The sequence below is a fragment of the Capricornis sumatraensis genome, chromosome 15 (assembly GCF_032405125.1).
Source record: "Capricornis sumatraensis isolate serow.1 chromosome 15, serow.2, whole genome shotgun sequence".
Taxonomy (NCBI): Eukaryota; Metazoa; Chordata; class Mammalia; order Artiodactyla; family Bovidae; genus Capricornis; species Capricornis sumatraensis.
Window position 1 is genome coordinate 35,465,085 of NC_091083.1, and position 1,095,898 is coordinate 36,560,982.

General features: G+C 40.8%; 5 protein-coding genes and 2 non-coding genes across 19 annotated transcripts; 5 read left to right on the forward strand and 2 right to left on the reverse strand.

Annotated features, from left to right (window-relative positions):
• Positions 1-13,791: 13,791 nt before the first annotated feature.
• On the forward strand, positions 13,792-93,405 carry SLC39A12 (solute carrier family 39 member 12). The gene is made up of 11 exons (XM_068987763.1): positions 13,792-14,052; positions 21,934-22,215; positions 29,897-30,104; positions 36,044-36,216; positions 40,799-40,970; positions 48,580-48,752; positions 53,528-53,680; positions 60,024-60,090; positions 64,527-64,685; positions 66,427-66,614; positions 93,277-93,405. Exons 1-11 carry the CDS (start codon positions 13,792-13,794, stop codon positions 93,403-93,405), a joined length of 1,965 nt encoding a protein of 654 aa, XP_068843864.1.
• A 106,038-nt stretch (positions 93,406-199,443) lies between these two features.
• Positions 199,444-622,114, forward strand: CACNB2 (calcium voltage-gated channel auxiliary subunit beta 2). Of its 5 annotated transcripts, none has more exons than XM_068986884.1 (14): positions 199,444-199,563; positions 212,549-212,641; positions 489,674-489,793; positions 573,626-573,748; positions 576,117-576,253; positions 579,169-579,245; positions 585,634-585,767; positions 589,456-589,536; positions 589,998-590,056; positions 599,503-599,612; positions 617,520-617,671; positions 619,388-619,483; positions 620,518-620,703; positions 621,629-622,114. In XM_068986884.1, the coding sequence occupies exons 1-14, from the start codon at positions 199,444-199,446 to the stop codon at positions 622,112-622,114; spliced, it is 1,974 nt and encodes a 657-aa protein (XP_068842985.1). The 5 variants fall into 5 exon arrangements, with proteins under 5 accessions (XP_068842985.1, XP_068842987.1, XP_068842986.1 ...); XM_068986886.1 differs by lacking the exon at positions 585,634-585,767 and adding an exon at positions 585,913-585,932; XM_068986885.1 differs by lacking the exon at positions 585,634-585,767 and adding an exon at positions 586,399-586,460.
• Positions 614,384-614,490, reverse strand: LOC138091944 (U6 spliceosomal RNA). The gene has a single exon (XR_011145970.1). It is a non-coding gene; the product is annotated as a U6 spliceosomal RNA (small nuclear RNA).
• On the reverse strand, positions 618,931-725,097 carry NSUN6 (NOP2/Sun RNA methyltransferase 6). Of its 4 annotated transcripts, none has more exons than XM_068986891.1 (17): positions 724,734-725,097; positions 721,641-721,796; positions 716,260-716,339; positions 701,998-702,107; positions 700,964-701,117; positions 674,369-674,450; positions 664,040-664,159; positions 652,153-652,297; positions 636,303-636,451; positions 629,799-629,924; positions 626,370-628,008; positions 625,550-625,739; positions 625,264-625,421; positions 623,233-623,346; positions 620,702-620,787; positions 619,436-619,533; positions 618,931-619,011 (listed from the first exon to the last, which is right to left on the reverse strand). In XM_068986891.1, exons 1-11 carry the CDS (start codon positions 724,806-724,808, stop codon positions 627,793-627,795), a joined length of 1,413 nt encoding a protein of 470 aa, XP_068842992.1. In that variant the 5' UTR covers positions 724,809-725,097; the 3' UTR covers positions 618,931-619,011; positions 619,436-619,533; positions 620,702-620,787; positions 623,233-623,346; positions 625,264-625,421; positions 625,550-625,739; positions 626,370-627,792. The 4 variants fall into 4 exon arrangements, with proteins under 4 accessions (XP_068842992.1, XP_068842993.1, XP_068842991.1 ...); XM_068986892.1 differs by lacking the exon at positions 618,931-619,011 and adding an exon at positions 620,083-620,156 and having other exon boundaries at positions 619,093-619,533; XM_068986890.1 differs by lacking the exon at positions 618,931-619,011 and having other exon boundaries at positions 619,093-619,533.
• Positions 725,098-784,736: 59,639 nt separating this feature from the next.
• Positions 784,737-881,370, forward strand: EPC1 (enhancer of polycomb homolog 1). Of its 6 annotated transcripts, none has more exons than XM_068986874.1 (15): positions 784,737-784,833; positions 853,785-853,944; positions 862,329-862,474; positions 862,887-863,093; positions 863,450-863,598; positions 864,745-864,904; positions 865,879-866,055; positions 866,136-866,225; positions 866,312-866,460; positions 868,392-868,744; positions 876,147-876,265; positions 876,345-876,431; positions 877,409-877,550; positions 877,656-878,019; positions 880,001-881,370. In XM_068986874.1, the coding sequence occupies exons 1-15, from the start codon at positions 784,831-784,833 to the stop codon at positions 880,071-880,073; spliced, it is 2,379 nt and encodes a 792-aa protein (XP_068842975.1). In that variant the 5' UTR covers positions 784,737-784,830; the 3' UTR covers positions 880,074-881,370. The 6 variants fall into 6 exon arrangements, with proteins under 6 accessions (XP_068842975.1, XP_068842974.1, XP_068842971.1 ...); XM_068986873.1 differs by lacking the exon at positions 784,737-784,833 and adding an exon at positions 785,088-785,120; XM_068986870.1 differs by lacking the exon at positions 784,737-784,833 and adding an exon at positions 814,136-814,471.
• Positions 881,371-980,818: 99,448 nt separating this feature from the next.
• KIF5B (kinesin family member 5B) lies at positions 980,819-1,027,088 on the forward strand. The gene is made up of 26 exons (XM_068987564.1): positions 980,819-980,944; positions 987,912-987,999; positions 995,268-995,341; positions 996,332-996,436; positions 996,914-996,962; positions 997,478-997,533; positions 997,619-997,706; positions 997,846-997,970; positions 999,277-999,381; positions 999,626-999,771; positions 1,000,409-1,000,557; positions 1,000,978-1,001,171; positions 1,002,029-1,002,097; positions 1,005,523-1,005,729; positions 1,007,584-1,007,727; positions 1,014,482-1,014,670; positions 1,015,328-1,015,445; positions 1,016,173-1,016,234; positions 1,016,331-1,016,440; positions 1,017,464-1,017,565; positions 1,018,303-1,018,363; positions 1,018,473-1,018,544; positions 1,018,905-1,019,009; positions 1,020,077-1,020,293; positions 1,020,804-1,020,954; positions 1,024,678-1,027,088. Exons 1-25 carry the CDS (start codon positions 980,819-980,821, stop codon positions 1,020,932-1,020,934), a joined length of 2,892 nt encoding a protein of 963 aa, XP_068843665.1. The 3' UTR covers positions 1,020,935-1,020,954; positions 1,024,678-1,027,088.
• A 5,484-nt stretch (positions 1,027,089-1,032,572) lies between these two features.
• On the forward strand, positions 1,032,573-1,032,681 carry LOC138091965 (U6 spliceosomal RNA). Its single transcript, XR_011145990.1, has one exon. It is a non-coding gene; the product is annotated as a U6 spliceosomal RNA (small nuclear RNA).
• Positions 1,032,682-1,095,898: the final 63,217 nt, after the last annotated feature.

Genomic DNA, 1,095,898 nt, shown 5'->3' on the forward strand with positions numbered 1-1,095,898 from the left:
AGCTGACTGCGCTGTTTCTGCATGTAGCCCCCTCCATCTATAAAAACTCTTGCCCACTGATTGTGAATGGGGCACGGGCAGTCAGCCTTTGGACAGACATCTGTCCCACACTCTCCGGTTGCCAGAATCCAAAATAAAGCAAACTTTCCTTTCCACCAATCTGGCCTCTTTTTCGGCTTTTGAGGGGTGAGCAGCTAGTCCTGGGTTCAAAAGCCCTTTGACTATCCACGGGGCCACTCCCTACCCAGCAAAGACACCCAAGCCAAACTTGCAGAGCTTGAAGGGAGCAGACCCGGTCTGGAACCTCAGCCTGAGCAGCGGACAAGGACTCCGCTGCCAAGTGACACAGAATCTGGCACAACCTCCAAAGGGGCCTCAGCCAACTGGAACTTGTGCAGCCACCGTGTTCCCCGGAGCTCATCTTCAAGATGTTTTCCATCACTGCACTTGTTTCTCTTCCTCCTAACCACACCTTTTCCTCGACAAGCAGGAAAATCTCAGTTCTCTGGGGTTCCCATGGGGGCCAAGAGGAGCAAGGAATACATGTCTTGGGAAGCCAGACAGTATCAGGTAGCTTTTCCTGAAGCTGATCTCAAAGAATCCAAGCCACTGTGTTCTTCTGGACAGTCTTCAACTGAGTGTATTCCACAGCGCCAAGCCTCAGGATGTCCAAGACCCAACGTCCCAGCTCAAAGATCATTATGTAGAGGGAACAAATTCTCCCTTCCTTTGCCCTTTTTTTAAAAATATTTTTTTGACAGGGATCATTTTTAAAGCACTTATTGAATTTGTTACAATATTGCTTCTGTTTTATGTTTTGGTTTTTTGGCCTTGAATCATATGGGATCTTAGCTCCCCTAACCAGGGATGGAACCCACATTCCCTGCACTGGAAGGTGAAGTCTTAACCACTGGACTACCAGGGAAGTCCTTGCCCTTTTGTTTTATTCAGGCCCTCACTAGATTGAGATTTACTCTGTTAAATTCTACAGTCTAAAGACGTTCACATGGGAAATGCTACATGGCCCCAAAGAGAAGCTGAGTTTCTATAAGTTCTAATGTAATAGAAAGCTGGGTTTCTTTTTTTTTGTTTTGTTTTTTAATTAAAAAAAATTTTGGACCATGCCACGCAGCAAGTATGATCTTAGTTCCTCAACCAGGGATTGAAACTGAGCCCCTGCTTTGGAAGGACAGAGTCTTAACCACTGGACCACCAGGGAAGTCCTGGAAGCTGAGTTTCAATCATAAACTGATCTGATAGTTACGTTTAGGCCTCAACAGGGCCACAGGGTGCCCAGATAATTGGTTCAACACAACCCATATTCTGGGTGTGTCTGTGAACCAGTTTCTGGATGAGATCAGCATTTGAATCAGTAAACTGAGTAAACCGGGTTGTCCTCCTTAATGTGGGAAGGGATCATTATTCAAACTGTTGAGGGCCTGAATTTGCTCTCTTGGGGGTGACAAGACATCAGAGTGCCTTAAACTGAGAGAAGAGAGCTTCAGTCTCAGCAAGGATTCTGAGCCCCACACACAGAATGGAAACAGGAGAAGCACTGAACAAAAGCAGACCACAGGAATTAGGATGAGAAGATTCTTAGCCAGTATCAGAGGGTATCACTGATTAGGTTTCCCTGGTGTTTGACCTGGGACTTTTGATCCAGTTCAGGATGGAATTTCTCTCTGGCCAGTTGACAAGGAGGCTCAGAGTTAGATTTAAGTTAGCATAAGAATATAAAAAGCCATATTTCTCATGCACAGGGGTGCTACTCTGACTTTCAACAGTTTTGTGAATCAGTATCAACCAATCTATTTAAACCATTTGGAAAAGTAATAGTTTTGTTCAGTATTGGACATATAAGTTTAACAAATTAACTGAAAAATAGATTCTCATTCCCCAGTGATTTACATTTTGACATCTTGTGGGAAAAATCACTTGCTGGATTGGCTTGAGATGTGTTTCCAAAGGATGGGACTTCTGTCCGTCTTCAGGACTCAAGAGTGCTCTCGCACTTCCGCATCTTACCTGTGCTGGCATCTTCCACTGCCAGGTCCTTCCCTGTTCCTAACAGTAGGAATTCCATCCGTTCAAAGACGTACTCTGGTTCCACATTTATCAGTAGACTCAAAAACTGTGGATTCCTCTCTTTGTTTGCAAGCACTAATAATCTTAAGTCAGCGCAGTGAAGTGTCTATATTATTGTTTACTGCTTGTGGTCACTATTTTCTGTGATGGGTCCCCTCTATTTATCAAATACAGTGTGTAATGCTAGGAACACAAAAATGATTACGACCCGTGCCCCATTGATGAGTGCAGCTAAGACGTAACAAGATGTAAACACATGAGTTAGCATACCATGGGGCAAGTGGGATAAAAAAATATCGCAAGGCACACATTATGGAGATTCTACCACACATGAGAATCGTGAACGGCTTTCCAAAGCAAGCGGTATTTGAACTGGGTCTTAGGAAAACAAACTAGATTCAGCAGCCGAGAGGAGAAAGGGGCTTTTCAGTTTGAGAGAATATCATGAATACTAGAACCTGGGGAAATTCAATGTAACGGAAGCAAAGTGGCCTGGAGAAGAAGCCAAGGAAGACTTTTCTGGTGATCCAATGGTTAAGAATCTGCCTGACATGCAGGAGACACAGGTTCGATCCCTGGTCTGGGAAGATTCCACATGCTGTGGGGCAACAAAGCCCACATACCGCAACTAGAGAAAGCCTGTGCACAGCAATGAAGACCCAGCACAGCCAAAAGTAAATATTTTCTTTTTAAGGGGAAAAAGAAAAAGAAGGAACTGAAGTGGAAAGGACTGTAGAGTGAATTACATGGAATTACATCACAGAGCTTATAGATGCCTGCAGTGTGATGACTGAGCTCCTATACGTGCCAGGTACTAAAATGTCCTGAGGGCAGATGATATATGCATCTTAAAAGGGAGAGAAGGAGACTCAGAGGTCCCATAAGAAGTCCTATTCAGGGCCAGTATTCTTTCCACAGGTCTGCTGGCTCCTATTACCAGCACAGCCTGCTTTAAGGAATTCTAGAAACTAGTCTAGTGGTTTTCAAATGTGTTCTCAAGAACCCTCGGATATTATGGAATCCAGAAACAATAAAGAATACCTCCAAAACACAATCATCACTCTTCTCAGATTTACTTATTTGGGTGACCTCTAAGAATTTATTTAAAAAAAAAAAGAGTTTTGCTGCTAAAACAAATAATTTAAAAAGGAAAGTCATTGATTTAGTCGAATCCTTTCTTTTAAAAATGAGTTTTCCTCTATTGTGCAAGATTATACATTTATTATAGAAACTTTGGAAAATATTGAAAATGGAAAGAAAAATCACCTATGTTCCTACCACCAGTGGGGAACTACAATTAATACTTTATTTATAGTCAATACTTTTGCCACAAATATATTTGACATAGTTATGATCTAAATAGCATTATACATAAGTGTTTAACAACTTTTTAATTATATAATGTGCCTAATAATTACACAAATATTGTCAATCTTTTCATGCCAAAATGAAAATCCATTGAATAAGCAGTGAACAATTTATTTTGTAAAATGCTCTTGAATGTCATTAGTTTATTCAACATAAATGTTGAATCATTTTTTTCTTGGCAAGATTTGAGTTCACATTATTTTTAAAGTCATCAGGTTAAACGATATTCAAAAGACAAATTTCAGCCCAAGTCACATACTTTTGACATATTTAACTATGAATACCAAAGTTTCGATCTTAAAAGGAGAATAAAATGTTCAGTAAGGATTCTACTGTTTTCCTAAAAATTCTAGAAACTGCAATATTTTAAGTGTGTGGATAAAAAAATACATTTGATGGTTATATACTTTAATGGAATATTCCTTTAATCTCAAACTACAAAGGATAACTTCTCAATTCTAGAATCAAACAAATGAGAAGTTGAATTTTTGAAAAGACACAATTCCCAGTGGTTTGGACCAGTACTCAAGATTCTGAAGAAGTATCAAATGTTAAATACATCCTTTGACTGGTAACGTCTTTGGTGGCACTAGCGGTAAAGAACTCATCTGACAATGCAGAAGACGTGAGACTGGGGTTCGATCCGTGGGTCAGGAAGGTCCCCTGGAGGAGGACATATCAACCCACTCCAGTATTCTTGCCTTCAGACACGACTGAAGCGACTTAGCACACATAGCTAACTCCAGGAGGACTTTGAAACCAGTTGGAGAGTGATTAGGAGATGAAGAAAGATGTCAGAAATTCCATTTTCCTTACCTCCTCAGGAAAGAGTGAGTGAAGTGAGTGAAGTCACTCAGTCATGTCTGACTCTTTGCGACTCCATGGACTGTAGCCTATCAGGCTCCTCTATCCATGGGATTTTCCAGGCAAGAGTACTGGAGTGGATTGCCATTTCCTTCTCCAGGGGATCTTCCCGACCGAGGAATCGAACCCGGGTCTCCCACATTGCAGGCAGACGCTTTACCATCTGAGCCACCAGGGAAGCCTCACCTCCTCAGAAAAGAACATGGCTGCAAACCATAGCCTTTGGAATGTTAATCATCATATTCACCCACATCATTTCACACCCTTCTCCCTTTTTAAATGGAAATGTAGGGAATAAATAATAACTTTTAAAATAATAGAAACTAATAAATATTATTTATTCTCTGGTGGTCCAGTGGTTAGGGCACTGTGCTTTCACTGCAGGGGGCATGGGTTCTGTCTCTGGTTGGGGAACTAAGATCTTGCTTGTTGTGCAATTTGGCCAAAAAAAGTTTTAAAAAGAAATGACACTACAGTTGATTTACAATATTGTGTTAGTTTCAGGCATTCAGCAAAGTGATTCCACTCTTCTCCCTTTGATACCCCACCTCCTGGTATTCACACTGTTAGTATATCTCTCCTATTGAGTGTAGGTGATTCACTTCTGACCAGTTCAATATGCGGTGTCACCTGGGATTAGAATTCACTAGATTGCCAAGGACCACGCGGGCTTGAAAGGGGATTCTTCCACAGTCCAATCTTCAAAAGAAACCTCAGCCTTGGTCATCACCTGGATTGTAGCCTGATGAAACCCTAGAGTGGACGGCCCATGTGAGCCATGCCTGGACTCCCAACCCACAGAAACTGTGGGATAATCAACATGTCAACCATAGCCCAAGCTTGCGGTTCAGTGTGGTACAGAAATAGATGACTCATACACCTGTTTACACAGTGATTCACTCTGAGTGACTCAGGAAGTAACTGGGAAATTAAGCGGTCACCAGGCCTCCTCATTCCAACTCTCCGTTTCCATGAGCTTTCTCCATGTCTGAAAATACTGCTTTAAGAAGCAGAAAAATGGGGCTTTGTGATTACCTAGAGGGGGGAGATGGTGGGGGTAGTGGGGAAAGGCTTAAGAGGGATGGGAGATATGTATACATATAGCTGATTCAGGTTGTTGTACAGCAGAAACTAATACAGCATTGTCAAGCAGCTATATTCCAAACAAAATTTTTAAAGGAAGCAGAAAAAGATGGCAAGACATATCATTGTTGTCTCAAGGGGTAGCAGTGTTTACATTTGGTGCAAATCAACAGAGAACAGAAAGAAGTTCACAGATAGAGGTTAGGTTTCTGGATTTCACTCAACCAACAGTCCAAGAATGGGCAGCCAGGGCTGCTAGGGTGGTTTGGGTGATACTTCTGAGGCCTAGGCTCCACTTCTGTCTTCCTGTTTCAGTTGGAAGGGGGAGGCTCTTGTTCTTTTGCTTTTTACCTCCCCTGGGGCCACAGCTGTGTCACTTCTACATCCCAACCGGGATGCCCCCTTTGATGCCCCCAGCGGACTACCACTCACATCATCTCAGAGCTGTGTCACCTGTCTTTTAAAGAGTCCGGAGAAGCAAGGGTTTTTAGTTGAGCACTTTGCTGCCCTGAAGAAATGAAGGCAGGAAGAATGGTTAACAGATAGACATCTAGCAACATCTGCCACTCAAAGCTTCATTCCCAAAGACAGAACCATGGAAAGATGGGACAAAAGGAGGAAGGAAATAAAAACAGTGGAAATGAATGATGTGAAAAGCTGGCTATAATGAGGATCATCAAAGCTAAAGTGAAAGGTAAACTTTTGGGGATCATATTATTTATTTTATATTTTTATTGGAGCTTAATTGCTTTATAATGTGTTACTTTCTGCTGTACAACAACATGAATCAGCTATATGCATACATATATCCCCTCCTTCTTGACCCTCACCCCCCCTCCTCCCACCCCACGGCTCTAGGTCATCACAGAGCACCGAGCTGAGCTCTTCCTGCTAGCTGTCTTACACACGGGAGAGTAGGTACGTCAATGCTATTCTCTCAGTCCGTCCCACCCTCACCTTCTCACCTCTGCGTCCATATCCTCATTCTCTATGTCTGCATCTCTACTCCTGCCCTGAAAATAGATTCATCAGTACCATTTTTCTAGGTTCCATACATATGTGTGGTTGTTTAGTCTCTAAGTCATGCCTGATTCTTTATGATGTCATGGACCATAGCCTGCTAGGCTTCTCAGACCATCGGATTTCCCAGGCAAGAATACTGTAGAGGGTCACCATTCCTTCTCCAGGGGATCTTCCCAACAGAGAGATTAAACCTGTTACTCTTGAATTTACAGGTGGATTCTTTACTACTGAGCCACCAGGGAATCCTCATATATGTGTTAATATGTGATATTTGTTTTTCTCTTTTTAACTTCACTCTGTAAGACTTTAGTTTCAGTTACATTACTACAAATGACCCAATTTCTTTCCTTTTCATGGTGGAATAATATTCCAAAAGGTGAATTTTTGAAATGACTAATAAAGCCATTTTTAGCAGGTCTGATACAATATAACAGTAAAAACACTGTTTCAAAACTATAACATAATCCATTTGTTATCTTGGGTAGAGACACAACCTTCTTTTTTTTAATGCTCTTGGATATCTTTTTTTATTAGTAGTTATACATGGTTTTCATACGGAAAAGAAAATACTGTTTGAAAGTTGCACATAAAATATGTGTTTTTTTAAAAATCATGTTTACTATTAGTTTCCAAATCAAAGATCATCTAAATGTCAACATTTAAAACAGGTGACATTTCCTAACTGTTGGAGATACAGTGATGTCACAGAATCAGGAGATGGGTAAGACTCTAGTATCTACCCTGTAGATGCTGTCTCTCAATTGAACATTCAGATTTTCCTCTGAGAAAACAGTTGAAGAAGGAGTAGTGTTTGTTTCAAATGCCTAATGGGTAGAACCATTATGTATTACAGAAAAGGAGAGCTTGAAGTTCTATTTGTTTTAAAGTTTTACTTTTTTACTGAAGAAATTTTTTCCCTGAGAACTTTTGTGCTGAAGGAGTTTTGAGGAGAATTCAAAAATCAAAATGCAGCACATCATTGTTATTTTTTCTTTTTTAAAAAATACCTATCTGTATCACATGAATTTTTAATTTTTTTATTAAAAAAAAATTTTTTTTAAAACTCTACCCAATACTATATAATGACCTATACAGGAAAAGATTGTTTTATTTATGATGAACTTTTGCCTGATTCCTTTGTGTAGCCCATGATTCATTGTAAAAAGAAACCTAGACTTAACAAATAAAAATGGAATCACATTGCAACAGACAGTTGCTTGCTGGTATAAGCACCAAGTTTGATGTATACAGGCCTGGATTTCTGGTGTCATCTACTAGCTGTGTGACCTGGGGATTTTAGAAATGTACAGTGAGAAGAAGTTCATCAGGTTCAGGACTTCCTGGTGGTCCAGTGGTTAAGAACCTGTCTGCCAATACAGGGAACACAGTTTTGACCCCTGATCCAGTACAATCCCACATGCCACGGGGCAACTAACCCTATGCACCCTAGAGCCCACGCTCTGCAACAAGAGAAGGGTATCACAACAAGAAGCCCGAAAACCACAACTAGAGAAGGCCCTCACAAAGCAATGATGACCCAGTGCAGCCAAAAATAAATGTTAAAAAAATGAAGCTAATTACGTTCAGTTGAAATCACATGAGAAAATACACGTGAGGTTACTTAGCCCAGTGCCTAGGCATTAAAGACAATTCAAAAATGTTAATAAACTTTATTTAGTTATGACTTAGGGAGGTTAGAGTCTTGGAAAAGAGGGAAGAAGACAGCATAATAGGAGGACGGGGGAAAAGCAAGGCCCAGAAGTAGCTGAGTCTTAGGACCTCATCTCATTGCCAGAGATGGCCCCACACAGAGTGAAGTGGAAGCTGAGGAAGAGGGACACACGCAGTCCTACCACGAGCTCAGAGTCTCCTTTCTTCAGGACATTTGCTGGAATATTCATATAATGAATCTATAAATCTGTGATGATTATGGAAGTGAATGACGATCCCTAGGGTTGTACCGTACACAACCTGCAAAGCTGTGCATGGCCACCCTGAACGACACAAGATGGCTCTACACTTTATTCCGCCTCTTCTGAAGTGGCTGCCATCTTGCATTTCATGTTACCTGGTAGGCCCCTTTAAATTCTTTCCAGGTCAAGGCATTATATTGATATGCTGCTGCTGCTAAGTTGCTCCAGTCGTGTCCGACTCTGTGCGACCCCATAGACGGCAGCCCACCAGGCTCCTCCATCCCTGGGATTCTCCAGGCAAGAACACTGGAGTGGGTTGCCATTTCCTTCTCCAATGCATGAAAGTGAAAAGTGAAAGTGAAGTCGCTCAGTCGTGTCTGACTCTTAGCACCCCAAGGACTGTAGCCTACCAGGCTCCTCCGTCCATGGGATTCTCCAGGCAAGAGTACTGGAGTGGATTGCCATTGCCTTCTCCAACACTGATATGAGATAGAAGTTTGAAACTCAGATCACATAGGACGGCAAAGAATTGGAGCTAAAGGTAGGACAGATTAATGTCTTCTAGCTTCCCTTCCACCTCCTATTACATCTTCCTGCGTCAGCACAAAAAAAAAGTCCCTGTATATCAGGAGACTGACTTCCCTAGTGGCTCAGTGGTAAAGAATCTGCCTGCTAAGCAGGAGATGCAGGTTTGATCCTGGGTCAGGAAAATTTCCTGGAGAAGGAAATGGAAACATACTCTAGTATTCCTGACTGGGAAATCCCATGGACAGAGAAGCCTCAGTTCAGTTCAGTTCAGTCACTCAGTTGTGTCTGACTCTTTGCGACCCCATGGACTGCAGCACACCAGGCCTCCCTGTCCATCACCAACTCCCAGAGTTTACTCAAACTCATGCCCATTGAGTCAATGATGCCATCCAACCATCTGATCCTCTATCGCCCCCTTCTCTTCCCACCTTTAATCTTTCCCAGTATCAGGGTCTTTTCAAATAAGCCAGCTCTTCACATCAGATAGCCAAAGTATTGGAGTTTCAGCTTCAACATCAGTACTTCCAATAAACATTCAGGACTGATTTCCTTTAGGATGGACTGGTTGAATCTCCTTGAGTCCAAGGGACTCTCAAGAGTCTTCTTCAACACCACAATTCAAAAGCATCAATTCTTCAGTGCTCAGCTTTCTTTATAGTCCAACTTTCACATCCATAAATGACTACTGGAAAAACCATAGCCTTGACTAGACTGACCTTTGTTGGCAAAGTAATAGCTTTGCTTTGTAATATGCTGCCTAGGTTGGTCATAACTTTTCTTCCAAGGAGTAAGTATCTTTTAATTTCATGGCTGCAGTCACTATCTGCAGTGATTTTGGAGCCCCCAGAAATAAAGTCTGCCACTGTTTCCACTGTTTCTCCATCTATTTGCCATGAAGTGATGGGACCAGGTGCCATTATCTTAGTTTTTCTGGATGTTGAGTTTTAAGCCAACTTTTTCACTCTCCTCTTTCACTTTCATCAGAGGCTCTTTAGTTCTTCTTCACTTTCTGCCATAAGGGTGGTGTCATCTGCATATCTGAGGTTATTGATATTTCTCCAAACAATCTTGATTCCAGCTTGTGCTTTATCCAGCCCAGCATTTCCCATGATGTACTCTGCATATAAGTTAAATAAGCATGGTGACAATATACAGCTTTGACATACTCCTTTTCCTTTTCCTAGGAAAAGGAATACAGAGGAGCTCCGTAGGTAACAATCCATGGGACTGCAAAAGAGTTGGACAGGACTTAGTGACTAAACAACAACTTATCAGGAGATACTGCAGCAGATGAAACTATTTCCAAATTAGTAAACCCTTGTAAATCCTTGTAAATGTCAACCAGGAGTCTATGAACTCCTTCTTTGTATATAAAGGGGGTTAATTTACACCTGAAACTCATTATCCCCAGAGCCTGGTTTGGATTGCAAATATAACCATGCTTAAGCAAGGTTGATTTCAGGCTTGTTGGGGAAGCACGCAGGTTGGGGATGAAGAGTTAAGAGCTATAACCCAGATCAGATGAAGAAAGCAACACCTCACAGTGCTTCCTCCTTCTTCCGTGGGATCTGCCTGCCTTCCACCTTCCTCCAAGGCTTCTCCTTGCCCCTCCTAATGGCTGTCTCACTCTGAGGCAGGAAAAGAAATCTGGTTGGTGGCTGACTTATGTATGACTCTGAGGGGAGAGCAAGCCTCCAGGCAAATGAAACAGACTGTGACCTGAGGGAAAAGTTCACTTAGTTGACAGCCTCTTAGCTCCTGGGTGGCCTGGTTGAGGTGCTGGGATCAGCTGAGACTAGTAATGGGTGTTTGAGAATTCCTGCAGGAGGTAACCTGCTGGGGCTCTAAAAGGGGCGGATCCCTAGCCACAGGGCACCTGAGACTAGGAAACACAGGACTTCAGGCTGGATATCCATCTGGGAATCAAGAGAAAGATCTCAAAGTTCCAGCAGGGGGCGCTCCCCCAGGACCACTTCATAGCCAGTCAAGATGCAGCTCTGCTTAAACCTGGAAAATTATACGGAGGGACTTGGGCGGGGAGGGCCGATCTGGGGATCTGATGATTGGAAGCGGACCAGGAAGCAAGGGCTTAATTCCAGAAATAAGGCAAAGCTGAAGTTCTGAAAAGCAGCAGGAGACAAGAGGACTGGATAATTCGCTCAGTAGACTTTGGGCTACTTAGATACCGGCTCACCGAGTCCCTGAGACTGAGATGGGGCAGAGCCTACAAATGATGCTCAGGTGGTTCCAGTTGCTGGGTGGGCAGCAGGTCGGGAGCAGGAGCTTGCGGGGAGCTTTGCCCAAGGTGCCCTCTCTGGTCCGGAGTCCATTTCCTGTTCTGCATCCACCTCCACGGCTGGAAGGTCTTGACCACCTCCTCACTCCTCTGTTGGACGCATGGTTTTGGACTCTTACTTCAGGAATATCTTCCCACAGATGTCGAGAGATACAGGCCATGGCCCTTCCCCTGACAGTTTAGATAAATCTTGAGTGTTCCCTGATGTGTGGGTCAAGAGCAGCTGGGCGTTTTCTGGAAGCGCTGGCCTTCCCTATTTCTAACAGGCTTACCAGCATTGTCCTAGCATCATTTCCCTCTTGTTCCCAATCTTCATATCCAATGAACGTTTGAGAACAATTATCTCACCTTCTTTGTTTTTTGCCTTGGTTTCCCTCCCCAACCACCACCTCAGAACCCAACTCAGAAATCCCTCTCCTTTTCCTGCGTTTTTCAGATTCATTTTGTGTCTCTGGAGCCTCTGTGCTGTTTCCATGTCCACTTTGAAATCTTGGGTTTTTAACTTCTCTTACCGCCTATAAAATTAACCACATTTTTTCTTTCAGTCATTTATTCCCTAATAAGTTAGTGAGAGCTCCTTTCACAGCACCGGAGGGCATGATGTAATTACTTCTAACACAGACTCTGAGATCAGAATATACACAGCTAATTAAAGTTTCCCTCTTGAGTCCCAGGTAAGAATTTCCTCTAGCAAATGCTTTTTGTTTTTTTTTTTTTTTTGAAAAATGGACTTAAGAACACCTGAAATTGTTTAAAATCCTGTACCTTATAAAATAAAGTTCTAATGAGCCTTTTTTTTTTTTAACAGATCTTGGTTTGAGTGTGGATAAAGCAGTTATCACAAAATCATCTGAGAAATAAAAGAAATCTTGATTTAACATGAAAACCTTTCCATTCTGTAAGTGAACTCGTTTGACCTAGATCTATCCTTTAAAGGGCAAGTGGCTGTAAGAAATTCCAAGGTTGTTCTCAGAATTCTAAGACAATTGGTAAATATTGATATAAAAAGTTGGGTTCATTAGCGACACCGATTTGATTTTCCTGAAAATTGGCCAGACAGAAAGTTCTCACTTTTATGCACCTTCATTGTTACTCTCCATAGCAACTGAAAACTTTTCTGGGCTGAAATAATCCTCTCTAGCTCCCAGCGCACAGTCAAGGAATTTTAAAACCAGAGGACTTTGTAACCACGAAATACCCTCCAAGATTTAAAAGGCCACAGAGCTCCAGATAAATAATCATTTATCTTTCTTCTGAAGGTAAGCACTGGGTTTAGAAATGTTTGTATCATCCTCTGTCATTTTTAAAATGCTAACATAAGAATCTTAAACTTGCTCTCTCTTTTTAAACCATAAAAGTAATCCTAGTATTTTTGTTACTACCCCACAGCCATTTTAGCTCATCTCTGAGCCAAGATCTGCCATGAGATGCTGTTAACATTTTGCATTCCTTAAGCAATCGGTTGAAGAGATTAATATTTTTTTTCCAGAAAGCTGATTGGCTCTAAAGTTGTCCTTTTCACTTCTGTAGTAAGCCCCAAATATGTGGATTTATCATGCTTCACGTGGACTTGAAACTCTCTTGTTTTTCTAAGATAGTTCGTACTTTTAATCAGCTGAAAACTAACCAGTATGTTGTGGACATTACTGTTTTCATCCTTTCCATTTTGAAAATCTTCTAACTCAGTGTGATATCTGTAATGTATTCAATTTATTTTCTGTTTACTTTTATTGACTTACTTTACTAAAGAGGCCCATAAATCAATGGGTTAAAATGAGGATGTTTCCTGTTGGAGGTGTGGAGAGATAAATAAAGAGTTTGGGATTAACATATATACACTACTGTACATACAATAGGTAAACAACAAGAATTCCTATTATAAAGCATAGGAAACTATAGTCAATATCTTATAATCACCTAAAATAAGAATCTGAAAAAACATATATGTATAACTGACTCATTTTCCTGTACACTTGCAACTAATACAGCATTGTAAATCACCTATACCTCAATTTAAAAATGGAGAGTGTTTCCTGCTCTTTTTTAAAAATTGAAGTATAGTTGCTATACAATGTGTTAGTTTCTGCTTTACAACAACGTGAATCAGCTGTAAGTATAGATATATTCCCTTCCCTCTTGAGCCTCCTTCCCTCAGCCCGCTTCCCCATCCACCCATCTAGGTCATCACAGCACTGAGCTGAGCTCCGTGTGCTATATCGCAGCTTCCCACTAGTTATCTTTTCATACATCTGGGTTTTATGACTTGTCGCACCATTAGGACAGACAGTGAAGTGTATTCTTCCTATCTTTTGACTCTATGTCTAGTTCCCAGAGAAGCAATACAACTCACTTCTTGGCTGTTGAACAGGTTGAAAGTCTAAACCCACCATAGTTTCCTGCCAGTGGGGGTTAGGAACAACCTACAGATCCCCTGTTGTTTAGAAACAGCTTGTCATTGCCAATCTGCTTAGCCACCCAGTTAATGAATCTTTTCAAACCTCTTGCAAGCACAATAATTAAAGCCTTCATTTTCCCCCTTTCCACTGACATTCCTCCAGCTACCAGTTGACACCGTGAACACCAACCCATCCTGCTCCATCAAAGCAGACTCGGGGTAGAGGAAGAGTGGAAATGTGCTTCTGGACAAAGCCTTCTGTATCCTGGGTGCCCTTGTTCCTTCTACTCAGCCTTGATCCCTCTACTGAGACAGAAAAACCCTCTACTCCGGACAGCAGCAGTACTTGGAGTCCAGGGCAGCTGACAGAAATTCTACGGGTTCTCTCTGCTGATGACCCCCGTCCCCTGAACCACTCAAGAAGCCTCATCAGAACATTGCTGGAGAAAACTGGGTGCCCACGGAGGACCGACGGAAGGCAAGGAGACTGCAATCTGGTTAGTGTGATAGAATGGGATCAGGGACTGAGCGTGTTCACAAGAGCCATGCATTTCTCAGTCACGTATTTCAGGAAAGCAAAATCAGACGCAAACCTTCCAATATCTGAGTGACCAATGCATTACGGTATAATAACTCCCATATGCCAGATCATACAGTATTCTGCATATGGCATTTAAAGACATGGAGAACTTGTTTATATTAAAATGATAATAAGCCTTCTATAAGCCTTGCTACAACCCTTCTGCAGGCTTAGTATAGTTCCCTCTTCTTTCTGACTTACTAATCCTTTTTATTGCAGTGACCTTGAATGTGATTGGTTATATAGATGCTGCTTGTTTTCTGAGGTAAATCCATCCACTATTTGCCTAACATTGAATTTTTAAGTACTTTCTCCTCAATATCAGTAGGTGTGTTTTAAGATTTTGTATCATGGGGATTTAATGAATTGGATGATTGTCTTCTTAAAAATGGGAATCTGAGCTGGGGAAGGGAAGTGCTATCAGCGGGGCTGAAATGAGATCCAGGGTCACAGAGGCCCATTTTCCAGCCATTTCCTAGTCTATTAAGTGACTCTCAAACCCTGGCTATCCATCAGCATCACCTGGCCAGGCTTCACAAAATACCCAGGTTGCAATTTTCTTCTCCAAACATCAAGATTTCACTTGCCCAGGAATTTTAAAAAAAAATCTCTGCAAGGCACATTAATGTAAAAATCAACATTTAATGTAAAATCAGAATGCCTCCATTGGGAGAAAGGGAGTTTGACAAAAACATCCCCAGCAGTAAGAGCCTATGTTTTAAAAATGACCGCAGGGATTTCTCTGGTGGTCCAGTAGCTAAGAATCCGAGTTCCCAATGCAGGGGGCCTGGGTTTGACCCCTGGTCAGGGAACTAGATCCCACATGCCTCAACTCTTTGCTGCAACTAAAGATCCTACATGCCACAACTATAGACCCAGCACAGCCAAATAAATAAAACATTTTTTTAAAAAAAGACTGCAAAAAACAGACCAAAGCATTCGCAGCATCCTTTTCCTGACTGATTAGATTTTTTTCAGAATGACCTCACAAATAAGTAAGTAAATAAATGAAGACATGACTAAACAAGAGAAGCAAAATCATTTCCCCCCAGAATAAGTTTTGGCAGATTTTCTCAATCACGCTTAGTTCTGAGGGAAACATTTCCTGGCCAAGTGTTTTGTTTTTTGTTTTTCATGACAGAAGGGTCTGGCTAACAGAATTTTTCTCTGCTCTGTGCAAACAATAAATAATTCAATAATTAGTAAAACTCCCAAGGGTTCCCAGAGAAAACATGTGTTGTGAGAGGCAGCTCATCTGTGATGACATTAATTTATATATATAGCAACAGAAGACTTCCCACCGGAAATAACTAGGAGTCATATCTTATTAATGTCCTCTGAGAATTTGCTTCAGAGAAATGTTCTCCTCTAACAACATGAAGTGCCTTATTAAGGCTGGTCGAGTATTAGTTTAGCAGGGTAAGGGGAGGATGTAAACAGGCAAGACTGTTCTCCATTTTTGGAGGGGGATGGAATAGGTTGTTTTGTACATTTTTGTTTTGTTTTGTTTTCTGTGATATTAACGAGTGTTTGGCCAATTTAGCTTCTGTTTGAATTAATTCTTATTCCTAGGAAGTGAAACACTGTAACACCTTTCCTCTCCTGCTGCTATTTCTTTTTCTAAGAGACTAAAGTTGGGGGAAGAAAAAAGGCAAATCTCCGCTTCACCTCCTCAGAAGGATCTAGTTTACCCAAACACCCATGATCTAAGCCAGGAGTCCATGAAATCTGTGTTCATTCACACACACACAAAAAACAAACTCCCTGATTTAGCAAATATCCACATTCTGTGCAAATCACAAATCTTCACCTTGTTATTGAAATTTTTTTTCTAATCTTTTTAGGGAGTTTATCCATTGAGAGGGTGCCTATCAGAAGGAGAGGGCAAGGGGATGAGATCATGTTCTTAAATGTCTAAAAAAAGAGATCAGAGTGTATCTTGAATGTGTGGGGAGGAAATAAGTTCCCAATTTTATTTCAGATCTAGGTAAAAACTGAATTTTTTAAAAAACTGAAGTTTTTGAGAGTACTGGGTTTTAAAATAAATCCATTCAAGCTGCTGTCTTTGAAAAATAGACACTCTTGCCTGATTGTGGCTTTTTTTTCTTTTAATGAGAAGAGTGAGAAGAGGGTCTTAATACATTTAATGAGGGATTAAGTAACTCCAAAAGAATGGATTGCACTTAAGCAATGATGAGAACCGTGACCCTGCTTGGGTTTCAGGCATGGTAAAGGGAAAAGAATCTGGTTTGAAGTCAACATTAGGAGTGAACCCCTTGTTCTGGTACCTTCTAGCTGTTAAGTCACCAAGGTGCTGATTCCCTCCCCCGGGGGCTGCTGGTGAGATCACATGTCCATCTGTGGATGTATTTAGGCACTCAGACTCTCTTCTCCCACACGTATTCACAGAAACGTCCAGTACCAACCCCATTTCGGGCTATTGGAGCAGCGTTTGTGAAGGACCATCAGACTGGAAAAATCAAACTTTTCCTCAGCATACCCTTCCTGCCTGCCCCTCAGCCTCACTGCAGCTGTCCCAGAGGTTTGGGGTTTTTAAGCAAGATCTCCAGGTGATTCTCAGACACATTCAAAGAGAATTGATGCTTTAAGCTCCTGCATTTAATTCCCTCCCTGTCCCTGATTTCTCAGAACTACCATGGGGTAAAGTGTGGAAAGCATCACACTTTATCTTGTTTATGGAGCAAGTTTATGTGAACTCTTCTCAGTTAAGACTTTTCTTTCTGTCACTCAGAAATGCCACTAAATCTAATACAGACCCACAAAAACCTAGTGCCCACCACCAGTTGACATCATCCCAGATCTTTCTTTGAAAGGTAAAGGAAGAAATATAATTTCCCTCTTATGTTTTACAGTAAACTGTTAGCAACCCCCACCTCCCTTCTAAGCAGACCTTATAAAAATCTAAGAACTTAAAGAAGGCAGCAGATTTACCCATAATTCCAAACCAAATTCTCAATGTCTCTTGGTTTGAAATCCTGCAGGTTCTGACAATTGCTTCATTAGCGTAAAAAAATATTTCATACAGCTCTTTGTCATTGAGGCTGGAGCCTGAAATACACAGGCAATACACAAAAAGCTGAATTAAGCAGCTGGGAGAAGGCAATTTGATGTGGCTCCAGGGTGTCACAGAAAATTTCTACCAAATATCTGAGTAGTCCATTTAACCGAGTAGAAAATGCTTCTCACATTTTGAGTAGTCTTTTTACCAAAGTTTATTTCCTTATAAAGTTGAAAACCTAATTCCTAGAATCTGCGGAGGGGTTCCCCCCACTTAAACCTTATGCCTCCACCTGACAAGATTAGAAGGAAATCAGTGGATTATTTCTGAGTGAGTCCGTTCTTTTTTTAACAAAGAATCACTTCACTGGAGTCAGAGCCTGGGACAGATCCAGTGCCCATGGGGTGCCACTATTTGCAGACTTTTACTAAACATCTTCTCTCAAACCACAGCCAAAGCACTTCTGAAAACTGTAACAACAAAAACAAATCTAGTGGTGATGAGCTGAAAATTCCAGTCCCCCCACCAACCTCTAGAGGCCTTCTGTCACATCCGTGCCCAGAAGAGAATCCACATTTTCTTATGTTAGCTCTTCTCATTCTCCCTGTAGTGTTCTTTCCTCAAGCCACAGCCTCTGTATTAAGGTAATTTGTCTAAGATTCAAATATCAGGGCACAAAGTTTTCAGCCCATGGCCCTTTGATACACCAATAAGTTTCATTTCAGCTGGCCTTAAAAAAACTAAAAGTAAAGCAGGGAGTAGGCAAACCTCTGGTCATTCAAGATGACCAAATGCTCTAATCAGACAAATGAAATGCTTCCACAACTTTTTAAAAGTTTTTCAAAGTGAGAAACTGATTTACCTTGCAAGTTGTAAGCATTTTATAAACTAATTCTGGCATGACCATCTGCATAAATACAGATCTTACCCTCTTTTTAAAATATTTTATGTATTCATTTATTTTTGGCTATGCTGAGTTTTTGTTGCTGCACACAGGCTTTCTCTAGCTGCAGCGAGGTGGGGGATACTCTCTAGTGGTGCAAGAGCTTCTTACTGCAGGGACTTCCCTTGTTTTGGAACACAGGCTTTAGATGCATGGGCTTCAATAGCTGAGGCGCATGGACTCAGTAGTTAACGCACGTGGGCTCAGCTACCCCATGGCATGTGGGATCTTCGTTCCCTGACCAGGGATCAAACTGGTGTCCCCTGCATTGCAAGGTGCATTCTTAACCACTTGACTACTAGGAAAGCCCAGATCTTACCCTCTTCTCCACTACCTTGTGCCACACCCCTCCTCCCCACCCGTAGAAAGGTCCACAGCAAAGGCATGGAGAAGGAACCACGAATGGACCAAGGTCTCAGGCAGCTTGGATGGGATGAAGAGTGGCCATAGACACTGCTGTGTGCGACCAGCACACAGCCACACCTGGGCCACATAAATGTGGTCTGGTGGCCTCACGGAGGTTCCGTGTGTTCTTGACACTCTTCTTCCCATCTATCCAGTGCTATCAAGCAACCTCCTAACTGACCCAATTTCCTCCTACCAAACAGGAGGGAGAGAGAATTACTGGGTAAGGGGCTGCACAGTAAATACGTAGGTGATCCACAGCTGATTTCCATGACACACAACAAAGGAATGAGAATATAGAGTCTGTCAGTGGCAGAGCAGGAATTAAGACTGGGCAGCCACTATCAACTGTGTGGCTTTAAGTACATTACTCACCCCCTCTTAAACTTGTCTTATTCATATACTAAGGGTATTCGTCCTCATAGAAGGAAAAATTTAGTTCACACTTAATTCTGCGCCTACTTAAATCCTTGCATACTGCATATAAATATGCCTATTAACTCATTATACATTAAATAATTGGTCAATTAGTATTCTGAATGCTGTCTATTGTGCAGAAATATTTGGTTGATTATGATATAAACTGGGCACATTTTGTTTTTCCATTTAAAATGATGCAATGTTTCCCCTCTTTGAAAAATTGATTATCCGACACCTTTTCCAGAAACCAGGAGACTTAGACACTGAGGAATGACTCGGTTTGGAAGGTGCTTAGCTCTGTCTTGGACACATGGCTTCCAGTAAATGGTGGCCGTATGACCAATAGTTTTACCAATATTCTAGTTTCAGGAGGTTATTTGGTCCAAAGAAGGATTCATCTGACTCACCTCCCTGGGTCCTGGTGTCAGCCCCATACAACAGCTACCGACGCATGGACTTTTCTCTAGGGCTGATTAGGGAACAGAAAAGGCCTGGTGTGGTTTTGGTGGTTTGTTTAACCTTGACGTTCAGAGTTGGTCTCATTGAGAAGCCTGCGCCTGTTTGCTGAGTTCTTGGCCCCTTGCAGTTGAGTTGGGGAGAGCTTGGAATCTGCTTGGCTTGTGAAGAATGTGATTAATGCTTTGCTTTACAGATGGATGACATGTTTCTTTCTGACTCAGATGGTATTTTCCAGATGTTACCCAGTGGGATGCACAACAGACATGGAATTAGATCCCCTGAAACTTCCACCTCAGAGAACAGATTCAAAGATGTTAGAGTAGATTATCCCACAGTGGGACAGCTCCCCTGGGGCTCGAGATAGGTATTACTTAATGCCTTCACCCTGAGGCTGGTGCCATGTCATGGACTGCTTCTTGGATCCTGGGAGTGTTCCCAGAAGCTCCTCGAGTGTGTTTGAAGAAAGACAGTCCTTGTCTTGCTTGGAAAGCTTCTCTTCCACAACCTATGTGTCTTTCTTTTTCTCACTGTCTCAACACATTTCTCCAAACACCTTCCTCTGTCAAGTAAACTTCTTGATTAGAAAAGGCAGGCATCTGTCTGTGGCTTGTGAAACAAAGCATCACAGAAACGTTTTTAGTAATTCTCAAACCACCAACCTCTCTGTTAACAGCAGGGTGCAGTGAATGAGTCTCAGAAGGGTACTGACATCTGTTCTCTTAGGTGGGATAAGGGAGAAGCAGATGGTACCCACTAGGTGGCGCTAGTGCTAAGGAACCCACCTGCCAATACAGAAGATGTAAGAGACTCAAGTTTGATCCCTGGGTCGGAAAGATTCCCCTGGAGGATGAAACGGCAACCCACTCCAGTATTCTTGTCTGAAAAATCCCATGGACAGAGGAGCCTGGTAGGCTACAGTCCAAAGAGTCACAGAGTCAGACACGACTGAGCCACTGAGCACACGTATTCCATCTTCATTCTTCTTAAGTGTCATCATGGTGCTGGAGACCGAGGGTAGAGCTATGCACAAAGCGGACAAAATCCAGCCTTACTGGGCCAGTTGTCATCAAGAGGAAATAGAAAATAAACAAGCAGACAAATTAATCTTAGAAGCCTAGTTCCATGAAAAAAAAAAAAACAAAAAACCCATGAATGTTAAAGCTGCCATTGCTGCCTCAGCCTGTTAGGCCCTTAATATGTGGCTCATCCCAGCTGAGATATACTGGTCAGTGTAAACCACACAGCAGATTTCAAAGACTTAGTGTGACAAAAAGAATGTCAAATAGCACATTGATACCTTTTAGAATTTTGATTGTGTGTTGAAATGATCATATCTTGCATATATGTGTATCTTGCAATAAAATGTATTATTCACATTAATTTCATTTATTTCTTTTATGGTTTGAAAGGTGGCTACTTGGGACATCTCTGGTGGTCCAGTAGTTAAAAATCCACCCTCCAATACAGGGAACTAAGATCCCACATGCCATGGGGCAACTAAGCTTGTGTGCCCCAAGTAGAGAAGCCATGCGCCACAACTGCTGAGCCCACATGCTGTAGAGCCTGTCCATGGTCCACAGCTGGGGAAACCCCCGTGCACTGCAACGAAGACCCAGCACAGCACAAACAAAACAAAACGTGCGGTTACCAGGAATTTTAAAGTGTGCCTAGCACTTGTAGCTTGCATTGTATTTCTATTGAATGGCACTGTGCTAGAGAACACAGGGGAGGGATGGGGACTTCCAACTTTGGACAGGGTATCTGGGAAGGCATCCCTGAGGAGGTGGCCCCTGAAGCTGAGACCCAAGAAATCAAGTGGGATAGAGCCTGGTGGAACTGACAGAAAGTCACAGAAGCAGAAGTGAAGTGAGAGCAGTGGAGAGAGGATAAGATGAGGTTGGCTAGATAGGGTAGGTAGAAGCCAGACTGAGGAGAAAATTATAGGGACTTGAATTTCGTTCTGAATGCAATGGGGCATCACTTTAAAAGCCAAAGTCAGCTGGTTTTAATCAAGGCAGCAAATTGACAGCTTGTGTTACCACAGTTGAAGACAGAAAGACTGCATTTAGGAAATAAGGACTTCCTGGGAGAACTTCCTTATATAGAAGTTCAACCCTGACTGTCTTACTTGAATTGGGCTATTGAGGCTGCCCGCTTTTCCTTCCTATTCATAAAATAATAAGCGTCATAGACTCTGTGGCGGAGAAGGCAATAGCACCCCACTCCAGTTCTCCTGCTTAGAAAATCCCATGGACGGAGGAGCTTAGTGGGCTGTAGTCCATAGGGTCGCTAAGAGTCGGACACGACTGAGCGACTTCCCTTTCACTTTTCCCTTTCCTGCATTGGAGAAGGAAATGGCAACCCACTCCAGTGTTCCTCCTTGGAGAATCCCAGGGACGGGGGAGCCTGATGGGCTTCCGTCTATAGGGTCGCACAGAGTCGGACACGACTGAAGCGACTTAGCAGCAGCAGCAGCAGACTCTGTGGTGGTTAATGTTCCAGGACTATTTTTCAAGCTTTCTGTTTATTTTTATTTATTAATTTTTGCACAGTGCTTTGAACCGGATGCCCTGTTACTAATAGCTGGAGGAGATTTCGAGGATCAGCTCAGAGAGGAAGTGATCCAGCGAGTTTCTCTTCTCCTCCTCTATTACATCATTCATCAGGAAGAGATTTGTTCTTCTAAGTTCAACATGAGTAATAAGGAGTATACATTTTACCTGCACAGCCTTCTCAGCCTCAGGCAGGATGAAGACTCCTATTTCCTTTCACAGAATGAGACAGAAGATATCCTGGCTTTCACCAGGCAGTACTTTCACACTTCCAGAAACCAGGTAAGAAAGTCAGAATTGCTAACTAGCTCTGCTGCTAAGATACAGTCTCAGAGCATGACTTTTTGTCACTAATATATTTGTAAGATGCTCAAAAACTTCTTAGAGAGGTAAGTAGTTGTGGTTTTTAGTGATGGGATGTTGTAACATAATTTAAAATTCTGAGTCTGAAGGGGGGAATGTAACAATCAGTTGTCCAGATGAGTTTTAGCCAGAAGCTGGGTGGGAGGGTGGGCAGAGAGGCCAGGTAACAAGGCGGCTCTATTCTGAGTCCCCCTGAGCACTAGAGTGAATGTGATTCATGGCTTTTGATCAGTCTCCAAGGACTGAACTCGAGCAGTGATTGCAGTGTGTCTATTTGCTTTGCCTTCTGGCTAGAGAAAGAGAAGGTAGTAAGAGTTGGGGAGGGATGAATTTATTATTAGTTACTTCCCGGAGGATGCAGCTTGCAAAAAGCCTTATTCATGACAGCACAGACATTATCTCTTTTGTGGCTTTTGATTGGTGCTGCACATATTCAGCGGTCCCAAGCCTTTTCTTCTCTTCCAGCTCCCACTGTTAGGAAACAAGCATCTTGTTGCCTCATTACTATTCCAGTAAAAGCTGACCTTTCAGTTACCTTTTTGCTTTCTGCTTTGTGGCGGAAAGTTTGAGCTGATAACATTTTCTGAACATGAACTCTTGTAAGCCATATTTTCTTAAAGAATTAATTGAGAAGCCACCAGCACATTTTGAAGAGTGTGGCAGAATGTGTTATTTTTTCCTCTTGAATTATTAATTGATATGTGTCTCAGTCCATTTGGGCTGATATAATAAAAGTGTCATAAACTGGGTGGCTTACAAACAACAGAAACTTATTCTCACACTTCTGGAGACTGGAAAGTCGAAGATCAAAGTGCGGGGTAGATTTGGTATCTGATGAGAGGCTACTTTTTAGTTCACAGAAAGTCATCTTTCCTTTGTGTCCTCACATGGTGGGAGGAGCAAGGGAGACCTGTGGGGTATTATATAAGGACACTAATTCCATTCATGAGGGTTCCACCCTCATGATCTAATCACCTCCCTAAAGCTTCACTTCCTAATGTCATCACCGTGGAGGTTAGGATTTCATTTGAATTTTTGGCGAGACACAAACATTCACTCTGTGGCAACATATACTGATAAATTTAAATTCTTGACCTCAATTCTGGTTTCTAGGAGTTCAAAGGTATTTGTACAATCATGCTGCAACTTAATGCCAGAAAACATACCCTCCAATTTGCTGTAAATAGGCTTAATTTCTCTCATATTTGGCAGAACAAATGGAAAGACAGTTTACTAAGAACTTTGTAGATGTCATTTCAGTAACTCAAAATCACATGAATCTCAAAACTTTGGCCATATTCTTTTTCTACTTCCAACTGAGAAAATGTGGTTCTTTCATAGAATTCAATTTTTCTGCTTAAATAAGGAGGTATCCCTACAGAGAATTTCCTCAGTACCACATCTATATAATACAAGATCAGTTCAAATTAGCCACTGGGATTTTAGCCTCCTGTGTGTTATTATCTTTTGATATATATTAAATGCAAATGAAAAGCCAGCATTTAAAGGCAGAAGGAGTGTATATATTTAAAGCAGACTTCTGGTTATGCAATGCATACTGCAAATACTTGAGTTTCTGAGTGTGTGTGTGTGAGATTAAACATTCCTGTAACAGAGTAAACTACCTCAATATTATGTGTAGATCTAGTTTATTCTTATATTGAGTCAAGAAGAACTGAGCTACTGATGAGTCATAACCCTGTGCTGCACCTTGGAACTATCTCATGGAGGAAAGCATTGTCTCCAGATCCTGGATCCTGTGGCCCGTGCACTTGGACTTGGGTTCCTCTAGGATGTCAGTCAGTCTGGACTTTGCAAAAGGCCTCTTGGCACCTCACTGCAGGCTGCTGCTCTCTGACTAGAGGATATATAAGGGCACAGAAGGTTCTGGCAATCCAGGCCCAAAATGACTAGCAGGTCTTGGTTTGCATAGGACTCAATCTCCTTAAGTCACACCACCAACAGTAGCTCCAGCTGAGCCTTAACCAGCTCATTAAGAGAGACAACGTTACTCTCTCATACCCTGATTTAGCCACCTTCCCTGATGGTGCAGAGTCTAAACATCCCGTTAGTCCTTCCTTCTGTTCCCACTCGGTTTCATCTTCCTGACTCAGTGTCTGAATGCAACCCACCTCTCTCCATTCTTTCTGCTCTTGCTGTTTCCACGGTAAATGTACCTGGTCTTCCACTAACCCTGCTTCTTCATGAATATTTGTGACCACATCCTAAGGACTTCAGGGATGGAAACAACCTTTAGAATCTTCCTTTGTCCTCACTGGCACTTTGAGATGATTACTCTTTTACAGCTTCCATGAAAAACCCACCCCACCTCTATACCATACACACTCTCTGCTCTTTTAACTTGTTATTGTCGTTCATGAGTCTGGCTGCTTCTCCAAATATGTTCAAAGTTTGATAACTGCCTCTCAGCCTTCCATGCTGCTCCCCACCATAGCTATGAATAGGCTCTTGCCACACTCACCAATTACAGACTTAAAAAAAAAACCGACACGCTATTGAATACAGTTCTCTAAACCAGCAGTCCCTGACTTTTTGGCACCAGGGACTGGTTTTGTGGAAGACAATTTTTCCATGGATGGAGGGGGGAGATGTTTCCATTTCTTTTCACTGCTCACCTCTTCACGTGTGGCCCAGTTCCTAACACACCATGAACTGCTGCTTGTTTGTGGCCTGGGCTTAGGGGACCCCCGCCCTAAACCGTAATGGAAAAGAACATGAAAAAGAGTGTGTGTGTGTGTGTGTGTGTGTGTGTGTGTGTGTGTATACATATATATATATAACTGAGTCACTTTGCTGTACAGCAAAAATTAAACAGTTAAACACAATAGTGTAAATCAACTATGTACTTCAGTAAATAATCTTATCAGAACTTTTCCCCCATTGTCCTGCATCACAAGGCAACATTGACATAGTAAACCTCCCCTTAGTTCCTCATTTGATGAACATACTTCCTCCTTCTCACACTCCTGTACATGTGCTCAGTTGCTCAGTCATGTCTGACTCTTTGCAACCCCATGGACCATAGCCCGCCAGGCTCCTCTGTCCGTGGGGATTCTCCAGGCAAGCATACTGGAGTGGGTTGCCATGCCCTCCTCCAGGGGATCTTCCCAACCCAGGGATAAAACCCAGGTCTCCCACATTGCAGGTGGATCCTTTACTGTCATTAATCATTAATGTCCTGCTCCGTGCTCTCACTTTTGAAGTCAAGTCCCATCTCCATGAAGCTCTCCTTCTCTCACTGATTTCTTCTTTTTTTTCACCTGTGCCGTGCAGCATGCAGCCAGTGCAGGAGACATAAGACCTGTGGGTTTGGTCCCTGGGTTGGGACGATCCCCTGGAGAAGGAAACGACGACCCAGTCCAGTGTTCTTGCCTGGAGAATCCCATGGACAGAGGAGCCTGGCAGGCTATAGTCTGTGAGGTCTGTCTGTATATGAGTGGATGGCTCAAAAGAAAAATCTGGACTGGTATGCAGCAGAATTGAAGGTCATCAGTGTTTGGGAGTGCTTGGCATTGTGAGTGCATCTCAAGTAACAAGAATATAGTAAGGAGAGGGAAAACCAAAGTTGGGCCATGGGGGGGCACCATGGCAAAGAGTTGGACATGACAGAGAGACTAACACAATATGGCATGTAGGATTTTAGTCCCCTGACCAGAGATTGAACCTGTGTCCCCTGCATTCAAAAGTGAAGTCTTAACTACTGGACCACTGGGGAAATCCAGTCATTCATTGATTTCTGTCATCCCACATTTCATGTTTTTTTTTTCTCCCATTTCCATCACACCCATCTCCTGGTTTTCTTCTCGCTTGTCCAGCTATTCCTTTGAAGGATGAACGTGACCTGCCATCCCTTAAGCTGGGCTTCCCTTGTAGCTCAGCTGGTAAAGAATCTGCCTGCAAAGTGGGAGACCTGGGTTTGATAACTGGGTGGGGAAGATCCCCTCAAGAAGGGAAAGGCTATCCACTCAAGTATTCTGGTCTGGAGAATTCCAAACAGTCCATGGGGTCACAAAGAGTCGGATACGACTGAGTGACTTTCACTCACTTCACTCACAACGTCAAGCACTTCCGAACACTGATGACCTTCAGTTCTGCTGCATGCCAGTCCAGATTTCTCTTTTGAGCCATCAGCTCATATAAACACCTGCCTTTCAAAATTTTCCGTTGGCTATTTCCTTGGCTCTTGAAATTCAATATTAAAATGGAAAGTCCTTATTTCTGTTCCTGAGCCTGTCCTTTCTTTGATGTTGCCCGTGTAGCTCTGGAAATAGCCTCAACTTTGGCTTGTGTGATGCTGCACTTTCCTGCTCTTCTTGCCCTCTGACCCCATTTTCGCCTATGCAGACTCATCTCTCTTTCTCTGTGTAGATTTCTTTTTTATTCCTATGCTATATGTTTTACCTCCATAATTTATTTTATAACTTGAAGTTTGCACCTCTTATTTCCCTTCACCGATTTCACCCAATCTCCCACTCCATCTGCTAGGGCAGCCATCAGTTTGCTCTCTGTTTCCGTAAGTTTGTTTCTATTTTGTTCCGTTCACTTGTTTTTTAGATTCCATATATAAATGAGGTTATATAGTGTTTGTCTTTGGCCTCCTAGTTTGTTTCACTTAGCATAGTGCCATTTTGTTGCAAATGGCAAGATTTCACTCTTTTTCATGGCTGCATTGTGTTCCTTTGTACATGCATACATGCTCAGCTGTCGTCTGACTCTTTGTGACCCCATGGACTATAGGCCACTAGGCTCCTCTGTCCATGGGACTTTTCAAACAAGAATACTGGCGTGGGTTGCCGTTTCTTCTTCCAGGGAATCTTCCTGACCCAAGGATTAAACCTGCATATCATGTGTCTGTTACATTGCAGGCAGATTCTTTACCTGCTGAGCCATCGGGTATATACATATATACCACATTTTCTTTATCTATTAATCAATCAATGGATGTTTAGGTTTCTTCCATATCTTGCCTATAGTGCTGCAGCCACTATGGAAAACAGAATGAAGCTTCCTCAAAAAATTAAAAATAGAACTACCAAACAATCTAGCAACTCTTGTACTGAGTATTTGTACTGAGTATTATACCCGAGAGAAAGAAACCTACCAATTCAAAAAACAGCTCTGTGTTCACTGTGTGTAGATTGTAAGCATTAATGCTCCTTCAGGCATGATCTTAGCCCCCGTCATTCTCCGTTCTTCCTCCAGGATAGCACATCTGTAGTTAAAGATGACTCACAAGAGTGTATCTCCATCCCAGACACTCCTGTGAACTCCAGACTCACATAAGCTCTTCCGCATCTTTTCTCTAAGGATGTGGTAAAGACACCTCATACTTAAAATACCCATAAGTCAACCCAGTGAGACCCAGTCTTCATGTGTCACTTCGTAGGTCAGCAGATAAATGCCCAACTAGAAATTTTATTTTCTAAATTTCTTCCACCTTTCTATCTAATATATCTCCAAGTCCTACTGCTATTTCCCCCTGAAGAGATCCATACCCTGATGACTTTTCTCCGATTATCACCATCACTGTTTTTCACCTGGACTACTGTAATAGTCTTCCAACTGTGCTTCTAGGAATCACTGACTTCCTTCCCAGTCTATTTGTTCTCCACCACGTAGCCAGAGTGAATTCATCAAAACACTCTAGACCTATAGCCCTATTCCAATCCCTTGCTCAAAATCCTCCTTTGGCTTCCAGTTGATTTTAGGATATAGGGCAAACTCCTTTACATGCCAATAAACCTTTGGCCTTCACCATGCTCCCCTCTTCCCAGGTTGCTCAGCAACAACGTATCTGCTTGTGAACCCAGGAGATGCAGGAGACAGGAATTCAGTTGCTGGGTCAGGAAGATCCCCTGGAGAGGGAAATGGCAACCCACTCCAGTATTCTTCCATGCAAAATTCCATGGACAGAGGAGCCTGGTGGGATACAGTCCATGGGGTCACAAAGAGTTGGACACAACTGAGTGATTGAGCATACACACACACACACACGCACACAGACACACACATCCACTTGATACTGATTCAACTAGTAGATTCACTTATTATTTATAAAAATTGTGAGATGGGTGATGACCCATATTTTTGTTTTGGATCCTTCTTCTTCCTTTCGTATCTTACCGTTGTAGAGAACCTCTCTTTGGGAATGAAAAGAGAATCCATGTCATCACTAGCCTATGGCTGGAGGAAGTTTTGGTGGTTAAGGAGGAAGCTAAACCAAGTAGTTGAAGGCAGATGTGAAAGGGAGCGTGCTTTGTGATCATATAAGACAGCAGAGTCAGCTTGAAGTCAACATCAGGAATATAGATTTGAATGTTATCAGCCTTCAGGCTACACTTGAAGCTGGAGAAAAACAGTTCACCACTTGAAAGGATGAAAGTTAAACTGTGTCCCTCAGATTGGGACTTAGACTTATGGTATTTTAACTGAGATCACACCTGTTCTCAGGACTAATTAAGCTCAGATTCTTGAGGTCTCAGCTCAGAAAGAAGTCAGTGAGACAGAAAGTGATAGTTAAGAAGTGGATTTATTTAGAGAGAAACATACGCCACAGTGTGGGCCATCTGAGAATGTAGGCACCAGGGTGTGGGATTGTCAATTTTTAGAGGGCTGGGTAATTTCATACACTAATGAATGGAAGGAGTAGTCCAGCTATTTTGGGGAAGGGGTGGAGATTTCCAGGAATTGGGCCACTGCCCACTTTTTGACCTTTATGGTCTGCCTTAGAACTGTCATGGCAACTGTGGGTGTGTCACTCAGCTTGCTGAGTGTGACGATGAGTATATACTGAGGCTCAAGTTCTAGAGAAAGTTGACTCATCCACCATCTTGGACATATTTGATTCTAATCAGTTTATGTCATGTCCCTCCTGTTTCATAATAGTCAGGGCAAGAGTCTCATTGGAGAAAACGCATCTTTAGATGAATAAAGAGAAAGATTAGATAGGTAAGAACCACTGAGATGGGAGATGAAAAACTCAGTGTCATGGCAGATGAAGGAAACAAGTATTTTCCAGATAGAGCTGTATCTGAGACTAGAAAACGATGCGACGCTGTGCTGTGCTGTGCTTAGTTGCTCAGTCGTGTTCCACTCTTTGCAACCCCATGAACTGTAGCCAGTCAGGTCTCTCTGTCCATAGGATACTCCAGGCAAGAGTGGGTTGTCATGCCCTCCTCCAGGGGATCTTCCCAACCAAGGGATCAAGCCCAGGTCTCCCGCACTGCAGGTGGATTCTTTACCGTCTGAGCCACCAGATGTTCTTCTTCTTTTTTTTTTTTTTAATTATTTTTGGCTGTACTGGGTCTTTGTTGCAGTGCATGTGTGGGTTTCTCATTGCAGTGACTTCTCATGTTGTGGGGCACAGACTCTAGGGCCTGAGGGCTCAGCAGCTGTGGTGTCCAAGTTTAGTTGCCCCATGGCAGGTGGAATCTTCCCAGACCAGGGATTGAACCTGTGTTTTTTGTATTGGCAGGCAGATTTTCAACAACTGAACCACCAGGGAAGTCCCTAGAGATTTTTTAATCAGAATAGCTTCAGAAGTTAACATTTCCTTTTTACTTTGTGTCTGATTTTTCAGTGTATGGAAACCAAAGTGCTGCAGAAAAAATCTGGAATCCTAAGCAGTGATGGTGCCGATGAAAACACTCTTCCTCAGTTGGCAGCGACAATCATTGCTTTGTCCCTCCAAGGTGTTTGTCTGGGACAAAGAAACTTGCCTCCCCCAGACTATTTTACAGAATACATTTTCAGTGCCTTGAATAGTACGAATACTCTTCACCTATCGGGTAAGGATGCTTTTCATGAATTTCATTTCCAAGTCACACCTACTAAATATAAACTGATCCAAAAACAAAGATGGAAGCATTGTGGTGACCGAGTTTGTTCAGGTATGTTTTAAACACCCTTTTTATCTCAGCTTGTAGTGAGACAGCCCAGGGGGCCTTGTCAGGGCAAACATGCTTTGACATCTGTGGCGTGATAAGGCAAAACAAAAACAAAAACAGCACCCTTGAGCAGGGATGATGAGATTGTGGGTAGAGAGTTGAAGGGAGAGATTTTTATGATCTGTTACTAGTACTAATTGGGATGTCCTAGGTGGCTCAGTGGTAAAGAATCTGCCTGCCAGTGCAGGAGATGCAAGTTCTATTCCTGGGTCAGGAACACCCCCTGGAGGAAGAAATGGCAACCCACTCCAATATTCTTACCTGGGGAATCCCATGGACAGAGGAGCCAGTCTGTGGGGTCACTAAGAGTCAGATATGACTTTGCAAATGAGGGCACTCTAGTACTACTGTCTCTTTTGGTATAAAGTGTTGGGCAATAGGTGACCAAGTATCTTGTAGAACAGAGGTCTCCAGCCTCCAGGATCTAATGCCTGATGATTTCAGGACCTGATGTAATAAAATAATAGAAATAAAATGCACAATAAATGTAATGTGTTTGAATCATTCCAAAACCACCCCCTCCCTCCCACCTCTCTTCCCCGTAACTGCCCACCACCTGGTCCCTGGAAAAATTGTCTTCCACAAAACTGCTCCTTAGTGCCAAAAAAGTTGGGGACTGCTTGTGTAGAAGGATAAAAGGGTATTCCAAATGGTGCAAGAGGCTTGGTAGCAGTTTGCTTGGAACCATAAAAGTGGTGTCGTGTTAAACAGAAACATTGTAAAATATGCGGCCTGGCTGCATTTGTGACTGCCAGCATTTTAGGGATCTGAGATAAAATAGGACATCATGGAACGAAATCAGAATTTGTGTTTCACACATTTCTTTGTACTCGACAAGACATTAAGAGTGAAATGACTTAATTTTTTCATCTGCATTAGAATGTCCTGCTTTCTGCACACACCGAGGGGACTTGGTGTGTCACTTCATCGCTGGTGCTTTTGCCAACATATTTCCTCTTGGGAAGTCACAACACAGAAGAGAAATACAAATTTTCCAAGACGCCAGCAGCACACTCATGATCTAGATAAATCTTCCAACTTTGAAAGGGATCAAGGGCTAGGAGTCATCCAAATCTGCACAGAACTTTCCCTGACTTGTTTGTATAACCAGTTGAATGACAGATGTGTTTTTCTGTAATTAATTTTATATGCTTAAAGCCAGCGGTCCCCAACTTTTCTGGCACCAGGCACTGTTCTGTGAAAGAGAGTTTTTCCATGGACCAGGGGAGGGGGATGGTGTAAGGATAATTCAAGGGCATTACATCTGTTGTGTGCTTTATTTCTATTATTATTAAACCTCAGCTCCACCTCAGGCATTAGACCCTGAAGGTTGAGGACTCTTGATTTGACTTGTGAACACAGAGGGGGATGGAGAGGATGGGACAAATGGAGAAAGTAGCATGGAAACGTATATATTACCATATGTAAAATAGGTAGCCAGTGGGAATTTGCTGTATGACTCAGGGAGCTCAAACCAGTGTGCTCTGGGACAGCCTGGAGAGGTGGGATGCGGTGGGAAGTTGGAGGGAGGGGACATATGTATACTTACGGTAGATTCATGATGATGTATGGCAGAAATCAATACAATATTGTAAAGCAGTTTATCCTTCAATTAAAAATAAACTAATTTTTTTAAAAAAAGGAAAGAAATCTTTATTAAGATGAAAACTGAAGCACCAGTCAATTGTGTTACCTAGCTGTCATCATTCAGAGAAGGCGATGACACCCCACTCCAGTACCCTTGCCTGGAAAATCCCATGGACGGAGGAGCCTGGTAGGCTGCAGTCCATGGGGTTGCAAAGAGTCAGACACGACTGAGCCACTTCACTTCCACTTTTCACTTTCATGCATTGGAGAAGGAAATGGCAACCCACTCCAGTGTTCTTGCCTGGAGAATCCCAGGGACAGGGGAGCCTGGTGGGCTGCCGTCTATGGGGTCGCACAGAGTCGGACACGACTGAAGTGACTTAGCAGCAGCAGCAGCAGTTGTCATCACTAGGACGGAAATCAGGAGAAGTCATGCTGTGCTGAGAATGATTTTGATATAGGAAAGAGGGATTATGAAATTCAGATTTTGGATGACTGAGTTTCAGCAGGACAGTTTCCATGTCAACCAAAGGAATGCAATTACTCCACTTTTCAAATAAAAATTTGTGCCACTTGAAGGCTCAACACTGGAGTACAGAATATGGTTGGAGGCAAGCTGTACTGTAAGATCAAGGCGAGCTGTCTGCATATGAAACCATCATGGACCTGGGATAAAAAACCCACATGTTTTTGACAGATGTTCAGTATCACTCATTTGGGCACAAAGCAGCCACGTTTGCATTTGAGAACTCAGAATTCCTTCCCATTTCAGTACAATTAAATGCTTATTCCAGAGGCCCTGAGGCATTTTTTCTAACAGCTGCCTCTGAGTTAGGGCCCTACTGACACTGATTGCATTTTGGAGTAGGAGGAACAAAAGTTTGCTATTTTTATGTGGGTTTTTTAAAAAAATGTTTTTATTATAGAGATTGTCAAATATAAATAAAAGTAGAAACAATAAAACAATGAACTCCCATGTACACAGTCCCTACCTCAACAAGCAACAGCAATTTGGATAATCTTATTTTATATGTCCCTCCATTCTCTCCCATTACTTGATTACTGTTGTTCAGTTGCTCAGCCTGACTCTTTGCAACCCCACAGACTCTACCATGCCAGGCTTCCCCGTTCTTCACCATCTCCTGGATCTTGCTCAAACTCATGTCCATTGAGTTGGTGATGCCCTCCAACCATCTTGTCCTCTGTCGTCCCCTTCTCCTCCTGCCTTCAATCCTTCTTAGCATCAGATCTTTTCCAATGAATTGGCTCTCTGCATCAGGTGGCCAAAGTATTGGAGGTTCAACTTCAGCATCAGTCCTTCCAGTAAATATTCAGGATTGATTTCCTTTAGAATTCATTATTTGATCTCCTTGCAGTCCAAGGGACTCTCAAGAGTCTTCTCCAACACCACAGTTCAAACGCATCAATTCTTCAGTGCTCATTACTTGTTTATTTTGAAGCAAATCATCAATCAGTTGGTATTTCTGTATGAATCTCTAGAAGAGAAGGCTTTTTTAAAAAAAGCATCTATTAGCAGTATCACAACTAAAAAAGTGAATGATTCTATAATGTTCATTTTTTCAGCTTTTAACAAATATTTTCATTTTTTATTGAACTAGGATCTAAATAAGGTCTATAAAATGTGAATTGTTGATGTCATTGAAGTTTTTTTCAAGGTGTCTTGCCCTTCCCCTCCCCTATATTTTTTGGCAGTTTTTTTGTTGTTGTTGGAAAAATGTGCCAGGACTGTGCTGTTTTATGTGTACCAGCTTTATAGTATATTTTAATTTCTGGTAGATCTAGCCTTCTTCATTGCTCTTCTTTTCAGGATTTTCCCGGCTTGTTCTTTCTTACTGACAAATATCACCTAACTGTTCAATTCTGGGGGATAAAAACCTAGTGATAATATTATTCTAATAGTGAAAAAATTATGAAATAACTTAGAAATGATATTTACAAGATGTTACGTTTTTAAATCCCGTAGTATGTCTTCCTGTTTGTTCATGTTTACGTATCGATTTTGTGGAGTGTTCTATTGTTTTCCTCACATAGGTTTCAGACATTTCCTGGTACATTTATACCTAGACATTTAACTTTCTTTTGTATCTCTTAACTGGGGTCCTCTCTTTCGTTATAGCTTCTAACTGGTTTCTGTTTGTCCATATGAAGGTTAGTGATTTTTTTTTTTAGGTTAATTTTGTAACTCACTCCATGATTAAATCTTTCATTTTATTTTTGCCCTAATTAGAGTTTTCAGATATATAATTATACCATCACCAAATAGATATAGAGTTACCTCTTCTTTTTCAGTTCTTGTATCTCTATTTTCTTTGTTACCTGATTATATTAGTTAATAACCTCAATATAATGGTGGATATTTTGAGAATGAACCCTTACCATGTTTTTGACCTTGAAAGAAAAGCTTCTAGTGTTTCCTCATTGAGTTTAGAGAACATATGTTAAAAAGTATTTATTATAGTCGTTTGTATTAATCCATATATTTACATTTCTAGTAGTCTTCATTTCTTCCTGTAGACTCAATTTACCATTCTGGTCATTTCTTTTTAGTCTAAATCACTTCACTTAGTCTTTCTTGTAAGACAGGTCTGCTGTCAATAAATTCACCATTCATTGTTTATCTGGGAATAATTTTATTTCACCTTTGTTTTCGGAGAGTTGTTATGCTGGGTATTAAATTCTTAACTGACAGTTATTTCTCTCCGCATTTTGAATATCTTATTCCACTACTTTCCGGACTCCAATGTTAAGATGATAAGTTAACTGTTAATTGTACTGATGTTCCTTTTTATGTGATGAGTCAGTTTTCCATTACTACTTTCAAGATATAGCTTTGTGTTTGACTTTTTTTTTTATATTTATCCTATTTGATGTCTGATGAACTTATTGAACATGTTTATCGAGGTTTCACATCAAATTGAGAATGTTTTTAACCATTATTTTCTTCAATATTTTTTTCTACTTCTTTCTCTCTCTCCTCTCCAAGTGACTGCCATTGCATATAGGTCAGTGTACTTGCTGTTTCCCATAGGTCTCTGAAACTTGTTCTTTTTTCTCTTTCTGTTCTTCAGAGTAGATTATTTCTATTAATTTATCTTTAACTCAGTAATTGTTTCTTCTGCCATCCCAATACGCTGCTGTGAATTTTTCATTTCACCTATTCTATTCTTCTAGTCCAGAATTTCCATTTAGACTTTATATAATTTTGATCTCCTGATTAAAAGTTGCTGTTTGTTAGTTTATTATTCTTATACTTTCCTTTAATTTCTCAAATATTATTTTCTTTAGTTCCTTGAACATACTGATGATCGCTGCTTTGAAGTCTTTGTCTGCTAAATCCAACATCTGGGAAATCTCAGGGGCATATTTATTGACTGCTTTTTTCCCTAACTCTGGGTCCCACTTTCCCATTACTTTGCAGGTCTCAAAATTTTTTTGAAACTGGCCAATTAAAATAAAACATTGTAGCAACTCTAGCTTGTAATTTTCCTAATACTGATGGTAACATTTAGAAAATACCAGAAATATATTTTTACAAGTAAGAAACTGAATAAATCTGAAGAAATTCACCATTATATTTATTCAATTATTCTCTGTGTCAATCAATTTTTAAAAGCCTACATTGTAGCAAGGGAAACTAAGCTGCAATCTATAAACTGACAACCATACCACAGCTGCCTTAGAAAATGAGGTCTGTTTTGCCCCTACAATCTCAGCTCCTTTTCAATTCCTATCTCTTTTCATGTTAAACATTTAAGAGGATATGATTAGATTGACTTTACTTTAAAATCATAGTTAATGTACTAAGGATGTATGGTGGTTAAAGGGAATAGCGTTTCTAAGGATTAATTCAGTTTCATCTTTTGTTTTCATTTTTATAGGGAACACCTAGAAAAAGAATTAATTGACTTACCAGAAGGCACTCCATTGATGGAATTGCCCATTTCCATTTCATCATGGTTCAGCTCTAAATCTTAGGCAAGATGTTGTAAGGGAATCAATATCCATGTGAAGTATAAATGTTCTTCATTCTTATTCAGAATAATTTCTTGGCTTTTCATTAGAACTTGGAAATTTACTTAGTACCATATCTATGGTGTGGCCATGTGAAATTGTGATTATTCTGAAACTGGCTTGTCTTTATTCTGACACCAAATTTTGTATGAAATTTCTAGAACTAGACAAGCTCCTCAACACTCTCTGGACTAAAAGTACCTGTATCCGAAAAGATAAAATCCATCAGCTTAGAAGGAAACAAAACACCCTAACAATTCATGATGGAGACTACCCTAATATATCTGTATCCGTGGACCCAGAATCAGAAGATGGTCCAGTTTCCTGGGATCAGGTATTGTCATTATTCCTCTTGTACTGTTGTACTGTCAAAGGAAGCAACTGTGAACATTCTCTAAGAGTTGTAGAAAACGTCAAGGGTAATGTAGACTTCCTTAAATGTAAAAATATTCTGTTTCCAGAGTGTAGTCAGGGTTTTTTCCTTTTACACGTAGATCTCTGCAGATTTAAAACTTGAGGCCAAAATATTTAGGAGAATGGTATATATTACTCTTTCCTCCATACTGAATTCATGAATAATTCAGTAAACATGTGACCATTTATCATTCACCATTGTGTGCACGAGGGGTAAAGAACTGAACAAAAACAGGCACAGCTCCTATGGAGCTACCAGGATAGTGGGGGATATAGACATATAAAAACAATCATGAATGAATGCTTCAAATTTAGATTGGATTATGATGAGATTACTTTGGATTGTGAGCAACAGAGAAATGTTTGTATAGTAGGTGGCACTAAGAAGGTTTTTGAGAAAGGTGATATATGGACCTATAAATATATTCTTACTTCCTGAAGTTGTGTTCCAAAGTACACTCAGTAGTCTACTCGATACTACTTGTTTTTGTTTGCCTGGTTTGTTTGTTACTTGGCTGCGCTAGGTCTTTTTCGCTGCACGAGGGCTTTCTCTTGTTGCAGCGAGAAGGGGCTACTCTGCAGCTGTGGTGCGCAGGCTTCCTATTGCAGTGGCTTCTCTTGTGGAGCACAGGCTCTAGGGCCTGCGGATTCAGTGGCTGTGGCACACAGGCTTAGTTGCATGGTGGCGTGTGGGATCTTAGTTCCCAGACCAAGTATTAAGCCTGTGTCCCATGCATCTGCAGACAGATTCTTAATCACTAGGCCACCAGGGAAATCTGGATAATACTTTGTTCTTTTTGGCCTTGCCTCATGGCATGTGGGATCTTAGTTCCCCAACCAGGGATTGAACCCTCTCCATTGGAAGGGCAGAATCTTAACTACTAGACTGCCTTTTTCTTAAAAAGGGGTGTTATTGTCAAATCTGTTTGGGAAATAGAGATATCTATTGCACTGCAGCATATTAACATGCCTGGGGAGGTCCTGTAGTAAATAAAATTCTTTAGTCTTATTGAATTCAGCATTTTTCAGACTCTGTTACACATAGAAATCTTCCATGCCCTTATCATTTAAAATCTCGGAAAACTGATATTCCATGATAATGGCTTATATTTAATGAGTAAATTAAGACTATGTATTAGACACTGCAGAGTTTCCCCTGCATTTCTTCATTTAGTTATTACAACAGCTGTATGAGGTTAGGTTAAATGATTCTACCCTACCGATGAGGAAATTGAGTCATGGAACTAATAAGTAGTTGATTAAGTTCACAGAAACTGAGGCTATATACATAAGTTGCCCATAGCATATTCTATGCTCTTAACAACTATGCTATTGTTTAATAAATGTTGATTTAAAGAAAATAAGACTACTTTTTATTTGTATCTTGTATGAGTTATTATTCCTATTAAGCACAAATCTGTATATTGAAAGAGCAAAATTATGTAAACATTTCTAACAATAGTTGTTCCTGTAAGTTATTAATACATGATTGGGAAGTATTTCATATTTTTGCTATGATATATTTTAAAAAGTTAATTTCTATTAATTATGCCACATAGTAAAGGCATCAATTAAAGTTGATTATTTTAAACTCACAGTGTAGTCACTGAAGATAGCAAGTTGATGCCTGTATTAATCCTTGTTCGTGAGGTCTCCTTAAATATTCCTTCAGGGCCAGCTCCTCTTAGGAAGAGAACTCATTTGTCTGATGGAGACCCTATTTGCATAAATAATGAAGGTTATTTCTTAAAATTTAGGGATTATTTACTTAAGACATGCATTTTCTAAGAACAGTAACTGTCATCTTCTGTGATGACTATAAACAAAACCACTTCTTTCTCAATTATCTGTTTCAACATTCACTTTCTTTGTGACTCTTGAGGGGACCCTAAAGTAGGAGACTAAATCTGAAGATCAGCCTGTATTATTTGGACCAGTCAGTCTCAAAGTGTTGTCCCTGGGCCAGCAGTATCAGCAGTACGTGGGACCCTGTTGGTTGAATTCTCAGGTTCTATCAAGGGCATAGAAGCTTATAATAGAATAACCTTACTCTACAAGAAGGTGTTCTAAAACTGGAAACTATTCAATTCCTTGACAATGAACTAGGGAGAGATGCATGGCATCCTCTTCATGTCTATTTCTCCACTCTTTTATTTCCCAGTCAGGCATTTTTCATTAAGAATATTTATTATGAAGGATTCATCATAAGATGCTTATGGTTAGTTTCCCTTTATCGTTGCCAGTATTTTTAATGATGATATAATTCTATTCCATAATTAATAAATAGTGCAAAAGAGACTATTGTCTTTGGTGTAAATTATTTTGATAAAGGGGGGAAAATTACAAATTTAATGTTCTGTTGTTGCCTCTTGTAGTAGAAACATTTTGGAGTTCTTGCCCAATCTTTCTGAGAAATGCCTTCCCCACCCACAGGGCTGAGTCCAGCAGCCATATTTGAACAGTATGATGTCATTTCCTGTCTTGGGGGCAAAACTGATGAAATCAAATAACACTGGAACAAGAAAACCCATCCATGGCCTTGTTGAGACAACCAGATCTGTCAGGACTTGCAGACTCAATCCAATCTTTTTTTTTTTCAGTTCACAGTGATCTTTATTATTTATAACTCCATATTAGTACATCATGTGTGCATACTTTATTGATTCTTTCTTCTATTTATGAACATATGAGTTATTTACAGTATTTTGCAGTTACAAGCATACTATTACAATGAGTAATGTTGCTGTTCAGTCACTAAGTCATGTCTGACTCTTTGCGACCTCATGGACTGCAGCACACCAGGCCTCCCTGTCCCTCACTATCTCCGAGAGTTTACTGAAGTTCATGTCCATTGAATCAGTGATGCTATCCAGCCATTTCATCCTCTGCCGCCCTCTTTTCCTTTTGCTTTCACTCTTTCCCAGCATCAGGATCTTTCCTCGTGAGTCAGCCCTTCGCATCAGGTAGATGAAATGGGTTGGTGCTTATATGGCCTGTTTTTTTAAAAGATTTTTTTGGATGTGGATCTCTTTTAAAGTCGTTATTGAATTTGTTATAATATTTGTTTTGTTTTGTTTTGTTTTTTCCTGTGGGGCATACAGGAGATGCCTCCTTGGGGCATCTTATCTCCCCAAGTAGGGATTGAACCTACACCCCATCCATTGGGAGGTGAAATCTTAACCACTGGACTGCCAGGGAAGTAACTGCCCATGTGTTTATTAAAGAGAGAAGGCCAGACTATGAAGGGAAATGGATGTCTGCAGGGGGAAACAGAAAGGAGAAAATACAGAGTCCTGAAGAAATAGAGAAAAATCTTTGGTTTTCATTTTCCAGCTTCCAGTTGAATTCCTCATAAAATGTGGCTGTCCTTCCCATATCAGACATCCTCTGCAACCTTAATACGTCCTCCTCTGGGTGTTTGGTGGTTTAAGTGGCTCTGTTCCATGCAACAAAACGTCTCCCAATCAAGATAAAGCTTTTCAACCCTTGGGATCATCCCAGAGGATTTGTATTTGGGAAAAACCAGCAAAGTCATCATTTTCTGATTAGCCATGTGTCTTTAAAATCCCTACTTTCTATAGCATGGCAAATCAATCCTTGGACATCATTGATTTTTTTAAAGATAATTTACTGTGACCTCAGATCACACTGCTCTTGCATTGGGGTCTTATTTCATTAGAAGACATCTGTTTGTGCTAGTGAAACTACACACCTTTCTCATCCACATGTGAAAACTTTTCAGTGTAATTTTTGATGCATAAAATGTCAGCCCTTAACACTTCTGAAGTGGACAAATGCTTTCAGGCAGTTTTTAGAAATCTGTTTCATTTATTGTTTAGCTACTTCTTTCATAAATATCCCTATACAATATGAAAAAATAGATAAAAATTAGTGAAATCTGTAAGTGATAACAATGATTTCAATTGTTTTTGTGGTGAAGGGCTGTCAAAGAACATAGGTCACCATATCATTTAGTGCTTCCACACCAGCAAGTTGACACAGCATTCACTTTTAAAAATATTACCTTTAGTTTTATTGCTTTTGAAAATTCATGTTGCCGACACAGGTTTATTAAATCAGATAATATTAAAGACAATGATCTTATTCCTCCAGAGCTCCTGTTTATCCTATAAAGTTTTAACTTCATTAATAATGCAAAGCCATTCCCCCAAGAGTCTTAAGGCTTGCTTAGGCTGCTGGTTAGAACACCATCCAGCACATCGTAAAACATTGTGCATCTCTTTTCAGGAAAGAAAAATGTGTGCAAAGCTCCTACTACACAATACTCAGAATGAAAGTGAGATGCAGCGGCTTTAATCAGAGATGAAAAGCAGTCCTTGAGAGTTATGTATGGACAGAAGGGTGCAGGGAAGCACACATAGTAATGGCTTCATGTGTTGACTTGAACCCTTCCAGTTTAGTCCTGATTCCTCCAGGATGGTAGTTGATGGTGAGTTTGGTCCAGTGCTGAGGTTGGTAAAAACATGTTCTGCCTCCTACAGACTTGCTTCTCTGCCGGGCAGCTGGTGAATATATTTCTACAGAACAAGATTTCACCCATTTCTAAGGAGGACTTTAAGCAAATGAGTCCAGGAATCATTCAGCAATTGCTCAGCTGTTCTTGCCAGCTGCCCCAGGACCAACAAGCAAAGATGGCACCCACCATGCTGGAGAGTAAGTCCTGGCTCTTCACTCAGAAAGCCAATGCACACAATCCACACAATGGATTCGTGATGGTGAAGGAAGGATACGTACCATACACCAGGCACTGTTTTAAGCATTTTACTTTGATCAGCTCAGTGAGTCTTTACAACAATGCTACCAGCTAGAAATTATTATTATCTTCACTTTAGAGATGATGAAACTGAGGTACCTGGAAGTTAAATAACTTGCCAAAAGACACGTAGCTAGTAATTGATAGAATTGGGATTCAAATACAGGCAGTGTGGCCCCCTAGTCCTTGTTTTTAACCACCTATGCTATACTACAGTTCATTTATATTTTGTGGCTAACTTACATAAATCGATTCTATCCCCTATCTTTGACTCAATCATAGACCATAGTTGAATCACAGATCATAGTTGAATAGCTTTATCATCTCAAGAATGTTATAGAAATGAAATCCTACAGTATGTATCCTTTTGGGATTTAGGGTTTTTTTCCACTCATCAAAATTTCCTTATAATCCATCTAGATTGTTTTGTGTATTAATAAGTTGGTTTTTTTAATTACTGAGTAGAAGCAGGGCAAAGGCTAACAGAGTTTTGCTAACAGAACACACTGGTCATAGGAAACACCCTCTGCCAACAACACAAGAGATGACTACACATGGACATCACCAGATGGTCAACACCGAAGTCAGACTGATTATATTTTTTGCAGCTGAAGATGGAGAAACTCTATACAGTCAGCAAAAACAAGACCTGGAGCTGACTGTTGCTCAGATCATGAACTCCTTATTGTTAAATGTCAGACTTAAATTGAAGAAAGTAGGGAAAAGCACTAGACCATTCAGGTATGACCTAAATCAAACCCCTTATGATAATACAGTGGAAGTGAGAAATAGATTCAAGTGATTAGATCTGATAGAGTGCTTGAAAAACTATGGAAGGAGGTTTGTAACATTGTACAGGAGGCAGTGATCAAAACTAACCCCAATAAAAAGAAATGCAAAAAGGCAAAATGGTTGTCTGAGGAAGCCTTGCAAATAGCTGAGAAAAGAAGAGAAGTGAAAGGCAAAAGAGAAAAGGAAAGATATACCCATCTGAATGCAGAGTTCCAAAGAACAGCAAGGAGAGATGAGAAAGCCTTCCTAAGTGATCAATGCAGAGAAATAGAGGAAAACAATAGAATGGGAAAGACTAGAGATCTCTTCAAGAAAATTAGAGATACCAAGGGAATATTTCATGCAAAGATGGGCACAATAAAGGACAGAAACAGTATGGACGTAACAGAAGCAGAAGAGATTAAGAAAAGCTGGCAAGAATACACAGAAGAACTATACGAATAGGTATTAATGACCCAGATCACCACGATGGTGGGTGTGATCACTCACCTAGAGCCAGACATCCTGGGATGCAAAGTCAAGTGGCCTTAGGAAGCATCACTATGAACAAAGCTAGTGGAGGTGATGGAATTCCAGTTGAGCTATTTCAAATCCTAAAGGATGATGCTGTGAAAGTGCTGCACTCAATATGTTAGCAAAGTTGGAAAACTCAGCAGTGGCCACAGGACTGGAAAAGGTCAGTTTTCATTCCAATCCCAAAGAAACGTGATGCCAAAGAATGTTCTAACTACTGCACAATTGTACTCATCTCACACACTAGCAAAGTAATGTTCAAAATTCTCCAAATCAGGCTTCAACAGTACATGAACTGAGAACTTCCAGATGTTCAAGCTGGATTTAGAAAAGAAAAGGCAGAGGAACCAGAGGTCAAATTGCCAACATCTGTTGAATCATAGAAAAAAGCATGATAATTCTAGAAAAACTTCTGCTTCATTGACTACCCCAAAGCCATTGACTGTTGGATCACAACAAACTATGGAAAATTCCTAAGATGGGAACACCAGATCACATTACCTGCCTCCTGAGAAATCTGTATGCAACTCAAGAAGCAACAGTTACAACCAGACATAGAACAACAGACTGATTCCAAATTGGGAAAGTTGTATGTCAAGGCTGTATACTGTCACCCTGCTTATTTAACTTCTATGGAGAGTACATCATGGCTGGATGAAGCACAAGCTGGAATCAAGATTGCCAGGAGAAATATCAATAACCTCAGATATGCAGATGATACCACCCTTACGGCAGAAAGTGAAGAGGAACTAAAAAGCCTCTTGATGAAAATGAAAGAGGAGAGTGAAAAAGTTGGCTTAAAGTTTAACATTCAAAAAACGAAGATCATGGCATCTGGTCCCATCACTTCATGGCAAATAGATGGGGAAACAATGGAAACAGTGAGAGATTTATATTTGGGAGCTCCAAAATCACTGCAGATGGTGACTGCAGCCATGAAATTAAAAGACGCTTGCTCCTTGGGAGAAAAGTTATGACCAACCTAGAAAGCATATTAAAAAGCAGAGACATTATTTTGCTGACAAAGGACCATCTAGTCAAAGCTATGGTTTTTCCAGTAGTGATGTATGGATGTGAGATTTGAACCATAATGAAGGCTGAGCAGTGAAGAATTGATGCTTCTGAACTGTGGTGTTGGAGAAGACTCTTGAGAGTTCCTTGGACAGCAAGGAGATCCAACCAGTCAATCCTAAAGGAAATCAGTCCTGAATATTCATTGGAAGTACTGATGCTGAAGCTGAATCTCCAGTACTTTGGCTACATGATGCAAAGAACTGACTGAAAAGACCCTGACACGGGAAAGATTGAAGACAGGAGGAGAAGGGGATGATAGAGGATGAGATGGTTGGATGGCATCACCAACTCAATGGACATGAGTTTGAGCAAGCTCCAGGAGTTGGTGACAGACAAGGAAAGCTGGCGTGCTGCAGTCCATGGGGTCGCAAAGAGTCAGACACGACTGAGAAAATGAACTGAACTGCTTCTTTGGTATGAATATACCGTATTTTGCTTAACCATTCACCTTTTAAAAAATGGATTGTTTTCAGTTTTTAGCTGTTTGAAAAAACTTACTATGAACATTTCTGCAAAAAAGAAAAAGTTAATAGTTGAGAAATACCAACATATAAGAGAAAGAATATCAGTGTCAGGATCAGAAATGCAGAGTTGAATCATGCTGTCTGTCCCCAGCCAACTCTGTGATCTTCTGCAATCTATATTTCTCAAGCCTGTCTCTTTCCCTGCACCGTGGGAAGCAGTGATCCCACAAGGCTTGTTATCCTTTCACGCACCATGATACACATGGAATAATGAAGGCATGTTGGGGTAAATCAAAGAGGCTGCTCTGGGCTGGCAGTGACCAGGCCAGGGAGGTATGAGCCTCCTGGATGTGGCAGCTCCAGGAAGTGAAGGGACCACTATTCACACTTGGGACTTCCCTGACAGTCCTGATGTTAAGACTCCACGTTTCTAATGCAGAGGCTGTGGGTTCAGTCCCCTGTCAGGGAACTAAGAGCCCACATGTGACATGGTACAGCCAAAAGAAAAAAAAATTCACACTCACCTGTGACCCATAACATCATCACAGTAGGTGAGCTTTATTGTAAGACTTCCAGGACACCAGTAAAATTCCAGTAGGATAATATGTACAAAAGTGTGTTCTATAAATTTAAAGCACCTGAAGTTTATTTATTTTCTTGCAATAAGAATGCCATTTTATTTACCTGAGTTCTTCATGAAGACCTTTTGAAGACATAAAAATGAGAACCAAAATGATGATCAAAATGATCTCAGAGTGAGGAAATATTTTTCTCACCACCTACCAAAATGCCCTATTGTTTTTAATAAACTATAGTCATAAGTAGTTATAAAATGTTGTGCAGAACTGGACACATGGCATGTGGACTGTTAGATTAAAAATTGGACAGAATAGAGAATCCATAAACAACCTCATCCCAGAAGGGACTTTAATCAGTGGAGAAATCATTCAATTAATTGTGTTGAGAGAGTTTGGAAAAATAAAACCAGAAAAACAACCAAAAAATGGTGGCCTAAGAACATGTATGATGAATAGTAAAAATATGGCAGTTAACCATATGTAAAATATTACCTTTGATCTGAGGATGTTACATTTTTTTCTTCAGAATGGCTTTTCTTCTTTGAGATAGTTGCAATGCCCATCATAGCCGAATTAGTCAGCCCTTATTTCTAACTCCTAATAGGTTCTACATCAAGTGACTCATCATGCCAGGCCTATATATTTAAGACTTCACATTCACTGAGAGGAAGAAAACTTCATTAAAAATGAGCAGCTAAATAATTCAACACCTTGTGGCCAGTGATGGCTCAAAAATGGATGAACAGGACTGGATCATGGCACCTAGGAGCTCCCATATTTATTTCTACTCCCTGGCACCATGTCTGATCATACAGGCCATTCAGAAACAGGGTTTTGGACTGAAGATCCAAGACAAAAGTTTATTCTCACTGAAATTAACTTCTATATCCTTCTAGGAAACAGTCTTCCTGAGAAAAATTCATACAAATCATACTCACTAAAAAACCTAAAAAAAAATCACTATCCTCAATTTAAAATGTTGCATCATATAACTAAAGAGAAAGACTTGTGATGTTGGCCTTTTGAAAGTGCAGGAATGTAAGATGTTAAAGAGTGGAAGACACAGAAAGACGTTATTAAGAACACAGTGTTCAGTATGCTGAAACTCAACTTCTAAGAGCCGTCTTCAACTGAATTTCCAGGAAAGAATGTTATAGCCGAGTAGAAATCATTTCAGATCTATTCAAAGAAGCTGCTTGGAATTGACTAAAATTTTATTATAATTGGTAGTACGTCCAGTTCTGTTGTAAGGATGAGAAACATTTATAAGGAATCTGAGTCCAATCAAGACACCATGACACTATACAGGGAACTAGAGTAAGTCTGCAGAGTCTGGCCGCAACAAAAGTCAGAGATTTTATGATTCTCAGATTGATTCTTGCCACAGGAGAGCAGGTGGAATCTGACTCATAGAAGACCTAGAAAGTTTTACAAGCTCTTAAGGAATGGAACATCCTTTGTCTTCCAAAACCACACTGTAGCTCAGTAGTCATCTACAGATGTGAGAGGTGGACCATAAAGAAGGCTGAGCACTAAAGAATTGATGCTTTTGAACTGTGGTTCTGGAGAAGACTCTTGAGGGTCCCTTGGACAACAAGGAGATCAAACCAGTCAATCCTAAAGGAAATCAACCCCAAATATTCATTGGAAGGGCTGATGCTGAAGCTGAATCTCTAGTACTTGCCCACCTGATGTGAAGAACATTAGACTCATTAGAAAAGATCCTGATGCTGGGAAAGATTGAAGGTGGGAGGAGAAGGGGATGACAGAGGATGAGATGGTTGGATGTCATTGCCAACTCAATGGACATGAATCTGAACAAACTCCAGGACACAGTGGAGGACAGAGAAGCCTCACGTGCTGCAGTCCATGGGGTTGCAAAGAGTCAGATTCGGCTTAGTGACTGAACAGCAACAAAGCCATCCTCAGGACAAAGGGAAAAAGAACTTGAAACTTTGCCTTTTGCCTCGGAAACATCAACCTCTAATTTGTCCTTGTGAGTTCTTGACACTTGGTGATATTTTGTACCTACCAGAAAAGTGTGGTAACTGTGAACTTGATTAGACAGCTGGGTGCTCATGTTAAACTTCAAATATCTTTAATTTACAGGTTAGTTGAGAAGAATCATGTTCCCACTTAGAGTCTATCTGTGGAAAAGTGGGATGTGAAACTATCTCTAGGAATTTCTTAAATAAAATAGATATTAAATTAGAGCAAAGTAAAACCTTTAGGCAGCTGTATGATCATTCTCAACTATTTTTGCTTTTGACTGCATGACATATGGGAGCCTAGCTCCCCTATCAGGGATTAAACCCACGTTCCATGCATTGGCAGCAAGGAGTCTCCACCACTGGACCACCAGGGAATTCTCTCTTGTTATTTTTTTAATGTGGTAAAAAAGTACATGAAAATTACCATCTCAATCCTTTTAAGAGTGTAGTTCAGTAGTGTTGAGTATTTTCACATGGCTCTGCAACAGATCTCTAGAACTGTTTCTTTTTGCAAAACTGAAACTGTATATTCACTGAACAACAACCGATTTGTAGAGATTGCGTAGCTGCGAAGGAGTTGTGGTGACAGTGGGAAAAAAAATCAAAGTGTGAAAGTTTTTTAGCCTCCTCTGAGTATGCTACCAACTTCGTTTTAATGTTCAATCTCTGTTTAATGGCAGAGTGTATAATTTAATAAAGGTCCTCTTCACATTACAAGCTTATTATCATCTTACTAGCTAGTGTCATTAACATGATCTACTGTAGAGAGTCAACATTCCAGAAAAGTACAAGAAAGATGAAGATGCAACATCTTCAATTATAACAAACTTGAAGAGAGTAGTTTCTTAAAATCTTCAATGGGCTTTAAGTAGTATGATAACTGAATTGTTCAATTTAATTTGTCACTTATTTGTAGTTACAAAAGGAAATGATTATTTAATGTGGTAATGACCTGTCTTCACTGTTTACAAACAAGTTAGTAATTTCTAAATAAGTTGAAACAAAGTATTTGCCCTGAATATCTATAACCAGTGGAAAATGGTGTTTGAATATGGTTTATACCCAAATAATGTACCCTTGACTCTGAAAGCCATTTTTTTCTGTTTTAATCTTTCTCTTTCCTTTCTTCCTTTATTCTTTTATTTCTTCTCTCTTTCCACGTTTGTTCCTATTGGAATAATTGTGGAAAATTGTACTTTCTGAATGTTTTTAAAAATATAGAATCTTAGAAATATGGAATATATTTTAGGGGTCAGAAAAATTATTGTAATAATTGAAAAGTTAGGCTGTCCAAATTTATATTATCACCCTTTATTCATTCATTGATTAGTTTTTACAAATGCAGTCACTCATTTTAGTCACAGAGAATAGTAAAAACTTCTGATATTACAAATAATTTTGAGACCTTTTGGAAGAAAGTACTCATTTTGTCCACAAATACAGATCTACAGTGGCCCAGAACGTATGCTCTTTCTGTCCCATTGCTTCTTGCCTTCGAAAGGTTTAAATGTGGTTAGATGACAAATATTACCACTGTCTGTCTGTGAAGGTTGTAGTTTGTTTTTTAGTTTAAATTTTTTTGTCTGCACTGGGTCTTCATTGTAGCGTGTAGAATCTTCTCTAGTTGCAACATGAGGGGGCTGCTCCAGTTGCAGTTCATGGGCTCTAGAGTGCACGGGGCTTAGCAGTCATGGTTTGCTGTCTTGTCTAGTTGCCCTGTGGCTTGTGCAATCAAACCCACGTCCCCTGTACTGGATGGTGGATTCTCAACCATTGGACCCCCAGGGAAGTCCCAAGGCTGTAGTTTAAAGCAAGAGAAATTATTTTCTTTGAGGGTAGGAGGTAAGCTAGCTCCTTGCTACAGTGATTCTTTTTTTAACAAGGGGAAATCAGGGTAACTTCAAAACAATGGAGTAAATTAGTAAAAATCTTTTCATTCTTTTCCTTACAAATTAAAACCTTAAATCCAATATAGCACTCACAAAACAATTTTGTATCCCTAGCTATTGTAGTATAGGATGGATTCTTTTACCATGTTCACTGGCAGAAGCACTCACAGGGGCCTCTGACTGGTTTTGCAATCTCTTTTTAACTCAGAATATGGCTACAGCACTGTGGCGGTGACGCTGCTTACGCTGGGCTCCATGCTTGGGACAACACTGATCCTTTTCCACAGCTGCGAGGAGAACTACAGGCTCATTTTACAGCTGTTTGTGGGCTTGGCTGTTGGAACACTTTCTGGGGATGCTCTGCTCCATCTCATCCCTCAGGTAAGCTGCTATTTTCCATTTCATCTGGACTGTTTCTAGTTTCAATTTATGTTTAGCCATTGTAGGTGTTTATGAAGAGTACATTATGAGAAATACTGGGCTGGAAGAAGCACAAACTGGAGTCAAGATTGCCGGGAGAAATATCAATAACCTCAGATATGCAGATGACACCACCCTTATGGCAGAAAGTGAAGAGTAAGTAAAAAGCCTCTTGATGAAAGTGAAAGTGGAGAGTGAAAAAGTTGGCTTAAAGCTTAACATTCAGAAAATGAAGATCATGGCATCTGGTCCCATCACTTCATGAGAAATAGATGGGGAAACAGTGGAAACAGTGTCAGACTTTATTTTTTTAGGCTCCAAAATCACTGCAGATGGTGACTGCAGCCATGAAATTAAAAGACGCTTACTCCTTGGAAGAAAAGTTATGACCAACCTAGATAGCATGAGACATTACTTTGCCAACAAAGGTCCATCTAGTCAAGGCTATGGTTTTTCCAGTGGTCATGTATGAATGTGAGAGTTGGACTGTGAAGAAGGCTGAGCACTGAAGAATTGATGCTTTTGAACTGTGGTGTTGGAGAAGACTCTTCAGAGTCCCTTGGACTGCAAGGAGATCCAACCAGTCCATTCTGAAGGAGATCAGCCCTGGGATTTCTTTGGAGGGAATGATGCTGAAGTTGAAACTCCAGTACTTTGGCCACCTCATGTGAAGAGTTGACTCATTGGAAAAGACTCTGATGCTGGGAGGGATTGGGGGCAGGAGGAGAAGGCGACGACAGAGGATGAGATAGCTGGATGGCATCACTGACTCGATGAACGTGAGTCTGAGTGAACTCTGGGAGTTGGTGATGGACAGAGAGGCCTGGCATGCTGCGATTCATGGGGTCGCACAGAGTCGGACACGACTGAGCGACTGAACTGAATGGAACTGATGACGAATTTCACAACGACCTGGATGCATAGATACAGTGGCAAGTGTTTCCCTTGGAAATCACTGCTATTTCCCCAAAGCCCTTGCAGGAGAAAAGAGATGATCAGTCATTCGATTCACCAGGCTGTTCTTATTTTTAAAATTAAAAAACAAGTGCTCAGATACAAATTCCTATTGAAACCATTGGGTGTCATTTCTGGGGCTCCAAAGAACTTTGGTACCACAGTCCTCTATGTCTCAGTGCAGAAGAGAATTCAGTGAGAGGCAAAGTGATAGATAAGACGTGATTTATTAGAGTAGCACACTTGTGAGGCTTCCAAGGGGGTGCCACGCCCTGAGAACTTACTGGGCTATGGTTTTATAATCAAAGGATGAGGGGGAGGGGGAGAAGAACATTTCCTTGAGTAGACGTCTTGCTTCCATCATCAGCTCCTCGTCCAGCATGGGCAGGAGAGTCTTCTTGTCCCTACGTGCTCAAGCTAAGTCCATAAATTACTGATTTTTGTCCTAGGGATCGTTAATTTTTTGAGCTCATCAAGCAGGATGTGGGTCTCGTGCCACCATTGTTTTATTGTTTGGGGGGCACGTCCTGTGCTTCTGTTGCATGCTTTTGTTGCTAAACAAGTCTGCTTGGTTTTGTGGTTAAGCAAACCTGCTCTCTTGAGTAATCATTAACTTATAAGGGTCTCCCATATATTTTTCTACTTTCAATCCCCTGTAGTATAATTAACTATATAATCACCTACATTATCCCTTTATTCTGTCCCTGTCACTATTAAGGAAAATTCATGAAGGGTGAGTATCTGTAAATAAAAATGAATGGGCTATAAGATATACTAGTTTTTCTCTGCTGGCCCCCAACCTCATCAGATCCATTCTCTGCCCTTCTCCGCTGTGTGTTCTTCCCCAGAAGACTGTATCCCCTTAGCTCCCTGCAGTCTGGATTGTTGTTTGGGTTCACTCAGTGGGGACACCACAGAAAGGCCAAGGTAGGAGGAGAAAATGGCAGGGGTATTTCTTCCTTGCTCCCTCCTTCTGACACTGTCTCTAGAAGCAGCTCATTACCTGCAATATTACAGCTCCCATGGGTCCCTAGCTCCATCTCCATTAAAGTTCAGTAACATTATTTCCAACCTTGCTCTTTGCCCTTTCAGCCTTCAGTGTGGTAATGGTTTCCTGGGGTTGCTAGTCTCTGGGGTGTCTCATTATTCCTCATTCATACCCTTGACCCTGCCCACACCCCTGTCATGGCACCATCGTTAAAACTGTCTTCATTTGAACCATCAAAATGAATTTTTCTTTCTTGCCCAACTATTAGTGTCTGTTTTTGTTGTTTGTTTAGTCACTAGGTTGTGTCCAACTCTTTGGTAACCCCATGGACTGTAGCCCACCAGGTCCTCTGTCCTTGGGATTTCCCAGACAAGAATACTGAAGTGGGTTACCATGTCCTTTTCCAGGATATAATCCCAACCCAGAGATCAAGCCCATGTCTCCTGCATTGACAGGTGGATTCTTCACCCCTGAGCCATAGATTTCCTTTAAGAAACAGGCAATCTCCAGCAGCTGGCTCTTTGTTGAAGTCTCTGGAGGCTCTTTATTTGTCAGAAATGGAAGGGTTGCTGCTGCTGCTGCTGCTGCTGCTAAGTCGCTTCAGTCGTGTCCAGCTCTGTGCGACCCCATAGATGGCTGCCCACAGACTTCCCCATCTCTGGGATTCTCCAGGCAAGAACACTGGAGGGGGTTGCCATTTCCTTCTCCAATGCATGAAAGTGAAAAGCGAAGTCGCTCAGTCATGCCCGACTCTTAGCGACCTCATGGACTTCAGCCTACCAGGCTCCTCCATCCACGGGACTTTCCAGGCAAGAGTACTGGAGTGGGGTGCCATTGCCTTCTCCGAATGGAAGGGTTAGGACCTGAGATGCAAGAGTTCAGGGAAAAGGGTCTTCAGATGAGGTTATCTATTCCTTCTGAGATCTCTTATGATGGATCATGATGAGCAAATGATTCCCCCTCCTCTCACAAAACCTGAGATCTGAAAACTTTCCATAAGCCTCTGGCATTTTCCTCCAGGGTCCCTCTTGTTGGTTACAGGCTCAAAAATTATTAGATGTTCTGAAAATTGCAAAGTGAGCATTGTAGATATGAAACAAACCATTATTAGTATTAATCTCCCTGGTAATCTAATTTTCTGGAAATATTTCAGGGTTTATTTGCTTGAGGCAGTGTCCAAAGCCTGTTTCTATGTCACTGTAGTGGGTGCAGAGCTCTTCACAGCCCAGGATCCTGGGAAGTAGCAAAAGGGTCTTAAGACTTCCCTCGTCTCCCTCAATGGGAAAGCCCAGAGCCCAAGGCAGGAGGGTTGGATGTGGGTTGGGTGGGACAGTCAACTGGCCTATGGAGATATATTACAGAGGAAAACGTAGCTGAGAAGGCAGTTGCTTTACTTGAAGAAGGAGAGGACAAAAGTTATCGAGAAGAGGAAGACAGACACAGTACCAGTGTGGCAGAAAGCTAGAAAAATCAGTGGTTCCTGAACATGATCCAAGGCAAGTGTTTAAAGGTCTGCATAGAAATGAGAAAAATCCCATTGGCATCATTTCCTCTTTTAACTAGCTATGTTGATTCTACTTTAAGAACTACATTTTATTCTGAAATTATAAGGTTTTCCTGTTTCTTTTGTGACATTACAGTGTCCTTGTTTTGTGAAATAATGGTAATCACAAATTTTGGGGGAGTGTCCTTCAATGTCTTTACCAAAAGAAAATGTGGAAACTTCTCTGGCAGTCCAGTGGTTAAGACTTCACCTTCCAGTGCAGGGGGGTGAGGGTTTGATCCCTAGTTGGCAAGCTAAGATCCCACATGCCTCATGGGCAAAAAAGCAAAACATAAAACAGAAGCAATATTGTAACAAACTCAATAAAAATTTTAAAAATGGTCCACATTAAAAAAATTTCTTTTAAAAAAAAGTGGGCTAGTATGTGTTTGTTTTTAGTGATGTCCATACACTCAATGTGTACACGGAGTTCTATACATAATACTCACACATGTACACATATGTACCTACATGTATACATACATAAATATCTATACACATTGATATGAACGTATACACAGATAAATTCTTTTTAAAATTTAATGATCAGTAACATCTTAAATGTGGAGACCACTGAATTTTTTCCCAAACTGTCCTCTCCTATGAAGGGAATATGATACATTATAATTTACTTGCTCACAAGAAGTCATGAGGTCAACCAATGGGATGAGTCAACCAATGGGATGAGTTAACTCAAGGAAAATTCCTAATGTTTTTCTAGTATCCTTTTATGTCCCAAAGAGCTGACAATATTGCTGGGCATACTCAATGGAAAAAATCTTTCAGGTGGATTTCTTACTTATTTGAACATTGATTAACAGCTTTAATTGCTGTGAGGCATGGGGAGAATAAACCCTGGATGAAATGTATCTTTATATTTGTTCTGGATATTAGAAGACATTGATTTGTTATAGGGCATTGTTGTGTAGATAGGGACAGATTGAACTGAAAAACATTCAGCTAAAGGACTGAGAATGTATGAAAATTTAAGCTGCACTTGCTGAGATAAGCTTAGGCTTTAGTCTGCTCTTTGGCAGAGGTTATTCAAAGCTCTGTTTTCTTTTCTCACATCTTATTTGACCCTGAGTAAATCATATAGTGGAAGGATTCATATGTTTAGAAGTAAACTGGCTGTGAATGATTTCAGGTATTGTCATGGGCTTCCCCAAAATGGAAATTGAATGTATTCAACAATGGATCTACCCATTTACGTTTAGGTCACCAACATTTATGTCTGTTTCTTCTTTTTAGATTCTTGGTTTACATATGCAGGAAACCTCAGAGTTTGGACATTTCTATGAAAACAAAGGGCATATTTGGAAACTGTTGGGATTAATTGGAGGCATCCATGGATTTTTCTTAATAGAAAAATGTTTTATTCTTCTTGTATCACCAAGTGCCAAGGTATATTTTAAATTTTATTTATCTTTTGCTTTAGAGCTTCATGATATTTGTCTTTTATTTCAGAGCTACTTGTTCAAAAGTAATTGGCATCTTCATGAGATTGTCTGTTTAAGGGGTGAGGCTCTGATTTCTAGAATGCATAGATCATTCTGAAAGACAGCATCCCTGTAAGCACGATTTAATTTTCAAACATCTGTTTCTGGCCCATTACTATACTTGTTATAACCTGTTTTTTGGCCTTGATGGCTAATTTAGAAATAGACTATTTCATATTTGAGAATGAGGGGGTTTAAAAGTCTAGCTATGAATCTGTGTTTTGGGTACCTTTACCTAACTCAAAACAAAAAGCAAACAAAAATTTTGAAAATTCATAAAACCACACATCACTTTCTATCTTGTGTGTGTGCTAAGTGACTTCAGCTGTGTCCAACTTTTTGCAACCCTATAGATTGTAGCCTGCCAGACTCCTCTGTCCATGGGATTCTCCAGGCAAGAATACTGGAATGGGTTGCCATGCCCCCATCTAGGGGATAACATTTAAAATTATGAAAACAAGAAATTCAGGAATGGAAATGGTGGCAACTCTTTTTTTTTTTTTCAGCTTGAGTAATTGCTTTTACAGTGCCTGTTTTTTTTTAATCAATTTCTACATATATGATGACGTGTAAGATGCAGTGTGGCTATTATATAGATTTTGTTTCCTCTTGCTCTTATATATGATCCCATAAGAGAATTGGTGAACAGTTTTGTGGGATGTTTTGAAAAGGTAAATGCTTTCAAAAAAACTCCAGGAGACTAAAATAAACTCCCTACAAAGCCCTGCAATTCTGCAGTCTTCATGGTTTTCTGTTTATTTCCTAACTTTCTACCTGTTCATGTAGCTGTAAAATGGTTGTCTTTGTTTATCTTTCCTAGATTTATTCAAAATTTCTATTTTATGAATCAAAAACAGGTTTATGGATGGATGGATAAAGGATAGTAGATAAATAGATGGATGATAAAACAAGTGTATAAAATGTTGATGGTAGGGTTTAGGTAGTGAGTGTCTGAATGTTGACGTCATAATTCTTTCAGCTTTTCTGTATATTTGAAGCTTTTCACAATACATTTTAAATGAAATTCTGTGAAATAATTTCCGTTTTAATGAATCAAAGTGGTTCTTTGGCATGGGGTCAAGTAGAGTGCTATCTATAACAATTCAGGAATTAGGAATGGCAGATTCAATCCCAACCCTAACTCTAAAAGTTTAGGGGTTTAACCTCCACAAAAGGAGCTCTAATCTAACTAAGACTGAGTGCAAGCGGCTGTGACGGCAGGCGCACTGAGCGCAGTCGAGAGGAGCTACCCCACGTCTGAGGTCAGGGGCAGCGGCCGAGTGCCAGGCTGCGACGGCGCAGAGTGATGGTGCGATCACTCATCTAGAGCCAGACATCCTGGAATGTGAGGTCAAGTGGGCGTTAGAAAACATCACTACGAACAAAGCTAGTGGAGGTGATGGAATTCCAGTGAAGCTATTTCAAATCCTGAAAGATGATGCTGTGAAAGTGCTCCACTCAATATGCCAGCAAATTTGGAAAACTCAGCAGTGGCCACAGGATTGGAAAAGGTCAGTTTTCATTCCAATCCCAAAGAAAGACAATGCCAAAGAATGCTCAAACTACCACACAATTGCACTCATCTCACACGCTAGTAAAGTAATGCTCAAAATTCTCCAGGCCAGGCTTCAACAATACGTGAACCGTGAACTTCCTGATGTTCAAGCTGGTTTTAGAAAAGGCAGAGGAACCAGAGATCAAATTGCCAACATCCGCTGGATCATGGAAAAAGCAAGGGAGTTCCAGAAAAACATCTATTTCTGTTTTATTGACTATGCCAAAGCCTTTGACTGTGTGGATCACAATAAACTGTGGAAAATTCTGAGAGAGATGAGAATACCAGACCATCTGACCTGCCTCTTGAGAAATCTGTATGCAGGTCAGGAAGCAACAGTTAGAACTGGACATGGAACAACAGATTGGGTCCAAATAGGAAAAGGAGTACGTCAAGGCTGTATATTGTCACCCTGCTTATTTAACTTGTATGCAGAGTACATCATGAGAAACGCTGGACTGGAAGAAACACAAGCTGGAATCAAGATTGCCCGGAGAAATATCAATAACCTCAGATATGCAGATGACACCACCCTTATGGCAGAAAGTGAAGAGGAACTAAAAAGCCTCTTGATGAAAGTGAAAGAGGAGAGTGAAAAAGTTGGCTTAAAGCTCAACATTCAGAAAACAAAGATCATGGCATCTGGTCCCATCACTTCATGGGAAATAGATGGGGAAACAGTGGAAACAGTGTCAGACTTTATTTTTTGGGGCTCCAAAATCACTGCAGATGGTGACTGCAGCCATGAAATTAAAAGACGCTTACTTCTTGGAAGGAAAGCTATGACCAACCTAGATAGCATATTGAAAAGCAGAGACATTACTTTGCCGACTAAGGTCCATCTAGTCAAGGCTATGGTTTTTCCAGTAGTCATGTATGGATGTGAGAGTTGGACTGTGAAGAAGGCTGAGCACCGAAGAATTGATGCTTTTGAACTGTGGTGTTGGAGAAGACTCTTGAGAGTCCCTTGGACTGCAAGGAGATCCAACCAGTCCATTCTGAAGATCAGCCCTGGGATTTCTTTGGAAGGACTGATGCTAAAGCTGAAGCTCCAGTACTTTGGCCACCTCATGTGAAGAGTTGACTCATTGGAAAAGACTCTGATGCTGGGAGGGATTCGGGGTAGGAGGAGAAGGGGACGACAGAGAATGAGATGGCTGGATGGCATCACTGACTAGATGGATGTGAGTCTGGGTGAACTCCTGGAGTTGGTGATGGACAGGGAGGCCTGGCGTGCTGTGGTTCATGAGGTCGCAGAGAGTCGGACACAACTGAGCGACTGAACTGAACTGAATCTAACTAAGCACTAAAGACAATACTAAAGGATCTCCGTTTACACACAAGAGACTACCATTCTTGGACTGGAAAATTAATTTACAAAGCCAATATATCGACTTATGTGTAATAATCAGAAATGTAACCAGATGAAACTGAGTGAAGTAAATTCTGTATATCTAAAAATTATGCTTTTTTTTTTTCAGATTGTTCTTGGACTTGTCAGGGAACTTAAAATGAGTTTTAAGAATGTAATTTTAAGATGCATGATATTGTGTAAAAAAAAAAAGGAATGTGAATATTTTAGAAGCTACATGTACTCTAATTGGTGAAAGTCTTTCTGGAGATATCAATTTAGTAGTTATAAGGTGTAATACAGTTTCAGTTATGATCCTTTTGGATATCATTCTCCATCTGAAGGAACTCGTAATTTAATTCTGTGGGAAATAAAAGTGACAATATAAAAACTACCACTGTTCAACCTTTGTAAATCATGACTAAAATTTTTGAGGTTGCATTTTTCAAGCACTGATAATATGCATGATATTCGGCACAGTCCTGTGCTTCTCCATTTTAGCAAGTATTTATCCTGATGAAATTCTCCCAGTAATCTTTTTGTGTCATCTACCTCCTTGGCCAGTAAACAAAATGTTAAATAGAGCCATGGAATTGACAAAGGCTGCATCTGTGTTCTTCTGGCTTCAGCACTAATTTTAAACCATCCTCATCCAGCAGGGCATGTCATTGGTTAACAGGCATGAGGCACATTCTCGCCATCTTGCATTCAACCCTGAATTAAGTGACCAGTCAGGCAGAGGCAAATCTGCTTCAACTATCCAGTTGGTAGGTTACTGATCTGAAGTATTCTTCTGATTTGATCACCTTCTTTCTTTTATTCCTTGATAAAGAGATGAAAATCAGTAGGCTAGATAAGTAGAATCCCCTCCTGATTTGCCTATTCTTGATCATGATAAATCCTATTTGGAAAACTTTGTCAAGCACCTGAAGGCTGTTTTCAAGGGGTAAATGCATTTTCCATAGATTTAAGTCACTGCTATCTGCACCTCTTTGAAACACATGTGGATCAGATTGACATAATATCCATATCCTTCATCACTGTGTTTACAAGTTTTCATAAACCAACTGACCTTGAGATTTCTCCATTCTGAGTAATCCCTTAGTCATGACTAGATGAGGCCAAATAAATGTTGAGCAAGGAATTAGAGCGTTTAGGAGTGGGGGCATTCATTCTGTGATGTAGGAGAGAGTGATTCTGCCTAAGAAGATGTCTCATAGTTAAGTGCCTTTTGTTACACTGAGTTTTTCACGACAGAGGTCTTCCATGTGAATTCTCAAAACAAAAGGGAGGAGACATATGTATACCTATGGCTGATTCATGCTGATGTATGACAGAAACCAACAAAAAATTGTAAATCAATTATCCTCCAACTAAAAATTAATTAATTAATAAAACACAACCTCCAGTCAAGTTCAAAACAATATTCTCATTCAAGTTCTTAAAGTCATAAGAAAAGGACCAGGAAAAAAATGAAAGTATATCACAGTTAGAAAACATGCCTCCCATAACCCTGATCCTGAATGAGGGCATGACAGTTCAAGGGTAGATTCCTGAGTGAAGAGAAGTAAGCTATTCCTGAGACATTAACCGGGCAAAATACAAGTCTGGGAGTAGACTGCAGAGTTACAGCCAATTCAGAGATGCGAACATAAAACATTGCTTTAAAAGAATAGCTTTAAAAGCCTTGTTGTGTTTAGTGTTTAGATACGTCACATGTGGTTTGAAAGAAGATAACTTCAAGTGGAGATCACACTTTTTGTTTTGTTTTGTTTTTGGCTGCACTGAACAGCTTGCAGGATCTTAATTCCCTGACTAGAGATTAAACCCAGGCCCCAGCAATGAAAGAGCTGAGTCCTAACCACTGGACAGCCAGGGAAATCCCTGAGATTAGTTTTTAAATCACTTTAATGGTAACCTCATTCTTTCTGTGTGAATGAAGGGTCCAGAGCCCCAAGATGCAAATAAGCAAAATTCTGATGCTAATGTAATGAGTTTAGAACAATTTGACTGTGCTATCTCACTAATAAGAGATTTCACCATTTCTATTGTTCTTTAAGCTGTAAGATCAACCTAAAAAGAGATAAAATAACATGAACTTTTAGGACTGTTTGATGGGTCCAGTTTCCTGCGTTTTAAGGAAGGAGAGGAACTCACAAATCCTTCCAATCATCAAAGGATGTTTGCCTGTAAATTCCTTTACATAGTGTGACAATATAGAGCTTTTTGAGGGAAAAAAAATCCTGGAATAAATATTTGAACTCCTGTCTTTTCTTAGAATATAGACTCTTTTGATTATAATCAGGCTTTTCATATGATGTAATTTAAAATCTACATATTTTTCTTTTGTTTCTAGATCCATCAGTTTTAGGCAGGAGCCCTGTCTACCTCCTTTAATCCTTCAGATCCCCTCTTCTCAGCCATCCTTCTCCAAAATTAGCCTATCATTACATTTTTCCAATAACTGTTGTTATTCTAACATTTGAATGTTAGGTTTACCTTCTCTGTTTTACTTTTTTAAAGAAGATGCTTGTCTCACATGAAATTTGTCTCAACGTTTCCACAGTTTTGGGTAATGTGAGTATACTTCTAAAAATGTTCCACCGGCAGACATGAAGTATTCTTTTCACATGCTAGAATAAGAATCTGAGGCCTAAGGAGAGAGAGTGACTTTCCTGAAATCAAAAATAAGTCAGTCTCTGAAATGAAATCGTATCATCTCAACTCTTAGAAGTCAATTTCAAAATCTCGCTTCCCTGCCACGTGCAAGGATGAAAGACCTTTTCAAATATATTATTTTAGTAAGTTTGTGGATCTCCTTTATTAATGAGTAAGATTTTCTTTTTTACTGACTGGAAAACAACAGTAACAGCATCTTATGCTATAATGAATGAATTGAAATATTGGGTTTACAAGGGCTTCTTCTCCATAATCCACTTAAAGATCAGAAGATGAATTCTAGATCCACGATCTGCCATACAGGAACAGGGTCAATGTTGGTCAAGAGTTAAGAATCATTTTTTCCTACAGCTTTTGGCTTTCATAAAGGCTTTCATAATTTAAGAGTGAATTACAGATGATCTAGGTAGCCTCTAGCTCTCTATGGAAGACTCTGATCTATGTAAGAGTACTATTTTCATCTAAATGTGATAGTGGAAAAAAACGTGCTTGCAGAGTCTCGGCTCTACCTTCTATGTTTTTCTATGAAATTTAGAAATTCTCATATACTTCAGAGGATCAAAATGTCTTCTGATACTCAATATAACTTCTAAGATGTTTCATTTTTCAATAAAATGATGACTATTGCTTATCTTTCCTATTTTATTTTTTAATTTAAAATAGAAAGGCCCAGAAGATGCACAAGCAGCTGAAATCCCTATACCTAATATGAACACTCCCAACAGAAAATGTGAGTACCAATTTTAAAAATCCAAACATTAAACATAGGAAGTGCCATAAGGAAAGGTTATATCTCCTTTGAAATAAATATGTCAAAACCATATCCATTTCCTATTAGGTAGGTATGTATTTCATTATTAAAACTTTTACAATGAAATTTTAAATAAAGGCTCATTTCTATTCCTACCTTTGAAAACTACTACCATTAATATCAACTTTACTCCATCCTTTAAAAATGTTTTCCCTCATTACTTATCTTTGCGACCCTGTAGACTGTAGTCCGCCAGGCTCCTCTGTCCATGGGATTCTCCAGGCAAGAATACTGGAGTGGGTTGCCATGCCCTTCTCCAGGGCATCTTCCCAACCCAGGGATTGAACCTATGTCTCCTATCTCCTGCATTGGCACATGGGTTCTTTACCACTAGCACCACCTAGGAAGCCCTCTGGAAACTTAAATTAGTATAAATACTTATGTGGTTATCAAGGCTCCTTTAAAATCCTGCTTATATGGTGATTTGAACCTTTCACTTCCCATGAAGTTCCGCATCATGATTGGTTTCTTGTCTTCTATCACAGTCTACTGTTAATTCATCACAAATGTCTTATCTCCTTTATGATACCGTTATTAGCATGGTGAAGTTCAAATCAGTGCCAGTTCATTATTCACAACTTACGCTAAAATTCACTTGTTTGTATAATTTACATCCAATCTTTTTCTTTCTAGGAATGCCCCTGTTTCTGAATTTGATTTACCAATTGTGGATAGGACTTGTTTCCCATTTGCTCATGCTTCTGAATAATTCTTAAAGCTCTTTTTTTTAAAGATCCATGTTGGTTTTCATCAGTTGCCCCATCTTCCTCTCTGATATTACCCTTTTGTAAACATACTTCTCAATATTTTAATGTTAAGTAGTCATGGTGAGTTACTCCCATTCTACCAGAGTAAGTTACCTAATAAGAAAGAGAGCTATGTATTGAGTCCTTATATGCCAGACACAGTGCTAAACACATGACATGGATTATCTCATTTAATCCTCTTACACTTTACTGAAGTAATAATTAATATCCATTTTATACAAATGAAGAGACCCCTCGTTAGACAGGGTAAGTCGCTGACCAGGACTACAGCATTGAGGAACTAAGGAATGCTAATGCACCAACGATTTCCTTGTGATCATTCTCTCAGGCCTGCATTCCTATATTTTTTTCAAATTCATTCATTCGTTCATCCATCCATTCAGAAATGGATGTTTTAGGCACCATGTATGCTGCTGCTGCTGCTAAGTCACTTCAGTTGTGTCCAACTCTGCAACCCCAGAGACAAGGCTCCCCCGTCCCTGGGATTCTCCAGGCAAGAACACTGGAGTGGGTTGCCATTTCCTTCTCCAATGCGTGAAAGTGAAAAGTGAAAGTGAAGTCGTTCAATCGTGTCCAACTCCTAGTGACCCCATGGACTTCAGCCTACCAGGCTCCTCCGCCCATGGGATTTTCCAGGCAAGAGTACTGGAGTGGGTTGCCATTGCCTTCTCCATGTATGCACCAGGGAATAAAATTAGGAATGGTCTTTATCCCTAGTTTGCAATGTGTTTGAGGAGTTAAATGCTAAGAGCAATGAACATGATGGTAACAATCACTATTTGGAATGTGTTTGATGTTTTAAATCCTGTAGTTTCTTTCTGTGATTCAAAATATATAACTACATAGTCATTCCAATTCTATTTTCAGGACATTTCTAGTGATATTTTTAACTCCCGAATCTTTAGTTCCAGGAGAAATTTTAGAATGCCTGGCACTTAGAAGTTATATTAGAGACATTTCTTTGTATTTGTTTTTGGAAAAAAGGAAGAGGAAAGGCCACACCTAGTCAAATTAGGAGCAGAGACTGGTTGCTAGCTCAGGGAATATTGATGGTCTTATTCAAATGTTTTGTAGGCCTCATATCTTTCCACTTCAGATATGAAGCTTGGCATACAGAATGAACAGTGAACAAATCCAAATTTGATTACCCAACCGCCATTTTTGCCAGGGACATATTGAATTAACTTCAAATATTTGATTCCTTGTTTTTTATTACCTCATTGGTAGAGCTCAGGATGTGAAGGTCTATCCACAGTCTGATTTAAATAAACAAAAAGCAACATGGTACCATATCCAATCCATGTATCACCATGGAAAAACTCTGGTAAGTCAGAAATGTGGAACTCAGTATGACTGCCAGGTTCCTAAGGAAAGGAAAACTATTGAATATTATCAATAGTTCTATAGTGAGTACATTGATTTGTCAATGCATGCTTGTCTTATTTTCCAGTGAATAATGTTGTAATTGTCTTAACCAATATGCACATTGTGTTCCTTATAGATTATATGCAAATATGTATATTTGCCTGTGGCTTGTTACATGGTCATTTATAACCCCATATCAGTGATAATAAAATAATAGGCTACAAAAATAGGTTGGACTGTTTCTTGGCAGAGTATAAATTGGGTAAAGATTTTCCATCTGAATGTATGCTATTAATATCAAAACTGCATGTAGGCATATGCACAGAAATTAGGAATCATAATTTATTTGTATGCTACAACATTGTCAAATGCACTACTTTCAATTGCTCCCCACCCCCCCCCCCACAAAGAAGAGCTTTAATTCTGAATATTGGCAGGAACAACTCAAGTGACCTGTTTGCATTATTAAGTTCAGAGAGCTTCCAGGCAATGCCAATAAGAACTCTCTCTAATTCAATAATTTGATATTTATTCTGTATTTTTCTGACCTTTGCCTAAAGTCTTCTCGTTTTTACTAAGGAATAAAATGGATTATGAAACCACAAGAATGATAGAACTGAGTCTCACAGAGATTATTCTAAATAAAGAATGATTTTGAGAAGTGAAATACTTGGGATGTCTCTACAACACAGTCAGTGCACGTACCTCCTGGCCAATAGTCTGGGCTAGTATGCTGTTTACTGAAGTTCCTTTTTTCACAGTGTGGGTTATGAAATGTTACATCATATTCCCCCAATAAAATAACAAATCATATTATAATATAGTCCCTCCACCACCTCAGATCCAATAACAGAAATGAGATGATCTCTTCCTATTTTTATGGGTGTCCAATTGTTAGAATATTGTGTGTGGTTCTAATAGTAACAATAGCAACTCCTCAAACCTGCCACACAATTTATATCAACTGACTAATTAATTTTTAGACTACAGCAATTGATTTTAATGACTTTTCTTATCAAGTGGTATACCTAGATAGTTCACTATCATGATATGTGTTTATCCCTGAAGTACTTTTGTACTTGTTAATGCTTCCACCCCAAATACTAATATACAATTTCAGGTTTTTGAAAGCAGAAATTCTGTCTGTTATAAGCTTGAGCCAAATTAATGATCTAATTATTTCATTAATTAAGTCCATTATGGTCCAGTTTATTTCTTTGGTTGTCTCCTTAATCAGATCATATATACAACATAATAGAATCCCAAGAAGACAGCTTCTCTCTACTTTATTGGGCATCTAGTTGGTCTGCTGCTGCTGCTGCTGCTAAGTCGCTTTAGTCGTGTTCGACTCTGTGCGACCCCATAGATGGCAGCTGACCAGGCTCCCCTGTCCCCTGGATTCTCCAGGCAAGAACACTGGAGTGGGTTGCCATTTCCTTCTTCAATGCATGAAAGTGAAAAGAGAAAGGGAAGTCACTCAGTCGTGTCCGACTCTTAGTGACCCCATGGACTGCAGCCTACCAGGCTCCTCCGTCCATGGGATTTTCCAGGCAAGAGTACTGGAGTGATCTAGTGCTGAATTATTTTTCTGAAAGACAAAACATTTAGTAATTTTTCCAAAGCTAACTTTGGAATCGCAAGTGTTGGCAGCAGTTCTATCATAGTCACATTTAAGGAGTGAAGGGGCAATGGGGGAGAGTGAAGGGGCAGTTCTTGGCACCAACCAGAAAGGGGGATGATCACAGAGGGGCAGGAGGTTGACAGTTGACTCCAGCAGATTGACACGAGGAACAGTCTGATTCAGGGGCCAATTTTGGAAAATAGACTCTATTTTAACGACATTCTGCCCAGAAGGTCTTAAAAATTTTAAAATGCTTTACAAAAGATTTATGTGGAAAGGTCATTGAACATATTTTGGAAAGTTATAGCTGTATTATTTTTATTTTCTTCTTTTGGCACACCTGAGTAGGGGGCTAGAAAAGCAAATATAGTTTATTTCCTAATTACTTGAACCCATTAGAAAAGCAGCAACCATATCTGCGAGAGTGCCATATCGCATCTCTAGTCCTGACTTATTTTGAAAGCTGAAACAAAGTAGAGTTACTTAATCTGATGCAATTTAAGAATGTCAAGGATGAAAGGGAATATTGGTTGTAATTGAAGGATTCCATGAACTGTGTTGTGCTCTGTTAATACTTCTCACACCTTTATTTTGTTCTTTAGGCAAAACCATTAGCTTGCTAGCAATAATGATTCTGGTTGGGGACAGCCTGCATAATTTTGCAGATGGCCTAGTAATAGGAGCAGCCTTCTCATCTTCATCCGAGGCGGGAATGACCACGACTATTGCTATCTTGTGTCATGAAATTCCCCATGAAATGGGTAAGTCAGAAAAGAATCACTGCCTCCTCCTCGTTGAGAAAATCCTAATATATTTCTTGCCATGACTTACTAGCCGCCTTTTTCCAACACATAATTGAAAGATGAATACTTTCCATTCATAATTTATTTAAACCATCAAAAGCAGAGAAGAAGGAAGAAAATTCCTTACCTCGAGATAGAATTCAATTAGGCTCCTTTATATTTCTTGGAGCCAGAAGTGACTCTTTTTGGATTCTGGAGAATTCTCTACAGCAGAGAGACTTTCAGAGAAACCTCCTTTTGAAGAATATCAGCAAAACCTTCCAAATTTGCATATGAAATGTGGGGAAAACATTAAGAGGGGAATTGGATCCATTATGTTAGCAAACAGGCCAATGAGATAAAATAACATTTAAATTAAAGCCAAACCATGGTTTCATCAACCTGATTTATACAAAATGTCTAAAGCCAAGCGTAACATTGAAATGACAGGCATGTGGTAGCAGATGCACAAAAGACTCTCTTTCTGGATAATCTTAATAACCCGTGTAATTAAAATCCTGCCTCTCAGAAACCAAGAAGAGATGGAGTAGACATTTCTGAAACAGGTCCAGAAAGAGGAGAGGCTGGTTCCAGACACGCTTGTGCCCTTGAGAGAGGGCTCTTCTCAGTAGTCACTTTCTCATCTCACTTTCACGTTTATATTGTCCACTTGGGCCACCCCTGACCTCTTGGGTTCTGTGTCTGTTGCCCAAAGTCCTATCACTGATCATCACTGACTATTCCTCTCTAAGGAGTTTATCCAAGGTCCTCCCTGAATCCATCAAAACTTTTGGTCTGGGAGCCATGTTTGATCTTGCTTTGACTACTGTGGTGGGTGACAGTCTGTGATAGGCCAACAAGGATGTCTTAGGATCTGTTCATAAGGTTAATTATGCAATAGAACTAGGAAAACTGAGTCCCCGGGCTGCCTTTTATTTTTTTAATTATTGAAGTACAGTTGATTTATAATATTGTGTTCATTTCCGCTGTACAGCACCGTGACTCACATACATATATATACATTCTTTTTAATATTCTTATTCATTATGTGTCTTTATTGAATTTTATCCTCTTCTTAATTCCCCAAAACTAAGAAATAGAGCCTCTCAGATTAAAAGATCATTCTTCTTTTGGAGGAAAATTGTGGAGAGAATAAGGTCATTTTTCTCTAGTCACTGAGGCAGTAAAACATTTTCTAAAGGAAAAATGTGTTTTCCTAACCAATTTTTGCAATAATTTAAAAATCTTCTATTAAGTCATCATTTTCTCCTTCCCCACAGAAGCTCCTGCATAAGTTTAAAGAAAAAGAAAAACCCACATAATGTTTACTACCTTGAGATTTTGCTGGCAAGTTTCCAGCTAAAAAGATTTAGAAATCCCAGGGCAACAAGTCCTTTATTTTGCATTTGTCTAAGCTGAAAATGTCATAGGACATTAGGAAGTAAAGAGTATGTCATACTTCTCTCTGTATATACCACCTCCTGGAACAGTAAAAGGAATAGAACTTTTGAAACGTAGCTTCCTAAAGTATAAAGAGTTGGGCTATAAATTCTTGAGAAATATAGGAAAGTGTTTTTTTAACCAACCATTCAATTTTACTTATAAAATCAACCCCAATTGCTGAAATTTAAAACAGATTTCATAATAAAATAGCACAGGACTCGAACAAAGGCATTATCAGTTAAATGATAATTCTGTTTTCTTTTCTCTTAAATTTCAGGAGACTTTGCTGTGCTCCTAAGCTCTGGACTTCCTGTTAAGATTGCCATCCTGATGAATTTTATAAGTGCTTTAACTGCCTTCATAGGACTGTATATTGGCCTCTCAGTATCAACGGATCCATGTATTCAAAACTGGATCTTAACAGTTACGGCCGGGATGTTCTTATATTTATCCTTGGTGGAAATGGTAAGCTTTGTGGTTTTTCTGTTTTGCTTTTCCAAACACTAAAAATGTAAAACAGAGGAAAAGACAAAATGGAAGGATCAAGGGTGAAAAGAGAAGAAGACCACAGGTAACAACATAAAAGACTAAAGAAGTATTCTGCGTAATCCAAAAAAAGGAAGCAGGCAGAAGAAATAGAATTTCAGATTCAGAAAATACTGACATTCTTTAAGCCAGTTTAAGTGGAATGAATGAAACCTTTCAATTCTCCAAAAGGCATCATCAGTTCATTCTGCTCCAGCTTTGCATCTGTAGAAGATGCCTAAACTTCCAACTGAAGAACAAAAAGTTTTTTTAAATAGCCAGCCATTTTGTTTATACATTAGCAAATATTGCATTGGCTAAAAAAAGTTTGTTTGGGTTTTCTCGTACCAACATCTTGGCCAACCCAATATTTCAGCTTTGTCATTAAGTTAAAGAACTTTTTGGCTTAAGGAAACAACCCTATTTTTTAAAAAATGATTTAAGTTTTAATTGCCAAAGCACTATCATGCTGGTGAAATGAGAAAAATGATTATGTATTGCATCTCTAAATTTGCAATACATTTTTCCTGAAGATGTTCTTGGTGACACCAATGGTTAATTCAATAATCATTTTTCATCCTCTATAATCCTATGAAGGAACTGAACCTGGGAAATTTCACATTCTTGCCTCTAAAATTCTAATCTCTGCAAGATAAACCTGTTTTTTAAGGTCACCTTCTATTAGACTTGCTTACAACTTACATGTCTTAAGATGAGAGTTGTAATGATTATCCTGTCTCATGGGTGAGAATAAGGCAAGTAAAAATGGCATAAACTAACAAAAGAAATATATAAGGCTTAAAATCAATAGAAAGCCAATCTGATCAGATATAAAATATGTGATAAAATATATCCTGGAGCTGAAAATTAAAATAAACAATCTTGAAGGTCATATTTGGAATAGGACCATTGGGGTTGACTAGTGAATCCAACAACTGTCCTGGAAGTAAGAGAATATTTCATAAAGAATAAAAATCTGGAAGGCAAAAACTGGACTGATATGACCAGAACAGTGCATTCTGTAAGCAGAATTCAAGAAGGGACTCATCAACGTAAACTACCATCTTCAGCCCCACTGTAGGGACTTCCCTGGTGGTCCAGCGGTAGGACTTCATGCTTCCCTGCAGGGCAGGGGCGGAGGGTGGGGGTTGGGTTTGACCTCTGGTTGGGGAACTAAGATCCTGTATTCTGCATGCCCCATGGCATGGCCAAAATAAATGTGGACTTAAAAAATATTCACAACCTGAAAGCTGAGAGTTATGTTTTAATCAGTGGGAATTTTTAGGACGTCAAGCCTGGGAGACAGCATCTCAAGTAAGCCTAAGAGAGCTGCTCCAAGGAGGTGGTGGGAGGGGTCAGCTTATAGAGAAGTTTTGCAACAAAGGGCAGGTAGTCTGAACATCCAAAGATTTTTGTAAATTGAAACCAGATTTCTCAAGTTAAGGGTATGGAATTATTCCTCCTTTCATGAAGGAAAGTATTCCTCCTTTCAAAAAGAATTCAGCATTTTTCTGTGCATGGGAAGATGAAAGAATCTGGGCTCAATGAAATCATTCCTTTGATACGCACCTCAGCTATCTGGAGCCAGTATCCTGTGTTTTCACACTCTTGAGTTTCCTCCGGGCTCACTGTAGGGAGTGGCTGCAGTCTGATGGCTGCTAGATGCAGATATTCTTTCCTTCCTGAGTTCTCTCAGGGCTCACCAGCTCACGCTGGAGGGCGGCAATCACTGATGAAGGTGTGACATCCTTTGTTTACTGATATGGCAGGAAAATACCATTTCTCACAAACAAACAAACAAACCACTTAAATGCTCTGACTCTTTGATATTTTTTCTTAATTTTTATGAGATTCAAAAAATGAGGTAAACACCGAAATGTACTTCCATGTTTGGGAATGTTCCTACATATTATCTGTGATACTCAGGAAATTTCCTACTCGTACAGTGAAGATAGTCAAAAGTACTATAACAGATTCTATCCATTCCCAATCCCCAACCTGCAATCAATGTTACCAAATCGTACAATTTTCCCAGCTCGAGGAATCTGGATGTCTAGCCTTGTGTGACTTAGAAAACACATGGCCACTAATCACTGAATGTTGTCAGCTGCTTTCTGTTTAAAATGTCTGCAGATCTGTCTTAAGTTCATTTTCAAGCCTCCTGATTTTCAGCTTTGTATTTCTAATTTCTTTCCTCTTCTTGAGTTCATCAAGGGGCAGTTTCTATATTACTTGAAGTTGATTTTGTATCTTAATATGGTCTGGATCTCTCTTCAAGTATGATGGATGTGTATGTATGAAGTCAGTCTTTTCTCTTTGTCTCCCAAAATTGACTTGAGAAGATTATCAGGAGCTACTTGAGCCCTAAGCTAAATACATCCTTTTCCCCTCAAAGTTTCTCCTCCCAGTCTTGTAAGGATAAAGAATTGCTTGTAAGAAAACAGTGTGGTTGACATCCTATGAAATTCCAACTAGAAGAAATCCTGACCTTATTGAAAATTACTATTGGCCAAAGAAAAACTAGCATCCTGGCAAAAAGACAGGAAAGAAAATACTCTGGGTTTCCTGGGGCTACTTCCTATAATCCAGGTCACCTGCTCTCACGGCCTTTTGAGTAGCTTCTAAACAAATACAGCCCTTTCACATAGCGGCAAGTTTAACTGTTGTTGTACTCTGGGGCTGTGCCAAAGAAAATACTCTTGTCATTTCAAGGGAAGAAAACAAGGTTTCAAGACTGTACAACAGCAAAGAAAATAAATGACAGTAACTAAAGGGTAAGGAGGAATACTTTCATACCCTGGCTATTTACCAAACCTTGGAAATGTACCAGGCACCTTCTGAGCAGGGTTAATGTGAAAAGATTAGCTATATTTTTGCCTTGCTTGTTTGTTTCAAAGTAATCAGCTGTGTTATTTCAAACTCCTAAAAAGAAAAGAACTCAAAAAATTGGGCCATTTGTTGGCAGTGATGCCAACAAAGCAGAAAGTCTTCACCAGGGCAGTCAGCCAGCCTAAAATTCTCCAAAGTGGTGTTGCCTTATCCAAGCACACCAACTCCCAGTGACACTGAATGGTTTCTAAAGGAAACTAAGAATGAATGCAGCTCTGGGTGGCCAGAGGAAATTCATTCTCTGTTAGAAAGATCCATGTGGGTTTTCCCAAGCAGAGTCTAAGACAAAGGCCTCTGTGAAGTCAATTCACTTGGGAGGTGATCTCAGGAAGCAAGAGGGAAGGACAGGTGGAGTGAAACAGAGAAGGATAAGACAATAGGTTTTTATTAAGTTCAACACTGCCACATGGCATCCTCCACACAAGACCTTCTGAGGGTGCTTCTGTCCCTGTCGTTCATCTGTCCCTTAAGTAACCCCTCCACACACACACTTCAGGTTATGGATGCCCGAGTGCCAAGGGCGTTCACTGGCAGTTCCATGCCATCACATGGATGGCAACAGAAGGAAGAATGTAGCATGGACCTGAAGCAAGGCTCAGTGCAGGATAGTTAATGCCCTCTTGGAACTGGTCTCTGCACCAGTAGCTGGGCTGAGAGATGGGCTGAAAGAATATAAAATAGCACACATGTGCTGGCCATTAGCAGTTGACCCTATTTGCCCCTCAAATATGTTTTGGTCTCCTTGACTTTAAAGTTCCATCTACACCAAAGCCCCTGCATGGTGGTAGCCAGTCAAAAACTCCACAAAGAGTTAACCCAAGATAGTCAGTGGAAGCAATCTCTAAACCCTACTGGTCTTGAGGAAGTTTTGTTTCATTTTGTTTTAACTTTTTTTCTTTTTTAAAAATTATTTCATTTATTTATTTTATTTTTAGGCTGTGCCACGTGGTATGTGGGGGCTTCCTTATTGGCTCAGCGGTGAGGTAAAGAATCTGCCTGCCAATGCAGGAGTCAAGGGTTCTATCCCAGGGTCAGGAAGATCCCCTGGAGAAGGAAATAGCAACCCACTCCAGTATTCTTGCCTAGGAAATCCCATGGACAGAGGAGCCTGTTGGGCTACAGTCCATGGGATCCCAAAGAGTCAGACATGATTTAGCAACTAAATGACAACATGCTACGTGTGAGATCCTATTTCCCTAATCAGGGGTTGAACCCACGTCCCCTGCATTGAAAGCGTGGGGTCTCAACCACTGGACCAGCAGGGAAGTCCTGAGGCAATATTTGATATTCGTGGTCTTTGTTCTTCCAGCACCCGATCTCGATTCTCGCCACCTTCAGGCAGCTCTTCAGCTGATTCGGATTTCTTTCCTGGTAGGGACAGCCAGGTCTTCCCTATAGGGATCTGCTTTGTTTCCGTCAGGCCGCATTTCCTGTGGTTACCTGTTCACCATTGTCACCAGATATGGAAGCACCAAGAGAGGCTCCAAGAAATTCTCAGGTCTCTGTGTACAGTCCTTGCTGCCTCCGTTGTGTAGCAGCCCCCCTGACTCCACATGGTGACCACTGACAATTGCTCCCACCAGCACAGTAACTTTTTCTCTCTTAGTTGATCAGTCAGCATGAGGTGCTCGAGTGACCACATGGTAGTCATAACTTCAAGTTCAGTGGAAGTGTTCCCTGGTGTATTCAAGAATAAGGATCTCTGTTATCTGATGGTGCTAGAAAACAGGAAGCACAAATTCTACAAACAGAAAAGCTGGCAGTGATTATATACCATCGTTCCATGATTTTCCCTATTGTTTCTGCTCTTATTTCTTCCTTCTCCTCACTTTGCATTTAATTTTCTGATCAATTTCTGGCTTTATGAGGTGGAGTGATGTATCATTGATTTTAAATCGCTTCTTCTTTTCTAGAGTAAGCATTGAAAGCTGTAAATTTCCCTCTAGGCACTGCTTTGCTGAATCTCATGTACTCTACTTTATTTAATTTCCAATATTTATTTATTTGACTTCACCAGGTCTTAGTTGTGGCATGTGGGATCTTTAGTTGCAGCCTGTGGCTCTAGTTCCCTGACTAGGGATCAACTTCATTGGGAACATGGAGTCTTAGTCACTGATCCACGGGGGAGGTCCTCTCTTGTGTATTTTCATATGTTCTGTTTCCAGTGCAGATCATTTTGAAGTGTTTTTAAACATTATAAACATCTCATAATTTTTCTTATTTGACCCATGTGTTATATGGAAGTATGTTGTCTCATTTCTCAATATTTGTAATTTAAAAAAAAGTCTTATAGTTAAATTTATTTTAATACTTGCTTAGTCAGAAAATATACTTTGTATTATTTTAGCCCTTTGAAATGTTTTGAAACTTGCTTTATGGCCCAGAGTATGGTCTAACCTGGTAAATGGTCTCATATGCACTTGAAAAGTACATGAGTGCAGCAGCTATCGGGTGTGGGTTTCTGTGAATGCCAGTTAAGTCAGGTTGGTTGATATTATTCATGTTCTCAAATTCTGTATTAATTTTTTCTCCACTAGTTCTGTTTTATGCAAGGAGTTAGAATACAGGCCAATGTTTATGGATCTACTTATTTCTTAGTTTTATCAATTGTGTTTCATGCACTTGAAGCTCTGTTACTAGACGCATCCATATATAGGGCTGTTATGTCTTCATGATTGAACTGATACTTTTATCATGATGAATGATTCCTCTTTGCCGCTGCTGCTGCTGCTGTTGCTAAGTCGCTTCAGTCATGTCCGACTCTGTGTGACCCCATAGATGGCAGCCCACCAGGCTCCCCGGTCCCTGGGATTCTCCAGGCAAGAATACTGGAGTGGGTTGCCATTTCCTTCTCCAATGCATGAAAGTGAAAAGTGAAAGTGAAGTCGCTCAGTCGTGTCTGACTCTGCAACCCCATGGACTGCAGCCTACCAGGCTCCTCCATCCATGGGATTTTCCAGGCAAGAGTACTGGAGTGGGGTGCCATTGCCTTCTCCGTGATTCCTGTTTATGTTTAGTAGATTCCTTGTCTTGTAGTCTCCTTTGCCTGATGTAAATATAGTCACATCTGCTTTCCTGTTTACTATTTGCATAGAATATGGAAAGTAAGGGGTGGGGCTTTGATAGAGTATTTGAAGTGACATAACAGAGAACTGTCTGATATAATCAGCAATGTCTGTGATTAATATGTTAGCATCCATATATCTTGTTTATCTAATTTCTCTAAATCTTATTTATAACCAGATCTGTTGATTTGCTGTCTTTTTCATACTCCCATCTTTGCTACAAAGGTTTCCTGAGATTTGTTCTTTATAGTTATAGTGGCTGCCCAAAGATATACATGTCCTAATCTTGGAAGCTTGTGAATATGTCATCTCACATGTCAGAAGAGACTATGCAGGTGTGATTAAGGTTTGAACTTGGAGATGGGGAGATTGCCCAGAGTTTCTCATAAAGATGGTGCATAAGTGCTCATTTCCATTTTGCACATTAATAACCATGATGATGAAAATGATACAATAGTTATAACTACATAAAAACATGTACAAGGATTCAAAACAGACTTGATGTTATTTGGCTTATAATGTGTAGATTCTACACCAAAAAATGTAATTTTCAGAAAATTTTAGCTTCTTAAAATTTAAAAATAAAATTCCTGACAATTGTAATTACTAATTCATAGCCAAATCTTTTGTTGTGTTGTTCAATCACTAAGTCATATCCAACTCTTAGTGACCCCATGGACTGCAGCATGCCAGACTCCTCTGTCCACCATATCCCAGAATTTGCTCAAGTTCATGTCCATTGAGTTAGTGATGCTATATAACCATCTCATTCCCTTCTCTTTCTGCTTTCAATCTTTCCCAACATCAGAGTCTTTTCTAATGAGTTGGCTATTTGCAACAGGTGGCCAAAGTATTAGAGCTTAAGCATCAGTCCTTCCAACAAATATTCAGGGTTTATTTCCTTTAGGATTGACTGGTTTGATCTCCTTGTAGTCCGAGGGACTCTTAAGAGTCTTCTTCAGAACCACAACTTGAAAGCATCAATTTTTCAGCACTTAGCCTTCTTTATGGTCCAACTCTCACATCCATTCTTGACTACTAAAAATACCATAGCTTTGACTACACAGACCTTTGTTGGCTAAGTGACGTCTCTGCTTTTTAATATGCTGCCTAGGTTTGCTATAGCTTTCCTTCTAAGGAGCAAGCACTTTCTAATTTCATGGTTTTATTTACTGTCCTCAGTGATTTTGGAACCCAAGAAAATTAAATATGTCACTGTTTCCACTTTTCCCCCTCCCATTTGCCATGAAATGATGGGACCGAATGCCATGATCTTAATTTTCTGAATGTTTAAGTTTCAAGTCAGCTTTTTCACTGTCCTCTTTCACCCTCATCAAGAGGTTCTTGAGTTCCTCTTCATTTTCTGCCATTAGAGTGGTATCATCTGCGCTATCTGAGGTTGTTAGACTAATTCAAATTAGCCAGGGTTGTCGTTGTTTAGTCGCTCAGTTGTGTCCGACTCTTTGTGACCCCGTAAACTGCAGCACACCAGGCTTCCCTGTCTTTCACCATCTCTGGGAGCTTGGTCAAACTCATGTCCATTGAGTCAGGGATGCCATCCAACCATTTCATCCTCTGTTGTCCTCGTCTCCTCCTGCCTTCAATCTTTCCCAGCATCAAGGTCTTTTCTAATGAATCAGCTCTTCTCATCAGGTGACCAAAATATTGGAGCTTCAACTTCATCTTCAGTCCTTTCAATAAGTATTGAGGATTGATTTCCTAAATATTCCAATGTTAGATATAGGTTAACTATTTTGCTTTTAAAAAATAAGGTTTACAGTTTAAAAAAAACATACCTAACATTTTCTCTGGATTATTACCCTGGATTATCTGGGTGGGCCAAATCTAACCACCAGTTCTTAAAGGTGGAAATCCTTCCCCAGTTGTGGTCAAAGAAATGTGATGAAAGAAAATTCAGAGAGATTTGAGGTTTTCTAAATTTGAGGCTGGAGGAAGGGGACCAGGAGCCAAGGAATGCAGGTAGCCTCTAGAAACTGGAAAAGGCAAGGAGACAGATTCTCCTCTGAAGAATCCAAAATAGTTAAGCAACAAGTTACTGAACCTCAGGTCTGCCTGCTCAAAAATCAATACCTGAGAGACAGCTGTTGGTAGAAAGGAAAATTGCTCTTAATCAGAATGCTGGTAATCTATGGAGATGGTGGACTCAGTACCCCCAAAAACCGTCTGCAAAGATTCTGCTTAGCCATGAAAGTTTTTAAAGGAAAAAGGAAGTAATCACAGTTAATCACTGAGTTGAGGGGGTCAGAGTCATCACCATCCCTCACTGCATATAGGCTGGTCGGCTTCTTGTGATCTTTCTTTAGATGCTATCGTGTTCACACAGTTTGTTCATGAGATTACTGAAGTGGGAACAAGGGAAGAGATCTGGTCATCTGTTAATTACTTATTCTTCTTTTCTATTTCTTTCATCTACAGAGAGCACCAACAAGTTAGGCAAGGTATTGTGTGATCATAAGATCTGATAGGGGTGCTTGGGCTGGAAATGAGTAGAACATGGGGGCACGTGATTTAAAAGTTAGTTACAACGTAGTTTTGCTAAACTGACAGGAAAGAAGGTTTCCTGCTGTGGGCGATTTCCACAAAGAACTGCTTACAAGTCTCCCCTGTCAGATATCATTCCATTTCGATGGGATTAGGGATGAAGGGCCATCTCCTATAACTGCTTTATGCTGAGAAAGGGCATCAAGGACTTAATGTGAAAGATATTGGCATGGGTTTGAAGCACCTCTTTGCTGACAGTTTTAGTTGCCCATTTACATACATGAGCAGAACAAGCTACAATTATTTTGATGCCCACAAAAATACAGATTGTTATGAGCAGTAGTGTTGATCCCATTCTCTTAAGGGCAGTTTTTGGAATGCTGCTAACCATAGACTCATTTGTGCTCAAGATGGAGCAGCTTATATCACAGCGGCAGTCTGTTCATCATGCAGGCGGCGTTTCCCTTCTGGTGGCAGTTATAATAACTGTAAAACAACTCAGAAATGTATATTAGACACTGAATCTGTGACTTCGTTGTCCTAATCCTTAATTGCTTGAACCTGCTCTTTTGGGACCCAGGAAGGGCTGGGAGACATCAGCTTTTCTACAAACAAGAGACAAGAAACATGGAGGAGGCTTTTTACTTGAGGGAGGAGGGAGTGGAGCCCACGGTACTCTGCTTGGTTCCAAACGCATTGATTTTACTGGAGTAAGTTGCTTTACAATGTCATGTTAGTTTCTGTGTACAGCAAAGTGAATCAGCTATACCTATACATATATCCCCTCTTTCATGGATTTTATTCCCATTTAGGTCACCAGAGAGCATTGACTAGAGTTCCCTGAGCTATACAGTAGGTTCTTATATATTATCTATTTTATGTGCTCTGTTGTGTCTGACCCAGAGATTGAACCTGAGTCTCCTGTGTCTTTGGCATTGGCAGGCAGATTCTTTACCACTGAGCCACCTGGGAAGCCCTGTTTTATACATAGTATCAATGTGTATAATTGTTAATCCCAATCTCTGAATTCATCTTGACCCCCTTTCCCCCTTGGTATCCATAAATTTATTCTCTGTATCTATGTCTCTATTTCTGCTGTTACAGAAATGTAAGATAAATCTGTTGTTTTAAATCAACAGGTTAGTGGTAATTTGTTGACAGTAGCAGTTGGAAGCTAATATATCCCTGTGCTGCTAACCTTGGTTTAGATGCTCTTGGGAACAAGAGGCAGCTGTGTAGGAGCTTCTCACTCTGTATGAGAACTGAAAATTCCTTCTATGAAAATTCCCAGAACTAAAAATTCAGGAAAACTTCTCACAGCCACCCTCTCTAAAATTCAAAAAAATCTCTCAAACAGAAGGAAAAGACAAGCCCCCAAAGTATTTTTTTTTCCAGAAGTTTGAACAAGACAGAATTTATTTTTCAACAATATGATTTTTATTTAAAGAATCAGTTAATTCATTTTGAAGAGCATTAAGTAGGTTATGCCAGGGAGAGATTCATTTTGGATCTGAAACAAGTTGCAGACCTTTAGGCATTTCCTAAGGTTTTAAATTCTGTAAAACTGTTTCCATAGCAATAAGCTCAGAGAAATCTCAAGGGGCTATCACGATGGAGATGTCCCTAGAATGGAGATAACTGGACAGCTGCCCAGGATCCAATATGTTAATAGCATCCAAGCTGATAGTGGAGGAGATGTAACTCAGAGAAGGAAGTTCAGGAGAAGGATGTGCCTACCAAATTCATGCTAAAATGAAAGGAAACTAAACTCCTGTGCCCTCTCCCTGTATACCAAGGTGAATTTTTATTCATTTTATTTAGCTGTGATGGATCTCAGTTGCAATACCTGGGGTCTTCACTGAGTCATGTGTGCTCTCTGGTTGTGGCATATGGGTTGTCTAGTTGTGGTGCTTGAGCTTAGTTGCTCCAAGGTTTGTGGGAGCTTAGTTCCTCAACCAAGGATCAAACCCACATCCCCTGCATTGCAAAGTGGATTCTTAACAGTGGACCACCAGACAGGTCCCCATCATGTTGAGTTAATTGAAAATAAACCTTATTTCCAGCCCTTTCCTTCCACCAGTCTTTCTTACTACATATATCTCTGAGTTGCTTCCTCTTCCGCTCCACAGCTGTTTTTTTGTTTGTTTGTTTTTGGGGGGTTTTTTTTCTTATCTTTTTTTAAAACTTTTTTTTCACTTACATAATAATGGGAGAGGAAACAACAAGATTGTAGAGGAATCACTTAGAGCAATTTGCTTATCTACCCTCTTCTGGGAATTAACATCCTCCAAGTAATATCCCAGCCATCCTTTTGCCTGGAGCATTTTCCAATTACCAAATAATTTTCTTTGTTTGCAAAGCATGGTAAAGACTATTTTGAACTTGAACTTAAGAGCCTCTGTTTTGAAAATGTACCCAAAGACAGAAAAATAAGCTCTACCTATGACACCCACTCAATGAATAGGATTATTAGTAGTCCAGCAGAAGAACATTCATTGGCTTCTCTACAGTTATTTTAGTTCAGTAAATATAACAGCTTTGAGAGAGTGAATCGAGTAAAAAGAACATAAATTGGCTGACAAAACAGCTACCATACTACCTAGGTTTTGCATCTTTTTAAAAAAATCAGGTGACCTGTGGCTCATCGGTAAAGAAGCTATCTGCATTGCACTGATCTGCATCGATCCCTGAGTCAGGAAGATCCCCTGGAGGAGGAAATGGCAACCCACTCCAGTATTCTTGCCTAGGAAATGCCATGGACAGAGCAGCCTGATGGGCTACAGTCCATGGGGTCTAAAAAGAGTTGGACATGACTTAGAGACTGTTAGAACCAAACTGAAGCCAGGACAGGCTCTAAGGGGCAGGCTAGGCCTGAGGAAAGCTGAGGCACTGGGAACTGCCGCAGGCAGTGTAGCTAGACCAATCAGAAAAACCCCCGTAGCGCTCCCTCCCACCCCAGACCCGAGCCAATCCAGATAGGGATGCGAGGTTTAAAAGTCCCACACGCGCCTACAGTTTAACCAATCAGCTATGCTGTTACAGAAACAAAGAACTGTATGTATAAAAGTATATGTGATTCAGAACTCGGGGCCCTTGTCAGATTCCACTGTGCTGGATGAAACCTGAGCCCTGGCTCGAGCTAGTAATAAACCCCTTTATGCTTTTGCATTGCTGTGGACGTCTTATTCTCTCAGTTTTGGGGACTCGGACTCTGGGCATAGCAAGACTAAAAAACAACTATAATATTAAGCTCCTCCTACACTTTGGGATTGTTGATACTATTCCCTGCTCCCCATTCTTTATCTTCCAATTTATTGCATTTAGTTGAGTCTTTCTTTGTCAGGGGAATTTAAATAAATCCAGTGCAATTCAATCAGTAATCCATCACAACCAAGTTGTCACTGGTAAATGACTCCTTTATCCAGAAAACTAGTAAGTTATTCTCACTTTGAAGTTTGGCAATAGCGTCACTCAGTCATGTCTGACTCTTCGCGACCCCATGGACTGTAGCCCACCAGGCTCCTCCCTCCATGGGGTTCTCCAACAAGGGTACTGGAGTGGTTGTCATTTTCTTCTCCAGGGGATCTTCCCGACCCGGGTCTCCTACATTCCAGGCAGACTCCTTAACCTCTGAGCCACCAGGGAATCATAGCTAGGGGTAATGCCCTTTAAATAATATCCATCCATTAAAAAAAAAAAAACACCAGATATTTTGTTTGAAAAGACATAGAATAATCTTGATATGCACATTTGCTTTCAACAAATACTGTACTTGAAATCAATGAGGGTAACTGACGTCCTTTAAATCCATGACAAGCATTGAAAAGCTGTTTTAGGCAGCACAATGAATATAATTTAACATTCACAATGATTTCTTCACAAAAGCAAGAAGTATGAATCATTCTTACCAACAGTTTTGAAAGATTTACATTCTCTTTCTGTAAAAATCAGTCAAACTCTACCCTTATATATTTTCTACTGAGGAAATTAGTAATAGACTAAACTTTGATGAACGTTGAGCTTTATAATTTTTAAAAAGTGACCACCAGAAATGTTTGTATATTTTGCTCTGCATGTTTCTTTTCTTCTTGTTAGTTTCTCAAACCATGTGTGCACACACACACACACACACACATATATATCTTCCAAAGAAATCCATTTCTTAAGAAAATGCTACAGCTGGCTGATGACTGTCTTTACTGAGCTATATAATTCAGAGTTTGTCTAACTCAACCACTTTCCCTAATGAAAAAAAATGGACAAGTGAATTTTTAAATGCAAGTTAAAAGCAGGTAACATCTTTGTGTCTCTGAATTATGTCTGACAGTGATAGGATATTGTCTTATTACTCAGTTTTCAAAAAAGAAATTTTCACTTATCTTCTGTTGCAAATGGCTTCTTGAATTCCCTTGGGATACCATTGAGAAGGTAGAAACCTATAATATTGTATTTGAATATTTAACAAATAAAATATCTAATGCTGAATTTTTCAAAATAACCTTTTAAGCTTCCAGTTTGGTGATCTCAGACACACTGAGAGCTGTGGCTCTTGCTTTCTTGTTTGATAAGGAAAATTAAAACTACTGTATTCAGTTGTTTTACAAACATAGCTACTAATTTTAAAAAAACCTAAAGGAAAGCTGAAAGCTGATGGCTTCAGATGGTGACTGCAGCTATGAAATTAAAAGATGCTTCCTCCATGGAAGAAAAGTTATGACCAAACTAGCAAGCATATTAAAAACAGAGACATTACTTTGCCAACAAAGGTCCATCTAGTCAAAGCTATGGTTTTTCCAGTAGTCATGTATGGATGTGAGAGTTGGACTATAAAGAAAGCTGAGCACTGAAGCTTCATGCTTTTGAACTGTGGTGTTGCAGAAGATTCTTGGGAGTCCCTTGGGCTGCAAGGAGATCAAACCAGTCCATCTTAAAGGAAATCAGTCCTGAATATTCATTGGAAGGACTGATGCTGAAGCTGAAACTCCAATACTTTGGCCACCTGATGCAAAGAACTGACTCATTGGAAAACACCCTGATGCTGGGAATGATTAAAGGCAGGAGGGGAAGGGGATGACGGAGGATGAGATGGCTGGATGGCATCACCAACGCAATGGACATGAGTTTGAGTCAGCTCTGTGAGTTGGTGATGGACAGGAAGGCCTGCGGTGCTGCAGTCCATGGGGTCGCAAAGAGTCGGACATGACTGAGCGACTGAACTGAACTGAAAGGAAGTCTATGACAAACCTAGACAGTGTATTAAAAAGCAGAGACATCACTTTGCTGACAAAGGTCTGTATGGTCAAAGCTATCATTTTTCCAGTAGTCATGTATAGATATGAGAGTTAGACCATAAAGAAGAGCACCGAAGAATTGATGCTTTCAAATTGTGGTGATGGAGAAGAATCTTGAGAGTCCCTTAGATTTCAAGGAGATCAAACCAGTCAATCTTAAAGGAAATCTACCCTGAATATTCATTGGAAGGACTGTTGGTAAAGCTGAAAATCCAGTACTTTGGCCACCTTTTGTGAAGCACCAACTGGTTAGAAAAGACCCTGATGCTGGGAAAGATTGAAGGTAAAAGGAGAAGGTAGTGGCAGAGGATGAGATGGTTAGTTAGCATCACCCACTCAATGGACATGAATTTGAGCAAACTCCAGGAGCTAGTGGAGGACAGAAGAGTCTGATGTACTGTAGTCCATGGGGTTGCAAAGAGTCGGACATGAGTTGGCAGCTGAACAACAGCAACAAAAATTCAAAATAGTACTTGTGTCAGTGGGAACACACCTCCCAATTTCAGGATATTGTTGCGCCAACATAGTGATTTGTGTTAAACTTACTAATTCTATTCCCGTGGGCTCTGTCCTCATGGCCTCATTGAATCCTAATCACCTCCTAAAGACTCCACCTCCTTATATCATCACATTCAGGGGTATGGTTTCAACATATGAATTTTGAGGAAACAAAAACATTCATAATATAATATTTATGCTCTAGAATGTTGAGATCTAAACATAACCCACAATTTAATGTTTCTCAATAAAAAGTAAATGCAATGACTCTTTAGTATTTGATAATTATTCCTATTGTATATTTTCTTACTTGTGATAATATTACAATGAATAAAGGAGATAGTGAAGGACAGGGAACCCTGATGTGCTGCAGTTCATGGAGTCACAACGAATCAGACATGACTTAGTGACTCAGTAACAAAGAGCTAAAGAGTTAAAGCAAAGCTTTTGAAACCTTGGAGTGAGTGAGTGCATGTGTGTTTATTGTGATAAAATATTAAATTGACCATTTTTAGGTGTATAGTTCAGTAGCATTAAGTACACTCATTGTTGTGCAACAACTACCATCCATCTCCAGAACAATTTTTATCTTTTCAAACTGAAACTCCATACTCATTAAACAATAATATACCTACCCCCAGCTCCTGGTAACCATCATTCTACTTTCTTCTCTATGAATTTAACTATTACAGGTACCTCACATTTGTAGCTGCTGCTGCTGCTGCTAAGTCGCTTTAGTCGTGTCCGACTCTGTGCGACCCCATAGACGGCAGCCCACCAGGCTCCACCATCCCTGGGATTCTCCAGGCAAGAACGCTGGAGTGGGTTGCCATTTCCTTCTCCAATGCATGAAAGTGAAAAGTGAAAGTGAAGTCACTCAGTTGTGTCCAACTCATAGTGACCCCATGGACTGCAGCCTACCTGGCTCCTCCATCCATGGGATTTTCCAGGCAAGAGTATTGGAGTGGGGTGCCATTGCCTTCTCCCACATTTGTAGAATCATACAGTATTTGTCCTTTTGTTACTGGCTTGTTTCACTTCATATAATAACTTCAAGGCTCATTCATGTCATAGTGTTTGTCAGAGCTTCCTTCCTATTTAAGGCTGAATAATATTCTATTATATGTATATCAGATTTTGTTTAAGTGGATACTTGGCTTGCTTTCCTAAATTCTTATTGCTGCTAAGTCGCTTCAGTCATGTCCGACTCTGTGTGACCCCATAGACGGCAGCCCACCAGGCTCCCCCGTCCCTGGAATTCTCCACGCAAGAACACTGGAGTGGGTTGCCATTTCCTTCTCCAATGTGTAAAAGTGAAAAGTGAAAGTGAAGTCACTCAGTCGTGTCCGACTCTTAGCGACCCCATGGACTGCAGCCTACCAGGCTCCTCCATCCATGAGATTTTCCAGTCAAGAGTACTAAAGTGGGGTGCCATTGCCTTCTCCAATTCTTATTGAGGACTGAATAATATATTTGATCCTCAGGTGATTTTTTTCATTCACTAGAGCAATTTCCCTGGTGTTTTTGTAAAGTTTGTGACAGTGAATGTCCAGCGCAATCTTGCTTACTCATCAAGAATAACATAGGTCACTTACAGTTCATCTAAATTTACTGAATGCATGAGGTGATCACTGTCATAAGGAGTCAGCCTATGTATGTTGTCCGCAGTCTGGAAGAAAAGCAAAAAGCTTATGTGGTTGTGTCTGTGGTAGAACATTTACTAACACAAGTAAGTTGCCAGCCAACACATGGGAGAAGAAAGACAGACAAAATTGAGTCCATATCTTTCTTGGGGTAGTGAAGGCCAAACAGTTTTTCTGCTTTACCAGATTTTCAGCACATTGTGATCTCATGGATGGCAGGTTCAGAAAATTTTCCTGGAGACATAAAAAATTATGCAGGCTAAGTGGTTAGGTTTTATAAACACTGGATGAACTTTTGAGTGTCATTAACTGTAATAAATCTATCTACCTATTTAACAGGACTCCTACATGTCTCTTTGTTAATTATTTCTTAGACAACAGGTCATTGATGAATAATAATCAAATGACCCTTTAAAAGTCAAGAGAAAAACTAACTGAAAAATTAACATTGCTGTAAATATGTGGGTGAGTGAATATTCTAAAGTTAATTTTTTTCTCATGTGTTTGACAACATAGGACAGAACATAGAAACAACATCTCTGTACTCCAGTGGCTCTTCATAGCAGTGATGATCATTTGGAAAAAGAAAAAGAAAATCTAGGTGTTCCAGTGTTATAAGAATATGGAAAATACTTGGGAAAAAAATCCTCCTGTCCTGAATATAAATGAAACACTTTTATATGGCACTATCTATTTTGTCCTTAGCCACCAAATAATTCAGTAACTCAAAATCAGTTCAGTTCAGTCATTCAGTCATGTCTGACTCTTTGCGACCCCAAACAGCCTGCCAGGCCTCCCTGTCCATCACCAATTCCCAGAGTTTATTCAAACTCATGTCCATTGAGTCAGTGATGCCATCCAGCCATCTCATCCTCTGTCATCCCCTTCTCCTCCTGCCTTCAATCTTTCCCAGCATCAGGGTCTTTTCAAATAAGTCAGCTCTTCACATCAGGTGGCCAAAGTATTGGAGTTTCAGCTTCAGCATCAGTCCTTCCAATGAATATTCAGGATCGATTTCCTTTAGGATGGACTGGTTGGATCTCCTTGTAGTCCAAGGGACTCTCAAGAGTCTTCTCCAACACCACAGTTCAAAAGCATCAATTCGTCAGCGCTCAGCTTTCTTTATAGTCCAGCTCTCACTCCCATACACAACTACTGGAAAAACTATAGCTTTGACTAGATGAACCTTTGTTTGCAAAGTAATGTCTCTGCTTTTTAATATGCTTTCTAGGTTGGTCATAACTTTTCTCCCAAGGAGCAAGTGTCTTTTAATTTCATGGCTGCAGTCACCATCTGCAGTGATTTTGGAGCCAAAATAAAGTCTTTCACTGTTTCCACTGTTTCCCCATCTATTTGCCATGAAGTAATGGGATCGGATGCCATGATCTTAGTTTTCTGAATGTTGAGCTTTAAGCCAACTTTTTCACTCTCCTCTTTCACTTTCATCAAGAGGCTCTTTAGTTCTTCTTTGATTTCTGCCACAAGGGTGGTGTCATCTGCTTATTTGAGATTATTGATATTTCTCCCAGCAATCTTGATTCCAGCTTGTGCTTCATCCAGCTGAGCATTTCTCCTAATGTACTCTGCATATAAGTTAAATAAGCAGGGTGACAATATACAGCCTTGATGTACTCCTTTCCCGATTTGGAACCAGTCTGTTGTTCCATGTCCAGTTCTAACTGTGGCTTCCTGACCTGCATACAGGTTTCTCAAGAGGCAGGTCAGGTGGTCTGGTATTCCGATCTCTTAAAGAATTTTCCAGGGTTTGTTATGGTCCACACAGTCAAAGGCTTTTCAAGCAACTCAAAATATGCTTCATTTTTTCCTTATCCCCCACCTTTTTTTTCTCCTTCCACTTGTAGAAAACAGGAATGTTTAGGTGGAACAGAAGAAATATCATTAGATTTATAATCAATACCAAAGGATCCGTAATCATTATGATTTTTCTCACAATAAGCCTATAGGCCAAGGTATGAGTGTTTCATTTATACCAGGCATAGATAATAAAAAAATTTTTGTCTGCATTTTCTACAATGGTGGCTGTATCCATATGTCACATATATATCCATATGGAGCACTTAAAATATAATGTTTTTAATTAAAATGGATTTTGGATTTCGATTTTTAGGAATCCTAGGAAATGCATTTTTTTTTTTATTAAAAAAGTTTGTTTTAGAGCAGTTACAAGTTCTTGGCAAAATTGAGTAGAAAATAAAGAAAATTCCCACATGACATCTGACCTCCACACATACGTACCTTCCCCCACTGTGAACATCGCACACCACAGTTATGTTTGATGAAACTACACTGAGAAATCATCACCCAAAGTCCATATTTACATGAGGGGTCATGTTTGTTGTTGTACATTCTATGGATTCTGACAAATGACATATATTCCTTCACTGTAGTATCATACAGAATCGTTTTGATGCCCTAAAAATCCTTGGTGTGCATCCTCGGTGATTCCTGACAACCACTAATCTTTTTATTGTTTTCATAGTTTTAACTTTTCCAGAATATCATATAGTTGAAATTATTATACTATGGTGCCTTTTCAGACTAGCTTCTTTCACTTAGTAATAGGCATTTGCATTTTCCCCACGTCTTGATAGCTCAGATTTTTAGCATTAAATAATATTCAGTTGTATGGATGTACCATAGTTTGCCTATCCATTTACCTAGTAAAGGATATCTTGGTTACTTCCGAGTTTTGGAAATTATGAGTAAAGCTGCTGTAAACTTCCATGTGCAAGTTTTTCTGTTAACATAGTTTTCCAGTGTTTTGGGGTGAATACCAAGGAGCACAATTTCTAGAGTGTGTTTTGTTTGGCAAAACATCTGCCAAATATTTTCAAAAGTGGTGGGATCATTTTGCATTCCCACCAGCAATGAATGAGAGTTCCTGTTGCTCCAGAGCCTTGCCAATACTTGGTGTTGGCAGTGTTTTGGATTTTGGCCATTCTAATAGGTATGTAGTGGTATCTCATGTATTTCACTGCCAGTGTAATCTGAGATTCCCTAAAGTCATAGGATGTTGAACATTTTTTCATGTGCTTATTTGCCATCCATATACCTTCTACCTTCTTTGGGGAAGTGTCTTTTCAGTTCTTTTATTCATTTAAAATATTGGGTTTTTTGTTTTCTTTTCATTGAATTAAGTTCTAAGAGTTCTTTGCATATTTTAAACAGTCTTTTATTAGGTGAGTCTTTTGCAAATATTTTCTCCCAGTCTCTGGCTTATCTTTTCATTCTCTTGATGTTATCTTTTGCAGACCAGAAGTTTTAATTTTTTCTTTTTGGCCACACTATGTGGCTTGCAGGATATCAGTTCCTGACCAGGGACTGAATCTGGGCCAAGGCAGTGAAAGCCTGGAATCCTAACAATTTGAGCACCAGGGAACTCAGAAGTTTTTAATTTTAATGATGTTCAGCTTGTCAGTCAGTTCTTTCATGTCTTTGATGTGGATCTAAAAAGGCATCACCATGCCCAAGGTCATCTGGGTTTTACCTGTATAGTTTTATAATTTCATGTTTTTCATTGAAATATGTGATTCATCTTAATTTTCATGAAAATTTTGTGTATAGATTCTTTTTTTTTTTTTTGCGCTTGTGTATGTCCAATAGTTCCAACACCATTTATTGGGAAGACTATCTTTGTTTTATTACTTTTGCTCATCTGTCAAAGATCAGTTGACTGTATTTATGTAGGTCTATTTCTGGGAGCTCTACTCTGTTCCACTGATCTGTTTATCTTTTCTTTTGCCAATACCACACTGTCTTAATTACTTTAGCTTTATTGTAAGTCTTGAAGCTGGGTAGTATCAAATTCTCCAACTCTATTCTTCTCCTTCAGTATTGTGTTGGACATTCTGTGTCGTCTGCTTTAGAATATAAGCTTTAGAATCAGATTGTCAATATCCACAAAATAAGTTGCTAGGGGTTTTTATTTTGATAGGGATTGCATTCAATCTATAGATCAAGTTGTGGAGAACTGACATCTTGACAATATTGAATTTTCCTATCCATAAACATGGAATATCTCTCCATTTACTCTTTTTCCTTGACATCTTTGAGTTTTATAGTTTTCCTCAAATAGATGTTTTATATATTATGTTAGAGTTATATCTAAGTGTTTCATTTTGGGGTTCTAATATAAATGGTGTTTTTAATTCAAAATCCACCTGTTCATTCCTGGTAAATAGAAAAGCAATTGACTTTTATATATTAACCTTGTATTCTGCAACCTTGACTTAAGCATTTATTAGTTCTGGAAGCTTTGTTGTTTTGGCTTTACAACATAGACAATCGTGTCAAGTACAAATAAACATAGTTTTATCTCTTTTTTCCCAATCTGTGTAACTTTTATTTCCTTTTCTTCTCTTAATGCATTTGCTAGGACTTCCAATATGATGTTGAAAAACAGAGGTAGAAGGGGATATCCTTGTTTTGTGTCTGATCTTAGCAGGAAAGCTTTCAGTTTCTCACCACTGAGTATGATCTTAGCTGCAGGCTTTTTAAGATACTAATTATGAATTTGAGGAAGCTCCTCTCTATTCCTAATTTGCTGGGAGTTTTTATTTTATCATGAATAGGTGTTGGATTTTGTCAATGCTTTTTATGCATCTATAGATATGATCATGTGATTTTTCTTTAGCCTGTTGATATTGGAATGTCAGTTCAGTTCAGTTGCTCAGTCGTATCTGACTCTTTGAAATCCCATGGACTGCAGCATGACAGGCTTCCCTGTCCATCACCAACTCCCAGAGCTTGCTCAAACTCATGTCCATCGAGTTGGTGATGCCATTCAACCATCTCATCCTCTGTCATCCCCTTCTCCTCCCGCCTTCAATCTTTCCCAGCATCAGGGTCTTTCCAAATGAGGCAGTTCTTCACATCAGGTGGCCGAACTATTGGAGTTTCAGCTTCAGCATCAGTCCTTCCAATTAATGTTCAGGACTGATTTCCTTTAGGATTGACTGGTTGGATCTCCTTGCAGTCCAAGGGACTCTCAAGAGTCTTCTCCAACACCATAGTTCAAAAGCATCAATTCTTTGGCACTCAGCTTTCTTTATGATCCAACTCTCATATCCATACATGACTACTGGAAAAACCATAGCTTTAACTAGACAAATACTGGAAGGTAGATTACATTAATTGATTTTTTTGAATGTTAAACCAGCCTTGGATGCCTAGGATAAATCCCGCTTTTCTGTGGCATATAATTTTTCTTACACATTGTTAGATTTGATTTGTTAATATTTTGTTAAGGATCTTTATATCTCTGTTCATGAGAAATATTGACCTATAGTTTTCTTGTCATATATGTCTGGTTTTGGGTATTAAGACAATACTGATCTCTTAGAATGAATTAGAAATTATTTACTCAGCTTCTTTCTTTGAGAAGAGACTATAGAAAACTGACATAATTTCTTCATTAACTGTTTGATAGAATTCACCAGTGAACACATCTGGGTCTGGCACTCTGGAAAATTAATTATTGATTCCATTTCTTTAATAAAAGAAATAGACCTATTCAGGTAGTCTATTTTTTTCTTGTATTAGTTTTGGCAGATTGTGTCTTTCAAGGAATTAGTACATTTCATCTAGGTTATCAAATTTGTGGGCATAGAGTTATTCATAATATTCCTTTATTATCCATGGATATTTTTTTAGTGATATTGCCTCTTTCAATTCTGATATTAGTAATTTGTGTCTGCTGTCTTTGTTTCTTAGTTAGCCTAGAAGAGACTTGTCTAGTTTATTGTTCTTTTCATAAAATCAACTTTTGTTTTGTTGATTTTTCTCTATTGATTTCCTATTTTCAATTTTACTGATTTCTGCTCTAGTTTTTATTATTTCTTTTTTCCCCCTTATTTGGAATTTAATTTGCTAGTTTTCTTCTAGTTTTCTGAATTGGGAGCTTAGATTATTGCTTTTATATATTTTCCCCCAATATATGCATTCAATCCTGTCAATTACCCTTTATTTACTGTGTTCACTGAATACCACTAGTTTTGATAAGTTGTATTTTCATTTTCATAAGTTGTCTCACATTCTTTCAAATCCTTCACCCTGAGAAGGTCAGAGTCACTATATCTCTTTCACTACAGTCATTTCTATTGAAGCACAGGCTCAAGTCGACATGAATGGGACATCGAACCCAACCCTGGCACTACTGACACTTGGCGCTGGATAATTCTCTGTTGTGGGGGTTCTCCTGTGTGTTGTAGGATGTTTAGCAGCGCTCCTGGTTTCTATCCACTAGATGTCAGTTGTCCCTCTGCCCCTAGTCATGACAGCCAAGAATGTCTCCAGACCTTGTCAAATGTCCCCATGGGGATTCTCTCCTCCGGTTGAGAACTACTAGATTCTTGTACCCAGCAAGAGAAAGGTCAAACATACAACATATGCAAGGACTTTAGATTTATGGCAACAGAAAAGAGGCTGATGTAGTTTTTCATGCCTCTATGGGAGCATCCTAGACGTTCTGTTTGGATGCGCTTGAAATGGATATTTCTTTGTTTTAACTAACAAACTAGATAGAAGGAGGATTAAGATTATTGCAACCTGCTATCTCACACCCCAGCACAGAGCAGCGAAATAAAAGACAAAGTTGGATCCAAGACTGTTATCCTGGATGGATGGATTGCCTTAAATTATGTTACATATATTTATTTTTCCAGAATCTTTTCCCTTACAGGTTATTACAAAATATTAAGTAGAGTTCCATGTACTATTCAGTAGGTCCTTGTTGATTATATATTTTATATGTGTAGTATGTATATGTTGATCCCAAACTCCTAATTTGTCCCCATGCTTCCTTTCCCCTTTAGTAACCATACATTTGTTTTCTATGTCTGAGTCTATTTCTGTTTTGTAAATAAGTTCATTTACACCATTTATTTTAGATTGTTTCTCTGGATTACTTCACTTCATGTGATAATTTCTAAGTCCATCCATGTTGCTACAAATGGCATTCCTTTCTTTTAAAAAATTAAAATAATTGGCTTTGTGATAACTTGCCATCCATTCAGCAGTACCTTCTAGCGGCTTGTTTTTCCTCAAGGTCTTTCAGGATGCTCTGGAGGAAGGTCTTATGTAACATCTACTTTGATTTACATCCTTTTTTTAATCACACCTTTGCTTATATCTTTCCTTCTCTCCTATTTACTCCTCAAAATCCTGCAAGAGGTAAAATGATTAACGCCTTTCAGTTATGAGGAAACACTGGCTCAGGAAGGATGATGACTTATCCAAAGGCACATAGACATGATGTCAGAACCAGGACAAGAAGCCAGATCATCTCATTATTGTAGAGGATATACAAACACCTGCAAAGACCAGCTTTCTATCTGAAATTCACCTCTGTTATGGCCCAGTACATTTCTAAGTAGCTAGAAAAAAAATAAAAAATGCCAACACTAAAAAGTGCAATTAGTCACTGCATGTGATAAAAATATGTAGTAGAATACATAGATATCACACTGCCTTTGTCGTAAAAGATAGCATGTTACTGATTCTGTTTATAAGGCAGACAGTATGCACTAGAACAAAGCTGTAACAGACTAACTTTATAAGTCTATAGAAACAGACAAACAATGAAAATTTCAAATTTTAAAACTTTAAAGAGATTCTTACCCTGACATGGAAGCTTTGATCGTAATTTGAGTGGCCTGTCTGCACTTCCCATGTCCACATGGTTTGGTACGAAAACCTAGCTAAGCTTGCTTTTGAGACAGTACTTGGCACTCTTTTGGATTATTATGGATGACATATGAACCATAATATCTCTTGGGTACATACCAAAATACTAGCCAGTTCTACAGAAAGTCTTTCCAAAAGATACAAGCATAAAATGCTGAAGCTCAAACCACACCTGATTACAGCATTTCACTTGCTCTGAATCTAGCCATATTTTTAATCATTTCAGTCAGCAAACTTGAAGAGAAATAAAAGTCTATAGGAATTCATTTTTGAGAATACATATTGTGCTTTTTCTTTTTAAAAAACACCCAACAAGAGTTTAAATGCCACCATTTTCCCCTGGCTTTCAAAAGAGAAAAGTCCCCTTTTCCTCCAGGGCAGTTAAACTGTTATTGGACAATTTTACAGATCTTAATTCATACCCTAAGACTAGAGGGGTGAAATGATGAATAGAATGTGTTAACACTGAAGTAAAAAGTAGAAAAAAAGAGAAATGATAGCAAATCAGCCTTGCCTTCTAGAGATAGTACTAGGAGAAATGTTCTTCAGACTTTTGCCAGATATTTGGAAATCCTGAAGCAGAAAGTAACTTCCTTTTTAACCTCCATGCTTGGCAAGTTCCCCAAGTCTGATCAGTGAATGTCAAGACATGACAGTCAAGTAGTTGTAATTTTCTGGAAAATAGTCTTTAAGATGCAACTCTTTAACATACCACTGGGGAGTTCTTTTTAAAAATTTCAATCAGGCATAGGAAAAAAATTCCCTGATATGCAGGAAGCCCACATGTTGACTGTAATTGGTCTACAGATAATGGTTCCTACAAGTTCTGTTAATTAACTGAGATGTAGTTATGATGGTCAACTGCCAATTAGGATTTCTGAACATTGTAGCAAGTGATAGTAAATAAATGTTTTAAACTTGATTCCATCCACATAATTGTATCCCTAGTCAAGTTGAAGCTTTAAAATGAATGCTCATGGAGAATGTTAAACACACCAGGAAGCCAAGTGGATAAATACTAATATCACATACCATGCAGTAATTTTATATGAGGGAGGACTTGACACAAAGGATAGTTTATGAAATATGCTCTGAAACTAAGATGGTGTCTTTCCTTCTTCTACACCTAAGGTTCACACTCCTGGGCCATTCTAAGTTCACACTTCTTTGTCTATTTCCATCTTTATTCTGAAAAATGGCTTCTTACTGGTGTCATTAAAGATCTGTTACTGGATATTGCAACATTTGCCTTCAATATGGTTTATAAATGTATATACCCCTGAATGGATGGCAAGTTATCACAGAGCAAATTGTTTTAATTGAAAAAGCAAGGAGTGCCATTTGCAGCAACATGGATGGACCTAGAGACTATCATAATAAGTGAGATAAGTCAGACAGAGAAAGACAAATAGCTTATGTTGCTATATGTATAAGCCTATATTGCTTATATGTGAAATCTAGAGAAAATGATACAAATGAATTTATTTACAAAACAGAAAGAGACTAGACTCACAAACAGAGAAAACAAACTTACAGTTACCAAAGGGGAAAGGGTGTAGGGGAAGGCTAAATTAGGAGGTTGAGATTAAGATATACACACAGGACCTACTGTATAGTACACAGAACTCTACTTAATATTTTGTAGTAAACTTTAAGGGAAGAGAACCTGAAAAGGAATGTGACATATATGTATATTACATAATTTAAGGCTATCCATCCATCCATTCAGGACAGCAGTTTGGATCCCACTTTGTCTTTTATTCCACGGCTCTGTGCTGTGGTGTGAGATAGCAGGATGCAATAATTTTAATCCTCCTTCCATCTATTTTGCCAATTTAAACACAGAAATATCCATCTCAAAGACACTGAAACAGAGCATCCAGGATGCTCCCATACAGGTATGAAAAAAGACATCAATCTGTTTTCCATTGCTATAAATTTAAAGTAAAGTGAAGTGAAGTCACTCAGTCGTGTCCGACTCTTTGTGACCCCATGGACTGCAGCCTACCAGGCTCCTCCGTCCATGGGATTTTCCAGGCAAGAGTACTGGAGTGGGGTGCCATTGCCTTCTCCAATAAATTTAAAGCCCTTGTATGTTTTATATGTTTGACCTTTCTTTTGCTAGGTACCAATCCAGTAGTTCTCAACCAGAGGAGAGAACCCCCATGGGGACATTTGACAAGGTCTGGAGACATTCTTGGCTGTCATGACTAGGGGCAGAGGGACAACTGACATCTAGTGGATAGAAACCAGGGACACTGCTAAACATCCTACAACACACAGGAGAACCCCCACAACAGATAATTATCCAGCGCCAAGTGTCAGTAGTGCCAGGGTTGAGTTCAGTGTGCGATCTCTGTTGACCTGAGGCTATGCTCCAATGGAAATGATTGTCATGAAAGAGATACAGTGATTCTGACCTTCTCAGGGTGAGGAATCAAAAGAACGTGAGATGAACAGATTGAGGAATGTTGAGTGAATGTTTCCCTCTAAATGGCGTTACAGCATTTCACAAACATAAAACTGTTGCCATTTCTCTCTCTCAGAATAAAACCTAGCCTTAGGAAATGATGTCTTTATTGTTCCTAAGGTCAGGAAGATCTCAGTCATCATTTTGAAAAGAAACAAATATATGCTTTATAATAGCCAGTGCATTTAGCAATTTCATAAACCCAACAGGACCATCAAAAAGAATTCCTTTCATCTATTATATATTTCACATTTAAACATTTTCCAAAAATAAAAATAGGAATTAGATTTGCTTTCAGTTGATAACTGTCATTTTAAGATTTCTGGCATTGCTAGAATCCTTGTCACTACATTCAAATGGCTCAATTTATCTGACGTTTTAGAATTTTGGTGAGAGTGGGTATTAAACATTTTGTAACCGTTTGGGGAATTGGAAAGGTTATTAAGTTCTGAATAACAGAGTCTCTCATGTTTTCCCACCAAACTTTTCCCAGCAGTGGATATATCTGGATCTTATTCTGGTTTTTTATTCTTTTTTTAGCTTCCTGAAATGACTCATGTTCAAACACAGCGACCCTGGTTGATGTTTCTCCTGCAAAACTTTGGACTGACCCTAGGTTGGCTTTCTCTCTTCCTCTTGGCTATATATGAACAAAATATAAAAATATAAGTTTATAGTCTCAAAATCCTTCAAAAATCAATTTTCTGGCCTCACTTCTTTTATTATATTCTATAATGATTTATAAATTAAATATTTTTATCTTAGGTGAAATGTGTCTTTATTAACTTATTAATTTAATAATGTAATTTTGTTTCTGTAGTGTATAAATTGAATTTTCATTTTAAGTTTCCAACACCATGATAGAACTCATACCTTTTTAGTAATTGGTAAGCTGTAAATTAATTCTACTAAACTTTCAAAAAGAATTGTTTCCCTAGTAAAGATGTTTGTTTGCAGTATTTGAAATGGACAGATGTCTGTTGGGATACAATGTGTTTCAAGTTCTTTGATATCAATAATATATTTTTTGTGTATGTGAAATTACAAACCATAAGCAAACTAAATTCCAAACAAATGTAATAAAGTCCAGTTTTAATGTGATGGTTTATATTACCTTTTGTTATCAGATGTCAGATTCTATATTAACACTATATATATATGTATAGTTCATTAAGAGCATGACCCACTGACTCAGAAATGCTCATAAAAAAGCAAACTTGGGAAGTTTATTTTTTTATTCATTTATTTATTTGACTGCACCAGTTGCAATATGTGGGATCTAGCCTGACCAGGGATTGAACCCAGGCCCCCTGCATTGGGAGTACAGTGTATTAGCTACTGGACCACCAGGGAAGTCCCAAAACCTGGGACGTTTAAAGGCTATTGTGTCAACACTCTTCTTTATAATCACCAAAGGAAATCTGGTCCAGGTAAAGAAAACTGGAAAAAACAGATGAAGTTCAAAAGTTAGTAAGGCTGGAGATTACTGTGTAAACTCTCATGGATTTAACAGAGTATATTTATGAGAATAATAGTACTGACATGCGAAACATGTTCTATTTTTTCTGATGAAATATAGAACCCTAAACATTATTTCAGTAGGTACATCATGAAATATACAAGCAGCATTGCTGATAGCCTAGTAAAACTGAGCCACCAGGGAAGCCCTCTAGCAAAATTATTAAACTAGAAAATAATTCTCGTTTTAGTCATTTTTCTTAGAAAATAGATACTTCACTTTTTTTTTAAAGAGGTATCTTGACAAGGAGGGGGAAAGCCCATTTTACTGCCAAAATGAATCGTGTCACTCTCCTGCTGCTGCTAAGTCTCTTCAGTGTGTCCGACTCTGTGCGACCCCATAGACGGCAGCCCACCAGGCTCCCCCGTCCCTGGGATTCTCCAGGCAAGAACACTGGAGCGGGTTGCCATTTCCTTCCCCAGCGCATGAAGGTGAAAAGTCAAAGTGAAGTCGCTCAGTCGTGTCCGACTCTTAGAGACGTCATAGACTGCAGCCTACCAGGCTCCTCCGTCCATGGGGTTTTCCAGGCAAGAGTACTGGAGTGGGGTGCCAGTGCCTTCTCCGACACCTCTTCTATGTACACACAAAATCTTCTTCAGTCGCCTTTCTTTGATTTCAAAATGGAGGGGGGCGTGCAGGCGGTTCTCCTTCAGTTGTCTTTAGAGCTTCAATTAAGGCATCACGATATAGTGCAGTAATTCTCGGACTTCAGCAGACGTTAGGACCAATGGAGGGTTTATCCAATGTAGAGAGCTGAACTTCATCCCTAGAATTTCTGCTGCTGTTAAGTCTGAGTGGGGCTTGACTTTGAACAGTCCGCAGGCGATACTAATACTGCGGGTCAAACGCCCCGCCCCCGCCCCAAACTTCACTGGCTTTATTGATATCAGGTGCACCTGGCATTGTCGAAAAAGAGCAGGCGCAAGACTCTGTTGCCCATTTAAGATGATTAACACCCGGCAAACCTCACGTGAGACCTGAGTTTCTAGGTTGAAACCCCAAGGTCTTTCCCACTTGCTTGTGAGCAGACGATCCATCTCAGGAGTTACGGATGAAGGATGTGCAGATAGCGCTTTTATTCATCTTTGCCTTGAAAGGTAAGAGGACCCCACACGTAGAGCTTTGCCGTTCTTTTGTTAGAGAATGACGTGTAGCTGAACAAAACCCCTTTGTACAGGTCGACGTGATGCGGAGGTGACAGAAACACCTGCCACCAGCCGTATTTGGGTTTCTATGAGCACGTTCTGATTTTGGCATCAAGCCTTAACCTCAGCCAACTTAATTAGAAAAGCTCTGACAGATGATTTTGTTCCAAGTTCAGGTTTAGAATTGGTTTGGGGCTTGGCTAAATTAAGCATGTTGGTGTGAGCTACTCACCCTGTAACCTTCAAGTTAAGAGTGGGTTTAAATTCTTTTTAAATTTTATTGAAGTGTTAATATCCACTGTAAAGCAAATGATTCAGTTATACATACATACATATATATATACACACACACACACATATATACACACATACATGCATACAATCTCTTTCATAAGCATTTCCACTATGGTTTATCTCAGGATATTGAATATAGTTCCCTGTGCTATAGAGTAGGACCTTGTTGTTTATCCAGCCTGTGAGTAATAGTTTGCATCTGCTAATCTAGAGTGGGTTTAATTTGGCTGTTCAGTGGGGGTGGTGCAGAGGGTCTAAAAGGAGTCAGCTGTTGGAAGGATTTGGAGCGGCATTTTTCAGTGAGTATTTTGCAACCCAATGCCAGTGTGCTATGGTTGTAAGTAGAGACCTGGCCATTAGAGGTCATCTACAAGGGTCATCCTAGGAACAGGCCATAGTGGTTCTTGGGGGCACCTTTCTAGGCTGGTCATCCCTCCTCCCATGCTACATTATAACTGGTTCTTTGCGGGGTTGGGGGGGTTGTTTGTTTTAGTAAACTTTTGGAGTATAGCTGCATTAACAATATTGTGATAGCTTCAAGTGGACAGCAAAGGGACTCAGCCATACCTATACATGTATCCATTCTCCCCAAAACTCCCCTCCCATCCAGGCTGCAATGTAATATTGAGCAGAGTTCCCTGTGCTATACAGTAGGATCTTGCTGGTTATCCATTTTAAATATAGCAGTGTGTACGTGTCCATCCCAGGCTCCCTAATTATCCCTTCCTTCCATCCTTCCCCGCTGGTAACCATAAGTTCATTCTCTAAGTCTCTGTGTCTGTTTCTCTTTTATAAATAAGTTCAGTTGTATAATTTCTTTTTTGGATTCTGCATATAAGGGATGTCCTATATTTCTCCTCTCTCTGACTTCACTCAGCATGACACCCATGAAATCCATCTCTAGGTCCATCCATGTTGCTGCAAATGACTGGCTCTTTGTTAATCCCCATCAGCAACCCAATAGCCTAAGCTGGGCCTCCAGCCTCAAACAATCTTAAAATTGCTAGAAATTCTCTTTTCCTCCAAACTGAGTGGTAACGGTAAAAATATTATGACAGCTCCTTGCCTTCTAAATATGGACAGAGTCTAAATTTGGGATGGCTGACCATGGTCATCCCTTTCAGTCATCTAAGTTATGTGTTACTCACTGAGCTTTGGGGTAAATGGTGTTTTCCTTGAAACCAGATTTCTCAATAGTGTTAGAGTATTTCTGTTTACTAGGCCTAAATTTAGGATTCCACTGTATATCTTCTCGGTGATTGATTTGTATTTTAGTCACTGAACTAGAAATGCTCTTGGAGGGAAAAGCCAAAGAGCAAGTTACACAGAATTCTTATTTGAACATCCATCACTCACTGACAGAGCCCTCTTTAGGGAAAGGAGAATTGGTGTCATGTCACCGTGAGGCTGAATTCAGGGCCTGGGAAGGTGATTCCACTGCTGTGTGCTGACTGGGGTGTTATAGAAATATGCTCATAAGTAATAGTCACAGCCACCCCTCCCCCATCCCTTTCAGAACCTAGTCTTCTGTGGTGAGACCGCCTCTCTCTGTAAGATGCATATCTCAGGATACTGCACTTTGACAATTTGCTTTCCTCTTCAAAGCTGGAGCAAGGGATGATGCCAATCTGGAGGGTGGACTGGACCAATGAGGTTGGGACTCTTGTGTGATCATGAAGACTTCAGGCTCTAAACTGAAATGTTGGTTCAAATCCCAGAAATGCTACTTAATTACCTTAGAACTTCTTTGAGCAATTTCTCTTTCTGTAAAATAGGGCTGAAAATAGACACTACCTCATTAAATTGTGGGGTCAATAGGAGATGCTTACTGTTCATGAAGCACAGTGCCTGGAGAATACTGATGATGCAATAAATACTGAGTCATCATCACCCGTATCTTTAGTCTGTTCTTTAATCACATATTCACAGTTTACTGCTCAGGGCTGCACCTTGGCTCCTGAAAATGTCTTTTCTTGGTAGAGAATGGAGATCACACGTTTTTATGTTTTTATAATCTTCTACTCAAGCCCCCAAACCAGCTCCACCAGTCACTCAAATCTGTCCTTCATGCTGTTTTCTGTTGACTCACTTCCAGAGCCTGAGAGATAGGGGCACCCCTCTGGTTGACCCTACCCTGCTCAGTGCCTGGGGAAGCCTCCTTAAATGTGTCATAATGCTTACACCCAGTGTGAGCCCCTCTCTCTTATTCTTCATCTTATTTATGAATCCTTGATGCCCAGAGGCACTCACTTTATATTTTTTAAACTCGCTATTTTATATTGGAGTATAGTTGATTGAGTATACTTCTCTGTGCTGTCCTTGTTGTTTATGCATCAAGGTTATGACCTACTATGTTCCACTCTGATCACATGTCTAAGGATCTGGAGGTTGAATAATGGAAGCTGAGGTAGAAGAACCTGTCTGAGGTCACGCTTGTTGTCACAACTTGATTTTGAGTCAGAGCCCCAAAGAGTTCAACCCACTGCTATGTTGCCAATGCACCTGCTGAGGGAATGTGACCGGCTCTGAAAAGAGTCCAGGGTCCACCAGCCATCTCCCTCGGGAGTGTTGGCATGTTCACACAAGGCAGGCACCCCCTAGCTGTGGGCACACACAGCCACCCTGGACAGCGAGGTCACCACGGACAGCGGTGCCAACTCACCAAGCAGATGCTCATACCTGCACTAGCGACCCCTTATGTGGGGGGAATGATCCTGCTCTGCCGTAGTCAAGCTTTCTACCTTCATAGACACCTCTCAAAACCCAGTGGAAATCACAGAAAGTTGGAGAGGCCAAAGAGGCTTTCCCAAATCCAAAGTGATGGTGCCCTTTACGAAGGACCTGTGAGTGATACCTGACCTGTGAGCTATGCCTGCAAGTCAGACCTCCCACACCACAGTGTTCCAGGTCTCAGAGACAGATTTTGCCATGCGGCTGCTGCTGCTGCTAAGTCGCTTCAGTCATGTCTGACTCTGTGCGACCCCATAGACGGCAGCCCACCAGGCTGCCCTGTCCCTGGGATTCTCCAGGCAAGAACACTGGAGTGGGTTGCCACTTCCTTCTCCAGTGCAAGAAAGTGAAAAGTGAAAGTGAAGTCGCTCAGTCATGTCCAACTCTTAGCAACCCCATGGACTGCAGCCTACCAGGCTCCTCCATCCATGGGATTTTCCAGGCAAGAATACTGGAGTGGGTCACCATTCCCTGCCCCCTAACACTCAGCCCACTCTCCTCCATGCTGCTTCACCCACTTTACAAAGCCTCTTGTTTCTCAGAACATTTCTTTCTCTGTAGGATAAATCCCTTCACCTCCTTACTCACATTGAACAATACAAAAAGATAATCCTCTTCCTCTGCCCACAGAGACAGGTGCTGCCAGCTGGGACCCACCTGATCTCACACTAATTCCTATGCCTACCTTTGACTTCACACAAAATTTGGGAAAGTATCCGGAATGTCTGGTTTACACATTCGTTTTAATTCATGGTCTTAGCATTTCCCTTAAATAACAATGCAGGACGCTCCTTGACTCAGCCCACAGCATCCTGTCATGCTGGTGCTAGAACCAACCTCAGAGGTTTAATTCAACTCTTTGATTTTATAATGGTGAAGTAGTTGCAGATATTTTTAGGATGCTTACTAGGTGCCAGACACTATTAAAGATGCTCTATCAGACTCATTTAATTCTCTTAAGAACCCTAAAAGTAAAGGTGAAACACTCTTTTCTTTCCCCTTTTAAAGATGAAGACCCTGAAACCCAGAGGGTTCAGTTCACTTGCCCAATATTACAGAGCTAAGGTAGGCTGGCTCCAGAATCTTGGACCTTAACCCCTGTATCACACAGCCCCTACAGAGAAGTAACCAATGTTTATACAGTCTAAATGAGGGCCTGAGGTTTTATTTCAGTAGAGGAGCTGACCAAGGACTCAGACTGAGATCTCTGACTTCTGGTCCAGCAGTCTCAACAGTCCTCCCAGTCCTCTCTGGTCTCAGGCAGCCCTTCTCCTCTCTAAGGTCTCAGTCAGCTAAGGAGACTTTGCCTATCCTTGTTCATGTTAATTTCTCCCCTTGATGATCTATAGCCCATGCAGCAAGTTTGTTTTCTTTTTTTTTTTATGTAAGTTACAATTTTCATACAACTTATTTAAAAAATGATTTTTTTAAAACCATCACTTTGTTTTTGGCTGAGCCGGGTCCTTGCTACGATGCGTGGACTTCTTATTGTGGAGGCTTCCCTTGTGGCTCATGGGCTCTAGGCATGAGGGCCTAGTTGTTGACGGTGCCTGGGCTTAGTTGCTACTCGGCATTGGGAATCTTACTGGGCCAGGCATGGAAACTGTGTCCCCTATGTTGAGTATGCAGCTTCTTAACTACTGGACTATCAGGGAAGTTCAAACAAATGAATTTAAGTTCTAAAATTCCAAAAGGTTTCTCACTTCAGTTCAGTTGTTTGGTCATATCCAACTCTTTGTGACCCCATGGACTGCAGCATGACAGGCTTCCCTGCACATCACCAACTCCTGGAGCTTGCTCAAACTCATGTCCATCAAGTTGGTGATGCCATCCAACCATCTCATCCTCTGTCATCCCCTTCTCCTCCCGCCTTCAATCTTTCCCAGCATCAGGGTCTGTTCAAATAAGTCAGCTCTTCACATCAGGTGGCCAAAGTATTGGAGTTTCAGCTTCAGCATCAGTCCTTCCAGTTAATATTCAGGACTGATTTTCTTTAGGATGGACTGGTTGGATCTCCTTGTAGTCCAAGGCATGCTCAAGAGTCTTCTCCAACACCACAGTTCAAAAGCGTCAATTCTTTGGTGCTCAGCTTTTTTTATAGTCCAACTCTCACATCCATATATGACTACTGAAAAAACCATAGCTTTGACTATATGGAACTTCGTCAGCAAAGTAATGTCTCTGCTTTTTATTGTGCTGTCTACGTTGGTCATAACTTTTCTTCCAAGGAACAAGCGTCTTTTAATTTCATGGCTGCAGTCACCATCTGCAGTGATTTTAAAGCCCCCCAAAATAGTCTGTCACTATTTCCATTGTTTCCCCATCTATTTGCCATAAAGTGACGGGACCGGATGCCATGATCTTAGTTTTTGAATGTTGAGTTTTAAGCCAACTTTTTCACTCTCCTCTTTCACTTTCATCAAGAGGCTCTTAAGTTCTGCACTTTCTGCCATAAGGATGGTGTCATCTGTGTATCTGAGGTTATTAATATTTCTGCCAGCAATCTTGATTCTAGCTTGTGCTTCAGAAAGGTTTGTAGGCTTCTTTAATTAAAGGATTTTTAAAATTAAAATATAATTGACATATTACATTATTAGTTTCAGGTGCACAGCATAGCCATTCAGTATTTGTGTATATTGCTAAACAATCCACCACAAGTCTAGTTAGCATCCTTCACCATACATAGTTTCTCATGATAAGAACTTTTAAGATTTACCCTCTTAGCAAGTTTCAAAAAATACAACATAATATATTAACTATAGTCACTATGCTGAATTATATCCCATGAAACTTATTTATTTTATAACTAAAAGTTTGACACCCTTCCCCTATTTTGCCTGCCCTTTATCCCCTGCCTCTAGCAACCAATGTGTTCTCTATATCTATGAGTTTGTTTTGTTTTTAGATTTCACATATAAGTGAGATCATATGGTATTTACATTTCTCTGTCTGACCTGTTTCATTTCGTATAATGCCCACAAGGTCCATCCATGTTATTGCAAATGGAAATGTTTCATTCTTTTTTATGGCTCAATATATTTCTTTTTACAGGTATATAATATACATCACAATTCCTTTATCCATTCATCCATCAAGGGGCATTTAGGTTGCCTCCATATCTTTTTTAAAAATTAATTTTCTTAGCTAAAGTGTAATTGCTTTACAATGTTGTGTTAGTTTCTGCTGTACAACAATGTGAATCAGCTGTAAGTGTACATATATCCCCTCCTTGAGTGTCCATATCTTGCTTATTGTAAATGGTGCTGCAGTGAACATGGGTGTATAGGTATCTTAAGTTAGTGTTTGTGTGGCCTTCAGATAAATACCAAAAGTAGAATTGCTGGATCATATGGTAGTTATATATATTTTTTGATTATTTGAAAAATCTCCATACTGTTTTCCACGGTAACTGTACCAATTTACTTTCCAATGAACAGTACATAAGGATTCCCTTTCTCTACGTTCTCACCAATGCTTGTCATTAAAAAAAAAACAAAAACTAATAGACATTCTAACACATGTAAGGTGATATCTCATTATGGTTTTGATTTGCATTTCCTTGATAAATAATGATGCTGAGCACCTTTTCATGTACCTATTAGCCATCTGTGTATCTGGAGAGGATTATGCTGCTGCTGCTAAGTCGCTTCAGTCGTGTCCAACTCTGTGTGACCCCATAGACAGCAGCCCACCAGGCTCCCCCATCCCGGGCAAGAACACTGGAGTGTGTTGCCATTTCCTTCTCCAGTGCATGAAAGTGAAAAGCGAAAGTGAAGTCACTCAGTCATGTCCGACTCTTAGCGACCTCATGGACTGCAACCTACCAGTCTCCTCTGTCCATGGGATTCTCCAGGCAAGAACACTGGAGTGGGTTGCCATTTCCTTTTCCAGGAGAGGATTATCGTCAGCCCTTAGATGCCTTGTTTAGTTAGAAGCCTGCCTGTCAGTCTATGGCACGAATATACACTGTTGTTTGCTCATTAAATTGTGTCCAACTCTTTGAGACCCCATGGACTATATAGCCTGCCAGGCTCCTCTATCCATGGGATTCTTCAGACAAGAACACTGGAGTGGGTTGCCATCTCCTTGTCTGGGAGATCTTCCTGACCCAGGGATCAAACCTGTGTCTCTTTCATTGGAAGGTGGATTCTTTATCACTGATCACCAGGGAAGCCCGAATGTATACTAATAAGACTCTTACACGGAGATACTGAGGGCCTCAGGTGTTACCTCTTGTCATGTGCTGGGGTGGGAGCTAGTTAGGAACTCTTCTTCCATTTATTATAGTCAGGGAGCCCCATTGGTCACCAGAACGAGGAGATCTAGAAGGGCCCCCTGGGTGTCAGCAGCAAGAATTGGGACACTGGACAGTGTAGAAGCTCCTTCATGGGAGACACCAGCAAGCTGGAGGCAGGCAGAGAGAGTTTAAAACTCACACCCACCCTCCATTCCTGGAAAGCATTTTTGCAGACCCCTACAAGTGTGCCAAACCCGAGGTCTACTCCCAGGACAAAGCTCCGAGACTTGTAAAAAAGCCTCCTTCACAGAAAGACTGGGAGTGTGTTTCAGCCAGCCATGTGCATTGTGCCTTGGGGCAGGGGCAGGCCAAGAAATATCTTTCCATCTGGTCAGCCCCATGATTTCAAATCCTGCTGATCATTAGAGCCAGGCAATCAAGGGGCCTCTCCTAGGCAGCCACAAAAACAGCACCAAACGTGTGTCCCAGCTCCCTCTGGAGCAGGGCAGAGGGACTGTGCAGAGTGAGAAGCCACCCTCCAGCGTCTCAGAGAACTGATGTCTGCCCTTTGAATACTATTGATGAGAAGCCTGCCTCTAGGGCTGCAGCTCTGAACCGAATAGACCTGTCTCACAGAGAGACTGACCACCCTGTCTGCTGCCTTTCTGCTGTGCCCCAGGAGGGTTAGGTGGTTAAGAATTCTGCCTCCGTTGATTATAATCCTGTGGGACCCACAAGTGTAGGTGTCACTGGCCATCAGAGCCAGGAGATTTAGACAGGCTCCCAAGCAGCAGTTGCACAAGTCAGGGTGCCAGACAAGAGAGAAGCTCCTTTGGGGGAGACACTGTTACCGAGTCCAGGCTTGCTCTCCTCACCGCACGACAGGCCAGTGAATCAGAGGAGATGTTGAGGCAAGGAATACAACTTTATTTGGAAAGCCAACCGACTGAGAAGATGGCAGATTAGTGTCTCCAAAAAAAACCATCAGGGCCTGGTTGTCAGTTTCTTTTATAGAACAGAGAGGGAGAGGAGGTAAGGAAGTAAAGTAAAAAGGCCATTTATCTTGCAAAATAGGAGGGGATGTGTTCATTTCTTCTTAAATCCTTCGTTTATAAACTTTTCCTTTATAAATGTCTATCTTATTTCTGTTTTTCCTACAAGCATGTATTATTTGTATTATAGAAGACATACTAAGTAAATTTCTAGACTTCTATTTTATTAATTTTTGGCTGTGCGGAGTCTTTGTTGCTGCAAAGGCCTTTCTCTAGCTGTGGCGAGCAGGGGCTGCTCTTCGGTTGAAGTGTGCAAGCTTTTCGTTGCAGTGGCTTCTCTTGTTACAGAGCACAGGCTCTAGGGATGCAGACTTCAGCAGTTGCAGCTCTGGGGCTCTAGAGCACAGTCGCGGTAGTCGTGTCGCAAGGGCTTAGCTGCTCCCAACATTGGGATCCTTCCAGATCAGGGATCAAACCTGTGTCTCCTGCCTTGGCAGGTGGACTCTTTACCGTTGAGCCACCAGGGAAGCCCCAGTTTCTTCTTTTCTGCAGCTATTCACAGGTGGGTAGATTGTCTCCCTGTAAGCTGAACAAAGCCGCCTTAGTTTAACATTCAAGCAAAGCGGCAGGGTTCCCGGGGGCAGGCCATTATATATGATTACAATAACAAAAGCAACGGAAAGCAAGGGGTAAAATCAAAGAAACAAATCTAACGTGGAGTCAGAATTGGCTCTTCCCTTGTCACAACACCAACCACCTGAAGTGAGGAAAAGACAGAGCCCAGACATGGCAGTCACTGGCCTCTGTCTTTGGAAAGTATTGGGTTGGCCCAGAAGTTCTTTAGGGTTTTTTTGTAACCCAAACAGCTAATAGAAAATCCCAAATGAACTTTTGGGCCAGCCCAATATTGTAGCTGACTCTACATGTGTTGGATGCTCCCCCCATTGGGATGATGCTTTAAGATGAGCAAATAAGCCTCTTTTGCAGAAAGTCTGGGCACCTCTCAACTGGCTGCCTCTGCCTGGTCCCTGAAGCTTGTGAGAGTCCCAGCACATGAGCCCTTGAAGTGTTGTTTCTCTTCCATTGGAGAACTGCTCTTGATGAAAGGAGGCCAAAGAGACAGATAATTACATACAATGTGTAATCCTTGATTGGCTCTTAGATGATTAAAAATGCAATGAAAGACACTATTGAAATAACTGGGGACATTTGAATAAAGACTCCTACTGGATAATAATATTAAATATAATATCAGATCATAGAATTTATATCCATTTAAAATTTCCCAAGTGTTATAACTCTATTATAGCTGGATTAGAGAATGCTCTTTTGGGTGATACATGCTAACGCCTTTAGGAATAAAATATCACAATGTCTATAACTATCTCTCAGATGGTTTGACATGGTCTTATCCATTAGTATGCTAATATATATCTCAAAAATACAAGAGCTCATTGGAAATGGAAGAGTCATTTCTCAGTTTGCAGTCATATTACAGGTCTCATGTAATAAGCCCTGTTGGCTTTCTAAGCTAGATGTTTTGGGAGCTCATCTCTCAGATCTGAAAAGCTGGATGCCTGATGTGGGGTTCAAACCCTTTCCTCCTCTTGGGGGAGGAAGGAGGAGCTCGGGGTTTTGAGTTCCCTCCTGATTGTGGGTCATCACCATGTGGGTGGTGGGGTTTATGGTGACATTGTGTCTCAGTTCCTCCTACCTGCTTCCATGTAGGTTTTTTCTCATTCATCCAATGTGGAGGAGTCAGTCAGCTAGTTTGGGATTTTTTTTTTCCAGAGGAATTGATTCCTTACACAGCTGTAGATTTCAGTGTATCTGTGGGAGGAACCGAGTTCAAGACCTTCCGACAACACCATCTTGAATCTATTTATTCATCGTGAGCTTTGGACCAACCCAGGAAGCAATCGTGAAATGTTAAATATGCAAGATCACCTAATGTGATTATGGGTAAGAAATGGGTTTCTCATTTGGAGTTGTAAATGCACCACCCTTAAAAAAAATACTTAAAGAGAACTACCTGGTTATCAAGCTAACCTGTGTCAACTGAAAAAATATGTGCAGTCTAAAATGTTTCATTTGGTGGAAGTTTTTAGGATTTCAAGCCTGGAGGAAGCATCTCAAGTGACCCTGAGGGAACTGCTCTGAGGAGGCAGGTGCTCTGAGAGGGCCAGGTGGTGACAGACTGGGGGCAGGTAGTCTGAACATCAAAAGATTATTGTTAATTAAAGAAAACTAGATATCTCAAGTTAAGGATTTTCTGCATATGGGAGGATGCAAGAGTCTGGGCTCACTGAAATCATTCCCTTGATAGGCACCTCAGCTGTCTGGGACCAGTATCCTATGTTTTCACATTCTGAGTTCCATCAGGACTTACCAGCTCCCACTGGAGGGATGCAATCTCTGGTGAGAAATGGAATATTTCCTGCCACAGACTAAGTCACCCAGCTCAGCTCTCAACACTAAAAGAATAGATGGAAATGGATGTCTGAAATTGCCTAATATTTTTTTTTTCTGTTCAAGAGAGATAGTATTCTGTGACTATACTACCTGAGATGAACCCAGCTAATAAGTTCAATATTGGGACCAACATTTGGAGAGGGAATTCATGAAAGTTTTGCTGTTTTTTTAAAAAAGAAGTGAGGGCAGAGACATATCCAGAAATGATTATTTAGTCATCATGGTCAGTAGCAATGGCTGTGAGGAGATACCACACACCCAAGGTAAGGGGCAGCGGCTGTGCTTTGCTGGGGCAGCCATGAAGAGAAACCCCATGTCCAAGGTAAGAGAAACCCCAGTAAGATGGTAGGCACTGAGAGAGGGCATCAGAGTGCAGACAGACGGAAACACAGTCACAGACAACTAGCCAATCTGATCACTCAGACCACAGCCTTGTCTAACTCAGTGAAACTAAGCCATGCCGTGTAAGGCCCCCCAAGATGGATGGATCATGGTGGAGAGTTCTGACAAAACATGGTCTACTGGAGAAGGGAATGGCAAACCACTTCAGTATTCTTGCCTTTAGAACCCCATGAACAGTATAAAAAGGCAAAAAGATAGGACACTGAAAGATGAACTCCCCAGGTCAGTAGGTGCCCAATAGGCTACTGGAGGTCAGTGGAGAAATGACTCCAGAAAGAATGAAGACATGGAGGCAAAGCAAAAACAACACTCAATTGTGGACTGGTGATAGAAGCAAGGTCTAATGTGTAAAGAGCAATATTGCATAGGAACCTGGAATGTCAGGTCCATGAATCAAGGCAAATTGGAAGTGGTCAAACAGGAGATGGCAAGAATGTGCATTGACATTTTAGGAATCAGCAAACTAAAATGGATTGAAGTGGGTGAATTTAACTCAGATGACCATTATATCTACTACTGTGAGCAAGAATCCCTTAGAAGAAATGGAGTAGCCATCATAGTCAACAAAAGAGTCCAAAATGCAGTACTTGGATGCAGTCTCAAAAACGACAGAATGATCTCTGTTGACTTCCAAGGCAAACCATTCAATATCATGGTAATCCAAGTCTATGCCCCGACCTGTAATGCTGAAGAAGCTGAAGTTGAACTGTGAAAATCTACAAGACCTTTTAGAACTAACACCCAAAAAAGATGTCCTTTTCACTATAGGGGACTGGAATGCAAAAATAGGAAGTCAAGAAACACCTGGAGTAACAGGCAAATTTGGCCTTGGAGTACAGAATGAAGCAGGGTAAAGGCTCACAGGGTTTTGCCAAGAGAATGCATGGGTCATAGCAAACACCCTCTTCCAACAACACAAGAGAAGAGTCTATACATGGATATCACCAGATGGTCAACACTGAAATCAGATTGATTATATTCTTTGCAGCCAAAGATGGAGAAGCTGTATACAGTCAGCAAGGACAAGACCAGGAGCTGACTGTAGCTCAGATCATGAACTCCTTATTGCCAAATTAAGACTTAAATTGAAGGAAGTAGGGAAAACCACTAAACCATTCAGGTATGACCTAAATCAATTCCCTTACAGTAGAAGTGAGAAATGGATTTAAGGGACTAGATCACATAGAGTGCCTGATGAACTATGGATGGAGGTTTGTGACATTGTACAGGAGACAGGGATCAAGACCATCCCCAAGAAAAATAAGAAAGCCTTCCTCAGTGATCTATGCAAAGAAATAGAGGAAAACAACAGAATGGGAAAGACTAGAGATCTCTTCAAGAAAATTAGAGATACCAAGGGAACATTTCATGCAAAGATGGGTGCTCGATAAAGGACAGAAATGGTATGGACCTAACAGAAGCAGAAGATATTAAGAAGAGGTGGCAAGAATACATAGAAGAACTGTACAAAAAAGATCTTCACAACCCAGATAATCATGATGGTGTGATCACTCACCTAGAGCCAGACATGCTGGAATGTGAAGTCAAGTGGGCCTTAGGAAGCATCACTACGAACAAAGCTAATGGAGGTGATGGAATTCCAGCTGAGCTGTTTCAAATCCTCAAAAGATGATGCCATGAAAGTGCTGCAGTCAATATGCCAGCAAATTTGGAAAACTCAGCAGTGGCCACAGGACTGGAAAAGGTCAGATTTCATTCCAATCCCAAATGATACTCAAACTACCACACAATTGCACTCATCTCACACGCTAGTAAAGTGATGCTCAAAATTCTCCAAGCCAGGCTTCAGGAGTATGTGAACTGTGAACTTCCAGATGTTCAAGCTGTATTTAGAAAAGACAGAGGAACCAGAGACAAAATTGCCAACATCTGCTGGATCAAGGAAAAAGCAAGAGAGTTCCAGAAAAACATCTATTTCTGCTTTATTGACTATGCCAAAGCCTTTGACTGTGTGGATCACAATAAACTGTGGAAAATTCTGAAAGAGATGGGAATACCAGACCACCTGATCTGTCTCTTGAGAAATCTGCATGCAGGTCAGGAAGCAACAGTTAGAACTGGACATGGAACAACAAAGTGAAGTGAAGTCGCTCAGTAGTATCTGACTCTTTGTGACCCCATGGACTGTGGCCTACCAGGCTCCTCTGTCCATGGGATTTTCCACGCAAGAATACTGGATTGGGTTGCCATTTCCTTCTCCAGGAGATCTTTCCAACCCAGGGATCGAACCCAGGTCTCCTGCATTGTAGGCAGACGCTTTACCATCTGAACCATCAGGGAAGTCTCTGCTTCATGAAACAACAGACTGCTTCCAAATAGGAAAAGGAGTACATCAAGGCTGTATATTGTCACCCTGCTTATTTAACTTATATGCAGAGTACATCATGAGAAATGCTGGGCTGGATGAAGCACAAGCTGAAATCAAGATTTCCGGGAGAAATATCAATGACCTCAGATATGCAGATGACACCACCCTTATGGCAGAAAGTGAAGAAAAACTAAAGAGTCTCTTGATGAAAGTAAAAGAGGAGAGTAAAAATGTTGGCTTAAAGCTCAACATTCAGAAAACGAAGATCATGGCATCCGGTCCCATCACTTCATGGCAAATAGATGGGGAAACAGTGGAAACAGTGTCAGACTTTATTTTTTTGGGCTCTAAAATCACTGCAGATGGTGACTGCAGCCATGAAATTAAAAGCCACTTACTCCTTGGAAGGAAAGTTATAACCAACCTAGACAGCATATTGAAAAGCAGAGACATTACTTTGCCAACAAGGGTCCATCTAGTCAAGGCTATGGTTTTTCCAGTAGTCATGTATGGATGTGAGAGTTGGACTATAAAGAAAGCTGAGCACCAAAGAATTGATACTTTTGAACTGTGGTGTTGGAGAAGATTTGAGAGTCCCTTGGACTACAAGGAGATCCAACCAGTCCATATTAAAGCAGATCAGTCCTGAGTGTTCATTGGAAGGACTGATGCTGAAGCTGAAGCTCCAATACTTTGGCCACCTGATGCCAAGATCTGACTCATTTGAAAAGACCCTGATACTGGGAAAGATTGAAGGCGGGAGGAGAAAGGGACGACAGAGGATGAGATGGTTGGACGGCATCACTGACTCAATGTACATGAGTTTGAGTAAGCTCTGGGAGTTGGTGATGGACAGGGTAGCCTGGCGTGCTGCAGTCTGTGGGGTCACAGAGTCGGACATGACTGAGAGACTGAACTGAACAGTTATTATTTATTGAACTTTGTGATACAGAGTACTTGCTTATTGCTTTACTTGTATTTCTCTTAAGTCCTATATCAAACCAATTCAGGTTTGAGAAACTTGATTCAGAAAGTTTAAGTAACTTAGCCAAGACCACAAAGCTAGTGAATGACAGAATCATTGTGATTCTCTGGTCTGGGATTTTTCTTATTGCACATACTGCCTCAGATGAGAGTTAAAAGAATAGGAAAGACGTTACTGGAAGAGGGAATTCTGAAATACAATGCAGGAATCACTGTTTTAACATATCTACTTACAACAGTGGAATAAGCTGACTTGGGTGGTTTGATAGTAGTTGAGGAAGACTACTATAAAGGGATATGGAACCCTTAGGTCTCCTCTAAGTCTTCCACCAAGTCTGGGATCTGATGCCTATGCAGAGGCATTTTATTGGAAAGAATAAAGAAAAGATAGCGGACTTTTGTTGCAAAGATTCAACCATACTATGTACAACTCAGGAAAGACAAGCATTTTCCCATCTAATTTTGGATCTGTTTGTGGTTTGCCAACTATATCTGGGTGTTCTTTCTGCAAATATCCAGGTCATGATGGTACTCAGGGAGACTTTTTAGTGAAGTCTTCCTTGTGTCTCTTGTCTCGTAAAATGCTAGTTATTACTTGGTTTTGCATTCCTTTAGCTTAGCCCACTCTGGAGAAGGCAATAGCACCCCACTCCAGTACTCTTGCCTGGAAAATCCCATGGATGGAGGAGCTTGGTAGGCTGCAGTCCATAGGGTCGCTATGAGTCGGACACGACTGAGTGACTTCACTTTCATTTTTCACTTTCATGCATTGGAGAAGGAAATAGCAACCCACTCCAGTGTTCTTGCCTGGAGAATCTCAGGGACGGGGGAGCCTGGTGGGCGGCCGTCTATGGGGTCGCACAGATTTGGACATGACTGAAGCGACTTAGGAGCAGCAGCAGCTTAGCCCACTACCCAGAAGGTGCTAAATAAAAATTGTCAAAATGAACTGTATAAAAACTAAATCCAGTCACGTCATAACTCTATTCAAAGTATTTAAAGTGCATTCTGTCAAGTTCTGGATGATAAAGCGCTGGTAACAAAGGAGAGAAAACTATGGAAAGGAGTTTGGAGAAACTGCTTTGGGGAAAAGGAGTTGGGAGAGAGAGAACAGGCTTTCCAAACAAAATATTGGAAAGGGTGCCCCAGCTTCAACCTTAATTCCTGAAGCCTTCCCTCCATTTGGCATCAAGGAATCCAGACAGCAGAGTCAGGTGGGCTGGGATTCCAGGCTCTAACCAGGAGGATGGCTGGGTCATTACATCGCAGGTGCAGACCAGGTGTGTCTGAGTTCCAATACTACTAAGTGTGACTATGATGTTGGCTCATCAGAGGACAGGGGAATCCAGGAACTGGAAGCTGGGACTGCAAGATGGTCCTGGCCATCGTGCTGCAACTGTGAGGGCAGAGCTGAGCCCAGAATCCAGCTGTCCTGACCTCTGCTCTGGCCTCCACGCTTTCTGGATGCGTCAAGTCTACCTTTGGCTCTGGTCGTCTTTCCTGGACCTCACTTGTCTCTTGCTTCAGTAGAAACTTTTATTGCAAAAGATGAACAATATGATTGATGTAACTCTATATAACTGGAGTAATGAGAGGCTTGGGGACAATTTCACATCTGCCTCTTATCACATAATGGGAATAGGGATCCCCCCCAATGCCAGCACATGACCCCCACCCTCACTTGCCAGGCACCAAATGTCTATCAGGCACTTCATCTGGCACTGTGAAGATTTCCATTGCTTGGTGGCACTTGCTCTGTTGTGATGTTTACAGAACACACAGCCACATCCAAGATCATTCAACAATTCAAATATATCTACTTCACACAGTCTGTTCAGCAATAACAAAATGTGTTTACTCTGCCTTCCACAGTCTGGAGTATTGAAAGAGCCTGGTCTTTGAAGCCTGCCTCCGACACTTACCTGCTGTGTTAACTTGAAGCAATTCCTTAACTTCTGTGAACCTCAAATCTCATCATGGATGTAACAGTTTCTGACTCGCACGGTCACTGTACGCAGTTTCTGGCATGTAATGAAGAGTTCATAAATGATAGCTATTATTATATAGCTACTTCTGTTAATATCTTTTATCAAACCAGTTACAAGAAAATGAGTGAAACCCAAATTGAGTCCATTCAAAAGCAATAATAATAACAACATTAGCAGCATTTGCCAAGCACTTTCTATATTTTGGGTGCTGTTTTATCAGCAATTGCCTGCATTATTTAATCCTCACAACAACCTTTGCTACCAATTTAAAGGTAATAAATCAATGTGTAGATACTGGTAAGTAAAGTGATTAAAAATTAAAAAAAAAAACTTGTAAATAGTTGGACTAGTTTCTGGCGTATAGTAAGTGCTTTGTTGTTCCTGTTTAGTCACTAAGTCATGTCAGACTCTTTGTGATCCGTGGACTGTAGCCCGCCAGGCTTCTCTGTCCATAGGATCTCCCAGGCAAGAATACTGGAGTAGGTTGCCATTTCCTTCTCCAGAGGATCTTCCCTACCCAGGGATCAAACCCCCATCCCCCACATTGGCAGGTGGATTCTTTACCACTGTGCCACCTAGGAAGACAGGAAGTGCTATAAATGCTTATTAAAATTTAAAAGGGTAAATAGCATTCTTTCCCCCGTTTCTCAGATAGAGATGCTGACTCCCAGAAATGAAATGACTTGGCCAAAGTCACACTGCTAGAGAGGAAGAAAACCGAGATCCACACTCTGGTGGGCTTCCTGCAGGCCTCGCATGAAGAGTGTGGCAAACAGTTCTAGTATTTCTGGCAGCATGGAAAGCTGGCCCACGATGGAGGTGAAGAAAGCAATTCACCCACCAAGTTATCCTGCATGTTAGCTTTCTCCCTCATTTCCTCAGATACTGACTTCTTCCAACCCCCTCACTTCCAAGGCTCACTCTGTTCATCCACTTGGGTGGTCCTTTGTCTCTCTGGAGAGCAACCGAACTACACCACTCTCTTTCTGATCCCACAGGGGACCTTGAAAAGTCACCATTCTTTCTCAAGAGCCTTCCTGTTTCAAACAACCCCATTTTCATCCACGTTGTACATAGCAGGTCAACCCAGATCAGAAATCTACCTGCCATCCCCCCACCACCCCTACCACCGTTGTGATTTTTTCCTAGAACGTTCCTAATCCCCTCTCTGCAAAAATCTATACATCATTTTCCCAGCGTCTCAAGAAATGCATTCCTGGAAATGTGCACGTGTGTTACTTAATCACGCAGCCGCAGCATGGGGATACAGGTAAACTCAATCTGCTCATGTCCAGACAACCAGGAATGTGATGGGATGCACCCCTCTTCTTGCTCCATAGTTTACCTTTTCTCCAGAGTAATCTCTACACAGAAAGCCTCGTCCATCTCAGAAGGCTGTGGCTTGATCTCAACGATAAGAACATCCCTGTCACTGGAATCCACAGCTCACGGGGCCTGCTTTGCTTCTCAAGGATGCTAAGTTCTTAAACCCAGGCAAGATGAAAAACATATTGTGCATCCCTCGGGGACTATTTAAAACGTACAATATAAATATTTCTGCTTTGAATGGACTTAACTTAGCAAGCCTGGGTCTGGTTTGTGTCCTTCTAGTCATCGCACCGACGGGGTGTGTGCCAGCCCTTCATTTAGCTGAGCCGAGTGGAGCTGGCGAAGAGCCGTCAGCACCCTAGTGCCTCTCGAGGGGCGCCAAGTCGCCCTTGATCACATAATGCCTTTCAGATAAGGTTGGCTCTGCAGGAGGCCCTGCCTCGTGCTAGTGCTTTATGGTGACAGGTCCCCTGGCTCCAGGTCTCCTGTGGCAATGAAATCTAAAGGGAAAGTCGGGGAGACTCTCCTGGTGGTCCCATGGTTAATACTTGGCCTTCCAATACACAGTGTACAGGTTCAACCCCTGGTCAGGGAGCAAAGATCCTGCATGCCTTGCAGCCAAAAAAACCAGAGCATAAAAAAACAACAGAAGCAATATTGTAACAAAATCATTAGAGCCTTAAAAAAAGGAAGAGGCCCCATGAAACCTCACCCCAAAAATAAATAAAAGTTGAAAAAAGAAAGGGAGAGTCAACCAGCCAGGGGTGACAGTGGGGTGCTGGGCCTGAGACGCCTGGCCTTTGCTTTGTCAGAGTTGACCCCAAACCACTGCCTTCCTTCCCACCCCTTTCCCTTTACCAGGGTGTCCTGAAAATTTTCTGAATATAACGGAAAAACTAAGAACAGCCACATCTTTCTCCTGGCATCCTCCCACTTTGCCAAGCTTAATGGCTGCATGTCAAATAGGAGTCAATACAATTTGAGTCTCACACAGTGTTGAGAAATCGAGCCTGGCCCCTTTGTCCTGCCTTAATTTGGGACCCAAGCCTTGTTGAGGACCAGGGAAAAGGCAGTGTGTGGGCTCTCTGATTCCCTTATTAGGTAGAAGGGTTCACTCCTGAGTCTTGTAGGACTGTGCTTAGTCGATTCAGTCATATCGGACTGTTTGCGATCCCATGAACTGTAGCCCGCCAGGCTCCTCTGTCCATGGGGATTCTCCAGGCAAGAATACTGGAGTAGGTTGCCATGCCCTCCTCCAGGGGATCTTCCCAACCCAGGGATTGAACCCAGGTCTCCCACATTGCAGGCAGTTTCTTTACATCTGAGCCAGCAGGGAATCCCCGTGTAGGGCTGAGAGGTGTCTATTTTCTGTGTATGTTCTATTTGCAGGCCTTTTTTTGGTTCTGAGAAACATTAAACAATAAAAGAAACCTCACTGGGTGCAGGAAATATCTGTCTTTGTGAAGCCAAGGGATACTAAGTACGCCTGGCAGTACTAGGGGGGAAAGTGGCTCAGACGCCTTCCTTCAAGCAAAACCTCCTGAGGAAGTCCCACCTTCAAAGGGATTTTTCTGGCTCAAGGAGGGAGTTGAGTGTGTCAACTTAAAAAAATATTCATAACCTCAAAGTTGAGAGCTGTTTTTTTTTTTTTTTTTTGGTGGGAATTTTTAGGACTTTAAACCCCAAAGACAGTATCTCAAATAACCTGAGAAAACTCCTCCAAGGAGGGGGAAGGAGCCGGGTTATATAGAAGTTTTATAACAAAGGGGGCAGGAAGTCTGAACATCAAAAATCTATTGTTAGTGAAAGAAACCCAGTTATCTCAAGATAAGAAATTTAGGCTTTTCTCTGTATGTAATGATGCAGGAATCTGGGCTCACTGAAATCATTCCTTTGATACTCACCTCAGCTATCTGGGGCCAGTATCCTGTTTTCACATTCTGAGCTTCCTTTCTTCAGGGCTCACGGTAGGGACTGGGTGCAGTCTGGGGGCAGGTATTCTTCTTCTAAATTCCCTCAGAGTTCACCAGCTCACCATTGTGGTGGCTGCAATCGCTGATGACTGTGACATCCTTGTTTATTGATATGGCAGGAAATATTCCACTTCTCAAATGGAACACTATGAACAGCACCCCTGGGAAACACCTGAGGCTTTGAGGAGCAGAGCTAGGGAAGCCTCTGGATATAAAGGGAACACACAACCTGGGGGGTCTGGCTCCAGTTCTCAGTCGTGTCTGACTCTTTGCAACCCCATGGACTATAGTCCATGGAATTCTATAGGCCAGAATACTGCAGTGGGTAGCCTTTCCCTTCTCCAGGGGATCTTCCCAACTCAGGGATCAAATCCAGGTCTTCCACACTGCAGGTGGATTCTTTACCTGCTGAGCCACAAGGGAAGCTCAAGAATACTGGAGTGGGTAGCCTATCCCTTCTCCAGTGGATCTTCCTGACCCAGGAATCAAACTGTGGTCTCCTGCATTGCAGGCAAGATTCTTTACCAAGTGAGCCATCAGGGAAGCCCATTTAACACTTAGGTGCTTATTTTTTCCTCTGTCAGTGAGTGTTCAGATGAGAATAGTGTGTGGTGATCAGTTCATTCTCACAGCACCTCCTGCTTGACTCAGTTTGCAGAGGAATATCAGGGGTTGTAACCAGAATTCCATTCGTTATTTTTCTTCTTCTCCTCCCAGCTCCCACATCATTTTGGATCAGTCAGAGAAGGGATGCTACCTGGGGTCTCCTTGCATCCCTAGAGTCTTGGTGCAAAGTTCTATGGATTTGGTACTTTATAGCCAACAGAATTTTCTTCCTCACAGTTTTGGAGTCTAAATGTCCAAGGTCAGGGCACAAGTACACTTGGCTTCTAATGAGGGCCCTCTTGCTGATTCCTGACAACACACGGCCTTCTCACTGTGTCCTCACAGGGCAGAAGGGGCAATGGAGCTCTCTGAGGTCTCTTTAGCAAGGGCACTAATCTTATTCATGAGGGCTCCACCCTAATGACCCAATTACCTCCCCAAAGCCCTGTCTCCTAATACAATCTCCTTAGGGGTTATGTTTTCAACATACAAATTTGGTGGGTTTGTGAATATTCAATCTATAACACCCAACCCCTCCATATACTGCAAATCATCCAACCTCAGACACGTTCTGTCTTTTGCCCACTTGGGGGTCTTCTACAGCTTATTTTCTCCTCCTCTAAACGTCCTTTATCTTTCTTTTTGCCTTTCCATTTAACAGAAAGAAATAAGCAGTTATGTGTACAAGGCACTGTGATGTCTCAGATGATTTGTAAGAACTGGGTGAAGAAGCTGGAGTCCAAGGCTGTGGACACAGGTAAGGTGGGGGATGTCACCACCCCCAGTCTCTGCACAAGGCTGGTGTCTCTGGAATATCGGAAGCCCTGTTCCTGGCCTCAGGTCTTCATTTACTCCAGGCTCCCACCTCACTGGGGATCGCTGGTTCCCAGACTTCTCATAATAAATAAGGAGACTTAGTTTGCTGATTACCAAGATGCCTGTTAATTCTAACCTCCTTGGAAGATGCCACCCCATATACCTCTTAAAATAGGCTTGGGCTGGAGCTGACAGAATTACCAGCAAAGTAAAGCAGAATTTCAAGGAGTGAAGTTCAAAGGTCTTGCACCCTGATGTCCTTGGTGCTGCTTGCCTAATAAAATAAAACAAAACATCACAAGTAAGATATTTTACTGTGATAAGGAAGAATGTCCATGGCTTCTTTTTTGCGTTAGTTCAGTTCAGTTGCAGAGTCGTGTCCAACTCTTTGCGACCCCATGAATTGGAGCACGCCAGGCCTCCCTGTCCATCACCAACTCCTGGAGTTCACTCAGACTCACGTCCATTGAGTTGGTGATGCCACCCAGCCATCTCATCCTCTGTCGTCCCCTTTTCCTCCTGCCCCCAATCCCTCCCAGCATCAGAGTCTTTTCCAGTGAGTCAACTCTTCGCATTAGATAGCACCACAAATGCAACACAATTTCAGATTGTTTGGAACTTTTTATTTTATGAAAGTCACCTACAGTCACAGGACCCTGACATTACAGCCATTATTCTCAGTTTTTCTGTTTGAGAGTTATCTTGGCTATGAGATCATCTCAAAGTTGGAAGACACTGGTTTATGCATTATTTCATGGACATTTCATCATGAACATCTTTGCTGCTAATGAGATCAAAGGCTTTGGGGTCAGATAGCCCCTTTTTAAAAATATTTATTATTTATTTATTTATTTGGCTGCACTGACTGTTAGTTGTGGCTTATGGAATCTTTAGTTGCAACATGTGGGGTCTAGTTTCATTACCAGGGATCAAACGCCAGCCCCCTGCATTGGGAGCATGGAGTCTCAGCTACGGGACCACCAGGGAAGTCCCAGTTAGCCACATTCTATCTGTATAACTCTAGATAGTGTCTAAACCATCAGTTTCCCCATCTGTAAAATAGTACAACAACTAGGATTAATGTGAACACATGTGGCACAAAGTTTGACATGTAGACAATACTTAACATCAGTTCTGCCCTGCCTCCTCTGAATATCCCAGACAGCTATTATTTGTGGTCTTTCCTATCTGACGAACCAAAATTTGGGAAGGGATTATGAATCTAGTTTTATGTTTTGTTTTGCCAAAATTATTTTGGTGTGTAATGTTGAGCCAATCCAGCATTTATCTTTTGAACTTCCCTTTTGAGAGACACTGTGGGTTTTCCTGTGTAGCGTATAAAAAGGATAATCCTACTTCTCGAGGAACCTGTCACCTATAAAGGGAGATTAAAGCTAATCTTCAAATAGCTGTGATGCAGCTGTGACACAAGGTATGCTGGGAGATACAGGAGGCACACAGATTGCGATGGCTCCAAAGTAGGAAGAGGGAACTTCCTGCCAGTGACAGTTCCAGTTCTGCCCCTTTAAATGCACCCACCTGCAGGCAGACGCCCCATTCTTTTGGCTCCTGTTCTGTGCTTATCATATCCTCTGGTTTCTCCACCTTGTTTAATGCTTTGCTCTCCTGCCTCTCCATTTAACTTCTTGGCCTTTTTTTCTTAAACCATTTTTCTCATGTCTGCCTTTGTGATATCATGGCCCCCTGACTTCATAGACTGTTTATACAGTAGGGTTCACACTCTACTACTCTGTCCAGAGCTCCAGGAAACTCACCTAGCTAGTTTTGCCCAGGTCTTGCCTGGTGGCTCAGCAGTAAAGAATCTGCCTGCAGTGCAGTAGATGCAAGAGACATGAGTTCAAGTTCTGGGTGGGGAAGATCCCCTGGAGAAGGAAATGACAACCCACTCCAGTGTTCTTGCCTGGAAAATTCCATAGACAGAGGAGCCTGGTGGGCTACAGTCCATGGGGTCGCATAGAGTCAGACATGACTGAGTACACACACACACTACACACAACACACACACACACTACACACAGCCCTGCCCTATTCATTAGCCACGCCCTGATTCACTAGCTCCACCCTGATTTATTAACCACTCCATAATTCATTGGCCATGCCCTGATTCTTCCCCATCCTGTACTCAGGAAGGACGTTTTTGGTAGAGGAGAGACTTGATCCATTCCTTGAAGAGCAGATGATTTTTCAAAAGATAGAAGAGATTTCTAAATGCTGAAAATGAACTACACAAAGTGCAAATACAGGAAATTGTCCCATCTCTGGGGATTGCTGAGTAATGGGGCTGGAACACAGGTCATATAAGGGAGATGTGGAAGAATTCTGAATGGATAAATTGAGGTAAAATTGTGGAGGTCTCAGAAATCTCACTTAATAGTTTTAAACTTCAACTGGCAGTATGGAGCTACTAGAGATTTCTTATCTAAATATGTTTTAAGATTTCTCAACAAGGGCTTTGCAGCTTGAGAAGGGATATAATCTCATTTCTGGGTGTACCATGCTTCCTTGGGGCCCCTCCATGACCCACAATTATTCCAGTATCACCTGGTGGCGCTTGCTCCAGCCTCAGCTATGCTTTTTCCTTTCTAACCTGGACCTTCTCTGATGCTGCGCCTGGAGTGGGAGGGAAGGGCCCTCACAATTATTCCATCCCGCCAGCCCCAACGTGCAAACAGGTTAATCCATGCGGCAACCTTTACCCCATGCGGAAGCAGGTGGGTGATAAATGCTACCCTCTGGGGCACATTATCCACAGCTCTTAGGAGAATCCCACATGGCTGAGCCCAGAATGAACCATGGGACCGCTGCCCTTGTTTTCTGTTTCTTCCCCTGCCTTATTCCGCTCCTATTTCCTGGGATCTCTTCCCAAAATAAATACCTTTGAGAAATGCCTTATCTCAAGGTCTGTTTTTTTTCCTCAGAAAGCTGGGCTAATACCTGTGAGACTTGTGTCTCTGCCCTGGAGCAAGGATGAGAATAAGATTTCAAACAAATTTCAAATCCATTAGCCTATAGGTGATTTTGTTTTTTACCCATATTCTTTTTTGTTTGTTTGTTATTATAAAATATATTTCACATAAAAGTTGCTGTTTTAACCATTTCTAAGTGTCAAGTCAGTGGCATTACTTACATGCACGGTATTACTCTACTATGATCACTTAAACTTCAAACTTCTTTCATTACCCCTACAGAAACTCTTTAGCCAGCAAGCAAGAACTTCTCATATCTCATATCCTTCCAGCCTGGGTAGCCTCTCATCTACTTTATGGCTCTGAATTCTTCTATTCTAGAGATTTCATATACTAATACAGTATTTATCCTTTTACATCTTGCTTATTTGACTGAGCACAACATTTTAAAGATTCATCCAAATTGTATCATGTATCAGAACTTCACTCCTTTTCATGGAATATATTTTCATGGACATGGAGTATATATTTCATGTCTTTTTCATGGACAACATTCCCCTGTTTGGATATACCATATTTTGTTTTCACATTCATCCATCGATGGACGCTTGGATTACGTCCGCATTTTGACTACTGTGAATAATGCTGCAGTGAATATTCTCATACAAGGATCTGTTCAAATCCTATTTGGGGGTTATGTACTCAGGAAGGAAATTGCTGAGTCATATGGTGATACTGTATTTAACTTTTTGAGGAACTGACAAAATGCTTTCAACAGCAGTTGTGCCATTTTGCTTTCCCACCAGCAGTGTAAGAGGGTTCCAGGTTCTCCATATCCTCACCAACACATTAGTTCCCATTTTAAAGATTTATTATCATTTCCATCCTGGTGGGTGTAAATGGTGTCTCAGTGTGGGCTTTGTTGTTTTTGCTTTGTGTCTCTGTCTGCACTGGGTCTCCGTTGCTGTGCACAGCCTTTCTCTAGTTGCAGAAAGCAGAGGCCACTCTCTGGCTGTGGTGCCTGGGCTTCTCGCTGTGGTGGCTTCTGTGGTTGTGGTGCGCTGGCTCTAGGCACGCGGGCTCCGTGCTTGTGGCTCGAGAGCATGCGCGGCAGCATGCAGGTTTCAGTATTGGTGGCGCTCAGGCTCAGTGGCTATGACACAAGGCCGCAGTTGCTCTGCAGCCTGTGGAATCTCTTCACATCAGGGATTGAGCCTGTGTCCCCTGCATTGGCGGGCAGATTCCTATCCACTGTCCCACAAGGGGAGTCCTCATTGTGGTTTTGATTTCCAGTTGCCTGAGGAGGAAGGACTCTGAGAGCATCCTGTCATGTGTTTATGGGTCATTTGTATATTTTCTTTGTAGAAATATCTATTCAAATTTTTTGCCTTTGAAAAAAGTTGGGTGGTTTGTGTTTTTCTTGGTGAAAGTTAGTCTCTCTATATACTCTGGACATATGGTGAAGTATACCAGAGATTCAGTTTGCAAACATTTGCTCCCATTCTGTTCATTGTCTTTTTACTTTCTTGATAAAGTCCTTTGAACAAAACTTTTTAATGTTACTGAAGTTCAGTTTACCTGGTTTATCTTTAGTTGCTTGTGTTTTTTTGGTGTTATATCTAAAAATCCATTGGCAACTCCAAGATTATGAGAATGTACCTTTGTGGATTGTTGAATTATTTTTTTTGAAGACTTATGTATCAGGCACTTTCCATATTGAATGTTGTTTAATTCTTGCAGAAAATCTACTTGGAAATATTTCCTGTTTTGATTGATTGGGACATTTCAGCTCAAAACAGTAATTTGACCAAGATTGTGTATCTGTCAAAATAATAGAGGAAGGGTTTGAACTAATGCTTACAATGTCCTAACAGACACATATCTGGGGGGATATGTGTTCAGGAATGAGATATCATAATTTGTAGGCTTTCTCAAAATTTCTTCCAAATCATAATTTTTTCTCAAAATACTTCCAACATTCTTTATGCACATTACTCATTATTATGGATATCAAAAACTTTTTGTTTAATAAATAAGAAATATTAAATTTAGTAGTATTTATAGAGTATAGTGAATGTTCAAACACTGGAAATGCCAGCAAACAATATTGGCTTGTACTCAAATAGTGTAATATTTGGATCTCTTAACGAATCTTGTATAGAAACAGCCAATTTAAGGATTTATTTGCTTCTAAAACGTTCTATTTCTTAAATCATTCTTAATAGGATTTAAATAAAGCATACAAAGTATATAAACTGCTTAATATTTATTTTATGTGCCAGAATGACTCACTGTTAGCAGCAGACAGGGCCAGAAGCAAACATTTATGACAGCAGCTTCAAGCAAGACTGGGCTTCCCAGGTGGCTCAGTGGTAGAGAATCCACCCGCAAAGAAGGAAATGTGAGTTCAGTCCCCGGGTCGGGAAGATCTCCTGGATAAGGAAATGCCAACCACTCTAGGGATGGAGTCCAGGGAACTCCCGTGGACAGATGAGCTTGGTGGGCTACAATCCGTGGGGTCGGAAGAGAGTCAGACATAACTTAGTGAATAAGCAACAACAAGCAAGACTGATTAGACTGTAAATTCTCCTCTCTGATTAAGCTTCAATTCTTTCTAGAGAGTTATAATGCTTTTTCCCTTTCCTCAATTTCTCAAATTTATTCTCAGGATTTAGAAAACATAAATTTTCTGAGAAATGCCAAGAAAGAATTCTTGCATAGAAGCACTAATTGGAACCAGATGTGGGTGTTTCCCCTTAAAATCCCCGAGAGACCTTAAGAAGGAAAGAAAAAAGGAAAAGACCATTCAGTTTTGTGATTAGAAGGTCTTCATATAACATTTTGAGAATGATTATTGCTCTATTAGTTTTCTATTACTGTTGTAAAAAAGTACAACAAACTTGTTCAGCCACTGAGTCATGTCCAACTCTTTGTGACCCCACAGGCTGCAGCATGCCAGGCTCCTCTGTCCTCCATTATCTCCCAGAGTTTGCTCAGATTCATATCCATTGAGTTGATGATGCTATCTAACCATCTCATCCTCTTCCAGCCCCTTCTTCTTTTGTCTTCAGTCTTTCCCATCATCAGGGTCTTTTCCAATGAGTCAGCTCATCACATCAGGTGGCCAAAGTATTGGCGCTTCAGCTTCAGCCACAGTCCACAATTTCACTGGCTTAAATTAACACAAATTCTCTCATTGATCTAAAGAATCGGTGTCACTGGACTAACGTCAACTCACTGACAGAGCCAGTCCTTTTGAAGGCTCTGATGTTTCCCCGTGGTTTCCATCTTTGAGTAGCTGCCTGTATTCTTTGGCTTGTGGCCCCTTCCTGATTTTCCAAAAGCATCACTGCAATATCTGCTTTCATCATCACAACAGCCTCTCCTCTGACTCTAACTTCTCCTTCATCCCTCTTTTAAGGACCACTGTGGTTATGGTGGGCCCATTGCATAATTCACGATAATATCTCTTATCTAAAGATCTCTAAATTAATCACATCTGCAGAGTCTCTTTTGCCATATAAGGTAATATTCACAGGTCCAGGGACTAGGTTGAGGACCTAACACAGGAACCATTCATTAGCCTACTGCACTGGGCATTGTGGTCCACTCTTCAAATAGGAATCAAAGGCAGAAGATAGAGGTGACCAGGACCTGACAATAGGTGAGCCATCTAAATCAAGGTAACAAAGGATGTTCCCATGTGCTGGTTAGGCTTCATCTCCATAGGCAAAATTCAAGGCTAATGAAACTCAGCAGGTTCCTATCCTGATCTAAGTCAAGAGTTGGCGAGCATACGTGTTGCATTACAAGGGACTCAACTTGAAAGAAAGTAGGATCCAGATGACTGATGCCGTAAAGTGTAGGTGGGCAGCCATCATGGACAGTCTGTCAATAGGACAAGAGTTCCTACTTGGGCTCTGGTTTTAAAGGATGTCTAATGTCTTAGAAGGAAAACTGGGAAGAATTAAGTGTGGCTTCAGGGCTCTAACAGTATTCAGAGGAACTAGCTTGTTCCTGTATTACACATTCAGAATGTAGAAAGAGGACTTCCCTCGTGGTCCAGTGGTTAAGAATCCGCCTGCCAGTGCTGGGGACACAGGTTCGATCCCTGGTTCAGGAAGGTTCCACATGCCTCGGGGCGACTGAGCCCATGTGTCACAACTACTGAGCCTAAGCTCTAGAGCCTGTACTCTGCAACAAGAGAAGTCACTTCAGCGAGAAGTCCACACACTACAATGAGGAGTGGCACCCACTCGTGCCAGCTAGAGAAAGCCCATGCACAACAATGAAGAACCAGCACAGCCCCCCAAATTTTTTTTAAAGGTTGATTTAAAAAGAGAGAGAGAGAATGTAGAAAGATGCAAAAGCATGGTTCTTACGACCTGTGTTTTAGGAGAGTGCATTTTTTGGAAACTGTGTTATCCAACCCTAGCATGGTAAGCGATATGTGGGGCAGGTGAGCTGTGACCTAAGAAAAGCTTGAGATTTTCTATGATTAGAATTAGGAATAGGCTTAGACAAATCAGATTTACAAAAAGAAAGATTTAGTTATTCTTAAGTCTACTGAGCACTTGTATCTGGTACGTATGTGTGTGCATGCATGTGGGTGCATGTGAATTTTAGAAAGAGTGCATCTTACTTATCCACTCTACCAGTGAGGTATAGCAAGATTGCCTATAGCCTTCTGGTACCAAAAACAACATTGCAATGCTTATACGCAAATCCTTGTTCTTAGGGACCTCTATGAGGATTTATTTGAATATACCTGGAATGGGATTCCTAGGTCAGGGAATAGAAGTGCCTGGTAACTTCCCAGAATGACGGCATCAGTCTACATTTTTTTTTCCAGTAATGCTCAAGGGTTCAGGTATCTTCACATCCCTGTCAACATTTATCATTTTCCAACTTTCTAACTTTTGCCCATCAGTTTATTAGGCAGTGTCTCCTTATTGTTTTAATTTACACTTTTCTGATTACTGAGATTCATCGTTTTTTGTGTGTGCTTATAGTCATGTGGCTTTCCTCTGCTATAATTTGCCTCTTGGTAAACTTTTCTATTTACAGTTGTTATCTGTTTCTTGGTTCTCATGAAAGTGTCTCTGGTATTCTTGGGTATTAATCCTTTGTCACTGCTAGGCATTACCGATAACTTTCCCACTCTGTCAGTCTATGAATTCTGTCTGTGAGGTTCCTTGCTGAACAGAAATTCATAGTTTTGATGAGATCAAACACATCAAGTGTTAGCTTTCCTGAGGTTTTAAGAATTCTCTCCTATTCAAGTCACAAAAATATTCCTCTATGTTTTCTAATAAATTTATGTCTTTAATGCACTTGATATCCAACAATCTGGTGCTAGATTCAGGTTTATTTATTTTTTTAGGTTTTTTGTTCAGGTTTATTTTTCTTCCTAATACTAGCTACTGGATAATGGATTCTTTCCATGTTGATTAGTTATGCTGTTTAACTATCCATTAAGTTCCCCTCTCTACACGCATCTGTGTCTGACCTTTTATTTATTTTTTTATGTTCTTTTGGTCTCCTTTGATGCCATATTGGTTTTATTATTTTGACTATAAGTCTTAATAATTGATACATGTCCCCCTTATATATTTTCTTTCCAGAATAATTTAGCTTTTAGAACCTTCATTCTTTTTTCTTCCTTTTCGTTCTAATATTAAGATATTTTTCATACATTAAACATACCTTTTGGAAGTGTATAATTCAGTGGTTTTTAGTAATGTTTTCTGCCATCACCACTCTGCTCAGAAGCTTTTTATCAGCCCAAAGAGAAACTTTGTACCTGTCAGTAATGACTCCCCTCTCCCCCATCTCCAAACTCCTGGAAACTAGGAATCTACTTTCTGCCTCTGTGGGTTTACCTATTCTGAACATTTCACTTAAACAGAATTATACAATATGTGATTTTTAACTGGCTTCTCTCATCTCAGTCAATCAGTTCAGTTGCTCAGTCATGTCTGACTCTTTGCGACCCCATGGACTGCAGCATGCCAGGCTTCCCTGTCCACCACCAACTCCCAAAGCCTACTCAAACTCATGTCCAATGCGTCAGTGATGCCATCCAACCATCTCATCCTGTGCTCTACCCTTCTCCTCCTGCCTTCCATCTTTCCCAGCATCAGAGTCTCTTTTAATGAGTCAGTTCTTCGCATCAGGTGGCCAAAGTATTGGAGCTTCAGCTTCAGTGTCAGTCCTTCCAATGAATATTCGGGACTGATTTCCTTTAGGATTCACAGGTTGGATCTCCTTGTAGTCCAAGGGACTCCCAAGAGTCTTCTCCAACACCACAGTTCAAAAGCATCAATTCTTCACTGCTCAGCTTTCTTTATAGTCCAACTCTCACATCCATACATGACTACTGGAAAAACCATAGCCTTGACTAGACAGACCTTTGGTGGTAAAGCAATGTTTCTGCTTTTTTATGGTGTCTAGGTTGGTGATAACTTTTCTTCCAAGGAGCAAGTGTCTTTTAATTTCCTGGCTGCAGTCATTTCCATCTGCAGTGATTTTGGAGCCCAAAAAAATAGTCTGTCACTGTTTCCATTGTTTCCCCATCTATTTGCCATGAAGTGATGGGACCAGATGCCATGACCTTAGTTTTCTGAATGTTGAGTTTTAAGCCAACTTTTTCACTCTCCTCTTTCACTTTCATCAAGAGGCTCTTTAGTTCTTCGCTTTCGGCCATAAGGGTGGTGTCATCTGTATATCCGAGGTGATTGATATTTCTCCCGGCAATCTTGATTCCAGCTTGTGCTTCATCCAGCCTGGCATTTTGCAGAATATACTCTGCATATAAGTTAAATAAGCAGGGTGACAATATACAGCCTTGATGTACTCCTTTTCCTATTTGGAACCAGTCTGTTTCATGTCCAGTTCTAACTGTTGCGTCTTGACCTGCATACAGATTTCTCAGGAGGCAGGTCAGGTAGTCTGGTATTCCCATCTCTTTCAGAATTTTCCACAGTTTGTTGTGATTCACACAGTCAGAGGCTTTGGCATAGTCAATAAAGCAAAACTAGATGTTTTTCTGGAACTCCCTTGCTTTTTCCATGATCCAGCAGATGCTGGCAATTTGATCTCTGGTTCCTCTTTTTCCAAATCCAGCTTGAACATCTAGAAGTTCATGTTTCAGGTACTGTTGAAGCCTGGCTTGGAGAATTTTGAGCATTACTTTGCTAGCATGTGAGATGAGTGCAACTGTGCAGTAGTTTGAGCATTCTTTGGCATTGTCTTTCTTTGGGATTGGAATGAAAACTGACCTTTTCCAGTCCTGTGGCCACTGCTGAATTTTCCAAATTTGCTGGCATATTGAGTGCAGCACTTTCACAGCATCATCTTTTAGGATTTGAAATAGCTCAACTGGAATTCCATCACCTCCACTAGCTTTGCTCATACTGATGCTTCCTAAGGCCCTCTTGACTTCGCATTCCAGGATATCTACTCTAGATGAATGATCACACCACTTAGTGATCACTAAGCAGTGATCATGGTTATCTGGATCCTGAAGATCTTTTTTGTATAGTTCTTCTGTGTAGTTACCACCTCTTCTTAATATCTTCTTCTTCTGTTGGGTCCATATCATTTGTGTCCTTAATTGTGCTCACCTTTGCATGAAATGTTCCCTTGGTATCTCTAATTTTCTTCTCTCACTTAGCATCATGTTTTCAATGTTCATCCATGTTAGGGTATGTATCATACTATGTAGTGTTTTTATTGTCAAATAATATTCCATTTGTATATACGTTCCATATTTTGTTTGACATTCATCAATTGATGAATATTTGCTTTGTTTCTGCTTTTTACTATCTTGGTGATGCTGATGCAAATGTTTGTGTACATGTTTTTGTGTGAACACAGTTTCAGTGATCTTGGTTATATGCTGAAGAGTCCAATTTCTGGGTCCTATGGTAACTCCATGCTTAAGTTTTTGGGAAACTCTCAAGCTGTTTTCCAAAATGAGGGTACCATGTTACATTTCCACCAACAGCACCATCATCTGTTACCTGAGTTACTGCTTAGGCTTCTAACCCTTTTCCATTTGCTTAATGGCTAATGATGTTGAGCTTCTCCCCGTGTGTTTGTTGGCCATTTGTGTATCTTCTTCAGAGAAATGCCTGTTTGAATCCTTCGTCCATTTTAAAATTATCTTATTACTGAGTTTCAATAGGATTATATTACACCTCTGATCAAATTCTCTCCAGACTACTCAGAATAAAAGACAAACTCCTCACAGTGGCTTAGAAAACCTACAGGATCTGCTCCATCTCTGAACACTTCTCTTTCTAATCCCCTCTCACTCATCTCGACTCTAGCGACTGGCTGCTTCTGGATGTGTGCCTCTGTGCCTTGGCACGTGCTGTTCCCCTCACCTTAATACATTCCCACATATGATCACAGGACTCTACTTGTTCAGGTGTTTGCTTAAATACTGTCTTTCAGTGAAGACTTGCCTGTTCGTCTTATTTAAAAATCATGTGTCACTTCTCTCACTACCACCACTACCCTCCCTCTCCTGGCTCCCTGGTTTACTTTCCTCCATAGCACTTGTTACTTTCTAAGTGCTATAGTTTTTGCTGATTTTTAATTTTTGCCAGACACTCTTCACTCCTTCTTTAGAAAGTAAGTTCTGTGAGGGCAGGAGTTTAAAAAGACCTGGGGATGCACAAGAACCCTCAGGACTTTTGGCACTTCTCTGTTTGGAAATTAATACAGCAGTAATTCAAACAATCTGTCTTATCCACTTCACATGGATTCCAGTGTAGGGTTTCCTCCACATTTACACGGGGCTGCTTCTATCACAGCACTGTGATTTCTATAAGGGCAAGTGGTGAGTTGGTTTGTTTTTGTTTTTATGAATTTTTATTGGAATATAGTTTCTCTACAATATAGTGTTGATTTTTGTTTGCTTTTAAAAATTGGAAAGTGACAATGTGTTTAAATAAGGGAAGAAATCACTGGATTCTTATCAATCAGGTCCTGATCTCTCTTTTTGGCTGCACTGAGCATCATGTGGGATCTTAAGTTCCCTGACTAGGGATTGAATCTGTACCCCCTGCAGCAGAAGTGTGGAGCCTTAACCACTGGACCTCCAGGGTTCTTTATGTAATTTTCTTTATGCAATTTCTGCCTTCCTCTTCCCACCTAGAACATTCAACTCCTCCCAGCTACCCCTGAGACTCATTGGTACTCAGAGGGTGGTAAGAGGCCCAGGAGAATAAGCCTCATAACTTCAGCATAAATCAGGCTGCTCCCCAGCAATCCCGCTTCCTTTACTGAGACTATTGCTTCATTCTTCCTGTGTCATTAGATTTTTTTTTTTAACTGATTAGTATATAATGCACAGAAAGCACACAGATCATAAGTGAACAGCTCGATTGAATCCCACAAGTTGAACACACCTGCCCAACCAGCTTTCACTGTTAGGAAAAGACCGACTGTTACCCAGCAAGTCGCATCTGGATTGACTGCATTTTCAGCTGATGTAGGAGGTCAAGACAAAAGAACAAGCAGATGGACCATAGCATCATACATGTTCACCTGAGTAACAGGATCGTGCCTTTTCAAAAATTACCTTCTGGGACTTTGCTGGTGGTCCAGCGGTTAAGAACCCACCTTGCAATGAAAGGGGGTGTGGGTTCGGTCCCTGGTCAGAAAACTTGAGATCCCACCTGCCACAAGTAAGGCCCAATGCAGTCCAGTAAATAAATAAATAATGAGCTTCCAAATGTGCCTAATACTTTTGAATTTCCATAATGAGCTCATCTAATGTCTGTGCAGATATTTGATATGTGATTCATCCCAGCATTTTAGCTTTTCTCTCTTTTAATGTCTTTTTATTTTTTTTTTAATGTGAGAGCTAATTTTGAATCTGTGTGGCCAGTCTGTCTTCAGATGCTGTAAGTGGATGGCTCCCAGGAGGAGGACAGCAAGGCGCCGTCTGAATTTACTCTAAGATAACGACACTCTCAAAATCTTGTCACCTCTTATTCTCAAGTAGCCTTTGCCTGGTTCTCCCTGCAAGGAGTAAAGCAGACAATCATCTATGGCCCAGAAGCTCTGAGAAAGCCCCAAGCTCAAAATATCCCTTCTGAATTTGCTAGTTTCTCTGCCAGTTTCTGACCTTTAGCCCTAGGCTTCAATGTTGGCAAAGGCAAGTACCCCTAGAAAGGCATCATCTGAGGAGTGATACTTTAGAAATTCAACGAGTTTTACATCCCTTCCTGGTGTAATGCTCTTCTGGAGTAGGTTAGAGAGAATAAAGCTCTAAGGGAGAAAAAGAGTAATCAGGAGAAAGTGACACCTGTGAGAATTAGTGTGGTTTAGTGGTGAAGAGACTAAGTGTGAAGACAGATGTGGATTCAGCCCTAGCTCTGCCAGTGTGCAAGCTGTGTGAGCCACAGGCCACTGCCTTCAACTTCTCCAAGTCTTGGATTCATTACCTATGACACAAAAGCATCATTGTACTAGTGTAATGAGAGTCTGTAAAATGGGGATAATCACAGGAACCGTATGGTGAGGAGCAAATCAAATAATACATTTGTAGGAGGCAGAATAATGTTCCGCCAAAGATGCCCACACCCTAATCCCAGAAATCTGTCATGTGCCACTGCATGTGTTGACAGGAACTCTGCAGTTGGTCCCAGTTAAGGATCGTGAGATGGGGAGATGGCAAAGGAGAATTAAGGTTGTGAGTCAGGGAAATTATTAAAATAACGAGATGATCTTCAATCATCTGTGCGGGTCCACTATAATCAGAAAGATCCTTAAAAGTGAAAAAGGGTGCAGACTTCCCTGGTGGCCAGTGGTTACGGCCCCATGCTCCCAATGCAGGGGACACAGGTTTGATCCCTGGTTGGGGAACTAAGATCCTGCACACCACACAGCATGGCAAAAGAAAGAATAAAAGAGGGAGACAGACAAGAAGGTGGAAGTGATGCGAAGTGTTGGGAAGAGCACCTAATCCACCGTCTCTTTCTTTACAGTGAAGGAAGGAGTGAGAGCCAAGCATTGGTGGCAGCCTCAGGAAGCTAGGAAAGGCAAGGCCATGGATGCCCCCCAGGTTTCCAGAAAGGGAAACAGCCCTGCTGACTCTTTGATTTCAGCCCTGTGAGAACTGGGTCAGGTTTCCAACCTTCATAATTGTAAGATAATAAATGTATGCTGTTTCAATAAATGTAAGATAGTAAATGTGTACTGTTTTAAAGCCACTGGATTGGTTGTAATTTGTTATACCAGCTGTAGAAAACTCACATGAACTGACAGAAAACTAATATAAAATGTAGGGCCAGGGACATAAAGAATTATCAGTAAAACAAATACATGTTAGCTATGCAGAGTAGACAGGGAAAAGAAAGACTGAATACTCTAAAATTTTCATATGTAGCAATTTTGTCCAGGGTTGACCCTGTGTATGTCATCAACAGCCTGTTCTGAAAATCACAATGAGATTCACAAAGTTGGTTTTAAAACCTAAAGGGATTCTTCCTCTTCTTTGAGCCAGGGTTGTCATGTCATATCCCCAATAGTCATTCTGTCTGAAAGCACTTAAAACACTGTTATTCAAAATATGTGTATGTACATTTATACATTATATATATATATATTTATGTACACTAATATAAATGTCTGGAGCTGATGTGGCTCAGATGGTAAAAAATCTGCCTGCAATGTAGGAGCCCCACATTGAATCCTTGGGTTGGGAAGATACCCTGGAGAAGGGAATGGCTACCCACTCCAGCATTCTTGCTGTATATGTTTATGTATACTTTATACCCATGTATAAATTTATATACACATGAGTTTGAGCAAGCTCCAGGAGTTAGTGATGGACAGGGAGGCCTGGCGTGCTGCAGTCCATGGGGTCGCAAAAAGTTGGACATGACTGAGCAACTGAACTGAACTGATATATACATTTATAATATATAAATTTATAAATATATATAAATATATGTATTATAATATAAATATGTTGTATAATAAATATATAAATATAAGTATGTTGTTGATTAGTTGCTCAGTCACATCTGACTCTTTGCCGCCCCATGGACTGTAGCCCACCAGGCTCCTCTGTCCATGGGATTTCCCAGACAAGAATACTGGAGTGGGTTGCTATTTCTTTCTCCAAATATAAGTATAAATACATATTATAAATATATTTATTATATATTATATGTATATTATATATATGTATATTGTATATTTATATATTATAAATATATAAATGTAAATATACATAAATCTATTATTGATCATTAAACATACATAAATATATGCATAAATACATTTCCATATATTTTTATAGAAATATGTGTATATATGTACATATACATATATTTATACACACAGACACACATATATGATTTATATTTGTAAAACATAAACCTATTACTGGTCTGTAATAATGCAGAAGGATATCTCCCACCTCATTGGTTAGCACTCTTCTAATGCAGATCCTATGACCTCACACGATGATGATTTTAGCAGCCTCCCAGCAAGTCTTCTGCACATCAGTGGCTACTGCCTTCGAATCTATCTTCCACATTGTCTTTGTGAACCTTTTAAATAATAAAGATCTGGTCCTCAGTGCTATATTTTAAATGGATAACCAACAAGGATCTATTGTATAGCAAAAAAAAAAGTAATAATAATCTGGTCCGGTCCTACCCCCCGCCCCAGGTGTTTAATTTTCCCCAAACTTTTATAGGAGGAAGTTCTAAGATCATCAGCAATTTCAAAGGACTTTCCTGTCTGTTTCCAAGCCCCCTTCCTTTGTAGAAAGTTGAGGTTTCCCAGCCTGCCTTCTTGAGCTGTGCAGAGGCCTACCAGTGTGACTCCTCAGTCCCTAAGGATCTCTTTACCTTTGCCATCCTATTCCCTCTTCCTGGAATGTCTTTCTTTGATATCTTGGCAAGTCGAAGTTTCATCCACTATTGTTTAAAACCTTTACAGGACAGTCCAGATAGATGCATGTAGTCTCCACTCTGAGATCACAGAGCATCTGCTGTCTTCTAGAATAGAGCTTTCATACCTGCCCTAACTTCTCTGTGAGCATATATACCTTAGAGGTGTTGAAGGACGGGAGGTGAGGGACATGGAACATCAGGTATTGATGAATCACAAACAGTATCAGAACTGCACCTTCCATGATGGTCCCCAGTGTCACATATGACTATTTGGAGTTTAACTAGTCAAAATTAAATCTATTAAAAACACTTCAGTCCTATAAGCCAAATTTCAACTATTCAATAGCCACATGTGGTTAGTGGCTACCATACTGAAAAGCAGGGACATAAAACATTTCTATCATCATAGAAAATTCTATTGGTCAGTGCTTATCTAGAACACAGTAAATGATCAATAAATATCTGAAGAAGAAAGCAAGAATGAAGGGAGAGAAATAAAGAATGAAGAAAAATAAAATTCCAAAGGATGCCAAGAGAAATGGTCCAAGACTTGGAAATAGAGAAAAACAATTACAGAGTATAGTTTCAAGGGCTGCAAATTTGTAGTCGGTTCAGATGTGAGAGTTGAATCATAAAGAAGGTTGAGCACTAAAGAACTAACTGATGGATGCTTTCAAACTGTGGTGCTGGAGAAGACTCTTGAGAGTCCCTTGGATTGCAAGGAGATCCAACTAGTCCATCCTAAAGGAAATCAACCCTGAATGTTCATTGGAAGGACTGATACTGAAGCTGAAGCTCTGATATTTTGGCCACCTGATGGGAAGAGCTGACTCAAAGATTCAAGGCAAAAGGAGAAGGGAGTGGCAGAGGATGGAATGGTTAGATAGCATCACTGACTCAATGGACAAGAGTTTGAGCAAACTCTGGGAGATTGTGGAGGACAGGGAAGCCTGGCATGCTACAGTCTATAGGTTGCAAAGAGTTGAATACAGCCTAGTAACTGAACAATAATAGTTTTATATCTCTGTAAGGGAAGATATTATCTTACAGAAACTGATAACAGTGCAAAGGATTCTTGCCCACAACAATGCAAATAATTTTGTTCCACTAGAGAAGCAATTCATTTCTATAATAAAAATATTAAAGATAATCTCAAACATTATATTTACTAGACCCATAAGATATTAACCCACTTTGAATCTATTAACAAATTCTAGCATTCTAAACCGACTATCTGTTTATTAATATCTATCAGTCTCTATGTATCTGTTTACCTGTCCATTTCTCTGTTCTTCCAAGTGTCTTTTGAACTAGTATTACTGGTTCCTTCATTAATTACTGAGTTGGTTAAAATCTTGGACATATGCTCATTTTTTATTTATGCATATGATGCACATTTTTAACATTTAAAAAACTTATACTTGAGAAATTTTGGAGGCTGCAGTGCAACACTCATATGGACTCACCTGGAAGCCTGGTACAATGCATTGCTTGAAAAGTAAACCTCACAGGCTACATAAACCCAGGCTGATCTTGTCTTGGCTCTCAGAGTGACTAACAAAAAGCAGTAGAACTTGAACTTTGCTGACTCTCGATTTCCGTAGGTTCTTTAATCTTCTCTACTCTTTGGGATTTTTTTGAGTATGCGTATGTTTGGTTTTGGTGCTAGTTCATGCAAAGCCACTATGTCATTTCCACTTGGTTGCAGCCATGATGAGGGATTTGGTTTTATGGTCTTTCTGGTGATTCTAACCAGATGGATGATGCAGAGGCATGCGAGTTACGTTTTCAGTGTTTTGAAAATTACACTCTGGCAGGGCACAGCAAGTAACAGAACGGAGCTCCTTTGCACGAGCTCCTTTTTCAGATCCTGGTCCCTGTACAACTTGTGAAAGAAAATCAGAGTCTGACAGTAACGTGCTAAAGAAGAGATTTTATTCACAGGCGATTGCACAAAGGGATGAGAGACCTCAGTATAGAACTGGGCTTAATTCTGAAGACAGCAAGGACAAATGGAGCTTATAGCCAAGGAGGAGGGTGTGGGTTTGTGGATGGGAGCACACAGAAATGAAGCATTCCGGATAAAGGGAATTCTGGCTAAACTGACCTGACATTCTTGCTGTGGGCAAACCGAGGTGATCAGACATCACCTAGGGGGTGGCGGGGATGAAGAATTTAATCATATATCAAAGTGATCAGATATGGGGGGTGGGAGAATTCTCTTACCTGGCCTAGCAAATTCTGGGTAAAATTGGGCAATGCCGAGAGTTCTATTACCCTGAACAAAGATGAGAGTTTGGTGTAGCCTTTGGAGAGGAGAAAATAACTTGGCTAAATCTATAATCAAAGGTTGTTTAAGACAGTGAAAATTGACAAAATAACAGACAAAAGTAATATAAGGATGAAAATGTGCTTACAGTCCCCTTGTGTAGAAAATGGTGTCATTCAGAAAGGCAGGGGCTGACAAGTGGAAACCTCTGGAGTTTATTTTTGAGGTTGCATCATTAACAGGAAGGAAAAGCCTGTAAAAAGAGTCCCATGTGGTCAAGATAGAGGTTGTGCTTTTATACATTACTTTGAAATGTTAACAGGGGAGAGAGAGGATAAGAAATAAAGTGAATGTAGCCAGGAGAAAGATTTCTCTGATAGTTGTAAAGAGAAGTATGAATAAATGTAATAATGTCAGGTAGGAAAATCTTTGCCTCTACCCTCTTATATTGAGTGCCTCGGGTACTGCAAATTAAACTAACAAAAGACAGATTAGCAGGAGAAAAGGCAATTTTTATTCAGATTTATGTACATAAATGCCAAGTCATTTCAGTCCTGTCCAATCCTGTCAGACCCTATGGACTGTAGCCCACCAGGTGCCTCTGTCCATGAGATTCTCCAGGCAAGAATATTGGAGTTGGTAGCCATTCCCTTCTCGGGGAGATCTTACCCACCCAGGGATCAGAACTGCATCTCTTATGTCTCCTGTGTCAGCAGGCAGGCTCTTTACCACTAGCACCACTTGGGAAGCCCATGTGCATAAGAGTTTATAGAAAAGTGAAATTCAAACCAATGGTAAGACTCGGGGTCTTATATACCCTTTTAACAAAGGGAGGGAGCTGAGTTTCAACAAGTGACAAATCATGGAGAAGTAACTAAGAAATATGTATGGGAGAACTAATGAAAGATAGGGTTATTGTTTTTTTTAGATAGGATGATTTTTTAAATTGTTATTAATTTTTGGCTGTGCTGGGTCTTGTCGTTGCACAGGCTTTCCCCTAGTTGTGGCAAGTGGGGGCTGCTCTCTGGTTTGTTACAGAGGCTTCTCACTGCAGTGGCTTCTTTTGTTGCAGTGCATGGACTCTAGAGCACATGGAGGGCTTAGTAGTCATGGCTCCCGGGCTCTACAGCACAGGCTTAATAGATGTGTTGCGTGGACTTAGTTGCTCCACAGCATGTGGGATCTTCCTGGACACATGGAAAAGAACCCATGTCTCCTGCATTGGCAGGTGGAGTCTTAACCACTAGACCACCAGGGAAGCTGAAGATAAGGGTTGCTTTAGGGGAGTATTGGCTCGAGTGTCTCTAGTGACATGAATTGCTCTTCTCTTTCTGCTACTAAACAAGGTAGAAAGGGGAGAGGGGGACACCTTCTCACAGGGAAATTAATGTCCTCCATTTAGGCAGAGAAGGACAAGGCACAGAATCATCTTGCATCCATTGATTATGAATTGTCTTCCACTCAAAATAATCTTTATGCCAAAATTTGGCATATTTGGGGAGGGCATATTTGGATGGCCTTCAATGGCTTTCAAAAACTGTATTCAGTTTTGATGTGTAAAGATCAGCACAAATTGAAGGAAGCTCTTATTCATTCTTCATTCAATAATTTTTTGTTGAGGGCTACTGGTATACCAGGCACTTGTCCAGATTATAAAAATAGAGGGATAAGGCACACAGTTTTGCTCTTGAAAGCTTTCAGGCAAGTGGCAGACAAATACAGAAGAAAATTCAGTGAAATACAATGCCATAGTTGCTATGCTGTAAGTTCACGATACAAAAGGAATGCAATATTAATTATTTTTTCTGAGCAACCCATATAACGCAGCAGTGAACAGCTATGATGGTAGCAATTGTGTTCCATGGCTCCTGACAAGTTGTGAGGGCAGTCTGAAATCAGAGTCACTCTGTGACTCAGTAAATCTCCTGCCGCATAGCAAAGTCAACGAGAATTCATCAGAAGGATTATTCAGTAAACAGTTCATTTTGAGATGTTATTTGGGCTTAAAACGCATGTCTTTGGAATTTTACCAGTTGCTTATTTTCTTCGAAAGGAAAGTAAGCTAACAAAATGATAGGGACTGTACTCATACCCAGTAATATATCATTGTAAAAAAGGATATAAAATTTGGGATTTGGGGGATTCAATAGAATTTCCAGTGGGACCGTGGTAAAGAATCCACCTGCCGATACAGGAGACCTGGGTTTGAGGCCTAGGTTTGGAAGATCCCCTAGAGAAGAAAATGACAACCCACTCCAGTATTTTTGCCCGGAAAATCCCATGGACAGAGGAGCCTCGCAGAACAGTCCTTGATAATGCAAAGAGTCAGACATGATTGAGCACGCACACCTCAACTGTCTGTTGCACTAACAGATATGTATTCTGAACACCTATGTCTGACTTACTTCTAACCTAGTCTGAGAAGTCTTTGGATCTCAGACTAGGTTAGATTCAGTTTTGGACTGAATTTAGTGACATGTGCTCCTTGTGTGAAAATGCATTCGCCAGATTTGTTTAGTTATTTCTATGCCTCTGGTGAATATTTTTCTTAGAAGTTATCCAATAGCTCGCCTGCAAATTCTCACAGGCGTGCAGGCTTTTTGTAATAGACTTTTCACAACTTGCTAAACAGATCTAAAATCTGCTCTTGTTTTCCTAACTGCTTGATATCTTTCTGCATCCCTATTATAATCTGATCACAAATCTCTCACAAATAAACCTGACTTTTCTTAAGCTGTCAATCACACACAGGCTCTTTTTGAATTAAATTGGTGCCCTGAGCAACACTGAAGGCCTACAGATTTCGAGGAAGTCACCCTTGCTCTTTGAAGTAAACAGGGGTAATTTTCCATTCTTTTTCAGAATACTTTGTGCCAGTAGAAAAGTCAAACCTCTGTGTGACGATAATATAAATGTGTTGATCTTCCATCACAGTCTGACTCAACTACTGCTAATGCCAAAAGATTCTTTTGTATGAAAATTCCTTCTGTGTCTTTGAACAGACTCAGATGTGTGTGGGCAATTGGGGTGGCTGTGCAGGTGGCCCTGTTAGGCGGTGACAGCCATAAATGGCCATGTCTTCTGAAAGCCAAGCTGCTTACTCCTGTGGGCAGAGAACAGAGCAGTTACTTGAAATCACTTTCCAAAACCTAATCTCTGACTGCATCTTTTCCTCTCTGTTCAAGGCTAGGTTCATTTCAGCTCAGACCATTTACAAAGGGATTTCCAGAATGAATTTGCCTGGTATCATTTTTTTCCCCTGGGTCTTTCTGTCAGGCTGCTCTGGGATTTTTTTTTTTTTTTTTTTTTAACATTTCATCCACTTTCCAACCTGTCCACAGTTTTTCAGACCAGGAAACAGCTTCCTGTGTTACCATAGCTTCCAGTTTCCAGTTAGCAGAATTCAGAAGAGTGTCCAAGGCTTCTAATGGCAAATCCCACTTGACATGGGACTAAGTGTTCCTTCTAGAGAGTTTTGTTGAATCAGTTGTGTGCAGAAGCTTGTCTCCAAGAACAGAATTCTTGGAGGATCCTTGAAACCTAAACATGGATATTTTATGTGGTTTCCACTTAGAAACACTATTGACATCTCTCTGTTTTTTCCTCTAACAACAGTGACGCTCCATTGACCCTTCCTCCTTCTCTCAAAGTCCTCCCCCATCCACCTCCCTCCCCTCCCCGTCTTTCAGCCCTTTCACCTTCTGCTCAGCTACTTCAGTTGCTACTAAAGATGTGGTTTCCTATCTCACCCACCCACCGCATTTACACTCCATAGAGCCAGGAAGGAATTGTTACCAAGTCTAAGCTTACTCTGCTCACTGCACGACAGGCCAATAAGTCAGGAGACGAGGTGTTGAGGCAAGGAATAACAATTTTATTCAGAAAGCCAGCCCACGGAGAAGATGGCAGATTAATGTTTCAAAATGACCATCTTGTTGGGGTCTGGATAGATTCTTTTCTAGAATTCTAGATTCTTTTATAGAATAGAGATGGGGAGGAGGTGAGGAAGTTCTTAAGTCTTGCAAATATCTACTGGAATGGTCAGCTTCAGGAAGCTGATATGGTAATTTCTTTCTTACAGCCTTTCACAGGTGGACAGGGTCAGGATATCTCCCTGACCAAAGGCATTTTGGTTTAGCATTCAGGCAGAGTGGCAGGGTTCCCCGAGGCAGGCCATAATGTTTGGACAGTATCCTCCTAGTGAACAAAAGCAATAAGAAGCAAAGTTTAAATGAAAAAAAAAAAAAAAAGGATCCAATATGTAGTCAGATTTTGCTCTTCCCTGTAACAAAATCGTCAAATCACATTGCCTCTCAGCCTCAAACATGGCTCCCCCTACCTAAAACTGGGGTCCACAGATCTGGAAGGGTTTGGTTACACCTTCTCTGGGGCCTATTCATTTCTTGATAAACATTTTAAAAATTGTTTTCATTTTGATGAAAAAGTATAAAGTGAAAATAAGAACTGACTCATCTGAGTGCTTATAACCTAGTATTGACAGGTGACATGAGCATCCACGTCAGTTTCTGTGTTTACTCGTCCCCTGTAGAGCCATTTTAAAAGTGGTGATTTTTCTTAAACTTGTGCTTAGAGTTCCAAGAGACCTTGCTGTTGTTGTTTCATCCAAGTCATGTCCAGCTCTTTTGCAAACCCATGGACTGTAGCCCACCAGGTTCCTCTGTCCTATAGATTTTCCAGGCAAGAATACTGGAGTGGGTTGCCATTTCCTTCTCCAGGGGATCTTCCTGACCCAGGGATCCAATCCACATCTCCTGCATTGGCAGGCAGATTCTTCATCACTGAGACATCTAGGAAGCTCCTAAGGGACTTTGCTGCTGCTGCTAAGTCGCTTCAGTCGTGTCCAACTCTGTGCGACCCCATAGATAGCAGCCCATCAGGCTCCCCCGTCCCTGGGATTCTCCAGGCAAGAATACTGGAGTGGGTTGCCATTTCCTTCTCCAATGCATGAAAGTGAAAAGTGAAAGTGAAGTCACTCAGTCGTGTCTGACTCGTAGCGACCCCATGGACTGCAGCCTACCAGGCTCCTCCATCCATGAGATTTTTCAGGCAAGAGTACTGGAGTGGGGACCTTAGATTGAGTGAAATAGTGGAGCCAATTTTTTATCCACTATGCCATTTAGGCACAAAATGGTGATTTTCAAAATGGAGCCACATTTTACAGATTATTCGAGGACTGAATATAATCTTGCCTAGGGGTAGATGATGCTTTTAGAACCATCTCCACTGTTCAGAGCTTCAATGGGTGTTAGATATGCGCTGTGAAATACCCAATGGGGCTATTTGCTTTTTCCTATGAGTTGGATTTTCATTTTCTGAAGGTTCCAGAAGGCCGCGAGTTTGTCAAGAGCTTGCTCTGCGTGCTGCAGGATTGCAGAGCTCTATGAAGCGCTTCCCCACAGTCCCCATCCTCCCTCCTGCTCTTGTGATCTGTTCTCAGTCTGGTGACTACGTTTTCTGAATTAGAAGGTACACTCTTCAGCAGAACAGTCACCCTCCTCCGTTTTCTGGCTCCTCGTGGCTGCGCTTCAGCTCTGGATCACTGTGTTTCTTCCCTCATTTCCTTCTGGTTTTAAGATAATCTGATGTTGTCATTGTTCCTTCCCCAGGAGTACTAGCAACTTGAGCTTGAACTACAGCGTGGAGACAGAACGCAAATAGAAATAAAGTGCACAATAAATGTATTGCATCTGAATCACCCCCAAACCACCCACGACCCCAGTCTGTGGAGAAATTGTCTTCCACGAAACTGGTCCCTGATGTCAAAGAAGTTGGGGACCGCTACACTAAAGGATAGGTTGATTCTTTAACTGGGATATCCATCTCAGGGGTTATGTGTCATATACTTTCTCTCTGTTTTGCCTGCCTTCCAGTTCTTCCCCTGTATCTGTCTCTGTTTCTTTCTTGCCCTCACGCACATGCTCCAGAGAAGTGTCAGAAAAACCATGTAGATTACTTCTAACTCCTAATTTCTATCCTACAAAACACCTGGAAAAAAATAAAAGCAATTATGAAAACTTCAAACTCACAGGTACTCTCCCATGGATCTTCACACACAGTGTCTGCTGGCACTTTCAAGAAACCCACCTCTGCCATTCAGGCAAAAGAGACAATTCCCTGGCACCTCTCTGCAGAGAGCTCCATTTCACTCTGAAAACTCACTCATTTTGTATTTTTCACCTCAGGATTTCAGCCATGGGAGGAAGACAAACCACACTCACTCTGGTTTGAGTGAAAAATGTTGGTGGGTACAGTTGACTTCACCTGGGTCAGGTGCCCACCCTGAAGTTAATCAACTGGGACCAGGGAAAGGGGCATTTTTTCTCAGTGCAGTGGCTCCCATGTGGACCCAGGGCAGGACAGGCAGGGATGGGAAGGAGCCAGAGGCTACCAGGCAGGTCATCTCAGACATCTATTTCATCTATGTCCCTGTATGTGAAAATCTCAACCATCTCAGGTGTCAACATCACTCTACCTAATTTACAAATAAGGAAAGATTCTTGGAGAAGTTAAGCCACACAGATGATAAATGATTGGTCTGATCAATTTCTGAGTCAAAATGTATCCCATTCCCACTGTGACATGACACACACAATATTTAATTGTAGATGAAAACTGAGTTGCTTTAGTAAAATAAAAACATTCTTTTTTAAGATTTATTTATTTTGGGCTGTGCTAGGTTTTCATTGCTGAGTACAGGCTTCCTCTAGTTGCAGCAAGTGGGGGCTATTCTAGTTGTGGGACATGGGCCTCTCATTGCAGTGGCTTTTCTTGTTACAAAGCACAGGCTCTAGGGAAGGCAGGCCTCAGCAGTTGTGGCTCCTGGGCTGTAGAATACCAGCTCAGAAGTTGTGGCATACGGTCTTAGTTGCCCTGCAGCATGTGGAATCTTCCCAGACCAGGGATTGAACCTGTGTTCCCTGCATTGACAAGCAGATTCTTAACCACTGGACCACCAGGGAAGTCCAAATAAAGACATTCTTATTTGGACTTACTGTTATCCAGTACCCTTCACTGAACTTCACTAAAAGTCACCACCGAATTACTTGTTGGTTCCTTTTATTCTGTGCCGTGCTGTGCTGTGCTTAGCTGCTCAGCTGTGTCTGACTCTTTGCAACCCCATGGACTGCAGCCCACCAGGCTCCTCTGTCCATGGGGATTCTCCAGCCAGATATCCTGGAGTTGCGATGACATAAATCAAAGCAAGATCCTCTATGACCCACCTCCTGGAGTAATGGGAAAAAAAAAAACAAAACAAAAGTAAACAAGTGGGACCTGATTAAACTTAAAGCTTTTGCACAGCAAAGGCAACTATAAGCAAGGTGAAAAGACAACCCTCAGAATGGGAGAAAATAATCAAAAATGAAACAACTGACAAAGGATTAATTTCCAAAATTTATAAGCAGCTCATACAACTCAATGCCAGAAAAACAAACAACCCAATCAAAAAGTGGGGAAAAGGCCTAAACAGACATTTCTCCAAACAAAACATACAGATGGCTAACAAACACAGGAAAAGATGCTCACTATCGCTCATTATTAGAGAAATGCAAATTAAAGCTACAATAAGATATCACTTCACACCTCACACATTCTCATGATGGTCAGAATGGCCATCATCAAAAAGTCTACAAACAATAAGTGCTGGAGAGGGTATGGAGAAAAGGAACACTCTTGCACTTTTGGTGGGAATGTAAATTGATACAGCCACTATGGAAGACAGTGTGGAGATTCCTAACCACCATATGACCCAGCAATCCCACTCCTAGGCATATACCCTGAGGAAACCGAAACTGAAAAAGCACACGTATCCCATCCTTCACTGCAGCACTATTTACAATAGCTAGAACATAGAAGCAACCCAGATGTTCATCGACAGATGAACGGATAAAGAAGTTGTGGTACATATACACGATGGAATATTACTCAGCCATAAAAAGAAACACATTTAAGTCAGTTCTAGTGAGGTGGGTGAATCTAAAGCCTATTTAGAGTGAAGTAAGTCAGAAAGAGAAAGATAAATATCGTATGCTGCTGCTGCTAAGTCGCTCCAGTCGTGTCCGACTCTATGCGACCCCATAGACAGCAGCCCACCAGGCTCCTCCATCCCTGGGATCCTCCAGGCGAGAATACTGGAGTGGGTTGCCAGTTCCTTCTCCAATGCACGCATGCATGCTGTGTTGCTTCAGTCGTGTCTGACTGTGTGCAACCCCATAGACGGAAGCCCAGCAAGCTCCTCCGTCCACAGGACTCCCCAGGCAAGAATACTGAAGTGGGTTGCCATTTCCTTCTCCATAAATATCGTATACTAATGCATATATACAGAATCTAGAAAAATGTTACTGAAGAATTTATTTGCAGGTCAGCAGCAGAGAAACAGACATAGAGAATAGACTTATGGACATGGGGAGAGGGGAGGAGAGGGTGAGATGTATGGAGAGAGTAATGTGGAAACTTACATTACCATATGTAACATAGATAGTCAACGGGAATTTGCTGTATGGCTCAGGAAACTCAAACAGGGGCTCTGTATCAACCTAGAGGAAGAGGAGGGAGATAGGAGGGAGTTTCAAAAGGGAGGGGATATCTGTATACCTATGGCTGAATCACGGTAGAAGGCAGTGGCACCCCACTCCAGTACTCCTGCCTGGAAAATCCCATGGACAGAGGAGCCTGGTAGGCTGCAATCCATGGGGTCGCTACGAGCTGGACACGACTGAGCGACTTCACTTTCACTTTTCACTTTCATGCATTGGAGAAGGAAATGGCAACACACTCCAGTGTTCTTGCCTGGAGAATCCCAGGGATGGGGGAGCCTGGTGGGCTGCAGTCCATGAGGTCGCTATGAGCTGGACACGACTGAGCAACTTCACTTTCACTTTTCACTTTCATGCATTGGAGAAGGAAATGGCAACCCACTCCAGTGTTCTTGCCTGGAGAATCCCAGGGATGGGGGAGCCTGGTGGGCTGCCGTCTATGGGGTCACACAGAGTCGGACACGACTGAAGTGACTTAGCAGCAGCAGCAGCATGGCTGATTCACATTGAGGTTTGACAAAAAACAACAAAACTCTGTAAAGCAATTATCCTTCAGTTAAAAAATTAATTAATTAAAAAAAAAAAAAGAATCCTGGAGTTGCCATGCCTTCCTCTAGAGTATCTTCCCAACCCAGGGATTGAACCCAGGCTCCTGCAGTGCAGGTGGATTCTCTACCAACTGAACTACCAGGGGAGCCCTCTTTTTATACTAAATCCACATAATATGTTGTTAGAGCTTCAAGGACCTCTCCACCCAACCCTGTGGAAGTCCCAGCTGCCTTCAGTCTGCACATCCTCCTCCTTACATCCTACCTCTAAGCTCTCAGTTCTTGAACCACCTGAATTCCCACAACCTTCTCCTTCTCTCATGTTCCACCCCATCACAAGACCAGATAATGCGTCCCTCCATCTGCCTCCTTTATGAAACCTGAAATCCACACCTTGTGTTCTCTGGCTGCGCCTGGCCCCGGTCCCTCAGGTGTTCCTGCCACAGCTGCCACCGTCTCCCTGAGGCACGTGCTCCGTTCATCCCCACCCCAACTGCCTTCACCTCCTCTGGTCCTCTCTCACCTCCCTGTTCACACAAGGACACATGCTTCTTCATGTCAAATACGCTTTTCCAGTTTCCCCCAGCCCTTACGGTCTTCCCATCATGCTCAACTTCAAACCCACTGGATTGTTTGCATTCCCCACTCATTCCTGCCCTTTGGAAACAATCACAAAAAGTAGAGATTGGCAAAACCAGGCATTAACTCCTGAGTACTATTGTCCCTTTCTCCACAGTGATATTTCAAGACTTTGGTGTTTTTCTAGGTTTTTCTACCCCATAGCATTTTCTTCTCTGTCAGCATGTGGCCCTACCTTCTTCTGAGGGAAAATCAAAGCTTGTTTTAATGACCATTATCTTACCTTCCCAAGCTTCCCAGGTGGTGCTAGTGGGTGAGAACACGCCTGCCAATACAGGAGACATAAGAGATGTGACTTGGATCCCTGGGTTGGAAAGATCCCCCGGAGGAAGGTATGGCAACCCACTCCAGTATTCTTGTCTGCAGAATCCCATGGACAGAGGAGTCTGGCGGGCTGCAGTCCATGGGGTTGCAGACATGACTGAAGCAACCTAGCACGCAAAACTCACCTTCCAACATGAAAACTTGTGATCTTCATGTATTTTTATTAAGCCTTTATCACAGAGGAATGCCCCTTTCTCCCTGACCTTGGGGAGCAAATCCCCTCCTTATCAGACAGCACAGTCTACGTATTTTCTTCTTTCCTGCCCAAATCTCCCACATCTTCCTATTTTCTAGTTCTTTTTTATCAGACTTTCAAAAATCCTCAGTTCTACTCATCAAAACCAAACAAAGCATATACCTTCCTTCTTTAGACTGGTTCTGGTCTCTCACTCATAGAATATGATCTTCTTGAAGAGAAATGTTATATTTTCCCACCATAGTTCCTGCTCTTAATAGAAATATTTATTTATAAATGTGATAAAATGAAAGAATGCATATACTAGTTCATATGCTTCTATTGATGAATAAGGAAATTGAGTCTAGATTATTATCCAGGTTTCTCTAGTGACAAACCAAGTTTCATGTCCCCAATACCTTATTTAGTCAATTGATAGAAGCATAGATATTCAAATAAAATAAATAACATGATTTGTACTTAGCTTGGGTGCTTTTGAGATACACATTCTTGGAGTAGCTAAAGAATAACATCTTGCATGGAAACAATGAGCTGATTCAGGATTTAATAAAGTTAAAGCAATTCCTCCCAAGTTATAGAAAGACGATCATCAATACATCAGCCAGAACCTCCTGAAGTCCATGTCAGAGCAGGACGCTCATGCCCCTGCTCAAAACCCTCCAATGCTTCCTGTCTCACTCAGAATAAACACCCATACCCTGATTGTCACATCCAGGGCTCTTCAAGGTCAGACCTTCCTTCTCCAGCCTGATCTCTGCACTGTCCATCTCTCTGAAGACGCCAGGCTTGTTCCCTTCAGGAATGATAAACAGTTGGGCAGATGAACTTATGAATATAAGTTTACCCTATTTCCACAATGACCGACACAAAGCAGGGCTTAGTTGGAGATGAACATTGAGTTGCTTTAATAAAACCTGACTTGCCTAGAAAGCTCATCCCCCAGGCAACCATGTGGCGTACTCCTTCACTCTGCTTTCCTCCAAAGTAACCTTCTGGATGAAATTTATGAAGCTCTAGATCAGTCACTGGAACTTAAAGAATAATTTCTCTGCTTATAGAAAGCTATTGGGAGGCCATCTTCCTGGGGTGTTAAGAGAGAAGATAGTGGCCACCAGGGATAGGAAGATACCAAAGAAGACAGGCTTTGCCTTGAAAGAGCTCCACCTCCCTTTTCTGTCTCCTCATGCCTTGACTCTCCTTCTAGAAGCTGCTTGTGAGAAAGAATGTACCGGTTCCATTGCACCAGCCAGAGGCTCAGGGGTCAGCCCCCTCCCAGACATTATGTCAAGAGTCCTTCCCATCATCACCTCGTTTTCCTCAGGGTAACTGAATTTGCTTAGTGTGTTAGCTCTGTAGACATTAGATGTGAAAACTCTGCTGTGTTTATTCCCCCCACATGTTGTTTGCAGCTTAAAAGATTAGCTTATTGATCTAAACAAACATGGAGTCAGTAGAGGGTCCAGGGAAGCTATTTTTGACTCAGGAAAATCTCTTGGGTAGCCTGGCCTCCCTTGGGACGAAATAAAAGCAGCAAGTAGGTGCTTACCTCTTTTTAAGAAAATGTATTTACTAAGGTCTAGTTGCTTTACAGCATTGTGCTAGTTTCTGCTGTAGAGCAAAGCAAATCAGCCAGATGTATACACATATCCCCTCTCTCCTGACTTCCCTCCCGTTTAGGCCGCCACAGAGCAGTGAGCACAGTTCGCTGTGCTGTACAGCAGGCTCTCGCTAGCTGCCCGTCCCAGGCATGGCAGCGTATACGCGGCATTCCCAGTCTCCCGATCCACCCCATCCCCACACATCCCCCTCGGTGTCTGCATGTCCACTCTCGGTCTCTGTCTCTGTCTCTGCTTTGCAAATAGATTCATCCGCACCATTTCTCTAGATTCCACATATACATATTAATATATGACATTTGCTTTTCTCTTCTGACTGACCACTCTGTAGGACCCTCTCTAGGTCTCTCCGCATCTCTGCAAATGGCACATTTTCTTCCTTTTACGGCTGAGTAACATTCCATTGTGTGTTTGTAACACATCTTCTTTTCCCATTTATCTGTCTATGGGTATTTAGGGTGCTTCCATGCCCTGGCTATTGTAAATAGTGCTGCAGCCATACCTTATTTTTGCAAGTTGGTCTAATCCTAACATGTGAGGAATTGTTAAAAAAAAAAAAAAAAAAAAGTGCCATGAAAGGCAAGCCATTGATAGGTTAAGATTTTAATAGCAATATGTTTCAAATAGTATTATTCAGTTTCACATTGTATATTTTTAAAATTGTATTGACATATAGTTGACTTATGTTGTGTTTAATTTCCCCTATAGAGGAAAGTGATTGACTTGTATGTATATACATACACATTCTTTTTCATATTTTCTATTATGGTTTATCATAGTATATTGAATATAGTTCCCTGTGTTATATAGTAGGACCTTGTTGTTTATCCTTTTTAGAACAATTGTTATTGATATATTTTTTTCAAGTGTCAGTTTTCATCAAGCCAGTACCAGGAGTGGGGGCCCTAGTCCCACCTTATTTTGGTGGGATAAGCTTTGTTTATTAGTTTCAGAGGGTAGCATTTGCTGATCATGGCCTGAAGGATACGTTCTGTTTTTAAAGGAAATGTTTCACCAAGGAGCAGGACAACTTATCACAGGCACTGAATTTAATGTGGAAACCCAGCTGTTACTTTCTCTGGAACTTTCAGTAACTGTAAAGGAAGGTAGAGTGCCAGCCTTGGAACCTGAGCTCTGATTCGTGGGCCAAAACTTTCCTCAGAAAAAAGACTTCCAATTGGCTAGAAAGAGAGCTCAACTCACAATGGACAACCCAGGACACAGAGCCAGGATTCACAGAGCACTTCAAACAAACACAGCCCAACCTCATCCTTGAGCTGTCGCTCGTTGGCCAATGGCCGAGGAAGATATTTGGAACTCCTGGGAAGCGTGCCCAAGGCAAGAGTTCAAAGCTCCCTTTTTGAGCAGATTGCAAGAACCAGGAGATAAAGAGCCATCATTACAGAAAAAACTGGGGATGCTTTGTTTAGTGGCCTGATCCCCAAATGTTTGGGAAGATGCTGGTCTCCATGTCTCTTTCCTTTAATCAACAGCTGTACCCAGCCTGTATTTTGGGAGTGGGCTTAGAAAAATATGATATAGCTTCAGAAATTATGGAGTCACCAAAACAAAGGTTTTAGGTAGAAAGGAGCAGTTGTATATAAACTTTCATAATGGAATTTTCCCCTAAATGATAGGATTGTAATTTGGCATGTGTGCAGATTTCAGAGTGGATGACTGGTTGGAAAATGTATGAAGTTGGGAGAAGAGCAAAGAAATATGTATTCATTTGAATTTAACTTGATACTTTGAGAGATTTCCCCTAACTTGTCCTTAAACCTTCCTTTAAAAGTGCGTAAAATATAATCATTACCTACTATAGCTCAATGTTTCTTTTTTTTTTTTTATACTTTATTTTACTTTACAATACTGTATTGGTTTTGCCATACATTGACATGAATCCACCACGGGTGTACATGCGATCCCAAACATGAACCCCCCTCCCACCTCCCTCCCCACAACATCCCTCTGGGTCATCCCCGTGCACCAGCCCCAAGCATGCTGTATCCTGCATCGGACATAGATTGGCGATTCGATTCTTACATGATAGTATACATGTTTCAATGCCATTCTCCCAAATCATCCCACCCTCTCCCTCTCCCTCTGAGTCCAAAAGTCCGCTATACACATCTGTGTCTTTTTTGCTGTCTTGCATACAGGGTCATCATTGCCATCTTTCTAAATTCCATATATATATGTTAGTATACTGTATTGGTGTTTTTCTTTCTGGCTTACTTCACTCTGTATAATCGGCTCCAGTTTCATCCATCTCATCAGAACTGATTCAAATGTATTCTTTTTAACGGCTGAGTAATACTCCATTGTGTATATGTACCACCACTTTCTTATCCATTCATCTGCTGATGGACATCTAGGTTGTTTCCATGTCCTGGCTATTATAAACAGTGCTGTGATGAACATTGGGGTACGTGTGTCTCTTTCAATTCTGGTTTCCTCGGTGTGTATGCCCAGCAGTGGGATTGCTGGGTCATATGGCAGTTCTATTTGTAATTTTTTAAGGAATCTCCACACTGTTTTCCATAGTGGTTGTACTAGTTTGCATTCCCACCAACAGTGTAGGAGGGTTCCCTTTTCTCCACACCCTCTCCAGCATTTATTGCTTGCAGATTTTTGGATCGCAGACATTCTGACTGGTGTGAAGTGGTACCTCATTGAGCAATATTAGAGTAATGTGTGAGGGAATCAGAGCAATTCTTTGTGTATCAACGAGGAATCAGAAATACAGGAAGACAGTTGAGAGCTTTGTCCTCCAGTAGGTATTATGGAAGCTGTTTGAGGGAAATGACTTTGTCTTAATAAACAGTTTTCCCAGCATCTAGCACAGAACCTGACAGGCTGTAAGTACTCAGTATGTGTTTGTTGAATTAATGAACGAACAAAAAAATTTTTATTGATATATTTTTTCAAGTGTCAGTTTTCATCAAGCCGATGGGGGGTTGCCCTAGGGATTCACAGAGGGGATTCACATTTTAGAAGGCACAATCTTTTGGGGTCTGTAAGAGGAAATCCTTAGGCTATTTTCAGACAGTATTGGAAAGACTGTATGTTTGGAAAGTTCAGTATGTCATGGAGAAATTGTCTGGTTGTTCTGTGAGCAGTCACAACTGGTTGTGGGTTGAGGAGAGACAGAGGATGGAGAGCAAAAAATAGTTTGAATCGAAGCCCATTAAGGCCAGAAACAGGAAGTTGGATGGTCTTGGGAGGGTCATGTGGCATCTTCTGCAAGTTGGGGCAATACTGAGAGCTTCTAAGTAAAGATAAGAGGAACTAGGTGACTATAATTTCATGGACTGCCCCCTGGCAAATATGCAGAAGAACGTACATTACAGGTCAGGTCACCATCTCTCTGAGTTCAAGTCCCGACTCTGGGTTTGACCAGAATCCCTGCAAGATGACCTTGCCCTGCCCCCTGTCCTGTTTCCACCATGCATTCTCATCTACTCTTTTCTTACCGTGACTATTTGAACTGGCAACACCAACTGTTGGAGCTGTTCTGAGAAGACCTCCATCTGGGCAGCCTGGTGTGGGCCTCCATTCAGCTGATGCTCAGGCTAGGTGTTCCCTAAATATCCCATCTGCCATTTTGGGTGAGTCTCCTCATGGAGCCAATGAGGAACAAGTTAAGGTCAGCTCAATTCATGTATCACCATTGTTGACCACCTTGTGACCGTCTCACCTCTACCACCAGCCAGGCTTAGTGAGCTGGTGATTCTTGAGAGTCACCTCATACTTGTTAGACCTGAGCTCCATACTTCCAAGGAGGACATGGACCTGAAAAGTCGTGCCTGGCCAAGACCAACTAATGGCAGAGGGAATGTGGGCAGGGGACTGGGAGGGTACAAAGTAACTCTGAAGAGCCTCTGACTATATGTTTTGAGTTTTGAGAAGTCTTATAAAGAGAAATTGATGAGCATGTTTTGTCCTGATATCCATAAGATGACAATCAGTGGTCCCCAAATCATTTTCATATATTGGTGCATTCAACCAACTTTAGAGACATCTTTTAAATGTCCATTTCTGTTTCTTCCCATTGATGCATAATACGTTTTTCACTTTTCAAAAACACTTTTCAAAATATTTATTTATTTACTTGGCTGCATCTGGTCTTAGTTACAGCACATGGAATCTTTGTCGTGCCATGCAGGATCTTTTGTTGTGGTGTCTGGAATCTCTAGTTGTGGCACAGGGACTCTGGAGTGCATGGACTTCAGAAATTGTGTCATGCAGGCTTAGTCGCTCCATGGCAAGTGGGATCTTCATTTCTCAATGAAGTCCCCTTCATTGAGAAGTCCCCTCTCTCTCTGAGTCCCCTTCATCACAAGTGGATTCTTAACCACTGGACCACCGGGCAAGTTCCTCAAAAACATTTTATCCTTGGATAACATTCAAATTTCCTTCGATGACTCCATCAGCATGTACTGATCACTTTCTCTGAGCTCAGCACAGGGCTGGATACCATACAGAACAGACCACACCACATGCCAACTCATGAGACTCAGTCCCTTCAAAGAGATCATCGTCTAACTAGGGAAAAGAACCCAAGGTACTTGAAGAAATTCAGAGGAGTGTCTGGGAGGGCTGGGCCAGTCTAGGAAGGCTTCATGTGGAACTGAAGCCTGGGCATGGAAGGATGAGAAGGCACTGGAGTAAGGCTGAAGCTGGTGCCTTGGGAGAGCAGCCCAGTAATCTGAGTCTGGTGGTGTGTGTTGGTGGGACAAGAAGGGTTGACCTGGGTTGAGTCTCAGAGTCCAGGGAGAAGTTACTTTAGCAATTCAGGCATCTGGTGAGCAGGGCCTGGGCTAGGATGACAATGGGAGTTGGGATTTAGGTCAGGTCATTGAAATGTGTGAAAGGAAACTAAATAGAAGACCCTTTTCATTGACTGGATTTAAGAATCATGAATGATGACACCACCCTACATTGTTATGGTCTACAGACCCTATAACATAAGGTCTTTAGACCCTGTAATGTAATGTTTTCTGAATTTCTGAGCACTTTTCAGATTCTATCTTTTTAGATCTATCTACCAGAAGCAGCGTATTATAGAAAATAAAATGTAAATATATGGTTTAGAGTCATAGGAATCTGTATTCCAGAACCTGGGACCTTTGTAGAGTGATTTTGGGCAAACCCATTAACTTTTTAAATTTAACTTTCTATTATCTGCAAATTTAAGATAAGAATGCTCCCTGAGATAATTGTGAGGATCAAATATAAGTAGGATTCCTAGACTTTCAGGCCTCTTACCTTTTCTTCCTTCAAGAAGGTCATGAAACCCTGCAGAATCCCTGGCATGTTTAGTCCCATGTCATAGACCATGTCGACAGTTGCCAAGTAGGAGCCATTTTAAGGAGGCATTTGGCTTTCAAAATTACAATGCCTTGGGACTTCCCTGTCAGTCCAATGGTTGGCCCTTGGCACTTCCACTGCGGGGGGCACCAGTTCCATCCCTGGTCAAGGAACTAAGATCTCACATGATGTACCATGCAGCCAAGAAAAAATTACAATACCTTCATCCCAGGACTTATACCATCTGTAAAAATACATTTCCCCAGTCCTCCTTTACACACTTAATTTTCTGTCTGCCTTTCTCACCCCTAGATATTATAGTTTGTCACACACACACACACAAAACTAAAAAAAGAAGAAAAAGAAGGTGCACACCTCTGTATCCTGACTCTCAGTGCCTCTTCTTATCAGACCTTCATTTGGCCATCTTATCAAGGATGTCTCTGTATTTGCTGCAGCTATCTTATAAGCAAATTCATCTTTTCCTAAGTGGGATTTTTTTTTCTTTACAAAAATAGAAAGCCTAGCTTCTGCAATAACAAGATTGAGTGTTTCTCATGTCACGTTCTGGAAAGAATCCAAAAGCAGTTTGATTGAAAAAATAAGACACACTGTGTTTGAGTTATTTCTTACTCTTCTGATTGTCTTTATTTCAAATTACCAGCCAGGTTTCCTGTCTAAACCTTACCCACCTGCAGGCTAGGAGAGGAAGGCGGACTCTTGAAAGGGTACTTGAGTTGGAGAAGAGGTTGTTTCCACATCCACTGAGAGTAAAGTTCTCCTCGGTGTGAACAGTGCATCCTCAGACTTAGAAAGGGCTGTGAACCAGATCAGATCTTGATGTGGGAAGCCAAGGGCCTAGGCTATAAGGAAGGATGGTTTCTGAGTTCAAATTGAACTTCTTTGATTTTGTTTACCTAAGCTATGAAATAACAGGATCTTACCGATGACTTACCGTGTGCTAAGTGTTGGAAATTTCAAAAATATTCTCAAAGAGCTTAAATGTTGGAGTGAGCAGAGGGAAAATCTTCTTATTGTCAAAGCTGACAGACTTCTGGACAAACTGCCTTGGAGGGACGGAATACTGCTTTTGTAGAAAAATGGTCTTTATATGGGAAAGCGCCTAACAGACGTTTAGATGCTATGAGTAAGTTTCAGAGCCAGTCTGGATGAAGGAGGAAGAGGGATGAGCTTCCCAGAAGAAAAAGGAGGCATAATATCTGGATGGAGAGAAGAGTTGAGATTGGTGAGGGGAGTCTTTCTCTGAGGAAAGAGATGGCCATTGAGAAATCTCTTTGCTACAGACGACTTGGGATTCAAAGTCAGGTGATCCGCAGTATTCAATTCCGGGTTCTCTCCTGCTTAATTTTTCCCTGCATTGGCAGGTGTGGGTTCTTTAGCACTCAGCCACCAGGGAAGCCCACTGTCTCAATTTTCAATATTCCTCAATTCAACTCAAATTCAATTTTGTCGCTCAGTCATGTCCGACTCTCCGCGACCCCATGAATTGCAGCACGCCAGGCCTCCCTGTCCATCACCAACTCCTGGAGTTCACTCAGACTCACGTCCATCGAGTCCATGATGCCATCCAGCTACCTCATCCTCTGTCGTCCCCTTCTCCTCCTGCCCTCAATCCCTCCCAGCATCAGAGTCTTTTCCAATGAGTCAACTCTTCACGTGAGGTGGCCAAAGTACTGGAGTTTCAGCTTTAGCGTCATTCCTTCCAAAAAAATCCGAGGGCTGATCTTCAGAATGGACTGGTTGGATCTCCTTGCAGTCCAAGGGACTCTCAGGAGTCTTCTCCAACACCACAGTTCAAAAGCATCAATTCTTCGGCGCTCAGCCTTCTTCACAGTCCAACTCTCACATCCACACATGACCACAGGAAAAACCATAGCCTTGACTAGACAGACCTTAGTCAGCAAAGTAATGTCTCTGCTTTTGAATATACTATCTAGGTTGGTCATAACTTTCCTTCCAAGGAGTAAGCGTCTTTTAATTTCATGGCTGCAATCACCATCTGCAGTGATTTTAGAGCCCAGAAAAATAAAGTCTGACACTGTTTCCCCATCTATTTCCCATGAAGTGATGGGACCAGATGCCATGATCTTCGTTTTCTGAATGTTGAGCTTTAAGCCAACTTTTTCACTCTCCTCTTTCACTTTCATCAAGAGGCTTTTCAGTTCCTCTTCACTTTCTGCCATAAGGGTGGTGTCATCTGCATATCTGAGGTTTTTGATATTTCTCCGGGCAATCTTGATTCCAGCTTGTGTTTCTTCCAGTCCAGCGTTTCTCATGATGTACTCTGCATATAAGTTAAATAAGCAGGGTGATAGTATACAGCCTTGACGTACTCCTTTTCCTATTTGGAACCAGTCTGTTGTTCCATGTCCAGTTCTAACTGTTGCTTCCTGACCTGCATACAGATTTCTCAAGAGGCAGGTTAGGTGGTCTGGTATTCCCATCTCTTGAAGAATTTTCCACAGTTTATTGTGATCCACACAGTCAATGGCTTTGGCATAGTCAATAAAGCAGAAATAGATGTTTTTTTTCTGGAACTCTCTTGCTTTTTCGATGATCCAGCGGATGTTGGCAATTTGATCTCTGGTTCCTCTTCCTTTTCTAAAACCAGCTTGAACATCTGGAAGTTCACGGTTCACGTATTACTGAAGCCTGGCTTGGAGAATTTTGAGCATCACTTTACTAGCATGTGAGATGAGAGCAATTGTGCGGTAGTTTGAGCATTCTTTGGCATTGCTTTTCTTCGGGATTGGAATGAAAACGGACCTTTTCCAGTCCTGTGGCCACTGTTGAGTTTTCCAAATTTGCTGGCATATTGAGTGTAGCACTTTCACAGCACCATCTTTCAGGATTTGAAACAGTTCCACTGGAATTCCATCACCTCCACTAGCTTTGTTCGTAGTGATGCTTTCTAAGGCCCACTTGACTTCACATTCCAGGATGTCTGGCTCTAGATGAGTGATCACACCATCGTGATTATCTGGGTCGTGAAGCTCTTTTTTGTACAGTTCTTCTGTGTATTCTTGCCACCTCTTCTTAATTGCTTCTGTTGGGTCCATACCATTTCTGTCCCTTATCGAGCCCATCTTTGCATGAAATGTTCCCTTGGTATCTCTAATTTTCTTGAAGAGATCTCTAGTCTTTCCCATTCTGTTCTTTGCCTCTATTTCTTTGCATTGATCACTGAAGAAGGCTTTCTTATCTCTTCTTGCTATTCTCTGGAACTCTGCATTCAGATGCTTATATGTTTTCTTTTCTCCTTTGCTTTTCGCTTCTCTTCTTGTCACAGCTATTTGTAAGGCCTCCCCAGACAGCCGTTTTGCTTTTTTGCATTTCTTTTCCATAGGGATGGTCTTGATCCCTGTCTCCTGTACAGTGTCACAAACCTCATTCCATAGTTCATCAGGCACTCTATCTATCAGATTTAGGCCCTTAGATCTATTTCTCACTTCCACTGTATAATCATAAGGGATTTGATTTAGGTCATACCTGAATGGTCTAGCGGTTTTCCCTACTTTCTTCAATTTGAGTCTGAATTTGGTAATAAGGTGTTCATATATGAGCCACAGTCAGCTCCTGGTCTTGTTTTTGTTGACTGTGTAGAGCTTCTCCATCTTTGGCTGCAAAGAATATAATCAATCTGATCTTGGTGTTGACCATCTGATGACTTCCATGTGTAGAGTCTTCTCTTGTGTTGTTGGAAGAGGGTGTTTGCTATGACCAGTGCATTTTCTTGGCAAAACTCTATTAGTCTTTGCCCTGCTTCATTCCGCATTCCAAGGCCAAATTTGCGACTTCAATAAAATATAGTAGAGATAACAACTTTCTCTGGAGAATGAAGAAGGAAGAGATATCCTTCAAAATGAAAGGATAACTACAAAATGAAAAATTTTGTGGTGGGAGAAAATTTGACTGTTTCCAGAGCATCATCTCCATCATCACCAGCTTCCATTGTCTTAGAGCAATTTGACAACCCTACCAGGTAGATGGCGGCAGCAATGCAAATGATTCTTATTCACAAACGTGCAAATTGTGGGAAGATACAGTTGATTATTGCCATGTGGTACTGACCATTTTTGCTTTGATCTGTTAAAAAAAAATTAGCATATATCCATGTACTTTCAAAAATGCTTAGTTAAAGCAGTGATACCAGCCTATGGGTTCCCTCCACAATTAATAAGTTAAGTAAAATCTTTGGCAGACATTCATTTTATGGTTATATGACCATCACAGTTTAAGTTTTTAAAATTACCCATACACAAAGGAGAAGGAAGAAGAGGGGTAGCAACATGGAAAGATGGGGCCCGTTTCCCCACTTTGTAATCTCTGTGTAGACTGTGAGCTAAAAAAGGTAAGTAGTGAGAATAGATCAGGAATTAGACGTGATAAGAAGAGATGGCCATGAAGACAATCACCCTTCACTTGGATTCCCCACAGAATGCTCGGGAGTATGTGCTCAAGCTTTCACAAAGAAATTGTCTTAGATATTTTACTTGAGGGCTTCCCCGGTGGCTCGGTGGTAAAGAATCCGCCTACCAATGCAGGAGATGTGAGTTCCATCCCTGGGTCTGGAAGATGCCCTGGAGAAGGAAATGGCAACCCTCTCCAGTATGCTGGCCTGGGAAATTGCTGGACAGAGGGTCCTGGTGAGCTACAGTCCAGGGGGTTGCAAAAGAGGCAGCCACGACTTAGTGACTAGACAACAACAATTTTACTTGAATGTTAAAAGAAAGAGTAATCCCAGAAAAGGGAGGATCTGGGTACTAACAGGTAACACAGGTTAACAGATAACTATAACACGGTGTGATAATAGTCAGATTGGAGATCTTGACAAGTCTGATGAAGTCATAGGAAGGACCCCCTAAATGTGCTGATTATATCAGCCAAGTTTTAATTTAAATTTGCATTAGCATTTGAAAGTTAAATCAAGTTCTCAGGACTTACAGACTTACAGAATGACCTTATAGTTCCTGGAGGAAAGACTGTGGGGAAGGGATAGTTAGGCAGTCTGGGATGGACATGTACACACCACTATATTTCAAATGGATAACCAACAAGGACCTACTGTACAGCACAGGGAACTCTGCTCAGTGTTATATGCAGCCCAGGCGGGAGGGAGCTTGGGGGAGAATGGATACACACATATGTATGGCTGAATCCCTTTGCTGTCCACCTGAAACTATCACAGCATTGTTAATCAGGTATGCCCCCCTACAAAATAAAAAAGCAAGTTCTCAGGATTAGCATATAAATATTTATATCCATCTACATCCATAGTTATTTATCTGACATAGTCATCCATCTACCCACCCAACATTCTATCTGATATATTCATGTGTCTATCAATCATCTATTTAGCTGTCATCTACCAGCCTACCCACCTGCCTGCCTGCCTCTCTACCTATCTACCCGCCTTCCTATCCAGCCATCTATGCACCTATCTATCATCTGTCTAGCTAGCATCTATTACCTATCTGTCTATCATCTATCTATTAGAACTTTTCTCCTCAGAATAAATCCTCCCATAGATTGATGGACAGGACCATTCATTGCTTTACAGGCACAGTCCAACAGTATTAGAGTAACGGAGAATTCTTTACTTGCCCAATATAAAAATACTCTTTTTGAAATAAAATCACAATATCATTTCTATAATGTAGAAAAGATGCCCCCCATCTCCATGTTGACTGAAGTGACATTTGTGAAAATAGAGACAAAGATGATTTGATTCATCAAGGGGTCTCAGTGAGGGTGATGGTCGAGGAGCAGGGGTCAGTGTATTGCACGGGAAAATCTTTCTTCAACCTCTGAGAAAAGACTCTGTCCTTTCTTTGTGCAATCTTCATTCAGTCCTCACTGAGAATTACCTCCCCAAATTGGCTTCACCCTACAGGCAAATTTATGGAACGCCTTACCAGAGAGATACCACCCATAGTTACCAAAGTCAGACATGCACTTCTGGTCAGGCGAAAATGACAAGAAATGTCAGGTCAGACAGATGTGTCTTTTCATCCCAGCTCAGTGTTTACTGACCATTCAAAATATGGTCAATTCTTAAGTTCCCTAGTGATTTCTTATACATGAGCTAAGTATAAGACAGATACATAGAGAGGGCATGAGTTAGCGTGCTAAACTTGGAGGCTGGTAAATAAGTAAGTAGGTAGGTAGGTGGGTAGATAGAGAGAAAGATAGATGAGAGAGAGAGAAAGAAAGATAATTCACAGAACTTGGCAGATGGTGGGTGCTCAGTGTGACTTCCACTGCCCCCTCTAATGGCCAGCTCAAGATCAAGAACTAGATCTCAGAGCCTACAGATGAATTTTAGAAAAAAGAAATCTACGATTTTCAAACAGTAGCTTTTTTTTAGGGGCAGAACAAAAAAAGAAAGGATATGGGGCTTGGGCTCTCCCATCTTTCTGTAATTAGGTTTGTATCTTTCCAGGGAAAGACGTGTGGTCCCCAGTAGCCATGGATTTGGTTTCCTCTTTTCGAACCTCCTTTGGCACAATTCCATAAAATCATCCTGACTGATCCACAGTCTGCGCCCACTGGTCTCTGACCACCCCTCTGGAGTGGGAGTTCTAAATTTTGAGCATCTGTGTAGAAGAATCAGAAGGAAGAATGGTCAGTGCTATCCTCTGTACTCACTCTTCAAAGCCAGCACATTCTGAATTTGTTTGTGGCAGGTAGACTCAGCCTCAAGCCTCTGTCACCCCCACGAGTAGTCCCGGATTTGACCCCTACCCACAAAACTGCCTTTCGCTGAGAATACATGCCTCCCCCTGCATCAGCACAGATGACTCAGGGTGAGTTTTCTGTTCCGATTATTTTCCTGGGACGTTGACTTACATAGCATAATGCCACTGCCCCTCTCACAGGCCTTTTCTCTTCCTGGGACTCTCTGTAAATATTGCTATTTCAGGGAGTGGCATCAAAGCCAAGACTAGGAAAAGAATTTCCAGAATGTCCGTGAGAAGGTCACGTTTTAAAAGCATTTTCAAGCACAACCAAGAGCACTCTATTTCAGTATCATTCATCCATCACGTCAACACTTCTCGCAAGACCACTAAGCCCCCATTACTTCAGAGAGGTCAGAAGAGGCTTAGCTGATGGTGCTGTGGGGTCACCTGTTTGTATGAGGTTTTAAATATCCTAAAATAGCAGTATGATTTGACTTTGTTTTCTCTTCCTTCATCTGTTAGAAAACTGAGTGATCTGTGATCATGGGAAGATGCTGAATGGGATTGTTTGAAAAGAAGAAAAAGGAAAGGAAAGTGAGATTTCTGTGAGAATAGGTCTTTCACAAACAAGGTGAGGCCGAACCCTAGACTGAATGCTTCCTTGCACTGAAAGAAAGGCCACAAAAGTTGCCCTGACCTTGTTTAAAGAGGTGACCATCACTTGCTTGAGCTGGTGAATATTTTCAGTCACTGAGATTTGAATAGTTGCTATAGGCAACATATTTCTCAAACTGTTCAACTAGAAGGGAGGTAAAGATTGCTCTTCTTTGCAAAATAGGAGTCTTGTCTTCATATTTGTCTTGCAGGAATCTTAAAAGCTTTTTCCCCCCTCTAAAGTATTTTGAGTTCTTCAGAGAGGGAAGCTTGGGAAATACCAGGAGATTTGTTGTTGTTGTTGTTTTTTTAACATATTAGTAGAAAACTCTTGTCCCAGTAAAGCATATTTGTACATGTAGATTTTCTTGCATTTCAAGAGCTTATTCTCTTGCTTCTGACTATTTTCTTTAAGTGATTTTTCAGGCTTATGGTAGTTTGTGAAAATCAAGGACAGCAAAAAAGGCTGCTTTTTCACTTCTGCTAACAGATTGAAATAGGAATGGTAATTGTGTCCACTAGAAAATACCCCCCCTGAGCTCATGGGAGTCACCTGCATTTCTTGCATGTTTATCAACTTTACTTAGAATTTCTTGAGAACCGCCGGCACCTTTCTCTGTTATAAATCTAAGTGAATGCTCAGGATGCAAAACAAATATGAGCACATTCAGTTGCATAGTGTATTATTTTAAGCAGGATTTCCACTTCAAAGTACCCAAGATCCTCTAGAGCAGAGGGCGAACATGATCTCATATTTCACTGATGCATCGGAAGTGTTACAATTAACCCTTGTCTTTCAGAGACAACTCAGCTTTTTACCTTCATCCTGGAGTACTTACATAGAGTTGATAGGAATATTTCCTTTGCCAGATAAGGATCCTTTATTGTATTTTTCTCTGTGCTAATTGTTAAAACTTATAGGTTAGTGTGATAAATTGTTATAGTAATTACAATAATATCCTAGACTACACTACACGTCCACTCAGTCGTGTCTGACTCTTGCAACCCCATAGACTATAGCCTGTCAGGCTCCTCTGTCCATGGGATTCTCCAGGCAAAAATACTGAAGTAGGTTGCCATTTCCTTCTCCAGGTGACCTTCCCGACCCAGGAATCAAACCTGGGTCTCCTACACTGCAGGCAGATTCTTTACTGACTGAGCTACGAGGCATCACAATTACAGTAATAGTCATCATTTATTGAGAACTCAACAGGGCAATGGAAAACATCTTACCATATTATCTCATTTAACCCTGATGATTACCTGGGAAGCAACTATTATCCCCATTTTATGGATCAGGAAACAAAGACTTAGAGAAAGTAGCTTGCCTTGGACACATTTCAAGAAAGTGGCAGGGACTTCTCTGGTGGTCCAAAGGTTAAGACTCTGTGTGCCTAGTGCAGGGGCGTGGGTTCTATCCCTGTAGGGGAACCAAGATCCTACACACCACTCAGCATGGCCAAAAACAAACAGTGAGAGAAATGGAGAGTATTTATACAAATTATTAGGTGTTGTTTTTTTTTAAATTTTACATAAAAAGAACAGAGTAAAATGTCTGTACATTTTCTGCCTATGGGAATCTGTTTCTGGTCAGCTATAGAACCACAAATGAAGTCAAAAACATTGACAAGCGTTTGTGTCTGAGCTATTCCTTTGCCCTATTGATGCGTTAAGATCTAGTTGACCTGGTGACAGTCTGATTAGTTCATTCATTTACAGCTGTTTCTTGTCTGAGTCTTTGATTTTATTTATCCTTAAGCCCCTGCTCAATTTCACTTCCTCCACAAGGTTTCCTCCATACATGTTTATCTGCTTTTCTTTACACCCACTTGTTATTTCTCTATTCCTAGGGTGTGATATGTGGTAACGCATTAAATCTGTGACTCATACATATTATTGCTTATGCCAAGTGAAGTCGCTCAGTCGTGTCTGACTCTTGGCGACCCCATGGACTGTAGACTACCAGGCTTCTCTGTCCATGGGATTTTCCAGGCAAGAATACTGGAGTGGGTTGCCATTTCCTTCTCCAGGGGATTGTCCCAACTCAGGGGTCGAACCTGGGTCTCCCACATTGCAGGCAGACACTTTACCATTTATGCCAAAGCTAAATTCATTTGTCAATTAAAAATACTAAATAAGAGACAGTAGAGTTGAGGATATGGTAACTAACTCCAGGAGACAGTGAAGGACAGGGAAGCCTGGCATGCTGCAGTTCACGGGGTCACCAAGAGTCAGACACGACTTAGTAACTGAACAACATGAACAACAAAGAAGTGAAAATATGATATGTGACTTCTTAAGTTAAGGAGAGGTTGGGGAATGCCATATCCAGTGACACACTTATTATGTTTTATAATGTTGTCTAATTGTTACTATGTGTAAGTTTTATTTTGTAGACATCATTGTCATCATTAACACTTACTGAATATTTAGCACATGTCCATTTGTGTACTAAACACATAGATACATGGTCTCAATTCTTTCTCATAACAGCTGCACTGCTGCTGCTGCCGCTAACTCGCTTCAGCTGTGTCTGACTCTGTGCGACCCCATAGATGGCAGCCCACCAGGCTCCCCCGTCCCTGGGATTCTCCAGGTAAGAGCACTGGAGTGGGTTGCAATTTCCTTCTCCAATGTGTGAAAGTGAAAAGTGAAAGTGAAGTTGCTCAGTCGTGTCCGACTCATAGCCACCGCATGGACTGCAGCCTACCAGGCTCCTCTGTCCATGGGATTTTCTAGGCAAGAGTGCTGGAGTGGCTTGCCATTGTCTTGAGGTAGTTACTATAATACACCCACTTTCTGCAAGAGGAAACCGAAGGTTAGGTTAGGCAGCCTACTCAAGTGTACACAGTTAGACAGTAGACTCAGGATTAAAATCCATGTCTGTCTAATACCAAATCATCAATACTTACACCTCCTCCTTCACATACAGATTATTCCTCAAGATTAGAGATTGTTGGCAGGTAATATGATGTTCAAAATTATTGCTGGGGTATCTTGGCCTTTCAATAAAGAAAGCTAGAACTTCTCAGAAACCAGGATGAATTTTGTAAAAAGAAAAATATTTTTCTCTTTTAGAACATAAAATATTATCAAGAACTAGGAGATTACAGTCTTTCCAGTAAGAAGCTGAGTATGTGGAAATATTCTTTGTATATTCAGTTATTATTTAGACACTACTGATTGGATAAAAAACAACCTTCCAACTCTCTCTGTCTCTCTCACTCACTTACACACACACACATACCATCAGTCTTTCGTTTAGCGGTTAAGACAAAATTCTGTTTCAGACAAGCTGATCTGGGAGCCTGTCTTTGGGTGTGTGCTGTGCTGTGCTTAGTTGCTCAGTCGTGTCCAACTCTTTGTGACCCCTATTGTCTTTGGGGGACATAGACAATCTGGGGAACATTAGCTGATTTTGTGAACTGCCAACTTTTTCATTTCATTCCTCGAACTATCAATCCTCTGTACACTAAACAAATAGATAAGAACATCAATCTATTAAAATCTGTGTGGGCTCAAAAATCAAAATGGAATAAACCTCACAAAGCCAGATTGACTTCATTTTAAATGCTTTTAGTTTTCAGTAGAGGAAAATCTCCTTAATCTTTTATTGATGAATTCTGGAGATTGATTTGGGTTTTTGGTACATGGTATTCTTAATTATTAAAGTAGATTCATTATGGTGATTATGGGAAGAAAACGCCATCCTATTTGCCCCAAGTCATTGCCTTTCTCAATTTCAATATGAAACAAGAATTCTGAATTTCTCTTAGATAGGCAGTGAAGAACCTAATTACTCCGGTTTGGGCCTTAGTATATGTATTAGTCAATGTTCACCAAAGAAATAGAACCAGTAAAATGGATGCTTACAGCTGACACTCAAACTACTCATGTTGTTAAGCTTAGAAGTGCTACCCTCTGCACAGTTGAAAACCCATATATAAGTTATTGTTGACCCTGTGAATCTGCAGTACCATATAAATTCAGCCAGGTGTGGATGGTGTAATGCTATAGTACTTAGGTATTGGAAAAAATTTGCTTATTAAGTAGACCCACACAGTTCAAGTCTGCATTGCCCAAAGGTCAAATCTATATAGGTGTATGTGTGTGTATATATATATACACACATACAATTTTATGCATTGGAGAAGGAAATGGCAACCCACTTCAGTGTTCTTGCCTGGAGAATCCCAGGGATGGAGGAGCCTGGAGGGCTGCCATCTCTGGGGTCGCACAGAGTCGGACACGACTGAAGTGACTTAGCAGCAGCAACACACATACACACACATAGGGAGAAGCGACAGAGGTGGATAGATCTGGAGACCCCAGAGAAGCAATGGTATGATGCTAGTCCAAAGGCTGACAGACTTAAGACTCAGAAAGAGCCAATATTTCTATTTGAGTCTGAAGGCAAGAAACAAAAACAACAAAAAAAACCCCAATGTCCCTGCTCAAAGGCAGGAGTTCCCTCTTCTTCATGGAATGGTCCACCCTTTTCTTCTAGTCAAGCCTTAGATAAGGCCCACCCACATTAGAGGGGGCAATCTGCTTTGCTCAGTCTACTGATTCCATCTCATCCAAAAACAACCTTACAGACACACCCAAAATGATGTTTGATAAAATAGCTGGGTACCCTGTGGCCTAGTCAAATTGACATACAAAATTAACCATCACAGTATAATCTCCAAGTTGCAATGAGGCAAATATAGACTCCATTATCTGCTAATTCTTTGCCCCCATTTGCAGAATTTCTCTAAGGCTGAATAAGTCCTAAAGTCCTTTTATGCCCTTCCCAGTACTAAGAAACCAATAAACATTGCAGAAATTAATTTTATTAATTTTATTTCATTACTTTTGTCATCCCTGTCTAGCTCCTGGGACAATAATGGACTCCATCAGCTAAACTTCTATTTTTTAATACACTCATTCTAGGTGTTAAGAAATAAGACAGAGTACCTCAAAGACAGGAACAAATGAAACTAGCAGAATGCGTAACACATTGTAGGTAAGAAATAAATGTTTATTGTATTGATGGTACTAAGGAATGCTCTAAAAGGTACGTTGCCTTCAACATGTCAGATTTTTAAACATTTCCATAATTATTAAAATGAGGTGGTAAAGAAATTTTAAAGTATAACCGGTAGAAGTTACTAGAAATTAATAATACTGTCAGGTATATATTTGCTTTCAGAATGACCTTTGGTACTTTGTCCCAAAAAGGGTGACCAAAATGCTTCACAATGTTCTAGAAAATGAATGGTCATACAGTGTTTTGAGAATGAACTCCAGCAATGATTTGCATTTTCTTCCCCATTGCCAAAATTAATGTTAATACCTTCTGGGGTTCATGGCAGGGAGAATAAATGCCCTCTATCTTTCCCCTTGTCAGAAACACACTAAATCATTCAGGAGTGTTTGAAGTAACTTCTTCTATTTTTGGTCCTGTTTTTATGACCATGGAATCTCTCTTTGGAACCTGGGGAGTGCTTTCAATTAAAGACGCATACTCCAATATGGTAATTTGTAATATTCATTCGTATCTGCCTCCCATGACCCTAAAGGGCCCAACTCACTTTGGGAAAGTGATGTCTTCCCCTTGAGTTGACATTCAGCCAGAAACAGGGGGTCCCCTCTCTTCAACATCCTACTGAATATACAAAAGCACACTTGTACCATGATTTTTAAGGAAAAAGATTGAACACTATGGATTCTGCAATAGACAAATGACAATAACCTGGAGTCTCATATACCAGCAAACTCTTGCTAGCCTTGTGTCCTTTATAAAAGTCCTCCAAGAAATGTTCTGTAATCTGTCATACTGCCCTCTGCTGGCTTGGCCCATACTTGCTGATAGAAAAAAATGAAAAATTCCTGAAGATGTTATGAAGGGAAATTTTAGATTCCTCCTCTGGATTTGACCATTGATTACAGCTCTCCCAGTGGAATCCACAAGTAAATGCACAAAACACCATTCATTCAACACTGTTGGAGCATTTACTCTGCTAGGCAATGCAATCACTAAGAATGTAACAATGAACAAATCACTGCTCTAGAGAAGTTTCCAGTCGAGCAGGAAGGATGGGCTAGTAAACTAGTGACTAAAGAAGAGATGAAAATGTGCACTGGTTTTTTTTTTTTTCGGCTGTGCTGGGTCTTCACTGTGGTGCACAGGCTTCTCTACTTGTGATGCTTGGGCTTAGTTGCCCTGCAGTATGTGGGATCTTAGATCCCCAAGCAGGGATGGAACCTCTATTGGAAGGTGGATTCTTTACCACTAGACTGCCAAGAAGTGAAAAGTGAAAGTGTTAGTTGTTCAGTTGTGTCCGACTCTTTGCAACCCCATTGACTATAGCCCTCCAGACTCCTCTGTCCATGGAATTCTCCAGGCAAGAACACTGGAGTGGGTAGCCATTCCTTTCTCCAGGGGATATTCCTGACTCAGGGATTGAACCCAGGTCCCTTGCACTTCAGGCAGATTCTTTACTGTCTGAGCCACCAGGGAAGCCAGAAAGTCCCTAAAAACCCCACATTTGAGCAACAACAGTGCTGGTGGTCTTCCTGATTGTGACTGTGGATCCTATCCTTTTTCTTGCTATTCGTAAAAGACCCTATCCTGGCACTGATGCACTTAGTCCAAGTATTTGTCACCGTAGAAGTGTGACGCTCCACATTTCCTTTGAGCGCGGGCCTGTCCCGTTGTTTGTCTAGAAGATGACCGCTTAAACATGCCTGTTCCTCAAGCTGGGCACATAGATAAAATGCGGCAAATGGTTAGCTAGTGTTTTAACATGTGGTTATTGAGACATTCTCAATCACTAAGATGTGTCTAGAACAGCGATCCAGTTTCTAATACACTTGATATTTGTGCCTTCTCACCAAGATTCCTTGCCTGAACACACCATGTTGGCAATATAATTTGGTGCGTTAAAACATAAAAAATAACAGGTTAATCATTTGCATCAAAAGTGTGGCCAAAATTTAACCCAAATGTCCCAGATCAATCTAGGAATGCATGTGGACGAAGGTCAGAGTAAAGATTGAGACCAACAAGGTAAGCTAAGGTCTGAGACAGTAGATGAGACTGGAACTCTTATTTTGAACTGTACATGGCAGACTTGCAGCTGCAACATCAGAATCCCAGGAGGGGCTGCTGTTTCCTCCTGATTATTTTGGTTTTTTTATGTTAGAGCAATTGCCATTCAGGAGATCTTGGCCCAAAGGCCTTGGTTTACTGAATCAAGGAATTTCATAGTTTTCCAACTGACTGTGTTTGTTCTATCATAACAGGATTCAATTTTTTTTTAAACTTCATTTAAGAAACCATAATATATTTATAAAATTCAGCAAGACTAAAGGGATACGGTTGCTTAGGTATCTTTTCTCACTAATAACATGTATTAATAATTGCTTAGTTCAACCTGGTTTTTTCTCTTACACTGAGTGGAATATACGTTTCTGACTCACTGATTTTTTTTTTTCCTTGTGTTTTTGTGTTTTGTTTCCTTTTAACGTGTCCGTGACTGCAAGTTATATATACTATTCTTCAAAAAAAAAGTTCACTTTGAAATTTTCCCCTTCATTCTGGATTTTTTTCTTTTTCTCTGCTATTTAAAAAATTTATGTATGTATTTATTATTGAAGTATAATTGATTTACAATATTATATTACATTCAGGTGTATATCATAGTGATTTGCTATTTTTATAGACTGTGCTTCATTTAAAGCTATTAAAAAATAATGGCTATATTTTTCCTGTGCTGAACAATAGTCTTGTTGCTTATTTGTTTTATACACAGTAGTTTGTATCTCTTAATCCTCTACCCCTACCTTGCCCCTCCCCTCTCCCTCTCTCCACTGGTAACTACTAGTCGGTTCTCTATGTATGTGAGCCTGTTTCTTTTTTGTTATATTCACTAGTTTGTTGTACTTTTTAGATTTTATATATTAGTGATAACAGAGTATTTGTCTTTCTCTGTCTGACACATTTTACTAAGCATAATACCCTCTTGGTCCATCCATATTGTTACAAATGACAGAATTTTATTCTTTTCTTATGACTAATACTCTACTGTGTATATATACCATATATTCGTAGTTCATTTGTCTATTGATGGACACTTTGGTTGCTTCTGTATCTTGGCAATAGTAAATAATGCTCCTGTTAACACTGGGGTGCATGTATCTTTTTGAATTAGTGTTTTTGTTTTCTTCAGATATACACCCAGGAGTGGAATTGCTGGATATGACAGTAGTCCTATTTTGAGTTGTTTGGGGAAGCTCCATGTTGTTTTCCATAGTGGCTGCACAAATTACTTTCCCACTAATAGCATGCAAGTGTTCCCCTTTATCCACATTCTTGCCAACACTTGTTATTTTTAGACATTTTGATGATAGCCATTCTGACAGGTGTGAGGTTTTACCTTGTTATGGCTTTGATCGGAATTTTTCTGATGATTAGTGATGTTGAACATCTTTTTATGTGCCTGTTGGCATCTCTCTTTCTTGTTTGAAAAAAAATGTCTCTTCAGGTCTTGTGCCCATTTTTAATCACCTTGTTTATTTTTTTGATATTTGAGTTGTATGAGTTGTTCATGTACTTTGGATATTAACCTCTTATTGGTCATATCATTTACAAATATTTACTCCCGTTCAGCAGATTGTCTTTTCATTGTGTTGATGGTTTCCCTCACTGTACAAAAGCTTTTAAGTTTGATGAGGTCCCATCTGTTTATTTTTGCTTTTGTTTCTTTCACCTTAAGAGTCAATCCAAAAAAATTATTGCTATGATTTATGTCAAAGACTGTCCTGCCTGGTTCTGGATTTATCATAAGTAAAAAACTCAATAACTTCCAGTTTAACAAGAGAATTTATAACAAGTGCCTGCTTAAATCTTAATTAGTTCTCTGAGTTCTAAAATGTTCTTTTTCTTATGACATCCATTTTTGTCTTCCTTACTGTAATGAGTAAATAAAAGTATGAAGAAAAGACAAACTTTGAAAAAATATGCTCACGATAATTTTTAAATGATATTTGCCACTGAATTTTTGTGAGTTTTTTTTCACGTGGACTATTTTTTAAGTCTTAATTGAATTTGTTACAATATTGTTTCCATTTTATGTTTTGGTTTTTTTGGCCATGAGGCATGTAGGATCTTATTTCCCTAAGCAGGGATTAAACCAGGACCCACTGTATTGGAAGGTGAAGTCTTAACCTCTAGACTGGCAGGAAAGTCCCTTCCTTTGATCATTTACTTTTATTATTAAAGAAAGGTTTATACTGGGACATACTAATACCCCACTGGCTATGTCTCACCAATAGAGCTTGGATATCTGCCATTTAGACAGAAATAAGACAATGGAGAAGTCATGCTTGGATATAGACCAAAGCTTATCACCAACTTCTAGCAGAATAGTAAGTATACAGCAGGTGATGAAATGTTTGTTGAATGAATAGTTGAAGGGATGAGTAAATCTGTTTCTGCACCTTGTATAATCAATGGCTATTACTTGACCAGAGTCACACAATTACTTATGGAACAATTCCAGAAATGAAGCCCAGTTTCTTCACTTCCAGCAAACGTGCCCCCTCTGTTCTACCACCTCACTGGACCAGAACCAAATGTCACTCAGCCTCTTCTTATCTGCTCTTACAGTCAGATTTGAGTGACAGAGTGCAAGGCCGAATGACTGGCATCTTTTGTTTCTATTTTGGGGATGGATTTTTGTTTGTTTCTTTCTTTCTTTTTATTTTAATCGGAGGCTAATTACTTTACAATATTGTATTGGTTTTGCCATACATCAACATGAATCTGCCACGGGTATACACGTGTTCCCCATCCTGAACCCCCCTCCCACCTCCCTCCCCATACCATGCCTCTTTTTAAAGTGAGTTTTATCTGTTATGGTTTAGTTAGAAAGTGGGAAAGGTGGAAATTTAGAAAGTGATGTGAGATGTGAGAGTTGAGCCTAAAGAAGGCTAAGCACCAAAGAATTGATGCTTTTGAATTGTGGTCCTGGAGAAGACTTGAGAGTCCCTTGTACAGCAAGGAGATCAAACCAATCAATCCTGACAGAAATTAATCCTAAATATTCATTGGAAGGACTGATGCTGTAGCTGAAGCTCTAATAATTTGGCCACCTGATGCAGAGCCAACTCATTGGAAAAGACCCTGATGCTAGGAAAGATTGAAGGCCAAAGGAGAAGGGGTGGCAGAGGATGAGGTGGTTAGACAGCAACACGGACTCAATGAACAGATCTGAGCAAACTCCGGGCAATAGTGAAGGATGAGGTCGCCTGGCATGCTGCAGTCCATGGGGTCACAAAGAGCTGGGCTTGACTTAGCGACTGGAAAACAACAACAACAAGAGTAAAGGATTTAAAAATTAGATAAACTCTATAAATCTATTTCTTAGATGGGTTTATATTTGACAGGCATTGCAATATAGCTTACCCTATTTTCTACACCATAAAAAGTAGTTATTTTTAGACATCTTGTGATCCAGAAAATGGAGGGTTCTATAATGTCTGGTCTTCCCACCAGTTTGTTTCACCCTGTTAAAGGGATGATGTGGTGTGTGCTGTGTTAAGTCACTTCAGTCAAGTCCTATTCAGTAACAAATTTAGTATATTTAAGATTGCCTATAAACCCACAACTCAATTTAGTCTTGAGAGGCAAAATCTTATAAATAGAGTGCAGTTTGAGTCCTGGAAAAAAAAAATCTCTGAATCTTTAATAACAGATGAAGTTAAATTGCTCTTAATTTATTTAAACTGAAAAATGTCCTTCTAAAAACAGACTTGGATCATGAGACCAGTAGAGAACATATCTGAAGATTCCACTATCAGAAATAGCCAGCATAACACAGGAAATGTGATCCTTTTTTGGAAATGTAGCAAGGGCTTAAGTGCAGGTACTTGGACGTTCTCTGATAAAGTGAAAAACTCTAAACATTTATCTGCATTAGGAGTTTAACAAGGGAAGAGAAAACGTGGTGGTTAGAAATGATCTGCAGGATAGGAATGAAGACCAGCTTTCTGTTTTGAGTGCTTTGCAAATGTGTATTTCTGTGTGTCTAATACAATAAATAAATACTCTCCAGCACTTCAGATTATTTATATTACTCTGGCCTTTCCATAATCTACTTGTGTTTTAAAATCTCTTTTATCACATTCAGGTTTATTGATTACCAGCATTGGCTTCTATCACTTTGAATTTTAAATTTTTTTTAGATCTTCCAACTTTCTTACCACAAAAATATATATTAAGATTCTTAATCTGCCTTATCAGGAAATAAGAAACACAGCATATTGTGGTAACATCTTGTGGTAGAAGGCAGGACCAACGAACTGTTTAGATTTAAAGCCCAGCTTGGCCACTGCCTCAGATCTTTGACCACTGGTATCAAAGTGTTTGAGCCTAATTTTTTGAATATTCAATAGAAATTGTAAAACTCACATAGAGTTGTTATGAGCTTGAGATGAGATAACCTGTGTAAAATCTTAGCTCAATAACTGGCCCTTAATGAAGGTTAGTTCTTATTGTTATTATTATCACCTCATCTTGATTATAATCTGTCACTCTAAGGAACTTCCCTGGTTGTGTCCAGTGGTTAAGACTTTGCCTTCCAACACAGGGGGTGCAAGTTCCATCTCTGGTCAGGGAGTTAAGATCCACATGCCTTGAGGTCAAAAAACCAAAGCATAAAACAGAAGCAATGTTGTAACAGACTCAATAGAGACTTTTATAAATGGTCCGCATCAAAAACAAACAAAAACAAAACTTAAAACAATCTGGCACTCTGGAGTTAGCTAAAATGTTAAGGTCTTGGCTGAATAGGCAAAGTGGGGAATGTTGTCTTACAGCCTTTAGTGCTCGAACTCTGGACCTCATTTGATCATAAAAGGAGGAGAGAGAGAGAGAGAGTGTGTGTGTGTGTGTGTGTGAGAGAGAGAGAGAGAGAGAGAGACCAAGTCAGAGACACCCATCATTGGAGACTTGACACAGCCTCTGGGTATCTTTTAGTCTTTACCCTCCTCTCTTCCTTCCCGCTGGCACACCCCTTCAACTTGTCCTTGCATCCTTTGTCTCCTTCTCCACACAGTCCCTAGATCACCTCCATTCATGTCCATGATTTCAACACCCACATATCTGCTGATGGCACCAAAATCTCTAATTAATATTTATAGCTCTCCTGAGCTTCAGATTTGTATCCCAGTGGCTTTTTGGGCATCTTCCTCAAGCGTCCCATAGTCTTTTCAAACTCAGCATTTAAAAATCTGGGCACATTATGTTTAAGCCCCTCTCTTAGCTGCTAACCTGATTCTCTTGATTTCCTCTCATTGGCTGGTAAGGTCACCATCTACCCAAAACCATTGGTTAATAATCTCAGAGTCATTCTGAACCCAATCTAAGTTAACTCACCTGTCAACGCTACTTCTAAATCAACTCTCATTTCTTTGCCACCAGCAAGTTACAAGGAAATCCCAAAGGTTGTCCCAGAAGTCAAGTGAGGTGATTGACTATGTAAAAGACGGAGGAGTGGAGCCCAGGAGCAGCTTCTGTAGCAGCTGGTTCAGGGAAAGACCTGATGAAAATGGTCTCCAGAGACCAGGAGAGGCGAGGAATTGATAACTCTGAGTATTAGCAGAGCTTTTAAGGAAGTTTGCTAAAATGTGCAGAGAAATTGGTTGGAAACTGGCATCGGAGAAAGTGGGTTGAGGGGAATTTGTTGGTTTGTCTGTTTCCTTGTTTAAGTTTTTGTGCTGGTGGTGATAGTCCAGAAGAAGGGGTGGAGATAGGTAAAGTAGGAGAGAGGTGGGGACATTTGGGGTTCCATATATTTGAGAAGGTGAGAAGATGTCAGCTCTAACTCTTGAGCCCTGGCTTTATTGGTTCGTCTTGACTGTCTTTGTTTTTCCGAATGAGCGCAACACTTTGTTCATGGTCAGTGTTCAGTGAATCTGTATGTGATTGTTTGTTCTTTTGTTCATGTAGAAAAGAAAAAAGAATGCATACTCTTTTAGAAAAAAATTTAATTGCACTGGGTCTTCGTTGTGGCTCATGGACTTCTCTAGTTTTGGCACACAGGCTGCAGGGTGCAGGGGCTTAGGAGCTGCGGCATGCTGGCTTAGTTGCCCCACAGCTTGCAGGATCTTAGATCCCTGACCGGGGGTCGAACCTGAGTCCCCTGCATTGAAAGGCGGATTCTTAACCCCTGGACTACCAGAGAAGTTCAAAAATGCCCACTCTTTAACTTCTCTTCTTCCCTCTCCCATATTGTACCATGTTGTTCTCTACTTCATTCCCTTTAGTTCACTCAACGTTATTTTCATAAGGAGGAGAGAGAGAGGGCAGTAGTGGGGGAGAGAGAGACAAAGAGAAGGTGGGAGGGGAATCTATGAAACTTCATGGAAGTTTATTGTTCAGTTTTGGAACAAATAAAAGCCTGGCAGTGATGGAAATGCTGTCTTCTCTGTCCCTGCCTCACGTGGAGAGCCCCCATCATCTTCAGGGTACTCTAGCTGTCAATCAACCAAAGTCCTCTGGCACTGGGGCTTTGTTGCCAATGGATAGAGGGGCTGTTCTCCCACCCACTTTCCCTCCCCCTCTTCTGATGCCACAGTGTTTTCCTCTCTGGCTCCATCCCTGTGTTCCCAACTGTCTCTCCACCCACACACACACAGGGACCGATTTCCTCTGTGGGGCAAACTTTGTATTTTCCTTGTAAAACGTGAGTGTATTTTGTGTGGCTGAGTTCTCTTTCTGTTCTGGGTCTAGAGAGCCTGTTCTAAACCCTGGTGAGGACTGTATAGAGGCGTTCCAATCTTCTCTTTCTCACATTTTCTAGCAATTAAATATCTTTGTTATCAAAAAAAAATGTTTGGTCTGAATCTTTAATGATGAAGCAAATCAGACCACCACTTAAGTACCTTAAAGGTAATTGAGTAGTCATTGATACGTCTCACCTGTTATCCATGTGTTTGGTTTTGGATGACTCTGGGCCCAGGAATGAATGGCACACCCTGCAAATTTTCTTGCTCTGGGGAAAACTATCATCTCCCTGATCCTTCCAGGTCAGGATCACAGGGAGAGCCATGGATTCCACAGAAGAGCTGATGTGGGGCTATTTTAAGATTTCCCTAATTCAGGGATTTGGAGACCAGCAATTGGCTCAGGCAATACAAACTGAGGCCAAACTTCTGTGGATTTGAAGCTTTCTCTTACATACGTAAATGCTGCAGATTCTCACCACATCCTTACCTAATTCATGCAGTCAGCCTTGCACAGCCTGTATTTCAGTCTCGCAACTTTCACCCCAAAGCTAAGATTCCCTGTTGCCTCAGCTTCTGATGCCCTGTGGGTGTGCGTGTGCATGTGTGTGTGTGTGTGTGTGTGTGTGTGCCCCTATGGAAGAAGAAGGCAATAGGACCTTCCTGTGTTTAGACTAGAAGCCTGACACAGGCCAATTGTTTCTTAGGTTGATTGGTGATTTGTGATGGGGTCCAGTACAAAAGGAGAATCTGGACCAATCCCTGTCCTTCTCTTGTGTTGTAACTAGGCAATATGGAAATAATTAGGTACTTACTAATGAGAGAGAATCTAAAGTTGCAAAGAAAACAAGCGTGGCCAGGGAAGCCATCATGGGCTTGAGTGCTGAGTTCCTGATGAAGGTGATCGTAAGACACCAACTGATGGAAAGAAGACCTTCACCCACATAAGAGAAGCTTCACCCACTAGGAAATGAGGTTAATTGGTATTCGAGGCCTAAAAGTTACACAATTCTAAAGGTCCTGTATAAGAAAAAGAATATAAAATGACAAATATAAAGTCACTAGAGTCTCACCCAGATTCTTGGTAAAGACCCAAGCCAGTCATAGACCTTAAAGTTTAAACTTTGTTGAGTTCACACAAAATCCTGCTAATCACTACAGGGGCTTGATTTTTAATGGTGTTCAGAGCTTTCTTCAAGTTAGTAAGCATCCTAAAAATAAACCCCACTTAATTTGTGTGAGAATTATTGTGTAATTTGCTACAATTTTCATTGTAGCAAAAGCCTGATTAAAGTATGACGTGTACATCAAATATATTGACAGCAGGCTAGCAAATTAGTAGATCTATTTGTTTATCTGATCACACTGGCAACAGGAAAAGCATTGAGTCAACCAATAAAGAAAACTACCTAGATTTCTAGGGTTTCTTTTTCATTAGCAAGGTATAAAAAGTCTCCACTATTGTAATGCCCTGCCTTCCAGGCTATTGGGGTTACATTCTGAAGTTATAAGCTTCTTCTTATACTTGCTCTTTTCTCTTCAAACCTAAGTTTCTTATAGTATTTGAAAGGGTCCTGGAGAGAAAAATATAGGAAAAAGAATTTCAGTAAGTATATAGTTTCTTTAAACCTGATGCCTATATAAGACTCAATATGATAATTTAATGTAGATTAAATTTATTTTATCTCAGATTTATCAATTTTTCCTTTATGATTAATGTATGGTAATCCTTTTCAAAGGGATCTTTTTCTAAATCTTGGCCTGTCTCAAAGTCACAAAGATATTCTATGTTTCTTCTAAAAGTTTCATTGTTTTACCTTTCATATTTATACCTATAGTTCATTTAAGATTGATTTTTATGTTATGGTGTGAGGGAGGGATCAAGATTCAGTTTTTCCCGCCATATTATCAGTGAAGTACAGATGAAAACCCTAATGTACTTATACTATTATTGAGAGATTATTCTCCATGGGCCTCTTGTATGTATGTCTTTTTTTGGGGGGGTGGGTGGGTTGGGAAATGCCACACAGCAAGCAGGATCTTAGTTTACAAACCAGGGACTGAACCCATGACCCCTGAAGCCCAGAGTCCTAACCGTGGGACTGCCAGGGAAGTCCCTGTTCAAGTCCGCTTTGAGAGCTTACCTTGTCCCTAATTACCTTTTCAGAGATGTTTGTAGAGTTTACAGCCTCGGAAGATAAAGATAGTATCTCCTTCTGGAGTTAGGCAGGCCCACTCACTGTCCACTTTAAATGAGTCAGTTCCCCTAAGCACAGGATTGCTCTCCTGTGATGTGCCTCACTGCTCACACATGTGCCATCTGGCTTAACTTGCATTACTCTGTGTGAACTGTGGGGCTTCCCAGGTGGCACAGTGGTAAAGAATCTGTGTGCCAGTGCGGCAGATGCAAGAGATGTGGGTTGGACCCCTGGGTTGGGAAGTTGTCCTGGAATAGGAAATGGCAACCCAATCCAATATTCTTGCCTGGAGAAATCCCATGGAAAGAGGAGACTAGTGGGCTACAATCCATGAAACCACACAAAGTTGGACATGACTGAGCGCGCACACAGACGCACACAGGAACTGAGGCTTAGTGTATACGTCCAGACTAGTTAATAGTCTAGTTACTGTAATTGATGTGAAGTAATTAAATGTCCTTCTTCTCTGACCCAGGAATATTGAATCTTCTTCTAAGGCTCATGACACTGGAGTAAGTAACTAACTTGAGTATAGAATAAAATCCTAGTCCTTTACAGCTCTTGATACTTTGCATCCTCTAGAAGCACTGTAAATAAAAAGATGATTGATACAAATTATTGGAAATGACTGAAGCAGAACTCTCCCTGTTGGGAATGTAAATTGTCACATCCATTTTGGGGAACTGTTTGATAGTATCTACTAATGCTAAACAATTTATGCCATGACTCAGTAAGTTCCTTTCTTGGGTTTCTATAGAACCCAATACATTTCTATTCCTGATAGAAATGTATCTATGTGTTTACCAAAAGCCATGTACAAGAATGATCCTAGACACACTCTTTAGAATTGCCTCCAATAGAAAACAACCCAAATGTCCATCAGCAGTAGAATGGACAGATACATTGCTGTAGACAGATTTCATTGCTTCATACCATGAAATACTACAAAGAAATGAGCATAAAAAAAACTACAGTTACAGCAATGTGGAGGAACTTTGCAACATAACATTGAGTGGAAGAAGCAACATACAAATCAGTACATATACCAGTGGTATATTCCAGAACAGGAAAGCTAATACATAGTGTTAAACATCATGATGGTAGTTTTCTTTGTTGGTGGTTAGTGAAAGGCATAGGGCACTGAGGGATTCTCCAATGGTGCTAATTATGTTCTCTTTCTTAAACTGAATATTGGCTATGCAAGTGTGTGTCTGTTATGTGAAAGTGCATTAAGCTGTAAACACATGACTTGTGGACTTTCCTATATGTATACTATGTTCCACTAAAAAGACAGAAATCACAACTCTGAGGCCTTTTACTTAGCAGACTAAGTCAGCTCAAATAATAATTCTGTCTAATGTTACCTCATTCAAGATTAAGCAGAGCATAATTTTGAGCTCCATTGGGCTTGGAGGGCAGAGTTCAGAAACTCCATAAAGAAAACAATAGTCATAGTGCTAAAATTGCTTTAAAAATGAAGTTATTTAATATTTATATGTCTTCATGCATACTCGGTAATTTTTCTTATTTTTTGAAAAGTTGAAATATGTTACAGGGTGAATCATACAAATTCAGAGTGTATTTGTTAAGATAAAAATTAAGAAATTTACTTAATTCAAGACTGTCTTTGTAAATTGGTACGGCTACTATGGAGAACAGTATGGAGGTGCCTCTAAAAACTAAAAATAGAGCTATATGATCCAGCAATCCCACTCCTGGGCATATATCCAGAGAAAACTGTAATTTGAAAAGATACATGCATCCCAGTGTTTATTTCAACACTATTTACAATAACTAGGACATGGAAGCAAACTAAATATCCATCCACAGAGGAGTGGATAAAGAAGAGGTGGTATACTGGAGAAGGGCATGGCAACCCACTCCAGTGTTCTTGCCTGGAGAATCCCATGACAGAGGAACCTGGTGAGCTGCAGTCCGTGGGCTCACAAAGAGTCGGACACGACTGAGCAACGAAGCACAGCACATTACTCAACTAAAAAAATAAAGAATGAAATAATGCCTTTCAGAGCAATATGAATGGACCTAGAGATTGTCATACTAGTGAAATAAGTCAGGCAGAAAAAGACAAATATACAATATTGCTTATATGTGGAATCTTAAAAAATGATAAAAATGAACTTATTTGCAAAACGGAAACAGAGTCACAGATGTAGAAAACAATCTTATGGTGTGAACTGTGGGGCTTCCCAGGTGGCACAGTGGTAAAGAATCCATGTGCCAGTGCAGCAGATGCAAGAGGTGTGGGTTGGACCCCTGGCTCGTGAAGATGCCCTGGAGTAGGAAATGGCAACCCAATTCAGTATTCTTGCCTGGAGAAATCCCATGGAAAGAGGAGATTAGTGGGCTACAATCCATGAAACCACAAAAAGCTGGACATGACTGAGTGCACGCGTGCGCACACACACACACACACACACACACACACACAGGAACTGAGGCTTAGTGTATACGTCCAGACTAGTTAATAGTCTAGTTACTGTAATTGAGGTGAAGTAATTAAATGTTCTCTGACCCAGGAATATTGAACCTTCTTCTAAGGCTCATGACACTGGAGTAAATAACTAACTTGAGTATAAAATAAAATCCTTGCAGGATTTTCACCAGGGGGTGACGGTATTGATAAGTTGGAAGACTGGGATTGATATAGACACACTACTATATATAAGATGTTCAAAGCAATCTTAGTCATTGATGAGTATGATTCCATTTAATCTTCTCACAAGCCGCTGAACTCTACACAACCCCAAACTCACCATCATATTGGACTAGTTCATGACTTTGCTTTTGGCTGCCTTGGGTCTTTGCGGCACGTGAGGATCTTTCACTGTGGCACCCGGACTCCCTAGCTGTGGCGTGGGCCTCGGAGTTGCAGTGCCTAGGCTCTCTAGCTTGGCACATGGGCTTAGCTGCTCCACACTGGCATGTGGGATCTTAGTTCTCCTGCCAGGAATTGAACCCCATCCCCTGCACTGCAGGGCAGATCCTACCAGGAATTGAACCCCCATCCCCTGCATTGCAGGGCAGATTCTTCACCGCTGGATCACCAGGGAAGCCCCAGTTCATGACTTTAAAGAGTGTTACAGTTTACGTTACCATTCTTATAGTGACATAGACCTAGCAAATATAATTTGTGAAATGACAGCACGTAACAGGAAGAATCTGAAGAATAATTTTAAAGTGAGCAGTGAATGGAAATAACCACCATTCCCTCAAAACCTGCTCTGCAAAACTTAAGAAATGATGAATTACTCATAACTCTTGCTCATTTGTGTTCTGACTCATTCGCCTTTTAACATTATGTTAAAGGAAGTTAACAACACAGAAAGTTAACCCAAGCTTATCAGAGTGTGCAGGACAGAATTATCTGTAGCAAATTTTAAAGAAGCTTATGTTAATTGGCTCTATTTAAAAATCCTTTTTTTTTCTGTTGAGGCTAGAATTTATTATTACAGCAGAATACCAAAGAAACAGGAATAATTGTGTTTCCTATAACACTGTGTTTGGTGTGCTAATTGAAAGCTCTCTGCTTTGGGTCTTTAGTGGGGGCAGGACAGGAGAGATTCTTCATATAAAGTTCTAATTCTTCTGAAAAAGGCTTAGGAACCGCTTCTGAGAAGATATTACAATGTAAATGAAAGAATTTTGACCATTTAAATGTGCGAATGATCATGTAAAAACAGTAGTCTTGAGAGAATTTTTTTACTAAGTTACATGTTAAGTCAAGAGGCGTACAATCCACCTGCAGTGGTAAAATCTATTTTTTATAGTTTGCTTTGGAACTGGTATGAGACACCAAAAATAAACCTATCCAGGATTAACTAACCTTTAAAAATTGCCCTTGGAAAATCAGTGTTCCATATGCTATAGTAATGCAAGCATTACCTGTTAAAGGCTTCAACAATTAACCAAACATCCCATGGCAGGAACAAGACAGATTTTTTAAATTGTTTGAGATCCCATCAAACATCTGCCATAAGATTCTATTCTTTTCCTTTTTTGAAAAAGTTTTGGTTCCCTTGTTTATTTTGGTTTCACTGTCACAAAGATTCATGAATAATAATGAATACTTCTAAAGTTCTATACAAATTATATGCATCTGTATTTATAAGCTGTCTCTTGATTTCCTTTAAAAGAGAACATGGCAATAAAATAGTGTACTAGCCAAAACATAAGTAAGTTGTTCTATTATTATCTCCCAGATTCATATTTATGAAGTTAAAGCAAAGACACGTGGACCTGTGAGGTAACCACATGTGAGATCTGCTTTGAGAAAAAGTTCGAAGACTTCTTCTCTATTTGCATGGTCTGAGGGATGCACCAGTTCACTCATTCACAAACTAAGGTATATATATATGAGGACTGCATTGTAGACACAACACGAGAAATAAAGCAGCGGGGAGAGGGGCGGTGGGAGTAAAGATTTCAAGACTCAAGGACGGAAGAATCTGGGGGAAAAGAGTGAGGATGGGAAAGACCAGCAGAGGCTGACACAGCTGTGAAGACCCCAGCAGAAAGAACCTGATAGAACGTGTTAGAACTACCATACGACCCTGCAATCCCATTCCTGGGCATATACCCATCAGTTCAGTTCAGTTCAATTGCTCATTCGTGTCCAACTCTTTGCAACCCCATGAATTGCAGCACACCAGGCCTCCCTGTCCATCACCAACTCCTGGAGTTCACCCAAACTCATGTGCATCAAGTTGGTGATGCCATCCAGCTATCTCATCCTCTGTCGTCCCCTTCTCCTCCTGCTCCCAATCCCTCCCAGCATCAGAGTCTTTTCCAGTGAGTCAGCTCTTCGCATGAGGTGGCCAAAGTATTAGAGTTTCAGCCTCAGCATCAGTCCTTCCAGTGAATACCCAGGACTGATCTCCTTCAGAATGGACTGGTTGGATCTCCTTGCAGTCCAAGGGACTCTCAAGAGTCTTCTCCAACACCACAGTTCAAAAGCATCAATTCTTCGGTGCTCAGCTTTCTTCACAGTCCAACTCTCACATCCATACATGACTACTGGAAAACCATAGCCTTGATTAGACGGACCTTTGGTGACAAAGTAGTATCTCTGCTTTTGAATATGCTATCTAGGTTGGTCATAACTTTCCTTCCAAGGAGTAAGCGTCTTTAAATTTCATGGCTGCAGTCACCATCTGCAGTGATTTTGAACCCCCCCCAAATAAAATCTGACACTGTTTCCACTGTTTCCCCATCTATTTCCCATGAAGTGATGGCACCCATAGAAAACCATAATTACAAAGTATACATGCACCCCAGTGTTCATTGCAGCACTATTTATAGTAGCCAAGATATGGAAGCAACCTAAATGTCCATTAACAAGGGACCAGATAAAGAAGATGTGGTACCTATATACAATGGAATATTACTCAGCCACGAAAAAGAACAAAATTGTGCCATTTGCAGATATATTAGTGGACCCAGAGATTGTCATACTGATTGAAGTAAGTCAGAAAGTGAAAAACATCATATATTAATGCAGATATGTGGAATCTAGAAAAATGGAACAGTTGAACCTATTTGCAAAATAGAAATAAAGACACAGACCTAGAGGACAAACATATGGACACCTAAAGGGGGAAGCAGGGGAGGGATGAATTGAGACATTGGGATTCACACATACACACCACTATGTATGAAATAGGTAAATATTGAGAACCTACTGTATAACACAGGGAACTCCATTCAGTGCTCTGTGATGACCTAAATGGGGACGAAATCCAAAAGAAGGAGAGTATATGTATATGTATAGCTGATTTACTTTGCTGTATACCTGAAACTAACACAACACTGTAAAGCAAATAAACTCCAATTTAAAATAAATCAGTTGTGTAACACTTAAGAAAAAAATAAATTAACAAGAATTACAGCTTATTAATTTTTTTTTTTTTAAAAGAAGGACTTGGTGCCAGCAGTATTTTGTTGTCTTTGTTACGTGAGTCTGTTGGCAGTGCTCAGATGTGAATGGTGAGGGGGAGGGGCCTGTGGGTCAGCCCTCTGTGGTTTCCAAATTGAAAGCGAGACATCCTGATTCAGTACTGTTGGCTGATGACAGTGAGAAGAAGGAGACAGAATTACTGTGAAAGCTGTTTGTTAAGGAAGAATTAACGTCATTTCCTATCTGATCAGATGGAGAGATGGAAGAGAAGAAAGGTAATGTGTAGAGTTCTGGCTGAGGCAGTTAGACTAATATCTCCACTGTGGAAAAGGAAATCTAAAGACTTGATAACAAGCTTTTATTTTAGATATAGTCAGATTTCTTGGTTTTACTTTTTTTTTTTAATCAAAATATAGTTGCTGTATAATATGTAAGCTGTTGTTCAGTCTCTAAGTCGTGTTTAACTCTTTGCGACCCCATGGACTCCAGCACGCCAGGCTCCTCTGTCCTCCACTGTCTCCCAAACTTTGTTCCAGGTCATGTCCATTGAGTCTGTGATGCTATCTAACCATCTCATCCTCTGCCACCTGCTTCTCCTTTCACCTTCAGTCTTTCCCAGCATCAGGGTCTTTTTCAAAATTTTTGCTCTTCGCATCAAGTGGACAAAATATTGGAGCTTCAGCTTAAGAAACAGTCCTTCTAATGAATATCCAGGCCATTTCCTTCTCCAGGGGATCTTCCCAGGTCAGAGATCGAACCCGCATCTCCTGCATTGGCAGGCAGATTCTTGACCACTGAGCCACCACCAAGAAAGCCCCATTATGTAAGTGACGGTGTACACTGTAGTGATTCACAATTTTAAAGGTTATACTCCATCTGTAGTTATTATAAAATATTGGCTCTATTCCCGTGTTGTCCAGTATATCCTTGTAGTTTACTTGATCCCAAACAGTTTATACCTCTTATTCCCCTACCCTTACAATGCCCCTCCCCCACTTCCCTCTCCCACTGGTAATCATTAATTTGTTCTCTATACTTGTGAGTCTGCTTCTTTTTTGTTATATTCACTAGTTTGTTGTATTTTTTAGATTCCATGTAAGTGATATAATTCAGTATTTTTCTTTCTCTGACTTATTTCACTTAGCATAATACCCTCCAAGTCCATCCATGTTGCTACAAATGGCATTATTTGTTCTTTTTTATGGCTGAGTCATATTCCATTGCACATATGTGCTACGTCTTCTTTTTTACTCTTTTTTAAAAATTAATTTTTACTGGAGTATAGTTGCTTTATAATGTTTTGTTTCTGCTGTATGGCAAAGTGAATCCCTTACATTTATCCTCATTTATCTTTTAAAACAATATTTACTTATTTATCAATTTGGGTCTTAGTTACAGTGCCCAGTATCTTTTGTCATGGCACATGGACTCTCTAGTGGCACTCTGGGTCCGTAGTTATGGCATGTGAACATAGTTACTCTGTAGAATGTGGGATCTTATTTCCCCAAACAAGGATTGAACCCAAGTCACCTACCTTGCATGGTGAATTCTTAACCACTGGATCACCAGGGAAGTCCCTATCCCCTTTTTTAGACTTCCTTCCCATTTAGGTCACCACAGATCATTGAGTAGAATTCCTTGTGCTATGCAGTAGATTCTCACTCATTATCTATTTTACGCATAGTCATGTATATATGTCAGTCCCTATCTCCCGATTCATCCCACCACCGCCTTCTGCCCTTGGGAACTGTAAGTTTGTTCTGTACATCTGTTACTCTATTTCTGCTTTGCAAATATGTTAACCTGATACCCCACCTCTTCTTTATCCATTCATCTGTTGCTGGACACGTGGGTTGCTTCCATATCTTGACAACTGTAAACAATGCTACTGTGAACATCGAGGTGCATTTATCTTTTTGATTGTGTTCATTTTTTGGATATATGCCCAGCAGTGGGATTACTCGATCATATGGTAACTCTATTTTTAGGTTTTCGAGAAACCTCCACACTATTTTTCACCATGGCTGCACCAATTTACATTCTCATTAGAGTTCAATTTGTTTATCAGCAGAGAAGATGAAGATATGATATTTTGTGTTCTGAATCTAGAGCTCCAGTGATAATGTATTTTAATTAAAATGAATGTTATCTCTTTACAATTACTTGGTGTCTGGCTTAGTGTTATAGTTTCAGAGTGGGAGAGACGTTAGTGTATCAATTCTCTACTTTTTTAAAAACTAGGACATGGGTTTTTTTTTACAATGTTGTGTTCATTTCTGCTGTGAATCAGCTATGTGTATACATAAATCCCCTCCTTCTTGGGCCTTGGTCCCATCCCCATATCCCCCATCTCTGTCAGTATGGTCAGCTCTCTACTTTTTATGAATGTCTTTGTTTCCTCTTGTTTCTTCTGGAGAGAGAGAGAGAAGGAAAGAGAGAGAAAGAGAGAGAGAGAGAGAGAGTGTGTGTGTGTGTGTGGGTAATAGAGATATTTGGACAACCATATTCATCACTGGTCACAAAGAGGCAGTGATCATAACCTGCAAACAATTGGCAAATAAAACTCAGAATCACTGCATAAAGGACTCAGCATTTGAAGGAGTCACAAGCTGCCAGCTAATGCTTTCAGAAAAGACATTGAAGGAACTAATCATAACAGAATTACTAATAAGAGCTTTCAGCTATGAATTTCTTTCATACCTACTGCCCCTCTACTGTGAAGGCAATGGCACCCCATTCCAGTACTCTTGCCTGGAAAGTTCCATGGAATGAGGAGCCTGGTAGGCTGCAGTCCATGGGGTTGCTAAGAGTCGGACACAACTGAGTGACTTCACTTTCACTTTTCACTTTCATGCATTGGAGAAGGAAATGGCAACCCACTCCAGTATTCTTGCCTGGAGAATCCCAGGGACGAGGGAGCCTGGTGGGCTGCCGTCTATGGGGTCGCACAGAGTCGGACACGACTGAAGCAACTTAGGAGCAGCAGCAGCAGCACCTTTACTGTTGCTGTGTATAAGTGAAAGTTAATCAAGCCTTGGGGAATTCCACTCATTCTCTCTCAGCCAATAGGAAAGCATAAGAGAAGAAGGATTGCTATTTATGAACTGGTTATCATGTGTTAAACTCTATGCTTATTAGTACATTGAGTCCCCACAACTTCAGGAAGCAGAGATTATTTTTCACTAATTTCTGGCAAGAAGCTTGATCTGCAGAGAGAGCAAAGGGTTTCTCCAAGGCCACTCAGAGCAGAATGGTATTTGTGGGTATTCAAACCAGGGCCAGTATAGTGCTTCAGCCAGTGTCCTAAAGCATTAAGCATTTTGATAATTATAGAGATTGATTCAGAGCAGAGAACTTGGACTACATGGTCTGTTTAGAGCCAGGCTTATTTCATAGTGAAGTCTGTTAAATAACTGTCTTGATCCAATAAGATTTCAGCAGAGCATTCTCCCTGTCCCCCTCCTTTCTTTCCTTCCTTCCTTGTGAATCACTACCTTTGTTTCACAGGTTAATATATATGTACCCTGCTGGATGGTGGCAAAATTTCACCATGAATTACTATTTGTTTATCCATTTTACAATTAGATAATTCCAAGACAAATCTCTAATACCAGTAGTAGAAATGATTATATTCTGACCAGTATGCATACATACACACACATATAGGCATACTATATATATATATATATACACACACACACACACATACATACACACACACACACACATACACATATATATATTGCTTCAGACAGTAAAGAATCTGCCTGCAATGTGGAGACCTGGGTTCTATCCCTGGGTCGGGAAGATCCCCTGGAGAAGGAAATGGAAACTCACTCCAGTATTCTTGCCTGGAGAATTCCATGAAGAGAGGAGCCTGTCGGGCTACAGTCCATGGGGTCCCAAAGAGTCAGACATGACTGAGTGATTAACACTTTCACTTTTCATATATACATAGTATATATATATATATATATATATATATATATATATATATATATATATATATACCCGGAGAGAGAGAGGGAGGGAGGGAGGGAGGGAGGAGAGAGAGAGTCATTATTTGCCACCATTATCTTCTTAGCCTTGGGTGAGATTTTTCATCTTCCTAAAAGTCTCTTCCTCTTTGTAAAATGGAACACACCTCATAAAATTGTTGCATAGACTTGTTGTAAGGACTTCATTAAATAATGTGTGAAGCTTTTGCATGGTTGCTGGTACATAGTAAGCTCATTTTAGTCGCTAAGTAGTGTCCGACTCTTTGCGACCCCATGGACTGTAGCCTGCCAGGCTTCTCTGTCCATGGGATTTCCCAGGCAAGAACACTGGAGTGGGTTGCTGTTACTTTCTCCAGGGAATCTTCTCAACACAGGGATCTAACCTGTGTCTCCTGCATTAATAGATGGATTCTTTACCACTGAGCCACCAGGGTAGCCCAGTAAGCTTGTAGTATAATGAAAAAGTTCAAGTTGTGCATACGTTTCATTGAAATATTGTATATCTGTTGCTTAGGGTTTAGCTTGCCTACTTCCCTTTGTACAAGATTATCTCCTAGTAATCTACACATAGCCTGCCCTTCCTGTTGATGGGATACCTATGACTGGGGTCAAGTCGACAATGCTTCCTGAATTGTTATCCAGTATTAATGTGTGTAATCAAAGGCACACTCTGTCCTCTCTACATAGGGCTGTGCTTAAGCCTATTCATTTCCATTTATAAAACCCTTTGAGATCCTTTAGAATGAAATAATGTCATTTTCTATATTATTGCCATGTGGCATTCTGTGTCTGTTTCATGTCAATGATTTATGTGATGAAAGTATGTCATTCCTCTGCAAATCCTTTATATGCAAAATCATTCATCCCCAAATCCTTAATATGTAACTTCTTGGCCAAAATATTTTCAGGATACAATTATTTATAAAGTTCTTTGGAGGTCCTGGATTTAGTGTACCATCTTGGTTTTAAAATGATATTATTAGTACTCTAATTTTAAAGCCCTTTTAGGTGTTTCTTCAAGTATGAGTGAGATATTTTCCTTAAATATGTGATTCAGAGAGCTTTTTGTAAATTACAAATGTGGGCCATAAAAACAAAGGCCACATACATTTGGTATCTTAGGTAAGATACCCAAAGCGTAAGCAACTAAACCTAAAATAGATAATTTGGATTTGACCAAAACGAACAACATTTGTGTATTAGAGGACATTATGAAGAAAATGGAAAAACCTACTGAATGGGAGAAAATATTTAGTATCCAAAATATATAAAGGACTCTTACAGATCATCAACAAAAAAAAAGACAACTCAATTATAAGTGACCAAAGAGAACCACCTAGACAGTTCTCCAATGAGGATAAATGGTCAGATAGATGCAAGAAAAATGTTAGACATCACTAGCCATGAGGGAAATGGACATGAAAATCACAATGAGTGTATACCACACAGAACTCCATTTAATACTTTGTAATGACCTATGTTGACAAAAGAGTCCAAATGACCTATATGACAAGAGAGTCCAAAATGCAGTACTTGGATGAAATCTCAAAAAGGACAGAATGATCTCTGTTCGTTTCCAAGACAAACCATTCAATATCACGGTAACCCAAGTCTATGCCCTGACCAGTAATGCTGAAGAAGCTGAAGTTAAACGGTTGTATGAAGACCTACAAGATCTTTTAGAACTAACACCCCAAAAAGATGTCCCTTTCATTATAGGGGACTGGAATGCAAAAGTAGAAAGTCAAGAAACACCTGGAGTAACAGGCAAATTTGGCCTTGGAGTACAGAATGAAGCAGGGCAAAGGCTCATAGTGTTTTGCCAAGAGAATGCACTGGTCATAGCAAATACCCTCTTCCAACAATGCAAGAGAAGTCTACACATGGATATCACCAGATGGCTGACACTGAAATCAAATTGATTATATTCTTTGCAGCCAAAGATGGAAAACCTCTATACAGTCAGCAAGGACAAGATCGGTAGCTGACTGTGGCTCAGCTTATGAACTCCTTATTGCCAAATTCAGACTTAAATTGAAGAAAGTAGGGAAAAGCACTAGACCCTTCAGGTATGACCTAAATCAATATCATTATGATTATACAGTGGAAGTGAGAAATAGATTTAAGGGACTAGATCTGATAGACAGAGTGCCTGATGAACTATGGACAGAGGTTCATGACATTGTACAGGAGACATGGATCAAGACCATCCCCAAGAAAAAGAAGGGCAAAAAAGCAAAATGGCTGTCTGAGGAGGCCTTACAAATAGCTGAGAAAGAAGAGAAGTGAAAAGCAAAGGGGAAAAGGAAAGACATACCCATTTGAATGCAGAGTTCCAAAGAATGGCAAGGAGAGATAAGAAAGCCATCCTCAGTAATCATTGCAAAGAAACAGAGGAAAACAACAGCATTAGGGGACTGGAATGCAAAAGGAGGAAGTCAAGAAACACCTGGAGTAACAGGCAAATTTGGCCTTGGAGTACAGAATGAAGCAGGGCAAAGCTCATAGGGAGAGTGTTCATTGGAAAGACTGATGTTGAAGCTGAAACTTCAATACGTTGGCCACCTGATGCGAAGAGCTGACACATTTGAAAAGACCTTGATGCTGGGAGGGATTGAAGGCAGGAGGAGAAGGGGACGACAGAGGATGAGATGGTTGGATGGCATCACTGACTCAATGGACATGAGTTTAAGTAAACTCTGGGAGTTGGTGGTGGGCAGGGAGGCCTGGCGTGCTGCGGTCCATGGGGTCACAAAGAGTTGGAAATGACTGAGTGACTGCTCTGAATGACCTCGATGGGAAAAGAATCTAAAAAAGCGTGGACACATGTATAACTGATTCAGATTGCTGTGTGCATCTGAAACTAACACAACATTATAAATCAACTAGACTCCAATAAATTAAAAAAAAATCAGAAAAATGGAAAATAGCAAATGTTGGTGAGAAAGTGGAGAAATTTGAACCCTTGTATGTTGCTGTTTGAAATATAAAACAATACAGAAACTGTGATAAAGATTTTGTGGTACCTCAAAATGTTAAACCTAGAATCACCATTTGACTCAAAAACCCACTCCAAAGTATGTACCCAAAAGAACTGAAAAGAGGTAGCTCAGATGGTAAAGAATTTGCTTGCAATGTGAGAGACCTGGGTTCAATCCCTGGCTTGGGAAGATCCCCTGGAGAAGGGAATGGCAACCGACTCCAGTATTCCTGCCTGGAGAATCCCATGAACAGAGGAGCCTGGCAGGCCTCAATCCATGGGTCGCAAAGAGTTGAACACTACTGAGCAACTAAGCACACAGCATTCAAACAAAAACTTGTACATGAGTGTTATAGCAGCACTATTCACAACAGTCAAAAAGTGGGGAAAAAAAAGAATGTTAATAATGAATAAATGGATAAACAAATGTGACTTATACATGCAGTAGACTATTATTCAACCGTAAAAAGGAATGAAGTTCTGAAGCATGTTGCAACATGGATGAACCTTGAAAATATTATGGTGAGTGAAGTGTCAGACACAAAGGGATGGATATTGTACGATTCTACTAAAAGAAATGTCTAAGATAGGCAGCTTCATGGAGAGAGAAAGATTACAGGCTTCCAGGTTCTGGGAGGAAAGACAAAGCACAAGTTATTATTTAATGGTACAGTTTCCATTTGGAGAAATGAAAATGTTTTACAAGTAGGTAGAGGTGATAGTTACGCAATATTGTGAATGTACTGAATGCCACTGAATTGGGTGCTTTCAAATGGTTAATTTTATCTTATTGGAATTTTATCTTAATAAAAAAGAGATTGCTAAAGTACCAAATGAAAAAAAAAGTACCAAATGATGTGCTAGCTTAAAATAAAACATGAAGGCTCACAAATATGTCACTAAATATCGTAGTAATTGCTGGAAAGTTTTTGTTCTAAATATGTGTTAGTGACTTAGAAAATAGTGTTTATTTCCATATCCTTTTATAAAGACAACAACCTGAAGCTAAGTGAAGACTCATCAACTAAAAGCATTAGAATGGCTGTAATCAAAAGTACAGACATAAGAGAAAAATTAAGACTCTGACAGCTCAAGTGGCATTTTACTGCAGATCTACTTGCCAATAGAAATGTGGGAACAGTTAAAAATAGACAGGATGAACAAATCATAACAAATGGTAGGGACTCGTCTGTAATAAGGTTGAGGTTGAATTCTTCATTGTTTTCACTCGTATTTCTTCCTGTCCTATTGAAATAGAGATACATATTTTGCTACATTTTACTGGTTATGAAATAAATATCTGAGCCCAGAATTGGAAGTGTGTATCGAGCTGAGATTCTGTATCACTTTTCTGAATCTTGGTGTTCTCAACTGTGAGATGGAAATAACATAGAGTTCCCTGGGAGTCCAGTGGTTAAGACTTCACCTTCCAATCCTGGGGTTGCAGGTTTGATCCCTGGTTGAAGAGCTAGGATTCCACATGCCTCGTGACCAAAAAACCAAAACATGAAACATTAACAATATTGAAACAAATTAAAGACTCAAAAATGGTCCACAGAAAAAAATTAAAAGATGAAAATAACAATATCCTCTTCCATGCCAGCAAGAAGCATCACAATAGATCATTTACGTAAGGCAGACTGCCTGGCATAGAGTCAACAACTATTAAACATTGAAAAGAAGACCCTTTCTATCCTAGAGCCATCTCCTTGAGATTTCTGCTTGATAGATATTTGCTCCATATTTTAGGTCTCTTCCAGGGAGCAATAGGAGGAGGAGTTACCTCAGTTTTGAAAATGGGAGTTTTTTAAGGAAAAGTACCATGGAATTTGGCGCTTCCCTGGGGGCTCAGCAATGAAGAATCTGCTGGCAGTGCAGGAGCCGCAGGAGACATGCGTTCAGTTCCTGGGTTGGGAAGATCCCCTGGAAGAGGGCATGGCAACCCACTCCAGTATTCTTGCACGGGGAATCCCATGGACAGAGGAGCCTGGTGGGCTACATCCATAGTGTCACAAAAGAGTCAGACATGACAGCTTAACAATTTAGCACACATGCACATACCTTGGAGCTCTGAAACTAAACATGACCCTTTTCTGTGGTTTAAGGGCTACTCCGTATAAAGTTCGTGATACACTTAGAGATTCTCATCAAGGGGCATCTCTGAATAAGCACATTCCTATTGCTGTTTCTTGGAGAAGGCAATGGCACCCCACTCCAGTACTCTTGCCTGGAAAGTCCCATGGATGGAGGAGCCTGGTAGGCTGTGGTCCATGGGGTCGCAAAGACTCTGACTCACCTGAGTGACTTCGCTTTCACTTTTCACTTTCACGCATTGGAGAAGGAAATGGCAACCCACTCCAGTGTTCTTGCCTGGAGAATCCCAGGGATGGGGGAGCCTGGTGGGCTGCCGTCTATGGGGTCGCACAGAGTCAGACACGACTGGAGCAACTTAGGAGCAGCAGCAGCATTGCTGTTTCTATGAATATGACTTTCACTTAAAATTTATTTATTTATTTATTTGACTGCACCAGGCCTTAGCTGCAGCACATGGGACCTTCCATCTTTGCTGTGGCATGCAGGATCTTTAGTTGTGGTATGAGGAATCTAGTTCCCTGACCAGCGATCAAACCCAGAACCTCTGCATGGCGGGTGCAAGTATTAGCCACTGGACCACCAGGGAAGTCTCATGATTTTCTAAATGTTTAATCATCTGAAAATATACATTGAGAATCCAAAAGCTGGATTCTTACCTCATGCCCTATACAAAATTAACTCAGAATGAATCAAAGACCTAAAGGTATGGCCTAAAACTGCAAAACTCTTTGAGGAAAACAGAAGGGAAACATTTTATGCCATTCGATTTGGCAATAGGCAATTTAAAAAAAAGATAAATTGGACTTCAAAATCACACACTTTTGTGCATCAACGGATACTGTCAACAGAGTGAAAAGGCAACCCATGGGATGGGGGGAAATAATTGCACATCATACATCTGGTAAGGGATTAAGATCTTATAGCATAGGAGTTCCTTATATGTATGTATTCTAGATCGGACACAGCTGATGTGACTTAGCAGAAGCATAGCTCACAAGAAAGAAACAAAAACCCATTGAAAAATAGGCAAAGGACTTGAATAAACATTTATCCACAGAAGATGAGACAAATGACCAGCAAGCATATGAAAAGATGCTCAGCATTACTAATCATTAGGGAAATACAAGTGAAAACCACAATGAGATATCACTTCATACCCACTGGGATGGTACTAAAAAAGAAAGAAAAATAACAAGTGCTTGTGAGCATGTGGAAAAGCTGAAGCTTTGTATACTGTTGATGAGTATGTAAAATGGTGCAGCCACTATGGAAACCAGTATGGAAGCTCCCCAAATAGTTAAAAATGCAAATACTGTTTGATCCAGCAATTCCATGTCTAGGTACATACACAAAAGGACTAAAAGCAGGGATTCAAAGAGATATCTATATACTGATGTTCGTAGCATTATTCATAACAGTACAAGGGAAAAGCAAGTGAAGTGTCCAGTGATGGATAGATGGATACACGTAGTAGATATGAACAATGGAATATTATTCAACCTTAAAAAGGAAGGAAATTCTGACACATGCAGTGACCTGGATAAGCCTTAAAAGTATTATGCTAAGTGACACAAGCCAGTCTCCAAAGGACAAATACTGTAATATTCCACTAGTCAATTCATAGAGATAGCAAGTAGAAAGGTGGCTGCCAAGGAGTGGAGGAGGGGAGGACAGGGAGTTTAATGAGGATGGTGTTTCCATCTTGGAAGATGAAAAATGCTCTGGAGATGGATAATGTTGATGGTTACATAACAGTATGAATGTACTTAATGCCACAGAATTATACACTTAAAAATGATAAATTATTTGCTGTATGTTTTATCACAGTAAAAAATAAAAAAAGAAACACTGAATGTGTATGAGAAGAGTTTCATCCCAATTAAAAAAAAATAATAGCAGTAACTTGGACTATAACTTAGAGTTCAAGAATATTTGGTTTTCTTAGGAAATTCAAGCAGGCACTCAGTCCTCTCAGACAGCACTGTTCAACAGAAATACAGTGCAAGCTAAGGGTCTAATGACAGAAGCAATTCAAATTTTTTAGTAATTGTATTGGGCTTCCCTGGTGGTTCAGAAGAATCTGCCTGCAATGTGGGAGAAGTGGGTTTAATCCCTGGGTTGGGAAGATCCCCTGGAGAAGGAAACGGCTACCCACTCCAGTATTCCGGCCTGAAGAATTCCATTGACTGTATAGTCCATGAAGTCACAAAGAGTTGGACAGGACTGAGCAATTTTCACTTTCACTTTATTCAAAGAGAAATAGGTGAAATTGATTTTAATAATGGATGTATTTTAATACCATAACATCTATTTATTTAACATAATATACTCAAAATAGATCATTTCAACATAGAGTCAGTGTAAAACTGTCTATGAGATATTTTAGTCTTTTGGGTGGGATACATGTAGGGTGCCTCACTCTGGTTTGAAAGTGAAAGTTTCACTTTAATTTAAAAATGTTTAAAGGTGGAACTAGTTAAATTTCAAGTACTCCCTAGACTAGGGGCTACTAAATTGGCTAGGACAACTCGGCAGCATTGCTCTTTTCTTTGTTTAGTGTTTATTCATTTTTGGTTGCATTGGGTCTTAGTGGCAGCACGTGGGATCTTGGCTGGTACCTATGGGCTCTTCGTTGCCTTGCTCAAGCTTCTCTCCAGTCACGGAGGGAGTGAAGCTGCGGCACCCCCAGTAGTTGTGGCTCACAGGAGCATAGTTGCCTCCAGGCATGGGGGATCTTAGTTCTAAGACCAGGAATCCAACCCACATCCCCTGCATTGGAAGGCGGATTCTTAACCACTGGACCACCAGGGCAGCATATTTTCCCCTGGAGAAATTAGTCTCTGAAACTGAGACGAAACACCTCACAAGGTAGTCACATCTTAAATGATGCTAATGAACAACTGTGGCGGGAACTACTCAAAAGACCTGCCTCAGCTTGACAGTATGACAAGTTAGGAGTGTTAAAGCGAGCTGCTTAAATGCAGAAGTCTGGACAGTACCTGTTTCTGGACCTAAAAGAGGACGAGAGGAAGGAAAGCTTGGTTTGCTCTCTGAGATGTGTTTATTTCTGACTGGGGAGGCCAAGAGTGAGCCAGGAAAGAGTGGAAGGAGGAGAGGAACACTAGAGCAGTGACGGTGGGTGGGGGTGGGGTGTGAAAGAGCAGTGAACAAAGGCGCATCTGTGTTTGGGAGAAAAATATGATTTTATCTCAGAACTTTCTTTTTTTTTTTATCCTTACATCACTGTATCCCAAGGCCAAAGGAATTTTTTTAGAGGTTGAAGATTATATTCCCCAAGTGCAAAAGAGTCCTTCTTCCTGTTCCCTGGTTTATGGAGCGAACCCCTAAAGACTGAATCATGTGTTATATGCTGAAAGCAAGGAATCAGAATCAAATACTGACTTCACTTACAGACATATTAATAGGAGGGTTGATCAATCTGAAATGATGTGTGTTTAGCTGCTTCTGAACAGTTGTGTTCACATAAATTTGCCTTTTAAAATGGTTTATTAAGCTCTGATATTTATTTTTTTGGCCACACCATGCAGCATGTAGGATCTTAGTTCCCCGACCAGGGATCGAACCCACCCCCAACCCCTTGCACTGGAAGCACAGAGTCTTAACCACTGGACTGCCAAGGAAGTCCCTAAGTTTGTGCTAATCTTTAGTGAGTGTGGGACAAGGGATCTAGGAGTATAAAGATGAACACGTCATACAGGGACCTACTGTAGAGCACAGGGAATGCTGCTCAATATTCTGTAATAACCTAAATAGGAAAAAAAATTGAAAAAGAATAGATACTTGTATATGTATAACTGAATCACTTTGCTGTACACCTGAAACACAACACTGTTAATCAACTATATTCCAGTATAAAATGAAAATTTTAAAAAATAAAGATGAACAGAAGCATCTAGTTTTGTACAGAAGAGAGACATGGTCATTTTCTTTCAAGCTGGTAAGTTCAAAACAAAACAAAACACTTTTTTCTTTTTAAAGCAAGGAAAGGAATTTCATCCCACACCAGAGCAATAAGGGTAAGCTTCCTGGAACAGAATTTAAAAGCAACTGGTGTTGCTGCTAGTGAAATAGGATGTCCTTCCAGGCAGAGGGCAGAACGATCAAGCATGAAACAGTGAGTTGTGGGTAACTGTCCAGCAAAGAGAAATAACTTCAAAGGTTCCATCTTGTACATTTAAAGCATTACTCACTTATAACCTGTTGCCTAGTCTACTGTGTATTCAGTAAGTGTAGGAGTCGTACTTCATTCAGTGCCAATATCTCTATTGCCCTGGATTATAGCAGACACACACGTATACAATGGCATGGATGAATAACATTTCTGCTATTCATAGCAGGCTTATCTCTAGCAAGTACATGAATGCAGTCATCACATGCAGCAATAGAAATATGAAAATTTGTTTCTCCAGCCAGAAATGCAGTCTTTACCTGGGTGGCAGAGTAATTGAAGTCCACCAGGCAACTGAAAACAGGTCATAGAGTTGGGGTTTAAAAAACTCATGTGTAATTCCTGCCACTTGTCAGCTATTCAGGCTTGGTGACGTCAGTCTTTCCTAGTTCTTCATCAAAATTCACTCTCCTAACTGGACCATGGTTCACAGCTTGACTTGCAGGTTTTTCATGGGATAGAGTTTTAGCCAATAAAATGTAAGTAGGAGAGATCCAGACCACTTCCAAGGTTGGCCAATAAAAATTTGCAAGCTCCACCTGTCTACCATGTATGTTCCATGGCCACATTTTTCAAAAATTTGGTCCTAAATATGAGCGTGAAGCAGAGCCCCTTCTGATGGTGAACCACTTACCCCAGCATCAAAGGAATGCATTTCTTGTTCTCTAATCCACTAAATACTTAGAGCTTATTTGTTATAGAAATTTGATCTATGCTAACTTAGGGAACAGTAATACCTACTTCACAGATGAGATGACATATATAAATCCTTAGCACAGGGCCTGGCAACTTGTATGTAAGCCAAAGTACCAGTTGTTATAGTTATAATTTGGATGAGAATCAAATCATAAATTATAAATCAATGTGAAACTAAAAACTAGAAAGTTATACAATATTGGATAGTCCAGACCTCTGTCTCTTGGGTAGTTTTAAGAAACTCATGAAAACTTATTACTTCTAATGAAGCCTTTACTTTGGAAGTGAAATTAAGCTTTCCCCAACCACTTACACATCTCAGCTGTAACCTTTCACTGTACGTACACATAACACACACAGACGCACATACATGTACAACTCTCTTATATGGCATATATTTGCGTCTTTATATGCTTTTAAATAATAATTAATGATTCAGGGCATTCATTTTATACTTTTCAAAAAGCAAGTGTGTAATTTAGTGGAATGTATCATAACAGTTCATATACCAGTGACTGATACAGGTATACCCTTATGAAAATGCCATTAATAATGTCTGAAATCTAGAACCATAAACGAGATGGAAAATGATTTACTAAGTAAGAGGGGAAATCACATTGGTGCATATCTGTTCTAAAGAACTCTTACTCCAAGGTCTTAAATACAACCACAAATCTACAGGCAAGAGAGAAGTAAGGTAATTATAATCACTGGTTCTTGCATTTACAAGGTGGGGAAACCCAACTATTATAAAACTTCTGGCTTCCTTGGCCAGTGTTTCTTTTTAGCCTTTGTTCTCATCTCAGAGCGTTAATAGTGCCCAGAATATGCCTGTCCATTACAACGACTAATGAGCATACCGGAGTTCACATACAGCTTGAACAAATTAGTCATCTGCATTTAAATGACTCGGCTGATGATTGTACCTCCATTATTACTGGGGTGCATCTGCATACCTTTTGACATTGAAAAGAATTGGGCTTTCCATATCAAATTATAGGTTTCATCTGTGGCTTTTAAGTACTGCACAAGTCAAGTTAAAAACAAAACTGACCATAATTTAGAAAACATCCATGATAAATTTCCCAAGAATTTACCCCCCACCCCCATCTATTCTGGCATTATTCCCTTTTTTAGGTAGGCGCAATGTGGTGTTACTTTTTATTTGAAAACTATGACAAGTCAGGCTACAGCCTGAATGGGTACAAAGTTTAATGTTACTGTTCAATATAAGCTAATTAAATTACACAGGTTATAAGGAAAGAATTAATATAATCCTTTCATAAAAGTTGTGATTAGGTAAATGTCTTTGTATCTTAAAATTTGCAAAGTTATGTGCTGTCTTTTAAAACATATGAAAACAGATCATTCATTCATCCATTTATGCAACAGGAGTTTTCAGGTTCCAACTAAGTGTGAAACACCATGCTAGATGCAGGAGATGCTAAAATGAGTAAGACCCAATTGGCTGCCCCCAAGGAACTCTGTCTAGTGGCAGAGACAAACAGAAAACACCGTTCTGTATCATAAATTAATGGAATGAATAAAATACACTCTATCATTTAAACGTTTAATTCAAACTTGACTTGCCCTTTGGCTATAAGCATTATTTTAAATGATTTGCAAGGTGGTTTTTCTATTTTGTGGTCTCTTTAAAAATCTGATTAAAGATAAAATTCTACTTCCCAAATGTTCATAATTAAAAGCAAATGCACAGATAATTAAGTATACTATAAGAAATCCAACAGATGTCATGGGAAAACAAGTTTCATCAGACCTGACATTTTAAAAACAATATTAGAATGCATCTGTCATTCGTTCCTTCAAGTATGCATTAACTGGTTTCTAAGTGCTTACTAAGTAGACTGTAAACTACAAAATTCCTGATCTTCATTGTCCATGCTTCTGATCAAGATTCCGAGTACGCTCAAGTGAATAAGCATGGCTCCCACCCACACAGAATTTACACTCTAATCTAAAACCAGATTTAATGTTATCTGTTCTTTTAGTTCTTAAGAGGGATTAAAACATTCTCTTAAGGAAATATCAGCAGATCATGAAGCTCAAAGAGATTATAACTCCAAAATCTTTAAATACCTAGTCTTTTCCACTTTCTTATTTACATACATGCATACATATACACACACACACATGCAAAACTGCTGCTGATTGTTATAAGTGAAACTTAAAAAAAAAATCTTAGCCGAGGTTTTCAGAAGGCTGCTAGCCATGGCTGCAAAGCAGAGTGCCACCTCCCTCACTAGCTGGATACCCACCCATATCCTAACCAAGAGCTTCCTAACTCCCACTCTGTTGCTTTACAAAATGTGATTTTATTATTATTGTGAAATGTTGTTAACCAGTTTTTCACTGCTTCTGTTTAACCTTGTCATGTCTCTTCCCTATTTTGGAAATATTTATTTTTCTTCCAGGTTTATAGAGATTTAATTGAATTACAACACTGCATAAGTTTAAGGTACACAGCATAATGATGTGACTTATGTACATTATGAAATGATTGTCATAATAAGTTTAGTGAAAACCATCATCATATAAATACAAAAATTTTTTAAATAGAAAAAAATAATTTTCCTTGTGATGAGAACTCTTAGGATTTACTCTGTTAACAGCTCTCACATGTAACATAGAGCAGTGCTCATTATATTTCTCATCTTGTACATTACATCCCTAGTGCTTACATACCTGATAACTGGGAGTTTGCACCTTTCATTGCCTTCAGCTAATACCCCTCCCACCTCTGGGAACCACATATCTAACCTCTTATTCTACAAATTTGTTTTTGAACACCCAGTAACATTTAAATTACAATGACAGTATTAACACCAAAGATTAGAAAAATCAGCAATAACATTTTGAATATGCCCAAATCTTTAACCATACCAACACTAGTTCTTTAAGCCTGATTGAAACAATGTATGATGGAGATGGATACGTTTATCTTTGCGAACAAGGACTGTATCCCAGAATAATTTAATGTGTGCTCAGTGGCTCAGTCGTGGGGACTCTTTGCGACCCTGTGGGCTGTAGCCCGCCAGGCTCCTCTGTCCATGGGATTTCCCAGGCAAGAATACTGCAATGGGTTGCCATTTCCTCCCCCAGGGGACCTTCCCAACTCAGGGTGGGAACTAGTGCCTCCTGCATTGCAGGCAGATTCCTTTATCTCATGGTTTAAGAAAAAAAAAAAAGGCAGCTGAATGAAGTCTATTGTAGTAAATTTCCATATGTATATTTCAGTATCCAATGTATACTTTCTATTGTTACAAAACAACACTGATGCTGGAAAAACTTGTACTATAGAGTTCCGCCGTAGTAAAAGTTGTTGAAATAAGAGCTACCCTATTTGTGTGTGTGTCTGTGTTTGTGTGTGTATATATATATATATATATATATACACACACACACACATACTCTTACTGGGAAGAGCTGAAAGTTCTGTTGTGAAGGAAACATTCTTACTATGGCTGCTACTCTCTGATCAAGATTCAGAATCCTAAGGAAATGCTTGTTATCCCCAAAATGTGACAGGAAGACTTCTCAACTCTACCGAAAAGTCAAGAAGCGATTTGCAAAGGTGAAGACAAACCGGAGTCGTAAAGGAAAAACCTTCGGACGTGGAAGTGGTCTATTTGGACCCGGCAGCCCAGGCCAGCTGCAGATTCGGGTGGGGGACCGCAATCCTCAGTTCGCACCCATCAGCCCCACGTCTGGTCCGGCTCCTCACTCCTGCCGTCGTCCAGTGATTTCCACGGCCGGTGGGATGGGAGGTCCTTGGGAGGCACTTGCTCTGCGGGGCTGCTCGAGGCCTCGAGGGATTTCAGGAGCGCAGGGTTGGCGCGGAGCCTCGCGGGTAACCCCGCAGCAGCGACCTGTTCCCGCCCGCGGGGAGCGGAGGGAGTAGAACTGGGCAGCCGGGGGAAGGAAGCCCCCGGGCGGGAGGCCTCGCTTTCGCGGCTTTGAAAACTTTCCAGCGCGCGTGCCACGGCGACGCGCGGCGGCTGCGCCCGGGGCCCCGGCGGCCCGCGCCTCCCGCGGGGAACTTTTGGGTGTCTCGGTGGCCTGTCACTCTCGCCGGCCGACGCGCCTCCCCCTGGGCTCGCGCGGCCGGAGCGCCCTCCCTCTCGGCGAGGACCTGCCCAGGCGCCGGCGGCTCCCGTGCCCGCTCGGCGCTCGCCCTGCCAGCGCCCCCGCCGCCCGGCTCCCCCGCGCCTTGCGTTCCAACCTGGCCCGGCCGCGCCCCACACCCTGAGCGCCTCGAGCCCCCGGGCGGCCCCCGGAGCGGGCAGGAGGGGAAAGGAGGAGGGGACCCACCGCCGGGGGGTGTGGGGCGGGGGGGCCTGGCTGCTGGCTCCCGGCCGACTTTTCGCCAATGGTCCAGAGCGACATGTCCAAGTCGCCTCCCACAGCGGCGGCGGTGGTGGCGCAGGAGATCCAGATGGAACTGCTGGAGAACGCGGCTCCCGCGGGGGCGCTCGGAGCGGCCGCACAGGTAGCGAGAGCGCCGCGCCCTCCCCTTCCTTTGTGAGCCGCCCGGGCGCCGGGGCTCCATCCCGCCCGCCGCCTGCTCTGCTGGGGATCCCTCGCCCGGCCGTCCGCTCCGGCCTGGGTCTTCCCCGCCGCCTCCGCCTCCTTCCCTCGCGCTTTGCCACCCACTTCTCCCTCTCCGGGCGCCGGCGCCCCCAGCTCCTCTCCGCCTTCCCGCTCTCCCCCCCAACCCCGGCTCTTCTCCGGCTTCCATTTTCCTCTGCTTCCCCAAAGCCAGTGGGAAGGGGGCGGGGGAGACCTCCAGGTCCTCAGACGCTGCCCCCCCGAGGCCAGCCCTCCTCGCCCCTTCCCGGGAGAGGCGCATGGACAGCCATGAATCAGGCGGGCGGACTGGACCTGCTCAAGATCGTGAGTCGGGGGTGGGGGGTGCGGGGGGGGTTCTACAACTCTGCTCCGACGCCGACCCTTTTAGACCAGCTCCGAGCCGGGGTGGGAGTAGGGGGCGTGTGATGGGGTGGGAGCGGGCAGGGGGGCGTGGGAGGGGGCGCTCTGCCCCTGCCTCCCCACAAGCAGCTGCGACCCCCCTGGGCACCCGGGCGTTACACCGCTGGGACAGCTCGGCTCCCCTCCTGGCACTGGCCAGGTTTGCCTGGACCCCTCGCTCGCTGCAGAAGAGAGCGAGTTGGGGACGCGAAAGTTTTTATTTTTCCCTTGGTCTTGAAATGTTAGCCATCTCAGAGAGCTCCGAGGCCACCTTCTGATGAGTATTAGCGGTTTCTGGGGAAATTCCGGGTTGCTGCTCGTTGTGAAATAGGAGATGTCAGTTGTAGGCACTGGGCAGTGATAAGGTGGCTTTTACGTAAGGCTTTGGCAGGTACAGTTTGGATTACAGACACCTCCAGTTCTCAGCGGTAAGGAGTCTCTCAACTTTTCTCTTAGCAGGGAAATATTTTAAGACTCCTAACTGGGCTGCTTGGCAAAGAGGTTAGGGTTTCATTTCAAGCATCACTTTGGAGAATGTCTCACCTCTGCTTGCTAGATTGTAAATTGTGGGAAGATTCTATAGTTTTATATTTATGTCAAATTTCCAAGTACATAATTTGTGTACTTTATATTTGTATATGCTGGAGAGAATGCCTTAGTCTTATTTACTGTAGTAAAGTCGGCAGGAGTGGGCCACAGTAATAAAATGTTTGGCTGCTTAATTGTTTTCATAGGTGATAGAAACTGACTGCTTTAGCTATTTTAATACTGTTAATAATGGTAGTTCCAGTGGCATGGTCATGGAGCTTTGTTGAACTTTCTTTATCACTGGGAATTAAAAGTGCAGATTAAAACACACCATTCATTTTGATTTGAAATGCATGAAAAAAAAATGTAGAAACCAATCATTTGTTTAATCAGAAATCCACATCTTTTGTAGAGGAATTCATTCTCTCCTAGAGGTAAGACAGCTAGATTTTAGTCAGCCTTGGGCTGTTAGGCTGCCAAAACCGAGTGGGGACATGTAACTAACAACCTACATTTCCATCTGGCCTCTGCCAATGGGCCTGAATTCTTACCAACACCTGTCACGTTTGTTCTAGGCTCCTGATTTTATCTAGATACTCACTAGGTTAGATGAGAGCAAGAAATGCACTCAGGGACTTCCTTTTTTTTTTTTTTTTTTAGGATGAAGGTCTTAAATATTGATGGAGAAAAGGACTTTTAGAGCCTCTTTTCTCTTTGATCTTCCTTCAGGGTTTTTTGCTTTTTTTTTTTTTTTCCTCTCCAGTTTTTATTCTTATGATAAAAATAGAGTTCCTGAATTCCTGGAGATCAAAGTTAGGGCAAAATAGAAAGCATGACTGCATGCAGATAAGAGACACTAATTTACTTAGTGATTTATGTAGTTAAACGTAAGGCAACAAGTATTTGTGATGTTGCTGCAAACATGGAAATGATTCAGAAAGGAGAAGACGTACTTTCTACCTTCATAGAATGTACATTCCAGTAGCTGCAAGGGTGATGAATGGATGACTATTGTATGGCATGGGGCTCTAAGAGAAATACTGAATCTTAGATGGTTGCTAAGGAAAAGATCACAGATACTCTATTTGGAGTAATCTGTAAGGACTTCATGGAAGAGGTAGCATTCGAGAAAGGATTTGAAGTCTGGGTCAGATTTCCGCAGACTATCAGAGAGATGCTCCAGAGCTCTTCAGGGAGCTATTCTGACTGCCAAGTAACAGCAGTTACAAGTCTGATACATTTGTAATCCCTAGTTTGAAAAGCGTGGACAGGTACAGATTAGAGTTTAGTCAAGCAGAAGTCTGACAAGGCAATTGAGGCCGCATCTTGAAGGCTTTGGGACCTGAAATGTAATGAACAACAAAAAGCCTTGGAAGAGGTTGAGGGAAGGAGCAGAGTGAGAGCTCATGGAGAAGATTCGCCTGGGAGCATGCTGTATGGGAGCTGGGAGTCTCCGGAGTCCAGAGGCAGAGCTGCTGGAGGGGAGACTGATGTAACGGTTTGGACAAGGAGTAATGAGGTCTAACCTGAAAATAGAGAAAAGATAATAGATAGGACAGGACTACGGATGGACACAGTCCAGAGACCCAGTCCATAGGAATTACAAGTGATTGAATGAGAGAGGCAGGGAGGAATGGATAACAGAGGCAGGTAAGAGGCATAAACATTCGGCTGCATCAGCATCCTTCTCCTTGTTCTCCCTTCCAAAAATGAAAGCATTTTCCCCTAAATTGTGTTCATATCACAGCCATTATCTGAGGGAAACATGGCCTTGTTTATTTGATATCTAATAAATCATGTCATCACAGGGCTGTGAAAACTCGGGAAGGCATCTCTTCCATGTCTCCGGGCAGGCTAGGCCAGCAATAAACCACCTGGGGAAAAAAGACTGTCTCTGGAGCATCCCTCTGTTTTGCAACACTGAGTCACTGTAATTCCCCCAAGAAATGGAGTTTTCGTTTGTGGAATCTCTCTCTGTCAGCAGTCATTGGTCTGAAGAATCCTTTCTCTTTCACCTCTGGGTTATACTGCATGTTCTATTTGAACGAAGCAAAAGATCTTTTTTCCTGTCAGAAATCCTGCCAAGGGAGGGGGCACCTTCCTACTCTCTATTCCTAGGAGGTGGTCATAAACAAAATAGATCTATTTCTTACATGAGAAGCAAGTGACAGTCTAACTGCAAATGCTTGAGAGTTTAGATTTAAGCACATCACATCCCTTTTAAGGTAACCTGTTGAACAGTCTCAGTGCAAACTTGGACACAGTCTGCCTCCAAAGTCAAGTTGCTGACCGAACGCTGTCCTTCCAAAACTCCAAATCTGTGCCGTCCACTGCAGTAGCCACTAGTCACATGTGACTTCTGAGCACTTGAGATGTGACTGGTTTGAACTGAGATGTGCTGTACGTGTAAAATACACATTTTAAAAGACATCAAAATATAGACCAAATAAGTAGGCAGGTACAAATCAACTAAAAATGCAGATAACTTAAAAATACAAAATACACGTGACATATATATATGTATACATATATTTAGGTATACTTAGAGGAGGAGGGCAGGAGAAGGCAATGGCACCCCACTCCAGTACTCTTGCCTGGAAAATCCCCTGGACGGAGGAGCCTGGTGGGCTATAGTCCATGGGGTCACTAAGAGTCGGACACAACTGAGTGACTTCACTTTCACTTTTCACTTTCATGCATTGGAGAAGGAAATGGCAACCCACTGCAGTGTTCTTGCCTGGAGAATCCCAGGGATGGGGGAGCCTGGTGGGCTGCCGTCTATGGGGTCGCACAGAGTCGGACACGACTGAAGCGACTTAGCAGCAGCAGAGGAGGAGGGCATGGCAACTCACTCCAGTATTCTTGCCTGGGAAATCCCATGGACAGAGGGGCCTGGCCTGCTACACTGCATAGTGTCACAAAGAATAAGACACAACTGAAGCAACTTAGCATGCACACACATATATACTTATGGCTGATTCACACTGTATGGCAAAACCAGCACAACGTTGTAAAGCAATTATCCTCCAATTGTGTGTGTACTCAGTCAATTAGTTATGTCAGACTCTTTTGTGACTCCATGGACTGCAGCCTGCCAAGCTCCTCTGTCCGTGGAATTTTCCAGGTGGGAATACTGGAGCAAGTTGCCCTTTCTTTCTCCAGGGGATCTTCCAGACCCAGGGATGGAACCCATGTCTTCTGCATTGCAGGTGGATTCTTTACCTCTGTGCCATTGGGGAAGCCATCTTCCAATTAAAAATGAATAAAAAATAAAAATATATATAGAGATGAAGAAATATCAAGGATATTATCTCAATGAAAGTCAATTTCTTTCAGAGGTTCAGAGGAGACCTGTATTTTACAGGAGACCCCTGTTTGATTCTGGGTCTGGAATATCCTCTGGAGAAGGAATAGGCTACCCATTCTAGTGTTCTTGGGCTTCCCTGATGGGTCAGCTGGTAAAGAATCCACCCGCAGTGCGGGAGACCTGAGTTTGATAGTGGGGTTGGGAAGATCCCCTGGAGAAGGGAACAGCTACCCACTCCAGTATTCTGGCCTGGAGAATTCCATGGACTTTACAGTCCACGGAGTCACAAAGAGTTGGACACGATTGAGTGACTAAGCACAGCACAGCACAATGTATCAAAAGTGCAATCACAGGGACACGAAAGTGAAAGTCGCTCAGTCGTGTCTGACTCCTTGCGACCCCATGGACTGCAGCCCACCAGGCTCCTCTGTCAATGGGGATTCTCCAGGCAAGAGTACTGGAGTGGGTTGCATTTCCTCTTCCAGGGGATCTTTTGAACCCAAGTCTCCCAACAGGCGAATTCTTTACCATCTTGACCACTGGATGCCCTTTGATACATTTAGCCAGATACATTATTACAATTCACTTGCTCTGTTGCCTTTTACCATTTTAATAGAACTACTAGAAAATTCCTATTACGTAGGTGACTTTTATTTCTATTGGACAGCATTAGTCTAAAAGCACAGCACTGGGAATTCTCCAGGGAGTTAAACAGATCTGGATGGAGGCTGGGTGGATGCACACTCAGGGTGAAAGGAACTGAGACCAGGATGTAGCAGAGGAGGAAACGGGTGAAGCAAGAGCAGGATCTCAGCACTTAGGCCTCAAAGAGCTGGTAACCAGGACCTCCAATTGCACCTGGAGATGAACGCACAGTAAGCAGAGGGCCTGTTTGTTTTGCTCCTGGCAACGAAACCCGGCTGGCTCCACCCCATCCGAGTTTGCCAGATGCTTCTCAAGCACATTGTCTAATACAGCCTGGTCAGGGCAATATCCTGAATCCTGCAGCAGGGTGCTTTATGTGAAAAGAGCAGCAGCTTTTCCCCCAGGTCAGTACCACTTTCCACAGACTTTTTGGGGTCCGAGGTTCAGTTCAGCCTTTGCAGCCTCTTCGCATAATGGACTTGGGTCCTGGGCTTCCATATCTTGCCCCTCTAACCTTGCTTGTCTAACCCTTGCTCCCAGCCTCCGTCACTTGCCTCTCTGATGGGATTTTGTTCTGGCATTGCCTGGGCGAAATTTACAAACCTGCTCATCGGGATTTCTGAGTGCGTTTTAAACCTCAAAACATAATATCTGTCTATCTGAGTGACTGGAAATTTAGTTGGTTTTGTGGTTTTATGTTCCTATTCTATTTTCCTTTTATGTAAAGAATTAGTTTACCTGTTGCTCTATTTGGTTGCATTGAATTATATAGTCTGTTGCCTTAGTCCTTTTAAGAAAAGCTGAGTATGGGATGAATTGGGAGATTGGAATTGACATCTACACACTATTGATACTATGCATAAAATAGATAATTAATGAGAACCTACTGTAAAGCACAGTAGGTTCAGTGCTCTGTGGTGACCTAAATGGGAAGGAAATCCAAAAATGAGTGAATGTAAGTATACATATAGCTGATTTATTTGGCTGTACAGTAGAAACTAGCACAACACTGTAAAGCAATTATACTCAAATAAAAAGAGAGAGAAGCTGAGCAAAATATGTTAATCCTGTGTGTGTAAAGAATTAGCCCTCCTAGATTTTGTGACTGTGGGGACTTGTCTTGGTCCTGCCAAGAGTTTATGGCACAACATGGACTTTCACAATGACAGGGAGTTCAGATTAATTATGACACCACTTAAGTGACTGGGGCTGTCTCAATAGTTCTTTCCAAACATGGCTGGAGGTAAACTGTGAAGAAGGTAAGCTTGGCCCTTGACCATCTCCCGCCCTGGCCTTGTCTCCTCTCCCTTCTCTACCTGAAGAGCTCTATTTATTCTGTTTCTTGATTCCTTTCTGGTTTTGTGTAAACCAATGCATATGGAGAATTTGCTCTCTTCCCTTTTCTAGGGAGGAGATATCTCACTGCCTTCTCTCCTAGTAAAGGACCTGATAGCCTTGTTCACCCAAAACTGATGGTAAATGAGGATATTAACTGTCTGAGTCCTCTCCATGGAGTTTTGGTTGCCTTTGCTTCAGACCCTAAAATGAGGAAAGTCCGCATTTGGAAGGGATAAATAGCAGTGAATGCTGATCAAGAGGGCCGGAAACTAATTTCAGGTTATCAGCATTATGCTCACAGGGAGCAGTTCATAGGGAGGAAAACTGTTACCTTATTCATCAACCAGAGAAGCTGACATCTTCAAAACTATTCCCAAGGGCCACCAAGCCAACTTTGTGTGCAAAACTGGGCTATAGTGTCTAGTTAACTGGTGTCTGCTGTAATTAACTACCGTCTGCTTCCAATCATACAGAGATTAGGTTTCAATGATCTGTGGACATGTGACCATTTGCTGAGTTTAAGATTGCAATCCAACTTTAAAAGTTATTTAGTATCAAAGAAAACAGTCTTTCAGACGAAGATGATCTTAACATAATCTTGGTGAATGGTGGATATCTTTTTAATGTCATTCATATATTTGTGGTAATTTCTTAAATTTTTTCTGGTTTCTGAAATGTTACTTGTCTACTGTTTTAGGAGAGGTAATTTATTTTTTATTTTTGTATTGGGGGTATAGTTGCTTTACAACATTATGTTAGTTTCTACTGCAGAGCAAAGTGAATCAGCTATATATATACATAGATCACTTCCCACCTCCCCCTATTCCACCCCTCTAGGTTGTCACAGAGCACCGAGCTGAGCTTCCTGTGTTATACAGCAACTTCCCACTAGCAATCTATTTTACACAGAGTATATATGGGGGTTTCCCAGGTGGCTCAGTGGTCAAGAATCACCTGCCAAGCAGGAGATGCGGGTTCCATCTCTGGGTTGGGAAGATCCCTTGGAGAAGTAAGTGGCAACCCGCTCCAGTGTTCTTGCCTGGGAAATCCCATGGACAGATGAGCCTGGCAGGCTACAGTACAGAGGGTTGCAAAAGAGTCGGACACAATTTAGTAACTAAAACAACAACAGTGTACATATATCAATCCCAATCTCCCAGTTCATCCCTCCTTTGCCCCCCACTGCCATGTCTCTGTTCCTGCCTGCAAATAGATTCATGTGTACCATTTTCTAGATTCTCTCTATATGTTTAATATATGGTATTTGGTTTTGTCTTTCTAACTTATATCACTGTGTATGACAGACTCTTGACCCACCCACATGCCTACAATTGACCCAGTTTCATTCCTTTTTATGTCTGAATAGTCGTCCCTGGTAGATATGTGCCATATCTTCTTCTTTACCCATTGACCTGCCCATGGACATTTAGGTTGCTTCCATGTTCTGGCTGTTGTAAATTGTGCTGCAATGAACATTGAGGTGCATGTGTCTTTTTTAATAATGGGTCTTTTTCAGGGTATGTTCCTAGTAATGGCACTGCTGGGTCACATGGTAGTTCTATTTTTAATTTTTTAAAGAACCTTCATACTGTTCTCCATAGTGGCTGCATCAACATACATTCCCACCAACAGTGTCGGAGGGTCCCCTTTGCGCCACACCCTCTCCATTTATTGTTTGTGGACTTTTCATTGATGGCCATTCTGACCAGTGTGAGGGGATACATTATTGTAGTTTTGATCTGCATTTCTGTAATAATGAGTGATGTTGTACACAGTTTTCTTTTTTTCCTATTTGCTGTGGTTGACGTCGCTGGTTTTATTAAGCTATGTGCGTGCTCTGTGGTGTCCGACTCTTTGTGACCCCATGGACTGTAGCCTGCCAGGCTCCTCTGTCCATGGGATTTCCCAGGCAAGAATACTGAAGTGGGTTGCCATTTCCTTATTAAGCTAATATAACTATTAATAAGAGGCAATGAGTGGACATTAGTGACTTTTAGACTGTAGGGATGTATCCTAGAGAGTATTATGGGTTACACTTGGCACTCTTGACAGCCCGGCCGTGTTCTCTTCCTTTACATCCTGAAACTCTATTAATCATTTCATATATTTAATAGCAGATGTTTAGATACTTAGTGTTGCTAAAAAAATTTAGAAACCCCATTGCTCATAAAAGTAGCTGCATTTGAAGTAGCCAGTTAAGAAAACTATACTTCTTTTCCAAGTTTAGGCAGCTACATATTTGAATACTTATTCTTTCCTGTCTTTTACCATTTGGGTGAGGGTTGGCCTTCAGTTTTTTTCTTTTTTTTTTAATTCCTTCATCTGAAACAGTCTGATCCTCACTTTCCAGAATTTTGAATAACTTATATAGATGACATTTTAGTAAGTTAGACTCAATTTTAAATATGTATGCAACTTAATGTAGCTTCATTTGGGAATGATAGTATTAATTTTCACTAACCTTTTTAAAAGCATGTAAAGATGGACTATTAGCTTTGCAAAAGTTGCTTTAATTATTTTCTTCTTGATCCTGGATATTGTTATAGGAAATAACTCATTATTGAAGCATCACTCAACAGTTACATTTTTTTTAAAAAGGAGATTATAAGAGAGAAAGTACTGCTGAAATTAGTAAATAGAAGTGTAATTAAGCATATCTATTTTAACTTTTAGTAAACATATATAATGAATAAGAACTTGCTTTAACACTGTTAAGCAGAAACACTTTGAATAAATCATCCCTCATACATTTAAGTGATTGAAGGAAAAGATATTTTTTCTCAGTACTATCACCAGGGGACTTTCCTGGTGGTCCAGTGGTTAAGATTCCACACTTCTAGTGCAGAGGACATGGGTTCGATCCCTAGCCAGGGAACTAAGGTCTCACATGTCGTATGGCCAAAAAAAAAAAAAATTAAATTATCACCAGTTTGTGTGCAATTCAGTATGCCATCTTTTTTTAAGTGTATCAGCTGTATCTTAGTACAGTTGAAACCTATAATAATCCAACTTGGATACATGGCATTTGTAGCTAAGTACACCTGAAATAATGTTTATGAACAGTGTCCCCAGGGGCCAGGAAAAATTAAAATGACTTTTTAAATGTGTTTCATTTTTTGCAGAGAACAGCAGCCTCCCCTGGGACTGGCTGTCTTAAATATTGTGTGGTTCTCACAGTGCCTGCTGGGCAGTGTCAGCAGCCATGAAAAAAGCTTATACTCCAAAGCAGCTGAATAGTAAAAACATATTTATCATTAAAAATCCAAAATAAATGATAATGGTATGACTTCAAAGCAGCTTTTTCCACCCATGTCCAAACAATGCTGTTGGGACACGAACAGCATTTGGGATGATAGAATATTTTGTTTTTATTCTCAAAGATAATTTATACTCCAAATGAAGCTACATAGTAAATTTAACATAGATCTGCCCTCACCTTCCCTCAAGGAAATATGTTAGGCTTTAAAACTGCTTTCAAGGTAATAAGTATTTTACCACATGGAATAATATAAAAAATTTATTTTTTAATTTTAAGGAGACTTTCAAACTTTCACATTGCTAGGCCTTGGAAGACACTTCTGTGCGAACCTTTCCATAATAGTTGGAAAAGGAAGAACATTGTTGAAAGAATGTTATTTTTCAACAGTTTACTGCATAATGTTTACAAAAGTAAGAAGAATATGCTGTTACGTGAAGAGAACCTTGTATTATGAAAGCCCAGCCTAGATTGTCTTTCCTTTTATGAAGTCGAGAGTTAATTAAATGCCATGGAAACACATTTGTATTATATAAATCCCTTCAGTACTTGGAAGAGAACAAACATATTTAAGGCAAATTTTTGCTTTAAAATTATACCACCCCTCTCACTGATTGCAAATTCATCTAAATTACTCATAACACAAATGTTTGTAAGAGATTTCAGCTTGCCTAAGTGCTATGTATATTATGGTTTATATTTCTATTTTAATGAAAACCATATGAATGTGTAAAATATAACAAAAGTAGCATTTTCAAAACCCGAACATGGTGATTTTAAAAAAGCAAATTTTGTTAATTCTGATCATCCAGTGAAGTCTCTGTGGGCCTTCTAAACACATAATACATTTTAGCCCAATTTTTCTCCACCCTTGTCACCCTAATGTGGGTGTCACATTTTATAATATTATTTTGAGCCCTTATCATGTGCTAGGTCTTACAGTAAATGTTATCAATACATTCCTTCATTTAATACCTAAAACCACCTAGAAGGTAAGTCTTACTATTTTAAGGATGAGAAGACTGAGGTTTAGCGAGGTTAAGAAAGTTGCTCAAGGTCTTCAGGATTCCTGCCTGTGTCTATTTACCTGTAAAGCTCAGTGCTGAGCTATTTTTGACTTACATTTTCATCTGTGATCTTCTCAGCACCTTTATTCCTGCCTAGAATTAACCATAGATGAATGTATAGTTTATTCTCAGTGCTCTGAAAGTAAGCTGTGGGTATAGTTTTAAAAAAAGGAAGGTCCTTTGTAGGTGTTTGTGCTCGGCTTTATCCTACTACTGAGACAAACTGTCTTACCTTTAACATCCTGTTCTTAAATGCTTACTACCGCTACTTATTATTACAAGTCCATACAATCTATTTTTCTTGCCTTCCCAGCAGAACAGTTGAGTGATTAAAGAGCAGGCTTTTGAGATGAACAAGGTCCTGCTATATAGCACAGGGAACCATCTTCAATATACTGTGATAAACCATCATAGAAAAGAATATAAAAAATAATATATATGTGTGTGTATATATATATATACACACATATATAACTGAGTCACTTTGCTGTACAGCAGAAAGTAACACAGCATTGTAAATCAACTATATTTTAAAAAAATTAAAAAAAAAATAAACTGGTGAAAACCATGCTTTTCCAGAACAGTTCCTCAGAGCTGTCTGAGAAGCTGTCTTTCAGGCTGTAGTTCTCAGCGGCTCAAATAAAACTCTTTTCTATTCCTATTAACAAAAGAACAAGCTTTTCACATCATATTCAAACATTACAACAATGGGCCAGAAAAATTGTACAAAATGTTTTAATTTCATGTAATTCACTACCACTTCCATAGCTCTTTCGACATCTCCCAAAACCAATCTCTAAATCCATACAATATGAAGAATTGACACTGCTTCATTCATATTTCATCTAGATTTATCAACCTATACTAATCTATCTATATGTAAAGGTAGTCAGAATTTATATTGTAAAGGTTCCTGAGCCATCATGTGCAAGGACCACACCAATATAGGAATACCTGTGGAATTACAAATTAAAACATGAAAAGAACCAAAAAGGGGCTGTTCAGCACTGCTGGGAAACAGTATTTCATTATGCTTTCAAACCATGGTGCTGGAGAAGACTCTTGAGAGTCCCTTGGGCAACAAGGAGATCAAACCAGTCAATCCTAATGGAAATCGACCCTGAATATTCATTGGAAGGACTGATCCCGAAGCTGAAGCTCCAATAATCTGGCCACCTGATGTGAAGAGCTGACTCACTGGAAAAGACCCCGATGCTGGGAAAGATTGAGGATAGGAGAAGGAGGCGACAACGGACGAGTTGGTTGGATGGCATCATCGACTCTATGGACATGAGTTTGAGCAAACTCCGGGAGATAGTGGAGGACAGAGGAGCCTGGCATGCTGCAGTCCGTGGGGTCACAAACAGTCAGACGTAACTGAGTGACTGACCAGCAAGAGCTGCATTCATCTCTCTGAAGGGTTTTGACAAGTTGCTTTCCTCTCACAGTAATTTTGCCCCAGTCCCTCCTACACGTAAATGTTTATTTTTTTAAATGTATTATCTTTAGTGGCCTCTGCCTCTTGACCAGAGATATGCTAACAGAGCTTAAATTATTTTAATTCGACAGTTGTTGTAGTTGTTTAGTCACTAAGTCATGACCAACTCTTTTGTGACGCCATGGACTTGCAGCCGGCCAGGCTCCTCTGTCCGTGGGCTTTCTCGGGGAAGAATACTGGAGTGGGCTGCCATTTCTTTCTCTAGAGTATCTTGCCAACCCAGGGACTGAACTTGCATCTCCTGCATTGGCAGGCAGATTCTTTACCACTGAGCCATCAGGGAAGCCCAATTCACCACTATGAAATGCTTTCTCTAGAACCCTCTCCTCCCTATAAAGTCACTGATTTGAAATAAATATTTGTGATTCCACCAATCACTTTTTAAAACACGTTATTTTATTGAAGTATAGTTGACTTACAATGTTGTGTTAATTTCTGCTATACAGCAAAGTGATTTAGTTATGTACATACATACATTCTTTTTCATCTTTTCTATTATGTTGAATAGAGGATGTTGAATATAGTTCCCTGTGCTGCGCAGTAGGACCTTGTCATTTATCCATCCTGTATATGAGTTTGCATCTGCTAACCCCAGACTCTCACTCCATTTTCTCCCCAACCTGCCTCCCTGGGCAACCGCAAGTCTGTTCTCTCTGTGAGTCTGTTTCATAGACATGTTCATTTGTGTCCTATTTTAGATTCCACATATAAGTGGAATATGTTTGGTCTCCAGTAACTTTTTAATCGTGCTCATGTGATGGCAATTTATCCCTTGTCTTGATCTAGAACATTTTCTGGACGTAGGTCTAGATTCCTGTGTGAGGGTCTAATAATAATCTCATTTGTCTTTGGTTTTCTTTTTTGTAGTCATATGGAAAAGGAGCCAGAAGGAAAAACAGATTTAAAGGATCCGATGGGAGCACTTCTTCTGACACTACCTCAAATAGCTTCGTTCGTCAGGTAAAGGAGCTTTTTAATTCACAGTTTGAAGAAGTCTATGAAAATGAATTCAGTTTAGTTTTTTTAAGAGGTGGTTTTAACAGTGTCATCCCTGTGATTTATATAGTCTTATTGTACTTACTTTTAATTGAAGTGATATTGTTCCATTGAATGTCACAGTCATTCGTTGTTCAGTCACTAAGTCATGTCTGATTCTTTGTGACCCCACGAACTGCACCACACCAGGCTTCCTTGTCCTTCATAATCTCTCAGAGTTGGCTCAAACTCATATCCATTGAGTCTTTGATGCTATCTAACCATCTCATCCTTTGTCGCCCCCTTCTCCTCTTGCCTTCAGTCTTTCCCAGCTTCAGGGTCTTTTCCAGTGAGTCAGTGCTTCACATCAGGTGGCCAAAATATTGGAGCTTCTTAATTAATATATTTAAATTTTAAGTGAGACTATATGTTGTAATTACATTCTTTCCCAGCACGTTGGGGAAAGAGAAATGCAAACTTCATTACAAAGGATTTCTTCATAACAGAGTGAACTCCTGTAGAAATGATTCCAGGTTTGGGGGTTCATTGGGGAAGTGAAAGTGGTGGTAGGGGTTGGGGGTGGCAGGCATCCATACCACCTGCTCTGAGTTGAGAAAAGGGTGTTCCTCCAGCTGGAGTTTTTTTCTTCCCATATGGGGCTTGGCTTGGAAAAGAGATTAGCCCTGCTCTTGAAAAGGCTGAGGGTACTGAGGTCAAATAAAGCACAGGGTATCTTGGAGTCGTAATTGAAACTGCCTTTGGAGACAAAGCCTTTGTCTCAGTTCACTTGGATTCTTGCTCAGGAGTTTGAAACTGCCCCTAAGCAGTGTCAGGATCCCTAACATCAAAACACTCTTGTCCTCGGTTACATAAAGAAGGCAACCAGATCTCTGAGGACAATAGGTTACAGGTGAGGCTAAAGTCTCATCAGATATAGGTACACGAGCATCTTAAGCTGATGCTTGTCAGTGGCAGGGGAAATGTGGGAGGAGCTTGCTAGGGTGACTGCTCTCCCGGCGCAAGGACCTCCCTTTTAGTTAGGCTCATAAATCATCTCTTGTCTGTGAGATCTCACTCCAGGAGATGATTGGCCGCCACGAGCGCTGCGCCATCTCTGTTGGAAAGGAAACCATTTCCTCACCACTTTTCGGGTCCTTTCCCCTTGTCTTTCCCCCAAGTTAGTTAGCGCACCTGTTCAGCCCAAACATGTTGACCTGTTACGTTCATGGGGACTTTGTTTTTGGCTGGTCGCTGCCTCCTTCCACTTTTCCGACACAGACAAAGGATGACCCGAGTTCAGCCATCTGCTCCCTGCATCAAAGGCACCGACGGTAAGTCTGAGTAACCTCAGTAACTTTCCAGGCAACTGGAAAAACTTTGGTTCTGGTCTCTGCAACCTGGGATATATTTTGGTTGCAGAAAGGTAGAAAAAGAGAGCTGTTTAAGAAGGAGTGGAACTTTTGTGGCTCAGAGACATTGAGAAAGGAAGATGAAGCTACGTGAGGGGCCACATTCTGATGGTGGCAGAGTTGCTGGGCAGGGTGTGATGGGCACTAAGGGGGTGTGTGTTGGCCTGAGGTTGTCGTGGGCAGAATTCAGGTGTTCTGGGTCTGAGTGGAGAGCCTCAATCTTGGCTTAGGTGAGCCCCTTAAAGGAAAATCACCCAAGGCCTTTCCCATTTCAAGCCTCCATATTCTGCCTTTGGGACTGGGAGATTGACCCTGGAGGGCTAGAATCCACACTCTGAGTAATCATCTCAAGACTGAAGACTGAAGGATCTGAAGCAAAAAGAAATAAGCTTCTTAGGAAACAGAGGCTACAGCAAAGCCCTGCGGAGTGACAGGTAGCTGGTCAAAATTGCACGGAAAGAAAAACTGCAGTGTTTCTAGTGAGCAAAGATACTGTGATAGAAATAAATTGGGACTCATTGAACTCTAAAAATGTCTTTTTAAGACAGTTGTTGGGCACCATTTTCCATTTGTCCCTTTGACTCTGAATTCTCCTTTCATGAAGTTTTGGTAACTTAATCCATAGGGATTGCTACACTGCATATAGTAACTGGACTTTGTTTTTCCTTCCGATAACTTCCTTTTGCGTTGTGTTCTTGGTGATATATGAGATTATGTGCATGAAACAGTTATAAATGATAAAGAGAGCTACCAAGTGACTTAGTATTAATTTAAATATATATTTCCAAAGCACATGTGAGCATGTAAGCAGATTGGAAAAAAGACTATCCTAAAAGTTTGTCTTCTTGAAATAAAGGTTTAGCTGTTTGAATCTCAGTGTAATGAGGTGCTTGCTGTGACCTAGATTTGGGGTATAATTATATAGGCATCATGAACCCCAAGGTGCCCCGTTGATCCTGTCACAGAAGGATAACCAGGATCTTTGGCAAGAATGCTGAGTCAGGCACTATATTTTTCCTTGGATGATTTATTCTCTATTCCATTAGAATCACGTTCATATTTTGCGACCATTTGAAAATAAGCATAAGTCACCCTGGCATTACTAAATATTTAATAGATTAAAGTTTCACTGGAGGATTTGCAGAAATGCGGGGTAGGTGGTAACAATAAGTATGTGTTATGTTAAATCATTTGAAAGTACTCCTTTTCAATGTTTCCTTCTTATCATGTGTAGTTGTTTTGTTAAACAGGTGACCCATATCTATTATTCATTACTTGTCTGTGGCAAGAGTTCGTGTATAATCGGTATTGGAATGGTGTATTGTCAATAAAACCAGGTTCTATTTAAAAATATAATTAGGTTTTTTCCCTGTCCTTGAATTAAAAATAATTTCCATGTAATTTTGAAAACCTTACAAACTGTATATGATGAAGACTTTAAAGTACTTGGGAAACATCTGGTACTTTGAGGTGGTCTTAAAGATAATGAGATTTAAATATTTTAGAGGTTGAAAATGTGAACATTTTACATAAAGAAAAGTATTCTTTTTTTTTTTAATTGAGAGTGTCAGAGAGTTTATTATAGATTGAATTGGGAACCCTCCCAGAGTTCATAGGTTGAAGCCCTAATTGCCGATGTGACTGTACTTGGCAGTTAAGGTAGTAAAGAGGTAATTAAGGAAGGCAATGGCACCCCACTCCAGTACTCTTGCCTGGAAAATCCCATGGAATGAGGAGCCTGATAGGCTGCAGTCCATGGGATCGCTACGAGTCGGACACGACTGAGCGACTTCACTTTCACTTTTCACCTTCATGCATTGGAGAAGGAAATGGCAACCCACTCCAGTGTTCTTGCTTGGAGAATCCCAGGGACGGGGGAGCCTGGTGGGCTGCCGTCTCTGGGGTCACACAGAGTCGGACATGACTGAAGCGACTCAGCAGCAGCAGCAGCAGCAGCAGCAGCAGAGGTCATAAGAGTGGGGACCTAATCTGATGCCCCTGTAAAGAAGATGCCCCAAGAATGTGCGTGCACAAGAAATAGGCCATTGGGAGGACAGTGGGGAGAAGGTAGGTGTCCCTGAGCCAAGAAGAGAGATCTTAGCAGCCAACAACCCTGCCAGCACCCTGACCTTGAACTTCCAGCCTCCAGACTGTGAGAAAATACATTTCTGTTGTTCTGTTATGGCAGCCCTAGTAAACTAATACAATTATCTACATATGTAGACAGTTGGGCTTGAAAGTAGATCTATTTTTTCTTTGAAAAATATTATTTTTAATTTTAATATAATTTTAAAAGGTTTTTAAAAATAACTGTAAAAGGCTTATTTTTAACTTTAAAAATTTTAATGTTTAAACATTCTTGGGAATTCCCTGGTAGTCCATGGTTAGTACTCAGCATTTTCATTGCTGAGGAACTAGGTTCAATCCCTGGTTCGAGAACAAAGATCCCACAAGCTGAATGGTGCAGCCCAAACAAAAATTTTAATTAAAAAGATAATCAGCATTCTTATTGATATGTAACATACATACTGAAAAATACACAAATTGTAAGTGTTCAGTCTGAGATCTCACAAAGTGAACCAACTGCCAGGTCAAGAACTAGGTATCAGTATTACTAGCACCCAAGATGCCCCCTTGGACCTCTATCAGTAATTCTTCCTTCATGCTAAAGGTAAGCAAGCATTGTCCCTCCTTCTGAGACCATAATTCACTTGGCCTCTTTTGTGGATTTTGTATAAACGGAGTTATTTTCTGACTAAATTCTTTCACTCGACCTTACCATTGTTATATTCATCTATGTTGTATGTTTCAATAACTGGCTCATTTTCCTTGCTGTATAGTATTTCGTTGGGTGAACATGCCACAATTGGTTTATCTCCCCTGCTGTTGCTGGACTTTGAGTCATTTCCAGTTGGGGTTATTGAGAGCCATGCTGTGACATGCATTCCTGTATCTTCCTGTGATCTTATATGTGAATACATTGTTGTTCATTGAATAGACTGCTGGGTTATATGTGCAGCTCGAGTAAATACTGCAGGACATTTATCCAAAGGGATGAACCAATTTGCACTCACTCAAGCAGTGGAGGACAGTATTTGTTGTTTCATAGTTTCACCCACACTTGGTATTGTCAATGATTTTTCATTTCAGTCATTCTTACAACAGACAGAGCAGTCATAGCTCATTGTGGTATTAATATCCATGTCCTTGGTAACAAAGCCACAGTTTACCTGTGGCTGGATCTAGGGTGCATTGTGTGATATAAATATGTGTCATTGTGTGGCATATGCTTATAAATGTATGAAGAAGTGAAGTCGCTCAGTCCTGTCTGACTCTTTGCAACCCCATGGACTATAGTCTACCAGGCTCCTCTGTCCATGGAATTTTCCAGGCACGAATACTGGAGTGGGTTGACATTTCCTTCTCCAGGGGCTCTTCCCAACCCAGGAATCGAACCCAGGTCTCCTGCATTGTATGCAGACACTTTTACCATCTGAGCCACTAGGGAAGTCTGTAATTTATAATACATTTGCATATATAAATGTATATGTAATATGTATTATAAAATATATAAATATATATATATAAATTTAGAATCTGAACAATCATATGAGAGTATTTTGTTACTCTCTATGGTAAATGGCCCATTAGTCATTGTAATCAGGCCTATTTGTTGAAAAATTAAAAATAGCTATTTGTTGGAAAATTAGAACTATTGGAATATGTTGGAACATATTGAAATATGTTAGCAGATGAGAAGGAAAGAAGGCTACAAGTAAAAAGGTAAAAGCATGGTTTCTTTTCCCAAACTTTTAGTTGTATATTTCTGACCATCATGTGTTTGTGTTGCTCTAAGTAATTCAGCTTCCCTCATAGCTCGGTTGGTAAAGAATCTGCCTGCAATGCAGGAGGCCCGGGTTCGATTCCTGGGTTGGAAAGATGCCCTGGAGAAGGAACTGGCAACCTACTCAAGTATTCTTGCCTAGAGGATCCCTACGGACAGAAGAGGCTGGCAGGCTACAGTCCGCAAGAGTCTGCGGACACGACTTAGCGACTAAACCACCACCAAATAATTCTTTCAGAAGGTTCATTAGTCTTAAGGAGCGATTGCTTATAGGTATGTTTCTACTTTAGGTCCACAAACAGGATAGCAGCTACTGTAAAAGAACTTAACTTTTCTAGATCAGAACACCATTGTGTTGGGTGACCAGTTCACCCTAAGCTAACCAAATAACGCAGCTTCTGGTTCTTCAAAATCATCGACCTATTTAAAGTCCATGATATTCCAAAGATGGGGATGAGAGGCTCTTTCCCTCATGAGCTTAGTTCATTTCTCCCAGGACATGGTTTCCATGCTGAAGCTCAGGGAAGGGTCTGAGTTCTGATCAGTGAGTATCACTGTTCACTGAGGTTCACATCACAGTCGTGGTCCACACAGATTGTTGGCTGTATGTGAGACTGATATCAGTGGGGCTTCCCATGGGCTGTGTAAGGTTCTACTCTGTGTAAGGTTGTTGCGAAGTAGCAGCCTAGATGACCTTGGATATCGTATATTTCAAAGATTGAACTCCTTTTCGGAAACTGCAAGGAGGAACATCAATTAGAAGGAAAGTTAACTGTGGTTGATCTGTTTGCTTTTTCAGTCTCATTCCTTTGTGTTGTAGTTAAAATGTTACCGAGATGCAAGATAGTTTCACCACGTACTGAACTTAGAATTTCCATAGTTCTATGTTATATAAATTATGATGGTAGCAAATTTATATCAAAGGTTTTTCTTCAAGAAGAAGATTCATTTTTATTGTCAGTTTGACTTTCTTTGTAAATAGGTATGGGCATGGGAGACAGGCTAAACATTTATAGAAAATGCCAGCGAAGGTATTTTTGACTAGTTAGAATTCACCCCTAGATATGATTAGCTTACTTCTTGGGAACTTTAACACGTGTAAAAAAGTATGATGGTAACTAGGTGAAATGAGGCAGGAAGAGAAGGTTTTTAAAATGGAGGAGCTTAGATGCTCAGATGTGGGTCTGCCATTTCAGAGGTCATTTGTGTTAGTATGTGGTGCATAATTAACGCTGTGTTAAAGTATCTGCTGTTTATAGCCTATGTTTGGAAAAAGTACTTTCTGTAATTTACAGGGAAGGTATTTTGTATCTTCCTTCTACAATGGATGGTGCATCTACAGTCTAGTTTCATCTTCCCACTGACTAGAACCCATATTTGCATGGCAGATTTTCCAAGTTTGGATGGAAAGATGTTTAGTGTTATAGGATAAAGATGTTCTTGCTTCACAAGTGCCATACCAGCCTTTTAAAAAGTGAGTTTATACCAACCTGGACATTTGTTTCAATAAATTTTTGATATTCATTTAAAAAAAGAGAGAAGCAGGATGGTGATAAGAGCCTGGGCTCTGAAGCCAGTCTGAGTCTGGATTCTGCCTCTGTTATTTACTAGCTGGCCCCTGGACTAGTGGCTTCATCTCTGTGTACTCAGCATCCTCATCTGGGAAATAGTGGCCGCATCAAAAGTTGGTTGTAAGGATCACATGAGTGAAAACTGGTAAATTGCTTAGAACGGTACCTGCTGCCTAGTTAATACTGTTTAGTTGTTGTTCAGTTACTAAGTCAGGACTCTTTGTGACTCCATGGACTGCAGCACACCAGGCTCCTCTGTCCTCCACTGTTGCCCAGGATTTGTTCAAATTCACGTCCATAGAGTCAGTGATGCTATCTAACCATCTTGTCCTCTGCCACCCTTTTCTCCTTTTGCCTTCAATCTTTCTCAGCATCAGGGTCTTTTCCAGTGAGTTGGCTCTTTGCTCAGTGAGGTGGCCAAAGGATTGGAGTTTCAGCTTCAGCATCAGTCCTTCCAGTGAATGTTCAGGGTTGATTTCCATTAGGATTGATTGGTTTGACCTTGCTGTCCAAGGGGCTCTCAAGAGTCTTCTCCAGCACCAGACTTCGAAAGCATCAATTCTTTGGTGCTCGGCCTTCTTTATGAAATACTATTTAAGAGTTTATTGTTCTTACTTATAAACACTATTCCATATTTAGAACATTAGTTAAAACCTGAGTAAGAAATAGACCATGGCAGAGGAAATGATAATGGTTGTTGACTGTTATGGTTATTTACCGTATATTCTATCTATAGCTCCATTTTACAAATGAGACAAATAAGACCCAGAGAGGTAACTCATCCACAGTCACATGACAAGTAAGGTTGGAATCCAGGGGGCTGATTCTGCATCTGTGCTGTCACTGATGATGCTACACTCCTTTGTAACAAAGGTCAAAATGAAAATCAGTTGCAAGTGCTTCCTTCTTTCAACCAAAGAATACGTGGAGAAAGATTCCTACCAGATTTTTTAGGATGAATCCAAAGGTATTCTCTTAACTTCCTTCCTTATAGGAAGGTGAGGATGTTACTAGCATTGTCAGTTTTCCCCAGCATCATGATTTTAAAAAGAAGACAGTAAGTGTCATTTACCTCTTCTTTCCTCAAAAGTTGCTCAGATTCCCAGTTGGTGTCACCATTTTTGCACACTGTCACTCTTACTGATCCCTGAGAAGTATGATTGGAAGAGTGGCTATTTTTTCCTTCCTACTACAAAAGTCACAGAAACAGGCACTTTTTGGAATTGCAAAAGTCCATTTTTTTCCCTCAGTTTTTGAAAAGATAAATTTGAAAATGAACTCAACTCTGAATCACCTGCAGTATCATGCCATTGGTTTTGAGGTTTAACTGAGGCTGATGTTAGCCCATAAATCATTCTTACTGTGAATCTGGGTAAAGTTAGACACGTATACAGCACCTGGGTTTAACATCAGACTCTTAAAAAAAATTTTTTTTGGTTCATTAGGGCCTGTGCTTTGTGAATAGGCACTTTAATTTTAATTTACTAAGGGGTGAAAAGTGTTAAACATGACTTAAAGGCACCATAATTAGAATTAATGAAGATTCTTGCTCAGAGTGTTCATGTCCTAAAAGTTATTTAATATATCAAGCTGTGGTTATCTTGGATTTATTATTAAGATAATTAAGTTATCCAGGCTGTCTTTGATTATAGTATAAACTCTTTGTACTCTTTGGCTGTGTGCTGTGAACAGATCCATCAATAAGAGAACTTCATTTCTCATAATAAACCTGGAAAAGCTACAGTTGTTAAAATCCTTTGCATTTCGTGCCCAGCATAAATTTCTAGTTGATGATGATAATTAAGTTTTCATAAAAATTGGCTGTTTCCTCCCAACTTAATCTAAAGAAAGGAAAAAAAAAAACCTGAGTTCTGTTGTCAGAGATGGAGAGGGAGAGAGAAGAGGAGAGCTGGTCATTTATTTTTACATCAGTACCTAAGCAAGTAAATTAATTTACTGGAAGAAAAATAGGAGGGTAGAAGCAGCAAGGCCTGCTGGCATTGAAGGATAGAACATTTGTGCTGTTCTTTTTAGGAGATTGTGCAAGAATGGCTAACTGTATAAATTATTGGATTCTGCCAAGGTCAGGAGGAACTATGTACATCTGCAAGGAAGTGCTAGTCATCAAAGTGAAAAGCAGCTTGTGAGGGGTGGAACTGCTTCTTCAGTCCCATTACTTCTCTCTTCTACCCTCTTCTCTTCTTCCTCTCTTGATAATTCTTCATTTTCTTAAAGACATGTTCTCCCTGGCTATGTTTATGTACCTGGCAGTATTCCTAGGATGAACACCAAATGATAAGGGGATAACTGCCAGCTAGCTTTATTTTAATGATCCCTCAGCCTGGCAGCTTTCATTCAGGGTTCAGGGTACCCCATCCTCCGAACTATCGGCTGTACTCTGCCAAATGTATCCAGGACTCACCAGCTCTTCCCACCTAATTTTTATAGGCCACCCTAGAGTACCAGCTGGGCTTCCCTGGTGGCTCAGATGGTAAAGAATCTGCCTGCAATGCAGGAGACCTAGGTTCAATCCCTGGGTTGGGAAGATCCCTTGGAGAAGGGAATGGCTACCCACTCCAGTATTCTTGCCTGGAGAATTCCATGGGTAGAGGAACCGGGCGGGCTATAGTCCATAGGGTCACAAAGAGTTGGACACAACTGAGTGACTAACGCACACAAGAGTACCAACTAGAGTCCTTTGTGCAGAAAGTTGAACCTTAGAAATCAACAAGTATTCTTGCACTTTGTAAGAAGCATCATTATTTGGAGGGAGTGGGTAGGAGGAGGTTCAAGGGGAAGAACTTTGCAACTAATCTTGGATTTTGCTCATCAACCTGTGTATGCTGCAACTGTCAGGAAGTAATCCTGTCTCGTATAAGGGCTTCCAGGATACAAATCAGGATGACAAAATGGAATGAACCACACATTTAACAGAAGGTTGCATGACGCTTTTCGGAACACGGTATTCTAAACACATTCCATTGCTTTCCAGTACCATGTTCTTGGAGCTGCTATTTTAGACCTTTTCTTCGTTCCGATTGGCTTTAAATATGAATGATTAATCACAGAGACACACAGTCTATTTTTTAGTTTTGTTTTGCAGAAGACAGATTAAACTGTGATAATGATTACAGACTCCAGGCCTGTGTGGACTGATATGTTTAAGGTTGGGTAAATCTCTCAGCCCTGAAATACTGGCTTGTTGCCGTGTTAGGCTGTATTCATCACAAACACAACTATAAATACTAATGCAGTAGATTTATTGCCACTGTGATTTCCTGTAAATGTCTTTATATCTTATTAAGCATTCATTTAGATTTTGTGAATGGCAGAATTGGTTCTAAGTTCTCTTAAGAACTCTTCTTAAATATGGCAGTATAAAAATATTGAGCCTTAAAAAATGTTCACTGTCCTTTCCATGGTATATGCCTTTATGTTACTGAGAATGTTGTACATTTTTCTTTGAGTTGACATAAGTAATTTAGAAAGTATTTTTTAAAGTTTGATTTTGCACTTCAACAAATCACTAGCCTTAACGTGTCTTTTTAAAAAATTTATTTTGAATTAGAGGATGATTGGTGTACAATATGGTCTTGGTTTCTGCCATACATCAGCATGAATCAGCCACAGGTATACATATGTTCCTCCCTCTTGAACCTCCCTCCCATCTGCACCCATCCCACTCCTCTAGGTAGTCACAAAGCACCAGATTGAGTTCCCTGCGTCATACAGCAAATTCCCACGGGCTGTTTTACAGATGGTAATGTATATGTTTCCATGCTACTCTCTCATTCATCCCACCATCTCCTTCCCCCACTGTGTCCACAGTTCTGTTCTCTGTCTGCATCTCCATTGCTTCCTTGCAAACTGGCTCATCAATCTTTTTGAAGATGCTTTTTGTAGGGGAACAAGGGCATGGTTCTATACCAGTCTTCCTCATTTTCAGTTTGTTTTCATGTATTTGGAACACTTACCCTGTAAACTAGGTATGATTAAGGTTCCTCATTATTAGAATAATTTTGTGGATTGACAGTTTTTTATCTTTGCCTATCTTTTCCCCACAGAGTTAAAAATACCAGTTTACAACCCAGAATCATTTCTGCAGGTGTTCTGAGACTTTAGACTCTGAGATACGTTTCAAATTATAATATACTTTCCTTTTATGCCCCATTTTCTTCCATTATTCGTCTTCTGCTTGACCAGTCCATGCAAAGTCCTAGCTAAACTAGCCCCCTAAATTAATTGAGAACGTACAAGGGATCTAATATGGAGTAATTAGAATGACTAAGAAAATAAGTTTTCATTAAACAGTGAATTTCCAAGAAGTGTGTGTTTCTGCTGAACCCTGAACTTAAGGAATCATGCTGAAATGGTTAGTTACTTCCCTCCAAGTTAATGATTCACATGTCTCAGGTCTTCACAGGCATCATACCCAAGTCCGGTCCAACCAAGAAATAGTTCTCTTTTCCCTGTTGTGTCTTTCATAGATGTAAATATCATCAGCATCTTTGTTCTCTATTGACATGTTTTGAAATCTTCATACCTGATGATTATCAGATGCTAAGGAAATCCCTCTTTGAGAGTTTGACTGATGTCTTGAAAATATTTGCAATAGTTTAACAATTACGTATTCCCATCTTATCATTTTTCCACATTCGTGACCAAGTGTGTGTCTTTATTGCAAAGACCTGAGATGGAGAAAAGGAACTGATTGCCCCAGCCCTGCCCCAGAGCTTATCACAATGCTTCCTTTCACCCTCTGCTTATTTTAAAGTTTGAGAATAAAGGAGGGGGGAAAAAAAGGGAAAATGATTCACTGAGGGAGGGGAGAACTTTTATAGAGTCTTCTATTGACTCGTAATTGGGAGAAAATAGAAAGTTCTTCAGGAGGTCCCTTGCTACTATTTCATCATCTGTGTCATCCCTGTAAGCTAGTCCTGAATTTTAGAGGGTTATTTGGCTTAGGGCTTTACATCTCCCTTCATATTTCCTTATGTCTTTGATACACATAGAAAAGTACTAACTTCCGTTCCTTCTTATACTTGACATCTGGTGATAGAAGAGCCCTGGAGACAGCCTGACTCTTTGGACTTCTGACAAGGACACTTGAGCTAGACTGTTTTTCCTCTCCATCCTGAGTGTCTGGGCATTGTGACCTCACCAGTTCCTCTTTCCTGGAAAGTGCTACTTTCTCTGACTCAGGGGTCTTTTTCATGTAGATGTAACCTTGAGGTTTACTCCCATGGGAAGATTTGTTAATTTCTTTGGCCCAGGTGCTGTTATCTCAAAATCGAAAAATGGCCAACCACTTTTTTTTTTTTTTAAGCAACCTTCTCCACCCAAAACAAGCACGGAAACTTTTCATTTTAAAGAAAAATAACATGGATAATGTATTCCTTTACTAGAGCTCTCATAACAAAGTATTGCACACTGGGTGGCTTAAACAACAGAAATTTATTGTCTCACAGTTCTGGAGGCTAAGAATCTGAGATCAAGGTGTTGGCAAGGAAGGAAGAAGTTGTTCCAGGCCTCTTTCCTTGGCTTGTAGGTGGCTATCTTCATGTTCACATGGTGTTCTCTCTGTTGTGTGTCTGTCTACAATTCCCGTTTTTATAAGGACATCAATCATACTGGATTAGGGCCCATCCTAATGACCTCATTTTAATTTAATTACCTCTCTAAAGACCCTGTCTCTGAATAAAGTCATATTCTGAGGTGTTGAGGGACAGAACTTCAACATATGAATTTGGTAGGGACATAATCCAACTTGTAACAGATAGAAACACTTATATAATTAGCTTCATGTATAATTTGTTTCCTTATAGCTCCAGTTTTTCACATAATAATAGACTTACACTAAAAAGCACTGACACCAAAACTGACAGAAAAACATTTTTTTGCTAGAATATTAAAGGAATAAAGAGATGCATTTCCCTCTTTAAGTCAATGATTGATGTAGAAATGGAACAACCATGTAGTTTTGCAATCAACCTAATAAACTAACATCTTAATTATGAATCCACTTTAATTTTCTGTATCATTTCATGAACTTATATTTAGATGATTCAGTTTCTTCAGAGTATAAGATCTCTTCCTAAGACTTTGATCCCTTAACGCCAAGGACATGGCCAATATCTGTAAAATGATAAAAGGCCTGAGGCTTTTAAAGAGTCAACTTCTCGGTATAACCCAGAATCCAGTTCTCACTTTAGCATACGGGTAAAATGTGTACAAACTGTGGCACATCCACAGTAGATGTTTTCTTTGCACTTAGCTTCATGACAGCCACGAATACACAGACATAGACATTTATAGATACATGTGTGAGTGTGTGTTCTGTGACCTAAGTTTTCCTTTTACCCTTTCCCTCTCATTTAAAAGCAGCTATATTTTAAAATATAATCTTACACCTAAATCATACGTGTCAAGATTGGAGCTACTATTTTAAAATAATTTCTGTACTTGCATTTCTCACAGTGAATTATTGTTCACTGCATTCTTGCAGTTATGACTTCAAGCTTATAGATGTTTAATACCAAGAAAAATGAGGAATTAACGTCCTCATGTAATCTTTCTCTCTGGCAATTCTAGGGAGAGCTGCAGCAAGGAGAAAAGCCACATGGTGGGCCAGAATGCCCTGTTACGTGTTAGTGACTCGTGGGGAAAAAAAAAATCAAAGCTCATAGGTCTTCTCTTGCTGATTTATTTGAGGATGCTTACTGGCTTGCCAAGGTGAGGCTTATACAGAAGAACATTATTTACTTTCTTCTAAGTCTGATTTCAAGTGGTGTTCCCTGACTAAGCAGGATGTGTTTAAGGAGTCCCGATGAAATCCCTACGAACGATTTCACAGTCAAGTGTGTTGTTAGGATCAAAGCTGGACGTGAGCATTTTTATTTTTAAATTTATTTGTCTGTGCTGGGTCTTTGTGGCACTCGGGATCTTGCTGCTTCACGTGGGATCTGTCGTCATGGTGCACAGACTCTCTAGTGTGGCTTGTGGGCTCCAGAGTGCGTGGTCTCAGTTGGGGCCCTCAGGCTTGACTTGTTCCTCGGTGTGTGGGATCCTAGTTCCCCAGCCGGGGACTGAACCCATGTTCCCTGCATTGCAAGGCAAATTTTTAACCACTGGACTACCAGGGAAGTCCTAGGACATGTGCCTTTTGGAAATAGTTCACAAGGGGTTCTGATGTTCTCTCATGATCAAGTACTATTACCTGAAAGGAATCAAGGGGTCAGAATGGATCATGAAGGAAAAAATTAGGTTGACAGTGACTACTAGGAAAGTGGTAAACCAAGGCATGACTTACTGACATAGAAATGACCATTCCTGAACTTGTGGTATGTACTATGGTAGAAGAACAGAAGAAAATCCTGTGTGAGCCCTGAATAAGTGATCTTTTATTCTGAATAGTAAGGAGAGAGTGCATCTGAGCATGTATCACCCAAATAGTTTTCAATTTAAAATTTCAATTTAAATTTAACAACAATTTCAAATTGAAATTTTAAGTTAATAATTTGAAATTTCAAAGGTAAGTGTGCAGTGTGTTTCTGAGATGGTAATTACCTTATATGTGTGGAACCTGGGTGTATGGAGAGATGGATGAGAGGTGAAGTTGGAAGTGAAGGCGTGATCTCGGGGGATCATGGGGTGCAATGGCTTGAAGCAGGCCCTTGTCTTCTTTGAAGAAAGAATTCAGCAAAGAGAGATTGTGAAGCAGGTAGAGCATTTATTAGAACCAAAGTATGTGTGGAAGAACACCCAGGTAGACTCGTGAGTTATGCACTATAGGAGTGCTTAAATCACTTATATGGTGGCAGTTTTCTGGGTTCCTTCTGGCCAATTAACTTGCTCCTGCCCATGTTTGATCTGACTCAGGGCCCTCTCCTGTGTCCACTCGCATCTTTCAGCCAAGATGGATTCCAGTGCAAGGGTTTCTGGAAGCTTGGCAGGACACATTATGGGCTGTCACCCCCTTCTCTTCTCTGACCCGTGAGGATCTGTTCTGTGGGCTGTGTGGTCTGGGCGGTCTCCTTGACCTCAAGAGTGAGAAAAATGTGGTTGCCTTATCTTTTTACTGAAGCAGGGCTCTGCTCCTGTTGTGTCTTTATCAAGAAGTGCCTGGGACCCAGCTAACTCCTGCCTCAGGAGGGCACCAGACCCCCGTGGCCTCTCTGTCGTGATGGATTACAGTGTGTTGTCCTGAGGTGTGGAAAGGTTTGCAAGAATGCACTGATGAGTTGGCTAATTGGAAAAGCAATCAGTGTCAAAGAAACTATTTGAATAAAGATGATAGTGATCATTAACGTTTATTGAATGTGACAATGTGCCAGCCACTCTGATAGGCGCTTTATTTCATCATTAACACAGCTCACTGAGGTGGGCACCATTAATACCCCCATTTAAGAGAGGATGAGTTGAGGTTTAGATAGAATAGTAATTTGCTCAAGTTCATACACTTAAAAGTACATGGTATTTATTAAGTCAAATTGGTGTCCTCTTGGAAATGTTTAGGTGTTTGTTGGGCAATGAGAAACTTTAGACAATAGTGATGATGCTCAAAGTCTGGAAGAAAGTGGCATGGCTGTCCTGGGTCATTGGGCTGAAAACAGCGACTATGACTATTGACTAAGGATGTAAGGCAAGGGGTCCAGGCTCCCGAGCCAGGACTCTGCCAACACTGGACATAGCCTTGGGTCCCAAGGGCTGAGGTGGCCTCAAGGTCCAGCACAATCAATGACTCAGGAGGGTCATTTGTTTTGTATTGAATGTATATGGAGAGAGAGAAAGGTGTTCACAGTTAGGAAATCTGAGTGGAGGTTATATAGGTATTACTTTAAAAATGTTAGTGAAATATAGTTGATTTGTGGTGTTGTGTTTAACTTCTGTACAGTAAAGTGTCTCAGGTGTACGTACATACATTCTTTCTTTTCCCATTATGTCTTATCACAGGATGTTAAATATTGTTCTCTGCGCTATACTTTAGGACCTTGTTGTTTGTCTATTCTCTATGTAACTGTTTGCGTCTGCTAATCCCAAACTCCTGCTCCATCTCTCCTCCAGCCCCTCCCTCTTGGCAGCCACATGTGTGTTGTCTATGTCTGTGAGTCTGTTTCTGTCTCATAAATCAGTTAATTTGTGTCACATTTTAGGTTCTACACGTAAGTGATATCACATGGTATTTGTCCTTCTCTGTTTGACATAACTTCACTTAGTGTAAGAATCTTCAGGTCCATCCATGTTGTTGCAGTTGGCATTATTTCATTCTTTTTTGTGGCTGAGTAATACTCGTGTGTGGGTGCGTGTGTGTGTGTACCACATCTTTACTCATTTGTTGATGGACATTTAGGTTGTTTCCATGTCTTGGCTATTGTAAATGATGCTGCTATGAACATTGGGGTGCATGTATCTTCTTGAATTTCACTTTTGTATGGATATATGGCCAGGATTGGGATTGCTGGATCATACGGTAATTTTATTTCTAGGTGTTTTTTTTGAGGAACCTGTATACTGTACTCCATAGTGGTTGTATCAGTTTACATTCCCACCAGTACTGTTGGAGGGTTCCCTTTTTGCCACACCCTCTCCAGCATTTGTTGTTTGTAGGCTGTTTAATGATGGCCATTCTCACCAGTATGAAGTGGGACCTCCTTATGGTTTTGATTTATGCAGGTATTATTAATTGTGTCTTTTACTTTTTTTAGCTAGGGGCAAGAGGAAGACTGAAGGTGGGAGGATCTAGGCAGGGTGTGAGGTGGAGTAAAGGGCCGAAGCTCTTGTGAGAGAGAACAGGACCCCAGGACCGCGGTCAGAGTGGCTGCTGGTGAAGGCCTGCCCCACTAGGAGCGCAGAGAACAAGCAGTGTCACCCCTTGGGGAGTGCATAGCCATGACCTGCCTGCCACCTCCTCAGAGATGTTTCTCGACTGAAGGACCCGACAAAGCAGAGCTGGCAGACAGAGGTTGATTCTTTCTACTGGCAACTTGATTAAAAGTTTCACATTTTTAAAATCCTTTAAAAAAATGATTTACAGTGTTGTATTAATTTCTGCTGTACAACAAGGTGAATCAGCTATCAGGTCAGTTCAGTTCAGTCGCTCAGACGTATCCGACTCTTTGGGACCCCATGAATCGCAGCACACCAGGCCTCCCTGTCCGTCACCAACTCCCAGAGTTTACTCAAACTCATGTCCATAGAGTCGGTGATGCCATCCAGCCATCTCATCCTCTGTCGTCCCCTTCTCCTCCTGCCCCCAATCCCTCCCAGCATCAGAGTCTTTTCCAATGAGTCAACTCTTCGCATGAGGTGGCCAAAGTACTGGAGTTTCAGCTTTAGCATCATTCCTTCCAAAGAAATCCCAGGGCTGATCTCCTTCAGAATGGACTGGTTGGATCTCCTTGCACTCCAAGAGACTCTCAAGAGTCTTTTCCAACACTACAGTTCAAAAGCATCAATTCTTCAGTGCCCAGCTTTCTTCACAGTCCAACTCTCACATCCATACATGACCACAGGAAAAACCATAGCCTTGACTAGACAGACCTTTGTTGGCAAAGCAATGTCTCTGCTTTTCAATATGCTGTCTAGGTTGGTCATAACTTTCCTTCCAAGGAGTAAGCGTCTTTTAATTTCATGGCTGCAGTCACCATCTGCAGTGATTTTGGAGCCCCAAAACATAAAGTCTGACACTGTTTCCACTGTTTCCCCATCTATTTCCCATGAAGTGATGGGACCAGATGCCATGATCTTCGTTTTCTGAATGTTGAGCTTTAAGCCAACTTTTTCACTCTCCTCTTACATATCCCATCCATCTTGGACCTCTCTTCCACCCCACCCCTCAATCCCACCCCTCTGGGTCATCACAGAGCACCAAGCTTAGTTTTCCAACAGATAAAATAAAACCACATGCCAACACAATACAAATAGATTTTCCTCATTGTCATCAAGTTGAAGGATAGAGGGTTTATAGCCCCTAAACAGCTGCTTCTCTGAATGTCATGTTGTGGCTTTTTCAGTGAATTTGTGCAAACCCTTTAAACAGGTTCTCTAACAGCGGTTTCCCCTGGAGTAGGAGGAGTCCTTAGCAGTCTTAAGTGTTGAGAACCAGCCATTCTGTTGCTGCCTCAGGCCATATCTTTGTGGGAGAGCAGTTGTTTGAGAAAATGAGGTTATTTGGTTACCAAGAGACACTGCCCTTGACCCTATCTAATTACCCTCTTTTGGGAGAATTGCTTAGTATCTGTTAGACAACTCTGCATGCTAATAGTCTTTGGGGAGCTGTTCACAATATTCCCATAAAACAGTTCAAAACAACTTCACTAGCATTTTCCACAGTTGCTCTCAATTGCAGTTAGTGTCAGCTGTAGGAAGCATCAGCATCCTGAAGATGTGACATGTCCTGTGAATATAATAAGCTATTTTAATGATTAAGAAATGATTGTACATAGCCAGATTTTTAAAATTCTTATTTATTTACTGGCTGCACTGGGTCTTTGTTGCTGCATGCAGACTTCTTCTAGTTGCAGTATGTAGGGATTACTCTCTAGTTGTGGTGTACAGGCTTTTCATTGTGATGCCTCTGTTGTTGCGGAGCTCGGGCTCTAGGCACGTGGGCTTTGTTGTTCCGTGAAATCTTCACAGACCATGAACTGAACCCATGTCCCTGCATCGGCAGGTCGGTTCTTAAATGCTGTACCACCAGGGAAGTCCAGCATGTAACCCGAGTTTCAAACATGATCATTTCAGTATCGCACACCTGTGTTTAGTCTTTTTTATCCAAAAAAAAAAAAAAAAAAAGAGAGAGAAAGCAACTCTGGGCTCAGGGTTGAAGATATTGACACTTTCTTATGAAATGATGTCTCTGGTCATTTTTTGGTTGTTTATGAAAATGACCTGAGAAACAGACAAAGTATATCTGTACTTCTTGACTCAGACTTTCTTTGTACTAAGTTTACTGGGCCTCAGTTACTCAAAGCTGCTTGTTCATTCATTGATTCATTTATTCACCAACAGGCACCATGTCTTTGCCAGGAATGGGGCCAGACAGAGAATAAAATAGCAGGGTTCTTTCCAGTTAAAAGATAAACAAGTCCTAGGTGAGTGCCGCATGTAATGGACAGCATAGTGACTTGAGTTAACAATACCGTTATCTGTGTTTGAAAGTTGCTGAGAGAGTTGAGTCAACAGTCTCATCACAAGAAAACAAAAATTGTAACTTTACATGGTGGTAGATATTAACTGTGTTCTTGCTTGGAGAATCCCAGGGATGGGGGAGCCTGGTGGGCTGCTGTCTATGGGGTCGCACAGAGTTGGACACGACTGAAGCGACTTAGCAGTAGCAGCAGCAGCAGATATTAACTAGATCTATTGTGGTAATCATGGTGATCATTTCACAGTATACACATACATCAGATCATTATGTTGTACCCCTAAAACAAATCCATTGAGGTGTCAGTTATATCTCAGTGAAATATTAATAACAAGGCGCCTAGATTAAAGTATTAACTGCATTAAATATATTAGTGCTTTAAAGCCCATCGTAGGAGTTCTGTAATAGAGGTGTTTGCACAGTGCGTGGGATACACGGGGAAGGGACTGAATTCTGTCATGGGAAAAGGAGACAGTGTCACCAAGAAGGTCTGGATTGAGGTGGGTATTGAAAGCTGGGGAGAAACGTTCTAGGGCTGGGGTCCCCAACCTCTGAGATCTAATGCCTGATGATCTGAGGTGCAGCTGATGTAATAAAAGAAGACAGTAAATGTAATGTGCTTGAGTCTTCCCCAAACTATCCCCCCCACGCCCATGGAAAAACTGTCTTCCATGAAACCGGTCCCTGACGCCAAAAAGGTTGGGGAGTGGCTGTTTAAGGTGGGGAAATAGGGAAGGATGGACCAGGCTAAAAAGCTTGCCCTGTGTCAAAGCAAAGGTAGAAAAATGGCACATTCCATCTCCTGTGGCTGGTGGTGGGTGGGTAGAAGATGAGGCCAGCCAGGTTATGGAGGAACAGCACCCTTGCCCCTGTGCGCCCCCTACAGTACACTGGTGGTGTCACGTGCCTTTTCTTGCCAGAACCACCTCTGTACCGGAGGAAATATTTCCATATCTTTCCAATACTTATTCACATCCATCAGTTCAGAATAAACTTTTCAGAACCTACTCCATCTCAACAAACACCAAATAAGGGTTTTCTCTCATAGCTCTCTCTGTAAGCATGGGGCATTTTAAAGGGCAGGATGGATATTAACAGATGCCATATTCCTTCTTACATCCCTTCAAGCTGATGTTAGGTTGACCGTGGCTGTTTACATTTCTGTGTTTGAAGAGTTGTAGGTTTCTGGGTCACAAATGTGTTTTATTTTAGATTTCATGTCAAAAGCATCTATTGAGAAGGCTAGGCTCTACATAGAACTTGATCTTATGTCTATAATATGTATGTGACTAGATATGTACATATATCTGTATAAATGTGTACATATTTCCAGCGATGTATGACTTTAGAGATAATAGACGTAATCTAACATTGTTATTAAGGTCATAAGTATTTCTGTTATACGTTAGCAGTGATTAATCTTAAAAAATCAAGGCAGTTCAAATCTGAATTAATGGGTGAGCACTTCTATTTAAGTTCCTTTATTTTAATCTCCAGACATAACTCTTCCTGTATATGTGTTTAAGAGATTATGTATACTTTCCTCCTTTGAGGGTAGTTACTGGGCACCAACTCTTTTGCCTTATGAGGTATAGTCCCTGGTAGGAAAGAGGAGAGGAAAAGTGTTGAGGGTCCCCAGGCCCCTCCAGAGTGAGGGAGAGAAGGAAAGGAATGAACAGAGCCGGGAAGTCCTTTGAGGTTCTCTTCTAGATCCCACTGGTTTCCCATTTCCCTTCCCATTTATCGAAACTAGAACTGAAAAGTTTTTAGAGTCCTGAGGCTAGCCTTACCCCATCCCCTGTTATCCACCCCCACCCTGTTCTTTAAGGGAAAGTTGCTCAGTGGCTTAGTGGCTAAAGAATCTGCCTGCAGTACAAGAGACAAAGGAAACCTGGGTTCGATCCCTGGGTTGGGAAGATTCCTTGGAGAAGGGAATGGCAACCCACTCCAATATTCCTGCCTGAAAAATCCCGTGGACAGAGGAGTCTGGCGGCTACAGTCCGTGCAATCACAAAGGGTCAACAGGACTGAGCCCTGCTATAGTACTGCAGTATAACACATACCTAGAATCATTCTTTTGTTGTTGTTTTCCATTCGCTAGTTGTGTCTGACTCTTTGCAACCCATGGACTGCAGCACGCCAGGCTTCCCTGTCCTTCACCATCATCGTGAGCTTGTTCAAACTCATGTGCATTGAGTCGGTGATGCCATTCAGCCATTTCATCCTCTCTCATCCCTTTCTCCTCCTGCCTTCAGTCTTTCCCAGCATCAGGGTCCTTTCTAAGAAGTCAGCTCTTCTCATCAGGTGGCCAAAAGTATTGCAGCTTCAGCATCCATCCTTCCAATGAATACTTAGGGTTGATTTCCTTTAATATTGACTGGTTTGATCTCCTTGCTATCCAAGGGACTCTTCAGAGTCTTCTCCAACACCACAGTTCAAAAGCATCAGTTCTTCAGCACTCAGCCTTCTTTATTGTCCAACTCTCAAATCCATATATGACTACTGGAAAAACCATAGCTTTGACTAGATGGACCTTTGTTGGCAAAGTGATGTCTCTGCTTTTTAATATGCTGTCTAGGTTTGTCATAACTTTTCTTCCAAGGAGCAAGCGTCTTTTAATTTCATGGCTGCAGTCACCATCTGCAGTGATTTTGGAGCTCAAGAAAATAAAGCCTGTCACTGTTTCCATTGTTTCCCCATCTATTTGCCATGAAGTGATGGGACTGGATGCCATGATCTTCATTTTTTTGAATGTTGAGTTTTAAGCCAGTGTTTTCACTCTCCTCTTTCACGTTCATGGGTGTACCTATGGCTGATTCATGTTGATGTTTGGCAGAAAACAACAAAATTCTATAAAGCAATTATCCTTCAATTAAAAATAATTAAATTTTAAAAAAAGAGGCTCTTTAGTTCTTTACTTTCTGCCATAAGGGTGATGTCATCTGCATATCTGAGGTTATTAATATTTCTTTTGTCAGTCTTGATTCCAGCTTATGCTTTATCCAGCCCAGTAGTTCACGTGATGTACTCTGCATAGAAGTTAAATAATCAAGGTAACAATATACAGCCTTGACATACTCCTTTCCTGATTTGGAACCAGTCAGTTGTTTCATGTCTGGTTCTAACTGTTACTTCTTGTCCTGCATGCAGGTTTCTCAGAAGGCAGGTCAGGTTGTCTGGTGTTCTCATCTCTTGAAGAATTTTCCACAGTTTGTTGTGATCCACACTGTCAAAGGCTTTAACGTAGTCAACGAAGCAAAAGTAGATGTTTTTCTGGAACTCTCTTGCTTTTTCTATGATCCAGCGGATGTTGGCAATTTGATCTCTGGTTCCTCCGCCTTTTCTAAATCCAGGTTGAACATCTGAAAGTTCTCGGTTCACATACTGTTGAAGCCTAGCTTGGAAAAATTTGAGGGTTACTTTGCTAGCGTGTGAGATAAATGCAGTTGTGCAGTAGTTTGAACATTCTTTGGCATTGCCTTTCTTTGGGATTGGAATGAAAACTGACCTTTTCCAGTCCTGTGGCCACTGCTGAGTTTTCCAAATTTGCTGGCCTATTGAGTGTAGCACTTTCACAGCATCATCTTTGAGGATTTGAAATAGCTCCACTGGAATTCGGTCACCTCCATTACCTTTGCTCATAGTGATTCTTCCTAAGGAAGAATGCTTGACTTAGCATTCCACGATGTCTGGCTCTAGGTGAATGATCACACCATCATGGCTATCTGAGTCATTAAGAATCATTCTTAGGTTCTATTTTTTTGTTGTTCAGTCCCTAAGTTGCGTCCAACTCATGACGCCACGGACTGCAACATACCAGGCTTCACTGTCCTTTAGCATCTTCCAGAGTTATACTTGCTTTACAGTGTTGGGTTGGTTTCTGCTATACAACAGTGTATATGTATACATATATCCCCTCCCTCCCTGCCCATTCCCAGGTCATTACAGGGCACTGAGCTGAGCTCCCTGTGTTATACAGCAGGTTTTCACTAGCTATCTATTTTACACATGGTAGTGTGAGCTTTCCAGTTGGCACTAGTAGTAAAGAACCTGCCTGCCAATGCAGGAGACACAAGAGGCGTGGGTTTGATTCCTGCGTCAGGAAGACCCTCTGGAGAAGGGCATGGCAACCCACTCCAGTATTCTTGCCTGGAGAATCCCATGGACAGAGAAGCCTTGTGGGCCACAGTCCATCGGACTGTGAAGAGTTGGACACGACTGAAGCACATTAGCGTTCACGGTGTATATGTCAGCGCTACTCTTTCAATCCGTCTCACCCTCTGCATCCCCCTCTGTGTCCACAAGTCCACTGTTGCATTTCTATTCCTACCCTGTAAACAGGAAAACAACAGTATAGATTGGGGATTGGGGGAGGGGGGAGTGCAAGGGGGTGGGAGGCCACTCAGCGTTTTCTCTCTCATTGGGCTACTGTAGCTTGTCTCAGAAATCCTTAGGTTGACTGTGGGAAATTGTATTTATCCTCTTTGAGGCTCTGCTCTTCAGTACCTATGTGACCTGGTAAAGTTACTAGAACTCTCAGGTGCTCTGGGAAGAAGGATCATAATTCAAAAAGGAGCCAGGTGGCTGGTAGGAAAGTCGTTCAGCTTGCTTCTAATATCCATCAGCACGAACACAGCTATAAGGGAAAATGGAACATTCACTAGGTGATTGCAGCTTTAAGCCAAGTGTCATATCCAAGCACCTGAGTGCAGACTACCTGCTTACCAAACCACTGAGGCTTCTCAACAAATTCCCCCAGCCCCACACCCCAACCTGTTCCAAGTAGTGTTTACCTCTAAGCCCCTTTGGTGTGGAAATTCTGGGAGAACCATTTGTGATGGTTCATGCAAACATTCCACATTCCCATGCACTTGAATTTTTTTTTTATTGTTGATGGTCTGATTTTGACTTCCTTTGCCAAAGAAAGCTCAGGAGGCTGGTCATCAGGTTGAAGGCACTGCTGCTGAATAAACCAGCTACTAGGAGAGTTTTTAATCAACACATAATGTGATTTCTCCTCCCCCAGAAATGAGTTCTGAGCAAAGGGTTTCATATCAAAGGACCTTCATTAAGCAAAAATGGGATTTCAGGATGGTCTCTTAGTGTAGATTTGAAATCCACTCCCAGTCTTTTTTCTTCTGAAGTTATATTTCGAATACACCAATTACTTCTCAATGCCATTTTGTTCATTCTCTGACTTCAGCAGCTAAAAAAATCCATTTTTTAAAATTAGAGGATTGTTTTACAATGTTGTGTTAGTTTGTGCTGTACAACATCATGAATCAGCTATATGTATTCATATATCTCCTCCCTCTTGAGCTGCCCTCCTACTGCCCGCCCCCGTCCCACCCCTGTAGGTCATCATAGAGCACCCAACTGAGCTCACTGTGCTATACAGCAGGTTACCACTAATGAGTAAGGAAGTGAAAGTTGCTCAGTCATGTCCGATTCTTTGCAACCCCATGAACTGTAGCCCGCCATGCTCCTCTGTCCATGGAATTCTCCAGACAAGAGTACTGGAGCAGGTTGCTGTTTCCTTCTCCAGAGGAACCACTAGGAATTGAACCCAGGTCTCTTGTTTTACACATGGTGGTGTATACAAGTTAGCGCTACTCTCTCAATTCATCCTACCTTCTCCTTCATAAAATACCCATTTTGTCCATTTAGTTTTTCACATTCTACTCAAACATTGAATATAAGCTCCCAGTTCTTTTTATTGACATGCTTTCTTCTTTGACTGTGTCTTTTTTTAATACCATGAGAGACTGACTTGGGTGATTTAACTGAAGATTAGTTGGACTATAGACATCCATTTTGAAAAGCAAGTGTATTATTTTCCCCCACATGTAAGACTTGGGGAGTGATTTTTACTTGTGGCTCCTTTATATAGGCCAGTGGTGATAATTTGACCAGTGCTTGTGTTTCCTTGCAAAGGCCTTATAAAACCTGCTTAATCTGGAGACTTTATTTTTTTCTACAGTCTATTCATAGGCAAGAGATTTTTTAAAAGCAACTGTTTCCTTCTGTTCAGTTCATTCAGAATCCCCATCTTAAGTGTACATGATAAATATATTATACCAGTAATAACTGCAATAGCATAGAGCGTCAAAGAAATTCAGGAGTGATAATATTGGGTTATTGGTAGTAATTTTTTAAAAAACAAATTGTTTGATAATGTGACATGGGTTGGAAAAAATATGTCCTGTTGTGTATGAGAACATCTGCATGTTTACAAGGCGATTCCACCTGAAACACTGGCTACCATCATTATTTTCTGTTTCAAATAAATAATAAAGTACCAATATAATACTTATAATAAGCTATAATTTTCTTTTTTACATTACACAATTTTATATAAATCCTAAAGTATTTTACTCATGAAGTGAAATCCTTTTACTCTCTCTGAAGATGAAAACTATTTTTCATGTAAATTATTAAAATTACATCAAAATCTTTATTACCCCAGACTGCATAGTCAGTTGAGATGTTGCAGCCAGAAGCATGTCATCATCTAGAGAATTTATTTGATTTAAATATACTATACTTTATAAGTATACTTTATAAATAATATTCATGTACTGTATTGTATTAAAAATACAATTGACCAATACAATCTACATATAAGTTGTAATAGTATACTATATATTAAAATATAAATATAAAGTAATAAATATTTTTGAAAACTTGCTGAAAATATATACTAGTATCATTCTGATTTTATGATTACAAATAGGTGTTTTTTCTGAATATAAAATTAATATATGCTCACTTAAAAATAATTCAGAAAATAAAGATTGCACATGATTCCATGACCCAGACCTGTTTATATTTTAAAATAACATGTGAAAGGTTCATAAGAGGAATGGTGACAATATTGCCCTTTGAATAAAGTTCTCTGATTGAACTCATTGGAGGACTTTGTTCAATTGATTTTAGACTTTTGTCCAAATGATTATATTTTACAAGGTGGATATTTTATACAAGGTGGTGAAGACTGACTCCTTTATTAAAAAAATTTCCTTCTCAGGTCACAGTGTTTGTTTCTGTGCTGTTCGGGGTTTCCCTGTTGGCTCAGATGGTAAAGGATCTGCCTGCAATGCCTAAGACATGATTTTGATCCCTGGGTTGGGAAGATCACCTGGAGAAGGCAGTGGCCACCCGCTCTAGTATTTTTGCCTGGAGAATTCCAAAATGCCTGGTGGGCTACAGTCCATGGGGTCGCAAAGAGTCAGACAGGACTGAGCAACTAACACTTTCACTTTCTTCATTAATGTTTATGGACCCATTCTTCCCCCTGTTCACATCTTCCCTCTAATTTCCCTGTGCTGATCTTCAGAAAGATCCTTCTTTCTGGAAGAGACATGGGTTAGAATCCTCTGTGGCAGGAGGCTGCACCTACAACCAGGCTGGCTTAAGCTGAAAGTAGATTGGTTGGGGCAGGGGGCTCATTGAACTTTCATGCCCAGGCTTCAGGGACAGGAGGGGCGCTTCTGTCGTTGGGGGCTTGGTCTCTCTGCGTCTCTCAGCTCTGCTCTCTCCATGGGTGTGTCATCCTCAGTTGAGGTGCTGGCAGGATGGTTCCCAGCAGCATCAGATCTCTGTCCTCCCACGTTCACGTTTCCTTGCGCATCCTAGACTCCGACTGAATGATTGTACAGCCGTGGATGAAGCGCTCAGGCTGTGGTTTCTGATTCACCGATGGCCCAGACCCAAGCCCTGTGCTCACTCAGCGGGGAAGGAAGGAGGAGCAAATTCAGTTCCATCTAAGGCACGACATGGACCAAGTGGGAGAGAAGTGGTGACTTCCCAGGGGAAATACGCAAGGTCTGTTATTGGGGGAAGGTGAACAGGGGTAGAATGGTGGCAGAAAGAACTGAGGTCCACTTTAGAGGGTGAATGAAGCCTTTTTTTTTTGTAGTTAAAAAATATTTATTAGAGCTTTGTTTATAAATGAAGCCTTTTGCCCTGTGAGCTCCTAAGAGTCCTATTCTTAGATTCCTAGGAGTGGATCAGGAATGAGTGAATCTCAGAAAATATAGCTCCCTGGGAACATGCATGTACATTTATCTATCTAGGAATATGTGTTCATGACCATGTGTGGCGCCCCTGTAGTTTTGGAAATATCAAATCTTAGTCTTTGTTGTAAAACCACTCCAGTTACCAGTATAAAATTTGAATCTTTTAGTGTTGTGTGTGTGTGTTTTATATGTGTGTTGAAAAAGCCCTTATGGAGTCCAGAGGACTGGCTAAATCTAATTATTATGGTCTTAGTAACATTTGAATGACAGTGATGGACTCAAGGTCGAAGGGAGAGTTTGGCTGGTTGTAGAAACCAGCAAGTTGTGTTCTTGATGGTTTTTTTTTTTTTTTTTTAGCTTTGAATATAGTGCTTTCAGGTTTTATCACAAGACTAGACATCTTGAGATATTTAATAAAATGTTTGGGAATCTTAGTAATTGGGGGAAATGAACATATTGAGACTGTGCTTTTTAAAGAGCAATGATACCTTTTGCTGAATCTTAACTTAGTGGAAAGGAAGATTTCAGTTGCTAGTTTGTGAGGTGTTAAGCACTATGTGTGTTACCACTGGCTTTGTCATGAAAGTACCTTTGGCACCCATCCAGAGAAAACTACTGTGTTTGTTTTCAGATATTTGAAGTAAGGATTTGGGGGTTTGTGAATGTCATTATCCCATTTCCAGCTCACATAAACAAAAGGGAATGTGTTGCCACTCATAACTGTCAAAGGCGTGGATATTATCAGAAATAAGATGTTGGTAGGACTGTGTCTCCCTCTTTAAGTACTAGAGTCTCTCCTCCCACAGACAAGATATCATCATGTAGGCAGGGACATAACAATTGGAAGCTCTAGGCTCCCTTCCTGCCATCTTTCATAACAGGATAAAAGGCTGTTTCTCCCTGTTTCCCCTTTGTAATTGCAATTCGGAGAATCACCAAGAGGGACTCTTCACTGACCTGCTGTAGTTCATGCACCACCTTTGGGACCTGTCTCTGCAGACAAGGGTGAAGTACTATGGTGGACCAGTTTGGTTCAGATGTGTGTGTCAGGGGTGGGCAGGTAGTATGGTTAGAGTGGGGGAAGAGCAGACTAAGGAAGGAGGGTGGGAGGATCTTTATCAGAAGTCGAAAAGGAAGGCAAGGCAAGTCAGTTATGAGTGGAAAGAGCTGACTTCGCTTACCCACAATACTTGTATGAGCATTGCTTTGTCCCCAACCCAATGTAGAGAGGAAAGCAGCCATCTCAGAAACATGGGTCCTTATCACTCTCTCTGTCTTCCTCATGAAGGGACAGACCTTGCTTGAAGCACAGATCAGATGAAGGGTCAAGCAAGGGGAAAGGTTAAAAGATCTACTCTCTCCAGGAATTACATAACCAACATTCTTCAAGGTGTGAAATGCCAGCCCTTCTGTCTGACTAGCTGATTGAAAGTGCTTTTCTCTTAGTTTGGATTTCACTTTTTCCTTCCTTCGAATGTCTTAGATTCCATTCATGTTGTACTTTCTTGTCTCCCATGTATGTTTTCATACATCATTTCTTTTCTTTTTCATACATCATTTCTTTCCAACTATACATTCTCTTCTGAAGGCATGGCAATAAAAGTTCAAAGAAATTTGGCCCAAAGTCCCAGAGCTAGGAAAGGGCAGAGGCAAGATTAAAAAAAGAAAAAAAAAAATTTTTTTTTAAATTTATTTGGCTGCATCAGGTCTTAGTTGCAGCATGTGAGATCTTAGTTCCCTGACCAGGGATTGAACTCATGTCCCCTGCATTGCAAGGAGAATTCTTAACCACTGGACCACCAAGAAAGTCCCCAGAGGCAGGATTTAACCCTGGTGTCCTATGCCCATCATACCACCCCAGGCTGTCTTGGTTGTCAAGTTTCTATTCTTATCTTAGGGTCACAAGCATTCACTGCTAAAAGCTGATACCTATTTTATTTTACCTTCAACAATATCTGTCTTAATTGACAAGTGCTAAGACTAGTGTGTTTATATTAGTCACTTAGCAGCAAGATCACCTAGCCATTTTGAGCACAGATTCTGGAATCAGACTGCCTGAAGTCAATTTCAAACTTTCAAGTTCTCTGACTTCAGGCAAGTTACTTACCCTTTGTGAGTTTCAGCTTCTCTTCAAATGGGAAAAGTTATAAGGCCTCTCTTATTAAGCTTTTTCAAGAAATGAAAATGTTGATGTAGATGAAGGAAAGATAATTCATCAAATACTCTGCTTTATAACAGCACCCAGCCTGGTACCAGGTAAATATATAAATATCGGCTTGAAAGGTGCTAATAACAGATTCAGGTCAATGGCTTGTTTTAGGTCAGTGTATATATCTTTAGAAGGGGAAAAAGTGGAAGCAGGGGCAGATTTTCTTTCCTGGGCTCCAAAATCACTGCAGATGGTGACTGCAGCCACAAAATTAAAAGATGCTTGCTCCTTGGAAGGAAAGCTATGACAAACCTAGACAGCATATTAAAAAGCAGAGACATCACTTTGCTGACAAAGGTCCATACAGTCAAAGCTATGGTTTTTCCAGTAGTCATGTACGGATGTGAGAGTTGGACCATAAAAAAGGCTGAGCACTGAAGAATTGATGCTTTTGAATTTTGGTGTTAAAGAAGACTCTTGAGAGTCACTTGGCCAGCAAGGAGATCAAACCAGTCAATCCTAAAGGAAATCAACCCTGAATATTCATTGGAAGGACTGATACTGAAACTCCAGTCCTTTGGCCACCTGATGTGAAGAGCTGACTCATTGGAAAAGACCCTGATGCCAGGAAAGATTAAGGGCAGGAGGAGAAAAGAGTGACAGATGGTTGGATGGCATCACTGTTCAATGGACATGAGTTTGAGTAAACTTAGGGAGATAGTGAAGGACAAGGAAGCCTGGTGTGCTGTAATCCATGGGGTTTCACAGAGTCCGACACGACTCAGTGAACAACAACAACAAATATATCTTTACAGGATGCCCACAGGTGAGAGATGTATTTGTAATGCAAAGATTCTAGAATATGTTAAGAAAGGTTCCTGAGAGCTGTAGGCCATAGGAAATTTAGGTTTAATTTTGACTTTGGGAGGTGGGTTAGGAGTCCTTAAAAAAATCAAGTTTGTGGTTTAACATTTTCTACCTTTGAATTTAGAGGTAGATGATGAGTCACTGAAGAAATATGGAGAGAGATGTTTCCTATTATCGAATATAACATGTTTTCTTAACACAAAAAGTAAGAACATGGTGTGTTTTGTTGATATTCAGATGTTTGTATCACGTGGTTGGGCTGTGTCTTATTACATTTTTGTAGGATTTTAAAATGCTTGGCAATTCACTAAGACTTTCAAATGTTTGGATTTAACATTTCCATGAAGTACCACAAGCATCCTTGCAGATAGTAAGCTCAGGGTAGTTTTTCAGCAGCAAGTTGAAGCTGCTAGTCTGAAATGCCCTGTATTAAATGAGTAAATGTATACTGAGTTTGATTAGAAGTTTAGTGTTAGACACTTAAAGAAAGTGAAAGAGATTGTTCTATAATAGCCACTGAATAAAGTTTCTGTTCTATAAGTTACCTTTTAACTGCTTTGAAAATATACCTTGCTGCTGCTGCTACTGCTAAGTTGCTTCAGTCGTGTCCGACTCTGTGTGACCCCATAGACAGCAGCCCACCAGGTTCCCCCGTCCCTGGGATTCTCCAGGCAAGAACACTGGAGTGGGTTGCCATTTTCATCTCCAATGTGTGAAGGTGAAAAGTGAAAGTGAAGTCACTCAGCTGTGTCCGACTAGTAGCGACCCCATGGACTGCAGCCTACCAAGCTCCTCAGTCCATGAGATTTTCTAGGCAAGAGTACTGGAGTGGCTATACCTTACCTTTGTTTAATTTGACCATTATTTTAGAGAATAAAAATTTAGCACCTTTGAAAATGGGGAGGTTGAAAGACTTATTTCTGATTTCAGATTTGCTTTATTGTTTTCCTCAAGTATATGAACCAGATAGCTGTTCTTTCTAACATTACTCCAAATTTAAATAGAATTTAGACTCGTAGAGCGTGGCCTTTAGATTTTTTCATTGGACTAATGAAAATGTTTAAAAAAAAAACAAATTCATCTTAAAGAATCGAAACTTTTAACTTTTGTTTCAAGACTTAAATTTAGGAACAGAAGTCAAAATGAAGACTGTTAGAACATTGATGTCATACAATTATTTAGTACATTTGTAGCAACATGGATGGACCTAGAGATTGTCATACTCAGTGAAATAAGTCAAAGAAAGACAAATATATGATATCACTTACATGTGGGATCTAAAACAATGATACAAATCAACTTAATTACAAAGTAGAATTACAAATGTAGAAAACAAACTTATGCTTACCAAAGGGGAAGGAAGGAAGAAGGATAAATTAGGAGTTTAGGATTGACATATACACACTATGATATATAAAATAGATAACAAGGGAACTCCACTCAGTATCTTGTATTGATAATGACCTAAAATGGAAGAGAATGTAAAAAAGAATGTATATATAGCTTACCTTCTACCAGTTGACTTGGTTGCATATTAGATGAGCAAGTTGGATGCAAGTCAAAGGACTGGGTCAGAATAAAGCTATTATTAATTCAAAGATTCTATAGATTTACATAAAAGATTTGAAAACAAGACCCTATTGGGAGGGAAATGCTGACTAGCCAAATTTCTAAAATTTTTTAATGAACTATAGTTGATATACAATGTTGTGTCAGCTTCAAGTATGCAGCAAAGTGATTCAGTTTTTTATATATATATATTCTTTTTTATGGTCTCTTCCATTATAGGTTATTATCAACACAAGATATTGAGTAGAGTTCCCTGTTCTATACAGTAAGTCCTTGTTTATTATCTATTTTGTATGTAGTAGTGTGTATATGTTAATCCCAAATTCCTAATTTATCCCTCTTCCTCCTTCCCTTTTGAAGAAATAATGAGAATGATTGAAATGTCAGATCAGCATTTAGGACCAGAGGTTTTAGGAGGAGTGGTCATTTTGTTAAAGTTAAGGTTCCTGTTGGCTAAGCCTTTGGGAATCTCTCCACACACACAGACACACACATCAGTACAGGTACAGAGTCATTGCCAGGAGACTAGGAGCTACAGTCTTGATTTTAAATTCAGAGCCATCTGCCCTTGCTCTGCCCTCAACTGTGTGTTGTCCAGTAGAAAACAAACACATTTTGTGCTTTTGCAGGAGAAACCTAGAGTGAGGAGCAAGTTCTTGCTGTTCTACTTGCAGCAGACACTTTAGCATTGAGATTGGATTGAGTTCTGAATTCAGCACATTAGAGATGAGGACACCTTTTATGTCTTCATCAGTCATTCCTTGTATGCCAAGGAAAACTGCACATTGATTCATGACCACATAGTGTTCACTCAGCTTATTATTGAAGAGTAATTATTGTGAGTGTCCTCGTATTTGGTTTCATAGCATGGGGTGAGGAAAGAGAAAGCCTCAGTGATTGTGAGGGGAAGTGACAATGATCTGCCACCCGATTCCCACCAGAGGACACTGCTCAATTTGGTCTCTGATCCCTGGAAGCTTACAGATTTCCAGAGGAGCTAAAATCTGCACACTGTGTTCAGTAGAAGAGAGTGGGCGTGTCTTAAAGAGGGAAATAAAGTGCTTCAGGAGCTGAGTATTGGAAGACTGTGTTCTTTTGGGGGAGGAAGATTATGTTCTTACTAGGGAATCACGAAAGGATTGCAGAAGAAATTAGATGTGACCCACCGACGGCGGGAAAGGAAGGGCATTCTAGGAGCAGTGACGAGGAAATGCAGACATGGCAGAGGAAGAAGCTTGGTTTCTGTAGAACAGGGAGGAATCTTTTACCTGGCCTTCAGGGGGCACTAAAAATCCGTGACAGGCAAGTGTGGAAAGGTGGGTTGAAGGAAAGGGTAAACAGATAGATCACCAGATAAAGGAGTTCGCGTTTAGAGGCTGGAGACAGATGGAGAACTACCTTCTCCATTTGAGGGGGCTGTGGTAGAGAGGGTCCCCTAGGAAGTAGCTGTAACTCAGAGAAGCCTGGGTCCATTTCAGCTTAACAGGAGAGGGATATGGGCAGTCTGTCTACTTCAGCCTAGAGTTTCAGGGGACAGAGGGGGAGAGCAAGGGGGAAATAAGAGAAAACACAGAGGGGATGAGTGGGGCTTAGCAGAGACATCACTTTGCTGACAAAGGTCCGTCTAGTCAAAGCTGTGGTTTTTCTAGTACTCATGTATGGATGTAAGAGTTGGACCGTAAAGAAGGCCGAGCAGCAAAGAATTGATGCTTTTGAACCGTGGTGCTGGAGAAAGAAGACTCTTGAGAGTCCCTTGGACAGTAAGGAGATCAAACCAGTCAGTCCTAAAGGAAATCAACCTTGAATATTCATTGGAAGGACTGATGCTGAGTCTCCAATCATTTGGCCACCTGATGCAAAGAGCCAACTTATTGGAAAAGACCCTGATGCTGGGAAAGATTGAGGGGAAGAGGAGAAGGGGTGACAGAGGATGAGACGGTTGGATGACATCACCGACTCAACAAACATGAGTTTGAGCAAACTTAGATAGCGAAGACAGAGAAGTCTGGTGTGGTGCAGTTCACAGGGTTGCAAAGAGTCAGACACGACTTAGTGACTGAACAACAACGAAGGGTCCCAGAGTTTGATGACAATGACAGTGAGAAGGGTGTAGAGGTGGGTGAGGGAGATACCCTCCATTTTAGACAGTGACTGGGGAAAAGCATTTCACTCACATTGTGGTCTCCTTGTACCTGGGATTTAGGTTGTAAAGACATTTAGTGAAGAAAAAAATACAGAAGCAGAAGTACCCTTTCAGTTCAGTCAGTCAGTTCAGTCGCTCAGTCATGTCTGACTCTCTGTGACCCCATGAATCACAGCACGCCAGGCCTCCCTGTCCATTGTCAACTCCCGGAGTTCACTCAAACTCACGTCCATCGAGTCAGTGATGCCATCCAGCCATCTCATTCTCTGTCGTCCCCTTCTCCTCCTGCCCCTAATCCCTCCCAGCATCAGAGTCTTTTCCAGTGAGTCAACTCTTCACATGAGGTGGCCAAAGTACTGGAGTTTCAGCTTTAGCATCATTCCTTCCAAAGAACACCCAGGACTGATCTCCTTTAGGCTGGACTGGCTGGATCTCCTTGCAGTCCAAGGGACTCTCAAGTGTCTTCTCCAACACCACAGTTCAAATGCATCAATTCTTCGGCGCTCAGCTTTCTTCACAGTCCAACTCTCACAACCATACATGACCACTGGAAAAACCACAGCCTTGACTAGACGGAGCTTAGTTGGCAAAGCAATGTCTCTGCTTTTCAATATGCTATCTAGGTTGGTCATAACTTTTCTTCCAAGGAGTAAGCATCTTTTAATTTCATGGCTGCAATCACCATCTGCCGTGATTTTGGAGCCCCCAAAAATAAAGTCTGACACTGTTGCCACTGTTTCCCCATCTATTTCCCGTGAAACCCTTTAGAGTTCTACAAATCCCCTCTAAAATACAGAATGTATTGTGTTGGCCCAAAAAGTTCATTCGGGTTTTTCCATATGTACAAACCCAAATGAACTTTTTGGTTAACTCAAGATATACAATTCAATACAATGTTGAATTCATCTGATATTCAGAAAGTAGCTGGCTTGTACTTTGGAGGCATATTGTGTGTGTTTTTGAAGCTAAACACCCATCTAACAGAGCAGGGTAACCATCCTGGGAGTTCAAGATACCTGAGTGATGGTAAGATGTAGTACCCCATCCCTCATCTCAGATTCCCAGGGAACACATGCTCATCCTCGTCCCTCTCCATTGTTTAGTGATTCTTATTGAGGTTGCAGAGTTGAATTGTGATACTGTGGGGATGCTGTGTGTGTTTTCTAGGGATTGAGGTCTTGATCTTTGTCACAAAGTCAGGGCACATTTATTGAGGGCCTACTCTGAATTGGGCACTATTTCAAACACTGATGAAGGAATCAGTCCCTCCACAAGCAATTCCTAGTGATTTTTAAATCATTTCACATGGTTCTTTAAGCATTAAGCATACCTTATTAGTCTATTTTAAAAGCTTAAGTGATAATGAAACTTCTGAGATTTATTCTTATTCAGGAAACTTTTATTAAGTATCTTTTTAGTGCCTGCTTATCATCATTTAAATACATGCCAGACACTGAAAATCAGAGGAATTAATCAGAGGTTACGTTCTCAAGGATCTGATTGACCAACAGAATCTCTTCTTTTTCAATGCATTTTATTTTTATTTCATCAGGGTAAGATAAGGTCCCCAAAAAGATATCGATGGGGGTGGAGGGATCTTTCCCCTTTTATTGTTTCATTTAGCATGACTGATAGAAACAACTTGGGCTAAAGGTGAGAATATTGGGGGTGAGAGTGCATAGATCCTTTAGATGGAAGGCTAGCAGAAATTCAGATGAGAAATCTGAATCAGCCTTTCTGCTTGTATTGCCTTCTGCTTCTGAAGTTGATAAGGACTGGCCTCCGTGTTGCCATGGGGATGGGGACTTAGAAGGAGCCACCATTAGCAAGTCTATTTGAAACTCTGAGAACCTTTGAGCCACAGGGAAGTGGTGCCAAGTAGGGCTGGTAATGGATCCCTGGGGGACTGCTTGGGTGTTTCAAGGACCAAACCCTGTGGGGAAGGAGGTGAGGGAGTGACCAAATTACAGAGTAGCATCAGACTCTTCACTCTATAGAGAGAGAGACAGTGACCTTCTGGCATCTCTGTGTTCTAGAGAGACATGCACAGGAACAAATCGTTGATTTCTAGGCTTTACTTTCAAATGGGTTCCTACTGATGGAATAACTGCCAACATTTCCATTGCAATGTAATTACCAGGAAATAAATTACCAGGGACTTTAATTTTTCACTTCACCTCCTTTTAGCAGAATGTCAGAAAACATGATAGCATTGTGAGGTCTGGAGTGAGAAAGCTTGTAAAGAGCTTGGACGGTAGCCTTTGCTATCTTGTAAATTGTTGTGGAAAATTGATATTTATCCGACAACCATTAAGGAGTGTGCTCTGTGCCTCTGGATCACAGCGGGGTGATCAGATCAGCGCATCCACAGTGAACTGGCATCACCCGTCTTTCTTTTCACAGTCCTTTCCCTACACTGCCACCTCCTTTCCACTTGGTCTCTAACATAAGTGCTCACTCCTGCTGAATGAAACCTTGATGTTTGGGCTCAGATATACCTTTTTTGATATCAGAACATCCTATAATGAGCCATGCATATTTACCTCCTTTCTTTCAAATGGTTTGACATCTTTGAACAAAGTGAAACTCATATCAGTGAATTTTTAAAGACAGAACTCAGTTTCTCCCAAGGACTTGAGCTGAACCATTTATGTTTGAGTTTGGGCCTTACATGTTTGCCTGATGGCTTCTTGGCTATTGGTTATTTTCTTTTGCTTATTAATAAACATGTGTGTGCTTATGTTTAAGAGGTACTTTACCAGGAAAGGACTTTAAAACTCTTTGCATTCAGATGAGTCATCCAAGCTGCATTTCCCCTCCAGGGGTCTTAAAACAAAGCATGCACACACCCACCTTTGGCTCATCATTGGCAAATGATGCTCTCCATGGTATACTCCTTGGGTAGAGATGAGGCTCTAAGAAAAGACGCATCCTGAAGATTCCATCCCTATGCTTGTATGTACAAGTTGGCATGACTACGGGGTCGGCTTCCTCTACTGGCTGGAACCAGGGCTATTTATAGTGTCTTTTCTTGGCTTCTGAGTTAGCGTATCAGTGTGTATTTATGCAAGGGAGAGCTCCGAGGCCATATAAGACTGTAGTTGGGAAACCTAGTAGCCTCATTTGCCTTCTTCATTCTGCAGGGAGAAGAGTGATAGTACATTTTGCCAACACAGAAATGTAACGGGGATGGAGTGACAAGACACATTACTCCAGCTTCACTGAAACCACAGGTGGTGTAGACAAGGCATGAGGCAGAGTCCACACAGGGATGAGAGTCGTCCATGAGTGACAGAGGCCTCATCCCAGATAACAGTACTGCTGTCAGCGGCTCTAGATGGCCATTTGTTCCTTTTGGAGGTGGACAGTACCACACATTCCCTCTCATTACCAGAGGCCTGGATGTTTTCACTGAGGCCAGTGATTGCCCAGAATGATGCCAGGGCAGGCAGGGTGATGTCATGGAAAGATCACAGGCCAGATAAGACTAGCCTTTCATCTTGGGTCCTATAGTCACGAAGCTGCTGATGTTGTAAAGGTCACCCTCCCCAATCTCCACTTTAGCTTTCTGCAAAATGGGAAAATTATATCAACCCTTCACAGGGCAATTATGAGGGGCAGGGGTAATATAAACTATAAGTCTGGCACAGAGCAGGTGCTAATCAAATCCTGAAAACTGAGAGAAATAAAAGAAAATGGACCCAAGGCACGCTTTTCCTTAAGAATCCATATTAAGGGTTTTAGCCAAGTTGAAAAAAGAGACCAAATGTATCTTTGGGGTCCATTTCCCTTTTCTTCTGCCTCTGTGCCTGGCATCCCAGGGTCATCTTGTCCTTTAAATTCTCCATCTTAGTAAGCACCAGGTTTGACCTCATCTCAATCTCCTCTTGTCTCCCACAAAGCTTCCCTCCTATTAGAGACTATAAGAGATTCTCACAGTCAGTAAACATAATCCTAATAGTGAGTATATATAAGCCCAGAACTTTGGTTTTAAACCTTTTTTCCTTTATGGCACTGGGTAATTTTGCTGACAGTACTTACACTCGGCTAAGTTTTAGGCTTTAGAGAAAATAACCGATTTTCAACGCTCTTTTGTCATAAGGCCACAAGTCAAAGTTTTGAAATGTGAGGTTAACTTTAAGAGCAGCGAAGTGAATCCTAAGAAAACCTAGTGATCTCTGTGGGCATTCTTAGAGCACGCTGCTTGCCTTTTTTCATACAGGCTGATTTTATTTTTTCCCTTTTTTAAAATTTAAGTATAGTTAATTTACAGTGGTGTTAGTTTCAGGTGTACAGCAAACAGATTCAGATATGTTCTTTTTCAGGTTCTTTTTCCTTATACTTTATTATAAGATACCAAATGTACTTCCCTGTGCTATATAGTAGGTCCTCGTTTATTTATAGTAGTGTATATCTGTTAATCTCAAATTTCCAATTTTTCCCTCCCCACTTTTCCCTTTGATAAACATAAGTTTGAGTCTGTTTGGTAAGTAAATTCATTTGTGTCATTTTCTTTTAGACTCCCCATATAAATGATACCATATATTTGTCTTTCTGTGACTTACTTCATTTAGTATGATAATCTCTAGGTCCATCCATGTTGCTGCAAATGGCATTGTTTTTTATGGCTGAGTAATACTCCATTGTATATATCACCACATCTTCCTTATCTCTTTATCTGTTGATGGACATTCAGGTTGTTTCCATGTCTTGGCTGTTGTGAATAGTGCTGCTATGAACATTAGGGTGCAATTATCTTTTTGAATTAGAGTTTGCATCTTTTCTGGATGTATGCCTTGTTGGATCATATGGTAGCTCTATTTTTAGTTTTTTAAGGAACCTCCATACTGTTGTTATAGTGATTACACCACTTTACAGCCTGATTTTAGTATCACAGAATAGATCTATGGGTGAGTGGCGGAAGTAGGAAGCTAGTAGGGGTCCACTGGGTGACTGGGGGAGCAGCCTACCCTGAGTAGACCATGGGCTGCCTTCTCTTTGACCCACTTGGTCTGGAGTGCTTGTTTACTGGTTTTGAAACTCAGGTAGAATAGGTAGACATATTAAGAAGTCAAGAGTCAGATTTCCCCACCTGTCCAGTGGTTCAGACTCTGCACTTCAACTGCAGGGGCGCAGATTCAGTCCCTGGTCACGGCTTCCCTGATAGCTCAGTTGGTAAAGAGTTCACCTGCAATGCAGGAGACCCTGGTTCAATTCCTGGGTCAGGAAGATCTGCTGGAGAAAGAACGGGCTACCCATTTTAGTATTCTTGGGCTTCTCTGGTGGCTCAGCTGGTAAAGAATCTGCCTGCAATGCGGGAGACTGGGTTCAACCCCTGGGTTGGGAAGACCCCCTGGAGAAGGGAAAGGCTACCCACTCCAGTATTCTGGCCTGGAGAATTGTATGGACTGTATGGGGTCACACAGGGTCAGACATGACTGAGTGACTTTCACAGGGAACAAAGATCCCACTTGCCACATAGCCAAAAAGTAAAATAAAAATAAATAAAATGGGCCAAGATATAAAAAATGCTATTACAGAAAGAATCAGATAATATTTTGTAGCAAACTTTCCAAACTTTGGAAACAAACTTTCCAAACACGTCATAATTTGCTATATTGCTTTTTTTTCCTAAGCATGCATCCATATAACACACCCGCATAATAGAAAATGTGAGAAAAGTCTAAAAATGTTTCATGAGGAAAATAAAAAATTATTCATCATTCCCTCCACTTAGAGTTGTAACCATTACTGATATCTTGGAATCTTTCTGTCCAAATCCCTTGTCTTATCTCTTACTCACATACGTTCAAAGACATATGATTGTAACACGTGTATATAGGAGTTGAGAAAACAGTGCACAAACAGAATTGCAGTATCGTTTCCTTTTTTTCACTAAGAGACAAGGGAGCAAGGTAGTTGAGAGTCTGTGTGTCTGGACAGACCTGTGTTTGAATCCAGCAAAATGTTATCTGATGGTGGAGAGAATTTTTGAGTGTCTCTTCTCTCCTCTGTAAACTGTAGATACCAGCACCTCCGCGCACACCCCACGGAGTTGTAAGGGCTTGGCGAGAGGTTCTCTGTAAAGTGTTCCGGGCCCTGCCTGCATCAAGTCCTGGTTCCCTGGCTGGCAGCTGAACAAGCAGCCACTAGCAGGCTTTCCTGTCCCTTCTCTGTATCCTGTCCTTCTAAGCATTTAAGGAAATCCTACTGGACATTTAAAGTCCACTTGACTCCTACGTTCATAGCAGTACTATTTATAACTGCTAAGATACGGAAACAATGCAAGGGTCCACTGACAGATGAATGGATAAAGAAGATGTAGTGCATATATACCATGGAAAGCTGCTCAGTCATAAAAAGAACAAAATAATGCCATTTGTGGCAGCATGGATGCAATTAGAGATTATCATGCTAATAATATATTAGATATACGGTATTTGTCTTTCAGACAGATATGATATAACTTATGCAGATGATATAACTTATATGCAGAATCTATTACCAAATAAGCCTGTCTACGAAACAGAAACAGGCTCACAGACATAGAGAATGGATGTGTGATTGCCAAGGGTTGGGGTGGAGGGTTGGCCTGGGAGTTTTGGTTAGCATATGCAAACTATTACATTTAGGATGGATAAACAACAAGGTCCTACTGTACAGCACAGGGAACTATATTCAATATCCTGGAATGAATCATAGTGGAAAAGAATAAGAAAAAGAATATATATATATATGTAAAAAGAATATATATATATATGAGTCACTTTGCTTTACAGCAGAAATCAATACAACATTGTACGTCAACTACACTTCAAAAAAAATTTCACTTGAAACGCTATCCCATCAGTGGAAACTTTCCACATGTGGGGGGTTTTCCTAGACATGGCCCTCCAGTTGCCTCTAGAAGGCTGTGTGGTACAGGGATTAGGAGTTCAGACACCTTCCCAAACTCCCCACATTAAGGACTTGCTCTGTCATTCACTAGGTCTGGATCCTGGGGAGACTTACTTAACTCCTCTAGGGCACTCAGTGCCCGTCTGTGGGGGTGATATAGTTACAGTACCTGCTTCATAGGGCTGTCAAGACACTGAAGAGAGCTCATCCATGAAAAATGCTTGAAATAGTGCTCAGCCAATGTTAGCTATTATTTCACACAACATGCTTCCTTAGGGGTTGGTTATTTGGGTGTTGCACTCATTTTTGAGGAAAGCATGGATTTTATCTTAACCATCTTAATTGTCACCGCCAACCTATCCCCATGCCAGGCCTGGGGCAGGTGTTCAGTTTATAGGTGTTGAGGTTAATTGCATTCTGTTGAAAACTGCAGGAGAAAGGTGAGTTTCCTGAAATGATGGCAAACCTAGATTTTACTGCTGAGGCTTCAGGGTTTGGGGAAGAATTAAGCACCTACGTTCACAACACTGAAGGAAACTAAAAGCTTTTGTTCACTTTTTGTTTTAAGATAGTTTTAGATTTACAGAATTGCTGTGAATGCGGTATGCAGAGTTCTCACGTGACCACCACCACGTCACCTGGGTACTCAGATCTTGTGAGCTAAGTCACTTCAGTTGTGTCCAACTCTGTGTGACTCCATGGACTGTGGCCTGCCAGGCTCCTCTGTCCATGGAATTCTCTAGGCAAGAAGAGTGGAGTGGATTGCCATGCCCTCCTGCAGGGGATCTTGCCAACTCGGGTCGAAACCGCATCTCTCACATCTAACCTGCATTGGCAGGTGGGTTCTTTACCACTGGTGCTACCTGGGAAACCCCACTGAGATTTTAGGTCAGGATGATATGCTCACTACCATATTAGTGAACCAGTACGGATACATCATCACCAGCTAGAGTCCATCTTTCATTCAGATTGCCTCAGTGTTCTCTTTCTCTTCCAGGATCCCATCCAGAACACTACATTCTGTTCAGTCATCTTGCCTTAGGCGCATCGTCGCTGTGACAGTCTCTCAGACTTGACCTTGTTTCTGATGACTTTGACAGTTCTGAGGAGTACCGTTGATGTAGTTTGCGGAATGGTCCTCAAGTGGAATTGTTTTTAAAAATGGAGATTTCATTGACATGCTCTTAAGAAGTCACCCTTTTCAAGGTTACAGCCAACTAACTTTAAGAGAGTCCCTGGGTAGCTTGATTTTGTTCAACTTAAACTGTATTCACCAAACCAGTTCCCTTAAATTGTATACAAAGTACTTGCAGATGGGAAACATGTTATTTAAATTACATGTATATGGTGAGCTCAGATGCTTGTGGTGAGTGTTGATTTGAGCTGGGCTATAGTGCATTTTGGCAAAAGGTACCCAGAAGGTCATCTTGGGTTTGCTGTTGCCCTGGAAATGTTGAAAGGAATGAATTTGTTCTGGCATCTCGGGCTGTTTTGGACACAGTTTCTAGCAGGGTACTTGTTTTTATATACTAACTGAAATAGTACTGATGTCAGAGTAGCTTGCATTTGGAAAACAGAAAGGAAAGTGGAAATACATCTTTTACCTTGACGGAAGGCTGGCAACAGATGGGCAGAGATGATCAGAAAGCAGAAATGAGGATGTGTGAGTGGTACCCTGATGGATACATCTTTCCTTGCATACTCAGCTCATTCATTCATTCAGCAGATCTGTATTCAGTGCCTACTGCACTCTAGACACTCTTCTTGGTGCTCAGGACACAGCAGACAGCAATGAGAAAAAAACAGATTCCCGTGGTGCTAACATACTGGTGGTGGTGTTCGGTCGCTAAGTCATGTCTAACACTGTGATCCCATGGACAGCAGTACAGGAGGCTCCTCTGTCCTCCAGTGTCTCCCAGAGTGTGCTCAAATTCACGTCCATTGAGTCAGTGATGCTGTCTTACCCTCTCATCCTCTGCTGCCCTCTTCTCTTTTTGCCTTCAGTCTTTCCCAGCATCAGGGTCTTTTTCAGTGAGTCCACTCCTTGCACCAGGTGGCCAAAGTATTAGAGCTTCAGCAATAGTCTTTCCAATGAATAGTCAGGGTTTATTTCCTTTAGGGTTGACTGGTTTGATCTCTTTGCATTTCAAGGGACTCCCAAGAGTCTTCTCCAGCACAGACAGTAAACAGATCAATGTGTGTCAGGGGTGATAAGTGGTTTTAAAAAGCATAAATTGGAGTCAGGTGATCCATAGTGATACATGAGAGGTGTTCTAGAAAGACCTCTTTGAGTGGGCCTCTCAACAGAGACACAGATAAGTATCTGATTGAAGGTACGTCTACACCATGGGATTTCCCTTGGGAATGAAGTTCATTCAATCAAAATCATTCCAAAAATGAATGGAGTAGTATCTATATAGCTGTCCCTGTGCTCTGCACTGGGGACTTAATGGTCAGTCGGGTACACTGTCCTGACTTCCGAGGAACTTCCTGCCTTGAGTGGGGACAAGGTGGCAATTAATCAACAAACTGTGAAAAGTGCTGGGAAGGAAGGGCACAGGTTGCTGTGAACCATAAGAGGAGAGAAGAGGAAGTCAGTCAAGCTGGGTAGTCATGGACGGCTCTTTGAAGAAGGGACACAAACTGAGAGGCAACAGCAGGGGTGGAATGGGCAGAAGTGAATAGGGCTTTGGAGGAAGACCAGGGATCATGGATACCAGGAGCCAGGGAGAATTGTGAGGAAAAGCCTGCAGTGGCAGAAGCAGCTAGAGCATCAGTTACACGTGAGTAACAGGAAGTTCTCCATCACTTGCTGCCATCGCATTCTGGAAAACGGCCGTTCTGATCTTTATGAGGCTTCCCTGGTGGCTCAGTGACAAAGAATCCACCTGCCAATGCTGGAGACATAGGCTCGATCCGTGGGTCAGAAATATCCCCTGGAAGAGGAAATGACAACCCACTCCAATATTCTTGGCATGGACCGAGGAGCCTACAGTCCATGGGGTCCCAAAGAATCAGATGGGTCTTAGTGACTAAAACAGCAACAACAGTAATCATATTGTAAAGTAAAATAAAGTAAAAATAAAAATTTAAATTAAAAAAAATAAATAAATACCCAGTAAATGATAGCACATGAAAGTAAGTTCATCTGAAAAAGACCATCCAGTTGACTTGCTTGGACATTTTTGTAATTTAGGGTGTACATTCAGTTTTGTAAAGATAACTGAAATATCCTGTTATGTATCAACTTTCTGATCCTTGGTTTGAATAGCGAAAAATGGTTACTTTAATAAGGAAAAGAAGGGATTCTTTTTAGGAAGATGGTCCATAACTTAGCACATAAAGGGTTCTTTTTTTTTTTTTTTTTTCTTTCCTTTTTTAAAAAAAGAGTGTTAAGGGAAATTTTAAAGGAGCTGTTGAGTTATACAATATGGGCAAAATAGCCCTCAGGGGATGTTTTTTCATCTAATAAAATGAATTATCTTTGTTTAAAGCTTTTCCTCTAGTACATTCAGTAACTTAATGATGTGCATCAACTTTTAAGACTGTTTTGATTCAGCACGCTCGAAGTCCAATGACTTTATAAAGACTGAACAATGCTTTTGCTAAGGATGCAAAAATGCCTAATCTCTGGCTTTTAAAATGTTTCTGCCTTTTTAGGAAAATCAAGATGTGATTGCGGAGTCATTAAATGAAGGGCTCATCCCAGTGGTGGTGGTGAACGATGCCAGGGGCTGGGGGTAGTGTGAGTTTCCTGGACTGCCTTTATCGTGTTTGGATAATGACCCTTCCTCGCAGGTAGACAGACCTTGTCTAGTGACATTTGCATACTGTACTCAGTTTCAGGTTTTCATTAGCTAAAACAACAACAAACACACCCCTCAATGTTCCAATTGCTGTTTAAAGTTTTCTTTCCAAAGCTTCACATTTTGAATCAGCTTAGGGCCATTTTCTTTGTATATTTCTAATCAAATTTTTTTATTATAAAAGTAACATACACTTAATTTGGAAAATTTGGGGACTATAGGAAAATAAAAAGATACCTAATTTCAGCTTTTACTAAAAAGTAAAAGATATCTGCCTATAACATATGAAAAGGATATTTTATTAATCTTAAAAAAAAATTTTTGGCCATACCATGTGGCATATGGGACCTTAGGTTCCTGACCAGGGACTAAACCTGTACCCCTCAACAGTGGAAGCATGGAGTCCCAACCAGTGGACCACTGTGGAAGTCCCTGAAAAGAATATTTTAAATGAAAATAGTTTTTTTTTAATTATAAAAATAATTTATAGAGGTTGGGGTTAACATATACACACAACTATATATAAAATGGATAGTCAACAAGGACATACTGTATATAGCACAGGGAACTCTACTCGTATTTTGTGATAACCTGTAAAGGAAAAGAATCTGAAAAGGAGTAGATATATGGATAAATGAGTCATTTTGCTGGACACCTGAAACTTACACAACATTGTAAAGCAACTATAAAATTAAAAAAATTTTAAATAATATATAGTTAGTATAGAAAAGAAAGCTAATATGTAATGCTGCTAAGTCACTTCAGTCATGTCCAACTCTGTGCGACCCCATAGACAGCAGCCTACCAGGCTCCACCATCCCTGGGATTCTGCAGGCAAGAACACTGCAGTGGGTTGCCATTTCCTTCTCCAATGCATGAAAGTGAAAAGTGAAAGTGAAGCTGCTCAGTCGTGTCCGACTCTTGGCGACCCCATGGACTGCAGCCCACCAGGCTCCTCCATCCATGGGATTTTCCAGGCAAGAGTACTGGAGTGGAGTGCCATTGCCTTCTCCAAATATGTAATGAGATACCCACTATTAAGATATGGTTTTTTTTCTGGTGTGTGTGTGAGTTTTGTATTATAAAACTTGAACTCAGATCAGTAGTTCTGAGTTCTGGGAAGAGTTAAGAAATAAACTTTAGAGGATTGTCTAGCAGAAAAAAAAAAAAAAAACTTCTTTCAAAGTATCTGCATCTTGAAAATCTTGGACTTTCCTGTTTTGATAACATTCTGATATTTTCAGAATGCCTAGTTTCATAGTTTTAGTTGTGACATTGAGGGCTTTATTTTGAAAGAGAACTTAATGCTTACAAATAGTCCATTAAAAGTGAAATTATTTAACCAATAATTCTTATTAATGAAGAGGAATTTAAAAAAGAACAATAAGGAGGTAAACATAATTGCATATCTCCTACAATACTGCATTTTTATGTCCTTTTTGGATGCACATATTTGAGAGTATGTGTGTATTTTTAAGGGCTTTCCTGGTGGCCTGGAAAATCCCATGGACAGAGGAGCCTGGTAGGCTGCAGTCCATGGAGCCTGGTAGGCTGCAGTCCATGGGACACGACTGAGCGACTTCACTTTCACTTTTCACTTTCATGCATTGGAAAGGGAAATGGCAACCCACTCCAGTATTCTTGCCTGGAAAATCCCAGGGACGAGGGAGCCTGGTGGGCTGCCATCTCTGGGGTCGCACAGAGTCGGACACGACTGAAGCAACTTAGCAGCAGCTGGTGGCTCAGAGGTTAAAGCGTCTGCCTGCAATGCGGGAGACCTGAGTTTGATCCCTGGGTATTTTTAAACAAAATTATTTCATATTATTTGCATAATCCTATCACTTATTTTCCTCCATGACTATTGGGTCCTTTTTCCATTTTGCTTAGCAAGATGTTCTGTTAGGGTTTTCAGTGGCTCTATAGTATTTGACTTTCTAATAGTAGTAGTTGAAGCAATTTTTATTATAAAACATTTTGGGTTGTCTTCATTTTTTCCCCATTATTGTAAGAAGAATAATGGTGAATATTGGTATCAGATTATTGCCTGGAGATAGATTTCTGGTAGTTGAATTGCTTAGCATATGAGTACAGATATTTTTAAAGCTCATATTTTGTTGCCAATTTATTCTCCCAGAACAGTAGATACACTGCCCCCACATTTTCTATCACATCTTCATCAACATTGGATGTTACCGTTCTTTTAAATTCTAGCCTACCTATTAGGCAAAGAAAACATCTGTTGGTTTTGGTTTTCCTTTATCTGGGTCATTTTGATACCATATTTTTTACACAATCCATTTGACAAGTGTTTATGGAAGACCTGTGGGCACATTCTGTTGAACCTCAGTGCTTGGCTGATGACCTCAAACACATGCTGCAAGCAAGATGGTGGTGACTTCAGACTCTGATAGGAGAGACTGGGAATGGCAGCCCTGGGAACTCGGAACCTGTTCATATTTCCTTCTACATCATGATGGGTGTACCTGCCGCTCAACTGGAAACTTACTCTTTCTGAGGGTGTAATTTTTAACAAGATATCTTTAACAATCAAATAGTAATTATTGTAATTTGGGGAGATTATGTGATTTGCCATAAAATGATTTAAGTTAAATTTTATGAAAAATGTTTTCAATGTCAAAATTTCCATTTTTTGCTAATATTTAAGGGCTATAGAATCCTATAACTAGGGGAGCTTTGGGACAACTTGAATATTGGTATTCAAGTGTTTGGAACCTATGACAGGGAAAGGCAAATGTGCTTGCATCAAGTCAGAGGTGATCGCAGCTCTCCAAGAAAAGTATGTTTGTTGGTCTAGCGGAGCTTGTCAACCTGCAAGGGAGGAAATCAGCTTCTCCCCTTCCACCATACAAATACACCCAAGATATGGACATTCTTTAGGTCAAAACAGTTGAACTGTTGGTGATACTTTGGTGAAGGTGATATGGTGGATTGGGGTATGGGATATGAAGGATGACTGTCCACTCCAGTATTCTTGCCTGGAGAATTCCATGGACAGAAGATCCTGGCAGGCTACAGTCCATTGGGTTGCATAGAGTTGAACACAATTGTTGGCACTTGGGGAAATATTCTTTAATTGATATCACCTTTTAAATATTTCTCTCTTCCTAGGGTTTCTTCTTCCCTCCCACTTAGTTCTTAAAAGAATTACATTTTTATATGTGTGTAATTCTCTGCCACTTTGCTTTCCTGTGACTGTGAAGATGATAATCCTGATCCATGCCTACAAGAGATATGGATCTCCCTGCAGGAGAAGATGGTTTGAGGGAGCCATTATTCTGTGGAAAGTGTTTGTTCTATGTTCCTTGAGTAAGGCTTTCTTTTACTATGAAATGAATGAGTCACATGGGTTTTAAACCTATGACCTTATTCTATAGGGTCGTGTTCTTTTCCCAGCTGATGAGTTGATGAAATGGGACCACAGTCAATGTCACACATTGGGTTCTTTGAGAGGCAGACTCTGAGACCGAGTTGAGTAGCTTTATTAGGTTTATTATATTTTTTTAGTGGTATAACTTTAGTTCAACCCTGTTGGAAAGACGTGGTGGGAAAGGAAGCAGGCTCTACGAAGATGCAATAAACATCAGTGATCAAGGTTTCTTGTTTCTTATGCAAACAAAGAAAGGACACTTGGCCCTGAGGATGGAGATAATGATTTTTATCTTATTGATTTAACTCCAAGGATTGGCATTTGTTCAGCAGGGGCGGAATACATCCCTAATGCAAACAAAACAAAAAGAGATAGAATCAGTTGCAGCTTTTGTGTGGAGTCCAAGTCTCCATTTTTAACAGTTCTATAATGGGAGATGGTTTCCTATAGGAGTCAATGATACTTTATCCCCTGTTGGTGGGAAGACTAACTCTCCAGGTCCTTCTGTCCTTCCGACTGTAAGTTGGAAGCCTTGAGCACCACACATATTCCTCTTCATGTAGGATTGTGGGTCAGTGGTCACAGATGAAAAAGGGATGTGTGGAGGGACAGATACATTGAGAGACTGAGATTGACATATACACACTGCTACTATATATAAAATAGATAACTAATAAAGACCTACTGTATAGTCAGGGAACCCTACTCAGTACTCTGTGTGAATTGTGAAAGTCACTCAGTTGTGTCCAGCTCTTTGCAACCCGATGGACTATACAGTCCATGAAATTATCCAGGCCAGAATACTGGAGTGAGTAGCCTTTCCCTTCTCCAGGGGATCTTCCCAACCCAGGGATTGAACGCAGTTCTCCTGCATTGCAGGCAGATTCGTTACCAGCTGAGCCACAAGGAAAGCCCAATACTCTGTAATGACCTATAAAGGAAAAGAATCTGAAAAGAGTGGATATATCTATACATATAGCTGATTCACTTTGCTGTACACCTGAAACTAACATAACATGGTAAATCAACTATATACTCCAATAAATTTTTTCTTTAATTTTTAAAAAAATAGAAAAAGGCATGTGGGTCAGAGACAGGTCTCAACTCCATGTGGTTGTGCTGGTCATGCTTGTTGGTTCCTCTGCAAGAGGGGGACCTGCTAAGCTCCCCCAAGTGGGGCTTGAAATTGACCTGTCTCTCTGGCTGGTCTAAAGGAAGGGTTGCTTCTTTCTAATGAGTCTCTCTGGAGGAGATCAACTTTGCTGATTGAAACAAAGCCACTGTACATGCTGGTAATAGTTCTGCTCAGAGACCCTGGCTGAAGACCATTTTAACTGTGTGTCTGTGTTAAGGCTCCAGTAAAGCTCAGATGAGCAATAGAGTTGTGATAACATCACAGAGAAGCCTTTGGATGATCTTGCCCCCTGAGCCCCTTCATTATTAGGGCTCCATGAGGCCCCAGGATGTTTAACTCACATTAGTATCCTCTGCACTTTTTAGAATAGCAGACTCTCAACAAATGCTAATCAGAAAGGGACTCTCACACTAGCTTTGTTCCCATGACCCAGAGGCACGACGATCTGTGTAATGAAAAAGACACAGTCGCATGGGTGTTTCCAGATACGTAGGGTCCAAGAATATGATGGTGTAGGAGCAGCTTCAAACCCCTCAAGGATACTTCAGCTACTCTTTCAACAGGAGAAGACCCAACCAGCCAGCCACCCACCTGCCATTTTTCTCTATCTGCTCCTGAGATCTCACCCATCTGAGTGACACCCCCCCCCCACCGCCCAGGATTAAGTGTGGGAGACTTGGTGGGGGAGGGGGGATGTTATGGAAGATTTTCTGAAAGAGGCAATGTCTTATTGAAATCTTACGATAGATTTTGATAGAATGTATCCAGGCCAAGGATTGGGGAAGGTGGCAGTGGTGGGAGCCAGGGGATGTGGGTTTGAGGGAAGTGGAGAGATGGGGAAACTCAGGCAGCATAGTATGGTCCAGAAACTGAACGTTACCCATGAATGAGAGACGAGCAGGAGAGAAAAGATGGGGATGTATCATAAAAGGTCTTAAAGCCAGTTAAGGTCTTAGAGCTTAACGCCAGTTAAGGTCTTAGAGCCATTGTGCCAAGGGCAATGGAAAACTTTTGTAGGGTGGTAAGCAGAGTGTGGCATCCTTAGATCCAGTTTTGAAAGAGCATCTGGTGGCAGAGCAGAGAACGCACACGAACAGTGCACCGTGACGACAGCAGGGGCCCTCCCTAGGTATTTAAGGTCAACCTGCTGTGGGACGATGAGTGTAGCCGACTATGCTGTGATGATGGTTTCAGGCGCACAGCAGAGGACTCAGCCATACATACACATGAATGCACTCTCCCCCCAAACTCCCTTCCCATCCAGGCTGCCACACAGCATTGAGCAGGGTTCCCTGTGCTATACGGCAGGCCCTGTTGGTTCTCCATTGTAAGTGTAGCCGTGTGCCACATCTTCTTTATCCACTCATTTTTTCCTGAACTCTCAACCGTCTTTTGACGCTCGTCTCTCTGCCACCTTGCTCAGCACACATGCGAGTCTTTCTAGTTATGACGGCTGATTAGTGATGAGGAAGTCTAGCTACCTGAGGGCCTTGAGCAGCTCTGGGTCCCTGAGATGCGGGAAGCCAGGTGAACAAAATCTTCTCAGTTTAACTGAGATAGAAACGCTAAGTTGTAAAGAACTGTAGGCCATCACTAGATTGTTAGGGATTTTTTTTTTTTCTTCTCTGTCCTCTGGAAGGAACTCCTCGATGATTTTGGACATATTTACAGTTGAGAGCTCAATCCTGTGTAATTCTCAGACACCCTCTGTGCTTCTGGATTGTGCCCCAAGGGCCCCCCAAAAAGGCTTGAAGGTGGTGGGTTTCTCTCTGCAGTTTCCTCCTTAGATAAAACTGTTCGTTTGGAGACAGGAGCCCATAGTGAGGCTCGGGGAGAACAGCCCATAGCAAGGCATGGGGAATATGGCCAAGATAGGTTGTAATCTCCTTGTCATCAGGAGATTTGCCCTTGAAAGAGGACTCTGAGGCCATATCCAGATTTGACTTCATCTTCACAGACCTTTCACCATTCTATACTGAAGTTTATGTTTTAGGAAACAAACATTCCTTTAATTATGCTTTTAGCAGCCCCTATCATGGTAGGCAGGGGAACACAGCATAGATTTCATGATATGGCTTGGCTTTACAGTGATGGCTGATCTCGAGTTGGTCAGAAGATGGTTCATTTCAGAAATGAAGTGTGCTTCCCGTTTAAACTTGTAGCTTGACATTCAGCATTTAGAGAACTGCGTGTCATCTGATGATCTGTAAGTTTATAGTCTCTAAATTTGAATTTTTTTTAATTTAAAAATACATGGCTCAGAATAATGAAGATAAGATGTTGCTTTAAATATCATTTCTTTAAATATCCTGCGATTGCGAAGGAAGAGTTCAAGATCTTCTCCAGAATACTTTTCCAGAATGTAATGGGGTTTGCTCTTTTTCACTTTGGTTATTTTAGGCAGTCATTAAACAATTGTTAGCCAGTTTAGTCAGTTTACATAAAACTACATATTTGGAGGCTTTAAATGCCACAGGAGAAGTTCCAGTGTAAACAGAGGAGAACAAAATCAGCGCTTAAAACGGAAGCAGCCTGCACGGGCCCTCATTCCAGGGCAGGAGGCGCTCACACGGACAAGGCTGCGAACACAAGCCGACTCACCCCAGCAGTTAAAGAGGGCCTGGGGTGGTGCATGTCTTCAGGTTAGCAGGAGGGGTCCAGAGGCCAGGGCTGGCTTCTAGGTCCCCGGGAGTCAGCTCTATCCACTCTGTTCTGCGGTCACTGATGATGTCTCAGACCCTGGTCAATGTCTCATAAAAGCATTCCACTCATCAAGAGAGTGTGGATTATGAGCTGCTGGCTCGTGGCCAGCGGGACACTCCACAGCCCTTGGGCAGGCGTGCCAAGAATGTCCTCTGTTGAGACAGTCATTGCCTAACGCAGTGGAGACGGCTCTTGATCAGAGTGACACCTGACTTTGGTGGCGAGCTTGGCAGCCCACTGCGCCTTACAACTGGCTCTGGCCATGGTCGGTTTCTCTGAGGGATGCTGCTGCTAAAGGAAGACAGAGTAAAAGCTGCTGTTGCACCCTGAGTATTATCCATGAACTTGACCTGACTGTGAGAGTCTCTGCTCTGTGACAGAGCAGCCTGTTACTTGTTCATTAGCTGCAGTGCATTGGTACTCTTTTTCTATTAATTTTAATTGAAGTATAGTTGCTTTACAATGTTGCGTAAGTTCCTTCTGTACAGCAAGTTCAGTTCAGTTGCCAGTCATGTCCAGCTCTTTGTGACCCCATGGACTGCAGCACACCAGGCTTCCCTGTCCACCACCAACTCCCGGAGCTTACTCAAACTCATGCCCTTTGAGTCAGTGATACGATCCACCCATCTCATCCTCTGTCGTCCCCTTCTCCTGCCTTCAATCTTTCCCAGCATCAGGGTCTTTTCTAAGGAGTTAGCTCTTCACATCAGGTGGCCAAAGTATTGGAGTTCCAGCATCAGTCCTTCCAATGAATATTCAGGGTTGATTTCCTTTAGGATTGACTGGTTTGATCTCCTTGTAGTCCACGAGTCTCTCAAGAGTCTTCTCCAGCACCACAGTTCAAAAGCATCAACTCTTCAGGGCTCAGCTTTCTTTATGGTCCAACTCTCACATCCATACATGACTACTGGAAAAACCATAGCTTTGACTATATGGATCTTTGTCAGCAAAGTGATGTCTCTGCTTTTTAATATGCTGTCTAGGTTGGTAATAGCTTTTCTTCTAAGGATCAAGCATCTTTTAATTTCATGGCTGCAGACACCATCTGCAGTGATTCTGAAGCCCCCAAAATAAAGTCTGACACTGTTTCCATTGTTTCCCCATCTATTTGCCATGAAGTGATGGGACCAGATGCCATGATCTTAGTTTTCTGAATGTTGAGTTTTAAACCAACTTTTTCACTCTCCTCTTTGACTTTCATCAAGAGGCTTTTTAGTTCCTCTTCACTTTCTGCCATAAGGGTGGTGTCATCTGTGTATGAGGTTATTGATATTTCTCCCAGCAGTCTTGATTCCAGCTTGTGCTTCATCCAGCCTGGCATTTTGCATGATGTACTCTGCATAGAAGTTAAATAAGCAGGGTGACAATATGCAGTCTTCTTGTACTCCTTTCCCAATTTGGAACCAGTCCATTGTTCCGTGTCTGGCTGTAACTGTTGCTTCTTGTCCTGCATACAGATTTCTCAGGAGACAAGTAAGGTGGTCTGGTATTCCTATCTCTTTAAGAATTTTTCAGTTTGTTGTGATCCACACAAAGGCTTTAGTGCAGTCGGTGAAGCAGAAGTAGATGTTTTTCTGCAATTCTCTTACTTTTTTCTATAATCCAATGGATGTTGGCAATTTGATCTCTGGTTCCTTTGCCTTTTCTAAATCTAGCTTGAACATCTGGAAGTTCTCGGTTCACATACTGTTGAAGCCTAGGGTGAAGAATTTTGAGATTTACTTTGTTAGCATATGAAATGAGTACAATTGTGCAGTAGTTTGAACATTCTTTCACATTGTACAGCAAAGTGAACCAATTTTACATATATATATATAAATATATATCCCTTCTTTTTTAGATTTCTTTCCCATTTAGGTCACCACAGAGCATGGAGTAGAGTTCCCTGTCCTATGCAGTAGGTTCTAGTTAGTTATCTCTTTTATACATAGCAGTTTATATATATGTGTCAATCCCAATCTCCCAATTCATCCCACCCTGTGTTCCCTCCTTGGTGTCCATAAATTTGTTCCCTACATCTGTGTCTCTGTTTCTGCTTTGCAAATAGATTCATCTGTGCCATTTTTCTAGATTCCACATATAAGGGTTAATGTACAATATTTGTTTTTTCTCTTTCTGACTTACTTCACTCTGTTTAACAGTCTCTAGGTCCATCCACATCTCTGCAAATGACGCTGTTTCATTCCTTTTTATGGCTGAGTAATATTCCATTGTATATATGTACCAGGTTGCTTCCATGTCCTAGGTATTATAAGTAGCACTGCAGTGAACGTTGAGGCGCATATCCTATTTTGAATTACGGTTTCTCCAGATGTAAAGTACATTGGTGCTCTTGAAAACCAGATTTCATCTGTGGTCTCTGCTGTGCCTTTTTCAAATTCTGAATTTCTAGTTCCTCCTCCCCGCAGCATGACGTGTATTAAGAGTAACACTAGTAACAGGTGACACTAAGCACTTCCTGTGTTCCAGACTTGGTTTTGCAGGTTTTATATATATTAGCTCACTTGATCCTCAAAGTAAACCTGTCCAAAGGAAGCTGTGGTTAGTATGACCATCCATATTTTACAGGGTTTTCCCCAATAGCTCAGCAGGTAAAGAATCCACCTGCAATGCAGGAGTGCACGTTTGCTTCCTGAGTTGGGAAGATTGCTGGAGGAGGAAATGGCAACCCATTCCTGTGTTTTTGCCTGGAAAATCCCAGGACAGAGAAGCCTGGTGGGCTGCGGTCCATGGGGTTGCAAAGAGTCAGACACAATGGAGCAACTGAGCACAGCTGACCACACGTAAGAATTCAGGCCTTATTTACAGGTGTGTATACAGAGATTCCATTGCTTTCAACTCCCAGTTTGATATAAAATTGCACCCACCATGTGAAGCTGTTCAAGCACACAGTGCAGACACGGTGACAAGAACACATTTTTGAGTGTGGCCTTGATGCTGATCCATTGGTAAAGCAAGACTTGACTTTTTTGCTGTCCTCTCATCTCATGGGTTTCTAAACTCATCTTCCTAACAATGGGCTACTCTGTCTTAAAAAAAATTTTCTTTTAACTATGTGCTTTTATTTTTGGTTGCACTGGGTCTTCATTGCGGTGTGGGCTTTTTCTGCTCGTGGCGGGCAGGTGTTCCTCTGTGTTGCACAGGCTTCTCATTGCAGTGGCTTCTCCTGTTGTGGAGCACAGGCTGTAAGCTACTTGGGCATTAATAGTTGAGGCATGTGGGCTCAGTAGTTTTGATTCATGGGCACTAGAGCACAGGTTCAGTAGCTGTGGTGTATGGGCCTGTGGGATCTTCCCTGACCAGGGATTGAACCCATGTCCCCTGCATTGGCAAGCAGATTTTTATCCCCTGGACCACCAGGGAAGTCCCTATCTCTTCTTTTATGCCCCCACTATGAATGAAATGCCTCTGTCCATGTGGCCCACTTTGTTTAAAATTGAGGAAGGCGTTAGAACAGTTGTCTTCCAGGCAACAAATCTTCAAGGACCAGGTAGGTTCTCTATGTTCCTGGTTTTTCCAGTAAAGAGGCTTAAAAAAATTTTTTTTAATTGAAGGATAATTGCTTTGCAATATTTTGTTGGTTTCTGCCATGCATGAACGTAAATCAGCCATAGGAATACATGTGTCCCCACCCCAGTACAGAGGCTTTTGATTCCATCCTATTGAGTCCTCCTTGCTCTTCCTGAATTCAGGATGCTCCATTTGGATTCCCTCCCCTCCCTTTCCTCTCTTTTCATTCTTTATGTGGCACCCACTTTTTTACCTGTGCATTGCTTTCCAATAATGATCATTACATTGGTCAACAATTTTCAAAGTTCTCCGATGGCTGGGGCTGTGTGTTATTCATCATCTCTGTTCACTGAGCACCTAGCATGTGGGCCTGGCACATAGGGATGCTCTGTAGATGTTTACTGAATGAGCAGATCCCTTCCTTCCTCTTCCTTCTCTCCTTCTGCCAATAACCTACTCCAGACACTCATTATAGTTTCATGCCAAAGGTATATACGTTTCGCTGTTGTTGCCTGTAAGTAACAGCAAAGACAGCTCAACCTGGCTCAGGCAGGCAGGAATTTTATTGGCTGACAGAACTCGAAGTCCAGAGACAAAGCAGGCCCCATGATGGACTTCGTCCAAGCCTTGCAGTGTTTCTTTCTGAATCTCTCGGTCCTGCCCTCACTTCAGCCATCAGCAGGATGGTTATGAGAGTTCATATCCCCTTCCTCCAATTAAAAATAAATTAAAAAATAAGTTCAAATCTGTAAACCCTACCATAGCAACATCCAAACTTCACTTTTCCTGGAAATGTCTAGGAAATAGCACTTGGCATTTCATCGCTTGGAATCAGGTCACAGCTCTGCCCATGAACCAGCTCCAGAGGCCAGAGGATTGCTGAATTTTGATTCATTTGTGAACCAGGCAATGGCCTGGAGGATGAGATTCCTTTGAGATAAAAATGCGGTTGTATCAGCTTCTCCTGAAGTTGGCCTCTTATGGAGGGTAGAGGGGCTTCCCTGATGTCTCAGTGGGTAAAGAATCCATTTCCAATACAGGAGACACAGGAGACGCGGGTTCAATCCCGGGGTGGGGCAGATCCCCTGGAGAAGGAAATGGCAACCCATTCCAGTATTCTTAAGCTGAGTAAACTTGGTGGGGAGTGTTGAAGGGGGATGAATTGGGGGGTGGCGGCATGTCATAGTCAATAATATTCAGTGCACAGGGGGCTTGGCAAAGCTTCCTAATTGGTGTCCCTCCCTCTGGATCCTCCCTCCTTTTCATCCTTTCCATGTCAAGCCATTCAGTTAATCTCTCCAAAACATGACATTCATGATAAATACCTATGAAGACATTAAATAATCCCCCAAGGCTGCCTAGAAAATATTCTGACATTCAAGCCTCTGACTAAGACAATCCCATTTTATCCTTACAGATCAATCACCCAGTTCTCTTGCATCTAAGGCTGGTGCTATAAACTGAATGTGTGTGTCCCCTTCAGATTCATCCATTAAAATCCTAACCCCCAATATGATGGCAGTCAGAGGTGGGACCTTTAGTCGTTAATTAGATCAGGAAGGTGGAACCCTCATGAATGGGGTTAGCGCCCTTACAGCAGAGGCCCCAGGGAGAGTTCTAGTCTCCTTTCTGCAGTGTGAGGAGGCAATGAGGAGAAGGCTTTCTGCAATTGAAGGAGAGTCCTCACCAGAACTCAACCTTGCTGGTACCCAGTCTCAGACTTTTAGCCACCAGAACTGTGAGGAACACATTTCTGTTGTTTATAGGTCACCTCAGCTGTGACATTTTGTTACAGTAGCCTGAACTGATAAAACAACTGGAATCTAGCCAAATGGATTTACTAATTACTCTCTGATAATGTTGTTCATACCGTTGCTCTTGTACTTTCATTTTCTCCACAGGGAAGAATTGCTTTCCTTCTCTGTGCCTATCAGAGCCCTAACCTTGCTTTCAAGATCCATCATTAATTATTCTCTCTGAAGTATTTTATGACCACTTGGCTTCGAATCAGTCTGCCTCACTTCTCAAATCTATAGCATTTATGAAGATAGCTTGGCACTCAACATGTGTTGCTTTGTAGCATTGGATAATTTTTTTTAAATTTTTTCTAGTCTATCTAAAGATAAAGATATAGATGCACTGGGACTTCCCCAGTAGCTAAGTGGAAAAGAATATGCCTGCAGTGCAGGAGATGCAGGAGATGTGGTTTGATCCCTGGGTCAGGAAGATCCCATGGAGAAAGAAATGGCACCCCACTCCAGTATTCTTGCCTAGAAAATCCCATGGGCAGAGAAGCCTATTTGGCTACAGTCCATAGGGTCACAAAGAGGTGGACATGACTGAAGTGACTGAGCACAGATTCTAGAGCTAAGTTACTGTCTTGCAACTAGTTAGTGCTCACTGAATACTTTATATGTGCCCACTGAGAAAAGTGGTCACAAAGAACCATGGTAAAGGCATTGAAAACAGGAAGGTTCGATCCAGCAATTTGAAAATCAAATATTAACTGATATTAACTAATAACCTATTATGTGTCAATCACTGTTCACAGTTCTGAAACTTACAGCAATGAATCACCCAATGTCCATTCCTTCAGTGAGCTTGCATTTTTAGTAGAGGAAACAAGCCAGTTAATATACAGAAAGTCCCCTGCATCCGAACAGATTCTATTCCAAGAGGACGTTTGTAAGTCCAATTTGTTGGTAAGTTCAACAAAGTTAGGCTAGGTACCCAACTAACACAATCGACTGTAGAGTGCTGTATTAGGTTTATGATACTTTTCACACAAATGATAAAAGACGTAAACAAACACAAAGAAGGAAACATTTTTAATCTTACAGTACAGTACCTTGAAAATTACAGTAGGAAAACACTCCAGCTGGCACACAGGGACACTGTCCCATCTTTGAAAGTTTGCAACCTAAAGTTCACATGGAGGGGATTTAATGTTTAGTGAAATGTCAGATACGCCAGCCTCAGGGAAGAAAAGCAAAGGAGGATCAGAGGACAACAGTGGGCTGATATTTTGCAGGTGGAGTTAGCAGGGAAGCCTTCTGATCACAGTCTTGAATGGTACCCCAGGGGACAATATGAGACAGAAGGAAGGCCCAGGGCAGAAGCGCTGGGGAGAAACCTTGCTTGTTGTGCTTGAGAGCAAGCAAGGAGGCTAGTGTGGCTGAAGCGCACTGATTGGAGGGGTGATGGGAGGTGAAAATACCCGGGGAGCCAGACTCTGGATAACATAGGACCTTGTGAGCCAGACCTGAAGTTCAATTTTCACTGACACAGGAGGGCCTTTGCAAACTTTGATCAGGGCAGTGGCCTGACCTGATTTACATTTTGAGAGAATCACTTTAAGAGTCTTTTGGAAAGCCAGATTGAGGGGAAGAAGACCAGAGAGGAGGCTATCATAGCAGAACTGGGAAGAATGAGGGTAGCTGGGGTAGAATGTTGATGGTGAGGAAGGGGTGAAGTGGTTGGATTCTGTATGTTCTTGAAGATAGAGATGGCAGGATTGCTGATGGATTAGATGTGAGGGTGGCTCAGATGGTAAGGCATCTGCCTGCAATGTGGGAGACCCGGGTTCAATCCTTGGGTCGGGAAGATCTTCTGGAGAAGGAAATGGCAGCCCATTCCAGTCTTCTTGCCTGAGAAATCCCATAGGCAGAGGAACCTGGTAGGCTGCAGTCTATGGGGTTGCAAGGAGTCAGGTGTGTGTGTGTGTGTGTGTGTGTGTGTGTGTGTGTGTGTGTGTGTGTGATTACCAACAAAGATAAAAAAGAGACTCAAAGATAAGTGAGATAATAGTGGCTTTTCAAATAGAATAGTTGTAAAATTTTTTACTGAAGTATGGTTGATTTACAGTGTTGTGTTAATTTCTGCAGATAGCAAAGTGACTCAGATATACACATATATATTCCTTTTCATATTCTTTTCCATTATGGTTTATCACAGGATATTGAGTATAGTTCCCTGTGTCATACAGTAGGACCTTATTGTTTACCCATCCTGTATGTACTAGTTTACATCTGCTTATCCTAAACTCCCCGTCCTCCCCTCTCCCATTCTCCTCCCCCTTGCAACCACAAGACTGTTCCCTTCAAATAGAACACTTAATTTACTTTATGTTTTTTAAAAAATCAAATAAACATTTCTAAACAGTGGACATTTTAAACAACGGTTATGAAAATATGTCCAAACATTCCAAGATTATTTAAAAATGCTGAATAAATTCAAAATAAAATCAAAGCAGACTTAGAATGACCATTTGCATTGGTGACACTTTGCCATTCTGAAATCTCTATATTTCAATCATCTTTTTTGTTACATTGCCTTCATTATACTTTAAAATTTTTGCTGTGTCAAAAATCTTCATTGTAAGAATCACGAGTAAATTGAAAGTATTTTGATTAATAGACTCCATATATTGTACTGACTTTTAAGATTAATCCTGCTTGGTATATAATCTTCGGTATGTCATTGGGCTTGCTTGAAATTTGAATATGCCTCATTTCCGTTAATAAGAGAAAGGGGAAATTTGATTGAATGAGTACACAAGAATGAACATAAATACTTCAAACTATTAAAATCTAAAACTCCTATAAAAATGATCCTTTGTTTTTATAACTCATAGGCATGTTTTCATGTAGGATTTGATTATTCATCATTATCCCTATTTAAATGAATTTTTTCCATTTTTTGCCCCGATAAACCTCCTTACAAATTGAGACATTTAGTATTTTTATACCAGATTTTTCTAAGAAATTCAGAACTTTATTAATTTCCTTTTTTAACAATAGTCTTATAATTGTCAAGCAGCAATTGTTTGTTATTCCCGTTTCTTAAGTGGGGACAGTTTAAGAGATGGCAAGATGAGTAATTGCCATTGAGAAATTGCTTTCTCATGCCTCCATGCCCAAGGTTAACCTCCAGCTAGAACACCTTGCTTTTAGAAACAGCAGATTTTGGCACTTCACTTATGTTTTGCACTGAAATTCACCTCCATGACATTCATGCTTACTCTACACAATGAGGTAAGAATTTGATTTTGATAGAATTGTAAGGCTAGTTGGTCGTTGGCTTCAGTTTATGGCCAAATTCAATCTGTTGGATGATGATTTTTTGATGTCCCTTCAGGGGATTTATTTTTTGTTTGCTTATCTCTTATTAACTTGTTAGAGCCATTCATTGCTGCATCACTCCTTTATTCATTCACTATCTTTTGCTAGCAACTGTGTTTGCTTGTTCATTAGAACTTTCAAAATAGTTGGCCCATTAGATTTCTCACCTACTGCCTCTGACAGACTCCAGTATCATTTTTAAACCTCTCATACCATCTGAGGACCAGGTGGAACAGGTGGAATTTCAGACCTCTCTGCTCTGTGTCTGTTCATCTGCTTTGATTCTCAGATTTTCTTTGACAAGTGACCACATATTTCATTACATCACTAAATAGAAAACGATTAAAGTACTGATCTGTGTTGAAGGGCTCCTTCACGGAAATTTCACTAACTCTGTATTCAGAGATGCTTCCCCAGTTTGGTGGTGATACTTGCTGCTTGGGTTTCCTGAAACAGAAGGTAGAACTAACTTTATTGGGTGAAGGAAGTTGATTAAAACGTTATGTGTTAAGACAAAAAAAAGAAAGAAAGATGATAGACGAATTCCCAGCATTTGCCAGGATAACTCTACTGATTCCCTTGGTTGGGATGGACAGAACTGTGAAGGCCATCTTGCATGGTTTGGAAGACAAGTGTCCTCAGGGTGAACAGATCTAATTTCCAGTTCCTTTTCTGGTAATGATTGAGAAGACTATCTTCTCTATGCCCCAGTTTCCCCAGTTCTCAAATGAGGCATCTGATGGAGTCTGAATGTGTCCCCTCAAATTTCATATGTTGAAATCCTAACACCCAAAGGTGATTGTATTAAGTAATGGGCTGGCCGAGGAGATCATTCGAATTGTCTGGTGACATCTTATGCAAAAACCCCAATGACGTTTTTAACCAACCCAGTGCATGGGGTCTTTGGGAAGTTATTAGGTCATGAGGGTGCAGGCCTCGTGAATGGGATTAGTGCCCTTATAAAGGGGATCCCACAGGACTCCCTGGCTCCTTCTACCATGTCGGGACACAGCAAAAAGGCAGTCTCTTAACCAGGACTGGACCATGCTGGCACCCTGATCATGGACTTCCCAACCTGCCGAACTGGGGAAAAGATAAGCTACCCTGTCCCTGGTATTTTATTATAGAGGCCCCCAAACAGACAAAAGCAGCACCAAATGTTATAAATGTTGACAGTCTCTTTAGAGTCAGAGAGACCTGTATCCAAAAATCAGTCCTTCTATTTACTGCAGGTTATTTCTGAACACCTCGAAACCTTCCTTTCCTCATCTGTAAAGTGAAGATAACAATACACAATTGCTAAGGATTTACAAATATAGAGATGATATGGGTTATGAATTTAGCATAGTGCCTGGAACAGAGACTGGCTAAATAAATGGCAGCCAGACAGCATGAACTGAGAAGTTTGGACCCGAGTCCACAGATCCAGACTCTCATTCAGGTGCTCTCTGGGGATGTTGATCCATCCTATGTGATCCCCGTGTGGTGTAACCTCCTTCTGAAATATATCTTCTAGAAACATCATGTTCTTTGCCCCTGATGACTTTGTTTCAAGAGACATTCACTTTGTAACCTTTGATATTTTTACACTGAAACATTGTCTCGACATATACACTAACATTGTAGGATTAGATCAGTGTCTGATTGTCTCTGTTATTAAATAAGAGGAGGCTTCAGTTGATTAGAAATCTCAGTTAACAGAGTTCTCATTAACAGAGCCATCGCTGAACACTGTCTCCATTATGTATTTAAGCTTCCATCAGTCACTCTTTAAAAATATCAGACCATGTAGCTCAGGGGCAGGCTTTGGCAATATTCTGCAGTGTCTCCTGAGTACACAGGAAGCACCAGGAAATAAGCACGTGCTCTCTGGCCACAGCATCCAGATCTGATTGGCTCCTTTTATATTTTGCTCAACTGCAGGGACATAGACATAATCAGGCTAACTTGAGGGAGGGAGGGATTGTGACGGAGTGGGATCACAGTGGGCAGGCTGTGAGCAGCGGCACACCCTCTTCACAAGCCAGCCAACTGGTATGGATAGTGTGAAGCATGAGCTCCTGACTGAAACACAGTTTTGCACCTGGGCTGGTAACTAGCCATTTTTCCTTTTTTTAAATTGAGATGTGATTGACATGGAATTTATATTTGACCCATGTATATTGCAATATGATTGCCATTGTAACCTTGTCTGACACACCTCTTGAGTCAAATAATTATGTTTCTTCTACTGGTGGAAACAATTAAGATCTAATCCTTCCGCAAGTTTGATGTTTATAATACAGTTTTGTTGTCTCTAATCCCTGCACTGTGTGTTAGATCTCCAGGATTATTTTTCTACTGGTTGCACATTTGTGCCCTTAAAAAATATCTCTCCTGTTCTCTGTACTCCACCTCCAGCCCCTGGTAGCTACCATTCCTCTCTTCTGTTTTTCCAAGTTTGGTTTCTCATGTAATTTTATCTATTTAAAGTGAAAGCAAGTTTATTTAGAGAGATACAGTTCCATGGGCAGAAAGCGGTCTGTCTTGGAAGGCAACAGCTCCAAGTTTGGTTTTTTAGGTTCCATATATAAGAGATATTGTACAGTATGTGTGTCTTTCTCTGTCTGACTTATCTCACTTAGCATAATGTCCTCAGGGTCCACCCGTGTGATTGATACAGCCATTTTCCCTTGTTTGATGGCTTTCTCCTTTCCTGTGTACATTCTTGGGGTGACACACCATGAATGAGGGCAGAAAAGCTTTCATTACAAAGGTAGTGGGTACAAAGGTAGTGGGTTGTTTTTTGTTTTTTTGTTTTTCCCCAGATGGAAATGTTTTATTATTTTCCATAAGACCTCAACTAGTTTCTTCCTAAAAGAAAGGTGACTTAATAAGGGAGATAGTATAACTAAGTAAGTGAAGACCCATACATACGTACATATGTGTGTGGACCTATAGAGAGAGAAACTTAAAAGTAACATATGAGTGAGCATGGATTATTTCAGCAGAGGCTGAAGAGTGAGCAGTACAATTACATATGAGGTAATGAAGAAGGCACAGTAATTATGTTGTAATTTCCCTACTCTGTTTCTTTATTTTTTTTTAATTTTTATTTTGTGTATGACAGCTATTGCAAAAAGCCAGTTGTTGGAATACAAAACACTAAATAAAGAAAGACATGTCGTTTTATTATAGCATTTTATAGACTGTCTTTGGAAACATAAAACATTTTCACACTGTGTGTTTCTCTGCTTCTGCCAATTATCCATTGTATTTGTGCTTATTCTTTTATGCATGGAAGTTTAGCAGGAAAATGCAGTCATTTTTGAAAGGCTCAATAAAAACAGGCTCATTCAAACAAAAAACAATCAGATTGCAAAACAGCAAATACAGGAGGAGCTTATCCTTATAGGAGAAAAAATATTAAAATTTAACCTTATGTTGAAATAGACAAAGGGACCTACTGTGGATGTCACAAGTGCTCATTTTGCTTTCACTGCTCTGGGTCGGCTTACAGATGGTCCATGCGATAGTTGCTATAGAAACCAAACCTTTTCCATCAATCTCTTTTTGTTGCTGTGGTGTGTTTGCGGTTGCTGCACATAAACTTTTGTACTGAGTGTCATTTGTTTTTCGTGACTGGCCTTATAATGAAGCCTATCGATTTCACGTTAACCAACAATGTAACATGAAATGATGCATGACCAGTAACATCAGTTACTAAGTAGAGTAGGTGGACCTAAAATCATTTGTAGATATCACTGTGCGTTTGTTAACCAAGCTAGAAACTAATATGATTAGGAAAACAGGCTTGAATTCAGAGGTGGAATTTTTTTTCTTAAGTGATATTTTTTTTTTGTCTCGTTAGGGCATGAGATCTCCTGAAAGTTAAATCTGTAACAGGATTTGGCATTCCTGCATGGTAATTTTTGCTCTGACATTTGATGTGTGACCTTAGGCGGATCATAGCCTCTGGATTTAATAAAATAAGAAAACTGTGACATAATAGATGTATATATGGTGAGTTCCAGGAGAGCAGGTATCAACCTGTTTTGATTATCCTTGCACATTCAGAGCCCAATTACAGTACCTAGAAAAAAGAGGTTGGAACGTAGTAAACACTCAAAAGTACTTGTTGTGTGAATGAATAGATATGTTGTGGTTTCTAATCACCTGGGCATCTCCTACTATGGTTTCTATGTTAATAGCAATGTCAAGAATAGACATTTATTTCATCTTAATTCAACATATACTTATTGAATTCCTACTAGTGGTAAATGCTTCACTTCCAGCTTGGCTCCATACACTGTACATAGATTTGGCTTGTAGACTCTTGGGATTCTATGATTCTGTATTCTGAATTCTCTGATCTTACTAATCTGTAGATCTCAAGTGATTTTTGCTTTGGTTTCCATATTGTGTATATTTGAATATACATTTCCTGATTTTTCCTTTCAAGTTACATTATTAACAAGACAGTTGTCTATCCAGGGCTTAGAAGCATGAATCTTTGAATCAGACAGACTCTCATGTAAACATACTATCTCTGCACCATTGATAAGGTTAATTCTCATTGCTCACCCTCAGGTTTCTCATCTGTATAGTGGGGATAACCATACCTGCCTCATATAGTCATGGTAAGAATTAAACGAGATAAAGATACAGCGCTTCATAAAGTACTAAGCACAGCATTAAGTGAAAGAAATCTCCATAAATAGTACTTGTTAATCTCTATGTATGCAAAAAGGATGTGTTTGCATCTCATTTGTGGAAAAATCTGTGGGTTTTATCATTTTATCTTTCTCTTTAATGCTTCTAACTGTGCTATGCCAGCTGTTACTTCTCCGTGGGGAAAAATGTCTTGATAACCTTTGGCAGATAACTTATCAGTCATTTCAGGCCATTTTTTAAAAAGTCTGATGCAATTTAAAATCCCACATAGGCTTCAGTCTAGTCTCCATGACCTCCAGTCCAGATTTCTGAGTCTTGGGATTGGCTGGGGCTTGGTCTGTTTGTCAACTCTTCCTTCTATGCCAGCTCCCTCAAGTTGGAAGGAGAGGGTGGTATTTAACTCTCTCCTATTCCTCATCAAGCCAGACTCCTGTAGTTTAGATGAGAACTCAGGGCAGTGAAGATTTTATACCATCTTGAGACATGGGAGAATGTCCTTGGTCTTGCTCTGGTCTGTTTTGATTCTATCCATGGAGGCTGAGGGCTGTGGTCAGCTCCCAAAGAGAGAGTAGGTGTGGTTTTCAGTTTCCATTGATGGTGAAAGTGAAAGTCACTCAGTCCTGTCCAACTCTTTGTGACCCCATAGACTGTACAGTCCATGGAATTCTTGAGTCCAGAATACTGGAGTGGGTAGCCTTTCCCTTCTCCAGGGGATCTTCCCAACCCAGGGATCGAACCCAGGTCTCCTGCATTGCAGGCAGATTCTTTACCTTTACCTTTATTTCATCGGGATCGAACCCAGGTCTCCCACATTACAGGCAGATTCTTTACCAGCTGAGCCACAAGGGAAAGCCAAGAATACTGGAGTGGGTAGCCTATCCCTTCTCCAAGGGATCTTCCTGACCCAGGAATCAAACTAGGGTCTCCTGCATTGCAGGTGGATTCTTTACCAACGGAGCTATCAGGGCAGCCCTTTTGCATTTATTTCTGCCCTAATTTTTAAGACTTCTTTCCTTCTACTAACCCTGGGGTTCTCCATTTCTTCCTTTAAAGGAGTTTTAAAAAGACAGCTCTCTCCTTTTGACTCTGGCAAGCAATCCTCTTCTCCAGCTTTCTGCTCGAGTGGAAATCCTCTTCCCTGGGCTGCTGCTAAGATGTCCCTCCAGCTGCTGCCAACATGGAACCAAGGAGCTGCCCTGCCCTGCAGTCCTGCTCCCCCTCTCCTCTGGTCCCCCTTCTCTGCCATGTTCCCTTTTTTCCCTGATGGCTACAGCTGCTCAGCATGCCTTCCTCTTCCTTTAAGACACATCCAAGGAAATATACAAGATGTCGACTTAGTGTGTCCATGCATTTGCCCCAAACCCCACACTCTCCCACGAACCCCCCAACATGCTCTGCCCCCTCTCTCAAGGGACTGCTTGGACAGGGGCCAAGGGTGCTTCCTGCTGGCACTGTGACTGAGTGGGCAAGACCTCAGGATGGAGTTGCCAGTCTCCTGTCAAGTAAGACATGCTCCCATATACGTATCAGTAAAATTTTAAAATCCATTCTGCACAGGGACTGGTGTGTCTTAGTTATAAATAATAAACATTTTATCCCAGAACGTTGCAGCACGTACGGTGGTGGTTGTTGTTCAGTCGCTCAGTCATGTCCTACTCTTTGTGATCCCATGGACTGCAGCACATCAGGCTTCCCTGTCCTTCACCATCTCCTGGAACTTGCTCAAACTCATGTCCATTGAGTCGGTGATGCCATCCAACCATCTCATCCTCTGTCGTCCCCTTCTCCTGCCTTCAATCTTTTCCAGCATCAGGGTCTTTTCCAATGAGTTGGTTCTTCACACATATGGTTATCCCTTACCAGAAATTAAAGTTTAGAACATATGGAAGGCATATGGTGCACCAAGCTCTAATGTGAACACCTGCAGTCCTGGAAGGCTTAGAAAATCATTTGTACACATTCATTTACCTTTTGATTCTTCATTCATTGTTCTATCTTTTGAAATCTTTTGAACATGTACCTGCTAATCTACATGATGTATTATGTTGCATAGCATATAGAAGAAGCTTAAGCTTCATTTGTTGCTTAAGATTGATTACTATGAAACAAAGTTATCATTGTACCAACAGGGAGGAAAAAGCAAATTACTAATTGCTTTGATGTCAAATTCTGCATAGCAAGTTGATGTGTACATATTTTGTATTGCTGCTTTTTAAAAAAAAAAAAAAGGTTCTTTTTAAAGTCCTGCATTTTTAAGATGCAAATATTAGATGCCTTTTTAAAGTCAGAAGGACACTAAAAGAACAGTTGAACACAAATACTAAGACCCAGACTTATAAATGTGTAAATAAGCTTTTTTTCTTAGGCATTTATGGGCACTTCAAAAAGACTATTTTATTGGCAGTTCTTTTCAATGAATCTGGCCTGGAGAATTCCATGGACTGTATAGTCCATGGGGTTGCAGAGTCGGACATGACTGAGTGACTTTTCTGCATACATATTGCTAATCTTCATTCTTTATTTTTTGATCACCTTGTTTGTTAAGTTTTAGTCAGCAAATAGACGAGTCCAGCATGAGGGAAGTCTGAAGGCCTTTTATATAGTCATCTTAGCTCTTAAAAGGCAGCTATCAAATTTACTATTTTAGAAGTCTAAGCTGCAGAAGGTACCATGTTTAGGGAGAGAAAGGCACTTAACACAGACAAGTTCTCAAGAATTCTGAGGAATTGGTAAATGAACCTTTGCATATTAACCCAGGGTGCTTCTTCTCTGTGAGATTCCATGGTGTATGCTCATTGTCTTGTTGGTTGACAATGAAATTGCTTGATGTCAACTGGAGAATGAATGCCCATATTTAAACAGAAGCTGAAATATACCACGCAAAACCAATAGACTCTCTTCCAAATTAGCTGTCTTTTATGATCTACACAATACTTCCTTTGCCTGTGTGGGTCATGGGCTTGACTTCATGTGGAAAATAATGTAAATGTCATGACCTATTCATGTGTCCAGGGAGATCTACCTTAACAATCACTTTTCATTACACTCACAAAAATGCGGCTTAACTTTTTCTTAATCACGTACCTTCAGTAAGAAACAGTTGAACGGCAAGATCAACTTTACAGAGTCCTAAAAATTTTCTTTGGTGGACGGATATGTTTCTCACGGGACTTTCTGCTTTACCTGACAAATTATTATATTTTCAAGGAAGACCTTGTTTTAATGGTCAGATTTACCTGTTTTTGACTTTTACAGCAGGAAATTGAAGTAATGATGTGGTTTTCCAGATGTTTCCATCTTTTCATGAACTGAGTAATTTTATAATCTCATACCTAATTTTCAACTGAATTACACTGACATTGAGAGGATCTATCTATAGATTTATAAAAATATGGCAATCTTTTCACCTATTTATGCTTTATTGAGTTGGGAGGAAGTTATACATATTAGTTATTGATTATATTTATACATAGCATATTCAAACTTGATATTTTGAACATTATAGTGTTTTAATTAGTGCCAATAAATTTGTCTTAAGGGCAACATGATAGAGGTTTTTTCCTTTAAACTTAGAAACTAGTATTTCCAAAACCATTAATTTTCTTGAGCAGTTTATGTGCTGAATATCACTTTGGACACATTTAACAGGAAAAATCAAACATAATCTGGAAAAAAAAATCAAGACTTTTATTTTTTGTGAAGATAAAAATATTAAAATAGTTTGGATCTGCAAAGTAGAAAATAGTGTTTTGTCATTGACAACTAGCAAAAGCTATTTATAAATGTATGAGTTTTGAAATGGATAGAGGGGGACAAAGGATGTCTTTTTTTTTTTTTTAATACCATGAGGCACTTAAGCTTTGCTAAAGTTGATGGAAAAAAAATCCCATCTGAGTTTACAGAAGGAGAGAAAGTTATACCCCTCCGTTTGAAAGTGAACTGTTCTCAGACATGTTTCTGGGGGCTCCATTTGGGAGCATGGCAGGGTTGGGGCATGCCAGGCAAGTACTCGGATTTTTAGACTGTATTGAAATATACTCAAGTTGGTGACTATAGTTAATTTTATGCCAGTGTAAGGATGTGAAGGAGATCATGTAGCTCTCTCTATTTCTGTAGAAAGAAGTATAAGCAGCCACATGTTTACATGCATATGTACACATATAAACTCCAGGAGATGGTGAAGGACCGGGAGACCTGGTGTGCTGCAGTCCATGCGGGCGTAAAGAGTCAGACACGACTTAGTGACTGAACAACAGCAACAACAGTTGTATAATGGTTGTCAATACTGTGCTAATTAAGCTTAGTTACTGTACACCACTCTTAATTTGGTCCTCTTTGGACAAAGGTGAAGAATTTTTTACCAATAGACTTTGAGGGTTGGCGGCAACTGGGGTGGAATGTCAATCTGTAGAGGCAATAAATGGGGTGTAGTGGTGGCTAAGAACCTGGGCTTTTGGATTGTACAGAAGAGCTGGATTTAAGCACTGGCTCTGCTGTTCATCAGCTGTAACTCTAAGTTATAATTACCTTTTCTAAACCTTGGTTTCCTTGTCAGAAATCAATTATAGTAAAGGACTGTACTTCCTCCATCTGTTGCTCACATCCCATATACTGTGACTATATTATTGTTAGAAAGCCACAATTTAAAAGTCAATTAAGTTTTCCTCTCAAACTATGTCATCTTAATTGAGCTCAAGGAACTTAAATGTTTTTTTTTTTTAATCAATATGAAATATTTAGAAGATGTCATATGTGGGAATTCCCTGGTGGTCAGTGGTTAAGACTTTGGCTTTCACTGCCATGGACCTGGGTTTGATCCCGGGTTGGGGAACTAAGATCCCACATGCTATGTGGTGTGGCAAAAAATGAAAAAAAAAATTTTTTAATAGAATATGTTGCATGCATATGAGGGAAAGTGGAATAACAGAGATGATAAGAATATGGCTTTAAGACTCAGTATATGGGTCTGGATCATGGGTCCTCCCTTTCCCTGTGCCTTTGGACAAGTTTCTCAACCTTCATAACTTCCTCTTTCTTCAACTGTCAGCGGACATCACTGTAACCACCTTGCGGAATTTGTGTGAAAATAAATAAGGTGAGATCCAAACCACCGAGAATGAGGCTTGGCTCACGATAAGAGCTCCATCAATGTCAGCTGTTGTAACTGTTGTTGGTGTATAAAGAGACTGGGGGAAGATACACTAAATTGGCTTTCAGGTGAGCAAGGGTAAGAGACACAGAAGAGGGGAGGAGGAGGAGAATGGGAAATGATGGCAGCCAGAATGGAAAACAGAAGGCAGGAGCCTCGGCTGGTGTTGAAGTGTGACAGTAGATACACGTGTGACTTTCTGCTTAGGCATTGGCATCATCTCTGGAGTATTAGTCTTTGAAATGCATAATTCTCCATTCCTTAGATAAACATTTATTAGGAAATGACTGGTTTCTTTTTTTAAAAAAATCTTATCATGCAGTTTAACAGACATACAAAAAGGCATAAATGATAATAAAATGAAGTATAGTGCACCCATCACCTAGCTTCATAAAGTGGATTCATTTTTTTATTGCTAACATGCTTGATTCTCTTTGTGTAGCACACCTCCCACCCCACCCCCAGCCACTGGCAGAAATCACAGCCCTCAATTTCTTAAATCAGTTTCATGAATTTTTCATATTTTTAACATGTATGTATCTATTTTTAAGCAGCAGACACCACTGAGTAGTCTTATACAACTTCCTGTAAGGTGTTTGTACATGTTTCAGTTTTATATAAAGAGTGGAATACTACAGTATGCGTCTAACACATTTTTTTCCTGCTAAACAGTATGGCTCTGATTCACCCATAATGTTACACATAAGAATGGTTCATCCATTTTCATGCAGTGGAGTATTATATTGTGTGAATTTAGCACAATTCGTTTACTCCTTCTGTAGATGGGTGTTTCGTTTCCCTCTTTTTTCCTTTTGGCTATGACCAGTGATGATTCTATGAATACCAAGGGGCGTGAATATGGGTAAAAATGTGCAGGAGTTTCTCTAGGGAAGTCTTTCCCAACCTTCCCTGAGTTATGGCTTATGTAGGAAGTGATTGGGGGGCTGTGCTGGGTCTTTGTCGCTGCACAGGCTTTCCTCTAGCTGCAGCAAGCAGTGGCTACTCTGTAGCTGTGGCGTGAGGGCTTCTCACCGCGGTGGTTTCGGAGCACCAGCCCTAGGGTGCATGGGCTTCAGCAGTTGTGGCATGTGGCCTTCGTTGTTGCCACTCCCGGCTCTAGAGCCCAGGCTCAATAGTTGTGGCTCACTGGCTTAGCTGCTCCATGGCCCATAGACGCTTCCCGGACCAGGGATCAAGCCCGTGTCTCCTGCATTGGCAGGCAGATTCTTTACCAGTGAGCCACCAGGGAAACCCAGAAACTAATATTTTTGCAGGCTGTTCACAGCTTCAGGAACTGGCCCAAGCTTCCAGACCTCAGCTGCCCCTAAAGCAGAGTGGATTGATATGTTAGTTACTCCTGGAACTCATTTAGCTGCAGTAGATTAATTGAGAAGCTCTGCTCAAGGTGTGCCTTGGAGTGGAATGGCCCAGCTCTAAGGTTTGCATATTTTAACTTTACTGGATGTTCTCAAATTGTTCTCGAAATAGCTGTGCCATTTCCACATCCCAGACAGCAGCGTATAACGGTTTTTACTCCCGCATGTCCTTACCAACACTTGGAAATGTTGGACTGTTCATATTTTTGTTCATTTGATCCACTTTTGCTTTTATATTTCAAATGTATATCTTTTGCCATATATCTATCATTTTGTATTGACAGATGCAATCTGTTTGCATTTTGTATTGAGTCATGCTGAGTTTTATTTTTAACTGGAGTACAGTTGATTTGCAATATTGTGTTTCAGGTGTACAACAGAGTGATTCAGTTTTTTTCATATTATATTCCATTATAAGTTACAACAAGGTATTGAAGGTAATTCCATGTGCTATACGGTAAATCCTTGTTGCTTATCTCTGTTTTGAAAATTTTTATTGGAGTAGAGTTGCTTTACAATGTGTTATTTCCTGCTGTACAGCAGAGTGAATCAGCTATATGTGTACATATATCCCTTCTTTTTAAAAAATTCCTGTCCATTTAGGTCACCACAGAGCATTAAATAGAGTTCCCTGTGCTCTTCAGTAGGTTCTCATTAGTTATCCATTTTATACAGAGTGTATATATGTCAATCCCAGTCTCCTTTTATGTATAATATTGTGTATCTGTTTATCCCATACTCCTAATGTATCTCTCCATTTTTCCCTTTCCCCTTTGGCAACATAAGTTTGTTTTCTGTATCTTAGTCTGTTTTTTATATAGATTCATATTGAGTTATATATTCCCTGTAGTAACCTTTTCTCAGTTCTAAGTGTTGCAAATATCTACTCTCAGTCTATAAGTTGTTTTCCACTCTTTTGAATACATACAAATTTTAAATTGTGAAATTCTCAATTTTAACAATTTTTTCCCTTTATGTTTTCCATTTCTCATCTTGTAAGAAATGCTTCCCTAATAGTAGAAGGGCACAAAAATATTCTTATAAGTAAACATAGAATTTTTTAAAATTTTCTTCTTTGTGTTTATGATATGAGGTAGGAATCTAATTTTATGCTTTCTGTTTGAATAATGAATTGTCCCAGGGCTACTTTTCAAGTGGTCGTTTTCCCCCCACAGATCAGCAAAGGACAGCTCTGTAACAAGCACTGACTCTGATTTTATCTTTAAGTTTGCTAAATTTTGATTTTTGAAATAGAACTAAAGAAAAAAAAAAGCGTTTAATTCTTCTTGAAATGAAAATCACTGGGTTGAAAGTAGGAAGACTTTGAGTTCTGAACCAAACTGAGAGCAAGCACTCCAGTCCTGACCAAAAGTAAACACAGTATATGTGATCTGGGTCAAAAGTGTTAGACGTTTTGGGTTTGAGTCCAAGTTCAGATTCCTCCACTTTGGGAGTTTGTGGAAAAGCCCATGCGCTAGAAAGGGCAGAGAAAACACTGCCTGTATAAATGGTCACCTCATACAACTAGAGGGTCACTTGTGGGAGCAATGTGGTCAGAACTCATTTCCAGCTTGTTCATCGGTGGTTCTTGGTCGCTGCTCACATGATTCAAAGCCTGGATACCGAGGAGTCCCCTGGGGCAGATCAAGGGGACTGAGTCGTGGTAGACCCTTCGGGTGACAGGGACTCAGCTAAGTAGAGTGAGTCCTTAACCCCTTTGACCTTGGTTTCCCCATCTATTAAGCAGCACTTTCTCATGCCTGTGGTCTCTGAGAAGAGTGTGGTGTGCAGTTGTGTATAATATCAGTCACCGTAAAACCAGAAAGCTGATCCTATGTCTTCCAGAATCTGTTGTCTTTGCTTTTTCAAAAATTGGTGCTGTTTCATTTTATAATGCTTGAGAGCCATGTTTGAAATAAATGTGAATTTAAAAAAATATTTATTTAACTTCACCAGGTCTTAGCTGTGACACGTGGTATCTTTAGCAGTGGAATGAAATACTTAGTTGTGGCAAGAGATACTTAGTTGTAGCATACAAAGTCTAGTTCCCTGACCAGGGATCGAACCAAGGCCCACTGCACTGGGAGTGTGGAGTTTTACCTGCTAGACGACCAAGGAAGTCCCATAAATGTTAATTTTAGAAGACTCATAAATTCTACTTTTTGAATAATTTATCCACTTCGTTTCACAATGGAGATTATCTTACAAACAGAAGTTCAGTTCAGTTCAGTCACTCAGTCATGTCCAGCTCTTTGAGACCCCATGGACTGTAGCACACCAGGCTTCCCTGCCCATCACCAACTCCTGGAGCTCACTCAAAACTCATGTCCATCAAGTCAGTGATGCCAGCCAACCTTTTTATCCTCTGGCATCCCCTTCTCCTCCTGCCTTCAATCTTTCCCAGCATCAGGGTCTTTTCCAGTGAGTCAGTCCCTCACATCAGGTGGCCAGAATATTGGAGTTTCAGCTTCAACATCAGTCCTCCCAGTGAATATTCAGGACTGATTTCCTTTACGATTGACTAGTTGGATCTCCTTGGAGTCCAAGGGACTCCCAAGAGTCTTCTTCAACACCACAGTTCAAAAGCGTCAATTCTTCGGTGCTCAGCTTTCTTTATAGTCCAACTCTCACAGCCATACATGACCACTGGAAAAATCATAGCTTTGACTAGACAGACCTTTGTTGGCAAAGTAACGTCTCTGCTTTTTAATATGCTGTCTAGGTTGGCCATAGCTTTTCTTCCAAGGAGTAAGCATCTTTTAATTTCATGGCTGCAGTCACCATCTGCAGTGATTTTGGAGCCCAAGAAAATAAAGTCTCTCACTATTTCCGTTGTTTCCCCATCTATTTGCCATGAAGTGATGGGACAGGATGCCATGATCTTAGTTTTCTGAATGTTGAGCTTTAAGCCAACTTTTTCGCTCTCCTCTTTCACTTTCATTAAGAGGCTCTTTAGTTCTTCGCTTTCTGCCATAAGGCAGATATATCTGAGGTTATTGATATTTCTCCTGGCAATCTTGATTCCAGCTTCTGCTTCATCCAGCCTGGCATTTCGCATGATGTACTCTGCATGTAGGTTAAATAAGCAGGGTGACAATATACAGCCTTTACATACTCCTTTCCCAATTTGGAACCCGTCTATTGTTCCTTGTCTGGTTCTGTTGCTTCTTGACCTGCATACAAATTTCTCAGGAGGCAGGTAAGGTCATCTGTTATTTCCATCTCTTGAAGAATTTTCCAGTTTGTTGTGATCCACACAGTCAAAGGCTTTGGTGTAGACAATAAACCAGAAGTAGATGTTTTTCTGGAACCCCCCTTGCTTTTTCCATGATCCAGCAGATGTTGGCAATTTGATCTCTGGTTCCTCTGCCTTTTCTAAAACCAGCTTGAACATCTGGAAGTTCACGGTTCATGTACTGTTGAAGCCTGACTCAGAGAATTTTAAACGTTACTTTTCTAGCTTGTGAGATGAGTAAAATTGTGCAGTACTTTGAACATTCTTTGGCATTGCCTTTCTTTGGGATTGGAATGAAAACTGACCTTTTCCAGTCCTGTGGCTACTGCTGAGTTTTCCAAATTTGCTGGCATATTGAGTGCAGCCTTTTCACAGCATCATCTTTTAGGATTTGAAATAGCTCAACTGGAATTCCATCACCTCCACTAGCTTTGTTTGTAGTGATGCTTCCTGAGGCCCACTTGACTTTGCATTCCAGGATGTCTGACTCTAGGTGAATGATCACATCATCATGGTTATCTGGGTCATGAAGATCTTTTTTGTATAGTTCTTCTGTGCATTCTTGCCACCTCTCCTACAAACAGATCATGGGTGAAATCCTCTACTGGTAGAAATGTGTTCAGCTTTATGGATTTATTTTCAGTGACACACATCATATTTTGTGACTTTCTGTGTGACACTGCTGTAGAGGTTGGAGTGGGAAATTATTTCTTGATCTATAACACTGTGGTCTTAACATACCCCAAAATATCTCTTTTAGACTACTTCTAAAGAAATATAGCCTAATGGCCAAGAGAACCATCTGGACTCAGATCAGAGTTTCACTGGTCATAAACTTGGAGGATGACCTTGTGGAATTAAATGACTTTCTTCTTTCAGTGTTCTTTTTCCTATGAAATGGAGATAATAAGAGTAATTCATCCGCCTGGTTCTGAATTTTTAATAAGATAACGTATGTTAAATACTAAGTTGTTTGATCACATGCTTTAGCTCCTTGTGTTATTTGATGTATTTCCATGATTCTTGACTTATTGAATTAAATCAGCTAACTCACTCTGAACTCTTTACCCATGACTGTGGGTATTTCCCATTTTACTTCCCAATACTCTTAAATTTCTTTACACAGAGTTAATATTATTGGCTTCTACACTTACTTGGATCAGATTTTATCTTTAAAAAGAGATTCCTCTTTTTATTATTTATAGGTGGTGAAAAACTGTGAAGATAGAAAAGTTTATAAAAAATACTCTTAGAGTATTTACCTACTTTTATGCATAATATAATCTCCAAATTCTTTGGAACGTCAGATTTCCAAAAGACACATATTAATGTGTGTGTGTGATAATGCAGGTTCCATCTCTTATAGGTTAAATTATTTCAGAATTATTTATTATATTGCTTTTCCCAGCTCTGTCTCCTTCCCCAGTTAACAGGATAGACAGGGAAGAATCTTCAGAGGCACGTGTAGGGTGAGGCTGCTGTGCCAAGTGGAGGGTTGTTCTAGTGACTGTAGAGGAAAAGAAAGTAATTGTCACTCAGTTTATGCAGCCTCAAATAAAACAAAAAGCCAAGAGTTCAGACCAAGAAAGAAATATGTTACGTGAGACTTCTTGGTTTTCTTCGTACAGAGTAGAATTACTCCTAAGAGGTCAACTCTGCCTCATTTGCACATGACATTTTGATTGTTAAAATTGCATGTTTTATTCAACACAGTACATCTTGTTTTTCTTTTAATTTAGAGACAAACTTTTATGAGATTTATCTAGCAAGTGAATATAGATTCCTTGCCCTGAAACTTGCATGATATTTTCCATGTGATCATTCTTGTCCTAAGTTCTTTTTTTAATATTCCATTTTATATGAATTTTTCCTAGTAGTACTGACTAAAATACTTAAGAGACTTAAGCGTATGAAATAAATATAAGTAAAAGATTGAGTCTTGATAACTTCCTCAGGTTATCCTAAATGTTATTCTCTGAACAAGAAGTATTCCTTTAAAGTTCTATTAGTAAAAATCTAATTCCTACAAATCCAATATAAACCCATGCTCATCCATTACTCATGTCCTGTTGTTCTCTGATTAGAGGTTAGCAACCAGGGAACACAGAAGAATTAGTTAATGATAAGGTAGGTTGTTCAAACTCCACATCAGACTTCAAAATATATGTCTTTCATGAAACAGCCCTAGTACTTTTATCTATAAATGTCCTTAAAAATACTTGACTGCCTAGATTTTTTAATTCAAAGAACTTTAAAATGAGTGAACCAGAGAAATGAATTATTATAGGACTACAACCAAGATCAAGAAGTTATTATCTCTCTGCCATTTTTTCTTCTACACACAAACCCACAGGAAGTCACATAAATGGATTTCTAGAATTTTTGCTTCCATTGCCTATTCCTGGTAAGGGTACCATTGATCTTATTTATACTGCTATTTATCTACTTAAACTTTTATTTCACACCTGTATCTTTTGATTGAATATTTCTGAGGAAGCAGTCGCCTTTCTCCAGAAATGCACATACATCTCACTTCCCATTACTTTATTTCATTTTTTTTTTCTTTTTTAACTACTGAGGATCCTATGACTAACTTGGAAACAAGTGATTCTGCCTGGATTGGATTAAAAACAGAGAAACTGAACTTTTGCAGCCATCTTTACCTTACACAGAGCTGCACTGAAAAATATTTATCAGCTGCTCAGGGAAGTCGCCCACCATGCCCTTGCCGTGACAGCTTGTAGCTCAGCTGTTGGATAGGAGGAATGTGGGGACAGTTGAAGTGACAGGAGACTGAGGGAGGCTTGGGATGATAACTGTGAACCAGTAAGGATTTTTTTTTTTTTTTGGAATGTAGTTGCTTTTCAATGTTGTGTTAGTTTCTGCTGTACAAAGAAATGAATCAGCTATGCGAATACATATATCCCCTCCCTCTTGAGGCCTCCCATCCTCCCACCCCCCGCCCCCAGGTCATCACAGAGCACCGAGCTGAGCTCCCTTACTGTACCGCAGGTTCCCACTGGCTGTTTTACACATGGTAATGAATATATGGCAGTGCTACTCTCCCAGGCCCACGCATCCATTCCCTACTTCTGCATCTCTGTCCTGCCCTGCAGATAGGTTCATTTTTTCCAGTTTTCTAGATTCCTCATATATACATTGATATACGATATTTTTCTCTTTCTGACTCCCTTCGCTCTGTATGACAGACTCTAGGTCTTGAGTTTTTCAGAAAAAAAAAATTTGTGGCGGATCCTTGGACCTTCTTGGCTGTGCAGTGCTAACTCTGCAGAGCCCACATCATGATAGTGGGACTCAAAGGGCTATTGAACCTCTCACATTACTAGCAGGTTCCTGACGTTTCATGGGAGCAGTGACATCTAGTGTCTCCTCTCAAGACAGCAGTGACTCTGAACTAAGTGTGTTTATTTCAGAAATAGCCTAGGTGCACCTAGAGATGATCATACCAAGGAAGTCAGAAAGAAACCAATCGCTGTATGATATCACTTATATGTGGAATCTGTAATACAGTGTACAGGAACCTATCTATGGAACAGAAAGAAACTCGCAGACACGGAGACCAGTCTGGTGGTTGCCAGTGGGGAGGGGGTTGGGGCAAGGGTGGAATGGAAGGTTGGAGTTGGCAGATGCAAGCTGTTAGAAACAGGATGGATAAACAACAAAATCCTCCTGCATAGCACAGGAAACTATATTCAATATCCTATGACAAACCATAATGTTAATAGATATATAAAATACAATGTATATATATGTATAAATGAGTTACTTTTCTGTGCAGCAAAAATTAACACAATATTGTATATCAACTATACTTCAATAAAAAAATAAAAACAGCAGATACTTTATAATGCAGCTACGTGAATAAAAAGTTTATAACTCTGGAGAAAAAAAAAAATCAGGTGGACCTGGATTGAATCATGTTTCCAGCACTAAGATGAGAACTCCTCTCATATTCAATTTCCTTACTATAAAATAGAGATATCACTACCTAACTCACCAGGTAGTTATAAAGATTAAATCAGACAATGTATGGCAGCTCCTTAAAGTGGCTTGTGTATATGCTATATAGCTCAATTCCAGAAAAATAAATGACCCAATCAAAAAATGGGCCAAAGAACTAAATAGACATTTCTCCAAAGAAGACATATGGATGGCTAACAAACACATGAAAAGATGCTCAACATCACTCATTATTAGAGAAATGCAAATCAAAACCACAATGAGGTACCACTTCACACCAGTCAGAATGGCTGCGATCCAAAAATCTGCAAGCAATAAATGCTGGAGAGGGTGTAGAGAAAAGGGAACCCTCCTACACTGTTGGTGGGAATGCAAACTAGTACAGCCACTATGGAGAACAGTGTGGAGATTCCTTAAAAAATTGCAAATAGAGCTGCCTTATGACCCAGCAATCCCACTGCTGGGCATACACACCAAGGAAACCAGAATTGAAAGAGACACATGTACCCCAGTGTTCATCACAGCACTGTTTATAATAGCCAGGGCATGGAAACAACTTAGATGTCCATCAGCAGATGAATGGATAAGAAAGCTGTGGTACATATACACAATGGAGTATTACTCAGCCGTTAAAAAGAATTCATTTGAATCAGTTCTGATGAGATGGATGAAACTGGAGCCGATTATACAGAGTGAAGTAAGCCAGAAAGAAAAACACCAACACAGTATACTAACACATATATATGGAATTTAGAAAGATGGCAATGACGACCCTGTATGCAAGACAGGAAAAAAGACACAGATGTGTATAATGGACTTTTGGACTCAGAGGGAGAGGGAGAGGGTGGGATGATTTGGGAGAATGGCATTCTAACATGTATACTATCATGTAAGAATTGAATCGCCAGTCTATGTCTGACGCAGGATACAGCATGCTTGGGGCTGGTGCATGGGGATGACCCACAGAGATGTTATGGGGAGGGAGGTGGGAAGGGGGTTCATGTTTGGGAATGCATGTAAGAATTAAAGATTTTAAAATTAAAAAAATAAAAAACTAAAAAAAAAATGGATAAGCAATCTACTAGCTCCTTGAAGTGGCTTGTGTATATGCTATATTTAAAATGGATAAGCAATCTACTATATTGTACAGGGAACTCTACTCAGTGGTATGTGGTAGCCTGGATAGCAGTGGAGTTTGGGGGAGAATGGATCCATGTATTTATTTGCATGACTGAGTCCCTTTGCTGTGCACCTGAAACTATCCTTTCACTATTAATCGGCTATACTCCAATATAAAATAAAAAGTTAATGTTTTTTAAAAGTGGTTTGTGCCTAATAGAGTCTCTGTCTCTGTCTCTGTCTCTGTCTGTCTCTGTCTCTGTCTGTCTCTGTCTCTCTCTCTCTCTCTCTCTCTATATATATATATATATATATATACACATATATATATATATATAAGTTGCCCCGAAAAAGAAAGTAGCCTGCACACAAGATGATTCACCCAGAGCCTGACTTTCATCATGATCCCATGAATCTAAGTCAGGGGACTGGTCTGTTCCAGATTTTCAAGACCACTGGGGCAAGTTGGCCTGGGAGGCCAGACATTTTCTTGTATTTTGGCCACATGCCACACAGCACTCAGCCCAGAGTTTCCCTGGGAATAATGCACTGCTGGGGCCAATCTGAGGATTTGCAGAGCCTAACAAGTGAGCCCAAAATTTATTTTAATAAAAAGGCGGGGGAGTAGGGTAGAGGCTTAAGCCAGGCCCTTTCTGCTAATGCATTTTGACAAAAATGGTCATTTTGAATTAGATGGGATTGGAAAGCTCTTAAGGAATAAAAATGAAAATCACCAAAATCTTTTATGCTTGTACGTGTTCTGAAGTTTGCTGCTCATTATCAGAATTTTTTTATGCCTAGGATTTCATGAATATATATTTTATTTGTACTTTTTGGTGAACACAGCACAGACCAAGTGAGTGAGTTTGAGAGAGAAGCTTTCTAAAAACAGTTGCTACAGGGACTTCCCTGGCAGTCCAGCGGGTAAGACTCTCCTCTCTCGGTGCAAGGGGCACGGGTTCAATACCTGGTCTAGGAACTAGAATCCCACATGCCACATGGCACAGCCAAAACATTAAAAACATATATAAAAGGTTGCTGCAAATCCTGTCCACCCTTCACTCCTGAGCCCTGCCACCCCACCCCATCGTCCACCTCTGAGACCATGTTGATATTTAAGAATGGCCTGTATTTGATGGTTTCTATTTCTAGCTTTAATCTAATGTTAATGGCAAGGAGATGCTGTTTTTTTTCTCAATTGTTTCTTACTTAGAAACATTCCTGCTGGGCTGTGCACAGCTGAGCTTGCAATACTGTGGATCTTTGAAATTTCCAAAGATCTCGTTCTTGAATTCTCATTTGATCTCCTTCTAGAATTCTTTTTATTTTAACTTAAAATCAGTCTTAGGGGAATTCTCCAGCAATTCCCCCAGTGGTTAGGACTCCATGCTTTCATTGCAATGGCTCGAGTTCAGTCCCTGATTAGGGAACTAAGACCCTGCACGCCATGCAGGCCTGATGAATTAATTAATAAATAAAATAAATCTTGGGGATAACATTGTCTCTTGCAGAGTCTGTCAGAAGAGCTTTTTCATATATCTCTTCCCTGGTGGCTCAGATGGTAAAGAATCTGCCTGAAGTGCAGGAGACCCAGGTTCAATACCTGGGCTGGGAAGATCCCCTGCAGGAGGGAATGGCAACCCACTCCAGTATTCTTTCCTGGAGAATCCTAGTCCATGGGGTCACAGAGAGTCAGACATGACTGAGTGAATAACACTTTCGCTTACTCTTTAGTCCCTTTAGTTTTAAGCAAAAATGAAAAATACATAGTTATTTCGTCAGTAGTAAGCATGTTTTTGGATTAGAGCTTTTTGTGCCATTATTGGTACCTGACTTGGTTAGTGATGTCAAAAACGGAGTGCTAGAATGCCTCTGTCTCAGTGGTTTTAAGACATTTAGTTGTGGACACGCACACATGTGTGTATGTGTATATATGTGTGTGTATGTATTTTGAAAGCTTGTGCAGAGTGACGTAAATGCTTATCTTCTGTAGGTTGGGTTTGGGGGAAGCAGGCTGAAGCGCCATCTGCTGGTTCCTTTCCTTTTTCACAAAACCCTTCTAGTTGGTTTTTTTTTTTGTAATACATTACAGTAAGTCCCCTACATAGGAACCTTCAAGTTGTGAACTTTCAAAACGAGAGCATGCGTTCACATGGCCAATGACATTAAGTCAGTTCATGAGTCTGACGTACATTGACATGTGTGTGCACCCTCTACAAGTGTTAATACTTTTGTGTATTTTATTGTACAGCACTGCCTAGAGTACAGTAGTGTGGTATCTTTATTTCAAGCCCATGATGTCTGGAAGCAGCATAAAAGCAGTGGTGACGTATCTGGTACTGCTGTACTTTTCAAGGTCCTGTATTGTGAGATTAAAAATGTTTTCCCTATTTTTTGTGTTTGCTTTTTATGTATTATTTGTGTGAACAGTAATATAAACCTATCACAGTATAGTACTATATAGCCGATTGTGTTAGTTGGGTACCTAGGCTAACTTTGTTGGACTCAGGAACAGAGTGGAGTTACAGACGTGCTCTCCAAAGGGAACTCATTCATATGGAAGGGACTCACTGTATCGGAAATTCAGCAATGCCTCTTCAGATTCCAAAACAAAGGTCTTGTGAAAAGCTTCCTAAAAAGTCACATAAGTCCATATATTGTTTTTTAGATTTCCTTCTGGGCTATGCGAGCAGTGACCACATAACCCAGTCAGGATGGAGGTGCATTTCTTTAACAAGTCAGTTTGTTTGGACCAAGTTCATCAGTGCCTAGAAATAACCCAGAGATCATTCCTGGGCTGTAAATAGATCCTTTATCTTCATTCACTCCTTCATATATTCATTGAGCAAATATTTACTTAACATGTGCTGTGAGGCAGGCAAGTGGGATGCATCCGTGGACAAGTATATATCTCCTTATCCTGGATCCGCTCCAGGAAATTCTCGGCCCAATGGGAAATATAGTAATAAACCACAAATCTCGTAAATAAGTCTATTATTTAGTATGGCAAACGCGTGGAAATACTGCAGGAGAAAGTGGAAATGAGGATAAGGGAGATGCATGGGGAGTGTGCATTTCAGGTTTAAGTGGGAAGGTTGGGATAGTGCTGGTTGAGAGATGGTCATTTCAGCAAAGGTAGATATGAGCAGTAAGTCACGTACGCTTCTAGGCAGAGGGAATAGCCACTGCAAAGACCTAAGGATGAAGTTTACCTGGTGGGCCCAGAAGCACCTAGAAGACCACGTGGCTGGGGCAGAGAGAATGAGGGGGCCAAGGCATCACAGGAGATGAGGTGAGCAAGGAACCAGACCAGCACATAGGCTAAAACATTTCTTGTCACCCTGTCTCCACCCCAGGAAATGCCTGCCCCAAATCATCTTTAATGGTCTTTCCTTGCTTCAGATGGTTGAGCATATTCTGGTTTTCAGTAGGAGTTACACACTATTATGAAGAACCCTTTGTATCTTTGATATCATTCTGTGTCACGACTGTCTTGGCCACTCAGCTGTGTCTGACTGACTGCGACCCCATGGACTATTGCCCATCTCTGTCTGTTGGGATTTCCCAGGCAAGAATTCTGGAGTGGGTAGCCATTTCCTTCTCCAGGGGATCTTCCTGACCCAGGAATCAAACCCAGGTGTCCTGCATTGCAGGCAGAGTCTTTACCATTGAGCCACCAGGAAGTCACAATTGATGTGCCTTTTTATCCCCTGGGTTACATTTTGTGGGACCCTCTAAAGGTTTGGGGGAAGGCTGAATTGTAAGAGATCCTCCCTTCTGGGGCTGGGATGACAAAAGCCTGGCTTTTGCAATTTAATAGAAATATGTCTTGCTTGACTAACTGTAACAAATTTACATTCTTTTGTTAGAGCTTGTCTTACTAAACCCTGAAACTGATTTTTTGCCATTAATAGGATGGCCATCTATCATTTTTGCTAATCAATTCAAGTAAATGACCTATTGATTAAGTCAAATAGACAAAGTGATTTGTTTTCCTGCTGTATTGATCCCCATTGAATCTCCTTCAGTTCAATTAATTTGAAATTGTCAAAGTATAGATGCCGTGGGGTGTGAAATATTCTCCGTTGTAACCATTTTATTCCATAGCTGAGAGTTTTTTTTTTCTTTTCTTACTCCTTTTTAAAAAAACTTATTTATTTATTGGCTGCATTGGATCTTAGATGTGGCATGCAGGATTTTTCCTGCAGTATGTGGACTTCTCAGAGTTTTTTCTGATATACAACACAACCATTCAATCAGCTCTGTGTGTGTGTGAGAGAGAGAGAGAGAGAGAAAGAGAAATTTAACTCTTACTTTAAATTCTACCTCTAGAATTCAGCATTTTACTTTTCCACTCATGTTCTTACCAAAAGACAAGTTAATTTCAGAGATGTGTTGTTTACATAAACTTTTCTTTTTTGCCTTAAATATAAAATGACTCAGCAGTCACTACTCTTGTAGTAGGGGTGTAGGGAATACGTGATTTGAGCTGGTGGTGAAAAACTGGTGGAAATCAGATGACCTGATCTTTAGTTTCCAGGTGCTGTTAGGAAAGACATTTGACATTGTCAGAAAGGTCAGACTCTTAAGGACCAGATATTGTCAATTAAAAAAAAAATATTGAAGTATAGTTGCTGTACAATGTTGTTAGTTTCTGCTGTACAGCAAAGTGAATCAGCTATCCATAAACATATATCCCCTCTTCTTTGGATTTCCTTCCCATTTATGTCACCACAGAACATTGAGTAGAGTTCCCTGGGCTATATGGTAAATCCTATTGAGTTATCTATTATATACATAGTATCAATAGTGTATATATGTCAACCTCAATCTCCCAGTTCATCCCATCACCCCATCCTGCCTTGGTATCCATATGCTCGTTCTCTATATCTCTGTCTCTATTTCTGCTTTGCAAATAGGTTCGTCGGTACCGTTTTTCTGGATCCCACATTTACGTGTTAATACACAGTATTTGGTTTTCTTTCTAACTTCACTCTGTATGAGAGTCTCTGGGTCCATCTACATCTTTGCAAATGGTATGATTTTATTCCTTTCTATGGCTGAGTAATATCCCACTGTATATATGTGCCGCACACTCTTAATCCATTCCTCTGTTGACAAGTGTTATAGTTCCTAGAAAAGCACTTCCTGATCCTCTGCCATGTCCTCCAGATGTTTGCAACCCTGAAACAAAACAAATTGTCAGATAGGCATGAGCTAGCACAGAAGACCTATTAGAAATTCTGTGTGGCTGTATCTTAAACAGACAGTTGGGGCCTCTTTTTTAGAGTATAAAACCTTGGTGGGGAATTCAGGTATTATAGCCTTACCTTCTTGTTCCTTTTTTTTTTTTTTTTAACATCTGCAGTTCCCTGAAGTTCAATAGCTTCTATTATTTACCTTCTCTCAGCACTTTTACTTTCCATCTTAACTTCTCTTCTTAACTGATTCCTTATTGGTATCATTATCTGTTATTTCTAGAGCCTAGAAGACTCAAAAGGATGAAGTTTGAATTTTTCCCTCTTATAGGAAAATATACTCTCCCTTGTGTGTGATACAGAGAAATTAGTTTGGATGGGGCACAGGGCAACTCTGGCTGGCTGGTTGCTTTGCTCTAGTTAGAAAGACGCTCAGCTGAGAGGAAATACTGAATCCCAGGCAATCTGCTGGTCTCTTGCAGAGGTTCCCAAAGGTCTTCATCCTTCTTCCTTAAGTCTTTAGAATTTTCAGAACTTCATACCTGTTTATTTTACAAGAAAATATAAAATTCATTCCATGGACAAGTAGCAGTAATATTGACTGTGGCACAGAGCCATATGGAAATGAAGAATTTAGTGCTACTCATGGCTCACTGCCATTTTCTAATTCCTGGAACTATTGTTTTCTTCCATTAGAATTCATTAGATATGTCACAAGTTTCAATTAAGGAGCTTTCTGCTTGTGAACACTTAAAAACATTTTAGAATACCTTTACAAATCCATTAAAAAGAGGTAAAATGTTTGAAGAGGTTTTCTCTTTCTCCCCTAATCGTTTTCCTTTTCTCCATTGAAGCCAACCCAGAATCTTGGACTGCATTTCATGTCCTATCTTTACCCAAAACTGCAATGTTTGCTTTCTAAAAATAGCATGGACCATGTCGTCTTTGAGGCAGAGTTGCTCTGTATTAAAGTGTTGCAGCTAATAAATGAAGATGGGATCAAAGACTGTGAATTTCATCGTTCTTCATTCCTGATGATTGATGACTGGCTGCAAGTGGAGATATTAGTAGTTGCTACCTTGACAAAGATAGGGAGAGCCTGGATAATGTTCCTCCTGATAGAAGTACAGAACCTAAGTATGGAGAGTCCTGGCCAAAGCCAAACGGGAATCGGATCAAGCCTCTAGACCTCGCTAACCATCTACACTGAAATATGTAAAATGAAAATCTGGATGACAAGTCCGGAATGTGTAAGACTTCCCAGGACAAATGGCCAGGTTTCTTCATAACCAAATTGCCAGGGAGATGATGAAAAGAGATGGTAGGAAAGCTGAAGATTAAAAGAGATGTGAGAGCCAGGAGCCAGTTGGAGTGTCTCAACCTCGTTTAGATCCTGATGTAAACAAAAGGTTAAAAAAAAATTGTCTGAGATGATAGTGAAGTATGAACACAGATTGGACATTTGCTAATGTTAAAGAATCACTATTAACTTTAGTGCCTCATAGTGATTCTGTTATTAGGTTCTTTTTGAGTGAGTGAGTGAATGAAGTTGCTCAGTCGTCTGTCCACGGGATTTTCCAGGCAAGGGTACTAGAGTGGGTTGCCATTTCCTTCTCCAGAGGATCTTCCCAACCCAGGGATTGAACCCGGGTCTCCCACATTGCAGGCAAACACTTTACCGTCTGAGTCACCAGGGAAGCCCTAGGTTCTTTTTAAGTAGTTCCAATCTTTTGGAGATCCATGCTGAGAAATTTATGAATTAATTGAAAGCAAGTTGTGCTGAAATTAGAAAGGACATAGAATACAAATTACGTGAAACCTGTCTTAAAATTCTATTTCCCACTACTAAATTGTTCTGTTTGAGTGTTCTGTGTGTTGCTTATCTGATTAATAAATCAACATCTAATGCAACTTGAGACTCTTGATTTTTAAAAAACTTTTATTGAGGTATAGTTGATTTACAGTGTTGTGTTTAATTTCTGCTGTACAGCACAGTGACTTGGTTACACACAGATGTGTTCTTCTTCATATTCTTTTCTGATACGGTTTATCACAGGATACTGAATATAATTCCCTGTGCTACACAGCAGGACCTTGTTGTTTATCCATCCTGTATATACCAGTTTGCATCTGCTAATCCTAAACTCCCAATCCTTCCCTCCCCCACCGCCCTCCCCCTTGACAACCACAAGTCTAGAGAACACTTGGTATTTTGTTCTCAATCACATGTGTCTATCACAGGCATTGAATACAGACAGATGGAGCCGCTTAAGTAGAATCCTGAGAATTACTAATTTTGCTTCACAAATAATTATTTTATTTTGGTATTTTTTTCTTAATTTTCACATCTTCAGTCTTCAACTGTGAATGATAGTTTAGACATATACTCAACACTCCTACTTATATAATACTGAATATTGATAATTGATATAAATAACCACTACACACACCTCTGTAGGTATCATATCCTTCAAGATGATAGCCAGCAATAAGCATACAGCCAGTATATGTTAAATGAAAAAATGAAAAAATGCTAAACAGAAATTTTTAGTATTGGGTTGGCCCAAAAATTCGTTTGGGTTTCCGTAAAAGCCAGAATGAACTTTTGGGCCAACCCAATATTATTTTAAACTTGTTGTGAAAGCCAAAGAATTTTATGCTCTTAATATATTCTTCTTGTTCAGTAATTACTGATTAACAAATTCTACAAGGTTTTTAAGAGTAATCATTACAATTAAAAAGCACCTTTTAATACTTCTACAGAAAAAGCAAAAACAATGTTCCTTATTCCTTTCTTTTACATTAAGAAACTTTTTCTTTAATAAAAATATTATGTAATCACTAGTGAAAAAAATCAAAAGTACCAAAGAAGCCTTTATTCTGTCACCAGACACAACCACTATTAACATTTCTATTTCTTTCTAGTTTTTGTAAAAACAAAGTTACACTCACATTAAGAAGCATTCCTGTCTTCAACTTTAGAGACAGAATCCCATCGTGTCAATGTTTTTCTTTGAAATTTCCACTTGGTATTGTTTTTTCTTTAATAAGACAGAAACTTTGAAACTTTTTAGAAAATGGGAACTCTTCTATCCAGTGAAATGTGTGCAAAAAGCATAGACCATAAACACAGTCACCACCTTCTGGCAGTATATGACTACACCTTAAAAAGAAGAGGAATGTGTAATTTTTAAAGTTTGTTTATATTCATTGTTTTGCCCTGAGAACTGTGGGCCTATTTTAATTTCTAGGAATAGGTTTAGCTTGTTAAGTCATCCTTTTAGATGGACCTAGGTGGGCTACCGCCTATGGGGTCGCACAGAGTTGGACACGACTGACGCAACCTAGCAGCAGCAGCAGAGATTAGTGTATAGGAACAGATTGTACCAAGATATGAACTATTCCTCCTTTGCAATGCTTTCCCTCCCCAAAACTATGCTCAGTTAATGATGCTGTTGAATTTTGTCTTCTTTGACAAAGAGTAGCTACAAAATCTGGAGCAAGCCATCATATGTGTTTCTTCCCTATTTATCTGCTCGTTTTATTGGAATATAATTGCTTTACAGTATTGTGCTGGTTTCTGCTCTACAATGAAACGAATCAGCTATATGTACGCGCATATCCCCTCCCTCCTGGACTTCCCTCCCAGTCTCCACCCCATCCCGCCCCCTAGGCCATCCCAGAGCACCCAGCTGAGCCCCCTGTGCTGTACAGCAGCTTCTCATCTACGTTACACACTGTCGTGTGTATGTGTCAGTCCTGATCTCCCAGCTCATCCCACCCCCCACCTCCTGCTTTCACATGTCCCTTCTCTATGTCTGCATCTCTGTTCCTACCCTGCAAGTAGGTTCATCTGTACCATTTTTCTGGATTCTACATATATGTGTTAATATATGATGTTTGTTTTTCTGACTTACTTCCCTCTATATGACAGTCTCTAGGTCCATCCTTGTCTCTGCAGCATGGCACAGTTTCATTCCTTTTTATGGCTAATTTGACTCTGATGCTGGGAGGGATTGGGGGCAGGAGGAGAAGGGGACGACCGAGGATGAGATGGCTGGATGGCATCACGGACTCGATGGACGTGAGTCTGGATGAACTCCGGGAGATGGTGATGGACAGGGAGGCCTGGCGTGCTGCGATTCATGGGGTCGCAAAGAATCTGACACAACTGAGCGACTGAACTGAACTGAACTTCCATTGTATATATATGCCATATCTTCTTTATCCATTCCTCTGTTGATGGACATATATGTTGCTTCCACGTCCTGGCTAGTGTAAATAGTATTGTGGTGAACATTCTGGTACATGAGATCTTTTGGAATTATGGTTTTCTCCAGGTGTATCCCCAGGAGTGGGATTGCTGGGGCCGGGGCCGGGGGAAGCAGTCCATTATATTCCTCCATGTTGGGAGAAGTCAGGGGGATTTTTTATTATTATTAATTTTTATTTTTTACACAATTTTTTTGTTGACTGTATAGAGCTTCTCCATCTTTGGCTGCAAAGAATATAATCAATGTGATTTTGGTGTTCACCATCTGGTGATGTCCATGTGTAGAGTCTTCTCCTGTGTTGTTGGAAGAGGGTGTTTGCTATGACCAGTGCATTTTCTTGGCAAAACTCTATTAGTCTTTGCCCTGCTTCATTCCATATTCCAAGGCCAAATTTGCCTGTTACTCCAGCCACAGACCTGATTATGGCTCAGATCATGAACTCCTTATTGCCAAATTCAGACTTAAATTGAAGAAAGTAAGGAAAACCACTAGACCACTCAGGTATGACCTAAATCAAATCCCTTATGATTATACAGTGGAAGTGAGAAATAGATTTAAGGGCCTAGATCTGATAGATAGAGTGCCTGATGAACTATGGACTGAGGTTTGTGACATTGTACAGGAGGTAGGGATCAAGACTATCCCCATGGAAAAGAAATGCAAAAAAGCAAAATGGCTGTCTGGGGAGGCCTTACAAATAGCTGTGAAAAGAAGAGGAGCAAAAAGCAAAGGAGAAAAGGAAAGATATAAGCATCTGAATGCAGAGTTCCAAAGAATAGCAAGAAGAGATGAGAAAGCCTTCCTCAGTGATCAATGCAAAGAAATAGAGGAAAACAACAGAATGAGAAAGACTAGAGATCTCTTCTAAAAAATTAGAGATACCAAGGGAACATTTCATGCGAAGATGGGCTCAATAAAGGACAGAAATGGTATGGACCTAACAGAAGCAGAAGATATTAAGAAGAGGTAGCAAGAATACACAGAAGAACTGTACAAAAAAGATCTCCAAGACCAAGATAATCACGATGGTGTGATCACTCACCTAGAGCCAGACATCCTGGAATGTGAAGTCAAGTGGGCCTTAGAAAGCATCACTATGAACAAAGCTAGTGGAGGTGATGGAATTCCAGTTGAACTCTTTCAAATCCTGAAAGATGATGCTGTGAAAGCGCTGCACTCAATATGCCAGCAAATGTGGAAAACTCAGCAGTGGCCGCAGGACTGGAAAAGGTCAGTTTTCATTCCAATCCCAAAGAAAGGCAATGCCAAAGCATGTTCAAACTACCGCACAATTGCACTCATCTCACACGCTAGTAAAGTAGTGCTCAAAATTCTCCAAGCCAGGCTTCAAGCAATACATGAACTGTGAACTTCCAGATGTTCAAGCTGGTTTTAGAAAAGGCAGAGGAACCAGAGATCAAATTGCCAACATCTGTTGGATCATGGAAAAAGCAAGAGAGTTCCAGAAAAACATCTATTTCTGCTTTCTTGACTATGCCAAAGCCTTTGACTGTGTGGATCTCAATAAACTGTGGAAAATTCTTCAAGAGATGGGAATACCAGACCACCTGACCTGCCTCTTGAGAAACCTATATGCAGGTCAGGAAGCAACAGTTAGAACTGGACATGGAACAACAGACTGGTTCCAAATAGGAAAAGGAGTACGTCAAGGCTGTATATTGTCACCCTGCTTATTTAACTTATATGCAGAGTACATCATGAGAAATGCTGGGCTGGAAGAAGCACAAGCTGGAATCAAGATTGCCAGGAGAAATATCAGTAACCTCAGATATGCAGATGACACCACCCTCATGGCAGAAAGTGAAGAGGAGCTAAAAAGCCTCTTGATGAAAGTGAAAGAGAAGAGTGAAAAAGTTGGCTTAAAGCTCAACATTCAGAAAACGAAGATCATGGCATCGGGTCCCATCACTTCATGGGAAATAGATGGGAAAACAGTGTCAGACTTTATGTTTTTGGGCTCCAAAATCACTGCAGATGGTGACTGCAGCCATGAAATTAAAAGACGCTTACTCCTTGGAAGAAAAGTTATGACCAACCTAGATAGCATATTGAAAAACAAGAGATGTTACTTTGCTAACAAAGGTCCGTCTAGTCAAGGCTATGGTTTTTCCAGTGGTCATGTATGGATGTGAGAGTTGGACAGTGAAGAAGGCTGAGCACCAAAGAATTGATGCTTTTGAACTGTGATGTTGGAGAAGACTCTTGAGAGTCCCTTGGACTGCAAGGAGATCCAACCAGTCCATTCTGAAGGAGATCAGCCCTGGGATTTCTTTGGAAGGAAAGATGCTAAAGTTGAAACTCCAGTACTTTGACCACCTCATGCGAAGAGTTGACTCATTGGAAAAGACTCAGATGCTGGGAGAGATTGGGGTCAGGAGGAGAAGGGGACGACAGAGGATGAGATGGCTGGATGGCATCACTGACTCGATGGACGTGAGTCTGAGTGATCTCCGGGAGATGGTGATGGACAGGGAGGCCTGGTGTGCTGCGATTCATGGGGTCGCAAAGAGTCGGACACGACTGAGCGACTGAACTGACACAATTTTTAAAGGTTACTTTCCATTTACTTTTTTTAAACAAAATATTGGCTTTGTTCCTCATGCTGTGCAACACACCCTTGAGCTGACCTTACCCCCAGTGCTGTGTGCCATCCCCTGCTCCACCCCTATAGTGCACCCTCCCCACTGGGAGCCACTAGTTTGTTCCTCTGTGAGTCTGCTGCTTTTTTTTTTTTTTTTTTTAATATTTGCTAGTTTGTTGTTCTTTAGATTGCACATATCAGTGACATCATATAGTATTTGACTGTCTCTGTCTAACTTACTTAGCATAATACCTTCCAGGTCCATCCATGTTGCTACAAATGACAAATTTTCATTTCTAGGCTGAGTAATATTTCATTGTATATATGCATCATATCTTCTTAATCCATTCATCTGTTGGTGGATGTTTTGGTTGTTTCCCTATCTTGGTATTGTAAATAATGAGCACTGGGGTGCATGTATCTTTTTGAATTAATGTTTTATTTTTTCAGATATATACCAAGGAGAGGAATTGCTTATCGTTCTATTTCACTTTTTAGAAACCTCCATACTGTTCTCCATAGTGGCTGTACCAGTTCCATTTCCATTTCCAGTTGCATTTCCCTTTTATCCACATCCTCAGCAACATTCGTCATTCGTGTTCATTTTGATGATGGGCATTCTGACAGGTGTGAGGTGCTAGCTCACTACGGTTTTGCTTTACATTTCAATGGGACCTTTTTAATATTGGATATTACACAACCCGTGGTCAAATGATATGGGGGTGAAGAGAGTAGAAATATGGCTAAGTGGCTTAAAAATTACCTCCATTTTATTAAATCCTGGTGCAAATATCCTATATGGCATTTCAACATATTACAGCAGTCTGTCACAATAAACACTCTGTTGCCCATTTATCACAACTGGAAGCTGAGGTTCTGGAAGTATGATCTGAGTCAGGATGGACTCAGGTTTTGTGACAATGATCCTCCTCCAAACAATACTCAGGTATTTCACACATTTTTGTAGTGGGGAGCAGGCTGATGAGGAATGCTTTTCTGTCTCTATTCACCATTTCAGCAGGAGTTGGGCTCATTTTGTCAGCTTTCTAAGAGTGACTGAGCGATCTGAGCTCTTTTGCCAAATTATTTTAACCCTGTTTTAACAGCTTTTGTAGACGAGATCTCTGCTTCCTGCTCCTTAATTTGCTCTGACCCTTCCTAGCTGGTTTGTGACGGAGGTAGAGTTTAAAATATGATCTTCCTGAGACTTCCCTGGTGATCCAGTGGTTAAGACTCTCCCTTCCAATGCAGAGAGCGTGAGTTCAATCTCTGGCCAAGGTACTAAGATCCCACATGTCACAGGGCATGGCCAAATACAAAACCATGATCTTTCATCTGCCAGCATTTCTTAAGATTTGTGAACCTGTGGTCTGTCAATTGATCACTAGTAAACTAACCCCTTAAACGTCGATTGAGTGGCTACACTGTCTTGTATTTGCATATTGTTTTATGGTTTACAAAGAGCTTCCACAGCTATCATCTCATTTAAATCCGACCCAGAAACACAGGGATGTCACAACCAACCCTTCTTCACACAAAGAACAGATGTTCTTGTAGGGTCAGGACACTCCTGTCTTTTGACTGCAAATATTATGGTATTATTAACATATAGCTCCTGGGTTCCTGGGTTCCTGGGTTCTTTCTGATGATGCTACTGTCCAGGCTAGGAATCAGGGACAGAAAGGGAGAGGGAAGGAAGGTTACTTAGTAGCTGTGATTTTGAAAACAAAAGACTGGCCACTTGAATGTCACTGTTACTTCGCTCAGAGCTCCAAGGATGGCATTTTAATAGCCACATTAGATGCAGAAAAGGAAACCTTCCTTTTGAAAAGACTATGATGATAACAAACTTTAAGTAAGAGTTTTATGTTGCATGATATATTGGGGTCAGTAACACTTCACAGAGGAACTGGGTCTTCCTGAGGGAGTCAAGATTTATCCCAAGCGAAAGGGGGATAAGTGGCAAGACTCTCCTTCCTGAGTAGGGAATAGGAGACACACTCGGAGGGTGTTAGAGAGGGGAGGAGTATGGGGCAGGAGGAAAGGTATAGGTGGGGGAGTGTCTGAAGCTTCTAGAAGCTCCTGTGCCAGATGTTGCTTGGTCAAAGGATGGATGAGAATCATGACGCAGAGGGGAGGGTGGACTGGTAGAGGAAGAAACCCCCAAAATAGGATGCTAACATTCCCTCAATTCCGTACTTAATTCCATCATAACAAACTTAAGATGTTTATTCCGTCAAAAAGGAGAGAGAGTTGCTTCAAGTCTTCGAAAAAATTTTTTTTCTTGGAAGGCCATGCATCGCCTTCATCTGTTGTATTTCAAGTCACTGTACATGTTCTTTTGTGGAAAGCACTGCCTGCTTTTCTTTTACAAAAATACCTAAAAATCATTTCAGGAATGTAGAGAAATATCCAACTTAAATAGTGAAAAAGTGTGCCATAATAACTGCCGCACTGCAGTCATCTCTGCATTTCCCATGTTTCTTAAGTAACTGTCTTGTCTGATTATACATAGTGTAAAGGTACCTGCTTTATATTATACCTAATATAAAGGGCCTTCTCTGGTGGCTCAGAAGGTAAAGAATCTGCCTGCAATGCGAGAGACCTGGGTTCCATCCCTGGGTTGGGAAGATCTCCTGGAGAAGGGAATGGCTACCCACTCCAGTATTCTGGCCTGGAGAGTGCATGGGGTTGCAGAGTTGGACACGATTGAGTAACTTTCACTTTCAAAGGTACCTGCTACTTCAAGGTACCTCCTAAAAAAGAGGAAATGTCAGCCATCAACACCTTTATATCCTTTCAAAAGAGAAGGCAGCCTTTGGTGGTTTAGTTGCCAAGTCGTGTCCCACTGTTTGGCGTCCCCATGGACTATAGCCTGCAAGGCTCCCCCCATGGCGTTTCCCAGACAAGAATACTGGGGTGGGTTGCCATTCCCTTCTCCAGGGGATCTTCCCAACCCAGAGATCGAATGCTTGTGTCCTGCATTGCAGGAGATTCTTTATCACTGAACCACCAGGGAAGCCCTATTGTGTTGTACATAAATGCAAACTTTAAAATTAAAAGGTTGGATTATTTGATGGTATCTTTTAGATTCAGGTGGAAAGCATCTTGTTTATCCTTCAAGGCAGCGTAGAGGAGCAGTGAAGGGTAGGACCTCAAGAGACAAAATTCCTAGATTGAAATCACAGCTCTGCTCTGTCCTTGCAGTGTGACCTTGGGTACGTAACACAGTGTGGTCACAACACTTGGAAATGTGCTTGTTGGGGGGAGGGGGGCGAGCGAGGATGATTCTATGGTTTATAGCTCAATCCCATGCCTGTTGTGCTTTAAGCAAAACCTAATTTTCACCCCTTTCTTGTTTTCGTTCTTCATTTAATTAATTTCTTTGTATTTTTAAAAAGCATCCTTACAGTGGAAAAAAAATACCTATGTGTAAGATAAAATATCCCAGTTGTGTTTCTTACATAATTGTGTGAATAATGTTGGTATAATTAGTAGGATACATTAGTTTTTTCATTAGTATGGATAATATTGGTGTGTTAATAAAGAAAAAAAGACCAGAATGTTGCCAATCCAAAGACTAAATCCACAACTGCAGTGACATGATTTTATTTATTTATTCTTAGAAAACAAGAATGATTATTCCCATATTCAGGGGTTGAGGCAGAAGTTCAAAACTTTAGTTGTATTTCTGCTTGGGAAAATAGCAGAGATCTAAAATTAGTCTTAGAAGACCACAGATATGTACCCAGCCAAATTTAATATGGGATTTTAAAGTTCATGGAGTTAAATAGTTTAAGGCAGCACTGTACAAAGCAAATAGAAAGTGCACTTTTAAAAATTTGGTGGGGGGGGGGAGTTTTATTTGGTAAGGTATCAAAATCATTTAAGGAATGTATTTACATTTTTATGATAATGATCCTTAAAATACTTGGCATCATAAAAATTGTGTTAACTATGATATTAACATAATAAGAGATTTTTCTTTTAAGGAATTTCTTTGGTAGATGTCATATTGGCTACATCAAAAGAAAACACTCCTTTGTGGTAAAAGTTCCTAATTCTAAGCTATGGATTTCTACACTTACACTTTAGTTGCTAGTTATGTGTGGTGATAACTAGTGTTAAAATTGTGATGTTTTATCTATAAAACAGGAACAGACTCTCACACACAGAGCACAGACTTGCAGTTGCCAAGGGGAAGGAAGGATTGGGAGTTCGGGATTAGCAGATGCAAACTAGTATATATAGGATGGATAAACAAGGGCCTACTGTATAGCCCAGGGAATTACAGTCAGTATCCTGTGATAAATCATAATGGAGAAGAATATGAAAAAGAATATTTTCATCTGTAAGTCAGCCTCAAATCAATTAATCCTCTATAAGTCAGCCTCAAATCTGAGGGTGTGTGAATTCAGGTGAGAGCAGTCATTTTTAATCTGAATCACTCAAGGACCAATTCTTAGTTCATCGGTCATGTTCTAAGACTGCCGCTCCCAATTCCTAACAGAGAAAATTGCTGGCATCACATTCTACATAGAAGGTTCAAAAGGGCTAATTTATATATTGTTGGAGGGAAGGTGGGAGGAGATCACAGCATCCTGAACTGTCTAATTCTTCAGCACAGGCAGTGCCATCCTCAATGGAATACACAGGGGCACATGGTAAAACTTGCAAAAACATCTGAAATCAACAACATACGTGTCTACAGTAATGTACAACTTCCTTGAAGTTAGAAAAGCAAAGCAAAACAAATGAGCTCCATCTTGTGAGAAGACCATCCTCTATCACATGTATCTGTTACCTATGATTCTTAAACAAATGAACATAATATGAGTAAAAGTATATCACCTGTGGTATGATTAGAACGATTTCCAGTAAATAAGAACATTCGATAGCGTTAGTGTGCGTGCTCATTTTTTGAAATTTAAAAACATTTGCAGGATATATGATACTAAATAGTAATAAGAGACAGAGAAATCATGAGAAAAAGCTAGTTTGTTCTTGAAAAAAAAGGAAAGACTCTTAAAGAATCATAGACATTTAGATCTTTAATAGAAGAAATGAAAGTGAAAGTCACTCAGTTATGTCCAACCTCATGGGCTATATATACTACAGTCCATGGAATTCTCCAGGCCAGAATACTGGAGTGGGTAGCCTTTCCCTTCTCCAGGGGATCTTCCCAACCCAGGGATCGAACCCAGGTCTCCCGCATTGCAGGCAGATTTTTTACCAACTAAGCCACCAGGGAAGGCCAATAGAAAGAATATTGGACATTATTTTAGTCAAATCTCCTCATCTGACTAGATGGGATGATAGCCTTTATTTCCTTTAAAATTGTAAATTATCACTTACAGTCCCATGAAAACTAGAACTCAACCAGGAGAAGGAGATCCAGTGTTGGGGCAAGTTGCGTTGTTTTTGAAACTTGTAGTCAACAGTTCTATGCATGAAGGGTTTAAAATAAGCTGGAAGTTCCTCAAGGGGGAAAAAATAAAAGAAGGAAATTGTCCAATATGCCTCATATGCAGCCTAGGTCAGTGAGGGAATTAACAGGAAAGGTTAGTTGGCTGGAGTGAAAGAACCAAAGAGATTCTGGTTTTTTTTTTTTTTTTTTTTTTTAATACTCTAACAACAGGTATAGAGATAGCTCTGGCTGGCAATAGCATAAACGCAAACTGGAAGATACTGGCCCAAATCCTAGGTGTCTGGTGATGCACGATTCATGATGTTGTAGTGGGCTGTTTTGCCTTGTATGTGTTTGAGCTCTCTCTCCTCAGCTAGACTGTCATCTCATTTCGGACCTGTGCTGTAGATTACAGTCTGTTTCCTGTCCACCACAGCTTACCTGGCACCTTAGGTGGCACTTCTTTATTTTTTAACTTTTATATAAATTGAAGCATAATTGATTAACAATGTTGTTTCAGGTGTACAGCACAGGGATTCCATTATACATACAGAGGTATCTACTCTTTTTCAAATTCCTTCCCCATTTAGGTTATTATGGACTGTTGAGCAGACTTCCCTATGCTACAGGGCTTCCCTGGTGGCTCAGAGGTTAAGGCGTCTGCCTGGAATGCAGGAGACCCGGGTTCGATCACTGGGTCGGGAAGATCCCTATGCTATACAGTAGGTCCTTGTTGGTTATCTATTATATATATATAAATAATAGTATGACTTCTTAAAAACTTGATTATCTATTAACTGTTGATTAATAACTGCACTTTATGTTCCTTAGCTATGTGATTCAAAGGTAAAGAATGATGAAGACATACCTTTCCAAGTCAGATTGTCTCTCTGACTGTCTCTCTCTCTCTCTCTCCGGGAGTTCTGATTCCTTTCTGTGTCCTTTGTTCAAGACTTAAACTAGGAGTGACAGCCCTCAGTACTCCACTAGCTTAAAGCTCTTTGTAAGCAGCAAAAAAATCATTTCCTTTGTGAAAGTCTTAGCCATAATAGTGATACTATCTGCAAAGCTACATATTTGGAATATTGCAAACCCCTATGTAAAATATACTAATGCCTTAGTTTGGAAGTTTTCCTCTACTGGTTTTATTTTATTTTTCTTCCCCAAGTACATAAAAACGACCACAGAGGTATTTCTGCAAAATAGTTCAAGCTCTCTTTTGAAGATAACATAATATTTTATGGATTTTTTTTCCTTTTTGGCAGTTAATCACTGAAGGAAATTTTTTAAAGCATAGTAAGAAGAATTAACCTGGAGGGAAGAGGAGGGAGCAATGCCAGTATTACTGACCATGGCACTTTATATGTAATCACTTACCTAATTCTCATGACCTCCCTACCCAGAAGGTGTTGTGATAGTTCTGGCTTCACAGAAAAGGGAATTTAGAAACAGCAAGAATTAAGTAACTTGTCCACAGTTACTCATCCAAGAACTGGATTCCAGCCCTGGCTTCAGAGGCCGTGTGCTTGATCAGTGTACTTACAGTCCTTGAATGTACAAAACGTATAGGAAAAGGGTCATTTCGATCTCCGATTCATGGCTTGCAGTGTTTACGTTAGGGAGGATAAAAAGCGTATTGAGTTATCTGTGAATCTTTTTTTTTTTTTTTAATGCTTTTTGTGTTTGTATGGGATGGGAGAGTATCAGAATTATACTTGAACTGTTGACCTCAGAGTGAGTTCATGTCAACCTGGTGGTTTAGCTGAATTCTCTGAAGTCATCTTCTTTTCCTATCGGAATTTTGGGAAAGTTAAAAAAAAAAAATCCTTTCGTGTATTCATTAATAATCTAAGGCCGAGTTTCCCAGTATCTTTTAAATAGTTTGTACAGCTTGGGAAAACACAAAGATACGTTACCCACACGTGTTTTTGACATGAAATTGGCCAGAGTCCCGCACAGCAGCCACGCCCCCCAATCGGACATGCCGCCGAATCACTATAGCGTGACTCCAGGAAGACAGTGAAGTCCCACAGGCGGCTTCCCGCACCGCAGTTTACACTGAAGGATGGAGCCCTTGAGTAGGTCTCTCAATTTATTAGCAACGCTGCCTCGCTGATGTGTTTAGTGACCTTCACTTGTAATTTTTGTGTGCTGTTTTAAAACCTTTTGTAAGCACTTGAGACTGGGGAACTAGTCTCTAGTGGAAACATCTGTTTCTTTCTATGACTGTGTCTAGCTAGGTTTCTTTGTGTTGGGTTAAAAAAAGGGATCGTGTCCTAAAATCAGGAAAATGAGTGGGGGAGGGGCACTGCACTGGGAGTTGAGGGCTTGATCCCAGCCTCTGCCAAAACTGTTGCCCTAAGGAAGAAGGGTCAGCTCTTGGAGGGTCCACCTGTTGAAAGAGCCAGGCCATTACTGAGTGTTAGCTGGTAGGTGTGGTGCCATGTTCTTGCTTATTGCCTTTTTATCCCACTCTTTTTTATTAAAAAAAATTTTTTTTATTTGGCTGTACTGGGTCTTAGTTGCAGCATGCAAACTCTTAAGTCACAACTTCCTGGATCTAGTTCCCCGACCAGGGATGGAACCTGGGGGGCCCCCGCATTGGGAGTGTGGAGTCTTAGCCACTGGGACACAAGGGATGTTCCCCCACTCTTTTCTAGATTCTGTCCCTATATAAGTCATTACAGGGTATTGAGTAGAATTCCCTGTGCTACACATGCAGATCCTTATTAGTTATCTATTTTATATATAGTAGTATGTATATGTCAATTCCAGTCTCCCAGTTTATGCATCCCCCACCCTCACTTTTTCCCTGGTAACCACCAGTTTCTTTTCTGCATCTGTGACTCAACGTGTTTTTAAAGTAGATTCATTTGTACCATTTCTTTAGATTCCGCATATAAGCAATATCATATTTGTCTTTCTGTGTTGGTGAGAATGTAAGTTGGTACCGCCGCTATAGAGAACAGTGTGGAGATTCCTTAAAAGCTTATTGCCTTTTATCATCGGGCTTCTTTGAGCTCCAGCTACACGTAAAAGAAGTATTGGATTAGCCAAAACATTCATTTGAGTTTTTTCATAAGATGTTGTACTCTCCCAGGTTCTGTGGGGGCTTGAAAGAACATAAAAGAAGGTGCCTTTTCTCAGAGCTTATCCATCAACACACGGGCTACCTATGTTACAACAAATCTTATTTGAAAATTCATTTCAGTAGTAACTTGGAGTTAAGGTTTTTCCCCATGTCCCTTCTTCTGTCTCCTCACCTGTAATAAACAGGACCAGCAATAAGCTTAGGAGAATTGGTCAGTGTCCATGTCTTGGGCCAAGAGGGCTGCTGCCACTAGGTACCCTTCAAACCAACCAAACTCCCCCAAGCCTCCAGTGTGTTCCTACTCAGAGCTTTGGAGGCCTGGCTACTGTAAGCACAGGACTGCAGACCAAAGGGCGAGAATACGCATTCCTGTTTGCTGGCACTGAGACAGGCGGGGCTTAGCTATGAGGCTCAGGCTGTGCCATTAGCCTCTAGCCATAGAGGTTATCTTGTTTAATATCTATAACTTACCCTAGTTATCTGGGAGAGACACATGTTCTTTTTCCTTGACCTGAGGTTGTCAGATGATGTGATTGGGGTCTTGTTTTCCGATGGGCTTTGTACTCAGTGAGGGTGTATGGATCACTTTTTTATCTTCAATGTATCTCAAATGAGGATAAAGAATGCAGCCTTGGTGGGACTAAAAATGGTGCAGCCACTATAGAAAACAGTATGGTGGTTCCTCAGAAAATTAAACATAGAATTACCATATAATTCAACAATTTCACTCTGGGTGTACATTCAAAAGAATGATGGGGAACTCAGAGAGATCTTGGAACACCCAGGTTCAGGGCAGCATGGTTCTCAATAGCCGAAACCTGAAAGCATCCCAAGTGTCAATCAGTGGATGAGTAGATAAACCAAATGTGGTCTGTCCATACAATGGAATAGTATTCAGCCTTGAAAAAAAGAAGGGAATGCAGACACAGGCTACAGCACAGATGAGTCTTGAAGACATTAGGCTCAGTGCAATAAACCAATTACAAAAGGATAAATTCTCTATGATTCTCTTAGGCATCTACAGCACCAAGATTCACAAAGAAAGGAAACAGAATGCTGGATGTCAAGAGAGAAAGCAACTTCCTTTTCCAGGAGAAAGGAGGGGTCTGTTTGGTTAAACTGTAAAGACTTAATACAAGATGGGTGAGATTGGAGGTTGCTTCAGGCTGGGGGATGTTGCTGCTCTGTGCCTGTCAACAGCTGAAGGCAAGGCAGCTGGTCCCCACTGGCCCAGCCTCAGATGTCAGGCTGCCTTGTGATTGATTCAGTCAGCAAGAGGAGGATGGGATGCTGGCTGGTTAGCAGTGCCCTGGTCAGGGCTTCTCAGCCTCGGGCTCCAGGTGGATTGCATCCTGATCTGGGTTTGTAATCCTGGTCTATACCATCACGTCATTCAGCCTGATACAAGCCTGGTTGCTACAGCAACACCTAGATCCCTAGAATGAGGGGGGATGACTTTGAGCATAGGTGTAAACATTTTTGTATGGCCAGTGGGTGGTTTAGTTATTGCCTGGATTTCCCAGGCAAGAATACTGGAGTTGATTGCCATGTCCTTCTCCAGAGGACCTCCCCAACTCCGGGATCAAATCCAAGCCTGGTGCATTGGCAGACGAGTTCTTTACCACTGAGCCACCAGACATTGCAAATCCATGAGGAGCAGAGGAAGTAGAGGAAAGAGAAGGGGGCTCTGCTGTAGAGCCTCTCACTCTCCCTGACAGTCATTTATCTTATCCTTTGGTCCAGAGCCATCCAAGTAGGTCTCCCTAAGAGCACAGGGCCACCTTCTTCAGAAGGTCGAGTGTTGGTATTAGTTAACGTGGATAAAGGGAATGAAATCTACTAGTTTAGCATGAAGCTGTTGCAGAAAAGACACGTTCTCTTAGAAGACATGTATTTGTGTCACCAAAAAAGCCAGTAGTACCAAATCAACTATACTCCAGTATAAGATAAAATTTAGAAAAAGCCTGCACTCCCAAAAGAGTAGACACATTGAGCACCTCCTAACCTACTCACTGTCCAGCATCCTTGCTGTTCCCTGAGGCCATCAGCATCCTTGGAGGTGTGGTCTTCAGTGATCCAGACACCCATCTCCCTACCCCTTCCCTTTCTTACCCAGAACTTTGCAGCCTGAGCCCATCCTTCAGCTAAGATCACCTTTTGGAGAATGTTTCATTCTGACATGGTAGCTTATCAAATAGGGAATGTGCCACGGAACTGGATATCCTCCAGAGCCCAGCCACAGAGAATTATGCTCTTTCATAGGCCCAGGATACTGTGCATCAGCCACAGTGCCAAGCAAGGCAGACACAAAAATGGAGAATGGGAAAGAGAGAGAGAGGCCCTGCTGACCTGGGGATGTCACAGGCTAAGGGATACGGGCACCTCCAATATGGTTACATATGCTATAGATACAGGAAGAATGGTCAAGAGCAAAAAAAAAAAAAAAAAGTAGCAACTCACTATTGAGGAGAGAGATGGGGAAAGACACTGTGAATTGTGTTGCCCCAAAAAGATGTGTCGAAGTCCCAATCCCCAGGACCTGGGAATGTGACCTTATTTGGAAAGAGTCTCTGCAGCTGTAATTAAATTAAGATGAGGTCATACTCTGTTTGTCGGGGTGGGGTGGGGGCTCATCAGACATGATCGACATCCTTACAGGAAGAGAAAACTGAGATGCAGACGCATCCACAGGAGATAGCCTTGTGGAGATGGAGGCAGAAAGGTACAAGCTGAGGCAAGTCAAGGACCACGGGCCACTCCAGAAGCTAAGAAAAGGGCGTGAGACAGATTCTCTCCTAGAACCTTCGGAGAGAAAATGGTTCTGCTGACAGATAAGCAAACACAGAAAGTGGAGGCAGAGGACAAAATGAACTGCTCACAGAGGGGTGCCTGACCAGGTACTGGGACCCACTGGTGTGCCCCCAGATTCCCAGGGCAGAGTGGAGCTGTAAGTAGGAGAGGTGGTGGAAAGACAGGCAGGAATCTGCCCAGACAGGGTGTATGTGCCATGCTAAGACGTCTGGACTTGATTCACTGAGGATTTCGTGGCTGAATGTTGGTGAAAAGGCACTCGCAGCCTCTCACGCTCCGGGTGCCGCTCGTGCCGTAACTTAGAGCATATCCTAGTTTGGACCTGATGTTGCCTTGTCCCCTGGAGTTCTTCCAGATGGAAGGCTTGGCCAGATGCAGGCTGACTCTCAGACTGGAAATATGGAGACTATTTTCTGAAACATCTCTGCTCCTTGCATTTGGCATCTGGTTTTCTATAGCAACTCCCATCTGCCCCAGACGCAACCTTCTGATTGGCATAGGGTATGCTCAGATTCAAACCGTGATTAAAATCTGTTTTGTTTCTCAAATTCTTGGCACCGTTTCTGCTTCCAATTCCAATCCAGTCCTCACTTAACAAAACCAAAACATTTGATAGCTAGTCTTCCAAGACTGGCTTTCCACGGTGCATTATTCTGCACCGTGGAAAGCCAGGGTTTTGAAGACTGGTTCAGTTTTTCAGTTCTTATTTTCTTATCACAAACCCACTTTAGTCTTTTTGTGTTTCTCATTATTTGATTAAGGATATTTCCAGATCTTTTCTGACTAATATGTTTTCTACCTAATGTGAACCTGGAAAAAAAAAATCTAAGGGTAATCTAAGGATCTATTTGCTAAAATTTCTGAAAGGACCATTTCTAAGTGGTTTTAAATAGTGTAGCCTGAATGAGTCGACTGCCAAGGGGTGTGGCTGGGGAGTGATTCGAAATTCCTTCATGATCTCCTTGAAGAATGATGTCACATTTGCCTAGAATAGCTTCATTCAGATAATAGTAACTGTTACAGTGTTATTATTTTTAAAACAGTGTGGAGAAAAGTACGAAAGGAAGATGGCAGAGGCCTGAGTCTGAGCCTCATCAGCTAAGCTAACAGCAAACCATTCAACTATTTTTGGCCTCAGTTTTCCAGAAAATGAAGGAAGGTCTGATTAGATTATTTCCAAAGTCTACAGTTGTGCAATCCTGAGCTTCTTTTTAAATTACAGAAGCAGTGTATACTCTGAGGAAATACTTTACCATTTGATGGCAGCTATAACCCAAATGCTTTTCTTTGTAAGTTTTGAACCTGGTGGGGAAACCAAAAAAAAAAGCTTCAGGGATGGCCGTATTTTTTTGCAAAGTCTGCCACCTAGTGGTGGCAAAGATGGACACAGTCTACAGTTAACCCAAGTTGACCATTGAATACAATTATTATACTCACTTTTAAAACCTTGAGTCTTTTTAAAAGTAGGAAACTGTTATAAATGAATATGGATCCTTATTTTTTTCAGATCCTATTTTTAGTTTCTAGACAACCCCCTTTCCACCCACCATGCCACCACCCACCATGCCACCTCCCCCCAACTTTCCAATCTTACAAAGCACTAATGCTTTTATTTGTCTCATAGAAGGACCTGTGGGTTTTAGACCCCGAGTCCACACCGTCAGGGCATGTGTGCCTTATATTTGTTCTGTGTATCCCTTTAGAATCTGGCATAGACAGCTACCTCTTCTGTGCGGCAACCTTACATGACCCTTGAGTAGCCTCATTCTAAAAAGTATTTGAAATCTTAAGCATGAGTATTATCTTCATAAAAATATTGAATGACTGGAATCATAAGAATAGGTCACGCTCTGAATACTCATCCCAGAAAGTATGAGTATTCTATTGACATTAGAGAAATGCCGAAAACCATATTCTAGTTGACATTTTGCTGGGTTCCACTTGGACCCTCTCTTGGACAATATTAGTTGGCAGTCCAAAAAAACATGTTGCAAAAGATTTGCAGTGACTCAAATAGCTAAGCATCTTTTCTTACAGTTATAAAACAACCCAAAAGATGATTAAAGTCTTTGAAGAAAATTGTTTCCTACTCAAAAGGATCATTGCCCTCCTCTGCATTTTGGGAATTTGCCTGCAGTGACATGATGAGAAAGTGCAGGCCATAACCAGGTAACTCATTATTCATCTTTCCACCCACCCTCCCCTGCCCCAGGGAATAATTCCAACTGCTTTCTGAACACCTCCTCTTGATTTTTCTCAGAGATGTCTCAGACTCAATGATGTCCAAAACTCAACTTCCTTTCATTTCAGTTCAATTCAGTCTGTCAGTCATGTCCGACTCTTTGTGACCGCATGGACTGCAGCACGCCAAGCCTTGCTGTCCATCACCAACTCTCAGAATTTACTCAAACTCATGTCCATTGAGTCAGTGATGCCATGCAACCATCCCATCCTCTGTTCTCTTCTCCTCCCGCCTTGAACTTTCTCTAAATCTGGCTTATTTCCGAACTTTTCTCCCTTAGAAAATGACACTTCTCACTAACCTGTTAGACAGTTAAATGCACATCAGGAATGCTAGAGTCATAACCTTGATTTTTCTTGAAAGCATTTATGCGTTTATTATCAAAGAGTTGGGGGGGGGGGGAGCCAAGCTGTCATCACAAGCATTTTTATGTTTAAACACTTATATTTAAGTTATTTTAGCCGCCATTTTCTGAAATGAGACGGCTAAGGAACAGAGTGGTGAGGAGACTTGTCCAAGGTCACAGAACTTGTAAGTGATAGACTGAGGATGTGAACCCAGTCACTGGGATTTAGAATCTGTACTCTCATGCAAGAGGCACTCTCTTTAAATCTAGGAAAAACCTGAAGCTCAATGAGGTGGCGGGGGGGCGGGGGGGGTGGGCGCTCTGCAGAAAGAGAGAGGCAGTGGAACTTCCCTCAGCAAAGCAGAGGGTTCCCGAGGAGAGGTGAGCCTGCTGTCCGCCAACCCAGCCCCTCCGCGAGTGAGAGACAATCAGAGGCGACAGGGGTTCTGTCTGAGCAGTTCTGCTTTATTGCCACAAGCTCCAGGCTTATAAAGGCAAGCGGGGGGGGGGGGGGGGGGGGGGGGGGGATTTGCGAGGGACTTTCCATAGTTGCACCAATCACGTTAAAGGTCAAATTGTCATGTGCCATAGTTGCACCAATCATGTTAAAGGTCAAGTCATAATATGCCATAGTTGCATCAATCACGTTAAAGGTCAAATTGTCATGTGCCTTCATTATAACAGGAGTCTATGGTCTTCACGCGCTGTCTACGTGCACTGAAATCAAGAGAGCCAATCAAAAACTTTAACATAGACCACGCCCCTCTCTCTTCCGCCAGGCACCGTCTCAGTTTCCAACCGCAAAGCTAACCCATCTTTTTTAAGGTTTCCCATTTAGGGCCCCACAGCTCAAAATCATCATTATGTTTAATACTGATTCTGCAATTTCAGACAATGCAACATGACATGAATTATAAATAAAAATGAATATTGAAAAAATATGGATTATCCCGTTTAAAAATTAATAAATCTAGCAAGTGAAAGGCATTTTAGAATAAAAATGTTTCAGCAGAGGTTGATACAAAAAAAAATACATGAGACACTACTACTACAAGAGAGTCTTCAAAATTCCTTGAAGAGACTGTAACCAGAAAATGTTTACTTTGCTTATGTGTGCTGCACTATGTTCCATTAAATATACAGGTGACCTATAAAGGTACTTGGAAAACAGAAATTAAAAATTAACAACAGGCATTAAAGTGAGGCAAGGGAAAATAAATGTAAAAACTAAGGTGTATTTGGAATTTCCAAGGATAAACTTAAAAGAGAGAAGTATATATGACATAATGATGCTACAAGATAAGCATCTTCATTGAGGCCCCCTCTCTAGGGTAAATATGAATATAAGACTTGGAGGGGGATGGGAACATTGGCCAAATGGATAGATTGGCTAAATGGACCTCATTGGACAGTGCAGGATCAACTGTCATAGGTGGCTTCCAAATGGGTAGATTGCATTGGCGACTTGGATAAATTGAAGTGTTATAAATGCAATTAAGGAAAAATAGCTGAATTTTTGAAATATGGAAAAAATATCAGACTTTGTATATTGATATACAGACTAATATTTTTTAGTTTATAAACTATCATTTTAACATTTTTAATAAAACTGAAGCAGGTTTAGCAAACATTCTGCTAGATGTGAGAAGAATTTGTTATAGGACTTGCAAGAATGCTAATAAATTCCCTCAATTTCATAAGCAATCTAGACTGGCTCTCATATTAAAAATGACTAAGAGTAAACACAAAGTTCCTGGTAAGACACTTATTTAAGTTTTAAAAAATGGTAATTCATTAGAGCCCTAGATAGCAGTGTGGTAGGAAATTTTGTGTTTAACAGTAAGACCAGGGACTTCCTTGGTGGTCTAGAGGTTACAAATGAGTTTGATCCTTGATCTGGGAAGATCCCACGGGCATCGGGGCAACTAAGCCCATGAGCCACGATGCCCTAGAGCCTGTGTTCCACAACAAGAGAAGCCACCTCAGTGAGAATCCCAGGCACCACAGCCAGAGAGTAGCCGCCACTTGCTGTGACCAGAGAAAGCCTGAGAGCAGCAACCAAGACCTACCACAGCCAAAAGTAAATACATAAAATTTTAAAATGCATTCCTTAATTATAATAAAAAGGAAAGATGAAGAAACAATAAGGCCAGACTGCCTCCTTACTGGTACCACACTGGAGAATGGGAAAACAGGAAGAAAAAGGAAAGCACCCACACCCCCAAGACAACCTGGTAGAGTTTAAAGAGCAAGGGTTTTGATGTCCAGGGGGCTTTGAGCTGGAATCCTAGCTCTGGCCCTCACCATCAGTGTGTCCTTGGACCTGTCACTTTGCCCGGGAATCCTGTTTCCTCCACTGTGAAACTAGTTAGTATACCAGCAGAGCTGTGTTGTGGGGAGAGATAGGATGCAAGGTGGAAGATGCTGGCTTTTGTCATTGACTGTTTTAATGTGCTAATTAGGAAGAGCCACCTGGCTTCTCCATCCTCCAGTGTCCTTGCTATCTGCTGCAATGACCTTGGCTGCAAGCCTATTACAAAATCAGAAGGGATTTTAAGAATTAAAAAAAAAACAAAAACCCATTTCAAAAAAGTTCCTGTAGGGACTTTCCTGGTAGTTCTCTAGCTAGACTTCACCTTCCAGTGCAGGGAGTGTGGGTTCCATCTCTGGCCAGGGAGCTGAGACACCTCATGCCTCGTGGCCAAAAAACCAAAACGTAAAACAGAAGCAATATTGTGGCAAATTTAATAAGGTCTTTAAAATGGTTCCCATCCAAAAAATATTTTAAAAAAGAAATAAAAAATGGAGTTCCTTTAGAACCACAGATATCTGATTTCTTTGCTGAGATCCATATAGAATAAGATCGTGGAATTCAGCAATGAATTTCAAATATTAGAATTTTACTTTTGAACAAAAATCATTTAAAAACTCACATTAAAATTGTGAGACCATTTCCCAACTTCCATTGTCAGTGACAATGGGGGACCCTGAAGAATGTGAGTTTTCCTAATGTGCAAAGTAATCTGTCTTTTTCAGAAAATCACCAGATGTCTGCAGGTGAAACGTGATACCAATTCATGCTCATAGCAGAGACCTCCATTAAGTGCACCTCAGCAGTTTTATCTGGGGGTTTTGATTTCATTAGCAAAGGTCACATTTCTGCATGGCCTCCCCAATCCTTTTGTCAACCTTATCTAGGAGGACTTGAGTGTCCTTAGGGCTTGTTAGAGAAGCATCCTTGGAAGAAGAAGGAGTTGCTGCCCAGCACACACAAGCCCAGTGGCTGACAAATGTCCCCTTAATGAAGTCCACATCTGAAGCCCTCAAGCCTGTGAAGATGTTACCTGATGTGGCCAAAGGGACTTTGCAGATCTTGTTAAGGATCTGGAACTGGGAAGATTATCCCGGATTATCCCAGCAGGTCTAATGTAATCACGAGGATGACAGGAGACACAGAATCAGAGAAGGAGATGGTGACAATAGAAGCAGAGGTCAGAGGGATTCGATCACTTACTTTGAAGTTGCAAGGGACCAGGAGCCAAAGAACAAGAACCCAGCCGCCTCTCAAAGCTGGGAAAGGCAAGAAAACAAGTTTTCCCCTCAAGACTCCAGAAGGAACCCAGCCCCGCTGACACTTTGATTTTTTTTTCCCCAATGAGACTCATTTTAGATTCCTGATCTCCAGAACTGTTAGGTAATAAATCTGTGTAGCTTTGAGCCAATGCATTTGTGGTCATTTGTTACAGCAGCTTGTTGTTGCTGTTCAGTCGCTAAGTCGTGTCTGTCTCTTTAAGACCCCATGGACTGTAGTACACCAGGCTCCACTGTCTTCTACTATCTCCTGGAGCTTTCTCAAATTCACGTCCATTGAGTCAATGATGCTATCTCACCACCTCATCCTCTGTCACCCCTTTTCCTTTTGCCTTCAGTCTTTCCCAGCAGCAGGGTCTTTTCCAATGAGTCGGCTCTTCATATCAAGCGGTCAGAGTAGTGGAGCTTCAGCTTAAGCATCAGTCCTTCCAATGAATATTCAGAGTTGATTTCATTTAGGATGGACTGCTTTGATCTTGTTGTCCAAGGGACTCTCGGCAGTCTTCTTTAACACCACAGTTCGGAAGGAGCAATTCTTTGGTGCCCAGCCTTCTTTATGGACCAGCTCTCACATCCATACATGACTACTGGAAAAACCATAGCTTTGACTGTATGGACCTTTGTCAGTGGGAAACTAATGTAGGCACACAGTATGCAAAACTACCCACTGTGTGTCTATTGTATGTTTCTAGGTGAACCAGGCTGAAACTGCCAGAAGTAAACCTACAGTGTTGTTACCTGTGTTCCTTTTTTTTTTTTTGCCAACCGAGTACAGAATACGTTTAGTCTTTGAAGTTAGCCATGTGGTTACCTCTCCTCCACCAAGAATCAAGAAAGTTGGCTCCAGCCAGCCATTATCCACTCGTGCAAGGTATATTCTAGGACAGAGTATAGGATTTTAATTTAAGAGAGGTTCAGAATCCTGGAGAGGAGACTTCCCTGGCAGCCCAGTGGTTAAGAATCTGTGCTTCCATTGCAGGGGGCACTGGTTCGATCCCTGGTGAGGAAACTTAAGATCTCTCATGCCACACAGCAGCCAAAAAGTAAACAAATAAAAATAAATTTAAAATCCTGGGGAGGTCAAGGCATAGGGTTAGAAGTGTTCCTACTTCAAGAATTTGCATTTATTTTTATTTGGGCTGTGCTTTCAAATATGCATTGTTCTTGTATTAATCAGGAGCTGGGAAGCAATCTGAGGGCATCCCTGGTGGCAGTGGGGTGGGGGCTGGTGGAAAAGATGTGAAGCGTGAGCATTCACTGTGACCCGAGGAGGAAATGTTCAGAAAGGATGCTTCGTTGGCTGTTCCGCTCCAAGAATCCAGAGAATGGCTCTAAGCAGAAAATTCCAGTGCCCCCTGGCTCCCCAAGGGAAAAAGCCTTCAGTGATTGGCTGGACCATTATTGGTTAAACACTACCTCTCCATTCAGACTTCTCAGCATTGAAGCCCCACTCCACTTCCCCTTGCTGTGTGAGCTTAAGCCAGTTAAGTAACCACTCTGTGCTCAGTTTCTCTGTGTGGTGGTGACAGTTGTTTAGTAGCCAAGTTGTGCTCGACTCCATGCCGCCCATGGACTGTAGCCTGCCAGGCTCCTCTGTCCATGAGATTCTCTGGCCAAGAATACTGGAGTGGGTTGCCATGCCCTCCTCCAGGGAATCTTCCCGACCCAGAGATTGAACCCCTGTCTCTTGCATCTCCTGCATTGGCAGGTGGGTTCTTTACCACAAGAGAACTGGGAAGCCCTCCTATGTGATAAATTGGTACAAAAATATAGCTTGAACAATTGGTGTGGAAGTTACAAGGAAAAAAAAAGTAAAGTGCTTCACACATAGGAAGCCCTCCATAAATGTTAAACCATTGCTATAATGCTGACAACCTTGAAGAACGTCAGAATTTTGAAAAGGGGAACCAATAAGCTCCTAGTTCTCTATTTTTCTAAAAATAAATTTTTTACAATATTTTCCCTACTTCCTCTGTCACATAAATAAGCCAAAGATGCCCCCTGTGTATTGACCCCTATGTTGTTTATTTGCTCACTGAGAGCTGAAATCTGTTAGCTCAAAAGCAGGCTGGTGCCAAATTCAGATTTGTATATATCCAGTTGTTTTAAACATAGCCCAAATGAACAGATGTTGACCCTTTTGTGCCTCCTTGATTTGCATAACCCACGAAATCTCACCTCACATCTGCCAGCCATAGATGAGTTTGAGCCTTGTGGTTACGAGGCTCCAGGAGGTTACAGCTCTTTGAGGTCTCTGACCCAGAGACTCCTCGCCACGTTCTGGGAGACATCACGCAGATACTGTAAGCCTCGCTTCCACCCCTTCTCCCTGGAGAATTCTCTGGTCAGCCTCCCCTTCTGAGTAGCAATCCCTGTGTGCCATAGGCTCTGGACCAACATCCGCTGGAAGGGACATCCCCCAGATACAAATCTGTCAGTTGCCTAACAAAGCTTGGGTGACCTTGGGTCACATCTTTTCCTTTGATCAGCCCCCAAATCCCTCAGACCCCCTGCATCCTCTTTTCCCACTAATACCAATTCCTGAAGAACATTCAAGCACATTTTTGCTTCTGCCTCTTGTAAGAAGCCCAAGAGAACCAATGGACAGAGAAGCACATGTTTTACTTGCTTTAGAGTTGCCCCCATTTGGGATTTGAAGTGTTGGATATGGAAAGATTGTTAGGAATGCCCAATGGCTCAAATGATTCTATTCATTCTGTCCCACGTTTTTTTTTTTAAAAAAATCATACACTGTGATCGTAGGTGTATCTGTTGGTACTTTCCAAAATAAAGCTACTGAATGAGAAAAAATGAAATTCAAATCTATAAACTTAAGCTTAGAAAGTCAGTAGACAGGGGACACTGCTCAATATTCTGTAATAACCTAAATGGGAAAAGATTTTTGAGAAAGAATAGATACTGAATCACTTTGCTGTACACCTGAACCTAACATAACAATTGTTATACAGCTATGCTCCAATATAAAATAAAAATTTTAAAAAGAAAGTCAGTAGAAAGCCTTACTTCTGCAGAGCCAATTAAGTTGATGTTAGGACCCAAATGAAAGAGGAAAAATGTTTATGTCAAACATAATGAGTTGGTTCTTTCTAAAAAGGAAACTTCATAGTTCAGTTATTTTGCTTTTGGAAATATCTGGCTCATAAATGAGAACAATAAAATACTACTGTGGTCTGATAGTAAAAAAACAATAATAATAATAATTGGGCAAATACATGACTTTTTTTGGAAGTACTTTATTGCTAACCAGATGACGCTCCCCAAGTTCCACTCTCTCTGATCTTAAAATTGAAAGACCATTTTCTGTTACATCTAGCATTCTTGTAGGCTCCTCAACTAATTAAATCAGACAGGGGAAGGGAGAAAATGAGATTGTCTCATCCAGTTCTTTGCTTCTATGTTGCCCCATTGTTAGTGCAGTGTTATTAAAAGATGAACTTCTTTTGAAGGCATCTGAGAAAGGAATGTTTGTGACCTCATTTGACATATCTGAAGTTCTTCCTGTTAATCTGTTCTGTAATTTTATATCTTTATAACCAACATCTTTTCATAGTCCATCACCCCTCCCATTGTCCTCACTTTCCTCCTGACTCTGTGCAGGTACCGTGATCCATGCAGACATTTTCCGCTCTCTCTCCCCCTCCCCGCTCTGTCTCCCTCTCCCCTCCCCTCTCAGTCTCTCTGTGTGTCTTATTCTAGCTCTCTCCCTTTGTCCACTACTGCTGGGAAACCCAAGCCAGGCTAAACATGGTTCTTATGGACTCTTTGCTTGAACTTGAGTCGATGAACATGGTAGAAGGAAAAAGCCACACTGTAAGGACTGTTTCCCTAAGTTTAGGGCCACAAATCTCAACTTGCTCTCAGTGCCACTCGTCAGCCCTGGTTCCCTGGGCCTTCCACTTGGCCACTCCTAAGATGCCTCTTGCACATCCTCCCCTTGGTCCTCCATCTCCAATACTTTCTCATCGTCTCACTCTGTTAATCACCTTTCTTCTGATTTCATCTGAGAAAACAAGAACTCTCCCCAAAGCCCTTCCTCCCACTCCCTCTATTAAACCTGGTGGTACCCAAGCCCCTCTGCCCTCCTTCCTGTGCATGGGTCCCATCCCCTCTGGTCCACCCAAGGACTTTTCTCCTACTACAATCTCTCCTGAAGCATCCCTCTCCCTCATCTCTTTCCTGTAATATCTCCATTCAAAGGAAAACATTCCTTATTCCCATATTCTATTGAAGCCATGTTTTCATTTTTCCTCGCCAAAGAATATCTCCTTGAAAACAGCTCTCTCTACTCACCGTAGCAAGTTGCTTTCCCTCCTTCTTAATGGAACTTATTTCAGTCAGTCTTTGATGAAGCCCCTTCATTGACTGCAGTCTCTCATGATCATCAGGAGCCTCTACAATGGTCAGAGCTCAGTCTAGTCTACATCAAACTTGACTTTGGTTGGTGTTGAGCAGAGCCAGTTACTCCCCTCCATGCAGAGCATCACTCTCCAGTTTTCTCCCCCCTTCCCTCACTGCTCACTTCTTTGTTGGGTTCTTCTTTTCTTCTCACCTCTCAGTGGTGCCATGCCCCAGGAATCAGTTCCAAGACCCCTTCTCTGTCCATATTTCTCTAGGGAATTTCACTAAAGGTCATGGTCCTAAAGATCATATATGCTGACTTCCAAGTTTATAGCTCAGCCCAAGCCTCTTTCATTTATACTAGGTTGCCTACTTGACATCTCCACATTGGTATCCTTTAGGTCTCCCCAAATCCGTATCCCCCTCGAAACTGCTTTTTGTTTGTTTGTTTTCTCCTCCCAAGTCTGCTCTTGCCTAAGTATTCCTCTTCCTAGTGAATGGAACTTCCACTCATATAGTTGTCTAACCCTCATCTGTCCCGCTTCCCAAATTAGGTTATTCTTGACTCCTCTTCTTTCCCTCTCCAACATGAAATTCTGAGTCCATTCTGTCACCTAACCTTTATTTTTTAATTTTCAGTTTATATTAAAGTATAGTTGAGTAACCATGTATTAGTTTCAGGTGCACAGCAGAGTGATTGAGGTGTGTGTGTGTGTGTGTGTCTTCTTTTCCAAATTCTTTTCCCATTTGGGTGATTACAGTGTATTGAGTAGAGTTCTGTGTACTGTACACTAGGTCCCTGTGGGTTATCTGTTTCAAATATAGCAGTGTGTACATGTCAGTTCCCCTCCACCTTTCCCCTTTGGTAACCATAAGTTTATTTTCTAAGTCTGTGAGTCTGTTTCTGTTTTATAAGTAAGTTTATTTATATCATTTTTAAAGATTCTGCATATAAACAATATCATGTGTTGTCTTTCTCCGACTTCCTTCACTTAGTATGGTAATTTCCAAGTCCATCCGTGTTGCTGTAAATGGCATTATTTCATTATTTTTTATGGGTAGTATTCCATTGTGTGTACACACACACACACACACACCCTGCACACACATCTTCTTTATCCATTCATCTGTCAATGAACATTTAAGTTGCTTCTATGTCTTGGCAATTGTAAATAGTGCTGCCAAGAACATTGGAGTACATGTACCCTTTTGAACTTACGCTGTCGGTGGGAAATGTAAATTGGTACAGCCACTATGGAGAACAGTATGGAGGTTCCTTAAGAAACTAAAATAGAGCTACCATATGATCCGCAATCCCTCTTCTGGGCATGTATCCAGAGAAAAACATGGTTGTCACCTTACCTCTAAAATATATCCCAAATCCTGCTGCTGCTACTGCTAAGTCACTTCAGTCATGTCCGACTCTGTGCGACCCCATAGATGGCAGCCTACCAGGCTCCTCTGTCCCTGGCATTCTCCAGGCAAGAGTACTGGAGTGCGGTGCCATTTCCTTCTCCAATGCATGAAAGTGAAAAGTGAAAGTGAAGTCGTGTCCGACTCTTTGGGACCCCATGGACTACAGCCTATCAGGCTCCTCTGTCCATGAGATTTTCCAGGCAAGAGTACTGGAGTGGGGTGCCAGTGCCGCCTTTGATCCAAAATCCTACCACTTTTCAATGTTTTCCCCCCAAAAGACTTTAAGACCAAGCCCCTGTTTCTCACCTGAACTATTGCAATAGTTTCAAAAATGCTACTTAGCTCCTGGGCGTCTTCATACAGCAGACAGAATGCCACTTGTAAGATGTAAATCAAATCGTATGTCCTTTTCAGAGCTCACCAATGGCTTCCATTTGCAACTGGAATAAAATCCAGTCCTTACACTGACCTGAAGATCCTAAATGATCAAGCCTCTGGGTATTCACAGGGCTCCAACCACAGGTACCACCTTGCTCTTCCTCCTGTAGGTCCAGGACACTCCCTCTCCAGACATTTGCCTGGATTTTTTCCGCCAGGTGGTCACATGTCTCACTCTTCTGCTCAAAGTTCATCTTTCTAAAAGGGTTTCCCTGACCAACTTATACATAATAGAAACTTACACCTCCACTATTCTTTATCCCTCTTCACACAATTCAGAACAAAATGCATATTGACTCTTAACATTTTTTTTTCATTTCCATTGCCTGCCTGAATCCATGAAAGTTGAAGTTTTGAGCTGTTCACTGGTATATCTCCACTGTCTGAAATGGGGCTTGATTCATAGAAGGTGCTTAGAGATATTTTTTGAGTGAATGGAAAAGTCCAACAAATTCTTATTATTTGCCCAGCAAATAAATGGAAACAGCAATTAAGTCTTAGCTTAGGCTGGTAACCCCAATTAATTTTGTCTTTCCCCAAGGCCTTATTCTTCAACATCAGCTTTGCATTTCTTCCCTAATCTTTCTCTTTGAATATTTTTTACTTACATTGGGAAACTTAGCCTTGGTCTGTTGTCTCGCCAATTGTCTTAATGGATTTAATTTTTCCTCTATTTTTTCATGAATGTGTCAAATTTTCTGTTTTTTAAAATTTCCCATTACGAGTTCATTTCTTCCTATCGTCTATATTTTAATATAAATAATTATCTTTTTGCATTTATTTTCTCAAGGGATTTTTTCTCACTAAATTTGTTTTGTATATTATTCTCAGTCCTTTGACTTTAGCCTGGTGTTTTCAATGTCAAGGAATATTTCAGGGTATTTATTCATTCACTTATCTAACCAAAAAAACAATTATTAAAACCCTATTACATACTCATAGCATAATTTGAAAAGGACCCAACAATAGTAAAAATATCAGTTTATTTTCACAGATGAGCTTAGTAGAAAACAGAAAGTTTGGCAATCTGGGAGAATATTTCTGTGAAATTCTCAGCAAACTCTTAACAGAGTCTGCACACAATTTGACTCTAAGTGTTATTTTCTTTACTTTATAAATGGAAAAATTTGGATTTTGTGAAGCTATCCAAAGTCTTGTTTAGTGACCATCTACAGAATCTTGGCTGCCGCTTGGACCAGTTAGCACTTCTTCTTAGCTCACACACCCAGGAGGTACCCAGCAATCTTCCTGAACTGAATGGGGCCTCCCAGAGCAATCCTTTCATCTTCCAAAGTAATTAAATTAATCTGGAAGCACTCAGTTTCATATTAGGGTAGAAAAGAATAATACTACATGCTTTCCTTTGAAAAGCATATTAAAGCTTAAAAAAAATGCACATTAAAACTATAAAATACAGACTTCCCTGGTGGTCCAGTGGTTAAGACTCCACATTTGCAATGCAGGGGGTACGGGTTTGATCCCTGATTGGGGAACCAAGATCCCACATGGTGCACTTCTTAGCCAAAAAAAAAAAAAAAAACCTAAACTAAAAAAAAAGAAAAGGAAGCCTATAAAATAGAAAATGAACCCAAGGTGATATTAATGCCTAATATAGTAGTCTGTTTTTTAGAGAACTTGCTAAGTGATTTTGGGCATTTATTATCATATAGACTTGTTAGTAATTTCAAATGTAGTTCATTTCTCCTAAAATGCGGACAGCCAAATACTCTGCTGTGCCTTTTCTAGCTTCTGTCTAATCCTCCAAAACCAGTCTTAAAGAAATGTGAAAACTGGCCAATTTAATGGCATGCTACAAGGCTGTTACTGTTTGAGTGTTAACACGTCTTTTTTGAATTAGTCCTTCGGGCCTGTCTGCCCTCGGTTTTAGCTCATCATTTTTGAAGTTGTCTGGTCTAAATGTAGAAAGGCTTCAGCAACCTAAGCCTTACTTTTGGACAAACTAAAGATTAAATATATCCAGATGGTTGTGAGCATCATATAGCCACACTGTAGTTGAGTGTAGAATGAAAAACACAGCAAATTCCTTTTGAACTTGGGCTTCTTCTGTTACCATCTCCCCATCTCTGCTCTCTGAAGCCCTCATCGAAAGACCCAACATCATGCAGGCATAAGCTCCAACTCCCTCCGAGGTCTGTTCTTATTCTCCGAGTGTACATCTGCTGAAACTACTTTCTTTTTCCTGTTATCTGAAATGTTTCTATGAAAATGAAGGGGTTTAGAAGAAAAACCGTTTGCTTTAACTGCAACTGCAAATGGAGATGGGGTAGGCTTGTCTTTTTTTTTTGGTGGCTTCAGGATCTTAGTTCTCCAGGGATCAAACTTGGGCCCCCTGCACTGGAGCACAGTCTTAACCACTGGGTCACTAGGGAAGTCCTGGGGTGACCTTGTCTTAAGTGTTTTCCTCTTTCATTATACTGAATACACCCAGCTTGATTACTCAATCTGTGTTAAACAAGCTTCTTAAAATCAGTCTTAAGATCATCATCATTTAATTTTTATCAGAAGATCATCAGTCAATGAGAAATAGTATTCAGTGGATTTGTTTGCAGGATAGAGTCTGTCACTGTCAGAAACTCTGGAGGCCTAGTGTTTGGGATCAGGAGCTTTGGAGTTCAACAGATCTGGGTTCAAATTTTTACTGCTTATGTGTTGTAGGCCCTAATCTCTGAAGTCTGTTTCTTCATTTTTAATATAGGGATAAATAATAATGATACCTTCTTCAGGTTGATATGAGGAGTAAAGGAATAATGCATCCTAATGTCCGCATCAGTAGATGTTAAGTCTTTTGGTTATTGCTCTTGATGATACTCAGGGATCAAGCCATATCTGTACAGAGTTAGGTGTCTTGGCCAGCTCATTCTCCCCTGACTCCCCCAGAGTATTTTATTGAATTTCCTGTGGTGTGGGACTTAGTTTCCAGCCCAGGTCAGTCTAAGCAATTCTTTACCACCCATAGTGGCATTTCCCCTTAAGGGTGCCCCCAGGAGTGCTATTTATCACTTTCCACAATTCTCCTTTTCGTGGGGACCTCCAGGAGAACTCAGGGTCCCATGTCAGTGCCAAGCAGAGACATCCTTCTGAGCATTCGGCTTATTTTAAGCTCATGGACAGTAAATTACATAGCTGACCGAGTTTTCCTTCTTGAGTTGGCTGCTGGAAAGCTTAGACTCAAATGGATGGCTCATTTGTCGGCAGTGCACTGGTTATTATGGGATGCATTTTGTGTCCTTTGCTTTATTGTTTTACTTTTTTTTAATTCTCTCTTCTCTTTCAAGCAAATTAAATGTTATTTTACAATTTATTCTTATAAGTAGCCTAAACTAGCCGCTGAAGCAAGGTGAGGCATATATAGATAGAAAAATAAATAAAGAAAGTGAAGTCACTCAGTTATGTCCCGCTCTTTGTGACCCATGGACTACATGTAACCTACCAGGCTCCTCTGTCCATGGGATTTTCCAGGCAAGAATACTGGAGTGGGTTGCCATTTCCTTTTCCAAGACAGAAAAAATAGATACAGATATGTAAAGTAAGGCTTCTAGTAAGCTAGCCCGTATAAATGGCTTAGAGCTTGTCTATCTAGCAGATGTTTAATTTTTGTCAGAAGATACTTGTTCTAGCAAATGAATTTTCCAGTGGGTAAAATTTCAGACTTTGCATGAAAGAGAAAGGAACAGGTTCAAAGATGGGAAAGTTTTGCATGAAGGTAAGTTTGATTTGGGAAGCCAGTAGGGGAACCACTGAGCTCTTGATGGAGAAATGTCTTGTATGATTGGATTAGTTAATTAGCTTATTCATTGTGTACAACCCCAGGGTCAGCTTATAAAATGAATTTTTAACCTTTCATAGAGAGTATAAGACCATGAGCTCAGGAGCCAAACTCCTGATAGAAGTCCTGGCTCTGCCATTTCCTTGGGTAATTAACTTCATTGTGCCTCAATTTCTTTGTTTACAAGTAAGGTATTTTAAAAAATTTTACACATGGATTATATATCTGTCCAAGAATTCTCAAATCTATGAGTGTTTCATGGCAACTTCAGAGAAAATGTGTGTTTTCTTTCTTGGTCTTTCCAAACAAACAGAAAAGCAAAATAGTTTCTGTGAAATATTTTATTGTGTTAGCATCATAGATTTGTTTGTGAAATGTGACACAGTAAATAGTGTATCTTGCCTTTTTCCACCCAAAATATTAGTGTTAGTCACTCAGTGATGTCCAACTCTTTGCAACCCCACGGATTGTAGCCTGCCAGGCTCCTCTGTCTGAAATCTTCCAGGCAGGAACACTGGAAGTAGCCATTTGCTTCTCCAGGGAATCTTCCTGACCCAGGGATTGAACCTGGATCTCCCACATTGCAGGCAAGTTCTTCAATATCTGAGCCATCAGGGAAGCCCCTTTCCACCCAGAGGTCAGTGGTTTCTTTCTCACATATGTATTGTATTTCCTTAGAGCTATAATGAGTGAAAGGAATGGATGCAATGTATTCTCTGCAAAAATAGTGTCATATGGAAAAAATTTAACACACAAACATTCTTGGCTGTTCCCCCTCTTCTTCCTCGATGCCTCTACCTCTTATACTAAAGAGAATATATCTTGCCTATTTAGCATTGAAAGAAAGTGAAGAGCTACAGAAATTAAGCAAATCTACCAAATATGAGGCTGGGGCAGGCAGGTTGAGGGAGAAAGAATCTGGAAACTGGCCGCTGGAAAGGGGGTTTATTTGGTGTGTCTATTTGTGTCCAGAATTGAAGGCAGTCTCATCAGGGGCTTTAGGGGAGAAGGGAATTAGGGAGGGAAGGAAAAGGATTTTTTGAGAAATGTTGCAGGAGGGTATAGGATTCTCTCTAATGTTCACTCTGAGCTATGCAATGAAAAATTGACTTTTGATGTTCAATTGATTTTTGTTGTTGGATTGTACTTCTTTCAATAGGATTGAACTACAAGAGATCTGAGTTTTATTAGGGTTACATAGTTTTCTCACAGTCTTGAATTGCACCCTGCGTATTCTAACTTTGTAACACAAGCTATGTTTTAAATTTGTCATTTAAGTTTGTTGCACGTTTCATGTTTATTCATTTTAAAAGTATGACTTCATCTCCTCCAATTACTTTGCATGGAGTTATTTTGTTTACTTCCGCCCTTCTCTATAAAATGAGTAGAATAAGCAAATGATGATGCTGTCTTTACTGGGAAGAAATGCCTTGTTGTTGGTCTGAAAAACCACAACAACAAACACTCAGAAAGAACAGCACATAAAAAGAGAACCCAGACACCTTGGTGAGAAATAGAAAGAAGTAAGTTTCAGTCTGTAGAAATTGGAATAAATTACAGGGGTGCGTCTTGGTGGCTAAAAGAGTCAAGTCCAGTGTAAATGCAAAGGACTAGCTAGAGACTCTGCTCAGGATGCTAAAGAGAGAAATGAGGATTGGCCGAGAAAAGGAGCAAACTGGGACTGACCTGAAAATAAAGATGGATCATGGATTGCCCTAGCAGAAGCTGTGCTTCACAATGGATGGTAGTATCCAGAATGGAAAGAATTGGGCCACAAGTGTCTTTTCCACTGGGCTTCTTTTTTCCATTTTCTGTACCTGTCTGTTTTTGTTGCCCGAATATCTCATAGACTCCTCCTCTTACCTTACCTACCACCTCTGCCACCATGGACAAGGCATTGTTTTCTTTCACGTGCATAATTGCAGCAGCTTCTTAGGTGGTCTCCCTGTTTCTTTTCTGGACATCTTTCCATCTAGTGTCAGCTCCATTACCAGTGTGTGTTTTGTTTTAACTTTGATGTATCTATATATTTATTTTGGCTCTGCTGGATTTTTGCTGCTGCGAGCGGGCTTTCTCTAGGTGCAGCAAACGGGAGCAACTCTCTAGCTGGGGACTCTCTGAGTTGACTTCTCATTGCAGAGCAAGGGCTCTGGGCTGTAGGGGCTTCAGTAACTGCAGCGCATGCGCTCAGTAGATGTGGCGCACAGGCTCTAGGGTACAAGGGCTTTAGCAGCTGTAGTGCACAGGCTTAGTTGCCCCACAGCATGTGAAATCTTCCCGGACCAGCGATGGGGCCTGTGTCCCCTGCATTGGCAGGTTGATTCTCAACCACTGGACCACCAGGGAAGTCCACCAAGGTGTGTTTAAATGATGCTCATGCCTGTCGACTGTATGAATAGAATCCCACTGCTCTTAATGTAAAGGTGAAAATCCTCAGCTCACGTCTCCTGATCTGGCCATCATCTACGTCTCCATCCTCATTTTGTCCCACTCTCCCTCTTAGTTTGTTCTCCTGCTGTTTACAGGTAGCATCTCCCTTCTGACACAAAGACCTTTGTCAGTAACGTTCCTTCCATTGGACAGGGCTACTCTGTCCCCGTCCCCTGCCTCAGCCCTGCTCCATTTGGTTAATTCCTTTCTAGCTTCAGACTGCTGCGTCATAGCTCTTCTTCAGGGAACTTTCCTGCCTCGTTTGATTCTAGAGGGTGTCTGCTCGCTCTACATTTTCATAGTATTCTGTCCTTTCAGAGAACTTACTGGTGCCTAATTATGTTTACCTGATTATGGACTCAACTTGTCTTTCTCCCTCCCTGCAGTCCAAGACCACAGTTACTTCACTGGTCCTTTTATCCACTAAGACCAAAGCAGACACTCACACATGGCGAATAGCACTCCTTTGGTGGTGTTGACTGAAGGGATGAATGTGGATGTTGGGCTTCATTTTTTGTTTCTGTTTTTAACTGAAATTGGTGGATAACCTGGATGGGAAAAAAAAAATCTGAAAAAGTAATATATATAACCGAATCACTTTGCTGTGCATCTGAAACTAACACAATATTAACACAAATATTGTGTAAACTAACACAATACACTTCAATTAAAAAATATTTAAAAAATTTTTACTAAAAAAAAAAAATAGTGGAGAAGTTTTTGGTGCCCTTAAGAACCTGCAGTCTCTGGGGGACTTCACCTTCCAATGCATGAGGTATGGGTTTGATCCCAGATTGGGGAGCCAAGATCCCACATGCCTCATGGCTGAAAAAACAGAAGATAAAACAGAAGCGTTATTAAAATGGATTCATTAAAAACTTTAAAAATGGTCCACATTAAAAAAAAATAAAACATGCTAGACTCTGAGTGGTTGCAGTTATAACAACAACATAGTCTGAAGGAAGAGTTCAGTGGGTACGTATATGGGCTTGCAGTCTCTGGTGAGAGGAGGGCCATTCATTTCCTGAAACCAGAGCCACAGAAGAGTCATAAGCACTCAGGCAGCATCAGCCCCAACAAGTAAGCTTCAGCTCCTCTCTGAAAGCTGCTCCAGATACAGTTTCATTCGTTGTCATCAAAGAGTTTCTCCAAAGCATCACTTTATCCTGTTGGACACCCTCTGTGTACTTTATCCCTTGTAACCACTAGTAATGGAGAAAGTGACCAGTAAATAAACTTGAATCCTCATCCTTTATAAAGACTGCCCAGAAATAAATCTCTTGGGACTTTTCCAATTCCTGACCTTGAGATCCTAGGCATTCCTTTGCAGTTCTATTGAATGAGTTGCGGTGTCATTCTACCTCTTGTTGTCACTTTTTAATATTTTACTCTTAATATATCTCACGTTTAACAACCGAGCAAATTTAACAGTTCATTAGTTTTGTGATTTGGCTACATGAACCCAATAGCTAGTTTTATTGACCTGATTTGATTTAATTATTTAGTAGACAGACATTTATGGCAGACCACCACAGTAGTTCAATAACTTCAAATTTCTCACTAATAGAGAGTGATCGACTAGTTTTTACAGCCAAACAGGATGGAGCTTTTTTTTATTTCCTGTTTCTTAATAGAACCACGGAAAATTTCATATCGAAAGGCTTTGATGGTTCTGTGCGTCCTACAGGATAAAGTGTAAACTCTTTGCTATGATGTTCAAAGACTTCCATGGTCTCATCCCAGCTCAATCTCCTGTTCCAATCTCCTGATGAGACTGGCTTCTTGTCACTTGTTCCCACTCCCATTCCCTCACCTCCTCCACAATCTGTGGATTAAGCATTTATTCCAGAGACTCTTTGAGGTACTAGTTGGCCAAAAAGCTCGTTAGAATTTTCCTATAATATCTTATGGAAAAACCTGAAGGAACTTCTTGTCCCATCCAATACTTTTAAAATACAGGTTTAGCATCTATGGCTGGGGTCTTAAACAGTATAAGCAGATCTCACTGTATTGTGCTTCACAGATACGGCATTTTTTATAAATGGAAGATCTGTGGCAAGCCTGCAGGTCTTTTGGTGCCATTTTTCCCACAGCATTTACTTTGTGTCTTGTGGTCACATCTGGGTAATTCTCACATTATTGCAGACTTTTTCTTTATTTTTCTATCTGGTATGGTGATCTGTGCTCAACACTCCTTGATGTTGCGACTGACTCAATGAAGGCTCAGAAGAAAGTTAGCTTTCTTTAGCAGTAAAGTATTTTAAGGTATGTACATTGTTTTATTAGACATCATGCTATTCACACTTAATAGACTACAGTATAGTGTAAGCATACCTTTATATGCACTAGGAAACCAACAAACCCCTGGGACTCACTTTGCAGTGATCTGGAAGTGAACTCTCTGTATCTCTGAGGTCAGCCTGCAGGGTTTGTTTCTTTTATGCGCTGTATAGCCCAAGAAACTTATGGGAAAAGAATCTGAAAGAGAATAGGCACCTGTATATGTATAACTGAATCACTTTGCTATGTATCTGAAACTCACGCAACATTGTAAATCACTTATACTCCTCTATAAAATAAAAATAAGTACCAAATGAACCTATGAAACAGACAGAATCACGAACCTAGACAACAGACTGGTGGTTGCCAAGGAAGAGAGGATTATAGGAGGGGTGGACCGGGAGGTTGGGGTTAGCAGATGTAAGCTTTTGTATGTAGGATGGATAAACAACAAGGTCTGACTGCATAGCATAGGAACTCTATTCAATATCCTATGATAAAACCTATTCAAAACCCTATGAAAATAATATAAAAAAGAATGTGTGTGTGTACATATATATATCTGAATCACTTTGCTGTACATTAGAAATTAGCACAACACTGTACATGAACTATAAGTGTCAGTCACTCACTTGTGTCTAATTCTTTTGTGACCCCATGAACTGTAGCCCACCAGGTCCCTCTGTCCATGGAATTCTCCAGGCAAGAATATTGGAGTGGATTGCCATTCCCTTCTCCAGGGGATCTTCCCAACCCAGGGATCAAACCTGGGTCACCTGTACTGCAGGCCGATTCTTTACCATCTGAGCCACCAGGGAAGTCCTAGAATACTGGAGTGGGTTGCCATGCCCTTCTCTAAGGGGACCTTCCCAACCCAAGGATCGAACCCAGGTCTCCTGCATCGCAGGCGGATTCTTTACCATCTGAGCCACCAGAGAAGCTAAATGAACTACAATTTAAAATTTTGATTAAAAGGTAATAATGGAATGATAAAAACACGAAAGAGTCTAAATGTAAGCAACACAGGGATGGTTTGCCAGCTTCATTGCACTAGGGACACAGGCTTTCTGACTTGTTGCTCTTTTCTTCTAAATATGAAGTATCATTTAATGTAGGCAGATGTCCCAGCTCCCATCAGTTTACTTCCATTCAAGACAGCAAGAAAGGAAGAATGAGAAAAGGGAAGGCATTAAGTTTTGGCACATGTTATTTCCACTCCTACCCCACTGAACACAATCTGGTTACCTGGTTGGCCTTACCAAATTGTGAAAACAATTTCTCTGGCATAGCCCAGGAGCCTCAGGTCCATTTCTATTGCCCAGGATGAAGTAAAGAATTCATGATGAGTGGACTCCAAATATCCATCATACCTAATATGTCTGTGTTACCACACTAAGTGTTAGGGATGGAGAGATGAATAAGGAGTGAGCTTAGGAGAGAACGAATGTATCATAAATATTGAATCTGTATATATTCTTCTTTACATCCTATACAAACAAGATTTATTCTGTATATATTCTGTATATAATCTGTGGTTTTGCATTTTCTGCCCCCTTGCCTGAATTCTTTCAGCCCCCATTTTCCACTGGATGCAGTTTTACCCACTCTGCACAGAGTAGCCCAGTGGGACTTCCCTGGATGTCCAGAGGTTATGACTTCACCCTCCAATGCAGGGGGTGCAGGTTCAGTCCCTGGTTGGGGAGCTAAGATTCCACGTGTCTCCTGGCCATAAAACCAAAACATAAAATAGAAGCAATATTGTAACAAGTTCAACAAAGACTTTAAAAAATGGTACACATCCAAAAAAATCTTAAAAAAGAAAAAAAGAATAGCCCACCTTTGCTAATAAGCCTTCAGTGTTCCTTCCGGGGATAAGTAAGGGTTGTGTTGTTGGTATTTCCGTAGCGCTCAGATGCTATGTTCTCTTTTCCTGTCTTTCTTATTAATGGGCAGTATTTTGTTTATTTTCTACCTGTGCCACCTAGGACAGTGCCAAGCAAGTATTAGCAGAGGTGCTCTATTAGTGTTTCCCAAGTCAGATTAGGGTTTGGCCTCCTCTTGTGGATTCTAGAATGGCAAAATGAGTGAGATCTCTAATGAACTGTGGCTCTCTCTCATATTGTGTATAATAATATCATAGTGGATAGGAAGTTAAGTGAATGCCAAATTAGATTCATGGAAGAAATCAAGTTTCCAATGTTTTCCTCTTATTCTAACTTTGAGTTTGTTTTTTTATTTTTATTCATTTATTCTAGTAAATGTGTACTGGTTGAGGATGATATAGGGTCCTTAGAAAAAGCTGAAATTCAAATGATACATTCTCTTATATTACTTGGTATATTTCTCACTAAAGTTGATTTCAAAAACCAGAGTGATATCCTACCTTCTGTAAATCTGTCTTATGAGTTCCAGAAAATGTTGCATTTTTTCTCCAGGACTTACTTCAAAATGCAATGTGCAACATGACTCAAAAATTTTATTTTACTTTAGGCTCCTGATATATTCACAAAAGGAACTTTATTGTCTGTCTGTAGTCTACTGATGTATTCCCAAAAGGAGCTTCATTGTCTGTAGTCCATCCATGATTCCCTTTTGAATCTTCAGCTATATGGAGGATTAATCAGCATAGGATAAAACCACAGAATTTTTGCAAACTTTTTCAATTGTATAAATTACTAGCTATTTAAAATATGATTGCTTATGCTACTTATAAACAAGAGGCTTCCCTGGTGGCTCAGATGGTAAAGCGTCTGCCCACAATGCGGGAGACTTGGGTTCGATCCCTGGGTTGGGAAGATCCCCTGGAGAAGGAAATGGCAACCCCACTCCAGTACCCTTGCCTGGAAAATTCCATAGATAGAGGAGCTTGGTAGGCTACAGTCTGTGGGTTCGCAAACAGCTGGACAGGACTGAGCAACTTCACTTTCACTTTCATTTCTAAACAAAACACTTGACCATTTGGAGACTCAGGTCTTCATTAGTCAAATAAAAACATTGAACTAAGGCAGGTTTTTTCAACTCAAGGGTACAAATCATAATATAGAGTTGTTACTTTATATCTTCTTCTTCATCATCATAGCATAGACTACAAATAATAATAGAATTGTTACTTTAAATCATAGGTTTTCAGGAAAGAACGATAAAATGTTGAGAATTAATAGGCTTGCACATTCCATCTGCCTGAAGAGCTTAATGGTGAGGCATCTCAATTTGTGACATGAAATAGTTAAAATATCTTCTCAAGTGGCAACAGTATATGAAGTGACGTGGGTGTGGGAGTGAATGTGAATCGATAGCTGTGGCTACATGAATCGTTGCTTATCAGAATGGTTGATATCATATAAATTAATAGTTTAATCCCCAAATGCCGTAATCATTCATCTTTTCAGGTGTGACATGTACAAGGACTTTTAGAAAGAATGTTGCGATTGACTCCTTGTCAGCAAACTGTGTCTTTAGAAAAAAGACGTAAATTACAGTTTAGGAGGAATATTCATTTGTGAGATCACCGGCTTGGAAGGCAGGCTTGTTGGGTTTCTCATATCTAAATCATAGGTGATATATTAGCTAATTAATTAATTAGCTCTGACTCAGATCAGTTTTGCTTGCCAGAGTTACATTTATTTAATGGGCTTTCACGTAGAAAATGAGCATTTTGGCAGTGAGAAAAAAAAAAAAAGGCACAAAAATCTGTGTAGCTATAGTGGTTGACTGTGTTGGGTCCTGAAGTCACTCCTTCCTACGGTTCATGTGAAGCACGTACTGCAAGACGAAGCATCTGACAATTTGGAGGGTGGTTGTGTAGTCCTGGGAATCCGGAGTGAATTAAAGTCTAGACTCTGTAATTTTTCAGGGGAAAGGGAGGAGGGAGAAGTCGCAGATCAGATATGCCCAAAGAGATACGGAGGCAACACTGAAGCAGGGATCCTGCTGCCAATCTGCGCACGGGGGAGGAAGGCAATAATGGCAGAGCAGCCGCGGGAGCAGCCGCGTTCTCTGAGGCAGTCACATAAACACCATCAGGAGTAGGCCTCCTCTTGCAAAAAAGCAGGAGCCTGCAGGCTTGTGAGATGCAAAGGTTCTCTGCTGTTTGAAAAGCTCCCCAGTTGAGAATGGCTACTGTCAAAACGTTGCCAAGAAACTCTGATGATCCGGACAGTCACAAGTGTGAGTTAGCAAGAGTCATTTCAGGAAAATAAATGATACTTTGGGTAGATTTCTGGTCAGTTTCTTCCCTGAAGAAGAAGAGATCAGATTCCCCGAAAAAAGAAAAAAAAATTAGGGAAAAACAAAGTTTGGGCATGCTTGCAGGAACAGTGGTGTCTTTAGAAACTACCTAGGAGGCAGAAGCTAAGTGTTGATTTGCCCATGCTTCTTACCTGGGAGTGGAAGGTGGGGAGAAATGGACAGTGGCTCTGATGAGAAGCGGAGGCACAGTGCAGCTCGGTGAAACCACACGCTGACTGCGTTCTGCACGGCTCTTCATGCAGTGCTGTGGGCTGGTGCATCGGAGGCGAGCACGGGTGTCCTATGTAAGTTTCTGTTGCTGTAAATTGCAGCTAGGGGCTGAAAATACTATCCGTGTCTGTCTGGTGCATGTTGCCTCTTTCAGATGTTTTTAATCCCTGTGCTGAGGATCAGCCAGAGAATCAATCATTTGTACAATGAGTTTTCCAGCCACCTGAGGTCTATGAGATTCTGAGATTCTTTCCGGAGATTTTTTTTTTTTTAATGTATCTTTCATGCCGGGTTACTTTGATAAGGTCGGAAATAGCTTGCACTGGGATTGCTTGGGAAGTGTATTTTCTCAGAGGTCTGTATCAGTTCAAACCAGTTGATATTCTTTTTTACGTAGAGTAGTGCTGTTTTCATTTTTGAATGATGGCATGAAAAAAATCTTTTTAGGGAGAAATACCACGGAGTTTGTCAAATTAAAGATAGCCAAAGAAGCTCCTTTTAAATCCTATTTTGAACAGCTTTAGTAAAAGAGTAGATGATTATTATTTGATGCATGACACAGCTGTTGCAGTTACGCTAGCATTTACAGCAGCTTCATCATTCTGTGACTCTTTCACTGAAATAGCCCTTATTTCATGGACCTGCTGTGTTTTGCAAAATGGCTGTCTGAGTATTAAATTCTACAAGGCAGGCTTACACAAACAGTGAAGTATCACTACTTAAAATGATTGGATGCTAATTGAAAGATGCAGTGCAGTATGCTAGCCGACAAGCTCGGAGGAAGTGCTGGCTTTATTTCCAGCCTCCTTTTGCATTGCATGTGGCTACTTGATTTTCGGGGAGTGTTGTGAAAGGCAACAAGAGGTTTATGCAGGCTGGACAAACTGCGGTGCTGAATCGCTTAACACTGATCTGAGATTCCTGGCTGCAAAACGAATAGGAAATCGACAAAGAGCTCATCAATACTTAAGGGCAGAGTGTAAAGAAATCTGTGACCTTGGAAAATTGGCCACTATAAGAGATATATGTGACACGTCCAGGACAAACAAGGTCAAAATCTGATATGATCAACCTAATAAAGTTATTAGAGACCAGGGCTGTGGAAGGGTGTGAAAGGAATAGTTGTATTCCTATCAGATCCTAAGAGAATATTCAATTTTATTCAATAGTAAAAGCTTACAAAGTCTCTTTAACTTAAAGGTTTTTGTAACAGTCATCTATTCAGGGTCATTTGTCATTTGGACTCAACAGTTGACATGTAAGGAATAAATGTAGTAGTGCCAGCAAGAATTTTTAAAGACGACATCTGCAAGAATGATTTTTTCCAACAGCAAGATTAATTGCTTTTAAATAGGATTTGGAAATAAGTATTAGAAAGTTTTTAAGGTATAAAATTATCCACATAAAGAAAATCTTGAAATTAAAGATAGAAATCATTTGAAATTTAAAATCTGTATTTTTATAGACTCATGAAGATTGACAATTCCTTAGTTTCATGTATTTCTGTTTGTTCTTATATAATGAATGAGAAGAAATCTGTGAATATGTAGCCTTCTCACTAGAGGAATTCTGAAAGAATCTGAAAACCTCAAACAAAATAGTCATTACTTTACCGAGCAGATTTTTGTCCTTTTTCTGTCATCATGTAAATAAATAGAAGAGACAGCATAAACCATATCTTCTGGGGTCTCTACTGAAAGGCTAGAGATTTGGTTCATCTGCTAATTTTCAAACTTTTTTTTACCCTATGTTTTGGTGAAGGAGCCACAAAATATACAGCACAAATATACCTTGAAGATTAAAGAAATTCATATGCCTTGGTCACTAGAAACAAGCTTTCCTTTATTTTATACCATTTCTGTCTCGGGAACACTAACCTGTAACCCACTTGCTGCTCTTCTAGCCTCTTTTCTCTGGCAGTTTAATGTATGGATTGCCGTTTTCTTTATAGATGGTCAACCCAGCGCTGTAGTATGTTAAATCTGAAACATGTTTCATTTTCCTTGGAGGAAAAGAACTCTTCATGTATATATCTGACCATGAGAGCTCTCACTTGCCTGCCAAGCAGACAACATGTGGAGTCGGGAAGCTGCTCATTGAATAAACAGGTGGAGAGCAGGGCAAAGGACACACAAACCCATAGGCAGCAGGAGTGATGAGGCCTCATCCATTAAGGGCACTGTCCTGGTGGCCTTTCTCTAATTGATTATCAATTTAGGGGGATGATGACACTGTCCTGGTGGCCATTCTCTAATCTATTATCAGTTTAGTAGGATGATTACTTAGACCATGCCAGTATTAAATTCCAACTAAAGCTTTGGCATTAAGTATGTGTATATGTAAAAATACACATATTAGGTATAATGGATAATCCAGTCATTTGTATAATTCAGTTATTAGTATAATGAGTTTGTGTGTGTATCTCAGTCCTCCACTACTTCTTATACCTTATTTTAGTATGACAGTTTTCTCAAGGCCTCCTCCTAGTCTCACATCATCTCAGAAAGAATATGAAAGTTCTGTGGGTTTTGAATAAAGTTACATACATTTGCAGTGTTCTTGCCTGGAGAATCCCAGGGACGGCGGAGCCTGGTGGGCTGCCGTCTACAGGGTCGCACAGCATCGGACACAACTGAAGTGACTTAGCAGCAGCAGCAGCACATACAGTTGCTATAGTCCTTTGTTTCTCGGTTTTTCCCTCCCACAGCTGCCACCTTTATTAGACGCCCTCTCCTAACTTGTGTAATGTTGTCTTCATATTCACAGATTGTCCGCTGACTGCCCTATAGTCTGTGGCCCCTCTCCATCTCTGTAAGACTTGATGCATAAGCCTCTTTTTGGCATTATTGAGTATCTGAAATTACAATCAAGTCTTCAAGATTTTATTTGTACTGAACAATCATTCTTTTAGAACCCAGCTCCTACTTTTATCTCAACTGTCCTTCTATTGTTATTTCATTAAATAAGAAAATCTGTCAGCTGAATAAATACTCTTAAACATAAAAAGATATAGAAGCCTCATAAGTTGAGTGTGCATCTTGTACAACACTTCTAAAATATGGACATTTGCATGCTTTGGGGGAGCAGAGATTGATACTGACTCTTTTGGGGTAGACTATTGAAGTGGAGTTTCCATGCAGAAAAGTGCGGAAATCTTAAGTGTCAAATCTGGTGAAAGCTCCCAAAGTGAACGACTTTGCGTAACAACGGCAAAATCAAGAATCCAAGTAATGTCAGAACCCTTATCCAATCCCCACCGCCACCAGTCAGCTCCCCATTCCTCCAGTTCAGTTCAGTTCAGTCACTCAGTCATGTCCGACTCTTTGCGACCCCATGAATCGCAGCACGCCAGGCCTCCCTGTCCATCACCAACTCCCGGTGTTCACCCAGACCCACATCCATCGAGTCCGTGATGCCATCCAGCCATCTCACCCTCTGTCGTTCCCTTCTCCTCCTGCCCCCAATCCCTCCCAGCATCAGAGTCTTTTCCAATGAGTCAACTCTTCTCATGAGGTGGCTGAAGTACTGGAGTTTCAGCTTTAGCATCATTCCCTCCAAAGAAATCCCAGGGCTGATCTCCTTTAGAATGGACTGGTTGGATCTCCTTGCAGTCCAAGGGACTCTCAAGAGTCTTTTCCAACACTACAGTTCAAAAGCATCAATTCTTCAGTGCTCAGCTTTCTTCACAGTCCAACTCTCACATCCATACATGGCCACAGGAAAAACCATAGGCTTGACTAGACGGACCTTTGTTGGCAAAGTAATGTCTCTGCTTTTGAATGTGCTGTCTAGGTTGGTCATAACTTTTCTTCCAAGGAGTAAGCGTCTTTTAATTTCATGGCTGCAGTCACCATCTGCAGTGATTTTGGAGCCCCCCAAAATAAAGTCTGACACTGTTTCCACTGTTTCCCCATCTATTTCCCATGAAGTGATGGGACCAGATGCCATGATCTTCGTTTTCTGAATGTTGAGCTTTAAGCCAACTTTTTCACTCTCCTCTTTCACTTTCATCAAGAGGCTTTTCAGTTCCTCTTCACTTTCTGCCATAAGGGTGGTGTCATCTGCATATCTGAGGTTATTGATATTTCTCCAGGCAATCTTGATTCTAGCTTGTGCTTTTTCCAGCCCAGCGTTTCTCATGATGTACTCCGCATACAGGTTAAATAAGCAGGGTGACAATATACAGCCTTGACGTACTCCTTTTCCTATTTGGAACCAGTCTGTTGTTCCATGTCCAGTTCTAACTGTTGCTTCCTGACCTGCATACAGGTTTCTCAAGAGGCAGGTCAGGTGGTCTGGTATTCCCATCTCTTTCAGAATTTTCCACAGTTTATTGTGATCCACACAGTCAAAGGCTTTGGCATAGTCAAGAAAGCAGAAATAGATGTTTTTCTGGAACTCCCTTGCTTTTTCCATGATCCAACAGATGTTGGCAATTTGATCTCTGGTTCCTCTGCCTTTTCTAAAACCAGCTTGAACATCTGGAAGGTCATGGTTCACGTATTACTGAAGCCTGGCTTGGAGAATTCTGAGCATTACTTTACTAGCGTGTGAGATGAGTGCAATTGTGTGGTAGTTTGAGCATTCTTTGGCATTGCCTTTTTTGGGGATTGTAATAAAAACTGACCTTTTCCAGTCCTGTGGCCACTGCTGAGTTTTCCACATTTGCTGGCATATTGAGTGCAGCACTTTCACAGCATCATCTTCCATGATTTGAAATAGCTCAACTGGAATTCCATCACCTCCACTAGCTTTGTTCGTAGTGATGCTTTCTAAGGCCCACTTGACTTCACATTCCAGGATGTCTGCCTCTAGGTGAGTGATCACAGCATCGTGATTATCTTGGTCATGAAGATCTTTTTTGTATAGTTCTTCTGTGTATTCTTGCCACCTCTTCTTAATATCTTCTGCTTCTGTTAGGTCCATACCATTCCTCCACAGTACCCTCTAATCTGGCTGCCAGCATCATGGAAGCTGTTTTCCTGTTTCCAAATTTTATATAAATGGACTCATTTCATCTCTACTCTTGTTTTGTTTGGTTAATGTCATTCATCATTCTCTTGGGAGATTAACCCATATGGTTGCACATAGTTACATCTGTTGCCTGCTACTTCTGCTGGCTGTATAGTATTCCATTATGTGATTAGACCATAATACAATGACCCATAACTGCTGTTGAGAGGCATTCAGGTATTTTACAGTTTGGGGCTATTGTAAATACTGCTGTTATAAATATTTGTGACATATTTTTTTATTGATGCTTACATATGCACTTCTGTCAAGTATAAATCTAGGAATAAAATTGCCAAGTTATAGGGCATATACATTTATTCAGCTTAAGTCAGTACTGGGGAAGAGCTTTCCAAAGTGGTTCAATCAATTTATACTCTTAGCACTGGTGCCTCACCCAAACCTGAAGTTGTCTTTCAGTCAACAAGTGCCCCCATACATGGCTTGACTTGGTATTTCTCTGATGACTATTGAAATCAAGCACCTTCTTGTATATTTATTGACCAGGGAAATAGCTTCTTTTGTAAAGTACCTGTTTGAGTCTCTTGATTCTTTTTCTATTAAGTTCTCTGTCTTTTGAGGCTTGTTTGTTTGAAAAAGAACTGACAAAAGGAAAAGGAACTGACGGTTAGCATAATACAATGATTAGTGACAGCGTGGCATATTCAGGCAGAATTAAAGTGTGGAATCAAATCAACCTGGGTTTGATTATCAATGTCATCGTTTATTTACTGTGTAATAGTGGGGAGGTGTTTTTTTTCTTTCTTTCTGAGTTTTAGCTTTCTCATCTGTCTATTTGGGAAAATAGGGCAAGCTTGGAGGTTCTTTTCATTTTAGAGTTAAAGTGAAATGCTGTTTGTCAGCTGCTAGCATATTGTCCGCTCCACAGTTGTTTTTCAGACTCTGCGAGCCACAGTGAAATGAGATCATGAGTTGGATAGACTATAGGAAGAGAGCAGGAGGGGATGGTAGGGAGGAAAATGGCAGATAATCGCTCATTTTAAAGTTGAAGTGCAGTTGATTTACAATATTATGTTAGTTTCAGACATACAACATAGTGATTCAGTTTTTTATAGATTATACTTCATTTAGTTATTATAAAATATGGTCTGTATCCCCTGTGCTGTATAATATATCCTTGTAGCTTATTGATATGTAGTCATTTGTACCTCCTTAATCCCTACTCTTACTTCCCCTCCCCACTCCCCTCTCCCCACTGGTAACCACTAGTTTGTTCTCATACCTGTAAGCTCCTTTCTGCTTGGTTATATTCACTTATTTCATTTTTTTAGATTCCATATGTAAGTGATAACATACAGTCTTTGTCTTCCTCTGTCTGACATTTCACTGAGCATAACACCTTCCAAGTTCATCCATGTTGTTGCAAACGGGAAACTTCATGTCTTAGTAATATTCCACTGTGTGTGTGTGTATCTTTATCTAACAAAATACATGGAGCCCTATCATTTCATTCGACGTTAAAACGAGCTTTAAGAGTACAAAAAAACAAGGCAAGTGATAACACCATTTTATAGATGGGAAAACTTCCAATGAGAGAAGAAACTTCATTGCCACAGGCCATGGAATCTGGTAGGGGCCAAGCTGAGATTCAAACGGAAATTTATTTCTCTTCCATATACCACATTTTGTGCATCTCGTTTGGAGTGTGGTTGTAACTTAAACATAATGGGATTATAATTCTATTTAATTAACACTAAATTTTATAGTGCTTTTGAGTATAAAACCCAGTTATCACTGAACTTGAGAAGTACCAAAGTTGAAGAAATAAAGATTTCTGCTTAGCAGAATTGTAGGTAATGTATTTTTTAATATAGTTTTTCTCACCATTCATACTTTTTCCAAATTATCCTAATTGTCTTACTAGGGAAAATAAATTTAAGCTAAAAACTTATTATGTATGTTCTGGAAATGTGTTTTTATGGCAGAAAGACTTTGTAAAGAGTTTCAAGAGGCATCAGTTTTTTTCTCCGACAGATAAAGGAATAAAGTTCATATGCATAAAAGTTTTAATAGAGATGTGTATATCTACATCAGTTCAGTTCAGTTCAGTCTCTCAGTCGTGCCTGACTCTTTGCAACCCCATGAATCATAGCACGCCAGGCCTCCCTGTCCATCACCAACTCCCGGAGTTCACTCAAACTCATGTCCATCGAGTCGGTGATGCCATCTACATACATATATATTATATGCATATTTATATATTGTATATCTTAAATAATGTAGTCCTTTTCCAGCTCTGTCTTAAGATGTCCTTGAAGGGTACTTCTTGACTTTTAAGACCTGTGTCTTTAAAAGTTAAATTTATGCATATTTTGCCTGACCTACTCTTAAAGGTATTTTCTCAAGATTTCTCAAGATTTGGGACTGCATGTGTTTTTAATAGTTTTTAATTTGGGCCATATTAAAATCCTTAATTCGATCCCTCAAATTTGTCAAGTGCCGTTAATCCTAAAAATATTTTTAATTCATGCTCATTTTTCTGGAATGTGAAAATATTCTTAAGATGATGGATGCTTATATCAGAGCAGTAGACCTCAGCTTCAGAAATGACAACCGTGAGTATTTAAAATGTTTCACAGTTAAAATGCTATTTGACGACTTCAGTTTTTCAGAGCTTTAAATTTTGCTTTAATTATAAGCTTTGGTATGTGGGGACATTTTATTAATAGAAAATGAGAAAGATGAGCAGGCCTATAAATGTTAAGGAGCACAGAGGGGGAAGATGAAATTAAGTTAGCAGTTTGCAACCTCTGGGCGTGTACTGAAAATAAGCTTGTTGATGAAGTTTCAGAGACCGTGGGATCCTCTAAGTTGCTTTCGAGTCTGCTCAGCTCATCTCGTTATCACTCACTGCTTTTCTTCCCACTGGAGAGACAGTTTTGATTGTGAACTTATTTTTAGAAGATAACATTTAAATTTTTTCAGTTATTTTGAGGTATATATTTGAAAATAAAATTATGAGATATTTTAAAGAGTACCTTGTGATGATTTGATAAATGAATAAATCATGAAAGGATTCCACCCATTTAGTTAATGAACACACCATCCATCACATACTTATCTTTATTCTTTCTTTTTGATGGGAATATTCAAGTTCCACTCTTGTGGCAGATTTCAGTTCTACAAGACAGTGTTATCAACTCAAGACACTATGTCATTTATTAGATCCACAGACTTTATTCATCTTAGAGCTGAAAATTTGTACCTTTTTACCCATCTTTCCCTATTTCCCCCAACCTCCAGACCCTGGCAACCACTTTACTATTTCTCTGTTCCTGTGAGTCTTTTACTTCTTTTTTCAACTCCACATGTAAGTGACACCTTGTAGTATTTGTCTTCCTGACTTATTTCAGTTAACATAATGCCCTCGAGATCCAACTGTGCTGTCACAAATGACAAGATATCCTTCTTTTTCATGGCTGAATAATACTTTATTGTGTATATGTTTGTATGTGAAGTGAAAGTCACTCAGTCGTGTCTGACTCTTTGCAACCCCATGAACTATACATTCCATGGAATTCTCCAAGCCAGAATACTGGAGTGGGTAGCCTTTCCCTTCTTCAAGGATCTTCCCAACCCAGGAATCAAACTGGGGTCTCCTGCATTGCAGGCAGATTCTTTACCAACTGAGCCATCAGGGAAGCCCCGTGTGTACGTATACCAATTCTTAATTATCCAGTGGGGGGTGTGTGCAGACACACTCACCTACACATACACATTTATCAGTTCAGTTCAGTTGCTCAGTCGTGTCCGACTCTTTTGAGACCCCATGGACTGCAGCACACCAGGCCTCCCTGTCCGTCACCAACTCCCAGAGTTTACTCAAACTCATGTCCATTGAGTCGGTGATGCCATCCAACCGTCTCATCCTCTGTCATCCCCTTCTCGTGCCTTCAGTCTTTCCCAGCATCAGGGTCTTTTCCAATGAGTCATTTGTTCGCATCAGGTGGCCAAAGTATTGGAGTTTCAGCTTCAGCATCCTTCTGATGAATATTCAGGACTGATTTCCTTGAGGATCGACTGGTTTGATCTCCTTGCAGTCCAAGGGACTCTCAAGAGTCTTCTCCAACACCACAGTTCAAAAGCATCAATTCTTCGGTGTTCAGCTTTCTTTATAATCCAACTATCATATCCATACATGACTATTGGGGGAAAAAATATCTTTGACTGGATGAACCAGATATATACACACATACACACACACACACACATACACACACACACACACACACACACACACACACACACATACATACATATTTCCCACATCTTGATCTATTCATCCGTTGATGGACACTTAGGCTGTTTCCTGTCTTCCCTCCTGTGAATAATGCAGGAAACATGGGAGCAGGAAGATGTGCTTTAACATATGGAGCATGGGCACAGAGTCTGTACATTGTAGGCCTTTGGGCAAGTCACTCCATCATCCTGTGCCTCTGTTTCCCTTTCTGTTAATGAGGAGTTACTGCAGAACCTTACCCATAGGTTGGCCGTAAACATTACACGAGTTAGACAGTGAAAATACTTACGGAATAAGTGCTTAATTGTGAACTGTTTTAGTTATTGTCATGCCCCCTCCCCCTACATCTGAGCACTACTTCTCCTGGGGTAAGAAAGTTGCTGAGAAAGAGCCATCACTTTTGGAAGGATGAATTCATTGTTTTAAAGAAGCCTCTGTAAAGTTTATCTAATGACCAGGAACTGTGGTCATCATTGTCCACCCATTCATTCTTGAAGCAGTTATTCAGTGCTTGCTCTTTGCTGAGGACTATCCTGAAAGCTCAAAATACAAAAAGAGGAATTGAACCCCTAATCCCCACCTTCAGGAAGGCCTAGCCTAATGCTGGAGTTAAAGGAGTATATGAGAACACTACAAATGTGTTTGACCTAACAAGAATATCCAACAGTAGGAAAACAAATAACTTACTATGTGTACAGGGAATAATACCAGCATTAAAGAGAAAGTTGGATCTGTATAGACCAATAGAGAAGGAGGTCTACATTCTGAGAATATGTTATGTTCAAATTAAGTTGCAGAGCATTGTACATAGTATAATCATGTGCTTTATACATGTGTTTATGTCTATATGGGTATTTGAGTTTATGTCTTTATAAGTATTTGTGTTTATGTCTGTCTGAGCACTGAATAATTGATACTTTCAAATTGTGGTGCTGGAGAAGATTCTTGAGAGTCCCTTGGACTGCAAGGAGATCAAACCAGTCAATCCTAAAGGAAATCAACCCTGAATATTCATTGAAAGGACTGATGCTGAAGCTGAAGCTCCAATACTTTGGCCACCTGATGTGAAGAGCCGACTCATTGGAAAAGATCCTGATGCTGGGAAAGATTGAAGGCAACAGGAGAAGAGGGCGGCAGAGGATGAAATGGTTAGATAGCATCATTGACTCAATGGACATGAGTTTGAACAAACTCTGGGAGATAGTGGAGGACAGAGGAGCCTGGCATGCTGCAGTTCATGGCATTGCAAAGAGCTGGACATGACTTAGCCACTGAACAACAACTATATGGGTTTTTGTTTCTGTTTGTTTGGTATTTGTGTTTATGTTTATATCAGTGTTTGTGTTTATGTCTATTTGGGTGTTTGTATTTATGTCTATATGATATTTGTGTTTATGACTATATGGGTATTTGTGTTTATGTCTCTCTGGGTGTTTGTGTTTATGCCTATATAGTATTTAAGAAGAGGCCAAGAAGGCTATACCAATGTGTGGGTGGCTTACAGAAGTGGGCTTATCAAGGACCAGGTGGGATTTTACTGTTTATGTTGCTAGACTTTTAACAATAAGTACTTTTATTTTTGTAATAAACATTGAATGTGGTAAATGCCTGTATCCCTTACCTCGCTCCAGAAAGGCTTATCAGATATAAAATAATGTATATGACGCCTATCCTAGCCCATTAAAAAACAGTCCGCTTGAAATGCATGGAGTGAAAATAATCCAGAAGTGGAAGAATCTGTTAGCTGAGAAATTTCCATAAGCACTCCAAGTACTTTGACACAAGAAAGGTAGGTTTTGGCTGATTCTTTAGGCCTGCCTTTTGAGGGGGTACTTGATGTGCTCAAAAATGGGAGAGGGCTCAAATACTTTGCATTGCAGGCTAAGAACTGTTTCTCAAAAAATGGTCAAGTCCTTTTGAATTCATGCGCACTCTGAATTGCCTTAATTGTCAGAATATTTCCTAGGTAAAGGAAGGTCTGAAGGGATATACAAGGTCTGAGCAGAGTAACATAAATCATCTGAGGAGATATTTCCATTAACTTATGCTGGCCTGGTGAATCATCTTCCTCCAGTCAAAATGGGCCAAAGAGTCAGATCCATTGGTTTTGGCCCCATCTGACTCTCTTGAACCATCTCTGTCTTCAGTTCTGAGATGCCTCGTTTGCCTGTTTCCATAGATCTCCTCCTATTTCTTCTTCCGCACAGAATAGATTTTCATTTTCTTTTTATACTGTTATTTCTTTTCATGGTCATACCTCTGTATTCAATTCTTAGAGAAACTGATGAACACCAACATACATGTGAGGAATGGTTAAAAGAAGGAAAAGCTAAAGAAAAGTGCCTTAGTAGAGATGGCAAAAATGATAGCTGGGACTATTCTGTGTCTTTGCTGGTGGCCACTAAATCAGTATGTCCAGCTCAGATCTTTCCTCCAAATTTCGGACCCGTAGAACCATCCAAAGTCTCCCCCTTTCTTTATCTGGAAACAGCACAAACACTGCAGGCACAGCCAATGAAGATGGAATTCAGTCACCTTTGTCCTGGTCTTCCTCATCTCTGCTGCTCCCTTCCCTCTCCCACCAAACTCATCTCTAGTTCCACCACACAGATCAGATTAAAAGGTGCTCCCAGTGGTCCAAACCAGAAGTAGGCCATTGTCCTTTCTTTCGTCTCTGAGATCCAGTCATCCCTTTCAATCACTTCTGCCTCAAGAGCTCTGGAATCTATTCTCTTCTCTCCTCCACCCAGCTACACCCTAGTCTAGGCTCCAGTTATTTCCCCCCACATTGCTGTGGGAGCTTCCTGACTAATCTCCCTGTCTTAGCCTTCATTCTTCAACTTTCCTTTCTCCACCTCGCAGTCACTGTTGTGATTTTTCTCAAAAGTAAGCATGTTATTTCCTTGCTTAAAATCCTCAGTGGATTTCCATTCTCTGGGAATAACAGGACAATCCAATCAACATGTTATATAATACAAGGCCCTTCTTTTTTTAATTAATTTTTATTGGAGTATGGTTGCTATGGTTTTTCCAGTGGTCATGTATGGTTGTGAGAGTTGGACTGTGAAGAAAGCTGAGTGCCGAAGAATTGATGCTTTTGAACTGTGGTGTTGGAGAAGACTCTTGAGAGTCCCTTGGACTGCAAGGAAATCCAACCAGTCCATCCTAAAGGAGATCAGTCCTGGATATTCTTTGGAAGGAATGATGCTAAAGCTGAAACTCCAGTACTTTGGCCACCTCATGCGAAGAGTTGACTCATTGGAAAAATCTCTGATGCTGGGAGGGATTGGGGGCAGGAGGAGAAGGGGATGACAGAGGATGAGGTGGCTGGATGGCATGACCGACTCGATGGACGTGAGTCTGAGGGACCTCCGGGAGTCGGTGATGGACAGGGAGGCCTGGCGTGCTGCGATTCATGGGGTCGCAGAGAGTTGGACACGACTGAGCGACTGAACTGAGCTGATGGTTGCTTTACAGTGTTGTGTTAGTTTTTGCTGTACAAAAACATGTGGATCAGTCATATGTTTAATATCTCCCCTCTTTTTTGTATTGCCTTCCCATTTAGGTCACCACAGAGCATGGAGTAGAGTTCCCTGTGCTATATAATGGGTTCTCATTAATTATCTATTTTATACATAGTATCAGTAGTGTATTTATGTCTGTCCCAGTCTCCCAATTCATCCTACCCCTCCTTCCCTGCTTGATATTCATACATTTGTTTTCTATATCTGTATATCTGTTTCTGTTTTGCAGATAAGTTCATCTGTACCATTTTTCTAGATTCCACATATATGTTAATATGCAATATTTGTTTTTTCCTTCTGACTTTCTTCACTCCGACAGTTTCTAGGTTGATACACATCTCCACAGATGACCCAGTTTTGTTCCTTTTTGGTGGCTGACTAGTGTTCCATTGTGTATATGTACCACATCTTCTGTATCCATTTATCTGTTGATAAATGGTGGGCTATTGTAAATAGTGGGCTGCAATGAACATTGGGTTGCACATATCTTTCTGAATTATGGTTTCCTCTGGTATATGCTCAGGAGTAGGATTGCTTGGTCGTATGGTAGCTCTATTACAAGACCCTCCTTGATCAAGCCTTTGTTTGTATCCTAGGCCTTAACCCTTAGCATCGTCACACTCTAATGTCCCAGTAGCGTTAATGTCATTCACTTCCCACCATCTTTGGCCTCTGCTTCTCGTAGAGTCTGCTCCCAAGTCTAGGGCAGGCATCCTTGCTCTTTTTCGATAGCAGCACTTCCTCTATCTGATCGTAATCTCTCCTCTGTGTGTCTGACACCCACCTCTGACGTTCATCTTCTGTTTGTTCCCTTTGCAGTGTCCCTGTTGTCCAGCAAGAATGCCTGGCCTTTGCCCAATGTTCAAGACATTTTTATTGAATAAATATATCAGGCTAGAGAAATATTATCAAATTCTTTTCCATGACCACCCTTCTCTTTCTGATGGTCATTATAATAATGCAATTTTAATTCTATATTTACATAAAGTGCATTATATACATGTGTATATGTGTATAAATAGATGTACACATGTATACACACAGTTTTCTGATCATGTATAAAGTTAGGTTCTTGGTCTCTTTTTTATCTATAAACCAGAAGATTAATTTTGTTGCAAGAGTTTGAAACTGTGTAATCATTTACTCTTTGGGTCTCTTTTCATTGAATAGGGTAGATTCTGGTTATTTCTTTAAATGATCACAAGGAAGAATCAGCTTGTTTACCCACGGCAAGGACCTGCTTGAGTGTAGGAGAGAGCCGAGTTTGATTTCAGTGATGTTGTTGTTGTTCAGTTGCTGAGTTGTGTCTGACTCTTTGCTACCCCATGGACTTTAGCACGCCAGGCTTCCCTATCCCTCGCCATCTGCCTGAGTTGCTCAAACTCATGACCATTCAGTCTGTGATTAACCCAAATGTTACAAACTAGCTTCATTTTAAAACACTGGTTATTAGGACTCCATGCTTCCACAGGGGGACACAGGTTTGACCCCTGGTCAGGGAGCTAATATCCTGCAAGTTCTGCAACCAGGAAAAAAAAAAAACAACAACACATCTTTCACCAAATAGGTAAATATGTTTTTAAAATGTTTTGTAAAATATTGCTCAAGAGGGAAGGGATATATGTATACTTATAGCTGATTCACATTGGATGGCAGAATCCAACACTACATTGTTAAGCAATTATCCTCCAATTAAAATTTTTTTTAAATTTGAAAGTGTCTTTAAACACAGCCATTGAAAAATTAAAAACCCACCATATTGTTTTTTGAAGCCTTGAATTAAAGGTTCTGTGTGTTACCTAACGTCTTTGCTATATATAACTTGGGGACATCTATTTTAGGAAATGCCTCCATCCTGCTTTCCCCACTGAAGCCCAGGCAGGTAGCAGTGCTCTGATGCAGCCTTTTGTGTTGTTGGTTCAGAGGCCTTCTATTGCCAGATGACCTTTCTGCTCAATATATCTGCTTCCCATTGAGCTAGGCTCCTCTATTTGTTCTTTCTTGGTATTACCTTGACACAACAGCCAATTCTCTTCTGTTTGAATCAGAAGCAGCTTCATTTTTTTGTTTACTGGGTTTTTTCCTCTTGTACTTTTGTCATGAGGCATTCACCATTCTCCTCTCCATCACCAAGAGAATAAATAATTTATATAATCCACTCTGATTTCCAAACAACAACGCAGAATGGACTCTGAGCAAAGCCTCAGAGTTTCTAAGGCCCTGAGTATGTTAGAGTTTCTCTCTCTCACTTTGTGTGTGTGTGTGTGTGTGTGTGTTGAGGGGTGGGGGCGGACGTTGATGGTCTTTGATTATTTGAAGCTTCCCCAAATGAATCAGTGAGTCCTCATTGGTCATTTCATTATCAGAAAAATCAGATTGTTCTTTTGAGCAGATACAAGACTATGAAATAAAGTGATAGTCATTCAAAGGGAGCAGATTGAAACCTTTTTTCTACAAAGATTAATAGGACACACTGTCATCAGGAACAGAAGCTTCTTCATGATTTTCAAGGGTTCCAGTTGAAAGGGGTGAGAGCAGGATGGCAGGAGAGGGGAAATTTAAAAAAAGAATCAATCAAAAGATCAAGAATTTCTCTTCTCTCTCAAGGTAACACACTTTTATGTATTAATCATCACTTTCCAAAGCTTTATAAAGAGAACTTAAGATAACTTAGGTCTTTCCTGGTGGCTCAGATGATAAAGAAGTCACCTGCAATTCAGGAGACCTGGGTTCAATCCCTGGGTTGGGAAGATCCCCTGGAAAAGGGAATGGCTACCCACTCTAGTATTCTGGCCTGGAGAATTCCATGGACAGAGGATCCTGGAAGTCAGAATTCCCTGGTGACTCAGATGGTAAAGAATCTGCCTGCAATGTAGGAGACCTGGGTTCGATCTTTGGGTTGGGAAGATCCCCTGGAGGAGGGCATGGCAACCCACTTCAGTATCCTTTCTTGGAGAATCCCCATGGACAGAGGAGCCTGGCAGGCTTGCAATTCATGGGTTGACAAAGAGTCAGACATAACTGAGCAACTAAGCACAGCACAAGATAATTTAGTGATACAGGACAGAAATCACCTTTTTCATTTAAGCATAGAATTCATTGGCAATTTACAGCGATGTTTTTGAGTGTGTTCTCTGATCACTGGCCTAAGAATTCTTGGAGTTGTTTGTCCAAGAAATGTAGATCCTTGGAACCATCCCATACCCTTAGAATCTGCATCCCATCTCCATTTTATTTTTGATCTTCTCTCAATATGATTTCTGTACACAGAATTGTTTGAGGAGAGCTCAGAGAATCAAAGAACATTTGAAAATCAGGATAGAAGTGTCGGAAATCATGGCTACCTTTCTTCTGAGATGAGTGTAAAACTCATCTCAAGTTGCCTTATGTCAAGCTTCACATTCCTGGGGGAGAGGGCCACAGAGGATCTTTTCAAGCCAGAATAGGGGAAAACTTGGCAGACTCCTGTCAAGCCAGCATATGATAGAGGAAGAGAATTTCCAAAGGAAACTCTATATCTTGTTTCTGGAAAAGAGAATACATCCAAGATGGCAGAAACCACAGATGATCTTTACACATGCAAAGAACACGATCATATGGTTTTCTTAATGATCTGCACTTTCCTATGGTTAAATCTTAGAAAGTAAAGCTTGAACATCTTCAAGCTTAGCAGTGATGATGTTTCTCAGTTATATAAACAGGGATTATGGACCAGGTAGTTAACGGCAACTGGAGTTTGTGGGAAAAATCCAGAATTGCCTTTCCAGTAGAATTAGTGCTTGATAAAAGCTTGTCAAGAGTAAAGGCCTGTAATTGTCTATTTCTGTATATCTCTGGTTTTGTTATTAAACTCATTACTAACTTAAAAGAGTAAAGACCAATATTTGAATTGATCTAAGTAACTAATGATGACAGTTAAGATTTTATTCAGACATTCTGTAAATATTGACAACTTATTGAATTATAATATTGAATTACCACTGAAGTTTATAGTATCAGTTAACACTGAAGAGTCTATCAATAAAAGAACTAACGTAAAATAACATATTATCTCCTCCTAAGGTACAGCTTTTATTGTTTGATTGGTTCATGCCATTAGTTTCTCCTTGTGTATCACTGACCTTACTGGAACTGTTGGATCCGAGCAGACACAGTTCTGGTAAATGTCTACCATGAGAGATTTAATGTGGATGTCGTACTTCTAGAAAGTTCTTTTGGGGATTTTTACTGACCTCTCATTGTGAAATCATTGTAGATGCCACAGAAAGAAATAGGATATCCTGTGGGTGACAGTGTGTGGTGGGCCACACTGACAGCTTTCCTTAAAAAGGAAATTGCTGAAGTAAATTGACCTGTCCATTTATTTTGATGAAAATAAATTTCAGCTCTAAAAAAATAGAGAAGGGAGAGAGGCGCCCTAAAGTGTAAAGGAATAAGAAAGATTAATGCATAAATGTGGAATCTTGGAAAATGGTACAGATGAACCTATTTGCAGGGCAGTAATAGAGACGCAGACATAGAGACTGGACGTGTGGACACAGGGCGGGCAAGGGAAAGATGGGATAAGTTGGGAGGTTAGGATTGATACATACGCCCTACCATGTGTAAAACTGGTAGCTAGTGGGAAGCTGCTGCAAAGCACAGGGAGCTCAGCTCGGGGCACTGTGATGACCTAGATGGGAGTAATGTTGGGGAGGAAGTTCCAAGAGGGAGGGGATATATGTATACATATAGCCAATTCACTTTGTTGTACAGCAGAAACCAACACAAAAAAGTTTCTACTCTGCAGATTTGAATAAGACAGCAATACAAGCAGACCCTAGAACTTGTGATCTTGTATTTGAGCACTCTCAGCAAAGTTTGCCTAATTTTTGTCTGATTGAAGGTGGGTGTGGAGGTCAAAGCTTCCACTGGTCATGACCTCTCTTCCTTTGGGATCACAAAACATTCTAAAAGAGAAATCTGTGTACTTTTTATCTTATAGGGCAGATCTCCACTTCAGTGAAATTCTCCTGATTTAAAAATGTATTCTTTTAAGGCACTCTGATCAATCCCTCTTGATACAACCAATTTCATAGAACTTTCATTTCTGAACTATGATTATAATGTACTCATTACCTTTTAAAAATAATAGGATTATTATTTCTACAGCCCAAGAAGCACTAAAAATTTTGAAATGAATGTCTATTTCAAAGGGAAAAGCCATCACTGCTGGAGGATACTTCTCTGATTTTTCTTGTCTGCTCCTTTATTGCACTATTTTTTTTCCATTGAACTTGACTCTTGAGCCATGATTGGCAGGATAATCAGATTAAAGAATACTCTTAAAAGACCCTGATTTGGGTTCTGTTTACCTTAGAGCTTCATGAAAAATGAGATGACAATTTGACTTTTTTTCTGACTGATTGGATATTTTGTATTTACTCTACCTTTTTAAGTCCTTGATGAGACTGACACTTCTCCATGGCATTTTACGTACTCATTAAGTCACTGAGGATTTCTTTCTGTCATCTCTGCTCCATTACTACCTACAGAAAATGGCATTCATTTAGAACTGGTACAGTTTCATCTGTGGTTAGATTTCAGGGTACAGGTCATAGTTAACTGCTAGAGCTCTGAAGGGTCAGATGTAAGTACTGATGTGCCATCTAAACACCAGCTTTCAGAATGTATCTTCCAACATTATCCTGTTAATGCTAGTACTTCTTCATGAAGGGGAGAGATTAGCCTCAATCAGGCAATAGATATGACACGTGTTTTTGAAGATCAGCTCCTAGGAACTGATGGAAGGGCACGCAGAGAGAAGATTTCTCATAGTAAATGAATTGCTGCATGAGGAAAATAAAGTCTATTCATTTTCTCCCACGCAAGAATGGTTTTTCAGTGTTATTTATTTTAAATAATGGCTCTCCTTTTTGTAAAACCTAGACTAACATAATAAGTGTTTTTATTAATGGCTTCTAAAAATTGCTGTGCAGCCCAAGTAAACTCAAGATTTTAAATTTCTGAGTAAAGCTTCCCCATCAGCTTTTATTAGTAGTATTATGAACTGATTTCTCTGATTTCAAAGTATGGGACTTAATTGCAACCAGAGTATGAGACTTTGTTCAGATTAAGTCAAGAATTTATGATTCAACTTTTCTTCATTCCTGGCCAATCCTCCATAAATGTCATTAAGTCAAAGTTTTAAAATATATTTCATAGTCATTCCAAATAACTAATCATAAATACAGAACATTAGTGTTCCATGCATTGCTTTCAGGTTCATATAAAATATTCAAATGGTTGCATACTTAGGGCAAAAACACAATGAACTCAGATAATTTCATAATAACTTAATCTTAGAAGCAAAGAGTGAAACGGATATAAACAATGTAAAGTGAAAGAAAGTGAAAGTGAAGTTGCTCAGTCATGTCCAACTCTTTGCAACTCCATGGTCTCTAGCCTACTAGGCTCCTCTGTCCATGGGATTTTCCAGGCAAATGCTGGAGTGGGTTGCCATTTCCTTCTCCAGGGAACCTTCTTGACTCAGGGATCGAACATAGGTCTCCCGCATTGTAGGCAGATGCTTTACCGTCTGAACCACCAGGGAAGTCACAAACAGTATAAAGAAGTGAATAATTATGTCAGCTTATTAGAAATGTCAATCACGTCCTTGCCAGCCTGTAGCCTTTAATGTTGTGAAATTGCTGAACTCATTGTTCCTGCCACAGGGCAGCCCTCTGTGACCCACATGAACTATACTCTCTCCCACCCCACCCCAATGGGCAGCCAAAATGTGTTGGATCAAGATAAAAGTTTGGCTTAGAAATTTGAGTGGGGAAGACACAGATTCAGTTAGCATTGGAAGCAAGAGCTGAAAAATTGTTATGCATGAGAGTCATAGTCATTTGGACTCAGGGCCAAGCCAACATTTTGAGTGTAAGTATTCAGTTGGCCAAAAAGTTCATTCGAGTTTTTCCATAACATGAACAACTCAAACATTTTGGTAAACCCAGTACTATAAGGAGACAGAAGCTATGTGATGAAGAGTGTATATGTGTGTATATGTGTGTGTATAAATATCTCTCTATATATATATAGAGAGAGAGAGAGAGAGAGAAATAAGAAAGAGAGAATTGTCAGCGTCCCAGGGTACAGAAAACAGATTTCTGGAGGCATGAGTTTGAAGATATGAAATGGCTCCTAGCCTTCCTGAAAGTCTTGATTGTTCAGCTTTTCTGAGTTCCTACAAATATGTATCCTTTAATCAAGACCCCACCTCTTGGGGGCACGGCAGGGGCTCTGTCCTTTTCAACCAAACAAAACAAGGAAAAAACATAATCAGCTGAGGAGAGTGAATGCCAAATCTTTGCATAAACTTACATAAGGATGCATTACATAAGGGAGAGATGAAATGTATATATAGCAGTTCATAAAACAGGTGATAATTAAAGTGTAATATCTCATGCACTATAAAATTAAACATTTAATTTTTAGCTTTTTGTTTAGGTTTATTCATTTGTTCAATATTTATCTGGTGCCTAGCACATACCAGATTCTGTTATTTAGGGGGCATATAAAGATAAGTCAAATAATCCCTTTCCTCAAGGAATTTATATTAATAGTATTTATAGTAATTAATAGTGTACATATATAATGATAGTACTCATATAATTTGCATAGTATTATATAATTATAGTGATTAATAGTGTATAACACTAATACTATATAACATAGACTAAAACAGCATCTCTTTTAAAAAAAATCTTACTGTTTTTGAATCCCCAAACTGTTATCCTCATTTAGACAGATCTGTGGGAATTTGTCTGGGAACCAGTTTCCTATAACCAGTTATAATGTGGCTATTTATGCATAAGTTTTGGCTCAAATCCTGGATCTAAGTGTGTAGCCTGAGTCCTGTTCAGAAATAGATATTTTCTGGCAAATGTAAAGATTTGTGTATCCACATATCTAATTAGAAGGAAATGATTGTTCTTAATATGACAGTCACTGCTTAGAGTAATTTCAGGCCTAATCACAGAACTGCTACACATGCACCCCAAGAGATCCAGGATTTGGATTAAGACTTGATGTGGGAAGAAATAAGAAGCTATCTTATTCATTGTAAATTTACCCTGATATGAACAGAGGCACTCAAGCTTGAAGACACTTTTGGCAGCTTAGACAGTTGGATTCAGATGGGGAAAGAAGGACCCCATTCAGGAGGACCACACTCTCAGATATTCTCAAGATGACGTAGTAAGAGGATAAAAGTCTGAGCAATGGTGGCTGTTGACAGAAGGGAGAAAAGAAATACAAAGACGGTGATCCTGGTTTCTCTCATTTTTACTCATAAAACATGGTTTATTTATTTTTAAGATTTTTTAATGTGGACCATTTTAAAAGTCTTTATTGAATTTGTTACAATATTGTTTGCTTTTAAAAAAAAAATACTTTGGTTTTCTTTTTGGCTGTGAGGCATGTGGGATCTTAACGCCCTGACCAGGGATCAGATTCACATCAACCCTGCAGAGGAAGGTGTAATCTTAACCACTGGACCACCAGGGAAGTCCTCAGTCATGGTTTACTTAAATGAAATTGCGTTTATAATAAAGGAAATAGAAAATGGTTAAGGTAGCCAAAGATAGTCACTCTGCTTTTCACAACATATTTTGGGTTAATTGCTTCTGGAAATTCTTAATTAAAAATTTTTTTGTGAAATTTGGGTTAAAATGGAGGATGCTTGCAAAGCTCATGAATCCTCACTGTAGCCACTCCTTCACCTTTTTTCTTATCGAGGACGTTTTAACTGAGTTGGTTGGCCAAATTAATGAAATCTGAATGGCCTTAGCTGTGTTTTTGAAAGCTGTCCCAGGGCTGGTACAAACAAATAGTTCTGTTCTTCCTGGAAGAAGTTCAGACAGCCCCTCCCTGACTCTTGCTTATTGCCACTTCTTCCCTTCTCTCCAGTGTTCAGTCAAAAACAGCAAGAAAATGGCTTTGCAACTATTGCTCAATGACACATCATTATTGATGAGGCCCTCCAAGGGGGCAGGAAGCTGTGGTTAGCCCCTTGCTTGAAAAGTCATTGTCTTATGACACTTGTCATTTCCTTGCCCTCTCTGCGGCATGCTCTGCTGGGATGTGTCTTTGAAGTTCACTTGGCAGACACTTGTATTATCATTTCAGGCAACATTTTTTTGTATATAATATGTCATAGTAGTATATATTAAAATGATGAATATGGTTCTTGCCCTTGAAGAATTTGTCATCCACAAAAGGTCAGCATTTAGTTGATAAGTCATCACTGGATGACCAATTTTCATAAGAAGTCTCATGACCTATTGACAGAATTTTAGGCAACTTACTAGTAATATTCAGATTGGAAAGACATGGCCAATGGCACAAAAATATGCTTAATACATGCTGGGATAAATAAATAAATGGTAAAAATAGCTTAATTCTGGTTGGCTTTTGTTCCCTTTCCAAACGATTTTTTCCCAGATATACAAAATATGAATGCAACTGAGATTCTTATGCAATAGTTGGGTATCTATTTGTAAGTGACAAAATTTCCTATTTAAATAAAAAAGTAAACATTGGGAAAAACACTCAGATTGATCTAAACTAAATACAGATCTCTTCAAAGTCCTTGGTGTTATACTAAAAGCCCTGACTTGAGCTAAACAAAACAATTCTGACAGCTGTTTCAAATCATCAGAGCCAACTTTTTATAACCTGTATGTTTCAGTAGTCCATAAATTTATTCATTATAGTATTCAACATAATTAAAAATAAATGTTTATATTGCTAAGTTTATGTTGAATGATTGAGTCAGTCATTAATTTTGAAGGGCGTTTGTGCAGTGCACAGACTGTACTGCTGCGCATGGCAGCGTCACCCGCACTTCCTCCATTGCCTATCATCACTTTTGCAAATCTCAAGTAACTTTCACATGCATGATTTTCTCTGATGTTGGCTTCAGCCACATTAGGTAGATTTGAAAATTATTAATATTAGCCTTCCCTTACAAAAAAGAAATCTAAGACTCAAACAGGTTTATATATTGATCACACAATAAATACATCATGAAAACCAAGCAAGAACCCTGGAGCAGGTAGATCTCAGGCACTGAACCATCGTGTACTTTACTATTCAACATGCTTTACATGTAATTTCATAAAACATGCACAAAAACTCTGTGGCGCTCGTATAACTGGAGTCTTTGTGGATAAGGACCCAGGTCCAATATAGTTAATTACCTTGTGCTAGTTTCAATATTTTGTAAATGCAGGTGTCAGAATTCAACCCTGGTCTGACTCCAAATCTTTGCTCTTTCTGCTATGCTTGAGTCTGATTGTTAGATGTAGATGTGTCCTTATGAAGTAATACTCATCAGTGTTGGATAGCTGGAGTTTAGGAAAAAGCACTGCTTAGTAAGAGAAAACTGCCTATGGAGGATATGCTATGGAAGATACTGCTCGTATTTTTAATAGAATAGGACATAAAGTGGTAATACTTTCAAGAAGGAGAACCACTTACTTGTCAGCCTGTACTAATTGAGCATCTATTAAATGCCAGGCAGCCACTGGGGAACAATGTGAGAAATGACTCTGAAAGTCAAAGCACTTACTCTCAAGGGGACCACTATCTAATAAAGTTACTAAAGGGCCTGTATGTGAAAGCTGCAGCTACTCAGTAATCTCCAAAAACCTCTTTCAGGAGGGACTCACTTAGTGAATTCGCTGAAGAAACACAGATTTGGAACGTCTGTTCCATTCTCTCCACTGATTCGAGTGGATACATAAAATAACATACCTGTTTCCCCAAAGCAGAGTCTGAGACAAGGATTCAGTGTATCCAATCTATTGAGCTTGTGGTCCCTGGGATATAAGGAATGAGGAAAACCAATATTAAAGATCATTATCAGACTTCCCTGGTGATCCAGTGGTCGATAATCTACCTGCTAATGAAGGGAACATAGGTTCCATCACTGGTCTGGGAAGATCCCACATGCTGTGGAGCAACTAAGCCCACACTCAGCAACTACTGAAGCCTGCATGCAGCAGCAAAGACCCAGTGCACCCAAAAATAAATTTAAAAACATTTTTACAGATCATTATCAAGGTTGTGGGCAAAGGGGACTAGATTCCACCAGCTTCCCTGAGAACTGTACCAAAACCTCTCCAAATTGTCCACTGTCAGGATGATGGCTGTCAGGAACATGTGTTCACCAGCTCCTGCCCTCTGTTCATTCAGTTGACTCTAGAGGCAGTGAATCCCACTGTGCTCCCCCCCCCCCCACCCCACCACCAACTTCTGGGAAGGCTGGTGGACTGAGCAGATGTTGGTAGAACTGATGCGTTGAATAGAGTAGGAAGTTGCCTGGCTTGGGCTTGAAGTAGGACTCAGAGTAAATGGCAGCCATGGCTGAATCAGAGGTGGGTTAAGAGAATGGGATGCAACAAATCTGTTTCAGGTCTCACAATGGGTGGCAGTACTGGTCAGCTGTTCTTATTATAACTGAAAGATGGACCAACCAACCAAGCAGACAGATGTTGGCATCAGACCATACAGGGTCAGATCCGGGTGCTCCAGTGGTCATTTGCAATTTCCTGTAAATGAAAAGGGTAACAGTCCCTGTCATATAGGTTATTAAGAAGACTCATTAACTCAATGAGATAATGTTTTATAGAATTCTTAGCAGGAATCTTTGGGGAAATACAGACCCTGAAAGACCTATACTAACTGGACCAGGCATTTATTTTTAAGCATTTTTTTTTCTTTATAGTCTAACTTGTTAAGCAGTTTATCTGTTTCTGCTCATTATAATTCTACTAAAAGGTCAGTTAAGAGATTCATCTGCTGGAGTATCTTTCATCTATGGGATATACCTGGTTGGGCACAATAAAATTCAAATCCTTTATTGCCACATATGTCTGAAAGGAAAATGCTAAGCCATGACAAGGAATAAAAACTTCTCCCGTTCTCTCCCTAGAAATTAATCCAGGAGAGTTGGCATGGGAATTGAGATGGGTTGTGAGTTCATATTGATAATTACTTCTATTGTATTCCTCCAAAGCTTCCAAAGGCCATGAGACCTTTGCACATCTTAATTTACTGATGATGAAAATTGCTTGATCATTTTGAGGGCACTTCTGTGTTCTTGGCAGTATGCTTGATCTTTGAAATGGAAAGGGTATGAAGACTGAAAAAAAAAAAACCCACTAATCTTGTTTTCAAGAAAGATCTCTCTTACTGAAGGAATTAAATGAGAATGATTGAATTTTAGAGATAATGGAGAACTAGGGAGTACTAAATCACATATTTGGCCCCATTTTCACCACCCAGGGCCTAATAAGAAATTCACCAGGAAAGGAATTCATTTGGGACTCTTTGAGAAAAAATTAGCTAGATAATTAGCTATGTTGGAGACACAGGTAAGCATGACTAGCAGAAATCCCATCAAATCCAGGTTTACATGCCCAGTTCCTCACCCAGCTGTGTGTGGTGGTTTGGGATGTGTTGTAGCTGGTGTCTACAGGTGCCCCTCTGCCCTCCACAAGAGCCACGTGGCCAGTACTCACGCCCTTGTACTGTCCCTTCCCTCTGAATCTGGACTGGAACTGTGACTCAGTCCTGACAAGTAAACTATGGTTTAAATAATGCTGTGTGGTTTTTGAGGTCAAGAAAGAACCTTTGCCTCTCTCCCTGGGGTATCTTGGAATGCTTTCTCATGGGACACTGTCTCTTGGAACCTACATGGCATGCCATGAGACACTGCAGCCACATGGAGAGGTTGCATGTTTTGCTGTGGTCACCAGCCCCAGCTGAGGTCCCAACAGATGGCCAATGTCATCTGCTAGGCATATGAGTGAGCCATGTGGGATGTCCACCCCAGTCAAGCCTTCAGATGACTCAGCCTCAGCAACCATCCAACCACAACCGCATTGGAGTCCCCAAATGGTAACCCCTCAGCTGAGCCCAGTGACCCCACAGAACCTTGAGATAATATTAATTAATTGTTACTTAAGCCATTAAGTTTTGGAATATTGTATGTAACATCAGTAGTTACCTATCACAGATTATAAATCAATTATTTATCAGATATCAGAATTTTATTTGAGCACATGGTCATTATAAGACAGTTTAAAGATACGCTTTCTTTTTTCCTTTGTGGAGTAATGTTGTTTATCAGTTTCCTCTTGATACTTTTACAGATGAAATTCTTTTTTCATTGAAATGTAGTTGATTTGCAGCATTGTGTTTAATTTCTGCTATATAGCAAAGTGACTCAGTTATACATATAATTTTTTCGTACTCTTTTCCATTACGAATGGAAAAGAGTGGAGCTCCACTCCACAGCATATTGAGTATAACTCCCTGTGGTGTATAGCAGACCTTGTTTATCCGTTCTGTATATTAGCTTGCATCTGCTAATCCCAAACTCCCAGTTCGCCCCTCCCCCGCCTCACCTTCCCCTCGGCACTCCCCAGTCTGTTCTCTACGTCTGTGAGTCTGTTTCGTAGATGTGTGCGCTTGTGTCCTGTTTTAGATTCTGCAGGTGAGCAATGTCGTGTGGCATTTGTCCTTCTCTTTCTGACTTACTTGATAGAAAAATCTCTAGGTTTGTTAATGTCACTGCAAATGGCATTGTTTCATTCTTTTTTTATGGCTGGGTAGTAAGGCAATGGCACCCCACTCCAGCACTCTTGCCTGGAAAATCCCATGGATGGAGGAGCCTGGTGGGCTGCTGTCCATGGGGTCGCTAAGAGTCGGACACAACTGAGCGACTTCCCTTTCACTTCACTTTCATGCATTGGGGAAGGAAATGGCAACCCACTCCAGTGTTCTTGCCTGGAGAATCCCAGGGATGGGGGAGCCTGGTGGGCTGCCATCTCTGGGGTTGCGCAGAGTCAGAAACGACTGAAGCGTAGCAGCAGCAGCAGTATTCCACTGTGTACATGAACCACATCTTTTCCCATTCATCTGTCAGTGGATGTTAAGTTGTTTCCATTTCTTGGCTATTGTAAATAGTGAACATAGGGGGACATGTGTCTTTTGAACTGTAGTTTTGTCTGGATATATACCCAGGAATGGGATTGCTGGATCATATGGCAACTTTACTTCTAGTTTTTTGAAGAATTTCCATATTGTTTTCCATAGTGGAGGCACCAATTACATTCCCATCAACAATGTAAGAGTGTTTTCTTTTCTCCACACCCTTTCCAGTATTTATTATTTACAGATTTTTAAATGATGGTCATTCTGACTGGTGTGAGGCGATGCCTCATTGTTGTCTTCTTTTAATTTCTATTTTATATTGGAGTATAGTTGATTAATAATGTTGGGTAAGATTCAAGTGTACAGCAAAGAGATTCAATTATGCATATACATGTATCCTTTTTCAAACTCTTTTCCTATTTTGGTTGTTACAGTATACTGAGCAGAGTTCCCTGTGCTAAACAGTAGGGCCTCACGGGTTATCTATTTTAAATATGAGAGTATGAATCTGTTAATCCCAATTCCCAGTTTATGCCTCCCCCCGTCTTTCCGTTTTGGTAACCATGAGTTTGTTTAAGTCTGTGAATCTGTTTTGTGAAAAAGTTCAGTTGTATCATTTTTTTTAAGATTTCACATAGAAGTGATACGTATGGTATTTGTCTTTGTCTGACTTTCACTTAATGTGATAATCTTCAGGTCCATCCATGTTGCTGCAGTGGCATTATTTCATCCTTTTAAATGGCTGCATAATACTCTGTTGTGTGTGTATCACGTCGTCTCTATCCATTCATCTGTCAGTGGACATTTAGGTTGCTTCCATGTCTTGGCCATTGTGCATAGTGCTACAGTGAGCACTGGGGTGCATCTGTCTATTTTGAATTATAGTTTTATCTGGATATATGCCCAGGAATAGGATTTCTGGATCATACGGTAAGTTCTATTTGTAATTTTGATTTGCATTTTTTGGATAATTAGGGTGGTCTAAGTGATGACAAGCACCTTCACATAGCCTATTGGCTAAATAGATGAAACCCTTAAATTTAGTGTGCCTTGGACCCTTTTGTAGTCTGGTAAATCTCTAGGAATTATTTCTTATAACAGTACTTTCAAGTGTATAATATGAGATTTATAGAATTACAAGGGAAACTAATCATATAATGATATACTTTTCAAAATATATTAAAAACCAAATCTTTGATATGGTAATATGTACTTATTTTTACATATTAAATAATAATAGTGATGATTCTACTGAGAATACTCATATACTCTCTCTAGATTCTCACTCTAACATTTAATATACTTGTTTTATCACATATCTATCTAACCAGCCAGCCAGCCTTGCATCATCAAAACATCCTAACGTTTTTATGCATGTCAGTGTAAATTGCAAAGCAAATTGAAGGTTTCCTCTAAATAACTCAGCATGTATATTATAAACTAGAAGACAGACATACTTCCAGATATCTGGAGTAATTATAATCTGATATGAAAATATCTGTGATTTCTGTTGCTGGCCTCAGAGGTACTGCCAACACTATTATGGTTTTTTGCTGACATGCATAATTGAAAGAAATGCCAAAATTTTGTCTGAAGTTTATTATTGAAAATAAGATGTTAATTTTTCCTTTCAAGGTGTTGAACTTCCTAAATTCTACTCATAGACTCCTTGGGATCTAAGGACCGTAGGTTAAGGAGACTTACTATGTGAAATGTGTAGATAATCCACAAATTAAGTGAAAATTGAAGTCAACTATGTAAAATAATATAGGTATACTTTAAAACTCAAGTTTTTAAAATTCTGACATTCTTACCTTTAGGATTTTGTAGGGAAATTAATAGATGAAGCTTGAACACTCCAGAGAGTCTCTGAAAAGAAAAAGAAAGGAAAAATTATTGAATGGACATCAACATTACTTTGCTAGGCCTTCTGTAAGTGCCAAAACCTGGGCAGTTTAAAACAGTGAGAAATATATGGACTCATAGTTCTAGAACCTAGAAGTTTGAAATCTGCCTATCTGCAGGGCCATGCTCTCTCTGATGGTTCTGAAGAAGACTCTTTTGCATCTTCTAGCGTTTGGCGTTTGCTAGCGTTTTTGGCATTTTTCGGCTTGGGAGATGCTTTGCTCCAGTCACATGACTATCTTCTTCCTGCACGTCATCCATCATCTTCCCTCCATGCATGTCTGTCTCTATGTTCAAATTCCCCTTTTCTGTAAGGACAGCAGTCATTTTGGATTAGGGCCTACGCTAATGACCGAGTTTTAACTTGATTACCTCTGTAAAGACCTTATTTTCACATAAGGTCATACCATGAAGTACGGGGGGGTAGAACCTAACCATATCTTTTTAGGGAAACATAATTAAACCCATAACAACATCAGACCGTGACGATACAAAAGAACGAAAGGTTAGTTGTAGTTTGAAATCAAATATTTCTAGTCAGATCTAAAATTAAATGTCTGGAGTTTCATGGTCTGGTCTTACTTTTCTACAACTTCCTTCTCCAACACTCAACTTGTGCTGAACGTCCCTTCATGAGTTTTAGGAAATATAAACTATAAAAACACACATCTAAATAAGGAATCCCTAGCATTTATGTTTTAGTCAAAACACTAAGTTTCACATTGCTTTCTCTCTTTCTTGATAGTATTATATAGTTTAAAAAAAAATTGTAACAGAACATTATATTCAAAGGACCATTTTAAAATTCATAATGGAACAGCAACTAATTAGTCAACAACAGCTATTGAGCAACCATGAATACTGTTTCCCTGAAGAGAAAAAATATAGTAGACATGGACCAAGTCCTTAAGGAGTTCTAGCATCATAAGACAAATGAGATTTACACACACACACACAGACTTACAGGGAAAATTTTCATCTAAAAAAATCCTTTCATCTCTACTCCTGTGTCTGTTTTAATTTTTCTTCAGATTTTAAATGGGGAAAATTTTTAGCTCATATCTATAAAAATTTTGCTCTTGATTTATACTAACTCAACCAAAATCATTTCAAATCCACTTCATAACGCAGTTGCTTTGAGTAAGGTCAAAAAGATAACACACTTAGCACGTTTTCGATAAATGTCAGCAATCATTATTGACATACCTATTAAGGTCTAGCACAGAGTTACGATCAGGTTCTTGGCTTGCTGCATTGATATTTCTATGGGTAACTGTATAGCCCCATGTGAGCTATTTTGTACTTTACAAAAATTTGACCCAAAGTATTTCTTATGAGGAGCCCTATAGCATCGTTATTTTCAAGATGAGTACGAACCATAATTCCAGAGAATTCTTAGACACTTAAGAGCAACATATGGTCCTTAAAATACACATGCACACACAGAGTTTACTTTTGGTTTTGTTTCCCTTGAGTTTTCTTTACAAGGAAAAACTTTTTTTCTATTTCTTTAATTTTGTATCTATGTGAGATGATAGGTGTTCACTAAAGTCACTGTGGTCATCATTTCATGGTATATGTAAGTTAAATCACTATGCTGTATGCCTTAAAACTTCTTCAGTGTTGTATGCCAATTATATCTCAATAAAACTGGGAGGAGGCAATATTTTAATTCTAAAATTATAGAATAATATACTGGAAAAGAGCCAAAGGAAAAAATCCAGATGCCATTTGATTTCACAGAGAGAGGAATCTAAACAGTGTTGCTTTGGCTCAACATATCTTTGTGGAAAGGGATTTAACATCTCTAAATCTTAATTTCTTCCTCTTTAAAGTGATATACTTATTTCCAGGATTATTTGACATGAGACTATATAAATTCCCTCGTGCCATTCCTGCATATAATAGATGCTTAAGAAAAGTGACTTCCAGCGAAGCCCCTTCCATGGACTCCCATGACCTCCATCTCTCCGTCAAAGTAGTTACCCTGCCAGGTATAAAGTATTTTCTTCTAAATATATATATTTTATTGAGGTATGCTTAAAATGTTTCAGGTGCACAGCAAGGCGATTCAGTTATACATATACACATATATTGTTTTTGAAATTATTTTCCATTATAGATTATTACAATATATTGACTATAGTTGCCTGTGCTATAGAGTAAACCTTTGTAGCTTAACTATTTAAAAAAAGTTAGAAATCTAGCATCAGGAATAAAATTTTTGATGAAATGGAAAAATGCTACTCATTATTTTTTTTTCCTGTACTAATTTAACTTTCCATCAGAGAGAACATTAGAATTTGGAAGAAAACCAAAGTACAGAGTGAAATGGCTGGTTTTACCCTGCTCTATTTGTATCTGAGCCGCTTCAGGTAGCCAACTTTTCTCCTGTGAGCTAGTTCCCCTGGCAGAACCTTCCAGAATGCTCGAGTCCGGTGAGGAGGACAGCAGCTTTCCAGTCGCTTGATGTGGCTTGCCTGGGGAGAAGGCAGAGGCCTGCCTGTATAATCCGATTTTGTCAACTCAAACTAATCACTACTGGTAGTAGCAAAATTTAGCCTGGATCTGCTTAGTTAATCTAGATTGACAGGAGGTAAAAAGAAACGGGACACAAGGACACAGAAGCAAGGGGAGGGGACCAGCACTGATTTCCAGCCTTGCTCTTCCATCTGGGGCCTCTCATTTGCTCCCCTCTTGGGGCTTCTCTTTTTCTTTTCTTATAAACAAACGCTCCTGGTTGTTAGGAGACCAGCCTTGCACAGAGCAGCCTCACCAACAACAGGTGCACAGGGAGGCTCCGGGCTGCGCAGAGCGATCTCTCCTGGCTGAGGCTGAGCAGAAGGTCCCACCAGGCACAGACTGTACCTGAGACTATGTATTATTTATTGAAACTGAGCTCCGCTTTCTCTTTATCCTCTCGGGCAGCCCTGGAGTCAGGCGCCTCTTAAAATGGATGCCACCAGCAGCTAACCTACAAAGTCTCCTAAATTCAACTTGCTTTCCCTCTTTTTCTTGCTAAGTAACTGTCAGCCAGCGCGGCCAACCTTTTGTTTACTCTTGGGGAGTCCTTGGGAGTTGCAGTTTAGCAGCGGAGGGAAGAGTTCCTCTGTGCCTTTGGACATTTCCACCTGGAATCAAGTTGTATATTTTAAGGGGATACTGCACTCTGGGTTTTGTCCGTTTTGTGGACATAGAGAAGACCCTTATGCAGCAGCTCCTGCCTCCATAGACTGGGTAATTACAGCGGTGATCTGTGATGTGCGTGTTTACATGCTTAGCCCTGAGAAGAAAAATGGGCTCTCTGAAGGTGATCTTTATTTTTACTTATGATATCTGTGTCTGGCAAACCAGGGAACTTTTTGCGTTTGGGTAACAGAGACTTTTGAAATCTGCTTCCCTGGATTGTCCATGTTGGTGAGATTGCTGTTGGCCACCTCAGCCCTGCATGCTGCCATGCTAAAGACACCTAAGGGTAAAAACGTCTCTTGGGTAAGTAGACAGTGATTTCCTCTCTCTTCGAGATAGATCTAAAACAGAAATGCTTTGAGAACTTAAAGACATCTAGGGGTTTTGTGTTTGGGAGAAAGTATTTGCCTTAGAAAATCACAGAAAGATCTTTCTACATGTTAGACATCCTTTGGCAAAAGCTTGATGGCGTACTTGCTAAAATATGAACTATAGGACATGAACTCTTTACTTGTTTTGGCATTTTTAAGTTGCCTCATAGTCGCATCTACACCCAGAACTTAAAATTTATGAATCCAAAGTTATGATTTTAAGATGTTTTTAATCCCAGAATTCTTTAGGTTCGATAAAGAGAGTGTCAATATTTTGGAGGGGCGTTAAGTCAAATTTTAAAGGTAGCACATGTAGAGTTTACAGTATTGGGGGAAATTGTTCCTTTTGTGTTAGAAACAAGATAGAAATAGGTATTTCTCAACTTCATTTGATTAATTTCTGTTAATCCATAATAGACATGTATAGTGAAAGTTTTAACATTCCAGGAATAACAGTATGTTAATCCTAATCAAATTTGACTCCTTAATGTTGTTTCAAATCAGTTTCCTACCAAAAATATAAACTAGATTGAGCTCAAAATAATGAGAATAGTCTGAAAACTTCTAAAAAAGAATGGCTATAGTTCCCTGGCTGTCTGATTTCCTGAGCTTGCTGCATTAAAATTAACAGACAAATGGATTCCCTTCTACTCTCCCTTCTACTCTGCTCCACAAGTTCTCACAGATGAACTGTGTCTCTTACACCGGGGCTTTAGCCGCTGCTCACACCTACAACCCAACCATACTTGTCACAGAATTTGACGTGTCTGGTTATGATTACAGCTTTCTTAACTGAGAAAAAGAAAGGAATTCCATCTTTTTGGTTAAGAAATCATTTTTGACTACCTTAACTTGAAATTCACTAATTGGGTTTTTTTGTGTTTTTTTTTTTACATTTTATGACATAGTACAATTGGTCTGAAAACAGTTATTATGATTTTTTTCTATTATGGATATTCTTTAGAGTATTTAACAAAGACATGTGTTAAAACACAGCTCCCAAAATTATCTCCAAAAGTTTACAAACTTCTCCAGATTATTCATTATTAAAAATTAGCATACATACAGTGGATTCACTCCTTGTACACTAGAAATTAACACACTATTGTAAAGCAACTGTAATATCCCAATTAAAAACTGAGTATTTCTTATCTTGATATTACTGCTTTGTGGCTTTTTTATCCTCCTCCTTGCCCCCCTTCACAGTATAATCAAGAGAGAAAACTCAAGGACCAGGGAGTTTTCATTCCCTCTCTGTTCAGATGGCTCCAACGGCTAATTCCAGGGTCCATCGGGGTGTCTGCCACTTTCTCCTGGTACATAAACACCGAAGAAAGGAGTAATTTCAAAAGTATATCCCCTCCTTCATCTGCTTAATCCTCCTAAAAGATTAATTCTCCCAAAGCAGTGCCTGCTTAACAGAGTGTTTCTGCCAGGAGAGCAAAACTTGAAACATTTTAAAAGCTTAGACCACTGTTGGGTTAGGTTCCCTTCAGACTCATTTATGCTAATATTTTTTTAAAAATTCAAGTCACTGGCTAGAAATTTAGAAGCAGTTCTTCTCATAGAGTCAGAATACTTGAATTTTCTTAGGTTAGAATAGAATGTTCCTGGTTTGTTGTATTTGGTGACACAATTCTCTGTAGCAGAGTTTGTCGAAAGCAAAGTTTACAAATTTCATGAGTATGACATTATAGAGAATACTGTCATTTGGGAGGTGTGTGTTTTCTGTTCAAGGAATGAATAATCAATGTTTCTGAATATTATAGAATGCCTTTATTTGGAATAGAGGGTGTAGAGAGACACTTTCAAATGTTGGCCATCACCTCTATTTCAATCAGTTGTGGTTGTTTTAGGTGGTGAATGACATTTCTCTGAGTCCTTTGACTATTAGGTGCAGTGAAATGTACCCGATATACCTGCCTTTGCCATCGCCAGTTTTCATTTGAACATTTGTTTAGACTCGAGTTCAAGAGGAGAATAAAATAATTCATCATGTCTCAGACTACATCGTGAACTTTGCGATGGTGGGAATAGGTCCATCCCTGGTTCCTCTAGACCAGGGGTCCCCAACATCTAGGATCTGAGGCCTGATGATCTGAGGTGGAACTGATGTAATAATAATAGAAATAAAGTGCACAATAAATGTAATGTGCTTGAATCTTCCCCAGACCACCTATCCCTGGTCCATGGAAAAATTTTCTTCCATGAAACAGCTTGCTGGTGCCAGAAAGCTTGGGGACTGTTGCTCTAGAGTATTCCTTAGACATACTTGGCTCAAAGTGATAAATGCAAATACGTATTGCTGAAAATCACAAGCTCAGGGTGAAAATGAAAGTCATTCAGTTGTGTCCGACTCTTTGTGACCCCATGGACTGACTGTACAGTTCATGGAATTCTCCAGGTCAGAATACTGGAGTGGGTAGCCTTTCCCTTCTCTACCCAGGATCTTCACCTGGGGATCTTCTCAACCCAGGGACAAACCCAGGTCTCCTGCATTGCAGGTGGATTCTTTACCAGCTGAGCCATAAGGGAAGCCCAAGCTCAGGGTGAACCACTTTTCTTTTCCAATATCATGGTATCTGGTCTGGATGTCTGTTTAAACATCCCTGAGAGGTTTCCTGGCTGTAAGGTGAACAAGAAGGTGTGTGCTCCATCACTGAATCATGTCCAACTCTTCTGCTACCCCATGGACTGCAGACCACCAGATTTATCTGTCCATGGCATTTCCCAAGCAAGAGTACTGAAGTGGGTTGCCATTTCCTTCTCCAGTGGATCTTCCCAACCCAGGGACTGAACCTGTGTTTCCTGCTTTGTCAGGCAAATTCTTCACCACTGAACCACCAGGGAAGCCCTAAACAAGTGCGTAGCAACTACCTATTATTTCTCTGAGATGTAGTGAGAATTAGCAAGTCCTCTTTGTATAAGGGTTCAGCAGTCATTCAATAGATGTTTATCAGTTTCTTCTTTTATGATAGTCTCAGCACTGAGTCAACAGCAGTGAGTAAGGTACTTGAAAATCTGTGTCCTCAAAGAGCTGAAATTCTAGTAAAGGGAAACAGGAGATATATGAGTAGTGCGTGAGATAGAATAAGGTCAAGCAAGAGACGTGAACTTACCTACAAAACAGAAACAGACTCACCGATGTACAGAATAGGTTTCTGGTTTCCAAGGGAGATGGGGGATGGGAAGGAATGGATAGGGAGTTTGAGGTTAGCAGATGCAAATTAGGATATATATAGGATGGCTAAACAACAAGGTCCTACTGTGTAGCACAGGGAACTATTGAACTGGGATAAACCATAAAGGAAAAAAGTATACAAAGAGTCACTAAATATGAATATAAATCACTTGGCTGCACAGCAGAAATTAACATTATATACTTCAGTAAAAAAGTCAAGCAAGAAATGGGTTAGACATTGCTGGTCATTGGAAGAGGGTGTTGCATGTTGGTTGGTCCAGCTATTTAAGCAAGGGCTTCCCTGGTAGCTCAGCTGGTAAAGAATCCGCCTGCAATGTGGAGACCCTGGTTCGATTTCTGGGTTGGGAAGATCCCCTGGAGAAGGGAATGGCTACCCACTGAAGAAGATAGCAGAGTCAGTCACAGGGGAAACATAGTAATTGAGCATCTCCGGCAAAGATGTCAGGTGCAAGGTCCAAAGACTGGAGCATGTGAGGAGTGACAAGACAGCCAGTGTGGCTGGACTATGGTTACCTTCTTGAAATTTCCCTGGGTCTCTGTATGCATTTGTCTATCTTTGTAATTGTTTCCCTATGGATTCCAAGGCACGCTGACATCCCTCCCTTCCAGTCCCTGGAGAGATGGTAGGTAAAGGCTTCACAGGACGGTACACCTAGGCACCTGTACAATCAGCAAGGTGATAGCAGGAAGGACAGAGGATGGGTCATCATGACACACTCATGCTCTACCCGTGACCCTTAAGAATCGAGAACTTATTTTTAAAGTAATTGAGACAGTCTCACCGATGAGTGTAATGTAACTTTGACATAACAGAAATGAGAATAAATTTTAAAGTAATGTTAAATTACTTTAAATGTTACCTAATGTTACCATTAGGATTGAGCCAGAGAATTTAGGAGTAAGAGTCCAGATTTAAGGAACACAGCTTTTCCAAGAGCAATTTTTACTTTTTGGTATGCAATCCAAAACTTTATCGTGGAATCTCTGTGGATTCTTGGACCATAAAAAACTCTTCCAAAAATCTGTTTGGCAGAGTGGGGGACAGGACATGGTCTTGTGGACATTTGTTCCTAAAAGCTGTAGGAACGCCTTAAGGTTATATATCTGACTTTATGTCAGATTGACCTACTTTGTTGAAAAGTTATCTCACCCTCAAAATATAAAAATAACAGATCCCACTCTGTGTCCTGTCACTGTGCAGACTGCCTTGCTATACTTTTAATCCTCAAGATCTGAAATCACTCATACTGAGCCATTTGTTATTCCAAATCTGTGGTCTTACATAAAATAATTGCTCTCTGCATATAGTGTATTTTATTAGTTGTTTTTCCAGTTTTGATTATGTGCCATACAAAACTAATAAAATTCATTTAAAAAAATAAAGAGAGAAAATAAAGAATATAAAGAAATTGCTGTCATTTAACCAAGTGCTTGAGATTAAATAAGAACTCAGAACTTTAGGTCTGCTTTCTAAAGATACTTCTAGCAAATGCATTATTATGTGCGCGTTATTCTATTATAAAATTAGTGTTATTAGAAATTGTCTAAAAGACTAACATGAAAACTCAATACACTCCACACACTTGCTCATTTCTGAAGTGGAAGAGGTGTCCTCCAGGGAAGGAACCCATCACCTTTCTTCGGTTATTGGCTCCATAGATGTTTCATCTTATTTTCATGTAGATGTCACTCTCATATTGTCAAGATTCACTGTTCCTCTCATTTTTTAACCTCCCTGATCACTGTAGATATCTGCAGGTCACTGTAGATAATCTTGATGACTCCAAAGCTGACTGACTTCTCGTTGATTGTGCTTCACTGCAGCATCCAAATTATTGGTTTCAGACAATAACAGTTTCTGAAAATATCTAATTTTATCTGTTCCTGCTCTGAACATATACAGTGTCATCAGAAATACTATTTCCCTCTTATTTGCTCTCCTCTCTTTCCTTGTTGAGGTATGTTGGAGGATTTACTAAACTTGTTTCTAATACTTGCGAAGATTTTAATTTTTTCAACTTCACTCACAATTGATAGGAAATCAGGGTGTCTGGTGACAGGGTGTCTGATCAGATACATTGTTTACTTTTGCTCACAGCTGTTAAGATTCTTCCAGAAATTCATATGTGAAGACAGCTATTTCTTCTTCCAATGAGTATTTGTGTTTTCTTTTTTTTTTTTAACTCAATAAAAGGACTCTTTCTGGGCTTGGTAAATACTGATGTACGTTACTTTATAGAGTGAGTCATGGAGCACTAAAAGGTATGTATCTTATGAAGCCTGCTACTGTTAATTATGTTTTTAACATTAAAAATAATCATATTTTAAAGATATCCATAGTTCTCTAACTTAGAGAGCTCTCATATGTTTAAAGGGAGCAAATTGTCATTTACTGTCTCCAAACTAAGCCTTTCCCCTGCTTTCCTGATTCATACTTTTTTTAATATAATTGATCCATAATGCTGTGTTATTTTCTGCTATTTAGCAAGATGACTCAGTTACACGTATGTATTCTTTTCCGATTATTTTCCCCTTATGGTTTGTCTCAGGATATTGAATGTAGTTCCCTGTAGTTTGCATCTGCTAATCCCAAACTCTCCATCTTTCCATCCCCTGCCCCTCCCTCTTGGCAACCACAAGTCTTTCTCTATGTCTGTGAGTCTGTTTTTCTTTTGTTCAGTTCAGTCACTCAGTCATATCTGACTCTTTGCAACTCCATGGACTGCAGCACTCCAGGCTTCCCTGTCCTTCACTGTCTCCTGGAGCTTGTTCAAACTTATGTCCATTGAGTCGGTGATGCCATCTGACCATCTCATCCTCTGTCACCCTCTTCTCCTCCTGCCATCAATCTGTCCCAGCATGAAGGTCTTTCCAATGAGTTGACTCTTCATATCACCAGGAGCAGAAATGAGAAATACACACACACACACACACACACACACATTAGAATGTTACTCAGCCATGAAAAAGAACGAAATATTTGCAGCAACATTGTTGGACCTAGAGATTCTAATACTAAGTGAAGTAAGCCAGACAAAGACAGATATCATATTATTTAGACATATAACTTCTCTCATATTATTTAGACATAATATATAATTTAGATATAATTTAGATATAATTATATCTTTTATAATTATAATTATACATACTATTTAGATATAATTTCTATCATATATCATATAATTTCTATCATATATTATTTAGACAATAATCATATTATTTAGACATATATGTGTAAAATGCAACAAATGAGCAAATGAACCAATCTACAAAAGAAAATCCTTCATTGGAAGGACTGATGCTGAAGCTGAAATTCTAATACTTTCTCTGGCTTACTTTACTTAATATGATAATCTCTAGGTCCAACCATGTTGCTGCAAATAATTACTTCATTCTGTTTCATGGCTGAGCAACATTCTATGGTGTGTGTGTGTATATTTCTGTTTCTGATGACATCATATTCTCTCATGCACCAACATCTGAAGCCTTGTTGACAGTATACCAAAAATGGAGAAAATACAGCCTTCAGAGACATTCTGAGTTTGAATCTAGTTCTCACACTAACTGTGAGACCTTGGACAAGCTATAACCACCAAGGTTTAGTGCATTCATCTCTGAAATGGGGATAATAAAGCTTTTTCCATAGGACTATTTTTAAAATAATGTGTATAAGTGCTAATCATAGTGCTAACTCTTACAAATAATGTGTTCAATTCCAGTGTGCTTCTTTCCTCTGTCCCTTCCTTGCCAGTCCCACTGGTACAGCACTAATTCAGGGATTTCTTTTTTAGTATTTATTTATTTGGCTGCACCAGCTCCTAGTTGTGGCATGCAGGATCTTTAGTTACCACATGTGAACTCTTAGTTGTAGTATATAGGATCTATTAATAGTTCCCTGTTCAGGAATGGAACCTGGGCCCCCTGCACTGGGAGCACAGAGTCTTAGCCACTGGACCACCAGAGAAGCTCCAGGGATTTCTTGTCTTGTCTCTTCTAGACCCTTACCTGTAGCAGTCTTCATATTGAGGGCTAACTTCCAAAGTTTCCCTTCTCTAATCCATTCCAAACACTTCTCCTAGACAACAAGTGCCCCTAAACCCAGATCTTCATTAGTTCTCTGTCAGATCAAATCCTTTACAGATTCCTCACCATCCACAGCTAGAGTTAAACATTTCTGAACTCAACTGACTCCTTTCACAAAGAAGACAACTGAGAAGTCTGGAATCAGGGGTTGGATGAGCCAAAGATGCTCCTGCTTGTTCCTCTGGCTTCTTTCCCCTTGGGTATAGACAATACCCCAAGAGTTGACTCATTGGAACAGACTCTGATGCTGGGAGGGATTAGGGGCAGGAGGAGAAGGGGACAACCGAGGATGAGATGGCTGGATGGCATCACTGACTCGATGGAAGTGAGTCTGAGTGAACTCCGGGAGATGGTGATGGACAGGGAGGCCTGGCGTGCTGCGAATCATGGGGTCACAAAGAGTCGGACATGACTGAGCGACTGAACTGAACTGAACTGATTGAGCCTTAGGTATAGACAAAGTGAACTTCCAACTGGTGAAACTTTCTCTTCGCATTTGCTGGGAGGACATCCCCGGTCCTTCTGGAGACAGTCTGGGAGTGAGGGAGAGGTTCAGCTCCATTTCTAGTTCAGTGCACCATCCTCGCATGCAGAGGTTCACCCTGGCTCCAAACATGTTTCCCCTTGGGGTAGCATCTCTGCCTGAGTATTCCTGAGTCTGAAGATCATGACTGAAGGCCAACAGAATGTGGATCAGGAAGGATGAGGAAAATCAAATAATTATCCACAAGTCACTAAGTATTTTTGCTGAAATCGTCCCTCTTTTTCTTTTTAAAGTGGGCCATTTTTAAAGTCTTTATTGAATTTGTTACAATATTGCTTCTGTTTTATGTTTTGGTTTTTTGGCCAAGAGGCTTGTGGAATCTTAGCTCCCCAACCAGGCATCAAACCCAGGCCCCCTATGTTAGAAGGCAAAGTCTTAACCACGGGACCACGAGGGAAGTCCCTTCCCCTTTTTCTATTTGGGTGAAGGTTAAAAAACATAAAGAGTGTACACAATCACCTACATGAAAGATATAATGCAAAATCTAAATGAGAATGCTACATCCAGACTGAATAAGAAGTGTGACATTTCAGGGAGAAGAGGTCAGTCTGTATCCTCATTCACCTTCAGTGCCACAGCTGAGGCTTTGAGGGCCTAAGAATGAGATGACCAATGGGGAATGGTTCCCTAAAATCAAGAGGTGACATAATTTGCAGTGAGTTACCAAAGCCCAATCTGTTCACAGGGATCTGAGTTGGTGCCCCGTAGGGAGATTTTGTTCTGAGTGTCTTGACCTTTGTGCAGGCTGGCTAGGAGTAACAGCCTCTGCGAGCAGTAGCCACCTTGATCAGCAAGCATTTCAGGGAAAACATTCCCTTGCAGTCCCACTGTTTTGTGGGACTCCTCCTTATATATGGATAGAAGGTACATGGACATGATGAGGATGGAGTGGTTACTTCTGCCCTGAGGAAACTGCTGTGTGGGGTTTGGAGGACCCTTGGAGAAATTCGATGGAGACAAGTGAAGGATGCTACTCTTAGAGAAAAAGCTGGAGAGGTCCCCGTGTGAGTGATTTCAAATTAAGTTACTAAATAAATGCTAATCCTGTTTCAGGGATTCATTCACCCTAGGGTGACCAGAAGTCCCATATTAGACTTGTTGGCCCACAATTACTAATAGTGTCTTCTTTCATCCTCAGAAGTGTTCTGGTTTGGCCAATGAATTACATGACCACTCTCATTGATACAACAGAGTATAAATGAATGATTAAGGTGGAGGCGGGTAGGGAGAAGGACTGGGAAAGTGCAAGCTTGAAGGTCAATGTGAGTAGGGAAATGCAGATAGACAGACTAAGAGGATGTCAGACAGGAAGGGCATCAGCCCTGTGTCTTCGGGCAGGTGAATTAACTTCTTCAGGAATCACTTTCTTTACTTGCAAAATGAGGATCTGTATACTTACCTCATGTGGTATGAGGATCACTCTTAAGAATGCAAGGAATATACATGGAGGAGATGGGTCGTGTCATAAGAAAGAGCTGTTAGGCAAGGGTTTTACTTGGCCGTGCTACATGAAATTACCTCAGGTGCCAATCTAGATTTCTTATCCTGACCTTGGAGAATGTCAAGTCTAGTCCAATCTCCATGTAAGTTTCTAGCCTGGTTCCCTGCCACTGCTTCTTCTTCCTCAACTTTTCTGAGCACACTTGAAGTATTCACACCCGTGTGCCTCTGAGTTGACTCCCAAACCCCTGAAATCTCATTGCTGCTACTTCTGAGCCAAGTTCCAAACCAAGTCTTGTTGGCAAAGGTCATGCAAAGTAAAAGAGATCATTAGAATTACCCTCAGTCTTGTGTAAGGGAAGTTTGCATTTATGTCATTCATACTGGCAGAATATACTATAATAAAATTCAAAATTCTAGGTGTTCATTATGTCATTAATAATTGACATGTTTGAAATGCAGGCGAAATTTCTACGTTTTTATCATCAGCAATGATATGAGGACTTCTGGAAAAAAATTAGGTTATTCAGAAAGAAATTTCCTCCCTTCTTTCTGGAGAGGAAGGAAGAAAGGGACTTCACCTAAGAACTAAGGCTAATCCAAGAAAATGAGACGAAAAGTGAGGAAAGAGCACTATTTCAATTTCATCCTGCCAAAAAAAAATCAAAAGTTAGATAGAGACTCTCAACATGCAGGGGAAGGTCCCACGCCTTTCATAAAAGGAGGCTCATGAGTTCAGGAGTGCAAACATATCAGTATTCTCCTCACCAGGGAGGTTTGGTATTTTTATCTCGGCACAGTTTGCTCGTTTTTAGCTCTTACATAGATGATCTTTATGAACTTCCCAAGTCACATCAGGAGACTGAAATGAGCTGGCTTCCCTCTACTCCTGTGAAGGGAAGCAGCCGAAGGTGGGCGACAAACTTCGTCCTTCTCTTCCTCTGGTGAATCAAGCTCTGCGCTGTGGATTTACTGAGCCTTGGTCTATTGCTGAGAAAAGATGTGAATATCTTGCCCTTCCCCAGGCCCAAGAAAAGAACCCAAACTATGCTCTATTTAAGTGGATGTGGCCACAAAAACAGACTGGGAATAAAAATACTCCCAACCTATCAAAGCAGAGGGAAGAGATCCTTGACATAGATCCCCCCAAATCACCAGTATCAGGCATCCCCACTTGACACAAGAGGAATCAGAATGGAGTTAGAGGTCTGAGATATTGTCACAGTGATCCCTGGAACTTACCTAATTGGTCAGAGCAGTTTGCTGGGGCTTTTGTTACCACAGTGATCTTCCTAGCTGCTTGCTCCACGTAACCAGAAGCAGCCGCAATGAAAGCACACATTTTTATTTATTTTTTTAAATTGAAGTATAGTTGATTTACAATGTTGTGTTAATTTCTGCTGTACAGCAAATTCATTGTTATTCTTTTTAAAATATTCTTTTCTATTATGGTTTATCACAGGATATTGAATGTAGTCCTCTGTGCTATACAGTAGGACTTCACTGTAGTTAACATCTGCTCACCCCAAACTCCCAGTTCTTCTCTCCTCTGATCCCCTCCGCCTTGGCAACCATGAGCCAGTCCTTTATGTCTGTGAGTCTGTTTCTGTTCCATAGATAAGTTCCTTTGCAACATTTTAGATTCCACATGTAAGTGATGTCATATGGTGTTTGTTCTTTTTGACTTACTTTACTTAGTATAATAATCATTAGTTCCATCATGTTGCTGCACATGGCATGATTTTGTTTTTGGTGGCTGAGTAGTATTCCATTGTGTATACGTACCACATCTTCTTGTTTATCCATACATCTGTTCATGGACAGTTAAATTATTTCCATTTCCTGGCTATTGTAAGAAGTGATGCTGTGAACATAGGGCTGTATCTTTTTGAATTTTAGTTAAGCATCACTACAAACAAAGCTAGTAGAGGTGATGGAATTCCAGTTGAGCTATTTCAAATCCTGAAAGACGATGCTGTGGAAGTGCTGCACTCAATATGCCAGCAAATTTGGAAAACTCAGCAGTGGCCACAGGACTGGAAAAGGTCAGTTTTCATTACAATCCCCAAAAGAGGCAATGCCAAAGAATGCTCAAACTACCACACAATTGCACTCATTTCACATGCTAGCAAAGTAATGCTCAAAATTCTGCAAGCCAGGCTTCAGCAATACGTGAACCAGATATTCAAGCTGGTTTTAGAAAAGTTAGAGGAACCAGAGATCAAATTGCCAACATCCGCTGGATCATGGAAAAGGCAAGAAAGTTCCAGAAAAAACATCTATTTCTGCTTTATTGACTATGCCAAAGCCTTTGACTGTGTGGATCACAATAAACTGTAGAAAATTCTGAGAGAGATGAGAATACCAGACCACCTGACCTGCCTCTTGAGAAACCTATATGCAGGCCAGGAAGCAACAGTTAGAACTGGACATGGAACAACAGACTGGTTCCAAATAGGAAAAGGAGTACATCAAGGCTGTATATTGTCACCCTGCTTATTTAACATATATGCAGAGTACGTCATGAGAAACGCTGGGCTGGAAGAAGCACAAGCTGGAATCAAGATTGCCAGGAGATATATCAATAACCTCAGAGATGCAGATGACACCACCCTTATGGCAGAAAGTGAAGAGGAACTTATAAGCCTCTGGATGAAAGTGAAAGAGGAGAGCGAAAAAGTTGGCTTAAAGCTCAACATTCAGAAAACGAAGATCATGGCATCTGGTCCCATCACTTCATGGGAAATAGATGGGCAAACAGTGGAAACAGTGTCAGACTTTATTTTGGGGGGCTCAAAAATCACTGCAGATGGTGATTGCAGCCATGAAATTAAAAGACACTTACTCCTTGGAAGGAAGTAACCTAGACAGCATATTCAAAAGCAGAGACATTACTTTGCCCACAAAGGTCCGTCTAGTCAAGGCTATGGTTTTTCCAGTGGTCATGTATGGATGTGAGAGTTGGACTGTGAAGAAAGCTGAGGGCCGAAGAATTGATGCTTTTGAACTGTGGTGTTGGAGAAGACTCTTGGGAGTCCCTTGGACTGCAAGGAGATCCAACCAGTCCACTCTAAAGGAGATCAGCCCTGGGATTTCTTTGGAAGGAATGATGCTAAAGCTGAAACACTTTGGCCACCTCATGTGAAGAGTTGACTCATTGGAAAAGACTGTGATGCTGGGAGGGATTGGGGGCAGGAGGAGAAGGAGACAACAGAGGATGAGATGGCTGGATGGCATCACCGACTCGATGGACATGAGTTTGAGTGAATTCTGGGAGTTGGTGATGGACAGGGAGGCCTGGTGTGCTGCGATTCATGGGGTTGCAAAGAGTCGGACACGACTGAGCAGCTGAACTGAACTGATGCCCCAGGAGTAGGATTATTGGTTCATACGGTAATTTTATTTTTAGTTTTTTGAGGAACCTCCATACTGTTTTCCACAGTGGAAAACACAGAAAGCACATATTTTTCAAATGCAAGCAACATTTTAAATGTGAACCAGGTGTGCGCAGGCTTTTTAGACTGGCAGGTGGATTGCAGCCTCCTGCAGTCTGGCCTCACAGATGCAGTCTGCTCTCTGCATCAGCTGTGTTATAGGTCCACACCTGTGAACAGGCGTCCTTCAAACTTTGAAACTTCACAGGGTCCCTCTCGCACCCTTGGTCCCATGGCAGAGTCATAGTAAAGGAAGTCAGCTTAGCACCTCACTGGCTACTGCTGCCACTTCCGGAGATGAGGGAACAGACAGAGCTTATTTTTGTTTTTCCCTAAAGGCCGTGAGGGAGGACAGGTAGAGAAAACAAGGATGTGAAAATATTTGAGAGAAGGAGGGAAAAAAAATCAAGAACAAACAGACTTCAGTGCCACCTGTCTCAGATGACACACTTGCCTCTCTCCGTAAGAGCCAGACCTGAAGCCTCAGAAACTGTTGACAGTTCACACAAGTGTCTTCATTTTCTGCCACTTTCTCAATCATCCTGTAAAAATACTGTAGAGAGCTGTGTCAGAGGACTGCTTCTTGAGACAGGCTCAACATCTGGGTGCCATTCCAGCTCTGCCCTTGACCTCGGGGGCACTAGTCATTTATCTTCATGAAGACAGTGTTTCTAGTCTGATCCACAGGGGAGAGGTCTCTATCCTGTTTGCCTCAGATGGTTCCAGATATCTCTGAGAGAGAGAGTCTTGACACTATAAAACATCACAAACATGTTCCTATTTTATGAAAATGAGACTATAATCCATTCACTTTTGAGAAAAACCACCAGTGTTTTAAAACACAGTTTCAAGTCATGATGGCAGTGAACCAGGGAATTAGAGTCTGTCATACAGAGTGAAGTGAGTCAGAAAGGGAAAAGTAAATATCGTATATTAATGTATATGTGTGGAAACTAGAAAAATGGTACAGATGAACCTATTTTCAGGGCAGGAATAGAGACAGACGTAGAGAAACGGACATGTGGGCGTGCAGGGACGGTAAGGTGAACTATATACTACCATGTGTAAATTAGCCAGTGGGAAGCCACTCTATATCACAGGAAGCTCAGCTTGGGGCTCTGTGGTGATGTAGAGGGCTGGGATGGGGGTGCTGGTGGGAGGGAGGGGATATATGTATACTATAGCTGATTCACGTTTCTGTGCAGAAGAAACCAACATAACACAGTAAAGCAGTCATACTTCAATGGAAAAAATATTCTGTAGTAACCTTAAAAATAAAAAACAAAAAATAGACAGTAGGCAAAAATGCATTCCCTCCAATGAGGAATTGAACTCCCCTGACCATCTCAGAGAATGGAGTGTAACCAAAGATAATACATACATTCATTTCAAATATTGAGTTGAAAAGATGGCTTTTCCCCAAAATTTTCAGGTGAAGGAGAAGTCTGTGCTCATTTTCACTCCATGTTTTTCAGTGTAACCTAAACCTGTTAATATCTATATTCAGCAAAGCTGCCATGGTTGCCTGGCAACCAGGCTTAGTGGGCTAGCAAAGCACCAAAGGAAGAAATCAAATGCAGCTCACAAAACCTTGATTTATGCTTCCGTTGGACAGAAAATTCATCCTCCATGTGTGCTGTGTGGATTGTTATTTTCCAAACATAAGTACATCTTTCAGGATGAAAGCTCAATGCTATTAGGAGTTCTAAAATCATGGTCTATTAGTTAACGTTTGATACATACAAAGGAGAAATCTGTCTCTGCTATTCCTTCTTTAAAACGGAGGTAGTTTTTTTCCTTGTAGGTCAGATTGTACTTTTCACTCTCACTTTTTATTCCCTCTGCATAGAAATATATAATTATTCTTGGAATCAGATGTAATGGAAATTGAAGCATCAACATCAGGAAATAGAGGTTTAGGATTAATTATGGCCAAAGGTTTATTTTTTAATCTAATATAAGGGAGTAAAAGAGAATAATTCAGATGACTTTTCTTATGGAAATTTTTATACCTTTCCATCTTTATCTACTTCTTATATTTTACCCCCATGGAGACTTTATCACCTCTAAAACTAAGACGTTATCATCTCTAAGATTGAGAATAAAGAATGGTGTTCGGGTTGTATATCATCTACTTCATGGACTGAATAGATTGTGTGACTGGGAAAGAATTAGGAGTTTGAAACTCATATTGGGACTTCCCTGGTAGTCTAGTAGTTAAGACTTCACCTTCCAGTGCAGGGAACCACAGTTCGATCCCTCATTGGGGAACTAAAATTGCACATGTCTTGTGGGCAAAAAGAAAAAACAAAACAAAACAGAAAGAGTGTTGTAACAAATTCAATAAAACCTTTAAAAATGGAAAAAATGAAATTCATATTATCTATTGTTTTATTATCTCTTTTATTTCATAGCTCAGATTTTCAAAATTCAATATTCTGAGGAAAAGTAAATGAAAGGATTCTGAATCAAACCCTTTTTGAAAAAAGACTGGAGAATACAATAAAGCAAATAACTGTGATGACTGAAGTGAAGATGTGAAAAAGTCTGACACTGATAGAATGAACTTATAATATGGGTGGGAATCAGCATAAATCCTCAACACCTTCAGTCAAACCTTTTGGTTCCCATGTAATAGGGGAAGCAGGCCTTTCATTCTTACTTAGCAATCAAGTAGTCTTTTTTATCTACTTGACATTATTTCTTGTATCATTATTTCATGGTTGTTATGAATTATGATTGGTCAAGACAAACTGAAATTCCAGGTTTTATGTAACATCTCCTAATGTGAACGTGTTGACATCGCTAAAAACTAACAACCCCAACGTGTCAAGCCAGAATATGCTCATGTTTGCCATTCATTATGCCCAGTGCAAGCAGAGAAGAGGGTTGGTGGGGGATTCCTAGGGCATTCTTACATGTTAAGAGGCTGCAAATAAAAATGAGTTGCTCTCTGGGAGGTAAGACAAGAAACAGCATCTTCTTTGACACCATACTGTCTAAGGATGGAGAGTTTTCAGGAGGAAGAAGAGAGGTGTACACTGGGATCAAAATGACTTTAGTCTCAAGGGCATTGGTGGGGCTTCCCTGGTGGTCTAGAGGTTAAGACTCTGCACTTCCAATGCAGGAGGCACAAGTTCAATCCCTGGTTGGGATCGAAGATCCCACATGCCACGCAGCGAAGAAAAAAAAATGGTGTTGCTGATCATTGGTGACCTTTGAAGAGGAACTTCAAAGGAGTTAGTGATAGTCCAGAAAAAAAGCAATGATTTACAAAGCATGTGGGTGATAAAGGCTAGAAACAAGCAGAATACACCCCACATTGTCCAAAAGGAGGAAGTAAACCACAGTCATTGGAAAGGAAGTAAATTGAGGGAAATGTGGGTATATCTGTAGCCAGAGAACATGTTTCTGGAGCAAGTGGAAGACAATGAAACCAAAAACAGAGGTCTGGGGTTAACCTTTGAAAGAGTTAAGACTATAAAGAGAAGCAGAACATGTACATTTGTCTTAATTGCAGTTGTGTTTGAGCTGTTTGTTTTTGATATCCCTCCTCTCTTAAACTGGAGACAAAGATTATATTTCATTTATTTGTTTCACCACTTGAATATAATACTAGTTCCTACCTAGGACAGCAGTGATTCCCAACAGACATGACCAGTAAGTAGATCTTACACAAATTAAAAGGCAGCAACAGAGGTGGAAAAGGGGGATCACATAATTTGATGTTGTGGATTTAAAAAGATGTAAGGTCACTAAGGAGTGGGCAGTGTTGGGGAAGTGGCAATAAAGCACCTGTCTCTTGTTAAAAACATAAAAGATAAAAATGTCCAAATCAGTTATAATAAAAGAAATATGATTAATTCAAACATTAGCTCCCCAGAAAATATTTGCCATACCGCAACATTTTAGATTTTCACATTCCTTGCAGGATCATTATGAAATGGGAAATGCATTTTAAAACTGCAACTCTGTAGAGGCAGCCACAGAAATTCCTTGGGTAACCGTTGAGTTTTGTCCCAAGGTCACTTTCAACAGCTCATGGGATCTGTTTGTTGGGGTCATAATGCACATGAGTTGGATACATACCAGCCTCCCCAAAACAAACCCAAACGTGCCAAGTACAAGAGCCAGTGAAGTTACAGAAGGCAGACAGTATGTTGGACACCTCTGGCTCTTGGCAAAATGAGCCATGGGTATGACTTGACAGCTTTTTTGGTGAACAAGTTGTCCCTTTTGTATGAAATGTCATCAACTCACAGATGTGTTTGCTCATGTCAGCCAGAAAATGAACCACTTTCCAAAATGTCATTTTAACACAAGAGTAATATTTGAACATGAGCTTACTCCAATTCTGATTTGGTTTGGAAGCATCACAGAACTACCTTTCTTTAGTTTTAAAGTTGATACCCTGTAAGTGATAGGGTTGTATTTTCCCTCTCATTGTCAACCACTTTTTTTCCCACTAAAACTAGCATTTTCAGGATTAAAGGAAAACACTTGTCTGACATGGTCCCCAAATTTTGTAATATTAGACGGTAACTTTCTGGACTATAAGTCTTTTATACTTTTTACAAATAAAAGGGAGAAATGAGAGTGAGTCCTGGATTTTCTAAAAAGAGGGAAAATAGAGGAATATTCAGAAACAGAAAATGTCAAAACATCCCCAGCAGTTACATTAATACCAGCTGCCAAGAATTTTAACATTGAAGATAGAAGTTGACTAAGAAGTTGTTTTCCCCTAGAATTGGAAGACTGGTGGTTCTGGATCAGAACCACATGGGTTTCTCTTCACTCATCCAAGGCCTTGAACATGGTAGACCCTTAAGAAGCCGTTGGTTTTATTTGATGCAGGAATTTCTATTTGTTTCAGAATGGATGTCCTGAGAGTCTACTGAGAATGAAGCAGGCATCTGTTTTTAATCATGCATGTAACAAATGGATTATTGATTAGACAATTAGAATCCAGCTAGAGAAGTAATCTAAAATGAACATGCCATTTGCCAGTTTGAGATAAACAAAACAGAACAGTATCTCTGAGATCAGTTGTTATATGAAGAAATAGTGGGTTAGCCAAAAAGTTTGTTCAGGTTTTTCTGTAATATGCAATGGAAAAATCCAAACGAACTTTTTGGCCAACCCAGTATTGTAAGAATATTTATTCTCTTCGTCTGCCTAATGACTATTGAGTACCTGCAATGGGTCCTGGGGAATATGTGACCAAGTTGTGGCTCTCAAGGAGCTTACATTCTTCTGGGGGCTGGGAAAGGCATGAGAGAAACACACAAATAAATATGCAGGTGGTAAAGACAGAAGAAACAGGGTAAGAAGATTAAAGATGATGACAGGGGGTCTAGGATGGATTTCTCCTAAGCGTAGTCAGAGAAGGCCTCTCTTGATAAGGTACCATTTGACCACACACATGAACATTTGCTCCAGGAAGCTAGAATTTGATGCATGATTCTGTTAATATTCCAAAATGAGGGCAGTGTGACTCACCCAAGCCTATTTGTAGAATACTAAGTTATAAGTTTCTAGTATCTGCTTTATTGTCAGACAGTTTCTTCTAAACTTGGAGTAGTACAGCTTTCTTTTTTTCTGTTGGATTTTCAGAAATATGTTTTAAAGCTCAGTCTTGGAAATTCTAGAATTTGCCAGTTATGGTTGCATTTTATAGTTCCTAAACATTTTTTTACCCTCTCTCAAATGAAGTCAACTTTCATGGTAATGATTAGGTTTTTACTCTGTGAGCCAAGAAAAACATGCCATCGAACACTTTTTTTTAAGGTTAGCTATATAAAATATGTAGGTTATTTTTCCAGTGATCTTTTTCTGAAAGTTTTTCCCTCAACTTTGTATGTTCTTGCACTATATATATTTTTTCTTACCTCTTTTTTTTTTATTCTGGCCACAGTGAATGCTGTGGAGGGGAATGTCAAAATAAAACAAAATGATATGAATTGAAAAGTAAATGTCTCCCTTCACCCCACAATTCCTCCCTCAATTTTACTCCTCAGGGAAAACCACTGTTAAGAGTGTTTATAAATTTTAATTCATATAGTAAATACTAGTATAGATTTATCTTTTTATAAGCTTATGTTTTTTTTTTACTAGATTTAAATGTTAAAATTTCTCCCTCATCTAGTAATTTACCAACTCCAGACACTTTGAAAGAAGAGGAATTTGAAACATATGACCTCTTACTTATCATAACTTCCAGGTTTTGATAGTTATTTTATTGAATTACACTCTGTTTTGTAACAGGAATTAAGCCTTTAGCACCATTCTATAATATGATTTTTTTAATTGAAAACTAATAGTACTTACAAGATCATGATTATGAGAATATCATTTACATATGGGATCCATGGAGAAGGAAATTTAATCTAATGTTGGTAAAAGCTGCCTTATCTTCCAGCCATTCTCTTATTTTCTTTCAAGTTTCCTCTACTTAGTTCCATTCAGCTGATCATGTGGTTAATGTCACAGGAGATCCTTGTTCTTGAACTTTTTTGTGTTGTTTTGCTGGAAAACCTTTGAAAACTAGAGGTTTGTTTATATTCATATATAAATGTATATTTATATATGCACATTAATTACATATACTTACAGTGTATGTGTGTACTTTCAAATTTTCTTCCTTTTGATCTTATACTTGATTAATCATTTATCTTGATATGAAATTCTAATTTCAAAATGTATTTTCCCCTCAGAACATTTTTTCACTGTTTGTCTTCAGGGAAGCAGGATTGCTGATAAGAAACCTATAGTAACCTGATTCTTTTTTTTCCCCTCTCTGGGAGCGTTTCATATTTTACCTTTATTCTTGACTTTCAAGTTATCATCAGGACAAGTCTAGGCTTGAATCTTTTTCACAATCATCCTGTTGAGCACTGGGTGGAGATTTCAATCTAAATACATCTATGTTTCTTATATTTTCGTCATTCTCTTAAAAGATAAACGTTGAAACACCAGGAGCGACCCATATTAACCTCCTCTGTATTTTCTATCACTTTTTATGGTTGTTTATATACCTCCACTTTGGTCTTCAAACACATCCATTTTATTAATTATCCTCACCATTGAATTTTTGTATGCTGGCAAGTATATTTTAATTTCCAAGGATATTCTTATTGCCTCATTGACACTTTTTAATAGTTTGTTGTTCTTATAAATGCAATCATCTCTTGACTCTGAAGATAACTAATTTGGAATTTCTGTTTTATTTAAATCTGTTTGTTCTTTGCTTATGTTTCCTCAAGACTCAGTTTTTCTCTTTATTTTGCATCTTGTCTTTTAGCCTGTATTTTTCCTTATATTTCACATCTGGTTTTCCTTATTCATTCATTCATATTTATGAGTGGTTGCTTCCACTGGTTCATATAGGCAGGTGGCATGACCTCACCTACAGGCAGACCTCATTTTATTGCATCTCACTATATTGTGGTTCTCAGATGCCATGTTTTTGTTTTTGTTTTTTTACCGAGTTGAAGATTCTGGCAACCCTGCATCCAGCAAATATATCAGTGCCATTTTCCCAACCCCATTTGCTCACGTCATGTCTCTGTGTCCCATTTTGGTAATTCTTGCAGTACTTCCGAATTTTTCATTTTTATTGTATGTGCTTTGTTGTTCTGTGGATCAGTGATCTTTAGTGTTACTATGGCAACTAATTTTTTGTTTTGTATTTTTAAATTTTGTACATTGATTTTTTTTTTCAGACATGCTGTTTCCCAGTTAATAGACTATAGTAGAGTGTAAACATAACTTTTATATGCACTGGGAAGCCAATTCGTGTGACTTGCTTTATTGTGATATTTGCTTTATTTCAGTGGTCTGGAACCAAACCTGTAATATCTCCAAGGTCTGTCTGTAATTTTTCAGTTTTGTTTCTCCAGTAGGCCCATCATCTCTGAATTGCAGGGCCAGCTGGGGTTCTGCAAAGATGGATAGGTCTCAGTGGCAGTCAAGCTTCCCTGTAGGGTATGTAATCAGGGAACCACCAGAGAGGAACCCCACAATCGCCCAGGTTAGGAAGACTTTAACTCTTGAGGATGGAGCACTTAGCGTAGTTCACTCCTGGGAAGACCTGTTTTTTCTTCCCTCATAGTAGAGCCTTTCCATGCTTTTGAGGATGTCAGTATTTCCCTTTAAGTGCTTCAGTCTCAACACCTTTTAAAATGCATTTATATATGTAATACCCCTTGTCTTTTTAAAGCATGTAAATTGTCTGCTGCCGGGGTCCAGCTCCGGTGGATCCAGGGTAATTCGAAGGTGGGGACGGAATCGGCATCCTGGAAAAAACTTATATAATTACAGATATAGAGGAAGATTAGAAACAGATAGTGTAGTAGGAGAATTAGTGGAGAAAAAGAGGCTGAATAACTGGTTTACGTGGAATACTAATCACCACCTACGTAGGCCACAGGCGTCTTTCAGTTCTCCCGAAGGAGAGGAGGCACTGAGGCCTCCCCGGTCCGATCTTAAAAGCCCCAGCAAAGTTAGTAGGCTTGGTGCGTACCCTCGTACCGGATGGGAATTCAGCCAGGAAAACGGGGAGCAAGAAAGAAATGACACGGGGGAATCAGTCTTTCCAGAAACTGATCCGATTTCTTTATTTTTCAGGTTTGTTTATATACCTTTTTGTTATACATAGGGATGAATACAGAGTCATGCGGGGGTCAGCAGACCTGACCCTTGTCACAATCAGGTGCTTCATATAAAATTATACAAAGGTCTTATGGGTTTTTACATCATCTTCTAGCCATGAGGTCTGCTGACATTTTATGGCCCTTTCTGATACCGATCAGTTAACCAGAAAACTTATTTTTCCAGGGGTGATTTTTTCTTAAATCAGGCGCCACCCTCCAAATAAAGTTGCATTCCTATAGGGTGAGGGTGTAGTGAGTTACAATCAAGAAAGGAATTTACTTAACCTAAGGTTTAACATGATTAATCTTAAAGGTTAATACTTATTTCTCCTATATGCTAGTTATATTCATTATAAGGGCAGGAATATGGAGATTTAGCAGCAAATATTGGCTCAACAAATGTAAACCCTTCACCAATGTTCCCCTTAAGATCTATTTTGTTTTAAGATAGTGATAAAGTTACATTTTTACATAGCATAGTGATTTATAGTGATTTATAACAAAGTACAGTGATCTATAACAAAAGAGAAAATTCATTAACTCAAAAAGTCTAGTATTGCTAACATCAAAAAACTACTATATTTCCTTTTCTATATTCCAAATACATTGATTAATATATTCCCAGGTGCCTAAGGATATGGATGGCAATCATTGACTCATCAATGAAAAAAGCCCTACGCTAATACTCCAAACTCTCTGTGCTGTTTATGGTTGAGAGGTTGTCACACGAGCTAGTCTGTCAGCAGAGAGGTTTGACCTGAGACATCCTTGTCACACCCAGGGCAGGGAATTAGCAGTAATTACTGGCACGACAAATGAAAAAACCCTTCACCAATATAATTTCTAATCAACCCACTAATACTATACTAATGATCTTCTAACTTCTCAAAAGAGTCTGTATTTAGAAAGTTTTAAAACATCCAGTGCCTCTCACAGTTGGGAGGCTGTAAACAATCACATGCGGCCGGACGAGCCTGATCAGGCAGGCCACAGAACCTTCAGAGTTCGTAAATTGAAACACTCTTGTCACGCCCAGGAATTTTTATTAACTGGAGCTGCAAGTTAACTCCTTCTCTGAGAGAAATGGTTATGGGGGAGAGCTCCCCGTAAAGTACTCTGGTTTTGGGGGTAGATGCTCGGGAACAGGGGGTTTCCTGAGGCTTGATCACACCTTTGCATATGCCAAGCTTCCTTCCTCATGACCTTTGCCATGGGCGGAGTTCCTCACACTGGCTCCCAACAGTCTGCCACAAACTTTCTAAGAAAATCTCATGAAATAAATTAAAATTATAAATATGGTGCAATTTAAAATCTCTTAAATGTTCAGTACATTCATAAAATGAATAAATTTTCAACTCAGAATCCCATGTCTAAATTGATTATACTCGTATATTTTAATTTGGAATGGAAAGGCTCATCTCTTTGCACTGAACCAAATTGTCTTAAACTTTAAAAATATATACAATATGAAAGATGCACAACCTCCTTTGCAACAAAATAGTAATTATATCGGTTCAGCCAGTGAAATGATTCCCATCTTAAGTTTTCCTAGACTTACCTACCAAGAAAATAATTTATGTCATCCCATTTCAACCAGTTAAGATTATATAATGACTAGAAATATTGGCCCAGACTCTAAATGGATCCTTCTCAACAATTACAATGAAATACACCTAACTTTCTCAAGGTCGCTTTCTCCGTGTCCTTTAAATGTGTATGTGTGGCGGGATGAGCTTGTGGGTTAGGACAGGAAAGTGTTCTTTTTTTTTTTTAAGTATTATTGAAGTATAGTTGATTTACAGTGTTGTTATGTCTGTTGTACAGCAAAGTGATTCAGTTATACGTATACATATATCTTACTCTTTTTCAGATTCTTTCCTATCTAGGTTATTACAGAGTATTGAGTAGAGTTCCCTGTGCTATACAGTTGCAGTTGTTTCTTTAGTCAGTAAGTCGTGTCCAGCTCTTTGCAACCCATGGTCTGTTACCTGCCAGGCTCCTCTGTCCATGGGATTTTTCCAGGCAAGAATACCGGAGTGGGTTGCCAGTTCCTTCTCCAGGGATCTTCCCCACCCAGGGATTTCCTGCATTGAAATACCTGCATTTCCTGCATTGGCAGGCCAATTCTTTACCACTAAACTACCTGGGAAATAAACTACCTGTTTATACAGTAAACAGGTAAACTACCTACTACACTAAACTACCTCTTCTATACAGTAGATCCTTTTTATCTGTTTTATATAAAGTAGTGTGTATATTTCAATCCCAATCTCCCAAATTTATTCCTTCCTCACCTCTTTTTCCCCTTAATAACCATGTTTGTTTTCTACATCAGTGACTATTTCTGTTTTGTAAATAAGTTCATTTGTGCCTTTTTTTTTTTTTTTAGATTCTACATATAAGCGATATCATAGGGTATTCGCCTTTCTCTGTCTAACTTAAAGGAAGTGTTCTTAGAATTCATGTGATCCAAGTCCTTCATCTGTCCCTTGGTCTCTCTCCTGTGTGCATGGGGTTGGATTTTTGCCTCTCGCTCTGTAGCTTTTAAGATCTGTGTTTGCCTTTCCACTAACTCTAAATACCTTTGCTAAAACCTTCCTTCTTTTCATGTACTTTGAAATCCTTAAGAACACACAGCTCTTGGAGGGTGTTCAAATGATATCCAGCTGAGCTCCAGAGAGCTCTCATAACACTACTCTCTGTCACAATGTCCAAGGTCACACTGCTGACAATTACTGATAGAAACAAAACAAGTGACTGCTGACCTCTAGAGGATACTTAATGCAATAAATAGTATTTTTCTGTACTAATAACAGCACTGATGTCACAGGGCTTTCATGAATTGGAGTCGAGATAATGCAAGTCGAGTGCGTGGCACAGTGTTCCATACTCAGGACCACCAGGTGATAATGACTGGTATTTATTCTGGCTGCATTAGGTAAAATGCTGTCAATAACATATTTAGATGAGAGAGAACCTTTTAAGTGTATACTTACACGGTCGGTGTTTTCTGCCTCCCTTATTTTCCTCTTTGTTTTGAGTAATATTTTATTAGCTTAGTATGATTACAATGATAATTTAGCTTTCTAGCAGAGTTTCTCAGCCTTAGCACTTCTAGCATGGGGGCTGGATAGTTCATCATTGTGGAGGGCTGTTCTTCCTCTGTAGAGGGTTAGCAGCATGCCTGGTCCCTACTGACTAGACATCAGTAGCAGACCCTCTCCAGCTGTGACAACCCAACATATCTCCAGACCTTGCCTGTTGTTTTCTGGGGAGGGCAAAATGACCCCTGTTTGGGAACCACTGTTTTGTAGTGATACCCATTTGTATAGTTTTTTGTTTGTTTGTTTTTAATGTATTTTCCTGTTTGCTTCTCTGAACTTGGTCTCCTTTTTGAAGAATTCTTTCTTTTGCCCTAAAAGCCTCATGGAACATGTCATTACTTCTTTTTTCTCCCAAGCTCAGGGTCTAAAGATGACCATGTAACTGAGATTCATTTCAAAACTTTATTTAAGTTAAGAATCAATCCACTGGGGGGAAATGTTTCCCATAACCCATCAGATTCTTGTGAGTCTGACTTTGCTTCTTAAGTTTGTTGTTGGTTAAGAGAATTTTGGATGTATTCCACTGAGGGAAGTTGTACACACTACTGCAAAACTTGTATTTTTCTAGTTAATCATTTTCAAAGAACTGTTCTCTCAGTGGTTAAAACAGAAATAATGGCTTCAGGTCATCCATTTATGATAAAGTTAATTCCTTTTCATTGAAATATTTAAGGTTTTGACAAAAGAAATCAATTAACTAGGGATTCTGGACAACCAATAAATACTTTAATTTGAAGTGTAAAACGCCATATGATTACACAGTAACTTTAGAGTGCTATTAGCTTTTTATAATCAGTAAATATTGAACATTGAATGAATGGATGAATGAACATAAGTATACATTGGATTTTGTCACATAGAAACTCTATATTTATTTATCACGAAACAGTCCCACTGGTGTAGTTAATTCCTTTTAGAAAAAGGAGTTGTTATAAAAGCTTTGTATACCACTGTTAAAAGTTGAAATGTGGGGAAAGGGAACAGTTTAATTGGTCAACCCATCATAAAATTATCCTAAGGAATATTTCCCCTGTTAGTGAGTTTGAATGTTAAATTGTTCATTTTTTATAAAGTGAACAATTCAACTAACATTAAATCGTTAGTTAAAGTGAAACTCACTCAGTCGTGTCTGACTCTTTCCGACCCCATGAACTTTAGCCTGCCAGGCTTCTCTGTCCATGGAATTCTCCAGACCAGAACACTGGAGTGGGTTCCCTTCCCTGGAGAATCTTCCCACCTCAGGGATTGAACCCAGGTCTCCTGCATTGCAGGTGGATTCTTTACCATCTGAATCATTTATTGAGGAAATTGTTATATCAGTGAAAATCAGGTTTTTAGGGTTTTTTTTTTCCTGTTTTTCCTCCTTGTTCAAGTCTGAAAATTGCTTGCCAAGAGGTGAAAACGTATTTAGACAATTAAAATTCCACAGTTCGTCTTCCCACATTCATGGGAAAAAAAATTGTGAACTACTAAACACTCATCCAAAATTACCAAGCCAATCAGTTACCATTACTCTCAGTTACCTTTCAAGTACTTTTATTATAGAGTAACATGTTTGTCAATATACAAACACTACTGTACCTATTACAACAAAGAAATTACTATAATACAAAGGTTTTTCTATATAGGAACAGTGGTGTGCCAGTAAATGTTTAATATGAAGCTGTCAAAAAAAAGTTATGATCTGTAGCATTTGCCAAATTTCTGTCTTGTAAATACTCCTGCTGTGGCCACTTTCCAGCTATAATTGTGACTTCTCTGAATTGGAACTGGAAAGAGTTACTCACTAGCACACCTTACATCTATTAATATGAATATTATGGTATTTCCATCATACAGGCACAATAGACATAAATAACCTTGAGAGTATAGATAGTAGCAAAAGTGAAGTCGCTCAGTCGAGTCTGACTCTTTGCGACCCCGTGGACTGTAGCCCACCAGGCTCCTCCGTCCGTGGGGTTCTCCAGGCAAGAATACTGGAGTGGGTTGCCATTTCCTTCTCCAGTGGATTTTCCCGACCCAGAGATCGAACCCAGGTCTCCCATATTGCAGGCAGACGCTTTAACCTCTGAGCCACTAGGATTACCAGATTTTGATTTTCAAGTATAATCTTTGTTTTTATTCATTTTCCTTAGTTGTACATTTTATGATTGACTGTTCAGTAATCCTGTATTTGAAATTGGCCTCTCAAACTTTGTGAAATTTTAACAATCAGTGAGGCCACCTCCAGGAACACACCACTAAGATTTTTTCAGTTGTATCGAATTGACCAAAAAGTTCATTTATCTTACAAAAAGAGTTAGGAATGTGTTATGGAAAACCCCAAATCTTTTTGGCTAAACCAATATGTACTTTTTCTAAAAGGTGACTAGGTACTTAAAACACCTATTTCCCAAGTACTTTAAAGTAATTTCTTTGCACTATTAGTGTACATCTCTTCACTTCTGTAGGTCTAGTGCCTCAAATAGGAGCTGACATGTTCTAAGTTCTCAATAAATGTTGGGTAACTGACTGATCTTAAAAATATAAACAATAGACCTCGTAGACCAAGAGAAAGTTCAGTTTGCCCCTGCTGATATTACCTCAAATTATCTCTGAATTTAAAATCCCTATTATTATCACTTTCCCGTGTACCTGAAACTATCACAACACTGTGAATCAACTATACTTCAATAAAAATTTTAACAAATGTTTTGAAGTCCCTATCTGTGAATAGACAAGGTGTTAGTCTACATATAAATCCCATGAGAATAAATAAACGGTTCCTCCCTGGATTATCTTCAGGTTTCCTTCCTAGCATCATGCAAAATCTTTATAAAGGGACCCTTGGTCCCAACAGACCCTTCCAACTTCATTCTCAGGTGTTATTTTCGATAATTACCTACCCCAAGGGAGACTACATTTCTTAGGAGAATGAAGATGAGCAAAGGTGAGCTCCCTTTCCAGGAACAAATGCTCCTTCTTACTCCTGCCACCTCCTCAACTGAATAAGAGTCAAAGGAAACATCCTTCTCCCCCGTGCTCTTGAACATAGCAGTGTGCTTATTGTTCCCAGTTTACCCTACGACCCTTTTTACCAAAGCTGTCTTCACAGAGGTCTCCAAGCCCTTCTACTGCCTTAATGTAATGACCTCTTTTCAGCCTCTACCCTACCAGATTTCCTCCTAGAGTTTGACCCTGATGGACACTCATTCTTTCTTGACAGTTTCCTACTTTTAATCATTGGCTAATTCACCAAATGCTTACTGCGTTCTCCTCAGAGTCAGATACCACTCTGGACAATGGAAAATCAGTCACAAATAAGACAGACAAGTCTTTGTCTTTTAAAGTTTCTATTTTAACTGAGAAAGACAGCAAATAATTAAAACAACTGAATCAACAAATTGTGTAATAAAGTGAAGCCTTCTCCTTAGAGGTGACCTTTGAACTAAGACCTGAAAGGCAAGGAAAAGCCACTCACAGATGTATTGAGAGGAATGTTGGAGGTGGAAGCAAGTGCAAAGGCCCTGAGCAGGGCTGAGCCTTGTGTAATTAAGAAACAGAAAGGCCAGGGTAGCTGGAGTAGATGGCCGGGAGTGGGGATATCAGCGTATGAGGTCAGATAGGCAGGCAGTGGTTATATTCATGGTTCTGCTTCTCTAGCTTTGTTCTCTAGTCTCCTCCAAGGGCGTAGTCTGCTAAACGTCATTTCCCTCCTGTCAGCCCCTGGTCCTTTTTATCGTCTTTCCCTCAAGACTGTCATTTCCTCTGTAAAGTGACTGCTCATTATTAGAATGAATTTCCTCCTCTTTGGTTCTTCCATAAAACTGTTTGGAACTGTTTGGTGATGTTTTGGAGGACTCTAGAGAGCTCTGATCCCTTATGTCTCAGCACAGAAAGAATTCAACAAGAGGCAAAGTGATAAGTGACTTACTAGAATAAGATATTTGTGAGGCTTATAAGCAGGCAGGCAATAGGGTGTCACATGTGCCAAGAACTTCATGGGTTACAGTTTTATAATCAAAGGAAAAGTGGGGAAGGAGAAAAAAACTACTTTCTTTCCTCATCCTTGAGTAGATGTCATGCTTCCATCTTCAGCTCCTCCTCCAGATTGGACAGGGGAATTTTCTTATGCCTACATGATCAAGTCAGGACCATTGTGCCACTATGGAAAACTTATTTCAGGCCTCAGTATGATGAGGGTCTTTTACTTTGAAATGCCACCTTTCCATAAATTATTATTTTTTATGTGTGCAGAGATCATGTCTAGGAATCATTAACTTACTGAGCTCACTGGGCAGAATGTTGGTCTCATGCCACTCTTGTTTTCTTGTTTGGGGTCATGTCTCTTCTGCTGCATGGGTTTTGTTGCTAAGCAAGTCTGCTTAATTTTCTGGTTAAGCAAAACTGCTTTCTTGAGCAATTATTAATTTACTGTGGTTGTGGTCTCCCAAAGCCCCCTAAAGTTCCCTCTCTATCTACAATCCTCTAATGGGGTTTCTGAATTATTTGATTATCTTATTCTGTCCCTCTCATGTTGACCCTTTTATACCCAGACCTTATGCACCCTTCAATTTTTCAATCATCCCAGAAGCTTGTTGAGTACAGGGAGTTCATCTTATTTATTCTTCCACAAGGGCAAGGGCTTTCTTGTTTTCGGTTTGGGTTTTGGTACTTTGATATATAACTACAAAATAATTATTTGTTTAATTGAACAAGTGAGTATTTCATTAAAATATATTGCCCTACCAAAATATGAAAAAACTAGTGCTTTCAACATAGCTTATAAAATTAGGCCCTTGCACAAAAAATGACATCTGATGAGAAAAAGCAGAATATAATGTTTGAGAGCAAAAGTCTGGACCTAGACTTCTGGAACAAAATCTTAGCACTGCTACTTATTAACCATGACCTTGGGCAAGTTTCTCAACCTCTCGCCTTTGTTTGAGTCTCTCATCTGTAAAATGGGGATAGTTTTATGCATCCCATAGAGTTATTTTTTAAGGTGGAATGAATTAATACATATAAAGTCCTAGGAAAAAAACCATAAAACTCCAAAGCTACTGGCTCTTCTTTATTAATGGGCTAAAAAACTTTATACTGTACTTTGGTAGTTTATAAATGGAGTGTGCTTGATTTTCACTTATGTGTCAAGCTATCCTTGTTTGGTTTTTTTTACCAAGTTTTGGACTGCTCCCAAAAGTCATTTCATTGCAAGTAGAATCACCAAAGCCAAGAAACCAAGGGTTTGACTAAAAGAATCATCGCCTTACTCAATTTGCTTGATTTGTGGTTAAAACTACTGTTGACAGCAGGAAAGAGCAACAGAAAGCTCACATTTTTTCCTTCTAAGGAGACTGTTAGTAAACTCTTCACTCCACATGCCACAAACTGCAGTAATTCCTAAAGAGGAACCAGGAGGAAAATTCGTGCCCTAGAAACAGAGGGAACCAGAAAGGCAAGAATTCTGGTTTTTGCTTTCAAGCTGTGAAATTTGGGTGCATCTATGCAGCTCTTGAGATGTTTTCTCAGGTGAGCAAGAAGGTGATCTTGAATCTTTCAACCACCGCCCCCTCACGTTCATTATTAGATCAACTTGCACTTTAAACGCAGTGATATAACCAGACTTTGGGAGATTGTGTTAGTATGTTTTTTCTGGCTCTTCACATCCATTCAGGAATGCCATGGTACCTTGGGAATTTAACTTCTTCCACTAGTTGCCAGGAATATGACAAATGAGTGACTGAGAAGGCAATTGTTTATCTGTGTTTCACTCACTTTAATAGTCCAGATATATGCCAACCATGGGGACCATGACCTCTTATGAGTTTTGGCTTGTTAACAAAGTGCTTTTTGCTTTCTGTCCTTTTATTTTAAATTTCTTTGGAAAGTTGGGGTTTATCAATAGGGAGAGAACTTTCTAGAACACAAAAGTCCCTTAAGAATATTTAACTCTGATTTCCAAGAGAACAAAGCTAATGGTAGAAATCATTAAAAGCAGCTGAATAACACCCAGATGAAAAGTGACTTATCTTTTCATGGATGAAACCTCATGATTTATAATAAGCAGACAGTAGGCAGATATCTTGTGGTTTGTAGTTGTTAATTATTAAGATTCTTTGCTGTTCACTGACTCAGTGTTTTGTTTGTTGGTTTTTTTTTTGTATCAATTCTTTTGTCTTATAAAATATCCTACATTTCTCTAATTTTACAAAATGACCTTGGATGAGATGGAGTAAGCAGATTAGAAACAATGAGTTGAGGGCTATGAAATATCTCTAACTACTCCATGATTTTATTTCTTCTAAAGAAAGTTGAATGGTATTTTATATTAGGTACAGTAATCTATGACTTAAAACATGAATCAACATGAAAGAAATAATGACTGTATTTGTGAGCTTACAGCCTAAGTAGATGACACATTGTCAAAATATGACATTAAAGGAATAAATTCTTTCAGTGTCTTATTTTTGCATTAGAGACCACAGCTGGCTAAGTCATTTAGGTTAATGCACTTTAATGTTTTGCATATGCAGCAGTCATAAATTTATAAAATATAATTCCCATGTAACTTCCCCCTTAAAAAGTCTAAAAAATAAAACATTTCCCAACAACCCTCGGAAATTACCCTCCACCTCCTAATCTTTCCTAATCACTACAAGGTGGGACCAGTTTCCAGGACTCGTCTATGATATTGGTTTACAAGATATTTCATTGTAGAATCTATATCACGATTTATATATCCACTTCTGCTGATGAACATTTGAGCTGTTTCTAGTTTCTAAGCACTAATAGAGTCATAGTGTAATACAGCACAGCACAGCACCTTGAAAATTACAGTAGTACAGCACAACAGCTGGGCACGTTTGCATCTCTGAAAGTTTGTAACTTGAAGGATTGTATGTAGGAGGCTTACTGTAGTGAGTCTCTTTCAGGCATGTTTTTTGGGATTTGCAATACAATTGCAGTTTCTTTAAAACACATCCCTGGGTTGGGAGGATTCCCTATATGAGGGCATGGCAGTCCACTCCAGTAATCTTGCCTGGAGAATCCCATGGGCAGAGGAGCGTGGCGGGCTACAATCCATAGGGTTGCAAAGAGTCGAACACGACTGAAGCGACTTAGCACACATGCAAATGGGAAAGCATCAGTCCAGTTATTGCAATCTTAGAGACAGATTGCATGCCATCAATAACCTGTTGATAGACAATAGATAGAACACTTTGCACAATGGTATGATGTAGGGAAATATACAAGATGTCATATACAAAGGAAATACTAGTTTAATCATGTAACTGAACATATGAGTGAAGATAATAGCAAAGGAGGGGAACAAAATCTTGATTAATATTCTAGTTTACAAAGAATTAATAGGCCATTCATTGTGTACTTATTAGGCACCATCTGTGTTAGACACCAGTGATACTATTAATAATATGAGTGAACAGAGTTTCTCCTCGTGACATGCTACAGACCAGTGGGGAAGGGGAGCGTATCAGGTAACTATTTGCTTATACAGAGTGATTGGTGCCATAACAGAGAATTATGCCAAAGATGACAAAAAGGTCTTTCTCTGAGAAGATCCAAGATCTTCTAAAAGAAAGAGAAGCTTGAATTGGGTCTGAAAATATGGGTTGACCTCCGCCCAGGGAATCCAAGGGGTAGGTCCATCCCACAGTGCAACTGTGTTGCTGTCATTGTCATCACTAATACTTATTGGGTGAATAGATGATAAAGGAATATTTAAGGAGAAATGAGTAAGACAATTAGAAAAAAGAATAAACAACAATAGAAATATTTTTAATTTAAAAAAAAATTTTTTTGTACTATGGTTGCTTTCCAGTGTTGTGCTCATTTCTGCTGTTCAGCAAAGTGAATCAGCTCTGTGTATGTGCATATCCCCTCTTTTTTGGATTTCCTTCCCATTTAGGTCACCAGAGAGCACTGAGTAGAGTTCCCTGAGCTATACTGTAGGTTGTCAGTAGTTATCTATTTTATAATAGTAGTACATGTACATAGTACATGTCAGTCTCATATTTTTTAAATAATGTTGATTGGGAACTTATGGGTGCCAGACATGTGTTTAGCATTTTATGTATGTCACTAATGTATTCCTCGTGCTAGCACCATGAAAGCTGTATGGTTAGTGCATACAGGCATTTGACCTATGCTGTTTAGAAAGGTCCTGCCTTGGGGTTGATACTCTGTTAGTGCTTGCTGGAAATTCTTCATAATTTTGAGCAAAGGGCATCACATTTCCATTTTGCACTGTGCACTGCAAATTATGTGGCCACCCCAGAGTGTCTCCACTGTTTAGCTGCAGAAACTGGGTTCTGTCAACAACAGTCACTTGTCTCCCTGGGCCACACAGCTGTTCAGCAGAAGAGTCAAGACTCAGCCTAGTTCCTTGTGATGTTGACTCTCACTGGCTTCACTCCTGTGCTCATCTTTTTTGCTTTCCGTTTTCAAGATAAATTAGCAGTAGAAGACAAGGGAAACTATCGTTAATTCAAGTAGGATGCTGAAATGGAAAGAAAGAAACTCACTTGTGGAAAGGGAAAAATAAATTGAGAAGTCAGTTGAGGATGAGTGAAACATGGTTCTCATCAGCACTACCTTGAGTTAAATGTGGAAATCCAAAATAAATAGTTGATGTAAAGCCTTTCTCTGGAGCAAATGGAGCTTTGAAATCAAAATCACATTCCAGCATGTCTTTGCTCAGTCTGGGTTACCCAAAGTGCAATCTGGTGTTGACCCAGCTCTGTTCTTTCTTGGTCATTTATGCAAGAGCCACGAACAGAAGATGCATGGTATTACCATCAGGGAAAACAGCAGGTGGGACTGCATCAGGACTGTTGAACCATCTAATGACATTGTATTACACACTGCAAGTCAGTCAGATCCAGTGTAATGTTTAATAACACAGCTCACTTGAAGAAGTTCTGCCTTAAAAGATCCCCATCTTTCTGTGGAATATGGAGCTTTACTCCTCAAACCATGGGATGCACTTCAGTTTTCAACTTATGCTTCTTCAAGTTAATTCAGTGAGTAGGAAGTAATGATTTTTAAAAGCACTTTCCTAGGCCACCCTCCCTTGAAGACAAAAGAGTCAATTTTCCATGATATTAAATACTGATATTCGAGAACATTCCTGATTTGTTCATTCCATTGGAGATCAGGCCTGGAAATGTATTCTTATGGTATTCCAAAGCACCTGCAGATTTCAGAGTCCAAGTGAAATGACCACAAAAGAGCATGACTGTTATATAAAGAACATGTTTTCTTGTAAGTATATCCATTATGTGTTCATAATAAAAACAGCATTATTCTCTTTCAGTTCATTTCTTTAGTCTCCAGAGTATCAGATGTACTTCACTGCTATCTTGTGGAAATACGCACATCTGGAAATACTTACTTGCTCCCCCAGTGTTTTTTTTAATGACCACATTCGTGTCTGTAGTCGACGAGGGCAGAAGTTTAAGACAATATCTGACCAACTTCCAGGGTTCAGCAGGCTGGGGCCTTTGGAATCAGGATGGAGTGGGAACCTGCAGGACTGGTTTGAGATTTGGGGCCAGAAGGAACTTGTGTCAAAGACACAAGTGAAGGCAGAGTGGAAATTGAGGATAGATAAGAAGTGCCAGAGGCTGGAAACATGATAGTAGGAATAGAAACAAGAGAACTTCCTGTGGGGAGCTGATGAGACTTCATAGCCAGTTCTGAAAAGAGAACCTAAAAAGATCCAAGGCACCTGGAAACAGGCTGTGTCATGGCAATCTCTATACAGCCATCTAAGGATATTAAAAGGCATCATGTGCTAGGTTTCATGGTATAAATTCAAGAGCAAAGAGAATTCAAGGTTGAAAGACTGAACAAGAAATGATGAAAGTAGCCGAGAAAACAGGAGAAAATACCTGGCCCTGAAGCACTGGTTTCCTACCTTGGCTGCGTGTTAGAATCACCTGGGGAACTTTGAAATCTCTACCTACCCATGTTGCATCCCAGATCAATTAAGTCAGACTCTCAGGGGGGTGGGATGGAGGCACCAGTACAACTTAAAGCTCCCCAGAGATTCCACTTTGTAACACGGCCGAGAAACAGTGGGAGTGTGTACCTGGTCCTTTTGGCTTGGATTATCCACTTACATATCATACACAATGTAATTGACAGGCTAACCACTATTATACTTGAAAATACTCAAGTCATACTTATGTGGTTGGTCTACACATAATGCTTAAGGAGTTCTGCTAACTAGGTCTCAAAACATATCAAAGACTGGGACTTTTTTAAGAAACAGCTCATTCTGCCACCCTAATTTAAAAGGAGTGTATATCCTGGGGAAAAAAAACACTCTAATTTGAAAAGATATTTGCACCCCAATGTTCACTGCAACATTATTTACAATAGCTAAGACATGGAAACAATTCAAGTGCCCATCAACAGATGAATGGCTTATGAAGATGTGGTGGTGTGTGGGTGTGTGTATTGTTCTTTAGTCACTCAGTCATGTCTAACATTTTTGTGACCCTGTGGACTGTAGCCTGCCAGGCTCCTCCGTCCATGGGATTTTCCAAGCAAGAATACTGCAGTGGGCTCCGTTTCCTTCTCCAGGGGATCTTCCCAACCGAGGGATTGAACCCATGTCTCCTGCATTGCAGACTGATTCTTTATCACTGAGTCACTGGGGAAGTCATATAAATACATATTACTTATAAATATATAAATCATAAGAAAAAATGAAATAATGCCATTTGTAGCAACATGGGTGGACCTAGAGAATATTATACTTAGTGAAGTAAGGCAGGCAAAGTTAGACGAACACAATATTTTATCACTTATATGTGGAATCTAAAAAATAATATGGATGAATCTATAGTCAAAACAGAAACAGACTCACAAACATAGAAAACAAACTTATGGTTACTGAAAGGGGGGAAGGAGGGACAAATAAAGAGTATGCGATTAACAGATATAAACTGCTATACATAAAATCGGAGAAGGCAATGGCACCCCACTCCAGTACTCTTGCCTGGAAAATCCCATGGACGGAGGAACCTGGTGGGCTGCAGTCCAAGGGGTCGCTAAGAGTCGGGCACGACTGAGCGACTTCATTTTCACTTTTCATTTTCATACATTGGAGAAGGAAATGGCAACCCACTCCGGTATTCTTGGCCTGGAGAATCCCAGGGTCGGGGAGCCTGATGGGCTGCCGTCTATGGGGTCGCACAGAGTCGGACACAACTGAAGTGACTTAGCAGCAGCAGCAGCAGCATACATAAAATAGATAAGCAACAAGGTTTTACTGTAGAACACAGGGAATTATATTCAGTACATTGTAATAATCTATGATGGAATATAATCAGAAAAAATTAACTGAATCACTATGTTGTATACCTGAAACTAACACAGTATTGTCAATCAACTATAATTTAAAAAAAAAAAAAAAGGCCAGTCTGTATTAGTATTTCACACTAAGACATTTATCCTGAAGAGACTCCTTACACTGATGTAGACCTAGATCTGGGGATAATGAAATGAATTCTCTGTTATTTGGAGTTAGGCAAGCTGCAGGGCTCCTGACCTACATGTACAAACCAGACCCTAGGTTGGAGATTTGTGGTATATGATCTCATTTGATCTTTAGAGTAAAGAAATGTAAAATTCTTCACATCTCCCCAACGCTTATTTTTATAGCATGTCTAGTTTTTCATGTGGTTCTCAGGGGACAGGTTTGACCTCACAGACTTTCTGAGATGGAGTCTCAGGGTCCTCAGATGCCACTTGGAGAACCACTGACTGGAAGAATGTGCATCTTGAAAGCAGTCAGGACTCCTAATCCACACATAGAAATAGTTTCCAGTTTTCACTCCTGGTAGATCTCTGTGCTCTTTCCTTCACTTGCAAGGATTTTATTTTTGTTTTTGATTGCCTTTCTGATCTTTTCTTCACTCAGCTGTGGTCCAGGATACGTTCATGTTAAATGTGTGTATTCTGAGCCATTTAGAAATAAATACTGTTGATGTGGATACACAACCGTGTTACTAAAGAGAATGATAAACACTCAGGAGGAAGAAAAGTTTGCCCAAATAAAGTCCAAAGCAGTTGTTCATCACATTTTGAAACATGAAGGGTTCTCCTTGTAATACATCCCAGAGTTCCACAAACAAAACAAATAGTCTCAAGTTTTTCTTTTCAAAAAAGCGAATAATTAATCTTGCCTATTGTGTTTTTAAAACGTGATTGGAATATATTTTTTTCTTGGAGATGGTTCTCCTAAGTCATCTCTTACTATAAAAATAATGAAGTGAGGGAAATATAAGTTTAAAAAATAAATGTTTGTAGTCAAAATCAGGAAGTAAACAATTACATTATTGTGATTCACATGAATTTACGTCCGGAAAGTAGGATTAGTTTCTCTACTTCACTGGAGAATTAGTAAAATGAAATCACATGGTAAGAACTATTCATTTAAGCTCTTAATCTTATTTTTAGCAGTCTTTTAATTCATTTTAGTTGTATTCATTTAAGTATAGTTGATTTATAGTGTTGTGTTAATTTCTGCTTTACATCAAAGTGACTCAGTTCTACACATATATACATACTTTTTCCTACGTATTTTTGTAGTACCTTTATCCTGAATTCATTGTTTACTCCAGGTCTGTTTTGTTTATTTTATTGTGTTGAATTCATAAATTTGTGCTTTTAAAATGTAGAGGTTCATAGAGAGTAGAATGGTAGTTGCCAGGGACTGAGGGATGGGATAATGGGATGAAAGGGTACAAATTTTCAGCTCTAAGATGAATAAGGTCTAGATTCTCATGTAATCATGGTGACTATAGTTGAAAACTCTGTATTGTATAATTGAAATTTCTTCAGTGAGTAGAACATAAATGTTCTCATGCCCCTCCAAAAAAAAGAGGTAAATATGAGAGATGATAATTAATTAACTTGGAGGAAATCCTTTCATAATGTATTCAGTGGTGTATATCTTGGCTCTAATGAATAGTGCTGCATTGAACATTGATGTGCAGCCTAAGTCTCCATCCATAGATGAATGGATCAAGAAGATACGGGTGTATGTACAATGGAATATTGCTCTGCCATAAAAAATAAAATCTTGCCGTATGTGACACGATGGCTGGATAAATTAGAAGATATTACACTAAGTGAAATAAGTCAGGCAGAGGAAAATAAATACTGTATGATGGCATTACTATGTGAGATCTGAAAACAAAAGAAAAACAGACTAAATACAGAGAGCAAACCAGTGGTTATCAGGGGATGGGAATAGGGGCTGGGGAAATAGATGAAGGGAATTAAGAAGTACAAATCTCCAGTTATAAAATAAGTAGGCCACAAGGATGTAAAATACGGCATAAGGAATATGGCCAATAAGATTATAATAACTTTATATGGGGACAGATAGTTACTAGACTTATTGTGGTGGTCACCATTTCATAATATATAGATGTCAAATCACTATATAGAATACCTGAAAATAACATAATATTGCATGTTGACTACATTTCAATTAAAAAGTATGTGTATGTCAAATCACCAAGATATACAATTTCAATATCTTACAATTTTACACATCAATTATATGTAGTAAAACTGGAATTTTAAAAGAATTCCAGGTTCTTTTTAATGATAACATAAATAACTCATTAAAATAACATTCACTATTTAATACTTAAAATGTTTGACAGGCTCCATATGGGTATATATTATATAATCAAATGCAAATGTAATTAGATATCAAGTATACTCCTTTCTGGAGAAGGCAATGGCACCCCACTCCAGTATTGTTGCCTGGAAAATCCCATGGACGGAGGAGCCTGGTAGGCTGCAGTCCATGGGGTCGCTAAGAGTTGGATGACTGAGCGACTTCCCTTTCACTTTTCACTTTCATGCATTGGAGAAGGAAATGGCAACCCACTCTAGTGTTCTTGCCTGGAGAATCACAGGGACGGGGGAGCCTGATGGGCTGCCATCTCTGGGGTTGCACAGAGTCGGACACGACTGAAGTGACTTAGCAGCAGCAGCAGCATACTCCTTTCAGAATTCACTATGGCAACAGCTTTGTTGTTGTTCAGTCAGTCAGCATTGTCCGACTCTTTGCAACCCCATGGACTGCAGCACGCCAGGCTTCCTTGTCATTTACCCATCTCCCGGAGCTTGCTCAAACTCCTGTCCATTGAGTCAGTGATGCCATCCAACCATCTCATCCTCTGTCGTCCCTTTCTCCTGCCTTCAATCTTTCCCAGCAACAGGGTCTTTTCTAATGAGTCAGCTCATCGCATCAGGTGGCCAAATTATTGGAGCTTCAGCATCAGTTCTTCCAATGAATATTCAGGGTTGATTTCCTTTAGGATTGACTGGTTTCATCTCCTTGCAGACCAAGGGACTCTCAAGAATCTTCACCAACACTACAGTTGAAAAGCATCAATTCTTTGACGCTCAGCCTTCTTTAGGGTGCAACTCTCACATCCATACATGACTACTAAAAATGACAACAGCGTTAGTTTAAATAAAAACTAGATGAAAATTAACCAATCAAATATTAGCTATTTCCAACTAATTTTTTTATCCTATTGTGAATGCCCTAGAGATTATCATTAGCAGCTCTGAGAATATTATATAAAGACTTTTTCATTGAACATATTTACTAGAATAATAGTTTTAGAATTGTTAACAGTGGGACAAAGTGATTAACCTCTAATTTGAGTGACCAGTTGAACAAGCTCTTTTTGCACTGAGAGACTCTGACTTCTTGCTCAAGTCACCTAACCAGTCAGTTCATGGCAGCAGAGTGGTAACTCAGTTCTCCTGGCTCTGAGTCTAGTGTACTCTTCATTGTCCTGACTGTAAATCCAGTTTTTACTGGACTGTGGACCGGGTGGTGACTCTAACAACAATAAGAGAGTGTGTTCATGGTGGGGACATTAAAGCTGAAACTAGTGTGGTTGATGAGCTATAAATTCTACCCTTATCCCAGTGCGAAGGCCAACATGGTGTAAAAATCATTGTATAAGATGCCCTCAACTATTGCAATTGCTCTAAAGAAAATCAAATAGGGTAAAGTGAGAGTTAGCAGTTGCACCTCAGTCTCAGAGGTTGGGGGCTTCTTCAAAGAGATGAGTTTTGAAGTGAGACTTAAGTGATGTAAGATGGAGGCAGCCAGGCTCATGTCAACAGGGAAAGCTTTCCGAGCAGCTGCAGAGCAAGTACAGAACCCTGACACAGGCACGTGCTTGGCGTGGCCTGTGGACAGAAGGAAGGCCAGGGTGGCAGCAGCGTGGCAGGGAAAGGGCAGAGTGAGGGGCCCTGAGGACAGGGATGTGGCCAGAAGCCCGTTCTCACCAAGCCATGAACACTATGGTTTTATCAGTTGAGATGAGAAGCTACTAGGAGATTTTTAAGCAGCAGAGTGAGAGAAGCAAATCCATGCTTTAAAAAAAGAGACCATTTGGCTTCACTCTTGGGATCAGACAGCAACCCTGCCATGAATCAGGGATTCTCTCTAAGGAAGTCAAGAGACAGGTAATGAAGATTGGCCGCCAGGGTGGACAGGACTCGCTGATGAGTTTTTGGTCTGGATCACAGGAGGGGCTCCGGGTTCTTTTCATCCTAATGTGCGAGACTGCCCATGTAGGGGAAGAATCAGTAGTTCTTTTAGAAGTACGTAAGACTCTTGAAAAGATTCATCAACATGGGAAGGTGTCTAGTTGGCTTCAATCCAAGAGCCTGGAACTCAGAGGCTTGAATATTTTGGACCACACCTCACAGAAACTGAAAGAAGGGGTTCCAGGAGTGGGAAGTAATCATTCCTTTAACACAGGTGAGAAGTGGAAATTTCAGGGGGAAAATCCATAAGATAGCAAGACAAAGAAGGGCTGGGGAAAGAGGATTGGGAAATGAGACCAGAGTGGGTATCTCAAAACAGTAGGGAAGAAAACCAACATGTAACGTAACCTTCCTAATCCCCCAGGACACACCTCACAGCAAATAATACAAAGACAGTTGTATTGAGGGGAAATATTGAAACATTAAATATAATACATTGATTTACATAGATCCATTCAACTACTGTAGTCATTTTTCTTTTTTCCTGTTTAATTTCTTTTAATTTTTATACATTTTTAAAGGCTAATTTCCATTTGCAATTGTTATAAAATATTGGCTGTATTCTTCATGTTGTACAATACATCTTTGAGTCTGTCTTACACCCAGTAGTCTGTACCTCCACCTTCCTCACCCCTGTAATGCCCCACCACTGGTAACTACTTTTTTTTTTTTTTCTGTATCTCTCAGTCGGCTTCTTTTGTGTTGTATCACTAATCTTTTTTTATTTTTTGTATTCCACATATAAGTGCGATCATATAATATTTGTCTTTTGCTGTCTCACTTCACTTAGCATAACACCCTCCAAGTCCATCAATGTTGCTGCATGTGGCATTATTTCATCCTTTTTAATAGCTGAGTAATATTCCATTTTATATACATATCACATCTTCTTTATCCGTTCTCCTGTTGATAGGCACTTATGTTGCTGCCATGTCTTGGCTATTGTAAATAATGCCAGCAGCTTTTCTTTCATCTTTAACCATGGAAAGACATTTAATGAAATGAAAAGAGAGTTTTACAATATTAAATGCAGATTGCAAGTACCGAAAAATTACAAACTATACCTTTTCAAGGTCAAATTTACAATGGAACAGAACCATGAAGGTATAAAGAGGTCAGAGGGCCCTCAAAATACCCTCTTCCCTTCCATTATTCCTAGAATTGTTCAAAGTGGCAGCTTTGACTTAAAGTTACTGGGGCTTCTCATTAATAACAATACTCAAGGATATTTTCAAGTATATCTTATCTAGTCACAAGGCAAACAGGAAGATGGATGCTGCAGGAGAGAGTCCCTTTCAGTTTTTGTAGTCAGTTGGTTGTCATATGTTTGAAATTAACACATCTCTAAAAGGAAGGAGAAGGATGAGATGGCTGGATGGCATCACTGACTCGATGGACGTGAGTCTGAGTGAACTCCGGGAGTTGGTGATGGACAGGGAGGCCTGGTGTGCTGCAGTTCATGGGATCGCAAAGAGTCGGACCCGACTGAGCGACTGAACTGAACTGAAAAGGAAGTTGTTTAGCCAGTGTAAATTCTTAACTAGTGATAAAGTCTATGGAAAAAAGACAGCTATTTTATCAAAGAGGAAAAAGGGGTAAGAAACCAGGTGAGTTCTCACTGCTAAATTTTTTATGAAATAAAAAGAGAGGGCCTTTATGTGAGTGGCTCTGATTTAAATGAAGATTTTCCTTTCATTGGCATTTATATGAATTGGGATTTAGAAGAATAAAATCTGAAAAAGGAAATTCAGTAGTACCACTGTTCGGGTTAAATAGTATAGTTTTGGAACAAAATTGCTTTGCTCTTGCTTACCTTCTTCTCTATCAGTAACCAGTAGCTCTGTTAGAATTGTCCCATGAAGTAAAAAAATAGAATAAAATTTATTAGTAATACAACTATATTCCAATAAATATTTTTTTAAATGTATTAGTAGCAACTTAGATGGAAGGAAAACTCAGTTGTGGATGTGACTTTTCTTGTTTTTGTTTTTCAGTCTTTGTTTACTATGACATTTGGAATTGTTTCCTATTTTTACTTCTTAAGAAAACCATGTGTTTGGCTGTTATTTACAAAAAACACATGTGAGGTTTAGAGTATCCACACATGCTAGAGATTTGTTTTGCTGTTATGATTCACTGTCTGGTTAATGCATACCATAATTATCCATATTTGTGCACATATCATGGCCATTTGTAATCAAAGACAATGCTATTGAAGGCATAAACTCTAAACTGGGGTGTGATCAAGGGAATTTTTTTTTTTTCACAATCCTTGCTGGTTAGGTAAACAGTCTGGACTTTGAAGTCTGGAGTGGCCATTTGAAATATGTGACCTCTAGAATTCTGTTTTTTTTTTTTTTTTTTTGTCTCCTGGCAACAAAACATATTTATCCTTTGGCCACTACCTCCTCATCCAGAAAAGTCTGCTGCTGTTTTAAAGTTTAAAACAACACATGGGAAAGTTGTCTCAGAATGAGGATTTGGTGCAACCGAAGCCATCCTCCAAGGCTTTTCTGTTTACGTAGACAGGCAGTAACAATTGGGAATACAAATACAGCAATAAAAAGAACCCTTCTCTTGGCAGATCAGCAAGCGTGCCTCTTTAGTTATAAAAATAGCACTCAAGGAGTTCTCTGGTTAAAATGTCATTTTCATTAAGCTTTTTTCACAGTGTAGCAAAGACTTGGAGGTCAAGTTGAGGGTGCGGTGGAAGGAGACTGGAAGGCACAGTATTAGGGATGTGCCTGCCAGTTAGGACTGCAGAAACTTCAGGGCCTTCCATCTGAAATCTGACACCAAGCAACTTCAGTCATCTCTGGGGGCTCCTCTCATAGAGAATCATAGAATAACCAGGCACTTTGCTGAGCTCCCAGGAGCTGTTCTGGAGCTACCGCACGCACAGCGGTCTCTTCTCCTGCCCCTCCCTGCAGCCCCCCCCCCACCTGTCCCTGGCATTTAGGCAACCTGACAATACAAATGGAATCTCACATCATGTCTTGGGTTATAACTTAAAGTCCTTCCTATCCATGGCATTGATACAGAGGCCACCTTCAAGTTACTCAAACTCAGCACAATTGCCGCACTGAGCTGGATAAATCTTTGTTGTAGGGGGTGACCCGGGCATTGTCACATCCTTGGCTTCCATCCACACCACCCCCCATGTGGCAGTGTTTCTTAGTCATTGCTAAATGTCCCCTGGGGAGTGAAATCACTCCCAGTTGAGAACTATTGAATTATAGGAAGAAAAACGAATATTTATTTTGCATTTCTGATTATGTCAGATACAGACTCAATGTTTTATGTAATCCTGAACATTATCTTTTGAAGTCTAACCTCCTTTTCAAAGATTGGGAACCTGAGGGGTGGCAAGGATGGTGTGGTGGTGGTATTTTTATTTTTTTAAATTTTTGGTTCTTTTTTTATTTTCCAGTACCCAACAATGAAAATGCATTATAACCAAAGAAATTCTCAGTGACTCCTGTTAATTTTTGCCTAAATTATCACCAGGCCTGTTTTTTCATTCTCAATAGTCTGTCATTGATGTTTAAACTTCTTCCCTAATACCTCTTCCTCAGCTTCTCTCTTCTTCTTCTTCCCAGAGATTACAAGAAAATACCCCTCAATCCCATTTTGAAAGCAAGAAAGAGAAATCCGAGTTAGTGTGTGAAAAGAATGCTATAAGAAAATACTGCTTTTCTTGTTTCTTGAGGTATGCCTGTATTGCTATGAACTTTCCTCTTAGCACTGCTTTTATAGTGTCCCACAGGTTTTGGGTTGTTGTGTTTTCATTTTCATTAGTTTCTATGCATATTTTGATTTCTTTTTTGATTTCTTCTGTGATTTGTTGGTTATTCAGAAGTGTGTTGTTCAACCTCCATATGTTGGAATTTTTAGTAGTTTTTCTCCTGTAATTGAGATCTAATCTTAATGCATTATGGTCAGAAAAGATGCTTGGAATGATTTCGATTTTTTTGAATTTATCAAGTTTAGATTTATGGCCCAGGATGTGATCTATCCTGGAGAAGGTTCCATGAGCACTTGAAAAAAAGGTGAAATTCATTGTTTTGGGGTGAAATGTCCTATAGATATCAATTAGGTCTAATTGATCTAATGTATCATTTAAAGTTTGCGTTTCTTTGTTAATTTTCTGTTTAGTTGATCGGTCCATAGGTGTGAGTGGGGTATTAAAGTCTCCCACTATTATTGTGTTATTGTTGATTTCCCCTTTCATACTTGTTAGCAATTGTCTTACATATTGCGGTGCTCCTATATTGGGTGCATATATATTTATAATTGTTATATCTTCTTCTTGGATTGATCCTTTGATCATTATGTAGTGGCCTTCTTTGTCTCTTTTCACAGCCTTTGTTTTAAAGTCTATTTTATCAGATATGAGTATTGCCACTCCTGCTTTCTTTTGGTCTCTATTTGCGTGGTATATCTTATTCCAGCCCTTCACTTTCAGTCTATATGTGTCCCTTGTTTTGAGGTGGGTCTCTTGTAAGCAGCATATAGAGGGGTCTTGTTTTTGTATCCATTCGGCCAGTCTTTGCCTTTTGGTTGGGGCATTCAACCCATTTACGTTTAAGGTAATTATTGATAAGTATGATCCCGTTACCATTTACTTTATTGTTTTGGGTTCGGGTTTATACACCCTTTTTGGTTTCCTGTCTAGAGAATATCCTTTAGAATTTGTTGGAGAGCTGGTTTGGTGGTGCTGAATTCTCTCAGCTTTTGCTTGTCTGTAAAGCTTTTGATTTCTCCTTCGTATTTGAATGAGATCCTTGCTGGGTACAGTAATCTGGGCTGTAGGTTATTGTCTTTCATCACTTTAAGTATGTCTTGCCATTCCCTCCTGGCCTGAAGAGTTTCAATTGAAAGATCAGCTGTTATCCTTATGGGAATCCCCTCGTGTGTTATTTGTTGTTTTTCCCTTGCTGCTTTTAATATTTGTTCTTTGTGTTTGACCTTTGTTAATTTAATTAATATGTGTCTTGGGGTGTTTCGCCTTGGGTTTATCCTATTTGGAACTCTCTGTGTTTCTTGGACTTGGGTGATTATTTCCTTCCCCATTTTAGGGAAGTTTTCAACTATTATCTCCTCAAGGATTTTCTCATGATCTTTCTTTCTGTCTTCTTCTTCTGGGACTCCTATAATTCGAATGTTGGAGCGTTTCATATTGTCCTGGAGGTCTCTGAGATTGTCCTCGTTTCTTTTAATTCGTTTTTCTTGTTTCCTCTCTGATTCATTTATTTCTACCATTCTATCTTCTATTTCACTAATCCTATCTTCTGCCTCCGTTATTCTACTATTTGTTGCCTCCAGAGTGTTTCTGATCTCATTTATTGCGTTATTCATTATATTTTGACTCTTTTTTATTTCTTCTAGGTCCTTGTTAAACCTTTCTTGCATCTTCTCAATCCTTGTCTCTAGGCTATTTATCTGTGATTCCATTTTGATTTCAAGATTTTGGATCATTTTCACTATCAATATTCGGAATTCCTTCTCAGGTAGATTCCCTACTACTTCCTCTTTTGCTTGGTTTGGTGGGCAACTTTCCTGTTCCTTTACCTGCTGAGTATTCCTCTGTCTCTTCATCTTGGTTATATTGCTGCGTTTGGGGTGGTCTTTTTATATTCTGGTAATTTGTGGAGTTCTCTTTATTATGGAGCTTCCTCACTGTGGGTGGGGTTCTATCAGTGGCTTGTCAAGGTTTCCTGGTTAGGGAGGCTTGTGTTGGAGTTCTGGTGGGTGGAGCTGGGTTTCTTCTCTCTGGAGTGCAGTGGAGTGACCAGTGATGGGTTATGAGACATCAAAGGTTTTGGAATAATTTTGAGCTGCCTGTATATTCAAGCTCAGGGGAGTGTTCCTGTGTTGCTGGAGAATTTGAGTGATATGTCTTGTTTTGGAACTTGTTGGCCCTTAAATAACCTAACTCTACAACTAAAGCAACTAGAAACGGAAGAATTGGAGAACCCCAGAGTTAGTAGAAGGAAAGAAATCTTAAAAATTAGGGCAGAGATAAATGCTAAAGAAACAAAAGAGACCATAGCAAAAATCAACAAGGCCAAAAGCTGGTTCTTTGAAAGGATAAATAAAATTGACAAACCACTAGCCAGACTCATCAAGAAACAAAGAGAGAAAAATCAAATCAATAAAATTAGAAATGTAAATGGAGAGATCACAACAGACAACACAGAAATACAAAAGATCATAAGAGACTACTATCAGCAGTTGTATGCCAATAAAATGGACAATGTGGAAGAAATGGACAAATTCTTAGAAAAGTACAATTTTCCAAAACTGAACCAGGAAGAAATAGAAAATCTTAACAGACCCATCACCAGCACGGAAATTGAAACTGTAATCAGAAATCTTCCAGCAAACAAAAGCCCAGGTCCAGACGGCTTCACAGCTGAATTCTACCAAAAATTTCGAGAAGAGCTAACACCTATCCTACTCAAACTCTTCCAGAAAATTGCAGAGGAAGGTAAACTTCCAAACTCATTCTATGAGGCCACCATCACCCTAATACCAAAACCTGACAAAGATGTCACAAAAAAAGAAAACTACAGGCCAATATCACTGATGAACATAGATGCAAAAATCCTCAACAAAATTCTAGCAATCAGAATCCAACAACATATTAAAAAGATCATACACCATGACCAAGTGGGCTTTATCCCAGGGATGCAAGGATTCTTCAATATCCGCAAATCAATCAATGTAATTCACCACATTAACAAATTGAAAAATAAAAACCATATGATTATCTCAATAGATGCAGAGAAGGCTTTTGACAAAATTCAACATCCATTTATGATAAAAACTCTCCAGAAAGCAGGAATAGAAGGAACATACCTCAACATAATAAAAGCTATATATGACAAACCCGCAGCAAACATTATCCTCAATGGTGAAAAATTGAAAGCATTTCCCCTGAAGTCAGGAACAAGACAAGGGTGTCCACTTTCACCACTACTATTCAACATAGTTCTGGAAGTTTTGGCCACAGCAATCAGAGCAGAAAAAGAAATAAAAGGAATCCAAATTGGAAAAGAAGAAGTAAAACTCTCACTGTTTGCAGATGACATGATCCTCTACATGGAAAACCCTAAAGACTCCACCAGAAAATTACTAGAGCTCATCAATGAATATAGTAAAGTTGCAGGATATAAAATCAACACACAGAAATCCCTTGCATTCCTATACACTAATAATGAGAAAGTAGAAAAAGAAATTAAGGAAACAATTCCATTCACCATTGCAACAAAAAGAATAAAATACTTAGGAATAAATCTACCCAAAGAAACTAAAGACCTATATATAGAAAACTATAAAACACTGATGAAAGAAATCAAAGAGGACACTAATAGATGGAGAAATATACCATGTTCATGGGTTGGAAGAATCAATATAGTGAAAATGAGTATACTACCCAAAGCAATTTACAAATTCAACGCAATCCCTATCAAGCTACCAGCCATATTTTTCACAGAACTAGAACAAATAATTTCAAGATTTGTATGGAAATACAAAAAACCTCGAATAGCCAAAGCAATCTTGAGAAAGAAGAATGGAACTGGAGGAATCAACTTGCCTGACTTCAGGCTCTACTACAAAGCCACAGTCATCAAAACAGTATGGTACTGGCACAAAGACAGACATATAGATCAATGGAACAAAATAGAAAGCCCAGAGATAAATCCACACACATATGGACACCTTATCTTTGACAAAGGAGGCAAGAATATACAATGGAGTAAAGACAATCTCTTTAACAAGTGGTGCTGGGAAAACTGGTCAACCACTTGTAAAAGAATGAAACTAGATCACTTTCTAACACCGCACACAAAAATAAACTCAAAATGGATTAAAGATCTAAATGTAAGACCAGAAACTATAAAACTCCTAGAGGAGAATATAGGCAAAACACTCTCAGACATAAATCACAGCAGGATCCTCTATGATCCACCTCCCAGAATTCTGGAAATAAAAGCAAGAATAAACAAATGGGATCTAATTAAAATTAAAAGCTTCTGCACAACAAAGGAAAATATACGTAAGGTGAAAAGACATCCTTCTGAATGGGAGAAAATAATAGCAAATGAAGCAACTGACAAACAACTAATCTCAAAAATATACAAGCAACTTATGCAGCTCAATTCCAGAAAAATAAACGACCCAATCAAAAAATGGGCCAAAGAACTAAATAGACATTTCTCCAAAGAAGACATACGGATGGCTAACAAACACATGAAAAGATGCTCAACATCACTCATTATCAGAGAAATGCAAATCAAAACCACAATGAGGTACCACTTCACACCAGTCAGAATGGCTGCGATCCAAAAATCTGCAAGCAATAAATGCTGGAGAGGGTGTGGAGAAAAGGGAACCCTCCTACACTGTTGGTGGGAATGCAAACTAGTACAGCCACTATGGAGAACAGTGTGGCGATTCCTTAAAAAATTGCAAATAGAACTACCTTATGACCCAGCAATCCCACTGCTGGGCATACACACCGAGGAAACCAGAATTGAAAGAGACACATGTACCCCAATGTTCATCGCAGCACTGTTTATAATAGCCAGGACATGGAAACAACCTAGATGTCCATCAGCAGATGAATGGATAAGAAAGCTGTGGTACATATACACAATGGAGTATTACTCAGCCGTTAAAAAGAATTCATTTGAATCAGTTCTGATGAGATGGATGAAACTGGAGCCGATTATACAGAGTGAAGTAAGCCAGAAAGAAAAACACCAATACAGTATACTAACACATATATATGGAATTTAGAAAGATGGCAATGACGACCCTGTATGCAAGACAGGAAAAGAGACACAGCTGTGTATAATGGACTTTTGGACTCAGAGAGAGAGGGAGAGGGTGGGATGATTTGGGAGAATGGCATTCTATCATGTATACTATCATGTAAGAATTGAATCGCCAGTCTATGTCTGACGCAGGATACAGCATGCTTGGGGCTGGTGCATGGGGATGACCCACAGAGATGTTATGGGGAGGGAGGTGGGAGGGGGTTTCATGTTTGGGAACACATGTAAGAATTAAAGATTTAAAAAAAAAAAAACCTCAAACAGCAAAAATAAATAAATAAATAAATCTTGGAGATGAAAAAAAAAAAAAAAAGAAAATACTGCTGCTTAGTATTAGAAAGTTTATCAGTGCTTAGAAAGGGTTTGAAATCCTTGTATGCCTCATTCAGAATTTCCATACCTTCAGTTCAGTTCAGTTCAGTCGCTCAGTCATGTCCGACTCTTTGCGACCCCATGAATCACAGCACGCCAGGCCTCCCTGTCCGTCACGAACTCCCGGAGTTCACTCAGATTCACGTCCATCGAGTCAGTGATGCCATCCAGCCATCTCATCCTCTGTCATTCCCTTCTCCTCCTGCCCCCAATCCCTACCAGCATCAAAGTCTTTTCCAATGAGTCAACTCATACCTTACCTTCCTCTTATTCAAACGCCACTTGTCTTTTGCTTGCCTGGCATCAATATTCAGTAAATATTTTTCCATTGTGGTGGCATTTTAGCAGCGTGATATACTAACGTGGGGCCAGATGTGGAAAGCAAGCCATCATGTTTGCCACTGTCAGAAAATAAACTGTTCCAAGTTGAAAACTGGTGTCCAAGTATAATTTCCAAAATTTTTAGATTGTTTCTCTCAAACAAATAGAGAATGAATATGAGCTGACGGTGTTTTTGACATTCATTGAGGGAACCAGCAGGATGGTAAAGTCCATTTAAAGGAGTATGGGAGAGACAGGGTACTTATAGCTATTGAAAGAAAAAATACTGGGCTAAGATTACTAAATTAGATACACAACTGGTTACTGCTGTGCAGGACAAAGAAATAAAAATTCGAGGTGTTTATCTTTTATGCAGAAATCATTAGCAGTAGACAAATTCACTTCTGGACAAGTTATCTGCATTTCTGTCGGTTTCCTACGTGTTAATATCTGCCCTCACAGAGACACAAAATATCCCAATCCATAGTAATTACTCAAGTTTCTAATTTCCCTAGAAAGTTAGATAATCCTCGGTTGCCTGTTAAATACTTAAAACTTTTTTTAAGGTTGGAAAAGTAATAAAAACCTATTGTAGAAAGTTTTAAAACTACTAATTTTTTAAAGAGGAGAGAAAATAACCATGCTCAAAACCACTACCCAGATGCAGCCACTATGAATAGAATTCATATGTTCCCTTACAACTTTTTTTTTTAATTTTGGCTGCTCTGAGTCTTCATTGCCGTGGGTGAGTTCTCTAGTTGTGCATTCCAGCTTAGTTGCCCCATAGCATATGGGATTTTAGTTCTCCGACCAGGAATAGAACCCGAGTCCCCTGCATTGGAAGAAGGATTCTTAACCACTGGACCAATGGGGAAGTCCCCTCCTTTCAACATTTTTCCTAAATATTTTTAACAGTGGAGTAATTAATGTGAAAAAAATATATAAGGCTATTTTTTATCTTTTCCTTACTAACAAAGATCATGTCGTATCCTATCTATGATTTTAACGTCTCTATAATAATCTGGCCTTTGTTGTATCATGATCCTTTTCACACTTTTTCCTAATTCGTTTCTTTATTATGAACTTTTTCAGAATATAAAACAATGCAGACAGCAATATAATGACCAGTGGTGCAGATCCAAACTAATTTAAGAGAGAAAATATCACTCAGAGAGCTGCCCCTGCCCCCATCAGCCCTCCAAATGTCCTCCTGTCCAGATGGAACCACTCTTCTGGGTTTGGTACTTATTTTCATATTTATCTTTATATTTGTAGCTCATCCATAAAGTATTAGGTTGGCCAAAAAGTTCACTTGGGTTTTTTGGTAGCATCTTATAGAAAAACCTAAGTGAGTTTTTTGCCCAGCCCAATTAATGGTATTTTTGCATATTTTCAAACCCTGTTCAAATCACATCACAGGTTCTTAAGGTATTAAGGTCCTGAAACTTGATCTTTTCTCTCCACCTTATGTTTGTGGAGAGTGATCTGTGTACTTAGAATTCAGTCACTTTTAGTGCTGAATACCATCTACAACTGTGTTAACCCCCTTTCCTCTTGAGACACAGTGAGGTTGGTTTCCATTTTTTACTGTGACCCCTGTGTTGCTAGGGACATTCTGCACCTGCACCTCCCTGTGTACCTGTGTGAGCGCTTCTCTGGGTGCTTATTGAGCAATGGAGTGCCTATTAGTGGGCCTGCACATCTGCCTCCTACGACATTCTACAAAGTCTTTTACATGACTGTACCAAGTTATACTCCCACCAACAATGCATAAAAGTCTGGTAGCTCTGCATCAGGGACTGGCAAAACTCTGTGAAGGACTGAATAGGAAAGCTTTTTTTAAAATTAATGTATTTGGTTGTGCCAGTCTTAGTTGCAACATGCAAATTCTTAGTGGCAACATGTGGGATCTAGTTCCCTAACCAGGGATCAAACCCATACGCTCTGCATTGGGAGCATGGAGTCTTAGCCACTGGACCATCAGGGAAGTCCCCTTAGTAGGGGAGCTTTAAGCCGTGATGAGCGACATGTTCTCTGTCACAGCTACTCAACTCTGCTGTCGTCAGACAAAATCAGCCATGGACAGTTCATAAGTGAATGAGCCTGACGATATTCTAATAAACTTTACCCAAGGAGACTGGAATTTGAACTTCGTATCATTTTCATGTGTTCCCAAATACAATTCTTCTTTTGATTTTCTTGAACCATTTAAAAGTATAAAACACAGTCTTAGCATGTGGGTTACGCAAACAGACAGCTGAATAGATTTGGAACCCGGTCATAATTTGCCAATCACTGCTTGACATCCTGTCCAATATCTGGCATTTTAAGATATGTTAAATGTTTCCACTCTACTGAGTATGAAATGATAAATTGTGAATTTAATTTGCACTCCAGATTAGTAGTGAAGTCAAGCATTTTATCGTGTTTATTAGCCATTAGGATCTTCTCTCAATGATTTATCTCTTCATGGTTTTCTTTTCCCCCATATTTTTTAAGATTGTGAGTATTTTATTTATTGACTTACAGGAGTTCTTTCTATTTTCTGGCTGGTAATCCTTTGTTGCATGCTTTGTAAATGTTCTCAGTGTATTGTGGTTACGATTTCATTTTTGAAGGAAATCGTTTGATGAAAAGTTTTCAAATTAAAACTGAATGTATCCAAGTGATACTTACTTGACTGTGAAAAAAAAATTATATTTTTTATACACATTGAGAATGTGAAAGGTAACCACAAAAGGAAGATACCAGGACTTCCCTGGTGGTCCAGTAGTTAAGACTTTGTCTTCCAATGCAGGAGATGAGGGTTTGACCCCTGGTCTGGGAACTAAAATTCCACATGCCTCATGGCCAAAAAACCAGAAGATAAACAACAGAAGCAGCGGTGTGACAAATTCAATAGACTTTAAAAATGGTCTACGTTAAAAAAAAAAAAAAATCAAAAGGAAGATACCACTTTCGGAGGTGGGAAGAGAGGAAGTATTTCTTCACTGGGCGGAAGTAGAATGTGCCTCACTTTTACTCCAGACTGTCTTCAGTTCCACTCATTTCCTTGAAGGGAAACAGTTTTGCAACCTGAAGTTCTCTAGTGAAGACAGTGTCTAAGTGCCGATTCGAACCGGGCTGCCCGAAGGCATGCATCTGATCTTCATGAAACGTGACTTGGCTTTCAGAAGTTTGCAGGCTTCTCAATTCCAAGCCAGCTGACGTCTTTCAGAGGAGAAAAAGGCCCTCCCCCTTGCGTTAGTTAATTGACTCTGATGGACTCCTCTGGCCGCCTAAGTGGTTCTGGAACAGAGAGCACTGTTGTAATCTGAGGAACTTTCGAAAGTCACCCTGGCCAAGACAGCACACCCCCCAAGCCAGCGAGGAAAAAGGAAAGCTGTTGCAATGCTGGTCAGCAAAACAAGACTTGGCTGCCCGGAGCTTTGTTACTGAGTTCTTGCTCCTGTGAAGGCCTCTGGAGAGCTGGGCCCACTGGGAGCTGGGCTGCTATGTTTGACAGACGCCTCATGTCTCCTCAAACTAAGTGCCTTCTTCCTGGGGTAAGCTTGTGGGCAGGGAGGCAGGCCAGATGCACGGTGTGGTTGCAGGAAAACAGGGATGTACCGCCTTGTAAAGGAACTCAAGCAAAAAATCACTCGGTGGCTTCCCTTTTTCAAAGCTTTTCTTATCTAGCCAGAAATGTTGGCATTCACGGTGTGACTACATCAGTGTCCATGGAGTGGAAGCCAGTAAGACTGGAATTTGGTTGTAAAAAGTGTATCTTAGTGAGATCGATTTAGTAGCTGGGGAGAGAGAGAGAGGGAGGCGGAGAAATTTGCTGGAAAATGAAAATGCTTTTTCCAGCTGTAGGCAGTCACTTGTCGCTTCAGGGACAGCCCAGCCACTGAGCTGTTTCTGAGGCTTTTCTATGTAAATCAGAATAATGTGACATCCTATGTGCTTGCAATTTAAAATTTGATTGCCATTTGTCACATTAAAAGTTTTTTTTTTTTTAATGAAGTTCAAAAATGAGAGTCTAATGTTTAAAATATTTAAGCAGAAAGCTTTACCTCGCAAGGATGTGATGTTTGGGCCTTTGGATTTAGTTTAGAACCTTTAAAGTAAAGAGCGTATTATTACTAGTCCCCTTCCTGGGAAGGCTTTGGGGAAAATAAGTAAATAATTCTGGAACCCAAATGTGAATTGTATCATGTAAAATTCATAAGGTTACAGATATCTGTGCAATAGGTTACGAAAATATCATTATAGAATCAATGAAGTACAGCTTGTCGAAAAATTCTTTCTAGGTTACTGCTTTTGTTTCTAATTGTGCCAACCTGTGCTATATTTAATTTCACAGAGGGGGAAAAAACGTACTTGCAAAGAAATACCTGTAGTTTGGAAATCATTTGTTTTGGGTTGGAGCATACAGAAGCGTGGCACAGGCAGTAAGATGCTTTGCTTAACCTACTGGATTTCCATGATGTTTTATTATGCTTCATTTTATTTTTTTAAATTGATGTTAGTGACATACAGCTGATTTGCAGTGTTGTGTTAATTTCTGCTTTAGAGCCAAGCCAGTTTTATATATATATATACATATATATATGCACACATATACACACACACACACACACACACAGAGTTTTATGTATATATCCACACACAGACACATTCTTTTTCATATGCTTTTCCATTATGGTTTATCACAGGATGCTGAATATAGTACCGTCTGCTCTACAGTAGGACCTTGTTGTTTATCCATTATATACATATATGTATATATAAAATGTATTTCACTTGAAATTTTCCAGAGATGCAGTTTTCCTTGCTTGTGTTGGCTCTCATTAGACTTTGTGCACTTTGGTTATATTTCTTAGGCTCTGGCGTGGCTGGCAATGTGTACACTAATCATAAAGGATTTCTAGGTGTTGGATACTTCACATGTTTTTTAGTTTTTCAAGTACCACCCATGTTTAGTTCAGATTGTTCAATACCGGTTTGTTTTAAAAGACATCTGGAATCACCATTTTCCATAAACTTGCCTGCTTTTTAAGAACATCGTCAGACACTCAAAGCTGCTAAAGTAGTAGTTTCTGCTGAGGAATTCTGTTATAAATTCAAAAAATTATAATCTATAACCCAAACTGCCAAGCATCAAAACTGCCAAATCTATTCCACTGATCATTTTCAATATTTTCATCCATGAAATTGGGTGCAAAAAAAAATTATCGTTTTTAAAATTGGAATGTCAGTCTGTGTGATGCTAGAATAATTACTTGAATAATTTATCTGTTAATCTCATCTCTATCTTGAAGTCTTATGGAGAATCTGCACAAGCATGTTTACCCTTTTAAGATGCTTCCTCTCTCCCAATCCTAGAGTTTTATTTCCTAATGCCTAGTCACTCCTCATTTTAACTAACACTTATGTTTGAATAGGGTTGATAAATACATGGATTTTTGTTTTAATGGTTAAAGATTTAAAATAAATCTTTACAAAGACTTTAGAGGATTAAGAGGTATTAACTTCCAATTATAAAATAAATAAGTCACAGGGATATAATAGCACAGGGAATTTAGTCAATATTTTATAATAACTTTGTATGATGTGTAATATATAAATATATTGAATCACTGTGTTGTACAGTTGAAATTAGTATAGTATTTTAAGTTAACTATATTTGAATAAGATCTTCCCAGGTGGCTCAGCGATAAAGACTCTGCCTACCAAAGCAGGAGGCGCGGGTTTGATCCCTGGGTCAGTAGAATCCCCTGGAGGAGGAAATGGCAACCCACTCCAGTATTCTTGCCTCGGAAATCCCATGGACAGAGGAGCCTGGTGGGCTACAGTCCATGGGGCGCCAAGAGTTGGACATAACTTAGTGACTAAACAAAACTTGAATAAATAAAGACTTTATTCTGTTCCCATTTAACACTTTCATCTAGTCATTCCCAAAGTTCCCCAATGACAGTAACTTTTCTTTCAATTCATACAATAAAATAAATGGGAGAGGACTAAATATATGTATATGTATTATAGAATAATTTTTTAGAATGTTGAATAATTTTTTAGAATGTTCCAAAAGCACATTTGGAAATTATACATTTAATACTCACCTTGCATTAAAATAAAATGAGTAAACCAATGCAGTTTGGTAGAGGTAATTACTTTTTCATTGCCAAGGGCAAAAAAATATGACTAGTATTAAGCATACTTTTTATCTCTATGAATTCTGCTATTATTGCATTGTAAGTTTCTTTAACATAATATCCTTTATGACAGCAACATGTGCCATTATTTTTAGACCAAGATAGTCACTCCCTCTGTCTCCTTTCCTTCCTCCAAATAAAAATGATCTCTCAGATTTGTATAGGTCTTTCCATTTATTCAGTTCTGTTACTCGTGATTTCAGCTTTATCTGACTATGATGAAGAGCAAGTGTTTAGAACTCTGCTCAATACTCTGTAATGACATACATGAGAAAAGAATCTAAAAAAGATATATATATGTATAAATTATTCACTTTACTGTACACCTGAAACTAATATAACATTGTTCATCAACTCAGCTCCATTGTAACATGAAAAGAAATTGGAAGGATTAAAATGAAAAAGAGCAAATGTTTGTATACAGTGAGGCCTGATTTTGGATACTACAGTATCCCCTTAATAACTCTGTGATGTGGCAAGCTTTTTTAATCTTCTCTGAGCCTTGGTTTCATTATCTGTAAAAAAAAAAAATAGGTATAATAATATCTGTGTTTCTAGATATTTGTAAGATTTTTTTTTAATCCCAGTACATATAGACTGTTTAACATAGCACCTACCCTTATTAAGGGAATGCACATACTCACCTACATTTTCTTCAGTGGCTAATAATAAAAGAATTTAGCTCTGAGATCCCAAAATATGATATCAGGAGAGTCAGCAAAGGAAAGTTATGAGTTGTTTCTTGTTTGCATATTAGAAGAAAGATAGAAAGATTAAAGTAAAGATTAAAGTAAATAACAACCCTGTGAAATGAGACTCCTAAGTGGATCCAGTACCAGGGGGCGAAGAGGCTAAGTATAAAGCCTCCCAAACTATATGCATATATTTGAGTCCATGTATAATATATGTCAACATCTCCTAGCATTGAAAGATTCTCCAAGTGATGCTCAACTTCCTAATGGTTCAATAACCAGAGCTCCTGAATGGAAATAAGCCCATGAGAATAAAAAAATATATTGGAGGATAAATATTCCAAGAAGTCTCATAATTTTTGAACTTTTACTTTATCTTTTTATTTACGTTTTTACTGTTAAGCACTTTTAGACGGGGGAAAGGAGCTCTTGTATTCCCATATATTATAAAACTAACAGTGATCTAAGGGTACAGATTTCTGCACCATTTTTCAGGTATAATTTGTATTTAAATGAATGTATAATGTCAGAAAGTCGTGGAGGCTAGTATTTGTAAGGATTCTTTAAAGCAGCAGTCCTCAGGGACTGCTGAAGGAAACCAGGGACTGGTTTCATGGAAGAGAATTTTTCCATGGACTTTGAGGGAAGAGGATGTGATGGTTTGGGATTGATTCTCATAAGGAGCATGCAACCTAGCTCCATCACATGCACCGTTCGCAGTAGAATTTGAGTTCCTAGGAGAATCTATTTTTCTTGAAACGCTCTCTAGTCTTTCCCATTCTCTTGTTTTCCTCTATTTCTTTGCATTGCACTGATTCGTTGCACTGATCTGATAGGAGGCAGAGCTCAGGAGGTAATGTGAGCGATGGAGAGCAGCTGTAAATACAGAGGAGTTTCGCTCACTTGCCTGCTTCTCATCTCCTGCTGTGTAGCCTGGTTCCTAACAGGCAAGTACCAATCCCTGGCCTGGGGTCAGGAAACGCCCCCACCCCCGGTTTTAAGGGTGAACACAAGAATATATGGTTTGTCACCTAGATATGCCAGGATGTTTGATCGCATCTTACCCCCATAAAATAATATGTGAAAATAAAAATTTTCTGCAATCCTAAAGAGATTTGCCACGTTACTTTTATTGTTAAAACTGAAAACCCTTAAAAGAGAGCTTTCCATGTCAAAGTAATTAGAAGTTATTAGAATTAAAAATGGAAGAAATATTAAAGGAAATGTGCATAGGAACATGCCAGAATCTCACTGCTTTGGGTCAAATATTTTTCTTCTGGCAAATCACATCCCATTCCTTTTCCACAAGCATACATACTTTTTTAGTTGGAGGTACGGTACAGACTGCAGGATTCTGCCTTTTGCCTTCAGCTGTACTTTCTAATCATTTTGGGGATGGGAAGCACTGCACTGGGTCCCTTGAGTTTTGTCTAGTCGGAACGCGTGTGTCTGTCTAGTTGCAGTGTGTAGCCTAGGGGCTTGTGGGATCTTAGCCCTCCAACCAGGGATTGAACCCATGTCCCCTGCATTGGAAGGTGGATTCTCAGCCACTGGACCACCAGGGAAGTCCCTGTAATCACTTTAATCACATAGTGATACAGCATTGTGTGGACTTATTAATGCCTTAACTCTTGCAAATAGAGTGGTCAATTATTGTTAGTTAATTTTAGTTAATTCCATAATTTCTCTTTTATAGATAAACAAATCTGTCACACCAATTTTGAGCATATGGTTTTCAGCAAATAACTTCTCTGAGATAAATTCTCAGATGTGGAATTATTTGCACAGTGAGTGGGTTTGAATGTTCTTATGTCTCTGGCTATAATCATTCTTTTCAAAATGATTATATCAGTCGACGATGAAAGCATAATATTATTAATATGCTAATTTTGCCACCATACACCCCACATTAGGTGTTAATAATTGCCCTCAAATGTAAATAATTATATAGCATATCACTTTAATTTCTGTTTAGGAGACTAACTAGCAAAGGTATATGTTAATCAGAAATTTGTATATTCTTTGCATCTCTGTGTAAATTATTTTATTAGATTTCCTGTGTTTAGATTGCAGTATCAATTTTATTTGTTACATAGTAAGAGTAGCTCTGTAAAGAATAAACTGTTGGTTTTTCCCTATCCAGTCTCACCTATCAAAATATTTCCTTTCATAAAAGCTAATCGGATATTTATATTGTGAGACCCTCCTCATATCACTGAAGGATAGATTAGTGCCAGGCAATAGGGTATTAATTTCATTAGAAATTGGCACTAGGCCAGTCAAAGGATTAAAACTTCCTTTTGGAAAGTAGAATACAAAGCTTTTGACTTTATTCAGATATCTTATTTTGTGCAGCAGTCAAAAACTAGTGTACAAATAAGAAAATGACAACATCTGACTCAAGTTGCAGTTCATATGAAAAGTGTATTCTGTCTCACCTTGAGGGTCATAGATTTTGCACGTAGGACAGCAAGTCCAATAGATTGTCAAGTTGTTGTTGATTTCGTTGACTTAGAGGAAAATGCACAAGAGATGAGAGTTCAGGTTTTATTTGGGGACCTTAGTGAGAACTGTAGCCTGGGAGACAGCTTCTCAGTAGCTCTGAGGAAACTACTCTGAAGAGATACTGGAGAAGCTGGTTTCTATATGATTTTTGGCTTGAGGATACAGGCAGTTAAGAATACTTCTTGCTAGAAGATTACTTCTGGTCACAAAGAACGGGGATCACCAGATAATGACTTTAGCACTTTGCTCTGTATGGGAAGATGCAAGAATCTGGGTTCAATAAAATTCTTCCCGAAATATGTGTGTGTTAGTCGATCAGTCGTGTCCAACTCTTTGCGACCCCATGGACTGTAGCCCGCCAGGCTCCTCTGTTCATGGGGTTTCTCAGGCAAGGATACTGGAGTGGTTTACCATTTCCTCCTCCAGGGGAACTTGCCAACCCAGAGATGGAACCTCTGTTTCTGGGATTTCCTAGGCAAGAGTACTGGAATGCATTGCCATTTCCTCCTGCAGGGGATCTTCCTGATCCAAGGATCTAACCTGGTCTCGTGCATTCAGGCAGATTCTTTACCATCTGAGCCACCAGGGAATCCCCATACATCTAACTATCCAAGGGGCTTGTTTCTCCGAAGCACCTGGGGCCTCATCCTGTTTCTCAGCAGGAGCTCTTCTCCGGGCGCACCATCAGGCAGCAGCTGCAGCAGCGAATGTCTTGCTAGAACTGGGTGGTAGGCAGAGCCCTTTGTTTTCTGTTTGCACATCGGAGCTGTCGTGGCTCTAGACCGTGCACCCTTACAGTTTCTGCTTGGCTCCCCCTGCCAGGGGTCATTCAGGGCCTGTATTTCCCTCTCCCCTAGGGTTGGAGAACTGGAATTCTCTGTACACTTTCCCGGTAAGGGACATGCCATCATCTCGACCTTAATATTATCTGATGTTCTTTGTGAACCTCACAAACATTACTTACGTGTCTTTATCTTTTTCTTGAGGTATAGTTGATTTATAATGTTGTATTAATTTCTGCCCTACAACAAAGTGATTCAGCTATACACATGTATACATTGTTTTTCATATTCTTTTCCATAATGGTTTATCCCAGGATATTGAATACAGTTTTATACGTAGTTCCCTGTGCTATGCAGTCGGGCCTTGTTGTTTATCCATTCTATGCGTAAAAGCTTGTGTCTGCTAACCCCAATCTCCCACTCCATCTTGACGACCTACTTTCAGCAACCCCGTCTGCTCTCTGTGTCTGTGAGTCTGTCTGTGTTGCATACCTAGGTTCATTTGTGTCATATTTTAAATTTGTGTTATATTTTAAACATATAAGTGATATCATATGGTATTTCTTTCTGACTTATTTCACTTAGTATGATAATCTCTAGTTGTATCCTTTGCTGCAAATGGCATTATTTCATTATTTTTATGGCTGAGTGGTCTATGGGGTCACACAGAGTCAGACACAATTGAAGCGACTTAGCAGCAACAGCAGCAGTATTCCTTTATATATATATATGATACCATATCTTTATTCATTCATCTGTTGATGGACATTTAGGTTGCTTCCATTACTTGGCTTCTGTAAATAGTGCTGCTGTGAACATAGGGGTGCGTGGATCTTTTTGAATTATAGTTTTGTCAGTTGCTCAGCCATGTTGTACTACTTTGACTCCATGGACTGTAGCCTGCCAGGCTACTTAAATGCCTTTAAATCTCGGTTCAATTATGTAGCAATTTTGTTACCTGTTAGTGGCATTTGAGACATCAGAAAAGAGAAAAATCTGATCCCTTTAATCATATCTAAGATCCTTATTGTGCAAGCATTATGCAAAATAGGTCCACAGTCCAGAAGGTTCCCCACACTCTGATACCAGTGCCTCCTTTACAAAGTGAGTGTTGTACTATCCTGGGTCTCCTAATCGTCTTAGTTACTCAAAAACAGAAAATGGCTTTGATTTGAGAATGCAGTGGGAAGCTCAATGCACTGAAATGAGAAGCACAAGATTGTTCTTGATGGTAACTCTGGTTTCTTGGTTTGGGAGGAGTTGATTTACATCTCTAGGCTCACTTTATCACCTATAAAATTAAAGTCATCATTCTTATCTCTCCATCTGCTCAACATGAGAGCCTCTGACAGCCCATCAGCAGTGATGCAAAATTCTTAAAGCGTCTCAGAACAGCTGTTTATTTGTTTTGTCTTTCTTTTGAAGCCCTAGCCATTGTTTAAAGAATGTGCTTTCAATATCAGTATGTATTCAGTCAAGTATTTTAACCTCGGGTCTCTTTATTTATTTATTTATTTTTTTGGCGGGGATGAGGGGGTGCCTTTTTGGGTCTCTTCTGTCTTGGTACTAACACAGGTGTTTCCACAGCTTAAAACCTGATGAGCCCAAGATCCTTCCTGGGCTTGAGTCCAGGTTTATGACCATCTTCATTACTTAGGTTAATAAGCTTTTATTTGGTTGCTAAGTCGTGTCCAACTCTTTTGCGACCCCATAAACTGTAGCCTGCCAGATTCCTCTGTCCTTGGGGTTTCCCAATCAGGAATACTGGAATGGATTGCCATTTCCTTTCCCGGGGGATCTTCCTGACCCAGGGATCAAACCTGCATCTCCTGAATTGGCAGGCGAATTCTTTACCACTGAGCCACCAAGGAAACCCTAATAATAAGCTTCAGTGCTCACTAAAAATGTATACGTGAGTAGAACTTTTCAAGACCCAAGTTCCACATGAGCAAGTTCTGTGCATCCTTCACCACTCTACTTCCAAGGAGTTTACAATAGGGTCCATGGTAGGCTGTGAATAATTAATGCTAATTTGATGTTTGGGGATTTTTTAAAAGAAGTTTCCATGTGCACTCAAATATAGCTGTAAGAAAAAGAAGTAACTTCATGATAGTGACAGAAGTATCAATCACATACAAGTAATGTGTGTTGAGTATGACCCGGGTAAACTTAAACGTGATCTCTATTGTTGGAGAAATTAATATTTATTCAGATAATGTAACAAGAGAAAAAATATGTATGCCACGTGCAAATACTGAAGAATAAAGAAATATAGATCTCTAGACTTCACTTTCACTTTTCACTTTCATTCATTGGAGAAGGAAATAGCAACCCACTCCAGTGTTCTTGCCTGGAGAATCCCAGGGACGGGGGAGCCTGGTGGGCTGCCGTCTATGGGGTCGCACAGAGTCGGACACGACTGAAGCGACTTAGCAGCAGCAGCAGCAGAATATAAGTAACACAGATGTTTAGAGAATTCTCAGGGTAAAAGATTGGTTGAAAATTCAGAAGTTAGGGAATTCGGTACAGCATAACCACCATGGAACAATAAGCTTGTCATCCATTTCTTTAATACAATTTAGCTAAATTATGTATGTTTTTCACTGTAAGCTAGAATATGAAGATCTGAGATGATTACGTAGCTGAAACTGAGCTCAGTAAAAGTTTCTGTTTTAAAGAGATTTCCAACCTGTTCTGTCTGTTTTGTCTTTCATAGGAAGAGTGGGAATTTACAGGCCATTGTGGAAAGTGTGACAGGATTCAGAGCTCCCTTGAGAGCCATCACTTGACTGCTTCTACATGACTTTTTAAGAGATGTGATACCATAGCTGGAATGGCTCATTGGTGGAAACACTGAGGGTTGTTTGTTTAGAGAGGCCCAGAAAGGACAGTTGTCAGGGAACTCAGTGTTCATAAGAGATACTAAGAAATAATTTGTATGAATGATAAATGTTCCCCATTCCTGATGCACTGTCTGCTCTTGGGTTGAGAAAGTACATATTTTATGTATGTATTTTGTTTGGGGTTTGTGTTCGTCACTGCATGCAGGCTTTTCTAATTGCCATGAGCGGGACTGCTTTCCACCTGCAGTGTGAGGGCTTCTCGCTGCAGTGTCTTCTCTGGTTGTCGAGCACAGGCTTTCGGGCGCAGGCTCAGGAGTTGTGGCGCGTGGGCTATGTTGCTCTGCGGCATGTGGACTCTTCCCAGGCCAGAAATCAAACCTGTGTCCCCTGCATTGGCAGGCAGATTCCTATCCACTGCTCCACCAGGGGTGGAAAATATGTATTTGTTTAATTTCTACAGCCAAATGAGAGTACCTGCCTTCCTGGGACTGTTTTTCATTCTAGCAGCATCCTCTTAGCACTCATATTGCCATTAAAGTAAAAAACATGCTGTAGAAAAGCAGTCAGTCACAAAAGGGCAGATAACTGTATGCTTTCATTTATACGAGGTACCTGAAATAGATTCATAGAGATACAGAGTGCAAACGGTGGTTGCCAGGAGTTGTGGGAAGTAGAAAATGGGGGGCTAGTGTTTAAGGGGGACAGAGGTTCCATTTGAGATGATGAAAACAGTTCCATAGATGGATGGTTGTGACAGTTGCCTAACAGTGTGAATAGACATAATGCCACTGAACTGTACATTGAAAAATAGCTAAAATGGCAAATTGTATGTTGTGTCTGTTTTAGTACAATTTTTAAAATGCAATTTAGGGACTTGCCTAGTGGTCCAGTGGTTAAGACTTCACCTTCCAACGCAGGGGGAGTGGGTTCTATCCCTGGGTGGAGAGCTAATATCCCACATGCCCCTGGGCCAAAAAACCAAAACATAAAGCAGAAGCAATATTATGAACAAATTCAATAAAGATTTTTAAAATGGTCCACATCAAAAAATGATCTTTAAAAAAATTTAAAAAACAAAATGTGATTTTAAAGAAATTTGTTAGTGTGCATGTATGTTGCATGAAGCCAAATACTTTCTAGGTATTATCTTATTTAGTCTTCATAGCAGCTCAGTGGAGGAGGCACATTGTCATCTCCGCAGATGAAGAGTCTTAGTACAGCCAGCAATGTCTCAAGTCTAGGGCCATGCAGAGGATAGCGATGTAAACAGAGATCATAGCCCAGTGGTTAGCCTGCTGCACATGTGCACATGCACACACCCACGCACATGCACGCTATGCACAGCTTCCTTTTCTTTCCTCCCCCAGATAATTGCACTCTAAGTGCTCAAGCAGTCAACTACTGTTGCCTTCATTTAAGAATAAGGATCCAAGTTCATGGGCTTCTCCTTGACATTTGAGCCTTGAAAGTCCTGTAGCAGGTAAGGCTGCCACCCTCCCCAACCCTCCAGGAGTCAACTAGGCCCTAAAGGCCTTTCCAGCAACAAAACCCAAGGCCGGTTGCATCCTGGCTTATTAGGCAGAATCCATGAAAATTACCTAATCAGGTTACTATAAAGATCATCTCAAAATTCACTTGTGTTTCAAAAAACCCTCTCTAAACAAGCCATTTTAAAAAACTTTTTATTTTGTGTTGGAGTGTAGCCAATTAACAATGTTGCAATAGTTTCAGGTGAACAGAGAAAGGGCTCAGCCATACATATATATGTATCCATTCTCCCCCAAACTCCCCTCTCATCCAGGTTGCTGCAGAACATTGAGCAGAGTTCCATGTGCTATACCATAGGTCTTTATTTGTTGTCTATTTTAAACAGAGCAGTGTGTACATGTCCATCCCAAACTCCCCAACTATCCCTTCCCCCTGGCAACCATAAATTCGTTTTCTAGTTCTGCGAGTCTTTCTGTTTTGTAAGTTCATTTGTATAATTTCTTTTTAGATTCCAGATATGAAGGATACCATACAATATTTCTCCTTCTCTGTCTGACTTAGTTCACTCAGAATGACACTCTCTAGATCCATCCTTGTTGCTGCAAATGGCATTATTTTGTTCTTTTTAATGGCTGAGTAATATTCCACTGTACCTATGCACCACATCTTCTTTATCCATTCCTCTGTCAATGGACATTTAGGTTACTTCCATGTCTTTAAACAAGCCACTTTTAATAACATATTTTTTTTTCCTATCTTCTAGACTGGTCTATTGAACATGTTAAAAAAAATAAGCTGTTTTTTCCTCATCTTAATGTCCCAGCTACTTTTCAGGGGAAAAAAAAAAACAGGCACACAGGCTCATTCCTATAAAGGCATAGATGTAAAAGCCAAATAAGGATATTTTCATAAAGAATGCATGTATACCTTTGTTTCTCTTCTTTTTTTCATTGCTAAAATCTGTATTTCTAACCAGATTTCATTTAAGGTGTTTTTTTGGTTCATTTTTGTTTTGACTTGTTTCTTTTGCAATTACTGACTTTGAATCAGGTATATTCTATACCCCATCATTCTGTTGAATTACAGATTAGAAGACAATTCCGTGATAAAGATTAGTTTTATAAAATTAGGAATAAGATGCTTAGATGAACTGAACTGAGTTAGAGATCTTTGCTGATTCTGCTAAGTATGCTAAGTTGCTTCAGTCGTGTCCGACTCTGTGTGACCCCATAGACAGCAGCCCACCAGGATCCCCCGTCCCTGGGATTCTCCAGGCAAGAACACTGGAGTGGGTTGCCATTTCCTTCTCCAATGCATGAAAGTGAAAAGTGAAAGTGAAGTCGCTCAGTCGTGTCTGACACTTAGCGACCCCATGGACTGGAGCCTACCAGGCTCCTCCATCCATGTGATTCTCCAGGCAAGAGTACTGGAGTGGGGTGCCATTGCCTTCTCCTGCTACCTACTAATTGTTGCCTCTTAACATTTCTTTTTTCTTTTTGGCCACACTGTAGGATGAGGAATCTTAGTTCCCAACCAGGGATCAAACCTGTGCCCCCTGCAGTGGGAGCATGGATTGTTAAGCACTGAACTGCCAAGGAAGTCCCATCTACCAGTATTTTTCTTTTTTTTTTTTTTACTAACTGAAAAACAACAAAGTATAATTTGTGACCCCATGGTGGACTGTACCCTGCACCAGGCTTCCTGTCTATGGGATTTTCTAGGCAAGAGTACTGGAGTGGGTTGCCATTTCCTTCTCCATACCAGTATTTTTTAACTGGGCAAGATGATGAAGTTGAAGGCTACATTCAAAGATTTCGGTGTCTTTCAAAATCTTGCTGGGAACACAGGCTATTTCATTGTTCCCGTTTTCTACCTTTTTCTTTCTACCATGGAAAACCAGATGGTCCATAGCAGCTGAGAGAAATCATTGCCAACCCAGCATATTTGCATAATTTTCTCTCTGCCCTTAATCTGGAACAAAGGAAACAAAATAACAGGCCACGATAATGAAGTAAATCAAGTTCTTAATTACAGAATTAGGAAACGTTTTAACAGTATTTAAGATTCCCTGCTCATGTTCCTTTCAAAGTCCTCGAGTCCCTTGTAAAATGTGATTTCCATTCCAAGGTTTTTCCTGGTGAGTTCATCAATTCAGCAAGGCAGAATGCTGACAGTTTTTCACAAACCTGAGAAAAATAATTATGACATTTAAGATACAGAAATAGACACGCAAAAGTTCAGATCCTCACCCTTCTTGATGCTTTCTCAAGGCCAGTTCAGTTTCTCCTAATAAGGCGTTTGACCTGCTTGCCAAGCTCTGACAGATGATATTTTTTTACAGGTCTGTTCTTTCAGTGTGTTCAGTACAAGGCCTGAGCTGAACAGGCTAGATGAGCCTTATTCACTGAAGGGGAATTCAGCCTAAAAGGACATTTTAGCACCCAAGTCAACCGCATTAGATTTCATTCTTACTCTTTGGAAAGATAATGCCTCTTTATTTGGAATGCATGTGTTCCTTCCAGTGGCGAGAAGTGAGGTGACTTTTATACATCATGTCCCATTACAGGGCTCCTCTGTAGGGAAGCAAGGAAAACATGGCATCTGGGGCTGTTAATTCTTAACAACACCAGTAGGATGTAATTGGTTTATCACAGGGGACCATGAAGATAGCACATGTCAACACCATACGAATGCTCTTAGATTATGGAATCTGGTCAGTGACTTACATTATCGTGGACACGTACTGAAATAGACAACAGTCAGATTGATAAATTGTGAAAGAGAAGCCAGTAACAGTCAGCAAATGATAAGCAAGTACATGACTTGAAAACATTCCTGGTGTTTCATTTATCAGAGCTCTTACTTGGGTATGCTCCCTGCTTGTTGCTTTGAAAGAGTTTCTCTTAATTATACTCATCATTATTTTCTAAATGAAAGTCACTCAGTCACGTCCGACTCTTTGCAACCCATGGACTATACAATCCATGGGATTCTCCAGGCCAGAATACTGGAGTAGGTAGCCTTTCCCTTCTCCAGGGGATCTTCCCAACCCAGGGATTGAACCGGGGTCTCCTGCATTGGAGGCAGATTCTTTACCAACTGAGCTATCAGGGAAGCCCAAGTATGTATTTAATTGACATATGAATGACAGGGGAAACCAAGGCTTAGTCACAGACCTGTGTTTCACATCAGAAAGGAGCCATTTCTTCGTATCATTTCATAGCTATTTTTTAAGGGAGGGTGTTTACATGTAAGATTTAACAGCATTTGAAGTGATTGGCTAGTATATTGGATTTTCTCATCTTCTGAGCAAAGAGAGGAACGTGTCCATTTGTATCAGTAAAATCTGTGAATGGAATATGAGAATGGGGGTATATTGTTTTCTTTTTTAAATTTTGTAATTTTAAAAATTTATTGTTTATTTATTTGACTGCATTGGGTCTTTAGTTGCATCATGCAGAAATCTTTCATTGTGGCACAAGGACTGTCTAGTTTCAGCATGTGGGCTTATTTGCCCTGTGGCATGTGGTATATTAGTTCCTTGACCAGTAATCAAACCCATGTCCCCTGCATTGCAAGGTGCATTCTTAACCACTGAACCGCCAGAGAAGTCCGCCTGAGGACATATTTTGAATCTATCAAATGTAGGATGTCATCTCTAGTAAAGCTGTAAATTATAGTAATATATTTTAAAAAGGTTATTTTTCTTATTCATGAAATGTTTTAAGATGTTCTGTAGCAGAAAAATGTGATCTGTTCAGTAAGAAAAAAATAAAGGGAAAAATCTTCTTGTAATTTTTTTAGAGAAATATGATTCCTCAACAGTAATATGGCTGACACTTTGATTCTAGATGATCTTACATTTTAAAAATAGTATTGGACTTCAAAAATTTTATGATTCTGTACGAAATCTCTATTTTTATGTACTTAGAAAAATCTTTTGTTATGGGCATGACGCTTCTCGGCTGTTTCTCACTCAATAATTTTATGCTATGAACTGTGTAAGCATTTCTTTTCTTGACAGTTGACTGCTCTGTGTTGATTCAGTACTAGGTCCACATCAAAGTAAAATGAACCGCAAAGACATCGAAAACTAATTGAAGGGAAAAGAAAGCAAATGCTTCATGAGAGAGCATGTACTATTCCAGGGATTATGAACTATTGACATTTGTTTTTGAGAGTATGAATTTAGATTTCCAGTCTAGTCTTTAAAAAAATTGCCTTGTACTGCTCTGTGGGAGTTGATGGTTTTATGTTAATCATATCTATCTTAGACTGTCTGTTTAGTCTATTCACTCTGACAACAACCATTATCTATTTCTTTGCCCAAAGGCATGATCATGAAATATTACGAGCAAAGTTTTATTCCTACAGTAAACAATAAATCTTCCCAGTCATTGGTCAAACTGTCAGTATTCCAGTTAATATTTTGAAAGCTTTTGATATTTATTAATACCAGCAAGTGGTTGGTAGCTTGATGAGAACTTCATTAAGATTAAGGTAGAATTTATGTTTCTTTAGCCTTAATTAGATGAGTGACATTGAACACATTCCCCACTGTCTCTGACAGTCAGTTGCCTCCTCTTTGCAACAAGAAATAATACGAGCCTTCTTGACCTCAAGAATCAAATATATGTGAACACATTCCCCACTGTCTCTGACAGTCAGTTGCCTCCTCTTTACAACAAGAAATAATACGAGCCTTCTTGACCTCAAGAATCAAATATATGAAAATCTTGAATATCAGTTCAGTTCAGTTGCTCAGTCGTGTCCGACTCTTTGCGAATATAGTAAAGCACAAACTTCCTGCCGGGAAATTTGACCTCTCTTGGGAACAGTTCCTTTGATAAAGTCCCATGAGAACTTCCACTGTGCCTGGTCCCAACCCACAGCTCACCCTCCGCCCCTTCTGCCCTCCACCACTTTAAAGAAAATAATTTTATTTATTTTTGGCTGCGCTGGATTTTTGTAGCTTTGCGCGGGCTTTCTCTAGTTGCAGGGAATAGAAGCAACTCTCTAGTTGTGATGGCGCAGGCTTCTCATTACAGTGGCTTCTCTTGTGAAGCACAAGCTCTAGAGCACATGGGCTTTGCAGCGCACATGCTCAATAGTTGGAGCTCCCTGACTCCAGAGCAGACTCGGCATTTGTGGCTCTTGGGCCTAGTTACTCCAAGGCATGTGGAACCATGTCTGACCAGGGATTGAACTCTTGTCCCCTGCATTGGCAGGCTGATTTTTATCCTCTGTGCCACCAGGAAGGTCCTCCCTCCACCACTTTACTATGCCCTTGAAGAGGCCAAAAAGCTGTTGAAAGAGTCCTAAGGAGATGAAAATGGCAATGCCGCCAAGACGGTTATAATGGGGCCTGAAGGGAGAAGAGTGTAAGTGAGCAGGCAGTTGTGTTGGGTGCTGCGCTTAGTTGCCCAGTCGTGTCCACTGTCGGCAATATTTGTATATTGCTGACACTGTTCATGTTTACTTGTTTGTTTTGCAATTAGGACCCTGGAGAAGAGGAGGCCATCTTTAGAACTGTCTCAGGACACAGTGGGGCCAAAGGCCCAAGAGCAGAAGAATGAATGGGGTACTTAGGAGAAGTAAGTGGATGCGAACAAGAGGAGAGCGCTTCTCTCATTCTGAACCTAAGTTGACTCTCTACATATTCTATGGTGGATTGGCAGGGGTTCAGAGAATGAAACCATAACACAACCCATTAGGACCCCGTGTGCTTTCTTTCTTCAGAAGTCACTTCTGAAGGGAAGATGTTACCGTGTGTCATGGTGCTTGACATGAGACTTCCAACACCTCATGGGAGTTTCCCGATTTTGGGGTTCTAGACAAAGGAATTCCCTTTTGTAAATCTTACTTGCAGCTTTTCATTTCTAGGCATGAGTCTCCTTAGAAAAGTCAGGAGTCGTGTCCTCTTCAGTCGTGTCTGACTCTGAGAGATGCTGTGTGCTGTGTAGCCTACCAGGCTCCTCTGGCCATGGGTTTCTTCAGGCAAGCGTACTAGAGTGGATTGCTGCTTCCTTCTCCAGGGGATCTTCCTGACCCAGGGATTGTAACCGCGTCTCGTATGTCTCCTGCGTTGGCAGATGGGTTCTTTACCACTAGTGCCACCTGGGAAACTTAGAAAAGTCATTAGATTTTATTTTAAGTTTTTAAAAACCAGAGTTTCCATATGTCACTCACCATTGGGTGTTAATTTTACATATGATTTGTTCTCGGGATAAGTGGTATCACACGAATGATTGAAAAAATCCAGGCGACATTTATTCAACTGTGATTTAATTTCTTTTTATACTATGGCAGAGGCTCCACTCAAGCCAAGCGCTCTAGTTATAATCAGAGTATCTGGTGTGAACCCTGCTGATGAGGCTCCCTGAGTTTGATCTGATTTTTTTCTTTTTCCTGAAAAGAAATATTTAGGGGGGGGTTCTTAATAACTCATTAAACCTCTGGCCACCTTTTCCTTTTTTTCACTTGTAGATTGTTTGGAGAGGTATTTTGCGGGCACAACCTATGACAAAAATTGCCAGTCCCCTTTAAGAAGCCACCTCCCCTGACCCCCAAAAGTAGATGTCAGTTTCAAATGATGTTTGGACATGATTACAACTCATGGTCTTCCTTTTTTTTTTAATTTTTTTTAAATTAAAGGATAATAGCTTTACAGTGTTGTGTTGGTTTTTGCCATACAACAATGTGAATCAGCCATGCGTATACTTGCATCCCCTCCCTCTTGGATCTCTCTCCCACCCTCTACCATCCCACCTCATCACAGAGCACTGAGCTGAGCTCCTTGGGCTTTAGGTTTCAATGCTACTTCATATTCTTAAACTGGCGTGTGTTTTGGTCAAAACTCTTGAATTTTAAATATTATTATCTGAATTCTTTTGATGTGAAGATTGACTTTTATGCTTTCTGCCATTGTGAGTGGCACTTAAGAGCCCAGGGTTGTAAATTTGAGTCTCCAGCACTAAAGGCAAACTAAACTCTTCGGTATTCAAAGTGAGCCATCAGTTCTGCAACAGGGTCTAATGCTGGGAGTAACAGCATCCCAGGAGTGTGAAGTAGCACAATGCTATTGCAGGATAGGCACTCAGGAAAGATGCATTACTTAATAAATTGATGGTGAGTCAACACTGGAAGAATAAGGGAAAGAAAATTGAAATGTCTTTGACATCAGCTCTTCAAACAACCTTAGAAATAGGTGATTTTTTTTCCCTCTGTTGTATCGAGAAGGAAACTAAAGCTCAAAGACTTTGGTTTTTTAAACAAATATTTATTGTGTATTTATGATTAGTTATTTATCCCTAAGAGAGTCATGGGAAATGGGTCTGTATTTCCATTTTACAGATAGGGAAACTGAGGTGCAGAAGTTTTAAGTGATAGCTTTCGTACGGAGCTAAGATATGAAGGGGCAGGGCAGGACTCAAGGAAGCCAACTTCAGAGATCATCCCCTTGAACTACAAGGCATTTCAGGCATCAGGTTAGGGCCCTGCTGGGTACAGAGCTAGCACATAACAAAACAAAGTTGTCAGATTTCAAACCCACCTTGTTTCCACTTTCCTTGTTGAAAACCCAGTGAATTCTCTACTGTTTGTAATAAGGAGCCATGAATGGCTTCTAAGCATCAAAGCCAATGGCTGTTGTCCACCATCCTCCCACCTCTTAATCTTCCTTTTCAGCCTCAAGCTCATTCTCTTTCATCAGGTTCTGTTTTTTCTTGCCTTCTCCTTCTCTGAGAATGACTTCTCTCTCTTGGCTGGCTTTTCCCCTGTGGACGTAAAAAGTACGCACAACCAAAAAGTTGAGAGTTATGTTTCACTCGGTGGTAATTTTTAGAACTTCAAGCCCGGGAGACAACGTTTTAAGTAACCCTGAGAGAACTATTCCCAGGAAGTAAGGGGAAGGAACCACGTAAGTTTTGCAACAAAGCGCAGATTGTTGGAACATCAAAAAAACATCAAAAGAACATCAAAAGATTATTGTTACTTAAAGAAAATCACATATCCTAAGTTAAGGAATTTAGCACATTTCTGTGCCTGGGAAATGAAATTAAAAGATGCTTCCTCCTTGAAAGAAAAGCTATGATGAACCTAGACAGCATATCAAAAAGCAGAGACATCACTTTGCCAACAAAGATCCATATAGTCAAAGCTATGGTTTTTCCAGTAGTCATGGATGTGAAAGTTGGGCAATCAAGAAGGCTGAACATCGAAGAATTCACATAGTTTTCAAACTGCAGTGTTGGAGAAGACTCTTGAGAGTCTGTTAGACAGCAGGGAGATCAAACCAATCAGTCTTTAAGGAAATCAACCCTGAATAGGAAGGAGTGATGCTGAAGCTCCAATACTTTGGCCACCTGATGCAAAGAGACAACTCATTGGAAAAGACCCTGATGCTGGAAAAGATTAAAGGCTGGAGGAGGGGACGACAGAGGATGAGATGGTTGGATGGCATCACCGTCTCAATAGACATGAGTTGGAGCAAACTCTGAGAGATAGTGAAGTACAGGGAAGCCTGGCGTGCTGCAATCCATGGGGTCACAAAGAGTCGTATATGACCGCAACAAGCAATGGGAAAATGCAGGAGTCTAGGCTGGCTGAAATCATTCCTTTGATGTGCACCTCAGCTGTCTGGGGCCAGTATCTTGTTTTTTTACATCCTGAGTTCCCTCAGGACTCACTGTAGGGAGTGGCTGCAGTCTGATGGCGGCTAGATGGCTGGTATTCTTTTCCTTCCTGAGTTTCCTGAGGTTCACCAGCTCTTGTTGGAGGGCTATAATTCCTGATGTCTGTGACGTTGTTTACTGATAAATGGCAGGAAATACTCCATTTCTCACCCCACATCTACTACAAGTGAGTGCTGTCTGTCTCTTCTACTCCCTGGATTCAGCCATCACCTTTACATAGCCAACCTTGAATAAAATTAAAAAAAAAAAAATCCAGTTGTATAAGTGATTTGGCTTGTTCGGCATCTCTCCATGGTTGCTCCACCACTGCTAGCATGCTTGAAGTGAAATTCTTAATTGTTCTTTTCCAGTAACCTCCCCTGAGTGCAAGAAGCATAAGCTTAGGAACCATCCCAAACCAATGCAATTTTCTAACATCTGTATTATTGTCATCGCATATTTATACAAGTCTAGGTCAGCTTCATTAATAGTGAATGGTCAGTCTGTCTGATTGATGGTTGTTCACCTAGTGATCTAAGTCTCTTTTAAGTGTTGCTTTCAATATCCATCCAGTTATCCTTTTCTTTTTAGCCATCTTTTTTACTTGGAAGGACTTAAAGATGTTTGTTTAAAAAAAAAAAAATTTCAGCTCAATTTGTATTTCAGAATAGTAATGATCCATTTAGCACTGTGGGTATTTTTGTCTTGAACAACTACTTAAAAGATGTTTATCTGAAGACCTTTTCTTCCAAATGTTCTGTTTGTAGTAATAAATACTTGTAAAATTCTTCAAACTTTGACTAGTTTTATCTAATTATTCCTTTATATTGTGTAATGACTGTTTCCTCCTGGTTTCTTTTCCTGTAAGTGATTATATGAAGGTTCACTTTAGATCCTTAACACAGAAGTACCCTTAGGGGAATTGATTTTAAATTCTTTTTTAATTTTTTAAATTAATTTTTATTGAATTATAGTTACTTTTCAGTGTTCTGTTGTACAGCAAAGTATATTGGCTATACGTTTATTTATATGCACTCTTTTTTGGATTTCCTTCCCAGATAGGTCACCACAGAGTGCTGAGTAGAGTTCCTTGTGCTATACAGTAGGTTCTCATTAGTTATTTATTTTATACATAGTATCAAGAGTGTATATATGTCAATCCTAATCTCCCAATTCATCCCCCCCACCTTCCTCCCCTTGGCATCCATACATTTTTGATACAGGCACTGTGGAGAACAGTGTGGAAGTTCCTTAGAAAACTAAAAATAGAACTATCATATGACCCAGCAGTCCTACTCCTGGGCATATACCCAGAGAAAACCATGATTCAAAAAGATACATGCACCCCAGTGTTCACTGCAGCACTATTTATAATAGACAAGACATGGAAGAAGCCAAAATCCTTTTTTTAAATTGAGATATAGTTGACATATAACTTGACATTAGTTTCAAGTATACAGCATAACAGTTACATACAAATATATTATGAAATTTGGAAAACTCAGCAGTGGCCGCAGGACTGGAAAAGGTCAGTTTTCATTGCAATCCCAAAGAAAGGCAATGCCAAAGGATGCTCAAACTACTGCACAATTGCACTCATCTGACACGCTAGTAAAGTAATGCTCAAAATTCTCCAAGCCAGGCTTCAGCAATACATCAACCGTGAACTTCCAGATGTTCAAGCTGGTTTTAGAAAAGGCAGAAGAACCAGAGATCAAATTGCCAACATCTGCTGGATCATCGAAAAAGCAAGAGAGTTCCGGAAAAAAAACATCTATTTCTGCTTTATTGACTATGCCAAAGCCTTTGACTGTGTGGATCACAATAAACTGTGGAAAATTCTTCAAGAGATGGGAATACCAGACCACCTGACCTGCCTCTTGAGAAACCTGTATGCAGGTCAGGAAGCAACAGTTAGAAATGGATACGGAACAACAGACTGGTTCCAGATAGGAAAAGGAGTATGTCAAGGCTATATATTGTCACCCTGCTTATTTAACTTATATGCAGAGTACGTCATGAGATACGCTGGGCTGGAGGAAGCACAAGCTGGAATCAAGATTGCCAGGAGAAATATCAATAACCTCAGATATGCAGATGACACCACCCTCATGGCAGAAAGTGAAGAGGAGCTAAAGAGCTTCTTGATGAAAGTGAAAGAGGAGAGCGAAAAAGTTGGCTTAAAGCTCAACATTTAGAAAAGGAAGATCACGGCATCTGGTCCCATCACTTCATGGGAAATAGATGGGGAAACAGTGGAAACAGTGTCAGACTTTATTTTTCTGGGCTTCAAAATCACTGCAGATGGTGACTGCAGCCATGAAATTAAAAGACGCTTACTCCTTGAAAGGAAAGTTATGACCAACCTAGGCAGCGTATTGAAAAGCAGAGACATTACTTTGCTAACAAAGGTCCATCTAGTCAAGGCTGTGGTTTTTCCATTGGTCATGTATGGATGTGAGTGTTGAACTGTGAAGAAAGCTGAGTGCCAAAGAATTGATGCTTTTGAACTGTGGTGTTGGAGAAGACTATTGAGAGTCCCTTGGACTGCAAAGAGATCCTACCAGTCCACTCTAAAGGAGAAAAGTCCTGGGATTTCTTTGGAAGGACTGATGCTAAAGCTGAAACTCCAGTACTTTGGCCACCTCATGCGAAGAGTTGACTCACTGGAAAAGACTCTGATGCTGGGAGGGATTGAGGGCAGGAGGAGAAGGGGACGACAGAGGATGAGATGGCTGGATAGCATCACTGACTCGATGAACGTGAGTTTGAGTGAACTCTGGGAGTTGTTGATGGACACGGAGGCCTGGCATGCTGCAGTTAATGGGGTCCCAAAGAGTCAGACACGACTGAGCGACTGAACTGAAGTGATATTATGAAATGACTACCAAGATAAGTCTAGTTAACATCCATCACCACACGCAGTAACAGTTTTTTTCCTTGTGATGAGAATTTTTAAGATCTACTTTTAAGAACTTTTAAGATCAATAGGTGAAGACATGGGTGAAGGTGATCAGAACTTCGACTTATAACGTATCTAAATCCTAGGGATGTAATGTACATCATGGTAACTAGAGTTAATCACACTGTATTGTATATTTGAAAATTGCTAAGCAAATAGATCTTAAAATCCTTTAAATGGAATAAACAAAAATAATAACCTGTGAGATAATAGATTTTAAAGTCCATAAAAATAATCCATAAAAATATTGCTATAGTGTGTAGCATTGTTAAATGTTGCTAAAATACAGATAATAAGAGCGAAATCCTCAGCAAACTCTTCATAAGTGAATTCAAAAATTAGGTGCTGATTGATTTTGCCAGTGAAGAAAAGGCTGCTGGTCTGAGTTGACCACTTATCCCGTTTCTTGTTCACATTCACATAGCGCTCCTCTCCTCCATCTGGTTGATTGATTGACTGAGTGATTAGTTACTACCTAGCAAGTCTACTCACTTGAGAATATCTTGTACCTAGTTCTGTTGATCAGCCAAGCTTGGACTCTCCACCTGCAGGCAGGCTGGCCCCTTGATCACAGCCCCGCTAAGGGGAGCTGGGCTGTTGCATCAGCCAGGCATTGTGCTCCTCGGAAGGAAATCAGCAGTCTGGACATCACCCAGCGCCCCCTGCTGCTGATTGCAGCTAAGGACAAAGAATTTATTTATGTTACAAATTTTACCTAGATGTTGATTCTATGAGAGGTCAGTGCTAGGCTTCATTCAATGTTCCAAGGCTTTCTGGCTCTTGGTGCAATATTAAAGGAAGGAAAATTCCAATACAAGTTTCCAGTTAAAAAAAGGCAAGATATATATGTGTGTATATATATATGATGCCAATAACCCTAGCTCTCTTCTTAGGCCTGGCTCAAATCCTTTTCCTTCTTGAGATCTTCTCTGTTCCCCATGAAGGCCCATCTTCTGATGCTGAGTTCTGCCTGTCCGGCTAGTCATTTGCTGACATGTTTCCATCTCAGATTGTCAGTAGTGTGTTGTCTTTGAAGCCTATATATGAGCCTGAGTACCACTAGTACTATTAATAGTAAGTACTAGTCAGACAGTGTTTAAGAGCATCCTTTTTAAAAAGGTATAACTAAACAGGCAGCATGATCTGGTAGCTCAAATATCTGAACTAGAAAGTCTGAATTCATATCCTTGTTTTATATACTCCTACTACCTATGCGACTTTGGCTATGCTACCTAAAACTTCTGAATATCAGTTCCGTTTTTTTTTTTTTTTTTTTGCTGGAATAATAAGCATAATAATACCAACAAAAACATTTGGTTTAAGAGCAAGGAAACAGTTTTGGGGACGCACATTCTATATCATAAGCTGCTATAAAATATTAATTAATAAAAACATTTATTAATGCTGTTTGAAATAAAGTGGCCTTCAGTGCAGTTAATTCTGCTTTCTCTTGTCTTTCTTTCAACATCCTCAGCTTAATTTTTCCTCTCCTACTGATCTACATACTGTTACCTGTGACCCACATCTTTTTCCCGGGTGTCTGCCTGTTTTTATTGCTTCCTCTCTCTCTCTCTCTCCCTGCTTTTCCGGTTTGCCTCTTCCTGTCAAATCCCATTTCTCCTGCAGCTTTCTTCTTCCTTTGCCCCCTCCTCCATGTCGTCTGCTTCCTCCGCCCTCTCCTTCCTATCCCTCCCTTCCTCCTCCCTCTCCCCCATCCTCCTCCCTTCTCCCTCTCCTTCTTTCTCCTCTTCTTTCTCAGCTTTCTTTCTTGTTCTTCTGTCTAATAAGGTTTAAAATTGACCAGAGATAAAAGAATTTGAGTAAATTCCAGTTCAAATCAGTTCAGTCGCTCAGTCGTGTCCGACTCTTTGTAACCCCATGGACTGCAGCACGCCAGGCTTCCCTGTCCATTACCAACTCCTAGAGTTTGCTCAAACTCATGTTCATCGAGTCAGTGATGCCATCCAACCATCTCACCCTCTGTCGTCCCCTTCTCTTCCTGCCTTCAATCTTTCCCAGCATCAGGGTCTTTTCTAATGAATCAGTTCTTCACATCAGGTGGCCAAAGTATTGGAGCTTCATCTTCAGCAGAAATCCAGAAGTCTATACAATTTGTGTTGTTTTTTATGATAGCATTTTAGGCAAGTGCTATTTTATTGGTATGCACAGAATCTTGGAAGATTAGATGTGACAGGAGGGAGATAACTTCAAATCCAATCTGCTTGGTGGTTTAAAAATGAAAGCAAATGTCCAGAGAGTTAAGTGACTTGACCTGGATCCCAAAGTCAATTACCGACTGTGTTGATAGTTAAGACTGTTTCGGGTGTTAGAGGACTCTTGTTTCTTTTCACTTCTGCTAGCCACTGTATTGTGTTTCCCTTTTTAGAGTTTAGTTAAGGACATTATCTAGGGGTTTGTTTGTTCCCAGCAAGCAATCTAGCTGATTGACTTTGAGGAAGTTACTTAACCTTTCTGGCCTTCAGATTCTCATCAGAGAATGAGAGGACCAACTACTCTTCCAGCGTCTTTATAATTCTCGAGTTTCCTCCATCATATTTAATAGCTTTGTGGTGTGGCCAGTTGTTTACTAGTACAAGGTGAGTTGGATTCTTGTATGCAATATGCCCTTGTGTTTCTTTCCCAGTGCCACCCAAGGTGGAACTTCTTTTGCAGCATTACCGTATTTCAGTCTGTACAAACCAGTTACCCTTGTCCAGTATTTGGCTAAATTATTTCTAATTAAAACAGGACAGTTTCCTTGGCGGAAATCCTGTCCTTGTACTACAAGGATGCTTGGCAAGATGTTTGTTATCATTTTTCAAAAAACTGTAGGAAAGTGAAATATTTTTTTTGGATCACAATGTTGCAACAGAACAATGTGACATTTGTTATTACCTCTGAAAATGGACAGAGGAGCCACATTTTTCTTCATTTAAGGACCAGTGTAGTATTAATCATTCATGGGTTTCTTTGTAAACCTTCCCACACAAATTATTCATAATTTGAAGTAAATGCAGATGGAGAAAGAAAAGAAATGTAAAGAAGTATCTTTGTTGAGATAAGAATGATAAGAATATATTAGGTAATTTGTGCAGGATATAAAATTCAGTAAGTTTCTAAGTCCTTTAATTTTACCCAAACTAACACTCAAATTTCCTTTAAATTCCTAGGAAATCTTTCTGTTTCTTTAAATAACTGGGAAATTAATCTTTCTTAGTACATTCTTACTATAATTTTTTAAGATTTATTATTTGTTTGTTTTCGGCTGTGCTGGGTCTTCGTTGCTACACGTGGGCTTTCTCTAATGCAGTGGGCAGGCGCTACTCTTCCTTGCAGTGCATGGGGTTCTCATTGTGATGGCTCCTCTTGTTGTGGGGCACAGGCTCTACGCTGTAACGGCTTCAGTAGTTGCAGCACGTGGGCTCGGTAGTTGGGGCACAGGGTCTTAGTTGCACCATGGCACGTGGAATCCTCCCAGACCAGGGATTTAACCCATGTCCCCCTGCATTGGCAGGTGAATTCTTAACCACTAGACTACCAGGGAAGCCCTATAATGTTTTATAATTATTATAATCCTTCCTAGGCCTCCATGAAATGGCTGGGGCATGTAATCAAGCCACTTAACAGAAATATAAATGAGTGTCACCTGGCCCAGCATTCGCTTTCATCTCTTTGCTTTTAGGAATCAATGGCTATAGGACATCAAAAGCTGATTTTGTTTAGTTGTGGAATTTTCACTCAATTTTCCAGACCATCATTTCCTGAAAAGTGAAAGTCACTCAGTCATGTCTGACTCTTTGTGGCCCCATGGACTATACAGTCCATGAAACTGTCCAGGCCAGAAGACTGGAGTGGGTAGCCTTTTCCTTCTCCAGGAGATCTTCTCAACCCAGGGATCGAACCCAGGTCTCTCGCATTACAGGTGGATTCTTTCCCAGCTAAGCCACCAGGGAAGCCCCATCATTTTCTGAAGTGCTTGCAGATAGTCAGTTTTTTGGCTTTTGGTGTCTGAGAGCCTATTTTAAGAGCACTGCCAAGCACAGTAAACTAATAGCACTGTATTCCAGCTGTGGAAGCAGTATCACTGTAGTAATGTACCCTAGCTTCCTGGAAAAGGGCTTCTTTGTGGCCATGGTGTGTATGAAACATGTACCATGATGGCAGTGAACATTCTCATGTGGTAAGAAAGTGTTTTCCATCTCATTGACATCTAGCGTTTTTCATCAGTTTGGTTTTATTTTTTTCAATCATTTCAGAATTTGTTTTTAACCTTTTCTCCCAAGTGCTCGATGTCATTACAGTAATACAAAACAGATAGCCTGTATCCAAGGGACTAGCACAAATGTTGAAACAGTTCAGAACGAAGTTTGAAATTAACAAATGTAATTTCTAATTTTATTATCCAATGTACTTGCGATTATTTTTGTACTTGAACTTGGATTTGAAATGCTTATCAATATCTTACCATGTCTTTTAAAAAAGTCTTTAAAAAGTCCTTGTAAGGCAATTTAGATTCTTTAAAAAAAAAAAAAAAATCTCGATTCCCTGGTAAAAATATATGTTAAATATAATTGAAAGTAATTGAATTGAGAGATTTATATGTAATAAAACTTCCTTTGGATAATTTTTTTTAATTGTTTTGTATTGGTGTATAGTTCACAGCAAAGTGATTCAGTTATACACATATCCATGTTGTGTGTACTCAGTCATTCGGTCGTGTCTGACTCTTTGTGACCCCATGGACTGCAGCCCTCCAGGCCACTCTGTCATGGAATTTTCCAGGCAAGAATACTAGAGTGGGTTTCCACTTCCTTCTCTAGGGGATTTTCCTGACCCGAGGATCCAACCCATGTCTCCTGCATTGGCAGGCAAATTCTTTACCGCTGACGTATAGCTATATATCTATTGTTTTGCAGATTCCCTTCCATTACAGGTTATTACCAGGTATTGAGTGGAGTACCCTGTGCTGTACTATAGGTCCTTATTGGTTATGTGTTTTAATTTATCCCTCCCCCACCACCCTAGGGTAGGTAATCGTAAGTTTGTTTTCTAAGTCTGTGAGTCTGTTTTCTGTTTTGAAATTAGTCCATTTATAACATTTTTTTTAGATTTCTTTGGATCATTTATAAGTATTAGTAAAATCTCACCCTAAGAAATGCTTTTTTTAAAACATTAAAAATATGTATTTAATTTAAGAATATGTATGCACACACACATATGCATATTACGATATCACATGTTCTCAACCATAAAATATGTAAAAGTTCACATTAATCTATACATAGTGAATATAAGAAAAGTGAATGTTTCTTATATGCAAATAAAACTGAAGCTAAACTTTGAGTTATAGACACATTTTTGAAATTGTAGAAAGGTATTTTAAACCATATATTACTTTGAAATATTTTATCGTTCAATTCAAATTCCATAATTACATCTCTAGTTCCTTAATATCTTGATGGATTGAGATGATAATTGAATCTAATTTTAGACAAATGTATAAGTTTGATAGTTTAACTGTCAAGAAATAGCCCTGTATGAAAGAATGACTTTCGGCTTTCTGGTTATAGTCTACTGAAAACCAAATTCCCTTGTAGATTTGTGTAGGAGCACAATAGAGGGAGGTAATTTCAATTCTTGTCAGATAGCAAAAATCTCCTGCAAAGCAACTGAATTCTAAACAGAGTAAGTTGAAATCACAGTTTCCTATTTCATATGACTTCCTCATTCTGTCCCTCAGAATGAGAGTTGAAGATTTTCATTAGAAATTTCAAAATGGTCTTCTCTGGAATGGCCATTATTTTAACAGTAAAAATTATGTATATTACAAATTACAATAAATAGGAAGTTATAATAAATAATAAAAGTTATTTTGTCTCTTGTTCCTTGCTGTCAGGTCACCATCATAATAAGCAGAGTTTTATTTTGAAAGACTGGGCTGTGACTCCATTAGAATATTTCCAGGAATTTAAAGTGGTTGTGGGGTTAAAAGTTTTCAGAATGACACATATAAAACTCCTACTAAATAAATAATACAGAATTGCATCCAGTATTGAAATCTTACTTTCTGTTGTCATTATCTCCATTGCATGTGGCTGAGGGAGAATTTTCAAACTATCTAAGAGTTACACATAAGCATGTGCTGTCAAACAGGAAAATGGATTGACCAGAAATTTTGTTCAGATTTTTCGGTAAGATGCTGCAGAAAAGCCTGAACAAACTTTTTGGCCAACCCAGTATCTTGAGGAATGATGTTAACATTTTAAACAAAGCATTCCTGATAATGAGTTCCAGGTTTTCATTATTTTTCTGATAAAGAATATAAACCAATGCAGGAATTACTTCCTAGAATATACCCCCAAAAGTATTTTAGGAATACAAACATTGATGAATTACCCCCATAAAATACACACCTGTTGTATATGATTATGCACAGAAGCCAGTTTTTTCATGAATAATTTGCATCATTTTACATAATTTTTGCATAATTTAAGAAACCATATGCTCTATAATGAAGAAGAAAGTATTTAAAGTCTGCAATCGTGTTAAACAGTTACAGTATGAGTCACTATATATTTTTTTTAAGTGCTGCTCTAAGTGTGACAACAGAAACTTAAAGGATGTGATGCTCATTTGAAGTATGCTATTAATTTAAAGCCGTAAATTCTTTAACTTAGGCCATTTTGGTGATTGTGACCAAATTTGGAACATTTTTTGTGTGAAGTATTGAAATGTTTTTAAGAACCTGAAAACTGTCTCAGAATATTCTTTGACATCTGAGAATTCAGTGTGTTTGTTCTATAAGGTGAGATCTACATAACTTGTTTCAAAAATTGACCCTGATAATTTTTCTAGGTTTTATAATTTGCCAGAACTGGTTAATTTTACTAAACTTCGTAAAGAACAGTTATATACATGTTTTAAAAGAATTTTTTTCAATTTAATTCCAAAGTCCATCTTCTGCTTTTCTCTCTTGAGTCAAATATTCTATCTGTGCCACTATTTTTTGAAGATTAGTCATTATGATTGAAGATGTTTTGTACTTTACTGTTGCACAGGAAGCAATAGTCTAAACTTTGATGTTTTTAATGTATCCATTCCAGAATTTTTATTTTTGTGAGGAAGTGATATTGCCATTTTCCTTTAAGATTATTGATATAGTTTTATTTTTTAATATTTGTTTTATATTGGAGTATAGTTGATTTACAATGTTGTGTTAGTTTCAGTTATCCACCAAAGTGATCCGGTTATACATACACTGTATTTATTCTTTTTAAAATTCTTTTCTCATGTAGGTTATTACAGAATACTCAGTTTTCTATACTATAAAGTAGGTCCTTGTTGATTATCTATTTTACATATAGTAGTTTGTATAATTAATTCCAGATTCCCAAATGTTATTTTATTATTAATAAGAGCCCTATGCTAACGAGAAATATATTTAAAATGCTGCATTTGAGAAGACTACCTGATTTAAGAAGGTATATTTCCTTGTTGTCTTGAAAGAGGTTGGAACTGGGGCCAATAGTGGAAGTGGGAAGAAGAGAGAAAGTGTGTTGCTTTTCAGTTTAAAAAATAGTAAGTGAACCCACTAAGAAATAAGCCACCAAGTTTGCATCTCTAGAAGTATTGTATCCTGCTTTGGTCACTCCCTAGCCAGTGCTGTTCAGTAGAACTTTTCCTCACAGTGAAAATTTTCTATGTTGTTGCTGTCCAATATGGCATCCTGGACGTGACTTTGAGCAGACTCCGGCAGATGGAGAACAGAGGAGGCTGGCATGCTGCAGTCCGTGGGGTCGCAAAAAGTCAGACACGACTTAGCAACTGAGCAATGACAATATGGCAGCTACTAACCATGAGTGACTGTTGAGTACTTGAAATGTGGTGACTGAAAAATTGAATTTGTGATTAAATCTGAATGGCTTCTACTAGGACATCCTTGGCAATCCAGTTAAGACTACATGCTCCCAGTGCAGAATGCCTAGGTTGAATTCCTGGTCAAAGAACTAGATCCTGCATGCCCCAACTCGAGATACTTCATACTGCCACTAAGACCCAGCATAGCCAGATAGACAGACAGACAGACAGATGACTTCTTTCTACTCACACTGTGCTCCACAGACCAGGAGTTCCAGCATCGCATCCAAGCTTGTTAGGAATGCAGAATCCCAGGTCCCACCCTAAACCTACTGAAACAGAATCCACATTCTAGTGAGATTTCTCAGGTAATTCTTCAGGTCATTATCATTTTGCAGAGCTGGTCTGAAAGGCATTCTTACATAGACTCAATGGTTAGATGAGATGAGTGTTCCATTTCACTCAAGTCTGCAATTCTTTCCTTTCAGAGAAGTTAATTTTTGAGATTGGAAGAGAGGTTAAGAGCATAGACTTTGAGGTTAGACAAGGAGTTGAAACTCAGCTATTCTACTCTTTGGCTTTGAGTGATTTTGGATAAATCAACCTGTCGAAGCCTCAGCTCCCCTTCTGTCAGATGGGGGTGCTCATGAAATGGTACCTGTCCAGCTACCATAAAGGTGAACTGACATAATGTTAGTAAAGTGTTTACAGGGTAAACCATCAATAAAGGATTTTTTTCCTTTTATCTTATTTATTTTTGGCTGTGCTTGGTCTTTGTTGCTATGCGCAGGCTTTCTCTGCTTGCAGTGAGCAGGGTCTGCTCTTTGTTGCCATGCGTGGGCTTCTCATTGTGCTGGCTTCTCTAGTAAAGCACAGGCCCTAGCGTGTGTGGCCACAGTAGTTGTGGCACTCAGGCTTAGTTGCTCCATGGCATGTGGGATCTTCCAGGACTGGAATCGAACCTGTGTCCCCTGCATTGCAACTCTGATTCTCAACCACTGTACCACCAGAAAAGCCCTAAAGGTTGGTTTTAACCCCTATTATTGTTAATGCATATTACATAACCCCTATTATTGTTAATGCATATTACGTGCCTTTCAAAGTAAGATAAGCAAACTAAACTTAGCAGGCCTAGATGATTGGATATATCTTTCTTCCAAATCACAATTAGCTTTGCAAAGTCTCAAACGATGGTTACCTGTCTTAAAGAAAAGAAGATCTGAAGTCTTCTGGCGTGATTTTTTTTCACATATTTTATATTTAGCATTAAAGTGAGAAATAGTGACCCAGCCTCTTTGAACCATCAAAGGGTCCTTAAACTGGCGATCAGAGAGCAAAGCAATCACTTCTTCATTCCTTTAAAATTCCTTTTTGCCTTCCTATGGTAGAGATTATGGAATCCCTCCCCCCAAAAAATGTCTTAAAAGTTCTGCCCCCCTTTATTACTCATGGCTGGGGCCACAGCAAAGTAAATTCTGCCATCCTGGTTGCACAGTGTGGAGGGATATGTCTGGCAGGCCTCCTTGGGAGTACAGCCAGAATTTCCTTTTCAGCAAATTCTGTTTCAAAAAGAATGAACCCAGGGTGAGCTCAAGCTATTAGTCACAAGTTTTCATCTTTATTAAATGGAGCTTCATCAGGGAGCTAGCCTGAGTGGGGGTGGGAACAGTCTGCTAGTTAAAAATAAAAGCTCATACTTATTTAAAATTCCCATCGTTCTTTTGGCACTAAAAAAGTCATCCATGCTTACAGAATATAATTTCCAAAGTACTTTCTGTGATTTAACCATTCTGTCATTGTTGGACATTTAGATTGCTTTGCACATGCATACATGTATGTGTGTATATTACATACGTGTGTGTGTGTGATCCCATGGTGAACATTTCTCGTACATAAATTTTTTCTGCACCTTTGTTTCCTTCACATAGATTCTGAAAAATAGAGTTACTGAATATGTACTTTTAGAAGAGAAATATGTCTTGACAAATGGCTGTTCAGAAACATTGCATTAATTTAGATGTCTTCCACCAGCAGTGTTTGAGTTCATTTCACTATAATATTGATTGTCACTTTTAAAAAGGTTAGTTTGATGCAATGAAATAGTATTCATACATTAAAAAGTAGGAAATCCTGCCATTGGTGGCAACATGGATAAATCTTGGGGGCACTGCAGTAAGTGAAATAAGTCAGACAGAGAAAGACAGATACTGTATGATCTCACTTAGATGTGGAGTCTTAAAAAAGAAAACAACTCAGAACAGATTGGTAGTTGGCTGAAGTGGGGGGTGATGGGGTGTGAAATGACTGAAGGTGGTACAAACTTCCAGTTATAAATCCTGGGAATATAATGCACAACATGGAGACTCTAGTTAGCAATATTTTATTGTCCATTCGAAATTTTCTAAGAGAGTAGATCTGAAAAGTTCTCATCATAAGAAGAAAATTATTCCAATGTGTGCTGATGGATGTTAATTAAACTCAAAATAGGTACATATAGCAAATCATTATGTTGTACATTTACAGTGAATACAGAGTTATATATCAAGTTACATCTTAATTTTTTAAAGAGATCAATATAAACATGGTGGTTGAAGTAGTCTCTGGAGTCACCTGCCCTGAGTTCAGGCCTTGGCCCTGTCACTTACTTGCTGTGGGACATTTCAGGCACACTCACTTGACCTGTAAAACAGGGAAAGTAGTTTCACCTACTGCATGGGTTGTTGTGAGGATTAAGGTAGTTACTCACACATGCTGAGTCACTTCAGTAGTGTCTGATTTTCTTTTTTGACTCCATGGACTGTATCCTGCCAGGCTCATGTGTCCATGGGATTCTCCAGGCAGGAATACTGGATGGGTTGCCATACCCTTCTCCAGGGGATCTTTTTGACCCAGGGATCTAACCCACATCTGTTACATCTCCTGCATTGGCAGGCAGGTTCTTTACCACTAGCATCACCTGGGAAGATCCACCACTCAGTTCAGTTCAGTTCAGTTGGTCAATCGTGTCCGTCTCTTTGCGACCTCATAAAGCGCAGCACACCAGGCCTCCCTATCCATCACCAGCTCCTGGAGTCCACCCAAACCCATTGTGTCGATGATGCCATCCAGCCATCTTATCCTCTGTCGTCCCCTTCTCCTCCTGCCCTCAATCTTTCCCAACATCAGAGTCTTTTCCAATGAGTCAGCTCTTCACATCAGGTGGCTAAAGTATTGGAGTTTCAGCTTCAACATCAGTCCTTCCAATGAATACCCAGGACTGATCTCCTTTAGGATGGACTGGTTGGACTTCCTTGCAGTCCAAGGGACTCTCAAGAGTCTTCTCCAACACCACGGTTCAAAAGCATCAATTCTTCGGTGCTCAGCTTTCTTTATAGTCCAACTCTCACATCCATACATGACCACTGGAAAAACCATAGCCTTGACTAGATGGACCTTTGTTGGCAAAGTAATGTCTCTGCTTTTTAATATGCTGCCTAGGTTGGTCATAACTTTCCTTCCAAGGAGTAAGCATCTTTTAATTTCATTGCTGCAATCGCCATCTGCAGTGATTTTGGAGCCTGGGAAAATAAAGTCAGCCACTGTTTCCACTGTTTCCCCATCTATTTCCCTTGAAGTGATGGGACCAGATGCCATGATCTTCGTTTTCTGAATGTTGAGCTTGAAGCCAACTTTTTCGCTCTCCTCTTTCACTTTCATCAAGAGGCTCTTTACTTCTTCTTCACTTTCTGCCATAAGGGTGGTGTCATCTGCATATCTGAGGTTATTGATATTTCTCCCGGCAATCTTGATTCCAGCTTGTGCTTCCTCCAGCCCAGCGTTTCTCATGATATACTCTGCATATAAGTTAAATAATGATCAGTGGAGAAATAACTCCAGAAAGAATGAAGGGATGGAGCCAAAGCAAAAACAACACCCCGTTGTGGATGGGACTGGTGAAAGAAGCAAGATTAGATGCTGTAAAGAGCAATATTGCATAGGAACCTGGAATGTTAGGTCCATGAATCAAGGCAAATTGGAAGTGGTCAACCAGGGTATGACAAGAGTGAACATTGACATTCTAGGAATCAGTGAAATAAGAAGGACTGGAATGGGTGAATTTAATTCAGATGACCATTATATCTACTACTGTGGGCAGGAATCCCTTAGAAGAAATGGAGTAGCTATTATGGTCAACAAGAGAGTCCGAAATGCAATACTCAGATGCAATCTCAAAAATGACAGAATGATCTCTGTTCATTTCCAAGGCAAACCATTCAATATCACGGTAATTCAAGTCTATGCCCCAACCAGTAATGCCAAAGAAGATGAAGTTGAACAGTTCTATGAAGACCTACGAGATCTTTTAGAACCAACACCCAAAAAAGATGTCCTTATCATTATAGGGAACTTGAATGCAAACGTAGAAAGTCAAGAAACACCTGGAGTAACAGGCAAATTTGGCCTTGGAATACAGAATGAAGCAGGGCAAAGGCTAATAGAGTTCTGCCAAGAGAACACACTGGTCATAGCAAACACCCTCTTCCAACAACACAAGAGAAGACTCTACACATGGACATCACCAGATGGTCGACACCGAAATCAGATTGATTATATTCTTTGCAGCCAAAGATGGAGAAGCTCTATACAGTCAGCAAAAACAAGACCGGGAGCTGACTATGGCTCGGATCATGAACTCCTTGTTGCCAAATTCAGACTGAAATTGAAGAAAGTGGAGAAAACCACTAGACCATTCAGGTATGCTGCTGCTACTGCTGCTAAGTCACGTCAGTCGTGTCCAACTCTGTGCGACCCCATAGACGGCAGCCCACCAGGCTCCTCCATTCCTGGGATTCTCCAGGCAAGAACACTGGAGTGGGTTGCCATTGCCTTCTCCAATCATGAAAGTGAAAAGTGAAAGTGAAGTCGCTCAGTCGTGTCCAACTCGTAGCGACCCCATGGACTACAGCCTATCAGGCTCCTCCACCCATGGGATTTTCCAGGCAAGAGTACTGGAGTGAGTTGCCATTGCCTTCTCTGATTCAGGTATTACCTAAATCAAATCCCTTATGACTATGCAATGGAAGTGAGAAATAGATTTAAGGGACTAGATCTGATAGATAGAGTGCCTGATGAACTATGGACGGAAGTTCGTGACATTGTACAGAATCAAGACCATCCCCAGGACCCACGACTAGAGCCATCCATATGTAAATCATCTAGTACAGTAGTTTTGCACACAGCAAAAGTTATGTGCCATCTGTTAGGGTCATTGTCAGGGGGTGTGTATGGCCAAGAGGCCTACCTGACATTTTAGGAGTGTTGCCTTTTTTTATTTTAATTTTTACTTTATTTTGAACTATAGTTGCTTTGCAATGTTGTGTTAGTTTCTGCTCTACAGCAAAGTGACTCAGTTATACATATTCATGTCTCTCTTTTTTTTCAGAATTGTTTCCCACATAATTTATTACAGAGTATTCAGCAGAGTTCTCTGTGGTATACAAATACAGTAGGTCCTTGTTGATTATTTTATTTTAAATGTTTATATTTATTTTTGGCTGTGCTAGGTCTTCACGGGGGCATGAAGTCTTTCTCTAGTTGCGGTGCACGGACTGAGTTGTGGCACGCAGGCTCAGTAGTTGCAGCCCTCAGGCTTAATGGTTCTGCTTCCTGTGGGATCTTAGTTCCCCAGCCATGGATCAAACCCATGTCCCCTGCACTGGAAGCAGATTCTTAACCAGTGGACCACAAGGGAAGGGAAGTCCCTAATTATCTGTTTTAAATATAGTAGTGTATATACGTCAATCGCCAAATCCCAATTTGACGCTCTGCCCAAGGAGTGTTGTCTATTTGATGACTGTACACCATGAAGGGGGAAGTCTCTTAATGGACTGAGAACTTTTACTATTACTCACCTTTATGCCCCATAAACCAAAAAGGAATTTCATTCGATGAAAAATTTCCCCATTTTGATTTGGTTCTGCACAACTGCAGTCAGAAATTCTGAGTCCCTTGAAGCTCCCCAAAGACCATGCTTTGTGGTTATAATTCCCAAGTGAAGGAGCTCACCAATTTGGCCACCAGCGTCTTCTACTACAACCCTCTCTGTCTTGAGAGCCACTGAGTGCCTGCCCAACAGGCTACTGGCAGTCCAAACTGTGTGCAGCTCTCCCTGGAGGTTTTCACTGTGAATGGTTGAAGGAAGCACCCTAGAGCCTCTTATTTAGAGGGATGTGGGGTGGGGAATCAAAAGAGAACAAAACTTTGTGATGAAATGCAAAATCATTGACCGAAGGAAGATCACATTTTCCTACAGACCAGGCAACTTCAGCACAGTCCACACTATTCAGAGGTGTCCGACTCTTTGCGACCCCATGAATCACAGCACGCCAGGCCTCCCTGTCCATCACCAACTCCCGGAGTTCACTCAAACTCATGTCCATCAAGTCGGTGATGCCATCCGGCCATCTCACCCTCTGTCATCCCCTTCTCCTCCTGCCCCCAATCCCTCCCAGCATCTGAGTCTTTTCCAATGAGTCAACTCTTCGCATGATGTGGCCAAAGTACTGGAGTTTCAGCTTTAGCATCATTCCTTCCAAAGAACACCCAGGACCAATCTCCTTTAGAATGGACTGGTTGGATCTCCTTGCAGTCCAACAGACTCTCAAGAGTCTTCTCCAACAGCACAGTTCAAAAGCATCAATTCTTCGCCACTCAGCTTTCTTTACAGTCCAACTCTCACATCCATACATGACCACCGGAAAAACCATAGCCTTGACTAGACGGACCTTTGTTGACAAAGTAATGTCTCTGCTTTTGAATATGCTATCTAGGTTGGTCACAACTTTGCTTTATCCCATGGGTTCCTGGAAAATCCAGGTGTCATTGGTACACATTCATATTGGTATTCTCTCCAAGAAGATACTGATATTCAACCCTGAAAGGAATAGAAATGACTGTAAAAAATAATAATAACCTTCTTCCTTCCCTAACCCCATTTGCATCTGAATGCCTGCATTGATTTAAAGAATAAATAATTACAGGTACATCAGGGTGAGTTAGTGACTCAGGATAGTCAGAATGACAGAAGAAATAGAAACCGTAAAGATACAAAACATACAGTCATGTTTTGAAGGACATTGAAAGGGCTGCTTGGATCACCTCGAAAGCCATACTAAGCATGACAGCTGATGAAGGAGAAAAACGTGAACATAAGATGTCATTTGAGGTTTCCAGAAGGTAGAGAAGGCTTAGTGGAAGACAATGGCTGAGAGGTGCCAGGTAGAACTGAGGGGACGGGTACAGAGGGCAGATGGAAATATAAGATCTCCTTGATGGGTTAATCCTGAGTTAATAAGGAAGGGAGGAGGTAGCTCTTTGGTTTAGAGTAAAGGAGAAAGGGTAGCTTAAGAGATAAAGATGCGAGGGCTTCTCTGGTGCCTCAGACAGTAATGTGGGAGACCGTGGGGTCAATCCCTGGGTTGGGAAGATTCCCCTGGAGAAGGGAACGGCTACCCACTCCAGTATTCTGGCCTGGAGAATTCCATGGACTCTGTTGTCCACGGGGTCACAAAGAGTTGGACATGACTGAGCGACTTTCACTAATAAAATTAGTCAAAGCTCATGAATTGCTGAGTCCTGTTTCAAAGGACATCTCTTGTCACCAGGGGGATTTTCCTTATTCTATAAAATACTTTGCCCTCTCCGTGACATACTTAGCCCCTCCTGTCGTGTATAACAGAACAGAGAAGCCCTACCTGGCGCTCGTTGCTGGGCACCTCTGTACCCGCACTATCCTTTTCAAGTATTATTTAACATCACAACAACTCCATACAGGGGATGCTGTCTCCTCATTTTCCAGGCACAGAAACTCAGCCTTAAAGATGTTCTGTAACGTGTCCAGTGTCACCCAACAGAGTGCTAAGTTTAACATTTGTTACACTGCCCCCTAAAGAAAAGTCCCTTTGAGATGAGTGGGGGAGCTTTTCATCTCATTTACCTAGAGTGAATGCACATATATACAGTGGAATATTATTCAGCCACCAAAAGGAATGAACTAAAGCCATTTGCAGCAACATGAATAGACCTAGAGATGATCGTGCTAAATAAGGGAAGTCAGAAAGAGAAAGGTAAATATCACATGATATAACACAGAAGTGGAGTCTAAAATACGACACAAATAAACTCAGCTACAAAACAGACTCACAGACATAGACAACAGGCTTGTGGTTGCCAAGCGGGTAGAGAAGTGGAGGTAGAGACAGTGGGAATTTGGGATTAGCAGATGCAAACTGATTTATAGAGGATGGATAAACAACAAGATTCTGCTGTATAGCACAAAGAACTATATTCAGTATCCTGTAATCAACCATAATGGGAAAGAATATTAAAATATATATATACCTGAGTCACTTTGCTATACAGCAGAAATTAATACAACATTGTGAATCAACTATACTTCAATAAAATTTTTTAAGTTATTTAGTAAAGACAGAAGGCTGTGTTTCAGAGGAAACCTGAGGCGCAGCTCCTACTTTTTGTGATGTTAGAGACTGAAAATGGCAGAGAGATGAGTGTTTTGTTGCACGCTATTCTTTTCTATTTTTTGTCCTGTAATTTCACCACCCTCCCCACTTTGTGTATCAATGCTGGAAAGGAGAAAGGTACATGTATCTTTATTACTGTAAAAATAATCTCAGCATGCTAATAGGGATAAAGTTCATCATTAATCACTTTCCAAATTCTCTGAGAGATATTATTTACTCTTTGCATTCTGTTTTTAGAGCTGTGCATTAGGGAAATATCTGGCATTGAAATTAGAAAAAGCAGCTTTTAATTGGAGAAGACTCTTGAGAGTCCCTTGGACTGCAAAGAGATCCAACCAGTCCATCCTAAAGGAGATCAGTCCTGGGTGTTCATTGGAGGTACTGATGTTGAAGCTGAAACTCCAATACTTTGGCCACCTGATGCAGAGAGATGACTCATTTGAAAAGACCCTGATGCTGGGAAAGATTAGGGCAGGAGGAGAAGGGAACAACAGAAGATGAGATGGTTGGATGGCATCACCAACTCAATGGACATGAGTTTGGGTGGACTCCGGGAGCTGGTGATGGACAGGGAGGCCTGGCGTGCATTGGTTCATGGGGTCACAAAGAGTCAGACACGACTGAGCAACTGAACTGAACTGAATTGATGAAGACCTAAAACAAAACTTTTTGCTAAGTAATTTAGTTCCTTGAAATTGAGAAATAGATGGCAATATTTGTCACAAAATACTGCTAGTGAGAAGTGAAAATTCAGTTCTCGTTGAGCTTTATATGGGATGCATGGGGTTTTGATCTCTGAGCCATGATCTTGATGTTCAAAGGCCTGGACTTGATAATCAGTTGTTCAGTCACTAAGTTGTGTCCAACTCCTTGAAACCCCATGGACTACAGCATGCCAGGCTTCCCTGTCCTTCACTGTCTATCTCCTGGAGTTTGTTTAGATTCATGTTCACTGATTTGGTGATGCCATCCAACCGTCTCATCCTCTCTCGTCCCCTTCTCCTCCTGCCCTCAATCTTTCCTAGCATCAGGGTCTTTTCCAGTGACTTGTCTCTTCACATCAAGTGGCCAAAGTATTGGAGGTTCAACTTCAACATCAGTCCTTCCAGTGAATATTAGATGTGATTATCAGTAGATGCGGACAGTGAATGACTGGATGAATGGTGTTGCCTGTGTCTCTATTTGAAGGATGGTTTAATTTTCCTGGTTTAAGAATGTGTTGAAAACTACCATGAAGCTGCCCCCACATGCCTTGTACATGGATTTGGAGAAGACAACTCTTTTCTCATCAATTGAGGCAGTCACTGGTTTGAAAACCATCTGTACTAAGATATTAATTTAAGTATAAATAATTTCTATGAGGGAATATTTCTAAAAGGGAGGAAATTTTTCTTGTGACACAGAATTGTCCTCCAAATATATACCCTTTTTGCTCTTGTAAAAACAAAAAAAAAGAGGAATTGGAGTACAGAATAATTTGATTAAGTATCAGTACTATGTGAGCTGTATAATTTCAAGTCTGGCATATCCCGTAATACAGAAGTTGACAAACTTCCTGTCAAGGCCAAATAGGAAATATTATGGGCTTTCAGGCCATACATTCTCCCTTATCCACTCAGCTTTGCTTTTGTAACACAAAAGCAGCCACAGGAAATGTCGAATTGACTGAGTGTGATTGTGTGCTAATAAAGCTTTATTTATGGACACACAAATGGGAATTTCATGTAATTTTCATGTCATGTGATATTGTTCTCTTGATTGTTTTGAGCTACTTAAGAACATTATTCTTAGTTCCCAAGGCATACAAAAAGAGGCAGCCCCTGCTAGAATCTGTGTGGTTAGAGCCCTGAGGATATTTTTATACCAGGAAATGTGTAATGCTGTCTCCCTGAGCCTGGTATAAAATCTGGGAGTGTACTATAGATGTCCTTGAGCTGTTTTTTTAAGGTTTCTGAAAATTATGTTTGCCAGCACAAATGACCTTTGCTCCTAATTCAGATGTCATGTTTAAATTTCTACCTGGATCTGAAATTGAATGAAAATGCTGATTATGAAATACACAGGGTCCTTGAACTCTTCCTTTTGGCTGTTTGGATGGGTCATTGTCTTTATGTTAATTAGAATCCAAGAACATGATATTTCCGCTGCTTGTGAAAGATATTAGAGGAAAGATCTAGCCATAGCTTGTGTGTGTGTGTGTTTCTGTGTGTGTTTGTGTGTGTGTGTGTGTGTGTGTGTGTGTGTGTGTGTGTGTTGCAGGGCAGAGCAGGGAAGGGGTGGTATGAAGGAGCAGAAACCTGGGAGGATTGAATTACAAGGACCATTGACAAAGAAAACTCAAGACAGCATAGTTGGTGATATGTCAACATTTTAATTCTGAATGAGTGTTAATTGGGTATCTTAGTGCTGAAATTATTTGTTACCTAAAACACTGACACAATCTGAAGGTTTCTGATTTTTATAATTATATAGCACACACAGAATTTCTTTCTCTAGATGTGATTGCTTTATACAGAATGTATTTGAGGCACTCACTGTAGATCAATTAATAATTCAGAACTGTAATTATTAGACTCCACAGTGACTTGTAGTAAAAAAAAAAAAAAAATCTTCCAAAGTCAGCCTACGAACAGTTTGAGGCTGGTTGAAATTTCAAACTTCAACTTAAGAAATGAAAAAAATATCTCCCCTTCCTCCCTTCCCTATAAGCCCCCTGGATCAAAAAAAAAAAAAGGCAGGAGCAGGCCTTGCTTCCTAGAGCTGATTTTCTATCATATTTGTTAACTTATTTAAGTTTGAAAGCTTATGAGACTTTCTCTGTCCAAAACCATGTTGAGGTTTCTTGTAATATTTTTTTATTGTGATAAAATATATGTAGCAAAACTTACCATTTTAACCATTTTTGAAATTTGTTAATTGAAGGATAATTGCTGAACAATATTGTGTTGGTTTCTCCATATATTAACATGCATCTGCCACAGATATACATATGTTGCCTCCCTCTTGAACCTCCTTCCCACCTCCCATCCCATCCCACCCCTTGAGGTTGTCACAGAGACCCGTACTGACTTTCCTGAGTCCTACAGGAAATGCCCACTGGCTGTTTTACATATGGTGCTGTATACATATCCATGCTAGTCTCTCCATTTGCCCCACCCGCTTCTTCCCCCAGTGTGTTGACAAGTCTGTTCTCTTATCTCTGCATCTCCACTGCTTCCCTGAAGATAGATTCATCAGTACCATCTGTCTAGGTTCCATATATATGCATTAACATATGATATTTGTTTTCCTGTTTCTGACTTACTTCACTCTGTATAGTAGACTCTAGGTTTATCAACCTCTTTAGAACTGACTCACATGTGTTCCTTTTTTATGACTGAGTAATATTCCAGTGTATATATGTACCACTATTTTAACCATTTTTAAGTATACAGTTCTGTGGCATCACATACATCCATTACTCATGAATTCCCTGCCCTTTCATGCCCCCAGCCCTTGGGACCCACAATCTGCTTTCTGTCCCCGTGCATGTGACCTCTGCTGGTACTTCCTGGAAGTAGAAGCATATAGTATTAGTCCTTTTGTGATTGGCTTCCGTCCTCAGCATAATACCTTCAAGATTTTTTTTAATAAAAGCTATTTTTAAAAATTTAAATGAAAACTTCTAGCTTTAATGCAGGTAGTTTTAAGCTTTTTTCTTAAGAACAAGTGTTCCTAATTCCTTTAAAATATATATATACATATATATATTTAACTTTTAGGTAGATTTTATAATTTATTTACTTGTTCCTCATTGTGTTGCATCTTCATTACTGCGCACAGGCTTTCCCTAGTTGCAGTGAGTGGGAGTTACTCTGCCTGGGATTCTTATTACAGTGGCTTCTCTAGTTGCAGAGCACAGGCTCTAGGGTGTGTGGCCTTCAGCAGTTGTAAAGCACGGGCTTAGTTGCTACACAGCATGTGTGATCTTCCTGGGCCAGGGATCAAACCTGTGTCCTCTGCATCGGCAGGCAGCTTCTTAACCACTGGTGTGTTAAGTTGCTTCATTCATGTCTGACTCTTTGCAACCCCATGGACTGTAGCCTGCGAGGCTCATTGTTCATGGGATCCTCCAGGCAAGAATACTAGAGTAGGTTGCCGTTTTCTTCTCTAGGGGATCTTCCTGATTCAGGGATCGGACCCACATCTCCTGAGTCTCCTGCCTTGCAGATGGATTCTTTACCACTGAGATGCTGGGGAAGCCCCACTGGACCACCAGGGAAATCCTAAAATATATACATATATATTATATATGTTAGTGTTAACTGGATCACTAAGCCACATTTTCATTTTGGCTTTGGTTTAGTCAAACAATAAAAGGTTTTATTAGTTGAAAGTCCTGGAGTCTTACTGTCTAACTATGAAAAACATGCACTCTTTGCATGGGGGTCAAGAACTATTTTTAAGGAAGGTCCTGCTTAAAATTCTTTATCAAAGTAAGTGAGAAATGATTCATTCGAGAAACTGATTTTTGCAGGTTATTTTTAGAGGAAGGCGCATCAGGCTATTCTGAATTTTTTATATCACTAAAGACAAGACGAATGGGAAAGCAAAGAAATAATATCCCAACTGGGGGAATCCCCCTTTTAGAAAATATGTGGACTTTTCTCCATGCAGTCCCCACGTAATCCAGATTTTATATTAATCCACACGTTTCCCTCTCATCATGGGGGACAGTGCTTGTAAGCACTCCCCATGAGAGCAGTGGATTCTCTTAAAGTAGAAAGGAAAAAGATCAGCAGAGTGGTTCACTGCGGAGACCATGTCTTCAGAGGCAGTGCCTGCTGGGGAAATTGCACTGCTGGCTCTTGTCCTTTTCTTGTGTTGTCAGGAATGACAGATAGGAGTCCCTGCCCCTCCTCCCTAACAGAAGGTTGGTTTCACTGTGACTGAATTGCCTCCAGAGGTTGGAGTATAGAGGGCCAAAATCATAGTAGTGAGCCTGGCCTTCATTAAGTGCATGGTTCACATGGCCAGCCACGCATTCGTCATGTAGCTCACCCAGCACTCTGAAATCCTGCCGGCTTCAGGCGAGAAAGGCTGCCTATTCCAGGCATCTGTCTGGACACTGTGTGGAAACATTCTTAGGGCTTCATGGATATCACAAGATGGTAACTTGAAAATGATGGAACTTCCATTACAGAGATGTTCAAGTATTTTTAACATCATTGTTTTTGTTAAGTCGCTGAGTCATGTCCAACTCTTCACGACCTCATTGACTGTAGCATGCCAGGCTCCTCTGTCCTCCACTGTCTCCCAGAGTTTGCCCAGATTGGTGTCCGTTGAGTCCGTGATACTATCTAACCATCTCAGCCTCTGCCACCTACTTCTCCTTTTGCTTTCAATCTTTCCCAGCATCAGAGTCTTTTCCAGCAAGTCAGCTCTTCACATTAGATGGCCAATGTATTGGAGCTTCAGCTTCAGCATCAGTCCTTCCAATGAGTATTCAGGGTTGATTTCCTTTAAGAGTGACTGGTTTGATCTCCTTGCTATCCAGGGGACTCTCAGTCTTATCCATCACAATTTGAAAGCATCAGTTCTTCAGCACTCAACCTTCTTTATGGTCCAGCACTCACATCCATATATGACTATTGGAAAAACCATAGCTTTGACTATATGGACCTTTGTAGGCAAAGTGATGTCTCTGCTTTTGAATACACTATCTAGGTTTGTCATACCTTTCCTTCCAAGGAATAAGCATCTTTTAATTTCACGGTTGCAGTCACTGTCCAAAGTGAGTTTGGAGCCCACAGAAATAAAAGCTGTCACAAGGAGGCAAGAATATACAATGGGGCAAAGACAGCCTCTTCAATAAGTGGTGCTGGAAAAACTGGACAGCTACATGCAAAAGAATGAAATTAGATTATTACCTAATGCCATACACAAAGAAAAACTCAAAATGGATTAAAGATCTAAAATGTAAGACCAGAAACTATTAAACTCTTAGAGGAGAACATAGGCAGAACACTCAGTGACATAAAGCAAGGTCTTCTTTGACCCACCTCCTAAAGTAATGGAAGTAAAAACAAAAATAAGCAAGTGGGACCTAATTAAACTTAAAAGCTTTTGCACTGCAAAGGAAACTATAAATAAGGTAAAAAGACAACCCTCAGAATGGGAGAAAACAATAACAAGAAAACAACTGATAAAGAACTAATTTCCAAAATACACAAGCAGCTCATTCAACTCAATACCAGAAAAACAAACAACCAACCAAATCAAAAAGTGGGAAAGGGACCTGAAGAGATATTTCTCCAAAGAAGACATACAGATGGCTAACAAGCATGTGAAAAGATGCTCAGCATCACTCATTATTAGAGAAATGCACGTCAAAACTACAATGAGATAACACCTCATACCAGTCAGAATGGCATCTTCAAAAAGTCTATGAACAATAATGCTGGAGAGGGTGTGGAGAAAAAGGAACACTCTTGCACTGCTAGCGGGAATGTAAACTGATGGAGCTACTATGGAAGATGGTATGAAGACTCCTTAAAAAGCTAGGAATAAAACCACCATATGACCCAGTAAACCCACTGCTAGGTATATACCCTGAGGAAATGAAAACTGAAAAAGACACATGTACCCCAATTTTCATTATAGCACTATTTACAATAGCTAGAACATGCAAGCAACCTCAGTGTCCATCGACAGATGAATGGATAAAGAAGCTGTGGTACATATATACAATGGAATACTGCTCAGCCATAAAAAGGAATGCATTTGAATCTGTTCCAGTGAGGTGGACCAAGCTAGAGCCTATTATACAGAGTGAAGTAAGCCAGAAAGAGATATACGGATATAAAGAATATCTAAACACCATATTACAATAGTACAATATACTATCATAATATACTGTATCTAAAGTATATATAAATATCATATGCTGCTGCTGCTGCTGCTAAGTCACTTCAGTCGTGTCCGACTCCGTGTGACCCCATAGATGGCAACCCACCAGGCTCCTCTGTCCCTGGGATTCTCCAGGCAAGAATACTGGAGTGGGTTGCCATTTCCGTCTCCAGTACATGCATGCATGCTAAGTCGCTTCAGCCATGTCCGACTCTGTGCGACACCATGACCAACAGCCCACCAGGCTCCTCTGTCCACAGGATTCTCCAGGCAAGAATACTGGAGTGGGTTTCCATTTCCTTCTCCAAAATATCATATACTGACACACATAAATGGAATCTGAAGAGATGGCACTGATGAATTTATTTTCAAGGCCGCAATGGAGAAACAGACATAGAGAACAGACCTGTGGAAATGGTGAGTGGAGAGGAGGGAGAAGGGGAGATATATGGAAAGAGTAACATAGACATTTACAAGGCCATCTGTAAAATAGATAGCCAATGGGATTTAGCTGTATGACTCAGGGAACTCAAACAGGGGCTCTGCGACAGGCTAAAGGGTGGGATGAGGAGGGACGTCCAGGAGGGAGGGAACATGCGTGTACCCATGGCTGATTCTTGTTGATGTATGACCGAAAACCACAAAATTCTGTAAAGCAATTATCCTTCAATTCAAAACTTTTAAAAAGAAAAAAGAAAAGCTGTCACTATTTCCACTTTTTCCCCTTCCATTTGCCATGAAGTGATGAGACCAGATGCCATGATCTTAGATTTTTAGTGATGTTTCAAGCCAGCTTTTTCACTCTCCTTTTTCACCCTCATCAAGAAGTTCTTTAGTTCTTCTTCGCTTTCTGCCGTTAGAGTGGTATCATCTGCATATCTGAAGTTGTTGATATTTCTCCCAGCAATCTTGATTCCAACTTATGATTCACCCAGTCCAGCATTTTGCATGATGTACTCTGCATATAAGTTAAATTGTCCCCCCAAAAATTTTATATTTATAAACAGTACCCAAAATAACTTATCAAGTGTCTGATAAGTACCAAGGTGGGTGCCAGCTCGTCAGTCAGGAGCAGAAGCTCCAAATATTAACATAGAAAGTCCCTGGCCTTGTGGTAAGACCCTTCTCCACCAGGGAAAGGAGGACCTCGGTCTGTTGGCAGAAGATCAATGGCAGACCAGTGGAGTGCATACCTTTACAATGACTGGGAAGGCAGATCTGAATTTAATTGTCCTCAGCTGTCTACACGGGAGCATGGCAGGGAGTAGAGAGCTGGCACACAGCCCCCAGGTCCCATTAGGCTTTATGAAGGTGTGTGGTGTGAGTCAACAGCCAAGCCTATACATTCAAGCCCCTGTTCATCACTCCCCACTCAGCAGACCTGGGTCTAAGAGTCTGCACACAGGTGGAGAGATGTATTCTGAGAAGGAGAAATATGAAAAGAGGCTCACGCAGTCCTGAGAAACAGGCTCATGACCATTGGGCCAGAGAATTCCAGGGTCTCTGGCACCGAGACGATGTAGAGCAACCTTGTATGATATGGTAGTCATAAAATAACTGCTTATTATTCGCCTCTGTCATATCTGTCTCCCTCACTAGAATGTCAAGAGCCCCCACCCCTGCCTCTGCCAGTGTTCTCTGTAGATGTGTATATTACCAGCCACGGTTCTTGGCCTCCTTAATCAATAGAGATTGATAAGAGGCCAGACAGGAAATTTAGGCAAGGCTTTCTTGGGGCCTCCTGCTGCACCAGAGGGGAACAAGAACAACAGGTTCCCTTGACCATTGTCCTCGGGGCAGAAGTGAGCTGGTTCCTTATATGGCCTGCGGGTAGGGGTGTGTCCAGGAGTCGGGCTGGAGGGGTAGCTTAGGTAGTTTGCCCACCCCTTAGGTGGTGGAGTATGCAGGGGGCATGCGCAGTAGCCTGCTTTTTTTTTTTTTCCGAGCGTTCTGCTTTTGCTCCCAGCTCTTCAGAAACGGCAGTTGGATTTTTGGTCTTTTTGTATCTTCTTGTGCATAATTTGTCCTAACTGCAAAAGCACATGGTTATTTGTAGTCCCTTACAGCTTCCCTGGTGGCTCAGATGGTAAAGCGTCTGCTTACAATGAGGGAGACCCGGGTTCAATCCCTGGGTCGGGAAGATCTCCTGGAGAAGGAAATGGCAACCCACTCCAGTATTCTTACCTGGAAAACCCCATGGATGGAGGAGCCTGGTAGGCTACAGTCCATGGGGTTGCAAAGAGTCGGACAGGGCTGAGCGACTTCACTCACTTCACAGTTTCTTTGGGCTTTCTAGGTGGCACTAGTGGTAAAGAATCCACCTGCCAATGCTGGAGATGCAAGAGACGTGGGTTCAATCCTTGAGTCGGGAAGACCCCTTAGAGTAGGAAATGGCAACCCACTTCAGTATTATTGCCTGGAAAATCCCATGGACAGAGGAGCTTGGCAGGCTACAGTCCATGGAGTTGCAAAACAGTCAGACACAACTCAGAATGCACACGCTAGTTTCTTTGTATTTTGTGGCTCAAGGAGACATTTGTCCAGTTAAAAGTACTGCAGTAAAGGGTCTCAGGTTCCAGTCTGTCTCATACACACTGCTGTTGAGGATACAGAGGTGAAAAAAAAAATCCCTGCCCTTCTCTTGGACATAAGATTCTAATGTATGTGGATGCTGGGGGAAGGGAGATAATATTTAGTTTTCTGCAATATTATATTAAATGATTGTCATTTAAATGAAGTAGAAGACATAGGTGTATCTTTGGTTTGGAGTGCTCGAGGTTGGTGTCTGTTTTCACAGTGGAAGCCTCTAGCATATAACATAAGCATACTGTAGCATCTGTGTAACAGTATCACCAGGCCAAAGGGCAAAGGTCAGCAGACATGGCCAGCAGTCACCAAGTCTTCCCTAATCTTTACCAAACTGTCTTCCTACCAAACTGTCAAGCCGTATTTTCCCCTGCCTGATGGAAGTTTTATTATCATTTAAGTTCATTATACTTTTGGACTTAAAGCAAAGCATATATTTTCATGTGTTTTGGTCCATTCAGGCTGCTATTTCAAAATATGAGAGACTGAGTGGCTTATAAACAACAGAAACATCTAACAATTCTGGGGACTGGAAGCATGAGATCAAGGCGCTGGCAGAGTCTAGTTCCTAGTTCATAAAAGGCCATCTTGTCACCAAGTCCTCACTTGGTAGGGGGGACAAGGGAGGTTTCTGGGGTCTTTTTACAAGGGCACTAATCCCATCATGAGGGCTCCTGCTTATGATCTATCTACCATCCCAAAGCCCTACCTCCTAATACAATCACCTTGGGGATCCAGTGTCAACATATGAATTTGGGGGGGATGCAAGCATTCAGCCTATGGCACCATGTATTAAATATTTGCAGTTTAAAAATGCTTTATTATTTGTGAAAACTGAAATACATAAATTTCCTTTTTTAAAAAGTTTGGTTCTGCTGGTCTTCAGTGCTGTGCCCGGGATTCCTCTAGTTGCAGTGAGTAAGGGCTACTCTTTGTTGCAGGCGCGGGCTTCTCACTGCACTGGCTTCTCTCATTGCAGAGCACAGGCTCTGGGCGGTCTGGTTTCAGTAGCTGTGGTACATGCATTTAGTTGCTCTGAGGCATGTGGGATTTCCTCAGACCAGGGACTGAACCCCTGTCCCCAGTATTGGTAGATGGATTCTTAACCACTGGACCACCAGGGAAATCCCATGAATTGCATTTTACCAGCAGTCTATGTCCAGTGTTTTCTGAAATATCCTTAATAGAGTCTGGATTTTCTAACATTAATAATAATTAATAGAACCAATGGCATATTTCCAGCTAATCAATCTGAAATTTGCAGCGTATTTTTAAACATGGATTTGTGTGAACCATGTTCACACATGGTTCTTAAATCACTTCCTGAAGGTAGGTTAGCTGCTTAAAGGAGGCAGTAACTGTTTTGGATCAGTAGGGTACATTATTTCTAAGTACTACATACCAGGTCCTTTTTCAACCAACTCCCTGATCGTGTAGCCTGTTTTTAATATTAAATCTCTTTGAACCAAAGTCGTATCTTTCTGGAAGTTTAGGCTTTGAGAGCAGTATATTAATAATGAATTACCAAATTACTGAGTCATTTGGCCTGCTTCAGTATCTCACCTAGTACCACAGAATTATTTAAGCAGTCATATGAGACAAGCCCAGTGTTTCGGTGGAAACTTCAAATAATTACTTTAACACATTGTCTACAGAGAAAGGTGATACTCTAAAATGTTAACATTTCATGCCAAAGTACTTTACATTTTTGTTTCTTACCTGATATAGTTCCCACATCAACATTTACTCTCTTTCTTTTCTTGAAATGTGCATCAAGAGTTTTTCAGAAGATCTCAAGTGTTCTTCCCTTCCCCACATGCAAAAAACTTTCAAGGTTAAATCAACAAATTAGGGACATTGTATATCTGCAGACTCTCTTTTTGCAACACCGAAAAGATTTTCAGAGGGTTTTGTTGCACAATTCATTTGCAACAAGAATGAGGTTTTTACTTCTAGTCAGAAAAATGGCAATGTTACAGAAAAAAAATTTAAATTAACCCCCAAATTAAAAGCATAATAGTCTTACTCCTATATCTTCTGTTATTTTTGTGTACTCCCAGCATTTTTACATACATGCATGTGTATGATTATGGAAATGATTCAGGTTTTCAATTTTTCTTTACTTTTTTTTTAACCAAATATTATCACCATAAACATTTGCCTATAATGCCTTTTAGCCCGTGTAACCATTATTAAGGTTGTGTCATAATGTACGTGTATGAACCATAGTTTAAGAAATTTTCTTCTTTATTAATTGATTATTTTAGTTATTTTTGACTGCAATGGGTCTTCGTTGCTGTGTGCAGGCTTTTCTCTAGTTGCAGCAAGCTGGGGCTATTCTCCAGTTGCGGTCCGAGGGCTTCTCATTGCGGTGGCTTCTCTTGTTGCAGAGCATGGGCTCCAGGGCACAGGGGCTTCAGTAGTTGTGGCGTATGGGCTTAATTGCCCCGTGGCATGTGGGATTCTCCCAGACCAGGGATCGAACCTGTGTCCCATGCATAGGCAGGCAGATCCTTAACCATTGGACCACCAGAAAAGTCCAAGAATTTTTAAAGAACAATCACTAGTCTGGATACCTATTAGTCAAGATACGTATCTAGATACAAACCAAAAGAACGTGATTTTCCCAAAGGGCTGTACGAAAGTAAAACAGACTGTCAACAGGATGTGAAAGTGTTGGTTGTAGTGTCTCTCCATAACACTATGAACTGGTATTTTGGCAACAGTACACATTTAATAAGGAAATGCATCTTAATTTAGTGATGCTGAACCCTTTTTCCAGATGCTTATGACTAGCTGATGTTTTGGTGAATCTTGTATCCATATCCTTTGTCTGCTTGTCTATTGTTCTCTTGCTCTGTTTTGTACCAGTAAGAATAACTGCTGTATGCACAGAAAATTTTAGAGGGTAAAATCTTTCAGGACGGAAGCCCTGTCCCTTTTACAGCTCTGGGATTCCCTGGAGGATGCATGTGCTGACTGTCCTTGAATGTCTGTGGACTGATGTGATGGTTCATTGTCACCTCAGCAAATTTTCCCTGGAAGGTAGGAACCAAGATTCATTCTCTGATGGTTCTGCCACTCAAAAAAAGGCTCACAGTTGGATATGCCATCTTTTGATGTGAACTTTATTTAGTAGTAGAGAGCCTGTGAAGATGTTCCAGAGTTGTTTATTTGTCCAGCTATTACTTGAATTCCTTTTAAATATATGTTGTAAAATTGCTTGAAGAAATATCTTTTTCCTGTGCTGGCTTGATTTTTTTAAAACATTCCATCTTACTAGAAGTTATATGTATAGTCACGCTTTTTTCTGCTGTGAATTTAAACTCTATCCTCCTAGGACTGGCAGGGGTAGTGTATGAGAAGTAACAGTCTGTAAACAGTCATAGAATATGTCATATTTACAATGTATATTCAACCATCTGTAAGAAAATCCTCAAGAATATTCTTTCTAGTAGCTTTGACTTACTGTACTCAGATTGCATGGGGGCAATGAATCTGAGCAGTATTTACATAACTTGCCTGTGGCTACACAATGAGTCATTAGCAGTTTTAGGATTGGAAATATAAGTCCCTGGACTGAGGGAGAAAAATTAATGGAAAAAGAAGCTTCATAGAAAGTAAGTGTTAATCACATTTTCAGAATGTAAAGTCTCTCTTACATTCCTTGAAGAAGGATGCTATATAAATTTTAAGTATAATGTCTTCTCTTTTTAGTAGTTTGCTTGTTATGGAACATGTTTATTTAATCTACTGACTTAGAGTTGACATTTACACTAAGTTAATGAACTTGGTATTTATTGAGGTTTATGATAAAATTCCAAGTATATCTTCAGGCTGAAGTTTTTGTTTTATTCTTCTGCTCATCATAGCAAATATTTATTGCCATTAACTATGAGTCAGTAAGATTGCTGTGGGTGTGGGTTTTTTGCGGGGAGGAGGGTTGGCCAAAAAGTTTGTTCTTATGGGAAAAACTTGAACAGATTTTTTGACCAACCCAATAGTAAGGAAAAGACATGAGAATATTTAGGAATGTTTTAAGAGTTTAGGAATGCTAAGGAGGACCTCATACAGCAGAAGAGTTCAAGCTCTAGGATGTGAGAAAGAAAAGGCTCTGTTTCTCTGGTAACCCTAGTCATTCATTTAACACATGTTTATAGAGCATCTGTTTTGTGCCAGGCACTGTTCTAAGCACTTGGGATAAATGAGTAAATTAAACAGGAGAAAAGGTCTATGCCTTCATGGATGTTATATTCTAGTGGAGGGAGAGAGACACTAACCAATAAACATAACTAAACTATATTGTATGTTGGAAAGTGACAGCTCCATTTTTAAAAAGTACAGCAGGCTAAAGGAGATTAGATATTCTGGAGGGCTTTGGGAATTGCAATTTTAAATAGGATGGTTAGGAAAGTCCTCATTGAACAGGCACCAAGACTTCCCTGTTGGTCCAGTGGTTAAGAATCTGCCTTGCAATGCAGAGGATATGGGTTCAATCCCTGGTCGGGGCGCTGAGATCCCCCATGCCTCGAGCAACTAAGCCGGCACACCACAACTAGAGAGCCCGTGTGCCACAACTTCTGAAGCCCGCATGCCCTGGAGCCTGCATGCCACAACTTCAGAGTCTGTGTGCTTAAAGGAAGGATCCCATGTGCCACCACTAAGACCCTTGGTGGCCTCATTTTAAAAAAAGAAATGAAAGGGTGCCAGCTGAGAAAAGACTTAGAGGTGATTGTACTGTGAAGATCTAAGGAGAAAGCTTTCCTGGTGCCTATGAGGAGCTTCAGTGAGGTTGAAGCAAAAAGGAGGTTGTGGGAGAGGTGATCCAACCAAGGAGACTCAGAAAGAACAGCCAGTAGGTAAGAGAAAGACCACCAGAGAGTGGTTTGGGAAAGCAACTTTGAGAAAGTGAATGATAGGATGGGTGCTGTGCTAAGTTGCTTCAGTCATGTCCTATGTGGCCCTATGAACTGTGGCCCACCAGGCTCCTCTGTCCATAGGATTCTCCAGGCAAGAATACTGGAGTGGGTTGCCATTTCCTTCTCCAGGGAATCTTCCCAGCCCAGGGATTGAACCTGAGTCTCCTGCATTGGCCGGCAGATTCTTTACCACTAATGCCACCTGGGAATCCTGAGAGGATGGGGTAGTGGTGGTGGTTTAGTTGCTAAGTCATGTCAACTCTTGCAACCCCATGGACTATAGCCTGCCAAGCTTCTCGGTCCATGGGATTGTCCAGGCATGAATACAGGAGTGGGTTGCCATTTCCTTTTCCAGGGGATCTTCCCAACCCAGGAATCGAACCCGGGTCTGCTGCATTATAGACAGATTCTTTACCAGCTGAGCTTCAAGGGAAGCCCTGAAAGGACGGGGAGTGATATTAACCTACCAAGTAAGATGAGCACTGAGAATTGACCATTGGATTTAACCATTTATTGCTGATGACCCTGAGTAGTTTTGAGGGCAGTGGTGGGAGAGAGTAACTTTAAAAAAGACCCATAAAGAAGAATTGAAGTGAGCATGAGCTTTTTTTTTTTCCTACAAAGGAGAGCAAAAAAAAAAAAAAAAAATGAGGTAGAAACTGGCAGAGAAAATGGAGTTCAGAGGAGGTCTTCTTAGGCAGAGGAAATAATAGTATCATGTCATCTGCATATAATGACAGATTTTCCTCTTCCCTTCCAGTTTACACACTTTTATTTCATTTTCTTATCAGATTGATGTGGCTAGGACTGTCAATACTATGTTGAAAAGAAGTAGTGAGAGTGGGCATCCTTGTCTTTTCCCAGATTTTAGCAGGAAGGCTTTCAGCTTTTTATCACTGTGTATTAGATTGGTTTCGAGTTTGCCATTAATAGCTTTTATTATGTTGAGATATGTTCCCTCTATACCCACTTTATTTGGTAAGAGTTTTTAATCATGATTAGGTGTTGTCTTTTATCACGTGCTTTTTTTTGCATCTATTGAGATAATCATGTGAAGTGAAGTCGCTCAGTCCTGTCCAGCTCCTTGCCGATCCCATGGACTGTAGCCAACAAGGCTCCTCTGTCCATGGAATTTTCCAGGCAAGAGTACTGGAGTGGGTTGCCATTTCCTTCTCCAAATCATGTGGTTTTTGTCTTTTCTTTTGTCGATGTGGTGTATCATATTGATTACGCAAAGGGAAATAATAGTATGTGTGTATGCTGAGCAGACTCAGTAGGAAGACTAAAGGTAGTGATGTTCACTCAGAGTTTAAGGCTGTATGCACACCTGTCATGAATTCCCGTACTCCAGATTTCCTATAAGTGCTTCATTCACTCCTTTTTCCTCATTCAATTTTTTTCAGCAATATTTTGAAAAAGTCCAACTCTCCCAAGCCACTATTTTTCTGCTTCTTGCCTATTCATTTCCTTCCTCATGAATGAAAAATGAATTTTCAAAGAAGTTATATTAGCATGAAAAACTTTTGCTATCTATTACTATCAATAAATATAAGAAGCCTAAAAAACTACCCCAGCACACACACACGAATATTGCTGTAATTATGAAGAGAAATCACTTATCCTATGCTTGAAATCCAAAACTCAAAATAATATGAGAATTCCCATCTAATGTTAGCTTTCTCAAAATGGTTCTTTGTGAAAGTGTCAAATTTTACAAATATTGGACAGAAGCTCTTCTACAAAACATAAATAGCCATCATACCCTTGGTTCGAAGAATAATTGAGTGGTAAGTGTTTTAATGTATTGTAATGTAATGTACTCTGAAAAATACGTAAGTCACATCACTGAGCCTTGGATCTACCGTTTATACTTTTTAATAATTTTCGTTTCAGTGCCACTACAATGGTTCCTATTGAACTGAAAGATTACTCAGGAGACACTTGAATTGCAGCCAGCTTCAGACAAGAGTAGCTGCCAGAGAGGCTACTGAAGACCAGCTTGCCAAACTTATGTTCATTTTCAGGGAAAAGGGGAAGTTTTCAGTAGCCAGTTTCTTGACTTCCATTGTTTCCCTATTCTAGTTATCTACTTTCCATTGTAGATAAGTAACAAAAAGAATGCTTTCCAGTTGGGATGCTCTGAAGTGAAGAAAATTTCAGGGTAGCAGGCACATTGTCACAAAACTGTGTTACACTGATGAATGAGAAAGTATCTGTTTCATTGCACCTTCATTGTGCCTTTGGGAAGATAAAATTGGAGAATCTGTGAAGGTGTGTGTGTGGAGTGGTTGGAGGGGGAGAGTGTGTCAGAAGGGAGGGAAGAAGGGAAGGGGAGAATGGGAGTGGGGAGAGTGCCAGGTTCAGCAAAGATAGAGCTAAGAACTTGAAAGTCATGACAAACTATGACCTTTAAAAATGGCTATGTGTGTGCCTGGCAGACAGAAACATGTTTTCTATAGCACAGGAAACTATATTCAATATCTTATAATAACATATCAGAAAAGAATCTGAAAAAGAATATATATGCAAACACATACACACACACACACACACACACACATATATACCCCCATATGTGTGCTCAGTCATGTCTGACTCTTTGCACCCCATGGACTGTAGCCCACCAGGCTCCTCTGTCCATAGGATTTTACAGGTGAGAATACTGAAGTGGATTGCCATTCCCTTCTCCAGGGGATCTTCCTGACCCAGGGATGGAACCCACATCTCTTGTCTCCTGCACTGGCAGGTGGATTCTTTACCATAGTGCCACCGGAGAAGCCCATATGTATATATACATATATATATAATAATATATATAAGTGCATCACTTTACTACATAGTTGAAACTAACACAGCATTGTAAATCAACTATACTTCAACTTTTTAAAGAATTTTTTTAAATGTATTTTTGATTAACAGAAAGATAAGTTGCATGTAAGGATCTGTTCTGGCTTTTAATTTTCTAAACTGATTGCATGTATGGAACTTCAATTTAGATTGCTAAAGTTGACCCCTATCTCCATCAATTTTTAGCTTTGTAACGTCGCTCAGGTAACTTCTCTATGCTAAAGTTTTTTCATCAGTGAAAAATGGAGAAAAATTAATGATTAAATTATGTAATATTGGTGAATCCACACAGTGCCTAGTACAGTATAGGCATTCATTCAAGATTAGCAGTGATGTGACTTCCCTGATGGCCCATTGGTTAAGACCCCTGCAGGGGGGATGGGTTCAATCCCTGATTGGGGAACTAAGATCTCACATGCCCCATGGTGAGGCCAAAAGATTTTTTTTTTAATAGCAATTGTTATTATCACTTGTCTACATTGTCTAACCTTAATAAATTGACTGCTTGAATTCACATAATATAGAAGAGTCTCAAAAACCTCCTGACATTAGCCTTTATGAGGTAGTCCTTAATTTAGAAGGAAGAAAATCAGAGAACTCCCTTTAAAACTTATAAGACTTTATTTTCCCCATAATGTGGAATTTACTGACAACTTAAATGCCACTTCTAATTCAGAAAATCAAACTTGTGTAAGAAGTTTTTCTGCGAGGTCATGCCACATAAATGAAGAGATTCCTAGAATACGTATTCCACACGTATTACCTACAGAGAGAGAAAGAGGAGGAAGCTTAAATAAATACACCAGCAGAATAGCACATTAGCGTCCCTGATCGTGCTTCATTCCTTGTCCTCAGGGCCTTAGCATATGCCATTCCCTCTCCTATATTGCTTTTCCCAGCACATCCCAAGGCTGACTTGTTTTTTCTTTATCTTTTGGGGTATTTCAACTTAAATATCATCTTTTATGATGATCTCATCTTCCCAATTAAAGTGGTATCTTCCCACCATCATTCTTTCATCTCAGCCTGTTCAGTTTTTTCACTGTAATTATTTTCTGGTAATTATTTTAATTGACCTTCTTCACTAGAATGTCAGGCTCCATGATGGGAACAAAGTCATATTCCTAGCATTTAACTTACAGTTATAGCACTTATGATCCCAAAGTATTAAGTAATGAATAAATGCTTGTGGTGGGTGTTTAGGTGTTTTGTTTTGTTTGGGGGCAAACTATAATGTCTTCACCAGTACTTAGGAAACTTATACAGAGTTTACAAATTTTCCTGTGCTCCTGAGAAAATTGAAGCTAATATTTTAGCTGATACTTAATCATAACAGATTGAACTTGCATAGATTTATTACCATCACCTCTGACACTATTTTCAAGTTTATCCAAATGGCAGGCCAGTCACATCTAAGACATTCATGACTGACTGGGTTTGAGTAGTAATTTTGTGACACTGGCAAACCGAAGTAAACAATATTAATGAAAATGGGCTTCATCTCAATAACTTGTGTCAGTTTGAACTGTGAGTCAAGAACTCTCATTATCAGTAGGCAATTTATGGTTTTGTTCCTAAAGAAACCAACAAAGCAGAAGTCAGCAATTCATTTTCTTAGAGACATTCAGATGACTTTACAGGGAAAAAGTTAGTTTTTCTAAAACTATGAAAAGAGATGACAATATGAGAAATGAAAGAATCATCTCCCCCAGCCAAGACTAAGACAGAACCCTTTTCGTCTTAGTCTTTATCCTTGGAAGTCTATCCCATTCTGCTTTTTTTCCCTAAAAGTTGGCCTGATCAATAAGGAAATGGCTTGTCTATCTATGCCATAGAACAGGGGTTCCCAGCTTCCAGGATCTAATGCCTGATGATCTGAGGTGAAGCTGATATAATAATAATAGGAATAAAGTGCACAATAAAGATAATGCAGTTGAAAGTGAAAGTGTTAATCATTCAGTTATGTCTGACTGTTTGCAACTCCATGGATTGTAGCCCGCAAGGCTCCTCTGTCCATGGAATTCTCTGGGCAAGAATAATGGAGTGGATAGCCATTCTCTTTTCCAGGGGATCTTCCCAACCCAGGGATCAAACCCAGTTCTCCTGCATTATAGGAAGATTCTTTACCACCTGAGCCACCAGGAAAGCCCTTGAATCATCCCCAAACCATCCCGCCCTCAGTCCATGGAGAACTTGCCTTCCGCGAAACCAGTCCCTAGTACCAAAAAGTACTGCTGCCATAGAAGGTCAGTTCAGTTCAGTTCAGTTCAGTCGCTCAGTTGTGTCCAACTCTGCGACCCCATGAATCGCAGCACGCCAGGCCTCCCTGTCCGTCACCAACTCCCGGAGTTCACTCAGACTCGTGTCCATCGAGTCAGTGATGCCATCCAGCCATCTCATCCTCGGTTGTCCCCTTCTCCTCCTGCCCCCAATCCCTCCCAGCATCAGGGTCTTTTCCAATGAGTCAACTCTTCACATGAGGTGGCCAAAGTACTGGAGTTTCAGCTTTAGCATCATTCCTTCCAAAGAAATCCCAGGGTTGATCTCCTTCAGAATGAGCTGGTTGGATCTCTTTGCAGTCCAAGGGACTCTCAAGAGTCTTCTCCAACACCACAGTTCAAGTCCACTGTGCCACTGACTTAGCATTGTTCTGTACGTGAGTCCTGTACATTTGAAATCTTGAGTGTCTGAGATGGGATGCACTTCGGTCTACAATCGAGGTAACCTCGGGATACTATATGGAACTTGATTTTGTCCAAGAGCATTGCTTTAGGCTTCATATGAAGATTTCTTACAGGATTAGATGACCCACTTGGGATGCAAGAAGCCATTCCTCAATAAACTGATGACTCTTACCCTTTTGGTTTTAAAAGAGGAAGTACAAGAGCACTCAAGAAAAATGTGAAAATAGACATGGAAATAGACATATGATCAACACAGAGTACAGCATGAAAAAAGCCAACTTTATAAATCCAAAAATATGTGTTAAAGGCAAAAGGCAATGCTTTTTGTGTAAATATTTGACATAAATTGGAAAACAACAGAAACTTAATAAATAGAAGCATCAATTAATACAATTAACTAACGTTTCCTGTAAGTGAAGAATGCACATTTAGAGTAAAGGTCCTGAGCAGATAAGTAAGTGATCCCAGATGAGCTATTGTTAGACATTAGGCGCAGGTTACATTTTGGAACTGTATGATGAAAAGAATATTAAGATGTAGAAAAGGAAATCTGAGATGTACCTGCCAGGGCAAATATTACAAAGTTCAACTAATCGTACTGAAGGAACCCCAGAGATCGGGGTACAGCTTGTGATGAACCTCATTTGGATTTACGAAAATGACCGCCAGCTCTTCATGACAGAAGGCAGAATGACCCAGAAAGTCCTTATGGTCCCAAAGGCGAAAGCTTAATTAGATACACCACTTCTAACTGCATAAATCAACACTTTCTAAAGGAAGGAGATTAATTGTAAGGCACATGTTGGGAGGGTGACTTTTGAAAACGCAAGAACTCTGGAGGCTAAATTATGCTACCATTTAATAGTGAGGCTTTTTGGGTGGGCAAATTTCAGGCAGAGGTTATTTGTGTGTCTCTTCATTCTACAATGGATTCATGTAACTTCTATAATTAAAAATATTTTGAAAGTGTATGCTTCACAGATCCAAAGAATGAAATCCATGAGGACATCTGTTCAAGTCACAGCTCACATTGTAAAGTGGTCAGAGGTTAATATATTGTTGCAGATATTCAAAAGATCCTTGCCAAAACTCAGTGCAGAGGGTATTTTATGCTGCTTACTTATTTCAACCTGGTAACAGGTCTCAAAATGACTATGTAATTAAAAGCATCATCTGATTATAATCAAAGGATTTTTAAATCTTACTTTGTTTATAGTGGAACAAGATCACACACAATTGTGTGTGTGTGTGTGTGTGTGTGTTACACTCTTCCTGTCATTATGGACTTCTTAATAGGAGAAATTTTGTATCTTCCCTGAGGTGTGACCTGACCGTGTGGGGGGGCCTAATGTCCTTTATGGGATATAATTGTGCTTCCTGGTAATTTTCTACTATGCTAGTCCTGCTGTGGGCATTCCTGATGGCTCCATGGTTTAAAAAAAAAAAAGACCCTGCAATGCAGGAGACACAGCTTCGATCTCTGGGTCAGGGAGATCCCCTGGAGAAGGAAATGGCAACCCACTCCAGTATTCTGGCGTGGGAAATCCTATGGACAGAGGAGCCCGGTGGGCTACAGTCCATATAGTCACAAAAGAGTCAGACACGACTGAGGGACTAAAGAATTCCTGCTATAGGAACCCCTCTGAGAAAATTAGGATTACCCTAGCATGTGTGCTGGTGTAGAAAAACTCCTATCACCCCTGTGAATTTTAGAAGAACCAAAAAATTGCAGTGCATTTTCTGTGTCCCATGCATTTCATATTCACTTGATAAAAATATAAGTAATCTATTAATTTATGTTATACCACAGTGAACGTGCATTTGATCTACAGTGTTAATTCTAAAGCCTCTCCTGTATTTTCTATTTAAGTCATGAAGATTGGTCTTAACCTAGAAATGAAAGGAATAGGGATGGGGAGGGTTGGGGAAAATGGGGAGAGGGTGGTAGGATGGAGGGAGGGAGGGGAAAAGTAAGGAAGATTTTCTTAAGAATGCTTTCTTTCATTTGCATGAAACTTTACAAAATAATTACTCCCCCCTCAAACAAAACATAGTTTAGAATGCAGTGATAGAATTTTATGTTTACTTTAGGAAACCTGGAAGTGTGTATTTCTTCATAAACTCAAAAAAGTAATCCCATTAATACTGGAAATGAATAAGTATGATTCTTCCCCAAGCCTCAGTCACTTTATTTATAAGAAGAGTTTGGACTAAATGGTTCTATGAATATTAACTCCAGCTAATAAATCAACCAAGCTTTTACATTTGTTCCTAATTGCTGTGATAGCAATTCACATGGTTATTTATCCCAGTGACTTTATTTGGAAAGGTAGTTGCTCAGCTGGAGAAGCGGTTCAAAGTCATTTTGAGCTCCGGTAAATTCATTGCTTAGCGCTGTGGTTACTTTCAAGTCCTATTTCAGTGAGCAAATCTCTCTCTTGCATTTTGTTTAGGAAATGGAACCATCAAGAGCGGCTTTATATTAGAATGGAAAAGCATGATTTGATTTCGATTGCCCAACAATATCATATATCATATTATCTATGAATTGCCCTATGGCATAGGATATACTTTCCGCAGCAGATTAATGGAAAGAGATCGTTACGAGGAAAATAAAAAGGGAGAGAGTACAGGTTTCATCTTTGAGACGTTTCATCTGAAATAGAAGCATGTCAAACATCCCAGGTGCCTGTTACTATAAAATCAAAAAGCCCTTTCCAGCTGTTTACACTTCAGATGCAAAATGGCAATTTGACAGACTAACCGGGTGATGTGAGCGTCTGCGTAAAAAGGCTACAGACGGAGCATGCCCAGTGCGGTGAGCGCGTCCTCCGCCCTCCCCCTCCAGATCTCTGAAGATAAGCCTTGAACTTTGCACTTGCAAATGTCACTGCATACGTTTTGCACTAGGTTGGTTTTTTATTTTTTCCCCTTAAGGTTTTCTCACAACTAATGTCTTTGAACAATCCAAGAGCAGGGAAGATGAGAGGGTCATAAGATGGGTGAAGTTTAGGACGAGTTGATGCCTGTCTTTGGATGCGCTTGAAGTGTTATCTTTAAAGCAATCGAAAGCATCCAAGTGTTTGTTTCCCCTTCCCACTGGGATGGGAAAATAAGAATCTCTTTGGATTGGAGTCCTCCGGGGTAAGAAGTGAAAGCCCCGGAGGCAGAAAGGGACGGAGAAGCGGGGGTTTGCCCAGAGCATGGATGGGAAGCGAGCAGGGGTTCTGCGGGGCTCAGCGCGCACTGAGGATCGGTGCCCAGGGCTGCAGCTGCGGACGGGAAAGGCGCTGTCTGGCTGATGAAGGCCACCTGGATCAGGCTTCTGAAACGCGCCAAGGGAGGAAGGCTGAAGAATTCGGATATCTGTGTAAGCTTCAGGGCTTTCGTAGAGGGGAGACGTTATTTTGTCGTTGTTTCTGTCGCTGGTACAAGTGAGGGCTGTCTGGGGCTCCTGTGATTAGTAATATGATGCTGATTGCGAGAGCGGGAGCGGAAGAGAGTCCTCTCATCCTCTAGCTCCTTTTCCTCTGCGGTGGTTTATCGCCCTAGGAGCTCCCCCTGGGCAGGTGTTTTCCCCGTAGACAGCTTTGACGAAATATCTACTTAAAGGGATTGAAAAAGATATGTTGCTTAAAGATTGAGGGAAGCTGGCAGCTGTTGCCTTACAGTTTTGTCAGAGGAGGCATTGGGTGAATCAGAGGTACCAAAGGATGCTTAAGATCAAAGAGGGGGTCATCTATGGGAGTGGCGTGTCAGAGAGTTCAAGTTAATAACTCCCTTGACTTTATGTTTGCTGTTGGTTTTTTTAAAGCGTATATTCTTCCTAATTGCATATTCGCACTGTAGCTGTGGACTGTTCTTGAAGCTCTCCTTGAAAACGGTGTGTGTGTCCTTCACTGCACTGCACCACAGAGTCGGTTTAATGATAAGAGAACTTGTTCCGGCTTCCAGAAAGGCTCCTAATTAGACCATAAGATTTAGGAAGGAAAGGTATCAATAACTTGGACGGCGTAACTCTCCTAGTGAGTGGTCCGCAAACCAAAGCTGGATGTGGGTAGCTGGTTTGCCACCAAAAGGGGTTATTTTTATTCCTCTTTTCAGGAATGGACAGCACAATCTAGGAAGCTAACTGCCGTGTCAGTGAGACTTTTCTGTGGCCAGCATCCTAGACGGAATCTCTTTTAATGTCCGTTTTCCTCTCCAGGGTTCGGCAGACTCCTACACCAGCCGTCCATCCGATTCAGATGTTTCTTTGGAGGAAGATCGGGAGGCAGTGCGCAGAGAAGCAGAGCGACAGGCCCAGGCCCAGCTGGAAAAAGCAAAGGTAAAACCCTTCCTTCTCTGCCAAGCACTTTGGGCATTGTGCTGAATCCACGGTGGGCCACCTGCGGAAGTTCCTTCTGAAATGTATATCTGGTCTGTCACCGTGATTCCTTGATGGGCTGTAAAGAGGTACAGGATGTGGAATGAATTGTCTTCCCTTGGTAGAAAAGGGCAGTGTAATACATGAGTGGTCTTGCCTTTTATGTTGTTTTATAATCCATGGGTGGATGGTTTATTTAGATGCAGAAAAATGATCCCTGAATATACAAAGAGGAAAAACTGCTTCTACTAGGAAAAGGATTTACTTTGTTTTGTTTTGTTTTCAGAAAACCATTTCTCTACTTAGAAAAACAAACTTTCTTCAAGCTGATGTTTATTCTCTTAGACTTGAACAACCTTTCCCCTCACTTTTACTCCCTAGGTGTTTTATAATGGTATTTTTCTTATATTTAAGAAAAATGGATTGTATTATGGTTTTCAAAAAGAAAGCAAGAAAGGATTTTATTAATTAAAGATGTCCCTCCCTTTGGAGCTCTTCTTTCTCTGTCCTGTAATAATTAAGTGGAAGGGGGACTGGAAACCAGATATGAAACATAGAAGTACAGAATTTAGCGGAGACTGTTTCATTTCACACATTGCCATGATTTGGATTCTTTCTCCCCTGCAGTGGTTCAAATACCAGCTATTTCTAAAGCATAGACTGCTGTTGTTCAAGTTCAAAGGGCCTTGGTGTGTGTGATACTTGGTAATTTTTAAATGAACCTATTTTAACGAGGTCATTGGTTTTCTTTTGAAAAAAAAAATCACTGCTTTGAAAAAAGAGTAAGTGTTGATTTTGCTAAAAAAAAAAAATCCAGGGTAACATTAGAATACTTCTGCTGGCTGCTTCGTCTCTAAGATGAGTAAAATCTCTGTGTGTTGCTATGGGAATCATGGCTTGGAGATGCTGGTTTGAATACATGGACTGCCCTTATGTAATATTCATGACCTCTAGCCCAGCTGCCATAGTAGTTTGCAGAGGAGCTGCCAGGAGACCTTGACTTAAAAAAAAAGTACTTCTGGACATCAAAACAGTGTTCTCACCTCAGCGGGCAGGGAAGTCATCTCCAGGTGTGACAGACTTGACTGCAAGAGGACTCAAAAAGGGCAGAAGCAGAAAACTGATAAAGCAAGGTGTGGCCCCATTGCCACAAACAAATCTGCTCTGCTGAAGTTAACCATTTAAAAATTATGATGTGACATATGGGTGAGAGTGGTGGACATATGCTAAGTGAAACCAGCTGATCACAGAAGGACAGACGCTTTATGATTCCACTGATAGGAGGTATCTAAAGTAGTCAAGGAGGAAGGCTCAAAAGGGAGGGGATATGTGTGTGTGTATATATATATGTAGTTATGTCTGATTCCCATTGTTGTACGGCAGAAACCAACACATTGTAAAGCAACTATCCTCCAATTAAAAAAAATTGTAAATAAAAGAATAATAAAGTAGTCAAACTCCTAGAAGCAGAGGGCAGAATGATGGTTTCCAGGGACTGGAGGAGGAGGAAATGGGGAGATTCCACAGATAGAAAGTTTCAGTTATATAAGATGAATAAGTCCTAGAGATCTCCTGTACACCGTTGTGTCTATAATATAGTACAGTTAACAGTTCTGCTCTTCATTTAAAAATTTTTAAAAGGGTAGGTTTCTTGGTAAATGTTCTACTGCAATAGAAAAATTATCAAGTTGAAATTAATGAATGTACAACCAATGAAGTTAATTGCCCCAAATTTGTCTTGTAGCTAATATATGCTGCAACTTAGAATCTTAATTCTGCATTCTATATTTTGCACCAGGGTGCCAAAGGAAAAAAAAAAATAAAGTCAAGGAAAAAAACTAAATAACAGTTTGTATTCCCGAAATAAGAATGTTCTATTTGCACTTATTTATTCATGTGATTTTTCACATGCTAAAATTAAACATTTTCTCCGGCTCATATCACATCATCATACAATCCAGTGTCTTGCAGGTTTGCTTTTCATTAACCACAAAGTCTTTAGTTATCTGTGGATGTATTTTTGTCTCTCACTGCTGTAAGTCCTGAGTTCAGTGACACAGCTGCATAGAACTTTTTTTTTTGGTCTTAATTGGAAAATAATTGCTTTACAATGTTGTGTTTGTTTTAACAACTCAAATCAGCTATAAGTATATTCCCACCCTCTTGAGCCTCCCACCCACTCCCCCCATCCCACCTCTCTAGGTCATCACAGAGGCGGGTTGGGCTACCTGTGTTATATGGCAGAACTTTTTAGTATCTTTCAACCCAGTATGGATCATAATGTTTTCTTTAATCAAGCCAGATTTGTGTTACTTGTCATACAGACCAAAACATTTATAGTTACAGAGAAGTAGAAGATGAAAGAAAATGAAAAGAATTTAAAACAAAAGCATAATAATTGAAGGGCTATATCCTATGTTTAATGAAAACAACTTACATTTATTTTTCTTCTTTAAAATTAGGCCAATTATCTTAAACCTCTGGATTCAAATATATAAGTTACACTAAAGTGAATGAGAATTTGAATATGTTCTGAAAGAAGATACAAAGAGTAGGATTTAAGTGTACTTTTGGTTAAAATCATGGTTTGGTAGGTCTGATTTCTTAATTCTGATATCTTTGAAGAAGGTATACAAAAAAAGGGATCATACATGGGTCATTCATGGCGCTATTTTTAATCTATTTTCCTCCTCCAATATATCATCGTGCCTTTGTGGGATCTATTTCAAAATGAAACCTTAAAGTTCAAAAATACATGAAATCATTGTTGATAGTTTTAAGCACTTTTCCCAAGCATTTTGAAAGATGCAAATGTTCTTTACATTTTTTTTGCGCCTATTATAACATCCTTCAAGTAGAAAGCCTTCATAACTTGGTGCTTTTAACTCACCTACCCTGCAGATCACTTGCCTTAAGTGTGTGCAATATCAAAAATACTGATCTTTCAACCAGAAACAATCATGGAATCATAATAAAGACAAATGAACTTAAAAAAAAAAAAAAAGCCTGTGCAAGAACCTGAAATAAACCTCAGTGGTGTTTTCAGACCCTGGCACTCTGTAAATATGTAATATATTATCCATTAATTGCCTTAAGAATACGCCCATGAAATAAGGTGATTGACAAGTAGTTAAACTAGAGAAAATAGCTTTTGAAATTAACTGACCTACATAAGATTATATAACCTGGCCCTCTGTGCTTTCCATAAAGCCCAGTACTTTTCACTACTGCTTTGCTATGGCTTCTCTTAAACTAGTAAACTCTACAGTGAACAGATTTAATATTTATTTTGAGGCGAATAACTCACATGACCTTGTTTTTTAACTTGATGTTTTCTGATCCCACATGCACTTTTTGATCTTGTTCAGGTTCTCTGTACTTTGAAGAGCCTGCCCTATTAAATCTGGCGCTCTTTGATATTGCCTTAAAGGCAAATAATATAGGAATTTCATTTATTCCCACATTGATCTTTTTAGTAGAACAGCTTTACTGAGATACAATTCACTCATTTAAAGTGTAACGTTTTGGAGACTTCACTGGTGGTCCAGTGATTGACTTCACCTTTCAGTGCAGAGGGTACAGGTTCAATCCCTGGCAAAGAGCTAAGACTCCACATGCCTTGTGGCCAAAAAAACTAAATATAAAACAGAAACAATACTGTAGCCAAGTCAGTAGAGACTTTAAAAATGGTCCACATCAAAAAAAATCTTTAAAATAGTAAATAAAAAAGTAAAGTGTACAATTCCATGGATTTTAGAATATTTAGTATTACAACCATTACTGTAGTCAACTTTAGAACATTTTCATTGTCCCCCTAAGAAATCTCATGTTCTAAATTAGCAGTCACATGCTGTTCTTCCCACCCACCTCAGCCCTAGGCAACCACTCAACTTCCTGTCTCCATAGATTTGTTAGTTCTGGTTATTGCATATAAATGAAATCATCCAATAGGAGGTCTGTCGTGATTGGCTACTTTCATTTAAGTAACATTTTCAGCATTTATTCCTGTTTCCACATGTATCAGCACTCTATTCTTTTTCCTTGACAAGTAATATTCCATTGTATGCATTTATCACATTTTATTTACTCGTTTATCATCAGTTGGTGGACATTTGGGTTGTTTCCATCTTTAAGCTAGGACTGGAAAAGGTCGGTTTTCATTCCATTTGCCTTTCCCAAAGAAAGGCAATCCCAAAGAATGCTCAAACTACCATACGATTGACTCATCTCACATGCTAGTAAAGTAATGCTCAAAATTCTCCAAGCCAGGCTTCAGCAATACGTGAACCGTGAACTTCCAGATATTCAAGCTGGTTTTAGAAAAGGCAGAGGAACCAGAGATCAAATTGCCAACATCCGCTGGATCATGGAAAAAGCAAGAGAGTTCCAGAAAAACATCTATTTCTGCTTCATTGACTATGCCAAAGCCTTTGACTGTGTGGATCACAATAAACTGTGGAAAATTCTTCAAGAGATGGGAATACCAGACCACCTGACCTGCCTCTTGAGAAACCTCTATGCAGGTCAGAAAGCAACAGTTAGAACTGGACATGGAACAACAGACTGGTTCCAAATAGGAAAAGGAGTACATCAAGGCTGTATATTGTCACCTGCTTATTTAACTTATATACAGAGTACATCATGAGAAAAGCTGGGCTGGAGGAAGCACAAGCTGAAATCAAGATTGCTGGGAAAAATATCAATAACCTCAGATATGCAGATGATACCACCCTTATGGCAGAAAGTGAAGAACTAAAGAGCTTCTTGATGAAAGTGAAAGAGGAGAGTGAAAAAGTTGGCTTAAAGTTCAACATTCAGAAAACGAAGATCATGGCATCTGGTCCCATCACTTCATGGGAAATAGATGGGGAAACAGTGGAAACAGTGGCTGACTTTATTTTTTTGGGCTCCAGTATCACTGTAGATGGTGACTGCAGCCATGAAATGAGTTATGACCAACCTAGACAGCATATTCAAAAGCAGAGACATTACTTTGCCAACAAAGTTCTGTCTAGTCAAGGCTATAGTTTTTCCAGTGGTCATGTATGGATGTGAGAGTTGGACTATAAAGAAAGCTGAGCACCGAAGAATTGATGCTTTTGAACTGTGGTGTTGGAGAAGACTCTTGAGAGTCCCTTGGACTGCAAGGAGATCCAACCAGTCCATCCTAAAGGAGATCAGTCCTGAGTGTTCATTGGAGGGACTAATGTTGAAGCTGAAGCTCCAATACTTTGGCCACCTGATGCAAAGAACTGACTCATTTGAAAAGACCCTGATGCTGGGAAAGATTGAAGGTGGGAGGAGAAGGGGACGACAGAGGATGAGATGGTTGGATGGCATCACTGACTCAATGGACATGAGTTTAACTAAACTGGGAGTTGGTGATGGACAGAGAGGCCTGGCATGCTGCAATCCATGGGGTCGCAGAGTTGGACATGACTGAGTGACTGAACTGAACTGAATAATGCCGTTATGAACATGCATGTAAAAATTTTGCATGGACATTGATGGGTTCTAAAATCATCATTTTTTTATTGAAAGACTTTTTTTTTCTTTTTGCTTTCACTTCCCTCAAAATGATCTTTCCTGTGTGCAGAGATTCTGAGTTGAGAAATCTGGATGTGGAAGGAATTGGGGCAGAAATGAAATAGGTTTGGTGTGGTATTCTTAGAAAAATGAATTAATGTGAAATTCTAAGTCAATTGTTCTCTTACCAGTAAATGTCTATTGTATTGAACTGTATTAGTCACAGTTAATGGGTAGAGGAGGCATTGAAAGGCCAGAACCATAAGAAAAAAACAGACAGATAAGCAAAATATCTCTGCAGAAGGCTTCTAGTATTTGTTCAGGGAGAAAAGTTGTGGCCTTAAATCACACTAGTCAGGAGCAGACTAGAAGTATTTCAGTCTCCAGACAGACTGCCCCCAGCTGGCAGAACAGAAAATTCTTCTTCCAGGTGGTGATGGCTTCAAACTATAGCTTCCAATATGGATAGATGCAGTTTAGGTTGTAAAGTAGAAACTGGGGAGTGGAGAAGAAGGAAAACTTGGTAAGCAATGTGAGGAACGGCCAACATTAGGAAAGGCTTGGCAGTCAGAAAACATGGAACCTTCTAGAGGAAGGATTACTTTTCTGAGATCTTGTCAACTTGAAGATGTCTTTGTTCTAGTCTCGTATTTAATTACTGCTTTGGCTGGGCATAATATTCATATACGAAAAGCATTTTCGCCCAGAATTTTCAAGACATTGTTTTGTTTTCCTCTGGCATCCAGCACTGCTGTTGTGGTAGCCAGTCTCATTCTGTCTCTGAGTGCGATTTCTACATGATTTTCTCTAATACTTTGAGAGCTGTTTGAAATTTGAGCTTGATGTGAAGCTTGTTATTTCTGGTGAGCAGCATTTCATATGAATATTCATTGTGAAGGGCCAGTCTCTTCACTTCCGGAAAGCGGGTTGTTTATCTATTTATTTGCTTTTGATCATTTCTTTCTCTGCTTTCCTTTTTCTAGTTCTCTCATTTATCAGATGTCTGCTTTGGGTTTTCTTCTCTACTTTTTTTTTTCTTACTATCCTTTTTGTCTTTTTGTTCTGAGTTTTTCTCCACCTTTAACATACTTACTGAAATTTTTGTTTTTGAAAATTTCTAATTCCCAACAGCTTTCCTGTCATTTCTCCTTTTATAGCTTCTTGTCTTCATTCCATGGCTATAATATTTTCTCTTATATCCCTTAAGATTTCTTTTAGGTTTTATGTAATGTGTTTTTTTAAAACTTTTAATTGGAGTTTATTTATGTATCTGGAGATTTCCTTCAAAAGTTTGATTTTGGGTTATCCATTCATAGTTAAGGATTTCCCAGGTGGCGCCGTGGTAAAGAATCTGCCTGTCAATGCAGGAGACACAAGAGATGCAGGTTTGATCCCTGGATTGAGAAGATCCCTTGGAGGAGGAAATGGTAATCTGCTCCAGTACTCTTGCCTGGAAAATTGCATGGGCAGAGGAGCCTGGAGGGCTGCAGTCCATGGGGTCGTAGAGTCAGACACTACTGAGCAACTGAGTGTTCAAAGCACTTTCATAGTTAAGAGCAAGATATAAGGCTGAGTGGAAGCTTTCAGACTGATGGTAAAGCTTCTTGACAGCTAGTTTTTATAGGGTAGTGGTGGGAGGGAGTTGCTCTTCATCTGGTCAGCGTCCCCAAAGGAGTCCCTGGTCTCTTTACTTTAATTCTCACTCTTTCTACTTTGCTAGCTGCCACTGCCTCTTGTTTTCTATATTCTAAGTTTTTTGTCTACTTCCATCTCATTTGCTGTCCTAAAGCTATGGGTTTAGACTTTTTTCACACACAGGGAAAAAAAAATAGTTTCAGGAGGAAGCATTTGTTCAATTGACCAGGTTTTTAATCTTAGTATTTATCAATAAGCATACTATAACAGAAGAAAAATGTTTCTCATATTACCTTAGTTTATAAATGCCTTAGACAGTGGGAGAATCCTATCCAGTTGGAAATATCTCCTACCTGGCCTTTTCAGAAGAATGAATACACAGGAATGTGTTCATTCACCTTCAACCCAAAGATGAATTTTTATTTCAAAAAACATTAGACATGGTTCTAAAAATGTATCTTAGTGAGCAAAGCATGTGGGAGGTAGGAGAGATGTGTGTATGCCTAGATCACATAGTTTCTTAAACCCACAAGATAGACTATTGGACAGAATTCAAAGAACATGTGGCAGGTATTAGAGTAGATGGCTCCACATAGGGGGGAAAAACGCATTTAATTGGTACAAAATAAAATCCAGCAGAGAGGTCTCATCATCAAAAACATAAAGTATGGGAGACATTCTTTGGAAAATATTTTAGACTCAGATTATTTTCCCACTGCTCATTTTAGTACTGTCTCTTAATTTTTGCATTGAAAAACTGTCAGCCCTCTTTTACTCATAGCAATTACCTTCCAAATAGTGCTAGAAAACTGGCAAAATATGTCTAATTTCCAACATCGTGAGTTAGTTTGTTGTTCAAATATATATTAGGTTAGGCTGTAAGAAAGAAAAAGTGTGTGAAAGCCCCATGGACCTGAAAGGCTTCTGCGTAGCTCATAAATATGAGTAGGTAGGTACAGTCATATATGTTGGTGCTGTAATTCCACTCATCTCAAATGTTAGTTGACAATAATAGTAATAACGCAGTAATAATGACACTTAATGAGTGATTACTGTTCATTGTAAGCAATTTGAAAGCTAGAAAAGGAAAAGGCAAAGCTCTTCATCCTAGAGCATTTTGAAATCCTCTAGAGCAGTTATCTAGATGAAAGTAAATCCCTGATGCTGGGCAAGGTGGAAGGCAGGAGGAGAAGGGGACAACAGGATGAGGTGATTGGATGGCACCACTGACTCAGTGAGTTTGAGCAGGCTTCAGGAGTTGGTGATAGACAGGGAAGCCTGGCATGCTGCAGTCCATGGGGTCGCGAAGAGTCAGACATGACTGAGTGACTGAACAGAGCAGTTACAATCATGTAACACAGACAGTATCAATTCCTTTACTATCTTTCACATCAGGACAAACTACTCTCTGTTCAGTGGCTTAGGTCACAATGGTCTTCTGTGCATTACTGGCCTGCTGGCAGGTGAGCTGGTGACCGGCTGATCTGGGATGGCCTCTTGCCTGTGTCTGTAGGGTGGCAGCTGTCAGGCTGGGCTGCTCCTCCTCCTCTGGGTGATCTCCCATCGCCAGCAGGCTGGCTGGCTCCTCCTCCCAGTATTCTCAGGGCTACAAGCATGGAAAGAGAGAACAGGTCCCAGAGGGCAATATTCCAGTCTCTTCTTGTTTCCTGTGTGCTAATACCCTCTGGCTCAAACTCTCAGCCTGTAGTGGGTGTGGGAGGGAATGCCCAGGGCCACAGATTCCGGTGGGTAATTGTTAAAGCCAATTTCAGCAAACCATCTGCTGCACCCATCTTTTTTTCTCCCTTCCCTCTGGAAGAACAAATGTCTCCCTACCTTTTGACAACCCTGACTTCCTCCCATCCCCATCTCTCCCTTCCTGTTAGTGCCAACCTGAATTATACCAGCGTTAGCTCTCACTTCCTCTTCTGTCATTTCTTCCCCACTTCCTTGAAACAAATTTCTGTCTCTCTTTATTGATGGTCTCTAGCGATGTTCACTGACCTCTTATTAACTGGTCCCTGGACTTCTTTGTAAGCCTTGCCTTTTTTTTTTTTCCCCATCTCTACTAAGTCTATTTGAAATGACAGGTCCTGGCTACAACACAAGCCTATTTCTACTACCTCTCTTCCTTTTCAATCTCTTTCACCATTTCCCTCCACTGAAGTGTGGAAGTTTATTCCACCAAATGCAACAACCTTGACCTTCTGACTTTCTAAAAATTCTTTTTTTATTTGATGTGTAACTGACTTACAATGTTAAGTTCCACTGCACAGTAAAGTGACTCAGTTATACATAGATATATATATTATATAGCTATATATATATACACACACACATTTTTTTTCATTTTCTTTTCCTTTATGGTTTAGCACAGTATATTGAATATAGTTCACTATGCTATACAGTAGAACCTGTTGTTTATCCAGTCTATATATACTAGTTTGCATATGCTAACTCCAAACTCTCACTCCTACCCTCTCCCACCCTCACCTTGGCAACCACCAGTTTATTCCCTATGGCCCTGATTTCGTTTCTGTTTCCTAAATAGGTTCATTTGTGTTGTAGTTTAGACTCCACATATAAGTGATACCGTATAGTATTTGTCATTCTCTTTCTAACTTGCTTCACTTAGTATGGTCATCTCTAGCTTCATCCTTGTTGCAGCAAATGGCATTACTTCATTTTTTTAATAGCTGAGTAGTATTCCATTGACCTACTGGCTTTTATCTTTGGAGGCATGACTTTGGCTTTCAAACCAAATGCTATTCCTCAGGAGCCACTGCAGAGGCAGAGGGCTGCCAGCAGCTTGTGCTCTGGTGCACTCCTCCTGGATTCAGCTGAAGCAGCTCTGTTATTCATATTTTTTTGGACATATTGGGACTGCTGTGTAATTTCTCCTTTCAATATAGAATTTCATCACTGTAACAAGCTTTACATCACTTCCATCTTTCCTTTTACCATTTCATCCTTCACACTGGTTCATCATCACTTTAATTCTGCACCTCTCCCCGTGACCTCTCTCCCTAGTGTTAGTATCTCACATCTGCCTTTTTGGGGATCTCTATCAATTCAGCTATTTAAAATGGAGCTCCCCAATTCTTTCTTTCAAACCTTTTCTTTTCTGCATTTTTAAAAATTTCTGTCAGTGTTCATGTCATCCTCCCAAACCCATAGACTTAGTCCAGGCATCAGCAGGGTTTTTTTCTGTAAAGGGTTAGATAGGAGATATTTTAGTTGCTGTGGGTCATGTGGTCTCTCACAATTACTCAACTCAAGGAAACCTGGGATTGGATTCCATCTCTGCGTAGACTGCTTGACCTTTTGATAAGTTATGTGTGGTGCTCTTGGTTTCAGTGATAATTGCATGAGCTGGTGCCTGTCCAGTTCAGAGTTCCCAGGCAAGGGACTGGGATAGGCACAGGCAGCTCCTCCTCCTGCCTTCAACATCAGTGTCTAATGGGGTATCTGTATTAGAAGTGGTGCAGGTCCTCATTTCATTCCCCTTTCAGTTGTGCAAGACCACCAGATGCCATTATATATGGATGTTGCCAAACTCAGATTTGGCTGCTCGTCACTCAAGAATCCACTAAGAGACAACTGTTGGGTTAAAGGAAAGATCGCTTCACTGAGGAAGTTAGCAATCCTGGGAAGAAAGTGGATTCACGTCTTAAAAAACCAACTCTTCCTTGCTGATCAGGAGGCAGGGGCTTTTAAAGGAGAGTTTCAGGGCTGCGCATAAGCAGAGGAAGGGAGCTACATTCAGAACAGCAGAGTCAACTCTGACAGTCATCTTGAAATTGGTCATATAGTGGTCTGATCAGTGTCATCTTGATTGTTTTAAGTAAAGTTAATCTTCAGTTCCAGAGTGGTTCTGTTCCCATTTCCTTGAGGTCAGTTCTCAGAATTGTGCAAGACAGAGTAGTTCATATCTTGGCTGTAGTCTGGTCGTCATGTAGTTAACTTCTTCCACCTGGTGGACGTTTCATTCTCTGCCAAACAGCTCAAAGGACAAGGCTCAGAATGTTATCCATAGCTCCTGACGAGGAACTGAAGGTCTTTGTCTTTGTTTAATGATGAAACTATTTATTAGTTTGTGTTTTTGACCATTTCCCTTTGTATCTACGTTTTCTCGTGTCTCTGATTAGACTTAGTCTCTGGCTCAAGTTTTTCTACAGACAAGAGGCAGGCGGAGGACATGGGGTGGAGAATCTGTCCTGGAAAGGCCCTGTAGGGCCCTGCTCTGTTGCTTGGTCGCTACCATATTGGACTTGCTCCTGGCTCGGTACTGGGTCCTGGGTAACGCATCTGTACTGGCTGCTGCCCTGTGTAACATTTGCACTATCACATGATCTTCACAGCTCATCCATGAGGTCCAGTTGAGCCCCTGTCCATCCCCAGGACTGAGGTGGTGTCCTGTCCCCAGCAGTAGACTGTAAGCCCCTTGAAAGTAAAGGCAGAGGCTCTATGTTTCTTAAAGGGGCTTCCCTGGTGGCTCAGATGGTAAAGAGTCTGCCTGCAGTGTGGGAGACCAGACTTCAGTCCCTGGGTCAGGAGGATCCTCTGGAGAAGAGAATGACTACCCACTCCAGTATTCTTGCCTAGAGAATTCCATGGACAGAGAAGGCTGGCAGGTTACAGTCCATGGGGTCACAAAGGGTTGGACACAACTGAGTGGCTTGGGCCTCCCTGATGCCTCAGTGGTAAAGAATCCGTCTGCCAGTGCAGGATATGCAGGTTTGATCCCTGGGTCAGGAAGATCCCCTGGGAGAAGAAATAGCAACCCCCTCCAGTATTCTTGCTGGGAAAATCCCATGGGCAGAGAGGAGTCTGACGGGCTACAGTCCTTGGGGTCACACAGAGTCAGACATGACTGAGCAACTAAACACGTGTTCATGCTGTGTAAGGACACTGTAAGGACAAGCTTCTTCATCTCATGGTTGCAGACTCCTGCCTCTGTTATCAAGAGCAAGTTAACAAACGATGCTCTCTTGCTCTTCTCATGGGCTCTTTCCTGAGTAACACTTGAGTATTTTAGGAATAAAATTACATGCCGTTCCCTCCTTCTTTATGGTTATATTTATCTTGGCAGTCTACCCAGGAGTGAGTTTTAAGTTTCTTATGGATAAGAGTTACATGTTTAAAAGAGAACCTGATACTCGAATTCAACACTCTCTTCCAGTGGATTTATGGTTTTTATTAATGGAAGTTCTAGGAATCTGAGGTTTGCCCACATTCAAACTGCACTCTGGTGTAAGAACCCTTGTAAAGACTGTTAACATAATACAGACTTGTGGCAGTTTCAAAACCATAAATGGATTGGGGAAGGATTATTATAAACTTTGCTGCTCAAGCATTCTTTTTTGTCAAGAGCTGTAACTGAACATCTTTGTGATATCTTTATAAACATAGCTATAAATATATGATTCTTCTCTTTTTCTCTCTATCATATATGAACGGGGAACAACACAAAGACTTTTAAGCACTTAAAATAGACAACCTCTCTCTGCTCTTGAGCTTTTGCCCTACCAAGAGCTAAGTGAAAGATGTTGAAAACTGTGAAAGAGCAGAATTTGTTGAATTAGCAAACATTTGATGGGTGGTTTTGTGCTTTTGAGCTAGGAGCTGGAAGAAGGGATGTCAGGGATCTGCTCGATGTGGTTTCTCCCTCAAGAATCTCATGGGCTGATTAACGATGATGCCAAAATGCTTGTCGCTGTGAGAGCTTCCCAGGTGGCTCAGTGGTAAAGATTGCACCTGCCAAGCAGGAGACACAGGTTCAATCCTGGGTCAGGAAGATCCCCTGGAAAAGGAAATGGCAACCCACTTCAGTATTCTGGCCTGGAAAATCCCATGGACAGAGGAGCCTGGTGGGCTGTAGTCCCTGGGGTTCCCAAGAGTCAGACATAGCTGAGCAAACCACAGCAGCAGCAGTGAGCCAGACCCTGTAGGGATGGGGAGCAGGTGGTGGAAATAAGGCTGGGGTGGTGCAGTGGATGTCTCTTCAGGGATAGACCTCTGCTAACCAGTGATGTGCTTTTTCTAAGGTTATCAAGATTGACTGCTAACTGAAGATCTCAACAAAGGCTGTTATTTGGCTTAATTTTGCTTAAATGCCATCTAATTCCAATTTACATTTTACGATCAATGCACTGAAGTGTATTTTTTTAACTCTCTTTACCGTTTTGAAGTGTATGTACTGCTCAGTCCTGTTGACCATATTCATGTTATGTAGTATCTCTAGAACTTTCACATCTTACACACCTGAAACTCTCTACCTGTTGACCAACACCTCTTTCTTTCTACCTCCCTACAGCCCCCAAACTACCTTTCTTTTTTTATCTAATTTGGCTGCACCGGGTCTCAGTTGTGGCTTGCAGGGTCTTCAGTGTTCATTGCAGCACATGGGATCTTTAGTTCCCTGACCAGGTATCCAACTCGGCATTGGGAGCTGGGAGTCTTGGCCAATGGATCACTGGAGATTTCCTGGAAACCATCTTTCTACTTTCTCTTTCTTTGATTGTGACTACCTGAGGTATCTCGTGTAAATGGGATCATACGGTATTGGTCCTTTTAAAAAAAAGACAAATTATTATTTATTTGGCTTTGTTGGATCTCAGTAGCCCTATGGCCTGTGGGATCTTAGTTCCCTGACCAGGGATTGAACCCACATCCCCTGTATTGGGAAGTAGATTCTTAACCAATGGACCACCAGAGAAGTCCCACAATATTTATCCTTTTCTGACTGGTTTCTTTTACTCAGCATCATGTCCTCAAGGCTTATCCATGTTGTAACATGTGACACAACTTCCTTCTTTTTTAAGACCAAATAATACTCCATTATGTTAACAGACCACATTTTCTTCATCCATTTATATGCTGAGCGATCTGTTGTAGGCTGCTTTTTCCTCTTGTCTACTGCGAATAATGCTGTAAAGAATTTTTTGTGTGTCTTGGACTTTTTTTTAATGATGCTGTTAAGCTTTTCCATCAGCCAACAGTAGCTTATGTTTATATGATGTCTTAGTGTTGAAATCTCCAATATCCCAAAGTATTACTTTGCTTGGTCTTTGCAACTACTCAGTGGGGAGGGCAGAGTTCCCCATTTTAAGAATGAGGAAATTGAGGCAGTGTCTCTTCAAGACATTGAAGAGTCTTGCCCAAGCTCATTGAGCTGTTAGTGGTGGAATTAGTACAAGGACCCAAGATTCTCTCCTTGCTATACATGATTTTTATTTATTTATTTTGGGCTGTGCTGGGTGTTTGCTGCCGTGTAGGCATTTCTCCACTTGGGGCGAACGGGAGCTGCTCTAGTTGCAGTGTGTGGGTTTCGTATTGCGGTGGATTCTTTTTGCTGAGGATCAGGGGCTCTAGGGCGCAGACTTCAGTAGTTGCGGCACATGCAGCTTCCGGGCCCTAGAGCAAGGCTCAGTTGTTGCGGCTCCCGGGCATAGTTGCTCCACTGCATGTGCGATCTTCCGGAGCAGGGGTCAAACCCATGTCTCCAGCACTGGCTGGGGGATTCCTCGCCAGTAAGCCACCAGGGAAGGCCCCAGGCTTCTCTCTTGTAAGATTCTGTCCTATGTTCTTTCACCTAATCAGTGAGCCCTTCTTAGAAAGATATAAACCGAGAATGCACTAACGTCGCCTCTTTGTTTCATGCTCTGGAGGAGCTAAAGGGATAAACTTGTTTTCTTAAATAACAAAAGCAAGAAAAAAAAGCATGGCAACCGTTAAAACAAGTTTAAAAGTAAAAACACCACCTCTGCTATTTTTTTTCCTTTGCTGTTGTATCTAGGTAAGTACAATTAGAGTTGACAAGCAAAATATCTTTTTTCCCCCGCATTTTAAGTTTAGTTTATGATATTTACGCCACTGATTTGGAATGGGTGCTTTTTTACCTTTTTAATATCCTTTAAACAAAAATTTTGAGCTAAAATGTCTTGAATCTAACCAAAGAAGTAGCATTCAGGATATGTTGTATACTGTATTCTTGGTTAAATGGAGATCCAAATGGAATGTACCTAAAAAATTTTGACTAGGATCTTCCTATAGAGAAATGGAAAACTAAGGACTTCCCAGGTGGTACTAGTGGTAAAGAACCTGCCTGCCAATGCAGGAGGCATAAAAGACACAGGTTCAATCCCTGGGTCCACAGGATCCCCTGGAGGAGGGCATGACAACTAACTCCAGTATACTTGCCTGGAGAATCCCATGGACAGAGGAGCCTGGCAGGCTACAGACTTAGGGTCACACAGAGTTGGACACGACTGAAGTGACTGAGCACACACATTCAAATATCTAGGAAACAGGTTGGGTGGAGAATGCTAAAGAAACATTTTAAGTAGGGCAAGGGAGAGAAGATTGAAATTACAATGAAACTATTTGAAAAGAGATTTCGTAAGTGTTGTTTCCTGCTAAGATTAAAAAAATGGTGAAAGAATGGTCTAAAAATTATAGCATCCAAAAATGTGACGTTAGATGTTATAATTGACTCAAGAGAGATGAGAATGTGTTGTGAAGAAAAATTAGGAAACTGCCTTAGTGATGGTTTTGAGGAAACTTTTGTGGCTTGAGAAAGTGTTAGTTTATTTTAACTAAACCCTGTCTTGAAAAAGATGGAAGATACCAGTAGCTGTGAAAGTTATTTTAGTTCTAGTGATTCCCTACTAATAGTTCTTTCTACCGATATTTGTAGGATTAGCACTTGTTGCTTTAAAAAAAAAAAAGTTCTTGAAGACTGAGACTAATATTCTGCTTACCCTACCCTCCCAAAATGGGACCAGAAAGTGTGTTTGGCAGGAGGGAAGCAAAAATATCAGTTGTCAGTCATCAGTCAAGTGGTCCAATCTTTCTGCTTTCCAGATCCATTCCCTGAATTTTAAACACTTTAACTCTTCCTTTTATCTTCTTAGAGGAACCATGGTCATCTTTGAATCAAGTACTTGTTGGATCCACTGTAACCTTATGTTTGAGTCAACCTATGTTCCTTGCATATGAAAGCCAAGTGACAAGTTGATTTACAAGGCAACTTGATGTCACACACATCCATGCAGAATTATAGCAGATCATTGGCATCTGTGAGTTTAAGTAGTCTGATATGTGTGATAGTCCTCTAATGGATATATACAATGAAGTAGAAAAAATCCTTTAAATAGACAGAAATCTCCAGATGCAAAGTGAATGCATTATTCATTTGACACACTAGTATTCAGTTACCTCCCTTGTAATATGGGTGATGCTCAGTTCAGTTCAGTTCAGTTCAGTCGCTCCGTCGTGTCCGACTCTTTGCGACCCCATGAATCGCAGCACACCAGGCCTCCCTGTCCATCACCATCTCCCGGAGTTCACTCAGACTCATGTCCATTGAGTCCGTGATGCCATCCAGCCATCTCATCCTCGGTCGTCCCCTTCTCCTCCTGCCCCCAATCCCTCCCAGCATCAGAGTCTTTTCCAATGAGTCAACTCTTCACATGAGGTGGCCAAAGTACTGGAGTTTCAGCTTCAGCATCATTCCTTCCAAAGAAATCCCAGGGTTGATCTCCTTCAGGATGGACTGGTTGGATCTTCTTGCAGTCCAAGGGACTCTCAAGAGTCTTCTCCAACACCACAGTTCAAAAGCATCAATTCTTCGGCGCTCAGCCTTCTTCACAGTCCAACTCTCACACCCATACATGACCACTGGAAAAATCATAGCCTTGACTAGACGGACCTTAGTCAGCAAAGTAATGTCTCTGCTTTTGAATATGCTATCTAGGTTGGTCATAACTTTTCTTCCAAGGAGTAAGCAGCTTTTAATTTCATGGGTGATGCTAGAGGATATAAAGTGATTAGGCCTTGGTCCCTGATTAAGAGTTCATTTAAGAGGACATTTAACTAGTAACCCCACGGGAACATACAGTATAATCTTGTTCACCTCCTCACTCGAAAATGAAAGAGACACGTTGATCCCCTGGAGCCCAGCTTCCACAGCTTCTCAGAACTGTATGCTAAGGTTTATGAACTGCCTGTGGACAGTTCTGTGTGGGGGAGGGGGGTTGTGGGGATGGGGAGGGTATAGTTGCTTTACAGCATTGTATTAGTACAACAAAGTGAATCGGTCCTAAGTATACATATAGCCCTTCTCTTGAGCCTCCCTCTCACCCCCTATTCCCACACCTCTGGGTCATCACAGAGCACCAAGCTGAGCTCCCTGTGTTCACCCAAAAGATTTTTTTCTTTAATTTTTTAAAGAAAATAAAATCATTGATATTAATAAAGGTCAGTCACTCTTAGAGAAAAACTATCCATTTGAGTTAGAAAAACAAGGTACCTTATAATCTTAGGTCTTGAAGTAATTTCTTATATTTCCCTGAAATATATATGGTATTTCCTTAGCTGAAAAAAAATGTTTATTGTAACATCATCAATATGGAAACTTTTTCAGGATTTTTATTGTTTCCTTAATATTTTAATTTTCTTGGAGTACAGTCAGTCTCTTTACGATGTTGTTTCTCGTGTACAGCAAAGTGATTCAGTTATATGTGTACATATATTCTTTCTTCCTTAGATTATTTTCTCATATAGGTTTTCACAGAATATTGAGTAGGGTTCCTTGTGTTGTACAGTAGATCAAGGATTTTTAGAAAACAGTTTTTTCCTCTTTTCTGGATTGTGAATGCCTTTGAATATATGATGAAATCTTTGAGGCTTTTCCAGAGAAACAGTCAGCTTACATACCATCAGCAAGTAGCGGCTTATGTTTATTCAGTGTCTCAGTGTTGAAATCCCCAGTGTGTTACTTTGCTTGGTCCTTGCAACTACACCGTGAGAAAGGGATGACAGAGGCTGAGCCCATTTATGAATGAGGACGTTGACAGTGGCCTTCACAGACCCCTGAAACAAATCCATGTATCCTACGAGTTTACAAAGTACAAGAAGAACCTTTGTTAAGAATCCTAGTCTTCCTCCAGTTAGAATGGCTGATACCTTAAAAACCATGAGTGGATGGTGGGCGGTGAGGGGCACTGTACTCAGTCGTGTCCAACTCTTTTGCTATCCCATGGATGGTAGCCCGCCAGGCTGCCCTGTCCATGGGACTTCCCAGGCAAGAATACTGGAGTGAGTGGCCATTTCCTCCTCCAGGGGATCTCCCCACCCAGAGATGGGACTGGTGTCTCTTCCGAGTCTTGGTCATTGGCAGGCAGATTCTTTACCAGTTCGCCACCTGGACAACCCTATAAACCATGGGCATAGTAGTAGTGTTAGTCACTCAGTTGTGTCCGACTCTTTGCAACCCCATGGACTGTTGCCCACGGGACTCCTCTGTCCATGGGATTTCCCAGGCAAGAATACTGGAGTGGGTTGCCATGCCCTACTCCAGGGTATCTTCCTGACCCAAGGATTGAACCCTGGTCTCCTGCACTGCAGACTGACTCTCTATGGTCTGAACTAACAGGGAAGTCCCCAAAACCGTGGGATATGGTCCTAATTCTGGGAAGTGTTTTCCTCTGCTCCCAGATACTTGAGGCAATGACCACATACATTCTTCTCGGAATTCTCATTTCAGCTATAGTGTTTAGTCTAGTGTGGAAGCAGAGGTTGGGCAGATATACAATACTCTAAATACTTTATGTGCTGTATGGCTGTAAAGGATGTTCTGGTTTAAACAGTTGTCAATGATGAGCGATTTCAATGCTGCTTTGTTTTCATATTTTCCAGTAACCTATAGGAAGGGGCACAAAACTGAAAGATCCTTTCAAGTTTCACAGGAAGATAGTGAATCCTCCTGGGTTGGTTTACTGATCTGTGAATTTCTGACTTGCTTTATCTTGTGTTAGCGTCCAGAAAAATCTTCATATTTGTTCCTGTATATTCTTGCTGAGGGCTTCCCTGGTGGCTCAGCAATAAAGAATCTGACTGCAGTGCAGGAGACAGGGGTTCAGTCCATGGGTCAGGAAGATATCCTCGAGAAGGAAATGGCAACCCACTCCAGTATTCCTGCCTGGGAAATCCCATGGTCAGAGGAGCCTGGTGGGCTAGTCTGTGGGGTTGCAAAGGTCAGATACAACTTAGCAACTAAAACCACCACCAACCCATTCTTTGCTTAGGCTACCTGTTGGGTTGGGATAACCAGGACACTGACTAGCTAGGTGGAAGGGACCCTACCTGCAGGTTACAGAACATTAGGCTCTGGCTCTCTATTGCCTAATTGTTCTTTTTTTCTTTGATTAGATGGAAATCTCCTGTCATCTTTCTGGCTTCTTGGAAAAATAAATGACATATTAAATGTTCCCAGGAGGAGACGTTTTCCTGTCAAAAATTTAGGATTCCACTGAGAGGTTCCCTTTCTTTCGGCAGCCATGTGCTCTGGTCTGGCATAGCCTGCTGATCTGTGCCGCCAGCCCTCCCTGCGTCCTCATCCTTACGTCTCTATCCTGAGCTCCTAAAGAATTCTTCTAACTTTATTTCTAACGTTTAAAAACTTTTGTCTTGGCATATTTAATTGCTGTAGTTCTCTGAAGTTAATTGTTGTATATAACATGAGATAGGGACTTTATTTCATTTAAGGCATCTGTTCGTTCCAGAGCTGTCTATTGAATAGCATGATCTCTCTCTCTGCTGGTCTGAAATGCCTGCTCAGTCACAGGTCAATTTTCAGTATATGAGTAGGTCTATTTCTGGACTCTTTTTCCTGTGTCAGGGCAATACTACTTAATTACTGTACTCTTAAATATTGGACAAGTCAGCCCACTGTATTCTTCAGGACAGAGGTGGATATTCTTGGACTTTTCTATATAAATTTTAGATAACATGTATGAAATTCAATTGAAAAACAAAGAAAAAAATACAAACCTAACTGAGATTTAGAATTTCATTTAAGTGTGTGGTTTAATTTAGGGTAAAATGCCTTCATTACAATATTGAGTCATCTTATCCATGCATATGAAATATCTCTCCGTTAATTCAGTTCTTGAATGTTTTATTATTTTGTCCGTAAAGGTTATGTTTACCCTTTTTGTATTTGTTCCTAAGTATCTTTTTTTTTTTAGTCACTATTAAAGTCCCTTTGTCTCACTTTTTCCCTTCCTCTCTCTCTCTCAAGTTATAGTTTTTGTTTGCTAATGTATAGAAATGTAGTTGATTTTTTTTGAAAAATCTTTACATTCATCAGTCTTTCCAAGCAATTGATGACTGCTAATAAATTCTCTGTAGATTCTTGAGTTTTCTGTCAGACATAGATAGAGCAGTCTTACCACATGAATAAAGAAAATTCTGTTTCTTTCTCCCCGATCCTTCTAACTTTTCGATTTTTTTTTCACATGTTATTGTACTGACTAGTCCATCCACTGCAGTGCTGGTTGCCCATGGTAATAGTAGGCATACAGGTTGGAGTTTTTAAAGAGAATGCTTTTAATTTACTCTTAGGCAAAATATTTGATGTGGGTTTTCTATAGATGACTTTAACGGGAAGTTTTCTTCTGGTTCTAATTTGTTGGGTTAAAAAAAAATCATGAGCCGATACTGAATTTTTTCAAATGCCCCTTTTTGCATCTTTTAAGGTAATCATCATATGATTTTTACTTTAAATTTCTCACTGTAGTTAATTATGTGGCTAGATTTTCTATGTTAAACTGACTTTACATATTGGGATAAACAACCTGTTTTGATATTTTGCTGGATTTAACTTTCTAAGATGTGTGTGTCGGGGGCGGGGGGAGGCGGGGGGTGTGGGTTGGGGGGTGGGTGTTGTATGTGTGGTTGCAGGGGAGATACCCCTATTTTGTACTGTTACCATGATTTGAAATTGAAGTTTGTTACTCTTGTAAAATTGGTTGGTTAGGTTTTCTTTTTTTTTTTAATTCTCTTCCCTGGGAGCATTTATGCTGTTTCAACATTTCTTCCTTGAATATTTTCTAGAACTCATTAGGAAAATTCCTATACATGCTGTGGTTTTTGTTTTTTGATGGGAAGTTTTTTTAACAATTGATTCCAATTCTTTAGAATATCTTTCTAGTTAAAAGTAATCTATCTTTTCTTAAAAAAGAAAACTTTTAAATTCTGTTTCCACTTCATCTGTTTTAAGACTTTTTAGTCATAAACTTATTCATAGTGTTCTCTTTATCTTATTTAATCTCAGTAGTATGAGGGATTGGGGGCAGGAGGAAAAGGGGACGACAGAGGATGAGATGGCTGGATGGCATCACTGACTCGACAGACACGAGTCGGTGAACTCTGGGGATTGGTGATGGATGGACAGGAAGGCCTGGCGTGCTGCGATTCATGGGGTCGCAAAGAGTCGGACACGACTGAGCAACTGAACTGACGGACTGACTGAGTATCTATATTACATTTCTTTTTCCCTTTCAGTTTTTTCCTTGATTACTTTCACTAATATTTATCCATTTAATTAATAATTCCCAAGAATAAAATTTAGTTTTTAATTCTGTTTCCTGTTTTATTAATTCCTCCCTATTAAAAAATTTCCTTCTGATTTCTTTTTTTCATTCAAGTCAGACACGTGGGCCACTATTTCTCATCCTCTCCTCTGTTAATCACATATGCCTTTTACATTTCTATTGAAGAGCCATATTTCCTTTAGTCTATAAATTTTGACATGTAGGATTTCATTATTGTTCAGTTTTAAGTGTTTTCATTTTGATTCCTTATTTCAGCTATGAATTATCAAGAAATGTGCTAATTCCCAAATGTGTGTAGGTTATCTTACTGTTGACCTTTCTCTGTTCTTTGATTTCAGGTCTGTTTCAAATGAGTCATGGCTCAATTCTATTTATTTTGTTCAATATGACAGTTTTTTTCTTTTTAAAATATAGCAATTCATCACCTTCCTTTGGTTAAGATCATATATACTTGTACTTACTTTGCACCATAGTCTTACTTTGTGCGTCGCATCTGTTGTTGTTGCTTACTCTCTGAGTCACGTCTGGATTCTTTGCGACCCCATGGACTGCAGCCGGCTCCTCTGTCCGCGGGATTTTCCATACCAGAAAAACTGGAGTGAGTTGCCATTTCCTTCTCCAGGGGATCTTCCTGACCCAGGGATCAAGTGCCCATCTCCTACACTGGCAAACGGATTCTTTAACACTGAGCCATCTGGGAAGCCCTTGTGCCCCTAGCATGTTACAGATTTCTGTTTTATTTCCCATCTCAATATGAGATGATTGAATTAAATCTGTTTTTACTCTTTACTAACTTGGAGGTTATACATTATACTTCTGTTTTTTACTGGCACCTTGGAAATTTCAGCGTGAATTTTTACAGTAATCTGAAGTTAATCAGTAATTTAGCCTTCCTTATGGACAGTATAGGGACTTTAGAACTTCTAGGGCTTCCTTTGTGGCTCAGCTGGTAAAGAATCCAGATGCAATGCGGGAGACATGGGTTCAATCCCTGGGTTGGAAAGATCCCCTGGAGAAGGGAAAGGCTACCCACTACAGTATTCTGGCCTGGAGAATTCCATGGACCATATAGTCCATGGGGTCACAAAGAGTTGGACATGACTGAGTGACTTTGACTTTCACTTTTGAACTTTTAAGCCTGATAACTCCTTTCTGACATATTTCTGCTAATAATTTCACCTTATCTGCTTTTTTTAATCCTACATGGTAGATAGTATTATTATTATTATTACTACTTTTAAAATCAATTCTGTATTTGTTTTGATTTATCCATTTCATAATTCTTGCCTTTATTCACCATTTCCTTCAAGTATTAAGGATTCTTTCTGATACCATTGTTAGTTTCTTCCATGAGAACATTCTTGGTGAGAAAGTCTCTTTTTTCTGACAAAAAAAGAAAACTCATTTATGAGAGATAGTTTTGCTTAAAAACAATTTAGGTTGATATTTTTTCCGAGCACTGGGATGGTGAATTTTACCATTTTGTGGCTTCTGGCTGTTGAGAAGTCAGTTCTCAGCGTGACTGTATACACTTTTTCTCCAAGCTGCTCTGAGATTTTCTCTCTGGTGTTCTGCAATGTCAGTATGCTTTGTCAAGATGCAGATTTCCTTTTTTTTTTTTTTAATTCTGTTTAGGATTCCTCATATCTCTTAAAATCAGAAGATCTGAGTATTTTACCTACCCCAGAAAATTCTCAACCATGATCTCTAAAAGGTTCAAAAACAATAATTAATTTAACATTGTTAGCTATTCTTTAGAGAAATGGCTGTCCAAAATGTCAAGTTTGCCTTCTTGTCAGACTTGGGAGAAAAGCTACATTACTGCATTTGGATTTTGGTAAAAATCCTCTACTCATTTTATAAGTATTTACCTACCAAGTTAGACAGAAAATTGAGATGTTTTAAAAAGGGTCATAGTACCCAAAATAAATATAAATAAATATATTTTTATATATATTATTTATTTATTATTATTATAATTTATTTCCCTAAATAAATATAGGGAAAAAGAAACTGTTTCTTAGGTAGGCCAAGATTAATATGAGCTCCTCTAAAATGATAAGACTGGGACTTCCCTGGTGGCCCATTAGTTTAAAAATCCACCTGCCAACGCAGGGAACACAGGTTCAATCACTGGTTGGGGAACTAAGATCCCATATGCCTCAAGGCCAAGAAGCCAAAACATATAACAGAAACAATATTGTAACAAATTTAATATAGACTTTCAAAAAATGGTCCCCATAAAAATCTTTTTAAAAATACTAGATAAAATGATAAAATTGAGTGAGACTTATCCATATAAACATGCCTTAGAGCTTCATAGTAACACAGAGCATTTACATGTAAGGAATTTTTTAAGTGATTGCTGGACATGTTCACTCATGTCCAACTCTTTGCGACCCCATGGACTATAGCCCACCAGGCTCCTCTGTCCATGGGATTTTCCAGGCAAGAATACTGGAGTGGGTTGCCATTTCCTTCTCCAGAGGATCTTCCCCACCCAGGGACTAAACCCAAGTCTCCCTCACTGCAGGCAGACTTTTAATTGTCTGAGCCACTGGAGAAGTCCAGTGATTGCTGGTCACCTTCTGAAAGTATTTTATTGGAGTTCAGTGTCTCAGCTGGGACTGGGCAGTGTGAAGTGTTGGGACTGTACTGTGAGTTGAGACATGTTTTCAACAGGAAATGAGCAAAAAGAGTAGATAGGATTCTGGTCCATAAATGAGCTAGAAGTGTGATAAGTACATATGTATTCAATTCTTTATCAGGAAAAGCATTTATAAATTTATATTTCACATGTTAACCAAATGGAGGATTGACGTAGATAATCTCTTAATAATTTATATCTGGGTTTAGTCAGATGCTTGTGTAGTTCTATTTATATGCAGATGTGTCCTTTTCTGAGATTTTATATGCTTTTAACAGCTTACAATCAATATCTTGTTTGCCTTCCCCATCCATTTACATTTGTCTGTGGAAAGAGAATGAATCTGCTTCTCTCCTGATGGCTAGAGTATGCCCTGAATTCTTTATCAATTTCCCATCACTACCTAAAAAACTAATTTGGCCTTTTACTATGGTTATTCCTTCTAAGAGGAAATATATTCTATTTAAATCAGGAAAACCCTTCAGTGAAGTTAGTGAAAATATCAACTTAAACACAGGCTTTCCTTCTGATAACCCATAATATGATAAGTACAGAGCTAACCATGTTTTTCCCTTTGCTTAAAAGCTTGACATATAAATAGCAATATTCTGCTCCTTGAAAGGGCCAAAAAAATCAAGGAAATTAACCAAGGCAAAACTACTGTTCATGCTTCTGATAAAAGTCAAGAAACAAAATGGATAAGCTCCAAGGATATTTTTGTTAACCCCTTTCGTGTCCTTTCTATGAACATATATCTGATACAAGATCATTATTATCTTTTTAAGGAAGAACAGATTCATTTTGGGCTTCCCCTGTGGCTCAGTCAGTAAGGAGACCACCTGCAATGCAAGAGACCTGGATTTGATCCCTGGGTCAGGAAGATCCCCTGGAGAAGGAAATGGCAACCCACTCCAGTATTCTTGTCTGGGAAATCCCATGGACAGAGAAGCTTGGTGGGCTATAGTCCATGGGGTTGCAAGAGTTGCACTTAACGACTAAACCACCCACCCCAGATTCACTTTAGAAATTGTAATGTGATTCTAAGCCTTATGGAAAAAAAAAAAATGAAAACTCGTTTTAATCTTCCAAAATGTCAAGCTACTCACTAAGACTTTCCCTTGACTCTGAAACTAGACACAGATTGAACAAAAATGCCACATATATTCTATTTGAAATAAGATTTAAAATTTTAAATATGGCACTAATCATATTTGTCACCCCTAGAAGTTTCCTCTTGCTCCTTTGTTATCCTTTCTTCTCATCCCTCCTGATACCCTGAGAGTTGTTTTGATTGATTGTGGTAGTTCCATATAGTTACAAAAGTTAAGTTACCAAACTGTACTCTGTGTGTTTGCACATATGCACTACTTATGCTTCAATACAACTGATAAAAATAAAAATACAAAAATAAGTTTTCAAGAACTTATTGGAAACAGAAACTCATTTGGTGTTATATTTCAAAGTAATAGGTAATCCAACCAAAATAAATGTTTTAACACCACTGAAACAAGGATGACTTGTGTCAGCCTCTTCCTACTGCTGCTGCTGCTAAGTCGCTTCAGTTGTGTCCAACTCTGTGCGACCCCATAGACGGCAGCCCACCAGGCTCTGCCGTCCCTGGGATTCTCCAGGCAAGAACACTGGAGTGGGTTGCCATTTCCTTCTCCAGTGCGAAAAGTGAAAAGTGAAAGTGAAGTCGCTCAGTCGTGTCCAACTCTCAGCGACCTCATGGACTGCAGCCCACCAGGCTCCTCCTAATCCTATCTATAAGCATATCTTCCTTTTAGGCTACATGATGCTGTGCTTGTTTGTTTGTTTGTTTGTTAATCTCATTAGAGTGTAACATTTTAGGTAATACTATTTATTTATTAAAATATGTATGTATACAAACACATACACATATATGTATTTGTGTATTTATTTGAGAACCTATTTGTTAGTAGGCAGTGTGCAATTCTAAAGATACATAAAGAGATGATCTAGATAATATATTTTATGCAAGGGGGTCATCATGCTCCCAAAGACAGAAGAGAGAAATATTTGTTGCAAGAACAGAAAATAGTTTAATATAACTGGATGTTTTTGTTCAGTCATTCAGTTGTGTCCGACCCTTTATGACCCCGTGAACTGCAGCACGCCAGGCTTCCCTGTCTTTCACTGTCTCCCGGAGTTTGCTAAAATTCATGTCCATTGAGTTGATGATGCCATCCAGTGATCTCATCCTCCACTGCCCCCTTCTCCTCCTGCCCTCAATCTTTCCCAGCATCAGGGTCTTTTCCAATGAGTCAGTTCTTTCCATCAGGTGTCTAAATTATTGGAGCTTCATCATCATTCCTTCCAGTGAGTATTCAGGGTTGATATCCTTTAGGATTGACTGGTTTGATCTCCTTGGTATCCAAGGGACTCTCAAGAGTCTTCCCCAGCACCACAGTTCAAAAGCATCAATTCTTCAGCACTCAGCCTTCTTTATGGTCCAACTCTCACATCCATACATGACTACTGGAAAAACCATAGCTTTGACAGTACAGACCTTTGTTGGCAAAGTGATATTTCTGCTTTTTAATATGCTGTCTAGGTTTGTCATAGCTTTTCTTCCAAGGAGCAAATGTCTTTTAATTTCATGGCTGTAGTCACCATCTGCAGTGATTTTGGAGCCCAAGAAAATAGTCTGTCACAGTTTCCATTTTTTTCCCATCTATTTGCCATGAAGGGATGGGACCAGATGTGATTTGCATTCTCTTCTCCAGTGGACCACGTTTTATTGGAATTCTCCACCATGACCCGTCCATCTTGGGTGGCCCTACATGGCATGGCTCATAGTTTCATTAAGCTACACAAAGCTGTGATCCATGTGATCATTTTGATTAGTTTTCTGTGGTTGTGGTTTTCATTTTGTCTGCCCTCTGATGGATGAGGATAAGAGACTTGTGCAAGTTTCCTGATGGGAGGGACTGGCTGTGGGGAAAACTGGGTCTTGCTCTAGTGGGCAAGACCATGCTCAGTAAATCTTTTATTCAATTTGGGGCTGTGTTCCCTTCCTGTAATAACTGGATAAGAGACCCCAAAAACTAGTTTCTATTTTTTTAAGTTTTTTAAACTTTAAACCCGGCATTTCTTGTAATTCAGTTTGGGTGGCAACCATGTGATGAATGAGGCATCAGGGTCCACATTGTGCAGATTCCTCTTGATAGTATTGTTGCGGTTATCAAGACCAACTCCGCCCTCCCCCAAATAGCTGTTGTTTTCACAGCTCAACAGCTTTGCTTGAACTGGGTTGGTTTATCAGAAAATGGGTCAAGAGTGGTAAGAATGTCTAAGAATCTGTATATGCTGAGGCTGACTGGTATTGATAAGCCAAGGAAAACCCTTCCTTGTGCAAATGACAGGTGTAATCAGATGACGATCTGCATGATATTTGGAGATGAACTTTTAGACTTATATAAATATCCCCTGGGAAGAATAAATATGTTATGGTGAATTTGGCACTTTCTAGCCTTAGGTTTTTTCCTCCACAATCAAAACTATTGTCTTTAATCAGATGGAGTTTTTTTTTTTTTTTTTTAAGTAGCATAGAACAACTCAGAATGTAAGTATTGGGGTAGAACAAAGTGTGTTACAGTATTCATGTCCATTTCAACAAGAACTCTGGTAGAGTTGCCTGCCTGTAAAGCTTTTCAGTTAATTTTGAGCTTTCTCTGAAAGGCACGTAGCATGTTGAATATAGAATAGGCATTTTAAAATAGAACAAACTGAGCATTTTGACCATCAGTTTTAATAGGAAATGTTTTGAGAGGAGATTCTTCTAATTCATAGTGGGAGTAGAGATGGAGGTGGGGAAAAGATTTCCTACTTGATATGATTTTTAAAGATTTACTAAAAATAAATCCATTGTGTCATATATTGAACATCATCAGTTCAATCCTATTATGGTTTGGTCAAGAAAACAAAAACCACTTTAAATATTTCATAGAGGGAGGAATCTAGTACAGGGAATTAGAAATTTACAAAATGTAAAGGAACTAAAGAAATGAAGTCAGAGAAAACTACCAGTTTTCAAGTTTGCTAGTAGCTTTAGGGGAATTAAGAAGTTGCTCGTTGTGGTTATAAAAATACTTTCAACATGTGGACCCCCAAGTAGATCTCAGCGACTTTTAGCGTTTCTTGAGCCACACTTTGAGAACTGCTGGCCTATTTTACTGGAAAACCTCTTGATGGCTGATGGTAGAGCAATATTATGGCTTCTCTCCTGCTTTCTGCGTCTCACACAAGTGCCTTTCTTTGGGGAAATCCAGCTGGGTTCCTTACTGGCAGAAGTTCTATAAACGTAATTCCCAGGCAGCCATGCCCTTTGATGTATGGGAGAGTACGGGGAATGGCATAGAACTAAACAGGCAACAGATAATCCAACACAACATTTTGTTGCAGGAAGGGGGACCCCTTTCAGGGCCTGAGAGTTGGCTCCTGTCTAACAGTCTGAAATGAATTGTTCAAAGAGGCATATATGCTGACAAAGCAAGAGACTTTTTGGAAAGGGGTGCCCAGGTGGAGAACAGGAGGGTCAGGAAACCCAGGGGAACTGCTCTGCCATGTGGCTCCCAGTCTCAGTTCTTATGGTGGTGGGATTAGTTTCTGAGTTGTCTCTGGCTAGTTATTCTGACTCAGGGTCCTTCCAGATGGCACATGCATGGCTCAGCCAAGATAGATTCCAGTGAGGAGGATTCTGGGAGGTTGGTAGGACAGGTGGGCTGGAGTCTCCTTTTGATTTTTCCAAATTCGTCTAGTTGATGGTGGCTTGTTAGTTCCATGTTCCTTACCAGGAACTCTTGTCATAAAAAAACTCATGCAAATGGTTATTGTTGTCCCTAGTCAGAGGGGGTGGTTTCAGTCAGTATTTCCCCTAACAATTTTATTTAAAAGCCATGAAAATCTACCCAGTGTGACACTAGAGCGTCTGCATGAAGGGTCATTTCTATGAGCGTAGGGGCCCTGCTGCTTCATGAATTTCCCAAAGCCCTACCCAGTTATACCCTTTGTCTCAGTCTTTGACAGATATAAAGCTATGAAATGATGACCTAATAAATCTTTGACTATTTTCACCAAAAATTGTCAATAGATTTATCTCTCCTGAAATGCTATTTTTCTGTGTACATATCTGTGTATGTGCTGCAGACATACCTCAAAAGCACTGAGATCTATGTAGAGCCCCACAAATTCTGATCCTATTCGGAGAACCATAGCATCAGTGAGCCCAGAATATTAGCCATCAACCTATAAGGCTTGACTGTAGAATAACCTTTTAAGCATCATAAAAATCTAGAGTGTTCTTAGATCATTTTTAGTGAATCAATAAGGTTAACAGAGTATTTCAGAATGAAAATGAATATTATACCTTCTATGAAGAATGTTCCAAAGGATAAGAGTTAGATACTACCTTGCAAATTTTTAAGCGAGTTATAGTAAAAGAAGAGTAGAACACACATGGTGAATTAATTTACATTGTCTGTTCATTAATAGTTAGTCTGCTAATTAAGTTTTCCCTTCTTTGGTAGATAGGTTGAGAAATGTCAGCTTAATTTCAAATTTGAACAAGATCTTAGAAACCATTTCAAGCATACTTTGCTAAGCCAGCAGTTTTAGTAGGAAAGTATAAATGTGAACCTTCAGCAATAATTTATTCATGGTGAACAAAGCAGAGTCTCACTAATAAATAAAACCTAATCAGCCAGCCGGAACAGTGCTGTTTCGTTTCTGTTAATCATTGCCTGCCCTCTACCAATAAAGAAAAATTAGACCAAGATTTGTGGATAATGGTGAAGGAAATGGCAGCCTAGTCCAGTATTGTTGCCTGGAAAATCCCATGGACAGAGGAGCCTGGCAGGCTGCAGTCCATGGGGTCACAAAGAGTTGGACATGACTGAGCGACTTCACTTTGTGGACAATAGTTGGCCCTTGAAAGGGCTACTTAGACCATATACATGTGTGGGTTAATTCTCTCTAACATGTATGGCTTTATATTCAGAAGTACTGTTGCTTGCAGAGCATACTTGGTATTTTCTCAACACAAAGGCACCTGACAAAATCATCAGAGATTCTTATACATATAAAATGTTACTAGGTTCCCACTCCATGTAAATGCCAAGAACCAAATGAACTTATACAACCAAACAAGAATAAATTGTGTTTATTTTTTCCATATGCACTTAGACAAATTGCAAAAATAAATGTTCAGAAATATAAATTTGCCGAAGATTGACCCATATACCTTGGATATAAAATGAAGCTTTTTCTCCAAAAACCCCTCAGAAAAGAGAGTGTCACCTTATATTTGAACCCTCACTGACACTTCTGGTACAGGGAATACTTTTTAAAAGGTTCATTTCTTTGTTTTTTGGCCATGCTGAATCTTCACTGCTGCTCAGGCTCTTTCTCTGGTTGCAGTGCTCAGGCTTCTCATTGCCATGGCTTCTCTTGTTGCAGAGCATGGACGCTAGGTGTGCAGACCTCAGTAGTCGTGGTGCGTGGGCTTACTTGCTCTGCAGCATATGAGATCTTCCTAAACCAGGGACTACTGAGCCTATGTCTTCTGCATTGGCAGGTAAATTCTTTACCACTGAGCCACCAGAGAAACACAAGCACATCCTGAATTACTGTATTTTGAGTAACAAGACATTGTTTGCTGAAGGTGCATTGGCCTGAATCAGTCTTATTGGGGGGTGTTTATATAAGTCACCTGATAAATTGGACTTAAAATTTTAAAGAGAAATTTAATATTTATTTCTGGGAATATGACCTCACAATGATAAATATGGACTATGGTGAGCCTAAAGATTCCAAAAAGTACTGTTTCCAAACACTTGGAAAGGTGTAAGAAGAGTCTGTGTTTCCACTGATAATCATGAGATGTGTGTAAACCTTATAGAAGGTTGATTTATGAAATCTGAACAAGGGTTTGGAAAGAGGAATACTTGTTTTTGTATTAGTTTATATATGATATGATATTTAAATAGTGTAGTGTAAAACTAAAATTTCCATAGACAATTCCAGGGGGACAAGTAATGCTACCTGCTCTAACAAATTAGCATAGAGATCTCATTGGTCTAACAGGGTAAAGATTAATTTCTCATGTTTGTCACAATCCAACATCCACTGAGTGGCTCTCCTCTGAGCATTGACATGGAGGTGCAGACTCTGTTTTGCAATACTGTCATCATTTTTTTATTTTTTATTGAAGTATAATTGTGTTAATTTCTGCTGTTCAGCGAAGTGATTCAGTTATATATATATATACGCACACATATATTCTTTTTTAATATATTCTTTTCCATTATGGTTTATCACAGGATATTGAATATAGTCCCCGGTGCTTGTTGGACCTTGTGGGACCTTTTTATTTATCTATTCTATGTATAAGAGCTTACATCTGAGAACTCCAACTTCCCACTCATTTCTGCCCCAATCCCTTCCCCCTTGGCAACCACAAGTCTGTTTTCTGTGTTCGTAAGTCTGCTTCTGTTCCATAGATAAGTTCATTTGTGTCATAGTTTAGGTTCCACATGTAAATGATATCATATGATATTTGTCTTTCTCTTATTTACTTCACTTAGTGTAATAATCACTAGTTGCATCATGTTGCTGCAAATGGCATTAGTTTGTTCTTTTTATGGCTGAGTAGTATTCCATTGTACCTATTAACCACATCTTCTTTATTTTTTCATCTGTTGATGGACATTTAGGTTGCTTCCATGTCTTGGCTATTGTCAACAGTGCTGCCGGGAACATAGGGATCCATGTATCTTTTAAAATTATTTTGTCTGGTTATATTCCCAGGAGTGGGACTGCTGGATCATATGGTAATGATATCTTTAGTTTTCTGAGAAGCCTCCATACTATTTTCCATAATGGCTGCACCAACTTACATTCCCACGAACAGTGCAGGAAGGTTTCTTTTTATCCACACTCTCTCCAACATTTGTTATTTGTACACTTTTTAATGATGACCATTCTGACCAGTGTAGGTAGTACCTTATTGTGGTTTGGGTTTGCATTTCTCTAATAATTAGCAGGATAGAGCATCTTTTCATGTGTCTGTTGGGCATCTGTATTTCTTCTTTGGAGATATCTCTAGGTCTTCTGCCTGTTTTCCAGTTGGGTTGTTTATTGCTTTATTGTTGAGCTGTATGAGCTGTTGAGGAACTGAGTTTGCTAGCCACTGAAACAGAGCTTCCATATGATCCAGCAGTCCCACTTCAAGGCATGTATCTGGATAAAAACATGATTTGAAAGGATACATGCACCCCAAAGTAGCCAAGCCATAGAAGCAATCTAACTGTCCATCGATAGATGAACAGATAAAGAAGATGTGGTGCATACATACAGTGGAATATTACTCAGCCATAAAAGAGAGTCGAATAATGCCGTATTCAGCAACGCAGATGGACTCAGAGAGTGTTAAGTGAAGTAAGTCAGACAGAGAAAGGCAAATATCATCTGATATCGCTCACTTGTGGAATCTAATTTTAAACATGATGTAAATGAACTTATTTACAAAACAGAAACAGGCTCACAGACTTAGAGAATAAATTTAAGATTATGGGGGAAGAGAGGGAGGAATATGTTGGGAGTTTGGGATTGACATGTATACATTGCTATATTTAAAATAGATAACTGTTTGAGAAAGAATGGATACATGTGTATGTATAGCTGAGTCCCTTCACTATTCACCTGAAATTATCACCATATTGTTAAGCAAGTATACCTCAATACAAAAAAAGAAGTTAAAAAAAAATGTTTTTAAAGAAAATAGATAACCAACAAGGACCTACCATATCGCCCAGGGAATTCTGCTCAATATTCTGTCATAACCTAAATGGAAAAAGAATAGATACATGTATATGTAAAAATAAATAAAACATAATAAACTACAAAGGCCCCCCAAAATAAATACTTTTTTTAAAATATAAAGTGTTAGCAGTTTTAAAAAAAATCCACCTTGCTTTAGTGATGAGGCACCTGATGCCAGATTGGTGGTGGGAATGGGGGTTAGTGGAGACCTCGCCTTTTCAGACCACCTGTGTGCTGCTTGTGTTTACACTGTCCACCCTCAGTAGTGATCCAGGTCAGTTATCCATCTGCTGTCCTGCCCTTCCTCTTTCCAAAAGGCTGTGTCTTCTCCTCTTGGCCCAGGAGCTGGTGTCCAATGCCAACAGCTCTGTTGGAAAGCCCTGGTTTATGTACAGTGCAGTCTCTCTTGCTTTAACATTAACTCTTTGGTGCCAGTGCTTTCTTCCATGGGCCTGTGAAGTATATGATCACCTTCTCCTTAAGACCTGTTATCTTCTGGGCTAAAGACCCCTAAGTCCTCATACGATACGTTTTTGTGCCCTTCTGCTGATTGTTCCTATCTGAACGTGCTATAAATACAGCTCTTCCAAAGTAGAGCACACATTGAATTAAATACTTTCATTGTGATCTAGTCAAGCACTAAATCAAATGGACTCAGAAGGCGCGAGGAATGGTGACGAAGTGAAGGTTGTTGGGGAGGAAAAGCTTTTCCTGTTCCCTCTTAGAGTTTTCCTCTGGGGACCTGCAAATTAAACTGGCATCAGACAGACTAACAGGAGAAAAGGCATCCAGTTTTATTAATGTCACATGCATGAGAGTTCACAGAAAAGAGGTGAAACTCAAAGAACTGGTTAGACCCAGGGACTTGTGTACCATTTTCAACAAAGGAAAGGAAGTTCGGGCTCCAAACAAAATAGAAAATGACTCGGAAATATATAGGGAACATCAGTGGAAGATAAGGGCTATTTTAGTTAGGTTTGTTTGTATAGACTCAGCTTGGGGCCAAGTGCCCACCTCTGGGAATGAGTTTCCCTCCTGTTCCTTGTTTTGGGAGAGGAAGACACCTTCATGAGGAAAAAGTACACCCTGAACTTGGGCAGATAAGGGGAGAGCAGAAAACCAAACCTTACTACTTCTACTGATGCTGAATTGCCTTCATCTCAAAGTAATCCTGGCAGAGGCTTATTTTGGAGCAGCATACTCTGACCCCCTTCTAGGTATAATCTGATGCCTCCCCCGCTGCCCCCAGCCTCCCAACTCCAGTTATTCCATACTGCTTTCCTCTGGGGGCATAAGTCCTCAGCCTCTCACAACCACCTTCAAAATCGTGCTCCAAATCTCTCTTCAGATGACCACATCATGAACTAGGATTCTTGAGGCTCTCTTGTTTTGTGGGATGTTTTTTATTTTTGGTCACGCCTTGCAGCATGTGGAATCTTAATTCCCTGACCCAGGGATTGAACCCGTGCGCACTGCAGTGGAAACTTGGAGTCCTAACAACTGGACTACCAGGAAAGTCCCAAGGTTCTCTTGCTTTGCACTTACAAATCGGCTTGATTATTCAGTCATTCAGCTTCTGTCAGTTTCTCCACAAGGGTAAGAGGTCTCATCTGACCTTTAACTGAAACGCAGACTCATTCTTCATTCATTCATTCAGCTTTGTATATGCCAAGGATTGTCCTAGTCACTAGGAATAGCCATAAACTAAACAAAGCCCATGCTCTCCAGGGGATTATGGTTTAGTTGAGGCAAGCAGGCCACACCCAAACATATAAATATATGCTGTGACATAGTTGCTGCTGCTGCTGCTAAGTCACTTCAGTCATGTCCGACTCTGTGCGACCCCATAGACGGCAGCCCACCAGGCTCCCCCGTCCCTGGGATTCTCCAGGCAAGAACGCTGGAATAGGTTGCCATTTCCTTCTCCAATGCATGAAAGTGAAAGTGAAGTCGCTCAGTCGTGTCCGACTCTTCGCAACCCCATGGACTGCAGCCTACCAGGCTCCTCCATCCATGGGATTTTCCAGGCAAGAGTCCTGGAGTGGGGTGCCATTGCCTTCTCTGTGTGACATAGTAGAACATGCTAGAAATCAAATTTTAAAAAGCAGGAGGATGCAGAGTTTGGGGAATGATCAAAAATGGCTTCTTTGCATGGGTGGCACTTGAACAGGGACCCGGATGGGGTTAGAGTGTGCACATGCAGGTGTCGGGAGGGTAGAGTTCTGGGCAGAGGGGATGACAAAGGCACCAGTTCAGAATTACCTCCTGGGTTCAGCTGGAAACCAGCGCATCTGAGCTCAGAGAAGAGAGGGCAGGTCACAGGTCACATGGGGACTCACAGACCATGGGGAAGAGTTTGGACTTTGCTGTGAGTATTGAGGGCCCAGTGGAAGGTGTTGGGCAAGAAGCGGACATAATTTGATTTAAATTGTACATTGGAAGGAAGGATGTGAGGAAGGGAGGGAGAAGGGGAGAGAAGAAAACAGAAGAGCCAAGTGAAGCACTGGCTGTTTTGTGGAAAGCCTGTGGAACTGGGAAAATGTGAGAGCAGGGAACAGTCAAGCAGCTAATTCATTGTCCAGATAGCCATGTTTACCGTGTTTCTTGACCTACCAGTTGAGTAACCATTCAAAAAGAGACTACGACTTGCTTAATGAGGCTTGTTGTTCATCAGCATTTGCTGACTCCTAGCAATTGTGACTTTATTTTCTAAGTACCTTCAAGCCAGGCTCCTCACAATTCCTTCTAGAACATTCCATGATTGGAAAACCGGTCCTCTGAGTGAGATGAGTGGACAGAGCCAATGTGAGGGGGCAGAAGGGCCTGCCCTTGGTGCAGACACTCCTGGTTTGAATGTGGCTCCTCCTTTTATCTCAGTGAGGTAATGTGAGACTCAGTTTTCTCATGCCTGGGATGAAGGTGGCAGTACTAAAAAGCTTAAGTATATTCAGTTCGTGCAACTTCAGGGAGATATACATATAACTGAATCACTTTGCTATACATCTGAAACTAATACAATATTGTAAATCCACTATACTTCAATAAAAAAGTAAAATTTAAATGCCATTTGCAGCAACATGGATGCAAGTAGAGATTATCATACTAAGTAAGATAAGTCAGAAAGAGACAAATAATATATAATATCTCACTTATATGTGGAACCTAAATTATAATACAAATCTAAAATATGAACCTATCTGTAAAACAGAAACAGGCTCAGAGACATAGAGAACAAACTGGTGGTTGCCAAGGGGAGGTGGTTGGGAAAAAATGGAGTGGGAGTTTGGGATTAGCAGATATGCCCACCAGGCTCCCCCGTCCCTGGGATTCTCCTGGCAAGAACACTGGAGTGGGTTGCCATTTCCCTCTCCAATGCATGAAAGTGAAAGTGAAGTTGCTCAGTCGTGTCCGACTCTTCGCGACCCCATGGACTGCAGCCCACCAGGCTCCTCCGTCCATGGGATTTTCCAGGCAAGAGTCCTGGAGTGGGGTGCCATTGGCTTCTCCAATATAATATCTTATATATCTGCTAAGACATTATATACAGGATGGATAAACTACAAGGTCCTACTGTATAGCACAAGGAACTATATTCAATATCCTGGGATAAATCATAATGGAAAAGAGGATGTTAAAAAATAGGTGTGTGTGTATGTGTGTGTGTATATATATATGTGTGTGTATATATATATCTGAGTCACTTTGCTGTACAGTGGAAATTAACAGAGCATTGTAAATGACAATACTTCAATTAAATATTTTTAAAATTTTAATAAAGAAGTAAAACCCCATGTAAAATTTACCTTTACTTCAAAATGTGGTTTAAGAGGAATATTTTAGATACTTAGCAGTTAAAGTAGATAACATTTGCCCACAATTCTTTCAGTAAAATGGACAGTGGTGGGCAGTGATTCATGTTTCTCTCTTCGAGTCTTTGGGCACCCACAGCCTGCGTTCTAGACTGAATGGTACACCCCTTACACCCAAATTCCTATGTAGATGCCCTGACGTCAATATATGTCTGAATGTGACAGTGTTTGTAGATGGGGCCTTTAGAAAAATAAGTTAAACCTAGGCCCTAAGTCCTAATTCAGTATGACTGGTGTCCTTATAAGCAGAGATGTCTAGGGTGGCCGAATCAGGGGCAGAAGCTGGCGGGGGGGCGGGTTCCTGCAGATGATTGGGAGGAAGGGGTCTGTTCCAGACCTCTCTCTTTTCCTTGTAGATAGATAAGTCTTCCTTCTGTTTCTCTACACGTCATCTTCTCTCTTTGTGGGTCTGTGTGTTTAAATTTCCCCCTTTTTATAAGGACACCAGTCATATTGAATCAGTGCCCACAATAATGACCTCATTTTAACTGGATTCCCTTTGTAAAGACTCTGCCTCCAAATCGGGTCATGTTCTGAGGGAAAGGCTGCACTGTGAATCTTGAGAGACATAGTTCAACTCATAACAGGTCACTGCACGGAGGATGGTGACTAGAGTCTTGTGTTTTTCCCTCGGTTAATTTATACGCGGTACTTTCTCCAGAGGACAGTGGCGTGAAAAGAGTCAGAAAGACCTGGGTTAAAATTCAGACTTTCCCACTTAACTCAGCTGTGAGTTCTCAACCAAGTTCCTGCGTCAGTTGTGTTTTCTGTGCAACAAATATTTATATAAAGATCTTAACAAGTGCCGAGTATTGTTCTAAGTCCTTTAAAGATATTACCTTATTTAATCCTTGCTGTAACTCCAGGAAATTGGTACAATTGGTATTCTTGTTTTCTTAAGGGAGACCATTAAGTAACTTGCTCAAAATCATACAGCTAATAACTAAGCAGAACTTAAATCCACCTGATTATTCTCAGGGTTAATGTATTTAACCCACCCTGCTGTGCTGCTGTGGATTTCTGGACTCTGTACAATAATAACTTGACAACAGTTGTGAGAATTCAGTAAATGTTGGTTTCCTATTCTCTTATTTCATCAATTCATATACAGATAGATATAGATACATACATATAAAATATTATCATATGCCCATCTTATATAACAGATATATTTGTAAATATACATATATTTAGAGGATTAGGTAACATGTAAGTATTAAGTAAATATATATTTAGAGGATAAAATGACAAATAAACTGGCTGAAGTTTGGTGAAAACTCACTGCAGTTGGAATCGTAAATTGAGAGCACAAGTGTAAACAATGATGTGGTGAGAAACAGACCAAAAGAAACAGGCTTTTTTTGGACTTTTGTCTAACCCTTTGACTAAGTTTCCCTAGTTTGACCTTTATATTTTGGAAAGATTCAAAACCGTTGTTGAACTAGTCATTCAGAGTTTGGGGTTTCGTTTTTACCCTAGTACCTGTAGTTTGTTGGTTATATAACATTGAGTTGATCCTGGTTTCTCCTTAATAGAAACGTCTTGTGTAATGAGGATAAGGGCTTCCCAGGTGGCTCAGTGGTTTAAAAAAAAAAACAAATCCACCTGCCAATACAGGAGATGCAGGTTTGATCCCTGGGCCTGGAAGACCCTCTGGAGAAGGGCATGGCAACCCACTTGAGTATTCTTCCCTGGGCAATCCCACAGACAGAGGAGCCTGGCGGGCTGTAGTCCATGGGGTTGCAGAGAGTCAGACATGACTTAGTGACTAAACAACAAGTCCTTTAACGTTATTCTCTTTTTCTCAGTTCCATATCAAGTTTCACTGGGAAACTGACCCCATCTGATCTCCCTCAGGGACAGGAGAGGACATTGTCTAGCAGCTGGCACTCTGAGAACTGGTGCAAATTGCTGTGTCTGATAGTTTATCTTGAACTAGGGTATTTACAGCTAGCCACAGAGCCTCAATTTAACAAAATTGCAGCACTTAGTATTTAAAAGAGGCTTGCACTTGAGGGAAGAACAGAGAGTTTTCTTTTCCATCACCCATGTTCTTTTGGTAAAAGAGTTTCCAGTGTCATTGGTTTCAAATTTAAGAGCATTCCTTTCCTTTTCTGTGTACAGATCAATGTGTTTTGATCCTTATTCAGTTATTTCTAGAGCTCTCTGATTAATACACTGGAGAGATGAATACACATGAGAAAGGGTTGAGATGTCCTTACCATGTCTTATTCTGAAGACCATAGACCAGATACAGCAAGTGAGGTGAGCACAGCACTATGGGATTTTAGGAGTGGTGACAGTTGATAACTGGGACATCAGGAACCTTCCTGGAATTGGTGGTGGTGTTGCTGAACTAGGGAGAAGTCATATTTGAGAAGCCACGATGTTTTGGGAGAACTTCTCATGAAACAGCAGGAGAAGAGTGTGGTCCAGAGCATAGATGTGAAGAAAGTTGAAGGTCAGTGTCCATATGAGATGAAATACAGGGAACTGAAGGATGGGGGGAGAGAAAGGGATGGCAAACAGAAGTTATCCTGGGTTAGAGATGACCTTAAATGTTACTTTCTTTATGATGATGATTGTTCTTTAGAGAAGATACTGAACCAAGGAGCAAAATGACCTAAGCTTTACTTGAAGCCAAGTAATCTGACCTCAAAAAATTAGGCTGCATGAAATGTTCAAGAGGACTGGGAACTTCCCTAGTGATCCAGGGAATGTCCAGGGTGATCCCTGGAACCTCCTTTCATCTTCCAGTGCAGGAGATACAAGTTCAGTCTTTGGTTGGAAAACTAAGATCCCACATGCCTCTCAGCCCAAAAACCAAAACATAAAACAGAAGCAATATTGAAACAAATTCAATAAAGACTTTAAAAATGTTCATGTTAAAAAGCAATTAAAGAAAAGTTCAAGAGAATGAAAGTGAGATGAAAGCATTGGAAAGACTGGGCAAGAAGTTGCAGGGACCTTGTGTGGAGAGGTGACTGTAGGACTGGGAATGAGATCTCTTCAAGGAAAGATCAACCATCCTGGACTAATAATCAGATGTAAGGGGCAGAGATGAGCCAGAATAAAAATAGCGCTCCTGAATGTGTATTGGTAGATGTTCTCCATGACGTTACTTAGCATCACCAAAGAAATTATGATCTTGCCCAAATCACGTTGCAACTCTCTGTGGTGTTTTCTTCTGTATTTATACATTTCTCAAAAACCTCTAATTGTCTAATATACAATGTGACTCTCCTTAAAGAAGATGGCCTTGTCCCAGTCCCTAAACTTATTTGTCCACAGAAACATCTTTTTAAAAAATGAATTTCTAAAAAATACCGCATTTTCTGAAACATTATTTGAGGACATATATTACTATGCTTGAAATATACCCCAAAATAATAATGTTTCTGAAAATGCAAAACTTTTTAGAAATTCTTTTTTCATTTTCTTAATAAATAGGCCTGGGTTCCATCCCTGGGTTGGGAAGATCCCCTGGAGAAGGGAATAGGAACCCACTCCAGTATTCTTGCCTGGAGAATTCCATGGACAGAGGAGCCTGGCAGGCTACAGTCCATGGAGTGGCATAGAGTCAGATATGACTGAGCGACTAACGCACACACTGCTATGTTTGGAGAATGATGACGTGATTAATAAAAACTTGGAAATTGAAGTGAGAATTTGATTGGATTAAAAGGATAACACTGACATGCTAAGCTGCTAAGTCACTTCAGTCGTGTCCGATTCTCTGTGACCCCATAGACGGCAGCCCACCAGGCTCCTCTGTTCCTGGGATTCTCCAGGCAAGAACACTGGAGTGGATTGCCATTTCCTTCTGGAGGTGTTAAATTTTAGATGCCAGAGCCCATGTAAGTTGGAAACATCTAGAAGCATGCATATTTCCTGGAACTTCAGCTAAAAGGAGAGGTTTGGGTAGAAAGAGGAATTTGGAGTTATCTAGAGATGATCATTGAATCCACCAAGGTAAGATCAGTTCAGAAGAGAAAACTTTCTGGGATATCTGTGAAATAAAAGAGAGAGAAATGGCAACAGAGACCGAGAAAGGGTTGGTCAGAAGGAGAACTGGGATCCTTCTCTTTTAGGAAATAAGGTTAGAACTTTCAAGATTTGGAAGATAAGTTACTGACCTTGGAAAGAATAGTTTGAATAAAATGTGAAAGAGATGAAAGCCCTGTTTAGGAGATCTTGGAGCGACTTAAAGAGAAAGCATGACGGCAAAGTATATTTTATTCCTTGTATAGAGAAAGTTATCAATGAAATAAATATTGAATGTAAGTTTTAGGAAAAGTAGCACTCAGACTTTTCTTTAAGGATTAAGCAAAAGATGAAGTAGAAGAAAAGAGGGATCAATGGGGGAGAGGGAAATATTTGCTTTACCACTAAATTCCTGGATCAGTAGTTCTTAAATTTTGGCCTGCATCAGAATCTCTAGATGTCTTGTTAAAACACAGACTGCCCCAGGACTCCCTTGGCAGTCCAAAGCCTGAGCCTTTGCCTTCCAGTGTAGTGGGTGTAGGTTCAGTCCCTAGTTGGGAGCTAAGATCCCACTTGCCTTGTAGCAAAAAATAAAATAAAAAAAAAAAAATAAAACAGAAACAGTGTTGCAACAGATTCACTGAAGACTTTAATGTGTAGTCCATGTTAAAAAAAAAAAAGTCTTTAACAAAATATAGACCACTCCACCCTATGCCTAGAGTTTCGGGTTCAGTAGATCAGGGAACCCAGTGACATATCGGAACCCACTGACATATCCAGCAAGTTCCCATGTGCTCCTGATGCTGTCAGTCTGGGGACCACAATCTGAGAGCCTCTAGAGAAGGGAGAATGCAGAACCCAGGCTGCAGATGGAAGGTGAGCTTTGAAAGAGAAAAGACACCTGTTTATGAGAAAATGACCAGAAGTAAAAGAAGAAACGGTGGATAAAGGCACATAAAATTTTGAAACAAGGATAGAACAGTGATGGCAGTTTCTGGAATTGAAGAATACGAAGTAGAAGCCAGCAAGTTGTGACTGGGGATACTGAAGTTTTGACGGTTGTTTTGCCACAAGTTTTAATTTTCATCTCAGGTTCAAAGGATTTGTTAACAGAAGAAACCACTTGTTATGCACAAATAAACAATTTAAATACTTAATAGAGAATTATCTAACTTACTTTTGATATACAATCATTAGAAGAAAAGAGAAAGAGAAGCATTAGAGGAGAGGAACGGCACATACCTCACTGAACTGGGCCAACTAACATCCAGATTCAAACGGTGCTGCGAAGTCCCAGTTGGGAAAAGGTCCTGGACAGTGCATCTATCCGACAGGCTCGACGGGGTTCCTGTTTATAATCCTAATCTGCAAGCTGATACTATCATCAGTTTGTGAGCAAAAACGCAGCTCTAGTTTCACTTTAACCGTTTTACAGTGCTGTTTGTTGTATCTTGGGAGTCACAGGATTTTTGTTAAATCCCAAGCATGGTTGGCCAGACCTCCAGGGGCTCAAGAATTCCAAGACCCACTCTCTATCTTTTCTATAGTGCCACTCAGCTTACTGGTAACAACTGGTACACTGGCGAGCAGACACATCATTGGGGCAGTGTCCAGGCAGGTCAGAAGCAAGGTCAGAGGCCTGCCTGCTTTCTTGTCTCTGAAGCCTGAACAAGAGTTTCTCCATTTTAATCTCCCTAACAACAGTGAAGATGGACAGAATAGGGGCTTTTCTGGAAGTTCAATGATTGGAACTTCGCCTCCCAGTGGGATTCAATCCCTGGTTGGGGAGTTAGGATCCCACACTCCTTGTGATCAAAAAATCAAAACAAGGGGAAAAAAGGAAGGAATATTGTAACAAATTCAATAAAGACCTTAAAAATAGACCACATCAAAAAGAAAAAAAAAAAGGACAAGACTGAAGAAAATGCTCTGAATCCAGTGCTGAAACCATCAAGGAAGGAAAATTCTTTGTAGGGGAGGGAAATTCTCATTCCTTCTACCCTCCTAGGTTCTCCCACTTGGGCCCTATAGCGTTAGGTTGACAAAAGACAAAATCACAAGAGAAGAACAGTTGATTAACGTGGGCAGCACACATCACACGGGAGAAACCTGAGTGAAGAGTGACTTCAAGGGATGCTTAGAATTCGGGCTTCAGTAGCATCTTAAGAAAAGGACAATAGATGTTCAGGGAAAGGACAAGACCGAAGAAAAGGAGTTTGGGTTTCTAGGATGAATTTATTCCCAAGTTGTGGGAAGGTGAATAGATGGGGCAAAAACAATGAAGTAAGGTTTGTTGGGAAAAGTCCTTTTGGTACCAACTTTCCATCATCTTCCTGGCCATAAAGCCTCCCTAGAACAAGTGACTTATGACAGTCCCTATTTTTCCAAAGTTTCTACCTTTAATCACTTAAAGAAAGCTACAAGAAAGTTTCTTTCTGCATCTCTTCATTCTCATATGCCTCCAGCTCTAAAAGAGTCCTTATGCCAGTGTGGCATATTTGGGGTGGCGTATTCTGGTCTCTACAATGGCCAAGTGCGAAAGGGATGTCTCTTATATTAGACAGGCCATGACTGTGGGGTCCTGTGGTCTAGAAATTGTATCAGAGGCAGCAAAGAACATCTGCGCTCATTTTTATTTTATTATTGGAATACAATCGCTTTGCAATGTTGTGTTACTTTTCTGCTGTCCAACAAGGTGAATTAGCCATACGTGTGTATACACACACACACCCTGTCTCTTAGACCTCCCTCCTACCCACCGCCTCATCCCACCCCTCTAGGTCACCACTGAGCTGCCTGTGCTATACAGTAGCTTCCCCCTGTCTGTCTATTTCACACATGTGCTGTGCTGTGCTTAGTCGTTCAGTCGTGTCTGGTTCTTAGGATCCCACGAACTGTAGCCCGCCAGGCTCCTCTGTCCCTGGGGATTCTCCAGGCAAGAATACTGGAGTGGGTTCCATGCCCTCCTCCAGGGATTTCACACATGGTAGTGTATATATGTCAGTCCTACTCTTATAATTCATCCCACTCTCCCCTTACCCTCTACTGTGCCCACCAAGTTCATTTACTTTAAAAGAGTAAGAGAACACACAGCCTTTATTACAGAAAGTCATGAGGGAATTGATGTAATCAAGCTGAGTTAGTGTTTCAGCTAAGGCAGAGTCAGAGGGAATCTAAGGAGACTAGCAAGCCCTGCCCCAGCCCTTGGCATGTACCAACTCCTTTCATCCTCACAGGGACCCTGTGACGTTGGTACTGTTACCCCATTTTACAGTTAAAGAAATGAGGTCATGAGAAAGGAAGGAGTTTGCCAAGTTCACACAACTAGTAAATGATGAAGCCAGGAAAGGAATCCAGGCACAGTCTCTGGGGAGCTTGACAGGCTCTCACCAAGCTGACCTGGCATTTTGATTTTCCATCACCCTTCTGCCAGGTCCCTTCCCCACTAGCCAGTGCCCAATGAGGAGACTGTCCTCCCAGGGACTGGCCTTGGAGTGCATCCTAGGGGCTGTGCTCCATCTTACTGCATTATCCCAGAGCTGCAGTTCCTTGAACACGATTGAAGTACATCCGCCGTCAGAGTAGAAAAGAGGCCCCTCGTGGTGGTGTACTCTGCCAAGTTTTGCAGCAGGAGGCAGGATGAGACGGAATGGCTCATAGTACAGACTCAGAGCCCTCAAAAGACCCCCTTCCCACCAGAATAGAAGGGCAGGGTGGGGGCATTAGGCAGAAAGCATTTCATCCACTCGCTGACTTCGTTTCTCTTCGGTATAAAAGGATTTGTTGTTTTCTCTGTTCCTGGGTCTATGTCCTCAAGTTAAGTCTGTAAACTCCAGAACTGGACTGTTAACACACAACTCCAGCAATCCTAAGGAATGATTGATTTACAACAAACACATGTGCTACATTTCTCTTTATATCTCTTCTTTAAAAGATAAAAGTCCAGGGACTTCCCTAGTGGTCCAGTGGCTAAAACTCCACACTCCCAATGCAGGGGGGAGTGGGTTCAATCCCTGGTCAAGGAACTAGATCCTGCGTGTTGCTACTGAAGAAAAAAAAAAAAAGTCCACGCTCTGCAACTAAGACCCAGTGCAGCCAAATAAATAAAAATAAGTCTTTTAATTAATTTTAGAAAGTCCAGCAATACTGAATCACATGGTTTGAATGAAGAAAATGCTCTTCCTACCCTGGACCAGCAACATGTTCAGCGGGACTGAGAGCATCCTTTCACCATCTCAGTTCTCTGGTGGTTTTTTTTGTTGGATTTCTTTTAATATTTATTTATTTATTTAGCTGCATCTGGTCTTAGTTGCAGCACACAGGATCTTTGCTGCATCATGCAGGATCTTTCATTGCAGTTCACAGATTCTCTAGTTCAGTGGTTGTGGCATAGACTTAGTTGCTCTGCAGCATGTGGAATCTTAGTTCCCTGACCAGGGATCGAACCCACATCCCCTGCATTACAAGGCAGATTCTTAACCACTGGACCACCAGGGAAGTTCCCTCTTGTTGGAATTTTTTTTTTTTTTTTTTGGATACATTTTACCTCCTCACCTTAAAACTAGTGCTTTTAGTGATTATTGGGAAAGAATACATGGAGCTTGTGATGAGTCACGTGATGAGGTAGCTCACCCAGGGTTGCAGCTGGAGATAGAGTGTGGGTGGCAAGGGAACCCCAAGATCTAGGTGCTCCTCCTCACTGCCTGTCATGAGAGCATTTCAGCATAAGCAGGAGGGAGCCAAATAGTGCAAGAATGACCCTTACCTGATCCTTTTTAGCATTTGTATAAATTCAGGTCACCAGGGTAAAAAAGGTGGTCCAAACTCACATCTGGCTTTACCGCCGCTTCCCATCACCACTCCCTCCACATAAACATCTTTCACTAATGCTCCCATGCTAGCCCCTGTATCTTTGTCTCTTTGGGCTCATGTAACAGTACTGACAGGAGAAGGCAATGGCACCCCACTCCAGTACTCTTGCCTGGAAAACTCCATGGATGGACGAGCCTGGTAGGCTGCAGTCCATGGAGTCACTAAGAGTCGGGCATGACTTGAGCGACTTCACTTTCACTTTTCACTTTCATGCAGTGGAGAAGGAAATGGCAACCCACTCCAATATTCTTGCCTGGAGAATCCCAGGGACAGAGGAGCCTCGTGGGCTGCTGTCTATGGGGTTGCACAGAGTCGGACGCTGAAGCGACTTAGCAGCAGCAGCAACAGCAACAGTACTGACTCATTTGAAAAGACCCTGATGCTGGGAAAGATTGAAGGCAGAAGGAGAAGGGAATGACAGAGGATAAGATGATTAGATGGCATCACCGACTCAATGGACATGAGTTTGAGTAAACTCCGGGAGTTGGCAAGGGACAGGGGGGCCTGGCGTGCTACAGCCCATGGGGTTGCAAAGAGTCAGACACAACTGAACTGAACTGAATAGTACCATAGAGGTGTCCCTGGGGGCTCGGCAGTAAAGAATCTACCTGCCAGTGCATGAGGTGTGGGTTCGATCCTTGGGTCTGGAAGATTCCCTGGAGAAAGGAATGGCAACCTGCTCCAGTATTCTTGCCTGGGAAGTCCCGCGGACAGAGGAGCCTAGTAGACTGCAGTCCATGGGGCCACACAGTCGGACACAGGTTAGTGACTAGACAGCAACAACAAGAGAATACCATAGTCCGGGTGACTTAAAAACAACAGACGTTTTTCTCACAGCTCTGGAGAAACATCAATGGCTCGGCCCAAATTCTGCCAGGACTTTTCACTGCTCCAAGATAGCCCCTCACCATGGTTTCCAAGGCTTCCATTGGCCTGACTGCCAAATACCCATTCCTCTCACTTCCCCACACCACCGTCCCCGTGAGCGGTCTCCCTTCGCAGCCTCCGCAGTCTGCTCCCCAAACTCTGTCCCTCAGGCTTGGATTCCTCTCCATCACACAGCTGACTCTCTCACATCCTCCATTCTGAGGATCGCATGAGTCAGATACGCTATCATCCATATCTTACAGGTGAGGAAACAGGAACAGAGCAGTGAAGTAACTTGCCCAGAGTCACTGCCAGAGAATCAGCAGTCAGAGACGGTGTGATGCCAGAGTCCATGGTCTTAGCCATCCTGCTGTGTTTCCGCTCTAATCCTGTTTCTTCGTCTCTAGAGCAGGACTAACACATGGGCCGTATCTCACAGGGTCACGTGGGACTCCTGGCACACAGTAAGGCAAATGTCTGCTACTTTTAGTTGGGGTAGTAATTGCCAACATTTTATTCTCTGCCTTTGCCTTCAGTCCAACAAAGGTCCAACCAAGACCTTAGGTCTTGGGCCCAAAGTACTTGAGCTGAGGAAGACCTCCAAGGTCCTCTGCAGTGAAGTACGTTACAGTATTCTGTAATGTATTTCATCTCCATCACTGTCATCCCGCTCTGCTTGTTTCCTCCACAGAACTGTAACAGAATAGCTCATAGATCTTGTCATGAGTGTTTCTCTCCTGTCTATCTTGGTAGGATGTGAGTGCCAGGAGGCCAGTGTTCTAAAGTCACTTGTTTGCCGCTGTTCTTCCAGGGCTGAGCCCAGTCCCTTTCTTTCAGTAGACTGTCTTCAGTCCCCCGTCTCTTGAGGTAAACAGGCTTGAGGGGATGGTCTAGTGGGCAATGATAATACAGCACAATGGCGGGATGATGTGGGAAGGATTCTACGTCCTAGGAATATCCTGGAGAAATAGTACCACCTACTTAGGAATGCGAGGAAGTTTCTGAGAGGAAATGTCCAGAAGTTTCAAAGATCTAAAACTAGATTAAATCATTAGATTGGAGGTGACAGTATTACCATTTAATTTCTCATTGTCTTTACATCAAAACCATGTTTTTCAACCTTTTTTTTTTTATTATTACCCCCTTAAGGGGAAATGTTTTCTAGACAGTATTTTCCTCACCACCATCTCCTCTTCCAAATGTTCATACCACAAATATGCTGTGTATCTGTTTATGTATTCTATGTAGACCTATGCTTTTTACAGAAAAAGAGTAACCTTTGTTATCTTCTAAGAGCAAATTCTTACGCACTTGGGGATGGGGATGAAATTTCTCCCATTGAAAATGCATGTATTAAACCATTTAATATAGATCAGAAGTCCAGGTTTTGATGAAGAATGCAGTTGATATGTCTTTGTAGTACTTGCTCTTTAAATGTCAAATGGACTGGGTACTGTGTTTTTTTTAGTTTTCTTTTCCAATTGGAGGAAAAAGTGATGAAAAAATTTTTTAATGTGATATATGTGCTCATTGAGTGAAAAGTCACCATTAAAATCATAGCAGGAGTTTATGTAATAGTATCCACCGATGTATGGTCGAGAGCATTAAAGAATGCAGCAGAGGAACTTGTATTTTTAGGGGAAAATGTGACAGACAAATGCACAGTGATCATTACACAGTTTGGAAAAGAACATGTGGGGGCTGGTTGATTCTGAGTCCTTGGTGATATATTGGGAAGATGATTTAGGTGGTGTCTAAGAAATGGTTTAGAAATGGTAATTAAATGATTAGGTAAATGAGTGCTGCTCAGATTACCTGGGAGAATTATGGGTAGGAGAGCTGTGTGTGGAAAGTTCATGGAGATTAGAAAACATGTCCAGAAAAAGAATGAGTAATCTGGCTTATACCCTACCGCTGCTATGGTTGGAGGTGAATTCTGTTTGCAACAGTTCTGTTCATTAAAACAGGTAAATACCAGGTGGCTGTTCCTTGGAGAGTAAAGAGTGTATAGAAGTGATGTGGAGAAAGCTGGGGGAGGAGTTTTTATCATGGAAGTTAGCCCAAGGGCAAATTATATCTCACTCAACACTTTCCACTAGCTTATCTATCAGGAATTTTAAGAAGGTTAATGCATTAAGGTTGGTTAGATGGTTTAACCGTGTATTCCAGCTGTTACTTTGGAGAAGTACTTTTGGATTTTGCTTCAGTATCATAATAAGAAAGGCATAACCCCTAAAAGTGGCAGGCTTCTAATTCTGTCTTTTTAGCAGGATTTCTTTTCATTAGCCAAGTGGAATGGAGCTTTCCTGATGTGCAGTGAAATGAGGCGTGACTTAGCCTGATGGTCCATGAAGGATGCTCAGCAAGGGTGACATTTAGTTCCTTTAAAGCTGATGTTCCTATTTATACCAAGGAGTGTTTCTGCAGCTATACAAGAGACAAGATATTTCCTAGTTTTACGTATGTATACATCCTTAGCTTGTTTTTGCCTTTATCTTTTATTGAAGTATAGCTGTGTTATTTATTACTGAAGTAACATGTTAATTTCTGCTGTACAGCAGAGTGACTCAGTTATACGTGTATATATTCTTTTTTATATTCTTTTCCATTATGGTTTATCCCTGGATATTGAATAGAGGTCCCTGTGCTATACAGTAGAGCCTTGTTCATCCATTCTATATGTAATAGTTGGTATCTGCTAACCAGACTTCTGATCCATCCCTCCCCCAACTTCCCCGCCTCCTTGGCAAACATAAGTCTGTTCTCTATGTCTGTGAATGTTTTTGTTTCAGAGATAGGTTGGTTCATTTGTGCCATATTTTAGATTCCACATGTAAGTGATATGTGGTATGTGATTTCTCCTTCTGACTGACTTCACTTAGTATGATAATCTCTAGTTGCACCCACGTTGCTGCAAATCGCGTTATTTTGTCCTTTTTCAGGGCTGAGTAGTATTCCATCGTGTATATGCACCACATCTCCTTTATTCATTTATCTGTTGATGGGTATTTAGGTTGCTTCCATGTCTTGGCTACTGTGAATAGTGCTGCTATGAACCTAAGGATGTGTGTATGTTTTTGAATTATTTTATCTGGATATATGCCCAGTAGTGGGATTGCTGGATCATATGGTAATTCTGTTTTTAGTTTTCTGAGAAACCTTCATACAGTTCTCCATAGTGTGGCTGCACCAACTTAGGTTCCCATCCACAGTGTAGGAGGGTTCCTATATCCTTGACTTTTATTCCGTATCCCACTTCCTCAGCTTCCTTCTTGCCAGTTCTTCTTCATCTATTTAGTGCCATCTTCACTTTCCTCTGTCCATGGGATTCTCCAGGCAAGCATACAGGAGTGGGTTGCCTTTTCCTTCTCCAGGGGATCTTGCCAACCCAGGGATCAAACCTAGGCCTTCCAAATTGCAGGCAGATTCTTTATGGTTTGAGCTACCCAGGAAGCCCATTTTCTTGACAGATTAATGTAAATCATCCCTTGGATGATGCATCACCCTTAAGGAACTTCCTGCCAATCTGTAATATTCCCTGCAGACTGCTAAACTCATTAAGTGGCTGACCCATGTCACTCTATACTGAAGCTTTTCTTTTTCATTATTCTTTCCAAGTGCAAACTCTAAGATCTAATCTGTTCCTTTTTCTCCACAACTCCCCTTTCACAAGCTTACAGGCTTCCTACTGTTTTCTTCTAGTGCCCCAACCTCTGCCTTCTATTATTAGGCATATTCTGTGTACAGATTTGGGCTGAAATATATAATAAATCCTGTCATACTAACTTCAAAACAAGGTGACCACCCCTTACTCTGAGTCCTAGCAGGGCTTGAATTTGTGGTTGTCACCCTATTTTAGCCCTCCTTTGGTATTGTATCAAGTTACCTCCTGAGTTCATTCAAGATTTAGCTTGTTTTTATACAACCAGTGTTGCAGTCCTTGAGATGGCTTACCACTGTTTGCGTGGACACGCTAGACACGTCATCTTGACTGCACCAAATAAATGGACGTTATGTGAATTTCACTTGTTACTTGAGCACTTAACTAACAAATGAGAAACAATATTGGATGACAGTTGTTTGTATGAACTATAGACACTTTGTCCCTTAGGAAAATTTCCCCCCTGCTTGCACATTAACAGATTATTAACATGATGACTCACCTCTAAGGAGTTGTTTTTTGTTTTTTGTTTTTTTTTGAAGTAGGGGAGCATAGGGTAGTGGGGAGGGGGCGAGATTCCCTGGTTATCCAGTGGTTAGGGCTTCATGCTTCCACTGTAGGGGGCATGAATTCGATCCCTGGTTAGGGAACTAAGATCCCACAAGTTATGTGGCATGGCCCCAAAAAGAAGTTTCTTTTTTTTCATTTTTGTATAATGTTGGAGGGGGTGCAGTTTTTTATTGTGGTAAAGTATATAAATATGTATAACAAAATTAATGTTTTTAACCATTTTAAGTATACTGTTTAGTGTTGTTGAATATATTCACATGGTTATACAACCATCTCCACCATCCATCTCCAGAACTTTCTTTTTCATGTTCTCCAGCTAAAACCCTGTACCCAGTAAACGCTGACTCTCCACACTCCTTCCCTCCTCCCGCCCCCCCCCCCACAATCACCATTCTCTTTTCTGTTTCTGTAAATTTGGGTGTTCTTGGTACCTCATGTAAGTGGAATTATACAGTGTTTACTCTTTTGTGACCAGCACACTTCACGTAACATAATGTCTTCAAGACTCATCCATGTTGGATCATGTGTCAGAATTTCTTTCTTTTTTTTTTTTGGCAAAGTCACAAGGTATGTGGAATCTCAGTTCCCAACCAGGGCTTGAACCCATGCCCCCCAGCAGTGGAAGCAGAGTCTTAACCACTGACCACCAGCACCGCCATTCCTTCCTGTCTAAAGCTGGATAATATTCCAGTGTATGTATCTACCACATTTTGTTTATCCTTTCATCTGTCAGTGGACAGTTGGGTTATTTCTGTATATTTTTAGGCTGCTATGAACATAGATGTACAATATACTTCCAGGAACTTTTAAAGGAAACACTATTAATTGTATTCACAAAACTTAGGCTATTACCTTATACTATATGGCATAAATTGACATCCTCCTACACAATATAATACTTCATTTGAAACTGCTGCTAGGTAATAGTACTTTTTAATCTAAATTTAAATATATACCAGCTTCCCTTGGTAGAATAATGTTCTTTTTCAGTAGCTTCTTTATAAAGTAGAAGAAGATTAGGGGGAAATGTTTGGAGAACTAAAAATAAAAATCAGCTTAATTTTAGTTGATTATATTGTTCTCAACATGGCTAATTGGTTGAAATAATCACCATTCTTAGACTACAAATGCATTTCACTTAAGTCAGCAAACTATTTTTGAAATATTTTAATGATGCCAAAGGGAACCATTTTACCAATTCTGTAACTTTCTTGCCTTTTATGAAATATTCCCTTTAAATGTATATAAGCATTTGAAGCTGTGCAAACATTTAAGTTTAAAAAGTCCTTTAAAGTGTTCAGTTGCAAGCAAATTCATATCCTCCTAGACAGTAGCAATTCAAGATAAAATATTGAGCTCCTATTGGGAAAATATATTTAACAAAACAAATACTGTGTCAGTCTAGAAAACATGTGGAAACTATCCTCATTCACTTTCATGTTCCACAATTGATTGAAATGTAGTGAATTTTGCCTTGTATTGATTCCAGTGTATAAACTCCACAAAGTGGGAATCTTGTCTGTTTTGTTTATTGTATACAGATGACACTTATTGGATAAAACAAATGATTTATCCCAACAGTGTCATTTGGAAGCCCTTCAGTAGACTTCTTTTGTTCCTTAAAGTAAAATTAATAAACAGAATTTTAAGAAATGTCCTATAGAAGACCAAAAAATAATAAAGGACATAAGTAATAATATCTATAAAATCGAGATTTTTCTTTTTTATTGTCATCCTAAATTTGATCACCAGCTAATTCACAGTCTACTCATGCTAGTATGAAGCAAATTAAGAAGGCAAACTTCTACTAAGCTCTTTAAAATATTTTGCTCTTGATAGTAGTTACTCAGCATTGAGGACTGATTCTCTTTATGACTTTTTATGACTGTTTTATAAAAAAAATCTATAGTTCTTGGCTTTTGTAAAAAAGCCAAAGAAAAAAAAGAGGGCTAATTGCCCTGAAATTTACAACTGTGCCTGTGGATATAAAAATGTCACATGCATTGATAACATTAGGAATTGGAGATGAATTGTCATTTGCCCCTCCCAGCTGACTAACCTTAACCTTAACCCTAACCGCAACCCCCCACCCTAACTGATGGGCTATTCCTTCTGCAGAAATGTCACCGTCATCTGGAACAGTTCTTAGAGGAAAGAGGTGGCCCAAATCATGCACTTCGACATGTTTTTTCCTGGACTCTGACTATTTTACTTGAAGGAGGGTGGCCCCAGCTGACAGATCACCTCTGTAAAACACCAAATCCTTCAGGTTTTGAAGGGCCTCACAGTGATGCCGCCAGTCAGGAGCCAAAAACTCTTCACCTGGGCAGTGTTTCATGATGTAATCAATGCCGAAATTCACCAACATAGCCAATAATCTTTTCTCCACTTAATTTTGTTATCCATTTATTCCTTAAAATATCCAGGTACTTCCCTGGTGGTCCAGCAGTTAAGACTTCACCCTCCAATGCAGAAGGGCGTGGGTTCAGACCCTGGTCAGAGAGCTAAGATCCCGCATGCCTCATGGCCAAAAAACCAAAACATGAAACAGATGCAGTGTTGTAATGAATTTAATAGAGACTTTAAAAAAATTGATGTCCCTGGCCTGGAGAAAATAGATTAGATTAATTTTCTTAATATCCATAATATTCTAGACCGTGTGCATGATAAAACTGGGCAGTTCTTACTTTCCAGCATTTTGTAAAAGCAGAATACTAAGATATTCAGGGACTCTCTTAAGAAGATCACATTTTATCATGTGTGTGTGTGTGTGTGTGTGTGTATACAGCAGCTTCCCACTAGCTATTTGTTTTACACATGGTAGTGTATATATGTCACTGCTACTGTCTTAGTTCATCCCACTGGAGTCTTATTGTTAATTCGTGTTTTACTTCTCTGTCTGTGGCTCTCAAAATATTAACATAAAGCAGATTGGGAAGAACTGAGATCTACTTCTAGCTTAATGGACTGGACTCTGCTTCCACATTTTCAGTCTTCATCTTAGTGATGACTTCTCAGAGGTTGGGTAGAAATTAGTTCTGATGGAAGGCTTTCCCATCTTCATTGCTGTACAGGATTTATACAGTCACAGCTCTGATGTTTAAATAGGACTTATTTTTTTAAATAGCTGTAGGAATATTTCAAATTATTCATCTTTTTTTTTCCCTGTGGGAGTTCTGATGTACACTTGTGTGGGGTTGAGTTGTATGGAGGTTGAGCTATCATTTGGAGTAAAATTCTGTTTTCGGCAGAGGACCGTGTGTTGAAAGCCTCTCCTGAGATGGGATCCCTGTGGTTGTTATTTCTCAACCTAGTGTCCCTTCTTCAGTGACCCTCATTTCTGCAAACTGCAGTCCTTGGGCAGTAGTGATGGTACAGCCGTGTCTTCTGACCTTTGTCCAGAATGATTTTGTGTCTATGGACATATTCCTGCCTGGATTGACTCCTTTTTAATTTTACTTGTTTGAGATCATTTCCCCTGTCTAGTTCCCTTTGAATTCAGTGTACATGTTTTTCCCCTTTAATTCTATTTAGATAAATTTAGATCTTCAGACTGTATGTCCTTTGTTTTCAGCATATTGATAAAGGTCTTTATCTGGGGGCCATTATACTTCTGGCCACCTGATGCGAACAGCCAACTCATTGGAAAAGACCCTGATGCTAGGAAATATTGAAGGCAGAAGGAGAAGAGGGTGACAGAGGATGAACTGGTTGGGTGGCATCACCAATTCATTGGACATGAACTTGGGGAAACTTCAGGAGATGGTGAGGGACAAGGAAGCCTGGCATGCTGCAGTCCATGGGGTCACAGAATCAGACACGACTTGGCAGCTGAACAACATACATCTACCAAAGGCTGGAACTCCTCAGATGGTATGGGTAGGGAAAAACCAATGGCCTCAGTCTAGCCAGTGTCACCCCAGGAGGGAGTGTAGGCATTGCTGTCTCAGAGTACTGAAATCTTCCTGGAGCCCTGGACTTAAGGCTCAGGTTTCTTTTTTTTCTTTTTTCCATCTGGGATGTTTACTTATTCCAGAAATACCCCTCCACCCTCATGGTCCAGAACTCATCCAGTTCTGGGAAATTAATACTCCATCTTGGCCATTTCTCTTGAGCAGAAACCAGTAGTGTGAGATTCCCAGCTCCTCTTAATGGCAAGTTTTTCCAGAACTTGCACGATGTCTGAGGATCGTGGAACAGAAGAGTCTCAGTGGAAAACTATGAGGACATATGAAAGTAGAAATAGTTCTCTTTGCTGCCCGTAAGACAACAAATGAGACGGTTGGTTTGTTTGTTTTGGCAGTGCTGAGTCTTTGTTGCTTTGCAGGTGTCAGGAGCCACTCTCTAGCTGCAGTGCACAGGATTCTCATCATGTTTGCTTCGACTGTGTAGCACAGGCTTCAGCAGTTGCAACACACCGGCTCAGTAGTTGTGGCTCCCAGGCTCTAGAGTGCAGGCTCAATAGTTGCGGCACACAGGCTTAGTTGTTCCATGCAATGTGTGATCTCCTGGACTGGGGATCAAACCCTTGTCTCCTGCATTGGCAGGAGGATTCTCTGCCACTGAGCCACCAGGGAGGCCCCACAAGCTATTTATTAATTTAAGCAAGATAGTTCATTTTCATTTAATCCAAGATAATTTTCCCTCCTTTCCTCTCTCCTCAGTCTTATCCTCCTTCACTTTTAGTTACTTTTTGAATACTTTTCACTGATTCGGTTCCTCACCCCTTGCTGCACACCCCACTGAGAAAACACAAGTTTGCGGATGGTGCCACAATCATCTTACCACCACCAGTCTTCATCTGTATCCGTGTTTTCTTCCTCCCTTCATGTGAGAATAGAAGAGGCATGTCTCCTGCTGTGGGAACCCTCTTGTTTAGCTTCTCCCCTTCCAAGAACTTCCTGCCTCCAGTCATCATCTCTTTCCTACAGCATCCAGTCTTTCCTCTCTACTGGACCATTCATATATGACATAGTATGGAGGAAAAAGGAGTCCATCCTAAAAGCCCCCAAACCCTGGGTTGCCTGTCCTCCAGGTACAGGTTCATATCTCCACCCTGCTTCCCAGCAGACTTTCTCAAAGTCTGCACGAATCATTTACACGTAACCTCTCCCCTTCCCACCCCTCACTGGTCCAGACTTTACCCCTCAGAATCTCAGCAACCCCAACAAATGGCTCCAAGCCCAGTCAACAATCTCTGTTTTGTCAAAGAAGTCATAAGCTTTGTGCTACCGTTCTCAGGCTGTCAGCAGCATTCCACGTGGTTGATCACCCTTCAACTTGAAATGTCTGCTCTGGGCTTCTGTGACACCATGTGTTTTTGGCCATCCCTTGACAGTATTTTTGGTGGGTGGGGGGAGAGTTAGCATGGGGCTCCTACCTCTCTTCCGAGCCTCCCAGAGTTGGAATTCTACAGCACCCAGAACTTGGCTGTTTCTTTTCACCCCACTCTGAATTCCAGTTGATATTTCCAACTTTCTCTAGAGCTTTTTCACTTACCTGTCCACACAGATGTCAAAGTCAACTTGATTACCTGCCACTGTGGCCCAGTGTATTCCTTTCTCAGGTTCTCCATCTCGGGAACGGTCTCAGCCACCAATAAGTCCTCTTATTTCCACCTCCAAAAAGTACCCAGCTTTACCACTGCCACACAGATCCAAACCACTGTCATCTCTCATCTGGGTTCTGTCCTACTCTTGCTCCTTTCCAGCTTGTTAAAGAAGTAAAATTCTTTACTTTTTTATTTTTTATTATTTTATTTTTTAAAAAATTCTTTACTTAACCACTGGTAGTCCAGTGGGCTTCTAAGGCAAGGGATAAAGGTTCTATCCTTGGTCGAGGAGTTAAGATCCCACTTGCCTTGTGGGCCAAAAAGAGGACAAAAAATTTTTTAACAGAAGCAATATTGTAACAAATTCAATAAAGACTTTAAAAATGGTCCATGGTCAATAGTCTCTTTTAAAAAGATTTTTAAAAATCTTTAAAAAAAGAAAAATTAGAGAAAATTGGCGAAATCTGTATTTCAGCAGGGATACTGAAATAGGAGAGGAGTTGTTGGTGTTCAGTCGCTCAGTCGTGTCCAACTCTTTGCAACCCCATGGACTGCAGCACACCAGGCTTCCCTGTCCTCCACCATCTCCCGAAGCTTGCTCAAACTCATGTCCATTGAGTTGGTGATGCCATCCAACCCTCTCATCCTCTGTCGTCCCCAGGAATACATTACATATATATATATTTATATATATTTAACAGGTAGAACAGTCACACTACAGTAAGCCAGTAGGAGAGAACTAAGAGGAAGCAGTCTAAGAAAGAAAATGGGGAAGTTCTGAAGGTTTTGACTCGATGACTTGATTCTTGGACCCGCTGAACTGTGGATAAGCTGATGGATATTCTTGAAGCAATTGGATATAGACAAGTAAAACCAAGCTTTCAGGATTGAATATATAGATATAAGAATCAACATGACCGTTTATACCTGAAGCCATGGACGTGGATGAAATCCCCTGGGGAAAATGTATAGATGAGAAAGTAACCATGTCAGTCCTGCTTCTGAGCCTCTGGTTGACTCCTTGTATCTCCCCTCTGTTTCTTCCTTCAGATCTAAGTCTGCCTGTCTCGTCTCCTTCCAGCTGCCCGGCCCCTCCATTTACCCCTGGCTGTCTCCTCCCCAGGATACATGCATACACCGTGTCCCCTGTACCTTTCAGGCTTGTTATTCACAAAGATAAGCACATAGGTCCTCTTTCTTTATAAGGGTTTTGCTGCTGAACATTTTGGCACTCAACAATCTTCAATTATCTAGACCTTGGAGGAGAGTGACAACACTTGACAAACAAATACAGTTACACCTCCTGTCCCGGGGGATGGCTTATCTGACATTCCAGTTTTGGTGCACAAAGCCAAGAATCTCAGAGTAGCACACAAAACCTCTTGGCTGTCAGAGTGATTGTAACATCTAGGCACTAAAAGTGGGGTCTGTTTTCATCTCTTTTACCTAGAAGGGCTTTCCTGGTGGCTCAGATGGTAAAGAATCTGCCTGCAATGCAGGAGACAGGAAGATCCCCTGGAGGAGGGCATAGCAACCCACTCCAGTATTCTTGCCTGGAGAATTCTGTGGACAGAGGAGCCCGGTGAGCTACAGTCCATGGGTTGCAAAGAACAAACATGACTGAGAGACTAACAATTTTACCTGTACTCCCAATGGGCTTGTTTTTATGAATACGGCTGTTAATTTTTGAATTGTATGAAAGTCCCACATGGCAGGTTCTATCTTGAAATTTTGACAGAAGGAAGAAAATCAGATTCTTTGTAGCCACTTAATTTGATCATCTATCATGCTACTGCTAAGTCACTTCAGTTGTGTCCAACTCTGTGTGACCCCATAGATGGCAGCCCACCAGGCTCCCCCGTTCCTGGGATTCTCCAGGCAAGAACACTGGAGTGGGTTGCCATTTCCTTCTCCAGTGCATGAAAGTGAAAAGTGAAAGTGAAGTCGCTCAGTTGTATCCGACTCTTAGTGACCCCATGGACTACAGCCTACCAGGCTCCTCCATCCGTGGGATTTTCCAGGCAAGAGTACTGGAGTGGGGTGCCATTGCCTTCTCCAATCATCTATTATGGGTGTCAGCAATTGTTGAAGGAATAAGAGACTCTCACTTTAATGGACCTCTTTAATGTGACAATCTTCCCTGGGTTTCCCTGGTGGCTCATCTGGTGAAGAATCTGCCTGCAATGGGGGAAACCTGGGTTTGATCCCTGGGTTCGGAAGATCCCCTGGTGGAGGACATGGCAACCCACTCCAGTATTCTTGCCTGGAAAATCCCTGTGGACAGAGGAGCCTGGTGGGCTACAGTCCATGGGGTCACAAAGAGTCTGACATAACTGAGCAACTAAGCCCAGCACAATCTTTATCTAAAAAGTCTGGTTCACTGGTGGTAGGACAACTTCTAGACCAACTATTAGAAACACGCATTCATAAACTGGACCACAGGTTTTATTGTTGTTAAGTCGCTATGTCCGACTCTTCTTGACACCATGGACTATATAGCTCAGCAGGCTCCTCTGTCCACGGGATTTCCCAGGCAAGAATACTAGAGTGGGCTGCCATTTCCTTTTCAAGGAGATCTTCCCGAACCCAGGGATCAAACTCACATCCCCTGCGTTGGTAGGAGGATTCTTTACTGCTGAGCTACCAGGGAAGGCTGACCAAGGAAGCACCACAGGCTTAAATAAATCTAAACAAAATGTGAAATTCATGTAATGTCCAAATAATTCTGACTTAATATTTCTTTTTAAGGCATATAGCATGATGATTTCATTGATACATGTTGTGAAATCATTACCACATAAGTTCAGCTAACGTCCATTTTCTCATACAGAAACAATAAAAATAAAAGAAAAGAAGAAAGGGAAAAATAAACTGTTCTCTTTGTGAAGAGAACTCCTAGAATCTACTCTTAGCAATTTACCTGTATATCATACAGCAGTGTTAGCAATAGTCCTCATGGTGTACGTTACATCCCTTGTAGTTATTTATTTTAAAAGCAGAAGTTTGTACCTTTTGACCACCTTCCTACAGTTCCCCTTCCCCACCCCCCACCTCTGATAACCACAAGTCTAATCTGTTTTTCTATGAGTTTGTTTTTGGGGGGCAGTTCTTTGTTTAGATTCCACATATAAGTAATAGCAGTAATAAACTATTTATCTTTTTCTCTCTGACTTATTTCATTTCGCATAATGCCTTTAAGGTCCATTCATGTTGTTGCAAATGTTAATGTTTTAAGTGAGATGATAGAAAAAGTCATTATCATTTTTTTGAGAGTCCCAGATCAGCCATCCTAAAGCCATTCTATTGAAATGACAAATTCACATTGCCATCTCCTGTGTCACAGACATCAAATCTTTACCGATGATGGTCAGCACTCGTATTTAAACTTCAGCGTTAGATAATTTGGACTTCCCTGGTGCCTCAGAGGGTAAAGAATCTGCCTGCAATGCGGGAGACCTGGGTTCAACACCTATGTCAGGAAGATCCCCTTGAAGACCATCTGTCTTCTCTGGAAGCATAAAATCTAACCTTGAGGTCAAGAAATATTCACTGAGTGCCCAGCCTATGGCAGGCATTGGAAACACAATGATATAAGAGGTGGTTTCTACCTCTACAACTTTACTGTTTGGTGTGTAAGATAAGACCTGCATAGAAGATACAGAGCATTATGAAAAGGTCAGTGTCAACTCCTTATGAAGTGACATACATAGTAAATGCTACAGGGTTTCTCAGGGGAGAATCTGGTGAGCTTCGTAAGAGTGGTTGGGGAATCATTTATTCCATCCAGCAGCAGCAACCAGGAACCTGAAGGTGTGCTTATTTGGCTTCTCGCCCCATTCAGGTGGCTTCACCTAATGGAGCTTTTCTATCAGCCTACACGCCTCGCCAGGCAGTTGATCAGTCCCTCCTTGGCAACCCTAACACTTCTGTTCTTTCTCTTTTCCTCTGCTGAAGTACCTGGGGCGCAGTGCAGTTGTTGGCATGTCTGTCTCTCCTTGGAGGTTCTGACTCGTGGAGACAATAGGTTTTGTCTTGTTTATCTTTGAATCCCTCCTGCCCCATATAGTACCTAGAATGTTGTGAGTGTCCCCCCCGACCCCACCCCCCGAAAAGTGTTCACTGCATGAGTGAATAGAGGAATGAATGAATTTTCCAGGCACAAGTTGATCCCTTAGGAGAGGTTACAACATTGCATCTTTTAAAATATTTATTTGGCTGTGTCGGGTCTTAGTTGTGGCACATGGAATCCTCAGGATCTTGTTTATTTGCAGCGTGTGGGAGCTCTAACTGTGGCATGCAGCACCTGGGACCTAGATCCTTGACCAGGGATTGAACCCAGGGCCTCTGCATTAGGAGTATGGAGTCTCAGCCACTGGACCACCAAGGAAGTCCCTTGCATTTTTAAATAACCCAGAGACCTATCAGCATGTAGTCATCAAAAATAAAGAAAATTAAGTAGCCCTAGAATAGGAATTCTGTTTGCTTTAGGAGAGGAAGTTATTTTCTGGGTACCTCCAGTCTTTATTAAACTGTCCTTAGTTTAAGCCTCTGGATTTTCCACTTCCTCTGGAGCACTAGTTAGCAGAAATTATGGTGCAGTGCAGTTGGAATTATGGGTTAGACTCCAGTCTTTGCCACATAGAGTCATGCGATTTGAGGCCTGCCCTCTGATTTTCTTCATATGCGAAGTAGAAGTAATTATACTTCATTTACACACCAAAAGCTGTTGACATTCTGACTCAGAAGGGATCTTGAAATCTGTAATTCACTGGAGGCGCAGAAGAAATGGCTGGGGGAAGAGATGTGTGTGGTTAAAAGAGGAACTTGGGAAGATGTCTGAGGCATGGCAGTTCCTCTGCAGACGTCGTGCCCCAGCCATCAGCATCATGACGCGCTACACATTTGCTTTCTGCTTAACTGCCTTTGGAGTACCTCCGCCACTGCTTTCGGTAAGGTAGAAATTTGCACCCCCACCGCAGATGTGTCAAACCCAGAATCTCCCTGTTTAGCTACAGTCTTGTCTCTGTATGGCTCCTTCACACCCATCAGCTACATCAGCTTTTTTTTTTCCCCTTTGGCAACACCATTTGGCATGAGGGATCTTAGTTCCCTGACCGGGGATCAAACCGTGCCCCCTGAAGTGGAAGCATGGAGTCTTAACCACTGGACTGCCAGGGAGTTCCCTCCATCAGCTCTTTGATCTCAGATATACTTTTTTCCTTTTTACTTCTTTTGTATTTTTTAATTTTTATTTTATATTGTAGTATAGTTGATTTACAATGTTGTGTTAATTTCAAATATACAGCAAAGTGATTCAGTTATACATACACAGATATCTATTCTTTTTCAGATGCACTTCAGAAGTCTAGGTTCCTAAATTTCTTTGGTGGAACATGCCTTCCTTCATTTCCCTTTCTATCTTCTTAAACCCCATGATTGGCCATCGGAGTCATTTCTGAATAGGGAATTTCAGTTTCGGTGACACTTGAGCCATCCTTCCATTCCACCTGCCCTCTCTGCTTGCTTCTGTGCTGTCAGCCACTTCCCTAACCTCATGGTAACAGTGGGAAGGTGTAGGGAGTTGATATAAGAGCTTTAGTGCCTTGGTGTCAATTAGGTCTGGTTTCAAATTGTGTCTGACACAGTAATAACTGACACAGTAATAACTTCGTAATAACTTCTCGGTTTACTATTTTCAGCTCAATTTTTAGAAACCATGTGGCCTTTTAGAAAATCTTCCAGAAGGTTTTAATTCTTCAACTCTGTATTTCTGAGTATTCTGTATAGCTTTGTTAAAAATGCGTGGGATGGGGGGTGTTTTTTGGCCATACCACACAGCATGCAGAACTTCCCTGGCCAGGGAACAAACCTGTGCCTCCTGCAGTGGAAGCACTGAGTCTTAACCACCAGACAACCAGGGAAGTCCTAAATAAAAATGCAGCAGTTTAGATTTGGATCAGACTGGCCATTTGTGTTATTACTAAGCCCCACCCCCAGCAGCTGAATCTGATGGAAAACAAAATTCGAGCATCACCGCCATAGAATACACTCTCTTCAAGTGGAGAGTCCCATTCCTGAGCATGAGGAGTTGTTAATGAGATAAAGGAAAATTTGCATTGTGGTCTAAGGATCAGTGATTCTTAATTGAAGATGTGTGTCAATCATGGTGATTTAAAAAAAAAAAAAAAAAATCTGTGGTTTGGCTCCACCTGCTGGCATTTCAGTGCAATACTTTTCAGGTGGGGCCCAGAACCCTTTTTTTAAAAAAGTATCACAAACAGGCCATTCTCTTTGGTATACTATGGTCTGATACATCTGCAGTGGAAATAAATGCATGCTGGGGATAGCAGTATTACAGTTTAAGTTAGTAATGTATTAAATATAAGGGCAATATTGGAGTTGTTTAAAGAATTTATAGGTGTAACATTCCTGTTCAGAGTATGGATTTTAGAGGACTATTAAGGGGTATCTTCTGGATAATGTTTTGTGCAATCTTTGTTGCATGCTTTGTACATCTTACAGGAGTGTTTATAATAGTGAACAATGAAAACAACTAAAATGGTTAAGTAAGTGGTTATATTAATGATGCATCCATGTTGTTAAATATTATGTAGTGATTGAATATTAAGCTTGTTACATGCATAGCTGGGAAAACCACTCATAAGTGAAAGCAGCATATAAAATTTTACTTAAGATATTGCAACTGTGTAATTCATACAGAATAGAGATTAAACTTCAGTTCAATTCACCCAAATAAAATTGTAATTGAGATCTCTGGGAAAAAGTGAATTTATAGATGTAAAATCTCATAAGTCTACAGATTTGCTACCAGTTCTTTTTTTTAAGATATTGCTACGACCAAACCCTGAAAATAATATGATGCTGTTTCTTCCCTCAATGAAATCACATTTAAATTCAGAGTCACCAGTGCTAGTTTACATTCAGCTCAAGACAGCAAGCCTTAAAATAGCCTTAATGACGCATGCAAAGCATTTTCCTAGGAACAGACTCTGGACTTAATAGTGTCTGAAGCCATCCATCAATACTCATCTGGTGCATGGGCGTGTTAGGAAGTGGTGCCAGCAGTGTGTGCTTCTTGCTGTCAGGTACACAGCCACACAGAGAATTAATGCCGCCTGCTTTAATTAGCCAAAGTGAGGAAGGAGATTGACTTCTCAATTGTTCCTGCTTCTTCAAAATACTTGTCTTTTGCTGACCATATGATAGCAATGGCAAATTAAAAATCATCTTCTAAGGTTTCTCCTGTGTTTTTAATGTGTCATAGCCTGAGCCAGGGTGTCACTGGACAAGGGGCTCGGACCCTCAGATGCTGCTTCCTGCCACGCGACTGTCCATGACCTTGAATGAGACCCCAAGTTACTGGGCTTCATCTTTTTCATTTTGAAAATGAGAGGCGTGGAAATGAGGCTCATGAAAGGCTGTTTTAGCTCTCAACGTCAAGATGATGAAATGTTATGTTTCAGCATATTTCACTGAAATTTCTCACCTAGATAAAGGGCCTCTGGAAAACATAATGAGACTTTGGGGAAAGGAATGGGCTCTCACAGTGAGGGAGGGGAACCTTGTGAGTCTAGACCTGGCCACAGCTTGAAGGATCAGCTCGTGTTAGAATTCAGAGGCACCCACAAATCTGTTACCTTACATCCAAGGGCGCGAGGGACAGAGAGGCAGGGTGACATCCAGGAACTGGGGACTCTGTTCTGTAATAGGTTCCTGGAACCAGGCCAGGGGCTTAGTCAGGTTCATGAACTGAGGCGGCGTGATCAAGCTGTACGAAAGTGAAGATGCCAGCTTACCCCGTTTTCCTCCTTCGTGCCATTACTCAGGGACTGTCCCGCTTTCCCGAGAGAGGAGGCCTGGTTGCGGGGAGGGGGGCGGTGCAGGGATGAGCTTGTAGCTGCGAAGAAGCTGTACGAAAGTGAAGATGCCAGCTCACCCCGTTTTCCTCCTTCGTGCCCTGTTACTCAGGGACTGTCCCGCTTTCCCGAGAGAGGAGGCCTGGTTGGGGGGAGGGGGGCGGTGCAGGGATGAGCTTGTAGCTGCGAAGAAGCTGTACGAAAGTGAAGATGCCAGCTCACCCTGTTTTCCTCCTTCGTGCCCTGTTACTCAGGGGACTGTCCCGCTTTCCCGAGAGAGGAGGCCTGGTTGGGGGGAGGGGAGCGGTGCAGGGATGAGCTTGTAGCTGCGAAGCAACAGGGAAACCTCCAGTTTGCGCTTGGAAAGATCAGACTCACTGTTGCTTTGGTAACCTATGCCTGCTCAGTGTTGTGGCGCCTGCTCAGCCCTGAACCTCATTCTAGGAGTAGGGCTGTAATTTTTATGTGTTTATTTTATGTTGGAGTTTAGTTGATTTACAATGTTAGTTTCAGGTAAATAGCAAAGTAATTCAGTTATACATACACATATATCAACTCTTTGTCAGATTCTTTCCCCATATAGGTTATTACAGAGTATTGAGTAGAGTTCCCTGTGGTATACAGTAGGTCCTTGTTGATTAATTAAACCAGTAATTACTGATTTTTGGCTCAAGAAGCACTTCACTGGTATTTCCCCTGACCCTGCCTCCCAGCTCCCAGATAAGCCAGTCTTGCTGTTTTAAGATGTGGGGGTTAGGTTTAGAAAAGTTGATGGGCACTGGGTCACACAGACCGTTCATGGCCAAGGATGGACTGTCCAGGCTTTCCCTGTAATATAATGACTATGTCTTGTTTCCCACAGAACCACTGGGAAGAGCCCTGACCTGTAATGAACCATAGCTCAGTATTCTTGGGAATTTTGTGATCTCAATATTCCTTTTCAGATAGTTTCCAATTCTAATGTTCTCTAGAACTTGTTGAAGATATTTTTTGTTTTAATTTACTTTTTATTTTATATTGGAGTATAGTTAATTTACAATGTTGTGTTAGTTTCAAGTGTTGGTTATAAGTCTAGGCTTAGCTGATACATATCTGCCCAGGATGACAACTTCTGTTTGTCTGTAAGGCCCCTTAATACAATAGCAGCCTGTCTGCAATTGTCTGAAGTTCACAGTAAATATTCACTTTGGCAAATTTATGCAAAAAGTTGTTTTTTGCATAAAAAACAGCCATCAACTTTTCTAAACCTAACCCCCATGTCTTAATCAGTAAACTGATTCAGTTAGAAAGGTCCGTCTAGTCAAGGCTATGGTTTTTCCAGTAGTCATGTGTGGATGTGAGAGTTGGACTATAAAGAAAGCTGAGTGCTGAAGAATTGATGTTTTTGAACTGTGGTGTTGGACCTTTCTAACTGAATCAGTTTACTGATTAAGATGTGGGGGTTAGGTTTAGAAAAGTTGATGGCTGTTTTTTATGCAAAAAAAACAACTTTTTGCATAAATTTTCCAAAGTGTATATTTATTAAAAGCAGAGACATTACTTTGCCAACAAAGGTCCATCTAGTCAAGGATATGGTTTCTCCAGTGGTCATGTATGGATGTGAGAGTTGGACTGTGAAGAAAGCTGAGTGCCGAAGAATTGATGTTCTTGAATTGTGGTGTTGGAGAAGACTCTTGAGAGTCCCTTGGACTGCAAGGAGATCCAACCAGTCCATTCTGAAGGAGATCAGCCCTGGGATTTCTCTGGAGGGAATAATACTGAAGCTGAAACTCCAGTACTTTGGCCACCTCATGCGAAGAGTTGACTCATTGGAAAAGACTCTGATGCTAGGAGGGATTGGGGGCGGGAGGGGAAGGGGACGACAGAGAATGAGATGGCTGGATGGCATCACCGACTCGATGGACGTGAGTCTGAGTGACCTCCGGGAGTTGGTGATGGACAGGGAGGCCTGGCGTGCTGCGATTCATGGGGTCGCAAAGAGTCAGACACAACTGAGAGGCTGAACTGAACTGAGCTGGATATATGATAATCCCAAACTCCTAATTTATCCCTCCCCGCACCCTTTCCCCTTTGGTAACCATAAATTTGTTTTCAAAGTCTGTGAGTCTGTTCCTGTTTTGTAAATAAGTTCATTTGTATCAATTTTTTTTTTTAGATTCCACATATAGGTGATATCATATGGTATTTGTCTCTGACCTATGTCACTTAGTGTGATAATCTCTAGGTTCATCCATGTTGCCACAAATGGCATTATTTCATTCTTTTTACTGGTTGAATGATACTCTGTTTTACACACACACACACCCCACATGTTCTTTACACATCTGTCAGTGGACGTTTTTGTGCTTCCATGTCTTGGCTGTTGTAAATAGTGCTGTTATGAACATAGGGTTGCGTGAATCTTTTCAAATTACTGTTTTCTCTGGATGCATGGCCATGAGTGAGATTGTTGGATGTATTTTAATGTGTCCATTAAAATATTTGAAATGTATACAGTGAAAAATAGGTAGCCCATTAGCACAGCCACTTGATTTAGATCATGAAATTCATGAGTAGTAGATTTTCTTTTTGCTCTTATAAGGGGAGGCTGTTAGGAGGGAGCCCAGTGTTGGCGGCCTCCATATTAATCCATGTGTGACCCACTTGGGAAGCTCCTCTTTCACCAAGAACAGACTACGGATACAAACCAGGTTATTTTTTAAATTCATTATTTTTAATAGTTGTTTTACAGTATTGTGTTGGTTTCTACCAAACATCAACATGACAAACCAGGCTATTTTTAAGCTTGAGCAGACCTCAATATGGAAAGAGCACAGAGAAAAAGAAGCAATAAGGACCACACAGTAGAAAAGAAAAACGTTCTCCGGTTTCTGAATAATTGGCATAGGGTGGTATTGTATTTTAAGAGAGAACCTTAGGAAAAAAACAAATTTTTGGATAAACTTTCTTAAGTGTATATTTATAGCAAACTTCAGACAATTGCAGACAGGCTGCTATTGTATTAAGGGGCCTTAGAGACAAACAGAAGCTGCCATCCTGGGCAGAGATATATCAGTTTAGCCTAGACTTGTGAGAAAAGGAGGTGTTATGTTATATTGTATAGCAGATTTCTGAGCCACTCACCCATAGAAAGAATAAGTGGCATTAATATAAAACTCTGAAATGCACCATTTATAATTTGTTGTTGTTCAGTTGCTCAGTTGTGTCTGACTCTTTGCAACTCCATGGACAACACACGCCAGTCTTCCCTGTCCTTCACTATCTTCCCAGAATTTGCTCGAACTCATGTCCCTTGAGTCAGTGATGCCATCCAACCGTCTCATCCTCTGTTGTCCCCTTCTCCTCCTGCCCTCAGTCTTTCCCAGCATTCGGGTTTTTTTCTAGTGAGTCAGCTCTTTGTACCAGGTGGCCAAAGTATTGAAGCTTCAGCATCAGTCCTTCCAATGAATAGGGCTGATTTCCTTTAGGATGGATGGATTTGATCTCCTGGCAGTCCAAGGGGCTCTCCAGAGTCTTTTCCAGCACCTCAATTCAAAAGTATCAATTCTTCAGTGCTAAGCCTTCTTTATGGTCCAGCTCTCACATCCACACATGACTACTGGAAAAACCATAGCTTTAACTATATGGACCCATGTCAGCAAACTGATGGCTTTGCTTTTTAATATGTTCTCTAACTTTTCTTCCAAGGTGCAAATGTCTTTTAATTTCATGGCTACAGTCACCATCCACAACAATTTTGGAGTGATTTGTAATTTTCTTACATATAATCATGCTTCTGTTGCAACAAGATATGTTGGGCATAGTTTTCATTTCATAATGGAGGTTCCATTTTTCTTAATTCTTCTGTTGTCTATAAAAAGATCTAGATTGAAAGTTCTCTCTAGGACTGTCCGCGTGGCTCAGCTGGTAAAGAATCCACCTGCAATGCGGGAGACCTGGGTTCAGTCCCTGGATTGGGAAGATCCCCTGGAGAAGGGAAAGGCTACCCACTCCAATATTCTGGCCTGGAGAATTCCATGGACTGTATAGTCCATGGGGTTAAAAAGAGTCAGACATGACTGAGCGACTTTCACACACACAGGACTATCCGTAGCTATTGTTGATAAAGCTGGAATTTTCATTTAAGGAGGTACTTAGAAAAGAAAACTCTCTTCAAATTCTCTTGGCTTTGAATGACTCTGGGCTATTCTAGATAAACTAACTTGCCCTCAAAGGAAAATGAATTATCAATATTTAAGGTATACAACATGCTGTATGTTTCTATTTTGTTGACACTTTCAAAAATGGAATTTTAAATAATTTCACACGTGAAAGGAACCCTGGAATAAATATACTTTGTTTCCAAGAATACCTTCTCGAAGGCGTCACAACTAACTTGGATAAGTTTATATATACTTGATTAGAGAAAAAAAAAGTACTCAGATCATTTGAGGATCACAGTTCATTTTTTAGCTTGTATTTTAAATATTAGAGGTATGGGATTGAAGATGTGGAATCTGCTCCCTCCATGGGTGCACTGCAAATTACTCATAGCCTGAACAATTATGCGAAACCCAGCACACCTGAATTTTAATAAAATGACTAAGATACACAGGAGAAAGTATGTACATTGTAATTCATTTCTTCCAAATTCTTCTATTACACGTGGGAAGGGGGAAAAACCCTATAAATCTAGGGCTACTTGGATGCTTAAAATGTTTTAATTTTTAGCATTTCTTTTTGAAAGTAAAAAGATTTAATTTTGTTGGATGGATAGATAATGGCATAGATATAGCTGGAGATCTCTCTATATATTTATCTATTCCTGAAACCCTTTACCTGAATTTTTTTCTGCCAGGAGTAAACACAAAGAACCACAGAGTCTGTGATGCCCTGTGTGAGAAATTTCTATAGGCATACCTGAAATTCTTAATAAAAATTCCAAGAAGACAACTTTTGAGAACCATAAATAAGAAAACTTCAGGGACCCATGGTAGGGACTGACCCTCTCAACAGGCATTGACAAATTATTTAGGACTGTCTTTCAAGGCAACACTGGAAATACGTGAAGAAGACAGCTCATCACTTCTAGAGTCAAACAATGTTTTTAATTTTAAAAGTTTATCTCCCAGGTTGATCATGATTCATTAAACTTGGCTTTGAATGACTCTGGGCTATTCCAGATAAACTAACTTTTCCTCAAATGCAAATGACTTATCAATATTTAGAGCATTCAGAATAGTACACATTTGACTTTGTTGATGCTTTCAAAAATTGAATTTTAAATAATTTCAAACAGTGGAAGAAACCCTGGAATAAACATGCATTTTATTTTCCAAGAATACCTTCTTGAAGGTGTCACAACTAACTTGCATAAGTTTGTATGTGCTTTGTTAGGGAAAAAGATCACTCCAGTTATTTGACGATCACAGTTCATTTTTTAATTTGCATTTTTTAAAGATTTTTTGATGTGGACCATTTTTAAAGTCTTTATTGAATTTGTTACAGTATTGTTTCTGTTTTATGTTCTGGTTTATTTGACAAGCTCCTAGCTCCCCAACCAGGGATTGAACCCACACCCCATGCCTTGGAACTTGAAGTATTAGGACCACCAGTGAGGTTCCCTTTAATTTGTATTTTAAGTATTAGAGGTATGAGATTTTTTTTTTCTCTTTTTGTTACCAATCTGATTACTGAAAGGCTGATTCTCCTGGACTCTCTAGAATAAGTCCTTCTGTTTAAACACTAACTACAGTATGTACCATCACATATAATGCAACTCCTTTCTAGAACATATCACAAGTGCCATGAATACTATTATTGCTTCACTATTGCTCTCCTGCTAGGGTATCAGCTTCATAAGAGCAAACACTTTCTCTCTCTTGAGCTCCCATAAAGAGGACATACTGCATTCAGAAGAACTCAATAACTACACAATCAATTAAAGAGGAAATGATTTGATTAGTGAGCTAATTCTACCAAATGTAAGTAGCTGACTGTTTGCGACTCCATGGATTATACAGTCTGTGGAATTCTCCAGGCCAGAATACTGGAGGGGGTAGCTGCTCCCTTCTCCAGGGGATCTTCCCGACCCAGGGATCGAACCCAAGTCTCCCACATTGCAGGCAGATTCTTTACTAGCTGAGCCACCAGGGAAACTCAAGAATACTGGAATGGGTAGCCTATCCTTTCTCCAGTGGATCTTCCTGACCCAGGAGTCGAACTGGGGTCTCCTGCATTGCAGGTGGATTCTTTACCAGCCAAGCTACCAGGGAAGCCCAGCTCAGCTGCAGATAACAGAATTCAGAATTTTTATATCACTAGCATATCATCTAGAGGGCTCTCCCAGTGGCTCAGCAGTAAAGAATCTGCCTGCAATGCAGGAGACAAGTTCAATCCCTGGATCAGGAAGATCCCCTGGAGGAGGGCATGGCAACCCATTCCAGTATTCTTGCCTGGGAAATTCCATGGACAGAGGAGTCTGGTGGGCTACAGTCCTTGGGGTCACAAAGAGTCAGACACAGCTGAAGTAATGGACTATACGGTCCATGGAATTCTCCAGGCCAGAATATTGGAGTGGGTAGCCTTTCCCTTCTCCAGGGGATCTTCCCAAGCCAGGGATCGAACCCAGGTCTCCCACATTGCAAGCAGATTCTTTACCAGCTGAGCCACAAAGGAAGCCCAGTACTTTAGATGTGTGCAATAGACTGTTTTTGTCCTCTGACCCCAAATTCATATGTTGAAATCCTAGCCCTGCTCAGTGAAGTTATTAAGAGGCAGGCCTTTGGGAGGTGATGAGGTCATGAGGGTGGAGCGTTCCTGAATGGGAATAGTGCCCGAATCAAAGGGACTACTGGAGACGTACTAGTATTTTTGTTTTCTAAAAAGCTTGTGTATCATCTCTAAAATGTTAAGCGATTGAATTATAGATGACCTTTTCTTTCTCTGATTCACTATTTTGCAGTAAAATTTTTTAAAGGGACAATTCAGTTGGGTATATTTGGTGGGGGATAAGAATTTCAATGAAAAACTATAAACAAGTGTAAAAGCTATTATGAAGGAACACTGAATTTAAATTATTTAAAAAGTTAGTGCAAATGTGAATAAGTGAAACTTTATGAGAAGTTATTAAATAAGTCAGCTGCACAGTATTGTCATGGGATATTATGACATGTAATAGGAATTGTGGGAAAATTTAAGAATGAGTACAAATAACTGAAAATGAAAGTGTTACAGAAGAGGCTGTAGTCTGTCTTGATAACAATACAGTGTCTATAAGAACATGTGCTTTTGTAGCCCCCAAATACCTTGATTTGAATCCTGATTCTTACTGATTAGACTCACGAGTATAAGATTTTTATGGAGATTAAAAAGGCTTTTAAACTCGGTTGTTTCTATGTAGTAAGTACACAATGAATTAAGCATTTCTTAGTTATTGTGGTCTAATAATATTTGAGAAAATAAGTCTGTTTACCAAGCTAAGCCATATCTTTCTATTGCCACGGATATGCTCAAGTAAGTCACAGTTAATACATTATTTTTACTCAGTAACCATCTGCTTTCTCTGAAACCTTGACTCACAAAGTCATGGGGAAGTTGGATATATCCCCAACTTGACTGAAGATGTCTTGAGCAGACCTTTGAGCTGCCTTTACCAACAATCTTTAGAGTAACTACAAGTGTTAAAGTAATTAAACCAGGAGGCCATTAGGCGGGTGTCTCTAATGACTTGATAACCTCAGTAAGCACACAAGCCCCTTGTACTTCTAAGTGCATGCTCAGCCAGAAAATAAAATTTAAGTACAATCAATCACAAACAGCCAACCGGATTTTCCCAAACAAGACGACCACTAAAGCTGTAGCCAATCACATGGCTTCCTTGCTTTGCTGCTGTATTTTCTCTGTGAACGCCTAGCTCCTGTTGGTTGGAATGGCCCTCAACACTTTTGGTTTGGTGCTACCTGATTTGTTTCGATGTTTGCCCAAGTAAAGCCTTGAGGAATTTCCCTGGTGATCTGGTGGTTAAGACTCTGCATTTCCACTGCAGGGGATGCGGATTCAATTCCTGATCGGCAAAACTAAGATCCCACCTGGTACACAGCGAGGCAAAAATAAATAAATAATTTTAAAACCTTGGAAATTTTTATGTGCCTCAGTTTATCCTGTAACATAGATATTGTCAGAGTTTAATGGTAGGTGTTCAAATGATAACTTTGCATCTAAAAATACAACCCAGTTAATATTCAGCATTTGTCATGATCAGAAGAATATTCATCCTTTAAGCTGATTTCTGCCTTCTTTCAGTTTGGATCCCTTCAGGATGCTGTTCTGCCCTCTCCAGCACAGCGCTAGTTAGTCACAAAGCTTGGGAAAATCTTACACCAATAAGTACGTGTAGCAACGTACATTTTTAAAGTGTCCAGAGAGTGACCAGACATGGTCTCATGTTCAGAACTTGCCACCCACAGCTCTCTGCACTGATTCATTCCCTGCCAAAACATTTGGTTTTGGTCCTGGAGATATTCTGCTCTGGTTTTTTGAAGGTTGTTTTCTTTCTTTCTTTTTTTTTTTTCTATTGAAGAAAAACAGAACACTCAGTGTGAAATAAACAATAACAAAGTCAGTACACAACAGACTTCCCAAGTTTGGATCCCTAGAACTGTGTGGCCTTAACTGAAATCACAGCTGTTGGAGGGAAGAAGAAAGTGAAGATCACAGAAATAAAACAAAATATCATGTGTCTCTCCCTATTTGTCAGCCTGTACTTTGTAAAGGCTTCCCTTGCACTTGTTTAGAATGCTCTCTGGGGTATTCTTTGTAGTGTATAATTTTCTAAATCAGTACAGAATAGACATTTTTATAACAGTTTTAAATGCAAAGCAGTAGTTTGGAAGGGATACCCCTGTTGATTCCTCTTAATTCTTTCAGTCCTTTCCTTGTCTTGGAATAAAAATAGTAAGGAGAACCAGGGTGGCGACACGTTAAAAAAAAAAAACCACTTGGAGTTAGAGACTCTGGATGATTCTGAGCTGCCCATCGTGGACTGAGGTGTTTCATAGAGCGTTGTGCCTGGTCCCTGTCGAGATGGTCTTCCGCCACCACACTTTTTATTTTGTTTTTTAAGTTTTTACTCTTCCAGAAAAATAGGAATAGTATAACTTAGGGAAAACCAACTAAAAAATGGGACAGCCACATGGGTGAAATTTTAACAGGTAAACAAAGAGAATGAATGGAGATGTCAGGTTGTTATTCGGGAGTTGGAGGTAGCAGCTGTACCAAAAATATAGCCAACCAAGAGCTAAAGAGAGTGAGCAGGTATGTTTGAACCCAGCCTCTTATCAGCTACCTTAGCTGAAGCTGCTGGGTCTGCTGTAGACACAAGTCCTGGCTAGGATCTCGATGGGCTTAAGGAAGGAACCCTGTATCCTGTAGCATCCTGCCCTGTGAAGTTTGCAGTGTTGGATTTTAAACGAGATAGATGCTAAGATTTGATAGGAAAAAAGGAGTGAATTTTTTTTTTTTTTTAGTATTTATCTGTTTGGCTGGTCTGGGTCTTAGTGGCAGCACCTGGAATCTTCGTGGCATCCTGCAGGATCCTTCCTTGCAGTGCACAGACGCTCAGGTTGTGACACACAGACTCAGTAGTTGTGGACGGGCTTACTTGCTCCATGGCATGTGGGATCTTCATTCCCCGACCAGGGATTGAACCCACGTACCCTGTGTTGCAAGGGAGAGATTCTTCACTGGACCACCACGGAAGTCCCAAGGAGTGAATTTCGATAGACTTGACATTTTCCTAGTTTTCTCTGAAAAGTATATAGGAATTTTGGATAATGAAGTAATCTTTGGTTGCAAATGACTTTGATATCAAAATAATGTAGATTAAACTTGTGTTTTTCATTAACAATATAGACCACCCTCCATATTGATTTGCTTAAGGCAGCTGTTTAGTCTTCTTGGGCTCCCATAACAAAATGGCATCGTCTGCATGGCTTCAGCAGCAGAAATGGGTATTCTCAGAGTTCTGATCACAGACTGTTTCTGGTGAGGCCTCTCTCTTTGGCTTGTAGGCGGCCTCCTTCTCCCTGTGTCTTCACATGGCCTTTCCTCTGAGCCTCTGGGGTCTCCTCTTTCTCTTCTAAGGATGGCAGTCCCATCGGATTAGGGCCACACTCTTATGACCATCTCTAAGCAAACACGAGTCCATAACAACTAAAGAGAAAACAAATTTAGGCATTTTAGTTTTTTCTTCTTCTTCTTCTTTTTTTTTTTTTTTTTCCTGTACAACACGCCTAAAATAAAACTCGCTTGCTCCTGAATTTATACCATGAGATTCTAAATAACTTAAGAACTACAGTTCTCCTGCTTGGTAAGACTAATCAATAGTAAAATTGAATATAGACAGTTCTGTTCTTCTTAAGAGGCTGACTTAATTGAAAACGACTTCACCTTTCTTCTCAGGCTGGGAGACTATTTTATAACCCAGAATAAATAAAGTGCAGCACTTTTTCGCCATATTGGTGTCTTCACTGGTGACCTGGAGGAGCTGCACTGCCTTTTGAAGATGCCGTTCTCGGGAGAGACAGCTCCACAGGGGAAATGAAGCCAGTACACTTTTATTGAAAGCGGAGTTTTATCTTTATGGCTGCGCTGGTCTTCATTGCTGCACGCAGGTTTTTCTCTAGTGGGGCAGGCGGGAGCTACCCTCCAGTTGTGGTGCCTGGGCTTCTCATTGTTGTAGCTTGTCTTTTTACAGATCACAGACTACAGGGCGTGCGAGCTTCAGTAGTTGTGGTGGAGGGGCTCAGTAGCTCTGGCTCCCCAGCTCTAGAGCACGGGCTCAGTTGCTGTGGCATGAGACTTAGTTGCCCCGTGGCATATGGAATCATCCCGGACCGGGGATGGAACCCGTGTCTTCTGCATTGGCAGGTGGATTCTTACCTACTGCTCTACCAGGGAGGTCCAGAGGAGGCTTTACTAATACTGAATGATGGCAGACTGCACCAAAATTGCAGATATTGTCTCTCTTCTTTGTATAGAATTTCTCCTTTGATGACTTCCCTGGGGGCTCAGACGGTAAAGCGTCTGCCTACAATGCAGGAGACCCGGGTTCGATCCCTGGGTTGGGAAGATCCCCTGGAGAAGGAAATGGCAACCCACTCCATTACTCTTGCCTGGAAAATCCCATGGATGGAGGAGCGTGGTAGGCTACAGTCCATGGGGTCACAGAGAGTCGGACACGACTGAGCAACTTCACTTTCACTTTCTCCTTTGGTAAATTTATCTATTGGATGGTTGCTTTTCCTGGTGACTGGTAATTAATCTTTTATATGACCTCAGATCCAAAGTGATGAGCTCTCTGATAAACAAATGGGAAAGGTGCTATACATCTTCCTACCTAGAAAGATAGATCTATGTATCATTATTATTCTGATCTTCACCACGTACATTGATTTTGTAACTTTGAGTACTGCCTGATGTCAGCATTCAGAAATAATGTATTTCAATTCAGTTTTGTAAGGTGAATATAATATTTTAAGGATTACCATTATTCACTCCCCAAAACACTTTTGCAAGAGCTTATCTACTTTTTAATCAACTATGAAAAAGGGAAAAATCAGATATTCCTTATCTTTTTCTTTATAAATAAATTTAACATATCAGGATTGTAACTCATTTCAGTGGTGTTTAAGGAGATACAATTTCAAATTTTGTTTTAAATATTTGCTTCTTTGCTTGATTCTTAGTTAAGATAGCTATTTTCAATTTCATAAATATATATGTACACTTGCACTTATATATATGCATATTAATCATATAAAACAAAATCCTAATGAGACCAGCCTTAGTTCCATAATGATTCATCCGTTCGATTTTTGTGGGCCCTGGAACCATGGTAACAGAACTCTGCCTGGAGTAGGTGCTGGATAAGCTCCTGATGATTGATTCCTCTAACAGAAAGGAATCAATCCTTGAGTTCAGTCCTTTAACCATTATTAATGTGTACCTAGCACTTTGGTAAAGGCTTGGAGGCTGGCATAAAAAATAAATAGGAATATAAATCATTTACCTGAAAAGGGTTATAACCTAGTTGAAAGATCATCTCGGGAAAGTAGGTTAAAATGTTCCCAAATATATAAACTTTATTTGTATATATACTGTAATAGACACATCTATGAAATTGCTGTAGAACATTCAAAACAAGATGGAGAATGGTAGTTTTAAGGCCATTATCTTTTTTCAACTTTATATTTTATATTGGAATATAGCCAGTTAACAGTGTTGTGATAGTTTCGGGGGGACAGTACAGGGACTCAGCCATACATATACATTGTGTCTAGTCATGTGTGGATGTGAGAGTTGGACTGTGACGAAGGCTGAGCGCCGAAGAATTGATGCTTTTGAACTGTGGTGTTGGAGAAGACTCTTGAGAGTCCCTTGGACTGCAAGGAGATCCAACCAGTCCATTCTGAAGGAGATCAACCCTGGGATTTCTTTGGAAGGAATGATGCTAAAGCTGAAACTCCAGTACTTTTGCCACCTCATGTGAAGAGTTGACTCATTGGAAAAGACTCTGATGCTGGGAGGGATTGGGAGCAGGAGAAGAAGGAGACGACAGAGGATGAGATGGCTGAACGGCATCACTGACTCGATGGACGCGAGTCTGAGTGAACTCCAGGAGTTGGTGATGGACAGGGAGGCCTGGAATGCTGCGATTCATGGGGTCGCAGAGAGTCGGACACGACTGAGCGACTGAACTGAACTGAACTGAGTCTCCCCTAAACTCCCCTCCTATCCAGGCTGTCACATAACATAGAGCAGAGTTCCCTGTGCTATGCAGTAGGTCATTAAGGCCATGATCTTTTAAAGCTGAGGGACAGTGGTTTTAAATCTGTTATCTCTGTGATGGTGCTCATGACATTCCCACATGGCATGGCTAGCTTCCTATAAATCCATGACCTTGACTCTCAAGTGGGCTTTAGTCCTGCTTGGCGGTCCCACCATAGTTACTTCCCTTGTTCATTTAGTCTTCCACACTCTGGATTACTTCACTGAGTTTTTTCTTCCCTTCTAAAACCTCCAATACCTTCTGCCCTGTCTTTACTCCCACCTTCCTGTTCCACTGGGAAAGGAAAACAATTAGAGAGGATATCGCATCACCTCTGTGGCCAGAATTTGCCCTTGATCATGCTGCCTCCTTGCCTCTGTCGGGGGCCCGTCCTCCACTTATAGACTGGATCTCACTGCCTCCTCTGCCAAAGCGAAAACAGTGTTCTAGCACTTCTGTCCTTTGGTTCAAAGATCATCACATTTTTTTTCTCCCTCTCTACTGACTCATTCCCATCAGTATTGATTTTTGTTATTTCTCCTACTTTAAATGAAAAAAAAAAATCTTGACTCACTTTTCCTACGAGTCACCCCATTTATTTCTTCCCTTTGTTGAAAAATTCCTTAAAAGAATTGTCTGTACTTACTGTATCCAGTTCTTCTCCTTTTAATCTCTTTTAACTCCAGTATGACTTTATGTCCAGCAAGCAGCCAAGTGGGCTCTTGTCAATAACAACCTCCAGGTTGTGAATCCATATGGCAGGTGCCAGCATTCAGTATTTGACTGATGAGCAGTATCTGACCCAGCTGACCACTTCCCGCTCCTCGAGACACTCACCTCCTGGAAACCAGGAGTCACTCTCCACTTTGCAGTTGTTCCCCACTCTTTGGAAGCTGAGGCACTCTTGTCGTTGGAGTGCCCTCACGTATGTTGATTTCCTTGGCAGTATCATCCAGACTTACCAACTTATATCTATTTTATTTTTTTGACCGTGCTACAAGACATGGAGGATCTTAGTTCCCTGAGCAGGGCTTGAACTCATGCTCCTTTTAGTGGAAACACAGAGTCTTAACGATTGGACTGACAGAGAAGTCCCTGCCACCTTGTATCTTTAGCCCAGATCTTTCTGTCAAACTTTCAGACCTCGAGCCCTCTTCCAAATTCTACTTGAATGTTTCATATCAGCTCAAGCTTTACACATTCAAAACATGTAAAACTTTGGTATAATCTATAAAAATATTGAATCACTAATTGCACACTTGGAACTGATATAATGTTGTAAGTCAACTATACTTCGATTTAAAGGAAATGTAAAATTTTTTATTTTCGCCTCCTGTGCACTTAGCCTCCCCTGTGTATCACCTGATGAGTACATTATCCTTCTCATAGCTCAGACCCAAAGCCTTTGGCATCATTGTCGGCTCTCTTTCACACCCTTATCAACTCTATCAGCAGATAGATAGATTTAGTTGATTCTACTTTGAAAACATATGCAGAATTGGACCTTTTTTTTTTTTAATCACTTCCATTGCTGCTGCTCTGATTTAACCACCTTCATCTCTCCACACGAGTTACTGTGAGCATCTCCAACTTATTTCCCCTGTTTTTACTTCAAAGTCCCCAAATCTTCTTTTCAGTTCAATAGCCATCACAGTCCTTTTAACTTGTCAGACCACATCACTCCTCTGCTGACAACCCTCCACTGATTTTCATCTCACTTAGAATAAAAGCCACGCGTCTTGACTCTGAGCTACACAGTCAGGTATCACCTGAGAGCTCTGACCTCATCTTTGGCTAGCTTCCCTGGCCCCCTCCACTCAGCCACTCTGAGCCCCTTGTCCTGTCCGAGCTCCTCTGAGCTGCTCCCACGTTAGGGCCTCTGCACTGGCTCTTCCCTCTGCCTGGAGTTCAGGCACCTGGATTCTCTCACCTCTTCATGCTTTTCTCCAAATGTTACCTCCTCAAGGCAGGCTACGTATACTACCATGGAAAATTGTCCCTGCCCCGTTACCTGGCACCCTGGCTTTCCCTACCATGTTTTCCACAGAATTTGTCTCTAACATGTTCTATACTTTATTTGATTATTATGTCTATTATTTATAGTCTGTCTCTCCCCCTCTAGAACGTAAGCCCTTAGAGGGCCGGGAATCTTAGTTTCTGTTGGTCATTGATATAATCCAACTGTCCAAAACAGTGCCTGGCACATAAATAATGGATAGATGGATGGGTGGTGGGTGGGTGGATGGATAAAGAGATAACTGAAAACTCAAAAGAGGCTTTCCCTAAACACCTTATTTCACACTGCCAGTCCATCTTCTGCTCGTGGCCACTCTATTCATATAACTTTGTTTTACTCTATTCCTTATTTGAAATCATCAACTATCTTACTTATGATATCTCCTCTACCAGAGTATAGGTTAATCTTTGTGAGGGTAAGAACCTGAGATAGTAAGCATGTACTTAATAAATATTCATTAAATTAATCCATTTTAGACAGGAAACTTGAATTTCTCAAATCAGTTAACTACATATGTAAATTCTATTTTATGACAAATCTGTGATTATTTGCTTATTCAGTCTGATTCAGTGTTCAGTTATCAGGATACATAAATGGTTGTTACATTCTTTTTATCACTGTGGTTTGCTTTGGTTTGCTATTAAAGAATTCTCAGACTACCTTTGATACTTTATAATAAATTACCAAAGATTTTTTGAAAGGTCAATGATAGGCAAGTATTAATAAAGCAGATAGCTCTGATCTTATTTCTGAAAGTACCTCACCATATCTTTGTCTGAGTAATTCCATTGTAAGACTCAATGGTTACAGTCCTACCTGAGTCATTTAAAATCATAGAAAAGCATAGCAAGTTTTATAGGAAATTATTATGTACAAGAAAATGGATCAGAAACTCATTAAAATTTTAAGCTCTCTTTTCTGCAGTCTCTTATAATAGACATCTGGGTCATTTAAACTCTTTACACTTTTCAGTTTCTTTAAAAAATATCTCAAGTTGGAAGTCCTTACTATTTAAGAAAAATCCATTGTAGACTTGAAAACAAACTATGGATTACCCTTATATGTTATTAACTATTAATGGTCTCTGAATGAAAATGGAAAAACACAATTTGCTATTTACATTAATAAAATGCATTGAGAAATTATTAAGAAATGAAGAAATTGATGCCTGAAAGTTCAAGTTATGATTAATCATTATGAGAATTCTATTTTTATTCTTATTTGAATTTCATTTTGCTTTTTAACAGTAAATATTCCATCATCAGCACATTTTTAATTAACTGTATGTAAACATTGTTGTAGCCATTAAAATGATTAGCTTCACTCTTAACTCATTAAGTTATTGTTTGGGAGGCAAGCTCAAAAGAAAGCCATAAAGCTGTGATAATTTGTTTTATCCTCCTTCATGACCAGAGATTGGGGGGTTTTGTTTTGTCTTAGAGCTTCCACGTGTAAGTGAGAGCAGACCGTCTTTCTCTATCTCACTTAGCCTAGTGCCCTCCATGGAGAAGGAGATGGCACCCCATTCCAGTGTTCTTGCGTGGAGAATCCCAGGGACGGGGGAGCCTGGCGGGCTGCCGTCTATGGGGTCGCACAGAGTTGGACACGACTGAAGCGACTTAGCCTAATGCCCTCCAAGTCCATCCATGTTGTTGCAAAAGGCAGGATCTCCTTCTTTCTCATGGCTGAATAGTATTCCTGCGTGTGTGCATGCGTATCTCACATCTTTATTATCCGTTCATCTGTTGGTGGACACTTAGGATGGTTCCATGTCCTGACTATTGTGAATGATGCTGCTATGAGCATAAGAGTCTAGATATCTCTTTGACGTAGTTGTTTTGTTTTCTTTGGATATATCCCCAGAAGTGGAATTGCTGGATCCAAAGAGATTTTTTAGGTAATGATCTCCTACTTAACAATAATTATTTTCTGACAGCCTTAGGTCTAGCGACTCTAGAAGACTATGAAAAAATAATAATTGCTCCTGCTGTAAACTTAAAACGTATCTCTGACCGGCGCTTAGGGGCTTCCATGGGCCAGGCTTCCAAGGTGCCAATGGAGCTTCTTTAGGTTGTGGGAAAAATCAAGTCCTGTGGCCTCAGAACTGCCCACAATCCATCCCCCTGAACCTGCCAGCTGGGCTCCTATACGGCTTGCTGTGTAAAGCTTCTTATCTAAGGGAAGCATGGTTGGTCGTAGGAGGAGAGCCAGGTAGGGGAGTCACACTCTGAACTGTAATCTTAATCTAAGAACATAAAATCATCATCTGTTGCCCTGATAATTATAGGCTAGCCTTCACCACCTCTTTTTCTTTTCTCAGCGTTCCCTCTTCCTACCACTCCAGTGTCTGAAAAGTTGGTCATTGGGAAAAAGAGAAGAAATTTTCATGGGATCCTTTATACAGTTGTACATTTAAAATTTAGGTCTTCCAGTGGTTTAAATATATATGTGTGTATGTGCTTGCATGCGCTACACTTAAATTCTGTATCCTCCAAGGAATTTTTAAGAAGTCCCTGAGAGAGATGAGAGATGGTGTCATTAAAAAAAAAAAAAATCTTGAATTTATATTTTAGGGATCAGAAACTCTCTCCAATAGTGGATTGATTATACCCAAGAAAATCCTATTTCTAGTAGTAAAACTGAGTCTAATTAAAACTGCATCTTAGAGAAAAGGGCACCAACATATACTGCTGGTTGCAGATTAAAATGGCAGAGCCCATTTGGACAGTAGTTTGGAAGAGAATTTTAAAAGGTCTTGATAACTCATGGCTTACTCATGCTACCTCTGGGAATCTATCCCAAGGAGAGAATCCTAAATAGAAAGAGGCATTTTGTACAAAGATTTTTCAAAGCAGAATATTTATCATAATGAAAAAAAACCTCTAAACCTATATGTCGAAAAAGGGGTTGAATTATCGAGGTAATTTTTTAAATGGTAGAGTAAAAAGAAGTGTATGACATGAAAAACTGCTATGTTACTTTAAGAACTGGATATGGATTAGGTATGAATTGGATATGAATTATGGTTATAGCTATGGGAAACAAATTTACATATTATTTAAAATTATATTTCCATTTTCCCCCTGAAATACCATTCACATTGTCACACATTGACATATATAGACTACCACATGTAAGATAGCTAGCTAGTGAGAAGCTGCTGTTTAGCATAGGGAGCTCAGCTCAGTGCTCTGCGATGACCTAGAGGGGTGGGTGGGGAGAGAGGGAGGCTCAAGAGGGAGGGGACATATGTATACCTATGGCTGTTTCCAGTTGTTATACAGCAGAAACCAACACAACATTGTAAAGCAGTTATCCTCCAGGTAAAACTAAATAATTTTTTTAAAAACAGGATTGTGTTTCAGTGCTTGAACTATTAGGCAACTTTTACTGTTCTTCTTTAAAGTTCATATTTCCGTACGAGGAATAGCCCTCTTCTATTATTAAAATTCGTAATGGATGTCACGAATTGGATTTCACGTCTTTCAGTCTCCTTCCTGTCTACTGTGCCTTTATCTAGAACCTGGACCTCCTTTCTGCATATTGTGGATGAATCTACGTAACCATGGCTGTTCTAAACTCAGTCCTCACCCAGACAGTAGTCAGCTAGAACAGATTAACTATGGAAAATTCAGAAGTGAAGATGGGTTCTTTCTATTCCAGTTCCCCCTCATCCTTCATGAGCAGTCCTGATGAAGAGCTCTTTGAATAGGGAGAAACAGCTCAGAAGAAATCCACTTGCCCACATTGTGAAAGAAACCCAGTGCTAGTTAGAGCAATACCTCTTTTCACTATTTCTGAGTTTACCTGGTTTTTTGGTTTTTTTTTTTAACCTTGTGATTAAGCAGGTATTGCTTGATAGAGGACAAAATGTATCTGTAAATTTGTGAAGCATCAAATAATGAAAAATAACTTACTGAATGTTACCATCTTTAGTGACTGAGAAAACTCAAGGAGGACAAATATTAAAATAGAAAGTCATTGCTTTCATGATACCCAGCAGCCATGAATATGGTTTTTAATAGTCATAAGATCTAGTCCTTGGTTCTTTCTTCATGCAAAACATAGTATGTTTTGGAATTATGTCATAAAAAAATTTTTTTTTTTAAATTTCTGGCTGCATTGGGTCTTAGTTGTGGCGTGAGGGCTTAGTTGCCCTATGGCATGTCGGATCTTAGTTCCCCAACCAGGGATCAAACCAGAGTCCCCTGCATTGGAAGATGGATTCTTAACCACTGGGCCACTAGGGAAGTTCCATCTTCTATTATTAATTAAAGTAGATTTGGGGGTGTATATGGCAGTGGCCAAGTCTTTTTCACTGAAACACAAGAACTTGGCATTTCAACCCTGTGTATGTTTCTTGATTTCCATTTGTTACAAGTTTTTATGTTGCAAACACATATTTCAGTAGTTCATCTTTACTTTCATTGCTTGGAGTGCTTTCATAAAGCACAATGGCCTTTTTCTAGTTCAGAAATGGGTGTATGTGGCTGAGCGCCCAAAGGTTTCCCATGTTGCAAATACTAAGATGGTATTTTGTGATAAAGAACCAAATCGAGGAAAAACAACAACTGTGACATCCGTTATTCTGTGTATGTTTGTATTTTGAGGGGTAAAGAGAAGGAACACTTGTTTCTTTTTTTATTTTTTCCCCCTTTTTCCATTTTAGACAAAGCCCGTTGCATTTGCAGTTCGGACAAATGTCAGCTACAGTGCAGCCCACGAAGACGATGTTCCCGTGCCAGGCATGGCCATCTCATTTGAAGCAAAAGATTTTCTGCATGTTAAGGAAGTAAGGAGAGTAACTGCAATTTCTAGCTGCATGACTTTTTTTTTACCTTGAAGCATCATTTCTTACTTCTCATTGCTATGAAAAATAGCACGTGTATAGCCGTGATTATATAACATACACATGAAATCAGTGCCTCTCAACCTTTTCCAAAATAAATATAGTCTTTTTAAAGAAGAAAAGAGTCACAGGCTTCTTGGAATAACCTCAAGGCTCCCCCGGGCTCTGTGACCCAGAAATCGAGAACCACTGGAGTAGATGGGCCTTTTTTTATACTTAACCTGTACTTTTTCTTTTAATGTTTAACCTTGACCATGTGTCATTTGCCTCTCATGTCCCAAGTTTAAGCATCTGGGGAGAGTTTAATAATAGTATCTAGAATTCACGGTCTCTCCTCTCTGCTAACAAGGTCTAAACTCAGAGCGCTGGTGCACTTTCTCCTTCTTTGGTGGTGAATTGCTGTAGGGGAAGGAGACATGGATGGAATTAGAGCCAATGAGACAAGAAATAGATATCAGGAACATCCCTTTTCCTCCACGCCAAAAGCCTCCACTTTCTGTTAACAATGACTCAATCTGTAAATTGGAAAAAATTCACTCTTAATTAAGGTTTATTTTGAGTCAACATTTATCAAAGCCAGCTCTGCCAGAGATTTCCCCTCCATGATGTTCTCAGGCTGTAAGCGTGAGACTCTTGAACCTGTAGGAATTTTACCATTGGAATACTTCCATCTAGGGAACAGCGTGTCCTAGGGAGCATATGTCAATGTAACTGCTCAGGCACTAAAGGCTATGAGCAAAAGAGGTGATGACTGCCATTGAAAGAGCCTAGAGAATATAGAGGCTACCATTTCTTTAACTTTTCAAAAGAGCTGTTATTTCTATTCAGCTAGGAAAAATTGAAAGTTGAAGTGTCAGTCGCTCAGTCGTATCCAACTTTTTGTGACCCCATTGGACTGTAGCCCACCAGGCTCTTCTGTTCGTGGGATTCTCCAGGCAGGAATACTGGAGTGGGTAGCCATTCCCTTCTCCAGGGGATCTTCCCAACCCAGAGATTGAACCTGGGTCTCCTGCATTGCAGGCAGATTCTTTACCATCTGAGCCACCAGGGAAGGAAGTCCCTTGGCTAGGAAGGAAAAACAGAAAAAATTCTCAGAAGTACAACAAGCCTTAACTTTCACTTTACAACAGAAAGTTAGGTGAATCCAGGCTCCCATCCCAAGGGCTGATACTTAGAGAAAGAAAAGAAAAACAGAATGGATTTTCTTCTTTGAAATGCTGACTTTAAAAAAGAAAGAAAAAAAAGCACAACATAAGAGTTCCGAATTAAGTTTTGTTTGGGCCAAAATGAGGCCTATGGCCCAGGAGACAGCACCTTGGATAGCTCTGAGAAACTGCTCCAAAGAGGCAGGGGAGAACGCCAGCATCTATGTGATTTTGGTGAAGGAGGAGTGTTTGCAATCAAGCACATATTTTTGCAGAAGGTTTCAGTCATCGTCATGCAGAACTTTAGTGCTTTTCTAGATATGAGAAGATGTAAGAATTAGGCTCATAAAATCAGCTCCTGAAAATATCTATCTGAAGACCTGTTCTGCCAGTTTTTTTCAAAGCACAGAGTGCCTCATTTCTGCTCTCCACCCTGAACGCCTTTCAGGGAGTGTTGAAGGTCAGTGGCTGGAGCAGCACATGATTTAGTCCTTGCAGAGGTAGATGACAAGTGCCAGTTTGTAGCTGACAGAAATGTTCAAGAACAGGCTTGGAAAATACTATTCATTTGAGAGACATCAAACCAGATCCTAAAGGTATAGGATAAATATTCCAGGCACAAGAGAGAAATTACCAACATTCACATAAGTCGAGAAATCATTTGTGAACACCAGATTGTGGTCATTATAAACCTGTTTGCAACAAAGATACATTTTGCTCTGACATCAGGTATTTCAGGTGAATGTCAGTATTTTTCACTCATAATACTTCTAACTACTCTGATTATACAAGAGGAAGACTTACTGTAACATTCCCTAGTTCCTAGTGGTCTCTTGTCAGGAAGAGCTGTTAATCTTTGAATAGGAAGAGTTTACCCTCCTCATGGTGCCAGCAGCTGCAATGAATTCAGGAAAATCTCACGGTCAGGAAAGTGAAGGCAGAGTCAAGCCAGAGATGGCTTGTTGAGCATCCTGAAAATACTTCATTTTTCGCATACTCAACACGTGAACCTACAGGTTTCTTGACTTGTGATATTTGAGGCAGAGTTCTCTGTAATTGCCATAATATTTCTCTCCATTGAAAAAAGTTAACCGAGAAGAGAAAGGATGTGAAGATTCATTTAACTTCTGTGCACTGATCTGAACAACTTTGGTTTTTTTGTTTAGAAATTTAACAATGACTGGTGGATAGGGCGATTGGTTAAAGAAGGCTGTGAAATCGGATTCATTCCAAGCCCAGTCAAGCTAGAAAACATGAGGCTACAGCATGAACAGAGAGCCAAGCAAGGGAAATTCTACTCCAGGTAGGAGAAAAACATCAAGTTTTTGTGTCAGAGTTCAGTCTGTACTATCATTCATGAACCGTTGGTTACTGTAATCTCCAATCTTTATTTTGTGTTAGAAAACTTACATTGTATTCGTTTCTATAATGATGCGAAAGCCATTGTCAATGACCATATTTTAGTGTCAGCAAGAATTTCTTTTGAGTGCCCACAAACAAGTCAAATAGAAGGTGCTTTGTGGTTTGGAACATCCGTCTCCATTCACTAGTATTTTATAACTCTCGGGCTGTTTTAGTTCAGACTGGTGATACGGTTTACTGAGAGCATTACAAATCCTGTGTTTTAAAAACATCACCCAGCCTCTCATTTTCATCCTCTACGAGAGAGAATCAAATTAAGTGTTACCATGAAGGAAAGAAAAGAGCTAGGGTCATAGCGTATTAAATTCAGGCTTTAGTGCAGGGGAGATTCTGAAGTCCTAATCTTGCTGAAAATACTCTGGCATCAAGCAGTCATGGTAACTAATCCCAGTATCTGGAGCTGCCTGGCATGGTAGGAAGATGTTTTAGAAACGACAGTCTCAGAGACCAGCAAGGAGCAGCTCTTGTGGTCTCTGAGTTTCACTTTCACTTAAGAAACTCAATTTTCAGTTCTACCCACTGCTTAACACTTAAAGAGAACTCGGTAAGAAAGCAGTTAAAACTGTCCTTGCAGATAGCAATTAGATGAGTTATGTAATAAGCTGGGGCCAAATGATCTTTTTTCCTAGGAGTCTTAAGGCTGTTTGCCCTTCACTAGAATCATTAGAAGGGCTCCTCGAATACGGAGTAAATGTGAAAATGACCCCCTTGCAGACAAGTACAGGAACACGATTTGCTTTTTCCAGTGAAAGGATGTGATATACGCAAGTCTTTTCTTAAATGCAAACCGCTAAGCTTTTGTTTCCTGAAGTTTATATTTTATCTGTTTCTATGTTTCTATGCCCACATACAGGTCAAATATAAGATGCTTTGTGGTTTGGAACATCCATCTTCATTCACTAGTATTTTTTTTTTCTTTTTTTGCCTAAGTAGGTGAAAATATTGTTTTCTTGTTTTCTTATTCAGAGGTTTTTACATTTGTCTCCAAACATTTTAAATATACTTTTGTTTTGAGGGCATAGCTAGAATTCAGCAGTATTATAAAACTCAGATTTATAAGTGATTAAAAAAAAATCCACAGAAATCAAAAGCAGTAGAATTGGAGCCTGGCTCAAGAACATGACATTTTTATGGAATTAAACGTGAAGGGCAAATTTGCATTCTGAACATTTTGGCTCTTCGCACTGTTTGCCACAGTTTTACACAACTCAAATAATACTTTGATTGTTATGAAAATTCAAAGACTTAATAGTTTAGGGAAAAAAAAAAACTTCTGGAAGAAAATGTTTTGGTCTTGCTAATGGGTATTTTTAAATAACTGCCAGAAATGGCTTCTCTAAACTACTTTTACAAGGTGTCTGGTGTCCTTGTTAAACATGCTAGGGTATCTTTTAAGAACCTTAAAAAGCCACAGAGGCCTTCTGGTGGTTGCTTAAAGCTTTGATGTTTATCTTTTTTACACATTAAAATGCCAGGATGGTAGCAACAAAATTCAGCCTGTCACTGGTATTTTAGTGGAATTTATATTTTCTTATGAATATTCATAAAATATTAAACATATGTAAATATTTACAAAATCTCACTCTTGGATACATAGACACTGTGGCAGATTATGTCCACTAGACCTGGGCTTGGCAATGATAATAAACATTTGGCCATAAGATTGTCTCACTGAAATTCCATGTCACTCTTTTAAAATATTCCTTTCCCTCCACCTCTGTGAGGGGGTCATGTAGTGTATCATTTTGCATGCAAGTCACTGGTAAAAACATCAATGCCACTGATCTTATATTAACTCCAGAGTTTCTAAGAAACTAAAGCAAGTCTCAGATCAAACTTTAGAATTTGGTAGTTCTGAAGTTCAGATCATTCCTAAATGAGCCAAGTTGAACCCTCCATGTTAGCCATGTTTGAGAAATGTTCAAGGTATACTCTGAGAGTTAAATCATGGAACACTGTCATGCTCTCTCAAGTGTCTTTTAGAGAAGGGATCCCCAACCCTCAGGCCATGAACCAGTATCCCCGGCCCATCAGGAACCAGGTCCCATAGCAGAAGGTGAGCTGCACACAAGTGAAGTTTCATCTATATTTACAGCCACTCCCCATCACTTGAATTACCTCCTGAGCTCCATCTCCTGCTCAAAGAGCTCAGTAAATGTAACACACTTGAATTATCCAAAACCAATCCACACCCTCTGTTCCTTGGAGAAATTGTCTTCCACAAAACTGGTCCCTGATGCCAAAAAGGTTGAGGACCACTGTTTTAGAGGTTGGCAAATTTTATTATTGCTGTGTTGCTGGGTTTTTTTTTTTAATAGATTGCTCATGAATACTTGAATACTGTACATCTTGGTACACAAAAAAGAAGCAAGCTGCTTCTGGTGTACAAGAAAAAGGAGTAGGAACCCAGTGAAAAAGAAACAAGTTTGGGTGTTAGCCTGTGGGTTCTATGCATTGCTTCCAAGAGTCTTGAAAATGAGAAACAGGAAATCTTTGCTCTTAATCCATTTGCGATCCTGGCAGAGGGTTTGTTGGGTGCAGCAGGTACCCTAGTTTTCCTCAGTCTCTCGGGGCCTTTTCAAATTAAGCCTTGAATCTGAAACAGAGACCTTGACACAATTGTTTCAAGCACTTCAGGAGCCCACTGGGAAATTACTCTTTGCCTCCTTGGAGGCAAGGCAGATTTAAAGTTCAATAAAAAACATAATGAGTAATCATCATGTTTATTGAGCAGTACAAATGTCTTCATCTCTGAAATAAGTGTCAGTTGTAATATAAACTTTTGCTTTACTCCAGTAAATCAGGAGGAAATTCATCATCCAGTTTGGGTGACATAGTACCTAGTTCCAGAAAATCTACACCTCCATCATCTGGTAAGTAGGTAGTAAGTGCTGAACAGTACCTACTGCATTTCATGCTTTTCTCCGTCTTACCTAGTTGTGTGAGTTTCCATAAACCGAGTCACAGTTAACCCTCTAGATGTTCAGAGGGAGCAGAAATGAGAATGGTGTTAGGAACAATATGGACAACTTTCTTTCTGCCTTTGAAAAAAAAACCCAGAAATGGTGTCAGTGTGTTCACAGTTTAGAAGATCAAGATGATGAGCAGATTTAACTTTCTAGTCCCCCTCTACACGGTGGTCCCTGGCACATTGTCATGGTCTATAAATGAATGAACATTCACCATCAATCAGAGTGCCATGGGAGGTAGAAGAGAAGGATAAAAAAAAGTTTAGAAAAGTGAAGAAAGAAGGACAAAGTGATGATGGATTGATGGGTCTGACATGAACTCTACCCAGGAAGCTCCATGGAACATGGTAGAAGACGTACAGAAACACTGAACAAAAGATGGAAACACTTCCAGGAAGAGTAATGACTGTTTTTTCCCCAGAGCCCTGAAGAAGAATGTGAATTTCTGATTATTTTAGAAATAAGTATTTTAGAAATAATTTATAGGTCAGTATTGTTCAAGACATACTTGAAAAATGACTCCTTGTCTATCTGCAATTCATTAACTGAATTTGTATTTGCTCAGCCTGGCAACTCTACCATTCTGTGTTGAACTTGGAGCTCTGTATCAACAGGAGACAAATTGGTTGAACAGGGGTGAAAATTTATGATCGGAGTCTTAGTTTGCTAAGAGATGCAATTGAAAGTCAGAGGAAGATGGTAAGGATGGGCCAGTGGAGCATTTGGGTGATTTCTAGGAAGCTAGAAGTGGGAAGAGGTCAAAGACAGAGAATTCTGCCCCTGTGGAGAAATGAAGGAACAGTAGAATTGCACCATGACTGCCTGGTCTTAAGGGTCCCCCTTGTTACTGACGATTGTACCTTGTTCCAAGATGTTTGCAGCTTTCATAGACCCATCCTAGCTTCTTAGTTAAAACTGGAGGATTTGTTAAGTGAGCAAAGTCTGAGCACAATAAGAAATCAACTGTTTTAGAATGCATATTGATTTCCAAAGTCGAGTACTTAAAACTAGCTATAATTCTAAGTTAAGTAAAATAGTATGTTTGAAATGAAACATCAGAGCCCTTTGGGGATGATGTGAGGTTGTCTTCCCCTGATTGGTGGTGATTAGATATTCCCTGAGAGCCCAATGGAAAGGAGGCTTCTCTCTACCCCTCAAATGGGTGGAGTTGCAGCGATTATAGTACAAACCTTATTCTCTTCCTCTGTGTCTTCAAAACTGTCTCAGAGACTCCTGAGGATTGTCACTAGCTCCTGAAATAGGAAAATGCCAGTTCCTTGTGTTAAACAGCATCCTTGCCCTCAGATTGCCAGCCCCACTTCTGTCAACCCAGAAGTTTTCTGTTTCCTTTAATTGAAATGTAGCCTTCTCATCATCTTGGCGATGTAATGAGAGCTAACAACATGCATTTTGAAGAACAAGTGAGTGTGTTTGGAAAGTAACATTTCATTTCTGTAGCGGATGTTATGTGCATATGTGTTAAGTTGCTTCAGTCATGTCCAACTCTGTAATCCTATGAACTCTGTCCATGAGATTCTTCAGGGAGGAAAACTGGAGAATACTGCCATGCTCATTAGTCATTCCTGAACATCAAGTTCAATTAAGAGTTTCACATAATAAAGATGATTTTTTTATTCAATATCCTGTGATAACCCATAATGGAAAAGAATATAAAAAAGAATGTATTATGGAATCACTTTGCTGTATGGGAAAAATTAACATGATATGTTAAATCAACTATACTTCAATTTTAAAAAGAGAAAAGTACAAATTATATTCTTTAAAACATAGATAATTTTTGAAAAATAATCTCTTCATCATCATCACCTTACAGTGTGCAAGTGCTGACATTTTCATCTGGTTAAAAAAAAAACTGTGTAAAGAAAACAAAGAGATTTTTAACTTCACCCAAGTTTTATACAGAGACAGTTTTATAATTTGGAATTACTTTTCTGAATGCCAAGTGCAAACCACCCTGTGAGTAAGTGAACTAGAAATATTAACCACCTACAAAATATGTGACAGATACATTGTAGGCATGTGACTGCTCAGTCTCTCGAGTCGTATCTGACTCTTTGCGACCCCATGGAATGTAACCTTCCAGGCTTCTCTGTCCATGGGATTTCCCAGGCAAGAATACTGGAGCAGGTTGCCATTTCCTTCTCAGGTGGATCTTCCCGACCCAGAGATTGAACCCATGTCTCCCGCATCTCCTCCGTTGGCAGGTGGATTCTTTACCCCTGAAACACCAGTGAAGCCCTAGTAAGTATGTTAGGCTCCTGCTATGCTTTTATATCAACACTACAATTTACCTAATAGACAACCTAAGAAAATTCTACAGAGAGGTTCCCCCAATCTTCTTAGACAGGTTCCACGGAAACCTGTTGAACCTATCAAATGTGGATTGGCCTCCAATGATTAATCATCATCTTTTGTTTCCCAAGGCCCTATCTACAAGTAAGCTTACCCGTTATAAGACCAAAGAGTAGCAGCACTTGCCCCAAGTAAATATAATTGGAGGGTCTCCAGGATTTGGGAAAGGAAAAATTTCTACCTCGGACGTCCACGGTGGTCCGGTGGTTAAGAATCCACCTACCAATGCAGGGGACGTGGGTTTGATCCCTGGTCTGGGAAGATCCCACTTGCTGTGGGCCTACTAAGCACATGCACCACAACCACTGAGCCTGCAGGCCGCAAGTACGGAAGCCGATGTACCAAGAGCCCGTGCTCCACAGCCAGGGAAGCCACCACAGCGAGAGGCCCGCACACCACATCTGGAGAGGAGCCCCTGCTCTCACAGCTAGAGGAAGCCCATGCCACAGCAGCAAAGATCCAGCATAGCCAAAACCAAATGACTGTAAAAAGAAAAAGAGAGACATTCCCACCTCACCCCTGGGGAATGAGGCAGTAGCTGGTTGCACAAAGCATACTGTGCACCTACACGGGTGTGTCCACACGCTCAACCCTAGCACATCACTCAACGCGACCCAACTGTCTAAGATTACGCTTAAATTTAGAGTTCAAAAAACATTTCCAAGGCTCTCTGCCAAAAACAAATAATTTTTAAAACCAAAGCATGCTCATGAAGAGGACAAAAATAAACTGTTTTTAAAGGAGACAGTTTTCCCAAGTAAATACTAACGTTAGCCAAGGTATGCTGATGCAAGCATGAAATTTAAAAGGAGCATCTCACACCTCTCAGAATAAGAACCATCTGAGCCTATTAAAGTATATAGAATCATTTAAAGAGTCAAACATGCTTCTCAACTTTTAGTAAATTTCTTGAATGTGTTTGGAAAGTAGCCAACTGATTTAGAATTCCGTGTCTCAGTACAAATGCAGATGCTTTTAGATCTAAGTTAACCAAAGTCAAGACTAGAAAACTGAAGTCTTCAGTTTGAGATTTTGAGCCCTTATGTCCAAATGCAGGTAAATTGCAAACCTGACTCAGGCTGTGTGTGTGTGTGTGTATGTGTATGTGTAGCCAAACATCTGGGCTATGGCTCAGCTCAACTTTTTATGCATTGTCACTCTTCCTTTAAATAAAAAACCCAATGGACCAATCATAACATTCAGTTCCTGAACTCTACCATCCCAAGGTCCTGTCAACTCTGAAAGACCACTGAGTATCCTCAATTTCAGAGAGGCTGTCAAGGGTACTATCCCTTGAATGTAGCCTTTATAAGTCCAATAACAGATTAGAAAGGTAGAGCATATTAGAATTGACCACCGAAAGGGAAACTGATTGGGGTGGTGATGGTTTAGTTGCTAAATCGTGTCAGACTCTCTTGTGACCCCATGGACTGTACCCCATCAGACTTCTCCATCCATGGGATTTCCCAGGCAAGAACACCAGAGCAGGTTGCCATTTCCTTCTCTAGGGGATCTTCCCAACCCAGGGATGGAACCCATGTCTCCTGCATTGGCAGGTGGATTCTTTACCACTGAGCCACCTGGGAAGTCCTTGACTTGGACTAAGACGTACTGTAGCAGGGATTCCTAGTCAGTTAGGAGCTGGGCTGTCCTGTGGGAGGTGAGCAGCACGCTAGCCCGCGAAGCTTCATTTGTATTTACAGCTACTTCCTATCACTCGCATTACAACCTGAGCTCCGCCTCCTGTTAGATTAGCAGCGGCGTTAGATTCTCATGGGAGTGTGAACCCTAACCCCTAAAGTCAAGGCATAATATCTTGAGATTGCCTTAAAATAGAAATAAAGTGCACAAGAAATGCAATGCCCTCAAATTATCCCCAGACCATGTCCCCCACCAGGTCCATGGAAAAACTGTCTTCCACAGTACTGGTTCCTGGTCCCTAAATGCTGGGAGACCACTGTACTGTGGGACTAATGAACACCTGACCCACACCCTCTCCATCTTCTGCAGGAAGACACGAATAACATGCTCCCTAAACTGAGATTCAAGGAAGAGCCTCATTGGGTGGTATACATGTCAGCATTAGTTCAAACACTGGGCATATTTCATGTTTCTATTGTACAACACATGCTGATCCTAGAGCTTATCCAAAGGCACAGATGGGATAAAGAGAAAGACATATTTACTGGGCATATCTAACTACCTACCAGGAATTAATTCAGACCATTATGACTCATGGAGAAAGAGCATCCGACCTCAGCTTTATGCACGCAAGAGCTGATATTTGCAACACTGTGCTAACAATGCCAGGTGTTTGCTCCATCCCAGTATTTCGACCTAATCAAATAAAGAGGAACAATTCAACAAGACAGCTCATTTTCGAAAGGCTGAGTGAATCATCTAACATCCATAATAACTTCAACATTGAAAAATAACATGACGCCTGTCGGATAATCTCTGGTCATTTGGAAAGGTTCACGGCGCCTGTCACAAGCCAGGGCAGCCAGTGTTTCAGAGGGCATGGAAGCTAAGGTGTTGAAACACCAAGCTGCCTGTCCTTTCACAAGAGTAATTTGGTCCTTAAATCTGAATGGACTATGGTTTATGTTAAGAGAATGACATGAAAAGAGAGAGAGAGTGACATATGTAATATGAGGTTTTCCTGGGACAAGTTGATTTCTTCTTTTCTTCTTCTACTTGATCCCATCTAAAGGACAGAATAATTTTCTAGTGGGCTCAACTCCATAATATCTTCCTGAATCCTGACTCTTGAGGACATGACCCCACTCCGGAAGCTTAGGGAATTGGATGAGAGCACCAGGATTGTTGCAGGGCCTCAGCTGGAGAGGCAGCCTTGTGGAGGGATGGTATATAGCACCACAGAGGCAGAAGTAGATACTGAGCTTTTGCCAAAAACAAGTCCCTTCAACTCTGAGAATTTATCTTTTCAGTCTTGAAAAATAAGAGAGTTGCCATTGATTATGCAAATACTTTCCAGCTCTGGTTTCTGCCATGGATCAAATTCTGTAGTGATTGCATGTGGATACACTGTATAAACCTCATAAGGAGATGATGAATCTTTTTCATTGAAGATTTTAATTTTTCAGTGCTGTTTTCAGAGCCAATGAGTTTAAAAGGTGAAAGCATGTCAAACCGCAGACCTAAACCCCTCATTCTCCAGATGAGGAGATCAGTGGTATAATCCCTTGGGTTTTACTGCCCTTCTGTGATGCCTCTCATGTAAATCCAGCGAATTTATATAAAATCATCAGGAGGCTACTTAGGCTGTTGTATAAGATTCATTTTGAGGTCATCGCATCCAGTAGCTTCTAATTAGTTTTCCATCAGACCTGCCTCAAGAGTGCCCGGATCATGGTGAAATCATTTCCATCTGGTCCATCCTGGGACCCTCTAGAGTCATTTGTCTTGTGTATAACTTCTTTATGTCACTGGATTTAGGATTTTCTGTTCTCTCTGTCCCTCACATGCCTTTTATAATTTCAGTGAACCATTTCACACTGCCCTTATGTTCATCCAAGCTCAATAAGAAATTGGAGGCATAAAGTGATCAAGGTTGCTGATTATCTGAAAGCTGGTTTAAGCTATGGGAAGAATCGAAGGTTTTCTGTCCTGACAGCTGATTTGGAAAATATCAATATTATATTTGAAACTACAAATTTAAAAACTTGTTCCTCTAAAAACAAAATCTTATTCAACAGATTGAGAGGATTTTTGTTTAATTTGATGACAGTCTTTATGTGTTTTACCTTGAAACTTGACTTTGTTGACTGTGCTTAGCACTGTGTGATAGATCTTTGACTATGATTAGCTTTGTTTGCTTTTCATCTTATTTTTTTGATAACCAATTTTTTCCTCTCCCATCTACCTGATGATTTTTGAATTGTTTGTCTGTATATAGCTATAGACATAGATGCTACTGGCTTAGATGCAGAAGACAATGATATTCCAGCAAACCACCGCTCCCCTAAACCCAGTGCAAACAGTGTAACGTCACCCCACTCCAAAGAGAAAAGAATGCCCTTCTTTAAGAAGGTAACATGACCTTCCAAGCTTGCGTCTGTCCACGCGCTCAACTGCACTGCGTCACATTTCTAGTCCTGTGGACTGTCTGCGTCCTTGATAAAGCCAATAACATGCATGCTTTGTTATTCTTTGTTTCTTTTCCATGCTGCTGTAGCTAAGCAGAAGCAGAAATCGGTAAGTTCACATTGACATAAGCTGTGTTTATCCTGCCCCTGGCATCATTAGCATTCAGTCCCACAGCTAATATTCAACACGATCATTTCTGTCCTAAGAAAAGAATGTATCAAGCAGCTAACTGAGTCCATTCAGACCAGCTAAATTCAGTGAGTGACCTGTGGAAGCACCATTACAGTACTTAGCCTTTTTGATGGAATAACAGCTACCACCCAGGGCATTCGTTCCAACATTCTAGGAACGTCCAATGCTGAAGACTCCATTTGTAATGCACCTCTCTCGGGCATGCTTCTGTCTCTATCACTTTCTTTCCTCCGGAAATTTAACTGATAATCAAGCATATGAAAAACCATTATTAGATTCTGATTTATGATATCCAGATACATAGCTTGTACTAAAAAAAAAATTTTTTTTTCAATTCTTCAATTTTTAATTTAGTCAGTTATTTAAACTTCTAATCCACTAGGTGCAAAATCTGCAGATGAACAAGACCAGTGGAAAACTGCAGGCTTGTTTTGGCGGTTTACTGTGAGTTTTTCCTATTGTCATATATAAATCCTCTCCCCATGTTCTTGCCTCCTCCGTCACTCAGATCTCAGCATCCCACCCGTCGGACGGTGACACAGTGGCTGTGCGTAGAGCCTTTGCCACTAGCCAACCAAGATGCTACCCAGTGATCCTCTTGGTTCCCTGACTGGAAACTAGGGTACTGCTGAGCTCACTCTTGACTCCAAAATCTGTTTCTTCCACACACATTTTGTAGCTCTGAAGCATTATTTTTTAAGGATAATCTCCCCATCCACAATCCCCTTTTCTTTCTTTTATATACCACTGTCCACCGCCTGTTGCACTGTGCTGTCTTTAGAGTCATTCTTTCTAATGTCAGCAAGTCCAGCACAACCTCTCACGACATATGTGAGCATGGAGTAGAATCTCCTCTGCCTCCACCTCTCCACACCCTGAGCCCTTCTCTTCTGTACAGTAGGATTCTGCCCTGTGGAGGAACTCTGAGTCATCAATGAGGTGTCAGATGCTGAACTATGTTTTGTTTTGTTTTTAAAAATAAATTGTGTTTGCTTTCATTGCGGAAGACTGAGATACTCGAAGCAAAAATTAAAATCCCTGGATTTTTGTGTGAACACCAAAAGCCACAGCCAACTATCCATCCACGACAGTGGGTCCATTTCTCTGGTCCTTTCTTCTTGTCACGACTAAAACTTATAGCCAGGTGACTTAACAGGGTTCAGAGCAGCAGAAACCTAAAAATTCAGCATTGCTCAGCTGCTCTGAGCTTTACCCAACGGGAACATGAATGAAAACTGTGTTCGTTGATAGGTTTTTCTGAAGTTTGCTGACTCCTAAATTCTAAAACATGAAAAATGTTTATTGTAATTCTTCCACTAAATAATTTGAACAAATTACACTTAGCAGGAGAGGATAGATAAAAAGGATGGTGTACTGATCCATAGGGTATAAAGTTCCAATATTCCATCAAATAAGGTAATTTCTGTAGCTACCCTACTGGTGAAGAAGCTGATTGATTAGCAGCATTGCTATTAATAGTTGGCAGTCACAAATCAAAGGAACCCAAGACCCATCTAATACTGGGCCACTGACTATTTAAAGACTTGAAATAAAATTTCTTGGGAGCTAAAATGCATGCAACTGATATTCCTAATTATAATGATGGAAAAAGTATTCTTAGACCACATAGTTATAAGGACTTCAAATATTTTCAATCTGATCCCAGGTGGTATAAATGCAATAACTGAATAATTTTGCTGAATTAATTTCATGTCATAATCTCATGAATATGCTTATGATGCCTTCGGCACTGGTATTCATTCTTCTTATGTTATTAATGATGTGGTCAGCTTCAATATAGACTTTTCAAAAACCAAAAAAAAACAACAACCTGAGATGCAATGATAAGATTGTTTTCCATGTTTTAGGTTGCTTTTAGAGTGATGCTTGTGTGGCATTTGTGCTGTCACTGTACTATGTTTGTCTTGGGTTTGTTGGTTTGTTCGTTTGTTTTTTCTGTTTAAAAATGTATTCTACCTTGATTGTATCTATTAAAATTCATTTTGAGCACTAGATAAAGCTTTCAGCAGTAAAATTTGAGACAGCACAGTCACAGTCATAGCTTCTCCCCTCCGATTCTATTGTCCATGACTATGGGCAAAACTCCAATGGAAACTTTTGAATTTGAAATGCTTTTTCATCCCCTCGCCATGCCCCAAGCAAAGTAAATTGGATCCAAGTCAGAAAGTTGGTAAAGGGCCATCTTCAGCAACAGTAATGTGTTCTTGAACGGCAGCCTGATGCAAAAATAGCATTCACATCTGCAATAAGTTGACTAAATTCTTCCAGCGGTTCAGAGAAGATTTTTCTTTTGGTCTGTGTGATTCTTAACATATATGTATTGTTCAGACACTCCTCAATGCAGGAAGACTCCTGCCAGCATGATTTGTTTATCTCAGTGTCTCAGGCCATAGTTCTGTCTTCCACATTAAAGAAGTCATTTTTTTTCCCAGTCACGTTAACATTTTCTTCTATTAAAATAGCCAATTTTAAGATCTTTAAACAAATAAGTTATCTAATTTGGGGGGAAATCTTTCTTGTCATTATTATATTAGAAGCAGAAGAGCTGAAAATTGTTGCAAGTTTTAGAAATGGCTACAAAGTTAGGTCCTCCCCCTGCTCTTCTAAAAAAGAAATACAGTCTTGTGGGAGGGAATGAGTAGTTATGTAAGAGAAACACCTCCTAACCAGTTCTTGAGAAGCACATGAGAACTGCAGGATGACAGTGAAGCTTGTGAGGCCGTGGAGGCCTGCTCGGATATTCAGTGCATGAGAACCATCTTCCCTCCAAGACACATAAACCTGACATTGTAAGTGTTGTAAGTTCCAAAAGACAGAAACCAAAAATCTAAAAATATAAATCCATCAGCTGTGAAGAGTGATCATGATTCCATTTACTGAAACAAGCATGCAGGCTCCTCCAAACTCTCACAGCAAAATAGAAACTGTCAAGTATTCGGTCACAAAAGACCAAGGTTTTATCCAGGTAAGACCAACATCTAAAACCCAAAGACCTTTCTTTTCTTTGTCATTAACCACATGAAGTCTGATCATTCAACTCTTGAGAAAACTCAAATGCATCTGAAAAGCAGTATTAACCTCCGGTCAAGCTTTTTAAAAGCACCTCTCCTGCATGAGGCATGTATTTGTCTGTTCTAACTAGTTTTTTGTTCAAAAGCAGCCCCTCCTGCATTAGGAACATCAGGAGCATTTGAGGAGAGCCAGAAAACTAAACAACTCAGTCACTTTGAAACATGAGGGAAATAAAACCACCCAGTCTTGGGTTGGGTTTATTTAGAAAAAAGCCAGTGCAAAAAGAATGGCAGTGTCTGGGAAGTTAGTGCCTGGTATCACAGAGTTGAGAAAGAACAGTGTGTGCATTGCATATTTGAGTTCTCTCTGCCTTTTAACCATCTGAAGGCGTCTCCTCTCTCTGCAGACAGAGCATACCCCTCCGTATGATGTGGTCCCTTCCATGCGACCTGTGGTCCTGGTGGGCCCCTCTCTGAAGGGGTATGAGGTAGGTAGCTGCCCTCTGGCACATCCTTGACCTTGCATGCTGACCTGACCTTGCACACCTCCCTCTCCGACTCTTGAACTTGGAAAAAAGCTGGTGGCAGCAAAGCATGTTGTTTTCAAGCCACGGGGTACATTGCTACAGTTCTGTTCTATTTTGTTTCCTTGGCTGTTGCCTTGGAGATGTATACATGCCACAGTTGACTCAGTCTGGGGAGACAGTGTCAAATGGAGAATGATGGAGGCCCCTTGCAGTGTTGTTAACAGTCCCTCCAAGAGTGAGTTTGGGGAACTTTGTCTTTTTTCATTGTTAATGTATCAAAGCTCAGCCACAGAAAAAGGGAGCGACCCTCACATGCTACTTTTCCCCAATGGGAAGCCTTGGTTTTTAACATTAAGAGGAATAAGACTGTTTTATCATAATTAGTAATGTTTTTTCATGTCTTATTGCTTGCTCAATTGCAGGTCACAGATATGATGCAAAAAGCACTGTTCGATTTTTTAAAACACAGATTCGAAGGGCGGTAAGTATTTCAGAATTCTGGGTTTTGTGGATCTTTTCCTTAAAGATGAAACTGAAACCTGGGTGGGACAGGTGGATGGATCCTAAGAGAACACTGGCTTCTCAAACCTCTGTGGTGACAGGATGTAAGTTCCATTCAGTTCAATCTGATTCAGTACATATTTATCATACTTACTCCACACAACCTCAGCTCTCCGTTCCTACACCTGCATCTGTAGCTGAATTTGGTCAAACCCCTGCTGATGAGGCTCACCCTAAATTCACGACGAGCTGGCCCTCAGTGCTGCCCAGGGATCATATTCTATGTGCCTCTTCCATCCATTTTTCTACTCCTCTGAAAGGCTTTCACAGCATTTCCTTTCTCATTGAGCCCTTCTCCTCTTGAGCTTCCTGGTGAACTTGCTTCCTGTTGCTTTGAGCAAACAGAAGCAAGCAGAGGAGACCATCCAAGTGTTCCCAACAGCCGCACACCCATCCGCCTTACTTATTTGCTTGAATGTTCTGCCTTTTCTCCTGTTACTGTGAGCGATGGCAAACCCCCTACCTGGTGCTGGATCCCATTCTTCATCTCCACCGACACTGCTATCGCAGGCCTTCTCCTTCTCTGCTGAGCCAGGCATTGTGAGGAGCAAAATCAGACAAGGGCCTTGGCTTCACAGAGTTTACTGGGGGTGTATTGAATGGCAGCCTTGAATCAAATAACCAGTAGGCACCATAGTAACATTTCAGCCAACTTCTGAAGCATCAAAGATAGGATTGGCGTCTAAACTGGAAGCTTCTAAATGTAAACTAAGCATAGGTTATTGGGAACCTGGGAGCAGACAGAGCTAGGGTGTATTTCTGTATTTTTAATGAGACACACTGGGTGCCTCTCTTCTCCACATTCCTTTCCTTTTCCTGTCTGGCAATACAAGTGCACTAAATGGAATCTGTAGATTTCACCATTCTTTTAGATCGCTTGCTTTCTTCCTTGAACACACCAGCTTTCACGACTTTCTTGTTTATATTGACTTTGGTCATGAGGTAGGAGTTAGATAGGCCCCAGGCTGAACACCTGAAGCTGGCTTCCTGCTGCCCTTTGAAAGACCAGAGATGGGCACAAGTGAGATGATTAGCCAGAGACAACCTGGGAAATGGCCCCAATAAGCAACCTTCTGTTGTGCAAGCTTACTCCAGGTTCCCCCATGTGCTTTCCATGCATACTGTGCTTCTAATAAATTTTGTCTCTTTGTTGAACTCTTTCTTCAAAGACAAGGACCAAGATCTGTTCCATAGCCAGAATCAGTAGGGGAGGCAGGGCAAAGAGGGGAGCTGTTATAGTAGGATATTGTTAGTTCAGTTCAGTTGCTAAGCCTTTTCTGACCCTTATGACCCCATGGACTGCAGCACTTCCCTGTCCTTCATCAACTACCAGAGTTCTCTCAAACTCATGTCCATTGAGTCAGTGATGCCATCCAATCATCTCATCCTCTGCTGCTCCCTTCTCCTCCTGCCCTCAGTCTTTCCCAGCATCAGGGTCTTTTCCAGTGAGTCAGTTTTTGCATTAGGTGGCCAAAGTATTGAAGCTTCAGCTTTAGCATCAGTCCTTCCAAAGAATATCCTGGATTGATTTCCTTTAGGATTGACTGGTTTGATTCCCCTTGCTGCTTGAGGAATTCTCGAGAGTCTTCTCCTGCACCACAGTTCAAAAGCATCAGTTCTTCAGAGCTCAGCCTTCTTTATGGTCCAACTCTCATCCATACATGACTACTGGAATAGTCATAGAACTGAAAGCAAAGGACTGAAAGAGACAGAAAATGGAAACTAGAATCTGTGTTTCAAAAAAGCCTTCACGAGACTTCCCTGGTGGTTCAGTGGTTAAGAATCATCCTTCCAATGCAAGGGACGCAGGTTCAATCCCTGGTCAGGGAACTAAGATCCTGCACACCACAAGGCAACTAAGCCTGCATGCCACACTCAAAAAAAAAAAAAAAAAGCCTGTGCCCACAATGAAGACCCAGCACAGCCAAAACTAAAAAAACAAAGATTTTAGAATCAGAGTCTTCCTAATCAGATGTTCCTCATTAAATAGTTTTGCTTTGCATGATTTTATAAAATATAATTTATTTCATGCTGGGAATCACAGCTTGATCTTTGGGCCTTCAGCTTGGTCTAGGCTCTGGCCCAACCTCTAATTGGGCCCATGTAGCTTTCACTTCTGTGATCTTGACTTTGTCATTTATCACCATTTGGAATTGTCTACATGAACCTACTTACCCAGAAAATTCTGCTAGACCAGACACTTCACTCTCTATGACTGAGTGAACCCACTACTCTTTTCTAAATGCCAAAGAGGGGGGAATGAGATGGGTTCCCTGACCTCTATTTCAACCTGAGTTAAGTTCTGAACTTGGAAGATAGACTCCAGCTACAGGGTGCATCATGGACCCATGTTCTACAGTATTAGCCATCCAGATTGATTTCATTTAAGAAACAAAGACAGTATTTTCAATGTTGTATCAGTCTTCTGTTTCTGGCCCAAAGTAGTTTCCATGTGGCTTTATGAATGGACCTGCCATGGTTCCTCTGAACTCTTAAAACTGGAATTCACCACTGTAGGCCTGTGATCACCAATTAAAAACCCTCAGAGGAAGGAAGGGGCTTCCCTGTTAGCTCAGTTGGTAAAGAATCCACCTGCAATGCAGCAGACCCTGGTTCAATTCCTGGGTCAGGAAGATACACGGGAGAAGCGATAGGCTACCCACGCCAGTGTTCTTGGGCTTCCTTTGTGGCACAGCTGGTAAAGAATCTGCCTACAATGTGGGAGACCTGGGTTTGATCCCTGGGTTGGGAAGATCCCCTGGAGAAGGGAACGGCTACCCAGTCCAGTATTCTGGCCCAGAGAATTCCATGGACTATATAGTCCATGGGGTCGCAAAGAGTCAGAATCAACTGAGCGACTTTCACTTTCACTTTCAGAGGAAGGAATAGGGTCTGTAAAGCAGAATTTCAAAAAAGTCATGCAAAACGTTAACTCTTCCACTCAAGGCAAGACATCCAGAGTTAGTAAATCACATGCTGTCTGCTTCTGGTCGGCCAGACAGCCATAGAGGGTGGAAACTCATAACAAGTATGAGTGTGGCTAATTCTAAATAGACATGCAGTTATAGGAGGGGAAGATGGATCACTCCTGTGTTATCTATTAAGCAAAATACTTTTTTTGGCCATGCCACACAACATGTGGGATCCCAGTTCCCTGATAAGGGATCGGACCCACATCCCCTGCATTGGAACTGTGAGGCCTTAACCACTGGATCACCAGGGAAAACTCAACAAAGTATATTAAAAAAGAAAAAAAATGTAAAGCCCAAGAGGGAAAAAATATGAAAGGAAGGATTGAGGATAAAAAGATTCTTGATAGGAATTATTTTCTGTTCTAAAACCCAGTTAGGTTCTTGTGTTGATGCCCTGGAGAGCTGTCAGAATCAAGACCCTCATTGCTAAAATAGCCTTAAGTGTGTCAAGTCAGAGAGATGATGAGTTATTGTCCTTTCTGTTACGTGCACTAGACAAGCCCATTTCAGTCACATCCACGCTAAACAACCGTGTCACCCCACGAACAAAGCAATCTTCCTGTTCACTTAGTAGGACAATGACAGGTAAATTAACAAGGAAATTGGGGGCAAGAAAGAAAAGCCACCATCAGTGATTAATTCGATTGTCCTCTCCAGTGATTCTGAAAATGTCAGGTCTTGTCACAGAAGCATTTGGCATGTGTACTGAATTCTGTAGGGAGCGGTCCATGGTGAACCCTGTGCTAAGGAGTCTTACTGGAAATCAATGCTGGGAAACATTACATCACTTTGTCATGTGGAAAATGTACTTAGATGTGAGGCAGGTTCTTCTGAACCTGTGGTTGTCTACCCTGGCTGCCAATTTAAAACCAGCAGAGGTTTTAAAATGTAGCAGACTTAGGAGATGTCCTGGCAGTTCCCTAGTGGCTCAGACAGTAAAGAATCCACCTGCAATGCAGGAGACCCAGGTTCAGTCCCTGGGTAGGGAAGATCTTCTGGAGAAGGGAACGGCTACCCACTCCAGCATTCTTGCCTGGAGAATTCCATGGACAGAGGAGCCTGCGGGCTACAGTCCATGGGATCACAATGCTTTCACACTTTCACTTTCTGGTGGTTCAGTGCTAGAACTCTGCACTTCCACTGCAGGGCGCAAGGATTCCATCTCTGGTCAGGGAGCTGCTGCTACTGCCAAGTCGCTTCAGTCGTGTCTGACTCTGTGCGACCCCATAGACGGCAGCCCACCAGGCTCCCCTGTCCCTGGGATTTTCCAGGCAAGAACACTGGAGTGGGTTGCCATTTCCTTCTCCAGTGCATGCAAGTGAAAAGTGAAAGTGAAGTCACTCAGTCGTGTCTGACTCTTATCGACCTCATGGACTGCAGCCTACCAGGCTCCTCCATCCATGGGATTTTCCAGGCAAGAGTACTGGAGTGAGGTGCCATTGTCTTCTCTGGGAGAAGGAGCTAGGATCCTGCAAGCCATGTGGCATGGCCAAAAAATATTTTTTAATTAAATGTCATAGACTTGTATCCCACCTGATTAAGTGAAGCCCAATGTCTAGGATGGGACTTTATCTAACTGTAAAGTCTTCTCAGGCAGCTTTGATACACTGCAAGTGTTGAGGACCACTCCTCTACACTGAATTGTCCCCGTTAGGATTTTCAGGGTCTGTCTTCTGGTGGAACCTCAAGCAGTGACAGTCCAGAAGCATCACGTAAGGAGTTGCAGCAGGACGGTGGCTCTCCTCCTGCAGCCTATAGAGCAAACCACACAAGCAAGGGCAGTGGAAGCCCAGCCAAGTGGGGATAAAACAAAGCCTGTGCTGAAGGCAGAAAGGGAGTTGGATCATTAAAGAAAATCCTGTCCCCTGGCTGAACCCCCCCAGGCTGACTGTGAGAGGCTTCCGGCCTGGTTTTATATGTCTTGTCACCACTGTATCCCCAGGGTGTCTCCCTCAGGGGTCGGCCTGTCTCCCAGTGAGTGTCCAGGGCTCTTTAGATCCTGGTCCTCAGCAGGCCTTCGGTCCCACTCAGTGGGCCTGATTTAATGCCCAGCACTTCAGGTCTTGACTCCTCCTCTGCATACAAAACCCTACCCACAGTTTCCACGTGGCTCGTCCAAAGGTCACCTTTCCAGAAAAGTCTTCCCTGAACATGAAAATATACCATCCTCAGAACCCGTTCTATGTCCTTATTGTCATGCATAATTTTTTTATTGGAGGATACTTGCTTTACAATGTTCTGTTAGTTTCTGCTGTGCGACAGCATGAATCAGCTGTGTGTGTGTGTCCCCTCCCTTTTGAGCCTCCCCGCCACCCCACCCCTCCAGGTCATCACAGAGCACTGAGCTGAGCTCCTTGTGGTACACCAGCTTCCCACTAGCTCTCTATTCTCCACATGGTGTATTTATGTCAAACCTAATCTAGTTCACCCCACCCTCCCATTCCCCCTGTGTCCACACATCCGTTCTCTATGTTTGTGTGTCTGTTCCTGCCCTGGAACTAGGTTCATCTGTACTTTTTCTATATTCCACATACATGCTTTAATATGCAATATTTGTTTTTCTCTTTCTGACTTTCTTCACTTTGTATGACAGACTCTATCTAGGTCCATCAACATCTCTACAAATGACCCAACTTCATTCCTTTGTCCTGCACTGTTTTTTTGATGGCATTTAATGCCACCTGACATCAGACATCTCTTTGTCTATATCCCTGCCTCCCTCCACCCCACAAGAATTTGACTTCCATAATAGTGCTCTGAATGAAGATTTGCACCTAGTAGGCACTTCATAAGTCTGCATGGAATGACCGATACCCTCCATGCCATGTAGGTGCTCAACATGAAAGGAATATTGTTACATCACTCCACTCTACCACCCCCACCCCCAAATAAAGACATTTTTAAATAATTGCTGAACACCTGTCATCTGAACTCAACTTGTGAATGCCTTGGGAAATCAAAATGAAACTGTGTTTAAGTGGCTGGGTTTAATATTGCTTTTCTGGTTATCACTTTTTCCATGTAAAGTAAAATTGTCCTCATAGTACAAAAAACTTAATCAAATACACTTAATTTTTGTAAACAGGTGTCCTACTCCACAATAAAAAGGAGTGAACTATTGATACAACATCATGAGTGAATCTCAGATCCCTTATGCAGAGTGAAAGAAGCTCAGCTTAAGAGGCTACAGTGATGTTCTGGAAAAGGCAAAACCATAGGGATAGAAAACAGCCCATGATTGACAGGGGTGGGGTCAGGAAGCTAATGGAACTGTTCCACGTCATGAATGTGACAGGACTTTATGAATTGATCCAAATTCAGGAAACTGTATACAGTAAAGGTTACAGTATGTAAATCAACAGATTTTTCATTTTAATTTGTTTTGCAAAAGCCAGTAATTCCCTTTCCACACTTTACCAAATGTCCTGCTCTCCAGAGGCAACCACTTAACTTCTTCAGTTTTTACTCCTTGCCTCTAAATCCCATGCTTCATTCACGGTTAGGCATTCTCTCTGGACTTTCTACGATGAAGACTGTTCAGCTGCCTCATGCATAATTCCTCCTGTTTGTGTCTCTCACAGCTACACACCTGCATCCATCTCATCCTTCACTCTCCCAACAGTTACATCATAATTTTGGCTGGTTCTATATTTTGGATGCATTATGACCGTGTAAATAAGATTTCAATGAGCCATGTCATATATTCGAATTACTTTTTCCGATGTGTTTTCTTTGTGGCATCTATGAGATTAATAATTTTGGTTTTTACACATGCTTAATTTTCTATATAGTTGGTGCCAGTCCAGCCACACACTCTTCCCCTGGTTGTTTCAAGTTCCTCACAATAGATTCACACACATCCAGGTGTCCCTCAGCTGTGTCTTCCTGAACCTCTCTCCAGGAATGTCCTGTCCTGCCCTGGCCTGGATGGTTTGTCTCTGTGTTGAATGCATAGATGTCACTATGAGACAGCTCTCTTCATTATGCCTATCACCACCTTTTGGGGGTGTGAACCCCTTTTCCCTAGATCAACTGATCTCTGTCAAGATTTACCTTCATCTTTTTTGTCAACAATATCCTCTGACAGTTTCTTTAGAAAGAGGACATTAAAACTTTTTGAGACCCTGCATGCCTTTTAAAATGCCTTTAATCAGCCCTCCTATTTAACTGAGAAATGGTTACAATGCTTATGGAATTCTGATTGGAATAATTCCCTGCACCGCCCCCCAGAATTTGTAAGGATTTTTGCTCGATTGCCTTCTGTCTCCATTGTTATGTGTTTTGGGGGGTTTTTTTGGAGGGGGGTTCCAATCTTAATATTTTTTATTGAAGTGTAGTTGATTTACAGTGTTGTGTAACTGTTGTTGCTGTTGAGAAGAACAAGCATTTCCATCCCTTACCCTTTGTATGGGACCTGCCTTTTCCTCTGGAAGCTTTCAGGCTTTTCTTTGTCCGCAGTGTCATGACACTTAAAAGAATATGTCTTGATGTGGAAGATTCAGCCTTTCTGCTGGGCTCCCCCTTTCCATTTGGAAATTCAGACTCTTAATTCTAATTTTTTTTTTTTAACCTTCCTGTCTTGTGTTTTCCTTGTTCTCTTTTTCCTGGAGCTCTTATTATTGGAAGTTGAACTTCCTGGGTAATTCTCTAGTTTTTATGCCTTTATTCTCCTATTTTCCATCTCTGTCTTTGCCGGTTTACTCTTTAGAAGATCTCGTTAACTTGGGCTTCCAGCCCCTCTTTTGAATTTTCATTTCTCCTGTTATATTTTTAATTTCCAGAAACGCTTTCTTAGTCTGAGTCTTTAAATAGAATTTTGTTCTAGTTTCGTAGATATAATCATCTCTTAGCATTCAGCTTTGGGCATTAGTCATAGGTGGTTTTTCTGTTTGTCTTGGTCAGTCATGTGAGGAGTTCTCCTGAGATGCCCAGGGACGACTGGTGTGCTCAAGTATAATACTAGAACATCAAATAATCAACTGGAGATTCTGTGCTCCTAAGACACAATGTTTCCTGTAGAACAGCCCCACTGGGCAGTCTCCATGGGAAACCCCCAATGCCTGTTCTTTGGGTCTTTTCTATTTGTTGGTCAGATTCCCCCCGAGAAGAATCTTCCATTCTGACACCTAGGGGATATACCCTTGGCTTCCAAAATTCTAGGATGCGGAAGAGGGCTGGGCGCTCAGCGTTTCGAATCCTTTTCTTCTCTCTGCCCCTGCTCTGTGTAGCAGATGCCCTGTTTTACTTCCTGGAGAGACTAGACCAGTCAGTGGTCTTACACCACACAGGAAAAGGACGGCCACCTCATGGCTTGATGTAATAAAGGGGAGGTGGAGGGGTCTAACTGTGGACAGACTTTTAGCCAAATCTCTTACTTCTGGTGCCCCCTTCACCTTCTTCTTCAGAGGTCTGATGAGCCATTTTACTCCACATTTTCCCTCCTGCTGGCTTGTTCATTCAGCCCAGTCTCCAACCTAAGTCATTTACTCTGCCCAGCTCCCAAATTTTGTTGTGCCTATGTCTACCCTATTTGAAATGACCCCCTCTCCTCGACTCGTGATTGTCTGCCACAACACCCTCTGGGTCTTCTTCAGAACAGTCCTCCTAACCTGTAATACTTTATTAATTTCTTATTTATGACCCATCTCTGCTGCTCAGCTCTCTTAGAGAGGATCTTGTTTGTCTTGTTCTTATTTATTCCTCATGCCGATCACAGCACCATACTTACAGGAGGGATTACCGCACAGGGTAAGAATATAGACGCTCGGGAGTTCTGGGTTCAAATTGCAGCTTCATCACTTTTAGGAACAATATAGCCTTAGATAAACAATCTACCCGTGATTCTTTTTTTTTTGGATCAACAAAAGTGGGAGAATATCCTCTCCACTGAAGTTTTTAGAATGATTTAATGAGTTAATCCGGGTAATGAGATAATGCTAAGGGCATGCCTGGCACTTGGTAAGCAACCGATACATGCTAAGTTAGGTAGGTGCAGAATTAAAATGAATGATCAGCTATACCCCAATAGAAAATAAATAAAAAGTTTAAAGAGAAAAATGAATGATTAAGTGCCCTAACATTTCTTGATTGAACATATGGTCTATATTGTGGCTCAGCTGGCAAAAGAATCCACCCGCAATGTGGGAGACCTGGGTTCAATCCCTGGGTTGGGAAGATCCCCTGGAGAATGGAAAGGCTACCCACTCCAGTATTCTGGCTTGGATAATTCCATGGACTGTATAGTCCATGAGGTTGCAAAGAGTCGGACACACACGACTGAGTAACTTTCACACTTCAGTTCACGTATCATACTTGGGTGAGTTTGGGGTATGCATTTCTCTCCCCTTTTATTCAGTGAATAACCTCAGATCTTCTGTTGCTTTTTCGCCAACAGGATTTCCATCACAAGAGTCACCGCCGACATCTCACTGGCCAAACGCTCTGTCTTAAACAATCCCAGTAAGCATGCAATAATAGAAAGATCCAACACGAGGTCAAGCTTAGGTAAGTGTGTCCATCGCCGATGAGCTGAAGCCATTTAAACCTTTTTTGCTGAGGCTACCAGTGAGCAGATCTGACTAGATGATAATTCCATGTGTCAGAGTGCATAGGCAAAACAGACAGGTGTCAGCAGTAGCCACTGCTACTGTCTTAGTGATTTAATGGTATGGAAGGATTTGTTTTGAAAGTTTTTGAGTTAAAAATTCCACAGGCTGTCAGCATGAATGTTTTGGATGGTGTCTGTTTTCACTAACATGAGCTTTTGTGACAGTATTGTCACAAGCAAAGTCATTAATATCTTTAAAGCTTAGTTTCTGTTACTGAATCAAACTCGGCTCTGCTCACCTGCAGGCAGTGAAGCCAGGCTACTGATGCAGGGTTGTGGTGAAGGAAAGGGCATTTCTTGCAGGTGCCAAACAAGGAGAACAGGCAGCTCATGTTCAAATGCTCTGAACTCCCTGATGGCTTCAGGGAAGGGGCTTTAAAGGCAGTGTGAGCAAGGGGGCTGCAGGGGAGAAGATCAGCTCATGCACAGTTCTAGGATTGGTTGGCATCAAGATGAAGTCTCAAGCATCATCAACCTTCTGGTTTCAATCAGTCTAGCTTCTCTGTTCTTATGGTCAGCAGTTTTCATCTGGTGGGGGTCTGCTTCCTGTAAAAACAATTTAGGAATGTGTATCTGGCCTTTATATCTTTCAATAACTGGGAGTTTGTTGTTTCTGCTATGTGGCTGCTTTATAGTCTAAATCGTTACTAGTTTCCCAGCCCAACAGCTATTCTTTGCTTCTACATTTTCACATTTCTCAATCATTAACTTTTTTTAAAAACAATGTTGTGATAGTTTCAGGTGGAAAGCAAAGGAACTTAGCCGTAAATATACACGTATCCATTCTTTCCCAAACTCCCCTCCCATCTAGGCTGCCGCATTACACTGAACAGAGTTCCCCATGCTATGTAGTAGGACCTTGTTGTTTTTCCATTTTAAATATAGCAGTGTGTACATGTCAATCCCAAACTCCCTAACTATCCTTTCTCCTGATCCTTCCCACTGGCACCCATAAATTTGTTCTCTGTCTGTGAGTCTCTTTTGTAAATAAGTTTATATGTATCATTTAAGATCCGACATATAAGGGATGTCATACAGTATTTCTCCTTCTCTGACTTACTTCACTCAGTATGACAATCCTCTAGGTCTGTCCATGTTGCTATAGATGACATTATTTCATTCTTTTTTATGGCTGAGTAATATTCCATTGTATATATGTACCACATTTTCTTTATCCATTCCTCTGTGGATGGACATTTAGGTTGCTTCCATGTCTTGGCTGTTGTAAGCAGTGCTGCAATGAATATTGAGGTGCATGTATTCTTTTGTACCATGTTTATCTCCACATATGTGTCCAGGAACGGGATTGCAGGGTCATATGGTAGCTCTGTTATGAGTTTTTAAAGGAACCTCCTTGCTGTTCTCCATAGTGGCTGCACCAATTTACATTCCCACCAACAGTGTAGGAGGGTTCCCTTCTCTCCACACCCTCTACAGCATTTATTGTTTGTGGGTTTTTTGATGATAGCCATTTTGACTGGTGTGAGTTGATACTTCATTTTAGTTTTGATTTGCATTACTCTCATAATGACTAATTGCCAGGGTCCAGCACCGGTGGATCCAGGGTGATTCGAAGCGGGGACGGCATAGGCGAGGAAAAACTTTTATTTATTTATAAATATACGATTAGATTAGGAGGAAATAGTGTAGTAGGAAAATTAAGTGGAGAAAAGAGGCTGAATAACTTGGTTTACGTGGAAAGCCAATAAAGTTCCAGACAAGGAACCTGCACCATCTACATTAGGCCACCAGCGTCCTCTTGAATAGCGGGGGGTGCCCCACCTTGGGCTCCCTCTCGTGTGGATCTTAGAAGCCGGGGCAAGTAAGTAGACATGGCAAGCCTCCATGCCCCAGATGGGAATTCAGCCAGAAATTAGAGTAAAGAGAAGACACGGGGGAAACCAGTCCTTCCAATGACTGACCCCCCCTCTATTGTCCTTCAAGGCCTTTTATACTTTTGATTATACATAGAGATCAATGGGTAATACAAAGTTATGCAGCGTTAGCAGCCTAGACTCTTATCAAAACCAGGCTTTTCTCTCTGCATACCTGTCTTAGGTAATTTACATCATCTTCCGGCCAAAAGGGCCAATTAACATTTTACAGCCTTTTTTCTGATAAGGGTTTGTCAACCAGAAGACTTATCTGTGTTGTTCTTCCCAAAGTCTGGTGCCACTCTCAGAAAGCACTAAAGTTACATTCTTACATAGCAAAGATACAGCAATTTATAACAAGTGAAAGGAGTACAGTGATTTATAACAAAAGTAATTAACTCAAAAGTCTAGTGTTGCTAACATCAAAACTATTATATATCTTTTTCCATATCCCATTTACATTGATTAACATCCTCCCAGGTGCCTAAAAGATAAAGAATATGGAGGCTTGGCAGCAATCATTGAGTCAACAGTGAAATCCGTCACCAGTATGATTTTTAGCTCTTTAGAAAAGGCTCTGTGTCTTTAAGATGTTTTAAGCTTTGTGCCTCTCGTGGTTGGGGGGTTGTAAGCAATTCACAAGCTGTAAGAGGTCCAGAGGAACCTGTTAGGCAAGCTAGAGAGTTGTCAGAGGGGGTTTGAACTGAAACATCCCTTTTAAATGCAGAAGACTAAAGCCCTGAGTTAACTTTTTCCAGAGAGTGTCAGAAGAGTGGAAAAGTACAATACAATAAGGCAGGCATATTCTTATTTTGGGGGGTACATGCTCAGGAAATACCAGGGGGAAAACCTGAGGCCTGACTCGCCTTGCCCATCAGGCCTCTGCTGCATGACCTTACGGGATTCCTCACGCTGGCTCCCGGCAACTCATGTTGAGCATCTTTTCTTGTGTCTCTTGGCCATCTTTATGTCTTCCTTGGAGAAATGTCTATTTAGGGCTTCTGCCCATTTTTTTCCCAAATCATTAACTCTTAAGTCAGCTTTTTGAGACTTAGGGAGGTCTGGGAGACTAAAGCAGAAAAGTCTTTTATTTCAAAGAACAAGGACTCAGGGACTTGGATATGGTGTCATTTCATCTAAACCCAAAAAGAGAGAGAGAGAAAGAGATGATACTAGCTACCTTGTGGAATTACTGCAAAGAGTAAACATAGTACGACTTCCATAAATGATGGCTATAACCCCAAATCCCTTCATACTTGGGTTATATCAGTAATTATATCAGTATCAGCATTTTCGTTTCATTTGTAAAAACAAGTTGGAGATTTTAGTTAACACATCTGCAGGTTTGTGTTCGAATCCTGTTTATTATCAAGTACTAATTTGATCAAATGAAATGGCTTTGGCAACTATTCCATCTATTTGGCATTAATGGCTGCTACACATGTAACTTACTATTAGGGCTATTTTTTATATTTATTTACTTGGTTGCACTGGGTCTTAGTTATGGCATGAGGAATCTTCAGTCTTCATTTTGGCATGCAAAATCTTTTAGCTGCAGCATGGAAATTCTTAGTGCAGCACGCGGGATCTTGTTCTTGGACCAGGGATCGAACCTGGGCCCCCTGTGTTGAGGGCTTCTGTCTGTATCTTCCCCGTGAAACGAGTAGGGTGAGCATGAGGACACAGATGTGAAGGACAGCACATCTTCCCGCTCATGTTTCACAGGGAAGATATGGACAGAAGCTACTAGATGTGGCTGCAGACAGTTAACACTCGTGTCAGTGGTTGATGAGTCCTGGAAAAAGACACAGGCCAACAGGTGGAGAGTAGGCCGAGGACGAGGGTATGATTTTATGTGAGGAAGTCGGGAGAGGCCTCTCCGAGGAGGTGACCTTTTAGCAGAATCATTTGTGTTATGAATGCTTTATCCTGGCAGCTACCCGAGAGAAGAGAGAAGTTCTGGGCAGAGCCGGGGAGTGGGTGCAAAGGTCCTGAGGCAGAAGCATGTCCAGTGGGCTGAAGAGGGAGCAGGACAGCCGGTATGACTGGAGTGGAATGATGAGGGTGTGAGATCAGAGAGGTGGTGGAGGGGCTGACTGGGTCGCACTCTCAGGCCTTTAACTGTGGATGTGATAGGAAGAGGCATGGAAGCAGAGGGGTGGCACAAGGTGACTAACATTCCAGGAGGATCTCTGATGGCAAATGTGGAGAAGGGAAAAGCAACAGACAGGAGAGAGGTGAGAGGGAAATTAGGATTCTGTTGTTCTGCCGAAGCAGCTTCAGAGAGAAATAGTGCATTCTGTAGATGAGTAGGTACGTACTGAAACCGGCGCCTCTACAAGCTGATGGGATACAGACAACAGACTAGTTACCAGTGGGAAGAGGGCAGAGGGTGGAGGCAAGATAAGGGGAGGAGATTGAGGTGCAAACTATTAGGTATAAAATAAGCTACAAGGATGTATTGTACAACATGGGAAACAGAGCTAACATTCAAATATTCATTTACTGGGCTGCACTGGGTCTTAGCTGTGGCACACTGGATATTCAGTCTTGGTTATGGCATGCAGGATCCTTACTTGTAAGGATGTGGGATCTGATTCCCTGACCAGGGATCAAACCCAGGCCCCCTGCATTGGGAGCATGGAGTCTTAGTCACTGGACTTCCAGGCAAGTCCTTAGAGCCAGTATTTTATAACTACAAATGGAATATAATCTTGAATCACCCTGTTGTACATCCGTGCACCTTATATAATGCGGAAATTGTCCTAAAGTTTTCTCCTTCATGTTCCCCATCTCTTTGCAACCCCACGGTAAAGAATCTGCCTGCAATGCAGGAGACCCAGGTTCGATCCCTGGGTCAGGAAGGTGCCCTGGAGAAGGGAATGGCTACCCATTCCCGTATTCTGGCCTGGAGAATCCCACGGACAGAAGAGCCTGGCAGGCTACAGTCCATGGGGTCGCCAAGAGTCAGACACGACTAAGCAACTGACACTTCCACTTCACTTTCACTTTTCACAGCAACTATACTGCGATTTTTTTTAAGTGGTGCCTTTAGAAGTATCCCTTCAGCAGAGTAGGGTTGTGGCAAAGACTTGGACAGGAGGTCACCTAGGGGACTTGTCATCCATCATTCAGGTTAGAGAATAAGAGAAGCTGTAAATTAGTGACAGAGGGAAGGAGAAGACTGGCAGGAATCCAGAGGTGAGAGTCAGGATTTCTCTACTGGATGGAGAACATGAAGGAGAAAACCCCAGGATGATTTCTGCATATTTGCTTTGAGGAAGATGGTATTATTCTGGGGATAAGGGGCTCAGGATGAGGAAGTCACAGAGGGCAGGGATCTGGGGAGGGGGTGAAAAAGGTGACAGCTCCATTTGTGCACATGTTGGATTTGTAATACTGTGGAACATCCAGATATCCAGCAGGAAGCTGTGCACACGAAGCTGGAACTTCCAGAGAGGGCGGGGCTTAACACACAGTGGACTCTCAGCATTCACAGGTGTCATAGTCTATGAAGTCACAGCAAATACTGAATTCGTGAATTCAGGGGAAATGCAGGGTTAGGTTCCTGCAAGCCCCTGGTCCCCACATTTTCATCCACTGACCTGCACATCACCTGGTTGCATCATTTTTCTATTTAAAGACTCCTTACTGGATAACCCTGGGTTCGATCCCTGGGTTAGGAGGATCCTGTGGAGAAGGGAATGGCAACCCACTCCTGTACTCTTGCCTAGAAAATTCCACGGACAGAGGAGCCTTGTAGGCTACAGTCCATGGGGTCGCAAAGAGTCGGACACAACTTAGTGACTTCACTTCACTTCACTTTTACTGGATAATCCTGAGTTCGATCCCTGGGTTGGGAAGGTCCTCTGGAGAGGGAATGGCAACCCACTCCAGTATTCTTGACTGGAGAATTCCATGGACAGAGGAGCCTGGTGGGCTACAGTCCATGGGATTGCAAAGAGTCAGACACAACTGAGCAACTTAACACAGACACACATTATTTGATAGATACTGTTGATCCCCTTAACATGTAACTCACAACTACCAGCTCTACAAATCATGCCTGGATTAAGCTTATCAAAGATTTTTCTCCGTAAGAAATAGTCTTCTTGCCTTTAGAAACACTAGACAGTACTTCAACCCTACACATGGAGGCTGTTTTAAAAGGCACAAAAACAAGAAGAATGTGATAGATCATAAGAGGAACACGTATTTACAGCATGAGAGGTGAAACCGGAGGGCACAGCTTCAGCTTGTGTGACTGCAGCTGAGAATGTGGCTGTTGGGGGGTCCAGTGTCCTGAGCGCCTGCAAAAGCGTCTCTTTAAAAAATGTTTTTAGTATTTATTTACTTATGTGGCTGCATCGAGTCTTAGTTGTGACATGGGATGTCTGGTTGCAACATGTGGGATCTAGTTCCCTGACCAGGGGTCGAACCCGGGCCCGCACCTGCATGGGGAGCACAGAGGGACAGGAAACCATGGGAAAGATGGATCCCACTGAGGAGTGAGAAGGGTTCATGTCCCACATGCTACAGAAAGGTCAGAAAAAACAAGGTTGGCCAAATGCATTGACCTTGCTGACCTGGAATGTCCATCCTTAGACATGTTTGTTTTTGCTCAAACAAAGCAGGGGGATTCAGAGGGCAGAGTCCTTAGACCATGTGGAAGATGGCCTGGGGCCAGAGCCCACCGAGGATGGGTGGGAATCCACCCAGGCACACAGATCATCTGGTCACCTAGGAAACGCAACGTGCACATGCGCTGTCTGTAGTTTTGAAAGAAGGGGAGTATGTTATGTGTGTTTTGTCTTTAATTCTTTATAAGTACAAGGATTTTTAGTTTTTCCTAGGGTAGAGCAAGGAATAGGTGATTTTACAGAGAAAAAATTTAGTGGTAGGAGAATGATCAGAGGATTTCCCCCTCCCCCCACCAATAAAACATGTTGAATAATACGTTATGGGTTTGATGTGGAGCCTATAGGAAAGATTCTTATTTTGTACAAAACTGGCCCTTTAGTACTCCAGGTATGTAACTATATATACATGTGTAGACACCCGTGAAGATTGTGCATAGTTCTAAATGCTGCCATTTCTTCTGATGTGTAAATGTCGCCGTCTTTATTTAATTTTTCTTGCTTTTCTTAGATCTTTCCGATTCTTCTTACTGGTTTTAACCTGGCAATTATTTAGTCTTTGTATCCATTTCCCATCTCTAAAATGGTGATACTACCAAGATACCTACTAGGATTATTGTGAGAAGCACATGAAGTAGTTTGTGGCATGTAGTAGATCAGTTAATGGTGGCTGCTGTTATTAGTAGTCTTATTTCTAATTTTTTAAACAGTGCATAGTTTATATAATTCTTTTACTCATTAAAGTATATAAGATATTAATTTAGATCTGATAGAAGAAATATATCCTAGAACTGAAAATTTTAGTAAGTAGTAAGTACATAGCCAGCATGTGCTCAGTCATATCTGAGTCCCTGTGACCCCATGGAATGTAGCCCTGGCCAGGCTCCTCTGTCCATAAATTTTCCAGGCAAGAATACTGGAGTGGTTGCCATTTCCTGCTCCAGGGATCGAACCCACATCTCTCGCATCTCCTGCACTGGCAGGCAGATTCTTTACCAACTGCGCTACCTGGGAAGCCCAGTAAGTAAATAGATAAATTAAAAAACAAACCAATTTCTATGTAGCACATTCTTCTCAGTCTGCACAATGGGGTCTCTGTAATGTTGCCTTTTTTTTTTTTTTTAAGAATATTAGCATTTCAGAGATCTAGGCCAAATTAAATCAGTGCCAGTGTTGTAGTGCTTGTGAAACAGCTGGAGACTGTATGCTAGAGGAAAGTTTGGGGCCAGAGAGGACGCCTAAGAATTTTTTTCAAGCATTATTTATTATCCTGGAAGTGCTTTGAGCCCAAGGGCAGGTAGGGCTGAATGCAGGGGGTGGGGGTAGTTTATATTAAAAGCATCTCTTTCCTGTATACACTTGGTAAAAACTAAATTTGAGAAAACTGACCTCAAACTTAATAGATGAGATCAACTGCAGCAATTATTTAAGAAAGTATGAACGATCCAGTATATTGAAGATATAATGTAATAGGTAAAAATTTACTTTATACTTGAGCTTTTCGAAAACCTTCATTACATAAACAAAAGTATAGTATGTTGCATTTGGAATTGATTATATCAATATGCCACCGTATGGCATGAAGGAAAAAACCATAAAAATTTTGCAGCTTTATGTACATCATCAGATTTTCAGAGTGGTATAGGGCTTCTTTGCATGTATGGATGTCTTTATATGGGCTCATAAAAGTTCTCACTTTTTTTCTCAGTAGTAATATTGGTCAGGCATCATAAGTTAAAATATGTGTATTAGCTGTGCACACAAATATGCACTTCTATACATTATAGAAGTAAAAACACCATTTGAATTGAAATAGTAAAGGATCCTGTAATAGAGTTATTTGCCAATTCCAAATCCAAACTTTTAAAATAATAAACTTAGATAATTAACTATTGCTTTCTAAAATAATTCACCTTAGTGTCTTTAACCTGCCCAACTTTATACTATCTGTAACTGTGGTTTGATTTTACCCCAAGTAGTTTTCTAGGAACAAGTCAATTTAGGAGAATATGCTACATCGTTGCACACATTTATACACAACTGTGCTTCACTGTCACACAAGAGCAAACACTGTACTGAAAGTAGGAAAATACAAGCAAATAAGAGAGTAAAGGAAGTGAAGCTAGATGTAGTTCAGTGCAGTTGAGTCCCCCAGTCGTGTCCAACTCTGCGACCCCGTGAACCGCAGCACGCCAGGCCTCCCTGTCCATCACCAACTCCAGGAGTCCACCCAAACTCATGTCCATTGAGTCAGTGATGCCATCCAACCATCTTATCCTCTGTCAACCCCCTTCTCCTCCTGCCCTCAATCTTTCCCAGCATCAGGGTCTTTTCAAATGAGTCAGCTCTTTGCATCAGGTGGCCAAAGTATTGGAGTTTCAGCTTCAACATCAGTTCCTCCAATAAACACCCAGGACTGATCTCCTTTAGGATGGACTGGTTGGATCTCCTTGCAGTCCAAGGGACTCTCAAGAGTCTTCTCCAACACCACAGTTCAAAAGCATCAATTCTTTGGCGCTCAGCTTTCTTTATAGTTCAACTCTCACATCCATACATGACCACTGGAAAAACAATAGCCTTGACTAGGCGGACCTTTGTTGACAAAGTAATGTCTCTGCTTTTTAATATGCTGTCTAGGTTGGTCATAACTTTCCTTCCAAGAAGTAAGTCTTTTAATTTCATGGCTGCAGTCACCATCTCCAGTGATTTTGGAGCCCAGAAAAATAGTCAGTCACTGTTTCCACTGTTTCCCCATCAGTTTGCCATGAAGTGATGGGACCAGATGCCATGATCTTAGTTTTCTGAATGTTGAGCTGTAAGCCAACTTTCTCACTCTCCTCTTTCACTTTCATCAAGAGGCTCTTTAGTTCCTCTTCACTTTCTGCCATAAGGATGGTGTCATCTGCCTGTCTGAGGTTATTGACACTTCTCCCAGCAATCTTGATTCCAGCTTGTGCTTCCTCCAGCCCAGCGTTTCTCATGATGTCCTCTGCATGTAAGTTAAATAAGCAGGGTGACAATATACAGCCTTGATGCACTCCTTTTCCTATTTGGAACCAGTCTGTTGTTCCATGTCCAGTTCTAATTGTCGCTTCCTGACCTGCATAGAGGTTTCTCAAGAGGCAGGTCAGGTGGTCTGGTATTCCCATCTCTTTCAGAATTTTCCACAGTTTATTGTGATCCACACAGTCAAAGGCTTTGGCATAGTCAATAAAGCAGAAATAGACATTTTTCTAGATGTAGTTGGCATTTGGTTGTAGTTGGGAGGAGAGGAATTCATTCACTTTGTATATGAGCAACCAGGTGGTCAAATAAAAATGTTTACAGCTTGGTAGATGTTTTTAGCCCAGTGGAACAGTCAGCTGAGATAACTTGTTAACAGTTGGTCTCTTCCTCCTTATCCTGGTGGACCTGTTGTGTCTCTGGACTATGGTGATGGATACAGGAAACCACACATGTGATAAAACTGAATAGAACTCAGTACACATTCACACACACAGATGAGTACGTAAAACTCAGGCAATCCAAGGAAGACGGATAGGTTGTATTAATACTGATATCCTGGTTGTGGTGTTGCACTTTAGTTTTCCAGGATGTTCCCATTGAGGAAAACTAGGTAATAAAGTGCCCTGGGAGCTGTCGTTTCTTACAGCTGCTGTGAATGTACAGTTGTCTCAGGAGGAGCATCAATTAAAGAGTCCCTTACCAGGGACTGTGGGACTGGGGTGACACACCTGAGAGAGTGTCTCGCTCACTGGTTCTCAGGTGTGGTCTCCACAACAACAGCATCACTACTGCGAGCATTAGTTTGGAATGAGCCTTCGCAGGCTCCACCTGGACCTGTTAAATCAGCAACTCTGGAGGCGGGGCCCTGCAGTCTGTTTCAACAAGCCTGCCAGGTGACTCTGCTGTGCATGCCAGGGTTTGGGAACTACCGATCTTGTCATCACTGTGCAGTGAAGGATCTAAGGACCGCAGGAAGGGAAGGGATCCGTGTGGCGTAGGTAAGGCACTAAGGAATAAAGCTAAGGCTAGACCCTGGCATCCAGACTGCTAGTCCAGGATTCCCTCCACTCAGCAGTGCGTGATGTGATTACATTTACTTGACCATCTGCCTTCTCTTAGGAAAAAAATTTATGGGCCTAGTGATCTTCTGAATCTCACTTCCTCCCTCCTCCTGACCTAATTAATCATTACAGGCATAGCCATGTCTATCTTAAGAAATTAACACTTTTAAAATTCCACAACATTGCTCTGCTGGCCCAGCTACACATCTCTCCACCCAAAGGGAGTACTTCACCTATATATAGTTTGGCTGCCAAGTTCACGATTAAAGTTTTTGATGATTAAATGAATTTTTTCTACAACAGCAGCTTCTGTCTAATGTATGTATAGTCAACTAAAAAGGCAAATATAAAGAGAAAATACATTGTATATTGTCAGATATACAGAATCTAGAAAAATGGTAGTGATGAACCTATTATTGGCAGGGCAGGAATAGAGCCACAGACATAGAGACTTGGGGACACAGTGGGTGAAGGAGCGGGTGGGACAGATTGAGAGAACAGCGTTGACATGCATACACTGCCATGCGTAAAACAGCCAGCAGGAAGCTGCTGTACGGCACAGGGAACTCAGCGCGGTGCACTGTGACGACCGAGAGGGGTGGGATGGTGGGGCTCCAAGAGCAAGGGGTGGGAGTATACGTATAACTGATGCACACTGTCGTATAGCAGAAACCAACACAACGTTGTAAACCAATCATCCTCTAATTAAAAAGTTTTTTAAAAGGCAAATATTTGTTACATTATACATATACACAATGATTATATTTTTTCTTTGCCTTTTTAACTCATTCTTTCAACATAATTTTTGAGTGCCAGGTACATCCTAAGCACTGTCCTGAGGGAAGGAATGAAAGTAATTATGTATTATTGCCAGTCTTCCTATCAGTTCACTGCCTGTTGGAAAAGTTTTCAGTCATATCATCAAAACTCAATGTGATACATGTTAGCAGGTTGGCACAAAGCGATACTTGACCTTTATTAAGCATTTCCTATAGGCAGGCACCAAAATAAATATTTTGCACACTGATACACTTAGTCCTCATTTCCATTTTCCAGAAAAGAATACTTAGGGGCTCCAAGACATTAAGCCTTGTTACCCAAGGATCACACAGTTGGATTAAGAAGCCATGTTGGTGCCTGGGAAGTGGGTGCCCTGAGGCAAACCTTCCTGGGTCTGGGGAAAGGAGAGGGGGCTGAAGAGGGCTTTAACAGGTTTCCTTTCTTAGGCTAAGTAAAGAAGTTGTCAAAATGAGAAATCTGTGCTTAGCGATTATGAAATGGCATTGGAACTGCTACCACATCACTGACAATCTGCCCTGAATCCATTTCTGTTTCACAGACAAGTTCGTGTCACGTTTTAGACTCCGCGTGTAAGGGTGTCACAGGGTATTTGTCTCTTTCTGACTGACTTCCCTTAGCATGATACTCTCTGGGTCCATCCGTGTTGCTGCAAATGGCGTTATTCTCTTTCTGTGGCTGAGCAAGTACTCCATTGTGTATATGCACATCTTCTTTATCCGCTCACCTGTTGACAGACATTTAGGTTGTTTCCATGTGTTGGCTATTGTGAATAGTGCTGATGTGAATATAAGGGTGCATGTATCTTTTTGAATTACAGTTTTGTGTGAATATATGCCCAGGGATGGGATTGCTGGATCATATGGCAACTCTTTTTGGAAGAACCTCTATGCTGTTTTTCATAGTATCAGCAGCAAGTTTAAATTCAGTAGGTCTAAGAGATTGGGATCTGGACAGATAAACAAGGCTTTTCAGTTTCAGAAATGAACATTAGCAGCATTGACATTTCTTTTTCGAAATAAATTCTCAGCATGATGTACACTGTCAAAGAAAAACCACTAGTATGGGCACATTTCTTTTGAAAGCAACATTTTGTACTTGGAAGTTAAAAGCATTTTCTTCAGAATTTATTGGTCATCTTTTTATAAGGTTTATTTACAAATATGTTGCATTGGGTTTCTAAAAAAATCTTTTTAAGTTTTTAAAGAATATCTCATTTTCCACCTTAATTTAAAAAGTGTAAGGTATCTGTGTATCTGAGAATACTAGAATATATGCATATATACACACATGTCCATGATACATATATTAAGCTATTGACATAAATAGATATGATTTTTGGATATATAATATAATGGATTATTTTATGTTTATCTGTTACCCAGATTTAACAAGTATTACATTTATACTTTTTTTTTTAACTTTGTTTTACTTTACAATACTGTATTGGTTTTGCCATACATTGACATGAATCCACCACGGGTGTATACAAGCTCCCAATCCTGAATCCCCCTCCCACCTCCCACCCCATATCATCTCTCTGGATCATCCTCATGCACCAGCCCCAAGCATCCTGTATCCTGTATCGAACATAGACTGGTGATTTGTTTCTTACATGATAGTATACATGTTTCAATGCCAGTCTCCCAAATCATCCCACCCTCTCCCTCTCCCTCAGAGTCCAAAAGTCCGTTCTATACATCTGTGTCTCTTTTGCTGTCTCGCATCCAGGGTCATCATTACCATCTTTCTAAATTCCGTATATATGTGTCAGTATACTGTATTGGTGTTTTTCTTTCTGGCTTACTTCACTCTGTATAATCGGCTCCAGTTTCATCCATCTCGTTAGAACTGATTCAAATGTATTCTTTTTATCTTTTATTTTTTTTTAATCTTTAATTCTTACATGTGTTCCCAAACATGAACCCCCCTCCCACCTCCCTCCCCATAACATCTCTGTGGGTCATCCCCATGCACCAGCCCCAAGCATGCTGTATCCTGCGTCAGACATAGACTGGCGATTCAATTCTTACATGATAGTATACATGATAGAATGCCATTCTCCCAAATCATCCCACCCCCTCCCTCTCCCTCTGAGTCCAAAAGTCCGTTATACACAGCTGTGTCTTTTTTCCTGTCTTGGATACAGGGTCGTCATTGCCATCTTTCTAAATTCCATATATATGTGTTAGTATACTGTATTGGTGTTTTTCTTTCTGGCTTACTTCACTCTGTATAATCAGCTCCAGTTTCATCCATCTCATCAGAACTGATTCAAATGAATTCTTTTTAACGGCTGAGTAATACTCCATTGTGTATATGTACCACAGCTTTCTTATCCATTCATCTGCTGATGGACATCTAGGTTGTTTTCATGTCCTGGCTATTATAAACAGTGCAGCGATGAACATTGGGGTACATGTGTCTCTTTCAATTCTGGTTTCCTCGGTGTGTATGCCCAGCAGTGGGATTGCTGGGTCATAAGGCAGCTCTATATGCAATTTTTTAAGGGATCTCCACAGTTTTCTGTAGTGGCTGTACTAGTTTGCATTCCCACCAACAGTGTAAGAGGACATTCTCCACACCCTCTCCAGCATTTATTGCTTGAAGACTTTTGGATCGCAGCCATTCTGACTGGTGTGAAATGGTACCTCATTGTGGTCTTGATTTGCATTTCTCTGATAATGAGCAATGTTGAGCATCTTTTCATGTGTTTGTTAGCCATCCGTAGGTCTTCTTTGGAGAAATGCCTATTTAGTTCTTTGGCCCATTTTTTGATTGGGTCATTTATTTTTCTGGAGTTGAGCTGCAGGAGTTGCTTGTATATTTTTGAGATTAGTTGTTTGTCAGTTGCTTCATTTGCTATTGTTTTCTCCCATTCAGAAGGCTATCTTTTCACCTTACTTATAGTTTCCTTTGTTGTGCAGAAGCTTTTAATTTTAATTAGATCCCATTTTTTATTTTTGCTTTTATTTCCAGTATTCTGGGAGGTGGATCATAGAGGATCCTGCTGTGATTAATGTCGGAGAGTGTTTTGCCTATGTTCTCCTCTAGGAGTTTTATAGTTTCTGGTCTTACATTTAGATCTTTAATCCATTTTGAGTTTATTTTTGTGTGTGGTGTTAGAAAGTGATCTAGTTTCATTCTTTTACAAGTGGTTGACCAGTTTTCCCAGCACGACTTGTTAAAGAGATTGTCTTTACTCCATTGTATAATCTTGCCTCCTTTGTCGAAGATAAGGTGTCCATAGGTGTGTGGATTTATCTCTGGGCTTTCTATTTTGTTCCATTGAAAAAATATGGAACGCTTCACGAATTTGCGTGTCATCCTTGCGCAGGGGCCATGCTAATCTTCTCTGTATCATTCCAATTTTAGTATATGTGCTGCCGAAGCGAGCACTTACATTTATATTCTTGCCTGGGAAAGCCCATGGACAGAGAAGCCTGGCCGGCTACAGTCCATGGGGTTGCAGTGTTGGACATGACTTGGCGACTAAACAACAACAAATTACATTCATAATCATTTTTTTAAATAGTGCTCAAACCTCTAAAAAACAAATTATTTTTAAGGCATGGGACTCTTGTGACTGTGTGAATAGCTGTCATTAACTGATACACAGATGAAAATCTTTGTGATCAAATTTCTTTTTTATGAAACTTAACTGACAGGTATACAACATGATTTGACACATGGATATACTGTGTAATGATCACAGAAAGATTACTTACAAGTTTACGTGGTTACAGATTTTCTTCTTGTGAGGAAAACTCTTAAGATCCACTCTCTTAGCAACTTTCAAATAGACAGTATCACTAACTCCAACTACATCCTTGGGACTTAACTGTACTTTTGATCACCCTCTACCACCCCGTTATCTGTATCTATGAACTCGTTGCTTTTTTTTTCAGTTCCCCATTTCAGTAAGATTATATATTTGTCTCTTATTTCACTTGGCATAAAGCTGGTAAGGTCCATTAGTCTCGTTGCAAATGGCAGGATTGTGCGTGTGTGAGAGAAAGAGAGAGACTCATCTTATTCCACTGAGTGGTACTGCATACTAATTTTATATCCTGCAATTTAATTCATTTATGAGTTCTGACAGTCTTTTGGTGGAGTCTTTAGAGTTATATATATATATATCTCATCATGTCAGCTACAAGAGAGTTTTACTTCCTTTCCAATTTGTATGCCTTGGTTTTGTTTCCTGCCTACTTGCTCTGGTTACGTCTTTCAATACTATGCTGAAAGAAGTGGCGGGAGTGCGCATCCTTGTGTGGTTCCTAATCTCAGAGGAAAAGCTTCTAGCATTTCCACTGAGTATGATATCAGCTGTAAACTAATCAGATTTCTTCATGGTTGTAGATTGGAACTTTACTACTGGTGATCAGTGGCTTGTGAAAACACAGAGCACAGAGAAGCAAGGTTATAATTGGAATAAAAAATTTAAGAAGCAAGAGGAGAGAGCAAATAACAGTATTGGTAATGTTTTAGAACACAGTTACAAAAGGAATGATTGAAGGAAATATATACGAACAGTATGCTGTAAGAAAGCCCAGGTACTTGTTACCTAGTTTCAACCATTTACTTTGAAGTTAATCCAAGATACTTATATTATCTGTAAATATTTCAGTATGTATTTCTAAACAGTGGAGACTCCTTTTATTTAAACCATGCCATTATCATACCTCTTTTTTTTAATATTATTTATTTGGCTGCACCAGGTTTTAGTTGCCACACTCAAGATCTAGTTCCCTGACCAGGGATCAAACCTGGACCCCTGCATTGGCAGCATGGAGTTTTATCACTGGACCACCTGGGAAGTCCCTATTGTACCTTAATAATAACCCCCTGGTATCATCAGGTTGCCACTCAGCCATGTATCATTTCCCAGCTGTCATATACTAGAAAGATACAAACACATACATTTTATACACACACACACACACACACACACACATATATATATACACAAACATTTTATTCACTTCTGCATCATAAAATATATAAATTACTATTTGTCTGAATCAGGATCCAAATAAACTTCACACATTGTGATTGATTCTTAGGTCCTTGAATCTCTTAATCCTGTTTTCCATATATCTTTTATCTCCTTGTAATTTTTTAAAGAAACTAGGTCAGTTACCCTACTTATACTGCAGGGTATTCAGAGACTGAATTTTGCTAACTAAATTACACTGGTGTAGTTTACACAACTGTCTGTTCTCTGTATTTCTTATAAACTGGTCTGTTGAGAAGCTTAATAGGTTTTTTTCTTTTCGCAAAACTATGTCATGAGTGGTAACATGACCAAATATTATTTTAAAGCTCGTGTCACTAGTGGTTTGGGGCATTTTAAAGACATCCAGGTAAACAAAAGGACTCTTAGTGGTAAGAGGCAGATGACTAGTGGCTTGCCTTTTCTGGAATAATGCACAAGTTAAAATTGTCTCCAGGAGTCTTCTGCGTGGATGCAAATGCACCAGAGGAACTAAATGGTGTCCTGTAGGTCCAGGCATCTCGTGGGAGTGGCCCTTCATGACTGCAGTGGTCACTGCAAACTACATATTATCCTTTACAGAGCTGTCTTATTTAGAAACGTAGTTCCTGGCTATCTAACTTCTATCTGAATCTCAAAATTTTAGTTATTCACATTAATTACATTTCAGGTATTCCATAGCAGTGATGCAGTATATATCCATCATCAGAGAAAATATTCTAGAACAGCCCTTTTAACACTCAAGAGAGACAATGGAGAAATAGATGAACTGAATGAAAACACTTTGGCATTCAAGTAAATTTTGTTTATGATTATATATCTGAGGTGCTGCCTCCACTACATAACTGCCCTTTTAAAGCATGAATGTTACAGGACCGTTTTTTTGTTGGTGGAAAATACAAGAAGTGTGTTTCTGGCTATGTTTGTCGTAGACATTCTGAAAATCTGTTTCCTGCTATAGTTCAGCTTGCTCATAAACATCTCTAGACTCCATACCAAGAGCTGGCATGTAAACGCAGATAAGCCCGTGCAGTGACAGGAAGGCTGCTGATGGGTGCTAGGCTTGAGTGGTCAGAAACACACACAAGGAAGAGCTCTCTCCATGTTTCTATTTTACAACATTTTAATAAAATGAGTCCACGGAGTGACGTTTTATAGCCCCCAAAACAAATAAGCACAGAGAGCCAAAAAGTTTGACTCTCATAGACATCGTGGTAAACTGGAAATAAATTTCATAACTGGTTGAGAGAGGAATTCCTAAATTCTCAAGGTGTTGTGAAGGAATGGCTCTTTGCAAACGATGCCTGTTATCAGCTCTTACCTGTAGACATCAACCACAGCTCACCTGCCTGAGTAACCATTTTACTTTCTCTCAATCTGGTCTGGAAATGCTGAACTTTTAAGTAATCAAGTTCTGCTCCACCTTTTACAGCGGAAGTTCAGAGTGAAATCGAAAGAATTTTCGAACTTGCAAGAACACTGCAACTGGTGGTCCTTGATGCGGACACTATCAATCACCCAGCCCAGCTCAGTAAAACCTCTCTGGCCCCTATCATAGTGTATGTCAAGATTTCCTCTCCTAAGGTAAGCAGGGCTGTGACCGTTTGTTCCGCAGTGAAACTTTTCTAAAATGTGTCCTCATAGTCTGCTTTCAGTTACAGACGGGCTGCTGCTTTACCCCACTAAGGATTGAAGAGAGATGTGGTAGGTGAGAAGTGTTAAGATTCATAGAAGCAGAGAGTGATGATAAGTTTCATGGCTGAGAACAGTGATTTCCAAAGTGTGGCCTGTGGATTCCTGGTGGGGGAGGCTTGTAGATACTTTCAGAGGGCCTAGAAGGCCATTTCCCTGATAATCCTCAGACATTCTCCTCCTCTTCCACTGGCCTGACCTTTGTACAGATGGTGCAAAAGAAGTGGTGGGAAATGTCTAAGCAGGAAGCAAGACCACAACAGCAGTAGCAGCTGCTGCGTTCTTCCTCACCATGCACTTCCGGGTTATAAAGTTTCACTTAGTGTCCTAAGCAAAATCCCATCTAGTGCCACTTTCTTAGTGGAGTTTGAAAACATTGGATGCATTAGTTCTGGGTATGTATTTTGATAGGAGATCCTTGCTCTTATCTAGAGGCGTTACTAAACTATAAATCTATGTCCCAGACTAGGTCAGAATAAGGTGCAGATTTTTTTACTGGCAACCTTCAAGTTAGAAGAGAAGATGCCTCTTTCGCCTATGATTTTAGATGGATTCTTGTGAAATGTCTGAGTATTAATAAGTTAATTGTGCTAGGAATTAAGATTTTACGATCATTAACTCTTTCACAATTTCTGGTGTCCACACTAAAAATACAAAAACTGGTGATATTAGTCTTAAGAATGTATTTTATCTAAGCCAAAAATATCCTATTTGTTATTTTAATATTTAGTCAATAAAATGTTATTGTGGTACTTTAAAAAAAAGTTCTGATGAAGTAGCAAAATTGTTTATTAAATTTTGACTCTTCAAAAAGGTGCTACAAGTCTTTTTAATATTCTACATAACAAAATGGAAGGTGCACGTCAAGTTCTTCAGCCGCACACTCAAAGTCAGTTATTTGAGGACAAGTACCGGTGTGATTATTGGAGTCATCCTTTATTGGAAAGAACAAATGACATGCCATTCAAATTTCAGGACAAATCGATGGAATTTAATAGAGGAGGGTTTCAGATGTCACATGGCAGCTAATCTTTAAAAGGCTACCACTTGTTTACTGTAGTGTCAAAGAAAAAATATCCACAGTTATCTGAAAAGGTTACTAAAATACTCCTCCTCTTCTGAACTATGTATCTGGAAGAGGCTGGATTTTCTTCACGTATTTCAAAGTAATATGTAATGTGGCAGATTAAATGTAGGAAGAGGAAACATTGGTTATCTTCTGTGAAGTCAGGCTGTAGAGAAATTTGCAAACAATTTAGCTATTTTTATTGAAATAAGTGATATTTGTTAACATGCAACAGGTTTATTCTTAAATGAATTTCACAGTTTTAATGTTTAGCATGTAAATATTCTAGTTCACATAAAAAGCTCTTGGGATTTCTCAACAGTTTTTAAAAACATAAATCATGAGCAATAAAGTTTGAGAAGTGCTAGCCTTAAAAAAAGGTTCAGAATAATCCCCATGCTGGTGGTTTTTGAAGCTTGCAACTTCTTGCCCAGTAAATCATGAGTGCTGTATGAAAAAGGTCCCAGAGAAAAGAGTGAATAATGAACCTTGTTGTCTACCTGAGTACAGACACTCCTGCTTAAAAACCTCATCTTTTGCAGGTTTTACAGAGGTTAATAAAGTCTCGAGGGAAATCTCAAGCGAAGCACCTCAATGTCCAGATGGTGGCGGCAGATAAGCTAGCTCAGTGTCCTCCAGTAAGTCTCTCTGTTCAGTATAATCCACTTGAAGTCATCAGCCCCGCTTTCTGTTAACAAAAACCAGACACTAGGTAAACACTTGTCCAGAAGAGAACCCTCTCCATTAGCAGTGGGCTTCTTCCCAAAGTGGAGAACGGTCCACCTCTTGCCATGAGCACGTGTCTAGGTCATGGTCGTGGTCGTGGCTTGCAAACGGCTACAGTGTGTTCCGTGGGGATGTTGCTTTGTTAACATTTCCATAGTATCGTAAATGAAACACGACTGTTGTTTCAGAACTTTGGTCGGAAAGATCGATCTATTTGGGGTTGGTTTATTGTTCACTTCTAATCTGGGAGCAAGTTGCTGGCTCTTTATCACCATCTATGAAACTGATCTGAAACCATGTAGACACCAATTTCCAAACCAGTCAGTAAGCAGATTCTGACACCTGAACCCATTCCTACCTTGAATCCATGTTGTGCATACCATGCTTTTGGACACTATGCTTCCGGGTTTTGTTTTGGCTTCTTTTTTTAATGAGAGGATAATTACAATGTTGTGTTAGTTTCCACTGTACAGCAAAGTGAACCAGCTATATGTACGCATATGTTGCCTACCTGCTAGGTTGTTTTGGCTTCCTCATGTCCTTCCCTTGCCGCAGCTATTTCCAAGATTCAGCTTTTCACAGTCTCTATGTCGAAAACAAACAGACTTCGTCCTATACTGTTTGGCTTATAGTCTTATTTTCTTTTTTACGTCTCTCTTCTAATGTAGGGTCAATTCCTTTTTTTCACTATTAGCAAATTTTCTATCATGCCCTTAACAACTTATTACACCTGTCCACTTCCTAGTCATTGATACCAGTGATACACGTGTGTCAGTCAACACTGACCTGAGGAGGACCGATGGTTGTAAGCTAACTCTAGAGGACAGTGTGTGGAGGAGTCAGGCAGCAAGAGCAGAGACCCGGGGGCTCCCTGCTTTCTCCTCTAAGGTGGCGGGGAGGTTGGGGGCTGGTGTCAGGGTGCCATCTGTAATGTCTGCCCCTGCAGGAGCTGTTTGATGTGATCCTAGATGAGAACCAGCTCGAGGATGCCTGTGAACACCTGGCCGACTACCTGGAGGCCTACTGGAAGGCCACCCACCCTCCCAGCAGCAGTCTTCCCAACCCCCTTCTCAGCCGCACTTTAGCCACCTCCACCCTGCCCGTCAGCCCCACGCTAGCCTCCAACTCACAGGTAAGCGGAGCCCTCATCCATGCCCAGGGTGCCAACGCAGCATTTGTTCCCATCGGGCAGCTCTCTCCTGAGTGAGCTGTGTGCCTGTAAGAAAAGCAGTGTAAACAGCATCCTGTGAACGTAGGTCCCCTCTCCCCATATTCTTTTTTAATTGGTGTAGAGTTGCTTTACAGGGTTGTATGGGTTTCTTCCTACACGGAAGTGGAACAGCTGTATGTCTATCAGCTCTATCCCCTTCCTCTTGGACTGCCCTCCCACCATCCCCCTGTCTAGGTTACCACAGACCACTAACTCTATTAAGACAGGAAAAGAGGAGAAACTTTCTACAGGCTGGCAGCGCAGACTGTGGACTCAAGACTGCCTGGGTTCAAATCCCTCCCGGGCCCTGTGCCTCAGGCATCTAATGGCACCAACCTCATGGGGCTCTCCTAAGGGTTGCATCTCATGACCCTTCATAGATGAGCATGGAGGGTTGTATTAATAATTTAATATATGTGACTATCTTATGCTAGTGCTGGTCTCATTAAGTGCCATTTAAGCATCTGACTTTTTATCATTTTTTTTTTCTCCTTAAGGCCAACATTCCCAGAATTTATCTTCCCACCTATATCTGAGCAGAGGTGTGGCTCAGTATATACCCATGTGTAGACAGATCTCAGGAATTTGTATCTGTATTTGAACCACAAGAGAACATATGAAAGAAATCCCTCCCTCCGTCATCTAAAAGAAAAAAATAAAAGTTACTCTGTTCAAAGCCTCTAAAAGGCTGAAATGAAATCTAACCCAGCTTGCTTGCTTAATTCTCTTGGTAACATGCAGTAGCATTTACATTACATTGGACGTGATGTTAATTTGTAAGGGACTGGACTTGAAAGGACTTCCCTTTGTGACAAGGGTTCTACTGCATTTGCTCCTCTGTCTCCAGAGTTCTCAAGGGGATCAGAGGATGGATCGCGGGGCTCCGGCCCGCTCTGCTTCCCAAGCTGAAGAAGAACCTTGCCCAGAACCGGTCAAGAAAGCCCAACATCGTTCCTCCACCCAGCACCACAACCATCGCAGTGGCACCAGCCGAGGCCTCTCCAGGCAAGAGACCCTGGACTCGGAGACGCAGGAGAGTCGCGACTCCGCCTACGTGGAGCCCAAGGAAGAGTACTCGCACGAACACGCGGACCACTACGCCCCCCACCGTGACCACAACCACCGAGAGGAGCCCCACGGGGGTGGTGAGCACAGACACAGAGAGACGCGGCACCGCTCCAGGGACCCGGACCGAGAGCAGGACCACGAGTGCCACAGGCAGCGGAGCCGCCACAAATCCAAGGATCGCTACTGTGACAAGGATGGGGAAGGGGCGTCCCGCAGACGGAACGAGGCTGCGGACTGGAACAGGGATGTTTACATCCGCCAATGACTTTTCTGCCCTTTTGTGTTGTTTTTTTTTTTTTTTTTTTTAAGTCTTGTATACCCACCACCCGCCCAAATCGATCTTGGGGGGAAGGGGGTCTACATTGCAATCATATGTGATTTGTCTTGTATATTTTGTACTGCTGTTGCTTGGATAGCAACAGCATGAAATAGAGTATTAATACACTTTTTTTTTTTTCTTTTGTAAGTGCTCTCTCAATTGGCCTGGAAAGGCTGCAGGCCTCCGGTTGTCTACGGAACCTTGAACCCCATCTGGGGTAGCTGCCACTCGAACAAATCTGTTGCCGTCTGAGTGGCATTCGTATTTTAAGAGCATAGCTGATGTTTTCGAAAATGTGGTTGATGTATCCAGTGGGCCAGAACTGGCCCAGATAAAAAGTGGAGTTTCCTGATTCTTGCCGATTTTTTAATATGTAGGCACTTGATTTGCATATTCATCCATGGACCACTGTTTCTTGCTTGTACCTCCGGCTGACTAAATTTGGGGACAGATTCAGTCTTGCCTTACACAAAGGGGATCATAAAGTCAGAATCTATTTTCTATGTACTAGTATTGTGTACTGTATAGACAGTTTGTAAATGTTATTTCTGCAAACACCTTCTTACGATAATTATATATATTATATATAATATATATATATATCAGTTTGATCACACTATTTTAGAGTCTTAATGCCAAGTCAGCAGACCTGCTTTATGAATTACAGGGACTAGAAAAGCCCACCTTCAGGAAATTTGTAATAGCGTCAACTCAACGCCCATCCCCGTTCACTAGAGTCTGTACATACTGTAAATATGTGTGGCTGCTTGACTTGAAAAGGTTTGATTTCTGAATGTTTCACCATCCTTGTAAGTTTATCATTTCTGACCATAAATTATGGGAAATATATAACCAAACTCCAAGGGTTGTTCTACTCCGTGCAGTTCACACTGATTGTGACGACCACGTCCTGCGTAGCTAGTGTCTGAGGTCACAGCACTGGAGTCTAGGAGCTGGAACCCGTGTGCGTGTGGGTCTGGGGGGTGAGCATGTGCAAGCAAGTGGAGGGTGTGAGTGTGGAAGACGCAAGAAGCATCCAGCCTGGGCCACCGGCGCACACCCACCTGGCTCCGCCATTCACTCTGCTGCTGCAGGAGCCGCCAGGGCATAGCGGGGAGCTCGCTGCCAAAGGGGACTCGCTCAGAGAGCTCCCACCTGCTGGCTCCTTGGTCGTGCCCCTGGAGAGGAAAAATACGGGCCGCTTTTAACTGTGAGTGTTCCACTGGAAATGTCCGATCTCTCGTGTGTTCGAGTGTCTGTTGTAGGGAGAAACGTTTACACAGCTTGTAGAATAATTTCAAGGGAAAATCAGAGACCCTGATTCCTCCCGCCCCGCTGGCTGTTCCCCTCTTATCTCCTCCATCCATCGCCTCCTGTTCCATCCCCACCTCCCCCACCCACTCCGACACTTTCACTGTCCGTCAAAACCTAGAAGTGCTTCTTATAACCAAAGTTTCTGCTCTTCAGAAGAAATCAGGGCAAAATGAGGTGACTTGAAGTGAACAAAGATGCTGAGGTTTTCCTGCGTGGGACACCTGCCCTGAACGGGAAGCCAGAAGATGCTGAGCCTGGTGTCAGGGACACGCTGGCGGCAGCCCGCGAGGTGGCTGTCACGCTGAGGCTGAAACCTGCTGTCTCTCTACGTGTCCATCTGTCCAGTAATGCCTGGACAGGTAAGACAGTATTATTAGGTGTGCACGGACCTGGCACTTGAAGTCTGTTCCTGGAAAACTCCTATGATTGCCTACCTTCAGACCTGGACATTAAAAATTCTTATTTTGTTATATAAGTTAGGCTATTTTTATTTCGCTTCTTTGGTTATTCCAGGTTCTTGCCAAATATCCTTGGACCTTTACAAGTAAAACTGTTTCATGTTTAATTCCTTATTTTCCTCCCCCAAAGAAAACTCAAGAGTTATAAAAATGAATTATACATATAGTGTTTTATCAGATAATAGAGGAACCATTTCCCTCAATCTGTTAATTAGCTCTGTACTCATACCTTTATTGAATATAAGAACACTAGTCATAATATATAAATTTTCAATGTAAATTAGTCACATCATTGGGAAACCATGTTCTAATTAAAGTTACTTTTATAAAATACTTCCGGTCAGCTTTCCATCACGGTAAGATGTCCACTAATCATCGGCCCCCAACCTTTCCTATTCAAAGTTACATCCCAGTTCATGACTTTGGAATATTTAAATTCTTGAGGTATAACTGGTATGTATCTTTTTTGCTGCTACCATTAATCCCTTTCAAAGAACTACATTAACGGATTCCATTTTTAAAAATTTTGTACCTGGACCCTTCGTTTCTCACTTTACTGTGAAACACATTAGTCCAAATCAGAGTGTTCCTCAGAAACCTCTACTGTAGGATTGACATAAGCGCATCTGTCTGTGAAGACTGTGTAGTGGGTGTATGTGTGAACGGTGTGTACAAAAAATGTAAATGAAGAAACAATCCCAAGGACAGTGGGATATTTACTGACTTGTAGAATGTAAAATTCTAAGTCTTTTCACACAGCAAAGGTTTCAGCTTAACCAACTCAGTTGTAGAATCATGATTTTTGTAGTTAACCTAGAAAATGCTGGAAATGTTCTGAATAGTTCTGTGGTTTTTTTTTTTTCCTTGTCAAACCCATTTTGGTTTTTCCTCTGCTCTCTCCTGCTCATTTAAGTTACTGTTACAAAAAGGTGCTGCTAAATGTAGGCCATCTTAGTTATCCTGTACTTTGGGACAATGCCACATTTGAACATGGTCTGCTCTGCATTCATGTTAAACCTTCACTGTCAGCTACACCAAACTGTTCAACAAGCCTGGTTTAAAGTCATTCGTATCAGACAAATAAAGAGCTGGCTTCTGCACTGTTTACTATTAGTAGTATTAATTGCCATTTCAGGAGTGATTCTTGCAGTTGAAAATATGCTAAACACTTCCCTGCACTTCCCTCATGTGGCTCATCTTCCAGGGGTGGGGAGGTCATGGTATGGTATGCAGTCCCCTCCCCATGACAGCTGACAAGTGCCAGCTTCCAGCAGGTCAAAGGTCTCCAGGGGTCTGAGCACAGCAATGTCAACTTCCTCTCACCTTCATCCTTACATGTTCAGCAATTCTTGCCTCTGATGTTGAATTTTATTTTGTCCCTTTTAAACGGATCCATCATCAGATCTTCATTTTAATTCCTCACCCTTGGCTCAATGACATGATGCTGCTGGTCCAATCTTGTTAACAGGTCAAGAGTCACTCTGGTGGAGACAACAGGTAATTAGATGTCTCTGGGTCAGTGGCTGAATTGTGGCTAAGTTACGTTTTTAAGTATTTGTACTTTACTACTTAAAATGTGATACACGATTTTGAAGTAAAATGTACTCACTGTGGAATTAAAATGCTTCTGTTTCCAAAATAACTATGACAACATTAAATATGTTTAAAAAAGGTATTCGTTCTCCTCCGCACTCCCCTTTCTTCCGTCTATCATGTTTTTTCTTAAATGTCTGCATTCCTTAAGATTTAATGTGCTTTGTGTTCCAATTTGGTTTTCTTTTTTCTTTTTAAAGAAACCCCTGGAAAATGTCCGTTAAAGGAACAAACGTTAATACTATTTCTTATCTGTCATTACTATTTTCAACATGCAAATATTTTTCTTCTGTTTTGCCTGTACTGGTTATACTTTGGTGTTTGCTGGTATTAATCAAAACTTAGCATGTTTGCTACGAGGCTCCTTCCCGACCATTTCCATCCCAGCCTAGCACCTAAGGTTCTGCAGAGAGCAAGAGAAGGGATGGACTTTCTGTGTTTTAAAATCACGTTGAAAGTTCCAGGGGCATGCCGAGCCCTGGAAACAGAAGAAGTACACAGGTCAGCAGTGTTTCCCTTTAGACATGACATCTGCTGGGTATGAGGCAGAATGAGGGATGGAAAGAAGTCAGTTACATAGTGAATCTTAGGGCACTTGGTGTGGTTTTTTCCCTCCTTCAGTAAGGGTGTAACGGTGATCTGCTCGGAAGCTGTACAGAAAGGGCAAGGTTCCTGCCTACCTGGGGGCAGGGGTCAAGGACATGCCTCGTTTCCTAGGGTGATGTGTCAAGTGCTGTGACAGGAGGAGTCAGAGGTCCAAGGGGTGCAGACAGCCCAGCTGCAGGGAAGAGTGTGAAGAAAGGCTTGCTCAGAGCAGAGGCCTCTGAAGATCTCACCTGATCTGAGACCTTGCATTCTTCACTACACAAGAGTTTCGAGAAATTCCTAATGTAGACCCTTTGTTGTTGTTTAGTTGCTAAGTCATGTCCAACTCTTTTGCAACCCCATGGACTGTAGCCTGCCAGGCTCCTCTATCCATGGAATCTCCCAGGCAAGAATACTGAAGTTCGTTGCCTGATTTCCTTCTCGACGAGATCTTCCCAACCCAGGGATCAAACCTGCATCTCCTGCATTGGCAGGCAGATTGTTTACCACTGAGCCACCAGCGAAGCCCAGTGGAGACCTGTGAAGGGGCAGAGGGAAAAAAACTATTAGGCAATTGTTTCCAACTATCCACTTAAAATGCCCAAAGGCTCAGGAATTTTGAGGTGATTCAAATTAACAAAACAGATACATTTAACATGACATGAGACACCTTTTAACCAATGGTGGGTACTTTAATAGATCTTATCTAAAAAGCATGCGGGATGAAGTGAGCCCACAGTTACAGTCGTTTTACAAAGGCAGTCCACGTATACTGGCCACTATGGGAGATGTCTGGTCACCTCTGTGGTTTGGGTGATTTCAGATTTGATGGTGAAGTGGTCTTGTTTTATCTTCATCTATCCTAGTCACAGCTGCATGGTCTGGGGTTGGTGTTCTAAGGAGTTGGCAGGAAAACACTGGCCGCTTCCCAGCTCTCACAAGACGGTTTTCTCTTTCTCACCAATCATACCTCTAATAATTTGTATATTCCATTAGATGATAAAAGGTACCCAAATTCTATAATAGTCTCATTTCTAATCTACAGAGTTAAAATTCATTTTAGTTTTTAGTTTAAAACATGAAGGAAAAACACAGTGAAGGGTGACTGTCATTTGGGAGTGATCCAGAACTCATCTGAAAGAGGGGTTGATAAATAGCAAACAGAAGAACAGGTAAAATCCTCAGCTCAGTTCCTGGCACATGATAAGTAAGTTACGGACTACACACCCTGAATTCTGAAGGAACTCATCCTTAGGAGCTCAGTAACAGAAAACATGTTTTATAACCAAATTAAATACTGCTCATTTTATTCCTTTTGTGAAATCCACTCATTTTACCATTAAAAATGACTTGCATTCTTTACAAATTAAAACAAAGACCCCCAAATGAAAATACATTCCAGACACCTCCTTTTGTTTATACTCTGCTAAATCCACAAAGGAAAAATTTTCTTAAAAACGCAAAGTATAATCTCAACACACACCCTAATCCCATCCCAACCCTCCAGTTTCTTTCTCTGTGAAGCAGAGTCTCTTGAACTGGTAGAAGAGCTGGCAGCCTTTTCTGTTTCTCCAGCAACCACAACATCAATCACATGGTTTGATGAGAGTTTGGTTTAAAAAATAATAATAATAACCACATGGCACACGTTTGGAATCATTTCTAAAGATCCTCCTACTGTGCACTTTTGCATTTTACAAATTTTGCTATGAAAAAACCTATACAATCCTTATTTGCCAGCCAAACCAGGTCTTCTATGCTGGCGTCTCTCAGAGAACCAATGTCGCGGTCCAGTGACCGCATTGCAGAGGGATCGAATCGCTGCAGTCGTTTCAACTGTTCAGGTGACAGGCCAGCTCCCAGCATCCCTTCTCCTCCCACCTGTGGGTCCTGCTCGGAAGAACAATAAACACAGATGAACATCCTTGTGTTAGTAAGAGTGCCTGTGCACCATTCATGTTAAAAGAGAAACTAGCCCACCACCAATTCCAGAAACTGAAAAGTCAATACCTCTGTGTGTGTGTGTGTGTGAGAGAGAGAGAAGTGGACATGCTGCTTTTCTGTATAATAAAGTAGGATAATGGTAACAGCAGTCACTTGATGACTGAACTCCTAGGGTGGGCTTTATGCTCATCAAGGACCACAACATGCAGAAGGCCTGAGCACCAGTCAGCAACACATGGATTCCAGGTGCAGCTCTGCCACCTCTCAGCTGTGTGACTTTAGAACAGGAACTTGCCTGTCTCCTCATCTACCAAACAGATAAAATACTCAGTTCTGAGGCTTAAATAGATAAGGTGATATCATGCCTGACATACAGTGGGCACTCAGTAAGTGAAACATCATTATCAGTAACATCACGAGATGAAAATTCAGCTTTATTTGTCAGACCCTCCCAAAGCTGACAGGAGGCATCTGACAGGAGGCCTCTCTCTCTGGCCCATACCAATTGGATGATAAAAATTTCTCTTTTGTTGTTGTTTTTTAAATGTACTAGAGTATTTAAAGAGATAAGAAAACGAAGGCTGCACTGATTAGGAGAATAAAGAATCGTAAGGAACTGAGTGATCTGTGCAAACCGCTACTCCAAAAATTGCACAAGCCTAACTTAGGGCACCGTTTCACGGATAAATGTTTATGTTACTGAAGATACATTTTCTTAGGCTTATATCAGAAAACCTACTGTCTACTAACGCATGGTGGGGTTCCATCTCTTGGATTATACATTGAATATATATGCAGACACACACACACACACACAAAATTGGAGTGAATTCTCAAATCTTCTTTTCATCTACAATGTAATTATCTTAATTTTTGAGTCTAGAAAGCATCTCCAGATTGCTTTCTAGTTATGTATCCAATTACTTACTAGAATTCTGTCCTGGAAAGTCTGAAGTTAAATGTACAATGTATCTGAATTAATGTGAGCATTACTACAGATTTAAACCTAGTCTCAAACATCATGGGCTGAAAAATCTAGTCATCAATGTATTTTAATAAAAACCAGAACTAAAAGGCATTGCTAAGTAAAAGAAAGTACAAGGGAGTTTTAAAAATATTCTATATCTTATCTAAGAAACCAAAGGAAGAGATAAACCTGCACTATCTTCCCCCGCTTGGCTAGTCTTTTGAATCCCAGTTATTAAAGCCTGTTTGGGCTTTGATATGTCATGAGAAAAAATGCTCACCATTTCCCCTACCAGAAAAATACAGGACTGAGAGAGGGGAAAAGGGTTTTAGAAACAAAATTCCAAATAACATGAACAAGAGCCACAAGTCAAACACATTATCAAAAATCCACCTGAGCTGTACGGTCATTTAAACACATTACTGACCGGGGGATTTTTGCAGAAATTAACACCTGTGGCTGGCAATTCGTTATGTAAGTGAGTACTGATACATCTCCGGTCAATAACATTTGGATAACAAAATACATGTTAACATATCTCTGGTCAGTAAGAGTGAAGGCCTGGAAATCCTGGATCAGGATGTGAAAATTCCAGATGTTCCAGGACTATCTGGAACGGCTTTCATCGGAGAAACCGCCCTGAGCTCCACAAGATTTGTTTCAGGAGTTTTACATGACATATCCCTTCATGTAACTCTCTGGGTTTATCACTACACTTACGTTTCCGTAACCTACTGGATCACCCCAAGAGAACTGCCACGGTCCTCACCTGGTGCTGAAGCTGAAGGCCGGGAAACGTCTTGAGGGCCCAGGCAACCTGTTCCTCATTTTCTGCCAGGGTGACAGTGCACGTGCTGTACACCAGCACACCCCCTGGCTTGAGCAGCTCTACCGCCTGAAGACAACACATTTGAAATGCATATAAATGCGTATGCAAAATCACATCCGGAAGTGGAATAATCTGCAGAGGACATCTACTGAACGCTGGCAGAAGACCTCTGCCTTCTGAAGGGACAAGACAACCTCCACATAACCGGGCAAAAGAAAAAGGCAAGAGAATGGAATCAGGACGGGCCCTGCACCCTAGGGAGAGAGCTGTGAATGGAGGAGGAGAGATTCCTGCACCCTGGCAAGTCCCCTCACTGGTGGTGGAAGAGCCCATCCAGTCTGCAGCACCCAGAGGAGTGGCCCGCTCAGAAGGCCGTCACCTCCACCCCGCGCTCCTCAGTCTGAGATGTCCGTCTGCCAGTACAGGCGGAGACTGGGTATGGAAGCTCGGCCTTTGGAGACAGTCCCAGGGAGAGGCCCGGGGTTGGCTGCATGGGGACAGCTTGAAGAGGCGGCACTGCGGCAAGTGAGGCTGCACGCAGCAGTACCCAGGGCCTGATGGAGAGGCAAGGCCCCATCGTCGGGCGGCGGGGGCACCCAAGGAGAGGGGCAGAGAAACCATAAGAGCTGCCTTCCCTTGCCTGTTCCCAGGATGATGGTCACACGCTCTGGGGGTGGGCGCGTGCCACCAACACCACTCAGGCCACTGCCACCGCTGAAAGACAGGCAAGCGGGCACTGTCACTCCCCTGCTATCCCAGGAACAAGCAACGGCCACCACACCTGCACATCCGCAACGAGGGAACAAGGGCCAGCAAGCATCCACCCCCTCGATTCCAGACAACACAGAGGAGTAGAAGGACCTGACCTCTCTTCTCACAAAAACACCAAAACCACAACAAACTGCCCAACCACTGCCAACATGAAAGGGCTGGAACCTACCAGTAAAGAGAGTCTGCTTCCAAAGGCAAGGAGGAGGCCACAGCGAGACGGCAGGAGGGGCGCTTTTGCAACATAAATCCCATACCCACCGGTGGGAGACCCACTAACTAGAAAATAATTATATCGCAGAGGTTTTCCCACAGAGTGAAAGTTTTGAGCATCATGTCAGGCTCCCCAGCCTGAGGGTCTGGCATCAAGAGGAGCAGCCCCCAGGACATCTGCTTTGAAGACCAGCAGGGCTTGAAAGCAGGACCTCCACGGGACGGGGGGAAAACAGAGACTTCAGTCCGGGAGGGCACACGCAGATTTCAGGTGCACTGGGACCCAGCACAAAGCAGTGCCTCCACAGGAGCCTCGGCCGGACCTACCTGTGGGTTGTGGAGGGTCTCCTGGGGAGGCGGGGGTTGGCTGTGGCTCCCTGTGGGATCAAGGTCACTGGTGGCAGAGACCCCAGGGAATACCAATTGGCGTAAGCTCTCCAGCAGGTCTTTTAGCACTAAGACCTGGCCCGGCCCAACAGTCTACAGTGTTGGAACATCTCCGGCCAAACAACCAGCAAGACAGGCACACACACACTCACCACCCATCAGCAGACAGGACGCCTGAAGCTATACTGAGCTCACCCACAATACTAAATGAAATAAGCCTGACAGAGAAAGACAAATATCGTATGACATCAGTTATGTGTAGAATCCAAAAAAATGATACAAAGGAATTTACGTAGAAACAGAAACAGACTCACAGACTACAAAAGCAAATCTCTGATTACCAAAGGGGAAAGGCAGCAGGGATGGATATACTAGGAGGTGGAGTTAACATATACATAGATACATAATCAGCCAGGAACTACCATATAGCACAGGAACCCTATCAATATTCTGCAATAACTTACATGGGAAAAGAATATGAAAAACAGTAGATACATGTATAACTGATTCACTTTTCTGTACACCTGAAACACAACACTGTGAATCAACTGTGCTCCAACATAAAATAAAAAAGGGCACGTGCACTCCCGTGTTCATAGCAGCGCTATTTGCAATAGCCAAGGCACCAGGCAGCATCAGCAGAGCAATGGATAAGCTGCGGCACGTATACACACCTCAGGTTTCAGAAACAGACAGCCACCAGAGAGGGAAGGCAGGAGGGAGGGGTAAATTAGGAGTCTGGGGTTAACACCTTGGAAAAGACCCTGATGCTGGGAAAGACTGAAGGTAGGAGGAGAAGGGGACGACAGAGGATGAGACGGTTGGATGGCCTCACCGACTTGATGGACATGAGTTTGAGCAAGCTCCAGGAGTTAGTGAAGGAGGAAAGGGAAGCCTGGTGTGCTGCAGTCCATGGGGTCGCAAAGCATAAGACACAACTGAGCGACTGAACTGACTGACTGACCAGGATTAATATACACACACTACTATACATAAGACGGGCGTCCCAGGTAGCACAGTGGTAAAGAATCCACCTCCCCAGGCAGAAGGCACGGATTAGATCCCTGGGTCAGGAAGATCCCCTGGAGAAGGAAATGGCAACCAGCCCCAGTATTCTCACCTGAGAAATCCCATGGACAGAGGAGCCTGGCAGTCCGTGGGGTCATTAAAGAGTTGGACATGACTGAGCAACTAAACAACTATATATATAAGTAATCAACAAGGACCTACTGTACAGCTCAGGGAACTCTGCTCAGTGTTATATGGCAGCCAGGACGGGACAGGAGTCTAGGGGAGAAAGGATACATGTGTATGTATGGCTGAGTCCCTTTGCTGCGCGCCTGACACTATCACAACATTGTTAACTGACTATACCCCAACACAAAATAAAAAGTATACAAAGAAAAATACGATTATTGAAAAAAAACAATGTTCCAGACCAGATGCATTTCATTAGTCAGAGCTGTTTCAGCCCATCTGGACCAAGACTATTTCCAAATACCATCATTCAGTTTCACGGGTTTAGATACCATTTTTATGCTGAAAATTCACCATTTTTAGGTGAGACTCCTTTTTGATTTCTGTTCCCATATATTCAACTGCTTTCTCCATATTTTTCCCATCCCACACTGAATGCCTACCTTCCTCTGAAGCCTCCCAGAAAAGGATCCCCCCATCCTTCCTGGGGTACAGGCCCCAACTCTGGATCATCTTTTACGCCTCTTTCCGTCACGTTCCTGTCTGTCAAGTAAATCCTCTTGCCTCTACCTTCAGAACAGACCCAGGAGTTTCACAACTCCCACTGCTGCCATTCTGCTCCTAGTTTCATGATTTTTTTTCACCTGGATTATTCCAACTGTTTCCCACCTGCTTCATTTCCTGCCCTCCTCCCATCTATTCTCAACACAGCAACCCAAGTGGTGCTTTTAAAACCGCCTCTTCTCAGCTCAAAACCCTTCCCTGGGGAGTTCCCTGGTGGCCAAGGACTCTGCACTTTCACAGCTGGGGTCCAGGTTCAATCCCTGGTCAGGAACTGAAACCATGCATGCCTCAGCGGACGGCCAACAGAACAAAAAACCCTTCCGATATTCCTTGTCATCACTTGGAGTCAAAGCTCACGGCCTCAGAGTGGCCCTCCCAATGTATGTACAGCAGCCCCTTGCAGCCTTCCCCTCTGTGTGCCTGGCTTGTCCTGCCTGAGCCCCACCAGCCTCTGCGGTCTGGCAGGTGCGGCACCCCTGACTCAGGACCTCTGCAGCAGCCCAGACAGCCTGCTGCTTCCCTGCAGGGCTTGCTCCCTGCACATCATCCGTGTCTCTCTGCTTCCACTTTGGGTGCCCCACTCCTAGCTCCTCTCTTCAGTTTGCTCCATGGGGTCACTCCTTGGATACACAAAATCACTTCCTCATCTCTCTGTTTGTATTCCTCCCCAGTTAGAAATGCAGGTCGCACTAGTGGTAAAGAACCCGCCTGCCAATGCAGGAGATGCAAGAGATGCAGAGTCAATGCCTGGGTCAGAAGATCCCCTGGAGGAGGGCACGGCAACCCACGCCAGTATTCTTGCCTGGAGAATCCCATGGACAGAGAAGCCTGGCAGGCTCGACTCCATGGTGTTGCCAAGAGTCGGACTCAACTGAAGCGACCTGCACAGCACAGTACCAGTTAGAATAGAAACCTCACGTAAGCTGTAACAGACCAGTACCAATGCACTCTTGCGATTGCTTCAGTCCAAGAAAACTGTGCATTGTGTTAAAAATTGTGAAAATTACTGTGATGATTCATTTATCAAACAGAGGTGGACAGAAGGGTTTTCTTATATATCAAAACTTGTCTATAATTATGTCATCTATGGACCAAAAGAATAAATAAATTACTTTAGTTGGAAAAAAATAAAAGAAACCTCATGTAAAAGGGCAAGGGTTAACTATCATATCATCAGCACCTAGCACTGTAGCATACAGGAGCTGCCCAGTAAGTATTTGTTCAAGAAATAAAGTGTAATATGAAAATGAACCTGTCCCAAATAATTAACGCTTCTTTTTTCAAATCCCTAAATTTTTAAAAAATCTTAAAAAAAAAAAAAGCATATACTAATATCTCTTAACCATAGTAGGCTGATCAAAATTTAAACTTTGCCAGCTGCTGTTTGAGCCTATTACATAGCTTTTCTCAACAAATCTTATCACTGCCAGAAGAATGGTTACTGTCTCCAGTGAGGCAACCCCATCAGGTGGAGGCATCCTCCCCATTTCTCAGTCATGAAACCCAAGTATCCATAGTAACTGATGCGGAGACACGTATCCAGTCTCAACTCCCACCCTCACCCAAAGGCTCATGTGCTGGATTTTACTCTCTCTTGCACACGGTCAGCTGCTCCTTGTCACTAAGACCAACACATCTCCTCCCAAATGGCCTCTTAAAATGCCTAAATGAGCTGAAACAAACAAAAAGCCAAGTCTCTTAAAACAGGGTCCTAATTTTTTATCCTCGGCCTTCCCTGGTGGCTCAGCGGTTAAGAATCTGCTTGCCAACGCAGGAGACGCAGATCTGATCACTGGGTCAAGAAGATCCCCTGGGGAAGGAAACAGCTACCCACTCCAGTATTCTTGCCTGGGAAATGCCATGGACAGAGGAGTCTGGCAGACTATAGTCCACAGGGTCCCAGAGAGTCATACATGACTTAGCGACTAAACAACAGGAGCAACAAAATCTTACCCAAACATCAAAGTGGGTTGTAGCTATAAGCAAAGCTGCTTCTTCTGCTTGCTGTCTCAACTTCCAGGATGCGTTCTCTCACGACCGTATAGAAGGAAAAGCTCAAACGGTCCACTCCCGGTGCCACTTTCAGGTAGGAAAGGAGACACCAGGAGTGCTGAAGAGAAAGGCACTCCAAGACAGCTTCAGAGAGGGAATCATCGGAGCATATCCACTGTTGCTATAGCCTATATGTTTACAGTTAGAGAGCTGAGAGGAAACGGCGGGACCGTCTTCGATCCAATGCTGCCTGCATCCTGGGAAATCCATGATATCATGTTTGCAAGGCTGAGAGAAATTCTCACGTGTTTTATCAGGGCCTCCTGTGAAACATCCCGGAGACCAGTCTGACTTGCTAAGTTTGCCTGGTCCTTCTACATCCTACACTGGATGCTGTCACGTCCCAGTTTCATGAATGAGTTCACCTCTGTTGGATTTCCCACCTTTAATTCACTAAGATGATTAGGAAGTCTATTAAAACGCTATTTATTTATCTATTTATCTAATTATTTTTGCCATGCCACATGACATCAGGAATCGTAATTCCCCATTCAGAGATCGAACCTGTGCCCCGCTTCAGTGCAAGCACAGTCTTAACCACTGGACTACCAGGGATATCCAAATGTTTTACATCAGTTAGTAACTCTGTGTTAACAACCGTCTACTTTTAAGATAAAGCAGCATGTTTCAAATTCATTCAATGTCTCAGAGAAGAAATTCTACTACTGCCTGCGATGACAGAATGGATCAGCATGAAGGAAGACTAGGTCTCTGGTGCTCTCTGTGTGTGGTACACATAAAACTTACCACTTTAACCATTTTTAAGTGTAAAATTCAATGGCATTAAGCATTAATTAATATATTCACACTGCTGTACAACCATCACCGTTATCCATCGCCTGAACTCTTCCAAACTGAAACTCTGAACCATGAAACATTAACTCCTGATTCGCCCTCCTGCTCCTTCAGCCTCCGGTAACCTATATTCTACTTTCTGTCTCTATGAATTTGCCTTTTCTAGACACTATATAAATGAATCACATACACCATTTTGTGTCTGGCTTATATAACTCAGCATAATATGTTCAAAATTCATCCATGTTGTAGCACGCATCAGAATTTCATTCCTTTCCAAGGCTGGCTAAAATTTCATTGTTTGTACAAACCACATTTTACTTATCCATTCATCTACTCATGGACACATGGGTTTTTCCCACATTTTAATTAATAAAACTGTGAATAATGCTGCTATGAAAACTGCTCTCATTCTTTAAAATATCAAACTAGGTCACCTTTCTTCCACAACAAAGTAGCATCACATACCACAGTGAAGAGTTTTCGCTGTAACGGCTGGTAGGACATCACTTCTTTCAACGTCCAAGTACATGCCATGTTTGGCCTCTGTCCCATTCCACTGCAGGGAGCATCAAGAAGAATTCGGTCAAACGATTCTGGTAAGAATGGAGGTTCTCCTGTAAAGAAAATTATAAACATATTTGTGGAAGAGCACAGACAGCTCCAGCACTCTAGGAATTCCACCAGAGGGCTCCAGGATCTTTCCACGCTGTCCTGGGGGTGGGGGGTGGCACAGAGAGCTTCTGCAACTAGGAAACCCATCAGTGGGTGCCAGAACTCACCCTTCTGTCCTATGAGGGTGCAAATACCACCCCCTTACACACACGCACACTGGGAAACCTATCAGCAGGTGCTAGGACCTGCCCACGGCGTCCCAGGAGGGCACGAATAGCTCCCCTAAGACATTTGCCCAGAAGATGGGCTGAAACCACAGCTGAACCTCAGGGGCTGTGTGAGTAAGAAGGAAGAGCTGAAATCCCTCCTCACAGCTGCTCAAACTGCAAAGTCACATCTCTGTTGACAGCTTCCTAAACTCAGCATCTACAAAACATCCGAAACTGCTCCTGCAGCTGGAGCAGGAGGGACGGGTCTGGCTCTAGCAGCCATGGGTCCAAGACTGAACCAGGAAGAGGCAGAAAATAAGAACAGACCAATCGCAAGTAATTAAGTTGAAAGTATAATTAAAAATCCTCCAACAAACAAAAAAGACCAGAACCAGATGGCTTCATAGGTGAATTCTATTAAATTTTTAGAGAAGAGCTGACTTCGCTCCTTCTCAAAATTTTCCAAAAAACTGCAGAGGAAGGAACACTTTCTAAGCTCAGTCTATGAGGCCACCATTAGACAAGTGTTAAGTCACTCAGTTGTGTCCGACTCTTTGTGACCTCATGGACTGTAGTCCGCTCCTCTGCCCATGGGGTTTTCCAGGCAAGAATACTGGAGTGGGCAGCCATTCGCTTCTCCAGGGGATCTTCTCAATCCAGGGATGGAACCTGGGTCTCCTGCCTTGGCAGGTGGATTCTTTATCATCTGAGCCACCTGAAAGCAAAATGTCTGTGAAAGTCACTCAGTTGTGTCTGACTCTTTGCAACCCCATGGACTGTAGCTGGTTAGGCTTCTCTGTCCATGGGATTTTCCAGGCAAGAACACTGGAGTGGGTTGCCATTTCCTTCTCCCCTTCAGACAAAGATACCATGAAAAGAGACAATTACAGGCCAATATCACTGATGAATACAGATGCAAAAATCCTCAATAAAATATTAGCGAACCAAATCCAACAACATGGTAAAAGGATCATACACCATGATCAAGTAGGATTTATCCCAGGGAAATAAAAATTTGTCAATATCCACAGAACAATCAGTGTGATATATAACATTAAAAAATTAAAGAATAAAACCATATGATCATCTCTACAGATACAGAAAAAGCTTTCAACAAAATTCAACACTCATTTATGAGAAAAACTCTCCAGAAAGTGGGCACAGAGGGAACATATCTCAACATGAGACAGGTCATATATGACAAACCCACAACAAACATCATACTCAACGGTGAAAAACTGAAAGCATTTCCACTAAGATCAGGAACAAAACAAAGATGTCCACCCTCGCCACTATTATTCAACACAGTTTTGGAAGTCCTAGCCATTGCAAGCAGAGAGGAAAAAATAAAAAACAAAAGAATCCAAATTGGAAAAGTATGACTGACACTGTTTGCAGATGACATGATACTATACATAAAAAAAATTCTAAAGATCCCATCAGAAAGCTATTAGAGCTCATCAATGAATTCAGTAAAGCTACAGGATACCAAAGTAATACACAGAAATCTCTTGCATTCTTGGACTTCCTTTGTGGCACAGTGGATAAGAATCCGCCTGCTAATGCAGGGGATGTGGGTTTGATCCCTGGTCTGGGAAGACTCCACACGCTACAGAGCAACTAAGCCCATCCGCCACAACTACTGAAGACTCCATGCTCTAGGGCCAGCAAGCTGCAACTGCTTGAGTCTGCACGCTGCAACTACTGAAGCCCACATGCCTAGAGCCTGTGCTCCACGAGAGAAGCCACCACAATGAGTCGCCTGTGCACTGCAGCTAGAGAGTAGCCCTGCTCTTGGCAATTACACAGAGCCCATGTGCAGCAAGGAAGACCCGGTGCAGCCAAAAATAAATAAATACAGCAGCGTGTATGTCTCACACACACAAAAGAAATAGCTTGCATTCTTATACACTAACAATGAAAGATTAGAAATAGACATTAAGGACACAATCTCATTTACCAGCACATCAAAAAGAGTAAAATACCCAGGAATACATCTACCTAACAAAGCAGAAGACCTGTACTCAGAAACTATAAGATACTGATGAACAAAATCAGAGATGATACAAACACATGAAAACATACACCATGTTCTTGGATTGGAAGAATCAATACTGTGAAAATGACTATACTACCCAGAGCAACCCCCAGACTTAATGCAATTCCTATCAAATTACCAATGACATTTTTCACAGAACTGGAACAAAAAATTTTACAATCTGTATAAAAACAAAAAAGACCCTGAATAGGCAAAGCAATCTTCAGAAAGCAAAACAGCAGGAAGGCCCTGGCCTCAGACTATACTACAAAGATACAGTCATCAAAACAGTATGACACTGGAACAAAAACCTGAAATATAAATCAATGGAACAAGATAGAAAGTCCAGAGATAAACCCACACACCTATGGTCACCTAATCTGTAACAAAAGAGGCAAGAGTATACAATGAAGAAAAGACAGCCCCTTCAATTAGTGGTGCTGGAAAACTAGCCACTTAAATGTAAATGAAGTTAGAACACTCCCTAACATCAGACACAAAAATAAACTCAAAATGGAATTAAGACCTAAATGTAAGGCCAGGCACTATAAAACTCATAGAGGAAAACATAGGCAGAACACTCTTTCACATAAATTGTAGCAAGATCTTTTTCAATTCACCTCCTAGAGTAATGAAAATAAAAACAAAAATAAACAAGAGACCTAAATAAACTTAAAAGCTTTTGCATACCAAAGAAAACAAACAAACAAAAAATACACAGCCCTCATAATGGGAGACAATATTTGCAAACGAAGCAACTGACAAGGGATTAATTGCCAAAATATACAAACAGCTCATGTAGCTCAATATTAAAAAAGAAAAAAACAACCCAACTAAAATATGAGCAAAAGACCTAAAAAGACATTTCTCCAAAGAAGACATACAATGGCCAAAAAGATTGTCAACGTGGCTCACTCATTATTCAGTTCAGTTTCAGTTCAGTCGCTCAGTCATGTCCGACTCTTTGCGACCCCATGAATCACAGCACACCAGGCCTCGCTGTCCATCACCAACTCCCGGAGTTCAATCAAACTCATGTCCATCGAGTCGGTGATGCCATCCAGCCATCTCATCCTCTGTCATCCCCTTCTCCTCCTGACCCCAGTCCCACCCAGCATCACAGTCTTTTCCAATGAGTCAACACTTCCCATGAGGTGGCCAAAGTACTGGAGTTTCAGCTTAAGCATCAGTCCTTCCAATGAACACCCAGGACGGATCTCCTTTAGAATGGACTGGTTGGATCTCCTTGCAGTCCAAGGGACTTTCAAGAGTCTTCTCCAGCACCACAGTTAAAAAGCATCAATTCTTCGGTGCTCAGCCTTCTTCACAGTCCAACTCTCACATCCATACATGACCACTGGAAAAACTATAGCCTTGACTAGATGGACCTTTGTTGGCAAAGTAATATCTCTGCTTTTCAATATGCTATCTAGGTTGGTCATAACTTTCCTTCCAAGGAGTAAGTGTCTTTTAATTGAATGGCTGCAGTCACCATCTGCAGTGATTTTGGAGCCCAGAAAAATAAAGTCTGACATTGTTTCCACTGTTTCCCCATCTATTTCCCATGAAGTGATGGGACCGGATATCATGATCTTTGTTTTCTGAATGTTGAGCTTTACGCCAACTTTTTCACTCTCCTCTTTCACTTTCATCAGGAGGCTTTTTAGTTCCTCTTCACTTTCTGCCATAAGGGTGGTATCATCTGCCTATCTGAGGTTACTGATATTTCTCCTGGCAATCTTAATTGCAGCTTGTGCTTCTTCCAGCCCCGCATTTCTCATGATGTACTCTGCATAGAAGTTAAATAAGCAGGGTGACAATATACAGCCCTGACATTCTTCTTTTCCTATTTGGAATCAGTCTGTTGTTCCATGTCCAGTTCTAACTGTTGCTTCCTGACCTGCATATAGGTTTCTCAAGAGGCAGGTCAGGTGGTCTGGTATTCCCATCTCTTGAAGAATTATCCACAGTTTATTGTGATCCACACACTCAAAGGCTTTGGCATAGTCAATAAAGCAGAAATAGATGTTTTTCTGGAACTCTCTTGCTTTTTCCATGATCCAGCAGATGTTGGCAATTTGATCTCTGGTTCCCCTGCCTTTTCTAAAACCAGCTTGAACATCTGGAAGTTCACGATTCACATATTGCTGAAGCCTGGCTTGAAGAATTTTGAGCATTACTAGCATGTGAGATGAGTGCCACTGTGCGGTAGTTTGAGCATTCTTTGGCATTGCCTTTCTTTGGGATTGGAATGAAAACTGACCTTTTCCAGTCCTGTGGCCGCTGCTGAGTTTTCCAAATTTGCTGGCATATTGAGTGCAGCACTTTCACAGCATCATGGATTTGAAAGAGCTCAACTGGAATTCCATTGCCTCCACTAGCTTTGTTCGTAGTAATGCTTTCTAAGACCCACTTGACTTCACATTCCAGGTGTCTGGCTCTAGATGAGTGATCACACCATCATGATTATCTGGGTCGTGAAGCTCTTTTTTGTACAGTTCTTCTGTGTATTCTTGCCACCTCTTCTTAATATCTTCTGCTTCTGTTAAGTCCATACCATTTCTGTCCTTTATCAAGCCCATCTTTACATGAAATGTTCCCTTGGTATCTCTAATTTTCTTGAAGAGATCTCTAGTCTTTCCCATTCTGTTGTTTTCCTCTATTTCTTTGCATTGATCGCTGAGGAAGGCTTTCTTATCTCTCCTTGCTATTAGAAACACAAATCAAAACTGCAGTGAGGTATCACCTCAAACCAGTCTGAATGCCCATCATAAAAAAACCTACAAACAATAAATGCTGGAGAAGGCATGGAAAAAAAGGGACACCCCCTTCTCTGTTGGTGGGAATGTAAATTGGTACAGCCAAAACTGAGAACAGTATGGAAGTTCCTTAAAAGACTAAAAACAGAACCACCATATGACCCAGCAATCCCACTAATTGGCATATATCCACAGAAACCCATAATTCCAAAAGGTACATGCACCATCTCAATGTTCATCACAGCACTCTTTACAACAGCCAAGACATGGAAGCAACCTAAATGTTCATCAACAGAGGAGTGGATAAAGAAGATGTGGTACCTATATGCAATGGAATATTACTCAGCCATAAAAAGAACAAAACTATGCCCATTTACATGAATGGGCCTAGAGACTGTCATACTGAGTGAAGTAACAAGATAGACCCAGAAAGACAAATATGATATTGCTTACATGTGGGATCTAAAAAAAAGGCATACTAATGAACTTAGTTACAAAACACAAGTAGTGTTACAGATGTGAAAGAAAACAAATTCACGGTTACTAGGGGATAAGGTAGGAGGGATAAATTGGGAGAATCGTATTGATATATATATACTACTATTTATATCACTAACTAACAAGGTGCTATTGTGTAGCAGAGGGAACTCAGTACTCTGTAATGCCCTATATGGGAAAAAAAAAAATCTTTAAAAAGGTTGGGTATATGTATCTGTATAACTGAATCACTCTACTGTACACCTAAAACTAATGCAACTTTGTAAAGGAACTACCCGTGCTGTGCTTAGTCGCTCAGTGGTATCCAACTCTTTGCAACCCCATGGACTGCAGCCCTTCAGGCTCCTCTGTTCATGGGGACTCTCTGGGCAAAAATACTAGAGTGGGTCGCCATGCCCTTCTCCAGCGGATCTTTCTGACCCAGGAGTCAAACCCAGGTCTCCCACGTTGCAGGTGGATTTTTTACCATCTGAGCCGACAGAGAAGCCCAAGAATACTAGAGTGGGTGCCTATCCCTTCTCCAGGGGATCTTCCCGATCCAGGAATCGAATCGGGATCTCCTGCATTAAAGGCAGATTCTTTACCAGCTAAGCTACTATGGAAGTCCTCCCGTAAAAGTTTTTTTTTTTTTAACTTATTTGCTCTCTGCCCTATTAACACAGAAAACTCCTGAGGCAGATGCAATCATCAGGAATTCAAGATCATAATCTAGAATAGAAAGTAATAAGAAACAATTTCTCCATTCAACCAAGTAGCTGGTTAAGCTGATTGATTTACATGTAAAAAAAGATTAAAGACATCATTATTATTGAATAAACTGATATAGCACAAGCCAAAGTTTAATCCAGTGAGACTTAGCACCCTCAATGTCAGAAGCCACACTTCATCAGAGCTAGGACCTGAAATTAATTCTAGTCATTCTAAGGGCTGATATTTTCTTAGGAAATCTTACTGCAGACAGCCCAAGAAAGAGAGGGTACCTTTCAGGTTCTAGTCAAACATAGCAGTTGTACAATTCCTCGGTCTCCTCACTACTGTAGCCATGAGCAAGGCTGTGCTCTAGAACGAGTCTGAAGTGAAGTGAAGTCGCTCAGTCGTGTCTGACTCTTTGCGACCCCGCGGACTGTAGCCTACCAGGCTCCTCAGTCCATGGGATCTTCCAGGCAAGAGTACTGCAGTGGGTTGCCATTTCCTTCTCCAGGGGATCTTCCCGACCCAGGGATCGAACCTGGGTCTCCCGCATTGGAGGCAGACGCTTTACTGTCTGAGCTACCAGGGAAGTCTACATATCCCCAAATCCGATCTCCCATGGGTTTCCCTTTGCATTCACTTACATAACTTTCTCCACTCCAACTTCTCATCTGTTTAGTGTTACTGGAAAAAGTCATGAAACCAAATGGGTCTGCTTATGCTCCTTAACTGTAAGATATTACTGCTAACTGATTTTACACTAAGTTAGCTGATTTCCTACAGCACCCACTGCAATGTTTCAAGTCACATCCCAAGAGAACCTTCTGCTTTTCTCTGACTGCAAAACTGTTAGACACAAGCTCCTATCTATTTAACTTTTCTCTATCTACAACCATCCTTGCTTTCTTATCAATTGCCTCCAAAGAAATATCTTACCAAGGTAAGCAATTATTTTTACAATTCTTAACTTATTGACCAAAGACTTATTAATACATCTTTTGTTACCTGAATGTTATTGACCAGAAACTTAACAAATTGCTGGCCATAGGCATTAGTTTCTACAAAAATTCCCTGGTCAATCATGTGTTAGTACATACTGATAAAATCCTCTTGAAAGATACGCCAATTTACACTACCAGCAGCATGAGTGTAATTATATTATAGACCTTTTATTTTCCTTCATTATATGGTCACACTGTCTTTGTTTCCTTTCCACTGGAAGTTACCATTTTCTCATTGATTTGTTCAGAAGAACTCTTCGTACATCAAGGGTATTAATCTCATCTTTCTTAAATATTTTACAAATATTCCCCACAATTTGCCATCTGCTATAGGTTTAACATACATAAATGTTTGGTATTAAATTTATCTTTTTCTTTGCTGAGTTCTACGTTTGCTTTCATGCTTCAGAATCTTCCCCCTTATGAAATCAAATCAACGTTCATCTATATCTGCTTCTTGTTACCATCCCAGTTTAATTCCTGACAGTAAGCTTTAATCCATGTTGAAGTTACTTTTGTGTATGATCCTTTCTCCGCACTGTGCAAAAAAAAAAAATCATCTCAGAACTATTTATTGACAAATTTACTCTTCCCTGTAGGTTTGTAATGCTAATTTTATCATATGCTAAATTTGTATAGACATTTGAACCTATTTCAAGTTCTGCTCCAAATATGCTAGTAATTAAGCTCTATTTTCTTGAGCTCCAAGTTAACCCATTTCTACTCTGCTGTGTGATGCTGAGGTGGGAACTCTGAAACTACGATACTTCTTTGCCTGCTGATTTCAAGATTCACCAACAGGAGGCAGAGAAGCAATGAAGGTGGATAGAGGATGGACAATAAGAAGGGTAGAGGACAGGAGATGATCCTTCCCGAAGGCTTGTTGTTTCTGTCGAAACAACCCCAAGCACAGCCCTTTGCCTCAGTAGCTACAGTTTCCAGCTTTTTCCCTTAAGTATCACAAAACAGATAGAGCCCCCTACCTCAAGCAGCAAGTTCCAGCTACCTGAGATCACCTGCTCTGAATCCTGAGTAGCAGCTAGGTAACACCCGTTTCCTTGAAGTTTTGAATCCTGACTCCAGGGAGCCTCTCCCCTAAACTTTGTGGAGAATCCAGAAATAAACCTGCGCATTTACAATCAATGAACTTATGGTGAAGAAGGCTAAAATATACAGAGGAAGAAAAAGAAAGTTTTCAATAAGTGATTTTGGGAAAACTGGACAACAACATGCAAAAGAATGAAGTTAGAACATTTTCTCACACTGTATATTTTTTTTAAAACTCAAAATGGATAAAAGTCCTAAATGTATGACCAGAAACCACAAAACTCCTCTTAGAGAACATAGGTAGTACACTCTTTTATAGAAATCTTAGCAGTTTTGTTTCACCTCAGCCAAGGAAAACAAAAGCAAAAATAAACAAATGGGACCTAATCAAGCTACTGGCACAGAAAAAACTACCAACAAAATGAAAAGACCACCCACTGGAATAAACAAGCTGACTCATAAGGGTTAAAATCCAAAGTACACAATGAACTTATAAAACTCAGTATCAAAAAACCAAAAGCCACTCAATTAAAAAATTGAGCAGAGGACTTCCCTGGTGATCTGATGGTTAAGAACCCACCTGCCAATGCAGGGGACACAGATTTGAACCCTGATCCAGGGAGATCCCACATGCTGCAGAGCAACTGAGCCCGGGCACCGCAGCCACTGAGCCAGCGCCCTAGAGCCCGTGAGCCCCAGCTACTGAAGGCACAGGCCCTAGGCTGTGCTCTGCAGCAAGCGAAGCCACCACAGCGAGAAGCCTGCACACCGCAACTCAAGCAGCCCCCACTCTCCCCAGCTGAAGAAGCCTGCATGCAGTGATGAAGACCCAGCGTGGCCAAAAATAAATAAATAGATCCTTTTCTTTTATAAATGAGCAGGGAACCTGAGCAGGCATTTTTCCAAAGACAAACAGATGGCCAACAGACACATGAAGAGATGCTCAACATCACAAATCAGGCAAATGCAAATAAAACCTACAATGAGATATCATCTCACATCTATCAGAATGCATGCACGCTCAGCTGCTTCAGTCATGGCCAGCTCTTTGTGACCCCACAGGCTGTAGCCCACCACACTCCTCTGTCCATGGGATTTTCCAGGCAAGAATATTGGAGTGAGTTGCCCTTCCTTTCTCCAGGGGATCTTCCCAACCCAGGGGTTGAACTTAAGTCTCCAGTATCCCAGGTGGATTCTTTATTACTGAGCCACCAGGGAAGAATGGCTATAGTTAAAAAGACAACAAATAACAAATGTTGGCAAGGATGTGGAGAAAAGGGAACCCTCCTACACTGTTGGTGGGAATGTAAACTCATGTAACCATGATGGGAAACAGTATAAAGGTTCCTCAAAAAATAAAAATAAAAACAGAACCACTACTAATGAAAAGAACAAAAAAGCAGAAGACCAAAAAGGAAAGAGAACACTGTCAACATTATAAACCAACTAGACCCACCAGATAGGTTTTCCCACAGAAAACCCTATGTAACAGTAGAATACATACTCCTCCCCAGTGCACAGGGATCATTTTCTAGGACAAACCATAGGCAAGGCCATACTACAAAGCTCAACAAATTTAACAAACGTTAAACTCATACAGTATTTGTTCTCCCACTGAAAGGAAATGAAAATAAAAGTTATTAATAGAATGAAATTTAGGAAATTCCAAGTATGTGAAAATTTTAAAACATGCTCCTAAATAACCATAAGTCAAAGAAATAGACAGGTATATATCATAAAATGCTCTGACGTGAATGAAAACACAACATACTAAATCTTACAGGAAGTAGTAAAATACTGTTCAGAGGGACATTTATAAATACCTACATCAAAAAATCTCAAACCAACAATTCAGTCCGTGCATTCTTAAGACACTGAAAAAAGATGAACAAACTAAAAATAAAGCAGGAAAAAGAGGAGAAAACAATAACAATTAGAGTAGAAATTAATGTAACAGAGAAAAGAAAACAGAGAGATTCAATAAAACTGAAAGATGACTCTTTGAAAAACATCAACAATATTGACAAAACTTTAGCTAGATGGACCAAGAAAGAAGATTCAAAATACTAAAATCGGTAACTAAAGGGGGGACACTGCTCCTGGTCTTAAAGAAGTAAAATTGATTATAAAGGAGTACTATAAACTGTACTGTTGTTGTGTAGTTGCTCAGTTGTGTCTGACTCTTTGTGGCCCCATGGACTGCAGCCTGCCAGGTTCCTCTTGTCTATGGAATTTCAGAATACTGGAGTGGGTTGCCATTTCCTTCTCCAATAAACTATATAAATAACTTAAATGGGCAAATTACTAAAAAGATACACAGACTACTGAAATTTATACAAGAAAGAGAAAATGTGAATAAATCTATAATAAGCAGAGACTGAAACATTTTTTAAAAATCCCACAAAGAAAAGCCCCGGCCCAGACAACTTCACTGATGAATCCACCAAACTTAAATAACACCAAGTCTTCAAAAATTCTTTCAAAAACATAAGAGAAAAGCATAATTTCCAACTCATTCTATGAGACCAGAGACATCAAAACCTGACAAAGATATCCGAAGAAAGAAAATCACAGACCAGTATCTCTTACAAACACGGACACAGATATTCTCAATGAAATACAAGCAAACTCAACCCAACAATATATGAAAATGATTATACACTATGCCCAAGTGAGATTTATCTCAGGAATGAAAGGCTAATTCAAAAATCTGAAAAGTAATAGAACAAAGGTCAAAAACCACATGATCATCTGAGTAAGATACAGAAAAAGCACCTGACAAAATCCAACACCATTACATGATTTGAAATATCCAACAAACCAGAAATAGTAGTAAATTTCTCAACCTGATAAAGGCTATCTATGAGAAACCTACAGTTTTAAGCCACCTGAGAAAAGACTAATCGGGAACCAGATATGGGGGATCCCTGTCACCACTTCTATCCAGCATTGTACTAAGGTTCTAGAATGGGCAATGAGGCAATGAAATGGAACAAAAGGCACCCAGATTAGCAAAGAAGAAACTGCAGATGAACTAACTTGAAAGACTCATAATTCCCAATTTCAAAATTTCCAACATGGGCTTTCCTGGTGGTCTAGTGGTTAAGAATCCACCTGCTAATGCAGGGGACACAGGTTCACTCCTGGTCCAGGAAGAGTCCACATGCCAGGGGCCAACTAACTCCATGCACCATAACTACTGAGCCAACGCCCAGCCTCTGCCACAGAGAAACCACCTTCAGGAGAGTTACTGCACTGCATTGAAGAGCAGCCCGCACTCCCTGCAACTAGAGAAAAGACGACACAAACAGATGCAAAGATATACCGTGTTCTCCAACTGGAAGATCAACATTGTCAAAATGACTACACTACCCAAAGCAATATGTAGATTTAATGCAAATTACCAATGGTATTTTCTACAGAACTAGAGGAAAAAAATCTTAAAATTTGTATGGAAACACAAAAGGCCCCAAACAGCCAAAGCAATCTTGAGAAAGAAAAACAGAGCTCGAGGAATCAGGCTCCCTGACTTCAGACTATACTACAAAGCTACAGTGATCAGAACAGTATGGAACTAGCATTTAAAAAAGAAATACAGATCAATGGAACAGGCAGAAAGCCAAGAAATAAACCTATGCATCTATGGGCAATTAATCTACAACAAAGGAAGAAAGTCTATACAATGGAGAAAGGGCAGCCTCTTCCATAAATAGTGCTGATAAAATGGGACAGCTACATGTAAACAAATGAAATTAGAACATTCTTTAACACCATATACAAAAATAAACTCAGAACGGATTAAAGACCTAAATGTTAGACTGGATAATATAAAACTCTTAGAGAAAAACATGGGCAGAACACTATCTGATATAAATTACAGCAATATCTTTTTCAATCCATCTCCTAGAGTAATGGAAGCAAAAAGAAAACAAACAAATGGGACCTAGTTAAACTCAGAAGATTCTGTGTAGCAAAGCAAACCATAAACAAAAGGAAACCCACAGAATGGGAGAAAATGTCTGCAAACCATGTAACCAACAAGGGATTAATCTCCAAAATTTACAAACAGGCCATATGACTCAATATCTAAAAAAAAAAAAAAAAAGAAAAAAAAACTTAATCAAAAAATGAGGGAAAAAAAAAACTTAAACATTTCTCCAAGGAGACAGACAGATGGCCAAGAGGCACAGGAAAAGATGCTCAATATAACTAATTATTAGAGAAATGCAAATCAAAACTACAATAAGATATCACCTCATGCCAGTCAGAATGGCCATCATCAATAAACGGCCTACAATATACAGTGAACAGGGTGTGGAGAAAAAGGAACCCTCCTACACTGTTGGTGGGAATGTACTGGTACAGCCACTATGGAGAACAGTATGGAGGTTCCTTAAAAAACTAAAAACAGAGGTACCATATAATCCAGCAACCCTACTTCTGGGCCTATATCCAGAGAAAAACATGGTTCAAAAGGATACATGCACGCAATGTTCAGCACCATTTACAACAGCAAATACATGGAACCAATCTAAATGTTCACTGACTGATGAATGGATAAAGAAGATGTGGTATACATATACAATGGAGTATTTGCTCAGCCATTAAAAAGAATTAAATAATGCCATTTGTGGTAACATGAATGGACCTGGAGATTACCATGCTAAATGAAGTCAAGTCAGACAAAGATAAATACCTTATGACATTACTTATATGCAGAATCCAAAACAATGATACAAATGAACTCATTTACAAAACAGAAACAGACTCACAGACTTAGAGAACAAATTTATGATTGCTAAAAGGGAAAGGGTGTGGAGGAGGGATCGACTGGGAGTTTGGGACTGACATATACACAATGCTATATTCAACTCAGATAATGAACAAGGGCCTACTGTATAGCGCAAGGAGCCCTGCTCAATACTCTGTAATAACCTAAATTGGAAAAGAACAGATACATGTATACATATATCTGATGCTGAAGCTGAAACTCCAATACTCTGGCCACCTGATGTGAAGAAATGATTCATTTGAAAAGACCCTGATGCTGGGAAAGATTGAAGGCAGGAGGAGAAGGGGATGACCGAGGAAGAGATGGTTGGATGGCATCACCAACTCAATGGAGATGAGTTTGACTAAACTCTGGGAGTTGGTGATGGACAGGGAGGCCTGGTGTGCTGCAGTCCATGGGGTTGCAAGGAGTTGAACACGACTGAACAACTGAACTGAAATGATATATATAACAACCACTTTGCTGTATACCTGAAACTAACAATGTTGTTAATCACCTATACTCCAATATAAAATAAAAATTTTTAAGTCACATGAATCAAGCAAGAATATACAATGGAGAAAAGACAGTCTCTTCAATAAGAGGTGCTTGGAAAACTGGACAGCTACAGGGCTTCCCTGGTGGCTCAGAGGTTAAAGCGTCTGCCTGGAATGTGGGAGACCCGGGTTCTATCCCTGGGTCAGGAAGATCCCCTGGAGAAGGAAATGGCAATCCACTCCAGTACTCTTGCCTGGAGAATCCCATGGAGGGAGGAGCCTGGTAGGCTACAGTCCATGGGGTCACAAAGTCAGACACGACTGAGCGACTTCACTTTCACTTTTCACATGTAAAAGAATAAAATCAGAACACAAAAATAACACCAGACACAAAAATATACTCAAAATGGATTAAAGACGTAAAATAAGACCCACAACCTATAGTAAGATATGACACTATAAAGCTCTTAGAGGAAAACAGGAGGAACATTCTTTGACATAAATGACATCAAGATCCTCTCTGACCCACCTCCTAGGGTAACTGAAATAAAAATAAACAAATGGGACCAAAACTTAAAAGCCCCTGCACAGAAAAGGAAACCATAAACTGGACATAAAGACAACCCTCAGATTGTGCGAAAATAATTGCAAACGAAGCAAGAGACAAAGGATTAATCTCCAAAACATACAAGCAGTTCATGAAGCTCGATATCAAAATAACAAACAGTCAAAAAATGGGTAGAAGACCAAAACAGATATTTCTCCAAAGAAGATGTATGTGTCAACACACACATAAAAAGATGCTCAAAATCGCTCCTTATTAAAGAAATGCAAATCAAACTACAAGGAGTTATCTCCACACACCAGTCAGAATGGCCATCATCAAACAATCTACAAATAATACTGGAGAGGGTGTGGATAAAAGGGAACCCTCTTTTACTGTTGGTGGGAATGTAAACTGATATAACCACCACAGAGAACAGTATGAAGGTTCTGTAAAAAACTCAAAATAGAACTACCATGTGCCCTAGCAATCCCACTACTGGGCACATGCCCTGAGAAAACCATAATTCAAAAAGACCCATGTGCCCCAACATTCACTGCAGCACTATTTACAGTAGCCAGGACATGGAAGCAACCTAGACGTCTACAGACAGATGAACACATGAAGAAGATGTGATACATCTATCGATGGAATATTACTCAGCCATAAAAAGTGACCAAACAGGGCCATCTGCAGTGATGCAGATGAACCTAGAGTCTGTCACACAGAGTGAAGTAAGTGAGAAAAACAAATATCATACATTAACACATACATATGGAAACTAGATAAATGGTACTGACGACCCTATTTGCAGGAGAGGAAGAAACACAGACGTAGAGAGCACACTTGTGCACACAGCAGGGGAAGGAGAGAATGGAACAAACTGAGAAAATAGTATTGACATATATACATTACCATGTGTAAAACAGCTAGCGGAAGTTTCTGTATAACACTGGGAGCCTGGTGCTCTGTCGTGACCTAGAGGGGTGGGATGTGGGGGTGGGAGGGAGGCTCACAAGGGAGGGGATATGTGTATATGTACAGCTGATTCACAGTGTTGTACAGCAGAAACACCCAATTGTAAACAATTATCCTCTAATTAAAAAATTGCTTTTTACAAATCACATGAATCAAACAGCATCTAATCAATAAACATTCTAGGAAAATAATCCCCATAATTGATTAAAATATGCAAGTTCCTTGAGTAATTTATGAAATAAAGTCTAAATACAAACAAAGATAGAGAAATAGAGTGATGTAACCAATGCAATATTTTATTCCAGAACAAGAATCATTGCAGTTTTTCCTTTCTAGTTCTATATATCACCAGTTCCTCAAGAAAAATGAAACACGAAGAATCATAAAGTTGAAAGGCTTATATAGAATCTCAACTTCCTGAGCTGTAATATGAAACTAAAACAAACACACTAAGAATAAAGAGTTTGACCAAGTCTTAGAGGTTTGATTCTGTATTTAAAACCAGATATTCAAAGATGAGATGAAAAGCAAAAAAGACATTATGCCAAAATATCTTAGACCCACGACAGAGTTTCAAGGCCCTATGGATATTTAGGGGCTGGCACAAAGGCAGCAAAATCTGACTGTAAATGCCAATTACAGAAGCCTTTGAAAGATAAAATTTAACTCACCGTCTGTGTCCTTAACCATATCAAGTTTAAGGGCCTTTGTTCCATCAAAGCAAAATGCCCGGATGGAATTTAATCCTAACAATAATGCATTCTGCTTTATTTTTTCTACTTTTTTGGATATTTTATCCAGTGCTATCACTTCTCCCTAAAAAAAAAAGAAAGAAACATAAAAAAGTGCAAATACAAAGGAATCATGAAAATTATCATAGAAAAAATCTCATGAATAATTATATTCTTCCCCACTTTCCTGTTTCCCCCAGTTTTAAAGGTGAATTCATCATCCAAATGTATACTAACTTTACATCGACTACCTATTAAGCATTTCCTTTTAAAGAACACAATCTTGCCAGATAATTTTCTTATAATGCCATCTACTTTTACTCCACAGAACTCAAAACTGAACAGCAGTGTTAGCAATCTTCTCCCAGGTGGTGCTAGTGGTAAAGCACCTGCCTGCCAATGCAGGAGACAGATGTAGGAGACATGGGTTCAATCCCTGGGTCTGGAAGATCCCTTGGAAGAGAACATGGCAACCCACTACAGTGTTCTTGCCTGAGGAGCCTGGTGGGCTACAGCCCATGGGGTCACAGACTCAGACACAACTGAAGCGACTTATCACACAAAGAAACTTTAAAATATCCATTTGAGATAAATATTAAAATATCACCAATTTGATGTGCCCTGCTCACCTCTGGAAGAGCATGTTTTTCTGAGACATTTGCCTTCTAGAACTCTGAGATGCAAACGAATGTTACTTGTAAAATCAGCCTTCATTCCAGTACTTTCTGAGCTATGTACACGTAACAAAATTCATGTGAATTCTGACAACTAAAGACAGAAAAATATAAGCCTGTATCACAGCAAAATGTTCTGAACTATAAAAAATAGATCAAAAATAATTTTATATGGAAACACTTAAGTCAAAGTCAATAGGGACTTCCCTGGCAGTCCAGTGGTTAAGACTTCATGTTCCAAGGCAGGGGGGGGCTGGGTTTGATCCCCACCTGGGGAGCTAAGATCACACACACAGTGGCACAGCCAAAAAAAGAAAACATGAAAAACAGAACTAATACTGCAACAAATTTAATACTTTAAAAATGGTCCATATAAAAAAAAATCTAAAAAAAAAGTTATTAAAGAGAAGAGGCTACAGTCTTCTGAACAGGCTGTGATACTCATAGTCAAAGCTATGGTTTTTCCAGAAGTCATGTATATGATGAGTTGGACCACAAAGAAGGCCGAGCACTGAAGAATTGATGCTTTTGACCTGTGGTGTTGGAGAAGACTCTTGAGAGTCCCTTGGCCTGCAAGGACATGCAACAGCCCTGAATATTCATTGGAAGGACTGATGCTGAAACTGAAGCTCCAATACTTTGGCCACCTGATGCCAAGAACTGGCTTATTTGAAAAGACCCTGATGCTGGGAAAGATTGAAGGCAGGAGGAGAGGATGACAGAGGATGAGATGGTTGGATGGCATCACTGACTCAATGGACATGGGTTTGAGCAAGCTCTGGGAGTTGGTGATGGACAGGGAAGCCTGGCGAGCTGTGGTCCATGAGGTCGCAAAGAGTCGGACATGACTGAGCAACTGAACTGAACTGTGATAGTCACGTGGTATTTTATTTTATTTTTTCCTTTATTTTAATTTACAACACTGTAATGGTTTTGCCATACATTGACATGAATCCACCACGGGTGTACATGCGTTCCCAAACATGAACCCCCCACCCACCTCCCTCCCCATAACGTCTCTCTGGGTCATCACCGTGCACCAGCCCCAAGCATGCTGTATCCTGCGTCAGACATAGACTGGCGATTCGATTCTTACATAATAGTATACATGTTACAATGCCATTCTCCCAAATCATCCCACCCTCTCCCTCTCCCTCTGAGTCCAAAAGTCCGTTATACACATTTGTGTCTTTTTTGCTGTCTTGCATACAGGGTCGTCATTGCCATCTTTCTAAATTCCATATATATGTATTAGTATACTGTATTGGTGTTTTTCTTTCTGGCTTACTTCACTCTGTATAATCGGCTCCAGTTTCATCCAACTCGTTAGAACTGATTCAAATGTATTCTTTTTAACAGCTGAGCAATACTCCATTGTGTATATGTACCACAGCTTTCTTATCCATTCACCTGCTGATGGACATCTAGGATGTTTCCATGTTCTGGCTACTATAAACAGTGCTGCGATGAACACTGGGGTACATGTGTCTCTTTCAATTCTGGTTTCCTTGGTGTGTATGCCCAGCAGTGGGATTGCTGGGTCATAAGGTAGTTCTATTTGCAATTTTTTAAGGAATCTCCACACTGTTCTCCAAAGTGGCTGTACTAGTTTGCATTCCCACCAACAGTGTAGGAGGGTTCCCTTTTCTCCACACCCTCTCCAGCATTTATTGCCTGTAGACTTTTGGATCGCAGCCATTCTGACTGGTGTGAAATGGTACCTCATTGTGGTTTTGATTTGCATTTCTCTAATAATGAGTGATGTTGAGCATCTTTTCATGTGTTTGTTAGCCATCCATATGTCTTCTTTGGAGAAATGTCTGTTTAGTTCTTTGGCCCATTTTTTGATTGGGTCGTTTATTTTTCTGGAATTGAGCTGCACAAGTTGCTTGTATATTTTTGAGATTAGTTGTTTGTCAGTTGCTTCATTTGCTATTGTTTTCTCCCATTCAGAAGGCTGTCTTTTCACTTTGCTTATATTTTCCTTTGTTGTGCAGAAGCTTTTAATTTTAATTAGATCCCATTTGTTTATTTTTGCTTTTATTTCCAGTATTCTGGGAGGTGGATCATAGAGGATCCTGCTGTGATTTATGTCAGAGAGTGTTTTGCCTATATTCTCCTCTAGGAGTTTTATAGTTTCTGGTCTTACATTTAGATCTCTAATCCATTCTGAGTTTATTTTTGTGTGTGGTGTTAGAAAGTGAACTAGTTTCATTCTTTTACAAGTGGTTGACCAGTTTTCCCATCACCACTTGTTAAAGAGATTGTCTTTACTCCATTGTATATTCTTGCCTCCTTTGTCAAAGATAAGCTGTCCATATGTGTGTGGATTTATCTCTGGGCTTCTATTTTGTTCCATTGATCTATATTTCTGTCTTTGTGCCAGTACCATACTGTCTTGATGACTGTGGCTTTGTAGTAGAGCCTGAAGTCAGGCAAGTTGATTCCTCCAGTTCCATTCTTCTTTCTCAAGATTGCTTTGGCTATTCGAGGTTTTTTGTATTTCCATACAAATCTTGAAATTACTTGTTCTAGTTCTGTGAAAAATATGGCTTGGTAGCTTAATAGGGATTGCGTTGAATTTGTAAATTGCTTTGGGTAGTATACTCATTTTCACTATATTGATTCTTCCAATCCATGAACATGGTATATTTCTCCATCTATTAGTGTCCTCTTTGATTTCTTTCACCAGTGTTTTATAGTTTTCTATGTATAGGTCTTTAGTTTCTTTAGGTAGGCATATTCCTAAGTATTTTATTCTTTTCATTGCAATGGTGAATGGAATTGTTTCCTTAATTTCTTTTTCTACTTTCTCATTATTAGTGTATAGGAATACAAGGGATTTTTGTGTGTTGATTTTATATCCTGCAACTTTACTATATTCATTGATTAGCTCTAGTAATTTTCTTGTGGAGTCTTTAGGGTTTTCTATGTAGAGGATCATGTCATCTGCAAACAGTGAAAGTTTTACTTCTTCTTTTCCAATTTGGATTCCTTTTATTTCTTTTTCTGCTCTGATTGCTGTGGCCAAAACTTCCAAAACTATGTTGAATAGTAGCAGTGAAAGTGGGCACCCTTGTCTTGTTCCTGACTTTAGGGGAAATGCTTTCAATTTTTCACCATTGAGGATAATGTTTGCTGTGGGTTTGTCATATAAAGCTTTTATTATGTTGAGGTATGTTCCTTCTATTCCTGCTTTCTGGAGAGTTTTTATCATAAATGGATGTTGAATTTTGTCAAAGGCCTTCTCTGCATCTATTGAGATAATCATATGGTTTTTATTTTTCAATTTGTTAATGTGGTGAATTACATTGATTGATTTGCAGATATTGAAGAATCCTTGCATCCCTGGGATAAAGCCCACTTGGTCATGGTGTATGATCTTTTTAATGTGTTGTTGGATTCTGATTGCTAGAATTTTGTTGAGGATTTTTGCATCTATGTTCATCAGTGATATTGGCCTGTAGTTTTCTTTTTTTGTAGTATCTTTGTCAGGTTTTGGTATTAGGGTGATGGTGGCCTCATAGAATGAGTTTGGAAGTTTACCTTCCTCTGCAATTTTCTGGAAGAGTCTGAGGAGGATAGGTGTTAGCTCTTCTCTAAACTTTTGGTAGAATTCAGCTGTGAAGCCATCTGGACCTGGGCTTTTGTTTGCTGGAAGATTTCTGATTACAGTTTCAATTTCCATGCTTGTGATGGGTCTGTTAAGATTTTCTATTTCTTCCTGGTTCAGTTTTGGAAAATTGTACTTTTCTAAGAATTTGTCCATTTCTTCCACGTTGTCCATTTTATTGGCATATAACTGCTGATAGTAGTCTCTTATGATCCTTTGTATTTCTGTTTTGTCTGTTGTGATCTCTCCATTTTCATTTCTAATTTTATTGACTTGGTTTTTCTCTCTTTGCTTCTTGATGAGTCTGGCTAATGGTTTGTCAATTTTATTTATCCTTTCAAAGAACCAGCTTTTGGCTTTGCTGATTTTTGCTATGGTCTCTTTTGTTTCTTTTGCATTTATTTCTGCCCTAATTTTTAAGATTTATTTCCTTCTACTAACTCTGGGGTTCTCCAATTCTTCATTTTCTAGTTGCTTTAGGTGTAGAGTTAGGTTATTTATTTGACTTTTTTCTTGTTTCTTGAGGTATGCCTGTATTGCTATGAACTTTTCTCTTAGCACTGCTTTTATAGTGTCCCACAGGTTTTGGGTTGTTGTGTTTTCATTTTCATTAGTTTCTATGCATATTTTGATTTCTTTTTTGATTTCTTCTGTGATTTGTTGGTTATTCAGAAGTGTGTTGTTCAACCTCCATATGTTGGAATTTTTAATAGTTTTTCTCCTGTAATTGAGATCTAATCTTAATGCATTATGGTCAGAAAAGATGCTTGGAATGATTTCGATTTTTTTGAATTTATCAAGTTTAGATTTATGGCCCAGGATGTGATCTATCCTGGAGAAGGTTCCATGAGCACTTGAGAAAAAGGTGAAATTCATTGTTTTGGGGTGAAATGTCCTATAGATATCAATTAGGTCTAACTGGTCTAATGTATCATTTAAAGTTTGCATTTTTTGGTTAAGTTTCTGTTTAGTTGATCTGTCCATAGGTGTGAGTGGGGTATTAAAGTCTCCCACTATTATTGTGTTATTGTTGATTTCCCCTTTCATACTTGTTAGCATTTGTCTTACATATTGCGGTGCTCCTATATTGGGTGCATATATATTTATAATTGTTATATCTTCTTCTTGGATTGATCCTTTGATCATTATGTAGTGGCCTTCTTTGTCTCTTTTCACAGCCTTTGTTTTAAAGTCTATTTTATCGGAAATGAGTATTGCCACTCCTGCTTTCTTTTGGTCTCTATTTGCGTGGTATATCTTTTTCCAGCCCTTCACTTTCAGTCTGTATGTGTCCCTTGTTTTGAGGTGGGTCTCTTGTAAGCAGCATATTAGAGGGGTCTTGTTTTTGTATAAATTCAGCCAGTCTTTGTCTTTTGGTTGGGGCATTCAACCCATTTACGTTTAAGGTAATTATTGATAAGTATGATCCTGTTACCATTTACTTTATTGTTTTGGGTTCGGGTTTATACACCCTTTTTGTGTTTCCTGTCTAGAGAATATCCTTTAGAATTTGTTGAAGAGCTGGTTTGGTGGTGCTGAATTCTCTCAGCTTTTGCTTGTCTGTAAAGCTTTTGACTTCTCCTTTGTATTTGAATGAGATCCTTGCTGGGTACAGTAATCTGGGCTGTAGGTTATTTTCTTTCATCACTTTAAGTATGTCTTGCCATTCCCTCCTGGCCTGAAGAGTTTCTATTGAAAGATCAGCTGTTATCCTTATGGGAATCCCCTTGTGTGTTATTTGTTGTTTTTCCCTTGCTGCTTTTAATATTTGTTCTTTGTGTTTGATCTTTGTTAATTTGATTAATATGTGTCTTGGGGTGTTTCGCCTTGGGTTTATCCTATTTGGAACTCTCCGTGTTTCTTGGACTTGGGTGATTATTTCCTTCCCCATTTTAGGGAAGTTTTCAACTATTATCTCCTCAAGGATTTTCTCATGGTCTTTCTTTTTGTCTTCTTCTTCTGGGACTCCTATAATTCGAATGTTGGAGCGTTTCATATCGTCCTGGAGGTTTCTGAGATTGTCCTCATTTCTTTTAATTCGTTTTTCTTGTTTCCTCTCTGATTCATTTATTTCTGCCATTCTATCTTCTATTTCACTAATCCTATCTTCTGCCTCCGTTATTCTGCTATTTGTTGCTTCCAGAGTGTTTCTGATCTCATTTATTGTGTTATTCATTATATATTGACTCTTTTTTATTTCTTCTAGGTCCTTGTTAAACCTTTCTTGCATCTTCTCAATCCTTGTCTCTAGGCTATTTATCTGTGATTCCATTTTGATTTCAAGATTTTGAATCATTTTCACTATCAATATTTGGAATTTTTTCTCAGGTAGATTCCCTAACTCTTCCTCTTTTGTTTGGTTTGGTGGGCAACCCTCCTGTTCCTTTACCTGCTGAGTATTCCTCTGTCTCTTCATCTTGATTATATTGCTGCGTTTGGGGTGGCCTTTTTATATTCTGGTAATTTGTGGGGTTCTCTTTATTATGGAGCTTCCTCACTGTGGGTGGGGTTCTATCAGTGGCTTGTCTAGGTTTCCTGGTTAGGGAGGCTTGTGTTGGAGTTCTGGTGGATGGAGCTGGGTTTCTTCTCTCTGGAGTGCAGTGGAGTGATCAGTAATGGGTTATGAGACGTCAAAGGTTTTGGAGTAACTTTGAGCTGCCTGTATATTGAAGTTCAGGAGTGTGTTCCTGTGTTGCTGGAGAATTTGTGTGGTATGTCTTGTTCTGGAACTTCTTGGTCCTTGGGTGGAGCTTGGTTTCACTGTAGGTATGGAGGCATTTGATGAGCTCCTATTGCTTAATGTTCCCTGAATTCAGGAGTTCTCTGATGTTTTCAGGCTTTGGACTTAAGCCTCCTGCTTCTGGTTTTCAGTTTTATTTTTACAGTAGCCTCTAGACTTCTCCATCTATATAGCATTGATGATAAAACATCTAGGTTAAAGATGAAAAGTTTCTCCACATTGAGGGACACCCAGAGAGGTTCACTGAGTTACAAGGAGAAGAGAAGATGGAGGGGGTAGTTAGAGGTGACTGGAATGAGATGGGGTGAGATCAAAAGAGGAGAGAGCAAGCTAGCCAGTGGTCACTTCCTTATGTGCGCTCTATAGTCTGGACCGCTCAGAGGTATTCACGGAGTTATACAGGGAAGAGGAGAGGGAGGAAGTAGACAGAGGTGGCCAGGAGGATAAGAGAGAGGAATGAGAAGGAGAGAGACAAATCCTGCCAGTAACCAGTTCCTTAGGTGTTCTCCACCGTCTGGAACACACAGAGATTCACAGAGTTGGATAGAGAAGAGATGGGGGAGAAAAGAGACAGAGGCCACCTGGTGGAGAAAAAGGAGAGTCCAAAGGAGGAGAGAGTGGTCAAGCCTGTAATATCACTCTCAGGTAAAATTGGGTAGTGAAGTTTGGGTTTTTAAATGTACAAAATTGACAACAAAAACCGAAGAGCAAAGATTAAAAATCTAGAGAAGAGGTTGGATTTTCAAAAATACAATATTAAAGAAAAGCAGCAGAAGGAAAAAGGAAAAAAGAAAAAAAAAAGCCACAAGAATTATTAAAAAAAACAAAAAAAACACCAATAACCACCCAGAGACTATATATGGTGTTTGCCTTAAAAAAAAAAAAGTCTTTTTTTAATATTAATAATAGGTTATAGAAATAAAAATTAGAGGAGAAATAGAAGACTTAACTATTAAAAAAAAAAGTGAGAAAAAGAAAAAAAAAAAGGAATGATTTTAAAAATAGTAAAAATATATCTGGCCCTTCTCTGATGTTGTGGGCCGTATGGGATCACTTCCAAGGCGGTTCCCTCTGTTTAACTTCTTCTTTATGCTGGTTTTTTAGGCTCACTAGTTCAGTCGCGCTGTGGGGAGGGGGGATGCTGCAAACAAATAGCGCTGTCGTGTGCACACAGTGTCTCAGCCCTGCTGGACCTGTCCCTTCTCGCGGCGTACAAACCGCTCCGGCTCTACGATGCTCAGCCGGGAACCGTCTGAGGCCGGCCCTAGGCTGCGTGCACTTCCCCGGTCTAAGCCGCTCAGGTTCGGCGCTCAGGTAGCCCTCAGAGGCACAGATTCAGTTGGGACTGCATTTTGTGCCCTTCCCGGGTCCGAGTAGCTCAGGAGTTTGGCGAGCGTGATAGCTGCGACTTCTCACCTTTTCTGCCTCTGCTGCTCAGTTTTCTGGGTGGACTGCTGGCGCCCCTTGTGAGGCAGATGATGACTGTCCAGCACCCCCAGAAGTCTTAGCAAAGAAGCCTGCTTGCAGTTTGATAAGTGAAGTCTCTCTGGGTCTGCAATTGCCCCTTTCCAGCCCTTACGGCTCTGGCTGCCTGTCCCTGGCGGGGGATGGTCTGCAGCCGGCTTTTTCCGCTCCGTCCTTTGTTCTGTGCTCGGTCCTGGAGGTGTCTTATGTTCGAGCTTTTCGCATGGTAGCTATCCCACAGTCTGGTTAGCTAGCCCCAGTTAGATCGTTCTGGTTGCGCATGGGGCGTTCCTGCCGGATTCTTACAAAGCACTGCAGCCCGCGCCTCCCACGCGTCCCTGCCCTGCCCCTGCTTCCCAGTGGCGGATGCAGGCGTCTGTGCTGCTTTTCCGCTGGGGGAGTTACTGTTGGGCTTGTAATCTCTTGGTTTTAATTATTTCTTCATTTTTCCCTTCCTGTTATGTTGCCCTCTGTGTTTCCAAGGCTCGCCACAGACTCGGCAGGGAGAGTTTTTCCTGGTGTTTGGAAATCTCTCTTCTTAAAATTCCCTTCCCGGGACGGAGCTCCCTCCCCACCTCCTTTGTCTCCTTTTTCGTCTTTTATATTTTTTCCTACCTGTTTTTGAAGACAATGGTCTGCTTTTCTGGTTGCCTGATGTCCTCTGCCAGCCTACAGAAGTTGTTTTGTGGAGTTTTCTCAGTGTTGAAATGTTCTTTTGAGGAATTTGTGAGGGAGAAAGTGGTCTTCACGTCCTATTCCTCCGCCATCTTAGGACCGCCCCTCTCACGTGGTATTTTAAAACGCTCTGTGAAATGACTCTGCAGAGATAGTGACACAAACTCTTCGATGTATTTTGCTTTTTTTCCCCTTCTTGCGTGACATATGCACTGACTGCATAGACTATACAGTACTGAAGATTTGCTCATCATGTTCCTGGAGGTGACACCAGGCTGAGCAGTTGGCACAGTTCCAATTAATACTATGATGGAAAGGAAAACCATTTCAAGTAAGTGGAATTGGAAAAGTAGGCCAAAACCACCAGAATACGGTTCCAGTGTAACTACAGTGAAGGAGAAAGTGCACTGGCTGAAGGTTGCTTTTAGAGAAGTACGAGACAGGAGGCTACACTTACACAAAGTCTGGTTAACTATATTAAACAAATCAACAATGACAACAAATCAAAAGCAGTAATGAAATCTGGTATTCAGTTCCGACTCAATTATTTCTATTCAGGTTCCTGGGATGTTGCCTAAACAGCCCCAATTTTTCAAGTCTTCACACATTCTCACCCTCTGCTGTTGACCTTGCAACACTCAGCTGGTCCTAGCTGGTCTCAGCCACGTGGTTTCCACTGGCCAATAGGATGACAGCAGAGGTGATGTAGTCAGAGATGTGAAAAGCGCTCCGGCAGCATCCTTGTTCTGCGTTGTCCTCTGCCACTGCTGACCATCACTACTGCCCTCTGCTGGGCGAGCACCCTGGCCCCACGGGAAGCTGAGAGACACAGGGGCTAGAAGCAAGACACTTCAGTGGCCTCAGCTGAGCCAGTGCCATCCAACCCAAGTAAGCGAGCCCATCAAGGTCATCAGAACCTCTGGCTAACCCATCACTGACCCAGTACTAGAGCCAGGCAGGCTGGGATCGACTGAATTACACAGACTCCAGAATGGACTCAGGAGTAAGCCGTAAGCCACCCAGGCTGTGTGGCTGCTTATAAACAATGCTGATGCTGAAGCTGAAGGCCACCTGATATGAAGAGCCAATTCACTGGGAAAGACCCTGATGCTGGGAAAGACTGAAGGCAGGAGGAGAAGGGGGCGACAGAATGAGATGATTGATGGCATCACTAACTGAATTTGAGCAAACTCCAGGAGACAGTGAAGGACAGGGAAGCCTGGTGTGCGGCAGTCCATGGGGTAGCAAAGAGGTGGACACGACTGAGTGACTGAACAACAACGTGGCTGATTTTTCCCTGCCAAATGCACTCCTCTCAGAGTCCTCCCAATCCAGCAGCTCTGCCTCTCGAGGTTCTCTGGCCAAAAACCTAAGGAGTCACCCTCAGTCACTCTCTCATTTCACAACCCACGTCCAACCCATCAACAACTCCTAACAGCTCCAGCTTTTAGCCAGGAGCTGCCCAACTTCTCACCCCCTCTGTGACGTCCCCTGACTTACTGTCTCCTAAGTGGTCTCTCTGCATCTATTCTGCCCTCTTACAGCTTGTCTGAGGCCTCGGCCAACGTAAGAAGCAATCTCCCATCTCTGGAGCAGGTGTGAAGTCCCCTCAGACCCTCGCAAAGCTCCTCCGCCAAAATGCCTCAGGCCTGACCCCCATCTCTCTGATTCTCTCCCTCGTCACTCAGTCCACACAGCAAAACTACTTAAGGTTCCCCCCAGAAGTCAAGACAGTCTCCAGCCTCAGCGCATTCACCCTTATCATTTCCTCTCACTGGAACATCCTTCCCACCTGTAGATCTTTCCCAAATACCACCTTCCCAGGGCAGCTCTCCCTTGCTACCCACGTGAAACTGCAAACTCACTCTCCCTTCTTGCCATATTCCCAAGCCCCAGAAGCCTCCCTTTGTGTCACCACAGCCCTTACCACAGTTACATATGCCTTATCTTCTACTCATTTGTTATCTGTGTCCCTTTACTGGAATGTAAGCTCCATGAAAAAGGACATTTTGGTCACTGTGCTTTATTGGTGTACCCCAGTACTCATCGCAAGGATAAGCATTTTTTAAAATCAGTCCAGCAATCAATTAAAATCTGACTCTTGATCAAGAAAGCTGTAATTTCATTGCCTCATGTTACTTTTTTTTAATGTTCTTAAAGCTTCAGCTTATTTACTTATTTATTTTTACTTTGCAATATTGTATTGGTTTTGCTATACATCAACGTGAATCTGCCACGGATATACATGTGTTCCCCATCCTGAACCCCCCTCCCACCTCGCTCCTCGTACCATTGCCTCATTTTAGATTCCTTTGCTATCCACCTAAAACTATCACAACATTATTAATCAGCTGTACTCCAATATAAAATAATTTTTTAAAGAAATAAAGCTATTGTAACTGAAGCTACTAGCATGTATATTTTAGGAACCATCTGGTTTTATGGATTTTGAAACAAACAGAAAAGGTAACATCAACTTGCATACATTTCTTGAGCTGAAGAATCTCAGTTGAAGCACAGAGTGGTTACAAAGCCACACGGTAAATATGCATATGAAGGGAACAGTAGTAAAGTCTGAGCTACAGTTACCGAGGACAGACCTTCTTTTGTGACAATGCCTCAGGTGACACCATGAGCAGTTCTGCACGCGGAAGGCCTCACCTGATCGCACATCAGTGCTGCAATGTGTGTCGTTTTGCCTCCGGGTGCTGCACACAAATCTAGAACCTTCTCTCCAGGCTGAGGATCCAGAACATGACTTACTACAGCAGATGGCAAATTCTATAAGGGAAAAAATAAAATGATCAGCTGCCAGTGACTCTAGATCACTTTAAATTTCAGAAACAGAGAAAGTAGAGATTCCTGGAGGGACTTCTGTGGTGGTCTAGTGTGTAAGGCTCCACCTGCCAATGCTGAGGACATAGGTTCGATCCCTGGTCCAGGCAGATCCCACTTGCCGTACAGCAACTAAACCCGCACACCGCAACCAGAGAGTAGCCCCTGTACCACAATGAGATAAAGCTCGTGCTCAGTAACAAAGAGCCAGAGCAGCCATGAAAAAATAAATAATTTTTTAGAAGACACTACCGGAGGTAACCCAGTACAACATCCTCGGCCAAGAGTATGTTTTTTGTAAATATACCAGTGTCAGAAAATTCTTAATTTCCCAGAGTATCTTGTGATCTCACAAGGCATCTATACACGCACGCACGCACACACACACACACACACACACACGCATGACGCATTTCTGCAACCAATTCACCAAAAAATGCACACTGTCCTTTTTCAATTCCGTGGTTCTCAACATTTTGGAGGCAACAGATGTCTTATAAGTGTGAAAAAGCTTTGTATCTTTTTTACCCAGAAAATGTACAAAACCTTGCCACATGAGGTGCTTTGCTAATTCCGACCTAAGAATCTTCGTTTTATGCCACTGATGTCTCTTACAGGCGTATCTGGGTTCCTATCTCCCCACCATGACCACACTTCAGCAACAGAAAGTGAAAACATTTTAGCTATTTCTGGTTAGCACTCAGAAATATATTATGAAAGATTACACAAGCCAAAAGTATCTCCATCTATAGGTATAAATTTTTATTAAATTATTAACACATTATTAGTATTCATTATATAAAGACTAGAGGATAACAGGTCAGCCTTCAGTATGATAGAATAACATTACATAATCATTTATTTTAAAAACTGCTTGGCAGGAAAACAAATAAGAGGTTAAGAAGCATAGGGCTATTTTTTATTTATTCAATTTTTTAGTGTTTTAGGCCACACCATGAGGCATCCAGGGATTGGACCTGTACCGTCTACACTGTGAGCACGAAGTCATAACCACTGGACCACCAGGGAAATCCAGCATGGGTGCTATTTTTTAAGTTCAAAGGTTTCCATTCATTCTCACGCTGAAACGCATCGATTCATAGGTACTCAGAAACTTGAGAGGGTTACGGTGCTCAAGTGAATCCAAGATCACCCCTTCAAAAGAGAAAACCAAGGGTGAGGAAGGAGACACAGACAAGCAAGCTCCCCTTCTCTCTGTGCACAGATGGGCGTATACCAAGCACTAAGTCCAATGCACGTCAGTGCTCTGCAGCCTCAGTGCGTGCGGCTGACAAAAGGACTTACCAAACGTATTTTAAGTGCTGTTTCCCCGGCCACTGAAATTCAGAGCCTTTTTGCTTATTACAATGCCACCTGCAACAAGGAAACAGACCAGCTCAGCAAAGCTGACAAAGAGCTCATCACTTGGGTGATCAGCCTAGCCAACGGGTACACACAGCGCGGTAGTCCACAGTGCCCAGTAAAGGGTCTTCTCGAAGAATCCAGTGCTCTCTGACCAGGTCTGCATTAACTAGAGAAAGTCTGACCTCCCTGCCCAGGAAAAGGCAATGCTGGGATGGGTGCTCACTATTTCCCAAGCTGATGACATAAGAGATGACCATTTCAAAAAGCTCCAGGTGCACAGCCTCAACCAAGAAGATATCTGGGATATAGCTGCAATTTCAGTTTTTTATGCCATGTCCAATCACCTTGCTCATTTTGTCAATCTTGTTCCCAACAAAGAATTCTATTGGATGGGCTGAACCAATGATGTCAAAGACACCAGGAGTGAACCTGCTGCTCACAAAATATAAAGACCTGAACAGAAAGATCAGTGTTTACATTTCAAGCATGTTACCTCACAGGACACCACTTGGGAAGTAATTTTTTTTTTTTAATATTGAATCAATGGATAGGAAAGAAATGAAATAAATTTGTCCGCTGCCTGCTTGATGAGACAGATCTTAAGGAACATTTGACATCTGGGTCTAGGGAAACCTTATATGTTTTACTTTTGTCGTGATCTGAAAGAAACATCAGGAGCAAAGGAGTTCGGACGACGCTTAAGGTACTTCTGATGAACGGATTGACATCTGTGACTTTCAGCAACACCTGAACATTTTTTAGCTTTTAAAAAATAGAGCTACATAGAAACTGGTCTATACAGACTATGGTTTGAAATAAATTCCTTGTTAACACGATGGTATTTAAAGGCTCTGAGGACTTCCCTGGTGGCACAGTAGATAGGAATCCACTGCCAATCCAGGGGACACGGGTTCACTCCCTGGTCTGGGAAGATTCCATGTTTCCACAGACACTAAGCCCATGTGCAAGAACTCCTGAAGCCTGTACGCCTGGAGCCTGTGCCCCACAACAAGAGACGCCACCACAATGAGAAGCCCGCACACCACAACCAGAAAGTAGCCCTCACTCACCACAACCAGAGAAAAACCCACACAGCAAAGAAAACCCAACACAGCCAAAAATAAAAATAATTTAATTGTTAAAAGAAAAAAATGGGTAAAGGCGCTGGAAGGCAGTGGGGAGATAAAAGCAGGCACGAAGTTATTCTTTTTTTACTGCCTTCTCCATTTAACCTCCAGCAATTTTTGCTTTTTCACTGAAAGGTCTTAAAATCGTGGTCATCTCAATAGCATTTTAGGCCTTGTGTAGTTTCTTCTTATTTTAGGTTTTAGTAAAAATTATTTCAAACAAGAGAGCACTCACATTTTAAGTACAAGTGTAAGAAAAAAGCCAAAATCTGACACACTACTAAATGACTTGTTCTATGTGTTACAAATACCATTGCCTTAAGTTTGTGGCCATCTTAAACTTTTCATGAATCATTTTCATTTATCTAACTGACAGAGATACATGCAAATCCATAAAATGTTTCTGTTTCTACTTGACTTCTTTCAGCTCAGTTCAGTAGTTCAGTCATCCGACTCTTTGCAACACCATGGACTGCAGCACACCAGGCCTCCTTGTCCATCACCAACTCCCGGAGTTTACCCAAACTCATGTCCATTGCATCAGTGATGCCATCCAACCATCTCATCCTCTGTTGTCCCCTTCTCCTCCTGCCCTCAAGCTTTCCCAGCATCAGGGTCTCTTCAAATGAGTCAGCTCTTCCCATCAGGTGGCCAAAGGACTGGAGTTTCAGCTTCCACATCAGTCCTTGAGTGAACACCCAGGACTGATCCCCTTTAGGATGGACTGGTTGGATCTCCTTGCAGTCCAAGGGACTCTTAAGAGTCTTCTCCAACACCACAGTTCAAAGCATCAATTCTTCAGTGCTCAGTCTTCTTTAGATTCCAACTCTCACACCCATAAAGACTACTGGAAAAACCAAAGTTTTCACTAGATGGACCTCTGTTGGCAAAGTAATGTCTCTGTTTTTTAATATGCTGTCTAGGTTGGTCATAACTTTTCTTCCAAGGAGTAAGTGTCTTTTAATTTCATGGCTGAAGTCACCATCTGGAGTGATTTTGGAGCCCAGAAAAATTGTGTCACTGTTTCCACTGTTTTCCCATCTATTTGCCATGAAGTGATGGGACCAGATGCCATGATCTTCGTTTTCTGAATGTTGAGCTTTAAATCAACTTTTTCACTCTCCTCTTTCACTTTCATCAAGAGGCTCTTTGGTTCTTCTTCACTTTCTGTCATAAGGGTGGTGTCATCTGCATATCTGAGGTTATTGATATTTCTCCCAGCAGTCTTTTTTTTTTTTTTTTTTTCCAGAAACTGATCCGATTTCTTTATTTTTGGGTTTGCTTATATACCTTTTGTTACACATAGGGATGAATACAGAGTCACGTGGGGCTCAGCAGTCCTGACCTTTATCAAAATCAGGTGCTTCACATAAATGTATAAAAAAAGGTCTTAGGGATATTACATCATCTTCTGGCCATGAGTGAGACCTGCTGACATTTTATGATCCTTTCTTTCTGATAACCAAAAAACTTATTTTTTCCAAGTGTGTTTTTTCTCAAACCAGGCACCACCCTCCAAATAAAGCTGCATTCCTATAGGGTGTGGGTGTAGTGAGTTACAATCAAGAAAGGAATTTACTTAACCCAAGGTTAACAGGATTCATCTTAAAGGTTAATACTTATTTCTCCTATATGTTAATTATATTCATTAGAAGGGTAGGGAACATGGAGATTTAGCAGCAAACATCAGCCCAACAAATGAAAATCCTTTCACCAATGCTCCCCTTAAGATCTATTTAGTCTTAAGATATGATAAAGTTACATTCTTACATAGCAAGGATACAGTGATTTATAGCAAAGTACAGTGGTCTATTACAAAAGAGAAAATCCATTAGCTAAAAAGTCTAGTATTGCTAACATCAAAAACGACTGTATTTCCTTTTCTATATTCCAAATACATTGATTAATATATTCCCAAGTGCCTAAGGATATGGAGGCCTGGCGGCAATCATTGACTCAACAAGAAGAAAAAGCCCTATGCTAATTAAGACTCTCCAAAACTCTGTGCTGTTTATGGTTAAGAGGTAGTAAACAATCATGTGGCAGGAGTATGGATAATCCTGTCACACAAGCTAGTCTGTCAGCAGAGAGGTTTGACCTGAGATATCCTTGTCCCACCCAGAGCAGGGAATTAGCAGCAATTATTGACACAACAAATGAAAAAGCCCTTCACCAAATGATTCCTAACCAACCCATTATACTAATAATTTCTAACTCCCCAAAATAATTTGCCTTTAGTAAGTCTAAAACATCTCGTGCCTCTCAGATTGGGAGGCTGTAAATCACATGTGGCCGGACTAACCTATACGGGTGGGCTAGATAACCTTCAGAGCAGTCCGGAAGCTGAAACACTCTTGTCACGCCCAAGAATTTGTATTGCCTTGGAGCTGCACGTTTACTCCTTCTCCGAGAGAAACGGTTATTGGGGAGAGCCCCCTGTAAAGTCAGAGGTGTAGGTGAGAGCATAAAACAGAGTCTGGTTTTGGGGTAGATGCTCGGGAACAGGGGGTTTCCTGAGGCTTGATCACGCCTTTGCGTATGCCAAGCCTTCTTCCTCATGACCTTTGCCATGGGCAGAGTTCCTCACTCTGGCCCCCGGCACCCTACCCTAACCCGACACCCTATCCACATCCTAAACCTAACCCACATCATAGTCACGCCCTCAACCCTATACTTACCCTTGAAGCACGTACCCGCCTCATCTTCATTTTTGACACTTCCCATGCATAACAAAAGACAAGGTCGTAATGTTTCAAACATGGATCCAAGACCCATTATCCACATAAAAAGAATATACATACTCTGATCACATCATTTAAATCTCTTGCATCATCAAAATACCTCTCCACCACGTATCCAATTGCCATTGATGGATCACATCTATCTCATACATTTCATAACTTAGCAGTCAAATACGCAGCAGTAATCTGGGTAATTATATACACAAGATATATTTATACCATAAATATTTCAACACATTCCACTTTCTACGATGAATTCAATCTTCACAAAAGTAGGATGAACAGCACCTGTTTCCACTAGGATCCATATCATTGCACAAAGTGACAGTGAGCGTGAAAATCTTAATGATGACCACCAGAAAGAAGGTCAGCACGGTTGATATCACAGATTTTTCAGTGTTCCAATACAAGTTCTACCCAAATCCATAAGGAGAGACGTACGCATAGGAAACTACACATTGAAAGCAAGTCTATTGAGATAAATATTGGACATCAATTGTGTGAATCTTTAAGGCATAACTGCAGACATTCTTCAGACATTCTTCAAATTCATAAAATGACAACAAAGTATGGCTATGTACAATCCATTCGGTTTTATAAACCACTCATGAATAACCTCACAAGCCATTGAAAACCAGATGACAATTTCAAATAGCTTTGATCTACAAACAAGGCTGTAAGACAGAAAGTTAAAATCGAAATACATGAAGTAAATCCTCAATAGATAGGAAAACATCCCATGGTAGTGAAGTCAATTAACATTAGTTATTAGGGCTTTCATGCACAGACTCATCTCCGATCGATGTGATCTCAATTCATATTTGGCAAAATATATGAAAGCTGATCTTAACAGTCATATTATTTTTCTTTGTACCCCTAAAAAGAAAAATGAACATGAAAAACTAAATTAAACTTGGAGACTCACATTTCCCAATCGGTATACAAAGCAACGGCATGTCAAACTTTCTAATTCACATATGCATTTAAATGAAATTGGATGAAATACCCCTAAATTAACACATACTTCTATGCCCAATGTTTCACAAGGCAGAAAACACTCAATGAATGAAACTGAGAGGGTAACAGCCAGGAAGGCCAGGGGTCTCCAAAGGGAGGAAACGGGGTGCAAGTGTCAGACAGTTGTTATCTGTCACTTCCCAGGCAGGAGGAAACAAGCTGTTCTCTTTCTTCCCCTTCTCGATACAAATTTAAAAAGAGGTTTTCTCTTACAATTCTGTGTTGCTATAATGACACCTGGTTCCACCTGAACTTCACTTTTCTCATACTTTGAGCTGACCAAGGCATTTTTCTTATGGAAAGGTTTGCCTTAAGCTATGTGAATGTACTGTGTATTTACCCTAGACTCTATCTTCAAGGAGGTTCTGCCTAAAGGCTCAGAACTGACTTGACAAACCAATTAGCTTTACTCATACATGGTTCTCCTGATCTATGTGAATGAAGCTATCTATTTGCTCATATCAATCATTTTATGGCCCAGGATGACTGACCTGGTGCCACGGTCATCTCCATATATCTTGTGGGTGAGGGGTCTGCTGCCATTCCTTTCTCTAATGAGTAGACTGCTAGTAGCTAGATAACATGCAGCTAAAGATGAGTAGGGGGCACTCTTTCTGCCCCCTTCTGATGTCTATGTCAGAAGCTTTCTCTCTTTTATACTTTCATAAAACGTTGCGACACAAAAGCTCTGAGTGATCAAGCCTCATCACTGGCGCCGGGTTGAATTCTTCCTCTAAGGAGCCCAAGAATTCAAGCATCTTTCATGGTTAGACAACAACCTTTAAAAACAATGGTCTTTTCAAAAAAAAATGATGATAAGTGATGAGTATGCAGATGTCTACGAATGAAATGGGACCCATATGTCAAACCACATAAAAATATATCTTCCCTCTACATACATATAACACAATCAGGCCTTCATATGCATCGATTCGCCAACTATCAACTCATACAAATATGGATGTAAAATATCACAATACATTCCAAAGTTGAAAAGTGATGGATATTGACTTTCGCCCGCTGGTGATTCTTTTTATGTCATCTCCATTATATTAGCTATGACAATGAAGCATGTGCTGTGCTAAGTCACTTACATTGTGTCCAACTCTTTGGGATCATATGGACTAGGCCCCACCAGGCTCCTCTCTCCATGAGATTCTCTAGGCAAGGATACTGGAGTGGGTTGCCATGCTCTCCCTCAGGAGATCTTCCTGCCCCAGGGATCGAATCCATATCTCCTATGTCTCCTGCATGGGTATGTTCCGCATGTTCTTTACCACTAGAACCACCTGGGAAGCCCCAAGACACATGAACATCAGTGGATTTGGAGATCCACGGGGCATATACAGAACCATTCCTCCAACAAAACTGAAGAATGACTTTAAAATCTCAAACAAAACATGAGTGTATGTGTTCACAAACTTCACGGAGCAAGGGTTTCTTCGATCTGAAAGCTGGCATCGATGAAGGACTGCGTGAAGAATGCTTCAAAGTCTATTTGGCAAACACAACCTAAGTTGGCTATATTTAGTCCTCAGATGAATGGAATGTCATGAGTACTGGTCGTTTCAAATAAGTAGCATGTGAAGCTGTTTACACTTATTGGGACGCGTGGTAGGCCACATTCACACATTTCAGTAGCATTGGTGCCAAAACGATACATTTCTCAGGGGAAGCTTCTACATGGACTCTTGGGATCAGAGCTCTAACTCATACACACATGCTTTTCCTTTTAAAATGATCCTGCATGATACGCAAACAAAACACTGGATGAACACCTAGACGGTGAGCTCTGTACTAAATGATTTTAAAGCCAGTAGATGGAATGAGCTCATGAGGAAGACTACAAATGAGTCATCTTCTTCAACTTGGTCAAACTGCTCATAGTCATACAAGTGAATGAAAAGTTGAGCCTGTTGTCATTCAATCCAGACGAAGTTCAAGGGAAGCTGCGATGCTCACTGCCCTTGAAGGAGTCCACGTGGAATGAAGAAGTACTGTGGGAAGTCTATTAGTAACCACCATGTCTTGGGTCCTCTGGATGACCTACTCCCAGGATCCACTTCGCTGGAATCCATCTCGGCTGAGTGGTGGGTGTGCCCCCAAGAAGGATCCCAATTCAGAATGCCGATGCAGGGAACACGGGTTCAATCCCTGTGTAGAAGATTCCACACGCCCACGGACAATGAAGCCTTTGAACAACTCTTGAAGTTTGCATGCTCCAGAGCCCAAGTTCTGTGGTCCACAGCCCTCCGCTCTGCTCGCTGGCTGCGGATCGACGGGGACCCAGGAGCCCACGAAACGAGCATTCCCAGCTGCGATGGCGAGCCCTGAGAGCACAACCGGGAACCCCAGGTCCCGACGCGCCGCCATTGTCCTCCCAGCAGTCTTAATTCTAGCTTGTGCTTCATCCAGCCCAGCATTTCTCATCATGTACTCAGCACATAAGCTAAATAAGCAGGTGACAATGTACATCCTTGATGTGCTCCTTTCCCTTTTTGGAACCAGTCTGTTGTTCCATGTCCAGTTCTAACTGTTGCTTCCTAACCTGCATATAGGTTTCTCAAGAGGCAGGTCAGGTGGTCTGGTATTCCCATCTCTTGAAGAATTATCCACAGTTTATTGTGATCCACACACTCAAAGGCTTTGGCATAGTCAATAAAGCAGAAATAGATGTTTTTCTGGAACTCTCTTGCTTTTTCCATGATCCAGCAGATGTTGGCAATTTGATCTCTGGTTCTTCTGCCTCTTTTAAAACCAGCTTGAACATCTGGAAGTTCATGGTTCACGTACTGTTGAAGCCTGCCTTGGAGAATTTTGAGCATTACTTTACGAGCATGTGAGATGAATACAATTGTGCAGTAGCTTGAACATTCTTTGGGATTGCCTTTCTTTGGGATTGGAATGAAAACTGACCTTTTCCAGTCCTGTGGCCACTGCTGAGTTTTCCAAATTTGCTGGCATATTGAGTGCAGCACTTTCACAGCATCATCTTTCAGTATTTGAAATAGCTCAACTGGAATTCCATCACCTCCACTAGCTTTGTTCATAGTGATGCTTTCTAAGGCCCACTTGACTTCACATTCCAAGATGTCTGGCTCTAGATGAGTGATCACACCATCGTGATTAACCAGGTCATGAAGATCTTTTTTGTACAGTTCTTCTGTGTATTCTTGCCACGTCTTCTTAATATCTTCTGCTTCTGTTAGGTCGATGCCATTTCTGTCCTTTATCGTGCCTATCTTTGCATGAAATGTCCCCTTGGTATCTCTCACTTTCTTGAAGAAATCTCTAGTCTTTCCCATTCTATTGTTTTCCTCTATTTCTTTGCATTGATCACAGAGGAAGGCTTTCTTATCTCTCCTTGCTATTCTTTGGAACTCTGCATTCATATTGTTGTATCTTTCCTTTTCTCCACCTTATATTGGAAATAATAATAACACTAATGATAAATGCTGCCACCTAACCAGTAGATTGTGACAAATCGTATCAGTTACTGTATATGAAAGTACATCATAAACTGGATAAGGCAAAACAAATTGTTATATCACAGCAATTGATAAGCATCTGACCAAAATCTGCTAATAGTAAACCATTTGAATCTCACTCACAGCCACACGTGGAACATTAATATGTACAGCAAATGCATGCACTATTTAAGGATTAATATGCTGAGATGGAAAGCGATCATTACAATAAGCTATTAAAACAATGTTGGGCAAAGGAAGGGAGAAAACGTAGTTGAAAATCTCAGCTTTTTCTTGCTACCAAAGGTAGATCAGAAAATATACGAATACACTGCAAAAAAAAAAAAGTTAACAGAAACAAAACAAATCCTTAGATTTCAAATAATTCACTGAAGGATATTTCAACGTCACTAAATATTTGTTGTTACAAACACTTACCTGTAAAAATAAGTAGTTGGGCAGTACATTATCAAATGAAGGGCTGAGATACACTGGCTCTGTCATTCTTACGCCTACGCCTCTGAAAAATGGAAATCTAATATTACTCAGTGTAAATTAAACAGTCTATACAAATGGCATCGCCAGCTCAATGGACATGGGTCTGTGCAAGCTCCAGGAGACGGTGAAGGACAGGGAAACCCGGCGTGCTGCAGTCCATGGGGTCGCAAAGAGTCAGACATGACTAAGCAACTGAACAACACAAAGTCCACTTCTAGGGAAACCCTCAACTGGTATCTCAAATAGAAGATGTTCCACCTGTTAAAAACCTTTTTCTATTCAACACAAGATACTTAAGAGTATTCCTGTGGATTATTTCTGGATTTTTACCCACAATAGAGCAGGCCACTGGGAGCACTAAAAAGGATGAAGACACATTAGGTACCACTGCATTCAGAGATGTGAATAGACTAAAAAGCAAAGACCCTCTGAGTCTTTTCTCACTGATGCATTCTCATCTTTGGTAATAGATTTATGACCACTATTATTACCCTTTCGATTGAATAAACATTTTGTGAAAGCTTCATTTTGTCAGCCACTATGCTCAGTATTTGTACGAAAAATAAAAATCTATGTAAGAATCATGCTGGTGGTAAGCCATTACAAACGTGCCTCCCTGCTTCCTTCTCAACTCTTTAGAGAGTAACTGCCCAGTGCTGACACAATCCATGGGCTGACCTTTACCACCTCTGTCCCTACTGTGAGTGGCGGTGGAAATGACCACAGAAGGAATGGCCAGGAACCAGGACAGCACAGGGGAAAGTGATCCACCAAAACAGATACCACAGTCAGAAAGACTCAGAGTCTCTCCAGAGCACACGAGTACACGTTTGCGAAAAGCCAAGCATGGCCAGGTCCACAGGCCACACCAGAGGGAGAGAGAACAAGGGGGAATTGACGTGCTGTTCCAAGGAGTAGAGGCCACAGAAGGAAGCACAGTCTGTTCATAAAGACAAAGACAAGAATCAGGACATGGGGCTTCTCCAGTGGCTCAGTGGTAAAGAATCTGCCTGCCAATGCAGGGGACCCAGGTTCAATCCCTGATCCAGAAAGATCCCACATGCCGTGGGACAACTAAGCCCACATGCCACAGCTACTGAGCCCACATGCCACAACTCCTGAGCCCTCATGCCCTGGAGCCCGTGCTCCACAGCAAGAGAAGACACTGCAATGAGAAGCCTGCATACTGCAACTAGCGAGTAGCCTGTGCTTGCTGCAACCAGAGAAAAGCCCATCCAGCAAAAACAAAGAGCCAGCACAGACAAAACTAAATAAAAATTTTAAAAAGAATCAGGATTTGAATGAGTTCAAGGGTACAAGCAGAGAAGAGAGTCCAGCGGGGAAAACAAGACAGAGCCTATAGACACAGCAGGTAGACGAGCTCAGAGCCTATGAACTGGTCTGGGCAGAGAAGCACCTACACAGACGGTGTGGACACTCCTTGCTGTAGGCAGGTGGGCTAATTCTACTCACAACACTTCTGACCACAAATGTGTGGGGTTCTTTCTCACACCCAGCAACTCTCAATCTCTCTGGACACCAAGTGGATAACCTACAATTCAGTTCCCTTCTGACAGACTGCCCAGGGTCATTGTCAGAATCCACAGGTTCAGTCCAACAAGACTGGACCCGAGCCGGGTGCCAACTGCACTGCCCAGGCTGCCATCTGGCTGTGAACGGGGAGGTCACCAGACTCTCGCCTTGGCATCGACAGCTCACCAGAAGGACTCACAGAACTCGGGAGAACAGTGTATTTACGACTACCAGTTGATTACGAAGGATACAACCAAACAAAAGGGATGCAGGGCAAGTTACAGGAGGGGGCATGGAGGCACCACCACCCTCTCAGCACCTGGATGTGTTCAGCAACCTGGAAACTGTCCAAGCGCTGTCATTCACGGCTTTTTAGGGAGATTTCATTACGCTGTTGTTGTGTAGTTGCTCAGTTGGCCCAGCTCTTTTGCAGCTCCATGTACTGCAGCGCGCCAGGCTCCTCTGTCCATGGGATTTCCCAGGCCAGAAAACTGGAGTGAGTTGCCCTTTCCCTCTCCAGGGGATCTTCCCAACCCAGGGATCGAACCCACATCTCCTGCATTGGCAGGCGATTCTTTACCACTGGGCAACTTGGGAAGCCCAGTTTCATACATACGCTAGACCAATTAAACCATTGGTCACTGGTGCTTAGTTCAATCTCCAGTCCCTTTTTCTTTCCCAGAGATACTCCAAAGGCGCTGTAAGTGCCAGCCTTCTAATCACATCCTTAGCTGCTTTGGCAAACAGCCCCCATTCTGTATGGGGACACAGCTGTCTGGAAGGGATACAAAAACACTCTTATCACTCCTGAGATTCCACAGGTTTTAGGAGCAAGTTGTCAGGAACCTGGGACAAAGATCAAATTTTTATGGACTTTTTTTTTTGGCAACCTCCAGTGGCACATGAACAACTAGCCAATCTGATCACACGAACCACAGCCTTCTTTCTCTAACTCAGTGAAACTGAGCCATGCCGTGTGGGGCCACCCAAGACAGACAGCTCATGGTGGAGAGGTCTGAGAGAATGTGGTCTACGGGAAAGGGAATGGCAAGCCACTTCAGTATTCTTGCCTCGAGAACCCCATGAACAGTATGAAAAGGCAAAAAGAGAGGACATTAAAAGATGACCTCCCCACGTCAGTAGGCGCCCAATATGCTACTGGAGATCAGTGGAGAAATAACTCCAGAAAGAATGACGGGATGGAGCCAAAGCAAAAACACCACCCAGTTGAGGATGCGACTGGTGATACAAGCAAGATTTGATGCTGTAAAGAGATATATTGCATAGGAACCTGAAATGTTAGGTCCATGAATCAAGGAAAATTGGAAGTGGTCAAACAGGAGATGGCAAGAGTGAACATCGACATTCTAGGAATCAGCGAACTAAGATGGACTGGGATGGGTGAGTTTATCTAGATGACCATTACATCTACTACTGTGGGCAGGAATCCCTTTGATGAAATGGAGTAGCCATCATGGTCAACAAAAGAGTCCAAAATGCAGTACTTGGATGCAATCTCAAAAACAACAGAATGATCTCTGTTTATTTCCAAGGCAAACCATTCAATATCCTGGTAATCCAAGTCTATGCCCCGACCAGTAACACTGAAGAAGCTGAAGCTGAACGGTTCTATGAAGACCTACAAGATCTTTTAGAACTGACACCCAAAAAAGATGTCCTTCTCATTATAGGGGACTGGAAGGCAAAAGGAGGAAGTCAAGAAACACCTGGAGTAACTGGCAAATTTGGCCTTGGAGTACAGAATGAAGCAGGGCAAAGGCTAACAGAGTTCTGCCAAGAGAACACACTGGTCATAGCAAACATCCTCTTCCAACAACACAAGAGAAGACTCTACACATGGACATCATCAGATGGTCAACAATGAAATCAGATTGATTATATCCTTTGCAGCCAAAGATGGAGAAGCTCTATACAGTCAACAAAAACAAGACCAGGAGCTGACTGTGGCTCAGATCATGAACTCCTTATTGCCAAATTGAGACTTAAATTGAAGAAAGTGGGGAAAACCACTAGACCATTAAGGTATGACCTAAATCAAATCCCTTATGACTATACAGTGGAAGTGAGAAATAGATTTAAGGGACTAGGTCTGATAGACAGAGTGCCTGATGAACTATGGATGGAGGTTTGTGACATTGTACAGGAGTCAGAGATCAAGACCATCCCCAAGAAAAACAAATGCAAAAGTGTAAAATGGCTCCCTGAGGAGGGCTTACAAAAAGCTATAAAAAGAGAGAAGTGAAAATCAAACTAGAAAAGGAAAGCTATACCCATTTTAATTCAGAGTTCCAAAGAATACCAAGGACAGAAAAGAAAGCCTTCCTCAGCAATCAGTGCAAAGAAATAGAGGAAAACAATAGAATGGGAAAGAGTAGAGATCTCTTCAAGAAAATAAGAGATACCAAGGGAACATTCCATGCAAAGATGGGCTTGATAAAGGACAGAAATGGTATGGACTTAACAGAAGCAGAAGATATTAAGAAGACGTGGCAAGAATACACAGAAGAACTATACAAAAAAGATCTTTACAACCCAGATAATCACGAAGGTGTGATCACTCACACTCAGCTAGGGCCAGACATCCTGGAATGTGAAGTCAGGTGGGCCTTAGGAAGCATCACTATGAACAAAGCTAGTGGAGGTGATGGAATTCCAGTTGAGCTGTTTCAAATCCTGAAAGATGATGCTGTGAAAGTGCTGCACTCAATATGCCAGCAAATTTGGAAAACTCAGCAGTGGCCACAGGACTGGAAAAGGTCAGTTTTCATTCCAATCCCAAAGAAAGGCAATGCAAAAGAATGCTCAAACTACCACACAATTGTACTCATCTAACATGCTAGTAAAGTAATGCTCAAAATTCTCCAAGCCAGGCTTTAGCAATACATGAACCATGAACTTCCAGATGTTCAAGCTGGTTTTAGAAAAGGCAGAAGAACCAGAGATCAAATTGCCAACATCTGCTGGATCATGGAAAAAGCAAGAGAGTTCCAGAAAAACATCTATTTCTCCTTTATTGACTATGCCAAAGCCTCTGACTGTGTGGATCACAATAAACTGTGGAAAATTCTGAAAGAGATGGGACCACCTGACTTACCTCTTGAGAAACCTGTATACAGGTCAGGAAGCAACAGTTAGAACTGGACATGGAACAACAGACTGGTTCCAAATAGGAAAAGGGGTATGTCAAGGCTGTATATTGTCACCCTGCTTATTTAACTTCTATGCAGAGTACATCATGAGAAACGTGGGGCTGGAGGAAGCACAAGCTGGAATCAAGATTGCCAGGAGAAATATTAATAACCTCAGATATGCAGATGACACCACCCTTATGGCAGAAAGTGAAGAAGAACTAAAGAGCCTCTTGACGAAAATGAAAGAGGAGAGTGAAAATGTTGCTTAAAGCTCAACATTCAGAAAACGAAGATCATGGCATCTGGTCCCATCACTTCATGGGAAATAGATGGGGAAACAGTGGAAACAGTGGCAGACTTTATTTTTCTAGGCTCCAAAAATCACTGCAGATGGTGACTGCAGTGATTGCATGAAATTAAAAGATGCTTGCTTCTTGGAAGGAAAGTTATGACCAATCTAGACAGCACATTAAAAAGCAGAGACATTACTTTGTCAACAAAGGTCCATTTAGTAAAGGCTATGGCTTTTCCAGTGGTCATGTATGGATGTGAGAGCTGGACTATAAAGAAAGCTGAGCGCCAAAGAATTGATGCTTTTGAACTGTGGTGCTGGAGAAGACTCTTGAGAGTCCCTTGGACTGCAAAGAGATCCAACCAGTCCATCCTAAAGGAGATAATCCTGGGTGTTCATTGGAGGGACTGATGTTGAAGCTCAAACTCCAATACTTTGGCCACCTGATGCAAAGAGCTGACTCATTTGAAAAGACCCTGAAGTTGGGAAAGATTGAGGGCAGGAGGAGAAGGGGATGACAGAGGATAAGATGGTTGGATGGCATCACCGACTTAATGGACATGGGTTTGGGTGGACTCCGGGAGTTGGTGATGGACAGGGAGGCCTGGCCTGCTGCGGTTCATGGGGTCACAAAGAGTTGGACACGACTGAGCGACTGAACTGAACTGAGTGGCAAGTGGGATCTTAATTCCTGGACCAGGGAGCAAACCCAGGCCTCTGCAATGGAAGCATGGAATCCAAACCACTGGACTGCCAGGTAATTCCCTATGTATTTCTTCTTATGCCACAGCAGAGTAAGTTTATGCTGCCCTGTAAGAGTGACATTATTTCAGGAGATATTTATGACTGTCACTGTAGTGGGTGTGACAACAAAGGTTAACTCCTCTTCTTCTTCATCCTGTGCCTTTTACCCTCACTAGTCTGTTTAACACTCGGTTTCTCCAAATCTGCACCTTCACTCGGAGTTAAGACTCTCGTCCTTGCTCCAATCAGGATTAAATCAAATGACTTTTAAATTAAATGATTCTTTCCCCTTGGGGCTTCCCTGGTGGCTCAGAGGTTGAAGCATCTGCCTGCAATGTGGGAGACCTGGGTTCGATCCCTGGGTCGGGAAGATCCCCTGGAGAAGGAAATGGCAACCCACTCCAGTATTCTTGCCTGGAGATCCCATGGACAGAGGAGCTTGGTGGGGTACAGTCCATGGGGTCGCAAAGAGTGGGACACAACTGAGCGACTTCACTTTCACTCCCCCTTAGCAGAAAATACCAAAACCTGAAACGTCACTGCCTCATATTCAAAAGGCAGTTCTTCGTTGAGACAACTGGGCACTTACCTTGATCAACACCTTGCCCCAACCCCCAGAGTCGGGACCAGTACTGCATGCTCTGAATGATCACTCCTCTGTAATTCAAATGACTCTGACCTGTAGGACTCCAGTCCTCTGGAAAATACTGAAACTAACATACACTTGCCACCCTATATCAGGTCCCACCTGTACTTCAGGATCTGGGTCCCCTTTGACTATCTCCTCCTGACCACACCTACCAGCAAAAAAGTATCCGTCTGTGCAGTATTTAATTGAAAATAATATGACAAAGAATAATTTTAGCCAGTTACTGCTCATATATGACTTTAGTCTTTCCCTCTAATACTATTTCTGTACAATGTAACTTCATATAATAATGCAAAATATAAGACCTCATAGAATAAACAATCTGTTGGTATATTAATCAATCTGAGCCTGTGAATTATTTGACCCAACTGGCATTCAAGAAACCAATGGGGAAAAATTCACTAACTCAATGCTGAAATATACTATTAGTGAAGTTGGTTCTAAAGTTTAAAAAGAATATAAGCAGTATATAAATGCAGAACTTCTTTGTTGTAGAAGCATGCTTTTTTTCACATAGGCAGACAAAGAAATCCTAACAGAAAGCTGAGTTTAAAAATCAACACCTTCTTGATTTCCTGACAGGATGGTGGAACAGAAGGACCTGTGCTCACCTCCTCCCACGAAAACACCAAAATCACAACTGAATACTGAACAAACATCAACAAACAAGAACCAGAACCCACCAATAAAGATGTTCAACTTTCAAAGACAAAGAAGAGGCCACAACAAGACTGCAGAAGGGATGCATTCATAATGTAATCAAACCCTGTACCTGCCAGGTGGATGAGCCAGAAATTGGAAAATAATCGTATCACAGAGGTTCTCCCACAGGAGTGAGAGTTCTGAGCCCATGTCAGGCTCCTCGGTCTGGGGGTCTGGCATCAGGGGGATGAGACCCCAGAGCATTCGGCTTTGAAGGCCAGCAGGGCTTGATCACAGGACAGTCATAGGCCTAGGGGAAACAAATGCCATTCTCAGAGGACACACAGGTCTCAAGTGCCCTGGGACCCAGCTGGAAAAGGAGTGACCTCATAGGAGCCTGGGACAGACCTACCTGCTGGTCTTGGAGGGTCTCCTGGGAGGCGAGGGGCACCTGTAGCTCACTGTGGGGACAAGGACACTGGTGGCAAGGGTGCTGGGGAGTATTTGCTGGCACCAAGGCCCGGTCCCACCCAATATATCCCTTAGATCTAGTGTTGGGAAGCCTCGGGCCAAACAACCAACAGGGCAAAAACAGTCCCACTCATCACCACACTGCAAAGTCTTCCTGAACACATACCCCTTGAAAAGCCCTGCCCACCAGAGGAACAAGACCCAGTTCCACCCAGCAGTGGGCAGGCACCAGTCCCTCCCACCAGGAAGTCTACACAAGCCCCTTAGACCAGCCGCACCCACCTAAGGGCAGACACCAGAAGAAACAGGAACTACAATCCTGCAGTCTGTGAAACAGAAAACAGAAAGTTAGATAAAATGATACAGCAGACAAATATGTTCCAGATGAAAGAATGAGATAAAACACTGGGAAAACAGCTAAGTGAAGAGGAGACAGAAAAAGAATTCATAGAAATGACAGTAAAGATGATCCAAGATCTGAAAAAAGCATGGAGGCACAGAGCAAAAAGACACACAAAATGTTTACTAAACACCTGGAAGACTTGAACAACAAACAGCACTGGAAATACAGTACCTGAAATGAAGAATACACCAGAAGCAATCAACAGCAGAATAAAAGAGGAAGAAGAACAGATAAATGAGCTGGAAGACAGAATGCTGGGAAGCACTGCTGTGGAACAGAATATAGAAAACAGATTGAAAAGAAATGTGGGCAGTCTAGAGACTTCTGGGACAACAATAAAAAGCACCAACATTCACATTACAGGGGTCTCAGAAAGAAAAGAGAGAAAGGGCCTGAGAAAATATTTGAAGAGATAAAAACTGAAAATTCCCTAACATGGGAAAGGAAACAGTTTACCTAAGTCCAGGAAGTGCCGAGTCCCACACTGGATAAATCCAAGGAGGAAAAGCCAAGATGTGTATTAATCAAACCGAAAAAAATTAAAAACCAAGAAAATACTAAAATCAACAAGGGAAAAGCAACGAATAAAAAATAAGGGTTTTCCCATAAGATTGTCAGATTATTCAGCAGAAACTCTGCAGGTCAGAAGGCTTCTGCACAATACATTTAAAGCAATGAAAGGAAAATCTTACTACAAGAATACTCTACTCAGCAAGGCTCTCATTCAGATTCGACAGAGAAATCAAAAGCTTCACAGATGAGCAAAAGCTAAGAGAATTCAGCACCACCAAACCAGCTTTACAACAAGTGCCAAAGGAACTTCTCTGGAGGGAAAAGATAAGGCCACCCTAGAAATAAGAAAATCCTGAAAGGGAAAGCTCACCAGTAAAGGCAAATATACAGTAAAGGTAGGAAATAATCCATACACAAATATAATGTCAAAACCAGCAACTGTGAGAAGAATAAAATGCAGGATAGTGACAATCCACTGGAGATTAGGAGACCAGCAACTTAAAACAATCTTGTAAACATATATAAACTGCTGTATCAAAACCTCATGGGAACCACAAACCAAAAATTTTCTATTGCAGATACACACACACAAAAAAAAAAAGCAATCAAAACACACCCTAAAGACTTGGTCATCAAATCACAACAGAAGAGAACAAAAGAAGAGAAAGAAAAAGACCTACAAAAACAAATCCAAAACAATTAGCAGAATGGAAGTAAAAATATATACATATCAATTATTATCTTAAATGTAACTGCATTAAATGTTCCAACCAAAATACACAGACTGGGTGAATGGATACAAAAACAAAATTTATATATATGCAGTCTACAAGAAAACCACTTCAGATTTAGGGACTCATACAGACTGAAAGTGAGGGGATGGAAAAAAAAAAAGTATTCCACAAAACTGGAAATCAAAAGAAAGCTGGAGTAGCAACACTAATGTCAGACAAAATAGACTTTAAAATAAAAATTATTACAAGTAACAAGGGATCAAGGGATCAATCCAAGAAGATGAAACAATTGTAAATATACACGCATCCAACATAGGAGCACCTCAACATTGAAGGCAAATGCTAACAGCCATAAAAGAAGAAACTGACAATAACACAACAATACTGGTAGACTTTAACACAGATTTCCTCAATAGATAGACCATCCACACAGAAAACAAGAAAAAACAGGCCTTAACTGACACATCAGACCAGATGGACTTATTTATGTTCATAGCACATTCTATCTGAAACTAGCAGAATACACCTTCTTTTCAAGTGCACATGAACATTCTCCAAGATGTATCACATCCTGGGCCACATATCAAGCCTGGGAAAATGTAATAAAATTCAAATCATATCAAGCATCTTTTCCAACCATAACACTATGAGATTAGAAATAAATTACGAGGAAAAAAACTGTAAAAAAAAAAAAAAAAAACCACAAACACATGGCAGCTAAACAATATGCTACTAAACCACCAGTGGATCACTGAAGAAATCAAAGAGAAAATCATAAAGATCAGAGCAGAAATATATGAAATGGAAATGAAGAAAACAGCAGAAAAGATCAATGAAACTGAAAGAAAAACGTATGTCTGAAAAGATAAACAAAACTGAAAAACCTTTAGCCAGATTTATCAAGAAACTGAGGAAGAAAGCTCAGATCAATAAAATTAGAAATGAAAAAGGGGAAGTTGCAATGGACACCACCGAAATACAAAGTATCACAAGAGACTACTACAAACAGCTATATGCCAATAAAATGGACAACCTGGAAGAAATGAACAAATTCTTAGAAATGAACACTAGCCCAAAACTGAACCAGGAAGAAATAGAAAATATGAAGAGACCAATCACAAGTAACAAAACTGAAATGGTGATTAAAACACTCCCAGCGGGACTTCCCTACTAGCACGATGGATGAGAATCCGCCCGCCAATGCAGAGGACACTGGTTCAATCCCCGATCTGCCACGGAGCAGCTAAGCCCATCTGCCACAAATACTGAGTCCATGCTCGAGAGCGTGCAAGCCACAGTAACTAAAGCCTGCATGCTCTAGGGCCCGCAGGCCACAACCACTGAAGCCCACGCACCCTAGGGCCAGCAAGCCCAAACTGCTGAAGAAAGAGCGCCCAGAGCCTGTGTCCCATGACGAGAGAAGCCACTGCACCAGGAAGCCCGTGCACTGCACCTAGAGAGAAGCCCCACTCTCTGCAACAAGAGGAAACCCACACACAGCAGTGAAGACCCAGCACGGGCGAAAGTTTAAAAAAGAAACACTTCCAAAAAACAAAGTTCAGGACAAAGAGGTCACATAGGTGAATCTTATCAAACGTTTGCAAAAGAGTTAACACCCATCCTTATGAAATTATTTCAAATAATTACAGAGGAAGGCACCCTCCCAAACTTCTTCTCTGAGGCCACTGTCACCCTGATACCAAATCCAAAGATTCCACACAAAAAAGGAAAATTACAGCCAACATCACTGATAAACATAGCTAAAAAAAATCCTGAACAAAATACTAGCAAACCAAATGCAACAATACATTAAAAGGATCGTACATCATGATCAAGTGGGATTTATCCCAGGGATGCAAAGATGTTTCAATATCTGTAAATCAATAACTGTGACACACACATTAACAAACTGAATAAAAACCATGATTGTCTCTGTAGATGCAGAAAAAGTTTTTGACAAAATTCAACACCCATTTATGATGAAAACTCTTCAGAAAGTAGGCATAGAGGAAACATACTTCAACATACCAAAGGCCACACGTGACAAACCTACAGCTAACATCATTCTCAATGATGAAAAGCTGAAAGCATTTCCTCTAAGATTAGGAACAAGACAAGGATGTCCACACTCATCATTTTTATTCAACACAGTTTTCGAAGTCCTAGCCATGGCAATCAGAGAACAAAAAGAAATAAAAGGAATCCAGATTGGAAAAGAAAACTATTACTGCAGATGACATAATAGTATACATAGAAAATCCTGAAGATGCTACCAGAAAACTATTAGAGCTTATCAATGAATTCAGTAAGGTTACAGGGTACCAAATAAATATACAGAAATCTCTTACATTCCTATACACTAACAACAAAAGATCATAAAGAGAAGGAAATGATCCCATTTACCATTGCATCAAAAAGAATATACTACCTAGGAATAAACTTACCTAAAGAGGCAAAGAAGAGAGGTGAAAAGCAAAGGAGAAAAGGAAAGATATAAGCATCTGAATGCAGAGTTCCAAAGAATTGCAAGAAAAGATAAGAAAGCCTTCTTCAGCGATCAATGCCAAGAAATAGAGGAAAACAACAGAATGGGAAACACTAGAGATCTCTTCAAGAAAATTAGAGATACCAAGGGAACATTTCATGTAAAGATGGGCTTGATAAAGGACAGAAATGGCCTGGACCTAACAGAAGCAGAAGATATTAAGAAGAGGTGGCAAGATTTTATGCTAAAGATGGCGGAGGAATAGGACGGGAAGACCACTTTCTCCCTCACAAATTCCTCAAAAGAACATTTCAACGCTGAGCAAACTCCACAAAACAACCTCTGTAGGTTGGCAGAGTACAGCAGGCAACCAGAAAAGCAGACCATTGTCTTCAAAAACAGGTAGGAAAAAATATAAACGACGAAAAAGGAGACAAAGGAGGTGGGGAGGGAACTCCGTCCCGGGAAGGGAAGCCCGTCCTGGGAAGGGAATTTTAAGAAGAGAGGTTTCCAAACACCAGGAAACACTCTCCCTGCCGAGTCTGTGGCGAGTCTTGGAAACCTAGAGGGCAACATAACAGGAAGGAAAAATAAAGAAATAATTAAAACCAAGAGATTACAAGCCCAACAGTAACTCCCCCAGCGGAAACGCAGCACAGACGCCTGCATCCGCCATTGGGAAGTGGGGGCAGGGCAGGGACGCGCGGGAGGCGCAGGCTGCAGTGCTTTGTAAGAATCGGGCAGGAACGCCCCACGCGCAACCAGAACGATCTAACTTGTGCTAGCAAACCAGACTGTGGGATAGCTACAGCACGAAAAGCTCGAACATAAGACGCCGCCAGGACCGAGCACAGAACAAAGGACGGAACGGAAAAAGCCGGCTGCAGACCATCCCCCGCCGGGGACAGGCAGCCAGAGCCGTAAGGGCTGGAAAGGGGCAATTGCAGACCCGGAGAGACTTTACTTACCTAACTGCAAGCGGGCTTCTTTGCTAAGACTTCTGGGGGTGCTGGACAGTCACAATCTGTCTCACGGGGGACGCCAGCGGTCCACCCAGAAAGTTGAGCAGCAGCGACAGAAAAGGTGACAAGCCGCGGCGATCACGCTCGCCAAACTCCTGAGCTACTCGGACCTGGGAAGGGCACAAAGCGCAGTCCCAGCCGAATCTGTGCCTCTGAGGGCTGCCTGAGCGCCAAACCTGAGCAGCTTGGACCGGGAAGTGCACGCAGCCTAGGGCCGGCCCCAGACGGTTCCCGGCTGAGCATCGTAGAGCCGGAGCGGTTTGTGCGCCGCGAGAAGGGACAGGTCAAGCGGGGCTGTGACACTGTGAGCACACGACAGCGCTATTTGTCTGCGGCATTCCCCCTCCCCACAGCGCGACTGAACTAGTGAGCCTGAAAAACCAGCAAACGGAAGAAGTTAAACAGAGGGAACCACCTTGGAAGTGATCCCACACGGCCCAAAACATCAGAGAAGAGCCGGATATATTTTTACTATTTTAAAAATCATTCCTTTTTTTTTTTTTTTTTCTTTTTTTTTTCTTCTTTTTTTTTTTCTAACCTTTTTTTTTTAATTGTTAAATCTTCTATTTCTCCTCTAATTTTTATTACTATAACCTATTATTACTATTTTTAAAAAAAAAAGACTTTTTTTTTTTTTTTTTTAAGGCTAACACCATATATAGCCTTTGGATGGTTGTTGGTGGGGTTTTTTTTGTTTGTTTGTTTTGTTTTTTTTGTTTGCTTGTTTTTTTTAAATAATTCTTGGTTTTTTTTTCTTTCTTTCTTTCCTGCTTTTTCCTTCTGCTTCTTTTCTTTAATATTGTATTTTTGAAAATCCAACCTCTACTCTAGATTTTTAACCTTTGCTCTTAGGTTTTTGTTGTCAATTATGTTCATTTAAAAACCCAAACTTCACTACCCAAGTTTACCTGAGAGCAAGATTACTGGCTTGACCACTCTCTTCTCCTATGGACTCTCCTTTTTCTCCACCAGGTGGCCTCTGTCTCTTTTCTCCCCCATCTCTTCTCTATCCAACTCTGTGAATCTCTGTGTGTTCCAGACAGTGGAGAACACCTAAGGAACTGGTTACTGGCAGGATTTGTCTCTCTCCTTCTCATTCCTCTCTCTTATCCTCCTGGCCACCTCTGTCTACTTCCTCCCTCTCCTCTTCCCTGTATAACTCCGTAAATACCTGAGCGGGCCAGACTATAGAGCGCACATAAGGAAGTGACTACTGCCTAGCTTGCTCTCTCCTCTTTTGATCTCACTGCATCTCATTCCAGTTACCTCTAACTACCCCCTCCATCTTCTCTTCTCCTTGTAACTCAGTGAACCTCTCTGAGTGTCCCTCAATGTGGAGAAACTTTTCATCTTTAACCTAGATGTTTTATCATCGGTACTGTACAGATGGAGAAGTCTAGAGGCTACTGTAAAAACTGAAGACCAGAAGCAGGAGGCTTAAATACAAAGCCTGAAAACATTAGAGAACTCTTGAATTCAGGGAACATTAAGCAATAGGAGCTCATCAAATGCCTTCATACTTACACTGAAACCAAGCTCCACCCAAGGGCCAACAAGTTCCAAAACAAGACATATCACTCAAATTCTCCAGCAACACAGGAACACTCCCCTGAGCTTGAATATACAGGCAGCTCAAAATTATTCCAAAACCTTTGATGTCTCATAACCCATCACTGGTCACTCCACGGCACTCCAGAGAGAAGAAACCCAGCTCCACCCACCAGAACTCCAACACAAGCCTCCCTAACCAGGAAACCTTGACAAGCCACTGATAGAACCCCACCCACAGTGAGGAAGCTCCATAATAAAGAGAACTCCGCAAATTACCAGAATATAAAAAGACCACCCCAAACACAGCAATATAACCAAGATGAAGAGACAGAGGAATCCTCAGCAGGTAAAGGAACAGGAGAGTTGCCCACCAAACCAAACAAAAGAGGAAGAAGTAGGGAATCTACCTGAGAAGGAATTCCGAATATTGATAGTGAAAATGATCCAAAATCTTGAAATCAAAATGGAATCACAGATAAATAGCCTAGAGACAAGGATTGAGAAGATGCAAGAAAGGTTTAACAAGGACCTAGAAGAAATAAAAAAGAGTCAAAATATAATGAATAATGCAATAAATGAGATCAGAAACACTCTGGAGGCAACAAATAGTAGAATAACGGAGGCAGAAGATAGGATTAGTGAAATAGAAGATAGAATGGTAGAAATAAATGAATCAGAGAGGAAACAAGAAATACGAATTAAAAGAAACGAGGACAATCTCAGAGACCTCCAGGACAATATGAAACGCTCCAACATTCGAATTATAGGAGTCCCAGAAGAAGAAGACAGAAAGAAAGATCATGAGAAAATCCTTGAGGAGATAATAGTTGAAAACTTCCCTAAAATGGGGAAGGAAATAATCACCCAAGTCCAAGAAACACAGAGAGTTCCAAATAGGATAAACCCAAGGCGAAACACCCCAAGACACATATTAATTAAATTAACAAAGGTCAAACACAAAGAACAAATATTAAAAGCAGCAAGGGAAAAACAACAAATAACACACAAGGGGATTCCCATAAGGATAACAGCTGATCTTTCAATAGAAACTCTTCAGGCCAGGAGGGAATGGCAAGACATACTTAAAGTGATGAAAGACAATAACCTACAGCCCAGATTACTGTACCCAGCAAGGATCTCATTCAAATACGAAGGAGAAATCAAAAGCTTTACAGACAAGCAAAAGCTGAGAGAATTCAGCACCACCAAACCAGCTCTCCAACAAATTCTAAAGGATATTCTCTAGACAGGAAACCGAAAAGGGTGTATAAACCCGAACCCAAAACAATAAAGTAAATGGTAACGGGATCATACTTATCAATAATTACCTTAAACGTAAATGGGTTGAACGCCCCAACCAAAAGGCAAAGACTGGCCGAATGGATACAAAAACAAGACCCCTCTATATGCTGCTTACAAGAGACCCACCTCAAAACAAGGGACACATATAGACTGAAAGTGAAGGGCTGGAATAAGATATACCATGCAAATAGAGACCAAAAGAAAGCAGGAGTGGCAATACTCATATCTGATAAAATAGACTTTAAAACAAAGGCTGTGAAAAGAGACAAAGAAGGCCACTACATAATGATCAAAGGATCAATCCAAGAAGAAGATATAACAATTATAAATATATATGCACCCAATATAGGAGCACAGCAATATGTAAGACAAATGCTAACAAGTATGAAAGGGGAAATCAACAATAACACAATAATAGTGGGAGACTTTAATACCCCACTCACACCTATGGACAGATCAACTAAACAGAAAATTAACAAAGAAACGCAAACTTTAAATGATACATTAGATCAATTAGACCTAATTGATATCTATAGGACATTTCACCCCAAAACAATGAATTTCACCTTTTTTTCAAGTGCTCATGGAACCTTCTCCAGGATAGATCACATCCTGGGCCATAAATCTAAACTTGATAAATTCAAAAAAATCGAAATCATTCCAAGCATCTTTTCTGACCATAATGCATTAAGATTAGATCTCAATTACAGGAGAAAAACTACTAAAAATTCCAACATATGGAGGTTGAACAACACACTTCTGAATAATCAACAAATCACAGAAGAAATCAAAAAAGAAATCAAAATATGCATAGAAACTAATGAAAATGAAAACACAACAACCCAAAACCTGTGGGACACTATAAAAGCAGTGCTAAGAGGAAAGTTCATAGCATTACAGGCATACCTCAAGAAACAAGAAAAAAGTCAAATAAATAACCTAACTCTACAACTAAAGCAACTAGAAAAGGAAGAATTGGAGAACCCCAGAGTTAGTAGAAGGAAAGAAATCTTAAAAATTAGGGCAGAAATAAATGCTAAAGAAACAAAAGAGACCATAGCAAAAATCAACAAGGCCAAAAGCTGGTTCTTTGAAAGGATAAATAAAATTGACAAACCACTAGCCAGACTCATCAAGAAGCAAAGAGAGAAAAATCAAATCAATAAAATTAGAAATGAAAATGGAGAGATCACAACAGACAACACAGAAATACAAAAGATCATAAGAGACTACTATCAGCAGTTGTATGCCAATAAAATGGACAATGTGGAAGAAATGGACAAATTCTTAGAAAAGTACAATTTTCCAAAACTGAACCAGGAAGAAATAGAAAATCTTAACAGACCCATCACCAGCACGGAAATTGAAACTGTAATCAGAAATCTTCCAGCAAACAAAAGCCCAGGTCCAGACGGCTTCACAGCTGAATTCTACCAAAAATTTCGAGAAGAGCTAACACCTATCCTACTCAAACTCTTCCAGAAAATTGCAGAGGAAGGTAAACTTCCAAACTCATTCTATGAGGCCACCATCACCCTAATACCAAAACCTGACAAAGATATCACAAAAAAAGAAAACTACAGGCCAATATCACTGATGAACATAGATGCAAAAATCCTCAACAAAATTCTAGCAATCAGAATCCAACAACATATTAAAAAGATCATACACCATGACCAAGTGGGCTTTATCCCAGGGATGCAAGGATTCTTCAATATCCGCAAATCAATCAATGTAATTCACCACATTAACAAATTGAAAAATAAAAACCATATGATTATCTCAATAGATGCAGAGAAGGCCTTTGACAAAATTCAACATCCATTTATGATAAAAACTCTCCAGAAAGCAGGAATAGAAGGAACATACCTCAACATAATAAAAGCTATATATGACAAACCCACAGCAAACATTATCCTTAATGGTGAAAAATTGAAAGCATTTCCCCTAAAGTCAGGAACAAGACAAGGGTGTCCACTTTCACCGCTACTATTCAACATAGTTCTGGAAGTTTTGGCCACAGCAATCAGAGCAGAAAAAGAAATAAAAGGAATCCAAATTGGAAAAGAAGAAGTAAAACTCTCACTGTTTGCAGATGACATGATCCTCTACATGGAAAACCCTAAAGACTCCACCAGAAAATTACTAGAGCTCATCAATGAATATAGTAAAGTTGCAGGATATAAAATCAACACACAGAAATCCCTTGCATTCCTATACACTAATAATGAGAAAGTAGAAAAAGAAATTAAGGAAACAATTCCATTCACCATTGCAACAAAAAGAATAAAATACTTAGGAATATATCTACCCAAAGAAACTAAAGACCTATATATAGAAAACTATAAAACACTGATGAAAGAAATCAAAGAGGACACTAATAGATGGAGAAATATACCATGTTCATGGATTGGAAGAATCAATATAGTGAAAATGAGTATACTACCCAAAGCAATTTACAAATTCAACGCAATCCCTATCAAGCTACCAGCCATATTTTTCACAGAACTAGAACAAATAATTTCAAGATTTGTATGGAAATACAAAAAACCTCGAATAGCCAAAGCAATCTTGAGAAAGAAGAATGGAACTGGAGGAATCAACTTGCCTGACTTCAGGCTCTACTACAAAGCCACAGTCATCAAAACAGTATGGTACTGGCACAAAGACAGACATATAGATCAATGGAACAAAATAGAAAGCCCAGAGATAAATCCACACACATATGGACACCTTATCTTTGACAAAGGAGGCAAGAATATACAATGGAGTAAAGACAATCTCTTTAACAAGTGGTGCTGGGAAAACTGGTCAACCACTTGTAAAAGAATGAAACTAGATCACTTTCTAACACCGCACACAAAAATAAACTCAAAATGGATTAAAGATCTAAATGTAAGACCAGAAACTATAAAACTCCTAGAGGAGAATATAGGCAAAACACTCTCAGACATAAATCACAGCAGGATCCTCTATGATCCACCTCCCAGAATTCTGGAAATAAAAGCAAAAATAAACAAATGGGATCTAATTAAAATTAAAAGCTTCTGCACAACAAAGGAAAATATACGCAAGGTGAAAAGACAGCCTTCTGAATGGGAGAAAATAATAGCAAATGAAGCAACTGACAAACAACTAATCTCAAAAATATACAAGCAACTTATGCAGCTCAATTCCAGAAAAATAAATGACCCAATCAAAAAATGGGCCAAAGAACTAAATAGACATTTCTCCAAAGAAGACATACGGATGGCTAACAAACACATGAAAAGATGCTCAACATCACTCATTATCAGAGAAATGCAAATCAAAACCACAATGAGGTACCACTTCACACCAGTCAGAATGGCTGCGATCCAAAAATCTGCAAGCAATAAATGCTGGAGAGGGTGTGGAGAAAAGGGAACCCTCCTACACTGTTGGTGGGAATGCAAACTAGTACAGCCACTATGGAGAACAGTGTGGAGATTCCTTAAAAAATTGCAAATAGAACTACCTTATGACCCAGCAATCCCACTGCTGGGTATACACACCGAGGAAACCAGAATTGAAAGAGACACATGTACCCCAATGTTCATCGCAGCACTGTTTATAATAGCCAGGACATGGAAACAACCTAGATGTCCATCAGCAGATGAATGGATAAGAAAGCTTTGGTACATGTACACAATGGAGTATTACTCAGCCGTTAAAAAGAATTCATTTGAATCAGTTCTGATGAGATGGATGAAACTGGAGCCGATTATACAGAGTGAAGTAAGCCAGAAAGAAAAACACCAATACAGTATACTAACACATATATATGGAATTTAGAAAGATGGCAATGATGACCCTGTGTGCAAGACAGGAAAAAAGACACAGCTGTGTATAACGGACTTTTGGACTCAGAGAGAGAGGGAGAGGGCGGGATGATTTGGGAGAATGGCATTCTATCATGTATACTATCATGTAAGAATTGAATCGCCAGTCTATGTCTGACGCAGGATACAGCATGCTTGGGGCTGGTGCATGGGGATCACCCACAGAGATGTTATGGGGAGGGAGGTGGGAGGGGGTTTCATGTTTGGGAACACATGTAAGAATTAAAGATTTTAAAAAAAAAATAAATAAATAAATAAATAAATACAAAAAAAAAAAAAAAAAAGAAGAGGTGGCAAGAATACATGGAAGAACTGTACAAAAAAGATTTTCACAACCCAGATAACTATGATGATGTGATCACTAATCTACAGCCAGACATCTTGGAATGCGAAGTCAAGTGGGCCTTAGGAAGCATCACTACGAAAAAAGCTAGTGGAGGTGATGGAATTCCAGTTGAGCTGTTTCAAATCCTGAAAGATGATGCTGTGAAAGTGCTGCACTCAATATGCCAGCAAATTTGGAAAACTCAGCAGTGGCCACAGGACTGGAAAAGGTCAGTTTTCATTCCAATCCCAAAGAAAGGCAATGCAAAAGAATGCTCAAACTACCGCACAACTGTACTCATCTCACATGCTAGTAAAGTAATGCTCAAAATTCTCCAAGCCAGGCTTCAGCAATACGTGAACTGTGAACTTCCAGATGTTCAAGCTGGTTTTAGAAAAGGCAGAGGAACCAGAGATCAAATTGCCAACATCCACTGGATCATCGAAAAAGCAAGAGAGTTCCAGAAAAACATCTATTTCTGCTTTATTGACTATGCCAAAGCCTCTGACTGTGTGGATCACAATAAACTGTGGACAATTCTGAAAGAGATGGGAATACCAGACCACCTGACCTGCCTCTTGAGAAATCTGTATGCAGGTCAGGAAGCAACAGTGAGAACAGGTCATGGAACAACAGACTGGTTCCTAATAGGAAAAGGAGTACGTCAAGGCTGTATATTGTCACCCTACTTATTTAACTTCTATGCAGAGTACATCATGAGAAACGTGGGGCTGGAGGAAGCACAAGCTGGAATCAAGATTGCCAGGAGAAATATCAATAACCTCAGAGACGCAGATGACACCACCCTTATGGCAGAAAGTGAAGAGCAGCTAAAAAGCCTCTTGATGAAAGTGAAAGAGGAGAGCGAAAAAGTTGGCTTAAAGCTCAACATTCAGAAAATGAAGATCATGGCATCCGGTCCCATCACTTCATGGGAAATAGATGGGGAAACAGTAGAAACAATGTCAGACTTTATTTTTTTTTTGCTCCAAAATCACTGCAGATGGTGACCGCAGCCATGAAATTAAAAGACGCTTACTCCTTGGAAGAAAAGTTATGACCAACCTAGATAGTATATTCAAAACCAGAGACATTACTTTGCCAACTAAAGTCCATCTATTCAAGGCTATGGTTTCTCCTGTGGCCATGTATGGATGTGAGAGTTGGACTGTGAAGAAGGCTGAGCGCTGAAGAATTGATGCGTTTGAACTGTGGTGTTGGAGAAGACTCTTGAGAGTCCCTTGGACTGCAAGGAGATCCAACCAGTCCATTCTGAAGGAGATCAACCCTGGGATTTCTTTGGAAGAAATGATGCTAAAGCTGAAGCTCCAGTACTTTGGCCACCTCATGCAAAGAGCTGACTCATTGGAAAAGACTCTGATGCTGGGAGGGATTGGAGGCAGGAGGAAAAGGGGATGACAGAGGATGAGATGGCTGGATGGCATCACTGACTCGATGGATGTGAGTCTGAGTGACCTCCGGGAGTTGGTGATGGACAGGGAGGCCTGGCGTGCTGCGATTCATGGGGTCGCAAAGAGTCGGACACAACTGAGCGACTGAACTGAACTGAACTGAACTGAAACCTACAAGACACTGATGAAAGAAATCGAAGATGACAAACAGATGGAAAGATATACCATGTTCTTGGGTTGGAAATATTTTCAACATATTTTCAAAATAACTATATTACCAAAGGCAATCTACAGATTCAGTGCAATTCCTGTCAAATTACCAATGGCTATTTTCAAAGAACTAGAACAAATTTTTAAAATTTGTATGCAGGGACTTCCCTAATGGTCCAGTGGCTAAGACTCCATGCTCCCAGTGTAGGGGGCCCAGGTTCAATCCCTTGTCAGGGAACTAGAACCCGAATGCCACAACTAAGACCAATGAGCCAAATAAATATGTAAGTAAATAAATACATATATTTTTAAAATCTGTGAAGAAAACACAAAAGACCCTAAATAGCCAAAGCAATCCTGAGAAAGAAAAACGGAACCAGAGGAATCAGACACCTTGGCTTCTTGGCTTCAAGCTATACTACAAAGCTAAGTCATCAAAACAGTCTAGTACCAGCACAAAGACAGACTTACAGATCAACAGAACAGGGCATAAAGCCCAGAAATAAATCCAAACATCTATGGCCAATTAATCTATGACAAAGGAGGCAAGACTATATATAATGGAGAAAAGACAGTCCTTTCAGTAAGTGGTTCTGAGAAAACTGGATAGCAACATGTAAAAGAATGAAATTAGAATATATTTAACACCATATACAAAAATAAACTCAAAACAGATTAAAGACCTAAAGGTAAGGCTGGATACTCCAAAACTCTATGGAGAAAAACATAGGCAGAATACTGTTTTACATAAATCACAGCAATAGGTTTTTGAATCCACCATCTAGAGTAATGAAAATAAAACAAAAATAAACAAATGGGGCCTAAATAAACTCGAAAGTTTTTGCACAGCAAAGGAAACCATGAACAAAACAAAAAGGCAATCAACAAAATAGGAGAAAAAGATGCAACTCATCTCCAAAGTATACAAATATCTCATGCAGTTCTGTATCAAAAAATCAAACAACCCAATCAAAAAATGGGAAGATCTAAACAGACACTTCTCCAAAGACATACAGATGGCCAAACAGCTCATGAGAAGACGTACAACATCACTAATTATTTGAGAACTGCAAATCAAAACTACAATGAGTTATCACCTCACACAGGTCAGAATGGCCATTTTCAGAAAGTCTACAAACAATAAATGTTGTAGAGGGTGCGGAAAAAAGGGAACCCTCCCACCTACACTGTTGGTGGGAATGTAAGTTGGTGCAATTTGGAGAACAGTATGAAGGTTCCTTAAAAACCTAAAAATAGAGCCACCACATAAAGCGATCCCAGTCCTGAGCATATATCCAAAGAAAATCATATTTCAAAAAGATACATATCAATAATGTTCACTGCAGCACTGTTTACAATAACCAAGACATGGAAGCAACCTAAATGTCCATCAACAGATAAACTGATAAAGAAAATGTGTTACATATATACAATGGAATGTTACTCAGCCATTAAAAAGACTGAAATAATGCCATTTGCAGCAACATGGGTGGACCTAGAGAGTGTCATACAGAGTGAAGTAAGTCGGACAGAGAAGAAGAATTACCATATGCATGTCTTTTATGTAGAATCTTAAAAAAATAATACAAATGAACTTACAAAATAGAAAGAGACTCACAGACTTAGAAAATGAACTTATGGTTGCTGGGGCGGGGAGGGATAGTTAGGGAGATTGGTGGTCATGTACATATTTAAAATGGATAACCACAAGGACATACTGAGTATCACACGGAACTCTGCTCAGTGTTAAGTGGCAGCCTGAATGGGAGGGCGGAGTCTGGGGGAGAATGGGTACATGTATATGTATGGCTGAGTCCCTCTGTTGTTCACCTGAAACCATCACAACGTTGTTAATCAGCTACACCCCAATACAAAATAAAAATTCTTAAAAAAAACAAACTAAAAATAGAGCCACCATGTGATCCAGCAATCCCACTCCTGGGCATAAAATCTGAAGAAAATCATATTTCGAAAAGATACATGCACCCCCGGTGTCTACTGCAGCACAGTTCAGAACAGTCAAGACATGGAAGCACCTAAATGTCCATCAACAGAGAAATGGATAAAGAAGATGTGGTGTGAGTGTGTGTGTGTGTGTGTGTGTGTATAATGGAATATTACTAAAAAGGAATGAAATAATGCTACTCGCAAGAACATGAATGAACCTAGAAATTATCATACTAAGCAAGTCAGACAAAAAACAAATATCATATGGTATCACTTACATGCAGAATCTAAAAAAAAATGATACAAATGAACCTATTTACAAAACAGAAACAGACTTACAGACTTAGAGAACAAATATGGTTACCAGGGGGAAGGACAACAGGGAGGGACAGTTTGGAGGCTGGAATTAACAAGTTGGAATCAAGATTGTCGGGACAAACAGCAATAACCTCAGATATGCAGATGACACCACCCTTTTGGCAGAAAGTGAAGAGGAACTAAAAAGCCTCTTGATGAAAGTGAAAGAGAAGAGTGAAAAAGTTGGCTTAAAGCTCAACATTCAGAAAACTAAGATCATGGCATCCAGTCCCATCATTTCACGGCAGATAGATGGGGAAACAGTGGCTGACTTTATTTCGGGGGGCTGCAAAATCACTGCAGATGGTGATTGCAGCCATGAAATTAAAAGACTCTTACTCCTTGGAAGAAAAGTTATGACCAACCTAGACAGCATATTAAAAAGCAGAGACATTACTTTGTCAACAAAGGTCATTCTAGTCAAGGCTATGGTTTTTCCAGTGGTCATGTATGGATGTGAGAGTTGCACTATAAAGAAAGCTGAGTGCTGAATAATTGAAGCTTTTGAACTGCGGTGTTGGAGAAGGCTCTTGAGAGTCCCTTGGACTACAAGGAGATCCAACCAGTCCATCCTAAAGATCAGTCCTGGGTGTTCATTGGAAGGACTGATGCTGAAGCTGAAACTCCAATACTTTGGCCACTTGATGTGAAGTGCTGACTCATTTGAAAAGACCCTGATGCTGGGAAAGATTGAGGGCAGGAGGAGAAGGGGATGACAGAGGATGAGATGGTTAGATGGCATCACTGACTCAATGGACACGGGTTTGGGTGGACTCCGGGAGTTGGTGTTGGACAGGGAGGTCTGGCGTGCTGCGCTTCATGGGGTCACAAAGAGTCGGACACAACTGAGCAACTGAACTGAACTGAACTATATATAAAACAGATAATCAAGGACCTACTATAGAGTACAAGGAACTCTACTGAATACTCTGCAATAATCTATATGGGAAAATAATCAAAAGAATAGATATATGAACTAAATCACATTTCTGTACATTTATAACTAATGCAACATTGTAAATATTCTTATACTCCAAAAAAAATTAAAATTTTTTTCTAAAAATCAACATTTTCTTGAAAGATGGCTACATTCTACTCCTACCAACAAAGAGAACAGTACTCAGAAGTCTGTGGACCCAGTTACTGGAACCACCATGTCAAATAAGAAGATGAAATGTGTACCGGCTATAACAAAATAAAGGAAGCAGTCAAACTATCATCTCCCTATTACAGACCCAAAGATTAACACACAGATATAGGCATAATCTTCATATTCAGGAGCACTTCCAGGATGAAGAATGTACTTGTTCTTGGTCATCTGGAAAGTACTGCCACCTCTAGATGGAGGGAATAGCCTATGTCTTTAGAAGAATTAATATCAACTATAAATTCAAACTGCTAAAGTATGAAAACCTGTCCCAGGAATCAGGTAAGTGGCTCTCTCCTAGGTGAATAAATTCACAGCTTTCAGCGTGTCTCCATTAGCTGTCAACTTTGTAGTAACAGAGCTGTCTACAGAATTTCTGAAACAGCCTGAAAACACTAAGCAAAAATAAAGACACAAATGAACCTACCTACAAAACAGAAACAGACTCACAGACTTGCGGTTTCCAAGAGGGAGTTGGGGGAAGACGTGGACTGGGAGTTTAGGATTAAGAGATATAAGTTTTATATACAGGATGGATAAACAGCAAAGTCCTTCTGTATAGCACAGGGAACTACATTCAATATCCTGTAATAAACATAATGGAAAAGAATATAGAAAAGAATATGTACATATGTATATCTGAGTCACTTTGCTGTATAGTAGAAATGAACACAACACTGTAAATCAACTATATTTTGATTTTAAAAATTATAAGAAACTGGATTATACACAGATGTAATTTGCTTAGCGCCTGCTGGTAAAGAATCCACCTGCAGTGCAGGAGACCCCGGTTCGATTTCTGGGTCAGGAAGATCCGCTGGCAGGGATAGGCTACCCACTCCAGTATTCTTAGGCTTCCCTGGTGGCTCAGCTAGGAAAGAATCCAACTGTAATGCGGGAGACATGGGTTTGATCCCTGGGTTGGGAAGATCCCCTGGAGAAGGGAAAGGCTACCCACTCCAGTATTCTGGCCTGGAGAATTCCATGGACTGTATAGTCCATGGGGTCACAAAGTTGGACATGACTGAGCGACTTTCACTTTCACTTGTAGCAACCAGAGATGATTTTACACTAACTTGTTCTAATTCAGGCGAGCAGGATTTCCCTAGTGGCCCAGAGGATAGGACACTTGCCAATGCCGGGGACACAGATTCGATCCCTGATCTGAGAAGATCCCACATGCCGCAGAGCAGCTAAGCCCGCACGCCACCACTACTGAGCCTGTGCTAAAGCCCCTGCGCCGAAAGCCGGTGCTCCTCAGCAAGAGAAGCCACCGCGAAGTCCAGGCACAGCGGAGACCCAGTGTGGGAATAAATACATGCACTTTTTAATTAAAAAATAATAAAAGTTAGGTGTGAGTAAATCCAAACATTAATTTTTAACCACAAATACTCACATCAGTACTGGCTTTCTGGTAAATTTTTTAGTTAAAACTTTTTTTCTTTTTAATATTAAAACTATAAGCTTTTCTCACACAGACTGTTAAAAAAGATCTGGAGAGGCCATCTAATTCATTCTTTATCAAGATAAATAATGTTATCAAAGATGCAAAACTTTTCAACTTAAGAGACTCCTTAATCTGAGCATTCATGCTTTTAACTAAAAGCATATTTCCCCCCACCCAAAAAATGGCAGTATGTGCTAAACATGTATTTTCCAATTGAACTTATAACAAAAAAAGTTAGTTATATAATGCAATTACACATATTTTTACATTATTTTACATTTTCTTTAAACCACAAAAAGGATGCTTATTTTCCCCAAAACAACAGTTGCTGACATACTTCAGTTCAGGCAGCCCACTGAAGATCTCTTTGCGGCTTAGTTCAGAAATCCCATTTCCAAGAAATATTTTTGTTCCATCAAATTCTTTGGCTCCTTTCTTACATTTGCCTTTAATATCAGAGTATACAGAAACATGATCTCCACCTTTCATAACTAGAGGAAAGAAGAAAGCCATATTACACTGACATACCTATTCTTTGGCAGAACCATGAAAACTCTTCAAGCTTTAAGACTGGGGAGGCCTAGGAGCATCAGTAGTGGACATGAAGCAGTCTAACCTGGCTCATGGTCTCACTATAACTTCTGACAGAAAATACAACTGTTTACTTTCAAATGTTTGACAACAATAAATCTATTTTTTTTCCCTAGGAAAACAAAGATGCAGGATAGTCTTCGAAACATCCAACCTCAGGGACCTCCCTGGCTGTCCAGTGGTTACAACTCTTAATACACGGGACACCTGTTCAACCCCCAATCTGGGAACTAATATCCCACATGCCTTGCGAGGGTCAAAAAAAAAAACACAGCAAACATCCAACCTCAGTTGGAAGCCTTTAGCTGACAAACGAAAGGTATCTTCTATTTCAATTATTTTCCCCATATCTAACATTCCTTAAAAGAATAAATTAAGAATACTGAGTTTCATCCCAATATTAAGATCCCAGACTTGGAATGTTTCCCCTGCAAATGACAGTTCAGCAGCCTGAGGTTTCAGCACAATTGAGTAAAGAATGGAAAACAAAATTTCACTGACATCTTCCACTCTTTTCATCAGTCATGATCCTCTAACATCATTACAAATGTCCTCAAAGGGAATAAAAGAAATGGGCAGAAAATCCACATCAGACGCCTGATTCATTAGTCCTTTTCAGATACATACCTCAGTGGGCTATACTAAATGCACAACTTGGCAAAGATCTTTGTTAAAGCAAATTTGAAATGTATCTGAGTGAGGATTTAATGAATTTTCAATTTGATGATACACATAAATGTTAGCAGCTGTTTTACAGAGAAATCTAAACGTTATACTCACATTTTGAGGCTGATACGATTCCAGGGACAAAGACATGGGCTCCTCGTAACACAGCATTGCCACACTGGGCTCCAACAATGACTTCACAAGGCTGTTGTTTTATATTCTTCCTAGAGAAGAGGAGTGAAAGTGTGAAGAGTGATGCACCTCCAACGTCAACCAACCTTTCCAGGGTATCAAAGTAACCCTAAATAAATAACCTCTTTAGTCTTCATTATTCCAAATGAACAAATGAGAAAAAGTTGGAAGAAAGATAAATACACAAGAAATAATTTCTTAAAAACTACAAAGGCCTTCCCTGGTGGTCCAGTGGTTGAGAATCCACCTGCCAACACAGGGAGCATGGGTTCAATCCCTGATCCGGGAAGATTCCACACGCCGTGGGACAACTTAAGCCCTTGTGCCACAACTACCAAACCCACATGTCCTAGAGCCCATGCTCTGCAACAAGAGAAGCCACCACAATGGGAAGCACACACACAACCAGAGAGGAGCCCCTGCTGGCCGCAACCAGAGAAAGCCCACAGGCAGCAGCGAAGGAGCCCCTGCTGGCCGCAACCAGAGAAAGCCCACAGGCAGCACCAAAGACACGGCGCAGCCAAAAATTAATAAATAAAGTCTGGGTTTTTTTTTTATTACAAAGAGGATGGGCACTTGAGAAGAAAATCTTGGTGCAAGGTAGTAAGTGGCATCAAAAATTGCTTCATCAAATACAACTGATGAATACAAGAAAGAAGCCGACTTACAGATACGGGGAACAAACTAGTAGGGACAGGGAGATGGGGGGGCAAGACACGAGTCGGGGATTAAGAGGTATGCACTGTTACGTTCAAAATAACCCACAAGAGTCTATGATACAGGGAATATAGCCAATATTCTTTTCTATACTGAAGTACAGTTGATTTACAATGCTGAGTAAGCTTCAAGTATATAGCAAAGTGATTCATATATATGTGTATATATATATGAATATATATTCATATATATGTGTGTATACATACATATATATATACACACACATACACACACACTCTTTTCCATATTCTTTTCCCTTATAGGTTATTACTATATATTGAATATAGTTCCCTATGCTATACAACAGAACCTTGTTGCTTATCTATTTCAAATATAGTAATGTCTGCTCAATCCATATTGCTAATTTATCCCACATCCTCACCTGTCCCCTTTGGTAACTACAAATTTATTTTTTATGTCTGAGTCTACTTCCCTTCTGTAAATAAATCCATCTGTATCTTTTTTTTCTGGATTCCATGTACAAGTGGTTTCACGTGGTACTCATCTTTCTCTGACTGACTTCACTTAGTATGATCATCTCTAGGTCCATCCATGTTGCTGCAAATGGTATTACTTCACTCTTTTTTATGGTATAGCCAATATTTTATAACTATAAATGGAGCATAACCTTTAAAAATTGTGAATCACTATACTGCATACCTATAATTTATATCAACTATACCTCAATTAAAAAAAAAAATCTAAGGCAGGACTAAGGTCATAGGAAATGACACACAGGGTAGAACAGGCCAAGGCAGCCCTTGGGTCCCAGCCTGGTGTCTGTTATCAACAGCTCTGATGCCTACTGTGTTAGAAGGGACATGATCAAGCGTTTATACTCTAATCCAATGAACCTCTACGTAGATTAAAACCACAACCCCAAAGGAAAAAAAAATGCTTCATCATTTAACAAGCAGTGCTGTTTCATAATAGCATTAGGAGAGAAGAGCAATAACGTTTGTCTTCAAAGACTAAAACAGACAACATGTGAGAAATGCAAAAACATTTCTGAAGTGGTAGACTGGCACACAGTAAATTATTAATGCTTTAAACAAGACAAAGATAAGTTCTTTCCTCCTCTGCTATCCAACTTTCTTCAGTGTTCTCCAGTTTCTCACCTCCCATCCATCCCTTGAAACTGAAGCCTGGTATCACTTCTAACACTCAGAGCAGACTTTCTCAAAGGTCAGGGGTACCTATGTGATGAGCCCCAAATAAACATCTCAAGTACTGCACCTCTGATGGGGTTCCCTGGTTGGCAACACGTCATATGTATGGTCCTAACTCCTTGCAGTTTTAAGTGCATTTTAAGTGAATTCAAGGAATTAAGTGTATTTTCTTGTCAAGATCTCCAACTGATCATATCTCAGTAAGCTTCTCAGATTTATCCTCCTCCTTCCAGGTCCCACACTCACTGCTCACTCTCCAGCTACTTCTGGACGAGGTTCATTTCTCCAGGTTCTCAAACATGCCATCATCTCTTCTCGCTTTGTATCCCAAACCTTGGCAATCTCATGGTTCCGGTGACCACTTACAAAGATAACCTATATATTCTTTATTTTACTGAAGTATAGTTGTTTATAATGTTGTGTTAATCTCTGCTGTACCACAATGTGAACCAGCTATTCTTTTTCATATTCTTTTCCATTATAGTTTATCACTGGATATTGACTATACCTCCCTGTGCTATTCAGCTGGACCTTACTGTGAACCCACATATTCTAACGATCAGTCTTTCTAGACTGATTATCTGCAGACAGCTGTGCACAGATGTTCTACAGCTATTTCACACTCATGATTCCCTGATCCACTCCTCAAATCCTTGGGAACAGCCCAAGCTTCCTCCTCCTGTGTTTCCAGTCAAAATGACGTTATCTACCTGAGCAGCCAGAACACAAATCCTGGCATCATCTTTAATCACCTCCTAAAACTTCTAACTCAACATTCACTGAGTTACCAAACAATACCACCTCTAATTCTCTGACACGTCTCCCAGGCCCTTCCACCCCCAACATCAGACTTACATCATCTGATCACCGGATATCGTTTCATCCAGTGATCCAACTTCTGTGTTTTATCCTTGGTTGCTTTCAGACCCTCCTGATGTCTCTGGTGTTCTTCAGTTTCATTCTGAGGCACCTAGTCATGTATTTATCTTTACTTTTGCCTTCAGATACTCTATTTCTTAAATCTGACTTTCATCAATTCTGGAAAATTCTTCATTATATTTTTGAATACTGTCTCTCCCACATTATTTCTCATCTCTACATCTGGGATTCATTAGGAACACGCAGTACCTTTTCATTCTTGTTCTCATGACTCAGTTTCGTATTTCCTATTGCTTTAGACCTCCTTTACCTGCTGTATTCTAGGTGATGGGCCATAAGCCATCTTCTAGTTCATTAATTCTCTCATCTGTTGAGTCTAGAGTTTAACTCACTGAATGACTTTTTAATTTTAATGAAATTTTAATGTCTAGAAATTCTTTTTCAATTCTTTTTTTCCCTCTTAGGGTCTTTTATGTTTTAGATTCTCCCTTTTGCTTTTAATCGTTTTCAAGGAGACTAATTTTATAGTGCCTACCAATTAGCTCTCTTTGCTACATTCTGGGCTTCCCAGGTGAACAGCTGGTAAAGAATCCACCTGCCAATGCAAATGCAAGAGATGTGGGTTCAATCCCTGGAGTAGGAAATGGCAACCCACTCCAGTATCCCTGCATGGAAAATTCCATGGACAGAGGAGCGTGGTGGGGGCTACAGTCCATGAAGTTGCAGAGAGTCAGACATGATTGAGTACACACTGGCTGGCTTCAGTTCTGGGGGAATCTAATCCCTCAATCTGTTGTATATGCTGGTTCTCACTCATGGTAGTTTGATTCCTAGTGTAGCTTCTAACTATAAGAAAGAAGCATGGCCTGGGCTGACAGGTGCCAGTCTGCAGTGCTTTTGCCAAGCACCTCAAGAACTGGCTTAGGGTCCAATTCTTACGTCAATTTCCCAAACCACAGGTGTCAAGACCACATGGGCAGTATGAATTTGAACTCCAAATCCTTACAGGTATGGAACTGCTGTTGTGCATCTCATAGGTTTTTTCCCCCCAACCCAGGCTCCATGGCAAGAGAGCTACAACTCCTAATTACTGCCCTGCACTGACTTTTGGATGGTTCTCACCTCTTAGCACTAACAGCCTGTTGTTAAAACCAACGCCCCTAAGTTCAGGGGACCAAGCACCTTCTCCCTCAAACCCTTCAACCCTTAATCTTAGCTCACGCACTTACTGCTCAATTTTCAGGTACCCTTCATTCTAACCCCTGAGTATCTCACTAAGGTTCTTAATCATTCTGTTGTCCATGTTATGACCTATTTTTTGTTCAGTGTTCCTAGGCCTACGTAGCAGAAACAATCTCCAGTTATCTAGTTCACCATACTGCTGGAGATAAAAGACTAAAATAGCTCCCTAACTCGGCTCCAGGCTTGCAATTCATCTTTTGAAAAAAGTGTTTTCAGGCTTTTTTGGCTGCAATCCAATGTGAGAAATGCACTTGAATGGCATCCCAGTACACGTGTGCCTATCCACACTTACATTTATAGCAAATGTTTCACGAAACACCTTCCCATGTACACTCCAGGATATTATATAATAAAATCCCTATTCCTTAAAAAAAAAAAAAAGAAACTATAAACAACCAGTTAAACTGATTTCACAACTTACTAATAAGTCAACGTCTACATGTAGTTTGGGGAAAAAAAAGCTTTATGCTGCTACCAGTATTATATTTCTAAAATCCTGACTGTAATAAAAGTTATTTGGCTCCTATATTCCATGTGAAAAAATAAAACATTTCTTAGTTTCAAAAAATAACCCTTCAAAAAGACACATGTACCCCAATGTTCACTGTAGCGCTATTTACAACAGCCGGGGCATGAAAACAACTTAAATGTCCATCAACAGAGGAATGAATAAAGATGTGGCACAAATATAAATAAAATGATTACTCAGCCATAAAACAGAATGAGACTGGGGCATCTGTAGAGATGTAGATGGACTAGAGACTGTCGTACAGAGTGAAGTCAGTCAAAAAGAGAAAAACAAATGTTGTATATGAACACACAGATGTAGAATCTAGAAAAATGGTACAGATGATCTTATTGGCAATACATATCATACATATGTATGATATGTACATAGATGTGGCTGGTTCACTCTCCTGCACAACAGAAACTACTAATAGCACAGCATTGTAAAGCTATACTCCAATAAAAATTAATCAAAATTAAAATGAATCCTCCACATTTCACTCTAGCTCTTCTAACTTCAACATCTTTCACCAACCTCTCTGAAAACTGATAGATTCCCTGTCACTTTTGTCACAAACCACCATGTATTCTCATACCTCTGCACCTCTGCATGTACTCTCTATCTTGTGAACCCTTGCCTACTTTATTTCATCCATCTCCTTACTCACCTACAAGGCTCAACTGAAACACCATGTCTTTGGAGAAAATCTTTACCTACTTCTTTGCATTCAGCTCTTCCTCTTCTCTGCTTGGATGGTACTTAATTCATATCCCTCCCCAGGAATCTACTGCAGTTTGACTTGTACCGATATTCACCTGCTTTTAGACTAAACTATGTTTCACCCATCTGTATATCTTGGGTCCTCACACACAGTTCAGTTCAGTTGCGCAGTCGTGTCCAACTCTTTGCGACCCCATGAACCACAGCACACCAGGCCTCCCTGTCCATCACCAACTCCCAGAGTCTACCCAAACCCATGTCCACTGAGTCGGTGATGCCATGCAACCATCTCATCCTCTGTCATCCCCTTCTCCTCCTGCCCTCAATCTTCAAAAAATATTTTGTGAAATGGAACTCTGTAATGTTAATCAGAAAGTTTTTATGACAATACCATTTCATTGAAAGGAGAGAATGGGAGACTATAGGGAAGAGCATTGACATAGTGGGCCAGGGACTTTCCTGGTGCTCCAGTAGTTAAGAATCCACTCGAGTTCAATCCCTGGTTAGGGAACTAAGATCCGACATGTTGCAGGGCAACTAAGCCCACATGCCTCAATTAGAGACCCACCACATCCAAAAATAAAAACAAACAAAAAACCACCTTTCTTTGGAAGGCCTGGTGATGAGGCTGATCCTTGGCTAGCAAACTGGAACTCAGAATCAGAGGATTTCCCACTCTTAACTGATTCAGTTCAGTTCAGTTCATTTGCTCAGTCATGTCCGACATTTTGCAACCCCATGGACTGCAGCACGCCAGGCCTCCCTGTCCGTCACCAAGGGCAGCTCAATGTGCCTACATTATCTGTAACAATTTGTAAACCAATAATATGGTTTATGGTGGACACTGACTTCCCTTCTGGGAGGATAGAATTTGTGTACCTACCAGGCACGAGCTGCCCACACAACCAGCCCTAAATGAAAACCCTGGATGCCTGTCTCTAAGGAGCTTTCCTGGATGGTGACATCTCACACATGCATGGTCATCCTTGTTGCTGGGGGAGTTAACTGCACACTGCATGACTCCACTGGAAAAAGACTCTGCAGTTTACAAATGGTTTTCCCTAGACTTCATCCCAGGCAGCTTTTATTTTGTTGATTTTGCTTCAGATTCTTTCACTGTAATAAACTATGGTCACAAGTACGACTACATGTGGAATCCTCTGAGTCCTCCAAGAGAATCACTGAGCTGGGGAGTGGTCTTCGGGAATCTTTCAACACAAGTAGTAACTGTATAAAAACATAAGATCGTATATATATGCAAGTGTCAAGGTGCAAGTCAGCACTGCTGAAGTTTTAGTGAGGAAATATAAAAGTCAATGTAGGGTCATAAAAAAAATACTAAAAGCTTGATTTTCATTAAAATATTTTTAAACAAAAGAGTGAAGCAATAGCATTAAAGAAAGGTGATGTTCCAAGAATACAGTAATAAAGACTGGAGAAAAATAGTAAGAAGGTGCTTAGAATAAGAGAAAACTAATTAAAACAGCTAAAAATGAGGTGCCTATGAATTAAAGACCCACTAAACAGAGCCTCGAGATTATGAGAATGCATATAAAAAATACACTTACCTATTTGGCATGTATTTAACTGCATATATTAGCAACCCTTCAGTAAAAGGAAGATAATATAATTTTGAGATATCACACAATCATGATATCTCATTTGCACACATATTATCTGATATCTTATAACCCTGCATCAGAGGTAAGGAGCAGCAGCTGTGCTTTGCTGGAGCAGCCGTGAAGAGAGACCCCACGTCCAAAGTAAGAGAAACCCAAGTAAGATGGTAGGTGCTGAGAGAGGGCATCAGAGGGCAGACAGATGGAAACCACAATCACAGACAACTAGCCAATCTGATCACACGGACCACAGCCTTGTCTAACTCAGTGAAACTAAGCCATGCCAACAGCCGGGTCATGGTGGAAAGGTCTGACAGAATATGGTCCACTGGAGAAGGGAATGGCAAACCACTTCAGTATTCTTGCCTTGAGAACCTCATGAACAGTATGAAAAGGCAAAAACATAAGACATTGAAAGATGAACTCCCCAGGTTGGTAGGTGCCCAATATGCTACTAGAGATCAGTGGAGAAATAACTCCAGAAAGAATGAAGGGATGGAGCCAAAGCAAAAACAACACCCAGTTGTGAATGGGACTGGTGATGGAAGCAGGGTTCGATGCTGTAAAGAGCAATATTGCATAGGAATGTGGAATGTTAGGTCCATGAATCAAGGCAAATTGGAAGTGGTCAAACAGGAGATGACAAGAGTAAACATCAACATTCTAAGAATCAGTGAACTAAGATGGACTGGAATGGGTGAATTTAACTCAGATGACCATTATATCTACTACTGTGGGCAGGAATCCCTTAGAAGAAACGGAGTAGCCATCATAGTCAACAAAAGAGTCCGAAGCACAGTACTTGGGTGCAATCTCAAAAACGACAGAATGATCTCTGTTTCCAAGGCAAACCATTCAATATTAAGGTAATCCAAGTCTATGCCCCAACCAGTAACAATGAAGAAGGTGAACAGTTCTATGAAGACCTAAAAGACTCCTAGTTAACACCCAAAAATGATGTCCTTTTCATTATAGGGGACTGGAAGGCAAAAGGAGGAAGTCAAGAAACACCTGGAGTAACTGGCAAATTTGGCCTTGGAGTACAGAATGAGCAGGGCAAAGGCTAACAGAGTTGTGCCAAGAGAACACACTGGTCATAGCAAACACCCTCTTCCAACAACACAAGAGAAGACTAAACATGGACATCACCAGATGGCCAACACCGAAATCAGACTGATCATATTCTTTGCGGCCAAAGACGGAAAAGCTCTACACAGTCAGCAAAAAAAGACCGGGAGCTGACTGTGGCTCGGATCATGAACTCCTATTGCCAAATTCAGACTGAAATTGAAGAATGTGGGGAAAACCACTAGACCATTAAGGTATGACCTAAATCAAATCCCTTATGACTACACAGTGGAAGTGAGAAATAGATTTAAGGGACTAGATCTGATAGAGTGCCTGATGAACTATGGACAGAGGTTCGTGACATTGTTCAGGAGACAGGGATCAAGACCATCTCCAAGAAAAAGAAATCCAAAAAAGCAAAATGGCTGTCTGAGGAGCCCTTACAAATAGCTATAAAAAAAAAGGGAAGCGAAAAGGAAAGGAGAAAAGGAAAGATATACCCCTTTGAATGCAGAGTTGCAAAGAATAGCAAGGAGAGATAAGAAAGCCTTCCCCAGGGATCAATGCATAGAAATAGAGGAAAACAACAGAATGGGAAAGACTAGAGCTCTCTTCAAGAAAATTAGAGATACCAAGGGAACATTTCATGCAAAGATGGGCTCAATAAAGGACAGAAATGGCCTGGACCTAACAGAAGCAGAAGATATTAAGAAGAGGTGTCAAGAATACACAGAAGAACTGTACAAAAAAGGTCTTCACGACCCAGATAATCACAACAGTGTGATCGCACACCTAGAGCCAGACATCCTGGGATGTAAAGTCAAGTGGGCCTTAGGAAGCATCACTACAAACAAAGCTAGTGGAGGTGATGGAATTCCAGTTGAGCTATTTCAAATCCTGAAAGATGACGCAAATTTGGAATATGCCAGCAAGTTTGGAAAACTCAGCAGTGGCCACAGGACTGGAAAAGGTCAGTTTTCATTCCAATCCCAAAGAAAGGCAATGCAAAAGAATGCTCAAACTACCGCACAATTGCACTCATCTCACACGCTAGTAAATTAATGCTCAAAATTCTCCAAGCCAGGCTTCAGCAATACGTGAACCGTGAACTTCCTGATGTTCAAGCTGGTTTTAGAAAAGGCAGAGGAACCAGAGATCAAATTGCCAACATCCGCTGGATCATGGAAAAAGCAAGAGAGTTCCAGAAAAACATCTATTTCTCCTTTATTGACTATGCCAAAGCCTTTGAGTGTGTGGGTCACAAGAAACTGTGGAAAATTCTGAAAGAGATGGGAATACCAGACCACCTGACCTGCCTCTTGAGACACCTGTATGCAGGTCTGAAAGCAACAATTAGAACAGGACATGGAACAACAGACTGATTCCTAATAGGAAAAGGAGTATGTCAAGGCTGTATATTGTCACCCTGCTTATTTAACTTCTATGCAGAGTACATCATGAGAAACGCTGGGCTGGAGGAAGCACAAGCTGGAATCAAGATTGCCGGGAGAAATATCAATAACCTCAGATATGTAGATGGCACCACCCTTATGGCAGAAAGTAAAGAAGAACTAAAGAGCCTGTTGATGAAAGTGAAAGAGGAGAGTGAAAAAGTTGGCTTAAAGTTCAACATTCAGAAAACTAAGATCATGGCATCTGGTCCCATCACTTCATGGCAAACAGATGGGGAAACAGTGGCTGACTTTATTTTTCTGGGCTCCAAACTCACTGCAGATGGTGACTTCAGCCATGAAATTAAAAGACATTTACTCCTTGGAAGAAAAGTTATGACCAACCTAGACAGCATATTCAAAAGCAGAGACATTACTTTGCCAACAAAGGTCCATGTAGTCAAGGCTATGGTTTTCCAGTGGTCATGTATGGATGTGAGAGTTGGACTGTGAAGAAAGCTGAGCGCCAAAGAATTGATGCTTTTGAACTGTGGTATTGGAGAAGACTCTTGAGAGTCCCTTGGACTGCAAGGAAATCCAACCAGTCCATCCTAAAGGAGATCAGTCCTGTGTGTTCATTGGAAACACTGATGTTGAAGCTGAAACTCCAATACTTTGGCCACTTGATGCGAAGAGCTGACTCACTTGAAAAGACCCTGATGCTGGGAAAGATTGAGGGCAGAAGGAGAAGGGGACGACAGAGGATGAGATGGTTGGATGGCATCACCGACTTGATGGACATGGGTTTGGGTGGACTCCAGGAGTTGGTGATGGACAGGGAGGCCTGGCGTGCTATGGTTCATGGGGTCGCAGAGAGTTGGACACAACTGAGCAACTGAACTGAACTGAATCTGGTATCTCATTTGCATAATATAATTTTGATATCACATGATCATGATATCTCATTTGCATAATATAATTTTGATATCACATGATCATGATATCTCATTTGCATGTCAACCAAATGTTTCTTTCCAGCAGGATTGCTATTTGTATTGAACCAGCAATCTTTGAGCAATTACTTGAATATTCCATTGTATTCACCCTATTATTTCATACATACAAACAGTAATTGAAAACCAAAGTGCTAATGCTAGTGGCAAGGCAACTATAAGAAATGGAAATGGAACGGCTGGAAGAGAAGGGCAAACTCAATCTCATTTGTATCTCAAGATATTTCTGGTACTGAATTATATTTAATTATTAGGGAAAGTTAACTTTCTCACCTGCTAGAAATAGATTTTTATCAAAAAGGAAAGAATACCAACAGACAATATACAGAGACTCTTAAAAATTACAAATTGAATATTGGCCTAAAAAATTCTATTGATTTAAATGCAGTCTTTAAAAAATGATGGTTGTAGTACGGTGTTTAAAACACTCTTGTATGGATGCAGAAAACAAACTTATGGCTACCGCAGGAGAGGGATAAATCAGGAGAGTGGGACCGTCCTATATACATTATTATAAGTTAAAGAGATAACTATTACTAATAAGGACCTACTCTGTAGCACAGGGAACTCTACCCAATACTCTGTAACCACCTAAATGGGAAAAGAATCCAAAAAAAAGAGTGACTATATGTGTATGTATAACTGATTCATTTTCCAGTACAGCAGAAACTAACACAACATTGTAAATCAACTATACAACAATAAACATTTTAAAAAGATACTCTTATACGGGGGGATAAATTAGGAGTTTGGGATTAACATACACACACTAATACATATAATATAGATAATCAACAAGGACCTGTTGTATAGCACAGGGAACTAAACCAAATATTTTGTAAAAACCTTTAAGAGAAAAGAATCTGAAAAGGAATATATAATTAAAGCACTCTGCTGTACACCTGAAACTAACATCACACCATAAGTCAACTATATTTCAATTAAAAAAATGAAAAATACTTTGAAGCAAGAGAAGACTGGCTTTCAATTTTCTCTCTTAAGTTTTTCAATAAAGTTGACATTGATACCATCAACTTCAGCAGTACCACCTTACTTTAATCTAATTACCATTGGTAAAACCTTCCTAACATTAAAATATATTTGATCAAGACTTTCCTGGCAGTCCAGTGCTTAGGACTTCGCCTTCCATTGCAGGGTGTGCAAGTCTGATCCCTGGTTGGAAAGCTAAGATCCCACATGCCTTGGGGCTGAAAAATCAAAACATAAAAAAAAAAAAAATAGAAGTAATACTGAAATAAATTTTAAAACTTAAAAAAATTATTAAATATATACATATATTTGCTAAGTAAATTAAATATCATGTTAAATAAAATGAAGGAATCTGAATTTTATGTTGAGATTTACTTTTTGAATTGTTTTCTCTCTTTAAATTGTTTAACCTATATTTTGATTTCCTAAATCATTGTGAAATGTTGAGCTTCTAGTAAAAAAGATTTGTCAACGAGTAAAAGTACACATATATTCCTTTTTCTAAAGCCCACATAAATGGGGGAAGAAAAATTTGAAAGAAAATTCAATTTTCAAGAAATCTAAGCAGGAGCTAAGTGAGATGGCTGGATGGCATCACCGACTCAATGGACGTGAGTTTGAGTGAACTCCAGGAGATGGTAATGGACAGGGAGGCCTGGCATGCTGCGATTCATGGGGTTGCAAAATGTCGGACACAACTGAGCGACTGAACTGAACTGAAGATGCAAGTGATGAAAAGTAATTAGCTGACACAGTGAAATCTGGATCAAATCCAATTCCTCAATAGGATATGACTGTTTCTGAAAAGGAAAGGCTCTTGGATACCCAAACAATTATTCATTACTCAGCACCAAAGGGTCAGGCAGAAAGAAGGAAGGTCTGGGTATGTCATGTCAGTCCCATTCCTTACGGATAAAGCCAAAAGAGGAATTGGACTGGTAGAAGTGGTTTGTGCAAGTTTTAGGGCAGCTATAAGAAGTTCTTCATTTTCCATAGTGGAAAGTCAAAAGATACCTAATAAAGCTGGTGATGAGTTTAAAAGACAAAATAGAGCTGACATGCTCCTTTCAGAAATGAAAGGTAGGTGTATGAATCCACAATCCTAAAAGATTTCTCAGTGCTTTCCTGTTAACTCACTGTCGGTGTTACACAGTTCACTAATGTTTTAATGAGTAGCTTACTCACTACAAAGAATAGGACGAAAGGATTATTATGAAGCCAGTAAGAAGAATGAAACAGAGTTGCATAGATTATGGAAAACTATGGGCATCGTGGAATGATGTCCAGTGTATTCTAAAATGAATCTCAGATCTCAGAAGACCTGTGACTGATCAAGTATAGTAACTAGTTGGTTTTAAACTAAATAGGAATGAGAGAAATCAGAACAGTGGTTTCCTAGTATGGAGGGCAGAATGCAGAGAATTTTCTGGTGATGGAAATGGTGTATATCTTGATGGGGGTGAGTCCTGACTATATAGTTGTATGAATTTAGCAAAACTCGGCACACTTAAGTAAGACTCCTCCATTCACTAATGCGATGTTCCTCTTAACAAAAATATACAATAAGGAGTTTATAGACTCAATTTTAACTGCAAAAGTAATATGTGTTTACAGTAAAAAAAATAAATAAACCAGAAATGTTACAATTAGAGCCTCTTCTTACCTAGTTTCTCCCAACCTCCTCAGAGTTAAGCACTCAGAATTTATCCCTGTTAATAGTTGGGTATATTATACCCTCCAGAATTTTTTCTGTGTATAAATAAATATACATAAATCTTTAGTATTTAATTGCAAAAAAAAATGTGGTTATCCTACACAGAGCATCATACTTTACGTGTTTAAGTAATTGTAAATATCATCATTTATTTGTACATATAATTCTCCCACATTAAAGGCTGTATTTGACCACTAAATTATCAATACTTAAAAGCTTTAACAAAATGATTTTTATGTTTATTACTACTCTTAGGGGTATTAAAAAATTTTTTTATCACAATTAGGGATTTAAAAATGCTCTTTGGGAACAGAATTCCCATTATAATATGAAAGCCTTTTTTTTTTTTTCCTTTTTTAAATACATGCCTTCCAAACACAGTAAATCTTCTATTTAGCTGTGCTTAGTTGCTCAGTCGTGTCTAGCTCTTTGCAACCCCATGGACTGTAGCCCACCAGGCTTCTATGTCCATAGAGATTCTCCAGGCAAGAATACTGGAGTGGGTTGCCATTCCCTTCTCCAGGGGATCTTCCCAACCCAGGGATCAAACCCAGGTCTCCCACATTGCAGGCCGATTCTTCACTGTCTGAGCCACCAGGGAAGCCCAAGAATACTGGAGTAGGTAGCCTATTCCTTCCCCAGGGGATCTTCTCAACCCAGGGATGGAACTGGGGTCTACTGCATTGCAGGAGGATTCTTTACCAGCTGAGCTACGATGGTAGCCCGTTCTACTCAGAGAATACAGTAATTTAACATCACTGTGAATTAATAAAATTTTACAAATATATCAATTATGAAAATAGGAAACACTGTTGCCTTGTATTTCTGTTGTAGCTCCAAAAAAGTTTTAATTTAGCAGTGGAATCTCTTAAGATATACAAGTAAACAAATGTCTTAGGGAATGAAAAAAAATCAATCACCACTAAATGGAACTAATATGCATTCCTCTCAAGATAGCTGAGTCTATTCCCAGTGTTCTTTTGTAGTATTTTCCACGACAGACAATGTAGTCAACGTTTATCAAGTTTGTGAATTCCTATCTAAATAAAGTTGCTAACAGAGAAACTTAGTTCTATCACCAAACAGCAAAAAAAAGAACCTGTGACAAATTTTTATTTATAAGAATACAATTTGAAAATGAAATAGTTACAAACCTAGGTCCAATAACAGGAATAAGTAAGACATCCTGAAGGTCTGGATGCTGAAGAATAGGAAAACTTAATCCATTTAACTGCTGTTGAAAATAAACACAGAGGATTACAAAGCAATCAACACACTGGGTAAATTTCAAATTACAGAGCTTTTTAGTGTCATTACCTAACAGAGCATAAAGTTTGATTTAGGATTATTTTCATTTTTTTCCATGGGATACTCCAAAAAAAAATCAAAGACTTCAAAACAACATTTTCTCTATAATTTGATTCTCAAGTCTCTTGACTTCTTTACAAGTAAAAAGCTCAATTTTGTTTAGTGTGACTTTGTAAACACAAACCATGTTAACCTTAAGTGACCTACTTTGAAAACACATATCCAATATAGAGTTGCATGAATAGGACATTAAAGACTGAAATTTTTAAATGCTGTGTGTTATATATTATCAACACTGAATGCCATGTCAGTTTTTTGTTTGCCTGTTTGTTTTTGGTAGCACCGTGGTATATGAGATTTTAGTTCCCCTACCAGGGATTGAACCCGTGCCCCCCACAGTGGAAGTGCAGAGTCTCAACCACTGGACCACTAGGGAAGTCCTGCCACGTCAGTTTTGATGATGCTTCCTGGCAAAGGCTGAGGATATTCAGTATCCTCCACCATACTTGGCCTTCAGACTAGAAACAGGTGCAGGGCCAGCAGCATAGGTGCCAAGGCTAACTCCCAGTCTCATGGGTATGAAGAAGGAAATGGCAACCCATGCCAGTACTCTTGCCTGGAGAATCCCAGGGACAGAGGAGCCTGGTGGGCTGCTGTCCATAGGGTCGCACAGAGTTGGACACAACTAAAGTGACTTAGCATGCATGCGTGGGAGAAGAAAATGGCAACCCACTCCAGTATTCTTGCCTGGAGAATCCCAGGGACAGAGGAACCTGGTGGGCTGCCGTCTACAGGGTCAAAGAGTCAGACATGACTGAAGCGACTTAGCAGCAGCAGCAGCAGCAGTCTCATGGGAGCCAACTGCGCTGGCAGCTTGAAACTGACCAGAGTGGGAGCATTTACACCACAAAAAACAGCAAACACTACAAACCAGCATTATTTTTCCTAGAAAGGGGGTTGTTTGGTATGTACCAGCACACCATGGCTGCAGACAGAAGACAACCGGGCACTCCGCGTGAACAAGGGGAATGGAGAGCAAGGACTCTGTCTATCAGAGGGCCACACACACATACTGGAAAACAAGTCTCTGCTGTGTATGCTACTGATTACATCTTCACATACTGTACCAAAGCCGTAACAATAATAGATACTTGTGCTGCACTGTGGTATCAATACACTAGCTATCGAAAGCCCCCAATCAACCTATTTCTAAGCTGAAAAGGAAAGAGAACAAAAATTCTTCGGATTTTGGAAATCAGACTATATTTCTACCAAGTCAACAGCTCTTCTGAGTTCTGCTTCCTCTGACCAAAGGGAATTTTGAACTAACCATACCCAACAGCATAGTAAGACATCTTGAGGGTGGACTCCTCATTCAAACAAACCTCTCTGTTTTTTCCCCTCTCTTCCTCATGTTCTCTCATTGTCTGATACCCTAGCAGGAGTCCCCAGCCTCTGGGATGATCTGAGGTGGAGCTGATGAAATAATAATAGAAACAAAGTGCATAATAAATGTAATGCACTTGAATCATTCCAAAACCATCCCCCTCTCTTGGTCCATGGGAAAACTGTCTTCAACCGGGAGAATGGAAAAACCAGACCCTGGTGCCAAAAAGGTTGGGGACCGCTGCCTTACAGTATCTAGACTACGATCCTTCCAAGGAGAAGACAATGAATTCTGTCATTTGTTTTTGTTTTGCTTCAGAAGCATTACACTCTCTCCACACTACAGAGATATTCTACACAGAGATCAACCTGCTAGGGCCAAGATTTTCCTTCTTCCCTTTTCTATCAGATATTAAAACAACACAGAAATAAAACTTTCATAAAACCACGTGTGCCTAACTTTCATAAAAGTATCACACACTTTTTTAACCAAACATACCACGGGCTTCTTCTGTTTGTTTCTACCCTGTGCCCTTTTTAAAACAGCCTTATTGAGGTTTACTTTACATACCATAAAATATATCCATATGGAATGCAAAATTCAATGATTTTTATTTTTTTTAGTAAATTTACAGAACTGTGCAACCCTCACTAGAATTCAGTTTTAGGTCCTATCCATCACCACACAAAGATTCTTCACACCTATCTGCAGTCAATCCCTGTTCCAGCCACAACCCCCAGCAACCACTAACCTACCTCTTTCTCTAGAAGCTGCCTTTTCTGGACATTTCATACAAATAGGATCACATACTACAGAGGGTCTTGTGCCTGGCTTCTTGCACTCACTGTGGTGTTTTTGAGGTTCACCCACATGGTAGCATGTATTAGTTCACCACTTTCATTGCTGAGTTCCGTTTCATGGTGTGAACTCAACCACATTTTGTTTTTCTATTCACCAGTCAATGAACATTTGGACAGTCTCCCCCTTTTGGTTATTACAAACAATGCTGTTAATAATATTCATGTCCAAGTCTCTGCACGGACATGTTTCCACTTCTCTTGGATAGATATAGGAGTGGAATTGCTGGGTTGTACAGTAAGTTTATGTTTAGCTTTTTAAGAGACCACAAACTTTTCCAAAGATGCCAGACCACTTGAATTTCCCACCAGTGGAGACAGGTTCCAGCTTCTCCACATCCTCGCTAGTCAAATGAAATTTTAGAAGATGAAATTTCAATATGTGACCCAGAGAAATCTGGAGACAAAGCACCTGCTTGTATACCATTCAGGATATGCCTTCGGGATACATGTGAGCTTTGGGACATGGAAAATGAACATTTGTGATCTAAAACCTCCTTTGAGTCCCCTTTCCTGGTAGCAAGAAGCAAGACTCAAAACACCAGGTTCTTACTTACTGCCCACAGCCCCACTTTCTCAGTCTCATCTCAACCTTTACAGAAGGGGACTCAAAGCCCAGAATGATTTCATCTGCCTTGTTTTAGACACAACACCTAAGATTTCTTTCTATAAGACTGGGATCCTAGGTTATCTAAGCTCTAGGACTAATTTTCTAGAAAAGAAAACCACCTGGATCTGCCTGAGTTTTGCACAGAACAGCTTCCTTTATTCAAGCTGAAAATCTATACACATGGCTATATAAAAGTAATACTCTCAGCTGCTTAGAAAACTGTTCACACTGTATGCCTCATACAGTCAATAAAATTATCACTCATTGAAATTCACAATAACCTTTCTCCAAGTTTTACATAATTATTATACTAAGTTCTGGTCTCATACAGACAGAAACTGTGGCTAATTCTTCTTACATCATGGTCATCTCCTCACAACTTGAAGTTTATAGAACTGTTCCTAAAGACAGTATGATAAACATTTCACTGATGTGGTGATATTAAAAACAAAAAAACAAACGAATCAAACCACAAGGTCCTAATGTATAGCACAGGGAACTATATTCAACATCCTGTGATAAACTGTAACAAAAGGATGTGAAAAAGATTATGCATGTGTGTGTATATATATATAACTGAGTCACTTTGCTGCACAGCACAGACAACACTGAAAATCAACTATACTTCAATAAAATAAAAAGAATCAGTACCAGTGAAGATGCTCTGAAAATTTCGGAACGTTCTATCCAGAGTAAACTGACAACACAGCCTATGATATACAAATGGGAGTCTTTTAACTATGCTTATCTCTTTCCTTCTCATTTAGGTACTTAGGGAGAAATAGGCCTGCTGACACCCATCTGTGGTTATTTGTTAGAAGAGACGTAATAACAACTGCAAAATGGAATAACTAGAACTATCCTGCATCAGGCACCTTGTTTTCCTCCATCTTACATTTCCTGGGGGGCAAACCTCAGTGCACGGTGTATGAAACACGAAATGCACAGCTTTGGGGTTTTCTTTCTGGTATTTTTTTAAAAAATAATTTTCAAAGGTTATTTTTCACTTACACTTACTGTTAAATATTAATTATACTCTGTGTTATACCGTACATCCTTGAGTGTATCTTACACCAAACACCTAACTTACCTCTCCCACCCCTACAGAGCTGGCCTCCGCTGGTGACCACTAGTTTGTTCTCTCTGTGACTCTGTTTCTTTTCTGTTATATGCACTGATTTGTTGTATTTTTTCGGACTCCACACATAAGTGATATCATGTAGCATTTGTCTTTCTCTGACTTATTGCACTTACAAAACATACAGATTTTGAAAGCAATTAAGACAATATAAACAAGAAAATTCTAATATTATCTTTCTATTTGAAACTTTAACAATTGGGGTTAGAACAGACCTCTTATGCATTTTACAATCCATTGTCACTTAGAGAACATGAGTATTATATGAAAACTATTTTATTAGCTGAACCAAAAAAATCTGCATCATCTTATTTTTAAATACATTCTTTATGCTATTTAATTTCCTTTTATTAAATTATATTTAATTAGCAAAGAAACTATCATTTGCAGAGATATGGATGGACCTAGAGACCATCACACAGAGTGAAATAAGTCAGAAGCAGGAAAATACCATGTAATTACGCATAAATGTGGAATCCAGAAAAATGGTACAGATGAAACTATTTGCAAACCAGAAACAGAGACACAGAGGTAGAGAACCAATGTATGGACACCAAGGGGGAAAGTGGGAGGAGCTGGGAGGCCGGGATAGACATATATACATTACTGATATGATGTATAAAACAGACAGCGAGTGAGAACCTACTGCACAGCACAAGGAACTCTACCCAGTGCTCTTTGATGACCCAAACAGGCAGGAAACCCAAGGAAGAGGGGATATATGCATACGCATGGCAGATTCATTTCGCCGTACAGAAAAAACAAACACAACACTGTAAAGCAACTGTACCCCAATAAAAATAAATTATATTAAGTTATTATATTAAAATTAAAAATACAATCCTACAGGTAATCAGCAGGCACCTCCTGACCTCTGGGCGCTCTTCAGCTGTATGATCTGCCCTCGTGATCATTATAAGCTGCTTACGACAACAGCACAAACTTTTTGGGTTAGAACAGACCTCTTAAGCATTTTAAGGATGAAGATGACGAAACAACTGAGGCCCGGAGGGGCTGAGTAACCTATCCAGTTATACTAAATAAATTCAGAATCAGAAGTATTATGTTCAAGTTCTAGCATTAGCATGCACTATATAACCTTAAACAACATTCGTGATCTTCAATTTCCTTATTTGTAAACTTGTGACAGTATATCGTCCACATGATGTTAGAAGCAACATGGCATAAGCTGGAGAAATCTCCTTCTGTACATAATGACAAAAATTTGCACCAACCTTCTGAAGCTCATCAAATAATAGATTTTTCACATGCTGTACTGAGGCTAGATGTGTATTTACTCTGACCGTGGTGAATGATGGAGGATGAGACAAGTTATGTAACAGCGTTTCAAACCTCCTTTCTGCTTCTTGTTTACCTAAAGCAGACAGAATCTGAAAAGAAAAGAACAAGTTACTGTTTCAATTTCATAATACAAACTAAAAACATTAAGATATATGCATATACATTTGTGCCAACTGATGAAACATCATTCCACAATCATGCTCCATTTCACTTTTCTGTTTACACGTTGATAACACTAAGGTTATGGTGATTTTTCACAGGGTTATGCTAATAAACACCTAATGAAACACCTGATGAAAAGGGATTAGAAAATCACTACCTCAACTTCAAACCATTATTAACATTCTGAACATATCTGTTACATTTATTCACACAAATTCAGGATTTCATTCTACTTATTTACAAAAATATTAACTGCTACATTACTTCTGTAGAACTAGTTCCCTGCTAACCTCATACCCTAGAGCAAATTGGCAGTAACCTTTTAAAACACCAGTACTTGAAGAAAACGTAACACCTGATACTGTCACCCAACAATCTCCCACAACATCTGTTTTTTTAATACGGTAATACTACATGTTAGGCTTCCCAGGTGGCGTAGTGGTAAAGAATCTGCCTCCCAATGCAACAGACACAGGAGATGCAGGTTTGATCCCTGGGTTGGGAAGATCCCCTGCAGAAGGAAATGGTAACCCACTCCAGTATTCTTGCCTGGAGAATCCCATGGACAGAGGAGCCTGGCGGGCTACAGTCCATGGGGTCACAAAATGTCAATACATGACTGAGCAAACATGCACATTATTATTAAAAGTAACAAGCAGATACTGTCCAAAAAAAACCCAGCAAGATACCTGTCAGAAATAAGAGTTATGAAGACTCAAATGACCAAGTTTCCTTGTAAATAATTGAAGCCTTCAAGACATGTATTTCACCTTTTGTCATCTTTGACCATCCCCTGCCTCACAGAATCTTCATAAACCACTTGCCAGCCTAATAATCCACTAGCCTGGAAATATTAGCACTTTCTCAGTGTTTATGTTTTTCTAACCGAATATTTTACTACTTTCGATACTTTTTACATAGGGATAGTTTTTCTTTTTGTAAAATCCTGTTGCTGCTGCTGCTGCTAAGTCACTTCAGTCGTGTCTGACTCTGTGCGACCCCATAGACGGCAGCCCACCAGGCTCCCCCGTCCCTCGGATTCTCCAGGCAAGAACACTGGAGTAGGTTGCCATTTCCTTCTCCAATGCATGAAAGTGAAAAGTGAAAGGGAAGTCGCTCAGTCGTGTCTGACTCTTCGCAACCCCATGGACCGCAGCCTACCAGGCTCCTCCGTCCATGGGACCCTCCAGGCAAGAGTACTGGAGTGGGGTGCCATCGCCTTCTCGGAAAATCCTGTTAGTATGTTTGAAAAAGAACTGGTGTCAAAGACATTTGAATCTTTTATAAAACAATGTTAATCATTTCAAAAATTCTGGGGAAGAAAACTGCCTCTATTTCTCTTAACACCGTCCCTAAAGTTCTTTGAAATCAAGAAGCTATTTCCTCAGGGACTTCACTGGTGGTCCAATAGGTAAGAGTTTGAGCTCCCAATGCGGGGGGCCTGGTTTCAATACCTAGTCTGGAAATTGGATTCCACATACTGCAACTAAAGACCCAAATGCTGCAGCTGAGACCCAAAGCAGCCAAAAAAATTAATAAAATATTTAGGGAAAAAGGAGAATATTTTATCTTTCCATACTGTGATGCTCTTTAACATAATCTTTGGGAATAAAAACACAGAAATCTAAACCTAGAAGTCATGGCTTCACTAACATCTTTGAAAATGATTAACATTTGTGCGGCTTTACTTTGAATACAACACCAAAGATTCGGAAAATACAAAGTTGCCTACAACCAGGATGGTAAGGCAGAGAGCACGAGCCTGACAATCAATCAACATTTACTGAGGACTTCTGTGCTCAAGGCTGCCAGCAGCGCACAGAAGGAACACTTGTTGAGGACCTACAATGCCAGGTGCTCACCCTACGACTAATACCTTAACCCTGAAAATTTAGTGCTGTTAAATGTCCTCCAACTTCACAGATGATGAAAGCAAGTTTCAGACATGTAAAAACGCACTGAGATGCAAACCAGGGGGTTTGGGGTTCCAAATCGATTCCTTTTCCCACTGTACTAACACCTGAGTTCTTTCCCTTCAGATTTCAACATTAGGACCATGACAACAATGTAGATTCAGGAACATAACTCTTTGGACCCTCAGCTCTCTCACCTGTAAAAATGGAGATGAAATATCTACCAAAAAAAGATCGCTAAGATTAAGATGTGGAGTTTCCCAGGTGGCTCAGTGGTAAAGAATCCACCTGCCAACGCAAAGAGATGCAGAAGATGTGGGTTCAACCCCTGGGTTGGGAAGATCCTCTGGAGGAGGAAACAGCAATCCATTTCAGTATTTTTGCCTGGAGAATCCTATGGACAGAGGAGACCGGTGGGCTGCAGTCAATGAGGTCCCAAAGAGTTGGACACGACTGAGCACAGACACAAGATTAAGAAGTTCAAGGTCTGCAAACCACCTAGCACAACCAGTGGCATTTAACAAGCACTCGCTGAATGACAGCATACCTTCCACCTGAGTACGGAGCAGGCGCCGTAAGAACACATGTGTTTCTTCCCTACAGGACGTATAATTCTCAGAGGACACGGATCTTTGCTTGCTCACCCCTGTAACCCCTTCAGTGCCCGACACCTGTCGCCAGGCACACAACAGCTTTTTCCCTCCTTTCTCCTTTTCCCATTAGGAAATGTTAAAACACACACACACACTCCACACATCTCTTAGCTCAGAAAGGATTCATTACATACCTGCAGAAAGACATGAGCATATTATATTAATGCATTGGGAAGAGCTAGTAATAAGAAACAACAGCTATAAACATTTAATTGCCTTTTAGGTTTTTTTTTCCTATCCCTCGTGTGTAAATACTTGAATGTCTGCAAACAGCATCTAATATATTTATCTGACCTACCTCCTTATTCATAAAGCCCGCTTTAAGATAGTTTTCAACTTCAAGTCTCAAAGATATTTTAGGGAAAACAGACATTTTCCTACTGCTTGAGTTCTCCTCCTCTAGGAGAAATGACAGAAAACGGTGATTTTTCTCTGTCCAAGTTGCAATGAACGTCTGGGCAATGAACACCACCCACGACGTGCCAGGACCGTCCGATGCCAAAGAAAAGAGAGAGGCTCACGCCCAGTTAAAATAAGAAACGCGGAGGAACTTCCACGCCTTCTAAAGCTGGACCGGCTTGGAGCGGCTTCACCTCCACCGAACCTGTCCCGGGACTTCTTCAGCGACGCTCACGGACACCACTGAGAGGCAATGCCACTCACGTGGCGGGGGTGAGGGGGGAATCGTGAAGAGTGAATCCGCTGTCAACTGCACAGAAATGTGCAAAACCACGCTGGCATCAATTTCGAAACGCGCAACCCAGATTGCTCTGCAGAGAGCGGGTTCCGGAATGCGTCAGTTCCGGCGACGTGGCCCGCCCCCCCTTCCCCCGCCCACCAATCCGCAGCCGTGAATGGCCGCTACGTCACGCCTCCAGAGTGTCCCAGCTCCACCCGCGATGCATCCAGTTGTTGCTGGCCTGGGCTGCCATCCCTTAAGAGGTTGGAGGAGGGGCTGCCTCCGGCCCGCAAACTGGTGGAGCGCTGTGTAAACCTGGCAGGAGAGAGCTGGGTGCCAATTGGGAAAGGTTGAGTCGTACTGACCTGAATAAAAAAGGCCGGGGGTGGTGGGGTGGGGTTGGGGGGCGGGGGGGCGGGGGGGCGGCATGCAGGTTCACCTGGGTTGAATCCAGGGTGGTAAGATTCCCTGGAGAAGGAAATGGCAACCGCTCCAGTATTCTTGCCTGGAGAATTCCATGGACCGAGGAGCCTGGTGGGGTACGGTCCATGGAGTCCCAAAGAGTCGGACACGACTGAGCGCCTAACACTTTCACTTTTTCAATCAGTTCACGGCTAGCTAAAGGAGTACGTCAAGGCTGTTTATTGTCACCCTGCTTATTTAACTTCTATGCAGAGTACATCATGAGAAACGCTGGGCTGGAGGAAGCACAAGCTGGAATCAAGATTGCCGGGAGAAATATTAATAACCTCAGATATGTAGATGACACCACCCTTATGGCAGAAAGTGAAGAAGAACTAAAGAGCCTCTTGATGAAAGTGAAAGAGGAGAGTGAAAAAGTTGGCTTCAAGCTCAACATTCAGAAAACGAAGATCATGGCATCTGGTCCCATCACTTCATGGCAAATAGATGGGGAAACAGTGGCTGACTTTATTTTTCTGGGCTCCAAAATCACTGCAGATGGTGATTGCAGCCATGAAATTAAAAGATGCTTACTCCTTGGAAGGAAAGTTATGACCAACCTAGACAGCATATTGAAAACCAGAGACATTACTTTGTCAACAAAGGTCCGTCTAGTCAAGGCTATGGGTTTTCCAGTGGTCATGTATGGATGTGAGAGTTGGACTATAAAGAAAGCTGAGCGCCAAAGAATTGATGCTTTTGAACTGTGGTGCTGGAGAAGACTCTTGAGAATCCCTTGGACTGCAAGGAAGTCCAACCAGTCCATCCTAAAGGAGATCAGTCCTGGGTGTTCATTGGAAGGACTGATGTTGAAGCTGAAACTCCAATACTTTGGCCACCTGATGTGAAGAGCTGACTCATTTGAAAAGACCCTGAAGTTGGGAAAGATTGAGGGCAAGAGGAGAAGGGGACAACAGAGGATGAGATGGTTGGATGGCATCACCAACTCAATGGACATGGGTTTGGGTGGACTCCAGGAGTTGGTGATGGACAGGGGGGCCTGGCATGCTGCGGTTCATGGGGTTGCAAAGAGTCAGACATGACTGAGTGACTGAACTAATACTGAACCTCCAAAGAAAGAATTAAACCAGAGTTTGCTTGAACCCTTCAGGCACCCTTTGAGTTTTATGAAATGTCCTTCCCTCTCTTAGGATTGCTGGCCTAATCTCAGTTGTAGATAAACAACAGTATTCAATTTTTTTAAAGCTGGGTTCATGGTGTTTTAGTATCTTTATATCCTCAGGTGAAACTTCAAAACACACAGGTAGTTTTTACAGTTGGTTGAATCAGTAAGGCTAACAGTTCCCAGTATGGGAGTTGATTTCTCCTTTAAAGCCCATGAGACCTTTGGTGTAATCTTTGTGTTAAAGGTGAAAAAATTCAAAGGGAGGAGGGACCTAATGAAAAACATAGTTTCCTATCCTTAAATAGGAAACTAGAAATAATTCTTCTGTCTGGAGACAGTGTTCTTTGAAACACACCCAGCGGTCATTAACACCAAACTGTAGGGAAAGTTTTTCCTAAATCTTTTTCTCTTGAAATCTTAGACAGAGATGTTTTTAGAAGTATAATACACACTCTAACAGTGATTGAGAACATCAGAATAAAGACCATCACCACCTGGATTCTAAAGCCAATACCTATTCTTTCCACCCTGGCATATTTCTTCCATAAATTTATGGACTTCTGTGGCTAAATCATCTGACAGTGATCAGGAAAATGTCTAGACCAGGCCTTTCCAAAACAATTTTTGTAGCCTCAGATGGTGACCGCAGCACCAGTTACCTTTGGTATCAGTATCTAAGAGATAAGAAAAAGGAAGGAACAAGTTAAACTAGATTGTAAACTCTGAGAAAGTGGAGACTTTTGCCGCACTGCTGCATACTGAGTGCCTAACACATAAGAAACACTCAAATATTGAAGGAATAGATGAATAAATGGATGGGTAGCTCTGTAAACTAGAGAAAGAAAGAGCTTATCAGCATATATTTGCTGGATATTAGTTCACTAGTTCAGCACACATCAACAGTGCTGAGGACATTTAGACAGTCCTTGGCTGGACATTATTTTTTATAGTTTACTACAAAAAATTGAATATAGTTCTCTGTATTCAATTCACTGTATATGCAGTGAATACTTACTGTGTATTTTATATATGGTAGTGTGCATCCCATACTCCAAATGTATCCCTCCCCCATTCCGCTGGTGGCTCAGATGATAAAGAATCTGCCTGCAATTCAGAAGACCCAGATTCGATCCCTGGGTGAGGAAGATCCCCTGGAGAAGGGCATGGCAACCCACTCCAGGATTTTTGCCTGGAGAATTCCATGGACAGAGGAGGCTGGCAGGCTACAGTCCATGGGGTCACAAAGAGTCTGACACGACTGAGCGACCAACACATTTCCATTTTGGTAACCATAAGTTTGTCTGTGAATCTGCTTCTCTTTTGTAAATAAGTTCATTTGTGCTATTTTTTTAGATTTCACATGTGATATATTTGTCTTTCTGTAGGCTAGACATTATTGAAGTGGCAGTTATGTTGATGAAGAGGTCTCTTGGTGCTCTAAAACTGGTCCATATTACAGATCTCGAGTTGAAATAATAAATACATATTGTCTAAGCAAAAGAAGACCCCTATAGGAATATACCCATAAAAGGGTCATTTGGGCTCTGTGTTCTATGGGGTGATATGGCCCTTACTATGGGGAGATCATATAACCTTATGATCTTAATCTCGGTTTGTGATGCTCTGAGGCTTGCCTTTAATTACCCCCCCCCAAAAAAATTCATAAAAGCCCTATTTCCCAATATTTAATTTATTAAATAAGGCATGAGAGGATTAGGGGGGAAAAAGTCTAGAGAAGGCTGGAAATCTATCAGTCTCAACTTATCTGGGTCTCTTGCATTGCAGCCAGATTCTTTACCAGTTGAGCTACCAGGGAAGACCTATCAGGGGACTAACCTCTATAAACTCATATTAAAATGGATCCTAGGCCACCCTACATGTAGAATCTGAATTCATCAAGTTTCTACAACAAAGGCTTCCCAGGTGGCCCTAAGGGTAAATAACCCTCCTGCCAATGCAGGAGATGCAGGAGACTTGGGTCTGATCCTTGGGTCAGGAAGATTCCTTGGAGAAGGAAATGGCAACCCACTCCAGTATTCTTGTCTGAAAAATTCCACAAACAGAGGAGCCTGGCAGGCCATGGGGTTGCAAAAAGTCAGACATGATTGAGCACACACTCACACACAGAACAAAACATAGAAATAACCAGAGTCACCTTGTAGCCAACAAGGTCAAAGTGGTACTCAAGAGACCTTGACCCGCAGGAACAGGATTCAGACCAGGCAAGGGAGGCCCCTAGTGTGCATGCCTCCAGGAGGCCCTCCATCTCAGGTATGAGTCCTGAGAGCACTTCCTTAGATTTGTGATGGTCCCCCTGGGCTTGGCATCATTGATAATTCCAAGACAATAAAGTCTGACAGTATTGCCCAAGTAGCAGCACAGCTTACATCAATCACAGCCTGCATGTACTGAACAACTTAGTGGACAGAATGATTCAGCCCACTGACGTTAGCCAAACTTTGTCTTCAGCCACCCTAGGCCTGGAAGTATGATAATAATAATAATAATATTTGGGGGCACGTGAGAGAAGTGGTCACAGTGGCAGACATAGAGGCACTTAAATAACTACCCAAAATGCAAGTTGAACTATGATGAATACTGACATCAAGTTCCACGTCAGTTTTACCTTTGTAGCCCCATCCTTAAGGCAGTGCCTAGCACATACTAGGCCCTATGAATGCATGTGTGCTAAGTCGCTTCAGTCATGTCCAACTCTTTGCAGTCCCATGGACTGTACCCGCCAGGCTCCTCTGTCCATGGGGTTCTCTGGGCAAGAATACTATAGTGGGTGCCATGCCCTCCTCCAGGGGATCTTCCCGACCCAGGGATCAAACCCCGAGTCTCTTACGTATCCTGCATTGGCAAGAGGATTCTTTACAAACTAGTGCCAGATGGGAAGCCCATTAGGCCCTATATTGATAGGTAAATAATTGGATGACTAAGTATAAATAGTTCATATCCAGCAAATATTTATTTAGCAACATATAAAACAAATAAATATAAATATAAGCAATAAATCTTGCACTAGGTATGTAGGTATAGCAGCTAGAGAATAGATAGTCAAACCCTCCCCTCCCGCCATAATGTTCAGTCTATTTTGGAAGTAGAGAAAATTAATAAACAGTTACAAATATGATGAATGTTAAAACTAGGGAAACATGTTATGCATGGAAGAGGAAATGGCAATAAAATCTTATTTATATGCGTTAGTATACTGTATTTTCTTTCTGGTGTTTTTCTTTCTGGCTTACTTCACTCTGTATAATAGGCTTACGGCGAGGGAGGAGGGAGGGGGTTTCAGGATGGGGAACACGTTTATACCTGTGGCAGATTCATGTTGGTGTATGGCAAAACCAATACAATATTGTAAAGTAATTAGCCTCAAATTAAAATAAATAAATTTATATTTTAAAAAATAAAATTTAAAAATCTAATTTAATCTAATCTAAAATGGAATCAAAGAACACAAAACCCTTTCAGAAAAGAGAAGTGGGCTCCTAGAAGAGACGGTTACATTAAAAGAAGGTTGACTTGGAGTTAGCCAGGCAGAAGAGGCGGGGAGTACTGGGGAAGGAGAGGAAAAAGAACCAAAATCAGAATGTTCCAGCCAGAAGGAACTGTCTTGTGCAGAATGGTATGTAGTATATGAGGGGTTGAGTGGCAAGAGTATAGTTATTTCTGGTTTTGCTTTTTTTTTGGGGGGGGAGGGGTAGTCACACCCTGTGACATTGGGATCTTCGTTCCACAAACAGGAATCAAACTCACACCCCCTGCACTGGAAGGGCAGAGTGTTAACCACTGAATCATTAGGAAAGTCCTGCAAGAGTATAGTTTGGAGAGAGGGTCCAGACCCTGCTTTTGAAGATTCCTATTAGCTCTGATAAGCAAGGAAGAACTTTATCCTAAGGCCAATGGCAAGTTGTTAAAGAGATTCAAAGCAGGAGAGTAACAGGCTCAGATTCCTATCACATCTTTAAAAGATCGTGTCAGATGATTGTGGAAAAAGGACTAAAACTGGCACAAGAATGGAGGCAGAAAAATCTATCTGAATGCAGTTCCAATAATCCAGGGAATGAGGTCAGAGAGAGCTGGGTAGATGTGAAAGATATTCAGACATGGAATTTAGCAGGACCTAGTGACTAAGCAGATGTGTGAGGGCAGGGAGAAGAATCAAGAATAAATTCCAACTTCCTATGGACCTACCAGTATCAGCACCCATATTTCTGCCTCTCTACCTATTAACTTACATAAATCATAGACACGATTCATTACTATTTGAATTTGGCTCTTTTCTAGAGTTGTCTGGAACTACTTCCTTCCTTGGGGAGCCTTATGCATTAATTGTTATCTTCCAAAAGTTTATACTTGTGGTGCATGTTTGTTCTGAAAATGCAGTTCTATCCTCTGTGTGTGGTAGTCGTCCAACTCTTTGCGACCCCATGGACTGTAGGTAGCCAGGCTCCTCTGTCCATGTGATTTCCCAGGCAAGAATACTGGCGTGGGTTGCCATTCCCTTCTTCAGGGGATCTTCCCAACCCAGGAGTTGAACCCGGGTCTCCTGCATTGCAGGTATATCTTTACCATCTGAGCCACCAGGAAATGGTGAGATGATATGGTAGGTTGAATAATAGCCCCCTCTCCCCCTCACAAAGATGTCCATGTCCTCATCTCTGGAACCTGTGAATGGCAAAGGGATTTTTCAGGTGAGGTTAAGTTAAGGACCCTTAAAATGGGGAGACTATCCTGGATTAAGAGGAGGCCCCCAGTGTAATCATAAGGGTATGCTGTACAGTCAGAATCAGACAAGGTGATATGATGATGGAAGCAGAGGTCAGAGTGATGTGGCCACAAACCAAGGGATGCAGGTAGCCTCCAGAAGCCGGAAAAGACAATGAATAGATTCTCCCCTGAGCCCCCAGAAGGAACACAGTTCTGCAAACCCATTTCAGACTTCTGACCTGCAGACCACAAAATAAATTTGTGTTGTCTTAAGCCACTATATTTGTGGCAATTCATTATGGCAGCAACAAGAAACTAATCCAGGTGCTCTTAAAAGCAACAGGTCATCAACCTAGATTCTTCTATGTACAACAGGTGATTTTGCCTCTAACCTATTGCTAAAACAGAGGTAATTAATCATGTTTCTTGAATCAAGAATATCTATACACCTAAAAGCTTTATTTGTGCATACCTGTAACCTCCTTTTCATCAAACTAAGAACTTATGCTGTCTGAAACTTTATTCTCTTCCCCTGTCTCTGTTTTCTAATATCTCATTTCCACCTGGATCTGACTTCATCAAAGATCTCTTGCTCACTCACTCACTCGCTCTTTCTTCCTCCCCGCCTCTCTCTTCCTCCTGTATCTTCACACTCTCTCTCTCAAGAGGTTCTACCCATCAGTCTATAAACAGGTTCAAATAATAGTCACAGCAACATTTATTGAGTCTTTTCTGTGTACCAAGCATTAGACTATGATCTGCTTCATTATAGCCTTTAATCTTCTGAGATTAACCTTTATGAACAGTGGCATCTTTACTGTAAGGCTAATTAACCTTAATCTTCAAAGCATTCAATTGTACAAGTCATACAAAGCATTATCTAATCTTTTATTTTGTATATGTTTTCTTTAAAAGACCCTCCTAAATTGTATGAACTTCAAGGTTTCACAAAACCAGGATCTATGCCTGTCTATTATTATTGTTAACCCCATATTACAAATAAAGAAACTGTGAAATCGTGATAACTTGCTGATTTATAATTTGCTCAGCATTATATAAACAGTAAATGACAGAGGAATATTTCAACATAATTATTTCTGACTCTGGAGGCTAAAGATTGATAATTTACTCATTCTTTCTCTTCAGGAAATTTCTCAACTTAGCACACCCCTTCCTTTCCAACTTCAGTTTTCCTCCAGTTCATACTTCACCTACCTTTTTTATTTTATAACCCAAAGAATAATCTATATTTACCATCTTGATTTCCTTCCCTGACATTTACTTTCAACTCACTATAAATTCCACTACAACTCTTACCAGACTCTTCAATAACCTCCAGTTCACAAAATGAACATTTTTTATTCATCATACTTGAGCTAACTGAACCATAGTTAAATCATTCCCTCTCTGCTAAAGCTTTCTTTCTTTAGTTACTAAAAGATCCTTTGTCTCCTCTGTCTCCTCCTTCCTCTAAGACTGCTTCTTCTTTTATTTGTATTTCTTTTTTTTAATTTTTCCCACTTCCTCATCCAACTTTTTAAATACCAAAAAAATGTCTAGGATTCTTTATTCTCCCTCCTCTCACTCAACTCATTTCCTTAGAGTTATTTCATTCTCAGATTTCCTACAACTTTACATAGACCCTAATAGTCACAAGTTTATACTTCTATCTTAGCCATGTGGGAATCCCAGATATCTCAGTGGTAAAGAATCCACCTGCCAATGCAGGAGATGCCAGAAACGCCAGTTCAGTCCCTGAGTTGGGAAGATCCTCTGGAGGAGGGTATGGCAACCCACTCCAGTATTCTTGCCTGGACAATCCCATGGACAGAGTAGCCGGGAGGGCTACAGTCCATGGGGTCACAAAGAGTCCGACACAACTGAGATGCTGAGCACATCTTAGCCATGTATCATGAATTACAAACCTTTTCACTCAGTCATAAAAAGGAATGAAATTGTGTTATTTGCAGAGACGTGGATGAACCTAGAGGCTGTCAAAGGAATGAAGTAAGTCAGAAAGAGAAAACAAATACCATACATTAACGCATATATGTAGAATCTATTCAGTACAGATGAACCTATTTACAAAGCAGAAATAGAGACACACGCGTAGAGAATAAACATATGGACACCAAGGTAGGGAAGGGAGGGTGGGATGGACTGGGAGATTGGGATTGACATGTATACACTCTTGATGCTATGTATAAAATAGAAAACTAATGATAATCTAGTGTATAGCATAGGGAACTCTACTCAATGCTCTGTGGTGATCTAAATGGGAAAGATATACAAATGAGGGGATATATGTACGTATATAACTGATTCACTTTGTTGTACAGCAGAAACTAACACAACCTTCTAAAGAAACTATACTCCAATTAAAAAATTTTTTAATTACTAGCACTAAATATGGCTATATTTGTTTATACAGATCTACCACATAATACAAAAATGGTTGTAAGACATAAGAAAGCCTATAAATACAATTACCTACTGGACATCTTCATCTAGATGCCCTACTTCCAGTTTTGCAGTTCTAAATCTTAATTGAACTCTAAATCTGCTCTTGCTTCTAATCTATCTAGGCAAACAAGTCAAAGTGCAGAACGATACTTAAAGCTTCCCATTTTCTCATATCCTACATCTGATCTTTACCAAGATCTTCTCAGTCTACATTTTATTCCCTCTTCTTTAACCCCACTGGGATTGCTAATTTAGCTCAGACAAGCATCTGTCTGACATCTGTTACCTTAAAAATCCTTCTAACTTGTCTCTACACACATACTCTCCATCCATCCTAAATCCTTACTTCCTTCGGGGCACTTTTTCTAAAATTCAAATAAAATCATATTACTTTCCCTGTTTAAAAATATTCTCTAGGACTTCCTTGGTGGTCCAGTGGCTAAGACCCTACACTCCCAAAGCAGGGGGCCTGGGTTTCAATCCCTGCTCAGGGAACTAGATCCCACACGCCACAGCGAAGAGTTCACATACTATAACTAAAGATCCCACAAGCCACAACTAGGACCTGGTGCAGCCAAATAAGTAAAAATAAAATATAAAATCATTCCTACCCGATAGGTTCTGGGGAGTGGAGCTGTGGGGCCGGATTCCCAAATCTAGCTTCAGCCTGCTGATGGGTGGGACTAGTTCCTGACACAGCTCACTGAGAGTTCTGGGGTGTCTCAAAGCTGGTGAATGGGGCTGTATCCTTAGGTGACTGGCTGAGGGGTCCAAGATGTCTCAGTGATGGTGTTGGCCTACTGGTGGGCAGGGCTGAGGGGTCTCAGGGGCTAGTCCTGCTCACTGGTGGGAAAGTGAAGTCACTCAGTCATGTCCGACTCTTTGTGACCCCATGGACAGTAGCCCACCAGGCTTCTCCATCCATGGGATTTTCCAGGCATGAGTACTGGGAGTGGGTTGCAATTTCCTTCTCCAGAGGATCTTCCCGACCCAGGGATTGAACCTGGGTCTCTCCCATTGCAGGCAGATGCTTTACCATCTGAGCCACCAAGATGTTCACTAAATTGATTGGGGTAATCATTTCATGATGTACATAAACCAAACCATTGTCTTGTACACTTTAAACTTATCTAGTGCTGTGAGTCAATTATATCTCAATAAAACTGGAGGGAAAAAAATTCAGAAAATAAAAACATGTGGATCTCAAAAAACAAATATAAATTTTAATCAGCAAACTCTAGTTGGGTGTCCCTTAATTTTCCTTGCTTAAATATTTTGAAGTAATCACATACTTTCATCATGTCTGCCAAGGAAAGAAGTTATATGAGTTAATACCTTTAACATTTATTTATATATAGACATTCAGATATGTATATGTTCAAATGCGCTACATGATAATTTGTTTTTAAACAGTGTAAGTGAAACTACAAATGGGAAAATGGAAATATTATATCTATATATCTATAGCAACATCTTTTCTGAGATGATACTGTGTAAAAATAAATTCAGAATATGTTACCCAATAGAGTTCAAAATATCTATGAGGTCATTTCAAAACATTAAAACGTCAACTTATGGAGAAGCAAATTAAGCCAGAGACATTACAAATTCTTAAGAATGTTACTCTAAAATGGCACATTCTCAATTAAAGTAAAAGGTTTAGTCTGGGGAAAAATAAACATTAAAAAAAAATTTTTGTCTTCCTATTACAGGAATGTGTGTATGTGTGTGTCTGTGTGTCTGTGTGAGTGTGTTGGTCATGTCTGACTCTTTGTGACCCCATGGACTGTATGTAGCCCACCAGGCTCATCTGTCCATGGAATTTTTCAAGCAAGAATACTGGAGTGGGTTGCCATTTCCTCCTCCAGGGAATCTTCCTGACCCACAGATCAAATCTTTGTCTCCTGTGTCTCTTGAATTGGCAGGTGATTCTTTACCACCGAGCCACCTGGGAAGCCCCACTTTGATCCATACCCCCACCATATAAAATTAAAATGGGTCATAGAGCTAAATGGAACCTAAATCTATAAAATTTCTAAAACAAAATATGGAAGAAAAATCTATGTAAGCTTGGGTTAAGCAAAGATTTCTCAGACACTGCCTTAAAAGCATAACCATAAAACAAAAAAATTAGTAAATTGAACTTCATCAAAATTTAGATCTTCTGCTCCTGAAAAACAGTCAAGAAAAATGAGAAGATAAGCCACAGAGCAAGAAAATATACATGCCTGATAAAGAACCTGTATCCAGAATATATAAAAACTCTCATAGCTTGATAATAAACACACAATCCATTAAAAAAAAAAACAGCAAAAGATTTGAATAGACACTTCACCAAAGATACATGGATGGCTGCCAAGCGCTTGAAGTTATCAGTCATGTAAGTCAAGGGACGTCCTGGTGATCCAATGGCTAAGACCCCAAGTTCCCAATGCAGGAGGCCTGAATTCGATCCTCGGTCAGGGAACTAGATCCCACATACTGCAACTAAGACCTGGTGGAACCAAATAAGTAAATATTTAAAAATAAAAAGGAAGAGAAAAGGATTTGAATTTTTAAAAAAAAAAACAAATGCAAATCAAGACCCATACATTTAAAATATCTAAAACTAAAAAGATTGCCAATACCAAGTGTGAGTATGGATGTAGAATTACAAATATTCATACGATGCCCATAGGGAAGTAGACCCAGCTTCTGACAGTTTCTTAAAAAGTTAAACATATGTACTGTGTAACCCGGCCATTCTACATGTCGGTATACACTTAAGAGAAATGAAAGTTTGTACGTGAATATTTATAGTAACTTTACTTCTTTTTTGGGGGGGAGGGTAACTTTACTTCTGAATGCTGTGTGGGGAAAAAAAGCTAGACAAAAATGTCACATACTGTGTGATCCATTTATAGAAAATTCTGCAGTTTCAGAAGACAGAAGTACTTCCCTGGGGGTGGGGTAAAGGGCAAGAAGGAGAGGACAGGGCTATTCAAAAAAGGCACAGGGGACTTCTCTGGTGGTCCAATGGCTAAGACTGCACTTTCAGTGCAGGGGGCGAAGGTTTGATTCCTGGCCAGGTCAGAGAACTAGATCCTGCAAGCAGCAACTAAGACCTGGTGCAGTCAAATATATATTTATATTTTTATAAAAGTGATTCCAATAAAGTTAATTTTAAAAAATCAAAGAGGCACAGAAAACTTTTTGAGTAATGCTTATATGGCTTGTCTTAACTGTGATGTAATTGATAAGTGTGTATATATATGTGTGTGTACGAAAATATTAAAGTATGTACTTTATAGCAACTTACTCTATGTCAATTATATTTCAATAAAGATGCTTCAAAAACAAGTAGAAAATAAGTCTCTGGTCCCCAATCATAATTAGAAATCCAAATTAAAATCAATTGTTAACAATAAATTTGTGGAATTAGCTGTCCGCTGTAGCCTGAGCAGTATGCCATCTGCTTCTGAGGAACACAAAAAGGTAGCAGAGGGATTTCCTTGGTGGTCCAGTGGTTAGGAATCCACCTTCCAATGCAGGGAACTCAGGTTCAATCCCTGGTTCAGGAACTATCAATAAGATCCTACAGGCTGCAGGGCAACCAAGCCCTTGTGCCACAACTAGAGAGCCAGGGTGGCTGCAGCTAAGACCCAACGCAGACAAATAAATACATATTTTTTTAAAAAGTAGTAGAGTCCTTGCACTTAACTACCCATCACAACCAAAATAGTCACAAGGCAGGTAGTCTATCTCAAGAGCATTACATACAAGGTTGGATGGCATCACTGACTCAATGAACATGAGCTTGAGCAAATTCCAGGAGAGAGCGAAGGACAGGGAAGCCTGGCATGCTGCAGTCCATGGGGTTGCAAAGAGTTGGAAGTGACTGAGCGACTAAGCACAGACACACGTAATTAACTTCAGGCTTCCCTGGTGGGTCAGTAGTAAAGATTCTACCAGTGCAGGAGATGCAAAAGACATGGATTCAATCCCTGGGTGAGGAAGATCTCCTGGAGTACTAAAATGGCAGCACACTCCAGTATTCTTGCCTGTTAAATCCCATGGACAGAGGAGCCTTCTGTCCATGGGGTCACAAAGAGTCAGACACAACTAAACACACATGCACGTGCATAATTAACTTCAAGACTATATGTGCATACAAACACTTGTGTTTAAGATATATATGCACATACATATATATACATTCTTACACAACAGAGAAATTGGAAGGTATTTATTTTCATTATAGAGTAATATACTAGAGTTCTTGTAAGCACAGAACTGGCCTGTGCATTAAAATACTGTATCTATAAAGAAAGTAATTTGCAAGTGTCTCAGGAATCATTCTCTTGTATAAACTGTAATGTACCTCCTTGTAAATAGATTACTATAGGGAGCAGTACCCTTTAATCAGGGAAAGATCCTTGAAGTAGATGAAAGCTATAGAATGGAACTTGGGTAAATATTTCTGGAGGAGGAAAATACCTTCTGTGGTATGCCTAAAAGTAAACAAAAAGTGGGGATATCGTAGAGAGCCAGGGTTGAAGGTCACTAACATGAAATGTTTTTTATAAATAAATGAAAATTTAAAACTGGCAAATGTTTCAAAGAAAAGCTATGATAAGAGATATTGGGTATATTTCAACAAGCAATGTTGGCCCCACTTGGAAAATTCTCTACAGCTGGATCATCACTCCCCCTAAATTCAAAATGGATGAAAGACTTAAATGTAAGACCTGAAACCATGGAACCCCTGTGACGTCTGTCTTGGTGATGGTTTTGGATATGACACCAAAAGCAAAGGCAACAAAAATGAAAATAAAAAAGTGGGAGGACTTCCCTGGCAGTCCAGTGGTTGAGACTTCACCTTCCAGTGCAAGGGGTTTGGGTTCAATCTCTATTCGGGGAGCTAAGATACCACATGCCTCACAGCCAAAAAGCCAAAACATAAAACAGAAATGCTATTGTAACAAATTCAATAAAGACTTTTGAAAAAAGTTCCATGTCAAAAAAAATTTTTTTAAAAAGAAGTGGGATTACAGCAAACAATCAACAAAATGAAAAGATATAAAAGGAGAAAATATTTGCAAATTATATATCTGATAAGGAGTTAATATCCAAATATATATAAGGAACTCATACAACTCCAACATACAAGAAGAGCAATCTGATCAAAAACCGAATAGACATTTTTCCAACAAAGATATACAAATGGCCAAAAGCTACAAGAAAATGCTCAGCATGACTAACAATCAGGAAACAAAAATCAATGAGATATGGCCTTACAGCTGCTAGAACAATTGTCATCAAAAAGATAAATGAAAACAAGTATTGGTAAGGATGTGGCGAAAAGGAAAATATGTGTGTTACTGGTGGAAATATAAACTGATATAGTCACTGTGGAAGACAGTTTGAAGGTTCCTGAAAAAGTTAAAAATAGAAGTACCATATGATCCAGCAATCCTACTTCTAGGTATATGTCTTAAGGAAACAAAACCACTGTCTCGAAGAGATATTATATATGCACCCCTATGTTCATAGCAGCACTGTTCACAACAGCCAAGACATTGGAAACACCAAAGTGTCCATCAGCAAATGAATAATAAGCAAAATTCTTTTTCAGCTATTAAAAAAAAAGAGAAATCCTGCCATTTGTGACAACATTAACAAATCTTAAGGGCATTCAGTTCAGTTCAGTCGCTCAGTCATATCCAACTCTTTGCGACCCCATGGAGTGCGGCACGCCAGGTTTCCCTGTCCATCACCAACTCCTGGAGCTTACTCAAACTCATGTCAAGTGAGTTGGTGATGCCATCCAACCATCTCATCCTCTGTCATCCCCTTCTCCTCCTGCCTTCAATCTTTCCCAGCATCAGGGTCTTTTCAAATGAGTCAATTCTTCATATCAGGTGGCCAAATTATCGGAGTTCCAGTTTAAGCATCAGTCCTTCCAATGAATATTCAGGACTGGTTTTCTTTAGGATGGACTGGTTGGATCTCCTTGCTGTCCAAGGGACTCTCAAGAATCTTTTCCAACACCACAGTTCAAAAGCATCAATTCTTCAGCGTCAGTTTCCAACTCTCATATCCATACATGACTACTGGAAAAACCAAAACTTTGACTAGACGGACCTTAAAATGAGTTCAGTTCACTTCATTTCAGTCGTTCAGTCATGTCTGACTCTTTGCAACCCCATGGACCGCAGCACACCAGGCCTCCCTGTCCATCACCAACTCCCAGAGTCTACCCAAACTCATGTCCATTGTGTCGGTGATGCCATCCAACCATCTCATCCTCTGTCATACCCTTCTCCTCCTGCCCTCAAACTTTCCCAGCATCAGGATCTTTTCAAATGAGTCAGTTCTTCGCATCAGGTGGCCACAGTATTGGAGTTTCAGCCTCAACATCAGTCCTTCCAATGAACACCCAGGACTGATCTCCTTTAGGATAGGACTGGTTGGATCTCCTTGCAGTCCAAGGGATTCTCAAGAGTCTTCTCCAACATCATAATTCAAAAGCATCAATTCTTTGGTGCTCAGCTTTCTGTATAGTCCAACTCTCACATCTATACACGACCACTGGAAAAACCATAGCCTTGACTAGATGGACCTCTGTTGGCAAAGTAATGTCTCTGCTTTTTAATATGCTGTCTAGGGTGGTCATAACTTTCCTTCCAAGGAGTATGCATCTTTTAATTTCATGGCTGCGGTCACCATCTGCAGTGATTTTGGAGGATGGAGAAAGACAACTACTGTACAATCTCATCTATATGTAGAACCTTAAAAAGCCCAACTCATAGAAACAGGTGGTTTAGAGGCAAGAGGTGGAGGTGGGGCATAGGAGAAGGTGGTCAAATGGTACAAACTTCTAGTCATAAGATACGTTCTGGGGATGTAATGTACAACATGGTGCCTAAAGTTAATGACACTGTTTTATATTTGAAAATTGCTAAGAGAGTAAATCCTAAAAGTTCTCATCCTAAAAGGGGAAAAACTGTGATCATGTGAGGTGATGGATGCTAACTAAATTTACTGTGGTAATCATTTCACTATACGTATATATTTCAAATCATTATGTTCAACATCCTAAACTAATACAAGGTTATATTCAATGAATATATCCCAGTAAAACTGGGAGAGGGGGCCGATGTTGACCCTATTTGGGGTGTTCTTCATAGCTGGGTTATCCCCCTGCCCCACACCCCATCTCCACTGCCTCATGGAACAGAGGGAGAAAAGAAATCATTCCAACAGCCGAAAGATTGAATAATAGTTGCTGTCGGTTGACTCAGAGAATACTTTCTGCTAACCACCAAGCCTGCCTCGTGCCTGATTCCCAGGAGCAGGCTCTGGGGCAGTGAGCAGTGGCATCCATATTCATCAAAGAGCTTAGAGGAGACCCTAATCACTACGTTCAGAAGAGTTCCAGGAACTCTGGGAAGCTGTGCATTACAAACAGGAAGAAAGAACATGGAAAGCCAGGCTTGAAGTGGAGCCTGGAAAGGAATCTAGTCACAGGAGGAATGGGTGTGGAAAAGGCACATTTTAAATTAAATTGCTCAGAAATTCCAGAATCAATGGAGGGTCTACATGGTTAAGGTGTGAAATATACTTTTGTACAGCATTCCTTTTTGCTCATTAAAGTTCATAAAACAATTCTGAACAAGGCGGCTGACAGAGGAGAGAATGTTGGCTGATTCAGGGTAATAAATATCCCCATGTGGACACTGATCAAACAAAGGGGGATATTCATAAGGAGAATACTAGTGACTAGGAGATGCTTTCTAAGAATAGATTACAACTTTTGCAGTTTCACCATGGTAATATGTAGTGCTGGGGCAACTTTGATACATAGAGAAATGTAACATTAAATGACACCCAGGGATTTTGGTATTTATTAGAAAATTCATTTTTAAGTGGAAGCTCACCAAAGGAAACTCCAACACATGCTACAACATGGATGAGACTTGAGGACATTATTGTAAGTGAAATAAGCCAGAGGAAGAAAAAGAAAAACTCCATGATTTCACTTATCTAAGATATCTAGAATAGTCACATTTACAGAAACAGAAAGTAGAGTGTAAATATCACAGGATATTGCTTGTATGTAGAATCAAAAAAAAAAAAGATACAAATGAGTTTATTTACAAAACAGAAATAGACCCACAGACATAGAAAACAAACGTGGACTTCCCTGGAAGTCCAGTGGTCAAGACTCCATGCTTCCACTTCAGGGGGTATGGGTTCGATTCCTGGTCCAGGAACTAAGATTTCACATGTTGTGAGGTGTGGACAAATTTTTTTTAATTTTTAAAAATTAAAAAAAGAAAACAAACGTATGGTTACCAAAGGAACCATATGTGTGCATGTGTGTATGTATGTACAAAGATATATATTAGTTATATACTATAACTGAATCACTATGCTGTACACCTGAAACTAATACAACATTCTAAATCAACTATAGTTCAATTAAAAAAAAAAAAACTCTGATGAGAAAAAGAAAAAAAACTATGACTTGGCAGGAGGGAAGTATAGTCATAGTTGCCAGGAGCTGGGGAAGAAGCATATGGGCAATTGTTATTTAATTGGTATAGAATTTCAGACTTGCGAGATGAAATGGTTCTGGAGATTGGTTGTAAAACAATGTGAATATACTTTACAGTGCTGAACCTCTTTTCTTAAAAATGTTTAAGAGGGTAACTGTTAACTTGTATTTTTTCCACAATTAAAAAAAATTTTTAAGTAAGGAAAAAACGAAAAGGAAGTTCACCAAGTACCCAGACTTCCTGAAAACCAATTGCAGAAGGACTGAGTAAACCCGAAAAGCACGTGGAATGCATTTGGAAGAAAATATGCAGTTGGAAGAAAAAGTATATGGACATTTCTTGGGTCCCAGAACAGGCTCATTACTGCTAAATCCTTCTACATCCATTGTATTAAATTCACACAGTAAACCTGAAAATAGATACTCTAAAGTCCTGTCTTGGACATACTGTCCTGAAAAAATTGGGGTATAGAAAAAACAAATGTGCTCCCTAAGTTCTCACAGCTGATCAGCAGCCTAGGAGAACAGGATTGCCTATTACTGGGGGAAAAAATCATTACAATGAAACTAATTCTCTTAGAGAGTTAAGAGAAGAATTATTCCCCCTTTTCCACTCTCTTTTCACTTCTCTTTCTCTTGTACTGAATCCTGAGAAGAAATTGAAAAGTCGTTAGTCTAGCATTTATGGAGGGAATTACAAGGGAAAATCTACGATTTTCTTAATTAGCATAAAACTCTGAAGCTGGGAGTAAAAATCAAGGTGCCTGACAGAAAAGAGTGCCCTGGAACTGAGCCTAAGCAAGTACAAAATGAGTCTCCAGGGGAAAATAAAATAAGGCTGAAAACCCACGCACAGTTCTTACACAGGTAGGCTTCAGTTTTCTTTTTGGTACAAAGCATGTCAGTCAGAATGCCAAATTAAACTGAACTTCTGCCATTTAGTAAATACTTTTTATAAAATTTAACCAAGGAATGTGTATCGTCCAGATCGCAGCAGGAAACAGATGGCACACTCAGACGGAGCTGTTTGACGGAAGTTGAAGAAGGGGCTATTTGCGGAGGTGAGGCAGGCTACAAGGAAACCACAGGGACAGTGCTAGTGACCAGAGTCTCACCACCCGAAGGCCCGCATGGACAAAAGGAGCGACCTATGACTGAGATGCAGACAGACAGGGCAGCCTGGATGAGGCTATGACCTTTGACCACTGGACGCAGCCAGTCTGCAGCGACCCAACAGGGAGGACGATCAGGAACTGAATATTTCCACTCCCACTCTGTTCCTTCTGCCCCCACCCCGACCCTTTTTTTTTTTTTTTTTTTTTGATGTGGACCATTTTTAAAGTCTTTATTGAATTTGTTACACTATCCCTTCTTTTTTATTTTTTAATGTTTTGTTTTTTTTCGTCCACGAGGCATGTGGGATCTTAGCTCCCAGACCAGGGTTTGAACCCACACCCCCTGCATTGGAAGGTGAAGTCTTAATTACTTAACCACCAGGGAAGCCCCTCTTTCTGCTCTTCTGTCAGAGCTCCCCATTGGCCAAACCTGACCTTAAGCCTCTTAAAGCACAGAGCCTTTAAGGGTGGGAGAGAACAGAGCTTGCTTTTGGAGGGGCCAACAGTATCCAGCATGAAGACTGACTAATATTTTATAGGTCATGTGTGAATTTAAAGAAGAACTAACAAAGGGAACAAGTCCTCTGGGGTTTTTTTGTTGTTTGGTTGGTTGGTTTTCTTTTTTGTTTTTAGTAAAAATAGAAAAGATACTCTGGGGACTTCCCTGGTGATCCAGTGGTTAAGAATCCACCTGTCAGTGCAGGGGACACAGATTTGATCCCTGGTCTGGGAAGATATCACGTGCCGCAAGGCAACTAAGCAGGTGCAGCCCAGCTCCTGAGCCCACACGCCCTACAACCCATGCTTTGCAACGAGAGGTCACTGCAATGAGAAGCCCAAGTACAGCAATTCGAGAGCAGCCGCCGCCAGCTGCAACTAGGGAAAGCCTGCATGCAGCAACGAAGACCCAGCACAGCCAAAACTAAAAAGAGAGAAAGAAAAGATACTGTTAAGTTTGGGGAAATGTATTCCTCAAGTTTTGCTGTGATAACGCTGCATCACAAACAAGCCCCAAGTCTCAGTGGCTTACAATCACACACACTCATTTCTTACTCTCAGGTCCACAAGTCAGCTCTGGTTCAGACACATTTGACTAAGTTATCCAGACTTAGCTCCAGGCTGAAGGTTGGGATCAGTTGTGCCTCTCTTATTCTAGAACTCAGGCTAGATGACCAACGATTACCTAGAGTGTGGCAGATGGTAGGAGACCAAATGTAAGAACAGTAACCATAGCATTTCTTAACTTGTACTCGGAACTGGCGGACTATGACCTTCACTGTATTGAATCAGCCAGTGGAAGACTTTTGACCAAGTCCAATGGCAAGAGAGTAAAGTCAATGGATGGACAGGGGTAGAGTAAATATTTTATGAATAATAATTAATCTATAATACTTTGTAAAACTGACTCTGAAAATATGCTTTACATAGAAGACTTCCAGGCAGTATAACTACAAAGAGATTTTACTCCATTAACTGTTTAACTTTAATTTTATTTTATTTTGGCCACTGCAGCATGCAGGATCTTAGTTCCCTGACCAGTGATTGAACCTTCAACCCTTGCATTAGGAAGGAGGAGTCTTAACCACTGGATTGCCAGGGAAGTCCTCCATTAACTGGGTTTTTTTTTAATATAATTTATTTTAATTGGAGGCTAATTACTTTACAATATTGTAGTGGTTTTGCCATACATTGACATGAATCCACCATGAGTGTACATGTGTTCCCCATCTTGAACCCCCCTCTCACCTCCTTCCCCATCCCCTCCCTCTGGGTCATCCCAGTGCACCAGCCCCGAGCACCCTGTGTCATGCATTGAACCTGGACTGTCGATTCATTTCACATATGATATGACACATGTTTCAATGCCATTCTCCCAAATCATCCCACCCTCGCCCTCTCCCACAGAGTCCAAAAGACTGTTCTATACAACTGTTTCTATGTGTATATATTTTTCTTATTTAAAGTATCCTCTGGCTGTGATTATACTTTCCCTGCCAATCACATTTACCTTCTACATTACTAAAAAGAACTATAAACACTATTAACTGAAATACCAGCCTGAAAGCATATTACATGTCCCTTCTCATATAAGTATCAGTCTCTGCCAAAAGCATCTAGTGAACATGAAAGCAGTGAAAGTTCATACATTACAGCCTAGTAGCATTCATTTTTTCAAAGCCATCGCATAACCTTTTCTAAATCATCAGCAGAATAGATACATTTTAAAAATATATTGATGATGGGTTTTATAGATTTTTATGTTTAATGTTTCCTTGCTGCACAGCAACAGTTACAGTATTTTTTCCCAGCTTTCTTCAGATATAATTGACATATAACACTGTGTAACCTTAAGATGCACAATCTATTGAATTGATACCCTTATACACTCCACTATAATTACCAGCATAGCTTTAGCTAACATGTCCATCAGGTCACATAATTACCCTTTCTTTTTTGTGGTTAAAAACATTTAAGATTATTCTGTTAGAAAAATTCAGGTATACAATACAGTCTTATTAACTACAGTGCTGTGCTGCGCTTAGTTGCTCAGTCATGTCCGACTCTTTGTGATCCCATGGACTGTAGCCTGCCAGGCTCCTTTGTTCATGGGATTTTTCCAGGCAAGAATACTAGAGGGGGTTGCCATTTCCTTCTCCAAGGGATCTTCCCAACCCAGGGATTGAACCCGTGTCTCCTGTGTCTCCTGCATTGCAGGCGGGTTCTTTACCTGCTGAGCCATCGAGGAGCTTAAACTCCTTTTGATCAGACTGAATCTCTTGGCAAGCATCCTTTGCAACCTTAAAAAGAATCACAGGGTTACTTTCCAGAAGTCTTGTTTTGGAAATAGAGTAATGGTTCGGGTAACCAAAATCTTATCTCTGATGCCATCTTTGTCACTATCCAACCCCAGAACACAGCCAAGTAAGTCACTGTTTCTCCAGGTGGCAGAGCAGACTGGAAAAGCTTGGCATTTGGAGCTAAACCACCAACAATGTGGGACAGTGTAAGAACAGACTCCTACTTGGGTCTAGAAAATTTGGTCAAAACTGAATTTACTGAAAATCTATCATTCCCAGGCATTGTGCTAAGCCTAGACACAGAGTCGTAAACAAGACAGTCATTGCTTTCGTAGAGCCCAAGGAAAAGATGCACATTAGACAATCAAAGGTGTGACCAGCACCGTAAGAGGTGCAGGGTCCCACGTGAGCTCACAGTCTGGCAGGCGAGTATCTCCGTGCCATGGTCACAGTCAATCGAACGAGCACAGTCTGTTGAGATGGATGGTGGCCCTTGGCAACAAAGAAGACAGCGCAAATATTATTCGAAAACACACAGAGGCATGCAGTAACTCTTTATTCTGGAAGTCCTGGCCAGCAGGAAGTTTCAAGGAGAGAATTTTAGATACTAAGAAGGGTAAGACAAGAATGTTACCTTCTGAAGAAGGTGATGACGATATGTCATATTCTTTTTTCGTTACTTTAGGAAGCGACTCAAAAGAGATCTAGCTGCCGTTTAGGTCAAAGAATGTTCTGCCTTTGTTTCCCTGTAAGAGTTTCATAGTGTCCGGCCTTACATTTAGGTCTTTATCCGTTTTGAGCTTATTTTTGTGTATGATGTTAGGGAGTATTCTGATCTCATTCTTTTACATATGGCTGTCCAGTTTTCCCAGCAACACTTATTGAAGAGGCCGTCTTTTCTCCACTGTATATTCTTGCCTTCTTTGTCATAGATTAGGTGACTATAGGTGTATAGGTTTATCTCTGGGCTTCCTATCCTGTTCCATTGATCTGTATTTTGGTTTTTGTACCAGTACCGTACTGTCTTGATTACTGTAATTTTGTAGGATAGTCTGAAGTCAGGGAGCCTAATTCCTCCAGTCATATTCTAGAATGCAAGTCATCCAGGGCAGCTGGCACCTAACATGGAGAGAGTGGGGCTGGGGCGATAAACAGGGACGAGAGTTTGCCTGCATTTATACCCCAGGCAGTGGACCTCTGCCTGACAGTGTGCAGTCTACAGGCATTGGGCCACCACCAGCTTGAAGTTCACGCTTGTCTTCCTCTTTCCAGCAACTCATAGCATCAAACTGAGCCTCCCGCCAGTGGTGAAACAGAAGGCTTCTTCTGGCTACCACTTTAACCCCAGTGGTCAAACCCATACTCAGAAGGACTTGTAACTAAGACGGGCTTCATATTTATACCTCAGGGCACAAACAAGAAATAGGTTTCCCCTCTCCTCTCTCTGTCTTTCTGTCTCTTTTTCTCTCTGTTCTGCTTTTTTCAACTTGGAGCCCAACAACTTCTCCTTTTCTAAGAAATAAGTAGCTCAATGTTTATTTTGCCTTTTCCTTCATTTGTCTAAAGGAAATGATAATATAGCCCTTCCCAGAGGCTCAATGGTAAAAATTCTGCCTGTCAGTACAGGAGATGCAGGTTCAATCCCTGGTTCGGGACGATCTCCCAGAGAAGGAAATGGCAACCCACTCCAGTACTCTTGCCTGGGAAATCCCATGGACAGAGGAGCCAGGTGGGGTCACAGTTCATGGGGGTCCAAAGAGTGAGACACAACTTAGCAACTAAACAACACCAACCGAAAAAAAAAAACATTTTTCTTGCTATGAGTGATGTTTTCTGAAAGCAGGCTACCAGCATTCGTTGCAGGGCTGCATGGGAAGAGTCTCTTCTGGGACCTCTCAATCCAAAGGGAATAAAGACCCCCCACTTCTGAAAAAGTAGATTATGCCCCTTTATCTCATCCAGGAGTTATTTTTCTGTGACTGTGTTTCTTGGAATCCTACTGATGCTCACTTTGTTGTCTTTTTTAAACTGTACAGTTTTGGAACTCTGTGTTAGAAACACTGTTTGCTTAGAGTGCATAGTTACTTTTTTGGAAATAATTTCAGATTTATAGAAAATTTAACATTCTACTGTAAGGAAAAGCTTTCCCTTCTCCCTGTATACTTATTCACCTGTCTATGGACAAGTAATTCCTTTCTTTTTTATTTTAATTTCTTTGGCTGTGCTGAGTCTTGGCTGCAGCACATGGGATCTTTGTTACTGGGCGCAGGATCTTTAGTTGGGGCATGTGGGATCTAGTTCCCTGGCCAGGGATTGAACCCAGGTCCCCTGCATTGGGAGCATGGAGTCTTAGACTGGACCACCAGGAAGTCCTGTGAATTCCTATTTTATTTAATGTTTTGTCATCTATTACTGGGCTTCCCTGGTGGCTCAGCAGTAATGAATCTGCCTGTCAATGCAGAAGACACAAAAGATGAGGGTTCAAGCCCTGGGTTGGGAATATGCCTTGGAGAAGGAAATGGCAACCCACTCCGGTATTATTGCCTGGGAAATCCCATGGACAGAGGAGACTGGTGAGCTAGAGTCCACGGGGTTGTAAAGAGTGGGATATGACTCAGTGACTAAACAACAAACAGCGACAATGAGTTACTATCACCACTTCCTTTGATTCTTAAAATGATCCAGATTCGGCCAGTAGAGACCCCCTTCAAGCTGGCTTCTCTGTCCTTTGACAAGCGTCCACAATTCCTTGTGTATTTCCTCACTTTCTCGAGCAACAGGTGACCACTATCATCTTGTACTTCCTCTACTTCAACCCTGGAGCCAGCCGTTTACAACAAGTTCTGGTTCCTTTCAGTGGATGTTGATATTCGGAAACCAAGATCTGGGCACTCAGAACATATATTTCCACTGGGCTACTGTTTCTACGGCAGAGACTCAAACTACGAAATAAATGCATGTGTACCCACAGACACACAAACATATAGACTCCACAAACAACTGTATTTCTCTACCTCTCAGGCTATCTATTTTTTGAACTTATTATTTCAAACAAGCAATACTTCCAGTTCCAATCCAGTGCCTTGGGGTTCTCTTCAGCCTCTCTCCTTCCATACTTGTAAATCCCTTCTCCAACAGTAAGAAATTGTATGTATTTGTTGGCTCAATGTCCCTGTGTGTAATTGATCTGTCTGCCATACCAGCTGCCTCCTGGCCCTCCAGGGATTCCATAAGGGAGAAGAATGGGTAGAAAGGGTGATCTAATCGGCGGGAAGGGAGGAAGGGAGGAAAGGAAGCACTAATTCTATCTAAAGTCGTCTCACTTACAGATTGTTCCAAAAAAATAAATAAAAACCAAAGGCTTACTTAAAGGGAAGTGTTCAGTACTGTTTCCCAGTGCCTAATAGGGAGAGAAATGAAGTCTGATGAGTAGTCAACTGTCTGTGCTTCTCACAGCCACACAAAGCTTCTGTTCACTAACCGTGTCAAGGGGAACTACGGAGGCTTTTCTGTAAACACTGATATTATGGTTGAGGGTGTTAACTGGGCTTCCCTGGTGGCTCAGCCGTAATGAATCCTCCACAGTTGCATTTCTCCTAATTCAGACTCACGTGCTCATCCATGATCAATCACCCTGTCACTAGAGCTGTGTTTTGACTTTGTTTTATGGCTGTGTTGGGGCTTCACTGCTGCATGGGCTTTGCTCTGGTTGTGGCAAGTGGGGGGTACTGTTGGCTGCAGGGCCCGTGCTTCTCACTGCAGCGGCTTCTTCTCCTGCAGAGCACAGGCCCTAGGGCATGCAGGCTTCAGTAGTTGCGGCTCCCAGATGTACAGCACAGGTTCAGAGGCTGTGGGGCAGAGGCTTAGCTGCTCCTCAGCATGTGGGATCTTCCCAGACCAGGCATTGAACTCGTGTCTCCTGCATTGGCAGGCAGATTTTTTTTTTTTTTTTAACCACTGAACCATCAGGGAAGCCCCATAGCTGTATTAAAAGAAGCCTATACATGATGCCTGAGACCATTCTTCCCTAATGAAAGCTTTTATAATGAAAGCCCAGGCTTTTGGAGACTAAATATAAAGACAACAATACCTTTATAAAGAGTTATCATGGCTTAGAACTAAGGTAAATACAGTTGCTATAAGCACTGAAAAAAAAATTAAAAAATAAAGACCCAGAGGAGATCAGCATGGAGCAAAATTTCAGACTCAAACTTAATCAAAGTATCAGAGCCATGTATGGAAAACAGAACTTTGAAATTTAAATTTCAAAACTAGAAACCCAGGTAGAATAAAAGGAAGGCAAAATGGTATAAAATCACTCAACATCTTGAGTTTATACCATGAGAGAAAGTGGGTCAACAGTGTAACCAAATAAGAAAAATACATTGATTTATTTAGTTTTTCTGCAAAAGAATGATAAGAGTTGGACCTTTCACAGGGAAAGAAATGATGATGAGATTAGTTATCAAAAAGTATAACCTTTAAAAATTGTGAATCACTATATCATATACCTGTAACTTATATAATACTGCACATCAACTATACTTCAATAAAAATAAATAAATAATAAATAATTTTAAAAGTGAAAAAAGAAAAGGTTATCAGGCCTTTATCCTCCCTAGAAGAGATCTTGATATTCTTTTTAGACATAAATAGTGATGGTTTCTGGCTTTTTCAGGGTAATGATGATGGATAACAGACTCTGCAATTTACAGAATTCTAAAACATGCATAATTTCATTTGAGGAAAGATAGGAAATTACCTTATAAACTTGTGTGAGTGTGAATATTTGATTATGCTTGGAAGACCTCAATTTCAATATATGAATAATACTCCTCACTTCTTAAAGAAGACCTAGCAAACCCTGATGATAATCTGGATCCCTCCTTAGCTAACAACTTATCTTTCATCTAAGCCAACAACTTATCTTTATCTTTCATCTAAGACAACTTTGGAAATGTTTCCTCTAAGTCCAGAAGTCAAATTTCTGGGCCAAGTCTGTTCAGCAAGTGATCAAAATGGGGTCCATCTGTCCTCCAACAGTAGAACTAATAAATAAATTGTGATCTATTCCTGAATGGAATATTATTCAGCAATGAGTAATATGCAACAATATGAATGAATCTCACAACATAATTGAACATGAAAGTATATATTGTATAATTTGGTTTATATAAAGTTTCAAACATAGGCAAAACCAGTCTTTATCCTTATCCAGAAATAAGGATAGTTGTTACTTGTTGGGGAGTAACTGAAAGTGGGCATAATGGGAATTTCTAAAATTCTAACAGTATCCTGTTTCTTGATCTGGGTCCTATTCATTTTGCAAAATTTCATCAAGATATATATACTCTTAAATTTGTATGCTTTTTAGAATATATGTCAAATTCAATAAGATAAGTATGACCCAAAAGTCTCCTTGAGTGAAACACCAATGATCCTTAACGGTATCCACAAGTTTTTAGAGACAAAAGGCCATTCATAGGTCACTTGCTAACATATCCAGGAAAAGTCAGAATTTTTTATGACCGTGGCTATGGTAGAAGTCTTCTCATCTGTCCTGATGCCAGTTTGCTTTGACATGACTTAGCTTTATATATTTGACTTAGATATCTCTAACACCAAGTGCCTACGATTCTATATTAGAGAACTTTTGGAAGTGAGGAGCCTCCAAGCTTATACCCATATTTCTGAGAAAATTTTCCCAAGTTAAAACTGCTAATACGTGATGGAGAACCTACTCAACATCAAGGCTACTCATCCTGAGGAGGTGGTGACAACCAATCACGACAGGTGGACACCTCCAAGAAGGCAGGAAAAGTCAACTACCATCTTGAAAATGTTGAATTTAAGACTAAACTCAATCATGCTGAGATCCTGAGCTCATATTCCATCTTTTAGTCTGAAGAGGCAGATGTTTTTGAAAGCCCCCACATTCCCCAAGAGATTCTTTGCCCCTTCAAAATGATGTGAGTCTGTGATCACATTTATAGCTATGGGATGTAAATTGATGGGGAAACACTGGATTTTTCTTGCTCTGGAGAGAAGAAAAAAGAGAAATGGGGACTTCCCTGGTGGTCCAGTGGTTAGAATCCGCCTGCCAATGCAGGGCACATCCCAATCCCTGATCTGGGAAAATTCCACTTGCTGCAGGCAACTAAGCCCAGCAGCCATGACTACTGAGCCCACATGCCCTAGAGCTTATGCTCCGCAACAAAAGAAGCCACTGCAATGAGAAGCCCACCCCCCACAACTAGAGAGTAGCCCTCACTCGCTGCAGCTAGAGAAAGCATGTGGACAGTACTGAAGGCCCAGAACGGCCACGAAGACCTAGCACAGCCAAAAATAAGATGAAATAAAATAAAAGAGAGAAATAAGATTTGTTTCTTCATCTCTTTCTTTGCCGCAGGATTCAAAAAACGCTAATCACAGAAAAGTTTTTGAATTGTCATTTGGCTTTCTAGGAAGCAATTTAATCTTAAGGTAACATGTACTTAACTGTTCCCAAGATCCACACTTAATGGAGGCATGCAGCTGCTGAAATACTCACAGCAGCACTGCTCTGTAATAAAGTACTCAAGGGTGATAGCTTATTCCACTTATTCTCAACATTATTATCATCACACCCAAATCTTGCTCAACTGGTTAAACGTTTTTCTAATGCTTTCCGTCGCTGTTGTGTCATCTTTGCAGCTTTTTCTCTTTTACAATAATTTGTAAATATTCTTTATTCTCAACCCAGTTCATAGAATTGTTATAATATCTAACTAGCTGCTGCTGCTGCTGCTGCTAAGTCACTTCAGTCGTGTCCGACTCTGTGAGACCCCATAGACGGCAGCCCACCAGGCTCCGCCATCCCTGGGATTCTCCAGGCAAGAATATTGGAGTGGGTTGCCATTTCCTTCTCCAATGCATTAAAGTGAAAAGTAAAAGTGAAGTCACTCAGTCGTGCCCCAGTCTTAGCGACCCCATGGACTGCAGCCTACCAGGCTCCTTCGTCCATGGGATTTTCCAGGCAAGAGTACTGGAGTGGGTTGCCATTGCCTTCTCCGATATAACTAGCAGTTTTCATTTTTTCTCCATATATTTCTTCCAAAATCAATCACAGCTTTCCTCTTCCATGGCAAGTTATCCAAGGTTTAACCAAGTTATGTGCTTTCATTCTTGGCAGCTGAATCATTGAATGAATATGTCTGAAACTCATTCCCAGTGGCATTTTAATCCGGGCTCTCATAAAATAATCCCTATATTTGGGCAATAGATGATTTATTTGAATTTTATTGAAGAACAAATTATATTTAGAATATGATCTACATACATTTCCTGAGAGACTTCTAGGCCTTTCTTTGCTTATCCAGTGACAAATAACATCCACAAGTGTAGCTACCACCTAAGCAACTCATATAGTATTTTGTAAGTCCATAAAAATGTAAAGAAACCTTTCAGGATATGTATATATTTCCAAAATCAAGAGATTAATCTGGAACGATCATTGGAAGCAAAATTTTGCTTAGGAATCAGGACTTTTTATGTTTACCCCTGAGAACATTTATCATCTTTTCTTCTTCCATCTTAAATTTCTCTACTGCTGTGATACTTCTCCTTTGAACAGCTTCTAAGCCCTTTGTTCTAAACTGACACTGTTTTTGCTTTTCTTTACGGGTCCTACTACACAAAATCTGCAGGTGGGGTTCACTTGTTACCTTCTTGTCTCAGCACTGTGTCAGCTACTGATTCCTTCCTTGTAGTTTCAAACATCTATTAGTCCCTTCCCTCCACAGCCTAATGCCCTACATTCTCCAGTTACATCTTGCAATTGGCAAAGGGAACTCTCTGCTTTTCCTCACAGATAATGGCTTATGATGAAAAAGGTAAATGGCTTTGAAGCTTTTTCAAATGGGGACAGGGATGGCACAAGAAGTTAGAGTTCTTCAATGCTGTTCAATAGTGTACATAGTAGTTTATGTGACTGTTAGAAATAAATGACAGCAGAAGCTAGCACAACATTTTAAAGCAACTATACTCCAATAAAAAATAAAAACAAAAGCAAAAGAGAATAATTTAAAAAAAAATAAATGACAGACCTCCTAGCTCCCAATCCCTGCGTCTGCAAAGAATTTGATAGTATAGTCTGGTTGTCATTGTATTAGCTCTAAGATGATCTTCCATTATAGTAAGTGAAACTGTTCTCTCATTAATGGCAGCAACTAAAAGTTTCTTTTTAAAATAATGTATTTAAGTAAAACTGTCATTGAAGAACACTGAAATAAATTACAGTAAAGATATATATCCCTGGTGGCTCAGACAGTAAAGAGTCCACCTGCAATTCCAGAGACCTGGGTTCAATCCCTGGGTTGGAAAGATACTCTGGAGAAAGGAATGGCAACCCACTCCAGTATTCCTGCCTGGAGAATTCCATGGACAGAGGAGCGTGGTAGGCTACAGTCTATGGGATCACAAAAATCTGGAGTGATGTGTGCGAAGTGAAGTGAAGTGAAAGTCGCTCAGTCGTGTCCGACTCTGCAACCCCACAGACTGTACAGTCCATGGGATTCTCCAGGCCAGAATACTGGAGTGGGTAGCCTATTCCTTCTCCAGGGGGTCTTCCCGACCCAGGAATCGAACCAGTGTCTCCTGCATTGCAGGTGGATTCTTTACAAGCTGAGTAATAAAGATGGGGCTTAGCTGGTAAATAATCTGTGTGCAGTGCAGGAGGCCCCTGTGTGATTCCTGGGTCAGGAAGTTCCCCTGGAGAAGGGATAGGCTACCCACTCCTGTATTCTTGGGTTTCCCTGTAGCTCAGACTGTAAAGAATCCACCTGCAATGCAGGAGACCTGGGTTCGATCCCTGGGTTGGGAAGATCCCCTGGAAAAGGAAATGGCAACCCACTCCAGTATTCGTGCCTGGAATCCCTATGGACAGAGGAGTCTGGCGGGTTACAGTCCATGAGGTCGCAAAGAGTCGGACATGACTGAGCGACTAAGCACAGCACAGCATACAAGGTAAAGATGACATGAGGGAGAAAATTGCGGTAATCAAATGACTGAAGTCTGTGAAACCCCACTCTCTGGGAAACACCATACAGACTGGTGTATAATTTTGGCTGAGATACTGAGATTCTACTGTCGTTCACTCTAGTCTCTGGACGACCGACACCTAATGATGCTTCCAGCACTTCCTGTGACATAGATCTAGGTCATAATGGCAAGAGGCTTTCTGTTCAGCCGTAATCCCGTCAACATAGGACTTCACCACACTTGTTGCTGGCTGGTGATTAAGAGAAGCAGTTTCGAATCGCCAGGGAATATATTGACAGGAGCCAATCTGCGTGATAGTCTTCAAACCCTGCTTCCCTCGTAGCTCAGCTGGTAAAGATCTGCCTGCAGTGCGGGAGACCCGGCTTCGATCCCTGGGTTGGAAAGATCCCCTGGAGAAGGAAATGGCAACCCAGTCCAGTATCCTTGCTGGAAAATCTCATGGACAGAGGAGCCTGGTGGGCTGCACTCCGTGGGGTCGCAGAGTCAGGCACGACTGAGCGACTAACACTAACTAAAGAAACAGGAAGATCTTCCCTGGTGGTCCAGTGGTTAAGAATCCACTTAGCAATGCAGGGGACATGGGTTCAATCCTTGGTCCAGGGAGACCCTACATTCCTCAGAGCACCACAGCTACTGAGCCCGAGTGCCTTAGAGACCAAGCTCCGCAAGAAAAGCCACCACAATGGGAAGCCTACGCACCGGAAGGAAGAGCAGCCCCCAGTCACTGCAACTAGAGAAAGTCTGAGCACAGCTACAAACACCCACCAGAGCCAATAAATAAATCGTAAAGGGAAAAAAAGAAACAGGCAAGTTGGCCAGGATCAGGAAGCATACATAGATTTGCATGCCAGCTCACCCTTGGAACACCAGTCTCTGAGTTTCCCCTTATTCCGTCTCTTTCTAGAAGGCGTCCTGGGCAAGTGTACAACAATGGCACAAAGAACAGTGCTCTGGGAAACCCTGAAAGTCTACTAAGGATACTGTAAGCTGGGGACCATCTTTGCCGAATATTTGTGTTCCTGCTGTAATACTAAGTATTATTTTTTTTTTTTTTTTTTTGGATTTCTAACTTTCAGTTTATTTATTTTTTTTTTTTTTTAAATTTTAAAATCTTTAATTCTTACATGTGTTCCCAAACATGAAACCCCCTCCCACCTCCCTCCCCATAACATCTCTGTGGGTGATCCCCATGCACCAGCCCCAAGCATGCTGTATCCTGTGTCAGACATAGACTGGCAATTCAATTCTTACATGATAGTATACATGATAGAATGCCATTCTCCCAAATCATCCCGCCCTCTCCCTCTCCCTCTGAGTCCAAAAGTCCGTTATACACAGCCGTGTCTTTTTTCCTGTCTTGCATACAGGGTCGTCATTGCCATCTTTCTAAATTCCATATATATGTGTTAGTATACTGTATTGGTGTTTTTCTTTCTGGCTTACTTCACTCTGTATAATCGGCTCCAGTTTCATCCATCTCATCAGAACTGATTCAAATGAATTCTTTTTAACGGCTGAGTAATACTCCATTGTGTACATGTACCAAAGCTTTCTTATCCATTCATCTGCTGATGGACATCTAGGTTGTTTCCATGTCCTGGCTATTATAAACAGTGCTGCGATGAACATTGGGGTACATGTGTCTCTTTCAATTCTGGTTTCCTCGGTGTGTATGCCCAGCAGTGGGATTGCTGGGTCATAAGGTAGTTCTATTTGCAATTTTTTAAGGAATCTCCACACTGTTCTCCATAGTGGCTGTACTAGTTTGCATTCCCACCAACAGTGTAGGAGGGTTCCCTTTTCTCCACACCCTCTCCAGCATTTATTGCTTGCAGATTTTTGGATCGCAGCCATTCTGACTGGTGTGAAGTGGTACCTCATTGTGGTTTTGATTTGCATTTCTCTGATAATGAGTGATGTTGAGCATCTTTTCATGTGTTTGTTAGCCATCTGTATGTCTTCTTTGGAGAAATGTCTATTTAGTTCTTTGGCCCATTTTTTGATTGGGTCGTTTATTTTTCTGGAATTGAGCTGCATAAGTTGCTTGTATAATTTTGAGATTAGTTGTTTGTCAGTTGCTTCATTTGCTATTATTTTCTCCCATTCAGAAGGCTGTCTTTTCACCTTGCGTATATTTTCCTTTGTTGTGCAGAAGCTTTTAATTTTAATTAGATCCCATTTGTTTATTTTTGCTTTTATTTCCAGAATTCTGGGAGGTGGATCATAGAGGATCCTGCTGTGATTTATGTCTGAGAGTGTTTTGCCTATATTCTCCTCTAGGAGTTTTATAGTTTCTGGTCTTACATTTAGATCTTTAATCCATTTTGAGTTTATTTTTGTGTGCGGTGTTAGAAAGTGATCTAGTTTCATTCTTTTACAAGTGGTTGACCAGTTTTCCCAGCACCACTTGTTAAAGAGATTGTCTTTACTCCATTGTATATTCTTGCCTCCTTTGTCAAAGATAAGGTGTCCATATGTGTGTGGATTTATCTCTGGGCTTTCTATTTTGTTCCATTGATCTATATTTCTGTCTTTGTGCCAGTACCATACTGTTTTGATGACTGTGGCTTTGTAGTAGAGCCTGAAGTCAGGCAAGTTGATTCCTCCAGTTCCATTCTTCTTTCTCAAGATTGCTTTGGCTATTCGAGGTTTTTTGTATTTCCATACAAATCTTGAAATTATTTGTTCTAGTTCTGTGAAAAATATGGCTGGTAGCTTGATAGGGATTGCGTTGAATTTGTAAATTGCTTTGGGTAGTATACTCATTTTCACTATATTGATTCTTCCAATCCATGAACATGGTATATTTCTCCATCTATTAGTGTCCTCTTTGATTTCTTTCATCAGTGTTTTATAGTTTTCTATATATAGGTCTTTAGTTTCTTTGGGTAGATATATTCCTAAGTATTTTATTCTTTTTGTTGCAATGGTGAATGGAATTGTTTCCTTAATTTCTTTTCCTACTTTCTCATTATTAGTGTATAGGAATGCAAGGGATTTCTGTGTGTTGATTTTATATCCTGCAACTTTACTATATTCATTGATGAGCTCTAGTAATTTTCTGGTGGAGTCTTTAGGGTTTTCCATGTAGAGGATCATGTCATCTGCAAACAGTGAGAGTTTTACTTCTTCTTTTCCAATTTGGATTCCTTTTATTTCTTTTTCTGCTCTGATTGCTGTGGCCAAAACTTCCAGAACTATGTTGAATAGTAGCGGTGAAAGTGGACACCCTTGTCTTGTTCCTGACTTTAGGGGAAATGCTTTCAATTTTTCACCATTGAGGATAATGTTTGCTGTGGGTTTGTCATATATAGCTTTTATTATGTTGAGGTATGTTCCTTCTATTCCTGCTTTCTGGAGAGTTTTTATCATAAATGGATGTTGAATTTTGTCAAAGGCCTTCTCTGCATCTATTGAGATAATCATATGGTTTTTATTTTTCAATTTGTTAATGTGGTGAATTACATTGATTGATTTGCGGATATTGAAGAATCCTTGCATCCCTGGGATAAAGCCCACTTGGTCATGGTGTATGATCTTTTTAATATGTTGTTGGATTCTGATTGCTAGAATTTTGTTGAGGATTTTTGCATCTATGTTCATCAGTGATATTGGCCTGTAGTTTTCTTTTTTTGTGACATCTTTGTCAGGTTTTGGTATTAGGGTGATGGTGGCCTCATAGAATGAGTTTGGAAGTTTACCTTCCTCTGCAATTTTCTGGAAGAGTTTGAGTAGGATAGGTGTTAGCTCTTCTCGAAATTTTTGGTAGAATTCAGCTGTGAAGCCGTCTGGACCTGGGCTTTTGTTTGCTGGAAGATTTCTGATTACAGTTTCAATTTCCGTGCTGGTGATGGGTCTGTTAAGATTTTCTGTTTCTTCCTGGTTCAGTTTTGGAAAATTGTACTTTTCTAAGAATTTGTCCATTTCTTCCACATTGTCCATTTTATTGGCATACAACTGCTGATAGTAGTCTCTTATGATCTTTTGTATTTCTGTGTTGTCTGTTGTGATCTCTCCATTTTCATTTCTAATTTTATTGATTTGATTTTTCTCTCTTTGCTTCTTGATGAGTCTGGCTAGTGGTTTGTCAATTTTATTTATCCTTTCAAAGAACCAGCTTTTGGCCTTGTTGATTTTTGCTATGGTCTCTTTTGTTTCTTTAGCATTTATTTCTGCCCTAATTTTTAAGATTTCTTTCCTTCTACTAACTCTGGGGTTCTCCAATTCTTCCTTTTCTAGTTGCTTTAGTTGTAGAGTTAGGTTATTTATTTGACTTTTTTCTTGTTTCTTGAGGTATGCCTGTATTGCTATGAACTTTCCTCTTAGCACTGCTTTTATAGTGTCCCACAGGTTTTGGGTTGTTGTGTTTTCATTTTCATTAGTTTCTATGCATATTTTGATTTCTTTTTTGATTTCTTCTGTGATTTGTTGGTTATTCAGAAGTGTGTTGTTCAACCTCCATATGTTGGAATTTTTAGTAGTTTTTCTCCTGTAATTGAGATCTAATCTTAATGCATTATGGTCAGAAAAGATGCTTGGAATGATTTCGATTTTTTTGAATTTATCAAGTTTAGATTTATGGCCCAGGATGTGATCTATCCTGGAGAAGGTTCCATGAGCACTTGAAAAAAAGGTGAAATTCATTGTTTTGGGGTGAAATGTCCTATAGATATCAATTAGGTCTAATTGATCTAAGGTATCATTTAAAGTTTGCGTTTCTTTGTTAATTTTCTGTTTAGTTGATCTGTCCATAGGTGTGAGTGGGGTATTAAAGTCTCCCACTATTATTGTGTTATTGTTGATTTCCCCTTTCATACTTGTTAGCATTTGTCTTACATATTGCGGTGCTCCTATATTGGGTGCATATATATTTATAATTGTTATATCTTCTTCTTGGATTGATCCTTTAATCATTATGTAGTGGCCTTCTTTGTCTCTTTTCACAGCCTTTGTTTTAAAGTCTATTTTATCAGATATGAGTATTGCCACTCCTGCTTTCTTTTGGTCTCTATTTGCGTGGTATATCTTATTCCAGCCCTTCACTTTCAGTCTATATGTGTCCCTTGTTTTGAGGTGGGTCTCTTGTAAGCAGCATATAGAGGGGTCTTGTTTTTGTATCCATTCGGCCAGTCTTTGCCTTTTGGTTGGGGCGTTCAACCCATTTACGTTTAAGGTAATTATTGATAAGTATGATCCAGTTACCATTTACTTTATTGTTTTGGGTTCGGGTTTATACACTCTTTTCGGTTTCCTGTCTAGAGAATATCCTTTAGAATTTGTTGGAGAGCTGGTTTGGTGGTGCTGAATTCTCTCAGCTTTTGCTTGTCTGTAAAGCTTTTGATTTCTCCTTCGTATTTGAATGAGATCCTTGCTGGGTACAGTAATCTGGGCTGTAGGTTATTGTCTTTCATCACTTTAAGTATGTCTTGCCATTCCCTCCTGGCCTGAAGAGTTTCTATTGAAAGATCAGCTGTTATCCTTATGGGAATCCCCTTGTGTGTTATTTGTTGTTTTTCCCTTGCTGCTTTTAATATTTGTTCTTTGTGTTTGACCTTTGTTAATTTAATTAATATGTGTCTTGGGGTGTTTCGCCTTGGGTTTATCCTATTTGGAACTCTCTGTGTTTCTTGGACTTGGGTGATTATTTCCTTCCCCATTTTAGGGAAGTTTTCAACTATTATCTCCTCAAGGATTTTCTCATGATCTTTCTTTCTGTCTTCTTCTTCTGGGACTCCTATAATTCGAATGTTGGAACGTTTCATATTGTCCTGGAGGTCTCTGAGATTGTCCTCGTTTCTTTTAATTCGTATTTCTTGTTTCCTCTCTGATTCATTTATTTCTACCATTCTATCTTCTATTTCACTAATCCTATCTTCTGCCTCAGTTATTCTACTATTTGTTGCCTCCAGAGTGTTTCTGATCTCATTTATTGCATTATTCATTATATTTTGACTCTTTTTTATTTCTTCTAGGTCCTTGTTAAACCTTTCTTGCATCTTCTCAATCCTTGTCTCTAGGCTATTTATCTGTGATTCCATTTTGATTTCAAGATTTTGGATCATTTTCACTATCAATATTCGGAATTCCTTCTCAGGTAGATTCCCTACTTCTTCCTCTTTTGTTTGGTTTGGTGGGCAACTCTCCTGTTCCTTTACCTGCTGAGTATTCCTCTGTCTCTTCATCTTGGTTATATTGCTGCGTTTGGGGTGGTCTTTTTATATTCTGGTAATTTGTGGAGTTCTCTTTATTATGGAGCTTCCTCACTGTGGGTGGGGTTCTATCAGTGGCTTGTCAAGGTTTCCTGGTTAGGGAGGCTTGTGTTGGAGTTCTGGTGGGTGGAGCTGGGTTTCTTCTCTCTGGAGTGCAGTGGAGTGACCAGTGATGGGTTATGAGACATCAAAGGTTTTGGAATAATTTTGAGCTGCCTGTATATTCAAGCTCAGGGGAGTGTTCCTGTGTTGCTGGAGAATTTGAGTGATATGTCTTGTTTTGGAACTTGTTGGCCCTTGGGTGGAGCTTGGTTTCAGTGTAAATATGAAGGCATTTGATGAGCTCCTATTGCTTAATGTTCCCTGAATTCAAGAGTTCTCTAATGTTTTCAGGCTTTGTATTTAAGCCTCCTGCTTCTGGTCTTCAGTTTTTACAGTAGCCTCTAGACTTCTCCATCTATACAGCACCGATGATAAAACATCTAGGTTAAGGATGAAAAGTTTCTCCACATTGAGGGACACTCAGAGAGGTTCACTGAGTTACAAGGAGAAGAGAAGATGGAGGGGGTAGTTAGAGGTAACTGGAATGAGATGCGGTGAGATGAAAAGAGGAGAGAGCAAGCTAGGCAGTAGTCACTTCCTTATGTGCGCTCTATAGTCTGGCCCGCTCAGGTATTTACGGAATTATACAGGGAAAAGGAGAGGGAGGAAGTAGACAGAGGTGACCAGGAGGATAAGAGAGAGGAATGAGAAGGAGAGAGACAAATCCTGCCAGTAACCAGTTCCTTAGGTGTTCTCCACTGTCTGGAACACACAGAGATTCACAGAGTTGGATAGAGAAGAGATGGGGGAGAAAAGAGACAGAGGCCACCTGGTGGAGAAAAAGGAGAGTCCATAGGAGAAGAGAGTGGTCAAGCCAGTAATCTCGCTCTCAGGTAAACTTGGGTAGTGAAGTTTGGGTTTTTAAATGAACATAATTGACAACAAAAACCTAAGAGCAAAGGTTAAAAATCTAGAGTAGAGGTTGGATTTTCAAAAATACAATATTAAAGAAAAGAAGCAGAAGGAAAAAGCAGGAAAGAAAGAAAGAAAAAAAACCAAGAATTATTAAAAAAAACAAGCAAACAAAAAAAACAAAACAAACAAACAAAAAAAACCCCACCAACAACCATCCAAAGGCTATATATGGTGTTTGCCTTAAAAAAAAAAAAAAAAAGTCTTTTTTTTTAAAAATAGTAATAATAGGTTATAGTAATAAAAATTAGAGGAGAAATAGAAGATTTAACAATTTAAAAAAAAGGTTAGAAAAAAAAAAGAAGAAAAAAAAAAGAAAAAAAAAAAAAGGAATGATTTTTAAAATAGTAAAAATATATCTGGCTCTTCTCTGATGTTTTGGGCCTTGTGGGATCACTTCCAAGGTGGTTCCCTCTGTTTAACTTCTTCCGTTTGCTGGTTTTTCAGGCTCACTAGTTCAGTCGCGCTGTGGGGAGGGGGAATGCCGCAAACAAATAGCGCTGTCGTGTGCTCACAGTGTCACAGCCCCGCTTGACCTGTCCCTTCTTGTGGCGCACAAACCGCTCCGGCTCTACGATGCACCGCCGGGAACCGTCTGGGGCCGGCCCTAGGCTGCGTGCACTTCCCGGTCCAAGCCGCTCAGATTCAGCGCTCAGGCAGCCCTCAGAGGCACAGATTCGGCTGGGACTGCGCTTTGTGCCCTTCCCAGGTCCGAGTAGCTCAGGAGTTTGGCGAACGTGATCGCCGTGGCTTGTCACCTTTTCTGTCGCTGCTGCTCAACTTTCTGGGTGGACCGCTGGCGTCCCCCGTGAGGCAGATTGTGACTGTCCAGCACCCCCAGAAGTCTTAGCAAAGAAGCCCGCTTGCAGTTAGGTAAGTAAAGTCTCTCCGGGTCTGCAATTGCCCCTTTCCAGTCCTTACGGCTCTGGCTGCCTGTCCCCGGCGGGGGATGATCTGCAGCCGGCTTTTCCCGTTCCGTCCTTTGTTCTGTGCTCGGTCCTGGCGGCGTCTTATGTTCGAGCTTTTCGTGCGGTAGCTATCACACAGTCTGGTTTGCTAGCGCAAGTTAGATCGTTCTGGTTGCGCGTGGGGCGTTCCTGCCCGATTCTTACAAAGCACTGCAGCCCGCGCCTCCCGCGCGTCCCTGCCCTGCCCCCACTTCCCAATGGCGGATGCAGGCGTCTGTGCTGCTTTTCCGCTGGGGGAGTTACTGTTGGGCTTGTAATCTCTTGGTTTTAATTATTTCTTTATTTTTCCTTCCTGTTATGTTGCCCTCTGGGTTTCCAAGACTCGCCACAGACTCAGCAGGGAGAGTGTTTCCTGCTGTTTGGAAACCTCTCTTCTTAAAATTCCCTTCCCGGGACGGGCTTCCCTTCCCGGGACGGAGTTCCCTCCCCACCTCTTTTGTCTCCTTTTTCGTCGTTTATATTTTTTCCTACCTGTTTTTGAAGACAATGGTCTGCTTTTCTGGTTGCCTGCTGTCCTCTGCCAGCCTACAGAGGTTGTTTTGTGGAGTTTGCTCAGCGTTGAAATGTTCTTTTGAGGAATTTGTGAGGGAGAAAGTGGTCTTCCCGTCCTATTCCTCCGCCATCTTTCCAGCAAAGCCCTACTAAGTATTATTTTAACTAAAAAATGATAAATAGCTTAAGTGGCAGATAGTTGGAATGGCAATTTTATTCTTGGCAAAGCCATAATAGGAAAAGCCACATGGTGGTGGCCGGGAAAGGGCAAGGAGTTCTGTAGGGCAGAGGAAGAAGTGGGGAGATGGATACAAAGATCTGGCGTTAGAAGAGGAAGTACATGCTTTTGTTTAAATTGTTAACAATTTACAAAATCAGAAATTAGAACATTTATTAACCTTGGGAAAGTCTTAATACTTTTATAAGCTTCAGTATCTTCCTCTGAAAAATAAAGACAGCAGCAACTGAGCTACTTCACACCAGCTAATGTGGGGACTGCATACAATTATGTATTTAAAGTACCAGGACATACTAGATGCTAAATAAATGTGACTTCCCACAAAGTCAAGAGAGCACACGTCAAGATCTAAATGTTACTAGTCATGCAATCACGAATCAATTTATTTGTTTATGGCTCAAAGTTTTCCAAAATGTGTATGAGTCAGATTAGACAGAATTCCAAATAATAAAATGAGGCATCAATTTTCAGAATCACAGAAAATGCAAATTAGAATAGAAAAATCAAGAAAAGGACAGAAAATCTAACATAGCTGTCCAGACCCATAAGTACTATACAAGAACTAACATGTATGAGCTACAAAATTAGCTCTGGGCCTCCTAGCAACCCAAAAGAAAACGGGAAAAATGTTCAGTTATAAAATACTCCTTTATTCACCATAAGGGGAAAAAATATCAAATGCTCATAGCACACATGTTTTTCAGGGTATATCACTTCAACTGTCCAAGCTTTAATTTCCTCACCTTTATAATAACAGCAACAAAATATCTAGTTTCCAGGGTAGATGTTGAAGCTTAAGAAGAATGTGCATGTGGGTTCAGTCGTGTCCTACTCTATGACCGCATGGCCTGAAGCCGGCCAGCCTCCTCTGTGCTTGGGATTTCCCAGGCAAGAATACTGGAGTAGGCCACCATTGCCTTCTCTAGGGAATCCTCTCAACACAGGATTTGAAAAAGTTTTTTCTTACAAACAGGATAAACTATGTAAATGTTACTTATTATTTTATATACCTTAATTTAGCCAACAGAGGAGATTTCTCACACAGTTATATCTTTACTTATGTCTGAGCTAAATCATTTTTTAATATATTTTGCTGAAATATATTTGATAGTCAATGTTGTCTTAATTTTGGCTGTACAGCAAAGTGATTCAGTTACATATACATTTTTTAAAATATTCTTTCCATTATGATTTATCACAAGACACTGAATATAGTTCCCTGTGCTATACAGTAGGACCTTGTTGTTTATCCATCCTATATATAACACCTTGCATCTGCTAATCCCAAACTCCCAGTCCATTCCTGCTCTACCCCTCCCCCTTGGCAACCACAAGTCTGTTCTTTATGTCTGTTTCTGTTTCATAGACAAGTTCATATTTCAGACTCCACATATGAGTGATATTACCTGGTATTCATCTTTCTCTTTCTGACCTACATTACTTAGTATGCTAATTTAGCTAATGAGCTAAATTATTTTACCACAGGAATACCTAGCAGGCCCAAGCACTATACTAATAATTTACATGTATTCAATTACTCCTCAAGATAATAGTAGATGTTATCATTATGCCCATTCAGATGAAGAAAGTGAAAGAAAGTGAAGTCACTCAGTCATGTCCACCTCTTTGCAACCCCATGGACTGTATACCAGGTTCCTCCATCCATGGGATTTTCCAGGCAAGAGTACTGGAGATGAAACTGGGGCACAAAAATGAGGAACATTTCCAAGGTTACTCAGAGCTATAACTGATATCTGGAAATTTGGTCCCCAAGTTCATACTCTTTAAAGATCCTGGTCCTCTAATTAAAATTAAAAGCTTGTGCACAACAAAGGAAATTATAAGCAAGGTGAAAAGATAGCCTTCAGAATGGGATAAAATAATAGCAAATGAAGCAACTAACAAACAACTAATCTCAAAAATATACAAGCAACTCCTGCAGATCAACTCCAGAAAAATAAATGACCCAATCAAAAAATGGGCCAAAGAACTAAATAGACATTTCTCCAAAGAAGACATACAGATGGCTAACAAACACATGAAAAGATGCTCAACATCACTCATTATCAGAGAAATGCAAATCAAAACCACAGTGAGGTACCATTTCACGCCAGTCAGAATGGCTGCGATCCTAGTCTACAAGCGATAAATGCTGGAGAGGGTGTGGAGAAAAGGGAACCCTCTTACACTGTTGGTGGGAATGCAAACTAGTACAGCCGCTATGGAGAACAGTGCGGAGATTCCTTAAAAAACTGGAAATAGCACTGCCATACGACCCAGCAATCCCACTGCTGGGCATACACACTGAGGAAACCAGAATTGAGAGAGATACGTGTATGCCAATGTTCATCGCAGCGCTGTTTATAATAGCCAGGACATGGAAGCAACCTATATGTCCATCAGCAGATGAATGGATAAGAAAGCTGTGGTACATATACACAATGGAGTATTACTCAGCCATTAAAAAGAATATATTTGAATCAGTTCTAATGAGGTGGATGAAACTGGAGCCTATTATACAGAGTGAAATAAGCCAGAAAGAAAAACACCAATACAGTATACTAACACATATATATGGAATTTAGAAAGATGGTAATGATGACCCTGTTAGCGAGACAGCAAAAGAGACACAGATGTATAGAACAGTCTTTTGGACTCTGTGGGAGAGGGTGAGGGTGGGATGATTTGGGAGAATGGCATTGAAACATGTATAATATCATATGTGAAATGAATCGACAGTCCAGGTTCAATGCAGGATACAGGATGCTCAGGGGTGGCACACTGGGATGACCCAGAGGGATGGTACGGGGAGGGAGGTGGGAGGGGGGTTCAGGATGGGGAACACGTGTACACCTGTGGCGGATTCATGTCGATGTATGGCAAAACCAATACAATATTGTAAACTAATTAGCCTCCAATTAAAATAAATTAATTTATATTAAAAAAATAAAGATCCTGGTCCTCACATGCAACTAAATAGCAACTCCTACTTACAGAGCTGCTGCTAAGTCGCTTTAGTCGTGTCCAACTCTGTGCGACCCCATAGACGGCAGCCCACCAGGGTCCCCCATTCCTGGGATTCTCCAGGCAAGAATACTGGAGTGGGTTGCCATTTCCTTCTCAATGCATGAAAGTGAAGTGAAGTCGCTCAGTCGTGTCCGACTCTTAGCGACCCCATGGACTGCAGCCTACCAGGCTCCTCCATCCATGGGATTTTCCAGGCAAGAGTACTGGGGTGGGGTGCCATTGCCTTCTCTGACTTACAGAGCTATGTGGCTGCAAAAGATACCAACTCATAAAGAGAATATAAGCCAAGCAATAAAACCAGGAAGTTTTAAAATGAAAGTTTGGGGGACTTCCCTGGTGATCCTTTGCTCCTGCCACAAACTATAGAGGCCATGCACTCTGGAGCCCATACACCACAATGAAAGAACCCACATGCCACAACTAAGACCCACCACATCCAAAAATAAATAAATAAGCATTTTTAAAATGTAAAAGTAAATAAAATAAAAGTTTTATTTCATGTGACAGAGGTTACTATTACAGTCATCACTGGTTGTAACTTGAATGACAGGTGACAGCCAGGTACTGAGATGACAATTCCCCATCATTTTTCTTTTTCATTCAAATCACTGTAAACCACTTGTTCCTACAGCCTGTTGTGATATTATGTGGTCTTTGCTTGGCATAAATGCATCATTTTCATATTAAGTCAGCTTTGGTTCTTGCTCATTAACTCCCTGATTAGAACAGAACTGCTGTTGCAGGGTGGTGGTTTAGTCGCTAAGTCATGTCCAACTCTTGCTACCCCCATGGATTGTAGTCCTCCAGGCTTGGATACAGAGAAATTGTTTAGATGATCCAATATGTGCTTATATTATCTTTTAAATTATTATTGAAATGAAAGTGCAAAATTTAGAAATCCTCACAGAGAGCTCACAGACATCAGAATCTCTACCCCAAGAAATTGCACTTTGGAATATTCTTTACAAAGCAGATGAGCAGATGACTTCTCTGTAATCTGAGGTTCAATCCTATCTCAGTCTGTTGCCAGACACACAGTACCGGAGCATCCCTCCTGCGACTCAGAGTGGGAAGTCTCCCAGTACCATCCATACTTCTTCAGGGTTCCAACCCTTTCTCCCACGGCTCTTAGGGGCATCTAGAGTAGCAAGTCCAGCTAGACTGAGTCCTATTTTTTTTTAATATTTTTAAATTAAATTAAATTTATTTACCAGGCTGCACTGGGTCTCAATTGTGGCATGCAGGATCTTTAGTTGCACATTTGAACTCTTAGTTACAGCACGTGGGATCTAGTTCCCTGACCAGGGATGGAACCCAGGCCCCCTGCATTGGGAGTGTGGAGTCTTAACCACTGGACCACCAGGGAAGTTCCAAGTGAGCCCTATTTTGATACCACTGGGGAAAGAGAAGAACAGCAGGAAGAGACATGATTACCCAAAAATCTCTTCTAATGATACCAACTGGGGCTTCCCTTGTGGCTCAGCTGGTAAAGAATCCACCTGCAATGAAGGAGACTCAGGTTGAATCCCTGGGTCAGGAAGATCCCCTGGAGAAGGGAAATAGCAACCCACTCTAATATTCTCACCTGGAGAATCCCAGGGACAAAGGAGCCTGGTGGGCTACAGTCCATGGGGTCTCAAAGAGCCAGACACAACCAAGTGACTAGGAGCACATGCACGATAGTATCGAATGCTGCATGGTGGCCCAAGGGGCACCGAGTGACCTAGGGCTCTTGGGGTTCTTTTGGCAACAGCAAATTGCCAGCATCATACTCTGCTCAGAGTACCAAGCCTGAAGGATTGCAGCTCTCAATGAGACATCCTACCACAGAGTGTTCCTAAAAAGGCAAGTGACCTGAGGACCTCTCTGTAAAGGTTGAAATCCTATTCCTGTTAAAGTGCAAGTGAAGTGCAAGTCGCTCAGTCATGTCCAACTCTTTGTGACCCCATGGACTATACAGTCCATGCAATTCTCCAGGCCATAATACTGGAATGTGTAGCCTTTCCATTCTCCAGGGATCTTCCCAATTGAGGGATTGAACCCAGGTCTCCCGCATTGCAGGCGGATTCTTTACCAGCTGAGCCACAAAGGTTCAGCCCTTATTACTCACCTTCCCAGGGTGAAAACTGGTCCAGAAGCACTGCTTCAGGGCTGGTTCAAAATAGAAATGAATTTAGTCTTATTTCCTGGTGTGTGTATCCCTTAAGTTAACAGTTTGCAGACTGAGGTTTGATGGATTGGTTTCCAAACGTGGACAATGAACCCAGCAAACTGATTTGAAAATATAAGCAGCTTAAGATATCTTTCAGTGGACCTTACATTTTTTTTTTTTTAGCTTTTATTCTTTTTTTTTAATTTTTATTTTTACTTTATTTTACTTTACAATACTGTATTGGTTTTGCCATACATTGACATGAATCCACCACGGGTGTACATGCGTTCCCAAACATGAATCTCCCTCCCACCTCCCTCCCCATAACATCTCTCTGGTGGACCTTACATTTTAAGACTTGTAGCAAGACACTGAATATAATGCAACAGTCACTACAGATAGGACAAGACGGAATCCACCACGCTAGCTTCTAGCTTAGAATTAGTGAAGTGAAGTGAAGTGAAGTCGCTCAGTCGTGTCCGACTCTTTGCGACCCCATGGACTATAGCCTACCAGGCTCCCGCGTCCATGGGATTTTCCAGGCAATAGTACTGGAGTGGGTTGCCATTGCCTTCTCCAAGCTTAGAATTGCCATAAAACAAAGAGCCAATAGCATAGATCCTCACTAGCAGTTCTGAGAGTGAAGCCTGGATCCTAAAAGAGAGTGACTTTAACTCACTCTTATGACGACGGAAACCTGATCTTGGATTCAGCAACCTTTCACACTGACTCCTAGGTACTCAATCTCTTTAAAGAACCCTCAGTGAGGATCTACCTGGCCTTTCCTTTGCTTGTGAAAACAGAAAAGGGATCAAAAATTTAAGGATACTAATATCAAACTTGTCGTGTATTTGGTAAAAAGCAAGCTGTTGGCTGCCAACAGGGCTGTAGGTTTGTTTCTTTTTTTTTTTTAAGTTTACATTAAATGACCATATTTCCTTGTTTATCCTATATAATTCAACCTGTTGCTGCTGCAGCAGCTGCTGCTGCTGCCACTAAGTCTCTTCAGTCGTGTCCATCTGTGTGTGACCCCAGAGACGGCACCCCACCAGGCTCCCCCGTCCCTGGGATTCTCCAGGCAAGAACACTGGAGTGGGTTGCCATTTCCTTCTCCAATGCATGAAAGTGAAAAGCGAAAGTGAAGTTGCTCAGTTGTGTCTGACTCTTCACAACTCCATGGACTGCAGCCTACCAGGCTCCTCCGCCCATGGGATTTTCCAGGCAAGAGTACTGGAGTGGATTGCCATTGCCTTCTCTGAATCCAACCTGTTGTCCCAGTGCAATTAACAGTGTGAAAATGTTCTGGGTTTTAATCTAAATTATCTGATCACCCTATCTGGCACCATCCCATATTATTTTACGCTCCAGTTCCCTCTCCTGACATTTCTTCTCCCTCATCCCCTTGGAGTATCCCATTGCTATTTTTGCCCATTGGCTATTTTCCCATTTTCCAAGTCTTTCATGCCCCCAAGTTACCACTCTATTCAGTATTCATTCCCATGTAACCCCATTCATTCAGCTCAGATAATCTAAGAAATGATTAGAAAGCAGAAAATCAAGCTGATGATTTCATTTAAAGTAGTCTGTACTTGTGATTTGACAAATGATTTAGAACTATAGAAGGGACAGTCTTCCGAAGCCTCTTGCAAAATCTCTGCCCTTTATCAAAGGAGGGTGCGATTGTGTTAATTATGTAATCATTTCCATCTGAGTTATTTTTGTGACTGCTATTATATATACTTGTTCAGTTACATAACAGGGATCTCTGACTTGGCACTCTTGATTCTGAAAGTTTGCCAACACGAAATGAAGTACAAGGAAAGACACTGGAAAGAGTTCCAAAGAAGTGGGACCACAGTGGTTAGTGTGATCTTCATGACAAATTTCCATCTTTTCCAAATGGCTGGTATTGAGTTTATGTGACTTTTACCATCCACACTCCTTCAGGGTGCCTTAAGAAAATAAATATAATATTAGTAGAAGAGAATAATATGCAGGAGTAAAGGTCACTTAGAAAATGATTTTCATCAATAAGAAAATCTGAAAGCTAGATTTGACATTGGATCCTAGTGTGTAGAGTATAAATGTATATACATATATATATTTATCACACATATATGTTAAATAATAATTCTTTCAATGGTCAAAATGTAGAAATCAATCATCACACTAGCAATCCAGCTTTGCGAGGACTGCTTCTCTTTTGCTACTTACACTTACTGAGCAAAATCAAGGCCCCCTGCTTCCCAGGGTGAAGGCCCTGAAGATGTTAACCCAACCAGTCAGCAATAAGCCTTATAAAACACATTTTCTGTAAGAGGTACTGCCTCTCTTCACCACCTACACTGAGCACCAGAATTTTGAATGCAATTGTCATTTGAGAGCTCTTCAGTCCCCAAATCTAAATTACAACAATTCCTATCATGTTCTTTTAATGCAATACAAATAGACAATAGAAATCGTTAAGCACAACTGGCTAAATATTAAAATACAATAAACCACCTGTGTAGACTCTGTCATTAACATCAACCCAACTCCCTCCACACTAAGGAATTATAAGAAGTCTTAGCTAGATGTAGCTAGGGAAATAATTTATAATTTGATCCTATTAAATTCCTGTTCCTTTGTCATCTTAGGCCTGAATTATTTGCTGACTCTCTTTTAATTTAAATAATAATTCATGTTCCATAACAGTACATGGTCTTCCTTGTATGGAAACTTGTAATGATCTCTTTCACAGAAAATTCTGGTCTGTCTTTGTATGAGTGTTCAGGTTCATAATTTAATCGTCTTTATCAGTTGTGTCTCTATCCCCATAGCTGTTCCAGTTCCTTTTCGACCTCGCAAATCTATACGATGCAGAAATTCTTGCCAGTTCAGTTCAGTTCGGTCGCTCAGTCGTGTCCGACTCTTTGAGACCCCATGGACTGCAGCACACCAGGCTTCCCTGTCCATCACCAGTTCCTGGAGATTACCCAAACTCACGTCCACTGAGTCAGTGATGCCATACAACCATCTCATCCTCTGTCGTCCCCTTCTCCTCCTGCCCTCAATCTTTCCCAGCATCAGGCTCTTTTTCAGTGAGTCAGTTCTTCGCATCAGGTGGCCAAAGTATTGGAGTTTCAGCTTCAGCATCAGTCCTTCCAATAAATATTCCCGACCAATTTCCTTTAGGATGGACTGGTTGGATCTCCTTGCAGTCCAAGGGACTCTCAAGAGTCTTCTCCAACACCACAGTTCAAAAGCATCAATTCTTTGGAGGTCAGCTTTCTTTATAGTCCAACTCTCACATCCATACATGACCACTGGAAAAACCATAGCTTTGACTAGACGGACCTTTGCTGGCAAAGTAATGTCTCTGCTTTTTAATATGTTGTCTAGGTTGGTCATAGCTTTTCCTCCAAGGAACAAGCATCTTTTAATTTCATGGCTGCAGTCACCATCTGCAGTTATTTTGGAGCCCAAAAAAAGAGTCTCTCACTGTTTCCATTGTTTCCCCATCTATTGGCCATGAAGTGATGGGACTGGATGCCATTATCTTAATTTTCTGAATGTTGAGTTTAAGCCAACTTTTTCACTTTCCTCTCATTTTCATCAAGGGGCTCTTTCATTCTTCTTCACTTTCTGCCATAAGGGTGGTGTTATCCGCCTGTCTGAGGTTATTGATATTTCTCCCGGCAATCTTGATTCCAGCTTGTGCTCCATCCAGCCTGGCATTTTACATGATGTACTCTGCCTAGAAGTTAAATAAGCAGGGTGACAATATGTAGTATTGATGTACTCTTTTCCCTGTTTGGAACCAGTCTGTTGTTCCATGTCCAGTTCTAACTGTTGGTTCTTGACCGCGCATAAATATTTCACAGGAGGCAGTTCAGGTGGTCTGGTATTCCCATCTCTTTCAGAAGTTACTGCAGCTTGTTGTGATCCACACAGTCAGAGGCTTTGGCATAATCAATAAAGCAGAAGTATGTTTTTTTCTGGAACGCTCTTGCTTTTTGGAAATACTTCTAGTAAGACTCATTTTTTTAAACTATAGTTGATTTACAATATTATTTTAGTTTCAGGTGTACAACATGGTGATTCAACACTTTTATAGATTACACTCAATTTAAAGTTATTAAAAAATAATGGCTGTATTTCCCTGTGCTGTACAACATACCCTTGTTGCTTATCTAATTTATACACAGCAGTTTGTGTCTCCTAATCCCTTACCTTTATCTTACCCCTTCCCCTTCCCTCTCTCCACAATAACCATTAGTGTGTTCTCTATATCTGTGAGTCCATTTCTGTTTAGTTATATTCATTCATAAAAAATTTTTTTTAGATTCCACATATAAGTGATCTCATACATTCTGTCTGACTTATTTCATTAAGCATTATAGTCTCTAGGTCCATCCATGTTGTTGGAAATGACAGAATTTCCTTTTTTATAGCTGAGTAATATTCCACTACTCAAGGCTATGGTTTTTCCAGTGGTCATGTATGGATGTGAGAGTTGGACTATAAAGAAAGCTGACCTCCAAAGAATTGATGCTTTTGAACTGTGGTGTTGGAGAAGACTCTTGAGAATCCCTTGGACTGCAAGGAGATCCAACCAGTCCATTCTAAAGGAGATTGGTCCTGGGTGTTCTTTGGAAGGACTGATGCTGAAGCTGAAACTCCAATACTTTGGCCACCTCATGCGAAGAGTTGACTCATTGGAAAAGACTCTGATGCTGGGAGGGATTGGGGGCAGGAGGAGAAGGGGACGACAGAGGATGAGATGGCTTGATGGCATCACCGACTTGATGCACATGAGTTTGGCTGAACTCTGGGAGCTGGTGATGGACAGGGAGGCCTGGCATGCTGCAATTCATGGGGTCACAAAGAGTTGGACACAACTGAGCGACTGAACTGAACTGAATATTCCACTCTGGGCTTCCCAGGTGGTTCACTAGTAAAGAAATTGCCTCCTAATGAAGAGACACATAGACTTGGGTTCAATCCCTCAGTCAGGAAGATCCCCTAGAGGAGGAAATGGCAACCCACTCTAGTACTCTTGCCTGAAAAATCCATGAACAGAGGAGCATGGTGGGCTATAGGCCACGGGGTCGCAAAGAATCAGACATGACTGAGTGACTGAGCAGTGCACAGCAATATTCTGTTTTATGTACGTCACGTCTTCTTTATCCATTCACTGTCCATGTACACAGGTTGTTTCTGCATCTTGACTACTGTAAGTGCTGCTATGAACATCGGGGTGCATGTTTATTTTTGAAGTAGTGTTTTCATTTGGGGGGATATATAATTAGGAGTGGAATTGCTGGGTATATATGGTATATACCCATATATACTATTCATATGGTAATTCTATTTTAAAATATTTGAAAAAACCTCCATGCTGTTCTCCATGGTGTCTGCACCAATTTACATTCCCACCAACAGTATACAAAGGTTCCCTTTTCTCCATATCCTCGCCAATATCTGTCATTCGTAGATTATTTGATGATAAGTCTGACGAATGTGAAGTGATATTTCATTGTGTTTTTGATTTGCACTTCTCTGATGATAAGCAATGCTAAGATTTTAAGCAGTATTGTCTGTGTCAGTGTGTAAGTTTTTTCATCACTACCCTGCAGTCTGAGGTTGGTGAGGCGGCCTTGGAAGGGAAGGAGTTCTACATAGTCCAACTTTTTAATAGCACAAATAATAACTTTCATATTGAATACTAGATGAAAAATTCCTTTGTTGTATTTTTACTGATACTTCCAATATCATACTACAAAAAAATCTCCAACCTAAGGTTTTGCTGTTTAATCATTTCACTAGGTTCACAATAGGTCAGAATTCTGATAAGTCATATAGAAACAAGAAACTTGAGTGAGCCAAGACTAAGGGTTCATAAAATGAAGATGGCTGCTGCTGATGGAGGCATACATATTGCTCTCAAACAGAATATTCAGAGAGTGAATAGTGATGGTATATGTGGTTCTAGAACACTGTGTCAGCAACCTGATTATGGGGAAACATGTGGAAACATTAAGAGAACCATTTTTAAACGAGAGAAATGAGTAGTTGTCTTAGGATATAGATCAAGATTATTGAATATTTTTTAAAAGAATTATATCTGTGCAACTCTTTAACATTGCCTATATTCAGATGATCAGATCCCATTGAGACAGAAGGGAAGAGGGCATGGTACAACCCTTAAAGAATGACACAGCCATTGAGAAAAGCTGGATACAACAAAACCTGACTAGAATTGATTAGGCCCAGGAGGGCGGAATGTTCAACTTCCAGTGGAACTTGAGCCTCCTAATAACACTTACTGTACTACATCTGTTGCTGCTATTCAGTAGCTCAGTCATGTCTGACTCTTTGCGGCCCCATGGACTGCAGCACATCAGGCTTCCCTGTCCTTCACCATCTCCTGGAATTTGCTCAAACTCATGTTCATTGAGTCAGTGATGCCATCTAACCATCTTCTCCTGCCCTCAATCTTTCCCAGCATCAGGTTCTTTTCTAATGAGTCAGTTCTTCACATCAGGAGGCCAAAGTTTTCAGCTTCAGCACCAGTGAATATACAGGGTTGATTTTCTTTAGGATTGACTGGTTTGATCTCTTTGTTCTCCAAGGGATTGTCAAGAGTCTTCTCCAACACCACAGTTCAAAAGCATCAATTCTTCAGTGCTCAGCTTTCTTTATGGTTCAACTCTTCCATCTGTACATGACTACTGGGAAAACCATAGCTTTAACTAGATGGACCTTTGTTAGCAAAGTAATGTCTATGCTGTCTAGGTTTGTCATAGTTTTTCTTCCAAGGAGCAAGCATCTTTTAATTTCATGGCTGCAGTAACTGCTGTCAGTGATTTTGTAGTCCAAGAAAATTAAGTCTGTTACTGTTTCCATTGTTTCCCTACCTATTTGCCATGAAGTGATGGGACTGCATGCCATGGTCTTAGTTTTCTGAATGTCAAGCTTTAAGCCAGCTTTTTCACTCTCCTCTTTCACCTTTATCGAGAGGCTCTTTAGTTCCTCTTCACTTTCTGCCATAAAGATGGTATCATCTGCATATCTGAGGTTATTGATATTTCTCCTGGCAATCTTGATTCCATCTTGTGCTCCATCCATTTTGCATGATGTACTCTGCCTAGAAGTTAAATAAGCAGGATGACAATATACAGCCTTGACATACTCCTTTCCCAATTTTGTTTTTTTTGTTTTTTTTTTTTTCCTTTCCCAATTTTGAACCAGTCAGTTGTTTCATGTCCAGTTCACGCTGCTTCTTGACCTGTATACAGGTTTCTCAGGAAGAAGGTAAGGTGGTCTGGTATTCCTATCACCTTAAGAATTTTCCACAGTTTGTTGTGATCCACACAGTCAAAGGCTTTAGTATCATCAATGAAGCAGAAGTAGATGTTTCTTCTGGAATTCCCTTGCTTTTTCTATGATCCAATGGATACTGGCAATTTGATCTCTGGTTCTTCTGCCTTTTCTAAATCCAGCTTATACATGTGGAAGTTCTCAGTTCATGTAATGTTGAAGCGAGGCTTGAAGGATTTTGAGCATTATCTTGCTAGCATGTGAGATGACTGCAGTTGTGCAGCAGTTTCAACATTCTTTGGCATTGCCCTTCTTGGGATTGGAAAGAAAACTGAAGTTTTCCAGTCCTGTGGCCGCTGCTGAGTTTTCCAAATTGACTAGCATATTGGATGCAGCACTTCAACAGCATCATCTTTTAGGATTTGAAATAGCTCAGCTGGAATTACACCACCTTCACTACCTTTGTGGACATACCTAAGTTCATATGTCATATCTATGTAATCACAGCCTGCTGCTGCTGCCGCTAAGTCGCTTCAGTCATGTCCAACTCTGTGTGACCCCATAGATGGCAGCCCACCAGGCTCCCCCATCCCTGGGATTCTCCAGGCAAGAACACTGGAGTGGGTTGCCATTTCCTTCTCCAATGCGTGAAAGTGAAAAGTGAAAGTGAAGTTGCTCAGTCGTGTCTGACTCTTTGCAACTCCATGGACTGCAGCCTACCAGGCTCCTCCATCCATGGGATTTTCCAGGCAAGAGTACTAGAGTGGGGTGCCATTACCTTCTCCGGTAATCACAGCTTAGACTAAGTCAAATTTCTTGCCTTCCATAAAGCCCCTCATTCCTCTTCTCAGCCTAGTATTACAAAGCAATTAAAAAGTAGATAGGACTTCCCTGGTGGACCAGTGGTTAAGAATCCACCTGCCAATGCAGGAGATAAGCATTCGATCCCTGGTTTGGGAAAATTCCACGTCCCATGGAGCAGCTAACCCTGGGAGCCACAACTACTGGAGCTCCGCACCCTGCACCCAGCCCCCCACCCCAAGAAGTCACTACAATGAGAAGTCACTGCAATGAGAAACTCGAGTGCCACATTGGAGAATAGCACTTGCTCGCCATACCTAGAAAAAACTTGTGAGCAGCAACGAAGATCCAGGACAGTTCGGTTCAGTTCAGTTCAGTCGCTCAGTCGTGTCCGACTCTGCGACCCATGGACTGCAGCACACCAGGCCTCCCTGTCCATCACCAACTCCCAGAGTTCAGCCAAACTCATGTCCATTGAGTCAGTGATGCCATCCGACCATCTCATCCTCTGTTGTCCTCTTCTCAACCCACCTTCAATCTTTCCCAGCGTCAGGCTCTTTTCCAGTGAGTCAGTTCTTCGCATCATGTGGCCAAAGTATTGGAGTTTCAGCTTCAGCATCAGTCCTTCCAATCAATATTCAGGACTGATTCCCTTTTAACTACTGATTCCCTTTTACAACCAGGATGGACTACTTGGATCTCCTTGCAGTCTAAGGGACTCTCAAGAGTCTTCTCCAACACTACAGTTCAAAAGCATCAATTCTTTGGAGGTCAGCTTTCTTTATAGTCCAACCCTCACATCCATACATGACTACTGGAAAAACCATAGCTTTGACTAGACAGACCTTTATTGGCAGGACCCAGGATAGCCCAAAATAAATAAATATCATTTTTCTAAAAAGTAAATTTAGAGACTTCTCTGGTGGTTCAGTAGTTAAAACTCCACACTTCCTCTGCTTGGGCATGGGTATCAAGCCTCGTTGGGGAAATAAGAGTCCACATGCTGGAAGGCCAAAAAAAAAAAAAAAAAAGCTGAATTTAACAGAGAAAATGAAGATTACTCTTGTACTAGGAACTGCATTTAGTTATGAGGAAGAGACCCCACAAAACAGTGCTTCAAAACAAATTAGTGGTTTTCTAATTTTTTTCTCTCATGTAAAAAAAGATCCACATGGTAGGGTGGCTCCACAGAGCCTAGCTTTCTTCTTTCTGTTCAGCTACTCGTGGCCTTGAGCTCTCCTCCCTGTTGTCAAAACAGAGCTCCTGACTCCACCCAGGTGTGGCGACCACACTCCCAGCAAAAGAGGGCGAAGGTGAGGAGCAAAAGGCACCTCCCGTTGAGTCAGCCCCCTTCATAAGCTTCCTCGACCAACGGACCTCTGAGTAACCCTCGTTGTTTAAACCTATGTGGGAAACTTAGATCATCTAGAGGGCAAATCCAATATAAAATCCAATTTTATTAGGAACTACCAACTACAAACTGGCATTTGCCGTGGGTACTTGCCATCTACCTCTACAAGGATTAAATCATGTGCAGCTGCAGTTGCTGACCTTCAACACCTCCTGAAAGGAGTTCGGGGCAAAGATCAGAAATGAGGCGCTCTGTGCTTGAGGGGGTAGGGGGAGGAAGGGAGGGAGGGGAGGAACTGGCAGGACAGGTCTTCAGATAGTTAGATATTTTCAGGAGCTGATTTTATGAGCCCAATTCCTATATCTCCTCATATCTAGAAAACCACTAAAAATCCTTCATGGTGATGACTATTCCTCATGACTAGCAGAAAACTTCATGATACTAGCAGAAACCTTCTGCAAAAATATGTACTTGATTATAAGTATTCCCCCCTCACCAAAATCACCTTTATAATGACTCTCCCCCTCCTGCCTCTTTGGAACAGTTTCTCAGAGCCATCTTAGGTGCTGTCTCCCAGGCTACAGTCCTCATTTTGCCCCAAATAAAACTTAACTCACAACTCTCAAGTTGTGCCTTTTTTTTTTAAGTAGACTAAGGAAAGATGGATACTAGTTAGTCAGCAAGAAGTCTCAGCCACATTGAAGGTCACAAACTGCTCCTGGGAATGACCCTTCTTGAAAATGCCACTTGGCTTGGAGTGGATGAAAGTAATCTAAAGACATCCCACAACGGGTAAAGAGATCTGAAGTAAACACTCATAGCATTTTTTCCAAATAGTAAAGCATTTGGGAAAGAAAAAAATCTGGTGAGTTGGTGCTTGAAAATATTTTGCCAAAAAAAATGTAATTAATGGTAAACTTCACTATTCTTAAGAAAAATATGGGGAAAGTCGTAAGGGTAAAATTTAAAGGGTTTGTCCAAGACCACACAAATAACTAAAAAAATTTGTTAGTACCATGTATATTCATTTATTAGGGCCCACACATGGAAATCTGGCCATTTTCAAACTGTAACTTTGTTTATTCCTTTATTTTTATTGAATATAGTTTCATGTGCTATACAGCAGGACTTTATTGTCTTCTAACTCTGTTTATAGTCATTAGGATTATTAGCTTTGTTTTAAGCTAAGAATATATTTTTAAGAAACAACTGGAGGACTTCCCTAGTGGTCCAGTGGCTAAGAATTCGCCTGCCAATGTAGGGGACACAAGTTCAACCCTGGTCCAGGAATATTACACAGCTAAGCCCATGCACCGCAACTACTGAAGACTGCCCTCCAGAGTCCATGCTCTGCAACGAGGAGCCACCGCAATGAGACGCCCGAGTACCGCCACCAGGGAGTAAGCCTCCACGCACTGTAACGAGGAGGCTTGAGAGCCTGGAGGGTTCAGTGATGGTAAGGTCCAGAGAAGCTGTGGTGAAGTGGAGAAAAAACTCTACGCTAATTTTGAATTTACATAGCTGGAAAAACAAACAAACAACAGCAAAACGGAACAGGGGATTCCCCGGTAATCCAGCAGTTAGGGCTCCACACTTTCCCTGCAAGAGCCCTGAGTTAAACAAATAGATAGACAGCTTTAAGAAATGAAAGAACTGAAATGGGATTAAAGTCCACGGTTGCACAGTCCCTCATTCACAATTATGAATTCTCCAAATCTTTGAAAACTGAAGGCTTCCTCAAAAGTTGCAGTCAGTTTGGTGACAAAAGCTGACCCAAAATGATATGGGGATACTTACGGTCTGTCTTCACTCCATTTAGTATAACTGATCGGGTATTTCAGTACAATGTATTATTATACTTGCTTATGGAGTGATTATGAGAAAGCATCATATTATTATTTTTAAATTATTGTAGAAACCCTGAATTCCAAAACATATTTTTCTTCCCCTTACAGTTCTGAGTGGTAAAGATCTTAAAATTTGCATTACTTAATTGGTTCACAATTCGATTTGTTTAGAGTTTCCCAAACTATGGAAGCTCATTTAAAACATTACATATCATTGATTTGACTTGCTTTTACAATTTCTAAGTCTTAGAATCTAAGAAATTGAACATACTATTTCTGCTCATGTGTACACAGGATTTGGTTTGCTAACAATCAGTAAATTAAAAAAAAACACTATTTATATTCTAGTTATATGATTTAAATTCTAGCTTGAATAATGCTTTGCCTCATTTGTTTTTTTAAAAAAAGTGTTAATTGAGCTTTGTTCAACTGATATGAAGTTCTTTGAATAAAAAATACCACAATTGACACTACTGAAGAGAAGCACAAAACTAAAACAAACAGTTGCCTGAATTCTTCCTTTTGATTTTATTAATAATGTGTATGGTCTTAGATATTTGTTTCTCACCCATATTTATGTATGCACTGAGCCATAATCAATGCTGTCCCAATGCAGACGAAATACAATTTTTTAAACTACAATACCGAAACACTGTGATGCAGCTACAGTTTGGGGGGATTTTTTTTTTTTTTTTTTTTTTTGGCCAGGTCGCATGTCTTATGGAATCTTAGTTCCCCAACCAGGGATCGAATCCAGGTCCCCTGCAGTGGAAGTGTGGAGTTCTAACCACTGAACCACCAGGGAATTCTCTGTTTTGTTGTTGCTTGTTCATTTGTTTTTGCAGCTATGTAAGTTCAAAATTATTACTAGCATGGAGTTTTTCTCCACTTCACCACATCTTTGAATTTTACCATCACTGAAACCTCCAAACTCAAATTCCAGCATTTCACTCTCTGAATAAGATTCACTCCTGTAACTTTCAAACTTCGGTAGCATATCACTACATTTCTGGCTTTTGATGTCATTTTCCCTTTCTCTCAATATGCTGCAGGGCTATTGGCTTCATTTTACTTCCTAGAATACTCCAAGTCCCATTCTGCCTCAGGGCTTTCGCACTTGCTATAACCACTTCCTGCTGCAGCTACTGCTGCTGCTAAGTCACTTCAGTCCTGTCTGACTCTGTGGGACCCCATAGACTCTTTCTCTCCTATTTTTCAACTTTGGCCCCTTCTCATCCTTCAAGTCTAGCACCAATGCCATGTGCTTAGAAATAACTTTTCTTACCCCCTTCTCTATGTCTTTCCCTCCCTGTTTTTCTGGAAGACTGCACTTTATTTCTTGGTGGCAATTATAATTTCCAATTATAGGTTTTTAAATTATTTTTAAAATTATATTTGAAAATTATAAAAAAATTTATTTTTATACAATTTGCAATTACTTGCTTGTTTCTCTGTCTTCCCACAAGACTGTAAGCTTCATGGAGAGAAACTTCCTGCTTGTCCATTAATGTGTATGTAGCAAGGAGCATCATCCCTAGTACACCCTAAGATCTCAAGTGAAAGTGAAGTCACTCAGTCGTGTCCGACTCTTTGTGACCCCATGGACTATAGCCCACCAGGTTCCTCTGTCCATGAGATTTCCCAAGTAACAATACTGGAATGGGTTGCCATTTCCTTCCAGGGGATTTTCCCAACCCAGGGATCGAACCCGGGGCTCGGGCATTGCAGGCAGACACTTTATCGTCTGAGCCACCAGGGAATCCCAAGATCTCAAGAGCTATTTGAATAAACAATGTGAGAATTATTTACCCAATGTCTTTCAGTGATACTTTTTCCAAACATCTCACTCTACATTTTACCTTAACCAAAACAAAAGATGTTCAAATCATGTATATCATGAATATGGTCTCAAAAATTCTGAAGAAAATTCTGTGGTAGGGAAGTATATAACTTAAAATATGCATATTATGGAAAATGCACAGAATATTCTAATCTATAGATAATAAAAGTATACATGTATATGCCCATCCATATATGCATATATGGATGCATAACTGTATGCATTTATACATAATGAATCTTCGTGTATATAGAAGGATGGGGGAAGGGTTGGGAGAGAAAAACTCAGGGCTGGGGAGGTGGTAAGATAAGACAGTAGATAATGAAAATGACCCCTAGCAATTTTTTTCTGTTGGAAGGAAAACTGCTTAAAAATGTATCAAGAATTTTAGTCTACTCTCTTCATTAGATGACTTCTTAAGGATGTTTTCCTAATTATAATCACACGTCATTGAAATGTGCTCTCATCAGGTAACTACTGATGAGATTACAAAACAAAACATTCACTCTCAAAAAATGTCCCGATTTAAACAATAAATTATATGGTCACCCTAGCTATAGCCCTCTTCTGAGAATGTTACCTATAAAACGCCAAACGCGAAGAAATACCAGACCGTGGGGAGAGGCGGGGGGTGGGGCGAAGGGCGGCTGTCGGGGAGGGTTTGTAGGACAGGCTTGCTCACTGCTTTCTTCACTCGATTCCTTTAAACCCTGTACTACCCTTGGCTCACCAGAAATTTCTCTGGCAAAGAATTTTATACTGAATGTGTTCAATTAACACATGTATGCGGTATTTGACATATTTCCATATTTGCTGACATTTGTGGCTTTACATTTGCAATCAATCATACTGGAGCGTTCATTTAACGTTCATCGTTTTTTTTTTTTTAAGTTTTCGACTTCTTTTTTATTTAAAAGCCCCGTTGCAACCACCAAATACCTGACTCAGCTCACAACTAGACACAGAGCATCAAATTTCCCAGCCCACTTAATTTGAAAGCCTGCCAAGATAGGTGAAAGACCTTATAAATATGTAAAACAGGAAGTTCAAATTACAGTCAAGTAAATCTCTAGTGATTGATGTTCTTTTCAAAACAATTTAAAAAAAAAACTAATAAAAAGCAGCACATTTTTGAGACATCCCCCCATCCAAGGCTTCACCCGAGTTCAGCCTGGACGATGTACTTTTAGTACTGTATTTATTTTGGATTTTTACCACTTCCTGGAGGCCTGGAGGAGCCACAGTGGGAGGATCCAAAAAAACTCAGTACCACAGCCATTTTGTTTGTAAGGCAGGCTGGTAGGATTCAATCAGTCAGCAAAGGTTTCTGAAACAATTTTTTAAGAAGGAGAAAAAAGTACGCATGTCTATTGTTTGTAACGTAGCCGCTAAAATCATTTTATTTGTGTTTTCTGCGCAAGAGGAAGTAGTAGTGCTAACCCATTCTAATTTTTTTTCAAGGAGTGAAAGCTCCCTGACCTGGAGACGACGTGAATTCGGTGCAAGGCTTCTCTGGGTACCTTTGGGATGTTCAATTAAAAAAAAATGTTTTGATGGGGACCATTTTTCACTGGCCACACTGGTATCCAAAGGAGACCACGACGTTGGTGAATGACAAGCTGCTTAAGAAAAGCGTGCTCGTCCTTAAAAAAACACACACATTGCAAGAAATAAAGAGTGTGGCTGGAGACATCAAAGGGGGCATCTTCCCGAGCTCGCGGGCAGTCGTGGGCTCTATTGTTTTGCAATGTCACTTGGTAGCGAGCTTCAGACTTTGTCGTTTGGGTGGCTGTGTTTTTAAAAGCCCAGTGTAAAATGGCACTCACACTGCATTTTTTTCCGAGCTGCAGGAGGCGGGGGGAGTGGGGGATAGTGCAGACTGTAGGGACGCTGGCCGCCCAGCCAATCAGAGCCCGCCTGCTTGCCATCGCAAAGTTGTTAACCCCAGAGTCTTCTGGCTGCCGCTGCCTCCTCTGCTTTTAATCTTCGTGGATATTTCTCCGATTTTTTTCCCAAACGCCCACAGATCCTGGGGAAGCCACCCCATGCAGCCACCGATAATGGAAGAAAGTCTGACTTTTTCTCTACCAGATATTTTAAAGATGTTGGAAGATCCATACGCTGCCTGGAGGCTGTTGTTTCTAGGGACACAAGTATCCAGCTTATATTGTTACAATTCTTTTTCCAGAACTGGCTTCTTCTTTGCCTCCACTAATGGTAAGTTTGTCATTTTACAACATTTATGCCATTACATCTTTGACTGAGCCGCCAGCTAAAAAAGGATTTTCATTGTGTTTCTTCTCACAAAACCAATCTTGGTGTTTTTCTTTAGCTTTGATCTCTGCACATTTCCACCTAATCTTATCTGGTTAATTTTTACCAAAAGAAAAAAAAATTTTAACCTCATGATTAAAGCAAAATATTTATAAATTATACTTTAATTACAATGAGCTAAAGGGAACTCAGCTATCTCAAGATGGACTTGTTTTGTGCCAGCAATGTTGGTAATGCCAAATATGTGCATATCCTCTTTATAAAAATTATGTATTACCTAATTTGTCCAGGACTAAATGATTAGCAGGCAAACTATAGATGTAGTTTGGTTTGGTGTGAAATGGGCCTATTGTAGTTTTCTTGATGGATTGCTTAGATACAAACTACAGAAAAGCTGCCCTTGGTAGAATGAAGGTGGAGATTGACATAACCGGGTTTATATTAAGTTATGGCTGTTACTAAATAGTGGATCTTTTATTTACTGATCAGATCTAAACTTGTATTCCATGTTAGTAGTTCTCTGAGGCTCCTCATTAGATAATCTTTGCAGATCTTGCTTGTTTTTCTCCAAAAAGGTACATTTGGGAGACATTTTGTAATTTTTGGCATTTTTCTAATTTTTTTTTTTTCTATTTGCACACGGTGGGAGATCTTTTTTGTTTTGCATTGATCTGTGTTGGTGGCGCTGTAGCTCTCCTCAACAATTTATGTCAGTTTCACTAAAAGAAAAAAGGAGGAAAAAAAAAAAGAGGTGGGGCCACATTTGATCTATTATCTTCTCTCTTTATTTCCTTAAAGAAAGTTTGATTTGGTCGAAGGAAATTATTCAGTTGTATTGTTTTAATGTTTTCTGTGAACTGTGAACTATGGGTGAGAAGAGACACGTCGTCATAACCCGTCCAGGGAGCAGCAGGCCAAGCATGCAGTTTGCAGTTGTGTTTGATCTGATCTGATCTGATCATCTCTAGATCACAATTTTTTTCAATAATAAGCTGTCTGTTTACCCTTTCTTTCCTCAGTAACATTTTGTATTTTTCTTCTATTACAATATCATCCATCCAACGTCTTTAATTTAACAAAATGTTTTGAGTTTTAGTTCACTGAATGTTGTAAAAGTTGAATTTCATTTTGAACCTAGGGATTTCTTAAATAACTATTCTAAGTTTCTCCTGGGGATTTTCTAGGAGTTTGACATATAATAATGCTTACATTGTTGTTTGTTTTATTTTGAAGTGATACTTCAGTTGAATTTATGTATATCCTTGAGCAAATATTTTAGATTGAGATAATTTTTTAAGAATATGGATACAACTGCTTTTAACTTTTAAAATATTGGTATTCATGTAGCTAAGTGCAGGTTAAATCTTTTCCATCTTTGTTCTTGTTAAGAGTTATCTGATTAGAGAATATAGGATTTTAGGCCCAAAGCCTCCTAAGAACAAAAATGTGTATTACGATATGATATAGTTTTTACTGGTCTCTGTGAAAATTTTAGATATTTATGAAGATAGTAAGTATGTCTTTAGTTGAAAAAGAACATAGGAAAAAAATCAACAATTGTACCGTAAAACAAATTATTTTGCTAAGTAAAACAAAAACAACTGAGATAGTATCCTAGACCACCTTTTCATATGATTGATAGATGATTTCTTTAGAGAGTAAACATTTTTGGAGTTATAAAGTATCTTTTTTTTCACTTTGAAATATGTAAGTGCTCATTTCACTAATCGTTAAAATTTTCAAGTAAAAGAATGTGTGAGAATGACTAGGAATAGTATTTCTGATTTTTGTGTCTCATATTTACTTATCAGTGTTGAATCCTTTCCTTGAACTTAAAAAATAATTATAAATGATGCCTATATTTTGTTTATACTCTGCTATAAAAATTTGAAAATATTCACTATAACATTTTATCTCATCGTAAAATTTCAATCTTCCCATCAAAATTGGTTTTGACATTATAGATTATTTATAGTGAAATACTGCAGGTGTAAATATATTCTGTAACCCTCTGATTGTGCTGGAGAGTTTAGTTCTCTGAAGTTAATCTACTGAATAAAATATGCTTCCCAATATGTTTATTGCTAAAATATTCTGTGATTCAGCTGGTGACTTTGTGCATAGAAGTTGTGAAAACTAAAAATATTTATCTAATGAAGCCCCCCTTTTAAAAACAAGCTGACTCTGTGGAGCCCATAATATGCAATGCTCTTTGTTCTCTTATAGCATCGACTATTACATCATTGATTATGAGTAACCATTATAGTTGCATCTTCACTTTTTAAAATCTTCCATAGATATTTATGGTAAAGATATTCTTCTATCTGTGAATCTTACATCACTAAATAAGGAGGTTTAAATCTGTGAGGCAAAAGCAGTTCATTGTTTTATATTATTCTCCATTTTTAAATCCACCTTGTGCTTCATTTTCACTCTTGATTCTTCAGACATTTCTTTATTGACAACATTTTGTAGGCATTTAGTTTATGGGTTTAGTGAGATTATGATTAGAATGATTATAATAAACTATGTTTTATCCTGAAAAATCTTATTTATTAAATGTAGTATGTAGGGAACTAACTCAGTTTTTCATAGTAGACAGTTGGTAGATCATGAACAATAAAGAATTTTTTTTGATCTTGAAATGTTATTTCAGTCAACAATTACACACTTATTTTTTTCTGGCACACCTTTTTATCAGAGACAGTAGTAAGTAGCAACATTGACTATGTTAAAATATAGTTACCATTTTTTCTCACCCTGCTTCGTCCCTCTGATGGAGGGGAGGGGTCAATGAGTATTGAAATGGCCAAAAACCAGTTTGCAGAAAGAAGAAATAAATGATGCCAAAGAAACAGAAGATCTGTAAATCAAATTCTAAACAATAAACCTCCTAAATATGAACTTGAAATTATGAGTTTGGTCAATAATGGAAATAAACTGAACATTTTATTAAGACTTAATGTAGTATACCCACATAATTTCCTAATTTATTCATTTGTATTCATTACTATTGTTAAAGATTGGGAAAATTTTCAGGTCAGCAAACCTATTAGGAAAAATGCAGTAACAAAGAGAAGAAACATTTACAGTGATATAAAGATGACATCATAAAATGCTGAAAACATTAGCCAGAACCAATCTAATATAACGTGGAATAAACTTTTTTAGGAGAAGAAAAATTAGCTAAAAATTTTGCTCTCTGAAAACCAAGTGGAAGACAGACTTGAAATTATATCTATTTCTAATTCCACCCTCTTTTTGTGTGTGCTTACCTCTTCTTTTTCTCAGACATATCATTACATGTTTTGCAAAGGAAAAGACAGGGAAAGACAAGAGATCAAATGGATGTTTGTGTTATGACTTTGTTTTTTATCTTTCTGAAACAATTCTCAAATGGAACTCTAAAGGGAAGGAAAACAAAGATAATGATTTCTTTAAGAAAAAGATGAAAGGAATGGCCTTTATACTTGATTTATTCAATATTTATTTCTACTTAGGGGTTTGTTTTACATTTTCCTCCTGTTATATGCTGCTATGCTAAAATGCTGGGATACAGTATTAAGACAAAAAGGCAAGGATTCCTGCCCTCAGGGAGTTTACAGTCCAATATGGTTCAACATTTTAAAAATTCTTAAATCTAAAATCTTAGATGTGGGAGGTCCCCATCTGAGAATAAGGGCGAAATAATATTTCTGGGGTAAAGCTTTTTTTTAAAAAAAAATAAATGTATATAGGGTTTAACAAGTGTCCTGTTCTTCTATTGAAGGACCATTATTTGGGACACATTGAAGGGAAAATAGCCTTCAGATTTTAGATATAGTCCTAATAGATGCTGTATAAGTAGATAGTTAGCTAATGCAAATTACTACTGCAAAGTGAAAACTAAAACATTAACTTCTTTGCTTGAGGAGAGGAGAGGATCATTCTGGTAGTAGGAATTTTGGGTGTGTCCTTGTGAGGTCCGTTTAATGGAAACTTTTTTTTTCTTTAATGTGTAAAGCCTCGTTTTGTACATTTTGCTCTCATTCTCATGAAATAAATGTCAGTGTCTATAACAATTGTGAAATGAAGCAGGGAAATATAATTTCCGTGTTAAAAAGGATTACATTAGAATGAAAACTTTTTTTTTTAATTGTCTGAAATAATTCCAAGGGTATTTACATGACAAACATTTTTATAATAACCATTTGTATTTTAATTTATGAAGGTAATATAATTAAACATGTAGTTAATGGTTAATTAGTGAAGCATATCAGATATGGAGCCAGGAAAGTAAGATTGCTGTTATATACAGATGAATTGAAAGGGAAGGAGCTGTTCATTAAGAATTCTCTGTGTGTGGTTTAAGATGACCTCCAGAAATGAAGTCAGCAAATTATTTTATCATACAGCCAATTAAAATATCATCTAAATGTATTATATCATATAGCTTGCTTTTGTACTAATATAGGATCCTGTGTAAAAAAAAATGAGGACACTTTATTTCAACTAAATTAATAATGGAGAGTCAAGCCATTTCTAGTCTGGTTCAATAGCTCAACAATATTATCAAGTTCCTTGGTAGTTTCCATTCTTTTACATTGCCATAATGTCAGCAATGCCTTTCCTCATAGTCCCAAGATGGCTGCTGTATCTCCAAGCATCATATCCTGATACTACAATTTCCAGAGTTTCTCTTAAGCATCTTCTTAGAAGGGAAAAAATTCTTTCCCAGAGGCCCACAGCAAACTCCCTCTTACAGTTCTTTGACCAGGTTTGTAGGAAATGCTCATACCTAAACCCTGTCTCTAGGGGATTGAAGTTACCCTAATTGGTTTAGCTAGGGAGGAGCTCCTAAAGAGGTGAATACCTGCCTAGTTTCCAGTGCTCAGTGTGGCTAGCTCCCATTTGCTTTGTGTAAACTTTAACTGCTTTGTAAAAACATTCTTCAATGATAAAACCTGTTTTCATAGAAACCAGACTGGTCACGGATGCTGCTAATTTAGAAAAATAAGCATTTAATGAGAGCTTTCTATGTTCCAGCCTTTAGGATAAATGCTGCCTGTATTTAATAGCTCCTTAAATCCTCAAACAAACTTTGGAGGTAGAATAATTATTATACCCATTTTATAAATGAGCAAACTAAGCTTAGAGAGGTTTGGCCCAGGTTACAGTAAATGAAAAAGCCAGAGTTTGAACCTGGGAAGTCTGAAATCAGAACCTGGACTTCTAACTGTCAACATTGGATATTTCTAAATTTATCTTCTGTAGATTGGCATATAGTAAATATTTATTTATTTACTTATCTGGTTGTGCAAGGTCCTAATTGTGGCATATAAGATTTAACTCCCTGACCAGGGATTCACTGGACCTCCTGCATTGGGAGCACAGAGTTTCAGCCAGTGGACCAGCAGGGAAGTCCCCAGATTGGCATATTTTAAATAAACTGTATGATATTCCTATTTAAATGAGTCCTCTAGTGAATAATTTATAAATCTAATAATCTTTTCTTGACATGAGCAGTGCTTACCTACTTTATCAGTTGTACACATCTGAATTTTTGTATGTCAGATTTGCTGAAGATACATGCACCATATATCATCTCTTCAGGAGCAGCTCAGAAATTCTTTTAGAAGTTACATTTCTAAAATAAAAAAAAAAAGAAGTTGCAATTCTATCAGGAAAAGAAAAAAAAAAGATCAGAGGGTAGAGATGCAGGAAAGCTTTGTTGAAGTGAGTAAATTCATGATTCATAACACTAGGTCAAAAGAGAATATTGGCTTCTATTTCATAACTTACAAGGTACATTTATGTACAAGATGTTTCCACCTTTTCCATCCTTGGGATATAGGGAAGTTTACCCCTCTGGGACATTTTTGGGGGATTCAATGTAGCCTAGATCAGTGGACCTCAGACTTGAGTGTGCACCACCTAACATACAGATAGCTGGGCCCACACCTTGAGTTCCTGGATCAGTGGGTCTGGGGTGGGCCCTAAGAAGTTGAAGCCTCCAGATGCTGCTGATGCTGCTGGTTGAAGGATCACACTTTGAGACTTTGCTTTAGAGAATCAGAGGGTACCTGCCATGGAAAATATTTTGGCTTTGGAATATGCTGAACTTTAAAGGATATAATTTAATAATTAGCAAATATATGAGTAAATACATGTACAGGATTGAATAGGTGGTCAGGATAGCCTCCTTGAGAGTAGAGCAATGACTTGAAGGAAGAATCATCTTATGTTTCAGCATGAGCATCACATTTGAGATTATTTTTCCAGCAACTCATATTTGTGTATTTTTAGCTTTTTTTTTTTTGAAAAAATAGTAATCCATAATTTACAAATTATTTTTAAAAGCAAGTAAAAATAGAACTGAGTTGTGCTCAGTAACAAGTTACATATGAAAAAGACTTCTGTATCTCATCATTTTGCTGGGTCTTCTCAAGATTTTATCCCACCACCCACTAACGCCCCACGTTCATTAAAAGGACATGGTTTTGATGAGACTGGGAAAAAGAGGCCATCATGCCAGTGACCTATATTTAGCTCTGAAACTTAGGCTACTGCCCCAATCCACTGGAAACTCTCCATCCTCCTAAGACAGAGGTCACAACCTCCAGCTGAAAAACACTCTCAAGTACCAAGGAGCCAAGAGTTTAATTGCTTCACTGCTTTGAGACTTAAAAAATTTAGTTCTGAAGCTTTTGCTCATTTTTCACTAAAGTATAAACTCCAAGAAACAAACCTCCAACATAAATCAGTAAAAAAAAAAAAAAAAAAAAAAATCAGTGAATTCAGTGTCCTTAGCATTCTCAGAAGCCTGAATAAACATTGAGTTATCCTTTCATCCTGTGGAGACCCCATCAAGAAGCTGGAATGAAGTACTCGAAGAGGCAGGTCTGGGCTGTTTTCATCCATATCATAAAACATCACTCAGCAGCTAGGTAATAACAGACTCAGGTCATTTAAAATGGTCTAAATCTGCCAGAACTGTGCTGTCCAGGATGGCAGTCACTAGCCATTTGTGGCTATGTAAATTTAAATTTGAATTAATTAAAATAAAACATTCAGTAGCTACACCTGGCTGTTGGTTACCATATTGGACAACTAATTTGTGGAACGCTTCTTAGTTGTTCAGGTTGCTGTAACAGAATACCATAAACTGGGTGGCTTACACACGACAGAAATTTATTTCTCACAGTTCTAGAAGCTAGGAAATCTAAGATCAAGTGAAAGTAAAAAGTGTTAGTAGCTCAGTCGTGTCTGACTCTTTGCAACCCCATGGACTGCAGCCCACCAGGTTCCTCTGTCCATGGAATTCTCCAGGCAAAAATACTGGAGTGTGTAGTCATTCCCTTCTCCGGGGGATCTTCCTGATTCAGGGATCAAACATAGGTCTCCGGCATTGTAGGTGGATTCTTTACCAAGATCAGGGAACCAGCAAATTCTGTGTCTAGTGCAGGCCCACTTCCTGGTTTGTAGCTGTGTCCCACACATGGATGGGGTAAGGGAGCTCTCTAGGATCTCTTTTACAAGGGTGCTAATCCCTTTCATGAGGGCTCCACCCTCATGACCCCCTCAAAACCCCACCTCCAAATACCATCACATCTGGGGCTAGGATTTCAGTGTATGGATTTGAAGGCTGGGGGATATAAACATTCAGTCTATAGCAGTGTCGATAATTGCAGAAAATTCTCTTGGAACTTCAGACCACAGTAGGCTCACACTGTGAACCAGTGCTTCTTAACTCTGTCTGCACTTCAGTTCAGTTCAGTTCAATCACTCAGTCATGTCCGACTCTTTGTGACCCCGTGAATTGCAGCTACTTAGCAGCAGCAGCAGGCCTCCCTGTCCATCACCAACTCCCGGAGTTCACCCAAACTCGTGTGCATCGAGTCAGTGACGTCATCCAGCCATCTCATCCTCTGTCTTCCCCTTCTCCTCCTGCCCTCAATCCCTTCCAGCATCAAGGTTTTTTCCAATGAGTCAACTTTTTGCATGAGGTGGCCAAAGTATTGGAGTTTCAGCCTCAGTATTAGTCCTTCCAATGAACACCCAGGACTGGTCTCCTTTAGGATGGACTGGTTGGATCTCCTTGCAGTCCAAGGGACTCTCAAGAGTCGTCTCCAACACCACAGTTCAAAAGCTTCAATTCTTCGGCGCTCAGCTTTCTCTATAGTCCAACTCTCACATCCATAAACGACCATTGGGAAAACCATAGCCTTGACTAGACGGACCTTTGTTGGCAAAATAATATCTCTGTTTTTTAATATGCTATCTAAGTTGGTTATAACTTTCCTTCTGAGGAGTAAGCATCTTTTAATTTCATGGCTGCAATCACCATCTGCAGTGATTTTGGAGCCCAAAAAAATAAAGTCTGACACTGTTTCCACTGTTTCCCCATTTATTTGCCATGAAGTGATGGGACCAGATGCCATGATCTTCGTTTTCTGAATGTTGAGCTTTAAGCCAACTTTTTCACTCTCCTCTTTTAGTTTCATCAAGAGGCTGCACTTAGAATCACCCCAAAACTTATAAATTAAATGCCTGTGCCCTATCCTCAGAGGTTCTAGCTGATTTCGGTGGAATCTGAGCATAAGTATTTTCTAAAAACTCTCCATGGGGTTCTAACATGCTGCTGGAGTTGAGGATTGCTGAGTGACCCTATGGAACAAAGCCACCACACCAGATACTGGGGCTACCAGTAGATAGTGTTGCTACTTCTCATCTCCGTCTTTCAAAAGCTACAGTCATCTAGGAAGGGAGGAAGGTTCAGACTGAAAGCATAGTTGGACAGTTAAACCAGTTCTGTCCACATGTGCTGACTGCCTGATGAATACCAGCTTCAGTTGGAAGACAAGCAGTCCAGCTGCCACTCTTCAATTATAAGTTACCTGGTGCCCTCAAGAGTAAGTCTTGTATATTGAAAGACTATTCTGAAATCAAGTTATTTAAAAATAATATGAAATGTATTGAAGTTACATACCCAAAGGTAGTTCTTCCTTATGTTTTTAAATTTACCTTACAAATCTTGCAAATTTTAGATATCATGGTCCTTTAAAACTTGGTCTCATTTATGGCATTATTTAATTAAAAACCTCCCAACTTTTTATATACATTTTACCTTTACTGCATCTGATTGCTTGCTTTGGTACTTTAGCAGGCATTTTCAAGAAGTTAAGAAGGTCTTATCCATCTCATAAATTTAACTTTTAAGTTTATTTATTTTTAAAATTTTGGCTACACTGTGTCTTGGTTGCAGCACATGGGGTTAGTTGCCTGTGGCATGTGGGATCCTAGTTCCCCAACCAGGCATCAAACCCAAGTCCCCTGCATTGGAAGGCAGATTCTCAACTGCTGGATCACTAGGGGAGCCCCTCATAGATTTAACTTTTAAATATGGTGATTCTTAAGTTCTCTTTAATGTCTCAATGCTGCATATAAGAAGGAATTCTATTTAAAAGTGTACTAAGCTGACCTCTTACTCCAAATGTTGTGAAACAACAATTACATAGATTTAAAAACATTTCTGTACTTATTCTAACTCTTTATGAAGTTAAAAGATTCTTACCTACTAAGAAAAGAGTTATGTCCTACCAAAAAATTAGAGTGTTGCCTTCTCCAGTTTATTTTTTTTATCTGCTGAAGTTTCTTGATGAGCACAGGTTTTGATTACAACACAATTAGATCCCTGTCTGAGACACTGTGACATAATGAACCTGTTTATGTTCACTGTATCAAAAAAAAAAGTTTTCTCAAAGCCTATTTTCCTGAGATATTATCATATCTTTACCTTTTTTTCAGTCAAGTTAGAATTGTTGGTCCCCACACAAGTGGCTACATCAATTGACAAGTATTTGGATTCTGCATTTCTTAATCTTTTAGAATATATATAACTGTCCTTGAGAGACCTTTGAACTTGGCAGAGTACTACAGTCCTTCACGTTATGCCTTGTAAGACAATCAGCTCTTGCAGATATTAACGGATAATTAATTGACACTGAATCTCTCTCTTGGCTTTTGTCTATGTGGTTCCAATTTCTAAGGCAATTCTTTTAACAGTTTTTTTTTTTAACTTCCAGATAGCTCACTGGAAGCCTCTCCATACACATTTCTGTTGGAGACATCACAGGAACATTTTAAATACACATTTCTTATGTTTTCATTGGGCATGCGGGATCTTAGTTCCCCAAATAGGGACTGAACCCGTGCCCCCTGCAGTGAGTGCAGAGTCTTAACCACTGGACGCCACTTCCCTACTGGGGAAGTCCCTAAATACCCAGCTTTGACGGATCTGAATTCCTCGATCAGCTCTTTGTTATGCCTATAACCTTCGGCCAGTTACTTAATTGTCCAGACACCCAGTTTCCTCTTCAGTGAATCAAAGTGATATTACCTACCCACCTGACTGCTATGAGATTTGCATTTAAAGCACCTAGAATAATGCCTGACACGACAAAGGCACTCAGTTCTTTTTTTCACAGATACCTCTGGTTTCAGGGATCAAAACTGGCCTTGCATTCTGTGATGGAAATTAAAACATTCACCTCACCCTGGTGTATAAAGTTGTTGCAGTATTAGAGAGGCTGTCATCATCCTCCCCATGTCCTTTATGAAGTCTATAAGTCAGTTAGTTGCTCCAAGAATTAAGGTTCCTCTGTTAACTGCTCTTCATTCGTTAAATCCTTATCGAGCTTCTGCTACTTTAAAACAACAACTATATTGGACAGAGCCTGAAAGGATTAAAGAGAGAACAGAAGTGAAGCATTTGGCGATTGGAGGAAACTTCATGAAGCAAGTACTTTTGACCAGATCTTGGAAGGTGGGTGGGCTTTCAACAGGTAGAAATTGGGAGGAGACATTCAAGTAAAGAAAGTAGTGAGAACACAGGCAAAGAGGAGAGAAAACGCCGGTGGCACTGGAGTACCAGCTGGAAGTCCAGTGTGGGCAGAGAGTAAGCTGTGATGTGCGGGGGCCAGAGCCTGGGGGGTGGGGGAAGGGGCCTCTGATGGTACCTTGGAACCAGCGCAGGGAGGACTTGGAATCCCAGGCTTGGGAATCAGGATGTTGGTCATTACCCATCAGACATCAGTTCAAAAACTTATAAGTGGCCTGGAAATGGTGATGGGATAAATAGGAAGGAACTACCTCTGTGTTAATAGACATCTGTTTACCCATTAGCCTGGTAGAGGAAAACTCCAGTGGTATAGATCTCTAACCAGATTACGTTTTGTTGGGAAGAGTGAAAAAGGTTGAAAGTTTGGGACAGTTTTGAGTGCAGTGTGGATGCTGGGCGGCAGGGGGCAGCATAAGGGCACTGAAGAGCTGAAAGAATGCATAAGGGATTTATTTGCTTGTTTACTATTTCTTGACAACTGTTGAGTTTATAAGGCTACTTCTATTGATAATAACTTAGTGTTCTTTTCCCCCAAATGAATAGAAATTTAAAGAGAAAAGAAGAAAAATAACAGGCCAGCTAGTGGCAGAACGACATTGCTGTTCATTTGAGAGCATAAACATAGGCAGTTGTCTATATATTATTTGGGCTTCCTTTGTATCTCAGCTGGTACAGAATCGCTGTATTATTTCCTTTCAAATCCATAAGAACTCAGAATTTTGTATAAAATATAAAAGTATACATTTTGGGACTTCCCTGGTGGTCCAGTGGCATTGATTCCGTGCTCCCAATGCAGGAGGCCTGGGTTTGAAGAATCTCTGGTCAGGGAGCTAGGTCCCACATGCTGCAAGTAAGACATGGTACAGCCAAATATATAATTTTTTTAAGTATACATTTCAATTGGAAACACGCCTTTATAAGACTCTTCAAGACTTTGCATTTTCTTGGAAGCACACTTGTTCAGCTATACTACATTAAAGGAACTAGTGAAACAGTGGGGAAAATCTGGAGAATAAAATTTGAGTTAAATAAGGAATATAAATTTAAATGTACATTCTATTTTACATGCCAAATATGTGGAATTTCAATTTTTGGATTTTCATGATTATACAAATTTTATTTTAAAAACTATTTTTTTTCTGTTATATCTTAAATTCAAGAATAACCACACTACACTTCATAAGATTTACCTGGCATAATTCACCTCATACTAACCTTTCTTAAAATTCTGATGGTTGGTGATATTAAGAATGGAAAATTGGAAGGACTTCCCCAGTGGGCCAGTGATTAAAATTCCGTGCTACCAGTGCAAGGGGCTTGGATTCCATCCCTGGTCAGGGAACTATGATCCCACATGCCATGTGGCATGGCCTCCCAAAAAATGGAAAATTGGAATTTCCAGGTAGATTCTTTCTCAGCTCTGGAATTTATCATTGCAAATGCTCCACTGCACTCAACAGAGAATCCCTCTCTCTCTCCAGTGTGTGAGGAAGATGGCATCACACTGCTTCACACACTGCGGGAGGAACATTCCCTCTCTGTTCCTCTGATCCTCTCATCGTCCGTCGCACGCGTTTAGGAGGTTGTGATCCCTGGGTAGGTCCTTCGTGGCTGCTCTTTGCTCCCTCAGCTCACCTTGTCATGTATGCTTCTTTCCATGTACAGCCACAACACCTTTTATCTGTCACCTTAATAGCCACAGAAATTAACAAAATTTTTTATTGGAGTACAATATAGTTGATTTACAATGTTGTGTTAATTTCTGGTGTAAAGCAAAGTGATTCCATTTTCATATATATATATATACATTATTTTTCAAATATTCTTTTCCATTATGGTTTATCATTGGATATTGAATATAGTTCTCTGTTTTACAGTGTATGTTGTTGTGTATCCATTCTAAATACAATAGTTTACATCTGCTAAACCCAAACTCTCATTTCATCCTTCTGCCAGCCCACTCCCCCTTGGCAATCACAAGTCTGTTCTCGATGTTTCTATTGCAAAAATAGGTTCATTTGTCGTATTTTAGATTCCACGTATAAGTGATAGCATATGGTATTTGTCTTTCTGACTGACTTAGTATGAGAATCTCTAGTTGCATCTATGTCATTGCAAATGGCATTTCATTCTTTTTTATGGCTGAGTAATACTCCATTGTATATACACACACCACATCTTCTTTATCCATTCACCTGCTGATGGGCATTTAGGTTGCTTCCACATCCTGGCTATTGTAGATAGTGTTGCTATGAACATAGGGTTACATGTGTACTTTTGATTGAGGCTTTTGTCTGGATATATGCCCAGGAATGGGATTTGGATCATATGGTAATACTATTTTTAGGTATTTGAGAAACCTCCATACTGTTCTCAAACAGTGGCTACACCAACGTACATTCCCACCAACAGTGTAGGAGGGTTCCCCTTTCTCTACATCCTCTTCAGCATGTGTTATTTATAGAGTTTTTAAATGAATAGCCACATAAATTGATGGCTGACTATTCCAGGATTGTTAAATACTGATTTCCAACTTTATTATGGAAAATCTGAAATGGTGAATAAACTTTTGGTTTAAGATAGTTAACCTGAAAATTAGTTCTTAAGTATCATGAAAAGAGATGAAAAGAAACTACTTTGTGAAGTAAATTTATGACACATTTACTGTATATTTTATTAAAATCATTTGTAAATCTGAAAATAAAATGGCATAAAATTATTTTAAATGTTCCTTTCAAAACAGGACATTCCAGAATACACACACAAGACATACCACCCTATTTGCTTTTATAGGAATTAAGTTCATTAAGGGCAATAGCATTCTTTTCTTTTGTATCTCCCATGGTTCATAATACAATGCTTGCACAGAGATGGGGTCCAATAAATGAAACAATGTCAGAAAAACTTATACTATGTAAAGCCTATTTTTTTTTCATTTTGATTATAGTTGCTTTACAATGTTGCATTAGTTTCTGCTGTACAGCAAAGTGAGTCACTTATACATACACATGTTGTTGTTCAGTCACCCAGTCGTGTCCAGTTTGTGACTCCACAGACGCCAGATTCCCTCTCCCTCACTGTCTCCCGGAGTTTGCCCAAGTTCATGTTCATTGCATCAGTGATGCCATCCAGCCATCTCATCTGCTGATGCCCTCTTCTCCTTCTGCCCCTCCTTTTTATTTTTTTAAATCCCTCTTTTTAGGATTGCCTTCCCATTTAGGTCACGACAGAGCACTGAGTAGAGGTCCCTGTGATATACAGCACGTTCTCATTAGTTATCCGTTTTATACATAGTGTGATATGTCAATTCCAATTTCCCAATTCATCCCACACATAACCTTTTTTTTTAAATCTTTTAAAAAATTATTTATTTATTTCTTTGGCTACCCTGGGTCTTTAGCTGCAGCATATGGGATCTAGTTCCCTGACCAGGGATTGAAAACCAAGACCCAGGGGTTCTTCTTGTCACTATTTGGTATTTTCTCTCAGTGCTTGGATAATAATACTGTGTTATTTTCTTAGCTTATTACATAGAAATTGTCTGCACTTTTCCGGTGAGAATATTAGACTAGTTGCAGATTTTTTATTTTGTTGTTCAGTCGCTCTGTGGTGTCTCTTTGCGACCCCTTGGACTGCAGGACAGCAGGCTTCCCTGTCCTTCACTTTCTCCTTAAGTTTGCTGGAATTCAGGTCCATTGAGTTGGTGATGCCGTCCAACCATCTCATACTCTGTTGCCCCCTTCTCCTCCAGCCCTCAATCTTTCCTAGCATCAGGGTCTTTGCCAATGAGTCAGCTCTTCGCATCAGGTGACCAAAGTATTGGAGTTTCAGCTGCAGCATCAGTCTTTCCAGTGAACAATCAGGGTTGATTTCATTTAGGATTGAACTGGTTTGACCTTGGTGTCCAAGGGACTCAATATTCTTCTCCAGCACCACAGTTCAAAAACATCAATTCTTTTGCACTCAGCCTTTTTTATGGTCCAACTCTCACATCATGGTCCAACTCTCACATCTGCACATGACTACTGGAAAAACTATAGCTTTCACTATATGGATCTTTGTAGGCAAAGTGATGTCTCTGCTTTTTAATATCCTGTCTAGATTGGACATAGTTCTTCCAAGGAGCAAGTGTCTTAATTTCATGGCTGCAGTCACTGTCCGCAGTGATTTTGGAGCTCAAGAAAATAAAGTCTATCACTTTTTCCATTTCCCCCCCATCTATTTGCCATGAAGTGATGGGACTGGATACCGTGATCTTACTTTTATGAATGTTCCATTTTAAGTCAGCTTTTTCACCCTCTTCTTTCACCTTCATCAAGAGGCTCTTTAGTTCCTCTTTACTTTCTGCCGTTAGAATGGTGTCGTCTGCATGTCTGAGGTTGTTGATATTTCTCCCTGCAATCTTGATTCCAGCTTGAGCTTCATCCAGCCCAGCATTTCGCATGATGTATTCTGCATAGAAGTTAAATAAGCAGGGTGATAATTTCCAGTCTCGACTTACTCCTTTCCTGATTTGGAACCAGTCTGTTGTTCCATGTCCTGTTCTAACTGTTGCTTCTTGACCTACATACAGGTTTCTGAGAAGCAGGTCAGGTGGTCTGGTATTCCCATCTCTTTAAGAAGTTTGTTGTGATCCACACAGTCTTTGATTACCAGACTTAATTATTTTGACCATTTCTGCTTTAGCTTTTGTTTCAGTTTGTATCTTTTTTAATATTAATTATGAACCTTTATTTTTTGGTTTTAATATTTCAGTTTTTATATTTGTATGCTATGTGGATTTCTCAGCTCACATTTGCATATACAGTGCAAGACTAGGGCTTCCCAGGTGGCTCATTGCTAAAGAACCTGCCTGCCAATGTAGATGTGGGTTTGATTCCTGGGTTGGGAGATCCCCTGGAAAAGGAAATAGCAACCCACTCCAGTATTCTTGCCTGGAAAATCCCATGGACAGGCTACAGTCCATGGGGTGGCAAAGAGTCGGTTACAGCTTAGCAACTATACTAAAAACAATGGCAAGACTATTTACACTGCTAAGTTGCTTCCGTCATGTCCGACTCTGTGCAGCCCCATACACAGCAGCCCACCAGGCTCCCCTGTCCCTGGGGTTCTCCAGGCAAGGACACTGGAGTGGGTTGCCATTTCCTTCTCCAATGCATGAAAGGGAAGAGTGAAAGTGAAGTTGCTCAGTCGTGTTCGACTGTCAGTGACCCAGTCCAAAATGGACTGCAGCCCACCAGCCTCCTGCATCCGTGGGATTTTCCAGGCAAGAGGACTGGAGTGGGGTGCCATCGCCTCCTCCGACTACTTATACTAAGCATCCTTTTTGCTTAATCATCAATTATCACTAATCACAGTATAACATAATATAACTGGGTCTTAGTTGCAGCACACAGGATCTTTAGTTAGCATAGAAACTCTTTTTCTATGGCACGTGGGATCTAGTTCCCCAACTAGGAATTGAACCCAGGCACCCTGCATTGGGAATGTGGAGTCTTAGCCACTGGACCGCCAGGGAAATCCCACAGTATAACATCTTGACCCACTCACTGAAATTATTCCCTGTAAGGCATATCTTCTAGGACTTTATTTGCTCTCAGTCTTCTCAAGGGCCTTCTATACTATGTAAATATATAGTCAGGAAACACTGAAGACATCATTTCCTAAAAATCTCGTACCTCTAATTTTCTTTTGTTAGTTTTTTCAATTTAGAAAATTTCATGTATCCTCAATTTTTTCCTACCAACTATAGAAATGGGGAGATAATCGTCAGATTTGAGAGTTGGAAGTGTTGGAAGGGATCATTAAGTCTTAGTCCTTTTCAAAGTTGAAAATACTGAGGTCCAGGGAGATTAAAATCAAGATCACACAGCTAGTTGGTGGCAAAGCCAGGATTAGAACCTCCAGCTTCTAAATTAAAATGCTCATAAGTAACTATGTAATACACATGAGACAGCTTAGCATGAATTATTTTTGTAATTCATCAATGATGATTATAAAAATGTAACATAGCTTAAAAACTTCTTTGCTTTTAAAAGTAACCTTAAAAACTCACATAATAGATGCAATATTATCATAAAATTAGACTGTTTTCTCTATATTTACAATTGTTTTGTTATTCCCATGAAGAGTTAAGAAAGACCACTATACAGAATAAAAAAAAATAATGCTGAGGAACCATTGTTTTTCAAGGACAACATGAAAGTTTAGTTATTTGAAGCGGGGGCGAGGGCGAGCACAGATTATGAAACAACCCAAGAAAATAAAGGCAAAGAGAATTCTGTAAAGATGGAAGAAGGGTAGGCAGATGCTGGAGAACCACGCAAAAGTGTCCCTAAAAGCCTGATGTGAAGAAGCGTGTGAGGAAAAATATTCAAGAAGGAGCACTCTTTTATTCAGATAGTATTTCTTTCTTTTTAAGATTTGGGTTTTGTATGTTTTTGTTCAACAGAAAGGAGGACTGAACAGATAGGATAAACCCAGTGTAGTGTTTAGGTTAAAATGAAGGTAATCAGGACCTCCGTCACCCTACTTGGGCAACCAATTTTCCACCCTCACCTGGAAACTGTTTCTTAATCTTTAAGAAGAATACTCAGACTTTTTGATGAAATAATAACCAACACTTTTTGAAATCTCACCATAAGGAGAGGCATTGGAGCCATCTTGTAAGATTTTATAAGGATTCAGTGAGATTATGCTTCCCTGGTGGCTCAGTGGTAAAGAATCTGCCTGTCAAGCAGGAGATAGGGGTTTGATCCCTGGGTCAGGAAGATCTGGGGAGATCTTGACTGGGAAACTCCATGGACAGAGCGGTCTGGTGGGCTATAGTGCATGGGGTCGCGAAAGAGTGGAGCATGAATAGGGCCTAACAACAAGAACAAGGGAGAGCATACAGGTGAAGCACCCTGGCCAAGGCAAGACGTCTGTAACTGTGGTAGTGTGGCTTATTTATCTATTCACGACAATACCTGGAGGTATGTATTATCTCAGTATTAGAGGTAGAAGTTAAAATTTTATTCAGGTTCACAGAGCTAGGAAAGAGCAGAATTGAGATTCAAACCCAAATCATGTCTGACTCTGGAGCCAGCACTTTTAACCGCTTTATTACATTCTTTTAACAATTTTTCTTAAAGTTCCTGCTTATCAGAAAATAATTCAAACTTACCATACATTTCCTAAAATTTTATATTGTGCTAGACACACTCTCTAAATAATTGAAGAAATATGGCAAGATAAATTAAAAGGGGTGAAAGAAAAAGGCTACTGAAAATAGGTAAAATGGGTGAATTTTGGTGTTGCCTTAAATATTTCCTTTTTAAGGAAGTGCTTAAAGGGCCTTAGACTAGGAATGAAATCTTCTGTGATCAACTGCATGATTTGAACAGCTGAGGGATCTTCTATATCAGTGGGAGCAAATATATGTATGCCCTTCCTGACCACTAGGGTGAAGTTGAAATAATATAGTCTTCCCTTGTATATTTGTGTGGGAAATTTAAAAAAAATACTTTGCAACTATCAGGTTTCTTTTTTTAAACCATACTATGTTTGTTCTTCATATTGGCCTAAGAGGGAGGAGAAAAAGTATTCTTTAGACCAAGCATGTCATATCACTCAGTCATGTCTGACTGTGGCTCTGTCCATTAATTCTCCAGGTGAGAATGCTGGAGTGGGTTGCCATTTCCTCCTCCAGGAAATCTTCCCCATCCACAGATCGAACCCAAGTCTCTTTCGTCTCCTGCACTGGCAGGTGGATTCTTTACTACTGTGCCACCTGGGAAGCCAGACTAAGCATAAGAGATGCTTAAGGCCCCATGATGAAATCATTTCTGTAAATTTATGCTGCTGGTAAAAGGTAGGCCTGAGATTAGCATCTGGATCTCTCAACCTGGAAGCCAGTGTTCCCTCCAGTGGTTAATGCTGTATCTCACTGTGCTCTGTTGCTACTTTGAATGCAAAATGTTATTTATCATTGGACTCTCTTTTTACACAAAGCACTCACCCTGAGAGAAACGGTAGCAACCTGTACAGAGAGGCCCTGACCCCCTGGAGAGCTTGCTTGACCAGATTTGGAGATTAAGCCATCACTGGGCAACAGCCTGGTGAATCAGTTGTCAGTTGGGGGTGGGGGAGGGGTGGGTACTGTAGAGCTCCTTGTAGATTTCAACATAAGAAAGGAAACTCCTACACAGAAACAAAACAGAAAGATTCTAGAAGATGGGTGTAATAGTTTACATAGATTATTTTATATATATATCTTGGTCTCTGGTTTCATTTGAGGATTTCTTAGTTTTGTTTTTTTAGCCAAGAGTGTTGAAACCTTTACAATCAGTGTTACGTTTTATACTGTGTACAAAAATAAAGCTCAGAAAAGTAAAATGATCTATTAACAGGAAGAGAATAAAAAATATCCTTTTTAAAAAAATAGCTCATGTGTAATGAGCATGACTTTTGTGTCAGGTCCATGCTAAATTCTTTGCTAATGATTTCATTGAATCAATGTAACAACCTAGGTGATACATTGTGTTAGGAGTCCCATTTTATGGGTGAAGAAACTGCAGTTCCAAGAGCTTAAGTTAGAGTAAAAAAACATCTCTGAAGGTCATGGACAGGGAGGCCTGGCGTGCTGGGATTCATGAGGTGGCAAAGAGTCGGACAGGACTGAGCGACTGAACTAAACTGAACTGAATCAAAGTTCCATATGTCCTTTTTAGTAGAGAAACTTTTAGAAAGAAATGTAGCTAAGCATTTCAGTTAATTTAGTATTAAACACCAAATACATTGCCAAAGTATAGCAACCTGCACAATTCTAGTGCCTGTCTTACTTGCACTGTTTTTAGCAGGATAAAAATCTTAAGAAGTGGTAATACAGATACATTTTTACATTTATAAGAACTTTATGCTTTTTCAAAGTTCATGTCAGACTTCCTAAGTAATTAAATAACTTGATCAGAAAAAAAACTTCTATTTCCTTGAATTGCCTAGGTTAGAATTTCCCAAGGTGTGCGTTTTCTTTTAATGCTGTTTTCAAAGTTTTATTTTATTTTTGGCTGCGCTGAGTCTTTGTTACTGCACACGGGTTTTCTCCAGTTGCATCGAGCAGGGGCTACTCTAGTTGTGCACTGGCTTCTCATGGTGGCGGCTTCTCTTGCGGAGTATGGGCTCTGGGATGCATGGGCTCTGAGTGTGGTATGCAGGCCTAGTTGCTCCGTGGTATGTAGGATCTTCCCAGACCAGGGATCACACCCATGTCCTCTTCATTGGCAGGTGGATTCTTATCAACTGAGCCACCGGGAAGTCCCAAGGTGTACTTTTATAAAACAAAAGGTAGTAATTGATAGTACATGGTAAAGGGTTGCAAGGTGAGATAACTTTGGAAAATACTGTTCTAAGCATCAGTATTTCTGCAAGACTTCTTTGAGCCTGTACATTGTGAGCCTCTATGTATTTTAAAGAGGCAGTTATTTCCCTGACTTACTGGTTTTATATGGAACTCTCATCTCAGAACATAACTTCTCAGATTAGTGCTTTAAGGAACATACTTCTGAAAAACACTAAGCTAACATCTGGGAAGAATATTGAATGAAGTGGGACTATCTCAAATTATATTGAGAAGTGAGGATTACAAGATAATGGACAATATTATTCCAATGTTATAAAACAAGAAAGTGGAAGACAAAGCCATGAAAGACTGGAAGGAATAAAAACGCCAAAAAAGTTAACAGGCTTTATTAATAAATCTATTAAAGTCAAAATATGTGTCCAAATATATGTGCTACCACAGTATCCTTGAGTTGTTTATGGCTGATCAGTCTAGTGTTGCTGCTGCTGCTGCTGCTAAGTCACTTCAGTCGTGTCCGACTCTGTGCGACCCCATAGACGGCAGCCCACCAGGCTCCCCCGTCCCTGGGATTCTCCAGGCAAGACGAGTGGGTTGCCATTTCCTTCTCTAATGCACGAAAGTGAAAAGTTAAAGTGAAGTCGCTCAGTCGTGTCCGACCCTCAGCGACCCCATGGACTGCAGCCTACCAGGCTTCTCCATCCATGGGATTTTCCAGACAAGAGTCCTGGAGTGGGGTGCCATGGCCTTCTCCAAGTCTAGTGTTAGGCAAGCCTAATCGGAATAAATTTTAAGATCTAGATGTGGTGTGTATACCTTGGTCAGTAACTCACTTAAGTCCAGTTGGTCTTTTGTTTATTAGTTTCTGCAGTTTTAAAGATGGAAGATATGGTTTACTTCCTCTTGTTACCAGGATTTTGTGAAGACTGGAGACATAATGCAATTAATTTTCTGCTAATGTATAACATGGGAGGTGCTGATGATGTGTCCCAGAACCTGATTTTTTTTTTGCCCTCCAGGCGCTCTCTCTCCTGTGAGCAAGTACGTAGAAAAGTCTCACAAGAAGGCACTTCAAAACTTGACCTGGCTTGACTTGCCTGGTGAATGATTAACATGTTTCAGGCACCACTCAGCCTGTGACTCCTACAGTTGTCTCGGCTCACCAGAGTGAATTTCCTGCCCACGCTGTCTGATAGAAATCAGGGTTGCTCTGTCTCCAAGGACCTCCTCATCCTTTTGGTTTCTCCTCACTGATCCCCCTCCTTGAATGGTCACCTGGCTTCTTCCCACCTCCTTTGGTCTCCTTCCTCCACTGTCTCTCGGTCGTCGGTGTTCCCTGGGGCTCCCGTCCGCAGCCCCTTCTCCTTGCTCCATGAATCATTCTTCACACCTGTCACCTCACTCCTCAGCTTTGAAATCACTCACTTTCCCTTCCTTTCTCTGGATGCGCCAGGGTGCTTGTCGAAGCAATTGACACAATGTCACTCAATGTATGGTAAGGAAGAATGCATCCAGTGAAAGTAAAATGTTTATTTCACTAATGTTTCAGGGGACTATATTAATAGAAGTAATTTCCTTTCTTGGATCATGGGAGCAATGAGAATTCACACAGTATCTCTCTTGAATGTCCTCGTCCCTGTCCATCCTTCTTTGTCTACTACCCACTGGTAACTTTCACTTAATGTTTCAGCACAAATTTCTACTTCATGAGCAGTTTTTTCTCGTTTCTCTAAGTTTCATCCCTTCACCCCTCATGTACCATTTATACTATTACTGATCACACTCAACTAGTATGTTTTATGGGCTCAAGACTGTAAGGCACAGAGGTTCCTGTGTTTCCCTTTCCCCTCCCTCTCATTTTTATCCTTCTGCCCTTTACAAACTTGGACCCACACCCAGGCTACAGACAGTGTCTGTCAGTAAGTGCCAGTCATTGGATTCAATAACATAACAATAAATTATCAAAATCTAGTTTAGAGAAATACTACCAAAATTTTTTAGTATATGTGGTTTAATTTTTTCAAATTTTCTAATTTTCTATGATGGACTTCTATTCTTCTAGAAAATTAATATATATGACATTCTTCTCTTAAGTACTAAATTACTATTTAAGTTCCAGATGGTTTCCTATTTATGCCTCCTGCCACTGATGGCTCAGACAGTAAAGAATCTGCCTACAATGCAGGAATCCAGGTTCAATCCCTGGACTGGGAAATCTCCCTGGAGAAGAAAATGGCAACCCACTCCAGTATTCTTGCCTGGAGAATTCCATGGACATAGGAGTCTGGCAGGCTACAGTCCACGGGGTCGAAAAGAGCTGGACACGACTAGGCAACTAACACACACAATGGCCACCCTCCCAGCTTCATCTAGTGGTGTCCTCGTTAAAATGCTGCCATAGAGGACTCCTCAGCTGCGCACCTAGGATGGTGAAGGAAAGATTGGACTTAGGGGACCTGGGATGGTGGTCTAAATTTTGGCAAAATCCTTGCTGTGCTAGGAATAGTTTTTCTATAAATTTAGGATTTTATGTTACACACTAAGATGTATCATATTTCATTGTCTTTTTTTTTCCTAACCCCAGTAGAAATGCTGAAACCATTCTGTGGATTTGGTAAAATTCTAATTCATTCTCAGACAGACTTGTTTGGTTTTAGTCATGTATATTGGAGACACAGTTAAACTGAAATAATTTTGAGTCTGTCCTGCTGTAGTTTGCTAGGGTTAATAATTTGCCTTTTATTCTTTTAAGACATAGGCAGACTGTTTCTGGATGTATTCTGAACTATCCTATTTTCTACAAGACATTGTTCTTAAATATTATATAGAGAATTTCATGCATAAATCAATTCTGTAGAGAAATCAGCCATTCAGATATTGTTCCTGTGACAAGCTATTAAAAATGCTGCTGTTTAATTGCAACATTTGCTTTCCAACATGCAGCACATCATAAAAGGCTTCTCTTTTTTATTTTCCTAAATGTTATGTTGGAAAAATTACTTGATGCCATTTCTTTATATAGCTTATTATGAAATAAAAAGAAAGGGAAGGAAAATGATTATTGCAGGTGAAAATGTTTTTAGTCCTTTGGCACAGTGCTCTCAATTAAAGCACTGTATCATTTTTAATGTTGAGAGCATTGTGCATTACACATCTTAAAGAAATTAATTTCATATTTCCCAAAGTAAATACACAGTATCTTACTTTATTCTTAGCTCTCAGCTCTGTCTAGCTCTCAGTAAACATCCAGAAAAGATTTGTTGAATGCTTGAAAGGAAGAAGAATCTGGACTCCAGCTTGCAAACTGAAAGCATGATTTTTTTTTTAATCTTACTGTCCCATCAATGAGAATTTAACCTAATTTGATTACTATCCATTCTTGCCTTCTTTCCCTCCTGTCTCAGAGGAAGACCATGCTAAAGTTAATCTATTTACATGATTCTTTGCTGTCAACAAACAAACATACCCACATCTTTCCCATCTTCAAGAACAACAAAAGTGATGACCTGAAAAGCCACACACACACACACACACACACACACACACACCCTTTCTTTCTCTCTCCTGACCCAAGCTCACTTTCAGTTCACTCTTCAGTTAATCTGGTTTCTGAGGCTCCAATGTGGAATCAGAACCCAGAGATTCTGGACTCAGCATTACCTCTCACCAGCTTTGTAACCATAGCCAGGACATGCAAACTTTCTAACAGGATGCCCTTCATAGATACTGAGAATTAAGGGAGATGACGTATTTAAAATGTACTTTTGCACGGCCTGACACATAGTAAATGTTCAATAAATGGTAGTTACTGTTCTTACTGATTGAACGATATAAGTTCAGAGATGAGAAAGATTGATGGAGACTTAAGAATGATTTTGAATTCACCTAACTACTTACTCATTCTTCAGATTAGGAAATTAGAACCTAGAGAAGTGATGTTGTCAAAGTGTCATAAAGGAGGTGATCTCTGAGTCGGATTTTGAAGGATGATAACATCTATTGAATGTTTACTGTGGGCCAGAGACCATATAAATGTTTGACATGGGTTGTTTTATTTAATCTTCAAAATATTCCTGTGAAGTAGCATTTCAGTAGCTAGAAGCAGATGGTCTGAAGCTGGACGGGGAGAACAGAGAGAAAGGAATAAAGAAAAATCTGGAGGCAGGAAAGACTTGGCTGATTTCTAAAGATGGTGATGAGACGAACCAGCCAGAGTGAAGAGCTTGTTTGTCTAAGCGTTAAGGAGAAATAATGTTGGAGAGTGAGGCAAAATTATGAGGCCTCAGCAACCATGCCCCCTCCAAAAAATGGCTTTGTCTAATGAGCAACATGAATAAATGACTTGGAGAAGGGAGGACACAGGCGGAAGTGGGGTTTTAGCCACCCTGATTTGGAGGCATGCAGGGCACTTCAAGGGCTTCCCAGGTAGCTCAGTGAGTAAAGAACCTGCCTACAATGCAGAAGAAGGGAGAATGCATTCTACAATGCCAAAGACGCAGGAGATATGGGTTCAGTTCCTGGGTCGGGAAGATCCACTGGAGGAGGGCACAGCAACCCACTCCAGCATTCTTGCCTGGAGAATCCCATGGACAGAGGAGCCTGGCAGGCTACAGTCCATAGGTTGCAAAGAGTTGGACATGACTAAAATGACGGAGCACGCATGCATGCAGGGTACTGCGAATCCCTGAAGGGAGGTCTGTAGTGTACACAGCTGTGTGCTGTGTACTGTACCTACACAGCCCCAGGGACCCACGGCCTCCACCAGCCACTGCTGATCCCCAACAGGGAATGGTCGGAGAGTACAGCGCAGATTCCTATGAAGTAGAAGCTTCACCAAGGCTTACTGAAGGAATGAGTGACTGAGGGAGGACTTGGACTGAAGGTTGTTTCTAGGTGGGAAGTGATGAGAGCTGAGATGATGGTGAAAACAATGGGAATGGAAATAAGGGTGCAAATCCTAGATGCAGTTTCAAAGAAATACTAAGACTTGGGCTCATATTGAGTGTAAACTAATAAAAGGAGCTGTATTTCAGGTTTCTTGTATACAGCAAAGTACAGCGTCAGTATAGCATTTGACACATTCTCGATTGTTGTTTAAGCAGACGTTCTGTATTTGTTTTGTGTTTTTTTAAAAAATACTTTCTTTTATTTACTTGGCTGCTCTGGGTCTTAGTTACGGTGCACAGGCTCTTTAGTTGCAACATGTGGGATCTAGTTCCCCAACCAGGGATCAGACGCAGGGCCCCTGCTCTGGGAGCATGGAGTCTTAGCCACTGGATCACCAGGGAAGTCCCAGACGTTCTATGCTTCTAAACCAATCGAAATGAATCAAGTGTCAAGGTGATGATAGTATGTGATTATTATTGCCATTAAAATACGTCCCTGTCCTTTCTACTCCTACTCCTTCTGCCCAAGTTCTTGACAGTTTTATCTCACACCTGGGTTGTTGTCATCTCCTCCTGAACCCTGGCCAAGTCAACCTTCTCATCTTTACACATGCCTGCTGGTTGCCTCCTCCCCATTTTCTGTCCATAGAGTTGCCCTCTTCTATGAAGACCTTTTCTTCTACCATTTCATTCCCATTACCAGTTGGAATAGTAGTCATCCTTCAGAACCAAATAATGTGCTGTTTTCCCCATAATGCCTGATCAACACACCTAGACCGCTTTCCTTCTGAACTCCCAGAGCACTACATGTCACTATTAGCCTGGTCCTGGCCATTTTGTTAAGTGGACATCGCTTTATCAGTATTGTATTTATAGCCTCTGCAATGATGGTACTGTGTGTTGCCTAGTTATGTAATAAATATTTGTGGCATCAATCCAAAACTGTATTAAATACTGCAAATTCCTTCCCAACGCAAAGTTTCCCTGTGGGTAAAGGTTCATATATATAGCTTCATGTTAGCAGTATGTATCTTTTGGAAGATGGAGAATTTCGTATCACTGTCGTTGGGAATACGTAAAGGGGAAAAAGGAAGTTTTAGCTGGGAATAGAAAAAGTGAAAGGCCGGGCAGGATTAGTCATTCTTGCAGGTGACTTTTTGGTTGGATAAAGGATGCTGAGGAAAATTAAACTGGAGCCTTTACTGCCACACTCCCTGCCCCATAGGAGGGAGGGTGGTGAACTGAATCTAAGAGGTCTGGGACTGCAATCTATGGGTCTTTGGGAACCAAGTAAGATCTGCAAGTCAGAAATCCAGGGCATTGAGCTGAATGGGGATCAGTGGCAGAAAGAAAATGTCTCCTGGCAGGCAGACCACCTGCAAAAGGCAAGCTTAATTTGTAAGGATCTCTCTGAACCCTCCATGAAGTGTGAGTCTAGAATTTCTATTGAACAAGGAACTTAGTTGTATAGTGCCCATTATTGTTTGTGTTGTTGTTTAGTTGCTAAGTCGTGTCCAACTCTTTGTGACCCTATGTAGCCCGTCAGGCTCTTCTGTTCACAAATTTCCCAGGCAAAAATACTGGAGTGAGTTGCCATTTCCTTCTCCAGGGGATCTATTGCAGGATATAGAAAATGTTATCTATAGGCTGTTATTGTTTTTAATATCTATCTATTTATTTGGCTCTACTGGGCCATAGTTATGGCACATGGGATCTTTAGTTGCAGCCTGCAGACTCTTAGTAGCAGCATTCAGGATCTAGTTCCCTGATCAGAGATCGAACCCTGGCCCCCTGCATTGGGAGCATGGAGTCTTAGCCTCTGGACCACCAGGGAGTCCCTATAGACTTGTTTTAGTGAAGGTCATATATATATATGTATTATATATATATTTATTTTCTTGGTGCTTCAGTCATGACTTAAGACTATTTTAGTTCTAGGTTCCTAATCAACTGAATTCTGCAAGGATTTTCAGAAATACAATATGTAGCCTGGCGAGACCTACCATACAAATATTCAGCCAGTATTTTCAGAATTGTTAAACGTGGCTAAGTAGCTGTCATGGTCCATGGTGTGGTGAGGATCCCTGAGTGTGACACATCCTCCCAGGGCTCTGGGTCTTCCCATGAACTGTTCACCTGGCCCAAGATAGCTTTCTTCTCTTCTTTTTTGCAACCCTTGACCCATACTTAACCTACATAGTTTTCACCCTGATATTACCTCCAAAAATCCTTCCCAAATGTTTTCATTAGAGCCACTCCCCACGGATTGGGTGCCACTGCTGCCTGGTCCCAAATAGCCTGAGCTTTCATCCTCACACTTACTTCAGGTGTGGCAGTTTCCGTCTACGAGTCCTGCTCCAACCACGTAAGCTCCTCTGGGAGTCCTGTGGGTGCTGAGTAATTGTCTGTTGTTGTTGTTTCGTCACTAAGTCTTGTCCATTTTTTTTGAGACCCCAGTGGACTGTAGCCTGCCTCTGTCCATGGGCTTTCTGAGGCAAGAATACTGGAATGGGTTGATGTTTCCTTCTTGGGGGGAATCTTCCCCACCCAGGGATCCAACCCAAGTCCCGTGCATTGGCACCTCGGTTCTTTACCACTGAGCCATCAGGGAAGCCCCTGAATAATTAGCAGGTACTCAGAGGGCCCCTGAGGTCTCAAAAAAACGTTTGCTGGTTGAGTCAGTCAATGCATCCTCTTAGTACAGGACTTGTAGGTGAATGTCTGCTACACAGAAGTGAGCTGTCAGTATTTGAGTTTGATGATAATTTTGGAGAACTGCAATCCCGTTCTCTCCTTCCTTCTCCCCACCCCATCCGGGTGGTAGGTAGCTAAACTAGACTGAAAGATAACACCTTGCTTCTGTGCCTTAAGCTAATAACAGTTCCCATCCAACCCATTATTTAAGAAGTGATTATTTTTATTATGTGTCCCCTGGGGGGAAAAGCGGAGGTACAGAGCATTTTTGGATCTCGATGAATATTTGAAATTTTGCTGCCAAACCTATTAAATCCACCGCAACAGTCTTTCGGGTTTTAAAAATATTCTGCTGGAGAGGACTCTCTGGATACTCATTTTCGTGTGTAATATAAACCACATGGTAGCCATCATATCCATCTAAATACTCATCTAATAGTTTTTCTTTCTAAAAAAACATTTGGGGGGGCGGTTGGCAGGAGTGCTATAAGTCTTCAAATAATTGTAAAAAGTTTTTTAGAGGACAAGTGTCAACCCATGGTTAAATAAGGGAAAGGTAAAAATAAGTGTCAACCCATGGTTACGCTGAAGCAATATTTTCTTCCAGTGCAGAAAAATCATCCGGCTCTCAAAATGTGAACTAGGTCTTGCTTTTATATTTTTTCCGTAAAGGGTTACGGTGCCCGATTAATTATTATTCCCTTTGCTTCGATGACAATAAACTTGACTGTGGGTCGATAAAATGCAGGATGAAAAAATAAAACCACCAAAACCCTAGTTGGAGCAAACGTAGGACGCCTCTTGTTTACACTGAGCGCAATGATGGGAACTGACCCAGGATCCAAGCGGAGACGAGCAAATACCGTCCAGAGTTTCCTTACACGTAAAGATAATGGCCGGTTAAAAAGTTCACTCAAAGTAGCATCCCGGCCCGAATGGCGTCTGTAGTTTCGCTATAAAACTTGAGACGCCGCGCCGGCCGGGGCTGGGGGCGCCCGCTCCCTCACCCAGGGCCCGGCCGCCAGCGCTGACAGGTGCCCGGGGCCGCCGCCGCGCCGAGGGGGTGCTGTAGCTTCGCTGCACCCTCGCCTGTCAGCCAACGGCGCCGGCGGGAGCGAGCGCGGGACGGCGGGCGCGCAGGGCGGGAGGCCGGCCGTGGTCCCCGGCGTCCGAGTGCCCCGCGCGCCGCCCAGACCCGGCCGGTCCGCCCGCGACCGCGGGGGCGGGGGCCGAGCTGCCGGGCGCGGGGGAGCGGGGCCGGGCGCCGGGGGTTGGCGGGACGCGCGCTCCGTGCCGGCGCCCGGCCTCGAGCCCGCGGCCCCCCCCTCCCGCGTGCCCGCGCCGCTGCGCGATGCAGTGTGGGGAATGGCTGGGGTTGGCTGAAGAGCGCACAGTGGAGTTTTAATGTCCGCCATGTTGGCCATGGCGTATTGAGGAGAGCGAGCGAGAGAGGAGCGGAGCGTCTCAGCCTCCCACCTCCAGGCGGCTCTGAGTGCCCGGACGGCGGGCTCCGCGCTCCGCCCCTCCAGTCCCCGGCAGCGGTGGGCGAGTGGGGACCGAACCCCCGGTTCTCCATGATCCCGCTGGCCGGGGCCGTTTCCCCAGAGCGGAGAGGTATCTGCTGCGCCTGAGATGAGTAAACTGTCGTTTCGGGCGCGGGCGCTAGACGCCTCGAAGCCGCTGCCGGTTTTCCGCTGTGAGGATCTGCCCGACCTGCACGAATACGCCTCGATAAACCGGGCCGTGCCGCAGATGCCCACCGGAATGGAGAAGGAAGAGGAGTCGGTACGTGTTAACTCCCCTGTCCGACCCGCCGCCGGGCCCCGCTCCCTCCGCTGCCTGCGGCGGCGGCGGAGCGCAGACCCACACAAAATGGCCGCCATCTTCTCTCCGCCGCCGACTCCCGTCGCCGGCCGGGCCTTTACCCTGGGGCCCCCGGCCTCGCCCCCCGGCCGCCGCGGCCCGGCGAGGCCTCCTCTCGGGCCACCCGCCGACCCTGGCCCCTCGGACGCGGGGCCCGCGGAGTTCGGGCGCCCGAAAGGCACAAAGGGGTCACGTGACGAGGCTGCCGGCAGCCATTTTGTGGTCGGAGCGCTTGGGCTGGGCCTTGTGCATCCGGAGAGGGAGCGGGCGGGCGGCGGGGGGTGCGGCGGCCGGGCCGCGGAGGCCCTGCGTGCAGGCCTCTCGGCGGGCCGCTGGGTGGCGCTCTGGGGCCGGCTCGGCCTTCGCGCGCCGCCGGCGCCGGCAGCGCAGGTTCCGGGCGCTCGGGTGGCGGTGCTCTCTCGGCGGCCCGCAGGCTGGCGGGGCTGCGCGGCCCACGTGGACCCGCCGAGAGGCCGGGCGGGGTGGCGGGCGTCCTGCAGCGGAAGGTCGAGGCCGGCGAGCAGCCCAGAGCCGACTTGCGTCCTACGTCCTCTTTCTGGGACTTTTGCATCCATTCCTCCGAGTCCTACTTAATCGGAGGGTTGTCAACTCCTGCTCCTCCTGACTTTTTCTTTGATCCTTGAGAACATGTTGCAGATTTTGAAGGGAACTCCGTGGCTCTTCTAAAGCCTGTGTAACTTTATTATTTCTTTTCCTAATAAAAATCTAAGTTCGCCTGATTGCTGGTTTCTCAACCTACGGGAGACAAGACCCAGTCTAAGTAGATGTTAACAGATCTCCGCTTAGAAAAAGGGTTCTTTTTATCCATCACCGAACTCAAGTGGAGTGAACTCTTAACCGGGAGATGTTTTCCTTGGGGGGGCTTCAGTGTTTAAATGTTGACAGCTTACAGACACTGTGTCGTAGCTGTGGCTGTCCTTGGTCGTGGAAGTTGGGCTCAGACACAAGACTTCGTCTCGTTTCCCCCAGATCCTTGTCGGTGTCATTCGATGCCGTCTAAGGAATTGCATACCTTGGTTTTCAGGTACAGCCACTTAAACAGGGGGCAGTGTGTTGACAGTTCAAGAAGTCGAGGAGTCGCTGGATTGGTACTACAATTTTGTGGTGGAAAACTACACTGTAATACCTCTATTTGGTACTGTACGGAATTTTTTTAATGTAGAAATTTTGCTCTGTACTGTTGATTTTGAAAATAAAGCTGTTGAAACTGTTTGGGTTGTTCAACCTTTTAAAGTCAAAAAGTTGTGACAGTTGACTCTTCCTTCGGAGAGTAGTGTCTTTAGCGTGTGTAGTAGTTGAGATTGTCTAGTCCTGACTCCGAGCACGTTACCTATGAGACAGAATCTCCTAATTTCTTTTACTTGTTACCAACTTTGAGAGTAGAATGGTGCCGTTTGTTTATTTTTAAATAAGTGATTTGTTTTTAAAAATTAAAGTACTTGTGACTGCAGAATCTTGTCTTTTGGTTTTATTTTTCTTAAGTTTTACAAATAATGCTTTCAAGATGGGGGTGTCAGTGTTAAGACTGACCTGGAAATTAAGTTGTGGCTATTGTTTTGCCCCCAAGGAGCTGCAGAGCTTTGATAAAAACAGCACTACACAGTACACCTTAGAAACATACTGAAGTCTGGCTTCTTTGAACACTTCGGGCTGTCTCAGGAGCCACAGCCTAAGATCAGAGCTGAACCCAGCTGGAGTACCAAGGCTTATTACATTTTTACAGATAATTTTCATTCACTGAAAGAATTTTGACGTTTGTTATTTTCTAACATGTAGAGTCCCTATTTTTCAGGGGATTTTTTTCCCCCTCAGACTACCTTCTCCTATCATCCGTTTAGAATTTGTTTCACTTCACATCCAACCAAAACTATGACCAGTGAAACGGAGACCTCAGGAATAAATACTGAGTAGAGGAATGTAAACAGTCCCAGGTGGAACAGCTGCTCTCCAGTCCTGTGGTTCATACTGGCCAGAGGAGGCTGTGTAGCTCAAATCACAGTATTAAAAGTAGCATGTTGATGTTGAAAACGTATACTAAGCACAAATAAAGGTAACTGAATATTGAGTTAGCCTAAGAAAAACAGTCCTTTTGATAATTCGCTAAAGAAGGATATGCTTCCTATAAAGACAAAAGATTAAAACAAACGTCTGCTTCTGCTTGACACGTTAGTTAGGGTCAGAAGTTGATCACGAAAGATGGGACAGGATTAGATGACAATAGTTTCGTGTGTGTGTGTCACCTTATGAAAATTGTGTGGACCATACCTGGTAATTGTTAGCGTATTTTGTTTCTCTGGTAAATGTGACGGAAATGCTAGGTCTAAACACAGAAAATAACACTTATTTTCATTTAATTTTTATATTATAAGCTGAATGCACTGCCTTAATTAGGCATATCTCTTAGTTTTTAAAAAACAACTTTTAAGTAGAAGGTCCCCTCCAAACATGAATTTTGCTCAACTTTAGAACTTAGTTGTTCAGCCCTTTTTTTTTTATGAAGATTGAGAAATAATTACAGACTGTAGTGAATTAATGGAGTAGACTGAATCATAGATGCTAGAGATTTATTGTCTGAACTGGTATAATGTGATACCTTGTAACTTGCTACGTCAAAAAGTAACAGTTGAGAAGGGCTTTGGTTTAATGAATAACAAGTAATTTTCAAACAATAGGAAATCAATAGACTGTCAGCTCTAAATATGAAATAAGTCTCTTTGGGGTTAAAAGGGACAAAAATTTAAATAGCAGGGCCAGAGGTTGCACCACTGTAATTTTTTAGCATTTTATCATCTTCTAAGTAAGAAATGTTGTACACTACTTAGTGCTATGGCTTTACCTTTAAATAAAAGGATAGTTTTTCCAAGGTATCAGTACTATCGAACGTTTTCATTAAAAGCTGACTTATTTTGGTTCAAACTGGAGCTTTCCATTGCTAAAATTCTCCTTTATGGGTCCTGCTCGTTTCGGAAAGGACATTCTGAAAAGGAGGCTTAGAGTGGTGCTCAGCACAGTGGGGCTGCTTGGCTCCTCTAGGGGTTTTGCTTTTTTCCCCATTGGGATGCCAGACTCTGACTCTTACTGTAAGGATGGAGGCTTAAACTCTCTTCTGTCACCAAGACTGGTTCTGGTAAGGTGTGTGATGCAGTTAAGATGTTAACAGTGATCTCGCCTTGTTACTGTCCTACACAGCCACCTTTGGGACTGTTAGAAGTAGGATCCAGCCATCACAGGCCAACACTTAGTTTTAGTAAAGTTCTCACCAGACAAAATAGTCTCAGACACCTATCTTTTCTTTCTTTAAATTGTTCTTACTGGCCCAGTATACAATGTTATTAAAACCAAGTTTATGAAGTAGCCAGGTAGGTATTTTTTGTTTTTAATTAGGGGTTAAATTGGGCATAGGTACATATCTTTCTTAAGAGGAAAAGTAGTCAAGCACTACATTTTCAAAACTTTATTAAAAAATATACAGTTTTTCTGTTTTATAAAAACAAACTTAAATCACTGTGATGTTTAAAAGTTTGATTTCTCATTTTTTAAAGGAAACTAAGAATCCTATTTTCCTTTAAAATTTTGAAAACCAAAATTTCTTAGTCCTGAATCTAGATTCCTTTATTCTGTGCACTGCATTGGAAGTGAAAAGGAATATGTGAAATCTCAATTGCACTAGAAGCAAAGCTTAATTTTTACAGCCAGTTTGAATTAGAAAGGAATTGAGAATATTTGGGGTATTTCCATTAAACAGCAAATAATCAGTTAAAATCAAAGATAACTGAGAAGCAATAATAAAGTCTAATTTCAGCTTTCTGTCCTGCCCAAGGTATTTTTGAATCAGCAACATAGGAGGATTGAGGACTCTTACCTTCAAAAGGAGCCTCTTGAAAACTGTCAGGCCTGGTGCCTTAAGTGTTAATATTAGCTCGTTTTCAGTGTGCGGTTTGATATTTAGGATTTTGGATTAGTATCATTTGTAATCAGACTTCATTTTCTCACAAAACAAGACTGAAAACTAATGGGCTTATGCGTCTAATGGTGTTTGGTGGGTGCTTGTGACCTGTAATGAAGTTTATACAGAACTATTACCTTTTCTGTTAATCAACAGCAATGAAAAGTACCAGCTAACTAAAGGAGAGCTTAAATCTTGTAGATAAGGAATAACAGTCAGGTTCATAAATTTGTGGCCAAGATTAAATATGAAGCTAGCCATTTCTAATATTTTATCTAAAACAGGTTAGGTTTTACTACATCACAGTCTGTAGTAGTAGTAAGGGTAAGGTATTAGAGGGTGTATATGTATGTAATGGCAAGAGCTCTATTTGATATCTATGAAGGTGTGGATTCTTGGCCTTGTGATTCAGTTTTTCTGAAAAGGGTATTCGTTGCCAGAAGTTGGTTAAAACATAATTTTAAAGCAGAGGATAATGTTTTATATCATGGAATGGTGGTGTGGTTTGTGATTCTGTTTCTTAAAAGAAGACAACCCACAAGGAAATGAGAATTTTGTGTTGTAACTTAGGAATGAAATGAATTCTGAGTCTCTAAGTGCAGAAACAGTATTGAAAGGATGAAATATGCAGGCTGAACTAGATTGTGTCTTTTAAAGTAAGCTTTTGAACCCCTAAGATGTGACTTATATTAATATATTGCAACAACTGGATAAATCAATTTAGGGGGACATCATCAGGAAAACAAGTGATTCAGATGCTTTAGATAACTTATTTGAACTACTTTCAGTGAATTACTTGGAGTTATCTTGATCAAGTTTATTAAGGACTGTGACTATAGGTAATGATTTTGAGACATTGCAGCATTTTAAACAGAGCAGATACCTGACTTTGCACCTTTAAATATATGAATTGTATTTCATCCACCAGCCTCACTGTAGGTAGATGAAAACCAAAAACAAATTCATAGTTAATAAATCTACTGTGACCCATAATCTCAGATTTCTCTTTAATTAATAGAGATATAATCAGTTCTTTAAAAGATAAAGCCCTTCATTTATGTGTTGTTATAGAGGTTATCGTTAAACAGTTGATTCATCTTTGGATATGCATGGTGAGAGTTTGGGAATTTTGCAACAGATTATTAAAGCAAATCATTTTGGTTGAATTTCCTTCAGTATAGCAAGTACTGGCTGAAGAAATAACGATGCAGGCTTAAGAATAAGTCCAGGGGAAAGATAAGCTGAGGTTGAAAATGTTCTGTGGATGATTTAATATAGGTTCAGATCTTTTTCTATACTGGGATGAATTGTTTTGATTATCATAGAATCACAAGTACCAGTTGTATATCCTCTGAGAAAGATGCACTTTGACATTTGTGGCCTTTGACAAGTCGCTTAACCTTACAGGATGAATTTCAGTCTCTTCATGTGCCAGCCTCTCCTGACCTACTTATGAGGGAGGTGGCTGTCAGGAGTGTCAGATGGTGTATGTGAGGATGCTATAAACACACACTGCATTGTTACCAAATACTGATTGAACACTCAGTGTGGCCTTGCTTTCTGTTGCTGTTCAAAACCACTTAGGTTTGTACAGTCCTTTGTTTTTAGAATTGTCTAGTGTAGATATGAGAGTTGTATGATGTAGGTGTAGAAAGCTGTGTCTTTAAGTTTAGGTAATTATTAATTGGAGAAAGCATCAGACTGGGAGTTATTAGACCTAAGCCCTCACCCCGCTTCCAGCTGTGTGCCCATGTGTGTGTATATGTACACTTGAGTTCGTGTGCTCTCGTGCACGTGGGTTTTCTTAACTGCAAGATGAAGTAGGGTTCTGATAGTTTTCTGTGATAATGGGTATATTATATTATCCCTGCACTAGATCCGTTTCCATATGCATTTTATAATAATCATTAATTTTTTAAATTAGTTGATGGCTTCATTTGCACACATAAACAGTTTACACAGAAGTAAAAGTAGTCTGGGTACATGGGTAATTAGTTCCAGTTTAGTCTAGAAAGCTTGTGTTTTAAAGGACTTAAATATAAGTGAGTGTAGAACACTTTTACTGTTATGAGAATTTGAAATTAGAGGCAGAATTTTGTATTGAGGGTTTCAAATTCATGCTTTTACTGTAAAAGTAATTACTATAGAGTAATAGAGTCTGAAAGGGAAAGAAAATATAAATATGGCTTTTTTGAAGTATATTGTACAGAGACTTAAGAAAATATAGATAAATCCATTTTTATTTACTTTTCAGAGTGCAAATATTTATTGTGCACTTACGGTGAGCCCAGGACTGTTACAGGTCCTGTGGGTCCGGCAGTGAACAAACAGTTCTCTTTCTCATGGATCTTGTGTTCTAGCATGCAGGCTCTGTGAGGGTGGGACTTTGTGTCTCCTTTATTCATAGGTGTATTTTCAGCACCTGAAATCGTGCCTGGCACACAGTAAGTCTCCAGTCTTTGTTTAATTGAATGATTGAATTCTAATGGGAAGACACAGACAAAAAGCAAATGAATACAAGTGGCAGTGGATCAAGACAGCACAGAGTTTCTGGTAGAAGGAGAATTCTGTGTGTAAGAGGGTCAAAGAATGGGCCCTGAAACTTGACGAGGGAGGAGCCAGCCCTCTGAAGATCTGAAGAACATTCCAGGCAGACCTGAGGCACAGGGCACACACAGCCAGTGCGGTGGGGGCAATGTGGAGAGGGTTGAGGAGTGTGAGCGAAGGGCCCAGAGGCAGTCGGGCCCATTTCTGGTGAGTTGTTACAGGCGACTATACTTCCCTGGTGGCTCAGACGGTAAAGCATCTGCCTACATGCAGGAGACCTGGGTTCGATCCCTGGGTGGGGAAGAACCTCTGGAGAAGGCAATGGCAACCCACTCCAGTACTCTTGCCTGGAAAATCACATGGACGGAGGAGCTTGGTAGGCTACAGTCCATGGGGTCGCTAAGAGTCGGACACGACTGAGCGACTTCGCTTCACTTCCCACGGAGTTTGGATTGTTTTGAAATGAAGTAATAAGCCTCTAAAGAGTTTCAGACAAGGGAGGACGTGATCTGAATTCTGGTTTTCAAGGTTATTGTCGCTGGGGTGTGCAGCATGAGTCGTACTGGGCGGGAGCGGCTCTGACCTGGGTGGTGGTAGGGAAGAGGAGACGTGGATGGGCTAGAGGCACAGTTTGAAGAGCTTGGCTGACAGGTGAGAATATGCTAGAGGGAGAAAGAGACTCAAGGGTCCAGTTCAGTTCAGTCACTCAGTCGTGTCCACTCTTCGCAGCCCCGTGGACTGCAGCACGCCAGGCCTCCCTGTCCATCGCCAACTCCCAGAGTTTACTCAGACTCTTGTCCATTGAGTCGGTGATGCCATCCAACCGTCTCATTCTCTGTCGTAATCGCTGATTTTTACCTTGAGCGGCTGGGTGGATGGGTGATTAGGTGGCTTACTGACGGAGGGAAAAATGCAAGAGGGAGGGTTTGTGAAGGATGGAGTTACTCAGTTTGCAGTGCCTTTTCTTCATGTTTAGTTGCCTGTGCAAGAATGTAATGCTTTAGAACAGTCTGCACGGCAGGTATGATTCAGACATCATGGGCTGTACTGTCAATCTGAAAGCCTTTGGGATGTGGATGCTTCTTAAAACTGCATCGAGCCTCAGACAGAGGAGAAGCTCTTAGAGGATTAGGAAGAAAGTGAGTCTAGAGCTGTCTCAAGAGGGCAGGACGTGTGTCAGCTGTGGCCCCTGGGCAGATGAGTGAGGGAAGGTGGCCATCCAACCTGATGCATGCCGTTGGCCTATCTTGATAGTGTGGTGGGAAGGAAATCATGATTGGGACAGAAGAAATACTGTAAGATAAAGGGTCGGTGCAAGTTTGGGTGACTGCTTGGAATAGTTCTGTTATGAGAGGAGCTGAAGAAATGGCTGGGGAGGGCATGGGGAAATCAACAAATGATTTTTTTTTTTTTAATGCATTCCAAAGTTACAGTGGACAGAAACCAGGGAAGCAAAGCTGAGTCCTCCATTGCACCGGCCACTCCCTCAAGAGTTCCCAGGCCACAGGAAAAGGTCTACAGAGAGGTCCCTGGGCTCTCCAGCTGAAAAGTGATCTGAGCCTGTCTTCGGGGAAACCGCTGGAAGGGAGGAGGGACGTTCCCGGGACCTCACGTGGGGCAGGGAGTTGGGTCCTCACTGACCAGAGTGGAAAGATCTAATGCAGAGGGCATCCGATACAAGTTCCCAGAGGGCTATTCTAGAGTAAACTGTTCTGGGCTCACCCTAATAAAGACCAAACACTGTCCTCAAAAAAAGGCAACTCATTTCAGATAGCTGTGTCCCAGAAGAAAGCCCCCCAGTGCTTAAAGGAATACTAGAAGGTCCTACAGCATAAAACTAATGTTTGGTGTCCATTAAAAAGAAAATCAGAGATGCAGAGAAGCTGGAAAAGCTAGCTGATAACTAAGGAAGAGTTATCAACAAAAAGAGACGTAGAAATAACCCAGATAATAGAATTAGTAAACAAAAATGTTAAAACAGCTATAATAAATAAGTTATTACAACTAATATACTAGTTGGACTGATGTCTTTGAAAAGAATAAGATAATCCTATTTCCTCTTCTACTCAAGGGCTTTATTCATAAAAACTGGTTGCTATCTTTCCCTGGATTAATTTCTTGGAGGGATTGGTCACTGATTAGAGCAGAAGTACTTTTTCCTTTTTAGAAGTAAGAAAGGATAAGGTACACAGGTTTGAGCATTGACAGGGGGAGGATGGGGGTGTTTTTCCTCTGGTTCTTTTTTCTTTATGATGTATGAGGTGAGGTCATCACCTCAGAGTGTGGGAGCCTGTGAGACAAAGGTGAGTGTGAGATGCTCACTTACTAGAGAAATGTAACAAGATGTGATGAATCAGCTGGGGCTCAGTATTTGTGATCATTTAAATTGAGACCAGTCCACTCACTTGGGCATATGAATTCAGATATTCAACTCGAGTTCAAGACTAAAGTAGGTATATAATAAGGTTCTTGTGCAGTTGAGGTTTGCCCACCAAGTACAAAGGAGGGGAAAAGGGGGATGAGGAGATTACCCTATGTGAGATAGGTGAGCGTGATAGACTGTGGTCTGAACTGGGTAATGAGGGAAGACCTCAGGGAGCTGGTGCAGGCTAGAGGAAGCGCAGGCTGCCCTGCAACAGCGTTGTTGGGAGGAGGCGTTCTGGAATGAGTGAGACTTAAGTCAGCAGGGTGGCAGTTAGAGTGAAATGCTTGAACTTAGATTTCAGAGGTATCACAGTTACTGGTTAAGGCAGGTCTAGAGGTAACCACAGGAGCGGGGACTGAGAGGGCATAGAGGAAAAGTAAGTCAGTGCGAGTGAGAGGGTCATGATAGGAGGTGTGTCATCCATCACTAGGGATGATGCCCGAGGTGGGGGTGGTTGAGAGGAAGGCCGTGAGCTCTGTGACAGCAGCAGGGTGGGTGCGGCCACTCTGGGAAGAAGGAGTGATGGTGTGAACATCTGAGGGGTTACGGTTTCTGGAAGGACAGCCAAGAGGCAATGGGAAGCAAGGAGGACCTTTACCCGTCTATGCGTGTGTGGGACGTGGGGAGATAAGCAGCTTCTGGAAGGGCTCCAGCCTCAAAATAGGGTGAGAAGAGGAGGGGAAGTTGAAAGAACTTGAGACTGTGAAGCGTTTACCTACCGATAAATCTTAATTCCAGAGAACAGCAGAAGAGTTTGGGAGTGTGGGGAAGATTGAGTTAGATTAGGGGACATTAGCTGAAAATGGTGGTAAGAGCTAGAGTGATGCTGTTAAGTCTTGAACTCGGTTGGTAATGGATGTGAGCAATGATGGGCTTTATCCAGCCAACATCAGGTGCACAAAATGCCTTCCTGCAGGGACTTCCCTGGTGGTCCAGTGGCTAAGACTGCACTCCCAAAGCAGGGGGCCCAGGTGCCAGCCTAGTCAGGGAAGTATGAATAGATCCTGCGTGCCACAGCCAACAGTCTCACGTGCTGCAACTAAGACCCAGTACCGTCAATAAATATTGTTTTAAAAATACCGTTCTGCAGCTAGAGATGGAGTTAGAGCCCAAAGGAGGGGTTGTCCCTCTAGGTAGACGCCGGTGGCTTGATGAACTTCGAGGCCTGTCACTCTTGCTGCACGGTTGTGTAAAAATATCTGAAAAACAGTTCCTTGGTTCAGCACACTTGTTTCACGATGCAGGAGATGGGCCTTAACTGGTGTTACTGAATGTCTGCGAACGCTCCCTCCTCTGCACTGCTTCTCAACACTGCCATTTGCTCACCCTCAGAACATTCTGGAAAGTCATGGAGATGCTTGTGGTTCTTTTTTGAAAATGTTTAGACATTTTATTTTTTATCAGTTCTTTATTGAAGCATCATTGATTTACAGTGTTGTGTTCATTTCTGCTGTACAGCAAAGTGACTCAGTTTTGTATGTATATACACACACATTCTTTTTTTAATATATTCTTTTCCATCATGGTTTGTCATAGGATACTGCATGTAGTTGTCTATGCTCCACAGATTTTCAGTTCTTGAGGCTCCTTTACGTACATCCATGCATTTGAATCTAAGAAAATCTCTGAAAAGATTAGGATGTCTTTTGATTCTGAAGGGTTTCTAGTTGGTCTTTAACTGGTCTCCCTACTCTCGTTTTCAAATTTACACCCCCTGAAAGTTGTCAAGGTGGTGTTTTTAAATGTGAGTATGGTTGTCATTTCACTGTCTAAAATTCTTAAATTGCTCCTTTTTCTGATAGAATAAGATGCAGAAACCTCTTAGTGGAGTTCCCTGGGCCCTGCGTGTTCTGACCACTGTCTACATTTCCAGTCTTCTTTCCCCTCCTTCAGCCCTGGAGTAGTTAGTTATTGCTGCGTAACAGATTACTTCCAGACTGTTTCACAGCGTCTGCGGACTGGGAATCCGGAGCAGCTCATGTAGGTGCTGGCCTTTCATAGAGTCCCAGTAAAGCTGTTGATCAGGGCTGTAGCAGGCTTCCCACAGAGAGAGGGGACCCGAGAGAGAGCAGTCTTCTGACTTACCTTTGGAAGTTACACACCTTCACTCGTGTCTTATGCTGTTGGTCACAGAACCAAGCCTGGAAAGTGTAGGCGGGGGCCCTTGGAGGCTGGCTGCCACACTGACCACATGCAGAATGTTACTGCTCCCAGAGCCCCCGAAGTCTCGTCCCATTACAGCAGAGGGATCTCACCCAGATTGGCTCCAGGTGCAGCTGAGCTTCCAAAATGTAATATTGTCAGTGTCTCGAGTACAAATCCCTCTCAACCTGTACTGCTGACGAGGTATCTGCTCCCCGCCCTCTGCCACCACCAATATACAGTATTGGGTCAGACTTGGGGTACAAAATGTCCCTATTCAAGGGGAGGCAGAGGGTGGGGCTGGCAGGCACCGGGAGGCTCTGGTCCTCAGCATTGTTAAAATCCAGTCAGGCAAATGATGGTAATTCCTTGATGATTCATGCTCTCAGTTTTGCCCTTGGGGCATTTGGTTCACCCTTTGTTTATCCTGAAGGTAAAACATGTTTGTTTGCTACTGAGTTTTCTTAACTTGCTGCCTACCGAAATTTTAGGACTCTTAATGACCTTTTTTCATTTTGTATTGTCTCGTTTCCATTAAGTCAAGCTGGTAATGTTTCTGTGTTTATAATTATTTTAAAAACTTTTGTGGATCTTATATGAATTTCATTGGAGTCTGTTCCATTGATTGAAAGCCGCACCCATGAACTTCTCTGTGATAAGCCTTCTTCTGCCTTGAGCTCCTGCTGCGAGAAAACAACCCTTAAGCTTCCTAAAAGTCTTGTTGTTCGATTGAGGAGGAATCTGAAGCTCACAGTTCTATTTAGCAGTGTTTTGTCTGGCCCAAATGGTACTCTAAGACACCATCTTTGATCTTTCTGAGGTCTTAACAAAATATTTTATAGTCGCTCCCTCATCGTAGTTTTTAGAGCATGTTTTTCTGTCAGTGCCCGGCATTTGATCTTGACTCAGGATCCATTTCTGAATAGGAGCACTGTTTGGAGTCTGAAACCGTCAAATCCTGGCTCGCTCTTAACTGTTCTTCATTTAGTCTGTCTCTCCTCTCTCTCTTTTTTCCCAGCTGTACGTAGCAGGACAAGGCAGCACTCAGAGCTCTCTGCTGGAAACCTCCTAGCCAAGTCACCTGGTTTCTAGGGACGTTCACCTCATCTTGTGGAACCCTGTGGGCCTTTTATTAGCAGCTTCTTCACTAACACTGTCCTCGAAGACCATGGTCTGATGCCAGACCATTTCAACGATGGAGATATGTGTTACTTAGTGAGGACACTCAGTATCAACACGTGTTCGCTGTCTATTGCTGCATAACTGCTGATCCGGAATTTAGCCACTTACAACAGCAAACACTGATCTTGGTTTCTGAGGGTCTGGAATCTAGGAGCAACTTTACCAAGTGGCTCTGGCTCATACTCTGCAGAACCTATTAGAGGTTGCAGTCATCACCCAGGCCCCGACACCTGGCTCCTCCCAGAGCCGATGATCCAAAAGAAAGTGTGCCAAGGTGGGTAGGAGAGCCCCAGAAAGAAGCTGCCATCTTATCGCCTTGTCCTGGAGGTGACTGCCCTCACTGTGCCTCACACTGTGGGTCACAGACCAGCGCTGGCCCAGTGTGGGGTCAGGGGGATGTGCATCGGGGCAGCGTGGAGATTGCTGCTCAGGACACCGTGCTGCACGTTCTCTGAGGTCCGCACGCCTGCGTTTGCTCACACTGCGCCTTGACCCCCACATGTTTATTCAACTTTATGAAGCCCTTCTTGACTCACCCTTCCTAGGTGATGTCACCTGGAGTTTTAGAAAGCAAATTCACTTACATGTTTCTTTCACTGCACTTGAAGCCCCTAGAAAGAAGAAACAATATTGTATTTAAAAAACTTAATATCCTCTGGCACAAATGTTTCTTTAATTTATATTTATATAGTTCTGGAAAAATCCAGGTACTTTACGATTATTTACATGCTAAAATGATAGTCAGCTACCCATCTTAACTGCCTTTGAGCTTTTGGAGTAGCCTAATAAAAGTAGGGTTTAAGTTATAGTTTTGGTGTTTTTCTCTTAAGATCAGGAGGACATGAGACATTCTGCTGCTGCTAAATCACTGCAGTTGTGTCCAACTCTGTGCGACCCCTTAGATGGCAGCCCACCAGACTCCTCCATCCCTGGGATTCTCCAGGCAAGAATACTGGATTGGGTTGCCAGTTCCTTCACCAGTGCATACACGCATGCTAAGTTGCTGCAGTCATGTCTGACTCTGTGCGACAGCAGCCCACCAGGCTCCTCTGTCTATGGGATTCTCTAGGCAAGAATACTGGTGTGGGTTGCCACTTCCTTCTCCCATGAGACATTCTAATGATCCAAAATTTTAAGCCAGAGAAATTGTCTTGGCCTTTCCAAAAGTAAGTTTTGTGAAATATCTGCTAAAAGCACTTGTTTTATATTGTGTTGATGTATCAAATATTTGTAAACTTACGCTTATGAAGTATAATGCTAAATATGGGGTCCACAGACATGTCTTTTTGTTTAAGGAACTTACAGTTCATATGGTAAATAAACCATAATCTGAAGCAATCTTTTTAAGTCTCTGTATCTATTTTTACTTTGGATATTTTGTGTGTTATCACTCAGAGTCTAATAAAACCATGTGAGCCAACTTCTAACATTGAGTTCCTGAAAAGTCATCTTTTTTCCTTCCCTTTATCTGAAGTAAAGATAGGTAGAATCATGCAAAAATCAAAGTTATTTTACTCTAAAGTTTTTACGTTAAAATTCTTTCTCTCTGATCTGAAAGTGTCTTGAGAACCAGAATTTTGGTAGCAATTATCTTATTACCATCTCTGAATTTCCCTTATATCTATCTTAGTGATATCTTGTCATTAGACGTGAAAATTCTGTATGAATCTTTTTGCCTCGGTGAATTTTTCCTTTGTAATGCAATTCCAATAAAATAGAAAAGCCTTTTTTTTCTGTATACCAGGAAATATCATAGAATCAATTCCATAAAAATATATTCCTTGATTCCTTTGTCTTGTGTTTTTCTGTACATCATTTTAAAACATCTGTGAGTTCTGCGTTATTGTCTGAACTTGTATACTGTGATTTTGTGGGCTATGCTTCAGAAATTCCTGCTGCCTTTCTGCAGTGATGAAGCGTCCTTGCTGAGTTGTCTGTCTGCTTGTCTTAGCTGCGCGGGGCCTTGGTCGCCGCGTGTGCGCCTGCCCGGCTGCGGTGGGCAGAGGCTGCTCTCCAGGTGTGCTGCCTGGGCGCCTCGCCGCAGTGGCTTCTCGTCGCGGAGCGCGGGCTCAGGCCCGTGGGTCAGCAGTCCAGCACAGGCGCTCCTTCACCGTGCTTGCAGGCCCCAGGGCCTCAGGCTTCAGTGGCTGCCGTGGGCGCTGGAGCACAGGCTCAGCAGTGGTGGTGCGCGGCTTCGTTGCTGTGTCGTGTGGGGTCTTCCCGGACCAGGGGTCACACATGCGTCCCCCGCATTGGCAGGTGGCTCCTGTCCACTGCGCTACCGGGGAAGTCTTCTTTTCTGTTTTTCTTGAAGACGAGCAGAGTATAGGATTACTGTCTGAATGATAGGGTTAATATTTTTTCCCTAATCTTACTATTTTTAGGTTTTTTCCCCTATAAAATTTTTCAGTTGAACCTTATTAATTCTTACTCATATCTAAAACTCTTAATTCTTGAGGATGCCTTATACATTTTATCACTAGCAAGAAGCCAATTTTAGAACTATAATGTCCCTTTTTCTGCACCCTGCCATTTAAAATCTTTCCTGGATTAAATCTTACATTTGAATTTTTAAAATCTGTGACTTCTAAGATTCTAGTCTAGAAAGTTTTCACTAATTAGCCTGCCTTATTTGGGAAATAATGGAATATGTGTATCTTTTAAAAGTGTTTCTGGGGCCTGTTGGTGAAATGTTATGCTAACCTTATCATATTGGTGTTATTTGACTAAGTTTAATGGGTTTGAATTTGTTGTGAATCAGAGTGGAGAAATTAGAGAACTAGGATGAAAGGTCAGATAGGTTAGCAAGAGTTTGAATTATCTTGAATAAAAATTCCAGTTGTACTAGTGGTGTTTAATTTCCCAAATAGCTGATGTTATCATTGTCAATGTGAAGTGAGTGAAAGTCACTCAGTCGTGTCCGACTCTGCGACCCCGTGGACTGTACAGTCTGTGGAATTCTCCAGGCCAGAATACTGGAGTGGGTAGCTGTTCCCATTCTCCAGGGGATCTTCTCAACCCAGGGATCGAACCCAGGTCTCCCTTATTGCAGGTGTATTCGTTACCAGCTGAGCTCAAGGGAAGCCCAAGAATACCGGAGTGGGTAGTCTATCCCTTCTCTAGGGGATCTTCCCAACCCAGGAATCGAACTAGGGTCTCCTGCATTGCAGGCGGATTCTTTACCAGCTGAGCCGCCAGAAAAGCCCATCATCTTCAGTGCTGCTTTCTAGTTCAGGGTGCTAACATCTCTTGCCTAGAGTTTAGTAACTCCCTAAAAAGTTTTCCCACGATCACAGTTCTGCCTTCCCAATATTCTTAACTGAGCCAATGGTCCTTTGTAAACTGGAATCTAACTGTGTCACTTTGTGCTAACCCCCTGTAAGGGGTTTTCATTGCTCTGAAAGTGGCTTATCTTTGAGGCCTTGTGAAATGTGGTCCTTGCCTCCGTTTTGTCCTTCTAGAGCCTTTAAGTTCACTCCAGCCGCAGGATCACTCTCATTTATTCCCAGGTACTGAAACATTATTCCTCTATAATGGGTTTAGTAATCCCACTGATCGCTCAGATCTAAATTCAAGGTCGCTTCCTTAGCTATCTACCCATTAGGGTAGTTCTGTTACATGCTACATGTTACGTGTTACATAGTATCATTCTCAGCAATTTCCTTTTGTAAACTTCTAGGCCACTTATGGAGATCCTTGATTAGTCTTTAGCTCCTGACTCTGCGAAGAGTTGACTTCATGGAAAAGACTCTGATGCTGGGAGGGATTGCAGGCAGGAGGAAAAGGGAACGACAGAGGATGAGATTGCTGGATGGCATCACCGACTCGATGGACGCGAGTTTGACTGAACTCCGGGAATTGTTGATGGACAGGGAGGCCTGGCGTGCTGCGATTCATGGGGTCGCAAAGAGTCAGACATGACTGAGCGACTGAACTGAACTGAACTCAGGATACCTTCAGTGTTGGAGCTTAATACCACCATTATTTGTTGAGTGAATGAATAGATTGGCATATTGCTAACTTATTCATATGTGTCTAGTTGAGTCTATCCAGAGCTGTGTTTAGAGATTAGGAATATAACTCACATGGTAATTTAGAATTACTTGAGGATAGTGATGGTTCTGGCTTCCCTGGTGGCTCAGTGGTAAAGAATCTACCTGCAATGCAGGAGACATTGGTTTGATCCCTGGGTCAGGAATTGGCAACCCACTCCAGTATTTCTGCCTAGGAAATCCCATGGACAAAGGAGCCTGGAGGGCTACAGTCCATGGGGTCACGAAAGGTTTGGATACAACTTAGTGACTGAACAACAATAAATAATGGTTCCATCAAATTCTTCTGCCGTGTAATTACTGTGTGACCAGGCATGGCACTTAAAATCTGTGACTTAACTGTAGATATCCTGTTTATCATTTGTAGAAGGAACTTGAACTAGTTGATCAGTGAGCTTGCCTCTGACTCATGTTCAGTGGTGGTAGGGGTTGCCTCCATTTATCAGACAGAATATGTAAGGTTGTGCTATAAACACAGCGCTGTGAAGTCTCAGTGCCATTATTACAGAGATTGACTGCTAACTCTGCACTGTCTCCTGGGTTGATTTAGGGGTCCTGTTCTGTGCCCTCTTTCCAGGATCCAGATGACAAGACAGCCTCCATTCTCAATATTGCTGGACACCATGCTGGAGGAAAGAGCTCTGGGAGGTCTCGTATCTTGTATCAGTTATTCACATGCTCTAGTCAGAAGCCAGACATGAGGTTCTGCGTCACCTCAACTCACAACTCGTTGGCCAGAACAAGTTACATGGCTCCTTCTAACCATATGGTTGGCCAGGAAATGCAGTCCTACCATATGACCAGATGGCAAAGAACAAAATGACTTGGCGAACAACAGTCATGACAGCTCTGCCCTTGTGGCCAGCCAAAGATGTGGATCACTCTCCTTCCCACAGGCAAGATATGCTCATCTCTTCCTCCGTGAGCCCGGCTGGAAAGTCCCGGCTAGCCAGCAAAAAGGCTCAGAGTAGGATTTCCAGGTTTCCTGCAGTTCTGTAGATGAGGCTTGGATGTGCTTCCCCTCGGCCTGGAGGTCTGTGAGTGAAAAGATTGTCTGCACCCCCTCCCCCTGCCGCACACACACACATGCAGAGTACGTGGGAATAATAGACACGTGATCCCCACAGTAACACTCCCCTTTGGATAATGGAAAGACAGCAGTTCCCGATCCCTAGAGTCCCACTGAGCTGGCTTTAGAAGCTCTTCTTCCGCTGTATGTGGGGAATGTGCTTGTTTAGGTGCCAAGTGCAGGCTCCTAGAGGGGCTCCCAGTCCGCTGGCTTGTGTGGCTCTTGGCATTGACATCTGGGTAGACTTCCTTTCTTTCTGTCATCTTCCCTGAAGTAGATCTGCTTCAGCCTCCTCTGAAGTAGATACTGGAAGGTAAGCCCTTTGGGGGCCAAAGTTCTTCAAAGCCTGCTTCCTGCCCATGGACCATAGGAGGCCAGTTGTACTTCTGAATCGTTCTGATTTTTAATCTGGGCTCTTGATTTTTGCTTGCTTGTTGGCAGCGCAGCTTGTAGGCTGGTAATGTTTCATTTAGCTCGGTGTGTAAGATGGCCCGTCCTCTCTGTTCTTTACAGGTGTCTCGTCTCCTAAGTGTTAATCCCAGAAACCTTTTGCTTTTGCTGGAAGAGCCACGTCCTTAGTGTCTGTCTCTGTCTTTCTCCTCTGAGCATTTTGTTCAACTGAAAGCATTGCCTGTGTGTCCAGTTTTAACTAGGTCTCTGCTCTGAGACTCTAATCCATTCGTGTTTTAACTGGCTATCTAGAGAATACCCTGGTCAGAGGAGTCTGGCAGGCTATAGTCCGTGGGGTTGCAAACAGCTGGACACCGCTGAGCGACTAACACTTTGTCAGTTTTTCACACATCAGGGCCCTACCTTGCTTTGAACCTTACCCTCTTTTTGTTAATCAAGGGCCTTCTCTTGATTTTTTGATTTACTGTTTGAGTTGAGAAGCACTCTTCAAACACTGCAATTTCTTAAAATTTTGGTCTCTTCTCTTTCATTCCTGTTTACAAACTGGTCAGGTTTTTAAATTTATTTGTTTTGTGTAATACCAAACCCAGAGCAGCGAACTCACCATTTTAACGTCCAGGTGTTTTAACCTGTTTCCCTAGAGTTGTTGTTTAACTGCTAAGTCAAATCCAACTCTTTTGTCGCCCACCAGTTGGATTGTAGCCCACCAGGCTCTTCGGTCCATGGGATTTCCCAGGCAGGAATACTGAAGTGGATTGCCATTTCCTTCTCCAGGGGATCTTCCTGGCCCAGGGGAAAAAAGAACCCATTTCCTGCATTGGCAGGCAGATTCATAACCACTGAGCCATCAGGAAAGCCTAGAACAGGCTTATTAACTAAATGATCTGCTTTGCAAGCTATGGTATCTTGACTTTTACCAAATATTTGTACTGTTTACTAAGGAGCACCCCACTTCCAGCCTCTGAGAAGTGTCCCTGCTTCCAGCCTCCCAAGCTAATGGCACATATTTTAGTCTTTATGTTATAACAGTGCCCCACTTTTGGAACCAGTTTACATCAGTCTGGATAGCCCGGTTATGATGTGTATACAAACAGCTTCAAACTGTAGCTCTTTTTTTTGTCCCATTTTATGATGGGTCAGTTGGGGAACCAGGCTGATGCAGACATCTCAAACACGGCGACAAGTGGGAGGAGTGCTGTGAAAAATTTGCATCTTCCACCAGTAGTTAAATCCTCTGGACCAGAAGTAGCGTAAGTCACTTTGACTCACAACTCAATAGCCAGAATTACTCACCTAGCCCCAGCATCTACAGGAGGGCCAGAAAGCATGATCATACTGTGTGCCTCAGGAGGCAGCCAGAAACGACTTGATGTCCAAAACTAAAGGCTGTTACACGTTCAGTAGTCATCTTTGAAAATGAAAAGATATGTATTATAGATTACATCGTATAACTCCTTGCATTTTTGGCAGTGTGCTGGCCCAATGTTTAGAAGACATTTGTTTAGAAGATGTAACTCCAGCTGGCCCTGTTGTATCTTTTCCGAGCTTAAGGTCTAGTCTGTCCTTCGCTCTATTAAAAAAGAAGTTTTGCATTTTGATCATATTCGTCAAATTATAATACAAATATCTCACTAGAAAGCATAGTTTGCTTGTCATGCTCTGATTGAAATAAACAGATTCCTAATTAATTTCAGGTGCACACCGGTCCTCTGGTGCCATTTACTACTGGCAAGTTAATTTGCCTTTTTTCAGTTCAGTTGCTCAGTCGTGTCCAACTCTTTGGACTACAGCACACCAGGCTTCCCTGTCCATCACCAACTCCTGGAGCCTACTCGAACTCATGTCCATCGCATCGGTGATACTATCCAACCATCTCATCCTCTGTCGTCCCCCCTTCTCCTCCCACCTTCAATCTTTCCCAGCATCAGGGTCTTTTCCAACGAGTTGGTTCTTTGCATCAGGTGGCCAAAGTATTGGAGTTTCAGCTTCAGCATCAGTCCTTCCAATGAATATTCAGGACTGATTTCCTTTAGGATTGACTGGTTTGATCTCCTTGCAGTCCAAGGGACTCTCAAGAGTCTTCTCCAACACCACAGTTCAGAAGCTTCAATTATTCAGCACTCAGCTTTCCTTACAGTCCAACTCTCACATCCATACATGACTACTGGACAAACCATAGCTTTGACTAGATGGACCTTTGTTGGCAAAGTAATGTCTCTACTTTTTAATGTGCTGTCTAGGTTTGTCATAGCTTTTCTTCCAAGGAGCAAGTGTCTTTTAATTTCATTGCTGTAGTCACCATCTACAGTGATTTTGGAGCCCCCCAAAATAGTTTTTCACTGTTTCCCCATCTGTTTGCCATGAAGTGATGGGACCAGATGCCATGATCTTAGTTTTCTGAGTGTTGAGTTTTAAGCCAACTTTTTTGCCTTTTATAGAGTTAAAAAAAAAAAAATTGACTACCTGTGTCTGCCACAGTTTGCTTCTTTGAAGTTGAGGTCATGAAAGTACACTGCTTATTCTTGTTTATGTGGAGAGGAATCAGCCTTTCATTCTGACCAATTTTAACATAACTCCTGAAGTGATACAAACTTTTTTTTAGCATGGTTTACTTATTTTTGTAGGAATTTGTCTTAAATATTATCTGGAAGCTTTATTTAGTTAGTTCATTTCTTTCTGCTATGAGATAATGAGAATTTGTGTCATACATAAGTACTAAAGACCTCTGCCAAGAAGGAGTATAATTTCCTTTCTCTTACTTACCAACGAAAGCGATAATAATTGTGTTAAGATTAGACCTGAAAGTGCTGTTAAGTATATTCAAGATTTGCAACCATGTATCCTTCCTCCTTGAATAAAAGTGGTTAAGTATTTTTCTTTCATTTCAGTAGGAAAAAGAAAGCCAGATTTGTTTCAGGTAGCATTAAAAGATTTTAAATGTCCAGGGAGTTTATCTCATATCCATTCTGGGACAAAGTGGGTAGTATAGGTCATCTTTGAAATGAATTACATTGATTTTACTTGTGAGAATGAGGCTTCCTTATAGACTACAATGTATTTTGTTGTTTTGTGTGTGGAGAGACCTCATTGTCTTGTAATAGCTGAAAAAGTGACTGACTGTGGTTACTGTAGTGTGGTATCTAAATTTGTTGTGTAAAGTCCTTAAGTCTTCAGGTGAGATTTGATTATCTTCAGAGTTTAGGATTGTTTTGTCAACAGTGACAGTCTACCAGGAAAAATTACTTGGGTGGGACTTCCCTGGTGGTCCAGTGGTTAAAATTCCAAGCTTCCACAGCAGGGGACCTGGGTTCCATCCATGGTCAGGGAACTAAATATCCCACAAACCTTGTGGTGTGGCCCTCCCCCCCAAAAAAAATTAACTGGAGGTTTGAAATGTCTTTTTTTGTAGTATTAGTGGGAGAAAGGATTTCTTTTAAGAAAACACAGAGTAAATTTTTTAATTAGTCCTATTAAGTTACTGATTCATGTATATAGCTACAGTAAACAATTTCTATTAATAAATTCAGTTCAGTTCAGTTGCTCAGTCGTATCCAACTCTTTGCAACCCCATGGACTGCAGCACGCCAGGCCTCCCTGTCCATCACCAACTCCTGGAGTTTACCCAAACTCATGTCCATTGAGTCGGTGATGCCGTCCAACCATCTCATCCTCTGTTGTCCCCTTCTCCTCCTGCCTTCAATCTTTCCCAGCATCAGGGTCTTTTCCAATGAGTCAGTTCTTCACATCAGGTGGCCAGAGTATTGGAGTTTCAGCTTCAGCATCAGTCCTTCCAATAAATATTCAGGACTGATTTCCTTTAGGATGGACTGGTTGGATCTCCTTGCTGTCCAAGGGATTCTCAAGAGTCTTCTCCAACCCCAGTTGGAGTTCAAAAGCTTCAGTTCTTTGGCCCTCAGCTTTCTTTATAGTCCAACTCTCACATCCATACATGACTACTGGAAAAACCATAGCCTTGACTAGATGGACCTTTGTTAGCAAAGTAATGTCTCTGCTTTTTAATATGCTGTCTAGGTTGGTTATAACTTTCCTGTGAGGGAAATTTAGTAATTTAAATTGTTATAATTAGCCTGATATAGTAATAATGCCCCAGAGCTTTATGGTCATAACTTCATTTAATCCTCAGTGCAGTCTGGTAAATTAGGTAGCTTCTTCTGCCCTTCATTAGTAGGAAAAAGGGTTAAATTTGTTTTACTATTTATATTACAGTGAGCTAATATAGTAAGTGTGTATTGTACTAAGAGGTTTTGTACTAAGTATTGTACAAAGAGGTATTATACTAAGAGGTTTACCTGCATTTCTTATTTTATGCTTGTAATGGCAATTACCTCATTTCACTAGTCAGGAAATTAGGATTTAGAGATGTTAAGCCACAAGCAGATCAAACCAATCCATCCGAAAGAAAATCAGTCCTGAATATTCATTGGAACATCTGATGCTGAAACTGCAATATTTTGGCCACCTGATGTGAAGAACTGACTGATTGGAAAAGACCCTGATGCTGGGAAAGATGGAAGGCAGGAGGAGAAGGGGATGACAGAGGAAGAGATGGTTGGATGGCATCACTGACTCAATGGACATGAGTTTGAGCAAGCTCTGGGAGTTGGTGATGGACAGGGAAGCTTGGCATGCTGTATCTGTCCACGGGGTCGCAAAGAGTGGGACACGACTGAGCATCTGAACTGAACTGAGAATTGGAATCCTAATCCAGCTTCTGACATATAAAAATGTGTGCTCTTAAATAGTATGTCTTTTTATTTGATGGAGTATCTTTCTTTTTTTGGCTGCGCTGCATGGCTAGTAGGATCCCAGTTTCCTGACCAGGGGCTGAGCTAGAGTGCCACCCCACCCCACCTCCGCGCGTCAGGCAGTGAAAGCACTGAGTGCAGGGAACTGGACTGCCAGGGGATCCCAACAGGCTATTTTAATAAAGTCAGAATTTATTTTTCTGTACACTATGTTTTATGTAAGAAAATATCGATATTTTATGGCACCAAAACAGATTAATTAGAATGATTTGAAATTATGAAATGTTTATTTTTCTCTATCAGTGTGTTTGTTTCTTAAATAAAGAGTGAGTGTAAGTGAGGGAAATAATGTTTTTTTTAAACATAAATAAGAACATTTTAAGATTATCAGAGACCCTTCTTTTTTAGCCACTCCAGAAGGCATAACTGCAGAAATTACATGGGAATTTTATGGCTTTAGTAAAACCAAGAGACTTGATTTTATTTAAGAAAAGGAAAAAATTTTTTAAGATTATTTTTAGGTTTGGTCATAAGTGAATAAGTACAATGTATGAATTATCACTTCTTCCCAAACTAACCATGTTATAGTATTTTCCTGTTATCTTAAAAATGAGCTATCTTAGCATTCATACAAGCCCTAAAGTTTTATATATATATATTTTTTTTTAACCATTTTTAAAAATTTGAAATATAGTTAATTTACATTTATATTAGTTTCAGGTATATCGCAAACTGATTGTTCATATATATATACATTCATTCTTTTTCAGGTTCTTCTCCATTACAGATTATGTAAGATATTGTATATAATTCCCTGTTGTATACAGTAGGACCTTACTGTGTGTACATAGTCGTGTGTATATGTTAATCCCAAAGTCCTAATTTGCCTCTCCCTTCCCCACTGTCCCGTTTGGTAACCATAAGTTTGTCTTCTATGTCTGAGGCTATTTAAAATTTTACATTTTTGATGGGATAAAAGTATTAATAAAAGCAATGTATACAGCCAAGTCTTGGTTGCAACATTTACTGGTAAGAAAGTACAATAGATAAACCTGTTATTTTTGATGGAACAGGGGATGGTCAAATGTAATCTGAGTTTGTGGCTCTGTTTCAGCCTTATTGGTTTATCACACAGAGTCCTTAGTCCCCTTGGAGTGGTAAGTCATTTGGTATCTGTTCTCTGACTTCTTTATAGTAGATTATATGATAGTACCTAAATGCAGTACTTCTAAAGCCAGATGGGTTCCTTTATAATTTACTTTTAATTGAAAGTCGATTCCCTTCTTTGAGGGAAACTCATAATACTAATTATTTTTATAAGAAGATTATTTTGGCTCCACATTTGGTAAATGGGGTGTCAGAGATAAAATAAACAAAGTGTTGAAAGTCCAGGGGAAGAAGTAACAGACTTTAATGTTTTTCTATTGTCCATTCAACACGATAAAGCAGTATTTCTTGGAGAAGAATATGCTTTACCCTTTACTGTGAACCTCTGAACATGCGCATGATGGAGAGTAGTGAGCTACACAAGGAAACATAGGTAAATATCTGGTCTAGGCTCCATCCTGGTTATTCAGGTGCCTGGGTGCTGTCAGTAGTTAAGGCACTAGATGAGCTTTCATCTAGCAAAGTACTTGGAAGAGTAAGAGAAGTGAGGAAATGTGCCCTTCCTTCCTTGATTTATCCAGTTGTAGCTTCCGAATAATCCTAGTCCCCACGATGCTGTCACTCATTTCTTCAGCTGATTAAAGTCCTTTCTGCTTCTCTGTTAGTATTCTGAGTCCTCCCCTGAATACCAGCCAGAACTCAGTCATTCATGGGAAGGGCAAGACAACAAGGAGGAATTAAACTACAGGGGAAGGACCATGGGGTTCTGGAGTCAGACCTCAGTCCAAATCCTGCTTCCACCATTTTGAGCAAGCGATTCACCTCACTGAGCCTCACTTTCCCTGTAAAATAGGTGTTAATTGATACCTTCATTAGTCAGAAAGAGAAGAACAAGTATTGTGTATTAACACATTATACGAAATCTGGGGAAATGGTGCGGATGAGCCTATGTACAGGGCAGGAGTAGAAGCAGAGAAGATGTGTGGGCGTGGGGGGTAGCGGCGAGGGTGAGGGGTCGGGGTGGATCGAGAGTAGTATTAACATGCATTTCACCACGCGTGAAACAGACACGGCCAGTGGGGTGCTGCTGCGCAGCACCTGGAGCTCGGCCCAGCGCTCTGTGGAGACCTAGAGGGCTGAGATGGGAAGGTGGGGGGGATATATGTATACCTAGAGCACGTTATAGTCCAGCAGAAACTGACACAACACTGTACAGCAACTATATAGAAAAGGAAAATGATACGCTCTCAGAATGAAGATGAGTATCTGATTGCAGGGTCTGGTATAGTGATCAATTCTTAGTGAACTTCCCTCTTCTGTCATTTTCACCATGTAAATGGTAGAGTAATCTTTGTGTGTGCCAGTGATCCACCAGACTGCTGAATCTCAAAAAGTAAATAGAGCACCGATCAAGAATCTGCAAACTTTCCATAACCAGGCAGATAGTAAATATTTTAGGCTTCTCAGAGAGGCCTTACAGTCTCTGTCACACCCACTCTGCTATTGTTGAACAAAAGCAGCCATGGGCAATATGTAAATGACCCAATGTTCTAATAATGACTGTGTTCTAATAAACCATTTACAAAAACAGGTGGTGAGCCAGATTTGCCCCTCAGGGAACTATGTGCCAAGCCCTCATCTGTATTAATGTCTGTAAAAGGGAGCCCTGTTGCCAGATATTTCGTAGTCTTAACACAGCTCTCCTTTTCAAAAATAAACTTAGTGAAAAACCAACTGACTATGAGTTGAACACTGGAACCAGGAGGCTATATTTCCCCAAAGTGATGAAATCCATTATTGTAGAAGACATTGTTTTTTGTATACCCCAGTTTAACCTCGTAACTTTAATATTTACCTTTTTATTACTGAAAAGTAAAAACTTGGTCCCACCAAACATTTATATAAATCACATTAACAACAGTCAGTGCGTAGTTAGGAAATGTTGACTGCTGTATTTATTCATTTGGAAAATCATGGTGCATTTTGGCAAATGTGAAACCACCAAGAATCCTTCTCAGATTCTTCTCTAACAGTAAAGAAACTGTTAGCCTTGTCGATTACTGTCTATTACCAAATTGTTTAATCATGTAACACCTAGTTATGTCCTTAGAACCATTATTCAGAAGATCGTACTTTGAGGCTTGTCCCGTTGTCACTGACTTAGGAGTTCATGCAGTGACTTGGCAGCAATTCTGGAAGAAGTTAAACATCTCTTACTCTTGCTTATAGAGTCTGCTTCCCACCCCCCACCCAATTTCCTTTTGCTCTTAGCTTAAAGGAAACAGTTATTACAGTTGACCCGTTAACAGCTTAGGTTTGAACTGTATGAGTCTACTCATATATGAATTTTTTTCTATAAATACGACACCACTGTAGATCTGTGGTTAGTTGGATCCATGGATGCAGAACCCTGGATGCAGGGGGCACACTGTAAAGTTATTTTCTAATTTTCTTTTTTTGTTTTTATTAAAAATTTTTTTTTCCAATGATTTTTTTTTTTCCTCAAAGTTGTACGTGGATTTTCATTTGATGGGGAATTGGATTGATGCTCCTAACCCCCAAATTGTTCAGGGATCAGCTGTATTTGGAAAGGAGTTCAAAGTTAGAGCAAAGTTGCAAGAAAAAGAGGAGTACATCCATGTACACTTACTGTTAACACTGTGTCTCATTTGCTTTGTCTGTTTTTCCACACACCCTTTCTGTCCTACACACACACACACACACACAAAATTTTTCTTTTTTCCCCAAACATACGCAGATTTTTTTTCCAAACCATTTGAGGTTAGTTGCTTATATCATGGCTCTTTACCCTTAAATATTTTAGCAAGTGTTTCACCTTTTGTGATGTAGACATTTTTGAAGATTAGAGTCCCTTTGACCTTTTTTTTTTTTTAAATAGGGTGATCCCATTTTGGGTTTGTCTGAAATTTTCTCCATTAGATTCAGGTGTTGCTAGTGCATTGTATGCTGCTGCTGCTAAGTCGCTTCAGTCGTGTCCGACTCTGTGCGACCCCAGAGATGGCAGCCCACCAGGCTCCCCATCCCTGGGATTCTCTAGGCAAGAACACTGGAGTGGGTTGCCATTTCCTTCTCCAGTGCATGAAAGTGAAAAGTGAAAGTGAAGTCGCTCAGTCATGTCCGACTCGTAGCGACCCCGTGGACTGCACCTACCAGGCTCCTCCGTCCATGGATTTTCCAGGCAAGAGTACTGGAGTGAGGGGCCAGTGCCTTCTCCAGCACATTGTATAGGGAATGCTGTATTCTCATGGTATCACCTCTGGAGGCATGTAATATTGTTTGCCTCTCTGGTGCTGTTAATTCTGATCGTCCAGTCAGGGTGTGGCCTGGTTTCTCCACTGTATACTTGCTACTTTTCCCTTACAGCTAATAAGCAATTTTGGGGAGCCTACGTCCTTTTGAGAGTGGAGTGTCTTCTTACTGACCTTATTCTTGGTCTTGGTGTGTTTTCCTGCCTGCTGTGCCCTTCCTTTCTGGTATATCTGAGGCAAGTAGTTTAGGGCTCCTAAACTCCTGTCAGGAAATTTTTTTCTGGATTCGAGTTTCCAATAAACATCTTAATTGAATAGATATTTAGAAAATCACCTGTACCTCTTTTGTATGTTACCGTCGTGATAGTGTCATACACCTGTTTTCAAAGACTCTAAAAGAGAGATATCCTAGTAAAATTATGAAGAAATGATAGATTTGGGTAGACTTAAAGACAGGGGTAGTGATGGACAGGGAAGCCCAGCGTGCTGCAGTCCATGGGGTCGCAGAGTCAGACACAACTGAGCAACTGAACTGAACTGAAAGATGGGGTGCAGGGTGTCACATATAGGTGTAATTGGAAAGTTCTGTTAGACACTCCCTGTGGGTGGAATGTGGACATTCAGGGTAGAGTGTGGTAAGATGTTAGACTGGCAAAATTAGCTAGAGCTCACTCCATTTGCCTTGCCAAGATCGTAAAGGCAACAGAAAGCCAATGATTAAGTGTGAGAGTGTGGACAACCAGGGAAGCCCTCTTCCTCTTTTAGAAAAACCACTGGCAATAGCCACAGAGGGAAGTGGACAGTAGTGTGATGCTGGAGGTAAGAAGGCTGACTGCAGCCTGGCTGTGACAGTGGGATGAGAAAGCACTAAAAAACTTCTAGACATAAGATGAAGAAGAAATTGATAGGATCTGGTGCCTGATTTGAAAACAGGGACATAGGTAGCAAAAGGGAGTTGGAAAAATAAAGACTTCCTGGGTGACTGGATGTATGATGGTGTGATTCACAGAAATTGATAGTACACGAGGAGGGACAGATTTGGAGAGTTGGCAGGTGGGGAGTTGATGTTACATGGGATATGTCAGTGAACATGTAATAAGAGGTCTTTATACATGTGCCTAATGTTCAACAGAAATATGGGCTCAAGAGGAAGATTCTGAATTTGTCATCAGCATAGAAATGGTAGTTAAAGCCGTGATTGTGGATTAAGTTGCAGGAGTGAGTATGTAAAGGGCTAAGGACCAAGCCTTGGTATGGCGTCTGCTTGTATTAGGTTATATAAGCATGTTTAGTTTTAGATGAGTTTGAACTGGATGTTCAGTTTATTCAGTACTGTTGTTTTAGGGTGCTGCTGCTAAGTCACTTCAGTCGTGTCCGACTCTGTGCAACCCCATAGACGGCAGCTCACCAGGCTCCCCCGTCCCTGGGATTCTCCAGGCAAGAGTACTGGAGTGGGTTGCCATTGCCTTCTCCAATGCATGAAAGTGAAAAGTGAAAGTGAAGTTGTTCAGTCGTGTCCGACCCTCAGCGACCCCATAGACTGCAGCCTTCCAGGCTCCTCCATCCATGGGATTTTCCAGGCAAGAGTACTGGAGTGGGGTGCCATTGCCTTCTCCGTTTAGGGTGCTAATCTTTGTATTTTATTTGAATGTGTGCATAAAAAGGTATTAAATAACAGCAGATTACTGGTTCTCTGGGGGTGCATTGGAGGTATAGAAATTCTCAGCATAAAGTTTGACACAAAACCCAGAGCCTTTTGAGCTTTTTAAAATTTAATATTAGGGGTACATTCTGATGAGATTGTAACCTTTATGAGAGTAGAAAGAGCCTAATTTCAGTCCCTTCCGTTTCACTTGACCAAACACCGCATCAGGCAGGCCTGCTTGTAACAAGGACACTACTGACAGCCTGCGTCCATAAAGGGTTATCAGGGGCACAAATAAGGGATAAGGGAAGTACTAAATTGACAGATATTTCATACTGAAGGGAAATGACTGGAGTGTTTTCACCTGTACCTCAGCAAAGGCCTTCCTTTATTGTTTCATTATCTAGAAGTAAAACTAACTTTAGAGTACAGTCGCTGGGAGAAGCGGAGAGTAATAGAGACTGAGAATCTTTTGTCATTCATTTCTTGTAAAAATGTAAGTATCGAACTGCTCTTTTTCTTGCCAAATAGTCTGATCTGTCTTCAGCTATTTTAACTGTTTATCCTGAGTATTCTAAGTACAAAACAAAGTGCATTTGTCTTTATGTTTTTGCTTTTATGAAATTTAATTTTTTTTTTTTTAATGAAATACCTGTCTCAAACCAGAACACTTTGTGGACATTAAATAACTGGTGTAATTTCACTGGCTCATTTATTCAACAAATATTTACTGTTCTCTTGTATGTGTTAGGCACAATTCTGAATTTTGGGTAAACAAAGCAAAAAATTCCTACCTTTGTGGGTCTTATATTCTGGGAAGAAGAGACAGATAATGAATAAAACAATAAGTAAATTCAGTAGTCTATGAGGAAGTAGGTGCTATCCAGGAAAATAAAGTAGAGCCGGGGAATACAGTAGGATTGAGGGGAGAGGAAAGAGATTCCATACTTTTTGCAACATTTTATTATAAAAAATTTCAAACATACAGTGAGGTTTCAAGAATTTTATAGTGACCACCCATATTCCCAGTAGCTGGATTCCACCATTAACATTTTACTCTACTTGCTATCTCTCCGTCTGTCAGTCCTTCTTATCTTTTAAGGCATTTTGAAGTCAATTACAGGCATAAGTGCACGTGTCCCTAAGTATTTCAGCATACATATCATTCATTAGAGTTCAGTATTTATTGACTTTTTTTTCTTTTGAGGTAAAATTTACATGAAAAGAAATTCACAAATACTTACGTGTATGTTAGCTGGATTTTAACAAATTCTCATGGTTATATAATCCAACCCCCATGAAGACATGGAGCGTTACCATCATCCCAGAAAGCTCTTTCATTCCCTTCCCCATTCAATCCTTGCCTCCACGCGTCAGAAGCAGCTACTAGGTTTTTTGTTTTTGTTTTCTTCGTACCAAAGATTAATTTTGCTTGTTTTTAAACATCACATAAATGGACTAAGAGTATGGACTCTTGTGCAAAGCTATTTCCCTTCACCCTAGTGTTTTTGAAACTTACTCAAGTTGTGGGTATGTGGTTTATTCCTCTCTGTTGCTGGGTGGTCCTCTGTTGTGTTACTAAACCACAGTTTGTGCACCAGTCCTCCTGAGGATGGACGCTTGGGCTGTTTCCGTTTTGAGGCTATTGTGAATAAAACCATATGAAATTCTGATTCAGGTCTTTGTGGTCTTGTTTTCATTTCTCCTGGGTGAATACCTCGGAGTGGGATGGCTGAGCCATGTGGAATGTGTGTGTTTTGTTTCATGAGATCTGGCGCCCCTTTTTCTCACTGGTGATGTGTGCAGTTGAAGTTGTTCCTCATCCTTATGATTGTACGATGTTGTCACCCTTTTCAGTTATAGCCATTCTGGAGGGTGCAGAGTGGGAGAGCTGGTAAAGAATTGTCTGCAAAGGGGATTTTTGAATCAGGAGTTGAAATTAAGGAAACAAGCTAATTTCTTATAAGTTTGACAAAGAGGAAGGAATCCAGTTTGACGAGAGCAGTGAGTGAAGAGGAGCATGATGCCCAAGAGCAGCAAGGAAAGGGGAATGCCAATCCTACTGGACCTTTTAAGCAGTTTTAAGAACTTTGGCTCTTTTTCTGAGTGAGGGTGGGGAATAATTGGAATATTTTGATGAAAGTATGGCATGGCCTGACTTACCTATTTTTAACAGATTATTTTGTGTATTCCCATGAAGACAGACGAAAGTAGAAGAGAAATCAGTCAGGAGGCTGTAATGAGCCAGGCAGGAACTGGGTGTTTGGATGCAGGACCTGGGAGCCCTTGCTGGAGCCCTAGACATTTCTGGCTGGTTCTTCAAGATGTCGCTAGGAGACAGGAGAGAAAGTGATTCAGCTCTCCAGTAGCAAAAAGACCTGGCTCTCCATGCATAAATAATCAGGGGTTTAAACTTCTTACGTGGCTTCTTACAAATGAGTCATCACTTATTTCCCCATAAGGAGTCTTACACAATATTGTTGCTTTTAATAAGCTGTTTGTTTTTAATTCAGTAACCTAAAAGGTGTAAATGTGGTCTTAATTGTTGTTATGGCTAACTGTTAAAGCCATGATTTGCTTAAATAAATAATGAATATAATTAAATCTTTGTGTAGGAATTTGCACATACAACCTTGAATAATTGTTTCTGGCTTGGCTATATTTATTAGAACTTCTATAGAGCAGATAGAAATACCTTTTTCCAATTTAGACTTATTTTCATTTTTCTATAATGATATTTTATAAAATTTTGAGTGCCTGCAGTAAAGCAAAATACAATTCTAGATGCTAAGTAGATTACAACCGTAATTTAGTTCTCATTCTTTAAAGAATTGAGGCCCCCAGTACTACAAGAGAATACATCTTTTAAAGGAAAAAATATGGAAAAAATATAAAAGTTAGACTAGCATCTATCTTAAGGAGCTCACATTTTGATCAGTGTGTAAATGAATAAATGATTACAGCACAATTTCTTAAGGAGAGAATGTAGTACTACAGGAGGCAGAAGAAAGGTCCTTTTAAACCACGTTTTGAAGAACAAGAGGAAATTTGAGGGGCTTGGGGTGAATGGTGGTCTATCCCAGTGAACAAAGGCACAGAACAGATGTTGAAGACACACTTACAGTGCTTCCCTTCAGGTGGATCTTATCTACAGATAGCAGCTGTCACTCTTAACTGACTCAATGAAAATGATATTTTCTGATTCCTCAAATATGTGATATGCCTGTACTGCCAATGCATTTATCAAAAAGATTATTAAAAGCCGCCTGAAAAAGCAAAAATTTTCTAGGGGGTAAGCAAAAATAACAAAGAAGGGAAGTAAAAGAAAAAAAAACATTAATTGTTAGAGAGGAAAGATGGATAAGAAAAATATGTATATATTACATATTACAAATAAAGAAAAATAAAAAATAAGTAGCAGAGTGACCTGCTGGACTTGGGAGGAAGTCCCACACTCTTCCAATGCCCTCAGTGAGCAGAAGTAACAAAAGTGGATATTTGGAGCCCACGATTGCAGGGTTCATGGAGACACAAAGATTATTGTTCAGTCTTGTCTTATCCTTTTCATTGTTCACATTGCTATAGATAGAAAACGTTATCTATAATTACTTGCAGTGTGAGAAACTTTTAAAGTAGCTTGTTTAATCATAAGTTACAATTCATCTGATTCCATTTTATATGATTGAATATTATAAAGTTCTTTAGATTATTTAATTGTATTTACTTTTTTCCCTGTAAGATCAGATTTGAGAGGTGTGCCTCTGTTATTTCATGAAAAATTGCAATTGTTCTTGGTTCTTTGGTGATTAACTCTGAAACTGAGCCTAATATTAAAAATATTCTTTAATATAAAGAAACTTCATATTAAAGTTTCTGGCACCTCCTAAGGTGCCAGACTAGTAAAAACACAGCTATTTCCTTTTCTTAAAATGATCTCTTAACTCCTTTTCTTACAGATTTTGGCTTACATGTCACTTTTGACTAGTGAAAATGATACTCTCCTTGAAATCCCTTTCTTATTTATATTTCCCATAACTCAATTGTTGTTTTCCTTCATAGCACTTATCACACTTTGCAATTTTTCCTAGGACTGTTTTATTAGTATCTGTCATCCCTACTACAATGTCAGGAACCATGTCTGTTTTATTTACCATTGTGTTCTCAGGCCAAGCACACAGTTGGCACTTAGTAAATACAGACTAAATTAATGAGCAGGCTCTAGCCTTGCTGTTCTGCTCTGTATTTCTAGTTGTTGTCCTGAACCAGCATTTCCACAATGTATTACTGAAGCTCTTCATGAGCTATTAATAGATTCTGGAAAAAACGATTCTGTGGTCGTAAATTTGGTATGCCTGAACCCTCCCTCATGAGCAACTAGTTTACATTAGCGTGTTTAAAACTCTCATTCCTAGAGTTTAAAAATCCAGTGTTCTCTCTTTTTATTTTAAACTATCAGACTCTTTATTAGACTACCTGTTGATAATCTGAAATTAAGTATTCCAGTGAACACAGTTGGGACAGGCTGGCTTACTCAGTGCTGCAGGTAGATGTATTTAAAAGTTTCATTTGATAGATACTATCTTCTGGGAACATCTGACTTTTTTTGTAAATTTAATTGTAAATTAAATTTAATTGTAATTTAGGATAGGATCATCTTAGATATTTTGTCAGAGCATTCAATTTGTAATTATTTGATTCACAGCTCATCTTATTCTAATTTATCTCGTGCTACTTGGCTTCACTATTTTATTATAATACATCTTCCTACTCAAAGCAAAAATTTCATTTTCACTTAACATTGAAGTGTTACTTTAATATAATCTAATGTTTTTTTTCCCTTAGAAATAAATGTGTATAGTTTGGGGTTTTAAGAATAACTTTCTTGCAAAGTGTGAGTTGAGAGAGTTATTTTTAGAGTTATTTTTAGTTTTTTAAAATAGTTAATATTTCTGATCTTAAACCAAAATCCTATCTTTGGATGGTTCTCTTCTCCAGTGCCTTGATAAAGGACCCATCCTGTTTTATATCTGCTTTCAGTAGAATAATCCCAAAGCTCTCAAGCATATTTTGCTTCCTCTATCAAAATTGATTGGTTTTGTTTTATAAATTATTCTCTAAAGCTGGGCCAAGTGAAAAGAACTAATCCAGAAGATAATTTTTGAGAAGATATTAATGGAAAGTACTAAATTAAAATGTAACAACTTAAAAAAAAAAAGAATAACTTTCTTTGCCTGCAAGTATAATTTTCACTCTTGAACTAAACTTAAATGGGAAGGGTTTTGCTGAACTAAATAAATTATGTCTTTCAGAAATTACCATTGTTTTAGAAAATCATGTAGTGAGATGTACTCAATTTTTTTGTGTGTGTCAAAAAGAACTAAAAAAGAATTTTAGAAAATCAGGAAAATAGTGTTTCAAAATTGTATCACCTGGAGGTGGTCTGTTCATTGGTGTACATACTTTGAAATTTGATGGGAATGTGTGCATGCTTGCACCTTTGTGCTCTTTGTGTTTATGTATATTCACAGATACCTACATACATATTCATTTCTTCAGTACATATTTAAGCACCATGCATTGTGCCTGACACTATTTTGGGTTGGCTGTTTAGCAGTGAACAAAATAGACAAAAATCCCTGCCCTCATGATGCTTAGTTTGGGATGGGAAGGAAGTGGTGATGCCAGCAAACAAGCCAAATACATGGCATGTCAGAGTGCAGTAACAGCCGTGGGAATACAGCAGGCAGGTGGGCAAAAGAGTGCAGAGAGGATTGTGCTCAGCTACTTGTAGACTGTTTGCTATAGTTGTGTACGTTCAATTATGGCTTTTTCTTTTAAAAAAGATTAAAGACAAATATCCTGAACATACAATTTCAGATCTCTTTTTACTTAATAAGTTGATGGATTTTTCCATCTCATTAAATATTACTCTCAAAGCTAGTGGAGGTGGTGGAATTCCAGTTGAGCTCTTTAAAATCCTAAAAGATGATGCTGTGAAAGTGCTGCACTCAATGTGCCAGCAAATTTCGGAAACTCAGCAATGGCCACAGGACTGGAAAAGGTCGGTTTTCATTCCAATCCCAAAGAAAGGCAATGCCAAAGAATGCACAAACGACAGCACAGTTGTACTCACCTCACACGTTAGTACAGTAATGCTCAAAATTCTCCAAACCAGGCTTCAACAGTACATGAACCCTGAACTTCCAGCTGGATTTAGAAAAGGCAGAAGAACCAGAGATCAAATCTGCTGGATCATCAAAAAAGCAAGAGAGTTCCAGAAAAAAATCTATTTCTGCTTTATTGACTATGCCAAAGCCTTTGACTGTGTGGACCCAAACAAACTCTAGAAAATACTTAAAGAGATGGGAATACCAGACCACCTGACCTGCCTCTTGAGAAATCTGTACGCAGGTCAGGAAGCAACAGTTAGAACTGGACATGGAACAACAGACTGGTTCCAGATAGGAAAAGGAGTACATCAAGGCTGTATATTGTCACCCTGCTTATTTAACTTACATGCAGAGTACATCATGAGACACGCTGAGCTTAATGAAGCACAAGCTGGAATCAAGATTGCTGGAAGAAATATCAATAACCTCAGATACACACATGACACCATCCTTATGGCTGAAAGCTAAGAAGTAAAGAGCCTCTTGATGAAAATGAAAGAGGAGAGTGGAAAAGTTGGCTTAAAACTCAACGTTCAGAAAACTAAGATCGTGGTATCCAGTCCCATCACTTCATGGCAAATAGATGGGGAAACAGTGGAAACAGTGACAGACTTTATTTTTTGGGGATCCAAAATCACTGCAGATGGTGACTGCAGCCATGAAATTAAAAGATGCTTACTCCTTGGAAGAAAAGTTATGACCAACCTAGACAGCACATTAAAAAGCAGAGACATTACTTTGCCAACAAAGGTCTGTCTAGTCAAGGCTATGGTTTTTCCAGTGGTCATGTATGGATGTGAGAGTTGGACTATAGAGAAAGCTGAGCGCCGAAGAATTGAAGCTTTTGAACTGTGGTGTTGGAGAAGACTCTTGAGAGTCCCTTGGACTGCAAGGAGATCCAACCAGTCCATTCTAAAGGAGGTCAGTCCTGAGTGTTCATTGGAAGGACTGATGCTGAAGCTGAAACTCCAATACTTTGGCCACCTGATGCAAAGACCTGCCCTCGTGGAAAAAGAGCCTGATGCTGGGAAAGATTGAAGGTGGGAGGAGAAGGGGACGACAGAGGATGAGATGGTTGAATGGCATCACTGACTCAATGGACATGAGTTTGAGTAAACTGGAGTTGGTGATGGACAGGGAGGCCTGGTCTGCTACAGTTCATGGGGTTGCAAAGAGTCAGCCACGACTGAGCGACTGAACTGAACTGAAATATTACTCTAAACCACTTAAAGGCTGCACATATTCTGCTTTATAGAAATTGATCTATTTTTTTAGATAAGAACTAGAACCCTTCAGACACTAATGCTCTTAGTACAAGGATGAATTCTTAACATGCCCATGACTCTCTGCATGATTTGATGCTGACCGTCCTGTGCACCCCTCACCACACTCTGGCCACACTGACACCTGTGTGTGGCCCCCTTCAATCCTCAAGTCCTTGTACATACACAGGGTGACAGTAAATAGGAAAGTTTAAAGTTACAGTTACACCCCAGTTATTGAGGTTTTTCAGGCTAAGTAAACCATAACCTATTTGTTGTATATTATACATACCTTGAGTCCTTATGAAGTTCCTTATGAGGAAGATCTCCAGGGGATCTTCCCATCCCAGGGATCAGACCCAGGTCTTCCGCATTGCAAGCAGATTCTTTACCACTTGAACCACCAGGGAAGCATGAGGAAATTGTGTCAAATATTTTATAAAACAAAAACCATGTGTGAGTTATTTAAAAGCAGTATTTGCTATAATATTGAGAAATAAAAATTTGATTTCACAATTATAGAAAAATGGATATGAACATCAGGAAAAGTCTTTCTACAGAAAGCTGTTAACACTAGGGAGAATATAAATATTAACAAGCATATGGAAAACTCTTCAACTTCTCTAGTAGTGAAAGGTACATTAATATGTCTGAAGCATTTTATCTTCACCACAGTCCCGTATGATAGATACACAGTGTACACTTAGGGGTAATAAAACTTGCTGGTATAACTATCTTGTCCCAAGCCCCAAAGTCCTAGAACTGGTAGACCGTGGAGCCGACATACAAGTCCAGAGCACTCCTGATACAAATCCTGTTCTTCACCACCACACTGCAAAACATCTAAAGGCCTTAGTGGTCCCATTTCACGCTGAGAAAGTAAATTTCATTGTGGTTCATCTAGAAAAATAAATGAAATAGCCCGAAATTTTTGAAAAAGAATTGCAAGGAGTGAATTAAGTATCTAAAAAGCACTAGTTAATGAAGTGTAGTCTGAGGCTGCGCATTTGAAAACACGTTAAATAGTGACATAGGAGGCATTTGAATAGAATAAGGAGGCAGAGCTTGGAAATACTCTCAAATGCCAGAGGAAGTTATAAAGGGACATTTTTAGTCATTAAGGGAAATACATGTTTTTATGCTAGACATTAGGATAGTGGCTTGCTCTCTCTCCTTACACACAAAAAATCGGTTAGCTATCTCTCACATGTTCACCCACACAGAGACATGCTAGCTGATGAAGAACAAGATGCAGATGAAGAATAACACACCTTGCTCCCTCACTCCCTCCTTGAGTTTGGTGTAAGTAGGGGGGCATAGGTCACAAAGCTGTCCTTGCGTGTGAGGGTGTCTGAGAGGAGAAGGGCACGCCTGTGGCCAGCTGCCCACCTGGGGCCCAGGCTTCCAGGACCAGAGCACTGTGGCCAGGCCTGTTTCCAGTCCCCATTCTTGCCCCGTCCACACTGCTTCCACCAGCTCCCAGGAGCCACGAGGTAGTATGAATCAGAGATCAAATGCATTATAAAAAGGAGCGGTTTTGTCTACATACCAGAGTTTGCAACTGTACGATTTACACCTGTTATTAAGGATAACAGTCATCAAGGAAAAGGTTAATAAATTTGACTAGTGAAACTTTCCTACAAGGAAAAAAATTAAAATGACCAAACTTCAGGTAAATATTTGTCAATTTTATTACGCAGGGGCTAATTTCCTTAATATTGAAATGGAAAATAATCCACCTATTTAAGTCAGAAAAGGGAAAGCAGGCCTTTTGAAAGTGAGCAAATGGCAACACTTAAGGGAAGAAAAACTCACTGTAAAGAAATTAACCTAAAATAATAAGATGGGTGATTTTAAAATTGAAGAAAGATGTTAAGGATTCCTACACAGAGTGGTCAGAATAGGTGTTGTCACCTCATGTACCCTCTGAGCACTTGAATCTCTCCTTGTCCTACAGAGGCTCTCGTGGGCCCACATGGGCATCTCCTATGTATCATAGTATAGGGTTGGGTTTTGCAGCATTTAGGGAGGATAGGTGTTTAGATTGTTTCCAGGGTTTTTTTTCTTCTCTATCAATTAGTGTCTGGTTAAGTAAGTAATGGAGTGTATATTCCACATCCACAGAGTGAAATGCAATTCTGCTGTTGCACAAATTGTAGTAAAAGTATCAGTATGAAAAAATCTCCAGGATATGTCAAGGGGATATGTCAGGGTATGTCAAGTTGCTCAGAAGACTCCTATCTGTGAATTGAAATCTACATATACATAAAGTTACCAGAGGCTACTGACGAAGACTGAAATTTTTTGTGTTCATACTTACTGTTGGAATGTTTTTCATCCCTGAACTTGTGTGTAAATATTTTAAAAACTAGTATTTCAAAACTAGTTTTAATTTAATGAAATGTTTACCAAAATTCAGTGATGATAGGGGTGGGTGAGAACAGGTACTTTTATGGCAGCTAGTAAAAAAATCTTTCTGTGTGGCAACTCAACCAAAGCTCATTTTGAGCACCTGTTACATGCCAGGCATTATACTAAACATCTAATGCACATTTATATTACTTAAATCTTTCCAACAACCCTGTAAGATTCATTTTTTCTTTTACTGGAGGAAACAGATTTAGAGGAATGAAGTGTCTTGCCACAAGTCACAAACCCTGCAGCCTGTGCTTTCAGTCCCTGTACTTTACTACTGTTCAAAAAGGGCTCTGGAAATTCATAAGAAAGGTTATTACTTGGGACAAAAGACCAGGTTTGTATCTGTGTCAGTTTCATCAACTAAAAATGGAGAAAATAATCTGTGTCCTCCTTCTTAAGCACTGTATGAATAAATGATTATAATCCATAAAATATTTTTTATACATAGCCTGCTTTCTTCATACAATAAGTTCAAATGTTTTACTCCTTTTTTAAAAAAAAAATTCATCTGCAAAATGCAAACTGTAACAGCTTTGGTCAGCTTTTTTTTTAATCTTATATAATTTAATCCTCAATTTCAGTGTAGTGTCATTTCTTAAATTGAAATACACAGTGTATCTAACCAGATCTTCTTGTTTATACTCAAAATCTTTTCACCACAACTATATTGTTAGCATCCTTACAAGACTACTAAAAATCCCTCTACTTTAAAAATAAATGAACAAGAAACTTCTTCATAAGGCTGTATGTTCTGATTGCTCATTTTTTAATGTGTAAATGTACCTGTTTCTCCCTCTTTCTAGGAACACCATCTTCAGCGGGCTATTTCAGCACAGCAGGTGTATGGCGAGAAGAGGGATAACATGGTTATACCAGTCCCAGAAGCAGAAAGTAACATCGCTTACTATGAGTCTATATATCCTGGGGAATTCAAGATGCCAAAGCAGCTCATTCACATACAGCGTAAGTGATTAGTCTCTTGATGACTGTATCTTGTAATGTGTTCTTACGTTGACTCAACAGATTTTTATGTTTATCTGTTTGGGGCCCTTTGATTGACCAGCATCAGCTTGAGAGTTTTTATCAGAGCCATTTTCACCTTTTACACTTGTGCTTGAGATTCCCGCCTGACAAGAAAGAACACGTTTTTAGCCTAGATTTTTATTTTAGCTTCATCTCAATGTGGCATCTTCTGCTACTGTAGATGAGTAGGATAAAGAATATACCTTTAGATGTAGAAATCATTTTCTTACTATACAGAAATAGTAATACTAATTGCCTTAAAGAATTTCTCAGTAGAAGTCAGAGTCAACAAATCTTTTCTGTAAAGAGTCAGATTGTGTTTTAAACTTTTTGTGGATCATTCAGTCTCTGTCAGAACTGTTTTACTCCGCTGTTACAGACAAAATCAACAATAGATAGTACATAAACAAATGGGCATGGCTGTGTTCCAGTAAAACTGTCTTGACAAAAACATGTGTCGATCCAGTATTGGCCCACAGGCCATAGTTTGCCAGCCGCATCTGTGTTTCTGTTTTTTTCTTTCTTGGCCAAGCCCCACAAGTTCATGAGATCTTAGTTCCCTGACCAGGGATCAAACCTGGGCCCTTGGCAGTGAGAGCATGGAGTCCACTGGGCCCCCAGGGAATTCTCATGATTTTTTTTTTTTTTTTTTTAAATTTAGTGTTTTAATTGGTAACTTGTGTCACTTGGTACTGATAGAGGTCTTCATTGGAAATGACCCTTTGATAGCTTAAATCACATTTGATGATGAACTGCTGAGAGCTTGTAAACTTAGGTGAATGTATTTCATTTGTTTGGTCCCCATGTAGCGGACCACTAAACATGTAATTGCAGGGTTGCTAAGGAAAAGGTGTTACGGCTTTCTTTGTTGTCTTGTTGGCCTTTATGATCAAGAGCTCTTTCCAGGGGCATGTCTAAACTTTTTCAGAACAGTATAAACCTGTTTTGTTTTTATTGTTCTCTCTGTGGACATAGAGCAACTAACTTTACCTAGTTTCTTGCTTATTAACTACTTTTCTAACTCATTTAACCTTTTCTCCATATGGTCTAATCTTTGTCCTGGATTCTAAGCATTTTTAAAAAACTATTTCTTAAATATGAAAACCACAAGTAAACATGCCCGATATTGACTCTTACCAGTTCTGTGTTAGCATTTGATGTTTTTAACTTGTGATGTTTTTTCACCTTTACCTCCAGTTTGCACCCATTAGGAAAAAAAATTTTCCTTTAGAAAAAGAATTTTTTCCAGTTTATTAAAGGTTACTTTGAAGTAAACCAAACAAATGGCATATGTTTTTTCTTGCCTACTCGTGTTTAATTACATATAAAACACAGATATTCTAAACAAAATTTACCAATAATAGGACCTAAAACTTTAGTTCTCTGGAAAATCATGTCAGTGTCAAATTCCAGAATGGATCCTTGCTGTATATGTTAACCAGGACCACATTGCATTCCACAGCCACTAGCTGTATTATTTCATGAATATATGCTATCAGGTTAAAGCAGGATGGAGCAAGATAAAATTACATTACTCAATTTACATTATCATTACTATCAGGAAAAAAAGCTTTGAATGCTTGTTTTACAAATAGGTGCTCTTCTGTTGATGACCAGAATTCACATTCCATTTTATTGGTAGCTTGTGGGTTAAATTGTGGTCAGAAAAGTCAAGGTACTATATTTAAAAAAGCATTGACTCTGCTGACATTGTAATCAAATAACAGTAATAAAATGGAAGCAGAATTGTAAATTATTTAGGAAAAGTTTTTCATCAGTACAAATTTAGAAAGACATATTACATTGGAAAGTTTATAAACACTGTCAGTCAAAAAATGAGTGTTAGCTGACTTTGAGTTTCTTTTAACATTGTCTTGCATGATTATAGATTCACAGAATATGTGAAGCCTTGTATATTCACCACCGCAATTAAGATGCTCGTTATACCATCACCACAAGACTCTACCTTATTGCTCCTTTAAATGCACTCCTAGCCTCTGGCAACCACCGGTCTGTTCTCCATCTTTGTAATTCTGTTTGTTGATAAAGGTAACGTGAATGGAATTATGAATGTATATCCTTTTGAGACTGACTCTTTCCTCCGAGCATAGCCTCCTTGACGTTCATTCAAGCTGTTGAATGTAGCAGTAGTCCCTTCCTTTCTCTCCCTGAGCAGTCTTCCGCACCATGCACTGCAGCAGGCTGCACTGCTCACACACTGAGACACTGGGCCGTTGCCAGATGTTGGCTATTTCAAATAACGCTGCTGTGAACGTTCATGTACAGATTTTTGAGTGAACATAAATCTTTTATTGGGGTTAAATGCCTATAAGTGTAGTTGCTGGCTCTTCCAGTTTTAGTTTGACAAGAATGTCTACTCTGTAGTTCAGAAGACTATACTTGTTTGCAATATCATCAGCTGTGTATGTGGGATCCAGTTTCTCCTTTATCCTTGTCAGCATTTGAGGTTATCACTTTTTAATTTTAGCCATTCTAGTAGGTATGCAGTGATGTCTCACTGTACTTTAAATTTGTTTTCCTCTAAATGACTAATATGTTAAACATCTTTTCATGTGTTTTTTGCCATCTGGATATTCTTTTTGGTAAAGATTGTGTGTGTCTTACTTATTTTCTAATTAGATTATTTTAATGTTAAGTTTTGAGGATTTTGTCTTGTGTATATATTGTAGACACAAGTCTTTGTCATATGTGATTTGGAAATATTTTTTCCCATTATATAATTTGTCTTTTCATTCTCTTAACAGTTTTCCACGAGTAGAAGTTTTTAATTTTGATGAGATCCATTTAGTATCAACTCTTAAGAATAGTCTTTGTTTTGCCCAGGGTCCAAAGATGATTTCCTATGACCTGTTGTAGAAGTTTCATCGTTTTGCATTTAAGTGTGTGATCAATTTTGACTGTGAGGTTTAGGTCACAGTGTGTACCCCCACTCCCCACTCTGGGCATCTAATTGCTCCAACACTGTTTATTGAAAAAGTGATCCCTCCTGTATTGATTGTTTTTGTTTATTCGACAAAAATCAACTATGCATATTGATGTGGCTCTATTTGTGGGTTCTGTATTTTACTCCACTGATCCCTGTGTTTATCCCAGGATAGTACCACTGTCTCAATTATTGCAGCTATATGATAATCCTTGGCTTCCCTGGTGGCTCAGAGGTTAAAGCGTCTGCCTGCAATGTGGGAGACGTGGGTTCAATCCCTGGGTCGGGAAGATCCCCTGGAGAAGGAAATGGCAACCCACTCCAGTATTCTTGCCTGGAGCATCCCATGGACGGAGTAGACTACACAGTCCACGGGGTTGCAAAGAGTCGGACATGACTGAGCGACTTAACTAACTAATGATAATCCTTAACATTGGGGAAATGCTTCCTCCTTTTTTTTTCCCCAAGATTGTGTTGGGTATTCTAGGGCTTTTCCCTGTAAATATTTCCCTAAAAATGCCACTAGAATAAGTTTGTGTCTGCGAAGAAACTTGCTGTGATTTTGATAGGAATTGCATTTATATCTGTAGATCATTGTAGGGAGAATTGACATCTTTTCTGTGTTGAGTCTTCTAGTCCATGACCACAATGTGACTCTCCAGGTATTTAGGTCTTTGATTTCTTTAGTTGACACTTTATAATTTTCCTTATGAAGATCCATGGTGTTTTAGTACTTTTTTTTTTTTTTAAGATTTATACCTGTTTTCTTTGACACAACTGAAAATGGTATTGCACTTTTGATTTTTGTTTCCACCTGTTTATTGTCAGTATGCAGAAATGCAGTTCAGTTGTATGCTGAGCATGTGTCCTGTGGCCTTAACTGAAATTGCATGTTAGTTCTAGAAGGTGTTTGCAGGTTCTTTGGGATTTTCTAAATGGAGAAAAAACATGTCGTAGTCTGCAAATAGAAATGGTTTTGCTTTCCCTTTCCAACCTGTGTTGTTAATTTCTCTTTCTTGCCTTAGTATAATGGTTAGAACTTGAATACAGTGTTAAAGTAAGAGTGGTGAGAGCAGACATCCTTGCCTCATTCCTGATCTTAAGGGAAAAAAGTTAGTCTTTCACCGTTAACCATTATGTCACCTGAAGGGGTTTTTTTGTAGTTGCTTGTAAGAGTTTGAGAAAGTTCTCTGTTTCTAGTGTATTGGGAGTTTTTATCCTGACTATTGAATTTGTCAGCTGCTTTTTCTGCATCAGTTAATAAGGTCATGTGATTTTTTCCTCGCTTCTTTATCCTCTGATGTGATGGGTTTCCTTGGTTGGTTGTCAAATATTGAACCAGCCTTGCATACCTAGAATAAATCACATTTGGGTGTGGGGGGTGTGTGTGTGTGTTTTCCATACATTGTTGGGTGGGATTTTATTGAGAAGTTTTCCATCTAAATTCGTGAAAGATATTGTTAATCTTTTTGTGAATGTGTGCTCTATCTTGTCAGGTTTTGGTATCAGAGTAATATTGGCCTCATAAAATAAGTTAGGTAGTATTTCCTCTTATTTTCTGGAAGAGATTGTGTAAAAGTGATGTTAATTTTTTAAAAATTGGTATTGACTTTTATATTACAATACACAAGAAAAGGCTAGTTATATTATAAATTTCTGCAAAGTTGCGATTGAACATTGAATGCCAGGTAGTCTAAAACATTGCTTATGAAGGGTACATTGTATCAAATTATGTATATAGACTGGTTCATTTCAATTCTTATAATTTCTATTTTATAAAACTCTTAAGCTAATGTTTACACAGACTATTCCTTGGAGTTTTCAAGATGAAAAAAAAGTATTGCCTTAAAAAGTAGTGATTAGAAACATTTGAGAATGATTGCATGTTTTATTTCCCTCTCTACCCCAGAGTTATAATACATATTACTCTGTTTGTAGGCTCTGGGAACCTTGCAGTTAAAAAGGAAAGTTTATTTTAACTCAGCATTTTTTAGATGTATTTTTTACATGTTATCTGTTAACATTTCACTGAACATTTATTTGGAAAATCGCAATGTTATTCTTGTCTTTAATAGGTTTAGGAAAGAGATCATACTTTTCTCCCTTTATCCTATCAGAGCAGTGCAGGAAGAAACCTGTTTTAAAACCATTATCCCCTGCTTTAGTTCCAAACTGTTAATACTTCCTCAGCTGTTTGAGAGTGTTGTTCAACATCTCCTGGTCCAAAGGGTCTTAATGTTGTTTCTCTTGATTGGTGATCTGGAAGCTTCTAGATGTCCAAAATCACTGCAGATGGTGATTGCAGCCATGAAATGAAAAAGATGCTTATTCCCTGGAAGGAAAGTTATGACCAACCTAGACAGCGTATTAAAAAGCAGAGACATTATTTTGCCAACAAAGGTCCATCTAGTCAAGGCTATGGTTTTTCCAGTAGTCGTGTATGGATGTGAGGGTTGCACTGTAAAAAAAGCTGAGTGCCAAAGAACTGATTCTTTGAAATGCGGTGTTAGAGAAGACTCTTGAGAGTCCCTTGGCCTGCAGGGAGATCCAACCACTCCATCCTAAAGGAGATCAGTCCTAGATGTTCATTGGAAGGACTGATGTTGAAGCTGAAACTCCAATACTTTGGCCACCTGATGTGAAGAGCTGACTCATTTGAAAAGACCCTGATGCTGGGAAAGATTGAAGGTGGGAGGAGAAGGGGGGACGACAGAGGATGAGATGGTTGGGTGGCATCACTGACTCAGAGGACATGAGTTTGAGTGAACTCCGGGAGTTGGTAATAGAGAGGGAGGCCTGACATGCTGCAGTCCATGGGGTCCCAAAGAGTCGGACACAACTGAGTGACTGACCTGAACTGAACTGAGATTGTACAACTAGGACTTCTCCTTTCCAAGTCATGCTATAAGAAAGGACAAAACAGTTCTGACCAGAATAGGCAGGAACAGATCTCTCCTCCCTTCCCCTCAGATTTGAGTCTCAAGATTCTCTTGCTAATCTTCAAAGGAAATCTCTTTTAAAAGGCAGTCTTGTGTGTTTGATATGTGTGTGTGTGTGTAAAAATAGAGATCTGCATTTCTGGTTCTGTCCACTGGTAAAGCCAAGAAGCAAAAATATTCAGTAGCAATAGGCACATCTAATACCTAGTCCCTGGTCCATACATAGGACCAAGAATATGTGGAAAGATGGCTGATCCCAGGGCTGGGGGAGGGTAAGTCAAGATAAACCTGAACATCTTGTTATGCCAGAAATTAAGAACTCACAAAAATGGCAGAGGCATATCACAGGAGGACATCGGAGTTTCTGCTGGCTAGTTTGGGGATGTTTTATGCAGTGGAATAGTTGAGTACAGTAATGAATTGTGAACCATTGTAAAGGCAAAAATTTCTGAGTTCCATACTGGTAATAAACAGAGTGCTAAGTGGTGGAGAAGACTAGTCTCACGGTTTTACAGTAGAGTGGTGCTGTGGCGAAGAGACTGATGGAGTAAAGGATGTTAGGAAGTTTGGGATGGACATGTACACACTGCTGTATTTACAATGGATAACCAACAAGATCCTGCTGTGTAGCACAAAGAGCTCTGCTCAGTGTTTTATGGTGGCCTGGATGGGAGGGGAGTTTGGGGGAGAATGGATACATGTATATGTGTGGCTGAGTCCCTTCGCTGTCCACTTGAAACTATCACAACATTGGCTATATACCCCAATACAAAATAAGTGTTGTTTTTTTTTTAATGAAAATTCAAAGAAACCCAGAAAATCATTTTTGCAATTACATGATCAAGACTGACTCACGTAAGAATCACCAATGTGTGTACCTATGAGGAAATTTTGATGAGGAGCAGGGTATTTGCACGGTCTTTAAGCTCTCCCCACAAACTGCTTATTAGTTACGAGATGGTGGAGGGGGGGCATGAGCCAGAGATACACAGTGGAATATTGGGCAGTTTCTTGACTGGTGATCAAAAGTATCACCACTTATGAGAAACAGATGAACATCGTGTGCCTCTAGATGTGAGACCCTGGTAAGGACTGAGGAGTTGAGTGTTAAGTGTTACAGAAATAAATGAGATACAATCCCTCCTCTTAAGAAAATGAGCATATTCGAATGTTTAGCAAATAAGATTGTTAAGTATGTATAACAGTAGTACAAAAGAAGGGGAGTGATCTAGGACGGGAATTTTTTACCCTTAGTGCCACAAGCTGTTTTAAGGACATTTGAATTTTCTGCTTATAACTTACGTAAAATAGTATATGTTTACACCATGTTTTTCTGGAGAGAGAGGGTTCATAACTTCTAAAACAGATAAAGTAGTTAGGAACCACTTACTGGGTGGGGGGCCAGTCCGGAAAGGATTCCACAGTAGTTGATGTCAGGCTGGGCTTTGTAAAGATGAGTCGTTTACCTGGAGGACCAGGCAGGAAAGAGCTAATGTAAAGGCCTGAAAACAGGGAAAGAGGAGCCTGCTGTGGGAAGCAAATGGAATTTGATGTTGCTGGTCATAATGTGCAGATGAAACTAGCAAGGCCGTCAGAAAGGGCCTCATACAACTGCACAGTTGTGGGTTTGAAGGCGGTGGGAACTTAGGAGGAACTGTTGAAGAAAGGAAAAGATACGAGACAGATTTTGGTATCAAGCTTCTTACATTTTACTTACGTTATACATTATTATCAAACTAGTTTAATTTTGCAAAATAATTGAACAACATTTGACAGTATAGTATAAAGCAATGGTTCTTGCCTTTTTTTTTTTTTTTTTTTTTTTTCAAATCCTGACAAATTTTGAAAGGGAAATTTTCCTTGAAAGGAAAACTTCCCATTTCTCTCACTCTGACAATGATTCTCATGAGGCAACAAACCTCGGCAGGAATGAGCTCACTGAGTGACAGCTGTTACCCTTATTGGCAGTGGCTAACACTTCAGCTTTAAATACCACCCCTGAGCTGTCAGTGAAGCGGTTCAATAATTTACAAAATAGGACTTAAGCATTCTAGAAACAATCTTACTTAAAAACCTTATCCTTCTATTGTGGTATCAAATCCCATGAAATTGCTGATATTTTATCATTTTTGAGCTACAGAATTTTTGTTCAGTTCAACCCAGCACATTTAACAATCTCTTTCTGTTTTTACTAGTGGGCTTCTAGCTTGCTTTGTGTGGGACGGGGTCACAGGTCACATCCAGTCTTTTATCACTTGTAGCAGTAAAGATGGTCTTCTTTCTTAAACTTTCAATGCATGAAGCTTAGATTGTGTTCAAGTCTGAAAACAAAATCTGTTTAAAAATCTTCCCTGTTGCCCTAGAGATAGCCCAGATATCAGTGAGAGGTTTCTGTCCGCGTTTCCACGCAGTAAATGATCGCGTGTGATTTCTTCTGTCAGCTTTTAGTTTGGATGCTGAGCAGCCCGATTATGATTTGGATTCTGAAGATGAAGTATTTGTGAATAAACTGAAGAAGAAAATGGACATCTGCCCATTGCAGTTTGAGGAGATGATTGACCGTCTAGAAAAAGGCAGTGGTCAGCAGGTACAGCTTCACTGTATATGTAATGAACGTGTGTATATAGTATATATATGTAAGTATCTCTTTGTGTGAAAACAGTGTAAAGTTAGAAAGAGGGCAAGTGAGCAGGCTCTGGACAAGCTTGAATTCATATCTCTGTCCATTTCTACCCTATATAACCTTCAGCAGAAGGTTTAAATTTCTATGTGTGTCTGTTTCCCAATGTGTAAAATAGAGATGACAAACATTACAAGATTGTTGTGAAAATTAAATACAATAATTTACATAAAGCACCTAGCTCCTTATCTGACATGTACAAGGTACTCAGCATATTTGCTATTAATACTGTTACTCTGGTTATTGTCATTTAAATTAGAAGTACTTTTGAACCTTTTCTTTGTATTATATAAAAATGACATAATGATTTTACATTTAGCCAGTCAGTCTGCAGGAAGCCAAACTACTGCTAAAAGAAGACGATGAATTAATTAGAGAAGTTTATGAATACTGGATTAAAAAGAGAAAAAACTGTCGAGGTCCGTCTCTCATCCCATCAGTAAAACAAGAGAAGCGAGATGGTTCGAGCACAAACGATCCTTACGTGGCTTTTAGAAGACGAACTGAAAAAATGCAGACGCGGAAAGTAAGGAAACCTGGGGAGAGTTTTTTGTAATTTTTTTGATGTAAGAAAATATATTTATAGTTATAAATGCTTCAGCATCAGAAACCTGTTTTGTGTTTAGAAAGACTTTCTACATTTTATAATGAAAAATGTTAATTTTAAATGAATCTGCCTTTAAATTCATTACTGAGTTATTAGTGATATATTTTTTATGTTGTTTCATTAAAAACCATATTCAAAATTGATTTCCCGGTGATCCATGTTCCCTTTCAGTGTCTTTAAATTCTAATTTCACCTTTCAAATATATATATACATATGTCACCAGCTATACTCAGAAATGCTTACTGACATTAAACAAGCAAATTCATACTTGCAGAATCGCAAAAATGATGAAGCCTCTTATGAAAAAATGCTTAAGCTGCGTCGAGACCTAAGCCGGGCTGTTACTATTTTAGAGATGATAAAAAGAAGAGAAAAGAGTAAAAGAGAGCTATTGCACTTAACACTGGAAATTATGGAAAAGAGGTAAAGTATGTTTTAATAGCATGAGAAGCACAGCACCATTAGAATTTTGTGTAGAGGTCATTTATTTCCTAAGCAGTTTTCTGTAACTGCAGAAATACATTCTTTTAATAATAGTTAGAGACTGTTGAAATATGTGGTGTTGATGTACTTTGTGTAATTTTACATGCCTTCCTCTCTCTAGTTTCACTTTTAAAGTGACTGGATTCAGTAAAATTGTCATGCAGGATACTTCCATTTCAAAATCATTTTCTTTTAGACTTAACTTGAGTTAGTGCAGAGCTGTGAGGGAGAGAACATTTGTCACTTCTAAAGTTTTTATTTTTAAAGATACTGAATTTCTAAAGTTTTTTTTTAAAGATACTGAATTTTTTCTTAACACTTGCTGAGATTTTTTTAACAGAAAGGTATAAAACAGGGATGGGGGAAAGGCCCGTATTCTTAATACCTAGATAACCCTTCAGTGTGGCTTCCCTGGTGGCTCAGCAGTAAAGAATCCACCTGCAGTGCAGGAGACATGGGTTCGATCCCTGGGTTGGGAAGATCGCCTGAAGGAGGGCATGGCATTCTACTCCAGTATTGTTGCCTGAAAAATCCCATGGACAGAGGAGCCTGGCAGGCTACAGTTCATGGTGTTGCAAAAGAGTTGGACACGACTGAGCGACTAAATAGACACACACAATCCTTCAGCAGAAACATGGTGAAAACTTCAGGCTACACTCCCCTGTTTCCAGGTCCCTATTCCCAAAGGAAACCACTATTCAATTTCTTATGATTCATTTCAGAAAAATTAGTTTTATGGCACAGGCAACTCAAATTAACAGAAAGTTCCTCAGTACCATTTCAGGCATGAATTTCAGCATCTCCACCAAATCTGTCACCAAAATTGCTATGTTAAAATTAAATCCCCCTCTCCCCCACCATGGTTATCTATTAATGGTTGCATGATAAAGCCATAAGCCAAAAAGTAAAAGAAGCAATAGGAATTATGTAATCTTTACTTTTAATAAGCATTCATCAGGTAGTTTACCTGTAATCTTACCTTAAGTTTCATCAGGGTTTATAGTTAATAACTGTGTTAGTTATTAGTCATCATGATGAAAAGTGCTTATAAGAACTAACTCTGTAAACCTTTTCATAACATTTCAGGTATAATCTGGGTGACTACAGTGGGGAGATCATGTCTGAGGTCATGGCTCAGAGGCAGCCCGTGAAGCCCACGTACAGCATCCCCCTCGTCCCCATCGCCAACAGCAGTCAGTTCAAGCACCAGGAGGTGATGGACGTGAAGGAGTTTAAAGTTAATAAGGTGATCAGAATGCTTGTGGTTTTTATCATTAGAATCGGAGTAAAAAGCAGAAATCTGTTTATAAACCCTACCATGAAAGCCAGCTTTTGATTTAAGACTGGCCTATAGATATAGCAGTAGAAACTGCAAAGAGAGATACCTAATAGTTTCATTAACTTTTCTTTAAAAACCATAATGCCATAAACTTCATAAACCTTGATATAAATACTTAGCATGTTTACACAAACATGATACTCGCCATGATCTGTTTCTTCCTACCAAATACCAGTTTTGCCTCTGATCTTCCTTGCCTGTTGCCTCCACCTCAAATTCATCTCTCCTCACCTCTGCCCTCACCTGCCATGTGTATTTCTAATGTGCAACTGTATTCATCACTCTTGCCTATGTATTTTATCCCTGAGTTGTGTCCTGCTTTAGTGCTTTCATATCTTTATCCTCTCAAACTGCTCCCCATTTGCTTTCATTGTAGAGCTAGCAAGTCTTTACTACTCTTTATTTTTTTAATACCTCAGTACTATGGATTTGTTTTCACTGTGTTTACAGTTATCTGAAGTTTGCTTTGTGTATATGTTTTCATCATTACTTTCCCAGTATTGATTTGTTAATTCTTTAGGATGAAGACTAACTAAAAGTTCCTTTTAAAAAATTATCTCCTAGAATTTTTGTAGAAAGTTGAGAAAAATATATAGAAGCCAGCAGTAAATACTAATTGTAGTTAAAGGATTTCAGGAGAACTTCTCTTCTTTTACTTTAATTGAAACAAAGTATTTTATGATCCTGTTTAAGTTGTAGGAACATATTCATGTTTCCACAGAGAACAACCTCTAAGACTTTTACATTAGAAAATGACAAAACGTAAGAGTCTTGTATCTCCTATGAGTTCATGTTAGCAGTAAACTTTTTTTTAAAACTTCCCCCAAACTTTGAGTTTGTTGACCATGATTTCTGGTGTTTAATTCATGACTGTATTGCAGCAAGATAAGGCTGATCTTATCCGACCTAAACGTAAATATGAAAAGAAGCCCAAAGTCTTACCTTCGTCTGCTGCTGCTGCTCCTCAACAGGCCAGCCCCACCACGCTGCCGGTCTTTAACGCTAAAGACCTAAACCAGTATGACTTCCCCAGCTCGGACGAAGAGCCTCTCTCCCAGGTGAGTGCAAGGATTTTCTGTGAACGCAGATGAGGAACATAGGAAGGCACACAATCTAACGCGCTGCCTTTTATTTAAAGGTTCTGTCTGGCTCTTCAGAAGCTGAGGAAGAGAATGATCCCGATGGCCCTTTTGCTTTCCGAAGGAAGGCAGGCTGTCAGTACTACGCTGTAAGTGTGGATTGTCTTTGTAAATAACAAACAGTTTACCTTTAGTTGACAAAAAATAAATAACAGTTCGGATTTTTCTTTTTAAGCCTCACTTAGACCAAACTGGCAACTGGCCTTGGACTAGTCCTAGCGACGGAGGAATAGGGGATGTGCGATACCGATACTGCCTGACCACCCTGACCGTGCCCCAGCGGTGCATCGGATTTGCACGAAGACGGGTTGGGCGCGGTGGAAGGTGAGGCATCTCTGCTCCTAGCAGAGGGATGTCTTAGATGTGGGTAATGGAGGCAGGCTAAAGTTTAAAATGAGGTGATCCTTCCAAAGAGCTCATTTGTTCCCACCTCCTTTTCTTAACTGGTTTGTGTGTTTTTTTGACTAAGATACTTTGCCACTTTGTTACCTGTTACACAACAGTAGCTTTTAATGCATAACTAGTGGTTCCCTAATGGATCTGCTTTTCTTCTCAAAATTGAAAACCTCAGATATCTGTCCTCAGAGGTAGATGAAAGCAAGTGTATATCATGATTACATAAATTGTATGACATTTAAAAAATGTCGTGTCTGACCCTTTATGACCCCATGGACTATACCGGCCATGAAATTCTCCAGGCCAGAAAAACTGGAGTGGGTAACCTTTCCCTTCTATGGGGATCTTTCCAACCCAGGGATCAAACCCTGGTCTCCCACATTGCAGGCAGATTCTTTACCAGCTGAGCCACAAGGGAAGCCCAAGAATAGTGGAGTGGGTAGCCTATCCTTTCTCTAGCAGATCTTCCCAACCCAGGAATTAAACCAGGGTCTCCTGCATTGCAGGTGGATTCTTTACCAACTGAGCTATCAAGGAATCCCATATGACATTAAAGAAATTACCCAAAATTATTTTAGGCGTTCTGGGAGATACTGAGAAATAGGATTAAATAGGCTAAGAAATGTCGTATAACTAGTACACTGAGTTAACTCATCAGAGGAAAGGCTCCTGGCTTCATGTGGGACCTGATCTTGACCTCAGCTTGTCAGGACACCTGCCTTTGTCTAGACCTGATGGAGTCTTGATACTCTGGAGGTCTTTAGGTGAGAAGTTGTGTGGGGAAGGGAGGGATTGCCAAACACATGAAAGCGAAGGAAAAGAAAGACTCATGTATGGTATTAGTGAAAAAAAATTAAAAGGCAAAACAGATCAAGGTGCCTTCAGGAAGAAACCTAAGGGTATAATTTACAGTAAATTAATGACTTATACACGTTTCTTTCATTTTTGATCTTAATTGCAGTTGTTATCACTTCATGTCAGTTTAGAATTATACAGTTAAGACACATTTTATTGAGTGCTTTTTCAACCTCATCATTAGTAGTGAAAGTTCTCTATGTTGGCTATATTTTATTCTATACTAGCATTAGTGTTAGCATTTTAAGATGGATTCATTTATAAAGTTTATATAAATAAAGTAAAAATAAATCCTCTCGAGTGGTGACTTCAAATATTTTGTCTGTAAGAAATTTTAATAGTGTAATATATCCAAAGATCACATACTTTTATTGTTTTTATCCTACCTTAGTTAAGTCACTTGCTCAGTCACGTCTGACTCTTTGCGACCCCATGGACTGTAGCCCGCCAGGCTCCTCCATCCATGGGATTTTCCATGCAAGAATACTGGAGTGGGTTGCCATTTCCTTCTCCAGGGGATCTCCCCGAGCCAGGGATTGAACCCAGGTCTCCCACATTGCAGGCAGACGCTTTAACCTCTGAGCCACCAGGGAAGCTACCTACTCCATCAAAAAAAAACAAAAAAAACTTATTGCTTAAGGAACAGATACGTTAGCAATGCTTCATAAATGTGTTGGTGCTTTGTAATGGAAGTGAAAGATCAAATTCTCTTGTATGGTGACAGTAACATATGGTTAGAAGGCTTTCTGTTGTAAGGTGGACAGCATACTTTATTCTTCAAGGTGGAGTACTTTATTCTCTAATCGAACCATTAAAAAGTGCAAGAACCTTAACAGAAATTGAGAGTTTAGCCTACAGAGCCAAATACTGAAATGAGCAAATTTATAGCTTTTAAATATTTGGTATGAGATGGCTTTGGGGGACTTGGGGAGGCGAGAGAAAAAAACTCTTGTGTAATTTCTGAATAGCTGTTCTACATACATTTTCTGACTGGTTTTTATCAGGGTCTTACTGGACAGAGCGCTCTCAGACTACGACGGCGTGTTTCGCCATCTGGATCTGGACATGCTTTCCTCACCACAACATTCTCCAGTCAATCAGCCTGCCAATACCTCAGAAACAAATACCTCGGACAAATCTTTGTCTAAAGACCTCAGTCAGATACTCGTCAATATCAAATCATGTCGATGGCGGCATTTTAGGCCTCGGACACCATCCCTACATGAAAGTGACAATGACGAACTCTCCTGTCGAAAATTGTACAGGAGTACAAATCGAGCAGGCACAGCACAACCCGGGACCCAGACATGCGGTACCTCTACGCAGAGCAAAAGCAGCAGTGGGTCAGCACACTTCGGTACGTTCATTCGTTTTGTTGTGCGTTCCTGTAGAAGCCTCGGGTTCCTCCGTTTTGGGAATATGTGGTCTGTTATTCTTTCAGTGAAAAGTCCCCTTCTCTTAAAATAGTATTTTTTAAAAATCTAGGTTTAAGTATTTATTTGAATCCCGATTGTGCACGTGTCTTCATTTAAACATTTCTGCGGACCTAAGAATTTTAGTGCTATTTATAATGTTTGGCATTTGTTTCCTGCTGCACTTCATGAACCACCAGGATTCAGCTCTCTGTTTTCAAATAATATGGAAAGAAAATGGACCGTAAATTGATGGTGGATACTTTTCTGGGCTTTTACTAGACTGCTTTAAAGTAAGCCAGCAACTTGATAGATAGCCATGCTTTTTCTGCTGACATAGTAATTCAGAATAATTTATAAGAGGGCCACTAACTTTTCAAAGAACATCTAAGTTTAAGGATTATTCTAATAATTTGGAAACATTTCAGTTAATATGTACTTTAGCATTATGCCTACACTGTGAAATGGGTCTCATATAAATGCCATCTACTTAAAATATTCCCCAAATTTTAGTTTTCTATTTTAAAGCAAATGCCAATTGTTTGAGGCATGTAGATTATAGAAATTCACTGTTAAAGTTGTTACTGCAGATATTTATAAAGATAATTTAAATACAGATTTTGAAAGGGCTATAAAGATAATTTAATCTGTCCCCCTAATTATCTGGTAAGGCTACAGTTAAACCTAATAAATATGAAAATGTGCCTCATTACCTTCAGAAAAGTTTCCATAAATTAATATTCTTTGTGATTAGAAATAAAGTACTTCCATGAAAGGGAAGTCTTTCAGCTCATAAGAAATACAAACTCATTTCAGAAATCAAGTAGAAGATAATTAAATTATTCTGAGGCCTACCTAACAGATTACTTATAATCCCATTAATTTTGGAGTCTATATCATGAAGATTCAGTTTCTCTCTGCTTTTATAGTCTTAAAAGTCAAAAGGATTTTTCAGCATGAAGGTCTTATATGGTGTGAGTGTAGAGATTTTAATAGTATAAACTTATGTTTCCCTGATAAAGATTAAGTTGTTTAAAATTCTTTGGGACTAGATGTAGAAAACTGGCTTGTTAGACCAATTTCTTATCTTCTCCATTTCTTCAAGTTGTATAACTACCTTAAGGATCTTATATGATCTTTTTCACATAAATTGTTTTGCTATACTACTTAAGTGAGTGTTGATAGTGTAACACTTACTTGATTTATGTTTGCCAATGAATGTTAAAAGATGAACATGGAACAATAGTTTTACCGAAAATTTAGCTGAAAAAATCTTTAATAACTGTGTAATTTTCTTTTCTATTATTTCCTTCCCCCATATATGTAATCAGATTAAATGAGTGGGTTTATCATTTGTTTTCTCTTGCACTTAATTCTCAATTTTCCTGGAAATTTCCTAGGTCTTTCTGTATACTTACAGAATTGCTTTAGGGTAACACTTTATTCTTTCATGTTTGTGAATATTCCAGAAACCTAAAGCTTTTCGCTGTAAAGTATATAACAGGGAACTCATGTCATGTGTACCTCTAACTTCATTGAATTCCCCTGGAGGAAAGGAAAACTTGAGCAGCTCAGCTGTTACAGAGGATTCTAAGCACAGCTGAACTAGAAGCGAGAGCCACTCTGGGGATGAGGGGAGTGAGGCTATTACGGCTCCTTCTGCAGCGTCGGTGCTTGCATTGCTGCCTTACCCTCTGTTAAGATCTCATCTCGTTTGATGAAGTTTTTTAAAAAAGTTTTTTTTTTTTTCATTTATCATAGCCCCTAAATGCAAATGAAACTACTCTGTCTGGAATTCAGCCACAAAAACTCTGATCTAGTCTGATGCCAGAGGAAAATCTGGCTGTGTTGGACTTAACTGAAAGAAGGAGATGGACTCATAATGGTACTTGCTAAAGGAATTTTTTTTAGGCTTAATATTTACCACACTGACTTTAGACCTTAACCAGTCATTATGTGACATACGAGTCAGCTGATACACTTGCCTGCTATTTTAAGCCAAATACGTGGGTGTCAATTTAGCCACTTTTTATTATTCTATCGTTGTTTTAAATATTAATATGTGTGCTGTGATAGAGTAATGCCCTCTGGACTGATCATCCCTTTTCTGGATAATCCTCTAGAAGTGCCTCTTCTCACTTCCAAATAGGAAGCCTCATGATGGCACCTGAAGCCAGTCGTTGCCAGCACAGGGCGTGTGCCCTAGCGCAGGGTGTGTGCCCTAGCACAGAGCTTCCGTAGGCAAGTGTCAGAGTCTTTTGCTTGCTTCCCGGCTTTCACCACTTTGCATAGCTGTGCAGCCAGATGGGTCGTCAGGTGCTAGAGTGCTTGGTATTCTGAATACGGTACAGCAGAGTGGCACCATGTAAGAGCTTCTAGAACTAGATTTTAGTACTTAAGGATAAGTCATGTATTTTAAATAGTCTTTAGTAAAAAATGTGATTTGGACAATTTTCAAGAATATTTTTCTCATACTTTTATCTACAAGAATGTCTTTGAGGAATTCGCTGGCAGTCCAGTGATTAGGACTTCACACTGTCTCACTGCCGAGGCTCAGTCCCTGGCCAGAGCACTAAGATCCCACAAGTCGTGAGGTGCAGACAAAAAGGAAAAAATAAACAATCTTTGAAAACTTACTGTTGGTTGCATGACTGTTCATTTGCATGTGTTTGAAAGGATAACAGATTCAGAATTAATACCTTTTTTCATAATTAGGAAGGACTCTAATTCAGAAAGACTGAAAAAGAAAAGTGATTTTTAAACTACCATTATATATTCAAGATTTGAATTCCTGTTTCTCAGTGAAATTTTATCAGCATTTTAAGTCATTTTCCTAAACTTCGATATCTGCAGGGTAGATTTATTTTTGTAAGTCAATGGGAAATTTGTAGCTAGATTGATAGTTTCTAAGTCTCCTTATCTGTAGCTTACTCAGTAGCACAGTTTACTTCTATTTGTAGCATTAAAAACTTTTTTTTAGATTTCCATTGGAGTATAGTTGATTTACAATGTTGTGTTAGTTTCTGCGGTACAGCAAACTGAATGTTATACATATATAAATACATTTATCCACTCTTTTTTTAGATTCTTTCCTCATATAGGTCATTATGGAGTGTTGAGTAGAGTTTTCTGTGCTGTATAGTAGTAGGCCCTTATTAGTTGTCATAAAATTTTAATCTTATTGTAGGACAGTAACTAGATTTGAACACTGAATGTTTTCATTACTAGATTTTTTTAATTTGTAGGACCCTATCCTTATCTAAATATGTTTCAAAACTGCGAATTACTTGCTCAGCAGAGTCTGGGGTGGTCCCCATAGTAAAATACATTAATAGTCCTATGGTTGTGTAGTGAAGTGCGAGAATAGTCACACTCAGTGGCAGGTTTGACCACAAGGAATCTCGTGTTCAAGATGTTTGCAGCCAAATGAATTCAGATTTGGTTGTAGTTTGTTATCAAATGAATTACAACAAATTTTTGTTTTCAGATTGGGTATTTTAGATAACTGATAAGTGCTTGTGACCTCCATACTATCAATTCAGGCTTACTGATTAAGGGGTCATACTGTAATACTGTGTGGAGTCATTTCAGATATGTTTATTTCTTTAAAGTGACCTCTCTTTCTTGCAATAAAAAAATTTTCTGCTTTATACTGCTCAAAGAAATTTCTAATTGATGAGTATCTTTTAAAATAGACGTTTGGGTTTGTTTGTTTATAAAACATAGTGTATATTCTGATAACCTAGAATCTATCACCTCAGACTGAATTTTCAAATTTTGAAATTGTTTCCTTTTTGAAATTATCTGTCACTCTCCCCATACCTCCCCCAATTATTCCACTGATCTGCACCAGCTATAGGAATGTGACTTAAAGGCCAGCAGCCTGAACACCAGACTGTTCCAGGGCTGGTGTACCCGGCACATGATGGTTCCTTGCATAAGAAGTAGATTCATGAAGTTTTAGATTATTTCATCTAAATTCCTACCCTGAGAGAATTGTTAGAAGCTACCCAAACAGCAGTGGTTTCTGGGCTCTACAAGCATGAGGCACACTGTTGCTACATAAAACGCTGGATTTTTTTTTGTAAATGATATTAAATCTAAAACAAACTTTTGTCTATTTCTTTCTATATTTAAAATCTCATTGGTTTCAGGGTAGTTTAGCAGTTTCCACTACTAAAATCCTTGTGATCGCAAATGAAAGTTTCTTCATCTGTATTATGAGGTTATAGAGGAAATCACCAAGAAACTCTCCTGATCTAACATTCTTTGGTTCTGCGAAATGATTCAGATTCTAGGTTTAGTGATCAGTTCACCAGACCAGCTTGTCCCTCTTCATGTGAATTGTAAACTTGACTACCACACCATATCTAGAGGTAGACATACAACCTAAAACCTTTTGATAGAGATTTAGGGAAATGTGGTCATTTTGGTTTATTTCCACTTAGAATTTGGTTAGGCTTTGAATTATATGGCATTCAAGGTCATCTTAGTTTCCTGTGTAAGGAACAATGTGAAACCCAGTTCAGCTTTTATTTGCCCAAATTTATTACCTGACGTTTGTCCAAGCTTTCCTTACTCATCCATACAGCCTTTTGGATTGGAATTGTTATTTTTCAGAATAAATCTAAAACCCTTCAGCATGTTATGTCTTGAAAAGGACTTCAGTGATCACCTGATTTAGTACTTGTATATTTTAGATAAATATACTGAGGTCCAGAAGATTAAGTAATTTCCTTAGGTATACTCAGCTAATTATGATAGAGCTGAGAATGAAAGGAAAATCAGTATCTCTTGGCCCCTAGACCCATGTTTTTTACTACTATCACTTCTGGCGTATATGATACTGTGCATTTCTTCTAGAACATTTATCAGAAATGTCCAGGGAAATTTTTATAACTAGACTCTGGAGTATAGAGATATGTAAGAAATAGGCTAACATAGGGATCTAAAATCACAGTGAGTGTTAGTGATCTAAAGTGTTGGTTGCATTTTTTTAAATTTCTAGATCTGCATTAGAAAGTTAACAGTTGTTTAAAAAATGAAATTCACAAAACCCTCAGAGACTGAGGACTGAAATGTTGACTTAAATAGGGTAAAATATTTGGAACCTTTATTGAAATCGATTTATAACTTAATATTGCTAATTTTAAGTCACAAACACCAGCAAAGTTCTGCAAAAGAATATTTTCATTCATATAAATGGAGTTCTGAACACAGATCTATTCTAGTGAATGCTAAATTATTGTTTTTTAGGTATGTAATGATGTAACCTTCCAGTAATGGGGGTTTTTTTGTTGTTGTTGTTGTTTTTTCAAGTTTATTAAGCATCTCCTACCAGGAAATTCAAGATTTAGGCAACTCACTCAAGCTTAGGAAATTAAAGTAGATGATGCAAAAACATATTAGCAATACTTAAATTGTCTTTTTGGCATTAAGCAGTTTCTTTTATGAAATTTTTTTAAGCATAAAGATAAATATTATGTTAATTGTAATCTGTTTCAAGACAGCCTTATTTAAAAAAATTTTTTTTAAGTTCTGATTTAACTTATTTCTGTTATATGGAAATGGTCATTTTGACAGAAACTTGCTTTTATGAAACTATTTATAGATTATCCTTTTATCAATAAAAAATGTATTTATCAATAAAAAATAATTTTTCCTGCAGAGTTCAGAGCTGAGGATTACCAACATAGTAGGGAAAAAACAGGGCTTCCCTAGTGGCTCAGTTGTGAAGAATCCACCTGCCAATCAGGCGATAATGGGTTCAGTCTCTGGGCCGGGAAGATCCCCTGAAGAAGGAAATGGCAACCCATTCCAGTATTCTTGCCTGGGAAATCCTGTGGACACAGGAGCCTGGGGACACAGTCCATGGGGTCGCAAAAGAATCGAGCATGACTGACTAAATAACAAGAAGAATCTCATCACAGGACATATATCAACTAAACAGATGTGTAACACCAAAAATAGGAAAATAAATGGTAGAGTTTTTCCAACAAATGACTTTTTGCCTTTGTGACCCAAGAAATTAGTTCAGCTCAAGTATGAAAGTCTGTGTAAGTACTGCAACTTCAGAGGTTTTCTGAAATATTATGTCACAGTTTTCTGACTTGTTTAAAATATGGTAGAATTTCTACCTAACTTCTAGCTAAGTATTTTCTAGTTGTCCTAGGCAGAAACTCTGCCCCAGAAGATAAAGATTCTCATGAGTTATAAGTGAAAATTGCAAAACTTGATGATGTAATATTCTAAATAAATTATCAAAACATCTTTAAAGATGACAAATTAGTTGACAGTATTTTGAAGACATTAAACCTTAGATTGAGGGAATATGCATGGTTTATAGATTCCCTAGTGACTGAGGATGCATGCTAACCCTTTTTTTTCTGTTCTGAAATAATTCTTACCCAAACACCACAGGCTTCTTAAAGAAGCCTTAAAGTCAGATGTTGTGATTGTATGTACGTTTTTTTCTTTTTTTTTTTTTAATTGGCAAAAAAAAAAAAGAAAAAGGTTTTCCTTTTTAAAAATTGCACACACTTTTTGGGGGGGGTAATAAATGAACATTTTTTTTGTTTGTTTTTTTTAGAACTGAGCTCTCCATAGACAAACATAAGTAGCATAACACAGTGTCTTTCCTCAGACATCATTCTGTACAGTAAGCCAACCTAAACAACTCCGTTCTTATTGACTGGATTTTTTCCAGGTGGGTTAATTGGGTGGGGAAAATTAATTAACCTTTGGAGCCTCTTTTCTTCCTGTTAAACTTAAAGGATGGGTTCTTTTTTTTTAAAAAAAAAAAAAGGTAATAAACCAACAACCTTATATTTCATATGGAGGAAATATTTGTAATGACTAAAATTCAGAACTATGTAGAACAGCTAGTATTTCTGCACAGAACTGCTGGAGATCATCTGAATGGATTAGGACAGTAGTATGAATAAATAAAGACACCAGATGGTAATTACTGTACCTCTTCTTAAGCTCAGTTGCAAAGCTGAATTTCCAACATGCGGTTGAAAAAAGCTGGTATTACCTTTTACACTGTCTAGCACAAGTGTCACAGCTTACCAAAAAAATAATGGTTTCAAAGCTTGGGAAGTGAGCACTTCTCTTTGGTATGTGCAACTCAAAGTTTCACTTTATTTCTCTTTAAACTCAAGCCACTCTTGTCAAGCGTGGTTATAAAAATGCTGAAATTCTCATTCAGAAGTGATCTTTAACAGGATGCTCAAATGCTTTCATTTTGCGCAAATTTTTTTAAATGCTCAAATTTGTTTTCGTATATTGTAAGTTGCATGTGATAGCTGTGCGTTTCTATAAAGTGTTCTCTCGTTTTATGTTCAGCATTTACAGCCGAACAATACCAGCAACATCAACAGCAGCTGGCACTCATGCAGAAACAGCAGCTTGCACAAATTCAGCAACAGCAAGCAAGTAGTAATTCTTCCACCACCATGCCACAGGTGAGGGATTTGTCTGTCTTATGATTATCCCTCATGTTTCCCACCAGAGTTCATCTCTAATTACCAACTGTTGTCATAGAACCTTGCACCTAACCAGCAGAAAAGTGGCTTTCGCCTGAATCTACATCATAGCCACTCTATACAGGGTTTAGAAAGAACATTACAGGTGAGTATAGAAGCTGTCACCCTCTGCTTCCTATTGTAAAAAAGTAAAACCTAAAAGCGCAAATGAGATGGAGACCCTGTCTTCAAGCCTGATCTTGTAGTCTGTGAATGTACCTCGTTAACTTACAGCCCCACCCAGCTCATTATCTGGAGAACTTTTAATTCTTCTTAAAATGTATTAAAAATTATGCTAAATAACTTCTTTTACTACTAAAAGAAACCACTTTTGAACCTAAAGCATGATAAATATTGGCCATTTAAGCACATTTATAGAACTTAACGGAAGGCTGAGATTTGTGTCTCTAGACATCTGAGAGGAAAATATCATTTAAAAAATTCAGGGGGCCTCTTAATCTCCAGGCTGAGTTAGGATGCGATTGATGTTTTGTTCCTCTGTTCTAAAGGGGTAGTTACCTTACTGTCCCTTGGCTGCCTTAGGTTGTGTATGTATGTGTGTAAGTTTGGTGAAGGGAGTTTTGCCTACTCAGTCATTCATTATATGAATTTATTCATGCATTGATTCATTGCAAATCACTGAAATGTTTTACTGGCATGTTTCTTGTTTAACACTTTGTGTTGGAGGTTTACCATTTCCACATTTTAAAGGTTTATTTTGGTAATTTCATATTATATATTGTCACATAAGATCAAAATCCATAATCCTTGGGACCTCCCTGACAGTCCAGTGGTTAAGACTCCACCTTCCAATGCAGGGAGTGTTGGTTCAATCCCTGGGAACTAAGGTCCAAAATCCGACGTACATAAAAAAAGAATTTATTTTTTAACGTTATAATCCTCGGGTTACAAGATGACCTGAACATTAATCAAATTTATGACTGTCAAGAAGAAATGAAGATATTTCAGTGGTTTGCCACTTTCGTTTGTATGCGGACTGATTTTGGCATATAGCTGTGTAGCTTAATAGTCGTTGGAAACTAAGTGGTGCTGATTAGCTCTGCTCTGTGTTTTCCTTTGTAGGGTTTTGTGTCCAAGACTTTGGATTCTGCTAGTGCTCAATTTGCTGCTTCTGCTTTGGTGACATCGGAACAACTGATGGGATTCAAGATGAAGGAGGATGTGGTGCTTGGAATTGGGGTGAACGGTGTCCTTCCAGCCTCAGGTAGGGAGAGAGACGTGTCAGCACGTGATTGTTTTTGTGACCTATGTCAGTGATAAACCAAAAGCAGAGTTGGAGTTGTTGAGCTGTGTCTTTCCTTTTCCCTAGGAGTATACAAGGGCTTACACCTCAGTAGTACTGCACCCACAGCACTTGTCCACACGAGTCCGTCGACGGCAGGGCCGGCTTTGCTGCAGCCTGCAAGCGTGACCCAGACTGCGGGTTCCCACAGTGCGCCGGGTCACCCGGCGACCGCTGCCAACTCCGCCACAACTCAGGTTCTGATTGGGAACAACATTCGATTGACTGTACCTTCATCAGTTGCCACTGTAAACTCTATCACCCCTATAAATGCACGACACATACCTAGGACTTTAAGTGCTGTCCCGTCGTCTGCCTTAAAGCTGGCTGCTGCAGCAAACTGTCAAGTTTCCAAGGTCCCGTCGTCATCCTCTGTGGATGCCGTCCCACGGTGAGTAGTTACCGAAGCTCGGAGTGTTGAAAATAAGAGATCTAGCTTAAGTTCTCTGGTACTGCTCTCTACTTATTTATTTGTGTTTTGTTTCTCCTTTCTGGTTTTCTGGGGGGTTTTTCGTTTGTTCTTGGCCATGCCTTGTGACTTGTGAGATCTTAGTTCCCCGACCAGGAATTGAACCTGAGTCACAGCAGTGAAAGCACACACTCATAACCACTGGACTGCCAGAGAATTCCCTGTGTTTTTTGCTCTTTTCCTTATATACGTTAAAAATGTATAGATGAGAATTCCTTATTTTTGTAAGAACTAAACAGGTAAATGTTGTAATTACATACTGCTGAGAATTTGAACTTAATGGCATATAGTGAACATAGCATCTATAATTGGGACATCATTTTCTTTGTATAATAAGAGCTTATAGTACTTTCACCTTTTATTCCACCTTTGGATAGAAGGAGTTCTCTGTAGAATGTTTCTTTTTCTCATAATTTCTTCCACAGCTTTTCAAGTGGACAGAACTGATAGAACCCACCATGGCTAGTCACTAAGCTGCTCTGAATACTGTAAGCAATGTAAAGGGTTACAGTATTCATGCCAGGCCAACTTTTAATCATCATTATTTTATACTGTGCCAACTTGTTTTCTTAGGTTTCAGTAGATGGTTTAGAATGTTTGCCCAGGTTCTATTCTGTTTTAAATATTAACAGTAATTAAAATCTTGCTGTCTACAAAGTACTTTGCTGAAAAAATAAGAGAAAGACAAGGAGTTTTCAGTTTAGTTAGAGGACAAGCATAAAAGTGTGAAAAGTTAAATAATAGAATTGTAGGTAATAGGTAAAAATTGCTCTGGTAGTGTCACAAAGCATTATATGCTTGTCATTAATTGTATAGATTGTGGCTATAATTTTAATATATATTTTTACACCCAGGGTATTATGGGAATGTTCTAGAAAATGAGATTTCATCTTGGTTGGGCAAAGAGGAAAAGGAGAAAGGGGGGGACATACAGATGTGACCGGAGGTTAACAGGTAACTAGTCTGTCTAGAGATTTGGAAAGGTTAGTGGTAGGAGGAGGCTGGACTTTGTCTTGAAGGCCAGGCTGATCCATAGACGTCCTCAGCTGGGAGTGGCCCCAGGCAGGGGGGCAAGCTTTGTAGCAGCAGACTATAGCTATTAGTTTCTGACCCAAGCATCCTTTCTCCTTTTGAACTTTTAAGTGTGTGCTCAGTTGCCTCAGTCATGTCTGCCTCTTTGCAGCCCCATGGACAGTAGCCCGCCAGCTCCTCTGTCTGTGGGATTTCCCAGACAAGAATACTAGAGAGGGTTGTCATCCCCTTTTCCAGGGGATCTTTCCGACCCAGGGATCAAACCTGCATCTCCTGCATTGCAGGTGGATTCTTTACCACTGAACCACTGGTGATCCCCCTCAGCTTAAGAAGTGGTCGTCATCTGCTGGAGACTCATCCCATTTTCGTTAGTATTCTGGGTGTAGTTAAAGCTAGTCAGTAAATGATTGCTTTTACTTAAGAACAGTGGAAGGGCTGGAGCGGCTAAGACCCTGGTCTTCTGATTGCTCAGCTCCACGTGGAGAAAGAACCAGACTTGAAGGCCTGATGTAAATAACCCTCATTCACTTCGCTCCTCTTTAAAATTCTTAGCAAAAGCCTAATCAAGGAGGAAATTGAAACTCTAAAGTATGGCCATTCTGTATGTGTTTTCCCATCTAGCTTGCTTGGGTGCTGCTCCAGTCTTACTGGTAATGTAGTTGCTTACGGAATGTGCAGCACAAGCCTAACTTCTGGTCTTGTGTCCCTGATAATAAAGCATCAGGGTTTATAACCCTGTGCTTGCCGTCCTGTCCCAAGAGTCAGATTTCTTTCGGTTATTAAAAACATCTAGACCTTTCATTGGGAAGATCATCTCGATTGGTTAAGTTGACTGCAGAGAAGTAATCTATTGCCCTCTTTTTTTCAACAGGGAAAATCATGACTCAGAAAAGCCAGCACTAAACAACATAGCAGACAACACAGTGGCGATGGAGGTGACGTAGCTCCTCAGGAGCGGAGCCGCAGCCTGGGGACTTGACTAGGTGCTATGCATCGGGAGCGTTTCAAATGCAAGGGATGGTGGAATGCAGCACATGCGTTTCTGTGGCAGCTGTGGGGACTCGACAGCAGTGCTCATCTCTCATGCTTCAACTTTTCTTTTCTTACTGTTAATAGGAAAAAAAATCAACATCTGTAAATTAAGAATACAGCAATTATCTGTACAGTACTGCATATTTGTAATACCCTTGTACATACGTTACTTGAATACAGAAATGTTCATTTGTGATGCTTTGCACTTGGGGGCGGGGGGGGGGTGGGAGGGAAATACATTGCAACAAAGAGTGTGAGATGTGAGATTGTATCGAGATGAAGTGTCATCACATCATGTGCATGGTGCGGAACCTGCTGTTTTCTCTATTTATTGTGCCGTGTTTACAGGTTTTTGTACACTGTACCTTCATTGGTCCCTGTGCTGTAGTAAATGTGTTAGGTAGCCGTGGACTCCCTGGTATTTTGTAAATGGTATAACATAACTTGGTTCCCCTCTGGGTCCCTGAGTTTTCTGTGTATCATGTGAAGAAAAAAAAAAATGGTGACATACATACAGAATTTTACAAAAAAAAAAAAAAGGCATCAGTTTAAAAAAAAAAATGGGGAATGTACTGTTCAATGGGGATCTTCCTGGTCTACTCTCATTAGGACAAGTAACAAGCTAAAAATGAAGTCTCTTGAATCCTCCCCCTCCCCGCCTGCCCGCAGAGCTGCGGGGGTTCTGGTACTTAAAGCACTAATGTTATGTTGCTGCTCTGCACACGGCCCAGTAGTCCCATTTCCTTCCACACCAAAAAAGTGTTAAATCAAGTATGCAAACGGAGTCCTTACAACTGGAGTTTATGTTGTCTTGCCCTTTTTTTAGCACAAGAAGAAAAAAAAATGTACTTTTTTATTGTCGAATTGTTGAAAAGACTTCATTCTTTACTTGTTCTTACAAAAAAAAGGATATAAGGGAGAAGAATGCAGTAATTGCTGTACGTGTATCATCATTCCAGTTTCTAAAAACAGCCAGCCAGCTTTTTTCCTTTTAAGATTCTCCAGAAGGCTGCAAGGCCAGAACCACAAATATCGGGTGCCTTCCTTTGGAAATATTTGACCTCTCTTCTGTGAAGAGAATGGTACTTAACAGACTACTACTAGTGCTTTGTCAGTACCGAAGTCTGAATGCCCAGTCCAATGGCATACATTATCCTTAAGGTTTTTAATCCCACCTGGAAAAAATTGTGATAGAATTCTCACAAAATAAACCCAGGGCATTACATGTTGACAAACTAATGTGTAGTGGTCTTTGCTTTTATTTGCAACCCAAGAACTCTTGTGTGACTTTAAACCATTCAATAAAGGGATGGGGGGGGGGGGTGTTGTGGAAATGGGAGCAATGACTTAAGTTCACTTTTTCAAGTTATTTATTGAACGACTACTTACTGTGCTTGGGACTATTTTAGGTCCTACACTGGTGAAAAAATTACTGCCCTTGTGAAATTTATCTCACTGGGTGATAAAAGCAGAATGAATCAGTAAAATGTAAATTGTGTTACGGTGAGAATTAGGGAAAACAAAGCAGCGAAGGGGAGAAGCAGCAGTGCCAGGAGGAGGTGGAGGTTGTCGTTTCAAGTCAGGTGGGGAGGGAAGGGCTCACAGAGATGAAGGAGGGGCAGCAGAGTGGGTGCATACGAGGCGGGGCTGCCTGGCTCACTGAAGGAACAGCAGTGCGGCTGGCGCTCAGGCGAAGGGAGGGGCCGGGGGGTTGGCAGGTACCAGGGAGCCTGCTCGTGGGGCGCGGCCTGATAGGTGACTTCAAAGGCTTTGGCTTCTTCCCTGCTGGAGAGAGGGTTTTGGAGCAGAGGAGCGATGTGACGGCAACAGGTTCACTCTGGCCTCGGCTCTCAGGCCAGACTAAAGGGGGAGCCCATTTAGGAAGCACATTGCAGTAATGCAAGTGATTGACAGTAGGGACACAGGTGGTGGTGAGTCGTCGGATTCTGGTGTGCTCACTGAATAGACCGAGGTATCTGAGAGAAGGGATTGAGGGATGACCCCAAGGTGTCTGGTTTGAATAGCTGGCCACAGTTGGAGAGCACTGTGGAAGGAGTGGGCGTGGGCAAAGCCCAGTTTTAGACAGTGTGGGATGTTCACTGGACATCCACGTAGGGGCATCCAGTAGGCAATGGGAGACGTCTGGGCTGGAGATTGGAACTCGATGGAGTTAAAGCTGTGAATGAGGGTGAGACCACCAGGACAGTGGGATTAAACCTTGATATAATAAATACAGCTACCACTGATTGGTTGTTGGAGAGTTGATTCTTACCTTTAAGAGAACCCCCTGTTTCAAAGGGACAGATTTCCAATTTGTATAACTACTATTTGTTCTGTTCATTCTATAAAAAGAAAAAAGAAAAACAGAAAAAGCTGCCTTTGCAGCTAAAACCCTGGCGGATCAATGTGACTATAAAAATTAAGATTGCTGGGTTCAGGGGTTAAGAATCCACCTGCCAATGTAGCGCACACAGGTTCCATCCCTGTTCCTGGAGGATTCCACGTGCCTTGGGGCAACTAAGCCCATGGTCTGCAGTCGCTAAACCGGCATGCCTAGAGCCCTTGCTCTGCAACGTGACAAGCCTACACACTGCAACAGAAGCCCCCACTCGCCGAAACTGGAGAAAGCCCGAGCGCAGCAATAAAGACCCTGCACAGCCAAAAATAATCAAACAAAATTCAAACTTCTGGTTAAAAGGTATGCAAGAAGAATTCAGATTAGGATTAAAATTTCTACATGAAACCTAGCACAAGGCCTGGGCCCACAGTCTGCTTGATGAGTGCCTACTGTCCACAGGTTTACAAATGGATTGGAGAACAAGAAATTGAGTCCTTATTGAGCCCATCCTGTTTGAAATATGAGATGAGTGGACAGTGATGGTCAGATCCACGGAGCACTTAACTTTCCTACTTGACTGTAACAAAGGTGAGATGCAGAGAACATCCCAGTTGGTATCATTCACACTTCAAGGCAATTTACTCAAAACTGAGTCTTTGGCCTCTACATTTCTTGCCATCTTTCCATGTACGCCGCTACCAGTGTTAACAGTAGCTGAAATGCAGGACTTAAAAGAGCAATTGAAACACGAAGATCTTAGGAGAAGGAGAACCAGGTCATCAAGGGAATGCTGGCGTGTAGTTACTAACCACCACTCCTGAGTACTTATTGTAACAACTGTGCATTCTCACAGTAATCCTTTAAAAGTAGATAACTGGAATTACCACTGTACTACAGGTGAGATTCACCCGCAGTTCTGCAGTGATGCGCAGTCCAGGATTGAACTCATCTGCCAGAGTCCAAAGCTACTGCTGTTTGCCTGCCCATGTTTATTGGACAAACCTGGAAGCAAGTTTCTAACCTAACTTCATAACCAACTTATTTAAATAATGGCCGAAATTTCTCCAAATGTGATGGTCAATCCACAGACCTAAGGAAATCAACAAACCACAAGCAAAAGAAAATTTGTTAAAGCATATAATCAAACTGCTAAACATCAACTTGACAGATTTCAAAAAGGACACGTACAGAGAAAAACTAGAATGGCAGCGGGTGTTTAAGTAAGCTAAAAGCGGAGCAATATCCTTACTGAACAAAAAGGAAAAAAAAAGCTTTCAACTTAGAATTCTAAACTGAGCTACATTATTTTTCAAAAATGAAAGTGAAATATTTCTTGAGACATAGAAAAGCTGAAAGAATTCATCACAAGCAGATGTCCAATACCAGAAATGTTAAGGGAAGTCCTTGGAGCAGATGAAAATAGTATTAGAAGTCTGGATGTATACACACAACATCAAAAATGGTAAATATGTATGTACATAGAAAAACTTGATCCCCGTGTTTTTCAGTCTTCTTAAAAGCCAGTGATGGCTTTTGAAGCAAAAATAATGAGGGTATATGGCATAACACAAGGAGAAGAACAAGGATGAGAGCAGGAGTGCAAAGTTTGGGAGCAAGAGGGCCCAGAGGCTGGATCCTGTTTTCAAAATGGTATCACACCCCTTGAAGGCAATATATACTGTTAAGTCCTAAAGCAACCACTAAAATAACAGAGAGACAGCTAATAAGCAGGAAAGAAAATAGGGTCATAAACAGTATTCTACTGACCCAAAAGAAAACGGAAAAAGGAAACAGGACAGATAGATTAAATAGAAAAACAAACATGAACATGGTCCATTTAAACCCAACCACATAAATGCTAATGGTCTAAACAACCCATGTGAAAGGCAAAGATTATCAGATGGCATAAAATAAGAAAAACCTGTCTATATAATGCCTTCAAGGAGCCCACTGCAAACCTAAAGACACAAATAGGACCAACGTAAAAGGGCAGAGAAGAATATATACCATGTTAATACTCATCAGAAGAAATCTAGAGTAGCTGTCTTAATATCAGACAGTACATTTCAGAACAAAGAGTATAACCAGGAATTCTTTAAAGGTCACTTCACAATGGTAAGAGGCTTACTTTATCAAGAATTCATACATTCAGGGACTTTTCTGGTAGTCTAGTGGTTAAGAATTTGCCTTGCAATGCAGGGGACACGGGTGCCATACCTGCTTGGGGCACTAAGATCTCACATGCCATGGAGCAGCTAAGCCCAGTGCTCTGGAGCCCTAATGCTGCAACTGCTGAGCCTGAATGCCACAGCTGGAGAGAGAGATCCTGCATGACGCAGCAAAGACACCGCGTGCTGCAACTAAGACCCGACACAGCCAAATAAAACTTTAAAAATTAAAAAAAAAAGGCATACATTTTAAACATTTGTGTGTCTAATTTTAGAACTTCAAAATTATATAAAAGTGATGGAATTAAAAGACAGCCAACATTCATTAAAATTAAATTAAATTCAGTATCCCCTTTCCAATACTTGATAGAACAAGTAGACAGAAAATCAATGGGGACTGGAACATTATCAACCAAGTTGCCCTAATTGACATTCTTAGAACACTATCCAACAAATGCAGACTACACATTTGCTTCAAAAGTACATGAGATCTTTAGCAAGGTATACCTGTAACTGGGGGCCGTAAAGCAAACCTCAATAAAGTTCAGCTCAGCTCAGTTCACTTCAGTCGCTCAGTCGTGTCCGACTCTTTGCGACCCCATGAATCGCAGCACGCCAGGCCTCCCTGTCCATCACCAACTCCCGGAGTTCACTCAGACTCACATCCATCAAGTCAGTGATGCCATCCAGCCATCTTATCCTCTGTCGTCCCCTTCTCCTCCTGACCCCAATCCCTCCCAGCATCAGAGTCTTTTCCAATGAGTCAACTCTACATGAGGTGGCCAAAGTACTGGAGTTTCAGCTTTAGCATCATTCCTTCCAAAGAACACCCAGGGCTGATCTCCTTTAGAATGGACTGGTTGGAGGGATTTAAATGATGCAAAATATTTGCCCTAACTACAATAGAATTATACTAGTATTATTAACAGAAAGGCATCTAGAAAACCCTTAAGTGTTTGGAATCTAATAAACTTTTCATGTTGGTCAAAGCAGAAATCAAAAGGGGCATTAGAACATATTTTGAAATATAGACACTGGAAAACCATGGATAATGGAAGCACACATATCAAAAGTTGTGAGATATAGCTAAATCAGTGCTAAGAGGAATATTTATACCAAAAATTAAGAACTAAATCAATAACCTAAACTTCTACCAGCTAAGAAAGCTAGAATAAGTTGAAAGTAAACCTAAAGCAGACAAGAAATGATGAAGATCAGAATGGAAGGAAAATTTAAAAAGTGAAGCAACAGAGAAAACCAATGAAGCCAAATGGTGCTTCCCCTGGGTGGATCAATAAGACTGATAAATCTCTAGCCAGATTAATTAGGATAAAAAGTATATGAGAGAACACTACTACAGATTCTACTGAAATTAAATTATATATTAAAATATAAGGAAATATTAAAAACCATATGCCAATAAATTTGACAACTTAGGTAAAATGGAAAAATCTTTTAAATGACACAAATTACCAAAGCTCTCTTCAGAACTGTTGTTCAATCACTCAGTCGTGTACAACTCTTTGTGACCTGATGGACTGCAGCATGCCAGGCTTCCCTGTCCTTCACCATCTCCCAGAGTTTGCTCAAACTCAGGTCCTTTGAATCAGTGATGCCATCCAACCATCTCATCCTCTGTTGTCCCCTTCTCCTGCCCTCAATCTTTTCCAGCATCAGGGTCTTTTCTAATGAATCAGCTCTTCGCATCAGGTGGCCAAAGTACTGGAGTTTCAGCTTCAGCATCAGTCCTTCCAAAGAATATTCAGGGTTGATTTCCTTTAGGATTGACTGGTTTGATCTTCTTGCTGTCCAAAATAAACAGATTTTAAAAATATATATAGGTTAATATACCTCATGAACATTGATACAAAAAAATGTTTATTCCAATAATATACACCTGATGTGTATATTATTATTATTATTATTATTATGTGTATATTATTATTATTAATATTATTATCAGGTGTTTGGCCACCTGATGTGAAGAGCTGACTCTTTGTAAAAGACCCTGATGCTGGGAAAGATTGAAGGCAGCAGGAGAAGGGAGTGGCGGAGGGTGAGATCATTAGATAGAATCCCTGACTCAGACATGAATTTGAGCAGACTTCCGGAGATGGTTGGAGAACAGAGGACCTTGGTGTGTCCCTGGGATTGCAAAGTCGGACACAACTTAGCAACTTAACAACCACAAATACAAAGGGTACAGGATTATGATCAGTAAGAATCACTCCAAAAATGTGTGGCATATGTAGGCGACTAATGCCTGAGATACTTAGTTTCCCATGGTCTAGGAGTGGCATCGTAAAGTGGCTGAAATTTACCCCATCCTTCTATGGGGGTATAGATAGAGCTGAGATGGTCTGGTTAGGAGCTAGATTCCACAGGCCACAACGAAGACATGGCACAGCCAAATAAATTTATTTTTAGTCATTAAGATGGTAAATTTTATATCATGTGCTTTTTAATATTTATTTGGCTGTGCTGGATCTCAGTTGTGACACTTGGACTCTTTAGTTGCGGTATGTGGGATCTGTTCCCTAATAAGGGACTTAACCCAGGCCCCCTGCATTGGGAGCGCAGAGTCTTAACCACTGGACCACCAGGGGAGTCCCTCATGTGTTTGTTTTTTTTTAATTTAAATTTATTTTTAATTGGAGGATAATTGCTTCACAATATTGTGTTAGTTTCTGCCATACATCAACATGAATCAGCCATAGGTATACCGTGTGTTTTATCACAAAATTTTTTAAACAAACATAATAAACACTCAGACCTCATCCTTTCCTAGTCACTTTGCTCTGTTTCTATCGTGTTTACGAGGTAGACATACATGTACAGCTGGGCTTCTGCACCTCACTTCCCAACTCGGCATTCAGTAATATCACGTTCAGTTCAGTTCAGTCAGTTCAGTCGCTAGGTCGTGTCCGACTCTTTGCGACCCTATGAATCGCAGCATGCCAGGCCTCCCTGTCCATCACCAACTCCTGGAGTTCACTCAAACTCATGTCCATCGACTTGGTGATGCCATCCAGCTATCTCATCCTCTATTGTCCCCTTCTCCTCCTGTCCCCAGTCCCTCCCAGCATCAGAGTCTTTTCCAATGAGTCAACTCTTCCCATGAAGTGGCCAAAGTATTGGAGTTTCAGCTTTAGCGTCATTCCTTCCAAAGAACACCCAGGACTGATCTCCTTTAGAATGGACTGGTTGGATCCCCTTGCAGTCCAAGGGACTCTCAAGAGTCTTCTCCAACACCACAGTTCAAAGGCATCAATTCTTCGGCACTCAGCTTTCTTCACTGGAGAAGGCAATGGCACCCCACTCCAGTACTCTTGCCTGGAAAATCCCATGGATGGAGGAGTCTGGTGGGCTGCAGTCCATGGGGTCGCTAAGAGTCGGACACAACTGAGTGACTTCACTTTCACTTTTCACTTTCATGCACTGGAGAAGGAAATGGCAACCCACTCCAGTGTTCTTGCCTGGAGAATCCCAGGGACGGGGGAGCCTGGTGGGTTGCCGTCTATGGGGTCACACAGAGTCGGACACGACTGAAGTGACTTAGCAGCAGCAGCAGCTTTCTTCACAGTCCAGTTCTTACAACCATACATGACTATTGGAAAAACCAGTAGTCTTTGACTTGACGAACCTTTGTTGGCAAAGTAATGTCTCTGTTTTTGAATATGCTATCTAGGTTGGTCATAACTTTTCTTCTAAGGAGTAAGCGTTTTAATTTCATGGCTGCAGTCACCATCTGCAGTGATTTTGGAGCCCCAAAAAATAAAGTCTGACACTGTTTCCACTGTTTCCCCATCTATTTCCCATGAAGTGATGGGACCAGATGCCATGATCTTCATTTTCCGAATGTTGAGCTTTAAGCCAACTTTTTCACTCTCCTCTTTCACTTTCATCAAGAGGCTTTTTAGTTCCTCTTCACTTTCTGCCATAAAGGTGGTGTCATCTGCATATCTGAGGTTATTGATATTTCTCCTGGCAATCTTAATTCCAGCTTGTGCTTCTTGCAGCCCAGCGTTTCTCATGATGTACTCTGCATATAAGTTAAATAAGCAGGGTGACAATATACAGCCTTGATGTACTCCCTTTCCTATTTGGAACCAGTCTGTTGTTCCATGTCCAGTTCTAACTGTTGCTTCGCATACATGTTCCTCAAGAGGCAGGTCAGGTGGTCTGGTATTCCCATCTTTTTCAGAATTTTCCACAGTATATTAATAGCTTGAAATTGGCCATGATGGGAATATTTGGCATCAAAGAAATTGGTAAACACTACAATTTTTTTTCTGTTGTTTTTGTTTGTAGTGCTGGTTGCTGAACATTTACCAGCCCTCCACTATGGTCAGCATAGTCATAACTCTGGGTCTTGCCTGCCACTGAACAATAAACTCAGCACGGGCACGGTGCTAGGGGATGTTAAGGGTGGGCACCGAGTCATGTCAAGGGTGTTAGTTCTGTTCACTGGTCCTAGGGGAAATGGATGCAAAAGAAGATCATCAGGAGCTGATGCGGACAGTGTGTCAAGCCTGCCGTTCTGTTCCAGCGTCTACCCGACTGCTGCATTATGCTGTGTCCTTGCTGCCTAGGACAGCCCAGACCAAATCCCTGCAAACCCAACCAAGCCTGCACACCACCCAACTCTATGCAAATAAATCTAATTATTAATGGAGAGGTGGCCCAAAGCAAGGAATGGTTCTGGAGTCATCCTAATGCCATCAAAGGCAAAAGATCCAGATAGTTAAGGCCATGAAGTGGTAAATAAAGTCTGATTGATAAGATGCCCTAGGACTCTTTCTTCAAACACCTGCTAATTGTTTACTAATCTGGGAACTTTGAGGAGCACTCTTAGCATGAGGGGGCTTCCCTGATCGCTCAGTTGGTAGAGAACTGGCCTGCAGTGCAGGACACCCTGATTCCATTCCTGGGTCGGGAAGATCCGCTGGAGAAGGGATACCCACTCCAGTATTCTTGGGCTTCCTTGATGCTCAGCTGGGAAAGGGTCTGTCTGCAGTGTGGGAGACCTGGGTTTGATCCCCGGGGTGGGAAGATCCCCTGGAAAAGGGAAAGGCTACCCACTCCAGTGTTCTGGCCTGGAGAATTCCATGGACTGTATAGTCCATGGAGTCGCAAGGAGCAAGAGTGGGACAGGACTGAGTGACTTTCACTTCACTTAGCACTAGGAGGAAATCACCGGTGCCCCCTTGTGGCAAGTTTTGAGAAAGAGTGAACCCAGAACTAGAACTGCCCAGAAACGGTGGAAAAGGAGAGGCAGCCAGGTGAAGCACAGAGCAGGGCGAGCTGCTGTGCCCACACTTGTGTTATGAACGGGGTGAGGGTGGGAAGCAGGTCTACACTGTTTCTAGAAATGTGCCAAGTCAGTGTAACGTTTCAGAAAATGTTTTTAAGAAATAGAGGCAGCTTGTTCTTGTGGAAGGAAAGATGGCACAGCAAGCGCTACCTGAAGCCGTGTCAGCCTCACCCGGTTCTCCATCTGACAGCTTGCAGCAGAGTCCCCTTGCACATTGATAAAAACGCACATTCCCAAACATCACTCAAACCCTACAGATTCAGTTTCTCTCGGAACAAATGTGCAAAACAAGCTCCCCCCATGTGTCTTACGAACACTGATGTCTGAGAACCACATGAATTCAAGGATGAGCCAGAAATTCAAGTGGTTTTTCATCGTTGTCAAAGCCATCTGTCGCTGAAAGGCTCTCGTGGTCTCTGTCCCTGATCAAAGGAGGTCGAAGGGGCAGGACAATTAAGTACGATATGTGATCCTGGATGGATCCTAGTCCAGGAAAAGGATATTCGTGAGGCAACTGATGACATTTGAAAAATGTCTGAGGATTAGTTAATAGTATTTCCATGTCAGTTTTGGAATACGGTCCATAATATGAGAATAACTGTGTGGGCACAGATGGTCACTAAGCTTACCATGGTGATCATTCCATAACGTATGTAAATGTCAAATCACAAATGTTGTACCCCTGAAACTAACATAATATGGTACATCAACTATATTTCAAGATCCTTGCCTGTAATTGCCTGGAGATCCAGTGGTTGGTTAGGACTCTAAGCTTTCACTGCCAAGAACTTGGGTTCTATCCCTCACCAGGGAACTAAGATCGTACAAGCTGTGGGGCACAGCACCAAAAGAAAAAGTCCTTGTTTTGATAATTGTACTATGATTGCTCAGTCACCTCAGTGTGCGACCCTCTGGACTGTAGTCTGCCAGGCTTCTCTGTCCACGGATTCTGCTAGGCAAGAATACTGGAGTGGGCTGCCATGCCCTCCAGCCGAACTTCTCAACCCAGGGATCGAACCCGCAGCATCTTCTGCATCTTCTGCATCAAAGGTGGATTCTTTACCACTGAGCCACTGGGGAAGGGGAAGCTCCTGCTGTGATTGCTGCTGCTGCTGCTGCTAAGTCGCTTCAGTCGTGTCCAACTCTGTGCGACCCCAGAGACAGCAGCCTACCAGGCTCCCCCGTCCTTGGGATTCTCCAGGCAAGAATACTGGAATAAGTTGCCATTTCCTTCTCCAATGCATGAAAGTGAAAAGTGAAAGTGAAGTCACTCAGTCGTGTCCGACTCTTAGCGACCCCATGGACTGCGGCCCACCAGGCTCCTCCATCTATGGGATTTTCCAGGCAAGAGTGCTCGAGTGGGGTGTCATTGCCTTCTCCTGCTATGATTAAATATACTTAAATATATATTTAAATTTGGGAAAGCTGAGTAGGGAGTCTCTAGGGATTCCTTGCACAATTTTTTGTTGTTGTTCAGCCAGTCAGTCGTGTCCCACTCTCTGGGACCCCATGAACTGCAGCACTCCAGGCTTCCCTGTCCTTCACCATCTCCCAGGGCTTGCTCAAACTAATGTTCATTGAGCCCGTGATGCCATCCAACCATCTCATCCTCTGTCATCCCCTTCACCTCCTGCCTTCAATCTTTCCCAGCATCAGGATCTTTTCTAAGGAATCTGCTCTTCATATCAGGTGGCCCTAGTATTGGAGCTTCAGCTTCAGCATCAGTCCTTGCAAACACAAAATTATTTCAAACTTTTAAGTTACAAGTTTAAAAAAAATTAAGCCTCCCATTTGATAAGCACATGTTACATCCTTGTTACTTGAAGTGTGGTCCACAGACCAGGAGCATCAGCTACACCTGGGAGCGAGCAAAGAGGCGCACATTCCAGACCGCTAGGTGGCCGGAAGCACGTGCAACAATGCAGGCAACTTACACGGTGGCTTCTCTTGGGTGCCAGGGCTTCCCCGGTGGCTTAGATGGTAAGGAATCCGCCTGCAGTATTGGAGAACTGGGTTTGATCCCTGAGTCGGGAAGATCCCTGGAGGAGGGCATGGCAACCTACTCTAATACTCTTGCCTGGAGAATCGCCATGGACGGAGGAACCTGGCAGGCTACAGTCCATGGGGTCGCAAAGTTGGACACAACTGAGCAACTAAGCACAGCACAGCTTGGGCGGCAAGTACAAAAAGTAGATCTCCACGCCCACCCACCAGAATCTGAAGTTAATTCCCAGGCTTTAATGAGCTCAACACCACCTTACTCTCGCGAGACTGCCTCTCTCCAAGTCAACGGCTGCTCACGCGGGAAGAGCCGGCGGAACACACAGTCCGCGGACCGCGGAGGCGTGAGGGGCAGCCGACCGGCCAGTCCGCTCGCAGGTCACCTGTCAGTCACGCCCTCTCTGTGACCTCCTTGCATGCACTTGGACAGCGCCCTGGGTTCGTGGAGGCTGTCCGGGGCTCTGACGCGTGGAGATCTTCGGATCCTCATGGAGACCCCAGCACCCCAGACAGGACAGGACACTGCCGTCTGTTCCAGCCCCAGCCTTCCCTTCAGGTCTCTCTGGTCACCCTCATCCAGGCCCTGCAGCAGCTTGGGGTGGTGGCTTGAAAGACGGTCTCCAAAAGGGGCTTTCATTCAGGCTCACCAAAGCTGGTCTTCAGAGTCCATCAGGTAAACGCCATCTCTGCTCATGTTCTTTCACCTTAGCTGCATGCCCTTCCGGTAGCCCAGGCTGCAGGCCTTTCTCTCGAGCCAGTAGAATCAACCACACTGTCAGATAAGGGCCCAGAGGGACCTGAGTAACCAGCCCACTTGGCAACCTCAGTGGAGCTGCCTGTGGCAGTGGCGGCCCCAGGACCTTGGCGACATGTTCAAGTGCAGAGCAGGGACGAGGGGCACCTCGGGTGAGGGCCAGCCATCGGAAGGCCCTCCAGTCCTCTTAGGTCTCACCACACATTTGTCTTTACTCAGGGCCGAAGTCAGGGGGCTCCCCAGGTGGCTCGGTGGTAAAGAATCCGCCAACCTGTGCAGGAGAGGCGGTCCGATCCCTGGGTGGGGAAGATCCCCTAGAGGAGGAAATGGCAACCCAGCCTAGTATGCTTGCGTGGAAAACCATGGATTCTTGCCATGGACAGAGGAGGCTGGCGGGCTTCAGCCTGTGGGGCTGCAAAAAGCAAAACACAGCTGAGCCGCTGAGCACACAGGCAAGGCCAGCCTCGGAGGAACAGCATGACTGCAGACCAGGAACGCCATCACTGCAGAAAGTGGGGAGGAGGCTGCGCTTACAGCCGCACCCAGTCCCGGGGACCATCGGGAGCGCCTGGAGATGAGCCGCTGGAAGGTCTGAGCTTCATGACAGTTAATCTTCAAAGGCTGGCCTGCAGTATGTCCCGGGACTCCTTTATCTCAGCCCCCGCTGTGAGTGAGTGAGAGTGTGTGCCCGCGCACATGCCTGAGAACGGGACCTAGAGATTGCTGCTGCTGCTAAGTCGCGTCAGTCGTGTCCGACTCTGTGCGACCCCATAGACGGCAGCCCAACAGGCTCCTCCGTCCCTGAGATCCTCCTGGCAAGAACACTGGAGTGGGTTGCCATTTCCTTCTCCGGTTGAGACTGAGAATGACATAAAGATAGAAACATCCTTAAAAATCCATCCAAACTGCTGTGTGAAGTCAGAGCCACCTGACTCCACTGGCACAGAGGCTTTCACTTCTGTCTCCCTCTCCTCCCCTCCCCAGCTTGGTTCTCAGGAAACATTATCTTCTAGAAAGGAGGTTCCTAAAGGAGAGGGCTGGGCCTGGGGTGGGGTTGGGGGGCTGGGGTGGGGAGTCCGAATTGTCAGAGAGGTTTTAAAAAAAACAAATTTATGTATTTATTTTTGGCTCCTCTGGGTCTTTGTTGCTGTCTGCAGGCTGTCTTTAGTTGCAGTGAGCAGTGGCTACTCTATAGTCGTGGTGCACCGGCTTCTCGGTGCTGCCCAGCATGGGCTCTGGTGGGGGTGGGGAGCGTTCAGTTCCTGTAGCTAAGCTACCCCAAGGCATGTGAAATCTTTCTGGAGCAGGGATCCAACCCGTGTCCCCTGCATTGGCAGACAGAGTCTTAACCACCAGACTGCCAGGGAGATCCTCAGAGAGGGTTTTAAAGCTATTTTTGGAGAAGAACTACGGCTCCAGTTCTCACTCCTTCAGCTAAGAATCAGAGTGGGTAATTCTCACAGGTCTTGGGCAGGACACAGGAAGATGCATTTAAAAAACAGTTTTTATTGAGGACTTCCCTGGGGTCCAGTGGTTAATATTCCATGCTTCCAATGCAGCGGGCGCAAATTCCATCACTAGTCGGGGAACTAAGATCCCACAAGCCAGTAGGGGCCTGGCCAGAATTGCAGTATTGATTTACAATGTGTTACATTTCTGCTGTACAACAAAGGGATTCAGTTACACATACAGATTTTTTCGTATTCTCTTCCATTACAGTTTATCACAGGATATTGAATATAGTTCCCTTTGCTATATAGTAGGACCTTGTTTACTCATCCTATATGATACAGCTTACATCTGCTAATCCCAAACTCCCTAGTTCTTCCCTCCCCCAGCCCACCTCAGCCTTGGCAACCACAAGTCTGGTCTCTGTGAGTCTATTTCTGTTTTATAAATAAGTTCACTTGTATCGTATTTTAGATTCCACATATAAGTGATATCATATGATACTTCTCTTCTCTATCTAACTTACTTCACTTAAATTATGATAATCTCCTGTTGCTGCAAATGGCCTTGCTCCATTCTTTTTCCATGGCTGAATAGTATCCCACTGTCTACATGTACCACATCTTCCCTATCCATTCATCAGTTGATGGACACTTCATGTGTCCTGGCTATCGTAAATGGTGCTGCAATGGACATTGGGGTGCAGGTATCTTTTCGAATTAGAGTTTTGTCCAGATATATGGAAGATGCATTATTAGCAAATATTCCTAGGCAATTCAGATGAGGGAGGTCTAAAGAGAAGGGCTCTGTAGCAATGCTTCTCTTACATGCATTCCTAGGAAATTAGTTCATATGCATGTTCTGATTCAGAGGGTCTGGGTGGAAGATGCATTTCCAAAGATCTCTGAGGATATGCAAATATTCCCAGCCTCCAGGCCCACTCAGGGTAGCAGGGCTACACGGTTTGCAGTCTTGGTCAGTTGTACCCCTGACTCCTATGTTCTCTGTTACAATGTGCTTTGCTCTGTTCTAAGCTTTCTGAGTTTTCAGAACTACAGCCGGATCTAGGAAAGCTACAGTAGTAATTTTGTGTAGTCTTCTCCTTGTTAAAAAATAAATAAAATGTGTGATTGCTTGAGCTTAGATAAAATTGTGTTAGACACCAAACAGAATGCAGTCTTGCCAGTCAGCTCAGAATGAGTCTATTTTGGAAAGGCACATAAAATTCAATAGAAAGTCTGCTGGGACCAGGTGTCTTCCGGTCTTTGGAGACGAAACTGCTAATTCAGGCTCCAGCTGCGAACATTTTTTTTTTTTCCTCAATTTTTCTTTCCCTCATAGGAAAAAGACTTTTTGGTTCAATGACAGCAGAGCTCCACAGCCCATTCAGAAAGAACTTCAAGCATTCTCCAGTGTATTATCTGCTGAACCATGTGCCTCCCAAAGGCTCTGGCGGGGCGGGGAGGGGGGTACACCTGCACTGTGTCCATGGTCATGGGACAGACGACACTGTGGCCTCGGATGATCATGCAGAATCAGACTCTCAGAAAGGCCGCAAGAGGCCCCTGAGATTCTTTAGTTGTTAAGGTGGTTGGAGATGTTCCTCCTATTTAAAAATTTTTTAAATTATGGGGAACATATACATAACAAAATTTACCAGCTTACTTTTTAAAATTAGTTATTTATTTTTGGCCATGCTGGGCTTTTGCTGCTGCTCAGACTTTTCTCCAGTTGCGGTGCACGGGCTTCTCATTGCAGTGGCTTCTCTTGTTGCGGATCGCCGGCCCTAGGGTGGCCCTAGGGGTAGCTGTGGCGCACGGGCTTAGTTGCTCCACGGATGTAGGATCTTCCCAGATCAGGGATCAAACCCGTGTGTCCTGCACTGGCAAGCAGATTCTTTACCACTGAGCCACCAGGGAAGCCCCAGATTAACTATATTTTAAGCAGATCATTCAGTATTATGAAGTACATTCACATTATTGCATAACCATCACCACTCTCCAGCTCCAGAACTTGTTCATCACCTTAAACTGAAGCTCTGTGCCAATCAAACAAGAACTCCTTTCCCCTCCCCCCAGCCCCTGCTAACCACTGTGCTACTCTCCATCTCTGAATTTCACTACCTAGATAGCTCCTATGTCTCTGTCAGCGCAGGCTGTCATAAAAACTGACCGCAGACTGGATGGCTTATACGACAGACATTGGTTTTCTCATGGCTCTGGAGGCTGGAAGTCTGAGATCAGGGTGTCAGGATGGTTCTAGTGAGGGCTCTCTTCCTGGCATGTGGACGGCCACCTTCTCACTCTGTCCACACCTGGCAGGAGAGTTGGAGAAGAAAGAGAAAGAGAGAGAAGGGGGCCTTCCCTGGTGGTCCAGTGGCTAAGACTCCTTGCTCCCAATTCAGGGGGCCCAGGTTTGATCCCTGGTCAGGGAACTAGATCCCACGTGTGGCAGCTAAGAGTTGGCATGCCACAGCTACAAGATCCTGCATGCTCCAACGCCCGCTCTGTTGTTCGAGCTGAGCATAAACCATAATGCTGGGTCACAGGTTTGCTTGATACTGAAGACTTCCCCGTGACTTCTGCAGATTCAGGGGAGAGTGTGTTTTATGGTCACCCAGGCCCACAGAATTGTCCACCTCACCTGTATCTCATTTTCTCTGCCATATACTATGTCATTAAGCATTTGACTTAGCAAAAAGAAATTGTCCAGAAAGAAATTGTGACACTTATCTAGATGAGAAAGAGAATTCCTTTCTGTCTGATTCACTAACTATTAAATAAATGTTTATTCTCTACCTATATTCCTCCTAACAGGGGGCCAGCAAGCAATAAACATTTCTCAGCTCCTTATTACACCCCCGTGAGAAAAAGTCACACATTCTGGAGATCCACACCATATGACTGTGTTGCCCCAGAGACCCATATTATCTGACTATACTGCCCCAACTTCCTTCCCTCATTCATAGACCCCTGATCTCCTCTACCCCTACTCTAGACAGTGTCCTGGGAGATTTCATGTAACTATCCTTTCTAACAGGCTAGCCTCAGGGCTTCAACCATTTCTGAAGCTGAGGCTCAGTTTCATGTTCTAAAGCCTTGGTGACACTCATCAAGGCAGTATGAGAAGGCTCAAAAGAGTACTAAGTAAATCCTTAGCAATTTCAAGGCCATCATGAGAACTGTACATCGAAGTCTCATCATATCTGTAAAATATCCACAGTCATCACACACCTCAGAAGTATGAGGTTGCGTAGAACTGTTTCCTGACCTGACTGATGGAAACACATTGCTCATGTTTGGTTTCCAACCTCAGCTGTATCCTCAGCACAGCTCAGCATCCTGCTTCCTGTTCCGCTCAGCTCCCTCCTCCTCCAGCTTCTTGACTCTCCACAAGGCTCGTAACCCTCTCTCCATCTGCTTTCTCAGCTAGAACTTTGTTCTCATTCACAGAGAAAATGAAGTCTCCAACTTCAGTCCATCCCTCTAAAGCTATTACATCAGCTGAAACTGGCTGATTTCCTATTAAATTAAGTCAGAGGAATAGGGGGGGTGGATGCTGGGAGGGGCACTCTGCCTGATTACAATGTGCCTTAATTACTTTATCTTGCAATTAGTGTGGTGATAATTAGGAGTCAAACAGGGCTTCCCAGGTGGCACTAGTGATAAAGAACCTGCCTGCCAACACGGGAGATGTGGGTTTAGTCCCTGGGTCTGGAAAATCGCCTGGAGGAGGAAATGGCAACCCACTCCAGTATTCTTGCCTGGGAAATCCCACGGACAGAGGAGCCTGGGGGCTACAGTCCATGGGGCTGCAGAGAGTCGGACACAACTGAGCTGCTAAGCACGCAGGAATCAAACATTCTTTGTGTCAAGTCTCATAGATCCATATGAAGCTGCGTCTCTGATTATTCTTTTGCTGTCACATCTCTGTCTCTCTGACCACAGCCAGGAGAGAGTCTTAACTTTTAAGGGCTTGTGGGATTAGATTGAGTTCACTGAGATAATCCAATTTAATCTCCCTAAGGTCCTTAACCTTAATCACATCAGCAAAATCTCTTTATCCATATTGATTTTGTTCAGTTGCTCAGCCTTGTCTGACTCTTTGCAACCCCATGGACTACAGCATGCCAGGCTTCCCTGTCCTTTACTATCTCCCGGAGTTTGCTCAAACTCATGTCCATTGAATCAGTGATGCCATCCAACCATCTCGTCTTCTATCATCCCCTTCTCCTCCTGCCCTCAGTCTTTCCCAGCATCAGGGTCTTTTCCAGTGAGTCAGGTCTTTGCATCAGGTGGCCAAAGTATTGGAGCTTCAGCTTCAGCATCAGTCCTTCCAGTAAATATTCAGGGTTGACTTCCTTGCTGTCCAAGGGATTCTCAAGAGTCTTCTCCAGTACCATCATCTGAAAGCATCAATTCTTCGGGGCTCAGCCTTCTTTCTGAGAAGGCAATGGCACCCCACTCCAGTACTCTTGCCTGGAAAATCCCATGGATGGAGGAGCCTGGTGGGCTGCAGTCCATAGGGTCACTAAGAGTCGGACACAACTGAGTGACTTCACTTTCACTTTTCACTTTCATGCACTGGAGAAGGAAATGGCAACCCACTCCAGTGTTCTTGCCTGGAGAATCCCAGGGATGGTGGAGCCTGATGGGCTGCCATCTATGGGGTCGCACAGAGTCGGACACGACTGAAGCGACTCAGCAGCAGCAGCAGCCTTCTTTATGGTCCAGCTGTCACATCCATACATGACTACTGGAAAAACCTTAGCTTGGCCTATGTGGACCTTTGTTGGCAAAGTAATGTCTCTGCTTTTTAATATGCTGTCTAGGTTTGTCATAGCTTTTCTTCCAAGAAGCAAGCATCTTTTAATTTCATGGTTGCAGTCATAGTCCGCAGTATTTTGGATCCCAGGAAAATAAAGTCTGTCACTGTTTCCATTTTTTCCCTGTCCATTTTTATCCATATAAGGGAACATATTTACAAGCTCTGGGGATTAGTACCAGGACATCTTTGAAGGGTCATGATTCTGCCTATCATGCATGATATATTTTAAATGTTCAATAACTGACTTTCTTATCATAATTCTTTGTAAGTGTGAGAGTATAACACAGTGGGTCCAGTTCACTAGTGTGAACTGTTAGGTCAGTGACCACTTGTTAAACCCAGATAGAGCTAAAGCCAAGAGGACTTGCTCCATCTATTCAAGCTGTCCTTCCAGAAGTAAAATCTAAAAACCTATGCACTGTAAAAAACACAGAGAAGCCCTCAAATGTCTGGAGATAAAGAAAAGTACTTAGGCATTTAATCAAGATGTTTAAATGGTTAAATTTGTCCATTTTAACTGAATGGTCAACTTTTTTTTTTAGCTCTGTGTAGAGATGGGCGAGGGCTTTGGTGGTAAAGAATCTGCCTGCCAATACAGGAAACATGGGTTTGATCCCTGCGTCGGAAAGATCCCTTGGAGAAGAAAATGGCAACCCACTCCAGTATTCTTCCCTGGGAAATCCCATGGACAGAGGAATCTGGGAGGGTACAGTCTGTGGAGTGGCAAAGAGGAAGATACAACTTAGGGACTAAACAACAACAACAGAGATGGGCAGTGACTTTAAATGAATACAGTTTCACATTGAAGCTATTGGTTTTCCCCAGTGTCCTTACAAATCAAAAGGAGAAAGTCATTCTGAAAGACACCTTTTTTCTCAGACTTAGTATGCATGATTGGACAGCTTTGGCAATCAGCATAACCTGCATAACATCTGCTCATCTGAAGAACTTGAAGTGATTCCTACAAAGCAGTAGTCCCCAGGCAAGGCAAAGCGTACACAGCGGTCCTAAAACTGGACCCAGGGAAGCGCACTTCGCTTACTGTGTGTGATTCCTTTCATTAGTTGATCACATTGGTTTTGAACTAAGCCCCAGCTCAAATCTCAGATCTTTTTTTTTTGGTGCTGCAGTGAGTCTTTGTTGCAGCACTTGGGATCTTCGAACTTTGTTGTGGCACGTAAGATCTAGTCCCTGACCAGAGACTGAACCGAGCCCCCTCCATTAGAAGTGTGGGGTCTCAGCCACCACACCACAGAGGAGTCCCCAAATCCTGCTGAGAAAATTTTGAGCTAAGGAGACTCAAACCACTTAATAAAAAAAAGTCTCATAAGTGTTTTTCCAACTCTATTGGCAGCCTCCAGGGACTAAGGAATGTGTTTTCCATCACTTTGGGTTTCATCACCAAATAACTCTACGTGAGGACAAATTTTGACAGTCTCTTCAGATGGTGTCTTTTGACTAAGATTTGTTGAACAAAAATCACTTTCATCACTTTTGTTAGGAATTGTCAAAAGAGTAAATTCTATGTAATCACTTCTCAAACGAATGCACGTGAATTAGAATTCTTGGTGCAAGTTTGCATCAGAATGGAAACATTCTCATGACTGTAGATCCTCATATTTTTTTCTTAAGCTATGCAAAATTGAGCTGAATATCTTTATTTCTTCACTGACCTTAAACACTTTTCTTCTCATTGGAAAACATTTTGACAAATGGATTAAGTATATTTCTCCTTACATTACATGGCTTATTTATTTTTCTTTATGGCAAATGATGCTAGTTTTTTACTCGTATGTGGTAGTCACATACAATTTTGTTTTAAAATACATTTACATTAGTAGACATTAGTCAAAGAAAATATGTACATTGAAATTTAGGAAACACTGACAAAATAAAAGATGTTTACCCAAGTGCCTGCAAATAGTAAACACACAACAAAAGGTAGCTACTATTTTTTAAGCATTTTGACTTATTTTTTAGTTAAATTATTGTGAAATTATCTGGTTACATTATTTCATTGACAATTTACAATCAACTCAACAAATAGATACTGCCTGCCCATACATGCCAGGCCATGCGAATTCAAAGATGAAAATGAAGGAAGTAGTGCCTGCTTTCAAGAGGCTGTCATTTTAGTGGAAAGAGAGATACTAAGCAACCAGTAATGGCACAATGTTTTATTTCTGGGACTTCCCCAGTGACCCAGTGGTTAAGATTCTGCCTTTCAAAGGGGGTGCGGGTTCAGTCCTTGGTCAAAGAACTAAGATTCCACTTGCCTTGCTGTGCAGGCAAAAAAAAAAAAAAAAAAGACCCTTCAAAAAATAAAAAGGACCAATGCTCTATTTCTTATTACAGACCTATGTACTGTGAAAGGAAAGTGCAAAAGGAGTCAGTAGTGGCAAGAGAACTCTAAATCAGAGCCAGGAGGCCATCGAGATAATGTGACTTACACATGTCTCAACATGGATGGACTATTACCTTTTGACCGAATGAAATCATCCAGAACATCTGCTAGAAACTTCTCAGTCTTTCAACTTATCAGACACTCACCCTAAAAAAATAGCTTGTGACAGTCTATCCACTTATCAGCCCCCTGCACCCTAAAACAATCTGTGGTTCTTTAAGGACAATATATTTTCTAACATCAGAGTTGATCACAATTATTGTCAGGCAACTTTGAACAACTCTGTGGCTTTTGTCTTTATAAGCCTTTGACCTCTTCTCTTCTCCAGAACATTCTTTTGGGGGTTACCCAAATCTGTTCTGAATTGCAGTTCTTAAATCCCAAATAAACTCTTATTTGCAGCCTCTTGCATTATGTTTTTGGTTGACATTACAAAGTGCTATGGGACTTGCCTGGAAAAGGTGATGGCACCCCACTCCAGTACTCTTGCCTGGAAAATGCCATGGACGGAGGAGCCTGGTGGGCTGCAGTCCATGCGGCCTCGAAGAGTCGGACATGACTGAGTGACTACACTTTCACTTTTCACTTTCATGCATTGGAGAAGGAAATGCCAACCCACTCCAGTGTTCTTGCCTGGAGAATCCCGGGGACGGAGGAGCCTGGTGGGCTGCCGTCTATGGGGTTTCACAGAGTCAGACACAACTGAAGTGACTTAGCAGCAGCAGCAGCATGGGGCTTCCCTGGTTGCTCAGATGGTAAAGAATCTGCCTGACATGCAGGAGACTTGGGTTTTATCCCTGGGTCGGGGAGATCCCCTGGAGAAGAGGGAATGGCAACCCACTCCAGTATTCTTGCCTGGAGAATTCTATGGACAGAGGAGCCTGACAGGCTATATTAGTCCATGGGGCCCCAAAGAGTCAGACTCAACTGAGCGAGTAACACTTTCACTTTCACAAAGTGCTATAGAAAGGGACTTCTCTTATGGTCCAGGGGTTAAAACTACTCCTTTCTAGTGCAGGGCATGCGGGTTCATCCCTGGTCAGGGACCTAAGAATCCACATGTCATGTGCCACGGGTCAATTGAAAAAAAAAAAAAGGATGATAACAAGTGTTGTAAGACAGCCTATGGAATGGAGAAAAATACTGCAAACTATATATCTGATTGGCATAGACGGTAAAGCATCTGTCTACAATGCGAGAGACCTGGGTTCAATCCCTGGGTTGGGAAGATCCCCTGGAGAAGGAAATGGCAATCCACTCCAGGACTATTGCCTGGAAAATCCCATGGACAGAGGAGCCTGGTAGGCTACAGTCCACGGGGTTGCGAAGAGTTGGACACGACTGAGCGACTTCACTATTTTCACTATATTAACAATATATAAGGAACTCAGTAGCAAAAAAAGAAAAGAAAGTGCTGTAAGAGCACAGGGGAAGTGGGTCAGGAACTTTTTAAGGAGGAAAGCGATTGAGCAGAAATGTGAATGGTGAGTAGAGGGAGTGATTTTATGAACAGGAACAGAGGGAGAGGAGGCTTCGTAGGAAGGAACCCTGAGGACCTAGGGTGCTAAGTTTCGATTGCCTCACTGTGGCTAGTGAGGAGCCATTGAGTGATTTTGCTCTGGGAAGAAGAGTCAGATCTGCAGGTTAGAAAATTCACTCAGGCAGGAGCCATGTGGAGAGACCACTGGAGGGAACCAGGCTAGAGACAGGAGTGACAGGTAGCCCATGGGAGAACAGAAACGCCAAATCAGGGCAGGGCAAGGAAAGAATGGGCCCCTGGCCCAATGAAAGAGCTGGCCTCGGTGAGGATGGGAGGTGCAGGGTGAGGGGAGGCCCTCTCCAGCCCTCCCCCCAAACCTTCCAGCTTTCTAGAGAATCCTGCAGTCAGTGCTGCTTTCTCTTAGTCAAACCAGAGCTGCATTCTTTGCAGCCACACGACGACACTGTCATGTAAAATAACAGGAGCTGTTTGGTTTCCAAATCAAGCAACTGTTGATTGCCTTGTCTTTGGAAATCAGTATTCCATTCACCATACTGCAAATGCGTGCTAATGAATGTGACTGGAACAGATGTTAAAATAATGTTTTGGGCAACTAGGGTGCTCTGTGAACAAGGTTAGAATCTTCCCATTACAATTTTCCAACACCACACACCTGGCATCTTTGCTAATTGAAACTGCTGGATATCATTCGCCATAAATTCTCCTCACAGGGCTAATGGAGCAGGAAATTATGCCAAGTGAAGCAAAACAGGGCACATAATAAACATTGGCAAAAACCAGCGACTGTGATAGCAGCTTTGCAAATGGAGAATAAAATCAAGTTTCTTTCTTGGAACATGCCTTTTTTTTTTTTCCTTTAAGTGGGATGCATAAAACAAAATAAGAAATGTTTACTACATTTTCTTTGTAAGGTAAAAATTCACTGGTTATGGAAACAGCAATAAAGATCATATAAAGGATCCTACTCAAGATTTTCTCTGGTTTCTGGGAGGTGATTTTGACAACCTGATACAGGTCTTCCACATCAAATACTCAAGACAAATCTGGCTGTTTAGAGCCAATCACTAAAGACATACAACTCTCGCATCCACTGCAGTGCTTTTCTCTTTCTTTGTGCTCACTTATCTGGAGTGAAGTCGCTCAGTCGTGTCCGACTCTTTGCAACCCCATGGACTGTAGCCTACCAGGTTCCACCATCCATGGGATTTTCCAGGCAAGAATACTGGAGTGGGTTGCCATTTCCTTCTCCAGGAGATATTCTGGACTCAGGGGTTGAACCCAGGTCTCCCACATGGTAGGGATTGTAGGCAGACACTTTACCGTGTGAACCACCAGGGAAGATCTGTTAGGTAAAATCTGTTAATTGGGTTAGGTAAACTTTAATAGAGTTTCCCTGGTAGCTCAGCTGGTAAAGAATCCGCCTGCAATGCGGGAGATCCCAGTTTGATTGCTGGGTTGGGAAGATCCCTTGGAGGATGGCACGTCAACCCACTCCAGTATTCTTGCCTAGAGTATCCCCATGGACAGAGGATCCTGGTGGACTGCAGTCTGTGAGGTTGCAAAGAGTCAGACATGACTGACTGACTAAGCACACAAACCTTAGTAATAATAGTAGCAGTAATAATATTGGGACTTCCCTCGTGGTCCAGTGGTTGAGAGTCCACCTGCCAATGCAGGGGACATGTGCTTGATCCCTGGTCTGGGAAGATCCCACATGCTTTGGAGCATCTAAGCCTGTGTGCCACAACTACTGCGCCTGCAAGATGCAATTACTGAAGCCCATACACTAGAGCTCGTGCTTTGCAATAAGAGAAGCCACTGCAATGACAAGCCCAAGCACCACAGCTAGATAGTAGCTCCCACTCGCTGCACCTAGAGAAAGCCCATGCATAGCAACGAAGACCCAGTGCAGCCAATAATAATGATAGTAACAGCCACAAGAACTAAATATTTATTGAATGCTTATTATGAGCCAGATACGGTCTAAAAGCTATACATGTATTATCTCAATTACTCCTCTTGATAATCCTATGAGGCAAGTACTATTATTACTCACGCTTTTTAGCTGAGGATGCCAAGGCACAGAGAAATTTACCAATTATTGATTTGCTGAAAGTCAGACAGGAAGTGGCAGATTCAGGACTCAGACGTGGGGACCCCTGACTGCTTTCTCTACTGTCTCTAATCCAGAGGAGGAGTTTGGTGACCAAGCAGCCTGGAGTCATAACTTAGGTTTATACCTTAAGGAGAGTCTCCTGCCTGTACAACTAGATAACCTATCACATTCTTTGTATTAATGAAACACAGCTTTAAAACATAATTTAAAAGCTAATATTTCATTCACAGTGATGACCTGACCACCACTGAAAAAAAAAAAGATAAAAATACTTAGCCATTAATTTCACTTAGGAACCACGAGCGCTAATCAATGAAAACTATAGAATCCAAGTGGGGACTACTTAACCTGAATTTATCTTTATTAAAGTGTATAGGAATATTTAATATTCTTTCTTTTTTTGTGGTAAACTTTATCAAGAATTTATAAAGGTCTACAAAACGTTCTTTGAGAATTTGAATTAAATTTAATACTTCTGGATTTTCCTGGTGGTAGAGTGGAGGGGGCATGGGTTCAGTCCCCAGCCCTGGAAGATCCCACAGGCCCCGGAGCAATAAGCCCACGTGCCTCAGCTCCTGAAGCCCTTGCGCTTAGAGCCTATGCTCTGCAGCAAGAGAAGCCGCTGCAGTGAGGAGCCCGGCCGCTGCAGCAGGAGGAGGCCCTGCTCCCCGTAGCTAGAGGAGGCCCGCGCACAGCAAGACAGAGCAACCAAAAAGAAGTAAGTAAATAAGACCGTAAACATCAAGGACAATAAATCCAAGCTGATGAAAATAAGAACTTAAAAAAAAAAAAAAACCTAAAAGAGAAAATTACAGTCCTCCCTTGGTATCCTGGGGGGGTTGTTCCAGGACCCCTTGGAGATACCCAAATCGATGGATGCTCAAGTTGTTTATATAAAATGATATGTTGCATCCCAGTATGGTGTACTGGGATCACCCAGAGGGATGGGATGGGGAGGGAGGTGGGAGGGGGGTTCAGAATGGGGAACACCCATGGCGGATTCATGTTGATGTGTGGCAAAACCAATACAATATTGTAAAGTAATTAGTCTCCAATTAAAATAAATAAATTTAAATTAAAAAATAAATAAAATAGTGTATATTTGCATATAATCTATAAACAAGCTTCCTTACACTTTAAATCCCCTCTCGGACACGACTGAAGTGACTTAGCAGCAGCAGAGTACTTATAATACCTTATAATGTAAATATTATGTAAATAGTACAGAGAATTGAACTTTCAATCCACAGTTGGTTGATCCAGATGTGGAACCTGAAGCTATGGAGGGCTGACTGTATTTTAAAAATCACAAGTGCCCTTGTCCCAGCAGCAGGCCATTGCTGGCGCACACAGGAGACCCTCCAGCATGAGCAGCACAGATGTTAGAAGCTGTCCTATGCAGATGCCCACATGAGAGAGAACTGAGGAAATTCCCACGGCAACAGAGAGAAACTCAATTCTGAGTCCACACTGAAGCCAGAGGTCCATCAGCAGATGAACGGATAAAGAAAATGTGGTATGTATATACAGTGGAATATTACTCAGCAATAAAAAGGAACAAAACTGGGTCACTGGTAGTGGTGTGGATGAACCTAGAGTCTGTCATACAGAATGAGGTTGAAGATGCAGTGGAGAATCTTATGGTGGAAATTGGTGGCTCTTTTCTAGGAACTAAAATGGGTAAGATCGTTGTGGCATAGAATAGAGGCAGGTTTTTTTGTTTTTTTAATGAAAAAAAAATAAGGTTCTTCAGAAACTGACTTCAACTGGGGAATTATAAACCAGGAGTATGACAGCAGTTGGGAAAAGGAAACTCATAAATGCTGTTGGAACAAGTCTACAGCTGGTGGACAAATCTATTTGAGTCCCCAAACTGCAAACTATTACAAGTGGGTTAAAAAATTAAAACATATAAAATCTATAAAGTACTAGCTCAACCAGCTGGGAAAGAGAAACAAACTTGTGAATGAAGAAATCAAAGATATTATCAGTTCTAAGATGTTGGGATATTAAAAAAAAAATTAAAACAAGGAGGACGGACTACCCTTTGTACTTAAACAATTTTTGACATTTCCCACATGACCCTTGGACATCACAAAGATGTAATCTTTTCACCTTATAAAAAGAGAGAGACTAGAAATAATTGAGGCTTTCCTGGTAGCTCAGCTGGTGAAGAATCTGCCTGCAATGCAGGACACCTGATTCATTCCCTGGGTTGGGACGATCCCCTGGAGAAGGGATAGGCTACCCACTCCAGTATTCTTGGGCTTTCCTGGTGGCTCAGTTGGTAAAGAATTCACCTGCAATGTGGGAGACTTGGGTTGGGAAGGTCCCCTGGAGAAGGGCATGGCAACCCACTCCAGTATTCTTGTCTGGAGAATCCCCATGGACAGAGAAGCCTGGTGGTCTACAGTCCATGGGGTTGCAAGGAGTCGGAAACAACTCAGTGACTAAGCAAAGAAATAATTGAGTTTGTTTGCTCTATATTTTTTAATTAAAAAACTTTTATGCTGTCATGTAGTTGATTTACAATGTTGTGTTAATTTCTGATGTACAGCAAAGTGATTCATATATATATAAACGTTTTTAAAATAGTCTTTTCTGTTATGGTCTATCATGGGATATTGAATATAGTTCCTTGTGCTATCCAGAGTGTGTGTGCTAAGTCACTTCAGTCATGTCTGACTCTTTGCAGTCCTATAGACTGTAGGCCACCAGGTTCCTCAGTCTGTGGGATTTTCCAGCCCAGAGTATTGGAAAGGGTTTCCTACTCCATGCCCTTATCCAGGAGATCTCCCCTAACCTAGGGACTGAACCCTTGTCTCTTTTGTCTCCTGCATTGGCAGGTAGGTTCTTTACCACTAGCACCACTTGGGAAGCTCTGTGCTATACAGTAGGACCTTGTTATTTATCCTTCCTGTATATAATAGTTTGCATCTGCTAATCCCAAACTCCCACTCCATCCCTCCTCTCCATATTGCTTTATTAGTTTAACACCATTGTAATAACTTCATGGAATAAACTGTCAAATCAAAAAAGACACTCAGTCATGCCTAAGTTAGGTTTGTATTGTAATTTTCAGTCGCTAAGTTGTATCCGACTCTTTGCAACCCCTTGAACTGCAGCATCCTAGGCTACCCTGTCCTTCACTATCTCCCTGAGTTTGCTCAAACTCATGTCCCTTGAGTCAGTGATGCCATCCAACCACCTCATCTTCTGTCCCCCCTTCTCCTTTTGCACTCAGTCTTTCCCCGCATCAGGGTCTTTTCCAATGAGTCTGCTCTTTGCATCAAGTGGGCAAAGTATTGGAGCTTCAACTTCAGCATCAGTCATTCCAATGAATATTCAGGACTGATTTCCTTTAGGATGGACTTGTTCAATCTCTTTGCTATCCAAGGGACTCTCAAGAGCCTTCTCCAGCACCACAGTTTGAAAGCATCAATTCTTTGGTACTCAGCCTTCTTTATGGTCCAGCTCTCACATCCATACATGACTACTGGAAAAATCATAGCTTTGACTATATGGACATTTGTTGGCAAAGTGATGTCTCTGCATTTTAAAATGCTGTCTAGGTTTGTCATAGCTTTTCTTCCAAGGAGCAAGCATGTCTTAACGTTGTGGGTGCAGTCACCGTCTGATTTGATTTTGGAGTGCAAGAAAATGAAATCTGACAGTGTTCCTACTTTTTCCCCCATCTATTTTCCATGAAGTGATAGGACTGGATGACATTTACTTCGTTTTTTGAATGTTGAGTTTGTATTGTATTGGTAAAACAATGTTAATATCAATATTCCAAACTTGTATATTTTATGGGAAGATCTTGGAGATTGATAAATGCCTTCGCTCTCTTTCTTGTATTCTTACTTTCAGGGGAAACACCATTCCTTCTTTATGAAATAGTAAGACACTGACCCTCGGAGAAGGCAATGGCACCCCACTCCAGTACTCTTGCCTGGAAAATCCCATGGACGGAGAAGCCTGGTAGGCTGCAGTCCACGGGGTCGCTAAGAGTCGGGGATGACTGAGCGACTTCACTTTCATTTTTCACTCTCATACATTGGGAAGGAAATGGCAACCCACTCCAGTGTTCTTGCCTGGAGAATCCCAGGGACAGAGGAGCCTAGTGGGCTGCCGTCTATGGGGTCACACAGAGTCGGACACAACTGAAATGACTTAGCAGCAGCAGCTGCAGCAAGACACTGACCCCACAGAGAGCTTGACTTTCCTCCATCCTGATGCTGAATTTACTGTAATCTATTAACATTAACCACAGCTCTTCAGTCTCATGGGCTTCCTTGGCCACTCAGTGGTAAAGAATCCATGTGCCAAGCAGGAGACATGGGTTCAATCCCTAGGTTGGAAAGATCCCCTGGAGGGAAAAACCACAACCCACTCCAGTGTTCTTGCCTAGGAAATCCCATAGACAGAGGAGCCTGGCAGGCTACATGTAGTCCATGTGGTTGCCAGAGTGGGACACAACTTAGCAATTAAACAGCAATAACATTCAGTCTCTTGGTCATACCTGTGTGTTCTTCCCTTGTCTGAAGGCTCAGAGATAAGATAGGATTTGTTCTTCAGGAAATGGCGGTTGCAGAACACTGTGGAAAAGACTGTAACAGGGCTTATACATTACTGATACATCAAAGAGTAGACACCCAGGTACAGGCTTGTGAGCTGATGTTGCCAAGAGAATAATGAGGATATTCAGTGAGCTGAGCAGGGATTCCAGGACTCTTTTTAATCCAGATACAGACACACTTCAGGAAAGCAAGCTGCCGACCCAAGATCCAGCCACATAAGAATCAATTCCATAGGACTGAACTGAGAGAAATTTCACTGCAGTATTTTGTTTAAAATATTGCTGCCATTAGTTTTTAAGACTTGAATTCCCATGCAAATAGTAGGAAGCCTTTTCTCTGTCTTTTTTAAAAATTAATTTCTATTGATGTGAAGTTGCTATACAATGTTGGGTTAGTTTATGTTGTACAGCAAAGTGAATCAGCTCTGTGTATATATATATTCCCTCTCTTTTGGATTTCCTTCCCATTTAGGTCACCACAAAGCATTGAATAGAGTTCCCTGTGCTATACAGTAGGTTCTCATGAGTTATCTATTTTATACATTGTATCAATGGTATATATGTGCTGATCCCAACCTCCCCGTTCCTCCCTTTCCTCTTTGGTGTCCGTAAGTTTGTTCTCTACGTTTGTATCTCTGTTTCTGCTTTGCAAATAAGATCATCTATACTATTTTTCTAGAGTCCACATATGTGTTAATCTTTCTCTGTCTTTTTAAGCTGTAGCTCTCAATTTAGTATCCCATGCTTTCATAAACTGAAACATTTGTACATTTTTAATGGACAAGCTTTTTCAAACTTTTGTCCATTTTAGTGGTATCTGATTTCACTGACCCCTCAGAATTCAGAAAGCAAACACTTTTACTGAATCACCTCAGTTTTCATACTATCATTATTTGTATAGGTTTAATAACAATTCATCCTCCCATTACCAGAAAGTAATGGGAAAATCACTAGTGCAGTTAGGATCCTGTCCAGAATGCTCTATTTGAGAATGATTCTTATTTAGTTAGGTGTGGTAAATAAAGTGTCTTAGACTTGGTTGTTGCCAAATTGTGTACGGTTCTACGTTTGCAGAGTAAACTCAAGTTGGCCTAATGGGTAATTAATTTTTTTGCTACACTCATGTTAATAATTAAGCCAACCAAATCCAATGAGACCAGTCTTCTTGTATCAGAAATAATCTTTGGTGATTATTTCTGATTGCACATGAGGGAAACTGTCAGAATAATTATGCAAAACTTGGAAACAGACAAAAGAGATTTCTGGCTGTTCTTTCAGTGCAGTGCTAAATTTGCCCTTTGATTTTCTTTCTATCGATTGGATTGTTTTACAGCTCTTTAAGTGATAGTGATACAGATAATCTGTCTGGTGGAAAAAATAACCACAAAAGTTCCTGTCTATTGCCCTGTAAGATAGTGTACAGGTTTTAATCTAACCCACCATTTTTATCCTAAAAATCCTTTATTAAATTGCCTGTAAGTGCTCCACTCTGCAAAGGTTCCTGGAGCCGTTTATAACATCTTTCTGGATTCCTCGTTCATTAGTGAGTTGGATAAAATCTTTGAAATGTGTTTTTATATATTTGCATTAAGGTTATACTTTTACCTATTTTAGCAGAGGTTAAAAATATTTGTTAAATAAATGCAGAACCCCACAGATGCAGATGCAGACTGTGCACTTTTAAAATATATTTATTTATTTATTTGGCTATACCAGGTCTCATCTGCAGCATGTGGGATCTTTAGCTGCACCATGCAAACTCTTAGTTGTGACATGTTGGATCTAGTTCCCTCACCAGGGATCTAATCCAGGTACCCAGTGTTGGGAACATGAAGCTGTAGCCGCTGGACCACCAGGGAAGTCTGCAGACTGTGCACTTTGAAGATGGGAGAAGGGGACTGAAATTTAGCCCAGGCTACCACCACTAATCCTCTTCCTGTCATGAGGCTGCATCCATTCAGAGGAAGGGCATCTTTTTCTTACACAAAGATGTGCCTCTGGGGATTAACAGATATGCACTATTATATATAAAACAGATCAACAGCAAGGACCTACTTTATAGCACAGGGAATTATATTCAATATTTTTTTAATAACCTAAAATGGAAAAAAATCTGAAAAAAGTGTATACGTGTACACTTGAAACTAACACAACATTGTATATCAACTATGTGTGTGCGTGCTTGGTCGTTTCGATGTGCTTGGTCGTTCAGATGTGTCTGACTCTTTGCAACCCCATGGGCCGCAGGAGCATGCCAGGCTCCTGTCCATGGAATTCTCCAGGCAGTAACCCTGGAGTGGGTTGCCAGTTCCTACTCCAGGGGATCTTCTTGACCAAGGGATAGAACCCCTGTCTCTTGTGACTCCTGCACTGGCAGGCAAACTCTTTACCACTGCCCCACCTGGGAATGGCAGATCCCATTCCACAATGGGATCTTACTCAGCCATTAAAAATAATGAGATAGTGCCATTCGCAGCAGCACGGATGCTCCCAGAGATTATCATACTATCTGAAATCAGGCAAAGACAAATATCATATGATATCACATGTGGAATCTTAAAAAAAAATGATACAAATGAACTTATTTGTAGAAATAGACTCACAGACATAGAAAACAAACTTAACAATTATCAAAGGGGATAACAGGAGGAGGAGAGATATAAGTTATGGGTTTGGAATTAATGTATACACACTACAATATATAAAATAGTAAACAACAAGGGCCTACTGTATAGCATCGTAAACAACTGTGGGTAGCTCAAATGGTATGAATCTGCTTGCAGTGTGGGAGACCTGGGTTCAGTCCCTGGGCCAGGAAGACCCCCTGGAGAAGGGCATGGCAACCCACTCCAGGATTCTTGCCTGGAGAATCCCACGGACAGACGAACCTGGTGGGCTACAGCCCACAGGGTTGCAAAAGGTCAGACACGACTGAGCAACTAACGCACACTGAGGAGCACAGGGAGCTATATTCAAGGTATCTTGTCAGTTCAGTTCAGTCGCTCAGTCGTGTCCGACTCTGCGACCCCATGGACTGCAGCACGCCAGGCTTCCCTGTCCATCACCAACTCCCGGAGCTTGAAGGTATCTCGTAATAATCTATAATGGAAAAGAAAAATATACATATATAGATATATCTGAATCACTTTGCTGTTTACTTGAAACTAACACATTATAAGTTAACTATACTTCAATTAAAAACAACTAAAAAATGTGTGTACATAACAGCACACTAATAACAACACATTTCAAACACTATACAGAGTCACATGATGGACTGTGTCAGTACCTAGAGTGTTTCTATAAACTAACAGTACATGAAAGAGAGCAGAACTTTTAAAAAATGGAAACCACTTGATGGTAGGATCATGCAGCCGTGGCCCCACAACCCCGGTGATAATAGAATAAAGTTGTATAGCATGTATGCACTTAAGAGAGCATGGCAGCATTGTAACTGAGTGTGTAACAGTCCAACTCCATTGCAGCTGGAGAGGATTAGAGCCGTGTTGTGGAGGCTCTAACTTCATGCTGTGTCTAAGGAGAGCTGCAGAGTGTTTTTCAAGAAGCAACTTAGTGACAGAAGTATTATGGGAAGTCTCGATGATCATTTGGATAAAGATGAATGTGGCATAGAGATGGCTCCAGCATCCCCAGACCTGGAAACTGGCAGGAGATTGAGAGTGAAAGATTCTCCATTTATACAGTAACAGTCTGAAATGTGTATTATTAAATAGTATCAAGCTTGACATTAATTCTGTTTCTGTAAATTGAGTAAACTTCTACTTTGGTATTCATCTTTTTATATATTTTTATTGAAAAGTACAGTTGAATTACAATGTTGTGTTAACGTCTGCTATACAGCAAAGTGATTCAGTTATACATATATATTTTTTCATGTTCTTTTCCATTATGGTTTATCACAGGATATTGAATATTGTTCTCTGTGCCATGCCAGTAGGACCTTGCTTTATTATTATTATTTTTTTATATTTATTTATCTGTCTGGCTGTGTTGGGTCTTAGTTGTGGCATGCAGGATCTTCATTGCATCATGTGAGATCTTTCCTTGTGGTGCGTGAACTCTAGTTGTGAACTCTCGTACTCCAGAGCTCATGGGCTTAGTTGACCTATAGCATGTGGGATCTTAGTTCCCTGACCAGGGATCAAACCTATGTCTGCACTGGGTGGCAGATTTTTAACCACTGGACCACCAGGGAAGTACAGAATCTTGTTTTAACAATCTTTCTGTTCAAGTGAAAATATCTTGGCTTTGCCTGGGATTATCACTAGAGGGCAACCTCATCCCACGCAGTGGACATCTTTGGAGCCTGCCTGGTCTAGTGCAGCCCTGGGTCCAGCAACATCAGCCTCACCAGGGTGCTTATTAGAACTACAAGTTCTGGGGCTCCCTTGAGGCCCACAGAATCAGAACCTGTTCCTTGACAAGCTCTCTAGTGACTGAAATGCACATCGGGCCATGAGAAGTGCTGCCCGGGGCACACAGACCTCACCCTCCTCTTTTGTGAATGACGTAGCAGCCTTGGTCACTTGTTTGCTTTATCTTGCTCATCCCCACCCTGTTCCTCCATGTTTCTCTGTGGCCTCTATCCACTTTCGCTTTTAACCCACAGTGGCATGCCTGCATGCCTGAGTGCTCACTCCCTTCAGTCATGGCTGACTCTTTGCAACCCTGTGGACTGTAGCCCACCAGGCTCCTCTGTCCATGGGGTTCTCCAGGCAAGAATACTGGAGTGGGTTGTTGTACCCTCCTCCAGGGGATCTTCCCAGGAAGATCAGGAATCGAACCCAGGGCCTCCTGCATCTTCTGCATCACAGGCAGATTCTTTAGTGCTGAGCCACTGGGGAAGCCCCAAACAGTGGCATATGTCCATGGAAAGCAGGACAGGAGGAGGTTTAGGAGCTGATCCAGTGGAGCCCTCCCCGACCCCTGCCAGCTGCTCAGCCCTTTCCGAGGACCAGGGCTTTTTAAGGCCAACACAGAACAGCTGTCTCCACCTTCTTGCATTTCTGCAGGATGAGAAGATCCATTCTGTTTTTTATTTACCAAAACAGAAATAGACGACAGCTGCCTTTTAAAGTGTGTTGACCACGGAGGTCACATTTTAAAGTCGGATTTAGCTCTTGAAACCAGGCTGCCCAGAAAACCAAACAGCATCAACAGCCACCTCCCCGCCCCATTCTAAGTAAAGGGCAGGAAGGGAAGAAGGGAAGGGGTCTTTGGACTGGGTAGGACTGGATCTTAGGGAGCAGGAGCCTCTTCTTCGTCTCCACCAGGTACTGCTGGGTTTGGGGCAATATGGTAACTCTTGGCTCCATTTCTGCCTGTTATGCTAATGGAATCCTATCAGCCCACATCCATATTCCCTGACATCTTACTGCTCTGAAAGAGGCAGCCTCAGCTTACCCTTGACACAGGGAGAAGGGCTTGCAGTGAGGAGTGGACACAGCAGACTCTAAAGTCTTATCCCCTTCCCTCTATTAACAGTTCAACTCCATTCTAAGAATCTAGTACAGCAATTCTCAAACTTTCTAGGGCATCAGAGTCCCCTAGAGGGCCTGTGAAAACACAGATTACTGGGCCCCACCTACAAAGAGATTTAGTGGAACCTGAGAAGGTGCATTTCTACCACGTTTCCTGGAGGCCATGGGAAGACAAACGTAGACAGCATATTAAAAAGCAGAGGCATCACTTTGCTGACAAATGTCCATATAGTCAAAGCTATGATTTTTCCAGTAGTCATGTATGGATGTGAGAGTTGGACCATAAAGAAGGCTGAGCACGAAGAATCAATGCTTTTGAACTGTGGTGCTCGAGAAGACTCTTGAGAGTCCCCAGGACTGCAAGGAGATCAAACCAGTCAGTCCTACTGGAAATCAACCATGAATATTCATTGGAAGGACTGATGCTGCAGCTGAAGCTCCAATACTTTGGCCACCTGATAGAGCTGACTCATTGAAAAAGACCCTGATGCTGTGAAAGATTGAAGGCAGGAGGAGAAGGGGGCGACAGAAGGTGAAATGGTTGGATGGCATCACTGACTCAATGGACATGAGTTTGAGCAAACTCTGGGAGATGGTAAAGGACAGGGAAGCCTGGCTTGCTACAGTCCATGAGGTCACAAAGAGTTGGACACCACTTATGACTGAATTACAACAACCACGTTTCTAGATGATGTTGTTGCTGATTGGTGATAACATGTTGAACAGCATGAAGACACTCTAAAGCATCATTTGTAAAAATATGTATTTATTTGGCTGCGATGGGTCTTAGCTGCAGCACAAGGATCTTTGATCTTCATTGCAGGCTGCGGGATCTAGTTCCCTGACCAGGGATTGAACCTGAGGCCCCTGGACTGGGAGCACAGAGTCTTAGCCACTGGACCACCAGGGAAGTGCCTCTAAAGCACCTTAATGCACTACACCATGTTCCTGCAAAAAGTTGTGGCAGGCCTGGGGAACTCGAGAAGATGTTAGCCAGCAACTCTGGCTTTTGCTCCTCATTGAGAAGTCCATTTTAAACTGTGTATGGAACTGAATACAGACTACCTGATTTAGCCCAACTCCACCAAAATATGACCTGATTTAGCCCAGCTCCATCAAAGGGCTGAATTAGTCTCTGGATTTTGGTCTCGTTTCGCAGGCAAACAGGCCTCCTGCTAAAGAACCCACCTCTTATCTTTCCCTCCAGAACTCACAAGGTGGGACTACTGGGCTGCCGCAAAGAATGCTGGAAAAATCCCCATGAGGTGAGGACATCAGTCATGGTCCTAAGGATACCAGAGACATCTTAACTTCAGCTTACAAATGTGAATGTTTCAGGTTACCCATAACCAGTAGCACAGTGTGACCCCAAGAACTCCTGATGGAAAGGTAATCAAGTGATCTGTGGCTCGCAACCCCCCGCAACATGATTATTTCACAGGATATATTCCTGCAAATGCGGTTAGCTCCTAAACATGACGTAAGCACTGTCGCCAGGTGATACTGAGGACACTGGGAGGTAAATAAACATTTAACTTTCAATAAGCAGTGATTACTCCTCCGACACAGAGTTACTTGCCAAGTACTGGCCAGGACACTGCTTTAGACAGTTTTCCTGCCTAACAGCTCATTGCTGCCCACATATTTACGTTTGCCATTATTCAGGACCCAAACAAATAGATTTATATTACTTTGACTCATTAAGAGCCACCATGTCATACAGGTAGGGAAAACTCTAGAAATCTTTTAAGGTGTGAGTTTATCAGAGTAGTTTTTGAACCAAAAGTCTGCCATCTGGTGGAAGGAAGGATTAGTGCAGTCAAATGGGTTGCAAAGAAAAAAGTAATGAGAAGGGTTTTAAGGGCCTAGGGTGTGCCAAGCATTGCAATTAGCAGTTTATTTCTTTGCACCATTCAGTCTTCTCCACTCTTCTTTGTTATGAATATGTTACTGCTATAACTCATTTTCATGAGCAGAGGATGAAAAGCAAAAGAGAAACTTCTCCTAAATTGTATATGTAGATGAAAGAAAAAGCAGAGAGAGACAGAATTAGGGAGTTCAAAGACTCGCAGATGTGAGCACCTTTTTCCTTGACCATGTAAATTAAATAAAGTAACAGATATAAACAGGGATGTCCCTGGTGGTCCAGTGAGTGGTTAAGACCATGTGGGTTTGATCCCTGGTTGGTGAACTAAGATCCCACATGCCATGCAGCACAGCCAAAACAAAAAGAAAACAGCAACAAAAAGCAGATATAAACATTGTCTGGAACATAAACATTTCCCGAAGGGTAGCTACAATGATGATGTTGATGATTCTATAATCAGCTTCTTTAGGCAGAGACCACATTGTATATGACTGTATCTCTACCTTCCTCACTTTAGTCTGAGCAAGACAGGTGTGTGTGTTCCCCTTGAGAACCCTCTGGCTGAAAGTTAGTCCTTCCCTGGGCTTCCTGGGTAGCTCAGTGGCAAAGAATCCATCTGCCAATGCAAGAGCCGCAGGACATGTGGGTTTGATCCCTGGGTTGGGAAGATCCCCTGGAGAAGGAAATGACAACCCACTCTAGTGTTCTTGCCTGGGAAATCCTTATGGACCCAGGAGCCTGGCAGGCTACAGCTCATTGTGTCACAAAGAGTCAGACACGACTGAGCATACACACAATCCTTCCCTGACCACTTTCATTTTCAGCAGATGTTCAAATGAAGGGTCTTTCCTCAAAGAGAAGTGCCCTTATTTTTCAGAAGAGATTTTTTGGAATCTTTTCCCCTAAACTCACTATTGCTATAGCTTCTCCTTCCCTAGGGATCGAACCCCTGTCCCTTGCCTTGGAAGCGGATTCTTAATCACTGGACCACCAGGGAAGCCTGGGGAAGGTTTTCCAGCTGCAGGGAGCGTTGTTGGAACCTCTGCCATTCTCCAGCTGCGTTCTGCAGCCTGTCCCTGGCCCTCCTTCCTTGTTTCCTGTGTATGGTTCCCTCTGCAGGCTCTTCCTTCCAACTTCGGAGGGTACTTTCATCTTTCAAGGGGTGCTTTCATCTTTCAAGGGGCACTTCCCAATTCGGTGAGGCTCTTTTGCCAGGCTGTCTCTCTGGAGTCCCATCCCTATGTATCCATCTCCTTGCAGGGAGTGTGTCCCCCTGTGTGTTGTGGGACCTCCCCCGACCCCAAAGTGCTGCGGGAGCAGTAGCCATAGGCATGGCCACTGGGCTGAGCCGGGACTGTGATCTGACCACCCTCCAACTCTCTGTGCTGGGTGGGCAGGCGGATGTCTCTGCTAAGGGGCCGTGATTTCGCCCCTTGAGGCTGAGGTTTTGGGGACTGATGCTGGTTATAGTTTCAACTCTGTTGGAATTGAAGCTACGTTTTTCTAGAAGAAACATTTTTGGGCATTTGCTGGCAGTCCAGTGGTTAGGGGGCTTTCCAGGTAGTGCTAGTGGTAAAGAACCTGCCTACCAGGGCAGAGGATTTAAGAGATGTGAGTTTGATCCCTGGGTGGGGAAGATCCCCTGGAGATGGGAATGGCAACCCACTCCAGTGTTCTTGCCTGGAGAATCTCGTGGACAGAGGAGCCTGGAGGGCTAAAGTCCATGGGGTCGCAAAGAGTCAGACATGGCTGAAGCGGGTTAGCACACACGCCAGTATTAGGACTCTGCGCTTTCACTGTCAAGGGCCTGGGTTCAGCCTGATCAGGTAACTAAGATCTCATAAGCTACACAGCCAAAAAAGAGAAAGAAAGAAAAAAACCAAACATGTTTGAGGTTGTTTATGTTATGACCTACCTGAGACAAGTTGGCAGTTCACAACTATCAGGCCCTGGTAAGGATTTGTGGCTGTGGGTCACCACACAAAGACAGAGGTAGGTGAGTTTGTTCTGTGAAACAACTCTGTATCAGGCAGGTGGTTACAATGAAAGCAAATCTCAAAGAACTGTCACACCTACAAATATTTACTAGCGAGCTGGCAGAGCATGGGTGTGGAGCTTGTTCTGTAAGTTTCCTGAAGTGGCAGCTCTGCTGTTCTGTACCTTGCATGAAAGGTTTGGCTAAGTCAGGCCCCATGGTATCCTAGCAGAAGGATTGGGCAGACGCAGTCAAGACCAGTTGAGAGATGTCTCCAGAAGCCTGGACACAGGACTGTGTCTGGAACCTTGGGCTCCATTCCAGTGTATACAGCAGTGGGCTTATAGGGGCAGGAGGACCCCAGCCAGGCAGTGATGTTGGAAGCCAGCTCACAGGGCTTCATCCCACTCATTTCACCTAAATCAAGTCAGTTAATAAAACTCATCACTCCAATGATCACATCCCTGCAATGATCAGAGAGAGAGAAAGCTAACCGAAGGGCCTAGAGTTTTTCACTCTGGAATGTGCATTTCTGATTAGTCTCTCATTCTAAGTAAGCACTCTCAATCGAAGCCTCATTTAAGAATGGTGAAGAGCAAAATTTACATACATACAACCCACCTTTGCTGAAGTGCACGCATGCTCAGTTGCTCAGTCGTGTCCGATTCTTTTTTGACCCATGGACTGTAGCCCACCAGGCTCCTCTGTCCATGGAATCTTCCAGATAAGAATACTGGAGTGGGTTGCCATTTCCTCCTCCAGAGGAACTTCCTAAACCTGTGGCTCCTGCAGAAGTACTTAAAAGTAAACTACGGACATATAACAGCTGACAGCCTTTCAAATGCCTTTTTAAATGTATTTTTATTGAAGTATAGTTGAATTACAATGTTGTGTTAATTACTGCTGTACAGCAGAAGCAACTTAGTTATACAGATACATTCTTTTTCATATTATTTCCTATTATGGTTTATCACAGGTTGCTGAATATAGTTCCCTGTGCTTGACAGTAGGTCCTCGTTGTTTATCCCAAATGCCTTTCTGGACATCCAAATCAGAATTTTTAAAAAAAGCCTGTACGCTTCATTCATATTAGTTAAATCTTGACATCAGTAGACTGTGATAAGTCATGCATGTAACAGATTAGCACAGAGAGATATCCGTGGATGATCGAGTCCAATTATTGGCCCTCCCTATTTGGGGTTCCACATCTGATTCAACTAACTGTGAATAGGGTAGCACTGCACTTACTATTGAAGAAAACCTGTGTGTAAGTGGGCCCATGCAGTTCAAGGGTCAACTGTATTTCAACATAAGAAGTTTTTTCCCAAAGTGAACATAGGACACCATGATGCCATGCGTGGAAGGCTACTAGGAATGTCTACTAGACATTCTTAAAAATGAGGGTGTATCTTAATCAGGACTTTCTTGGCTGCAAGTGACAGAAATCTGAATTCAGCCAGTTTACACAAACGAGAAATATATTAGCTCACATAGCTTCATCACTTAGTTTTGCTTCTCTCTGTGAGGTGGTCTCATTTTATCCTAGAGTAGCCAGGCTTCCCTCTAAGACGGGGTAAAGAGCAACCATCTTAGAGCCCTAGATTCAAGGGGACAAGGGAGTCTGCCTGTCTCTCTATCTATCTAAATACAACACCCCAGAAAAGGACCCTGATTTGCCTGGCCTCTCACGAGCCCATCCTGGGCCCATCACTGTTTTTGGGAGGTGGGCTAGAGTGACTGACAGCCTGCTTCACCCCCTCTCCACCCACAAAATGGGAGGGAAATGCTCTTAGCAGAAGGGAGAAATGCTCAGTGTGCAAATACACATTAGCTGTCCACTGCAGAGTGTCCACTTGCCCTATAGGGATCATAAAAGTGAAGTGGATGATGTGGTTTTTAAAGGAGAGTGAGAGGGTCCCTAGACCTAATTCCATCCCACACCAGCAAGCAATTTGTGGATGCCAGCAGTGTGTCTGAGAATTCAGCTTAATTCTGACATCGTCTACCTGGATATAGATGTCACAGGTAAAGGGCTCAGTCCCACAAAACTGCCCCTCACTATAGATGCTGTTGCAATCCTGTATTTCATATCCCCTTGTTATAAATAAGAGGTTCCCCACCCCCTGCCCTTTGGGTTCAATTAAATTGCTAGAATGGCTCATGAAACTCAGGAAAACCCACTTACTCCCTAGATTACTGACTTATTGTAAAAGGATAGTGGGGCTTCCCTGGTGGTCCAGTGGTTAAGACTTTCTGCTCCAAATGCAGGGAGCGTGGGTTCTTTTCTAGTTGGGGAAATAAAATCCTGCATGCCACACAGGACAGCCAAAAATAAAATAAAAAATAAAAGTTTATTGAAGAATACTAGTCAACAGCCAGATGAAGAGATGCATAGGGTGAAGTCCTGAACAAAAGAACCCCTGTCCTTGTGAAGCATGGGGCCAGCATGGTGGCACATGGACGCATTCTGACTCCCACATGTTTAAGCTCTCCCAGAAAAAAAGGGTTGGAAAACTCTTTGGGTTTTGTTTTGTTTTTAATGGAGACATCATTATGTAGCCGTGATTGACTAAACCCATTAGCCAATGGTGATGGATTCAACCTTCAGCCCCTCTCCCCTTCCTGGAAATCAAGGAAAATGCCAACCTGTAACTATAGGGTTGTGGTTCTCCTGGCAACAAGCCCACATCCTTAGGTGCTTCCAAAAGTCACCACATTCACATATAACCCCTCGATCACTCTCAACACTTAGGAAATTCCAAGAGTTTGAGGGGCTGTAGACAAAGACAAAACATAGATGAGAAATATATTTTTGTCATCTGAATGACCAAATATCTATATCTATATATAATTTTTCCAAATTTGCTGGCATATTGAGTGCAGCACCTTCACAGCATCATCTTTCAGGATTTGAAAGAGCTCAACTGGAATTCCATCACCTCCACTAGCTTTGTTTGTAGTGATGCTTTCTAAGGCCCACTTGACTTCACATTCCAGATTGTCTGGTTCTAGATTAGTGATCACATCATCATGACTATCTGGGTCGTGAAGATCTTTTTTGTACAATTCTTCCATGTATTCTTGCCACCTCTTCTTAATATCTTCTGCTTCTGTTAGGTCCATACCATTTCTGTCCTTTATCGAGGCCATCTTTGCATGAAATGTTCCCTTGGTATCTCTGATTTTCTTGAAGTGATCTCTAGTCTTTCCCAATCTGTTGTTTTCCTCTATTTCTTTGCATTGATCGCTGAAGAAGGCTTTCTTATCGCTTCAGGCTATTCTTTGGAACTCTGAATTTAGATGCCTATATCTTTCCTTTTCTCCTTTGCTTTTCGCCTCTCTTCTCTTCACAGCTATTTGTAAGGCCTCCCCAGACAGCCATTTTGCTTTTTTGCATTTCTTTTCCATGGGGATGGTCTTGATCCAAATTTGGAAAACTCAGCAGTGGCCACAGGACTGGAAAAGTTCAGTTTTCATTCCAATTCCAAAGAAAGGCAATGCCAAAGAATGTTCAAACTACCACACAACTGCACTCATCTCACATGCTAGTAAAGTAATGCTCAAAATTCTCCAAGCCAGGCTTCAGCAATACGTGAACCGTGAACTCCCTGATGTTCAAGCTGGTTTTAGAAAAGGCAGAGGAACCAGAGATCAAATTGCCAACATCTGCTGGATCATTGAAAAAGCAAGAGAGTTCTAGAAAAACATCTATTTCTGCTTTATTGACTATGCCAAAGCCTTTGACTGTGTGGATCACAATAAACTGTGGAAAATTCTGAGAGAGATGGGAATAGCAGACCACCTGACCTGCCTCTTGAGAAATCTGTATGCAGGTCAGGAAGCAACAATTAGAACTGGACATGGAACAACAGACTGGTTCCAAATAGGAAAAGAAGTACGTCAAGGCTGTATACTGTCACCCTGCTTATATAACTTCTGTGCAGAGTACATCATGAGAAACGCTGGACTGGAAGAAACACAAGCTGGAATCAAGATTGCTGGGAGAAATATCAATAACCTCAGATATGTAGATGACACCACCCTTATGGCAGAAAGTGAAGAGGAGCTAAAAAGCCTCTTGATGAAAGTGAAAGAGGAGAGTGAAAAAGTTGGCTTAAAGCTCAACATTCAGAAAACGAAGATCATGGCATCTGGTCCCATCACTTCATGGGAAATAGATGGGGAAACAGTGGAAACAGTGTCAGACTTTATTTTTGGGGGCTCCAAAATCACTACAGATGGTGACTGCAGCCATGAAATTAAAAGACGCTTACTCCTTGGAAGAAAAGTTATGACCAACCTAGATAGCATATTCAAAAGCAGAGACATTACTTTGCCGACTAAGGTCCGTCTAGTCAAGGCTATGATTTTTCCTGTGGTCATGTATGGATGTGAGAGTTGGACTGTGAAGAAGGCTGAGTGCCAAAGAATTGATGCGTTTGAACTGTGGTGTTGGAGAAGACTCTTGAGAGTCCCTTGGACTGCAAGGAGATCCAACCAGTCCATTCTGAAGGAGATCAACCCTGGGATTTCTCTGGAAGGAATGATGCTAAAGCTGAAGCTCCAGTACTTTGGCCACCTCATGCGAAGAGTTGACTCATTGGAAAAGACTCTGATGCTGGGAGGGTTTGGGGGCAGAAGGAGAAGGGGATGACCGAGGATGAGTTGGCTGGATGGCATCACGGAGTCGATGGATGTGAGTCTGAGTGAACTCCGGGAGATGGTGATAGACAAGGAGGCCTGGCGTGCTGCAATTCATGGGATCGCAAAGAGTCGGACACGACTGAGCGACTGAACTGAACTGAACTGATATATAATTTTTTTTTAATAAATCAAAATTGTGCAGAAAGAAAGACCACAGAAGACATGAGACAGTGCATAAAAGAGGCAGGAGGGTAAATATCAGAAACAGAGGAAGCAGCAGGCCTGGCTCCTTCACGCCCAGGAAGGGAGCCTGTCCAGCTTTCAGGGAGATATTTGAGATAAGAGTCCAAAGAGCTTCTTGGAATTTTAAAGAGTTGTTACAAATTCCCTTTTTGGAATTCAGAAACCCTAGCAGGTTGCAGGCAGAAGATAAATGGGAATGATTTAATTTATAGTTAGGGGAAAGACAAAGTGAAAACCATAGGAAACTGTTTTCAGTGCGTGGACCAGTCTGCAGATAACACAGAGCTAAGTGCGAGCCACATCAGATGGATTAATAGGGAGAGAAACAGCAACAGCAAAAAGAATCGGATAGGAGGGGGTGGCACGAAGCAGACCTGTGCCATCGGAGGACACACGGCGAAGGCCATCGGGTGTGAGTTCAAATTTAATTCTTGAATCTCACCCATTAATTGTGTCAGAGAAAGAAGATGTCCTGGACTATGGACCCCACAGCCTCCGAGAGGAGGCCAGGTCAACAACACTCCTGTTAGATGACTTGGTTGGAGGGTTCGACATACTTCCTGGAAACTCCCAGGTGTGCAGGGCTTCACTGTGAAGAGGTAGCTATAAACCCCCGCCACCTGCCTGAAACTATAACCAGCAGGATCAACGACTTCCTCTTCATTTTTGCTTTTCTTTCTTTCTTTCTTTTTTTTTTTTTTTTTACTGTGAACAACATGGAGTTTTTTGTTTTGTTTTGCTTTTTGTAAGGCTGAAGTTTACTTGTAAAAGAATGGACAACTAATAAGAGTATAAATTAAGGTCCAAAAGTATTCATCTAGAATGAGAAAATAAACCACAATTGACAATTTTTTTAAAATTTTTTGAAGCTACCAAATATCACTAACATTGCAAAATTCAGAAAAATAAAATATTTGCATTAGCTTACTGCCTGACTTACCGCTCTGATTTATCTACATGTTTGATTGTGTCACCTTTGCTTCTACATATGACAATTTTTTGTTAATTTGTTCTGATTGTGGTAAAACTCACATAATATAAAACATTATTTTAACCATATTTAACTGTACATTTCAGTGGCACCAAGTACATTCACATTATTGTGCATACGTGCTCAGTCTTGTCCAACTCTTTGAGATCCCACCAGGCCCCTCTGGCCATGGGATTTCCCAGGCAAGAATACTGGAGTGGGTTGCCATTTCCTTCTCCAGGAGATCTTCCTGGCCAGGGATTGAACCCTTGTCTCCTGCATTGGCAGGTGGATTCTTTACCGCTGAGACACCAGAGAAGCTTTGTTGTGCATATGTGTTTACAAATACAAGCATAAATAACAATCCCCTGCCTTTGCTGTGTACCTGTGGGGCCAGGACTTTTCATCTCACTGGATTACTCGGGCAGCCCTCCGAAGGGGTCCTATTATTGTTGCCTACAGAGGAGGGCACTAGGGTAGAGAGCCAATATTCAAACATGGATGCCAGAGGCTGCATTCTCAGCTTCTTCCCCAAGGCTTTCTTCTGAAAGAAATTCTAGCTATTTTCCCCCAGTGCATGTGAGTCTGCTTTTTCACCTGTACACAACTGACACTTAAAAAAAAAAAAAAAGGCATTTTATTATTTTATTTTTTTGGCCATGCCACATAGCATGTGGGATCTTAGTTCCCCAACCAGGGATGGAACCCACACCCCCTGCCGTGGAAGTCCGGAATCTTCACTACTGGACCACCAGGGCAGTCCCCACAATTGACAGTTTCTTGAGGCAGGGGGTAAATTAGGGAGAACTTAGCAACGCACTGGGATATTTTTGTACCAAGTAGAAACTAAAGTCCCAACAATTCGCTGCTGGTTATCAAAACAGAGATGAACAGTCTGAGTCATGCAGTCATTTATTTCCATTTTGGCTTCAGCACGCATTGCTAAGTAATTTCAAAAGCGGGCCAGAGGCGTGGGAATGGCTTGAGTGATGTCATGATTAGGCAACACAATTCCCACCCTGGGAGGCTGAGGCCTGGATTCCAACCACTGGGCTTACCTCTTGCCACCCCTCCCCCCAGACACACCCATCCATCCAAGTTCAGATTAAGCAAGTTGCTCCCGGTTTTGTGGTTTTTATCTCCTAGTTGTGCAGCTGCCTGACATACTCTCTTTCAGGCCGAGTTGCCAATTTTCCACCCGAACTCCAGAATTAAGACAAAGAATTAAAGAGTGGGTTGCCATTTCCTTCGCTAGGGGATCTTCCTGACCCGGGGATCGAACCCAGGTCTCCCGTATTGCAGGCAGACGCTTTACTGCCTGAGCTACCAGAGAATCCACTTAACAGGTTTGCCGGGAGGATTAATGAGAGAAGGGGCGTGCCTCAGAGACCCTGCCCACAGGAAGCAGTAGAGGAGGCAGTACCTGGTGGGGACGTTGGTCCCAATTACCTGCGTCAGAAATCCGTTACTACCGGTTTACTTGCCCGGGTGAATAGAGGAAGTGATTTGACCTTTCAGTGCCTGCATGCCCTTATCCAAAATGGGGTGGAAATGATAGTAACTCTTCCTAAGGCTGTTGTAGGTATACAATGTGTGAAGCATCTAGAATCATCCTGAGCACACAGTATGTCATTTATAAGTGTTTTCTACCTTTCTTTTAATAAGTGTCCAATAGATGGTTTGTAGGGATGTATTATTAGGGGAGATCGATTCCTTTTATGTAATTCTGCATGTTGTCTTTAACCCTACAGGTTAGCATTTTAGCTTACAGATGGCCTTAGATAGGCATGGTCATCTTTGCTGGTACATAGAATCAGTATATGGCTACTGGGTCTGAGTTCAGGGGGGAAAAAGATAAATAATATTTGGTGGTGGTTTACTCATTAAGTCATGTCCAACTCTTGCAACTGTAGCCCACCAGGTTCACCTGTTCATGGAATCTAGCAGGCAATACTGGAGTGGGTTGCCATTTCCTTCTCAAGACAGGAGGCAGAAAAAAGACATGAACTTTTAGCATCAGATCAGTCTTCAGATCCTGTCCTTGTCCTTTTCCTGCTTTGTGATTTGGAGTCAATGATTTCTCAGCATTTATTCTCATCTACAGTATATTACAGCACAGAATTTAGCAACTGAACAACAATAGTACATGTACCTTCAGGGTTATCATGAGGCTTGATTGAGCCTATACACGTGAAGTATCTGGCACATGGTAGTTGCTCAGTAAAGCACTCCTGCCTTGGAAAGGACCTCAGACTGAAGATCTATCTCCCCCTGCTCAGTGATGCCTAACCTCACTTTTAACAGGAGGCAGGGTCTTTCACTCCACAGGAGACCATTAAAGAGGCAGACACCCCTTGTTGACAAGAATTCCCACTAAAGTGTGAACATCCGATACAAGATCCTTTCCTGCTGTCAGATTTGACTGTAGCAGGAACAAAAGGACACTGATCTCAGGAAAGGGACACAGGATCGAGTTTACGTCATGACTCAGTGCTTTCCTGGTCAGTGTTACTTGCTCTAAAACACTATGATTTTTAATGTCTGCTGCTTGTGGAGTTGGCAAACTTTAAATCATCTATCTATTTTTTCTAAGTGTATGTCCCATGCAATATTTATAGCATACTAAGCTGGGAGGGATTGGGGGCAGGAGGAGACGGGGACGACAGAGGATGAGATGGCTGGAGGGCATCACCGACTCGATGGACATGAGTTTGAGTGATCCAGGAGTTGGTGATGGACAGGGAGGCCTGGCGTGCTGCGACTCATGGGGTGGCAAAGAGTCAGACATGACTGAGTGACTGAACTGAACTGAACTGAAAACGTTTTTTGTTTTTTTTTTATTTGAAATTTCAGTTTAACAGGGTATCTTGTATTTTACCTGGCAACCCTAGTTCCTTGACCTGAAAGCTTTCCACTGGGATATCACCCAGACAGAAGGGCTAAAGACACCATCATGAAGCATCCTGAGTTGGAGAAATAGTCCCAGAGCCTTCCTAGCCCAGAAGCTTAAAGTGAACTTTGAGCTACACTACACTCAGGAACATGTGCGCTGGGCCTGGCAACAGCCTGTGCCCATCTCCAGACCTGCTGCCCAAGGGAGTGGTTACCAGATGGAGTGAAGGGAGGAAGAGGAGGGGGCAAGATGGGTCTTCACTCTGCTTTTTAAAATTTTTACCGGAGTATAGTTGCTATATAGTTACAATATTATGTTAGTTTCTGTGCTGTGCTTAGTTGTCAAGTCCTGTCCGACTCTTTGAGATCCCATGGACTGTAGCCGACCATGCTCTTCTGTCCATGGGGATTCTCCAGACAAGAATAGTGGAGTGGGTTGCCATGCCCTCCTCCAGGGGATCTTCCTAACCCAGTGATCTAACCCAGGTCTCCCGCATTGCAGGCAGATTCTTTGCCATCTGAGCCACCAGGGAAGCCCGTGAATACAATGCTGCAGTGGGTAGCCTATCCCTTCTCCAAGGAATCTTCTGACCCAGGAATCAAACTGGGGTCTCCTGCATTGCAAGCAGATTCTTTACCAGCTGAGCTACCAGGGAAGCCCACGTTCGTTTCCACTGTACAGTAAGAGTGAATCAATTTTACATATACATGTATCTACTCTCTTTTAGTTAGATTCTTTTCCCATAGAGGTCATTACACAGTACTTTAATAGAGTTCCCTGTGTTATACAGTAAGTCCTTATTAGTTATATATTAAGCTCTCACATTAGTTTTCTATTGCTACAAATTATGACAAACAATACCCACTTATTATCACAATTTCTTTAAGTCACCTCTCCAGGTAGGCTTTACCAGATGCTCTGCTTAGGGTCTCAGGAGTCTGAAATCAAAGAGTCGGCCAGCCTGGGCTCTTATCTGGAGGCCCTGTGTCTTGTTCAACTGTCAGCCAGGGGCTAGTCCCACTTTCTGGAGGCTCCCCCCACCCCCACCTCGCTTCACCAGCTCACCACCCTCTCCGAATTCAAAGCCAGCACCAGTGCATCAAAGCCTCGTCAAGCTTCCAACCAGTCTAACTTCTGCTGCATTTTTCTGAGTTTCTGCTTTCCTCTCATGCTAAAACTCATGGAATTACATTGGGCCCATCTAGGTAATTCAGGATAATCTCCTTATTTTAAGGTTGGCTGATTAATAATATTAATTACATCTGCAAAGTCCCTCTTGCTGTATAATGTAGCACACAGGCATAACCCTGGGGACAAAGGTAATGGGGCCAAAATTCTGCCTACACCAACAGATTTTGAAAGTCGACAGCTCATTCTGGTTTGGGTTGGATGACCTCCCAAAGCTGAAGCAACTTCCTTGACATCAGGGGCGACAAGTGCTCACTTACCCACTTCTGGTCCAGTGCAAAATAATCAAGGTAGAACCGAAAGAATTCTGTTCTGATCCCAGCTCTGCACCTACCAGACAAAGTCAACTCAGACAAGGCGGCTGACGCCCTGCATCTACCGCATCTTTCTCTGTCTGATGTAACAAACTGGAGGAAGAGTCTAGCTCTTGGCCAAGCACCCACATGTGGTTTTTAGGCCTGACCCTAGGCTCTACCTTCCAGGCCTCATCCATTGCTGCCTCCAAGGGAGCTGCAGTCAAGGACTTGCATGCCCCAGCCAGTCTTGCACTTACACTTGTCTGCATTCCCACCCCTATCTAGAGGCATCTTTATTGAAGAGCTTCAGCAGATGTCTCCTTCAGGAGACAGCTAAGCCCTCTTAATGGAGGAATCTTGAACACAGCTTTACTCTGTGCTGACTTAGTATTCAGAACTCTTCCACACCTCCTCCCCTCTGTCTGCCTGCCCCCATCCCAGTCCTGGGTCCATAAAACTGCAGGCACCTTTTTCTCAGGGCTCCCCCAGTAGAGAGGAAGAGCTGCCATTCCTGACCCTTGCTTGGTGCTACTCAGGGAAAAATGGGATAGCAGGAATTCCCTGATGGTCCAGTGGTTAAGAATTCACCTGCCAGTGCAAGGGAACTGGTTCCGTCCTTGGTCCAATTCCGCAGGGCAACTAAGCTCATGCACCACAATTACTGAGCCAGTGCTCTGCAACAAGAGAAGCCACTGCAATGAGAAGCCCATGCACCCCAATAAAGAGTAGCCCCCAGCTCGCTGCAACTAGAAAAAGCCTGAACATAGCAGTGAAGACCCAGTGAAGCCAAAAACAAAGAAACAGATAAAAATTTTAAAAGGAAAAGAAAATGGAACTGGAGGCACCAGCTTGCACCCCAGCTCAGTCTCTTGCTTTTACAATGGCAATAAATGGTCGGAGCCTTCACTCTGAAAGTCACTGTCATTGTCTTAATGGGTTGCTCCAATACCTCGAAGTTCAGCTGTCCAGCCCAGCCGAGCTCTTGATGACGCAGGTCAGCCCAGTGGCTCTAGGAGCAATGTGAGCTTCCTGGCTCACTCATTCACTTATTCAGTTACATTTATTTGGGGCTGTAATGGGTGGGGCCTTGGCGGGGTGCCAGGTATGCAGAGATGAGTGAGATCCACTCCTTCTCTGGCAGGAAGGTTACACTGCCCTTGAGGCATGTGACCCATGAATGATGACACAGTGTAGTTAGTTCTCCCATCAAGGATTTTATTGAAAGCCTCACTTCTCCTTTGAGATCTCACATAATCCTCAGAAAGACTCTTTTCAAAAGGTGTTTATGTGTTTGTTTTTGGCTGCATGGGGTCTTCATTGCTGCACGTGGGCTTTTCCCTAGTTGCGCCAAGTGGGGGTTGCTCTCTAGTTGCAGTGTGCCGGCTTCTCGCTGCAGAGGTTTCTCCTGTCGTGGAGCATGGGCTCCAGGCACGCAGGCTTCAGTAGTTGTGGTTCCCAGGCTCTAGAGCTGTGACTCACGGGCTTAGTTGCTGCTTGGCATGTGGGATCTTCCCTGACCAGGGATCCAGCCCATGTCCCCTGCACTGGTAGATGGATTCTTCACCGCTGGACCACCAGAGAAGCCCAGAATAACTCTTTGAGATCAGTTCTATCATTATCTTTACCAATAAGTAAACCAAGTTCAGAGCATGAAATATTTTGTTTGGGGTCTCACAGTCAGGCAGTGAGAGATCAGGATTCAAGCTCAGGACCTCATTTAACCTGCGTGCCCTCTTTGCTTCATCCCAGCTGGATGTAAGTTCTACTGGGACACAGAGAGGGGACCGATTCTTCGTTGGGTTAAAGAAGGAGAGGAATGCTGTAATGCCTCAGTACTTTGGAAAAGTAGAGTGTTGTATGTGATGGTTGCTGCTGTATCATCACAATTTATGCTCAGTATCAATACTTTTTAAAAAATTGAAGTATAGTTGATTTATGACGTGCTAGCCTCAGGTGTACAGCTACACATGCACATGTATTCTTTTTAGATCCTTCTCCACTGTGGGTTATCACAAGTATTGAATATAGTTCCCTGTGCTATACAGTGGGTCCTTGTTGTTTATTTATTTCATATATAGCAGTGTGTATCTCTAACCCCTGATTTATCCCTCCCCCACAGCTGTCTTCTTTGGTAACCAACATTTTGTTTTCTATGTCTGTGAGTCTATTTTTTTTTTTATAAATAAGTTCATTTGTAATTTTTTATATTCTGAACATAAGATATCATATATTTGACTTTCTCTACCTTACTTCTAGGTGAGTGATCATACCATCGTGATTATCTGGGTTGTGAAGATCTTTTTTGTATAGTTCTTCTGTGTATTCTTGACACCTCTTCCTAATATCTTCTGCTTCTATTAGGTCCATACCATTTCTGTCATTGATTGTGCCCATCTTTGGATGAAATACAAGATAACCTTCCCTTGGTATTTCTAATTTTCTTGAAGAGATCTCTAGTCTTTCCCATTCTGTTGTTTTCCTCTATTTCTTTGCATTGATCACTGAGGAAGGCTTTGTTATCTCTCCTTGCTATTCTTTGGAGCTCTGCATTAAAATGGGTATATCTTTCCTTTTCTCCTTTGCTTTTCATTTCTCTTCCTTTCACAGCTATTTGTAAGGACTCCTCAGAGAGCCATTTTGCTGTTTTAAAATTTCTTTTTCTTGGGGATGGTCTTGATCCCTGTCTCCTATACAATGTCATGAACCTCCATTCATAGTTCTTCAGGCACTCTATCAGATCTAATCCCTTGAATCTATTTGTCACTTCCACTGTATAATCGTAAGGGATTTGATTTAGATTATACCTGAATAGCATAGTGGTTTTCCCTATTGTCTTTAATTTAAGTCTGAATTTGGTAATAAGGAGTTCATGATCTGAGCCACAGTCACCTCCCGGTCTTGTTTTTGCTGACTGTATAGAGCTTCTCCATCTTTGGCTGCACAGAATATAATCAGTCTAATTTCGGTATTGACCATCTGGTGATGTCCATGTGTAGAGTCTTCTCTTGTGTTGTTGGAAGAGGGTGTTTGCTATGACCAGTGCATTCTCTTGGCAAAACTCTATCAGCCTTTACCCTGCTTCATTCTGTACTCCAAGGCCAAATTTGCCTGTTACTTTAGGTGTTTCTTGACTTCCTCCTTTTGTCTTCCAGTCCCCTATGATGAAAAGGACATCTTTTCTGGGTGTTAGTTCTAGAAGGTCTTGCAGGTCTTCATAGAACCATTCAACTTCGGCTTCTTCAGCATTACTGCTTGGGGCATAGACTTGGATTACTGTTATATTGAATGCTTTGCCCTGGAAACGAACACAGATAATCACAGTGGTATGATTACTCACCCAGAGTCAGACATCCTGGGATGTGAAGTCAAGTGGGCCTTAGAAAGCATCACTATGAACAAAGCTAATGGAGGTGATGGAATTCCAATTGAGCTATTTCAAATCCTAACGGATGATGCTGTGAAAGTGCTGCACTCAATATGTCAGCAAATTTGGAAAACTCAGCAGTGGTCATAGGACTGGAAAAGGTCAGTTTTCATTCCAATCCCAAAGAAAGGCAACACTAAGGAATGTTCAAACTATCACACAACTGCACTCATCTTACACGCTAGTACAGTAATGCTCAAAATTCTCCAAGCCAGGCCTCAACAGTATGTGAACTGTGAACTTTTAGATGTTCAAGCTGGATTTAGAAAAGGCAGAGGAACCAGAGATCAAATTTCCAACATCTGCTGGATCATCGAAAAAGCAAGCGAGTTCCAGAAAAACATCTATTTCTGCTTTTTTTATATGCCAAAGCCTTTGACTGTGTGGATCACACTAAACTGTGGAAAATTCTGAAAGAGATGAGAATACCACACCACCTGACCTGCCTCTTGAGAAACCTATACGCAAGTCAGGAAGCAACAGTTAGAACTGGACATGGAACAACAAACTGGTTCCAAATAGGAAAAGGAGTACGTCAAGACTGGAAATTATCACCTTGCTTATTTAACTTCTGTGCAGAGTACATCATGAGAAACACTAGGCTGGATGAAGCACAAGCTGAAATCAAGATTGCCGGGAGAAATATCAATAACCTCAGATATGTAGATGACACCACCCTTATGGCAGAAAGTGAAGAAGAACTAAAGAGCCTCTTGATGAAAGTGAAAGGGGAGAGTGAAAAAGTTGGCTTAAAATTCAACATTCAGAAAATTAAGATCATGGCACCTGGTCCCATCACTTCATGGGAAATAGATGGGGAAATAGTGGAAACAGTGGCAGACTTTATTTTTTTGGGCTCCAAAATCACTGCAGATGGTGACTGCAGCCATGAAATTAAAAGATGCTTGCTTCTTGGAAGAAAGTTATCACCAACCTAGGCAGCATATTAAAAAGCAGAGACATTACTTTACCAACAAAGGTCCATCTAGTCAAAGCTATGGTTTTTCCAGTAGTCATGTATGGATGTGAGAGTTTGGCTATTTAGAAAGCTGAGTGTCGAAGAATTGATGCTTTTGAAATGTGGTGCTGAAGGAGACTCTTGAGAGTCACTTGGACTACAAGGAGATCCAACCAGTCCATCCTAAAGGAAGTTCAGTTCAGTTCAGTCGCTCAGTCGTGTCCGACTCGTTGCCCAGCACACCAGGCCTCTCTGTCCATCACCATCTCCCGGAGTTCACTCAGACTCACGTCCATCGAGTCCGTGATGCCATCCAGCCATCTCATCCTGGGTCGTCCCCTTCTCCTCCTGCCCCCAATCCCTCCCAGCATCAGAGTCTTTTCCAATGAGTCAACTCTTCTCATGAGGTGGCCAAAGTACTGGAGCTTCAGCTTTAGCATCATTCCTTCCAAAGAAATCCCAGGGTTGATCTCCTTCAGAATGGACTGGTTTGATCTTCTTGCAGTCCAAGGGACTCTCAAGAGTCTTCTCCAACACCACAGTTCAAACACATCAATTCTTTGGCTCTCAGCCTTCTTCACAGTCCAACTCTCACATCCATACTTGACCACAGGAAAAACCATAGCCTTGACTAGGCGGACCTTAGTCAGCAAAGTAATGTCTCTGCTTTTGAATATGCTGTCTAGGTTGGTCATAACTTTTCTTCCAAGGAGTAAGTGTCTTTTAATTTCATGGCTGCAGTCACCATCTGCAGTGATTTTGGAGCCCAAAAACATAAAGTCTGACACTGTTTCCACTGTTTCCCCATCTATTTCCCATGAAGTGATGGGGCCAGATGCCATGATCTTCATTTTCTGAATGTTGAGCTTTAAGTCAACTTTTTCGCTCTCCTCTTTCACTTTCATCAAGAGGCTTTTTAGCTCCTCTTCACTTTCTGCCATAAGGGTGGTGTCATCTACATATCTGAGGTTATTGATATTTCTCCCAGCAATCTTGATTCCAGCTTGTGTTTCTTCCAGTCCAGCGTTTCTCATGATATACTCTGCAGAGAAGTTAAATAAGCAAGGTGACAATATCAGCCTTGACGTACTCCTTTTCCTGTTTGGAACCAGTCTGTTGTTCCATGTCCAGTTCTAATTGTTGCTTCCTGACCTGCATACAGATTTCTCAAGAGGCAGGTCAGGTGGTATGGTATTCCCATCTCTTTCAGAATTTTCCACAGTTTATTGTGATCCACACAGTCAAAAGCTTTGGCAGTCAATAAAGCAGAAATAGATGTTTTTCTGGAACTCCCCTGCTTTTTCCATGATCCAGAGGATGTTGGCAATTTGATCTCTGGTTCCTCTGCCTTTTCTAAAACCAGCTTGAACATCAGGGAGTTCACGGTTCACGTATTGCTGAAGCCTGGCTTGGAGAATTTTGAGCATTACTTTACTAGCATGTGAGATGAGTGCAATTGTGCGGTAGTTTGAGTATTCTTTTGCATTGCCTTTCTTTGGAATTGGAATGAAAACTGACCTTTTCCAGTCCTGTGGCCACTGCTGAGTTTTCCAAATTTGCTGGCATATTGAGTGCAGCACTTTCACAGCATCATCTTTCAGGATTTGAGACAGTTCAACTGGAATTCCATCACCTCCACTAGTTTTGTTCATATTGATGCTTTCTAAGGCCCATTTGACTTCATATTCCAAGATATCTGGCTCTAGATTAGTGATCATATCATTATGATTATCTGGGTCATGAAGATCTTTTTTGTACAGTTATTCTGTGTATTCTTGCCACCTCTTCTTAATATCTTCTGCTTCTGTTAGGTCCATACCATTTCTGTCCTTTATCGAGCCCATCTTTGCATGAAATGTTCCCTTGGTATCTCTAATTTTCTTGAAGAGATCTCTAGTCTTTCCCAATCTGTTGTTTTCCTCTATTTCTTTGCATTGATCACTGAAGAAGGCTTTCTTATCTCTTCTTACTATTCTTTGGAACTCTGCATTCAGATGCTTATATCTTTCCTTTTCTCCTTTGCTTTTCGCCTCTCTTCTTTTCACAGCTATTTGTAAGGCCTCCCCAGACAGCCATTTTGCTTTTTTGCATTTCTTTTCCATGGGGATGGTCTTGATCCCTGTCTCCTGTACAGTGTCACAAACCTCCGTCCATAGTTCATCAGGCACTCTATCTATCAGATCTAGGCCCTTAAATCTATTTCTCACTTCCACTGTATAATCATAAGGGATTTGATTTAGGTCATACCTGAATGGTCTAGCAGTTTTCCCTATTTTCTTCAATTTAAGTCTGAATTTGGCAATAAGGAGTTCATGATCTGAGCCACAGTTAGCTCCCAGTCTTGTTTTTGTTGACTGTATAGAGCTTCTCCATCTTTGGCTGCAAAGAATATAATCAATCTGATTTTGGTGTTGACCATCTGGTGATGTCCATGTGTAGAGTCTTCTCTTGTGTTGTTGGAAGAGGGTATTTGCTATGACTAGTGTGCTCTCTTGGCAGAACTCTGTTAGTCTTTGCCCTGCTTCATTCCGCATTCCAAGGCCAAATTTGTCTGTTCCTCCAGTTGTTTCTTGACTTCCTACTTTTGCATTCCAGTCCCCTATAATGAAAAGGACATCTTTTGGGGGTGTTAGTTCTAAAAGGTCTTGTAGATCTTCATAAAACCGTTCAACTTCAGTTTCTTCAGCGTTACTGGTTGGGGCATAGACTTGGATAACTGTGATATTGAATGGTTTGCCTTGGAGATGAACAGAGATCATTCTGTCGTTTTTGAAACTGCATCCAAGTACTGCGTTTCGGACTCTTTTGTTGACCGTGATGGCTACTCCATTTCTTCTGAGGGATTCCTGCCCGCAGTAGTAGATATAATGGTCATCTGAGTTAAATTCACCCATTCCAGTCTATTTTAGTTCGCTGATTCCTAGAATGTTGACGTTCACCCTTGCCATCTCTTGTTTGACCACTTCCAATTTGCCTTGATTCATGGACCTGACATTCCAGGTTCCTATGCAATATTGCTCTTTACAGCATCGGATCTTGCTTCTATCACCAGTCACATCCACAGCTGGGTATTGTTTTTGCTTTGGCTCCATCCCTTCATTCTTTCTGGAGTTATTTCTCCACTGATCTCTAGTAGCATATTGGGCACCTAATGACCTGGGGGGTTCCTGTTTTGGTATCCTATCATTTTGCCTTTTCATACTGTTCATGGGGTTCTCAAGGCAAGAATACTGAAGTGGTTTGCCATTCCCTTCTCCAGTGGACCACATTCTGTCAGACCTCTCCACCATGTCCTGCCCGCCTTGGGTTGCCCCGCAGGCATGGCTTGGTTTCACTGAGTTAGACAAGGCTATGGTCCTAGTGTGATTAGATTGACTAGTTTTCTTTGAGTATGGTTTCAGTGTGTCTGCTCTCTGATGCCCTCTTGCAACACTTGCCATCTTACTTGGGTTTCTCTTACCCTGGGCGTGGGGTATCTCTTCACGGCTGCTCCAGCAAGGCACAGCTGCTGCTCCTTACCTTGGAGAAGGGTATCTCCCTACTGCTGCCATTCCTGACCTTCAACGGGGATAGCTCCTCCAGGCCCTCCTGTGCCTGCACAGCCACCGCTCCTTGGGTTGCTCCTCCCGGCCGCCGGCCTTGGCCTCCGGCTCGGGGTGGCTCCTCAGGGTCACCACCCCTGGCCTCGGACACGGAGTAGCTCCTCCCGGCTGCCGCCCCTGACCTCGGACGCAGGGTAGCTCCTCTCGGCCGTGCTTAAGTGCGCCGGCTCACAGCCGCAGTCCTGAATATTCATTGGAAAGACTGATGCTGAAGCTGAAACTGCAATACTTTGGCCACCTGATGCCAAGAACTGACTCATTTGAAAAGATCCTGCTGTTGGGAAAGATTGAAGGCAGGAGAAGGGGGCAACAGAGGATTAGATGGTTGGATGGCCTCATCAAAGCAATGGACATAGTTTGAGTAAACTCCAGGAGTTCGCAATGGACCAGGAGGCCTGGCATGCTGCAGTCCATGGGGTCACAAAAAGTTGGACTTGACTGAGTAACTGAACTGAACTGAACCTTACTTCACTCAGTGTGATAACCTGTAGGTCCATCCTTGTTGCTCAAATGGCATTATTTCATCCTTTTTTTTACGGCTAAGGAATGTTCCATTGTATATTTGTACCGCATCTTTATTCATTCCCCTCCTTCCTCTGTTGATGGATACTCTCATGTCTTGGCTGTGTAAATAGTATTGCTATGAACATTGGAGTGCATGTATCTTTTTGTATTAGGGTTTTTGTCTCTTCCAGATATATGCCAAGTACTGGGATTGCAGGATCATATAGGAGCTCTATTTTTAGTTTTTTAAAGGAATCTCCCATGCTGTTCGCCAGGGCTTCTCTCGTGGCTCAGTGGTAAAGAATCTTCCTGCAATGCAGGAGATGGGGGTTTGATCCCTGGGTTAGGAAGATTCCATGGAGGAAATCCCTGGAAGGAAATGGCAGCCCACTCCAGTATTCTTGCCTGGAAAATTTCATGGACAGAGGAGCCTGGCAGGCTATAGTCCATAGGGTAGCAAAGAGTCAGACTCGACTGAGTGACTGAGCGTGCATGCATACTGTTCTCCACAATGACTACACCAGCTCCCATTCCTACCAACACTGTGGGAGGATTCATTGTTCTTCATACCCTGTCTAGCATGTGTTATCTGTGGAATTTTGACGATGGCCATTCTGACCAATGTGAGCACCTCACTGTAATTTTATTTGTATTTCTCCACTAATTAGTGAAGTTACTCTTAGTAGTTTTAATAAATAAGGTGAAATAAAAGGTCCAAGTCATCTCTAAGCCATCATGCAAAGACCCGCCTCCTCTCTGCAAGGGAAAGTCCCCTGTGGTCTCTGTCACCAACCTCATCCTCAGTCACTTCTTTGGAGCCTGTGCCAATGACACCAATATTCAAAACAGGGGTGCAGGAATTCCCTGGTGGCCCAGTGGTTAAGACTCTGCACTTCCAATGCAGGGGGCGTGGGTTTGATCCCTGGTCAGGCATGCTGCAGTCCACGAGATGGTAAAGAGTCTCACACAACTTAGTGACTGAACAACAACAGGGAACTAAGATCCTGCATGCCCTGTAGTGGCCCCACCCCCTAAAAAAGACAGTGCTGCACATGGCCTTCTCCAGGAGGGATTTTGGAAAGTCTGTTTATACATAAAAACCCATTAAACACAATGACTTTCAAAAACGCTGCCCCTTCAATGAGGTCTTTTAAGGATCAGACTCCTCTCTGCACATAAAGCAATCCATTTATTCCATCTCACCCGTTGGAAGGGAAATCAAAATGTGGGTGTTCTCAGAATTCAGGGTGACAATACAGGGCGCAGCCCTCAGAGTCAGGAGGAGGGCGGAAGCCAGCATGATGTAATCGTCTCCTCCCTAGAATATTTCCTCTCAGTTTCCAGTGAGGGTGAAGTTGTTGGCAAAAATTTCAGATAAGTGCTCTCCTTAGGATCCACTCACTGGTGCTGGAGAACATGTTTGGGCAGAGACGGACGCCATGGGGCCCAGCCCTGGCATGTACCCTCAAAGGTGGCATCTTAGTCTCCTTTGTTTACCCCACCCAACTTCCCACCCTTCTTCCTTTCCAGACTGAAAAAGGCACAGTCCACACGGACTCCGGAGGCCTTGCCCCTTGGCTTTGCATCTGCCCGCAGAAACAGTCTGCAGCCCAGAGCAAATGCAATGTTCTTTTTTTAAATTTTTACTGGACTACAGTTGATTTATAATGTTGTGTTAGTTGCAAGTGTACAACAAAGTGAATCAGCCATGTTTATACATATGCCCACTCTTATTTTAGACTCTTTTCCCATATAAGTCATCACGGGATATTGAGTAGAGTTCCCTGTGCTGTACAGTATAGGTCCTTATACAGTAATGTATAAGTCCTGTTACAGTCCTTTCCACAGTGTTCTGCAACCGCCATTTCCTGAAGAATAAATCCTGTCTTATCTCTGAGCCTTCAGACAAGTATCTGAGGGAAGAACACACAGGTATGACCAAGAAACTAAATGTTATTGCTGTTTAATTGCTAAGTCGTGTCCCACTCTGGCAACCACACGGACTGTAGCTTGCCAGGCTCCTCTGTCCATGGGATTTCCCAGACAAGAATACTGGAGCAGTTGCCATTTCCTTCTCCAGGGTCTTTTTCCCTATCCAGAGATTGAATTCAAATCTCCTGCAGCGCAGGAGAATTCTTCACCACTGAGCCACCAGAGAAGCCTTGTAGTAGTGTGTATATGTTAATTCCAACCTCTCAATTTAAACCATAAGTTTGTTTCCTACATCTGTGGCTCGATTTCTGTTTTGTAGATAAGTTTATTTGTACTGTCCTTTTTTTTGGAAAAAAAAAAAGCATTTCCAATGTTCTTGTCTCAGGTCAGCTCAGATGGACCTAAATCAGCTGTCCCCGATGACCGCTTATGATGTGCTTTTCCCTCTTAGATCTCTGTTCCTCCTGGACTGTAGAGCTTCAAAGTACAAACAAAAAAGACCGAATTTTAGTCTGCCAGGTTTGATGGTAGTCACACCATAACTTCACTCAACAGCCACCTTCCTAGTTATCAGATCAGACTAGTACGTGCAATTTTTAAAAATAATTTTATTTATTATTTATTTTTGGTCATGCTGGGTCTTTGTTAACTGTGAGTGAGCTTTCTCTAGTTACAACACTCAGGCCTTCTCATTGCAGTGCCTTCTCTTGTTGCAGAGCCTGTGGGATCCTCCCAGATCAAGGGTCGAACCCGTGTCCCCTGCATTGGCAGGCAGATTCTTAACCTCTGGGCCAGCAGTGAAGCCTGCACGTGCATTTGTTATCTGGAACTTTATACAGTATTTTAAGTTTACTGCAGAAGGATTTGTTGCAGAGTGTGGTGCTGCTCTTGTTCGCTATTGAGTAGAAATAGCAATCATTGGAAACCCCATTTATTTGCACTCCTTCTCTTAATAAGCATCTATTGAGCACCCACTGCATTCAGGGCCCTCTGCTGGACACCCATGGGGCACAGAGACACAACCTCCATCTTTCCAGGACTTAGCATTTCCTACTGAGAGCAAGCAAAGCAGAGTACAGGAAGGAGCCTTGGGTCCTGAGTGGTGTGTCCTATTGGTTCCGCAGAATTTAACACTGAACCACCAAACAAGGCTGATGCTGACACAGGTACCTCTTTAACCATTCTAGGGGCCAGGCCCTGGAAAGCCCCAGGGCTTTAAAGCTCACAGGGATTGGTCCTCTGGTGTCTGCCAAAGGCCAACATAGTACGTTTCAGGCTTATGGGCTCTTTGGGCCTTTGAGCCCTAATGCAGTCATTTTAAATTCATGAGATGCAAAGGAGAAACAGCTGGTTTTCCAGCCTCATCAGGCCGGCCTGAGCATTTGGGAAGAGATGGGAGGAGTCACGCCTCAGTGGGGCTGAGAAAGTGATGATTCACCCTGAGCCATTAGGTAGGGCAGGAAACAGATGATTCCGGGCGGGGCCTGCCTCCCCTGGTGGACAGGTTGCCTTAGGAACTTGGCAAGAGTTTAACTGCAGCTCTCTCTCCTTCTTGGGTTCTTCCTGGGAATTTGGGGAATGAGAGTTGAGCAATAGGAGGAGGTAAGCTAGATAAACAGGAAGAAACTGTGGGCTCAGCCATCCCCTCTAAGTGACAGCAAATCGGAACTGTGGGGCCTCTCAGGGAGGTGAGAGGAGAGGAGAGGGAGCACAAGAGAGGAGGGACACAGGACACACAACCAGTCCTTTCCGCCCTGTTGGCTTGGGAGCTCAGAGCACCTGGTGAGAGCCCCGAAGTTGTTTTCCAGGAACCGCTGGCAGCCTGGAGAGACCCCCTTGTGTGAGCTCTGCTGGGTGGAACCTCGGCTTGGCCATGGTGACCTTAGCTTCCATTCTCTGCATCTCAAACATCCTCATTTGTAAAATAAGGTTAGTAATATAAGCCAGGATTTCCCCGGTTGCTCAAGTGGTAAAAAATCCACCTGCCAATGCAGGAGACATAGTTTTCATCCCTGGTCCAGGAAGCTCCCACATGCCGTGGAGCAACTAAGCCCACGTGCCCCAATTACTGAGTCTGTGTTCTAGGGCCCAGGAGCCGCACTGCTGAGCCCACGTGCCACAACCGCTGAAGTCGCGCACCTAGAGTCCGCGCTCTGCAACAAGAGAAGCCTCTGCAATGAGAAGCCTGCACTCCGAAACTAGAGAAAAAAACCTACACCGCAACAAAGACCCGGCACAGCCAAAAATAAATAAATTTTTAAAAATGGAACGTTGAGTGAACTTAAATAGGTGAAAAGATCTTTCTCTGACTATATTGAAAAGTAATGATTTAAGAACTTGTTATGTTTGATGAAGAGGAAGTTTTCTCAGGTTAAAAATTACATCCATGTCTTTAGCTTTCTTCCAGGGTGTTCCAAACAATCTTTGATTTCTGCCAGCACTTTCTTGGATGTGGTTCACTTGTGAAACATCCTGGGTGAATAGTGATGAGCCTTTCACCCATATCAGTGACAAAAACTGACTCTCATCCAGAGCACGGAGCTGGATTCTAGACAGGGGCTTTAAAACTGACATGAAGAGAAAGTCAGTCCTCCGTGTCAACGTACTTTAGTGAGAAATGAGTCAATGCTCTTAACTGCCATTTTAAAACCTTTTTATCAGAATATAGTTGATTTACAATGTTGTGTTAGTTTCACATGTATAGCAGAGTAAATCAGTTATACATATACATAAATCCATCCTTTTTCAGATTCTGTTCCTATGCCGGTTGTTACAGAATATTGGGTAGATTTCTCTTCCCTGCCTTTGATGTTACATGTAACAGATCAATTTCAATGGTCCCCGAGTTACTGTAGTGACTTTAGAAAGGACATGGCGTGTTTGTTGACACTTTGCATTTTTAACATGTGAATACTTGGAACTATTGGCAACACTATACATAGGTAAAGAGCTTTTGTATTAGCTCTAGTTTTATGTTTTATATATATAACTACAGTTATGAGAAAGCCCTACTTCAAAACAGAATATCAACTTGAATTTATTAGACAGTATGTTCTTAATGCTTCCCTTTTATGTGAGTAGCAAGTACTTTCTATATCCGCATTGCTTTTATTCACCATATTATAGGAATGAGATATATTGAGAGACTACCCAATATATACCCTTACACTATGCTACCAAGATATGTGTGTTGAAACGAACATGTATTGAATAAGAACGATTCCAATGAATGCATGTAGTCCTAACCACTGAGTCGCCAGGGAATTGCGTCCACCCCCAACACACTCTTTTATTTTTAGAATGATTCAATTCTTTCAGTTCAGTTCAGTCGCTCAGTCATGTCCGACTCTTTGCGACCCCATGAATCGCAGCACGCCAGGCCTCCCTGTCCATCACCATCTCCCGGAGTTCACTCAGACTCACGTCCATTGAGTCCATGATGCCATCCAGCCATCTCATCCTGGGTTGTCCCCTTCTCCTCCTGCCCCCAATCCCTCCCAGCATCAGAGTCTTTTCCAATGAGTCAACTCTTCTCATGAGGTGGCCAAAGTACTGGAGCTTCAGCTTTAGCATCATTCCTTCCAAAGAAATCCCAGGGTTGATCTCCTTCAGAATGGACTGGTTGGATCTCCTTGCAGTCCAAGGGACCCTCAAGAGTCTTCTCCAACACCACAGTTCAAAAGCATCAATTCTTCGGCGCTCAGCCTTCTTCACAGTCCAACTCTTACATCCATACATGACCACTGGAAAAACCATAGCCTTGACTAGGCGGACCTTAGTCGGCAAAGTAATGTCTCTGCTTTTGAATATACTGTCTAAGTTGGTCATAACTTTTCTTCCAAGGAGTAAGCGTCTTTTAATTTCATGGCTGCAGTTCTTATCCAAGGACAAAACTGAGTTTCCTGCTATAGTGAGTAGTGAAAGCGGACCTTTACAATCAACAGTCACATAGAAATTAAATTGGGATTAAATGTTAAATGCCTTAGACAACAGACTATAAAATATAGGAATCTTGGACATCTTATTTATTATAACACAGGACTTACTAGATTAATTCTCAGATGAGGAAGGGTTCTAGTGGGCCAAGGAATAAAGGTGTATTTGGCAACCCACCCTAGTATTCTTGCCTGGGAAATCCCATGCACAGAGGAGCCTGGTGGGCTACAGTCCATGAGGTGGCAAGAGTCAGAGCTGACTTAGAGACTACACCACCACCCTTTAATTGCCCTTTCTGGCTATCTCTGTACTCCAGCTGTTAGAAAAGTTTTCTTTATTTCTTTATATATCCCCTGTTTTCTTCCACTGGAAAAATATCTCCCTTTAACTGGTCATCAGAGGTACCCAGGCAGGATGTGATGGAGACACCAAGCAACACACACAGGGTTCCTTCCCACAGGCGACTTAGGCTGTAGCTGGGGAGACAGTCCCACATGGATAAAGCGACGAGCAGAACGAAAGTGACTGAAAGCCACTCACCAGGCACCCAAAAAAAAGCTAGTGTTTGACTTCAAGAAGGAAAGGGGAATAAAAAAATCTCAATGAGGATTCGTTGCAGGAAGAGGGACTCCTTCTGGACCCGAGAGTGGGTTCTTGTCTAATACTTGGAGATGAATTTTACAAGGAGACACACATCCTGACAAAGCAAAAGACTTTATTGGGAAGGGGCATCTGGGGCAGAGCAACAGAGTGAGAGAACCCAGGAGGACTGCTCTGCCACATGGCTTGAAGTCTCAGCTTTTATGGTCACGGGGTTAGTTTCCAGGTGGTCTCTTGGCCAATCAGCTTGCTTGGCCCATATCTGGGGACTTGGGGTCCTTCCTTGTCTCGCAGCCAAGATGGATTCCAGCGGGAGGGTTTCTGGAAGGTTAGGGCAGGACACACTGTCTCCTCCCTTGTCCTTTTGCCTACTCTCAAATTCTCCCAGTTAGTTTTCGGTGGCAGCACCACGTTCTTTATCAGGACTTCCTGATGTGAGACAACTCTTGCAAACGATTATCATCATGCCTGGCCAAGGCGGGCAGTTTCAGTCAACAGTTCCCTCACAGATTCACGATGTAAGACTAAAGGCTGGAAAATAACTGCGGAAAACCAGGCCAACATACTGAGCATCCTGGGAGAGTTTATTTGGCAATAATAGCTCATTTAGGCAAAAGCAGTCTGGTACACAGGCCACAAATGTGAGTGCTCCTGAAATGCCCTTGACAAAGCTCGTTATTGTACACATACTGGGTATGGACAGGCTAGTTCTGGCTCTTCAGTGGTACTAGGACCTACACATGACAACCTGGATATGTTCTGGCTAGAAGAGACAGAGGAGTGTATATAGGGATCACCAACTCCGGAGTAACACAAGAATCTGAGGTCCGGTGCTTGGACCTGAATCAGACAGAGATGGGTCATCAGGAGCTCATCCAAGCTCTTCTGTGGCCTTTGAAGCTGTGTCCTTTCATTTCATTAATTGCCTCTCAGAGAAAGCAGTGGGTAATGTTCGGTCAGGTCCAAGTAAGGACACTTCTTTGACCGTCAGCCTTGAGGGAAAAGTTGGATTAAACCTATGGTGGTTTTATATAGTACTTTTTGGGAGTTATATCTTGGCATTGTGAGTTGCATTCTTGATAAAGCCTGTTCTCAAAAGCATGTTGCTGAGGTTGAGAAGAAAGCAAGAAATAAAAGCCAAGGAACAGTTACGTTCTTAGGAAATGCCACCGGAGCTGAAGAATAAGAAACAAGAGTATGGCCTTGAGGACTTCCCTGGCAGTCCAGGAGTTAGCATTTCACCTTCCTGTTCAGGGGGTGCAGTTCCTCCCCAGGTCGGAGCTATGATCCCACATGCCAAAAACCAAAGCATAAGACCAGAAACAACATTGTAACAAATTCAATAAAGATCCACATTTAAAAAAAAAAGTGTGAAAAGACACAGCTGTGTATAACGGACTTTTGGACTCAGAGGGAGAGGGAGAGGGTGGGATGATCTTGGAGAATGGCATTCTATCATGTATACTATCATGTAAGAATTGAATCGCCAGTCCATGTCTGAAATTTTTTTTTTAATTTAAAAAATAAATAAATAAATAAAATAAAAAGTGTGGCCTTGACAGATAGTTAAACCTTAGAGAATAAACAAGACGAAAATACTAAGTACACTGAAGAATTTTTTTCTAAATTCATGGCTATATGTTAATGAGATCAAATAGAAAATGACTCATGGTAAGATCTACAATAGCAGAGATAAGATACAAAAACATGTCTGAGAACTAAGGGGAGATTGTGTCTGCATGGCCACACAAACAGATTTGAAAGGTTAAAAATTCACACAAACAATTACTTTCTTCACTTATGCAAAGGCCCAGATTGCTGCCTTTCCCACTAAATTGGTGAATAGAAGCTTTGTCTCAAGGATCCTTGAGATTCAGCCTTTGTTGAGAATCCCCGGGGGATGGGGAGGAGCAAGTAGGGGCAAGAGAGGAAGTATAAGGTGGTTTAGAATACAAGATAATTTTTTTAATGGAACAGATTTTATTTTTCTCTTCTTTAAGGTTTCTAATCAGTTGACTTTATTCTTTCCATTACATTTTTAAAAATTTTATGTTGAAATACAGTTGATGTACAATGTTGTGTTAGTTTCAGATGTACAGCAAAGTGATTCAGTTATACACATACATGTATCCTTTTTCAGATTCTTTTCCCATATAGGTTATTACAGAGTATTGAGTAGAATTCTCTGTTATACAATAGGTCCTTGTCGATTATTTATTTTATGTATAATCAGTTTTTGGGGGGAGCACGCCACACCACTTTTGGAATCTTAGTTCCTGGACCAGGGATAGAACTTAAGCCCTTGGCAGTGAAATCAAGAAGTCATCACTGGACCACCAGAAAATTCCCCGAAAGACAAGATAATTCTTAATGCAACTAAGTACTTTTTCTTAGAGTCCCAGGATACGTCCCAAATTGTGGAGGCCTACCAAAGCACACTTTTCAGAAAGCATTCCTGGCTCTGTGTGACCCCTAAGCTGAGAGCTCTCTGTGCACTGCCCACCCTTCCTGTATTGGGGCTACTTGTCACTCTGCAGTCCAGGGTCCAAGGCCTTGAGTGATCATTGTGATCCTCTAGCCAGCTAAACATACCTGAAATGTGATTAAAAAGAAAAAAAGAAATAAAAAGACATCAGGATTCGGATTTCATTGTTGATTACTGAGAGAAAACAATGGTACTGGATTGGTTAGGAGTATGAGATCCCAACTCAAACTAGCTAAAGCAACATGATAAAGTTATTTCAGGATCTGTCATTTTTTTTTTAGTCACTGAGTTGTGGCTAACTCTTTTACAACCCCATGGACTGTAGCGCACCAGGCTCCTCTGTCCATGGGGTTTCCGGGCAAGAATACTGGAGTGGGTAGCCATTTCCTTCTCCAGCAGGTCTTCCCAACCCAGGGATCAAACCCACATCTCCCTCTTAGCAGGTGAATTCTTTACCACTGAGCCACCAAGGAAGCCCCTAGTTTGTCTTGTCTAACAATTACAGTTAAATTGTGTTTTATCCCTAGAACCACACTGTCAATATCACGGTGCTTTGCAGAGAGAAAGTAAGCACTGTATAAACAAAACTGCAGTCAAAGGGACAGTTATGTTTTAATTTGGTGGAGTTGGGTTTTTTTTGTTACTTTGGTTGAATTACAGTCCTCCACTATTTAGAAAAGAACAAAAAGGAGCAGTTTCCTGATCCACCTGATAAAAAGCTTTTGGGCGTAGACTCTCTTTCATCGTCCATGGTATTGACTCTAAGAGTCAAAACATTAGGTTTAAATAGAAAAGAATGTGTTGCAAAAAGGCAAAAAAGGTTCTAATTTTTTAAAAATGAAACCTGAAAGCAGGACTTGAAAGAGAGTCTGAGTATAAAATTCTGTGTGTAAAGCATGTTTATTGAATTTGTACTCTTTATTTTTTGTCTGGGCAAGAAGCAATCCAGACTTCTCTTCAGAATATGAGCTGTGACATCATCATTTTAGGTGGACTTTGCATTCTCTTCCCCCATTAATAAGCAGTCTTGTTTTCTGAATGGTTATGACTTATTTACATAGACGAGAAGTTTTGCATAAACTTTCGCTTACCAAGATGGGCTTCTCAGGTGGCACAGTAGTAATGAATCTAAAGAATCCTCCTGCCAAGCAGGAGACGTAGATTCGATCCCTGGGGCAGGAAGATTCCTTGAGGGAGGAAATGGCTACCCACCCCAGTATTCTTGCCTGGAAACTTCCGTGGACTTCCAGAGGAGCCTGGTGGGCCACAGTCCATGGGGTCGAAAAGAGTCGGACACAGCTGAGCAACTGAGTGTGCATGTGTAGCTGCTTACCAACCAGAGCTCAAGGGTACTTCACACTGTATTTGTGGAATTCTCTTTTTTTTTTTTTTGGCTGCTCCATGTGCCCCTACAGTGGAAACATGGAAATTTAAAATGAAATTCTGAAAGATGAACAGGAGTAGACAGAGTAGAGTAGAGTAGTAGTCTTAAAAACAGGTCTGCTCGGGCTGCCGTAACAGAATACCTCAGACTTGGCGGCCCAAACAGAAGAAACTCGCCTTCTCACAGTCTCAGAGGCTGGAAATCCAAGGTCAAGGTGCTGGCGGGTTTGTTCCCGTGGGGCCTCGCTCCCTGGCTTGCAGACGGCCTCCCTTCTCACTGTGTCCTCACGGGGCCTTCCTGCTGCTCTTCCTCATTCCTGGTGTCTACTCCTCTCATAAGGACACTAGTCCTTCTAATGGGACCCCACCCTTATGACCCCATCTGATCTTAATTACCTCCTGTAAGTCTCTATCTCCGAATACTGGGTTGGCCAAAATGTTCGAGTTTTCCCGTAACATCGTATGGAAAAACCCAAGGAACACTGTGGCTAACCCAGTACATTCTTGTGGAGTTAGGGCTTCAAAACAGGGTTTTTTTTGGGGGGGGAGGGGGAGACACAATTCAGTCCAAAATACAATGATTTTTTAAAAAAATATTTATTTATTTGGCTGTGCTGGGTCTTGGTTACAACATGAGGGATCCAGTTCCCAGACCAGGGATTGACCTGGCCCCCTGCATCAGGAGCGCTGAGTCTTAGCCACTGGACTGCCAAGGAAGTCCCTACAATGATTTTTTAATGTAAACACATTACCACCGTTACACCTGAAAGTAGTAACAGTAGAAGTTATGTATTTTATACTGTGTATAAAGCTACAGGCTATACAGGGAATATACCTAATATTTAATAATAACTATAAATGGAATCGGAGAACGCAATGGCACCCTACTCCAGTACTCTTGCCTGGAAAATCCATGGATGGAGGAGCCTGGTAGGCTACAGTCCATGGGGTCGCTAAGAGTCAGACACGACTGAGCAACTTCACTTTCACTTTTCTCTTTCATGCATTGGAGAAGGAAATGGCAACCCACTCCAGTGTTCTTGCCTGGAGAATCCCAGGGACAGCGGAGCCTGGTGGGCTGCCGTCTATGGGGTTTCACAGAGTTGGACACGACTGAAGCGACTTAGCGGCATAAATGGAATATTCCAGATGGAATATCTGGAGATGGCAACCACTCCAGTATTCTTGCCTGGAGAATCCCATCGACAGAGGAGCCTGGCAGGCTACTGTCCATAGGGTCACAAAGAGTCAGACACAACTTAACGACTAAACCAAACCCTAAATGGAATATAAACTTTAAAAATTGTGACTCACTATGCATGGGGTAACAAAGAATTGGACATGACTTAGCAACTAAACAACATGTTGTATACCTGAAACATATTATGTATCAACTCTACCTCAATTTTTAAAAAAAGAAAAAAAATAGTAACAATAATCTCAATATCAAATATTTAGTCAAAGTTCAACTTTTCCCAGTTATCTTATGAATATTTTTTAAAATAGCCTCAGAGTTTTAGCTCATGGATAGCCTATGAGAATATATTTTTTTAAATCTTTAAAAATCCATCAAAAAGTATGCATTTATTGAAACCTTGCTGTGTACTCAGCATTGTTCTAAGCACAGCAAGGAGCTAAGTCAGGAAATGGTTAGGAATGAGGTCAAGGATGCAGGTTGGGGCCAGGTCATGGGAGATATTAAAACTCATAGCAGGGGAGTTTAAACTTTATTTGCTTGGAAATGGAGAGCCTTTGAAGATTTCTGAATTTTGAGATAGCAAAATGAACTTCAGCTTCTCCAGCAAATTAACACAGGATGGTGGCAATTTCATTCACCTCTCTTAACACCTAACTCCTAGGATGGAAGAGAGATGAAGTCAATGAGTGAGCATTCTATACAGACCTCAACTGTGATGATAAAAGTATAAAGATTAGTTTATAGAAACTTGCTTTTAATAGTCAACTGATGATAATACACATATTCTGCAAAGCAAGGGATATATATGGGGTTGACCAGAAAGTTCATTTGGTTTTTCTGTAAGATTTATGGAAAAATTCAAATGAATTTTCTGGCTAACCCAATACATATAACTATATTTCAACACTCAATAAGAGATTTTAACTAAAGGCTTTAAAATCATAAAGTAGATCAATAAACGCATCCCTGATGGCCAGGGGAGATGGAGTGAAAGAAATTAACTATGAAGACTTAGACATTAGACATTTTCTAAATATACTTTGGTGAAGGACAGAGAAGCCTGATGTGCTGCAGTCCATGGGTTCACAAGGAGCCAGTCATGACTGAGTGACAGAACTGAACTGAAATATACCTTTAAGTTTTTTAATTGTATAAGTCTTCACCAATATTTTAAGATGGTGAAGGACAGGGAAGCCTGGCATGCTGCAGCCCATGGGGTGGCAAAGAATCAGACATGATCAAGCGACTGAACAACAATAACCGATCCTGTAAAAGCCAAGTATATCAACAAACACTATATAAGGGAAATTTAACTCTTGTTATTTTAAACTAAAGGGATTACAAAATAAACCTAAGGCCTCATTAGAGGTCAAGTTTTCACAAAGATAGACACATTGAGCTGTGGTTGGCAGGGATGCATGTGACAGAATTTTGAAACTCTTGTAATCTATGAGTCAGTACTTCTGGAATGTTGGAGAAGAAAGAATGGCGGTAATCAATCCAAGAGGACAAAAAGGCATGTGCTCTGAGAGCTGTTCCAAGTCTATTTTAGCAAGTGCACATGTCTTCAAAATGAAAGATACTCTCCAAATGGTCTAATGGCATCTGGATCATATAGGGTTCTTTTAAAAGACTTAAAAAAAAAAAAAAAAAGAACCCTATATGATCCAGATGCAAAGATACTGCAATATCTTTATTGCAGTAAAACACATGACTCTAAATCAGTGAAAAGGCAGAAGATAGCTCACAAACTATTTTTTAAAATGTTATTGAAGTATTGTTGATTTACAACATTTTGTTACTTTCTGCTGCATAGCAAAGTAACTCAGTTAAGCACATATACATATATATATACACGCATATATATTCTTTTTCATATTATTTTCCTTGATGAACTATCACAAGATACTAAATATAGTTCCCTGTGCTGTACAGTAAGACCTTTATACAGTTGTTTATCCGTATATATGACTAATATATGCATATACTAGTTTGCATCTGCTAATCCAAACTTCCAGTCCATCCCTCTCCCACTCCCCCTCCTCTTGGCAACCATGTCTGTTCTCTATGTCTGTAACTCATAGGTGTATTCATTTGTGTCACTGTTCAGATTCCACATATACATAATATCATATGGTATTTTTCTTTTTCAGATTTACTTTGCTTAGCATGATAATCTCTAGGTCCATCCATGTTGCTGCCAATGGCATTGTTCTATTCGTTTTAATGGCTGAGTAATATTCCACTGTATATATGTACCACTCCTTCTTCATCCATTCATCTGTCATTGGACATTTAGGTTCTTTCCATGTCTTGGATATTGTAAATAGTGCTGCTATGAACATAAGGGTGCATGTATCTTTTTGAGTTAAAGTTTTGTTCATATATGTGCCCAGGAGTGGGATTGCTAGATCATATGGTAGCTCTATTTTTAGTTTCTTGAGAAACCTCCATACTGTTTATCACATTGATGCACCAACATACATTCCCACCAACAGTGTAGGAGGGTTCCCTTTTCTCCACATCTTCTCCAGCGTTTATTATTTGTAGACTTTTTAATGATGGCCATTCTGACTCGTGTGAGGTAATATCTCATTTTGGTTTTGATTTGCATTTCTCTAATAATTAGCCATGTTGAGCATCTTTTCATGGAACACAAGCTATTTTTGAAGTTAGTAGAAGACTGTGTTTTGTTTGGTGGCTCACCAGAAGGATTCTTAAGACTCAGTGGCAGGTCACACTGGTGACTAAAATTTGCTACAGCAAAGGATGCTGAGCCAAAGCAGCAGGAAACAGGTGTGCATCCGTGTGTCCTGAGAGGTTCAGCACAAGCTTCTGATGTCATTCCTCGAAGGTCACACAGCATCACGTACAACCCGACAAGCCAGTCAGTAGAGCACAATCCATTTTTCCAAGTACCTGTAACTAAATTACCTACAGCTAACAGAAAGAAGATTCCAGGGGCCACATTCTGCCATGCTGGTCAAAGGTCAATCATGGCTCCTTTGGAGACATGGAGAGAGTAAGTGTACAGGCCTGCTGTGAGAACTCTTCCATCAGTGATGTTTTGAAAAGAAACAAAGGGAGGAAGCCTGCAAAAAATGTCTTACTCCTGAAAACATGCCTTATTCATCCACCACTCTGCCTTTCTCAAAGCTTCTCCCCCAGCAAGACTGTCCTCCACTTTCTCTCCTGTCCTTATTTCTAAATCCCACATATGTGCTCTTAAACTCTCAAGGCATTGGTTGATGACCCAGAGACCAAGTCTAGCTGGTCATTTGTGCACTCAGGACCAGCAACATAATTTGTGTGTTATTCAAAAGTTGTTAAGAATTTCAATATAGTGACAGGAACTTCCCTGGTGGTCCAGTGGCTAAGACTCTGAGCTTCCAATACAAGGGAGCCTGGGTTTGATCCCTGGTCAGGGAACTAGATCCCTTGTGCCACAACTAAGAGTTCGAATGCTGCAACAAAGATCCCACATTCTGCAACTGAGACCCAGTGCAATAAAAACATATTAAAGAAAAAAACAGGCAATGCCAGAAAAGCATTAAACCAAGTGGCTTTTCCTAGCACAGAGCCCCAGGGAGCTACACTTGTTGCACACCCATGAAGCTCGTCCTAAGTGCAATGATTATCTCCTGGAGGTTGACCTCTCCCAAGAGACCAAGTTACTGATCAAAAGGTGTGGGGACTTCCCTGGTAGTCCAGTGGTTAAAACTCTGCGTTTCCACTGCAGCGGATGTGGGTTCAAGCCCTGTTTGAGGAACTAAGGTCCACATACCATGCAGCCCCCCAAAACAAAAAAGACTTGGTGAGCCTAGAGTCAGGTAGGAAATGGGGCATTGCCTGGAAGCTGTGCATGATGCATTAACTTAGGGCAGTGGGGGCTTTTGGTGCATGTTAAGACAGCTAAGGGGTGGTGGAGAGTAGGCTTGCCGAGAAGTCAGAGTACCCGTAATTCTGTTCTTCCCAAGAAGTGTGACCTTAGAAAGTCACTTAGTTTCCCAGCCTCCACTTCCTCCTCAATAAAACAGACTTGATAATGGCATTGACTTTATGGAGGCAATTGTGAATGTTGAAAGAGATAATGTACACGAAGGCATTTTGTAAACTAAAGTACTGTGCAAATGTTATTATAGCCTTCTCTCTGGAGCTATTTCCATCTAGATAACGAATATTGGTGTATGATTTCCTCTTCCTTGGACAGTACTGGAGACATGCTGGCAAATAGTTTTCTTTTTTTTGCCTCTCTCTCACTCTCTCATTTTTTATTGCGTGTAATAGATTTACAATGTTATGTTAGCTTCAGGTGTATAGCAAAGTAATTTAATTTTACATATACATATACCTGTTCTTTTTCAGATTCTTTTCCCGTATAGATCATTACAGAATATTCAGTAGAGTTACCTGCACCATACAGTAGGTCCTTATTAGTTATCTATTTTATATATAGTGGTATGTATATGTCAATCCCAAACTCCCAGTTTATCCCTCCCCCACTTCCGTCTCTGGTAACCGTATGATTGTTTTCTACATCTGTGACTCTATTTCTGTTTTGTAATTAAGTTCATTTGTACCATTTGCAAATACTTTTTTCTAACTATTTTTCCCCAGATAATAATGCTTCTGTCATTACAGCATTACAACACAACCTTGTATTCTGTTTCCCCAAGTCACAAAATAAAGCTACAGTTATGGTGGATATTTCATCATCCAGATTGAGTAACTCCTATTGATGGCTAGTCTTACGGACTTTTTTGTTCGAATGGACTTCCAATTCAGAGAATGTCATTGTGAGAACTCATCCCTAAATCATGGGTTTGTCACACTATAATACCTGTCGCTGCTGCTGCTGCTAAGTCGCTTCAGTCGTGTCCGACTCTGTGCGACCCCATAGACGGCAGCCCATCAGGCTCCACCGTCCCTGGGATTCTCCAGGCAAGAACATTGGAGTGGGTTGCCATTTCCTTCTCCGACGCATGAAAGTGAAGTTGCTCAATCGCGACCCCATGGACTGCAGCCCACCAGGCTCCTCCGTCCATGGGATTTTCTGGGCAAGAGTACTGGAGTGGGGTGCCATTGCCTTCTCCCTATGTACAAAATACATTTTGTCCTTATTAATCCTTTAGCTTCTTAACTACTGCTCTGCACACATGAAGATCTTGATAAATTTTTGCTAAGTCAATGAATTAGTGAAGGAATAAATCCAAGAAAGAGATCACTATCTGGAGATACCAAAGGATTCAATGCTGAAACTTGTTTCTGAAACAAACATGATTTCTTTGATGTCTGAGATACTAGTTCTTCTGCACATGTTCACGCTCAGTCGTGTCTTTCTCTTTGCGACCCCATGGACTGTAGCCCGCCAGGCTCCTCTGTCCACAGAGTTCTCTAGGCAAGAATGCTGGAGTGGGTTACCATTTCCTTCCCCAAGGGGTTTTCCTGATTCAGGGATTGAACCCGTGTCTCCTACGTGTCTCTGGCATTCCAGGCAATTTTTTTTCTTCCCACCACTGAGCCTCCTGGGAATCCCACTAGTTCTACGTGTTCCCTGAAGACTTGGAGTGAATGGAAATACACGCCAGGCAGATGGGGTATTGATCCCAGGAAAGATGCGGCACTAGTGAAAGCAGCTGCCTGAACTCCTGCTTTCCCCTGATGGGAAAATAGCTCCCACCTTGGGGTCCTGAGTCTGTTTCAGGGTGGTCTAAGGGGTCCTCCCCAGGCCAGATGTGGGTGCTGATCCCTCTAGGAAGGGCCTGTCTGGCTGTCTGTGGTCCTCTCACTTCCTGACTTTGCTTTTCATTTTCCATCTCCCCTTTCTTTTTCCTCCCACTATATAACAAACACACAATCAGGGCCACTGCTGATGGATCTAAGGCCAGATTCAAACAGTGAGTCATCGCGAGGGCTGACCCTGTTCTCACGGAACAACTGATGAGCTGAACTGGTCTTCATAGAAGTACCGCACTGCAGCCTTGGCTCTGAAAGACTAGGCTAGCTTTTGGAGGTGGCCTAGAGGAAAGAAACAAATGGTTCTCTTCTCCAAACCTCTATTTCCTATACCTATTCGGGCCAGGAGTATCATAAAGGCTTAACAAATGTGTTGACAAGCTGAGTAGCACTTTCTTCTCTGGGCAACTCACAGAAATGGAACTCATAGTTGAGAATGTGGCTGTGCTCTCAGTTAAGTCGCTTGGCCTGGATGTTGGGAAACTACCCAAGAAATGCCAATAGAAGTAAATTGCCTGCTCTGAAAATGGAAGCGTTCAGTTTATAATGTTATGAAAGAGACATGTGAATGATTCAGAACACTCAGCCTTTGGATGATTTCAGTTCAGTTCAGTTCAGTTGCTCAGTTGTATCCGACTCTTTGCGACCCCATGAATCACAGCACACCAGGCCTCCCTGTCCATCACCAACTCTCAGAGTTCACTCATGTGAACTTATGTGCATCGAGTTGGTGATGCCTCTCACCCTCTGTCGTCCCCTTCTCCTGCCCCCAATCCCTCCCAGCATCAGGGTCTTTTCCAATGAGTCAACTCTTCACATGAGGTGGCCAAAATATTAGAGTTTCAGCCTCAGCATCAGTCCTTCCAATGAACATCCAGGACTGGTCTCCTTTAGGATGGACTGGTTGGATCTCCTTGCAGTCCATGGGACTCTCAAGAGTCTTCTCCAACACCACAGTTCAAAAGCATCAATTCTTCGGCACTCAGCTTTCTTCACAGTCCAACTCTCACATCCATACATGACCACTGGAAAAACCATAGCCTTGACTAGACAGACCTTTGTTGGCAAAGTAGTATCTCTGCTTTTGAATATGCTATCTAGGTTGGTCATAACTTTCTTTCCAAGGAGTAAGCGTCTTTTAATTTCATGGCTGCAGTCACCATCTTCAATGATTTTGGAGCCCCCAAAAATAAAGTCTGACACTGTTTCCACTGTTTCCCCATCTATTTCCCATGGATGATTTAAGAAACCCCAGATGATGATGACACAAAGCCCTTGAATGAGAATTGGGAGTCATCTGCAAAACCTTCGGGCAAGCTAAAATTTTCATGACTTGTGCTCCCAAGGTCCCTGGAAAACAAAGTGAAAATCATTTAAGCTTGGGTATTGTAACTCTGACAGCACTCATGATTTTGGAAATGATCTATAGCCCTAGAAAGTCCAGAATGCTTTAGTTATAGTACTAATAATTAAATAGAGTAATAAGTCAAAACAGATGATTCTGGAAGAGCTAATGTTCCCTGGGAGTGGTTTTGGTGAATTGAATTTCAGCAGTTAGAATGAGATTGTCCCTGTTGCGAAGGAGTGGCCTTTCTTAGCTATGCAAAGATGAAACTCCCTGTTGATAAGAAAAAGAGATTATAGTAACATATATTGAGATGGAAAAATAAGCATGAACTCTGGCTTTAAAAAGGCATATATTGTCACTAGAGAAGCCCCCATGTGCTGCAACGAAGACCTAGCACAGCCAAAACAATAACAAAAAATACATACATTTTCTAGTTCTTTCACAATTAAATTTGGCCCCACAACAATGGCATCGTATATATTTTCTTATTACAACTGTTGGTACCTAATATTATTCTCTACTATTAGAAGAAAAGAATCCTGGTGATACCTGATTTCATGTCTTGGGACAAGAAAAATCAGGATGGGTTTGGAACATCATGTTTTGCCAGAAAGCAAGAATGCTTTCAAGGAGGCTAGAAACAGAGCTAAAGGGCAAAGCAACTTGCTTTAAAGAGTCTCCCACTGTGAAAAAAGCCTCTGGAACAACACATGTTATTGTTAATGCAGTTAAGACAAGCTGAATCAAGAAAGACCATCCAGTTTAGGACACCCCCAAAGAAACAGCAACATAAACTACACAAAAGGTCATTGTAGTGCACCTTCAAAGGAATAGGTGGTTGCTTTTTATGGCTTGGCAAACAAGAAAGAAGAAAGGCAATTCTATGTTCAGAAGTACCTCCTTCACTCAGAGATAAATAAAGCCGTTTCTTAGCAGCTCTAAGTGACACCTCACACTGACTGGTGGTGGCAATAGGGCAGAAGTGACCTGTTTCTCCTCTAGGTCAACTTGACGGGTCTTTAAGATAGTGGGAAAGTGCCAACCTTGGTACAACTTGAAGGTGGATGCTGGAGAAAGAGGTGAGGCACTTGAGGCTGGCGCAAGATATGGAGTGAAAGATCAGACCATAAGGTAATGTTGTAGGTGGAATCATGTCCCTCTCAAATCCATATATGAAGCCCTAATCCCCAGGACATCACAATGTGACCGTATTTGGAGGTGATTACGTTAAAATGTGGCCATGAAAGTGGGCCCATATCAAATCTGGCTGGAGTTCTTATAAGAGGAAATGAGGACACACAGAGGGGCCCTGGGGGTGTGTGTACACAGAGGAAAAGCTATGTGAAGACACACTGAGAAGGCGGCTGTCTGCAAGCCAAGAAGAGGGGCCCCAGAAGAAGCCAACCCGCTGAAACCTTGGTCTTAAACTTTGAGTCTCCAGAACTGTGAGAAATAAGTCTGTGTTGTTTAAGCCTCCAGTCTGTGGTATTTTATTATCGTGGGAAACTAATACATGTAGGATTAGCTAACAGAGGGCTTCGAAGACCACAACACAGTTAAAAATGAAGATGTATCATTTCATTGATGATACCATTTTTAAAATAAAATTAAAAAGGAGAAATCTAGAAAAATGGCATAGATAATATTATTTGCAAAATAGAAATAGAGACACAGACACAGAGAACAAACCTATGGACACCAAGGTGTGAAGGGCTGGGTGGGTGGGATGAATCGGGAGACTGGGATTGACACATATACACTACGGATACTGTGTATAAAATAGATAACTAATGAGGACCTACTGTATAGTACACGGAACTCTATTCAATGCTCTCTGGTGACCTAGATGGGAAGGAAGTTCAAAAGGGAGGGGATAGGTGTATATTGGGTTTCCCTGGTGGCTCAGACGGTAAAGAATCTGCCTGCAGTGTAGGAGACCCGGGTTCAATTCCTGCATTAGGAAGATCTCCTGCAGGAGGAAATGGAAATCCACTCCAATACTCTTGCCAGGGAAATCCCATAGACAGAGGAACCTGGCAGGCTACAGTCCATGGTGCCATGAAGACTCATACATGACTGAAGCGACTTAGCACAAATACACCTGCATAAAGGAAGATGTCTGCAAGGAAGCGGTTGCAGGAATCCAGGCAGGAACATGTGGGAATCAGAATGAAGAGCTGAGAGTTGAAATGGGTGACTTCGAATTGCACCAGAGAAAGAGGATGGCGATTTAAATAGTTCTCATTCTCTAAGCAAACACATCCATTGTCTCTTTTAAACTTCCCAATCCCTGAGAAAGAGAGGGTGTCATCACTGCTTTCCAGAGAATCCACTCCAAGAAGTTAGGAAAACCCTAGGAGCCTGGAGAGAAGTCTCAGATGGGCTGCTGTCAGGTATCAGGACTTGTTTCCTGTTAGAATCCTTTCCATTGATTTTCCTGTCATATGATCTTCCTTGGTTATACTATTTTATATTGTAGAATGAGCTTTTGTATAAAATATAACAGGATTAGCTATCAGGCTAACTCTTCCATTTTAAAATTTATAGACTATAAATCTCAGAGATGAATAGCAAACTGTTCATCAATCTCCAGACCTAGACAATACACCTCACAATCACATGAAGGGAAAAGAAACCCCAAACATTCCCAAGTCAGACGTTTGTAATGCCTTATTTATTATTAATATTTGGCTTGCTGTGCAGCATGTGGGATCTTAGTTCCCTGACCAGGGATCAAACCCAGGTCCCCTGCATTGAAAGTTCAGAGTCTTAACCCCTGGACCTCCAGGGAACTCCTCATAATGGTTTATTTTTTTAAACGCCTGATTACTGAAGGCCGTAGGTTTCATGCTTCTCCGTATCCCCCATGGTGTCCAGCACCAGGCATTTTTATTACCTGAAGTACAATTATTTCTTAGTTGATTGACCTTGACTAAAGTTTTTATTTATTTGATTTGGAAAAACATAAAGGCATTTCTCAAACTGGAGCAGACTTTAATAGTACCACAAAAGTAATTTTTTTTATTTGTAGATGCCACTGTAAGAGAGCTATGACAAACCTAGACAGCTTATTAAAAAGCAGAGACATTACTTTGTCAACATAACTTTGGCCATCTAGTCTAAGTTATGCTTTTTCCAGTAGTTGTGTATGGATGTGAGTTGGATCGTAAAGAAGGCTGAGCACCTAAGAATTCATGCTTTCAAACTTTGAAGTTAGAGAAGACTCTTGAGAGTCCCTTGGACTGCAAGGAAATCAAACCAGTCAATCCTAAAGGGAATCAACCCTGACTATTCATTGGAAGGACTGATGCTGAGGCTAAAGCTCCAATACTTTGTCCACCTGATGGGAAGAGTAGACTCATTGGAAAAGACCCTGATGCTGGGAAAGATAGAAGGCAGGAGGATAAGGGGATGACAGGAGACGAGATGGTTGGATGACATCACCTGCACAATGGACATGAGTTTGAGCAAACTCTGGCAGATAGTGAAGGACAGGGAAGCCTGATATGCTGCAGTCCACAGGGTCACAAAGAGCTGGACACAACTGAGCGAATGAACAACAACTGTAAGAATGAACCATCTCATGGGAAATTCAGCTTATTCCTGTTCACATGTAACTGTACACACAAGACTGAAGGGATGACTTCTTACACGAATGTAGAATGGCACCAACTGGATGCCTATTTATGCAAGCATTTATTATAAAGCCTGCTTTCCTTAATAGATGGGAGAGTGTCCCTTATTTACGGTGTTCCTGACACATTTAAATAAATAACCAGCTGTTGACAGAACGTGCTTGTTGCTACCTGATGACATGGGCATTTTGTATGTGATTTTGTTGAATTTTCTCAATAGCTCCAATGGTACAAATCATTCTCATTGGGCAGATGAGTAACCGTGAGAGCTGCCTTATTAGAGATCATAAAGAAAGTAATTAACTTCATCCAATAGGAGTTTGAAACCAGGGCTAGGGACTCTCCTGGTGGCCCGGTGGTTAAGAATCCACCTTCCGATGCAGAGAACTTGGGTTCAATTCCTGGGCAACTAAGTCTTCATGCTGCAGCTAGAGAAACCCAAGCCATAACTTCTGAGCCCTCACATTCCAGAGCCCCACACCACAGCTAAAAAGAATCCCTTGTGCCCCAGTGAGCCAGCACAACCGAGAAAAAAAGAGAGAGAGAAAGCCTGGGCTCTCTCCATTGACTAAAAATCAGGGGACCTCCCAGGAACCACTTATGGACCTGGAGACATTATTAAATCCTCCACTCCTCCTCCCCTTCCCCTTGACCCCTAGAAAAAGACCCACATACATACTGTTTTCAATGTCCCGCTCACTGGATGATAACTGTAATTTCATATTTAGATTTTCTTTTTTGTTGTTTTTTTTAAAATTAATTTTTATTGGAGTACAGTGATTCACAATGTTGCGTTAGCTTCTGCTGTACAGCAAAGTGAATCAGCTATACATATACACGGATCCACTCTTTTTTTAGATTCTTTTCCCATATAGGTCACCACAGAGCACTGAGTTCCCTGTGCTATACAGTAGGTTCTCATTAGTTATCTATTTTATATATAGTAGTGTGTATATGTCAATCCGACTTTCTTCTCCCCATGTCCCACATTTAGATTTTCTTTAATTCATGAGTTAAAAACCAGCAGGCAACAGACGGAATCTGATTAACATATCTTGTTTAGCATGGTGATTTTTTAAAACTCGAGTTTGAATTTTTATACAACTTCCACTGGACCCTGTGGTCTCGGACTAGGCTGTTTTGCTCATCTGTGTTACATGTTAGAGGCAGCCCTATAGAATTTAAATCAAAACCAAGTCCCAGGTAAAGTGAAAATATGTCTGGGGTAGGCTAATACTTCCAACTGTTATTAATTTGTACCTTGTTGTGACTAAGTTTAAAATCCTCGACTGAGGAGAGGTTTTGAAAGGAGAAGTGAGGATGGCAGGGTGGGAAACCTCAGTTCTTCTGCATGTTTTTTTTCCTGTCTCTCCATCCTCTCTACATCTCAAAGTTCTCCTTTGTTTCTCTGTCTAAGTCTCAAGCACAAATTCCCAGTCAATAGTTTCCCAATAGGTAGCATTCATTTCTCTGAAAAATCAACCACAATAACTAGACAATAAGTGAATAGTATTCTGTAATGATCTGTGACTCAGCCTTGCCCAGTGCCCCAGCCTTTAATGTTCACTTCCTTTACACCAAAATAGGAATAGTCTGAGCCTCCAGCAGAAGTCCAGTATTCTTACTATTAGTAATAATTAACTTTTATTAAGGACTTATTACGTACCGGGTACCTTCATACTAGTTTAAACAAGAACCCACGGACACACATACACATCTGCATGAATAGTCAATCATTTTCAAGGACAGAAAAGAGCAAAAGCACATTTAAGTAAGAAACTGAAAATGGGTCAAGGCAACCTTCTTTTCAATGCAGTCAGGAAGCCCTGAAGGGGGCGCTCTCACCCACCACAGCTTACGGATCCCAGCCTTCTGACCCAGCTGCTCACCATCTGCAGCCAATGAAGAACCACCCAGCCCACCCCAACTTCCTCCTTCCCCAATAAGAGCAAGTCCCTCTCCAGTGTTTCCCCACTTGCCTGTGGTTCACCATTACTTTCCATTACTTTGCTGGTCCCAGATTGTGATTCTCTGCTATTCTTGAATAAACTCATTTTTCTGGTTATTTTACCAGCATGGCTCTTTTGCCCAACATTACATGATCTTAGGCCTTACAAGATCTCTTAATTTAGAAAAGAAGAGAAGCTAAAGGCAAAGCAGAAAAGGAAAGATATACCCATTTGAATGCAGAATTCTAAAGAATAGCAAGGAGAGATAAGAAAGCCTTCCTCAGTGATCAAAGCAAAGAAATAGAGAAAAACAATAGAATGGGAAAGACTAGAGATCTCTTCAAGAAAATTAGAGATACCAAGGGAACAGTTCATGCAACAATGGGCACAATAAAAGGCAGAAATGGTAAAGACCTAAGAGAAGCAGAAGATATTAAGAAGAGGTGGCAAAAATAAACAGAACTACACAAATAAGATCTCCATGACCCAGATAACCATGATGGTCTGATCACTAGAGCCAGACTTCCTGGAATGCGAAGTCAAGTGGGCCTTAGGAAGCATCACTATGAACAAAGCTAGTGGAGGTAATGGAATTCCAGTTGAGCTATTTCAAATCCTAAAAGATGATGCTGTGAAAGTGCTGCACTCAATATACCAGCAAATTTGGAAAACTCAGCAGTGGCATAGGACTGGAAAAGGTCAGTTTTCATTCCAATCCCAAAGAAAGGCAATGCCAAAGAATGCTCAAACTACTGCACAATTGCCCTCATCTCATGCTAGCAAAGTAATGCTCAAAATTCTCCAAACCAGGCTTCAACAGTACGTGAACCATGAACTTCCAGATGTTCAAGCTGGATTTAGGAAAGGCAGAGGAACCGTTGGATCATTGAAAAAGAAAGCGAGTTCCAGAAAAACATCTATTTCTCCTTTATTGCCTATGCCAAAGCCTTTGACTATGTGGATCACAACAAACTGTGGAAAATTCTTCAAGAGATGTGAATATCAGACCACCTTACCTGCCTCCTGAAAAATCGTGTGCAGGTCAAGAAGCAACAGTTAGAACCAGACATGAAACAACAGACTGGTTCCAGATTGGGAAAGGAGTACATCAAGGCTGTATATTGTCACCCTGCTTATTTAACTTATATGCAGATTACATCATGAGAAACGCTGGGCTGGAAGAAGCATAGCTGGAATCAAGATTGCCAGGAGAAATATCAATAACTTCAGATACACAGATGACACCACCCTTATGGCAGAAAATGAAGAGGAACTAAAGAGCCTCTCAATGAAAGTGAAAGAGGAGAGTGAAAAAGCTGGCTTAAAACACAACATTCAAAAAACTAAGATCATGGCATCCAGTCCCATCTCTCCATGGCAAATAGATGGGGAAACAATAGAAACAGTGGCAGACTTTATTTTTAGGGGCTCCAAAATCACTGCAGATGGTGACTGCAGCCATGAATTTAAAAGACACTTGGTCCTTGGAAGAAAAGGTATGACCAACCTAGACAGCATATTAAAAAGCAGAGACATTACTTTGCTGACAAAGGTCCATCTAGTCAAAGCTATGGTTTTTCCAGTAGTCGTGTATGAATGTGAGAGTTGGACTATAAAGACAGCTGAGCACCAAAGAACTGATGCTTTTGAACTGTGGTGTTGGAGAAGACTCTTGAGAGTCCCTTGGACTGTAAGGAGATCCAACCAGTCCATCCTAAAGGAAATCAGTCCTGAATATTCATTGGAAGGACTGATGCTGGAACTCCAATACTTTGGCCACCTGATGTGAAGACCTGCCCTCATGGGAAAAGACCCTGATGCTGGGAAAGATTGAAGGCAGGAGGAGAAGGGGACGACAGAGGATGAGATGGTTGGATGGCATCACTGACTCGATGGACATGAGTTTGAGCAAGCTCCATGATTTGGTGATGGACAGGAATGCCTGGCACGCTGCAGTCCATGGGGTCAGAAAGAGTTGGACACGACTGAGCGACTGAACTGAACATGATCTTAAAGAAATCATATTTCTTTATAGAAAATAATGGAAGAGGACTTCCCTGGTGATTGAGTGATTAAGACTCCATGCTTCCAATGCAGGGGGCATGGGTTCCTTCCCTGGTGGGGGAACTAACATTCCACATGGCCCAGTCAAAAATTTTTTCATAAAAAGAAAAGAATGGAAGGACTCAGATTTGCAGGGATGTAATGCCCAGATGTTGGAAATACTACTCGGAACAGTGTAGTTCCTCATTATCTTGGATCTGTTTATTACAGAATAGGATCTTTCTTTACCAAAAAGTCTGTTCACATGTTCTTCTAAGAATAGAGGAACAAGAGAATAGTCTGCCCTCAGAGATAAGTTCACGCCTCCTCCTCTGGCAACATGAGACTGAATATTTGAAACTACAAATATCTCAGTTGTAAAGATCCCAGGGACTCAGATAGTCAGAGTAAAGTTATCTGAACTCCTCTCCTTCCAGTTGATCTAGAATCAAGAGCCTGGGTTTGGGAGGAGCATAAGCTCTATTTACCTTGATCCAGCAAGACTTCAAGTTTCCAACTACTTGATTTTTCAGTCTTAATAGGAAATTACTTTAAATATCAAAATTTCTTAGACATATAATTGAACATTTCAGTTGTGATAACTGCAAAACTATAACCTTACTATATAAAATTATAATAATTTTAAAAGTGTAGTGTTGTATTTAGGGAATAGTGTATTGATGCCTGCAATTTATTTGGAAATACACCAAAGAAAAGATGGATCAATGGATAGTTGGATAGAGTAATGGACAGCTGGATGGATACATGATAAAGTATAGCAAAGCATCAGTGAATGTAGAGTCTCCATGATAGCTATGCCCTTGTTCATTATACAGTTCTTTTGACTTTGCTGTAAATTTAAAATTTTATTTTTATTTTTTAGAATTTGCTTTAAATTAAAAAAATTAAAACTGAAGGAATACACAAATAGATCAACAGAATGCTTAATCATAGAGAGCCCAGAAATATACCCAAGAGCATATAGGATCTTGGTATATGACAGTAGCAATATGCAGCAGTGGGGAATAATTAACTATTTAATAAATGGTCCTGTGAAAGGCAGTTGTCCATAAAAAAATGGATCCCTACCTTGATTATCCCCATGGTCTAGTATTTTGCACTGAACTGCTTCAGGTCTTTTCTTTTTTTTTTTCCTCTCTCTGTTGTAACTCCAGGGCCTGGTATCTACTAGGTGGAGAGTAAATCTTTGTTGAATGAAGACCTTGGTCCTGGGAGATATGCTGGAGGTTGGAGGATGTCTGTAATCCATTCTGTGCCCGAGGGTTGGAGCCAGGAAACTCAGGCTTGAGTCCACCCTCTTTTCTGTTCCCCATCAGCTGCACTAAAGCAACTGTCACGTTGAGTCCAGATTGCAAATAAACACACAGCAATGAGTGATGCAAGGTTGCCCTGACTTCATTCAGTGACTGAAAGAGCTTCCTTGAAGATTTGCAGTGACAGACTGTTACTGGCTGTTTGCTCTTGCAGAGATTATTAAGGGCGTTTCCCTGGTGGCTCAGTGGTAAAGAATCCACCTGCCACTGCAGGAGATGCAGGTTCGATCCCTGGGTGGGGAAGGTCCCCTGGAGAAGGAAATGGCAACCCTGTCCAGGATTCTTTTTAAAAAATTTTATTTATTTATTATTTTTGGTTGCACTGGGTCTTCGTTGCTGTGCAGGCTTTTTCTAGTTGTGGTGAGCAGGGGCTACTCTAGTTGAGATGCGCAGGCTTCTCCTGTTGTAGAGCATAGGATCTAGGTGTGCGCGCTTCAACAGCTGCGGCTGCTGGACTTGGTTGCTCTGAGGCATGAGGAATTTTCCCGGACCAGGGATTGAACCCGTGTTCCCTGCACTGGCAGGCAGATTCTTATCCACTGTACCACCAGGAAAGTCCCCCAATCCAGTATTCTTGCCTGGGCAATCCCATGGGCAGAGGAGCCTGGTGGGCTACAGTCCATGGAGTCACAAAAGAGTTGGACATGACTAGCAACTAAAGAACAACAGCAAGGTTATTAAAAGAGGGGACAGGGGACTAGGATTTGAGGTGGGAGTAAGGAGGCAATAATGTAGACATATATGATGGACCTCAAGTTACAGATTATATGTACATAAAATATATATCACAAATACATGTATCATAGAGGTATGTATATATGTTCACATGTTACATATGTATGTGAGTGTGAGAGCATGTACGGTAGTGGGATTTCCCTGATGGTCCAGCAGTTGGGACTCCACTTCCACTGCAGGCGCAGCAGTTAGATCCCTGGCTGGGGAACAAAGACCTCGCCATGCAGTTCAGCCAAAAGATAATTTAAAAAAAATTTTTTTAAAGAGAGAGATAGCAGAGAGTTCTATATGAGCTTGGCTAGATCTTGCACACCGTTTCCTTATAGGCCTAAAGTAGCAGAGCAAGTTATTTTACAGTGAGTCCAGTTTGGCAGAAAATACTTTGAACTACTTTCATCTATTGATTTGAAGATTCTGTAGTCAGGACACATGTACTTTGATGCCAATAAGTCATGCGGTTCTTCTCAGCCTGCCAATGGTAAAATGGAAAAGCTGCGTGTGTAGTATTTCTCTGCCTTTTCATTATATTTTTTTAAACTTATTGTGTTTGAGGTCTCCTTTTCCCAGGCTTCAAAGAAAGTTGAATTCTTTCCTTGAAGAAGGTTGAATTCGTTCTTCCTTTCGGTTTCTGCTCTCCTAAGGTTGGTCCAGTAGTTTGTGTAAGCTTTGTACAGGGTGAGATTTGTGTTGAGTTTTTCTTTGTTTGTTTGTTTTTCCTCTGATGGGCAAGGCTGTGTGAGGTGGTAATCTTGTCTGCTGATGATTTGGTTTGTATTTTTGTTTTGTTTGTTGTTTAGATGAGGCATCCTGCACAGAGTGCTACTGGTGGTTGGATGATGCCGGGTCTTGTATTCAAGGAAACTTGTATTCAATTTTCTTTTGTGTGAGTTCTCACTATTTTATACTCCCTAGGGTCAGTTCTCTGGTAGTCTAGAGTCTTGGAGTCAGTGCTCCCACTGACTCCAAGGCTCAGGGCTTGATTTCTCCCTAGGATGTCCTCCAACACTGTGCTGATCTCTAGACCTGCTGTGGGGGCAGCTCAGATTCTAATCTGGTCCTACTTCTGTGTGTTCTTGCCTCCAACGTCCACAGCTATCAGAACTAGTCGTTTTCTTTTGTGGGAGCTCTCAATGCCCTTTTATATATTCCATAGACACAGAGTTTGCCTAGCTGATCATGTGGATTTAACCTGCACTTTACAGCTGGAGGGAAGGTTTGGGTCTTCTTCCTTAGCCACACTGTCCTTGGGTTTCAACTGTGGCTCTGTTTCCACCTCTATATGTGGGTCGTCCACTGGGGTTTAGCTCGTGAGGCTGCCCTCGAGGACTTGGGTTTGCCCCTATGAGGGCCAGGTGTGGAGGTGGCGCAGCTGCTTGGGTCACAGGGGTTCTGGCAGCACCAGGTATTGAGGGGGGTTGCTAGCTAGGGCAGCAGGAAATATAGTGCTCTAGGAGGGTATGGCAACCAGTATTGGCCAATATGCTCCAGTATTCTTGCCTGGAGATCCCCCCTCCCTGACAGAGAAGCCGGGCAGGCCACAGTCTATGGGGTTGCAAAGAGTCGGATAAGACTGAAGTGACCCTGCACGCATAGACGCAAGACTTTTTTTGCCCGTGGCAGCTCTGCCACTGCATGTGAATTATAGATACCCTATTACGTTTTCCATTCTGACCTGCTAATTCAGTCAAAGTGTGTTTTGTTCCATTTTATGGTAAATGTTAGTATTTACATTTTGGTGTCATCTAACATTTTTACAAGTCTTCTGAATTTTTAGAGGAATAACTCAAATAAAAGTGCTTGTAGACCTTTGATTTTCCTTAGGTATAACATAAGTTCATATGGAAACTTGGCAACTGTTCTCCGTATTTGAGTATTCTATAGACCGGGTATTACACTGACAACTAATATGAAAAATGCATGCTTCCATAAAAAGAATAGAGCCGATTTTGTCTTTGCTTAAGTCAACCAAATATATCAGCACGGTTACTCTTCCCTTTATTTTAATACATACATCCAAATAACCTTTAGAGTAAAGCTAAGAAGATAAAGAGTTGCCAACAAAAAAAATGCTTAATGCCAGATTCCTCCTACCCAAAAAGCTTTGTTTTTACTATTGATTTGAATGAAACACCCCATTTTCCTTCTAGTGGTTTCCTCATTCATCAATAGCTCTTTATCCTTGTGAGCGTGAGAACCACCAACTGCAAATGGGCTGAGTACAAACCACCTTTAGAAACTTTGAACAATCACGTCCATTTTAATGTTGAATAAAAAGTTTGAAACCTAATAGGTTCATCTAGCCAGCAAGCCATTATACACTATTTTACTGCCAGTTTTCTTTAATTACCACTCATACATGATATATTTACAGTTCTGGGAAATTACACCCATACATGATATATTTACAGTTCCAGGATCTTGAAAAAGACCACAACTCGTATAAAGATTGTGTTTATACAGCTTTGCCATTGTAAGTTACTTGATCACTTTGTGTATTTGTACAGCTGAACCCCAAAGGTAGGACACTCCTGCAAAAGGCTTAACTGGAATGGACATGTTATATCATGGTTAGGATTAGGGTGAGAGATATGTCATTTTCTTGACTTAAAGATGTTCCTACATTACGCCTGTCTATACTGCTCTCCACCCCGGTGCCCTTTCCCAATAAAATCTTGCGTTGTCAGCACATGCGTCTCCTTGGACAATTCATTTCTGAGTGTCAGACAAGAGCCCAGTTTCGGGCCCTGGAAGGGGTCCGCCTTCCTGCAACAAATGGTGACTCCGGTGGGATTCTTCTTCACTGAGACTGACATCCTGACCACTCGGGGTACTCAGGGGCCAGCTTGCCTGCCAATGGACCAGACCCAGCGGCCGCAACTGGGACCCTTTTGTCCCTGGTCTCCTCCTGACGTGGACAACTGGCCAGAGTGCCCTGACCGGTAAGGAACAAGAGACTTTATTGACCTCTCTCCCCTTCCCTCTCTCTTTCCTCCCCTTAACCCTTCCTGTCCTTCCCTATTTTTCTAGTCCCCCGGTCCTGGATGCAGGAATCTGGTCGAAGGGCCCTCAGCCTGAGCTGAGGATTAGAGATTGATCACCTCCTCCTGGCAGAGAACTCGAATTCTGGTTCTGGTCTGGTCTGATTTCTGATAGGGCCGAGTTCCAGTCCTCCCTTCTCTGGAGGCCCAGGGAAAAGTCCCATAATGCCTGGGCATTTGTAGGTAGCAGGAGACGTCTGTAAGTCCACCCCTTTCGCCCCCCTCTCCCGCCTCCTACCCCTTCTTCTTTCAACCTGGCTTCCTTTCCTCCCTTGAAATCTTTGATGTTAGTACTTGGATCTGAAGTTCTGTGTCTCTATAGGAGGTTTTCTGAGAGACTGTACTCTTGTATTTAAGGGCTTCCCTGGTGGTGCAGAGGTTAAAGCATCTGCCTGCAATGTGAGAGACCTGGGTTCGATCCCTGGGTCGGAAAGATCCCCTGGAGAAGGAAATGGCAACCCACTCCAGTATTCTTGCCTGGAGAATCCCATGAACAGAGGAGCTTGGTAGGCTACAGTCCACAGGTCGCAAAGAGTCGGACACGACTGAGCGACTTCACTTTCACTTTCATGATAAAATATCAGATCCTTTGCATGGTAATTATCATACTTCAGGGCCTCCAAAATAAGAGAGAAAATTGCATTACCTTTCCAGATAGGCTCTGTGCTGACTTCTAGTCTTCTGGGGTGACAGTAAAGAACAGAACTGAAAGGCAGGTGGGCAGAAAGTGTCTGAACTCCATGAAGGTATTCACTGAGAATGGATTTCGAGTTGTCTACCTTGCAGTTCTGCTATTCAGAGATTTGGTTTCTGTTGTGTTTTTGATAAAAAAGGAGTGCACGGAAAGGCATAGACTGACCATTCCTTACTGTATTTCTTTGCAGAAACAGTATAAAGGCTTCTTAAGTGCCTTACAACATTGGTTTAGTGGATACTGTGATGCACCATTCAAGCTCCTAAGTTCCCCATTTTTGCCTGAGGCTGATGGCAGCTCACCATGTCTGTGGGAACTGCCCTGCACAGGGCAAGCTGCTTCATCTAAGATTAGGTTCCCTCTCCAGGGGCAGCCAGTATCCAATGATTGGCCCTCTATCTCAACTAGGACAACTCCCATGGATGGCTCTAGAGACTGTCATACAAGGTTCAGAAAAACAAATATCATACATTAATGCACACATGCGGAATCTAGGAAAATGGTACATATGAACTTATTTGCAAGGCAGAAGCAGAGACACAGATGTGGAGAACAAATGTATGGACGCCAAGGGGGGAGGGGAGGGGGAAGTAGGGTGGATTGGGAGATGGGGATTTATACGCTACCGATACTATGTACAATAAAATAGGTAACTAATGAGAACCTACAGTAGAGCTCAGCAAACTCTACTCAGTGCTCTGTGGTGACTTAAACGGGAATGAAATCTAAGGAAGAGGGGATATATGTATGGTTGATTTACTTTGCTGTACAGCAGAAAATAACACAACATTGTAAAGCAACTATACTCCACTAATAAATAAATGTGTATGTGTGTGTTAGTTGCTCAGTCATATCCGACTCTTTGTGACCTACCAGGCTTCTCTGTCCATGGAATTCTGCAGGCAAGAATACTGGAGTGGATTGCCATTCCCTTCTCCAGAGGATCTTCCCGACCCAGGGATCGAACCCTCATCTCCTGCATTGCAGGCAGATCCTTTACTGTTTGAGCTACTGGAAAGTCCTAATAAATAAATCAATAATTTTTTTAAAAAACCAACTCTGACAGGCCATCCCTGCTCCAGAGCTTTCCCATAAAATCACTTGAGGCCTCTTTTGAGCCAGCATCACAGGTCAACTCTGCTTAACCCTTCTGTAAGCAGTGCTGTCAAGAGAACTCCCTGCAAGCAAATTTCAGCCTCAGAGACTTCCCCCCTCAAACCCGACCTAAGACATAAAGCAAAACTCTTTGGCAGAATTAAAGATGACCATTTTTTATCTCATGGTAGATTATTGCTCAATTAACCTGGCTTGAGTGAATGAACTGGCCACAGGTAAATTCCTGCTGGCTTTCCTGTGGATCAGTGTGTGGATCGTTTGGGGGTACAGACTTGGTTGTGTATATGTCCCTTTGAAAAGGAGTAAAAATATTTAAGCTTGTAGAATATATACAAGTCTGATATTTAAAAAGTAATGTTTGTCAAATCATAGTAAATATATGAATGAATAGGAGAGACTCTTTAGTTTTTACTTTAGTTTCTACTTTCTCAATTATGTATATTTTCCTTGTAACACAATACATTGTTAATATTGAGTGACTCTATGAATAAGAATGAAACTTTGGGCATTGAAGACATGACCTAGATGTACCTGGTCCTGTAGCGATGTAGATGAACCTAGAATCAGTCATACAGAGTGAAGTAAGTCAGAAAGAGAAAAATAAATATTGTATATTAACACATATATATGGAATCTAGAAAAATTTTACAGGTGAACCTATCTGCAGGGCAGGAATAGAGATGCTGACATAGAGAATGGACTTTTGGACACAGCAGGGGAAGGAGCTGCTGCTGCTGCTGCTAAGTTGCTTCAGTCGTGTCCGACTCTGTGCGACCCCATAGACGGCAGCCCACCAAGGCTCCCCAGTCCCTGGGAGAGGGTGGGATAAATTGAGAGAGTAGCATTGACATATATACACTGCTGCTGCTGCTGCTGCTGCTGCTGCTAAGTCGCTTCAGTCATGTGCGACCCCATAGCTGGCAGCCCACAAGGCTCCGCCGTCCCTGGGATTCTTCAGGCAAGAACTCTGGAGTGGGTTGCCATTTCCTTCTCCAATGCATGAAAGTGAAAAGTGAAAGTGAAGTCGCTCAGTCGTATCCTACTCTTCGAGACCCCATGGACTGCAGCCTACCAGGCTCCTCCACCCATGGGAGTTTCCAGGCAAGAGTACTGGAGTGGGGTGCCAGTGCCTTCTCTGATATATACATTACTGTGCATAAAATAGATGGCTAGTGGGAAGCTGCCATATAGCACCGGGAGCTCCGCTCAGTGCCCTGTACTGACCCAGAGGATTGAGCTGGAGAGAGTAGGAGGAAGACTCAAGAGTCAGGGGATGTATATATACTTACAGCTGATTAACGTTGTCATACAGCAGAAACTAATACAGCATTGTAAAGCAACTATGTGCTCAGTTGCTCAGTCATGGACTGTAGCCTGCCAGGCTCCTCAGTCGGTGGAATCTGCCAGGCAAGAATACTGGAGCAAGTTGCCATTTCCGCCTCTAGGGGATCTTCCCAACCCAGGGACTGAACCTGTATCTCCTGTGTCTCCTGCATTGGCAGGTGGATTCTTTACCACTGTGCCACCTGGGAAGCCCAAAGCAATTACACTCCAGTTAAAAAAAAAAAAGATAGACCTGGTCAAACCATGGTTTATCCAGCCCAATGTTCTGGAAGATTCTGTGAAAGATCTTGACAGTCATTCCTGACATTGACTTCAAAGTGTCAGGAAGTTTACCCCAAATATGTATCCTTTATGCTGTCATGGCCCTGCTTTTACATAACCTATTTCTGTGATATATACTTATTCTAAATCCCCCGCTAGACTAGGACTTCCTCAGTGGGAAATTATTTACATCTGTATCCCTCCCCTCTTAAGCACAGTGATTAATAGGCCCCTATTGAATTCCAGTTTCAATCAGCACAGGATTTATTAGCACTTATGAGATCCTGGGCACCAAGCTAAACATTGTTTGAGAAAATGAGTCACAGTTAACTACCACCCAGGAACTTATTAAATACCTGGGGTTATAACACACTTAAACAGCTGGAGACCATTTGTTGTTGTTTAGTCACTAAGTTGTGTTTGACTCTTTTTCAACCCCAGGGACTATAGCCCACCAGGCTCCTCTGTCCATGGAATTACCAAGGCAAGCATACTGGAGTGAGTTGTTATTTCTTTCCCCAGGGAATGTTCCTGACCCAGGGATCAAACACTTGTCTCCTGATTGGCAGGCAAATTCTTTACCATTGAGCCACTTGGAAGCCCTAGAGTCCATTTAATGGTGGCCGATCAAATATGGTAGGTGAAATATTCACAGTAATCTTTGATTTCTCCTGATGCTCCAGTCAAGTAACAGTACAGAAATGCAAAAACCCTAAAGCCACAAATGTAGAGAAAACTTGAGAAAAGATCATCGGCAAACAGGATTTCAGTGAAACGTTGGAAGTGTGTAACTGCCTAAAAAGCTGGAAGATGGCTAAAACCTAAGCTATCAGGGCAGAAAGCCAAGAAGTCAGTCATTTTCCATCGAGAATACTACCAGACACAAGGAGGGAGGGCTGTAGGGTAAAGCTGAAAACAGGAAAATTTATTTGGCAGTTTATATAGGGATCTGTTAAAATGCAACTCCCCCAACCAAAAGGCCAGAAGATTGCAGCCTTCCCAACACAACAGAGGGAAGGAAGCTCACTGTGGAGAAGTTGAACCAGGAAATCCGTGGATTCGGGGACACCAGACTCAACTGAAAAGAAGGGTGAGTCTGACTGAAAACAGGGAAACAAAATAAAGTCTACAAACTGAATGTTGACATCCCTCAAACTTACTCACCCTGATGAAAAGTGGCCACCAGACTCATGTTGACCTCATAAGAAACTGGAGAATTCCTCTCTTAGGAAACCAGTCCAAAAGAAATGTCTGCACTGGACTTCCCTAGCGCAGTGGATAAGAATCCGCCTGCCAATGTAGGGAACACGGGTTTGATCCCTGGTCAGGGAAGATTCCACACGCCACAGAGCAACTAAAGGCCTGCACCACAACTGCTGAAGCCCATGCACCCCAGCTAGAGAGCAGCCCCTTCTCTCTGAACTAGAGAAAGACCCAGCAAAGCCGCCCCCACCCCCAACAGAAAAGAAATGTGTACGTAAAGTGACAACTTAGAGTTTTCCTGATGAAATAGGGCCTGCCCAGTCCCACAGTGGTGAAAGCCATCAATCTCCAAACTCTGCTCACGTGTACAGAGCTTCTGAGTGTTTCTCACTCAACATATTAGGACACCAAGGGCTACCACATGTTTGAGAAAATCCTCTAACATGACTGACAGGGACCAAAACAAATCACAGAGAATATTTAGAAAACCAAAAACAAAACAGAGTTTCAGAATAAGAGAAGATACTGTTCTATCAAGCAAGAACTGATTTCACTAAAAAATCCATTTGCAGAATAAAAATTCAGAAAATTATGTCTATATACATATATAACCAACAGAACAGTTGAAAGTAAAGTTGAGAGAATCTCTCAAAAAGGAGAACAAAAACCAAGGAAATGGAAAATAGGAAAGAAAAGAGAAGCATAGATGAAATGATACTAAAAACATGCCTGGAAGAAAATGCAGATCCTGCGCAAATGATCAGGCTCAGGAAGAATCAGACTTCTCCACCACAACAGGAGCCAGAAGACAGTGGACAAATGCCTTCAAACTGTCAAGAGTAGCTTTTTCCTTCCAATGAAGATTTGGAATGCATCATCAGCAAACAACTGGGGAAAAATAAGGCAATTATTAACTCCAGGAACAACTAAAAGTTGTACAAGACAGGAAATGTAATGATGGTATACTACATGGCTAAGCTGTGAATAATGATTACTTCAAATGTAAACGTGGCCTACTAATTGTAAAATGGTGACAAATACATTGGAAAGATGAAAAGGAAGAAAATGTGTGTGTTGATTCTGATGAAGGGCAGTGTAAAGGAGTTAGGACTTCATTTAATAATAAAAAATAATAAACCAATAAACAACAGTAAAACAATGTTATTTAGAAATATGAAGGGATTATCATCCAAAGTAAGCCAAAGACAAATATCGTATGATATCACTTATATGTGGAGTCTTAAAAGATACGAATGAACTTACTTACAAAACAGAAAGAGACTCACAGATATATAAAACAAACTTAAAGTTACCAAAGGGGAAAGGGAGGGAGGAAGGTTAAACTAGGAGTTTGGAATTAACATATACACACAGTTCAGTTCAGTTCAGTTCAGTTGCTCAGTCGTGTCCGACTCTTTGCGACCCCATGAATTGCAGCACGCCAGGCCTCCCTGTCCATCACCAACTCCCAGAGTTCACTCAAACTTAACGTCCATCGACTTGGTGATGCCATCCAGCCCTCATCCTCTGTCGTCCCCTTTTCCTCCTGCCCCCAGTCTCTCCCAGCATCAGGGTCTTTTCCAATGAGTCAACTGTTCGCATCAGGTGGCCAAAGTACTGGAGTTTCAGCTTTAGCATCATCCCTTCCAAAGAACACCCAGGGCTGATCTCCTTTAGAATGGACTGGTTGGATCTCCTTGCAGTCCAAGGGACTCTCAAGAGTCTTCTCCAACACCACAGTTCAAAAGCATGAATTCTTCGGCGCTCAGCTTTCTTCACAGTCCAACTCTCACATCCATACGTGACCACTGGAAAAACCATAGCCTTGACTAGACAGACCTATATATATAAAATAGATAACCAATAACCAACAAGCATCTACTGTAAACACAGGGTATTATTGAGTACAAAATACTCAATATTTAGTAATACTGTATAAGGAGAAAGAATCTAGTTCCCTGATCAGGGATTGAACCCAGGCCCATGCATTGGGAGCATGGAGTCTTAGCCACTAGACCACCAGGGAAATCCCAGGAATAGGTATGTATTTGTTTGTTTCATTAAATATGAGACAAATTTTCCAATTGTTCAGTCACTAACTTGTGTCTGACTCTGACACCCCATGGACTGCAGCACACCAGCCTTCCCTGTCCTTCACTATCTTCCAGAATTTGCTCAAGCTCATGTCCATTGATTCAGTGATGCCATCCAACCATCTCATCCTCTGTCCCACCCATCTCCTTCTACCCTCACTCTTTCCCAGCATCAAGGTCTTTTCCAATTAATCAGTTCTTTGCATCAGATGGCCAAAGTATTGGAGCTCCAGCTTCAACATCAGTCCTTTCAATGAATATTCAGGACTGATTTCCTTTAGGATTGACTGGTTTCATCTCCTTGCTGTCCAAGGGACCCTCAAGAGTCTTCTCCAGCATGTCATAAACAGTGGTTATATTCTCAGACCCCCTCCAACTATTTAAAATTAATCTACAATGTAATCCAACCTAAATGCATTTATTATACATAAGCAATATTTTATAGGACTATTTCCAGGAGGAGATAAATTTTAGGTTCCAAGCTGTAGGTAAATACTCCAGTTATCTTTTGCTATATAACAAGTTTTTGAAACTGAGTAGTTCAGGGACTTCCCTGGTAGCCCAGTGATTAAGAATCTGCCTTCTGGTGTGGGAGACATAGGTTTGATCCCTGTTTTGGGAGCTACGATCTCACATACAGTGGGGCAACTGAGCCCATGTACCACAAGTACTGAAGTCTGAAGGCCTCAAAGAAACATCCCACATGATGCAACGAACGTCCAGTACAGCAAAAAAAAAAAAAAAACACACACACACACACACTTTTTAAAAAAGAAATCGAGTAGCTTAAACAATAACCATTTTATTACATCTCATGATTTCATGGATCAGGAATTTGGGCAGGCCTCAGCTGGGTGATTCTTCTGCTCCAAGGGTGCCAACTGGGATTACTCACTGGTACTCAACTGTCGAGTGTGCTGGTCTGGACAGTTCAAGGTTCCTCCCTTGTCTGATGCCTGGGTGGGGATGGCTGGAAGGTTGGGATCAGCTGGGTCTATTGACTCTGACATGGTACTCTCTTTGTAATTGGTCTTCTCACGTGACATGTTAAAATTCCTCAAAAGAGTGTTTCAAGAGACCTAAGCGGAAGCTACAAGACTTCTCATCTAGTTTCAGATAGCATGCAGTATCATACTTCTACCACCTTGTACTGGTTCCAAGTGAGTTAAAAGAACTACCAAGATTCAAGAAGAGAGTGGGGACTTCCCTAGTGGTCCAGGGGTTAAGAATCTGCCTTGTAATGCAGGAGACTTGTATTCAATCTCTGGTCCGGGAACTAAGATCCTGCCTGCTGCAGGGCAACTAAGCCCACATGCCACAACTAGAGAGTCTGTTTGCCACAATGAAAGATCCCCATGATGCAACAGAGATCCTGAGTGCTGCAACTGTAGGCCTGAGACCCCTTGGAGGAGCGCATGGCAACCCAGTGTTCTTGCCTGGAGAACCCCATGGACAGGGGAGCCTGGTGGGCTACAGTCTATAGGATTACACAGAGTGAGACATGGCTGAACAACTTAGCACACATGCACAGCCAAATAAATAAGTGAATAGATAAAAAAAGATTCAAGGAAAATGGCTGCACAACAATGAGATACAAGTAGGCATGGGTCACTAGAGCACCATCTTTGGAGGCTACCTCCACAATGGAGATTTAATGTTCTAAATCTGTATAGGTGAAATACCGCTCACATTTTCATAAGGAAAACAATTATGTTAGTGAGTCTCAAACTGTAGTCTTAAGGAAACCTACTGTCTCACTGTTCATGTTGAATAATGTTGATCTTTCATATATTTGGAATAAAAACTGAGATAAATCATTTTTTAAAAATCAATCTTTTGTTTCCCTATGAAAATATTACTTAAACCCTATTGTTTGATATTCCTCACTTGTGTGATGGAACAATTTTTTGAAATATTTTGTTTTTGGGAATTCCTTGGGGGTCCAGTGATTAAAACAGTGTGTTTACTGCCAGGACCCAGGTTCAGGCCCCTTGAGGAACTATTAATAAGATCCTGCAAGCCACTTTGTGTGGCCAAAAAACAAGAAAAAAACATTTTGTTTTTCACATAGCCTTTTTTCCTTCCTGGTTCTGTGTGGAGTCAGGCTCTTTGCGCTCACTCGCCTAGAAGTGGGGTGTGTGTCAGATTCCAAAGCAGAAAGCTCTCGTAGATACTTCCCTTTCTGGATTTTGTTTTCATAAAGCCTGAGCTTCCAAAATCTGTCGTGCACAAAGAGGAAAGAGGTGAGAGTTGAAAGGCACCTAAAGGACGCTGAACAGCAGAGCTTCCCAGAGCTTCACAGCTTAGCCCTTCCATCCACCTCGTTTCTCTCACCAGACCTGTGAAACTACCTGAGTCACTTCTTTGTATCCTCTACTCCATGGAGCAGTCTGAAAATCACAGCTCTAGAACAATCATTGCTCAGATCTGAATTGGGGAACAACTGGGAATGGTGGAATGGAAGTTGAGGAACTTCAGGTACACAGATGCCCATGTTTCTCTTCTGTAGATTTTTAAAAAATTATTTATTTTAATTGGAAGCTAATTACAATATTGTAGTGGTTTTTGCCATACATTGACATGAATCAGCCATGGGTGTACATATGTCCCCCATCCTGAACCCCCCCTCCCACCTCTGAGATGAAGAAAACAGTGGAGTTACAGGTGACTGAAACTGTTTAAGCCTGGAAATAGGGAAGAATGTTGATGCTGATCATCAAAAACGGAGAGCTGAGTAGTTGCACTCACTATTAGCAGGGAGTAATTTCATCTTTGGAATACTAATAAACCTGAGGTTAAGGGAAAGCATCCTAAACAAGGTGGCCTGCACACAGCTGGAGAGATGGGAACGTCACTCAGGTGAAAAGCTCAGGGCTATAGAGAAGAGACCCCAGCAGTTGTTGAAGTGAGCTCCAACAGCAAAGAGCAGAAGACTGAGGACAGCACCTTAATGAGATCCTGCTACAAAGGTTGAAAACTGGTGACCCGTGGGCTACAACAACCTTCTTCTTTGACTATTGCTTTCTTACTGAAAACGTTGTTCTTTAATATCATAGACTGTCAGAAACTGCCACCCAGAGTTACATCAGTAAGAAGAGAACATTCCATTCTTACCTAAGAGTCTAGGACACAGAGAGGTAGCCTCGACTGATTCTCAAGCCAGGTGCAGAGCTGTGGTAAAGGGGTTTCTGGAGACAATACTCCACATCTATCTTAACTTTGTAGTTAAAAGGAAACAAGACTTTTTGGGTCCACTTGTAGTCCAGATCTGGTATCAAACAGCACCGCTTTGTTGGAACCAATCAAAATACAGATTTAAATTTACCTAAACACCACAATTTCCCCAAAGCTCTGTAACAACTCCATCCTTTTCTGTGTTTGGTGAGATGTCCCAAGATGCCTAAGGTGTGAACTCTTCCCCCTTTGCTGTGGATCAATAAACCTGAATCTTAGACTCTGGATTCATTTCTGCAAGCATTAGCATGATCAGGGGAGGACAGAGAACAACTGGAGGCTCTCATAGTACACTCCTTTAGGATTGATTGGTTTGATCTCCTTGCTGTCCAGCAGACTCTCAAGAGTCTTCTCCACTCAATCCTAAAGGAAATCAACCCTGAATATTCATTGGAAGGACTAAAGCTGAAACTCTAATATTTTGGCCACTTGATCCGACGAGCTGACTCATTGGAAAAGACCCTGATGCTGGGAAAGATTGAGGGCAGAAGGAGAAGGTAGCGACAGAGGATGAGATGGTTGGACAGCATTACTGATTCATTGGACATCAGTTTGAGCAAACTCCAGGAGATAGTGAAGGACAGGGAAGGCTGGTGTGCTTCAGACTGTGGGGCTGCAGAGTCCCACACGACTTAGCGACTAAACAATAGTACACGCCTCTATTTTTTTTCTAATTGTTTTTTTATTTTTGGCCACACTGCAGCAGCATGTTGGGTGGGATCTTAGTTTCTCCACGTGGGATGGAACCCCTGCCCCCTGCATTGCAAGGCGGATTCTTAACTACTGGAGCACTAGGTAAGTCCTACACTCTTCCATTTTACGAACAAAAATAGGGGACTAGGATTAGCGGTCCTAGTTGTCTTTGCAGTTTTTCTGTCTTCACACTCCAGATGTGGAGACTGATGAGTTCCATAGGATTATTACGGAGTCATTGGCACCGCCAGTTCCCCGGGGGTCTTCTCCGACCTTACCCTACTGTTGCACTTTTCTTCAGCACCTTCTAGTCCTCAGACGAAACTTCCTTTTTCTTATTCCTGTCCCCCAACCCCCTCTCTTAGGAATGAGCAACCGCTTGAACCATAAGCCACGTCCCGCCCTTCATTCAAATCTTCCTTTTTCTGGCAAAGCTCTCTAAAAAGGTGGGCTAGAAATCAATGTATCTCCAGACAAAACAGAAAGCGAACACGTCCTAACAGGAATATAGTTTTTCACTTAAACTACAACGTCAAGCACTTTTAACAAAGTCCCTTGTCCTCTACAGAAAAAAACGTTAGGGCACTGCTTAACTCCCTAGAATCCCCTGCGGGGTCGATAGCTCACTCTGCGCTTGCGCGTCCGGTAACTTGGCCCTGCAACCCCGGCGTGGAGCAGCGGCGCGGCCACGGATTGGTCGCCGGGGCGCCGGTCCGCCGCGCGTGCGCAGTTCTCTGTCCGCGCCGCCCATCCCGCCGCCAGTCCGCGGCCTCAGGAGTGGTCAGCCGGCGAGCCGACAGCCGGGCAGGCTGAAGGTGGGCTCGGCCTGCTGTCTCCCAGGAAGACAAGGGGGCTCGCGCTCCCGGTCTCCGGGATTCCTCAGCCCAGCAACCTGCCCCGCCAGTCAAGGGAGAAGCTGAAGAGGCCCCGCCGCCGCCATGGCTGCCATGATGGGTCGGAAGTGAGCCTGTGGGTGACCGTGCCGGCCCGGGCGCTGCCGCCCAGGTCCCGGCCGCCCCGCCGGTGAAGCGCGACGCCGCGGACCGCGGGCCCTCGGCCTTCGCCACGCTAGCCCCCTCGGCTCGGCCTACTTCCTCCAAGACTGAGCGGCGGGGAGTGGCTCCCGGCCTCCGGCCCCGGCAGCCGGGAAGATGGCGGACCCGGCCGAGTGCAACATCAAAGTGATGTGTCGCTTCAGACCGCTCAACGAGTCGGAGGTGAACCGCGGCGATAAGTACATCGCCAAGTTTCAGGGAGAAGACACGGTCATGATCGCGGTGAGTGCCCCTGCCCCCACCCAGGCTCCCTCCTTCGGGCCCGGCCGCCCCGGGAGCTGAGAGAAGTGGGGAGTGAGCGGAGAGCGAGCTTTGGGGCGCCCCAGCCTCCCCAGTGGGGTCCGACGGCCTAGGGGAGGGGCTCGGCGCCTCGTCGGGTGCTCCGGGGTCGCCCCTCCCCGGTCTGCAGCGCCGGGGACGGGAGGCACCCGCCCTGGGTCCCGGGCACTCCCCTACCTGGGGCGCGGGTGGAGCTGTCGAGGAACCAGTTGAGTGCTCGTTCGCCGGCTTTCTGTGCGCCTGCAGGTTCTGATGTAGATTTAGTCGGTGTGTCGGACCTCCTTCCCCTCAGATTCATCATTCATAAAATAAATCAGAGTTCGGGCGAGAACGTTGGGATCTGCATTACCGAACTTTAAATAGTAATGATATTTAGTCTTAAATCTTTAATGTGCGTTAGGCCGTCTTGTTTCCTCCGTGGAGAAGGAAAACCATAACTAACAGTCGCAGTTATGCTGGTACCTTCAGTGTTAACCCAACCCGCTTTTTGAGTTTATAGTCACAAATGGCGAATCCAGGGCTTGTAGAAAGTAGTTTTCTTTTGAAATCGAAGCGCTCGATTTTGTCTCATCCGCCAACGGATCTCGCCGATCAACGTTGGGTTAAATAAGTAACCAAGAGACTCACTTGGTTTTATGGGGTAGCACTCCGGGAAAGAGTGTTTTAACTTTTCGTGTGTATATCAAAATATTATAAAAGCAAATTTAAAAAAATATATATATATATATAAAATTTGATCAGTAAACTAGATTTCTTGTTAGTATCAGATTCCTACTTCTACAATTAGGATCTGCCTTGAAGAAAAATGACTTCGATAATCACAAAGATGGTGAGATAATGTCTTTTGTAACGTGAAACATAACGTGAAAGGTCTTGAAAATAATTCCCAATTCAAGGAGATTAAAATGGAGAGTAAGATAACTGCCTACAGAACAGTGAACTCTGACAAAAAATTAAATTCCTCTTTCTTGCTGATGCCATCTTTCTACATTGCTATCACGCCCCCCAATTTTAGTGTTAACTTTTTCACCTTTCCATTTAGCATAAGTTTAAATATCTTAATGTAGAAATGGGACAGAAATATCACAGGAGATGGAACATTGAAGGTTAGAAGCATTGACATGTAAGACAGAACTCAAGTTCCTTGAATTTTTATGTGAAAGTTTCCAAGTTCCGCTCTAGAAGATTAATGTCATAGCTCCACATTGCTTGGGAGGGTTTTGGCAAACAAGTCATTAGGTTCCTAATAACTGCCAGCTCTTACTGTGTGAAGACTGTCAGGCTGGTTCTTTGTTAACAAGTCCACAGAAAAACCCTTGCTATACATGACATCATGCAGAGGCCAAGAAGTTATGCACAAAACTAATCATCCTTTTCCTTCAGGATGAGATATTTCACATGATTTTAGAGGATGCTCACTAGGCCTGGATTGTTAGTTGGCCAACACTAGTAGGCTATTAGTTTCTCGTAGGATTTTTGTGATTACTCAGCCTCTACAGTGGTTGACATAACCAAGCTATTTTCCTTTCAGGTTTGTGTTAAGGCTGTTTTATTTCTTCAGATTTTTTTTTGTGTGTGGGTATTTACACAAACCTATAGTATTATGAAAATTTATTTGTTGTAATGGTAAGATTTAGGATTCACAAAATGTTTTTTGGTTAGGTTAGAAGATAGCCTTCTATTGCAGGCCAAATATGACATAAGATAGGAGGAAAGAATTAAAAGAAAATAAACAATTACCACAGGAAGCACACATTTATTTTAGGTTGTTTTCCTTTGGATAAAGTTATTTTAAGTTCCTTACTTAGGTTTCCTTAGTACTTAAGTCAGTTCAAGTGGTGATATTAAACATCATGGACAGGTAATTTAGTCATGAATCAGTAATGTACAGTTAGTTGACTTTTACATAAACTGGTAAGCATTTTAGTCGTTTCAGGTTTTTATTTTTTTGTTTTTATGTATGACAACTGAGTGTGATATAGCTTTAGAAAATGTAAGGCAACATGTTTAGTTCATTACTTTCAGAAACCAGTCTTTTGCATATAGAAGTCATTAATTACTCTGAGATCTCTTTAAAAAAATTTTTTTAAGTGCATTCTTTAATTTTTTCTTTTAAAGTTATCTGAGTATTTGTAACGGCAGCTAGAAGTGGAAATAGAAACCTCTAGGTAAAGTCATCTCTTGTTTTTTCTTCATTTTACTGGATACTCACCCTGATTCAAAGTAAATAGATTAAGAAGGAAATGCTGCGGTGCAGCATTTAAAATTAAATTGTCTGAAATAATTTAAAAACATTTTGTACACAGCCTTCTGGTTAAATCAAAATTTAAAAAATAAGTATTTTAGGGTGTTACCTAATTGTAAGTATAATCAGTGCTCACAAGGAAGGTAATTTTTTAGGATTCTGATTTTCATCTAAGTTTAGTTTCCAATATATTGTCCGAACTTTTTTCCTGTTACTCACGTAGTCAGTGATTTTAATGTGATGTGACCCCATAGCTGTGTAATCTTGCAGTGTTTTTCTGTGCTTTGCAGCCTTTGTACAGATATATATATATATATTTTTTGGTAATTAAATGCTCAGTGAAGTGCTATACATATCACATACTGAATGAAATAGAAATGTGTTATTTTTTGAAGATCTTTGACAGTGATATGGTAAAACTCTTTGCTTTAGATAAGCAAACTTGTGATCCACAAAAACTGGGGCACGGGGGAAACGCCTTCTGGAGTTCAAAGGAGCCAGCTGAAAACACTGAATAAAAGAAATCAATAAGAAAAGTTATTCCTTCATCTGTTTATGCATCATAAAAGTGGAACATGCATACATGCATCACGTATCTTTACTATCTATCATTCCTTAAATGGTATACTGTAGAGGCCGCCAGAATCCAAAACGGACTGTTGTGGTTCATTGAAATTAGACCTAGTTCTTACCTCCAGCACAGCACAGTTTCCCTTTCAAATGAATGATGATTTGATGTTCGATCCTGATTACCTTATATATGAAAATAGAAAAAAGGAGCCATCATAATATACCTTTACAGCTGCAGAATGTTAGCCCACAATCAGTGTCTAACTAAGGAAAATCTAATATGATGTAATCCCATGTGATCTGAAAATCACTATCCAGAATTCCAGAGAAAGACATATTCCTGCCAGAAGTGTGTCCTTTGTAACCAAATTTGGTGTTCAGCCTGGTCTGTGCAGATTCAGATAGGAACCACTCAACTTAAGAAATCTAAGGTAAATAAACATTCCTGTTTGGTTTTGTCTCCTTGAAGCCTAAGTTAGATGTGAATACATCTTGTGTGTTGGAGTATTTTTGAAGATACACATTTTTAAAGGCTGCATAATGTATATTTCAAGACCAAGGGCCAAATTTTTAAAGATATGGATATCCAGATCATGAGTGTTTAATTTATTTGAAAGATTATTAGTTATGGGATGTACCTTTGTTATAGACCATTAGAAATAGTTTTTATGTTTCACAAGTCTCATTTTTCATCCAGGAAGCCAGGATCACATTTGCTTTATTTAAGAAAATTATAATTCAGTTTTGGAATTAAAGTAAGGCTATTTTGTCAGCTTAATACTAAGCACTGAAGATAGTTTTTTATTTAACAGTGGTATAACTTCAGACACAACTTAGCCACTAAACCACCAACTTTAAAAAGTCACTCAATCCCAGCTTTATTATCTTTATATCTGCATGTTCATATTATTCTAATACAGTGGTAGTTTGCATATTTGGTGTGAGGTGATGCCTGAATAAACAGCTGCATAAAGTATCAGCTTTTGAGGCAGACTTTATATTACCTGTTATTTTTGGCATATCTTTTTTTAAATGTTTGTGAGCAGTTTAGTCGATGTAAAACTGAAGATAGGACTTCAGTGGTGTTTGTTCTTTTTATCGTTTAAATGTTTATTTTAATAAAATAATCATTTGCCTTATTTTGGAAGGATGCAGTTGTCATACTGTTACCTAACTTCTACTGATTAACTTGTTTCTTCAAGCAAAATTAGAATTATTCGTGAATTCGCTAATGGTGGAGGCTGTCTCTGTTTCAATTCAGTTAACATTACTGATCACTTATATTCAGTTCTCCTATATAAGTGCTTAGCTTACTGTTCGAGAATTTATCCAGCCTTCTCCTCTGTTGTGCTTTGTCCCTTACTCTCATACTAATTAAATGTCATTTCTAAAATTGTGTTACTCGCTTACAGTATCTCATACCATGTCGTCATTTGGTCACTAAGTCATGTCTGATTCTTTGCAACCCCATGGACTCCAGCATGCCAGGATTCCCTGTGCTTCATGATCTGCTGGAATTTGCTCAAACTCTTTTCCACTGAATCGGTGATGCCATCCATCTCATCCTCTGTTTTCTTCTGCTCCTGCCTTCAATCTTTCCCAACATCAGGGTCTTTTCCAATGAGTCGCTCTTTGTATCAGGTGGCCAGAGTATGGAGCTTCAGCATTAGTTCTCATACCTTATAGATTCTAAATAAATGTTCGCTGAGTAAATGAAGAGAGAAAAATACTTTTTTTTTGATAGAACAAAATATAAGTATAGTTTATTTCTGTTATTTTGTACTTGTGTTTTCAGAATTATCAGGAATACATCTTGTGCCATCAGTGAAATAGTAGATTGTCTTTTATTAGCCACACCTGTAGATTTGAATGTCAGTGTCTCGGAATCTTAGCAGAAGGACACTTTATGTGTGTTGTAGCCAAAGAATAATCAGACGTTGAGAAGCCTACATTTAATTGATGCCAAAGGGAGGTCATCTGAGTATATCCTTCAGGAATGCGTTCAGCTGCAGAGAGAAAACAAACAAACAGATGGTGGTTTAAATAAATAAGAGGTTATTTTTCTTACATAGGAAGTCTGGAGATGGACCTTTACTTCTTGCTGACTCAGTTACCCTCTGTCATCCTTAGTTATTGACTTGTCATCATCATATCTGTCTTGTTTGCAAGATGCATGCTCCAGTTCCAGACATTCATCCCAGAAAGGAGAAAGGGCAGCTTTGGCTGAATTGATTCTCGGACACCTCCCAGCAGACTGTCACTTCATAGGGTTTAGAGCTGGGTCACGTGGCCAGTAGTTACAAGGAGACTCAGGTAGCAAGTGGTTAGTTTCCAGCCTGTCTGGTGGGAGGCCAGAAGGGGAATTGGGAATGGCTTTAGCCTTTAGGGGCTGTTTGTGTCATTGTTAGTGTTATTCCAAGCTTTGGGGAGGGGAATTGTGGGGTATAGTTTCTAAAAACTATGATCTTTTTTAGCTAAGACCCTAGGCAGTATTCTACAAGGTGAAGGATTTTTTCTGGGGTCACGATTGTTTATTTTGGGGCCCAGCTCCCTTCCTTTACTTTAGAAGAGACTAGAGAGCTGGCACGGAGAAGGCAATGGCACCCCACTCCAGTACTCTTGCCTGGAGAATCCCAGGGAGCCTGGTGGGCTGCCGTCTGTGGGGTCGCACAGAGTCGGACATGACTGAAGAGACTTTGCAGCAGCAGCAGAGAGCTGGCACACACTTACTTTCAGTTCTGAGAACCCTCGTGCTCCCTCACTCATCTTTAGATGCTTACTTTCTCTCTCAGATTACTAATTGTTCCTGCCAGCTTTTAAACTTGCTCGGATCTTGCCCATCATAAAACATAGCTTTCTTTGAGCCACAGCTAGATTTCTGTTCAGTTACCTCCTGTTCTTTTATCACCTCTTTCCAATCTGATCTTTGTCATTGGAGTCTTCAATTTTGCCTTGACCTCTCCACTATGTATGAGATAGTCACTTCCTCGAAAATTCTTCCTTAACGTGCATGGATAGTATACGCTCTGATTTTCATTTCATGCCTCTGGCTCCTTCCCAAGCTGTATCAGCTGTGCTCAAATTGTGTTCTCTAGGCCCTTTAAGGGATCCACAAAATCAAAACTATTAAAAATAATGTTAAAATGTGTTAGTTGCCTTTTTAACCATGTTGACATTTGATTTGTGCATCCTTGCACTTGAGATTGAAAAACATCCTTTGGTTTCTTGACTCTCCAAGTTCTTTGAACCTCGGGATCCTTAAGCATCTTGTTCCCAGTGCCTGGAGTACTTCCCCACACTCACTCTCTCTCGTGAGTAGCATTGACGAGACTGACAGTTGGTGTGCTCTTTATTCTTTGGTTTACTAACATCCCTTCTCCAGAGTGATTCTCTGCTGTTCTTCTGCCTTCCCCAGCTTAGGTTCTCCCCTAAGTGCTGTCATAGCCCTTCTGAAGTACCCTGTTGTGCAGGATGGAATTCTAGTCACTTAATTATTTGTCTGATATCTGCCCCACTGTTATTTCCACTAAAGCAGAGAGTGAATCTGTCATGGTCATCCTTGTAGTGTGGTGTCCAGCATAACTGGCATTCCATAAATACTTCAATGGATGAACGGTTGAAATGCTGTTGCACTGCATTGAAAAGCTGAATGGGATAATGGAAGGAAACCTGAACTGAAAGGAGACTTGAGATTGAATTTTAATTTTATCGTTTACATATTTGGACCTTTCACGATTCTAATTCCTTATCTGCAGGATGAGTTAGTGTTGAAAATAGAGTCTCTGTCTGCCAGAAAAGAGACTCATTAAGTAAAAATCACTCAACAGTATGAGTGCCCACCATAGTAACACTTAATTTCTGTGCTGGGCCTTGGAAATACAACAGAGATTAAGACAGACATACTTGGTTTTGTGGAGTTTATTTAGTGGGTTTGTTCCTGGGCCCTAAGTAAGGACTTTTCCAGAAAGGTTCGAAGTGATGCATCGTAGGTATCCTATTTTGAAGGTTAAATATATGGTGATGTCTTTAAAGGAGCTTAGAAATGTCTGTTCACATTTAATTTGTGTAGTTGAAGCTTTTGTTTCTGTTTTTTAGTCCAAGCCTTATGCATTTGACCGAGTGTTCCAGTCAAACACATCTCAAGAGCAAGTGTATAATGACTGTGCAAAGAAGATTGTTAAAGGTAAATATATTATACCTTCTAAGTCATCCCAGCAGTAAGTCCAGTTTTGTTCGTGATCTCTTCAGTTTACCCAGCTTTCTTTTTTTTTCATTTTACCTTCCCTTTCTTTTTAGTTAGTTGCAGAAGTTCAAATAATAAAAAGGTCAAATATAGTTAAACCGTATTGCTCAAATTTCATGAAATAATTTATGTAATGTTGTACACATATCCTTGGAATATGCAGTTCTATTAAATATTCCCAAGAGAGTTTCTAAGGTAGCTGTTCTAGAAATATAGCAGCATGAGAATGAAGACAAAATTACTAGACAAGTTTCTATAAAGTAATAGGAAATGGCAGCCTGTCATTCTCCTGTTCCAGTGTTATTCCTTCCCCAGGGACTTGCCCTGTAGTCAAATGAGAGACCCTTGAGGAATTCACCAGAGGTGCCAAAGATGAGAAAAGTGTGCACATTGCTATTAATACCATTAACCTATGCTAAGATATTTTCTAAAAACAGAATCTTAGAGCTGAGAGGGTGTTGTGATTATCTGGATTTATTAATAAACTTTATAAAAATAAGTGCAGAAATATATCAAAAGGATCTGATGATTAAATAACTATTGCTTTGTGAAATGATTTCTTTCACTCTTTGACAGCTCTAATTGTTAAAAAATACTTCTCAGATTGAGGCAGCATCTGTCGTCTTGTATTGTTCACCGAGCTAGTGGGATTGGGATTCAGTATCAGGTGGTTAGGTTAGGATTAAGTAGGAACACAGACATTTCATCCAGTAACAGGGGGAAACAGAGTTTATGGGTAGAAGTAGGTCCATACCTGTGATGGAAGGAAAATGTTCATTTCATATTAATTTCATTTTGTCTCTGATACAGGGAACAGAGTTGTTAACAGAGAGGGGGAATGGGGGAGGAAGTGTGAGGAAAAGGTATGAAGTCGTCTAGCAGTGTGGAAGTGAATGGATTAGGGAGATGTGGCAAGATTGCCAGGTAGCATTTAGAACGCACTTGAGGTTAGCTGCCAGAGAGTTGAGTGTACCCAGTTGTGGGTTTACCTAGTCCCTGTGAGTTTGCCAGGAAGTACACAAGAAGGAGAGGAGGGCAGGAGATGTAGTCAGGAGAGTGATGCTAATGGTGAACTGTGGAATCTAAGCTGGCTGAGGGGGAGAAGGATGCAGGTTGCTAGGGAAGGGGGTGATTTACTATGGGACAGTGAAAAAAGATGGTAAAATTACAGTCTCAGTGGAGTGAAAGGTTTGCTGAAATCAGGGTAATAGAAGAAGTAAAAGGAAGTGAATACTTGATGCTCGGAAGGCAGTGCAGTTGGTAGTGAAAGGAGTGTGACCATGGACTTGGTATCTACAGGAGAAAAGGATAAGACCGTGGAGAAAATGAGGGTAAGGATCTTAGAGGCCAGGTTGTCATCTAGTACACGGACATCTAGTAATGGGATCACTCACTGCTTAGACGTGAAACCACCAAGGGTTATAGCAGGAATGGGATCGGTGTGAGAAGGTGGACAGGAGGGAGAATTAACTGGGATTCTGTAAACAATTTCGAGAAAGAGGAATAGACAGCATTATCTTCTGTTGTAAGCGTCAAATAGTTTTCCACATGGATCTCTCTGTCAGGGACGCAGTTATGCTACATTCTTTGATTTTGGTGTAGTTTTGTCATCAGTACAGCATAAGATTACTTTAGTTTTTTTAATAATATAAAGTTATTGATTCATGAATTAACGGGCAGTTTAAATGTATGAATCATTTTCATATCCGCTCCAGCCAGCATTAGACCCGGTCTGCACTTGAGTATTGTAGATTTTAAAATCTGCATGCAAGCCTTTAAAGTGCAGATTCTATTCTGTCATTTTAGCTCATAATCCTATTTTGAGTTTTGTTCTTACAGTTGTATTACTAGGGATCTAAATTGGCTATCAGCCTGTTTTGATAAGTCTGTTACAGTGTCAAGGATATTGAAGGCATTTTTTTTTTTAAGGTCATTAAGCACACTGGAGTTTGGAAAGTATTACTATGAATCATTTAAAAGTGCTTAATGGACCATGGTCCTTAGCCTAATCTTCTAAAAATGGAATATGGCTGTTGGCGGTTATTTAATCACACTGGATATTTAACTAACTTAAAATTCTCCTTCCTGTACATTTGTCTAATTCTTAGCTTGGCAACATAGTCTCAAGAATATGATGGAAAGCTTGCATCCTTTTGTGAAATCATGGTGCATGACTGGTTTTTCCTCACATACTAGTTGAGTGACCAGTAAATGAGATTAGTTCAGCCATAGTTTTTCCTTAGTGAAATTTTGGTGTACTTGTCTGCTGTTCCCAGAATCTATCATTTTTCACTTTTTGAAAATGAGTGTAGTATTTGCAAGTTAGTCATCTTCTTTTACCTCTGTTCTCTGTGACTTTCGTGAAATGTTTGTCCTTGGGATGTAATTCTCTTAAAACTAGATACTTGAGCTCATTTAAAACCATTCTTTGACCATCCTACCCACCTCAATCCCAAACTCCCTCTTAGCAGTGTTTTTTCTGTTCATTTTGCAGATGATGTTGTAGAAAATGGTATACGTCATTTACTGACATAGGCATCTCTTTTAGGCATTGCAGGTCTACTCATTCGTTACTCTTCTTCTGAACATTTTAAAAGCTCTCTTTAGGGCCTTAGTTTTTGTTTTTGTAAAATTCGCTTATCCCGGGCTTAACCTTTCTCACATTGTTATAGTGATTTTATCTCTTTTGTACATTTCTCAGTGATGCAGTCTCTTAACAAGAGGCTTATACCTGCTTTTTCAGAACTCTGTGGTCTGTTGTCCTGACGTCTAGAGTACTTGTTAAGATGACTTCATCCTTTTTTTTTTTTTTTTTTAATCTCTGTCCTTTTCCTCAACATTTTGATCCCTTTTACTTTTTACCTTTTACAGAAGATTTCTGCTTTACTGTTTGGAACCGAGTTCTGAGTGGCAGTTCCCTTCTTAGCAATGTGATTAAGAGCACAGGCTTTGGAATCAGACAAATGGGGTTGAAGTCTAGGCTTTGCCACTATTTAGCTTTGTGACTTGTGGCAAGTCCCTCAAGCTTTGCAAATCTTTGTTTCCTCTATAATAAGCGTAGTGTAAGGATTTAAAAAGATAAAGGTTTTCACTCAGGACCTGGTAGATAGCAGCTCAGGACCTGGTAGATAGCAACTGCTGTTCATTTCCTTTATCCTCTAAGAAAAGAAATTACTTTCCTAGTTCACTCTGAACTAAGGATAATTACTTAGCCACAACTGAACTTGGGATAATTCATAACCTGTATAGATACTTTCACTCTATAAAATTAGAGTTCAAACAAGTTACAATGGAAGGTTTCTGTCTGTCTCCCTGTGCCGGCTTTGTAATTTATAGAAAGATATCATGGGGCTATGACAGTTTCCTTTTATTTTCACCCAGAAACTCTCTACCACTTTGGAGGAGCCTGGTTGTAGTAGCTGGTAGAACTTGTCCTGGACAAGATACAAGTGAGGTGGAGTTTCTAATAAATACATAGATTTAAGGAGAGTGACATGGTGGGGGAGAATGATGAGGTGTGAGGACAGAAAAATCAGTTAAATCATGGCAGGTTGGACTTGGGACACTCATTGGCACACAGATCAAGTAGAGGGCCATGGTTAGAAACTGGTAGGCAGGGATCAACACAGTGTTGGGTGAGTTGGTGTTTCTCCTGAGATGTGGACTCAAGGAGCAAGCTTCCAGGTGTGAGGTGAGAGCAGCTAGTGTTCTCTGGGTCCCTCAGCGTCCACCAGGGTTGCGTAGTTTCATAAATTTATCTACAAGTATTTAACTTATGTGTAGGGCTATAACCTTTTCCTTTTTGTAGATTCATTAGATAATTTTTTTTTTCTTTTGAACATGGTTTATCCACTTGCATTCTCTTGAGTTCTGAACCTGAGTGATGTCTACCAGTTGGTTTCCCTGGTGTAAAGTAGTTGTCATTTGTTTAGCATTTGCTGTTTGCCAGGCATCTTACCAGGCCTCCTCCGATTCCCTGGTTTCCCACCATAGCTTTCTTCCCTGGACTGTCTGCCACTGTATCCATTTTAATTTTTCCAGATGTAGCCTGCCATGTGTTTATTTTGGTTCCTCTGTTCCTTGAGAGGTAGTGTGGTAGCTAAGAGAGCATGTCTTTGGAGCCAAGACTGGCTGGAATGCCTCCCAGCTCTACCTTACTAGCTGTGGAACTATAGGCCACAGTTTCTCAGTTTTCTCATCTGTAAAATGGGAATAAAATAGTGCCTTGCATAGAGTTTTGTGAGGATTAAATACATTAATACATGAAAGATTATTAGAGCCTCAGGGCTTCCCTGGTGGCTCAGTGGTAAAGAATCCACCTGCCAATGCAGGAGTTGCAGATTCTATCCTTGGGGCTGGAAGATGCCCTGGAAGAAGGAAATGGCATCCCTCTCCAATATTCTTAGCTGGGAAATCCCACGGACAGAGGAGCATGGTGGACTACAGTCCATGTGTGGCAAAGAGTTAGACATGATTTAACAACTGAACAGCATAGAACCTGACATATAATGCCTTCAAATGTTAGCAGTAATAATTTTATATGACTTCTAATGCTCACAGCCTTACCCTGAGCAGACATTTTTGCTGATGAGAAAGCTGAAGTTCAGAGAGATTGTGACTTTTAAGAGGTTGTAAGCTATTGCCTGACTTGCTAAGTATGTTTCTCTTGTTTACAAAGTATGAAAGTATTATTTGTCCATAGTTCCACCTCCATCTGTTTCTCGAAAGAAAGGAAAAAGTATAGAGGGGCGGGACTCTTTAGAAAGGTGAGAGAGATTCTCTGTTTTAGTGTTAATAATAGTCATTCAGCAAGTATTTGAGTTCATCCTAAGTGCCAGGCACTGTGCTAGGAGTTAAACACAGCCCTGGCCTCAAGGATTTTATAGGTTCTTGAGGAAGACAGTGGTCAGTATTATGATAAAATGTAGGTGCTACAAGAACACATAGGGTGGGACTCTTACCCAGATTAAAGCCTAAGCTAGTCTCAAGGGTGCACAGGAATAGGAAGGAGAGTGAGGTGTGCCCTCCAGACAGATGCCTGTGGGCTAAGACTGTCCACATGTTGAGGGAAGGCATACATTATGGTATGACTGTGATGTGGAACCATCTGAAATGGTCAGATTCAGCCATTTTTTTAGCAATAAAAACTGTGAGCGCAAGGATAATGGGAGATAGAGTTGAAAAGGCAAACAAGAGCCAGTTCCAAAGGTGCCTAATTTTATTGCTTATAGATGCATACTCTGGGGTTTTCAAAGAGAAGAATATTTTATTTGTGTTTGTTTGTTAAAGGTCTATACTTTTAAAATATTCATTGCATGTAAATTTTACCTCTGAAGAACAAAACTGCGAAACATTGAGTTCTAGCCAGTGGTGTATGCATGCTGGAGTATTTAGATGGAAATGTACTAAAATCTCTGAAATACATTGAATAAATAAAATGGGTGGATGGATACATGATTAAAGCAAACAGTAAAATGATAAAATGTTACTGATAGAATCTTAGTACTGATTATAGGGTTGTTTACTGTAAAATTCATTGTTTTTCTGTATGTTTACACTTTTTTATAAAAAAAACATTGACAAATTACTCTAGAAAGCAAAAGTCAGGAACGGATTTGGAGGTAGGCAGGAAGGGATTATTTTTCTAATTCATAACACTGTTATTACTTTAATGATAGCCTGGTGCCTCTATAAATCAGCTAATCCTGTTTCTATCCCTTGCTCCCAGGACAGAGAGCCTAGATTATAGTTTTCAGTAAACATTTAAAGATTGACTATTCCATAATCTTCTGTTATCATATAAAAGATTTACGGTTTGCTTAAAGTCCCAAATGCAAACATATTGCATACATTTATTATCCTATAAGCCCTCATGTAATGTGTTTCACCTAACACATTTATTTTTAATATGTAGACATACGCTATTTATATGATCTTAGGAAAGTCATTTATTCATTCATCTACCAGTATTAAGTAGTTTTGTGGTGCTAGGTAATTGGATCATAGCATGGATGAACATTCATGTATAGATCTACCAAAATTTTGGAGTTTATCCTTAGATTTTGTGTGATCGATTAAAAGATCTTTTGCAGAGGGTGTGACATTGATATACAGAGATCAGTTATATATATATAAGAAGTAGATTGGAAAGGGTCTAGTGCTTCTTTTTTAACCCAGACGATTTTGTCTTCAGAATTATTAACAGAAATACTGCAATCTTAATCTGTTTTAACTGTAATTCCTGAAATTATTTTGCTTCTCTTCATGAAACTGGAAAGATATTGAATGAAAGTTTCAAATGTTTGAGATCTCTTAAAATCTTCCCAGAGAAGTAAGTACTAATACCTTCTTTTTCTTATAAATAAATATTTCTATAGCAAATCTAATATCTAGTTAGTCGTGACCAATGTTGGGACCTTTTTTTTCTTTTTTCTTTTTATAAATAGTCAACTTAAAAAAAGACAAGGATTTGCTTGCTTATTACAAATTTATTTTCCACTGTTACCATCTGCTGTTTCCAGCAGAGGCCTCAGTTTGTACTTCGGCTTCCTCTAAAATAGTATATGACTTTATAGTACCTTTCTTTTTACGAAAACAAGGAAAAACAATATAAAAAGTCCCCAACAAACTGAATCCCCCAAACTGGAAACCAGAAGTCACCTTGCTCACTCACATTCCACGACTACTCCTTAGCCTAGTAAAAGAAGCTGCTTAAATGTTAATGGTAAGTCTTGGGGTACACAAAGGGCTAGAAAAAAAAATTGTGTGGTGTTTGTTTTTTATAATTCCATAGAAACTCCCTGATAATTGATTTTGAGATGGGACTGGGCTTGTTATACTTTGTATAATGAGGAATATTGTGGATTTTAACCACCTGTAGGCAACCAATCAGTCTTCCTTCTAAAAGCTAGTTCATAACTGTACATAAACTGGCAGAGCATTTTTTTTCCTTTTAGGTCATGCAAAGCTGTAGAATACTGTTGCATTGACATCTAAGATGTACATTGACAGGAGAGATGATTATAAGCAATGGAATTTAAAATTTGTTTCTTACTGACAATAGACAGTAATTTGGGCTAAAGAGAAAGGAATTCCTTAGGTGAATCCTCAGTAAGAAAATTACTATTATATATTCTTACCAATTTCCCTTAATGGTCTTGCTTAAGGAAAAAAGCCCCCTATGTATTAAATCTCTTATTTTCTCATAGATGTACTTGAAGGCTACAATGGAACCATATTTGCATATGGACAAACATCCTCTGGGAAGACACACACAATGGAGGTAATGTTTTTTAATCAGTATTTGGATGTAGTTTGCAGCACATACAGTGTATTCATTCATTATTTGTGACATTTTATCATGCTTAAACAGCTTTATTTACTCTTTACTGCTTTGTCTCATACAAATTATATACGAGTAACATGGTTACAATCTAATCAGTTCCTGAGTTTGAATAGAAATTGTATATATGATATCATATTGAGCTTTGTTTTATCTGCATAACCACAAAATTGTGCATGTCTTAGAATTAAATAAGAATTCTCTGTCACCTTATAATGGGGAATTTTGAAATTTTTAATGTTTATGTGTTTTCAGTTCTATTTGGAGCACTTAGGTTTTTCTTTCTCTCCTTGGTCGTGTCTCTGCATCTGTCTCATTTCCCAACCTCTAGCCAGGTACTTGTCCCTCTTTGATAATAAGGGCTCCAAAATTATCAGCGCTGCTATTAATAATGAATGTAAACCTGCTCGAGCTTTGCTTCTAGAAAACATCCTATAACCTGCCTCTGGTACAGAGTGTCTGCTTTTGTCATTTATCTGAGCATTCTACATATCTAAAGTAAATGATTGCTTATTTTGGAGTCACTCATTTTCGTCATGTTAAAGTCAGGTAACAGACATTCTTAGCACTTAGATGAATTTGACTTGAAGTAGATAGAATGATGCAGATTTAAATGGTGAGCAACTCACAAACATTTTCCTGGAATGTGTTTATTCGCAAATTGCATCATCTGAATCTAATGATTAAAGAAAAGGCTAAGATCAATTGGTAACCTGATTAGCATACATTATTTATATGTAACTTAACAAAATATCTAACAGTTGAATTGTTTTTTTTTAGGTATTTGTACAGCCACAGTTTTTCACCAAAAAAATAGCAACAATTAGAATTCCTATCCTCTCTTGACTATGAATTGTAAATTAAAAGTTTTGATTTTTTAATTTGTATGTTACAGTTTATTTAGGAACTCTAGTTTTGTTTTCTGTTTAGGGTAAACTTCATGATCCAGAAGGCATGGGAATTATTCCAAGAATAGTGCAAGATATTTTTAATTATATTTACTCCATGGATGAAAATTTGGAATTTCATATTAAGGTAAAATATTGGGGAAAGGTGGTATTTTATTTTATATCTAGAATAATTCTGTTCAATATTTTTTCTTTAAAAATTTTTTTAAAAATTATGGGCAGGTGTAGTTGAAAGATTATTAGAATCTGTAAACTCAGACCCTTCCTCTGACATAGTAAAGGAGTAATCCAAGTCTTTCTTGCCTTAGCTGCCTCCTCTTTAAGATAAAGGAGTTTGTTTTGGTACAAAGCTCAAAAGTTCTGACTAATTAGACCCAACGAGTCTAATTTTAGATGAAGATACCTAGTGGAAAATGCACTTTAGTTACATAAAAGAGCTGAGTGATTTTCAGGCTTCCCATCAGAATATGAGCTGTAGCTGAGTTGTCCCTGGCACTGGTACCTGGCACTCAGGCTGGAGTAAATATTTGATGAATAAGTAAATAAATTACTTTGTAATTTTAAGTGGTTGATTCCCCCCCACTTTGTTTCCTCTGCCCTTTAGGTTTCGTATTTTGAGATTTATTTGGATAAGATAAGGGACCTATTAGATGGTAAGTTAAATTCTTGCTCTTCGAGTTACTGTTGATAGTTGTAAATGTGAGACCGTTTCTCAATAACCTATATGAACCTGACTTGAATTACAGGAAACATTGAAAAATGTTTCTTTCAAAGTTTTAATTGAATCCATTTTAACTTAATTGAAGCATATATTTGTGGGCGCTTCATAGGTAGTAATTAGACAATTGGACTGGAGTTCCAGAGCCTGAGTCCTATGATCTTGTCTTTTCTCAGCTGTCAAACACATTGTCCTTAGCAAACCACAGAACCAATCTGACTTAGTGTTCTTATCTTCAGAATATGAGTGGCAGAGGTTGGCCTGGACCTAAACTTCTCTATAAGTCTTGGTTCTATAGACTCTTGCTTTTGCAGTGATATTTTCATGTTTTTTTAAGTTCATTGTTATTAGGCTGCAGGGGGAGAGAAACAAGAAACAATTGAATTAACTATTTCACAGCCGTTGTTAGCAGTTAGGAAAATGTTAATATTATTTATTTTTCTTTTTCAGTTTCAAAGACCAATCTTTCAGTTCATGAAGATAAAAATCGAGTTCCCTATGTAAAAGTAGGTATAATTCAGAATGTTTAGAAAAGCCCTATAATAACATTTTTTAAAGGGTGATGACATTCTTTAAAAATTTATTTTACAGGGATGTACAGAGCGTTTTGTATGTAGTCCAGATGAAGTTATGGACACCATAGATGAAGGAAAATCTAATAGACATGTAGCAGTTACAAGTAAGTGGCATATTTAGTAATACTAGTTAAGGCATAGACTGCTTTAAAGTTGATTTTTCTTAGGTGAAATAGTGCTTTAGAAATTATTAGTAAGGGAAAGCCTTGTTTGTTGATATTTGGTTGTGTGATTTCTTTGTAGATATGAATGAACATAGCTCTAGGAGTCACAGTATATTTCTTATTAATGTAAAACAAGAGAACACGCAAACGGAACAAAAGCTGAGTGGAAAACTTTATCTGGTGGATTTAGCTGGTAGTGAAAAGGTAAAATCTTTATATTCCGATGGAAGCATTTTTAATGAACTTCAGCTCAGATTTGGGCTTATGTATTTTTCATTGTTAAATCTTGAAAATGTGCGTCAAACTGGGTTTGGTAGTATTTTTGAGAGTTATAAGCATTTATGCCAGTGTCTCGTCATTGCAAATTACTGTCATTTAGGCCATAATCCAATTCTGCCAGTAAGTGTTATCCTTGACGTAGGTGTATGCTTTATTGATAATGTGTTGAATGTATGTCATTAAGAATTTTACTAGGTATCCTTTTCCTAATTTTTGGTGTCTATTTTATTCACACTGACAATGGTCTCCCTCTAAAAACTGCCCATTAATTAATCCTTTTGGATTTTGCCATACTCCTTTTGGAGGATTATTTAAGTATTATATTGTAGTCCTGTACAATCTGATTCTGATTTATGTCAAAATCAAAATAAGTTCAGATGTCTTAATACTGACCTATGTGACCTTTTTTTGTTGTTTGTTCTGCTAATTTGTTTTTTCTTCTGATTAAAGTAACATACCTGCTCCCTTCTACACAAAAATCTTACACACATCCTTCAAAGTCTATCTCTAATTTTGCAGATACAGAGAAGCTGCTTCTTCAGGCATCATTGCTGACATATTATTCTGTTATCTTTGTGTATTTTACATTTTTTAATAGAAGCAAGTTTGCTTATATAAAATTGATATATATAAATTCAGTCTCTCTCTAACCATCACAACATCAACATTGTGCTTTAGTAAATTTTTTAGTTTCATTTTCCCAGTGCATCGAAGGGGGTTAACAAATTAGTAAGCTGTCAATACAAATCTACATGTAAGTAGGTTAATTTCATGAGCACACCTAAAAATAAAATTTGGTATCTCCTTAATCCCATTTTTGTCATGCAAAAAAACCCAAGGTCTCAGAAAAGTCATACTTGATAAATACTGATAGATTAGAGTAAATACTCAGGCTTCCCTGGTGTCTCAGCTGGTAAAGAATCTGCCTGCAATGCGGGAGACGTGGGTTCGATCCTTGGGTGGGGAAGATTTCTCTGGAGAAGGAAAAGGCTACCCACTCCACTATTCTGGCCTGGAGGATTCCATGGACTGTATAGCCCATGGGGTCGCAAAAAGAGTTGGACACAACTGAGTGACTTTCACTACTACTACTAGAGTAAATACTTGGCAAACAAAGTCTTGAAGCTTTCCCTTTTCTTTTTTACTAGTTATTGATGACCTCTGAACGTTTTAGAAAATTAGAATCACTGAAACATAATTTTGTTTTATTCTTTTGCAATCTTATGTATAGGTTAGTAAAACTGGTGCTGAAGGTGCTGTGCTGGATGAAGCTAAGAACATCAACAAGTCCCTTTCTGCTCTTGGAAATGTCATTTCTGCTTTGGCTGAGGGTAGTGTGAGTACACTTGTTTTCTATTTCCCTGTTATCTAATGGGAAGTTAAACATAGATAACATACATACCTGTGGATGTGAGTGAGAGGGATTCACTGGATGAATAGGTATGAATAAGTTGTCTTTTAGGGATTTATTTTATAATATTAGTGTGTATATCCTAATTCCCATTTTAATAACTACAACATATTTTATTACTGAGAAACCCATTTGTCTTCTTTGGTTTTTTGTTTGTTTTTATATGTAGACATATGTTCCATATCGCGATAGTAAAATGACGAGAATCCTTCAAGATTCCTTAGGTGGGAACTGTAGAACCACTATTGTAATTTGCTGCTCTCCATCATCGTACAATGAATCTGAAACAAAATCTACACTCCTGTTTGGTCAGAGGTTTGTTTTTGTTCAGAAAATATAAAGTCTAAATGTAGATAGGCATTTCATTTATTAAATCTAGGTAAGGTTCAGGACAGATAGATTCAAATCAGTATGTATTATTAGTGTGCTAGAAAACATTCAAGTCAAGTGTTAACTCGAGTCAGATTTATGTGAGAAGCTTCAGTTCAGTATTAAAACAAACATTTGAATCAGATAATGAAGCAAAAACCTGAGGGATATAATTGTATGTTAAGCCTATTGACATATGTGACCTGTTCAAATAATGGGATAACTATATGAGGTGGTTAGCCAAGGAAAATCAATAATGATGACTTTGACTATCATTGATAATTGCTTTTCTTAATTCTGCCTTACAAGTGAGTTGGAAAAATAATGGGCCCATGTTTTTTTTTTTCTTATCAGGTTGCTGATTTTTTTTTTTTTAAGCTATTCAGAGGTGTTGCAACTGACCCAAATCTAATGGGTTGTGAATAAACACTATACTAAGTACAGCTCCTAGAATTTAGTCAGAGATAACTAGACAAGAATAGTTAAATTACCTAGCCACATATGCTTATATTTCAGAGATATAGATATCAATTGAAAATAATTAAGTCACATTCTTCCCCTCTTCCCCAACTACTTGTCTTAGGGCCAAAACAATTAAGAACACAGTTTGTGTCAATGTAGAGTTAACTGCAGAACAGTGGAAAAAGAAGTATGAAAGAGAAAAAGAAAAAAATAAGACCCTCCGGAACACCATTCAGTGGCTTGAAAATGAACTCAACCGATGGCGTAATGGTAATAACTGAATTTGTTGTTTAGAGTTTGTGGAATAGAGATTCAGAGCTATTTTATAAATTTGAGACTCTGATATAAATGAAAATAACAACATATTAGGGATCATCAAATAAAAATGAATAAAACCTTTTACTTTAAATTCTGATTTTTACCTGGAATAATAAATAGAGGCATAGAGGCCAGCTAGCTGGCTGTTGAAGTCTCAAGATGGCAAGATGTTTAGCTTAGGATGAAATCAATTAAAAATACAAGATTTGATGACTGGCTTTAGAAGATAAAGGGGACAGTCAAAGATAATTCCAACTTTACAGATCTCAGGGACTGAGCAGATAAAGTTTATGAGAGCTTCTGAAATTGAATAAAATTAAAATTAATTTTCGACAGGTGGGTTTTATTAACCATTCTGTTGTCTTATTTTAGGAGAGACAGTGCCTGTTGATGAACAGTTTGACAAAGAGAAAGCCAACTTGGAAGCTTTTGCAGTGGATAAGGATATTACTATTACCAATGATAAACCAGCAGCCACAATTGGAGTTACTGGAAACTTTACTGATGCTGAAAGAAGAAAGTGTGAAGAAGAAATTGCTAAACTGTACAAACAACTTGATGACAAGGTAAGTATTATTTGTGTTCTATTTTCTTTTAGAACATTATTGACATATTTTTATTTTCTAATTTCAATATTAATGGGTCATCATGACCTATGTACATATTCCTAGGTTTCTGTTAACTTTCTCAACATCATTATATTAACAACAAATATAAAATGACAGTTTCTGTTTCTGTGTAGAAACTATGTATAAGGCATACCTTTCTTCCCCTTCTCTTTCAGCTAAAAGAACTTTCAAAAGGAAATTTGACACAGTCCTTGGAGAGTCTTAATGAAATGACCTTTTAGAATCAGCCCTCTGTGGCGCTAGTGATAAAAATGATGCAAGAGATTAGACTGAGGGAACAGAATCAAGTGGAAATACTGTCTTCTACTTTGATGATATCAGTAGTATGAAAAATAGCACAGTTATGAAGCAAATAAAAAGGATATGAAAAATAATAGTAAAGAGACTAGAAAAAATTGTTCTGATGTTGTCTTTGATTTTTTTCTTAGTAGGTGATGTTTTTAATGTATTTTAAACAGGGATGGTAGGTAGGTTTGAAGTGGCTGCATGGCATTATTTTCAGTAATAGCTTTAAACATGTTTATTATTTTTAGCATTTAAAGTATTTTGTGAATAACTTTCATAAACATAAGCCTTTTTTCTTATTGCATGATAAGGATGTTGCAGTTACTGATAAATGAAAGAAGCTCCATTTGTTTCAACATCTTTCTAAGATAAGAGATTAGAATAAGCTATGTCCAATTTGGGGAAAGCAACTTTGAAATACTGGGGAATGGGTAGTAATCTTAGAGTTTGTGTTAGGAAACAGAACCAGGTTGTGAGCTATTCTGTTAACTTGTAACTGAAAATTCTAGGATGAAGAAATTAATCAACAGAGCCAATTGGTAGAAAAACTGAAGACACAAATGCTGGATCAGGAAGAGGTAAATTGAATACTGCTTCCAGAAAAGCTGTATAGTTTATCATTGTCACTTAAAAGATGAAGGCATCTACAGAGCTCAGAACATACTCCAGTACATTTAAAAATTTTTTTAGTATGTCCATGCTTCACCGTGGATATCCTATGGGAGCAGTACATCATACAGACAGAAGCAAAGATTGACTTCTTCAGGCTTTTTGGGGTTGGGTTTTTTGGGTTTTTTAAGTGTGAGTTAAGTCTAACTGGAGGGGAGAGGATGATTTTCTTTTTTTGCATTTATTCTTTAATATACATCTCCTGGGGTTTTCAACTCTGTCTTTTGCTTTCCTTGTACAGTGCTACTTTGTCTTATTCTCCCCCAAACACTTCTTATTGATCTTTGGACTGGAGTAACCTTAGGTTCCTCCTCCCTTTATGAAAAGTATTTCCACATGGAAATGATGAAGGAAGGAGTATAAAAAACACTTTAACCCCGATATATGTCCAAAGGGATTGTTAAAGAAAAGACTTATTTCTGAATCACATTGGCTTTGTTTTTAGGAATTCATACTTTTGGGTATGATTTTTATCATAGAAATGAGAATGTCAGGGAATAAAGATTATTTTTTACTCTACCATTTCTACCCTCCCCTGACCTGTTTCTCATTTCTGTGATCTTCACTTTCATCTTGTTTCTTTCAAGTTCCTTCTCTCTAGTTTGTCACTTTGGACCCTCATTTTACCTTACTTGGCAGTCAGTTCAGTCTCTCAGTCATGTCTGACTCTTTGCCACCCCATAATCCACAGCACTCCAGGCCTCCCTGTCCATCACCAACTCCTGAAGTCTACCCAAACCCATGTCCATTGAATCAGTCAGTGATGCCATCCAACCATCTCATCTTCTGTCGTCCCCTTTTTCTCCTGTCCTCAATCTTTCCCAGCATCAGGGTCTTTTCAAATGAATCAGCTCTTCGCATGGGATGGCCAAAGTATTGGAGTTTCAGCTTCAACATCAGTCCTTCCAATGAACACCCAGGACTGATCTCCTTTAGAATGGGCTGGTTGGATCTCCTTGCAGTCCAAGGGACTCTCAAGAGTCTTCTCCAACACCACAGTTCAAAAGCATCAATTCCTCGGTGCTCAGCTTTCTCTATAGTCCAACTCTCACATCCATACATGACTACTGGAAAAACCATAGCCTTGACTAGACGGACTTTGGTTGAGAAAGTAATGTCTCTGCTTTTTAATATGCTGTCTAGGTTGGTCATAACTTTCCTTCCAAGGAGTAAGCATTTTTTAATTTCATGGCTGCAGTCACCATCTGCAGTGATCTTGGAGCCCCCCAAAAATAAAGTCTGACACTGTTTCCCCATCTATTTGCCATGAAGTGATGGGACTGGAAGCCATGATCTTCGTTTTCTGAATGTTGAGCTTTAAGCCAGCTTTTTCACGCTCCTCTTTCACTTTCATAAAGAGGCTCTTTTAGTTCTTCATTTTCTGCCATAAGGGTGGTATCACCTGCATATCTGAGGTTATTGATATTTCTCCCGGCAGTCTTGATTCCAGCTTGTGCTTCATCCAGCCCAGCGTTTCTCATGATGTACTCTGCATAGAAGTTAAATAAGCAGGGTGAGAATATACGGCCTTGACGTACTCTTTTTCCTATTTGGAACCAGTCTGTTGTTCCATGTCCAGTTCTAACTGTTGCTTCCTGACTTGCATACAGGTTTCTCAAGAGGCAGGTCAGGTGGTCTGGTATTCCCATCTCCTTCAGAATTTTCCACAGTTTTTTGTGATCCACACAGTCAGAGGCTTTGGCATAGTCAATAAAGCAGAAATAGATGTTTTTCTGGAACTCTCTTGCTTTTTTAATGATCCAGTAGATGTTGGCAATTTGACCTCTAGTTCCTCTGCCTTTTCTAAAACCAGCTTGAACATCTGGAAGTTCATGGTTCACATATTTCTAAAGCCTGACTTGGAGAATTTTGAGCATTACTTTACTAGCATGTGAGATGAGTGCTTTCTTATCTCTCCTTACTATTCTATATTCAAATGGGAATATCTTTCCTTTTCTCCTTTGCTTTTCATTTCTCTTCTTTTCGCAGCTATTTGTAAGGCCTCCCCTGACAGCCATTTTGCTTTTTTGCATTTCTTTTTCTTGGAAATGGTCTTGATTCCAGGCTCCTGTAAAATGTCATGAACCTCCGTCCATAGTTCATCAGGCACTGTCTGTCAGAACTAGTCCCTTAAATCTATTTCTGACTTCCACTGTATAGTCATAAGGGATTTGATTTAGATCATACGTGAATGGTCTAGTGGTTTTCCCCAATTTCTTTAAGTATGGGGGATAATTGAAAAGTGGTCCTTTGTTTGAGGTTCGTTCTGGGGGTTGGAGCAAAGACTTATAACTTCAGTAAGTAAGAGGTGTCTGAAAAGTGAAAGTGAAAGTCACTCAGTAGTGTCCAACTCTTTGCGACCCTATAGACTATACAGTCCATGGAATTCTTGAGGCCTGAATACTGGGGTAGGTAGCCTCTCTCTTCTCCAGGGGATCTTCCCAACCCAGGGATCGAGCCCAAGTCTCCTGAATTGCAGGCAGATTCTTTACCAGCTGAGTTACAAGGAAAGCCCAGGAGATGTCTACCATCAGTCAAATTAATCCTGGTTGAATCATCTTGTTTTTTTCTACTCTAGTAGCATTGTTTCTCCAAGGGGCACTGGTATCATTTGCATAATTCTTCATTTATATTGTTCTGTCCACTTTACAGGACAGTTGACATCCCTGGCTCCCACTTCTAAGTGGCATTAGCACTCTGCCCCTTTAGAAAACTACAAATTCCAGATGCCCCTACTTCAAAGCAACTGACTCACATGATCTCAGTATCCTCCTAAGAGTCTCTTGACTTCTTCCAGTTTAGATTTTATTTGCTGATACCATGTTTTCCTCAGACATAGCTCAGATGCCACCCTCTGTTGCCCAAAGAAAACCTAAACTTTTAAAGCATCTACTCATTTCTTTTTTTCTGTGCATGGTTAGGAGCCTTGTGTGTCTTTTTCTGTTAGAGTGCACCTGACAATAATTTTCCTATTCTAGCTCCTCCATGAATACCCATCCAGAAATATCCCCTTTCCTTACACTGCCAAGCACTTTGTCATGTCCTGTCTCCATTATGGCTCTAACATTTCATTTCGTATTGCATTCGTTTGTGTATCTGTCTTCCACTAGATTTTTCCATCTCCCACAGTGTTGAGCACAGAATGTGCACACAGTAGGTATTTAGTAAATCTGTTGAATGAATAAATGTTACCATGTATAGTAATGTCCACATTTCATTCCCTTTTTGGTGAGCAAGTGATAAAAAGTGGTTTTTTTTTTAACTTGTGTATGTTTTAAAAAACAGTTACTCAGTGTTCTTTGGATAAAATAGATATTTTTATTCCTTCCTACAGCTTCTGGCATCTACCAGAAGAGATCAAGATAATATGCAGACTGAACTGAATCGCCTTCAGGCAGAAAATGATGCCTCTAAGGAAGAAGTAAAGGAAGTTTTACAAGCCTTGGAAGAACTTGCTGTCAACTATGATCAGAAGTCTCAGGAAGTTGAAGACAAAACCAAGGAATATGAATTACTTAGTGATGAGCTGAATCAGAAATCGGTAGGATACAATTTTTTTTCTTAATACTTTGGTAAAGTATTCTTAATTGAAAAGTTACCTGAGTAACTTACTTCTGTAAAAGCTTAAGACTGATAACATCGATTCTTCAAGAACTCAAGTGTCAACTTTATTTTCTCCTATATATGAAGCTTTAAGGTGGAGGAAGAGGGTTATTTTTTTAGTTTCTAAAGGTCTATTAATATGTAATTAAAGTGGTATTTTAATTGGCTACATATTGGCTACTCCAGATATTCTACTGTTCAAAGAAAAAAAAGTTGACTACTAGTTGCCCAGTAAAGTTATTAGCCAACTGTTCAAACTATGATTTTTAAAATGTGCACAAAAAGCAAACTAGCAGGATATATGACTTCACGTAACTTATATTTTGTTCACTGTTAAATTTCTAATACCTGGGCCAGTGTCTTCTGGGACAGTGTAATAGCTTCATCATGGTTCCCCAGGAAATGAAGATTTTTGTTTTCATCACTGTAAGGCAAGAATCCCTGCCCTCTGACAGTGATGCCAGAAATAGTATACAACTGTGACTGCTTCTGTGATATTTTGAGCATCACCATGGATGAGCTCTCTTTTTCTTAAAGTTTTGTTGTTAATGCTGGCTTCTTGTTTAGAAATCATATTTAAAGTTGGACATAGGATCAGTGCTCACTAGTTGTTTCCTTGTCACATCAGTGCTATGAAATGACAATTTTGAAAGCCTTTCTGCTCCTGGAGAAGTTCCTTTTCCCTTTTTGACCTCCCAAGTTACATTTAGCTTGAAGTTATAATTAATATCATGGAAATCAAAATACCTTTATAACTCGAGAGTTGCATTCTTAGCAAACCTAATTTCTGTTTGGACAAATGATAGGAGTTTCTTAAAACTCTGTAAACTGTAAGTTGGTTCTTAGCCACTGATTTCAGCCTTTATGACTATTCTGTTTGTGTCCCAGTTTTAATATGAGCATTGTATTGGTAAGGAGTTAGAAACCCCTGAAGTGGTCTGTATCTTTTTATATACTTGAGTATTGCTGTTCGATTGTTAAAGATATTGTCTGGTAATTTGGACTTGGTAGTATATTGTAGATCAAACTGAGTGAACTCACAATCTCCTGGTTTTCAGACACTTAAGGAAATAACCAGAAGAAATGAGCAGCTGAAACAATGGTATCTTTACTAAAAGATACTGATTAAAAGTTAATAACTTGCATTTAAAATACAGTATATGATCTGTGACACAACTAACAGTTTTAAAGCAGCCAGATTCAGTTGAATTTTCAAAATTGTGGTGACTTTGTTGCTGGTAAGCCAGCTACTATTTTAAATTTATAATTATAGTAATTAAATTCATATAGTAATGCTACTTCACTGTCTCCTGGATAATTGCATGTATCAGAGTACAAAAGTAGTAGTAATTATCAGGTGAATTCTTCTCAGAAACTAAATACTATATAAAAAGCAGATAAAACTTATCAGCCATCTAGAAGACTTAGCAATTCCATACTAACATATATTTTCTCAGACTGTTTCCAAAGGTAATAAATGAAAATCAAATCTAGTTAATTTGAAAGTTTTCCATTTCTAGGTAGAAAACATCCAATCTCAAAAATTTAGTGAAGTAATACAAACTGTCTGCTCTTGATGGAGCTACAATATGGCTACTTTCCATGCTCCTCTTAGGCCTAAAATACATTATAAATTTGAGCTGAGAGCTAGCCCAGGACTCAGTAGAGAATTCAAGAAAATGAAAGCAGAAAATAATGGTTTTGTGAGTACTGAATGAAAATACCTGTCAAAATTTGAGTTGATCTTTCATTTAATAGATTTCACTGTACTTTTTGTATTTTATTCTATTAGGCAAGTTTAGCAAGTATAGATGCTGAGCTTCAGAAACTTAAGGAAATGACCAACCACCAGAAAAAAAGAGCAGCAGAGATGATGGCATCTTTACTAAAAGACCTGGCAGAAATAGGAATTGCTGTGGGAAACAACGACGTAAAGGTAATTGTAACTACTTGAGAGTAAGCATGATTATCTGTATAGAACTCACGCTTTCATTTTTCACAAAGTTCTTTTCATATCCATCATCTCCTCCTCCAAGACCCCTCTGTAGTAGAGGGTATTGGCTTCGTTTTAAATAGATGAGGAAGAGGGAGAGGATAAAGGGTCCTCAAGGAGACATAAGCTCAGTCAGTAGCGTTTATCTGGACTACGTGTTTGGTTTTCTTCTCTAAAAGATTTTTGCACTTAGAAATTATCGTTAATAAATTACGAAAGTGTGTAATTGAAACAATAGCTCCAGGAGTAAACTGTAAGTAAATTAGCTTCTGGTTGCTGTAAGTGTTTAAAAAGATAAAAGGTGAGCACTGCTAATTAATTCTTTATATTTGGAAATTTTTTAAACATATAGTAGTAAACAGGACAATATTGTGAACCTTAGAGTTAATCAGTTATCAAAATTTTGTTACATTTTTTCTTTTCTAATAATCTTTTTCAGGGTGCGGATACTTAGTTATGTTAGCACTAGTGTGTAGTTAAAAAAAATTGCAACCTGGTAGATTTTAAAACTTAAATAAAAAATACAAACTAGACTCTTAACTGAAAAAATGTGCACATAACATGAAAGGTTTGTATGTTGCAGTAGATATTTGTATGGACTTCCTTTTTTAAAACTAAAATCTAATTATAGTGACAAGGAGAGCAAATTTATACTTGAGTTTGTAGTGAAAGTCAGCTAAGCAGCCCTGTTTAACAAGAGTTGGAAATGAAATAAAAGCTTTCACTGTGGAGCACACTTTCCTTCTGTTCTCATTCCGAGCTATTGTTTGTTGATGGAGGCAAGGATTCATTCTCATAATTGTGTCGTTTCTTAATGCTGGCTCACCTGATCAGAACAGAAAAGCGTTGTTAAACATTGAATGATGTGACTTGCTCTTTCTTCACTGTCAGGCTGAACATCCTGCCCTGTCTGTTTGTCGTGAAGTATGTGAGATTGGTTACGTTCTGTTGGAATCTTCCGGGATAAAAAAAAGTAGATTTCCTTCATATTCTGAACACTGGAAATATGTTCAAATTTTTCTTTGTAAATTTGTGGCTTGTTTTTAGAAAAATTCATCCATTTCATTGGAGAAGAAAATGACAACCCACTCCAGTATTCTTGCCTGGAGAATTCCATGGACAGAGGAGCCTGGCAGGCTATAGTCCATGGTGTCAAAAAGAGTGGGACATGACTGAGCAACTAACACTTTTCACTTTCTTCATCCATTTCATGTTCAAATAATTTAGTATGTGAAAAAGTGGTAAAGGTAGAGAAAATAAAGAGTAAGACTGGCTTATGTCTTATGGCACAGCCAGCGATAACCAGACATCTAAACTGCTTTTGTCACTGAACCATTGTAGTATTTGAAAACAAGTCAGACTTGCAAATAGGTAAAGAAAAAATGGACCCTCAGTATTCTTGGGTTTTGCAGGTTATTCTCTTCCTGTTAAACACATCAGTAAGCGCTGCTTGAGTTCTCCGTGTTTTGCATGTTTGGCATTATGTTTCACTCTTTGTGTTATACTAGTCTCTGGATTTTGATGAACGCATAATATAGATCCACCATTGCAGTATCAGACTCATTTCACTGTTCTAACAAGTTGCTTGTGCTTTATCTGCTCATCCCTCCCCCCTGAATCACTAGCAAACAATGATCTTTTTAACTGTCTCTAGTTGTACCATTTCCAGAATGTCATATAAGTGGAGTCATACAGTATTAGCTGTTTCAGATTGGCTTCTTTTACTTCAGTTCAGTTCAGTAGCTCAGCTGTGTCCGACTGTTTGCAACCCCATGAATCGCAGCATACCAGGCCTCCCTGTCCATCACCAACTCTGAGTTCACTCAAACTCACGTCCATCGAGTCGGTGATGCCATCCAGCCATCTCACCCTCTGTCGTCCCCTTCTTCTCCTGCCCTCAATCCTTCCCAGCATCAGTCTTTTCCAATGAGTCAACTCTTCGCATGAGGTGGCCAAAGTACTGGAGTTTCAGCTTTAGCATCATTCCTTCCAAAGAACACCTAGGACTAATCTCCTTTAGAATGGGCTGGTTGGATCTCCTTGCAGTCCAAGGGACTCTCAAGAGTCTTTAACACCACAGTTTAAAACCATCAATTATTCAGCACTCAGCTTTCTTCACAGTCCAACTCTCACATCCATACGTGACCACTGGAAAAACCATAGCCTTGACTAGATGGACCTTTGTTGGCAAAGTAATCTCTCTGCTTTTGAATATGCTGTCTAGGTTGGTCATAACTTTCCTTCCAAGAAGTAAGCGTCTTTTAATTTCGTGGCTGCAGTCACCATCTGCAGTGATTTTGGAGCCCCAAAAAGTCTGACACTGTTTCCACTGTTTCCCCATCTATTTCCCATGAAGTGATGGGACCGGATGCCATGATCTTCATTTTCTAAATGTTGAGCTTTAAGCCAACTTTTTCACTCTCCTCTTTCACTTTCATCAAGAGGCTTTTTAGTTCCTCTTCACTTTCTGCCATAAGGGTGGTGTCATCTGCATATCTGAGGTGATTGATATTTCTCCCGGCAATCTTGATTCCAGCTTGTGCTTCTTGCAGCCCAGCGTTTCTCATGATGTACTCTGCATATAAGTTAAATAAGCAGAGTGACAATATACAGCCTTGCCGTACTCCTTTTCCTATTTGGAACTAGTCTGTTGTTCCATGTCCAGTTCTAATTGTTGCTTCCTGACCTGCATATAGGTTTTTCAAGAAGCAGGTCACATGGTCTGGTATGTACATCTCTTTCAGAATTTTCCACAGTTTATTGTGATCCACATTTAAGGTTTTTACATGTCGTCTTTTAGCTTGATAGCTCATTTCATTTTTGTGTGTAAAAGAAAGTGAAAGTATTAGTTGCTCAGTCGTGTCTGACTCTTTCCAACCCCATGGACTGTAGCCCGCCAGGCTCTGTCCACGGAATTCTCCAGGCAAGAATACTGGAGTGGGTTGTCATTCCCTTCTCCCGGGGATCTTCCAGACCCAGGGATTGAACCTGGTGTCCTGCATTGCAGGCAGATTCTTTACCATTTGAGCCACCAGGGAAGCCCTTTAGTATGTAGGTCCACATTGGTTACCTCCAGTTTAAAGCTGCTGTAAACAGACATTCATGTGCAGGTTTTTCTGAGTACATAAGTTTTTGATTCGATGGGTTAAAATAACTAAGAGCATGATTGCTAGGTCATAGGTTAAGACTATATTAACTTAATAAGAAACTCCCAAACTGTGTTCGAAATTGGCTTGTAGCATTTTTTGCTCCCACCAACAGTAAAATGAAAGTTCTATTAATTCACATTCTCACCAGTATTTGATGTCATCAATTTTTTGGTTAGAGCCTTTTTAACAGATATGTGACATTGTCACACAGTTTTGGTGTTTTGTTTTTAATTGAAGGATAATTGCTTTACAATATTGTGTTGGTGTCTGCTATACATAAACATGAATCAGTCATAGCACACTGTTGTTTAATTTGAGTTTTGGACTCTTATTTTCTTACCTTGAATTTTAAGAGTTCTGTTTGTGTGGTTTGAATAATAGTCCTTCATTAGGTTTGTGTTTTGCAGATATTTCTCCCAGTCTGGCTTATCTTTTTAATGAAGTCTAGTTTGCCGTTCTCTTTCTTTATGGATTGGGGTTTTGGTGTTACACTTTAAAACCTCATCTCCAAACCCATGGTCACCTAGATTATCTCATTTATTATCTTCTAGAAGTTTTTTGGTTTTGCATTTACATTTAGGTATATGATCCATTGGGAGTTCATTTTTTTCTATGAGTATTTACATGTGGATGACTAGTTTTTCCAGCAGTTTAATGAAAAGACTGTCTATTTTCTATTGAATTCCCTTTGTCCTCTGTCAGAGATAAATTGACGGTACTTGTGTATGCTATTCCTGGGCTTTCGATTCTTTTCTAATAACCTGTTTGTTCTTTTGTCAGTACCATGTCATCGTGATAACTGTAGCTTTAGTAAGTCTTGAAGTTGGGTAGTGTCAGTCCTCCAACTATGTTGTTCTTCAGCATTATGTTGGCTGTTTCTTTTAAGTGATAATATGAATGACGTCAGAAAGAGGTTTTTTGTTTCAGATTCCCTTGTTTCTTTGTTTTGCTAGTATATTGGAAAGTGATTGACTTTTTTGTAAATTAATCTTGTATCCTATAATGTTGCTATAAGGTCTTGTTAGTTCCAGGAGTTTTTCTTTAAAGAATCATGTCATCTGCACACAAAGACAGGTTTATTTCTTTCTTCTCAAGCTCCTTATTTTTAAGTTGAAGTATAGTTGATTTACAGTATTGTGTTAATTTCTCCTGTAAACCAGGGTGATTGGTTTATACATAGATACACATTCTTTTTCATACACTTTTTCCATTATGATTTAGCACAGAATATTTAAGATATATCCCTGTGCTATACAGTAGGACCTTGTTGTTTATCCAGTCTATATATATACTAGTTTACATCTGCTAATCCCAACCTCCCACTCCCTCCCCCCCACCCCCCACCCTGCTGCCCCTTGGCAAATAGTAGATGATGCCCAGAAGTGGAACTGACTGCTGGATCATATGGTAATTCTATTTTTAGTTTATTTTGAGAAACCTCCATAGTGTTCTCCTTAGTGGCTGCACCAGTATACATTCTCAGCAGCAGTGTAAGAGGGTTCCCTTTTCTCCACACCCTCTCCAGCATTTGTTATTTGTAGACTTTTTAATGTAGACCATTCTGACCAATATTAGGTGGTACCGCACTGTATTTTTGATTTGCATTTCTCTAATAATTAGTGGTATTAAGCATCTTTTCATGTGCCTTTTGGCCGTCTGTATTTCCTCTTTGGAGAGATGTCTGTTTTAAGTCTTCTGCCTCTTAATGGGGGGGTGAGGTGTTTGTTTTGTTGTTGAGTTGTATGAGCTGTTTGTATATTTTGGAAATTAAGCCCTTGATGGTCTCATCATTTGCAAATATTTTCTGCCATTCTGTAGATTGTCTTTTTGTTTTGATTATGGTTTCCTTTTTGCAAAAGCTTGTAGGTTTGATTAGGTCCCATTTGTTTGCTTTTGCTTTTATTTCTGCTGCCTTGGGATACTGAACTTAAGAAAACATTTCCATGATTTGTCAGAGAATATTTTGCCTATAATCTTTTCTAGTTTTATGGTGTCATGTCTAATGTTTAATTCTTTAAGCCCTTTTGAGTTTATTTTTGTGCATGGTATGAAGGAGTGTCTTAACTTCATTGGTTCATCTAGCTGTCCAACTTTCTCAACACCATTTGCTAAAAGACTTTTTCCCATTGTATGTTCTTGTCATCTTTGTTAGAGGTTAATTGTCCATAGATGTGGGTTTATTTCTGGGTTCTCTGTGCTAGTATCATGCTTTTTTGCTGACTGTAGCTTTGTAGTATTATCTGAAGTCTGGGAGGGTTATACCTCCTGCTTTTTCCTTAGGATTGCTTTGGCAATTCTAGATCTTATGGTTCCATATAAATTTTAGGATTATTTAGTTCTGTGATGAATGTCATGGGTAATTTGATAGTAATCACATTAAATCTATAGCTTACTCTGGATAATATGGCCATTTTAATGATATTAATTCTTCCAGTTCAAGAACATGAAATATCTTTCCATTTCTTTGAATAAACATCAGTTTCCTTTATTAATGTTTTGTAGTTTTCAGCATGTAAGTCTTCTGCCTCCATGGTTTAGGTTTATTCCTGGTTTATATGTTTATTGATATGATTTTAAAGGATACTGGGGTTTTTTACATTGCCTTTCTGATATTTTATTATTAATGTAAAGAAATGCAACCAGTTTCTATATATTAATTTATATCCTGCTACCTTGCTGAATTCATTTTATCAATTCTAGTTTTTGTGTGGATTCTTTAGGGTTTTCTATATATAGTATATTATCTACATATGATAGTTTTACCTGTTTCCTTTCAGTTTGGATATTTTTTGTTTCTTTTTCTTGTCTGATTGATATGGTTAGAACTTCTAGTGCTATATTGAGTAGAACTGGTGAGGATAGGCATTCTTGTCTTGTTCCAGATGTTAGTGGGAGGGTCAGGCTTTTTGTTGTTGTTTATTATTTTTGTGTTTTTGGGTTTGGGGAATTTCTTTGGTCATACATGTGGCTTGTAGGATCTTAGTTCCCCAACCAGGGATTGAACCCGGGCTCCAGCATGAAAGTGAGTCCTAAGCACTCAGCCACTGGGGAATTGACCTGAGCTCCTTATTTTTTGACACTGAATATTGTACTGGAATTTTTTAATGAAACTCAGGAAAGTTACTAAGGAATGTGCACTGACCACAGTTCCTCCTTAGTGAACTTAAAAGTCATTCTTTGCCAGCCACCTAAACCTCATTTGAACCAGACTTAGACATAAACAGTAAATTTACTGAGCGCCTTTGAGGAAGAAATCCACAAATTGAAAGAGACAGAGTTCATTAGTTTTGTTTGTTTATATGTTATATTTTTTTCCCTGTAGGCGTGTGTTAACATTAAGTTTAGAAGGTAAGGAAGGCAAAAATTAAGCTCTCCTTTACTTACCCTTTGGTAAAAACAATATTTAATAAAAAGTTCCAAACTTCCTACAAATGTTGAAGAATATTAAAAGTATTTAATTTTGTTTAAGATTTTAGAACCTAATTGGGTAAACACACACAAAAAAAGACTTTTTTCATCTTTCATTTCTATTTTTCCTTTTCTCACAGCAGCCTGAGGGAACTGGAATGATAGATGAAGAATTCACTGTTGCAAGGCTCTACATTAGCAAAATGAAGTCAGAAGTAAAAACCATGGTAAAACGGTGCAAACAGTTAGAAAGCACACAAACTGAGAGCAACAAAAAAATGGAAGAAAATGAAAAGGAGTTAGCAGCATGCCAGCTTCGTATCTCTCAAGTATGTGTTACAGAACAAACCTTCCTCATTTTTTTGAACAGCCACATATAAATTTTATTTATTGTTAAAGTTCTAAGAAAAATGACCTTTTGTAGGTTATTTTGAGTAACAACATAAAGCAGTTAATTCAGCTACTTTTTCCTACTCTAGCTGCAGTGTGGTAACACGAATGATTTAACTGGGTTATATTTGGTGACGTATATGTTAAGTATAGGAATTTACTAGAAAGCAATGACTGATGACTATTGAATCTGGAATAATTCTAGCATAAGCAAAACTGCAGGGCCAGTTATATGGCTTTGGCAACTAAATGGATGAGACCACTCAGCAGGATAGGAATTGGAGGAGAAAGGTAGAGGTTAATGTTAGTTGGAGATAACAGTAAGAATATTACTTCATAAATCAGCCTTTAAAGTGCCTTATTTTGTAAGTGTTAGAAACTACACAGATGACCATTTCATGGATTAAATTCTTTATCATTATAAAAACTTGCCCCTGAACATTTTGGTCTTAAGTATCTTGTTCTATAAGTTTATTTTATGTTTAATATATTGATAAATCTTGCTTACTCTCAAATATTCTGAACAACTGAGTGTGTATGAGAGGTTTGCCTCCATTCATTGGCTCCACTTCATAACAGTTTATTTTCCTCAAAAGCATGAAGCCAAAATCAAATCATTGACTGAGTATCTTCAAAATGTGGAGCAAAAGAAAAGACAGCTGGAGGAGTCTGTTGATTCCCTCAGTGAAGAGCTAGTCCAGCTTCGAGCACAAGGTACTCTTTTCCAGTTATTCATGAGTTATATCTATGTTATGAACTGTTACTGACTTCAGTATGATTGTAGTAAACATATTCACACTGATGGAGAATACATTAGTAGGAATACAGACCAATTGGAATAGTAAATATTACATTTTAGTGTGGCTTTGAAACATATTTTTGAAATTGTTTTTGAATATGGAAATAACCAATCTAGGAATTTCTAAGTTGTGTGTGTGTGCTCACGCGCATGTACGTGTGCCATGTGCACGTGTCCTGACACGGGACTGAGAAAGCTGTCTTGTTTCCCTACACATGGTAGCCCATCTATTCCAGAATTTGGCAAAAAAAAAAATGAAACCGTAATATCAATACAGAGAATATAACTACGGTTACTAATCAGTATGTCCTGAGTGAAATTTACTATGTGGCATTTGGGTAATTTAAAGTCAAGTACTTTTAAGGAAAGTTGTTTAGTCAGTCAGTCATGTCTCACTATAGCTTGCCAGGTTCCTCTGTTCATGGGATTTTCCAGGCAAGAATACTAGAGTGATTTGCCATTTCCTTCTCCAAGGGACCTTGCCCACCCAGGGATTGAACCCATGTCTCCTGCTTTGGCAGGAGGATTCTTTACCACTGAGCCACCAGAGAAAGCCCATTAAGGAACCTAGCCTCATAAAACCCATTGGCCCCTTGGTTTGTATCAAGAACTCTCTTCTGTTTTCTCTTCCCACCCAAACAGAGAAAGTGCATGAAATGGAAAAGGAGCACTTGAATAAGGTTCAGACGGCAAATGAAGTTAAGGTAAGTTTGGTGTAACATTGGACTCTAATGGTTTTAATTCATCATTATTAATCATGATTAATCTGACTTAAAATCCTTTTCCCCCAATTATTTTAGCAAGCTGTTGAACAGCAGATCCAAAGCCATAGAGAAACTCATCAAAAACAAATCAGTAGTTTGAGAGATGAAGTCGAGGCAAAAGAAAAACTTATTACTGATCTTCAAGAGTAAGTGTGCTTTCCTTTCTTCTGAGGTAGTAGAAACTAACTTGGAAAGACTTAACTGTTTAGACAGGAAGACATAAAAGGTCACTGGTGGGTAATGTTTCTAACCTGCATTTTTCTTTGAAACAATTTTTGACTTGAAAATAAAGAATCTTCATTTGTGAGTGGAACTTCTAGTTCCAGTGGAAGTTTTTGAAAATTTTTCTTAGGTCTTTTGATGTAATATTCAATAAAAAAAATATTCCCCAACTTTAACCATTGTTTCAGATACACATCACTGTCTTCTCCAGATCCTTTCCTTAACGTTTTTAAAAAATAATTGTTTATTTTAGGCTGCATTGGCTCTTGTTTGGGGCATGCAGCCCTCTCTAACTGTGGTGCATGGCTGTAGGGAGTCTGGGCTCTGTAGTTTGTCGCACTCGGGCTCTCTGGTTGAGGCATGAGAGCTCAGTTGCCCCACGGCATATGGAGTCTTAGTTCCCCAACCAAGGATTGAACCCGAGTTCCTCCACTGCAAGGTGGATTCTTAATCACTGGACCACCAGGGAATTCCTGAGAAAAACTTTATGAAAATTGTGGGTTTTAAAAATGTTTCTTTTAATAGAAGTGGTTGTCTTAGTTTTTCTAGAACATATTTTTCTTACTTCCACAGCCATACACATACAGCATAGAATTGATAGAAATTTGAGGTCTTTGACCAAATCATGATTTGAGTAGGAGGCAAAGGAGAGTAACAAAAAATGATGACAAAGCTTGGGGCATTTAATTTTTTGTTAATGAATTTAGGGAAAGAATTCAGGAGAATGAAACATACGAAATCAAGATGTGGTTTCAGACCAAACTGAAAAATATCATATGGCTGAATGTGGCCATATCTTCTTTCTGCCTCTGTGGACAGCAGCCTAAAAGAGGAGGCCTGGTGTATGTGAATGGTGGGACTACAGAATTTAAGACTCTGAAAATTTTTAATTACAGCATTCAGAAAATGATGATTTTGATCTTGTGAGGTGTTTTTTATTTTGTCAGCCAAAACCAGAAAATGATGTTAGAGCAAGAACGCCTGAGAGTAGAACATGAAAAGTTGAAAGCTACAGATCAGGAAAAGAGCAGAAAACTACATGAACTTACGTGAGTAGATGTTTTGATTCAAGCTTAAAAATAAAAAACTAAATTAGAGAATTGCAGGCATTGCCCTGTTATATTCAGTGGATTAATGTTTCACTTTGTGTAGGCGAAGAGGTGTTTTTCTTAAACCTTCTGAGTTGGTTTGTTTTATATCTAAAAACATACAATGCATTCTTGTACTTTAGTGAAACCAAGGTCTTATATTTCACTGTTAATTAAGATTCAGATTACTTCAAGATCCATCATAAAAACAAACTTAAAGCATGACATTTAGAAATTTAGATTTCAGGATCTTCCACAAAAACTGTTTTTGTCAGATTTGATCTTACATAAAAACACATTCTTTTTTGTCTTCAGTAATTTATAATCTGTAATTTTCCTTTAGTCAGAGTTGTTTCTGATACGCTGTATGATAATACATATTCTAAAATTCAGAAAGAACCACTCCTTATTCCTTAAATTCTGCCACATATTCTTTCATCTCTCCCATTGCTATATTATGACAGTTCTTTCCTGATAACCTATAGATTTTAGAAGATTATAAGGCATATAGAAATTTCTTTGAAAGGCTAAACATTGGTAAATTTTTTCAAAATAAGATCTTTTTCATATATGAATTTAAGCATTGATCCTGTCAGATAAAAATATTTGATTGAATACGTGTACTAAATAAAACTAGACCTTATGGACTCAAAGTTGAGCCCATATTTATTGTATTTGTATATTCTCCTGCTGTTCAGGGTTATGCAAGATAGACGAGAACAAGCAAGACAAGACTTGAAAGGTTTGGAAGAGACAGTGGTAAGAAAAACTTGGAAATAAATAGGATTGGGGAATATTAATGGATTCTTCCCCTGGTTTTAGTAAATTTGAAGACCAGCTTCTAAAAATACTGCTTTCTTAATTCAAGGCAAAGGAACTTCAGACTTTACACAACCTGCGGAAGCTCTTTGTTCAGGACTTGGCCACCAGGGTTAAAAAGGTAATAAAATAATGCCAGGGTGGATATTGATGTAGTGGTGCTTGTTGTTTTTGTTGTTCATCGCTAAGCCATGTCTGACTCTTTGCAACACCATGGACTGCAGCACACCTTGCTCCTCTGACCTCCTCTGTCTCCCAGAGTTTGCTCAAATTCATGTCCATTGAGCCAGTGATCCTATCTAACCATCACATCCTCTGCCACGCCCTTCTCCTTTTGCCTTACAGTAGTGCTTTCTGTGTCTGATTGTATTCACAAGGGAAATAACTTTACATTGTCGTAACAGTTTTGGTAGTAGTTAAACTTAGACCTTTTATTTGATCCAGTAATACTTCTTCATAGCATTGATTGATCTTTTTCTAGAGTGCCGAGATTGATTCAGATGACACCGGAGGCAGTGCTGCTCAGAAGCAGAAAATCTCCTTTCTTGAAAATAATCTGGAACAACTCACCAAAGTCCACAAACAGGTAGTAAAGAGTCTATTCCAGTGTCACTGCAATAAAAACTGAGGAGTGACAAGCGTTTGAATCTTGAGTCCTAAGGATTTTCATACCCTGAGCCATTCTGTTACTCTGTCATGCAATTATATAAATAAACCACTAGCAATTTTTACATTAGTTACTATTTTTAACAGCTTTTTATCAAGAGGCCAGTGAAAAGATGGGTTGTTATTTTCTTTGTAGGGCTTCAGATCTGTCAGTTTCCTTAATTTATTCATGGTCATTTTTAAATCTCTGGGAGACAAGTCTTTAAGTTAAAATACCGTTTGTTTGTTTGTTTGTTTGTTTTGGTCTTCATACAATTAATACCTCAGAGTGTGAAATATATAAAATAACAAGGCAGTTCACTTTTTTTTGTAAAGTAGGGACTTCCCTAGCAGTCCAGTGGTTAGAACTCTACATTTCCGTTATGGGGGTCCAGATTCGATCCCTGGTCAGGCAACCTAAGATCCCGCAAGCTGTGCAGTGTGGCCCAAAAAGAGGAATACTTACTGTGGGGTTTGTTTGGTTTACTTTTTTCTTTTATTAAGGCTTGATAACATGATTCAGTTACTTATTTTTTAAGCTCCGTGGCATACTTAATTGTTGTATGCCTTTGTTAACTGTAAACCTGGTGTTTGCACTAGAGTGAGATTCAGGAAATTTTAGCCTTTCTTTCAGCACTTACTAAGGACTTGTTAAGTTTATGTTTAGTTGTGGATCTTACTGTATCTAAAAGGATTTTCATGTCCACCAGATGAGTCTCTTAATGAAGAGACCTAATGCTGTGTTATAACATATTGTCATGGGGGAAAGAACAGTCACCAGCCCCTCAGTATTGAATGAAATTATATTTGGGGGGAGACATGTGAGTATATTTATAGGTATATGTATTATCTGCATGTGGCTGCCTAAATTAAACTAGCTGTGGGAAAATCTTAACATAAAATGTAGTGTTTGTTTTTTGTTTTTTTCCCAAGAGAAGTTTCTAAATGTTTATATTTTTGCAAATCATCAGTAAAGCCAGAATCCTTGTTTTCTGTGCCTTCCTTTAGCTGGTACGTGATAATGCAGATCTTCGCTGTGAGCTCCCTAAGCTGGAAAAGCGACTCAGAGCTACAGCTGAGAGGGTGAAAGCTTTGGAGTCTGCGCTGAAAGAAGCCAAAGAAAATGCGTCTCGCGATCGCAAACGTTATCAGCAGGAAGTAGATCGTATAAAGGAAGCAGTCAGGTCAAAGAATATGGCCAGAAGAGGACATTCTGCACAGATTGGTTAGTAGGACGTGGTAAACCCATGGAACTTTGGTTTGAATATTTTTATTTACTTAAGAATGTAACATGATCTGTCATATGGTATTTGTTAACATTTTCTAGTTTACTAGAGGGTGGCACTGTTGGGAGTGAAGAGCGTTGAGGCATAGCCACCTTAGCAGGGGAAGGAGCTAAGTCAGAACTAGGTGAGCAAGACTGGTCAGGTTTAGAGAAACTAAGAAGAGTACTGTTATTAAAGCAAGAAGAGACTTGCAAGAAAATGTCATCCAGTATCTCGTGCTTTAATTGTAAAGCAGTGATAACAGGAATAAGGTTTTTAAGAGGTTATTAAATTTAACCTTTCAACAAGATTTTTAAGGATTGTGCAGGTCCTCGACAAAAGGATGTAACTGAAAAGAAAAAGAGAGATGGAAGGATTTGCTGAGAAACAAAAAGCCAAAGAAAAAACCTTTGGGAATTTGTTGTAAATAAAGAGAAGAGACTAAAGTAAGCATTTGTTTTTCATACTAGCTAAACCTATTCGTCCCGGGCAACATCCAGCAGCTTCTCCAACTCATCCAAGTGCGATTCGTGGAGGAGGTGCATTTGTTCAGAACAGCCAGCCGGTGGCTGTGCGAGGTGGAGGAGGCAAGCAGGTGTAAGCTCCCCACGACACCCACGGGTTTGTGAGCTCTCTCTGGCTTCTGAATCACAGCTATCCATGGGAGGTGTTCAGCCACTGGTGGTTAAATACTTTTTGGATTCTAACATTAGTAGCATGTTTTCTTTTTTATATATGGGATTCTGAAAGTAACTTACCATGGTTTCCTTTAGAGTTTTTTCATAATTCAGATCATAGTATCTGCATATTCAAATTTGTGTTCTTAATGTTTTTAACCTAATATTGGGTCATTTTTTAAAAACTGTTACTTAACTGTTATCTGGTATAAATACCATGGTTTTATGGCTATTTTACTGGATATTTAATTATGTTAATTTTTTCTTTCATACTTGGAATTTTCCAGTGTTGAAATTTTCATGTATGAAATTTGAAGTAATGAAACATCTTTTTGTACCTCCTTACTTTCAGATTATTTCCAGAAGATTCCCATAAGTGGAATCACAAGAAAGTGAACATTTGTAAGATTCTTGACACATACTAACACACTGCTATTCCATGACTATGCTAAATTACATCATAGCCAAGGACACTGTCTATTTTGTTGCATCTTTGCTGGTATTAATAGTTTTTAAATGTCCAGTTTAATAGGCTGGAATAAGCATCTCATTGATTTGTGAATGAAATGTTTATTGGCCCATTTATATAATTTTTTTTTTCTGGGTCCTTTGCCGTTTTACTATTGTGAGTGGTTTTTCTGACTGATTTATGAGTTCTTGTTTCTTTCTAAATACAAGTAATAGCTGCACCCGGTCGAAGGATAGACAATTATCACAAACCAAGAAAATAGATCTGGAAATACCACCCAATATATATATCCTTCTGGAACTTTCTTTAAATATAACTTTTAAATTAGGAAGGTTAAAATATAAATAACTGTAACATACTACCAGTATACTGTGCTATTCTGAATATGCTGATAGCCTGATTTTTTAACTTGGCAATATATTGTGAACATTTTCTTAGTACAACATGACTAGTTACAGCTGCCTGTTATTTTATCAGATTTAATTCGTAGCAAGTCCCAACTGTGTAGGTGGTTTGGAAACTAAGAAAACTAAAAAATACAGTATAATTATGAGATACTTTACTGGTTTTGTTTCTGACAAACACTAAAGTTGTTTTATTTTAATCTCCCTTGTTTTTACTTTGTCATTTTTGCATAACATTGGCTTGCAATTTGAGTAGAATATTAAGCAGCATTCTGGAGAATTCACATTTCCATAAATTTAATACAATTTTTTGTCCACATAATAGAAGTTTCAAAAGAGAGTGACACAGTGAAAGAGTTATTGGATATTGGAGTCCACCTAAGTTTGAATTCTGATTTTTTTACTTTTAAGAACTTGAGCAAGTTACTTTTTTAACAGTTGATTGCTTTTTTTCACTCCTTTTTAAAAACTGTTAGGCATAAAAGTAAATTATGAAGTTTATGACCCATTTAATGTATCTCTGAAATAAAACATTTTTCTATATACCTCAACATTATCACAACTGACAAAATATTTTAATATTATATCAATCCATATTTGCAGAGAAGGCAATGGCAACCCACTCCAGTACTCTTGCCTGGAAAATCCCATGGATGAGAGTCTGGTAGGCTGCTGTCCATGGGGTCACTAAGAGTCAGACATGACTGAGCAACTTCACTTTCACTTTTCACTTTCATGCATTGGAGAAGGAAATGGCAACCCACTCCAGTACTTTGGCCTAGAAAATCCCATGGATGGAGGAGTCTGGTAGGCTGCAGTCCTTTGGGTCGCTAAGAGTCAGACATGACTGAGCAACTTCACTTTCACTTTTCATTTTCATGTATTGGAGAAGGAAATGGCAACCCACTCCAGTGTTCTGGCCTGGAGAATCCCAGGGACGAGGGAGCCTGGTGGGCTGCCGTCTCTGGGGTCACACAGAGTCCGACATGACTGAAGCGACTTAGCAGCAGCAGCAGCAGCAGCAATCCATATTTGGAACTTTCTGATTACTTACTGATTTTTAAATCTTTTACAGCTGGTTTGTCTAAACCTGGGAATAATCCAGAACTGATGTTTACATTAGGTTATTTGCCTTAAGTCTCTCTCAATGCTAGAATAACACCCCACCCTCTTTTTTTTTGTTTGTTTAATGACATTGACTTACTAAATAGAAAAGGCCAATTTTCTGGAGCATATGCCACCTCTGGTGTGTTTGCTTGTTTCTAGATGCAGCTGCTGTGTTCCTCTGTTTCCTGTTTATTAAAAGCATTTATTGAATTCTTGTGCACATTTTTACAGGATTACCGTGTAGGTGGTATGTGTTTAATACTGTGTCATATCAGCAAACATTACAGTGGTTGTCCTGCCTCTGTTTTTCCCCCTTTGGATTAATAACTTGTTGAGCCTCTTTATTAATAAAATGAAAGTCATTCTTGAGAATTATACAAGTTAAGGCATCATTACCTAGTACAGAGCAGATGCTGAGGAAATGCAAGCTGCCTTTTCTGAAATTGAAGGTGGGCAAAAGAATTTCTAAAGGATACATATAAATAAATACAGGTAAAAGTTTATCTGTTTTGAATATTGTCCTCACATTAAAAGTCACATGTGAACTTTGAACTCCTGTCTCATTTGCAGATAGCATAGTCCATGACCTTTGTTAAGTAAAGCTAGGTTTTTGCAGCAGATTGCTGATCCAGTGTAATGACAGCGCTTAAGCACTTGAGGGAGTTGGCTAACCTAGCTAACACAGGTTTTCAAGACTTGAAGTAACTATAAAAGTATGATTACGTACAGGTTTGTTTCATTGCTGGTCCAAAGGATAATGGTTATTATTTTTAAAAATCTTGGAGTGATCAATCTTAAGCCCAGATTGAGGAGTATATGATAACTACTTTGTAGAGATTTTTTAATTATTAAGAAAAGCATTTCAAAACACTGGATTTATTTTGGGGAGAGATGGCAATGTATGAATGACAGTGATACTCGTAGTACCAGTTTTACGTGGCTGGTTGGTTCTTCCAGCTGCATGATGCTTTGGACAGGTTGAGGTTTTCTAATAAACACAGAGGTAAATAGGCAGTGGATTACAAGGATGCCTTCAGGTAACTCCTGCTGGGATTGTTTACTTTTATTTTATTTTACTTTCTTTTTTTTTTTTTTTTTCTTTTGGCCACACCTCACGGCTTTTGGGATTTTTAGTTCCCTGACCAGGGATTGAACTTTGGGCCACAGCAGTGAAAGTGCCCAGTCCTAACACTGGACCACAGGGGAAGTCTCTGGGATTGTTTATTTCATTGTTGCCTTCGGGTAGCACATGTACTTTGTGCTTATTGGTACACCCCACCCCTTTTTGTTTTTCACAGCTACCATGTATGTAACATTGCTAGTTAATTAGTGGTCCTTGACTTAATGTCACTGACACTGTCTACTGACTGGCATTTTATTGACCATCTTTTTCTTTAAAAAAAACTGTAATTTATATATCAGCTTACTCATAAGTCTTGGGGTAAGTAAAAGCAAATGTAGGGTTGACTTCCTTTCAATACTGTACTGTCCCTAGACAGCTCTGCTTAGGAGACAAATAAAAGGAAAAGAAATAAAATCATTCATTGTTGCAATCTTTTTAGTTTTGGGGGAAGTGGTCAAAGCTGTTGGTTAACTGTTTTTAAACTGATTGGTGTATTTCGTTTCATTCTTTTCAAACACAGGTTTTGTATAAATAATATTTCCTCTGCTTTTTTCCATCTTGCAGGTGTTAAAAGTAATTGAAGTATGAAGAGGACATAATTCAATGACTGTAGCCTGTATCCCTTGGGAACTCTAGAATTATAACGTTTTTTAGTGTATAAATTGTACCTGGCCTGTACAGCTGTTTCCTACCCACTCTTGTAAACTCTGCTGCTTCCCAACACAACTAGAGTGCAATTCTGGCGTCTTAGGAGGGAAAAACGACAGTTTATAACTGTGGCCCTATTTATTACACAGTTTGTCTTTCATGTCTTAAATTTAGTCTTCACTGTGCCAAGCTAACTGTATCATATAGGACTGTGCTTTTTGTACTTGTTCGTGTTTATTTTTTAATCTTAGTTTAAGTTACCTAGCTGCTACTGCTTGTTTTTCTTTTCTTATAAAATAATACCTTATTTTAGGGAAAATGGAACTTTTAGATTAAATGTCTTAAATTTTACCACTTACAACACTACATGCCCACAAATTATATCAGGTCAGTACTGTACTTAAAAATCCTTTGAAATGACTTCAGAGTTAAAATTACATGCATCATCTCTGAAGTTTGCTTCTGAAAACTACTCTCTGAGCACTGAAACCTTTAAAACTGCCTAACTAGACACTTGAGACTGGGCAAGGCTACTTAATTATCTTGTGAAATGCCTACTGCTGAATTATCTTGAATAGAAATATTTCACACTATCAAAAGCAATCTTTTGCTTTTGTTTAAGAAAAACAGTTTGGAAAAGAAATTCATTTCTCTTCTTCCCAGTGCTGTATACACATAGCTTGATGGAATGGAAACACCTTGCTTTGTGAGCCTGTTAGTTAATATATATTAAGAATTGGGTGGATAATAATCTGTCAACTTAATGTAATGAACTAAGATATGGATATTATAGGATTAAACATAATTTTATATTAGTACTGTATTGGTTGATCTAAATTTATAGCATTTGGAAGTTGAGAAAACGTGGAAGGATGGGACAAATAAATGGTGAATTTATAAATATATAGGTAAATTGTGGTCTGAAAATCCCTGAGGTGTCTTTAACCTGCTACACTAAATCATACACTATGACATACTTCTTATTTAGTCTAGGAGTAGTAAATTATTTGCAAGTCACTAATAATCCTCAAATTATTTTGTTGGCGGTAGCTGGTAATTTTATAATTATGTGTATCTGTTTTTGCCACTTCTTCCTCAGATGATTAAACTAAGTCAACAGTTTATTTTAGAAACTATAAAAGTAATAGGGAAAGAGATTTCAATATTTGCTTCACCACTTGGGAGTGGGTAACTGCAACTGTGTTAGCAGAAATTTGCAAAGACGGGATGTAAAGTTACTCAGAGAAGAAAGCTGGAAAGTTCTTAGGATCTGGGTGGCAGAATTAACTTTTTGAAAAAGTTTTATATACAGATATTTGTATTAAATTTGGAGCCATAGTCAGAAGACTCAGATCATAATTGGCTTATTTTTCTATTTCCTTAACTATTGTAATTTCCACTTTTATAATAATTTTGATTTAAAAGATAAATTTATTTATTTTTTTAACAGTCAAAAATCCTTGCTGTTCTGATCTGCAGCAACCTTTAAAATGATTGTATTGTTTTTAGGCTTGATCAAAAGAAACACTCCAAAAATTGAGATGAAAACTTGTAGAGCGGCAGGACTGAAGCAATGCAGTTAACTAAACCCGTGCTTCCGCCTGTTGGTGGTGATAGTTTTCTAAATGAAGAAATGTTTGGCTGCGTGCACACAGACATTTGTATTTTGTTTTCAAATGAGAGCTTGCTTTTTGGGGCAGTATTCTTAAATGAAGCAGAAATTTTTTTCTCTCTTTTGTCTGAATATAGGAGTTTCTTTCTTGTAAGATGTATCACAGGTATTGGTGCTGTGTAACAAACAATGAATTGTAACTAGTGTGTGGTTCAGAATACACAAAGTTAGGGTTTTTAAAATATCTCAGTGGGTTTTTCTATTTATAATTTCAGACTTTCACAAAATGTACAGAGAATTTCATAAATTTGTTTTAATTGAACTGCTTTTGCTATGGTAGGTCATTAAACATAGCCTTTACTCTTATAAGTGAAAATTTCTGATCACCTGGAACATTGATACTTATTTCAATTTACAGTGTCTTTTTTTTTGACTAAATAAATTAATGTTCGTCTGAATGGCATTGATAAATGGTTCAGAAAAGAAACTCAGTGAAATGAAAGTAATATTTATTCATGGTGATCAGTTAAATTATTTGCCTAATTTAAGAAAACTACTGTGTGTAACTCAATTTGGCAGGAGATGATAGAAGAGTCTGAGTCTGCCTGTGGAATACGTTGGTTTCTTTTCAGTGCTTGAAGATACATGCAGAGATAATTGGTTTGGGAAGACGCCATATAATTTTAAGTTGACCTGCATGCTGTAAATGTCTTTTATGTTTAAATAAAAAGGAAAAAATTTTTTGAAATGCAGTGACTTTCTTAAAATGTGATTCAGTGATATATCAGGTTGATTTTACATGACCAAGTGGCCTTTTTTCTTGACAGAATAGTCACTAGTGTGTCATTATGTTTAGTATATTTTGTTTCCTAGTGAATTGCATGTGCTTTGGATATCAAGTATTAAATAGGCTAAAGAATTAAGAGCTAGAAATGGATCATCAATTTATTATTTTACTGAACTGTGATAAGGACATGTCACTGTTATTCTTCCCCCAAAACCATAACTGATCATGAGAAAAATACCACACAATCCAAATAAAGGGACATTCTAGCAAATACCTGGCCAGGACTCTTCCAAAGTGTCAAGATCATGGAAAACCAGGAGAGACATATCTGAGGGGACTCTGGAGACTTGACAACTAGATGCAGTGATGTGGTATGGTGGCCTGGGTTGAGCCCTGGAACAGTAAAAAGACATCAGTTGGGGCTTCCCTTTTGGCTCTGTGGTAAAAAAAATTCAGCTGCCAATGCAGGGGAGGGGTTCAGTTCCTGGCCTGGGAATATCCCACATGCCGCAGAGCAACTAAGCCTGAGCACCACATCCATTGATCCTGTGCTCCACATGAAAAGAAGCCACCACAGTGAGAAGCCTGTGCACCAGAACTAGAGTACGCCCCATTCTCCGCAACTGGAGAAAAGCCTGCACAGCAAGGAAGACCCAGTACAGCCAAAGTTAAAGACATCAGTGGGGAAACTGGTGAAGTCTGTTAGCAGTGGTGTGCTGGCTGACTTCTTGTGATCAAGGTGCAGTGGTGATGGAAGATAGCACTGTTAGGAGGAAGAGTTTGAGGGGATTCTCCGTATTACCTTTGCTACCCTGCTTTAAGTTAAAATTACTCTAAAAGGTACATTTACTGATTTATAAAGCCTCAAAGAACAGGAGACAACAAACTAACATTTGGGGCAGGAAAGCAACCTCAGCAGACCCCAGAAACCTGACTGGACAAGCAGTGGGGAATGCCAAGAAGCAACTTAGTATTCCCCTTGCCTCCAAAAGACCCCCCAAATGGTCATGAACGTGACCTTTGGTAGGTCTGGAAGTAGCGATAAAAGTAGCCTGAAATGGGACTAATTGAAAGTCTGTCTAAACCGGAAACAGTTTGACCTCTGATGCTGGCTTCATTGCTGCACAGCTTGGCGACTGCCTCTCACAACACGCTAGCATGATCCTGTTGTTATCTAGAGAGGGTAAAGGAGAGGGTGTCTGGATAGAAGAGCCAGGAATACTTGAGTGTGCCAGTTGGTGATGTATGATGCCTCTCCTCTCCAAATCTACCTTTATTATAGAGGACATTTGACATGCACAGAGGGGAGGAAAAGGGAGAAGATGGCCATCTGCAAGCCAAGGAGAGGCCGGAAGAGCCCTCACAAGGAGCCAGCCCTGCCCACACCCTGGATTGCAGCTTGCAGCCTCCAGAACTGAAGCCATCCATCTCGACCTCACCTTGTCTGTGGTGCTTGGTTTCCCCAGCCCCAGTAGACTGATAGGATGGCCAACACGGGCAGTGAGCTGGACCCTCGGCATTTCTTTTCTCCTTTCTCAGCTCTGGCATGCTTTGGTTTCCTCTTGGGTTTTGTTTTGTTTTAATATTTGTTAGTCTTAGCTGCGTCGGGTCTTAGTTGCGGCACACAGGCTTCTAACTGTGGCATGGGCTTAGTTCCCCCAAGGCATATGGGATCTTAGTTCCCCTACCAGGGATTGAACTTGTGTCCCCTGCCTGCATTGGAAGGTGGGTTCTTAACCACTGAACCACCAGGGAAGTCCTGGGTTTGTCTCGTTTAATACCATCCTGTCATCAGTGACATGAAGGGGGTTTCAGTGTGGGCGGCACCCAGGGTGCACAGTCCCTTAGCTTGTGGCACTGGTCATGTGCCCACCTTTCTGGCAGCAGGCTGGGTCTCCTGTGTGTTTACTCTTAAGCAAACACAGGTATATCCTGTCCACCTGATCAATGGTCAGGGGTGGGAGGTGGGTGGCCTTGGACCATCTAGATCCCAGCGAAGGTGTTTCCTTCTGCCTGGTCCCAGCCAGCATCTTGACTTGGCCTGACCACCCTGCTTGCCTAGTGACTGTGGACCAGCTGTAGCCTGGGAAACCTAGCAAGCCTCTTCACCATCCCGTGGGCAGCAACTACACTTTTGCAATGAGATCTGAACCCCAAACACTGGGGTGAGGGGGGTGGAATTCAAGTCTGTTTCTTCCCTAGGTACTCTCCTTTAGCCCTAGAGTATTCTTGAAAATTCTCTGTACCCATTTATAGTTAATCCCCATGGACCTGGACTGATGATGGAGGGTGATATGAACGTTTGTGCTAAGAATATTTAGAACCTCAACCTTTTCGCCTTGCTTGATTACCTGAGATTAGATTACTTGCAGATTAGAGATTCTGTGAAAAATTTGACAGCCATACAGGGAGTACCCAAAGAATTGTGGTTTCAGAAATGCCACAGTCAACATATGAACCAGTTGCTTCAGGTCAGCTTCATCATGTCCCCACCCTACAGATGTACAGACAGCCAAGGATCACAAGGCATGTGAAAAAAAGTCTTTAGGATGAGAGAATCAAACAAGGAAAAAAATAATATGGAAGAAAGTGGGACTAGGAAAGGGGGAGAAGACATTTTTAAAAACTAACACTAAGGGCTTCTCTGGTGGTCCAGTGGTTAGGAATCTGCCTGCCAATGCTGGAGACACAGGTTTGATCCCTGATTCAAGAAAATTCCATGTACCACAGAGCAAGTAAGCCTGCACTCAGTAGGATCCATGGACCACAACTACAGGGAATCCAAGTGCAGCAATGAAGACCCAGTGCAGCCAAAAAAAAAACTTTGGGGGTGAGCTATTCCTCAACCAAGTGAGGAAAGAGGAAGATGTGGGACGTACAAAAGAAGGGATTACAAAGGTGAGAGCATCAAGAGCAGCTGGTCCAGATGAGAGCACCCCAGTTAGAAGACTGCCAGAGTTATGTTTCCAAGACGGACAGACAGACTGATGGATGCGTTTGAAGATTTTGAGGGAAAAAAAAGTTTATAGCTGAAGATGAGTTTAGGGTTAAGTGATTGGCACATAGAACACTAAGGGAAAAAATTACGGATTCAAAGAAGGATCTTAAGTATAACCGCCCCCCCAAAAAAAAAGTAGACTCACAGGTATAGAGAACACACAAGTGATTACCAGTAGGGGCGTGTGGGAGGCACAAACTATTGGGTGTAAGATTGGCTCAAGGCTGAGTTGTACAACATGAGAAATAGAGTCAATTCTTGTACATGGAAACTAACTTTAAAAAGTTGTATTAAATTTGTTTTTAAAAAGTGCCAAAAAAAAAGAATCCTGATGTGCAAGAAATGAAAAGTCACCATAGTGTATTACATAACTCAGCTGTAATTGGCACGTTGCATCATAGTAATGGAAGCATGGATTGATAAGTGAATGTACAACATGACCTTATTGAGAAGAGGGGTTGTGTATACGTGTTGTGGTGAAAGAGGGTTCAAGTTTCATCTTCCACAGGATAAGACAACTGGTATCACTCAACCATGAGTAATCAATAAGCAGAAATTTGGAGACAAAATGAAAAGCGCCTGTGTCTGCCTTATTTTTGACAAAGGAGGCAAGAATATACAATGGAGAAAAGAAAATCTCTTTAACAAGTGGTGCTGGGAAAACTGATCAGTCACCTGTAAAAGAATGAAACTAGAGCCCTTTCTAACACCATACACAAAAATAAAATGGATTAAAGATGTAAGACAAGAAACTATAAAACTCCTAGAGGAAAACATAGACAAAACACTGACATAAATCACAGCAGGATCCTCTATTACCCACCTCCCAAAGTAATGGAAATAAAATCAGAAATAAACAAATGGGACCTAATTAAGAAGCTTTTGCATAATGAAGGAAACTATAAGCAAGGTGAAAAGATGGCCTTCAGAATGGGAGGAAAATAAAAGCAAATGAGGCAACTGACAATCTCAAAAACATACAAGCAGCTCATGCAGCTCAAAACCAGAAAAATAAATGACCCAATCAAAAAATGGGGCAAAGAACTAAACAGACATTTCTCCAAAGAAGACATACAGTTGGCTAACAAACACAAGAAAAGATGCTCAACATCACTCATCATCAGAGAAATTCAAATGAAAACCACAATGAGGAACCATCTCACGCTGGTCAGAATGGCTGCTATCAAAGAGTCTATGAATAAATGCTGGAGAGGATGCGGAGAAAAGGAAACCCTCTTACACTATTGGTGGGAATGAAACTAGTACAGCCACTATGGGGAACAGTGTGGAGATTCATTTAAAAACTTGAAATAGAACTGCCATATGACCCAGGAATCCCACTGCTGGGCATACAGACCAAGGAAACCAGAATTGAAAGAGACACACGTACCCCAATGTTCGTCGCAGCACTGTTTACAATAGCTAGGGTGTGGAAGCGACTGAACTGAACTGAACTGAAGGACATGGAAGCAACCTAGATGTCCATTGGCAGATGAATGGATAAGAAAGTTGTGGTATATATACATGATGGAAAATTACTCAACTATTAAAAAGAACACATTTGAATCAGTTCTAATGAGGTGGATGAATCTAGAGCCTATCATACAGAGTGAAGTAAGCTAGAAAGAAAAACACCAATACAGTATATTAATGCATATATATGGAATTTAGAAAGATGGTGACGATGACCCTATATGCAAGATAGCAAGAGATACAGATAAAAGAACAGACTGTGGGACTCTGTGGGAGAAGGCAAGGGTGGGATGATTTGAGAGAATAGCATTGAAGCATGTATATTATCACATGTGAAATAGATCCCCAGTCCAAGTTCGATGCGTGAGACAGGGCACCCAAAGCCAGTGCACTGCCACAGCCCAGAGGGATGGGATGGGGAGGGGGTTGGGGGGGGATTCAGGATGCGGGACACATGTGCACCCCTGGCTGGTTCATGTCGCTGTATGGCAAAGACCACTACAATATTGTAAAGTAGCCTCCAGTTAAAATTAGATTTAAAAAATAAAATGAAAAAAGTGGACGTAACTTTAGAAAAAATTATGTTTCATTAAATATTAAATTCTAATTTTGTCAATTAAAAAAAAGTGGTGTCTGGAGAGTGAGAAAGAGGTGAGGTGGGGCATGGGACCGCTGTTCCATTTTCTTTGGGCTGTGGGAATCACTGTTTTTGTATAAAGTGTTTTAGGCATGTTTGACTCTTTTAGGGTTCTACTTGTATTCCATTGTCAGGTGGTTCTCTGAGGATGGCTTCAGAAGCTAGTCCCAGATTCTTGACCCAACCTAGAATTCAACTTGCTCATTTGTAGAAAAACACTTGAAAACCTCGAGGTGATTGTTAGGCCCCTTGCTCTGTATTTCTGTGATGCCAAGTCATCTTGTCTAGAGTTATAACATCTGGTGTTTACTTCAGCAGGACATATGCTAAAAATTAGAACAAGACAGAGAAGATTAACTAACATGGCTCCTGCACAGGATGACACACAAATTCATGAAGCGTTACATATTTTTGAGTAAAATGTTTCTCTGAGTTCAAAATATATATATATAGAGAGATTACATCTGAAGGGCTCACTTAAATTAAGCCTTCATAATCACTGACTTTATGTGAAAAGAAATCCACAGGCTCTCAAACTGAAATCAGCAATTCTTAAAAGTACTTCTTTCTTCAGTAAATGCATGCTTCCAAATTTCGAAGATTTCGAAGAGAAGTGGGTTTGGTTTTAATTGTGGTAAAATAAACAAAAGTATCATCTTAATCATTTTTAAATGTACAGTTCAATAGTGTTGGAAGAGTCATTTTTTTATATTTGTGTGTGTGTGTGTATGTGCACAAAAATTAGCTCAGACTTGTAAATATTTGAGTCATGATCTACATCAAATATGTATTGTTTTTCAGTTAATATTAGTTTGACAGAATGATGTTAGTAACATTATAAACTTTCAAATATTTCCAGTGGAGGTAAAATCAGAACCAATGACAACTGTTTAAAATATTCAAGAAGTTAACTCATTTTTTTCACCCACTTAGCAGCCAAGAACCATGGGAAATGAAAACTCAAAGTACTGCAACTAAATCTGAGAAATCCCAAATAATTGTCCATTGTTTCTTGAGAGACAGACAAGACATCACCAGTGTAAGCGCCAGGAAACACCCACGTTACCATCTTGGATATATTCTTTTCTCACTGGATAAAAAGTTAGGCACCCAGCTTTTGTATACAATAACTGGAATTGTGCACAGGCCCCCTCCACACTGCTCTGAAAATGAACTTTTGTTTTATGCAAATGTAGGCGAACGAGAATGAACAAAAGGCGCACATTTTAAGGCTGAGAGCATTCATCTGAAAATGAAAAGTGGATTTTTCTTCTGCTAGGAGACCAGCCATGTTTTGCAGTAGGCCGGCTGGGGGCAGACCTGAGGCCTCAGGAGTCCCCTCTTTGCAAGTGACTGTCCTCTGGCAAGGACTTTCTAAATGCCTTTGTTGAAGGTCCTGATGTGCCCCTCCTGCAGGAATGAACAGGAAAAAGCCGAGCTGTCTCTGGTTCCTCCAGCCCCACGCGGGTGGTGAGGGCCAGCTCCTCCCCACAAATTTTTTTTTTTTTTTTAATTTATGTCTTTATTCTGGCTGCACTGCATCTTCTAGTTTCAGCATGTAGGATTCAGTTCCCTAGCCACAGATCGATCCTGGGCCCATTGCACTGGGATCTCGGAGTCCTACCCACCAGACCACCAGGAAAGTCCCTGCAGATCCTTCATTTTGTTATATAAAAAAAATTTTTTTTGGCCTCATTGAGAGGCATGTGGAATCTCAGTTCCCTGACCAGGGATCGAACTCATACCCCTGCATTGCAGCAGAGTCTTAACTGCTGGATTGCCAGGGAAGTCCTGAATCCTTTATTTATTTTTTTTAATGTATTTTATTTACCGTTGACTTACAATGTTGTGTTATTTTCTGTTGTACAGCAAAGTGACTCAGTTATACATACTATATATTCTTTTTCATATTCTTTTCCATTATGGTTTATCACAGGATATTGAATGTAATTCCCTGTTCTACACAGAGGGACCTTGTTTATCCACCCTGTATATAATAGTTTGAATAGTTTGCATACGTCAGTTCTAAACTCCCACTCAGTCCCTCCCCACTCACCCTTGGCAAATACAAGTTTGTTCTCTGTGTCTGTGAGTCTGTTTCTGTTTCATAAATAAGTTCATTTATGTCATTTTTAGATTCCACATATAAGTGACATCACACGATAGTTGTCTTTCTGATTTACTTCACTTAGTATGATCATCTCTAAGTCTGTCCAGGTTGCTGCTGCAGACTCTTTAACTGAACTTTCACAGAGGAAGGAGGGCTAGAGACCCCTGCTTAGGAGGCCTGATGAAAAGATGCTTGGTTATTTAGGAATGTTGGGGTCTTGATTCCTGAGTCTGGACACAGAGGCAACCATCAAAGAGCCTTCCTACTCCACCCCCCCACAACACACACACACATTCTAACTTCACTCTGATATCCAACAATCACTCCATTGAGAACTCTGCAGCCGGCAGCTCCAGCACCGCGTCTTCATGGCCCCAGCCCAGAGCGATGGCACCTCCGCCCTGTCCAGTTCATCCTTGCTTCTCCACTCTTCACTCTGTCCATTTCCCCCAAGGGACTCTTGCATCCATCCCTTGAACTTGGATGTTCCCATTGTTCTCCCAGCAAAACATGCTTTCTGACATGTACCCTCATGATTTTAATGCAACTATTGATAAACCCCAAATCTCCTTTTTCAACACCACCTCTCCCATAAATTTCTAACTCATATATCCAACTGCTTGCAGGCCATTTACACTTGAAGACCCCATAGGCAACTGCAATTCAACACATCCAAAAGTGAACTGAAAAAAGCCCCAGTGATTAAGTCCACAATAGCTTACTTGAAGTCCTTGGGGACCAATGTTTTACGGAATTTTGAGTTTTTCAGAATTTAGAAAAGGTAATACGCAGTATTCAAGAAACAGCACCAGTGAGGTCTGTGCCACGACCTTGTGATCAAACATGGTTTTTCTCTTCAGCAAAATGTACCACTATTCACTTTCAGTGGAATATACAAAGGCTGAAAACATTCTTATGTCAGTTGAGTATCTCCAGCACTTCCAGTTCTAAGAACTGATTCTACTAAAATACACCCATTTGCAAAAATGTATTTTGTAGAAAGATGCTCACAGCATGAGGGAGGAGAATCCTTGGCATGTTTGAAAATCAGAAAGGTTCTGTTATCAAAAGAGCTGCACCAAACTTACAAAAAAACAAACAACTTTTAGAACTTTTTAAATATTTTTATTTATTTGTTTGTTTTTAGTTGCAGCATGTGGGATCTAGTTCCTGACCAGGGATTCAACTCAGGTGCCCTGCACTGGAACCATGGAGTCTTAACCACTGGACCTCCAGGGAAGTCCCTAAAGTTTTTTACACAGTAGAGTTGTAAATAAGTGATTATTAAATTTTGTCACCTATGACATTAAAGGGCTAATATCCCTAATACACATGGAGGTCTTTAAAATTAACAAGAAGAAAATAGATGAAAATAGAAAATAGACCGAGCATAGGCATAGACTATTCAAACATAACGCTTTTAAATGTTCATCCATACTATTTGCAAATTGCAAAGCAATGCAACTTGCAATAGTAAGACTTTCTGTTTATCAGATGAGCAAAAATGAAAAACAAGTTAGCAAAGGTATAGAGAAATAGACACATATATTAGTGAGTTAATATTTGGAAAAACCTTAGGACACTTACCTAATTAGCATGCTGCTGCTGCTGCTGCTAAGTCGCTTCAGTCGTGTCCGACTCTGCGACCCCATAGACGGCAGCCCACCAGGCTCCCCCGTCCCTCAGATTCTCCAGGCAAGAACACGAGTGGGTTGCCATTTCCTTCTCCAATGCATGAAAGTGAAAAGTGAAAGTGAAGTCGCTCAGTCGTGTCCTACTAGTAGTGACCCCATGGACTGCAGCCTACCAGACTCCTCTGTCCATGGGATTTTCCAGGCAAGAGTACTGGAGTGGGGTGCCATCGCCTTCTCCGAATTAGCATGCAGAAAACTTTATATAAGTGCTTGTTATATAGATATTGCTGTAAGTTGTTTTTATTTATTTTTGGCTGTGCTGGGTCTTCATTCCTGCCTGTGGGCTTTCTCTAGCTGCAGCAAACAGGTGTGACTCTGTAGTTGTGGTGTGAGGGCTTCTCTTGTTGCAGAGTGTGGGCTCAGTAGTTGGGGCTCATGGACTTAGTTGCCCCCAGACATGTGGGATCTTCCCAGGCCAGGGATTGAACCTGTGTCCCCTGCTTTGGCAGGCAGATTTTTAACCACTGGACTACCAGGGAAGCCCTGGAAGTATTTATTGGCATAAACTTTTTCAAAAACAACTTAGTAAAAAATCAACATCTACTAAAATTTTAAATATATATGTCCTATTCTCCAGTACTTCCAGTTCTAAGAATTGATTCTACTAAAATACATCCATGTGCAAAAATGTATTTTGTAGGAAGATGTTCACAGCATGAGGGAGGAGAATCCTTGGCATGTTTGGAAAGCAGAAGGGTTCTGTGCTGGAGGGTAATGAGCCAGAGAGGAGAGACTGGAGATGAGGGAAGGGCCCGACCTCACGTGTCGTGAAGTTGTGCTGTGTGTTTAGTCATCCAGTCGTGTCTGACTCTTACCACCCATAGGCTGTAGCCCACCAGGCTCCTCTGAGGATGGGATACTCCAGGCAAGAGTACTGGAGTGGGTTGCCATTGCCTTCTCCAGGGGATGTTCCTGACCCAGGGATCACAGCCAGGTCTCCTGCACTGCAGTCAGACTCTTTACCAATTGTGCTAAGAGGGAGAAGTTGACCTCCTGTTAACCTCCCATCAAGTGATGTGGGTAATGTCTTTTGCCCTTGCTGCTGCTGCTCCTGCTGCTAAGTCGCTTCAGTCGTGTCCGACTCTGTGTGACCCCATAGACAGCAGCCCACCAGGCTCCTCCGTCCCTGGATTCTCCAGGCAAGAACACTGGAGTGGGTTGCCATTTCCTTCTCCAATGCATGAAAGTGAAAAGTGAAAGTGAAGTCGCTCAGTCTTGTCCGACTCTTAGCGACCCCACAGACTGCGGCCCACCAGGCTCCTCTGTCCATGGGGCTTTCAGGCAAGAGTACTGGAGTGGGGTGCCATTGCCTTCTCCGCTCTTGCCCTTAAACCTGGGAAAATCATTAGGACAATTGCCACCAACAGAGTCTGGCAGAAGTGACGCTCTGTAACTTCTGAGGTTGGGCCATGCACTTCTGCCTTGTCTCATTGGGACACTTGGTATTAATAAAAGCCAGCCACCAGATGTAAGGAGGCCAAGACTCCAAATGGAAGGGAGATGTGTGGGTTTCTGGTCAAGCGCCCAAGCTAGGATATCAGGCAACAGCCAGCATCAACCACCAGACTGAGTGTAAGTCTTCAAGTGATTTCAGCTCCCACTCCAGTGTCCAACTTTCCCATATAAGCAAGCGTGGGAGCGAGCTATCCCCACCCAAAGTGCAGGTTTGTGAGCAAAATAAATGATTGTTCATCTAATGGCTATTGTAGGCCTCTGTGTTTGAGATGATCTGCTGCCCAGAAACAAATAACCAGAATACCCACTGAATCAGGTGTTTTTTTTTAACAAAGATCCTTCAGTGATCCATATGCACATCTCAATGTGAGAAGTGTTGGTTTATGTAAAATTGTGTGACATGACCCAGGGAACCCTTCTCAGTGTGGCAGCCTGGATGGGAGGGGCGATTGGGGGAGAATGGATCCGTGTATATGTATGGCTGAGTCCCTTTGCTGTTCACCTGAAACTATTACGATGACACTGTTAATTGGCCATACTCCAATATAACATAAAAAGTTCAAAAAAATTTTTTTAATTGTGTAACAGAAATTTTTCTACTGCCCTCAACAGCACTGATTGCAAATTATGAAAAATTGCATAACGAGTGAAAATGCTATTTAGAGTAATTCTTCCAGAAAGCTGGATAACAGTTTTCTGTGAAACCTGCTGTGTTCTCTAGGTATGAGAAGTTGTCCAAAGCTTGGGTCAGACTTACAGTTGGCAGGTAGTGGGTTGCCATGAGAGAGAAAAAATTGGCAAAATAATTGAGGCAAGTCAAGAGATTTTAGGGGCCAAGCATCCTGAAATGTTGTAGAGATGAGCGATGAGGGTGTATGACTAATATCTAGTAAATTCACTGTATTTCAGAACACTAATCATCTTAATAGCAGATGGCTTTGAAATCTTTCAAAAACAAATGGTGTCATGCTACCAGATTAAGTGCAGATGAATACATGCAGGTGTTTGCTATTATTAAAGCATCACCACAAAGCTGTCATTCAGATCCTCCTCCTGGGGTGAAGTTTGAAAGCATGTTAGCTCCAGGTCTATGGTTTCATATCGCAGTATACAGGAGAAGCTTTCCTAACTACTAGTAAATCTGGCTGGAGAAGGCAATGGCACCCCACTCCAGTACTCTTGCCTGGAAAATCCCATGGATGGAGGAGCCTGGTAGGCTGCAGTCCATGGGATCACGAAGAGTCGGACACGACTGAGCGACTTCATTTTCACTTTTTCATGCGTTGGAGAAGGAAATGGCAACCCATTCAAGCGTTCTTGCCTGGAGAATCCCAGGGACGGGGGAGACTGGTGGGCTGCTGTCTGTCTATGGGGTCGCATAGCATCGAACACGACTGAAGCGATTTAGCAGCAGCAGCAGTAAATGTGGTTAATCCGTATCATGCTTCAGGTCTTCGTTCACTTTAGTTTAGTTAACTGTTCTAAATTCTAAATCTACCCAGATTACGAAGATTGATGAATATCATCAGCCTCCACACCATCTCAAACAACTGGATATTTGAGAGCATCTGAATTTTTCCATGAATTTTCATCTCCAAAATTCCAGACATTTGGCAGTCAGTGGGCACAGCCAGGTCATGTAGCATTTCCTTTTTACTCTCTCAGCCCTCACCTGCCTGCGTGCAAGAGACTATTCCTGCAAAGTATGGTCCTGCAGCTGTAGTTATATTAAGTGCAGCTTGCCTACTTCATTTTCCAGTTATTAAAAATAACTTACTAATAACAGTTCTTAGTAACAACAACAATCAACAGAAATAAATTCTGGCTAATTTAGGCAGAAAAGAATTTATTGGAAGGCTAAGAGGGGCTCCTGAACACAGTAGGAGGAGGAAACCTGGGCTGGAGAAAGGGCAGGGATGAAGCTAATCCCGGCCCCACCCACTTCCCCACCCGCAGTACCATCACCTCACTAAAACCATTTTCCCAAAGACCCACCCTTTCTGTAGCACCACCTCCAGAGCCAAAGCCCTCTTAACTTCCATATGTGAAAGTAGATATGGGAGCCACAAACTGCCCTCCTCCTTCTCCCACAGCAAAAAAGATTATTCCCCATAAGAATACTGGGATGTTATAAGGAATTGGGGTGATGCTGGACATCCAAGAGCCTACATATGTCTGCTATAAATAATATGCAGGGTTTATTTCAATTATAAAATAATTCATGTTCATTGTGGAAAATGCATAGTATTGTCTTTCTTTTCTTTTTTTTCCCCTAAAATTGGAATTCTGTTGAATGTACTATTTATAATCAACTGTTTTTCACCTAACAGTGCACTGTGATCATTTTCCATGCCACTGACTATTTATCTGCAACATGATTTTCAATGTTGGGATGGTCTTTCTTCTCTAATATTAATTTTAAATCCCTTAGGCAATTTCTCTCTCTCTCTTTTTTTTCACCAGTGTAAAAATGACACTAGACTGAGCATATACTCCTTTTTTTCCTTCTTTAGTTTATGTATATTGAAGCCTCCCCATGTTCCAGGCACTGTGCTAAGTGCTTCTGTGTATTTTCTCATTTACTCTTCACAGCATTCCATGCGGCGAATCCTATTATCACCATTTTACCCTGAGTAACATGCTTCCTGGAGGCTATGTCACTTGCCTAAATTCAACCAGTCTCTGACAGCCACCACTTAGCTTGGAGGTCACACACATGGCAGGTGCAGAACCTGTCTGGCAGCCCCAGCTTGTCCAAGCCCCACCTCAGGCTTGAACCACCTACCTTCCTTCTTATATAGATATCTTTGCATAATCCATGAATATTTCCTTAGGATAATAAATCAGAAAAAAAAAAAAAAGGGACTTTCCTAGTGGGTAGGGCTTCTCAGTTCCACTGCAGAGGGGGAGATTTCGATCCTTGGTCAGGGAACTAAGATCCCACATATCGCATGTGGTGTGGCCAAAATAAATAAATAAAAACAAATCAGGAGGTGTGGCACTGGGGGAGTAAAGACTTGATACATACAGTCAGTTGCTGTCCTGAAAGTTTATACCAACTCATGCTGCCCCTCCCCCGCTCCTGGAACTAGATTAAGCTGCTTATTTTTCCACGCCAGGTTGGCCCAAACCTGGTGAGTATCATGTTTACCAGAGAACTTTGGCCAATCTAGCTGGTGAATAAAACAGATGTCTTGGTTTTTGTTTGTTTTTTATTGACATATAGTTGCTGTGTAACATTATATGTTATAGGTGTACGATGTAGTCATTCACAATTTTTAAAGGTTATACCCCATTTATAGTTATTCTAAAATATTTACTATATTCCTTGTGTTGTACAATATATCCCTCTAGCTTATTCTGTACAGAGTAGTGAAATCCCCTACCCTTCTATTGCCTCTTCCCCCTCCCCTCTACCCACTGGTAACTACTACTTTGTTTTCTGTATCTGGGCATCTTCTCAATTGTTTGTTGGACTTTTAATTAATTTATTTATTTTTGGTTGTGCTGGATCGTAATTGCTACTTGCTGGCTTTCTCTAGCTGCAGTGAGCAGGGGCTACTCTTCACTGAGGAGCATGGGCTTCTCATTGTGGTGGCTTCTCTTGTGGAGCACAGGCTCTAGGCATGTGGGCCTTAGTAGCTGTGGCTCACACGCTTATTTGCTCCGTGACATGCAGAATCTTCCCAGACCAGGGACCAAACCCGTGTCCCCTGAATTGGCAGGCAGACTCTTATCCACTGTACCACCAGAGAAGTGTGGTTGTATTTTTTAGGTCCCATGTATAAGCGATATCACACAGTATTTGTTTTCCTCTGTCTTATTTATTGCACTTAGAATAATGCCCTCGAAGTCCATCCATGTTGCTGCAAATGGCAAATTTTCATTCTTTCTATGGCTGAATAGTATTCCATAGTATATATAGACCACATCTTCTTTATCCGATCCTCTGCCAATGGACATTTAGGTTGCTGTCATGTCTTGGCTATTGTGAACAGTGCTGCTATGAACATTAGGGTTCATTTGTCTTTCCCAATTTGTGTTTTCGTTTTCTCTGGATGTACACCCAGGAATGGGATTGCTGGACCATATGGCAGTAACAGTTCTCTCCTTAGTTTTCTGAGGAACCTCCATACTGTTTTCCATAGTGGCTGCATCCATTTACATCCCCACCAGCAATGTAGGGAGGGTTCCTATTTTGGTTTTTAAATTGTGCATCTTTCGTATTTTGGTACAACACCAGCTACGTTTTATGGTTTCTTGCTACGTGTCAGGAGAACGTAAGTGGGGGAGGGTCTCTCTTTTGTTCACTGTTGGTGTCCATTTTGTTCACTGTTGTATCCTCAGCACCTAGCAGAGTGCCTGGTATACAGCAGTCACTCAATAAAGATTTGCTGAATAAACAAATGAACAAGGCAGTGTGCGAGGCACTGAGGGCAGCCCTCCCCCTGGCTCATCTCATCCGGTTCTGACAAATCTCTCTGTTTATCTGCTGTGAATACTCATAGGCGGTGTGCCCAGCAGGGACCCCAAGAGCCTCACTCTGAACTTCAGGTTCTGCTGCCATAAGGAGGACTTCCCACCTCCCTTGGTTTTCCCAGATTCCCCCCGGAAGGATTCCTAGTATAACACTTAGGCTATATTTAAAGTCACACTGGGGAGCTCCCTGGCAGTTCAGTGATTAGGATTCCTCACTTTCACTGCCAAGAGCTAGGGGTCAATCTCTGGTTGGGGAACTAAGATTCCACAAGCCACGCAGCCAAAAAAATAAAAAAGAATAAAAAAAATTAAAATCACACTGCCAGGGCTGGCTGCCAGGAGGAGCAACCCGAGGAGCGGTGGCTGCGCAGGCACAGGAGGGCCTAGAGGAGCTACCCCGCATTGAAGGTCAGGAACGGTGGCGGTAAGGAGATACCCCTTGTCCAAGGTAAGGAGCAGCGGCTGTGCTTTGCTGGAGCAGCCGTGAAGAGATACCCCACGCCAAGATAAGAGAAACCCAAGTAAGATGGCAAGTGTTGCAAGAGGGCATCAGAGGGCAGACACACTGAAACCATACTCACAGAAAACTAGTCAATCTAATCACACTAGGACCACAGCCTTGTCTAACTCAATGAAACCAAGCCATGCCTGCGGGGCAACCCAAGGTGGGCGGGTCATGGTGGAGAGATCTGACAGAATGTGGTCCTCTGGAGAAGGGAATGGCAAGCCACTTCAGTATTCTTGCCTTGAGAACCCCATGAACAGTATGAAAAGGCAAAATGATAGGATACCAAAAGAGGAACTCCCCAGGTCATTAGGTGCCCAATATGCTACTGGAGATCAGTGGAGAAATAACTCCAGAAAGAATGAAGGGATGGAGCCAAAGCAAAAACAATACCCAATTGTGGATGTGACTGGTGATAGAAGCAAGGTCCAATGGTGTAAAGAGCAATATTGCATAGGAACCTGGAATGTCAGGTCCATGAATCAAGGCAAATTGGAAGTGCAAACAAGAGATGGCAAGGGTGAACGTCGACATTCTAGGAATCAGAGAACTAAAATGGACTGGAATGGTGAATTTAACTCAGATGACCATTATATCTACTACTGCGGGCAGGAATCCCTCAGAAGAAATGGAGTAGCCATCATGGTCAACAAAAGAGTCCGAACTGCAGTACTTGGATGCAATCTCAAAAACGACAGAATGATCTCTGTTCATCTCCAAGGCAAACCATTCAATATCAGTTATCCAAGTCTATGCCCCAACCAGTAATGCTGAAGAAACTGAAGTTGAATGGTTTTATGAAGACCTACAAGATCTTTTAGAACTAACATCCAAAAAAGATGTCCTTTTCATTATAGGGGACTGGAATGCAAAAGTAGGAAGTCAAGAAACACCTGGAGGAACAGGCAAATTTTGCCTTGGAATGGGGAATGAAGCAGGGCAAAGACTAACAGAGTTCTGCCAAGAGAACACACTGGTCATAGCAAACACCCTCTTCCAACAACACAAGAGAAGACTCTACACATGGACATCACCAGATGGTCAACACTGAAATCAGATTGATTATATCCTTTGCAGCCAAAGATGGAGAAGCTCTATACAGTCAGCAAAAACAAGACTGGGAGCTAACTGTGGCTCAGATCATGAACTCCTTATTGCCAAATTCAGACTCAAATTGAAGAAAGTAGGGAAAACCGCTAGACCATTCAGGTATGACCTAAATCAAATCCCTTATGATTATACAGTGGAAGTGAGAAATAGATTTAAGGGCCTAGATCTGATAGATAGAGTGCCTGATGAACTATGGACGGAGGTTCGTGACACTGTACAGGAGACAGGGATCAAGAACATCCCCATGGAAAAGAAATGCAAAAAAGCAAAATGGCTGTCTGGGGAGGCCTTACAAATAGCTGTGAAAAGAAGGGAAGTGAAAAGCAAAGGAGAAAAGGAAAGATATAAGCATCTGAATGCAGAGTTCCAAAGAATAGCAAGAAGAGATAAGAAAGCCTTCTTCAGCAATCAATGCAAAGAAATAGAGGAAAACAACAGAATGGGAAAGACTAGAGATCTCTTCAAGAAAATTAGAGATACCAAGGGAACATTTCATGCAAAGATGGGCTCGATAAAGGACAGAAATGGTCTGGACCTAACAGAAGCAGAAGATATTAAGAAGAGGTGGCAAGAATACACGGAGGAACTGTACAAAAAAGATCTTCACGACCCAGATAATCATGATGATGTGATCACTAATCTAGAGCCAGACATCTTAGAATGTGAAGTCAAGTGGGCCTTAGAAAGCATCACTACGAACAAAACTAGTGGAGGTGATGGAATTCCAGTTGAGCTGTTTCAAATCCTGAAAGATGGTGCTGTGAAAGTGCTGCACTCAATATGCCAGCAAGTTTGGAAAACTCAGCAGTGGCCACAGGACTGGAAAAGGTCAGTTTTCATTGCAATTCCAAAGAAAGGCAATCCCAAAGAATGCTCAAACTACCACACAATTGCACTCATCTCAAAATTCTCCAAGCCAGATTTCAGCAATAGGTGAACCGTGAACTCCCTGACGTTCAAGCTGGTTTTAGAAAAGGCAGAGGAACCAGAGATCAAATTGCCAACATCTGCTGGATCATGGAAAAAGCAAGAGAGTTCCAGAAAAACATCTATTTCTGCTTTATTGACTATGCCAAAGCCTTTGACTGTGTGGATCACAATAAACTGTGGAAAATTCTGAAAGAGATGGGAATACCAGACCACCTGACCTGCCTCTTGAGAAATCTGTATGCAGGGCAGGAAGCAACAGTTAGAACTGGACATGGAACAACAGACTGGTTCCAAATAGGAAAAGGCGTACGTCAAGGCTGTATATTGTCACCCTGCTTATCTAACTTATATGCAGAGTACATCATGAGAAACGCTGGACTGGAAGAAACACAAGCTGGAATCAAGATTGCTGGGAGAAATATCAATAACCTCAGATATGCAGATGACACCACCCTTATGGCAAAAAGCGAAGAGGAGCTAAAAAGCCTCTTGATGAAAGTGAAAGAGGAGAGTGAAAAAGTTGGCTTAAAGCTCAACATTCAGAAAACCAAGATCATGGCATCTGGTCCCATCACTTTATGGGAAATTGATGGGGAAACAGTGTCAGACTTTAATTTTTTGGGCTCCAAAATCACTGCAGATGGTGACTGCAGCCATGAAATTAAAAGACGCTTACTCCTTGGAAGAGAAGTTACGACCAACATAGACAGTATATTCAAAAGCAGAGATATTACTTTGCCGACTAAGGTCCGTCTAGTCAAGGCTATGATTTTTCCTGTGGTCACGTATGGATGTGAGAGTTGGACTGTGAAGAAGGCTGAGCCCCGAAGAATTGATGCGTTTGAACTGTGGTGTTGGAGAAGACTCTTGAGAGTCCCTTGGACTGCAAGGAGATCCACCAGTCCATTCTGAAGATCAACCCTGGGATTTCTTTGGAAGGAATTATGCTAAAGCTGAAGCTCCAGTACTTTGGCCACCTCATGAGAAGAGTTGACTCATTGGAAAAGACTCTGATGCTGGGAGGGATTGGGGGCAGGAGGAGAAGGGGACGACCGAGGATGAGATGGCTGGATGGCATCACAGAGTCAATGGACGTGAGTCTGAGTGAACTCTGGGAGATGGTGATGGACAGGGAGGCCTGGCGTGCTGCGATTCATGGGGTCGCAAAGAGTTGGACAGGACTGAGCGACTGAGTTGAACTGAACTACCCCTAAAATATCCCCAGATTTGGTGAAAATGTGCCCATTCACTTTCCCATGACTTAATTTTTTTATGAGCCTTTTGATTTTTTAAACAATTATTCAAAAAGTCCATTTTTTGGTACTGATGAACCTATTTGCAGGACAGGAAAAGAGATGCAGACGCAGAGAATGACCTGTGGACAAAAGAGGGGAAGGAGAAAATGGGACCGATGGAGAGAGTAGCACTGACTTTTATATCCTTGTATATACATGTGTAAAATAGAGAGCTGATGAGAAGCTGCACAGGGAGCTCAACCTGGTGCTCTGTGATGGCCTCCAGGGGTGGGAGGGAGGCTCAAGAGGGAGGGGCCATATGTACAGGTATAGCTGATTCACTTTTTCAGAAACCAACACAACATTGTAAAGCAATGATCCTCCAATTTAAATAAATTTTTAAAAAATTACACAACTTTACAGAAAAAAACAACTCCATTTTTAAATTTAGCTTTTGGTGACAATCCACAATGAAAAAAAATATGAAAAAGAACATCTATGTATACATATATATTAATATATATATCTGAGTCACTTTGCTGTGCAGGAGAAATTAACACAACATTGTAAATCAACTATACTCCAGTAAAATCTAGAAAAAAAAATAAGACATTTAAATTTAGCTTCCTGAGTCTATGCTTGTACCCTCAACACTTTCCTAATGATTTTCTGCTCCTCAGTAAGAAGAGGACACTTGATCCTGTCACGGACACACTTAACAACCGTGGAGGTGCCAAGGGCCCAGATGACGTGGATTTTTGTTTTCAGATCTCAGTGGGATGCTCAGTCTCACAGCATGAATCCCTAGGACTTGACCTGGGCACAGACCACATGTAGACCTTGGTGTCGCCCCTCTCTTCTTGGTATAAAAGTAAACAGTTCTAATACCAGGGGTCAGGGCAGACTGATTTGATTAGAGGCTGTGTCTTAAGTCAGCCTACAATGGTTTGCCAAATGTAACCATTTTCACTGCCTCTATCCCTAGAAGAGGACAAGAAATAGAAAATTTTATTTACGGAGATTAGAAAGAATTCTCTATATATTAAAAATATTAGCCCCAATCCTCTGCCATATATATTGCAGACACCGCCCATTATTTTCAGGTGCCTGTTTGCATTATTTGTGGTATTTTTTTTAACTTGAAAATGTTTTTTTCCCTTTTTTATAGCAAAATCTAGCAAACTTTCCCATTGTTTTTTTTTCCCCTTTGGAATTATATATAGAAGTCTCTTCTGCTCTAAGTAGGCTAATAATCATACATAATAACAATTTCTCTTAGGAATTCCCTGGCAGGCCAGGGGTTAGGACTCTGCACTTTTATTGCCAAGGGCCTCAGTTCAGTCCCTGTTTAGGGAACTAAGATCTTACAAGGTGCATGGCAAAAAAAAAAAAAAAGCAATAAAGCCATAATCAGCTCTCTGTGGAATTACCTTGAATTGGGATTAAAAAAAAGAAAACTTAGCTTTTCAATGTAAAATCAAGGTGGTACATAGAATCCCTCCATAATAGTGTTACAAGGGCGCCAACTTAGCTTGGCCATGATTCCAGGGCAAACAAACCACTCCCAGACTGGGGTGTCAAGGTTCTTGACTCTGGGAGGGAAGATAGAACTATCACCTCTGTTTCTTCTCCAGATCCTACAGACAGCAGAACATCCAACCCTGCAGATACTGTAATAAGAAGTGGGGCCTAGCTGCTCTCTGCTCAAAAGCCAATGAAGAGGCAAGGGTGGTGGAAAGGAAAGCTTGCTTTATTTTGGATGCTGGCAACCTGGTGAGGCAGGGGGACTTGCCAAAGGCTGACTCCCACCACCTGACAGCCAGTGGGCAAGAGCTTTTATAGGTGGAGGGAGGGGGCTCCATGTAGAAACGACACAGTCAGTGGTGATGATCATCTTGAAATTGGTCATCAGTGGTCTGACCAGTTTCTTCTTGATCATTTTAAGTACAGCAAATCTTTAGTTCCTGGGTCGGATTGTTCCCGTTTCTTCGAGGCCAGTTCTCAGAACTGTTGCAGCTTATGTCGTGGCTACAGTCTGATCATAGTATAGTTAACTTCTTCCACCTGGTGGAGGTTTCAGTGTCTATAAGACAGCTCACAGGATATGGCTCAGAATATTATCTTTAAGGAGGAAAGGAAGGCCCTTGACTTTGCTTACTGGTCAAAGTATTATTGTTTGTCCTATTCAACTGCTTTTCTTTGTTTTTGTGTTTTCTCACTTTTCTGATTAAACTTATTCTGTGGCTAAAGTTTTTCCGCAGACAAAAGGCAGCCTGAAACATGGAGGGCAAGCACTACAGGGTTCTGCTCCGTTTCAATACTACTTCAGTTCCTTGGGGTCAATAACCTTGAATATATCCTGGCATTATTGTAGGCAATAAGGAGGTATCTTTGTATCAATGTGTATATTCAGAGAATTTTTCTCATTAAAATTTCTAAGAACTGAAAAACAACAACAAAAATTAAATAGCTTCAGGACTTCCCTGGTGGTCCAGGGAAATTAAGAATCTGCCTTGCAATGCAGGGGACACAGGCTCAATCCCTGGTTGGGGAACTGAGATCCCATGTGTGGCAGAGCAACAAAGATCCCAAGAGCCGAAACTAAGACCTGACAGAGTCAAATAAATAGATAAATAATTTTTAAAAATTAAAAAAAAATAGCTATAAAGCAGCCCTCAACGTTAGCAGAAAATTAGCTAAGGAAAAAAACCACAAAACACAACTCACCCAAATGAAATATATGTTAAAACATGGAATTGTTTATACATATGAATGAGAATTGTTTAGGATGGCAGGATTTGCATTATAAAATTAGTTTACCAGTAACTTGTAATAAATTCTAAGTATTCATTGAATGCCTATGAATTCCAAGTAAAGGGTCCTGCCTCCAATTTCTTGGAAGAAAACCTGGATCCCATAAGAAGTTGGGGGGCATATTAGATGCTTATTTTGAGCCACTGGTCTCCCAAAGTACACAAGCAAATCAAATTTGGTTTTTGGGTTTTTTAAATTATTTATTTTGGTTAGCTAGGTCTTTGTTGCTTCACATGGGCTTTCTATGTTGTGGCAAGGGGGGCTACCCTCTAGTTGTGGAGTGTGGGCTTCTCGTTGCAGTGGCTTCTCTTGTTGCAGACCACTAGCTCCAGGGTGTTGGCTCAGTAGTTGTGGCACACGGGCTTAGTTACCCTGAGACATGTGGAATCTTCCCAGACCAGGGATTGAACTCGTAGCCTCTCCACTGGCAGGTGGGTTCTTAACTACTGGACCCCTAGGGAATTCCAAATCAACTTTGTTTTGATTCTATATTGAGCACGCTCATTATCTGGATGCAGCTACATCTTATAGAAATCACAGCAAATGCAATTTGTCCCCTGCAGAACTTGTTGGAACCTCCCTCTGTTGTGGAGATTCCTTGGTGGCTCAGATAGTAAAGAATCCACCTGCCAAGCAGGAGAGCCAGGTTTGAGCCCTGGATTGGGAAGATCCCCTGGAGAAGGAAACGGCAACCCACTCTAGAATTCTTGCCTGGGAAATCCCATGGACAGAGGAGCCTGGCAGGCGACAGTCCATGGGGTCACAGAAGAATTGGACACAACTTAGGGACAGACTTTCTCTCTGTTGTATTTGAAAAAATAAAGTTACAGCAGCAGTTGGGGTTATGTGGTGACAGGAGGCATGGTAATCAGCTGCTAATTAGAATTCAGTGAAATATTAGGGCAATCATAGCAGGAAACTCCCACTCAACACTATACATAAGTTAAAAATGCCCAAGGGTAGCAATTAACTTCTGGAAATAGTAGTAGGTATGCGTACTTGAATTCAAGTTAATCAACGCATCTCTATTACCTACACAGTTTACAGAGGCTACAGCTTGATATTTTAATGGAGCAATATTGGTCTGGTGTTTATACCCAGAAGTGTGGATTTATACATTTAAAAATATCTTTTATTTTGATTGTAAAACTGCTACTAAAGAAAATTGGCTTCCACAAGACATTCTTTTGATATTGGACTCTCCTCTTTCTTTTTTCCTTGGAGATTATTTAGGCTTTTCTTCAGGGAGAAGTACTTAGGTAACCTGCAAACACAAAGCATAAACAGACCTCAAAGTAGTATTGACCTTATAGGGACCTTCACTTTGTGGAGACTTGTGTCAGATCTTTTAAATGAGTCAAAGGAAACTTGGAAAAATGATTCTTTTCCGCCTTAAATTGCAATTGAAAACCTTATTTGAACCATGGAAAAATTAGAGAAACAGTCCAGAACATGGCCAAATAGCATAGTCTAGACTTTACCTCAGAGAAGGCAATGGCAACCCAGTCCACTGTTCTTGCCTGGAAAATCCCATGGACAGAGGAGCCTGGTGGGCTGCCCTCTATGGGGTCGCACAGAGTTGGACACGACTGAGGCGACTTAGCAGCAGCAGCAGCAGCAGACTTTACTTGCCTACAGGATGCTGTAATTGCTGGGTCTTGATGTAAAATTTGCATTTAAAAAGATGCAAGACAACAACTACACATTCTATTTATAGATAAAAAATAATACCCAGTCATTTCATCTAGTGGAGAAAAGTTCGGTTTCTTCACATTCAACCCAGAAGATATTCAAACATATGGCAGAAATCACATAGGATATTTCAACAGATTTATTTGCCTGATCCTGTATGTATTTATCTATTTTGGGGCATTTGTACATAAGAACATAAATATTACTTTATTGCACCAACCCCAGAGTATTAGTTACTTATTGCTGTTTAATAAATTGCCTCCATAGTGGCTTGTATAAATAAAAATGCTGCTTCTTTCAGTATTTGTGGAGCAGGAATCTGGGCACGGTTGAGCTGAGTTGCATGAAGCTGCAGGTGAGCAGTCAGCTAGGTCTGGGTTCTCATCTAAAGACTAGACCTGGAGGGTAGAAGCTCACACACCTGGTTATTATCAGTCTCAGGAGATCAACTTTCAATCTTACTCACCTGAGCCTCTCCATAGGGGCTGACTGACAACATGGTCGCCAGCTTCCGCAAGGGAACCAGGCAAGAGACAGGCAGCAAAAGTTGGGGCCACCAAGATGGAATCTGCAGTCCTTCATCACCCAGTCTCAGAATCGACACCATCGCCTCCACCAGATTGTCTTCTCCAGAAGTGAGTCACTCAGTCCAGCCCACGTGGAAGGGAGGGCATCATAGAACAATGTAATACCAGGAGGCAGAGATCAGAGGGGGAGGATTTCAGAGGCTCTTTCCATGATCGGAATCAGTCCATGAGGATCTTGTGGAGAGGAAGCAGCTGAATATGCTCTTATTTTTGTCTGCCTTCCATCTGTTTGGGAAGTGACTCCTTGCTCCTTCTCGGTCTCTGTGGCTCTGGAGACTGAAAGCTCGCCTCACCCTGGCTCTTGGGGTTGGGCAGCCACGGTGTCCCCAGCCTGGCCGGTAACAATGCTGCATCTCTGTGGCCAGAATGACTGGTTTGGGGATGAGACACAGAGTCCTTTTGCAGGAACTGACACAGGTGCTGGCAGAACAGGCCTCCTAGGATCACAGGTGCTGTGAAACGTGGGAAACTGGAATTCTTCTGCCTCTTGTGTCTATATATAGGACTCCTTTGCTCCATGTGAAAAAATTCTTAGAATAAAACAAAGCTGAGAGGGGCAGAGTGAGTTAAACACACCAAATCCTCGTATATCTCCTACCCCTCTGAGCCCAGCTCTGCTAAAGTCAGGCTTGCCTTTCCTTTTGCTGGTTTATCTGGCTGCAGTGGATCATGTGGGCTCCTAATTGTGGCACGTTTTCTGAATAGTGATCAAACGTGGACCCCCTGCATTGGGAGCACAAAGTCTTAACCACGGGACCACCAGGAAGCCTTTTCTTAGTTTGCTTTGAATCTGGTTTTTAATCACTTTCATCACAACAACAACAGCAAAATGGTTCTGATATATCCAGATGTTATGGATGTGGTCACAAATACACTATCTTCCCTTAATAAAACCATCATAGCAATGGCTTTCATAAAGTTGTCTAAATGCATTTAGTATATTTAAGTTTTTTAACCTTATCAGCATAATGCTTAGAAAACCAAGCTCCATGTGTTTCCTATTGTTTGAACTACTTCCTTTATTCACCTTAAATTTACTCTTCTCAAGATTCAGGAAACGTCTTCTTGTTCCATTTAAGTTCCCTAAGAACAGGGACAAATGCTTTCCTAATTATTATTTCCTGCCTAACGTGCAGCACAATAACTGGCCACGCAATAGATCCTCAGGAATTGTTAAGTGAATCTTTTAAGTATCCTTTCGATTATTGTTCCATAAGGTCAAGACTTGAGTTGGGGACCTCCCTGGCAGTCCAGTGGTTAAGACTCTGTGCTCCCAATGCACAGGCATGAGTTTGATCCCTGGGAACTAAGATCCCACTTGCTCAATGGCCTGGCCAGATAAATAAATAAATACATAAACAGAATAAAAAAGAAGACTTTATTTTTGCCCGTATGAGAACCAGTTCAGTATTTTCATGTTAACTTCAGGTTACTCCTATATACTTGGGCTTTTCATAATCACTGCTGTAAACAAGTCACAAAATCATTAAGTGAGACTAATCATAGAGGAATGCCAATGTTTATACTTCTTTCGCCGAGAAGTGCTCCTGAATCCTAAACCATTGTTTCTTGTCTCTAAGCAACTTCCCTCTGCTTCACCCCTAGTCTCCATCACACCATGGTGACTCAATTTCTAAAATAGCCTTTTGTGTGAAACTTTGTGAAAGGCTTTTTGAAAATCTTAATGGACGCCATTCATGAGCTTTTGTACATAGGCGTATGTGCCTCCTACAAGGGATTTATTAGCTCCATGAGGCTGGTTTCCTCTCAGAAGACCATAGAGGCCCCTCCAGCTCCTTCCTTGTCTCCCCAGGTGCATAGGTGTGCGTGCACTTGTCTTTTGGGGAGAAGGGCTTAGCTCTTCTCTATGGATCTGTTTTGATGGGTTTTCAATATGCGGCAGATACTGTAGAATACTGTAGAGTGGAGACTGTCAAAGTCAAACTCTCCTGAAAGAGATGAGTAACTTTGGTTCAGTTAGCATGCTGAGGTCAAAAACAGGGAAATAGGGGCTCTGGTATGGTTAATATGGGCTGAAAACAGGAAGTTAGGTTAGAAACACAGGAAGTTGTGGTTGTCAGCCAAGGGTCAGGAATGTCACAGGTCCTTTAGGAATTTGACAGTGTCATTGGTTTCCTCTTTCTTCAGATTCCCTCCTCTCTTGATCTCTGCACATCATGCTTCCATCCTGCCTTGGAAAATACTCCTTCTCAGTCTTTCCTGGAGGCTCTTTTGTCTCTTTAACGTGATTGTTTTCCATCTTTGGTTTTATTATGTCTCCGTCTGCAGGTTGCCATTGTCAACTTCACATCCTCCCTTCGATTTAGGGAGTCTATTTCATAGGCTGATAGAAATGTAAGTCATAGTAATTATAAATGTGTAAATTTGGGTCACGTAGTTCTTCTCTGAGCTCCAGATGAGTCTATTCACCTCCCTAGAGGACACATCCATGTCAATAGCCCACAGATGTTCCAAACCTGTGTCAGAAATCAAAGAACATCTGAACATGTCCAAGATCATATGCAAGGTCTGTACATAATTTAAGGCCGTTTTTCTCCTTTGGCAATGCTTTGGGATCTTAATTCCCCTACCAGAGATTGAACCCATGTGCAATGGCATCCCACTCCAGTACTCTTGCCTGGAAGATCCCATGGACGGAGGAGCCTGGTAGGCTGCAGTCCATGGGGTCATGAAGAGTCAAACATGACTGAGTGACTTCACTTTCACTTTTCACTTTCATGCACTGGAGAAGGAAATGGCCAACCCACTCCAGTGTTCTTGCCTGGAGAATCCCAGGGACGGGGGAGCCTGGTGGGCTGCCCTCTATGGGATTGCACAGAGTCGGACACGACTGAAACGACTTAGCAGCAGCAGCAGCAGCAGCCGTGAAGTAGAAGGACAAAGTCCTAACTACTGGACTGCAGGAGAATTTCCAAGGCCTGTTTCACTATAGATGACCAAAAATAAACAAAAAACCCCTACTATATTTCACAGAATCTAAGGAGAATCTGGACAGGTTGGGGTACAACTAGGTTCAGAAAGACCTGGAACCAGAACCTAAAATCCTGGTGATTTCTCTCCAAATTATACCTCTATACCTCCCACCCCCCCACCATACTCCCAGTTATCCGTTTCATATCTCCTTTTGATGTGGACTAAATTCTTCTGCTTCTCAGTTTACCTGGTGGGAAACAATAAAGATTTCCATTTTCCCTGCTTTAGTCATGCAGAGAGAGACTGACCTGATTCTTTCTGGGTTTTCAATTCAAAACCCTAAAGAAGAAAGTCATTGACTCAGCCATGGTCAAAGTGCCCACCCATCAGCTGATCAACTTTGGCCTCACATGTATGTGTATGTAATTCAAAGTTGTCCTGTAGTTCACTGATGCTCTGGTCATTCTGCTTTCAACCTTTTTTCTCTGTGTGTTTCATTTTGGAAAGTTTCTATTAGTATGCATCATACTCTTTATTCATTTGGCTGCACTGGGTCTTAGTTGTGGCCTGTGGGACCTTTATTTTAGTTGCGCATGTAGGCTCTTAGCTGTGGCATGTGGGATCTAGTTCCACCACCAGCGACTGACCCTAGGCCCCCTGCATTGGGAGCTTAGAGTCTCAGGCACTGGACCACCAGGGAAATCTCTGCATTACTACTCTTTTCTTTAGTTGTATCTTTGCTGCTGCTAATCACATCCAGTATGTTTTTCACTGTAGACATTATATTTTTTGTACCTGTGATGTTTTTTAAATTTTATTCCATTTTGTTACTTAAAGTTGCTTACTCTTTTGTTTAGATTCTTAAACATATGGAATATATAACCACACATAATTATTAACATAACAACTGTTGTGATGTCTTTGCCACTAATTTTATCTTTGTCTAATGTCCATGTCATTTCTGGGTCTGTTTCTACGGATTGCTTTTTCTCCTCATGATTCATGGTATTTTTCTGCTTGTTTGCATGCCTGGTCATTTTTCACTGGATGCCAGACATTGTGAATTTTACCTTCTTAGGTGCTGGATATTTTTCTGTTCCTATGAAAGTTTTCGTGAGCTTTGTTCTGAGAAGCAGTTAACTTACTTGGAAACAGTTCAGTCCTTTCCACGGTCCTGCTGAGCTTTGCCAGGCGGGATGAGAACGGCCTTCATTCTGGAGCGCATCTTGCCACTCCTCTGAGGCAGGGCTCTTTTGCGTGCTCTGCCTGATGCCCTGGGAATTGCAAGGTTCTTCATTTCAGGATGAGTCCCTCTGGTCCTACCCTTGAGTAGTTTCCCCACACTCAGGGGCTGACCAGTCCTCAACCAAAGGCTCTTGGGGACCCTCTGCTGGTCTCTGGAGCTCTTTCCCTGGGTGGCACTCCCATCACTGCCACTGGACCACTCAAGGACACAATGTCACAGCCTCCCTGGACACCTGAGGCCCACCGGGGTCCCCACTCTCTGAGCTGCCCCCGCAAAACTCTCCAGGCAGTAGGCTGAGACAGCCGCAGTGCTCACCTCACTTGTCTCCACTCTCTCAGGGATTGTTGTCCTGGGTGCAGTGTCTGAAAACACTCATTTCCTGTATTTTCCTGTCTTTCAAAATTGTTTCAGAAAGGAGAAAGGTAAATCCAGTTGTTGCTGTCATGCCATCTGGGCCGGAAGTAGAAGTCCAATCTTTTGAAACTAATTGCAGTTTTTTTGTTTTTTTAACTTTAATCTCATGAGATTTCCCTGGCAGTGCAGTGGTTAAGACTCCTGGCTTCCAGTGCAGGTGGCACAGGTTTGATCCTTGGTGGTGAGGGGCCTAAGATCCCATATGCTGTGCGTTGGAGCCAAAAAAATTAATAAAATAGGGACTTCCCTGGTGGTCCAGTGGTTAAGAATCCCTGTTGCAATGCCACCTTACAATGCAGGAGATGCAGGTTCAATCCCTGGTTGGGAAAAAAAGCTCCCACATGCCACAGAGCAACAAAGCCCGTGTGCTGCTACTACTGAGCCCTTTCACCACAGCTAGAGAGTCCACACACTGCAGCTAAGACCCAAATGCAGCCAAATACATAAATATTTTTTAAGTGAAAAAAAAAATTAAAAGGTGAAACTCTAGGCTCTTGAACATCTGTGTACTTTTGGGTCCATTTGAAACATCCTTTCTTTCTACCCCTCTGCCTGGCAGGACTCAGCTGTGGCGTCAGCTCCTCCCAAATCTTCCCAGCACCGCCACACCCACACCACCCTTCCTCTGTGCTCCATGGCATCATTCACACACAGTGCAAGCTGGGTTCCCTCAGTGAACCCCATACCCTGTGTGCACAGATCAGAGCGTCTTCATCTTTGCATCTTGGAATTTAACATAGCAAGCGCTCAACATATGTTTAGTGAAAGGAATTGAAAACTGTATATAATTACACCCAAACAGAGACCAGTCTTCACTGCTTATTCCACAGCATTTTTAAAGCTGTTACCTGCAAACGTGGGCTATAATTTAAACATTCCTATATTCTGGACTTGACTACATGTGTTTAAATCAAGTGTATCATTAGCAAAATTCTCAGCCATCAAACTAAGGCGATTCTCAACAAAAGTGGTTTAGTTAGAAGTGTATTTCTGAAGCCCTCCTACTGATGAGGGTGGCAGACGGTTGGCATATGTCTTCTGTGCATTTGGTTTACTGCTTATGTTGAATATGAGATCTTCTGAGTGTGTCACAGATTTTGAAAAAGGGCTTGTGTATTTACAGCTCATGCTGAGCAGAGTGCAACTGCAAATTCCAAGCAAACAACCTCATCATTTGCTTCCTTGTGTAGTAAAACCCTTCCCTGACCGAAAAGGAAGTCAGACCACAATCTCCAACAGTGCATTTGACCCTGTGGAGGTGCAATGGTTGCTCAGCAGTAACAGATGCTAAAGTTTGATATTAGGTTTTTCAAGAGTCAGACCTTTGAGATTCTGTCATAGGTCCGTCCTGGACTACACATTTTCTCAAATGATAAAAGTCCATCCACAGCCCCTTCCCAAACCTCTGGGACACTTTGTGTAGTTTGAGCTTAAACCTACTTGAGGCCTCAGTGCTTTCTTTTCTGATCTAAATAAAAAATATCCCGAGAAATAAGTGACAATGAATTCTCTAAGTCCAGTGCTTAGGGCTCCGTAATTCCACTGCAGGGGGCATGGGTTCTATCTCTGATCTAGGAACTAAGATTCTACATGCCATGTGATGCGGCCAAAATATTAATTAATCAATTTAAAAAAACCTTTATGGACTTAGAGATTATCATACAAGTCAGACAGAAAGAGGAATACCATATGATATCTCTTATATATGGAATCTAAAAATAGGATACAAATGAACTTATTTACAAAATGGAAAACAGACCCACAGACATAGAAAACAAACTTACGGTTCCCAAAGGGGAAAGGTGGGGGAGACGGATAAATTAAGAATTCATGATTAGCATATACGCACCGTGTGTGTGCTCAGTTGCTTGGTCAGGTCTGGCTCTGCGGTCTCATGGACTGTAGCCCACAAGGCTTCTCTGTCCATGGGATTTTCCAGGCAAGAGTACTGGAGTGGGTTGCCACTTCCTACTCCAGGGAATATTCCTGACCCAGGGATCGAACCCGCATCTCTTGCATCTCCTGCACTGGCAGGTGGATTGTTTACCACTAGTGCCACCTGGGAAGCAGTATATATACACTACTATCTATGAGATAGAAAATCAACAGTAACCTACTGAATAACTGCTCAATACTCTGTAATAACCTAAATGGGAAAATAATTTGAAAAAGAATAGATATATGTATATATATATAATTGAATCATTTTGCTGTACACCTGAAACTAATACAACATTGTAAATAAACTATATTCCAATTAAAAAAAAACTTGAAGACAAAATGCCCAACCCAAAGGAACACTCTCAAGTGCTAGAGTTCCAGGCATAATGGGGATAAATATTTTGAGTACTTTTAAGTTGCTCATTTCACCCATACATAAGGCTAGCCCTGCCAGAGTATGGATGACAATAGCTCTATCACTAAATAGGAAGAGGGGTACTAGAAGAGACCATTTAAAAAATTCCAGATGTACTATTCCACTGCATCCTAAGAGACAGCTGCTTTTACTAACAGCAATGATATAAGTGAAACCTTACTCCCTAAAGGAAAAGTGGTTTGCTACGTTCAGCCTTTTCCAGCAACCTACTCAAGCCAACAATGACCAGTTCCATTGATTTTGTTTATTTTAATCTAATTAAATTATCCAACAGCCACTTTCCTTCCCTTTTATTATTTTGGGAAAATATCATGCTTTGAAGTAGTCTAATCTAGGCTGATAAAAACAATCAATGTTCAGATTTCTTTAGGAAGATATACTAAATTCCATGATGACAGAAATGATGTTTACCTTTATTCTGTCCATTGATTCCTATGTCTCATTTTGTGCCAATGCCATGTTTTGATTACTGCAGCTCTGTAGTATTGTCTGAAGTCTGGGAGGATTATGCTGCCTGCCTTGTTCTTTTTCTTCAGTACTGCTTTGTCACTGCTGGGTATTTTATGATTTCATATACATTTTAGGATTATTTGTTCTAGTTCTGTGAAAAATGTCATGGGTGATTTGATAGTGTTAGTTCCCCAGTTGTGTCTGACTCTTTATGACCCCATAGACTGTAGCTCATCAGGCTCCTCTGTCCATGGAATTCTCCAGGCAAGAATACTGGAGTGAGTATCCATTCCCTTCTCCAGGGGATTTTCCTGACCCAAGGATCAAACCTGGCTCTCCTACATTGCAGGTATCTAAGCCAGCAGGGAAGCACATTAAATTTATAGATTTCTTTGGGTGGTATGGTCATCTTAGCAATATTAATTCTTCCAATCCAAGAGCATGGGATATCTTTCCATTTCTTTGAATCCTCTTCAGTTGCCTTTATTAATGCTTTGTAGTTCTCAGCATATAAGTCTTTCACTCCTTGGTAAGGTTTATTCCTCCTAAGTGTTTTATTTTTTTGATAGAATTTTAAAAGGGATTGTTGGTACTTCCAAGGTGGTTCAGTGGCTAAGACTCTGAACTCCTAATGCTGGCAGCTTGGGTTTGATCCCTGGTCAGGGAACTAAATCCCACATGCCACAACTAAGAGTTTGCATACCACAACTAAAGATCTTGCATGCTGCAACTGAGACCTGGCACAGTCAAGTAAATAAGTAAATATTTTAGAACATAAAAAATAAAATGGATTGTTTACATTCCCTTTCTGGTATTTCATTGTTAGTGTAAAGAAATGCAACCAATTTCCGTATATTTATCTTGTATCCTGCTAACTTGCCAAATTCTTTTATCAGTTCGAATAGTTTTTGTGTGGAGTCTTTAAGAGTTTTTTACATATCAAGTTCACTAATCTTTTCTTCTGTATTGTCTGATCTGCTGTTAATCCCATCTAGTGTATTTTTGGTGTGTTTTCCATATTTAAAAGTTCAGTGTGGAAATGTGGGTTAAATCTTTTCTTTTTCTTTTGGCCATGCTGCATAGCTTGTGGGATTTTACTTCCCAACCAAGGATCAAATCTGTATCCCCTGCAATGGAAGTGTGGAGTCCTAACCATTGGACTGCTGGGTAATTCCCAGATTACATCTCCAAGTATCCCTTTGTCATGCTTCTTTAACACATGGAGTATAGCAACTGTTTTAATGTTCCCATTCACCAATTCTATCAAAAGTTCCATATGGTCTATTTCTATTTACTGATTTTTTTTCTCACTGTGGGTTGTGTTTTCCTGCTTCTTTTTGCTTTGTCATTTTGTGCAGACACTAGACTGTGAATTTTACATTGTTGGATGCAGGATTATTGTTATATTCCTATAAGTATCTTTTGAGCTTTATCCTGATTTGCAGTTAAACAACTTGAAAACCATTTGATCTTTTCAAGGTTTATTTTTACATTTTGTGAGGTGGAGCCCAAGCAGCCTTCAGTCTACAGCTAATCTGGCCCCTCTCCTGAGGAAATATTCTTCTTAGTATTTGACTTAATGTGTAGTAGTGAAGAGGTTTTTGTTCTGGCGGCGGTTTGACCTGTGAGGAGTGTTCAGCCTCTTCCTTACAGGTAGTAGTACTTTTTCTAGCCTTGGGCTCTTTCCTCGCAGGAATGTTCTGATCACAGCTCAGCTGAAGACTTGAGGAGTCCTCTGAAGTTCTCTAAAGCTCTCTTTCAGAGGGTTCTTTGCTCTCCTGTACTCTCCCTGCAAATTATAACCACTTTCACTTCAATTCTGTCATTTTCACATTTCTTCAGAGATTCCCTCAGGCTCCATTTGAGTTTCTCCCTCCTGGAGCCAGAGAAGACTCTTGAGAGTCCCTTGGACTGCAAGGAGATCCAACCAGTCAAGGAAATCAATCCTGAATATTCAGTGGAAGGACTGATGCTGAAGCTGAAGCTCCAATACTTTGGCCACCTGATGCGAAGAGCTGACTCATTGGAAAAGACCCTAATGTTAGGAAAGACTGAGGGCAAGAGGAGAAGGGGGCAACAGAGGATGAGATGGTTGGATGGCATCACCGACTCCATGGATATGAGTTTGAGCAAACTGTGGGAGATAGTGAAGGACAGGGAAGCCTGGTGTGCTGCAGTTCTTGGGGTCGCAAATAGCTGGACGTGACTGAGCGATTGAACAACTACAACTCCTTGAGCTACAGCCTGCAAAGTGTGGATGGGGAGCTGGGACCCCTCAGGTGTTTCCTGTCTGAGGGAACACTGTCTTCTTTGGCTATGCCATGTGGCTTGTGGGATCTTAGTTTCCCAACCAGAGATTGAGACCAGGCCTTTAGCAGTGAAAGCACCGAGTTCTAACCACTGAAAAGTGAAAGTGAAAGTTGCTCAGTTGTGTCCAGCTCTTTGCAACCCTATGGACCATAGAGTCCACGGAATTCTCTAGGCCAGAATATTGGAGTGGGTAGCCTTTCCCTTCTCCAGGGGATCTTCCCAACCCAGGGATCAAACCCAGGTCTCCTGCATTGCAGGTAGATTCTTCTAACAGCTGAGCCACAAGGGAAGCCCCCTAACCACTGAACCACCAGGAAATTCCCAGGAACACTGTCTTAAGCTTTTTGTGGGTCCATATCTGTGAGCCAGTGTTTTGTATTTCCAATTTCTTAATTAAGGTAAGAGGGTAAATCCAATTCCTACTACATCAGGGCTGGAAGCATAACCCACCTGATGTTTTTAATCCCACTAAGTGACCTTATTCATGGTATTACATCTGGTAACAAGACTAACAGGCCCAAGGAATTGCTAGGTGGAACAGTGGTTAGGACTTGGTACTTTCACTGCTGAGGGCCTGGGTTCAATCCCTGGTTGGGGACTAAGATCCCATAAGCCACATGACACAGTGAAACAAAACAAAGCAAAAAATAAGACAAACAGGCCTGTAACTGGAATGACACACTCCAGTGAGTGATATACTCACTCAATTATCTACTGTGTGTCAATGACATCTGTATCATAGGCTGACAAAGAAGTTCTCTTTAAAGTTTTTTAAAGACCAGTTTATTTTTTTTTGGTCCCACTTTTTCTGGCCGCATGGCATGTGCATCTCAGTTCCCTGACCAGGGATCGAACCCCACTGCCTGCAGTGGAAGCTTGGAGCCTTAGCAATTAGACTGCCACTGAAGTCCCCCAACTTTTTATTTAAAAAAATTGAAGCCTATAGCAACTTGAAAAAATTAAACAATGGATATCCATAAGCCTTTCTGCTAGATTCAGAAATTATTATTTTGCTACATATACTTCATTTCTCTATATATACTTTTCAACCAATTAAGAGTAAGTTTTACACCTAAATATTTATTCTGCATCTTCCAAGAAAAAGACATTCTCTTACATAACAAGAGCATTATCTTCTCTAAGAAATTTAACACTCTTATAATATATTTGCTATTATATAGCCTGTATTCAAATTTCCTCTAGTTGTATTTTGCTCTTTCCAGAATCACAGTCCAATCAAGAATCACTCACTGTCTTTGTTGCTTATGTCTCATAAAGCTCTTTTTCTCTGCCATCTTTGTCTTTTATAATGTTGACAGTATTGAGGTGCTCAGATCTGATATCTTGTTGAATTTAGATTTTTATAAACTGTAATAGTGTTAGTAAATTTTATGACAACTTGGGAAAAAGAAACGCCTCATTATTTTGGAATCATATTTATCCTGTCACTTTGAATACTATTAAATTTTGACTATGAATGAATCTTATGTTAAGATCTAATATATCTGAAAATTGCTCAGTGACTCAACTGTGCTATTACAAAACTTAGAAGTAGAAGCAATCTAATACTGTATTTCTCCCTCGTGAAAGGAAAGGCAATTGAGACACTTTAGCTGTTTTGTTTTGTCATTTTTCTGTCTTAAGATCATAGGGTTGCTTAAAAACATAGTGAAACTTCTTTGCAAGCACAGTTCTTATAATCAAAATAGAAAGTCAACACTTTCATGTTGACTCTTAAGCAGCTGAACTTGCATACCCCTCCTTCCTCCAAGTGAAATGGAATAGAAAAATACTTATTCTACTTTTTTTTACTTTTTATTTTTATTGGAGCATGGGTTCAATCCCTGGGTTGGGAAGATCCCCTGGAGAAGGAAATGGCAACCTATTCCACTATTCTTGCCTGTGAAATCCCAGGGACAGAGGAGCTTGGTGGGCTACAGTCCATGGGGTCACAAAGAGCTGGACACAACTTAGTGACTAAAGAACAACAGGTGATTTACAATGTTGTGTTAGTTTCAGTTGTACAGCAAAGTGAGTCCGTTATACATACCCGTGTATCTATGCTTTTTGCAAATTCTTTTCCCATGGCCACCTCATTCAAAGAGTTGACTCATTGGAAAAGACTCTGATGCTGGGAGGGATTGGGGGCAGGAGGAGAAGGGGACGACAGAGGATGAGATGGCTGGATGGCATCACTGACTCAATGGACATGAGTCTGAGTGAACTCGGGAGTTGGTGATGGACAGGGAGGCCTGGCGTGCTGCAATTCATGGGGTCGCAAAGAGTCGGACACGACTGAGCGACTGAACTGAGCAGAGTTTCCTCTGCTACATGGTAGGCACTTGTTGGTTATCCATGTTAAATACAGCAGTGTGTACATGTCCGCTACTTGTCGTTTTCAGATTCCCAGGAATATGCATGAGAGAAAGAAATGCATTTTTCTTCTGATGAAAACGACTTCATTTTACTTCCAGAAGTTTCAAAACTACCATCTGGTAGTCAACCGTGTTTTTCCACCAGATGGCAATAATCCATAATGGCTGAGCACAATGAATGGAATGTACACAAGGGTGTGAGCATTAAAAGGGCTGTGAGTGCTCAACATGTAATGTAGGAAAAATGATAAGTCCCAGGAGAAGAGGATAAACAGTGGGTTGCTAAGCCTGACCCTCTGGAGGCCAACAACAACTGTCATAAAAGGGATCACGTCACTCATCTTTATTATTGTGGAATTACAGAAGGGAACAATCTGCACCATTTCTTTCCTTTTCTTTTTTTTATTTCCCGAATCATAGTAAAAAAAAAAAAAAAACAGAAGATAAGGTGGAGACGGTGTTGATATGTAAGTATCAACCACATTTTTTGGTCACATTCACGGCCAAAAAGATGTTGCATGGTTCCTAACAGAAGTCACAAATTCAGGAAGGGTATTTTAAGAAAAAGGAGGAAGAAAGAAGTTGCAGAAACTGCTGATGAAACCTGAAGTTTGTTTCTCTGTCTTGCTGACACCAATTTGCTGGTTTTTCAAAATCTGTTAGTGTATCTACTTGGTTTTGATTTTAGATGGCATCACAAATATCCAAGCCAACAGTGTACCACCTGGCCCAAATGATTCATGGTGTGCGATAGTCCAAACTCAAGGTGCAGGTGTACTCCTCAACAGGCCTTAGGTGACAGGACTTCCGCCTCCCACCGAATAGCTGTCATTTTCTCCTCCTCTGGGTTCTTTGTTTCTGAGTACTGGATATTTCTCTGATAAAGGCCAGGCTGTTCTTTTTGAAGACTAAATAATACCAACTTTTATCATTGTTTGTAGCATTTTTCTTTTTGAAAAATAACAATAGAGTCACAAAGAAATTTTAAAAAGTTCTGGCTTGTGAGTGAGATGAGAATTCTAGAGTTCACAGTGAACTGGAGAGAATGGAAACAAAGTTGTGTTTTAGGGCACATTCATATAAAATTTCCAAGGAAACTGTTAGGAACATTTCTTTTTGTTTTAATTAATAGATCTGTTAAATAGATCTATTTAATTTAGGTGAGGATAGTATAGAAATCAAAAAGAAAAAATAATAGTTATGAGAGATGTGATCCAGGGAATTCAGTTTTTCCTTCAGACAACATTTTTAAAGGAGATGGTCACGTTTAGTCGCTAAGTCGTGTCCGACTCTTGCGATCCCATGTACTGTCGCCCGCCAGGCTCCTCTGTTCATGGGATTCTCCAGGCGAGAATACTGGAGTAGATTGCCACTCCCTTCTCCAGAGGATCTTCCCAATCCAGGAACTGAACCTGGGTCTCCTGTATTGAAAGCAAATTCTTTACCAACTGAGCTATGAAGGAAGCCCCTTTTAAAGGAGGCTATAATGAAAAATGTTAAGCTTTTATCTTTTTAATTTATTTTTTAGTCATGTTGTGTAGTATTCAGAGTCTTAGTTCCCTAACCAGGGGTCAAATCCATGCCCCCTACATTGGGAGCTCGGAGTCTTAACCACTGAATATGCCAGGAAAGTCCAAGCTTTTATCTTTTTCAAGAAATATTTTTATCACTATACTACTACTACTAAGTCGCTGCAGTCGTGTCCAACTCTGTGCGATGCCATAGACGGCAGCCCACCAGGATCCCCCATCCCTGGGATTCTCCAGGCAAGAACACTGGAGTGGGTTGCCATTTCCTTCTCCAATGCATGAAAGTGAAAAGTAAAAGGGAAGTCACTCAGTCATGTCCGACTCAGCAACCCCATGGACTGCAGCCTACCAGGCTCCTCCATCCATGGGATTTTCCAGGCAAGAGTACTGGAGTAGGGTGACATTAAGTCCTAAATGATCAATATAAAACTACTGAAGAATGCAGAAAAAAAAAAAAAAAGAGTTACCGATCTGAAGACAACTCCTATTAACATTTTAGCAATTTCTTTCATTGTTTTCTTTCTTCTAGAAATGTCTTTTGTTTTTCATCTTTACGCAAAACCTGTTTGTTTTCATGGCTTTTCTGACCTAATTTCCACATTATATAATAACATATCTGTTTTCTTACGAGGTTAGAATCACTTAATTTTAATTGTTTCACAGCGTTTTGGTAAGGATGAGTCATACCTAACTAACCCATTATTGGACAATTATTTAGTGTCTCCTTTTTGGTTTAACAAACCACCCTATGATGAACACATCAGTGTATACAAAATGTTTTCCATACCTAGACTTTCTTAGACTGGATTCCCAAGAGTGGAATTACTAGTTCACTGGTGGTCCGGTGGTTAAGAATCCATCTTGCAATGCAAGGAACAGTGGTTTGATCCCTGGTCTGCGAAGATCCCTCATGCCTCAGAACAACTAAGCCCTACAACTGCGCCGTAACTACTGAGCCCACACGCTGCAAGTACTGAAACCTGCATGCCTAGAGCCCATTTTCTGAAGCAAGAGAAACCAGTGCACTGAGAAGCCAGAGCTCTCCGCCGAAGAGAAGCCACCACGTACGGGAACCAGGGCTTCCCTGGTGGCTCAGTTGGTAAAGAATCTGCCTGCAATGGGGGAGACCCTGGTTCAATCCCTGGGTTTGGGAAGGTCCTCTGGAGAAGGGAAAGGCTGCCCTCTCCAGTATTCTGGCCTGGAAAATTCCATGGACAGTCCATGGGGTTGCAAAGAGTTGGACGTGGCTGAGCGACTTTCACTTCACTTTCACTTTCACAGAAACTAGAAAAAGCAGAGTGTATCAAGACCCACCACAGGCAAATTTTTTTAAATGAAAACATAAATACATCTTTAACATGAAAAAAGCATGAAATATTTTAATGCTTTAGTTTTGATTTTTATCATTGCCAGTTTTCTTTTTTGCAGAGCTGCTGGTTTCCCCTAGCAATGGGCAAGAAAGCAGCTTTCACACTGATGCCAATATTATCAATAACAACAAACAACAAACCACTTCCCTAAATGGTCTCTCATTAGTATTTTAATTTGCATGTCTTTGATTATGAGTGAGGTGGAACCTTTTACCACTGTTTGTCAAAGAACTGAATTTCCTCTTTTGTGAATTGTTTGCTTATGTCCTTTGTCTGTTCATCTCTTGGGGTCTTTGTTATCCCTACTTACAAAGAGGACTAACAAGCACTGTCCAGAGAAAGGCCTTCTGTCTGCAACGCTGTGAATTCCTCCTCTTTATGTCATTTCAGACTCAGCATCCAAACAGCAGAGTCAAGGGGAAACTGGGAAGAATAGGAAAGATAAGTGATACATTTCTCTCTGTTGTAGAAGGGAAATGAAAGGTCATGCTACGGAGATAAAAGACTCTGTTCCTTCACTAAACCCTGTTCTCAATTTAATACTGCTTTCTACACAGTTTCAAATATCACATTATGTATATTACGTATCTTGAGGCATATATCTCAGCATGAGCCTCTGGGAAGCCATGGTGGCTTCACAAAGTGTCCATTCCAGGGAGATTTGTCAATGACTTAATTAGATTTAATTTGGAGTGGCATCCTTAATTTTGTAACCACTTCCTGAAAGGCTGGCACTTCCATGTATTTTTCTTCCCTGGATGCAATAAGAGCACGTACAAGACAAGATGGGGATATAAATACAGACTCCCCAGCTTTGTGGTGATGGGTCAGGAGCTAAATAAACTATTCGTTTTCACCTTGAGCTGGTGACTATGGAGAAAGTGAAAGTCGCCCAGTCGTGTCTGACTCTTTGTGACCCCATGGACTATACAGTCCATGGGATTCTCCAGGCCAGAATACTGGAGTGGGTAGCCTTACCCTTCTCCAGGGGATCTTCCCAACCCAGGGATCGAATCCAGGTATCCCGCATTGCAGGTGAGCCACAAGGGAAGCCCTGTGACTGTGGAGAACTAGCCTCAAAATAGGGCAGAGCTTGAGACCAGTAATGGGAACTCAAATGCTAATAATGACTGCAGCTGCTCAGTTGCTCAGTCGCGTCTGACTCTTTGTGACCCCATGGACTGCAGCCCATCAGGCTTTTCTGTCCATGGGAATTCTCCAGGCAAGAATACTGGAGTGGGTTGCCATGCCCCCCTCCAGGGGATCTTCCCAACCCAGGGATCGAACCCAGGTCTTCCACATTGCAGGTGGATTTTTTACCGTCTGAGCCACCAGGGAAGTCCAATAATGACTTTGAACTCCCCAAATTTCTGCATCTGGAAAATGGGGATAATAGTTCCTCATCTTATCCAAGGAGTATTTGAAAGATTACATTATACAAGAAAAATATATTGTGGCTGAAAGGAAGAGCATTAAGTGTGATTACACTGCAGTGTTAGTTTTAAAAGTTAAGTTAAAGGGACTTCTCTGGTGGCACGGTGATAACGAATCCGCCCTGCAATGCAGGTGACGTGGGTTCGCTCCCTGGTCCCCGCATCGGTAACATCCAGCACGACACAACGAAGCTCCTGTGTGTCGCAACTAAGACCCGATGCAGTTCAATAAATAAATAAATACGTTTTAAAACAATTAAGACCCCAGAATGATTTCCTTTGTCAAATATCTTGAGGTGATACAGAGAATCAAGGAACATTGGGGATGAACAGGATCTCATCCCAGCCAGCTCTCTCGGTTCACTGGGGGAGGAACTGAAGTTGTGAGAGGAAGTACCCAAGATGATACTTGTTTAAAATGACACTGCTAATTAATGACAGAAATGGACTGTTAATCTAGGAGTCTAAATTGCCTCCAGAAGCCTTCCTCTCTCCCCACACGGTCCAGTGAGTTGAAAGTTACTAAGCACCATCAAGTTAAAGAACTCAATTTGACTTTCTTACAATCTTTTCTTTTTTTAGCGCCGGGGGTGGGGGGGTGGTGGGGGGGTGGTGGCATGCAGAACTTCCCTGACCAGGGATCAAACTGGTGCCCCTGCATGAAAGCCCAGGGTCTTAACCTCTGAACTGCCAGTGAAGTCCATTTTCCTTATCATCTTTGACAGAAACTGTTTCCAGCTCCCTTTTTATTCTATGAAAGCTAAAAAGTTTTTGTATCTATTTATTTATTTGGTTGCACTGGGTCCCAGTTATGGCATGTGGGATCTAGCTTCCCAACTAGGGATCGAGCCTGGGCCCCCTGTATTGGGAGCATGGAGTCCCACCCACTGGACCACCAGGAAAGTCTCTAAATTTTTGTTCCTAGTAAAAATAATTACGTCACATAGGCTAAACTATGGGTGTAAAAATGTCCGACAACAGAATGTGACTTTATGTAAGTGTAAAACGCTGTACGTCTAAATGCTTAAGAAACAAGCGTCAAAGAGCAGACTTGAATCAGATGGACTCTTCTGGGACTCTCGCATGCTAGGCACTAGCTCACTCTCTCTGTCAGCCTAAGCAGGACTGTAAACACCCAGGAGAATGAAGGTCACCAAAATGAAGCAGAACCAGTTTGGCAGTGGGTGTGCAATCTCACTTCATTAGATGGACTAGGACGAAAAGAAATAAATCTGCGAGCCACTCACAAAGAGGGCTCTGCAATCAAAAAAAAAAAGTTATTCATTTGACTGCCGAGTCTTGGCTGGGGCACGCAGGATCTTCAATCTTCACTGTTGCACGTGGGATCTTTAGTGGTGGCATGTGAGATCTAGTTCCCTGACCAGGGATTGAACCTGGGGACCCTGCATTGAGAGTGTGGCATCTCAGCCACTGGACTACCAGGGAAGTCCTGGCTCTGGAATCTTTATGATTTAAGAAAAGATCTCTTTCTTTTCAGTTCATTGTTTAAGGAAAAGTGTGTGAACTCCAGCAATGATGTGGACTGCCTTAAGAGAAGGGAATGTCAGTACACGGGAGAATCTTCTTTATCAGAGCCTGAGTGAACAAGCAACATGGTGGCTTATTTGCTGAAGCTATGGGAAGCTGTATTAGTAGATACATTCAAATGGTCAAGAGTTCAAACACGTGAATTACAAGTCGGGCCAGAGAAGCCACATGCTCAGATGGAGAGCTGAGATCATCTGTCAAACCAAGGGAGAGAGTTTTTTCTTTTTCCTCCCCATTTCTTTAACTATTAAAGAACTATTAAATTTTATTTTTATTTTTTGTTGTAGTTGATTTACAATGTTGTATTAATTCTGCTGTACAGCCAAGTGATTCAGTTATACATGTACACATATATTCTTTTTTATATTCTTTTCCATTATGGTTTCTCCCAGGAGGTTGGATATACAGTAGCACCTTGTGGTTTATCTGTTCTAAATTTAATAGTCTGGGGGCTTCCGTGGTGGGCTAATGGTTAGGACTCCACGCTTTCACAGCAGAGGGAACAGGTTCAATCCCTGGTAGGGGAGCTAAGATCCCTCATGCTGCCTGCCCCTCAAAGGTAATAGTCTGCATCTGCTAACCCCAACTGCCAGTCCATCCTTCCCCGCCCCTGCCCTGCCTCCTCCCTGGCAACCACTCGTCTGTTCTCTGCGCCTGTGCATCTGTTTCTGTTTTGTAGACGGGCTCACGTGTGCCATGTTTTAGACGCCACATGTAAGTGACATGATATGATATTTGTCTCTCTGACTTCCTTTACTTAGCATGGTCACCTCTAGGTCTCTCCAACTACTAAAGAACTTTCATTTTCTATCACATGCTTTCTCCATCCTAGTTAGGATTTAATATCTTCTTCGATATACAAAATCCTCTCCTCCCTGGCTCTGTGCAGGCCCATGCACATGTGCAAAGAGCACGACCATGTCAGTCAAACTGAAAAACAATGGTAAGAAAGTCCTGTGTGGCAAGAACTTTGCTGGTGATTTTTCAAAGTAGCCATATTATTTGCCTAGTTTTATTCTGTCTATTAAACGGAATCTTTTCAATTTTGTACACTGTGCAAAAGCCTCAGTGTTTCAGATCCATTAGATGGCTCACTCAGACCTCACAGACCTTTCAGAATTCTATACAAAGCACAGAGGCTTTACCACAACCCTGGATTTGAGTTTGATAGCTCGGACCATTTTAGATTCTGCAGCTGTTATACCATGGAATGAAGATTAAAAAAATACCTCATTTTAGCCATGAGTTTCAATCTTATCTTTTACTTTCAAACCAAACTGGTAAGCCAGCAAAAAGAACTGTTTTACTCTCCCGATGACCTTGCACCCAAAAGATGACAGTGAAGAATAAGTTGCAAATATGATAATATGTTGTTGTTTTTTTTTTAAAAGGGGGCAGAGGAAGGAATTTCCTGGCAGTCCAGTGGTTAGGACTCGGTGTTTTCACTGCTGAGGCCTGGGTTCAATCCATGGCTGGGAAACTAAGATCCTGCAAGCCAAGAGGTGTGGCCAGAAACAAACAAATAACCACAGAAAACATACCGGCAGCATGTTATTTAAAATACATACTAATATATATGTTTGCCTAAAAGACAAAAAGGAAAGTAAAACCTGCCCATAGCACAAAGTAAAAGTTGGTCTCAAAATCAATGAAAATAGATTTTACAGGACTGTGTAATGAAGCCCCTGAGGCCCGTGTCACAGATCACAGAGTGGCTGCATTTTATGTCTCATATAAGGTACCCTGACAACACTGAGTGGGAGCTTTGGTATTTTCCTGACTCACAAGGAAGGGAGCGTGCCATCGGCTGAATCACCCTCCTCGCTTCCTGGGGTGCCTGGCTGTTCCAAGACACTAATGGAGATTAAATTCTGGTTACCATGACAGCTATGTAAATGCTGTCATGCTCTTATCAACAGATGTCGTACAGTGTTCCCTGGAAGTTGAATTCTTTTCCCTGTCAAAAGCTCAATTTCAACATAAATTCTTCAATAACTAGGCATAGTGGATCTAAAGAATTGGGGATATCCTTCCTTTCCTTAACTAGCTGTATTAACATACAACTCATCTTTTACTTAAAATGTATTCCTTCTAGTGAATGGTTCTTATGATGTTGCTTATTGTGTTTTTAGAAATTAAAATGAATAGTATGAATGTAAATAAAAATGAAAAGTATAATCAATTCTCTTAGACTTATAGAAACTCAAATTTGAGAAAACAAATCTGAATACCTAGACATTAGCTGGCATCTAGTGGCAATGGGTTGGTTTCGCCTGTAACAGCACTGATGTAAACTGATGGTGGAGACCGTGTTTTTGGTAGATGTTCTGTCCCTCTCCTTTCTCCATTCCAATGGCTAGAGTCATCCCTGAGAAGCAGAGAAGCAGCCGTAGAGGTTCCTGAAAGTATTAGTTGCTCAGTTGTGTCCGACTCTCTGTGACCCCATGGACTGTAGCCCACCAGTCTCCTCTGTTCAAAGAATTCTCCAGGCCTAGTGAAACCTGTATTTTTATTTTAAAAACTTTCCTTTGGAGAGGTTTACAGGTGCTTCTCAGGTGGCTCAGTGGTAAAGAACCCGCTTGCCAATGCAGGGGATGTGGGTTCGATCCCTGGGTTGGGAAGATCCCCTGGAGAAGGAAGTGGCAACCCACTCCAGTATTCTTGCCTGGGAAATCCCCTTGACAGAGGAGCCTGGCGGGGACAGAGGAGTCCATAGGTTGGAGAAGGCTGGACTCGACTGAGTGACTAAACAACAGCTTTAGGATGATTACCGCCAAGCTTCAAGGACTAGGAGCACTTAAAAGTCTTCCAAATCAACATCATAAAAAAAGGTCAATGACCTCCAGAGTTCTTGAAAAGCCTTTACTAAATGTGTTCAAGACAGCTCTGAGCACTAGTTGCTTTTTTTCTTTTCCCTGCTTTTTATATAGTATTTTCTCATTTCACTTGCCTTCAGATGTTGGTCATTATTATTTTTGCTGAAGTATTCCTTGGAATCCTTCTAATTTCAGTGGCACAAAAAAATTGCCAAGGGCCTGTTGTATTTCTTTGTTTTTTGGTCTGCTTTACATGGCTTGAGGATCCCAGTTCCCCGACGAGGGCTTGAGCCCTGGAGTGCAAGCGCAGATTCCTAACTACCAGGCCACCAGGGATCTCCCAGGCCTGTTATATTTCTAATCTGTTCCTGGTTAGGAAATCAGTTAACCAAATGTGTCAGCCAGGGTCCCATCAGGAAAAGGTCCAGCTAAGTGAATTTAATGAAGGCGCTGGAACTATTCTCAGAAGTGGGGGTGGGGAAAAGGAACAGATAAAGGAGTGAGGTTTGCAGCCAGAAGCCATCCTCAGGCCTGGCCTCTGAGTAGAGGAGGAAAGACCAGGGTCCCAGAGCCTGGAGAGAGCGCGAAGCATGCAGAAGGGCTTCCTCGGGGAACTGCATTTGGGGCGGTGAACAGCTCCCTTTCCACCAGAACTTTCGAGGCAGAGAATGGAGAGAAGTGGACACCCTGGCCTTTCTCTCTGTCCACCCTCTAACCTCTGTCAGCACCTTCCAACCAAGAGCCACAGGGCAAGGGAGCCTGGCTGTGATGTAATCGCAAGGGGTTAGCCTCCAGGGCGTGAAGCAGGGCAGAGAAGGCTGGAGAAGGCATCTGGGCATAGAGGTTGGGGTGGAGAATAACCAGCCTGATGAATTCAGAATTTTGGATCCAGTAAAATTTCTGTGCATGAACTCTGTTCCGCTTCAGGGCCGACATGCCTTGCCCTTTTTTCTTTTTTCTTATTTTTTGGTTCTCAGCTATTTGGATAGCCTATATTGCCAAGATATCTGATTTATAGTTGATCTGACTTAGAGTTTTATAGTATCATCACATTTGGATTTATGCTGGGAATTGATACGGTTATACTTCAGTGTAGCAATAAAGAGGACAATGTGCATTTTAACATTCTAATATTTTAAATGTAATTTGGATTGTACAATAACATGTTTCTTTTTTAAAATTTATTAAAGTTTTTATTTTATGTTGGAGTATAGTTGATTAACAATGTTGTGTTATTTTCTGTTGTATAGTAAAATGACTTGGTTATTCATATACCTATAATTTATTCTTTATCAGATTCTTCCCTCATGGATTATTAAAGAGTTTTGAGTAGAGTTCCCTATGTTATAGAGTAGGTCCTTGTTGATTATCTATTTTATGTATAATAGCGTGTATATGTTAATCCCAACCTCCTAATTTACTCCTCCCCCAAAATGTGACTTTTGAAGTGTGGAACTGAGACAATTCTCCAGGATTGATTCCTCAGTCAAATGTTAGTCATGATTATTAGGGTGAATTGAAAGTACAAAGGCTACAAACAATGTAAGTTTTACAGGCTCAAGTAAAAGTGGCCTAGGCTCCTGCTGTTGTGGAACTGGAGGACTCATGGAGCATATTTGGGAAAATGCGTTTGTGCTGGCCAGCTCCATCTGCACGTATGTTTTGAAAATCCCACGAAATAAAGTTTGTATTTGAGCTTAGAGCCGCTCAGTTGTATTTGAAAATAAAAGAGAGGTTATTATTTCTTGGCTCTCAGAATCTCCATAGTGGGATTAACCTCCAAGTGCCTGCAGGCTGGATTCAGCACCCTGGAGGGACTGCCTTCTTCCCCATCTCACTTCAGTTCAGTTCAGTTCAGTTCAGTCGCTCAGTCGTGTCCGACTCTTTGAGATCCCATGAATTGTAGCACGCCAGGCCTCCGTGTCCATCACCATCTCCCAGAGTTCACTCAAACTCACGTCCATTCAATTGGTGATGCCATTCAGCCATCTCATCCTCGGTCGTCCCCTTCTCCTCCTGCCCCTAATCCCTCCCAGCATCAGAGTCTTTTCCAATGAGTCAACTCTTCTCATGAGGTGGCCAAAGTACTGGAGTTTCAGCTTTAGCATCATTCCTTCCAAAGAAATCCCAGGGCTGATCTCCTTCAGAATGGACTGGTTGGATCTCCTTGCAGTCCAAGGGACTCTCAAGAGTTTTCTCCAACACTACAGTTCAAAAGCATGAATTCTTTGGCGCTCAGCTTTCTTCACAGTCCAACTCTCACATCCATACACGACTACTGGAAAAACCATAGCCTTGACTAGACAGACCTTTGTTGGCAGAGTAACGTCTCTGCTTTTGAATATGCTATCTAGGTTGGTCATAACTTTTCTTCTAAGGAGTAAGCGTCTTTTAATTTCATGGCTGCAGTCACCATCTGCAGTGATTTTGGAGCCCAAAAAGATAAAGTCTGACACTGTTTCCACTGTTTCCCCATCTATTTCTCATGAAGTGATGGGACCGGAAGCCATGATCTTCGTTTTCTGAGTGTTGAGCTTTAAGCCAACTTTTTCACTCTGCTCTTTTGCTTTCATCAAGAGGCTTTTTAGTTCCTCTTCACTCTCTGCCATAAGGGTGGTGTCATCTGCATCTCTGAGGTTATTGATATTTCTCCCGGCAATCTTGATTCCAGCTTGTGCTTCTTGCAGCCCAGCGTTTCTCATGATGTACTCTGCATATAAGTTAAATAAGCAGGGTGACAATATACAGCCTTGACGTACTCCTTTTCCTATTTGGAACCAGTCTGTTGTTCCATGTCCAGTTCTAACTGTTGCTTCCTGACCTGCATATAGATTTCTCAAGAGGCAGGTCAGGTGGTCTGATATTCCCATCTCTTTCAGAATTTTCCACAGTTTATTGTGATCCACACAGTCAAAGGCTTTGGCATACTCACTTCCTCACCCCTAACACTGGTCCTTCCATCACCTTCCAATCTTCTTGTACTTTAATCCTTGCCTCAGGTCAGTTACTGGAGGAACCCAACCGAAGAAAGAGGTATACTTTCATCTTCTACCTGTGTAAATCTGTAAACTTTACAACAATTTTATAACAAATTACTCTTTTGCTAAGAGTTGATAAAAACTCTACAGAACTTCAATTTTATCAATTACTGACCATCTGCCCAATGTTGATCGTTTAGTCCCAAAGTTGTATCCAACTCTTGAGACCCCATGGACCATAGCCCGCCAGGCTCCTCTGTCCATGGGATTTCCCAGGCAAGAATACTGGAGTGGGTTGCCATTTCCTTCTCCTGGGGATCTTCCCAATGTTAGGTGGCAGGAAAAGGGGCTAGATGCTTTTATCTCATTTAATCCTCCAACCCAGCCTGATACAACTGTCATATGGATTTTATTAACATGATTTATTTGGATGCTTGGTAGCTCAGCTGGTAAAGAATCCACCTGCAGTGCAGGAGACCCTGGTTCGATTCCTGGGCAGGGACGATCCCCTGGAGAAGGGAACAGCTACTCACTCCAGTATTCTGGCCTGGAGAATTCTGGGACTGCATAGTCCATGGGGTCTCAAAGAGTCGGACACGACTGAGCAACTTTCACTTTCGTCAACGATACCAAATTACATACCTTTACATAAAGTGTTATCTGCACATTTACTTATCACCAGTTACTTGCTAAGAAGCACTGGTACAGTAATGCCTAGAAGTGGTGAAAGCAGATATCCTTGCCTTGTTTCTAGTTAGGGGAGTAGCTGTATTTTTAAATCAAGAAATAGTATTTCTACCTTAACTATGTTTCACACTGAAACACTGCACTGCTGTCTAGTTTTGGTAAACATTAAATTATGTTGTTCTTCATGCAGTGTAAAAGGCTTAAGTAATGTATTATGGATGATTGATTTTTATTTTAGGGTAATTTCCTTACTGCCTTTTTAAAATGTTAAATACAAAAGTGAAATGAATGCATGTTTTATTTGGAGGCTATAGGCAGAAAAAATTATCAATACAAATATATTTGATTGGCTGATAACAGTCTAAATTTTACTCATTTTCAGCATTGGTCAGTTTTCATTCCAATCCCAAAGAAAGGCAATGTCATAGAATGTTCATATTATTATACAATTGCACTCATTTCACATGATAGCAAGATTATGCTCAAAATCCTTCAAGCTAGGCTTCAGCAGTAAATGAACCGAGAACTTCCAGATGTACAGGCTGGATTTAGAAAAGGCAGAAGAACCAGAGATCAAACTACCAACATACACTGGATCATAGAAAAAGAAAAGGAATTCCAAAAAACATCCACTTCTGCTTCATTGACTATGGCAAAGCCCTTTGACTGTGTGGATCACAACTATCTGTGGAATGTTCTTAAAGAGATAGGAATACCAGACCACATTATCTGCCTCCTGAGAAACTTGTATGCAGGACAAGAAGCAACAGTTAGAACCGGACATGGAACAACGGACTAGTTCAAAATTGGGAAAGGAGTACGTCAAGGCTTATTTAATTTATATGAAGAATACATCATACAAAATGCTGCACTGGATGACTCACAAGCTGGAATCAAGATTTCTGCAAGAAATAACCTCAGATATGCACATGATACCACTTTAATGGCAGAAAGTGAAGAAGAACCTCTTGCTGAAGGTGAAAGAGGAGAGTGAAAAAGCTGGCTTAAAAGTCAACATTCACAAAGCGAAGATCATGGCATCCAGTCTTACTACTTCATCACAAATAGATGGAGAAAAAGTAGAAACAGTGACAGATTTCATCTTCTTGGGCTCCAAAATCAATGTGGACTGGGACTGCAGCCATGAAATTAAGACACTTGCTCCTTGGAAGAAAAGCTATGACAACCTGCTGCTGCTGCTGCTGCTGCTAAGTCACTTCAGTTGTGTCCGACTCTGTGCAACACAGCATATTAAAAAGCAGAGACAAAAAAATAAATAAATAAATAAATAAATAAAAAGCAGAGACATCTCTTTGCTGACAAAGGTCCGTATAGTCAAAGCTATGGTTTTTCAGGTAGTTGTGTACAGGTGTGAGAGTTGGACCATAAAGAAGGCTAAGCACTGAAGAACTGGTGCTTTCAAACTGTGGTGTTGGAGAAGACTTGTAAGAGTCCCTTGGACTGCAAGGAGATCAAACCAGTCAATCCTAAAGGATATCAACCCTGAATATTCATTGGAAGGACTGGTGCTGAAGCTGAAGCTTCAATACTTCAGACCTGATGCGAAGAGCTGACTCATTGGAAGATCCTGATTCTGGGAAAGATTGAAGGCAAGAGTAGAAGGGGATGACAGAGGATGAGATGGCTGGATGGCAACATTGTCTCAATGGACATGAGTTTGAGCAAACTCAGGGAGATAGTGAAGGACAGGGAAGTCTGGCATGCTGCAGTTCATAGTGTCGCAAAGAGTTGGACATGACTTAGCAACTGAACAACAGCTAATTTTCTTGTTCGAGAAAGCCCTACCTATATAATTTTTTTCCCCCCAAACTTGTTGGCTGGACTGTACCACCTGTGGGATCTTAGTTCCTGGACCAGGGATCGAACTGGAGCCTCCTACAGTGGAAGCTCGGAGCCTTCTACAGTGGAAGCTCGGAGCCTTAATTGCTGGACTGCTGAGGAAGACCCATCTGCCTTTATCATCTTGAAAAGAAGTTCCAGGTGGCAATTTTCCCTAAGTAGTAATTATTCATGCCTGCACTTGTTTTTAATGGGTGTAAAAAAACTGATTATGTAAATTTATATGGTGAAAATGGTGAGATTTTACAAGACGATATTAACAAAGTTTTTAAAATCCTTAAAGAGATGGTGTTATGTAAATTGGAATGCCATGCCTATAATTATAATTCCCTTTGATATTTCTGGAAATTAAGTCCACAAATAAATACAGTCAAATACTGAAACATATTAGGCAAAATAATTTCTAGAGCATCTGTGTAACCTGTGGAAACAGGAGGCAGTTGGCATTACCAAGTGGGCCAGTGAACAGATACATACAGAAACACATGCCTTCAGTGTTTTTTCTCAACCTTAATTAGGAGATGAACAAATGATCCATAAAATTTTTATTTTAGTATCTAAAATAGAGGATCCAATTCACTAAAACTTAAGTCTCTACTTAAAGAAAAATAAAGCACTCTTGAAAATGTACCTACTTTTGGTATGATTTATACTAAGCCCCAAACTAAATATAACTCTTAGATTGTTAAAGATAGTTGAACTTAATGAAAATAACTCTGAATTTTTAAACCTGATAATGTGTACTAATATACCTTATATTCTCATTCTAACCAAGTGAACTTTGATAAAATAGATGAAACCTGAATGTCTTAATAACAAAATAAAGATACTAGAAAATTGTAAATATTTTTTTGTTTGGATAAATCCTTTTCATGGTTTGACTATCAAAGTTTAAATAGGAATACAGTGAAAAGTCCTTTCTATATCTTCCATCCACAGATTTCTCATAACTCAACAGTTACTTTGTCCTAGTTTAATACATATACATGTTAGTACATTATTCTGTTCCATTTTTCTGCTTTTTTCATTGAACAAAAAATCTTGGAAATCTTAATTAAAAAAAAGTATTTATTGTTTGGCTGTGTTGGGTCTCCATTCCTGTGTGGGCTTTTCTCTAGTTGCAGCAAGCAGGGGTTACTCCCTAGTTGTGGGGTGCAGCCTTCCCACTGCAGTAGCTTCTCTTGTTGCAGAGCATGGGCCCTAAGTCATGGGGCCTTCAGAAAGTTGTGGTTCCCGGGTTCTGGAGTACAGGCTCAGTTGCTTCACAGCATGTAGGATCTTCCCAGAACAGGGATCGAACCCGTGTCTCCTGCATTGGCAGGCAGATTCTTTACCATGCAGCCACCAAGGAAGCCCCACAAATCTCAATATTAAAACACGAAGAACTTATTGTTGTTGTTGTTAACAGCTACATAGTGGTCAAAAGTATGGTTATATCATAATTTAGTGTCTTGTTGATGGATATATTTAAGCTGTTTCAAGGATAAGAAATACCTTGTCCTTTCTCATGTGTGGAACTACATATGTGGGCTAGATCCCTAGAGGTGAAATTGGAGGTTCAGAGTATGCATACATTTGTAATTTTGATAGACACTGCCAAATTCTTCTTTCTATATATTTCAGCCAAAGCAGTGGGGCCAGATATAATTTTATGCCTTTTTCATTTCATTCAGAAATGCACAAAGTGGGTTACCTATTAAAGAATAAGGAAGAAAGGACAAATTTATTTGGCAATTTAGAGAACGTTTTCATTCAAAAATACATTCAACAGAAATTTACTGTGCATCTACTGCATGCCAAGTGCTTTTAGGCTTTTGGAACTACCTACCTACACAAATCAGACTCAAATCTCTGCCTCTGTGAAGCGTACATTTTGGAACTCTGTGCTACTTCTTAAGACACAAGTTAAATGTCAATATCCTGAAAATGATCTGTTGTGATCCTGGGCACAGGCACCAGACGTATGCTACCAGTGTTATTTAAAACTGACTAGAGGCAATGTTGCATATGATTTCATAGCTTTCCATCAGGTCCTTTTAAACAACACACTTGGGCGAGAGCTCTTTTTATCTGACTCCATCTGCTGTTGGTAGTGATCAGCATACTGTGGGCATTGTGTTAGCATCTGAGACTAGGTTGTGAAATAGGAAGTGGAGTTATGTGCAGATCAGCAAGTGTGTGCAAACTGTTTAGTTCTATCCGAAGCTGAAACCACGGGTGTCCAACTCAGGCTTGGGAAACACGGAAGATAAGGTTATCAGCACATGCCCATCAGGGCACAGTTTCCCTTTTGCTGTCTGTCCCTGTTTTGGTTCTATAAAGAGATCCCTGGGGTTTTATGGAAAACAGTGTCAGAAGCATACACCAGCAGTACTCTTGTCTGCTGAACAAGGGCATGCAAAATGTTACTTGTTAGCAAGTGAGGGAGACAGAAAGGCCAAGTGATGCCAAGGAAAGTGGGTGTATTGTCCAGTGGATGGTCAGAGAAAGTATGGCCTCAGGCTTGTGCATGTTTTCTTTCTTTTTCCTTTCTTGGCTGTGCTGCAGGCATGTGGGATCTTAGTTCCCCGATCAGGGATTGCTGAGTCTTAACCACTGGACCTCCAGGAAATCCTTTTCTTCCTAAAAGAAGATCTTAAAACTTCAGCTCCCCCATTAAGATTTAATTTTATAATAAGTCAGTAACCTACAGTTGTTAAAGTCTTGCCAATATCCCATTGGGTTCTCTGCAGTCACTACAGGATAACTGAGAGTTCAGCTTGTGATGGGGAAGTCAGACACAACAGCATCTTCAAGCATGATGTGAAGAACACAAAAGAGCCAGTTCCAGAGACTGGCTTTTGAATCATACCCTGACCTTTTTTCTTTTGCTTGTTTTATTGAAATTTCATCTCTGCGCCATAATAGACACAATCAACAATTGGTTAGTAACGAATGTTTTCTGCAGTCCGAATACATAGCAGTGATTTTTCTGTCCTTGAATCATAGAAAGAGGCTTTGGACTCGTCAACATGCTCCTTTCACAGTTGAGGTCGAGAAGGGCGAAGTGACAATGGCAGAAGTCAGGTCTCTCTCCCGATTCCCAGTTCGGCAGAACTCCCGCCACAGGCTCCCCAGGGAAACCTGTTATGCCTCCGACTTTTGGATTCCGTGCTGTCATCCTGCAAGCTGGGGTGACTTTGGGCAATGACATCGTGGCCCCCACGGGGCTTGCACATGGCAGAAGCCGCCCTGGAGCCGCCCGCCCGCGGAGTGTGCGCGCTGTTTTCGCACTCTGCCGGGTGGTCCCGGCGAAGGTCCGGGACCGGGTTGTGGACCAGGGTCTCCAGAGTTCCCTTCCGTCAGGTGAGGTCGCGAGGGGACTTTCTCCGATTTCTGGGTCTGGAAAGGCTGACCCTCGCCCGGCTGCGCTCCTACCCGAACGAGAAAGGGGACAGGCGGGCCCACGCCCCCTTCTCCCCTGGGCCCCACTCCTGCCACCCCAGGACTCGGGCCGTTTTCCTTCCGCCCTTCCCTCGTTTTCCCCACGGGCCTCTCCTCAACTTTTCCCACTTGGCGTTTAAAAGCGCCACCGCCCCCCTCCCTCGGCGAGCAGCTCGCGCGCCCGGGCGATCCTCGGCCCCTCCCCCCGCCTCTCCCCTCCCCCCGCCTCTCCCCTCCTCCTCCCGGATCCACGCCGCCCGCTCCCCCGGCGCCCGCCCGGCGGTCACGTGCGCCGCGCCCCGCCCCGTCACGTGGCCCCGCCCCGCCCCGCCCCCGCGCCGGCGCGCTCCGACGTGCCCTGGAACTCACCCGCCCCGGGAGAGCCGCCTGCGGGGACGCGCCGGCCGCGGCCGCCGCTGAGCGAGCGCCCTTCAGGTTCGTCTGGGCGCCCCGCCGCCGCCGAGCCGGGCCAGGAGGGAGCCGCCCACCCCCGCGAAGCCGCCGGGCCCTCGGTGAGGTTGGTGGGGAGAGGGAGCCCGGGCGGAGGGCAGGTCGGGGCGGCGCTGCACAAAGGCGCCCGGGGCCGGGGCTGCGGGGCCGGAGGAGGCGTGTGCGGGCGCGCGGCGACGCCGGGGTGCGCGAGGTGCGGCCGGGGGCGCGGCCGGCGGGGTCCTGGCGCCGGGCCGCTGCCGGCCGCTCGGCCGACGTGGGCGACGGGGTTTTAAATGGCTGGAAGTTGCGGCTCCTCTGCCCCCCGGGTTTCCTGACTTCCTGTGAGAGGGCAGTGCCCGCCGCCCCGCCCCCAGGAAGGAGGGTGGCGGGCTGTGTGTGTGTGTGTGTGTGTGTGTGTGTGTGTGTGTGTGTGTGTGTGTGTGTGTAAAAGGCTGGCGGTGCCGCCCTCCTTTCTGGTCTCCCGCCGGCGGCGAGCCCGCTCCTCAACTGCTGCAGGGGATGCAACCCCCGCCCGCCCAACAGCCCCAGGAGCCGACTTGGGGCTCCTCGAAGGCTCTTGATCCCCCAGACTGGGCATGGGGGCTTCTGCAGCTTCTAGAGGTGCCCCGCCCCTGCTCAGTGGGCATCTGCTTCTTTCTAGCCCTTCTGCGAGAATTCTCCACCGTTTTTAATTTCAGAAAACCCTTTGCGCTCTTCTCGGGTGTGTGTGTGTGTGTGTGTGTGTGTGTGTATTGTCTTCTAAGGATGACTGTCCTGGACGTGTGGCGTCTGAAGTTACCGCAGACCCTTTGACACGAAAAGGCCACAGGGTCATTCTCGAGGCGTGGTGATGTTTTCCTCCTGACGGCAGCCGCCGTTTTCCAGGCACTTGCGAAGGCGAGCATGTTCAAAGCGTGGCTGTATGAAAGTTCTGATGTGTCTCCAAGTGAAGTATTTGTTGTCGGGACAGGCTGTTAACATTCGTGTTGCTTTATGGTTAATTAAGATATGGGAGGTAATTAAAAAAAATTTGTTTACGTTATTTTGAGCAGTGCTGGGTCTTCATTTGCTGTGCGCAGGCGTTCTCTAGTTGCGGGAAGCAGGGGCAACCGTTCGTTGTGGTGAGTGGTCTTCTCATTGCTGTGGCTTCTCTTGTGTCCTCTGGGCTCTAGAGTGCGGGCTTCAGTAGTTGGGGCAGGTAGTTGTGTCTCAAAGGCTTAGCTGCTCCGCGGCCTGTAGGATCTTCTGGGACCAGGGATCGAACCCGTGTCATCTGCATTGCAAGGCGGATTCTTATCCACCAGACCGCCAGAGAAGCCCCGGTGGTAGACTTTTTTGAACATTTAGGCATGTGTTCCTAACGGGAGGTGAATACGGGGAGGAAGGAGGGAACTTTGAATGAAGAGTCCACCCGGATTCTGATTAAGATTCTGCCTCTCAGCTTCTGAAGGTGAGACCTTGGAAGACTCTGAATGTTACAGTGCAGGGTGGCTCAAAAACGTCCAGCTCCTGGCCGCGCCTCTTTCATACCCAGATGCTGGGAAACGGTGGCCTGGAGGTGGATCTATAGCCAGTGTTCCTTACCTGATCCTCAGGAGGGAGCCTGACAGGGCAGGATGTCTTTTGTGTTATCTTTTGGTCGAAGTAGATGGTCTGGCTGCTGGGGCCAGTATTTCTCTCTTTCTCTCTGTTTTAAAAAATGCCTTGGAAATGTTTCTGAGCAGAGTTTCGCTTGAACCAGCCTCTAAAGACTTGACCCTGAGTGGGGCAACTGGAAGAACCTGAGGAGCTGGGCATGTCGGCGTGACCCCTGGTTTCAGGAAGCTCTGCTGTTCTGGAAAGGGACTCTTTTGGGGAAAAATGAGTTGAATGAAGCCTAATATACCATATTGCATGTGCATGCCCCAGTATGGGGTGGTAGGCTTCTGTTCCTACTTTATGGAGGACAGAAGTTGAAGAAGATTGCTAACACACTGATTCTTAATGTGATGCCATCTGTATAGAGGGGTTGTCCACATACAGTCAATATTTTATGTATCTTAAGTTTTTTTCTTTTTTTTTTTACATACTACACTAGTTGTTGTGAGGCACAAGTGAAAATATATAAATACTGCAGAAAAACAGTGTATTATTTGTAGTCAATCATTTGGCGGTTCTTTCATTAATAAAGTATCTGCTGAGTGCTTTTTTTTATTAGGTTGACAGAAAATGTGTTTTACGAATGTAAAGTACTTCTAATGATGCAGTTGACAATTCTGAGAATAAAAAGGGTAACAAACAGTATAAGTTAATTAAGACAGTGACTATGATGCTGTGTAAAATTACTAAATGGTAGCTTCCTTGATGGCACCCCACTCCAGCACTCTTGCCTGGAAAATCCCATGGATGGAGGAGCCTGGTAGGCTGCAGTCCAGGGGTCGCTAAGAGTCGGACAGGACTGAGCGACTTCACTTTCACTTTTCACTTTCATGCATTGGAGAAGGAAATGGCAACCCACTCCAGTGTTCTTGCCTAGAGAATCCCAGGGACGGAGAGCCTGGTGGGCTGCCGTCTGTGGGGTCGCACAGAGTCGGACACGACTGAAGCGACTTAGCAGCAGCAGCTTTTTTGATGGCTCAGCTACTAAAGAGTCCGCCTGCAATGTGGGAGACCTGGGTTTGATCGCTGTCTTGGGAAGATCCCCTGGAGAAGGGAACGGCTACCCACTCCAGTATTCTGGCCTGGAGAATTCCATGGACTGTATAGACCAAAGGGTTGCAAAGAGTCAGACACGACTGATCGACTTTCACACTCACACACTCATTTTTGCTTATATGAGAAAACTGGTGCTAGGAAAAAGCAGTTTAAGGTAAATCTGCCTAAAGTGGGCATTACAGTTTTATAGTAGTGAGAAAGAAGAGTGAAATTAAACTTTTATATAGAATAGTTTTAGTTGTACTTGCAAATATGCATTGTTTCGTTGAATGAATCAAAAGTGAAAAGGCAGGATGGTACCACACAGCATCATTGTGCTTCAGAATCATGCTCTTTTGAGGAACCAGTTGGGCCGCTACCTTTGTGGTTTCTTTAATTGCTAACTGTTCTAATTGTGCCACATCCTCATTTTTGGATGGCTTTGCAGTGATTCAGCCATTTCCCTGTTTTATTGACTTAATATTTTGCAGTTTCAGTGTACAGTTGACCAGTTTTTTAATTGAACTGAACTATCAGATCATGACCTCTCTAAGCACCCCTTGCCTTGATAGTCTAGGGCTTCTCAAATTTTAGTGTACATGGAAATCACCTGAACTTCTTAAACCCCATGTAATACCAGTGCTGCCAGGACCTCAGACTACTGCTGTCGTGTGGAAATGTGATGCCAGTCACCTTTGTAATTCTCAAGTAATTTTTAGTACTCACATGATAACTAAGAAAGAGTCAAAGAAGCCGTGAGGTAAATCTTATTATTATTTTGTCTGTATGACAGCTTCAGACTCCCATGTGTGTTTTACACTTACAGCACGCCTCAGTTTAGGTTAGCCACAAGTTACATGCTCAGTAGGCGCATTTCTTAGCAGTGGCTGCTGTGTTGAACAGCGATGGTTCTGGAATCTGCAATCTAAATCACTGCTGTTCTAAGTGAGCTTTCAGATTGGCTGCATCAGCAACCCTTGGGGACTTGTTAGAAATGCACATTTTTGGGCCCCACCTCAAACCTACTCTCATTGGAATATCTAGGGTTTCATTAATCTACAGCATATGACTACAGAATGCATATGTGGTGTTTTGGATATGATCGTAGAACAGGAAAAGTTCATTAGGGGAAAATTAAGGAGTAGGGTCATTATTGTCAGTATTGGTTCATGGAGTGTGATGAATATACTGTACTAACGTAAGACGTTTGTAGTCGGGAAGAATGTACAGTAAATCTGTGAATCTAAAACTCGTCTAAAAGAACGTGTTTTTATTTTTATTTTTTGCCACACTGTGTGGCATGTGGGATCTTAGTTCCCAGACCTGGTGTTGAACCAGTGTCCCCTGCAATGGATACTCAGAGTCTTAACCACTGGGCCATCAGGGAAGTCCCAAGAATGTTTTTTTAAAGCGGCTCTCCAGGTGATGCCGTCTTTCACTAAAAGTGAGACGCAGTGATCTGGATCACTAATATGACCTGCACTACTACAGCTTGGGTGGGCAGGATGGAGGCTACTCTTAGGTCTCCTAGGGTAATAATAGTATTTTTGTATTAAGAACTAAAACTTACAAAGTACTTAACATGTGCCAGAAATTATACCAAGTGCTTTATGCATATTTACTTAACTCTCCCAACATGTGATATATACTATTAATCAGCTCCCTTTCACAAATGGAAAAAATACTGAGGCTCAGAGAGGTTGGTTGCCTTGTCTGAGGTTACATAGCTAGTAAGAGACAGAAACAGGGACATTTGACAAGGGGCTCATTTTAAAAGCAATCAGTTCAGTTGTGAGTGTTCTCTTTGAGTAAGTGCTAATTAATGTGAATGTTTTGTATCATGCATCCCAGTTTACAAAGTACTTTTTCTCTTTCCATTTTCATAAGGATCTTTTGAGGTGTGTATTTCTTTTGTTTTTTAGATAGTTCAGGTGCTGAGGGCCTGTGAGCTGCTAAATCAAGCCCTGATTTAAATTTCAGCCCTTCATCCCTGAGTCCTGTGCTCCTTCACCACTGGAGAATTCAAACTATTAATACATTTTGAAGTTAGAGCAGTATCTTTAAAAGTTAAGCTGAAAATTGCCTGTATGTTGCTGTATATTATTGGTTTGTTTTAGAAAATAGTTTTATTGCGTTACAATATACATACACTAAAATAAAAGTCAACAATAAAACAGCGTGAGCAGCGACATTGCTTAGCATTGTTCTAAGCAAAACAAGCCAGACATTGAAGGTTATATACTCTATATGGTTGGTGCTTTTCTGTCTCCGTTTGGTTTCCTTGAGGAAGCTGTGATTAATGTGATGCTTTTTTATCATGCTTTATAGTTTACTAAGTACTTTTTCATGTTTTCTCTGCTCATTCTCACAGGGATCTTCTGAAGTTCGTGTTGTTTCCTGTTTTACAGAGGGTTGTACCACAGTTGGTCTAGGCATTCACCAGTTGATAGGCCTCTGGGTCATTTCCAGTTTCTGGCTGTTATGAATGTTCATGTAAGGCCTTTGCAAGGACTTATGCTTTCATTTTTCTTGGGTAAATACCTAGAAGAGGAATTGCTAGATCATAAATGTATGTTTAAGAAATTGCCAAAGTGCTTTCCATAGTAGCGGTACTGCTCTGCATTACCACCAGCAGTGAATGAGAGTTCCCAGTTGCTGGTATCCTTGCCCTGCAAAATATCCTTAATATGTATCTAAAGCCATTCTGGTAGGGGCGTAGTGATACCTGGTGTGGTTTTTTTTTTTCCTAATATTTATTTGTTTTTGGCTGCCTTAGGGTTAGTTGTGGCAGGCATGGTTTTCCTTGCGTTGCGCGGCCGCCACAGCCCTGGTCTCAGCAGTTGCCGTGCGCTGGTTCTCCAGTTGAGGCTCTCGGGCTTAGTTGTCTGGTGGCGTGTGGTATCTTAGTTTCTCCACCAGGGATTGAACCCGAGTCCCCTGCATTAGAAAGCAGATTCTTAACTACTTGACCTCCGGGGAAGTCCCTGATATCTGGCGGTTTTAATTTGCCTTATTAGAGTTTTGTTTAACAGCTTTATTGAGGTGTAATTGCTGTAAAATAAACTGGACATATTTAGACTGTGCATTTTGATGAGTTTTGACATAGGAGTATGCCTGTAGAATCATCACCATTTTCAGGATAACAAACATACCCATCTTTCACCTCCTAATTTCCTAAAGCCCAAAGGTAATTCATTGCTCTTGTTCCCTGGTAAGTATTTCTGTGTATTTCTGATCTGCTTTCTGTCACTATTTATTACTTTGCATTTTCTAGAATGTTATGTAGATATAGAATATGTGCTCTTTCTTGTCTGGATTATTTTCACTCAACCAAATTATCTTGAGATTCATCCAGTTTGTTGTGTATATCAGTAGTTTGTTCCTTTTTATTATTGATTGATATCCCATCGTGTGGATATTACACAATTACTTTATGTGGTCACCTGTTGGTGGTCATTGGGTTGCTTCCAATTAGGTGCTGTTACAAATAAAGCCACTGTATACATTCATGGATAGGTCTTTATATGGACATGTGTTTTCATCCTTGGTAAATACCATGGAGTAGAATCCCTGGGTCATATGGTTGATGTATATTTCAAGGTTTTAAGAATCTGCCCAACTTTTCCCAAAGTAGTTGTACTGTTCTACATCCCCACCAGCAGTATGTCAGAATTCTGGTTGCTCCACATTCTCAGAAATACTGGTATGGTCAGCCTTTTAATTTTAGTCATTCCAGTAGGTGTGTGATGTTATTTGTGTTTTTAATTTACATTTTCCTAAGGACTAAAGATTTTGGGCATCTTTTCATGAACTTCTTTACCATCTGTAAATCCTCCTCCTTGGATATGAGTACTTGTCCTTTCCTATCTTTTCCCCCTTTTTATTGGGTATTTGTCTTCTTATTGACTTCTACAGTTTTTGTGTATTCTATAAGTATGAGTTCTTTGTTGGAGATAAGTTTGTGTCTGAGATATTTGTGACTGTTCATAAGGGATATTGGTCTGTAGTTTTTCTTTTTTGTAACTTCTTTTTCTGGTTTTGGCATGAAGACACACTGACTTCATAGAATGAATTGGGATGTGTTTTCCCTCTGTTTCAATTTTCTGTAAGAAGTTTGTTTACAGCTGGTATTGTTTTCCTTACACTTTGGTAAAATTCACCAGTGGAGCCATCTTGGCCAGGAGTTTTCTTTGTGGGAAGATTTTTATAGACAGATTCAACTTATTTAATAAACATAGAATGATTTAGGTTATCTGTTTCTTAAGCAAGCTTTAGTAATTTGCCAAAGAAATGTATCTGGTTCATTTAAATTGATGAATTTATCAGCTTAAAGCTGTTCATAATGTTCTTTTATATTCCTTTTAATGTCTTTAAGATCTAGAATTACATCCCTTGTTTCATTCTTAATGCTGGTTATTTGTGTTTTTTTGTCTTTAGTCCTTGATCAGTTTGGCTAGAGGATTGTCAGTATTACTGATCTTTTTGAAGAACAAGCTTCTGGTTTTCATTGGTTTTCTCTAACATTTTTCTGTTTTCTCGTTTACTGATTTCTGCTCTGATCTTTATCATGTCCTTTCTTCTGCTTGCTTTGGGTTTAATTTGCTCTTCTTTAGTTTCTTAGAGTGCAGTCTTACATCACTGATCTGAGACCTTTTTCTTTTCTGATTGTTGGCATTTGGTATATAAATTTTCTCTGAGCACTGCTATAGCTGCATCCCACAAACTCTGAGATGTCACCTTTTCATTTTCATCCAATTCATATCTCTTATTTGATTTCTTATTCAACCTATGGTTTATTTAGAAGTATGTTGTGGAGTTGTCAGAGTACATTATTTATGTTATTCCAGTCCTTACAGATTTATTAAGATTCGTTTCATGGGCTAGAATATAGTCAACAGAAAATGTATGTTTATAAGAAACTACTGAACTAGCTGTACCATTTAGCATTCCCACTAGTACTGAATGTGTGTCCAGTTGTTGGTATCTTTGTCAGCCCTTGATATTGTCTTTGTTTTTAAAAACTAACTTTATTCTAATTGGTGGGTAGTAATACCTTGTTTTGGTTTTAGTTTGCATAATTGGTTTTCTAATGTTTTGTAAAACAATTTAAATTTGAATGAGAAGAGTCATGTTTTTTATTTTTCTTTCCAATAGAGGACAGGAACCGGTAAGGCAGCAGTCCCTAAGTTTTTGGGCACCAGGCGTTGGTTTCGTGGAAGACAGCTTTTCCACAGACCCGAGCAGCGTGGTGGGGGCGGTGGGGTTGGGGCGGCAACGAGAGAGATGGGGAGCGGCTGGGCTCCTAACAGGCTGCACACCAGCTCCCGTCTGCAGCCTGGGTGGGCATTGGCAGTAGCAGCAGTTCATCACTGTCTGTGTGCTACAGAAGTGCTGCTTGTCAGTCTTCCAAAAGGCTGAATGTTTATTTGCCTTTCAGTATTTACTTTTTAAGAGGATCTGTGAAAGCTGTGTGAGGATTGAAGTGATTTTTATAGTTTTGGGGTAGACTTGTATAAACTGATTTAAATTATATTCTCCATTTTACATTCGCACCAGCAGTGCACATGAATTCCAGTTTCTCCACCTCCTCACCAACACTTGTTATTTCTGTTGTTATTTTTACAGTAGCCACTGTCATGGATGTGGCGTGGTGTCTCATTGTGGTTTTGATTTGCGTTTGATTTGCTTATTGGCCATGTGTGTATCTTCCTTGGAAAAATGTCTATTCAGGTCCTTTGCCTATCTGACTCTGCTCATTGCAGTTTATTTTGAAGTAGATTGGCATAATTTAAGCTTTATAATGAGTACTTTTTTCTTTTTTTTTTTTAAGTAGGTTATTGATGTCTGACTAGACCTTTGCAATGACCCCACCATAATAATCACTATATTTGTGTTTTTGTTTTGTGAGCTATATGTTTTTGTTTTTTAAGCATGGAATTAGGTTGAATGTAAATAGTCATTTCAGAGATTAGGAGGGTAATGTGTATAGTTGCAGAAGAATATCTGAGTTGGTCAGGGCAGGGTGGCAGTTAATGCTTGGGTAACCAGTGGAGCCCTGAAGTGAATGGAGGCTTTCTTCTAAAGTGAATTATTAGAGGAGTAGAGGTCTTATAAAACTTAGTAAAGACCAAGTTTATGATTTTCTCTTTAATATGTAACAATGATTAGTGATGTGAACTGAGACCCTGGGCAATGGGTGCTTCCCCAGAGGGAAATCAAGATGTTACAACAAGCACAGTGGGTGGGATGCCACAGAGGCAAGATGAAAATTGTGTGAAGTGTAAAAATGATAATTTCTTTTTTTTTTTTAAACTGGTTAGTTAATGTGGCTACGTGGTGAATCTCAGTTCCCTGACCAGGGATTGAGCCCTGGGCCATGGCAGTGAAATCCTGGGATTGTAACCACTAGGCCACTGGGAAACTCCCTTAGCTGATTATTTTAGGAAGTTCTTAGTGAAAAATTAAATTGTGGGACTCAGGTGTTCAGGATCTAGGAGGAAGAATCCATAGACTGGAGTGCATGTAGAAGAGAGTGAGAGCTGAAAAATGTGGAAGCCGAATGTTGATCATAGTTGAGTTCAGTCGCTCAGTCATGTCCGACTCTGCGACCCCATGAACTGCAGCACTCCAGGCCTCCCTGTCCATCACCAACTGCTGGAGATAACCCAAACTCATGTCCATTGAGTCAGTGATGCCATCCAACCATCTCATCCTCTGTCATCCCCTTCTCCTCCTGCCCTCAATCTTTCCCAGCATCAGGGTCTTTTCAAAAGAGTCAGCTCTTCACATCAGGTGGCCAAAATATTGGAGTTTCAGCTTCAACATCAGTCCTTCCAAAGAACACCCAGGACTGATCTCCTTTAGAATGGACTGGTTGAATCTCCTTGCAGTCCAAGGAACTCTCGAGTCTTCTCCAACACCACAGCTCAAAAGCATCAATTCTTCTGTGCTCAGCTTTCTTTGTAGTCCAACTCTCACATCCATACATGACCACTGGAAAAACCGTAGCCTTGACTAGATGGACCTTTGTTGGTAAAGTAATACCTCTGCTTTTTAATATGCTGTCTAGGCTGGTCATAGAGGAGTAGTTTTAAAGGTTCATGGGAAGCTACTATTGTATAGTTAGCGTTTGGTGACATAGACTATGAAGGAAAAAGAAGTTTAACTTGTTGCATCAAGCAAATATTCTTTTTGTTTCTTAGTCTTTTTAATAACTGAGTTTTTTACCTTTAGACTATCCTTTGTGGTAGCCTATGTCATCCCATTAAAATTCTTTGTGTGTGAGTGAATCCGAAATGATTAAAAGCCAGTTTAATGGTTTTTAATATGAAAGGGCTTGAACAGGACTGTTTAGTACAGTACTGAATTTACGAATATTTTGGGAAGACCGTAGGTTCCTTATTTTCTGCTCTGTCATTTGGGTCAGTATTTATATTTCCATGTATAAGATGAGGTCACTTTAGAATGGACCCAGAGCTGTAACAACCACTGATAATGGAGAACTCCTAGTACTTAAATGTAATTTGTGTTTTGATGAGAAAAGCATTGTATGAAAGTAAACAACAGATGGAATGCAAGTTTATTTAAAGTGGGACAGCATAATGTAAGATATGTTCATAGAAATGTCAGGTACGCATGATACCACTTTTAGTTGAGTTACAGTTTAAGAAGATGGTTCTCTAATGATAGGAAGCATTGAAATCAAGCACATAAAAGCCAGGTTGGGAGAATGTGTCACTACAGGCTCCAAGCTCATCTTGTATATTTCCAGCCCCAGCCCTTGAATCAGTTATTTCTCCAAAAAACCTTGGTCCTTTTATTTGAAGAATGGTATTAGAGACCAAATCTGAGTGCTGTGTGTGCTTGTTGCTGCTTAGGTGTCGTTTCTACTGACAGCAGGATTTATGCGTGGTGTACGAAGCATATAGACATATATCTCCCTTGTGTGTTTATAAATTCATATTCCAACATTGGGAATCTTGGCTCCCACCTTCTACGTTCTATAATACTTAATTATATTCAATTCCAGTGTATGTATGCGCATAGCAGTATCACAATTTTTAATTCATACTCTCACAGGAAATGTTGTTTATGTGTTAGTTATATGCATTTCCTTTGTGTTCTAATAAACTTGACTTATTTCCACAGTAAGTGATGTCAGCCTCTGCCTCCATTCCTGCTCTGTTCGGTGAGGTGAGGTCATTCCGTACATGTGTAATACTGTTCGACCATTGAGTCACATCTGCTTCCCTGCTGGGATCCCCTTGACCTCCTAAATGATTGTTTAGAATTTGAAAACATTGGAGTACATGCTTGTGTTGTAAAGATGAATGGGCTTTGACAAGTGCATAACGTATTGTGTACACCATTACAACATCATACAAAATAGTTTATTGACCTGAAAGAATCTGCAGTGCTTCACCTGTGGAAGCCCCCCTCCCTGCCTCCCACCCCTAGCAATCACCGTCTCTGTGGTTTTGACTTTTCCAGACTGCCACACGATAGAATCATTCTATATGTTGCCTCTTCTATTTTTCTTTCACTTAGCAAAATAAATCTAAGACTCACTTCTGTCTTCATAGCTCAAAGCTCTTTCTTTTTATTACTGAATAGTAATGAAAGGTCCATCTAGTCAAGGCTACGGTTTTTCCAGTGGTCATGTATGGATGTGAAAGTTGGACTGTAAAGAAAACTGAGTGCCGAAGAATTGATGCTTTTGAACTGTGGTGTCGGAGAAGACACTTGAGAGTCCCTTGGCCTGCAAGGAGATCCAACCAGTCCATTCTAAAGGAGATCAGTCCTGGGTGTTCATTGGAAGGACTGATGTTGAAGCTGAAACTCCAATATTTTGGCCACCTGATGCAAAGAACTGACTCTTTTGAAAAGACCCTGATGCTGGGAAAGATTGAGGGCAGGAGGAGAAGGGGACGACAGAGGATGAGATGGTTGGATGGCATCACTGACTTAATGGACATGAGTTTGGTGATGGACAGGGAGGCCTGGCGTGCCATGGTTCATGGGGTCGAAAAGAGTCAGACACGACTGAGCGACTGAACTGACTGACTGACTGAATAGTATTGTTTGTCTGGCTGCCTCCGTTTATCCTTTCACCTTTTGAAAGACATCTTGATTGCTTCCAGTTTGGGGCAGCTGCTCTGAACATTTGCATGCAGGACTTTTTGTAGAAATAAGATTTAAAATCATCAACCTTGTTGCTAGATTGTGTGGTAAGACAACATTCACTTGTGTAGAAACTGTTAAATGACTTCCAACTGGCTCCACCATTTTGCGTCCCCACTAGCAGTGTGTGAAAGCTCCCATTGCTCTGCGTCCTTATCAGCATTTGGTGGTGTCAGGTTTTTGGATTTTAGCCACTCTAATAGTGGTACAGTGATATCTCATTGTTTCAGTTTGCTATTCCTGAATGACACAAAGTTGGGTATTTTTTCATGTGCTTATGTTCTTTCATGATGTGTCTTTTCAGATTGTTTTCCATTTAAAAAGTTGGTTCTTTTGTTGAGTTTTAAGAGTTCTGTGTATGTTCTGGATAAAAGCCCTTCATCAGACATCTGTTTTATTTTCTCCTTGTCTCTGGTTCATGTTTTCATTTTCTGTACCTTTCACAGAGCAGAAATTTGTAATTTTAAGAAGGTCCTCTTTAATTTTCTCTTTCATTAATTATGCATTTGGAGGTACATTTAAAAATTCATCATCAAACCTAAGGTCATATTACTTCCTTTAAAAATTGGAATATTTCTGGGACTTCCCTCCTCTTCCAGTGGTTAAGAATCTGCCTTGCAGTGCAGGGGTCAGGGGCTCAATTCCTGGTTGGGAAGCTGAGATCCCCCTTACCACAGAGCAGCTAAACCTGAGCCCTGCAACTTAGGGAGTCCATGCCCAGCAGTGGCAAGGTCCTTCATAGATCTTTCTGAAATACTACATGCAAGTATCACTTTTATTAAAAGCTTGCTCTCTGAAATACTTCTTTTGTTGTTTCCTCATTTTTGTTTTGTATTTAAATCTGGTTTTGAATTTCCTTTATCAGTTTATGCTTGACTGTGTTTTCTACTGCTTTCCAGTTAACTGATTATTTCCTGTATCCTTCCCATTTTTACTGTTTCTTTATGACCAGAATAGTTTATGACAGCAATCAGTATATTTTGCTTGGCTTCTTTAGGCCTAAAGAAATACCTTATATCCTCTATATTTTTATTCTTAGAAAACAGGGATCACGCATTCAGAAGAAACCTTAGGGTCCCTGTCATGGCCTATGGTTTCTTGTTAAGTGAATGATCTAGAGAACTATTTGGTGAAATACTTTCTTATTCTGGAACTTATGCTGGAGTTGTTTTTAACTTTTTTGTTGTGCTCATTAAGGTTTAGTTGATTTCTTTAGTAGAGGCCTATTCAGGGAGTGTTAAACAAGTACTTGTAAAGCTGCTGAAGGACTTCATGTCAAGAATTGGTGCTTAAATTGTGGTATTTTAAAGTGGATCGATAGATATATGAGGCTGTATTAGCATTTTGTTCATGGTATTAAAATTGTTAAATATGTAGTACATATATGTACAAACTTAAATTTGGATATTTGGTCTTAAATTTGGTCATCAATTATGGATGCATTTACCGCAGTCCTCTTGAGACTTTGTTTACTTGTTTACTTCCTGTTGTACCAGGTAATGATCTCATTCTGTGAGATGCAGTTGATTAAAGCAGATGTCCTGGGGGAGGAAGATAGCATTTGCTGAACTGTGTAATTTGTGCTTGGAAAGAAATGAGAAAAATTGTAGACAGAAAGGAGGAGGCCATTAAGAGTTTAAGATAGCATGGTAGAAATGTATCTGATTTGGTGGGGAGAGAAGTAAAAGCTCTAAATGGTTGTGTGTGTGTTCTTATTGAAATACCAGAACCCATGGGTAAGAAGAGCTTCATGCCGCAAAGAAAGGCAGTGGTTTTTACTGGGCAGTAGACGTGCAGAGCTCTATCCTAGTGGTTGGCTTCTTAGTAGCCGTGTGTGTGTGTGTGTGTTTGTGATGAAAAAGGGTGGAGGGGTGTGGTAATGGGTGTTGAGCATATTTCAGTAAGTGGAGTGTTGTGTTCAGAGGGTGGTGGTGTTGAATGAGTAAGGATGCTAACCAAAATATTTGAGAGGTTAAGATAGCAGGATACACAGTAGTGTGTAATAGGGCTTTCCTGGTGGCTCAGTGGAAAAGAATCTGCCTGCAGTGCAGGAGAGGAGTTCAGTCCCTGGGTCGGGAAGGAGGAGGAAATGGCAGCTCACTCCAGTATTCTTGCCTGGCAGACCCGTGGACAGAGGAGCTTGGCGGCCTGCAGTCCGTGGGTTGCAAAGAGTTGGACCCAACTTAGGGACTAAACAACAGCAACAAATAATCTAAAGGGAAAAGAATTTGGAAAAGAGTGTGTGTGTGTGTGTGTGTGTGTGTGTGTGTACTAAACAGCAACAAATAACCTAAAGGGAAAAGAATTTGTAAAAGAATGTGTGTGTGTGCGTGTGTGTGTAACTGAATCTCAGTGCTGTACACCTGAAACTTGCACTATATTGTAAATCAGCTATGATTCAATAAAAAATAAAAAAGAAGAATCCACAGTTTGGGGAATAGGGGAAGAAGCAAACCAAAATTAAAACCATAAACATTTGTTTTAATACAGCTTACGTTTTTAAATGAAAATAGGAGCAACAGTTACCCGCGTAATTGCAAATCAGTCTCCCTTAGGTCTCAGCTTTTAGAGTGTGTGTGTGCTGCGTGCTGCCATACTCTTGTTTAGTGGCAGAGTTGTGTCTGACTCTGTGACCCCATGAACTGTGGCCTGCTAGGTCCCTCTGTCCGTGGGATTTCCCAGGGAAGAATACTGGAGTGGGTTGCCATTTCCTGTTCCAGGGGAAGTATTTTAGAGCCATCCCATAATTTTATTTGTACATATAGTTTTTAATAGGGCTTTTCTCTTCATATTTGTTATGTCCAACTTTTCTTAGACCTTGGATTGTAATATATAATTCCTGCGATGTGACTTTCTAAAAGTTTATTATTTTAACCGTCTCAGGGGCTTCCCACTTCACCCCTCACCCCCATTCCCTTGTAGCTCAGTTGTTAAAAAAAATCTGCCTGCAGTGCAGGAGACCCGGGTTCAATCCCTGGGTTGGG

Bases quoted from the DNA above. Each gene is read 5' to 3' on its own strand.
- SLC39A12 (XM_068987763.1), top strand. From the start codon at position 13,792: ATGTGCTTCTGGACAAAGCCTTCTGTATCCTGGGTGCCCTTGTTCCTT. The intron at 60,091-64,526 runs GTGAGTACCAAT...TTTGTTCTTTAG, and splicing joins GAACACTCCCAACAGAAAAT to GCAAAACCATTAGCTTGCTA. The intron at 66,615-93,276 runs GTAAGCTTTGTG...TTCTTTTTTTAG, and splicing joins ATTTATCCTTGGTGGAAATG to CTTCCTGAAATGACTCATGT.
- CACNB2 (XM_068986884.1), top strand. From the start codon at position 199,444: ATGGTCCAGAGCGACATGTCCAAGTCGCCTCCCACAGCGGCGGCGGTG. The intron at 199,564-212,548 runs GTAGCGAGAGCG...TCTTTTTTGTAG, and splicing joins CGCTCGGAGCGGCCGCACAG to TCATATGGAAAAGGAGCCAG. The intron at 620,704-621,628 runs GTAAGCGGAGCC...CTCTGTCTCCAG, and splicing joins CGCTAGCCTCCAACTCACAG to AGTTCTCAAGGGGATCAGAG.
- NSUN6 (XM_068986891.1), bottom strand. From the start codon at position 724,808: ATGTCTGTTTTCCCTAAAATATCTTTGAGACTTGAAGTTGAAAACTAT. The intron at 716,340-721,640 runs GTTGGTGCAAAT...TATTTTCAACAG, and splicing joins TATTTGATGAGCTTCAGAAG to CAGTTAAATGGATTAAGTTT. The intron at 628,009-629,798 runs GTGAGGACCGTG...TCTTCCGAGCAG, and splicing joins GCCTTCAGCTTCAGCACCAG to GACCCACAGGTGGGAGGAGA.
- EPC1 (XM_068986870.1), top strand. From the start codon at position 814,319: ATGAGTAAACTGTCGTTTCGGGCGCGGGCGCTAGACGCCTCGAAGCCG. The intron at 866,226-866,311 runs GTAAGTGTGGAT...TTTCTTTTTAAG, and splicing joins CAGGCTGTCAGTACTACGCT to CCTCACTTAGACCAAACTGG. The intron at 877,551-877,655 runs GTAGGGAGAGAG...CCTTTTCCCTAG, and splicing joins CGGTGTCCTTCCAGCCTCAG to GAGTATACAAGGGCTTACAC.
- KIF5B (XM_068987564.1), top strand. From the start codon at position 980,819: ATGGCGGACCCGGCCGAGTGCAACATCAAAGTGATGTGTCGCTTCAGA. The intron at 1,016,235-1,016,330 runs GTAAGTTTGGTG...CAATTATTTTAG, and splicing joins AGACGGCAAATGAAGTTAAG to CAAGCTGTTGAACAGCAGAT. The intron at 1,017,566-1,018,302 runs GTGAGTAGATGT...CCTGCTGTTCAG, and splicing joins AGAAAACTACATGAACTTAC to GGTTATGCAAGATAGACGAG.